This window comes from Equus caballus, chromosome 4 (genome assembly GCF_041296265.1).
Source record: "Equus caballus isolate H_3958 breed thoroughbred chromosome 4, TB-T2T, whole genome shotgun sequence".
Taxonomy (NCBI): Eukaryota; Metazoa; Chordata; class Mammalia; order Perissodactyla; family Equidae; genus Equus; species Equus caballus.
In genome coordinates, this window is record NC_091687.1 from 66,131,876 (window position 1) to 67,285,308 (window position 1,153,433).

Sequence of the window (1,153,433 nt, forward strand, 5' to 3'; positions counted from 1 at the left end):
TTATTCTGATTATTTGTTTGTATTAACATTGTAAGTGCAGTGCTTCATTTATTACGCTGGCCCAAATTCATTCTGTCAGGAGACTTCACAGCACATGAAAGTATAAAAATACTCTAAATGTAAGTGATGTTTAAAATAGCAGAACCCTAAGCTCACCTCCTCCCTGGCAGACGTGTTGTCAATCACATCGGACCTCACCCAGAGTGGTATTCGTGCTGATCACAGTCCTGACCCTTTCTGGAGTCTGGAAGATCCTTCAGAAGTGTCAAAGGAATATTCACGGGTGCTAACAACAGCTTTAATGCTTAATGTACTTTAATTATTCTAATTATTTAGAAGTTGGTATTCAGCGCCCTAATTCAAGTTGGGTCATTTGACCAACCAGACCACCCATTTTCTGAGCACGCAGAGTAACTAAATACACCTTGAACTCTTCCCTTCAAAGCTTCTCTCTCACAATTACAAATAATATGCTGAGTTCAGACTAAAGTGCAGAATTATTATAGTACCCACATTCACAATTATTGTTTGCTAAGTCGTTAAGTCAGCTCACCAGGTGAGGCTTCCTACTTCTTCAACCTTATCTCTCCCCTGTGCTTCCATAGACTCTTTCAGCCAGACAGACGACTTTGCATTTCCCCAAATGTATCATCCTGTTCACTAATGTTGTGCCTTTGTATATGCTGCTTTCTCTGCTTTCGACATCCTCCCCACAGCCCCAAGCCTGCTCAACCCCCATTCATCAGGAAAGCTCTTACCCAGGCTTCAAAATTCACTGCAGGCATTATCTCGTTGGCGAAGCCTTCCCAAATTCCCATTAGATAACACATCCCCTCTCCCTCTGTGTCCACGCTCCTCCATGGGAGGTACTAGTGATAACTAGCTGTGGCCCCGAAAAGGCTGCAGTCTCCTAAGGGGAGAGGAGAATGACGTGTTCATCTTCACATCTCCTTTTCCCAGCCCAGGTCTGGCACAAGGTAGACCTCCAAAACTCTTGTGGGGCCTGTGCATGCCGGAGGTCTCCTCCAATCTGGCGCATCCGTCTGAAGGAGCCTCATTGTCTCAGTCCCCTGTTTGGACTGTTTCCTGAGACAAAAAGATCAGGAAAACAGGTTTTTCCTTAGGACAAATGGGCAGGGAGTATGAAAATATTATGCAAGATTAGTCAAATGCAGCACTGTTTCCTTCAGGAACCGTCCAGGTACACACCTTTCGGACAGTTCAGGAGTGGAGCTTTTGTGCAGGTGGATGGGGGCCAGTGGAGGGGCTGTGACCATCAGCTTCTTGAGGGGGTGGACTTTGCTTGTCCTCTGAACTCTACACCAACTGAGGGAGGTAAGACTGCTTATCAAGGACTTTCCTTCGTGCCACAGCAACCTAAATGTTCGCCCTGATCACTGAAAGGGGAGACACAGAAACTCGCCTTCCTTTCTGCTTCTTATTGGTGAGAATCTTTCGACTGTAACAAGCTAACAGGCTGGGTTGAATGCAGGTGAAATTGATAAAACAATGAGAAAGATGTCAAATGCTGTTGGTGATGAAGGGGTGGAAGAGTTCACTGAGGAAGAGACAGAATAAGGAGAATTAAGTCTGAGTCTCTCTGTGAATAGGGGCTCATCAAAATTACTGATACTCTAGAGCTGTAGTTTAGAATTGACAAATAAGTGATGTGGTCATGAGAGCTAGCTGGTTCCAGGGAAGCGGAGAGGGAGAGAGAGAGAGAGAGAGACAGAGAGAGAGAGACACAGAGAGAGAGAGAGAAAGAGAGAGAGAGAAGTCCAGGAGGTAAGAACTGCTTATAAGCATGATGCTCCATTTCTGGTTTCCAGATAGTGATATTTTTGTGAGAGGATGTCATTCAGAATAATGTTCAAAATGCCATAATCAGAATGGTATTTTGATACCTTATCTTGAACAGATATAAGTTGTTAATTAGTGAAACATAGTAAATACAAATGAAATTGAATGTTCCAATCAGACAATAGAACATATTTACATATATATTCACATATTAACATATACATCCAATTGCTTTTATTTATATATATGCATATGTGTGCGTGTGTGTCCGTCTGTCTGTCTGCCCCCCTATATAATAAAAGCAATTATATTTTCAGCAGATACTTTTCTTAAGTTAGCCTAGGGCTCCTTCTCACTTCTCCTGGTTCTGACATGAGGCCAGCTTGTTACATTCACCATCCCTGGGGAACTGTCAGGAGAGAAGAACTGGTGCTCTATTAATTGTCTATTCGTGTTCGATAACATGCTACATAATAACTTCACCGGACCACTCCCCCATCTCCTCCAAAACAAGAGATCAAGAAGTGAGGGAGTTCAGGGGAAAGGATTTTTTTTAAAGTAAACTGTTGTAGGTCTGTTTTTTCATTCCTTTTGAGTACTTCTCCACTAAAAAATACATGGAGGGACAAATCCAATGAATTAAACACTCTGCTTTCTTAAGCAACAGCCAAAAGAGAACTAGAGAGAAACAAACCATGGTATGTCCATACAATGGACTACTACGTGACCACCAAAAAATAAGTCCGACCCATGTACTTGGACATGGCATGATGTCCAGCAAGTGTCCAAAAGTGAAAAATCCTGGGGGACAATGATTAACAACACTTTTTACGTACTTCACAAGATTGAGAAGGTGGGAAAAATCTCTCATTTCATTTATACACATTGTATTGTTTAAAATGTTTGAAATGAGCCAAACTGATGTATTTCTTATACAAAGAAAGAGTGACTGAAGGAGGGAATGTGAATGAGAAAAGAGAATGAAGGAACCAGGGCACAGATCTCAAGAATGTGATCAAGGTGTGAAGCTATTTTGTGGGTGAGACTAATGATTTTCTGTTTCATGTTATAAGATGCCATAGATATTGCATTAAGAAAAGAAATAGTCTATATATTTTGAATCATCCTTAATAGATTATGTTGCTAACAGTATGCTAGTTTCCTAATTAAACATTAACGTTTTAGCAAATTTAATATAATATTAATAATAAGGGGCATTGGGGAAGGAGGGTAAGTACATTTGGCCACCTAATGTAATTTTAAAAAGTGAAAAAGAGCTGGACTCCCAGAACCATAGGGCACACAGAACAACTTAGACAAGTTTCAGAGAACCACAGAAACACAAAAGTTGGGAAGGGAAATGGAGGGACCAGGAGATTAACCAAAAAAAACCCCTTTTTACAAACATCTTAGTTTATAATGTGCCTAATATTTCATTACTTGCATGTCTTACTGGACATTCAGGTAGTTTTTCAAAGAGTTTTCTGGATTGTGCTTATAGGTTCTAGAAAATAAATATTAAAAATATTTTCAGAGAAGAGAACTAATATACCAAATCTTAGTCTTTTCATATAAAAAGCTCACCCAAATTATATGATCTTATTTGCATTCTACTTGTTTATTTCTATTAAATCTATGTACTTCAATCATGACTCTTTTTTTTGTTTGTTTTTGTTTTTTGGGGTTTTTTTGGAGCAAGATTAGCCCTGAGCTAACTGCTGTCACTCCTCCTCTTTTTTTTTTTTTTCTTGAGGAAGGCTGGCCCTGAGCTAACATCTGTGCCCATTTTCCTCTACTTTATATGCGGGATGCCTACCACAGCATGGCGTGCCAAGTGGTGCCATGTCCGTGCCCAGGATGCGAACCAGCGAACCCGGGGCTGCTGAAGCAGAACGTGCGCACTTAACCACTTTGCCACTTGGCTGGCCCCTCAGTCATGACTCTTACTGTATACTTTAAGACACCCTGGATATTCTTCAAATCTCACATAGAGAAATCTCAGGGATGGTGGGTAGAAAACGTGGCTGAGTTAGAGATGGCAAAACTCAGAAAAAGAAAGTAGCTTACTCTATGTGACAGATAATAGATGGTGAAGCCCAGATTTAAATCTAAGTCTGTCTCACCAAAGCTGTATTCTTAAGAAAAAAAACAAATTTGGTCTGAATACAAAAGTTTTACATGCTCAAGTAGCTGTAATTAGAGCCTCACATATCCGTTTACACTTCTAAAAGGGCAGTCTTTATAGAACTGACAAAGCAGTGAGTTCTATGCGACAAGACGTGACTTGTACCGAAGGTGCCTGGCTCAGAGATGGCTGTGAAAATAGAGTTCCACACAAGAGGCATTCACCCCACTGGATAAAGGAGAAAGAGGGATATGTGGTAGATGGAATAACTGCTCCAATCCTAAAGATGTCAATATCTTACCTTGCATATCAAAAGGAACTTTGTAGATATGATTAAGTTAAGGATCTTGCAATATGGAGGTTCTCCTGGATGACCTGGATAGGCCCAACGTAGTCCCAAAGATCCTTATTAGAGGGAGGCAGGAGAGTGAGAGTCAGAGAAGGAGATGATTGAAGCAGAGGCTCAGTGTCTGAGAGAGATTTGAAGATGCTACACTGCTAGCTTTGAAGATGGCCTAAGGAAGCATGAGCCAAGGAATGTGGGCAGCCTCTAGAAGCTGGAAAAGACAAGGAAATGGATTCTCCCTCAGAGCCCCGAGAGAGGAATGCAGCCTTGCTGACACCTTGATTTTAGCCCAGTGAGACCCATTTTGGGGTTCTGACCTCCAGAAACACAAGACGACAAATTGTTTTGTCTCAACTACTAAATTTGTGGTAATTTGTTACAGCTCAAATTATTTACTCAATAAACAGTAATAGGCTCTTCTACGTGAATTTGATGTTTCAGGAGATCAGTGTCAGTGGGGAGAGGAGTGGAGAATGTCACTGATTAAGAGATGGCAGAATCACTGGTGTTGGAAGCGCCTCAGAGCTTGACTTTGAGATGTATAGATGGTGAATTTTGCTTTTCCATCCTTCTTCCTTAATCTCAGGTCCAGGGGAAAAGCTGCATAATTAGAATGACACACATATGGCAATATTGTCACTTCATCACACAGGTTATTTTCCACATATCACAGAAAAAAATTTAAAAAGCACTTTCAGGGGCTGGCCTCGTGGCCGAGTGGTTAGGTTCGTGGGCTCCACTTCAGTGGCCCAGGGTTTTGCTGGTTCGGATCCTGGGTGCAGACATGGCACCACTCATAGGCCACGCTGAGGTGGCATCCCACATGCCACAACTAGAAGGACCCACGACTAAAATGTACATTATGTAATGGGGGATTTGGGGAGAAAAAGCAGAAAGAAAAAAAAGAAGATTGGCAACAGTTGTTAGCTCAGGTGCCAATCTTTAAAAAAACAAACAAGCGAAAAATACTTTCTCTAAAGTCTTATAAAATAATTGTCCTTGCATGTAATCCTTCCATATTTTAACTATTCTGATTCATTTAGAACTTTGTGAGTTTTCAAGGACAAATTTAACCACAAATAATAAATTATTTAAAACCCACAGAAAAAGGCTTTCTCAACCAATTTCCACAAAGCAGACATTTCCTGAATCTCAATCTTCCACTACCTTCCAGAAGATGCAAAAGAAGTTGGACAAATCACATAATTTCTCTGGAGTTCCTATTTTGTGAAATATGCTCAATTCATTCACAATCTTAGATAATTTTGAATCTTAGATCTGGAAGGAACCCCAGAAATGGCAGTAGCCCCGATTTCTCATTTTGTATATGAGAAAACTGGAGCAGTTACTTGTCCAAGATTTCACACTGCACTGCCCTCTGCCTGTGCCCCCAAATGCACAATATACCAGGCTCTGTATAGGATAGTAGAGATGAGGAAGTAAAAGATTTTTTTTTGTCCTTAAGAATTTTATACTCTAGGAAGGAAAATAGACAACATAAATGTATAAAATGGTTTCTTGAAAATACAATGACAGAGGCAAGCACTGGGTATCAGTTGGGCTTGGAGGAGGGGCACGTAGCCCAGACAGGCATCACTCATCATGGACACTCACTGATTAAAAATACCCTTTTGTCAACTTCTTTGTGCTTTACAAAAGTAATTGTGTCCTTGGTCAATTGTTTTTAAAGTACTGTCAAAGAAAATTAAAAAATGTCCATAATCATACCATCCAGAGGTATACACACGTGCATGTAAGTATATATTTCCAGTCTCTCTCAATATACGTATAATTTTAATGGATATGTACACGTATACGTATATATCCTACTGCTATTTGTCACTTAGCACACCACCACAAATATCTTATTTTAAAATGATTAAATCTCAGAATTGGAGTGGATATACTAATGTAATTTAGTTCAAATGACAAATAAATAAACTTTTATTTTGAATGGTTTACATTTACAGAAAAATTGCAAAAAGAGTTCCCAATATCCACTTTCCCTGTTATTAACATCTTACAGTAGTATGGAACATTTATTATAATTAATAAACCAATACTGATACATCATTATTAACTGAAGTCCATACTTGATTGAAATTTCCTTAGTTTTTCCCTAATGTTCTTTTTCTGTTCCATGATCCCATCCAGGGTACCATGTTATATTTAGTTGTCACATCTTAGGCTTCTCTTGACGGTCACCGTTTCTCAGACTTTCTTCGTTTTTGACGACTTTGACAATTTTGAAGAATACTCATCAGGTGTTTTGTAGACTGTCCCTCAGCTGAGATTTGTCCGCCATTTTTCTCATGATTAGACTGGGGGTTCTAGGTGTTGGGGAGGAAGATCACAGAGGTAAAGTGGTTCTCATCATACCGTATCAAGGGTACCTGCTGTCAACATGACATCACTGCTGGTGTTGCCCTAGATCACCTGGCTCAGCTCGTGTTTGTCAGGTTTCTCCACTGTAAAGTTACTTTTTTCTCCCTCTTTCCATACCTTATTTTTTGGAAGAAAGTCACAGTACATAGCGCACACCCAAGGAGTGGGAAGTTAGTAAGTGGAGTATCTGCACAAATTGTTTGAAATTCTTCTGCACAAGAAATTTGTTTATTCTCCCAACTGTTTCTTTATTCAACCATTTATTTATATCAGTATGGGCTCATGGATATTTATTTTAAACTTTAGGTTATAATCTACTACTGCTTTATTTATTGCGTGCTCAACTTGTACCAGCTTTGGCCATTAGGAGCTTTTTGATCTGGCGTTTGTATTTCTTTGACATATCGTGTCATTGTGTGCATGTGCATGTTTAGCTTCCTTACTTTCCGGCACTATAAGATGTTACAAGTTCATCTGTTATATTTCCCGTCCTAGACCTAGAATTAGTGATCTCTCGAGGAACATTGATTACTTTTATTGGAGAATGGTATTAGAAACCAAGATCTGGGTACTAGGTATCTTATTACTAGTGGAGTGTTTTGCTTTTAGGCCTTCTCAGACGACAGAGGGAAGAAATATACATGCGTGTGCTAACCCGTGTGTATAAATATATCTATAAATATTTCCATATGTAACCATCTGTACTTGTATTAAGCTAATCATGAGTTTATACTGACGTCCCCAACTCTAATACTTTACCACCTGGATCATTCTAGCCTCTGCCCCTTGCTTATTTGTAAATTTCCACTCCAACTGTGAGAAACCTGGCTCATATGTTACATTTGCTTCTTTTCCCTTTCATCCTCAGTTGGCCTGGTTAGAGAGTTATCCCTTTCATTGATCTTTTCAAAGAACCAGCTTTTGATTTCATTCATTTTTTTCTCTATTATTTTCCTGCTTTCAATTTCATTGATATTTGCTCTCATTTTTATTATTTCTTTTCTTCTGCTCGCTTTAGGCATATGTTGCTCTTCTTTCTCTAGTTTCCTAAGGTAGAAGCTTACATTATAGATTTTAGATCTTTATTCTTTTTTAAAATATGCATTTAACGCTATAAGTTTCCTTCTAAGAACTGCTTTTGCTGCATCTTACAAATTTTGATAAGATGTATTTTCATTTTGATTTAGTTCAAAATATTTTAAAATTTATCTTGAGATTTCTTCTTTAACTCATGTGTTATTTAGAGTTGTGTTGTTTGAATCTCCAAATATTTTGAGATTTTCCATTTCTTTTTCTTTGTTTTTTTTTTTTTTTTCACTGCAGTAAGGTTGGTTTATAACATCACATAAATTTCAGGTGTACATCATTATATTTTGCTTTCTGTGTAGATGACATCATGTTCACCACCCAGAGACTAATTACAATCCATCACCACACACATGTGTCCAATTACCCCTTTCATCCTCTTTCCTCCCCACTTTCCTCCTGGTAACCGCCAATCCAATCTGTCTCCATGTGTTTGCTTGTCATTGCTTTTATCTTCTAATTATGAGTGAGATCACACAGTATTTGACTTTCTCCCTCTGACTTATTTCGCTTAGCATAGTACCCTCAAGTTCCATCCATGTTGTCACAAATGGCCAGATTTCACCATTTTTTATGGCTGAGTATTCCATTGTGTATGTACACCACATCTTCTTTATCCATTTGTCCCTTGATGGGCACCTAGGTTGCTTCCAAGTCTTGGCTATTGTGAATAATGCTGCAATGAACATAGAGGTGCATGTATCTTTACACATTTGTGTTTTCAGGTTCTTTGGGTTAAATACCCAGCAGTGGAATAGCTGGATCGTATGGTAGTTCTATTCTTACTTTTTTTTAGGAATCTCCATACTGTATTCTATTGTGGCTGTATCAGTTTTCACTCCCACCAAAAGTGTATGAAAGTTCCCTTTTCTCCACATCCTCTCCAAAACTCGTTATTTCCTGTCTTGTTGTTTATAGCCATTCTGACAGGAGTGAGGTGATATCTCATTGCAGTTTTGATTTGCATTTCCCTGATAGTGATGTTGAACATTGCTTCATGTGCCTATTGGCCAGCCGTATATCTTCTTTGGAGAAATGTCTGTTCAGATCTTTTGCTCATTTTTTAATTGGGTTATTTTTTTGTTGTTGAGATGTATGAGTTCTTTATACACTTTAGATATTAACCCCTTATCAGATATATGGTTTGCAAATATCTCCTCCCAATTGTTAGGTTGTCTTTTCATTTTGTTGGTAGTTTCCTTTGCTGTGCAGAAGCTTTTTAGTTTGATATAGTCCCATTTGTTTATGTTTTCTATTGTTTCCCTTGCCCAACAGACATGGTACTTGAAAATATGCTGCTAAGGCCAATGTCAAAGAGCATACTGCCTATGTTTTCTTATAGAAGTTTCATGGTTTCAGGTCTTACATTCAAGTCCTTAAACCACTTTGAGATAATTTTTGTGTATGGTGTAAGATAATGGTCTACTTTCATTCTTTTGCATGTGGCTGTCCAGTTTTCTTAACACCATTTATCGAAGAGATTTTCCTTTCTCTATTGTATGTTCTTGGTTCCCTTGTTGAAAATTAGCTGCCCACTGATGTGTGGGTTTATTTCTGAACTTTTGATTCTGTTCCATTGATCTTTTTGTCTGTTTTTGTGCCAGTACCATGCTGTTTTGATTACTATAGCTCTGCAGTATACTTTGAAATCAGGGTGTGTGATACCTCCAGCTTTGTTCTTTTTTCTCAGGAATCCTTTGGCTGTTCGAGGTCTTTTGTTGTTCCATATAAATTTTAGGATTCTTTCTTCTATTTCTGTGAAAAATGTTGTTGGAACTTGGATAAGGGTTGCATTGAATCTGTAGATTGCTTTAGGAAGTAGGGACATTTTAACTATGTTAATTCTTCCATTCCAAGAGCATGGAATATCTTTCCACTTCTTTGTGTCTTCCTCAATTTCTTTTAACAATGTTTTATAGTTTTCAGTGTACAGATCTTTCACCTATTTGGTCAAGTTTATTCCTAGGTAATTTGCTCTTTTTGTTGCAATTGTAGATGGGATTGTATTATTAATTTGTCTTTCCACTACTCCATTATTAGTGTATAGGAACACAACAGATTTTTGTATGTTGATTTTGTATCCTGCAACTTCACCGTATTCATTTATTATTTCTAAAGGTTTTTTGATGGATCTTTTAGGGTTTTCTAAATATAAAATCATGTCACCTGCAAATAGTGACAGTTTCACTTCTTCCTTTCCAATTTGGCTCCCTTTTATTTCTTTTTCTTGCCTGATGGCTCTGGCTAGGACTTCCAATACTACGTGAAAGAAGAGTGGTGAAAGTGGGCATCTGTGTCTGGTTCCTATTCTTGGAAGGATAGCTTTCAGTTTTTCTCCATTGAGAATCATACTAGCTGTGAGTTTGTCATAAATGGACTTTATCATGTTGAAGTACTTTCCCTCTATACTCATTTTATTCAAAGTTCTTATGATAAGTAGAAGCTGTATCTTGTCAAATGCTTTCTCTGCATCTATTGAGATGATTATGTGATTTTTATTCCTCACTTTGTTTATGTGGTGTATCATGTTGGTTGATTTCTGGATGTTGACCCATCTTGCATCCCTGGAATAAATCTGACTTGATCATGGTGTATGATATTTTTAATATATTGTTATATTAGATTTGCTAGTATTTTCTTGAGGATTTTTGCATTGATGTTCATCAGTGATATTGGCCTGTAATTTTCTTTTTTAATGTTGTTCTTGTCTGGTTTTGGTATCAGGGTAATGTTGGTTTTTTCGAATGAGTTCAGAAGCTTCCCCTCCTCTTCAATTTTTTGAAAGAGTTGGAGAAGAATAGGTATTCAGTCTTCTTTGAATGTTTGGTAGAATTCACCAGGGAAGTTGTCTGGTCCTGGAATTTTATTTTTTGGAAGGTTTTTGATTCCTCTTTCAATCTCCTTACTGGTAATTGGTCTATTCAAATTCTCTATGTCTTTTTTATTTAGTTTTGGAATGTTGCATGATTTTAAGAATTTATCCATTTCTTCTAAATTATCCAATTTGTTGGCATATAGCTTTTCATAGTATTCTCTTATAATCTTTTGTATTTCTAAGGTGTCCTTTGTAATTTCTCTTCTTTTATTTCTGATTTTATTTATTTGAATCTTCTCTCTTTTTTTTCTTGGAGAGTCTAGTTAAAGGTTTGTCAATTTTGTTTATGTTTTCAAAGAGCCAGCTCTTGGTTTCTTTGATTTTTTCTATTGTTCTTTTGGTCTCTATTTCATTTATTTCTGCTCTGATTTTTATTATTTCCTTCCTTCTACTGATTTTGGGACTGGGTGAGTTTCCTGGAGGTAAAGCCCACAAAAATATGAGAGATTCTCCTGGACTGTGGACTGCATCTGTGAGAGATCTTAGGGGCTCTCAAACAGTGTCAAACATATTCACTATGTTTATGGTGTGGAATAGTAACACGTAAGCTGTACCTCATTAGGATCGTATCAGAAACCTGGGTTTTTTTCTTACCAGCTGTTTGAGGTTTGTTGACATAAATGGTAGTTGTAAGGTTGTTGGTTCTTCTTGAACCACCAAAGAGCTCTTTGGATTAAAATGGCTTGGAACCACTAGCCTAGGCAATGCTGAGTACATTCTAGGTCAGGAAATCTGTGAAAGGGAATATGACAATGGACAGTATAGGATATAGGTCAGTAATATAACAACTATTCAATGATGCTGATATTGTTGAGTACCCAAGATAATGTGTAGGCAAGATGAGTCTACTCACTGTTTTCATGAAATGTCCCTGGATTTTTGGTATTCTCCCTTCCAAACAAACATGTGGTGGCTTGGTATGGAAAGGGGCCAAATTAATGCTCACTTTCTCTATTACTGTGTCATGTCAATTCAGGTCAGTTTATCGGACATTCAATGAGCAGTCATTTATTTCCTATGGGCAAAGTGAATGAGAATACTGTCCAGTTGCCCGGATTGTCCTAGAAAATTTCCCCCAAATACTATCCAAGTGCTTTCTGAAAACATTTTAGACTCAGTTATAGCGATGAGCAGTTCACAGCATATGCAGCTATTTTGAACCACAGTTAGTGGTCCCATTTTAGGATTAAAGATTAAAGAGCTGCCTCCATTTTGCTACTTTTCTATGTGGTCAGATTTAACACACTAATTGTTAAAAAGCTATTTCAGTTTTCTTATTGACTTTCATGTATTCTGTAGTGTGGGTAATCTAAGTCATAAGAGTGTACATTTTCCGCCATGGGAATCAGTTAAGTGAGGTAGTAAAGAAAGTTACCAGTTATGATGCAGCCCATAAACTTTTAAAATACGTCTTGAATTGCTCTGCTTCTAAAAAACTTTATTCACTATCTTCTATTATCTTAGGTTACTTTACATAGTATTACAAGTTTTTCTTTATGATTCTATCTCTATCCTAAAAATAGAGCTCCTTAATTCAGGGAGAATATCTTATTTTTTACATCTATAGTACCTATAAGAATGCTAGTCCAGATATGCTGCTGCTCAATAAATACTTGTTGAGATGAAAATAAAATGAGTACAATTCATATTCAGACTTGAATTCCAGCCTATATTTCATTACTGAGCTCTAGATCTATGTATTCAAGGTGCCTGCTCAATTATTATTATTATAGTCATCATTATACATATAGTCACAATACATCTAATGACAATAGTATTAGGTTTACAGGCCGACTCTCATGCATTGTTGCAGTGACTCCCTATAACAATTCTGTGAGGGAAGCATCTTTAAGATAAGTATCTGCATTTTACTGATGAGAATATTGAGACTCAGAAATTGAAACCTGCCCAATGTCTCACAGGTAGTAAGCGTTAGAGCCAGAGCTGGAACTAAGCATTTCTGGCTCTAAGTCCTAAGCAATTTATGCCTTTCTTTTGTCTAATACAGGATTTTTCAATCTCAACACTCTCCATATTTGGAACTGAAAAACTTTTTGTTGTTTGGCGAGGGTGGCCATTCTGTGGATTACAGCATGTTTAACAATATGCTTGGCCTCTAGTCATTAGATACTGGCAGCATCTTCTCCTTCACCCCACTGCGACAACCAAAAAATGTCCCCAGATATTGCCAAAGGACTCTTTGAGGGCAAAATCAGTTCCAGTTGAGAATCAATGGTCTAATAGCAAGCACAATGTGGTAAGTGCTCTGGGACAAGCATAGGCAAAATGAGGGAAAAATAGGGGGTTCCCTTCACAGTGGAGGCAGCATTTGATTTGGGTCTTTATAGTAGAAAGATTGAATTGACCTAGCAGCATTTTTCATGATGACAATAAATACCAAATACTTGTTGGGCATGCATGATGTGTCAAATTTAACTTTGAGGGATAAAATAGAATAAGTTTTGTCAAATGTCTTCCCCAAATGAAACACTATCTTAAGGTCCATCTAGTGGAACATAAAGCTATTTGGGGTCACTTAATCTTATGATATGCATTTGGATGCATTTAAAAAATCACTTTTATTAAAATCTTCAGAAATAAAAACAAAATATTTTCCAAGTGTAGTTCTGGACATGATATTTCAGTTAAAGTATGCTTTATCAATTAGCCTTTGACCAAGATCATCAGAGTCTGACAGATGGTGCAAATGTTCTGGTCTTCTTAGGGCTGAGTAGGTAGTGGATGCAACAGGAAGAACAGGCGGCTGCAGTGTTATCTTGGGCCTCAGGGAACTCCTGAGCTCCTGAGAGTAAAGGTCTCGGATGGGGGTGGTGGAGGGGTGGAGAAACCCTGAAACAAGGGAGATCTCCCAGGATAGGTTCAGGGCCAGTTTATAGGACTATTTATATCTTGCTCGCTGACTCTAGGCGCTCTGCAGAGGAGCTCCACTAGCTGTCACAGAGGGAGAGAGAAGATTCAGTGAGGTCGGCTCCTCTCGCTCCCCTTAAAGACAACCTCAGCACTTCTCTTTTATATATTGTCATTCCTCTTTGCCTGAAGTTAAAAATAATTTAAAATTCGTGTGGTCTTTTCCATCATTTCAAACTCTGATAGTACAGCTTATCAAAATGAAGAGTATTGTTGGCATGCATAAGGATTTTCAGGTAGCGCTTTAACATTATGTTCTTTACAAGGACACATACTGAATGCAACTGTGAAATTTAATTTTAAAAAATGAGTCTGATAATGTGCTTATTTACCTTTCTGAAGTGAAACTGTCTGATCTTTCAACTAAGACACTTACTTCGCAGATACTGAAGTCCCACGGAGGATAGAGTTGTCAGCCCTTGCATCTTGGTCTCCTTCTTTACTGGTTTGGGAGGATGTGTGTATATTTATGTTTTATTCTCCCTGAACTTTCCGATAGACCTTCCTGCAAATTGAATCTCTCTAGCTTGAATATCAAGTTCTACTGTCCTCATTTCCAGTGATGGTTTGCAATGCAAATTGTCAGGTTGGTAACACACAGTACCATAACCATGGTAATCAAATGAAGACGTTTGCTTTACTTCCTCAGTAAAGTACTTTCCAGTCCTGCATTCAGCCCTGATGCCACTGCCAGCAGGCCAAAGGGCATTAAAGGAACAGCAAGAGGGTTCACAGAAATAAAAACACAACTGGAACCATTGTGTTCATTCCCCACACCATCTTCCTCTAAGTTCAGGACTTGTTGCTAATAATGCCTACCATTTCTAACTACTTTCTTACAGCTCTCTTTCCTGTCGAGCGGAGGGTAGAGAGAACCACTGTGTATCTTTATCCCCAACTTGACCATGGATTTTGGCAAGCAGACTGTCCTGGCTTTCTATGACTAAGTTAAATAGGAGTAGATAGAAACTTGGGTTCCAATTCTGTGGTCACAAAGACATTTTAGTGTTAGCAGCTGTGATGTTCGAGGAGACAGGAATGCCTCCAAGACCTCTACAAACACTTTTTGGGAATAACTACAGCAAGCTGCAAGGCCATCTCTCTGCTGAGACTCCTTCCTTCTGGTACAGAAACTCATTATTTGTTTGTTTCCAGCTTGTGGGGGAGGGGATACTGGTTCTCTGTTCTCATTTTCTCCCTGTGGCACATTCTAAAACTTTTTTACCTGCCGCGGTGTGACCGGGGATTCCTAAGAAGACAGACTGTTAGTGATGAGGTAAGCAATCTAATTGTTCTTTATTCTGGCCTGGACAAGTTGAGCCCCCCGTGACTGCTGGGGGCCGCCGTTAACAGGGAAAAGTCTAAACATAGGGGATGGGAAGGCTCTAGGCTCAAAATTGTTAGCTTATTTCCTCTATATTATGAGTCCTATTTCAAGCAATGTTTCTCAGGTGAGATGTAGAAATGACATTTTCCTTCCTTTTGTAGCTATTCTTTGCGTCTTGGGACTTTTGTGTCATTTTCACTAATTATTTTTTCCTTACTATCTGAGGGAGGTCTAATTCATTAAAATGAAGTAAAAGAGCTAAACTTTACGAATTCATAACTTTTTTTCATAGATTTTATGAATTTAGTGAATTCGCTAACTATGGAAACTGAGTTTGATGTGCTGGGGCCCTGTGGGATCTTTTGGTAAAGGTGGAACCTCCTGTAGAAGTGAGACTGCTCCTTTTCAAAGAGTGGAGAAAGCTGATTTAGGGATAGGCTTGCCCGATAAATATAAATTTGAATTTATATTTACATTTGAATTTTTGGTAAACACAAATTTTTGGGAGGGGTATAAATATATCCCAAATAATACATGGGCCATGTGCTAAAAGTTATTTGGTTTTGATCTGAGATTCAAATGTAACTGAATGTCCTGTATTTTTAGGTGCTAAACAGGCAGCTTGATTCACGGATGAAAATTTAAGATGGTTGTAAGAAAATAAAAGCATCCATTTTTCTCACTATAATTTTCCATTGAAAAATCACTTAATTATTATTCTCTTATTATATCATATTAGGAAATGATTTAGTACTGGGAGTATTAAACCTTAAAGAGGAAGCAACAGTCAAAATAATCATAGTGAGTGCAGAGTTCAATGATACATGCCTCATAATGTTAACACGAGATTTTTTTTTATTAGTTTCCCAACTAGATATTGAAAATGATTATGATCATGATCGTATGTAGGATTTATGCCTGTTTGATAGTTAAGATACCAGAGTCCACTGAGCAGCCTTGCTCAGAGCTTCTCTATCAGCGTGCCCAAGGGGGTGTCCAGTGTGCTGGGAGACATTGACCCCCCTGTCTCTTGGGGCTGCCCCTCAGGGCAGGACTGGGAGAACTCCCGGGCTGGTCATGTCCCAGAGCAGGCTCCTCCAGGACTCTAGAGGGAGCCCAAGGGGAGCTGGGTGCAGAGGTGCTCTGAGTGTCCAGAAAGCTGGAAAGTGCTGCCCAACTTCTCAGAGCACAGTCTAGGCCTGGTGGGAATTCTGCAGTTTTTGCAGTCACAAGATGATCTCTGTACACTACAAAGAAGTCATGAATCTTTTAGGAAGAAGGAAATTGACATGGAGAAAATAAGCATTCTTTCTGATAATACTTGTAATTATACCACAGAGTGCAAAAGAAAATATTTTAAAGTGTACGTATTTTTTCTGATGGTGAAAATAATTCATGATCATGACAGAAGATTAAGAAATAAGGAGAAGTAAGAGGAAGAAAATAGCCATTATTCTGATCTACCAAGGAAGGTTCCCTATTGGCATTCTGGACTATTCCATTCCATTTTGAGAGAATATCTATCTATCTATCTATCTATAGATATGTATCAATATATATCTAGATGTATGTAATTTTATAATGTTTCTTTTATTTGGTTGTATGCATGTTTATTTTACCACAGACATTTTATGATGACATCAAAGTTTATGGTAGCAACAGTTTTAATATTGAACATTTAATGTTGAATAATTCTGTGTCACATTCGAAAGAGCTTTCTTTTCTCTTTGTCATGTTGTCTGTAAATATGGACAGTTTTCTTTCTTCCTTTCTAGTTTTCCTTCTTTTCTTGCTTTATTGAACTGACTGGGACATCTGGAACAAGGTTGAATGGAAGCAATGAGAGCAGACATCCTTGCCTTGTTTACAATTTGAGGGGAAAAGTGCCCAGTCTTTAACTGCTAGGTGTGATATTAGCTGTAGGTTTTTCAAAGATGCCCTTTTAGTTTGAGGAGTTTCACTCCTATTCCTAGTTTGCTCAGGATTTTTATTATGAATGGGATGTGAATTTTCTCAAATGCTTTTCTGCATCTGTTAAGTGATCTGATTTTTCTCCTTTATTAAATTAATGTGGTGAATTATGTTGATTGATTAATTTTTGAGTGCTTTTTGATTTATTAGCAGGTGCAGTTGCGGGGCAAGAAGGGTGAGGGAAACGAACAGTGAGGTAGAGAAGGATGGGAAGCAAATACAAGTGATACTTTAGCAAGCTGGCTGTTCTTCCAGACATGTGCTAGATGTTCAGCCATTCAGGATAACTCTGGACTGATTTTCTAATAATAAACCAACCTTGCATTCTTGGGATAAACCCCATTTGGTCCTGATGTATTGTCCATTGTACATATTGTAGATTTATTTGTTAATATTTTGTTAAAGAGTTTTACATTTAAGTTTATTAAAGATATTGGCCTATAATGTTGTTTCTCATAATATCCTATCAGGTTTTAATATCAGAGTTATACTGGCTTCATATATTCAGAAGGAGTTTGTATAACATTGGTGTTATTTCTTCCTTAAATGTTTGGTAAAATTCACCAGTAAAAACATCTGGGACCAAGGTTTCTCTGTAAGAAGAATTTTAATTACAAGCTAAATTTCTTTAGTAGATATAGACCTATTAAAAATCTTTATTTTTCTTATGTCAATTTTAGTCAATTGTGTTTTTCAAAAAACTTTCCATTTCGTCTATTTTGTCAAATGTATTGGCATAAAGTTTCTTCATAATATATCCTCATATTTTTAATGTCTATAGCATCTGTTGTGATGTCTACTTTCCATCTTTTTTGGGGGAGAGGGGTTTATCAAAACTTTTTAAACTTTTCAAAGAACTAACAGTCACTTTTAAATTTTTCTTTATTATCTGTTTTCCAATTCATGGATCTCTGTGTTTATTTTTATTATTTCCTTTATCCTACTTCCTTTAGTGAGCACATCCTATATTGAGCTCACTCCTTTAGTGAGCACTGCCTTTAATGAGCATTTCCTGAGGACCTGTGGAAAAGAGGTTGTGGGTTGCAGCAGAATCTCTTTGTCTGGGACCCCTAGAGATTCTAAAATGTTAGATCCATCCACAATTGGCTTTTACACACATTTTGTTTGAAACTTACACTGTTTTTTCTTCCACATAAGGTTTTTCTCCATCTTTAGTGCTCTACAAAGATTGAAAACAAACATGGATCTTTTCTCTGCTACAAGATATTTGTCACTTTCCAGGTTTTAATTTGTTAGGATTTTTCCTGCAAAAATTAACTTGAATATCTATGATTTTTTTAAGGTTTATTTGGCTTTTTTATTGTTAGGTTGGGATTAGCATTCTCTTGTGACTTTCCACCTTCCAAACGGAATTAGACATTTAACACTTTGTTTTATGATACATTATATTTAGAGAATATTTGTTTTTTATTCTAAATTTTAATGTTTTCCATTGTTATTTATTCCTTAGCTTTGAAAAAATGGAAATAACATTGTTTCCTCATAATAAAAATAATTCATGGCCATTAAAGAAGATTCAGACAAATAAAAATTTCCGAAATCATTATGAAAATCCCCCATAAGGCCATTCATTGAAAGATAAGCACATTTAGCCTTTTGAGTTAGTGTCTTTCTATATAGGTATTGATTGTTGTCCTCCCCACCAAAGTGACATCATACTATACATATTTTCCTGTGACAATTTTTCGTTTAGCAAAATATTTCAGACATCTTCCTACATCAACAATTATGCATTTTCATAATCATTCTTAATGTCCATTAGGTGACAATCCATAAATTATATAATCAATTCACCATTCATGTCCATTTAGGTCTTTTCTAAGCTTCTGCTGTTATAGGCAAGACTGGACTGATTGTCAGAAGTGTTTTTGACTATTTCCTTAGAAGAAATTATTTGAAGTAGAATTTTGGGGTATAAAGATATACAGTACAAGACTCCATACACCCTTCAATTGGATTTCTTTCTTTCTTTCTTTCTTTCTTTTTTTTTGAGGAAGATTAGCCCTGAGCTAACTACTGCCAGTCCTCCTCTTTCTGCTGAGGAAGCCTGGCCCTGAGCTAACATCGTGCCCATCTTCCTCTACTTTACATGTGGGACGCCTACCATAGCACGGTGTGCCAAGCGGTGCCATGTCCGCACCGGGATCCGAACCGGCGAACCTCGGGCCACCAAGAAGCAGAACGTGCAAACTTAACCGCTGCGCCGCCGGGCTGGCCCCTCAATCGGATTTCTTAATTGTTAACATTTTACCTCACTTTCTTTATTATTGTCTCTCCCTCTCTCTCCACACACACACACATACATGAAACAAGGCCAGTTTTCTACATAGTCACAGTACAGCTATGAAAATCAGAAGATTTACATTGACACAATACTATTATCTAACTACAGACTGTGTTCATCTTTGGCCCACTGTCTCAATAAGATCCTTAAAACAAACATAAAAAATACGGTCCTAGGGTCCAATCTAATTATCATATCATTTTAGTTTGCTTTAATCTATAATAGTTCTTCAGCCTTTCGTTGTCTTTCATGACATTGACATTTTTAAAATGGAACAAGCTAGTCATTTTGTAAAATGTCCCTCAATTTAGATTTGTTGGATATTTCTTTATGATTAGATTCAGTTTATCATTTTTGGCAGGAATACCACAGAAACGATCGTGTGTCCTTCTCTGGGCGTCACGTCAGGAGGACCATTATATTGCTATGTCCCATTAACTGCTATGTGGATGTTGATCACTTGGTTAAGATGGTGTCTGCCAAGTTTCTCCCCTGCAAAGTTACTATTTCTCCCTTTGTATTTCTTGAGGAGATATTTTGAGAATTTAGATATCATATTCCTCATACAACTTTCACCCACTAGTTTTTGTACCCACTTACCAAAATTGTTTATTACTATGATGTGTTTCAGTTGATGATTTTCTCACTCCATCATTCCTTCAACGATTATTTGCGGGAATTCTTCTCTAAAAAACAGCTTTTCCTTCTCTCCATAGTCTGTAGCTTTAGACATTGGCACATATTACCTAACTGCTCTCCAGTAAGGTTTTGCTAATTAATATTTCCACAAACAATGATTAGTGTCAATTTCCCCCCCTTCTAGGTGTTCTCACTCTAATGAATTTCTATCTGAAAATCTAATATGGTAACTTATTGTCTTTTTAGTTTTTATTCCTCGAATATTAATAAGGTTCATTACTTTTACATTTTCTAGTCATTCATAGATGTTCTGTTTTTGAATTGCCTGATCATTACATTGCTTCTATGTCTGTATATATTTTTCTTATTGATTTGTAATTGCATATCACACATTAAGGATATGAAAACTTCTAATGTCGCATATGCTGCAAATATTTTTACAGTTTTTTTTTTAACATTTTGACATTTATTACTTTTGCCACAGGAAATTTTAAATTCTTATCTGGTTAAATTCATTTCCTTTCACTGCCTTTGGTATTGTTTCTCTGCAAGCTTTCACCACCTCAAGATTAGAAAAATGTTCACCAATATTTTTTTCCAGGACTATTTTTATTTTATTTTTTCACATTAAGTTCTTTAATCCTATTGAAATTTATTTTGTTGAATTGTTTAGGACTTACTCTATTTTTTGTTTTGTTTTGTATTTTTTTAACTAAATTTTAAATTTAGAAATAATGGTAGGTTTCACATGAAGAAGTAAGAAATAATAGAAAGTCCACCTGCCTTAATGCAGGAAACTTTTCAACAATGTGTAAGTAACCTATTTCTGCATATGCAGGTTTTTATCTAGGACAAGCTTTGTCTTCCCAACATAATCAATGGGTACAAAGATATAATATCATGATAGTTTCTTATGATCATTTATAAGTAATAATATCTGTTCCCTTCTCTACATTCCCTGAGATTTTGTGGTTATGATCACAAGACGATGACATCTCCCATGTCAGAGGAGCAAAGAACACCACTAGAATCTGCCTCTGTAAATAATCCAGGTAGGAAAGGGGATTCAGACACAGGAGCTGGCTTAAATTTTTATCTCATCTCCTCACTACCAGCTATTTCTTCGTATTCTTGGATAGAACACTTCTCATTTTTGTAGTTAAGAACTTTACCATCATGATATCTTTCTTTTGGACTGAAATACGATGCAATTTTTATAGTATAACAATGTATTTTAAAACTTGAGATGCGTGCACCTGAAGATCTTAAAACAAATTGCGTGACCAGTCATTCTTTGAAAGGATTTAGGAAAGGTAGAAGGAAGGTGTGATAGAGCCCAACTAAAACTATTCTTGAGAGAAATAGCCACCTGCATTGTCAAAGTTCTCCAGAGAAATGAAATAGAATACATATACAGGCATACTTCGTTTTACTATCCTTCGCAGATATTGCATTTTTATAAAACCCTCCACCAGCAAAAAAGATTACAACTTGCTGAAGTCTCAGATGATGGTTAACATTTTTAATCAATAAAGCATAATTTAGTTAAGGTATGTACATTTTTCTAGACTCAATGGTATTGCACACTTAATAAACTACAGTTTAATGTAAACATAACTTTTATATACGCTGGGAAACCAAAAAACTTTTATGATATTCACTTTATTGCAGGTGGTCTGGAACCAAGCCCACAATATCTCCGTGGTATGCCTCTATCTGTATGTTTAGATATCTATGTACAAAGAGAGAAATATCTGTATCTATCTATATATTTATCTATGTATCTATCGACTCACACAATTTTGGAAACTAAGTTCCATGGTCTGTCATCTGCGAGCTGGAGAATCAGAAAAGCTGGTGGTGTGGCTCTAGTCTGAGAGTCTGAAGCTTAAGAACCAGGAACATCAGTGGCGTAAATCCCAGTTCCAGAGCAGGAGGAGACTGATGTCCCAGCTCAATCAATCAGGCAGAGAAAAAGAATTTTTCCTCTACCTTTTTCTTCTATTCAGGCCCTCGTCAGATTGAATGATGCCCATTCACAGTGGGGAAAGCGATCTGCTTTACTCAGTCTACTGATTCAAATGCTAATCTCTTCTGGAAACACCCTCATAGACACACCCAGAAATAATGATGAGCCGGATATCTGAGCACTCCATGGCCCAGTCAAGTGGACACATAAAATTAATCATCACGCCGTCCGATAAGATGACTTATGATTTCAGTAGCCTAACATTAAAGAACATCTGTTTAATTGTTGCAAGCCACTGCTGGATAGCCCTTCGGTGAAATTTATGCTATAATTGCTCACATGAATTTTAATCCCCTTGTCTGGAATGTTTGCTTATCTACCACCGAGTCTTCAAGAGCCAGAGCCAATACTCCCCCTTCCTAGAAACCTTTGTTTATGCCCTTAAATGCACATCTTCCTCCTTTAGTATTTGAGAACAGTTGTTTCGTACTTCTCTTAAAATGCATATTATATTCTGCCTCACAATATAAAGTCAGTAAGTACTATTTCTCGTAAGCAACTGTAAACTCCTCAAAATTTCTTTGTACACAGTAGACAGTAAAATATTGAATTGAATTAGTAGATATAATTATTGAATTTATTTATAGAATAGTTCATTTATACAATGTGCTTTCATGAGCAACTACTAGTGCATGGTACTGTGCCTGACATGATAGAGACAACAAAGATGAGTAAGTCACAATTCCCGCCTACTGAGAGCAAAGAGAATCCAGAGTCAGAAGTAGTCATTCATTCATTGAACAGTTATTGCTGATCACCTATTATTATCCACATCCTAGACTAAGTGCCACAGATACAGAAATGAATAAATCATGGTCTTTGTCCCCAAGGAGTCCATTTAGTTGAGTGGAAAAGACAGAAGTGTAAATAAGTCACTTGAGTGGGAAGAATGCTACAATAAGGGGTTGCATAGGTTGTGTGAGTGCCAGAAGCAGGCCAGGGTGGGAGTGGAGAGGAGAAAAAGTTCTATAGAATAAGTTCTATTTGAACTCAATGAAATGGTATCCAGTAAAGAGAGGGGCGAGGCTGGTGGGGGGATCTGCATCCAGTGGGATCAGAAAGGAGGGAGCATTTGAGAACAACAAGGTCTGTGCATCCAGAATAAGATGTACATGAAGGAGCTTGGATTGCAATGATGTGGGAATGGGAGGCCAGAGGTAGATCATAGATGCCCCCACATCCTCTCGGTCTCCCTCCCTACGATGAGGCAAGGCAAATGTTGAGAAGACAAGAGAAGGAATGGTTCGAAAAGAGGCAATATTTAAAAAGAAAAAAATCTCTTTAAAGTTGGAAGAAGACTGGAACAGGGCTAGCAGTAGATGAATCAGTTGATCCAACTCTAGTAGCCTCGAAGGCATTTCAAGTTTCCAGGAAGCCGTATGTATGGTTCTTGAATTAATAATCTTTCGCTTATTTTCACCAGCAAAAGATGAAAACTCCAAGTCCAAGAGAACTGACTTTTGGTTCCAACTTGGGCACAACTGCCTTGTCTTTAAATCCAGCTTGCTCCTAAATGGCAGGAGTGAGCACCCTTCACCATATTTCATGGTGGGAGGAAGCCACCCACAAAACAAGTCATCACAGACTGCGTGTTCCTCCCAGCGGAGTGTTGACAGAACACTCTCTTCCCCAGGATCTGCCTCTACTTCACTGAATCATTTGGAAATCTTTACAAGTGTTTGTGGGACTTTGATACTTGGATAGAGAGGATGAGCAGAAGGGCATTCCTGGCTTGGCTTTGTTGCTTGAGTTTTTGAGTAGTCTTCCAAACCTGTGAGTAATAGGAACGCTGTTTTATTCTTCTCATTTTTATAGTTCTGATGAACATGGCTTTAAAATATTTTAATAATGTGAGCTCCATTGGTGAACTATTAAACAGTCTATGTGAGGCTAGAAATAGAATAATCAACTTGTGGAATTATCTCGTCTCTTCCAATTCTTCATATTATGCAAGAGGAAATTACATTTCAAGACAACTTGAAACTACATGCCCAATGTCATACAACCATACAGCTATTTGTTAATTAATTAAAATAATTTACTTTTTCTTCCCCCTGGCAATGATTTAAGATCTTCATTTGCTTGTTAGCTGTTGGAAGGCACAAAAGAGGAGGTAAAAGAAGGTGTTTACTCAGATAGCATTGGTCAAAATGGCAGAAGTGGACATTAAGTATATGTGTGTACATATGTATATGTATGTGTATGTGTTTGTGTGTGTATATACATACATATTTTTAATCTTATCATTTTTCTAAGTCGGATCTACAATGCCTTATTCCCTGATGCTGTATACCTATTCCTGGCAAGTTGCGCCTTCTGATAAGTTGTTTAACTGCTAAATACCAAACCATCTTTAATAATTTTATAACCAAATTTGCTTTGATATTTCTCAATTCCTTGTTGGCATTCATTTAAGTAGTCATTCATTCAAAAAACATACACTGAGTACATTTTCAAAGCAATTATGATATGAGAGCTAAGATCTCTGTCCTGAAGAAAATCGTAAGATGATTAAATAGACATGTAAAGACAGACTTATAAAACAGTGTGAAAATACTGAATTATGGGGTTACAGAGGAGCAATTAAAGCCAAATTCATACAGGGACAGCATGTAGATAGAGAGGATAAGAGGGGGCTGAGGACTGAAGTATAAAGTTCGTAAGTACTATTAACTTAAGTGTCATGACTTCTAAGTATAAGTCCTATTATAAGTACTATTAACTTAAGTCTCATGACCATGACTTGTTCATTCTGTATCAAAATTTAGAGGCTGGAAAATTCTGTATCAAAATTTAGAGGCTGGAGAGGAGAAAACCAGAAAAAAGCTTTGAGTGGGATACAAGAAAAGCTGGAGGAGTGTGGTATTAAAAAAGAGTTGAAACGTTTGTTTCCATTAAGAGGAAGTGGTCAACTGCTGAAAATTCTAAAATGATAAGAACTGATAGTTAACCATTAGCCTACTGATTTGGGTGGGTTATAACGAGAATGGAAGGTGTGGATGGTGCTATAAATGGGAGCCTTTCGCTATCATCCAAGTGAGACTACAAGTTCTGATTCACATCAAGTTGACAGCTGTAGAGGTGGTTGGTCTGACATATATTGTAAGGGCCCCTCACTCTTTTTTTTCCAATGGCTTGATGTAAGGTGTGAAATGAATAGAAGAAACCAGGAAGACTCGTAAGTTCTTGGCCTGAGCAACTGCCTGAATAGTGGTGCCATTTATTGAGATTGGGAACATTGCAATAGGGACAGGTATGTGGGGGCAGGGGGTCAAGTAGAAGTCAAGGAAAGAATAAAGATACATGGTACATCTTAAGTTAAAGATATCTATAAGTTTCCAGGTGGAGACGTCAAGTAACTGGGAATACCCCATTCTGGAGCTCAGGGACTCTATTCTGAAGCTCTGGACCAGATTTGGAAATGTAAATTTGGGAATCATCATAGGTTGAATAGAAAACTAGAGTAGGAGTTGAGAGAGATTGAGAAGATTAATGGAGGATTATTTTAAGATGGGAGATTATATAACTTTAAGATTATATCATGTTGTAAACTGAAGGGAGTGATCCAGTAGAGAGGAAAAACGGTGCCCGTCAAAGTCAGTGAGTGGAATAGAGGTGACAGAGATGCTTGAAATAGGGATTTTGGAGGGTGTTCACTTACAGTGGTGAAGTATGACCATGGGAATTGAGTAGAGGGAAGATTTGTTGAAAGGGGGCAGCTTATTGAACTGAGTGGTCAGTTGTTGATAGGTCATCTAGATTGATATGAAATCTTTCAGGAAGACGACAGGAATACCATCCTATAATTTTCAGTAAGTAAGGGCAAATGTCCTAGATGTTGATGCCTATGCAATCTGATGGTATATGCTTCAAAGGACAGAGGAAACAAGGTCTGAAAGCAGTGTGAGGGATCAGAATAAGTCACCCCAAAATATGTCTCTTTGGCATGAGTATTATTTTGGACTGTGTACTTTTAAAAACTGCAGACATGGGAGAAGCTCTGAAAAGTAGAATTTACCCTTTGTAAGAGACATTTATATTTGTAAGGGAGATCTCCATCTGTAAATGTATCTCCCTCTCTGCACCATGAATAGGGGGGATGACTTTATCTCTAGAAACTCTTAATCAATGCAGAAGGCAAGGACTTAAATCTGCATAATAACTTCAGTTTACTGTGCTTTTCTGCTAATCTGCCATAACTGACTCCCACCACCCCCAATATCCACCTTTGTCCTTAGCTAAAGATGGTATTTAAGATGAGAGCCTCTGCCATTTTGGAGAGTTGCTCAGTTTTCCTGAGTATCTCCCATGTATACATGTTATAAATCTTTGTTTGATTTTCTCCTGTTATTCTGTCTCATGTTGATTTAATTTGTAGTCCAGCCAGAAGGACCCAGAGGGTAGTGGATTTCTCCTCCTCCCCTACAGCAGCATGAAGAATATGGAGGAAATTTACAACATCTCCAAGACTATGGTCTTAATTCAATGGGTGAAAAAGAAAAAGCCATAGCTTGAGAGAGTGGCAAAGGAAACCGTATCCACATTTCAATTAGAGAAAGGAGGGGAAGGAACATTCAGTGAAGAGCTCAGGATAAAGGGGATTTAGTAGGTGACAGTCCGTGAATTCCAGAGGGCACAGGGATTGGGAGAGTCTGCAAAGAGTAGGAGATTGGGCCAGGTGAGGCTATGTTCACTGCCATGTGAGCTCGGCTCTAGGGCCTGATGGGATTGGTCCTGTGGTCTTCTAGACTAGGAAGCATGAATCAGTTCTCTTAGAGTGTCAGGCTCTCAGGACTGGTCTATTAGTTTGTGGCAGTGAGGTAAGTGGTAGTGAGTTTCTTGGTAAGAGCATGAGGGACTCTGAAGACTTTCCTTTTAAACTTCTGTGGGCATTACAGCTGCAAAAGGGGCAGGTCTTAGTAAAGCACATGGCTCTATGTAGAGTTCTCTTCCATCCTGCTATTGGAGAAGTCACTGTATATTGAGGATGGAGAGGGGCAAGGCAAATCTGGACGCTACTTGAGATATTATGAAGGTTTGAACAGAGGCTGTGATAACGAGGATCCCTAGTGGAGTCATAAAGATGGTGGTCCTTTGTGGACCTAAAATGCCTCCGAGCTGTTCGCCCATTATGCTGTTCTCTTCTTGACCACAGGGCTCATTGAGAAGTGGTGGCCAAGCCTAGAGCTACAGCTCATAATTATAACATTGAAATTAAGTCCATAGTTAAGGTGATTTCCAAGCTCTGATATAGCTAGTCTAACTAGTCTCAGGGAAATCTGCTTTCTCACAGTCACAGAAATATTTTATTCTCACACTCACCAAATATAGCTATGTCTCAATTATTCAAAGTAATTTCAAGATGACACATGCTATCCACAAACGAAGTGTGTCAAATTTATCTCCCATGAGAAAAACTAGTGCATTGATTGGTGATTCTTCTCCTTTACGTGACAGTTCTTACCAGGACAATGACAGGAAGCAACATAGAGAAGAGAAGGGAAAAGAAAAAAACACTGACCAATATGGGCATTGATTGTTTTGTATACATTTTTCATTAAATTTTCCCAATAACCCTATGAAGTGATTATTTCATACTCATTACAGAGATGAGAAAATAGATTATCAGAGGAGTTTTAAAATTCCCCCAAGGAGATATCAGAAAAGCAGCAGAGCTGAGATTAAAATCTGGAGTTGTCTGACCTGAAAGCACTTGCTCTTTTAACCACATAAGAACCAAGAATACAGCTAAGCCCACTGGGTGTTTCCTTTCCAAATAACCAGGTGATCAACTAATAGTTACAGATTATCTGCGCTGGGCAGAGTGCTGTGCCGGGATTGGTGGGGAACACAGAGAGAAATAAAGCACAGCCCCTATTCTTCTAATATGAACAACCTGTTTGGCAAGACAACCTGTGTGCATGGAGGTGCAAAAAAGTTAAATAACCCCAGCGGACAAGAATGTAATAATTGTCATTGCTCTAAGCGTCAAATTCTATATTTCACTGTGGGCTGAAGGCTTCATAGTGAAAAGGGGTATGTATGGTTTTTGAATTTGCTCAAGTGAAAGAAAATGTGATGTAAAATTAATGTAACAAAGCCAATTTTTCTTATTGTGATTATTTTAAAAATTTGAAAACTTGATAACATTTTAGTATATTTCTTTTTTTGTTGTTGTCTTTTCAATACATTGTTTTATGTTTTGTTTTCTTTTTACAAAATGGAGTTCTTGGTGCATATATAGCTTTGCATTCTCCTTTTTTAAATTAAACATGATAATATAAGACATTTCCTTCATTAATGGGAGTTCTTTATAGACATAAAGATTAATGACATAGTAATCAGAATAGAAGGGGTCTGAAATGAGAGAAAGGACCCTCAGGGACAGGGGACAACGTAATCCAGGATGAGGATTCACTTTGGGCCAAGTTAGAGTTGGCAAGAATTTGGTTCCAAGTGGTCCTGGGAACAAAGGGTTAACTAGAGGAGTCAGCAGAGGCTGCAGGCCGTGACTTCTGCCCTGTCAGTGACTAGGCAGTTCAGGACTGCCACCTGATCTGTGTCCTTTCCAAAGGGCTGCTCTGCGGGTCAAGCCAGTGGATGCCAAAGGCAGGTCATTCAAGCATCAGAGAATCCATTTCCAGAAGCAGATTTGTTTACTAACTGGGAAGGCAGCCACCAAAGCAGAGGGAACAAAAGAGTTTTTCTTTACAAACCGGTCTCTGACCCTTGCCTTGAGTAAGGGTTCCCACTTTCCTTGGCAAGCTTTTCCTGCTCTACAGCCAAGTACAACTGAGCTGGCAGGGAGCACATCCTCACTGGTTGTGCAAGGCTGGTGGCTGAAGTCACATACGCCATTGTCGAGTGGAAGTTTGGGAACAGACAAATAAAGCTGCACCTTTATCTAAAATTTTGATGATTTTTACAGTGTTATATTTGAAAGGGTAGTAACTAGGTTAAAATTTGACATTATAGTACAGAAATAGCAATTTGAGGACTGAGCTGCTTGGCAGCTCCTGTTCCACTACAGAGCAGAAGCTTCCATGCTAAGTAGAGGCTCAGTTGCAGCCGAGGTCAGCGAAGAAGCAAAATTATTTTGGGGATCTCATTTTTCAGTAGTACTTTACTCTTTTCTTCAAACCCTGAGCCTTTGTTGAGTCTGATATTGCATGAATGTCGTTGAGCATGATTTTGGAGTGTTTCCTCCATTGACGTTTTGCACTGTCAGAGTTGATGCTCTGATTACAATTCACATGCGCAAGATACAAGACGTTGCCAAAGAGAACTTTGTTTTACTCAAAAGACCCAAAGCCTAGGTAGAATTAAATAACTAAAATTTAAATACAGTTCCTAAAGGTTATTTTGTCTAGTGTTATGAATTCTAGTATACCAAACAGTTCTAAAAAGTTTAGAAATATAATCTTCTGTGTATTACTTTTCTCTTATGTCATCAAAATTTTTATAAACATTTGTTTGCTCCCAGAGGATATTCCTAAAGTTAAATTTCTAAAGTTAGCTGACTAAAATTCTCACCACTAATACAGATATTAACTGTCCACTCTTTGCTCTAATTTTTAACTTATTGAAATTTCTTAGTAATCTTTCGTTTATGCAAAATTAACAAGCATCACAATTATCATTAATTTTTGTGGTAATTTACTCTTGCAACAATCAATGTATATTTATGCTTCAATTGAATGATAGAATTTTAATATATGAAGTGTGTAAGGAGATCCTTACTGCCAGTTGCACCAAGGATATTCATCTGTAATCAAATGTCTGTAATAAATCTGAATGACTTGCCTTGTTGAAATACTGGTTAGAAATGATGGTCTACGTGTCACGTGATTGGTGATTATGCATAAGTTTAGGGATTCAAGACATGCTGCTGGAGTAGGTAGTTGATTATTTCTTCAAACTTAAAGAAAAAGCTAATGAAAATTCAAGTAGATACCATGGAAAGAATTTAGTCAGAGAGTGTGATTTTGAGCCCTAGCTTTGCTACTTCAGTTTTGTGCATATTTATTTAGCATCTACTGTGTGCTGAGAATTCAGTCAAATACTAGAGACACATAAATGAGGGGAAGGGAGGCCCTTGTTCTCAACGTGCTGATAGTCTGGGGAGTTTGAACAATGTACTCTATGTACTCTGTCTCCTCCTCTTTCTCTGTGAGCCTCATAAAGATGTCACTAATGTTCAAATAAGACAATGGGGGCAGCTGATTTTTCTTGCACCATGTGCATAATATATTTATCAATATTCTAATTGTCCCACCCACCCTATAGGGTAGATAGTACAGCTTAATAGCCATGGGAACATACTCTGAGTCCAGCGCCTTGGTTTGAATCCTGGCTGCTGTGTGGCTTTGGGTATGCAACTTAACCTCTCTGCTCTTCAATTTACTATAAAATCATGACAATTAGATTATTTCCTTCACTGACAATTAAATTAAATAACGGATATATAGAATTCAGCACAGAATCTAGCACATAATAAGTACTTCACTGAGGTTAACGGTTGTTAAAAGTACAATTTTCCCCCAATTAAAAAATAAGAGAATGTGGAGAGTTATATAATTTATACAAGGCCACACAATAAGTTGGAAAGATGAGACTCAGCCAGGTTGATCTGTTGCCAAAACCCTTATTTTTCACATTTTGGGGCCTCCAAAAATATTTTTATGTATGTAACTGCTGGATAAATTTGAAGGATACTTATTATGTTAATCAATGCTTTTAAACTTTCTCCTTGGCTGGGTATGTCCTCCAGTCCAATTTTGTTGATCTCAGTCCACATCCCAGCCCACCAGCTAGAATCTACCAGAGTGTGGCTATGGCCTGCTGACAGATAGGGAGGGACAGATAAGGACGTTAGTCCCTGGTCTCCAGCTGCCTCTCCACTAAGAGAACCACTTCACTGCATTGAAACAGGGAACTCGGCTCAGGTGGACGAGCCAGGCCTCCAGAGATTGTGAAGCTGGACCCGCTCACTGGACTGTGAGCACTCTGGCCTTCTCCCTCTCACTGAGGCGAGCCCGAAAGCTGAGCTCATTGTGTCTGATTTGTTTGTGTGTGTGTTTTAAATTAGCTTGCCAAATTACTCTCTGATGATGGCGGAGAAGTCGTATGGCTCCGACAACCCCCGTGGAGGCCAAGAAAAGAGCAGGAGAGAGATCCTGAGGTCCACCAAGAGGGCATGGGCTCCCCTGGATGAGCAGCTGCCTCCTGGCTCTGAGGAGGAAAGCCAGAGTCGCGCCATCCCCACGCTGGGTGAGAACGGGCCCTCAGGACTATTTGAAAACGTCCTGCTGTGGCTGGTGTGGGATGTGGGGGCTTTTGGCTGTGGGCAAGTGATTTTAGAGCTAGAACTTGCCTTTGAAGACAACAGTGTTCCTGGCATAATGCCAGAAACTTCTGAAACTTCTGTGAAATGAGCACTTCTGACTTCCCCCACAGACATTTGAAACACAGACCTTCTTGATAGAAATTGACCAACTAAAGAATGAACACTGCCCCCTTCCCCGCTGCACTGTCATTTCATCCTAAGTCCCCCAGGACCCCGAAGCTGTGTGGAGTGCATGTCGGAGACATGAGGCTTCCTTCAGGACATCAAACATTTTATCGAAAGGCTCTTATTTGCTGGATCTTGCACGAGGCATCCATAATAATTTTAATCGCTTAAAGAGTAATAAGTAAGAAAACACTTGCACCTCCACGATGATGTAACTGTTTGATGGTTTTTCTTCTTTGCCCACCACTGAATTCCTTCTATCCCTTCACAGTACCTCAACTGAGGAATAAGCATCTCCCATCTCCACCAGGCCTTTCTGGTTCAGCAGATACTTGTGAGGGAGGAACTCAGGTACCTCATTGTTTGGTAGGATAAAGTCAAGGAAAATCAACCCAGGGTAGCCTGTAGCCGAGAATGGAAACAAACATTTCACAGGAAATGCTGCCTCGATGTCCTTTTCTTTTTGCCTGTTAACTGTTTGTTGAGCCAGGGATAAAGATCCACCTTAAAAGATTGGTGCCTTTTAACACAGAGCCTTAAGCAACCCTGGGACTCTAGTGCAATTTGTCCCTGAAATGAATGCAAATGTGGTTTCTAACCTGGCAGCGAAGTCTCTGCAAATAAACACCACTGGCTAGCTGCCTTAGGGAAATGTCATGATTCAGTAAGGAGAAGCTCCACGGCCATTGGTATCCAACAAGAGAAAGACAAAAGTCTGATATGGTTTTTCACCCTTCCTATTCACACAGGTAATTTAAAAATCATTCTAACATCTCGTTTTTTGGTGATTTATTTTTCTTCTGTTTCACATTCTCTTTTCTTCTTTTTTTTTAAGTTACACTCTTTTGGCAAGTTTACGCTTCATTCTCAGGAAGGGCTGGTTATGGAAAACAGGAAGTTTTGCCTTGGGGAGAAAAATGAATATGCTGGTAGAAACACATGACTCAATATGTAGGAAGTTGGGCTACGGGGTGGTGGCTGAGTAACAGGGTAGAGTGGTTTTAACTGGTTGTGCTTTGAGTGACTGACCTGTTTCTTTCTCATTTGTAGAAGATTTCAAACAAGAAAGTATTCAGCAGTGGCTGGACTCTGGATTCTTGTAAGTGTGCCTTTGTGCCTTTATACATTTCTCTTGCAAAGATCCGTGAAAACAATTTGAGTAACCCCATTGGGCCAAGGTGTGACCCGTAGGGATGTTCATTTTAACTGGGTACTTGAAGAATTACTCTGTCTTTGCAAAAGTTCCCTATCAGTTTAAAAGTACGAAATAGAATACTAGTTCAGTCCCTGGCTGTTCATTGGTTTTGAAAAGTCCTTTCATAATCAAGCCTAACTCCGCATTTACTCTTGTCTGTTTAATTAAAAAGCAATTTAGTATAACTTATTTGCATTCATTGTTTGACTTGCACTACTTTTGTTTCTTTATAGTGTCTCTGTAAATGAAAACCCTCAGCAAGTCATCGACCACGCTGGTAAGACAAGGGAACCCAGGAGCCCTTATGCTTTGTGGACCTGAGTAGGAGATGTGTGAAAATGTCTATGCCAATAAATCTTCTTAAAAATGAGAATTATCAGAGGTTCCTGGAAATGAAATAGATCTCAGAAACCATCCAGCCCAATTGCTTTGTTTGATGTATAAGACCGAGGCTCAGAGAGGAGGGGTGTCATCCAGCAGCAGGTCGGGGGCTAGGAACCAGGACTCTAGATGTATCATTAGCTCCGGCTGCAGCAGAAAACTCACTGGGTTCTATGAAGACGTTTTGCAAGGATGTAATCACGGAAATGAAATTGTTGAATTTTTCCTCACACCGTATTGTACTTTTATTTCCAAATCTAGTTTCTTTTCTATTCTTCCATCTCAAAATTACATTCTCTCTTTCTAATCATGCATTCGTCCTCAAAAAGAACAAATGACTGAATTCCGAAGCAGAGAGTGCAAGTATGTGTTTCTGGGGCGGAAAATGTGTCACACCTGTTACAGTGAGATTTGATAAAAGCATTATAAAAAGAAAAGGGAATTTAATTACAGGTCTCACAGTTTCCATCTTCATTAAATGAAATATCGTGTTTTATCGGATCTAAGACCCATCCGGTCATAAAATGTACTCTCATTCGAAGCACCACTCGGATAGGAAAATAACCCAAATAACCCAACAAGCCCTGGCAGTTATAAATGAAAGGCGACATTGACTACAAGACACATCCCGATTTCATAGATGTTAAAATATGAAAAGAGTGTTTTAAAACTGATGAAATGTCATAAGTAATGTATGTAAAAAAATGTCATAAATTAGGAGTTTAAGGATTAGAGGGAAATGTTATCAGTCTAATTGTTACTTACTTGGCTGGTTTTAGTTATTTTACCTCCTCCAGTGACATTTAAATTAAGATTCACCACTGGCTACAAACCACTTTAAATCTGGGATTTTTTTACTTAAAAAAAAAACAGGGGCCGGCCCCGTGGCCCAGTGGTTAAGTTCACGTGCTCTGCTTCGGTGGCCCAGGGTTTTGTCTGTTCGGATCCTGGGCGCCGACATGGCACTGCTCATCAGGCCACGTTGAGGTGGTGTCCCACATGCCACAACTGGAAGGACCCACAACTAAAAATATGCAACTATGTACTGGGGGGGGGGGGGTTTGGGAGAAAAAGGAAAAATAAAATCTTTAAAATATATATATATACATATATATATATATATATGTTTAAAAAGCAACCACAAACTAGGTGTATCACTGAAATTTCCTCCTTCTCAAAGCTTCTTTATTTTTTTAAATGTAAAAGTTCCACGATGCCAAAATCTATGAAGATGTTTGCCAATAAGTTGAATTGAAGTACCTCTGTTCATAATAGTTCAGACTCAAGAAAAGGCAAGAACTTCAGAAAGATAGCCAGCATTTCCTGTCCCTCTGATGTGTCATCTGGCCCAGGTCACAGTGGGAGGCCTGGCGCCAGGTCTGGGGTGGTCAGTAACTATATTAAAAGCTTCACTTCCCAGATATTAAAGACAAATCATGGCCCTTCCTCTTCTGAATCAAGTTAATGAAGTGTGAAGGCACAGACAGGAGGCGAAGACCTAGAGGAAAAAAGGGGTGTCAAAATGGCTCTGAGATCAGGAATGCAGAGTTTCCGCTGCCAGGTCCTGTATGTTCAGCGAGGTTTTTAATAATAATGGAATAGCTTCTTACAAGTTTAATTGAGCCTCACTGTTACAAGGCCCTTTCTCATCTATCATATTTTAAACTCTGTAACCGGTGTGCTAGCGAGGCTGGTGTTCATTTGTGCTTTGCAGGTGAAGAATCTGGGGCACGGAGTGGTCAAGTGCTGTGAGTTTTGGTCACAGCTGGTTAGAGGCGGTCGGAGGAACTCGAAGTCTGCATTCTATTAGGCCCTCTGTGTGATAGTTTTAGCTGCAATAAGATCCGTGCACTATGAATTCAGTGACGCCAAGAGCCACACTGGGAAGTGTGGAAGCTAGAACAGTACCAAAGACTGGTGACCTGAAGGTGGTAGGGAGTGTGGCAGGGAGGAAAACTGTGAAATGAAAAGGAACCAAAAAAAGGAGAAGGGAAAGTAGTCACTACAGGAGGGAAAATCCTGTAAAGACACATACATCCTGGTATGACACAGAGTAGCACATCTGACTCTAGGACAGTAGTCATAAATTACTGCAAACTTGGTGGCTTAAAACAGGAGTTTATTCTCTCTCAGTTCTGAGGCTGGAAGTCTGAAATCAAGACCTCAGCAAGATCATTCCCTCTCTGAAGGCTCTAGGGAAGAATCCTTCCTTGTTTCTTTGTAGCTTCTTGTGGCTCCCGTCAACCCTTGGCATTCCTTGCCTTGTAGCTGCATCATTCTATTCTCTACCTTTCCCTTCAGAGTCTTTTCCCTGAGGGTCTTCTCCTTTTCTTATAAGGACACCAGTCATTGAATTTAGGATTTAGGACTCACTCTAATCCACTATGACCTTACCTTTACTAATTACGTCCTCAAAGACCCCATTTCCAAATAAAGGATGCTTTCAAAAATGAAATTTCAGATGCAGAAATAAAATTTGGGGGTATGCTGTTCAACCCACTATAAGTGGAAATCATTCTGAGGCTGGTTTCCCTCAGTGATCACTTCTGAGGCTTTATACATTGAAGCAGCAACAAGATCCAAGTGCCCGTTCATCTTACGGTGACCCAATACCTCCCCCAGAAAGCCTTCTCGTGGGCCTCCCAGCCTTGGACCGTGCCCCAAATAAAGCGGAGAGGTGGGATAAGGCCGCCGTGGTCCTGTTGCTGATTCCCTCCTGAATCTTGAGATGGTCAAGGTGGGGTCTTGGCCTTTTATGGTGGTTCTCTGGATTTCATGCTACGCCGTGGCTACCTAAAGTCTCATTTTTATTACACTGGAATCTGAGTGGCCCTTTTCCCATCTCATTTACCACCATTCTGCTAGGTAAAGCCCCTAACCTGTGTTACTTCAGCCTTTTTGTCAGTAGAACTTGGAGAGGAAAGAAATTAGTACATATCGAGGGCACACAGGCTAGGTAATTTACATGTATTATCTCGTTTACCAGAATCATCATCTAACATGGATATTGCCATTATTAACTTTCACGAGAAGGAAAATGCGGCTCAGAAAGGTTAAGTAACCTGCCCAAAGTAGCCCAGCTACTCAATAAGAAAGTTGAGATTTGAGCTTGGCTCTGTCTGACTCTCTAGCCACCTTGGCTCTCTGGAGGATGAGTATGGATAACTATCCATGCTATGCATTGAAACCCTTAGAAAGAAAGCTGTGCGTCAACATCCCTGCTAAGAATGTCAAGGCGTGAACAAAGTGGCTAAGTTCACTGGCATTTACTTCTCCCAACAGGCCTTCCTTCTGACTCTTGCGCACCAGCCGTCAGGGCCACAACACAGTCCTCTTGAATTTAAATCTTTTGAGGTGGGACAATACTAATTTTTCTTTTTATGTCAAGCAAGTGTCTATGGAAATGCAAAATGGCCACATCTGGATCTTAAAATCAAAAGGACACATCAAATAAGTTCTCTGGAAAGCCATAAGAAGCCATTCTACCTCAATTCCAGAAATTTTAAATTACAAGAACTAAATCCTTAGAAAATTGACATAACTGAGAAACTAACTCTTAATAGTTGGACAGTCCCCCGGTTATTGTGTTTTTTCTGAGACTCGCTAGATTGCTGCTCTCTGTACATGTCAGCCCCAAAGTCATGGTAATAAAACTAATTGTAATTGTAATTATCATATCAGGTGGCTATTGCATATTTAAAAGCTAGTGCAGAGTACTCCTCCAACAAAATAGCAAGGTGATTAATTAACCTCATTAAATATTGAAGAGACAGAGACCCAGGAAAGATAAGAAATTTTCCTAAAACCACATAGCCAATAAGAGATGGAGAAATGATTTGAATTCAAATCTGTCTGATCTCAAAGTTTATGGTCTTTCTACCAGAAACTAGTATACCTTTAAGGACTGCACGCTGGTGCAACTCCACTGTCATCAATTTTATCTCCAACTTTCCCTTGTGTCTCTGAGCCAAGCTTGGATGGCAGAAAGGGACATTTCCTAGCTTTAAGGTTTTTGATGTTGAGACATACGCCAAAACTTATTCCATTTAAACTTGAGGTACACAAAGATTCAAAAATTATTCATTAAAGACAATTGTGAAAGAAAGAGGTGCAAGGCTGTTGTGAAATTAACCTATAAATGACTCCTGTAACTCAAATTTACCCAAGGTTTCACCAGTCTGTGGATACAAATTAAGTTTTAATAAAATCAGTACACCAATTTTGATGGGTTATTGCCTCCACCTTGGTGACACAGAGTCTATTGCAAAGTATCCCCCGTAAGTGTTTCGGGGAGTCAGCAGGAGATGCCTCACATGTTTTCATGAATGAATCGACCTCCACTGGCACTGCTGCTGCTCCAAGAGAATCCCCTGCTTGTCCCCATATAGACAATTCATGTTTCCTCACTTCCTGAGCGTCGATTTTCCTTCTGCTCCTCTGGGCACTGCCATCACTGCCTTTGAGTCCTGTGGCACTCTATTTCTTGCAGAGTTTGTAGAAACACTCATTTCCATTATACTGCATGTGGCGATCGAGGCAGCATTACTAGTGTTCTGTGTCACACAAAACCCATGATGGAAATAATCTTTCAGCTTCTTCCTGCAGCCCATATCACCCCTTAAGCCTTGGACTTAAGCTGGAGACTGGAGAACAAACATTCTATCAACTCCACGTCCTTGCCCATGAGCACACAAAACTTCTGACAGATTACCTTGTGTTCTGTGCTTCAGTTAACAAATGCATATTGAGTGCCTCCTATAAACCAGGCACTTCTTTAGGGTTGGGGATACTAAAGAAAATAGATGTAGTGGAGACAGAGACAAGAAACAAATATGTGTATGCTGGGAGCATAGACGGTCAGGGAAGGCATCTCAGACAAGTTACCTGAGCAGCTACTTGAAAGACGTGAAGGAGAAGGACATTTGCTTACCTGCAGGGTGAACTGTTCCAGACAAATGAGACAGCATGTGCAAAGGTACTGGGATGGGAATGTGCCCCATGTATTACAAGAATAGCTAGGAGGCCTGAATGGTTGCTAAGTGAGCAAGGAAGAGAGTAGAGACCTACGCGTTCAAGAATTATCCAGAGACCAAATAATTTAGGGCCATACATATTCCTGTAAGTTCTCTGACTTTCACCCTGAATGAAAAGCAAGTCTTTTAAAGTGTTTTATACAAAGGAGTGGCATAATCTTGGATCTTTTTAACAGGACAGCAGGGGCTGCTACTTGAAAGATAAACTATCTGGGGGGAGGTTCATGGAAGCAGGGAGCCCAGTTACGAAGCTAATGAAATAATTCAGAGGAGAGAATGGGGGCTTAAATCAGGGTAATAGAAGTTGTTATAGAGAGAAGTGTTGGATTCTGGATATGTTTGAAATGTGGACAGGACAGGATATGCTTATGGATTTGGATGTAGAAAATGAAAAGAAGAGAGACGTCAAGGATGACTGCAATGGATTTTGCCCAAGCATCTGGGAGAATGAGCGTCTATTTACTGGGATGGGAAGAACATAGAAGGATCAAGCCTGAGGCAAGAGATGGGAAATTTAATTATGTGCATGTTATAATTCAAATGTTTAATAGATACCCGAAGAGATACTATGGAGTAGATATCTATTAATAGAAATTGGAAATACAAATCTAGAGTTCAAGGGGAAAGTCCAGGAACAGATATATATGTCTGGGACTAGTTGGCAGATAGATGGTGTTTAAAACCAGAAAACCAGATAAGATCACCAAGCAAATGCATATGGATAGAGGAGAGGCCAGGAAGATAGGGAGACCAGCAAAGGAGAAGGGGTAGGTCATGAGGTAAAAAGAGAACTGAGACAGAAGTGTCCGGAAAGCAGTGAAGTTAGGGTATGACAAGGGAGTGATCAACACTGTCAACTGTTATTAATGGGTTGCATATGATGGAGGAATGAGAATTGGCCATTAGTTTTGGCAATGGAGGTCATAGGTGACCTTGAGAAGAACAGTTTCAGAGGAATGGTAGAGGAGAAAGCCTGGTTATACTGTTTTCAAGTGGAAATGGGAATAGAGGAAGTGGAAACAGAAAAGTATCAGAAGGAGTTGTTAGGTAAAAGGCAACAGTTAATTAAAATGACAGCTGGGAGAAAGGTGGAGACAAAGGAGGATTTTCTCTTGGAGGTGAGAGCTCCTGCAGTAAGGTGTGTCAGCTGATGGGAATGAGCCAGTGGCTGAGATGTACTGAGGTAGCTGGGGCACCTTCCCCTGGCTTTCCTGAAGCGGTCGGCAGAGCCTGGACCCGCCTCCAAGTCCTCTCCTCTTGAAGTTTTGACGTCTCTTCCCCTGAAATATTACTTACTCGAGCTTATTTACTGATAGAAATTATTTGGGCTTCTCCCTTTATGACAAATACCTTCCCTCGCTCCTTCTTACCATATTAACTTCAATAACTACAAAAGGGTGGACAACTACCCATGCTGCCTGCATCCTGAGACTCACTGAAGCACCTCACAAAGGATGGTCTCTCACCCATCTGCCCCATCTTCTGCCAAGCATTAGGGCATCTTAGCTGAGTGGTCTGACAATTTCCTTTTAAGTATCTTCAGGACATCTTTTGCTCAGCGTACATGGATGACTTACAGGACAAAGCCTCTGGGCAGCCTTCAATTTCTTACTCTTTTCCCTTTCTGAGAACCAGCACCACTGAGTGCAGATAACCCCCCATAGTGGTCACCAACTGCACAAGCAAACAAATCTGATTGTCAGTTTAGATTCAGTGAGGATCCACGGGCCTTCCTATAACCTCAAACACAATAGGACATTCTGAGCCTCTTTGGGGGTCAATCATGGTGCTAAACGGACCATGGTCATGGATGCCAAGGTCTCTCTTCTCAGGCTGCTGACTCATTTTTCATCCCAGATTCCATAGTAAAGTTGTGTATAAGAACTCCTGGAGGGATTTGGTGGCAAACCCATCCCCGCTACAAGGACAGACATATGCAGCAAATGCATGTGTCAGTGTGTAGGTTTATATAATGTGTCCTTATTTAACAACACATTCAAGCATAACTGTGAGTGAAAAAACTAGAACTAACTCCTGCAGCAGAAAGATCGTTTCTGTCAAAGATCTGCCTGGTGCCATCAATTACTTGATGGGTGGTTAATTCATTTGTCCTTTTTAATATTTAGATATTTCTTCTCCAGTTCCCAGAGAGGGTCCTGAAGAGTAAACTTATCTCTTTCCAGAAGGAATTTGTTGATTAATAAGAACTTACAAAGTCAAATTCTAGGTTTTGTGGTCTATATCATAAGAAAAGGTCAAAGTAAATCCAGTTAAACATACTAGATGTTCCCTTAATGCTTATCAAACTAAAGCATTCAGAGAACAGAACTGAGATGGGTGGAGGATACAAAGATGTAGAAGGTATGCCTCCAGCTCTCAAGAATATCACTCTGAATTTTCGGATCCATTACAATCTGAATATAGCCTATACCAATTTTCTACAAGACCCTCTGGTCTTATTCTCTCTCATTACATCCCTAGTTCTTTCTCTTTCTTCCTCCAATTCTTCCTGTCTTAAAGTCATTCCTGTTCTGTTCACCTTTTGCTCTTCTTTTGAGTCCTGACTCAAGTCCCATATTCTCTGTAAAGAATATTCTGACATCTGCACTAAGAGACTCAATCTCTCTTTTGAACATGTTACATCCATTATGGGTTCTACCCAGATGGCGCTTGGTCTGTGCTGCCTCAAATTACTTGAGATATGATCGGCCTCCCTAACAAAACTGTAAATGTCCCTGAGGTAGGAATCGTATCTAACACATCTGATTTCCCCAAAGTTAATCAGCACAAGGATCTCAGTAAAACTGGTCCACAGTGAAGATGATGTAGTCAGATTGGGAAATCTTTAAAGAAGGGGTGAGACTTGAGCTAGTCAATCAAAGAGAGATATGATTTTGAAAAACAAGAGGCAAAGCAAGACAACGTCATTTGGTGGAAGTGATAGAGCTTGAATAAAGGCACAGAAAAAGAGGAAAACTAAATTTGTGCAGGAAAGCAAACAGAAAATGGTAAGACTGGAGAGATGGTTTCATGCTAGAGAGCAAAGGTAGAAATCTTTTTTGTTAAATAGGGTGTGGTCGGGTTATAAATGCCTTAAAATCCCAGAAAGAGGGAATCGTACTTGATGTCTTAGAACAGGACGGCAAAGAAGTGTCATCTCGGCTTCCGGTAAAAAGATAGGTAGTTGTAACCAGGATTTGTGTTGAGTAAGATTTTGAAGCCATATCTTTGTTCATCTGAATACAGGGTCATGAATAATAAGTGATAGCTGCCATCTGCGCAGCATCAGGGAATTGAAGCAGGCGTGTTACACGTTTGCCATCTCTATTGTAGTGAGTTATGAATGGTTTCTGAGAAGAGAAAGGACAGATTCCAGTGTTTATCCTGGCAATGGAAAGAAGGTCCACACCTTGGGAAGAAGCTCTCGTGATCTCAGGCTCGAGGTGACGAGGGCTTGGCCTGGGTGTCAGCAGTAGGATGGAGAGGAGTCAACAGCGTCTGGGAAATAAACAGATGTGTGGGTGCAGAAGAGCAAAGCATTACAATTGGCTTTCAAGTTTTGAGCCTGAGCGTCAGGGAGAATGAAGCGCCTCTTTCTTTGTAAAAATAAAGGTTAATAATTTGCCAACTGAGACAAACCCTGCTGACTGCCTCTTGCCTTGGTCATGCAAGAGTTAAATGTACAGAAAGCTACAGAATGCTATTATTTTAGAGCCCTGTGAAAATGTAATTTGATTAGTCTATTGGACGATATTCCAAAGAACCAAATGTCTTCCATGAATCAGTCAGAAATGCTTAGGAAAACCAAAATAAAAAATGCTTTCTAAGCCAATAAAGGTGCTAATTAGTGCCTTCTGCATATCTCACTACATCTTCTCCAGTAATACATTTTGCAGGGTTAAGTGCGGTGTCTGCTGCTTCAGATGGCAGAAGTCCACCTAACAGTAGGGAGGGTGGCTGGAGACTCAAGTACATAAAAGGGAATCAGAACTGGCATGTTAACCCATGCAATGGGCTGTATTGAGTAGAGCAAGGAACAGTTTTTTCTTGCTTTAATTCTCCAAATCAACCCTTCTGAAACTCAGGAATAGTAGGGCCTTAATTTTTTTTCTTTTTTCATCCCTCAATGCTTTTAGAGAGTAAAATCTGGTTTCAAAGACCTAATAAGGGTATCTTGGAAGGGGAAAAAGTTGGAGAAAATATTGAAAGCAAGCAACTAGAGAAGTGAGTGAGGAATTAGAGAGGCCGTAGCAAGCATGGTTTTATGCGGTGAATAGAGGCCGTCTACCAATTCTACCTGGGGCAGCCTCAAGCCTGGTGCCTGCAGAAGCTTGAGGAAATCCAGGGTAACAGGAGCAGTTGGTTTATCCCCTTGTGGCATTCCCTAGGTGTCAAATTTTTGCTGTGATCAGAGGTAGCAGACCCAGGAGCCAGGCAGGGAACCACTAACGGACCAAGCAGTCAGAACAGAGACTGCAGAGATTTGCAGAGCATGTTGCTCTCCGCTTGAAGAGACCTGGGCTGGTGCTGCTGGACCTTCTGAGGTCTAAGGAAATTCTAGGAATCCCAGTGCTTGGGAAACTGGGCCACCAGCTTGTGCCTCTTGGTTCAGGTTCATTATTGAAAACAGGCAAAGGGAAGCAAGGACCTGACCCTGACTAGCACGTCCTCAGGCTCCAGGAAGTTTACCTTACAAATTAGAAAAGTGGAAAAAACCAAAAACTAAACTAAAACCAAAAGAACTATCCGACAAGCAAGGAATCACAGTTTTACATTGTCCTGTGCAAGACTCTCAAATGCCTGGGTCCAAATCTGGCAAGGCCTATCACTGCTCCCCCGGTCACCACATCCCAGGAAGTGAACACAGTGACAGGAGAATGCTCCTTGGTCTCCAAGGACCCAGGGAGCCAGGACTGCAAAAAGGAAATCAAGCAGTGAACCTAATTAATTTTTAATAATTTTATTACAACTTTTAAAAAACAACCTTATTCTGTGAGTTTAAAAAATTATATCGATTTTCCCCGGCTTGGTTTTCTCCAGAATCTAAGCTTGGCAGTAGAGAAGGCTATGTGTCTGAATGTATTGGATGGAGATAGACATTTGAGCCATTTTAAACAAAATCAAGAAGAGTATAGGAGCCCAACAAAGGATGTAAATCCTGTATCTGTACATTAGTGAGGATGGGATTCAGGTAGGGGTTCAAACATCGCACCCATCCCTATTGTCAGGAATGGCCAGGCCTTATGAGGCGCTGTAAGGTAGAAGATGAGAAAACCCTTTCCTCAGCTGGTACTAAAACTGTGTAAGGCTTTCTATGTCTCGTCAGACAAGAAAACTCCCTGCTGTGACCTAGCCCGGTCCGCTTCGCACATTCCCTAGAAAACACGTGGCCTTAGGTTTCCTGGCAACCAGATTGCTCCCGAACATCAATGGCAGGGCTGCAGGATGTGGTCCATGGAATGTGGCTCCTGGATCTGCGTGGGTACTAGAATCTCATGAAGATGCCCTTGGTGAAGGGCTACAGATTTTTCTGGATAACTAGATTTTCTGCAGGGCTAGGGTTTTTGAAAACTCAGCAAGGCTGGGCTAACTCTTCTCATCAATATCTGAAAATGGATCATTTCCTCTCTGACAGTTTGAGCAATTCACTGTGGCCACAGTGCCAGACCTCTGGCCTGAATATACACCTTCATTCATACCTTCTACGAAATCCAGAGCAATAGTGGACAACCATAAAAGACTGAGGCAGTGGCAAGAGTGGTGGTACTGGCAGAATATGCAGCCAAATGTCCTAGGACCATGGAACGTTTTGGAGAGAAGAGGTGCTCAGAACTCCAGAATTCTCTGGATGAGCCAGCCAGGCACAGGAAGGAGCCTGCCTTTGTGAGAGCAGTACATGGAGGTGGTGGTGGTAGGAAGGAGGGGCAGGGAAAAAATAGAAAAAATTTGCTTACAATAATAAACATTTATTTTACCTTCCATTTTGGGCAACATTACTTGATTCATTATGGCATCAAGTCATTACCATATGACAGTCAAGAAATTATACTGTGCTTGCATCTATAATGTGATTAATAAAGTGGCAAATAGGCTTTCTCTCATGTGACAACTTCAATCAGTTGGCAGTGGCTTTATAGTTTGAGACACTCCGAGACTGAGTGAGTCGAGTCACAGCGCTGCAGTGGATTAGCAATGTCTGCCTAGGTGAGAGGTTTGGTCCTGAGTAGTTTATATTTTTCAAGCTCTGCATCTTGGAGGTGCCTCATAGGGTGAAGGAAGAGCTAGATGGGAGAACACTGTCAGAATAGCCTCCTTTTTATCTATTTAGAGTATTAGAACTTTGCAAAAGGATTCCTCTGCTAAAACCCAAAGTTTTAAAACCACTGATGTAATGGACAAAAAAAGAGACTGGAGTTTGGTTCTAAATTCCTTTCTAACTTGGTCCATAGGTTTGAGTCAGATATTTTTACTTCCATGAATATTTGTCACCAGATGTCACATAAGACATTGAAGAGATGGCAGATTTGTATTATAATAATGATCATTCACCTTGATATTCCATCCTTGGCAGTGGCTCCCTAGAATGTTTTATAAAGCAGTTATATATTTTCTTCAAGTTAGCGATTTCAAAAGTTTAGGTATGCACCCCCAACTTACTGTTTTTCTCAAAAACCCACTCATAAAGTTTATTCTAAACAAAGGATGGCAAATGAGCTTCGTCTCATTCAATCAACTGTTAGCGGCTTTCCTGGCAATTTTGAGAGCCTAGCTAGGCTCCATGAGAAATTGATTAATGATGTCTGCTGTGGGAGCAGGATGAGGAGAAAAGCACAAATACCATTTATATCTCTACTCTGTTTTTAAAGCTTTATCACATATTTATATTTTTCACCCTTTGTGACTCTTGTGATGATAAAGTTCCACTTGTTTTGTAGGGCATTAATTGTATCTGTTGTCTCGCTACCTCTTTAAAACATAGTCATGTATTTCTGGGCTTAGCAAAGAGTCCACTATTTGCTCACACCTCCATAAGACACCTCTAGTCTTTTTTCTTCTAGACTAGTGTTCCTTTTCCATTCGGCAGGGTCACTGAGTCTTTGAAAAAACAGCTGAAAACTATGGGTATTCTTATCTCCACTCCAAAAATTTGGCATTCAGAGACAAGTTCACAGATACCTTGAGATCTATTCATAGATCCCTACTCAGACAAGAACTCTGGCTCCAGACTGGAGAGCCGTTTACTATTTTCAGCCTTCTTACATATGTTTCAGTCATTCAGATTTGTTTTTCCAAAATTTCTCCCAACCTGTATTATCTTTCTTATGGTGGAAAACTTCACATTCTCATAGAAGTGTAGGGTCGCCACTCTTCCCAGTTTGTTTAGGTCAAACATTTGCACCCAGGAGAGCCACAAGGGAGAGGAAATGGGGAGACTGGTGAACCTTCTGAGGAATTGGCCCACATTCTGGACATTTCCTTCTGCCGCTGTCTTCCCCAATGCTATGTCATGACACAGGTTCTGAATACTACAATGGCCCCCGAATGGGCCTCTCTGACATCCAATATTTAGCTCTTACATTCTGTCCCCAACCACACTAAGCAGGCAAATGGACCTTCAACATTATCCTTCTCACATTTATTTGTTTGCTCAAAAACCTTTCATGGTTTCCCTTGTCCTGACACATACATATAAACTCCTCTTTCTGGTTTTCAAATAAGCTACAAGACATTCTGTTGGCAGTATGGTGTTTTGAAAAGAAACAGCAGCAACAAAATAAAATAAGCTGTGGCATCCTGCTGGTCATAGGAAATTTATTTAACCTCTCTGAGCCTCAGTTTGCCCCTCTGTTAAGTGGGGATTAATAATACCTATTTATTGGATTTGTTGTGAGAATTAAAAGAGATTCTGCATGTAACATGCTCAGCACATTGCCTTACACAAATTTAATGATAAATAAATAGTAACTATTATTGCTGTAATCAATAATAAAGGCAATGATAAATTTCCGGATCTGCTACTTTTGACTGTGCGATCATGGATTCATTCCTTTATGAATCTCAGTTTCCCCACCTGAAAAATAAGGATAGATCCTAAATTATAAGGTTGTTATAGGGATTGGATGATATGGATTAAAATCATGAATTGGATTTATTCATGATTGAAATGAATAGAAGATGCTCAATAAATGCTGGGTCTTTCATGTATTCTTTTGTTGGTCCCCATCCTTACTCCTCATCCTTTTATACCATGAGAGAGTATTTCAAAATGCTCTATGATCTAATCAGACTAGCCCTGTTACTGTCCTTTAGACACTTGCTATAGACACTCTGCTTTCACAGCAACACCTCTTTTCCATCCATCAAATTATCCCCTTTCTTGAAAATCCTAGATAAGTACTGTGCTTCCTCCATGAAACCTTTGCTGGCTATCTCATTTGCCACTGACTTCCCTCTTCACTCAGCAAGTACCAGCTTTCTTCAAGTGCTGGTCAAACTATTTAACCATTGACTACATTCTGCCTTGTTCACTGCAGCGCTGTGTTGTATGTCAGGCCTATACAGTCTCAAATATGGAAATAAATCCCCCATTGGTTCATTTGAGAATGAGAAAATCTTCCATGAGATAAAAGGAAATTAAGCTCATCTCCCCTTTTTTTGTTGCAGTTTCTTTGTATGAACAAGGAATGGTTCAAATGACTGTGAAAGACTATATGAGGTAGGTGGTAGAATCAGTGTTACTTCACTCCAGTGTTTCACAGCCACCTCTTTCAAAAAGGAAATGGAAGTAAGGAAGTTTCTTAAGAATGCCATGAATGTTGGGATCTTGTCGCTGCTTTGGCCCCAGTGCCTAGAATGTTTTCATTAGCCTTACGAGAAACAGAGGTTCATTAAATGTCAAAAAGGAGAAAGCAAATTAAATCAACAAATGCTGATGTGGGAGGGGAATTTAATTTAGACATATGCATAAATGGCATTCTACTACAATTCAACTGTTCATAAAGACCTGTTCGTAAGAGTTACATTCATATTTTCACATTATCAACGTTATTAATCATCATGTTATTTGTTGAACAATTCCCAATGCTAGGTAGAAAGCAGTGAGGGTCTCTTAAGATGAGGATAGGCTAGGTCTCAAAGTGGTCCCAAACAGCAACATCAGCATCACCTGGGAACTTAACAGAATTGTACGTTTCCAAGCCCCATCCCACACACTCTGAATCAGAAAGCCCAGAGGTAAGGTTCAGAAGAAATCCGTGTTTTTGCAAGCCCTTCGGGTGATTCTAAGGCATACTCTAGTTTAAGAACCACTGGAATAGACTGTGACCTTTCTGAGACTGGGAACTCTGCTTCCCATGCTTCAGCCACCCTTGCCTTTTCAGGATAATTCCAACTAGTTGAAAACCAAATATTCAATATTGAACCCCTCCAACTCCTACCGACTCACACCTAAAAGGCTACTTTTTCACAGTTTTTCCCTCTTAAAGAATTAGCTGTTTTTGCTTCTCACAGAATCATAGAGCCATGAGGCACCACAGAAATCTCTCAACCAACTCTCTCAGTTTGTTGAAAAGGAAAATGAGAAGAAAGGTCAGTGACTTACTTGTGCTCACATGGCTTGATTAGAACTGTTATACACATGGATTCTTCCGGATTCAAAACTAGGGCAGTTTCTGGGTAGCTCTGCTGAACCTTACAAAACAAAGTCTGAGCCACAATCCCGGAGTGAAACAGAAATCCTGGCAGGCCTAATACAGACCGAGGTGAGGCAGTAAGTGAAAGGCTCTATTCTGCCTGCCTTCAAGGCTTCCAGCAAGTTCACCATAAAAACAGTCTTTATTATGCCAAAACATGCACTTTCTTGGCCTTAATGCAGAGCAGCAATTGAACAAAGAAGAGGCAGGGCCAAGCTATTCTTACTACATGTGGACAGGACTAAAGCAAATTCAGCAGCCCAAATAGGATAACTCGGTCTCCTTGGGAAAACTGGTATCTATATTGCATTCTTTGATAAATTCCAATTTTGTGCCAACTGGCTGTTATATTTGACAAGGCTAGATGTGTCTATCATGTATCTGAGCTGTATAAAATTGAACCACATTATAACAGGGTTCCATTCTGTTTAGAAGCACTCTCAAATGACTTGCAATGCAAGCCTATTTAGATAGAGTGACACTCAGTTTTGGGGAGTAAAGGAGTTTGTAACTGTTGCATATGGATGGCTGTAGGAGCCCTGGAGACAGCACTGAGAGACTGTTAACCATGCAATATGAAATCCTTCACCATTATGAGAATTAATGCAGAGTCGCTTCAATGGCTGCTTGCTGTACCTGTTTCATCGCATAATTTTAACTTCTTCCTGAAAGTTGGTGCCTAGCGAAGCTGTGTTCCTGAAAGGTTCCCCAAAGATTTGCCATCTGTCAAAAGTGAGACATTCTGTCACCTTTATAATGAGCACTAGCGGGCACCTAACACTTAAATTCTCACACCTTCTGTAACACAAACACTCTTGAAAAGAGGAGCAGCTCCTTGTTGTGTGCTCTCTCTTCTTCAAAGGCATGGCCGTTCTGAGATTATTAGAAATGAAGAGGAAATGCAGATGTTTGCTCTGGAAGGGAAAGATTCACAATGACCTCCCGGGGCACGATCTAAATCGACACATCTCATCTCGTCCTTGGTATTTCCCTCCCTCCCACCCCACTGTAGATCTTTGCATCAGTTTTCAGAAACTCCCACTCTATCCAGAGGGACCAGCTTCAACTCTTGCCATTCTGCTGCAAGTATACCACAAAGGTATGTGATTTCCAGGCACTTTTCATCCAGAGAAATCATTCTGTGCAACAATGGATTCCATGAAATTATAAATAAGCACTTGAGAAATACTTGTTGAATGGATGGATGAGAGAATGAATAAAGGATTTCTAAGCTCCAACAATAAGGACCTGTTCATAAAACAGAACAAGACACAATATAAAATAGTCAGTGAAATTAGACTAAATATCTGTTAATGGGGAGGCCAAATAAACCATTGGCCCACTCATTGTATGGAATTCAATACAGTGATAAAAGGAATAGGTAGTGATATGTACACTAATTTAGTAATTCATATTTTTAAGGGAAAAAAGCAAGATGCAGAAAGACACATAGAGTATGTCACTATTTATAAAGCAAACAAGTGAAAACTATGCAGTATGCATGTAACTATGTAGAAAAATGTCTGGCAGGATACACATAAATTTAGCAGGAAGGAGGTCAGGATTGGTGGGAGTAATGGCCAGGGAGAGAGAGAGCCTTATGTGTAATATTATAATTTTTTAACAAGATGAGGGTATTTTCTGTATTTCTTGCAGAATTAAATATAAATAAAAAAGAGTTAATGATATTGAAAACACGTTTAACAACAAATCAATCAATAATTACATTCTTGGCCATAAGACTGTAAGCCTTTGCAAGGCAGGACTATGTCTTCGTTCCTTGTATGCCTTGGGTGCCTAGCAGAGAACTTAGAACATGATAGATGTTCAATAAATATTGATATAAGATAAAATTTGTACAAGTTCCATAAGATAGATGAAATATTTCACGTACAATTCAGATTTCTTACAAGAATTCCTTTCTCCCTTGAACCTCCTATACTATGATATCAAGTGATTTGTACCCCCAGTTCTTATATTTTTTCCAATGATTAAGATATCCTAGCTGAGCCCTTTAAGGTCCACTGTAAGTGTTCTTGGTTTATCTTTTCTTCCTTGGTGGAATCAAGAGGCAAAGCACTAGATACCTCCGTCACATTAGAGCGTGTGAACATGATGTTGGGTGATGTCCTGTAAGTGGGCCTGCCAGTGAGACTATAGGCGGCCATTGTTGAATGTGTGAACGGCTAAATAAATGAATTGTAATGAATCCAATTTAAATGATGGAGTCATGAAAGTAAAATTATCCAAACTATCTCAAATAAGCTCCTTAGTGTTGCATGCAATGTAAAGGCGAACAAACTTCAACAAAAGAACCCAGCAAACCCAGGAAAACCTCCTCAGAAACTCTGATTCCCACAGAGTCCATGAGTCTGAAAAAGCCCATAGCAAGTCACTGAGAAGTTGAGTAATTGGGAAGTGAGTTGATATACATAAATATAATTTCCAGGTAACTGAAGATTGTCATTTTAACTGCCAAAGCTGGACAAAACAATTTGATGAAAGCACTTCTTCCTTCTCAGCCAAGTCCAAAAAAATACAGAACATATTTTAACCCTACCTAGGAACTTCAAATCATTATTTGTAAACGTCAGACCTTGTAGTCTGCATTTAGTGATATCTTCAACAGTCTTATGTAGCCAAGGATGTCCCAGACTGATACTCTTTGAAAATATTCTGCTTTGAGTCTGCTGTTTACAGTTTGTTTTCTGTTTCGTATTGCCATCAATTACCATCTCGTTGTGGTTGTCAGTGCACTGCCTCTGGCTTCTGCCCCACAATCTCCCTGACATATCTAATTTAACATTTGCCTATTGTGAAATGGAAAGCAGAATAAGCAAATTCACTAGTATCGCACGTAAGGTTCAGGCAAGCAATCCCTAAGGGGGTTATGAACTGTCCTTTAAGTAAGTATATATGAGCTCTAGTAAATGCCCCGTCTGTTTGCCTATTCAGATTCCTCTTCCACTTAATTTCTGGAAGATTGGGTGGTTGAGGTGACTAGAAAAAAATGGCTTTTGGTGAAGTGAACTGTAACCAGATAAAGATATTCATATTTTTACCACAGCGTTCCTGAATGGCTGGAATTTTGGGAAAAAGATCCAGTGGAGATTCTCTTGGATCTGGGGTTTGGTGCTGACGAGCCGGACATCTGCACACGAATCCCAGCCAGATTCCTGGGTCGTGGCTCAGCAGCCAGAGGAATCAATATCCGTGTTTTTCTTGAAGCTCAAAAGCAGCGAATGGACATTGAGAACCCTAACTTGTACAGTAAGTGAGGACCCCGTGGCATCCGAATCTCGGCAATGGCACTGAGCGGGCAGATGAGCCTCAATATGAGGAGGGATGGTCCGGGAGATAGTGCAGTAGCAATCAACCCCTCTATCGCTGTGGCTTAAAAGAGCAAAGTTGATGTTTTGATCACTTGACATGTCCACTGCAGATTGGTGTGTGCATTAGGGAAGGTGTGTGTATCTGCTCCATGTTGTTTTCATTCATGGACTTGGCCCCATCATCTGGAACATCGCTGGTTGCAATAGCAGAGAAAAGGTGGAAATGGAGAACTACATTTGACTCTTAAATCCTTCTGCTCAGATTTTATGCACGTCAGGTCTGCTCAGATTTTGTTGTCCAATAGAAGTCATGTGGCCACATTTAACGCTAAAGGGGTGAGAATGTGCAATCCTACCATACGTCCAGAAGGAAGAAAACTGACAAGACTGGTGAACAGCACTAACGTATACCATAGTCACATGCCCAGGAGGCAGAGAAACCAGGATCTGACAAGGCTTATCAAGAGTCACTAGGGGAAAACTTAGTTTCCTCATCTGTGAGACTTAGAACCACCATGAGCTATTAATCTGTCATATCTCCAGATTTTTGGATTAATTATGCCTAAACCTTTTATTTATCATGCATGCGGCTGTTTTTTCCCCAACTGGTGGTCAATGGAGTACTTTTCTCTAGGACATTACTATGGATATTCTTGGGGTATGTGTACTATGCTCAAATAATTTGAGGGAAAGATGTCTTGCAGGATTTGTTCAATATGCTGAGGTGCTCTCTCAGTCTCCTAGAGGGGATGCAGTGCAGTGTTTTCAAAACCTCCGAAATAAAGAACCCCTCTTGGAAGAGCATTGAGGAACATCTCTTCTGTGGAATAGAGTTTGCAGAATTCTGGACTAGGGAAAATGGGAAAATTCTATTTCTGAAATAGGTTCCTTTAAATAAGTCAATTCACCAAAAGGAAAGTCAAGTGAGATAAAGTATTTCCCTCAAACAAATATCTTAGATTTTTTTCTTTTAGTTTCTGATTCCTCTGCTTTCAGGTAGATAAAATGGGTCTAAAAAATCTCAACAATGAGAATTTTTAAAAAGAGTATATAAATTTGGAAGTGCTGCATTGTAACATTTCTTTACCTTTTAGAATAAATTACTATTATTTTTTGTTGTCTTCTCCTTCAAGCCACAGGGAGATGCAAGTTCTGTGATCAGTTCTTCATTTGGGGAGAAAAACAACACTTGTCAATATTTGAGGAGCATTTGAGCTGATCTGTGAAGTAAACATTTTACAGATGAAATTGACACACGGATTATAGAGGAAGCAAGAGTTGGCCCCCAATCCGGTGATTATGGGCCCTTACTTATTCCCACCACTTAACACTGCTCTAACTAGCACTAACACTGTGCATAGTAACTATTCTCACTCAATACTTACCAGGACACTTTTGATTCAAGAAACCTGAGAGGGTCAAATGTAAAACAAAAAATAATAAAATTCGTTGGTTGTTCTAAAGACAGAATGGAAAAATATCTTATTCAAAGTCAATACAAAAGGTTCAAACTTGAGAGGATGGGAATCAATTGGTTCATTGTTCAATCTACCCAAAGGCAAAAAAAAATCCCACTCATCCAATGCTTCACATTATTGTGTTCTCTGAATTGACTGAACCAATTATATTGATAGGTTTTCTCTTAGTCTAAGTACAAAAATCTGCTATAGGATGGATGTTAAGACAATCGTAAAAGTAGACTTGTGTTGAGTCATAACTTTGGGCAAAAGGGATTTAGCCTCAACTAAAGCTGAATTTAGGGGGAAATGTAATGAGAATGCTTCTGAAAGCATCCAGAACATGAGAGTTCCTCCAGGTATTGAAAGAATATCACAGTCCTCTGTGAGAAGCCCATCACATTTTTTGGAGTAGAAGGATGAATAGTCAATATTTTTCCCTTTCAAGTGAAGGAAACAAATACCAGTATAGGATCATGGAAGAGTCAGTAGCATTGCCGTGATGGTGCAAACAACAGGATAGAGGACAGCATCCTTACCCACTAATGTGGCCTTTACCGTTGCTGAATTATGCAACCCTGCATGTTATTGCTGGAGTTGAGAGAAGGCTGTGTAATAAAAACAAAATATTCTTTTTCCATTACTTTGGTTTTATTATCTGGAGATAGCAAAAATGTTTTTCACCACTTTTTTTCAAAGTGACAATGTGTCCCCACATTAGCTCTTGCTGCATTAGGTACCCCCAATATGCTAATTGTCAATACTTGCATATTGCCTAAAAGATTGAGACCAGACCATCCAGAAAGACATACAAGTTGAAGAGCTGGTTTCACAGAGAATGGGTTTTCACATTAATGACTATCTTCTCTTGGAAGACTGAGGACATTATATTCCTGTCCTGAGTCTTGCACATTTATAATTTTAACAAATGATATTTATATAGCATTTTGTTTTTCACAACAAATGTGAGATACGTAACACAGGTATTGTTACCCTCATTCTCCACATGAAGAAACTGACCATTTACCGTATTCCTGACAAAGGGCTGAGCATCATATATCTATTAATTCATTTACTTTGTGGTCACACTTCCAGTGAATGGTTGACCTGGGATTTGGAGTCATGCCTTCTGACTCCATACGCCATGATCTTTCCGCACTCCCTGGTGACAGTATGGATGGAGATGATGGAGGCAATGATGAGGATATCTACCACCTAAAACTGTGGAAGAATACTCGAGTTCAACTCATATGAAAGAGCTGGGCTCACTCTTTGACGTTTAGTTTAATACACAAGATTAAATTCAAGATTCATCCTTGCCTATAGTTTTTATGGATTCATATGTAACAACTATAGGTATATATAACTCTATATAGTTATGCATATTCAACAAAATATAAAAGGTATTTCCTTTCCCCATAACATAGTGATATCTCATTATGCAGGGGAAATACCTCCATAATAACCAGTGGCATGTACTGAGAACAACTGGAGTTCCAAAAGCTTAAAGTCCTTCCCGTCTTGAAAATCACACGTTAATGAACTTCTTGAGTTTTGACTACATTAATGCAATTTCACTGAAAAGACCCAGTCTAAAAATTGTGTATTCCTTGTGTTGTTCAGGCCGTTTCCGACAGTTGGAAATTCTGGACCATGTGGCCAATGCCTTTTCATCTTTGCTGAATGATGTTAACATTCTGCAAAACAAAACTGAAGAGAAAGATGAAGGAAAAAGTGTGCAAAGAACCTCAGTGAGTGGAGCTAAAGAGCATCAGAGAAGAATGGGTGAACTTTTCAGGAGAGCTTCAAAGCAAAACCTTAGGAGGGATTGTAGCCCAGAAGCATCAGAGTCATTGAACATGAGGGACAGATTTTCCATTCCCTCTGCAAAACCAGGAGAGTGTGGAACAGAGTTACCAGCTGGGACAAACAGCTATGACCACAGTCATTTGTCTCCTTCCGCAGAGCATCAGTCTCCCCAAACCTGTGTTGACTTGGTACCTCATCATCCTCCCCAAGCTCTTCTGAGCAAGACTCACTCATCCATGTTGGCCAAGAATGCTCATCCTTCCAATGTGTCTGAGAGGTCAGTCAAGGACAGAACTCCAAAGGAGAACTCAATTCAGACTAACAAGCTTAAGAGCTTGTCTCGTCTTGCGGGCAAAGCACCAGACTCCTTTGAGATGGAAGAGGTCAGTGTTGTCCCTATGTGCTCAACTTCTAAGGAAAATAACCCTTGCCAATGCATCTTTTGCCTTCCAGCCCTCATTTAACTTCATCTTCCATCTCCTCAGCATTACATCTCATTGTTCCAAACTCCTCTTTAGTCTAGGATATCTAAGGTCATTCTAGTTTCTTCAGTCAGAACTACACTAGTATGAAACCAGCCTTTGTTTTCAACTATTCCTTTTCCTTTTCTTGTTCACAATTGAATCCGTGGGTTATTTCTGACTTTGCTTTTGCTCAGTGTTTAACTATGCATCTCATGTTTTTATCTTCTCCCTAACTTTCCATGTTTCACCTTCTTTGAGGGTCAGTTCAACTACTTCCCACTCAGTGAAACTTGCCCGCCGCTCCCCCTCTGTGTTCTCATAGGCTTGGCAGGGACAGCTTGTTGTGGAAGAGACTGTGTGTGTATGTTGTGTGTGTATGTTATGACATCTCCCCCACAAGACTGTCACCTCCTTGAGGACCAGATTTTGCTCTCAAGGGGTGTGTCTTAGAAATATTTCCCCTGCGATGCCTAATGCAGAACCTTTGACAAAGACATGGGAACTGGGGTTTGGTTTTGATTTTATGAGATTAGTATCTTGTTTGTTAGCTTTGAGATTTATTGATATTTACATAGCTTGACCTCCATTTCGTGTGTTCTCTGCTCCTTCATCCCCATCTTCTTCACTCACTCATGCTAATTTTCACCCTCATTTAGATGACATCTTTATCTGTACTTCTCAATCTTTTAAAAAAAATGTATATACATTTTCACTCATTTCTCTATGCTTAAATATAATTACCAGGAAGTACAGAAGAGAAAGGCTTTTCCCCTCTTTCCAGGTAAATTATCCAGAAGTGTGGCAGGATATTTATATGCAATATAGGCACCTCTCCTTTGAGCCCTCTGCATGCAAAGCACTCTGATGGGCTGGGGGGCACAGACTCTGCCCTCAAGGGAACCACAGTGCAGTGGCAGGGATGGGCACAGCAATCAATAACATGGTAAGGACAGTGACAGCTTTACTGATAAATTTTTATGTCACTATAGACACATGTTTGGGATATCTGGGGAGCAAGAAAAGTGGTTCTTAACCAGCCAGGGGGCTGAAAGGATTAAGGAACTAATAGGAAGGAAGGCTTAACCAGAACCTTAAAAGAAGAACGAGAGTTAGATGAATATGTCTATTGATAGCCCTCCCCACCCACAAAGATAAAAGTTTCCTCAAAATATATAGCTACTAATGATCTTCATGTCTCTGTATATATGTTTATATGCACATATGTTGTATGTCAAAAATTATTTTAAGATCCTTAAAATGTTAATGCAAATTTAAAGCAGTAGCTTAAAAATGAATAAAAATTATAAATAGAGGAAATGAACAGACCTTTGGTCAAGTGCCCTGATTTGAAGATAAACTGAGATGGCACTAAAAAAGAGTATTTTCTTTTCATTCACTCTTGCAAAGATTAGTTAATTACCAAACTAATAGTTAAATTACTGTAAAGAGTATCAAGAAAATCTGCAATTCATTAGTCAGGCTGCCCTATTACCCAGGATGCAAACAAGAAATTTCACCAAACTCCAGCCCATCGGCAAGGCTCGTTAGACTCTTCTGTCCCCTTACTAAGATTTTTCTGCTTCAGACTAGACTGACTTAGAGGAAAATAATGTTCATTGTACGTCATCCATATGTGAGAATACAGGGAGAGGTAAACATCACATTCAACATAAAGAACTAGGAAGAGACAGTCAGTCCTTGTATGATATACTTTCAAATATTCTTAAATGACAATTATTCAAGGACAACCTTTGTTAGTACTTATGGGGATGGGAAGGAAGAACAGAGATACCAAAATAATACAAACTCACATGTTTTTTGCCACATAGTAGGTACTCAGTAAATGCTTGTAAGTAAATTAACATTAAAAGTGCCTGATAATATTAATTTAGTCTGTGGGTGGCTTTCATAGAAAAATGGAACATTCTGTTGAACTTCATGGCCAACTTCACTTATGTTGCTTCCTGAATATCCACTCAGATTTGTGTGTGTGAGAGGCTGTATGTGTATCTAAGGCAGAGAGAGCCCTCAAAATTATATAAAAGAAATTTCCCACTTTAATTTTTTGTTTTTCTAAAAAATATATTTAAAATACTACATCCTCATCACACAGACTGGGGGGAAAATATTTGTTTCGCTCAATAAAAATGGATGAGTAAATGAAGCTTGGGTGGGTTGCATCTTAAATGGGAGCTAATGCCAGATTTAATAGTCATTTTTCAATGGCAAATTTAAAAGCTCAATTACAAGAAATGCAAAATATGTGTGAAATTGGTAGATTTTCATGGCATTTAAAACATGAGCCAATGTACTTAAATATCTAGCTATCAGAATTTCAACTATGATTGGCCTAATTTTGCCTCCAGATCAATTTATGATGTTTTCCCTAAAGTCTTCCTAAAGGCTGAATTTGGCAATATTTGGCTCATGTCTCAGAATTATGATTCCAACAAAAATTGGGCATAGATTTTTAAAATCAACATATTTTTTGTGTTTAATTTTACTTAGTCAAACTGAGTCTGTTCCTTTTTTTTTAATTTCAAAACATATTAAGAGAATTTAATACTTATGAAACTTCTGCAAATGTAAACTCAAGGCAGGAAGCTCCTTTATATCTACAGTAAAACATCTTTAACCTGCCCTCTCTCTTGCATATGGAGATCCTGCTCTCCAGGACTCGCATGTAAGAATGTTACCCATATTGTTAAACAGTGTCAGTTGGCATCTTGAATAGGAGGGAAATGTTTCAAAAGTTATAACTATTTCTTTGTTTTTAAATTTATTGATAAATGTGAGTCAGGTGAAAAACCCAGGAATACACCTGGTTTGCATTTTAAATTATTGGGACTTTTTTTAGTTTTGTTTTTTTTCAATAGAGAATATGTACTTTACATTGCACTGACTGGATTTTTCTCCATGATGATGGTCACAGAAAAAGAATTTTCTTCTTGTACTTGAAAATTTATATGATACAGACTGGTTTGAGTTGTGTTACAAAACCAATAAAAATAATGTTAAGAATTATGTCCAATTAATTACAAGTATAAAGTAACTTCTTTGAAGAAAAGAGATGAAGGATTAAAAGGAGGGAATAAATATTTTTCTTACATTGCTGAGCTTTATCCTCATGGTTCTCTGTTTATTCCTTGGTTAAACGTCATTTTTGGCCACATGTACCACAAGGTTTAAAACATTTATGTCCTTTGATTCAGTTTTCAATATTCACACATCAACCTCAAATAAATAATATGACATGTAGAAATAGATTTAAGTACAAGGATACTTATTTCAGCATTATTTCAGTTTGCAAAATTTAGAAAACATTCCAATATTGGGAGAATTGTTAAGTAAATTAATGTACCTTCAAAATATGGCCAATTGTGCAGTCATTAAAGATGGTGTTTTCAAAGAAATTTATCATGTGAGAAAAAAGTTCCTCCTCCAAACTGCCAGTGAAAAAATTTGATGACACAACTACATCCATAATAAATGTATTAAAAAGAAAACCTGCAAAGGTACAGTCCAAAATATTAACAGTAGCTGTTTTATCTTCTTTAACTTTTTATATTTATGAAATTTCTATAGTAAACTATATTATTATTTTTGAAGAAAAGTTTTTGTTTTGACAATAATTTTAATTATTCTTATTAAATTAGTAATATTTATTCATTTCTTAAAAGAATTTTAGAAGTAAATTCTGCTCTATCAATTGAGAAATCAAGTTTCTTGGAGCTGTCTAAGCTTTATATGTCTAAGCTGTCTAAGTTGTGAATTTTCTGAATTGCTCTCCCTAAATTTACCAAGTTGTAAATAAATTCCTTAAAGAGCTTAAATAACTTGCTTTCTCCAAATATATTTAAAGCTCCTTAGGAACAACAAAACAAATCTAGAATGATAATATTATTATTTAAGTTCAGTTCAAATGCCACGTCTTCCAGGCAACACCTCTATTCCTCCCATTTGGAAGTGATCTTTCCCTTGGCCTCTCCGGAACTCCTTTAGTTGTTTGAATCTTTGTGAGTGCCTTCTACATGCCACCTGCCTGTAGCACACTGTAAGCTATTGGAGTTCAGAAATCGTGTTTAATCCTCTTAGCAGTAGCCAATAGGCACTTATTATATGTTGATTCAATAAATGAAGTGAATTTATTATGAAAACATTTTTAATGAGATTGATACATTTTGGTGCCTCAGGTCCAGAGCTTTGAAGAAGAGACTGGTAATCCTCTTGACGCGACTTCAGGAACTGTAGGTAAGAATTCATCAAGAAGTGCAAATTCATGAGTGGTCTTTGGGAAATAGAATGTAAATAACTGGTACTCAACTTTCTTAATAGGTAGAACTTAAATTACCTTCAAGAGATGCCATATCTACTACTACTACTACTGTTTCTACCTGCTATATTAACAACCTACTAGCAGTGTACACGTAAATTTCAACATACTTACTACAGAAATGTTCAGTATCCCTGGGGCTAATGTAGTATGTGGTTTGCCTAACATTAACTCTATATGATCCGACCAGGATAGTGGAATGGATGTCACATAGGACTGGGATTAACTGGGTGAATACTTTCTGGCTCCTCCTGCCAACTGCTTGATGTTGCACAAGTCATATCATTTTACTGGGCCTCAGTTTTTCCATCTGTAATAAAGAGATAAGTGCAGATAGTTTTTAAGTTCTCTGCCAGCACATATTTTAAATTAAGTGACTTTCAGTGGAAACAAACTGCCTAGATGTAACTTTGCAAATCATCTCCTAGAATGTTATATTATCCCAGACAACAGGGAAGAAAGTCTTTTTCTACTCTGGGTTCTTATGTGCCCATTCAGCCATCGTTGTGATTCAGCATTTCCGTGATCCTATAACAGAGCTAAAAGTAGGCAGGGATTAGTGAAGCAAAATAAAGCAGATGAAGCTAGTGCATTTCCTGGAAGAAAATATGCAAATTTTTAATTTAATTTAGTGTGGTGTCAAACACATCTTTTTCATTACAAAGTGTATGTATGGGTCTCATTTTGCTAAATGCTGTTTAGAAATTATGCATTAGTAATTATAGGGTCCTGCTGATTACATAAATTGTTATCCTGCTCTTTGAAGTAATTACCACATAACCTGCATTGAGGTTTATAAGACAAAAATAAGCATCTGTTTTCCATTTAATTGAATGCTTCTCAATGAAGCTGGAGGTCCCCTTGCCAATAGGAACTGCCTTCCTTGACATTCAATTAAGAGGTCTGCTGATATCATGTAAGTCATGCCAATCATTCCAAAAAATGATTTGAGAAGTTAGGCAAAAGCACTCATCTACATTTAATCTTAAATTCAGAGAGCAAAGTAAGATAGTTGAAGGTTAGCCTAATGGAGAAAATCTAAATTATAGTAAAGCAAATTTGATTTTATTACTTTCAAAAACATTATTAGTAAACCAAGAAAAACGAGGACTGAGAAAAAATAAGTAAAACTAGTTCAATTAACAGAGAAAGGGAGAAATTATTACTTTGATATATATATATGAATAAATAATATATATATAAATAAATATATATTCATATATATTCATGAATGAATTTTTGACTTAAAGTTCAAAAGATGACTTCATTCAAAAGAAGAAGGCACATGGACTGTTTTGACCTATAGGATATGGCAAAAAGTGATGCTGTCCTATTTCCAGAGCATAGCCCTTAACCCACCTGGCTTCTTCCTGGCTCTTAAGATACCTGCTCTTGGAACATTGCCTCTGGAAACTCAGCACCCATGTTGTGAAAAGCCCAAACCACATGGAGATGACACATGCAGGCACTCTGGTGGACAGTCTTGAATGAACTCCCATGTGAATAAGCCATCTTAGATGTCCAGCCCAGTCAAATTTTCAGATGACTCCAACCCAGATGCCATTTGAATGCAACTGCATGAAGAAATCCAAGTGGCAACTGCATAGCTGAGCTGGATCAACCCACAGAACCATAAAACATAATAATAAATTTGATTTTAAGCCACATATATATACACAAATAGACAAAGGCATGTGATGAACTCCTCAAATACCTTTAAAACTTTGTTAAAAGAAATTTTAAAGACTATATTTTATCTACTCATGCACAATACTTTGAATCTTAGCTTAAGAAGTGTATTTAAACATTTTTCTAATGATTTTGAGCAAAACCACCTCTTATAAAAGGTAGGGACCAAAGGTCACAAATATACCATCCTCCCTTCACTCCTGAAAAATTATCACTGAAATGACAAAGGAATATAAATATAAAGAGGAAATATATAACAGTGCCTTTTAAAAGGGTGTAGGGGGAGTCAACTATCCACATTCCAGAAGCCTTGAGGAATTTGTGTGGGACATATTGTGGGTGAATTTGCAAACAACTCTATAGGAAAGGCTCACTTAAGGATTAAGGAGACAACTCCACTGTAGAACTGTACTAACACATTAAGGTGATAGTTTCCAAAAGAATCTCACTTAACTCTCAAATTGGACAAGACATACCTTACCTGTCACTTTATAAAATCAGCGAACACAGCAAAATTACCACAATAAGATCTAGCAGTTCACACTCAGAGGCTATTCAGAAGAAATGCCTACCAATAAAAGAATGACTACAAAGAATCATTAGAAATCCTCAGAAATGAATATTCTCAATGAGATGTATGAAGACGTTGTGTCTATGTAAGAGAAGAATCTCCATGAGTAAACATTCCTTGCAGATAAAATACACAATGTTTCATTCTGTTTCTTATAATAGCAGAGTAACCCCTAACAGACCAACCTTCTCACAGATAACTAAACTCTGGACAAAATAGTTTAAAAACTCCTACCTAAAGGCACTGGAGAGTGACCAAAAGCAGGTAGATAGTGGTGAAGCCATCAATACTTGGAAAAATGACACTGGGTGGGTTTCCTGTTTAAGTCTTTTAGCCTGAGGGCAGGATCTAATTGACCCCATTCTAAAATTTTTATAGAAATTAGTAGTCTTACTGGCTATAAAAAATCAGAAGACAGGGTTTGGCACAATCACAACAGCTTGAAAGTGAGTGGAGAAATCTCAGAAAGAAGAGAGCCAGAGAGGAAAAAACCTCAAGGTCTGAGTGTGAAATCTGCCCAAGTCTCTAGCCAATTCTTAGACTAAACATACATGGGGAAGACTTCAAGAATCTCAGCTAAGGCTAAAAGAAGTGGACTGGTATTTCCAATTGGAATTCAATTCCAGCCAGTTTTCCTGCCTGTTAAAATAGCATACCATTCACCATGTCCAGGTGCAATAAAAAATTACTGGAGTATGAAGAAACAAGAAAATATATACTATACCCAGGGAAAAACTACAATACAATTAATAGAGACAAACCATGAGAAAACTCAGATGTTGGAATGAACAGATAAGCTTATTATAATCATGCTGAAGGATGTAAAGGAAAATATGCTCACAACGAATGTAACAATAGAAAATCTCAAAAGCAAAATAGAAATTATAATAAAGAGTGAAATAGAAATTCTATAAATGAAAACTATAGTTTCTAAAACACAAAATTTATTGGGTGAGCTTAACAGCATATAGAAAATGGGAAAAGAAAGACTTGCTGAACTTTGATATATCTCAGTAGAAATTACCCCAGAGTCTGAAGAACAGGAAAAAAAAAGACATTAAAAATTATATGACGGGGCCAGTCTGGTGGCACAGTGGTTAGGTTTGCGCACTCCTCTTCAGTGGCCTGGGGCTCACTGGTTCAGATTCCAGGGATGGACCTATGCACCACTTATGAAGCCATGCTGTGGCAGGCATCCCACATATAAAATAGAGGGAAATGGGAACAGATGTTAGCTCAGGGCCAATCTTTCTCAAAAATAAAAATTAAAAAATAAAAAATAAGAATTATATGAAAAAAATTATCTGAGTCTCAAGAACCTGTGTGACAATATCAAAAGATCAAATATACATGCAGTTGCAGTCAGAGAAGGAAAGGATAGAGAGAATTGGGCACAACAAAAATTGTGAAGAAATAATGGTGGAAAATTTCCCAAATTTGCTCAAAGATTTACATTTTCAGATTCAGGAAGCTCTGCAATTTCCAAGTAGGAAAATACACAGAAAACCACACTTGAACTGTGTTATGGTCAAACTGATAAAAATCAAAGATAAAAAGAAAATATTTAAAGCAGGTACAAAAAAATTACATGTTGCGTGCAAAGGAATAAAGATTTGAATAACTAAAGACTTCTCATTAGAAACAATGGAGACCAGAAGACAGTAATGATGGACTAGATTCTATATGCAGCAAAAGTATCCTTCAAGAATGAAGATAAAGATATTTTCAGATAAAAGAAAACAAAACCATTATCAGCATACTTGCACTGCAAGCAATGCTAAAGGAAGTTGTTCAGACTAAAGATGGACAGTGAATTGTGGTGTTTGTACCATAAGTCAGTGTAATACATATGACAATTATAGCATGGAGGATGGGGAGATTGGTAAAGGACCAATACAGGTGCAAGATTTCTACATTTTACATGAAGTGGTACAATATCATATTTAAGTAGACTGAAATTTTAAGGACATAGAACAACCACTAAAAAATTACAGAGGTATACCAAAATGCTAATAGAAAAATTGAAATATAACTCAAAAAAATACAATGAAGACAGTAAGTGACAGATTGAATACTGCAGGAAAACAACTGAATTATAAAAGTAGGAGACATGTGTGAGAAATTATTTAAGAATTGAGTGGAAAAAGAAATGAATATAATAAACAAAATGTCAAGGAAGACAGAGCCAAGGAATAGCACATAGATGTAACAGGTGGTTAGATTTGGACTCTTCTTGTCTTAGTTTTGACTGAGGTTGTAAAGATAGATATCAGATACAAAGGCAATGTGTGACAAATCTATATAGGCAACTTTTCTAAGGAAATTATAGGAACCAGTTCCACTACTCCTGAAACTTTCAGCCCACCATGTATATGAAGAGGGGACGAGTTGCAGAGAGAGAGAAAAGACTGATAAACGTTATTTCATTGGCCAACACTAATGCCCTGCTGTGTCCCCATTCCATCATTTGGAGGAGGATTGGGGATGCTAACATTCTTACCCTGAGCAGTAAGAAGTCTTTACGGAGACCACTCACAGAGCAACTTACTAAATTTAACAAACATAGTCACAGTGTGACAGGCACTGTTCTAAGCATTTCACATGCATTATATTATTTAATACTCAAAATAAACCTTTGAGATAGGTGTTATTATTATCGCTATTTATTAGATGAGGACACTGAAGCACAGAAAGGTTAAATAACTTTCCATAGTCTAACAGATAGTAAAAAGCGGTTCCAAGTTTCAAATTTGGCCCATCTAGCACCAGAGTCTGCACTCTTAAGTACTGCACTGCACAACTTTGAAATGACTCCTCCACAGCGGGAAGACACATGGTTCATGCATGAGAACAATAATGCAGCCTGTAGAATGGACTATGACTCCAGGTTGAGAACTGCTCAAGAGCGGGTCAAGAAGGCAAGAGAAGAGTTGATCACAGTATACTGTCAATTATAAGATGAACAATTTTTCCCTGAAATCAAAATACATCTTACAATTGATGGCAGGTCATAATTTAATTGGCAGAGGTTTCTTTCTCTTTTTTATGGTACATAAATAGGGAGAGTCTTAAAATTGATGATATCCAACACGATTTGATGACAATGGACATAAAGAAAAGGTAATGACACCTGACAAAACTCCTGACCCTGCAGGGAATCATATTTGCACAGCCATGACAATGTAAACGCTGTTGACTGGTTTTCAGCTTTGAGAATTAACAAAGAGACAAGTAGGGAGACTTAATTCTGGTCACATAAATTGGGACTATCATGAAACTCAACACTTTGAGGGTAGAAATATAGCTGTTGAGAAGTGGTAGATGGCAAGTCTGAAGAAAAGTCAGAGGAAAGGATAGGGACTTTCCTCCCAAAAGAAAACAGACAGCACCCAACCTGGGTGACCAGGGAGTGGTTTCCACAAAAGTATGAGCAAGCTTTAGCAAAACCAACGAGTGGTGTCAAATCTTAGGTTTAGAAATCTTAGGGAGAAATTACCACTTTAGGACCATGTAGGGGCAAGGGAAGGAATAGTGCCTGGAACCTGGAGTGAATAGCTGTCTACAAAACTCTGACTTTCTGGAGAGGTAAGTGGCCAAGCTGTGGATGACCTAGCAGTGAGACAGGTAGGAAAATAAATGCTCCAAGTGCCCTTTCTTCCTGTCCTCCAATCTCCAGGGGCCAAACCCAAGCTGAAGCCAGAGATCAAGGAAGCTCATTGATAGTCCATAGGGGACACACACAGAGCAGGGTGGCGAAGAAAGGAGAGTGGATCTGGAGAAGCAAATAGAAAATATTCAGCACAGGGCACTAGTGTCTTCACCTTAGATAGAAGACAGGCAGAATACTGATTAAAACGGATGAACTGAGAAAGAGCAAAAAGTATAGATAGATGATCGATAGGTAGATGAGAGAGAGAAAGAGAGAGATGATAGATAGATGGATGATAGGGACAAACGGAGGGGAGTAGCAGTGTAAATTAGCTAAATCTTATCCTTATAATGGAATCAGATGGATCCAGATTCAAATTCTGGCTAGCTTCACTGCTTAAAAACCTTGACCTAGTGCAAGTCAATCAACTTCTCCAGGCCTCAATTTCCTCATAGGTAAAATAATAGCAACATAATTTATAATGTTGTTGTGAAGATCAGAAGAGTTAATTCATGTAAGGGGATTAGAAGAGTATCTGGAACATATTATTGTTGTTGCTAATAAGTCAAAAAATAGAAATGAAAGTATATTATTTAGAAATAAACTATATAACCAAAAGAATCACAAGTGGAAGGGGTTAAAAGCAATTACCTTCAGGGAATTTCTTTTCATTATATGGTTTTCAAGTATTATCTTATTTTTCTTATGTGTATGTAATACTTTGATTTAATAAAAAAATAAATAAATATTGCCACAAAAATAGTTTTTATTAAGTCCAGGCACATTAATGAAACAAGAACACCTAAACGTCATGGTAAAATGTATTAAGTAGAAGGATAAGGCAGGGAGAGGGGTAACCCACAAATTTCCAGGAAGAAAAATACAGATTGCTTACAAAGTGAAAAAACTTAAACTTCTCATTAGCAATACTCAATGGCAGATGGGAATAAACAAATATACATACAATATAGAAGTAGAAAAATGTGAACCAATGATTTTATACCCATCCGTACTCTTTTCTATATGGAAGGGCAGCATAAAGTCATTCTCAAAGGAGGACTCATGAAGTATATTTTTCACTACCCTTCTGGGACAATGTCCTGACTGATTACAATGTTACTCAAAATAAAGTACTCTAGAATAATTAAAATAGGGTATGGAAAAAATGAACTCAAGTGAAAAAGCCAATAAAACATACCGCTAAAGTCAGTTAATTATTGTTAAAACTTTTGAAATAAGTAAATAATTACAAAATAAGTTGGAATAAAAAATAAAATTTACAATAATCGTTTGCTTACATTCTATTTTGTTACAACAAACTACTGTGAAAGGTGGGACACAGGATGAAAGAGAAGTAAAGACAAAAACTAATCAGAGTTTATAATATTAAAATCTAATAAAGTATACTTCAAGGTAAAAGAAAATATTAAAATGAGGAGACTTTTAAAAATTAATCAAAATTTTATACCTCATTTAAGATTTAACAATCATGAATCATTGTATTCCAAGGAATTAACATCCAATATATCAAGGCTGATTTTATGAATTTGTAAAAAGTCCCTATAAATCAATGAGAACAACAACAAAATCTTATTAGATTAATAAGGAAAGAAAATACATAGACAGTCCAAGGAAGAAATATACAAGCTCCATAAAAATGGTAAAACATGATCGATGTCTCTGAAACTAAAGAAACGCAAATTTAAACCATAATGATAACGTGTTTCACTTATCAAATTAGCATACATTTAAAGGTTTAATAATACCCAGTGATAATAAAAACATAAAACAAACACTCACCCAGTGTTGGTTGGAAGTTAAATCAAAATTACTTGAAGTATAATCTGTCGATGTCACACAATTTTAAGTGTATGCAACTTTGATGCAACTATTACAGTTCTGGAACTTGACCTATCAAGAGACCCAAATATACCTACAAGGATTTTTACTGCAAAAATGTTTATAACAACTCGAGGCAGGCTGTGTTCCAAAATATGTTTGCTTTAAACAATTATTGTATATCCTTACATTACAAAATCTATTCAGAAATTATTTTGAAAAATGAGGCAGATATTTATGTGTTGATATGGAAAGGTCTCTGAGATATACAGTTGTGAAATGAGGGAAGAACAATATGTGCAAAAACTTCTCTATAGACACCTCTTTGTGTTAAAAGAGTATATCTATTTCTACTGAGAGGAAAAGTATGCGTAGAATGCTTCTGTAAGAATGTGTAAGGAACTGGTAGTGGCAGAGCCTCACCAGAAGGGGGACTAATATTTTAAATTAACTGGCATTTTTTGCTTTTCTTTTGTTACCATGTACATATGTTATTTTCATAACATTACTTAGCAAAAAATTCTGGCAATACTATAGGAAGTTGACACAATAAAAATGGGAGATTTTGTTGTTAATTCCCTGCTCCATTCCCCATCACTAGTCCAAAACTTTTGTGCTCTTTTTATTTTTTTAATTTTTAAGTAAATATTGTCTATATTTAAGGTGTACAATGTGATGATTTGATGTACATATACACAGTGAAATGATTACTATATTCATGTTAATTAGCATATCATCTCTTCATATAGTTATCTTTTTTTGTGTGTGTGATGAGTGAACATGAAATCTGTTAGTAAATTTCCAATATTCAATACAGTATTATTGACTGCAGTCATCATGCTGTACGTTAGATCTCAAGACTCACTCATCTTGCATTACTGCAGTTTTGTACTCTTGGACCAACATCTTCCTCCACATCGGGAGATTTTAATATTCCTCTCATCTTTTACAGAGCAAGCATGAAATAATAAAAGATGATAGAAAATATAGTAATATTATAATTGATAACATGCACTTAATAGAAAAATCTTGAAATAAGTCTTTTTTGCCAGTATTCTTGGAATATTGGGATATTTATTAAAATATCTAACAATTTGTAGATGCAAAGATTATTTCACAAGATTTCTTATACACACACACTCATACATAATGTATAAGCCACTTTTCATAGATATAAAGGCAGTAATATTTGAATTCAATAATAAAAATATAAGCGACAGTTTCCTCCTCCCAACAAACAAAACAAAACACCAAATTCAGGGCTTGAAGACTGAATCTTCCATCCTAAAGTGCAGAAAATGCTAAGCTAAAACTGTAAATTCAGATCATTTAAATAATGATGAATGTCTCATACAAAATTGGAGAACTGAAGCAGTAGCAATAATCTGAGGCAAATTCATAGCAGTAATTTCACTATCAAATAAGAAAAAACTAAAATAAATTAAGTATTTGCTTCAAGAAATCGTAACAACAATAAAATAAACATAATAAGATAGAGATTAATAAAGAAGTAGAAATTAACAATGTAGGAAGCAGAAAACAAGTGATTTGATAAGTAAAATCCAAGCAGTAGTTTTTTTGTGAGAAAAAAACAAAGCTATCAAACAGTAAAAGAGAGAAAATGCATATTAAAAAATTAGATAATCAAAATAAAATTAGAGAAAAGACATAACCATTGATATAGAAAAGAAATTATATAATGTACAAAACCCATTTTTAAATTATAAAGGAAGCCTAGTACAACTAGTGTTGTTAAAACTAGAGATAATTAATATGAAGGATATTTTAGAAAAAATATATATTTGTATTACCACATTTCATGTGGGTATATTACCAATATTTATGTATACATTATATTTAAAACAAAAATAATAACAAAATAACATAATAGAAAGGCAAAGGAAACTAACACCATAGGGAGAGAAACAAATAAACAAAAATTAAAACTTACCAAAAACTACTTTTGAGAATAAAAAACCAAAACTGTTATGTGCCCAGATTGGGTCTATTTGGGGATTTAGTGAGAGCTAAATTATTAAGGTTTTCCTAATAGGATTTTTGCTCCGAAGCAGATTTGGAAAAGGCAACTTTGAAGAGGTACCTTTTATATCTTGTCTCCTGGTTGGGCTTCTTCTTCATCAGTTACCACTAAACTAGATTCTGTTTATGCTCTTTCACCTTTTCTCTTTCTCTCTCTCGTCTTTCTGTTATTTCAAAGAAGCTGGTATACTAATTTAGAACACCAAAAATGACCCCTTCTCCTTTCTTAAGCCAGCAAATTCCACAGTCCCTGCTACTCTTCCTCACCATTTTCTCTGCCTGTTACCTCTTCCCTTGGTAAATGACACCTATACAAGACTAATCTGGAGAAACTGGAGCCATTTCCTCTCTTATGCTAAATTGTGTTCTGCTTGTGGGTAGGAATCTTGTCTTATTTACATGGTATCCACAGGCCTACCACAGTGCCTGACCCATCAGGGAACCCTGTACATACTGGCTGGCTCCCCACATTGGCCATGTCACCATCTGGGCTTCTATTGTCTTAGCTAGAAGTGTTCCCATTCTAATTCACCAATGGTGAGTTAACGTTGCAGCAGTGCATTATGGTCAGAGTATAATGACTGTCTTAAAAGGCAGTACATGGTATTTTTAATGATTTTACTGGCGTAGATTTCGGTATTTATAAATTAGGAATGTATCGAATTTGCATCCTTCTTTCAAATCTATGAGTTGGTCGTTTATTTTTGCATGTTGCATTTAGTGCTAAGTAATGTAGACTTAACTCATTTCAGTTTTGCACATGTTGCATTCCGGCAACATCTCTCAGAAAGCTGGTTTACCTGAATGTACGTGGGATCTGTTGCTTAATTATATACCAATCAGTTACAATTACTATTAGGGAGCAGTTCACTGTTAGTTAACAATTTACATCAATACACAGATTTGCAGTGTCCTGAGCAGTTTCAATCACGTTACTTACTGTAATCATCACGCTATTCTTTTCTCTTTAGAGATAAGACATCAGCAAACTAAATAACTTGCCTAAGTTTGCATAGCTGGCAAAGGGAAGGACCAAAATTCAAGCCAGAATCTTTTGAATTCAAATCTAATCCTCCTTTCATAGCGAATTCATTCAGTCAACGAATATTTAATAAGCACTTATGCATACAAGAACCTGTTCGAGGTGCTCGGGCTACACATGGAAGCAAAGCAGAACCTAGTCTCATGGAGCTTGTAAGTATCAGGAGAAACCAATTAATTATTGAACTACAATTGTGATAACTGTCATGAAGAATAAGGAAAAGATGAATCGAAAGCTGCTAACATCCAGGAAAGAGCCGAGTACAGATTTGAATGCCTTGCTAAAGCATTCCTTTAAATTCTTGGCAGCTTTTATTGAGCGCCGACTCTGTGCCAGGCGCAGTTCCAGGCACTTTACATGCAGTAAATTCTTGAATCCTCGCTTGGAGGTGAGTTCCATCATCACCATCCTTACTGCACAGATGAGGAAACTGAGGCAGACAGATTTTGTGACTACCCATGGCCACACACTTCAGAGCCCCTAACTGCCTTTTGTTTCTGGTTGCCTTCTGAATTGACCTTGAGACAGTGCCCCTGGTCATAGCTCTTAGCGCTTGCCTTAAATCTAGTGCAGAAAAGCTACTAAGATAACTAAATTGCTCAAAGATAAAACAAACATAGACCATGAGACTCAGAAGATACTGATTTCTGTAGTAACCTTCTACACCTGAATCTTTTGACATCAACGGTTTCATACCTGCTTTATCACCACTGGCCTTCCCTGATGCTGTGGGCTGCTAATGTGATGGTAAAAATGGACTCTGCTGGCACTGAGAAGAGGGGCCGGGGCACCCATCTCTTCTGTTGTTTGGTTTGGGTGGTGGTATTTGTTTTCAGGGAATTAGCACACAGGAAAAAGACATGGCCAAAATGAGGGGAACTGATTGCCGGTGACTGCCTGTTCAAAGGACAGATTAAGACCAGGACAATGGTGGAGCACAAGTCTCAGTGGCACTGTCCCTTGGCTTAGTCGCCTGGCCTCCATTTGAGTCCAATTGCTTAATTTTCTGCACACCCCATGAAAGCCAATCCCCAGGCTGCTGTGTGTCTTCTTTATATTTCTCCATAATGCAGTCTCTGGCTGTTTAACTGCAGCAGCCTTTATGATAAGGGTTGTTTGTTTTTTTCTTCCTTGGCAGTAGGCAAAGACTTAATTTTAAAAGACACACTCAAACTCAAACAGCCCTGAACGGCTTACACAGAAAGCAGGGTGTTTTCTAGGCTTGTTTTTGAAATATTACAATTTTTTTATTAGGCAATTTTATCATTGTTATAAATAAGTAATTGTACTGGGGAGAAGGGATAATCCTTATTTAATTAAATTCATCTATACTCCCAGGTTGGCAGCAACAAGACATATGTGAGACTAATACCCACAGCCTGCCTCTTTGCATGTGCAATTAAAAATTCGCTCTACAGTAGCACTGGCAGTTTAGTGTTGCTTTTGGCATTTACAAATTCTTTTATTTTGTGACTTTTTTTTTTTACCATACACATATGCTGGAGCAGATGTTGCTTATTTGTTGTTTATTCAAATCTGTAGGCTCTGGCAGCTAACTCCATTGTTCTGTAATGAAGCTTTATTCACTGTCCTGTATTAGGACCCAGTGCCTGCACGCGAGGCTGCGTTAGTTCCCAGTAGGACGCCACAGTTATTGCCCTTGTAGTTGGCTGTTTATAGTTGGAAGCTGGCATTGGGGGAAAAATCGACAACAACAAAGGGCTGGGTGGTTACCATCGAGGTGAGTGAAAGGGAGCAGGCGGGAAGGTCACGCCGTAGTGCTGTGCTCTCTAGTTCTGCCCGGTGGCCTCAGCCTGGCATCCAGACTCATCTGCTGTGGGGATTTGGCGTCTGAGGCTGGGAAGCATTTCCTTCCTGCTCTTTCTCCTCTTTCCGTTTCTTTTTCTCTCTCCAGTTATTTAATTTGCTCACAAGCAGGGTGTCTATTGCATCTCCCCACCCCCACCCTAGCTCCTTATTTCCGGTACTTCTGTAAATTCGTTAACAGGCGCACGTAGCCGGAGGAGCTCTGCCCGGTGCAAAACTATTTCTTCCATATATCACAGCCTCATCACATCTTTCCTCATCCACATACTGTTTCTGGCTGCCCGTGTCTTGGGGGTAGCCACACTTCATAAAGTCAAGAATGTCAGGCCCATGTTGACCGAAATAAAGACCTGCTGATCCCTAGAGCTCCAATGCCAATTTGGAGACGTTTGCCTTCTGGAAAACCCCTGTCTTGGCCAGGAGGCAATCAATCAGAGATGTAACCACCTCCATCTGGCACATTATGACATGGAACCTCACTATTAACACATTTGTGATTCATCTTGTCCCAACGAGTGGTGCCAGGGATCAAACCACATCCTCCCTCCCGTGGCAGCTGGGAGCACTCTAGCTTCCCAGCATGCAGAGTTAACACATTGGCTCCTGTGACATCACAAGTAACAATTCTTTTAATTATCACACCTTCCCTACCCCTCCCCACCCACTCCACAGACATTTTGGCACCATGGGGATATTTTGCAGCAGGCAATCAGTACTTTTCTTAATTGACTGAGTATGTTCCAATAGCATGAAGCCTGGTATTACCCATTATCGAATGAAAGGGGCAGTTGCTTGATGCTAAGCTCTGTAGATACAACACCCCACACTAGTCTGGGAGCTTTTACTTTCATAAGAGTGGTCTAGTGTTCATTCATAATTTTTTTTCTAAAAATTCATTTCTCTTAATTGACTATATATAAATGTGAATCTCCGTAGGATTGAATTCAAGGCCTTTTCCGTTCTGGCCTTAGTCCATCCTGACAATCTCACTTGCCCTCCCACAGCCTAAGCTCCACATATATTTGCTTGGTCAGTGTCCTCCAGCATTCCCGCTTTTACATCTCCAGTTACATTGTTCCCTCTTCATGGAATCCACTTCCAGTCTCCTTTTCCACATGCCAAAAGTCATCCATCCTTCAAAGTCGCAGTTCAGCTGTTGCTTCTTCCGTCTTCTCCTCCAAAAACCCTGTTCCCTGAGGATACATCTCCTTCTGTGCTCCCATGAATTTAGATATGTCCTTTACCATAGGCCTTAATGCAGTTTACCTGGAATTATAATGAGATAATGCAAAACATATGTCCGTAACTAAATTCTTACTTATTTCGAGGATTCTTTGCATACATCCCTTGTAGTCATCTCTCAGGTAGGGGTTGGCATCACAACTCCAGTGGGGTTAGCATGAGGAATGGGTTTAAGGAATGGAAATAAACCTTACTGAGCATTCTGTGTGCTGGACACTACACAAATCACTTTACAATTTTAATTCATTCTCAAAACAACCATGGGGGGTGAAGAGATTTTACTTCCATTTTACAGATGTGAAAACTGAGGCTCAGAGAGGATAAATAATTGGATCAAGCTAACCCAGCTAGTGAGTGACTGAGCTAGGACTCACGGATCTGTCTGATCCCAAAGATTTTATTCTTACTAAAACATTCCTCTATTTCCCTGGCAAAAATTTTAATGTTATGTTAGAACAGTCTAGATATCACCCTAATATAAAAATGTAGGAGAACTAGGTTTATAGTTAAACAGAGAAAACACTGCTGTATTCTAAGAAAATATTGAAATCAAAGTATATTAATATGGTTGAAATGGTCCACATCAAAAAAGGGAACAAACCAAAGTTTATGATTTATCCAAGGGTTGAGTTTATTTAAATTCAGACAGTAATAACAATAATCATTATTATTATTCAAGCCCCCACAGAACTGTTATAAAAATTATAATCTCCTTATAAAAGTTAATTTTTTTGTTTAACAAGAGATGTGTTTCACAGTTTTTTCAGAAGATAGTTTATGTCACATATGAAACCAAGAATCCTTTATTTTGTTTTAGCCTGAGAAGTTGTTTTGGTAGGGGATTACAAAATCAGTCTCTCACAGGTCTTTTTGAGCCTGGATTTGTGATTACGAAAAAAAGGAAGAGTGAGGTCAAGACAGCTGATAGAAGCCACCAGAGGAAGGAAGGGGAGGTAAAGTGGGTGTGCGTCAGATGCTCTTTATCTCACATTTTATCCCCTCTTCTTGCTCCAGCTCAGCCCTACCACTTTGCTCTCACTTTCTAGGTCCCTTTAATAACTGAGCAAGCACTAGTATAAAACCCCTCAGGGCAAATATTGCATCAAGAAACTAGGCCATTAATTAAGGAGTTGTTATTTTGCCAAAAGTTCCAGATAGTATGAAAGCAATGTGAAGATAATGAGTTGGGGGAGAGCAAGGGGAAAACCACAGCTTTCTGTCTCCTTTTCCAGGATCTGTTAGCAGGAAGCTCCCAGTTCTTGCCTCATGTAGCAAACATCATCCTGAATGATAAGCACGAGGCTCTAGAAAAGATTGAGCAAACAAGGTATCCCCATGAAAAGGAAACTGGAGCTAGAAGAGGCGCTAAATATTCGGGCTCTTGCTTCCTTAACTCATCTTATTCTGGCTGTTCTCCTCGCTTTGGAAAGAGAGTTGGCATTTCCCCCTCCGGACCTTCCCTGGGAAAGTTGAAGCCAGAGGTGAGGCTGGTTCTCCTTCCTGGGAAGATAGGTTACAGAGGGGCTCAGAGCCAGAGCAGCTGAGATCTTGATTGGTTTCTTCTGCTGCCAACTCTAGTCAGCTTCTGGTGCCCACACAGACGTCAGTGATGATATCCGACATGGTCTATTTCCTTCAGTATGTGCAATTTGCCCACCTGCATGGCAATTGCACAGGTTTAACCTTGATCAGGGTTTGATGTGTTAACCAATAGGATTTAAAATTTCTTTTCTAAAGTATAGCATGATACAAGCTTGTAGATATTGTATTTTCGTTAAATGACTTTCTTTAAAAAAATGTGTAGAGTTGGGGGGCCAGCACAGTGGCGCAGCAGTTAAGTTCAACGTTCCACTTTGGTGGCCCAGGGTTCACCGGTGCAGATCCTGGGTGCGGACCTACGTACCGCTTGTCAAGCCATGCTGTGGCAGGTGTCCCACATGTAAAGTAGAGGAAGATGGGCATGGATGTTAGCTCAGGGCCAGTGTTCCTCAGCAAAAAAAGGAGGATTAGTGGCAGGTGTTAGCTCAGGGCTAATCTTCCTCAAAAAAAAAAAAAATGTAGCATTGGTCTGCAGGGAGTTTCAAATTTCTGTTTTTATCATTATTGTTTCTATTATATTATACATTATATTAATAGTGTAAATTCTCACCTCCTGAGAAATAAGACTATTTTAAAAACCAGTATTTTCTCTTTGTTAACTGTAAACAAATTATGATTTCCTAGCAGTCCAAAGACCCTGACGTGCGTACCCTTGTAACCTTGTGGGAGACCTGACATCTATTGGAAACTCAAAAAGCATTTGTTCAATGGGTGAATGAGATCAAGAAAGATTTCTCAGGGGCTGTATTTCTGCCTATGATAAAAAGACAACAAAATCAAGCCCCTCCTTAAATGTCTGCAGAGTGCAACGATATAAGACAACTGAGAGAGACAGACAGAAAGAAACTCATGATGGTCAAACCCCAAAGTCTTAAATGAAACCAAGGTCACTTAGATAGAAAGTTGCAAAGGTAATGTAATCCACTGTCATAGATTTCTGTTGCTCTGACTTAATATGGAAAAAGAGCTTTGAATTTAGAGGAATAACATGTTTTTTGTGTCCGCCAGACTACCATTTTCAAATATTAATATCAAATATTGTATCAGCTGGGGATTTTCTCAGGGAAATGGGAGAAGGAACTGAGAGTTTACATGGGCATACTGAATAAAAGATATGGACTAAGATATTTCTGGCAAAGCATTTTTTTCTTTTTGTTTATTTTCATTTGTGTATATTGCCAATTCATTCTACACTTTCCAATACGGTCTCAATATATTTTTTCACAAAGTAAATTTTAACATCAGGTAAGCTAGCAAATCTAATAATTTCAATTTACTCTTGGCATCTACACTTGTGGTAATTTTTACTCTTTTTTTCCTCTGAATGGGATGATTTCCAAGCCTGCTATGAAGCAGTCATTCTTGGGGGTTTTGCTTGGCCTTTTTCTTGGGTTAGATTCTCTCTTTCCTAGATCTTGTGTCTTCTTTCTTTGGGATCTCCTTTTTTGTTGCTGTTTTTTCAGAGACGATCCGCTAATGATTTCATGAGATAAAAAGGACATAGAATCAGAAAACAAAGGTCTGTCCTCAGCATGCCTTTCCCATCAACTAGATGGTGGCCCTTAATGCCCGGTGCACAGTTGTCATTCTAGGATATCTTAGCATCATCAACTTGGAGATTCCCTTGGAATGGATCTTTGTTTGGATCTCCTTTTTTTTCGGTACTTCTCTCTCTTGACTGATGCCTTCACTTTGTTGGAGAACTATCTCCAGTAGCTTCCTAAGAAGTATGCAAAAGGAGTAAATTTTTTAAGACCTTGCGTATCTCAAAATGTCTTCATCTTGCCCTCACACTTGATTGATATGTCGGCTCAGCATCAAATTCTACGTTCATTTCCTTCAGAATTCTGAAGGGTTTGCTCAATTGTCTTCTCGCTTCCAATGTTATACTCTTAAGAAGTCTAAAGCTATGGTGAACAGTTTTATTTTTCTCTCTCTTTAGAAGCTTAGAGGTTTTCTCATTGTCTCTAGTGTTCTGAAATTTCATAATGATAAGTGTGGGCCTATTTCTATGTATTGGACTGGGTGTTCAGGGTCCATTTCAATCACAAGTTCGTGGCCTTCAGTTTTAAATTATTTGTTAATAATTTTTTAACACTGGTTTTCTCTTTTTCTCTTTCTGGAAATTCTGTAATTTGCATATTGGCACTAATGAACTGGTCCTCTAATTTTTTCAAATTTGCTCTCCTGGTTTCCATTTCCTTATTTTTTAGCTCTAATTTCTGGAAGGCTTTCTCAGTTTACCTTCCAACACTTCCATAGAATTCATTTATGTTTTCATATATCTACCTTATTTGAGGTTTACGTTGTCAGAATGGATTTTCTCCTATAGCATCTTATTCTTCTATCATGGTTGCAATGGTTTCTCTTATCTCTTTGAAGGAATCAGTGATAGTTTGTGTGTATACAGGGCTGTATGTATTTGCGAAGTTTTCTTCTCACCAGATAGTTCCTGTTTCCTCCCAGTTGATTCCATCCAGTTGCTTATTGTGGTCTCTATCTTTCATGTGAGAAGTTATCCTTAAATACCCAGCAATCCTTGGTTGAGTGCTTATGATTAAGAATGAAAGACATTCTTAAAAAGTTCATTAGAAGTTCTGAATATGGGGAGGAGAGGCTTGTTCAATTTGAACTGAACTGTAGGTTGATGCAGACCAGACAGTTTGGGGAGGATCTTCTGTGTTGATATACTTGGATCATTTCTCTTAGACTGATCAGGGTCCTCAGAGAATATTCTTCTAATCTCCTGCCTAGAATAACAACCAGACAGTAAGTGATCTGAGAACCTAGTCAAGAAGAGCTTAGAAATTTTGGTATTCAGTTTTCAATGTATACACGTCTATAATATGGTACCCATACCATCAGCTAAAGGCGATTGGATCCTAGATCCAAGGACCCTATTTTCCCAGATTCAGTGAATAAACTTTCATTATTTTGCTGGGCTGGGGGTGGGCAGGCACTCCATATTGTGGGCTTGGGAGGAGGGGAATCTAGGGTCTATCAGCTTCTCAAACAGCTCTCGTCCAATCCCTGCTACTTTCTTGTCCACTTTTACCTCCAGTTCCAGAAGACCTTGCTACAGAGGGCTTTTGTATCTTTTGATGGTTCTGAGTTATAAACAGGATTGGTTCTCATTATTGTTGTTGTTTTATGCTTCAGCTTCCTCTATCTAATAAGTCAGTTACTCTCTTCCATCTGCTTTCTAGTTCTTATAATTCGGTATCTTCATATCCTTCCAGTTTTCTCTTATGATTTTGTTTATTCTTTTATTTATTTTTGATAATTTTATTGAGGTATAATTTATATATCATAAAATTCATCCTTTTCATGTGTATAACTCAATGGTTTTTAGTATATTCACAGTTGTGTAACCATCATCACTAATTTTGGAAGATTTTCATCACCCCAAAATAAACTGCATACCCATTATCAGTCACTTCTTCATTTCTGATGCTCCCTCCCACTATCCTATGACAATCGCTGTCTGCTTTTTGTCTGAATGCCTACTGTGGACATTTCATATACATGGAATCGTACAATGTGTGGCCTTTTGTGACTGGTTTCTTTCACTTAGCATATCATTTTTGAGATTCATCCATGTTGTAGCACATATTAGTACTTTATTCCTTTTTATTGATGAATAATGTTCTGTTATATGATATGCCACATTGTATTTATTCATTCACCAGTTAATAGACATTTGAGTAGTTTCCACATTGTGGCTATTATGAATTGTGTTGCTTTGAACATTTCTGTGTAAGTTTTTGTGTAGACACACGCTTTTGCTCCTCTTGGGCATATACTTAGGAGCAGGATTGCTGGGTCACATGGGAGGTCTCTGCTCAACATTCTGAGCAACTGTCAAATTGTTTTCCAAAGCAGCTAAACAATTTTACAATCCTACTGGCAATGAATGAGGGTTCCAATTCTCCTCATCCTTATCAACATTTATCACCTGTCTTTTTTGTTTTAGCCATATTGGTATCTTATTTGCATTTCCCTGATGACTAATGATGTTGAGAATCTTTTCATGTCCTTAACAGCCATTTGTAACCATTTTTTTGAGAAATGTTTTCAAATTCTTTGCCCATTTTTAAATTGGGTTGTCTTTTTGTTGTTGAGTTGTAAGAGTTATTTAAATATTCTGTATAGAAGTCCCTTATCACATTCGTGATTTCAATATGTTCTCCTAGTCTGTGGATTGTCTTTTCATTGTCTTGATAGTGTCATTTGAAGCTCAGTTTTAAATTTGGATGAAGTCCGATGTATCTATTTTTCTCTTGCTGCTTGTGCTTTTGGTGTCATATCTAAGAAACCACTGCATGACACAAGGTCACAAACATTTACTCCTATGTTTACTTCTAAGAACTTTATACTTTAGCTGTTTAAAAACTGTTTATGATCCATTTGAGTTAATTTTTGTATATGGTGTGAGGTAGGAGGTCCAACTTTATTCTTTTACATGTGAATATTTAGCTATCTCAGCACCATTTGTTGTAAAGACTATTTCTAGTAATCTTATTGAAAATCAATTGACTTTAAGAGTAAGGGTTTATTTGTAAGCCCTCTCAATTATCTTCCATTGATCTATGTGTCTATCCTTATGCCAGTACCATACCGTCATCATTACTGTAGCTTTGTACTAGGTTTAAATCAGGAAGAATAAGTCCTCCAACTTCGTTTTTCTTTTTCAAAATTGTTTTGGCTACTCTGAGTCCTTAGAATCAGATTATCAATTTCTGTGAAAAAAAAAAAAAAACGCAGTCGGGATTTTGATAGAAATTGTATTGAATCTTCAAATCAATTTGGGTACTATTGCTATCTTAACAATATTAAGTCTCCTGATCCATAACATGGAATATCTTTCCATTTATTTGGTCTTTTTAAATTTCATTCAACAATGTTTTGTAGTTTTCCGTGGCACAAGTTACAGTACTTTGGTTAAATTTATTCTAAGAATTTTATCCTTTTTTATGATATTACAAATGGAATTTTTTTCTTAATTTCAATTTTGGACTCCTCATTGGTAGTGTATAGAAACAACATTGATTTTTATATATTGAGCTTGTATCCTGCAACTTTGCTGAACTCATTTTTTAGTTCTAATGCTTTTTTTAGTGGCCATCTTAGGATTTTCCATATATAAGATCATGTCATCTGCAAATAGAGATAGTTGTATTTTTTCCTTTTCAACCAGGATGACTTTTATTTCTTTTTCTTGTCTTATTTTCCTGGAAAAAGAAGTGAAGAGAGTGGACATCCTTGTCTTGTTCTTGATCTTAGAGGCAAAGCATTCAGTCTTTTACCACAAAGTAATATGATGTTAGTTGTGGTGTTTTGCAGATGCCCCTTACCTGTTACAGGATATTCAGTTCTATTCCTAGTTTCTTGGATGTTTTTATCAAGAAAAAGTGTTAGATTTTGTCAAATGCTTTTTTATGAATCAATTGAGATGACTATGTATGTGCATGTGGTTCTATTCAGATTTTCTATTTCTTCTAGAGTAAGTTTTAGTAGTTTGTGCCTTTGTAGGAATTTATCCACTTCATCTAAGTCATCTCATTTGTCATTCATTGTATTTCCATATAATCCTTTTTATTTCTGGAAGGTTAATAATAATGTCTCCTCTTTCATTTGTGGTTTATTGAGTCTTCTCCCTTTTTTCTTGATCAGTCTGGCTAAAGTTTGTCAGTTTTGTTGATATTTTCAAAGTACCAACTTGTTTTTATCTTGCTATTGTTTTTCTATTGCCTATTTCATTTATCTCTAATTTTTAGTACTTTCTTGCTTCTATTTGTTTTGCATTTTGTTTCCTCTTCTTTTTTGCAGGGTTTTAAGGTGTAAGATTAGGTCAATGATTTGAGATACTTTTTCTTTTAATATAGACATTTACAGATATAAATTTCCCTTGAAGAACTGCTTTAGCTCTATCGCATAAATTTTGATATGTAATGTTTTGGTTTTCATTCACCTTGAAGTGTATTCTAATTTCCCTGTCATATCTTCTTTGACCCACTGTTTATTTAGGAGTGTGTTATTTAATTTCCACATATTTGTGAACTTCCCAAATACCCTTCTCTTATTTATTTCTAATTTCATTCCATTGCAATCAGAAAATATATTTTATATGATTTCAATCTTTTTAAATTTATTGTGGCTTATTTTATGGACTAACATATGGTCTATCATGAAGAATGTTCCATGTACACTTGAGAAGAATGTGTATTCTTTTGTAGAAGGTGGTATTCTATAAATATTTCAAAGGTCTAGTTGGTTCATAGTGTTTTTCAAGTCTTCTGTTTTGTATGTGTTCTATCCATTATTTAAGGTAGAGTGTTGAAGTCTCTCACTATTATTGTTGGATTGTCCATTTCTCTGTTCAATTCTGTCAATTTTTGTTTCATATATTTTAGGGCTCTGTTTTTAGGTACATATGTGTTTTGAATTGTTTTGTCTTCCTGATGGATTGACTCTTTTACCATTATAAAAGATCTTTAGTAAAAGTTTTTGTCTTAACATAAACATAACATAATATATAGCCACTCTAGCTCTCTGTGGTTACTATTTGCATGGTACAGTTTTTTTCATCATTTTACTTTCAACCTATTTGTTTCTTTAATCTAAAGTCTATCTCATATAGACTGCATACAGTTGGGTTATATTTTTCCCATTTTTCCAATCTCTTTTGTTTCAAGTGTTTAATCAATTTAAGTTTAATGTAATTATTGATAAGGTAGGATTTATGTCTGCCATTTTGCTATATGTTTTATATGCCTTATATCTTTTTTATTCCTCTAGTCCTTCATTACTGCATTCTTTTTAGTTAGATAGTATTTTCTAGTGTGCCATTTTAGCTATCTCTTTGTTTCTTTTATTATATTTTAAATTACTTTCTCAGTGGTTGCCCTGAGGACTGCAATATCTTAAAACATTCTTGCTAGGATTAATATCACCTTAATTTCAGTTTGTTTCTTTTATTATATTTTAAATTACTTTCTCAGTGGTTGCCCTGAGGACAACAATATCTTAAAACATTCCTGCTAGGATTAATATCAACTTAATTTCAGTAGTATATAAAAACTTTGCTCAGATATAGTTCCATTCCCTCCTCCCTCCTTTGTGGTATTATTGAGATGCAAGTTGCATCTTTACACATTATAATTCCATTAACCCAGTTTTATAATTATTGCTTTATTGTTATCTTTTAAATCAGATAAGAAAAGAAAATTATTGTAAGCAAAAATACACTTTTGTTGTCTTTATATTTACCTATGTAGTTACTTTTACTGGTGTTGTTTATTTCTTCACATGGATCTGAGTTACTGGCTAATGTTCTTTCACAGTCTGAAGGATTTGCATTAGTTTTTCTTATAGGACAGGTCTGTAGTGATGAATTTTCTCAGTTTTGTTTTTCTGGGAATGTCTTAATTGTCTTTCATCTTTGAAGGATAGTTTTACTAGATATAGAATTCCTGTTTGACATTTTTTTGTCAGTACTTTGAATATGTCATCCTACAGCCTTCTGGTCTCCATGGTTTCTCATGAGAAGTTAGCTGTTAATTGTAGTGAATTTCCCTTGTATATGATGAGTCATTTTTCTCTTGCTGGTTTCAAGACGCTTTGTTTGTCTTTTGATGGTTTGACTATCATGTTTCTAAGTGTGGATCTCTTGAGCTTATCCGACCTGGAGTTCATTGAGCTTTTCAGTTATGGAGATTAATGTTTTTCATCAAATTTGGCAAGCTTTGGGCCATTATTTTTTGAAATATTCTTTATGCCTTTTATCTTCTTCTTCTAGGCCTCCCATTATGTATGCTGGTAACTTTGATCTATTCCATAGGTCTCTGAGGCTTTTTCATTTTTATTTATTTTTTTCCTATCTGTTCTTCCAACTTGGATAATTTCAATCAACCTATTTTCATGGATGCTAATTCTTTTTTCTGCCAGCTCAAATTTGATGTTGAGTTCCTGCACTGAATTTTTCATTTCAGTTCTTGTGCTCTTCAACCTCCAAATTTTATTGGTTCTTTTTATAATGGCTACCTTTATTAATGTTTTGTATTTGATAAGACATTGTTCTTATAGTCCCTTAATTATTTACTCTACCATTTAACTCTTTGAATACACTTATAATGACTGATTTATTGTTTTTGTCTAATGAGTCCAACATCTGAACTTCCTGAAGAACACTTTTTATTGACTTTTTTCCCTGTGTATGGAATACACTTTCATATTTCTTTGCATGTCTTGTAATTTTTTGTTTTAAACTGAACATTTTAAATAATATAATAAGGTAATTCTTGAACTCAGTTGTCCCCCTATAGTTTGTTCTTATAGTGATTTATTGTTGTTGTTATTGTTTCTATTTTTTGTGGGCCTTTTTTGTTTGTTTTAAAGTGATTTTCCTGGGTTAATTCTGCAAAGTCTATATTCTCTGTCATGTGTAGCCAGTGAAGTCTCTAGATACTGAGACTAAAGTCTCTAATAGCTTAGTGGTCAGTTAATGATTGGACAGAGATTTCCTTAAGTGCCTTGAATAAATAAGTCTTCTACCCTTTGCAGATGGTTTCTGTGCATATATTGGAGCATGCCTTCAATGATCCAACTATTTATAACTCAGATTAGTCTTCACTTCTTGCTTTTGCAGAGCCTCAAGATCAGCCAGAGGTGACAGATTAGGAGCCTCTCAGATCTTTCCTGGTCATGCACACAGCTCAGCACATGTGTACAGCCTTCTAGATACACAGGAATATATTAGAGCTTTTCCAAGTCTTCTATGGGTGTTAGCCAGCTTCTGGTTTGCCCCAACTGATATTGCCATCTTAGGAAGCTGCAATGTTAAACAATTACCACTGATTGTTTTTGACAAATACCCTGATGATATGGCTTTCCTCAGTTAAGGAGCTGTGATTCAGGTTATAAAAAGACAGGCCTAATGAATGGGGCTTTGCCACAGAGCTTCCAGACAGGTCAAAGAGTGACAGTTCTCCTTCTTGGACTCTAGGGCTTTCCTGGGACTTTAAAACCCTTTATGCTTCCTCCAGTAACTGCTAAGACTGCTGACTTTCACAGCTATCATTGCTCCAAGGCTGCTGGCTTTTAAGGCTAATGCAAAGCTGGAGAAAGAATGATGGGATTAGGGTAAAACAAAATGACACAAGGTTCACTGTTCTTACTTATATCTAGCTATTTTTAAAAAAATAAGTGTTCCTTAGATTGTTGCAAGCCTTTGGTTAATTTCTAGAGTCCTGAAAAAGTTAATTTCTACAATTGTTGTCAGTGTTCTTGTTGTTTTTATGGAGTAACGGAGTCTGGGAGTTTATTTTTCCACTATTTCCAAAGTACCTCTCTTCCTTTACCTCTTTTGTAATAAAACACACTCCTTTACTGCAGCTTTAGTGGAATATTTGCAAGGAAAAATTACATGTGTTCATTCTATCATTTTACTCCAGAGTCTACATTTGTTTTGTTATTCAGTAACAAGGGATTTAAAATTTTTTACTAATAGAATATCAGATAGTAAGACACACCAGGAGGAAAGATATTCTTGGTTAAGGCCAACTTTCTTTTAAATCCCATATGATCAGCAGTCTGTTTCATTTCCAGTGGTTACGTCTATATTTTTGCTATGTACTAACAGTACTCTGGAGCTTCCTGAATTTGAAAGATGCCTTCTCAGAAATGCAGACATTATTTCAAACTCTTTATTGTTCTTTGTACAACATGATGACATTAAGTTACACTTGTATTATTCTTGCCACTAATAGGAGCTTCAACATTTTCTAGCTCACATGCTTTTCCTTACAGTCACCTGTGCAATAGCTCAAATAGCACAGTCAGGTTTATCCATTTGTTTCAGATACTGAACTTTGGCTCAGAGGAGTTAAGTGACTTGCCACAGAAGTCATCTATTTTAAAGTTTAGAGACTTCTTCCCTATACCATCCAATGTCCTTGATCCCAGGTATCACAGAGTTTTGGACTATTATTTAGTACAAACCAGCCAATGCTTAAAGTACTTATACAACCTCCAATATCTTCTTAAGAACCTAAAATAAAGGGGATGGAGAGGTCTGTCCATAAATGTTTCCAATCAAAGTATGCTTTATAAGGGAAGGCTGGAGCTAAGCACATTTGCTTTTGGTGGGGAAAAGAGTATGGAAGGGAAAGTAAGACTCAACTTTAGCTCAATAGCTTATTTAAAAAATAACCCTGCTTGCAGGGTTGCAGATTTATACTTTTTCCAGTAATCTAACAAATATTTATTGAGTGCTCATTATGTGTCCAGAACTGTAAACAATACAGAAAACGTCTCTACATAGGAAGAGATGACATACAATTAATTGGTATATACAGTCCATGAATATGGTAATTTTCTCTTTTTTGTTCGGGACTGTATACCCAAATCCTTAGAGCACAAGGAGATCCTGGTACATAATGGGTGTTCAATAAATATTTATGGCATTAATTAATTAACTAATAAGATAATCTCAGATAATTTCCTGACTCAACAGGTTCATTTATACTTTCAAATCGCAAGGCATCCTGGAATTTCCTTTCTTGTTCTCTGGAATAGAATGGCAGAAATTAACACTACACCTCACTGGGGGTCTATTGCTAATGTTTTCCATCACCATCAACCAAGGGACTAGATGGATATTTCTTTGTAAGCTATAAGCTGTAGGCTTGATAATGTAACTTAGTTAAGGTTAATTTTATATTAATTTTCTTAAGGAGACTATGGGTGGCTTCTTGAAAGTATATACTGATTAACAAAATTGTAGAGGTTACCATAATCCAGAATTTAGTCGTTAGAAAATAAAGTGATATAGGTTCATTAAACACATTCTGCCAATATGTTCTCATTTTTTCCTGGACATGGTAAAGGACTGACTGGTGAAAAACCAAAGATTTGATGTTTGCACTTTAATGGAAAAGGGATGAACATAAGGTCAGGTCACATGTATTATTTGTGTGACCTACAGTAAGTTATTTAAGGCCCACAAACCTCAATATTTCCATTTTCATCATGGGCATGATAAAATCTACCCAACTTGGCAGTTGTAAGGATTAGAGTCAATATGTACAAAACATCATGACAATAATGGTGAGCAGTAAATAGTAGCTATTAGTACTACTGTTATTACTATGGATTCATTTTGAAAGTCATTTGCAAATTCTCTTCTGTCATTTCATGTCTTCAAAGACATGAAGGCATGATCAGTGATTATCAATGTATTGTCCTTAGTACTCTTTCAAGCAAAATGAGAAATTGATTGATTAAAAAACTGGAAATCTTTTCTTTGATTCTTATGAGCAAAGTATGTGTAATTGTATAGACTTTAATTTTCAGATATGATCAATACTCCTACTAGTAATACTAAGTGACTAATTAAGGACTAATACAAGTAGTGTGTTAGAGGCTACTGAGAATTCTAATTCAGTTTTCTTTTAAGAGGTCTGGCTGCTATACCATGCTTTGATAATGTTACAAGATGCCTACTATACATACAAACATGTGGATTATTGGAATTCTTGTCATTTTCAAGAATTATGGTTTGTTATCAATATATTAATAACATTATCTTGAATTGGTCATGGTTTCATCGTGGCTCTTCTTGATTTTTTAAATGTAAATTATTGTTAATTTACTAATTTACTTTTTTTTTTGTTTATCATATTTATGGATAGCCCCTCAGGGCCTAGTGATGAATATTTACATATTTGGGCCTTTTACTTTTAATAATTAGATTTTTTAACATGTAAGTTCTAGAGTTCAGTTATGAATCATCCTTACCATTTGTCTTAGATTGGGTTCCCCAGAAATGGACCTAGGGAAAAGGTTTGTGTTAAAGTGATTTATTAGGAAGCATTCTCAAGAAAAACAATAAGGGAGTAGTGAGTGGGACCACAAAGAGGAGGAAGGAATACACTTTTGAACACATCCTTCCATGCACCAACAAAGATCTAACTTTTTCATCATCTCATTGATTCCACAGGCTCTCTCTGTTATTTTAGCTTTGAAAATAGTGAGTATCTTAAATCACACAGTAAATTCCCCAGATAGCTGGAAGAATAGTTTTCAATGGCTTTTTTTCTGATTTCCTCTGTGCCCAAAGCAAGAAACAGCATGAAGATTATGCACAAGTGAATGAGACAAAAAAACCCAAGACCAAAAAGGTTTCTAAAACGCATATGTTGGCAGAATAAAAACATTAGCTTGTCTTTCAAACAATTGTCAGACTCCCAAAAGTCTCTTGCCTTCTTTTTGCCTTTCCAAAGCTGAGTGCTCCATTTATAAAAGGGATGATTTTAATCTTGGTGGTTTGCATATATGGTGTGGTTGTCCTGGTCATATTCCAATCTAGATAATTATATCTTCTCTTCCTCAAACCCCCTGTTGCTTATATTTCAAGTGGCATTCTTCTTTCCTTTTTAACCAACTGCTCCTAGGCACCACTGTGAGGTGGTAAACAGCTGGAGGGAGCTACCCCAGAGATGGCTGCACGTCAGGGGTAGGTGTGCTTGTCCCAGCATGATTTGTCTATCAACTTATTCAATTTTTAAAACATCGGCATCTTTCAGGAAGAAACTCCTGGAGAAGGGACGATCCTATGATTAATCCTATAACCTCAGTAGATTCGAAGCACTGCTCTAATTAGAATGGAGATAACACCAACAATTAAAAAGTGATAGACCTTTGCAGAGAGAGTGATTAATGTAAAGGAGTTTCTCAATGTCAAGTATTTCACTGATAACCTATAATAAAATTAGCTTTAAGCTTTAGATTGGCAAAGATATTCCTACCTCTATGCAGTATAAAGCATTTCTAAGTTAGGCAAGAGGGGTATTGAAATAGTAACCAAATATCTCCAACAGTTTAATTAACAGAAAATGTGTATCAGGATAAAATCAAAACCGTCTTGCTTTTTGTGAAGAAAACTTCCTTGTAAGTGGAAATCACAGAGTTCAGATAGAGAGACTTCAGAGGAAACACATTCTGATTGGTCTTCTCCATTAACAGTTGCTCTTTAGACAAGTTCCTTCCCTTCCAGACAACTCAATGTCCCATCTTTTAACGGAAAAAAAACCCATTCTCTCTTGTAATTTTCTGGTTTATATTTGTGCCCCCCTTCAGCTCCCACAGCACTTTGGGGCCACTACTCTACCTAAAACAAGTTCAGTAAATTTGATTGAGAGAATGGAGACAAAATATTTTAATTTCAGAAGAGAATATTTTACTTCTTCATAAGAAAGGTGCTTAAATTTACTTCTAATGCTGCAAATCACTGCAGCAAAAAAAAAAAATAATAATAAAGTCTCTGTCCTATTTGTAGCAAGGGAAACAGTAGGGAAAGAATTCCAGAAGCACACATATTTATTCTTGTTAGAGAAATCGTACACACTCTTCAGACATTTCCTGGTAGTTGTGGCCTCTGTGAGATCCTAAGGGAGCCTGGAGAAGACAGAAGCCCATCTACATAGACTCTGAGGTAATGTTATGCCCTATTGGTACCCATTAGTGTTAAGGGAGCAAGGACTGTAAAGTCTGTACCCAGATCAAAAGTGTAACCATTTCTCCAAAATTAAGATCCTTTCTACTGGATATATAGCTCTTCAATCACCACCCAGTCTGCCCCTCTCCCCCACAATATGACGAATACCCCGTAACAAAGAATTAAGGCTGTTCATGGGAAAATGGAAAGAGGGCCAGTTTACATTATTCTTTGGGGGATCCCTCTCATGTCCATTTCTTCTGCTACATAACGCTGCTAGAGGTATCTGGGTGCTGGTATCTAAGTTTCACAAATCTTTTCATCAAGAAATGGAAGGTACAGAATGTTTCTTTGCTGATCCGTAGCCCAATCCCAAGACAAATGCCTCCAGGAGGCTCTTCTCCTTAGAAAATGTAGAGATTATGTTAGAAAAGTCTTGAGTCAAGAAAGCAAAAAGGAACCAAAGAAGGTGAAAATCAGATTTTAGAAATTTCCCTTCCTTAATTGGGTTGCAATGTAGAATGCCATAATTATAGTTGAGTATTAAGAGTTACCTACAATTATTTCTAATTTGTGAATGAGGAAACCAAGACTCAAAAGTTAACTAACTTGCTCAAGTTCATCCAGCTGGCAAGTGCTGGCATCAGGACAAAAACCCAGATCTCTCTGCCTCCAAATGGCGTGTCCTGCCCAAGTTCCATGCTGCAAACAACCTAACGGATACATCTTTATTATAAAATGTGCTTTTCTGATGCAGATTGAATTCTGTTAGAAGCCAAAATTGATAATACAGCTTATCACACATATCATGAGGACGTGGGTGACACAAAGCATTTCAGAACTCACTCTGTAAGACCTGATTGCTCTCACCTTATAGGATGTCTGAGGGAGGACATACCTTTCTTCTCTCTTCCCTGATTCTGTGTTTATCTTTGTCATCTTCAAATTTCTAAAATATACTCATATTACCTTTATTCTGTATATATTGACATAATATTTTATTAGTTTTTTAAAATAGATTTAGTCCCCCTTCCTTTTCTTTGTAAATACAGGCAAGGTTTTCTTTCTATGTCTCCGTAGGCTTTGGTGAACCATGTTGAGCCAGTATGCATACTTGTGTTAGATATTTAGGGGTAGGAGTGGGTTTATGGTTATTTTCAGGTGATCAAATTCTTGTCATTGTAAAATGGAAGGCTTAATGACTACATTCTACACTAACCCTCATACTTTACATATGAGGAAAGAAAGGCCCATGAGGTTAGTGATTTGCTCCAAGTGCCAATGATAATTAGTGACAAATCCAGACCCATTCTGGAGATTCTCAGTTCTGAATCTCCAATTCTGGTTATTTCATGATTAACCAATTCTCTGTGTAACATGTTCCTAGCTTATTCTTCGTTTAAACTATATGTATAAAGCTAAGTTTAAGCAGGTAACTCCACTACACAAAGCATTTTGAAGTTATCACTAATGTCTGATTTCTCTTCAATCCCCAGAATTTACCTCAGTACCTGGCACATAGCAAACACTCACATATATGTATGTTGAGGACACAAATGATCAAGTAGACTTTTTTAAAAGCATGTTCTTTAAACAGTTAAAAAAAATATTTTCCTTTATAAAGTTATGTTATAAATGTTTAATCAAAATAAAGTGATCTCATCTAAAATTAAAACACTAACTTTCAGATTTAGCTACACTGAATGTCAATAAGAAGGTGAAGAACCTTCTTATTAACGGATATTGGGTGATTATACAAATTTCAGTAAACTTTGTGAAGACTTCTTTTTCTATGCTAAATCTGTGATTTTTCCAATGTTAAAAGGGGCCCAAGTTGATTCTAAAATCAAAGAACAGACAGAAGTTCAAGTGGGTTGTAAACTTGGCAAAAACATGTTCTACTAAGAAAAAAGAATTCAGCCTCAAAATCTGTTACTGTGCATGCATCTTCTGGTTTTCCTTTTGTAAGAGCAAAGTCCAGAAAAAAGAATCATAACATCGCATAAAGCAATGGAGTATATTTTGTGTGACTAAAGATATTAAAATTGCTTGTTTGAAATTAGGCCAACCGTATAACTCCTTTTGAAAAGTCAACTTGAAATATGCCATCTTATGCCCACGATCACGCTGTAAGTTTGGGTGTATTACCTTATGTTCTGACCACTGCCACTGATAACATTTTAAATTGCCATCACTAATCTGGTCTAATAGGTAGAAATCCGTTCTAATATACTTTTGTTTGTGTTTTGCTATTCATAGATCCATGATTGTCCTTTTCCTTTGCCATCACACTTCCCTTTGCTGTCATGAATATCACAAAGATGGATACAACAGCTTGATCTGATTTTTTTCCCCTGTAGTAGGTATTTAAGATTTCTCTTCTGAATAGTTTTTAGCATTTGAATCCAAACAGTTTTCACATGTCTGTGAAACCAGGAGAAGACAATGCTGCTGGAGCCCCAGATAAAGGGACTTAGTTTTAAATGTGCCCAAAGACTTGTGTTACAAGGCAGTTTTACTCTTTGTAAAGGCTACTGACATCCTCCAAGTTCATTCTCAGGACATGAGACTGTGAACTTTTGGAGAAGAGAGTCATTGTCTTATTCACCATGTGTCCCCTGAATCTAGCACGTTGCCTAACACACAGTAAGCTCTCAGTAGATACATATTTGTGGAATGAACAAATACATATAGCGAGCTTTCTTCTAGAGAGTGGCTAGTCGTTGGTTTTAGGATTATTTTATGTTATCTCATTGCTTACGAGGCATACCTTGTGAATTATTTGTTTCTAAAACACATATATTGGGGAAGATGTTCTGGAGTATTTTTCATTGCTATCAAATTAAATTAAAAGGCAGTCTTAGTACTTTTCTTTACCATTTATTTTATCTTTAATCTGTGACTTGTCCACTAGCCTAGCTCCTCAAAGCCTCGTCTGTGGCTTTTGAGTCTCCCTGTTGTCCATCCGGTGCCTGGCACAGAGTAGCCAATCAGTAAATGGTTGTTGTCAAATGAATGAGCCTATATATTGAATAACTTTTATCAGAATTTAAAATAACTTGGAAGCAGTAAAAAATAACGTTAGTCGTGCAAAGAAAACCCAAAATGTGGCACAAAATATACTCTTTAGAGAATCATCAACATGAACAGGACAAAGTGATGAAAGTGGTTAAATATGACAGATATGGAGGACAATGCCTCCATCTTCTGTCCATCTTTCCTCCAAGTTTGAGTGAGTTGCAGTCCCTAAAACTCAAACCTCCTTTATATTGAAAAACAGATTAATCAGAATTAAAATGAAAAGATACAATGCTATGTGAAAACTAGGTTAAACATGGCAGGTCATTTTTAGTTGTCTGGTTGATTATACTGGATATCACTCAGGCAGGAAAGAGACAGCATATTCAAAGGGTTGAAATGAAAAGAGTTTTGAAAAGGGACCATTTACTGAAGTTGGCTGGATTCAAGGAATGAATGAGTGATGGGGAAGCACCCGAAGGCTAGCAAGAATAGAAAGCCATGATCACCAATAGGTCTGAAAAACAGAGGGGAAGAGTCATGTTACTGGAGCCTGGTAAAAGTTGAAGCCTTAGAAGAGAAATGCCTCACTAGGAGCTCTTAACTTAAAGGAATGCAGTCATTTTCAAAAGGTACCCAGAAGGAGGTGGTGGTCAATAAACACTCCATGCTCTTTCTCCTGCCCTTCAATCTGCTTCTCCTACTGGCGCCTCCCATTGACTGAACACAAGCGAAAGCCTGGAGCAGACAGAGCAGAGAATGACTGGAGTAGGGGCACTGGAGGCAAGGAAGGGCACGTGGAGAACAACTAACAAACACCTGGCTTCCCTGAGAGTTCCCCTTTGTCTCTCATGCAGCCGTGAGGCCCACAGCTGTCCCCTAGAATGCAGCTGGATGAAAATCATAAGCCTGATTCTTTGCCAAAATATTAGTTCTCCAGCTTGGTGATTCCAAATTTTCTTTTTTTCCTTTTCCATCCTGGATTGTTACTTTTGATGAAGTAGGCTGCCATGTAAAAGGATGACTGCCTCCTACTCTCTGAGCGTTTGACGTAACCTACCAATTAACTAGTTAAGCAAGGATAGTCAAGCAAAAATAACGTTTGCTCCCAGACAGCTTCACAAGAGAAAAAACACTTGGACTCCTTGTCTGTAGAACTATAGAAATCAGTACAGAAATTAAAAGCTCCAAAGAAATTAGTATTACAAAATTTGCAATCCATCTATTGTCTCAAATGGTGGTGGAATCATTGTTCATTTCACCCCGGAAACTTCTATTCTTCTATTTTAAATATGAGATAAGTGCTGGATCTAAATTAAAATTTGTCATTACATTCTTCCAAGGCAACGAATGCAGGTTTGCTATTAAAAATTGGATCTCTGCCCTTTCTTTTTGTCTCAGGAATATCTAATAAATAAGTGTCGATGTGGACAAGGAAGATACGTGTATTGAAACAATACAATCTTTATAGATTCATATAAATGTTCTGTTTTAGAACTATTTAATTGGATTAAACTTGTTTCATTCCAAGATTCTGAATGGCCAAACCCCTGATACTTCATGCCACTTAGCTCCAGGCACACTGGCCTCTTTTCTCCTGTGGGTAGAAACATAGCCTGTAGGAGAGGAAGGAGCAGAGAGAGATACCACTAAGTCACTCCCTGTGAATATATTACTCTACAGTGTCCTTTTCAATAATTGTTAAGGTTGTATGTTGATATGACAATTTTTAAGAAAATGGTATTGAAAAGATGTCAGAGGAAGCAATGTGACTTGCATATTTAAAAATACAACGGTCAGACCATGGGACCAATAGAGATGGTTTTTCATGCTCACTTACCTCTCAACAAACATCCTCTTATTAGATGCCAGAAGATAGTGGGTGCACATCAGCATCATTTTAAAGTGGAAATTTTGCAGCTCAAAAATTCTTTTCCCTTTCAGCTTGTCACATATTTGTGAAGCAACAATTCAGATAAGCAAAGTCTCAGGAAGTAGAGCACTCACATTTTCTTTCTGAAAAAGAAATGTCAAAGATGTACACCAGCTTAGTGAATGAGGAAGTTCTATTTAAGAGGACAGGCAAGGCAAAGTTTCAGGAATTGTAAATTATATGGGCATGATACAAATATCATGAAAATTCTTAAAAGAAAGGAAACAGGAAAAAATAATTTAACAACAACATTCTGGATCTAAAATCCTAGATCATATCATAGAAAGCAGAATGTACAAGGAAATAAAATTGTTGACCAATATTGATTAATTGGGGAGTCAATAGATAGCTTAATTCTTGATGTTGATAATTGCAGTTTGAAATATGTTTGTATTTTTCAAGTTACCACTAATTACATTTTAAAACACACTGTATGCCTTCTGAATTACCAGAAGAAAAAAAAGCAATCAAAGAAAATATAGACCACTTGATGAAAGAATAAATATTAGAAATTAATTATATTAATAATTCTACCATATATTGAGGCCAGGCACTATGCTAAGTATTTACATTATCTCCTTTAATCCTCATTTAAGTCTCTGAGATAGCTATTTATGATGCATTTCAAAATCAGTTCCTCTGCTTAAATGCGAAGTTATGGTCTTTATTAATGTAGCAGTAGGATAGCAAATATAGATTATAACTTGTGTCCCAATTCTCATTGGTTGGTGTTAGCCATTAGTAATGTTGAACTGATAAATATTCTGAAGCTGAATCCCAGCTCAGCAGAAAAGACTGTCATGGACTATTAGTGATGCCTATTTTCAGAACAAGGGGGAGGATTTTCAAGTATTCCGCATATTTATTACATCAGTCACAGTTGTAAAAATAAAAACAATAAAACCAAATGCATATCTTATGAAAATAGTTATAGATGGAATAAATGCATCTAACAATGAAAAAGACTCAAAAGTTATTTTAAAATGTTATCCACATTTAAAAGAATCAAAGAAAAGTTAAAAGTAGAATGAATGAGCAAAAATATAACAAAAAGTATGCTAACAAAAAGAAAACAGAATTACAATATTTCTATTAGTGAAACTCAAAAAAAGAAGTACACACAAAAATTTATGAAATAAGGCCAAAGCTATAATAAGAGGCAGAGACATAGTCTTTTCTCTTTTTAGAGAATATGGAATAAAAATAAATGAATTATTTTACTGATGACTAGAAAATAAGTGTAAAAAAAGTATTACTGTTAAATCAAAAAGTAGGAATCCTAAAATATTTATAACTATTGAAGAAATTAAATGTTGCTGAAGAATCTTATCTTTTAAAATATAAATGGTTGGTAGTTTTAAGGCTGAGTTCTTTTAAAAGTTTAAGAAAGTAATACTACCTAAGTTTTACAAGCTACTTGAGAGCATAGAAAAAAAAGAGAAAAACCTATCCAGTTATTTTTTACACAGCAGCATAATCATGATACAAAAATCTGAAAGGGAAATGTATGTGCTCACAAACACACACACGTGCACACACAAACAAATCAAAGAAATTTTTGATGGAGAAAAATTCATAATATATTATGTGAAAAGAAGCAGAATATAAATTGTGTGTGTTGTGATTATTAGTTTAAAAAACACACACATATGCACAGAGAAAATGTACTGGATTGAAATATATAGTAATTTTCCTGTTTGGTTAGATTTTATATGATTTTTATTTTCTTATTTATATTTTTTCATTTTCCAAATTTTATTCACCACCATGTATTACGTCTATAATTGGGAAAAAACGTTAACGGTATTAAGCCAAAGAGAAGTTAATTTTAGAGAAGCAGCTGCTTTTTGTTTTTATGATGAAGAAGGGTTATTCTGACTAAAGAGCAAGGGAGAAACTGCTAAAGCTGGAGTAGTAAAAAAAAGAAAAAAAGGAAGACTTCTCAGGTTGTAAGAAAGAAATTGAGACCAAAATGTCAGCAGGGCACTAATGGAAGTTATCAAATCATTATGTAGACAACTCTATAGGACAGAAACTCCTCTGCCCAAGGCTTCTGACACAGAAGGAAGAATCAAATGGCTTCAGGAATATCTGCCACAATCATGAAGGTTCCCAGGCTTTCTTCAGTTCTAGGATCCAAGTCAAGATAAATATAAGTTCTGCAAGGGCAGGTGCCTTTGTTGACGCTGTCCATGGAGTTTCTAGAACAGTGTAGGACCCCGCAGGGGCCCAGTGAATGTTTGTTAAAGGAAAGAGTGGAGGTTTGCAGCAGAGCACCCCCGGGGTCTACCTCACTCGCCTGTTCTCTTCAGAATATTCACAGTGACTTGGCCCGCAGAAAGAATGTGTTTCAAAGCCATAGATAATACAAATAGATTTCAGAACGAAGCTCAAAATTATCCTTGACGGGATGGAACTGTGATCCCGAATTAGCTAGATCAAGTTTCAAAGGATGCAAATTAAATCATTCATTTAGGTTAAAAACATCTATTTCTTGATGTCAAAATAGACACTGCCCTCAGTGTAACCTAACACTGGGAATGACTTCTGACCGGACTAATGCGAACTTAAACTGTGTGTATAGAAGTGAAATATCCAGAAGCAGGAAAAGAGCTGCCCTCCTCTGTTCCATGCTGGTCAGAGGATGTGTCAACTACTGAATCTGGCTCTGGGTGCTGGGTTACAGCAAACATTAAGTAAAACTTATTCAAAAGTACAAGACACAAGTGGCCTGGAGACCCTACTCTGTGCGGGCTGATTTAAAGGATCTGGAGAAATTTCAGCTGAGGAGAAAAAGCCTGGAGAGGCCCAGAGAGTTGTCTTGAGGAAAAGGGGATAGATATGTTCTCTATCACCCCACAGAGCAGAACCATGACCAACAAATGGAAAATGCTAAGGAGATTTGGCTCAACATAAAGAAGCATTTTCTAAACAGTATGATATTCTGACTACATAGGAGTAGGTCTCTGTCACCACAAGTGTATAAACACTAGCTAGATGGCCATCTATAAGGAATATTCTGGAAGGGATTTCTGCATTGGATGGTAGGTGGCATCACCCTGACTTCCAACCTGAGGGCCTGTGAACTGACTGTGGCCCATAGAGCGGTTTTGTTTGTTCTATCAAATATTTAAAATTAATTTTTTTAAATGTCTTTGGGGAACACACACTCTCAAGTCCAAACAATCCACACTGCTCCCTATTGTCTAAATCCTGGCTGCTTCACAGGCCCATGCTACCCGCGCAGCTCGTAAAGGCGTTTGAGTTTGCATAATCTGTAATGTTCAGTCCACTTCGAAGATAATTTACTCCTATGACTCAACTTCACCACAGGGCTGTCACAGCATTGTCTACCATTGGGGGACAGAAGAGAGAAGAACTTGACAAAGAAATAGGTAAAGTAGAATAGATCAATGAAGATGGCAAATCCCAACAGTCTGAGGTTGAACCATTTCTTTTGTTCTATACAACTCTAGCTTACATCATGCCCCTAAAGACTCCTTTTCTTTTTTGCCCTCCCTTCATTTATGTTTCAATTCCACAGCCCTTTATTTTCCCTGAACCTGTAGGAACTCCGACTGCATACTTAACTTTCCACTTTAACTACATAAAACTTACCACTTCGGATTCAGAAACTTTGATTACCAACCCGGCTCAGAAAAGCAGCCCTTGAGAAGGTTGACTTTTTCTGTTTTTAGCCATTCCAGAGACTCTTGGCAGGCCCCTGGCTCCTTTGTGCTGTGGTTGGTGTAATGCTGCCACCTGGCGATTGTTAGGACAAAATGCCTCAGGCATCTGTCTTCCAGGCAGAAATGTTTCAAACCTATAAGACAGTGGAGCAGTCCTGCCCAGGGGGGGTCTACCTAATTGGGAGGGTAATGTCTAACTCTGTGAAGACAGACATGGGCTATAAAAGGTAATTTCTAATAAATATTAATAGTGATCCGCATTCTTGCAGGACATTTGGTCCTGTCCAAAACATCCACCAGACATTTGGTCCATGCCAAAGGTCCTTAGGATCTGGTCATCTTCGGTCCTGTCCAAAACGTTCATGGAGACATTTGGTCCAGGCCAAAAGGTCCTTGATATTTGGTCCTGTTGAAAACCATTTGGCATGGGCCAAATATGCTCATGGACGTTTGAGACAAGACCAAATGTCAAGGACATTTTGGCATGGACCAAATGTCTAATGGACCAAATGTCTTCTGTACAAAATGTCTTTTGACCAAATGGCTTACGAATGTTTTGAATAGGAGAAAATATCAAGAACGTTTGGGCATAGACCAAATGTCTTATGGATGTTTTGGATAGGACCAAATGTCTGTTAATCATACTCATTGATCATATTTAATAATGATATTAATAGTGATGGAGTTCTAATAGGTAACAATATTAAGATGATGTTCTGCAACAAAAATTGTATATATAATTGTATCATCTTTTACAAGTGTGTAAAGTCTTCATGTATATATTATTGGACATTATCTTCATTGCAACCCCACAAGTAGCATATTACCGTACTCATTCTTTTCCCCACGAGGAAACAGACTCAGAGAGGATAAGTGGCATGCCCAAGATCACCAACTAGTAAGTAGGAGAGTCAGAATCTGAACCCAGTAGATCTGGCTCCAGTTATCAAGAAGACTCAGTTATGAGGCCTAACTGGTTCTCGGTAACGTACGTTGTAGACCAGTTAGTCCCCTCTAGCTATAGGATTGACAGAGTAGGGAAACCAGCAGTCTAAAGGGGCACGACAGAGTCATGTAGGGGTTGGTGGTGGTTTGGAAAAAGATCCACCATGTAGTGGAGAGTTTGCATGCTAAGATGTAGCTAAGGGAAAAGGATGGTAAGGGTAAGGTGGGAAGTCAAGGCCCCAATCCAGTGGAGTAAGGAAGAGATATGGCTCCTTGGGCATATTGAGTGCCTAGGGAAAATCCCATTGGAGGTGATGAGGCTCTAAAGTTCCCTTAGTCTTGGCCTAGACAGTTTCAGGAACTGGGTTGACTTGGCCTGGCAGTGCCGGTACTACCTCCATTACTCTTTCCAGATGCTATCTTGTCTTCCTCTAGGTCAAGCTCTCCCTCATATCACATATTAGGTATGAGGGCATGGGAGTGACGATAAACAATGCACATTTGTACTTGTCTGTTTTTTAATCATCTATCATAGCTATCCTGGGCTAGGCAATTTCTGGTCCTCGTATCATTTAATTCCTACATCCCTAAGAGAACATTTAGAATTTGCAAACCCAATTTCAAGATGTTTATCATCTAGTTGCTGAAAAAGTGGTTTATAGGCAGGAGAGATTTTTAGCCTCCTGAAGAAAATAAAACCTCTGTAAATGGGCCCACATTTTGCTTGGTGACTCTCAAAGTGGTTCAATTACAAGTGTTTGACTTCTAACACACAGGATAAATAAGCCTTTACTCCTGAGAGAACGCTGCCCAATTCCACCATCTGATCTCACCATCAGAGAGGCTCTCAAAATCCAGTTGTTTCACAAATTCTCTTAAATGAGTTTCAGAGGTTATTTTTCTTTGTTTTCATTTTTTTGTGTTTTACACAAGTGCAGGTAACTAAAAGTAACAACTCGAATACAAATAGACCCCTTTTAGATTAAGTTACTATTTATACCTTTAGGGACCTTTTATGTGTGTGGTGGTTTATTTTCATTTGGACCATATTGATATGGACCAACCAGCATATGGACGAATGGGCTCTGACATACAATTTGGTTCTAGTGCTCTAACATAGAATTTCATCTTAGAGTTGTAAGGAGGGGAATAGCAACCATTTTATAGACAGCTTATATTCCAGAATAGTAATTGCTTAGAGATTATCTGGAAAGTTTAAAGAACAATGATAGACCAGGAGTCCTTCACAACTTGTGGTGCAAATCTTGCACTGAAACATATAGAAAGAGCAAAAGCTTCCAGAGTCTGTTTTGTCCATCCTTCAGCAAGGTTCAGGCCTCCTGTTGAGTATCTTTGGGTTCCCTAATGTTTATATGGTATTGTGATGGGGAGTGAGGGTGGAAGTTAGTCCTGTCTTGCTCTTTCCTATCCATGTGCTCTGTCTACTGCAGACGGCTCTGGGGGCTGAGTAGAAACAGGCTCTGGTGGGACCTGAAGCATGTAAAGGGAACTTGGAGCAGGAGGTTTGTGTGGAAAATTCTTGAGGATGGGCTGCCCACTGTATAGGGTTACCAGTGTTCGAGGGGCTTCAGCCAAAGGGGCTAAGCCCCTTTGCATAGTACTGAAAAAAATATTTGAAATTCTGCATTGTGCTTTTGAGAGGTTTCTGCCATAATTATCATTTATTTTGTACCCATAGTTGAGATAAAGAGGAAAATAGGTGATTTTTTTTCTAACTCTAAAAGGATCTGAAGAGTTCTAATGTTGGCTGAGTTGATTATAACAAGAGCAACGAAGTTTTAAATGTTACACAATATTCTGTAAATATTACACAATTTAAATATTATACAACTAAATTTCCTATAATAAATATATGAGGAGTATACACTATTTCCTTTGACAACAAGTAAGCAAGCATTCTGTTACCCGGATTAAAGACTGTATAAAAATTGTGCCTCAGGAGCTGGCCCCAGGGCCAGGTGTTTAAAGTTCTACGTGCTCGCTTTGGCAGCCCAGGTTCTCGGGTTCGGATCCAGGGTGTGGACCTGTTTCACTCAACAACCTTGCTGTGGAGGCATCCCACATACAAAGTAGAGGAAGATTGGCACAGATGTTAGCTCAGGGCAAATCTTCCTCAAGCGAAAAAAAAAAAAAAGAGGACAATTGGCAATGGATGTTAGCTCTGGGTGAATCTTCCTCACCAAAAAAAAAAAAAAAAAAAAAAAATTGTGTATCCTAATTAAAGGAAAATCTCACAGGCAGTTCCTTCCATACAAACCATTCAATTTTATAATAGGTTCTTTTTGTTTTTGTTTTTTACTAAGTCTTTGTTAGAAACCCCACACTACATTGTTATTATTTTTGTTTAAATAGTCAATTATGTTTTAGAAAGATTTAGATTATAAAATCTTTAAAACTTACCCATAGGTTTGTTTTTTCATTACTTTAAAGATGTTACTGCTTCTAAAGATGTCTTCTTGCTCAGAATATTTCTAATGGGAATTCTGCTGTCTTCCTTACCCTTATCATCTCTGTGGGTAATGTGTCTTTTTTCTCTGACTGATTTTAAGATTTTTCTCTGTATCATCGGTGTTGGGTAATTTCATTTTGATGTACCTTGGTATAGTTTTCTTCATATTTCTTGTGGTGGGGGTTTGTTGAGCTTCTTGAAACAAACTTTTCTTTGAAATATTTTTTCCAATGCTCCCCTCTTCTTTGGAATATTCCAATTTCTTATATATGCAGCTATTTAGAGTTGCCCCACTGCTCAGTGATGCTCTTTTGATTTTTTTTTTTTTTTGAGGAAGATTAGCCATGAGCTAACATCTGTGCCCATCTTCCTCTATTTTATATGTGGGACGACTGCCACAGCATGGCTTGATGAGTGGTGCCTAGGTCCATGCCTGGGATCCAAACTGGTGATCCCCAGGCTGTTGAAGTGGAACATGCAAACTTAACTGCTGCTCCACTGGGTCAGCCCCTTAAATTCTTTTTTGTTCATCTCTATCTTTTATTTGAGATAGTTTCTATGGCTATGTCTTCAATTTCACTAATCTTTTCTTTTGCAATCTCTAAAATGCTATTAATCCCATCTGGTATAAATTTTACTTGAGGCGTAGTTTTCATCTTTAGAATTTCAATATGGATATTTTTTAATATCTTGCAATCTCCCCTTAATCTATTTAAACTTTCTTCTAGCTTCTTGAACATATGGGCTGTAGTCATAATAAGTGTTTTAATGCCCTTGTTTGCTAATTCTAACATCTGTGTCAGTTTTAGATTGGTTCCAATTGATTGATTTTTCTCCTCACTGTGAGTCATATTTTCCTGCTTCTTTGCATGCTTGATATTTCTTATGCAGATATTGTGGATTTTACCTTGTGGGTGCCAGATATTACTGTATTCTTATAAATATTCTTGAGCTTATGTCTGGGACATGGTTGTGTTACTTGGAAACAGTTTGATCCTTTCACGTCTTGCTTTTAATATTTGTTAGGCAGGAACAATGCTCATTCTAGGGCTAATTATCCCTCGCTCCTGAGGCAAGACTCTTCTGAGTACTCTACCCTGCCAATGCTCTGTGAACTGGGAAGTTTTGGAATCTGGCTGGTGGCAACCTGCACTATTCCAGGCCTGAGTGAGTGTTGGCTACTGCGCCTTCTAGTCTTTTCCAGTGGTTCTTTCTCCAGTCTTTAGTGTTTTCTCACAGGCATAAGCTGATCAGTACTCAGCCGAATACTCAGAGGGACCCTCTAGAATTCTGTCTTTGTGCAACTCTCTTCTCTCTCTACTCTCCCCTGTGAACTCTAGCTGGCTCAGCATTTCCAGCTCTTAGTTCTGTCTCCTTGACTTAAGGAGTCAGCCTGGCTTCACCCTCCCTACACTAAGGCCTGTAAACTCTCTCAAGAAAGGAAGCTGGGTAATCAAAGGGCTCACATTATTTGTTCCTGCCTCTCAGGGACTGCTATCTTTAAACACCTGATGTCCACTTTCTTGAAATCAGTTTTTTACATACTTTGTTCAGTTTTTTAGTTTTTCAGGGGGGACGAAAAATCTAGTTCCTACTACTACAGCTTGCCAGAAGCAGAAGTCTTATTCAGGTCTGTGACTAGTAAGTATTTTCCATACTTCACCCTTAAGTATGTGACAAGAAGTAACAGCTAGGTCAAAGATGTTATTTCCTCAAAATTTTCCTCCATCTGTCTAGGATTCAGCTATTAAAAACTTATATCCTCTGATTTTTAAGCTTTCATTTTATTTGAGGCTGACAATGAATATCAAGTTCATAAATTATAATTCTACAAAGCTAAACTTCATTTTCTTTACTTTGACCTCCGGGCGAGGTAGTTGGGATTTGAGCTGGGTGGACCACCTCTGGAACCATGTCTCTACTGGCCGTCTTTGCTCAGACACATGCACAGTTAAGGCTGGTGGAAGACAGTTCTACAAGGAGATGAGGTGCTGCTGCCCCTCTTAGTGGAGCTGTCCTTGAAGGTTGGATCTAAAACACCTAAGAAGAAGGTGGATTGTTTGTTTATTTTTTCCTTTGAACTCTTCTGCAGCAGCTAGTTCTTCAAGGAAAGACAGATTGCCTATTTTTCACATAGGTTCTAGATATCCAAGCGGTACGTCCACCAACAGTCAGCTTTCTCCTTTCAACCCACTCTTCAGACCCACATCCAGTCTTTTCTCTGAGGACAAATAAGGCTCTTCTCTCTGCTTCTTGTATTATAAGAAGGCTACACCCCAACCACACTCCTCCCAGAAGACTTCCTATCCTAGTCTATATTGTAGGGTAGCTGGGAGTGTTTCTCATTAAAGAAGAGAAAAATATACTACAATTTAATTTCTAGCAGGTTGACCCTCTAGTAGCCACCTATTTCCCCTACCCCCATTAACACAACATAATATTTATGTAAGTCACAGATAGATTAGGATTTCAAGATGCTCATGTTTACAGAGTTGTTACCTGCTCACACTCAACATTGTTCTTTCTCTGTCCCTTCCAGCCTCTCATTATGACAGGAGCAACCATCTAAATCATGAGCACGGACTTGTAGTCATATAAATAGAGCACAAATGAAGCTAGTAGAGGGTTCTTATCCAAAATTTAGTAAGAAGAAAAAGTCTTAGTCCATTCCTGCTGCCGTAACACAATAACATAGACTGGATGGCTTATAAATAACAGAAATTTATTTCTCACAGTTCTGAAGGCTAGAAGTCCAAGCTCAACCCACTTCCTGGATCATAGATGGTCATCCTCTCTCTGTGTCCTCACACAGTGGAAAGGGCAAGGGAGCTCTCTGGGGTCTCTTTTATAAGGGCACTACTTCCATTTCTGAGGGCTCTGCTCTCATGACACAATCACCTCCCAAAAGCTCCATCACCTCCCAAAGGTATGATCCCGAAGGTACCATCATCACCTTGGGCACTAAGATTTCAACAAGGGAATTTAGAGAGGACATAACCTTCAGTCCATTTACATATATATATATATATATATATATATACACACACATATATATCTTACACGTATATGTGTGTACATATGTATACACACACACAGATATATAAATTTGGATTTTTATTGTTTTATTAGTATGGCATTTAAGGCATACGCATTTCCTTCTGGATTTTCTTCCCTTTACAAAGGTGCATCTCATAATCATATTGTTATTTAGTTCTAAGAGATGTTAGTTCCTCTTCCTTCATTCCACATTTTACTCCTGTATTAGTGATGCAATTTTTACACAGACCTTCTGACAATTAAGAAAACAAATCCTTGGAATTCCCTCTTTCATTTTTGTTTCCAAGCAGTGGGCGTTTATTCAGGAGCTACAATATGTCAGGCACATAGAGGGTTTGATCCCTGACCTGTTGGCAGCCTGTTTTCACTTTACTAACCCCAGGCCTCTTTCTTTCTTTCCACAGGTGCCACTGTGAACAGAGTAAACAGCTGCCACTCTGACAGCAGCGGGTTCCTGGAGGAACCACTGGAACCCCCGCCCCTGCAGGTAAAGGGCCACTTCCGGGTTGAAATACGAACAGAAGGAAAGATAAGTTTAAAGTGTCCCACCACAATTAGAAAGGGCAACCGATGCTTAGAAGACACACTCCACAGGCACCCAAGGGACGCGGGATGATGGAGTCATGCTGGACAAAGTGCCAGGAAGCTCAGCCTTCCTTTCCTTTTTATTTTCTTTTGATTTTACTAAACAAGGAAGCTGAGCCCATAGAAAGAAGGTCCCAGATAAAGCAGTAAACTGAAGGAAACTCGAGTTTTAAACCTTGTCTCCTGCCTCCTAAGTCAATGGAAGGAAAACAACAGAACACTTCTTAAACCTAGTGCCTCCCCTCCCCTCCTGACTCATTTGCCTTTATCCCGGTTTCTCCCACAGATGCCTTCCTTGCCAGGCAGCCAGAGTCCTGCTGAGAATGAATGTAGAAAGCCAAGGGATCAGAGCCAGCACTTAGTGTCATACCTGGACTGCCAGCAAGAGTCAGATGAGTCTGATTCCAAGAGCATGTTGAGCACATCTTTTTCAAGTCAAGACTGGAGTGCCTTGGAAGAAAAGGCCTCAACATCTGTGGCAGAGAAAGAGTTTCAGTTTGAGGCCATGGAGGGGCCACCAGAGCTGTTGAAACAAGATATGGCCCTTGACAAGACCACCCCGGGGGGAGCATACCCAAGGAAAGACAGCCACCTGAGGCAGCAGCCACCCATACCCCAAACTGAACATGAGGCCGTTGGAGGCACAGTTACCTCCAAATGTGATTGCCCTGTGGGGTTTATGGTGACTCACATAATGGAAGCCAAGGATAGGTCTCTGAGGCCTGAGGGAGCTGGGGAAGTGTATGTGCAAAGCCACCATGGCGAGTCTCAAAGGTCACCTGGAATTGATCATGTTCAAGACAAGTTCCTTTGCGTTGACTCTGAGGCCCCGAGAGGAGTAGAGAGCAGTAAAGTCTGTCCTGATAGCAACAACACCTTACTGAGACAGGAAAGTCCACCACAGCGTGTCCCCATGCCCAAGGAAGTCACACCCGATACAGTTGACCTTATCCAAACGTCTGAAAAGTCCATTCCCCACCTAGATAAACTGGCTAGAGACACCCCCCAGGCAAATCCAAAGTGTAGTGCTCTGGGTCAGATACCACTGAGGGCAGAACCTGAGACGGGAAACCTTCCTCCAAATGCTGACTCAAACACTGTTAGCTCCAAGTCTGTGACAATCCAGATGTCTTCCTGTCTGACATCGGCTATTCAGAATGCTGTGGCCTTGGGGACTGATTCTAGAGAAACAACTTTACAATGCACTATGTGTGACCCTGTTACCACAGGACTGGGGACAGAGGCAAAACAGTTCAATGATGTTTCCATTCAGACTTGTATATGTGAGCCCAGGCCCTGGCATTGCTGCTCAGCTCCAAGCAACAAGGCCCAGCCCTTCACCAAATCTGTCTCTCTAGACACAGGCTACCCTGGTATCTACCCCGTGGGCATCTGCCACTCCGTACCTGCCCACTGCTGCCTCTGCCATCATCAACATCCCCACTGCCACCGAGAGAGGCAAAGCCCTGGGCCTGGCACCTCAGCCTGCAGGCATTGCCCGTGCTCTCATGACCTGGAAGCCCAGTTCATGAAGACTTTGAAAGTCCTTCAGGACGCTACAGTGAGGGAGCTGTGTTCTGTAAGTATTTGCCTCTGCAAAGATGGGAAGGCACACTCAGCAACAGCAGACATCTCAGGGATAATGCCCAGCCTTCCTTTCCAGATGCAAGCTCTCTAGGGGCATGTCTTTCCATTTCAAGTCATGAGTCATAGAGTGCTTTATTCTTCCAGATATTCTTACAAATTCCTATTTGTTTGATGCTTCCAATCACCTTGTGAAGTAAGGAAGGTAAATTTTATTATTAATCCCCACTTTACAGAGGAATATAGAACAATAAATTCAGATGTAAGATTATAAATATTAACGCATCCGTACCTCATCTCCAGTTCAGCCTAACTGAGCAATTCTCTGTCTTTAGTTCACTCACCTGTATAATCTTGCACAAACTATTTAATCTCTCTGAACCTGGTTCCTATTTTGTAAAATAGGGAGATTATTCATCCCTCTGACACAGGATTGTGTTAGGATTAAATGAGAGAAAGCTTATAAGGCACTCAGCGCACTCAGATGCTCAGCACAGTGTCCAGCACATAGAATGCTCTAGACAGCTAACTCTATGGTTGTTACACTTATTATCAATTTTTGTCACTATTTTATTATTGTTCAGGTCTTGAACCTAGAGCTTCCCATGTCAAATAGAGGGACTTCTGGTCTACCTTTGCTAAGCTCGTTTAAAAGCGGACATTGGGGTTACTGAGAACTGAATGACCCCCATCCCTGTTCAGCCCCTGATAAATCAACCAGCATTTAATGAGTCCTTCCAGTGCCCCCTCTTCAGCAATTCTCAAGGTGAGAAATGATCTAGGCTGTCAAGGTTAGCTGTTGATTAAAAACCTAGGAGTATCACACACGAAACTACATGTGTAGAGAGTGAAAAAAGAAAAAGAAAAAGGTGGCACAGACAAGGTAGGACTACAGCTGTTCAAAGGAGAGTGGAGGGCAGCTACAACATACTGAGTCTCTGCTGTTTAGTGCCTGCTGAGTTACCTTTTCATTCTTTTAATTCCACAAATATTTATTGGGTGTCTATGTTAACCACTTTATTTATGCAAGTTCCGGCAAGTAACTCTCATTTCCATCCATGCCATAAATATTTATTGAGTCTCTAACACATGCAAAGTCCTCCCTCTTTTACAGATGAGGAAACTAGAATTGAGAGAGTTTAAGTAGTTTTTCTAACTTCCCCCCCTGCTGAGTGGTAAGTCTAGATTCAAATTCAAACTTAGCAGACACCAAATTCTTGGAGAATACAGTCCAGGCAAAGACGTGTCCAGCTGTAAAATATCTAAATCTATATAAGTGTGATACTAACATGAGAAAGCGATTGTTTGAAAGATAAGGCAAATTACTACATGGTCCTTCAACATATAGAAATCTACATAAATGTAACATAAACATAGAAAGTGATTATATGAAAGATAAAATAATTTACTACAATTTTTTCAAATTGCAAGACTCCCAGGCATTTGGACTATTTTAAAATCAGTCATTAGTGAGCATTGAACTAGTAAAAGGAGGCATTGAGATCAATTCTAGGTATAATATTATCCAAAATTTCAATGAGGGAAAAGAATAAAGGCTAGTGTATATACACCTCCCCCTGCCCTTACCCCGTGACATTTGGCAATGTTTGCAGACATTTTTGGTTGTCACAACAGCTGGGGTACATGCTACATGCTACTGTCTTTAGCAGGTAGAGGTCAAGGATGCTGCTAAACATCCTACAATACACAGGACAGTCCCCCACAACAAAGAATTATCTGGCCCAAAATATCAACAGTGTCAAGATTGAAAAACTCAGCTCTAAGGGAATAAACATTGACTTGACCATATAGTTCACGCAGATGCACTATGTTAGAGATGAAACATAGCTGGAGAAGGTGACATTTCCAGAGGCTGTAGGGGAAAAACATTAAGTCCTACAACGAGGTACTCTAGTTTCCATGATGAAAACCAGCTTGTTGATCTAACGTATCTTGAAAAATAGATTATTTTTCTAATTTACATTTTTAAGATGTTTTATAGTGATATATAAATTAAACCATATTTAGTTTTATATTTTGTTAAAAATAATAAAATATAAAAACATCAAAATTACATTAAAAACTCTGGAAGAAATGGTCCTTCTAGACACATGCAATGTCATTCTTTTAGGGTAAATGCTGCAGATATTTATTCCATAATAAGATACCATCTAGTTTCTGTTCACATCACCATTCTTAAAAACAATATAAGTCATTTATTGAATGTGGGAAGAAGAGAAATAACAAACATGTATCCATAGACTAAGAAGCCAGAAGACTTTACATCAAATTGTCTTTGGGAAGCGCTATCACTTAATTTATTAATATTATTCATTAATATTATGACCGAGTTTTACAATATTACAATCAATATTATAATAAATATAATTAATTAAATTATAATCAAGGATCTATGGCAACAGCTTTATATTGATACTGAGCCTATCGTTTATTCAGTTAGATGACCACAAATGAAAAAAGAGAAAAGGGTAATTCCATCTCCTATGACACAGACTGAAAACACAGCCTACCTAATGAAGTTATTTGCCATGGTTGAGGTGACTGTGACAAATCTGTGCAGAGAAAGGAGACACCAGGGTCTAGAGTGGCTTAGTCATTTGAAGGGCGGGCCTGCCTCCAGGTTCCAGGAAGATGTCTAGTCCATCAGACAAACCATAACATCCAGAGAGGATGGCTGATCAATTAGTACCGCCCAATTAAACTATGAAGATGAAAGGTTTTATGTAAGGTAAAGAGGGTTTATAAGGTATTGGGGGATCCTATGAATTTGTAGGAGCGTGGTTCTCGGGACTGAAACACTAAGTGGGTCTGCAGCACCAAGGACCCTAGTAACAGGCAGAAGGATTGCAGCTTCTGGGAGAAAGGCAGACTGGGAAGAGTAAGAGATGGCGTGGGAAAGCTCCAGCACAGGAACTCAGAGCCAGGTACAAGAGAAGGACTGGATCTGGGAGCTGGGTAGAAGGACAGTGTGTAGAAGGGGGACAGAAGATTAAACCTGGGCCAGCTCCAGGGGTGAGTGACCCTGTGTGTAGAGCAGAGCTCTCCCCATTCCTCCTACCTGGTGTCAAGAGAATGCCTTAGGCCTGAATCGCCCCAGCTGTGTGGAGAGACATGGCAACTGGGAAAAGACATTCTTCCTGATTGGACCCTATGACATACAGCAATTTTGCAGAAAATACAGGGGTTTTGTGGCCCATTATGCACAATGGCCATCTTCAGACTCATGTGTAAGTTCCAAATGAATAAGAGTCTGGATGAGTGTGCACACCACCATCCCTTGTCTTCTAATGCCTTGTCTCACATTGCCTTAGCCTTCTCTCCTCTTAGAATTTGCAATTATATTTAAAAAGCCCAACAACATGGTACTTTTATATCAAATTGCTTTGGCATCATACAGCTGCTGAAATACATGCTTTATAGGGTTTTACTAGAAAACAATGAATTCCTCTTTATTTAGATCCAAGGAACCACAAACGTATACTCAAAGGAAACAATCAAAACACACAAACACACACGTGCACATTTATGAAAATAAGGGGTTTCATTCATTCATGAGAGGAGGTTACTTAAATAAACTCGACAACGAAAAGAAAAAGCATCTATGGTGAGTGAGCCTGGGTTTGTAAGGCCTGAACATATCCTGGAGAAAAATGGCTCTGGGTCAGATGATAGGTGCTAGCTGGTGTTAGAAAAATTATTTATGAAAAAATTATCTAGAAAATAGGCCTTGGACCAAGTGAAGATTACAGGCAGAGACAGATACCATCTCTTACATGACAATGGGAGTTCCGAGCAGGTGTTCAAACTAAGAACATTTTTAGGTTAAAGTCTCAGAAAAACATCCCCACCTCACCCTCCTTACATGGCAGTATGTAACAGTGCAAACACTTGACTAATTGGTAAACACCATTTTTGTGGTCTTAGGGGTTAAAAAGATAATGGTTTCCGGGCTGGCATGAAGGCACAGCCGCTAAGTTCACGTGCTCCACTTTGGCAGCCAGGGATTTTCCAGTTCAGATCCCGGGTGTGGACCTATGCACTGCTTATCAAGCCATGCTGTGGCAGGCGCCCCACCTATAAAATAGTGGAAGATGAGCACAGATGTTAGCTCGGGGCCAGTCTTCCTCAGCAAAAAGAGGAGGATTGGTGGCAGATGTTAGCTGAGGGATAACCTTCCTCAAAAACAAAAACAAAAAAAGATAACGGTTTGTTGATATGATTAAATTCTTATATATAGGTGAATTCTTCACAGTGATTTGTTAATTTTGAAAAAATATTTCCAAAAAAGGAAATAAGATGTATCAGAAATAAGATTTTTGGATACTAGAAAATTCTTCTATAATGTTTATGATTTAGATTTAAAGAAAACAAAAAACATACAAAGTTTAAAAGGTAATAGGAAGAATTCAAAAGTTCATTGTCGCTCTTACTATTGAAGTTAGTTTGTTTTAATGGGTTCTGGTCAGCAGAGCAGATCTTGCGTTACCTTGGGTTATAACCTGGCCTTTATGTTGGAAAAAAAAGAATTCAAAACAGTCTCCTTGTGGTTTTTTTTCCTTGCCCAACATTTCCTTTTTTCTGAAACTACTTGTATATCTGTCTAGAGGATTTCTAGTGTTTCCAAATGACCAGAAGATGGCAGCGTTTCAGAATCTTCTATATCACTCCCTTCACAGGGAGCCACACGCCATCAGTGATTCCTAAATCCAGGTCCCATACCTTCCAATCACAAAATCTTACCCCACAATAAGTAGAGAAAGCCTGTAGTTCAATGTTTATGATGTTCAGCCTGCTTGAGCACTGTATTTTCATGTCCCTAGAACCTGGTCACCATGTAGGAATCCGCTAGGACCCCCCAATCAGCTCCCTCTTAAGGGACGAGTAACTTTTCCATGTGTCCAGCCACACTGTAGTCCCTGCTGTGACTCAGAAGAAAAGAAATTAACCAAAAGACTTCAGTTTGAAATCTGACTGCTGTTTTTTGACCTTGGACAAATTAGTTAACCATTGTGAGTCAGAACACTAATGTATAAAAGAAGTCCTTCATGGTCTCTAAGATCTTTTCTGGGTTTAAGAGCCATAATTGTAGTCGCCTTTCAAGCAATCTTGCCAACATCAATAATGCTTCAAGCACTCCTCTAACTGGTTCATATGCACTCATACTGAAGCAAAAGTAATTGGATGGTTTTGCTATGCAGAATGTGTTATTCGGCATAAAAATTAGAGGACAGAATCAAAACCAAACTCTCCAAGCAGAAGGATAGAGAGTTTTCAATATAAAACTATCACTCTTGGGCAAGTGTGTCCATATGACAATTCTGGTAAAAATCGCCACTAGGCCTCCAGGATCTTGGCCATGTGGTTTTGATGAGAAGGGTAAGAAATCTGCAACTTCTTAGAAACAGGGCTTGGAGGAATTAACATAGCTGTAAGATTTGTCTCCATGAAAGGAGGAAGGAGGAAAGGTTAAAAGAGGCCTGCCTACAAAATCAGTTTCCTCTAAAGAGTTTCCCAGAAGCCCAACTCCATCTCTCCACTTTCACATCATTGCCATCCTATCTGCAAGGGATGCTGGGAAATGTAGTTTTTTAGTTAGACACCTTGCTGCCCTAAGATATTAGAACTCTGTTATTAGGAATAAAGAGGAGAAAGACATTGATTAGGCAACTAGCAGCCTCTGCCACATTAATCAGGGAGGGTGTCCAAACCCATGGGCCTGGTAGAGATAGCATTAGGGTCCAACTAGCACTAACATCACAGAGCGTCAGATGGGTAGAGATGCTGTGGTTCTGGATCATGATCTATTCAAAGCATGATCCGATCTGGGCTGGAAAACAAGGGGGATAGCTAGTAAGAGGTCAGCAAATAGCAGAGTGCCTGACAAATGGACTGGGCTTGGTGGTTACAAGAAGATATTGAAATAAGGAAACCAAGGCAAAAGCTATGTCATACAGAGAAAATAAGATTTAAAGAATGATTCACATCAGGAGCAATGGAAAGCAGGACTGAGAGGATAGACAGTTCAGTTCTAGATTCCAGTTCATGGAGGGATGGGATATCTAATCTGTGCCTGCCTTACTCTGGATGGGTTTGTTTGCTGGGTGCAGCTGATCTGCAGGTTTCAACCACCAGGCACTGTGGTTAAGCAGAGCTAAGACTAATAAAACATATTCTAAGCAGACTTTCTTTAATCAAACACATACCATCCAAACAGATGTGTTCAATGCTATTGAGATTCAGCATGAGGCAGTACTCAGCACCAAAGTTAAACGAGATTAAATAAGAACCAACTTTTCTAAGCACAAGCCCACACTCTGGCCCTCCCCCCCTCCTCTCCTCTGTTTATATCCTTGCACCCCTACATCACCTGGTCCTCCAGACTGCCTTCCTGTCCCCCAGGGCCATCCAACAACCGCTGCCCTCCTGTCCCAGCCTCTCACTGGTTGGAGCAGCCCAAGTCTGGGCTTCCCCTCTTCTCTTCCCCAATCATTAGCAGCAGGGCTTCATTGCCAACTGCTGAGCCCAAGTGGGAAGGCAGGCTCCACCCTAGTAAGCCCTTGCAGTGAATCAGAAAGGACCTCCTTCTCAGCTCTTTCTAATTGTTCTCAGTGCACAGTCCACGAGATGGAAGCGATGAAGATGGTATGCCAGAGTTTCCGGCAGCATTTAGAGGAAATTGAACAGCACCTTACAGGACAGCAGGCACTCTTTTCCTGGGACATGTCAGAGGAGGACAGGTAATTATTGACTGGAGCCATAAAACTAAGTACCAGCCCACACACCTGGAGCAAGGAAAGGTAATCAGGGCAGGACAGATGAGCACCAGGGAGGAGGGCTAATGAGAAGTTGGCCAGCTTTTCCTTTGCTTTCCTGTTCTTGTTCTTGCTTTCTCAGTGGGCACCTGTGAGAGCCATTTGCTAGATAGCAACACTTACTCTTTAAGGCCAGGGCTATTAGAGTTCAGAAGATGGGCAGCCAGCTGTGAAGAGGAGGACAGCCAGCAGGATATCTTTAATCAACATGAATGGGGCTCCAGCAAATACAAATGTTGGAGGTTATAAGAGTTTTGAAAATCTGCATTATTTTCACATAGATTAAAAGTCTTTGTCCCAAATGTAGATTGCCTGGGGTTGAGGGTTGGGAATAGGGATTAAGTGTCAAGGGGCACTAGGGTTCTTACTGGGGAGATGGAAGTGTTCCAAAACCAGATGGTGGTGATAGTTACACAACTTAGCAAATTTACTAAAAATCATTGAATTGTACTCTTAAAATAGGTAAACTTTATGGTACGTAAATTATTTTGCTATAGAGTTGTCTAAAAGAAATCGGAAAAAAAGAAAACCTGCCAAGTAACATATCTATGCCTGCAACTGATGCACATAAAAAAGGTGACAATCTCTTTTAAGAAATGTCAAAGGAGTGATCTACATTTGGGGAGGGCCCATAGAAGACTGCACCTGGAGGCGACTGTGAAACTTGGTTGTTTTCTATTATTTCCCTGCAGGGAGGAGGCCAAGGAACTGCAAAGTTTACGGGAGGCCCTGCGGCAGCAGCTGGAAGAGCTAGAGTTTCAACTAGGAGACCGGGCCCAGCAACTCAGAGAAGAGATTCTGTCGGTACGGGCGATGGGTGTGGAGTTTGACTCGATCCTGTCCACGATAGGCGGGCTGCATTCAGTGAGAAACCTGATTGTGCAATCACTTCAGATTCTAGGATTCCATGCCAACATCTTCACTTTAGGTATAAAGAAACTCAAGCCCAGAGCAGTACATTGGTTTGCTCAAGGCCACATGGCTAGCTGATGGTGATTCAAGATTAGAACTCAGGTCAGCTAACTGTCATGCCAATCTTTCCCCCTGCCCTGTCTATAAGAGATAAGTATTACTAGCCCATCTTCCAAATGAGAACAAGAAACGCAGCTTTTGACCTAATCTGGGCCAAGTCACCGCCAGAATCAGCTTCCAGCTCACAGAGCCCACTCTGGAGAATTCACCGCCCGTAAATGCCTTTCCCACAATTCTGAGTTAGCTGTTGGGTGTAAATATGGTAAATTGTCCACTCTTCTTGTTCTTGTTTTCCTTTTAGCAACTTGAGCTTCTCACAGGGGAACCCCGTGAACACTATACAGATCTGCATCAATATAACTGGACAGAAGAAAAGAATGGCCAGACTTCATGTGCTGACATCCACCAAAGCATGGCCCCTGGGGCTGCCTGTCCTCCTGATGATAGCCACCAGGCTTCCCGCCCAGGTGTGACCCATTTGGCTGCCTTTTCTCCACCCACCTTGGAGAGCAGCCCCAGGATGCCTCCTCCAGCTCTGGCAGAGTTAGGTCCGGTCCCTTTGTCAAATCGTCCTGTTGAAGAAAAACATACAAATGTCTTCCTCTAGATCAGAGTGGGTTTGATGATCTTCCTGCAAAATGTAAGAGCACATTCTAGCCAGAGCAAGGATATCTAAGTTTTCCCCAAGGAGAAGTATCTGTCAATCCTTCATCAGCTATTATTTTTAATATTCTCCTCTATGGTTAAACCCAGGAGGAACTCAGAATATTTTAATACTCATTCAATGTGGAATCAGTGAGTACCTGCTATGTTCCTGGCGTAGGGAATATGGGGTGGCCGAGAAATATATATCTCAAGGTACACGTGATGTACAGTCTTTGCCCGGCTGAACCTTGCAGCCTCCTGGGGGAGATAGAATGTAAACATGAATTTGAAAGCTATGAAAGTGCTTTGAAGGAAATAACAGAGTTTTATGAAAGAGAACATAGCAGAGAGTCTGATTTAGATCAGGGTATCAGGAGGGCCTGGTTGAGGGAGTGACAACAGAAGAGGGAAAGAAGATCCAGGTCTCAGAGGTAGCACACTGTCCAAAAGCCTGGAGTCAGTGGGCCGGCCAGCAGTATGGATGAAGCACCCGTCATGTGCCAGGAACTCTTCCTGTGCTGGAGACAGAGTTGTGAACAAGACAGACAAAATGTCTACTCACAAAGAAGTGGACCAAGGGTGAAAAACAACAACCACCGCCACAACAAATAAAATAATTTCAATACTGACAAGTGCGGTGGCGAAGACAGAGTGATAATACTCTTATGGGTGATGTGGGATGAAAAGCACGGGGGGGTTGAGGAAAGCCTTGTGAAAGGGCAGCTGTTTGGGTAAGACCTGAATGGTGAGGAAGAGGAAGCCGTGTGAAATTCTGGGGAAAGAACATTTAAAGAATAAGGAATGGAAAGTTTGAAGACCCTGAGACAGAAACAGCCAGAGTTGCTGAGTGTGTGAGTGATGGGGGAGTGGAGGGAGAGAAAGGCCTGGGAGGAGGGCTCAGGGCTGACTGCCGGCCGGAATCTGAGAGCCGGGATTATGTTTCCAAGTGTAATGGAAAGCCATGGCAGTTTGAAGCAGGGTTGTCATATGATGTGATTTACATTTAAAAATCATGCTGATCCCTTGAGGAGAACACAGCTCTGGGGACTTCCAGCTGGGCAGAGCTCCCAGTTAGGAGACTGTTGGTGTAATCCCTGAGGTGAGGAGCAAAGCTGTCAAGCTGCCTCCATCCAGCTGGGAGGCTTGCGAGGTGCCGCCTGCAGTGAAATGCAGGGACGTGTCCACAAAGGCTGAATATACTTGCAGTCTCTAAGTACCGCAGGAATCCTAAGGAATGGGGAATACGTGAAGGATGGAATAGTCAGAAAAACTCCATAGAAGAAGTAATGCCTCGAGGGAAGTTCATCATTTGTATAAGAAGATGGGCAAGTGGAGGTCACTTCCCAGCAAGGAAGCCAAGAAGCTATTTCTTTTGAAACTACCCATTCCCCGAACCAAGCTCATAGCCTATTTCCATTCTTCGTCCTCCTTGTTTTCTGGAAGCTTTTGGCTTCAGTGGAGCCCTCCTTCCCTTCAGACCATCCCGCAGTTTCCTTTGTTGACTGTCCTTCCTCAGAAGGTAGACATCCTTCCTCTGTCCTTAATTCTCTTTCTCTCTCCACACGGTCTTCCTAAATAGACACAGTCACTCGATAGGCGTGCATACCCCCAGCTCCCAGCTCTCTCCAGAATTTCTGTCCAGAATTTTCTCTTCTCTGCAAGATATTTCCCACCTTGAAGGCTCGCCTTTATGCCTCACTCAGTATCTAAAACTGATCCCATGATTCCCTGAATCAGTTCATCTTGCTGGTACTTCTGTCAATACCGTTGCCATTCTCCTTGCCATGCAGACTCAAAGCCACAAATTCGCATCGTCTCCTCATTCTCCTTCACCCTTTTCCCTCTGAATCAGTCAATTATCACATCATTACTGAGTCTACTGCCACAATTTAGTTCCCAGAAGTCCTTTTAGAAGCAGTTACCCGGTGAGGGCGCAGCTAGGGGGCCTCCTCACTGCCCGGAGCTTCCTGCTCTCTGAACTATGCTGGCCTCTGCCAGATTGTCTCGCTCAGGCACCGCTGGGTCATATTTCCCTGGCCTAGGGTGAGTACCCAGGGAGTACTTTTTGGATACCCCAGAGAATTAGAGAGAAGTCACAAGATCACACTTCCCAGAGCAGTCTTGCCCCAAAACCTCTGTGCCCTGGAATTACTCTGCCCCGCTCCTTGTGTCTTGCTGCCTCATTTCCCTTTACCTCATCCCTATTTTGGCTCCTACCTCATGGCTCAGCTTCCAGCCCCAACTTGGCTCGGGCTATACTGCATTTGTACCCCCAAATTGCTTCCCTTTCTAAACTCCTTAAGCTCTTCCCCTGGGTCAGGCGGTTGACCTCCATTTCTTCAATGTAGACTTTGAAAAGCTTGCCTGTGGTTTCTGCCTTGCTCCTTCCTCACAACACCTCTTGAACGAAGAGGGACACCCAACTCTGAGCCCTCCCTAACCCAGCAGCCGTCTACGTTACAGGTCTCATATCTTGTTCAGCCCTAGTATGAATCTTAACTGCTATTCCCCTAAATCCCCTCATGCTTTCCTCTCCCTTTCAATTGCTAAGACACATGAATTACCTCTCCAGAAGTCCGGGGTTAAACCCCATCCCCTCCAGAAGCTATTTTTTCTTCTTTTTTGGAACTCCTACAGTACTTCGTGCTTTTATTAGGACACTTGTAACCCACTGCCTACTGCTTTGTGTTACCATCATCTGTGTAGGTCATATCTTCTCCACTAAACTTAAAGCTACTGGAGTGCTGTGTAGCACCCTCTACCTTTGAGTTTAAGAGAGACTATCAGGATGAAAGTTAGTGCTCCCACCTTTACCACGTGTGCCATGGCCATTGCTCTCCTTGCCCCAGTTTCCTCCTCTGTAATATAGGAATAAGAAAAACAACATAGTGTCGTTGAGCAGAATAAATGCAGTAAATCACGTGCAGGGTTTAACCCAATGCCTATCACATTGTAAGCGTTCAATGTATGTTGGCTATTATTACAAGTGCACATACCAAGAATTCAATAAATGCAAGCTCGTATTATTATCTTCCTTCTGTTGAAAAGTATTCTATTAGCAAAGTACTTTATACATATAGAATATTAACACGTGCTTGATGACTGAATGAGAGGGAAATACACTCAATAGTCTTCGGAAACAGAGAAAAGAATGATCTGACTATGGTAGAAACACTCTTTTAAGTGGTAGTAGGAGCTAAGTTTAAATTCAAAAAGGGGGCTTGTTTATGGGTGGCTTTGAAAATCAGGCAGACAACTTCAGATATGGTGAAGGAGTAAAAGGAGATCCATTGCTTTCAGATGAAGGATAGTATGTGGAATCCCCAAGGATCACTAGGCATCACATGGCATTGCCTGGTTTAGTCTTCTAACTCTCCAACAAAGAGCACAAAAGGGAAACAAGATGCAGAGAGGCTGCCCATCTCACCTTTGTTTTCTTCAGTGCATGATGAACTGATTGCCAGTGCTACTTCCAAACACCATCTTCTGTAGTTCACGCCCTTCCTCTCATAGGTGTGAGAGCTCTCCAGGCCCAGCCCACCTGGCGATCTGTGGATTAACTGCTAGTCTACCCAGTGGTTCTCAATCCTGAATACCTGTAGACTCAGGGGGCTTTAAAAAATACTGATACTGGAGCCCCACCCCAGACCAATTAAATAAGATGAGGTCCAAGTATCTAGAAATTTTAAAAGCTCCCCAAGTGATTCTGATGTGCCGTTAAAATTGAGAATTATTGTTCTAGATGAAGAGGCTACCTTACAGTTCAATTTTTTCTGTACTTCATTCTAAAGACTCTCTTTTGTTTCCCCTTCTTCTCCCTATCCCTCCCCGACCCCCAGCTAAAGAAGTGTTTTAACAATTCACTTGGTAATGACAAGCACCAAATAACAAAATTGATAGACAAGAGAAAGAAAAAAATGACTTGTGGGCTTTACGTCAGTTTTTTACAGCATTGACTTCCTCCTTGCTCATCACTTCCTACATTTCATCTTTATTTAGAGAGAAGTAATGAAACAGATGACTTTGGTCTGTTTTCCTTTCTTTCCCAAAAGTCCTATTCCAAATTTGATAAACCAAATTAAATATATATATTTGATTAGGTAGGTCAGGGAAAGGATTATTTGTCTTCTCAATTTAACACCTTCCTTCCCTTGCAGACTAGGTATGTATAAAATAGCCGATTTCAAAAATTATGGAAATGCGAACAGTCTTTTAAATGTCTATAGATGTTCCACCACTAGGATAAGGCACAAGTGGTCTAGGAAGGTGAGAGATTAGACAATTTTCCTTTAGAAGGTAAACATTAAAAGGTCAGAAACTGGGTGTTTTGAGTATTATTTTTAGCCCACAAGAATGTGAAGCAAGTCTCTCAAAGATAAAATCTACAACGAGCCCTCAGGTAACTCTAACATTAATCTTATAATGCCCCCTACCTTTTGTTCATCCACCTTTTCCATAAATAAACTTCAAAAGATCATGCATATATCGTAGTATCAATAGCAGCCACAGTGTTTCACTCCAATATCAATTAACTCAACTTAAAACATCATAAAACATTATGGTTATGGACAGAAAGTCAAAGCATTCTCTGCAGTTACCCAGCCAAGTAAATGCCTCCCACCTCGGATCTTCAGGCATGCCTTGCTGGCCTATCTTTTTATTTCCGTGTGATACACAAACAACATCCCTTGCCAAGTGCTTGTATGACAATCTCTTGTTCTCTAAAACAGGCCCACAGCAAAACTGCTCATTAGGCTTGGGAAACTTTTTTTTGGTTTCTGAGAACCTAGCTTAAAACTAAATTAGATTCCATTTTGGAGTTCAGATGTGTTTTGACAAAGTTCAGACATGTTTTTGACCTGAGTTGCTTCCATACAAAATAGATTAAAATGAAGATTTGTTGGTGGTTAGTTCACATGATCAAACTTGATAAAATGGATTGACTATGTAAGTCACCATTTGCTTATACAAAAATGGGCGTCTTTTGCATATGACAAACTTTACCTCATTTGAGCCTCACAATGCTAATGGAAGCACTCCGCATTTGAACAGTGAGGAAGCTAGGATACGGAGAGATTGACCTATGGCGGTCCACACTGAGTCCTGCACTTTATTATTAATGAGAAGCCACTGCGGGCTGGGGTTCAAGGCTCAAGCTCTGGAGTTAAATCCAGAGTTGGATGCTTAACTCCAACTCCACTCCTTATTATCTGTGTTGGATAAACTACTTAATGCCCCTAAGCCTCAGTGGCATCATCTGTAAATTAACAGTCAACGCATATGTAGGCCTTTAGAGCAAGCCTGCAACACGGTTCCAGGATGATTCCATACTGAGTATGCATCAGTATGACTAGGATGATGATGATGATGATAACAAGAGTAAAACCAATTTTTGCATATCTACTTACATGCAAGGTACTGGGCGAAACACTTTATGTGCATTATCACTTATCTCTACAACACTCCAGAGAGGCAAGAATTAATACACACACACACACACACAAGCATGCATGTGCACACACATGCTCGGAAAGACTGTAAATTGTCTAAGTTCTGGCAACTAGGAAGGGATTGAGTTGACTCTGATTCCATTTCACCAATGGTTCACCATTATGGCTCTGCCAAGCCTTGGAGCTCATGTGGACCCCATTGATGAGTCCAAATCGACCAGAGTACCCCGCTTCTTTCTGCATTATGTATTGGGCTTTAGCAGAGATTTTCCTTTATTTAAAAAAAAAATCTCATTAACATAAAAAAGTTAGAAAAGCACTGTACTCTGCTAATGTCATGTGATTATTGCAGTCAGATACAGGTTCTGAGTTACTTTCATACAAGAAGATGACTTCCACTGCATAGGAATCCTCAAGAACCTACCATCCTAGCAACTCTTGGCTTACTGCCACTCGTCCCCTGCCAAGAATAATGGCAAGAGTTCCTTTTCAGTCCCTGAATGATTTTTTGGGGAATCTTATTGTTCTATCATCAAATCCCCAAAACCTGCATTCTCTTTCTGTAAAAGTTGACCAGGGGCCAGCCCCATAGCTGAGTCGTTAAGTTCCCACACTCTGCTTCCACAGCCTGGGGTTTGCTGGTTTGGTTCCTGGTCAGAGACCTACATACTGCTCATCAGGCCATGCTGTGGCAGCATCCCAAATAGAAGAACTAGAATGACCTACAACTAGGATATATAACTATGTACTGGGGCTTTGGGGAGAAAATTAAAAAGGAAGATTGGCAACAGATGCTCAGGGCCAATCTTCCTCACCACCACCCCCCCCAAAAAAAAGTTGACTGTATTCAAGTTTGCTATATTCAGGAAAATCAGACTACGTATTTGAAAACAGAGGAGATCATTGCAATAAATATTGGTAGAAAGTTGATAACATAGCAAACCCTTTAATTATGACCCCAAGTTGGGGTTGGAATCATTTCATTTCATTTCAATGAAAAAGAAGAAAAATGTAAAATCATGCTCCCTGATAATTTTCAAATTTAGAAATTGGCAAGGGAACAATTTAACCTCTTCTGCATCAAAGGGCAGGGGTCCCTTCCTTATATTAATTTCATTCCACCCAGATTCCATTTCAGTATTCAAAGCCAAAAGCTTTGAATAGACAACACTGACTTGAGAAACGATACTTGGAAACTCAAGTCACATATGTTCATTGGTTTTGTTATGCATGAATGAAGACCCAGGTTGCATGATGGAGACAAAAAGATAAAACCTTGAAGCCTGCTCTGAGCCACAGCACATGCATAGGCCGTGTAGATCTGTATAAGGAAATCTATTTTTCAGCCCACAGAAAGACGTGCCCCAGAAAAGTGCCCCATTAGATTTTGTTTAACAAATATTCCCTTATGTGTGGATTTTTGTCTGCAGAGCAAGAGCTATTTTTTCTTCAAAAGGAAATAATTCTGCTGAAAAGGAAAAAATGAAATCAGAACACTTCCTAATGACATGAAAATCTGGTCTATTATAACTGTTTTTTCTTTGTTGAGAAAATAATCGGTTTCTGTGGTGTAACACAATCAAATAAAATAGGACATTTGTGCAGAGGTTAAAGGATAAAAGTACTTTCCTTTTGAGAAGAAAAATTTCTGAGAGTTTTATTATGGGATGGTGGGTTGCATATCTAATTTCAAATTGTAATTCGAACAACAAAAAGCAGCCACAGTTTTCAGGAATCGTAGGTTATTAAAAATGATGTCAAATTGCCTTTCTTGAAAATTGAGAGAGGTTAACAGAAGCGAAAATATGGATGGCACCTTTCTCTAACGTAAACTCAGTCTTTAACAGTCTAATTTTAAAACATTAATAGATCAGGAACTTAGTATGGACTGCTCTCTCTCTGAATCTGTCCCCAGTTAGTAAAGAAAGAGCTCTCCATGTCAAGAAAGATTTCTTATCATTAGAATCAAATTGAAGACTTCCTTTTGGGTACTTGAAGAACTCAGCGCTATCCAAGGCTGGTAATCCCCTCTAACACTCAGAGCCAGTCCTTCCCTTATTCATCCACAAGGAAAACGGAAATGAAAGAAAACACTTCCTAAATGCACCTACGCTGTCTTCATTCCCATTATCATTCTGCAATTGTTTCTTTGCTCATGACAATGTACCAGAGTCACAGGACATCTATATTTTCCTTGTCTTTCAAATCTTGGTTTTTTTTAAAGATTTTATTTTTTCCTTTTTCTCCCCAAAGCCCCCCGGTACGTAGTTGTATATTCTTCATTGTGGGTCCTTCTAGTTGTGGCATGTGGGACGCTGCCTCAGTGTGGTTTGATGAGCAGTGCCATGTCCACACCCAGGATTCGAACCAACGAAACACTGGGCTGCCTGCAGTGGAGCGCATGAACTTAACCACTTGGCCAAGGGGCCAGCCCCTCTTGTCTTGTTTTTTACATTAAAGTATTTGGGGATATTTTACAAGTGTATAGTTTATAAGATTTAAGAAATATAGTGGGTGTCTGGCATTTTCTCTCCCAAAAACCAAGTATTTTACTATTTTAAAAAGTTACATGTTTCTAGTTTGGACCATCTATATTCTTCTGTGAAGATGGGTAGGCGGTTGTCAAATGCATTGCTCTGTTAGCAGTTCCTATGAATAAAATAAAATATTACTTCCAATTTGTATTATCCACTGACACAGTTTTCTTGAACTGTTGAAAAGTGTTGAACGTTTTGAACTTCGCGTTGCTTTAATGATGCATTAACATTGGTGCATTAGAGGTGAGGCTCCCTGCTCCGTTCAACTCCACCACTTTCATTCGTTCTCAGTCTCACCACTTGTCTTCTCCTTCCACTCAGCCTCAAGCTCCACCAACCCCTCTGCTTCCTCCTCAGAGGCTCCAGAACTAGCTAACGCAAATGGTAGACCAGGATATTTTTTTGGTCACTTTATGAGTTTGCTTTTGTATTTTGTTTCATAAAACAACTTCCTATTATCCATTTAATCTGGATAAATGTAGAGCAATAAGTCATACATTTTCTGTCTCTGAAAACTCTTTATTAAAATAGGGATGTTCTTTGAAATTTAGGAAGGTAATAGGTTTACCTTCTTGTAGTTGGGTGGTATGCTTTCTGAAAAAAAAAAAAAAAAAACTGTAGATTGCCAGGATACTTTGTGTGTCCTTTTGCAACACATTCAAGTCATTTAGAATTACAACAGAACCTTGTTCAATCTTGAACACCTTTGTATCTTTCACAACATCTGACAGCACTCTCTTGTTCATAGTCACTTCTCTATTAATGCTTCTTGAAATAAATTAAAGAGAACTGCTTTGCTTTGTATAAAATAATGTTTTGAAATTTCTCTTCATTTATGCTCAAAGTGAGACATATTTATATGTATATCTATATAAAGTCATAGTACACTGCATCATATAATATTCTTTTTATATAAAAAGACACATATTATAGACAAAATTCATATCATGAACCCCTAACGTCCAATGTGACTGCATTTGGAGATAGAGGATTTAAGGAGGTGATTTTGGTTAAGTGTGGTCACAAGGATGGGACTCTCATCCAACAGGACTGATGTCCTTATAAGAAGAGTAAGAGACACCAGAGAGCTCTTCGTATCTCCTCGCATGTACACAGGAGAAAGGGCATGTAAAGAAACAGGGAAAAGAAAGCCATCTACAAGCCAAGAAGAAGGTCCTCACTAGAAACCAACCCTGACGGCACCTTGATCTTGGACTGCTAGCCTCCAGAACTCTGAAAAAATTTCTGTTGTTTAAGCCATGCAGTCTGTGATATTTTGTTATAACAGCCCAAGCAGACTGATACAGATTTTGGAGTGGGGTGCTGCTGTAGCAAATTATCTAAAAGTATGGGACTGGCTTTGGAACTGGGTGATGGGCAGAGGCTGGCAGTGTTTTGAGGTGCATGTACTTCTCAGAACAAGCTTTCTCATTTTTTGCAATATGGATAGGCTGAGAATTTCCCCAATCTTTAAGTCTTTTTTGCTTAACAATTCCTTCAATTTGTCTTTCTCTTCTTTCATTTTACTATACGCAGTAAGGAGAAACCAGGATGAGCCTTCAATACTTTGCCTAGAAATCTCCTTGATTAAATATCTGATTTCATTGCTTGCATGTTCTGGCTTCCACAAAACACTGGAACACAATTCAGCCAAGTTTTTTGCCACTTTATAACAAAGATCATATTTCCTCCAGCTGCCAATAGCATACTCCTCATTTCTGGCTGAGATCTCACCAGAATTGCTTTTAATGTTCATCTTTCTACCAGCGCTCTGCTCATGATGATATATATATATATTCTCTGAGACAATAGAAGCTTTCTCTGCTTTTCTTGCTGAGCCCTCACCAGAGACGCCTTTACCAGGTATATACCAAAACTCCCTTCAAGACAATCTAAGCTTTTTCTAACATGCACCTAAACAGAACTATTTTGCTCACGGTCGTGTCCCCTTCCTCAGGGCAGCTTGCATGTAATGACTTGTTGATATGAGGATATGTAAGCCACGCTCCCTCACCTCAACTTGGGACAGCTCTCAAGGGCCACTCCTGCTTCAGAACTCCCCATGGGGTTACCTGAGACCTTTGTTGTGACTACAGCCCAACCTCTCCCTCTGCCCAATCCTGCTTCCTTCTCTCCTGTCACAGATGTTCATTCCGAGAGTACTCCTTAATAAACTAAACCTTCATCTCAGAATCTGCTTCCTTGGAAACCTAATCTGTGAAACTATTTTATTTTGAGTTTTCTCAGAAGTGGACCCTGAAACAAGGACACAAGTTCAAGTAGTATGTTTGAGAAGTGATCTCTAAAAATACTAGCAAAGCAGTGGGGAAGTAGGAGAGAGATGGGATGAAAATCAATAATATACACATTGTCAAGCAAGTTAACAACAGTGGGCAAATATAACTTAATTTCACTGGGGAAATCTGAGACCCAGTGGAGAACATGCTTCAGAGTTATCCTGTCCAAGGGATGTGGGAGCCAGGGTATTTATCTATCAACTCCCGTCAGTCTTTGGTTTAAAGTTGCTCAAGGAATATTAATTCCCCAGTATTATCAGATTTCTCTGTGTGCAGGGAGAATTGGATCCAGCCCTCAGTTAATGGGCTGTAAAGACTGGCAGTTTGGCAGCTGGTCTGGTGTCTTAATGGTTAAGTTTGCACACTCTGCTTCAGTGGCCTGGGGTTCATGGATTCGGATCCCAGGCTCAGACTTACACACAGCTCATCAAGCCATGCTGTTGCAGCATCCTACATGCAAAATAGAGGAAGGTTGGCGTAGATTTTAGCTCAGGGCCAATCTTACTTACCAAAAATAAATAAATAAATAAAAAGACTGGCAGTTGGAAATTTGACCAGAGTAAAAAGAAAAAGTGCCCAGAGCTGTATGTGCTATAATAACTAAAAGACTTAAATTTGCCCAAACACACCAAGTAACCACTGCAGGTTGTATTCAAGTTTCTCCCTGTTACTAGAGTGCCTACTCCATGGCACTAGCTTCTCTACCCATTGAGATATACCTTTGAATATTCAAGTCAATCATAATCTCCTCTTGAAACTGTATCTGGTTCCCTCTTTTTACCTGAATAGAGAAACAACTACCTCATCCTTTGTGTCTCCAGACTACCCTACATGGACTCCACCATTAATACTTATGTCTACCTTCCACTTAATTGCTCACATTTCCACCTTCCCCTGGACTTCAGAGTAAGTCTCTTGGGAGGTTTTGAATTCTTATCTTTCTGGAATCACTTGTATTGAGCAAGAGGCATTTGGTGGAGAAAAAAATAAATACCAGACCTGATCTCAGGACTAAATTCTGGAGCGCTATTTTCACTAGGTATAGAAATTGCCTTGACACTATTTTTCTTTCAATACTTTACAAATTTTAGTCCACTGGTTTTTTTTTTTTTTTTTTTTTGTCTTTTGGTTACCTCTGTGGTTTCTGATGAGAAACCTGCCATCATTTGAATCATTGATAATTTATATGTAATGTATTATTTTTCTCTGGCCTTTTCAAGATTTTTTGCTTTGTTTTGTTTTCTTTTCTTTGATTATGATGAGTCAGAGCATGGTTTCTTTGAGTTTACCCTATGTGAAGTTTGCTGAACTTCTTGCATCTGCAAATATACATCTTTTACCAAATTTGGGAAATTTCTAGCCATTATTTCTTCAAATATCTTTCTGCACCAATTTCTTTCTCCTCTCCTTCCAGAACTACAATAACACTAGTATAAGAACTTTTGCTATTGTCCCTTAGTTCTTTGAAGTTCTGTTCACTTTTTATCAAACTTTCCTTTTCTGTGTTTTCCAGATTAGATAATTTTTATTGACCTATCTTCAAGCTCATTGCCTCTTTTCTTTCTCATCTCCATTCTACTTTTGAGATCCTTCAATGGATTTTATGTTTTTGTTATTGTATATATGAGTTCTAAAATTTTCATTTGGTTCTTGGTATACCTTCTATTTCTTTGCTGAGAATGTCTGTCTTTCCATTCATTTCAAAAGTGTTCATCCTTACTTCATGAATCATCAAGAGGTGCTTTACAATCTTTGTCTAATAATTTCCACATTTGGGTTATCTTGGAGTTTGCATTTGTTGATTACTTTTGTCCTTGAAGGTTGTTAACATTTTCCAGGTTCTTTGTATGCTGAGTAATTTTTTATTGTATCCTAGATGTTTTCATATAGATGAAACTCTGTTAAAAATTTTCTGGAGAGTGGATTTTTTTTGTTTGCTTTAGGAGGCAATCAACCCAGTTAGGTTTAGATCACAACCCTGACCTACCTGCAGGCTGTGGCTTCAAAGTCAACTTAGCTTTCACTGCCTTTCTGTATTATCTGGCCTACTCTGTGCGTGCATCATCCAGGGCTCAGTCTGAGACCTGAATGGGGGTCTACACTGTATTTTAATTCTCAAAGCCTATGCTATGTTGCTTATGATTGAGTTCTATGCATGCACAGCTCATCATGAACTCAAGATTTTACATATAGATTTAAAGGATCCAGCTACCACTTTCTGTGAATCTCCCCATAGTCTCTTACTCCTGTGGGCTTCTTTTCATGGCTTTTCCTAAAAACCATGGTTTTATTATCCATGCATGATAATGAATTTCCTGAAACTGTGTCTACTTCAGGGAAAAGTAGCAAGAGAAAAGAGACTGCAGAGAATCTGCTGCTGTAGCTGCTACTGCTGATACCACCACTGCTGCTGCTATTGCCACTGCCATGGGAATGCCACTTCCTTACTTGGGCCTGCCTGAGGTAGGGCTTAGAGAGGTAAAAGGTTGCTCTTTCCCTGGGGCTCCTTTCCCAGTCCTCAGACCAGAGAGAAGATTTTTCTTGCCGCTTTTTCTGTTAGCACTTGTTGCATACTTTCAAGATGCAGGCTGCCCTAGAATCTATACTGGGAAATATGGAAGGAAAGAAGCAGCAGAAACTCATCTCTATAGGTATTGTTCTTTGAGTTTTTTTATTCGCTTCCCCAGTTGACTTGCTATTATATCCTTTTCATTATATGAGGACTTCATCTAAGTCCTCAGATAGTTGCTTCATATATTCTGCTCAGGACTTTTAGTTGTAATCTATAGAAAAGATAGAGTGGCATGCTCTTACTCTATCTTAACCAGAACTGAAATTTGCCAACCTAATTGTTTTTAGTATTCTGTTACAGTTAAAAATACTAATACTTGCTTACTATGTGCTAAACACTGTGCTAAACCTTTTATATGTATCATTTACACATAGAAAAATAACAAACATATTTGGTAAACATCATTATCCCCATTTTAAAAATGAGGAAACAGAGACTTAAAGGGGTTCAGTGAACTGCCCAGTGTCACACAACTGGGAAACCAGGTATGACCCTAGGCTGGTCTGACTCCAGAGCCAAACTCTGAATCACTCTGCAATATAGCCATGATGAGCTCTGTCATGCAGCCTGAATGGGGGCAGATCTGCAGACATTCTGATTACATGTGAGGATCAGGCAGCAGTCTTCTCTGAGACCCATGTTTTCCTAGCTTTCAGCATTGATTAGGTCAAGTTGAAAGATGTACTTATGCACAAGGCAGGTTGAGATTTAATATTGCTTTGTGTTGGTTATTGGGCAGATGTTTGTTTAAAGGAAGTGGAAACAGGTGTGTGGGCCCTGATTCAATTACATGATGGAGGGGAACACACTGATCCATGGCCATTTTCAAGGAGAGATGCTGATTGTGCTAATTAATCATTTGTCTGTCAGAACAAAATAGAACATAATAGAAAATGATGTTCTGGTTACCATAGGTATGGAACACAGACTCATGTGTCTGGCTCTCCAGCAACCAGATGCAACTGTTTATGATGACAGCAATTAAGATGCAGTACCTGAATCCTCCTGGATTACTGTGTCTGACATGGTCTGAAGGAAAGGTCTTTTATAAGCTCTTGCCAACAGCCTGGGACAGCATCCAACAGGAATTGTCTCTCAAAAGAACTTTTCCCTTCAAAGAGATTAATTGAGTCCTTTTAGATCATGATGGTATCCCGGAGATATGGTTGAATAGAATATTTTTCCATTCTTTATCGTGGAACGCTCAGTCTATCTCACCTAACCAAGACATTTATGCTCATAATAATATTTAATTTTTTCTTTCACTTATCCACTTGCCACCCAGTAGCCAAAGTGGTCTTCTTGAAAACATAAATCAGGTACATTGCTCTCTTGCATAAGGATTGCCAATGGCTTTCTAGCACATTTATAATTAAATTCCAAATCCTTACCATGGTCTACAAAGTTCCATGTGACCCAGCCCTGCATTCCTCTATGACCTCATTTTGTACTACTCTTTCCCTCTGTCACCATGATCCAACTTCATGGATCTTTTTGCTAATTCCTGAACACATTAAATTCATTCTCACTTCAGGGCCATTTCCCTTGCTGTTCCTTCACTGCATTCCCTATTCTACTTTCCCCAGATATTCATGTCGCTGGTACCTTCTCATCTAGATCTCTAATCTAACATTCAGATGCTTCCTCTTCAGAAAACCTTCCCTTGACAAGCCTGTCCAAAATAGGGCTTCTTCCTACACACATCTCTGTATGCTCTCTACCACTTATCCTACTGTTTTCTTCAAATCATTTATGGATTTTTTTACTTTATTTGTTTATTTGTTAGCTGTCTCCCTTACTAAATGGAAGCTTTAGGGGGAAGAGATTTGTCTGTCATCTTTCCATATTTTGTCCCCAAGCCAAAAACACTGCCTGGCACATAAGTTCATAGAAGAATTTGATGAGTGAGTGGATAAGAAAATTAATTAACTAATTAATTAATCAATATACCAACACTAATTAACGTTGGATATACATAAATAACATACAGCCTAATCTATCAAGGAATTTTTAGTTTGGGAAGGAAAACACATATAGCTAATAATCTGTCCATATTACTTCTTTGTTTATACATTTCAAAAACTCCCCATCAATAGTAAAGTCTCCAAGCCTGGAATCATAATTTTCATCATGCAGTGGACAAGTGGATAAAAAAATATTAGGACAACATGGCAACAATTAATAAAGTTAATGCAAGCCAAGCAGCAGTATTCTTCCTCTTGCTTCAGGATTACACCTCCTTTCATATTCAAGGAGTTGTCTTGGTTGCAGCATCACTAACCCGACTCTAAATTATATGATCCACGTCAAGGATTTCTCCTGCATTCTAGGCCCCTGCTTGCTTCACCAGCACATGGAACTTGCTATCTGAAGACCCCTTTACTGTAAAGCTACTTCCTACCAAGGACCTGCTTTGAAGCAGGATTTAGTATGGACGGGTTTCCTTTACATCTAGGACCCCCATGCCTATATGGGTTTTCAGATTATAGGAAAGCATCTACGTCAGTGATTCTCAAATCTAACTGCCTATTAAAATAATCTAAGAAGTTTCAAAAAGTTGTCATGGCTTAGAAAAAAACACCCAGAAATTTTTATATAATTGGTCTAGGATGGGGCCCGGGCATTGGCACTTTATAAGTGCTCCAAGTAATTTTAATATGTACACACAGTTGAGAGCTGTTGGTATAAGTAATCTATAGAGAACTATATTTATAGGGAAATAATTTTAAACATGTATGCTAAATTTGGCTTTTCTTCTAGTCCAAAGGAGAAACACCTCACAAGTTAAGCCCTTCTTTGGATGTCCCTTCACTGGACACCTGCCAAATAAGTGGTAGTGGTGTCCTTGCTCAGCTGCCCTCAGGCTTTGACTTTGTGTCACAAGGTGTCTCATTCAAAACTTTTCCATGAGAACTAGCACTAATTTTTTCAAGAAACCACATTCCTCACCTACAGATGTTGATATCACCCCCGATCCACCCTCCTCTCTAAGTCTGCATTATTCAGTCTTGACCTGCATCCTAGGGTTCCCCAAAACCTTCAGACCTCTGCTGTAGTCTTGTGGATGGAGTAGAGTGGGAATGTGAAGGAACTTATTCCCTGCACTGTGACTCATTTTCCCATGAAATGTCCAAATTCAAAAATAACTAGCTACACTAGAGGTTAATTTTTGAGAGCTCCCCTTCTTCCTAGAATGTAAAAAGCTGGATCACTCTTAACAATGAAGAAAGCCAGATAAAAAGGATAATATTTGTAAAGCCATCAGAGAGCCAAGCTCACGAGGCAACGGGGTAACTTGAAATTCAAGGAGAGACAACCTCCCATCTCACCCCAAAGAAAGATAGGAATGTCTCCCCTGTGACAGAGCTTGGGAGGAAAATGACTTTCCTTTGACATATGAAGGCTATTAATTTTTGTGTATTGATTTTGTAACCTGATATCAAAATTTTAAACAGATATTCCAAGAGAAATACTACCAATCAATGTCCCTCATAAATGTAAATGCACATAGACATATTTTCTTGCCCCATCAGCTGAAAGGACTGAGAAGCAAGGACACTCCAAGAACAACAATCACACCTGGCTCTCAGACCTTAGTTTCTTACATCATTCTCCAATAGAGAAAATAAGTCTGCTTGGAGAAATGGCTGATTTTAGGACCAGGAGAGGAAATACACAAGATTAACCTGGAGCATCTTATAATGCCAGAAAGGAAAAAATCTTCAAAAACAATCCAATGGGGCATGTCAAAGGGACACAGGCACCACCTGAAAGAGCTCTCAATGGCAAAAGATGGGACAATTTGAGCAAAAAAAGAAAGTCATCTTGGATTATAATTCTAGGTATAAAATAAGTATGCGTGTGTCCACATTGATATAAGTGAATGATTAGAATGAATATGTAAATGGGGAGAAGAGACAAATCTTCTACGCAAAAGAATTTCAAATAATTTATGTAGACACTCCATCTTCAAGGAAGTGGACCATAACCCCCGCGGTGCTCCGGTGTGGGCCACGTGTAGTAAAATCCTTCCAAATAGCAGAAAGGAGGCAAAAAGAGATACCTTTACAGCAGGAAAACACGGCAAATACTGCCGCAGCCAGGTGATCAAGGTCAACATCAACAATGAGAAACCATGTTGATATTACATACGCTTAAATAATGTGATGAAAGAAACACGTTACTTTTCTATGATCTTCCTTTTAATCCCCAGTCTAATTGTGAGGAAAACATCAGAAAAATGCCAATTTAGGAAAATTCTACAAAATATCTGACCAGTATTTCTCAAAACTGTCAAGGACATCAAAACAAAGAAAGTCTGAGAAAATGCCACAGGCAAGACGAGCCTATAGAAATATGATGACTAAATATAATGTGGTAGACTGATAGGATGCTGGAACAGAAAAAGAACAGCAGGTAAACACTAAGGAAATCTGAATAAAGTATAGACTTCAGTTAATAATACTGTATTAACATGGTTCATTAACTGTAAGAAATGTACCCGACTAATACAAGCTGTTAATAATAGAGGAAACTGAAACTGGATCCAGGCAGGTAGGAACTTTCTGTACTATCTTCACAATTTTTCTATAAATCGAAACTGTTTCTAAACAATAGAGTTTATTTTTAAAAAAGAGAGAAAGAATAATACCAACACCCAACTAAAAAAGAAATTTAAAAAACAAAAAGAACTAAATATGAAAAAGGAAAAGACAGGAAATGTTAAGAAAATAAAGTCTTACCAGAGACTGGGAGAAAATATTTAGAAAACGTATGTGATAAAGAACTGATATCCAGAATATATAAAGCATTGTCATAACTCAATAATAAGAAAACAAACAGCCAAATTGAAAAAAAAAAAGACTTAAGATTTAAACAGATACTTTAAGTAAAATAATATGTGGATGGCAAATAAGCACATGAAAAGAGACAAATCAATAGCTAGTAAGAAAAGCAAATTAAAACCACAATGGTAAAAAACCTACAATAACGTACCACAACACACCTATCTGAATGGTGTTAATAATAATAACAATGATAGTAATAAAAAACCGACAATGACAATTATTGGCAAAGATGCAAAGCAGCTGGAACTCTCATACTTTTCTGATGGGAACGCAAACTGGTACAGCCACTTTGAAAAGAATGTAGCAGTTTTGTATAACATTAAATATACACTTACCACATAACCAAGAAAAATCACTCAGTTATTTACCCAAGAGAAATGAAAACAAATGTACAAACGAAAACCTATCCATCAATGTTTATAGCAGTTTTATTAATAATCACTCAAAACTAGGGGAAAAAAGGCAAATGTCCATCAACTGGTAAATAGGAAAGCAAAATGCTGTGTATACATTCAATGGATACCACTCAGCAATGAAAAGGAATATGGAGGACTCTCAAATGCATTATGTTTGTGAAAGAAGCCAGACTGAAAAAGCTACATATACTGTGACTTTATTTATGTAACATTCTAGAAAAGGCAAAACTATAGGGAGAGAAACAGATCTGTGGTTGTGAGGGGCTGCATTGAGAGCTGGACATTGGATACAAAAAGGGGCATGGGGGCCTTTTGGGGTGATAGAAATGTTCTATATTTTGACCTGTGGTGATGGCATAGACTAAACGTATTTGTCAAAATTCACAGAATTGCACACCATGAAAGGGTGAATTTACTGTCTGTAAATTACACCTCAAGAACCTGACTTTAAAAAGCAATTCATTTCCTTCCAAAGAACCCAATCAGGTCTGTATGCCAAATATTTTTCTATTCAAGTAATCAAATTCATCCATACAAAATGTAATCCTAATTGTGTGAAATGTATAATTTTCAAAATGACTGTAGGAAAAAGACATTGCATTCAAATACATAGTGAGAACTAGTCAAAATTTTATCAGACTCGTTAATGAAGGAACCAGTAAGATGACAAAGTTAATTTAAAAGACAACACAAGAAGGATTTGCTTATATAATGAATATAAGACAAATACTTGATAAAATTACTACTGTAAATAAAAGACTGGTTAATTTCTTACAGGGCAATAAATTGTATCCTTTGGGGTTATTTTCTCTACTGAATAAATATTATTTGCATTTGTTGTTGGATATAAAATCATTTGTATTTTATCAGATTTTGACAAACTAACGTCTAACTGTAGAGCATTGTTAGATCCGTTGGCCCTAATTAATACTACATCAAGCAGGTGTACTTCGGGGAGACAGATGGCCCTTTTATGGGTTTGGTAAGCAACACACTAGCATGACAAAAAAGGTCCTAATAAGTGCAAAAAAGAGGCATGCAGCCCAAGTGGTTCTCCCCTAACCTTTAGATTTTCCCACTGCATACAATAGTGGGGGTGATGGAAAAGGATTCTCATCTGAGCCTGCGGATTTACCTGAGTCCTCCATAGAGGTAAGTTACTTGTCAGATTTACACTGTTCCTCCTGCTCAACGCCCTGGGATTGCAGAGTATGTTTATCTATATACGTCAAAAGAAAGGGCTTCCTGAGTGGGAGTATGTGCCTTTTAGAAGTTTTCCTAAAGGCCTTCCACTGAGAACTTATCCCTATTTGAGCCACTGGCTTTATATAGCCAAAGAGCAGAAGTATGAGTGGGTGTCCAGAGTCCCAGTTTGCAACAGGAAAGGCCAGACTAGTTCTGGCAAAGTGTAGGAAGTACCAGCAGTAGAGAGGACGTATGTAGAGTGAAGCAACAGATATTGACATAGCAAAGGTCCACTAGTGGGTTTTAGGGCTCTAGGTATAAGGGCTGGGGTTTGGAATAGCTCCATTCACTGAAAGGACCAGAAAAGAAAACACCCCAGCTTGAGTAGAGATAAGAGACAAGCAGTCAGGAAAGGCATGTGGGTGAAGGGAGATACATTAGGGACATGGACACTGGGACAGGAGTCTGAGGCAGAACCTGGTTACAGGAGTACAGAAGGTGGGGACACAAGGCGTGGACACATTAGATGCAAATAGTGACTGATGTCTGGTTGACCTATTGGCCTAGAGCTCTTTGAATTCCCCTTTCTTGTGAATGACTGGGATCAGGCTCAAGATCTGCGGGGCCAATGGATCCTTGGGAAGAAGAAAATGAGGAGCACTCAAGCCCTTGTGGAATTCCACAAACAATGTCAAAGGCAGAGTCTCTGTCCTGTATGAATGTATATTTCAAGGAGTTCTTCCCAAACTTGCTTTGATAATTATATGTTGCTTTACTAATTTAGGTGGCTGGCTTATTCAATAAATAACTATTGAGTACATATTATATACCGGGCACTGTTGTAGGGTCTCAAACTTACAAGACAAGATAGATAAGTTTTTTTAATGTGGCTTACATTCTAATGGTTAAGAGCAGGATATGAATAGACAATAGACCAGTAAACAAACGTGCAAAAACAAATGCAATTTCAAATAATAATAAGGGCTTTTACATAATCAATATGATCCCGATTGTAGAGGTTGCATTGTACTGGGTCATTAAGGTGGACCAGCTCTGTCATTGGAAGTTCACGTCTAACTAATGGGATAAAGCCAATCAGATAACAAATGTTGGTGAGGATGTGGAGAAATTGGAACTCTCTCACATTGTTGGTGGGAATGTAAAATGGTGCAGCCACTGTAGGAAAGAATTTGTCAGTAGCTCAAAATGCTAAACAGTTACCATTTGACTCAGCAATACCACTCCTATCTACCCCCAAAAAATGAAAGTGTGTGTCCACGCAAAGACTTGCACATGAAAGTTCATGGGGGCATTGTTCATAATAGCCATAAAATAAAAACAACAGCAATTTCCATCAACTGATGAAAGGATAGACAAAATGTGGTATATCAAAACAAAGGAATACTCTTCAGCAATAAAAAAAGTATGAAGTACTGATACATGCTGTGACATGGATATACCTCAGAAACAGTATACTAAGTGAAAGAAGCCAGCCACAGAAAACCATGTATTTTATGATCCCCAGAATATAAAATGTCCAGAATAATTAAATCTGTAGAGACAGAGCGTAGATTAGCAGTTACCTAGGGCTGGAGAATGAGGTGGGGGAATGGAAGTGACTGCTAATAGGCACAAAATTTCTTTTGGGGTGATGAAAATACCCTGAAATTAGATTATGGTGGTGGTTGCACAATTTTGTAAATTTACTAAAAATCATCAAATTGTTCACTTTAATTGTATAGTATGTAAATTATATCTCAATAAAATATTATAAAAGATAATAAGGCAATCATGCAAATACCTGAGGCAGAGTGTTTCCAGGGAGGGAATAGCAAGTACACCCTCTGAGCTGGGAGTGAATTTGCCCTATTTAATGAACAGAGAGAAAGTAAGGCTGGAGCCAGTTGAGGAAGGGTAAGTATCAAAGGTCCAGGCCATATAGGGTCTATTAAGCCATGAGAGGGAGTTTGGAGTTTATTTTGAATGTAATGAGAAGCCATTGCAAGGTTTGAAGTAGGATAGTGACAGGATGTTTTGCTTATTAAGATTAGTCTGGCTACCTCGTGGGTAATTGACCCAGGGAGCATGAAAAAAAGCAGGGAGACCAGCCAGGACCTATTATAGTAGATTGGGCAGCACTCAGAAATGTGGTAGATTTCTTTTTTCTCTTCTTCTCTTTACTTCTGTTCTCATTATCATAAACAAAAAACAAGGTCACTTTATATTTAGCAGAACAGTTCTCATGAGTTGTCCCAGAAAAAGACACTAGCCAGAATATTTGACCCACTATTAACCTTTAGTACCTCCAACAAACCGTACATTGCTGGTCACAAGAGAACAATCTATTAATAATGAAAATTTTAAACTACTCTTATATAATTAGTCCTTATAAAGAAGATATTATCCCAATTTAGTATCAAAACCTGCTTTTCACTCCAAATAGCACTGTCAAAGTAAGACATAGGCCACTTTATTCATCTATGACAACTCTTTCCACACCAATTTCCTGGCTTGCAGCAGCCAGATGATTTTCCTACATCACAAACAAACTACAGTCTTCAGTGCTATATTTGGAGAAGGAACAATAAGGTATCTGTAGAGAAATATCATTTGCATTAGAGCCCTCCTCTTGCCTAAGGGGTTATTTCCATCGTGCAAGCTCAAGTGGGTGGCAGAAAATAGGAAGGCTTTGTTAGACCATTACTAATGTAATGAGATTTGAGGTCTGCTATTCAACACAATTTTCAATGGGCGCTTTCCCGAGGGCTAAATTGCTGCCTACAGACATTTTGATTATCAAATATAATTTAAAAATAAAAGAATACAAAAATGCCTCTTTTGGTCTCCAGCTCCCCTCCTTTCGCATTCATCAGTTTATCTCCTGGAGGAGGTTTGCTCAGCAGAGTCCTGTGCTCAAGCTTGCAACGCCTGACTCTCACCTGGGGCTCCGCCAGCCCTCCTCCCGTCCCGTGACAGGTCCCAAGGTAACTCTCCAGTTGACCCAGATATTTCTATGTCAGGAGCCAATCAACCTTGAACGTATGAGTGATCTGACTCCTTGTCTCTCAGCCAGCTCCAAACATTCACATGCCATATGCCCACTACTCCATAAAATTGAGCTACACTCACGCACTGATGAGTGTAACGATCATTTCAGAGCCTGTTTATCCATTCTAAACCTGCCCCTGCTTCAGTGCAATTTTCTTCCAGGTTCTTTTCTTTATGATCCTGCATGTCTCCCTGTGAACTTTGTTTTGACCCTGATTTCTCTAACTGATAACGATTGTCCTGTTAGAGAGATCAAGCTATGCTTTAAAGTACACTTGCAGGTAACTGTAGAACTGCATGCCCAAGCTCTGTGTATAAGCTGCTATGAGACTATCTGACCACCTTTGTTACAAAGTCCCATTTTATCTCACTGGCCGCTCGTTGCTTTGTGCCATGGTGATAGCCTCACAGGTCCACTGGCTCTCAACCTGCTGTGCATTCCCCACTCCACACCACCCCCCATACCAAATGGGGACACCCTGGAACGTCTGGCTCTCTCCAACCTCATGCCCAAGCTATGGGGAATCCTGGGACCCTGTCTCAGACCCACTCTCCACCTAAGTCCACCATGCTGGCATTCCTGTTCTGCCCACCTCGTATAGCCATGGGACATGTAAACATATAGCCCTGGGACAGACACATAGGTAGTCAACCAGAAGCTCAGATGGGAAGCAAGCCATAAGTCCCCTGAACTCTGAGTTTCCCAAACCTCTGCAGGGAATCCTAGAGATTGAACAGGACACGGGAAGTAGGGCACAAAACCCACCCTACCCCCTCTTATCTCTCTCCTAGTTCCTCCCACCCCTAACCCCACAAGGGCTTTGGCACTTATGTGATAGGAATTTTCCTTTTATCATAACCTCTATTCTTTCATGTTCCAAGCATTGATTCTTGATTTGTGAAAACCCAGTTTGGAAATTTTTTGGAAAATTACTTTTCTTTTTAAAAGCATGTTTTTATGATTTTCATCTAGACAGAGACTTTAAAATGCTCAAAGCTGAGTGAGGACTTCCTTGTTCTAGGCATTATCAGTCTTCCTCTCTCCTGGGGCAAGAAGCCTAAGACTCATAGCCAAATGTTAAAAAAAAAAAACTGCTTGGCAAAGGGGAGGGAGGTATACTTTACCAAGAGGCAATATACATTGTATGATCTTTCAAAAAATTACACTGTTGCAAAGACGTACAGTGCCGCAGCAGGGGAGCCGACAGGGGCCTTCGTCATGCTTCATGGCTGCATCACAGTCTGTTCCTTCACCACACGGACATTGTTTCATGGCTGCATCACAGTCTGTTATAAATTGTTTTTCAGTACTGCTAATTCCCCATGTTGATGTATAGGTATTTTCGCATGTTTCCTTCTTATCAACAATAGATATCTTTGTGGCTAGGTCAGTCAGTTTGGTAGATTAAGGTAATAAAAGTGGAATTTCAGGATCAAAATATGAACATTTTTAAGGCTTTAGATACATGTTGCCAAAGTATCCCCTTCTCACCATAAAGGTAAACTCGCCGACAATGGTGCATACTCCAGGCCTCTTCATGGTGGGTCATTATCATCCATTTGACTCTTTACTGATCTGGTAATTTGGTTTGCATCTACCTAAATATTAGTGAGATCAAACATATGTATGTATACCTTTGACTCCTTTTTATTTTTTTCTCTTTTTTCTTTTTTGGTTTTTAACTACCTAGTCATATTCTTTGTACATGTTTGGGAGTGTGGAAATAGATGAAGAGCACTCAGACAAGAGCAAGCAGAGACTACTCATTTCAGAGCTCACCATAACAAAGGAGTCAGCCATCATCACTTGCTTTTGGCAGTGACTTAAGGCAGGGAAGTGGGAAAGCTTTATAGTGAAGTAAAGGGAAGGCTTCAAGTATGCTCTGATTGGAAGCTGTTGGCATGGGGAAGCTGGAAATGAACTAACTAGAAGTGGGTCATCCCATATGATTTGTTAGGGGAGCATATTTGACTATCTCTGGTTGGTCTTGAGTTGGAGCTGTGTCAAAACTTAGGGAAGGTGGCAGTAATGACCAAGTCATGGCCATTTGGGGCTGATTGCTAGAGAGACTGTGGGTCAGAGATTTTTTATTCATGGACTAGCCATTGTCAATTTACATATTCAGTCTTTTAGGAGGGGAAAGATAATCTCTTTCTCTTTGACAGGTAAGAAGTGCGTATAGGTAAGGAGATTCAATCTTTGACATTTATGTTGCAAATTGATCCTGAGTTGTGAATTTGTTTAAATGTGTTTATGTTATATCAGTTTTTAAATTTTATATAAACTGTTAATTTTCATAGCCTCTGCTTTAGTTAGCTTGGAAAGATTTTTCACATTCAAATATTATAAAATATTCACCTGTATTTGCTTCTGATACTTGTACTATTTTTTTTCAGTTTTAACATATTTGGAACTCATCTTGGTATAAGGTGGGTGGTGGAAGACTAGTTTTCTTTTAATCCAAGCTGATATGCAGCTGCCTCAACATCGCTTATTAACAGATCTATCCATTGCCCGTCAATAGATTCTCACCAACAGTTTTGGTTCTGATGAGACTATAATATCAGCGTGTGAATTTTTAAGTAAAGTCTAAGCTTATGAAATGCCTCACAGAGCTTTAAATGGTAAGAATCCAATGTGGGGGAAAGGCAAGGAGTAAACATCATTGTGGACAGTTAAAAGAAAATCCAGAACTACTTGTTGAAGTAGAATGATGCCTGTCATTCACAAGAGCTTATTATGTGTTTCCAGCTTTTCTTTTAAACATCTGACAAAACGCATACATCTTAAACATCCCATTCAAAGACTTTTGGCAAATGGATATACCTGTGCAACTCAAGCTATTACCGAGATAATGAACATCACAATCATTTCAGAAGTTCCCTCATGTTCTTTCTCCCACTCAGCCCTGCCCCCCCAATAGAGGCAATCACTGTTGTGATTTTTTTTACATCATACATTAGTTTTGCCTCTTTTTGTCTACAACATATTTTGAAATGCATCAAAAATAATATGCATTGATGGAAGGATAGAGGGATGAATAGATGGCTATACAATTAAGCAAATATAGTAAAACATTAATGATAAAATCTAGGTAGTAAGTGTATGTTTATTCTCTGTAAAATGTGTTCAACTTTTCATATGTTTGGAAATTTACATAAGAAAATGATAAGAAAGACAAAGAAAAGCAAAACCCAAAGAACAGCTAAAACACTTCTGAAGATCAAGGTCAGGGGAATATTGCTAGATAGCAAGAAAAATATAGAGCCAGCCCTGATGGCCTAGCGGTTAAAGTTCAGCGCACTCTGCTTTGGCAGCCCAGGTTCGGTTCCCAGGCGTGGAACCACACCACCCATCTGTCAGTTGCCATGCTGTGGCGGTTCTCACAATAGAATAACTAGAAGGACTTATGACAAAAATATACAACTATGTACAAGAGAACAGAATAGCGAACCCAGAAACAAACCCACACGTATGCAGAAACTTCATTTATCATGGAAATAGCATTGCAGGTCAGTGGAGGAAGAATGACCTTTTAAAGAAATGGTACTTGGACGTTTGGTTATCCACAGGGAAAAATAAAATAAAATAAGATTCCTTCCTGATAGCACAACACCAGATGAGTTAAGGACTTGAATGGGAAGGCAAAAGTGTGAAAGTTTTAGAAGACGAGTGAGATGTAGTTGACGGATGCTCAGCACCCATTTCCACTTTCTTCTGATGTGTATCCCCGAACTGCAGAAATCTTTAAAAAAAAAAAAAAAAAGGAATTTCTCAAACTCCCAGTAGCTAAGGACCAGGATACAAATTAGGACTCATCAAATAGGTGCACTCACATGAGATTTAGTAGGTGGCATTCAACCCTGATTGACACAGCATAAAATATTAGAAATTATCCTTATGCTCTTGTTGTAAGAAAGCATTTCTTAAACAAGACACGTATTAGGCAAGTCATAAATCCAAGTAATTTACATTTGACTTCTGTTCAACAATAACAGAGAAAAAAACTCACAAAATAGTTGACAATATTTGCTACACATATGCTTGGTACAGATTAGAATCCAAAATGTATTTTTTTATAAAACTAATATGAATCGATAACAAAAAGAGAGGGAGAAGTAAAAAAAAATTGGCAAAATACGTGAAGAAGAGGAGGTGTGAATGTCCCATAAATATATGAAATTATACTTAATCTCACCAGTGATCAAGAAAATGCAAGTTGAAACCACAAAATAAAATTCCACACCCATCAAATTGGTAAACATTTAAAAAGCGGATGATACAAAGTGATATTAGGATAGGGAAAAACTAGAATTCTAAAATACCACAAATAAGAATATATTCTGTGACACCACTTTGGAAGGGAGGCTGGAGTTACCTAGAAAAGTTCAACATGGACGTACAGTACTCTGCCACACAGACATTCCTCTTCCAGGAGTATAATTTTGAGAAACTCTTGTACATATGAACCAGGAGGTAAGACTAGGAGTGTTTCTGGGAGCAACGCTTCCATAGGAAAAAATCAAAAGTAATCCAAATATTCATCAACAGTAAAATAGACAAATGAACTGTGGGATAGTCACTCAATGAAATAGTATACAACAATGAAAATGAGTATGCTGTTTAAATAAATGTACACATGCATACACAAGTGCATATACATACGTAAGTATAACGTTACATGAATTAACTTCCAACTCCAAAAACTAGAAAAAAACCAAAGTAAATCAAAATAAAGACAAACAAAGGAACTAACAAGACAAAAGCAGAATTTAATGAGTTAAAAAACAGAAAAATACTAGAATTATTGGAAAAATACAAACGCTATTTCTTTGAATAAAATAAATGAAATAGATGAACTGTTAGCCAACTAATTAAAGAAAAAAAGGCAAGATGGAGAAACAATGAAGTAGAAAAAACCTCAATCAAGAACTTTTAACAAATCATAAGAAACTACTTTGCATAGATTGACCATTAGTCCCACATCCCCAGGGCAGTTCATGCCTGCTGTCCCAGCACCCCATCCAGTTATCACACACTTTAACTCTTAATTGGAAAAGGAATTTTATGCTCACCCTAACTTTGCACAACTCTGTATATAAATTTGGAAACCTAAATTGAAATGAATAATCTTGCAGAAAAATGCAGCAGCAAAATTAACCACAGCAGAGACAGAAAGTCTAAACAGGACAATTACCATAGAGGAAATAGTTATAGATTCCCCACAAAATAAGCACCAGGACAAGAAAGTTTCACAGGGAAATTCTACAAAACTTTTTAAAGATCAAATGATACTAATGTTACTTACATTATTCCAGAGCACAGTAAAAGAAGGAAAACCCAAATTTAGTTTGTGAGCAGCGTGAATTGACACTACAATTTGAAAAAGATTGCACTCAAAAGAAAACTATAAAACATTCTCATTTATGCGTATCCATGCAAAAATCTTAAACTATTAGCCAATAGAATCCAATACAACCACTCTTCTGATTTTCTTTCACCATAAATTAGATTTGTCTATTCTTGAATTTCACATAAATATAATCATACAGTATTATCTGGTTTTTTGCTCAACAAAATGTTTCGACATTCATTTATATTGTTTGTTGTAATAGTTGTTTGCTGCTTTTCATTACAATGTAGCATCCCACTATATAATGATGCCACAATTTGTTTATCTATTTTCCTGTTGATGGACATTTGGGTTGTTTCCAGTTTGGGTCTAGTATGAATAATATAATTGAAAATTCTTATTTTCATTTCTTTTAGGTAAATACTTAAAAATGGAATTGTATGGTTAAAGAGTAGATTAATATTTTACTTTATAGGAAACTACCAAATATTCTCCAGAGTAAATGCATCATTTTATATTCCCGCCAATAGTATATGAAATTTCCATTTGCGCCCCCATCATTGTCAACTCTGGTATCGTTAGTTTTTTTTATTTTAGCCATTTGAGTATGTGTAGTGATATTTTATTGTGGGTTTAATTTGCATTGAGCAAATTCTCATATGCTCATTGGTCATTTGTTTATCTTTTTTTTGTAAAGGATCCACTCAAATCCTTTCCCAATTTTATTGGATTATTTGTCATTTTGTTGATTTATAAAAGTTCTTTTTATTATCTAGATATAAGTCTTTTGCCATATGTAAGTCTTGTGAATATATCTTCCCAGTTTGTGACTTGCCTATTCATTTTCTTGATCTTATCTTTTGATGAGCAAAAGATTTTGCTTTTGAGGAAGTACGATTTATCAAATATAGATTATGGTTAGTGCTTTTTGGTCTTGTCTAAAAATATTTCTCTTCCTCAAGTTTACGGAAGGCCCTATTTTGTTTTGTTCTAGAAGCTTTATAGAGTTAGCATTTTTTGTTTAGGTCTACGATACATCTCTAATGTTTGTGTATGATGTGAGGTACGGATTGAAGTTTACTTTTTTCTGTCTGGCTAGCCAGTTGTAGCCAGTATTATTTGTTGAAAAGATTTCCCTTTCCTCATTGAATTGCTTTGACAGCGTTGTCAAAAATCAGTTAATAACATGAGTGTTGGTCTCTCTGGTCTGTTTCATTGGTCAATTTATCTATTTCTATTATCTCTATGCCAGTAGTTCTCAACCAGGGTGATTTTGCCCCACCCCTGGGTTGCAGGTGGAGGGAGGCATTTGGCAATGTCTAGACATATTTTTTGTTTGTCACAGGTTAGAGAGGGGGCTGCTACTGGCATCTAGTGGATAGTGGCCAGGGATGCTGCTCAACATCCTACAGTGTGCAGGACAATCCTCACAACAAAGAATCAGTCAGCTCAAAGTGCCAAGGTTGAGAAACCCTGCTCTGTCTCAACATAACACTGATTTGACTATGGTAGATTTATAGTAAGTCTGGAAATCAGGTAGTGTAAGCTCTCCAATTTTGTTCTTCTTTTTCAAGATTGTCTTTTTTATCCAAATTTTGGAATTTTTATTTTTCATTTATTTATTTTTTGGGGGAAGATTGGTCCTGAGCTAACATCTGTTGCCAATCTTCCTCTTTTTGCTTGAGGAAGATTGTTGCTGAGCTAATATCTGTGCCAATATTCCTCTATTTTATGTGGGATGCCACCATAGTGTGGTTTGACAAGTGATGCTAGGTCTGTGCCCAGGATCCAAAGCCACAAACCCTGGGCCATCAAAGTGGAGCATGTGAATTTAACCACTGCGCCACCAGCTGACCTCTCAAATTTTGGAATTTTGAATGAGAATTGCATTGACTCTTTAGGTTAGATAAATGGGGGAAAATGGACTTAACAATACTAAAAGTCATCCAGTCCATGAACATGCTATAGCCTCCATTTATTTAGGTCTTCTTCACTTTCTCTCAGCAATGCTTTGGAGAGTTCACTGTAGAGGTTTTGCAAATATTTTGTTAAATTTATCCCCAAATTTTTTCAGGTTGTTTGATTCTATGTAAATTGCATTTTTAGTTTTATTTTCCAAATGTGCATGCTATTACAGAAATGTAACTCAATTATATTGTCCTTGTACTGTGCAACTTTGTGAAACTTATTTTTCCTGGTATTTTTTGTAGATTTCCTATCTGCAAATAAAGATGTTTTACATCTTCCTTTCCAATATCTCTTTACTCCTGATCTTAGGGAAGAAAAAGCTTAAGTTTTTACTAATAAGCATTTTGTTAGTTGTAGTTTTATTTTAGATATTCATTATCAGTTGTAGAAATTTCTAGCTTAATGATAGATTTTACCATGAATGGATTTTAAATTTTATTAAATGCCATTTCTACATCTAACGAGATGATCATACATATTTTCTCCTTTATTCTGATAATGTAGTGAATTACATTAATTGATTTTTGAATGTGAAACTTGAATTCTTGACATAAACTTTAGTTTGTTATGATGTATCATCCCTTTTACATATTAATGGATTTGATTTTCTCATATTCTTAAGGATTTTATTTTAAGGACGGATATTGATTGACAGTTGTCTTTTCTTGTAATGTTCTTGCCTGGTTTTGGTATGAAAATAATGCTGGCCCTATAGAATGTTTGGGGAAGTGTTCCCTTCTCTCTATTTTCTGAAAGATTTTATCTAAACTTAGTATTATTTCCATCTTTCATGTTGGTAAATTTAGCAGTGAAGCCATCTGGGCTGGCAGTTTTCTTTGTGCAAGATTTCAATTATGAATTAAATTTCCTTATAGATGAAAGACTATTCAGATTTTCTGTTTTTTATACCCATTTTGATAATTTGTGTACTCTAAGCATTGGTTTAATGATATCCTACAAATTTTGCTATGTTGTATTTTTATTATCATTCAGTTCAAAATACTTATCCTTCATTTTTATTTCTTAACTGATGGGCAATTTTGAAATGTGTGCCTTAATTATCAAGTACTTGAGAATTTTCCAAACATTTTGGTTTTTTATTTCTAATTTTATTCCACTGTGGCCAGAAAATATACTCTGTATCATTTCAATCTTTAGAAATTAATTGAGGATGTATGTATTGTTTATGGTCCAGCATACAATCGATATTAGTACTGTTCTATAGGCCCTTGAAAAGAAATGTGTTGTTGAGTGGAATGTTCTAAAATATCAGTTAATTTAATTTGGTTATAATGTTATTCAAATCTTCTACATTGCTATTGATTGTTTTCCTACATGTACTATCAATTACTGAGAGAGGAGTGTTAAAATCTCTAACTATAATTGTGGATTTCTTTATTTCTTCCTTTAGTCTGTCAGTTATTGTTTCATTAAATCCTGTTGTTACGTACATACACACTTATGACTTACACATATTCCTGATTAATTGACCCTTTTGTCATTCTGAAATGTCCCTCTTTATCTCTGGTAATGCTTCTTGTCCTGAAGTCTACTTTGTCTGATATTAATATTCTAACTTGAGCTTTCTTAAGCTTACTGTTTGCCTGACATTTTTCCCCAATTTTCTGCTTTTATCCTATTGTGTCTTTATAGTTAAAGTCTGTATCTTATAAACAGTATGTAGTTTGACCTTGCAACTGGACAACGTTTTAATTTGAATATTTATTCTATTTACATTTAATGTAATCACAAATATTATCTGCGTTAATTCTACAATCAATATTTTTTTATATATCCCATACATTATTCATTCCATTGTTTCTCAGTTTCTGCTTTTATTTAGAATTAATTATTTCTTAGGATTCCTTTTTATCACTGCTCTTGATTTATTAGACATACCAGTTTCTTTTCTTTTTTAAGTTGCTGCTCTATGGTTTATAACATGCAACTTTAACATGTTATAGTCTGCCTTCAAGTGATATTACGCCATTTTACATATAATGTTAGAACCTTGCAACAGTGTGCTTCCTTTTACCCTCCTTCCAACCTTTGTTGCCTTGCTGGCATACGTTTTACCTCTATGTGATATAGTCTTGACAATAAATTATTATTCTTTATGCTTTTAGCATCCAATTATCACTTTGAAAATTGAGAAATGAGAAAAATAAAGGCATTTTATGTTTATTCTCATGTTTACCATTTCCATGGGTCATATTTCCTTGCTTCTTTGTATATCTCACAATTTTTTATTGCATGCCAGTTATCACGGGTAAAAACAGTAGAGACTGAGATAAATAATATTTACCCCCAGAAAAGGACACGTGTATTCTTCTATCAGGCACTAGCATGGGGCCCTGAATAAATGTGATCTGAGGTTAAGCTGAACTGGGGCTTTGTCATAACTTTCATTAGGTTCAAATCACCACTGACTCTAAATATTTTCAGGGTGGGGTAAGGACTTTCCCTTAAGCAGGGCTTAGGCTTTATGCATCAATGATTTCAAGATCTCTTTAAAATTCGCTGCCCAGCTGCCCGCTTTCAGAACCACAGGATATCTCTCTCTGCTTAACAGCCCAGCTTTCAGTCTTTTGAGTCATTGAGGTCTTCTCTTTGCTCTTCAGTCCCTCTTCTGGTTTTGTGCATTTCTGGAAGATCTCGCTCCATCCTGTTGCCTAGCCTTTGACAGTCTCTAAAGTGTACTTGGTAATGGCTTGTACTGCCTTTAAGTGATTTCTCTTGATTTTCCCGCTCTGCTTCTCATGTTCAGTAGGTTCCTGCCTTGCACTCAGTGAAGTCTTGAAGTGCCTCAAGGAGAATGAATCTCCCTTAGCTGTCATACCCTGCAAGCAGCTTTCAGTGGGATGCGTCAGTACATTTGACTTGGAAAGGTGTCATGAGCCTCGAGGAGGATATCTCTACCTTCTTCCAGCCCTCTTGCCTTGGCGCAGCCTTCAGCACACTACCTACCCCCTTGCACGCAATGAAAACCACTGAGAAAGTGATAGCAGTTAGGTGTAGTTTCACTCTGGCCAGAGATCTTCAGGATTCTACTCCATCTTTCATACCCAGCCATTAAGATTTCCCTTTATTTCTATCTACGATGGATTCTTATTTTTCCCCTCCCCTCCCCAGCAATAAAGACAGCTGTAAGTCTATTGTCTCTTAGAAAAGGTTCATCACTTTGTCTAGTTTTTAGCTCATTTAGCTTTCTTTGCATCCTCACCTCTCTGATGGGTTTAAAAAATTAAAAACCATGAGTTTTTGGCTTATCTTGCTTGTCCTTATTGTTAGGATCTTGCAACTTTCTATATTCTAGCTGGTAGCAGAAGTTTCTCTCCATCTTTGATTTTTAAGGAGCACGCTTTGAATGGTCATGGAGCTATAACCTCTTAATATACGTTCTCAGACATGATTTTCAAAGTTTTACTTAACCTCCAAATATAGATTTTGTGTAAGTTGATCTAGGAAGTTCCTATTTGATAAAATTAAATTTGATTTTATCATTAATGAGAATGTGAAAATAAAAGGTGAGGCAAAGGAAAAGGGAAGAGGATGCATACTGGTTAGGTGCCTACTACGAGCTAAGTACTCTACCAGATACTTATACGGCATTACCTCTCTTAATACTCTTCACAACTCTGTGAGACAGATGTTACTATCTCCATTTTACAGATGGGAAAGCAAGGTCTCAGAGAATAAATTGTCTGTGGTCACCCAGAGTGTAACTAGATGTGATAGGATCTAAGCCTAGTTCTCTATGATTTCAAATCTTGTGCTTTCTTTCCAAGTATATTATATTCTTGAGACAAGAATGCATGTGGGGCACAGGGAGGAAATCATTTAGGCGTTAGTGGGTGACCAGGTTGGAGAGGTAAGGTGGGATCAGATCAAGTGAGCCTTGATTCTAGATGTAGATGTTCACAATTGACCTCAAAGGCCATTGGTATCATTTCAATATCCTATATTCCTAGGGAATGTAAGAAAAATTCTTCTGGAAGCACTGGCAGAGACAAAGGCTGGTCGACTTAGCCTCCCCATAGTGTGCACCACCAACCCAAACCCGAATGAACATACAACCTAGTAATAACCACGTGCTTGCTTTGCAAATGCAGCTTAGAAGCACATTCTCTAACCTCCCCTTTGGACCAGAGTGCACCCGGGCCTGCTCCTATGTGGACACTCTAGAGCTTGCACTGCCAGCCTCGGGGGTACTGAACAGACAGGACCAGGGGCCAGAGCTCTGCATAGAGGCCTTTGCCAGAAACTGGGTAGCTGACCTTCTCATGGGCAAAAGACAAGAGAGTTTCCCACTGGGCTTTATGAGTGTAGTAATATGAGGCATGTAATTTCCCTGAAATCAAGTGCAGGAGTTATAGCCGCTATTTTAAATACATGCTGGGTTTAAAATTTGCTTTCACATATTCCTAAATTGTGTGTCATTTTTCATGCAGTTGAAACCAAAGAGGCAAAGTCCTAAAACTTTAAAAGATTTTTTTCCACATCATAAAAACCTTAGTCAACATTTTTCCGTATGCTTATAGAGAGTTAATGAACTTACTCATTAATATTTTTGTAGAACAATTCAAATGTGATAACCCCTCATTTAACTACTTCTCTCTGAGCAACAGAAGCTTTAAACTACATTGCACGTACCTTAAAATTCTATGTGCCCTTCGGGAAAATAAACGTGCTTGCTCCCTCTGTGTTTAGAAACCCCCATAAACAGTGTGTCGTGTCTGCCGCTATTACCATCTGGTAGCTGACATCAATTCCCTCGCTAGTGTTCTCCAACAAGGCAGCCTTATATGAACGCTTGCAGCAACATTTGACAGGCTTTGGTGACGCAGTGGGGATTAGGCTCAGTTCCTTTATTGTGCTGCCTCTCTGGTGGAGATTTCTCAGAATCCAGGCAAGTCTCAGATTTGGAAAATTCTAATAGTTTAGCTGGAAGGAAGCAAGCCTAAGAAAGGGCAATGAATTAATTCTCCACAGGCCTATCCATTCTAATGTGCAGGGAGAGGTGACCAGTGACTAGAGAGCATTTGGGTGCCCTTAATGACCTAGAGCTCCGTTAGTCAGCATATTTTCAGCTTGTTCCTCATCTTTAGTACACTCACTTAATCGAGCATCAGAGAAGCTGTGACAGAATTAATATTCAGGCAAAGCTTTGGATTAGTAGCCGAGTAAAAGCCACATGGCTCCCTTGCTGTTTCTGCTGAGTGGTGATCACCGTTTTATACAGTTGCCAGATGTCCAGCTTTGAGAGCGTGTTACTCGAAAAGAATAAAATCAGCTTGGTTTTCACGAGGGAGAAAATGAGGGGTCAGATCTGTCTGTTTCATTGATGCAGGAGAATAAAAGAGCATGAAGCATGGGAAGACCACCACTGTAGAGACTACCAACGCAGCTGAGGTAAGTGTCACACTCATTACACAGTGAAGTAGAGAAGAGAGACCTGGGTTCAAATTATTCTCTTGCTCTTTAGTAGCTATTCAGCAATGACAAGTGACCTAGGTCTCTGAAATCGGGTTTTAAACCTGTAGCATAAAATAATATATACTTGATAGGGTTGTGATAAGAATCAACCAGATTATAGTTAGGAGATTGAAGTGGGATCATACTAAAGTTAGCGGGGTCAGAACAACCATGGCCATCTGGATCAGAGTGGTGCTTAAGATCAGTCTGTGTGATTATGACCCATTGGGTCAAAATGACACTCTAGGTGAGTGGGACTATGGCCCCTTTGGTCAGAATGACGCTTAAGGACCTCATGGATCTAAATCTCCATCGGGTGACACAAATAAGCATAGGTGAGGACCTGGAGACTAGATAGAAATGCCAAGTGGGGCAAGCCCTGGAACTGAATCAGCTGCAGGGAATGAGAGAAAATCAAGACAGAGATAAAGCTGAGATAAAATATGGGATATGTACATCAGAAAGCTCCATGTCAGGTCCTGACAGGTGAGTGGCACATCCTCCAAGACATTCAGGCTGGCCAACTGACGTCAGAAAGTAGGGACCAGCTCACATCATTTAAAGGAAATTCACCCACATTCCTGGGGACATGTTATCATTGAGACCAAAATATAAGACATAATTCTAGGTTTTATTTGAAATTTGACGGTTCTTGAAACCATGTAATGCTATCTCTACAGAAAGATTGGAACTTTTTGCTCCTTTTCAGAACGGTAGGTTAATAGCTGCTGCAGTCTTCCAACTTTTGAAATTCAGCAGTCTTTGGCCATCTCCACCTGCGGTATTCTATGCAACGGACTTTGAGATTGTGTTGAGACTATATTTTATTCACCATTGCACCTACAATATCTAATGCATTGGCTGCACATAATTCCTCAAAGTTTAGTTGGATGGGTGGATGGATGGATGGTTGAATATGTTATTATTTCTCAGTCTGGATTATCTTTTCCTGCCTTCCATTCAAAGTCATCCCTCTCTTCAAACATCCCAACTTATATTCCCAGAAACAGGCCCTTCTTTCTTTTCTGGTGATCCCAGAGCACTTGGCTCATATTTCTGCTAGAGCACGCAGTGTATCTTATAATTTTTTCAGTGTCCGTCTCCCCCATCATTTCTACCAGATTTTGAGCCCCCAAATGTAAAGTGCACATCTTTTGCATGTTTAACTCCCTAACTGGGAGTAAACTTAACAACAGTCATGACGCCAAGTTATAACTGAACTTTTGCAAACTAAAGGCATAGGAGAACTCTTGAAAGCAGCCAAAGAGAAATGACACATTATGTATAGAGGAACACTGATTGAAAGGACAGCAAATTTCTCATCTGAAACCAGGGGGAGTAACATAATATTCTTCAAGTACTGAAATAAAAGAACTACCAATTAAAAATTCTATATCTGGTGAAATTATCCTTCAGGAATTAAAGGGAAATAAAAACTTTCCAGACAATGGGAAACTACAAGAACGTGTTGCTAGCAAACTAACTCTTAAAAATGAACTAAAGGAAGTTCTTCTAACAGAAAGGCAATGATAAAAGGAAGAATATCAGAGCATCAGGAAAGAGGAAAGAACAACGAAAGGGTAGAAATACAGGCACTTACAACAGCCTAAGCTCTTCCTTATGAGTTTTATAAATAACATTTGACGATTAAAACAAAAATTATGCAACACCATCTGATATTCAAGACGATTATGTTTAAAAATGAGGAAGGTAAGGGAATTCAGGTTTCCACACTTCACTTGAAATATTAAGTGTTGATACCAGGAAACTAGTATATTCTGGATCTTTCTGGATGTGTTTGTGGGTGAGATTAACGTTTAAATCAGTGGACTTTGACTAAATCAGACTCCCTTCCATAATGTGAATGGGCTGCATCCAATCAGTTGAAGGCCTAAATCAAGCAAAAGACTGACCGCCCCCAAGCAAGAGTGAATTCTACCAGTGGATGACCTTGAGACTTGAACTGCCTGGGGCTCTAGCCTGCCGGCCTACCCTGAATATTTTGCACACACCAGCCTCGATAATCACATGAGCCAATTCCTTAAAAGAAATATCTTTCTATATGTATACACGTCCTATTTGTTCTGTTTCTTTGGAGAACCGTGACTAATGCAGAGATACACTCTAAAGACATATAAATAAATGAAGATAGAATCCTAAAAAATGTTCGAATGACCTTAAGGAAGGCAAGAAAAAAGAAACAGAGAAATAAGAATCAGAGGACACAAATAAAAAACAAGTAATAAAATGACAGATTAAAGTGCTAATATAGAAATAATTATCTTAAATGTAAATGAAGTAATAAAATGACAGATTAAAGTGCTAATATAGAAATAATTATCTTAAATGTAAATGATCTAAATATAGCAAATGACAGAGATCTGCAGAATGGACAAAAAATACTACCCAATTCTATGCTGCTTACAAGAAGCTCACTTCAAATTCAACAATGGATAGGCTGAAAGTAAAAGGATGGAAAAAGACATACATTGAAAACATTAATATTTTTTTAAAAGCAGGAGTGTCTATATTAATATATGACGAAGTAGACGTCAGAGCAAAAAAATGTGCTAGAATCAAAGATGAGCATCACAAACGATAAGAGGATCACTGTACCAGGAAGACGCAATCATCCTAAGTGTCTGAGCACCAAATGACAGAATCTCAAACAGATAAAGCAAAAACTAATAGAGTTGAAAGGAGAATTAGACAGATACACAATTATAGCTCAGGACTTCAACGCCCTAGTCTCTGCAACTAGACAGAAAATTATCAAGTTTATGGAAGAGCTGAAAAACACAATCAACCAACCACATCTAAATGAAATATATACAGTAGTTCCCCCTTATCCGCAGTTTCATTTTCTGTGGCTGCAGTTACCCATGGTTTTAACTACCCACGGTTGACTGAGGTCTGAAAATACTGCTATGTCCCAAGGCCTACATCATTCATCTCACTTCATCTCATCACGTAGGCATTGCATCATCTCACATCATCACAAGAAGAAGGTGAGTAGAGTACAGTAAGACTGTTTGAGAGAGAGAGACTTAACTTTTACTACAGTATGTTGTTATACTTGTTCTATTTTACTATTAGTTATTGTTAATCTCCTACTGTACCTAATTTATAAATTAAACTTTATCATAGGTATAAATGTAGAAGAAAAACACAGTACATATAGGGTTTGGTACTATCCTCAGTTTCAGGCATCCCCTGGGGGTCCTGGAATGTATCCTCCGCAGATAAGGGGAGAATATGGTAAAACGCTCCACCCAACAACAGCAGAGGACACATTTTCTTTTCAAGTAACCATGTGACATTCACCAAAGATAGACCATACCTTGGGCCATAAAGCAAGCCTTAACAAATGTAGAAGAATTGAGGTTATAAAAATTGTGTTCTCCAACCACAATAGAATCAAGCTAGAAATCAACAACAGAAAGACTACAGACAAATCTGTAAACATGGGGAAATTAAACACACATCTAAATAATCTATTGGTCAAAAAGGAAGTCTCAAAGGAAATTTGAAAGTATCTAGAAGTAAATGAAAATGAAAATACAACACATGAAAATATGTGGAATGCAGCTAAAGCAGGGCTGAGAGGGAAGTTTACATCATTAATGCTTACATTTTAAATGAATAAAAATCTCAAATCAGTAACCTAAGTTCCTACCTCAAGACACTAGTAAAAGTAGGAAAAAATAAATCCAAAGAAAGCAGAAAAAAGGAAATAATACAGATAAGAGCAGAAATCACAGAAACTGAAAATAGGAAAAAATAGAGAGAATCAATGAAACAAAAAACCAGTTCTTTGGAAAAAATCAATAAAACTGATATACTCCATCAAAAATAGAAGACACAACTCACCAATATCAAGAACGAAATAGGGAATATCACTATATAGCCTACAGCCATTGAAAAGATAATACAGAAAAAACTTTATTCTCATAAATTCACTAACTTAGAAGAAATGGACCAGTCCTTGAAAACCACTAACTACCAATCTAACCAAGATGAAATAAGCCATCTGAATAGCCCTAGAACCAGAAAAGAAATTGAATTTGTAATTTGAAAGCTCTCAAAAGAAATTTCCAGGCCCAAGTGCTTTCAGTGGAGAATTCTACTAAACGTTTAAACAAGACTTACACCAGTTTACTACAGTTTCTTCCAGAAAACAGAAGATGAAGGAATACTTCCCAACTCGTTTTATGAGGCCAGCATTAACTTGATAGCAAAACCAACAAAAGACAGTACAAAAAAAGAGAATTACAGGTCACTATCTCTCAAGAACTTAGATGCAAAAGTTCTCAACAAAATATTAGCAAACCAAATCTAACAATGTGTAAAAAGAATTATACACCATGGCCAAGTGGGATTTATTCCAGGTATGTGAGACTGGCTCCACATTTGAAAATCAATCAATGCAACCGACCTTATCAACAAGTTAAAAAAGTGCAATCATATGATCATATCAATTGATGCAGAAAAGCACTTGACAAAATCCAACACCAATTCTTGATTTAAAAAACTCTCAGCAAGTTAGGAATAAATAGGAGTTATTTCAACTTGATAAAGAGCATCTACACAAAACCTACAGCTAACATCATGCCTAATGGTGAAAGTCTGAATGCTTTTCCCCCAAAATCTTAGGCAAAGATGTCTACTGTCATCACTCATACAACATGGTACTGGGAGTTCTAGCAGGCACAGTGAGCCAAGAAAGAGAAATAAAAGACATACAGATCGGAAAAATACAAATTAAAATGACCTCTACTTGCACATGACACAATTGTCTATGTAGAAAATCCAAAAAAACTATTAAAAAAAAACCCTCTTAGATCTAATATATGAGTTTGACAAAGTTGCAGGATAAAAGAATAACACGAAAATCAACTGCCTCTCTATATACTAAAAATGAACACACAGAATCCAAAGTCTAAAACATGGTGTCATTTATGCTTCTCCAAAGAAAATAAAGTGTTTAGGTATATATTTAATAAAGCATGCATGGGATTTATATTCCAAAAGTTATAAAATATTGATGAAGAAATCAAAGAATAACTAAATAAATGGAAATACATACTATGTTCATAGAGGTAGATTCCTCTCCAAAATTGTCTATAGGCTTAATGAAATTCTTATCAAAATCCAAGCAAGTTTTTTCATAAACATAGACAAGCTTATTCTGAAATTTGTATGGAAGGCACAGGTCCTAGAACAGCTGAAACAATCTAGACAAAGATGGAGAAAAATGGGAGGAATCACTACTGGATATTAATGATTTCTACATAACGGCAGTACTCAAGACAGCGTGGTATTGACAGAGACATAGAAATACAGGTAAACCGAGCAGAATAGAGAACCAGAGGCAGATTCACACAGTTATGCCCAACTGATTTTTGACAAAGAAGCAAACCATTCAATGGAGGAAGTTTAAACTTTTAACAAATGATGCTGGGAAAAAATTATTAACCTTGACCTAAACCTCACAAAATGAACTCAAAATGCAACAGATTTAAATGTAAAACATAAATTTGACGTAAAACATAAATGTAAAATAAAATGTAAAATATAAAACTATAAACTTTTAGAGAAAAAAGAGGAGAAAATTTTTGGGATTTAGGGCTAGGCAAAACGTTCATAGACTTGACATCAAAAGCATGATCCATAAAAGGAAAAATTGATAAATTCAACCTCATCAAATTAAAAGCTTTTGCTCTGTAAAACCCATGTAAAAATGTGAAAAGATAAGCTACAGATGAGGAAAATATCTCTTCAAACTAACAAAGGACTAACATTTAGAATATATAAATGGCTATCAAAACTGATGGCAAATATAAAACAAGTTTATTAGACAACAGGCAAAAGACGCGAAGAGACATTTCACTGAAGAGGATATATAGATAGAAAATTAAAGACATGAAAAGATGTTCAACGTAATTAGTCATCAGTGAAATGCAAATTTAGACTTCAGCAAGATATTGCTGCACACTTATCAGAATGGCTAAAATAAAAAGTAGTGACAATGTCAAATGCTAGTGAGGATGCAGAGAAACTGGATCACTCACCCTTTGCTGTTTCTCCAGAACAATATATGGGAATGTAAACTGACACAGCCACTCTAGAGAATAGGTTGGTGGTTTCTTACAAAATTAAACAACGTGTTGCCTTGTTCCCATGTGTATATGTTCTCTTAGTTGTCACCATGTTGAAACCTGTTTTGAGGGGTGATTGGAATAAAAATGTTATTAAAAGTTCGGTCTCTGATCTCTGATCCTGATGTCAATCCAAATAACGAGAACAGAGTCTTGAGTGAAAAGGCAAAGCTTTACTTTGCCAGGCAGAGGGAGCAAAGCAAGGGCTGGTGTCTCAAAAATTGCAAACTCCCTGTTAAGACATGGGTAGGGGTTTTTATTTAGGGTTTTAGGTCGGGGAAGGGGGCCGTGGCCTTCTTGGTCAGTGTTTTCCCATTGGCCTGTCTTTGGGACTGCTTCCAGCGGAAGAGACAAAGGATTTCTCAGATGAGTGTCCTTAGCTCTTTATCTCCATGGTAGAAGGTAGACTCTGACGTCAGGAAGCCGAGGAGTTGGGCCTGGGAAGCTTTGGTTTCTTGATGTTCTCTGGACATTAGTTTCTCTGTAAAAGAACTTCAAGTTCCAGGGATTAGCCACAGCTTTGGTGGAAGCCCAGCGTGAGGCCATCTGGACTTTAACAATTTGTAACTTCTATTTGGTTGTATAGCCAGGGAGTCGGAGGTTAAACAAACAAATATTTACACGAGTGTAACTGAAGAAACAGGAAACTGGGAATGTGTGCTTTTGGTTTTAACCCCATACATGCTGGATTCACTGTAGGGGAACCTATATCAGGGCTGATACTAACTAAGAGCTGGTAAGAAAAGTGGTGCATGTGAAAAAAAAATAAACATACAATGGCCATACAGGACAGCAATTGCATTCCTTGCATTTATTCCAGAGAAATAAAAACTTACACTCACACAAAAGCCTGTGCACAAGTGTACATAGCAGCTTCATTTGTAATAGATGAGAACTGAAGTCAGCTCACACATCCTTCAACAGGTGAATGGTTAAACAAACTGTGGTATATCCATACCATAGAATATAACAATAAAAAAATGAATTATGGATACCTGTGACAATCTCCAGAGAATTACGCTGAGTGAAAAAGCCAATACCAAGGGCTATACACTATATGATTCCATTTATATAACATTCTGGAAATGACAAAATTATAGAAATGGAGACCAGATTAGTGGCTGCCCAGGGTTATGATAGGGCAGAGAGAATAGGTGTGGGGGGGGGAGGGGGGGTGAGGAGGTGGGTGTGGTTATAAAAGAAGAACACAAGGGATCCTCACAGTGGTGGAAATGTTCACTATTTTGACTGTGGTGGTGGATACATGGACATACACAGGTGACAAAATTACATGGAACTTAATATACACACAAACACACACACATACACAAAACTGGAGAAATCTGAATAAGATAGGTGAACTGTATTGATCTCAGAATCTGGTTGTAATATTGTACCATAGTCTTACAAAATGTCCCCATTGGGGAAACTGAACACAACATAGAAGAGATCTATCTCTGCATATTATTTCTTATAATTGCATGTGAATCTACAATTATCACAAATGAATTAATATTACCTCATTTCAACAAGTAGTTATTATGTGACAATTGATTTCTGAAAGAGTAAACGTTTATATTTTTATTTCAATCAGAGGAGAATAAATGATATCAGAGTTTGTTACAGATTAGCTCAAATAGTCCTCTGTTATAAAGAGCTAAAATGTATTCAAATCTGCCCAAAACAAAGACGTAGACACGTATTTACCAGAAGATATTGATGTGAATCAGTTAATCCTCTCTAAGGGCTGAAGGAGACACCCAAAGAGATCTAGCAAGATCTCTGGGATAAAACCAGCCTGGAAATATGCAGTGCTCTCTCTCTTTCTCTCTCTCTCTCTCATTCTTGATTGCGTAGCTATAGCCCCATCACCCATCAACACAGAAACTGCCTTACACTGATTTTGGAATAAATATTTCAAGTGCACATTTTATAGGTTATTAACTGAAATGAATTGCCTGGAAATATTCACCACTGTGATCACTCTTATTCATAAAGTTTGAATATTTGTGATTAAAATGAAAATATGTTTATTTAAAACTAGTTACCATTAGGCATCCATCAGGAATGAAGCCAGAAGGCCAGTCAGCCACACATCAGAGAGCTCTTGCACCTACAAATCATGTCATGGACACAATGGCTCCTTGCATTTACACTGGGAATGCTGTAGGCCAAGGGTCTATGACTTCAACACTGCACATATGTGGCTGTTATTTAGAACTCTCCGAGGTATAGGTTTACATTACCATCTGCCATCTCAGTTGCTGTTTACATCTGCCTTAAAAGTGGGGGTGGGCGTAATCAATTAAAGTGTGCATAGAAAGCCCTGAAAGAACCAACCACAACAACAACCTGAACTTGGGAGAGGTACACGTCTATCCAAAGGGGAAATAAGGCATTCGTACTTTCTTCTCTCTTTGAAAACATTTCCTTTGAACTTGGAAAATTAAGTGACAAAAGAGTGTTTTAAAATTCCTAACATGGTTCAGCTTCTCTGAAGAGACTCAGAAATAATCTCAACTATATATATATATATATATATATATATTAAGCCAGTCCTGGTGGTCTAGTGTTTAAGATTTGGTGCTCTCACAACTGCGGCAGGTTCATTTCTTGGTCAGGGAACCACACCACCCTTCTGTTGGTTGTCATACTGTGGCAGCTGTGTGTTGCTGTGATACTGAAAGCTATGCCACCGGTGTTTCAAATACCAGCAGGGTCACCCACGGTGGACAGGTTTCGGTGGAGCTTCCAGACTAAGACGGACTAATAAGAAGGGCATGGCCACTCAGTTCCAAAAAACTGGACATGAAAACTCTACAAATAGCAGCAGAGCATTGTCTGCTCTAGCGCTGGAAGGTGAGAAGATGGTGCAAAAAGATCTGGTAGGGTCCTGCTCTGCTGCACAGGGTCGCTAGGAGTCAGAATCAACTCAATGGCACTAAGAGCAAAATATATGCTTTAAAATCAATTTAATTATAAATGGGGACTTGATAAAAATGTAAAACTTTAGCTCTGTGAAAGATTCTGTTAAGAGTTTGCAAAGACAAGCTATAAACTGGGAAAAAATATTTGCAAAACTCTATTTCTAATAAAGGACTAGTATCCAGAATATACAAAGAATTTTCAAAACTCAACAGCAAAAAACTCAAACAATCCAATTAGAAAATGGGTGAAAGGCATGAAGAGATAGTTCACCAAAGAAACCTACAGATGGCAAATAAGCACGTGAAGAGATGTTTATTACTCAACAGAGGAATGCAAATTAAAACCATGAATAACACCACACACCTATGAGAATGACTTAAAAAGGTTGTAACAACACTGAATGTTGGCAAATACGTGGAGAAACTGGGTTACTCATAAATGACTGGTGGACATATGAAGTTGTGGAGCCATTCTGGAAAACAGCTGGGTAGTTTCTTACAAAATTAAACATGTAATTACCATATAAGGCAGCAATGCACTCCTGAGCATTTATCCCAGAGAAAAGAATACCTATGTTCTCACAAAAGCCTGTACATGAATTTTCAAAATAGCTTTATTTGCAATAGCCAAATGCTAGGAACAAGTCAGATGTCCTACAACAGATAAGTGGTTAAACTTCAGTACATACCATGGAATACTACTCAGCAATAAAAAGGAACAAATTATTGATGCATGAAATAACTTGGATAAATCTCCAGGAATAATGCTGAGTGAGAAAAAAAAGCCAAACCCAAAAGGTTACATACTGTAAGATTCCATTTGTGTAATATTTTTGGAATGACAAAATTATAAAAAATGGAGAACAGATTAGTGGTTGGCAGGAGTTAAAGAGTGGGTAGGGGCAGGGACAGTGAGGAGGGGAAGGGGAGGGAGGTGGGAATGGCTATGTAAGAACAACATGAGAGATCCTTGTGGTAATGGAACTGTTCTGTATCTTGACTGTACCCATGTCATATACTGGTTGAGGTACTGTACTATAGTTTTGCAAGATGGTACCATTGGAGGAAATTGCTTAAAGGGCACAGGAGATTTCTTTGCATTATTTCTTATGACTGCATGTGAATCTACAATTAGCTCAAAAAAAGCTTAATTTAAAAAAAGAGTTGAAGAGTTTAAGAAGAAAGCTTATTTTTTTCACTCCAGTTTGGAAATGAAGATGGTGCTAACCCCTTGGCCAACAAGGTTGTTAATAAGAAGACAAAAGAGGCAGTTTGGAACAGAGAGTTGCTTGTAGGGACTTTCCCTCAACATCTGGGTGTCTCCCTGTCCAGCCAGGAGCATCACCTTTTGGCTGCTTCCATCTCTATCCAGGAGATTCCAATAAGGACCAAGACAAACTGGATCAATCAAGGAAGCCTACTCTCTACTGATTTGTTACCAAGGCCTCTGAAGAAATTCTAACCCTAGGAATCAACCTCAGAATTGGTTTATTATGGTTCTAGCCCTATTATTTGGGATGCTGGCAAGGGGAAAGGAGGCATCGACTAACTCAAAAGCAGTGACTACCAGGTAGCTGAAGCCAATGAGGGGCTTCTCGGGACCTACACTGCATGTGACCTCAGGAAGGAAACAAAACAACACGCAAGGATGGCGCTCATACCTCTTCTGTGAGAATCTGTCTCTTGAGTGTCATTGGCAGGTGGCCTCCTGGCTGCCCTCAGAGGTCTCAAGCCCTTCCAGTCTGTGCTGATCCTTTCCTGATCCCCTAGACTGACCTCCCTGCTCTTGATGCCCAAACCAGTGACTACAAACAGCTGCTTTTCTAGTCAGCACAGGACGTCTCCTCCAGCTAGCTTACCCAGAACACAGACCCTTCTTCTCCATCCGACAGCATATCAAACCCCCGACCATTGCTTCAACATCCTTTGGCCCCACGCCCTTCCTGGAGTGCAAATGGATGCCTCATACTGGAACATTTGGCTTAGTTCCTTTGAAGGAGTAAACTTTTCCCGGCCTCCAGGCCCCAACCTATGTAGTGAGGGTTGCTTTCTTTGCTATGTGCTATTTCTCTCTGAAATACTCTCTTTAGTGAACAGCACTGCAAAGTGGTTAAGAGCATGAACCCTAGCCTTCATTTGTCCAGTTAAAACCCTAACCTTACCACCATTTACTAGTGGTGAAACCTTGGGCCCCAGGTTCCCCATCAGTGAAATGGGCATGAAGACAGTAGTTTATCTGGCAAGGCTGTCATGCTTATTAAATGAGTCGCTATGTGCCAAGAAGAGTGCCTGGCACATGGGAAGCCTAATGTAAATGTCAGCAATTGCTACTATTCTTCTTCTCATCATGATACTGCTCTGAGAGGCAGCAGTGGTGAGTGGAATTCCTCTGAGTTTAAACTCAAATAGATTTGAGGGTTAAAATTAGCAGTGGCACCTTTTAGGCAAGCCACTTAACCTCACTTTGCCTCAGTGTCTATATTTGCAAAGTCAGGCCTAAAAAACCTACTGCATAGGGTTGTTGTTATAGGGATTAAAGGATCTAGCTGGTTTGTCTGGATTTCTCTGGCCTTGCACACTAGATACTCAAAGCACAACTCTGTGTATTGTGTTTTTGTAGTGGACGGTTATTGCAGTTGAGAGTAGTGGCAGAGAGATTAGTCCTCCTTCCCTCTCCATCCCCCTTGCCCTGGCGCCTGAGAAACAGAGCATCCCCATGGCAACAGCGGCAGCTGGTCCCTTGATAAGAGGAGCTGGAGCCCGGCAGCAGCAGCCACTGCACAGAGGAGCCAGCCCAGCTTCAGGGAGGAAGCGCACACTCCCATCTCTCGCCTTCTCATCCCAGTGCTTACATTGATCGGTAAGTGATTCGGATTTTTACTCCAAGAACTTTTGTAGTGAGAAAAGCGAGTTTCCAATAAGTTGCAGCTTCTTTATGGTTACTGGGACAAGGAAGGCTGCAGCTGGTGACGTGTGGGGCACAGAGTTGGGGGATTGGGGTGTGTCTTCTGGAGCAAGGCTAGGGCTGGATGGAGAGCAGGAAAAGTCACCACTTTTAAGTCATTTTTCCAAAGGAGGTGGAGTCCTGAGTTCTGTAAGAGCCAGAGTTCTCGCAAATTAAATGGCAAAGTTTCAAGACGAACATTGGTGTATCTGTATATTTGCACCACAGCGTGGAGAGGCTTGTAATCCAGGCCTGGGGAAAGTGTGCTTATCAAAAACACCTCTCCATGCCCCTCTTCAAGGAAGAGCCCTCCTCCAGGAATACTGCAAACTGAGGCCTTCTGAATGAACAAAGCTGATTTTAAAACGTGGTACTTTTTGACCTGAATTCAATCCTCAGGTTATAAAGAGATTTGAGAAAGGATATGACTTTTATGTAAGCAGAGGATCCTTGACCCAGACACCACATTGGGCTGTGGACATAACCTTCTAAGTTTTTATTCCATCCAGTGAATCCTGGCCTGATTCCTTCGGAGAAATTCTTTAGAATGCCGTAGGACTAAGCTAAATGTCAGCTGTCTCCTGAGAAGCAGTATTACCATGTTCCAAAGACTCGGAAATGGGTATTCTGTAGTTGGTTTGTACCTTAGATTATTCTAATTTCATCATTTGCTTCAGAAAAGCCTAGAGATGGGACGAGGAAATGATCCCAGTAGTTCAATTTAGATATACGTGTTATAATCAAAAGGGGAAGACTGAACAAGCAAAGAAGGCAACTCACATTTCTTGAAGTGTTATCATGAGCTAGGATCTGGGCTGGGAGCTTTACACACATTGTATTGTTAATACCATCAACAACCCTGGAGTAGAGCCACTATCATACCCATTTTACAGATGTGGAAACTAAGTTTCCAAGAGGACATATAGCTTTCCCAAGTTCACCCAGCTAGAGAGTGGTACAAGCAACCAAACATTTGTTTCTACCTCTTATCACGTCACAGCACCAAATGCTTATTCAGCGAGGAATTTCTTGTCTATGAGTTAAACCTCAATGTTTAACCGCCAACTGAGAAAGCTACTCAGTGTTAAGAGAAAGGACAAAATGCCCAGACCAGTTTATAACCTCAAACTGAACTGACCAATCTTTTTTAGCTGCAGAAATAGCACTATTGTCCTCCTAAAATAGGACCTAGCTGAGAGCTAGTGGAGGCAGCCTTCCCGAAACATGACCCCAGCTTCAGCAGGCTGCTCTGGTATGTCTGTCCTCCTGCAGCTTAGTGGGTTTCCCTTCCCAGCACCCAGTTCTCTGAACCTTTCACTTCCTGTTCTCAAAAGAGAAGTTGACCTTTTGACATCAATAGCCCCGGAGAATTGTGACATCAGTTAAACGATGAGAAAATTAATACAGACCCACAATCCTTCATTTTCTGGCTCAGAAAACTGAAAAAGTCTGAAAAAGGAAAGTTTTTTGTTGTTGTTAAGTTCAGTGTAAATTCATTTGGTAGCAAAACCTGACCTGGAAGGATATGAATCTTTCTATAGTCTTTATTTACGTCATTTAGTGCAAGTATTCATATTTTTGCTGCAGAAGTAATGGCTGAGACCCTTCTGGGGGTGTTACATAATAAAAATTTCCTGATTTCCACAGCCCGTGTGGCCCTAGCTTTTCAGGTGAGGGTGGGCAGTCTGATATGGACCATCACAGGGGCGATCCAAGACTGACTATGTGAGGGTTAAAATTCAGAGACCACATGGAACAAATAAGCAGCAAGATAATTGTAAAGGGCCACACATCTTTGTACCAGAGAACAGTGTATAAAGCAGCCCCAAAGCATCTCTGAAGGCCCTCGTCCTTTGGTTGGAATCTGAAGACCCAGGGGCTGGGCATCCAGGTATGAAAGGAAGAGCTGGTGCTTTAGAAAGTTCCCAAATTACAGCAAGCTGTTGAGGGAGATGATGAAACTTCCCCGGGACAGCTGACAAGAGCAGAGTCCCTTCACTGATGCTGGGGGAGACTGAACTAAAGAGAAGAGTGCATGGGCAGAGTCAGGAATAGGAAGCAGAAATATTCCATTTCTTAGTTCAAGAATTAGACCGGCTCATGTCTTACAATGGCTCAATCAGACAGCACCCCTTCTCACTGAGGATAGAAATGGGGGGTGGATAGAGAATGGGGTCATCTCACACTAGTATTCAACAGGCAGGCGAAATGACAGTTGTGAATGAGATGATGCTAAATTCTATGAGGTAGATACTATTATCCCTATTTTACAGATAAGAAAACTGAAGGTACGAAGGCAGGGCAGAGAGGGACATATGTCCCTAGTGCCCATCTATGGACGCACCATAAAGGTGCTGGCCTTTGCAGATTCTATCATAGCAGCCATAGCTTGTAGGGGAAAAGGTCAAAAATTATTATGTTTCACTTGGGCTCCATTTACCTTCCTTATATCATTGAGATTTAGCTACTTCATTAATGTGACATGGCTTTTTAGTTTAAGAGCTGAGATTTAACCTGGATCTCTTTGACTTGAAAGCTCAGATTCAAATTAAATAACCAGCTTTTGAACACATAGGAGTAGCCATGTGGCCCAAGTTTAAAGAACAGCTTACCTTAGGTTGGAGAGAAGGAGACGCGTACTATTGCCATCCAGGACCTAGAGTATAAGGCAGGAGGCCTGAGTTCAAACCATGACTTTGACTCTAAGTGTATTACTAATGGCAGGTCATTTTAACCTCTTTGACCCTCAGTTTCCTCTTCTGGAGAATGGATGTTTTGACTAGATCCTCCATGGGTTGATTTTCAACACAAAGTCTATGACACATCCATGACTTTCTGCCCAAAGAGGAGGAAGACTCGTTAAGGAGGTGCACAGGCCATATTCGAGGCTGTACCTTTGCCTCTAGACCTCAGCACTGAGCCCACTCATCCCCACTGGGGGTCTCAGAGCTTTCCTCTCTGCTCAAGCAGGTGGGGGCTGGCAACTCAGGTTAACAGCGTACTTCCTTATGGTCCCAGGGAGTTGGCAGTCTCTATACAAACACTAAAAACAATGGTCTAAATTGATTTCTGCTGAAGTCACTCAGTACAATCAGTCTGCTCAGAGTGACACTAAAAGCCGGGCTCAAGTAATCTATTAATGGCTCCATCTGCTATGCAATGATCTCAGCTTATAGGGGGAGAGGCCCTCCAGCCTTCTTGGAGAAAACTGGCTTATTCCTCAGAAGACAACTGAGTTGAACTAATTCTGTGAGCTTGAAATGTTAACGCAACTGGTCTGTGTGTTCATCTGCCTGCCAGTGATCCAAGAATCTCAAGAAAAGAGGATCAGTTGGGTCATTTTAATCAAATTCCTCTCCAACCATTCTTGCTGTGGTAGGACATAAGTAATAAATTATCTGAAAGAAGCAGACGCTAATGAAGATTTCCTATAAATCTCATCTAATGCATTTCTTATTCAGACCTGACATATGTCCATTCTGGATTTCCACTCCTCCTGCACAATGGCTACAACTAATAGCTCTGAAAAGTTCAATGGATTTGTGGTTTAGGAAAGACGGGTGATGAGGGGAGGTGAAAGGGAAACAGACTTGCTCTGATGTCAGAATTCTCTAGGGGAAAAAGTAATAAAGATCCATTTCAAGACCTAGATTTCTTTCCTACCACATCTTCACCACCATTGTAATGAGGAGAGAGAGGAAGTCTCATTACTTTATGGTTACAGCATGTAATGGTAGAAAACCAGAAGCCTGGTTCAGTTTGGCTTCAAAGGATTAACTGCCTTAAGAGACTTGGGTAACTAATGGAAGTCTGCAGGACTAAATTTGGATTCAGGGTTGGCTATTTAATAGATGTGTGACTAAATAAGTTAATTCGATTTTCTGAGCCTCAGTTTCCTCATCTGTAAAATAGGCATAATGCTGCTTTGCAGAAATCAACAGAGAAAATGGAGACAAAGTTTAATCAAGATTTCTAGTAACTCTTAGCTAACTCATTTCTAATTCAGACTTGACAGGTGTTCACTCTGAAACTCCCACAGTGCTTCTGAGAGAGGACAAATATTGAACATTTGATACATGACAATTACTGATAAATCCATGTGCATGTGTGCATGTGTGTGTGTGTGCATGTGGTTCATTTATTTTGGCTTAAATCTTGTTAGATTTTCTAGTGGCTAAGTGTAAGAAGCAGACTTAAAAATTAGAATTGAATTGCTCAATGCTCAATAAATATATTTATTTAGTAAGTGAGTGAATGAGCAGAAGACACACAAATGGACTTGTTTCTCATTCTTCTGTAGTGCTGGAGAAGAAATACAAACAACAACCCTCCTTTGATGATGTCCACTGAGCAAATGCAGCCACTGGAGCTCTCGGAAGACAGACTGGACAAGCTTGACCCTCACTGCAACCACTTAGGTAAATGCTTGAGGGTGAATTCAGTAGAGGAAGTCAGAGAGTGTCTCTGCCATTTGGTTTGCAGGCGAGTCAGAAGGAGGTCTCCTGAAACCTGATAGTTTCTGCCTTCTGGTTACAGCCAACGCCAGATGGACAGGCAAACAGCCACAGGTCTGTGGGCTCTGCCATGTAAATATTAGCTGAAGCACTGGAGAGAAGTTCATTAGAGTTAAAAAAGAGAGAAAAGGCATTGTCCTCTTTTCTGGGTCTGTCAGAGTCCCAGACAGAGCGTTTTTGAGGCAGTAAATGGAATGTGGTGCTGTAGCTTGTTTCCAGTATTTCCCGGCACACTTACACCCCATGTGCAGTGCCAATAAAATATTTCAAATATCTCTCTTTGCCTATCAAGACAGAATTTTAAATAGCCTTTTTCTGCTTTATTGTCAATCTGTTTCCTTTCCAGAACTGACTTTTTGCATAACCTTTGTAATGAAAATACCAGAAACATTTCTGCCTTTACCCATTTCTAAAAATGAGACACTCAGACTTTTGATGGATGGGCCTTTTGCATATTCATAGCCTTTGTTTATGCCTCTCCTGGTTATGACTTGCCCCCCCCTTTGCCTCTCCCCTCTCCCCATTTGCCATCAAGATATTTTATGTTTGGGATTTCTCCAAAAATGGGAAAAAGTGCAATTGAAGTAAAAGTCAGAATTGAAGCAAATGCTTTGCTCTCTGTACTGTACACTGAGTTGCATCCTGGGGTCAAATGGTGACCCATGATTGGTCAATATCCAGCCAGTACCTCCAGAAACCACTCAGCTGGGAAGCACCCATTCTCAACAATGTTCATTTATTCACCAAATGTCTGTGGTATGTATAATATGGGGGAAAATTAACTGTGTTATGTGGTAACAAATTTTTATAATTGCTTTTTCAGCCATGCATTAAGATACATAGTCTCAAGAGCCTGGGTTTAATCCTGATCTCACAACCCACCAGGCGTGTAAGCTCCAGCCTTTTAGCTGGCCTTCCATACCTCAATGCTCTCATCTGCAGATTGAGGATAATAGTATACCTTCCTTGTGGGCTTGGGTGAGAACTGAATGAGATAATGTGTTCAGTGTTGATATGAATATTTAACAACCAGTAAAACACGGGCATTGACAAGCCAGAAGTGGTGTTGGTCCACCGTATGCACTAGGATGATGTGAAATCACCTAGTATATAAGACGTACTCATAAAGTCCCCTTCTCACCTCCTTTGCGTGTGTGTATAAACTTAAAAGCGTATATTCCAATGCTTTACACAAAGTATGATCTCAATAAATGTTCAGTAAATTGAAATGATTCAGTGAAATTATTAAAATCCTTTAGGAGAAAGAAAATATGTTACTATTAAATAAGGCTAAAGAGAATGAAACTATTTGATGTTTTTCGTTATGCATAATGATCTTTTGATGATGTAGGCATAATGATGTATGGTCACTAAACATTTCTAATGGTGGATTCCTCATGCATATTGAGTTTCTAAAACAAAGAATCATTCAGACACAAGTCCAGCAGACCAGAAGCAACTTGAAAGCAAGGACCATTTCTTACTTGCCTTTTTGCTCCTAGAATCTAGCTCAAGTCCTGCATACAGTAGGAGCTTAATCAAGATTTATTGACTAAATAAATGAATTAATGAATGAACAGGCTATGTCTAGATGTACAAAACTGAAGTGAAAAAGTTTGACGCACTTAATCTTCAATGTTTTAAAGAAATTGACCTGAATATTTTCATTTAAAAAAAAGAGAGAAAGCAACGAAAGAAGGAGGGAGGGAGGGAAGAAGGGAAGAAGAGAAAAAGGAAGGAAGGAGGGAAGAGAGAAAGGAAGGAAGAAAGAAGGAAGGGAAAAGATCAGATTAATTTCTGCATTTCCCCCAAATTCATTCATAGTTATAAATCTAGCCAGATTGCATCCAGGCCATAGTGAATTTCCGGAGAAGACAAATAGCTTCATTGCCTTGTGGCTCCTTTGAATCCCAACGGAATAGCTCCTTATACATAATATGTTTGAGTTTATTCATTAAGCATACTTTCAACAAATATTTATTCATTGGTGCTAAGGAGATAAAAGACAAGATACCTCTCATCAAAGGGGGCAGAGAAGACATATGCAGAAATAATAACTAGATCACCCTTCAAAGGTGTTACATCAGCAAAAATGTTATGGATATTCAGAAAGTGAGAACGGACACCTAGGACTCGGGTTAGTTAAAAAAGACTTATGAGATGGGGGACTTTCCTCTGGGCCTTGCGGAAGGTGTTATGGGGTGAGCAACGGCCAGAGTGGACATTTTTTGAGGATCTGAAATACATCAAATGTATCAAGTGCTTTATCAACGTTGATAAATTTAGTTCTGTCTCTCTATCTCTTGTACACACACACACACACACACACACGTGTGCACACACACATCACATACACACACACTGATTTAATATTATCCCCACTTTAAAAGTTGAGAGAATATTAAAGTTCCTAGAAATTAAGACCCAAGTTCTCAGAATTAATGCGTTACAGAGTCAGGATTTGGACTCAGATCAGTCTAACTCTCCTTCCTCACCCATTCAATATGCATTTATTGGAGAGAGAGGAAATCAAAAATAAAATTATTGACAGGATATGATCCTTCATCTCCAAGAAGGCTCTGTCTAGAACAGGAGATAAATCCTTATAGAATGACCAAATGCCAGAACAGTGACAAAGCTCAAAGGAGAGCAGTGTAAACAAAAGTGTAAAGGTGTAAGATGGAGCAGAGAAAATACTTCAAAGGGCAAGGAGTGATCAGATCGTCTGACGGACATGATGCAGACTCCAGGCTTCAAAAGCTCTCCTGAGGGAATGCAGGAGACTGAAGAAAGCAAAGAGATAAATAAGAAGGCAAGAGGACCTGAGATTAGGATGGACAAAGAGATTTGCAAAGCAGGGCGGCAGCAAGAAGACCGATGCTGAAGTGCAAGTGTGACTCAGCTGGCGGGTGAGGAATTCACCAAGAGCCTTCTACAAGAACGAAGAGAGCATAAGGTTCTGTACTGCCCTCAGGGTCTCTAAAAAGAGCAAGCCTTGATCAAAGGAAATTGAAAGGGAGCATTTAGCCCAGAGAACCTGTTCTCTCCACAGAAATTTAACTCACACCCACTCTGTGGCTTGCCTAACTCCATTTTAACGTTCCTCCTTGCCTTGATTATCCATCCCATTTGAGTTCTCTTCCTTTGGAGTTTTACAGAATTCTAGTTTTCCTTTTTATTATATGTATTCTTGCAGGGCTACGAAACTCCTCTGTCAAAGAAGCCAAAGTAAATCAATGCTTTTCCTTTTCACACCCAATGTCTTCTGCCCCATCATCAGATCTAATTGGAAACCAACCAGTTTGTCACTAGCCCTTACTCATGTCTTATTCTTTTCTTTCTTTGCATCCTGTCAAAATCAGATGATCTTTCAGACCAGTTCATTCAGGACTGTGATCTCAAAAAGCAGCCAAGAAAGGGAAAAAATGTACAGGTCACCCTGAACGTTGAGTCAGACCAAAAAAAGCCAAGAAGAAAAGATACCCCCGCCCTGCACATCCCGCCTTTTATACCAGGTAACAACAATGATGTCAGTTTTCACATCTGTAAAGGAGAACCGCTTGTCACTAGATCATATTGGTCTTAAAATTTTTTCCTTAAATAGTGGGGTGTTTTTTAATCATTGGTACAATTTCTGCATACGTCTTAGTTACAATACGGCCAGCTGCTATAACAGATTATTAGTGGCAGAATACAGCACAAGTTTATTTTTCACTTACCAATAGTGGAAGTTGGGGGTGAGGGGGGACGGGCTCTCCTCTAAACAGTCATTCAGGGACTGAGACTGATGGAGGTTGGGACATCAGCAGCACATGCCTTCCAAAGTCACCGTGAGCATCATCAACATCCAGCGTCTCAAGCATCAGGGGAAGGGAGGGGAGGTAGACTGGAGGATTGACGGATGTACAAGTGTCACACCTCCCTTCCTTCAGTCACAGGCCTCACCTGACTACCAGGGAGGCTGAGATATGGAGCCCAGCTGTGTGCCCAGGAGGAAAGCAAACCAGTTTGGTGAACAGCTAACTTGTCTCTATAACAACCTTGCAAGTGACATGTGACACTCTCTTGTTCCCAGAAGTTTTATTTTGTCTTACTTCCTTTTCTCCTTCCCCCCAGATCATTTATGCAACATCCTCTCTATTCACAGTCCACTCAGGGGGATACAAAACAAATAGAACACGGAGCTTTCTAGGAAGGAACTTTTAGTTTTATAAGAAATTACAGAAGCACATAAATAGGTGAAATATGCAGTAAGAAGTAACATCGTAGTGGAGCTCCTTAGATAAGGACCCCAGGAGCTCAGTCTGGGCAGTAAATTGTGGAAAGTTTTATAGAGGAAGCTGTTTTTAGAGAGTTTGTAAATAATGGAGAAAAATTTCACATGTATAAGAGAGGTGAGAAGGCACCTGTCTCACCTCTCTCAGAGGTGAGAGGGTAGAGTTAGAGAACTAATCAGTTTGACTTGACTTAATCATCGAAGAGTGCATCACGTGGCTTGCAGAACAGCAAATGATCCATCGCCCTGGCGAGGATGGACTTTGGAGGCTGACAAACCTGGGTTCAGCTCCTGGCTCTGACACCTATGAGGTGCTTTATTATGGGCACATTTCTTTGTCTCACTCTCCTCAAATATGTGAGGGTGATAATAATATTTAATTGCTCAGGGTTTTGTGAGGCTAAAATGAAATCAGTCACGTAAAACCCTTTACAGAGAAGATGTTCTCTAGTGTGGCCTCCATAGACACTAATTCTTATTACAAAATAAACTTTTATTAAAATAAGTTTGAAAAGATATATTGACTACCACCACCAGGTATATTTGCAAATATGGATGCACAGGGCTTGTGTATTAGGATATATGGGTTTGATCCTGTTTCTCCCTCTGTTCCCCTAACCATGCAGGTGTGTTTTCAGAGCAGTTAATTAAAAGATATGATGTCCAAGAGAGACATCCAAAGGGCAAAATGAGTCCAGCTCTTCATAACACTGACCTGGAACAGAAAAAGCCAAGGAGAAAAGACACACCCGCCCTCCATACGCCCCCCTTTGCAGCAGGTAAAAGAACTGGTGCAGGGCATTTGCAGGGGGTGATGAGAACAGGTCAAGAGCCTCACCGTCTGGATGTACCACCGGTATGGCCTTTGTCCTGGCCCAGCAATCTGTGCTGCACAGAAATGCTCTGGGGAGGAGCATTTACTGCTGTCTTTCACGTTTACCTTCCTTGGAACTTCCCCCAGGGCTGACTTGGAGATGGGGGAGGGTCAGAGCATGACTCATGCTTCAGCAGAACTGGTCAAATTCACTGAGCCAATGAAATAGAAATGTCAGTGGGTCCTTGAGAAGAGTGGAAATACCCTCCTCCCCAGTCTTCCATGGATCACGCATCCTATGGCTGATGGCTGATTCTCCCAAGATGCCTAGATATGTTGACCAAATCGTCAAAACAAGGGAAAGAGAAAGGGAGAGGGAGAGGGGGAGAAAGAGAGATGCAGAAATAATAATAACTATCGTATTGTGTGCCAAATAAAACGAAAAAATCTTGCTGACCTCTGTGCACAACCCCAGGCTATATGGTAGTCAGTGTGTGAGGAATAGTCTTGTCCTTGAGAAAGTTCTGCACAATTGGAGAATAAGACAGGTACATTCATGATTAGAGTATAAGGCAGTGTGCGTGTGTGTGTGTGTGTGTGTGTTTTATACAGATGGTTGGCGGAGCAGGGGTGGGGAATGGCAGAGGAGAAAATGTACTAATGTTTATTGAGTCTCTACTAAATGTTAGGTACTGAGTTTGACATGTCTCGTGGATTTTTAAAAGTCAACTGAATGATACAACAAAGTAGCTATTATCTCTCTTTACAGGTAAAGAAATTAATAGAGAATTTAAATAATTTAGTCACTCTAAAGTCTTATGTGGATGAAATTGATGGATGGATAGCTTATTGGCTAATTGGTTAGGTCGATGATCAGATGATTAGATGGATAGATGAATGAATCAAATTATACTCAAGATCAAGCACTACGACGTGGCAGAGCTGGGGCTCTAACCCAGGTCTGTCTCGCCTGTGGGCAGTTTTTCATTGTACTTGGCTTTGGTTTAGACTTTTAGCCTTATATCTGCCTAGAAGGGACACTTTTGGGAGGAGATGAGATTTGGTTGTTATTACAAAACCATGTTTCCCCATTTATTTCATTTAACAAAGAAAAAAAAATTGAAAGACGGCTCAGAAAAAGACATCTTGAAAAGGCAGTCAGGGGTGCAGACAGGGTCACTGATTTCCGAGGAGTGGAGGCAGGCAAGGAGGCATGGAGCATGGGGAGCCACTTCTCTGGAGAAATGGATCAAGGGCCAAAGGCGAGGGTCTGAACCTGCCTCAGCTATGATTCTCATAGGTTACATACATTCCTACATACACTGATTCTCCAACTCATCACACATTTTGCCCCAAGCTCTGCCTCTGTCAGGGTTGCAGTCACCTTTCAAGACTCAGCCAGCTCAAAGTCTCTACTAACAGAACCCTGCAAGTCCCGGGTGAATTGTTTCTATTCTGAACTACCTGTGTATTATACATGAATATGCAAATTCCAAGACAATGTCGTCTCTTTTTGTATTTTCCTTATTGTTCTTGTTGCTGTTATTGTAGCTGTTATTTAAATTGATTCATATTAATGACTTGTTTGATGAATTCATGGGAACTGGCCTGTGATAACCATATGTTGTGTTATTGACCTTCATGTCTAGTCCAGTCCCTTCTATATAGCAGTGCTCAATAAGTATCTATTGATTTGAAATTTTATTTGGCAATCACAGTTCTGCGGTTCCAAGTTCTCCATTAGGAGACTGATTATTTTCTACCCATTCTTGGGTTTGCTTTTATTAAGTCCTTCTAGGAGAAGACTTGGTAGAGGAACAAAAATATTTCTGAGCAGAAAGCCATCTTAGTACACAGCATTGGACATGAGTATTGGAGTCAGAAAGGTCTAGGTTTGATCTCTGGTTCTGTTCCATTCTAGCTTTGTGACTCTGGGCATCCAGCACAAACTGTAAGAGCCTCCTTCGTTTCATCCATCTCTGAAAGGAAGACCATAAAATCTGTCTCCCAGGATTGTTAACACAATTACATAAAGTATATAAAGCACTCAGCATAGCTCCTGGCTTATTGGAAAGTCCTCAATAAATGTCAATTCCCTTCCATTCTCTGCTCAACCTTATATTCTTTGAGATAAGTCAAACCGTTTCTGAAGGTGAGGATTTTCCTAGCCACTGTGTTTTACCTCTCCATACAAACCTGCTGATTCAAGGAATCTCCTAAAATGTTGAGCGTTGTTTATCTGGCAATGGATACTGCCTACATCCTAACATCTACATCCTAAGCGAGCAGCTCCCAAGTTGAACAAAAGTGTTTATCAGACAGTGCAAAGTACACAGAGCTGGAGAGGGGGGGCTGTATATCCATAGACTAAACACATTATGGAATTCCTTGAATCAGCAAATCTCTGTGTTGTGAGTATTTGCAATTAGAGATAGTGTTCTATGATTCTAACTTTTATTAGCATATTAGCTGAAGCACTTTATTTTTGAAGAGTCTTTTAGTATCTAAAGATTTGGCAGTAATCGAAATGCTAGTTAAGCTGATAAGGATAGAGCCTTCAGCAGATGTGCACAGACAGTCAGACTGGTTCTATTAAGGGTGTGGAGAGAAACTCAGACAAATACACTCTAGAGACATCTCCTCTCATTAGCCCTTGGTAAGTAAAGACTGGACAAGGATCTGCTCTCCCTTTTAAATCTCTCGCTAACTACCTTCATTCCCCTAGGTTAATGAGCTTACTTGACAGGTTCCAACTGCCAGACAACTCCTCAGTGAGGAGTCATGCAGGCTTTCTTCCCAGCCCAAGGTTTGCTCCCAACTTGGCCCACAGTTACCAGGGCCCCCCATCTTGGTGACTGCATGGCAGGGAGCATGGGGCTGTGATTGGTCAGATCTGAGTAGCTTAGACATGCTTAGGAAGGAGAGAAGCTTTTAGTTGAGGTCTGTGGCAAAAAGAACCAGGGAAACTAAAGAATAATGAGGCCGGAAGCGTTGAAGAGAAGCCTCCGGAAAATTGGCCCATGAGCAGTAAACGTTTGGAGATGAAAGCTCAATAATGTACTTGAAAGAAGGAGATTGATATGTCTTCCAAAAGTGACACTTCTTCTGACCTGCTGGGAATAGAGCATTCTCTCTGGTGTGGTTTACCGGGAGAGGGAGTGTCTTAGCCCTGGCTCCCTCAGATCAGAGGCACACTTCTGTAAACAGGAGACCAGCTTTAGACAGTGCTCTGGGTGGGATCATGGCCTCAAACAGCTTGCTCTGAGGCTAATTGGCCCTTAGAGATATTGGACTAACAGCTTTGGCCTTAAAAACACACCAAGCTCCAACAAGCGGCCAAGTTCTCTAAACCCTCCTACATAGAGAGTGGAAGCAAAGAAACCGACATTTTCTAAATCCCTCCCGTATTCCAAGTCCTGTCCTGATGTTAGAATATCCTTTGAGAATCTCACAGCTTAGTAGGGGAGACGGATGTATTGTCCAGTGATTCCTACAACGTGAAAAGTGCTTTAACAGAGGTTCAGGTAAGGTGTGGTTGAAGCAGAAAAGAATGTTGGCCTAAATCTCTCTAGCAGCAACATCCTCTATGGGAGATACAAATTATTTTTTCTATAATTTTAGGAGATGAAAAAACTGAGGCTCAGATAGATTAAGTGACCTGCTCAAAGATGAATGACCACTGACGGAAAGCTTTCTGGCTCTAGAGTACATTCTTTCAAGGACACACGTCTGCTCCCCACAGGAGAGCATGAGGATCAGGACTGGGTTAAACCAGGCAGACTAGTGTTTATCACACCTTGTTCATCTTCAAATGACCAGGGCTAACATATGAAGCATCAAGAACAAGAATGCAGTGACGACACATAGACAATACTGACTTAAGCCTCATCCTAAACAGTGATCATGAAATCAAGATTTTGATGAGCTACCATCTATTTTTTCATCATAAAACATTAAAATTCATGCTTACCTGTAGTAACACAAATGCTCGTTTGCTTTCCACTTGAAATTATCTCTTGCGTCCCCAGGGAAAGCCTAGCCCGCTTTGGGAAGAGCTGACCTTGATGATTTAAGAGGCTCCTCCCTTCCCTGAAATCCCAGGACTTTCTTTTTGTTTTTGGTCCAAATGCTTGTATGACTGGGTTTCAAGGATACCCAAAATAACCAGAAAATTGACAGGGATCTGGGAATTTAAAGGCTCTTGTGCACTTTGAATCTACCCAAATTTGATTTAATGTGAAAAGATATCAAGGAAGGGATCGAAAGTTTGGGAGTTCTCTTATCATGATAGCCTTAATTCCAAATAAAAATCCAAACCTTTACGCAGCTGGTATAAGAGAAAATGTCTCCCACTGTGTTTCGTAAGTGATTTATGCAAAAACCTTAGTTTCAGCCAGACTCTTGAAATTGTTTTTCTCCTCTAATAAATATCAGCTAATTGGTAAAAAACCAATATGAGCAAACTAGGAACCGAATCAAATGAATAGTCATTAAGATCAACACAGAGTTTTCATTAATTTGCCGCTGCTGAATGGAGTCTGGTGCTGTAGAAAGGCCTCTTGCGGTGCACAGCTCTCCTCCCTCAAGTTGAGATCTTTATGAAATGCTTCATGAGCTGAAAGGTCTCTAATTACGAGAAGGGTGGGAGGCGGTGCAAGGCAGTGGTGGGGAAACAAACCTGGCTGGCTGGAGTGGGATGACAGAAATCACGGAGAACTGGCGCTGAATCAGAGCTTTCTTTGTCTTTTGATTAAAATGGCCCTTCTTCACAATTTACGGGGTGAGCAGAACCACCCAGACCTCCTTGGAAGCTCTTTCCTGGGCTGATGAGTCCAGAAAATTGAGCTCAGGCTTCTGAATTTCAAAGACCAGTAAATTTTTTAAAGCAAAATAGTGTGGAGACCACCATAGGGATAGCATCTTTGAATTTTTCCTAGTAAGGATGCTAAAAAACAATCACCTGACAGCCCTAAAATTTCATAAAAGATAGAATATTTTAATCCCCCCAGAAGAACAACAATCATCTCAAAATAAAAAACAGCTTTTTAAACTGTAGCCACAGAGCTGTATGAAAAACTCACTGCACCTTCCTTATTTTCTCGTTTTGCTCTGAATCACGTAAAAGTTATCACCTACCAGCACTGACATTTAGACATGGCATGTTGAGAACCTCAGCTCAATATTTTCCCCAGGAGTTAGTAAAATGCGTTTAAATCTGACTTCATGAGGCTTACCAGTTCTTTTCAAAGGGAAAATAAACTAGAAAATTGTGAAAGAAAAGGAATAATTGACTTCTATTTGCTCGTGGATGTGGCACTATGCTAAGCATTGTTACATACTTCTTATTTCATTGTCACAGTAACTGTTTACATAAGTATCAGTGCCCTCATTTTACATAGGAGAATATTTAGGTGTGAAGGTGTTAACTGACCCAACGCAGATTGAGTGGCGGGGCATGAGCAATTGGACTCCAAAATCCGTATGCTTTCTATCTCATAGTGCTGCAAGCTGAGGAGCAGAACACAGAGAAGAGGATGAAGGTTGCCTCTGACTCCCAGGTTGAACATCCACTTGTTACCAGAGTGGTGTCCTCATTGAGCCACAGCTCCTCTGGGAAGGCCAAATGAGGCCACCCAGCTCCCTCTCTCTCTGTCGGCACCTTTAGCAGTTAGCTTTGTAGACACTAAAAGTTTCTGGGTTGCCATGCTCCTGTGTACTGTGTCTATGCTGTGAGGTTGTTTAATATTTTAATTAGAGGCACTTAATTGCAGATTTGTGCTTTGTTTTGCAGGTTTGACACTGCTCAGGGACGAGAGACCCAAAATGATCATGGAAGATGACGAAAAGGATGGTGATAAGATAGTTATTTAAAGATATTTCCCCTGAGACCACTTGTAAATAGGTTAGATTGGTTCCCTATGGTGGCCTAGAAAAAAATAGACTTGTTTCTGCTCTCATTTTGTCATAGTCTGCCTTTAAGATCCAGACACATTTTCCCCAGGGGGCATAGAGTATCAGATTGCCAGTCACCTCTTTTGTCTCTCTCTTCTTCCTTGAATCTGGTTTCTATTCCCACCTCTTGAATTTTCACTTTCCAGTGCAGTGGAAAGGAAGCAGATCATGCTAAACTAGGAGGTAAGAGGGAAAGCTTTAGTGTTTAGCTTGTTCCTCTTCTAGATCAATTCATGGAGCAAAGAACATGGATATGATGGGGATCTTTTATTTCTTGGCTTATGCTGCCGGGGAGGACTTGACTTAACATTATCCGAACACCAGTTCAGTGGGGGCTCCCTGTTACCAGTTAGGGAGGTGAGAATGTTTGGGTTCGAACCACTGATTGCTTTGGAGAACATGGACTTTTTCTTTTATTCTATCTCAAGAGTCCAAGTGTCTGTGGTGACATTTCTAAGATCCTTGTAACTAACACCCTAAAGATGAATACATGAACTGGGAAAGTCAACTCAGCCAACCCACCTTGGCTGAAAATACCAGAGGGAGAAAGTGCTGGTTTATATGGGAAGCTTAATAATGTATCTTATTTATTGTTATTTTTTTTAAACAGTTCTCAAACATGTTGTCCTGATATTTATGAGTTGTGTCACAAGTGAACTATTACTAATGATAGGTAAAATACCAATATTCGTGTTGAATTTACTTTTTAAAAAGTTAATTAAAGTAGATGGAAGGCCATTCCTGTATTTTTAGCATTCTCACTTACTTGGCCCCAATACCCTTTCTTGGATGGGAGGGAAAGAAAGACGTGGGGTGAGCTAGTGAGCAGGAGGCTATATATAACCCTGCCCCAGTCTGCAGTCTGTCGGTGCCACGGGAAGGTTTTGCATGAAGGCCTCATCCACCAGGTAATGGACATGGGGAAAAGTGAAGACTATTGTTCAAAGGTAGAAAAGTGGATATTTGAACAGATCTGCCTAAAAGTGGTCATTTGGAAACTCTGTCTATAGCCCGGCTCCAGTAGTTTGTTAATCCCTCTGTCTTTCTGTACTCTTCACAACAGTGGAAAAGATGCAGGATCCTGCTGGTAATAAAGATGCTTCTAACTACATCTCTATGTCTTGGTGCATTTCTCCTAAAAATATACTATTTATTTACAATTATAAAGACCAGAGGTTGCAAAAGAGACTTACAAAGGTTGTTTATTTATTTTTGACCCACAGATGTTTAAAAATGTTTGAACTAGCTGTTAATGCTTTATAATCTAATCAGGGGAATTTTCATAAAATTCTAGATTCTCTTGGAAAACACCTCAAGATCTGGCAACCTTAGACTTGACTAGAAACATGGCCACTGTCAGCTGGCTCTGAGCACTGGATGCCCTTTTCAAAGGAAAACACATTCTCCAGCTCGCCATCTGCCCCAGAGGGTGCATTTCACCCACTGACTTCACCCTCCAGCCTTCATGTTGAGTTTGGAGCCCCTGGTGAAGTTCTACACCTTGTGTTCCTAATGATTTCTTACCTCCTTGGTCCCAGTGCTCCACTTTCGCTCCTTATGGCCCCAATCACAGCTTTGGGTAGAAGGGAAGAAGACTGTGATCAAGCCGCTGGTGGAGGTATATGTGGTGAAACAGGCCACCATGAAGTCTTTATGAAGCCAAAAGCAGTTACAGGTATGTGGATAATAAGATTCTATCACCATCAGCAGCAATTTTACTAAAGAATTCTCTCTAAGAAAACACAGATGAACTCTCGTCCCTTCGGATTTGTATACAAGCACTTGTACTCCTGCAGCCATCCCCAGTGTGCACAATAAGCTTGCAGGCTGCTCAGAAAAGCCTTCCTTATTTCCGACTTCCTGGGGTGGGGTGGAAAGTAGACTGGCTGTTGCAGTGACAAAGGCTCTGGGTTCTAGCATCAACTGTGTGACGCTGAGTGAGCCCCTGGAACTCTCTGCGTCTGTTTCTTTATCTTGAAAATGAGGATAATAATCCCTACTTTGCCTTCTTCACAGTTTGAGAATTAGATAATTTATGGAAAGGGCTTTGTAGGCTAAAAAGCCCTATCCATCTGTAACAAAGGATAATTTTAAGAAACCATCAGAGTATGGACTGCACCTTTTTATTGCCAAATCCCCATTGCCTGGGTATTAAATGGGTGGCAACTGTGTGGACTTTAATCACAGCATCTGAAGAAGAACTTCAAGTGGGGAGATCCATCACTTGTGTAGCCTTAACTGAGAGCCTAGCCCTGCTCTTTCCAGGAAGATGGTCTTCCCAATAATCCCGGCCACCAACGAGTGCTCACAGAATGGTGAGGGGCAAAGCCAGTGAAAACATCTCACCAACCCGGGGCATCACTGGGCTGATTTGGATTGAAGCCAAATCTCCCTCACTTCCCTTGACCCACGTGGCTCTTTTCCAGGCAGGTAAAGTGAGGTTTAATAATTAGGATTACATTCTGATTAAAATAGTTCTCAATACATTGTGAATAACTTGCCTCCAACCAAATAATAGTTATATTAAGAAAATTAAAGCATTACATGGTAGCCCATTCACAGAAAGACGGAGCAAATTGAAGATATTCCAACAGGACCAGCAAATCAGTTGGCCATTTGTTCATTCTGAAGGCATCTACCCCAACCGGAGACTACCTGAGATGAGCAGGCCCTAGACATGAGACACTCAGCTCTTTTTCAAAGCCCCACACAGGATAGACGCCTTCATTTAAATCCAGACCCTCTTTAAAGCTGCTGCCTGAGATCACACAGCCAACTTCTAATGCTTAATTATCACTTGGAGAAGCAGAAGCTGGTGCTGAAGGATCAGGGTAGGACCACAAAGGACTCAAGCAGTGTTTCCTTTTAAATGAAATTAAGTGAATTTTCCCTCCCAGGCCTGTGTTGTCCAGGTTGTTTTCTTAAAACAAGGATAAACTGAGATAGCATGTGGCTGTGAAAATAAGTTAGTCAAGCAAATTATTTTTCCTAGCTGAGAATAAGCGGCTAGTTACATGAGAGATGTTGTAGGATCTCTGTCATCTTGTGTAAATGAGGCTCCCTTGCTGCTTGCAATTTGTAAGTGTGAAAGTGTTGCTCAGAAAACTTTCCAAGGCAGTGAATGAATGCGCAGGAAATGGATGAACTGAGAATATCTTCCTCCCAGTCTCCTGAACTGGCTTTACTAGATTACATGTACAGAGGTTCAGAGCACTGCAATGACCATAATTCCTGACCCAAAAATCAGGGCAGGATACTCTCCACAAGTAAGTGTATTTATGGGGAAAGAAATGTACTATTTGAAATGAGCTCTGCCACGGAAACTCCAAGTATCAGCTTACCTTTCTCAAGAAGAAAAAGATAGGTATTTCCTAACCCACAGTAGCAGGTTCTTCCAGCAAGATGAGATTGGAAAAGGAAATTGCAGGAGACTTGCTAAGAAGGAGAAACAAAATGGAGGACAACTGTGCTCATCCCAACCAATGTTGCTCCTCAACTGGATGCCAAATGTGAACTTGGAGGGTTGAATAAAAGCAGTAAACTACAAGTTCTCATGGCCTTAAAATTATATGTTAGAGCTCCAGAAAAACAACATACACTTTAATATTTATCAACCAAATCATATATAAACTATATTGAAAATTTACCACTTAATCACTACTTAAGTAATGCCCTTCATGAAAGGAACAGTGTGTTCTTGATGTGGATCAAGGCTGCCCCAGGGAGAGAAGCCCAAGGTTTCCTGGCCTACGTGCTGATCTATATGACCAGATTCATATCTAAAGTTATACGACCACAAAATAACCAGACCCCACCTGCACTCATACCATTTAAGGACTTTTTACATCATCTTTCCTTTGTCTAGTAAAAATAAGTCACGTAACCATGCCTTCTAAATTTAGCCCTAATATTCAACACATTACAGCCCTTCACTGTTCGTGGGTCCCGTGCCCATGCTGTTCTCTGAATAATGGAGCACTACTACCAGACTTTGAGAGTCTAAGAAATCTTTCTTTCGTCTCTTTGGCTCACCGAGCTCACATCACTCTGAGCCCTTGTGTTTGTCCAATCTTTCTCCTCTATCATCTCATTGTTCTTCAAAAACAACCGTTAGAAAGCTAAATAGACAGGGAAATTGAGTGGGAAGAGAAGCCAGGAGGGGAACTCAGGTCTCAAATTCCCAGCAGAGCTGTTTATATAGTAGGGAACAGTTCTGAAAATCCCCTTTAAAGCAGGTCCAGTGTAGAGAGAAGCTTAAAGAGAGAGGTTTTCCAGTAATCCAGAAAGGAGTGAATTATATGAGTGGCTCCTCTTAGTGACTTTTCTCTGCCCTCTCTGTGGGGATTAATTTTTGAATGAGTAAGTACTTAAATAAATATGTTCTACTTCCAGACACCCAAAATTTAATCATTGCTAACAGAGCCTATGCTTTAGAGAGGTGATCAGATCATTTTGTCTTCCCACTTTACTCCATCCCGCATATTATCCATTCTCACTTTGTAGCTGGAGTGACCTTTTTCCAAAAACAAATCTGCCCATGTTGGACCCTCCTTAAGGTCTTCTCATTGCTTAGAATAAAGGCAAGGATCTCAAGCCTGGGCCTGCTCCCTCTACCCTCCTCTGCTCCAGGGACATTGGCCTCCTGACAGTACCTGATTGTGCGTGTTCCCTTCTACCATAGCATCCTGCCACCGCCAGGGATGCTCCTCTCCCTTCCTTCCCACCCACAGCCCCACCTCTGGCCCCATGACCCCCAGGGAAGTCCTGCTCATCCTTCAGAGCCCAGCAAAACATCACTTCCTGGGAAAACTCTTCCTTGCCTTTTTGATCAGGTCAGGTTCTCTCCATTAATTGCATATTCTCTAACCACACTGCTCATTCCTCCAAAGTCCTCTCTTTTTGTGATCATCCATTTGTGAAACTGATTAATGTCTGTCTCCTCACTCTTGTGTAAGGCCCATAAATACCAGGACCGTGTCTGGTTTTGTACCACCTATCCCCTATACCTGGCATAGAGTTTAGCATGATGTAAGTGCTCAAGAAACACCAGTGAGTGAGTGAGTGAGTGAATGAGTGAGTAAGTGGGTGAACGAACTTTGTAAGAAGCCAAGCCTGATACTGCAGGGTTGCTGTGCCATCTGCCTAACTGGAGGAACACAAAGTTACAAACTCCTGCAGTAGACCAGCTAGTCACTACTAGGCTGAAGGCAAACATCAGCCACAGCAAGCTGATCTCCTTCTTGGACCCCAGGTCTTCCCTTTAGCACCAGGGAGTTCTCTCAATTAGCAGCCAACCTCATGAAGAACAGTTTCCTGTTATCAAGTCCTCCTCCCTCAGGAATCAATGGTGAAGTCAGAGAGAGAAAAGGGCAGTTGCCCAAGAACCTGCGGGTGTGAGTGTCATGGCCAACCAAGGTGAGGACTCACAGATGCTGGAGTTGGGGAGTCCCAGCATGGAGGGTAGGGAAGGGGTCAACAGCTAAGGCTTCTGCTTTTTAAGATGCTACATTATCACCCTATGTGTTCACCCCAGTGGTTATATAGTATGAGGAGAAAAATGGCAATCATCACTGACATTTGAGAACTAACAAAATGACAAGAGAAAAACCTAAGATATTGATTTGACCATGTAACAATATTACAACAATTTCCATTATAGTCATTTGCAGGAACAGTTTATTATTTGTGAGACCTGTTACTGTTATTGCAATAGCAATTAGGTTCCTCACTAGGTATGTGTGAAGGCATCTTTGTTCTATAGTTTTCTAATCATAGAAGGAAGCTTTCTGTACTTTGACTCCATCTTTCCAGTCTGTTGACTATATAGCACAGATGTTCACAGGTTAGGCTAGGGATCCCTGAGCTGGTAGACGTACTTTCCATAATCCTTGACTTTGGCACTGCAGAGTTTTGGTCCATGTCATTGGCTAAGGCCCAAAGTCCTGTGTGTCATGGTCCTGAGAATATGAATCCCCTTATGTATCAAATGCCTTAACAAGCAGAGTAAACAGAACACTTCTGATGGAGACTCACCAAGGCCCAAATCATCCCTGCTCTTCCAAGTGACTTGTAGATGATTCAGCTTGTCGTGTGGTATTGAAGACCCCAAGAGCCCATGCCCACCTGTGCCTGGGTTGGAAGAATTCACATTTGCCTTGAGTTTTCCTGGGACATCCTGTTATAAAAAATCCTGATCCTCTGATAGTTTTGTACAGCCAAAGACCAATTGCCCACCTTGGTGCTGTGATCCCGGAAGCTGGGTATGGAGGAATGACCACTGTGTACAGACTTCTACAGCTCCTAGCTGCTGCTGGGCACCCTAGACAGCTCCTATGGACTTGTCATGGGTCCTGGGATCACCTAAGGGGGAAAGTGTCTAAAACTCCTTTATGGTAAGTAGAGTTAAGGTTGTGACCCCTCCTGGGGTTCTGGAACCAGAACCTTAATACCAAACTGACCCTGGTTTACCAGCATGGGGCCAACAAGCAGCAGCAGTGATGCAGGCAAAGGTAGGTTGAGAGACAGGAGTGTTGAGACCTGGAGAGGAGGTGGGGAGGATGTGGGATGGAGGAGAGGATGAGCCCAGTGGTAGATCCAGGTTCTGGAATCTTGAATATCTGGGATCTTTTTCTCCTGTGATTCCTTTAGCAGCTTACCAGAAATGCTTCCTGATAGCATCCTGGCTTTCCTTCCTCCCTGAACACTCTCTGGCTTAAGAGGTCCCATGCGAACGAGGGGCCCTAAAGTTTAAACTTCACTAACTTCCTGGTAAATCTGCCCCTAAGTGGGCCCAAAAGACAGATGGCTGCCTGTACTGTAAAGGGAAGGGATCTGCTTGCTATGAGCCTGAGCAAGTCTGAGCACCTGTTTCTTTCACCCTTTTTTGCAGCGGTTCTCAAATATCATATGTTCTCCACGCACTTTCACTGCTCAGATATTTTAGCAGCATGATTGATGGAATTGAAAGGTGAACATTAGTAAGACAAGAGTACCATTTCAGGAAATTTAAAAAAGAACTCTTCCCACAGTTCCTATAGTGCTGACCAAGTTCTTCTTCAACACTGAGTGACTGACACAACTCTTTATATGCCCTGGTCAATGCTATTATAATTTCTTGGTGCCAAGTCTCATATGTTCCAGAAACTACAGCTCTTCAGTTCTTTTCTTGACATGATCCCTCCATCCTCTCCCAGCCACACATCGCCTTCCCTCCCCATTCCACTGCATGACCATGTGGCTCTGTGTTCCATCTGACAGACAGTACTTGGAACAAAAATGAATTCCACACATTCATTGAAATGAGCTATCAGACATATAAAGGGCTTGAGGTGTACTGGTCAGTACCCTTTGTTCTAAGGCTTCTAGTCAGAGAGAAAACCAGCACCATGGTCAACTCTGCTCCCCTCTAAGCCCCTTAATCCCCTAAGAAAGCTTCTTGTTTCCATTGACAAGGGCTTAGGGGATCTTTTTTGCTGGTAGGAAATGATACTGGAAAGTCTACTACGTAGAACACACAGAAGCAGAGGTGCCAGGTGGGAGTATGGCGGGAAGCCCCATGTTTCCCCCCTTCCCCTTTCATTCCCATCACCTCCTTTGGTCACCTTTAAGGAAACCATCAGGACTTTGCCAAAGAGGTCAGAAAGCACCATAACCAGGTATAAGGGAGGCCCAGCATCCCTCCAGCTGCCTCCAACATGAGAGTCCTCAGTTCACACTTAGCCCCAAGCCTCCTGTGCTGAGTGGGATGAGGGTTTTCATTGTATAGGTAATGTATGAGTTTTAATATGCACGTTTGCAAGCTCCATCTTTGACATACACCGTGCATTTCTGAATAGGAACAACATCCCTGGCGATTCCTCAGTCTGAGCTGCAGCCAAATCTGCAGCCGGTCTCCTATAGAGCAAAGCAAAAAGCCAGCAATAAAAAAACTAAATAGCAAATCAACAGGGTGTAGTTCTTGAACAAATGCACATTCATAATTTGTAACTGTGTAGTTATAAATCCCCTCCTAGAGCTTTGCTCTAACGACCCAAAACAGAGAGGAAGCTTTTATTTTTTTCTCCATTTGGGTATTTGGTGAAGGAGCAATGTACATTTGCCAACAGTACAAATATTTATCCCTTTTAGTTCTTCAAAGCATTACTTCAGATATAGTGGAGTTATAGAGAAGCAATGCCTGATTTTACCAATCACTGCCTCTGCAATAAAATTTCTATCAGCCACAGATATTAATTTTAGAGGAAAAAATAAAGTGTTCTTGATTTATCACAGAAGGTTTAAAGACATAGGCCCCATAACCAAATCCTCAGTTCCATGCTCATATCCATGAGTTTATTCACATAAATCTCAACCCAAAATGTTCTTTTGAGCCAATGTCAAGCATACATTGCTTGGCAAAAGGCAGGACATTCTGGGGTCCATTTCATTTCAAGCTTAACCCTGACCAGGAGTAATAAGAGAAGTCAACAGAAAGAGAATTCTAGAACAGAGAATATGTTTGCCATTCAGAGATGATTGGTTCTCACCAACAGAACTCCTTTGTCACAGAGCTTAAATGAGGAAATGCCATCCAATTATTTGGAACAGTGCTGAGCAATAGGACTCCCTGCAATGTCTTATGAGCAAAGGTACTGATTGTCTTGGTTCCAGGCTGTCTTTCCAAGGATGTTTGCATAACAAACAGCCTTGGAAGATAGAGATAGTGTCTTCTCTGGAGCAAAGGTTTGTTTACTATCCAGTAAGTTAAAGATAACGTCTCTCTCCAGGGAAGAAATCAGGCTGGCTTTCTATCATAAAAGATTTGGGTTCCCTAAGCTTAGGGCTCTTCTCTTCTAAAACAACCCATTATGTGTGCAGGTGCCATCTGGTCCTCTTCACATTGCCCTGTGGGTACTGGGGATTGGAGAAACGCTGTGCAAATGCTGATATTCTGACTATGAGTATTACTACTACTACTACTACTACTGCTATGAATAATAAATGGCCCTTTATCGCCAAAAAAAGGAAGTCCCTGCAATGATGGAAATGTTCTACATCTGTGCTGTCCAATACGGTAGGCACTAGCTACCTTGTGGCTCCTAAGCACCTGAAATGTGGCTAGCAAGACTGAGGAACTCGATATTTAATTTTGATTAATTTAAATTTAAATAGCCACATATGGGTAATGGCGACTGTATTGGGCGATGCGGATGTGGAATGTTAAGATATCTAATTTGGGAGGCCGTGGTTGGAAATAGAATCAACCATTCAAGCAGTCCAGGTGAGTATGTAGAAGGACGGGATTTCAAGTTAGAAGATACCTTAGCATCCTCATATGGCAGACATGGTAGGGTTTAGGAACTTCATGTTAAATGCTAGAGGTTAAATAACCACAATAATGGAAATTGCTAGATTTCCAGAAATGCTTGGAAAAGCTCTAGTGAGGAAACTCCAACCCATAAAGAAACACCTCCTGACATGCTTTTGGTCTTGAGAGAGACAGGTGGAATGTCAAGCCACTTCCATAGTTGGACAAAGAGGGCCAAATTTAAAGCAGAGGGAATGAAGGGAGAGAATATTGTCTGAATAACTACCCTGTGTCAGATGCTGTCTCCAATGGACCTTCATCTCATCCTCACACCAATCCCACTCACAGAGGCTAAGAAGGAGAAAAGTCTCAGGAAAGCAAATGCCCAAGGCTCACACAATTAGTAAAGATAACTCCTGGGATTTGAACCCTGGTCATATTTGCACCAAAACCCCTTGGAAAGTGTTCTGTTTCTCTGCTGACAAGGCCTTCCTCTAGCAGATGACTTATGCATTTTCCTCTCTTCTCTCTCTCAACTCTTGCCCTTGGATTTCCCATCCCCTCGCAATGTGCCTCAGTTTCATCCTCTATGAGCTTGGCTACCCTCCTTTTCTCTTCAGCCCTTCTGCAAGCTCCAGTCCCCACATCTTCCATAGTCATTGTAGGCATCTTGCTCTCACTTTACTCTCCACATGTCAGTTCTGAACCCAAGGTCTCAACAACCTAACTGCTTTTATGGTCTTTGAGTCAAAGTTCTATGTTCTTCTACTGGTGTAAAATTTAATAACCACATTCCTCCAACAAATACTTATTGAACATAGGAGTAGACACACACCAGACGCAGTGGTGAAAAGGTAGATACAGACCTTGCCTCCAGGGAGTTCACAGTCCACCGGTAGGATAGGTGTCAAGCAGGAAATAATTCAATCAATATTTTATTGCAATTATATCGAATACACTGGGGTTATTTTTAGCTTCTAAGAAGGGAGCCTGGCCTAGTCTTGGAGGTGGAGGGGTAGTCAGGAAAATCTTCCTTGAAGGAATGATATTCAGACTGAGATCTAAAGAATGCATGAGTTAACCAGGTGAAAAATTGGGAGAGGTGGGAGAGAAGAAGAGTTCCAGGCAGCAGGAAGAGCAGGTGTTAAACCCCTAGGAAGGATCAAGGTTGTTAGAGGAATCCAGAGTGAGCCAGTACAAGTGGAGTGCTGCTCGCAGAGGGGATCTGCGAGATGAGCTGAGAATCCTTTGAATCCAGAAAATTTCTTAATCCTTTTTTTTTTCAAGCTCTTATCCCCTGCATTTACTTTTGTCTCTCCTTCTGGGCCTCCTATTACAGAGGTGTTGGCAGTTCTTCTCTCCTACACATCGCTTTCATGTAATACGTTTTCTCATATCTCCTTTTCTCATCCCTTCTGGGAGAATTCCTCAACCTCGTTTTTTAGTTCATTCATTTGCTCTTTGCCTGTATCCATTCTGCTCTTCGACTCACCTGCTGAGTTTTTTGTATCAACTATTATATTTTTCTTACCCAAACACTGTAGCTGCTTGCTCCTGCTTCATGCTACCAATATCCTCTTTCCTCTTTGAGCATATTTATTATGCTTATTTTAAAATCGTGTTCCTCCTTGTCCATTAGATTTCCTTCACTTGTGTGAGTTTCCCAGCCTGACCTGTTTGTTTGTGCTCCTCTGGTATCGTCCTCTATTTCTGTGTATGAGCTCATATTCCCTGTGGTATACCAGCTACCTAAGCGGAGACTTTGTACCTGGGGAACAACTTAAACCTAAGCCTAGTTTGCTCCCCTCCTGATGACTTAGGGAACGGGGAGGACCTGCCTGGGAGGGCAGCGGGCAGTCCTCCAATGTTGATTTCTGTGAGCTAGCCCTTCCCGAGTGACTCTGTGCCTCAGGGAAACTCCCTCATCTCCAGGAACTGTGTGCTGCCCTGTGTGTAAAGAGCCTCTCACGTTGATGATGGGTGGACACACCTGGGAAAGGAGGACTATCAGGGTCAAGCAGGTCAGTGTATACCTGTTTTTATCTGCCTCCCATCCCAGTCAGACCTGAGCACAGAGCTCTTGCTTCCTCACCACATCAGCTGTTTCTCGACTACAAAAACGGTCATGGAGCAAGTAATTATTCATAGAGGATAATGGGGGGTGGGGGAAAAAGGGGTACTATTTAGAGGCTTGTCTTTGGCTTATGCTCCTCCACTGCTTCCTGGCCTCTCTAGCTGCTCCTGTCCACTCCCAACCCCTAAACACGTAAACCCAAATCCACACACTCGCCAGGCACCTACCCCTCCGTGTCTCTAAGGGGTTCTCACTATGCTTACATTGCTTTCTCAGATCCTTCTACCTCCTTCCTACTTCTGCAGCATCTTCAGTGTCAGGTTCGGGAGAAGCAGCCAAATTCCCATGTTGAATTGCCATTTACCACTATTTACTTTTCCACATGTAACAAGTTGAGTGACCAGTCTGAACCCAATAGGTACAGACAGAAGAAACTTGATGTTTCTCCTACTTTTGCTTTCCAATATGCTCTGCCTTATCTATGTCCTCCCTTCTTGATGTCAACTTGAAAAGATGCTGTAAGCTCTCCAGTCATTTCTACTTATAGGACGTTCTCAATGTGGTAATTAAGACTCACTTTCAGCTATTAAAATGTTTATCCAATACAAGTCAAAATTCCAATCTGACAGCCAATCAAAAGTGCACCACCTGCAATCTCCCATCCCCCACACCCACCTCACCACCCCCCCCCCCCCCCCCCCCCCCGCCAGCTCCCTAGGGTGAAGGGTATGGGCAGTTCTTTCAAACTTATTGATCATTCTCCCCTTTCCTCCATGCACCACAGCTGGGCTTTGATTCTTCATGGGAATGATAATTGAAAGTTTCCTGTAGGAACATCTCTGAGAAATCTGCTAAAGTGACTTATGATAAGAAATAGCAGCTTTAAAGCTCTGTCACATCCAGGGAGCACAATACCAGCTTCAAAGAACTTTTTCTTGCAGATGGCCCAGTGGCATAGTGGTTAAGTTGGGCATTCCGCTATGGTGGCCCAGAGTTCACGGGCCCAGATCCCTGGCTCACACAGACCTACATCAAGCCACGCTGTGGCAGCATCCCACATACAAAAATAGAGGAAGATTGGCACAGATGTTAGCTCAGTGGCAATCTTTTTCTCACCAAAAACAAAAAATAAAAAAACTTTTTATTTTTCCCCAACAATGTTTTCCAAAGACTTTCTCTCTTGGCCTCTCCAAATTCACTCTTTCATATGCCTGTAAGGTGGATGACAGGCTAAGGGTTGCAAAACTGTTTTTTGACCACCCCCTTAGAAAGCCCTATCTTGGTGAATTAGCACTTTGGAATGCGAGGGTATATGACATCCAGTGTGTTATGCTTAGTGTATGGAGCCCCAGTCCAAACTGAGACGGGAAAATATTTCAAAATCAAACCGTGTGTCTCCCTCACCACAATGAGGAACAAACCAAACTTGTTCAACTATAGTAGTGTTTCTGGTGTTTCTGGTAGTCTTTTGCTGGAGGGCATTGATACACTGGATTATGAGTACTTGACTATGATATCACGTATGCTTTTCAATTCTCCTTTTTAATAGTTGCATATATTCCATTCAATAAAGGTATCATAATTCATTTGACCCTAATGATGGACCCTTAGCTATTTTTCAGGTTCTCCATATTGTAAATAATACTGTGATGTGCACTTTGTTACGTAAGTATTTCTGGTTTATTTACTCAGGTAAGATTCATGGAAGGAAAATTCCTGAGACCAATAGTGTGCATATTTTTAAGGTCCTCCATGCATTTCGTCCATCTCTTCATTCTACAGAGGAGGAAACTGAAGGTCAGAGATGGAAAGTGACTTGTCCTAAATCAATAATCATCTACTAACAGATTCAAGACACAGGTTGCCTATAAGTGCAGACTTTTAAATTTTTTGAAACTACAATTGGAATATGTGCATATAAATCAATCAAATAAAAAATGTAATATTACGTCCATTTTCCTTGATTCATAATCACTGAAATTGTAACAACTCAGCACAGGGTTAAAATCCATGAACAGTCCTCAGTCATGCTGAGGTCTTCTGGAATGGCCTTGTGCTTCATGCTTTTAGGCCACTTGGATAAGAATCTTTTCTAAGTGCCCTTTAGGTACTAATCCTATAGCCAGCAGGCCCAGGGCAGCCTGGAGCTGCCATCTGTCCTCTGGGCAAGAAAATAAGCCAGCAATTCTCACTAGGGTGAAAACAATGGGGCCTCCTAAGGTACAACCCATTGGCCCCAGGGGCCTCTAGGCTGTTTCTCACATTGGCTAACAGCAGTCATTCTAGGCTAACCAAATCCCCAAAGCATGAGTAATGCAGCATTAGTCTTATCTGGCTCTGTTTTTGACTATGTTATTTTGGAAGTTATTTTTTTTTTAATTTTTATTTTTTTCAGATGTACATCATATTTCGAATTCTGGATACATTACATCATGTTCACCACCCAAACACTAATTATAGTGCATCCCCTCACATGTGAGCCTAATCACCCCTTTTGCCCTCCCCCCTCCCCACTTCCCCAAAGGTAACCACCAGTCCAATCTCCAATGCTATGTGTTTTTTTTGTGTGTCGTTTTTATCTTGTACTTATGAGTGAGATCATATGGTATTTGACTTTCTCCCTCTGACTTATTTTACTCAGCATAAGGCCCTCAAGGTCCATCCATGTTGTCACAAATGGCCGGATTTCATCATTTCTTATGGCTGAGTAGTAGTCCATCGTGTATAAATACCACATCTTCTTTATCCATTCGTCCCTTCATGGGCACCTACGTTGCTTCCAAGTCTTGGCTATTGTGTATAATGCCACAATGAACATAGGGGTGCAAGTATCTTTATGCCTTTGTGTTTTCAGTTTCTTTGGATAAATACCCAGCAGTGGAATAGCTGGATCATATGGTAGATCTATCCTTAATTTTCTGAGGATATTCCAAACTGCTTTCCATAGTGGCTGCACCAGTTTGCACTGCCACCAGCAGTGAACAAGGGTTCCCTTCTCTCCACACCCTCTCCAACATTTGTTGTTTCCTGTCTTGTTAATTATAGCCATTCTGACCGGAGTGAGGTGATACCTCATTGTAGTTTTGATTTGCATTTCCCTGATAACTAACGATGTTGAGCATCTTTTCATATGCCTGTTGGCCATCTGTATATCTTCTTTGGAGAAATCTCTGTTCAGATCTTTTGCCCATTTTCTAATTGGATTGTTGGTTTTTTTGTTGTTGAGCTGTATGAGTTCTTTGTATATTTTGGATATTAACCCCTTATCTGATATATGGTTTGCAAATATCTTCTCCCAATTGTTAGGTTGTCTTTTCGTTTTGTTGATGGTTTCCTTTGCTGTGCAGAAACTTTTTAGTTTGATGTAGTCCCATTTGTTCCTTTTTTCTTCTGTTTCCCTTGCCCGGTCAGACATGGGACTTGAAAATATGCTGCTCAGACCAATGTCATAGAGCGTACTGCCTATGTTTTCTTCTAGAAGTCTCATAGCTTCGGGTCTTACATTCAAGTCTTTAATCCATTTTGAGTTGAATTTTGTGCATGGTGTAAGGGAATGGTCTACTTTCATTCTTTTGCATGTGGCTGTCCAGTTTCCCCAACATCATTTATTGAAGAGACTCTCCTTTCTCCATCATATGCTCTTGGCTCCCTTGTCGAATATTAGCTGTCCATAAACGTGTGGGTTCACTTCTGGGCTCTCAATTTTGTTCCAGTGATCTGTGTGTGGAAGTTATTTCATAGTCCTTACAGTCCTATTCTGAAGTTCCAGAATTTATATTAATTCATTCATGTTTTTGTTCCCTCATTTCTCAGAAACGGATCTTCCACTGTATTCTGAGCACTGAGGGCTCAGAAATAAAATAAGACACAGCTCCAGTCTTCCCTGAGCTCACACCATCCTGCAGGAAGCTGTCAGCAAATACCCATGACCTGCTATGTCCAGTGCTAAATCAACGTCAGTTCTGGAACCCAGACGAGTTGGGGGGGATGGGGAAAGGTTAAGTGCTGCCAGGCAAGTCTTAGAAGAATTCACAGAAGAGGTGAAATTTGAGCTTGCTTTGAAAAAGAGAGAATAGAAAGAAAAGAGAGCATTTCAGACCAAAGGACGCCTGAGTGAAAGCAAAGAGGGGTGGAGGCAAAGGAATTTATTCCACGTCTTCTGTCTAACTCTTCCAGTCTAGAGCCTGGATTGGGTTCTTTGTGGTCAGGCAGACCTGGCCCAGTTTCAGGCTCCAACCACTGACTTGGGATTTGCCTTATACCTATGTCTTTACCTCTTTGGACTCTTGCTTTCTCATCGTAACAAATAAATGATAAATGCAGACTTTGCTAGGCTCTTGTGAGGGTTAAATGTAAAAACGTATGTGAAAGTTTCTAACATGGGGCCTGGCATGAAGGGGGCTCAGAATAAATAATAGAAGCTTTTTAGTAAAAGTTAATTTTCTGTTTCCATTCCACTGGACAAAGGTAATCTTCTGAATGGGCCTTTCTCGGAAATGGCTGCCCTGCCAGGAGACCACCGTGATGGGTCTGGTCTGGGGTTTGCTTGGGTTGAATGGATTCCATTTGCTCCTTGTCAAAGTCTTTGCTCTGGCAGGAATGACAAAATTCAAATGACAAGAACTCAACCCCTAATACACCACAAGCCCGCACAGAGTAGGCACTTGGTGAGGAAAGCAGGTTTTGCATTTTTGAACATTTTTACATGTTGTGTGACACTTTCTAAATTTAACAATAGCAGTAAACTTAACCTCAGCAGTGCCCACAAGTTTTGAATCTAGAGTAACCAGCAGGTGACTTCCCTGTTTCACATCAAGGACGAACTGCTCACATCGAGGGTACTGGAGAAAGTCAGGGCTGTAACCCACATGATTCCCACCCAGCACGGTGGCTGGAGGCCGGCTCTAAATGGCAAGCTTAGTCTAGAAGGAAAACAGGATCAGGCAAGTGAGGGATACTTGGGCTCAGGAGAGGATTTCAGGAAATCTTCTCCCTTTAATCCAGGATCCATAGCTACGTGAGACAAATTTTTGTGGTTGAGTCCATTTTGAGAAGTAAAATATTTTAAACTGTCCTCAGGACCCTCTGTACAGAGAGCACAGATAAACACCTGGCGAGGACACACAGTACAACGGGGAGCTGGGGACCAGAGCCCTGGGTATGGCTGATAGCCCAGTCACAAAGCCTCTGGCTCCTCCAGATGCTAATTCAGTCTTAGGTCACCTCTCTTCTCCACCACTTTCCTCTTGATATCTGTGGCATTGTTTACACCAATTAGGTGGTTCACCAACACATACCGTGCTGCACAAACTCACACATGCGTGTGCATGCACAACAGCACAAACTCAACACACGCACTCACGCACATGCTGATGTCATCCTTTCAGCTCAACAGAAATATTTCAGGATCGCTGACCTCCAATCTCTGTTCTTGAGTTCAGCTTTTGTTCCCTCCACTCTACTTCCTCCTCAACCCCTTCACCAGGCTTCCAGCTGGCACCCAGGGCCCCCATTTCTCCTCAATGCCAGCCCCCCTTCCCATCCTACTGCCATGCCATCGCCTCTAATCTCTGAGCTGTAAACTGACTAGGGGGCATTGTTTCTGTCTGTGAGTCCTTCCAATCTAGAATTGCCCCTCTGCAGTGTAGGAAAGAAAAACTGGGCTTCCAGCTCAACTCAGTTAAATAAGTATTTACTATTTTGGAATTGGAAATATTTCAATTTCCAATTGAAGAGTGAGCATCTACTCTGTGCCCAGCACTTTATTAGCTGCTGCAGAATTGTTTCTGTCCTTGGTGAACGAGAGAAAACACGCATAAATAAATAGAATTGATTCACTACAATAATTGCAATAACGGATGCACATTCAAGGGACAGAGGTCACACATGAGAAAGCGGGCTTTACTCTGCTTAAACAGAACTGAATGGACCAGAAAAAGCTTAAGGATGAGATGACAGATGAAAAAGGATAGGAAGTGTGGACAAAAGAGGAAATCCATTATAGAGAGAGGAAGCAGCAAATAAATAGAAGAGACCTCACACAGCCTGGTAGGTCAGACAATCTAATGACTAGAGCAGAAAATGCAAGGAGATTGGGGGAAATAAAACTAGAAAATTACAGGTAGGGAGATCAAAGAGGGCCAATCAATCACAAAGATTGATGGCCACGCACAGCACACAGACCTTTATCATCCATTGATGGGAAGCCTTTGAATGTCATTACAGGAGGAAGTGACACTGTGTAGTTTGTGTTCCGCTGCATGGTGGGGCTGGATTGGGACTCAGTCCCTGAGGGAGACAAGCAGGGGCATCAGGAACCACACCTCAGAAGCTCACAGGAACCTGCGAGACCCCTAAGGATGGGAAGGGAGCCCGAGGATCAACGGGTGGGTTAGTTTAGCTCTTCTCAGAAGCTCCAAACAATTGCTGGCTAGAAATGACCTCCTAATACAACTAAGCACAACATTTGGGGGGAAAATGGCACTTTTCAATAAGGAGGCAAATACCTCCAGGAACATCTTTTTCACAATACTGTACACATGGCGCCAACCTTGCATCAGGTTAACCTCTTGCCATAAGGCTGATCTGACACATGTTCTGGATAAGCAAGAGGGAAGAGGTGGGGAGGGAGGAGATTATTTTCCTGTGACTCTCTTACACTGTTTATTTTCCCAGAACTCCGTATCTCCTCCAATTCTGAACCTGATAAAGTAGTGTTATGCAGAAGGGACTCATTCCGGTGGAGGAGGAAATATTGATGAAAAGCGTACGTCAACCCAAAGATTGATTGCCTTGTAGGGAGCACATACATGCAGATGGTCCCACACCCACTCAGGTGTTCCCACTCTTTGAGAACAGCCAGGAAGCCCAGACTTGGAGTATTGGAGGAGGAACTTTAGTATTTCATTTTCCTAAGACATTTACCTGGGGAAGTTCCTCCATCCTGAATCTTTTCTCCCACTTGGTTTTATTCATCTTATGGTGGTAGGAGTTGAATTATGATAAATGGCTGAGTTTAGGTATTTTAGCATCAATTGTGATACTTAATTTTATGTGTCAACTTGGGTAGGGTGTGGCGTTCAACTCTTTGGTCAAACACTAGTCTAGATGTTGCTGTGAAGCTATTTTTTAGATGTGATTAAGACTTAAATCAGTAGACTTTGAGTAAAGCATAATGTGGATGGGCCTCATCCAATTAGTTGAAGGCCTTAAAAACAAAGACGGACATTCCCAAAGAAGAAGAAATTTGGCCTCAAGACTGCAACGTAGAACCCTGCCTGACTTTCCAACCTGCCCTGCAGATTTCAAACTTGCCAAACCCCACAATCACATGAACCAATTCCTCAAAATTTCCCTCTCTCTCTCTCTCTCTCTCTGTTATTGACTCTGTTTCTCTGAAAAATTCTGACATAGAGTTCTTCATTCTCACAATTTGTGCTTGGTCTATCTTGTGTTTAACAGTTATCCTGCTAAAATCAATAATAGTGGACCATAAACCCAAGGGGGACCTTGGGGATTAGCTGGTGGATGCTTTTGGATCTGATTCTCCAAAGAGAGGGTGGGTAGAGCCCTGAGGCCTCCTCAGTCAGGGGAGAGGAGGACTGCTGAGGGAGGTGATGGAAAACGTGACTCACCTTGATATTGCGGTGAGATTGGAAGGTGGTTCCATTGCTTTAGTGAAAACTGTCGGGCTCTGAGCTTGGAATTTTGATTCTTAAGGGAAAGCCATTCCCTAGCCTTGTCCCAGGGAAAGAATAAGAATGGCATTCTGCCGATGTCCATTTTCTTTTGTTCCCTAAATGAAGGTGAAAGGTTCTGTCCCAAAGGACACATAAATATGGATGAGATAAATTGACTTATGATACCTAATTTGTTACCTCTCAAATGGATAGAGATTGAGTGTCTCCTTGTCTTCTCCTAATGGCTCCTTTCCAATTACCTGTATAACATCTGAGCCCCATAATTAAAGCAATGACACAGGGCAGGGATCTCCACTCCTGCTTATGGTTTTAGGAAGCTGATGGCATTTGCCGTCCTAGGGCACAGTTGCAGTCCCACCTCTCTGGAGGGGTAGGTGAGAGGACTATGGTGGTGGTGACTAGCATTCCGAACTCACAAAGCTCTCTCACATGTGGTACCTTTTAAAATATTATTAATTACTGTACCGGCAGAGAGCAGCTATTGTGATTTCCATGAAGCAGATAAAGAAACTGAGGTACAGAGAATCAAGTGTCTCGCCCTATTCTGCCCAGGTAGTAAGCCATTGTCCTAGACTGGAATCCAGGTCTGCCTTTGAGTCTTTGTCCATTGCTATTTATATTCCCGCCCTTCTGGAATTCCACGTACATGTCTCCACTATGTATTTATCTTTTTATAATTACCACTAAAACACTGGCCACTAACGTGCTTCTTCCGTACATAAAAATGCTGTCAATATTAAAGAAATAATAAAATCTCCACCCACCCCACCCCCTCGGAAACTGATTAAGATGCTTTCAAAAGGCATTTACGGCACAGCTCTTTACTGAGCAACTACTATGAGGAAGAGCCTGTGGGGTGTGATGCTGAACAAGACCCAGCCCCCACCCTCTAAGAGCGTAATCTTATGGAGGAGCTGAGACATGTGTACAGATCATTAGAATCATAGATGTGGCATCCAAATGATCACGTGGTCCCCTCTCTAGTCCGAAAAGGACCCCAAGGCCTTGGCAACATGCTGAAGACACAAAGTAGTTTAGTGGAAGAGTCTCTTGGCTCCTGTCCAAAGTTCTCCCCAGATCTCCACACTGCGTCCTCCAAAACAAGTCAGAGCACATTAAAGCCACAGTAGCCAAACTGTGCACTGAGGAGCCCTGGGGTACCACGGGATATTTCACATTTCCAAGGAAAATACAGCTATGCTTGATATCTGTCAGATTCTATGTGAACTATTAATTCCAGGTAGTTCACAAGTTCAACATGCACTAAATGGTTTTTGATAATGCCATATCTTTCTGAAGCTAGGTTTTCATCTGTTGCTGTTTTAAAGAGCAAGTATCACAAAAAATCAATATGGAACAAGAAATGAGGGTGGTGAATCCAACTGATCCAAGGTTCCAGAAGTTGTGCACAGTCCGGAGATGCATATATCCCATTAGAAAGTAATTTCTTAAGTAACTGGTTATTTAGGGATAAAATAAGAATATTATTTTCTCCCAATTTATATATATAATTTTTTCAAATGGCTTCTCAGTTGTTAAAATATAATATTTAATAAGTTGTTTGGACACAATAACTTAAAAAGTGGAATAGGAATTTCTTTTGTCCTGAGGAAAGTGGTTGCAACACTGACAAACCCCTGAAGACTAAGCCTTGCAACCAGCCGACACCTTTGGCAACACCAGGAGCTCATTAGAAACGCAGAGTCTCCTGCCAAACCCAACTCAGAATTTCTTTTCTTTTCTTTTTTATTTATTTACTTTTTTTGGTGAGGAGACTGTCCCTAAGCTAACATCCATTGCCAATCTTCCTCTTTTTCTTGAGGAAGATTGTCCTTGAGCTAACATCTGTGCCAATCTTCCTCTGTTCTGTATGTGGGATGCCGCCATAGCATGGCTTGATGAACAGTGCGTAGGTCCACACCCGGGATCCAAACCCAGGAACCTTGGGCCACCAGAGCAGAATGTGTGAACTTAACCACTGCACCACCGGGCCGACCCCAGAATTTCATTTCTTACAAAGGCCCCAGGTGATCCTTACACACTTGATTGACATTTGAAAGGCGCCGCATGTGAGTGTCACAAGGACTGCACAAGCCAACGTCCCAGATCTGCTATCACCTCATCAGACCACACAGAGAGTATCCTCTAGAGTCAGAATTCGGGTCCTGCCCCTGACACTTACTGGCTATGGATCTTGGGTAATATTGTGAACTTTGAGCCTCAGTTTCCATACTTGTCAAGTGAGAATAATGGTTGATTTGTCTCTTCAAGGTGATAATAAAGGTTAAATGAGATAATTCTTACAAAGTAGAAGGCCTGGCCCAGAGTCGATGGTGAATAAACAATTGTTTCCTTTTGCTTCCTGGGTCTGTGGTGCTAGAGCAGATGATTTGTCTTCAAAGACAATTGCAGGAAGGTCGCAACTGCAGGAGAAATCAAATTTCATATACAATCTTTGGGTTGCTGATCAGACCTACAACAATAGCCAAGCAAACGCAAGCATATACTCTCTTTCCAACTGTGGTACCAAGGGGTGCTGCCTGCAAATGTGTGTGGGTTTGTCTTAGGGACCTCCTTGCGTCTCTGAAATAAGGGCAAACACTGCAGGCAGGCCCCGGCAGAGAAGAACTTGCTGTGGGGTTTTGTCGTATGCGTGTGGTAAAATATACATAGCATAGGAATTAACATCTTAACAATTTTTAAGTGTCTAGTTCAGTGGTATTAAATACATTCATATTGTCGTGCAACCATCACCACCATCCATCTCCATAACTCTTCTCGTCTTGTAAAACTGAAACTCTGTACCCATTAAACAATAACTTCCCTCCCCCAGCCCCTGGCAACCACCATTCTATTTTCTGTCACTATAAGTTTGACTACTCTAAGTACTTCATATAAGTGGAAGCACACAGTGGTTGTCTTTCTGTGACTGGCTTATTTCACTTATCACAATGTCCTCAAGGTTCACCCATGTTGTAGCACGTGACAGAATTTCCTTCCTTTTTAAGGCTGAATAATCATCCATCATATGGATACACCACATGTTGCTTATCCGTTCATCCACCTGTGGACACTTGGGTTGCATCCACATTTTAGCTATTGTGATTAATGCTGCTGTGAACATGCTGCACAATTATCTCTTTGAGACCCTGCTTTCAATTCTTCAGGTAAATACCCAGAAGTGAAATTGCTGGATCATATGATAATTCTATTTTTAATTTTTTGAGGAACCACTATATTGCTTCCCATAGCAGCTGTACCATTTTACATTCCCACTAGCAGTAGTAGGATATGGGGTGTGTTTATAAGCTATTTTCCAGGGGCAGCGTGAACGAATGACCCCGCCTGATAGACAAGGACACTTTCTCCCCTAAAACAGTGAGGTCTCCAAGCTGAGAGACCTTGACTCACTCCCGTTGGATCCACTGCACACCTAGCGCAGTGCATGAAGACTAGAAGGGTTCAAAACATGTTTGCTTATTTAAATGGAATGTCCCTCCATTCTTCTCTATCCTGAGGACCGTCGTCCTAGAGTATAGCTTTTCTTCCTGCACACCACCGCCACCTGCTGGAGAAATTGCCACCTTGCAGTTGCTAGGCTAAAGTTAGTCCCTTGAATACTCAGCAAGCATCAATTTGGAACTCACATGTTCAGATTTTTGCAATCATTTAGACAAGGTTGAGATTAATTTTTACTTTTAAAGTTTTTTCTCAGAGATGAAAATGTAATAGAGTTAAGATTATGGGTACACGAGAAAACTGTGTGTGTGTGTGTGTGTGTGTGTGTGTGTGAGAAACGGGTGACATTCCAAATTGTGAGAATAGCATGTGCTAAGGGGGGTTCTGTGAAGAGATGGAGCATGGCAACGTGTGACCGTGGTATGAAAGGATGCAGGAGCAGGAGGCTGAGGCCAGACCAGGCCAGCCTTGAGGTGTTTTAAAAGTAGCCGCTTAATGCAGTTAATTTTCTGATTACAAACTATTTGTTCATTATAACAACTCCTCTAACTCTAACTGTAGCTGCAGGAGAAAAATAAATGATGACCACCACCACCATTTAACCTAGTTTGGTCTCTTTGCCTTCACATACAATAAAACTGTTCCTTTTTAAACCTAGAATCAAGAATTTAGCTTTTCAGTGGTTCAAACTGACCTCCCCATAATAATAGTCTGAATTCATTTCTCACATGTGAAATATCATCCCCAATCCAAAGATATCATAGTGAGCACAATAAGTCTAAAGCCTAAACTCGCATCTATTTCTTCTGCAGTAACCATTCTGAAATACTCTGATTTTGGTTATCGTTAATAAGGAAAGGAAGGAACAGGAGATTTAAGCCTTGCTTGCCTCAAAGGACTGTTATATATGTTAAATAAGATAATATAAAGCCTAAATACCATCGTAGCTGCTCAATAGAAATGTATTTGCTTTCTCAAGGGGCTGTGGTTTCTCTCCCCAGCCTCCATCTGTGCCCCACCTCCTCCCCTGGGTGATGGGGTGGATCCTAGGGGGTTATAGTTCACACCTCCTTCTAGCCACTCAGCCAAGCAGACCAGGAAGACGGATCGTGTGAGTTGAGAAGGGGTAAGGAAAAGCTGGGATGAACACATTCTCATCTGAAACAGGTGTGGCCTTAAAAGAAACATGGCTAGGAGAGGAGGTGTTTCTGAGAGGCCTCAGAAGGGGGCTTATTTCCACAGCACCAAGCACTTCCAAAGAAGCCTTCAGGAGGCCAGGACAGCAGCAAACCCGTCAATTCCTTGGGGAGATGGTGAGCTGGCGGAGAAGCCGGGGCTTTGGACTCAGGAGGACCAGCGCTCAAACACAAGCTTCACCAGTCACTAGATGGGTGGCCCCATGCAGGGTACTGAGCAGGAATGATAATTCGTACTCGCGACATAGTAGAGATATAATGAACTAACTTGTGAAAGCCTGTCCCATAGAGATCTTCTCATAGGAAATTCTCAGAATGTGTTTGTTCCTTTGGAGAACACCAGATGCCGCTCCTGGTCTCACCCCCCTCCCACCACACACCTCATCCCACATCCCTATAGATGCCTCCACCTGTCAGCCCCCATCCTCAAATCCTTGGCTTCCAAAATCAGGGATAACTTTCTGTCCAAGCTGTACAGTCACCTATTGAGCTCTCTTAGGATTCTAGGAGATTTCCTGTTTACTAAGACACCATTGACTGACATCAGCAATAACTTATAGATACACACACACACACACAAACCAGCTTTTCTAGCGGGAATTTTAACGGTGATGACACCTTTAAGTGAATGAGATAAAGCTTCACTCTGGCATCAGCCAGCTCAGGAAAACTTATGGAGAGGGTAGGGGGCAAGAGAGCCTTCCCAGGGCCCCTAGAAATCTATGCCATTTCTCGCCATGGGTGAGAGATAATGCCCTGACTTTAAGAAGGTTCCTGGAAGCACTCTGGTCTCGATGGGAAAATAAATAACCAGTTATTGAGCACTGACTATGTTCCAGGCACTGTGCTTCGAGCTCTATGTGCATTTTATAATGTATATTTCAGCTACTGTTATGTGCACTTAATCGATAAGGAAGTGCTTGCTTGCAGGATTTAATCACTTGTCCAAGGTCATACAGCTGGTAAGCTATGGAGCTGTGAAGTCAATGCGATAATGTTGGTGTGCTAGGGAGCCCACGGCACTCCAGTTGGCTTCCTGAGGGGCATCTAAGAGCACCCTCCCAGTGTAACATGGTTCCTGAGCCCTCTGACCACCCTATCTCATCTCCCTCTTCTCACTGAGCAGTGTTGCTGGTCCTCTTGGATTGCAACCTTGGCTTACAGTGACTACAAGTCTCTGCCCAGGCTGTGAGATCCCAACCAGCTCAGCATGCTCAGGACCATGCCCGGATGCTGCCCTTACCTGCCGGGTCCCTGCCCCACCTCACCCAAGGGTGAGAAACCCTCAGGACCAAGCAGAGAGAACAGGGCATGCAAAGTCTGTGAACCCCAGACTTCTGGTACTTCCAGCAACTGAAGGTCATGGAACATGTGTGGGAGGGGCAAGGGATGAAGGCAAGGCAGGCAGCGCAGACCACATTGGGCACCTAACCCATCACTGAGCACTCAGGCTGTGTTCTGAAAGCGGTGGGAAGCCACTGGAGTTTTTAAGCAGAAGTGACTTGGTCAACTTTGTAATGAAAATAGCACTCTGGTAGTTTTAGTGGCTATGACTTTGCGTTCATCCACCAAGCTGTACCTTTGTTTCACAATCCAGTAGTCTGTTTCCAGGTGTCTAACAAAATCTATAGTAAACTACAAATGACATTCATCCTCGAAAATGAAACTCAACTTGTGAGTTGACTTAAAAACAAAAATATTCTCCTCTTTGTTCTTGTGGGTTCTCCATCTGGATTGTCGTAGAATGGACAGTAATAAGTTTACCTCTAAGTAAAAGAACAAAGTTACCTGAAATCATGGAATTCAAGAAATGGGAACAAACGTTAGAGATTTTCTAAGTTGATGGGTCTCTGTATCAGTGTTAAAAATGTCCCACCCTCATATGAGAGTTGTTAGACTTTTGGAAAACATTATTTGAAAAAATACACATAACGCAGAAAAGTCACTATGAATTCAACAATATCCAAGGAGGATTTGTTATATTATTTACAACAGCATCCACAAAGATTTGGAGGAAAAAATACAATATATATCTATATAAATATATAAATATATATATGAGTGATATATATATGAGTGATATAAATATATATATGAGTGATATGAGTGATATAAATATATAAATATATATATATATACTGCGCTGCCTGCCAAAATACATAAAACCCTAGAATTGTAAAGTCTTTATATATACATAAAGCTTTACCCAGTTAAAGATGGGAAGTAAAATAAAACACTAAAAAAACATAAAAATAAGGGCCAGCCCAGTGGCATAGTGGTTAAGTTCGCACACTCTGCTTCAGCAGCCTGGGGTTCACAGGTTTGGATCTTGGGCACAGACCTACACACTGCTCATCAAGCGATGCTGTGGAGGCGTCCCACACATAAAATAGAGGAAGACTGGCACAGATGTTAGCTCAGGACCGTTCTTCCTCACACACACACAAACATAAAAATAACTAGCAGTATTTTAAAAATAAACATATCCAGCTCAGCAATCTTAAGACCAACAGGCTTGCCCCTACCCTCAACCCCAAAATATAAAACCTAAAGCTCAAGGACATTAAGAATACATGTAGGGCAATTTATCACCAACTAGAGTCCATAAGATATAAAGCAAAGTAAAACTTTGCAGGACTTTGATTATACAGTTTGCAGAAATTTGGAAGAAAACATTGCTCATCAAGCAGGGTAACTTCTGAAATAAAGAGCCTCAAATCTCAGTGGGTCATCCCAGGAAATGGTTGTTTCCCATCATGTCACAGTCCAGTGTGGGTTGGGAGCACTGGAGAGGATCAATGGGGGAGAAGATGTTTTCCTCTACTTAGTCATTTGGGCACCTTCCACCCCATGGTTCCACCAACCCCCAGGGCCTCAGTACCTTCCACTGCACCCACTGCATCCAGCGGCTGATGCAGTCATAGAGAAATTGTTGAGGATTATAGAGGAGGCTTGGGGACCAGAGCTGGAAGACACAAGCATCACTTTCCCTATATCCCTTTAGCTAGAAATCAGGCACATGGCACGCCTAATTGTGAGGAGTTCTGAGAAAGGAAGTCTAAGCCTCTGGCCAGCAGGAAAGGGAACCAGTTTGGTGAACTCTCAGTATCAGCCCCCTCAAACCCTACCACCAAAATACATAAAACCCTAGAATTAATATCCCCACCCAAAAAGGACAAAGTACCAGTGGAAGGAGTCTCAAACAGCAGTCCTCAAATGGGACATACCAACCATGTGTCTCATGAAGACTGTCCAAGGGGCACGTGGACACAGGACACTTTCAATGACTCCATTTCTTGACTTTTAACTTTACTCTCTCTCCTGAAGCTGAGCTGCCTGAGGTGTGATCTGCATGTTTGTGTGGGTATTCATTTCCTATCCCACTTTACCCCACTCTCCAAAAGGAAGGCATGACCCAAATCACAGTCAGCGTGGAAGCCTCGTTTGAGGAAGGGTTGATCGAAGCACTGTCTTGACTGTTTTGATGTGAAGGGTTAGAACGTGTGTGTGAGCTCCCTTGTGTTTTTCTCATGGAACTCCTTTCTTTGGGGAATGGAAGCAATGAAGTCACCCACCACCTCGCTCTCTACTGTGGCAAAAGAAAAAAATGGTTTCGGCAAAGGCATACTATAATTAGTGTTTCTGTTTTCCCAAGTGGTGAATGACGAACATGCAGACTCATCACTCATGAGCCTTCATAGAACTTTTTGGTATATTTGAAAAGTTTGAGAAAGTCAGTAACTCAAATGCCTGGATTATAAATCCTTTTGCAACTCCGGTCTCTTCCAATTCTTCACTTAAAACAAAATTGAAATAGGACCTATTTGAGCTGTCAGATAAAATATTTGATGCCAGATTATTTGTGCTTCTTTTTGGCACATTATCCATAAAGAGTTAAAAGATTTAAGGAATATTTCTGTAGGAAAATTGCATCCATTTCCATATCCTTATTTATATGAACAAGTTTTCTCAAAAATTTCAATGGTAAAAATGAAACACTGTATCACTCTAGCAATAAATAACATCCATCAATGGATCCATGAACTAATTGAGGAAAACAGCCTCACCATCTCATTAAGAAACACATTTCCATCAAAATTGTGCATAGTCCCTACTAGATTTTGTGACTGAATACCTTTTAGTCTCAGATTTTGTGGTTCTGTGACTTATCTTTTGCTTTTTCTTTCTTTATTTTTTATCTTTCCTGGGTATTATCTATGAGAAATCTGGAGAGTTATATGAGGTGACGGTAACTAGATTAAGTGATTTTATCTTAATTTTACGTCTGTTTCATAATATGTATCTTACCTGACCATTTTTCAGTCTTTTACCATATTTTAAACTCATATTTTTTTACCTTTAAGTTTTAGCCTTTCATGCTCTAAGACTAAATTTATCTTTTATTTATTTTCAGTATTATTATTTTTCTTCTTCCTTTATTAATAAGGTCTCTCACGTTCTTATTTTGTTTTTCTCTCAAGTTTATTCTACTTGTTTTTAACTACTTTGTATCTTATTTTGAATTTTTACCTTCAAGTTTACCTTCAGTTATTGTTACCGTTTTCATCTTTAAGATTCTTCTAACCAGGTGGCCATTTTTACACCAGCTTGCATCCTACCTGACTATGACCAGCACGGTTTATCTTCCTTATTTGTTTATAAAAATTCCTCCCTACTGGATGAGAGCTCCTTGAGAACAAGAATTGCATCTTAGTCATACTCCAGCACACAACACAGTGAAGGAATTCAGTCCATATTGCTCAATAAAGCAATGAGTGAGTGTTACTCAAAGCCAAGAACAAGAGGCATGAATAAAGAAAACAATGGCATGGCATGTACATACACTCGTGGACAATGAGAGCACGCGTCCTAAACATGGAACTAAGAAAACAATAAAGAACGAACATCCCACAAGACTTCTATTTGCTTGAGAAAACCCTAAGACCCTGTGCTCTGCTGCTGTCAATCAGTTTTCAACATAAACTAATAGGCCAACACCTTCCTAAGGTCTTGTTTGATGATAGATCTATAGACTCCATAGTTTCTGTTCTTTTAATAACCACAAGTTTCTTATGAATCAGGGCATTAAGATTACATTTTAACTGAATTCAAGATGCGCTTCCTAATCTTCCTTCATGAAACACTGCATTGATCCTCTCTGCAGTCTTTGCTTTCCACATTCTCAAAGCTTGGTTTCACAGAACCCACCTAGACCACCGAAAGGAATGTTAAGCGCAGTTCGGGGCGAGGGCAAATGGACCATGAACATTCGGAAACTGTGTGCTGTGGTCCTCTCGAAATTTTTAGTTCTAATGCAAACCTTCTTCTGAGCTCCCAACCAGCAAAACAAACTGTAATTGTGTGTCTTATAAACACTACAAGTGCAAAGCAGAATAACTGATTTCCATTCTGTTCCCATAAGCTCCCTCTTCACTCCCCCTCCATCACGCCCCCGTGCTCTCCATCTCGGTAACCACTGCCTTCGTTTACCCTCACTCGTGTGGACACTCCTCCCTCAAGCCCTGCCCGAGTTCTGTTGATTCTACTTTCCAAGTTCATGTCAACTCTTCCTCTCTCTTTCCAACGCCACTCCTAGTCTGGCCTCGATTCCTTCCTACATCTACAGTCTCCTTATTGGCTTCTTAGATTTCTCTCTTTACCCCTTCTAACCCATTCTCCATCGGGTGGCCACAATGATCTTTGTGAAATATGAACTTTATCCTGCTGGAAACTTATTAACATTTTTTTAACCTTTCCCTTACATTTAAAATCAAGTCCACGATCCTCAATGTTCCTGTACAACCAAAACCCAATCAAGCCTGGCTTATCTAGAGAGGTTCAGCTCATACCAGCCTCCCAGTTGGTCGCTGTGCTCCTACAGCATGGGTCTTTTTCAGTTCATCAAGCGTATGCTTTCTGTTCACACTCTCCCCGCTCCTTAGACTGTTCCTCTACCCACTCTTCAGTTTCGTCATTCCTACCTATTTTTCAGATGCCCTCCTACAGCAACTGAGATAAAGGGAAGAAACAGGAGCGTAAGCAGAAATGGCAGCTTGTGCTTCCAATGGTGTCCACAACTAAAGTCATAAGATCCCATCAGCAGTGGACAACTGACTGGAGAATGCAGTGTGAGCATCTTAATGAAACGTCAGGGGAGCAGGGTCTTTTACTTAGTTAGGAGTAAGCTTCAGAGGCAGCAAGAGAAATAAGAACTTAACAGTAACTCAAAGAAATAGGAGTTTATTTAGTGTTAAGAAGTCAGTCCATGGATGGTATAGTGGTCCAGTGATATAATCAGGGACATAGGCCCTTTCTATCTTCCTGCCCCACTACATTCAGCACATTGGAGTTCATTTCCATGCTCGTCCTCACCTCACAGACCCAATATAGCTGCTGCACATCCAGGCTAAAGTCTGTATTCCAGGCAGGAAGGAGAACTGGAAAAGGTAGTGTTATATCTCATTAGCCAACACGGCGTCACATGGTTGCCCCTAAATGTAAGGAAACTGAGCCACAGAATGTTAACTTTTACAGCTTCTTTATAAGAGACAGACAAAAGGGAAAATGTTTAGGGACAGAGGTTGGGCCAGCATATTAGCATACTATGGATAATAAATAGAAATTAATAGCACTGTAATTAAGTGGTAATTAACATAATTAAATGGTGCTGGAAATAAATAATTTATTTCCATATTTAAAATGTCACAGTTATCGCCTTTTATTTAGAGTTCTGTCTTTATTGTATTTATCAGGATTTCTACAATTTGTCTCCCAATTCTATTTTCTCCATAGATTAAGATTTCTTTGTATGTGCGTGTGTGTGTATATATATGTATTTTTGATAATAAGTCTATTCATGGACCTAAGCCCTGAGTTTGAAAACAGAATAAACCTGTGCAGAAATGTAGCTACACTATCATCAGAATGAGAATGATATTCTCCACAGCTGCCTGCCCTTTTGAATTCTAAGATTCAACATTCATGCACCTAAAAACTATCGTCGTTGAAGATCCCCTGAAACTCAGCAAACAACTCGTGCCTCTGAAAGTCACCAGGTGGCAGTGCAGCATAAGAAGTGAGTAGATTTAGCTTAGAATCAAGATTTAACTTGATTCCACCAAACTAAATAAACCAATATAATTTTTAAGTGTGTGTCTTAGCCAAGTCCTTGTGTCACCAGTTCATCATGATTTCAACCTCATTTCCAGAAATGAGCCACACATGATGCCCTTTCAGTGACACACATTTCATTTGGCTTGTTAATATTCAAATTCTTTTCAGATGGGAGACTGTTTACTGAAAACACAACTGTGTTGTCTAATGCAACATCACCCAAGGCATTTTTAGCCTATTTTTGGAAATGATGAGATCACATCCTGATATTTGCTTACAAAATTCTGGGTCACATGGGACCTCCATGGGTAGAAGTTTGTGAGACAAAATGGTTTAGGCAAACTACCTGCTTTAAAGGGTGAAGCTCTAAGAGTTGAAGCTGTATTCCTTTCTTCTCTAGGAATTTTGAGCCTAAGATGCAATAGAGACACATATGAGCAGTAAAGTAGATTTTTTTTCCCCTGAAAAGTATAATGACACTTTAATCTTTAAACATATATTCCTTTTTCTGCATCAACTGAGATTTTGACACATGAAGACATGTTGAATCAGCAGAGAATTAGGGTAAAGGCAAAACTAGGTTATATCTTGATTCAGAGATGACACATTGATTTTAACAGAATAGAAACTCCAATGGATTAGAACCAATTGCATGGAGCTCTGTGTTGGGATGGCTTTTGAGGTTGTGTCTGGACTTGGTGAGACGAGGTGCACTGATTGATTGGTGATGTCCGCATAAGTGAAGAGATGAGGTGTGGCGATGCATTTGTCACGTGTTTCACGTTTTCTATCTCTATCTTACTCCGGTTTGGCACCATCTCCAACTATTACATTTTTGAGGATCTGTTTTATATAAAGCACTGTTGGTTGTTATAGAGGATACAAATAAGAAAAAAAATTGGATGGTCCCTGCTCTCCCAGAGACGATAGTACAGTAGGGAAAAATTAAGATTTATGTAATTTGAGGCAGAATCACTAAAGATTCATTAAAAAGTAAAAATAGAGCATTCTGAGGGTTAACCAGAATTATATCTCCTCTAGTCAAGGAGATCAGAGGATATGTCCCAAAGAAGGTGAAATTTTCTGCTGGGTGGTAAAGAATAATCAAGGTTTCCACAAAGAGTCTAGATGTAGAAGAAATTCCATAAAAACAGCGTGATGTGAACACAAATGAGAACAGGCCTGGTTCAGTCAGTGAACAGCTCTGTGTGAAAGTGAGTGGTACAAAATGGTGCTGAAGGTGACAGATGCCACTCCGTGAGGAATCTTGTCCTCTGGAAAAGGCACATTAATATATTCCCTATATATTTATTAATTAAGCAGAATCACTCAGTGATATCTGCATGCCTCTATGGCTTAGAATGCTTGCATTGAAATATTTCGGCATGCGTTTGACCTCTTTTATACTGAATATGGTTGGGGAACAAGGAGGCAATGAACTCTACAAACTTTCTACAAAAATTCACCCCTTCTGAGTCTTAATTTGTTGATTATCAACAAGGACAATAAATCTCCCACACAGGTTTATTAAAAGAGTTAGATATATTAGTACATAGGGTCATGTACCACATAACGACGTTTCCATCCATGATGGACCACATATATGAGAATGGTGCCATAAGCTGAGTACCATATAGCCTAGGTGTGCAGTAGGCTCTACCATTGAGGTTTGTGAGTGCACTCTACGAGGCGCACACAATGACAAAATCACCAGAGAACAGCTCTATCTCTGTCGTTAAGTAACACATGACTGTATTAAAGTGCTTGGGACCTAGTGGGTTCTCAAAAAATAACCAAATAGATTTTAAAATCTATTGTGCTAGAGTAGGGTTGTATAATTTCAGTTTTTCAGGAGCTCTGATTGGACATATTTGTCTCTGCCATTACATTACTTAGTATCATTTTACCTTTGTGTCTTAAAGTTTGGAATCTTCTTTTACCCAGAGTCATCAGAGATGCTGCTAAAAGGGCACTGATCATACATGAATTGTTTCTACAATGGCTGCTTCCCAGACAAGGTGCTTCCATAAGCACAGGTCAGCTGAACCTCTTACTCAGATGTTCATAACAAAGCATACCATAGAATGTCCACAGAGGATCCAAGCTGAACACTAAAATACATAAGTGAATACAGTATTCCATAGTTATCACTTATTATTCTCCAAAAGCCATTTTTCATGTTCTTTGAATTTAACAAAAGCATAATGAATGCTCACAAATCTCCTAGAAAGTCTTGAAAACAATATTTACCACCAACAAAGGCCCACTTTCTCCATCTGTGATACTGCACGGCCTTTTCTTACCTCAGTTGGCCTTGCTGTGGGCATGTGGGGCTATGTCTAGAAGCCAAGTCATTAATCCTTCAACAACCCCCAACTCCCAGCCCTTAGGCATCCTCACTTCTAATCTAACTTCACAGACTCCCAATAAATCAAGATGTTGGCCCAATAGGATTTTTTTAATTGGAAATGGATCAAAGAGAATACAATTGATCAAATGAAGTTGGCAGCCAGTGGGAAAATTAACTCAAATCTTGCAGATGAATAAGTGAATAAGTGGCCTTCCATCTGTCTTAGGAACAAGGATTTGAATGAAAATCCTAAACTTAAAAAATAGTGATTGTCAATCATCTCCACCCTTTCCCTCTGTCTCACAGGGGGTTAGAAATGACAATGGGAGTGTTGGAGTGCCTTCCCTACTTCAAGAGCTCAGTGGATGTGCTCAGGATAAGGCTTAATAGGCTTGTGGTAGGAGGAGGTAGGAAGAAAAGGGAATTAGCATTTTCTGAGCAGCTGTTAGTGACATCACTGCCCTACCCATGTGATGTTGGTATTATAACTAGATGGGAAAAATGACAACCAGAACTCCTGGGTCTTATTCTGGATAGAAGGGTGGAGGTGGAAGAGGGAGAGACAAATTTACTGTTCTTTTCTTAACAAGGACTGGTCCTGCCTAAGAGTTGAATTATACTAAAGAGAAAAAATGTCATTTCGAAGATTCTGTCTGTTCTTTGTGCTTACAGGAGCAGGACCCAGAGCAAATGTCTTTTGTTTGGCAGAGTGAGTTCATAATCTTTAAAAATGTCTAGAACTTGTGTGGTGTAGGCACTGAGAAATGGACTCCTTTGTGCGTTCACAGGAATTTGAAATTCAAGAGGAGAGAAAGGTCTTGATAGAAGGAGAAATCCAAGAAGAGAGAGGCAAATCCAGGTCTAAGGAAGACACAGCCAGTAGGAAATCCTCCCCAAGGGGAGACTAGCTGATATTGTTGCTGTTCTTGTTGAATTTTTAATTTAAGTAGTTGCTTCTGCTGTTCCATCATCCTAAACCTTCAGGTAAAGTCTGTTCTACACAGTAGACTTATGTTGGTGGAACTTTGGGAAAATAAAGGAATTGAATGTGGGAGATGAATGGGGTGAATAGGAACAGAATGAAGGCAGCAGTTGTAGGAAGTAAGATTCAGGGATGTGGTCAAGGGTTCAGAGGAAGTGGAACATGAGAGCAGAGGTGGCCATAATGGATGATAAATGGAAGCCCAAGAACTTTATGGGTGCAGAGACATGGATGAAGGGATTGAGAGTGGGGACTTTGAGTTTCCTGCTGAATGTAGGAATACACACTAAAGACTCAAGTGCAGTGTGATGTAGAAACTGGTGCCTGTGGGAACAGTTGAGTGGGTAATATGTAAATTATGCACTCCTTGTCACTGAAGTTGAAGAATATTAACAACCTACCTGGTGTCATAGAACTAGTAAGGATGTTGCTCTCAAACTCAAAAGTCTAACTTCTTTTTCCTACACTCCACTCTTTCTCCAAGAAATATTAGCTAATATTTATTGAGTCCTTACTATGTGCTCAGCCCTTTTCTATGGTGAGTCAGGCATTATTAGCCTCATTTTACAGCTGAGGAAACTAAAGTTCAGAGAGACTACGATACTTGGCAAAGCTCACAGGGCAAACAAAAGACAGAGCCAAGATTTGATGATAGGTTTTTCTAACTCCCAAGTCCCAGTTCTTAACCACTTGCTATGTGGCTCAGCCTGGAATGATGTAAACTGAGTTGATAACATGAGTATTTACCTATCGACCAGCTGCTATTAAGAGTTAATCATATTAAAAAATTAATATATTGGGATGTAGGGAGGAGGTGGTTTTCTAAAAATAGCTATTGCCTATACAATCAGGAAGCAAATTGAGTAAGTTATACTATGCGTCTTAACAAGATATTCAGGACTGAATAGGACCAAGCATAGGGATTTTCAAAAGTATCTCAGAATTCTAGAGAAGAAAAAAGATGACTCACATACAAGAAAGTCCTTTAAAAGCATCTTTTTATTTGCTGTAAGAATATCATCTGGAATTTCTACACAATCCATTATGCAAAAAACATGGTAGGCATTTTACAAGCAATGCAGACTCTCAATATCTGTACACTTGCTCAATTAAAATATTAGCAAAGGTTGAAAAATAATGTCTTAGGATGAAAGAATACAGAAGGAGCCAATTTTCTTCCCTTGGCTCATAGCTTCCAATGTCAAAAAGCAGAGTCAAGAAAGCATAGCCACACTGAACTCTCAGTACCTGAGACTGAAGGCATTGAGCAGTAGCTATGGCTGAGAAACATCACTTGTGAGTTGATCCATGGGGTAGGAAGGAGACCACTACCCCGCGGGCAGTTTTATTGTGTGGCCAAATGTCTTTGTGCACTAAGGCATCCTACACACAGGTAGGAATTACCTGTTGAGTCAACCTAATTCAGGTGGAAGAGACACTACCAGCCTGCAGAAGGGTCCTCTTGCTCAGGCACCAAGAGGGAGCTAAGAATTACAACTGCTTCCCTAAAAAAAAAGTCACAGTGATTTTTCTTTTTGTATAGTAACTAAATTTCCCTGAAATAACCATCATAAAGCACATTACAAATAAATTCCTCAATAGCATGACGGGCACTAAACTCTGGAGCTGGCTCACTCGCATAACTATAATTTATAGGAAATGAACTGTGAGAATGAGAGAAGGAGAAGACACTAAACCCTTTCTAATCAGACCCTAAAGGCTGGGCCATCGGGGCACAGCTCCTTCCTTGCAGGGGTCTCCTGGAGAGTTTTTCCTGGATGTGTAATTCTCATAGCTACATCTGTTGTGCACCTGTTAGTCTCCAGGTTCAGCAATAGCAATCAGAACCTACATTATCCTTAAGCTTCATCACAAAAGGCAGAGTGGGTATTATGAATCTTAGTTTCTAGTTAAGCAAACTGAGGATTGTAAGGATTATGCCATTAGACTGAGGACCTGCAACTGGTTATAGACAGGACAAGACAGAAGATCAGACCTGTCTGACAACAAACCTCAAGCTTTCCAGTGCACCGGACCACTTCTGAAGGGATCCAACGCTATCTCTGAATTTGAACCTTTTCTTACCATTTCTGTGAATTTAGTCCCAAAGTAAAAACTCTTGGGAGAGACATAAAAGGGCTAAAAATGCCACCATGAAGAGAGGTGAGTTACAGACTTCCATCCCACCAACAGCTGTGAGAGTAATTGGGCCCCCAAAGGGACTCAGACATGTAGTCTGTTAGGAAGATGATCTGAAATTTAACTTAAAGTCATCTCCAAACTTATGGAAAAAAGTTTGCAAATAAGGAATTCAAATTAGGTTCAGCATTTTACACCCTACTGCCCTAGGACCACAAGATGAAATAGACGTCTCCTGGGGTGAATATCCAAGACATGGGCATCTCATTGATTTCTAGTATTGTCTACTGTGACTGAAAGTAAAGGATTAGAGGAAAGCAGAGCCAAAATGTATCTCCTGCAAACTCTCATGTCCTTAAAGACACAATGAGACTATTCGGTGTGAGGCATGCAATAAGAACCAAAACAAGGGTCTTTGTTTTTCACTTGGATCTGCTTTGTGAAGCCCGAGTCCAGAAATATCTAGGAATGCAATTCATCAGTCTTCTTTTCCAAGATTGTTACACTCAGAAGCACAACTTTTGTTTTGAATGCATTTACTTTGAAAGTTATATGTCTACTCGAATTTTAAATATTATATTTAAAATTGAAAAAGATGTTTTTAGAAGTGCATTTCTTAAATACGGTGATTATTAAACCAATATTCTTATTGAGGGAAATCAACTTCCAGGGATGAAAATAGTGTCAATGGGAGGAATTTCATTTTTTATGAACATATTGCACCATTTTAATTTGGGTCCAATGTAGACGTTGAAAGATGTATACCAATAAAAGCCACATGAGACACTCTTCTTACTGGTTTGCTGTTGGAGTCCGCATGGACCCCCAAGTCCAGCAACTGATGAGTCTACAACAGAACAACAAAGGGGAATATAAGAGACAGCCTTCCCTTTGCCCTGGTCGAATCAACCACGAAAGCACTAGCCCCAAAGTCCTCCAAGAGTCTTGGCAGCATATTTCACTGTAGCTGGTGAGTGATGAGAGGCAGATAGGTGGGCCTCTCCTTCACTTCCTCACTTCCCCTTGACCTATTTTCTATTCCAGGTACGTGAGATGTTCTGAATCTTTTTCATTTTGATCCTCTGATCCAGCATCTTGTACCTTGCAGGATGCTCATCAGTTTTCTTTGGGACCGAAGGTGCATAGGAGCTAGATGCATAAGCAGGGCGTTTAAAATGACGTAGAGCAGGCTTGATGACTGGAGGCCATGCAAAGGAAGACAGACAACCATTAGCCTCACCAATAACATGGCACAACTAAACACTGTGGGCAACTTCCTTGTCCCTAGATCTGTTCATTTTCTTTAAAAGCAGGAACCAAAGGAGATTGAACTCTCACTCTCACTGGGAATCTTATTGGAGATAGATGAATAAGCACATTATCACCTTGATCATTCACTTAAAATAAATAAGTTCCTAGAGATAGGCAGTGACGAGCCCAGAATTTAAAGGTTCATAGTGAATGGGTGGGGTTAAGGAGGTGAGAGAGAGCAGTGCGGTCACTTTTGGGAAGAGCAAAGCAAACACAGGGGAGCAGAGGCATATTGTTAACCAGCATTTAGCATTATACGTAAGCTTTCAAGGTTGCAAAGTAGCACACAATCCTGAAGTGCTAATAAAAAGTACATCATTCAGAAGATATTTGCAAAACATATCTATGAAGGTCTTGTATCCAAAACATAAAAAGAATTCTGAAAATTCAACAACAACAAAAAACAACTGAATCTAAATACAAGCAAAAGATATGAACAGACTCTTCACTTAATAAGATATACATGTAGCAAAAAAGCATAGGAAAAGATGCTCAACAATTTTTGCATTAGAGAACTGCAAATTAAAACAACAATGGTACACACTACATACCTGTTAGGATGGATAAAATCCAAAAATGAAATATGATGATACCATTTGCTGGAGAGAATCCAGAATAACAGGAGCTCTCATTCTTGCTAGCGGCAATGTAAAACGTTACAGCCACTTTGGAAGACAGTTTGACAGTTTCTCATGAAGCTAGACACAGTCTTACCATACGATCCAGCAATTGTGCTCCAATATTTACTCAACTTACTTGAAAATTTATGTCCACATAAAAACCTGTACATGCTTTCTATAGAAATTTATTCACAATTGCCAAAAACTGGAAGCAACCAAGATGTCCTTCAACAGTTAAATGGATAAACAAGTCACAGAACAGTCATACGATGGACTATTATTCAGTAATAAAAAGAAATGAGCAGTCAAGCCATATATAGACATAGTGGAATCTTAAATGTGTATTGCTAAATGAAAGAAGCCAGTCTGAAAAGGCTACATACTGTATGATTCCATTTATATGACATTCTTGAAAGATCAAAGCAACAGAAATGACGAAAAGATCAATGATTGCCAGGGGCTCAGAGGGAGGAGGTAGGGTTAAATAGGTGAAGCATAGGGGATTTTTAGGGCAACGAAGCTATTCCGTATGGTACTGTACTGCTGGATATGTGACACTGTGCATTTGTTAAAACCCATAGAACTTTGCAGCACAAGGAGTGAACCTTAATGTACGCAAATTTTTAAAATAATTTAAGAGGTCAGGGGAATCACAGAATGACATGCATAATGTAACAAAACAATCTAACGGCATTACAAATGCAGGAAATAGACTCACAAAATAGTGTAGGGGGAAAAGATGCTCACCTAAGTAACTTTGAATACTAGTGGATTCTGTTAGACTAAATGCCAATGAAATCATACACAAGTACTGTATACAAGTTGATAAAGTTGTTTCCCATGGGGGTAAAGATTAACAATTCTAATACTACTCTATATGTCTACTAGAATTGAACAATTATGTAAATGGATAGTGGATGATGAGAGCCAAGTTTCACACTGTTGGAGTGGGAGTTTACAGAGAAGCAAAAGGAGAAGGCTAGAAATGATCCACGTGGTAATAGATTAGAGTTGAAGACATCAGTATGAATTCATGTTTAACTTAATATAGATACAGATGGTTACACACATACACATATGTGTGTTGGTACACACCCATATATTTCCTTGCTCTATTAGCTGAAAGGACCTAGAAGCAATGAAGTAGCTACTAGCCTAGAAGCCTCACTAGCAATGAGCACTTCTAGTGTCCAGATCTTGGTTCCTAATACCATTCTCCAATAAAAGGAACCAGGGCTCTTTGTAGAAATAGCTGATTCTAGGACCAGAGAACAAAATATACAGGATGAACCTGGAACATCTATAGTACCAGAAAGTAAGAAAGTGCTAAACATACACACACTCACACACACACACACACACACACGATAGGACAAAGGAGCCCTCAAATGAAAGAGCTCCCAAATGGCCATGTTGGAACAATTTGAGCAACAAAATAAATATAGCAGTATTGAATTATAATCCAAGGTATGAAATACATATCCATGAGTCCATGCTCATTATAAATAAATGTTTGAATAAATAAATAATTGTGGGAGAATAGACACATCTCTCATGCAGAAGAATTCCAAATAATTTATGTAGATACACCTCTCTGAAGGAGGAGGAGCCTTTAGAGTGGGTTGGATATAGTGACATCCTTCCAGAGAGGACAGTCTAGGAAGGGGACAAAAGAGTAACTTTATGGTGGAGAAATCTAATAAACACAACCTCAGCCAGGACATCAAGGTTAACACCAATAGAGATGTCATGTTGGTAGTATGCACCTTTGATTTCACAAGATGAAAATGGATATTATATGATAAAACTAGCACTTTGCTTCCATGGTCCTCCTCCCCAAAATATATAACCCCATTCTAATGATGAAAAAGCATCAGACAAGTCCCAATTGAAGGACATTCCACAAAATATTCGACCAATATTCCTCAAAACTTTCAAGATCATCAAAAACAAGAAATCTGAGAAACCATCACAGCCAAGAGGAGCCTAAGGAGACAGGATGACTAAATGTACTGTGTTATCCTGGATGGGATCCTGGAACAGAAAAAAGACACTAGGTGACAACTAATGACATATGAACAAATATGGACTGTAGACAATAATAAAAGCACATCACCTAACCTGCAGGTCTGTAAACAGAAGAAGGTAAAGCACTAATTGATACTTCCTCTCTCTATTCCCCTCTGCTCCAGCCTCCCACCGACTACCCCATCCCTTTCCTTCCTTGGTCCTGCGGAAAGTGTTTAGTCGGTGAGACAAGGTACAAGTGAATAAAGGTGAGACCAGGTTAAATGATAACCACAGACAGATGAGACATAATAAAGAGACAAGAGGTGTGAAGGAGAAGAGCTGGTGCTGAGCCATTGCCTCAAACAGCAGCTGTCACTGAGGCTCCTCCACTCTCACTGAAAGGGCCAGCTAGAAGCGTGATACACAGGTGGGTCAGCTTGAAGGGCTAAGATTGGGGGACAGATCTATTACACAAGTTATCCTTGTGAAAAACCAGCTTTGCAAATCTCTTCCAATACCAGGAAAACACATGGCATTATGATCAAGCAAAAGATTAGAAACAACTTAAATATACAACCATAGGGAACTGGTTAAGTTATGGTACATTCTTAAAATACACTACTGTGATACTATGGAAAAATGATATACCTGTCTATTAATAAAAATAGAGGTTCATGTAATACTGTCAGATGAAAAAAGTAGTATATATAATCTAATCTCATTACTATAAAACATATAAATATGTGCATAGGAAAATCTGGAAGAACACACATTTAAACCATGGCAGCGCTTATCTCTGAGCAGTATAAACATGGCTATTTTATTTCTTTTTGATCATTTACACTTTTTATCTTTTTCTATGATGATCAGGTCTTAGAGATGTAACTTTTGAAAAATAAACATACTACTAAAAATTTCTTCTATAGAATCATATATCAGAGCTATTCTAGAAAATCATATGTAATAGAAAGTGAGTAAAATTGAGTTTATTTTAGGCTTTGGTACTAGACATCTCAGAAAGCTCAGAGCTGAGTGTACATTTCACAGCCTATAGATTAATATTCATTCATCAACTTCTTAGAGCTCCTACTCGTGTCCTGCTGATATAACAATGGACAAAACAGACAGAAAACCCTGCCCTCGCTGGGCTTCCATTCCAGTAACCCCCTCTGAAACTTGTGACTGGCTTACAGAAGAAAAACATGTTCAAATAAAATAAGTGATGCTGTTACTATAATCTCCATAATACCTACACCGACTTCGTCTTTTGAGTTATCCTAACCCATAGTAAAGACTTTCAGCAAATGGTCCTATAGTGACGTAACAAGACATATACAGAAGAACAGAGATTTTGTTGTTGTTGTTAAGATCTCAGAGTGCTCAGTTCTGTTTCTTAGGCTAAACAAGGATTGCAGCACAAAACACTCTAGGAACAAACATAAAAACAGTGGTTGTTACCCTGGAGAATGGAGTAGAGACAGGAGAGGGCTTCAGATCAAAACTGATTGTTGCACATGTCTGGGCTAACTGGTTTACTGCTCTTCAAGCCACAGTCCCTCTCCATATTCATTCTACTTTCGCTGCTCAGCATGAACTCAGCCAAAGTATTATTGAATTTCCCACTTCTCAGCATGCAGAAACATTTACCGTTTGCCGGGATTCTGATTGTCACAGCAAAAACTTTCCTTGCCACTGGAGTCGTTGCAAAAAGAGTTGAGCCCGCTGATAGAGATCGGCTCCCCACCGAGGTTGTGGAAATACTCGTATGCCTGCTGTCACCCTCACTCAAAATATGGGAAAAAAAGAAAAATTCATACAGGGCTATTTTGTATGCATTGATTGCCTTTCCCCTCTGCAGGGGAACACGATTTGATGACAGGGCAAAACAGTGGAGCCTGGCATGAGGGCACCATCCTGAGTTGAATGGGAACCTTTCTTCTGGGGTGCTGGTGTGGCCTCCTGAGGACTCTTATTCATCTTCCGGCTATCCCTGAGATATTCCTGGAAAGGGGTCTGACCCTTCTCCTTTCAATGACCAGGTACTTCCCACAGCTGAACCCAAGCAGCAGTGACACAATCCTCCCCAGGTAGAGAAGAACCAAACTGGGAACAGAAGCCCCCCCTCTCCATATGCTTGATTGTAAGAAACTTGGACCCTTTTCCTCTTAGGGACGCATTCACAAAGTCTACTCTCACCTCTTAGAGTAATTTACTTCCTCACCTCATAGAGTAATTTACTTCGAGAAAACAATCTAATTAGCTAATGAAGATTTGACAAAGGCACATATCTCTGCACAGAGCCTGAACTTGAGAAAGTCATTATCTCTATTACTTTCAAACGTGCTTAGGAAAAGAAAAGTTCAAGACAAAAATACACACATCATCCTTTATTTTACAATTACACGCAATGTTTGTTTTGCATAAAAGTGATGCTCTTTTAGAAGTTTTAATACTCATTTGTTTAAATTTCATCTTTTTCATAAACACCATTCCTCCCAATGGTGTCTATGACTTTCTCCCTTTCCTCTGTCACCACCAGCCCATCTTTTATTCTCTCTCTCTGTCTCTTTCTCTCTGAGAACTTTTTGCTTGGTGGTTACTTTTTTTTTTTTGGTGTGGGAGACTACTGCATAGAATTATTCTTCTTCAGAAGATAGATTGAGGTTTATTCATATATCAAATTAACATAGCTGTTAGTTGGATTCAGGTATTGAAATACGAATGAGGTTTTTAAAGCTCCTTGTTTGATTATTTATTTAATCTACTGTTTCTCAAAGTACCCTCACTAAAATTGTGAATATAATAGTTCTTGTTGGAGGAGGGAGGGGTTCCTCAGCCAAACTTAACTGGGTTAAAGTTAAACTAGTATTTTCATGGCAGGACAGCTCAGAGACCTAAACCAGGGCAACGTGTAGCACAAATCCCTAAAACAGTTGATAGCATGTAGTTTTTCCCAATTCTGTTAGGCTAAGGAACCCTTTTCATCAGGAGCATCTCACAGAGTGCGTAGCATAAAACACTTTCAGAAAGACTGGGTTAATTCACTATCATATCATATCACATCGTAGCTCTGAATTCAGTACACTCCGTCGTATTGCGCTGAATGAGAGCAGAATGGTCACCAGTCCTCATCTAATCTAGGGCCAGCCTAATTCCTGTGAGTTAAACAACAAGCTGCATTAGAAGCCGTCTCTGTTCTTTCAATCCCCTATGGCTTCAGTGTGATCTTTTGGAACCACCACACAGCAGCAGTGACAACTCCATAGGGAGAATTTCTGAAACTCTGTTGCAGAGCACCACCTCCAAAAGCAGCAACTTGGCACTCTTAGCTTCTGAATAAATTCTAATATTGGAACCTTTTTTAAAAAAGAATGATTGAACATGTGTTTTCTCCTCTTTCAAAGATAATTCCATGATATGATCTTAGGATAAATGTTTCCATCTATAGACATTTTTTATCTGCATTTACACACACACACACAACATATACACTAAACTAACAAGATAAAAAATAATCATTTATTGCCTCTTAAATGCTGTTTTACATGAAGAACGAAATCTCACTGCCTTACATTCCGTTTCTGAAAGCGGTGTCTTTTTGGGATGTCTATCTGAAATCTGATGGAAAGTCCTTACAAAAACCATCCAGGAGTTTTGAATTGCAAGAGATTGGAATGTTAACATCAGCTCCATTGAGGACGGAACGATATAAGAACTGAGCCTGTGATTTCCATTCCAGGATCTGCAGTGATAAAATAATCATAATATCTGACATACATTGTATACTAGGCACAATGCTAAGAATGCAATATGAATTAGCCTTTAATCTTCACTACCGTCCTAGGAGGCAAGCATATTATCACCCCTTTTTGGGTAAGGAAACTGAGGATTGAAAGAGCTTAAGTAACTTGCCCAGGTTTACACGCTAGTGTGCAAGAAGTCTAGATTCTGCATTCACATCCAAGCAGTCTGACTTCAAGAGCCTTTCTCTGATATTTGAAACAACCTTGGACCAAAGTTCACAGTGGGTTTTAATAACTTCCATGATAAGTTAAAAGAGTCAAGTAAACACTACAATTGTACCTCATCTATACTGTCAATATTTGAGTATGTATCTGTGTTATATACAGGATTCTGGAATACTCTTGTTAGTAGCTATAATCAAGCTTCCCCAAAGCAAAAGCAAATCGCCCTGCTTAACACAATTACTGGCAATGGCTCAGGAAGGAAGGACATAAAGGTACTGGCTAACAGGTCTCTTATATAAGTGCTTCCCGCTCTTCTCTCACCTATGCCAGGTTGGAATGTTAACAGGAATTCCGAAAGTCTAGTTTGTGGGAGATAAGCAGTCAAGCCAGGTGAGCTCCAGGAGCCTGGGGGTGCAATTTTTAACTCCTTGGTTCTCACCCCTGGCTGCATATGAGAACCACCCAGGGAGCTTTTGAAAATCCCGTGCTCAGGTTGCACCCCAGACCAATTAAAGCAGAGTCAATCCTCTCCTTCCTTATGGTCACAAAAGAAACAATAGTCGTGTTTTGCACCCCCTGAAAATGTTCTGTCAACTATAAAGAGCTAGCCAACGCTGTTGCTGTATTTTCTCACAACAAACTGCCTGGCTGGGGAGGAGTCCTTTAGGCAGCAATTACTTGTGGTCTTCAGAATTCTGCTTTTTCCTCTCTCTCTCCTGTCCATTATATTTTTGCTTCCTGTTGAGTCTACCATGAAGACAAAAGCTCTGAGAAACGAAAAGGCATTCTTTTGCTGGACAAAGCAACTTGGATGTTGTCATTTGAGGACTGTGAGAAAGTCCACAGCAAGAAGAGCCAACACTGAGAGTCACCAATCTTTGCTAAATAAATCCAACACTTGGGAGAGGAAAGAATAAGACCAAAGAGGGACTTCCTGATATCTGACTCAGGGGAAAGAATGAGAGCTCTGGTTTCCAAGCCTCCTTCACCACTTCCAGTTGTTTTATCTTGGGCAAGCCCCTGCACCTCTCTGAGCTTCACTTTCTGCTCTGTAACCCAGTATAACAATATTACATATCCAACAGGGCTGTTGGGAGGACTCAGTGAGATTGGGCATGTAGAGGATTTACCACAGGGTCTGGCAAAAAGAATGCCTTTGGTTAGTGGCAACTTCTATTATCATTATTGTTGTGATAATGATCATGTCTCACAGGAAATACTGGTGGATAAGGTGAAAATAAAACCCTGAATAGACAGAGTGCCAGAAAGACTCCTAGGACAGGCACCGCCATTTTGTGCAGTACTGACTTCACGCTGGCAGATAGGGTGTTGCTCAGCTCATTTGGCCCTTTCGAGATAATCTGCCTGATATCAGCTTAGGTCTCCAACTGGTCTTCTCTCTGGACTCTTCCTAGCTTCTTTCTGTGGCATATTTTTAGAGTATCTAGAATTCCAAACCTGGCTTATGCCTGATTCTGATCGTCAGACACATTAGCTAATTTGGTATGAACCAATTGCGTTTTGAAGATGAGCTCACGAGAACACACAAAATCAGCTAAAAGACTCCTCTCAATGTCAACATCAGCTCCAGGCAGGACTGAATCAAGAAGGGTTGACCCCAATCCCAAAAACAGAAACACACCCTTCAAACCTCTAGCAGTTTGGCTGAATTGGCTCTCAAAGCTGGTCTTTTCCTTATGGGGCAGGTGGAAGATATTAATTTGTTTCACCAGAAAGGGAGACTTTGTCCTTGTTCATTATCTAAGCTTCCCATGAGATTTCTTAAAAAATGAAAGTGAAATGTAACTACCTTTTATAAACCCAGGGCTGCGCTGTTTAAGGAGTCCAGTAGCCTGGCTTTCCTCTTCTGTACCATTCAGTGTTTTCACGTCCATTATCTCATTTGTAGCCCCTTCTTCCACCATCCTTGGAAGGGGGCCAGATTCAGTTCTGTCTGTGCCCCCATATGACTTGGGCACGTGATTTCAGATTCCCATTGTAAAAACAGAGATAATAACACTCATTGCAGAGGGCCGTAGTGAGGATGAGAAGAAATCATGTGTGTGAAACAGTCAGCAAGGCCCTAACACTTAGCAGGTGCTCACTCAATATCAGTTTCCATCCCTTTCCTCAGAGGAGGGTTCTACATTTCAGGAATTATCTGGAAGATTTGCAATTGCCAGGAAAATTCAGTAGCAGCATATCTTCCCAGCTAGAGAACACATTTGTTTCCTCAAGACACAAAAGCGTTATACTGAGGCCACACTGATAGGTGACCCTTCCTTATGTAGAAACACAATTTAGCCACATTAACCCAGCTGGAAAATTACTCAAACCACGCACACTAAATGTGGTGCTGAGTAAGGTGACGATCTATTCTCAACCTCTTCAAGGTGTATTTTATGTTGAAACTAGAATAATTAAACACATCACCTACAATTTTAAAAACTCCAAGGATTTTACCTCAACAAAATGAGAATGCTAAATAATCTACTGGTTCCATATTTTAAGTTCACAGAGCAAAGAGTGCAGGGGACAGGAACCTTGCTCTCTGGGAAGCTACCCAGAAGAAGTTGAGTTGACACTGCCTGAACCAAACGACTATCTAGTATGGAAAGATTACCTGACCAACATTTCCAGGTACCCAGAGGAATGCAGGTCCACAGGGAAAAGGTAAACCACATATTTTTGTTGCCCTTCATTCAACCTGAAGCTGTTTTCTTCCACCTGAGGTTCCCAACTCTGGACGCACATTGGATCACCTGGAGAACTTTAAAATTTACTGGTGCCCAAGCCCTACCTCAAAGAGTCTGTGAAATGTCATTATTTTAAGGTGGAGCCCAAGCATCAGTATGTTTTTAATGCCCAGTGATTCTCATGTGCAGCCAGGTTGAGAACCACTGGCTTACGTGCTGAGTTTGTTTTGAGAATAAGTTGGCTTATACTTAGGTTTCAAAGGACACTTGGGGTAGCTGACAAGGGGTCTGGTCATCGCATACAGGAGTGACCAACCCTGGGCCATGTGCTAAGATCTGTGACAAAAATTGATCCATGAAAATTTACTTTGGGGAGACGTGGTATGGTATTATGAGCAAAGCATGGGTTTGGGGCAACACATACCTAGCCTAAGCTATTACTAGCTGTGAAATCCTAAGGAGATAATCTGTTCTGGGACTCTGGTTTTTGGGTTTTTTTCTGTAAAATGGGGAAAATAGTCACTGCCTTGTATGTTGTGAGGATTTTAATGGGGATATAAATGAGATAATGTATGCATAGTACCTTGCAAACTTGCAGAGCACCAGTAAGTCATAGGTACTCGGTACATGGCTACCATTATTACATAGCACAGAAGATGAAAGGTCATCACTAGGGGCCTTTTAACCGTGCCCTCTCTGGTGGATTTCTCATTGTAGTAGAGAAAAGTCATGTAGTTCCCCATGCAACTGGATTTTACTCCATGAAAGAACTCAGCACACAATGAAGAGATTAACTTAATGAATTTATTTGTGAATATTTGGCAGAGAACACACCACTCTGATTCACAAAAGACTAATTATCCAAAATGTGCATTGTGAAAAAATATATATGTACGTATTTTTTTCCATTCAGCTACCTGAGGAAACCACTTTGCTGAAACCAAGTGCCATCCTAAGCAAAGCAGAAACATCTAGCCCACATCCTCAACTATTTATACAATGTACAGATGGGGATCACTCTGGGCAATGCCTAACCAGGAGTGTAAAGCAGTGCTGGAAATCCTGGATGGGAAGTGAGGCTGAGACAACCAACCAGGAGAGAAGAAGTTTCAGTCCCTGAATTATAATCTTGATGTAATTAGGAAAATGACAAGGGCACTTCTGATTCTTAAGATTCTTTGCATTTATTATGCTGAGCCATAATAATTCTTTGAGTCCCCTTCATTGGAAGCCATTCTTGAACCACTGATACCTTGGTCTTTTAGATGCTTCTTCTTTGTGCTTTCTCCCACAGATAACTAATCCTGGCTATCAACTTCATGAGGCCAGGGACAGGGTGTTATGCACACCTGGATCCCCAGAGCTTAATCACAGTACCAATAACGGTCGGTGCTGAGAAATATACAATGAATAAGGAAACTACTCTGCATCACACTCAGTAACCTTCATAAATCTCCCATTTTCTAAAGAGTAAATGAATCACTTGGAATACATACCAGCTGGCAAAGTTAATCAGAATCTACAGAACCTACTATTCCTCCCTTGCTTTAGCAATGTCTTGATACCTAGATTTGCTGGCCATGTTTGCTCAAAGAAGAATGTCAGCAATTGCTTCCCTTTGCAGTTGCAAGTTGAGGCCTTTTGCTTTACCCAAATGCTACAATCTCAACTCATTTCTATAGGTCTTCTTACAGTATGGAGAGGCATTGAGGCATAGTTTCAACACGCCCCGCTCCTTCTGACAAACAGGTGAAGGAGGGGGTGCAATTGAGGAAGGCTGGTAAACAAGCTCTTTTCTTACTCAAACAAGTGCCAGCTATTAAATGCCCTGCAACCTTATGATTTAATGATTAACGATTTAGTTTAATAAAATTATTTTAATTAATAAAAAAGAATAAGAAAGTCCTCTCTCAAGGAGATGACCTACTTTAATTTGGTTCTTTGTTTTTATTTCGTTTGCCCTGGAAAGCACAAAGTACACGAGGCATGCTGTTTCAAAGGAGAAAAATATTTGGGAGATTATGAAAGCTACGTCTTTTGCTTGATGTTTTTCATCAACGTGTGCGTTTTTCCACGTGTGCATATGAAGACGGGAAGTGTAAGGCTCAATCGGTAGCTCTGTGATTTGTTCACACCAACCGTGACCTACGCCAGAAGAAGCCTGGAAAGATAAATTTCTTCAGGGTTCTAGAGCTCTGAAGCGCTAGGTCAACGTATAACAAATGAGCTTTGCTCTAGTCCACAGTACAAACGACAACTGCCAACCCTCCAATGGAACTCAAGATAAAAGACAATTGCAAAAAGAGTACTCATTGGAATCTTCACTTAAAAGACAGTGCAAGGTCCCTCCGCACCCCACTGTGCGTGAAATTGGTACATGGGTAATTGATCTAATCTCCAGGCAGAGTACAAGTGTGAAAGAAAGGTGGTTACAGTGGGGACTCTTTGACATCAGTCTTTATCCACTGGCAACAAAACTCAAGCAAAGAACACAGGCTTGCAGCCTGCTAACTTTGGGCAGCTACTCACCTGATTGTGCCTCAGTTTCCTAATTTATGAAATGGAGATAACTGTACCTTCCTTAGAGGGTTGTTGTGAGGATTACATGAGATAATACATGTTAACCACCTAGCATTGTCCCTGATATTTAATAGATGTGTAATACATGTAAAAGTATTTATTTTTAAAAACCTGTATTTGGGAGATCGGAAGTTATCATTTTTTGAAGTTAATCACTCAATAACTTAAAATACACATAATATTTTGTTTTGGTAAAAGAAACATAAGCTTCCTAAAATGTCTTCAGACCTCAGAGCCGGTCAGGTCTCATCTGAGGAATCCTCTGGAGAAGATGTTTTAGCCGTAGTCCCCTAGAAAAGGACACATAACAATGTCATTGTAAGCCAGCCAGTATCTCAACACACAAAACTCTTTCTACGTCAGGCAATGGAGATTAGAAGCAGAGTCGCAGCTACTGCCAACACTACCGTGCACGCCAGCAGCTACACACACAGAGGAGCAGTCAGCTATCTGCATCAGCGAATGGCTACGGTACTGTACCTTTCTGTCTAAGGACCACTTCAGGAAAGTGATGTGACGGAGGTGCCCTGGGGAATCTGCTCAGAAGTAAGTCACTGACTAGTCTCCATCATTAGCGGTCATGCCTGTAAGTGGTGGTGAAGCTCTGGGCCACTCCTCCAGCGAGAGCCAACATTCCCTCAACTCTCCATCACTTAATGGCCCACCCATGGAGCTTGACTGGGTTCACAAAGCACATGGGGCATAGCTGAAGTTGACTCTAGAAAAAAATTGACTGCAGGTGCTATTATTTTACCATATTATTCTTATATTACCATATAAGAGTCACTTTGCTATAGATGTGCAAGGAATCAAAGTGATGTCCCCAGAACAGTTCTTTGGTGCTGGAGCTTCAGGAGGACCCGTTTGATAATTTTGGAAACCACATAAGCAGTTCTTTAGCGAAGTGATCTCTGGTGGCTTCTGGATTGAAGCATGTTATTTGCAGAACTTTCTTCATATCTGAATTCTAACACCCCAACACCCATCTCTCCCTAAAGGTTAGAAACGGAAAGCATTAAATTACTCTGAAATATATGTAAAATCATGTCTGCAGGGATGAAACCAAACAAAGCAGTCTTGGAGGACAGCCATAGATTTTTCACGTAAAAGATTCTTCGATATATGATACTTTGAGCATACAGAAAATTATAAATAATAATATAACAGATACCCACTCAATATGGTTTAATCAAATCTTAACATTCTGCATATTTGCTCAAAAAGTTTATTTAAAGAGATTGAAAATCACAAGTAGAGTTGAAGTACCTAGCATACCCTTCCATGATTCTTCTTTCTCCCCTGCAAAAAATCATCATCCAGAATTTGGTGTTTATTATTCCTGAGCATATATTCATTCTATTATTGCATTTGTATGTATCCATAAAAATATTTAATGTTTTTGGTTTTTTTAAAAGATAATATAAATTGTGTTAGATGGCATATATCTTGTTGCAACTCGCTTTTCTTGTTCAACATTATGTTAAGCATTGTTTGTAATATCAAAAAATGGAAAACAACCATCAATAGGAGAATAATTAAATATCCGGTGGCACATTTGTATAATAGACTGCTCTACAGATGTTAAAATGACGTTTTATATTTTGCATAGAATTTCTTTTGCCCTACGTTAGCAAACTGTCTCTTAAAAGCAGAATAGAGCTGGATTTTGCTTTTCTTATCTAATCAGATAATCTCTCTATTTTAATACTGGAGTTTAAGCCATTTGCAATTATTGTTATCACTGATATTTTTGGACTTGACCCTACTATCTAATTTTTTAATCTTTTTTTATTCCTTCCTTCTTTTTCTTCCTTTCTGCCTTCTTTTAAGCAGATCCATTTTCTATATTCCTTTTCTTTTTTGTTGTTTGCTTGCTGATTTAGATGGTATATGTTATATTTCAATATTTTACTGATGATTCTTTGTGTTAAAAAGTACAAATTACCAAGTTCTGCCCAAAGACAAATAGATCTTAGCACTCCTTAACTACTGAATATCCCTCCTTCCATCTATAGATTCTGTTTCCTATTCTAACACAAAAATTGGACATTATTTTTATGGTCATTACTCAACTTTAGCAACATGTTTTACTTACTCATGTGCTCATCATTAATTCCTATATCTCACACTTTGCTTTTGGGTTCACTTTTCTTCTTGTTGAAGTATATCCCTTACTACTTCTTTATTGAAGTCTGTGAGTGGTAAATTATGTCATCGTGTACCTGAAAATGTTTTTACTTTGCCTTCACTCATAACTAGTAATTCAGCTATTATATATTGGTTTATTTTCCCTCAGCATATCGAAGATATATCTTCATTATTTTCTGGCATCTACCGTTGCCAACACAAATTTTGCTGTCAGTTGGTTGTCATTTTATTATAGGTAACCTGCTTGCAGCTCCCCTGAACGTAACCAGCTTCAAACCATTTTATGATTTTCTCACCCTTGACGTAATTTTGAGCAATCTTACACAACAGCTTTAGGTATGTATTTGGTTTTATTTAAGTAGGGCAATTGAGGTACATTTTCCATCTAAGATTTGGAGTCTTTAGAGCCACTTATCTATCTTCCAGCCTCTTTCATTTTTTTAATTGAGACATAATTCACCATTCGAAGTGTACAGTTCAGTGGCTTTTAGTATTTTCACAAGGTTGTGCAGCCATCACCAACATTTAATTCCAAAACATTTTCATGACCACCATTATACAAGCTCACACCCATGAGAATTCACTCCCCAGTCTCTTTTCTCCTCAGCAACCACTGATCTACTTTCTGTCTCTATGGATTTGCCAATTCTGCATATTTCATATAAATGGAATTATACAATATGTGGCCCTTTGTGTCTGGCTTCTTTCACTTAGTAAATACTTTCAAGGTTCATCCATGCTGTAGAATGCATAGTACTTTTTTCCTTTAATTTGGCCAAATAATACTCTACTGTATGGATATACCACATTTTGTTTATATATTCATCAGTTAATGGACATTTAGGTTATCTCAACTTTTTGGCTATTATGACTAATGTTGCTATGAATATTTGTGGACAAGTTTTTGTGTGAACATATGTTTTCAGTTCTCTCGGGAATATACCTAGGAGTGGAATTACTGGGTAATATGGTCACTCTATGTCTAATTTTTGGAGGAACTGCCAAACTGTTTTCCAAAGTGGCTGCACCATTTTACATTTCCTTCAGCAGTGTATGATGGTACTAATTGCTCCACATCATCAACACTTGTTATTATCCATCTTTTTTATTCTCGCCATTCTAGTGCATTTGAAATGGTATCTCATTGTGGTTTTGATTTGCCTTTCCCTAATGACTAATGATATTGAGCATCTTTTCACGTTCTATTTGTCTATTGTCTTTGGATAAGTGTTTATTCAAATCCTTTGCTCACTTTTTAATTAGGCTATTTGTGTTTTTATTGTTGAATTGTAAGAATTCTTTACATATTCTGGATCCTTATTAGATATAAGATTTGCAAATATTTTCTTCCATTCTGTGGATTTTCTTTCCGTTTTCTTCATAACATCCTTTGAAGCACAAAAATTTCTAATTTTGATGAAGTTGTATTATCTATTTTTCTATGGTTGCTTGGCCTTCAAGTATCATATCTAAGAAACTACTGCCTAATCCAAGGTCACAAATATTTACCCCTATGTTTTCTCTTAAGAGTTTTATGGCTCATGCTCTTTCATTTTTCATATGGTTCCCTCTCTAGACTGTTTTGGTGTGAAATCCTCAGGACTATCTTCCAAGATTGTTTTTCCAGTTGTGTTCTATCTTGAGTTTATCCCATCAACTGTGATTTTATTTCTTTTAAAAATTCCAATAACTATATGTTTGCTTTTTAAAATTTCAGATTTTGAATTGCTTCTTTTGCATATCTCTGTTCTTGTTTTGTTTCTGTACAATTTTACTTTATTGTTTTTTAAGGATTATTCCTCCATTTGGCTCTTTGAGTATCCTAAAACATGATAGTTAGATTGTTTGACAGCACCAAGAGCTTGCAGGAGAGGCATTTGCATCAGAGGGAGGCAACACATGGTATTCCTGAGGTAGGTAGGAGAAGTAGTGAGCTGGCCATTGTAATAAGGTGGAGGTGGAGGGTGTTTGCTAGACAAAGCATGGTTAAGTATATCAAGTGTTGTGAGAAGTACCAACTCCATCTCTGTAGGCTTTGTAGTGGTCATAACTCAAAGCCTACAACACCAGTTTGGGACCACTCCAAACTGCCAGACTGAGCCCAAAGACAAGGTGGCTGAGACTCTGAGTCAGAGGCCTTGGAAACACAGCAGGCCAGCAATAGGCCCCCAGCACAGCTGGGGGGAACTAGGTCAGCTTTGCATATTCTTGCAGATGTCCAGGATGGCTTCAGAGGTCCCACCTGACCCAGGAATGTTATAACCTTACAAAGAAGAGCAAACACCATCACTGCACACTAGGGTTGCTTGGTTCAGAGCTGTTTTCCTCCAAATGTTTATACTCCTAGGAGCACAATAATCACAAGCAGGGACAAGATGAAGGTGGCTTACAGAGACTGCAGAGCAAAGACTACTCAATACTAAAAGGCTAGTTAGTATAGTTGATGAAATCCAACATTGAAAATGAGCCTTTTGCAGAGGATGGTCATACATTAAATTGGACAGTGCTTACTCACACACTCATGCTCCCAGACTTATATCATTAATGAGCACCCAATATGTGCTTGTCACCTTGCCAGGCACTGGGGTAGAAAGGATAAGACAGTCTCCACCCCTGAAAAAGCCACCGGTCAATGGGTAAAGAGACTTATAAGCAAATCACTATAAGTCAGTACTAATTCTACCCAGCTGATTTAGATGGACTGCGAAGAGAAACTAGCCAGGGTGAGAAAAGGGAAAGGAATGTTCCAGACAGGGTGACAGAGGCAAGAAAGTTCAAGGGCTATTCAGTGGACAGTGAGTCAAGTTGCTGGACTAGGGTAGGGAAGCTACAGAAGTTGAGGTTGACAAAGCAGATAGATACAGATTATATTTCATCTAATCTAAGATGCCACTGATTCTTAAGGAACTATTATTTGATGTACAACCAAGAAAAAATGCTGCTAATTAAATTACAACACACCATTGACTGCAAAACTTTCCTGTTTCAGAGGGGCTAAAATGTAAGGCACTGTCCCTCTCAGAATGGATGCAATGTGGCAATTCCCAAAAGAAGAAACATAAAGATAAATTAACGTTAGAAAACAGATTTTTTTCAAAAAAAGATAAAATAAATGCAAACGAAACACGGACATAATTTTTTCTTATCAAATTGGTAAAGTATTAATGTTAGCATTAGCAAGAGGATAGTGAAATGGCAAATACTGCTAAAAGTAAGAAATAATACTCCTTTTCTGGAAATCACTTTGATAATAATGTCTCAAGAATCTAAATATGTACACATTCTTTAAGCCAGTAACCCTACCTACAGAAACCTGTCCTAAACCCATACTTACAGACTCAGAAGAAGATTTATGTACAAGAATGTAAGGTTATTTACAATAACAAAAGTGGAAGCTATATAAATGCTAAATTATCAACAAATATATAAATAAGTTGTGGTATAACCATATGAAATGTTAGTCCATCACCGAAATTTTTTTAATGTTTAATAACATGGGGGAAATCTCATAATGCAATGGTAAATTTTAAAAGAGAGGAAACAAAATTCCATGTAGAGTATAATTCCAAACTAGGGAAAAAATTATTTAATAAAGACCGGAGGGAGGGGTAATCTTGGTTGGCTCTGAGTAGTAGCATTATTGGCAACATTTTTCCTTCTTATAATTTGTATTATTTTTCAATTTTTCTATAATGTCCATATTTACCTTTTATAACCTCTCCTTCCTCCCAAACAAATGTGTTTTTCCAAGGTCTCCTTGTAAAAATTAAATCGTGGTAGAGATTGTAAGTCTATGCATGGAGACAGAATGACCACTAGGTGCCTTTCATATTACATAGTTACCACATAGGATCAGCATGAACGCTTAACATTTTTAGTAAATGTTAGATGGGATCAAATATAGATTGTTCATGACTTCCATATTTCTCAACGGTAGAGATTAGCTATGAGCACTCACCATGAGTTGGTACTATGCTAATTTACATTATTTTTTTTTTAAAGATTGGCACCTGAGCTAACAACTGTTGCCAATCTTCTTTTCTTTTTTCCCTGCTTTTTCTCCCCCAATCCCCCCAGTACATAGCTGTATATTCTTAGTTGTGGGTCCTTCTAGTTGTGGCATGTGGGACGCTGCCTCAACGTGGCCTGATGAGTGGTGCGATGTCCACGCCCAGGATCCGAACCAATAAAACCCTAGGCCGCCGAAGGCGGAGAGTGCGAACTTAACCACTCGGCCACGGGGCCGGCCCCCTACAAGCATTATTTCTAATTCCTGTCATGCAAACAGATGAGAAAACAGAAGCTCCAAGAAGCTGAATAAGTACAGTGAGCTTGCACAATTTGAACATGGCAAAGCTGAGATTTGAACCCAAGTCTCTCTCTCACACTGAAGCCTCATACTCTTTCCCCTGCACCATCTGTCTCTCAAGGAAACATTTCCATAGTGTGTCTAGATGAACATTAAGAAAGATCAAAATTCTATTCTTTCCATCAGTGAACAGGAGGCATTGTGAACCAGCTATGGCTATATCACGTCCATTCCCGGAGGAACCTTACAAATGTGGATGACAGAGACAAAGCTCTCTGATAACATGGGGTAGCCTGGATAACTAAGGGGCCAGATTGCCAGTTTACCAGCTGCTAACCTCGACTCCTGAGAAACCAGTCCTTTCTGTTGTCTGTAAGTGCTCAGATTATGGCACAATGCTATTTACCCACCTGGCAAGGTGAGGCGACTCGCGGAGCTGGTGCTTGGGGCTGGTGAGCCTTGAGAACGCTTCTTTGTGCCTGTAAAGAGGAAGAAGAGGAGAAGGAAAAGTAGGGCTGTGCACAGACTTCTTGGGACGGGTAAATGCTCACCTGTAACCAAATGAGCCAAAATTTGGGTTTGAAAACAATGTTTAGAGGATGGTTGGGTGAGGTTGTGGGCGCAGCACATATTCCATGATCCACAAGAGCCAGGAGCACAGCCTTTACCTCTGTGCGCATGATGGTTCTCAGTCTCCTGGGTGGAGGTTGGCATGTTGGCAACCAGCACAGGACTGGGCAAGGCTGCACCTTAGCATCACCAGGGAACTTTCTAAATATGCAGTTGCCTGAGGACACTCCCAGAAATTCTTTTCACTGTACTAGGGTGGAGCTCTAGTATCAGTATTTTTTTTTTTTTTTTTTGAGGAAGATTAGCCCTGAGCTAACTGCTGCCAAGCCTCCTCTTTCTGCTGAAGAAGACTGGCCCTGAGCTAACATCCGTGCCCACCTTCCTCTACTTTATATGTGGGATGCCTACCACAGCATGGCTTGCCAAGTGGTGCCATGTCCGCACCCAGGATCCGAACCGGCGAACCCCGGGCCGCCGAGAAGCGGAACGTGCCAACTTAACCCGCTGCGCCACCGGGCTGGCCCCCAGTATCAGTATATTTTCAAGTCCCCCAGATGATTCTAATGTGCATCCAGGATGGAGAACTACTGCTGTGGAAGGGAAAGTTCTGGGTTTAGAATCGAGGAACCAGGGGTTTGTTCCTGCTTTGTCCCTACAGCCTTTACTTGCTTTTAGACCTCAAACAATTAAATTGATCTGTCTGCAGCTCAGGTCTTCATCCGCAAAGTGAGAGAAACGACAACAATCGCATCCAAGTGTTCTGGCGAAGATTCAAAGACCCAGGGTGTGTGAGTGCTCAGGAATGTGGGAGACTCCACGAATGCTGTGTCAGCGGGCTCTGTGAGGTCTCTGCAGCTGACAGCAGAATTCTTACTAGGAAAGGGATTATCTCTGTTCATATAAACAGTTTAGTGGGCCACGATGGAATGAAAAGGCAGCCCCTTGGGTGGGGATCAGGAAAGAGAGCAAAATGAAGGGAGGGCTGAATAGTTCTGCAAAAGAACATATATTTATATATATGTTTGTGTGTCTGTATGTATATACATGTGCTTATGTTCATTGAGTCAGTAATCCTGTACACACATATGTATACATACATACACGACATATGTATTTTCTTTTGTACTTAGATATGTACACACATACATATATACATGTACATTTTATAAATAAATATAAATATTATTTATTTATTCACTCATTCCTTTATTTTGCCATCCAGAGTGGGGCAAAAGAGGCCTGCAGGCCAGAATCCAGTAACACGGCAGATACTCAGTCTGAGTTGGCAGAAACGCAGAGAGAATCTTAAGCAGAGGATATACATGTTTCAGTGTTAAGTTCTTTCTGTTACAAGTCCCCTGAACCGACCCAAACTTTTTGTAAAGTCTGCTTTACATGCAGAGGATGGGTGTGAGTGAAGGTTGTGTTGGTTGAGAAAACTCTGTCAGAGTCAACACAGTCATGGGTAAAGATAGCAAGAGGACCATTGACTGATCGACATCAGAGGAAGCAGGAACTTGGGGGTTGGAGGCGAGTGGGTCAGCATTCCCTGCCCCGGAAGCCCTGGTGACACGTGGAGAGAGACATTTGGGATGGTGTTTGAGACTGTTTCATTTCAGTCTTAAAGAACAGGGTACTAGCCTTAACATTCTGTGTTATTGTTAATTATTATTATTATTATTAGCAGTAGAAGGAGTAATAGTGAAAATGGAAAACGCAAAATCCAAACACCTCAAACCCACAAAAACTGTTAATTTGCACGAGGTGAGAGAAGCTCTATCTGGCAGAACCTTATGTCTCCATTTCCCAGGTCTCGTAGATGCCCTGAATGTCAGAGTTGGTGGGGAACTTAGAAGGTCTAAACCCAGCTGTAACTTTGATTCAGAATCCCCTGAGGTGATTTTTAGAAATATGGCCTCCAGGGTCCTTTCCTGAGCCTAACAAAGCAGAATCTCAAGAGAATGGAGCAGGAAGTTTGCATGTCAAGGAGTTCCTCAGTAAGTCTAATGATCGTCAGTTAAATGAGGTGTCTCAGACACCCCAAGGTGAAAAGATTTACTCAAAGTGATACTTTGGGTCAGGGTCAGGGCTGCCTCACTGCTCAACTCCAGGGAGTGCCATTCACACTGAATCCTACACAAGGAATAGTGAGTCTGAGTGTGTAACAAGTTGGGCCCGATCAGGGGCATTACCAGAAAGCAAATCCACGCCCCTGACCTTCTTATTCAGAGCCACTCCTGATCCACCAGAAATGCCTCTGTGTCCCACTGGATCCACCTCCACTGTGGGGACGCCAGTGACTCAAAGTGTTTATCCCTCAAGACTTTTTACTTCTCTCACTGTCCCTTTGGGGGACAGGGTTTCTCAACAGCAGCACAGTGACATTTAGGCCACATAACTCTTTGTTGTGATGGCTGTCCTGAGCATAGTAGGATGTTTAGCAGCATCCCTGGCTTCTCCCGACTCAGCATCAGTAGCACCTTCCCTGTTGTGATAATCAAAAATGTCCTCCAGACAATGATAAATGTCCCCTAGGAGCAAAATTGCCCTCAGTTGAGAACCATCGCTTTAGGATGGATGTAGGGTTTAAGTTTTTCATTCAGAGCTGTGATTCACAATTTGACTGCTTGGTCATTAGCAATAGCCACTGTCACACATCAAGCAGTTACTATGTTTTATAGGCACCTTGTTAGGGATGGACAATTAAATGTACATCAGTTATATTTTCTGATACTATCTGATGATAAAATTATTCCTATTTTACAAAATTTGTAGACAAAGAGAGCTTAAGTAATTTGCACAAACTTACTGAGTGTTGGGGGGCAAAATTTAAGCCAAGATCCTTCAGAGTTTAAACCTAGAGAAACTTTTCCCAATGACTCTTGCTGTTTCTTGACCAACCCATTATCCAGGTCTGCTTCATCTTGCCTGAAGATAAGAAAAACCTGGAACAATTATTTTAACAAAAAGGAAAAACAAAACCAGATCTCCAGGCCTGGCCAAGGCCCCGTGAGCCAGCATCTCCGGAGGGGCCTGGATGTTTCACAAGGGCCCCAGCTGATCCTGACCTTCAGACGGGCTTGGCAAACCTCGTGTGACAGAGATCTGCTTCTTCTTGTCTAACTATTGGAAAACCTGGCACTCTGCTTTCCATGGATACTCTCGTGAAGTTGAGCGATCACTTTAACGTTGCCTATGCGAGCACTTAAAACCTGCAGAGGACCCAATGACTACAAGCTTTCAGTGTCATCACCTGCAGAAACATTCACTAGTGCCAGCCCATTTCACAGGAAGGCTTGGTGCAATTTTTTAAAAAATCACCTACTATGGGGGCTCACCCCGTGGCCGAGTGGTTAAGTTCGCGCGCTCCGCTGCAGGCGGCCCAGTGTTTCGTCAGTTCGAATCCTGGGCGCGGACATGGCACTGCTCATCAGACCACGCTGAGGCAGCGTCCCACATGCCACAACTAGAAGGACCCACAACGAAGAATACACAACTATGTACCGGGGGGCTTTGGGGAGAAAAAGGAAACAATAAAATCTTTAAAAAAAAAAAAAATCACCTACTATGATCTTCCAAAAGCCTGCAGCTTGATGGCTTTTCCTTGGGGCAGCTTTTCATCCCCTTGGTATCTTCTCTGCAGACACTGAGTGAGATAGGAACTTCTGGCGCCATTGGGTCAGTGGAAGAACAGAACCGCGAGCCCCTCTAGAAATGCCGTCATTTTCTCTGTATGCTTGGTGAAATGCCCAATATTTCAGGACAAAGAGAAACCACCCGCGCCGCTCCTAATCGTGTCACAAACAGGTAGCAGGTGGGGACACATAAAATAAACCTGTTTGTGATTTCTCAGACCTTCGGGCGGCACCATGGACCATTGGGGGTGGTGGGGTTCTGAGTCAGCCAACCACTCACTGGCTCCTGTTAACTGAGGAGGTGTTCCTGAAATCATTTTCCACTCCGCAGCCACCAAATTACCTATTACTGTACTCAAAGTTCCATTCTTGGGAATAATATTCAACTTAATCCAAGTGTCATTTTCTTTTTTTTTTTTTAAAGATTTTATTTTTTTTCCTTTTTCTCCCCAAAGCCCCCCAGTACATAGTTGTATATTCTTCACTGTGGGTCCTTCTAGTTGTGGCATGTGGGACGCTGCCTCAGCGTCGTTTGATAAGCAGTGCCATGTTCACGCCCAGGATTCAAACCAACGAAACACCGGGCCACCTGCAGCGGAGCGCAAGAACTTAACCACTCGGCCATGGGGCCAGGCCCCCAAGTTTCATTTTCTAAAACCCTACCCCTTCCTTGCTCCCATTCTCAGGGAAAACATCAGAAACTGAGCTGGAAGATCCAGCTCGGGATCAGTTTCCAAACTGTCCCCTACTGTTTCATGCTGGCAGATCGCCTAGGGGTACACATAACTCGCTCTGGGACTTACTGTAGAACTTGACGGGGGATGCTGCTCTGTGAGTGACTCTGAATTCACTCTGTCAGTGCTTTTCAATCCTGGCTGCACATTAGGATCATCTGGGGAGTTTTAAAGAAACGACGCTGATACCTGGGCCCTTCCCCCAAAATTGCTGTTTAATTTGTCTGGGTGGGGCCCAGGCCTGGGGATTTTTCAAGTTCCCGGGTACACGTGACCTGCAGCCACGCGTGAGAGGCACCGCCCTCCGTGAATGCCTGTAGAAGACGTTTCTTCCAGCATCGGGGGAAGTGACCTTTCTTCCGAGCCACTGGTGTGCTTTATCCTCCTGGATGACGTGAATCTTGTAAATACTTTCTTTTTGTTTTTACTTAGGCTTCCAGGGAACTCAGAAGCAATTTATGACTTAACACCGGGGACAAGGGAGGCCTGTTGAGCCTGCGTGACATTTGCCCTGGTTTGCTCTGTCTACACCAGCTCTACTTTCTGCCTCTGGTTTTATCCTGCTTTCTTAATTTTTTAAAAACAAATTGATTAAATATATGTGATTTTGGAATTTGGAAATATTTTACACACGAGGAAGGGAAAATGAGAACATCAATAAACAACTACCTCAGTGCTGACATTGCTAAGCTCCGTTTTCTTCACGTCTAAAAACATTCGTTTTAGGACGTAATTGTGAGGATCAAGTCAGAGTGCACATGTGGAAGTGCTTAGCACACTGTGCAGTGCAACTAAGTGTTTGTTAGTTTATATTCAAAAGAAAGTGATGTGAGTGTCTGCGTGTAAAGTAGTTAATATGTCATCCCTGGCAGATAAGCATTTTAAGGTCACAAATTACATCGTCCTTGACCCACGGCATGGGAATACTCAAAGAGGAAACAACCCAATCAGTCAGCTCGGGGCAGAAATGTCATCCCGGCAGCTTGTGTGACTAGAAGTATATTTTCACAAAAGAATAGCTTTCAGATATTTCAAATTAACATCCTTGGTTGGTTCAGCTAAAGGGCAATGAATCCAATTCATCAGGAGTCTGGAGAAGAGGACAGTGATGGAGGCGACAGCCAAAGCTGCCCACCTTGGGGCAAATACACACACTGAAGACTCAGGATGTGAGGTTAGCACTAAACCCAAGTCATTTGCAGCTCGACCTCAAACAAATAATTTCCCTTCTGCAACATAAGGTTACCATGGCCAAGCCCAAGCCACTGGGAAAGGGTGATTTAAGAGCCCTTGAGACCAAGTGTCATCATTAGAAATGGTCCAACAACAGCAATGCTGTTATAACACAAGCAGATCCCACAGGCAGAGATGAGAGCTGAACGAGTGAAGTAGGGAAAGCGTCTGTCACCCTACTGGGCATTTTCCACTCTTTCTTTTAGCACATTGCAACGTCTGACTTTATGAGCTCCACAACCTCTGATCACGACTGCTAAGCACCTCTACCAACATCTTCTCTATGTCTCGATTGGGGTGTGGCAGAGATCAACAATCTGTTGCCTGATGCCTCAGAACAAATCATCATTTCTGCCTCTTTACAGCCTTGAAAAAAGAGCATCCAAAGAAGTTCACATTCTGCTTGGGGCTGTGGAATCACTGAAAGTTTGGAGGGCTTCAGACCCACCCGGACTTCCCTCAGTGTTGTTTCCCAAAAGCAGCTAAATTAGAGTGGCGTATTCAGAGTGTTTAATAACACTTTTCCCCACAACGCAACTACCATCAATAATAAGCTTGCTATTCTGTGACTTGACCTCTGTTTATCAAAGAACAACGATCACAAAGACAAGAGCTATTCAGACATGCAACACTATATGCTATTTAAATATGGCTGTTTTCACATTTGAATATGCTTTGGAATTGGGCATATAAACAAGGAGTCCGAAATGCTGTTCACAACCTTTGACCTAGTAATTCTACAACTAAGAATTTTTCCGGGGGAGGTATTCAGAAATGCGACAAAGCCTTATGTACAAAGAGCTCCAGGCCTATGCTATTTGCAACTGCAAAAAATAAAATAAAAGTGTGTAACTTAATTGTCCAACAGCAGAGAGGTGGTTAAGTAAACTGTGCTAAAGCCACAAAATAAAATATTATGTTGGTACTGAAATTATATTAATAAAGTTTTTTTTAAAAATGGGACAATGCTTACAATCCAACGTTATGTGAACAAACCATAATACAAAATTAAATTACTGTACTGTATGGCCTCAACTGTGTAAAAATACATAGCAAAAGACCATAATAAATACAGTAAAGAACTGGCAGTGAATAATCATTAGATGGGCTGTTATAAGTGATTTTAATTTTATTACACCTCTCTGTATTTTTCAAAATGAGTAAGTTCAGTCTTTGCTTTCAGAAAAAAACAAAATTAAAAAAACATGTTTCAATGCATGGCAAACACAGCTGCTTGGGAGGAACATCACAGCCCCCTTTGTCGGAGTAATAATCCAGTGGAGTTACTACATAGGAACAGTACACAGAGGTGGCCCGGATAAGAGGGTGGTATTTGTGTAATATGCATCATCGCCACTAGGGGAGGCCCTCTTAGCGGCTGGTTTGAAGGAGGCCGGCTGGGTGCCATCCAGTAAGTCAACTGCTTGTGTGCCCACAAACAGGGGGAATGACTATTCCTTAGTCAGACTCCTTATGTTCGAGGCTAGAGAGAGAGAAAATATTGCTGTAGCCCTTTCGAGAGCAGGAGAAGGAAAAAAATGTTTGGAATTTGAAAACTAGCCTTGCAGGACTGTAAAACTGTAATATCACGGTACCCAGAAGAAAAGTGAACATATGGAAGGCAGTCAAGTTCCATGATAAGACTGACATTTCTTATGCCTCTAAGGAGCTTCCAATAACCCATCTACCTCATCCCTCAGAAAAGACTATATGTGACGCGATACATCATGTATATCTTCAAGGTGCAGGCAAAGGCACTTGGTGCCTGGATATTATGTGGCATTTGGAGGAACACAAGAGAGACACATGGTCAAGTGAGTTTGGACGCCCCATATTTGGGACAGAACATAGACGACAACGAAAAACATTAAAAGAAAGAAAAAGCAGCCTTTTCATTTTTCAAATTCCAATAGTGAGGTTAATTCATTGTTTTTATTTGGTAATCAGAAGAACATACATGTACTTATTCATTAGTAGATGCTGGGGGAAAATTATTACATTGAGGCACTGTCAGCCTCATCTGTGCAATAAAGATTTACAACAAATATGTAATTTATTGAGAGCAGTTTAGCATATTGTTTTACACGAATTCCTATGATTTATTCTTGCATTTGGAGATGTGATGCTATGGCATTTGAATAGTTTCTTTTAGGACAAATCAGCATCATAGGGAACAAGCACTCTTCTTCAGAAGGGATGGTCATTCTCTTGCCCTATGATATACAAATGCAAATTGCAACCTGCATTTTATCTGCTAGAAACATATTTCACATCATGGAGGTACATTCTATCACTGCCATGAAATACAGACAAGTCCATTTTACCATCTTCCCTTTTGGAAGAGCATTCTTAGAACATATCCAGAAATTCCATCCTTATTCCTCCAAAAAACTACTTATTCGGCATGATTTGCACTGAGATTTGGGATTTTGGTTCTGCTTGTCCCTCTTTTGAGTCTTGTTAAACATTTTTTATATTAATCCAGAAATCTCCCCCAAATCCACCTGAACAGCAGCAAAATCTAAGGCTGAGGAGATAAGCTGAGTTATCCATTGACATATGGCCAGTGCCCTTATTAGGAGAGAGTCTACAGACCCATGGTGAGGGCACAGCACCCTAAGGAGAAAAACCCTGCGACAGCAAAATTGTGCTCTGCACTGAAGGAAGATAATGACAGCATTATACTAGCCTCGAAGTGATTCACTTTGCTTTGGGTAATTGATCTCCCATAAGGATTTCCTTTTGCTTGCCTCCTTTCCCTAATCTATTCCCTTCTCCCCAACTACCCATACCCCACCCTTGGCACCCAACATCTCCTCATGTGGATTATACTGGAACAATGTGTTCTTGTTTTTTCCATTATCTTGTGTTTCCATGTGCTAAAATAATACCGCAAGCAGAATGGCTTGCCTGAACAGAGGCAAAGGAAGGGATTTGTGAAAGGTACAAAAACGAGAAAAAAAGAAGGGAAAGGCAAAAGAAAAGGTATGAAAAAGGGAGAGGATTCTTAAATTAGGTGGGGAGAGGAATCTGGCTGAAAAGTGGGCACCAGAGGTGATAAAAACCTAACCAAGCTCTACAAATGAAAATAGCAAATATTTTTTTAAAAATTTTTACAGCATATAAAATTGTATAAAAATATCATCAAAGCAAGAAGAAATGAAAACGTATACACTACAGTTCTATCTCTAGAATCAGTTACTGGATGTTACCTATGGCTGTAGGTTTTTACTATAAACCTATGTATACTGGTGTGTAACTATATTTCTGTACACATATACTCACTCAAAGACAAGGACTCTAATACACAAACACCTACTCCAAGACAGATCGTGACACAGAAGCAAAGGCTATACAATGATGTGCCTCCAGGGCAATCTATTTAAAAGCCATTCCTTAGACATTAAGTTTTAGCAGGCTTTATTTTAAATGAGTTATCCTGCACCATCACCTGACAGAGAAATGTTTCTCCTGGTTCAGAAGCCAGCTCCCATGAAGATACATGGGTGAGCTTCAATCATGGCTGAGGCTGACGAGAGCTGAGGGCCTCCATGATGGCACTGGCTGGGCTACTACAGCCAGCATTTAACCCCAGAGAAGGAGAGGTCTCCCCAAGGGAGACTGAGTAAGCGTGCCCTGAATGAGGTGAAAGGGCCCACACACCACCCCCTGCTTTCCCTGGTTCAGCAGATGGCAATCCAGGCTGATTGCCCAGATTTAGTGAAGCCAGTCATTGCCAGTGTCAATCTACTTCCGCCTGAGAACAGAAGCCAGAATAACTGTAAATTCATTTCAAATATGTCTGCCAACATTAAAAACAAAATAGGTTAGGTGGGGACATTAGTTAAAACAACCATAAATTAATAATTTTTAAATTGACTACATGAATCTATTAGTCCAAGTCTTTCACTGCACCCCACTCTTGTTTAATGTAAAAAGAAGATGTTCTTTCAATGAAACACTACTGGCTTAGAGCTGACTTTCCTGGAAGAGCATCCAGTCTTCTACAAATGTCCAATGAGGATATCCAGAGCATGGCTTCCCATTTTTCTAACCTCCTCGGACCCAAATTCACTTATCAGATGAACTCTGTCTAATGTCCCAGAGCGGTCTATTACCATTCCAATTCTAGTGTCACCTCTGTGCCCATCAGTGTCTTTGATGAGCAGAAATCTTAACAACTGAAATCTGGTCTTGGCAGGCAATGTGTCTTTTGGTCCTCAGAGAGATATTTCTTAGAAATATTGAGCTGTTCATTAGAATTTTTTCATTAAGTTCATTTTCTAAGTGATAATGAGGCCATAAACCATGGATGACCGTTGATGAATTACAAGTATTACTTTCCATTTATTCACCACATAAGATCCACTCTAACATCATTATTGCAACATTATGTTCTTTAATGTCCAATTTTGCCATGGTTCAAAGCTATACCGACCATAATACTGGAAGAGAAAAATGGAGCAATGACTCCCCACACTGCACTATTTGCTCCAAGAGAGTCCATTTTGGATTCTAAATGTTTCAACTTGGATTATAAACAAATCCATTGGTACTTCATATAGATTAATGCCATCGTCGCTGTTGGAAGAGCATTTTCAGGTAAATCCTGTTTTGTTTTGGGAGGTTTTTAGTTTTTCTTAAATCTAAAGGCTATAGAGAAATTTTAATTTTTTAATTTTTCAAAAGCTTGGCTCTGACAATTTTCCCCAAACTACCTGCAATTTCCCCTCTCTTATGATAAACTATTTGTGTCACGGGTACACAGAACGTAAGCCTTTAGCCATATGCTTGGCTTACAGAAGATGTTGAATATATTTTCAGGTAAGTTTGAACTTCTTGTTTGCACTCACAGGTGGATGGTGGAATTCAGTCGGACAATTCTGCATGTGCTTCCTGAATGCCGACTGTCCGCCAGGCACTGTGGTGAGCCAGTGCCGCAACTCCTGTTGGGATGTGTTGGGATCTCGGAATCAGAATAAAATTTCCAATTGGAAAGAAAAAGTTCCCTAAATCCTCTTTATTTTGGACCTAATACTACATATAGAAGCTTAAACTCAGAATCTTGTCTATCTCGTTATGAAAAAATGATTTTGTGCTTTTTTTCTTTTGCTTTCCCCCATACCCCATGGGGAATGTTATGAAGTCATTTCTATCATGTAAGTCTCTGCTCAAAGGTTAAGAATAGAAGAAAATATACTATATATTCTTTCTTTCTGTCATCTATATAAAGAAAAGTGATTCATGACAGAAGTGATGCTAAGAGATCATATCCTTACTCCCAAAATATGGATTACAAAATTGGTCCCATCATTTTGTCTGCTCTCTGCCTCAGATCCTGTGATAAAGTTGCTCTCTACTTTTTACTTTTCACATTGAGTAAAAGCATGCTTCCAGATGGAAAATATAATATTAATGGCTTTAATTCTGCAAATGAAATGAACAGGTGCACTAGATTATTCTTTGGCTTTCGGATGTTTAGATATCATTTTATTGTTTAAGTATATTAGGTCCTTAGTGGGATCCTGGCAGATGTTTTCAATAGTTTTTAAAAGCTCCAAGAATGAAGTAGAGAATGGAAGAAAATCTATTTGAATTTAATGGGTTAGAAATCAGCCTCTTGTCTGCTGATATAAGCTATTATGGCTCACAGCTCAAGAAAGGTTGGTGTGAATAAAAATGGAAGACCTCCCGATGGAAGGGTCATTATAGAACCAAAACATACCACATCAACAAAACTTGGATGTAGAGCTATTTGATGACATGGGGACCCAAACTCAAGAGTCAACTCCATTTGTCACTTTCCACTTGGGGACATGTAGAACTTGCGGTTTGTCAATAGTGGGAATGTCCCTACTGCTTTCCCCACATACGGGTCAATTCTTAATTCAGATGCATAAGCCCTTGCTTTCTTTTGACAATGTAACACAGAGTGAGATGCCGTAATCCGTGCAGTGGAAGAAAGTGTGTCCCGTATTGCTGCTCAACTTGGAAGAGCTATTTCAAGAGAATAAAAAGACCATAGCAAGTGAGCTGGAGCTTTGGAAATATTGTTCTTCCAGTCACTACTGACTTGGAATCATCATTTTAATGTTCATCAACTCCAGCATCGATTTATAACATAATAATACATTGTTTTATATTGTTAAAAAGTAATTTTGCATTTTTACTCAATGTCCCTTCGAAACACTTTTTAAGAATTTAAAAATAAGTTACGTGTCTTTCCACACTGAAAGTTCCAAGCAGAGTTGGGTACTGAATGAAATTTTCTGCCCGTTCTTTTTCAGTTAATTAATGACTTGAAGCAAATGAAAAACACTTCCATCTTTATTAGTGCTGGAAAAAAATGGCTATAGTCCTGTTTCTTTTCAAAATATTGTTTAGTCTTGCTTGTTAGAGTACAAAAGGGAAGCTGTAGGCTTTTTATTTTGACTGGCTGCAAAGCTCTACATAAAAAAATACAGAATAGAAATGAGGTAAAATGTTCTGGTTCCAAGGTCAAGAATTGACATGGACTGGTTGTATTTCATTCCTATACAAAACCATACCACCTCACAGTACATAGTTTGCAAACTGATGTCCCATGCATTGAAAGCAGGTCAAAGGCATGTTTTCTTTGACTAGTACAGCGTTTGTAAATTTCTGAATTAGTCTCCAACATTTAAAAATTTGGAGAGAGTTTAGATAAAATCCTAGAGATCTAGGACCCCCATTCCTACAGAGCCCTAATCCTGTAGCTGATCAGCAACTGCCCCTTTTCAACAGCACACGCCCTCTCCAATTCCTCAGCGTCCCCACTCTCCCTACTGCCTCACTGATGCCAAGGCCTATTATGAATCGCCATTTATCCCAATAATTATGATATTCCATGGCTTGCTTTGCTCATTTACTTGACCTGGTTGGCCCCTGATTTGAATGTGTGACCACGTTATTTACTGTGATGACCGTTAGGAAAGCATGGGAAGCAACAGAAAAATACATGTTATTACCAGGCAAAATGTAAAGCTGAGTAAAGAACCATGTTCAAATATCAGCGTATCACTGTGCATTCTACACAACAGAGATCTTTCTGTTGGGGAATATTTCAGCAAGGCAAAGGCCTTATAGACTATACACATACTCTCCTCCTTTCGGTCTGAAGAAATACCGACATTTTGCCTTAGGAAGGAGAGGATTTTTAAAATGTTTATTTTTGTGCTGTTTTAATGTAGAAATTAAATCTGAAATGGGGAATGCACTTAAGCCTAGCATCCAGCTCTCCCTCTTCGTGTTACTAATCCCACTCCATCACCAGCATTTTCATGTGATTTACCCTTGGGAAGGACTCAAAGATTCCTTTGTGAACCAAAACCACACTCTAAAAGTTAGTTTCATTCAAATCACACCAGTTAGACCCATAAAATTACTTTACTTGCACTCCGTTGGATCCCATTTTTGACTTGGTTTCACTATTCTTATTTTTGATTTGTGCTATTAATCATCTCCTATCTGGTATTTCTAAAGGCTCCTTAAAAGGAAAATAATTATCTGGCATATCTCTCTGATACTGATTCCCTTGGCACTTCCCTGAAGAAAAAGAAGAGTGATTACGTCAAAGCACAGATATCTAAAAGAGGAGGACCAGCCAGCGGTAAAAATTTCAGTAGCCACTTAGTTATGGATGCTACCCAATGAAAACACTGGGTTCCCCACCTGAACAATGTGGTCATCAGCTGAAACATCCAGGTTTATGTTAATGAACGCACAGATAAATTAAGCATCAAACAAAGATTCCTATAGGAAAATCTCCTTTTTTATAAAACAAAAAGAATTTCATAGTATATAAATGGAAAGAAAAGCATAAGAACAATTTTTAAGTCTGAAAGGAAACTGGAGAAAAAGAATATTCCTGACTCAGGAAAGGAACAACCAGAGGCTGGAATCATCATCTTAGCCGCGATGAAGGCCAGCATGGCTATATCCACCATCAGCAGCCAGTGCAAAAATAACATTTAAAGTAAAAGCATTGACAGTAATAAAATGGCAATTATTATGTGTGTGGCTTTTTCAAGCCTCTCTCAGCAAATCCAGGATGTCCATTCTCATGAGGCCAGACAGGTGCCTTGAAAGTCAGGGCATTAGCAAAGGATTTTGAGGAAGTCCCTTCATGTTTTGTTCTGTTTGTGCAAAAATCTGAAGCTGTTTTGTTTGCTTGGGGGGAAATTCCCCAGAGTTCTAAGACTTCAAACCAGCTCCCAGACAGTCATCTCCTGCGAGGAGATGGCATGAGAGAAGGCCAAGTGTGGGGGCTTGTTTTTGAGAGTTGTACACCTTCCCCAGATATGGGTCTTTGTGGAAGAAGGAGAATGCAGAAGCTCAGCTAAAATGATGCAAGACATTGGCAGCCTCTTTTATTGTATATGAGGTGTTTTTTACTCTTCTGAATCTGAAAAAAAGAAGAAGAAAAAGAAAAGTGTCAATGCTGCCTTTCCCCCCCTTCTCCACCCTCCAGGTCTGAGAAGAAAATCTGAGGGACAAAAAAAAGGGAGACCAATTACACACTTCAACACTAGTCATTGCTGTCTCCTTTGTAACACAATCATTCTATTCATTCAGGAAAAATCTCAGTGGAGAATTTTAAACACCAGTTACATTCGAAACCTTAATAGTTGCTTTAAACTAGATTATCAGACATTTGGTTCATGCAAGAAGGATATTAAGACACCTTATTTTGCAATCAGGATGATAGTGACTGTCAGGTCTGGTCAATTTGCCTCAGGGGTCAGTGGATTGGAAGAAATCAGTTTCATCTAATCCCAACCATTTCCACACCAAAAGCAATGTTCCTCTATCAGAATTCTTGCCCCACCCTCAGAAGCTTCTCAAAGATTTAAAGCAAGACATGTCCCAACTGAAATCATTGTGCAGATGAGTAAATCATCTGAATTCTCTACTGGACCCAGAGTGAGGTGGTGGGAGAAAAAGACAAAGATGGAAACAGGACTAAGTTAATGGAAATACACAATATTGGATTTTTATCACCTGGCCAACTCTACAACGCGTAACCTCAATGGGCTTGGACAGAATTGCAAAAAAGCAAGCAAACAAACAAAAACCCACTATTTTATTGCTTCCCATAAGTGCTGCATGCTCTGCAAGTCATCACGCCTTATAGTCAGAGAGGGTTCCCTCCTGTGCACGACTCCAAAGGGACAGGAGTGTTAAGAAGGATAACACCATCATCTACAGAGATGTCAGGAGTCATCAGAAGACAAAGAACATTTTCCTTCAACTTTAAAGACTAATATATTTTCCTAAATAAGATTTAGTGGAAAATTGACAACAAACTAGTTGAGAGACAGGCGAGCCCCCTTTCTGATCCATTGTAATTACAGTCAATTCTCAGTTTTCCAGGGAGCATTGATCCAGGCCTCCCACTGTTCCTCTTTCTTCATTCTGGTCTTGAATATGTTTATACCCTCCATTGGCACCTTCACCCATCTGGGAGAAATCACAGAAAAAAGAAAAACTTCTGACCAATCACTTTACTTTGAGACTAATGCTACCAGTGAGGGACGTTGCCAGGGACCTCTCTGGTACTTGCCCATGAGGGAAGGAGTCGAAACAAAAACTGAAATCAGGAACTGGAAATTCTCCCTTGTTGTGATAGTCTATGTGCAGTGTGGTCCACATGGAAGTTACAAGACACGCCTCCTTAGTGCTCTGGCCCCGTCACTACTAGTTTGACTTCATATGTAATGAGACTCCTTTCAGATGGTTCATAGTATTAACCACCCTAAGAGATAGCCTGAGGCCCTCAAATACAACGCCAAATTTTGTTATGATGATATAAGGTTAGGTTTCATTTTTTAACAAATGACCAATTGGTTGGAAGGAAGCTAGGGACAGATAGCTGGAGATGCCTGACAAGGACCCCTGTTACACACAGTGAACCTCAACTGGCCAACAAGGAAAGTGCTGCACCTCCTCTTTCATGCAGCCTGAGTCAGCAGAGGCCTGCTGTCCAAACTGCTGGGTCCCAGGGATGGAAAAAGGCCCATCCAGGGTGTTAATGGAACCCAAAGACCCCTGAGAGGAGATCTGCTTCCCTTTCTAGTCACTGCTTATGAGTCAGATGGTGGGGTGGCTGGCTACAGGTCTCCACCCACCCCTCCTTAACCTTCCGGTCAAGAGATAGAGGGAAGGAGCTGATCAAGGAGCAGAGGGAAGGGGTAAAGAAGGGAAGCTTGTATGTGTGAGCTGTGCCTGTGTTCATTGTCATTAAGGACAACCAACAGTAAAAGAAAAAGAGGCATATATTGTGTAGCTGGGTCTGTGACCTGAGTGACGGTCCCCAGCCTTCCCAAACACAAGCTCTTTCTAAGGTAACTTCCATTTACGAACCTCTTAGGGCACTTACCCTAAGGTACCTAGTATCCAGCTGTCTGCTGGAAGATGCTCCACCTGAAACTGTAGACTCCTTGAGGACAGGAGAAAATACACCTTATTTATCTTTATAATTCTTCTTGCACGTAGTGCCATGCCTGACACATAGCATATGTTCAACAAATTATTAATTTTCAATTGAAAGGATGTGAATTGAATAAGCATGAGGTGGATGGGACAGATAAAGGTATAATGATGAGTAGGAAATCTCTCTCCACCCTTTTCTAATCTTGACTTTCATAGCGTGAAATAAAAATTAAAAAGGAAACACAAGTACTTTGATTTTATATTTTATTCACTAGCAAGGTATGATATGTCAAAATTTATATACCCTATGGAGAAATAGCCCCACAGTGGATGGCCAGTTGTGGCACTAATCTCCCAGGGGAAGAGCACTTGCTGTCCAGGCCACTTTGACATGGTTTGTGAATCGGGTCAGCTCCTCTCCTCACTCCACACTTCCTCTCCTGAACTTCAAATGCCCTATACTTGCTTTGTTTTGTTTCCATTTTGTCTATTTCTTTCCAATTTAAGCTAAAATAGCAAAATCATTTTAAACTAAAATTGGGTAAGATTACAAAGTATATGAAAATGAGGGCCTAAAGACAAAGTGTAAGAAGCCACTCTATTTAACTGAGATACATGACCATTTTTGTTATAGCTGCTTTGACCTCCATTGATTGTAAATCCATGTTGCCTTTTTTGAGGTCACAAAAAGTACTTAATTTCACCCAGCTTTTTAAGAGTGATGGATGAACTGAAATAGAAAATATCTTCACCCAACTTGGGATAATTCAAGAAAATACCTGAGCAAGTGTCATCCCCTCCCCCGACCCTTGACCAAAGACTTCTTACATCTCACAAAGGTGCAGCCAGGGGGCTCTGAAGGCTGAAGCACGTGGTGCATAAATTCACAGAAGTGTATTTACTCTAAGGGAATGAATAACGAAGAATCTTTAGGCAACTTCATTTAGAGAGATAGAAGATGGATATTTACAACAACGTGGCCTTGTTTATTCCAGCCTTCTTGTGCCACTCGTGTAGGTAAGTGGAGATGCTGCATAAAACCATTTGGTTTAAAGATAATTGTTTTAAGAAGTGGATTAAAGTTCAAGTTAACATGATTTGATTAAAAATGTGTTTATCAGTCATAATTTTCACTCCTAGATCACAAGGTGAGCATCTGTGAGGCAGGCCTCATAACAATCTAGCACTGGGCTTAGAAAACATCTGTAAACACTTCTCTTTTTCATTTTTCTTGGGTCTGATTATTTTACAGCCTGATTCAACTATCACCCAAGCTCAAAGATGTAAACTGAGTACAAAGCTGGGATTCAAACCAAATTTTCAAGTCCCAGAAAGTCTTTCATAGCTCCCTCCCTATGGAGTCAACTTTCTACAAAAACAACAAAGTGATACTGTAAGCAACAGAAAGAGTTGTAAAAGACTAAATACAGGGGAAAAAACTGGGGAAAAATAAATATTGTAAAACCAAACAATTTTAAATGTCTAGGAGAATTTCTGTGGGGCTTATAAGTGGTGCTGGCTTTGTTTTGTCTTTTAATAATAGGGAAATACTAAAGACAAACAAACAAACATTATTTTAGAGACAGCTTTTAGGATTATTCAGGCATGGAGTTCACCATTCTAGGTCATGAGTGAAAGACAGCTATTTTAAATGATTTGAAATGATTATCACCAAATACCCAAAAGCATGTATTCAGGCTTTCTCCTTGCCCCAAATGATAGAGGATGTGATTATAGAACAAACATTCTCTTTGATTTCACTGGATATAATACCAATGCAATAGCCCTGATAAGAGAGAGGGATGGATGGAAAAATAGAGTAGATAGATAGACAGACAGATAGATAGATAGACAGTGAGTAAACCTGTGGGAATATAACTTCCTGAAACCTTGCTCATGCCATCATCTCCTAAAATTTACCCATTTGATCCAAATACACAGAATAAGAACAGTGGAAAGGATGGTTGTTCTTAAGTCCAACTGTTGTGCTCTTTCTTTGTCTTTTTGATCCATGGCATCTGTGCTATCACTGAGAATAATGACGGTGTTAAACTTTTATTCCCTAACTTTGCTGCCTTCTCTCTTCCTTTATATAGCCTGGTCTTTCTTTCCAAATTTAAAATACGTGATTAACTGTCTCTGTTCTTCTGCCCCACACTGCCCAAGTATTTTACTGCTATTACTCTCTGTATTAAGAACCTGGTACTTTAACACCCAAGGAAACAGTGAAAACACTCAATTTTCCAAGTGCCCCAGGGCCTGGTCCACTCTTAAGAAGTAAGTAAAAAAAGTCAGCTATCAACAGCTCCTACCACTCCTCTGGTGCAGGTGAGGGTAGAGCGGTCTGCACACAAGAGATTTGTTTCCGATCAGTCTTTGAATCAGCTATTTTTGAAGCCAACAAGAAGCCAGAGACCATACAGACTAAGGAAGTCTTCAGAGAAAGTTAAGTGAGGATGAGATGAGATTTTAGACCTGAATCCTTCTGATTGCTCTTTATGTTTTTCCCAATTTTGTTACTTTCAAAAAGCAATAAGAGATTCAGAATGAATGAAAGAAAAACAAACATTTTTTCTCATGTTTTCATTGTGGCTCCAGGGTATAGAATAAAAATAGCATATATCATAGAGGGCTAATACTTAGGAAATATAGATGTCGTCACCTAGAGATCACGGTGCCCTTCTGTGGAGAATGCTAAGAATAAATACAGAGGGAGCTTCGATACTCTGTTGATATTGCCTTTTCAACAGCTCTTCTAGCATGCGGGTGCCTAGAAAAGAAATGGCACTAACAATGCAGACAGCGCTGGCTCCTCACTTTGCCATATATTCATTTCAAAGGCAGCTGTTTTTTTTTGTTTTTTTTTTTTTACGTATTTTTTAACGGGTAATTTTATTTTATTTTTTTTAATTCTTATTGAGTTAAAAAGGCAGCTGTTATTTTAAAGAATTTTTTTAAAGGTTGATAGAGTCTCTTTTGACAAATGCATTGTTAACTGTGTTTCTCCAATCCCTTGCACAGAATCTGACAAAATATAATTTTTCTCGGGGGAAAACAGATAAATATTCATTTCATGAATACTAAGAAGATATTTTTAATCCTGAACATGTATTAATAACAAAAAGAAAGATCACATTTTTCCCCAGTAGTCCCCAAATTATAATCCTCCCTGTCAAACAGAGTTCCTTTAAAAATACAATGGTACATTAAGAATGTAACGAAATGTCTAGAAGATAGAGTGAAATAATGAAAGCTTATATATCAATAATTTCAAGGGAAAACTTGCTTTAAAAGATTAATTTTGTCACTAACAAAGAGTACATAATATACTTTTATTTGACATTTCTACTATGTAGTTATTTGGTAAGAGACTGAAATCTAAATGGCTAGGTGAAAAGCATGAATTGACTTTAGAAGCTTCCTTTAATATAACACAACTTTTTTCTAAACTCATCAATCTTACAGCATGCTATACAGATATAGTGCATATATACACACAATATACATATATTCATATATGTATATACTTATATAATATATACTATATATATATATATATATATATACACTATTATACAATTTCGGTTGCTGTTTTGATGGTACAAATGTGAATATTAATAACACAAAAACCTAAGGAGGATAATAGTAGTAGCATGTCATCTTGTTCCTTTATAATCCACCATGAGGATATCTATTATATACTTGAAAAGTACAAGGATATTCACTGAACCTAAAACTATATAAAAAATACATTGGTTTGAAAGGGCTGTTTGTAACCACAAGAGGTAACTGTTCTGATTCACTGTGACTCCTCGATGCTAGAACCATGTGTAAGTAATAGCCTTTGTTCTTCCACACTCTCGAGAGTATAAGTCTGTAGCAAAAAGGAGCAAGCAAATTTTTTGAGTTCACCCCATTTGACCACTTACCACCCACATATCATGGATTAGTTAATAGTTTTCCCCCAAATCCTTCCAAGCAACAATTATGTAGGGTTTCAGCATCACTGAACTCACAATAACTCTTACACTGAACTCATCATAACTCTTGAGACAGCCTATAGTACAGCTTCTAAAACTAACTAGAAAATGACACTGAGGTATATCAATCAAATGTTTAAGCAAGAAAATCTTTTAGAATCTAATTAGTGAGGTCTTATCCAGATGCATGAGAATAACAAGTATCTAAAAATAATTTTGCAATTATCTCCTCCATTTATTAACTTTTTGTTGTTTTCCTTTGACAGGGACATTGGACTAGAGGGTTAGACACCTGGATTATTACACTACTTGAGAAAATAAGGATGTAAACTGTTTTGAAAAACAAATATTGCATGACTCTTCTTGCTAAACCACAGTGTTTACTGATGATGTTCCATGTGTTAGTACATTAAGTAAATGGGTCACAAGAGTTCTCATGGACAAATGGCTAAGGGAAATGGGATCTTAATCAGAACATGTGTTGTTATGATGACTTATCTCACTTGGGACCCAGGGTGCTCCAGATGTTTGTCCCTGTACACTCATGGAAAATAACTGACAAGGATGCTGGATTCTCATGTTGAGGGCAATTTCTTCATTAAAAAAGATAGGCCTACTTTTTGTCAATACATAGATGGTTACAGTGAGATATTCTCCCAGAACTGAGAATAAGGTTTTCCACTGAGAAGGAAACAAGTCAAAAAACCCAAAGGATGAGATTAACTATTTGTAGGAACTACCTCAAGGCAGCACGTTTACTTCAGTGGCATGATCAATGGCAAGGTGTATTGAAAACCATTCATTGCTAAAAACAGCTAAGCAGTGAAGTTTTACAGGTTTAATTTTTAAAGTAAATGAGAAAGGATTCAAGGTTGCTCTCATAGTAGCACTGTCTTGGGTGTGAGAGAAAAGGACAGGGTAATAGCTGGTGTTCCCAGAGCTGTTCACCATCCTTGGCCTATTTTACCCACCACAGCTCATGATCTGGGCATACCTTCAGTGGTGTATAAAGCCTATGAAATATGGGGACTAAGGTCAAAAAAAAATGAGAAAGAAAAAGTTTGAGAACATCTGCCTTAAAAACAAAGAATTCTCCTCAAAATTAAGGTCCAAAAATGCAATGAAGGATAACTGAAAGTGAATAAGTATGATAATTTACTCCAAGATATCAACGTGTCTAATGGCTGAATGTGTGGTCGAAAAGGAAACTAGAAAAAGGGGTGTCATGGAGGAGTGCCTCTTGCACTGTCAGGATATAGGGTACACAAGATGGTCCCTATCCAAACGGTGGAGGCAGATGTATCAGGATCTTTTACCCGAGGTCACAATTCATCAACTACCTCCCCTTGCATTCTCAGCTGACCAAGCAACTTTCTGATGTGGTTTGTCTTCCCAAATAGGTTTTCCTTTAGGACAAAGAAACCACTGATTGGCCAGTTAACACAAGCATGGCAGCATACATGGAGGATAGACTTCACATTGTACATGAGTAGTGAATTGGAAGTCAAAGCTAGGCACTGGTCACAAGTATTCATTTAAGTGTCAACAAGTCTTCTGCAGCATAACCAACTCTTCATTTACTATCAATATGAAACTCCTTTGTCTGCCAATGTGTAGAGACCCTCTTGCAAATCAGCAGGCCTCTTTTTATATTCTCACATACATTGTATGTTCCCAGATGAAGGTTCCCAGATGAGACAGTTCTTACATAGAGACCAGAATGAAGAATCACAAAGTGACTTTGACTTCAAAACTCCTATGTCAAGAATTCTCAAGATTCCATAGTCTCTTCTATTACTAAACTGTCTTATGGCTGGCTTATGCAACACAAATTGCACCGAAATTTGAACTAAGATGGCCATTAAGAACACAGTCCTCTAAGACTTGTGAATCCATTAGAATTCTGGGTAAAATCAAATTGACAGTTGCTTAGAAACAAATCTTTCCAAAATTGGGAAAAACATTAAATGAATACAAAATGTCCTGTGCTGTCCCCATGCCTAGGGTATATGGAATTGATTCAAATATCAGTGTGCTGAAAATGAGTAAACGTGTTCAAGTGTTTCTTTGGCTCTGCATGGACCAATACAAAGCCAGCATCAGCTACAAGTGATAACAATGAGCCCTGTAGGAGAAATAGCATGGATTGGAACAATGAGGTGATAAAAGGAGGCATCAACTACAAGCCAAGGTTTTGATGGGTCTGAAATAGGACAGTTCTTTATTCCGGTGTATAGATAGCCCACTGCCATTGTCCTAAGTAGTATGGGGGAAAACATTTGGAAGGAAGAATGAGGTGAGTATGATTCTCTGAGAATACTGGGATACAGGTGCCAATGCAGATACAAAAACTGATGACGGCCTCAACAAACGCAAGCCTCTTGAACAGTGGTAAATGTGCCAGTGCCTTTGTTGTTCCTCATATCTCTAGACATGAACCTAAGGCAGAAACAAACTCTGTTGTAAAGATACACATGTGTCTCAGCTCTCCCTGTCCCCTGCTGTTGGACTGTTCCTGCCTAGGATTTGCAGAGCAGGGCACACCTCCAGGCCTGTACAGGCCCCAGCTATCTCTCACTGCCAACACCACCGAAGAGGAAGTCATGATGCCTGCCCTTTAAGTAACGAACAGAAACTTTTCAACTTGACTTGAAAAATAAGAATTTTAAGTACAACTCAAGCGTAAAGGTTCAGACTACATCCTTCCACTGTTTTTATTAATAACTTGTTACATCTATTATAATAGAATGAAAGTCATCTAAAAAACTCAAGTCATCCATTGCATTTATTTACTCCATTCCAAACTAACTTGGTAGGGATCATTTAGAAAGAAAACAGGAAAAACACATTCATTGCTTTAGGTGACTCCTGTGAGCCCTGTAGCAAGTCAAGGTCATGAGACATCAGTCTTGTGAAGAATCAAATCACTGGCAAATTCCTCTAACACACACAACAAACTTTTAAATCACGATTAGTTGTTCTAGGCAGACTAACAAGAACATAGGCTCTCCTGCCTCTTCCATCTTTCCTGTATTGAGATCCTAATGAGGAGAACAGGAGCAACTTGAGAAATATTCAGAACGAGTGGCTAGAAGTAACACCATCTCCTTACTGAGAAAACGAGCTGACAAAGCGTCCTGACATGCAAAGTAGAGAGCTAAGAAATTACTAGGTGAATATAACACACAAGAGTAAAATCATCTCCCCCTGGATAAGCTTTGTTTTGTTTTGTTTTCTCTCAATATGGTTCTTAATTTGGCTTTTAATTTACATTTCCCTAATGATGTCAATGATCTTTTAATGTTCTTATTCGCTAGCTGTACATCTTCCCTGGTGAAATATTTATTTAACTCTTTTGCATATTTTTAACTTGGGTTATTTGTTTTCAGATTATTGAATATTGAGATTTCTTGATATAGTCTGGATAAAAGTCATTTAACAGATACATGCTTTGCAAACATTCTTTCTCAGGGTGTAGGCTGTCTTTTCATTCTCCTATATAGATGCTTTTGAATTTGCAGAAGTTTTTAATTTTGATAAAGTATAATTTTTCAATTTGTCCCTTTATGGTTTGTACCTTTAACATCATATCTAGGAAGTCTTTGCCTAACCTGAGATCACAAAGAGTTTCTCCTGTTGTCTTAACTAGAAGTTTTATAGTTTTACATTTTAAAATGAGGTTTATGGTCTATTTTATGATCATTTTAAGTTAATGATCTATTTTATAATCTATTTGAAGGTAATGTTTGTATCTGATGTGAAGTAAAGATAGAAGTTCACCATTTTGAGTATGGATATCCAGTTGTTCCATCACCATGTGTTGATGACTATCCTTTCTCCATGGATTGTTCTTCATCAAAAACAAGATGTCTATATACATGTGGATCTATTTATAGACTCTCTATTCTATTCCATTGACCCATTTGTCTATTTTGATATTAACACCATACTTCCCTGACTACTATAGCCTTGTAAGTCTTGAAATCAGGCCACCTTTTTCCTTCTTTTTTCAAGTTTCTTCATCTATTTTGGGTGCTTTGCATTTCCATATTAAACTTTAGAATCACTTTGTCAATTTCTACCAAAACCCTGCTAGAATTTTAACTGGGATTGCATGGAATCTATACATCAATTTAAAGAGAACTTAAATTTCAACTATCACTAGAAAACCCTCAAATATTTGGAAACTAAACAATAAACTTCTAAATAACCCTTGGGTGAATGTAGAAATAAAAATGTAAATGATAAAGTATTTTGAGCTGAATGTGAATAAAAATACAATATACCCAAATTTGTGGCATGCTATAAAGCAGTACTTAAGAGGGAATTTACAGCACTAAATGCTTATATTAGAAAAGGGAAAAAGATCTCAAAGCGATGACATTAACTTCCACCTTACAAAACTAGAAAAATAAGGCAAACCAAACCCAAAAGTAGCAGACAAAAGGAAATAATAAAGATCAGATCAGAAATCAATGCAACAGAAACAGAAAAGCAATGGAAAATATCAATGACAATGATTAATAAAATTTCTTAACCTCTAGCCAGACTGGTCTAGGAAAAAAGAGAGAAAACACAAATTATAAGTATGAAAAATGATAATATCACTACAGATTCTATAGCTATTAAAAGGATAATAAAATAATATAAACATCTTTATGCCAATTTAATCCTATTGTGACCTATGAACATACTTTGTATGACTTGAATCCTTTTCAGTTTATTGGGACTTGTTTTATGTCCCTGAATCTAGTCTATACTGATAAATGTTCTGTGTGCAACTGAAAAAAAATGTGTATTCTCTTACTGTTGGGTGCTGTGGGGTACCAATTAGGTCAAGTTGGTTGACAGTGTGGTTCAAGTCAGCTATTCCTTGCTGATTTTACATCTACTTATTCTATCAATAATTGAGAGGGGCATATTCATGTTTCCAAATGAAACTGTAGATTAAAATTTTTTTTACATTCACTTCATGTATTTTGGTGTATAAATGTAAAGGATTGTCATGTCCTCTTTATAAATGGACAATTTTATCATAAAATGAACTTCTTTACTTCTGGTGATAGTGTTTGCTATAAAATCTACATTGTCAGATATTAATATAGCCATTCGAGCTTTCTTTTGATACTGTTGGCTTGGTATCCCAATTTCTATCCTTTTACTTTTGACCTGCTTGTGTCTTTTTAGATAAAGGCAGAATAGACTTAGGTCTTACAATCTGAAAATGTTTGCCTTTTAATTGAAATGTTTCTGTCATATACATTTAATGTGATAAGCACTATGCTTAGTTTTGAGTCTATGATCTTGCTATTTGTTTCCTATTTGTCTCATCTGTTCTTTGTTCCCTTCTTATTCTTTTTCTACCTTCCTTTGGATTAATTATTTTTATGATACTATTTTCTCTCTCTTGTTGGCTTATTAGTTATACCTATTTGTTTTGTTATTTCAGTAATTGCTCTAGAGTTTACAGTACATGCTCTTAATTTATTTTAATTTACCTGAAAATGATATTATACCACTTCAGGTATAATATTAGAACTTTACAATAGTATTCTTCCATTTCTCCCCTCCATCTTTTGTGCTATTGTTGTCATACATTTTTATATGTTATAAACACAACAATATAATATTTTGTTCAGTCAATTATCTTTAAGAGATTTAAATAATAAGAAAAAATCTTGTACAGTTAGCCATCTAGTTACCATTTTTAGTGCTCCTAATTCCTTTGTGCAGATCCTTTTTTCCATCTGGCATAGTTATCCTTCTGCCTTTCTTTAACATTTCTTGTAGCGTGAGTCTACTGGTGCTGAATTCTTTCAGCTTTTATATCTGAAAGATATTTTTGCTGGGTATAGAATTCTTAGTTGAAATTTTTTTTAAGCACTTTAAAGATGTTGCTCTGCTGTCTTCTCACTTGCATTGGTGCTGATGAGAAATCTATGGCTACCCTAATCTTTGTTCATCTATACATATGTGTGGGTTTTTTCTCTAGCTATTGTAATTTTTTTCTCTCCATCACTGGTTTTGAGTAATTTGATTACGATATGCTTTGGTGTAATTTTCTTCATATTTCTTGTGCTTGTGCATTATTGAGATTCTTGAGTCTATGGATTTACAGTTTTCATGATTTGGCAAAGTTTTAGTCATTATTTCATCAAATATTTTTCTTTCCTCCTCTCTCTCTTCTTTACTTTACAGACTCCCATTACATATACATTAGGCTGCTTAAAGGTGTCCTAAAACTCACTGATGCTCTTTACAATAATTTCTGGTCTTTTTTTCTGTGTTTCATTTTGAGTAGTTTCTATTGCTAATTTTTCACTACTCTTTTCTTCTACAACGTCTAATCTCATCCAGTGTATTTATCATTAATCCTGGACAATGTTATTTGCTTAATACCACCCAGTGTATTTTTCATATCAGATATTATAGTTTTTATCTCTATAAGTTTTATTCTGTCTTTTTTATATCTTTTATGTTTCTATTCAACTTTATTCAACTTCCAAATATACGGACTGCAGTTATCAGACTGCTTTAACATTTTCCTCTGCTAATTTTGACATCTATCTCAGTTCTGGGTTAGTTTCAATTGGTTGGTTTTTTCCTTTTATTGAATAGTATTTTCTTGCTTCTTTGCATTTCCAGTAATTCTTGGTTCGATGTTAGACACTGTGAAGGTACTGGATACTTCTGTATTCATATATATATGTGTGAGATTTATTTTGGGATGCAGTTACATGGAAACACTTTGATCTTTTTATGTCTTGCTTTTAAGATTTGTTAGGTGGGACAAAAGCAGCATTTAGCCTAAGCTAATTATTCCTTACTACTAAGGCAAGATAATATGAGTATTCTACCCAATTTCTTTTAAATTAGGAAGTATTCAAGTCTGGCTGGTGGGAATAGGCAGTTTTATTGTCCTGTGTGAAGTGTGAACATCTGGATTATTCCCTCTAGTGGTCCTTTCCTGGTCTCACGTAGTTTCCTCATTGTATGGGTCAATCAGTACTCTGAAGAACACTCTTAAGATCTCTGGATATTTATCTCCCTGCAGCTTTCTCCTCTCTGGTACTTTATCCTGTTAACTCTAGCCACCTTGGTCTCCCTGGATCCTTATTCAACTCCTAAACTCAAGGAGTCCATCAGGTTTGCCTGGGTTTCCCCTCCCTCTGCTGCCTGGGAACCCTCTTAAGGCAGCAAGCTGGGGCAGTTGTAGGGCTCACTTCATTGGTTTCCTGTCTCTCAGAGATCACTGTCCTTCATTTCTTGATGTCCCGTATCTTGAAAACTATTCCTCCACACATCTTGTCTTTTCTGTTTGTTGTTTCAGGTGGATGGCTAAATCTAATTCTTGTTAATCCTCTTTGGCAGAAGCAGATGTCCCATACATTGTCTTTTGCCCACTCTTTCCACTCTTCACGACTGACTTTTAAATTTTATGAACCAAAATCTTTATACAACCCAATTCCCAGAACATTCAATGAAGGAGAAGTTCCTGCTGAACTCCCTTCCTGGGACTTGGCAAATAACCCTGCAGGGCCTAATTATAATCAATCTTTTGAGTGACACAAACAGTGGCTATCTCTTATATCTCTGCTAATGTAGTCAAGTAAAGTTAAGGACAAGTTCATACTTCTGGACAACTATAAAAAAATTACGGCATGCCCAAGAGGTTATACTGTTTCAAACATGACTAAACACACTGAAAATGATCTTTAATATGGTACCCCATAAGTCTCCCAATGACGCAATAAAAGTCTAGGCCCTGAGAGACTCTTGGCTCACAGACCCAATCTTTTCATGTTAGTACATTTCTCCCTAAGAGTAAACAAGGTATTTTCAAAGGACATTCATTCTTTGAAGTCAGTTAGAAAATTAGTGCTGCAGGTACCAAAGAGTACCTCAGTAGCCTGACAGAGATAATGTACAACTGCAATGTGTTCATTATGCCAGAATATAATTTACTCTTCAGCACATGCTCCTTCCCTCTATGCCTGCCTAAGCTCATTGGTGTTTGAGAATAACCAACTGCGGTCCAGTTTCCAATGGGTTTCTTTCTGAATGCATACAATGTTGAAACTTAAAACCATAGTGGGTTTGATCACACTGGGCACTGAATTATGTTTGGATATTCCCTCTCAAAAATTAGACAGAGCTGGTCACCATTGGTTCCCAATGTTTGGATCAGAGGTAAGGACATTAAAAACAGTTAAATTGACTCCCTCTGGTCATAAGATGTAATAGGATCCATTAAAAAGAAATGCTCAAAATGTGTCTCTGGTTGTTCCTAGTTTTTAAAAATCAATATATCCACAGATCTACATATATATCCTTTTAAAAATTTTCTAAAATAAAGAGTTTTAATGACCACGGTGGGAAGGGGTAGGTGAGACTGATCAAATTCTTTTCCACTTCATGTAACCAAGAATTACCTTTAGTTCTAGGAAAGATTTGGGGCAGAGATAGCACAAGTAGCTAAAGCCCAATTATCTAAGTCCTGATGAGATCAAAGCAATGATAATGACTGATGTCATGTTAGTCCATCAACGAAATTAAAATACAAAGTTGTTCATGCCCAAGTTTGTGTACAAACTTGCAAGTATGTGGACACACCAGACCCCATTTGAAGAAGTGGAAGGTTGGTGTTACGGAGGGAAAAAGGGATAGACATCAGAAAATATCTCTTCTTTATTTACTGCATTCTGTTCACTGCCCTATGGGATCAAGAATCCTGCTCGTTAAATAATCAAGCTTTACACTTACTTGTATAATAGAACATAATATCTATTTCATCACCCCTTGCCACAAAACTATTTAATTATTTTAAATACTTGGGGAAAAGTCAGTTAAAAAAATACACAACAAAAAGACTTAATGAAGACAATAAAATTCAATCCACAATGCCCACATGACATTATAACAGATATTTGCAGCACAGTACAAAACTCAACAAGATTCAAGACCCCATGCTAAAGATTTGAGATTCAGTTTATTCTGGGCTTTTATGCTGTAGGAATTCAGATGGGCTAGTCACTGGATATAGGATGGGCCAGGTGTCCAGGTATTGGGGTTATAGTCAACATCGTTCTCCCCTACTGTATATGTTCTTGTTTGTGGTACCTTGACTTGGGTCGAATGATATCTGGCAAAAAGCCTCTGGTATTTGAACAAATGTTACCCCTAACAGAGTCTGGCTAAGAGACTGTCATTTTGAATTCTATTTTATCTCTGTGTACCTCACATCTTAGTCACAATCATTCAAAGAGGGTATACTTATTAGGTAAGTGGTTTCTGATGGCATAAAAAATTTCCTGAAAATCTACACGTGTGTTACCCAAATATTACGTGATAAGACACGTGGAGTGAATTATTTGAATGATCTTAAAGGAAAGTTTGAGAACGGATTTCATGCATACGAGTAAAGAGAGCATATCACAAAGGTTTAGAGATAAAAGCTAAAGGGGCCGTTTCCTCTATTAACAGATGTGTGAGGAGTGTGTTCACATTTCTTCTGATTCCTTGACCTGACTACCCAGCATTCGTTCTTCAATGGCATCATAACTAAACCATTCAAACAGCTTAGCATCCAATACAATGTCTCCAGGGAGATACGATTCAAAGCGAGTCTGGGACTCTAACAAAAACCACTCCCAAGAAACTTTCATTTTTAGTTTAATATTATATACATGAATGAAGGAATAACTAGGAACGAACCCATGTTACAACTGAAACAGATTTATATAAAAGGTGAAAGCAGTTTTCTCAATCTGATAGCTCAACGTTTAGAAGGTAATATAATTTGAATCTTCAGGTTTTAGAAAGAGTGGAATGCTGTTTATGAAAAGTACAAGCAGTGCTCATGAAGCGCATTACAATGCAGGTTCACTCTAACTGGTTTGGGATTGTCATTCAAAGCTTGCCTTTAAGACTTACTCTTGCTGATCAAACAATATTCTATAGCTATGTATGTTCCCCAGCACGTAGGCCTCTCAACATAATGATGACACGGAACAGATTTCTGTTTTTGTTTTTGCCAAAAGTAATAATCTATTAAAGGTAAAAAATGTGAAAAGGAAAAACGTGGACCATTTCCCATTTATGCTGCACAATTCACTATCAAAGATTCGTATTTCATTCCATTATAGTCAGCAAGTCCAGAATCAACTTTTTATAAAGTTCAAAGTGAAAAATGGCAAGTGGGAAAAAAAAGGGTATAGAATGCATTTGTGATGGAGAAAGTATGGTGGAAGAGAAGAGAGACAACAATAATTCGTAAATTATTGAAAAAGGGAGAATAGTACTCTTTAAATGTAGTGAAGTGTTTTTTCAGGGTATAAGATAAGAACATATTAACAACCACAATTTCAATTATAGGTGTAATTATAACAAGATTGCATTAAATTGCACATTTTATTGAAAAATGTAATGGGAATTTTGCTCTTACCATCTGTTTTCTTTGAATCATTTCCGACATTTGATTGATCCTTCTTTTCCGTCTTATTTTTACCATCTTTCAAGTCACCTGAAAGTAACAAACATGAGAAACAGTATATGCATACAGCTAAGGGGGAAGTTATAAATATCTTTAAACCTGTGAAGGGAAAAAAAGAAGAAAAGTACAGTATAATTTTAGTCATGAGGGGGTACATGTCTGAGTATAAATATCTCTTTTCACCACATATTAGGTCCTGGAAATTGGATTATGACCCAGAAATTAAGACTGAAACTTCCCATTAAACAGGGTTGTACTTAAGTCAATAGTGTTTATTTTCCAAGAAAGGCAATTCAGCTTTATGATTAGGCTGTGGAGTGAGGAAAAACTTGGGTGAAATGTAAGTTATATCAATTAATTGCTCTTTAGCCTCTATGTGCTGCAGTCTTCTTATCTGCAAAATGTGGGTAATAATACCTACTTTACAGGCTTAAGATAAGGACAACTTTATTTAAGGTATTGAATGTGAAATCTGGTAGATCACTCAGCGACAGTCGTTACTATAAAACAGAGCTATAAATGATATTCTAACTAATGAGCTGGTCAAAATGCAATTTGTAAAAGTTAATAAACACCATGCATACAAATATAGAATGAACATGTGTCAAAAACTTACTTAATTCATTTATGATGGAACCAGGGAGATAGTTAGGATGGTCCCAAGAGCCTTCAAGGAAATGGGTTTTTAGAGGCATTTTAGAAATATGTTCAAATAACATTACTAGGTTAGAGACAAAATTGGTTATGTTCCACAGGGCAATAAAACCACAACCTTTGGGGTTATCGCCTCCACCAGTCAAAAATCTACAAGTTGGCACATAACTTCACAGTATCTAGGCTTGATTCAAACAGTAAATGACAAAGTTAAATACAGTCATGTTCTCCTAAAAAGGGGGTCAGCAAATTATGGCGCATGGGCTAATCTGGCTTGCTATCTGTTTTTGGAAATAAAGTTCTATTGGAACATAGCCACACATGTTCATTTATACCTTGTCTGTGGCTGCTTTCATGCTATAACAGTAGAGGTGAATAGTTACAACAGAGACGTGCAAGGCCACGAATATTTACTACCTGAGCCTACACAGAAAAACTTTGCTGACCCTTGTCTAAGATAGACAATTAAATAATTCTCGGGCAGGTCTGTTCAACTGTATGCCAGTGTGACCTTGAAAGGTCATGGTACCCCCTCCCCTAGCCTCATTCTCAAGTTTTGAATATTTTTCTCACCAATCTTACTAACAGCAGCTTTCTTTTTAGCCTGCATAAAGCCAAGAAATACATTAGCTACTAAAATACTGGTACTTAGTGAAGCAAAAAGACCCTAACAATGTTGCAACCAGGAAGGAGTGAGCAGTGCTCCAAGGTAGGAGCAAGACAGTATCTTTTTTGTTTTCCTTGTGCCAGGCAGCGTGCTAAATGCTGCGTGCATCATTTCATTAAATTCTTATAACAACCCCATTTTGGAGGTAGTATTACTGATAGTGGGCGGATTCATCAAAGATTAATTCACTAAATGATCAATTTGCTGAATAACAATCTCATCAAATGATTGTAGATGTTTTTCAAGTTTGAGTTTTTCCTCGACTTCCCTGCAGCCACTCTGTCACACATTGGTCAGTCCAGTTGCACTGAGTGCAGTGGCCTGCCCGCCCGCCTGTTTCTCAGACCACCTGGGCCCCACCGCTGCCCCTAACCTTGCATGTGCATCTCCCTCTAGCAGCAAAACTGCTCTGGTTGGCCACTGCAGATCTGGTTTAAGACATCTGTCTGACAGTTTTTGGACAAATGGCCAACTGATCTTTCGACAAAGTGATTCTGCTTAAAGCAACTTGCGGAAAATAGATGTGAAACTCGTATCATCTCCATTGTACGGCTATGGAACCTGAGGCACAGAGAGAGTAATCTACTACAGTATACACAGATGAGGCTGGTTCTCAAGGCTAACCTCCCAACTATTATATTTTGCAGCTTCCTGATGAAGCGTAAATTTTAGATTTCAGGCTTCTGTTTACCATTGCCATCTCCTAAATGCCTTTGGCCTACAGACTTACAACGAAATGATTACCTATGGATAATTCAAGACCATTCTGGGTTGTGATGTATTCTACAAAGCAAATACTTTTAATGGGATTTGACAAAGCCCAAGCTAAGTCAGGAGTCAATAAAGGCTCCAAGTTTCCTCTTTTTGTTGATTCTGAAATGAGATGAACTGGCCGGAGGAACTAAGGAGAAGCGGAGTTGACTCTGGCCAGGGCACAAGCAGGAGGAGCTTAAGTGAAGGACGTGATCATCACTTTTCACCACCACCACTGGCCAACAGATGGATTCCTTTGGAGGGCCCACGAATCAGTTCAGAAACTACTGGCTTTTCCCTGTTTCAAGGACGCCAGAGACAGACTCAAGGATCTTAAGCCCTCTTGTCAAATTAATTCCCTGCAGGAAAAGGATCTTTCTTTCCTAAATGAACCTTCACAATACTTCAAACCTTCAACGTTTCCCTGGACTGGAGCTTTACCCACAGCTGCAGCAAGAACAGGATGTTTTCCAGGAGTCAGCAGGAGCAGTTTTATTTGCTGGATGCTAGCCAGCAGCCCATGGCAGAATGCCTTCTCCTCAGTCAGTGTTGGGGAGGCTGAGAGAGGATGTGCCTTGATGGAGAACAAAGCTTAGGGGATCCCATAATTGCTGATAGGAGACTAAACCTATAGAACTCCACTTAACCAATGTTCTTCAGCTCTATCCTGGAAGTATTTTAGGCGACCACAAAGAGGGGTGCTGGGAAAGTGACACGTTTGTCTGATGATGTTCCCTGAACACAATCCATTAGGTAATTTCCCACGGGTTATATATGGAGTAATGGCCAATGTGAGCTGTTATTCAATAAACAGGGGGAAACAAGAGAGTCTTTCTGGGCAGTTATAAATCATTTTAATTAGGCTGCTGTAACACAGTCCCGCACCACCATTAGCCTTTCTTATTATTGCTCTAAATTGATTTCTTTTCCCACTTCTTATTTAATACTTAATTTTTAAGAGAAATGGTACACTATCGCTCACTTTGGGAAATAAACACAGCTGTGAAATCAACCCAACCTAGTTGAAGACTGAGGCTTCTGTTTGTTTCTTTCAGGCTTTCCCCCTAATTGTCTTCAAAATAACTTATTGCCACCTCTGCCCTCTCTGGGTGTTCATTTAAACCTCTCTTGTAGAAGTGATGAGCTTCTTCGTGACCGGCCTTGGTTTCAATGGTTTCTCTCCTTGACCAGACCAGGGGGTGGCATACTATGGCCCATGGGCCAAACCTGGCCCCAATGCCTGGTCCTATGTGGCCCATAAACTAAGAATGCTTTTTATATTATTAAATGGCTAAAAAAAAAGAGAGAAGAATATTTAATGACATGAAAATTATATAGAATTCATATTTGAATTTTCATAAATAAAGTTTCATTAGAACACAGCCACGCTCATTTGTTTACATACGATCTGCGGCTGCTTTTGTGAGAAAATGGCAGTGTGAAGTAGTTGCAACAGACACTGAATGGTCCACAGAGCCTAAAATATTTACTACCTGGTCCTTTACAGAAAAGGTGTGACATCCCCTGGAATAAACAGATTATAAGCTTCTTGTGGACAGGAGCTAAGTTTCAATATTTCTCTGATTTCCTACTCTCCTCAATAGGAGAGAGTAGGAAACTTGCAAATAATAGGGACATGCTGGTTATGGAATATAGAATTTGGACTCATATAGACCTGAATTTGACCTGAAATCTCTACTTGGTGGTTGCTTGACCTCAAACAAGTGACATAACCTCTCTGAGTCTCAGTTTCCACATCAGAAAACGTAAAGGAGTCTATCTACCTCACAGAGTTGTTCCTAAGCTAACACCCACTGCCAATCCTTTTTTTTTTTTTTTTTTTTTTTTGCTGAGGAAGAGTGGCCCTGAGCTAACATCCATGCCCACCTTACTCTATTTTATATGTGGGATGCCTGTCACAGCATGGTTTGATAAGTGTTGCATAGGTTCACGCCCAGGATCCACACTAGCAAACCCTGGGTCGCCAAAGCGGAATGCATGAACTTAAGCACTATGCCAATGGACGGGCCCTTTATTAGGATTTTTAAATGATTTAATGTAGGTAAAATTTCATGTACACTGTCTGGCACCTGTCACGCATTCAATAAATGTTAATGATATTATAATGGCTGTTTTTATTAAAGGAAAGACATTTTTAACCCACTTTCCTAAAAGAAAAAAGTAGGGAAGAAACACATCTTGCTTCTCTCACCAGCCCTTACATAGTGCTCCCGTGGGAAGGAGAGACTCATATAGAAGGAGGAGTTGAGTATGCACAGCTCAGCCCATTTCTCCAGTCCCCAGCCGTCTTTGAGATGTGTTTTCCACGAGACACACACCTTTTCTGTCCCTGCAGAAGTAGCCTGCTGGGTGCTAGGATGGAGGTGAGGGGACACCTCCTGAGCCCGCTGCTCTGTCAGCGTCTGGTTTGCTCAGCTCAGTTCAGGGCAGACGTGTGAAGAGGCCCATGCTCAGCTGACCAGGTCCGCATTTTCCAGTTCAGCTCCAGGTGCAGTGGAGCTGACATTTTGATCACTGACTCTCTGATTCCAGCACCTCCTTCTCAGTTGGTTTTGACCTCAGGAAGGGCAGTGGGGTGTTTTGCACTGCCCTCTAAAACTCCAGCAGGTGTATCATAAATTCGTATTGAACTGAACGTATTTTCTGGACTACGATGCACTTGAATACAAAGCAAACTAGTTATCAACAGTCTCTAGAACCAGGCTGCTGAGGGGCTGGACAAGTCAGATGACAGCCTTCCCTGTCTCCTGGGGTGTCACAGGGGTTATCTGAGGGAATTTATGCAAAGTTCTTAGAACATGATAGGAGCCATTATCATTATTATGTGTATTAGAATATTGTTTTCTGACTCTACATGCTATATATATTAACTGTGAAAAATAATGGGAGAGTGTCGCGCTATAGCACTTTCTCCGCATTTCTAATTACCCAGGCTATCTAGGATAATAGTAGAGCATGGTTCAGAGTAGATCACCCGGCCCTGCCAGGCAGGTAAGAGAATGAAGATGTAAAGAGAGAACTTAAAACAGCATCTGATGGATAGTCAATAAATGCTATTCTAGTCGTTTTATTGTCTTTGTTGTTTTTGCTATCATCATTATCATTAGAAGTTCACAAGTGGCCCCTGCTGTGAGCAGGTATTATTATAAACATTTTACAGAGGCAGTGGAAAGTAAGGAATTTGGCCCAGGCCACCAAGAAGTGAGAGGCATAGCTGTGACTTGACTCCAGGTCTGCTGGGCTGCTGAATTACCTTGCCACAACCTGGCAATTGAAAGCTCCAGAGACTCTGAACTTCTTGTTCTTCTGAAAACAGGGTAACCAACTCCACGCCCCTGCGCCTTCGCTCTTCTTGCTCTCTCTGGTGAGAAGTCCCTGCCTCCCATCTGCTCTGCTCAGCATTTAAAAGCCAGCTCAGACATCAATCACCTCCTCTTGAAGCTTCCTTTGACATTTACTCCATCCTGCAACCTCCAGACCCAACAAAGCCAATGCCTCTTTTTTGCACCTGTCCTTTGGGCATTTTATGTGCCATGCCACCACCATTACTTGCTCAGCATTATTTCTGAGGATGTCCATATCCCCTGTGAGACTGTGCACTTCTTGTGGCCTTTCTATTTCTAAAATCTCAGTGCCAACCACAGTGCTTGGCACACAGTTGTTAACCAGGACATATTTGTTTCATTAAATATAAGAAATCATCAACTGTATGCACAAGATGGTGAGCAGCTCATCCCAGTTCGCCTGGAACTTTTCTGGTTTTAAAACTGAAAGCCCTGCATCCGAGGAAACCCTTCGGTCCAAGGTGACCCTAATGTGCATTTATTCACCTACAGATGTGTAGACATCTTCTGCAGGAAGAGACCTTAGGCAGACCTGCAGCCCGGCCCTGCTAGGGGAATGGTGCATAAGGGAAGCCTGACTTTCCACTCACTCATTTTGGCAGTAAGCACTCAGTAATGTGCTGGGATTGTTAATACTAATTTACCCAGTGGGTAGGCAGACACTGGCTAGAGTCTCCAGGACAGCTGGGAAGGGCCCGAAAGGAATTAATCTCCCCGGAGAGAATGGCCCAAGCAAGCTTCTGGCTGCTTTTGCTGGGATCCTAACGGGATCCACAGCCCGGTGAGGTGAATCAGCAGCAGCTGGCTGATCAGGGAAGCCCCGCCCAGTGAACCGTCCTCAGAGGGGCAGTTGTTTGCCAGTTTCCATTCATCATGTCCTTAACAGCCCAAAAAGAGCCTTTCACCAGCACAGTTCCACTCACCATTCTGTTGCTTTTCTCCTGAAGACTTCTCCGCTTTGGAATTTTTCCCACGAGGGTTGTCGCTTTTGTTTGTGCGGGTTCCACTGACTTGATTCTTAGTTTCACCAGACGTCTTTCTCTCAGCTTTGCCAGCTGCGCCTTCTTCAGCCTGGCTTTTGGCTTCCATTTCCTTCTGCTTCTCCTCTGCGGCCAGGCGATCCTTTTCCTCCGCTTCCTTCTTGGCCTTCTCCTCTGCAGCCGTGGCAAGTTAGGAAAGGCATAGAAAAGATAAAAAGAGGTCAGGACATTAGGAGAATTGCCTCTTTGAACAAAAGCAAGTATTTGCACCGGGAATTAATACACTAAAATGACCCAAGGTGTTTACTGAGTGTTTGGGATATATTTTTGGTTAATTCAAGTCAGATTGGTATGTATATACAGAAAACCAATAAAACCAGTTCATACTGATGTCATTTGTGAAAACAGTGGATTAGAAGAAGAAGCAGGGAAGAAGTAATAATAAGGATAATAATAATTAATAAACCAATATTGTAACTGGCATTATTAATATTATTATTATGATCAATAGCTTCTCTTGAGTGTGTCCTCCATATCAGGGATTAAGCTAAGTGCTTTTCAAGGATTACTTCCTCTCATTCTCGAAACAACTTTATGTGGCAGCTACTAATATGGTAACCCTAATTTACAAATGTGGAATCGAGGCTCAGAGACATTATGAAAATTGCCCACAGACACAGTAAAAATTGGAGTTTCATGTACATTTGCTTCGGATCTGGAGTTTAAACATAAACAATTGATTACAAAAAAAAAAGGGAAAATAAACACCATGAGAACAATACACTTTCAGGCCACTGTTTGTGAATTGAAAAGTAGGAAGAGGATAATTAAGGCTGACAAAAACACGGTCTTCAAACCGTCCACAAGATGAGAGGTGGCCTTTAGTTTGGCCTGCTACCCTGGTCTGTGTTTTCTTCCTTACTGAGACAATGTCAGCCTTATTTCCAATTCAGTTGACTATGAAAGGGTCTGGCTTTATGTTTAACCAAAAACACAGCATAAGTGCCTATGGCCAAGCATTCATGAAAAAATTGGTTCATTCATTCAACTAATATTTATTGAGCAGCTACATGTCGAGCACATTTTAGGCACTGGGAAGATAGCAGCAAGCAATAAGACTTATGGAGCAGAGAAGACCGTTATTAAGCAAACAAACCACTGAGATAATTTTAGATGGTGAAAGGGCTTTGCAAAAAAGTAAAGCAGAGTAATATGATGGAACGTGATCAGGATAGGGAGGGAGGTGGCATTACATAAGGAGCTGAAGAAGGTGACATTTGACCAAATCCTAAATGATGAATTGCTAGCCATGCAGTAATCAGAGGAAATTCTAGGCAGAGGAAAGAAAAAACATAAGACCATGGGGTGGGAATGAGCTTGGTATATTCAAGAGACATTGAGTTAGCCAGTAAGGCTAACATAAATTTAGCAAAGTTAGTAACAGACGATGTGGTCAAATGACCAAGGATAGGCAGGGTTGACATCATTCAGGGCCTTGGAGGCAATAAAGTGGAGCTGCGTTGTAGGAAGTGACATAAATGGAAGGCACCTAACAGACCAGTCCTGCCTTCAGTCTAAAGATTCATCCCATTTAGCATTTAATTCACTTAAAAGGCCTTCTAGACTGAGCCATCAATCTCCATTATGAAAAGCATTATTGCATTTTGTCCTTAGATGTGTTCAAAATGTCCCACACCTCATTATCAGGGGTCCTCTTTACTTCCCTTGGTTAGTCTTGGCCCTGAAAAAAGCTGGCTTTCACAGACAAAAAGTTTTGTTTTTAACCTAATGGGCACCAGAGTGGTTATGCATGTGTTCGTTTCTCTTTGTTTTGGCTGCTAAAGGGTACAAAGCCGAAACGTGGTCCAGGTACACATGTTCCTGGGCTGTATGGCATTGCATTTTGTGGCTGTCTGTGATCTCTGGGTTCATTTTACTTTTCCTGTCCCTATAGTTCCCTGGCTCAGATGTCCTCCTTACTATATTATGAAGTTTTTATTCATCCTTTCATTGATTTATCCATCCACACAACCAAACCAATGCCCTGGCCTCACTCCAGACAAATTAAATCAGATGCTGGAGGGAAAGGGGCAAGAATAGGATATTTTAAATGCTCTCCAGATGATTCTAACACACAAGCATTGATTGTGTTGACAAGCATTGATTTAAATTTTAAATGTTTGCCATTCAGTGTTTTGTGACATTCTACTTTCCAACAGGATGTATTTATAATTTACAATGAAAAGATAAGGAAAGATGTTTCTACAAAATAACATAATTATGTGCATATATAGTATAATGTCTTCTGACTTTTACAGAAAGATACAAGAAAGATACAACCAAAGAGTAAAAGAATGCCCTTGAAGAAAAAGATGGTGAGACGGCATTCTCAGCAGACTGCGGGCCCCTAGAAAGTTCATCCAGACTTCCCCCATCCTTCTGTAGTGTCCCAAGGACAAAGGTCAAATGTCATCTCCATCACTGAATTCCCAATGCTTGGTACAGTGCCTGGAACATATCAGATGCTCATGGAGTATTCGTTGACTAAATGAAGCACACAACCTGACTTGCACATATTCCATTGTCAGCAATCTAGACTGGTGTAAAATATGGAAAGTGTACACAGTCTGAAGTCCTATCCAGAGGAGTTAGTCATTTGACAAATGTTAATTTCCCTAACCACTAATTCAGTGAGTAAAAAGATGACTGTGCTTACTATAGAGAGGGAAACTGAGGCAAAGGGGAGGAGAATTCACTCATACTCAGGCATCAGGTAAAATGATTTATAATCCCCTCCCAGAACCTCCAGTGAATCTGTAGCAAACTTTCAACATTCAAAATATCCCCAAGTTAAAAGTAATTTTGATAAAAGCTGAAGGTGTTAAACTGCGGTTTGCTACAACAGAGCATAAAATATTATCTGGGCAAGAAAAATTCATCTGACAACTGAGTCAGACCAATTTTCTATGGAAACTCTAGCAAAAAAAAACTGGTGCGGGGGGGTACATCTCAGAAACAAATCCATTTTTGCTCAACTACAGCTGACAGCAGGCAATTCACATTTAGATTAACGAATGGTAGCTCTTCTGACATCATAGTCAGATCCAGTATGAGCCTGCCCCGCTACATGATTCCTTTTCCTGCAGCAATTGTGTTCCCAACGGTGACTCCCCAATGTTCTTCAACTTCTCTACTCTACTTCTGTCTCTTTCTTGTATCTATGAAATATCTGATATCAGTGTGATCAGCCATCAGCGCCCAGTGGTACTACTTAAAATAAGTAGACAAAAACAAGCAAACATAGAAAAAAGAAAACAAATTTACAGGAGGTACAACTGCTCTGCTGTACCAGATTCCTTTATATTTTCTGAGTGAAATTATTAAGACACATAAAACTTTCCTACGACGGGAAAAAGGAGGGAAGAGCACAATTAATTTGTACGTGCTAACAGGTTCCAATGATGACATATAGAGAGAGGATTAACTTTCAGGTCTTAGATCTAACACCTCTGGCACTCATAGGCTTCTAGACTAGCAGGAACCAAACATCGTAGCTTGATCCCACTTCTTCTTTATTTCCATTTTAGACCATCTGTGATGATGTGACTGACTCATTATGAAAGTGGCCAAAAGCAGGCAGCTATAGAGTTAAGGTAGAGCAGAGCCCTCAGGATCCACAAGCTACATTCTTCCTGAGAGCTGGTTCTACCCCACCTTGAATGTCTGCGCAGTCTTGGAGAAATACATTGATTTCTCCATTTAATTTGTCTTTTGGAATAATGATACCATAGGCTCCTGGATAAAAATGGTATTGGGCTAGTTGTCCCTTGATATAATTTTCTGAAATGCCTATTTAAACTACCCACAAACAAGGAGAGAAAAAGAAAACGAGAGAAATTGACTCATGAAAAAAAAACAACCAAAATACTATATGAATTTTGAATAGACAACTCTCAATTATATATAAGAACAACAGAAAGGTATTTCTATGCTTCTCAGGACTCAGAAGGTATTCCGACAAGACCTTTCTGAAAGTTTCAGCCAAAGAAGTGCTCCAACTGACAGAAAAATTCAATCAATATTAAAAACTCAAGAACGAGAAAACATGTTAATGAAGTACAATAAAACCAGTAAATCTTAGTGTTAAATAAAAATAATTGTTAAGGTAGATATAAAACTTGATGCAAATATTAAAAATAATATTAAAGGATAAGTTAATTATAAAATAACAATTTGCTTATAATCACCTAGATTGAAATCTCATATCATTTCAATAAAAACTGAGTAATGACAGAGGAAATAAAGTAAAAATCCAATAAATTTCTCAGTATTTGCAAAGGAGTATCATTATATACTATTTGACATCTACATTGATAGAGACATAACTCAATAATGAATGTAAAGGTAATCTTTAGTGAAATAAAAATAGGATGTATAAAAACAGATTATAAGCAAACTTAAAAGGCATATGAAAAACTGAGGTAGGGCAGAAATTGAAAGATATTTTGTCAACTGAAGAATTACCATCCTTAATATATAAAGAGTTACTATGAATCAATAATAAAAATATAAACATCCTAATGGGAAACATGAAGAAAGGAAAAATATAGGGAAATAGGTACTCTCCCTATACTTCTACTGGGAGAAAACACTGGTTAAAAAAAAAAATTTCCAAAGCAGAATTTGATAACTTATATCAAAAGCTTTAAAATTTTTCATCTACTTTGACAGAGGAATTCAACATCTAGAAATTTATCCCAGATAAATAGAGGTAGGCTCAAAGACTTTTGAACTTGTATGTTCATAACAATGTTATACAGATCTTCCTCGACTTATGATGGGGTTACGTCCCTATAAACCCATTGCAACTTGAAAATATTGTGAGTCAAAAATGCATTTAACACAACTAACCTACCAAACATCATAGCCTAGCCTACATGCTCAGAATACTTACATTAGCTTCCAGTTGGGCAAAGTCATCTAACACAAAGCCTATTTTATAATAAAGTGTTGAATCTTATGTAATTTATTGCATACTGTACTGAAAGTGAAAACAGAATGGTCGAATGGGGACAGATGGTTGTAAGTGCTTTCGTTGTTCACTCTCGAGATCCCGTTGCTGACTGGGAGCTGTGGCTCACTGCTGCTGCCTTGCATCACAAGATAGTACTGTATCGCCTATCGTGAGCCGGGAAAAGACCAAAATTCGAAGTATGGTTTCTAATGACTGCTTATCACTTTTGCATCATTGTAAAGCTGAAAAATTAAGTCAAATCATTATAAGTCAGGGACCATCTGTACACAATAATGAAGACCTGAAAACCAAAATGCTCGGTAAAAACCGAGTGGTTCAACTACGATATTATGCACAATGTAACTATTTAAATCATACTTTCTGGGGCTGGCCCCATGACTGAGTGGTTAAGTTTGCGCACTCCGCTTCGGTGACCCAGGGTTTCACTGGTTCGGATCCTGGGCGCAGACAGGGCACCACTCGTCAGGCCATGCTGAGGCGGTGTCCCACATGCCACAACTAAAAGGACCCACAAGTAAAATACACAACTATATACTGGGGTGATTTGGGGAGAAAATGTAGAAAACGAAAAAAAAGATTGGCAACAGTTGTTAGCTTAGGAGCCAATCTTTAAAAAAAAAATCATACTTTCTAAGAATATTCAGTATCAGAATAAAATGCTCAAAATAGAAACAGAAGAGTAAAATACAAGACAATATTATACTATGATCTCAATTTATGGGGAAAATTTTTACTTATATATATGCATAATAAATCAAAAAGAATTATGTCAGAATTTCAACAATAGTTTTATCTGGCTGGAGAGGTTATGAGTGACTTTTATTTTCTTCTTTATATATTTTACTTATATTTCAGCCCTGTAACCTAAACACATATTATTCTTATACCAGAAAAAAATGTTTGAAAAGTATTAAATACTGCATACAAATTGATCAATATTGATCAGTCTTGCAAATTGTTATTCCTACACATCTTTGTAACGGAATAATGATTTTCAGCCATAAGAGCTGTAAAAAAATGTTGGTTTAATCTTTCCTAACAACTAGCTTTGCAAATCAAGTAGGTTAATAAAACCAAGATTTTAGATCCAATCCCATTTCTCATCAATTCAATAACAACATATGTTCGAGTGCCCCATGCAGGGCAGGCTCTCTTGAAATCAGAGTTTTCTGGTGAAAAAGAACAATGAGTATGGGCCGGCTCCGTGGCCGAGTGGTTAAGTTTGCGCGCTCCACTGCAGTGGCCCAGGGTTCGGATCCTGGGCGCGGACATGGCACTGCTCGTGAGGCCACGTTGAGGCAGCGTCCCACATCCCACAACTAGAAGGATGTGCAACTAAGATATACAACTGTGTACAAGAGGGGTTTGAGGAGATAAAAACAGAAAAAAAAAAAGATTGGCAATAGTTGTTAGCCCAGGTGCCAATCTTTGGGGGAAAAAAAAAAGGAAGATTGGCAACAGTTGTTAGCCCAGGTGCCAATCTTTAAAAAAAAAAAAAGAACATGAGTAGAACAGCCTGGAATAATCTAGTACAAACTGGACACCAGCAGAAAAACAGATGCCAACTGAATTTCTTAAAACCTGCCAACCAGCTGACAGCATTACTAAGGAGGCTGAAAATGATATAAAATATTATAGTTTTTTTTCTTAACACATCATCTCAACTTTGCACTCGCACCTCTAACTTTCTTTTCCAATGTGTTAAAATAACAGCTACCAAGTATCAGGCACTAACCACATGCAGGTTCTGTTTTCAGTGCTTTATGTGCATTATTTCCATTGTTTGCATCAACTCCATGATACGTATTATCATCCCCAAAAGGGAATTTTCTCAAAGAATCTACCTGAATTGGTCAAGGAGCACACAGGGCAAATAGAGATTCAATTCTCCCCTTTCCCCACTGATGGAAATTTGCTTTGATACCTAAACCATCCTCTCACAAAATACAAATAACTCAGTCTCTGTGCCTTCATCCATCCCCTTTCTCCTTATTCCCCGTTTCCAAATACAATCCCTCCTTCAGGGCTTAACCCCAGGCATCCTTCAAGGCCTGGTTACAAGATGCCTTCCCACACACTCCAAGCAGGGTTAGCAATAAGCCCCTTTGTTCTTCCAAAATAGCTTAAGCATATCTCTATCAGCATACCTAACAGAGTTTAGAATCATTAGCACTTATTTATCAGTTATTTTTAAAGGGCCAGTTTTCCCTTGGAAAAGAAACTGTTTAATGCTCCCCAAGGTGATCAGTTTCAGAGGGTAATTTTAGGAAGCCAGATAATTGCAAACAAATTATTTTGAAGTACCTCTTCAAATTGCGTGTTGTCAGGAATTGGATTTTCAAGTGTAATGAGTGTAATTGATTATGAGTGTACTTCTTTTGAGATGATGCAGTAGCTGCCATCGCTGCTTGCAATGCCTGCCAACAAGGAGGATTTCAATGTCTAAAGTATATGAATAGACTGAGAGGCTAAACTTAAAATACGGAAGAGGCGTGGGCTCCCTCCACAGCTCAGGGTGCAACATCTGTCCCAAAATGATAAGGCCCAATTATGCCTCAAAAGTGCCATAAATATAAACCCTTTGCCCTACCTGAAATGAGCAGCCACTTGGATAGGATTTTGTGGACAAGTCACAGTGGTTGAATAATTGGCCTTTGAATAATTCCAACAGTGAGGTCTCTTCTCTCCCACTCTAGAAGTAGCCCCCCAATATATGAGGGATCAAGACTGCCAGAACATGCTCTGCCTGGCTACTCCCACCCTTTTTCTCACTTCCATGGACACAGGGTGGATAAAAGTGTGGGGTGTTGTGTCTGGGGCTAAAATTCTCCTTGCCTGTTGCTATAAGGATCTGGGGCTCAGAGCCCGTGGGTGCTGGCGATGAGTGCAAGGCCTTGACCGAACTCCTCTTATTCCTTTGACAGAAACTCTATAGTAACGTTCCCTCCCCAAAAGAGACTAGCAGCTTTGAGAACAAGGATGTATATTACTCATCTCTGCACCCTTCTTGGAGCACAGAGCCTGACACACAGTAGGCACTTGATAGATGTTAGCAAAAACCGTTGTTGAAGGCTCACCTCCACAAAATCCACTGGGATCAGCCCCTCACTGGGCACCAAGAGCCATCCAGGACTGTGTCCCTCCCTGGAATCAGGCCTCACAGCTTCATATCCCTTCTCCCAGGTATGTGTCCTGACCTAGACGATAGCACGAGCATGTAGGGTGTGTTGATCGTGTAACACATGCTCAATAAACACAAACGCACACGTGAACAAAGGAACGTCAGCTTTCAAGAAACAAATGCACTTCAATCGTATCTTGTGTATAGTACCAAGAGTCACAACTTTTCTGATCTGAATTTTGATGATGTTTGCTTCAGTGAATTTCTGTTCACCTGCAAGTTACCTTCATCTCAGAAGACGAGTCTGAGATGACTGAAGGGACATTGTGAACATGAACGGAAGATAAAAATGCATGTGAGGAAATGAAAGCTCCTTCTATCCGAGTATAATGGCCGAGGTGGCTGCCGGCCAGGCTTTACTTAAATAAAAAAAGGAATAAAAGCCTCATAATTGTGCCACATGACATGAAATAATAGTGACAAGATGGTTCAGCAGAAACCAAGAAATAACAACACCCATCCTCTGTAGAATCTTCATCCCAAGAAAAGGAGTTCAGTCACGTAGCACAAAGGTCATGCTGTCAAAAAGCTTGGCCGTCTGCACCATTCTATCATCCTTGAGTTTCAGATAGAATGAAGAGCAAAAGATGGTAGCTTCTAACTTTCAGCAATTTGAATCTATATCCTAAGATTGTGATTCATTTGCAACACTTAAAATCAGGGGTGGCAAAGCCTTGTTTTGGAGTGGGTGCTGAGTGGTTTGGACAGGTCTCCTGGAAGATAACCCGGGGGCATGTTACCTTTGGGCACCTTGGCCCTCCATCGCTCCCGGTTGATGTGCACCACCTCAGTCCACGTGGCTTTAAAACTCTTATAGTCAACAGGGATGACGGAATTGTTGATCGGGGCACTTCCTTCTGAGCCAGTGCTCTTGACGCCTGATCGCTTGGCATCTGCCGAACTGATGTTGTTCAAACTGGAGGACAAAAATATCACACCAAAGAGGAAGGTTAATGTTTGACAATGTATGCCAACGAGGAAGCCCACGAGAGGAGCAGTTAGTGCTCATCAAGTTATTGCTGTGAAATTCCTGGGTCCTGAGGCTTGTGATTATCTTATTTTCCATATGTGACTGGTGGGAAATTCTGTATCTTCAGCAGGAAAAAAATCAAGATTTTGGCCTCATGAAATATTTCCATATTTCTTTTCTGTTGCTTGGTCTCTTCTCTTTTTCAATATGACTAGGATCCACTCACATGAATTTTTTGTTCTCTACTCTCTGAAATTAACTAATTTGAACTTAGACTTCTACTTGGTTCCACAGTTCACCCACCCGCTTCCACAATGACCATGATTCCAAGTTACCCAACCACTTGGTCCTCTTTCTCTCCAGCTCCACTTCCCCCTGTACTTGGGTGCCTCTGATTCCAGGATCCCCAAGGCCAGGGGAAGGTGATTTCCTTACGTTCCTGGGGGGAGGTGGAGAGGCACAGATGGCTTGGAGATTGTGGGAGATCAGTTGTGCAAGAGACCTTTTGTAAATATGAACATTACTGTAATCTTTAACATAGGCAACTTTGCAAATAGGGAAAGTGTCATCCTTCTGGGTAAATTTAAAGAAGTACCACACACTTCTAGATGGCTAAAGCAGTGACTGACATGAATGGAAACCCACTGAATGACAACTAAGGCTGAGCAGATAAGTAGAGGACGTTTCAGCCCAATGCTGCAGAGCTGTGGGGCTGTGGGACTCAGCAGGGGGCGTCAGTCCTCCTTGTTAGCAGCCTTGACTGAGTACATCCACCTTGAGCATCTCTAGGGTCCCACTGTCTTAATATTCCTCTTGCCTTCTCTTTTCCCTATTTATTCCTTCTCTTGATCGTTTCTTCTCTTTTTTCTATTTGCCTTATTTCTTTCCTTTCTCCTTTATGTCAAAGCCAGGTACCACTAACAGTAGTACCATGAATAAAGACTAAGTGTCAGCTTTATCGTACTAGCACTTCCTCTGTGCTGGACCTTGTCTTAAGGGCTTTACATAGACTGAATAACTCATTTAATCCTCCCTGAAACCTATGGGTATTATAATCCACATTTTCTCAGATGAGGAAACTGAGGCAACTTGCCTGAGATTGTACAGCTAAGAAGCAATGGGATCAGGATGTTTAACCCCAGCAATCTGACTCCAGAGGCTAGATGTTTTTCTTTTCTTTTGGTGAGGAAGACTCACTCTAAGTTAACATCTGTTGCCAATCTTCCTCTTTTTTTGCTTGAGGAAGATTAGCCCTGAGTTAACAACTGTGCAAATCTTCCTTTATGTTGTATGTGAGCATGGCTTGACAAGCGGTGTAGGTCCACACCCAGGATCTGAACCCGTGAACCCGGGCCGCTGAAGTGGAGTGCACTGGACTTAACCACTAAGCCATGGGGCTGGCCCCAGAGCCTATACTCTTTAACTACTAATCTATGCTCAATATAATGATGCTGTGGCAGAAGGCGATTTAAAATTTCACCGTTTTTTTCTCTACATCATTTTCTTCCAGAACCTAGAAAGGAAAATCATTTTCATTTCTTGTGATAATTCTGATCAGTGGTACTTTCTTTTTGGAGTATTGGAGCGAGGACTGTCTGGGCACAGCAGGTAAAAGCAGAGTTATCGGTGTTGCCATGAGCAAAGGCACCGAGAGAGAATGGGACAGGGGGCTGTACCGAGGACCTGCCGGTCATGATTTGGACCTTGGTCACTCCTTTCCAGGCCAGCCTGGAAAGTACAGAGAGTACAACTTCAACTCCTCTGAAAAGAAGAAAGAGGCAGACATCTCTCTTATAAGGAGGTAGGGCAAACATCATTATGAAATACCATCCCTACCCCTTCCAAAAGAAGAATTCTGCCCTCAAGGACAGGCCAATCTGACAAGTTTCTCCACTGACCTCGAACGCCTCTGTGCTGTCCCACCAGTTTGAGAGGTTTCATCAATTAACGGACTCACGATCTTCTCGGTCATGTCCGTGAGCACAGTGAAGGTGGGTTCCACAATGAAATCAATAAAACCTGAAGAGAAACAGCAGTGCTTCAGAGGAACTACATATTAAATGGGCCTTTCCATATTTTCCCATGGAAACTGATGAGTCATATTTTTCTTTTAAAATTCATCTACATAGGAGCTCCACATCAGATTAGGAGAGAATGGATTGGTCTTATTCATTTAATATATTCTTTGATTTGAATATTATGAGTCAGTTCCATTTCTCCTATATAACTTTCCTATGACTTTTCAGTAGATAGCCCAATAAAGTGCTTAAGAAATACATATTCAACATCCACCATGGAATAAACGCTGTGATGGGTGCTGAATGAAAGACAAAGATGCATAACACAACCTGCCTGCCCTCAAGGAGTTTATAGGAGAGACCAATTGAGCTCAAAAATGACCTCTTGAGTATATGGAAAGGGCCAAATGAGAAGCCCAAATAAATGCCCCTGGGAAGGGAAGGAGGGAGGATATTTTCCCTCCCGTGGAAAGAGCTGCGAACAGTTTTATAGAGGTTGTGATGTTTGAGTGGAGCCCTACGGCTCTTCACTCTAGGTGGAGCAGGTGGAATAAGCAAGGTGTCAAGGATGGCAAGAAGTGCAGGATGTGTCTGAAGAATGACTGGGGCTTAGAGATTCTTTTGGAGCTGGGGAGGGAAAGCTTGAGAATTCAGGTCATCACCAGCTCAGGGAGGAAGGCTTCTAAGTGTCAGGATAAAGGCTTGGGACTTAGATGGGCACTAGAAGCCCCTCAAGATGTTTGGGCAGCATTGTAATAAGATTTTTTTAATGTTCTTTGGGAAAATTAACCTGGTACGATGGATAGGAGAGAACAACAGGGCCTGAGGCTGGGAGAATCATTTCACAAGCTGTTACAATAGTTGAAAGACAAGGTAAAGAAGGTGGGATCCCATGCTGTTGTAAGGTGGGAATACAATGGAGGCACAGATACATGCACAGCAGGAAGTGGTACTGCCTCTAGGTTGGATCTGTCAGAGACTCCAACAGCAAAGCAGAGAACACAGAGATGATGAGGGAGAATGTGGCTGGGGAGAAAAACGATGGGATCAGTCTTAGATCTGCTGACTTTGAGATACAGGGACACATCTGAATTGGAGAGGGCAGAGTGGGAAGAAACAGGGTTAGAAACTGGGAAAGGAGTCATTCTGGAATGATACCTTTGAGAGATTGCCACATTGAGCTAGAGTGACTGTCTCAACAGCTCAAAAATACCCAAATGTTCTGTGACTCATCAGGAGAAAATATATGATCTGGAACTACTGGTAGTAATTCCTTACAAAGCCACACGAAAGCTGGAAGGAAACGAAATATCAATCGAAGGAAATATGGTGTTTGGAAATGTACAAATGCCTATTTGGTTTTCACAATGACTCAGGTGGGGGTGATACTAGCCTTTAATGCCCAGTAACAACGGATGCTAAAAGTCCTATAATGTAATTGGCAAAATAAGAATTGTCCCAATCAAATACCCATAGTGTCCTGATAAGGAAACACTGATAGCCAAATTTGTATTCTAGCAAATTGCAGTATAATTTTAAGCTGAAAGTGAAGTGTTTGATGACACTATTTTCACATTTTATTTCTCACAAGTTAAACTCAACGTGTGCGAACCAGAACTAACTCATCAGCTTTCCCTCCAACCCTTACAAAAGGGACCATGGTCCAACCACTTAATCTAAATTGCTGCCTTTACCTTACCTTTGCATCCAGCTGAATCCAGAATATCTTATATGCCATCTCTTTTCTGGAGAGTCCCTGTACTACCTTAGTTCCCACACTTAGCATCTCTCCCCTGAAATCCTGCAGGAGGCACCCAGCTGGTTTCCTTGCCTCTAGTCTTAGTCAAAATCCTCCAAGCTACTGATAGAGACATCTTTCTAACATGGGGGCCGGCAAACTTTTTCTGTATAGGGCCAGATAGTAAATATTTTAGGCTTCTTGGGCCATATCTATGACAAATCCTTCACTCTGCCACTGTGGTACAAAAGTAGCCACAGACAATATGCAAATGACTGAGCTTAGCTGTGTTGTAATAAAACTTTATTTACAAGATCAAGTGGTCAGTCAGATTTATCCCACAGGCTATAGTTGCTGATTCTTATTCTAAAACATTGATTTATACATTTTAAAACCTTACTTAAAATTCTTTCGATATGCCCTCATTTCCTACAGGAAATCATAAACTATTCTTAATATAATATATAATCTAGGTCTGATTTTCTCTCTAAACACGTCCCTCACTTCATTCTATTCACACTATGCCAGTCATGGAATTGTCTGTAATTCCCCCACCATACAAGGCTGTTTTAAATTTCCCTGCTTAGTATATGCTAATCCTTTGTCTGGAATGCCCTTCCACCTACCCTTAACATACCTCTAACACATATCACCATTTGCACAAATACTGCCTACTTTTCTCTTAGGACTCACCTCAAATATTACCCTTCCACAAGTCTTTCTGGGTCTAACGGTTCACATACTCGGTCGCACCACGTACAAAACCTCCACCTTAGCACCGTAACACTTTAATAGATTTTGTTTTCATAATGTCTTGCCCACCACCCAAAACTGGCTCAATGTCTTTGAGAGCAGGTAACATGTCAAATTTGTCTTTGTTTTTTTATAACATCTGTTATAGTGCCTAGCAGTGCCCTACACTTAACAGAGACTCAATACATTATTACGACAAAAATGACTAAGTACTCAAAACACAAGTGGAAAAGAAATCAATAAATCTTTGTTGAATTTATTTTTTGAACGACTTCAGACTCTTCCAAGGTGGAGGTCACTGATGACATTTCATTTCTATATGGCACCAGTACCCTCTTGCATATCTGAGGAGTTTTGTAATGTACATATATTATGGTTATTAGCAGTACAAAAGTTATTCTTACCAAAAAAATTTTAAAAAGGTGCTAAAAAGTTTTTTAAAAGGAAAGAAGGAAAGAAACACTTAAAAAGAGTCATTCCTGGGAGTAGGATAATTCAGGAAATGGGGCTTGTCCTGGAAACAGAGCTGGGGAAAGAATTGCTGAGGAGAAATGCCATGGAGACTTCCAGTATTGCACACAGAATGGAGAGGCTAAAATAGAATGGGCTTCCTGCCACTGATTTTTGTCATCACCTTGGAAAGTTGAGGCCTCTCTTTCTCTTGGCAGGAAATGATGGAGACAGCAGAGAGTCACTGTTTAACATTCCCATGAACCAGCCACATTCCAGGGAGAAGGACGGGAAGAGTGGTTCCATCAACCCAACCAACCAAGGCCGTGAGCACAGCATAGCAGAACAGACCCAGGTTCCCAGCCAGAGAACCACCGGGAGCATCGGAGCTGACTTCCAGACATCTCTTTCTGGTTTTTCCTTCCATCCAAAGGGCTGGCAAACACGTACCTACTTGCGACTGAGCAACCATGGTTGACTTTCGGTCACACAGAGGAGAAAAAGGCAGCCCCAGCTCTGCTTCTCTGTCACCCTAGAAAAACAGGAGGTCACAGTAAATTAAGAACAGTAGGCTAAGCTGCCCAGATTTTATTTAACAACTTCAGCTGCCACGAAGGCCCCTGGTCTTCATTTTAATTATTACAATTACATTATGTAATAAGTCCTTATGGGGCCTGCTTTTCTGCAGAAAAGACACCAAGAGGCTGAAGCCTCTGGGGTCCAATCATTCCAGCCAACTGCAAAGGCTCATGCTGTTGTATAGAAAGCCTCATCAGGCAGCAATAGGTCCCCCGACGAAAATAAGAAAAGCAACACGTTCTGTGGCCTAGAGCCAACACTGCAGTCAGAATTTCTGTGTGTTTTTGAGCTGTCCTGTGTCAACCTGTGGCCTTTCTTGAGCCAGTGAACCCCTCCCAGCTGTGGGCAGTTTCCAAGAAGCAAATTCAAACTGGACTGATTTGGATTTATTCTCTAAAGTGCCACCTAAAGCCACATACCACAAGAGTAAGTGCTTTTGGGGTCTTAACCACAGGGCTCAGTCCACAGTGAAAAGTAGATCAAAAAAGCAGCAAATAATTGCTTGCATTTATCAAGTTAGTCAATAATAAAACAAGGTTCTCTAGCCAATACGTTTTCAATCTCGGCAAAAAATATCACGATAATAATCAAGTGCTATGGAAAGTCTAAATAATGATGGAGATGAATTTTAAAAACCTGAACCAGACCTTAATACTTCAGCCATACACCTAGAGGAAAGGGGAAATATGTCACCTTTCTTACAGCAGTGAAGCTGTGCTGATTCATTTTACCAGGAAAGAATCTTAGGTTAATGGCTACTGCCTTGGGCTGGCATCTAGCTCTGTGATCACAGGAAGTTTATTTTCCCTCTATAAATTTCAGTTTCATGATCTATAAAATATGGGATAATAATCCCTATATCATCAGGTTATGATAGGACTAAATGAGAAAATGTATGTAAATAAATAAGAAGAACTGTTATCGTTTCCCGATAGGCATCTCTAATATTTAAGTCAAGATTTGAGAAACATTTAGGAATTTCTTACATCTAACACACTCTGATTATAATAAATATAACTAATAAATTGATAGTAAATAAAGAGTAACAACAACCTGGCTCAAAACCAGGCCTAGTTCAAAAACTGAAAGCTTTTTCTTTCTAAGGCATGTTACCAAAGAGAAAGGATGCTAGAACATGCACACATTTCATGTCTATTGAAAGGAAGGAAAAGGAATGGGCGTCTGAGGAAGCTGAAGAGTGGGGCCACAAAAGGCACTGAGGACATCCAACGGTCTCAGGAACAGTCCTGAAGTGGCTTGGTTCCTTCTGCGCCCCTTCCTGTATAGCCACCCCGTGGGACACAATGGCGCCTCTGTTTCCGAATTTGCTTTGCTGAGGGCTGCTTTACTGCTCAAGTAGCATGACAAAAATAATTTACTCCCTAGCTATTTCCACTTGGGCAGTATGAAGAGAAGGGAGAGTATTTATAACATAAATTGTAGTTGTGTTGATGGTTTAGTGGGATAGCTCAGCTAAAACAAAAAAAAAACCCCACTCTTATTCCCTACCAAGCAGTGATACAAGTTGTTTTCTTGGCACATTTTAATGGAGATGGGGTAGAAGAGGCGGTGAACACTAACCACTTGACTAGTAAGATGTAAGCGTTAATTTGGATTTTATTACTGAAAAAGTGTACGATATTAAACAACTTCTTATCCTATGGTCTTGTCATACCCACATCTGCACATCACTTACATCTTTGGATTTAATTGAGCTGAGTGGACTTAACTATTAAAAGCTTATTTTAAAACAGCAGCCACTGAATTCCCTTTGGAGGACAGATACATTTATGAATTGGAAAGATATGCACAAAAAGTAATGTGGAAGAGGGGCCGACCCAGGGGTGTAGTGGTTAATTTTGCATGTTCTGCTTCAGCAGCCCAGGGTTCACGGGTTTGGATCCCAGGCGTGGATCTACATACCACTCATCAAGCCATGCTGTGGTGGCATCCCACATATAAAATAGAGGAATATTGGCACAGATGTTAGCTTAGGGCAGATCTTCCTCAAGCAAACAGAGGAAGATTGGCAACAGATGTTAGCTCAGGGCCAATCTTCCTCACCAAAAAACAACAAAAAAAGTAATGTGGAAGAAGGTACTTCTACAGGTGAATCCAACTTGATTGATACAGTATTGTATGCCCTTATAACTACTGGCCCTTGTGAAATTATTCATACACTTTCCTCTTCATTAAAGAGGTCAATATTTTCAACCCATGATCAATCAAATTTTTTAAATGATATATAAATCACCTAAATAAGATAATTAATAAGGTAGATGTATATAGCGTGCTTTGAATTCTGTACTCTGCAAGTAGAAGATAAATATACTTTTCAAGAGCCATGAACATTCACAAAAGTTAATTACATAGTAGGTGACAAACAAATTTCACAGTAAAATCCAAGCAATGAAACAAGTCTTTGATCAAATTTCAATATGCCACAAATTAATTACAAAATTAGAAAGCAAAGGAAGCTGCCACTGGAAAATTACATTAAAAAAAACACCTCTATCTGAAGCAACTCTTGGGCAAAAGAAAAATCTAAACCAAAATTATGTAATATTTAGAAAAGAATAATTGTGAACACACTGCATATCAGAACCTATGAAATTCATGATAAGAAAAAGAAAAACTCCTAGCCTTATATTTTCTAATATTAAAGAGGCAGAATGAAAATAAACGAATTGAGCATCCCGTTAGCAAAAGAACAAAATAAACTCAAGCAGAGAAATGAATAAAAATGAAAGCACCAATTAAGGCATTATAAAATAAAAAAGAAACAATAAAATAACCAAACGATTAGCTAATTTCATAGAGAAGAAAGGGAAAAAACACTAATATATGAAATGAGAAATAAAAATGGGAAAATAACCAAAAACACAGAGGAAATTTAAAAAATTGCAAAATATGAAAATATACAGCAATACAAAGGAAATGAACCTCAAGACTTTTACAACATGAATTTATCAAAGAGTCAAATCTATATTTCTTTAAAGTCAATATTTCATTGAAAATCACCCTGAGGCAGTGGCTTGGATTTTGTAAAATATGGTTATAAAACTGAAGATGTATTTGCTCTTTTAGCAAAGCATGGGAGGTCTGGTCTATTAGCACTGAGGCTATGCCCATATTTTGAAATATAACCCAACTATTCCAAACATAATTTTTTCAGACTCTACAGTCCCATCGAGATTTCCCATTTGAACTGTCCAATTTAAAATCTATAGCTAAGAGCCGAGGCAAAATTTCTCCTCCATGGGTTACTTACATTGGCTTATGGCATCTGGATTAAAATATTAAGTCAATAAAAATAATTTACTGAATCATAATTACTAAAAAATAGTTCCAGTCCAGTGAGCTAACATTCCATTCCCAATAGGCAAGAAATTCAATATGGTTATTTTCACAACGCCTCTAGCACATTTCCATCCAATTCAAGCATATGTATATGCAAACAAGATTTTTTTTATGGGGAAAAATGTTGACATATTAAATAATTTCTCACATTCACTCTCACAACTAGAGAGGGGAACACTTCAATACTTCAAACTTGTATGAGTTAGCTATGATCCACCTTTGGCAATAGATTAAATACTCCTAGCTGTAGGGGGTGTGATTGCAAAAGTGGTATCAAAGAAAGCATATGATAAGGGGAGTGGATATTTGGAGAACATCTTCCCACTAATATTCGAAAAATAACTTCTGGAAAAATGGCTCAAAATTAGTCTTCAGTTAAGGATGAATTTAGATCGTCATTCTTGTATATACAACAGGGCCACCCCAGTAAAGCTCTAGTTCTTCTCATACCATTGGGTTCCTTGAGAACTACTCTGTAAGGCCAAGCAATGACCTTGCAAGAGGAAACAGCCATATGCTGAGTAGGGTACCTGCTGGGGTACTCATCTAACAGCTTCGAGGTACGTGTGTGTGCATGTGTTGACATGGATAAAAGGAAGGAAAGGTACAATATTTAATGTCAGAAAGACCTTAAGAAAACAGCTGGTCCAACCTTCCCCTGAAACCCCCCAAGCTCCCAAAAAACAAATCACAGATAGGACCATTGGGAACTAGAGGAGTGATCTGATTAGTCTCAGGCCACAAACCAGGTAAAATAAAAACTCTGATAAAGGGCCTTCAGGACTTCCTTTAACACACTGTTAACTCTAGTCCCACCTCATTACCAGATATTGTGTACAGCTTCAGAAGAAAAAACAAACACACATAGATGTCTTCTACAATCTGTCCATTCAAACTAAAATCATGAGAATCAGAGTAATCATAGGTGTAATTTGCTTCCAAAAATCCAAATAACCAGTGCAAGAGTATATCTTTTGCTAGTTTGAGGACAAAGCTGAGACTGGTGCTAATAAGAAGTGTTTTATGGGGGCTGGCCCCGTGGCCGAGTGGTTAAGTTCGCGCGCTCCGCTGCAGGCGGCCCAGTGTTTCGTCGGTTCGAATCCTGGGCGCGGACATGGCACTGCTCGTCAGACCACGCTGAGGCAGCGTCCCACATGCCACAACTAGAGGAACCCACAACGAAGAATACACAACTATGTACCGGGGGGCTTTGGGGAGAAAAAGGAAAAAATAAAATCTTTAAAAAAAAAAAAAAAAAAAAAGAAGTGTTTTATGGAATCTCAGAGGTCTCTGAGTCCATGATGTGAATCTTTCTTCTTGAATTAACAAGAATTAACTGAATTAACTACATTAACTTGAATTAATAGTGATTTCGGTTCCACAATCTACAGGTCATCTTGCCCTCAACCTCAGGACCTCATGTCTTGAAACACATGTTTTAGTGGCAGCTCTTCTTGAGAAAACATCAGTCTTAGTGCTACACATTTATTTCCGTATACTTTTTTAAAATTTTATTTTAAAACACTGTATATTCATCAAAGACTCTGGCTATTCTTGTAGAAAACAACCCTATGTCTTAGGAGGTAGTAGGTTTACATATAATTGGAAGAGTAGCTTCTAGTGATTTCCTGACCCAAACTGCTACACCTGGCTTTGGAATTTGACAACACGGCTTATCTGCTCAAAAGAAACAACCCAATCAATTACAACAGAAACATGAGTTAAAGATTAATATCTTAAAGCGGGCAATGCCAAAGCAACCATTATCTGGTGAACCCACTAGAAAAAATGTAAGAGGGAAAGTAACCAGATGATATTTTGACAAAAGACTGCCAAAAGGAAATACTTTTTTCCACACAGAAATGCATAAGATAGAAATACCATAACGCTCTGAGAATCAGAAATTAGGTAAGAGTCACACATCACATGACCAGAGGCAAAAAGAAAAAGCTGCGGAGGCTCCCTCCTTGATGAAAATTACTGTAATCTCAATAGTCCTTATCATAGCATTGCTGAAATTTAAAACGCAGAAACTATCCAGGGATGACAGCCTTAGCGGTAGCATAACAACAAGGTACCTGTCTGAAGAACTCCTCCAGGAGTGACATTGTCCAGCGATGATGGAGCTCCCATGCTTTTGCTGGGTGGCTAATGTCTGCTGTGTGCAACATCAGGGATAATGCTTTCGGTTTTTCAATTCTGTGAACCCAAACACAGGATGACCAAACTTTCAGAACCTCAATAAGAATTTTAAAAAATCATTAATTTTTGAGTCCCTTCCATTCTCCCCTCTCAAACCCCATTTCAGCTGAATTACGGGAAAGGCACTGTTTCATCCCACAACTGGGATATTCAAAAGCTTGGTCTCCATGTTTATTGAGCTAGACACCTCAAAACTATTTCTGGAAGGACCGCATCATTCAACAAGACAACAAGAAGCCAAGAGCCCTCACTGACTTCTATTTGTTGCCTCCTCATTGAGGGGATCTTTGATGATTTAGTTTCCCACAGGGAAATATTTTAAATTCTAATTGGGGCAAATTGTCCCTGGCCCTATTATTTATTTCAACCCTGATGAGAACCCATCTGTGATATATACAATGCTCATGCTCTCTCCTCCAACCAGCCTCACTTTATGAGACCATTCGATAAAGTTCTCTGAAAAAAGTACACTTTAAAGGTGCAACAACATGGACAGGTGCCAGTTCAAACAGCAATAAAAACACACGGTGTCACAGGTCCACTCACGCTTCCGGCTGCTGCAGAGCAGTCTTCATCGCTTTGATTTGTTGGAAATGACAGGACATATCCGTGGCCATCACCATCTCAATTACTAAAGTCCGAAACTCCCTTTCAGGGCCACACCATGGAGAAAAAAGGATGGAAGCAAAAAATGAAAAGTAAAGATTAGTTTATTTTTTGCCACTTCCAATCAAAATCAGTTAATAAGTTGTGACATTTCTAATCTAAGTCGAGCCTTTTAGGTGGACTTTTTTATGAGGAATAAATGAAGGTTAAGCGTTAAGGAAATTGTTCATTAGGAATATGACATGTGGAATCCACACATCATTTGGAAAATTAACTCACAAGAAAGAGTCCAATGAAAGTGAAAGTGTAGTAAATCATTCCTCTCTCAACAGAATTCAAAGTTTTAAGAGAAATTTAATTTGAAGATAAGCCTAGGAGGCAAACTGACCCTCCATATTACACTTTTGATAAAGGTGTGTCAACACCCTAACATCCCCGGTGCCCCACCTATCCACTCCCTTTGCCCTTCCCCCAGCCCTGCCAAACACTCATCTTTTTACCTCTCTAACAACTTTACCAGGGTAGAATTTACATAGAATCAACTGCTCCCATGTAAGTTGAACACTTTTATGAGTTTTAATAGTTGAATAAGCTTTTGAAAACACCACCATAATCCTGATACTAAACACTTCCACCACCCTCAAACCCCTTTGCAGTTCACCGCTCCCTCTGCCGCAGGCAACTTTCGATCTGCTTTCCACCTCTGCATCATTTGCATTTTCGAGTTTTATGTGTGTGTGTGTGTAGTGCATATTTATATACAAACATACAGCCATGTGTCACTTAATGATGGGGATATGTTCTGAGAAATGAGTTGTTAGGCAATTTTGTCATCATGCAAACATCATAGAGTGTGTTTACACAAATCTAGATGGTATAGCCTATTATGCACCTAGGCTATACTATACTAATCTTACGGAACCAGCATCATATATGTGGTCCATCATTGACTGAAACATTGTTATGCAATGCATAACTGTACATACAAAACTAGAAAATACAAATGATCTAGAGAGACATAATGCAGATATATATGTGTATGTGTATATATATACACACACATATATTATATTAAACTAGATATATGCACATGTACCACGTATGTACACCCACACACACAACACAAAATGTATTCTTTCACTTCTTGCTTCCTTCACTCAGCATAGTGATTTGCGATTCGTCCATGTAGTGGTAAATAGTTCATTTGTTTCTGGGTTTTTGAGTGTGTGAGGAAAACTGGCCCTGAGCTAACATCTATTGCCAATCTTCCTCTTTTTGCTTGAGGAAGATTGTTGCTGAGCTAACATCTGTGCCAATCTTCCCTACTTTATGTGGGATACCACCAGAACATGGCCTGACAAACAGTGCTGGGTCTGCGCCTGGGATCCAAACCTGCAAACCCTGGGTCACCAAAGCCACGTGGGCAAACAACCACTAGGCCACCAGGCCGGCCCCAATAGTTCATTTGTTTTTACTGCAGGGTGGTAGTCCATCATACAAGTACACCACTATTTATCCATGCACCAGCTGAGGGACATTTGGGCTACTGGATTATATTTTGGAGCTATTATGAATAAAGCTGCTATCAGTATTCATATACAAGTCTTTGTGTGGATATATGTTTTCATTTCTCTAGGATAAATAACTAGGAGTAGAATGGCTGGTTTATAACAACTCAGTATTTAACTTTATAAGAAACTGCCAAACATTTTTCAAAGTAGTTGTATCACTTTACATTTTGACCATCAGTGTATGAAAGTTCCAGTTTTTTATATCTTTGTCTACTCTTACTACTGTCAGTCTTAATTTCAGCCATTCTAAGGGATGTGTAGTGGTATCTCATTGTGGTTTCAATTTATATTTTTTTATTATTGTATTTAATTTGTACTCTTTATTGCATGACATTATTACGACTAATGATGTCAAGCCCTTTTTCACGTACTTACAAGGCCATTTGTATATCTTTTTTTTTAGACAAATGTCTGTTTCAAACCTTTCCCATTTCAAAAGTGGGTTGTTTGTCTTATTATTGAGTTGAAGGTACTTTATATATTCTAGATACAAATCCTATGTAAAACATATATGTTATGAATAATTTCTCCTACTTCTTGGCTTGATTTTTTCTTTTTTAGTCTCTTCCAAAGTTTTTAATTTTGATAAAGTTCAACTTATCAAAATTTTTAATGCTTCATGCTTTTTGGGTCCTATCTAAGAAAACTCTACCTACTCCAAAGACTGATACGTTTTCCTCTGGAAGCCTTACCATTTTAAGCTTTTGCAGTTAAGTCTATGATCAATTTTGAGTTGATTTTTGAGTATGGTGTGAGGTAAGGGTCAAAGTTATTTTTTTTCCATATGGATATCCATTTGTTCTAACACCATTTGGTAAAAACATTCTCCTTTCCCCATTGAATTACCTCGGAACCTATGTCATAAATAAATGATGAATCAATTTCTGAGCTCTTAATTCTGTTCCACGAGTCTTTGCATCTAGCCTTTCACTAATAAAACACTGTCTTGATTACTGTAGCTTTATAGTGTATCTTGACATCAGGTAGTGTGGACCCTCTAAGTGTTCTTCTTTCAAATTGTTTTGTTTGCATTTCTACATAAATCTTAGAATATCCTTGCCAATTTCTAACATAATTCTGCTGGAATTTTGATTGAGATTGTGTTGAATCTATCGATAAATTTGGAAAGACCTGACATCTTTATAATACTGCTTATTCCACTACATGAGGAAAATATCTCTCTCAATTCATTTAGATCCTCTTTAATCAGCAATGTTCTGTAGTTTTCAGAGGGCAGGAGCTACACTTGTTTTTTAAAGTTAATACTAAGTATTTTATATTTTTGTGCTATTGTAAAATAAATTATTTTTATTCCGTTTTCTAATGGTTTGCTGTATATATATGCATATATATATATATATATATATATATATATATAGACACACACATTTTTTTTTACATTAAATTTGTATTCTGTGACCTTGCAAAATTCATTATGAGTTCTAGTAGCTGCTTTACAGATTCTTAGGATATTCTACTCAGACAATCAGGTCATCTGCTAATACAGACATCTTACAGTGTTGACAAGAGTAAGATCAGGTATTGTTGTCCTGTTCCCAATCTGAAGGAAAAGTATCCAATTCTTCACTATTAAGCATGATGTTAGCTATAGGTTTTTTCACAGGTGCCCTTTATCAAGTTGAGGAAGTTCTCTTCTGTTCCTAGCTTGTAGAGAATTTTTATCATGAATGAGTGTTGAATTTTGTCAAATGCTTTTTATGCATCTATTGAAACGACCATACACTTTCCTGGTTTTTTTTTTAATATGGTGAATTATTTGAATTGATTCTTAAGTAATGAACTAACCTTGCATTCCAGGAATAAACCTTATGTACTAGTCAGAATTCTCCAGAAAAACAGAACCAATAGAATGTACATATATATACAGAAAGAGACTTATTATGAGGCATTGGCTTATGTAATTATGGAAGCTAACTAGTCTCAAGGTGAGTTGGCAAGCTAGAGACCCAGGAGAGCCAATGGTGTAGATCTAGTCCAAGTCCAAAGGCCTGAGAACCAGGAGAATTGGTAGTGTAGTTCCAGCCTGAAGGCCTGCAGGTTTTTACATCTAAAATGTAAAAACTTTGTAACAGTATAGGTCCATTTACTTATTACCAGTCTTTATGTTATACAATCATGCATTGCTTAATGACAGGGATACGTTCTGAGAAATGCGTGGTTAGGCAATTTCGTCATTGTGTGAACATCATAGACATCACTCACACAAACCTAGATGGTATCGTCTACTACATACCTAGGCTATATCGCAGTACTCTTATGGGACCACTGTCATATATGTGATCCATCGTTAACTGAAATGTTATGCAGCACATGACTAGTTGTCTTTATGTTATAGCTTTTACGTGTATTACACTTCCCTACATTATAAACTCATGAGACTATATTGTATTTTTTGTTTTTAACTGTTATATGCACTGAAAGAAATTAAGAAAAATAGCCTTTTATATTTACCCAGATATTTACCATTTTATTCTTTCCTAAAAGTCTGATTTCCCCTGGTATCATTTTCCTTCCACCTAAAGAACTTTCTTCAGCATTTCTTATAATGCAGCTCTGTTGGTGACAAATTTCTGAGGTTTTCCATTATCTGAAAATAACGTCATGTCACCTTCATTTTCAAGGATGTGTCCACAAGATATAGCATTCTGTGTCAACATTTTTTTCTTTTACCACCTTAAAGATGTTATTCCAGTGTCTTTTGGCCTCTACAGTAATTTGAGTTGTTCCACTGAATGTAATGTGTCGTTTTTCTCTAATTTTATCTTTGACTCTTGGCAGTTTGCCTATAATATGTGTGTAGGTGTGTTTTTCTTTGAATTTATCCTCTTTTAGGTTGCTAAGCTTCTTGAATCTATAGATTTATATCTTTCACTTTATTTGGGAAATGTTGAGCCATTATTTCTTTAAATATTTCTTCTGCCCCATTCTTTCTCTCTCCTCTCTTTCTGAGATTCCAACTCTCCTTATGTTTGACCACCTGAAATTGTCTTACAGGTCTCTAAGTCTCTGTTCATTTTTTAAATCATTTTTTCCTACTTCTTCAAATGGGATAATTTTGACTGATCTTTTCAAGTTCACTGATTCCTTCCTCTATCTTCTCCAACTTGCTACTAAGCCAATGTAGTGAATTTTCAGTTTAGATATCTTATTTTTCAGTTCTAAAATTTGTTTTCTCTTGCTTTCATTTTAATTTCCCTGGTTAAATTATACTGTATTTTATTTATTACAAGCATATTTTCCTTTACTTCACTGAGCATAAATATATTAATGCTTTAAAAATCCTTGTCTGATAATTCCAACAATAGTTCATCTTGGAGCCTGCATCTCTTGATTGCCTTTTCCCTTGAAAATAAGTCACATTTTCTTTGTATGTCATTTAGATTGTCACAGAATTTGAGTTTCTCCTTATTTGGCTTTCTCTTGGCTGGGATTCTAACTCGCTCAGCTCTGTTTGTTCCTACCCTGGTTTCTCTACCCAGAAAAACGGTGGCAGTTTCTGTATACATATGGTTTTCACCATCTACTGTTGTTGCCTTGACTGAGGCTGCCTTCAGGGTAAAGTAACAAAAATGTCAGACTCGCCTCATCCTGTCATTGTCTCCAAATTTTGACATGCCTTCAAAATTTGCCTGATTTTGTTCATTCTCTACAGCCCTCAAGTCATGGGGAGTTGTGATTGTTTGTATTTTGTCCAAAGTTTAGAGTTGTTATTTGCGGGAGGACTGGTTTATTAGCAGCTAATTTGGGCTGCCAAAAGTGGAATTCCATGTTATTCCACTGTGAAATGCAGCAAATATCTGGTAATACATTCACTTACAAAGGCCCCGAGAAGCCTAATGCACTTGTATATCCAAACAGAATCTATCAGATAGTAAAACTGCTTTCCTAGAAAGATACAGAATATTAAACATGTTATCTTTGGGTTAATGGGATTTACTGAGAGCCCTAAACAATAATTTAATATTATATTTATACAATAATACCATTGTCCTGGGGCACTGTATCTAAACATTAATAAAATGTGACAAAATAATAAAACAATACAGGGGCCGCCCCCATGGCCAAGTGGTTGGGTTCACGTGCTCTGCTTCAGCGGCCCAGGGTTTCACTGGTTCAAATCCTGGGCATGGACATGGCACCGCTCATCAGGCCATGCTGAGGCGGCATCCCACATACCACAACTGGAAGGACCCACAACTAAAATATGCAACTATGTACTGGGGAGATTTGGGGAGAAAAAGCAGAAAGAAAAAAAAAAAGATTGGCAACAGTTGTTAGCTCAGGTGTCAATCTTTAAAAAATAAATAAATAATAAAACAATACAATCATGCACCACACAATGACATTTTGGTCAACAATGAACCGCATATACAATGGTGGTCCCATAAGATTTGTACCATAGAGCCTAGGGGTACGGTAGGCTATACCAACTAGGTTTGTGTAAGTCACTCTATGATGTTTGCACAATAACGAAACCGCCTAATGATGCATTTCTCAGAAAGTATCCCCATCATTGGCGTCCCGTGCTGCCCAGCCTTGGAAAACTTTCCTTAGACTGCACGGAGATCTAGGCTGCTTCTACCCAAGTTTCCTCCCCTTTCTCCTTCCCCTGAGATTCAAAAAAAAAAAAAAAGAGGCAATTACTCAAGCTTTGTATCACTTGATTAGATTGTCATGAGGCCAGGAATACACCCCATCTAAACAAGCCCTCACACAAATCCTTCAAAACCGTGATGTATCTGAAGATGCGTGAAGCTGTTCTCAGCCGTATTCAAATCTTTCATTATACTTTTACAGACATTTAAATTGGATAGAGGGTTCCTTTTTGTCCAGAAGATTTACATTGATTAACTGAAATGCTCTGCATTTTTCAGATGCTGGCTGAACCTAGCATTTTCCAATAAAATTCAAGCCAAATGTTCCTCTATGTTTTAATAAACTAGAGCTGCATGGAAACTAATAGCCAGCTCTTACTGAAAATCTGTTTCGGATTTATTGTTTCCTATAGCTTATTTCTCTGAATCCTTGCATAATGGCACAGAGATACCACTCAATAAACAGCTGATCATTTAATTAAAATATAAGTACTATTTGCATCACGGTAGATTCAGGACTTTGTAATGATTTAAATGGTTTCGCCTATAAGCTTTGAAACACCTTGACCTGTATTTACAGCTGCAATGATTTTTAGCCTTGTTATATATGTCATAAAGTGTGCTAAGCATTTTAAATGGATTGTCTCATTTATTATAACCCTAACCAAATCACAGGGTAAATGTTATTATCTGTTTTCTAGAAATTAAATTTTAAAAAGGTGTAAAGGGGTTGAGTAACTTCCTAAATATCATCCAGCTAGTAAATGACTGTGTCCACATTCAAACTCAGCCATGCCTAAATCAAAAGACACACAGTCGAGGCCAGCCCAATGGCAAAGTGGCTGGGTTCCCGTGCTCCACTTCAGTGGCCCAGGGTTCACCATTCAGATCCTGGGCTTGGACCTACACACCACTCATCAAGCCACACTATGGTGGCATCCTACATACAAAATAGAGGAAGATTGGTATAGACGTTAGCTCAACGAGAATCTTCCTCAAGCAAAAAGAAGAAGATTGGCAAAAGATGCTAGTTCAGGGCCAATCTTCCTCACCACAAAAAAAAGGGGGGGGGGGATTATGTCATTTAGACAACAGGATTAAGTACTCATGATTTATTTATTTATTTATTTATTTATTTATTTATTTATGATGAGGAAGATTAGCCCTGAGCTAACATCCATTGTCAATTTTCCTCTTTTTTTTGCTTGAGGAAGATTAGCTCTGAGCTAATTTTATATGTGGATCACCACCACAGTATGGCTGACAAGTGGTGTAAGTCTGTGTCCAGGATCGGAACCTGTGAATCCTGTCTGCCAAAGCAGAGCACACCAAACTTAACCACTATGCCATGGGGCCAGCCCCCTCATGAGTTTTTTAAAGTCTCAAAATAATTTCTTTAGCACATTTTGAAATATTTTTTAAGAAATCCAGTCAAATATAAGGTGAAAACATGTTAAATGATAAAATTCAGATTTAAGAAGCTGAGATAAAAACAACCTAAGTTTCCTAAAATAACAAACAGCAAACATTTACAAGGTGCCTACAATATACTTGAATTTTGGTGTCAAAGAGAAAAAACAGAGAGAGAGAATGATAAAGGGAACGGAGGGAGCAAAGGAAGGAGGGGGGAAAAAGACAGAGAGACACAGCCATAAACATTTCAAACAGAATATTATTTCTTCAAAAGCTGCACACTTCATCGCTCCTCACAGCTCCATTCCTGGCCTCCAAACCTCTCTCTTGCCTCATCCTTACCTCCAGTCATCCTTTGAGAGGTTGATCAATATATTCATTTCCTCATCCTCTTGCAGAAGGCGATAGGCTGCACTTAAATGGTGATTTTCCAATACAGATCTATCGTTGTACAGAATAGCCGGGTCAGACCTGAACAGAAAGCCAAGCAAAATAACTGAGGATATTAAACAGTTGAGATTTCACACGTCGCTCTCCCAGGCTAGAACGCACCATCTCTTTCTCTTAGGTTTAGCAACTATCCTTGCCCCCATGCCCTTTCTATCAACCATAAAGCGAAAACCAACACTACAAATTATCGTCAGTTGTACACAGGGTATTTTAATGTCACTGTGTGAATGTGCAATGTGTGGATATGCAAGCTGAGAACTCTCTGAAAACTGCTCCTTAACCATATCTCACTTATCTGTACCAGCGGCAAAGGTGATTTGAGATGTGGGTCAATTCAAACTTCCTTATATTTTCTGGAACTACTTAATTTTTTATTTTTACTTTGTTCAATGAGAGAATTTATTTATTTTAATTGCAATTCACTGAACACAGACCACCCGGCAGGTACAGTTTGCAAGTTTCTCTGGCTGTAGCTTGATCTTAAAATTTTACCATGCAGAAGCCATTTGTGGAAAATTGAGAATAAAGAATATAAGGATTATATGACAATTGTCAGTCACTTTCTCAAAGACCATTCCACAGCTAAATGACAACAGACACAGAGCTGTATGCTATTTTAATATCTTTAATTTAATGAAACCTTAGTTATTAGAGCTTGTTTCTCATCAAGGAAGATGAGTCCCAGAGATGTAAAGTGACTTCACAGAGCCCCACAGCGGCTGAATAGCAGGGTTGGGATGAAGGCAAGATCTTCTCACAGCTGGGTCATTCTTCCCCAAAATAACTTCTGCCTGTCATTGGTCAAACCTTGGGATGTATCTAGCACACCTTTAAAGTGTTAGGGGTAATATTTTGTCTATCAAAGGACACAGAACCCGGTCACAGACTTAGTTTTCTGAACAGGGAGCCTACAGGCTGAGATGCTCTAGATAAAGTTCTGTTAAAGAAGGCCAACGTTTAAATTTCACTCCAAACCAAGCTTAACTGAACCCACTGGAATTTCCCCACTCCTACGGAGATAACACGAAACATGCAAATCCTGAGGTGAAAGAGCTGATCTTCCATCTTTTAGGTTAGGAAGGCACCAACTGGTGTGTATTTTGTGACAACGAGCTATTTTCCACCTCCTGTAATCAAGGCATTTCCCTCTGAGTTGTGACTGGTTTTGATGTTGGTCTCCAGCCAAGATCTAGGTACAGTTGTCCCACCCAGCGCTCTTCCTCCAGCAGGCACTATTCACTGCAGTCTCTGTCCTCAGAGCAAAGGTGACACTCGCAGATATCCATTAAACAGAGCTGCTCTGTAGAATTCCCTGTGTTTGAAGACCTCGCAACACAACTACAAAAGGCGGCTCCCCAGCAGCTGAGACTACTCCATGTGAGGAGACAGGAGGCAGAAAATGAAGCGAACGGCTGAAGTCCTTTTGTCCGCTGCCATTCTATTGAAATTCCCCTTCTGAAGAGAGATCAGATGATACTGTCTTCTTTTGTGTCCCTCATAATTAAATGTTGGGTTCATTAAACACATGTAGATTGGTTTAATGAATACAAACCTATCTGAAGTGTGCACCTGCTTTTTCAAGTGAAATCAGTGAGTATTTATTTGGTGTTTAACTCTCGTCCCTCCTGTTATGTTCTTTGTGTGTGTGTGTGTGTGTGAGGAAGCTTGGCCCTGGGCTCACATCTGTTGCCAAACTTCCTCTTTTTGCTGGAGGAATATTTGTTGCTAAGCTAACATCTGTGCCAGTCTTCCTCTATTCTGTATGTGAGATGCCTCCACAGCATGGCTTGATGAGTGGCGTGTAGGTCTGTGCCCAAGATATGAACTGGGGAAGCCCAGGCCACCAAAGTGGAGCACACAAACTTAACCACTATGCCTCTGGGCCAGCCCCTCCTGCTATACCCATTCTCTTTGCCTTGCCATCTTTCCCCAAATTCTAGCTTCTTTTGATTCCTATGTCAAGGCCCAATTAACCCTACTGTCACAGTCTCTCCAGTTCCACATTGCTGTCTAAAGAGAAGATAAGTTCTTAGGTCAGGAGAGGGCAGATGAGGTTTCATCCTAAACGGAATTGACAATTGACCGTACTGCTCGCCTAGAATTCTGTGCTGAGTGGAATACGAAGCATAATACGCAGCTGGGTAAGAAAAAAGTCCCCAAATTGATTAGTGATGTCTGTCATAGTCAACAAATTCAGAGTGGGGCACTTGGACCCCTTTGCAATATCCCTACAGAGGTCTGCGATTACCTGTGCGGTTCGTCACAGAGGGGGCACAGGTTGCCCTGGTGAAGGTGGCCTCCGGGAGACAACCTGGCTCCCCAAGCCCTGTGCCAGGGAGCGAGGCAAGCACTGACACAGCAGAGATGAAGTCAGGGAGGATGAGAAGACTATCACCAGACTCCCAGAGAGCAGAGGGTGGGAAGGCTCAGCTACCGCTATGCCAACATGAACACTGCAGTCCCCGCCCATCCTCACAGTCAGTCCCCATGGCACCTGTGCCTCTACGTGGACTGTTCTACCTCCTGTTAGAAATAGGTACAGTGTGCATAGTACATACATACACAAACAAATAGCATTTGAATAGAGAAGAAAAGGAGATCCTTATCAGACGTGAATAAAATACGAGAATTAGGAGCAGATGGCTTCTTAAACTCTAAGTCTTCATCAAAGTGGACCAGGCTGATCTCCTGTTTGTGAGTTCGTTTTTTCAGAAAGTCTAAATGACCGCATCTTTCTGACTTCCCAAACTCCATCCCAGCCCCCTCTGGCCTCTTTGGCAAGCATTTCAACATCCTCACCGGGTCTGAATGTGGAAATTGTTGGTGGTTCCAGTATGCTCATAGTCATGGATGGCAGCTGAGAAGATGATAGCAAAGATCTCCAGCTCTGTCAGCCAGTTCTGAAAGGGAGATTACAGAGCAATCAGATAATCTGTCTCTTTCTCAGACAAAGTCTTCAGCTTGCTGACAACACACGAACATTGCTGCCTTTCCACCCTGCAGCTGGCAAGCTATTGCCAAATACACATTTTCTGGCAGACAGAATCTTTTTTTTTCTGTGAGGAGACCGAGGAACACGTGATTTGAAAACAGCATGCCCAGCAAGGTTGAAAAAGCTAACTAGTAGTTTTATTTTTTTCCAGCAAAAAACAAAGAACATGAAGACTCTAAAAGTCCTCAAGGTACCCTTTCTCAAATTCCGAATGAGGTTGCCAGGTAGACAGAGAAAAAAAATTAAAAATTTCAACACAATACCAAGAACTAAGAGTAACAGAAAACCTGATGTCTATTAGACAGAGACAGATGGAAAGATAACGCCTAGCCTCATGCCTCATGCCTCCTGAGGCAGAGGTGGGGTAGAAGGGGTTGTAGTGAAGGAGAACAAATTAAAGAGGACCCCAACATTCCTGGCCTGGGTGGCAAAAGCCATCCTGGGTGGCTATTTTTGTTGTTAGTGTCATTGAGTCGATTCTGACTCCTAGTGACAGTAGAGCGGAACCCTGCCTGCTCTTTTCTGTGCCACCCTCTCACCTTCTGGCACTTTTTCAGACAACGCTCTGCTGCTGTTTATAGGATTTTCATGGTCAATGTTTTTGCAAGTGGAAGGCCAGGTCCTTCTTCCGAGTCTGTCTTAGTCTGGAAGCGCTAATGAAACCTGTCCACTACAGTGACCCTGCCGCTATTTGAAGTACCCGTGACATAGCTTTCAGCATCACAGCAACACGCAGTTGCCACAATATGACAACTGACAGATGGGTGGTGTGGTTCCCTGACCAGGAAACAAACCGGGGCCACGGCAGTGAGAGCAAGAGCGCCAAATCTTAACCACTAGACCACCGGGGCTGGCTGGGTGAAAATAGTTGGCATCATTGATAGAAACAGAGAAGGTGGGAGAAGCTATTTTGAGGGAAATTGGGCTTCATATTTTAATATGGCTCAGATTTCCTTGCCTCTTCCAAATTAATCACTGTGAACCTAGAAGGTTTTATAACTCATAAGAAGTCAGAAATTTAAGTCCCATGTGAATTTTATTCCAGATTTATCAAAATGTGACAAGGTACAAGCCATAGATCCTATCAGTACCTCACTATCTACAAAATATGAGTGTCACAACTAGTTCAATGACAGGGAGGCCCTGACAGCTGGTAACAGTGGGTTCTGAATTCTGCTGTGTGTGACTCAGGAAAGCAAGCCATGGGGGGCTGGTGGGGGAGGAGTTAATGGGGGCAGTGGAAACCTGAAGGAAAAGGACAGGGGCAATTTTCCATTGCCAGAGAAGACATTATCAGTCACTCCTGACTTTGATATGTAAATGATAGAATTTCCTTAGAAATCTGTTTCCACCCCTATATTAGTTTTCTATTCTACCTTCACAAATTATCACAAACTAAAGGCATAAAGAACACCCATTATTGTGCCCCATTTATCAGCACACGGCTCAGTGGGTCAGAAGTCAGCTCAGCGTGGCTGGATGTTCTGGTCAGGATCTCACCAGGCTAAAATCAAAGTGTTGGCAGGTCTGCATTCCCTTCTGGAAGCTCTGTGGAAAAACCTGTTTCCTAGTGCATTCAGGGCACTTGCAGAATGCATTTCCTTCTCAACGTTCCCACTTGGTCCCCTCCATCTTGAAGCTAGCGATGGCTGGTTGCATCCTTTTCACACTTCTGCTACACCTCTTGATGTTTTTTTTTTTTAGGAAGATTAGCCCTGAGCTAAGATCTGCTGCCAACCCTCCTCTTTTCGCTGAGGAAGGCTGGCCCTGAGCTAACATCCGTGCCCATCTTCCTCTACTTTATATGCGGGATGCCTACCACAGCATGACTTGACAAGCGGTGTCATGTCCACACCTGGGATCTGAACCAGTGAACCCTGGGCCGCTGAAGCGCAACATTCAAACTTAACCGCTGCGCCACGGGACTGGCCCCTACACCTCTTGACTTTTAACGACTCATGTGATTACATTGGGCCCACCTGCAGAATCCAGGCTAATCTCTCTATTTTAAGGCCCTCTGATTAGTAACCTTTATTGTATCTACAAAGTCCTTTTTGCCATCTATGTAACATATTAACAAGTGTGAAACCAGGGGGCAAAGGACATGGGGGCCGAAATACTGCTGACCACAAACCCTAATAAAATTACTCAGCACTCATTAACCAGGATGCCATTTAGATGTCCGTAGTGTTTCCCTTACAAACATGATGATGACACATATAATCAAAAGAACAAGACACAGCTTCTCTCTTCTAAAAAAGTAAGCAAAAGGGAAACTAATGGCACCTTGCCTGACAAAGCAATGAAAGGGGCCAAGAAACCGCTTTGAAGTTTGGAATTTTTTGACCTGAATGAAAAGCAGACTAGAGCTCAGAGTCTGATTCATATCTATTCAATCAACAACTCTTCAATCTAATTCTGTTCAAGGATTTTCTCTTAGGAGTGAGCAAAACAATTCTGAACGGATTCAAGCATCTTCTTGGCATCTAAGCTAAGCTATAATGAGTAATATAAACACATTACAATGAGTAATACTGTTGATGTTGAGGCCCAGACATCACTTTATCAATGGGATGTTTTGATTCCCCATGTGTCTCACAGTTTATAAAACTGAAATAATTTAAAGCATTTTCTCCCTTTTGGTTTGTAATGAAAGGTTAGAGTAACAATATGTTCTCCATTCATCAGAATGCTCCCCACTGTTTTTGTAAGCTGGCAATGAAAGAAGTTCGTTTTGAGTTGTATTTCCAAGAGAGAGTGGGTGGGAAGTAGTTTCTATATTTAAGAATGCTTTTGAATATAGCCTGAATTGATAATGCAAATTCAGTGACAAATGGCAAATGAGCTCATTGAAGAACTGTATGCCGTACATCATGATCATCGGCTGCTATGATATAACATTTATATTAATGATAACTTGCATTAGTATAAACATTTGGGAGTTTTTCTTGAGAGCTAAGAAAGCTGTGCATGATTCTCCTTTATATCTCCATGGTACATTGTACCTACTAGGTACCAACCAAACATATGTTGAATAGATGAGTCCAGAGTACATTTTCACATCTATTTTGATCCTCACCACAATATTTTGAAGAATCACGTGAGGATACTGAAGTGTAAGAATATCAGGGGCTATTTTTTTGCCACAGGCATTGTAGAAGCATGGCTAAATATTTCAACGCATGGCCTCAGACGTCAGATCTGGGACCTAATCCTGGCTCTGCTACTCTATTGTTTTGCTAAGGCTGCCATAACAAAATGCCACCAACTAAGCAGATTAAACAACAGAAAGTCATTTCCTCACAGTTCTGGAGGCTAGAAGTCCAAGATCAAGGTATGGGTATCTGCAGTGAGAGCTCTCTTCCCAGATTGCAGACGCCACCTCCTCACTGTGTCCTCACATGGTCCTTCCTCTGTGCACATGCACGTCTGCATCTTAATCTCCTCTTCTTAGGAGGCACCAGTCATATCATATTAGGCCCACCCATATGACCTCATTTTACCTCAATCACCTCTTTGAAGACCCTATCTCCGAATACACTCATGATCTGAGGCACTAGAGATTGGGACTTCAACATATGAAATTAAGGGGGGGACAAAATTTAGCCCATGACAGAGACTTTATGACAGGGCAATCTTAACGCTGTGAATAAATTTCCTCCTATTTGTCTACTGAATTTCTGTTCTCTTCTTGTTGATTTATTCATATAATCTCGATCTTAATCTTTGCTCTCTCTGTATTTTCCTTAAGCACTTCATAATAACAATGCTTTTTATCCTACAGAAGATTTCAATTTTAATATACTCAATCAATATTTTGCCATATAACTTTTGCGTTTTGAGGCTTATTTAAGAAAGAAGTTCCTTTTTCAAGCCTATAAATATATTCTCATAGTTTCTTCTAATATGATCAAATTTTTATTTTTGTACTCACATCTTTCATTCATTTGTCCAATATGTGGTGAATGATTTGAAGTAGGACAAAAACACTCATCTTTCTCCAAATGAACAACTGTCCCCCAAACATTTTTTGAACCGAGGAATTCTCCCTGTAATGTTGTTGTCTACAGATGTGTCCTCAGCTTTTCATCTGCAATTCTCTCTTCGTTATACTCTAGTCAGTGTTCCATCCTCACGAAACTCCTTAGACTGCTCAGTCAAGGGCAGGAATGACTTTCATGTTGTCAAAAGCAGTGGTCACTTCTTTATCCTCAGCCTTCTTGACTTGTTGGCATGTCCCACACAATTCACCATTCTCTTTTGAAGCACTTTCTTTCACTGGCTTCCAGGACCCCACATTCTCTTAGTTTTTGTCCCAATGTCACTGGCCACTCCTTTCTAGTTACTATTGTTGGCTCTAATTCTTTACCTTCACTGTCAACTCTGGACTGCTCCAGGACTCACTTCTGAGCCCCTCTACTTCTCTGTTCACACTCTCTTTAGAAAATCTCATCTGGTTCCATGTCTTTATATAATATTGATATGCCCACGATTGTCTAATCTCCACGTCCATCCCCGACCTCTTCTCAGAACACTGGACTCCTTTAGTTTTCTTCCTGCTTGACATCTCCACATTGATGTCTAACAAAGATCTTAAACTTAGCATGTGTAAATCAAAACTCTTGATTCCCCTTCCCCAAAGCCTGCTTTGCCACCAGGCTGTCTCACCAACCCTGTTTACCAAACCAAAAATCTTCCTCACTTTAATGTTCCAAATCCTTTTCACCACCCAATCCTTTTAAGTCTATCTCAGAAACAGAATTTTTTCCCAGTTTTATTGAGAAGCAATTGCCATACATCACTGAGAAACAATTTTTTTTTGTCTCTATATCTCAGCAATGTCCTTCCTAGTCCAAACTACCACTATGTCTCCCGTAGACTTCTATAGTACTCTTCCAACAGGCTGCCTCAAAAGCCATGCTCCACACTAACACTCTTCTTATCTTCATCAGATCACATCATTCTGCTGGCTGTCTAAAACGCTTTAGTCGTCTCAAACTGCACTTAGATAAAACTGGAATTCATTACCCAGACCTTGGTCTGGCTCCTGCCTTCTTCTCCAACCTTCTCTTGCACTACTGACCCCGTCATGTGCTGTTCTCACCATGCTTGCTTTATTTCTGCTCCTTGACTACACAAAGCTGCTTTCTCATGAGGGACTTTGTACTAATCCTGCTCTAACTCTGCTGCCATATCCTTCTTCAGTTCTTAGCATGGCTCAAGCCTAAAAGCTCAACTATCTCAGATTAAAGATTACCTCCAGAGAGAGGCCTTTGCTGACCATCTAATAAAACCCCCTGTTTTCCCAATGTGGGTGCCCTATATTCAATCTCTGCAGAACACTAGTGATATTTTCTTCTTTACTTTTTCACTGGTCTTCTATCTACAACCTCCCACTAGAATGCAAGTTCTGTAAGAGCACCAATGCATCCTCATCCTGCAAAAAAGTACCTGGCACACAATAAGTGCTCAACAAATATTTGAGCTTAGTTTTTGAAACTCTAATAAATTCCATGGAAATATTTGTCTATTTTTGCACAAATATCACACCGTTTTTTTATCACGATAGCTTCAGTAAATATATTAACATCTAGTAGAGTGAGAACTACCCACCACACATATTGTCTTTTTCAAAACTGTATTTTACATAAATTTCAGATTCAGTTTATCATGTTTCATGGAAAATCCTTTTGAAATTTTTATTAGTATTGCTTTGAATTTATAGATTAGTTTGAGGAAATTTGACATCTATATAATACTGAGGCTTTGCATTAAAAACATGGTATATGTCTTCAATTATTGAAACATTATTTTTGTGCCCTTTAATTTAGATTTTACAGTTTCCTTTTTATCAGTTTTGAAGTTCTTCATAGGTAATTTATTGATATTTTCAAATCATTGGGAATGTATGTTTTTCTATTACACTTGTTAATTTCCAGTGTATAGGACAGCTATTTTATCCAGATCTTACTGAGGTCTTTTATTTGATCTAATAATTTGTAGTTAGTTCTCTTGATTTTTTAAGGGAGATGACCAAATTATTTTCACAGGATGCTTCTTCATCTTTTTCAGATACTATATTGCATTGGCTGAGACCTCCGGAAAAACACTCAATAGCGATATCAATGTGGGCATCCCTGTTGTGCTCCATGCTTTCACTGAACCTCTAGTAACTATGATCTTTGCTCTAAGTTTATGGTAGAAATCCCTGGTCACATTAAACAGGTTCCCTTTGTCATGTTTATATAATTTTAAAAATAGCTTTTTAAATAATAAATCATAATAATATTTTTAAGAAATACGTTTTACAGTAAGGAAGAATTGAAATTTAGAAGTCAGGAAATCCTGACTCAGAGAGTCAAGCAATTTATTGCAGGTCAAAAAATCTAATAAGTAATTAAGCAAGGATTTATATCCAATTTTATCTAGCTCCAGAGCCCACACTCCTCCCACTGTATTCCATTATTTAATTCAGTGAGTTATTACACCAAATCTTTCAACATGTCCTAGTGGAAAAGATAAATGTGTACTGAGTTTATGGGCTAATTAACAACCATACCCAAAGAATGGCTACCTTAACGTCAATTCTGAAGAAGATTTCAAGGTAAAAAGTCATAGAAACCTAGCTGTTTGTCACTAAAGCTATATCTTGTAAAATAATAGCTTACATTAAGGCAAAGAGGACAAAGGCAAAATCAGGTTGAAGAGGTCAGTTAATACAATGGATTACAGAACAGGGACTCAAAAACATCTAAAGAGATGAAATGTTGGGCCGAAACAAGCATGAAAAGTTTCAAACAGTTAGAGGTAAAGATTGACCCTTAGGTTCAAAGAAAATCAAACACATATAAATAGGATGAGAATAACCTTGTGAAAAACAACCAGCAGTTTAAACCAAAAGCTAACTTTTTCCAATATCTTTGCCAAGTATAACCAATACGATTTCACGATGCTTGAATATAATTGTGATTGACCATAGCAAGAGGTTAATAGTATCACTCTCCATTTCTGGAAATACATATTTAGTTCTAGAAATTATATTTAATTTGGTCATAGCTTAGTAAGGATGCCAGGCACTGCTACCTATTATTTCATCAAGTCCACGATGAAGAAAATTTCAGAAACAATAAGGAACCCCAAGACTTTCCATGATTGGTTAGATAATTCTTGGGGAACCAGAAGTCCACAAAATAGTGCACGTGTGGGCTCTACCTCCTCAAAATGGGACCAGACTCCAATAAAAAATCATCATCATATCTTTTATGTAATCTATCTGTACTTACCGCTACTCCTGTCTTGTAGAGGAGGTAATGCACGGTCTGTGTAACATCAGCAGCGTGCATCAAATTGTGGTAAGGATTTTTATGTTTGCTGTACCCCACTTCCAGGGCCTCCACAAATGAGACAAGTGCAGAAATAGGGATCTGAAAGGGAGCAGCAAGGTTATTTGGTTAGTGATTTAGTGGCTTTAAGTGAGGACACAAAAGTCTAAGGTGCTCTAGCTGCCTCTTTCTGGAGGCATAACATATCACATGAGGAAATTAGAACCTTTCAAAGCTAGTAAAAAATAAATCACGGAAAAAATTATCAGATAATTTTACACTCTAACAGGAAATGCCTGGTCTGCCCTGCAAATTGTTCATTGTTCTCTAGTCCAGAGGCCCAGGGAAATGACACAGGATCATCTCAGAGACATTCAGGGAAGAAGGGTATGTGTTCATTTATCTCCCAGGCAAAGGCTTAAGTCTTTTATTTCTTGAGAAATAAATGAACACATACTACGCAGCATGTCTCATTTATCTGTGGGAAAACATAAAGTACACAAAGATCTCAAGTAATAAAATGACTGCAAAACAAACAAGAGCTGCCCCCTCCTGAAGACTGGGCCCTTTAGAAGGAGTGATTATATACACTGGACGGACGGGAAAAACAAACACGTGACAGTCTGTTCTGAAACACAGAAACAGGCTGTGTTCTTAGGTTTATTACTTGGCAACTTATTATTGGTGACTTGCAATTTCCAATTAGCCTAATTGCTTTCTGTCTCCAATATGTATAATATACATATCTTCTTTTTCTATGTGGCAGAAAGTGAACAATTGCAAGAAGCTTGTACAAAATAAGGAGACACTGGAAACATTCACTGTATTAGTTTTCTGGATCAATTTCTTGGTTAGGATAAATTATCTAGTACAAGGCTGGGGGAAAAGGAGAGAGTGTCTGTCCTAGGAGACTAAAAGTCACACTCATAAGAAAAAATAAAGAAAACACCACAATAGTACCTCATGAGAGTCCTTAATACCTTGGGCACATTCTTCCATATTTACCATTTGTGGATTTTTAAACATTTAAATATTGCCTTTTAGATGTGAGAGATTGATTCATTACCATTTTTAAAAATGAAGACCCAATGTACCTGGGTTCTTTGGACTCTTCTCTGGAGCTCTATGAGCCACTGAAATGCTAGATAAAGGGGTGTGTATGTGCACGGGAGATTTGTTCTGAGGAAACAGTCTCAGGCATCCACCAGATTTTCAAGCAGGTTTCTCACGCAAAAGAAATTAAGGACCACTGCCATAAAGTACTTACGGCTATGTAAGAAACACACCGCCAAATAAACTGTCCTTAGAAAAGCAACATAGAATGGAGCTGCTCAGAGAAATCAGTATGTTACACAGAGAAAGACCTACATTTTTCAGAACCTCATCCATATGATGAGAGAAGTCTGAGGAGTGGGACACAGTGGCTGTCAGCAGATGAATGCACAGGTTCCTGGAAAACCTGGCCCGATCTCCAGAGGTATTAGAAGGCTGAGGTGGTTGAACTCTGGAGACAAGTCATGCTCTTTACTTAAAGTTGAAGAATTAATTTGAAGCGTGAATGGCTGGGAAATACCAATGATCTGTCACAGATGATAAGTGAGAGTATTTATCTGAATTTGAACCAAGTGGTGGAAAAAGAAGTTTGCAGAGACAGCAGATGCGCGCTCTGTCTTTATTCCCGTCTCCTTGCTGGTGGTGCTTGATAGTACACCAAGCTAGGCTGAAATGAGGTCTGCAGGCAGAGCCCGATGGGGAGCTCTGCTAGTTCAGGCTTCTAGTTGTACCTGTAGGAAGACTGGGATCTAACTGGGCGGCTCTATTCCTCCCCTGCCGGTGAGACCACCAGGCAAGGGAGTCATGAAAAGTTCCCACCACAGAGGAGTTCATGGCAGTGGCTGTCCCAACGATGCTTCCTGAGTTATCCAGAGCAGTTTTGGGTCTACAGTAAAAGATTCTCTTACTCTTAGCCCAAAAGTCATGGAAGAATGAGTGTAGTTTTTTTTTTTTTTTTTAATTAGGCACTGACCTTGAAACGGCTGATCAGATCATAGCGTGTGAGTAATTCATAGAAAATGAATTTCAGTGCATGATCCCCGCTGGCTTCATTGAGGGAAAAGACATCAAAGGACCACTTGTCCACATCCTGCAGGACAGAACAGAGAGAAAGAATGCATTAGTCCACAGTCACTTACACAGCTACCAACCTCCCTACTTTGGTGCTAGCCTGCAGCCCTCACCTGGGATTTCAAAGCCTAAGACTCTAACACCCTTTCCACTCTCAAACTTTTCCAATCTGGCAGTCCTACCTAGCATTTACTGATAAAATATTAAATAGTCTTATTATCATTAAAAACAGCTATAATTTAATGAGTGCCTACCATATGCTCTAGGCATTGTGATCAGTGATAAATATGGAATTTACCCTAAAACCAACTCTTAGTGATGGGTATTATAAGTTACATTCTACAGATGAGAAAACTGAGAAGTTACCTAGTTTCCCTAAGACACATGGCAACTAAGTGCTAGGGACACAAGTGGGCCCAGAACACACACACACGTTCAACAGATGCGTAAACTCAGGCTCTTTCCATTAAGCCCTTCAACTACTTCCGCCAAATTTCAAATATTCAATTCACTTCACAACAACCAAGGCTGCTTCCTTACTCTAAACTTCTCCCCAGCCCCTTGATACTAACTTCCTCTTAGTCCACAGTTCAGAATGTTAACCCACGTAAAAGTTTCAGAAACATGCATGATAGAGAATACAAAATAATGTGTTACTTCAATCCAAACCGCTGAGCTGAAACCAAGGAGAAAGCTTTCATTTCACAGGACAGAAAAAAGCTACCACTTCTGGAATCACTGATCTGCGGACGTGGTCCTAAAATCTGTAAGTTATTTCACTGAAAAAAGTAAAACTAAGAGCTAAGCTGAACACACTCTTTACACTCCTTCTTGAAGTTCAAAGTCTTATTTATCTATAAATAGTTACTCCCACAGAGACAGTAAGATGGGTGTCTTCTCCAGCCCCTTATTTTTGGGAGGACTTAGCTGTGATTCTCAAATTTTAGTCTTCTTCAGAACTACCTGTGATGCTTGGAAAAAATGCTCATCCTCCGGTGGAGGACTCTGCAGAATCCTGGTGTGGGGTCTGGAATCTGCATCTTAACAAGCACCTAATTTAACTGCCTTAAACTTTTCTTCTTCTTTTACAAACTCAGACCAAGGACCATTCCCATGAAGAAACTGCATGAACTTCCTATTAGTCTAACCTAAAGGAAGCCTGGAACCTCCTCATTTCCTCCCACTTTAAACCTGGAGTCCACCCACGGTGTCTCTTCCTGAGTCACCCAGCAGATGCCCTTCTAAAGAACAGCACACTTCTCCATTTCCAATAACCCCCACCCCAGAAGATTAGAGAGAAAACATCCCAAATGAGAAGCTAGCATATATCACATGGAAAAAATAAAAAGAACAAAAATGCAACCTATCTCATATTTAGAGATTGGCAGTGGTCAATTATTCTCTTACTTAAATGCAATTTTATGCCACATTCTTACATTAATCACAAAGGTTAACACAACACTGGCATGTTGGCTATTTTATTGAATTGTACTCTCTCCGCCTTTGGGGAAACTTTCTGCAATAGAAGAAAACAATAGTGGTTCCATATACACTGCAGGCAGTGAAGTGGAAATAACCTTTTTCGAACAGGTACTACATAAAAAAAAGAAAAAAAAAAGAATTTATCTGTGTGATCTCTCCAACTCACCTCCAACTCACTGCAAATAAAACCAGAGTCTAGGGAGGAGGAAAAATATTACATTGTATAAAGGCCTTAAACTTGCCCAGTAAACACGGGACAGGACCAAGAGAAATAGCAGCTTTAGCCTTTTGCACCTATCAGCAATACTGGTGGAGAAGGGTGGTAATTCAGAGAGTGAGTACTTACTCTTCGTCTGAGTCGCTAGGTAACTTTCCCCTCGGAAAGACAACATGTGTGCATCTGAGAATTACTTTTCCCTAAGCATAAAATAACAATTCATGCACATCACAAGGTGTTCCACATTTTCTTCAGTTATTCTGCATAGAAAAGATGCTCTAATTTGGAAATATTTTCATAAATTTCTTAGTACAGGTACAACCACCTGTATTTATGTTCAGAATAAAGGAAGAAATTACAGATAAAAGATGTTTTTAATGTTCCTAAGACTTTCACTGAATGTTTCAGGTTCAGTTAGAAAAATCAACGTAACTTCGTAGCAGATGTTATGAAACATTGGATCTCATGAAGTGATTTCACTGATTAAGTGGGAAATATCACAGTAAATTACACTGAGGTATTGGGCATTAGAGTGGGGGTAAAGAGGAGGGAGAGAAAACGTGTCTTCTTGCAATACTCTTCTTGAGTATCCTTCTTGTTCTTAAAATGAGTTAAGAAGAGACAGAAAATGGAGAACCGAGAATCTGAATATATAGGATCTCACAAATTCAGTGAGTGAATGTCTCTGAGACGAGAGAAAGGGACTATGAAATATACAATCAACATGACCCTATAGAACTCTTTCTTGACATTAAATTAATCAAGAAGCACTCTCACCCCTGATTCATGAATAGGTAATTTAGGTTCTCTTCTGAAAATATCATCACATAGTACATTTTTCAGGTTTCAAAGACAGTAATAGTTTTAACAATAGTCAGAATGGTGGGACATCCCTGAGCAAATGGACGTGACTCCATGTGTAGGTACCACACAATGTCAACCAGCATAGTGATCCTGGATATTAGCGTAGTACCCCCCTCAAATCCAAAAGCCAAGTCAGTTCAGCATAGCCGGGACCCCCTCAGCCCAGCAGATCTGAATCAACACACACCTAGAGGAATACATCTGCTTTGGGGCGCTTAGAGACATTCTAGATAATCCGAGAGTTTGCCTGATTGGGATTAATTCTGCAGGATTTAGCCCATTTAAACTCAAATATATGCATGACTTCCCATAGAACTTCTGGGCTCAGTGAGTCTCAGGAAAACAGTAGGAGATACGGAGAGACCATGGGCTCTGGGGCATCCATTGATGTTGTAACATGTTACTGAGAGCTGCCTATGTGCCTGGAACTCTGGCATCAAACCTTAGCTCTGTCTCTAATTAACTGTGTCCTTTTTTTTAATCTTGCTGAGTCTTAGTTTCTTCTTCTATAAAATGGACATAGAGTAGGTAATCAGATAATGACACAGTTATGATCACCAAAGATCCTCCTGATGTCGAATATTTACAACCAGAACAAATTTGATCTCCTATGGCCAAAGTCAAACTGAGTCTCATAGGCCAGATCACTGCACAGATCACTAAACTGCTCCAAGGGAGTAGAACGAAATGAAATCCTCACAGAGCTTGACTTTTAAAAAACTAGCAAGACGAAGGTGAAAAAGATAGTGATATTGTTAGAATAAGTAAGTAAAAGATAATGAAAGAGAAAAGTCAGGAATGACTGGGAAACCCATAAATGAGCTGTAAATAAAAGGCTCTTATTTTCTAACAACAAATTTAACTAAACTGTCTATGGGGTAGCGTGTACATTGTGAGATCTTTTCATGGGTATTACCTTTAATGCTTCAATAACAGCTGCTGGGTAGCTCAGTCCAACCATGTTTGATGTCCGTCTATACATTCTGGCAAAGTCAGAGGGGAAAAATGCCATATTATATCTTACAAAGAAGAATGAGCAGGCCACAGACTTATACCAAGTAGTGACAAACAATGAGAAGTCATGTTGTCTGGGGACCCAAGAAACTTAAAATTTCTTTTATATCCTTTTTCATAGGCTCTGAAGTGGCCTGTTTTAAATTCTAAAGAAATTAAAGCAGTCCTAAACTAAGGAACTGTTGGATACAAACAAACAAAAATTAATCTATGTGCCCCACAGTGGAAATTAAATTACTAAAGTGTACCACCTCTTCCAGCAGAAGTGAATTACAGCACAGCACGGACACCATGCACAGGAGCACTTTAACCTCAACGGAGAACGCCTATGGGCAACCCATTGAGAAGAGCTTGTTCGTCAGAACCGTCAAAAACAAGATGAAAAATGTCCCAGGTGAACTTTGAACTGACTATGGCCCTTCGAAAAGCCATAATGGTGCAATAAGGGTCAAAGGAAGAATAAATCAATTTGTGCAAGAAGGATTATAGAAAGAATACATCGATTTCTGGAATCTATTTCTGGGGAAGCGAAGCAAATCAATTTCAATGCGCAAAATGGCTAACAAAATTGGAAAATGTTGTGAAGAACTCACACCCCTTAAGTAAACTGTCCTCTCTGGGTCAACGACCTCAAGGCAGCCTAACCCGTTACAAATGCAGGTACCATCCACATACTTCAAAGGAGGATGGATTAGATGATGTCCTTCTTTAAAAATTAGAGACTGAACTCATTAAATCTTCTCTAGTTAACAAAAAGAATTCTGAGCAAAAGCAAAAGCTTGTCCTAATGATGCTATAGAGATTAAAATAGATATGTTTTCGTCATCTCTCATTCAAGACTATCTGTTTCCACTCAGAATTTACAGTATTTGTAAAGATACCAGAACACATCAAAGCAAAGCTTCTATTTATTGCAAACTGGTGGTCCTTTGCTGCTTTGGTCATTGAATGACAGCTCTCTTTACCTCTCCACAAATATCCCAGCCTGTACTGCATGGACGATGCTCTTGAACCGCGGCTTCTCCTCACTCCTTCTGAGCATCATCCCCATCTGCCGCGTGAAGGTGGAGGCCAGCCAGTCTCGGACCTCAGAAGGCACCGCATCTGACTGAATGTCACTGAGCTCATCCTCTGTATCCAGGAGTCGCCTGAACACAAGAAACACAATCAGGACACTGAGATTAAATCTGAAGTTAGAACTTTCTGTTCAAAACAGCTGCTCTTTCTCTCCACCCGACCTGCATACACAGGCACAAGGAAACCAAATTAAACTGGCCGCAAAAAATACAGCACCTTTTTGGTAAGCTTGTGAAAGCACATCATTTGTGTTCCAGAATGGTCTTTCCCATCATTTATGTTTCAGGATGGCTCTCTCTACCAGACTGGACAAGGGAACAATGGAGTCAGGGAAAGTCAAATACACTCCTCAGGCTCTGTGGGTCTCAGAACCATTGCACTCAGGAGTACCCAGTATCTTTATTCCTAGAAGGTTTGTGGAATTTGAATGGATTCTGCACCTAACATTTAAAAATGCATTCACAGGGATGTTTACTTCATAGATAGACCATGTGGCATTATTTTGTTTTTTTTTAAAAAAAAAACATTTAAAGACTTTGCTATAGACAACAATACTGTATTATAAACTTCAAAGCTGCTAAAAGACTAGTTTGTTCCTATCGCAAAAAAAATAATAATAATGTGACATGATAGAGGTGTTAGCTAACGCAATGATGGTAATCATATTGCAATATATAAATGCATAAAGTCAACGCTTTATATGCTTTAAACTTACACAGTGTTATACGTCAATTACATCTTAATAAAAATAAGTTAAAAAGAAAAAGAAAAAGAAATAAAGACTTGGCAAAGGATCGCCCAAATCACATCAACCCACTCCCCTGAAGTAATGAACCCAATTGATGGCAACTGACATACCTTCTAGTTTGATAGGACGTTACAGAAATTTAAATGTCTAAATTCAAGCAAAAATTCTAAAATAACGCAGTTCTTTATTTGAGCACAGTGATTTCAGTCACCTGTCAGGTGTGCTTAGCTAATTTTTCAAACTTGTTCATAGATCAGAAAACGAGAACAAAACATAAATAGTAATAAGTTACAATAAGACTTAAAATTGTATTTTATACGTATATTAAGGTCTACTAAAAATAAGCAATAAAAACAGGTGTCAACGAAAAAGTTTGGTTCTTTTTTTCCTTTAAACACATGAATTGGGGGTGGGGGGAGAGGAGAAAACGTAACGTTTGGGAAAAAACCATGATATCAAATATTCTTAAATAAGGAACCAAGCACGTCACCAAAAACTAAGCCACACATTTCTCAGATTACCGGGAAATCCTTTCAGATTGGAATTTGACATAGAAAAGTCAGACATCACAAATACTGACAGAAGAGCCTGTCTGAACAAGAAAAAAGAAGAAACGCCTTTCATGTACACTATTTCAACATTTTTCAAAAGTAAATTTTGTTACTTTCAGATGCATTCAGTAACTGGAAATGCTTTAATACTTTAGATAATTCAAGTGGAAAGAGTCTGCTAAGAAAATCCGTACCATATCTAAGATTGAAGGAGGAACACTGGGTGCTTAAGAGGACAAATGCTTCTCCATTTGTCTCTTCAGGAGCCTCCATTTACAGATAGATATTGTGAATTAAAACATGAACATAATGTATAGACTGAGGCTAACAACATGCAATAATTACAGTGGAACTCTACATTTGATTAAAATCTTACAAGATTTTAAAAAATTACTCTTTCTCCTCTTACATTGTCTCACTTCATTGTCAAAACGCCCATGTAAGATAAGTTCTATTAACTTATCTTTATACTCTTTCATAGATAAGGAGGTACAGAGGATATGTAATGTCCAAATCTACCCCATTTGGCTGTGGAAACAAGCTCCTAGACCAGTCATTTGAATGCTACCCCATACGTGCCATGGGGACATTTCAGAAAAGCCATATAACAGAAAATTTACCATCACTGCACTGACTTCTTGTCATTTTTAGCTTACCTGGTTTCATCGATGTACACAGATTCAAGCACTGTGGCTGCATATTCCAAATTCTTCTTAAGATCTACCACTGAAGCCTCCCCTCTCTCTAATTGTTTGACCAAAGACCGTAACCTAGGGAAAAAAGATAGGATTCAATTGCAATAGAGAAAACAAAGAATAATCCTACAATTGTAGTGACACATTTTACAGCCATTGACTGTTTTTATTTATTCCAATATATCTGAAACGAAAATATAAATCTAATGATGGAGTCGACCAGTATTTCTCAAAGGAACAAGTTATAGAATAAATGCATACATTTTTGCCATTGTGAAGCAAGAACAAATATGTTCTCATCCACCAGGCACTAACCACCCCCAACACTTTCTAGCTACCTTTGATCTTTCTAAGAGTTCTCTAAATTGCCAGGGATTTTGCTTCTTCTATGATTTAATTTTTTTGTTCTAATTGGATGTAGTAAAGCATGGCCAGCAACAGCATCACCAAACACCACCCGACATTCTGCTGTTGAAGGTACTTGGCTCAGCAGCAGTGACCATAGAGAAGAGCAGCCTCATGGCTCACGGGTGTTCCAAGACAGGTGAGGAGGTTTAGACCACCAAAATCACCACAGAGGGCTACATAAGGGATACACGAAGGCAAACTATTTTACTGGACAGAAGGAATTCCCCTAGAAGCAGATAAATACCTTAATTTTTTTAAAAAAATGAGGAAGAATGACAAACCAAGGTACTGAGGACAAGCTCTTCTCCATTGCTAGTCAAGAGTTCCAGAGAGTACAAAAAAATGGTAAAACATGCTCTCCTCTTATTTATATCAACATTATCCCCACAGAGAAGGATGTAATATATATGAAAGCGATAAAATGCCAACAGACGATTAAAGTCCAATAACTGGGAACACTGTAAATACCACAGAGATTTGGAGATTGGACAACTCTTTGGGCTGTCTGACAACCAGCAAAGAAAAGAGCAAAAACTTTGAGGATAACTTTGGGTGTGAATCCCACTTCACAATGCATTAGCTATGCAATACCTGGCAAGTTATTAAACTTCTCTGTATCAGCTAGAAAGTAGAGATCCAACCACCAAATTTCCTAGGTTGATATAAAGATTAAATCAAATTGATACTGATATAGCCACATCCATCATGTGGGTTTTTTTCCTCCAACTTTACAGAAATATAATTGATATATAATATTGTGTAAGTTTAAGGTGTACAACATGATGATTTGATACACATATATTTTGCAAAATGATTACTATAATAAGGTTAGTTAACATATCCATCACCTCACACAATCACAATTTTTCATATGTGTGGTGAGAACGTTTAAGATTTACTCTCTTCACAACTTTCAAGTGTACAATACTTGAAATTAATACTTGCTAATTATAATCACCATGTTGTACATTAGATACCCAAAATTTATTCATCTTATAATTGGAAGGTTGTACTCTTGGACCAACATCCTCTTTTTCCCAGTTGTTTTTTAAAAAGGCAATTGTTATCATTATTGTCTTTGTGGTTATTTAGTGATCTTGATCATCAGAGGTAACCAGATAAGAAACATTCTAGCAGGATACTTGAGATTATTATCAAGTTTCCATTTCCCAAGGCTGTTCCCACCTTCCTGACTTCAAAACATCCTCAGACTTGCATTCATAAGAGAGAATAGGTCGACTCCTTGGCAAGGTATAAACCACTCCCCTCCAGATCTAGGCAAAAATGATCAGCAATAGAGAATGAGGAAAAACTCTGGATCGACCTTAAAAAGTAGGCAAGAGGGTCAGCCATATATAAGAAATTCTCCAGGAATTTCAATGATGTAAAAGACAGGGGAAATCAGATTGAGGGCAGTCACACCTGACTTGTGAATCTCCAACATGCAAAAGAGAAATATACAAAGGAAATCAGCAGAGGCCTCTCTGCAGGCTTGGAGGTGAGGGTCAGCCTCGTGGCTCCCATTAGCAGCACTAGGAAGTGTTCTGGGTTTCAGAGGCAGCAACAGGACTGGCAGTTGGCACGGAAGGGCTCAACAGTCACTCGCACACAGTGGACAGCCAGCCTGCCAAAGAATGGGGAGACTGCAGCAGCGAGCCCTGAGAGCTGGTCCAAATAAGGAATGGAAGCTCTTGAGCAGAACACATTCCTGGCTAAGTCTGCCTCTAATTTTGACTCTCACCTCCAGGGGCCCAAATACCCGCTAGACCGTTTGGACTCTCAACTGACAAAGTAAAACGGGGGTAAATTTAAATGTTTTTTATGTTTCTCCCATCATTAGGGGTTTAAAGAGTCTACCAGGACGTGACATGAATCTCTAATAGGATCCATCACCATTCTCAAAACCTAAGAAGTAAGGGCGAAACGTAAAACATGATGAGGGAAAATACAAGACTAATAGAAGTAAGAACCAGGTGATCCTACCGATAATAAGGCTTCCATTCGAAAGAAACAAATGGAAGCAGCTTTAAGCAAAGAAGTGTTCCTAGAGTGAAGAAAAACCTTTATAAGCAGATGAAAAGGGATCAAATAAAACCAGAAAAAAAATAAACAAAAACATCCAACATACGCTGTTGTAATTTTTTATTTCAAAGAATAAAGAAAAGAACTTGAAAATGTTTGAGAAAATAAAATAGATTACTTACAAAGCAACAAAATTTCAAGCTGGCCATAGACTTCTACCATGTTAAATACCAGAAAGTAATTTAACAACAATACCAGTTTTTGAGACGAATATGATATAATTCAAAATATCTATATCTATATTTAGTAGAATTACCATGTATATGTGAAGACAACAAATATATTCTCAGGTATGGGCAAGTCCAAAATTTCACCATTAATATACTCTTCCAGAAAACAGAAACAAAAAACTTTAACGAATACTCTAGGACAGTGGTCTTTCAAAAGGGGTAGATTCATAGATCTCCAATTAAGTGGATTGTGGATTTATGACCTAGATTTAACTAGGCCAACCCTTACAAAATAGACAAGTAGTCTAAAATGCTAATTATACAAAGACAACTAAACACGAAAATGACTGACGCTCCTTTCCTAAGACAAATCCTATTCCTAGTATAAATGCTTCCTATGTCACTTTTATGAACTAAAAATTAATTATAATCAGCCAAAAAACAATTGAAATTATTAAGAACATTATACAGAATATTACTTTATATCCACTATCGTTAACAATTCCTACTCCTGAGAAAGCACAATATCAGGGGAATCAAGTCATGAAGAGCATCATATCGTCTTGCCATCTGGTAGCCAGAACTCCAGGCTAGACCAGGAGAGGTGCTCCCAGAGGAAGCATCACTTGGAATCCCACTCAGCAGTTCAGATCAGCAGCCCTGAAAATCATCTCCCCTGGAAAGTCCCAGGCTTAGCGCCACAGTTAGCAGGAAATCAGCAGTGTGGGGCTTTCCCCTGCTAAAGTCACCAGTAGTGCCAGACTGACATTAGGCACAGCCACAGTGATGTGTCCCGTATGAAGGTCTGACCTGACAGAAAGCTGTAAACAGAAGTAAACCCTTAGCCCAGTGGCTTCAACAAACTCAGAGAAGAAATGACACAGAATAGAGTACCTTTAGGATGCATAAGAGGTACCAGAAATTCACATCTACTCCCATCTTTCTAGCTTACAAGATGAGTAGAAGATTCTACCAATTCTACCAAGAAGATTCTACCTTGGCTGACACGAAGGGAACTTAGGACAACACACTCACTGTGTTTATGGAAAACACCTAATCAACATTCACCTCTTTTTGTTCATGGATGACTAAACAGAAAAAAAAAATCTACAAAAAGATTCAGCAATAAAGCAAGCAAAGAATACAGCACCCAAAATGCAGAGAAAGAACTCACTTTTGAAAAGAAAATTCACTAATGGAAACAAAAGTAAATTTTAGGGAGCATCTGCTGTGTGTTCAATAAAATTCAAGAAAACATAGATCTGTGAAATGAAGAGGAGAGTTGAAATAATTATGTAATAAAAACGTGAACATATTGAGAGAAGAAATTAAAAAGAAACAAAATATGACAATACAAACACTATAAGAACTCTGTTTTAAAACGAGTAAATGGTGACCAACTTTCTATATACCCAGCTCCTATTTGGACTAGCACCCGTCAGACACAAGCTATAGCTGTCCTTGTCCACATAGCTGCCAGCTTTCTGCTCTATTTAGCTGCCACACAAACCCTAGGAAATGCCAAATGTCCCTATTTTCAGCTATTGCTGAGCTCTAGGAGAGCTTTCTGGTGGGCGCTGTTCCATTGGCCTGTCTGTCAGTCCACCTTCTCGAGTTCTTTATCCTTCTTGGAACACTGCCCTGCCCTCTCCTACCTACCATCTCCCTCTTAATCACATTGCTGCTTTGTGGGCAGAGGAGTTTCAAATTAGCTCTTTGCCCACAGGTCACCGACTAGTGCCAAAAACTGAAAAATTTCCTGAAGTTTTTGGGAATAATGAGGTACCCTTCCCTATTTTCCATCGCAGTACAGGTTTGCCCTAGATCTGAATCCATCTTCAGAGGGATTGTCTAAAAGTAGCCAAGATCTTTCATATCCATTTTATAAAGCATTTTTGTTAAACTTGGAGACAACTAGCTAAGGCAGGAAGGCTCAGATGCCATCCTTTGTTTTCCTAGTAAAACAAAGTCTGGATGTTTTTCCATGTGAATTCACTTTACCGAAAAGGTCAATGTTCCCAAGGATGGGTCCCGTAATAAGCTGTAGTCTGTATATGCAGCTTTTTAAAGCTATTCAAAAGGATTTTTGGTCTGGGCATCTAAAGGAAGGGAGACAGGGAGAGGGGGAGGGAGGGGAAAAGGAAATATACAACAATAATAAAGTTTCTCTTCTGAGTGAATGTTCCTAGTTCCCAGCACTCCATCCATTTATGTCACTGTGGCTGCCAGATGATAGTTCCAGTATAGAAGCGCAACACCATTTTAGGAATAGCTTATGCTTTCAAACTTTGGCAAGATGGCTTTCTGTTAAGATAGTGTATAATTTCATTGTTTACGAGCCATGGGCCTTTACGTGAGTCTTTCATTTCACCACATAAACTCTTTGCTTTCTATATGCTTCTTTGCTACAAGACATAGGAAGAAATGCTGTATCACTTCAGTTCTCTGTGCCCTCAAGTCTGGAGCAAGTCCTGGATGCTGAGGTATCTTGAGACCACGTCATATTTGAGATCCATAAAAGCGTTGGAAGAGAGAGACGAAATAAGGGAAGGCCTGAACACCATACTTTGGAATTTGAAAAGCTGTCAAAGTAGAAGAGAAAAAAATCTTTTTTTTTCTACAAAGATAATTTCTAGGACCAATGGGGTTGACTTTATTAGGAAGTAACTTTTTGACTCAACTTCATAACTTAGAAAACTGACCTACCATGGACCAGGCTCTATTCCCTACCCAAGTGAGGTCCAGAAAACCCTACAATACTGCGCCTTGAGAGCATATACATTTGTTTAACTATAGACACTACTAAAATGAAATCATCAGAAAAGCACAAGCAAACATTAACTGGAATAAAAAGCTATGAAACACACTTTCTTATATCTGTCCATTCTGCCCAAGGTTATTCCCTCTGAGAATGAATAAGCAGTTCCTAAAATGCCAGTGTGGTGACCAATGGCTGTTGTCTCAGACAGGCTCTGTTTAGTTTGAAAGAATGTGAAAGGGAACCGGATCTTTTACAGCACTTCCCATACATGTCTCAATGACTCATGAGTCTTAAAGACTCATTTGAATGAAAAAAATCACCATTTCAGTGGATCACGTCCGTGTTTGTAAGGCAAAGGCGTCTTTGTGTACTTTTCACACACCTGCTTCCCCCCATCACTCCCATCCCCTGCCACTTACCTAAATGCCACGGAAAGTAAATTAAAACAACTCCTCCAAATGGGATGCCTGAAGCCTGACTGTCAGGCTTATGCTTTAATGTCATCCGTTGACGCCATCTGAGTATTTTTCTGGCAATTTGTTTGTTTCTATAATTAATTAAGATGGCTGCACTTGAAACACTCATTCAACATTTACTGGGGGTTTTCTGTGTGCAGGGACTGCGACAGCCTCTAGGAATACAAAAGAGAAAATGCAGTGCCTTCCCTCAATTAGGGAAGACAGACAGCTAACCAGCACCTACTGTGCAGTATAGCAAGTGTGATGGCAGACGTGCAACAAGGGTGCTAAAAAGCGCTGTGGAGAGGCTCCTCCAAATAACAGGGCCCTCCGTAGACATCAGCCAGGCAAGCAAGATGGGATGGAGAAATGGTGGACTCTGGACTGAGGGAGCAGCTGAGGACTGACCCATTCAGGGAATAACATGGGTGGCTGGAACTCAGGGGTATGTGAAGAGATACAACTTCAGAAGAAGGCAGGAGCCAGATCCTGGTGGGCTCAGAATGCCAAACGAAAGAAATTTAATTTTCTCCTGGAGAGAATGTGGAGCCCCTGGAGAATTTTTAAATGGGGTCTGGGTGGTATGGTAGGATTTCGATTTTAGGAAGATCAATCTAGCAGCAAAGTAGACGAGCACAGGCGCTTAGTGAGAGGGAAAATTCTACATGTTTTTGTTGTATTTAGTCTTGTCTGGTACTCTGAACAGCGCAGCATCAATATTCTCTCTCATGTGACGGCACTTTGTTAGGGTCTTACATGAGTTTGGTGGTAGTATGAAGCTTTGATTTTAATAATTTCTGGGAAAGGACTTGTTTTGCGCATGTGGTTTCCTGGTCTAGCGACCTCCAAACCAAAATCAAGAACAGCAACAAGATAATGACTGGCAAGAACAGCCCAGTTATGTAAACTTTGCCTTTTGTTAATGCCATAGATTAAGAGAATTTTGCTTCCGTGGTTCCCAATTACACATGCTTAAAGCAGATGTACAAATAGATTTAAATAAATTATTGAGCTCTAATTACTTTTTCACTTAAAAAAAATTTGGTGCCTAGGTTCCTATCTATATTTTTACATCTCTCTTTATATGTTATTAACTAGTAGAAAAAATTAGTAAAGTTATGGAAGATTTTAAACAACATGATTAACAAAATTGACCTAATTGAACATGTACTGAACACTACACCCAGTTGCAGCGTATAACACTCTCTTCAAGTGCACAAGTTAACAGTTTAAAAAACTGACCATATGCTGGATCATAGCGAAAATCTCAACAAATTTCAAATAACTGAAATCATACAGATAATGCTCTCTGACAACAGTGGAACTCAGCTTGCAATCAATAACAAAAAAAATGACTAGAAATAGTCCAAATGTTTGGAAAGTTAGGAATATGCTTCTAAATAACCATGAATCAAAGATTAAATCAGAAAATAATTTCAAATGTTAGTGAAAATATGACACATCAAAACTTGTGGCGTGTAGGTAAAGCAGTGCTTAAAGGGAAATGTGTAGCCTTAAATGAATATATTAGAAAAGGAAAAATTCTGAAAATAAGTGATTTCATTATCCATCTCAAGATATTTAAAAAAGAAGAGGCTAATTCAAAGAAAGGAAAAGATAGCAAAAAATAAACAAAAAAAACCCAAACAAATATAAAACAAACAGAACAGAAATAATCAAGAAAGCCAAAAGTTGGGTCTTTGAAAAGCTTAATAAAATTGATAATTCAAGCAAGACTGATCAAGAAAAAATAGAAAAGGCACAAACAACCAAAATCAAGAATAAAAAAGAGAATATTACCACAGATCCCACAGACATTTCAAAAAATAATAAGAGGATATCATAAATACGTTTCTGCAGATACATTTAAAAATTTAGATAAATTGGAAAAATTCCATAAAAACTTAATTTATCAAAACTGACACAAGAAAAAAGATGAAATATGAATACTTCTGTATCTATTGAAGAAATTGAATCTATAGTTTAGTATTTTCCCACAAAGAAAACTACAGTGTTAAATCACTTTACCAATGAATTCATCTAAACGTTCAAAGAGGAAATAACACACTCTTCCAGAGAAAAGCAAAAGAGGGAACACTTTCCAACTGATTTTATCAGGTCAGCATACCCTTGATTCCAAAACCAAACAAAGACATTATAAGAAAAGAATTACAGGCCATTCTCTCTCAGGAACATGGATGCAAAAATCCTAAACAAAGTTTTAACAGATTAAATCCAGTGATAAATAAAAAGAAAAGGAAACACCACGCAAATTTGCAAGAATGCAAGGTTAGTTTAACATTTTAAATCAATGAAAAATGTTATTCAATATTTCAAGAAATAAAAGAGAAAAATCATATGACCGTCATGATAGATTTAGAAAAAGCATTTGAGAAAACACCTATTCATGACAAGTATTTTAGCAATCAAGGAATAGAAATGAATTTCCTAAATCTGATACTGTTTCTTTAAAACAAAGATAGAGCAAACATCATACATAATACTGAAATATGGAAAGCTTCGTTGTTGAACTAGCTAATAATATGAAAATACCTCCTACCACTCCTTCACTTCAAGATTGTATGGGAAGTTTTCACCAGTTCAATAAGGAGAGAAGAAGAAATAAAAGATAGAAAGACCAGAAAGAAGAATTGAAACTGTCACTACAGATGAAATAATGCATAGACAGGGTATCTAAAAGAACTTGCAAATAAATTATTATAATTAAAAGGAGAATTTAACAAGGTCACTGGATAAACAGCAATAAATAACTAGAAAATGGTACTATCTACAAAAGCATCAAAATAAAAAGTATCTAGGAATAAATCTTACAAAAGACAAAAAAGCACTCAACATAGAAAACTATAAGATATTATTGAGAGAAGTTTAAATGGCCTAAAGAAATGGAAACATAATCCATGTTCGTAAATTTAAAACTGAGTATTTTAGAAATATGAATTCTCCCTAAATTCATCTATAGATTCAATGTAATCCCAAACAAATTCTCCATGGGTCATTTGGTGGAAATCGACAGACTGATTATAAAATTCATTTGGAAATGCAAACAACCAAATATACCCAATATGATTTTGATAAAAAAGAACAAAGCTGAAGGACTTACACTGCCATATATCAAGACATTATAAAGCATTCAATTCTGGGCCTGCGTCCCTCGACCACCTCATTATTCCAGCCTTCTCCTTTCGACAGCCAGCTGGTAAGTGTAAGGATGTACACGTGTGCCTTCATGTTAATATAAGTACAACATAAGTAAGCAAGGAAATCTGCTACAAGAAAAAATATAACAACCAAATATAAATTTTTTTAGAATTATGCTATTCCACATGTGATTATTCTATTCCATTAGCATAGACCCATTCTTTGGATGCCCACTCGATGGTATCATTATACACTCGCTTGATTGCTGCGGATTTTCTGATAAATATTTGCATTCCCTTTGTTTTCATGAAGTTATGCCAAGGAGCAGCCCTGCACATTCAGTCTTCTGCTAGCTTCTGTTCTACAGAGCAAATCTCCTTTCAGGATGCGTGTTCGTGGGTGTGCGAGTGATTGAGTGACTGTGCTTCTACACATATGCAAGCTCACTGACTGTGAACGCTAGGCAGAGAGCACTGTCTGGTCCAAGTACAGCCTCATATTTTTATGGTATTCTAGGAGGTATTATGACTCAGAGTTAAAGTTTCAATTCATTTGGAGTTTATAATATTGATTTTGTTCCTTTGGAGTTCTCATAGTAACATAACACAGTAATTTAGAAAGGGGTCCCTCCACCCAGTCATTCTTGGTCTTATAAATACTTCTTAAAAGACAGTTTATCCCTTGTTTTTACCATCACTTGACTCATAGATTTTGTTAAAAGGAAATATTGCAAAAAGGAAGTGCAAGATTCACAATTATGCTACGAAAATCTTTATTCCTGAAGGAAAACATTGTTTCTCTAAAGTATGGCTCTAGGAGGGCAGAGCTTATGGGGAAAGGATGCTAACATAAGGACCCACTATACTGGCCATTGTTCTTCAGGAAAAAGAAATTAAAAGATGGAAAAGAAAACCCAGAGCATCATTCAGAATCTACCACAGGCCATGCTGGGGACTGTAGGCAGGGAAGGAGATGAATTCCCACTAGGCTGCCAAAAGGTAAGTTCCAGAAGCCATTTTTCATTTGCAGCTATTCATATGGAAAGAATCACCATCACTTTTCTCTGCTGATAAACATGCCACTTCAAAAACATCTGTTTCAATAGACCAAAGAAATGAGAACTAAAAACATCTTTGAATAGTAGTAATGAGAAAAGGAAGATGAGCAGAAATCAGAAGAGAGTTTGCAGGAAGATTTAGGAAGTTGAAACCATGCATAGACATATTTCTCTACATCTTAAGAGTTAACCCAGCCCCATGGCTCCCTCATTTTCCTTCCCTGAATTCAGTTTCCTGTTCAATCTGAATTGCATTGTGTTGGTATGATCATACAGAGAAGCTAAATGTCACTCACCCAGCAAAATCACAGGAATTCTACCATACTAGAAACATAGTATGTTTCAGTAGGATAAACCCAAGATTACCTTTCCCCCCCACTTTTGGCTTTTCTTTCTTTTGTAATTAAAAAATAAATAAAATTAATTCATGAATAAAAACCTACAAAGAATGGCTAACTAGATGCTGAATTAGCATAGCTCCCCTCCGTAAGATTCACTCCAGAAGAATTATAGAAATTAAAAAAAAAAAAACTCAAAGAAAACTGTGAGAAACTCCTACGGGGACTTGAGGGCACTGCTTTGAATATGTGAGGACAGTGCAGTGTGTGTCCTTGGTCTAGGACAGGAGGCAGCCCCACCAGACCCAGGGAGGAAATGATAGGAAAGGAAGTGTTGGAGTCTGCTGTTGTTTCTCTTCTCTCCACTGCCTCCAGATACACAGTGGCCCCATGCCTCGGGTGACTCAGAACTCTAAAGGTCAAGAGATCTTGGAGAGTTAATCAGGGTTGTTTGTCCCACCATGTGGCTTCACTAAGTTCAACACAGGTTTCCAAGATTGCCACGGAAGGAAAAAGAATGTGGAAAGACATGTGTGGGAAGTTTTTATGAACCAGGCTGAAGTTGGAACTCATCAACTCTCGTCACTTCCCGTTGTCCAGAATCCAGTCACATGGCCACACCTTTCCAAGAGAGAAATTGGAAGATGTAGCCCAGTTGTATGCACTGAAGGACAAGGAAGCAGGTTTGGTGGCAAGCCAGGTAATCTCTATCACAGCTAGAAAATGGAATCCTGTCCTTTATACTTGTTTTTTCTTTTAAGCCCTTTGTTTCTACCCTGTTGAGAGGATCAAATGGAATACTGTATAAAAAGTGGCTAGTTAACTTTACAATTCTACTGAATGGAGAGATATAATCATCCTGATTATGAGAGAACCTCCCAAACATTCTGATAACAATGAGATAGTTCTCAAGGGAATTATCCTGAGCGAAAAAAGCCAGTCCCAAAAGGTTATATACTATGTAATTCCATTTATATAATATTCTCAAAATAACAGAATTATGAAATGAAGGACAGATTAGTAGTTGCCATGGGTTAGACGGACAGGAAAGTGGAAAAAGATGGGTGTAAAAAGGGGACTTTTTGACTATCTTGACTGTGGTATTGGATGCACAAACCTACACACATGATAAAATTGCATAGAACTAAACATTTGCATACACACATGCACACGGGTACAATAAAACTGGGGGACCTAAGGAAGATATGGGGATTGTGCTAATGTCAGCATCCTGGTTCTGCTGTAGTTTTGCAAGATGCTTCCATTGGGGAAAATTGGGAAAGGGGTCCATAGGGAATCTTTCTGTACTATTTATCATAATAATGTGAATCTATAATTATCTCAAAATAAAAAGTTTAATTTACAAAAACAGGACACAGCCCTCCAGCTCATTAGAATATTGATGATAATAGGCTCCACTTAAGTTGTCCTCACCTTGGCTTCGTAAGGGCCTCTCTGCTTATGTGGCCTATTTAGTATTTATCTCCCAGATCCTTCTGCTTGGCTTCAGCAGCAGTACAGAAGAAGGGAGTAATGCTCATGGGTGAGCTGTTAATCATGTCTGATGCCTTTGGAGAGGATCCAAGGAGGGCTTACAACCATTAGTGATGTTTAGAGCTTGGTGAGAACCTGAGTAAGGTTTGAGGCTATTTCATGCTGGAGGTTCCCAAGATCAACCAGAGAAACTGAGATGCTAGCAAATGGTCAGCACACTAACAAGATGAGAGAAGAAGAACCCCAGCGGCTTTACCGAAGGGTCACCAACTCCACCTTGACTGGCCACAATCCCTTGGGACCACTAAGGAATTAGGCACTTTCCCTCCTTGCATTTTCCCTCCCCATTTTCAGTTCATCCTCAGAAGTTTGTTTCATTTTGAGGGTAATTTCACTAGGACAGGCTGACCATGAAGCGTGTGTAAAAAAGGAAACCCAAAGCTAAGTATGAGGCTAATGGAGTGGGGGAGGTAGGGGTGTGAAAGAAGCTGTCATGGTGATTGTGTTGTACTGTAGAGTGTTTCCAATCAAATAGGAAAACAATTTGCATATTATTAACATTTCAAGTTTGTTCTCAACATAATTACCATTCAATTTCCTGCCAACCATAAATCATTTTGTAACAGCTTTAGGGTGGGGGGGGGGGGGCGGGTAGGGATCCGGACCTGTGGTGCATGATCATTCATTGTCTGTCTGCTCTAGAGTATTCTCAGAAGTGATTGTGTCAAAAGCCAAAAGCTTTTCCATTTTTTCTCTACATGTTACAGAAAAAGAAGAGTTGAGGAGACTTTTTAGGCAGGAGTTACCATCTCACTCACCAGCATTGCCTCCCTCTCCTTGTAGATAAGGGCTGGGACCTGTTTCACTGTCCCTTCTATTAAAATGGCACTCCCGTCTCCCCCTGCGGTTAGAAACGCAAGCTTGATACAGTCAGGTAGCTAAACAAGGTAAATGCTCAGACAGGACCCAACTCCCATAACTATTCAGGAACAAAACTCACCCGTGTTAGCTATTTTCTGACAGAATTCACAAAGAGAGTTGATTTTCTAAGGAATTAGCAGCAATCATAGCAAACACTGATGGATCAATGTGGATAAAGCACTCTGCTTGCCCCAAGCAGACGATTCCTCGATGTTCGCAATGGTAATTTTTGCCATTTAAAAATGTTATCTAGTGCTCTGGAGTTTCTCCCCTAGAAGCAGTGTGGGCCCCCACTGTACTAGGACCTCCTCATTTAGCTTTTTTAAAACCTCCTAAATCTCAGCACATAGTCTGCAAGATTCTTTTTAATGACATCTGAACCTACATGGTGTCATATACGTTTTATTAGTGAATGCAAAACAAAGGGTTTTTTTCAGAAGAACTTTCTTGAGCTTTAGACTCTGTCTCAGGGACTGGAAAGAGGAAGAAACAATCCCATTAGCTGATTCTCTATTAAAAGAAAACGAGACAGAGAGGGAATCACAAAATGTTCAAAACTTGATATTGACTCTTTGGAAGTGTACATAAGATTTAGAAAAGGAGTGGTGTGTTCACACCTATGCTAGCGAGTGTTCCTAGGGGGAATTTTCCTTTCTTGCTACCAGGCTACAAACACAAACACCTGGGGGATCAGTGATGTCCCTGACCTGGCCTCGCAGCACAGGGGGCATCTACTCTGCCTACAAGCTGGCAGAGCCAAAGGCCAGCCAGCGCAGGTATGACATCTGATTATGGATCTCCCCAAGGAGGCTGAGAAGTGGCTGAACTTGGTCCAGCACTGCTATGAAACAAGAACAGCATGAGTATCTTTACTGGAGTTGGGACTGGTCTTTAAAATTTAGTCACACATATGGCTTGATGAACAGCCCGAGCCACCTCAGCGTGTGCCTTTGTCTTTGGGCTATTTACTATTGCTTGCTGTGGACCAGGTGTAGATTCCTTCCTACCCTTCTTCCTCAGCCCCTCCACTCTCACATTTCTCTGAACAAAGATGCCATTAGAATTGGAAGTGAAAAGCTAAAACCTGTGGCCTTAGTGACCTGTCGCTTTAGACTCCCTTCACCTAAAACCCTAGTTCTGCCTAGTGCAGGGATTTCCACCACTTGAGTCCATTGGGATGTAATGGAAAAGAGTATTTTGTGTTTTCATTCCACCCCCACAACCGCTGCCAACAGCCACTCCCACCATGATAAGCTCCCCGCCAAGCGGAGGAAACAGGAGTCTGTGTGAAGAGGAGTCTATGAAGTGGGTAGAGTTCTAGTCCAAAGTCTTGAGATGGGAGGTTGTTGGGTGGGTCAGGGCAAAGCTGAGAGCTGAGGTATTTAGCCTCACTTCCTTTTTTGGACTTAGCAAGGAAATGACCTCCAAGGTGACTCCCAGGGCATCCTCACACCAACCAAGGATGGTGACATCAGAGTAAAAGCAGCTACTGTATGACAGTTAGACAGAGGGAGGCCACAGTTTAGACCCCTCAAGTCTCCCCTGGCTCCTGGGCAGGGAGGAGAAGTGTGTCAGGTCCCTCTGCCCTACAAAGGGACACGGGAAGCAGCTGATAGCACTAACTGGCAGGGGTGCTGCCATGGCAGAGGGTGACAGGGATGTCTTCCCACGCCAGGGACCAAGTGGGAGTTACAGCCAGACCTCAGCAGGATCACCGTGCCATAGGAGCTGAGCAGAGCCAAGCTGGTGGGGAGGAACACAGTCACAGACCTTGGCTAGAGATGCCACTAAGACTTGCAGTGACCAAGTGGATGAGAGACATCACCATGGAGACAAGAGATGCCAGGGACAACACAAGAACACATAGACCTGTGCTGTCTTGGAGAGGAATGGGGAGAGGAATAGGAAATCTGGAAGTGTAAGTATTTAAATTCTTTAAAAAGTGAGCTACCTAAAAAGACTAAATTATTAAATTGGGTGGAGTTTCATGAATGGGATTATAATTAGTTTCCCTCTTTTCTCTCTCTCTCTCTCTCCGCCCCCCGCCCCCCCCCCCCCCACCACACACACAAAATGCCCTACTACAACCCAGCAGGGTAGGGCTCATGAAAAAGATCAGATCATACACAGGAAGTAAAGAAACCACCACTGCTTTGCACATCATTAGGGTGCTGTGAATAAATGACTGGCCCTGCTGTATCCACAGCATCAAACAGCTCCTCAGCGGCAGGTAGGGTGCACAGGAAGCAGAGATGTATGCAATGCCATGCCTGCTCCCAAGGCACTCACACCTGGCGTTGGAGGCAAATGCAAAAAATACCATAGATTTCTATGGCAAATCCTGTGGCAGAATGGTAACCAAATATTATTCAAGCACAGAGAAGAGGGAAATTACTCTTAGTCACGATAGGACAAGGCTGTGACATGTAAGTGGGATTCAAGAGTTTAATTTAACGAATATTTCCTAGGTACCCAGAACACGTCTGCCGCTGTGCTAGGTCCATGCATCTTGAGGGTACATCTGGTAGGAGAGGCGAACGCAAACAGATAAATTCCATATAATGTATTAAGTCTCAAAACAGACTGCACTGTGCATTTTGGAAGAAGTCACCTAATTTGAACTTGACGATTTCAATTTCTAAAGAACGCCAAGAAACCCAAAGTTGAAAGCCATCAGCGCCAAAGTTCATTGGACCCTCTACTTCCTGCTTAGGTGTGAAGAGTACTTTAAAAGAGATATTACAAGAAGGGGTGTGTGTGAGGGGAGAAATATGAGACTATTTCCAAGTGATTTCCTGAACGTCTTCCTTTCAGATTTGGGAATTTAATACCTTTGGTCCCACTGAAGAAGGAGGCAAATATGAGTCCAGTATCCCGCTTATGTCTCCCTAGAGCATTAACAGTGCATCTGCCAGCCAACAGCCCTGTTCCAGAGAGGGTGAAAGAACAATAAACACAAACTGAGAGGGAGGGAGGAGGCAGGCAAGGAGAGACCGCCCACTTAAGAGGCTTCCTATGGGCAGCAGTAGTCCCTGCCTCAAACAGAGAACATAAGGGGAGGAAAGAAAAAGTTAGTTTTCCTCCACTCCAACATATGGTCTGTAAGGAAGGGAAGGGATTCCCAAGGGACAGAAACACCAGTAAATATGGGAGCTCTTGTAGTGAGTTTCGTCTTTCTATCCTAACCGAATCTCGAGAGCAAATGTTGGACAGAAGGACTGTCCTTGCTTTGGAGAGTGATTCTCTCTGTTGGTCATTTCAAACGGTTTACACTATCACTGGGTCAAAGCTATGGGGAGGACAAACGGGCATATCACTATGATTGCCAATTCTCAAGTGTACTGTTCTGTATTTGGAATATTGTCCCTGAATTAAGCACAAAAACCACCACAATCTATTTATTCTTCCACATTCAATGCTTTTGGTTAGAAGAATTTCTAGTCAAGACTAAAAGTGACCTGACATATTAATTTTTACTTCTTCACCTTTCCAGCAGTCAGAAAACAAACAATAAGTTGTTTATCTACCATAGAATATTCTCAATTACAACGGTGGTGTTTAATTTTTCTTGGATTTTATTTAACAGTTTTTCTAACATTTTTCTAAGTAACTGTTTGTTTTGTCGGGTTTTGTTTTACTGTAACACATGCAAAAATGTGAGATAAAAATAAAGTTTTCTTTAGTTTATGTTCTTTAAAAAATATCAGAGAATATTCCACATGAAATTAGTATTTCACAAATGATCAACACATTTGTCATTGGCATTTCCCCATGTAGTCGTCTGCCAGATTTTCTTAAATTTTACAAACCTTTGTTTCATTTGTATTTCAAAAGGAATACAAGGTCATTGCAGGAAATTTGTAAAATACTAATTAGAGAATAAGAGAAAATAAAAATCACAGCAAATTGTTCCACTTAGGAATAATAATTATTAGTATTTTACCATATATCTATAGATAGATTTTTTAATCATGATTTTTTAACCTTCCCTACACAAATTATTTCGTAGAATGCTTTTATACTTAATATATTGTAAATCTCTTCCCGTGTTATTGAATGTGTTTCTCCAACATAACTCTAAAAACAACATAGTTTGCCACTAAATATATCATAATTTATACAATCAATCCATTACTGTAGGTCATTTAGATTGTTTCTAATTTTTGGTATTATGAACTATATTTAAATGAAATTTTTATAACTACATTTCTTGTGCACTTACTTTTGATTAGGACAAAATTTAGAAGTCCAATATCAGGATTAAAGAAAGGAATATTTTTAAATTTTTTGACAGTTATTGCTAAAATCTGCCACTAAAAAATTTATAGCAGTCTCGTCATTTTTACCAGCAGAACACAAGCATGCCCACTTCTCCAGATCTTCACAAATACTTAGTAAGACTGTTTGAAAGGCAATGGAAATATATTTGCATAGATATTTGTTTTGTTTCATTTTTGTATTCCTTGGATTTTCAATGGAAATTTTAGGAAGGGGGGAAATAAAGGACTGAGATTAAATGATCATCTTTCACTGGAATGGCTCCCTCCATCCCAACTAGATTTTAACTGAAGGGAGTTATTTATGTTTCTAATATAAAACAGTAACGAAGTCACCTTCGGTCCTCCCTGCTCCTCTGCCTGGCAACGCTGAAGCTTTCCATCACTCACGCAATCTAGCCTCCCGCCACTGTGTCCCCAGCATAGCGCTGCTGCGAGTTCTAGTCTTTACCAGGAACATTCGTTCATACCAGTAAGTCTTGACTGTAGGTAACAGTGCATCAAGCAGTGGCAACTGATACCGTAAGCCCCAGAAGATCCTCAAATGTCCAGTAATTAACAGAAGTGGGTTTTTTTTTTTAAAAAAAAAAACCAAACATATTTTATGCCATGTGTGAGAAAAGTGCTGGGATCAAGAGAAGAAAAAGAGACAGAAAAGAGAGAGGTGAGGAGAGAAAGAAAGAGAGAGGGGCTGGAGGGACAAAGAAGGCCAGAGGCAAAGGAGAAAGGAGTGATGAAAAAATAGATAAACCCGTGGAAAGAGCATCCTGTGTTTCCCCCAGTGAGGGAAAGGAAGCCGATTAATCTGCCACCTATTTCATTTCACCCAAAGGCTTCCATTAGATTAAACTGACTCTTGAATGTGTTCATCATCTCTGTCTCATCCTCAGGCAGCGGTTCTCAAGCGGGGCGCTTCTGTCCCCCACAAGACATTTAGCAATGTCTGGAGACATTCTGGTTGTAATAACAGGAGTCTGTTACCGGCATGTAGTATATTAGAGGCCAGGGATGCTGCTAAACATCCCATGATGCACAGGACAGCAGCCCACAACCAACGATTATCTGTCTGAAAAGGTTAATAATGCCAAGAAACTTCGTTCCAAGGAAAACAAAAGTTTGATTATCTGTTCTTATTGGAGAAAAGCCATGCCATTGGCTGTCTCTTCAATAAAAAAAAAAACCCAACATATGAAATAAGTTAAAAAAAAGAAAAAGAAAAATCTCTAGCAGATCACAGATATTCTATTTACATAATTAATTGGTGTTTTCGTTTCTTTTATTTTTTACAGCTTTATTGATGTATAACTGCTATACAGGAGCTGCACATATTTCACGCGTATAATTTTGATGAATTTGGACCTATCCAAACACCACATCAAGGTAACAGATGCAGCACCTCCTAGAGTTTCCTTGTAATCCTTTGTTTTTGTTTTGTTTTGTTTTAAGTGGTAAGAACACTTACCATGAAATCTACCCTCTTCCCAGATTTTGAAGCGCACATGTGAGCAATAGGCACCTTGTTTTACAGCAGGTCTCTAGAACTTGTTCATTTAGCATAACTGAAACTTTTTACCCATCAAATAATTGTTTTATTTATAAACTATATATATAACAATAACAACATATATCTATTTCAAATTTGATTTCATTTTCTCTCTCATCACACTATTTATCAACCCATTCATATTAAACATCTGTCGTATTAATCATACATATGCAGCAAACTCTCTTATCAAGTGCTCATTCTTTCTTGTCTGCAATATGCCGTTCTTAAGGTTACATCTTCTTGAAAATAAGAAAAAGAACCAAGAAACATTCATGAGCTTTCTCTTCCTGGTTATTTCTTTACTATAGTATATAACCTTTTACTGGAAGTTGTTAAAGTACTAGCAAAAGATTAAGTTATAACTAGTTCATTTTTTATATTAATGGTAAGCTAAAACTTACTATACAAACATGACAACTATTAGTTAATAAATATGTAAATAAAACATCTGTCAAGAATGTACTGTGTCCAACATTCCATGTAATATTTATGTGAAAGAGACAAAAGCACAGTAGTATACATATACATAAATATATATCAATATATCTATATATTATATCATATATATTATATATATCCATGTTTTGCAGATCTATCACAACAAAATAGGAATGTTATCTATGGAGCTCTATTGACATCATGAATTTCTTAGAATTCCTGTTTCATGGTCTGATTTTCAGCTTTAAAAATCTAAAAATCAAACTTATGGGACTGGCCCAGTGTTGTAGTAGTTATGTTCACATGCTCTGCTTTGGCGGCCCAGGGTTCACAGATTCGGATCCCAGGCACAGACCTATGCACCGTTCGTCCAGCCATGCTGTGGTGGTGTCTCACATACAAAGTAGAAGAAAAGTGGCACAGATGTGAGCTCAGCAATAATCTTCCTCAAGGAAAAAGAGGAAGATTGGCAACAGATGTTAGCTCAGGGCCAATCTTCCTCACCAAAAATAACAAACAAAAAACAACTAAACCATACAAATACTCAAAATAAGCAAAAAGTATATATCTGTCTAATTTGGGAGTAGGAATAGGCTTTTTGAAGCTAGTAAGCATAAAAGTATTAGACCAATAGATCACACAAACAATTAAAAACTTATCATTGTGGGGCCGGCCTGGTGGCACAGTGGTTAAGTGCTCACATTCTGCTTCTTGGCAGCCCAGGGTTCACCAGTTTGGATCCCAGTTGCAGACATGGCACCACTTGGCAAAAGCCATGAAGTGGTAGGCATCCCACATAGAAAGTAGAGGAAGATTGGCATGGATGTTAGCTCAGGGCCAGTCTTCCTTAGCAAAAAGAGGAGGATTGGTAGCAGTTAGCTCAGGGCTAATCTTCCTCAAAAAAAAAAAAAAAGAACTTACCATTGCAAAAGGTTTCCATTTGTATTATAAAATGAGGAAGATCTATTTTCAACATATTATAACAAAGGATTATTTGTAAAAGGTTTTTGAAATCAATAAAAAAACACAAACACGATTTTTAGGGAGAATACACAAAGAAAATGAACAAAAATAATTCACAAAAGACGAAACATAAATGTCCAATAAGCCTAGAAAAGTTGATGAGCCTCAGAAATGCAATTAAAATTTCACTGAGCTTCCATTTTATTTATTAATTTGGCTAGAATCATAAACAACGACAAAACTTAGTGTAGAGAAGCACAGGAGAAAATGATTTCTCTCAGAAGTCACTGACGGGTGTGTAAATTAGTATGATTTTCTCAAGGGGCAACTGGGCAATTGCCCAGGTTTATCAGAAACTTGAAAAATGTAGGTATCCTTTAACTTAATTTCTCTTCTAGTTATTCACCCTAATAAAATAAATAAGGATATTCTGAAATACTCATCCACAGGGACGCTCATCAGTGTGCTGCTTATAACCACAAAAATGGGAAGTAACGGAGTTTCCACTAATAGGGAAATAACTAACTATATCATTGTAATTCCATACAATGAGAAATCTTCAAGTTTTATTGCTATGTATTATAATTATAAACATGTAACTTAAAATTATATAACATACAGTATAATTTTTGGTTCCTCTCTCTCTCCATCTCCTTCTGGCTCTTCACACTCTTCTCTTTCTCTTTTTCTCTCTCTCTCTCTCCTTCCCTCCTCCCTGTCCCCCTCCTTCTTCTCCTCTCTCTCCTATCTCTTTCTCTCTCTGTCCCCTCCCTCCATCCTGCCTTAGGATGTCAGAGAGAGTTGCCAGGTCATGCTTACACGCTCATCTCTCCCACTAATGAGATTCTACTGAGCTAGACCGTAGAGGGATGTTAGCTTCTCCATTTGAGACACACAAGCTATGTATTTTTAATTATTTGTTGGTTATACTTTTCAATTTCTCTATGTCTTTTTTTTCTTGCTCTTAGGTCTCCGTCTGATTTGAAAAGAGATGTATTTAAATTTTCCACTATAAATGTACTTTTAATCAAGCTCTCTTTCCATTATAACATACATATAGTATAATTATTTTTAATATTTATTGACGTTGAAAGATGTTCATAATATATTAAGTAAAACGGGTAAGTCAGTTATCTTATAGCGACCACATAATAAGAGACCTTTCTTAGCCTTCCCAAACGAAATGCTGAAAATACTCAACAAGTATGTCTTAATCCTGAAATCAGAATGTTACCTTTTGTTTCTGTTACATATTGGAATATTTTATAACTTCATATTTCATTTAAACAAATAAACTTCATGTACTAACATGTAAGAAGGCCACAGCCATACTAAGCTTTTTTTAAGGATATAATCATTCACTAGAAATTAAGGCACTGATAAGGAACAGTGACTTGTATAAAACCATTCCATTCCTAATGAAAATATTTTTAAAATTTCAAGAAAAAGGAACTTTTTAAAAGGAAAATAAAGCCTTTGCAACTATTAGGGTGATGGGATGCTAAAAAGAAATTGTTTTAAAATACTAAAATAAATCTTTCCATAGAAAATGGAAAAATACATGCAATGATTAAAACTTTTAATAAACTGTAATTTAATACCCTGCTGGGCACCAGAGTCAAGAGATACCCTATTTTTACAAATACGCCATAAAATACAAGGAAAAAGAAAATCTCTTGCAGACACCACTGATAAAATAAGTTAATTCAACTGGTAAGGTTTTATGTATAATTGAACTTTTCATACTTGTACCCTAGTCTAAATGGCACTCAGATACCACAAGGCCAGGTTCTTAGATCAATTCTTGCATTAATATTTATTGTACAACTTGTCAATCTGTGAGCACTAGATACTCTAGTCAGCCTGTAGATAACGTAATAATTCTAAGAATTTAAATACCAGGATAGTCCATTCTTTTGCCAAAGCTTCAAAATAAGCACGTGGAATGGGAAGACTGTTTCCTTAAGGGAGATTTCTCCAAAGACAGCAGCCTGAGCCAAACAGGAAAACAACTGGTCACTCATTTACTATTACAATCTAATCAGGTTTTACAGCTGCCCATGGGACATCGAGAAAATTATATTTACAACTTTAATCAAAGGACCAGCATTAATGTTTATTTAATAATCAGTTCTTCTTTGGTTATCTCTATCATTGAGACAAATAAGATTGAGACAAGATAGGAAGTGGTGATTTCCTTCTTAAACTTACCCTGACCCTTAATCTCGGTTTCCCTATTTATACTCACACACGTGAGTAAAGCAGTAAACTTACACTCACAAGAAAATTCAGACAGTGAGAATTTTCTCAATTTCATGAGCATTCTTCTGAGTACACAAGAACATACAGGGCTCCACATACAGCTTTTGGGAAATGCCTGTCCTTCCAGCTCTACACCAACCCAGGGCACAAGCTGAGTTCAGCCTGGATTGACTCGGGACTTGGCAACAGGAAATAAACCATTTCACCTCTTGGTTTGATAAGTGCCAAACAGAAACACAGAACAAAATGAAAAAAGCTAAGAGGAACAAGTCTAAACTTTAATGTGCTAATAATTCTGAGGAAACCTTGATGAAATCATGCATATATGTATATATATATATATATATATTTTTTTTTTTTTTTAGTTCAAATTGTTTGAAAGACAACATTCACAAGCAAAAATGGATTAAAACAGATCTCAATGGAAGACTTTCGTATTTCTCCTTAGGGGTAACAATGAATCTGGACTTAGAGGCATTGCTTTTACAACATGAAATTTGCAAGCAAAATCACTCAAAGTGAAAAAAATTTATATACGATTAAAGAAATTTCTCTAAAATTTAGGGCCCTGTGACAATTAATTTTGCAGATTCTTCAGATTCTCCTGAATGGAGACATCATATCTCCACTCACTTTTTAAAAAAATTTAAATCCAGTGTGTCCAGATACCTAAATATGAAACAAGGCGGGGGTTTTGCTTAAAGATTGGTGCCTGATCTATCATCTGTTGCCAATCCTTTTTTCTTCTTCTTCTTCTTCTTCTTCTCCCCAAAGTCCCCCAGTGCATAGCTGTGAGTTCCTCTGGTTGTGCTATGTGGGACACCGCTTCAGCGTGGCCTGATGAGCGGTGCCATGTCCGCACCCAGGATCCAAACCGGTGCAACCCTGGGCCGCGGAAGCGGAGCACACGAACTGAACCGCTCAGCCATCGGGCAGGCCCCCACAAGCAGGTTTTGTGTATGATTATTCTCCTACAGGTCACTGCTAAGTAGTGCTTTAACTCACTACAGAAATGAGTTCAAAATTTTTTCCACCATTCACTGACCTTCCATCCTTCCTCTAAGAAAAAACCAACTCAATAAAGACCTCTCATCTCAATCGAAGTGAGTAAAATTACTATCTCAACAGTAAATTATACATCCCACCCTCTATGGTTCATATTTATAACTAATTATCTTTAAATGGCTTGTGGAAATGGTTTGGCTGCTCTGTCAACTGACCATATTTGTTGATGAAATGATTTTATCGTCATAAACTAGGAGCATCTTAAAGTTGAATGTATTACTTAATTACTTTTTTTTTAAGATTGGCACCTGAGCTAACATCTGTTGCCAATTTTCTTTTTTTCGTCTTATTTTGCTTTTCCTTCTTCCTTAACCTCTCGGCCACAGGGCAGGCTCCTACTTAATTATTATTCAATTGAAAAACTTGGTAAAAATTTGGCTAAGACTTATGTTTATTTTATTCTTTTATTTATCAGGTGAACATACTTACTGTAGGCTAGACACTATGTTAGACTCTGTGGAAAACAACAGAGGAATCTGACATGGACCTTGGTCTCATATGGCTCATAGCCTAGTAGTACAAGTTCAATACAAAATATTAAATGATTGCTTCCACTTAATTTAATAAACATTCAAAGACTGCCAATGTGGTATATATTATTACAGAGCTAAGGAAACAAAAACAAATGTGTCACAAAGTGACAATATTCTACTTGGTTTCAGACATACAAATAAGAGGGAACATCTCAATAGTTATAGATTAGCTAAGTATTATCACTATATTACATAACCAGATATCAGTAGACTGGACTTTGTTATCTTGACTTCCTGAAAAAATTCAATTAAGATAAAATGTTATACCACTTATTTCTAGCAAGTTTTTAGAGACGAAAATGTCTATTTGAAAAGATTACGCTTTTCTTGCAAAATTACGCTATGCAAAGATCTGTAAAATAAATTCCTTCTACACTTTAGGGCCAGGAAACAATCTGCCACTTCAACTGGACAGTGGGAACGATATAACTTAATGTGCACAAACTTTTGTCTTCTTTTAAAGACCTTGTGGTTGAAATTTCCTTTATAGTGCTATGATCATAGTGGGCATTAAATAAATATGTTGGATAAGTGATAAAAGCCAAACCAACATTTTACTTTAAGTATATTCTCTCTCATGCATAAATTGAATACAAAATGGGTCACTATCAGTTTCTCCCAGAATCTTCAAGTTTGAAGTTACTATCTAACCATAACCTTCTCCTCTTTATGTTAAATATTTCCAAGTCATATCCTCACAAACACCACACTTAACACCTTTAATCATCTCACTCATTCTTATATGACTCTTCCAGTTCCTCCAGGCTCTTTTTAAAGTGTTAGTATCATGAGATTCTAATTAGTCATTATCTCTAAAATGTCAGCTCTCTTAATAATTCCCAAGAGCATGTTAACTTTTTATGTTACAGTATAAGTTTACACTTGGATGACAGTCAATCTGTGAATCCCGTCTTTGTTTTTGCTTTAAATAAATTAGCTGTACAGTGAAATAGACTTTCTTTGGGTTGGTCTTGATATAGGAAGACATGTAGATCAGAAATCCCCATGCCCTTGGCCAACTGTGCTGTTGAGTCAATCCTGGCAGGTGCCAGATGGGCTATAGAAAGAAAAGAGGCAAGAAGCTTCCAGTTGAGTGAGGGAGACAGGCATCCATTCATGCAACAGTGAGTGGACAAGAGAAGGGATAGCCCAGCAGTCTAGCATGGCCTGTGGAATACAGAGCCTTCCATTCTAAAGCCTGGCTTTTTCACATCATACTAGTTGTATGACCTTGAACAAGTCTTTCAAACTCCCGTTATTTCCATTTCTTATTTGGTAAAATAGGAATGATGAGAGTATCTACTTCATAGGTTTGGTGATGATTACACAAAATAACGTTACATAGAGAGGTTAACATAATGCTTTTAAACCCTCAGTAGCTGTTTTGTGTGCATAAGAATGTGTGTGTAGGTGTCTGTGTGCGTGTCTACTTTGTGCCAGGTACTCTGCTAGGTATATAAATAACTATGATGCAAGCCAGGATGAGAAAAAAAAGAGTTAAACTGAAGAATGAGCCAAGTGCCTCCTGATGCACAGTACATGCATGCGAGTGTACGTGTGTGTGTGTGTGTGTGTGAGTGAGTGCACGAGAGTGTCTGTGGAGACTCACAACTAACCTCAGAGGATGGGAAGTTCCAAGCCTATAGGAAGAAGCAGGATAAATATTCTTGTCCAAGGAAACAAAGTGCAAGAAAAGTGGCATCTAAATCATATGATATGGGAATCCAGCCTCATTATCTGCATTCCTGTGCATGATTCCTCCCTTCCCAAAATGTACAGGCCTCCATAGATAGGATTGACTGTGACTCATAACTCACTCTATACAGAGACTATCTCCGAGAAAAATCAGCAAGCACAACAGGTATTTAATAAATTGGAACCTGTAAAACTTTATGGGAAGCAGGTGTTTGAGTCCCATTTTACAGAACATGAGCCTAACAAAAAGGGTTATATGAACTATTGAGGTTGTTCTGCCTGTGAACAATGATGGGAATGCAACCACATGCCCCAAAAACTAGACTGTGACAAGTCTCCTGTTGTTACGGTAATGCCCCTTATACATCTATTTATAATTTTACATTCCTCCCTTTCAATTCATTCTTCATTCAAAGTTAATGTATTGCAACTCATTGGCAGGCAATTTATTTTAGAGTGAAAAGTAATCTAATAAAAAACAATAAAATCTATGAATGTGAAAAAATATCCCTAAGATATAACTAGATTTATTATACATGGCTGGAAAATACATCTCTCATATGAAGGCATTCATAAAGTGAATTAACTTATCCGTGCAGAAGTTCTCTTTGGAAATATACTTGACAGAGTCATTTACTTGCAATGTCAGAAATCACCTGGGAACAGGTGAAAATTACTCCTACAAGTCAAGAAGTATTTATATGCAGCCTAAAAACCAGAGCAAAATAAAACCTTATGGGAGAAATAGATGAGTACACTGAAAAAAAGCCATGGGGGGGGGCGGGGCAGGGTGTTACGCAGAGAAGAGAGAAAGACGTAAAACAGTAATAGAAAGACAAAGTTAAAATGGACCTAGTAATCACATAATGATTGAACTATAGAATACCTATAATCTTGATTTCATTTGACAACTCTCAGTAGGTAAATCTCTAAGAAAGTGATATGCAATCATTTAGTAATATTTCTCTATAACCTAGAAATTTCTTTAGGATCTTTAAATTTACTTCTTGAGGTCGTGGACCTGACTTTTCATGAAAAGATTCAATATAGCTTTCTTTCTTTTATTGTTGTTTCTGGGTGGAACAGTCCCTCTTTTACCACATCATTAATCTCAACGCCAAGTTTTGATGATGGTGCCAAGGTTCACTATCTGTGTGGGTAGTGGACGGCCAAAACACCCCGCCACTGGGAGAGTATGCAGGTATTCTCACTCCAGTGTGCTTCCACCACGCTCTGGATATCCACCATTAATGGGAACGTCACAGTATGCTGCAATAGTTGGTCTGTATGCCTTTGTCAGTCCATGTGCCATATCAAGACATATAAAGACTGAAAGTCAGGTCCATGGCCTGAAGAAGTAAATAGTTTGTCTTTATCGAATAACCTCATTTAGTCCTCAAAACAAATCTATGAAGCGGTTAATATTATTATTCTTATTTCACAATGAAATAAATGGCTTAGTTTATGTAATTTTTCCAGGGTCACACACCTAGAAAGTGATGGCATTTGACTCCAGAGCCTGTGTTTTTAACCATTATGTTATTCAACAAACAATATAAATTAGATGTTTCAACAAATGACTAAACAAATGAATAATACATACTAAAATGAATTAAACACCATTATCATATTCTTATTCGGCCTCTCAAGTTTCGTTGCAATAGAATATTCTTAAATTTAAGTTCGTAAATTTCCCAAGTCAAGGGAATTAGATGCCAAAGACCATGCTCAGTATTATGAACCCGGCTATCCAATGAGCGAGCTGAAGTGATGAAGAGAAATATTAGTAGCCAGAGACTGTGTCCTCAAAATGCTGATACAACTAGTTATACATTTTAAACCTTAGCTTATAAATTGACCAAATTGGTGCAAAAATGCAACTATTTTTTTCCATTTCATTGGTTCCATCAACTACCTGTTGTGATGTTTTATAAATACAGCCCAGATAACGTAATAATGACAGAGTACTATTAGAAAATTAATAGTGGACTACTTTACCCATTAAAACATACAGTTTAAAATAAATTTCTTTCAAACATTACTTTGATGGTCTTTCTGATGTGCCAACTTGGCTAAGCCCAGTTATTAAATCAAACACTGATCTGGTGTTGCTGTGAAGATATTTTGTACATGTGATTAAAGTCCATAATCAGTTGACTTTAAATAAAGGAGATTATAGTAGACAATTTAATGGACCAGTTGAAAGGCTTTAAAAGCAGAATGGAGGCTTCCTAGAAGAAGAAATTCTGCCTATGGACCACAGCTTCAACCGTGCCTGAGAGATCCAGGCTGCCCTCCTGATGGCCTTCCCTGCAGATTTCGGACATACCTAGCCAGCCCCCAGAACTGAGTAAGCCTGCTCCTTGCAATAACTTTCTTGATATGTATTTCCTACTGGCTTCACTTTTCTGGTTAAGCCCTGACTGATACAATTACTCTTGCACTCTCACATGGCAAAGAGTGTAGTGATTCTGAAGAGTTTATCAGCCTCTACTCAAGAAACACACAGGCGGGGCCGGCCTGGTGGCGAAGTGGTTAAGTTTGCATGTTCTGCTTCTCGGAGGCCCAGGGTTCGCTGGTTCAGATCCAGGGTACAGACATGGCACCACTTGGCACACCATGCTGTGGTAGTCACCCCACATATAAAGTAGAGGAAGATGGGCATGGATGTTAGCTCAGGGCCAGTCTTCCTCAGCAAAAAGAGGAGAATTGGCAGTAGTTAGCTCAGGGCTAGTCTTCCTCAAAAAAAAAAAAACACACAGGCTTTGTAAGCAATATAAAGCTGAGCAACAGCTAGCAGTTCCTACCACCATTTTAATGAAAAACAAATTTTAAAAATGAACAAGACAAGATATGCGGATTTTTAATAAAGACCCTGAACTCTTACTCATCTTTATAACTCTAGTCTCTATCACACAATAGGCACTCACAAATGTCTTATAAGTGAATAAATGAGTGAATGAACAATTGAGTGAATAAATGACTTGATTTGGCTGGCAGTTCTGTTGTGCTTTACCTCTCAGATTCTTCATTGCCATGTTTGGAGTACAAAAGGATGCAAGACCCCAGAACAGAAACTTCTGATAAATAATTGCTTGAGAGCTTTCATTCTTCAGAAGTCCCACATGAATTCCCCCTTTTTTTTTAAAGATTTTATTTTTCCTTTTTTCTCCCCAAAGCCCCCCCGGTACCTAGTTGTATATTTTTAGTTGTGGGTCCTTCTAGTTGTGGCATGTGGGATGCCACCCCAGCATGGCTTGATGAGCAGTGCCATGTCCGCGCCCAGGATCCAAACTGGTGAGATCTGAAGCAGAGTGTGTGAACTTAACCACTTGGCCATGGGGCTGGCCCAATGAATTCCCATTTTTAAGATAGTACTTTGCACCCACAAGTTGTCTAACTCTCTCACCCCGAATCCCACTGGAATAATCACTGAAATATAAAAATGTGGTTATCATCACTGAGAAATAGGAAAATGAGCCAGTCAAAGACAACTTCTAAAAATGAGGCCTAAGTCCTCATAGTTAGTTACAGAGATGTCAGTTTCCAATTATAACTAAGTAAGTAGATGGTTTGGGCCATCATAGCTATTTCTACACACTGGTGATCAAGTGACTTAGTCAAATCATTGTCAGAGAACAACACAGCTCCCTGGATGTCCTCTCATATCATAAACAAGCCACTGGAACTCTCTAAATAAGGCTCCATGCCCTCTCATCTGAGGAACGACTCCAGTCACCCTTTCTATCAAGCCTTTCACCATCAACTGCCTGGACTCTCTTGGCCCTCAAATTTGGCTCCCTCATTTTGTTCCACTTGGAGCTGATAACCATGATTCAGAACACGTGCTCTGGTATAAATAAAGCCTACAGGGCACTGGCTCTTCTAGGTTCATTAGCACCAAAGAAAGTACTGAGAGGGAAGAAGGAAAAAGAAACTTCCCTTCTTCATTCCCCATTGCTCTTAAAGCTCATATAGCACCTTGTCTGTGCCAAGAACTAAGAACACACATCCATTTAACCTTTCCAAAACCCTATTAATCAGGTCACACTATATGTTATCAATTCTAAGATACATTTATTTTCACATTTTAATATCTCTAAAATAGAGACGCACTGTACAATCCATAGAATATCATGACTTATTTGGCAATGGTTTCTCTTCCATAAAATGAAGGCGTACTTATGTTTGACAGGATCTTATTTTAAATGAAACAGGGTCTTATCATTATCCATGAGGCACAGAGGCTCACTGAAATATAAAAATGTGGTTATCATCACTTTCCCAAGGTCACACAAATAGCAAGTGGCAGAGGCAGGATTTGAACCGAGGCAGTCTGACGCTAGAGTACGGTTTCTCAAAATTGGCGCTTGTAACATTTTGGGCTGCATCATTCTTTGCTGTGGAGGGCTGCCTGTGCTCTGTAGGATGTTTAATAGTATCTCTGGTCTCTACCGACTAGAGGACAGTGGCATCCATTGCCAAGCTGTGAGAACCTAAATTGTCTCCAGACATCGCCCAATGTCCCCTGGGCGCAAAATCACTCCTGAATAAGAACCACTGCTCTAGAGTATGTTTAATCACTATGCAATATATTTTTTTCCCTAAAAATGAAGACATACCCAGCATGACTTGCACTACAGCCAGAAACAAGTCAGGTCCTTCCCAGAAATCAGGAACACTGCTTTGCGTAACTTTTCCCCCTTACGATGGTCCTTTTCCCTGATTTCTTCTTTTATTCTTACCCTGCTCTTACTGTCCTCCCCATTTTTAACTTGGCACAACCCTGCAGGCGGTATTTTTTCCATCTTCTTCCCATGTCCATTTCAGTTCACTTAGTTTTCACTTTCTGTTTGGAAGGGACCACTCTGGAGGTGCTGACAGCATTTGCTCCCCTGTCCCCGGCACCTGCCTTTCACAGGCAGGGACCATCTTGGTGAAGCCCTCCATGCTCCCTTGTTGCTGCCTTGTACCAGCTCCACTCCACACCCCAGAATAGGTGACAGGAACCACCTGCTTGCTCCAGCTTTGGCCAAATGAGGAAACCAAGCAGACGTTTTTCAAAAGCTGGTAGTATGGTGAAACCCAGGCAAAGAAAGAAGAGGATCTGACTGTAATATATTCTGACGCGAGAAGCCATCTGTTCTCAGGAGCCTGTAAGTTGAGAGGTAGGTGAGTGCACCGCCCCTACAGCTGAAAGGCCTGGGTTTCGATCCCAGCTCTGCTGCTCAGTAACTGCGAGCTTCAGCTTCCCCACCTCAGTCTTCTCCCCTGTCAAACGGGAAAATAACAGCCTCCATCTCATGCAGTTGCTGTGAAGAATAAGTGAGCAAAGCACTTGGGAGAGGGCCTGGCCTGTGCAAACACCAGGAGAAGCATTTGCGATTATTAGTGACCTCATTCTAAAAACAATTCAGGTGCACTTTTGCTTAGCTTGATAGTCTGATTTCCAATCTGTCAGCCTAATTCTTTAATAGAATACTCAGGTCAAAATAATAAGCCCAAAACCCGCAAAAATATATAAGCATATTGCTTATATATATTCAGAGCAGGGTGACAGAATTAGGCTATCATTTTAGATTTAGTTTATACACAAACTAGCAAAATTCCAGAAATGGTAAAATTATCAGTATTTTATGAACAATCATTTCTGAAACATCTGATACACTATACAATGGCACTTGCCTGTTATTATAAGAGATAGAGATATAGATATAAAACAATGACCTTAAATCATGAAGTACCTTCTGAATCATAAAAATGAAATAACAGTTGGGACGTTTCAGCTTAATTATCAGTATATTTTACTAAGACTTAATCTTTTGAAAATGAGAGAGTCCTATATGGTATCTATGGTGCTACCTGTGGCCTTTCTGCCCGGTGTGTAACCAGGAACAGGACAATCTCAAGGAGCCGAGTAATCACGGAAGCTCTAAGTTGGCCCTCAGAGCTCTCCACATTTATTACAGTATTTTTATTAGTCACCATAACTGGGAAAGCAAACCTCGTCCTGTTAGCTCATCTCCAAAGAAGGTGGTCCTTGCTGTGAATCTCCCCAACACCATTCCTGCATCAGCTTCCCTGACTCACCCTGGAACTCCACTTCCACCCATTCTATTAGTTGTGCAGCCGGGGAGGCCTCCCTTTGGTTTCCTCTAAAATAGTAAACATCATTTTCATCTACCATGAGCGAGGTGTGCTCATGTCATTGAAAACTCTCACAGCAATCTGCGAGTTAGGTGCTTTTCTTATGCCCATTTTACAAGTGAAAAAAACCGACACGGAGAGAAGGTAACTAACTTTCCCTCAAGTCAACTAAGAAAGCCATGTGAAAACCCTAGTGCCTGTATCTCAATCCAGCCACTGAGATTCCTTGTGCTGCCTTTCAAAGTGTGCTGCCTCTTCTCTACACCTCCTGAGGAAGCAAAATTGGTTTCACCTCTCTGTTCCCCTTCTCAGGACCACCACTCCATGTCCTTCTATTCAAAGTGTCACGGGAGCTGTTGTCGCCTCTGTTGTCCCTGTCAGCCAGGTGGCATTAAATTCAATGTATTCATTTCCTTTTATACAAAAGTTAAATTCATTGGCTTCCAGGGAGCAAAGAGTTACTCTACAGAGGTAGAAGTAACGTTAACAGACCGAGAGATACATATACATACAAGCCACCATGATCAGGATGGAGGATAAAAATCAATTCTGAAACAACAGATGAGGAGAAAGAACTCTATCTCAAATCTAGTTAGTCTTATGGTCTTATAGCCACTTGGTTATTACCATAAATATTCAGAATATTTTGACTTGACATAAAGAGGTCTTTCCACTTGGGTAAACACGTATTTCTGAAATAAAATTTACTTTGGGAGAGGAAGTACTATTTTCACATCATAGTGTATTAAAACATAGATAATTAAAAAAATTATTTTGGCCTTTGAGATAGGTAGCTCCCTATAAAACAGCAGAATGCATCCAACAGGGCTGTTTTTCAGAAACACAACAGAGTCAGCTGGCTAGAAATTCTAAGGAAAATATACATTATTTTTTGCACACAGAAACATGTCTAACAGGTAATCACTGAAGATGATTGTGTTTCATAGATTGTTACTCCAATGTTTGCCCACATAGTTGAACTTGATTTTTATTTTCTTGGCCCCAAACGGTTGGCTAGACCAAGTGTTTCATATTTCAACCTGTGGTTTTGGTGATCAAGAGAGGCTAGGGCTCAGGAACCAAGATGCCTTCCCAGCTCTGCTGATTTACCATGTAAATCTGCAGACACAAACATCCTGGACCTCAGCTTTCTCCTCTGTAAAGGGGTGGTGGGAAGGGCTTATTATTATCATCACAGTGAAAAGATGCATATCTTTGGGGCTACAGTCTGCCCCACATTATTTACAATTAATAAGCCCTGTTTTCAACTATCACTTTAGCTCTCTATGGGGTACAATGCCAGTCATGTGAATTTTCAATGAAAATTTTTCAATGCAATTTTGATGCTACTCAAAAGAAAAGCAATCCCCAGGGTATAAGGCAATGATTTGAAACAGTTGTGTCCAGCTCCATTTTATTAGGGAGTGAATTGGAGGGAAAAAACCATAAATAATGAGTTGTGGCCAACTTGGATCATGCAGCAGGAGAGAGGTTAATGGGAACAGAAAACATTGGACCAGAAAGACAAATCCAAAACCTGGAGTCAGAAGGGCAGGAGTCATGCAGCACGTGTCCAATTAGAGACGTGACTACGGATGAGCAAGGGAATAGCAGACAAAAGACACCAGAATCTGAATAGGGCAAGTAGTGCGGTGATTTGAGGTTTAAAGGCAACACAAGTGATCAAATCAAGTCTGCTAGATTTGTGGTGTCTGGGACCAAGACAAGAATAGTCTGGAGTAATTTCAAGAGATAGCATTGGAACCCCTTCTGAAGGACCAAGTGCAAACTGGTATTCGGCCTTACACAGAGTTCTCCAATCCTAGCCTTACAAAACTGGTTCAGCTGTGGCTATTGAGCAGCATTTATGTGCTGGTTTATCATGTCTGTTCATGAGCACAAAGAACAGTTTTTCAAAAAGAACCACACAGTCCACTTCGTTAGTTGCCCTCAGCTTGCTACCTTCCACCTACATGTCAGGGTTGTATGCCAGTTAAATCCACAACAGTTATATTTTTAAACCAGTAATTATCCTCAGTCCTTCTCATTGACACTCCATACAGTTGGTCTGGTTTAGGTCCAAGGCAAAAAGAAGAAAAGCATATCCTAGCTAAAATAAATTCACACAAACATAACTCAGATTGGCTCAAAATCTACTTCAGATGATTTTCAAGCAGACCCCATCTGATTTACTGGTCAGATTCCAAAGCCAGTTCTATATCAAGTATGAATCAATTACACAAATATTTCCCTAACAACTATAAAAGGAGTCAAAGGCCAAGATCTTAATTAAAATACAGTTTACTTTAGAGAAGGTGAAGATTATCATTGGAAAACTCTATCACATCAAGACAAATATAATAGTTTGAACTATATGTGTAAAAATAAACACAGGCTGGAAGAAAAAGCTTTACGACAAGGAGTTCAGGGAAGAAGTTAGCAATTCTACATGCAACTTGATCCATCTACATTCAAATGTCAACCTATACCTTGCTTTTTCTATTCGTGTATAAAATATGAATGTTTACCCTGGCTATTATAATAAAAGGAATGTAGTGAAAGCAAATAGCAAACTTATCATAACACCTCTCACTTTAACTGTAGTCAACTCACTCTTTTACATGTTTTCAAGGCAAGGATATGTGAATTAAGCAAATTGATTCCTTTATTCCCATTATCAATTGTCTTCTTCAATCATCACAAAGGTTGAATACTAAGCTACCAAATACATAAAAAGACATTGCCTCAAGAACAACTTTGGCAAAGATGTTCATGTCACTTAGACAAATATAATTTATGGTCATATCAAGTTTTTCCTTCTACTTTAAATGCTGCCTTTAGCATCTGTAATAACAAAAAAATTGCTGTCCAGTTGTAAAGAGTTTAGAAGAGAAGACTCTGTTTTAATTATGAAAGACAGTCACTATTCATTTGAAGCTATGAGAGGGTTTGCTCGAGAATAAATCCATTATCAGAGAAAAACCACTTGGGGACAATGATGTGTCTGTCTGCCCTAAATATTTCCAATTCATTTAGCTCTATTTACTTAGGCTCACCAAGACGATGTTCATTCATTCATTCAAATATTCACTCATTCCATTATCCTAGAACCAATCCATTGCTATCCAGGATGGGATTTAGGGTCCCCCGAGAATCTAAGCAAAAGTCAGCCTTATTGCTGTGTAGACTCTGATCTGTGGGCTCTGAACCTGTGTCCTTTAATAAAGTCCTGCTTTACCAAATGAGAGCTGTCCTTTCATGTCCAACCTCTGTCATAACAGCCCAACCTAGATGCTCCCAGCAGCCCCGGATCCAGGCTTGGCCTTGCTTTCTAGTGGTTCCAACACTCAAGGTTCAGCAACCAAGTTACGGTCCTTCCACCTAGGTCTTGGCTGGACATGACTACATCTTCCTAAAACTCCCTGCCTGCCCACTAGACCTGTTGTCTGCTGCCAAATTATCTCACCATGAAAATCTCCCAAATCACCAGCTTCATATTGGCAAAATTGGCCTAGACTGATGCTACTTAGGCATTTTTGGGATTAATGATATCTATGTATACTTCACATTTCACTGAATCTAAAGAATTTTTCTCTGGGCTTGCTTAGCCTAAACTGTCTACAGTAACTTCTCTGTTTTGGTTTCCTTATCCGTAAAAGGGGAAAAATGTTAGTACCCACCACAGAGGACACTATGAAGATTAAATTATTTGTATTTCATAAGTATATAAAACATACATATTTTATAAGTTTTATAAGCATATGAAACTTAGAAACTCAAAACAGTGCCTGGCAGATAATACATGCTAAGTGTTATTGTTAACATTATTACTGTTATTGTTGACTTCCTCCAGTAAGCTGTAGGATCCCTGAAGATGGAGACTAAGTCTTTCACTCCTAAAACTCTTCAGATCTAAAGGGTGATTTGCATATATCGGGCAATAAGTACAGTAGTCCCCCCTTATACACAGTTTTGCCTTCCATGGTTTCAGTTACCCGCAGTCAACCACAGTTTGAAAATATTAAATGGAAAATTCCAGAAATAAACAGTTCATAAGCTTTAAATTGCACATTGTTCTGAGTAGCGTGATGAAATCTTGTGCCATCCAGCTCCATCCTGCTTCGGACGTGACTCAGCCCTTTGTCCAGCATGTCCACACTGTATACACTACCTGCCCATTAGTCACTTAGTAGCCAGCTTGGTTATCAGACCTACTGTGGCAGTATCGCAGTGCTTGTGTTCAAGTCACCCTTATTTTACTTAATAACTGCTCCAAAGCACAAGAGTAGTGATGCTGGCAATTCAGATATGCCAAAGAAAAGCTCTAAAGTGCTTCCTTTAAGTGAAAAGGGGAAAGTTCTTGACTTAATAAGGAAAGAAAAAAATCATATGCTGAGGTTGCTAAGTTCTACAGTAAGAACAAATCTTCTATCAGTGAAATTGTGAGGAAGGAAAAAGAAATTCATGCTAGTTTTGCTGTCGTACCTCAAATATGTTATGTGTAGGAAAAAACAGTATAAATAAGGTTCAGTACTATACGCAGTTTCAGGCATCCACTGGAGGTCTTGGAACATATACCCCAAGGATAAGGAGGGACAACTGTAGTTATCAAATAAAATCAAATTACTGAGTAGTTTATAAAGATATTTAGAAATATTGTGTCTATTATATAGCAGTAGAAAGTAAGACCATAGAAATCAAATTACCTACTTACGGACATAAAGTCACAAAAAGAGCCAGGAATGCAAGACAGTCATAAGCTCATACTGCTGGTTCCACACACCAACTTCACAGCACACTGCTCTCCTGATACGAGGACCAGTGCTTTTATTCCGAAGTTAAGTTTTACGTAAACGTGCTTCTCCTTGGGCAACAGCAGGGGCATGGGGTGGCTTAGACGTTGTCTGTTCATTCATATATTTATTGAACAGCCCTGTCCCAGACCCTGTTTTATGTGTAAAGCAACTACAATGAACCAAACAGACAAAAAGCATTGCCTCATGGAGCTTACATTTTCAGGGAGAGTGGTAGGTTCTAGACAATAAACAAAACATTAGATTAAATTGTGAAGCATAATATTGAGAGGTTGCTCCATCATATCACCTGTAATGACAATATCAGCTGCTGCCCCAATTATTCATATCCCTTTCTAGAAGCCACGGGACCAGTTTCTCCAACACTTGGTCAGTGAAGGGAAACGTACTGATTTGATGCTAAGAGGGGTATGACGCTGTTATTCTGTGATAATCCCTGTACCAAAGTACATACTTCACAGCCTACCTGGGGAAGAATCCTACTACCAGGTATGGACAGAAGCTTAAGTGGCCCTAAGAAGGTCCGGCAGCTCAAAGAGGGGCAGCTCTTCTGGACAGGAAAGGCATCGCTTCCACGCAGCCACAGGTCGAGAAATAAACGGCCCCAACCCTGACCCAGGTTCCACCTCAAATACAACCACAAGATAAACAGAAATTACCAATTCTCTTGGTAAGGATAATTCCCTTTTTACAAATAGAAAATATGTAATGTTATGTTAGATTATGTGCTGTAAGATCCCAGGGATTATTTTAAAGAAAATAATCTTTTAAAGAAAAGTAAGATTTTTATAGTAATCAATTTCATGTTAAGGTTTTTGAGGCATCTTCAAGATATTATGACCTTTTACCAATGCAACAATCACAGATGGGTATTGCTCTTTAAAGCAAATTAATGTCAACCTAAGTATAAATGAGTCAGACCTATGAGTCTCTGAGCATGACGGTTCATTACACTGCCGAAACCGAGCCTTTGCAGAGCAGCTTTAGTTCTCTGGCTCTGTGAATAAGCCTGCTGAAGAAATATTTTACTTAATGACATTAATTTCTTGATATATAGAAATCAGTCAATAATGTTCTTTTTCCCAAAATTACTACATTAAACCTGCATTAAGGACCTGGCAAGCTATTGGTCTACTCTTTATAATTCTTTATGTTTCTTCATAATAACCACACTCCTCAGGAAGATATTACTCTTCAATCACGATGTTTGATAATCAACTTGCCTTGCCAAATGACTTGTTAAAAATATCTATACCTCTGCTGTGGGAAAGCCTCTGTTAGAAATGATATATTGAATAGTTTAAATTCAAACCATTGCCCTGATTTAAACCCTGTGGAAATAATAATATCATAGTAAATAATATTGAGTGCTGCCCACAACCCCATACATCAAAGACCGTCAAAGATATTTATTATTGAAGGCCTTTCCAATACTACGCCCCAGGAGATGTTCAAGAGGTCAAAGTGATTAGAACTCCTTAATTAGAATATAAATTCATTATTGATTTATTGTATCAAACAGATCCATGAGCAGCTACTGATCTTTTTAACACGTTCATTTTCTATTTCAATGACAGATAACAATTAATTATTCATCAGAATCCCTCCCTCACCTGTGGTTTCAGTGTCCTTGGCTTAAGTTAAGCAAGACAGGGACATTTCATGTCACAATTTTAACCTATACTGGCCTCAGAGTTTTGGAAATAGTCAACAAACAAAATTTGCACTAAAGTGCCAACTCTGAGGTAAAATATTATTCATTTGTGTATATGTATATGTCATGCGTGTACACTCAGGCCAGCTCTAGAGACTCATGAAAACCCAAGTGACTTGTCCTTCATCCCAGAGTAAAGAGAGAGAGAGTCGCTTAGCTGTGCATGCGGCAGAGGGGACCTGGAGATCTAACTATTCCTGTGAAGACTGTGAACCAGTCATTCAGAGCTTCTCCATGGCGCCGGTTCCTGAGCCTCCTGTCCTGTAGCACAAATGAGCTTGCCTCTTGTCTCCTTCCCTCTCTGAAGGTTTTTCCACTGTGTCCAGTCTGCTAAGACAGTTAGCACTAGTTCACGCAATTTCCAGCTTTCAAATTTTTGTTGACTTCTCTTTTCTTCTGTCCTTTCCTCTCCCTGTTTGTTCTTGCACATGTATGCCTTCTTCATTGCTTTACTTCATTGCTTTTACATGTGAGAGTTTTATAAAGGAGCAGAGGTAAACACACGTGTTTAATCTGCCATATTTAGCCAGAAGTCTCCACGGTACAATAGTGTACCACTCAGATCTAAATCTATTTGACCCAAGGTGGGACAGGTTAACATAAAATAAAGCGAATGACATTCTTTTTCTTCTTTCCTGCTCCTGTTTCTATAATCAGGTTATATGCAAATAATAATGGGCAGCAGCACTGCTATGAATAAATCTATCAGGGTGGTGCTTATAGAATAATGCCAAAGTTCCAATATGAATATCTGGCTAATTACTTACTACCTTATTAAGATATTTAAAATAGAGAATAATGCTCAGAACAACAGAAATAGTGAGTCTTGGTGTCAGGGCATAACCCATACAACCCTGAATAGACAGTGCAGTTGTAGGTAGAGTAAAAAGAGTGAGGTTGATGGAGCAAAGATGACACGATTAAAGAACACCACTTTCTTTCTCCTGCTTGACATAATCTGCTGTTGAAGTCCTCTATTCAATTTTTCAGTTCAATTATCTTCTTCATCTATGATCTCTGTTTAGTACTTTCATACATTTTCTATCTCTGTTGCATTTCTCACCCTGTTTGCGCATTGCTTTTCTTACCTCAGTAAGCATCTTTATTATCATTATTTTGAACTCTCTACTCCGTAAATCACTTATCTCCGTTTCATTAAGCTAGGTTTCTGGAGATTAATCTTGTTGTCTTGTTTGGACCATATTCCCTTGTTTCTTCATTTTCCTCGGCTCTGTGTGGTGTTTCTGTGCATTAGATCAGTCACCTCTCTCAGTCTTGACAGAGTGGTCTCGTGTAAGAGATGAACCTCGTCCATCAGCCCAGCTGAGCTCCTATTTGCCTCTCAAATCTTTGTGACTGTTCAAGCCATCATCTTTGTTCTTAGCGGCTCCAAGCACTTGAGGCTGTGCCAAGACTCATCAGTGTCCCAAAGGGGAGGATCCCAGACAGCGCCTAGATGCAGGCTGATCAGAAGCCAGACACTCAGGCAGCAGTTGGGAAATTATGCAGTCAAACCCCTTTTAGGGACAAACTGGGAGAAGTGCATTTTTGCCTTCTCCCTCTGCACTGAGCCCACGTGTATAGCCACAGGGGGTGCTGCTGTGCCCATTTAAAAACTGCTTCTTTGTTGGCTACAGTCCTGTGGGATTCATAAATGCAAGCCCTGTTAGCTATCAGAGTTAGGTGATTTGGGGGCCCGTCCCTTGGGTGGCAACCACAGAAGTTGGGGAGTAAGATGTGTGGACAAGCTCCTTCCAGAGAGATGCTGGCAACTTGGTTTTATTGTTGGAGTGAGCTACCGGCCAAAGGTGAGGGAAGTGCCCACCAGCTCTTTTGGGTTCCAAGGAAAATTTCAGTTAACACCTAGAAGCATGCTAATTAGAAGGTGGACCCTCAGACAGCGGCTTGTAAAGTATGCAGTCAAACCTCTTCCAGAGAAAGACTGGGAGATGGGCATTTTTATCTGCTCCCTCTGTACCGAGCCCTGGGGAGAGAGACACAGTGAGTGCTCACGAGCTGTTAACAACTGCTTCTTTGTTTGCTACAGTGCTATGGGACTCATGAATGCAAGCCCCATTGGCTTTCAGAGCTATGTGATTTGGGGGCCTGTCCCTCTGGTAGCAGCCTTAAAAGTTGGGTGCTAGACGTGTGGCCCAAACCCTTCGCTCTTCAGGGAGAAGCTGGGACCTGGGGGTTCCCTCTCAATTATATGATGCTGCGCCACTGGTGGGGTTTATGGTGAGAGTGTCTCAGCCTTTACTACCCAATTTGATGTGGGTATTTTCTCAGCCGCCTGATGTGTAGGAGTCACTCAACTAGTTTCTGGATTTCTCTCAAGGGGAATTGTTCTGTGTGTAGCCATATATTCAGGGCACCCGTGGGAAGAGATAACTTCAGGAGCCTCCTATGTCACCATCTTGGTCTGGAGTCTTGAGTTTTATTTTTTTCTTGGTGAAAGGTTACTCTTCGTTCCTCAATGGAATCAACAAACCAATACTGCTTCTATTATTAATAATTATAATATTTAACTACTTAAGTAATAACTACTTGTTGACCATTTGTTTTGTTATCAGGCACTAGGCCAAGGGTTTAATGTACATTAACTCATTTAATCCTCACAACCGTATGAGACACATATTATTAGTACCATTGTAAAGGTGACAAAATTGGAATTAAGAGAGATTAAGAAATAATTTACCAAAGTTGCACAGCTGATAAGTGAAACACCTACAGTCTGAAGCCTGTCAGCCCCCAAAATTCATCCTTAACCTCTTTATTAGACCACCTTAAAATGCTGTGAAATTCCAGGATACAAAGAGGGAAAGGGGAGTCTGCATTGACAATATTTAACTTTTCTTTAAATATCTTCTTGTACAATGTCCTTGGTTCCTCTTACAAATACTTCAGATTATTTTGGGTAGACTCTATTTAACAATCTTAGGGAAATGCTCTGGAAACACCAATGGAATTGAGCTCTTAAAATATAAAATCTCATTGCCCTGAGCAAGAATGCTCTCTGAAATTAGAGCCAGATTTTGCTTATAATTAAATAGTTTCCTTTTCTCCATCATTTGCATAGTGATGCAGCTTTTATAGTGTTTTAATTCTGAATTTATATTCCAAAAATGTCAATCTGGAGGCTGTAATCCTACTGACTTTTCTGTATGCCTATTTTTCGGAATACGTATAAATGTTTATTTTCTTTAAGCAGTATGTTTCAGAGGTAAAATGTATTCCAAAGGTTTTAATCTAAGCACAGGCTGTCATAAAACTTCCCTGGCATATCTTTCTCTTACGGTTAACCAAATTACATTTGGGTATTTGAAGCAAATGAGAATATAACAAAGTGATTTGGGTGGACGAAATGTGTGAACTGCATCCTGTTTATGGAATACTTTTACAATAGTAAGGCTGACAGCTATGCTTAGAGAAACAGTTGAAGAAGCAAATAAAATTATTCACTCAGTGGTTTATAAGCAAAAGGGTAAAAAGAACGTTAATCTTCAAGACAAAAGCATGGAGTCAAGAATGAGTTTTATAAAAAAAAAATTCATTACAGAAGTCCTTGAAAGAATGTAAAAGACAACACAATTTATAATGACTATTGGGAAAGTGGATCCTGTGTTCCAAAAGCAGAAGCCTCTGTCCTTCTTTCTTTCTGTGTCTCTCTCTATATTAAGACATTTCTGTCAGCTTGGGTACATTTTCATCAAATTTGGAGCATACATTTGGGAAGATATAACTAAACATAGACCAATGACATATGCTGAAGTGACTTGGGCAGAGAGAGGTGGGGGTACTGAGAGCAGCTGATGCTGAAGCACAGTAGGGAGCTCCCTGCAACATGCAGGGATTCTCTAAATAGAGAAAGCCTACAGAGATTTTATTTTATTTTATTTTATTTTTTAGAAAGAGTTCCTTTTTTTTGGTGAGGAAGATTGGCCCTGAGCTAACATCTGTTGCTAATCTTCCTCTTTTATTTTCTCCCCAAAGCCCCAGTAGATAGTTGTACATCCTAGTTGTAAGTCCTTCTAGTTCTTCTATGTGGGATGCTGCCACAGCATGGCTTGACGAGCAGTACATAGGTCTGTGCCCAGGATCTGAACCAGAAAATCCTGGGCCACTGAAGCAGAGCATGCAAACTTAACCACTATGCCACTGGGCTGGCCCCAGTCTACAGAGATTTTAAACGTGAGCCCCCAAATCAGTCATTCCAATGGCAGATGCTCTGAATGGCTCTTCTGGTTTTGGATTGAGCTCCTTCTGACCTGAGCCATACAGCATGATTCAGGCACAGTGGCTGCATGTTAGCACCATTTGGAGGGCTTTTAAACACTATGGGTACCCAGGTCCCAGCCACACTAGTTAAATTGGAATCTATGGGAGGGCGGCAAGGGAAATGGACAAGCGGCCCCAAGGCACCAGCCTTTTTAAAGCTCCCCAGGTGATTCTAAAAGGGAACCAGAGCTGAGAACCACTGATTCTGGGTGAGCACAGCCAGAATTTATTTAATGGTGGTTAATAATTCTCTCCTAAGTAACATGGAAGAGGTCAGCTAGTATTAAACAAAATTAAAATAACACTTCGTGGAGTTTGGAAGATGGCAGTGCAGGAGGATCCTGAGCTCATCTTCTCCCACGAACACAAATCTACAACTACATATGAAATAATTTCCTCTGAGGGAGATCTGGAAACTGGATGAAAAGAACCTCCACAACAAGGGGCAAAACCAAGAGGGGTGGAAGAGACTGTGATACAGTCCCGCTGAGGAAAACCAAACCCTAGCCACGGCATTTCACGGTCAGGAGTGATCTCAAAGGTATGGAGCTTTTCCCAGAAGGGCAAGGAATTCGAGCTCTACATCAGGCACCTCAGCCCTTAGATCCAGCACAGGAGAGATAGACCCCAAAACACTTGGCTTTGAAAACCAACAAGGAATACACTCAGGAAAACCACAGAAATTCAGGGAAAGGAAAACTTGAGCTCAAAGGGCTCACGCACAGACTCACTCAACCAGGAAACCAGTGCAAAAACACCAGATAGAAAAGTGCATGGTCTATAGGTAAAAGAGACTCGCTTACTAAGCTTGGAGAACCACCCAGAGAGGCAGGAAGCAGTTAGGGCTGCCCCCAAGGACTGAGAAACTGGCAGCAGCCATTTTGGTCACCTAGTTCAGCCACGCTGATGCCAACACCTGGCAGGTGCCATTTTGGAATCTTCCCTCTAGTCTAGCAGGGGGCCTCCCTACCCACTAGTGCACCTGAGGCAGTTGTGAGCAGCCAGGCAGCACAGGCAACCCACAGGGGCCCCCTCACCCACCAGCAAGCTCACAGCAGTCACGTACTGCCAGACCTGGCAACCAGCCACACTGGGGGTCTCCCCATCCAGTAGTACACCCATAGCAGCTGCACGTGGCCAGGCCTTGCAGCCAGCCAGCCCAGGGGCCAGCCCCATCTACCAGCACACGTGTAGCAATCACAGCCCCATTACAACAATGGGCACACACAACTCACACCAGGGACACCCCTGGAGCATTTGGCATGGATGACCAGAGGAGAGTGCACTGCTGGGCCTCACGAGACATCTCCTACATATGCCCACTTTTCCAAGATTTGGAGACATAGCTGATCTACCTAATACAGAGAAATAAACACAGAAAAGTAGGCAAAATGAGGGGATAAAGGAATATGTTCCAAATGAAAGAGCAAGACAAATCCTCAGAAAAAGAACTAAGTAAAACAGAGATAAGCAATCTACTCGATAAAGAGTAAAACCAATGGTCATAAGGATGCTCACTGAGCTCAAGAAAGGAATAGATAAATACAGTGAGAATTTCAACAGAGTTAGAAAATATAAAAAAGAACAATTCAGGTGCTGGCCCAGTGGCATAGTGATTAAGTTCATGTGCTCTGCTTTAGTGGCCTGGGATTTGTGGGTTCGCATCCCAAGCACAGACCTATACACTGCTCATCAAGCCATGCTGTGGCAGTGTCCCACATACAAAATAGAGGAAGACTGTCACAGATGTTAGCTCAGGGCCAATTTTCCTCACCACAAAAAAAAGAACAATTCAGAGCTGAAGAATACAATAATTGAAATGAAAAATTCACTAGAGGAAATCAACAGCATAGTAGATGAGACAGAAGAACGGGTCAGTGGTCTGGATGACAGAGTGGAGGAACTCGCCCAAGATGAACAGAAAAAAAAATAATTTAAAAAATGAGGACAGTCTGAGGGATCTCTGGGACAACATCAAGCATACTAACATCTGTGTTATAGGTGTCCCAGAAGGAGAAGAGAGTGACAAAGGGGCAGACAACATATAGCAAGAAATAATAGCTGAAAACTTCCCTAACCTGGGGAAGGAAAGAGACTCCTAGGTACAGGAAGAACAGAGAGCACCAAAGAAGGTGAATCTAAAGAGGCCCACATCAAGACTATGGGAAGCAATACAGAAATTCCTCAAAAAATTAAAAATAGAACTACCATATGATCCAGCAATACTACTTCTGGGTATTTATCCAAAGAAAAAATGAAAACACTAATTTGAAAAGATACATCACCCCTATGTTCACTGCAGCATTATTTACAATAGCCAAGATATGGAAGCAACTCGAGTGTCTGTCAGTAGAGGAATGAATAAAGAAGATGTGGTGTATACACACAGCGGAATATTACTCAGCCATAAAAAGGAATGAAATCCTTTATCCTTATCAGGGTGATCATTTTGTAATGTAAATAAATGTTGAATCACTATGTTGTACACCTGAAACTAATACAATATTGTATGTTAACTATACTTCAATACATACATGCATAAAATAAAACTTTGCTTATGAATAATTGAAAATATTTTGTCAATTATGTATGTCTGTGTCCCACAGCATACTTGCAAAAGGCTTAGGCCCAGAAAAGTTAGACACCTGCAAGAGATCAAAAGTGGGATTTGGCCAAGGTGAGTTCCACCCAAGTCCAGCACTTACACCAAGGGTATCTCTAGTAGTAAGTATAATAGTCCTGACTTCCTAAGGTGAGCTTTTTCTATTACACAGGGTCTCATTATGACCTTGCTCTGGTTTTAAGTCAATAGAAAACTGAGTTTTAAAATCCAAGTATGTGGGGCCACCCCGCGGCCTAGTGGTTAAGTTTGGCATGCTCCACTTTGGCAGCCCAGGTTCAGGTCCCAGGTGCAAGATCTCCACCACTCGTCAGCAGCCACACTGTGGCAGTGACCTACACACAAAATAGAGGAAGATTGGCCACAGATGTTAGCTCAGGGTGAATCTTCCTCAGTAAAAAAGAGGAAGATTGGCAACAGATACTAGCTCAGGGCAAATCTTCCTCAGCAAAAAAATAAAATAAGCCAAATGTGAACATTCCTATCACCTTGGCTGGCACTATTTGTTTTGGGTACTTTCAGTAGAGGAGGGCAATATAGGGTCTCCCCAAAATGAGTAAAGAAGCTATTTTAATCTGCAACATAGCTCAGTAGAAGATTCCTCTGAGCTGACAAGCATTTCCCATTCCTCCTTGTGATCAGCTTTGGATTCTAACCTAAGGAAGAGAAAGGACTTGCTGTCGCCTGCAGGCACATGACTGACCAATAAATCCCTGCCTCGCAGCATTTCAGACAATTTGATCAACAAATCAACAAGAGGCACAGGCACCTGGCCCATGTAAAGAGCCTTTTAATTTCTTTCTCTGATCCAGCAGCTGCTCCTTCCTACTGCGGACCTCGCATTTATATATAGACAAGGTTCAGAACGAGGATACTGAAAGTGTATCCTCTGATGCCTTCCTCCTTCAAGGACACGGGGCAATGGTCCACAGGCTGTTCTGCTGCTGGAACCAAGTGGAAAGACCAAAGCATTGCGCTTTCTCCAGGAGGAAATGTTGATGCCTTACGGAGACAACATGGTCTTCTTATTAAAATAATTTTAGGATCCCAAAGAGTGATGTTCAAACACAGAACCATCAGCAAAGAATGAGAAGAGTCTTAGACTCCCATAACTATTTTATAAGCCAAGAGTACACTTTCTGAAGTGTATTTATTCAGATTACATTTGCCAGGTCAGCTGATAAACACACCACCTAATGCCAAAATATATTCAAGATGGGAAACGAATGAGTGAAAGATGATATCTAAGAAAGATGGATCTAAGAATCACACCCTTGTGAGATGTGAAAAGAACATGGAACTTCAGTGTTCAATCAACCCCAACCAAACTATAGTAATCAAGCAGCTTTTACTGCAGAGCAGAAAATGAAGGCCTTAATTCAAATACCAATGTAAAACCCCAAATATACGGCTCAATCTGCTAGATATATAGAAATTACCTGGTAGAAAATTTCTTCCATATGCTTGAAGCAGCTAAGAACAGACATTTCTTTACGTGTGTGTGTGAGAGAGAGAGAGAGAGAGAGAGAGAAAGAGAGAGAGAGAGATTCATTACTACCGAGATCAGAGCCGAAGAACTTCTTTAAACAGAGCACAGAGCCCCACCACTAACTGGACTCCTGGGGATAAAGGTCTGTAACGCTGACTTCAACCTCAGTATTAGTTTTACTCATTGTAGGGTTTTTTTTTTTTTCCTTGAATATCTGTTACCAGTCAGATGCCCCTCTCCATCAGTGGGAGGAATAGTTAAATAAATTACTTGAGTTATTAAGTCACCAAATTATAGGGTTTCTATCAGGTGTGAGGGACTAGTTAAGACGCTGGGTCATCCATACAACAAGATTCCACACAGTCTAAAAAGAATGGGGAAAATCTATACAAGCTACTTGGGGAAAACTCAAAAAAAAAGAAAGAAAGATGACCATGGCATAGTATCTTTCATTTGTATTTTTAAAAATTATTTGTATTTGTATGAGCACATAATTACACGGAAAACTTCCGGTACAATACACAAGAAGCCATTGACAATCTCTGGGGATTGGCGGGGTGCCTTTGGGGTGGAAGGGAAACTCAATTTCCATCACAGTGTTCACAATTTTTTTTACCATGTACATCTATATTTCATATTTCATAATTAAAAAGAAAAGCCACAGCACCATTTTCTAGAATAGACACCATTTTCACTGATAATGAAACAACTGATTTCAGAGAACTATAAGTTTTCATAATTTTACCTAGTGTTCAATTATTTTAAACCTTAGGACTATAAATTTTCAACTAAAATTAGTATTCAATAAATGATTAGAGGTTGGCAAACGTGCAGTTACGTCTGTCAGCACCCCCAAACCCGATTTCCTTGTGTGCATGTGTGCACACTCTGCTAAATCGCTCTCTTCCTGCCCACCCAGCCCACTCCCACACAAGGCCGCCATTCCTCTCAAACTGGCTGTGATGTAAGACACAGGTATATCTGCTATTACACATTGCAGTGTGGAAACAGAGCAGTGTTTCATATTCACGGTGTATTAATAGAATACATTATATTTACCCGACATACATGCCTGTGCATATACACACACACACACACAAATATACACACAAATGCAGCCTGACATTCATGTATTTTTTAATTGTGGGTCCTCAAATGATTTTTCTTTTTCAGTGAGTCATTTACTGGCCTATGATACAAAATGTTTTTCTACTCAGAGATTTATAAGGCTAATGTTCAAGCCTACATATATGGTATTGTCGTGAGAACTAGATAAATTGAAGCATGGGAGAGCCCCTCAGATCTGAGCACAAAGGAGTCACTCGATAAAGGTTTGTGGAATATGAGTGCATTGAACACGTGTGTTGAAAGTGAATGCAGACCTACGAACATTTTAGATAAGAACTTTTAGAAGATAGAGCTATGTTAGAAAACTAAAAATCTGAATACTTTACTAGATGTTTTGCTCTTTGATTAGATAAAACAGTAAACATATCAATAAATAAATACAGTATTTTCAACTTATTACAACATGGATAGGGGTAAACACCCAAGTATTTATTTCTGGAAGCGATGCTACAGTAAATGCTGACATTGAGGAACAGCTTCCAATTAATTTTCCAGCACCGAGGAGCCTTTTGCTTGTTAACAGCAACTACCATATTAAAAGAAACTTTCTACCTAAACAACTAGTTTTTGTGCCAAGCACAGCCAATAGGGCCCATTATGTTAAAAAAAAAAAGTGTATAACAGTTTTAGGATGAAACTTAAATAAATAGCACCCAAAGAATTAATTTAACTTTTTCAAGGCATTTGTACATGCACTGTACCAGTTTATGGGAGGAAATAGAGAGTTGTCTCAAGAATGTTAAGAGCTCCCTCCCAGCTCTCTAGCAGGAGACCCCCATACCCTCTACCTTCTGGTTGCCACAATGCTAAGACACCACCAACTGCAGGGTTCCCCTGATTTCAGAGCAGCTTTTCAGAGCACGAAAAGGGATGCTATATTTGATACATATCTCTGCTGTGAGAATTACACCAACTCCAAAAATGATTCCATTTTTTTTAAGTGCACCTACTAGAATCAAATGTTTATGGTGTAGATCTCTAAGACTGTGAGCCTCAGTTCCTGATAAGTACAATTCAGAAAACAACATAATAATTACTGTAACCCCTGCCATGTATTCCAGTGGCACCTTTCCCTGTGTAACCTGCTTTTCATTGAAACTAGTTTATATTCGCAGCACAACATCCCTGAAGCAGAAAGTTTGTGATGTAAAAATCTCCAGCAAATTCAATGAGCACAACTGATAAAAAATCACATTAGCTTGAGTGAGGTGATGCCAGTCGGGTTTATACGATAAAACTGTCTGACTCTTGCCTCGTACTCTAAAAGTTAATAGTAAAAATACTCAAAAGTTATCTAATTTGTAGTACAGAGGAGGGAGAGTAAGTTCTTCTTATGCCATCATTCTCTTAAGAGCCTGTTTGTGACCAGAACTTTTCCTAAAGTCACTTGTAGCACTTATCATTCTGGGCGGACTGATGGCCAGGCTTGCCTTCCATTCTCTGTGGGATCGCTGTGGGCCGGAAGACCAGGAAAGTCTGGTTCTGGAAGAAGTGACGTCCTCAAAACTGGATTCACTTTCCAATAATACAATCACTTGATTTCAGGGGCAAAAAATGGAAGAAAGTGAGTCATGATGTCCAATTTCATTTTTTAAATGTAATGATAATGCTGGATTTTTAAACTAAAAATCTCATTTGTGGAACACACATGTAAGAATAAAAAGGTCAAGTTAATGGATTTGTTTTATCATACAACCTTCTCTTATGATAACAGCAGCAAAAGCTCAAATGCCTTCTTTAATAAGGGCCAATGAATAAAGCTACCACTACGCATGGTCTATAAATTCTAAAATGTCAAGACATTGAAATAGTGAAGAGAAGGCATCCTAGGTAGATGGAGAGGAAGAAAATATTTCACAAATTGACACAAAACTCCTTCTTTTAACTGAAATCAATACTTTAAAAAAATGTTTGGCTCACAACCCAGAGCCCTGGGCATTCTCCATTTCCTTAACAAATCAAGTCAGTCGTTTCAGCTCTGCCCCCTAACCCATTTCCCATGCCCCTACTTCACTCTGTTATAGAATTTCCCTCTCAGTGATTTCAGGGCACAAGCTCATTCTCCTCCGGCTCTTGCTTTTGACACTGAAGTTCATATCCCTGAAAAGAAATCCTATAATTCAGTTCTCAGAACAAATGAAAAGCCAGTCATGCCAAGGTCAGAGAAACGTTCCAATGATACAAGAGCACATTCGTTCATATATTTATTTATTCACGAGCACCCACTCGGTGGCAGGCCCAGTGCTAGGCCCTGGAGACAGATATAATGACAAATCTGACTTAATTCCTTGTCTTAAGGTGTTTAAAATCTGGTCAGGGGCGAACAAAATAAATTAAAGTTAAGGTACATGTGCTAAGAGAAGTATTAATAAAATGATATAGTAGTCCCAAGAACAGGGTTCTGGGATCTTTGCCTTGAAGGTTCATTGCCTCTGGGGCCTCCTGTTTATCAGACCACAACACCACCAAGGGGCAGCTGGTAGGGAAGAAAGACAGTTCTAGCAGTAATGGCACCTTTCACAATATTCATTACATTGAGCACGGGTCGGGGAGAGGTGGGGGCAAATAAGGCCTATAACCTTCACTTCTCACATTTTGATAGAGGGAGGGTCTTCACTCTACTGCCTATAGGAAGCATAGGAGAGAATACCTTCCAGGTAATAAAGCCAGGTTTCAACCATTTCCCATTATCTACTTCTACAGTGACCGTACTCTGCAAACCAAAAACTGAGACAGGTGTTCTGACAAAGGATAAGTTTTTTCAAATTAAAAGCTAGATAGATTTGTATAAACAGTTTTAAAGACCTAAAGACTGAACCACATATGGCTATATACTTGACAAGTAGCCTTTACAAATTAGGGAATGGCCCATAAAACTCATTGCATGTGTTGGGTTGCAACAACCTGGATGGACCTTGAAGGCATTACGTTAAGTGAAATAAGTCAGACAGAGAAAGACAAATACTGTATGATCTCACTTATATGTGGAATCGAAAAAAAGAAAACGAACTCATAGAAAAAGAGATCAGACTTGTGGTTACCAGAGGTCGAGGGTGGGGAGAGGAAGAATTGGAAAAAGGTAGTCAAAAGGTCCAAACTTCTAGTTATAAGATCAATAAGTAGTAGGGATGTAACGTACAACACAACGGCTGTAGTTAACACTGCTGTATGATACACAGGAAGGTTGTTAAGAGAGTACATCCTAACAGTGCTCACTACAGGGAGAAAAATTTTTGGCTTTTTTCTTTTCTTTTTATTCCATCTACATGACATGATGGATGTTAGCTGAACCTATTGTGATAATCATTTCACAACATACGTAGATCAAACCATTATGTGATATGCCTTAAACTTACACAGTGATGTATGTCAATTATTTCGGAATAAAACTGGGGTAAAAAAGGAGGAAAATCCTGTCACATGCTACAACATGGATGAACACAGAGGACATCATACTAAGTGAAATAAGCCAGTCACAAAAAGACAAATACTGTCTGATTCATATGAGTCATATAAGACTCATCATATAAGTCTCCCAGAGTAGTCAAATTCATAGAGACGGAAAGGGGAGTGGTATTTGCCATGGAAAGGAGAGTGGTATTTGCCAGGGGCTGGAGCTAGGGGGAAACGAGAAGTTCTTGTTTAATGGATACAGAGTTTCAGTTTTGTAAGATGAAAAAGTTCTAGAGATTTGTTGCACAATGTGAATATACTTTACTGAACTACACATTTAAGAATGGTTAAGATGGTAAGATTTATGTTACATGTTTTTACTACAGTTAAAAATCTTTTTAAGAAGACCCCCAGAACTGTTTACTGCCCCTATAAGTTTTTATACACATCAGTTATGCTTACTACTATTTGCCAATGCTGATGATACTGACCATTAAGAAACTCAAATTTTCTTCAGCATATTATGCTCCAGAATGGACATGAACTATGCACTTCCAGATTGTCCAATAGGAAATAGTTAGGTTTTGCAGGTGGTTTTTGCAATAGCAAATTTCAGTTGTTCACAAAATTCATTAACATGGGGCACGCCATTCCCAGACAACGCAAGATAAATAGAGCATTTCTCTATGTTGCCTCAAAAAAAAAAACCTGTCTTATTTATAAAGATGTTTCATACTCATTTAAAATAAACCCCCTTATCATCATCTTGGACTTTTTTATCTTTAATCATCCAGATTGGAGATCTATATTGATTGAACCCTCTGCCTAATTACTCACCACACATTTCATATTGCGTACATACAATCTAACACCTATTATAGGACTTGAAAGCAATTTTGAAATTCTTGCAAGAATGTCATTTTGGAAGATGGATCCGTCTGTGATTCAACAATGGTTATTAACCTAGTATCCTGGAAAAAACCAGTAGCTATCTAACACATTTAAAATGGGTTTGTAGAGGTCTAGAACTGGCAGTTTTCAAAACTATTCACAAATTTTGGTCATCCCAAAGAGTTTCCATGTGGCTTTTGTCTTGTAAAAGATCTCAAAAAGGAGCAGGCCAGCTGGACAAAGTGAGTGTCAACAGACCTGAGAGCTTAAAGCCAGAATCAATTTCTCTGGTGAAAAGGCCTTTAAACCTAATATAATATTTACCCTTAGAATACTTTCCTTTTAATCATGTGTTCGGTGCTATAATTATCTGCCTCTACCTCACTAATGCCAAAAATATTGACAAAAGTTTACTCTAGGTCCACTTTGAGTCATTTTCATACATCATATTAGCTCCTGGCACACATAAATATTCAATAATTTAAAATTTTTGTTGGATGAATAATTGAATGAGTGGTTTATCTTACAGGTCTCAGTGACACAATGGCAAATGGTGTATTTCTAACCTTAATGATGATTACAGTGCACTGTGCACACAGCATCATTGTCAAGGCCTCAGCAACACTACTACCACCAGCACCACGGCTCCTAGTGGCATCTTCTAGACATTGCACAGAAAAGTTAAGACACATAATCCAAGTCCTTCAGGAGAATCCAAATTAAACAAACCCAAGCACCAGCAAAACTTTTAATTTAAAGTTATTACTCTAGCATTATGGGAATAAAACTATTTAGGTGGATAGACTACTTTCTATATTTTCAAGTCACATACACAGACTAAAGAAAGTAGCTAATTATTTACATTTACATTACACTATTACAATATTACTAGATTTCAGTTATGCATAACTGACCTGGCTACACAATGAGTAGACAACTTCACGGGTTCTTTGAGATTGATATCCATAGAGTTGACAGAGTTTGACAAGAGTTAAAAGGAAAACAAGTGTTAAAGGTAAACCCTTGCTTTGTTTTTAATATTTAGTGATATGATCTTCTTTAATATTTAGTACTATGATCACTCTATTGCCATAATGCCAGAAAACACTGAAGAGACATTGACAAGCATCTTATATTAGACAAATAAGAAATAAATCTGAGAGTTGAGAAAAATGAAAGATTTTTTTTTTTGAGGAAGATTAGCCATGAGCTAACTGAGGCCAATCCTCCTCTTTTCGCTGAGGAAGACTGGCCCTGAGCTAACATCCATGCCCATCTTCCTCTATTTTATATGTGGGATGACTACCACAGCATGGTGTGCCAAGCGGTGCCATGTCCGCACCCGGGATCCGAACTGGTGAACCCCAGGCTGCAGAAGCGGAATGTGTGCACTTAACTGCTGTCCCATTGGGCCGGCCCCACAAAAGATGTTTAAGAGGAAAGAATTGGTAGGGGAATAAAGAGTATAAATAGAGATTTCAAACAGCAGCTTCAACACATACAAGAGCATTTCTCACTCTGCTTGACTCATCAGGCCATGGTTAGGACAGAAAATGGTAATTATCTCTTCTCTACCAAATGGACTAATGAAATATGACCACAAACTGATCAAAATAATAGAAAGGAAGGGAGAAGGAAGACGCAAGAGAGTATGTGACAAAGGTCGATGCATAAGGAAAAGAAGTCATCTAGAAAGATAAAAAGTATTTGCAATTCTCAAAGAACAGTCCGCTCAGGACCAATTGAGATTCATCAAGAGGAAACAGGTTCGGCTGTCCACAGCCTGGGGAGAGGATGAATCACCCATCATCACAAAGAGATGTACAACATAGAAACCGTGAAACCAGGAGATTCCCCCAAACTGGGGGCTGTAAATGGGAGAAAGGTCAGACCAATGGTGTCCAGCTCCAGCTGCACTTTAGAATGACCAGGAGAACTTTAAAAAACACCAATGCCCCAGCTCTATCTGGAGAGACTGATTCATCTGATTCAGGTTGGATCTGTGTATAGAAATTATTTTAAAACCGTCCAAGTCATTCTAATAGATAGTCAAGGATGAGAACCACAATTTCTCCTCCAATCGTTTGACAGAGAAAAACCACAGACACAAAAAGTTTAAGGAGAGATCATAAACAGATCATAAACATCTTCTCCAACAATTTTCTGACATTTTCTTTGGGAAAAGGATATCTCTTGACATCATATGTCACAGACTAGGCAACAAACAGGCAAACCAGAGGTCTTGCTCCAAGTCCTGATTCACCTACAGCACCTCAGGCAAGCTTTCTACTCCATAAGGATAAAGTGAAGAGCCAGGTAGTTAGACAAACTCCTCTGCAGTGTAGAGAGGCCATTTTCTTGCTAAAGTCACTTCCTCCTAAGTGTCCTCTCTTCGTCTTCACTGCCGCTACCAAAGTCTTTTGAGTCACCAGAAGATTCACATCACTGTCATCTCTGCATCACCATCAGCTGATACCCACTCTTCTCTCTACACCAAGTTTATTCATGAGACGTGAAGAAGGCTCTTCTTTCTTCATTTCAGAAACTCACAGCCGAGTACTCATGAGAGGGCTTCCTCTAACATCTATAAATTCTTCACCAGAAGATAATATTTTCAGATTTGACCCAGGCCACAATGTTTTTAAAGCTCTCCAATAATGTTTGAATCTGAGGATAACTGAAGGCATAAACAAGAAGATAAATGACATTTTTAATATTACGCTGATATTGAACTTCTATACAGGAGCTCTACCTGATGGATCAACTGTCATAAAATCTTGGTCCATACAAGTATTTTATATTCTAAATAATACTCTAGACCCCAAATTGAATCAGCAAGGTTACACTAGCACAGAAGTCAGCAAACTATGGCTTGAGTCAGATCTAGACCACTAGACTGTTGTTGAAAATTAAGTTTTATTTGCACACAGCCACACTGACTCATTTGTATACTGTCTGTGCCTGCTTTCACACCACAACAGCAGAGGTGAGTACTTGCAACAGAGACTATATGGTTCATAAAGCTTAAAAGTATTTGCTATCTGGCCATTTGCAGAAAGTATTTGCCAATCCTTGCACAAGAGGGTGAGACTGAGGGACATTACCATCAGATACAGATTCTGCTACCTCAGAGGACCCTCTACCACTGCCCACCACAAAAGAGTTTGCTCTGCCAAACTCTGATAAGCCTCTGGCTCTGATGAGATTTCTCACTGATGTTACAACATGTGATGTAAACAACCAAAGAGAAAAATGGAATGGGGGGGGGGGGGCTGGAGGTTGATGACTGCCTCAGCACAGAGATCTTCCCTTCATTCTACCTAAAATCTCATGAAATAACTAAAAATATACTTTCAAATGTGTAAAACATTCTTGCAAACCAAAAAAGGTCCCCTGGTGAAACAGAAAGTTTAAGGGGAGATCCTAACAGACAGGATCAGCTCAACTCAGAAGCAAAACCAGAAAGAAACCACATCCCAAAACCCACAGAGGCAAAAACTGCTTATAAAGTAGAAGCATCTGGGGAAAGCCAAACCCAAATCAACTGAGGCAGGACACAGGAGAAGATCCTGGGGTAGCCATCAGGGTATCCATCCATTAGGGAGCTAGATTTGAAGTTCCTTAGCATTTAACCCTTCACCACTGTCCTTCTTGTGCTAATTAACAGACAGCAGGAACATTGCCCATTGGCTAACACGGTGAGAGTGGGGCTAGGATCAGAGAGGCGGGGGGCTACTGAACACTAGGAAGGACAGCAATCCCCTAATCCCCAGAAGACAAGCTACCAGCTAACATCTCCCAGAGGATGCCCTGATCCCCTCCACATTAACTGGAGCTTTCCTATTAACTGGAGGCAAAACAGAGGAAAACGGGGATTTTCAAATACAAAGATGAAGAGATAAAAATGGATCACCAGCTGTTCTAGGAAACCCAACACCAAACTCAACTGAACTAACACCAGAGGAAATAGAGCAAAGAAAAGATAAATTTAGAATGAATATACTTAGTATTTTCAAGAGATAGGATTTGACAATATATCTATAAATAGATCAACTAGAGATCTTTTCAATTAAAATTTTGATCATGGGACAAAAAACTGAATGGAGAGGTTAAAAAGTTGATTGTATTCAACTAAATAGGAACTTAGGAAACTGAAAGAAGGAATCAAGGAACTCTCCTAGAATGCAGAACAAAAATACAGCATTCCAAAATATGAAGAAAAGTTAAGAGACATGGAAGACTGATCCAGATAGTTCAATATGTCTAATAGGTGTTCAGAAGGAGGGAAACAACAACAACAACAACAGAGAGGAAGAAGTAAGTGAAGGAATTTTAGGGGAAAAAATCCCAGAGCTAAAAACACAGTCTCAAATTGAAAGGGCCCAAGTGTCAAGCAGGATGAATTAAAGAAGAGCCATACCTTGTCTATTGTGGTGAAATTTCAGAACATCAAAGTTAGCAAGGAATAGAATAACACAAGCTTCAAAAGAGAAGCAATAGACTTCCTACAAATGTACCGACTGACATCAAATTTTTCATGGCAACACTGGATGCTAGGAGAGAAAGGACCACTCTCTTTGAATATTGACAGAATATTATTTTGAATTGGTACCTCATCAAACTAGCATTCAAGTAGAAAGGCAAAAAGAGATTTTTTCATAATTCTAGCATTCAGAGACTTTATATCTACAGACCATCCCTCAGAATCCTCAGATTGGAAAAGGAATGAATCTAAGAAAGAGGAAGATGTACAGTACAACGAGCAGAGCAGGGGAAGGAAAAACGCTGGACAAGAGGCTCCGGGTCTTCCAGGTAGGAAAGTCCTCAGGCAGGACACTGCCCTCAGCGTATGGCTGTGGCCCTGTGGGTGGGAAGCCCAGCTTTTCAAAGCAATGTCTGCACTGGGGAACTGCTCATCCCAAAATGCACCAGGCAGGCAAATGGTGCATGGGCAGGATAGAGCTACTCCCAGGGGCACGTTTGTCTGGAAGACTAAATACTGGGTTCTAGGAGGAGAGCTTAGAAATAAGAATCAGCAAACAACTGTCCTTCTCCCAAGTCTGTATCTGTCCTCTCTGGGCCTTGAGCTCCTCATCTGTCAAGGGGTGAAAAGTATGCCTACCCTTTCTCAAAGAACTGATCTTTAGCTTCTTCAAACCTGTGCTTTGCAAACCAACACACTCTTTAAGGAAACAGCTGTGAAAGACAAAAATTATGTTTCATCTCTCTGCTATTCATTGGCAGCTCCAATGTCAACAAACATTCACTGAGTTCCTGCTCTCTCCACGTTCTTTGCTTGGCCCCAGAGAAGCACAGAAGACTGAAATAAGATCCCAGTCCATGAGGAGCTCCTAGGAAGGTGGCTAGTAACCATTTCTGGGGTTCTTTCAATTTCAGTGCAGAGTCTCAGCCTGAGTTCCCAGCACTCTCTGGGATATCTCCAGCTGTTGGTCAGGGAAAGCACTAGTCTGAATTTCTAAACCCCCAAAAGGAAGCAGTTGAATTACACATTGTTTGTGTAATTCCCACGTTCTCATGCTCCTTGGTGGATCATAGAGAAGACTGAGCATTCTAGGTGACTTGGCCGAGGTCTCCATAACCCTGCTATATCTGATCCGAGAGCTGGGATGCGGTTCTGATTCTCAGATTCAAATCATAAATGGGACCAAATAGATCCAAGGGCCATGAAAGAAAACAGGCCTAAAGGAAGGTGAGAGGTTACTATTAATCAGGATTGTCCTAGCTACCATTTATTTATCAAACACTCTGTGTCAGGGATTTTTACATCTATATTCTCTCTGATTGTCATAACCACCTTCTAAGGTAAGTATTATTACCCCTACTTCACAGAACAAAATGGGGGTCAGAAGGGTGGGCTTATTTGTCCAAGTCTCCCTCTAGTGAGTAGCAGAGACAGATCTGAACTCACATCTATCTTACCTCAAATCCCAGAATCTTTCTGCCTCCTCTTAGCCCTGACCAACCACACTATACTAGAGAGGTGGAGTTGCCTGTGCTGTATTTTCTCCTCTGAGAAACTCTCAGGTAAATGCAGACTTGTTGCCTGAGATGAAAGCAGAGGCAGTAATTGGGAGAGCATATGGGAGAGACCCATGTTGGGTTTTCGCCTGAATGATTTTCCAGTTCTTCTACACACAGTAGATTTGTGGATTCATTCTCTTCTGGATCAGAAGAAAATATGTGCAAAAGCTTGAAGTCAAAGCAAAGAATGGAGCCCTAGAAGAATGCAAATAGTCCAGTATTGCTGGTCTATTCAGCTGAGGAAAGGGGGGGGGGGGGTGGGCAGGAGAAATGAGAGGGGCCAAGGAGTCTAGAGAACTCTCCAGAACCTGGGGAGATGGAGGCCCTGAGGCACTCAGAAGAGGGGTCATGACTCAGAGCTTCCCTGGAGGGCAACAAGGCCTGTGTCCAGTAACCTGAGCAGGAACCTGCTTTATGTGCACACATGCTCCCTCACTGGTCCTCATTTACTCATTTACTGAGCTTATTCATTCCTTACTCTGGCAAGGAATTGAGGATGACAAGATGACTGAAACCTAGTCACTCTCTGTGGGCTGGTAAATCCAGAGTTTCACTCTGAACAATCTAACTGGGTCCTCTTCCTCTAGACACATAGACCCACCAAGTCATTCCCCCCACATCCCCTCTCTCCAGGTCCCTTTGCCCTGCTCATCCTACACCTTATAAGAACAGACCATGAATACACCTTCCACATCATACATCCTCACTGAAATTCAGGGTTAAATTCAAATATGAAATTAATTCCAGCTAAAGCCCTATTTCTGCATATGACAGATAACAAGCAAAATGTCAGTCTTCTAAGTGGAAACAGAGATGTTTCAAAATACTAAGTAGCCACCTCCCTAAGCTGTCCACTCAAGTACAGAGCAGCTTCCCAAGACACGAGGTTACCAAAGTATTCCACAGTAGAGCAAAGGGGATCTGAACTCTGGCTGCTCTGAACCTTTGGAAACTAGGTCCTAAGGAGGCACTAACACTGAAAAGCAATGATGGTGGCAAGTGACAATGGCAGCTGAGAGGAGCCGCCTCTACTAGAGGATGGGAAGCCCATTGACTTTGAGGAGCTGAAGAACGGAGAAGACCTGCTCACCAGCACTGTCTCCACCCTAAAGTCAAATCCATTGTCTCTAGAATCAGCTAATCTTCCTTCAGAAGATATCAGTACAAATTCAATGATCCAAAATCTGCAGAGAAACTGTGCTAGATGATGACACAGAAGATCTCTTTGCTGAAGTCAAAGAAGAAATTTCTTTGGACAGTCCAGAAAGGGAATCTATCCTTTCTTCGGAACATTCTTCCGCAGTCACTCTGTCACCCCTACTACACTCCTGGCTTCCAGAATTGAATCAAAGAGTGTATGTGTTCCTGAGATCTTTGACAGATCCAGGATAAGGTACAGAGTAATGTCTGTACTCTAAATTAATATGTAAATATCAAGGAGTTGTCTTCTCAACATCCCTTTCTGTTAGTCACTCCTAATCAAAGTCTTTTGGACATTTTTGGAAAAGGGCATTGGGCTAAAGTCAGGGAATTTGGCTTCTAATTTTATGTCTATTGCTCTTCAATCCAATGACCTGGGCACATCCTTTACCTTCTTACATCAAGGAGTTTGTCATTTGTGATTTTATGATGACAATGTGAGACTCTCAGCATTCCTATGTTGGTCAAATAAGACGAGGTATGAAAGTGCTTTGAAAACTGTTAGTCACAATTTAGTGATATTTTGAGTGATTTTGTTTGATAAAATCAAGCAATAAATAGTATTGATACCTAAGATCAAGAAACCAAAGATGTACAAAACCAGGAACAATACTTCCAGCAACACAGATAATCAGATATCTGTGAAACAGATATCCACTCACATGAATGTATACGGCAGAAGTAGATAATCTTTCTGGGTTTTCTTTCTACATTCACCTCTTAAGACAGTAGCTAAACATCTTCCTAAGAAGAGAAAAGAACAGCCCATTTTTCCGTTCAAGAGCCTGAGGAAACCACACTAATAAGAGCCCTCTGTGTGACAGACACCAGCTGAAGAGTCTGTGAATACCTCGCTTCAAAGCTCAGGAGGGAAATCATAAGCCATATCAAGCATTGTGTTTTGTGTCAGTCTGAATCATGAACCCCTCCAAACCCCTCCAGGAATGGCATCAGTTTCAGGGTTGCTAGCTCCCAAATTATGCCCTTAAACTAGACTTTTATCATAACCCAGTTCCCTCAGGCTGCCTGAGTTGTACCAGAAAACAATGCATTTTAAAGTTATGACTCTCCATAATTTATGAACCTGGCAGAATGATGTCAGTCATTTGAATTCCCAGTAGAAATACACCCTAGAAATGGCATGAATTGAAATTGATCCAAGGGGTATTAAAATGGATGTGTGCTGCCCTTTGTCTCATAGGTAATAAAGGATGCTGTACAAGTAAGAGGTAATGCAAAATATTAGAAGGATTTGAGATAGTAACCTGAGATCACTCTTCTTGGAAGCCACTTATTTCAAGAGGTGAGTGATAGTTACTGTCTAGAGGCATAACAAGAAAGAATGGTCTCGCCTGGATTAAATCTATCATGATGGCTGACAGCTATCCTTAAGACATGTCCAAGTGTAAAAAGCAAACACAATCTGTATTGTCCTCACTTAAATTTCATCCAGTAGGAGCTGATCCTCACAAGTGGTAACAATATTCTTCATTCACTCAGGGAAATTTTTTTTGCTGATACATCTAAAAATCTTGTTCCTGTCACAACGATGCTTTTTCTAAAGGTACCATGGGTTTCGTTATTGTTGTTGTTGATGTACAAAAACTGCACATTCTTAATGTACACAATTCGGTGAGTCTGGATATATGCATAAACCCATGAAAACATATCTCAATAAAGCTGTTACAAAAAATTTAAAAATTAAAAATAAAATAAAGGCACATGAACAAAAGAAAAAAATAGTACCATGTGGGCTATCAAAGGAGCAAGGTGTCAGTAATGCTCAAAAATACAAATGGCCATGATTGGTGGAGAATGAATAGCTGTAGCCACTGAGGTGGGCCAAGGCCAGGCCCCTAGTATAAAGACAATTCCTGATGCCTGTAAGCATGCACATTCCCTATGCAAGGTGTGCCCTCTGGTTAGGCTACCCCTAAAAAAGACCGTCCTTCAGCAGTTTGGAAACCTTTGAGCTTTGGGGTACAGGATGCATGTGGAAGAAGTATAAATGCGGCACAAATGCTGCTGGGTTAGTTCCATGTAAGGTAACAATTAAGAGCCATATGCCTATGATCTCTCTCTCAACCTCAAAAGGATACATGACGTCTAGCCCAGTGAGACTCAGAACACACGAGATTTGATCTCTGCCCTGCCATCAATGCTCGCCAGACATCTGAGGGTCAGAAGCCTAGGGGAGTCGCTTCACGGAATTTGTTCCAAGGGAAATCTTGTTCAACATAAACCTATATTGATTGTTGATTAATTTTGTATTGCAAAATTGCAATGGATAAGCAAGCTGATTGTATTACCCAGGGTAAAACAGCTGGAGGTATCAGAGTCCTCATTTTCTGCTGACCCCAAATTAGTACTCAAATCTCAAGGTGAGAGCAAGTCCACCAATAGTAGTCTCATAAACATCAATGACCAGGAGGATAACCCCTAAATAATGACTAACTCTTTCAAGATACCTAATTCATTCTCTCCAGAATTTCTGTATACACAGGGTCTTCTTTCTGGAGGCATGTGCATGAAGATTTCCTCTCAGGTAAAGGGAAACTATGCATTCCATTGGAATAGGATCAGAATTTCAGATTTGGGGATCAAAACCAACTAGGGGACTTTGTTGAATCCCCACCAGTGAAAGAACAGTAAGATCAAAAAAACTATAGTAGGATAGCTAGACAAAAAATAAAGAATCCCATCAATTAGGACAAAATTCATATTTGTTAAGTCTCTTCTAATGTTCAGAAGTGACCTCACCCCCATTCATCCTGTGGTCAAGCAGAAGCTGCCCACATCATTCTCAGCACCATTCCCTGCCCTCCTGTCCCTGTACTAATGGCCTTCTCTCCACTAAAATGAACTCCTCCTTACCTTGTATTTAAACTTCACGTATGCCAAACTCCACTTTTCAAATCACAGCACAAGACCCATCAAAAGGTATCCTTTACCACTTTCAAACTCTTTTGAGGCTTCCTCATCTTACTCTGCTCTTTCCAAGTTTTCTCTCCCCATCACTGCCATGCTCAAGCATTCACCTAAGTCAAGGTCAACAAGTACATAGCACATGAGTCACAACAAGGCTAGGAGTTGGCAGAACAAGGGCCTCCCAAAGATGTCTACATGCTAATCCCCAGGACCTGTGAATACATAACAAAAGAGAATTCGCAGATATAATTAAGGTTATGAATCAGAATGGAGAGTATCCTGGATTATCCAAGTGGATCAAATCTAATCAGATGAGCCTTTGAAAGCTGAGAGCTTCCCCTGCTGCAGTCAGAAAGATGAGGTGGAAGAAGAGGCAGGAGAGATTCAAAGCAGGAGAGGGATTCACCCACCACTGCTGGCTTTGAAGACAGAAGAAGGGGACCGCAAGCTCAGGCACGTGGTGGCCTCTAGAAGCTGAGACCCAGCCCTGGTCAACAGTCAGCAAGAAAGAGTTTGTTGTCTTCAGCTGCTAGGTTTCGGATAATTTGTTAGGGCAACAGTAGAAAACTAATAAAGTGGTCATTTATCAGTATTAACAGGAAATACATTGCTTTTCGTTCATATTTACTACAGGCTTTTGTTGGCTCTTTGTGAATTATTTTCATAAAACAAGAATTTTACTAGCTTACTATTTTACCATTTTATTGTTTTTAACATTTTCACTACTATTTGATATTTTGAAATTAAGATTTCAAATTTATGATTTATAATCTCTTGTATAACTGGGTTTAGAAATCCACTACCTGATCAATTGATTAGGAAAAAAGTTTCTAACAGAAAAATCATAATCCTCCATCCCCAAGCCATTTAAATAAGTACATTCTTTAGCCGTATAAATATCATACTAAGTTCTAGTAATGCTAAATAGATTTGATTGCCTAAATATGGAAAAATCAGATTTGAGGATGTGAAAGTTTTAAATTCCTTCAAGTGAGATAGCCCCAGGGGCCATCTCAGCAATGTCAGGAGAGACTTGGCATTAAGGAAATTTAATAAACAGTTTTACTCAGTCGCGAAATCTGTTTCAATAACATACATTCACACTCACTCTCACAAATGGAATTTGTTTAAAAATAAAATCTCTCAAATTGGATGACTGATGTTACCATTTTCCAAGGCCCAGATTATCCGTAAATAATTGTGTCATTTTTCTTAAAATATTCTTTGTTTATTAAAGTGTCAGTACTTTAAATTCTCCTCTGAACTAGTTGCAACATCTTACTAGTTCTCTCATTAATAATGAGTTAAATAAAACATTTGACTTGTACTAGATTCCTCCAGAGAAACAGAATCAATAAGAAATGCATACATACATATATAATTATATATATATATATATATATATATATATATGATAAATATACACAGAGAGAGAGAGATTTTAAGGAATTGGCTCATGTCATTGTGGACTCTGGCAAGTCCAAAATCTGCAGGATGGGCCAGCAGGCTGGATATCCATGGAAGAGTTAATGTTGTAGCTGGAGGCCAAAGGCAATGGCTGGCAGAATTCCCTCTTCCTCCAGGGAAGTCAGTATTTTTTTCTATTAAGGCCTTCAATTGATTGCATCAACTGACTGGATGAGGCCCACCCATGGTGTAAAGGGCAATCTGCTTTACTCAAAGTCTACTGATTTAAATGTTAATCTCACCTAAAAAAGTGCCTTCACAGCAACATTTAGAATAATGTTTGATCAAATGTCTGAGTCCCACGGTCTAGCCAAGTTGACACACAACATTAAACATCATAATATATGTTCATGCTATATTTGAATGAGAGCCATGATTTACCTCTATTAAAAAAAAATTAACCTTTAACAACTGGCAGGCCTTTAAGGCCAAGTTAGGCTGGATCTTTTTCACTTCCAAAGGCATCACTGCACCCCTACAAAGTCAGTCAGGCCTTCACAGTACTCCATTCACCATAGGGGAAGCCCCCAAATATTCACCAGTGCTAAGCAAAGAACTCCAAGTATCATTTTATTGAGCTGTGTCGGTGATCTTCACAAATGTAGGGTCACCAATGGTAAATATTCTCATAGTCTCTGTCCCAAAGCAGCTTTTAGAAAATTAATTCAGCATTAACTCAAAATATTTATTGAACAACTATTGCAATTAAGTCTTTGTAGGAGATACATAGTAGTAAACACCTAAAGGAGCTTAAAATGTAGTTGCAGAGACAAGATACAATGCACCACTCCAACATACATCCTTAAGGAGAGGTCGAGTCCAGATACTAGATATATTTACCTGGGAAAGTCCACTCTAGCTATATTACCAGTCTAAAGAAAATTCAGTGAGATGCACAGCTGACGGTGGTAAAATGTGATGGACAGTGTTAAGAGATTTAGCTCTATTTTCAGGATCACATCAAAGATTGAGAGACTAAACTCAATACTAAGCAGATCAGTGATGAGGTCCTGTCCACTTGCACAACATCTGAAACACTGCTAGTCCTCAATCATGACTTCTCTCTGGGACATTTTAAAAACTCAGTTCACCAGCCAACAACCTGACATCTTTTCAAACACTCACATAAAAATACATTCCAATTTCTCCAGTGATGCCAGTTTCAGTGACTCATTTGAGAGTTCCTCCCTTATCAATACAGTTATGTGTACTTTGGACCTGACTAATAGGAACTCTCTAACTCAGTAAACATAGATATCTTAGCTGATTGGCAACCAGAAAAAGGAGCTGTAAATGATAAACTCTGCACAGGTGTAGTTCAGTTTCCCTTTAAGACAACAGATTAGATATTGGACAAAGAGAATATCACCTGAAGTTTAAAAACAGTTAATTATTTAAAGTGAGAATTGAAGTCTATTGTATTAATACCACTTAGAAATGGTTCATTCTTTTACAGTCACTTAGCTCCATGACAGTTGTATATAACCAGTACTTTTTTGATTTTAAGCATAAAATAAAGTAGTATTCAAAATTACTACTTCTTGACATCTTCTCCAGAACTTTTTCTTTCTCCCAACTTTCTTTCCTCACTTGTCCTTGTCCTTGATGTTTTAGTCTTACTCATCCTTTTCGGAGGAAGGGAGATAGGTGTTTGAGGGGGAAGATTTTTAAGTTTTGAGTTGCTTTTTTTTATTATCATCCTAACACCTAGTACTCTTTCCTGATCATCCGGGTGAGGAACATTTTCTTAAAGTTACAGATCGCAGCTTAATAGCAATCACAAATCTGGCAACCAAGATCCACGACAAGCCCCAAACTGGAACAAAGCAAAAAGAGAGCCCCTCAAAGTCGACGCACCCAAATTTGGACAGTTTGCTGGAAAGTCCCTAATTTGACAGATAGCCCTAACTTTGTGTAACAAACTGGTTTACCACTCCCAACATACTAGAAATTGAAAACCTTAAGGCATGAGCAAGGACAAAAGGCTGACAAGCTGTCTCCAGTGAGAGGTCATACTGGACAAGAGAAAACCTCCAATGACAGACAGAATTGCTGCCCACACAGTGAAGTCTGGGGGCTTTTAAACTGATGAACTATATTCAACAGCCCCATCCAGATTGGTCTAAAAAACATTACTACCATTTTTTCTCTATTCTTAGATGTATGTTTTCACTTTTTAATATTTCTGAAATTGAAATCAATCTTAGAACTGAGGTGTTCCTTTAATGTAAAAGTTCCTTTTCTTTAATGAAATTCAGTAATGGTATATCACCATCTGGAATAGAAGAAACTAGGTAATTAATATGCATAAAGCGGTTGACTTGGGTTCACTGCCTTTGTAAGAGCTTTCAACATTTTACAAAAGTTTTCACCCAAAATAAAGCATTTTCATCTCTTAATTTGACTTAAAGGGGTAATCTGGAAAATTTTGTGGAGCACTACATTCCCCAATGATGCGTGATGAATGAACTATATAGTTATGCAGATGGAGCTCCCCAAATAACAGCCAACTGTTATCACAGTTGCTAGTTTACTTTCTAAGTAGGTTTTCTTTTTTCCTGATTAACTGGTATTTGACTTCCCTACTTCTTTAAAGACCTGCTCCAGTGAAGTGTGGAGGCTTCATATGCTTCAAAGTATAATTTTTCAGCTTCTAAATTTAAAAAAAGTATACATCTTTCAATTCTCACTTAATAAAGAAAAGCTATATGCTTGAGAAGACAGTGTTTCTTGGCCGTTTCTCTTGCTTTATTTTGGTGACAGTTAACTAACCTAGTCCCCAAGCTATCCCTCCACAAGTTAAAAAATTGAAATTCCATTTAAATATCTATAAACCTCTGTCTCTGACTGGCACTGTGATCAAGCAGCATTACATGCAAAGATAAAGAAGAGGGAAGTTCTACTCCCAAGGGATTCGAGAGAGTGTTGACAGAAAAAACAGAGGTCTAATGAAGGGTTGATCATTAATCAATATGTCATGTGAAACACACTCCTGTAGCCCAGCCCAACTTTGCTAAACTAAAACACACTTTTACAGCTACCCCAATTTCAATAAACTGAAGCACACTCTCATAGTTCAACCCAATTTCCATAACGCCCTCAAAAGGATGCAGAGTAGAACAGAATGAATCAATAGTTGTAACCAACATTGATAACCACAGATCAGATAGGGGATCTCTCTGGCAGAGATTTTCAGTATGTGGGAGTGCGAGTGTAAGCATGCACACACGTGTGTCTATGTTCTTATTATCACTCTACTCCTTTCCCTTCTCACTCATGAAACGCATATTTGAAGGAAAGTAAGAGTTATACAAATAGCCTTGAGTCCACTCTTTAACTTAAGTGAATCATTCACAAACTTTGTTGTTTTATTATTAGTAACAAATTACTTGTGAAACCCCACAAGACCAATCCACAGTGGACATTACCCAGAGAATCTACTCTAGTGTAAATTCTACATGTTAAATCAGAATGATGAAATTTAAACTTGAATAGTATTAGAGAAGGATATAAACGTCAGTATCTTCACCAAGGTACAGAGTATACTGATCGCAAGGTATCCTCCAAGAGTTTAGCTATCACTCCTATTAAAATAAGAACCATCTGACCCAGAAATTGTCCATAAATAGAATAAAAAAAGAGTAAGTTCCACACCTATCGAGGCATGTGAGGTAGGTCAGCTACCAGCTCCTGGCTCAGCCCTCAGCTGAGCTGTCTCCCTTCCTCAAGTTCACTCTCTTTCTCACTACAGTTTGCTATCAGCAGGTGTTGGTGGCCAAGTAGGTCTGAACAATGAGGCAAAGGAGAAATGGTGAAACTAACAGTTACTTCACTTGCTACTGCACAGTTCTCAGGCTCTCTTCCCAGCTGCGGGCATCACTCAGGACGCTGAGATTTCCCTCTCTTAGTTAACCACACATTGGCAGGCCTTCCTTTATCCAGCATTCCCTTGGTGAGTAGTTTTTGTTTTGCTTGACCCAACACCTGAGCCCAAGCTCAGCTAAATCTCCTCTTGGTCTTCAAAGCCACCTCAGCCTAATCCATGTGTGTGAGAGAGCTGGACTCTCCTCACCCACTTGGAGCAGAATCTTGGCCTCACTCCCTCTGCCTTCCATAGAAAGGCTGGTTCGGGTTTCAACTCTTACCCTCCTTTTGGTCTTCCACAAGGAAATACCAACTTTACAGTCCCAATTGCCCCAACACTGTTATGAAATCCATAAATAATTTCAAATATTAAAATAAAATAATAGGTACTAGTTAGTGAGTGCTTACTGTGTGCTAGGGACAGTGCTTAGTGTTTTCCTTTCATTGTTTCATAAATCCTCTCAACAAACTCATGTATTTACAGAAGGGAGAATTGAGCCTCAAAGTGGTTAAGTAACTCCCCCAGGGTCATACAACTAGTAAAGGGCAGAGTTAATATCCTAATCTCTCTATTTCCAACTCTCAAAAGTTTTATCTACTATCTTTTCCTACTTACCCAAGCACAAATTTCCTGTTCAACTTAGTATAAGAATGTACCTATATTAGGAACTAGAGAGGTCTCATGGAAAAAACACTACCTCTGTTTTAGTCTTGGATTTCATACAGTCTTTATCTCCCAGGGGGGCTACGGCTGTGCCTCTCTGTGCTTCAAGTTCCACATCTGGAAAATGAACCAAAATACCTGCTCTTAACAGTGCACGGAGTTGAAAAAAAGAAATGAGATGCTGCATGTGAATGAATTTTGAGAAAAATCAACAAATAATAACATCAATAAAAAAGTTAAATAAACATAAATTATTTATATTAGTCCAAATTCAAGGAAGAATACAATTCTCCATGATATCTCCCTCGACATGACAATCCCAGCCATCCAAGTTCCCTCCTTCCTGCAAACTCCTCTAAGGACTCAGTTTTTTTCACTCTCGTGGCCCTTAAACATACACTACAACTAGTATTATTAAGTTTTTTACATGCATCTATCTAGAAACATGGATGAGCCTCCAAGTACCTCGATTTTGGAGATTATGTTCATTATTCCTAATATTTCCTATAGTGTCCTGCATGTTTTTTCGTACAGTAGGTATTCAAAAAATATCAAGCTGTTGGATTGTCCACTCTTACTGCCAAAGAGCTGGCACTAATTGATAGTCATTTAAAATAAGAGATTAAAGTTATTTCACAATTAACTGAATGTTTACTAGCTGTGTCTTTGACCAATCTGCCTGAATCTGTTTGGACCGATAAGCACACAGGTTAGCAGTTGGGATGTTTCAGTTAGTAATTGCTGCAGGTTCTCCCCATCACTCAGATTACTGGACTCCACCATTTCCATCCTATTTCCACAGCTAAGAGAACCCACGCTCCATTCTAAAGGCGGGGGGAATCTTGGAAGAGAAGAGGGAGGCTTTGATTCTTTAGTCTCCAAGTAAATGCAAAACTATTTGCCCCACTATGTAAGTTTGATATGAAATTACAGAAATTACAGGAACTAAAACTAGAAATAGATAACAATCAGGGTACTTGATGGCTCAGTATAAGAGCATCTTCACTAGGAAGGCTGTGTGTGCTGGATTTCCTCGGTAAACTCAGATTTTACTTTCATTTCAAACCAGTCTCTCTAGAGAAAATATCTATTCAGCCCACCAGGTACTTTGATCCAGGAGTTCCATGCTAACAGAAACACGTTTTGACACATCAGCATAGCAGTAGAAACTGTCTCAGATGATGCCATTAAAAAGGGTCTTGGCAAGCCTCTGTGTTTTGGGAGCTACAACTCAGACTGCTTCATGGCTTCTTACATGAAACAGTAAACAGAAAGGAGGAAGAAAAAAAAGGCAATAAGTCCTGTTCTTTTTTGTTTGTAAAATGCTAAGCAAAAAAGAAAAAAAGTCAATAAAAAAAACCCAGGAGGAATTGAAATAAAGAAATAGGGTGCCTTTAGTACCTTGGTGTACAATATTTTGATGAGACTATTTTAAACTGTGATGATTTAAAACTTTGCCATTGGCAGTTAAGCACCACCCCACTCCTTCCACCAACTATATCCTCCAATTCAATCCTCTGCTATGATAAGTAAGCAGAACTTATTCATGTGAGGCCTAGAAGGTTAAAGAAGGTCCTATTTGTGTAGTCCAGTGGCTGATGCTCTCCCACCGACTCATAGGGTAGAGGTGTTGCCAGGAAGAGTTGAACAGCCAGGGGCTATGTTTCTCAACCTCCTTGCACCTAGGTGAGGCCACAGCACCAGTTCTTGAGTGGAAGTGATGTATGTCACTTCAGGACAAGAGCCTTAAGGAGCAACTGTTCCTTCTTCACTCTTTTTTCCCATTCTCTGGCTGAATGCAGAGGTTTCAGAGGCCACAGAGGTTTACAGGCTGTGCCACAAAATACAAGGAGCCAGGGTACCCAAATCACCAGTTGGAGGGCTGGTCACACACTTGACCATGAACTTGAGAGCAAGAAGTAAATTTCAGGAATGCTAAGTCACTGAGAGTCTGGTGTTTGTTATGGGAGCTGGCGTTACCTTAACTTATCCAATTTGCTATTTTAATTTTCTCTCTGTTATATAGCTTTTCATTTTGATGTGTCTTTTAATAGGTATCTTACTCTATAACAGTTTGATTCTCTGATCTATTCCTGGCTTTTATGTACTATGAAGACTGCCAAGAATCTGTCCCTCTGGCTCACTGAAATAGTTATCTACCTATTTTTTTCTCTATTTATCTGTAGCAGCTTGGCTTATACCAAACTACTACTATTTGACGGAAGTGATTACAACAGAGCTGTAGTGCAGTGTATAGACGTTAAGTTTGAATATTGATTTTGGTAATCCCTAGACAAATTATTTACTTTCACCAAGCCTCAGTTTCCTCCTTTGTAAAACGACAATGACACATTTGACCTCTGCTTTCACATTTCATTCTCTCATCTCAAAACATGAAGAGAACACTTTTCACTCAGTCCCAAACAGTTTCATACATATCTTTCTGCACACTTTGAATCACTGCCCAAAAGACCTGGCAATAGTGCCGGGATAAGGAATCTTATTTACGTAACAGATAAGCAGCACATCTGGAAGCAGCCACAACGTCATCTGCAGCGGGACAGTTTATCTTGATGATCTTCCCTGCCCCCAATTTGGATTACGTTATGTACAATTTGATGTGGCGCTCACTTGTCACATAAATTTGTATGATTTATTAAACTGATATCTACGATGCGATGTGCATTTCATTAAATCCTTTCTGCTGAAACAGAATACTCATGGACACCCAGCGTAAGTGTTTTCCTCCTCCTTATTCTGGCAGTTAAGGAAATAAGGCTAAAGTTTTACCCTCACTGGTAAAGCTATTTACCATCAAATCAAAGCAAAATGCCAAAACCATCAGTTAAATAAGAGCTAGTCTAACAGAGAAGTCAATAAGTTTAGTGTTCAGTAGGCAATTCCCAGAGAGTAGGTTTAAAGACATGAATTTCCTTGTACCCAAAATAGGGTGGGTCAATACGAAGTATATTGATTAATTGTCTCAAAATTGAAAAGTCCCCCATTCTCAATAAGTAGCTGCAGTACTTTGGGTTGGATATTTAACTCATGGAAGTAAATATTTGGGCAGTTAAAGAATATGATGAGGTCCTTATAGCATCCTGCCCAGCTGTCTCATTTCAAAAGTAAGGAAACTGAGGCCCCAGGAGATTAAGGGACTTTCCCATGGTCACTAAAGGCACATATTAATTCACCATGTAACAGTCCAGAGATTCCCGCTTGCCTGGCTCGACATCACCCTGGTGTCAGAAGTTCACTATAGACTTCCTCTTCTGTCTGCACTGCCTTTCTTTCGAGGCAATATGCCTATGCTAAGATTTAGGGATATGCAGACCTGACTGTGAGCCGAATGACCTCCACTCAGTCACTTACCCTCATTGAGGTTCAGATTCCTTGCCAGTAAAGTGGAATTCATAACAGTGCCCATGTCGAAGGGCTGTGGTGGGAACTCGCAGAGCCCTCTGTCCTGGCACTGAATGTGGCTTCAGCAAGTGTCTACCATTTTTTTCCTGACTGGACATCGAGTCAGACAGTCCATAATAGTAGGGCAAGCCCCTCCTGACCGATCTATTTCTTTAACCATTATTAAGAGGATTCTGGTTTGTTTTTTTTAATGGTGCAACTTACATATAGAGAGAAGTGCCCATAAGCAAACAGAAGAGGCCAACTCCTGGAAGAAGAAAACTCCTCTTCCCACTTTTGGAGATGTGAGTTTGAGGGCTTCAGGAAATGTCCTCACGTGAATGACTTCAGATCCTCCCTATCTGCGCTTGTCCTTTGGCAGCTCAGAGATGAAGATGATCAATTTGACTTTGAGGGCAAGTCATGAAGGAGGAAAGATTTTCAAACGTCCAATATTTACATTTTTAGCGTTTCAATATTTAAAACCTAGAGTTAATGTATGTTCAGAATGTGCTCAATAACACATTTACAAAGTGAGCTTCCACGTGTGTGCGTGAACTTTCTTGTTGGGGAGAAGGTGCTATTTAAATCTCTCGGTAGGTAGAGACAAGTTAAGAGAAGTGAAAATTTGTTAACTGAGGTTTGAGTTGAAGTTATTTGTAATTAATAAGTTTCTCTCTCTCTCACCACAGTGTCAACTTGAGAGTCATCTCAGCTCGCCCTTTGGTGAACCCAGTCCTAAAATTCACTTCTGTTTAACCTACCTATCCACGTCACCTGTAGCCACCAAGGAACAAGAAAATTCAGAATGAGTTAATCAAGCAAAATTTGAATTAAAATCTAACTCACTTGTTTTCCAAGAATCAAAGACTTGACAACCAAGCCAAAATTCCTAACCTTTATCACAACTGTAAGAGTCCTTCAAAATATCCACAGAAAATTGAACACCAATTGGTCAAAATCATGGGCAGATAAACAATGGAACCAATTTGTACTTGCACAGGTCTCTGCCACCCATTTATAAACTGGCATGTCCACCTCTGCAGAAGAGATTTTTCTCCAGCAGTGCAAATATTCTTCTTAATAAACCTACCTAAATTTCTCTACAAAGAGATCATAATCTAAATATATGCCAGTGCCAGAGGCAAGATTGCTAAACATGTGCACTAAGGAATAAAAATTGGAAAATTCATTAATGATCCTTTTTAAGGAGGCAAAAAAAAAAAATTTCTCCATATTAAAACCACGGTGCTGTTAAAATAGAAGTTTTAAAATACACATGATTTTCCCCAGTCTTACACTTCATACTAGACAGCCAGGTCAGCAAGCCCTTCAGATGGAGACATAAAGAAGGTTTATGCAACCCAAAATCTGGCATTTCAAGCCTAAGGATAATGTGTCAGTTTTCCATTTGTTGTTCTACTGTGAACATTAGCTAGCCTGTGGCTATTAGGCACAAATATAAGTCTTTTCCTATAACCCTGGTATCACCTAATTCTTTCTTTCAGAAGTTTCTACGTGGTCCTTGAAAATGGCTGCAGACTAGACCTCAGCAGAATCTGGGTAACTCATTCCCTATGGACAGAACAAACTATCTAACCCCCACTGACACACCTGGTTCTCACAGTCAAGATGTAGAGCAAGAGGACAATAGGAAGTGACTCGGCCTTTGGGAACTGTGCCATCCCTGCCAAATTCAGATTGGTTCTCTGTAAGATATAACAAGAAAATTCTTCCTTTTCCTATTAGCACTGTCATTCTTTAAAATGGGAAACGTTGGCCACATTAGCACAGCTTTCACGCAGCATTACATACACTGGTCTTCTCTTCCTGAGGAGCTCAGCAAAAATGCATTTTCTCAGCAGTTTGCTTCCCAGACATGGTTTCAGTTACACTGGTGGCGGTGGGGGGTGAGGGCAGGGCAGGTAGAAAACATCATCCCCATCGAGACACCAAGCAACAACCAGGACCTGACGCACTTTATATTTTTTAATAAGTTGCCATCCAAATGCTCAATGACTCTGAAAATCAACTGGCTTATATTAAAAGCACTGTTTCCAGCCACAGATCTGCAGTTTGACCCACATGGAATGCTGAGTGCCAGCGAGTTGTTGGATTTCCACTCACTGAGGCGTTAACCTTGAATACACTGCATGATTAAATGAAATGCCTTTTCTGGTTTACAAATTGTTTTAAAGCTAACATTGTACAATGTGTTCTTATCCAGGCATCTGCAGGGTTAATTACCTTGCATTCATGCTACAGCCAAATGAAGTGACAGAGACATGACGGGCTTGACCTCAGTTTTCTCATTCAGGGTCAAGCATTTTTCCAGGTCTCATCAGTTTACCCTGATAAGCCTCCAACTAACATCTGTAATTGCTTCCTTTAAAAATTACACTCACATTTAGACAGGTTTTAGCTTTTGTGAACACTTGCTTCAGGCATAGAGGTGCATCTGACATATACAGTCAAAATATTCCCAAGGAACTGTCTGTAAATTGATTTTTTTTTTTTTGGTAAATTGAGCAATTTAAACATGCAGCAGAGAGTACTCATTATCTACAGAAACCCTGTGACTAATCCTTTTACAAAGTTCCCTTCTGCAATCTGAACATCCAGCCCTGATTTATCTAACTCCCAATCTTCATATATCAAGCATATCAAAAAAGTCCCTATCACAGTGCCTGACAGATAGTAGTTATTCAGTAAATGTACTGGTTTAGTGATCTTGCTGCAGTTTCAGGAAACTCACAAAATCATAAACAATATATCACAGTGCACCCAGACATATTTAAAAAACTACGTAGAAGTTTATGATCTGGGAATAATTTGGGCATATTAATTCTCTTTTAAGTATTAGAGGACTCTATGGAATTTTTTAATTCTAGAGAAATCTTTGGAATGGGTTAACTAACAGAGAGGCATTCCCCTGGGAAACAAATTTCCAGATCCTCAACTTCTATGTGTAGTTTTTCCCAGACGTGATCTTCCTGAAGCCAAGGCTTACTGCCAGTTCTTCTTCCTACCACCCCTTTCCTGCATGTAAAAACCTCAGAGCGGCAACCAAAAGAGAAGAGAAGGGGCCAGCCTGGGGGTGTAGCAGTTAAGTTTGTGCACTTGGCTTCAGCAGCCTGGAGTTCACCGCTTTGGATCCTGGTCACGGACCTACACACTGCTTACCAAGCCATGCTGTAGCAGGTGTCTGTGGCAGGTGTTCCACATATAAAATAGAGGAAGATGAGCATGGATGTTAGCTCAGGGCCAGTCTTCCTCAGCAAAAAGAGGAGGATCGGCAGCGGATGTTAGCTTAGGGCTAATCTTCCTCAAAAAAAAAAGACAAGACAAAATAGGAGTCCTCAATATCTAGCTAATCAAGGCACCATAACCACCTTCAGCTATTTTATTAAGAAACATATTGCTAGCTTTACTATTCACAGTTGACAATTATTTATAAAAAATTATAATTCACTCACACAGTTTTGATCAATTTTATACTAACAATAATGTAAAGACAACTCTATCCAGAGGAAAAAAATTTAACACTTAAGGACTTACAGTCACAGGAAATTGAAAATAAATACAATTTGATTAACATTCATATTTTTTCAGGACACCATAATAGAGTGATCAATAAGAGATGTTCAAACATAATAGTATCTAAGAGAAGTGGAATGAAAACAGTTTCCAACTGTTAAAGAAGAACTTGTTCCTGTAATTTTTTTTAAAAGATGATATTAGGTATCATATCAGATATTCTGCTGCATACACTTTAAGGAGTGATGTAAGAGATTCATTTTACATTATCAATATTTACAATACACCAGAAATAACATAATTTTCAATGTGCTAAAATTAAAATCATAACTTTACAGTGGAGAAGTGTGGAGGACGCTATCTAATCCAGTGATCAAAGTTAACAGACCAAGAATGGGACAACTGGTGTTCTGTGCCTCCTGATGTGTCACAGTGAGGACACAGCTTCACTTCTGGGTTATTCCTGCCAAAGAAACATAACCTTAATCTAATCATGAGGAAATTTCTGACAAATCCAAATTGAGGACTATTCTACAAAATAACTGGTCTTGACTCTTCAAAATGTCAAGGTCATTGAGGTAAAGGAAGGTGGAGGAAGTGTTTGGGAATCGTGCACAGGTGATCCTGAACTGGAGGAAAAATGTTATGCATAAAAACAAGTGGTGAAATTTGAGTATAAAACTGTAAATTAGATAATAGTGCTTTATCAGTTAAGCTTCTTGATTTTGATAACTGTACTGTGTTTATGTTAGAAAACGTCATTGTTCTTAGGAAATACACACTGAAGTATGTAAGAGTAAGAGAGTACTTATGTTCAAATGGTTCATAGAAAAAACTAGATAAAGAGATGGACAAATAGACATAGAGATAATGAATGATAAAGCAAAACTGGCAAAATATTAACAATTCATGAATCTGGGTGAAGGGTATATGGGAGTTCTCTGTTCTGTTCTTATAATTCTCTGTGAGTTTGCAATTATTTCAAAATAAAAAGTAAATACAATAAAAACTGCATGTCAAATTAAAATATGGAGTGACTACATAATTTTCCAAAATCTTATCAGGTATACTGATCAAAGCGTTGCAAAAAGCAGCAAATTCTGGATTGTTTCTTTATCTTTTCAGGATCCTTGTCAGTCATACAATTTCCACTCTCCTCAGCTCCTCCTGTTCACATATTTTCCAGCAACAAGATCTGTATGTTCAATTTTATCATCTTCTTTCTCAATTTTGTCTAACGAATTGACACTCTGTCTGCCATCCTCTTAAGAAATACTAAAGAAAGTGTCACTTTCTATTTGACAAGCATAAACTGCTTTGCCTAGAAAAGCAAGGAATTAATTAAACTAAAAGATGAATGATCTAAATTAATGTAGCTGAGTTTACATTGTCAGCATATGGAAAAAAAAAAAGCTTTCCAGTGGAAAACAAAATGTATCCAAAACTATTCACTACTTTTAGACCACCTGTATCTATAGCCTATAGATATGATATTTCATATATACCATATAGTATATACAGTATACACACACACCGTCGTGAGTTACTTGATGGGGCTATGTTCTGAGAAATGCATCACTAGGAGATTTCATCCTTGTGCGAACATCACAGAGTGTACTTACACAAACCTAGGTGGTACAGTCCGCTACATACCTAGACTATATGGTACTGATCTTGTAGGACCACCATCATATATGCGATCTGTCATTGACTGAAATATCATTATGAGGTATATGACTGTACACATATATAAATTGAGTTCAGAGTATATGAATAAAGTGACTTTGTGTATATCTAGTAAAATTTATAAAGTACAACATAGAAATTTCTCTTTAAAAGAACTAAAGTGACTCTAAATGCATATTTCATATTTGTTTTATATGTGGTCTTGGAGTGTGTGGTAAAAACACTCTGATTTATCTCTACTCCATTCTTCTGAAGAAAATAGCTAGCAAATAATCCCACTTGACAGAAAAGAACACTGGAGCAAAATGGGACAAGGGACTTGTACCGTACAAAATGAGAGGTAGAGAGATTGGTCACTTAGAGTGACAAATGAGCCCTCCCAATTGTCCGTCTATTGTTCCACACTGGCTCATGCTGGGATCTGCTGGAATTTTTCCACTTCCCATACATAGACACATATAAGTGTACATCTACACATATGCATATATGTTGCATATATACACGTGTATGAATATACACACATGAATATATAAACATGTAAATCACTTCACCTAAACTCAGGCAAGAACCAATACCAATAAAAATATCTCCAGAAACCATTCTTTTTCTTTATGCCCTTATCAATAAAAGGAATTAATGAATACATGAATAAAAGAAAGAAGATATTTGCAAAAACAAATCCTGCCTTAGGCTGCTGAGCAATCCTTAAGCCACACTTCAAATTTCAAAAGACAAAACTTGTATTTTATATGATAAAAGAGCCAGCGATCTCTATAATATCTGGAATAAATGTCAAAAGAAAATTTCTGATATACTGTCTGTCCATGACACTCAGAGTTTCATAATTAGAAATCAAACTCTGGCTTCTAAATGTTCAAAACCTTCCAGCACCTTTTCATCAAAATAGCACAAAATTAAGAAGAACCTTGTTTCCACTGACCTCTCAGGACTTTTACTGAAAGCAAATCAATTCTAACTAGAGGAGCTTAGATAATATTTCAAAAGTGTTGCTACTCCTAAAATCTCTCTACCTTGGAAGTACTAAGTGCAAACATCTTTCAAAGCAAGTTCACCTCAGCTGGTAAGTGTCAACAACCCCCAAGAGCCTGCACAGAAAAGTGAGTCCCTTGCTGCTGTTTGCAACCGTCGAAAACCAAAGATTTTCAGTTCGATATACGTCAGACTATTGAGACAGAAAATACATCCCGAAATGAATAGGTTTAAGAGCCACATTTTTCCATTCAAAGAGCAGTGACTCACTTCTGCTTCAACTGCTATTTCCAAAGGGCTAGAGAGGGGTGGGGCTGGGCAGGAGGGAGTCAGAGGAAAGATGGAGGAGGTACAGAATTAGAATTAAAGCAAAGCGGCCTGAAAATTCTCTGATCGGAGAATCTAGAGAAGGCTTCAGTAGGAGAGAGAAGAAAGAGGAGATGACATGGCTACTTTCAATGGATCCTAAGGAAGATGGCTGACAGAAAGGAAACGGGCATGAGAGGTCAGCAAACCAACATGAGGGGTCCAGATGTCCAGTGTATTCAGCTCCCGCACATCTGAGTTTGACATCTCAGTTCCCTCCATCTTTATTCCAGACAAGACCCACACATATGGGTCAGGAGCGGGCTAGATAAGAGGTCAGCAGGAATAATGTGGGAACCAAGACAAGCCACAAGTTGAACATGATCACATCAAGGGACTCTAAAAAGACAGGTCCACTGGGACGACAGCCCACCACCAGCTCAACCTCCTGGTTAAGTTCAGCCCTTTCAAAGAGTATCTTGCTTATGGTGTCCTTGGGTTGTCCTTTTCCCTTCTGACTAAAAGCGACTTTCTTAACTTCTTACTACAAAAGCAATGCTTTAGGAAAATTAGAAAATACAAATAAGAAAAAAACAAACCAGATGCTCACCACAGAAATAAGCATTATTAGCCACTAGGTATATCGCAAGGGTAATAATGAAAACAAAATAAGAATAACTGCCTATATTGACTGATCAATCACTATATGCCACTTACTCTACTAAGCATTTTACAATATTATCCTGTTTAATCCTCAAAGTAAAACTTGAAAAAAAAATGAAAATGAACGATAAAAGGTGTGAAACTCAGATGTTTGAGACCAAATGTCATGCTGAGTCACTAGGTTACATTGCTCAGCATACATCTGCTTGTTTGTTTATTTGTTACGTACTTATGCATTTATTTAGTGATGAAATGATTTCCATCTTAAAATCTTAAATCTTCCCATTCACAAACATGGGATATTTCCCAATCTATTCAGAGCTTCTCTCAGGAAAGAACTACAGTGTTCTTCATATAAGTTCTGCCCATATCTTGTTGAGTTTATTCTTTAATTTTGATGCAATTATGACTAGGATCCTTTTCTCTCAGTTATATTATTGCTCGTCTATTTCTTCTGGATTCCCTGTAGTTTTGAGAGTAATCTGTAACATTTGAGAAAGGGACCAAAAGGGATTTTCTAATAAGGATTAAAAGCCAGGGCCAGATGAAGGGAGGGGTAACTAGAAAGTAATTTCAATCAATTTCCTTGCAAGGGACATAAATAAATGCAGCAGACATTAAACATCAGTCAGCACCTGTACTCATTGACTTGGCCTGACTTTGAATCAGGCACTGGAGGGTTATACAAGAATTTATAACCACTGACCTTGACATGAAAGAGTTTACAAAATGGTTGAGAGGTTGGAAGTTCACGAATGAAAATCAGCTAGTGCCTGCCGAGATAGTAAATACTAAATTGTGTAACATGACTTCCTCCACGCCAGCTGTTAAGAAACAAAGTGTCTAGAGAGTTGAGATGGCGGAAGAAGATCCCACTAAAACAAACAAGCTTAAATTATCATTGAGTCAGTAGACAGTTGGCAGATAAGACAAACACATAAACACAGATTTTTTTAATATAAAACCAGAATAACATCTTTATGGTGAGCCCCAATTATCCACTAAACTCTAACACTGTAGTTCCTCAAACAGTGAAAACAATTAACAACACTCTTGGGAATGGCCCTGTGGCCGAGTGGTTAAGTTCGCACGCTCCGCTTCGGTGACCCGGGTTTCACTGGTTCGGATCCCGGGCGCGGACATCACACTGCTCATCAGAGCACATTGAGGCGGCATCCCACAGGCCACAACTAGAAGGATCCACAACTAAAATATACAACTATATACTTGGGGGATTTGGGGAGAAAAAGCAGGAAAAAAAAAAGAAGATTGGCAACAGCTGTTAGCTCAGGTGCCAATCTTTAAAAAAAAAAACAATGCTCTTACTCAAAAATCTTGGGGCGAAGAGGGAAAGGGGACGAGATCTATGAAATTGCTTCTCAAAGTTGAAACTTGTTTCTAAGACACAGGAAAGTCAAAAAGCATGAGGCTGCCTTCTTCCTTGAGTCCTAATTTATTCAATTATCTTGGATACAAATCTCTTTTTTGGTTAAGAATTTATCGCAGTTTCATCTTTCTTAAGAAATGAAAATTGTGACGTCGAACAAACAACGTGTAAAGCTATCTATCTTCACTGACCCTTATTAAGTACCTTTACTTCCTGCACTGAATTTCTATTTAGTCACTTCTCTCAACACATCACTAGATCTAAACTGATGTCTTGATTAGAATCTGTGAAGGAACAAGGGACAAAGACTTTTTAAAGCACTCCACCTCCACCGGGAAGGAAAGCATCCTGGCCACGCGGGGCTGCAGACCACAATTTTTTTCCCATTTTGATCTGGAAAGAAAATGACTAAAGGGGGGATTTGGAGGAAATGAATCACTGTTGAGCATTTCCTATGTGCCTGGCACTGTGCTCAACATTTTACAGGGTTTCCCTTGCAATGACCTTCTGAGGTAGGAATATTACCCTTATTTTCCATCTTGAAAACCAAGGCTTGGAGTAGTTGCAGTGTAACTGCGGTGTATCCACACAGGCTCGGGAACATAAGGCTGAGGTTCAAATACCACCTCTGCTGCTTACTCGCTGTGTGATCTCGAGTGACTTATTTAAACACGTTGAGGTTTCATTTCTTCATCAATAAAATAGGTTGGGGGTGGGGATCTTTTTTTGCTAGTAAACAGCAGAGCTGGTATTTGAACTCTAGCTTTATGTTCCAAGCCTGTGTGCATACGCCTCAGTTATGCTGTAAACTACTCTAAGCCTCAGGGTTGCTATGAGGATTATGTATGGAGAACACTATGCGGGTCTAGAGTCACCGAGGATTATGTATGTAGAGCACCATGAGGGGCTAGGGTCACTGTGAGGATATGTATGTAGAGCACTATCAGGATCTAGGGTCACTGTGAGGATATGTATGTAGAGCACTATCAGGATCTAGGGTCACTGTGAGGATATGTATGTAGAGCGCTATCAGGATCTAGGGTCACTGTGAGGATATGTATGTAGAGCGCTATCAGGATCTAGGGTCACTGTGAGGATATGTATGTAGAGCACTATCAGGATCTAGGGTCACTGTGAGGATATGTATGTAGAGCGCTATCAGGATCTAGGGTCACTGTGAGGATATGTATGTAGAGCGCTATCAGGATCTAGGGTCACTGTGAGGATATGTATGTAGAGCGCTATCAGGATCTAGGGTCACTGTGAGGATTATGCATGTAGAGCGCTATCAGGATCTAGGGTCACTGTGAGGATTATGTATACAGAATGCTATGCAGGTCTAGGGTCACTGTGAGGACTATGTATGTAGAGTGCTATCAGGATCTAGGGTCACTGTGAGGATATGTATGTAGAGCGCTATCAGGATCTAGGGTCACTGTGAGGATTATGCATGTAGAGCGCTATCAGGATCTAGGGTCACTGTGAGGATATGTATGTAGAGCGCTATCAGGATCTAGGGTCACTGTGAGGACTATGTATGTAGAGTGCTATCAGGATCTAGGGTCACTGTGAGGATATGTATGTAGAGCGCTATCAGGATCTAGGGTCACTGTGAGGATTATGCATGTAGAGCGCTATCAGGATCTAGGGTCACTGTGAGGATATGTATGCAGAGCGCTATCAGGATCTAGGGTCACTGTGAGGATATGTATGTAGAGCGCTATCAGGATCTAGGGTCACTGTGAGGACTATGCATGTAGAGCGCTATCAGGATCTAGGGTCACTGTGAGGATTATGCATGTAGAGCGCTATCAGGATCTAGGGTCACTGTGAGGATATGTATGCAGAGCGCTATCAGGATCTAGGGTCACTGTGAGGATATGTATGCAGAGCGCTATCAGGATCTAGGGTCACTGTGAGGATATGTATGTAGAGCGCTATCAGGATCTAGGGTCACTGTGAGGACTATGCATGTAGAGCGCTATCAGGATCTAGGGTCACTGTGAGGATTATGCATGTAGAGCGCTATCAGGATCTAGGGTCACTGTGAGGATTATGCATGTAGAGCGCTATCAGGATCTAGGGTCACTGTGAGGATTATGTATACAGAATGCTATGCAGGTCTAGGGTCACTGAGGATCATGTATGTAGAGCACATAGCACAGTGCTTGGCATATAGTAAGAATCCAGCAGATGGCAGCCATTATTATCACAATCTGCACTGATTTTTCTGTTTGCCTCCACCCCAGACTCTGGCTTATCCTCCCGCCTACTCTGCTCTGCTCTAGGACCTGAGCTTCCTCTTAAAGATGCATTAGCAGAGCTCCCTCACTTGCCAATGGTAATTTAAACTAGAGCACAAAAACTTTTACAACCAAATGTTACTAAGTAACCATTCTTAGAAGGGAGAGGAGCATTGTTAAAGTACAGATGGCAATTACCAAAAAACGCATTTGGTGATTTATGTTGACGATATTGGAAACGTTCTCTATCTCATTCCAAAGGCCCTAACCATACAGGTTCGTCCAAACCCACTCCTGCACAGAGCACCCACTACAACTCAACTTTCTTTCTGAGAAATGCCAAGCTGACTTCATTCTGAGAAAAAGGAAGACCAAGACTCTTCATAGACTCTTGGAGAAAAACTCCCAAACTGTAGCCAGCAGTTTTTTCTCAGTCCATCTGAAAACTGTTTATCACAAACTTCAAACTCTTGAAACCACTGTTATTGAAATACCACTAGAACCACTTTGCAAACCATCATTTTCAACGGTGTTCAGTTAGCACTTGACAGAAGTCACTTTAGCTGGTCTCATTTTTTCCCTAGCAATTGCAAGCATAATTGCTAATCAATCCACGGGGCATGAATAAGCATGTAATTACTCAGTTAAAGAGTAATAATATGGCCATTTATTTGTACCCTCCAAGCTCAAGGGATATTGGATACACTATCCAAAAGAGGCGTACTGTATGTTTTCAAAGACTCAAATTTGTGTTTGCTTCAGTGTTTCCTTTTTGCTGTTTTTGCGGATCTTTTTATAGTATTTGTGTTGGTGCTCAGTTTTGCTGTGTGAAGCTTAGGCGTGTTAGATGAAATGTTCAAAGTAATGCACCACGGTGCTTCACATGACTGTAATCAGTTTTGATGATTTGAAGCAATTTTATAAGTGACCCCACATTATTAGTGAAACATTGCAAATTTCCCATTTTGGAATGGAGCGATAAAATAGTGCTCTTGACAATTGCTGGCCATCAACAAGCATCAAGCTGGCAAGGCAGGCACAGAGTATGAGCTCTGAGAACTGGCGGCTTGCCACTTTCAATAATTATATTCTGCCAATCTTAATTCCCAGCTGCAATGTCAGCTGGATACAGATTCTACCCACTTCCTGCCCTGTACACTGTACCACACAGCCACACAGCTGCTGGGTTTTGCCCCAGAAGCTAGGGCATTCTACCATGGATTAAGCGATGGCTTATAAAAGTTCTTCCTATTAGAGAGAAGTGCCCTAAGAATAACTTGGAGTCAAATGGGTTCAGGAAGAAAGAGGCAGGCTCAGCCACACTTCCTTGTCATCTGGGCCTCCTTGCATGCACTCTGTTCATCCAGACCTATCCATCCTTTATGCCAGGATGTCCCCGTATTTACTTTCATCTCTCCAGTTGCCAACCCTTATTTAGCTCTAGGGTTATTGCCTAGCACATAGTAGACAAAAATAAGTACTTGATAAATGAAGGAGGGGATAAATTAATACCCCTCACTCACGTTTCACACCAAATATCATGGGCATCCTACACCCATCAGACCCTACCTGGTTTGTACACACCTGGAGAACCCAGCCTGTGGCTTCAATTGGCACTCTTGCTGCTTCAACCAGAGCAACAAGCTTGGCTCCTGTCTTGCCCCAACCCCAGCTGCTACGTCAGTTTTCTATTGATCCATTCAAAAAATCACACATGGGACTCCACCCTGTCCTCATGGAGCTCCCCTTCCTGTGTACCTTTGCAGTAGCCAGAACAGATCCATTGTAACCAGCCACTACAGGAGGAACTATACCTGGCATATAGTAATTGCTCAATAAATGCTCATTATCATCAGTATGAACAATTTTAAAAAATGCTGTACCCTCACCCGAGTGCTACATTTGTGACTTAAAATGCACCTGTCAGTTTTTACCCATATCTTTTTCACAGAAGTCGTTTACATTTTGGAAAGAACAGCAAATAAAGTTAAGCAATGGTACCAAGCCAAAACACAGGGAGAAAAACAGCAAATTTGGCATGGAGATGTCAATAAAATCATGGAATTGTTTCCATTTGAAAGGAAAGTATAGGGCATGGAGTTCATTAAGCCCCTTCTTTTCTAGAACTAAAGAAACTCAGGCCCATCAGGAGGTGATGCTCCTAAGCAAAAGTCACAGAGCTATTTAACAGCAGTCTGGGCCAGACATTGAGCTTCCAGCTCCCTAGACTGGGAAAGAGGGTAGGGGAGGAAGAACAGATGACGAGCAAAACCAAAGCAAAGTCAGGTTGAATCACTTCATGGTAAAAGGAGGAAATGAGAAAGTAACAACACCTTTAAAATCGACGTTCCCCTCCTACCAATTCCTTCTGCAGAGCATCCTTTCCTGGATGAGTATGCGGTGACCTGAGTTCAGAGTCTGTCAAAGTGCTCATGACACGCCTCCGTCAGGGACTGAATGGTGTCCCCTCAAAATTTATACATTGAAATCCCAACACCCAGTACCTCAGAACGTGACTATATTTGGAGATAAGGTCTTTAAAGAGGCAACTAAGTTAAAATGAGGTGGTTACCCTGGGCCCTCAACCAGTCTGACTGGCGTCCTTATAAGAAGAGGAGATTAGGACACACAGAGACACCAGGGGCACCTTGCACAGGGAGAAGAGGCAGCAAGAAGACGGCCATCTACAAGCCAAGGAGAGAGTTCTCAGGGGAAATCAACCTTACCAGCACCTTGATCTTGGACTTCTAGCCTCCAGAACTGTGAGAAAAATAACTTTCAGTTGTGTAAGCCACCTAGTCTGTGTGGTATTTTCTCATAGCAGCTCAGCTGACTAACACACCCGCAGACCCTCCACTTCAAAAGGCTCCAGTACTACGGAACAATGGAGATAAAGAGGGAGGTTCCAAATAAACCCACTGGGCCAGGACCAGATTACAATCAAAATCCTAGCTCCAGCCCCAGCTCTGCCGCCTCCTCCTACAGGCTGTGAGACTGAACAAAATTCCCTTCTCCTCCATGGGTCTCAGTGTCACCCTCTGTGATATGGGTGGATGCTCTAGACAGTACTCGCCTTGGCTACCTCACAGACCTGTTTTGGGGATCAAATAAAATGATAATGTCGAGAAAGTGCTACAAACATTTTAGATAGTAGAGTAATTCTTACTGTTCCTGTCATGTGTGGGAGAAGTCCAACTGCAATCCCAAGGTCTCAGTTGCAGGATATTTGAGAAAAAGTAACGGGATTGCCTAGTTTCAGACAAGATGGCACAGACTCCACTTCCTGCTCCTCCCCACTAAGTACAAGTAAAAACCTTATAAGTATACGACAGACAATCATAAGAGGATTCCAAAAGGTGGAAAGAGGAAGGCAGCTGGCTAGGGACCTCAAGACCTAAGGAACAGCACCATGGCCTGGTATCTCCCCCGTGACCCCCAGCCCAGAGGCAGAAGACAGCCAAGGTAGGTGCTATCTTCCCCTGAACACAGCACAGAAAGACAGAGGGAGCCCAGCCAGCATGGGCAGCCATAGGAAGCACTCTGCCCCTACAGGTCTAGCGTCTTCTATTCCTCAATCTAGCACTGCCACGAAAAAGACCAAGAGAAGCACCTTCTGACCTCGTGGCCAGCACAAGCAAGTATTGAGTGAGAGCTCTGCCAGCACTGGCCAGCCTGAGCTCAAGAGAGAAGTTTCCACTTCTGCAGGCCTGGTATCTCCCGTTCCCCCTCCAGGTAGTCCCAGGTGGACCCCGGGACGTGCCTTCCACCTCCATAGGTGACACCAGCAGGGACTGAGTAGAAGCTTCAGCAGCATTATGCTAACAAAGCTGACCCAAATAGCACACTGCAAAGGCTCTGAAGGCAAAATTATCACTGAGACTATATAGCTCACAAAAGTAGGCCAGGACCTGTGTGCTAAATCTAACCAGGGCGACTGCCTGCTAAAATAGAAGATAAAATAGGATCCAAAGTCTCCTAACACAATACCCAAATATCCAGGATATAATTTTAAAAATCACAGATCATACCAAGGATCAGGAAAGTCACAATGTGGATGAGAAAAGGCAATCAGAGGTCAACACTGAGATGAATCCAATGTTAGAAATATCTGACAAGGCTTTTAAGGTAGTCGTCATAGAAATGCTTTGATTTTTATTTAATAAAGGAATTACAAATGCCTTTGAAACAAATGAAACATAGAAAATCTCATTAAAAATATAAGATATTTTAAAAAAGCAAAGGGAAATCATAGAACTTAAAAATGCGATAACAAATTAAAAACTCACTGGCAGGACTGAACAGCGGAAAGAATAAGACAGAGGAAAAGATGAGTGAGCTTGAAGACAGAACCACAAGAACAAAAGCTCTGACAGTTGTATCATCAAAGTCCCAGCAAGAGGAGAGAAAGAGAGAAGGGCTGAAAACATATTCCAAGAAATAATTACTGAAAACTTCCCAAATTGAGTGAAAGACAAACCTATGGATTCAAGAAGCTCAGAGAACCTCAAACAGGAAGAACTCAAAGAAATCCACACTAAGACACATCATAATTAAACTTCTGAAAACTAATGACAAAAAAAAGGAACAGGAATAATATAAGAAAAGCCGAAGTTTGATAAGATCATGCACCAGGAAGCCTTTGCATACTGAAAATGTAAACAGATTTCTGCCAAATAAATACACAGACATAGATATAAATATAATGCAATACAGCATTTACAATGTGTCAGGTACTCGTGAGCCCTTTGACAAATATTAACTCATTCAATTCTCAGACCAATCCTACTAGGTAAGTATTTTTATCCTCATTAACTTGACCAGGGTCACACAGCTAGTGAGGGGCAGAGCCCAGGATTCAAACTCAGGCAGTCTGGCTCCCGAATCTGTACTGTTAACTACTATGCATGTAAGGAGTATTATAACCAAGAGTCAAAAAGGACAAGTCTTTATAAACTACACAGTGAGACAAGGAATAATGCAGGACTTGGTTCCAGGTGTTTTTTTGTTTGTTTTAAAGATTTTCTTTAAAATATATTAGGACTTTATTACTAGGACATTGCCAGCTTATGCAGCCCTGAATATTAATAACTTTCATTGTTCAGCACCAAGTCTAAACTGAAGCTGTACTTGAGGAGGATAATAACTTTTTCTGCCAGAATCATACAGTAAAAGACATCCGTGATTTTTTTTAAAGTTGCACTTAAGCAGTAGTCTTCTTGGCTTAATGCTTTCACTAAACATCAATGCTAATGTCTTTTTCCACATACCAACGTCCTAAAGGTTTTTATTAAGACAGATATACTCAAATATGGACAGCAGCTCTTTTCATTATTCTATTAATTAAAAGGGAAATATTTAAAAAAAGAAATTAGACAGCTAAACAATACAGGCACACTGACCAATGAAAATCTTTTGTCAAATTGGAAATGGCACAGGTCTCAAGATTAAATTGTCCTCTTTAGGGTTGCCAGGCCAATATTATCTTTTTGTTCTAATGTGTAACCATTTCCAGATATGTCGTTTCCTGTAGACTAAAAGGAATCTGAAGTGTTTTGTCACACTAGACTACACTGCCACTCACTGTAGATGACAGCACTGTTGATGACTGACGTTTACTCTGGGACTACAGGAGGCCACTTGGGCATCCTGGGACATACTGAGTGTCCAATACCAGTTTGATGGATAAAGGGGAGGAAGAAAGGGAGGGAGAGAGACCCAGACTCTGGGCTTATCTCCCTCAAACCTCTTCTCTACCTCACTCCTGGAGTTCTTCAATAAGATGCAAAACCAATGCCTTAAAAAATCGGCAGAGTGGGAACTGACTGCAAATGGGCATGAAAGATCTTTTCGGGGTGACAGAAATTTTCTAAAACTGTTGTGGTGATGGTTTCACAACTCTGTAAATTTACTAAAAATTATTGAATTGTACGCTTAGGTGAATTTTATGAAATGGAAATTACACCTCAATAAAGCTATTTTTTTTAATCTCCCCATTGCCTTCAGAATCAAGCTCAGGCTTATGAAAGCATGTAAGATCCATGATGATAAGTCTCCTGCTTATCTCACATCTTATCTTTTTTGCCACCTGTGTTCCCCCAACCCTCTGATCCACCACTCCACTTATCTTCTCTCTACTGAACCACCTGCAGTTTCCAGAAAATCTGAGTTGGTTTTACACCCCATGCATCTGCTCCCCTTGCTCCTTTGCCATCTGCCTTCGAGCCTTCCTCACTGCAGCTGCTTGACAAACACCGAATGGGGGTAAAAGACACAGCTCAACCTAATCCCTGTTTTGGGAAAGCTTCCTGACCCTCTTGGTAGAATCAGCCATTTCTTCTTGTGTGCCCCCAAAGCGCCCAGGAATTCACTGTCTGTAAACACTTTTTTCCTTAAAGCTGACAAAGACATTCGCAATTCTATCAAAATAGCCAGGTAGCACCAATCCTTTCCTCCTCAGACTTATAAAGATAATGAGCAAGATATATTGGGGCTAAAAAGAAGGTGATCCACTGTGTGGAAGGGAGTCAAAAGAATAAAGTTTATATTCTGCCAGAAGTACACAAGTCAAAGAACTACATTAGCAGGAATGAAAAGAATGGGCTAAAAAAAATAAAAATTTTACTATGTAAATATTTTGTGTATGTGCGTATGAGGAAGACTGGCCCTGAGCTAACATCCCTTGCCAGTCTTCCTCTTTTTGCTTGAAGAAGATTGTCCCTGAGCTAACATCTGTGTCAATCTTCCTCCATTTTGTATGCAGGATGCTGTCACAGCATGGCTTGATGAGTGGTGTGTAGGTCCATGCCTGGGATCGGAACCTGTGAACCCTGGGCCGCCAAAGTGGAGTGCATGAACCTAATCACTGCACCACCAGGCCAGCTCCTAGATTTTTTGTTTATTTATATTACAGCCATATCTAGTAGAAAGAACATAAGCCTTGGAGTCAGAGACCTGAGTTCAAACCCTGCTCCACCACTTACCAGTTATATGACAACACTAGTTAACCTCCCCATGGAACACTGCTTTGGAGTGAATATTTGTGTCCTCATAAAATCCATATGTTGAAATCTAATCCCCAATGTAACAGTAGGAGGTGGGGCCTTTGGGAGGTAATTAGGTCGTGAAGGCGCCCTTATAAGAAGAAGTCAGAAAGCTAGCTTACTCTCTGTGCTCTCCGCCATGTGAGGATATGACGAGAAGCTGGCAGTCTGCAACCTGGAAGAGGGCTCTCATCAGAACCCAACCATGCTGGCTCAGACTTCCAGCCTCCAGAACTGAGAAATAAATTTCTGTTGTTCATAAGCCGTCCAGTCTGTAGTACTTTTTTATAGCAGCCTTAACTAAGACAAGCATGTAATTTTCTCATCTGTAAATTGGAGATATACCCACCTCACAGGTTATTGTAAGGAACAGTTGTGCCACTTAATATACATCATTTCACTTCCACTTACCCTCCTTATTTAGTTATGGAGTCAATAACTACAGTCACATGCCACATAATGATGTTTCAGCCAACAACAGATCGCATATATGATGATTGTCTCATAAGATTAATACCATATGGTCTAGGTGTGTAGTAGGCTATACCATCTAAGCTTATGTAAGTACATTCTATGATGTTCGCACAATGACGAAATCATTTAATGACGCATCTCCTCATCGTTAAGTGACACGTGACTGTTACATTACTGAAAACCAGATGTGCTAAGAACCACATCACTGACTTATACTCTCTTCCATAGTTGACCCAGAAGTGGCCAACCAAAAAAGCATCACAACTGAGATTGATAAGTATTCAGTCTCATGTCCCATAGCATCTCCATCTGCTTTTAAAATCACACGTCTGTAGAGCTTATTCCAATAAATGATGTTTGTTATCATGCCATAAGCCATCAAGAAAATAATAAACTCTGCTTGGAATGTTGTATAAGAAGGCAGGGAAATTTATATGGACTATAGGCGGGTTTCCTTCAAAGGAAGGTTAACATCTTAACACAAAGAATTAACATACAATCAGGGAAATTAAATAATATGTAACTGCATGATCCCGCAGTACATGAAGAATTATAGGATCTCTATTTGGAATCTAGACTAGGGAAGAAATTTCTTCATTCAACAACCATTCAAACATTTGTTGAACAACAGATGAGTGAAACGATGAAAGAACCAGTCTAGGAAGTGGCAACCTGTGATCTGCAAGTGGAATGTACCTTACAAAGGAGCATAAGAGGAAGACTACTGGGCCCTTAATTTCAGAAAGTTAATGAAAGATTCAGGGTCAGTGATCACTAAATTCATAATGGCTGTGTGAAAGACCAACCAGTACGATTATAATTGAAGATGAACATCTCTTAGCAGATATGGGGCTTCCATTAACTATGCAATATTAGTTAAGTAATCCTTGACTGGCACTTTTTCCTCTAGCCATATCCAAACTGCCAGCAAGGATTGGAAAGTCTACCTTCAAAATGCATGTTGAATCTGTGTAACCCACTGCCACCAATCTGATCTATGCCACTGCAGTCCCTGATGCGGACAATTCCAGTAACCTCCTAACCAGTCTCCCCTACAGCAGTCAGAGTGAACCTTTGAAAACATACTTCAAATTATATCATGACCCAGGGGTCAGCCCAGTAGTGCAGCGGGTAAGTTCAGATGTTTCGCTTCAGCGGCCCAGGGTTCGCCGGTTCGGATCCCAGGTACGGACATGGCACCACTTGGCACGCCATGCTGTGGTAGGCGTCCCACATATAAAGTAGAGGAAGATGGGCACAGATGTTAGCTCAGGGCCAGTCTTCCTCAGCAAAAAGAGGAGGATTGGCTGCGGATGTCAGCTCAGGGCTAATCTTCCTCAAAAAGAAAAAAATTATATCATGACCCAGATTAACACTTATCAAAGGCTTTCCACCACACTTAGAATAATAAGCAAATCCTGTCTCATTAACCCCATGACACTCATACCCTGGCCCCTGCCTGACTCTTTATCATCATCTACCACTCACCAGCCAGCTGCTCTCAAAATGTGATCGCGGAACCAGCAGCATCAACATTACTTGAGACCTTTTTCAGAAATGCAGACTCTCAGACCCCATTTCAGACCTGCTGAATCAGAGACTCTGGGTTTGAGACCCAGAAAGCAGTTTCAAGAAGCCCCTCAATGATTCAGAAAACAGAATGTGAGAATTTCTGCTTTAGATTCATTAGCCTTCTTTCTATTGCTAGAAAATTCCAACCTCTTTTCCATCTCAGGGCCGTTGCATTATTGTAGCTTTGCCTAGAACGTGCCCACTCCACACTACTGCCTTAACTGCCCTTTCCCATCAACTACGTAAAAACTGCATCCGACCCTAGTCACTCTCTACCATATCACACTATTCATTTCCATCAGAACACTCAGTCCAAACTGATTTTGCCTTGTTTATTTGGTGTGTGTGTTCATTTTCTGCCTGTCCATTAAAACACCACCTCCTTGGGACAAAGAACTTGTCTGTCTTACCACCCACTGCGTGCCCCAATGGTTACACACCACAGTTGTTCAACAACTACTAAATAAATTTAAAAATACACCCATTTAACATAAGGTTAGAATAATCATAGTGATAAAGACTCATTCCTGACTTATAACAATTATCCAAATTGCCTGCTTCTTATGGGCCAGTCCCTGAGTTAAATCTTTCCTGGTACTTTCTCCTTCAATTCTCCGTAGAGCTCAATGAGGCAGAAGTATCATCATCCCCACTTTAGAGATGAAGACACTGAGATGTAGAGAAGTTCAATAAATTGCCTGAGACTACAGAGCCAGTATTTGCAGAGCCAGGGTTCAAACCCAGACTGTCCAGCTCCAAAGTTTATAGTCTTCACCACCTCCCTATCGTGCCTCTGCTGAAAAAGGCATCTGCCCAGATGTTTTCAAATGGATTTCTGTCATCTCTCTGAATGGATGCCCCAGGGAGGAAGCAGTCTTCCCAAGTCGGATCGCCTACAGATGGAAGCTAGGCAGAGGGGTGGCCAATTCTTTCATCCGAGCCTCACAAAATTATGACGTTAACTGATGGGTACTTAGAGAATGTACATTTCAGAAGACTCTCAAATTGAGAACAGATGTTTAGAAGATTAGCATCAAATTAGGAAGCATTAAGCAGACATTAAGGCAGACCAAATTGGTCTTTTTGGGTAGCTGGGTCAGGATGGGAGAAATGCATGCTTGCTAAGTAGGCGAGGTTATTCAGAGGTGGTCCTCCAACTCTGAAACCAGGGAGGGGAGCCCAGATCTGCCGGAGGATGAGACAGAGTAAAAGGCCTGAACCCTGGGGTTGGAGGACTGAGCTAAAGGCTTTCAGATGGGTTGAAAGGACGGTGGATTCTCCTGCCAAGACTGTTCAGCAGCTGGTAGATGCAGCACTGGAATACAGGACAACGGAGTGTTTTCTCTTTATTTTTGTGGTTAAAAAAATATATATAACACAAGGTCTTAAATTTTTAAGTGTGTAGTATATTATTACTATAAGCACAATGTCGCACATACAGATTTTCATCTTGCATGACTGAAACTGGAACCTTTGCACACTGTTGGCAGGAATGTAGAATGGAGTAGCTGCTATGGAAAACAGTATGGAGGTTCCTCAAAAAATGAAAAGTAGAACTACTATGTGATCCAGCAATCTCACTTCTGGGTTCATATCCAAAAGAATTGAAATCAGGATCTTTAAGAGAGATAAGCACTTCCATGTTCACTGCAGCATTATTCACAATAGCCAAAATGTGGAAGCAACCCAAACATCCATGCACAAATGAATGGATAAAGAAAATGTGGTATATACATACAATGATATGTTATTCAGCTTAAAAAGGAAGAAAATTTGGAAAGCTTTCTTAGCCATTAATCTGATGCTGGAGATGTTGAGACTTGGAAATCCACATTTTCAATAGAGATCATTGGAAGAAATGAATGAGATCCTACTCTTTAAAGGACATGCTCATATCATCCTTCTACAGGTTTCCAGAGGAGGCAATGGCCTCTGAGGTTTTTTTAATCAAATTGTGCCTTTATTTTCATTCATTGGTTTCATTTTATTCAGAAAAATTGGGTATATTTCCTCATTATGAAGTCTCATTCTCAAAATTCCTTTTAGAATGTATTTGTTGGTCTATAAATGATGCTACATGCCAAGTCATACCTGCTTATAAGACTCGGTGGGAACAATAAACTCTCAGGGAAAGACATTTTATCACACGTAGGAGAATATGCTGAGCCTTCACCTTCCCGACTCCAGGACTCACGGCAGACCTCATTAATAAATCACAGCCTTAGAATCCTCTTTTCATCAAGCAGAATTAGCACTCAAAAATATTGTGTCTCCCCAATCATGAGTCATCGTATGGAAATAAAGCATATGAGGCAGTGTAGATTGACAGCTAAGAGCTCCACTCTGGAGTCAGACAGATAGAGGTTCACATCTTGGCTTTTTCACTTACCAACAGTGTGACATTGGACAAATTATTCATACCATGGTTTCCTCTTTTAAAATAGAATAAAAATACTCCCTAACTCATCATATGGAGGTTATAAGGATTAAATGATTCAAATAAAGATATAGTCATTATCTTATAAACATGAGCTGAGCACTAGTCTGGGTGCTTTTCACATATTAACTCATCTAATCTTCAAATAATCTTATAAAATAAAAAGTGTTAATATCCCCATCTTAAGGAAACAGGCACACAGAGAGGTGAAGTAACTTGCCCAAAATCACACAACCAGTAAGTAGCAGAGCCAAGGAGTCAAACCTCGGCCATGTGAGCCAGAGTGTGCATGTGCAAGCACTGCACTATTAAGAAGACAATTCCCACGCTTATTAGCTTTTTGCTTTAGTAATTTGCTAGGGCTTCATGAAAGTAAGTAAATGATATTTGCAGGCTTTGCTTTGAAATCTCTATGTGAAAGCTGCTAAAAAAAATACATAGAATTACTTTATTCTTCCAAGCACCAGCCAAGGAGAAATAGAAGCAGCAGGACTGACTGTATGGTTATTTTGCTGTAGGTCGGCAACTACAGCACACGCTAGTCTCCATCCTCCTGACAGGTGACAAGTAGTACCAACACTCCTCAAATCATAAGACCTGAAAATACTCATCTTACTCTGATGGCAAAGGAGAAATAACATAAAAATCACCATCGGGAGATGGAGGCCTAAGTAAATGTTCCAGGCGAGAGCTCCTTTAGCAAAAAGTAGCCTTCTTCACACCAGAGCAGACTCAGGAAGGAGGCACCCATGGGTGTCAGCACTTCTCTTCTCTGCAGAGGATGAGCCTTCCAGTCAGCAAATGCTGGCTTCTTCCAGCAATTCAATCTAGCATTCTCCTGGTACCCCAGCACAAAGCTGGGCAGATCCACTTCATCACAAGGGTTCAGGTTGAGTCACGGATAAAAAGTGAGCCCTTAAGTACCAGGGATTAAAATTTCAGGAAGTAATTATTTCTTCAGAAATAATATTTAATTTTAAGAAATATGGAAATTAAAGTTTTACCCTGTGAAGAGTGATTTAAATTCTGGATTAATTGCCACCTACTAATATAATGATGATGATTAATCTTGATAAAAGTACTTTGAATTTGCCTAACATCTCCTAGATGATGCTTTCCAAGAGCCTCAGGAAATCCTGGGCAGCAAGATTACTAATTTTTTCTGACCTTCATAAGATCTTGGGGTTGATACTTTAGGAAATGAGCTACAAGCATGTGTTTCTGATCACCTTCCTGATCAAAAACATATTTATAATTACGACCAACTTGCTTCCTGACTATATTAGTTTCCTACTCCTGCCGTAACAAGCGATCAAAAACTTAGTGGCTTAAAACAACACACACTTCTCATCTTGCAGTTCTGGACATCAGACAGCTAACACGGGTTTAAAGACATCAGTGTGGTTGTGTTCTTTCTGGTGGCTCTAGTGGAGAAGCCGTTTCCTTGCCTTTTTCATCTTCTAGAAACTGCCTGCCTTCCATGGCTTATGGCCTCTTCCTCCATATTAAAGTCAGTCAGCGTAGTGCCTTGAAAACTCTCTTGATCTCGGACACTCCTGCCTCCCCCTTATGAGCAGACTTGTGACTACATTCAGCCCACCTGGATAATCCAGAATAATCTTCCCATCTCAAGATCCCTAACTTAATCATGTCCACAAAGTCCTTTTTGCCACACAAGGTAATATATTCACAGATTTCAGAGGTTAGGATGTGGGGGTGGGGACACATTATTCTACCTACCACAGTGATCCTTAAGATTCTAATTCTCTAAGTCTTTTCTCCTACTCTATATCACTAAATGTCAAAAATACTGAATTCTAAGTTATTTTTGCAACTATATACTACCTTGTCTATATCTAGTAAGTAGACCTCCTAATAATAAGTTACATCACACTATAGCCAAGAATATTGGCATTATAATATCACCTACGTAAAACCAGGGACAAAAAGTATGGTAAAAAATTTTTAAATTTTAAGTTTTGCTTTTGTGCATTTATATATCTATGGATTCAAACATAATTGAGATTTGGTAGATAAGGTTATAAGTAAATTTTAACAACATAATATATCATTTGTCTCTAATTGGTCCATTTAATATATTTTAATTATAAAACTCTTTGTTAAAAATAATTCAATCAAATTAATTTGCTTCCTACTCAAATGTTCCAATAGATACATCAGGCCAAAGAAAGTCCCCTCCCTGGATTTTGATGAAAAATATTTTTAATGAAAAATAAAGATTTTACAAACTATTTTCTACAGTTTACCCCACTACTTCAAATAACAAAATTTTATCACTGCTTTAGTTTTAAAAGTATGTCTGCGTATAAGCACTTTTTCTAGACAGCCATGCCTACTTTCCTAGCTTAAGTAGATGACACTTATATACCACTATATATAGTTGCATGTGTCAATACACATAAAAGAAAAGAGGAGATAACAGGGAAAGTGTTAACTGCATATATTATATCTTTTGATGGTATCAAAGCAATTTAGAAAGTTTTATATCTGAAAGTTAAATATGAGATAGAAAAAAGACAGTTTCCTTACAGATGAAATTGATGCCTTGGAAGTGGAAATAGAGCATTTTCTGAGCACATTTTATGTGATATTTTGTTCTAGATGCTCTACTGAAACAAAGTCTCAAATATATCATATTTTTTGTCTGCACCTTAAAAATAGCCTCGTATTACCTTAAATAACCCCCTTCTAAGCTGTACAACACAATTCATTCACTGTCTTGCCTGATGTCTCACCTTAAATGCAGCGTGAGGCACTATCCTTTCCATTTGCAAATATACAAACAGAGTTTTGTGGAGGTGAAATGTCTCCTCCAAGGAACAAAAGTCAACCAGGGAATGGCTCTTACCTGGACCCCTGACGTGGCAGCCATTTGGTCATGGTGCCCTAGACAGGCAGTACTGCCAGCGGAGGTCACACTGAGGTTCCTGCTTTTCAGACATTTCTCTCTCTCAATGAGCACATCAGTATGAATTCAAAAGAATGAAAAATAGTCCCATATAATATTCATCTGATTGTTTTGTCCTGGGAGCAGCTATGGTAAGTTACAAAACAGGAATTTAACGTCAAACCTCTGTGTTCAGCTAGGCATAATAGTCAACTCTCAGTAGCCTATAAAAAAGAAGATAGGGGCTGGCCCTGTGGCCGAGTGGTTAAGTTCGCAAGCTCCACTTTGGCGGCCCAGGGTTTCACCAGTTTGGATCCTGGGCGCGGACCATGGCACCACTCATTAGGCCACGCTGAGGCAGCATCCCACATACCACAACTGGAGGGTCCCACAACTGAAATATACAACTATGTACTGCCAGGATTTTTTTGCCAAAAAAAAAGATTGGCAACAGTTGTTAGCTCAGGTGCCAATCTAAAAAAAAAAAAAAGAAGATAGAATAAAAATAAATAAAGTTTATACTTCATTGGAACCAATAGGTATAACAATTTCCTATCATTAAAGACACTATTAGAGAAGGTTCTAGGCTTCCTTTTTTTTCCTTGCATATAGGCAAAAGTCAATGGGTCTCACTTAGTTTGGAAAATTCTGAGTGATAAGCCAAAACCAACATAATTTGAAAGGGTCCTGTGAGTAACACAACAAAATTGTCTAACTGGAGTTAATAACCCACTCTACTATAACAATTGAATCTAAGTGGTGGGTGTAAGGGTGTTCATTATATTAACCTTTTAACTTTCCTTTATGTTTGAAAAAAATTCAAAATCAAAAGTTGGAAATAAAAAAGTAAAATAGAAAAGGAAATCATTCATAAGATATTTTTGAAACATTTGGACTTTGAGAAATTTGTGTAAATGTGAGGCATATTCAGACAAACCAGTTGATTCATCTCTCCCTATACAGCCCCACTCCCCCCCAAAAAATTTACATAAAATCTACCACCTGAGAAAATGGAAATCCACATTGCTTTATACCTCTTCCGAATGAACAAAATGCAACTGGTACAGAGCTAAATTCTTTAGAGGAATTTCCTTTTGCGGATCATGTCATATTGACACGTACTCAGACGGCAATTAAAATATTACAAACCCGCCCCTCTCTTCAGGTAACTGCCCCTGTCACACTGTTTTTAAGTCAGAGTACAAACTGCCCCGGAGCTAAGCAATGACAGAAGCATCTCCCAGTTGCTCCTAGTTACGCAGACTCAAAGATGGGTACAATGAACATTCTAACGCCTTACACACTCCTCAGTGAATTTAAATCTCCCTAAATGATGAATAATCAGAAAAGAGTCTTACAGAAGCTTCTACACAGAGAAAGGAAATGAAAGCCCGGGAGAGGGGGGTGTCCAGGAGGAAGGAGATACACAGAAAGGTTTTACTTAAGACCAATTTACGGATGACTCCCTAACATACCACAGAAAATCTGGTACAAGAGCAAATGCACCAAATCATGAATTCTATTTACCATCACAGCTGATAATCCCAAACATTTTGTTGTTATTAGAAAGTGAGACTAGTGCTCCTGAAAAAGTGAAATGAGCATCAGAAAGTGCCATGGTTTACAGGGAAGAACACTACCACTGTCACACAGAACTTTAAGGTCGCAAAGCATTGTGAAAATGCCTCTTTATTCCTTTCACTAAACACGAGTGTTAATTTAACTGTTAGAAAGCCCTCTGATTTATAATTCCAACACCTTACTTATTTTGCTTGTAAAACCAACTCAGCAAAAAAAAATGAGCAATTCTCGGCAGAAACGCAAAGAAATTCTCCGAGTTACTATGGGTGGCAAACTTCATTCTCCACACACCTCATGCCCCCTCCCTCTTCCTTCTCTCCCATCCCACCCCTCAGATACACTACCTTCTCTTCTGGCTGCTTCAGCAACCCCCTATTCCAGCATTTCCTCTCCATTTTCATCTTTCTATTTTGCCTGCTCCCTTTAGGCAACCTGTAGCTCCCAGCACTTGGCCACCCCAGATGGCTGTAGTCAGGGCTAAAGAAATAACACCGGCAGGAATTAGTGACTGAACCACATAAAGTTGTTTTAGAAATCAGTGACTATGGGGCCGGCCCCGTGGCCGAGTGGCTGGGTTCGTGTGCTGTGCATCGGTGGCCCAGGGTTTCGCCGGTTCGAATCCTGGGCGCGGACAAGGCACTGCTCGTCAGGCCATGCTGAGGTGGCGTCCCACAAGCCACAACTAGAAGGACGCACAACTGAAAATACACAACTATGTACAGGGGGGGTTTGGGAGAAAAAGGAAAAATAAAATCTTTAAAAAAAAAGAAATCAGTGACTAAACTACATAGAATTCATGAACAAACTATGCAGAAAATTGTAAAGAAAGAATAAGAAGAGGCCTGCTTACCCTTTGTAAGCAAACCTTTAACGAGCAGATGAAATCTTCCGTAAGTGTCTAACCCAACCAAGTCCAGCTGAAGAAGGTATTCAGCAAAAACATCAATTGAGGATTAACAACTTTTGAGTGGCAAAAAAAGACAGGGACTTTTGTCATAGAAAGACAGGGACTTTGGAATACACAGATCTGGGCCACCACCCAGAAATCTTGGAAATCTTGGAAAAGTTATTACACCTTTCTGAGTTTTGTTATTTCATCTGTAGTGAGGAGATGGTGACACCTCTCTAAGAGAGCAAGAGGAAATATGAGAGTATGCATAAAAGGGCCCATATGATACATTCAGTAAGAAAATAATACACAGGTGAGTTATAGAATACCAGGCATTGTGAAAAGTGTTTTGCCTATGCTGTCTCATCCATCCTTTACAACAACGTGGACAGATGAATTTGCAGCCCCTCTCTCTCTGGAGACATCAGAGTCATTGTCAACACTAGCGGTTCCCAAAGTTGACTTCATGTTTGAATCTCCTGGGGAGTCTTAAAAAATCCTGATTCCTGAGATTCTTACTTAAGACTTCTGCGGTATGACCTAGGCATTGGGATTCTTAGAAGCTCCCTAAGTGCAGCCAAGGTGGAGAAACTCTGTTCAGGAAGCAGCTTTCCCTTCCATACACTCCAACTTTCTGTATCTCTTGGGGAATATTTTCACCCAGGATGAGCCAAATGCACTTCTTCCACACAGTTGGACTATTTCCCTCTCACATTCTGGTGGCCCTTATCAATGAATTAATCAGTCAATCACTCATTCATTCACTGGGAATTTGGAGATAAATAAGATCTAGTCACAAGAAAAAAACTCAAAGTCTAGAGTATAAATATATGAGCAAGCCAAGAATAATAATCTGGAATGCTCAGTCATGGAATAAACAGATATTTAATTGAATATCTACTACGTACCTAGCATGATGCTAGGCACTAGACATAGAGGAATGAAAAACATGGACGCTAGCCTGACCTGACAGAGTTTCCAGTCAATTGGTAAGAACTACAGTCATGCACCACATAATGATGTTTCAATTGATGACGGACTGCATATTAAATGGTGGTCCCATAAGATTAGTCCCATTTAGCCTACGTGTGCAGTAGGCTATACCATCTAGATTTGTGTAAGTACATTCCATGATGTTGAAAGGATGAAACTGCTGAATGACACATTTCTCAGAACATGTCCCCATCATTAAGAGACATGTGACTATACAACCAAGGTATCTTCTGGTTGCTATGGAAGAAAAGAAGTGACCAATCCCCAGAGTCTGTTTTCCAGAATCGTTCTTCCAGGCTGGAGAAGCACTAAACCTTCCAGCAGAGAAGCATTCAGGATGCAACCCAGTATGAGGGCGGGGAGGGTGGAGAAGTCTAGCTAAGTACAGCATAACTGAAAGTCAAAGCACAAATCCTGAATTATCTGCTATGTCTTGAAAGCTGCTTGCTCTCCCACACTCATCCTGGGACTTCAAGAAAGTCTCCAAGAGGAGGGACACTGCACTGACTCTTCAAGGCAGAGAAAGCAACACTCAGGTTGGGAGATGGTGCGAGGATCCTAAGGAAAGAGAAAATAAGGGCAACAACTTTGAGGCAGTGTCGGGGGAAAACTGCATCCAGATGATCTAACCCTCTCTCTCTCCTTCTCTCCCATTCCGCCTTTCAGTTACTCTTCCTTCTCCTTTTTTTTCTTTTTTAAGATTTTATTGTTTTTCCTTTGTCTCCCCAAAGCCCCCCAGTACATAGTTGTATATTCTTAGTTGTGAGTCCTTCTAGTTGTGGCATGTGGGACGCCGCCTCAGCATGGTTCGATGAGCAGTGCCATGTCCACGCCCAGGATTCGAACCGACGAAACACTGCAGCCGAGCGCGCAAACTTAACCACTCGGTCACGGGGCCAGCCCCTTCTCCTTCTTTTTTGACTGTCTTCTCCCACCCCTTTATTTTCTTGTCTTTTTTTTTTTTTTTTTTTTTTTGCCTTATTCTTTGCTTGTTCCTTCCAGGTAGCTTTCAGCATCATTGACCCACCCTACCCAACCTGTACCCTCCACTCTCCCATTTCATCCTGGGTCACTGTCATGGAAGCATGGCCAGATTCATTGGCCCGTGCTCAGAAGGACACCCGCATTTGATTTAATGGACTGATGTTGCTGTCTAGAAATTCTTAATTTTTGAACAAGGGGCCCCCGTGTTTTCATTTTGTGCTGAGTCCTGCAAATTATGTAGCTGATCCTGCCTAGAAGATTTAGGGATTCACAAGTCTAGATGGAAAGTCCTGGCAAACAATTCCTGAGGAAGGTCACCTCTGGTATAACGACTTTTAAAAATTGATTCAGTTTGCGAATTCTCTATAACCTTGGTTTATGAAAAAAAAAATTGACTGTTAAATTAAATGTTGACGTAAATGGATCTTGTCGTGAGAAAATACAGACTCTTTTTCTCTCTGAGAAATTCCAATAAATCAACAAATTGCAATACAGAAGCCTCTGATGGGAAATCCAGGAAGTTAACAAGACATCATCCTTCAGAGCAGCCATTCATTAAAGCTCCTACCCCCAGTCCACTCCTCAGCTCCTCTGAAAGAAAGATGACCCTTACTTCAAAATAGTAGAGGAGAAAGAGAAGCGATGATCGAAAATCGATGCTTAAAGAAAAAATACTGGGAGACCACTGTTGAGACACCATCAAGCCATGAGTGCATAATTTCTCTTCTGAGGAAAGACCCATCAGCCCAGGAACAAGGACTGAGAGCAAACTATCAATAGGTACCATACGGGTCATGAAATAACACCACATCCTCATAGGGAAGGGATGAGCTTCCCCAGGATTCTCATTCGCTCCACTAAAGCATAAAAGGGCCCTAGATCACATTTTAAAACAGCAGGGCTCCTGTGGATAAATTAAATTAATGACTGACCCCACTTCTGATGCAATGGCATTCCTGCATTCTCGCATCCCACTCCACATTCAATCCTATCACAGCACTTGGTACAGTACATTGTAATAGTTTCCTTCAGATGTCCTTCTTTCCCTCTCTATACAGGGAGCTCCTTGAAGGCAGAGGCTGTGATTACTATATAATTTTTCTGGACCCTTCACTTGGCACAGTGTGTGGCAAGAGCTGGCATGCAGTAAATGTTTGGAAAATGGCAAAGAAGAGGAGTAGGGGAAGGGGTGTAGTGGATGGAACAGTGACGCCCAAAATTCCTGGAAACCGAGAAGGTGACTCTTAGTTCCCTAGGGTAACAAACTACCACAAACTCAGTGGTTTAAAACAACATAAATTTATTCTCTCACAATTCTGGAGCCCAGAAATCCAAAATCAAGGTGTGGGCAGGGCCGCACTCTCCACAGACTTTGAGAAGAATCCTTCCTAGTCTCTTCCCAGCTTCTGCTGGTTCCCAACAATCCTTCACATTCCTTGTCTTGTAGCTGTGTAACTCCAATCTCTTCCTCCTACTTCATAGGCCTTCCTCCTGCTGGATCTTCTCTCCTTCTTGTAAAGACACCAGTCATTGGATTTAGAGCCCAAGCTAATCCAATACGATCTCATGTTAATGTAACTAACCACATGTGCAAAGACTCTATTTCCAACTAAAGTCATATCCTGAGTTTCCAGGAAGACATGAATTTTGGAGGACATTGTTCAAACCCACTACAGTAACCCTACTTGGAAATAGGGTCTTTGAAGATGTAATTAGTTAAGGATCAACGTGAGATCATGCTGGATGAGGGTGCATCCTAATCCAATGGCTGATGTCCTTAGAAGAAGAGGACAGTACACAGAGTGAAGACTGAGACAGAGATTGGAGCCATGCAGCCCCAAATCAAGGGGTGTGTGGAGCAAGCAGAAGCTGGAAGTGTTAAGGAAAGATTCTTCCCTAGAGTCATCACAGGGATGTGGCACACCAACACCTTGATTCTGGACTTCCAGAGGACAGAACTGTGAGAGCATAAATTCCTACTCTTTTAAACCACCAAGTTTGTGGTGATTTGTGGCAGCAGCCCTAGAAACCAATGAGACAGGTGAGGGACGAAGAGTTAATGAAGACGAATGATTGCAACACATACATGAACTTCCATTTTCAAAAAAAAAAGGAAGGAAAGAAACTAGGAAGAAATGTATCTGTTTGAAGACAAACTCCAAATGTATGTAATTTAATGTCAACATCTATTAAATCAAAGGAATACTATAAGAGTCAGAACTGTGTTTTTTGTTCCTAAGAGTTTGTACTTAACATAAAATAATTACATTAATAGAACTGCACAAATTCAAACAAGTAACAAATTTATATTACTTAAGTGTGTATTCATGAAAATAATATTTTGATTAAAAGATATTTTATACGATTGTCTTTATTTTTTCTTTTTTAAAATTCAGGTAACACTGGTTTATAACATTATATAAATTTCAGGTGTACTTCATCATATTTTGATTTCTGTGTAGGCTATACCATGGTCACAACCAAAGCCTAATTACCATCCATCACCATGTACATGTGCCCAGTCACTCCTTTTGCCCTCCTCTGTCCCTCCTTCCCCTCTGGTAACCACCAATCTAATCTCTGTATCTATGTGTTTGTGTGTTGTTCTTGTTATTGTTTTTATCTTCTATTTATGAGTAAGATCATATGGTATTTGACTTTCTCCATCTGACTTATTTCACTCAGAATAATACCCTCAAGGTCCATCCATCTTGTTGCTAACAGCAAGGTTTCAACATTTTTTATAGCTGAGTAGTATTCCTTTGTGTATATATACCAAATCTTCTTTATCTATTCATCCTTTGATGGTCACCTAGGTTGTTTCCAAGTCTTGGTTATTGTCAGTCATGCCACAATGAAGATAGGGGTGCATATATCTTTACACATTCATGTTTTCAGTTTCTTTGGATAAATACCCACCAGTGGAATAGCTGTATAGTAGTTCTATTCTTAATTTTTTGAGAAATCTCCATACTGTTTTCCATAGTGGCTATACCACTTTGCATTCCCACCAGCAGTATACGAGAGTTCCGTTTTCTCCACATCCTCTCCAACACTTGTTATTTCTTGTCTGGTTAACTATGGCCATTGACAGGAGTGAGGTGATATCTCATTGTAGTTTTGATTTGCATTTCCCTGATAATTGGTGGTATTCAACATCTTTTTATGTGCCTGTTGGCCATCTGTATATCTTCTTTGAAAAAGTGTCTGTTCAGATCTTTTGCCCATTTTTTAATTGGGTTGTTTGTTTTTCTGTTGTTGAGATGCATGGGTTCTTTATATATTTTGCATGTTAACCCCTTATCAGATATATGGTTTGCAAAGATCTTCTCTCAATTTTTAGGCTGTCTTTTAGTTTTATTGATGGTTTCCTCTGCTGTACAGAAGCTTTTTAGTTTTATGTAGTCCCATTTGTTTATTTTTTCTTTTGTTTCCCTTGCCTGGTCAGACACGGTATCTGAAAATATGCTGCTAAGACCAATATCAAAGAGCATACTGCCTATGTTTTCTTTTAGATGTTTTATAGTTTCAGCCTTTCAAGCCTTTAATCCATTTTGAGTTAATTTTCAAGTATTTTGTAGGATAACGGTCTACTTTCATTCTTTCACATGTGGCTGTCCAGTTTTCCCAGCACCATTTATTCCTTTCTCCATTGTATATTTTTGGTTCCTTTGTCAAAAATTAGCTATCCATAAATGTATAGGTTTATTTCTGGGATCTCGATTCTGTTCCACTGATCTACATGTCTGTTTTCCAGTACCATGCTGTTTTGGTTACTATAGCTTTGTAGTTTATTTTGAAATCAGGGAGTGCAATACCTCCGGCTTAGTTCTTTTTCTCAGGATTCCTTTGGTTATTTCGGGTCTTTTGTTGTTCCATATAAATTTTAGGATTATTTATTCTATTTCTGTGAAAAATTTCATTGGAACTTTGATGGAAATAGCATTGAATCTGTGGATTGCATTAGGAAGTATGGACATTTTAACTATATTAATTCTTCCACTCCAAGAGCATGGAAGATCTTTCCATTTCTTTGCGTCTTCTTCATTTTCTTTCAAAAACGTTTTATAGTTTTTAGTGTAGAGGTCTTTCACCTCTTGGTTAAATTTATTCCTAGGTATTTTATTCTTTTTGTTGCAATTGAAAATGGGAGTGTATTCTTAACTTCTCTTTCTGCTACTTCATTTATTATTTCTAAAAGTTTTTTGGTGGATTCCATAGTGTTTTCTATATATAAAATCATGTAATCTCCAATTAGTGACAGTTTCACTTCTTCCTTTCCAATTTGGATCCCTTTTGTTTCTTTTTCTTGCCTGATGGCTCTGTCTATGACTTCCAATACTATGTTAAATAAGAGGAGCGGAAGTGGGCATCCTGGTCTGGTTCCTGTTCTTAAAAGGATAGCTTTCAGTTTGTCTCCATTGAGTATGATATTAGCCGTGGGTTTGTCATATATGACCTTTATTATGTTGAGGTATTTTCCTTCTATATCCATTTCGTTCAGAGTTTTTACCATAAACGGATGCTATATCCTGTCAAATGCTTTCTCTGTATCTATTGAGATGATCATGTGATTTTTGTTCCTTATTTTGTTAATGTGATGTAACACATTGATTGATGTTGAGCCATCCCTGCATCCCTGGAATAAATCCCACTTGATCATGGTAGGATGATCTTTGTAATGTATTGTTGTATTTAATTTGCTAGTATTTTGTTGAGGTTTTTTGCATCAATGTTCATCAGTGATACTGGCCTATACTTTTCATTTTTTTGCATTGTCCTTGTCTGATTTTGGTATTAGGGTAATGTTGGCCTTACAGTATGAGTTAAGAAGCTGCCCATCCTCTTCAATGTTTTGGAAGAATTTGAGAAGGAGAGGTATTAAGTCTTCTTTGAATGTTTGGTAGAATTCACCAGGGAAGCTGTCTGCCCTGGACTTTTATTTTTTTGGAGGTTTTTGATTACTGTTTCGATCTCCTTCTTGGTGATTGGTCTATTCAAATTCTCTCTCTTCTTGATTCAGTTTTGGAACGTTGTATGATTCTAAGAATTTATCCATTTCTTCTAGATTATCCAATTTGTTGGCATATAGTTTTTCATGGTATTCTCTAACAATCTTTTGTATTTCTGAGGTGCCCATTGTAATTCTCTTCTCTCATTTCTGATTTTATTTATTTGAGCCTTCTCTCTTTTTTCTAGGTGAATGTAGCTAAACATTTGTCAGTTTTGTTTATTTTTTCAAAGAACGAGTTCTTCATTTCATTAATTTTTTTCTATTTTTTTAGTCTCTATTTCAATTATTTCCACTCTGACTTTTATTATTTCCTTCCTTCTACTGATTTTCAGATTTGTTTGTTCTTCTTTTTCTAGTTCCTTTAGTGCACTCTTAGATTATTTGAGATTTTTCTTGTTTGTTGAAGTAGGCTTGTATTGCTATAAACTTCCCTCTTAGAACCACTTTTGTGATATTCCATAAATTTTGGCATGTTGTATTTTCATTTTCATTTGTCTCCAGGAATTTTTTGATTTCATCATTGACCCAGTCACTGTTCAGCAGCATTTTGTTTAATCTCCACATATTTGCGGCTTTTCCAGTTTTCTTCCTGTAGTTAATTTCTAGTTTCATACCATTGTAGTCATAAAAGATGCTTGGTATTATTTCAATCTTCTTAAATTTATTGAGTATTTTGGGGCCTAGTATGTGATCTATCTTGGAGAATGTTCCCTGTGCATTGGAAAAGAATGTGCATTCTGTGGTTTCTGGATGGAATGTTCTGTATACGTCTACTAAGTCCATCTGTTCTAATGTGTCCTTTAAGTCCAATGTTTCCTTATTGATCTTCTGTTTGGATGATCTATCCATTGATGTAAGCAGAGTGTTAAAGTCCCCTACTATTATTGTGTTACTGTCTATTTCTCCTTTTGTGTCTGTTAATAATTGCTTTATATATTTAGGTGCCCCTATGTTGAGTGCATAAATATTTACAAGTGTTATATCCTCTTGTTGGATTGTTCTCTTTACCATTATGTAGTTCCCTTCTTTGTCTCTTGGTACAGTTTTTGTTTTAAAGTCTATTTTGTCTGATATAAGTATTGCTACCCCAGCTTTCTTTTCATTGCCATTTGCAAAGAGTATCTTTCCATCCCTTCACTTTCAGTTTGTCAGTGTCTTTAGGTTTAAAGTGTGTCTCTTGTATGCAGCATATTACGGGTCTTGGTTTTTATCCAATCAGCCAGCCTATGTCTCTTTATTGGAGCATTTGGTCCATTGACATTTAAAGTGGCTATTGAGCAGTATGTATTTGTTGCCATTTTGTTGCTTTTCTTCTGGGTGTTTTACTAGTTCTCTGTTCCTTTCTTCTTCTCCTGCTCTCTTCCCTTGTAGTTTGGTGGCTTTCCTTAGGAATATGTTTGGGTTCCTTTCTCTTAATTTTTTGTGTAGTTATTATAGGTTTCTGGTTTGTGTTTACCATGAGAGGTGCATATATAATAACCTACATAAATAGTAATCTATATTAAGTTGATGGTTTCTTAAGCTTGACCTCTTGCTCAAAGTTCTACTCTTTTACTCTCCTCCTCCCACATTTTATGTTTTTGATATCATATTTAACCTCTATTTTGTGTATGTGTATCCATTAACCTCTTATCTTGGAAGCAGATGATTTTAGTACTTTTGTTTTTTGACCTTCTTATTAGCTTCACAGGTGGTTGATCTGCTACCTTTAATGTATTTTTGCCTTTATCAGTGATTTTTTTTTTAATAATTTTGTTATTCTCATTCGTGGGCTTTTCTTTTCCACTTAAATAAGTCCCTTTAGCATTTCTTGTAATAATGGTTTATTGGTGATAAACTCCTTTAGTTTATGTTTGTCTAAGAAACTCTTTATCTCTCCTTCCATTCTGGATTGATAACCTTGTAGAGTATTCTTGGCTGCAGTTTTTTCATTTCAGCACTTTAAATATATCTTGCCACTCCCTTCTAGCCTCTAAGGTTTCTGCTGAGAAGTCAGTTGACAGCCTTATGGGGTTTCTGTTCTATGTAACTTGTTGCCTTCCTCTTGCAGCTTTTAGGATTTTATTTTTATCTTTAGTTTTTGATGTTTTAATTATAACATGTCTTGGTGTGGGCCTCTTTGGTTCATCTTGTTTGGTGCTCTCTGTGCTTCCTGTGCCTGGATGTCTGTTTCCTTCCTTAGGTCAGGAAAGTTTTCAGCTATTATTTCTTCAAATAGATTCTCTGCCCCTTTGCCTCTCTCTTCTCCTTCTGGGACACCTATAATATGGATGTTAGTGTGCTTGATGTCCCAGAGGTTCCTTAGATTGTCCTTCTTCTTTTTAGTTCTTTTTGCTTTTGTCTGTTCAGCTTGGTTGATTCCCTCTAGTCTTTCATCCAGCTCACTGATCTGTTCTTCTGTATCATCTACTCTGCTATTGATTCCCTCTAGTGAACTTTTCATTTCAATATTGTATTCTTCATTTCTGATTAGTTCTTTTTTCTATTTTTGAATTCTTTGTTGAAGTTCTCACTATATTCATCTACTCTTCTCCCAAGATCAGTGAGCATGCTTATGACTATTAATGTGTGCTCTTTATCAGGTAGATTGTTCATCTCTGTTTCATTTAGTTCTTTTTCTGAGGATTTGTCCTGTTCCCTTATTTGGAACATATTCCTTTGTCCCTCATTTTGCCTCTTTCTCTGTGCTTACATGTGTTAGGTAGATCAGCTACATCTCCTGATCTTAGAGAAGTGGCCTTATGTAAGAGATGCCTTATGAGGCCCAGCAATGTGCTTCCCTCTCATCACGAGTTCCAAATGTTCCAGGAGTATCCCCTGTGTGGGCTATGTGTGTCCCACTGTTTTGGCAGAGTTGTTCTTACTGCAGGTGCACAGGAAGGCTAGGCTGTCCCCCTGACCAGTTAGTTGAAGGCTCAGTCCCTTCAGTCACTTTATTAGGAGAGGGTAGGCCCACCACAGTTGGCTGCAAGGTCTAATAGCATATTCCTGCTGCAGTTTTTCTGTTAACTGAGTAGCCTCCCAGCATGGCTCATTGCTAGGCTCAGGGGGTCACAATTGCTGTAGGCCTCCAGACTGCAAGGCTGTCGTCAGCTCCCTTAGGAGAGCAGCTGGGTGGGGCCAGCCCCAGGTGTGACAGCACACAATTGTTTCAGGAGACCTAAGGTGGGGGAGATCCCCTATATAGCTGTTTGAGAAGCACAAGTCTGCTGCCATTGACAAGCCCCACTGCCCACAGGCCCACACACCCAATCCATGCAGTCCTGCACCACATAGAGGCCCTGCCCCACTGATGCAGACCCACTCACCCTGATGAAGAGGCCTCACACACTCCACCAAGGCAGGCCTGTCCCTTGCTCACACCCTGCCCCACAAAGGCAGACCCACCCACCCCGCAGCAGAGGTCCCATACATCCTGCATATTCAGCCCCCAAGTTGCCTGAGGGCTTGCTGGTGAGTGGGGCCCATCCCTGGGGCAGGCTGCCTGCCCTGGAAGAGCTGGATTAAATGGGTGCTCTAGTGGGTGAGGCAAACCCCTGCACTAACAGGCCAGGGGAAGAACCCCAATGGCATCTGCCAGCATCTGTGTCAGCACGCCTGTACTAGGTGATAATAATGGCTGCCACCAATGTCTCAGTCCCTCAGGACATGGTCCCAGCCACCTCCTGCCTCCCTATGATGCGCCCAGAGCCAATCAAGTGAGTCTCTTTCACCAAAGGGCTGTGAACATTTCTTTCCCGTGATTTTGTTACTTTCCGAAACAGGTAAATTTGTGCATGGGCCCTTTAAGAACAGGCTTTTCTTCTCCTTATGTCTGATAGCTTTACTGGGGATATTTCACATTGTTGTTAATGGCCAGCATAGCCAGATAGTATGACACTCATCTCAGCTGTGTTGAGTTCAAAAGCAGCTTATTGTGGCAAATCTCTTCCACTTGGATCCCCTAGTCCTCCAGGGAAAGCTTTGTACCTTAAGATTGCTCCGGGCATTGAAGCGCCACAGCTAGAAGGTGACTTTTTTCCTCTCCAGAAACGAATTTCTGCCTCTTCCACCTCAGGCAGCACTGTCCCTTGTTGTGGGCGTTCTTTTTATCCAGTTTCCAGTTCTCTCTCAGAGGTAATTGTTCCAAGAGTAGTTGTAAATTTGCTGTGTCCACGGGAGGAGGTGAGTTCAGAGTCCTTCTATGCCGTCATCTTCCCAGCTATGTCAGAACCATTTAAATTTTATTGATTCTGTGCCTTAAACAGCTGTATGAAAGAAAACATTCTTGGACAGACTGGGATGAAGCTACTAGATATTTCCTTTATTTATTTATTCATTCATGTATTTATTTATTCAGTGGAGTTCTTAGAAAAGAGAGACCTTTAAACTGCTTATCAGGAAATCTCTGCTAAAGAAACACCAGCTCTTGATAAACCAAGGATTCTTGGGGACATTAAGAAAAGTAAACAGAGAGATGCAAATGGGATGTGCAATTCAAAGCATTTATTCCCCATGGCATTTACGAACAGGACAGGGTGGGCCCATGGAGCTGAGCCCATCTTGCCTCCACCTCACTCTTCCAGAATGGCTCTAAATGAAATCCTTCCCCAGTCCCTTCTCAGGAGCCATGGAAAACACTACAGAGATCTGGAACTTCTAAAATTTCCTAAAGAGAAAACCACACCCAAGCCTAAAGGGAGAAGAATTCACTGGAAAACTAAGAAGATGTCTCCAGCTACAACCTCCTCAGAGGGCTTTGTTCTCTCGAGTCCCATGTCTGCAAAGCACCTAGATGATATGAAGGGACAGGGTCTTGGATAATAAAACATCTCTTCCCTAATAAAACTAACTTACTGAAGCATCATTACAATTTTTTTCCCCTAGAGAACTATGCTATAGCCTCATTAGCATACAAAGCAGACTTAAAAGGGGTTATTTCTGGTACCTTGAGTAAATAAAATCCCTTTAATTGAGATCTAATATGAAGCTATCTTTTACTGAATTCTTCTCTGATGTGAAGAATTCTGTATTGAACTTTCAGTATAAAGCTGGAATCAGTAGAAAATATTACGTATCTGTGTTGGCTATCTTCTGCCAACTTAGATCCATTCTCCACCCTTCTCTGTGTGCCTCCCATGGGGGTGACTCCCATGACTGTGCGTCACTCTGGCTCTCTGCTCCCTTATGTTTCTGTTGGAGGCACCAGCAGATCAGAGAGTGGAAAGAGAGGGGAGAGGGAAGCTGGTGTGGATGGTGTACTTATGACATGACCCATCCTGAGATCACGATTGTTCAGACAGTGACACTGGGGCAGTTCCTTTCATACAGCTCTGAGCTGTCTCCAGCCCCCAGTTACTCTAGCCCTCCCATGCCCCATCAGCCCAGGCAGTCACAGCTTCCTGCTACTGACAGCCCCTGGGTGCCTCACCATACCTTTTGGTTCTGTTAACTCTGCCCATGTGTCTGTGAAGAGCACCTTCATTAAACGGCCCCAAGGGAAGCCTTTGGGTCTGCCACTGGTTTCTAGCCAAAACCACGACTCATAAGTAATAATGCCAACATCTGTAAGTCAATTTTAAATATGTTCATGTAATTTGCATAAATAATCACAACTCGTAAGATGGCTTTACCTTACCTACCTTCTCTCCATTCCATCTTTACCTGTTGAAATTCTGCCCACTCTTCAAGAACCATCTTTAACATACTTTCTTTTTTTGTTTTTGAGGAACATTAGCTCTGAGCTAATATCTGCCACCAACCCTCCTCTTTTTGCTGAGGAAGACTGGCCCTGAGCTAACATCCGTGCCCATCTTCCTCTACTTTATATGTGGGATGCCTACCACAGCATGGCTTGATGAGTGGTGCATAGGTCTGCACCTGGGATCCGAACTGGCAAACCCCAGGCCGTGGAAGTGGAATGTGCAAACTTAACTGCTGCACCACCGGCTGGTTCCTTTAACATACTTTCTAGTTGCATACAGTTTCTTCCACATTTGAGCCACTATATAATTTTTAAATTTTATTATTTGGGGCTATACGCATGTTATTTTTCTCATTCTGCTTTATTTTCATTTGTGTTCAGCTCATATCTTACTTCTCTGGCTAATAACTCCTTAAGGTCAACAACAGAATGGTACTAATTTTTCTCTCTCCTCCCAACCAAGAAACTAGTTCAGTGCCAGTATATACACTCAGTAAATGTGTGCTGCTGCTGTAAGCTCTAGCTGGGTAGGTATTTTCAATTATTTTCCCATCATAAAACCAAGGGGCCAGCCTGGTGGCACAGTGGTTAAGTGTGCACGTTCCACTTTGGCGGCCAGAGGTTTGCCGCTTAGGATCCCGGGTGCAAACATGGCACCGCTTGGCAAGTCATGCTATGACAGGCATCCCACATATAAAGTAGAGGAAGACGGGCACAGATGTTAGCTCAGGGCCAGTCTTCTTCAGCAAAAAGAGGAGGATTGGCAGCAGATGTTAGCTCAGGGCTAATCTTCCTCAAAAAAAATTTTTTTTAATTGATAAATAAATAAAACATGAACATTTCCATAAACACGCATAACAAGTTTTTATATATTACATACATTATATATTATATACCTACATACATACCCTACACTGAAATTTTCTTGATAAGCCAACTTTTCCTCTTCCATTTTGATATCGATAGATATAGATACAGGTACAGGTACAGATATAGATATAGATATAGATATAGATATAGATATAGATATAGATATAAAATGAGTTTTCACTATTGGTCAAGTAGTTTTCCAAACAGTATGTACATTCTTATTCTCCGGTGTCTCTGCTAACCCAGAGAAAATTTACTTTCTCCCTTGTTCCCATTTCCCTTTAATGAGCTCCCATTACAGCTGCTGGGATCCTGATGGGTGAACTGTCTTTCACTTTTCCTGGCTATTATAACTCCAGAGACCAGCTGTGTCTTTGCCTCTGGCCTTCTTCTGGGCAGCCACTTTCTCCTGCTTGCTCCCTAACTTATTAGTTATATAATTATATTCAATTAACTATCCTGTCTGAGCTTCACTTCCCTCAACTAGAAAAAATGGGAATAATTTAGTCATTCATTGATTCAATTATGCAGTAACCACTTGTTGAGGATCAGGCACTGTGCTGGGTAGAGGGGAGGGGGGGAATCTGAAGCAGCCCCTCCCACAAGGAGCTCACAGTCTGGTGGGGGCACGGAAGAGCAGAGAGGCAACTACAGTGTGTGTGTGCATGAGGTATGGGGAAGTGACAGGTGTTGGTGCAGGGCCTGTGGGAGCACACAGGAGGGGGGTCAGTCCAGTTGGTTGTTGGCAAGGGATGAAGGAAGACTTCCCAGAAAGGGACCACTAAACCAAGCCCCTATTTCTAAGTCGGAGTTAGACAGAGTTACACAGTAAAGAAACACCTTCTATATTTGGTTGATTTTGAGAATTATGGAAACCATATCAGTCACAGTTGCAACAGCAGAAGGATGCTTTTCACATCTGAAATACAAATTTATTTGAACTCTACTATGTGTAAAGAGAAATGATGTGCTTTGTTGAGTCTGACTACTGAACTTAATTCAGCTTCAAAATTAAATTATTCCTCTGCTGGAGATTCGCTTAGAGCAGCAAGATGCAGGAAAAAATTAATTTAAACTAAAATGATACTTAAAAGTTCAATATATCAGTGTGATCTTACTACGATATTTATTTCATGCTTAAACTACTACAATTTTCTCCTGATATCAAAGAGCTTCTTACATGATTTTCACCAGCAACTCGGAGCTGCCTCCAGACAGCAAGTGAGGCTCCTGGCTCCTAGAGTCCTCTCACTTGACTAAGAAAGATGGTTATGGAGACTGGTGAAAATATTTTTATTTTTTAATAAATTTAACTCTATTAATGCTATGAATAACTCAACTTACAAATTTTCAAAGTTTATTTATTACATATATATGTATTTGAATATGTATTACATATTCAAAGTTTACTCCTAAGCCGTTTAACTGGAATGTGACATGCATTTTCCCATAGAAATGATATTTAATAGTGCTTGGGTTCCCAGGCTAGCCCTCAAGAGTCTATTACACTATAGTATGTGGTCACCACATCAAACAACATCTCTATGGAGAAAATAAGGGTAATGGTCAAATTCAGAGGCATTGAGTCCCGATTCTGATGCAGTAAATGAGGTTAGGGCCTCTCAGGCAAAGATTGGAAGTGGGGTGGTGGGTACAGAGTTTAGTGGGGTCTCTGGGGCTCTTGTGCTGTACAAAGGCAAGAATTAAGGCTTTGAACTCAAATAGACCAGGACTGGAACCTCAGATTCATCAGTTACTAACTTTGTGGCCATCGACAAATTACGTTCTCTGTGTCTTCATGCCCTTACCTACAAAATGGGAATGGCTGTGAGGATTAAGGAAGGTAAGATGCACAGTCTACTTCCACCATGCCCGACACAGAGCAGGCACCCAGGAAATAGTGGTTCCCTTCCATTCCTCCCTCTGCTTTCTGAACCTGTTATCTGTTCTAGCCTACGGAGAAAATGACCTCTGTTGTAGGGCTGAAAACAAAGAATTAAATGAAATGCATGTATATATGTGTGCTCATTTATTATGTGTATGTGTGTGTATAAAATCAGTAAATATTAAGTATGTGGTCCAAGGAATAGTAAGAAATCAATAAATATTGGTTTATTTTTCCACCAGCTCTAGTTTCATGATCACATATGACACACCCCTAGGAACGCCCAAGCAACTAGGAGAAGATTTTGTTGGGGGGCAGGGAGGTGGTACTAAGACTTCAGTGGAAGGTGATGCAAGCCAGGAAAATTGGAATTCCCTCGATGAGATTCATTTTGCATCTGTAGGCTAAGAAGGTCGGAGGAGGGGTGCAGAGAGAGGGTACATCCAAGGAGGGAGTCCAGCCCTTAAGTCAGGGGTGTCTACAGCAGTGCTCACAGTCAATGGGGGGAGCTAAGTCTTAGGGGCTCGATGTCAGAACAGAATAAATGGCTACATTGTAGCTGTGTAAGTAATATAGTTTCTAAAAATCATTAACACCAATGTTCATAAGCACGAACCTTTTTTTAAATAAACATGCTGAACCCTTACTGTTCATTGACACATAGAGGTGACAGATAATGATGGCTTGCTAGCACTTCTCCGGATCTTGGGAGGAAGACACTGTATAAATGTAAATTATAGTCAGTTGAAGTTTTACTCTTTTCCACTCAACAATTTTATATGTAATATAATGAAGTTTTGATCTCTAATCCTCACACCATACAATCAGTACCTACTTAAAAGTTAAACTCTGATTAGTGTATGCTGGTTGCTCTGAGATCATTTCTTATAGGGGCTTTTCTTATCCAGTAATTATGCTGTTGGTGTCTTCTAATATGTGCCAATATGTACCGGTTCATATTTAAGTGGTTTTGCACTGAGATAATATAAAGCAATTTTCTGACTATGTCTCAGCCATGTCTAAGATAGAGAACAGCTGTGGCATTACTCTCTACCAGAACCATGACACAATCATTCCTGAACTTTCAATATGAATTTCTGACCCAATCGATCATTGCTATTTTCCAGACTAACACTTGAATCAGCCAATTTCAGGATATTGCAAAGGATCTTGGAATATTCAAAGGATCATAGTCTGAGCTAGACTGGGGGGAGGGGGGCAAACACAGAGGGCAGGGGAGCCTGGTTGGCAGGTGTTCAGAACTGTAACTTAGGAGAAACAAGAAAGTGAGACACAGGAACCCAGGACAGATATTTTTAAATATCCTAAGTGATCAACTAGAAATCAGGAGGGCGGATAGATATCCTCTATAAGTCTAATGTTTTTCCTATTGCACTATATAATAGGTTATAGACATAAAAACTTTGGATATGGGAAATCACAGGAAGACATTTCGGAGTGGGAAGTCTATAAAATCTTAAAAACAGCAGGAAACATTAAATAACAAATGGTTTGAATCCCAAGATATGCAAAAGACAAAACAGAGTAAAAAATGAATGGAACAGACAATTAGAAGGCCTGAGTTCTCATCCTAACGCTTACACTAACCTACTTTGTGACCTTGACAAATGTTTTCATCTCCCTCAGTCTCTTTCCTCATAAGTAAAAAGAAAATGATGAAAGAAAGTGATTTCTTAAAAACAAACAAAAAAAAACTTTTATAACTGGACAAATGCAATAGTCCTGAGTTTTCCCTCTTTGGATATATTTATGTTAAGAAGCATACAGCCCACTTACCAGCGTTCTTCTCAATTGCCCCGTGTAGAAGACAGAATCAATCATTAACCCTCAAGGAAGAGAAAAGAGAAAGAGGAAATTCCACAATGTTACCGAATCACTGTGAGTGTGTGAAACTGTAGGGGAGGAAGACATTTCCTCTCCCCAAATGGGGGTTCGTCTGGCCGGAGAACGAATTAAATTCACATGAGACAGAATAGCAAGAGAAAATTAAACAAAGCTTTATGAGGAACCATGGCCCGGGGACTTTCTTCCCGAAGGAAGAAAGGGCACCGAAGAAGTGGGGTGCACATAGTGGTTATATACCCCCAAACGGGGTGTTTCACATGTGATTGAAATGTCCCTCCCACAATAGTCACAAGATTGCCCTGTCAGAACAGGGCTTGATGGACACAGCAGGTAGTGGTCTGCTATCTCGCTGGGCGTAGCAGGAGGAAAGTGGATTGTCTGGAGCTGGGCGGTCACAGGTGAGCGCAGCAATCAGTTCCTAGCCTAAGGAAAGATGCTTAATCCTTAAAGAAATGCCAAAGTTGGGAGGGGGAGGGAAGTTAGTTACAGGAGGTTACCAGACTACCACAATAAAATGCAGATTTAAGTCCTTGCCTTTGGTATTGATTAAGAGTTTTTAGAGAGAAGGTCATATCCTTTCTTCTTCCTGGTACAGAGAGGGAGGCACCTTTTACAGATAGAGATTTACCTTACAAATGTAAACGTGTCCTAACAAAGGGCAAGTTCCATTCCTCAGAGCCTCCTTCCCTGTCCCAATTTATCAAAAGCAATCAGCCTCAAATAATCCTGATGCCAAAGAGACGTATCTTGGGGTGGCCATTTCCAGGTCCCCACAATACCAACTCCCATCTTCCTGTGTTTCTTCAGTATCATGAGCAGCAGCAGGCGCTCTAAGCCTGTGGAAGCCGGATACGAAGACAAACGGCAATCACAACATGGGGTGGACAGGGCCGCAATTCTCATGATGCTCTAGCTCTAATTTCCTTTTATGGCCCTGAGTAAGCCCCAAATTTCCTTAAGCCTCAGTTCTCCCATCTGGATATGTAATTGACATTATCTAAACTATGTCATAAAAAGGATGAAAATTTTTTAAGTCTTCAAATGAGATTATCCATTGTGTGTCACTCCTTAAACTACAGAGGGCGATAAAAAGTGAGTTCTTGATAGCCTCATCGCAATCAGAAGTAAGCCAGGGGCCATTTTTCTACTCTCCCTCAGCATTGTTTCACAGGTCCAGCAACTGTGAATCAGGGAACTTCAGAATCCCCAAAAGGTGCAAGAACATCTACAAAAATGTGGATTCAACCTAAGGCTCACAGCTTTATGCAAATCTGGGAAGACTGATAATTGTTAGAACCTGTTTAGCCATCATTCTTCATTGGTTTGTAAAACAATAAAACAACAAAAGCAAAATATCCGCAAATGCTTGTTTAGCAACAAGTCTATATTGCAGCAAAACCCCTGGTCCCACTCAAAATGTAATAAAAGCCAGTCTATAATGATCTGGGTCTTCACCTATGGAACAAAAACCCACATCATCTGGACTAACTGGACCACAGTAACACTCTCAAGACATGTTTTCCATCCTGCATCCCAGACAGGACCACCCTGCAGAGAAGCACGAATAATTCCAGATGATCTTTGCTTGTTTCATTAATATGCTTGTTTCCAGATACTATTTTGGATAATTTTTCTTATTCAGAAAGACAGCTTTTTCTTTCCCCTGAGTACCCCCTGTATTACCTTTAATTACAGGTATAGCTGATGCGGGGTCGGTGAGCCGAGGAGTCGAAAGAAAGATTTCTTTAGACTCTTAAGATCTGGCAGTAGTGCTCTTTTATTTAGAGAATAGTGTGGAACAGCATGGGGACAGGACCCATGGGCAGTCAGAGCTTCTGCTGCCGCCGCTTCTGCTGCCCCCGCTGGCATGGGGACAGAGCCCATGGGCAGGCAGAGCTGGTGCATGGGGACAGGACCCACGGGCAGTCAGAGCTGGTGCGTGGGGACAGGACCCATGGGCGGTCAGAGCTCCTGCTGCTGCCCCCAGTTGAGGGTTAGAGCTAAATTTAAGGCATAGGTATATGATTCATCTCTTTACAAGACAAAGGAAAGAACATGAAAAAAAAAGTTAAAATGGTATCAGTGCAGGTGGGGTCTGGTCATTGGGTGATCCCATGACTTTTAGACAAGAATCAAATCGGATTAAGTAAAGGTTAGAAAGGTTAGACGCCACCACCCTAAACCAGTTACATGAGATTGCCAGACAGCAACCAACTTAAGTTCTTGCCTCTGGCATTGATTAAGAGCTTCTAGAGATAAGACCATCCCCCCTTCTTCCTGGCACAGAGAGGGAGGCATCTTTACAGATAGAGGTTTCCCTTAGAAATGTAAATGTTTCCCAACAAAGGGGCAAACAAATTCCACTCCTTGGAGCCTGAATCTCATCTGTAGTTTTAAAACTAACCAGCCTAAAAATCCTCATCATAAGCCATTTTAAAATTAAGCAGCCTAAAAATCTTCATCATAGCTACTATCCAAGGACCTCCTAAAATTATAGTGGGAAGGGGAAGGGGAAGGAAGAGAGCCAGTGAGGCCCCTCTTGATTTGAGGTCTATTTTGAAAAGTACTTAATGCGACAAGAAAGTCCATTCTTCAATTTTTGAAGACCCAAAAGATAAACTTATATACCTACCTGCAATGACTTGTTCTCCACCACACCTCCAATGCCCAGAAGCCCTGCTCTACAGTAGAATATGTTTCTCCAACACTTTTCCAACTCTGCATCTAAAAGCATCTAAATCCATTTCATAGTAAGCCGTTTTTAAAATTATGTTTAAAATTATAACATAATCATCATATTATATTCCTAATTTTGCACCGAGGAGTTTCTTTGGTGTTTTTTAATTCTCATTCCCTGTAGATTTTGGCATTGGAAAAATCGATTGGATCGTCAGTTTCTTGTGAGCAAGAATAGATTTTCTACTCCACTTTAAAATTGCCCAAAGAACCTCATAGAATTTTACATCTATACAGAGTTAAAGCTCCTTATAGCTGATGAGCCAACTGGCCTCCTAGCAAAAGGCACCAAATCTTAGGACCAAAACAGAAAAGAAAAAAAAAGCATCAATTCTGAACTGTCACCAGCATCCAGGCCAAAGAAATGCCTTTGTATCTGTTCATGTTTCTGGTTGGCCCATGTTCCCTCTTGAAGATTAAGGGCCTCCTTGAGGTTCAGGTTGCCTATTCAGAAGGACCCCTGGCAATGGATGCAGGTGCCAGAAAACATAGGTTTATTGGGAAGCCGGCATTACCCCAAGAGGGACATCTGTTCAGCAGGAAGCTCCCACTCTCTGCCAGGCTTCAGAACCATCTGCCTCTTTATGCTTCAGGGGACACACACACACACACACTCCTCCGTGCATTAACTGGGTATGAAACCAAAGTCAGAGAGAGAAGCTGGCAACATAAAACGTCTACCTCCCAGCAAAGGCTGAAGAAACACACAATGAAGAACCATCATGATTACTGCATGGACTTGTTCCTATATAGGAGGAAAATATGCCCCACTCCAGCCCCAGCCCCTAGAACAGAAATTTATAGCCTGAAAGACTTAATAAAGATCATCTAAGATGATGCTCAAAACAAAATGTCAAGGTCATAAATCTATTATAAAGTCTTCAAACACTCATAAAATATCCCTTTTAAAACAGCTTCATATGGGGAGTTAGAGGAGTGGGAGGGAAAGTGTTCTTTGGATGGATGACCTTTAATTACACTACGTGGTTGGTCAGATCAGAATAGGGTCAGTGTGACTAATGTGACTAATGTCACACAAGACAGGCAGATGCCGGCCATAAGCAAGAGACTCAAGGGGCATGTCCTACTAATATTTGTGTGTGCACGCACATGCACATGCTCGTATATACATGTGTGTGGAAGGACAAGATACAAAGCTATTGATTAAATGAATCTACCATCTCTCTATTGTTGCATATGGTTAGGATGATGTCAAAGAAAGCTGTTTAACTGTTTGAAAAATGTTATGATGATTTTATAACATATACCTTACTTTAAGAAATAATTAAGAAGCTTAAGAGGCAGTTAAAATAAGAGAAAAGAGAGTAGTAGGAAATTCTAGACAGAAAGAGGGAGATAGGACCAAAAATCAGAGATGAGAATATTGCAATTGAACACACAGTCTGGTTCTCCAGTCAAGCAAAAAGAAAATCATGAGAAGTGAAATAACCCTCACAATGTAATAAAAAGAAGCATTATGAGCTTACAGAAAAATAGACCTTTCTGGCACTGAATTTAGAAGGAATTTATTGCGTGAAAATGTAGAGAGATGGATTGATAGATTGACAAATATTAACAAAACATTAAATAACTACAAATAGTGCAGCACGAAGCAAGTCAGCACAGAAGTTTTGAGTATGGGTTTTGCAGTAGACAGCCCTGGGTTCGAATTAGTAATCAGGACACCAGGCGAGCTACATAAGCCCTTGAAGCTTCTGATTCCTCATCTCGAAAATGGAGGTGATGTTCCCAACCTCTTAAGGTTGTCCTGAGGATTAAACGAGATGACACAGGTCAATGTTCTCGCACAGTAACTAACTGGTAGGTGCACAAGAAATTCTGGGTCCATCTTCCATCCTTTGACCCCACTCACAGTGGCTGGATTCAGGTCTTTGCATAGATGGAGCCTTATGCTCTTGAAGGCATTTCCACTGAGAGTGTAGATATTACAATGCTCTGAATAACTTGCTAGCCAAATGCAACAACAGAGCTTGGAGAAGCTCAAGGAATGGTGGCCGGCCGGTCTCTTAGATTGACAGTGGTCACAACCACAATCAGGGAGCTGCTACAGGAATGTCAAGACTCAGCTGTCTGGTAAGCACCTAAAATGCAGATACTCTGTTGCTGACAAGAGAGCTGGCTGTTTGAGACACTCATTGCCAAGTGATAGGATTAACATCTTTTTGACTGTCTCACCCAGATAATAGGTCATCTGACCTCCACATAGAGGGTTGGCTATAAGCACGAATATAGACAAAGCCAATTCTTTGTTTCAAAGAAAACATACACTGTGAACCTCTCAAATGCTTCAACAAGAACGAATTTGAATTCCACAACTCTGCATAATAGAGCAAAGGAGCAATAATTTGAACTTGGAATATTTAAAGAATAAATGTCACCTACTTAAAAAAGAAAAAACACCAAAGAATAAAATGCTTCTATATGGCTGCTAAAAAAATCTTATTTTTAATAGCACTATCACCAGATGGAAAAATGGATGTACCCATATTGGATGGATGACTAAATACTAAGCAATCCTTTACCATATGTCTGACTCTGTGCTAGGCCTTTGCGTGTATATTATTTCAATTAATTCCAGCAACACGAAAACAAAGATAATACATTGGATTATCATCATCAATTACTCTTGTACACATCTAGGTACAAATGTAAGTTTTTATTAGTGATGCACAAAGAACTATTAAACTAAATTAAAGAATGCTACGTGATCACGTATATGGTCCATAATACAATTAAAGGGACTGAAGCAGAAACTGACCATTAGTAGCAAAATTATGGTAATGTAGTCCCCACATACATTGCTTTGAGCATAATAGATGATTTGGTTAACACACACAAATTCTAATACTAGAAATTCTTTAGCTAAAGGAGGAATTAACCAACAGTCATTGCCACAGCCAAATTCCAGCCCCTGGCAAATTTTCTAACGTCTGCACATTTTCTGAAACTATGAAAGGAAGTTAACAGCACTAAGCCAAAGCAAGTTTAGTTTTAGCAACTCTCTGTGCAGAAGCCGCTGCAACCAAGAAGGTCACAGGCAAGGTTAGTGTGCCACCTCCTAATGGCTATGCTGTCAGAAACATCACAAAGCATTTGCAAGTACTGAAACAGGAAGGAAATGTCGGGGTTCAGTAACATAGGAACGAATATACTTGGGCATTTTCAGATGCTCTTTCCTACCCAGCACCTTTGTCACCTCACTAAAGACACAACCATTCATTCTCTCCCTTTTTATGGCTGCTCACCGTGTGCTAGGTACTGTGCTAGGGGACAGAGTCACATCGGACACAGGGATGGCCCTGCTAGAATTTGCAGAAATTCTCAGACCTAAGTACAATCTCCTGGGACACAGTCCTATGGAAGTAGAGGGCTTAGAATCAAAATGCAGGCAAATCAATATGCAAATATGCTCTTCATAAGGGCACATCATCTGTTCAACACGCTCAAATTGCACTTGGGAAAATGATCCAATGTCACTGCCACACTCTATGACAACTCCATCCAAACACCCATCTCAGGGTCTGCACAGCTGGCGTGGGCTTGGTGAGGGAAGCTGTGCACACCATGCTCGGAAGAGCACAGTAGAACCTGGAAGGAGCCCCAGGAATCCCTGCGATTCCCCAGCAATCGGACCCTGCAGCCACTTCAAGCTCAGTTCAGGAAAAGCCCCATGTGACACTGATAAATTATTAAATCTGTTGATCGCATGCCAGGTCAGGAGCGTAGAGGGAAAGGCCCTCCTGCATGGATAGGAAAATACCTTTAGGCAAGAACACGGATAAACTCAAGGTGACATGTCAACATTAAGCCATCACAAGTTTTTACACTTTTCCATATATAATTTCAAAATGATTAGAGTGAGGCATGCCTTTAGGTTTAGGTAAGGTGAGGAACCCTCAGAGACCAGCCAAGAGAGAGATGGACCATGCAACAATTATTGACTGAGTGCCTGCTCTATGCCAGGAGCAATGCCACGCATGGCCAGTGCTGGGGGAGAAAAGGAGACCCCAGCAGTGGTAGATAGATAGGGCACAAGGGCCTTCAGTGCCAAAGGTGTATGTGCAGAGGCAGAAAGTCAGGAAAGAACGTGAGAATAAGACAGAAAACACACTTCTGCTGCTTACTATTGCAGGACTAAATGATAGCAACTGTGGTTATGAGGTCAGACAGTTCAGTCAGACTCCCAGAATTTGACACTGAGCTTTACCAGTAAAGGTGTGACTTTTCTGTGCCTCAACCTTCCTCATCTGTAAATGGGGAGGAGAACAGGCTCTTACCAGGTGGTGGTGAGGATTCAATGAGGAAACTCAAGCCAAGAACTTAGAACAGTGTCTGGAATGTAGTGAGAACCGATTAGCTCGTGGTACTGCCATCCTCCTGATGCTGCTATATGAGAAGGAGCAGGGAGCATGTTGGGGAAGGTTTTGAAGGAAGAGTAGGATTTCACCAGGAAAGGTTGGTGGGAGCACGGGTCGGGTCAGATGGGATGGGTGGAAATGTAGAAAGGAGAAAAAAAAACAGAGGCCAGGAAAGGGGTCTGGGAGGCTTGGGACCTAAGATGGCAGCCCTTACCCCCTCAGGTCCCTGTCATCAGCTGTTTCTGTCCCACCCAGTTCCCAAGCCAGTTCTGCAACCATCACAGCAGCCTCTCACCAGCCTCTGATACCAGGCAGAGGCGTGGGAATCAGTGCTGTCATCACACAGCAGGTGCCCATGATGAGCCCCGAACAGGCACACGCCCAATAAGACTCTCCACCCACTCCCGCTCACCCAGAAAGCCACATTTCAGCCTCCATTAAATGGCCAAGGTGGCCCAGAACCAGAGTCCTTTCCTAAAGCCACTTACCTCAGGCTCCAATACTCCACCCAGTTCTCATGGGTTAGATTTACTTTTTATATTTTTACTTTTACAGTACACTTGCACATGATAGGATGTTTTTTTACCTACTGATTCCCTGAGAAAGAGTACTAATTGCTATCAAAAATAATGAGCTAGGGATTCATCTTTCTCTCTCTCTAAGTGTGTGTGTGCGCACATATGTGTAGAGAGAGACAGACAAAGTGCAACAAGTGAAAAAACAAGGTGTAGAGCTGTATATAATATGATGGTGTCTGTGTGAAAGAACGGACATGAGCATATTGCCAGTAGGTGAATAAAAATTCTTGAAGGATACAAAAGAATGTTTTCTTTGGAGAGTAAGACTGAGCAATCTCCCTGGAAAAAGAGACTAACTTTTCATTTAATGCACTTTTGTATGTCTTGATTTTATACCATGCGTATGTACTACTTTGAAAAAAAATTTTTAAGTGAGTTTAAAAAATAAACAAGAAATCCCATGTCAGAAGTTGATTCTAATGCCTAAACAAAAGTACATTTTCCTGGTATATCGTAAGTTGTTGGTAAATGGCAGTTACCTATTGCCACTACTCCTACTATTTGTATATTATATAATTAATAGTTGTATTAATTATTTGTATAAGAATAACTAGGTGCATGGTAATAAGTGTGCTCCAGCTTATAACTGTGCATCAGATCTCCCAGCGAGGCCATGAGCTCCACGAGGACGGCTCCTGTCTGGACTGGCCTTTGCTTAAACAGCACACACAGCGCCTCCCACAGAGCAGATCACTGTCGCAGACTAACTGACTGAACCAACACAGAGGAATAAATGCCCTGCCCAATGACCCATGGGTGAGGGAACAAATGCAGTCTTATCTCGATTCTGCAGATGTGAAAACTGTGTTCCAGTAGGTCATGCGAGTGACCAAAAGTCAAAAAGTCAGGGGATGAGCTCCAACAAAATCCAGGTCCCCAAGACTCCTAGTCAGAACTTTCCACCAGCAGCAGTGGATGCAATAAAACACTTTCAGACTCAGTGCTGGAGACTAATACTAAGAATCCAGTGAGAACTACAGTTGGAAAAAAGAGGTGAACTTCTCCTTTCTCCACTCTTTGTTCTATTCAGGCCCTCCGTGGATTGGGTGATATCTACCCACATTGGGGAGGGCAATTTACTTTACTGAGTCCATTGATTCAAATGCTAATCTCATCCAGAAACATCCTCAGAGACACACCCAGAAATAACGTTTAATCTGGGCACATGTGGCCAGCCAAGCTGACACACAAAATTAACCATCACACTAGCGAAGCCACCTTAGAGGTACACACATGTGCATAGATTCTAAACAGGAAGAGAGTAACTCATAGAAAACAACCCCTTAAGATCCACAGAGAGCACTCCCAGGAGAGTTGTGCCAATCGGTATGGAAGCAGGAAGCACAGTGGTGCTGGGCAGCCACAGCTGACAAGAGTCACCTCCTTGAATACAGGCACTGCCACGTGACCTTGGGCAAGTTACTGATCCTCTGTGAGCCTCATTTTCCTCATTTGTAAAATGAGGATGATCCAGGTACCTATCCCACAGGGCGTACTGCAAGGGTCAAATAAAAGAATAGATATAAAGTAATTAGAACAGTGTCTGACATATAAAGTACTGTGTGTCTACTGTTCCTATTATTATTAGAGATAAAAAGCCATAGCCAAAGTATAAACACCACACACACACACATACTATACCCCAGGAAAAATTATTTCCCACCTCCTATGGTATTTTACACAGACTTCTGTCATACTAGTTATCACAGATACTAAAATTAGTTGTGTACAGATCTGTCTCTGCTTTCTAGACTGAGTGTTTTCTGAAACCAGCACAGGTTGTATCTTATTCAATTTTATTTCCTCAATGCTTAGTACTTAGAAAGTGCTCACATATGTTTGTTAAAAATGTCAAAATGGAATGAAAAATTTTGAATCATTTAGACTCACAGAGTGATAACTGCAAGCAATATTCTGAAAATTGAAATGCAGTTTCTTTTCATTATGTTGATGTCTTTTTGGATAGCTCACCATAAATGTAATATCTATAAATAAAGCTAACTTGTACTCTGAGGTCCACTAATGTGCTAAACCATCAGCCCCGTAGCTTCTCCTGATTTCATTCACCTTCATTTCCGCAAAGTTTAAGCCAACACATTTGACCAAATGAATCCAATCTGTCAAGGAGCCCAGTCTGCCAAAGACCTACACAGAGATCCAACCAACGTGTTCTCCTGGAATGGGGAAACGCAGACTCCCTTTAACAAGAATCAGTCCTCTTTCTCACAGCTCAGTGGGAGGGGGGAGGCATGTGTGGAGGAAGTGACAATGGGAAATTCTAACTCGCTTCCAGGTACGACGGTAAAATTCTGTGAGTGGGGTAACTACTTCTATATTTCCTCCAAGTAGACTCTGAGATCCAGGAACACATTAACAACAAACCTTATTGCATTTCTGTATAGCGCAATCACGTCTGTCCTCTGATGCAATTGTGCGGTTCAAGATAAAACACTCTATAGTACAGGGCTTATTGTCTTTAAGTGTAAGCCCCATCCATCATGGAAGCCAGACTCATTCCTCGCCCAAAGCCAGTAATATGTCTTTTGGATGAAGTATAAACTTGGGGAGTTAATAACTTCATTACAGTACATGGCTCATCCATTATAACAACATCGCTATGGCTGGATTCAGCTAACGTAGGTTCTCAAGCCCATCTCATTTACAAAGGACAGTTTGTGCCTAGAGAGCCAGTAGAAGAACAGTTCTAGGAGCCCCTCATTCATACCCTAGTAACTGCTTGCTGAGTGCCCACTCTGTGCCACACACTACTCCAGGTGCTGTGGCTACTGAAGAAAACAAGATACAAAACAAATTTCGCTCTCATGGAGTTTAATGCTATTGAGAGACAACAGACAAAAAAATTAAACAAAAGCTAATTTCAGATAATGATATATTCTTAAGAAGAATCAGGAAGGCCGTGCTGATGAGGTGAAATATGGATGATGAGAAAGGAGGGTCCATGGAAAGATTGTCCTCTGCACAGAATTTAAAATGGCTGACCAGTTCATATTTCTGTGGAGCCTTGTGGAAGAACCATATTGTTCAGTTTGCCAGAAAGTCACAGCTAAGATGGACCACGAGAATTTGAACTCAGCTCCATGCACCAAAATCTCTAGATCCCTAGAGAGATCTTGTCAGACCCTTGAGTATAGTTGAGACACTTGGGGAAAGCCTCTGTTCTTTTATTGCCTGTGAGCACAAAATGGCCCCCAAGACACCTAAAAACAGGTAGGAATCATGCAACAAAATAGCTTATTCAGAATTTTCATTACCTCATTAAGGATAGTATCCCTTCTCTAATTTTCATCTGAGGAGGAGTGAGTTACAAAGGCCTGGAGAAGACAACCAAGGGGTCCATAGATGGAGTGGACACTTAGTGTATACTGGCCACCTAGTGTCCATTCCTCCATTTCTTTTGGCAGCAGCACACTCATTTCATCCCCCATTCTCAAGTCGCCTGCTTTGAGAGGATCTTACTCCCAGCTCCAAGAGGGAATGCCTGACCCAGACCTGGCCAGTGTGTACAATGAATTTGCTCCCTCTCCACAGGAACTGGTAAGGGATGGGCATGTGGCCCACACTTCTCTGGTCCAAGAGAGTCCTGGGATTTGTGCAAGAGTTACTAAAGACAGCTTTTTTTTGCTGTATTGAAGCTAGAGGCATGTGAGGCCTAACTGCAACTGGTAAGCCTAGCAAAGAACAGAGCCCACACAGAGCAGGAATACGGGAAGATGGAGTGAGACACTGGGCCTACATGGCTTCATCTGAGCGCCTGGATCAAGTTACACCTAAATCCAATATATTCTCAGATTCTCAAATTCATTGGTTAATAAATTATTTTTTTTTCCCTTATACTAGGTTAATATGGGTTTTCTATCATATGCCATAGAAAAAGACCAAACACATACCATGGGTAAGTTATCCTTAATAATAAACTATAGAGAACAGAACACACTTCTCGATATATCCAAAGAGCCATTTGTAAAGAATTCTAGATTGTTACCAGAGAAAATTGAGGTTTCTTCCTATTCCCATTAATCAATAATTCTTTATTTGGCACATATTATGTGTTCACATTGGTGCCAGCTCCTGTGGAGGATGAAAATGTATAAAACATTGCTTTCCTGCCTTCAAAGTGCATATCCTACAATCTATCACTACGACTAATGCTTTACTAATCCATAGAGCTTTATAGGTTACAGAGCACTTTTAAAACATGGAATTTCAGGTGAATAGAATCAGACTAGATAAATCAAAATCCTTGGTTTACGAATTCTCATCACTGCCCCATCCGTGGCCCTCTTTTACTAAGTACCCACCAATCTCCTACTACATCATCTCATTGCATCTTCACAATTGAACAAGGAAGTCAAGATTTTGAGAAATCTCCCAAACCTCACAACTAGGGAGTGACAGGTCCAGAATTTTAACTGTATTCTTCCCACTCTCCCTCATTGGCCTGTTCATAAAAGTATAAAAGAAGGAGTTCCTCCAATCACACCAGCAAGGAGCCACACTGAACTAGCTGGTATATTTGAAAGCGTGGTTCAGAACAGACACTTCACCACTAAGCACAGAGCCAGAGTTTATGAGATTGCTTCTAGACCATTGCTGATTTGGCAGCTTTGAACGTGGTTATTTTAAAGAAATTTTGCACAAATTCTGTTGGTACCTACAGACAACGCTGAATATTCAAGCCAGACTTAAATTAGATTTTTCCAGCGCAAAGTAGGAAATAGCCTAACATATCCATGAAAAAAAATTTTTAAGTCACTTCTTTAAAATGTCATTACTGCCTTTTTAGTAGCATTTTCTTTTTGCAGATCAATAATAAGTCTGTTGTCCCTTTCTTGGTTCCACCGTTTCTGACTGAAGAAGCCAATCAGGTAACAAATTTCATTTATTTAATCTAGAAATAAATTCACCCAAAAGAAGAATTTTTAAATTTTTTCAGGTAACTGATTTCTACTTCTTTGCCTGAAATGACGCTCCTCTTGTTCTCCTGGCACGTTAAATTGGTGAAGCAGTTTCACTTTACAGAGACGATGCTTTCAGAAGAATTAACATTTTCTGCATTGGCAGATCAATTTAGAAAAATTGTCTTATTCACCTTAAAATACAAAATTCTCTCCCACACTATACAATTCAAGAGGGTGGAGGATATAAGTGTAAAAGAAAAGAAATGCTTCTACTGTAGTGAATGTTTACAGGGAAGTAAACCATGGCTTGGGTCCCAAATCCTTCAGAAACCACCAGTAGATGGTTGTCCCAGATCAGAAGTCCTGTGTTCAAGGAGGGCTCCACTGCCAGGCCCATCACTTACTGCTGGTGCTGGCAGTACAAGACAGATTGGTGCCATTTTCCATAGGAAGATAAGAGCTCAATGTTGGAATGTTCTCCTTCTACTTATAGGCATAGCAAGAAACAAAAACATGATGAAATTCTATCAATGGATAAGTTGGGTATAGAAGAGAAACATGGTTGACACTGGCAATGAGGTGCACTTACGGCCAACAGACATGAGAAAGAGGAAGATGCCACAGCCCTTGGAGCCACCAAATATAGTCAGAAAAAGGGCCGCCATGATGCAAAGTGCTCTATCTATGGAGTCAGCCAGGGCAGGTGTAAATCCCAGCTCGGCCACTCTCCAGCTTCACTGTCACATAGCAAGACAAGAATACGAAGAGTCCTGCACCTAGCACACCAACACTTCAGTGGTAGTGGTCTCCCATTCTCTTCTCCCCACCCGCTTTCTATGACGGCCTTAGGTGTAATCAAAGCCCCACACGTCTTCCAAAGTTTACCTCATTTTTGATGCTATTCAAATGCACGTTCCATGACTAAAATAGTCAGTATAGAATTTGGAATCCCATAAGCAACCTATTTTTCATTAAATTAGCCTAATTAACTCTGTTAGGACCTAGAGAAGTCTTAAAAGTAGAATCACTTAACTGTGTCAGAGTTAATTGTGTGCTGTTGTCTGTTCAATACTTCTGTCTGTACATAGACCTTGTGTCCTAAGAAACAAGCCTTACCCTCACATATGCACCATTAACTCTTCTCCCACAGAGAGACACCTCAGCACACCTACCATGCTGGCCTCCTGGCTCTACTTTGTTTCTAACAAAGCCTCAGCCACCGGCTTTTAGAACACTGTAAATCAGATTGGTCGTATCACTAATTTTCTTGGCTAGGATCAGAAATATGAGTCCAGGAGGTCACTAAAAGGAATTGAGGTTGTAAAATGACTGTAATGGTTATTTATAATATATCATGGAGGTTTACCACGAGATAAATAATCAAAATAGCTAATAATATAAATAATGATCACCCACTTCAGATCTTTGCCTTTTCTGTCCTCACTATTTTTATTTGCACACCAACACCATTAATACCACCATCACAGTCCCCACTAGGCTTATTTTTCTCCACAGCACTGGTGGTTTCATATACTTTACTCAGTTACTTTCTTCATTTCATGTATCATTCTACTAGAATGGAAGCTGGAAGAAATCACCAATTTGTTTGTTTTCACTTCCACACCCTCAATACCTAAAGCAGTACCTGGCACAGAGCAGGCGCTCAAAAGTATTTGTTGAATAAATGGTCAGGTCTAATATTTCTTTGAGATCTTCTCTCTAAAAAGAATGCCATGCAAAGTAAAAGCTAATATAATATGGAAATACTAAATAATGGGTATCAGAGAAACTTCCAAGATAAATGGTAGAAACATGTTCTTTACAAATAAAATCTTCTCATAGCAATTAAAGTATGGTTTTTAGTCTTGTTTTCCAACATTCCTTCAATAAACATTTAGCAAAAAAAAAGCTTTCCAGATGTCTTCTACAATTCTAGGGCTATGCAGGTCTCACTCACCTATGTACAACCTGTCAGACATAAAAAATGGCAGCTATGGATATTCTAATGCCATCTGAACCACTGGCCCAAGTCCCTACTCTACTGGCTTAGCTGTCAACCAGTTGCTAATTTATTCCATGGCTGTAGATTCCTCCAAGTTGGATAATGATGAATAGACTCTTCAGAAAGATGCACAAAGATGCATAACCTAACAATGTAAGTTTATGAGAAAAAACATGGGGAATTACGTTTCTGATCAAACCTGGTATCAGTGACCAGGTTTACCCTCTTGCGAGAAACAAACTGAAAACAGGCCAAATATATAGAAAAATGGTTTCCAAGACACTGGACATCAAGGCAACAAACAGTAAATGAAGAGTGGCCTCTGAGTCATGAGAAACAAATGAGGGAAGCTCTATGATTGCCACGGCACACCGCCTTGGGGCAGTTGACAGAGCTCAGTGCAGGGAGGGATAATCCAGGTGAAGCCCAGTGGACTCCCTGAATTAGGAGACAAAGTTGAGATTCCAGAGAGAGCAAGGCAGCTAGGATGTGCAGGACAGACTACCTGAGAAAGAAGATCTGCGCAGAGAGCAAACAGCAGAGATCTGCAGAGAATCCCACCTGAGTACACGTAACCAAGTGCGTGTGTGAGGGGAAGATACGGCTGCTCTTGTACTCTAACAGCAGAGTTGGGTAGTTACAACAGAAACCACACGGCCCTCAAAGCCAAAAATTTACTATTTGGCTCTTTACAGAAAACAATTGCCAACTCCCGACTAACATCACACTTAATGATAAAAGACCAAATGCTTTCCTCCTAAGATCAGGAAGAAGACAAGGATGTCCCCTCTCACTACGTCTATTCAACACTATTCTGGAGCTTGTATCCAGTGCCTTAAGGCAAGAGAAAGGAGAAAAAGGCATACAGACTGGAAGGGAAGAAGTAAAACTCTCTTTATTTAGAGACAACATGATCTTTTATGTTGAAAACCTGATGGAATCTACCAAAAAGCTACTAGAGCTACTCAATCAGTTTAGCAAGCTTGCAGAATACAAAATCATTATGTGACAATCAATTGTATTTTTATATGCTATAAATGAACAATCAGAAGTTGCCATTTTAAAATAATACCATTTATAATTATATCAAAAATATGAAATTGTAATAAACCTGACAAGAGATTGTCAAGACCTAAATACTGAAAACTACAAAATGTTGCTGAGAGAAATTAAAGAAAACCTAAAATACTGGTGAGATAAACTGTGCTTATGGGTCAGAAGATTCAATATTCAGATGTCAAGTCTTCCCAAATTTATCTATAGATTCAATACAATCCAAATCAAAATCACAGAGGAATTTTTTGTACAAATTAACAGATTCTAAAATTCCTATGCAAATGTAAAGGTCCTACATTAGCCAAAGCAATTCTTTTTCTTTGAAAGAGAACAAATATGGAGGACTGATGCCTGATTTCCAGTCTTATTTTAAAGACAGTTTGTTATTAGCATCAAGATAGAGTAACGGAACGGAATAAGAGTCTTGAAACAGACACACAAATACACAGAAAACTGATTTTCAATGAAGATGTAACAGAAGTTCAGTGGAGACAGTATAGTCTTTTCAACCAATAGGGCTGGAACTAAAAGACATTCATATACCAAAAATTAAGCTTCAATCCATACTTCCCACCACATACCAAAATCAACTCAAAATGGATCAAAGACCTAAATGTAAATCCTAAAATTATAAAACCTCCAAACGAAAATACAGAATAAAATCTTTGTGACACTGTATTAGTTTGCTATGATATGCCACAAACTTGGTGGTTTAAATAACAGAAATTTATTGTCTCACAGTTCTGGAGGCTGGAAGCTCAAGGTGTTGGCAGATGGGTTCCTTGTGAGGGCTGACAGAGATCTGTCCTAGTCCTCTCCCCTTGGCTTGTAGATGGTCAGCAACACCGTGTGTTTCCTTACATTCTCTTTCCTCTATGTCTGTCTGTCTCTGTATCCAAATTTCCCCATTTTATGAGGACACCAGTCATATTGGATCAGGACCACCCTAATGACCTCATCTTAACTTCACTATGTCTGCAAAGACCCTATCTCCAACAAGTATAAAATAAGATCACACTCTGAGGTACAAAGGTTTAGGATTCCAACATGTCTTTTTTGGAGTGACACCAATGCAAGCCACAACAGACACCACAAGCACAATCCATAAAAAGAACAAATTGACAAACTTGACTTCATGAAAATTAAGAATGCCTGCTCTTCAAAAGACACTGTTAAGAAAATGAAAAGCAAGCCACAGACTGCAAGAAAACATTTCCAGATCACATATCTGGTAAAGAATTTGTATCTAAAATACACAAAGACTCTCAAAATTCAATAATAAATTAACAACTTTTAAAATAAGGAAAAGATTTGAGCAACGATCTTACCAAAGAAGATGTAGAGATGGCAAAAAAAAAAAAGCCATGAAAAAATGTTCAACATCATTAGATGTTACAGAAATACAAATTAAAACCATGAGATACCACCTCTCACCCATTAGAACAGTTGAAATTAAAAAGGCTGACCACACCAAGTGCTCCAAGGATGTGGAGCAACTGGAACTCTTATACTCTGCTGGTGGGAATGTAAAATGGCACAAATTTGGAAAACAGTTTGGCAGTTTCTTAAAACTTTAAACATGTAGCCAGCACATGATTTAGCCATTCCACTCTTAGGTGTTTATTCCAGAGAAGTAAAAGTCTATGTGCATCCAAAAACTTGCCTATGAATATTCTCGGCAACATTATTTGCAATAGCACCACACTGAAAACAACTCAAATGCCCACCAACAGTGAATGAATAAAAACATTGTGGCATATAATCCATACCATGGAATAATATTTCACAATACAAGGAGTGAACCACTGATACATGAACATGAATGACTCTCAAAACAGTAAAATTAAGAGAGAGAAGCCAGTTTAAAAAGAGTACATACTGTATGAATCCAATAGGTAAAATTCTAGAAAAAGCAAAATAATCTACAGTGCTAGAAAGCAGATAATCGATTGCCTGGGAATGAGCATATAGGGAGAGAAGGGCAGGATGAAGCTGGAGGGAGGCATTAAAAGCGATCATGAGCAAAGTTTTGAAGGTGATGGATACGTTCTTTATCTTGACAATGGTAACGGTTTCATGGGTGTATGCACATGTCAAAACTTATATTGTACACTTTAAAGAAGTGCAATTTATTGTATGTGAATTATACTCAATAAAGCTGATTTTAAAGGATGCATTTCACATTCAGATGGCCTCCTATTTCAAGTCCTGGCTCTATCTCTTTTGAGCTTTGTTACCTTAAGGAAGCTAACAAGCCTCAGATTCTCCAGCCGTAAAAAGGTAACTCATAACACTCATTTCCCACTCATTGTGGATATCAACTGATAACTAGATCAGCATGTGACACATAAGAGAGACTCAATAATTTGTAGCTATTATTACTAATTACAATAATAGTTATTCTTACTTTTTAACTTCCTATGAAAGCTAACTTGAAAGACAAGACATACAGCCCATATTTTTAGAACCTAGAAGGCTGAGTCTTCTCCACTTTCTTATTCAGTGTTTCAGATAGTGCTAATGTAAATAAGTTTTGCTAAGTCAAAAAGTGCTTTGCAGAAAGGCAAAAGTGTGTTTTTTTGATCCTTTAAAATCATATCTTCAAATGTGAATTGTGACCTACCCTGTTATAAACACAAGGGGTTTAAATAGTCATACAGTGTCGGAAAAATAACACTGTTTTATATGTAATCCTTCCTCAACTGCAGTTGGCAAAACCATATTTCAAGTTGTAACACACACATACATGCATCTCAAAATTTTCAACTTAAAGATCTTTTCACACATGTGTGGTTTAGACCCTCGAGAAAGAAAACAGGAATGATTTTTGTCTCCTCCCATAGACCACATGGCTGGGCCTGTGTGACTGGGCAAGAGAACAGACAAGTCTGAGTAGCATCCTCATAATATGTGGATGGAAGACCAAGCCTGGGTCCGTAAATACCGCAATATTTAGTAAAAAGGCAAGATACACAAGTACTTTGCTAAGATTTCAGAAAATGAAATAAGGAAAATTCACATGCAAAAGGCATTAGATGTCGTCAGTAAAAAGATAGTTTGAAAACATTTAAAACCTATACAATAAACCAAACAAAAAACTTCTGGTGTAATCTGACTTAAAAGATCGCACCTTCACAGCAATCCTTCCTGAAAAAGTGTCATAGTTTTAATGCCTACAGATCTGGTTTGTTTTAGGCGCAAATACCTTCAAGAACTTCTATTTACTGTATTTTTAAGAAATATCATTTTTTTGTAACTCTGAGATTACAAACTACTCCTCTATCCCTAGCACATATTTTCCAAGTTCAAAGAAAGAGACAGGGTCCGCAGTTCTACATGGAAATCTCAACTATATACAGGATGTTGCTGAAACTCTAGTTTTCTAGGTGTGAACTTTCAGAGGCAAAACAGACATTGCTGAACAAATAACCAAAAATGAGGAATCAAATGCTCAGTTGACAATACAAACGGAGGCCCTCTAGTTTGTAGATCTTTACTAATGTAGTAATACTTATAATAAAAATGGTTTCCAACATGTACAGGAACTAAGGTTTATCTCTATATGTGTAAGGTTTCAACTATACTTAAAGTCAATAAAGTTATCTAACTAACTCCTTCTCCTCCTGAGCAACGTGTTATGGTACAGCCCTACCGCCTGAGACCAAGGTTTGAATCTGCAGAACTATTTCCTAGCTCTTTGATCTTGAACAACGTACTTAACTTCACTCAGTCTCAGTTTCCTCCTATGTAAAATAGGCATAAGAATAGTAGATTTTATTGTGAGGACTAAATGAGATAAAGCTTATAAAGTGTTCAGCACAGTGTTTGGCAAAAGACAGTTCTTAGAATTAGCTTCTAATTAAGGCAGGCACATTTCTAGCCCTCTGCCTAGCCTCTTTGAAAAAGAATAAAACTGAAATTGAGCTGGAGTCAAAATGAGAAATGTACTTCATACATATGGGAAAACCAGATTAAAATGAAAAAAAATCCATTTTCTAAATCAATTGTGTGAAATTGGTCTGGTTGCCATCATCATCTTAACAACAAATCAGATTAGGAGGGGAGAAATTTGTCCACTGATTAAGGAATAACCAGTTTAACCAGTTTATTCAGGCAGAAAATCCCAAATCTCCATGTTATGTTAACTGAGATGGCACTTGAGTAAAGTTCATGATTGGATAGTGTGTGACTTTTCTCACCAATGTTGCTATAGAAGTCCATACTATCACATACAAATTAAGTTGTTTGAAATTTAAGATGACATGTCTAAATGCTAGGAGCAAACTTAAATGAGCACAAACCATGAGGAGGAAAATGCTGCTGAAAATCATACAACCTAGAGGAGACACCAGTTGTCCATCCCAGCCTGTCTCACCACCAAAGGTTTTAATGCCAAATGGTTAAATTAATGCTTTATTTCTCTGTAAGCCAAAGGAATACAGATGACCATTGTTTAAGATAAAACAAGCCAGAGAAATATAAAGAAAAACTACTATGATTTCTTATATCCTCCCCCAGCTCATGGAAGCCAGGCACTAGAAACAATACTTTGACCTTTTATTTTTAAATACAAAGATGCCATAAAGGAAAAGACTGATATATTTTTTGCTAATATATTTTGCTGAGAAGTTCAATTTTCTATATATCCAAAAAAAATGAGAAAAAATTTTAAAACAATGATAAACCAGAGGAAAACGCAAAAAAAAGAGACAGGATTAATATTTTTCAGTATATAAAGAGCTCTTACATAGAAATGAGTAAAATATGACTAGGTAATTCACAAAAGAAAAATTATAATCATTACTAATACATGTTCAACCTCACTGATAATCAAAAAGATGCTCACTAAGGCAATGTAGGATCAGAGTCATCTATTAGATATAAAATATAAAATATCAATGGTAAACATATAGAAACTTCCTGAAGAATATGCATTAGAAGTGTTAAAGACATTTCATACTCCTTAAAATCCCGCTAAAGGCATTTTTTTCCCCTATCCTAAGGAAAAAAGTGGAAAAGTATATAAAAGAATACATGTATCAGAATAATGTTTGTGAAATGAAAAATTGAAACCAACATAAATGTACAACATTAGTGGGTTGGTCAAATCAATGATGGTGCAGACATGTGGTAGAATATAATGTAGCCACTAAAAATGATGCTTTATGATAAACATCACAGAAATACAAAGGATCATAAGAGATTACTACAATTATATGCCAACAAATTGGACATATAATTGTAGTAACCTAGAAGAAATAAATTCCTTGAAACATACAATCTCCCAAGAGCAAGTCAAGAAGAAATAGAAAATCTGAACAAACCAATTACTAGTAACAAAATTGAATTGGTAATCAAAAAATTCCCAAGAAAAAAAGTCCAGAAGCAGATAGCTTCACAGGTGAATTCTACTAAACATTTAAGGAAGAGTTAATATCTATACTTCTCAAACTACTCCAAAAAAATTGAAGAGAAAGGAGCACTTCCAAACTCATTCTATGAGGCTAGCATTAACCTGATACCAAAAACAAAGACACTACAAAAAAATAAACTTATAGGCTAATATCCATGATGAACATGAATACAGAAATCCTCAACAAAAATATTAGCAAACCAAACTCAACAATACATTAAAAAGATCATATACCATGATCAAGTGGGATTTATCCCAGGGATGCAAGGATTGTTCAATATCCACAAATCAATCAATGTGATACATCACATTAACAAAACAAAGAATAAAAATCATGTGATCATCTCAATAGATGCAGAAAAAGCATCTGACAAAATTTAACATCCATTTATGATAAAAACTTTCAACAAAGTGAGTACAGAAGGAAAGTACCTCAACATAATAAAGACCATATACGACAAACCCACAACTAACATCATACTTAATGGTGAAAAGCTTAAAGTTTTTCCTCTAAGATCAGGAATAAGACAAGGATGCCCAATCTTGCCACTTTTATTCAACATGGTATTGAAGTCCTAGCTACAGCAATGAGAAAAAAAGAAAGAAAGAAAAGGCAAGCAAATTGGAAAGAAAGAAGTAAAACTGCTACTATTTGCAGATGACATGATACTACATATGAAAAACCCTAAAGACTCCACCAAAAAAAATTAGAATAAATGAATTCAGTAAAGTTGCAGGTATAAAATCAACATATGGAAATCAGTTACATTTCTATACACTAACAACAAACTATCAGCAAAGGAAATTAAGAAAAAAATCCCATTTAAAATTGCATCAAAAAGAATAAAATATCTATGAATAAACTTAACCAAGGATGTGAAAGGCCTGTATTGTGAAAACTATAAGACACTGATGAAAAAAACCGAAAATAGCAAAAGTAAATGAAAAGCTATACCATGCTCATGGATTGGAAGAATTAATATTGTTAAAATGTGCATACTACACAAAGCAATCTACAGATTCAATGCAATCTCTGTCAAAATACCAATGGCATTTTTCACAAAACTAGAAAAACTAATCCTAAAATTTGTATGGAACCACAAAAGACCCAAAATAGCCAAAGCAATCTTGAAAAAGAAGAAGAAAGCTAGAGATATCATGCTCCCTGATTTCAAACTGTGCTACAAAGCTATAGTAATCAAAACAGTATGGTACTTGCACAAAAACAGACACATAGATCAATGGAACAGAATAGAAAGCCCACAAACAAACCCATGCCTATATGGTCAATTAATTGATACCAGAGACAAGACAGGGGAAAAGATAGTCTCTTCAATAAATGGTTTTGGGACAACTGGACAGCTACATGCAAAAGAATGAAACTGGACCACTTCATTACACCACATACAAAAATAAACTCAAAATAGACTAAAGACTTAGATGTAAGACCTAAAACCATAAAACTCCTAGAAGAAAACATAGGCAATAAACTCTTTGACATCAATCTTAGCAATATATTTTTGGATGTGTCTCCTCAGACAAGGGCAACAAAAGCAAAAATGAACAAATGGGATTACATCAAACTAAAAACCTTTTGCATAGTAAAAGGAAACCACCAACAAAATGAAAAGGCAATCTACTGAATGGGAGAATACATTTGTAAATGGCATATCTAAAAAAAGGGTTAATATCTAAAATACAAAAAGGATTCACAAAACTCAATATCAAAAAAACAATCTGATTAAAAAATGAGCAGAGGACCTGAAAAGACATTTTTCCAAAGAAGACATATAGACGGCATAACAAACAGACACATCAAAAGATGTTCAACATCACTAATCATCAGGGAAATGGAAATCAAAATCACAATGAGATATCACCTCACACCTATCAGAGTGGCTATTATCAAAAAGACAACAAATAACGAGAGTTAGTGAGGATATGCAGAACAAGGAGCACTCAGGCACTGTTGATAGGCTGTAAATCGGTGCAGCCACTATGGAAAACAGTACAGAGGGTCCTCAAAAAATTATAAAATAGAACTACTATACATTCCAGCAATTCCACTTCTGGGTATTTATCCAAAGAAAACAAATACACTAATTCAAAAATATGCATGCATGCCTATGTTCTTTGCAGCATTATTTATGATAGCCAAGATACGGAAGTAATCTAAGAACCCATCGATAGAATATTACGCAGCCATAAAAAAAGAATGCAATCTTGCCAAATCTGACAACATGGATGGACCTGGAGTGTATTATGCTAAGTGAAATAAGTCGGACAGAAAAAGACAAATGCTACATGATTTCACTTATATGTGGAATCTAAAAAACAAAACAAACAAACAAACAAAACAAAATAGCAACAAACTCACAGGTATAAAGAACAAACTGGTGGTCGCCAGAGGGGAAGGGAATGGGGAGACAGGCAAACAGGTGAAGAGATTAAGAGGGACAAACTTCCAGTTATAAAATAAATAATTCATGGAGATGTAATGTACAGATAGTAATATAGTCAACAATATTGTGATAACTTTGCATGGTGACAGACGGTTACTAGATTTATGGTGGTGATCACTCATAATGTATATAAATGTTGAATCACTATGTTGTACACTTGAAACAAATATAATATTGTATGTCAACTATACTTCAATTAAAAAAACTAATGTTTTAGGTACAGATTTATGGACAAGGAAGTTCAGTAATAATATATCAATAAAGTGAATAAACCACTTTGAGAATGTTTATGTGGTCTAATCCTATTGCTATAACATTTTTTGCATTGAACAAAGTTTGAAAGGATGTATATGAAAATGTCGACAGCAGTTCTCTGGAGAGTAGAATTTTGGCTGTTTTAAATTTCTATGTTTCCTCTGAACAAGACACAGTCAGGCATAGTTTAATGGTTAAGAACATAGGCTGTAGAGTCAGCCTACCTGGGTTCAAATCCTGGCTCCAACACTTATCAGTTGCGTAATCTTTTTCAAGTTATTTAACCTTTCCATACCGCTGCTTCCTTATCTATAACATGGGGATAATAACGGTGCTTATCCCATAAAGTTATTATGTGTACCAAATGGTAGATCTCTTAGAACAGTGCCTGACACTTAGTAAAGACTCAAAAATGCTAATTATTATTTTTTCCACCATGTATTACTTATATGATAAATAATAAAAATATTGAGAACAATTAAGACAAAAATACCTTGACATTGAGAAGGATGCCAAAGGAATTAAAAGAGAAAATAATAGTCTTTTCAACAAATAGTTCTGGGACAACTGGATACCTGCACACAAAAGAATGAAATTGGACTGCTACCTTACATCATACACAAAAATTAATGCAGGTGGATTATAGACCTAAATGTAAGAGTTAAAACTACAGAACACTTAGAGAAAAACATCAGAGTAAATCTCATGAAGCTGGATTAGACAATATTTTCTTAAATGTAACACCAAATGTAACACCAAAAAAAAATTTGACAAAAGAAAAAATAGATAAATAAGATTACATCAAAATTAAAAATCTTTGTGCTTCAGAAAGTACTATCAAGAAATTGACAAAATGACATACAGAATGAGAGAAAATATTTCCAAATCATATATTTGATAAAGAACTAGTACCTAGAATATAATAAAGAACTCTTAAAACTTAATAATTAAAAAAACAAATAACCCAATGAAAAATGGGCAAAGGATCTGAATAGACATTTGTCCAAAGAAAATATACAAATGGCCAATAAGCACATGAATGAGGGTTTCAATTTCTCCACATCGTCAATGACACTTGTTATTATCTGTCTTTTGGATTATTATCATCCTGGTAAGGAGTAAAATACTGATTCGTGCCACAACATGGATGAATCTCGAAAACATTATACTAAGAGAAAAAAGCCAAACACAAAAGACTACACATTATATGATTCCACTTACATGAAATATCCAAAATAGGCAAATATATAGAGATAGAAAGTAGATTAGTGGTTGCCTAGAGCTGAAGGGGAATGGGAGACAAGAAAGGGGAATGAATACTAATGGGTATGGGATTTCTCTTTTGAGTGACAAAAATGTTCTGAACGTAAATTTTGGTAATGGTCATGCAATTCTGAATATATGAAACCAATGAATTGTACACTTTGGGTGAATTTTTTGGTATTGAATTACATCTCAATAAAGATGTTGAAATTTTTTTTTGTAATTCCCTAACAATTCTGAGCTGGACTTCCTAAGAATATCCTAGGAAGAGTCAGCAGTTTATAAGGGAAGCAAAAGAACACAGTTTGAAAAATCTCCTACTGTGCTATTGAGGCTCCAGACACTTCCTTTTCATTTTCACCCATGACTCACTCCTCCATGACTCACTCATTAGCTCTTTACTGAGTACCCATGATAAGCCAGGCATAGTGCTAGGATTTAATGGAACACAAAGATGATCAACTAATCAAGTTTAGCATTGAGTGGAGGAGCACCACAAGTCACACTAATGCCAAGAGGGGCAAAGTATAAGGACTTGACAGCACGCGGTAGGCTGGTGAGAGGAAGCATTGTGGAAGCAGAGAGGAAGCATTGTGGAAGCAGCGATGTCTAAGTTGAGAACTGAAGGACAAATTAGAGTAAGCAAGCAAGCATATTGGAGAAAGAAGGAATCAACTGCGTCTGGGTAGAAGGAACATGTTCAAGGGCCTGGAGACGCATATATTGTTTGAGGAATTAAAACACATACAATATGGGTGGAGTAGACAGTGTGCACTATGGTGATGAAAGGCAAGTAGGGTTCCTCAGAAAAGGCCAGGTACACTATGTTAGGGAGTAGAGATATTAATCTGAAAACCATGCAGAACCATCAAACAGAAAACTTACACAGTAACATTGGTGGTTGATGCTTTAGAAAGATTATTCTGGCTTCAATATACCTACACATGATTTGAAGGGAATACAACAAGAAGCAAATATCTGAATTTGGAATCCACCAGTTAAAAAATGACAACTTGTGCTTTTGATGGTACAGATGGAAAAAGGCATTTGGATTCAAGAGGTATTTCACACACAGGTGGGACACAATTTTGCATATTGGATGGAGGAACAAGAGGAAGGAAGGATCATCCCCAGATTTGTGGCAACTGGATGGACAATGATGCCGTTTGCAGAAATAAGGAACATGCAAGAACAGCAAATTTGGAATGAAAGATATTAAACATATTCCATTTGGACTTGCTAAATTAAGGTGTCTACGAGACTTCTAAGTGAAGATGTCAGGTTGGATATATAGGTTTGAAGTTTAGGGAAGAGTGCTGACCAAGGGGTACAGATTTGTCACTCGTGAGTCTGAGGAGACTAGATGAAGCTCTGGGAGTAGGTGAGCTGTCAAGAAAGAGAATGAAGAGGGCTTGGGGCAGACTCCAAGAAGCAATGAGCATCCAGGCCATGGGAGCCCCAATCTAGGCTCCCTCAGCCTCCCACAGGTCTCCCTCCTGCCCTCAGTGGTCAGCTTGGTTGGCACGGGCACTTAGGGCCAGACCACTGAAGAACTTGGTCTTCCTTCCTTCGCCCCTACACACCAGTCCCTTTGTGCAACTTCAGTGAACTTTATCCCAAGAATACTAAGGGAATGCCATGTGCCAAGAGCTGTCCTGGGTGCTGGGTATAAAGAAGCCGACAAACCCTCTGCCCTAGGAAAGCCTAGTTGGGCCAGAAGACAAAAAAGAATGCAAGTGACATCAGGACCATGTGCCAAGCGGTACTAGAGAGGGCCATAGCCACAAGAGGAGCACACTTCTCAGGAAGTGTGGGCAGGCCCCAGCAGAGAGTGCCTCCAGGGTGTGAGTTTCAAAGGAAGAGAAGAAATCAAACGTTTAGGGGATGTAAGTATTTCAGAATGGCTGTAGCTCAAAGTGCAAATGAAGAAATCCTTTTATTTCCAGAGCGGGGGAATCACTGAAGGACTCTGAGTTGGAGAGTGCTTTGATGAGGTTTGCATTTTAAAAAAGCAAGCAGTAAAAAGAAAACTCTAACCCAGGAGCCAGACCCCAGGTCCCACTCCCCAGGGTGCCTTTCAAAAGTGCAACACAAATGTTAACTTATAATCATTTTGCTATATGTTAATATACTCGTAGCAAATACTGATAACTGGAGGAGCAATTGTGCTGGCCAACAGGGGACCAACAGCTCCACGTAATGTACCTGCAATTCCTCTATCTCTTCATTACACCTGAAAAATAACCAAAACTAAACATACAGAAATTCTCTGTATTTTTTCCTCCTTTACATATTACTATTTTGCGTGTGTAAACAAAAAATAAAGGATGGTAATTTAAACTTACAAATTCTGATTTTGTTTTTCTTAAATAATAAGCACAGAAAATGATACAAGGACTTCCAAAGTATCAAAATTTTAAAGGTGTTTTTCTCAAATTTGGACACTTAAGCCAAATTCCATAGATCTGAAGGACAGAAATTTGGAGATCCTTTAAAATCAAGATAGAAAAAAAACCAGAGATTCTTGCTTTTACAGAGTAAAAGCATTTACTGTAAAACTGCTGTTACATTTTCTGAAAAGCACACTGGAGCCACAAATTCTGGCAATTTGTACACGAATTCAAACCATATTCAAACAAGGCCCAAAAGAGTTCAGTCTGTGTCAGACAAATTTCACACAAATCTAAAATTTTACTCTGGGGAGCAAATCAAAATCTTCCTGACAAAGTACAGATGACATAGCATTTGTTTTCACCACAAATGCCAGGAACACAAAATTCAAAGCCATGTTTTGCACTGCTGTAATTTCTATACTCTCAGTCTGGTAAGCTTTTATGACCCATGACACAGGTGGGGCAGCTGTATTTCTCTGCTGCCAAATGCTTTGCTCCAGAAAGAAATGAACTATACACAGGAGAGAAACTCCATAAAACGAATGTCTGAGAAGGATATATCAGTGAAGTGCTCCTCAATTCATCCCTCCACATTCTTCCCTAATTTACATTAGGATCCAACTTTACTGGTGCGGTCACTGTTGATTTTATCTCAAGTTAAGCTAGTCGTTAATGGCTGCCCTGACTCTGTACTCTCAGCCAGTCTCTTTGATATCCCCACATTCAGGGTTCCACAGGTCTTCCTCACATTTCATTAAAAAGAAGGTTTCCCAGAGATTTTGTTGTTTGGAAATGGACTCCTTAAGTCTCTTTACTTTTTTTTCTTAAAATCCAGGGCACCCTACTTCTGACAGCTTTGCAGGCTTTTCCCTACAAATCCCTACTTTGCTGACTTCTCTTGAACCAAACTGTGCTCAGCGGAAGTTCTCAGCTTTGAGCATGTTCTTTCCACAACAGCTTTTTTTGAGAAGGGAGAAAAGCAGAGAAGCGTTAGAGGATGACACAAGGAAAACGCATCCTGTCTTTTATAGACACAATTCCTGTTTATCATTTATCAAGCACCTCAGTCACAGGACAAGTTACAAAATTAGATATCGCACAGGTAAGTGATAAGAAAACCAAATGCTTAATCTCTACTTCTACTTGTCTTCTTTATATTTTCAGAGCTTCCAAAATGCTTGGCAGAAGCATTTTGTGTACCAATAAAAGTTATTTTAACACATAATTTGAATTCCATTCATGTATTACTTTGACATTTTCAGTTTATATCATCAGCTGACACTGAGTGGATGTCTGTCACCAAAGCTTAGGGACACAATAATTTTTCTTAAGTTCACAGAATCCTAGATCTGGGAGTGCAAAGGGTCCTATTCAGTCAACTGCCGTTAAGGAAGACTACATTTACACACCCTTCTCTCAGGAAAAAAACAGTTTACTCCTTTAAAATTCTGAAGAGGAATATTTAATACGCTCTCTCTTAGTATATTTCTGGTATCTCAATCTAACAATCAGAGAAATTTTGGTTTTATTTCCTAATGTTTAACTTAGGAACATAATCAAGTTATGTGTTTTAATTCTCTCTACCCAAAGGTCCTGTTACAATGTCTGACACACAGTAGGTGGTCAATGAATATTCAGTGAATACCTACAAGAGAAAAAAAATGAACGGAGGGACAGTCAGAAAAAAGGCTGTAGAAAGAGTGAGAGGGAAGAAGGAAGAAAGGAAAGAGAGAGGAGAGAACAAAAAGTACAAAGAAGAATCAAGCATGAATTTGGCACCCAAGAAATTAACAATAGAGAAGCAAAGATGAGAAGTGTACATAAATAACCATAATACAAAGTAGAAAATATTAAAGCACCACAGATAAAATGTTGGGGGAAATCAGAAAAAAGCTATGTAATTTCTAGCTAGAAATCAACAGCAAGTCAATAGAGAAGATGTTTGAGGCGGGCCTTGAAGAACAGGTGGAATTCAGACAAGTGATCATAAGGGACAAATGTAATTCCAAGAAGTCATGAATGTGAGCAATCATGGGAGGATGGGAAATAAAGTGGTTTAAGGGGAGTGTAGAATATGGAATGGAGCCCTTTTAGTATCCAGACTTACAATGACAGAGCAGAAGTATTACTAACGATTTAGGAGATCATTTGAATAAATGAATAAATAAAGGAATAAGCAAACAAATGAATTAGCTTAGACCTGGCACTTAAAAGAATACGAATATGATTTCTACTATCCATTTGCTGATGTCACTTGCAAATTACACCTCCACCTCTCTGCAAAGGATCTTGTGGGAAAGCCTTCTTCATCAAATTGGATCTACTTGAGTAAAAAAATGAACGAAGGAATTTTAATTGTTTTCCAATGTTTACATGTCATTTTATTTTAACCCCAGGGAAATAGGAAATCAATATGAAATAGATTGTTATTTTCCTATTACCAACACAATAATCCAGTGTGAGTTTGCTTTTCTTGCCTTTCTTTCTACTTCTGATATTTTTTAACATTTAAAAGCAAACAAAAAAAGGCTTTGTTCCTGTTCTTCCCGTTGCCTATTTGCTCCCCACCATTTAATACACATCCACATTAAAGACTCGCCAACCAATTTGTCAACGAAGTACTCTCCTGCTGGCTTTTATGGCTGAGTTATTTCTATTAAAGAACAAAGAAATAGGACATACTGCCATATAACTGGTCCCGGCAGAAATGTTCACTCTAGAATAAGATAGATAAAACAAAATCAGTATAAAAGCCTGTGGGATTAGTGAAAGCTTTAACATACAGCTTGCAATGGTTGAAATCTCTTCTGACCCATGATGTTTGTTAAAGATTATATTTGCTGAAAACAACCCCAACCACTATCATTAAGTTCTGCCTGAGCTTTCACTCTATAGCTATGAAACTTCCATACGACATGATGATTTTTTTCATGCTTAAGCTCAAAGGACTTTTGAAACACACATCAGAAGATTTAATCTCTTTCACGAAGGAACTTGTACACAAATGTTTGTAGCGGCTTTATTTGTAATAGCCCCAAACCGGAAACTACCTAATGATCCTTCAGTGAGTGAATGATTATACAAACTGTGGTACATTCATACTATGAGCTACTCAACAATAAAAAGGAATGAAGTATTGAAATGCATAAGAACTTGGATGAACCTTGAGGAAATTGGGCTGAGTGAATAAAAAGCCAGTCCTAAAAGGATCCACACTGTATGACTCCATTTATGCAACAACCATGAAATAATAAAATTAGAGAGTTGAAGAACAGATCAGTAGTTGCCAGGGATAAGGGATGGAGGAGAGGGGATGGGTGTGGCTATAAAGGAATAACATGAAGCAGTCTTATAGTAATGGTACAGTACAGTCTTTTGATTGTGGGGGCATTACACAGGGCTACACACGTGATAAAATTGCACAGAGCTACACACACCTGTGAATGAGTGCAGATGTAACTGACGAAATCTGAATAAGCTGTACGAATTGTACCAATGTTAATTTCTTGGTTTTGATATACTACTACTATCATGCAAGATGTTAACACAGGGGGAGGCTGGGGGATGAATGCGTGAGACTTCTCTGTACATTTCTCCATAAACTCCTATGAGTCTATCATTATTTAAAAATAAAAAAGTTTTAAAAATATATGGTCAATTCATATCAAGATGTGTCATGAGGTTTATCTCTACTAAGGTGAACAGTAGTGAATACAGTACTGAATGAAGACTAAGGTACAAAATAAATACTTTTTTGAAAAGAAGGGAGGGAGGCAGGAGAGAGGAAGATGTACAACCATCCCTACTAGATCTAAAATTGATGAAAACCCGATTTGGGGAACAAGTTATAAAGTTGTCTTAAGCTTTCAATATAGCTTCATACGATGCGGACACGAACACCAACTTTCTAAGGTAGTTGTGCAAATTGAAGAAACATATATGGCATTTAGTAAGAGCCTGGGACTCAAGAAGTACTAATTCTCTTCCAGTAAACAAAAAAAGAAAAGAAAACTCTCCACCATTTTATTCTTTTTTCCTTTCTCCCTTATTGCATGACCTTACTTCTGATGGTTATTTCTCCCTCCTTCAACAACTATCAGAGATAGCAAAGACTAAAGTCAGAGCTCATTTCATCCAGGCACATTTGTTGTAAGTAGGCCTAGGTTGAATCACTGAACCACTGAGTCATAGTTCTGTAAGCTCTCAGAAGCACAGAATCCCACACACAGTTCAGCCACAGGGCTGAAATGTAGCACTTTAACAAGAGCCATGCTTTGAACATTTAACACCTAAGCTCTCTACCTCTGTCTCCTTCCTGAGGTAATTGCAATTCCACTTCTCTCGGTGAATATAATCCCCCCTTTGTTTTCCTTTTAGTGAATTGTAATGACCTGGACAGATGGCAAGCAGAACACTAGAAAAGTGCTGTCTTCAAGTACCAGCCCAATGAGAGAATCCATCCAGGGGGCTTAAAATGGAAGAATTGAGGACCAGCAAAGCAGGAAATTGTCCCAGAATCAGTTGACAGAAGAGGCAAATATCCCAGACTGCAATGAGTCCTTGCTGGCATCAAGGGTCAAAGAAGACAGTGCAGAAAAGGGGCAGCATGTTAAGAATCATCTTCACATAGAGATACCATCTTTCCAGAGTACACTTTCCCATCTCTAAATGTGCCTACTCATTTATTAACTTATATGCCAGACACCAAAAAGATAGTAATAAGAGAGAGGTCAGGCACAAGGACAGCCTTAAACCCAAGGCCAGGGTCCAGGTCAGAGTGGAGAGGAGGCAGCGATGGAAGAAAATGGGAAGAGGGGAGTCAGCAGAAACCAGTGGGCAACAGGGCATGTGACAGTAATTAGGAGCATGTATGTATTCACTGCTTGAAGACATGACTGAAACAGCTGCCTGCTACCACTCAGAACATGAGTTGCTGATCCCAGCACGGCTGGCCGAGGCTTCTAAGCTAGGACAGGCAACCAAAGATGCCTGCAAAAGCGAGCAGTGCGGGAAAAGTGGGAACAGCAGCTCTGAGTGAGGCAGAGCCACGCAGTAGGTTCACCATGGGTGGGATTTCACCACAGCAGGGAGAGGACGATTGAGGTCAATTATTGGCTGACTCAGACTGGCTTGCCCATAATTACTTATTCAGCACCCACGTTATGGATGCAGTTTCTAAACCATATTTACAGCCAAAGGTCACACAGGGAGGATACAGGCCCCCACCACACTGTTCTGATCAGGAGGGAGCACATTCTCTTTTTGATCATAAGGAGGAGGATCAGAACACCTACCTAGCGGTGTCTTTTCAGGCCAACCAAGTTCTGGCAGCTTCTGTTTCCTTGTAATACCTTCCCAAGAATTTGCTCTGCTAATGAGGCCCCTCCATCTGACAGCTAGTTACACAAGCTGTTCTCAGAAAACAAAAGCTGCATGTTGAGGTAACCAATATTCTCCCATACACACACGTGCACACACACACACACACGTGCGCACGCACACACGCACACATACACACACACACACACACACTCTCCCCCAATACAATTCAGAAACCGTGGTTAGAATGAATCCAGCACCAAATGGAACAAAGGCTGCCTCCAGCTTAGACTCAGCACTCCCACTTTTCCTTTGCCAAGTCCACAGCCTGCACCAAATTTATGTTCACCCATACAGCAGAGCTGGCCATGGCTCACAGTTTTAGATGAAATGCTGGTGCCTCATCGCTGGTCTGCCATCTTCTCTTACTCCTCGAAAGCCACCACTGAAGGGACTCACTGTCCATCTCAGAACATCAAGAACATACCTCTGTCCTCTAAGAACAACACTCTGTCAGGACAAGAGAATTCCAGCTGAACTGCTCACTGACCATATTAAAGCAAGAGTCACCACTATACATCTATGAGAATGGCCAAAATCCAGAACACTGACAATATGAAATGCTGGTGAGGATGTGGAGCAACAGGAACCCTCATCCCTTGCTGGTGGGAACGCAAAATGGTACAGCCACTTTGGAAGACAGTTTGGAGGTTTCTTACAAAATTAAACATACTCTTAACATATGATCCAAGAATCACATTCCTTGGTATTTACCCAAATGAATTGAAAACTTATGTCTACATAAAAACCTGCACACAGATGTTTACAGCAGTTTTATTCATCATTGACAAAACTTGGAAACAACCAAGATGTCCTTCAGTAGGTAAATGGATAAATAAACTGTGGTACATCCAAACAATAGAATATTATTCAGTGCTAAAAAGAAATGAGCTATCAAGCCATGAAGAGACATGGAGGAAACTTAAATGCAATATTACTAAGTGAAAGAAGCCTATGTGAGGAGACCACATACTGTAGGATTCCAACTATATGACATGGAAAAAGCAAAACTATGGAGACAATAAAAAGATCAGGAGCTACCAGAGGTTTGGGGAGGGACAGAGAGAGCACAAAGGGTTTTCAGAGTAGTGAAATTACTCTATATGATACCATAATGATGGATACATGTCCTATATATTTGTCCCAACCCACAGAAAGTACAACACTTAAAGTGAACCTGAAAGTAAACTATGAGCTTTGGGTGATAAGGATATGTCAATGTAGGTTCACCAACTGTAACAAATGTACACTCTGTTTTGATATGCTAATAGTGGGGGGGGGCTGGATGGGAGGGGGGCAGGGTTATACAGGAACTCTCTGTAATTTCCACTCAATTTTGCTGTGTCCACCATAGACAAAGGTGGACAAAACTGCTCTAAAAAAATAAAGCTTATTGATTAAAAAAAAACTTCAGAGACTGACAAAGCACCCAAACCAAAAAAATTGACACGCAGAATTAACGGTGTATTGTGTGTTATATTTGCATGTGTGTTTGTGTGTAAGCTTATGTGTGTGTTTAAATAGAGACCAAGTTACAGCATTCTAAAGGAATGCATCTTTACCAATATGGGAAAATAGAAGACTCCAAATATGCCACAAATGAAGGCTACTGTTTCGATTTTCTTTGCAAGGGCAAAGAAATCCACCAAAAAAAGGTAAGGAGATAAAAGGAAGGAATTTTTAGCAATCAAAAACTCACAACACTGGGGGCTGGTCCCATGGCCAAGTGGTCAAGTGGTCAAGCGGTCAGGGATTTCGCCAGTTTGGATCCTGGGCGTAGACCTAGCACTGCTAGTCAAGCCATGCTGAAGTGGTGTCTCACATAGCAGAGCTAGAACAAGCTACAACTAGGATGTACAACTATGTAGTGGGGTGCTTTGGGGAGAAAAAAAAGAAGAAGAAAATTGGCAACAGATGTTAGCTCAAGGCCAATCTTCCTCACCAAAAATAAAAATCACAACTCTTTTATCACAGCTCTTCTATCAAGATGAGCCTCACTGCCATGGGCTGCATTACAAACTACTACAGAAAAACTAAAAAGAACAAAAATTTTTATCTGTTAGGCTAATGTAGGGATTATTATTTCCTTAAAGTCTTCACTTCACATTTTTAGAGTAGCAAAAGCCTGATATAATAAGTCTTACACTGAAACCGTATTAAATCTACAAAAACCAATCAGGAAAAGAGCACAGGCAAGTCTTCTTGGGATTCAGACTTAATCACCTTTAGTGACTAAAGGTAGGATCAGAACTTAAGCACGTCCTTAACAGAGAGGGTGAGGCAGAAGCATTCCTGGCTCAGGGCCAGCCTTCTTCGCTGTTAACAGCCGGAGCATGCTGTCCAACGGAAAGACACTGCCAGTCACATACTGCGTTTTAAATTTTCTAGTAGCTACATCTTAAAAAATAAACAGGTAAAATTAATATTAATGGTATATTTGATTTAACTTGATGCATCCAAATAATTACCATATTAACATGTGGCAGTAGTGGCAACATTTCAAAGGTTAATAGCCACGTGATTGGTTACCATACGAGAAAGCGCAGATTTTGACTTTCCTTGTAAATCTAAAAGGGCCCAGGCTTCCCCCTCTCAAATATTTCTTTATTCATTCAAACGCACTGACGAAATCTCTTCACACATTTCACTATTCTTGCTTCTAGAAGTTCACCAGAGTCAGCAGGAACGGCACAATTCACCCTTCCATCTACACAAACCATAGACAAAGGTGGAGATCTATGTTGATGTGAAAACCAGCTCAACTTCAGGTTATTCTTATTATTTTATTTCCAGTTTATATCTTTCCCACGTTGTTTGGAAAAGCAAAGAATTTCTCATCTTAAGTTTATCTTTGTGATTCAAATTGATGCTGCACCCAGCTCTGCTTTAACAATCATCTACAGATGTTAAAGAAGCAGAATAAATCATGAAATAAAACGTGTAATGCTCTCCGGGGCCTGCAAAAAAAGTGAAGGTAAATGTAGTGAGAGGCGAGAGGAAAGGAAAGGAGAAGTGGAGGAGAGAAGGCAGGGGAGGGGCCAATACCACAGTATTTCATAGAAACAAACCCAAGGAATCAAGAGTTTAATTTAAGAGCAAGGTTTTCACATTCAATAACTTTCACCCAAACAGGTAATGCAATCTAGGTTTAAAAAATTGTGTAAATGTTAAGCGAAATAAGCCAGTCAGAGAAAGACGAACTCTATATGACTCCACTCATAGGTGGAAGTTAGTACATTGATAAGGAGATCAGATCGGTGGTTACCAGGGAAAAGGGGGGGTGGGGGGAGGGCACAAAGGGGGAAGTGGTGTACCCACAACATGACTAATAAAAATGTACAACTGAAATCTCACAAGGTTGTAATCTATCATAACATTAATAAAAAAAAAATTGTGTAAATGTTATAAAAGGGATTTCCAAAGCAATGAACATTGATTACATGCACCAATACATCTGAAAGAGCGAGGAGGCACAGAGGATAGTCACGGCATCGTGCATTTTAGAGACTGTCCCTTCATAAGCACAGTAACGGGCCTTCTTACTTCATTCCAGCATAACTTATCACAGCGAAGAACTGGAAACAACCTAAATACTATGAATTTTTTAAAAAGCAGTAAATTTTTATGAGCTGACATAGAAAATCTCCAAGAAATGAGTGAGTGAAAAAGTGAGTTGTAGAAAAATAAATATCATATAAAATGCACACACCCCAAACTGGCTTCAGTTACACTACTTCAGGAGAAACCTGGGATAAGAATGGGTGAGGAGACAGACGGGAGTCAAAGAGGACTGGACGCTTTAGCCTTCTCAGTCATATTTTAATATTTTATAGAGAGAATATATTCATATTTTCCTTATATAAAAAAAAGAGGGGCCGGCCCAGTGGCACAGCAGTTAAGTGCACACGTCCCGCTTCGGCAGCCCGGGGTTCACCGGTTCAGATCCCAGATGCGGGCATGGTACCCAGTCAGGCTGTGGTAGACATCCCACATATAAAACAGAGGAAGATGGGCATGGATGTTAGCTCAGGGCCAATCTTCCTTGGAAAAAAGAGGAGGATTGGCAGCAGTTAGCTCAGGGCTAATCTTCCTCAAAAAAAAGAAAAGAATTTAATACAACAACACACACTCTCAAATGCATTTATCCCAAGTCAAAATTTAATATATTGGGACCCACCTCACTTCCATTTGTGCTGTCCTAAGAATAAAGCTTCTCCCTCCATATCTACGTATATATTTGAATATGTGGATGTATCCCTGAATTGCTTATTTAAAAAAATTCAGACCTCTGCAAATCTTCTCAGGTGAAACTGAACACACCAATATGCTTCTACTTATCTGTGTTTGAATCAGGGCCTTGATGATACTACGAAATAAAAATAAAATGGAGAAATAAACTGGATGCTCAGCTTGATGCAAGACTGCAACTGCGATTCACAGCTCCTCATTGTCTTTGACTTTATAATAAACCTAATTAAGAATTTATAATAAATCTGAGTAATTTACAAAATAAATGCCAACTGCAGTAGATACTATTGTCCCTTGCTAATATGGACCTCTTCTCCCTCTATGGGAGGGCTACACTCCTCCATCCCATTGATGAGTCATGACATATACTAGAAGGAAGAAAAAGCTTTAAAGTTGACCAAGTGGTTTGTCTTTCTCTTGCTTCTGCCCAAGAAGGTACGCCATTCTTGTCCAATAGGCACATCCCATACAGCCATTGAGCTATTTCACAGCTCTGTAAATTGTGGATGACTGATAACAACACAAAATAATTTCTGTCTACAGACACGCAAACAGATTCTGTCTCGTGGAGAGTCAGTCGACTTCCCCCGTCCACTGTGGGAAAAGTTTTGCCTTCCACTTGCTCTTTCCTCATCTATAAATGCGTCTGTTCTTTGGGTTGTCATTTGAACTAACTGTAACATCTTACCAGTTCCCTCACTAATAATGAGTTAAATAATATCTTTAATACAGATTCATTTTACATGAGAATGAGTATAATTTTACATTTTTTAAAAAAATTACCCTGACAGTGTTTAATACGTCAGATAATTTCACTATACAATTAATCCTCCTAACCACCTCATCCTTTACTAATGAGAAGTGAAGCCCCAGAGAGATTAAATAACTTGCTTAAAGCCACACACTGATTAATAGCAGAGCTGGAAATCTAAACTCAGGTCTAGCTGGCAACTTTTCCACAGTGTCTCACGGGCAACCATTCTGAGAAAGCAGTGATTAGTGCGGAATCAGAGTATTACGAAATTAGAGAAATTCGTGGTCTAGTTCCTTTGTCAGAAGAGGGGACTGAGGCACAAAATTACAAAGATCTTGCCCATGTCGCAGTGGCACAAAAATATAAAGATCTTGCCCATGTCACATAGCTTATTTTGGGGTAGGGACTAGAACCCAGGGCTCCTGACACCCAGCCTAGTGATCTTCAGTTCAAGGAAGACGTAGAATTCGACCAGGGCCTTGATGGATAAACAGGAAACAGAGGTAAGAACACAGTGTGGATGTGTGGTGGGAGAACAGGAGGAGGCCCCCTGGGCACAAAGGATCCAAGGGCTTGTACACAGGAGGGGTGTGGGAGAGGGAGGAGGCCGGGCAAGGAGACTCTGTATCCAGACATCGTCAGGGGGCACCAGACAGTGGAAGCCATAGGTTTGTATTCCAGGAGCAATACTTGTTGGTGGAGAAATACCAAGATGTTATGAAATGAGTTCTCCACTTTCCCAGAAGTCAGGAGAGGACACATGAGGCTGTCTGACCTTGGGCACAACCCTTCATCGTGTGAGCTTGTGGCTTCACCTGAGGCAAAACAAGAAGACACTTAAGACTTTTCTAGGGCCAAAAGCTACAGCACTATCAAATACTTCCTCTTAAATCAACCATGGTGATGTGTCAAGTTAAAACCACATGTGTCACAGAAATCCAGGCTACCACAACTAGTTAGAAAAGCCACATGCTGTCCTGGAGAGAAGAGGCCGCATCAAGGGGTTTTTAGGCAGAGGAGTGGAGACCCCACAGCCTAAAGAGGAAAACAAAGCTACTTGCTGTCACTCGACTGACTGTCAGGCTGTGTCCCAGATCAGCAGGGACTTCACAACAAGCCCAGACTGCTTTCTTCTGGTTAAACGTGCCACTATCAAGAATTTCTCACATCCTGAGAGTTTTCCCACCTCTCTGCCACCTGAGCATACCCTACTCCTCACAGCTCCAAGGCAAGAATCAAGTTCACAGCGAATCCACTCACTGCTGAGCATATGTGAACACAGCCGCTGACAGGAAACAGGACCTTTACTCCCAAAAGGCACATAAGATACAAGACAAGCGCATTTAGAGGAGTGATCAGTCTGGAGGGTACAGATCAACTCTACCCGGAAGGAATGCTGATTCCTGAGTCTCTTGCTGTAGATTAAAATCTACCATCCCATGGTTGCATACTAGGTATTACAAAGATGATAAACATTCAGAGAGTGTCCTCTCAGCCATCTGCACACCAGCCTGTGGAGCCATGCTATTCAAAGAAGCACCAGGGACCAGGACATCAGCATCACCCATCAGCATGCAGAGTTTCAGGCCCCACTCCAGACCTGCTGGATCAGAATTTGCACTTTAGCAACATCCTCCAGTTATCACATTAAAGTTTGAGAAGTGCTGTTTGTAGAGTTCCCAGGCATAACACAACAGCAGAGCATGGACGTACAAAGAAGGACTCACAAGTGAGCCAAAAGATGGAGATGGGGAAGACCAGTCCATAACTGGAGACCATGAGCTCTACTACCAACACAATTTATTCAGAAGGTGACTTCTCAAACTCATCTTCACCTGAGATCAGCTGACAACTCTAAGACCTTCCCACGGTGAACTGAGGACTGAATCCACAGGCAGGGAGAGGCAAGAGGGGAGGGGCAGACTCTCTCTTGTTTGCATCCCAGCAGAATCAAAAGTCAGTTCCCTAGGATGTGTGATACTCTGTGGGGAATTTACTGTCTCTGTGACTCACCCACAAATGAATGGGCTTAAAGAAAAGGGAGAAGGGAGCCATGAAATACAGTAAATTACAGCTTAATCTTCCTCACCCTGGAATTCATTCAACAGTTTTAATGAACTTACAGTCTCATAGGCTGGGTGAAGAACGTGTATGGAATGTATTAGCAGGGAGCATTTCATGTCACCCTGTGCATCGGAGAAGCCCAGTTCCCTTTGTTATTAAAGAGATGCACTTTGGCAAAGGAAAAAAACAAAAACCTGCTTTCCATTATTGCTGTTATCTACTGTGAAGTCCCAAAGAACACAGATTCTCTGGGGCTTCTTAGAGCCAGAGGTGATTCCCAAGACACAGTTGGCTCCGGTTACTTAGTGCTTTCACCTTGCACCACGTAGGCAGGCAAAGGTCAAGGGCCCTGGGCCTTCAACGTGAAACTCCTCCAGGTTGTTTTATGTGGGCTATTTCCTTTGGCCTGACCCACAGACCTGAGAGGGATGTTCAAATGACTCGCCTCTGATTCAGATTAGAGGAAAATATGGCACCTGGGTTTACTAATGCATTTAGGCTGGACCTGGACATTCAGATATATCCACAAAAGGATACAGTTTATGCCCTTATACTCAGCTCCCACTGATCACCATCAATAATTTTCAAAGTATGGGCTGCTACCCACCAGTGGATAACAAAATCAGTTTACTGGGTCACAACCAACATTTTTTATGTTAATAAAATAGAATACAATTTGAAATAGACTTAATCACTCGTAGTAAGATAAAACTTTTATTTCAGCTGTGAGAATGTGCGTGTGTGTATGTGTGAACATGTGTGTGTGAGTGTGAATGCACTCTGAGTCACCGTGTAAAATGTGTTTCTTACTGCAGGTCACAGTAAGCAGGAGAGCCACTTACTGCTTTACAGCACCTGGAAATCAGAGCCTTGATGGAAAGAGAAGCCAGGAGAATTCATGGGAAGAGAACTGGAAAAGCCGGTTTCCATCATGAGCTTCTAAAAACCGAAAGAGGAAGAAATCAAGTCCTCTTATGGCCTGACAGATGGGACTGGAGCTTCTAGACAGTCCCCTCCCTCGCTCTTCTCCCCTCCCCCAATAATGGCTCAATCAGAAGCCGCAGCTCATCATCAATCTCACAAAAAGGAAGAAAAGCTGATTTGTGCCAGCACAGATTTGTGCCTCACACAGAGATGCCAATCTGGTATGTGGACTCCCCTTAGCAGGGAAAGAAGAGGCTGAGCAATTTGAAGACCCTTTTCCTTAGCACAGTTTTCACTAAGGTCCTCGTTCTCTTCAAAGATTGTTTTCCTTTTCTCCCCCAGGGATGTTCATGCTAGCCCCCAGTCATGCTCGGCTTCAATGCACAGGAAAACCAAACAGAGGAGAAGCAGATGTCCAGATCACCTGCACAGAATGAGTGTGATCAGCACTGATGATGAATTTAAAGCAAACGCGAAGTCATAACCCGACTCTGTCGCTATCTCCCAACATCCCCAAAGTCAGATAGAGAGACAGGATAGCATAGGAGCGAAGAGCTCGGGGTCAAGAGCTAAACCGGCCTCGATTGAAACAAAGCCCCACTATTTTGTAACCTTCAGAAAGTTACTCATGTTCTCACCCATAAAACAGGGACAATAATAGCACCTAGCTCAGAGGGTATAATAAAAATCAACTGAGATAAACGTGGAAAGCACTTAGCCCAGTGCCAGGAACACCACGATGACCATGTATCATCACGTATTATTATAGCTATTATTATTTTTACCAGAATAGTCATTATTATTTCAAAGCAGTTTACTTTCTCCTCAGCATAGCTTTGTTTGTTTATTTTGAGATCTATACCACTGGTATAGATTTAAAAGTATGAGAATAAAGAAGTGATATTTTGTTATAAATGTTTATTATAAGTGATTTACATAATGCTGAGCCCCCAAACAAAATTCCCCAGGGAAGTTCCAATTTCCCCTGGAGAAATGAACACCATAATTCCTCTCCCTTTAAATAAGCTGTTCAAAAGTCAGAAAATCCATGCATTTGAGAGTTTTTATCTCTGAAGATCCAGGAGTTCAAAATCCCAACAGGATGAATTCTTATCTGTTCTAGTATACGGAGTATATTAGCAGAGGGCAGTCCTTGCCCCTGACTGCAACAGACGCCAGCTGCTGCTGAGGAACAGGGAAAAGCAACTCCTCATTCCAGCTAGCATGCACCTGGTCAGTTGTGAAATCCAACTCGAAGGGAGAGAAATTTCATCTTGACCCCATTTGGTCATGAGCACGAAGGGCAGCCTGGCCTCCAAATGAAACACTGGAGAGGGGGCAGCTAAGAAAAAATTCAACTGACTTAGGCAGTGGCATAACGTTCTCTGAGTGCCAGCCCAGCCTCACTGCCACCTACCATAATACTTTTTCAAAACAGGATTTCTCCACTCCCACAAGGTTTGCTTCAGAAAGGATGTTTCCTCCTTTTTAATGGCAAGAAACAAGGACAAAGGAAGAGGGATCTAAGCCACCAGGTCAGCCAAATTCACTCATCCACCTGCTCCAACACGCTCATCCTATGTGTCCACCTGGGAAACGAAAATGAGTAAAAAGGGTCTTTTCTATGAAGTTGCTTATAGGATGGTTGGGGAGGCAAACAAGAGTCAAGTGTGACAAGTGCAACACCAAGGGTATGAAGCAGGCAGTAGGGAGTGACAAGAGGAGAAACAGTGCTTACAGAGAACTGCATTGCTTAGATGCTCACATTAGAAAAGATGAAAGGTTTAAAATCAGTGCTCTAAGTTTCACCTTAAGAAGTTGGAAAATTAAACCCAAAGTAAGGGGCCAGCCCAGTGGTGTAGTGGTTATGTTTGCCTGCCCCACTTTGGTGGCCCAAGGGTTTGCCAGTTCAGATCCCGGGCATGGACCTAAACACTGCTCATTAAGCCATGCTGTGGTGGCATCCCCCATACAAAATAGAGGAAGACTGGCACGGATGTTAGCTCAGCAACAATCTTCCTCAAGCAAAAAGAGGAAGATTGGCAATAGATATTAGTTCAGGGCCAACCTTCCTCATCAAAAATTTAAAAAAAAACAAAGTAAGCAGAAGAAAGGAAACAATAAAGAGCAAAATGCAACAAAATATAAAATAATTAATAGAAAAAAACACAAAAGTTAGGTTTTATTAAAACATTAATAAAAGTAATAAATAAGTAGCAAGATTGATCAAGAAATAAGGAAAGAACAAATTACGAATATCAGGAAGGAAAGAATGGACGTCACTACAGATCTTGCAGACAATAAAAAGATGGTAAGTAACTTTATACCGATGGATACCACACCACAGGTGAAATAAACAAATTTCTTGACAAACATAACTCACCAAGAATGACACAAGAAGGAAGAGAAAATCAGAATAGCCCTATCCCTATTAAGGCAGTAGTTATCCAGGTTGGTTCCTCACACCAATGGCACCTGGGAACTTTCTGAAGTGCACATCCTCAGGCCCCACCCCAAATGACAGAATCAGAATTTTGGCGGTGGAGTCTCAGCAAGCTCCATTTTAACACATCTTCCTAGTGATTCTGATATCATTTAAGAATTCTTTGAATAACATCGTCCCACAGGAAACCCAGGCCCACAGGGTTTCCCTGATGAATTCTATCAAACATATAAGAAATAATATCAGCCTCACAAAAACTCCTTGAGAAAATCAAGGAGGAGGGAACATTTCTCACCATCACTTTTAATCTCTACTCCCTTATGGAAGGTGTAAGAGATTCTTTTCATCTGCCTTTGGATTCCTATCTTGAAGCGATCCCTGGTTTCTTTGGGATGAGCCATTCTGACAGACAAGTAGTCCATAGCGTCAAGGGGGCCACCCTGCATGCCCTCAAGTAGAGAACAGTCTTTATTAATTGTCTTCTTTCCTTTGCTTGCAGCCCTTAGAGGGGTGATTATCTACCTCTCTGTGCGGTAGGTAACTAAGGCTCGCAGCTCACCCTCAAGGATACCCAGAGCACACTGAAGCAGCCCTACCCTTGCATCCCAAACCTCACTCAAGCCAGAGCAGAGACTGGGACTCAGGTAACAAAAGCAGTGATAAAAATCAACTACCTGTTCACGTTATTTCCTCTAAATAAATACCTATACCACCTTTCCATATGTGGCTATCTTTTCTTATTCCTCTTTAAGTCTCAGCTCAAGTGTGATTTCCACCAAGCCTTTTCTGAAGCTTTAAACCAAGCCGAGTGCCCCTCCTCTGCATCTCTGCATCTCTATCAAAGAACTTAGACTGAAATAACCTGCCTGGGTCCCTCTCTCTCCCATTATGCCATTAGCTCCTTGAGGGTAGAAACTACATCTTGCTTCTTTTTTTTAATGTCTCACGGTGCGTGACCAGAACATAGCTGATACTCAGTAAACATGTAATGAAATGAAGAGTCTGGTCTGGGAGTGGAGTCAGACAAGACAAAACCTACATCCACAGATAAAATGTGTTTAACTCTATTTTACTCAATACTTTCAGTAGAACTCATTTTTAAAACTAAATACTTTTAATTTGCTCTTCTTTCAACCTCTCAGTAGTATTGTTAATGCCAACCATGTGGACTGGCTTTCATTTTGTAAATTTGACCTCCCCTTTTTTAAATCTCTGGTGGATATGTTAGGTCCCCACCCAGTGACTTGCGAATCACAGGACCTCTTAGAGATGAATATAGGTACCAAGAGAGTAGCAGTAAACCAGTGAAACTGAGAATCTTTGGCTCAAACAGTTGGAGTCCTTTTTTAAGGCTCTATCTGCAGACCCATACTGTGTCTTCACAGCTTTGTGGATCAGCCTGAAGTACCAGGCAGCAGCTTCTCTCCCCTCTGCCCATAACTCGCTGGCACCATTCCAACTGCTCCCCTGACAAATGAGATCCTAAAGAATGAATCTTTTGTGCAAGCAGAATAAGTCCTTGGGGGAGACTAAGTTTTGCAGAGAGTCTGAAAGGTCTCACTCTTAATTATGATGAAGAATGGCATTCTGTGGCCATAAATTTTTATTGGGAGGGAGGGTATTATATTAATGGCCAATATGTATTAAGCACTTACTATATACCTAGAACTGGGCCATATATCATACATACATGGTCTCATTTAATCCTTATCAACAACCCTATGAGGTAGCTACTATTAGTAGCCCATACTCTGAGAATACGTATGCTTAACTGGCTGAAAAATCACGAAGTTAAGGACGGATGGAAACGGGATTTAAATTTAGGTCTCTCAGACCCCAAAACCCATGCTCTGAGCGCCAGTGCTGTATTGCCTTGTTTATTGACTTCTGGTATAATTATGCCCCTACAGTGTCCCACACAAACAAATGGCAGAAGTAAGTCACTGATATCAAGGAGGGGGAACCAGTCTGGAGGCCAAAATACCCTTTAAACACAATTCATTTTCCACGCAAGAGACTAAGTTAAAGAAATTTTCTTTCTATTCAAAATAATGACGCTAAATGGGAAGCGATTTAAGCTTTACATTGGCTTCATCAGAACCTCACCTGTCAAACCTCCAAATCAGGCTCCTAAACACATTTCTCAATACAGGGAAATCAGCAGGGGGAAAAGCAGATGTAAAACAAACAGGTGAAAGTACGAAGTTACTGCGATCTAATAAGCATAAAGCACAGTCTTCGTGAAGAGCTGTGCTCATGGACCACCACTACCATCACTGCCATCATCACAGTCATCGTCACCACCATCATCACCATCATTGTTATTGTTATTATTAAGCGCCTTCATTCCCAAAGGGGACCACTATGTATTCTGAAGGAATGAGGCTTCCGTTCACCCATCCAACAGGCAGTGCTTGCATTACTAAAGGGATTGATTTTCTATCTTTCCCTCTTGATAACGGGTTATGAGTAAGCAGTAGGGACTACTAAATGTATTACTAACAACATAGTACACTAGAACTAGTAAAATTATCACAAAATCATGGCTAAATTTTTTGGAATTACAAATTTGACATAACAGCAGAAGGATGATACACACCTCACCATCCATATGGCACACATCAGGCTCTTTTCTTAAGCTATCTAATTGCTGTGCTAATGATAAAATAAACTCTTGATTATGATCTAAATAATAAAACATATCTTAAAGATTAAGGAACTGATTATAGAAAAGTCAGCCCACAAGTCCTCCATTTGTATTTCTACCAGAGGGCAACAGGACAGCCAGGACAAGCCTATCCCCTAGTGGCAGAGCACCTCAATTCACAAACTCAACAGCAGAGAGGAGCTTGTCTGGTGATTCCAGACAGAGCTATGTTTTCAGAGGTGCTGTACTTGTTACTGGAGTGAAAGTATCACTTTCAAGGAATATTTTTGTTGTCTGATCTACTACGTAGGAATCCATTCCAATTTATATTGGGACTTACCTTGTAGCTACTAGTTTTCGCTAAAATTATTATGATAATTTACTTTCTGCACTCCCTGCATGCAAGGGATGGGACTTCATTTCCCAGCAAATTTGTTTAGTTTTATTGCCTCCTATGTAACAATATGCAATAATATCAAAGAATTTCTTCTGAGATCTGTGATTTTACGCTTTTTCAGGGCTAACAGACTATAACAGCATGTAGAACTTATGATTTCTGATTTGTTTCAGTATAGAGAACACTGTATTTACATAAACCAAACAATATTATCCCTTCAAGACAACTTCAAAATCTCTTTCAATGCATGATATAAAGTACTTTAAAATCTTTTCCTTATAAAATTTAAGTGCATCTAATTCACCTGTAAAATCATATATGTCCGCTACATAAACCATGAAACAGAATTCATAAATCCACTACATAAACAATGAATCATAGGTCAAAAGAGTAACATTAATAATAATAGCTAAAATTCTTTTTACACTTACTAAAAGCCAGGAAGTGTCCTTAATGCTTTCAATCCTTATCTCATTTAACCCTTATAACAACCCTATGAGGTAAGTACTATTATTATTCTCTTTTACACAGATGAAGAAAGTGAGGCTTAGAGCAAAGTTTCTCAACCTCAACACTACTGACAGTTTGGACCAGATAATTCTTTGCTATGGTGGTGATGTTCTGAGCATCGTAGAACGTTTAGCAAGATCCTTGGCCACTATATACTAGATGCCAGTAGTATACCCCACTCCCAGATGTGATAACCAAAAATGTCTCCAGACACTGCCAAATGTCCTCTAGGGGCAAACCTGCCTTCACTTGAGAACTAGTGGCTTAGAGAAATTAATTTACGAAAGGTCACACACACAGGAAGTAGGAGAACAGGGATTAGAAGCTAGGCCTTCTGACTCTAGAATGCATGCTACCAACCAATAAAATATAGTGCTATTCACCCTGTGATAGGTTAAAGAACACAGAACATAAAACAAAACAGAAAACTAAAAATGAAGATGAACTGTGAGTGCCTTTCTGTGGAAAGATCTTCTATAACCACACCAGACTGGGCCCTTCCAAACTTCTGTTTCTTAGTTAAGGCCCACGTCCCACTAACTACTGCCCTCGCATAGCTAGCTCTCCTGCCCCACCTACCCGAATCTTCTTCCCATCCTTTTACATAGGCCCCAAAAGACAGTCACCAATCTCTTGTTAAGGCTGATTCTACTCTTCAGTAAATAACACACAGCCCCGCCCTCACAGAGCACCTAAAGAGCAGGGCCTATCTGCCTCCGACCAGTTCTCTTAGAGGGCCCAAGACTTACACCCTGCACCATCTCAAGGTCAAAGCCCTTTGCACGGTGACCAGGGAATTCTGGTTTCTCTCTGCAAGATCCCCCAAGCCCTCACTGACTGAGCACTCTCCATGTGCCAAAGACTTCCTATGTGCATCACATAGACTATTTCCTTCTGGGTTCCAAAGACTTCCTATGTGCATCACATAGACTATTTCCTTCTGGGTTCCGAGAACCCTAGGAAGCAAGTATTATTTCCATTTGACCAAGACAGGACTCAGATTTCAACCTAAGGATGGGTGACTCCAAACCCCTGCTCTTGACCCAACCCTACGCCCTTCTCATTTAGTGAATGAGCAGAGACTACAGACACGTCTCTTCCAATACACACTCTGGGCTTAGTCCACCGCCTCCAGCTTGCTTAGAAATTTTCATCCAGGTTCCCTCTCCTTGACACCCCAAAATTACGAGAATAAACAATCCAAAGCTGAGAGTGATTCCACTTGTAGAGAGGCAAAGGGAAAAATTCAGGCAGCGACCTCATGAACTTCAAAAAGGTATTATCTATTAAATCAGAGGATAGAAAAGTACAGAACAGGTTTTCTTTTACCTGATTCTATTTTTGTTATTTACTTTTTATGCATAAAAAGTTATATATTCATGTATGACTGATTACATCACTTCAAAGCGCTTTAAGATGTTAAGTACTAAAATAGAAGATTTTGGAAAAAAACCTGGTGGTAGAGGTGAAGGATTTTCCCCCTTCAATGACATTATTTAAATATAGCTTGTAGGGGTTTTTTTAAGTCTTCATTAAACTTTCCTAAGAGCTTCAACTTTTGGTTTGAGGCCAAACATAAAATTTTCAAATATAAAATGTCCTGATGAGAAAAGAGCAATTGGCAGAGTGGGGAGACGAACTCTAAAAGGCGTATCTTTCTGACCTTTTGATTTTATTCAGCTTTAAGCTGCTGCACTGGTTGGGGGGGGGGGGGGGGGGGGAGGGGAGGGGAGGAGGTTCAACAGCTGTAAAAAATTATGAAACCACTGAAATGGAAAGAACCAAGAAGCTTCTAGCATCTCAAAGACCTCCCTTTAAACACTAGCCCAACCATTTCTCTGCTTTGTGACCTCAGTCAAGCTACTTATTTTCCCTGAGTTCCTCATCTGTAAAACACAATCATTGTGAAGATTAAATAAGATAATGTGTGTGAAGCACCTGGCCCCCAGCGGACAGACAATAAGTTTAATCAACAGGGTGCCCTTTAGGCATACCTATGTTTCTGCCAAAGTGTGTGTTTTGGCAATTGTCCTTTAAATATCCTTCTCCTGATTAGTTCACATTATTTCAGTGAAATTAGAAGTATCCAAACCAAGAGTGATCTGGCTTGTAGCCAAAGGACCATCACTATGGGGCCAGATTATGTTACCTGCCCAGGGACCTCCGTGCTAACCGGGAATGACTCAGTCCTCTCCGGTGATTCAGCCACAGGACACAGAGTGCTTGCCCTTACAATAAACGTTGTTTAGTGGTCTGGACTTTCTTGTGGGAGGACCCCAGTAATCAGAATCAGAGACTATCATTTTTGAGCCAAAAAAAAAAACCAGAGAAATCCTCATGTTCAACCGCCTCTCTTTATAGACGAGGACACTGAGACCACAGAGGAGTCAGTTGGCACAGCTAACTTAGTGACAGAATCCACATATGATTCTCAATCTTTCACCTGCACCAGTGGTTCTCCAACAGAGGTGATTTAACCCTCCAGCGGACATTTTTGGTCATCACAACTAGGGGATGTGGGGTTGCTGCTGGCATCTAGTGAGTAGAGGCCAGGAATATTAGTAAACATCCTACAATGCAAAGGACAGCCCCACAATGAAACCATCGATAGTGCCAAGGGTAAGAAACTCTAATCTACACTATTGGACCCAGTGCCTCCAAAATCTGCCTCTTAAGCTGCTGTTGTTGGTAGGTGGACTTGGCCCAAATTTGGGAGCTCTCACCAATGAGTGAATCAATCAAGTCAATTCTGCCTCTTCAGTATTAAGAGTACTGGGATTAGGAGGGATTTAGAGACTTGCCTACCCAGGCAACTTAAAGTCTGGGTTTAACTTTATATGCCCAGCATGAGTGCTGCTAAAGTCTTAAAGATGTACTTAGGCCTTATTAGGCAATCTAAGAAAATGATTATCAAAAACATTTTGCTAAAACCCCACAGAATAGCCAAATGATGCACACCATGCAGTTATTAAATATTCAGAATAATACACCCCAAACCAATATATGTGGCACTACTCTGAACATCTCCAGGATTAATGATTTGAATGGAGGAAAGATGGAGATTGAAGCACTGACGTACAACAAAAATACTCTCAGAGTTGCCACCCAAAGCTAGAGGTTCATGTTGAAAGAACTTAAATCAAAAAGAAAAGCAGAGTCAATGATCCAAGCAATTATGTACTTTCTGGTTCTTGATCATGCAGGCCATCTGGCTTGCTGACCTCATAGGCCTCCACTCTGGCCAGTGTGAGGGCCAAAGAGACCTAAATGTGGAAGTATGTGGTGATCTGCAAAGACATTTATAACTATGAGTCATTTATCAATCTGAGCTTATTTACCCACAGTTCCACCTGGTAATTCTAACTTTATTTCTGGCCCATGGTAGAAATACATGGAGGATCCCAATCTGATTCACACATAAATTCAACCTACACTTAACAATTATGTCCAAGGCACCATACTTTTGGAGAACATATTCCCTACTCAATAAAATCACAATGATGCCAAGAAGAATGACAGGCACCCAACTACTTCTTGTACATGGAAGTAGTACATGGAATTAGTAACTGGGAGAGCAAGATCTCTTTTAGGTGGAAAGATCTAAGAAGGCTCCAGGGAAAGAAATGGCATTTGAATTTGATCTTTGAAGAAAAGACAGGATTTCAGCAGGTAAAAATGAGAACACTCAAAATACTAGAAAGATTATGAATGAAGAAGGGGTGATATAAAATACAAGGCAAATACGACAGTCAGCGAGGAGCTCAACGTGACTGGAAATCAGGGTGAATAGAAGGGAGTAACAGAAAAAAGGCAGGGACGTTGAGGTAGAGACAGACGTAGAAACCCTTAAAATCCTAGACAAGATAGGCCTTTATTAGCCAAAAGGAAGCCAGCGGAGGCTTGTTGTTGCTGTTGTTATTTTCTAAGCAGATACGGCACAATCAGAGACACTGTAGAAAAAGTAACCAGTCATGGGTGGGCAGAATGGAAAAGACAAAGACAGCACAATAAAGAGAGAGGTTAGCAGGCTATTCAATACTCTAAGAGATGGGTAATGAGACTGGATCAAGATCACGGGAATGAAAATAGTGAGAAGGAAAAGCCCACAACCTGTAAGACACCCATTTATCATGGGTGAAGGGAGAGAACAAAAAGTTAAAGTTGAAGAAACACATACAACAGAAGAACATATAAAGTGACTCAAAGGTTTGGATCCTGAGTGAGTGGGAGAATGGTAGTAATTAGCAGACATGAAGATGGAAAAGAAAAGAAGATTCAATTGTGTCTAGATGATTCTCTTGACTCAGAAAATGAAAGTTCAATGCCAAGGTCATTCCTTCTACTAAAGTCTAGACATACTACCCCGACTCAGTGCTTGAGTTACTTACATATCTCAGCACCCTCTCTCACTAAACCTAGTTCCTAACTCCTGCCTCGGTCTTTCTGGGTCTACATCCTTGCACCTGTGCTCCTCTGACTCCTGCTGATATAGTAGGAGGGTGACTGAGTGAGTAAGGAATAAATGAGTGGCAGTTGCCTGCCACTCTGAACTCTGACCAAACTATCTATGTAGACTCTCCATCATCCTCCTTTCTCCCTTATGTTTCACCTGCAATTTATAGTACTTGTAGGGCCTTTCCCATGTTAATTGCCTTGGGCATTATCCTTTGTGGGCTAAGTCTCATGTCCATTTGTGATCTGTGCTCTAACCAGACCACTCTGCTGCTCTTTCTGGTCTACCCGGACCTGCCACCATTCACTGTAAAGTTGCCCTGATTCAGTTGCAAATCTTGGAATGTAAACTGGACATATTCTCATAGCTGATGCATATGTTCTTACTATTTTAGGAATTTATCAGTCATCACAATAGGAAAATACTTTTTAAAGGATTTTATCTCTTGGAAGATCCTCTTGTCCCTAATGTCATCACTAATCCTCAGGCTCTAAATATCAGTACTACTAAGTAAGTAGTAATACACAGGATTGGTTATCCATAAGTATGCAAAAATATGTGCCTTGATTTATCCCATTATCCCTTTAACTTTCCCAGCAAGTTATTTAGCTGTCATTTTTCATTGCAAAGGTAGAGAACAACAGTCCACTGATCCTACATCAATGATGCTGAAAGAGCTTCAAAATCCACCAATGAGACTTAGTGTGTTCTGGGAACGAAATGGGAGCACAGTTCAGCAAAAGATGCACCTGCTAACACGACGATACAACTTCTTAGAAGGCAACTTTCCCACAGGGTGATATACACTCACCTTCCCACCCCCTACACACGACAATCTATTATTAACAGCAAAGGTGGCAGTTCTGTTGATGACTCATTAAGTATGCTGATTCATGAAGGCGGAACATGGGCAGACTTGACTAAGGAAATCATTTGCTGGATTTAATCAATTTTTGGGCTCATCAAACCTGATTACTGGGCCACATAAAAATCCAAGTGAAAGAAGGCATTAGACACTTAAGGGAAAAATAACTCCTTGTTTTGCCTTGCAACAGACAGAGACCAATCTATTATCCATATTCCTAAAGAACTGGCAAAACATACATTTGACAAAGAAAACTAAGAGAAAAGATTCTGGACCATCCTATTAGACTTTAATAAACCCAAACTTTCAAACACCATGAATAATAAGCAATATTTTAAGCTATCTTTGTGATCTAGTGAGAGAAGAGTGTATGATAATGTAAGCTCCTCCCAAAATACCTAATTGTTCCCAATGACCTTCAATGTTTATATCTGTTGTAGCCCTTACCACCTTCTATTATAATTATTTTGTTCACGTGTCTCACCTAGAAGCCAGTGCACCTCTTCACAGAGGCTATTTCTTACAGATCTTCTTATTTCCAGTATTTACTTAAGTGTACGGCAATAGTATTAAGTAAATTTTTGGTAAATTGGGAGATTTCTATAAAGTACTATGCACATGACTACCAAAATAATATGATTATCAAAAACATGAGAGATGCCTTTGGCTAAAGTAATTGCTCAAGAAATGTCTAGATTTATAAAATGGGTAAATCAGATATAGTCACAATGAGAACTTCTATTTAAACTATCTAAACAGAGCTAGAATTAACAACAAATAAATCAACAAAAACCTTCATACTAATGAGGGTTTTGCTCAAAACTCCAACTCCTGGTCATCCTGACCAAAGTATTTCCACAATCCAGAAAACTGGACGTATGTCTGCAGAGGTCCCTCGGGTTTGTGCGTATGTCTTTATTTGTACCTCTGCCTCTGATTGTGCTGATCAATCACAGCATTCCCTAGCATACTGAAATAGGGATGAGTGTGTTTATGTGTGTGTGTGTGTGTGTGTCAGACACACTCCTAACATAGTCAGCTTATAACATTATTTCTGACAGCAATTCCTTCCTTCAGTGGCAGCCCAGAAGTATAAGATTATTTCTAGGCATTTGTGATTATTTTGTACATGGTCTGGCCTGCTTTCTCAAGGATATAAACTTTTCAAAGCCAAACCTGATAACTTGAAGCTGCAGCTGTATTAAAAACAACCTGATGGGAATTTTATGGGGAAGCAGGTTTCCGGTATAATCCTGGCTAGCTGTCAAATTACCATTTCACTACTTCAGTAAATCTCTTGGAATGACTGGCCCTCGTGAACAAGACCATTCACAAGGCAAAAGGATGCTCCCTCTAAATCGAGTTGATTTAAAGCCCAATCCAATAAGGTTTTCTGTGCAGGGAGAGCGTACCTCCTATCTATTGGTGCCCTTGCCAACCCAGTAAAGAGTACTTATAACATCACTCTTTGGGTTGTAATTCTGGTCTTGGACGAGATGAGTACATTTCCCTTAACGCTAAAAGTGAGACTCAGTAGAACCACAAACATCAAAACATTCTCCCGGACTACTCAGGTCTGCCCAGCACTTCATAAAAAATTTAAAGGAAGATATCTGTCTCAGTTGAGTTAGAGCAGGATGATGATGACTTTGAAAGTTTGCGGATTTTTTTTTCTTTAACATGGCTTTGAAAGATTAATAAATACATAAATGAAATGAAACGAGACCTTAGCAAAAAAACGTTTAAACAAAGGTAGATTATTTTTGTATCCTGGATGTCTCTTCCCTGATGTCCAAAGCAAACCTATCTGATCTAAAGCTTTTCAACAGAACATTTATGTCATTTAGTTTTCCTACATGAAGCCACCAGCTTTGTTTGACTAATTATTAACTGAAGCCATACTACTACACTTAGAATTCAACGAACCAGTTGCGTCCACACAGTATGCTTGTCCCTAATGTGAAAAAGGAATCACAGCTGCTCCCAGCCCAAATTAATCACCAAATGACAAGAATACATTCAAACGGACCAGCATCTGACAGGAGTATCAAGATATAGTTAAAAGCATCTACTATTCATCAAATGAGGTATCACATAATCCAAATTTACAGATCCCTGGTAAAGGTCTCAAGCAAAATCATTCTGAAAAATGTTGAAATTTGGTATATTAAGAAGACCTCAAATTCTTTAACACCCTTCCATCAAGAGATGTAATCTATGTCCCCTTCTCTTGACTCTGGGTGGGTTCTGTGATACCTTAACTAATATGATACAGCAGAAGTGACACTGTGCCAGTTTCTGGGCCCAGGCCATAATTAAGAGACTAGAAGCTTCCATGCCTTTTGTCTTGGAAGATATGGGCTAGGAAGCCAGCTGAGAGTGCAACTACTCTGAGACCACCATGCACTAAGAAGCCCAAGCTCCATGGAGACACCCTGGAGGATGAAAGCCATGTGGAGAGAGAGAGAAAGAAACAAGGAGTACCAACACTCCCCATATGTGACAGAGGAAGCGATCTCGGAAGTGGATCTTCCATCTCCAGCAGCCCCAGCTCACAGCAGTGGGCCAGATACAAATCCCCCAGCCAAGTCCTTCCTGAATTCCTGACCCATAAAACTGTGAGCAAAACAAAATGGTTGTTTCAAGCTCTAAGTTTAGGGATGGTTTATTACTGAATGATAGATTAGTAGACATGGATCTATTTCATATGAAAATATGTATGTGATTAAAAATAGAAGAGGTCAAACCAATGCTCTATTAATTTTCATTTCATATGATTTTAATGAAGCTGGTACAAGACAGTCTTTCTTTATTACATCAATGTAATAAAAAATGCAACAGCATTCATGTCAGATATGCAAAAACATGCTTTCAAAAATAATCAACAGAGTAATTTGAAACTTGACAGGTTTGAGCAGCTCTCACTCCCTCTTACCTATTTATTTATCTCCCCTTAAAATAAAATTGAAGCAACTTTGAAACATCTCATACCCCAGGTTAACGACATGTGAAAATGATAAATTACCTTTCATTACTGATAACTACTATACCCTCTAATCTGAATGATAATTTACACTCTGCTCAATGGTTCACATGCAATTACTACCATGAACCCGATGAACCTGAACAAGACAGAATCATTTACCCAACTGTATAAGCTCACCATATTTAGAAAAGTATAGCAACCTCAGGAAGCTTTAAAGTTTCAGTTCACTTTCTCTCAATGATTTGTGCACCTCTACATTGCATATCAAATTACAACACCACAACTTTGAATTATTGACTTTATTTGGAAACCATAGGACATAGGAATCTCTGCTATGAGATGATGCTCATTAGAAAAGGTAAGACTAAAGTGGTCATCTGAAAGTACCATTGTTGAAACCTAGTGGCAGATTTTAATTGCATTAGTGATTTTTTATCTGAATATAATCTGTTTAAAGCTATAATACCAGTCAAATACAATCAATGAAAAGCAGACACTAGCCTTTTAGACTTACTGTGGGCTTCTAATGCTTGGCAAACAAAATGTCCAAGCAACTCTATTTCTTTGGAACGTGCTTTCCAAACTCTTCTCAACAAAACAGAGTAATGGAGGGTGATGACGGAGGATATTCTACTTTAAATTACCCTTTCCACAGATAAATCAGAAAAAACATCAGTGCCCTTAAAAGAATTTGTAACTATGCTTTGAGCTCAACAGTACTGGGTCAGTGAATCAGGCGGAGGAAAATTTCAGGCAAAAGAGAATTCAAACACTAAAAGTGTATTTAAAGACCCTTTTGTGTTCCCATCCATAAAGTTTCAACAACCCTCCCACCCCCCCACCCCCACCCCTAGCTCAGTTCCTCTCTGGTCAATGTTTTAGTAAAATCACTAGAAAGCTCAGCGGTAACAAGCTTTTTAATCCACCAGATCCACTCTCATGTGAAAGTATACACTTAATACCACACTAAATGTCTGCAACTAATTTTTAATTACAGCAGCAACAGCAATCGTAAGATAAAGCAGACAACTCACTAGGAAGGAAGCAAGAGACTGTTTATTACAATGAACGTCCACCATGAGCCAGTCATGTGAAGAGTTGTGCCACAAATGACTCAACCAACGAGCTCCCCTTTCTCGGAAAAACACTCTTACCTCTGGGACGTTTTCTTATATTTCCTCCTGTAGGAAAAGAAGCACAAACACATATCAGAAAAGGTTTGTGGCAGGCAGCGGGTTAGAAAAAGATAGCTTCAGTAGGGATGGACACTTCGTAGAAGGTTCTTTCTGTGAAGCTTGTGGGTCTCAAAGCTCAATTAAAAGTTTTGGATTATTGTGTTAGATTGTGGTCAGACGTGTATAACCATAGTCTTAACAGTTACAAATAGCATCCCAAGAGCTCAACAGTTCTGCCCTCTACATTCTTCCCTTTCCCCTCTTAGGGCACTTTAGCCTCTTGGTTGAGGTCAGGTTTTAAAGACAGCAAGATCCAGCTTCAAATCTCAGCCCTTCCATTTACCCGGTTCATGGGATTGTGGAGGAGTAAATGGGCAGAGGCTTATAAAGCATTTCTTTTGTTTGGCACATATTAAATGTTCAATAACTCGTAGCTATTTGTACTGTCACTATTGCCACTATTATCCCCATCATCTAGCTCTGAAGTCCCTTTACAGATGTGCCTTTTAAAACGTAAATGTGTAGTCAGGCAGCTAAAGCAAAAGCTCAGATATAAGGTATCCAGAGAAGGAAAAAGGGAGGAAGGAGACAATGAGTCTAGAAGCAAAAGTGGCGAGAGCTGCATTAGGAACTCGCTAATGGCTCAGCTGTGGGTTCAGTCTCCTGAAAGAACTCTTCCCAAGGACGGAGAAGTGGCTGGAGTTCCAGTCTATCTCTGCTATTTACAGTCCTCATTTAGCCTCCAGCATAGGGCTTCTTAATCTATCAAACAGAGACCACACCTGCCCTGGCTATCTCACCTAGGTCATAGTGGCATTCAAGGAGAAAATGGCTATAAAAGTTTATTTTCCCAGTATCCCAATGTTTTTCATGTTGGTATCAGTTTTCATAGACTTTGAAGACTCTCAAAAGAGTTTTAACAGGCTCTTCACTGGAGGGGCCTAGAGGAAAGGGTGTGCTGCGAGAGGAAGCTACATCTCTCGGTAGCATCTTCAGGAAGGGCAATGCCTCCCAGGTGTCCTTAGTTCCACACCTCCATTCCCATTACAGTCACTGCACCCAGGAAGCCAAGCCACCGATTTGCTAATAGAGCTGTATGTCACATGTTTAAAAATAAAAGCCACAAATGTTTCAAATTCAGAATCACCACAACCTGTTAACCATCTCTGTTTGGATGAAAACGTACATGGCAGTGGTAGATGTTAAGTGAAGAAAGCAGCATGCACACAGAACCTACACTGTGATCTTCATGAGATACATACTGATACCTACTTATCTGAAAGGAATGCACCAGAATGATAACCATGGTCTCGGGGTGGTGGGTCAATGGATCACTTCTTTTATGTTTACTTTTATGAATTTTGCTTTTAAAAGTAAGCATTATGATTATAATTAGAAAAAAATGTATAAAAATATGCATATACCTATACATACATAGTCACATCCATAGATATACAATATATAGGACATAGTCACATCTACAGATAGACACATACATAGGGCCATGTGAATATACAGAGGTATCTACATGCTTGAAGTGTATCATATATATAGGGAGAAAGGTCAACTAACACTGTGGGTTAAGGCTTGAGCTTTAAAGCAAACTACCTTTGTTCCAGTCTTGGCTCTGGAACTTAGCTCTACAGTGTTGGGCCAGTTATTCGACCCCTCTGAGCCTCAGTGTCTTCAACTATAAAGTGGGAATAATCAAAGAACCTCTCTCAAGACCTCGTGGTGAGAAATAAATGAGATAACCCACCTGAATGTCAGTTCCCCACAGGCAGGTTCTTCTTGTGGTTCTCTACTATAACCCAGTGCCTGAAACACTGCCTTGCACTCCCTTCAAAAGCTGTTATGGATGCACACTGACAATCCACTGTCTCTCACTAGACCCCATCATCAGTGACAACTCACCCTCTCCAGGCAGTAGCCAAGGGAATAAGTCTCATCTATAGGCACAGAGCGCAGTGAGCTGTGGGTGGGACCCATGCCCTTGGCCCTTGTTAGCACCACACTCTAATAAGCTAGATTAAGGAAACTCTGGCAAGACTGGAAAATAACCCACTGAGAGTGTGTGAAGACCAAAGGCAATGGGGCATGAGGGACAGATGGGTGCCGCTGGCTTCTATCCAGAAGCCCAACTAGTTATGTCAGCAGAGGATGTCTTTGGAGGCCAGAAGAAGAAAATCTTTGGGATTGGCTTCCATAGAATTCTCCCAGCTTTCTGCCAAGGACCACACAAAGGCACCGCTGGGAGAACCAAAAAGATCAAAGAAGAACAAAAATAAGAATAGCTTCCATTTTCAGCACCTACTAGTAACAAACATTTAACATACACCACTAATCCTCATAATAGCTGTAAGATCCACTCTCTGAAAGAATTTTAACTCTAAAAAAGAAGTTAAGACATGTACCTAAAGTGTTGTTTTGTTTTAACAAGCAATACAAAGGGTGGCTCAGGAAGCTTTGTGACCTCAAGAGGTAGTCTTGATTGATGGGTGGGATTTCAACAAGGAGAAATGTGTAAGTATGAGGCAAGTAGGTAAGGTAGGCATGCCTACTGGCCTCAAACCAGCCCAGCCAAGCCCAGTCCAGCCAGATGTGGAGGGAGATAGCAGGCAATACAGAGTTAATCAAGAAAAGTAATGAAATTTATACTTTTTTGAAAAAGATGGTACCTGAAGGAAAGGCTCACCTCTTGCATTGCTTTGTGTCATCTCTGATTATGTGAAAGACAACAGAGCTCTGGAACGTGATAGACCTGGTTCAAAACCCAACTTCCCCCATCTCTAGCTGTGAGACCTCAGGCAAGCTCTATACCAAATCAAGCTTTAGATTCCACATCTATAAAATGAAAGGAATGATCTCAGAGCACATAATTTACTGAATTTTCCAGGTACTGTGCATGCCGTGTAAAGGGCATTCTAAAAATTTTAAGTGCCTTTGTCCATTGTTTTAAGTTTTTTGAGGTCAGAGATGTCATATGGATCTCTGCACCTTTCCCAAGGGCTTGCACATTGACTGGCACATGGTTGGCACATTACAAATGTCTGTTGGCAAAATAAATAAATCATTTGAGGCTGCCACTCACACCTATCAAAATACGGATTATAGGTTTGGTCGACCCAAAGAAACAGAGACCAAAAACCTGACTTTCAGTCCAACTCACCTTCCTGACTCTCACTGCCCACCTTCATAAACGTGGTTTTTGGCTTCCAAAGTCCTAAAGTTCTCTCTTCCCATCTCACCCCATTTAGACACAGACAGTTCCCAAATCAAGGCAGACCCAATCCAAATTGTGTCATCTTACCATGGAGTTGGAAGTCTGCACTTAAAAGCACAAGAGAAAATGCAGATCCATGGAAATTATCCTCCTCAAGAGCCTACTCACAGATCATCTTGAGGGGTAAGATCGGTGAGACCTGACTGAGCCCTACTCATCCTTCAGCTGAGACACCACTTCCTCCTGAAAACCTTCCAGCGCCTCCCAAACTGGAAAATGTCCCTTTTGTGTGTCCCATGGTGGCCAGGGTTCACACAAATCATTGCACTTATCACTCCAAGTGGTAGGATCTGTTACGCTAATGGCAAGATGGATGGCTTGTCCACTACTTGCTTGTGTTTCTCCCTTACCTAACACAGTGCTTGGCAAATGGCAGCTGTTCGATATATTTTTGTGAAATGAATGAATGAAACTTTTTTTTATCAAGAAACTGATCTAAAAATTGCTCACTGCTTTGTTTGTAATTTTCCTTGTGTTTAGCAATGATTTACTATAAGCAGCGAGGACTTCAATCACAGGCATGGTTTTCTACACACAGGAGGGACATAATGAGAGAAGACGCGGGGCTCACAATTGCTGAGCATCTCCTCTGTTTCATGCGTGTTACATAAATTAATTCACTGTGACTGCCTACAGACCCTGGGAGGCTAACCTCACTTTTTATTTGATGGAAGTGAGGCTCAGAGAGGCTAAGTAAGTTGTCTAAGGATACAGAATCTTAAAGTGATTGAGACAGAAAGCAAACTCTGAAGCCTTCAAAGAAAAGTGAGGAAATTATGCAAAGAAGTCAAAAGATGCCAGGAGGAAACTTAGACACTAGACAAAACAAACAAAACCAACAGTAAAACATACTAGGTTCTTTCCAGCCAAACCCAGGAAATGAGCTGGAAAAGAATCTAGTTTATTCTTGGCCTTTTGTTTTTAAGAACTTCAACAGAATTTATCCCTGATTCATAACCTGAAAGACAAAGGGAATGTTTTTAAATGTTCTGTTTTGTTTTTTCAAATTTTTTCCAAAACATTTACAATTTTTTCAAACTTGAAACAATATATCACAAATCTCAAGATCCATGTAGCTAGACTGAGCTGATGTAGAAAGTAGGGAATGACCAGGAGCTGTTGTGCTCTGGGCTCTGGCAATGCTGGCAGGGTGGGAGATGGAGGGAGCACGGCTTCATGCTCAGGCAGACGGCAGGTCTTCACGAGGCCGGGCTAAGGCAGCCACCTCAATGAAGGTCTTGAGCAGTGTTTTTCAAACTGTTCCCCAGAACAGGGTCTGCCCTTCACACACACACAGACACACACACACACACACACACAGCATATTCTTTGTTTGTCTGTTTTTGTTTTTCTACAGAGAGCAATTACAGCATAATGCTTCAGATCACTTGACTGAGCTCAAATCCCTTCTCTAACTTACTGTGTCCAATAAGCTGTGCAACCTTTAGTAACTTCCATCACCTTCCCAACAGCCTGACTCCTCATCTGTGAAACGTAGGTAACAACAATACCCACCTCACAAGGTGATGTAAGAGTTCAATGTAATGCTGAATGTACCGCACTCTGCACAGTGCTGGGCACCCCGTAAATGCTCAAGAAAGAGTCAGCTACTGTATGAATAAGAATAGCATTGCATAAATGATAATGGTATTATAATTCAATAGGTTTCCAAATTTTGTTTGGGAAAAAAAAGCCTTTCATTGATTACAAAAGTAAAGAAAAAAGGTTGAAGATTGCTTTCTAAAGTAGAAAAATCGAATATTCCCAATTCTCCTTATCTTAGAAGACTCAACCACAAAGAAAGCAGGTGCTAATCTCAGTCCTGACAAGAGCAAGGGGTGCTGAAACCCTGCCCAGCGTTCCCTCCCCGCCACACCCAAAGGGCTCTGCAGGCTGTGCTCTCTGACACCCACCCGGCAGGGGTCCCAGCTAGCCTAGCAGAACCACACACTTCCCTCCAATGTCAAACCTGGGCCATCTCTCAGATGGCAGGTAAAAAGAAAGTAAAACTAGGTATATAAGAGAGAGAGACCATTATAATTCTCAGAAATATCTGAAATTATCTTTTACTGAAGATTTTTTTTTATTAATAATTCCCTAAAAACTGAAGCCCAGTGAGTTGTTTACACAGAATGCCTAAGCATCCCCAGAAGATGTAACTCAATGCAGAGATACCATGTGCTACAACTGGCATGACTGATTGACCCGGATCCACTTATCTCTTCAGCAAATTAAAAGATCGTTGGTCTTCACTGAAAATCAATGTCTGTTTAAGTCTGGAATGTTTCTATGGAACTGTGGATTGCCCATGAAGTAGCAAATGTTGTGTGCGTGTGCATGTGTGCACACGTACACAACAGGGGGAGTGAGGAGCTGGAAAATCCGCCCGCCCCCCCCCCCGAAGGCTTCAGTCCATTTACATCCAGCTGATCACATTCTGACAGGAGGATACAGAGACAGGAGCATCATCAAAGAGCAGAGAGCACTGACCCCCAATATTTAAAAAGGTTCCTCAAAGCTCTTCATAGTTGTGTCATCTAGAAGAAGCTGCTAGACCCTGAACTTCATTTTACCTCTCCTGGTCCCAATCAGGGAGAGAAAGGATGAAACTAAGAAAGCATAAGGGGTGATTCTGTCCACAGTAAACATGGACCTGCCTAGGGGCAGAGTAGAGACAGCAAGGAAACAGCAAGAGACAACAGTGAAGCAGGAGCAAGGATGGTTGTGAGGGGCTTTATTTGCCTTCTGAGGGCTAGGAGTTCCCGGAGACTGAGCACACCTGCAGTCAAACGTAAGTTTCACAAACTCCAAAGTCAAACAGACGATTTGGGAATCATTCCTGATAGCCTGGATCAGCGAGAGTCCATTCAGCACTAATGTTAAATTATGAAGTGCCTGGCAGGCTTTCACTTCTTTAAAGTGAGTGTCTTTGAGTAAGAGCCATATGGGTGCTGGAATAATGAGGTTTATAAATAGGCTTAATATTCAAACAAGCTGGCTTCGAAAAACCAAAATTTGTGCTCAGTTTCAAAGTTGACAGCAAGATGCCTCCCAGTAGGGCACAAGAAGGTTTTCTGGTAAAGAAAGGTGAGTAGACAACAACTGCACACGCACAACAAGAATCCCACTTCTGCCTTCAGTGTCCTCTGGGGTTCCTGGCCAACGAGGACTCACTCTGCTCCAGATCCCATCAGGTCCCATCTCTGGCCTTCCCTACCGAGGTCACCACCACTGCCAGTGTACAGATAGCTGTGGAAACCTCCGTTCTCAGTTCCCTCAAGGGAGAGGAGATGGGGGGACAGACTCAGAAAAACAAAGTTAGCAGCAAGACTCATGGAGTTAACTACAAGTTCTCATGAGTTCAGGTCACATGCGGCTCACTCATGGGAAAGAAGACCGAGATAAAATACCACAAATACCCATGAAATGAGGGAGGCTCTGAACAGTCATCTGAGCCTCTGGTTTTATTTTTCATTGGCACATGGGGTGCAGACTGAAAAGAACTGGCTATCTCTAGAAACATCCACTAAATCTGTCTTAAATCGTTTGTATGAACTACTGGATGTGTTACTGAGAGTCGAGGGTCCTTGTACATTTCTTCTCATTCCTACCAGTGATTTCACTTCCACGATCTGTACATTAAAACCTAGATTTGCAGAGCTATGTATATTATTGCTTGGTGGCTTTTCCCATATTTTGAACAAGTAAATGTCAATGAGAAAATATATATAAGTTGCAGTCTCCTGGCACCTTCTGGCAGACTATCGGGAGCGGGTGGGAGATACCAGAGAAAGTGACTCTCTTCTCTTACCAGCTCAAAGGTTTTTAGCTGATTAGCTACAGAAGAGAAATCCATGGGGGCAATTATTCTATTCTCCTGCTTGGCTAAAGATCCAAGGCAAGACAAAAAATAAAAAATAATGAAATGACATAAACTCACTTTTACCTGGAATAACTCAATAATCAGGAAAGAGCTTTTTTTTTGAATTTTCTAGAGAATTTTTCTCCTAGGTTTTCTATTGGGGAAAATCATCCTAAAGACTCACGCCCTTTCATTCAGCCCTCTTAGAAAAGGAAAGTCATATTCAGGGACAGCAACTCCCAAAGTATAAAATTCCAGTATGTTTAACCCAAAATGATAAGATCAAAGTCAAATGAAAGAAGCTTTTCACAGTGCAGTTTGGGGCTGGGGAGAGTGAATTCGAAAAACGAGAGAATGCTAATCTGAAACAGAGCTGTAAATAAGACGATCAATTTTTAACTCACTCCTGGAAGCAAATGAATGTGGTTCTATCTAGTGCTGGCTGGGCAGTGGAAAGAAGAGAAATCTTCGAGGAGGTTTAACCCAAACTAAACAACTCCCATCTGGAATGGCCCCAACTCACACACAGCCAATCCACACCTCTGCCGCTGCTCCCACATTCCCGCAGGCCTGTCTCTTCATTGTTCTCCCCAGCCCTGCAGACAGCTGGCCAGACACAGGGATCCCAATCTCCTGTTCCTGCCTGCTTCTCTTCTGGGCCCGGATTAAAAATTCCAGCACTCAGATTACTGTCAGACAGGCCCCCAAATGGGACCCCTCCCCAAAGAAAGCTGAAATCTTCCTCTGGAAAGCAAGGTTTTTGAGCAGACCAAGCACTATTTCCCTCTAGCTAAAAATCTACTGCTTAAAAGCTGGGCAATAAGCTAATCAGTGGCACCAACGAAAAAATATGGAGAGGTTTTTAGAGAAAGAAAATAGAAAGTAAATGTCACACTTGTAGAAATCCAAGCAGTATGTATTTGCATAAATGATTTATTCATCTATTCACATATTTACTAAAACCACTTGCTGTGTTATAAGTACAGCAAAACTGTGTGGGTGGGAATGGAAGAGATTTTTGTGACCTCCTTCTTGGGATCCTGGCTCCTATTTAGATAAACATCAATGAGAAAGGCTGAAAACAAATATTTCTTAACATCTGTGACAACACTGCCCAACTGGAGATATATCCAAAGGATTAAGACAAAATCTCACTCTTCACAGATAGATCTCTGTAATCAGGGGAGGGGTAGGTTTTTTTGAATTGAATTACTCAGAGAGTTGCTTCAATGCTCTTCTTCATTTTTTCCCCATGCAGATTTAGCCAGAACCAAAACTGCATCTTCTGCCAAGTTTAACTTTAGTGACCAGCCTAATTTTTTCAATCCTTTCCTGTCTACTCCAGTCGCATTCTTTCCCTCTCTCCTCTCTTACTCCCTTCCTCAAAACTCTTATCAAAATCTACTCCTGGTAGAAAGTAGCTCTTGGTCATTTCCAATTCCAGGAGAATTTAAGTCAACACAAGAGCTTGTGGGGAAGAGAAGTCCTTCTTATTTCCTCTAAAGCTTTCTCTCACAGTAGCATCATCTGTATAAGGCTCTTCTCTGGACACAGATTCTGTAAATTTCAACAGTTTAAATATGGCAAAAATGGGGCCAATATCCAAAGTACAGAACAACAACAACAACAAAACCCAAGTAGCAGATGCATTCCTTGGGACCATTTTGAGCTCTACTGTCAAGTGAAATCAGTTGAGCATTCCAGCCAAATTCTCCTCAGTTATAGTTACCTTCACTGAAACCATGACAAGACTGCCAGAAACAGGTGCTTTGAACAATTCTTTCATTTTTTTAAGAATGACTAATTTCGGTCAGTGGTTTTATAGACAGAATGGCAGTTCTCAGCAACATTTATGAAGCTTGATTTATGATAATTAATCCTTATATTTCAAAAATGAGCTACACAAGACCCTATTCACAACAGTGTTTACATTCCTCATCCTTAGCAGACAGGCTTTCCAAGTAACAACCCCCTGGAATAGTATACTAAATGTAATATACTTTGGGGGGGGGTTAATTTAAAGGTAGTGTAAGACCCCTCAGAGCCATCCTTAGACAAAAGTCAGAGAGCTAGAGGAAAACAGGGGTGAGAGATTAGTCTGAATTTGAACTATTCCTAAAACACCTGGAAGTAGCTTTCAAAAATTAATCTTTCACTACTGGATTTACTCAGCATGTCTCTAGAGTGTAAGAAAAGACTTGGTTATTTAAGCATTTTGGTTGTTTGGAATCTGGGCAAACAGAATTTAATGTTCTTTGGATGTCCAACAGTGACTTTCAGCCAAAACACTCAATGCACTCTCATGTTGATTGTCTAAATATTCACTCTTCTGGTGGCCTTAAAAGAAAGGAAAGCTGTATTTCAGTAGAATATTGAATATTGGGTCTCTGCAATAGGGCCTTGGAGAAGAGTGGAAGTAGAGAGAGGGAAGGCTCTTTTTAGAAAGACCTTAAAGAGCAGGAAAAGGGCTATGAATGAGGCAGAGGTGTGGAGAGTGAGCACTATGGCAGGGCTGTGCACTGCCCCAAGAGACAGAGGCCAGGTGTGTCCACTGGAGGGCACCTCTGGAGCAGCAGTGGGAGGCTGCGCCCAATGAAGGAGCCTAGACAATAGCATGGCCTCCTGCAAGGTCTAGGGAGCCTCCACCCAGCCAAGCTTCACCAGGCCCCTCTGCAGTCGGCTGGGCTCTAGGCTTAGGGTCTTGCTGCCTGGCCTCATGCCCTATAGTTCTCAGAAGGTCCTTGATGAGGGCCTCAGTCCATTTGACTTTTTGCGTCATGGTTTCTTTCTGCCCATGGAATACTGAGAATCATCCTGCCTACCCACCCTCTGTCTCTGTTCTAAATCCATGTTGTGGTGGGCATGACACCAAGTAATCAATACAAGGGTTCCACGCAAAGCTATGTGCATTGACTGCTAGCTGGTCTTCCCCATTTATGAACAAGTAAATGCCAATGAGAAAATATATATAAACTTATAGTTTCCTGGCACCTTCTGTCAGACTTTTTAGGGGATCACGCTAAACTTGGTTCTCTCTACTTGTAATAGTCATAGGACTATTAATTTAGCATCATTCAGACACAAACATGCATGCAGGCACACACACACACACATATAAATATACAATATTTTTTCTTCTTACTTTGCTGGGCTGTACATTTTATCTCTAACCCAGACCTTTCTCCCAATCTCATTTATCCAACTGCTCATGAATTCACCACATCTCCTCAGGGATATCTTATAGGCCCCTCATATTCAATACGTCCAAAACTGAATTCATGATCCTTACATCATTCATTCTGCTCCCACCCACCACCAAACCTGCAAACTTGTTCCCTCCTCACTGTTCTTAATCTCAGTGAATAGCACCTGGAGACTCAAGCTAAAAACCTGGGAGTTATCCTAGACTCCACTCTCTTCCTCATCCCCCATGTCCAAGTCCTGTTGAGTCGACCTCCTGAAAAGCTCTCAAATCCACCCCTACAGACCTACCATGGCTTCCCATTGCTAAGGCCCACTGGTCTAAAAGAAGGCAATACCTAACCCCTCTCCAGCAGTGCCCTCAGCCTCCTGTCTCCACAGCATCTATGCTGCACCCACATGGCCTTCTTTTGTTTTCTGAGGTGCCATGTTCCTTTGGCTCTTTTCGCATGGTGTTTTCCCAGGCCTTGAATACCCTAGAATCTTTGCTTCAACTCTTTATGTAATTAATACCTACTTATTCTTCAGATCTCAGCCTAAATCTCACTTTTTCAGAGAAGCCTTCCTTGATTTTTGGCCCAGGCTTGGGCCCCTCTTAAATGTTTTCACAGCACCCTGTACCTCTTTGCGGCACTCATCACAGTAAATAATTTCTTGTGGGATTATATATTTAATATTATTAGCCTCTGCCTCTAGACTAATGCCCCCTAAGGGAGGGAGCCTTTGTTTTGTTTCCCGCTGTGTCCTGGTGCCTAACATAGCGCCTGACACAGGGTAAGTGTTAGAAAAATGTTTGCTGAGTGAACGAGTCATGGATGAGTTTCCTGCATACAGATGTGTGTGTGTATTCATTCAAATATGTAAATAAAAGTCATTACCTATAATCATAAATTATGTCTTGTTGATTAAATTATTCTCTTAAGCTTTTTCAGAATTTCACAACCTAGGAACATACAGGTTTTTCTTACCCTCATTAAGACTCACTTATTTTGTTTAGTAACAGCTGTCAAGAGGTCTTTAAATAAAGAAGACACTCCAATAAGCCTGAAGAATACCAACGCTTTACATGGATTCAGTATACTTTCTCCAAAAATAGAGCGTTTCATTTGTTCTGGAATTCATTTTTTATTACTAAGGGGAAATTGTGATGGTCATTCCCAAAGCTGTTATAGACTATTTTATGTGTCTCATATTTAACAATTATTTTTCTTAGTCATTTCTCAAAAAGCCATGAGGCAGGTCATACAAGCACTTTCTCTCCATATGGGGAAACCGGAACCAGGGAAAGTAGTTTTTTATGAGCCAAAGAAAATTAAAGACAGAAAATCAGGGCTAGAAATGCACAAATCTCTCTGCTTGGGGCCGCTTCCCAACCGACAGAGGCTGTAAAGCTTAGTCAAAATAACAAACACTTCACTGCTAAATATTGAGTTGTAATTAGCTAATAAACGCAACCAAATTATGATAAGCAAGTGATGATGTACTAACAGACTGCATTAGTATTCAAGTAAAGAAAATTTCATTCTTTTTGACATTCACCTCTTTCTCCCCTTTAATATACATTAAGAACATACTTCAGCGAGACTTAATTGATCTTTATCAGGAAAAAAAAGACAAAAATAATCCCTCATACGCAAATGTCTTCCTTCTCTGATCCCTAGGACATAGTGTCAAAATCACTTATTTAGCAATTAATTATTGCCCAGCCTTTTATTGCTGTTTTTTAACTTTTCACATGTATACAGAGTTCTCTGTCTCCCTAACTAGGCTCCAAGTTTTCTGAGAGTAGGGCTTTTCTTCTGATGTTTTCATATCTCTTCTGAAGCTCCCAGTATCTGGCACAGAATAGGAGTCCAATAAAAATATGCTGAACCATCTGACATTTCCAATTAAATGGGAGAGTGAAAAGACCAATTAATAACATTAAAATGTGTAATCTGGGGGAAATCAACAATTATTTAAATTATTCTTTTGGAATTGCCTTATTAGTTGAGATTCAGATCCAGCTCCTCTTCCATAGGTCATCTGTTCCCACGGCTTTAACTCAGAACTATGACTCTCAGACTCACCACTCCAGGCCAGAGGTCTCGCCACAGTTCCAGACTGCTATCGCCAACGGCTACTTGGACATTCCAGAGTTTACTCCACTTCAACATGTCCAAACCCAAGTTTATCATTCTACTCTATCCAAGCCTGCTCTTCTCTCCATGGTCCCTAACAAGGCAAATGACACCAAACTTACTAAGACATCCAAGCCAAACAAACATGGAAGACAACTTCTCCTTCTCTCTTTCTGCTCCAAAACTAAGTTCTGTCAATTTTTATGTCAAATACGCCCCCTCTTCTCTCACCTTCAGTGGCACTACCCCAACTTAGGCACCTTCTCCAACTGGTCTCTAGGCCTTAAGTGTCATCTCCAATCGTCCTCCACAATTCTTCCAGAATAGCCATCCTAAAATTCAAATCTCATTTTGTTACTCTCCAGTTTAAAGCCTTTTAACAATTCCTTACAACTTAAAGGATAAAATGCAAACTCTTTACAATTATATGTACCAAAAAAAAAGGATCTCTGGAAGATATGAAGGGCAACACCTCAAACATATTTTTGTGTGCAATGTAGTAAAATGTGTTCAAATACTTGACTCTTTAAATCATGAATGTGTATAATTTTGAGTAAAAGAAAATATTTTTTGATTTCATGTGTCATACCTGGCCCTTGCCCTCCTTCCCGACATTACCTCTCACTTCTCCTCGAAGTGCCAAGGCCTCCCGTGCCTCTGTACCCTTGCACACTCTGCTACGCCCATTCATTACCTTCTATCTATCCCTCAATATTGCACTAGATGTGGGGCCGGCCCGGTGGCGCAGCGGTTAAGTTCGCACGTTCCGCTTCTCGGCGGCCCCGTGTTCGCTGGTTCGGATCCCGGGTGCAGACATGGCACTGCTTGGCAGCCATGCTGTGGTAGGCGTCCCACGTATAAACTAGAGGAAGATGGGCACGTATGTTAGCTCAGAGCCAGGCTTTCTCAGCAAAAAGAGGAGGACTGGCAGTAGTTAGCTGAGGGCTAATCTTCCTCCAAAAAGAAAAAACAAAAAACAAACAAACAAAAAATATTGCACTAGATGTGCTGCAAGAGGATACCACACAGAGACTTTTTAAGGAAAGTAACCAGAGCTCTTGGAGATTGATGTGTAGGGGATAAGGTAACCCTGTTACCCGGACAGCTGATGGACCAGGGGCTAATTTGGGGGTCAGCTGCTTCTGAGGTGATCTGGGAGATTTCTGACCAACAGCTCCATGTTGAATAACAGCAAACAGATTCAACCACACCCTCTCTTTTGGAAATTAACAATGAGGGGTGAGCACAGAGAAGGACACTAGGATTCAGGCTGTATCCCTAGTAAGTGTAAGCAGCTTTTCCAGTTGTCCATAAAAACAGCTCAGAATTCTGGGCTGATTTATTCTGGGCCGACTGGGTGACTCCTCGTTTTCTTCGCATCTTTGCAAAAGGCTTCTTTGCATCTTTGCAAAACGCTGATATGAGTGAAAGGAATCTATGCAAGTTTCTTCCCTGTGACTCTAAGGAGTCTGCCCAGAATAAATACTCAGCTCATTGCTCATCCGCAACACCTTCTCTGGCCCTCCCAGGCAGAAGTAGCTCCCTTTGCATCCCTCTGTAACTATAGCCACCACTTCCAGCTATTCATGTCAGTCTCTCTCACTAGCCTGGGAATTGCTGAAGGTCAGGTAAGCATCTTACGGACTTTTGCATACCCAGAGCTCATCAAAGTGCCCGGCACATAACAGACACTCAGTAAACGTTAACTGAGTAAACTCATGTGATCCGACGTTAATGATACCATTAAAAATTTTAGATGAACAGAAAGAAAACAGAGTGAGAGGGCTTTATTAAATAAGAAATATGAAACCAAAGATCCAGGCTTCTTCGCCTACGGCTTCTTCCTCCCATCTTGGCTGAGTAGTTTGGAAGGGTCCCTTACATTCTGTGTATTTTTGTGGGGTATTAGTGAAGACTTTTTCAGAGAAACCAAACTCAAAGCAGCCTAAGCAGAAACAGAGCCTGACCAGAAGAGCAGACAGAATCAGAGAAACATCTGCAGGAGCTGGGGCCTCTGGGAGCAGACCCAGGGATTTCCACTCCATCTTCTCACCTCTGCTTCTCCTTGAGCTTTGGCCTCAGTGTGTCCCATCATAAAAAGGTCTTCCCCCAAAAGTGGGAAATAGAGCCACTGGCCACCACCAGGAAAACCCAGAAAAAGGGAAAGTAGCACTCTCCCATGGCCAAGAGAGAAAGCTCAGTGAAGGACCCTAATGCTCCTGGTTGGGTTCATTGACGTGCTTGAGACCCACCACTGTTGCCAGAAAGGTGAAACTGTATGACTGGCCAGTCCTAGATCATAAGCCCATCTCTATGGCGGGGAGGTGGGGGTGGGGAATGGGGCAGGGTCTGTCACATAATAAGGAAAATGAGAAAGCTTGCTGGATAGACAAAAACAAGAGTCCCAGTCTGTTACCTTAATAACCACTGACCTCCCTTTACATTCATAATATTATTTTAGATAATGCAAAAAAAAGCATCATCATCTTCATAGACAGTGTTGTATAAGCATAACATTTATTATACTGATTACCTCACTGGGGATATACCAGTGATCAAAATAAACACATGACAGCTTAATTACAATTGTGACAATGCCAAGGAATAAGTGTTCTCTCACTTTCAATTTTAAAAAAGCATAAAAGTACCTTTTCATCATCATAGAGCAGGATGGCAATAGAAAAACTCTTGGTTAGGACCCAGGGTACAAGTCATGACTCAAAGCCATGCAGCCGTGAGGCTCCGCACATCATCAGAGGGATAAAGCACAGCCATTGACGTATTTTCTCTGATTGGAAGATTCCCCAACAAAACAGCCATTGGGAGAGGCTCTTGAAAATTCCACCCACTCCTACAGAGGAAAGAGGTATGATGACGGCTCGGCTCGTTGGGGACAACTGAGATTTATAGAAACTGAAATGAGAAAAAGAAAAGGCCCCTCCCAGAAACGTAAGAGGACAGCATCCCTCTGAGAGAGAGAATTAAGGAAGCTCAAGTGTGTGGTATTTGTTCCCTTCCGGCTTACAGGCATGTGAACATGTGTCTGAGCAGGGGGCAGGGCTGCAGAGGGAGGCTGAGGACACCACACCCCTCGAATCACAGTGGGCCTCTCTGCCTCGGTGTGCGGCACCTAGCTCAAGGGAAACGGAGTCGTCATAACAGCATCCACCTAGGCTTGCAGGGTTTTGTAATCTCAGCTAGGGGAGATAGTGTTTAAAATTCACATTTCCAATACTCGATGCACTATTAGTATGTTGATGATGCTGCAAGGCCAGGTTAAGAATTTTTCCTAATTCTTCCCCAGAGAAACATGTGAAACAGCCCTAGGTTTCAAATACATATTGATAATGTACTGTACTCCAGGTAGTATTGTAGGCACCAGGGAGACACCAGTGACCAAAAGAAACAAAAAACCCTGTCCTCAGGGAGCTTATACTCTAGTTGGAGGAGTCAGACAATAAACATAATAAATAAAACATATAGTATCCAGACAGTAAGAAGAAAAGAAAGAGAAAAAAAGAAAGCATGGCAGGGGGCTGGGCGGGAGTTATAATAGACAGAGGCTCATGTTCTGCATTCTCTCCACTGTAGATTCTCGGCAGAAGAGCACCGCAGCAATCCTCATCACCTGCTGGTGAAGACCACTCCCGGCCAGCACAGGAGAGGGGAGAGATAAGGAGAGGGAAAGAGAGCACCTGGGTAAACACAAGAGTGGGATTCAGCCCTGGGTCATGGCTTTGTCCAGTTCCCACCTTGGTGTAGATTTCTGTGTCCCAACCTGGGTAATCCTGTCAATAAAACCTGCCTCCCCTCCAGCTCATGGAACACCCTGTTGATGAGTCACGTGGCCTATAAGCTGACCCAAATATATATTTATCTTCATTTTGAACATTGGAAAGTTCACATTTGGTTCTTTAAGCTTCTTTCATCACCTACTGATTAAGCGTCTACTTTATGCCAAACTCTGTTCTAGGCACTGGAGGTACAGCAGTAAGCAAGACACACATGTGTCTGTCCTAGAGGAACGTACATTCCAATGGAGGAGACGAAAAATTCAACAATAGATGAAACAGGGGAGATACCGACAAGAAGACGACAGATACCATTGAATAGCCCAGGCACGAGATGATCAAGTCCTGAACTTAGATGGCTCTCAAACAAGCTGAACTGAATTCCTGACTATCCGTGGTCATCTACAAAGCCTTTTCTCTAAGGGTGTCATGGTAATAAATTGATATGAAAATCCAGTTGTGGCTATTGGGTCTTTCCAAAATGTTGAAAGAGCAACTTCATTTCTCCTACTGACAGTCTGTTGTGTGGATAAATAGACACACAACCTTCCATCTCCTATGGGTTTCTATTTTGTGAACTGCAAAATGTTATTCCAAGTTGTAGAAATAAGCATGTGCTTTGGTTTCTGGAGTCTTTAGCAACTTATTATAGCACTACTGTCTTGCGAAAAAAAAAAAAGTGGTAGTAAAAACCATAACACTACTAAAAAAAAGTCATAATAACAATAGTAGCATGTCCTCTTCAAATTAGAAAGTGAAGCCACATATCTCCTGGGACTGCTGTTGAGTGGGGTATTTCAGTAGGAAGGGTAAAGAGAGAAATTCAAAACACACATTTGGAGAAGAATCAACCCACACCTTTTATGTTCAAAGGCACCAGGTGCTGGGTAGATACGACAGACTGGAAAACGAAAACGTGGATGCATCACACACAACACCTTAGGGAGAGAAGCCTAACAGACTCGAAGCCGAGAAAGCTACAAGACGGTGTATTGCAAGCGCTAAATGCTTTTTCACCCAAGCTCCCACCTCAGCCCTGCTGAAGTGCCCAAACGCTCTCTCTAGCCTGAGCAGCTCTATAGAGCCGGTTGGAATTGTAGCACAGCCAGAGAAAAGCAGTTCCCGAGTGTGCACAGGAGTCCCTCTAGCCGGGATGGCAAGGAGACCAGCCTGACAACACTCTCACATTGTATATCTCGGACCCAGACTTTGTGGACGCAACAAACTTTCTGTATGGGCCACCATATAATCAGATACAATGTTCATTACATATGACAAGGGCTTACTGGAAACACTGCTCTGAGAGAGGTGTTGTGTTGCACACATCTCCATCGTCAGGACCACCTGCCAGCCAGAAAGACAAAATTTCCAAATAATCTTACAGCCTCTGCTTGCAGCACCCAGACAATTCAAAGACCCTATTTTTGGTATGATTTCCCATTGCGATCAATGGCAGTGAAGCTCACTTAGATTACTGATGGAAGGGCTTCTACAAATTGCAATTTAAATAGGGACCCCTTAAAGAAACACATACTACCTTATTGCTTCCCCTTAGAAACTCTGACTATCCTGCTTGGGATGTGGTCTCCCTTAGCTAAGATTAAGCTAACTTAGATCAGTGCCTTTTTGATTTGGTTTCTTTTGGGTGCTGTGTGTATGTGTGTGTGTGCTTTCAAAAACAATAAATTCAGCAAAACAAACTGCCAGGGAGCTGGTTTCCCCATCACCGTCCTCAGTAGAAACAAAGTGTCTGAAGAACATACTTGGAGAAAAACTATTTTTTAAACGGTACTGGATATTTGATGCCAAATATCTGGGACCTGCCTGGTCAACTGAAGAGAAGCTGTAAATCTACAGCGATCACTACAGCTTCCCGACTGGGGTTTACGAAATCATTTCACAGAAAAGACCCTGTATTTTCAGGTCACCTCTCCTCTATACCCAGACAGACAGAACCCAACGAGCTGAATGAAATTCAGAGATCTCCGTGCATCAGTCCAACTAGAATTCAGGCCACTGTATTGAAAGCAAGCGCCCTATTTCACTGTTCAAATATTGCTAGGAAATTCCAATACTGGTTCTGATCCCCACTTTCTCCAAAAATAGCCCTTCTTTCCAGTAACTATTTTCCTGCTAGAAAGAATCCTAAGAAAATATCAGAAGTTGAACTGGGCTGGGGAAAGGGAGAGACAAATCTAGCAGCCAGAATGCATGTTGAATTTGAGCCGTTGGTAAGTTCTTGGACCACCTGCCAAGGTGTTTGCAAGCACTTTGCAGAGAAAAACCCTTCCTTTGATTAAAAGTCTGTGACCTGAGCTCCCAAACTTTTCTCACGGGGGAAAAAGGTCCAGAAACATCTCTGTGGCTATTGACCTACTAGAACTGAAATCTGAAGACATCTCTCCTTCCCCGCAAAGAAAGCACAGCTCGGAAATAGCAAGGCAATTTAAGTCAGAAAGACAAATCTCTGTTGAAAGGAAGGTAGCAGTGACTGTAATTAACAGAGAAGGAGTTGTGGAACTTCCAGGGCTGTATTTAAAGGGCCGTGCAGGAACGGGGTGAGCAGCCGTGAGTGTGGATGTGTAGTAAAATGTTGACGGGAGAGGGAAATGGGGCAAGAGAAGTAAATAGATTTACTTACAGCCCTCGGAGCCGAAGCCAGATTTTCTCGATCTGTTCGGGTTGCAGGTATTTCAGAGAGTTGCTTTCAAATTCTTCAATCTCCTTGGTGGGCGACTCCATAGCTGCAAGTTATCACTGGGAGTGAGGCTGAAAGAGTTTGGGCTGTCCCCTCCCTGCCTCCTGGCCCAGCATGAGCCCCCAGCCAGTCTGTCACTTTCTCCGTGCGCTCTCCAGCCTGCGCCCCCCAAATCCGGACTTAAAGTGGGCTCGGATTTCGGGCGACCCCGGGCCCGGGTGCCCCCTGGAGGTAGTTGTGGTAACCAGCCATGGTCCCGGGCTAATGCCCAGGAATAGAGATTGTGCTTCTGCTCAAGAAGAAAGCACCTCGGATCTATTCAGAGTCTTTTTTTTTTTTTTTTTTTTTTTAGACAAAGCCGCAGAAGCGATCAGTGTGGCAGCTAAACGATTTGGGAGAGAAAGGAAAGACCGAGTGGGGAGGAGAGGAAGCAAGCAGGGAGAAAGTGAGAAGGGGGAGTCCAGAGGGGGATGAGAGATGAGCCTAGGTGGGGCTGGCGCGAGGCGGGGTGGTCTGACCCAGAGGCCCCCGAGCTCCGCCCTGCGCCCCCTGCCCTGGAACGCCTCGCGGCTCCTCCATCCCCGCGCTCTCTCTCCCGTGCCTCGCTGCTTTCGAGCCCCCTCTCTGTTTTCTTTCACTTACCAGCAGCTCTGCTGACAAGCGAGAAAACTGACAACTGAGAAAAGTCGTCTGTCAGCGCGCCAGGGCTGGCGTCTGGTCTGGCACCCGCGGGCGCGGAGGGAGGGGCGCGCCGGGCACCTCCGTCTGCAGGGCACACGCTCGCCGGGCTCCAGCCTCCGACCCGGGCGTCCCGCGCTTCAGGGCAGCCTGCCGCCACGAAGGGCCCCCAGCCCGGGTGTGTCGGTGGCTCCCGAAGCCCGCACAAAATAAATAACAGGGCACGGAAATCCGAGGGAAGCGAGGTCTGTGTCCTCCCAGGGGGCTGGTGGGGCAAAGAGCAGCGCGAGGTTCCCGGAGTTGGTGCTTTGAGCTTTCATTTACAGCGCTCACTTACACTCCCGCCAGAGAGCCGGTTCCATTTTGAAATATTAAAGCAATTGATAGGCACTGAAGTAACCACACATCACACTTAGAAAGTCCTGGTATCTTCTTGCTAATGGGAATAGGAGTCTTTCTCTCTCTCTCTCTCCCTCCCTCCCTCTCTCTCTCTCTCTCTCTCCCCCTCTCCCTCTCTCCCTCTCTCCCTCTCCTCTCCTTCCTCTGGCTCCTCTCTCTCTCTTTTTCAATGGTTGGAAAAAAGGAAAATATAAACCAACAGTGAGAAGGTGCTAGTTTCCACTGATTAATGCCACATACTCCTCAAGGGGTCCCCGTATGGTGGTGGCTGAGTGAATGTTAAGACTGGCAAAGAGCTTTTATTCCACAAAGCTGCAACTCGCTGTCACTGTCCCCCTAGGTCATTCACAATGTCAATAAAATAGAATGCTCTGGAAGACTGGGACCCGGTATGGGGGAGGGAGGCGGCATTAAGAGAGGGACCATAAAGAGAAAAAGAGAAGTGCTCCGGTTGACCGACCGCAGCCCTGACCTCACAGAACTGGTAGTCAAACTCCCTTCTACACGAAGCCACCACCACTTCCCAGGGTCCATTGCAAACCTGGTACTCAGGGCTCCTGACATTCAGGATGCAGCTTGCCCTATAACCATATTTTTCCTCGCTACCAGGTAATGATTCTTTCAGTCATGCTTCCAGTATTCTTTTTCTATCCATCAGATATTTGCCTGCTTCTCAAAAGTAAGATAAACTCAAAGGTAAGAACTAGTTTTTCTGCATTGCTCCAGTAAAGTTCCATTCATACAACCCTCATAAAGGGTTAAAATGATAGTATCTAAATTCTAAACGCTCACCCATTTGGTAGCTGGCATTTACTTTCCAGAATTTAGAGGTGAGAGTGATGAGGATGGCATGACTAGCCCCTTACATTCCAGTGGAGAAGGCACCTGCCTCAAGGTGAGATGGCAGACCTGTTTGATTGACACGGACTTACACACTGACCTGGCACACAATCTGAAATTGCCCCATTAAAGTCAGTCCTCAAGGGTTTTCTGGAAGCACACACATTTTCAGTGAGTTAAGGCATTACTACCAGGCAAATCCAGCATTAAGCAGCCAACACACTAACATGAAATTCATTTATCTGAAAAAAACCAATTACCCACCCACTGTCATCCAGCAGGGAATGGTCACCTGGGGGAATGGGATGTTAAAAGAAGAGATTATTTTAACAACGTGCTTTGGGGATGCAAGACAGGAGGATGGTCCTCAAATAGGGTTTCCATCAGTGTGTACACCTTGGGCAGCCTACTATCAGTATATGAAGCATAGTAATGATAGTAATTGCAAACGTATCGGAAACTTTCTATGCTCCAGGCGCTGTGCTGTTCACTGTTCGAAGGGTTCTACGCTCACATAATATTAGCCACTCTATGAAGCAAATACTACTATTATCATCTCCATATTACAGTAAGAAAACTGAAGCAATAGGAGGGTATCTAGACCTACTTGAAAGAGAAATGAACTGGAAAAGACCAGTTGAGTTATGACTCATTATCTTACCCAGGACAAATTTGTCCCCCTCACAGGGTCCCACTGTCCATATCTTTAAAGGAAAGAATTTAGGCAAAAAGATTTTTTACATCTGTTCCACCTTTATGATTTTGTGAGGTCATGTAGAGAGAATTGGGGAAAGGAATTGATGAAAAGAGAGATGGATATTGCCGAATACAGACTTAACTACGTCATGGTTTCTCCAACGGCCAGCCTGGGATGAAAGAAGAGAAGAGATTAATAAAGACGATGATATCTGCCTTCCTGCCCTACACCATCCCTAAGACTTTCTCCTAGTGTTAGTGGGATTTGATTAAGTCAGAGAAAAGCAAATTTTGGAGGAAAAGGAAAGGACTAGCCTTTCACTGCAATTAAGCTAACCAGAGAAGGAGGAGAAAAAAAAGTCTTTAAAAAAGTTTCTGAAACATGATTTTGTCACATTTCACAAAAATTTTAAAAACTAAACATGTATTAGAAAATTGATAAAGATATGACTTTGCTTTATTTTAGAGCTATAATCGTTTTTGGAGGTAGAAGGACCTTAAAGATAATCTAGTTTAGAAGTCTCCAAACTTTTTAAGCAACAGAATATTTTATTTCAAATAACATCCTACAAGGGACTCCAACGCACACCTCAGATTTAAAAAGTAAAGAAGGAGCTGCTCTGGTTCAGTGGGGAAGGGGGGCAGTTAGTTCTCAGGGACAAAGTCCACCTCTGCCTTCTCCATATCCCATCTCCGAGGGACCAATGCTCCCACTTCACAGATGGGAAAATTGAGGCCAAAGTACCATATAATTCTTAGGATTCCTTACTCCTAATCCAGTGTTCTTTCCAAACCACTGTGGGAAAAGTGTGTCTTCTCTCTGCCAACAAAACATTACTACTTCTAGATGCATGTTATGATGCATGTGACCATGTTATGGTGTCACTCAGGCTTTGTTCTGTCTTTATCTATCATAGACAAGGGTATGCTTGAGAGTTGTAGCAACATTACATGCCACAATTTCTACTGGCCTTCCACTCAGAAGCAAGCAAAAAACCATGCAAACTCACTCAGAAACAAAAGATCTAAGAAAATGCAAAGCCATTCACAACTTTGCTTTGAAGGTGAATTTCCATTGTGACTTGCTAATCCAGCTTTTTTAGTAAGACATTTTAGGAAATCTTCTATGGCGAAACATCACTAAATATATAGAGACATGCATATACACACACACATACATACAGATAACTGCCAATTTAAAACAGTCCCCCAAACAGACATATAGTAACTTAGCCTAAGTACCAGCAAACCTCTGCGGCACCAGCATTAGGTATCGTTCCCTGTCCCTGGCCAAGTTCAAGGAGAAGCTGGATGACTATCTGACAAGGGAGAAGGAATCAAGCTTTGTGGACATGAGAACGACCCCTCAGTTCCCTTTCTTCTCTAAGATTTCACAGTTCAGTGATAATCACAATAACCACAACCACTCCCCTCACCAGGTATGGAGAACCACCACGTGCCAACCACCACACTAAGCACATCATAGGTTGGTTCATTTCATCCTTAACAGAATAATTCTGAAGAGTTCATTATGCCCATTTACAGGTAAAGACAGAAGAGCGTGCCGAAGGTCAGATCACTTTTGCAGACACACAGCTAATAAGGGGCAGAGCCAGGTTTTAAACCCAGACCAGAGTGCAAAGCTCGTCTTCTTATCCCTTTCTTACACCACCTCCCTACAGACATATAAAAACACAAGTAAAAAGGTAAATGACAGGGAAAGGGGACTGCAGGAGCTCAGAGGAAGGGTCACTAATATTGTGGGGAAATTAGGAAGGCTACACACTGGAGGTGACATTTGAACTGGATCTTAAAGGTAGATGAATAGAAGTTGCTTACGTGGAAGGTAAGTGGAGGCAGGTGGTTCCAGAAAGAGGGCACTGTATGAAAAGAGGCACAGAAACATGAGAAGGGGTGGGGTATCCAGCAATCCACAAACAGAAATATATGACTAAGAAGAGCAGGAGAAAATGCTAGAAGGGCCCGCCAAATCCTTGTGGTCATGGAAGAAGCGTGGGCTCTCTCCTGCAGAAGATAGACAGCCATGGGTGGCTCCAGGCAGAGGGAGGCATGGTCACATGTGGAGGGTACTTGCTGCCCTGAATATGCATCATACGCTGAGGTCAGTTCCCCAGGAACCTGCCACAGGGGCACATAACAACTATGGGGCTTATAAGAGGAATCCAGCTACCGAATGCAAACAAGCTCCTCAGGTTACAAAGAGGGAAGAATCAGACAAAGAAAAGAGACAAAATCAGAAAAAGCACAGCATTGTCTCCCATGAGTACCCACCTCCCAGCCACAAGATTATGGCTGCTTGCTTCAACCCCCATGAAGCAAGCCAGTGCCCTTGACACATTTTTCACAACTTGGCAGCGGCATCATCAAGAGAGTCTGTTGAGAGGGAAGTTCTGGAGAAGCATTTAGGACATTTGAAGTAGCGCCACTGGGCACAGCAGCCCCTCCTTCCTGCCCACACTAGACGTGAGCCAGCCCCCATAACACATTATCAGCAGAGGCTCTCCTCTCCCACTGGCTCCCCTTTCCATCAGGGGGCCTTTTTGGTGACAGTCACACTGCTTTTCTCTTTGATGTCTCCTCTGTTTGGTTTTATGCTAAGGGGCAGACTCTGCCCTGGGAACCACGTCCCCTAGAAAGAAGAGGTGCAGGAAGAGGCAGTGGACTGGCTAAGGCCAGAGTTCCCCCATTCTCAGCTCCTTACGAAATGGAGTTCCAAGTAGCCAACATCTCAACTATCCCAAGAGTGGCCCAGAGAGGCAGAGAGAGGAGATGGGAGAAGAGACAGGATGCAGTTCCAGCTCAGGAGAGGTCCGTCGTAACCTGCATGTGACCCAGAGTTTTTGCCCCTCTCTCTGGCAAGAACCTTCAGTTGCTCTGATGGGAGAACCTCATGTAATCCTGCCAGTGGAGGTGGCGCAGGCAAAGGAAAGGACTTGGAGTAGCACTGAATTACACGTGACCTAGAGCAAGACACTTCTCTTCCCTGGTCATGGCTGGGTTGGGCTCAGTGACTTCTGGATCCCTTTCCAGCCCTCACATACCCTGATTTGAAACCCATAGCCTGGCCTGAGCTAATCAAGCTTTTTGTGGGCCAAAAAAACAGCTGTAGCAAAACCTGAGTCTGGACCCTGGCTAGATTTAACTGTAATAAACTTAACTAGATTGGCCAATCAGAGCCCATATCTCTGAACAAAGTGATTGGTCCGAGGGTGACATGTGACTAACGCAGATCTTATCCTAGTTCCTTATGGGAGACTTGATGTGGCCACTGGTAGAGGGAGAGGGGGTCTATTTCTCTTTTCTTTGAGATAAGAAGCTATAAAGCTTGAGGTTGTCTTGGCCCTAGGGTTATCTTTTTACCATGTGGAGAGAGTATACCAGAAAAATGACACCAACACAGAGAAAAGAACTAGAGAGACAAAGAAAAAATGTGAAAGGATCTTTCAAGCACCTTGATCCTGCTATGCCTGAAGCCAGAGCTACCCATGGACTTTTAAGTGATATAAACCAAATAAATGCCCCCCATCATGTTTTTTTTTCACTTAAACGAGCTTGAATAAGATTTCTGTCATTGACAACTAAAATAATACTGGCTAATTCAACTCTTCTCTTAGAGGACTGTTATAAGGAGTTAGAAAAACAACATATGGCCAGTGCCTTAAATATTGGAGGCTCTCATAAAATAGCAGGTCCTCGTTCAACTCATCCATCCAGCAGGAGACGAAGGGAAGGAAATTAGAAAATGGTACAGGAACCTTGGAGTGGGCAAAGCATCCAAGGTAAATATAAGGAGCCTTTATTACCTTGATAAATAGATACATCAATAATGTTTCAATAACCTTTTGATAATGACCTAGCAAAGCCTTACTATATTATACACATTAGCCCCTCCAAAAGACCCTGAAGTGATTGAAATACGTATTATCATCATCCTCATTTTAGAAATGAAGGGGATGGTGTCCGAGAGTCCGTGGGCTTCCCTTGGGCTAGTTCCCCCTCCAGCTAGTAGCCAGGCAGCACGACAGCACAAGGTTCCTGACTCCTGGCCCCAGTGGCCACTCTGCTTCTCAGAACGCACTGCCAATCCAGCAAAATTAACTTGGCTGTACTAATGAAATTGAAATTTTTGTTCATGTAAAACTGCTGATGCTACAGTCAGCCAAATTCTGACCCAAATGCACATAAATCAGTGGGTTGTTCTTCCCGCTGCTGTAAAGCACATTTGAATGTGGAAAAACCTCAGCGCGGACAGGGACCTCAGCAATCCCTTCACCCAGGTGCCTGGTTACACTGACAGGAACGAGCAGCCCAAGCAGGTTAGATAACTGGGCCCAAGCCTAATGCTTAATGGTGGCAGAGCTGGGACCAGAAGCCCTGTCCCCAAACTCCCAGCCCAGGGCTCTATTATCTGTTAACTTCCTTCTCAGTTCTCAAGAATGGCTCCCGCTTCCACCCGAGGATTTGGCTCAATGGTTTGGTCATAGATAAGAAGAAATGCCCACTAAAAGCACAGGCCGTTGGCAAAGCTCCCTGCGGGAGAAGGCTCTCTTGGGAAATGGGAAGGACTAGAGAAGAGAGACTCCCAGAAAGTGGAAATGTGCATGGTGGCCCAGGTAACAGCAAGGAACCTGATGTGATGGGTCTGAGGGGGTCAAGAGAGGGACAATGGGCACAGGTTGCATATGCAGACTGAGGGGGGCCTGGACTACCGTATGCAAGCTTAGTCTTTTAATGCTCCTTCCAATAAGGAATCATTAAAATCCACAGAGCAGGTGTGTAGGAGATACAAAGTAAAATTGTGATGTAATAAGTATGACTTATAAATAAGGATAAAAACAATGTTTCAAAAATGGTATTTGAACTGCAACCAGAGAAGATTTTCAGATTCTTGTCTGTATTGGTGGGGGGGGCTCTCACAAATAAATAAGTACTGGAAACTATTAAATTCATTCATTCATTCATTCACTCAACAAGCATTTGCTGACCGCTGACTACACGCCAGGCACTCTGTGGTAGTAGGTCTGCAGTGGTCAATAAAAAAAATTCAGGGCCTGCATCAAGGAGCATCAGTCTAATTGAGGAAACAGATACTAAACAGATTGTAAAACACTAAATGTATCATTGTAATCGTGGAAAGTTCTGAAAAGAAAATAAAGTCCAGTACAGGGAACAATGAAAGTGGGGCCAATTTATAAGTAGGTTGGCATTTCCACCAACTATTGCTGTGTAATAAACCACTCTCTGAAATTGAGTGGCTCAGAACACAGCAACAACCTTTTGTCTCTCATGACTCTGTAGGTTAACCAGGCAGCTCTTCTGCAGGTCTTGCTTGGGGCCTCTCATGCAGCTGTAGTCAGATGGCAGCAGGGACTAGAATATCCAATATGGTTTCACTCATGTCTGGGGCCTTGGCAGGGACGGCTGGAAGGCCAGGACCTCTCTCTCTCCACATGATCTCTCCATGTGGCCTCTCAATATGAGGGCTGGCTTAGACTTCTTTAGAAGGCAGCTAGATTGCAAGAGCAAGAGCTCCAAGAGGGAGGAGGTGGAAGCTGCCAGTCCTCTGAAGGCCAGCCCAGAACTGGCACAGCATCACTTCCACTGCATTGGGTTGGTTGAAGCAATCACTGAAGCTCTGATGCAAGGGCAGGAGAAATAAACTCCATTTCCCAAGATGAGGATTGGGTAGAGGGGAGGGTTGGGCAGGGAGGGGGCAGTAACACAGATCTATAGCCATCTTGAATCCACCTAGGTAGTTAGGGATGGCCTCTGTGAGCAGGTGACATCTGAGCCAAGACCTAAAGGAGGAAAAGGAGTTATCAGGTAACAAGAATGAGGAAAACATTTCTGAAAAGATGGAATATCATGTGCAAAGACTCTGAGGCAGGAAGGAGCTTGATATAGTCAAGGAATTAGAAGGAGGTAAGTTGTGGCTGGAGTGATCTGGCAAACGGAAGAGATGGAGGCCTGGGATGAGATGGAGGAGGCAGGTGGGTGGGGCTATAGAAGAGTGCTGAGGGCAGATTTAAGGGCTTTCATTTGAAGTGCAACAGGAAATCATTTAGGGATTTCAAGAGATGTATATTTGTAAAGGATGGTTCTGGTTGCTATGCGAAGAATGGTTAGAAAGAGCAAGAATGTTCCCTGGCTTAATCAGAGATGCTAAATGATCTCAAGAAGTGACCTGAACTGAAAAGAGACTCTAGACCCATGAGCTCCAGCATCCAAAATCAACAGTGACCATAGTGAACAAATTCATCAGTGATGATGAACTAACTTCCCTGTTGGTAGTATTATCACAGGATTCACTAGAATAGTGTCCTGGAGGGCAGAGATCATAAATGTCTTGTCCCTCACTGTCTCCTGAGTGCACAACAGACCAACTGACTGATGACCAACTGAGTTCCTCAGAGAAAGACTATGAAATTTATTTGTTTTATGGTCCAAGATGATTGCTGCCATACAAACTATATTCATGAGCAAACCTGACATGGAAACAAATGAATCTTCAGCTAGACCATAAGTTAATGCGAGGTTGTTGAGGGAAAGGCAATAAGGTCCTGCCCAGGTTACAGTTTGGTGCATAAAGGATTAACTTTCAGTAAGCTGGCATCTGTGCCTCCAGATAAGTGAAACGTTACTTTTTGCTTGATTCAGCACACAAGAGGGATGAGAGACAGTCACAACTCCTGACAGTATTTTCAAAATTGTCCTTGGGGACATCTAAATGGTCCATTCAAGTCCCTGTGGTTCTCAGAAGTGAAAGGATTTTTAAAACCCAGGAGAACAAAAGAATAACGTCTCCATGAGTGCATTCCACTCACATGCTTTTGACAGATTCGTGCTAATAAAAAAGACCCTGAAGGCACCTCGATTTGGCCCATAATCCTTCACAGGTCCAGACTGACAGCCACATCCGAGGTTGATATATGCTTATATCTCTACTTCGGAGATATAAACAGACTCCCATAAGCAGGAAGTGGGACTTGATTTATGGAGAGGAATGGAAACTTATGGACACAATTTAAAGTAATTAGCAGGCAAAGCAAATCTCAGCAAGAGACTCTAAAAGCACTACGTGCTGCCAGGACCCCCGTGGAACCCAGGTGGACTCTCACACGTACGGCTACATGGCTTCCCCACTGCCTGGGCCAAATGCAAATGGAAAAATGAATATTATTCTCCTCAGTGGGATTTAGGAAGCACTTGAGAATTTTAACCAAAGCTTTGAAAGGAAAGAGTGCTAAGTCCTTGAAAATAGCTCCAATCAAGTCAGTGAAGGTCCTGTTAGAAGCCATTCTGCGTTCCCTACGGGCAAACCAAACAGAGCCTTCTGAATCAATTAGTCTCTAAATAAGAAAGATTTCATTTAATACTTCCCCTCCCCGACGCGGGTACCAAGAGCATTTGTGAAAATCAGTCCCCACCTCATCCATCCATACAGCATAGCAGAAGTACCCACTGCATCCTCAGTGCAGATCAGTCTCATCTGCATGGAGGTTCCAATTTAAATGATCAGAGTAATCATCTCACATACACTTCTACATATGATTCAATTTACCAGAAGCCAACCATTTCTGCCAGATCAATTCCAAGCAATTCCTAAAGATGCCACTATTGCCTGGGACTTGTGACTACTTTCCCTATTCATTTATTGCAGAATTTCTGTGTCTCTAACTCTGTGCTGGAACCAGCTGGTCAGAGAGAAAATTTTAACGCATGACCTTTCAAAACCTCTCCACCTCCTGTAGCAAAGTCAAACTGGGTTCAGGATTTACTGACAGAGGGCTGGTCATTGACTATTGGTGACCTGGGGAGATTTCTTTGATAACTGTGGCTTTCAGAAACACCATTCTCATCAAAATGAAAATGCGTTTTTGTCAGAATATTGGCAGGCAGACTTAGATCATTCAATTTGATTAGAATTTCAGTGATAACCTACCTCCCACGGTTACTATGCAGCTCTGGAAACCACGACTAATAAACGCATCATCATAAACCATTTAAAACAGAAAAGAAAGGAGGAAAAAGAGGAAGGAAAGAAAACCACTCCGAAAAAAGCGCTGAATACTTCAAGGCAGATAGACTTCTGAAAATGTAGTGATTGGACTTTTCTTTCTCTTTCTCTCTCTGTTTTTGAACCAATTAAGCAGGTGCTTAAATTTGAGAGCTTATCAGAGTTTGCTCTTCAAAAGTGCACGTGATCGCATTATTCTGGGCATCCTGGCAGCCGCCTGGCGCTGCGTCCTTTCGCGGCTCTGGCTGAGCCCGTCTCGCCTGGCATTTGCAAACATTCGGGCCATGCTTTTCTTGTCGGGGCGGGTCTGCCAAGGCAGCCGGAGCCCCGCAGCGAAGAGGAGGCCCCATTTGTCCCAGCTGCTGCTAACCATCGCGCCCAACTAATATCCCGTCAGTCAGTCGGTGCATTCGCGGCAGCAACTGATAGCGCCCCCGAGGCTCGGTGACGTCGCCGCGTGTTTGCAAAGCGGAGGAAAATCCCTCTTTGCACCTCCGGCTCTGACCTCACTCCAGCAGAGCGCTTGCCTGTCTCTAATCACCCGTGAAATGGAGCAGGAGAGAATCGGTGCGGAGGAGAGGCTGCTCGGAAATAACCCACGGGGACGACCAGATGTGACTCATGCTTTTCACCTTTGAAGAGAAGTAACATTTTGGAGCAGGAGTCCACACTGGCCTGACTCCAAGGGACACAAGAGAGAGAATACCCTTCCTGTTCTCAGCAGACAAGGACCGTGAAATACAGCTGGAAGAAAAGGGCCAACATCAGTAACGCATCAGGACCCGTGGCTGACATATTTTTCAGCTATCTGGGTAATTGAGCAGTTGTCAAAATATAGCTCGAAAAGGCCACGTGTGGACAGAGCCGTCACTGTTACTGAAAGGGCAGGTTTAACCCTGGATGGTATCCAGAGGACATATCCAGTCTCTCTCCTTTCCCCAAACATAAATATTGCTACCAACATGAGTAGTAATAGTAATGAGTAGTATAGTGATGATGACGATGATGATGATGATAGTTCCTATTTATTACATGTATGTATATACTACCCTCTTGACAAACATGAGATCCCATGAAACCCTCACACTGACACTTAACTTGCCCAAGGTCATGCAGTAAGTGGCAGAACTGGATTTGAACTGAAGCCTGTCACTGCCCTACCCCCGATGTCTCCCCGATGTAGGTATGTTTTGTGTAAGTTGGGATGCTAACTCTATGTGTCTGATCAACAAACGGCCCTCTGACCCAAAGCTTTCTGATGACAGTGCTACGACTTCGCAGGGACCGACCACTTCAAGCCATCCTTAAACAGCTGTAAAAATAAGAACAAGGAGAGTACAGAAGAGACCACCAGCCCAAGGCCACGCTTGCAGACAGTGGCAATGCTGCAGTGACAGCACCAAAGACTTACTCTCTCAGCAAATCTCAACACGATACAACATCATTAACCAGGGTCACCATGCCATACGTCAGAGCTGCAGACTTATTCATCCTGCATAACTGAAACTTGGGACCCTTTGACCAGCATCTCTTCATTTTCCCGTCTCGCTCCACCCCCCACCCCCCCACAACCACTATTCTACTCCCTGCTTTTATGAGTCAAACTGCTAAGAGAGTAAATCATAAGTGTCCAAACCACAAAAAAATATGGTAACTATGTGAGGTGATGGATACGTTAATTAGCTTGATCATGAATAATCATTTCATAATGTATACGTATATCAAAACATCGCCTCGTACACCTTAAATATATACTTTTTTTAATTAAACTTTTTACTTGAGATAATTGTAGATTCACATTCACGTGCAGTTGTAAGAAACAGTACAAACAGATCTGATGTATCCTTTACCCAGTTTCTCCTGATGGTGATGTCTTGCGAAACCATGGTGCAATACCACAACCAGGATACACTGACAGACAAAATACAGAACATTTCCATCATCACAAGGATCCTTCACCCTGCCCTTTTATAGCCACACTCATTTCCTATTCCCCACACACTCTCCTCAGCCCCTGGCAATGGCTAATCTGCTCTCCATTTCTATCATTTTGTCATTTCAAGAAGGTTTTACAAATGGGAACATACAGTATATAGCCTTTTGGGACTGGCTTTTTTTTCTCTCAGCTTATTTCTCTGGAGATTTCACAAGGCTGTTGCATATATCAACACTTTCTCATTGCTGAGTTGTATTCTATGATACGGACAGAGCACAGTTGGTTGAAGGGCAGCTGGGCTGTTTCCAGTTTTTAGCTGATATGAATAAAGCTGCTATAAACATTTATGTACAGGTTTTCCTGTGAATGTAACTCTTCATTTCTCTGGGATAAATGCCCAGTAGTATAAATTACTGAATTGTATTACAGTTGCACGTCTAGTTTTTTTAAAGAAACTACCGAACTCTTCTCCAGAGTGGCTGTACTAGCAATGAGTGATCAGTTGTTCCACATCCTCATCAGCATTTGCTATTGTCACTAGTTTTTATTTTAGCCATTCTAATAGGCGTGTGGTCATATCTCCTTGTTGTTTTCATCTGCATTTACCTAATTGCTTTTGTTGAACACCTTCTCATGTATTTGCCATCTGTATTTCCTATTCTGTGAAATGTCTTTTCATTTCTTTTTCCCATTTTCTAATTAGAGTGTTTGTCTTTCTACCATTGAGTTTTGAGAGTTTGTTATATATTCTAGATACTACTTGTTTGTTGGATACATGGTTTGCAAATATTTTCTTCCATTTCGTAGCTTGTCTTTTCGTCCTCTTATTTGTCAATTATACCTCAACAAGGCTGGGGGAAAAAAGGAGACTGAAAGATTCGCTATAGGAACTGCTTCAATCATTCATTTGAGGGTCTACAAATAAACCCACAGCCTCAGAAAGCCACAGCAGGGCCATGCTGGTACCCAAGACCTCAGGGGGTGTGTACACGCAGGGTTCACAGGGAGGCATGCTGTCTTCCCAAGGGTTTCAAATAACATAAAGGGAATACACAAGCGTGCTGAGCAATGCCTGGAATGAAAGCAGAGTTAGGGGCTCCAGGTGGGAAGCCCTGCGTATCACATACCCAGGAAACTCCTCTTTCACTCCCTCCATTTTCTTGCTTCCCCCCCCCCCCGCCGGCAGCATTTTTCCTTCTCTCCAAGAGGCGAGGACACTACGGTAAAAATTTTACTTGCTTGCTTCATTAAGGCAGGACAAGTAGTTTCTTCGTACCATTTTCTTGCCTTTAAAACTTCTTTCATTCCTTTTGTCTAATTTTTCTCTTGCAAGAAAACGTTTTCCCAGAACGATAAATGAAAATGAAGACAGAACAATAGGTTGTTGTTAGTGCTGTTGGGTCAAGGCTGACTCCTAATGACCTGTGTACAGCAGAGCAGAGCCCTGCGCCATAATTTTGCACCATCCTCTCAGCTTTCAGTGCTTTATCAGGCAATCCATGGCCATTTTTTTCGGAAGTGGGAGGCCAGTTCTTCCTAGAAAGAAGGACCCTCTTCCTAGTCTGTCTTAGTCTGGAAGCTCCACTGAAACCTGTCCACCATGGGTCACCCAGCTGGTATTTGAAATATCAGTGGCATAGCTTCCAGCATCACAGCAACCACTACGATATTACAACTGACAGGCAAGTGGTGTTGTTCCCTGACCAGGAAACAAACCTGGGAGGCAGTGGTGAGAGCAATGAATCTTAACCACTAGACCACCAGGGCTGGCTAGAAAGATAGGAGCTGAGAATAAATGCTACAGAGCTGAAAATAATGCATGGAGCTAAATGAGTCAGCAGCCTTATTGTCAGCAACATCATCATAATAATAATAGAATTACAACACTTCTGCATTTATCTCCCATTGGAACAGTCTTTTTCTCAGGCTTCCCAAATCAGAACACAGAATTACACAGAAGGCCCGATGGGCTCTACCCTCTGTGATCTGTACTCAACCCAGATTAATGAAGCATTCACAACACCTGTGCTTACACTTCTTGCACTGTCATCCCAGCCATCTCAGGGGTGGCTTCATCTGCGTGGGAGCAAGCCTCTAAATTCCAGTGGTACCAGGGACTCAAAAGACAGTGACCTTGACATACACAGGCTTTCCTCTCACTACCCAGGAAGTAGGGGCTCAGCACCAATACCAGACAGAAGCCACCTTCCACCCTGGAATTAATCAGCATTTCAGAGTTTCCATTACAAATCTTTGTTTAGAGAAGCCTGGAACAGCAGACCAATCATGGGGTTTTGGAAAGGTTTTAAACTTTTATGGATCAAGGGCACCCTTTGAGAATCTGTAAAGTTACCGACTTTGTCTCTATCTATTTAAATAAAATGTGTAGACGATGATTTGCATAAATTTTTAGGAGGCTCTCAGACCCTCCTGGACCTCATCCAGCCTCCTTGCCCCAAATCCTTCTGTGGCTCAGTGACGGGTATGTGTGTACGTGTTTTAATCTAGTTTGCTCTTCCTAGCACTAAAATAAAATAATGTGAACTAAAAGGAAATGGTAACTAATAAAAAGGAAGTTCAAGTTCTTCAAAAAGGGAACTGTATTTAATGGGCACCAAATACATGCCAAGTCCTCCACCAGGCACATGATACGCCTTCTTGCACTTAATCCTCTTTACAATCGTACAACAAAAAGGACTGTGACTTCTGCATTCACCTCTCTATCCCCAGTGCCTTTCACAGTGCTGGTGCTCATTCAATACTTGCCACGTGAGTTAATTATTACTATTGTGTAGATGAGGAAACTGAGCCTCTCAGAGGTTAGTTAACTAACTTACACAAAGCAGACAGGGAATAGATGGTGGAGGAGGAATCTGAATGCAAATTCTGCCCTTTCCCCTGCACCTTGATGGACATTTGACTGATCTTCTCCGAGACGAAAGCAAAGACATAAACATAAATAAACTATGCTATGTTGGTGGGGAGAAACAGGAGAAGAAGAGCAGGGAACTGGGAGTACATGGAGGGGAAGGGCAGGCGGCAGCAGTGACCAGTGTGCTCAGCACGGGCCTCTCCAGAAGGTGAGCTTTGAGCAAAACCTCAGAGGAAGTGAGGGGGTGAACTGTGCCAAAGAGAATGAGAGGCGGGGCAGCAGCTACAGCCCGGCTCTGAGGCAGAAGCACGCCTGGAGGCTCAAGGAACAAGGAGCTAGTGCGGCTGGAGCTGGGAGAGCCAGGGAGGTGAGGTTGGAGAGGTAATGGTGGCTGCGAAAGACCGCGTGTCAGTCATTGCAAGGACTTTGGCTTTTACTCTGAGTGAGATGGGAACCCAGTGCAAGATTTGGAGACAGGCAGGGAAATGATCTGACTCCCATCTTACAAAGACCACTTTAGCTGCTGGCATGAGGACAGAGCGTGGCAGGGGTGAAGGCCAGGATGGGGACCAGGTGGGAGGCCACATCTAGTTATTCAGGCAAAAGATAATGGTGGCTTGGCGAGGGTGGTAGAAGCGAGAATGAAGAGAAGTGTATTCTGGATATGTGAGTGAAGAGAGGAGTTAAGGATGTCTCCAAGGTTTTTGGCCCGAGGAACAAAAGTGACATCTGTTTTAACTCATCCCTGCGTTCTAAGAAGACAAGCCTTGAATGCTTGCTGTCTTATTCTCAAGGCCTCAAAACCAGCCTGAGAGAAATAATATGTTTACAATTTCCAGACGTGTTTCTTTTTTCATGAGAGAGACGTTACTCCATGTAGCCTTACGAGAAAAGAGGACGGAAAGAGGTCCCTAAAAGTGCATGGTTTTCACTTGATTTGAGTCTTGGAACGCAAGCTTTGGAAAGCGTTTCCTCTGTTGTACACCGTGCCTTTACGTCTATGGCTGCATGCTCTTCTCTGCTGCTCTGCTGGACACCAGGTCAGGACCTGAACGCACCCCTGCTGGCCACCAAACACTGGTGCTTTCAAGCAGCTTTCTGAAATTGGGAGCTCTAGAGAGCTGCTGACTTCCAGGTGACCCAAATCTGACACCAAGAGTAAGAAGCCAGAGCTGTCCCCTCTCCCCGTGAAGAACACAGGCATTCCAGGTCAGCCTAGGCTGCTGGGCAAAGGTCCAGCCATCGGGTCTGGAAACAATCAAGAGTGAATCTGGAGCTCCCCTGCAGATCACACTGCTCAGCCAAGGAGACAGCGGAGGGTAATCTACAGGAGGTTGAAGCAAGAAGCGCTGAAGGGTTTGAGGAGGAGGAGTCTCCCACCTACTTCCTTTGAGGGTTTCCTTTTAGGGGCCGGCCCAGTGGCGCAGCAGTTAAGTTCGCACGCTCTGCTTCTCTGCGGCCCGGGGTTTGCCGGTTCGGATCCCAGGTGCGGACATGGCACCACTTTGCACGCCATGCTGTGGTAGGCATCCCACATAGAAAGTAGAGAAAGATGGGCATGGATGTTAGCTCAGGGCCAGTCTTCCTCAGCAAAATAGAGGAGGACTGGCAGTAGTTAGCTCAGGGCTAATCTTCCTCAAAAAAAAAACAAAAACAAAAAAATTTAAAAATGCTAAAATGGAAAAACCAAGATGACAGAAAAACTACATTTTTGTAAGGAAAAATGTATTGTTGCACCTCTATTATGTGCATGGCACTAGTGTCCTGCTCAATCTACACAACACCCCAGGAAATCAATACTATTTTCTCTATTTTTCTGAGAAGGAAAGTTTAGGGAGGTTAAGCAACTTCCTAACCATCTAGCTGGTAAGTACAGATGTCCGACTTCAAAGTACAGCTTTCAGCACAACTGCCTCTACGATGACCGACCGTCCCCGTGTGCCTGGGGCTGGAAGGTTCCAGGGATGAGGGACTTTCCATTTTAAATGCAGGAAAGTCTCGGGCAAACCAGGACAAGACAGTCATTCTAGCTGCTTCTTGAAACAAAAATATGCACATATAAAATGCAATCATTTCAAGAATACCTAGAAAATTCGGTAGAACCACTGAAGTCTTTAAAACATCATTGAGAAAATTACAAGTGTACACCCTTATTTAAGGTAAATATGGGCTCCTGGGGGTTCACCTTTAAGAAGATCAGGTTTATAGCCAGTCATCTTCTGCAATCACAAGAGTGGAGTCTTTGGTGAGAATTTGCTGTAGAACATTAATCCCCAATTTCCTACCCATCAACCCCACACCAGGACTGCTTCCACCGGCTGACTCCCAAAGCAAGCTTGCCAGTTGTGTGTGTTCCAAACTCCAGTTCCCTTTAGCATCTGTTTGCTGCAAAATGTCAACTGTGTCTCTTGTTTTGGTCATTATAATTTATACCCCTGACTAATTTACTCCAGGTCTCTGGCCCAATATCTTGCTGAGGGGACATCAATGAATTCAGCTGCTTGGGATAAGATTCGGCTGCTCAGAAAGGCGGTGTTACTTCTCCAGAGGCTGGGATGCACCGTTGGCTAGTACTGCTCACTCATTCATTCCACAAACGTTAATGCCAACTTTGTGCCAGGCCCAGGGTTGTTGTCTTCACATGACTTGTCAATTGGCAAAGGGCTCTCTCTTCAAGGAGTCTCACTGATATGATATCCTGGGACCTAGACTGTGACAGATGACACAGAAGACATTATCCTTCTCTTTATCATCCAGTGACTTCAAAGAAACTCAAGGGCAAAAATAAGCCAAAACAGTTGAATTGTTGCTCTGGGTCCTATGGCTTTGTGCAGCCAGCCCAGCTGGGCCTGGGGTGAGAGGCCTTGACACAAGCTTGTGTGCTTTGGACACTGCTGGCAGGGTGGACCCAAGGGGCAGACAAGTCCTCTACACCTCTCTCCACAGGCTGAAAGTACGGGAAGGTACAATCTTCTGGCCCGCCTCTTAATCTCGGGGATAATGCCCAAATGGACAGGAAGGTTGAGCATGTCACTCTGGCGCAGAAATCGATGGAAAGGGACTCCTCCCTCTCTAGCAGGAGGGTGTGGGCCCCCTGCCTATCTCTCTCTTGCTCAGGCAAGTGTCCCCCATTGCAATGGTGTGCTGGTAAGTGTTTAACAACCAGTTCTCTGGTGGTGGCGAGGGAGCCCTTATTTGTAGCATTTGCGGATTTCCATGGTGTAAATACTCCCATCATGGCCAATTTCAAGGTACCAACATGAAGTCACTGAACACAGAGTTAGGAAGAGATGCTAACAGTCACCTCTCATGAGCCACCTCAAGCACACCACCACTCAAGTCCCCACACCAAGAACTCAACCCCTTCTTCTTCTTCAGTTCCACCTTCTTGCAATTCTTGAATGAAGGAGTGGGGGAACTGTGTTGTTGTAAGAATAACCAAACAACAAAGCAGATGGAGGAAGCGCATGACATTTTGCTTGACTGTAGTAGAGGGTGTGTGCATTTTTACTACTTAAAAAGTCAAGTAATTTCTTTCTTGAGTGCTGAACAAGTTCACATGTATTATTTTAGTGCAACTTAAAAAACTGCTATGAAAGAAGGGAAGCAGTTATTATTAAAGAGATAAGGAGACCACCTCAGAGTGGGTAAGACTGCCAATCCAACAACTAAATCTGAGTTCTGAGCCCTATTTATTATTTATTCTTTTGTTCACATCTCTCCACAGAGGAGCCCAAGGGTTCTGTCTACAGTGTAGGTATGATAATGGGGCTCCCCAGATTCAGTCTTTCAGTGGCTCCCTATTACTCACAGGATAAATTCTCAGATATGCAGTATGGCACAGAGGCCACCTTTGCCCTGCCCCCACGTCCTCTCCAGCTTTCTCTCTCGTTGTTCACCTCTCTTCACTGGACCGGCAACCTTGTCTAAACTCCAGCCTCACTGCTTGGAGTTTCCTTGAAATGACTGGCTCTTTCCCAGCTCTGGTCTTGAGTCACAGCTTCCCCCTCACCACTACTCGGGACATGCCTCCTCTCTGCCCATCTCCCATCCCAAGCTAAGATCTGCATATTGTTCTATTAATTTATTGTCCTTATTTATTTAAAAGACAGTCTGCCCCTCTATACTAAATAAATTCTTTGAAGGCAACAGCTGGGCTAATTTATCCTCCAGAACATATAGGGAAGGTTGAATAAATGCTTGCTAAATCATCTTGTTATTTCATTAAGAAAAACAGTCCTGCTGCTCCAAAAGACTTCTGCGTGCTCAGATTGCCCAAAGACTGTTAGTCATCTCAGGAAAGAAACCAAACAGAGATGGCGTTTCTGATGAGGCTGAAGTCAGACAACAATCAAAGACTATGTTCCAGGATGGACAGATCCAGAGGCCCCCCCCCAACGATTAAATCCCACCTTCATCTTCAGTTTCTTCCCTCCAGACAACAGCATCTGAGCTATGTCACTCCCAGCAGCTTCCTCTGCCGGGACTGGCCTGCCCTTTGCTGCTGTGTTACAGTGCACAGCTGCAGAGGCGATGCCGCTTGGCCAGAATCACGCTGGCCTTGACCTAGGTCAGGGAACACCAAGCAGGACACAAGTGCTTATTATCATCGTTCTATAGCCCATTTCACACCTCAAATATAGCTATGACTTTACTTCATCTTTCTAATATACCCAGTGTGTTACTTCTACCATGGATGTTCATCAACTCAGTATGCAGAATCAGAAGGCTGCTTCTGGGGAAGCATCTCTTTCTGCTTCTTGAACTTTGGAAACTGGGTGCATAGGAGGTTCACTATCCTTACGCAAATGTGGTTATACCTTCCAGGCCTTCACCCCAGATAAGACCTAAACAAACTAGGCTGTAAGTAAACTGCCTACAGAACAGCACAATACAATGTCCCTCACAAGTGGCCCCTCTCCAGCCTCAACAGGTATCAAGTGCAAACATCTACCCCATGCCTGGGCCAACATTTCTCATAATATTATGTTGCATGGAATTATTAATTGGCATCATAAAAATGGCCTTTGGTCAAATAAATTACAGAAATGCTGGGTTACAAAGTATGAAGCGGGATCTATATTGGAGGACATTTGAGAGCTTTAACACGCTAAGATGTATCATGAACCTCCTAAATGGGTATAATATGCAGTGTTTCCCAAACTTAATGGACCATGGAAACCCCTACTCAGCTCCTTCTTTGGTGGATGGTCTTTAGCCATTAATGCTCTCCCAGCATAACTTTGGGAATCCAGCTTCAGCCTCACGAACTCATTCAATCACTGAGCAGGCGACGCACTTCAACCAAAGCCAGGGAAAGAAAGCATTAATGGTTTGGGAACATGTTTTTTTTAACACTCCCCCCTTATCAGAGGGGAATACAGACTGAAGTCAGACAACAGAATATCAAACAGAAAATATTAAAATATCTCCAAACCAAAATTTTTTAATCCTCAGTTGTAGAGACAGAGAGAGCATCAAATACTGCCAGGAGAATAAACTCTTCATTCCCCCTGACCTCTTATCAATTCTCATCATGGTGGAATGAGCACAGGCTTGGGAATTAGACACACCTGCGTGCAAATCTTGGCTATGCTCCTATTCACTGGCTCTAAACCTGCCTTGCAGGACTGTTGTGAGAATTAAATAAGACAATGAACACTATCACATGATAAAAAGCAATTAATACATGCCTTAAAAAGTATTATTTTTCTATGATATGGAAACACCCTACCATGGCTTATGCAAATAACCTATGCTCTATCTATAGATAAGTGATAGTTCTATTCCAAGCTCTAGAGTATGTCCTGGTGCAGGACAAATCTGTATTAGTAAAGGTTCTCCAGAGAAACAGAACCAATAGGAGATAGATAGATAGACAGCCAGACAGACAGACAGATAGACAGATAGATAGATAGATAGATAGATAGATAGATAGATAGATAGATAGATAGATAAAGTAGATAGACAGACAGACACATACACAGATAAAGAGATTTATTACAAGGCATTGGCTCATGCAATTATGGGGGCTGAAAAGTCCCAAGACCTGCAAGGGGCAAACTGGAGACAGGGGAAATCAATGGTATAAGTTCCAGTCTGAAAGCCAGCAGACTTAAGAACCAAAAAAGACTGGATGTTTCAGTTCAAGTCCAAAGGTCAGAAAAAAACACTGTCCCAGATCAACAGTCAAGCAGGCAGAGCTCTCTCTTTCTCAGCCTTTTTGTTCCATTCAGGTCTTCAATTGATTGGATGAGGCCCACCCACATTATGAAGGGCAATCTGCTTTACTCAGTCTACCAATTCAAATGCTAATCTCATCCAGAAACACTCTCACAGGCACACCCAGGATAATATTTGGCCAAATATCTGGACACCTCATAGCCCAATCAAATTGACACATAAAATTAACCATCACAACATCAAAATACAGCTACTGAATTAACTAGGTTAGGTAAATCTGGGATTTGGGGCTGGCTGTTGGAAGACCAGAGAGCCAAGCAGCAAGTTGGAATGCCAAATGACAACCCAACTTCAGTGCCAAGATGCTAAATAAACTGGAGGAATCATTTAATAATCTGGCTAGACTGAACTATTCAACAGTCTTGTCTGTTACCCACTGACTGACCCCCAGAGATCAGCAGATCACCACTCCAACTTCCATGCCAACATTTGGAGAATGATAAATTGAAGACAAAATGCTCTAAGCCATCAAATAAAGCATCCCATGCTGACAGCAATGTGGTTTTTCTTAATAATCATATAGCTCTACTTTGTTGGTGCATATTAAAAGAAAAAAACAATGAGGCACCCCAGCAACTTTCTGCCAGCACTGAAAAAAATGAACAATTAAAGAATGCACTAGACTACCACTAGGAAATGAGGGCGTAAACAGGAAGAACAGTTGCCATGAGCACTAAAATCTCCATTAATGAGACTCTAACTAAAACCTTCATCATGCTGGACTCTTTACACTTCACTTTTAGTAGGAACACAGGCCACAAGGCAACATGGCATGAAAGGAGGAACTAACAATGGCTGAGCACTGATGTGCCAAGCACTGTGCTGAGCCCTTTAAAGACACTGACCCACACACCTCTCACCACAATCCTGAGGCAGGTAAGCATTTATTTCCCCCACTTTATGGATGAGAGAACTGGGGTTCACAGCAAGGTTATAAGACCTTGGATAGCCTCTCTCCTTATGAACAATGAAAAGTATACAAATGATTGTATTTGCCCTTTTGTTAAAAGATGCCAGGAAACTCAAATTCAAATGATCTTAATATAATCCTTACTCGTGGATTTTAATTTCTGTTTTCTCTTGTTTTTATAGCCACATCAAATCTTTTATGCATCAAAGTAGAAGGATAGGTAGAAAGATGGATGCATAGGACATCTGGAACGATGATCTAGATTTATCAGATTCCAAAGCTTTTACTTCCTTTACTTCATTACGTTGGAGAGATTTAGTTGAACTAGGTTTTTGTTTTGTCATTTTGCTCTGTTTTCACATCCTTCAGAACCTTCTAGGGTGACTCTCGTTCTATATATCTGGGGCCTGCAATAGAAGTTTGAGTAATTTCCTCTCGATCACTGCCATCTTCTCTCTCCTACTGAATGGGCCCAGAGTTCTTTCTCTAAAGCACTGAACCATCTAAACACATTAGTTTCCTGTTGTTGAAATTAATAACATTTCCTTTCTGTCATAAACAAATGTTTGACTCTTGGTAACATATACATGTTGTAGTTTTTAGGGGAAGGATACTGATGTCTGCAACTTACTTTGAAATGCATCAAAAGTAACATGGGGAAAAAATAACATGGAATGATGGATGACCGATGTGTGGGAAAGCAAATATAGCAATTGTTAATCTTAGAGTCAAGGTGGTGCATATATGAGGTTCTCTGTACAATTCTATCATCTTAACTATATACTTGAAATTTTCCATTAAAAATATTGAGTATTCATAGGGAAAGTGTAATGATGGCTTCCAGGGGCCGGGGGTAGGGAGAGAGTTTCAGTTTGAAATGATGAAACATCAGATCCAGGTGAAAATCTGTCTGGAGATGGAAATAGCAATAGTGGCTAAATAACGTGAATGTACTGAATGCCACTGAATTGTACACTCTAAAAGAGTTAAAATGGTAAATTTTATATTATGTATATCTTATCACATATTAACTAATTAATTAATTAATTAAATGTTGGGAAAACCAGTGAATTATTCTAAAAAATTGCTAGAGTGCTATAGCAACAACAACTGCTCTTGCCAATACACAGAAAAAATAAAACAAAAAAAGAGATTTATAAATATTTTTATATAAACATGAAAAAAATGAAGTAAAATACATTTTTAGCCAAAAAAATAGGTTTAAGTCTTTAACCTTTTACCTTTAACCTTTAATCTTTTTTTAAAAAGAAAGTTATGCACAGACTTTGGTTTCATGTCACCTTTGGCCTTATAAAGAACCCTGGACTGAATCAGGAAATCTGATTTTGCTTCTAAAAATTTCCACTAACTGGCTGTGTGCTGTTCTGCAAAGCGCTGTGTTCGCATGTGTTTCACCTCCACTGTGTTAATGCTGTCATCTAGAAAAAAAACTTGGATTAAGTGATACCTCAGGTCCTTTTCAACTGAAACATTTTAGAAATGTGGACTCTTTTGCATGTTTTGTATAAAGGCCTTGTACATTATATGATTAAATAAATACTACGTTAACCGATTAAAAAATACAAAACCTCTGCTGGATCCCTCTTGTCTATAAAATCCAGCCTGAGCTCCTGAGCTCCAGCCTCCTCAGCGCCCATGATGCTTACCTTTTACAGGCTATAGTCATTCGCCGTTGTCAAGGGTACCATCCACCACGCCTTTGAGTATGTTCTCTCCTCTGGCTAGAGGTCCTTGCTCTGCCTTCCCCCACTCACACCCACCCTTAACCTAGGTACACTTTCCCCTGGTTGACTCTGACTCTCCCTTTAACCCAACTCAACTATCACCTCTTCAGTGTGGTCTTCTCTGACCTTCCCCTTAACACGCCCCCACCCTTCATCAACATCACCACCAACATGAAAGCAGTTGTCCTACCTTCTGCATCTCTGTTTTCTACATCTCACTATCAGTTGTACTCACATTGCACAATGTTTTTTAATATGCCCATCTGCACGGTGAGTCACTCTGTGCCAGGGAACAGCCCCTGAGACTCCATTCCCCTCCCAAGTGCCTAGCACAGCAGGTGGCAAACAGCCATCTCTCAGTTTTTGGGGACAGAATGAAAGAAAGGAAGAAAGCCAGGGTAGGAAGGAGGAAGAGAAAGATGGAGAGGGAGAAGGAGGAAGGGAGGAAGGCAGGCAGGCAACATTTCTGTATGTCCCATCAAACTTCAGGCTGTTTTACTATGACATTCCTAAAGATGAATATCTTTTTTTTTTTTTTTCTGCTTTATCTCCCCAAACCCACCCCCGTACACAGGTGTATATCTTAGTTGCCAGTCCTTCTAGTTGTGGGATGCGGGACGCCGCCTCAACGTGGCCTGACGATTGGTGCCATGTCCGCGCCCAGGATCCGAACCCTGGGCCGCCGCAGCGGAGCGTGCGAACTTATCCACTCGGCCATGGAGCCGGCCCCAAGACGAATTTCTTATTTGAGGAAATAAGTGGTATAAATTCTGCTATGTTTGATAGGAAAATAAGTCCATAGTTCTGGTTGCTCCCATTAGTCACCCAATGCCATAAATGAAACTGCTGCCTGGTGGCATATTCATCTATTTTCCCTTAAACTACACACCCAAGCCATAGGCTTTGAGCTGCCGATCTCTACTAAATTAAGGAAAAAGTGAAGATGATGTTTCACTTGGATTTTTCAGAAAGCCATGTAAATACTTCAGTCTTGGCTGAAACAGTACATAATGCCTTATAGCGTCAGACATTGACCTTCCTCTTTAATCTAGACAGATCCATCATGACCCACCTACTTGCCAGAATAAGAAAGGTGGACCCAAAACACCAAACAGTATCTGAAGCAATGCCTGAGACAACCACACGTGCGTGCACCCACACACACAAGTATGTACACACACATACACACACACATATACACACACTTGTTTTCCTGCTCCTGACTTTCTCTTTGCTGAACAACTTAGTCCCAAGCCCCATCCCCACCTGGTGCCAGACTTGGTGCTCCTATGTTCTCCCCAGGACTTGAACAAATGTGCTAGAGAAAAAGAAAGAATTGGACAAACATGCCCTTAAGAACCGATTGATTTGATTCACCGTCACCTTATTCTAACTAATGGGATTTCCACGTGGCACAGTAGATAGAATCAACCGAAGGTTTTGATCACATGTGATATCACTTCCCACACTGGGACCCCTGGCTAAACATAGGACCATAGTGCTGGAAATTAAGAAACAAGACTCAGATCCAAATTCTCTTGTCCTCTGAATATCTTTTTTTTTCCCCTTTTACTTTTTAAAATTTTTAATTTTAAAAAAATTATCACAAAAGGTCAACCTACTTCTCAAACAAATGGATGTGATGTCAACTGACAAAGTTATTCTTATATTAGGTTTCCCACAGAGGGAACTACTTGAAAGTAATGATAAAAATTTGGTTTGGGTATTATCAGATACCCAAGGTATATTTTTTGGTCAAGGACAATTGAAAGTTGGCTGGGTATTTAAGGTATTTATTTATTTACTTATTTATTTATTTATTTGGTGAGGAAGATTGGCCCTGAGCTAACATCTGTTGCCAATCTTCCTCTTTTTATTCTTTTTCTCCCCAAAGCCCTGGTACATAGTTGTATATCTAGTTGTAGGTCATTCTAGTTCTTCTATGTGGGATGCTGCCACAGCATGGCTTGATGAACAGTGAGTAGGTCAGCACCCAGGATCTGAACCAGCAACCCCCGGGCCACTGACATGGAGCATGCAAACTTAACCACTCGGCCACGGGGCCCCCTGGCTAGGTATTTAAATTTCTGTATTCTTCTACACAATGATCTACAATTCCAGGTATTCTTAAGGCTCTTAAAGTGAATAGGAAAGGAGGATCCTTCCATCACATTTGTTCACTCAGACCACATTTATTGAGCACCTCCTGGCTATGTATTAACACAGAGAACGGTGCCTTTGAGGCATCCTGGGAATGTAGGCTCCCTTTTTCATCATCATCCACATGGATCTACGGGATGTCTACTAGTTTTTGAGCTTGACAAATCTGGGCTCAAATCCCCATTCTGCCACTTCCCAATCATGCCCTTGGGCAAGCCATGTAACGCCCTGAATCTCAGCTTTCTCATCTGTAAAATGAGGGTAATAACACTATTCTCCAAGAGTGGTTGCAAGAATGAAGTTAGCAAACCTATAACAAAGCGCCTCACACGGTGCCTGCCTCAGTCAACGTCAACTCCTTTCCCTCCTTCCTTTCCTATCTAGCAGGAGGCAAACTGTCCAGGAAAAGTTGCACTCATTCCTGAGGAATCTGGAGTGACATCTGCTTCCACAGCACAGCATGCTGCCAAAGGGAGACAGAGGGACAAAGGGTGACTTTCGAGGTGACTGCTATTTAGCCATCGTGTTTCTGGTGTGGTCTGCTGGAGACTGTTGGCAGAGCACTGGGCACTCACCTGCTGCCAAGGGCAGTCCTTGAAGAAGCTGATTCATTATGGGCATGTTGCACTCCGCGAATGCATTCATGGGGCTTTCACAGCCCTCCCTTTGCCTCTGTGGGGTTGCTTCACATAGAGAAGCCAGGATGGAGGGGTTTCCCCAGGCGATTGAAGCGCTCAGGAAAAGCCACATAAAACCACACCATTCAATAGGAAAACAGTTTCTGCCTTGGCCAGTTGAAACTCAGTTGCCACATACAAGTAATGGAGAGTTGCTTGAGCTAAAAGCACAGGTTCAGAGGATGCTGGTTAAACATAATCAATTAAGTTCTGGGTTTTATCACCTCATCTCTCCCACTCAATACCCCACAAGAATAAAAATAGACAAAAAGAATGTGGAGGAGACATCAAAGGGTGAGAGATTCCAATAGATACTTAGGAACAGAGAAGGGAGGAGAGAAGCTGAAGTCTGGTTATGCCACCAGACAGAGCAGAGAAGGCTACAATCTAAACGATTACACTCTTCCAAAAGAGCAGTGAGTTGATTCAACCCTGGGAAAACCCAAGACTTGAAGGAGTCAAGTTCAGTGGAAGGTAGGGGTGAGGATAGAGCTGAGGACAGGCGTCTGAGCCTGCTTCCTATCCCCCAGGATGCTGGCAGACAGACAGAAGTCTCTCACCTCCTCTGGCCCAGGGAGGAGACTGTAAGATTCTTTCTTGAGGCATTGAAGAGCTCCAGAGAAAATACCGCTAGATATTAACATGTGACTCCCCAAAAAGAAACCAGCTAGAAAGCTGCCCAATTACCCTACAGTAAAGCCCAACAGTTGACAAGCCCAACCACGTACAGAGGGCTTGCTATTAGGTTTAGCGCTTTTTTTTTTGAAAGATTGGCACCTGAGTTAACATCTGTTGCCAATCTTCTTTTTTTTTCTTCTTCTTCTCCCCAAAGCCCCCCACTACATAGTTGTATACTCTAGCTGTGAGTGCCTCTGGTTTTGCAATGTGAGACGCCCCCTCAGCATGGCCTGATGAGCGGTGCCATGTCCACACTCAGGATCTGAACGCGGGAAATCCTGGGCCACTGAAGCAGAGCGCATGAACTTAACCACTCGTCCACGGGGCCAGCCCTGCTTTAGCACTCTTAAATATGAATGGACAATGACTGCCATACATTTAAGAAAATCTTTCAACATGATAAGAGTCAAAAACAAAGAACAAAAAGAAACCTGGGGGAAATCAATCCAATGCAGGGAAGAGAAGAAACTTTCGAAGGAAAAATTTTGCAGGCAAAAAAACAAGAATAGGATGCTACTCAAATAAAAGGAAAGAGAACAAGAGAGCTATTAAAAATGAAAAGTACAGGGGCCAGCCCAGTGGTGCAGTGGTTAAGTTTGCACGTTCCGCTTGGGCAGCCCAGGGTTCGCTGGTTCAGATCCCAGGTGTGGACCTGCGCACCATTTATCAAGCCATGGTGTGCCAGGCATCCCACATATAAGATGGAGGAGGATAGGAATGGATGTTAGCTCAGAGCCAATCTTCCTCAGCAAAAGAAGAGGAGGATTAGGGGCCGGCCCCATGGCTGAGCAGTTAAGTTCGCGCGCTCCACTATAGCAGCCCTGGGTTTCACTGGTTCGGATCCTGGGCACGGACATGCCACCACTCATCAGGCCACGCTGAGGCAGCATCCCACGTGCCACAACTAGAAGGACCCACAACCAAAATATAGACAACTATGTACTGGTGGGATTTGGGGAGAAAAAGCAGAAAGAAAAAAAAAAAGATTGGCAACAGTTGTTAGCTCAGATGTCAATCTTAAAAAAAAAAAAAGGAGGATTGGCGGTGGATATTAGGGCTAATCTTCCTCAAAAAAAGGAAAGAAAAATATGTTCGAAAAAATAAAAAGGTTCAACACAAAGAATAGAAGAAAAGGTTGAAAAAATCTAATATGAAGTAAAACAAAAAGGCATAGCAAATTGTAGGAAAGATCTTTAAAAATGAGAGAACAATCCAGAAAATCCAACACCTGACTGAGAAGAGTTCCAGATGGAGAAAACGGAAGAGAAGAAATTATCAGAGGAATAATACAGCCACATTTCCCAGAATTGGACACACATTCCCAGATTAAAAGTGTCCTCAAAGTGCCCAGCATAATGAGAAATAGGATGCATATCAAGGTATATCATCATAAAATTTCAGAGAACCAGAGCTAAAGAGAAAATACTAAAAAGTTTCAGGGGGTGGGAGCTCACAGTTCACATAAGAGCTGGAATCAGGAAGCATCACAGTTCTCAATTATAACACAAGAACCTAAAGGACAACAGAGCAATATCTTAATTGCTTTGAGAAAAATACCTTCCTCAACCTAAACTGTGCCTAGCTAAACGTTCAAACAAGTACAGGGTAGAAGGGTAGAATGAAGGGTATTTATTATAAGGGTAGAATTAAAAATTTTCAGATGTGCAAAGTTCACCAAAAAACTAACAAAATGTATTCCTTTTCTCAGGCAGCCATAGAGCATAAGCTACCCCCATGGCTTAAGTTGCCTTCTTTCCTGAGTTGGATTTCCTGTTTCTTGGGTCCCATGTCAAGATACTGTAAACACAACGAATATTGGTGATGGAGCCAAAAGGATAATGTAAACACACTGAGTGGATGGAGAGAGTAGAAATGGGAATGGTGATCTAAGGAAACTGAATGTTTATCTACCAGAACAGGAGGTTAATAAGAAAAAAAGAATAGTACTGTATGCATGTATCATTTTGACAAAAAAGTAAATATTAATTTAAAAGAAAAAAGACCAAAAACTTAACCAAGACTCACCACAGAATTTAGACTGGTCACTTCAAAAGAATAATTGACTAGTAATTCAGTTCAAATGCAAGGCAGAAAGAATACTTCAAACATCTTCTCTTTGAGATCTGAACTCAATTTGTTTTCCTACTTCAAAGTTCTGGGGGAAAAACATATTTTTCACTCTAATGTCTTCCCACACATATTATGGTTGAAAACCCCACTTCTCCCAAGCTGGTGAAAATAAGGGTCTAACTGCAAAGGAAGATCTAAGCGTGCCTGTTTGGAAGTCCCCACAGTTGCCATCACCAATGAGATGTGGCAGGAAATAGAGAAGGAAGGCATGCTTCTAGCTAAAGGTGGTAGACAAAACTTACACACTCACTCCCTCGCTCTCCCAAATTTCCACTAAAAAGAACATGATGGGTTTTTTAAGGCATAAGCATACAAAGACAAAGAAAATAGAATAGCAACAATATCTTGGAACCTGGAAAGCAAAGAGATGAGTGGTAACTGACTCAGGAGTCCCAAAAAGGAATCCCCTAAAGGCTTGGTAATTGGCAGCACCATGCTCCTCTGGAAGAGGAAAGGCTGAAAATAAGGAGATGGGTTGAAAATCTGGTTAGAATCAGACGTCAAGATTCTCTGCCATGCTCCATATATATAGACACTTCCTTTATCCCAACAAGCCTGAAGGTTTAATCTTTGGGGAGGGCAAAGCAGAGTGTCTCTGGAAGGAAAGAGGATACCCAGCCCTCCTCCCCTTTGCCTCCCAGTGTGTTGGCAGATAAGCATTTAGCTTCCAGGTAAGAGACTGGAAGAGTCTTCCTGAGCAATCTGGACCAGCCCAAGAAAAAAAAATATATATATAGTGATAGCAGAGATTCTGCCCCAAAACAACTCAACCAGATGATGGTAAAGTCCACAATCTACAAGTACCATCCCACCTCTGCCTCCCCACTCACATAGAGAGCTTACAACTGGTGTTTCAGTGCCCTTCTCTTCAATACAAACAGCTTATTGAAGAATATCAGACATCTGAAGTTAGTCTCTAACATAAAAGATGAGGACGGAGGAGGATAGAAAGACTGAGAAGAAAGAGGGATTTTGTAAAGAGATGAAAACTTAAATTAAAAAAAAACTATCACCACCCACACTTTCCCACCACATCAGTAGGGCTCCTATATAATAAAAAAGGATTATAGATAAAAGAACTGCAAGCCTCAGACCCTATGTAAGGAGTCTCTAGGAAATATCAAAGACAACAGGAGAGACAAAAACAAGGACACTCAAGGAAATTCCACCCTCTGACGCCACGCTACAGTAAACACAATCTAACTCCTAAAGAATTAGGCTTATCTACCTCAGTTCCTTTTATCCGATACATAACATGTGACTTTTTTTTTCTTTTTCTCCCCAAATCCCCCCAGTACATAGTTGCATATATTTTTTTAGTTGTGGGTCCTTCTAGTTGTGGCATGTGGGACGCCGCCTCAACGTGGCCTGACGAGCGGTGCTGTGTCCACGCCCAGGATCCAAACCGTCGAAACCCTGGGCTGCCGCAGCAGAGCCCGCAAACTTAACCACTCAGCCACAGGGCCAGCCCCCATAACATGTGACTTTTAACCAAAAATGACAAATCATAGTAAAAAGCAAAAAACAAAAAGTAAACATCAGAATCAGACTCAGATGTGGCAGAAATTTTGGAATTATCAGACAGGGATTTAAAATAGCTATCATTAATATACTGAGGGCTCTAATGGAAAAAGTGGTCAACAGAAAAGAACAGATGGATAATATAAGCAGAAAAGTGGAAACTCTAAGAGAGAATCAAAAGCAAATGCTAGAAATTAAAAACACTGTAACAGAAATAAAAAATGCCTTTGATGGGCTTACCAGTAGACTGGACATGGCTAAGAAGAGAATCAACGAGCTTGAATATATGTCTGTCAATAGAAACTTCCAAAACTAAAATGCAAAAGAATGAAAAAGGTAGAACGGAATATTCAAGAACTGTAGGACTATCATAAAAGGTGTAACATTTACATCGTGAGAATATCAGAAGGAGAAGAAAGAGAGAAAGGAACAGAAAAATATTTGAAGTCATAATGACTGAGAATTTTCCAAAATTAATGACAGACACTAGATCACAGATCCAAGAAGCTCAGAGAACATACAGTAGTATAAATATCAAAAATCCACACCTAGGCATATTATATTCAAACTGCAGAAAATTTTGAAAGAAAACAAAGAGGGGAAAAAACCCCACCTACCTACAGAGGAACAATAATAAGAACTATATTGGACTTCTCTTCAGAAGCCATGCAAGCAAGAAGAAAGTGGAGTGAAACATAAAGTGTTAAATAAAAAACCCACCAATATGAATTCTTTATCCAGAAAAACATCCTTCAAAAGTGAAGGAGAAATAGACTTTCTGAGACAAACAATAATTGAGGGAACTTGTTACCAACAGACCTGCCTTTGAAGAAATGTTAAAAGAAATACCTCAGAGAGAAGAAAAACGACATAGGTCACAAAGTTGAACTTACATAAAGAAAAAGATAACACATTAGAGAAGGAATAAACGGAGATAAAATCTTGTGTCTTATTCTTAATTGATCTAACAGGTAATAGTTAACACAAAATAATAATAGTAATCATTCATTCAATAATTATAGCTTATGGGTAAGTGAAATGAATGACAGCAATGTCAAAAGGGATGGAAGGGAGGAATTAGGAATTCTTTGTTATAGAGTACCTACACTACCTGTGATGCAGTAGAGTGTTATTTGAAAACTTGGATTAATTGTAAATGTATACTGCAAACTCTAGAACAACTACTAAAAAAATTTTAAAAAAATATAGTTGATATACTAAGACAAGAGAGAAAATAGAATCACATAAAATGCTCGATTAAAATTGGAGAAAGTAGAAAAAGAGTAGAAGACAAAAAAAGAAACAAAGAATAAAGGCAATGAATAGAAAACAGTTAAGTATGGTAGATATTAATGCAGCTATGGAAATAATTACTTTAAATGTGAATGGTCTAAATACACCAATTAAGAGACAGAGACTGTCAGAATGGATAAAAAATAAGACCCAACTATATGTAGTCTACAAGAAAACACTATCATATTTACCTTCAGTGAGATAAGGGAATAAGAAATAACTCTTGGAAATTAAAGATATGATAAAAAAGATTAAAAATTCAATCAAAGCACTGCAACAAAGGTTGAGGAACTCTTCCATAGAGTAGAGCAAAAAAGAAAAAAACATAAAGAGAAATAGAAAAGATAAAAAAAATTAGAGGATCAATCCAGGAGACAGGGAAGGCTCAAAGGGTTTGCCCAGACCGTGATTCCAGAAGAAAATTACAGAGATGTAAGATACACACCTCAGTCCTTCCCTAAGTGTGTACGCTCCCAGTACCATGACAAACATCAGCATTTGGCTCCAAACCTGTATCAAATTGCTCCCTCCTTGTTCTAATAAGCATATAGGATACACAGCATCAATGTTCATGATTTAGAAAATCTGGCCAAAGTTTCTTCCTGCATCCGCATTGTCAGATATCAGCCCGGGTCCCCTCTGGCCTTGTCCATGTCCACAGAAGCAGGCCTGCAGGTTGTGCCAGAGTGTGGAGATTTCAAATGGAATCTGAGTCACTCAGTGCAGTATGCCAGCTACCACTTGCTTCTGCTCCAACGTTCGTGCCTTCCCTTCAGCTCAGCCTTCCCCCTGGCACACATATATTCTGATTCATCTGGTCCTCACTCCAGGACTTGAGGTAAAATAAGGCCACTTTGCCAAAGGAACACGCAGGAAATTGGCCATAGATACCATAGGAGCAGAGGAATGAGAGAGAAATGAAAGCTCCGCCTTGGGGCACATTTATCAAGTACCCTTCCTACTCCGGGCACGGTGTGAGTCACTGAGGTATAAAATTTAACAAAGTGCTTAAATATTTATGTATAAGAATTCTCCTCATACTGTTGATTATGATCACAAAAACAAAAACAAAAAACTGGGAATAACTTAAGTATCTGAAAATAAAGAAGAGCTTATTTAAATCATAGTATGTACCTCTATATGAAGGAAGAGACAACACAGGCTTTAATAAAAACAGCGAGATGAGTTTATACACTCAGATAGATGTTTATCCCAAGTGGGGAGAAAGACTACAGAATAGTATATACCTTTGAGTCCATTCGTGTTTTTCAAAAAAAGTACAGACAACACATCTAATAGGTCTAAACGATGGTTTCTCAGCCTCAGCTCTATGGACATTTTGGTCCAGGTCGGTCTTTGTTGTGGGGGCTGTCCTGTGCATTGCAGGATGCTTAGCAGCATCCCTGGCCTCTAACCACTAGGTCCCAATAGCTACTCCCCAGTTTAACAACCCAAAATGTCTCCTAGACATTGTCAAATGTACCTGGGGCGCAAAACCATCCCCAGTTGAGAATGACTGGCCTAAATGAAAAAGTCTGGAAGGGCACACAGCACAAATTTAGTTAGGTATTTACTGTTTAGCGAATCTTAACCATAGCTGTCTCTGCTTGGTGAAATGACAAATGATTTGTCCTTTCTTCTCTTTAGAGTGACGAGGTCCTCTGAAGTGTCTTCAGATTTCTATAGCATGAACATGTATTTCTTAAGGAGTTATTAGTATTTTAAAAATACTGCATCGTCAGGTTGAAACAAAGAACTTGCCTTGGCCAACGGACTTTGTTAATAAACCCAAAATGAAATGTACTATTTCTGTGCTTGGACCTTGAATGTCCATACTTATATATACCAAATAGAGATGAGTTTTTAGTTCTAGGAATAACAGAATCTTAGAGGTGGAAGGGACCTCTAGTGACCCACTAGTCCAGGGATAACCAAGCTACGGTCATGAACTAAATCCAGTCCGCTACCTGTTTCTGTAAATAAAGTTTGTTTGGAACTCAGCCACATGTATTGTCTACAGCAGCTTTCACATTACATTGGCTGAACTGAGCAACTGCTACAGAGACCAGCCCATAAAGCCTAAAATATTTACCCTCTGACCCTTTACAGAAGGCGTTTGCTGACCCCTCCTCCCAAGCATGGGCATCTCCTCCAGGACAACAGGCTGAGACTCTCCCAGGCACAGGCACTTCACCGATGAGGGGCTGCCCATTTCTTCACTGGACAGCGTTGAGTGTTAGTTTGGGGTTGTTGCTTCTTTAATTCCTAAGCTGAAACCAGCTCCTCTGTAACATCCTTTGTCCCCAGTTCTGCCTTCGAGAGCAACAGGTAGCTATCTCTACTTCCCGTTCTCCCTTTCTCTCCCTGCACGTCCACAGATCTTGCTAGTTCTACCTTGGAAATATATCCAGAATTTGACCACTTCTCACACCTCTACTGCTTCTACCACAGCATCTCCCACCCTGACTCTAGCGATGGCTCCCAACAGTCTCCCTGCTTCTGCCTTCATCCCTGCTCAGTCTTTCCTCAGAAGAGGGGTCAAAGTGATCCTCTGAAATGTAAGTTAAATCATATTGCTCTTCTGCTCAAAATCATCCAGGAGCTCCCAACCCTCACTGAGTAGAAGCCAAAGTCCTTACAAGGACCCACAAGGTCCTGCCCTACTCTGGCCTCACGGATACCCACCACTCCTCCCCCACCTCCCATTCCCACCCCCACCCTGCTCTGCTCCAGCCCACCGCCCTCCTGGATGTTCCTCACCCAACTCCCTCCTCAGACCTTTGTACTTGCCCTTCTCTGGGTCTGAAATCCTCTCGCACAGCTCTGCACGATTCACTCCCTCACCTCTTTCAGGTCTCTGCTCAAACTCACCTTCTCAGGGGGGCCTTAAGTGAAATTTTACCCCATTCCCCACCTATCCTCTTTCCCTGTGTGACTTTTTCCCCATAGCCCTGTCTCCATGTGACACACTCTATGTTTTACTTATTTACCACTAGCTATAGAATGTGAGCTAAATACAAGAAGGGACTTTCGTCTATTTTGTTCACTACTGTATGCCCAGCACCTAGAACAGTGCCTTGCACATGCCAACATTCTAAATAAACACCTGAATACCAAGCATGCAAACTCACCACCATGGGCACACATGTTCCTCCCATACACTCATACACGTGTGTGCATTAGCTTTCTTGAGGCAACCAATGGAAAGCCGATTCTGGCTGGGGAAGTGTGCACGTATTCTCATCTGCTATCTCCATAAAGCACTGAGATAGTCGTCAAAGCATATTCATTATCTATTTAACTCCGCCTGGCCACAGCCTGGCCCTGCAGAGAGGGAGTGGCAGAGAGCTGACCACTCCCCTCGCAGGGCTTTGCATTTCAAAATGGACACATGAATGTGCACAAGACAGAGGGGCAACCAAACAGAACTGCTAAGCCATTACTTGAAACGAGAGTAACAGGTTTAGATCATGCACAAGGGAGGGGAAGTATATTTTACAGGAGCAAGATGAGGACATGTTTAGAGCTGAGATGAGGTATGCCATACCCAGGCCAAGAGGAATCAATGAAGGATCATGAAACAAAACTGCCAGGGAGGGCCTGTCATGGGCCAGTGTTACAGCAGGTTCTTTTACCACCCTTCAAAGTAAGGTTATAGATGAAGAAACTGAGGTTTAGAAAAGCCACTCACCCAGGATTACAATATACAAGTGATAGATCAGGTGTGTCTGTCTTCAAACCCCATGAACTTTCCACTAAATGATATCTATTATCAAGAACTTAGGACAGGGTCTAGCATATGGTGAGATACATATATCAGCATTATTTTCATTACAAAGTCTGGCTGCCTGGCACAAAGAACCCATGACAATTAAAGAAGAATGCGTCTTTCCTTTGATTGACCAAAAAAAGACTGTAGCTCCACATTTGTCCCACCAAGTGCCACTCCCCTGGCCGTTTATGTCATCACCTCTTTCCCTCCAACCCTTTCTCTCTCTCTCTCTGCCTAATTTAAAGTGACAGACTAACCTCAATTTATACACCATCATAATGACGGTGCCAATGAACCATCGTCCCTCAAGATGGTGCTGCTGCCACTAACTCAGCAGCCTTTCAGAGACTGCCATCTGATTAAACCCCACACATGGGTGATATTTTCTGAACAACTGCATTTTAGATCTCAGAAACAGGTGGGGAAAGTAACAACTGAGCTTACAAGAAGATGACTTTCACTGCCTCAGAAGAAACTAAACATCTCCTTAAACTCCCCAGAGAAATTTCAAAAACTCCAGAGCGGCTCCAAGCACAACTACACATTTGCTAGAAATAAACCATCTTAATCGAATGTATTTCATTAAGTGAACAAAGCTGGAGGGTGCTGTTGGGAGATGCGAGGGGAGGCAGTGGACTGAGGCAAATTAAATTCGTAGTGAGGCCTTTCACACACACCACAGCAGGAAAAAGGGTTTGCAACCAGATGGCAAAACAAGATCTCTGAGAGCAAGGGGCTGTTCCCATCCTTCTCTGTCCCACAGCAAACTCAAGAGCACTCTCTGAATCAGGCTCAAAAGGACAAAATCTCTTAAAAGTCAGAAGAATTGAAGGCGAATGAAATCAGAAAGTACAAAAATTATATATCACTAGTTCAAAGTCCCTAGATTTTTGAGCTTGGAGCAGGAGGGCAGGTATGAAGTAATGATAAGGATATTTCTGAGACACCAAAGATAGTAGATTTGTTATAGATCCTGAAATCTTCTAAAGATTATCACCACATTCATAGCATTTTAAAGACACAAAATTCTGTGAGGTATGAGGTGTTGGTTACATTAAACTTGTTGGAACCCTTCCCCCATCATAGGAAATGGTGCAGGGAGTAGAGGTGGAGTGAGGCAGCAGGCAAGGATGCTTGGTCACAACCAATTAGCCTGAGATTGTGGAACCACAGTTGGGAGTTGGGTTCTTCTGGGGCACAGAAGTGTTGGGAGCCACAAGCCCACCAAGTCAAAGTTCGTTGGGGAAACCAAGACCGAGAGACCTCTGGATCACAGTCAGGCAGCAGCCAGAACCGCAGGAAAAAAGTTTAGAGTTAAGGAGACAGGATGAGGACAAGAACAGCTTGGGAATGGGGGAGGTGCACCACCACTCTGTGGGAGCTAGAAGCTAACTTCTATGGGTCAGCACACGAATGGCAGAAGAGTCAGAAGAAGGGCAGACAAAACAGGATTCAGTAACAAACCCCTGTAAGTTATCTACCTGCCCACTTTACAGGAAAATACTGATGGAAAATAAATAAGGCTGGTTTGCCTTGATGTTCTCCCAACCTCATTTTGGTATCTTCACCCAATATTGCTTGAACTCATTCATGGCTATCATATTACCGTTCAGTCAAGAAACTATAATCTTCTGTTCCCAAAAGATGGGTCATCAGAAACCTAAACTTTCTAAACACCCTGGGAATCAGAAGGGATTCTCTGTATTGAAGAGAGTATGTCTCTCCCTCAAGGAGGGTACAAGTCTTCTCATGGGTTGTCTCACAATTTTAGGTTATCACCTCAGGCTGCTCCTCCCACACAGCCTTCCACACCTCCAAAATGATGTCTTTTCTATGCTTTCTTCCACTTCCTTAGGTCATTTTCCTCCTCCTCCTTCTCATACTTCTTCATCTTCTTCCTTCCTCTTCTTATTTTTCCATTTTTTTCCTTCTAAAGCTCATTGTATGGGGGCCGGCCCCGTGGCCGAGTGCTTGAGTTCGCACGCTCGGCTTCCATGGCCCAGGGTTTTGCCAGTTCGGATCCTGGGCATGGACATGGCACTGCTCCTCAAGCCATGCTGGGGTGGCGTCCCACATGCCACAACTAGGAGGACCCACAACTAAAAATATACAACTACGTACTAGGGGGCTTTGGAGAGAAAAAAGAAAAATAAAATCTTCAAAGCTTATTGTATGAATGACATAAGTGGTCGGACTTAATTATTAACAAATGTTTTGCCAACAGTCCCGACAGATTTTATTGAATTAGCCATCTTTTACCCAACAATTAAAAAACCTTCTTCACTACTTATAAAACTCATATATACTTGGGTTCATTTCTGGACTTTTTGCTCTGTTTTCTTCATCTCTGTTTGTCTATACTTGAGTCTGTACACAGCGTTGTAATCATTATAGCTTCATAATACATCTTTCCAAGGTGAAAATCCCCCCTCATCACTATACTTTGTGTTCTAAAAATAATTGTCCTTTTATTTCTACTTTTCTAAGAGATTTGCTTCGTAATGGATATTGCAAACTTCCACTTAAAAATCTGTTAACAGGGTAGACCTCATGTTAAGAGTTTTTACCACAGTAAAATAAAATAATTTAGGGGGAAAAAGGGAAAGAAGTGGATATTGCCTTTTTAAATCAATTTATCTACTAATGTAATGAATTTCTAGTACTGAACCATCCTTGCATTTCTAGCATAGACTTCACTTGGTTGTGAGACTGTTAGATTTGATTTGATAATGGTTTTAGAATTTTTGCATCTATATTCAGAAATGAGATTGGCCAGTAGTTGTCTTTGAAGTACAATTTCTAAGAAAAATCACAACCACTATTTGTGACGTTGAACTCACTGCATCTTTTAATTTCTAAACTTTGTGAGGCTAAGTTCCTAATGAGGAAAGATAAGGGAAAAAGGCCAACCAGTCTGGGCAATCTGCCAAATGGCCGATCAAAAACACTGTGATAATTTAATCATTATAAGATACAGTTATAAATGTAGGAGACTTTCCCATATGGCCCCAATTCCTTTGCCCTTTTAGCTTCTTCCTTGTCCCCAGCTCTCTGAGGAGAGAAAGGATGGAAGCTACAAGGGCAGATTCTGAAAAGAACAGCCACCAGAGGGAAGAACTACACCTCCCAAAAGGCTTTGCACAGTAGAAAGATGCAATTTGTCAACAGCCCATCATGCAAAGCTGCGCATGACTAAGAGACAAAAATGGTCAGGACAAAATGGCATGAATGAGGGAGGGCTACTCAAGTAGAAGTGTGAGAAAATCTCAGGAGATGAGGGTATTAAAAAGAGAGAGAATGAGGGACTTTTTAAAAAGAGTTTCCTTAAACCATGCCCTTAAAAATCCCTACAACATTAAAGAAGTCTGAGTCAAGAAAGTTATGTCTTTAAATGTGGCATTTCCCTGGGATGGAACTATACAGCGCTTTGAAACTTCAGGTGATGTTTTGATAGCATCACCTTAGTCAACACAGTCCCCCTTATATTTCTGCACCGAGGTCTGCTATGGGGCGCTCATTTGCCACTCAGTTTATGGAAGATTTGACTCACTTCTCTTCCTCCTAGCACAGAGCTGTACCTACCTCACTGCCAAAGGACACTCCTAATGTGCAAACCCCCTAAGATAATACACCTGCTATTCTCAGGGGATGGGAGGAGTGTGTCCTTGCTGCTTCTGATTAAAGCTGATGCATCATAATAACCAAGAAGCAGGCAGGGGTTTGTCAGATTTATTCCAAGTAAACACCTTCATGACCTCCCCAAATGGCAGGGGGGCTGCTCATAATAGGTACATACATATGTAAAACAGCAAAAGAGAAGGTGCCAGAATTTTTCTGCCACCTGTACTTTCTTCTCCTGATTCCACCACCTGGGGTGAGAGGGATGATGAGTTGTTGGAAACGCAGAAGGTGCAGTAACCTTGGAAAGCTGGGAGCTGAGGAAGCAGTGAGCTAGAGAGTGAGAGGAAGCCAGAAGAGAGGTCAGTCTGGAAGCCCTTTCAGTCCACACTTCCTATTCGGTGATTTGTGCCATCTTTTGCTATTGATTTGAACCACAAAACTGTAGAATTATAATACTTGTGCCCCTTGTAACCACACAGTTATTTCTTCCCAGAGCTTCAGTCACATCTCTGGACAAGTTCATTAACAGCACCCTATAGCCCATTTTATGGCAGTAAACTAAACATCAAAACGGAGTGCTAACACTCCTCATCCCACTGTGATTTCCTGGGCCATATGGCAAAAAGCATTTTTATTTGCAAGTTATTACGCAACTATGCAAGTGAAAATCTCTGCTTTTCTGCTCCTGGGAGCATGCAGATGCAACATTTAGACATCAAAATCTTCAGTTGGTATGCAGATGGAAGCCCATCAGAGGGAAAACATCCTCTCTTGACAGGATCAACTTCTTTTTCTAGCCAACGCCTCAGGGAGAGTTTCTTTTAAAGGTCAAGAGAAAAGTATTGATCTCAAATAGGTTGGCAGGCTAGGCTTTCCAAACTATTTGACCAAACTCCACTAATAGTAATAATAACTGTAAGAAAACTATCTCACATGTAAATAGAACTTTATAGTCTGTATGGTGATTCTAGATACATGATTCCTTTTGGACCTCAGGGCCTATGGATGCAGGTTTATTATACTCTTTTATAGATGATAAAACTCAGGCCCATAGTAACTGAGAGGTTTGCTCAAAATTATTATTGGAGCTCCAACTGGAATCTAAGCCTTCTAATTCCAGTATAGGACTCTTACCTCTTTGTGTCTTCAAGTCTTTCAAACTTATTATAACAGTTGGTGAGTTTGCCACATATGCGGGTACACACATGATACATATACGCATGTGTGTACTAGGATCTATAGTGATGCCTCCTCTTACATTCCTAATACTGGTCATTTGTCTTCTCATTTTCTTGATTGGTCTCGCTAGAGGCTATATTTCTTATGGTAGGTTGTGGTTAAGAATGTTCAAAATCCACTGCTCACCTATTTCCTCTAAATGCCTAAGGAAATTCAGGAATATAGTGAGTTATTGGGAAATTAAATTGATACCATGCTTTTAATTTGGCGGGCAAGATATTGTTTTGAACTTGTTAGACAAAAAAAATAAAGCTATACTCTCCTTCTCCTCTCAAGAGGGAGCTGGGCTCTGCATTCTTGAGGGCTGGTTTCTGTTACCCTCAGGAAAGAGTTAACAAGACATTACTTTAGGAGAGACTGTTCAAGGAAAGGACAGGATGAACACTGATGCAATAGGAGGAAGACTTGTCCCTTCTCTAAGGGTTGGATTCCCAGAGCCTGGGAAGTCATGTGAATATGTTTTGGGAAGTAAATACTAGGGAGGAGGAAGAGGAGGGGAGGGTTGAAGAGCATCACCATGGTCAAGCCTGCAATCAGCGGGGAGCAATCCTATGTGCATGACCATAGATACAAAGACCCAAGTCTCAACTGGAGACTAGGAACAGGTGGAAGGCCACGAATCATGGTGACCACCATGGACTTAAGGTCAGGTCCTTCCTCCATTTCCCAAGACACACATAATTTCTGAGGTCCTTGCATGATAAAGTAGAGAATAAAGAGAGCCCCAATAAAAATGAACATTAGAATTCTTCCCCAACCATAGCTAGTGAGCCTAAAGCCAGGTTTGATTTCATTTAAAAACATAAAAATAAAACATGAAATTATTCGTACCTCTAGGTCAAAGCATTTTGCAGTTGCTCTATGTTATTTGTGATACTATGGTAATATGGCTGACTTCTGATCCTGCCCAGAACTCCTTCTAGACAGACTCCTCCAGGACGGGGAGTAGTACTAAATGCCAGCTAATGTGTGAGAGGGTATTCAAGACATGGAGACTGGCAAGCTGAAAGGCCCCAGCTTCAATGGCAAGCTGAAAGTGAGTTTTTATTTTCTCCTCTCTCCCTCCCCCACTGAATCCCTGCCTTTCACATTGATCATGGATATACTTGGACATCCTCTGTTTATACCAAAATTCCAAGTCTACAAAAAGCTCAAGAGGATTCCCAGGGAACTGAAAGAAATAAAGGGAGACTGCAAACGCTCAAGCTACTAAGCCAAAACTGCCAGCTGGAACCATGCAGAATGACATTGAAAAGGCCCAGCTTAATCCAAAATCTTAAATACAACTTAAGCTTGCCTCATTTAAGTCTTCTACTCGGAGTTGCCAGAGGGGTCTCAGAAAAGCAACAGCTTAATGGGAAATGCTCCAGTTTCCACAACAGCCTAAAACTGACCCTCTCATGAGCAAGAGAGAACAACTCCTGCCTGGCTGCCTTGAGCTGGGACATTGGTTCTTTCCTGTCTTGGGACTCAAACTGCCCTTTCTGGGTCTCAAGCCTGCCTACATTTGGACTGGAACTACACCATTGACTTTCTGGGGTGATCAGTATGCCAACTGAAGATCTTGGGACTTGTCAGCCTCCATAATAATGTGAACCAATTTCTTATAATAAATCTATTTTTATCTACACACACATCCCATTGGTTCTGTATCTTTGGTGAACGCTAATTAATATAGAGATTAACGTGGAAGACCAATGTAAGAGCTCTTCAAAATGCAAAGAAAAACACTGAGAGAGTACTTTAGAATAATGCGAGCTCCTAAGAAAGAGTAGAACCAACGAAACAAGAGTAATAATCAAAGAGAATAGAAGAAAACATCTCTGGGTTGATCTGCAAATGCAATTGATACTGGCTCAATACAAGGTTGACATAAAGGAAGCCATATTGCAGAAAAGAAACTATATTGTAGAAAAGAAACCATATGGTACCTCTGAACAACCTCTGACTAACTAACCCAGCTGGATATGTGCCCTCCAGGAGATCCACCTGCTCTGTACCTTGTAGGGCCCCTGTTTGTGCATGTACCTCCCAGCTATGATAAAACAATAACTTCGTTATTTTGAGTTCCTTAGGAATGTGATGACCCCTGAACAGAGAGTCTATGCTGATAGCCATCATCAATGAAAACTGAAAGATCTGGTGTAACAAATCTCAGTCTGTAACACCAGAGGGTCAACATTCCTAACCCCCTCCCCTATAACCCACTGGCCTGTATAACTGCTTCAAGATTCTGTGCCCCCTTAAGATGGTTCTTTCGAACATTAGTCAGCCATCTTCCCCCTTGCTAGCAAGCTGTAATAAAATGTCCTTTCTCTGCTACCATCTTGCATCTTCATGATTGCCTGTAGTCTCGAGGCAAGCAGATTGGGACCTTTGTCTGGTAACACTATGATTATCTACCATGAAAACTCAAAAGAGAACCAATAAGAGCTCAGAAAGAAAAATAACAAAATACATTATAAAAAATAATAACTTTCCCATATACCAACAATAAGCAAGACAACATAATGTGGAAGGTGGGGTCTCCTAATAGCAATAATAAATACAAAATATCTAGAAATAAGCATAACAAGAACCATAACAAAAAATTGATAAAACCCTCTTGAAGAACATAAAAGCAGACTAAAATAAGTAGAGAGCACACCAATTCCTGTATTGAAAGACACAATATTGTAAAGATGTAAAATATCCCCCAAATAATCTATACTTTTAATGTCCTTTCAATGGGATATTTGTCAATATGTCAATGATACTCCAAATTTTTCCTGGAAGATTAAAAGTATACATTGATTAAGATGTTTCTGAGAAAAATAAAAGAACAGCAATGAAGGGAAACTTACCCAACCTGATACTAATAGATATTTTATAAAGTTACAGTAAATAGAACAATGTGATGCTAATGCAGGAAAAATAACGCAGACTAATGGATTAGAACCGGAAGTTAAGAAAGAACTGAAGTAAACTTCTGAATTTAGCATATGAAAAGGTGGCATTTAACATTGGTGGAAATAGAATTTTAAGAGCTGACATTGTGTTAGGTATAGAGCAATCCAGTAAAAAATTAGTGCCTATCTTATGCAAGACACCAAAATAAACATCAGTGTATTAAAGATATAAATGGAAAAAAATAGAGCCATACGAATGCTAAATTACAGCTTAAGGAACTGTTTTATGACACGGAAGTAGAAAATTTATTTAGAAATTTTATTTAGAAAATTTATTTTTCTAAGCATGAAAAACAAAGGATTGAGAAATTTGACTTTGTAAGAATTCCTATGTGTCAACACACAACATAAAATTAAAAGCAAACATATGAGGAAGAAATTGTAACAAGTATGACCTACAAATGAAGTAATGTCACAATTTTTAGAATTCAATAAAATAAATATATATTATCAAGCGACACATAAAAAGAAGAAATTCAAATGGTCTGTAAGATTATAAAAATGTTTAACTTCATTATTCAGTTTTAAAGTGTAAATGAAACGATGATAATATTTCTATCCCATCAAATTGGCAGCAATTTTTTTAAACACTCTTGGCCTAACTGGTAGAACATGGACAATCTCATAAACTACTGGCAATAGCGTCAACTGGTATGACACTTCTGGGAACAATTTGGCAATGGCCTAAAATCAATGTACTGCTAGTGCAGGAAAAGCTCTTTGATAGAGTAATTCTACACCTAGAAATTTATTATAAGGAAATAATCAGATGTGGGGGGGGAGCCTGATATTAAAAAGTTTAGCACAATATTACACATTCTGGTTAAAAATGAGAAACAACCTAAATAGCTAACAATTGGAAATTTGTTTTTAAAACACTATAATTTATATAGTCATTAAAAGTGATGTTGCAGATCAGTATCTGTCACATGGATTTTTTGTGACATAAACTGACCATCTTTCCTCCCTCCTCTCTGCCCTATCTCCTTGACCATTAAAAAAAAGAAGTGACATAGAATACCACTATCAAGACTGTGTTTAATTCCTCAGTTGTGCTGGAGTAAAAGAATGGCTGAGACCACGGCACTGAAGATGCACATCTACTGACATAGAAGGATGTTCCTGACAGAGTGTTCATGCCAAGAGCAGATTATAATTTGCTTTATAATTATAATTTAAATTACATATAATTATAATTTCAAATCATAAAATTGTTTTTGAGAAACACATACACAAATAGTAAAAGGATATAAAAGATGTTACAATGGTTATATTTGGGTATTGGAATTACATTTTTAAATTTTTCCTCTCTGTTTACTTTTATACTAATTTCAATATATTATTTGCTTACCAAATTCAATATATTAATGAACATGTAACATAATACTTTTGTAACAGGAAAACAAATTATTTTTAATTTCTTAAAATATAATAGCTCTCAAGTTTCTCTTTATCAAGGTGTTACAATGGCAGTGATTTATCCGAAGAAAAAACAAGGCTAATGAACTCACTCTTGTTTTCTCAATTGCCTTCTATTAACTAGTTTTCCTCAGATTCAAAACTTTTTGCATTTACTTCCTTGAGTCACTCCCCATTAACTTGAAGTAATACAAAAATAGTCTTGTAATAGTTTAACTTCTTTATTGCTTTCATTCAAAGACCCTAAATTGTTTTAATGGGCTTATTTTTTCTTCTTCTTTTGATTTAAAAGAAATAATCTTACCGATGACTCTGTTATCTCAGCTCAGGATTAAAATAGAGCACACACTGTTCCAATATAATTAGGCCTCAAGTTCCTTTATACAGTACCTTACAAAGTTAGAGAATTATAAAGTTGTGATTCTGAGCTTCCAAGCTTTTTCTTCACTGTCACCTGGAAACAACATACCTCACGCAATAACAGAAGCACAGTTCCAACACACGAGTCCAAAAACCAAGCTAAGTGCTTATTCAGATTAGTGTTTCCCATAATATAGATTTTCTTTCTGATGGTTGTCTGTTTTTATTTTCATAAAATAGTGCCAATATATGCAAATAGGAAAGGTAGAGCCAACAGGAACACTGTCTCTTTCACATTCAAAACAACTCTTTCTCTCTGTCATCACAGAAGCGATCTACCCACCCTCTGAGGGAAAAACACCATAGATTTTTTTTTCCTGGAAGAAGTGGGAACTAACATTTCTCCATTACAAAATATAGAAGGTAACTAAGACAAGGAAAATACATTATAAACTTGGTCAAGATATGAATATTAATTAAGGGTTTCTTCCTCTTCTCCCGTTTTTCCTCCCCCTCTCTTCCCTCCTTCCTCGCTCCCTCCTTTTCCTGTGCTATTCTGGAAAAAGTCCCAGAGTAGGAGTTAGGATGCTCAAGTACTACTGTCCTAGAATGGCCATTGTTCATATGTTTAACTTTAGCGTAATGAATTTGTCTCATTAGACCCCTTGTCCCTCAACTGCAAAAGGATCTGCACAGTCCTTTACTTCCCTAACTGCTTTTGGCCAAACCTCTCCTGTCCTTGCAGCATTCACAATCTACCCAGCAGGAAAGCAGATTCCCTTGCACCTCTACCAGCTCTGGTGCAGGAGATAACGGAAGTACTTAAATAGCATCACCGTGTACCTCATATTGAGGAAAAGGAGAAAAGCAAAGCCCTGGAAAAACAAGAGCCTCTCTCCTCTTATTACCTCCCAACTGGGCAAGTGATGGCAAGAAGTATAAGAGCATCTCCTGAGCTCCTGCTCTGCCCAGTTCCCTTTATGCTAATCATGGTAATAAGTGCCATTATAATCGCTAACTTTTGTTGGGCATTTTGTGTTCTAAGCCCTGTTTCACATTCTTAGTCTTTTCAAGTTGAGGAGGACAGAATAAATCTAAGTGCATCAAGACTGCCACATTCCACCGTAAAGAGTGCTGGGATTTTCCCACAGGTTATGAACCTCTTGATGGTTTCTCTACATGAATCTGCACATAAGCCTTTCCCTTGATGTCTGAGGAGCATTTATTCATCCTTCAAATGTCACAACTCAAGCATTTCCTTTCAAAATGCTCCCCGAACCTCTTACACTCATTCTCAGAGTGAGAGCTCCTGGCACATACCCCTATTCAAGCATTTCCTCATGCTGGACGGCACTGATTTTTTTTTAAGGCCTGACTTTACTAGTCTGACAACATAAGGTCTATACCTAATCACATCTAATCTAGATTATACCTAATCTCCACGGTCTAGCCCAGGCCCCAGTTCATGGTAGATTCTCAGTGAGGGTAATAACTGGTTGGTTGCTTGCTTGCTTAGTTCATTGGATGAATGAATAGAAAATTTTAAATCTTCAGATGCTTAGAAGGAAGCAAATGCTTGGTCACTTGGACATCAGAGCTGAGACTTGAGTTCCCATTAATGAATTAGTGACCCTTAGAAGCCCCAGTGAAGCCATCTCATTAGAGTCAATGAGGCCTGTTAGGCTTAATTCATTCACTCCCTGCCTCAGGATAGTTTATTTGTATTGAATTTCAATCACCTGATAATACGATTCATGATAAGATATCCTTCTGAGTCTACGTTCTCTTCCTCCCGATTGCCACTGCCCTAGTTCAGCTTCTCCTTGCCTCACTCCAGACATAGACATTGCCTTCCAAATGGCTTCACGTTCTTTCCTTCATCCATTCAACAATTCTTTACTTAGCACTGCCAGGCATTGTTCTAGACAGTGGAGAGACAGCAGTGAACAAGACAGAAATGGACCCTAACTTCATGGAGTTTATAGTAGGGGGAGACAGACAAATCAGTAAGATAATAATAACAGTAATAGGAATAGTAATAATAGTAATACTACTGATAATAATAATAATTTACAATCGAGGAAAACAGGGAGATAATGTAATAGAAAATGACTGAGAGCCTGGCTTAGTTTGAGTGGGTAGGGAAGGCCTGTCTCAGGACATGACATTGAGCAAAGCGATGAAAGACAAGAAGGAACCAGTAGATCATGGCCTGGATGAACGTACTTCAGGCAGAGGAAATAGTAAATTTAAGGCTTTGGACAGAAAGAAGCTTGGTAGAGCTGAAGCCCAGTAATAAATCCAGCAGAGCTGAAATCTAGTGAGCAAGTAGAAGAGGGGAACCCAGTGGGGTGGAAAAGACACACAGGAGCCAAACCATGGGAAGCCTCCTAGACCATGGAGAAGAGTGGGATGGGAAGCCATTGGAAGGTTTTAAGCAGGAAAGTGACATAAAATGTTTTTGACTTTAAAAACATGAGTTTAATTGCAACTCAGAAAATAAAGTGTAGGGGGCAAAAATAGAATCAAGGAGACCAGTCTAGTTAGGAAGCTAATGTAATAATCCAGATGAAAATGGGAGTGGCTTACAGTAGGGTGAAAAGAAGAGCAAATTTAAGGAATGTTTTGGAAGTGGGACTAATGAAAATTTGGTGTTAGGCTAGATGTGGGATATATGAGAAAACAAAATCAAGAATAACTCCTGGGTTTTTTTATTTTTTATTTTAAAAAGTGGAGTGGATAATGAGTCATTTACTAAGATGGGGAATAGTAAGGAAAATAAGAGTTGGGGGAAAAATTATAAATTCTGCTTTGAATACATCAAATTTGAGATTTTTATTAGACATCCAGTAGTAATATTAAATAAGAAGTTGAACAATTGAGTCTGGAGCTCAGAGGTCAGAGTTGAGGGTAGGGGTGGAATGGGCAAAACAAACATATAAATTTGGCAGTCATGGGTATATAAACAATATTTGAACATATGGGCCACATCTGCTTCTGACATGGGGGAGTGCACACCTAACAAATGCATCCTTAGGAAAGAAAAAACAGCCATAAAATTTACAAAGCAACTACTTGAAGGCTCTGAAGACTAAACAAAGGCAGGGAGATTTTGGAGGAAGTTGAAACTGGAGGCAAATGATAATTATGAATTTCCCCTTTTTTGCAGCTTCACTCTGAGGACTGTCATAGTGGTGGGAGAGGGAAGAGTTTAAACACCAATAGAAAGCCTGACATCTTTCAGGCTGAAGGAACCAGGGAAGGAGCCTGGGGTATCCAGTCCTACCAGAGAGTAAGGGAGAACCCAAATTCAGTATATAAATTTAGCACAAATGTCTGGCTGACCCCTTACCTTGCAGCGAAGATTTAAAAGAACTGAAATGAGATCTAAGCCACACAGGCATGACAGTTTAGAATTAAACTGTAAATCAAGTTTAATAGCCTCCTAAATCAAAAACATCAACACTCTGTGGGGCAATATAACAAAATCTAGAGTTTCCACAACATAACACTCACAATGTCCAGTATATACATGAAGAGTCAGGAAAATGTAACCCATTCTCAACAAGCCAACTTTAAGATAAATGTTGGAATTACCAGCTAAGGACTTGAAAGCAGCTATTATAATCATTCTCATTGAAGTAAAAGAAAACATGCTCATAATGAATGAAAAGATAGGGAATTTCAGCCAAGAAATAGAAAATATAAAAAAGAACCAAATGGAAATTTATAATTGAAGAATACTGTATCTGAAATTAAAAAGTCCCTGGATGTATTTCACCTCATAAATAAGATAACAAGAGAAAGATTCAGTACATTCTAAGATAGATTTCATAAAAATCATCTAATCTGAAGAACAGAGGAAAAATATTGAAAAAAATTAAAAGAGCCTCAGGCACTTGTGGAAAATTTCAAAAGGTCTACCATAAAGGAAGTTGGACTCCCAGAAGGAGAAGAGAAAGAAATTAGGCCAGAAAAAGTTATTAAAAAAGGATGACCAAAACTTCCCAAATTTGGTAAAAGACAGAAATTTGCAGATTCAGGAAGAGTACATTCAAGAAAATCACACCTAGGCACATCATAATATGAGTATCAAAACAAAAGATAAAGACCTGGGACAGATAAAATCACCTAAGGTAAGGATAGAGAAGAAACTGAAGCCCTAAACCATAGGATCCTGAAATCGGAGCGGTCAAGTAGAGGATGAAGAGTCAGGAAAGGAGACTGAGAAAAAAAGGGCCAATGAAGTATTTTTAAAAAAACAAAACAAAACAGGAGAATGTGGTGATCACCCAGCCAAGAGAAAAAGTGTTTTAAGAAGAAGGAAATGGTTAACCATGTACCACGTAGTAGCATGGATCAAGTGAGATGAAGGCAAAGAAGTGGCAATCAGATGTGGCAACATGAGAATCAGAGGAAACCTAGATAAGAGCAGTCCCAGTGAAGGGGTAGAGAAAACAGTATAATAGGAAGACGTTGAGAGAGAAAGGCAAAGAAGAAAGGCAAGGACTTCCATTCTTCACTCTGATGACAGAGAACTTTCTAAATTGCAAAACCTATTATGCCTGCTCCTAAGTAAAACCATTCAGAGGAATCTCAGTGACCCCAATACAGAGATCTAAGGATTAAGGGTCTTGGGTATTGCTTCCCAACATGCCAATCTAGAAGGAACACTAAAACATCAAGGGAAATGTAATCCAACGGAGAAAACTGCATTACCAGAACTCCTCGCATAGTGAGTCTTGTTGGTTGTTGGGAAATAAAACTTTGAAAAATCTCTTGGGGCAGTGATGGTGAGAAGTGGGACTTTTCAAGGGATATTTTGAAAAATAGCCCTCTATGACCAACCCCAGTAACTTTACCCTAATTCATTCATCCATTTTTGCTTGCCCTGTGCCCAGAAGTGTCTAGCACATAGCAAATGCTCAATAAATATTTGTTGAAAGAATAAATTGGTTCAAAATGGCTGAATGTTACTCTTCCCTTGGATTTTATATCTTATTAATGGACTGTATCTGATAAAAATGCACATTTAGTTACAAAGAGAGAGGAGCTAAAACAAGCATGTAGCAATAACAGCAAGGCCAAAGTTGCTGAAATGCTGATCCATTTTGAGGTAGGTTTAGATCAGCTCTGCTCCCAAGATAAACGTATACGGCATCATTTGCAATATATACAAATATCGAATCATTATGTTGTACATCTGAAATTAATATTATGTTATATATCAACTGTATCTCAATAAAAAAAAATCTCTGCTGCACTGTAATTAAACAGAGGAAGTCTCTGGGCCTAACAGAATCTAAAATGTTTCCTCTTTTTCCAAAAAATTGCCTGCGTGTGAAAAGACATGCAGAGTTCACTTGTTTGATTAAAAGTAGTTTAGTGTTGTTTATTTGGCAGTCCTTAACAGAAAAGAAGGAAACAATTATACCCAGAAGGCTTTCTTTTTAAATCTAGCATTTATAAAGGATTGCATTTTCTTTAAGTAGTTCCCCCTTACTCCCAGAGTCATGTATCCATTCATTCATTCATTCATTCATTCATTTTAGTCCTGTATATAGTAATCGAGGATGGGGCATAAGAATATTATGATGTTTTTATACAGTAAGGGTCTGGTTCAATAAAGAGCCTACAAAATACTAAACATCATATGCACTGTGGAGGGAAGTTTGCTTCAAGAAACCAGCTTTCATGCTGCAAGCAAAGATGCATAGCAAGCAATCCACAGCAATCTAAAAATAGAGTAGGATCCACCTCCAGCCCCTGCACTTTCCATCTTCACTCTCCATTAGGAAAATCGTCAGCATCACCTGATTCTTCAAGGGCTGTGCAATTGCAGCACCCTTTGAGCCCATGCTCCATTTTCTGGACAACACAATCAAATTAATCCCTGTCATATGCTTTGCTTGGGGGTCACCATTACCAAAAAGCAATGTGGAGACTGCCTGGAAAAGAGCTGATTAGCAATCACAGTTAAATAAAGACCCTAAAACTGAATAATCAACCAAGTGAGCAATGAGCTCATTGCCAGCTGTTCTATGTCCTCTGTCCCCTGAAGATGCAGCAGAAGGGGAGGTGACCAAGGTTGTTCATCAACAGATAAAATAATGAAAAGAGCCAATAATCATTTTCCACTTCAATATTTGTTATGCAATTCACTCGACCTATTATTCAAGTTTTGTCTACATCAGTTGAAACAGTGTTTCCTCTCTAGAAACAATATTAACAGAGAATACATTAGGGAAAAGAGATGTATCTGTCGATTCAACTCACCATCTCATACTCCTACCCTCCACTCTCTGACATCAGCCCACTGGATACAAGGAAATGGTTACTTATAGTAAACAAGAGGCTTGCATCAATCCATAAGTGTTTACATCTCTGACTGATTGAGAAAAATTCTAATTTATATACCTTTATATAATTATAATTCAGCATACCTTTTATGTCAAGATCCCCAAGCTCTTCCATGATTATTTATAAATTGAGTCCATTTATTTTGTATTTCATAACTTCCTATGAGAGCTGAGCATGGACATTTGTCAATTATCTCTGGCAAAGGAGAAATGCACAAAGATATAGAAGAAAACAAAGAAAGATAGCCAGGGATAATAAGAATAGCACTGAATTTTGACTAAGGAGTTCTGAGCTCAAGTTCTAGCTTTATAACGTTTTGAAATACATGCTGTATATGTTCAGTGAGAGTTTTACTGAGCCAGATTCTTATTAAAAAACATTAACCCCAACTAATGCATCACATTACATAGCAGTAATCTAGTTTCTTTTCTTGTCTGAAAGTTAGGATAATACAACAATTCACAGGTTTGTTAGATTAAATGAATAACAAACATGAAAGGAATATTCCAATAGAAGGTACTATTATTAGTAATATCTGTAGACAATTAAATCAGCAGATGGTCCAAACTCCTTATTTGAACCAATGTTTTCCCAGCAAACCTTCACCCAAGACACTGGCAAGCTATAATTTTTCACTATTTGAATTTAATATGTTCTCCTTTCCCTATCTTCTGGTTGATGAAAGTGTTAATAGCTGGGAAATGCAGAGTACAGGGCGAACCAAGACAAGAGAGGAAATAATAAGGTCAGAATACCGAAGAGTTGAGGTTTGTGGACATAAATGAGTAGGCACGAAATAAATTAAATACTAATTAAAACATATTGCAAATGTAGGCACATCGAGAATCATTAATTTCAGTTCATAGAGATCAACTGACAAATAACTTATGGTAAGAACTTCTAAATGTTGACCCATAAATAATTTTTAGTTATTTTTTTACCAATCAATTTATCCATCAAATTATTAAATCCATACATAAACAGTAGTAGTCCTGAGTCTCTCACTTCTTCAGAGTTTTAAAATTGAAAGGTTCTCGAGGATAATCATGAGCAGTAAGTAGAACTTTCTGCAATGATGAAAATGTTACATAATTTGCACTGTCCAATACAGTAGCTCCTAGCTACATATGATTATTGAGGAATTGAAACAACTAAAGAACCAAATTTGTAATTTAATTTTAATTAATTTGAATTTAAATAATCACTACAAGATATAACTGCAAGGTGGGTTCACCAGAAGCCATTCAGCCACGCTTCAGGGGCAGACTCCTCTATCCTGGTGGTAATTCAAGAAGAGAGTAATCATTCTTTAGATGTGCTTTAGAGAGATTCCTTCAAACTCAGAGATTCTACAATATTAAAGAATTAACCAAACGACCAATTTAAAGGGGAGGAAGAGATATCTACATTTTAATCAATCAGACCGATGACCAGTCTCATGAATTAACTCAGTAACCTTGTTGTCTGAATCTGCAAAGGTTTGACATATTCAAATGCTCCTCCTTCTTAACAGAATCCAGATCTTGTTTTTCAGGTAAAAATGTGGCCATTGCATCAGGGAGGCTGGACCAAGCTTTGTCTCAGGAGTGCATCTTGATTGGTCTAAACCAATTATGGTGGCCCAGGAGTGGAGCCTGATTGATCTAAACCAATTATGACAACCCATGATTTAGACACAAATCTGTGAAGTAATTCTAGTCAATGAGACATGAAGACTAGCCAAGTGGGGAAGGAAGCGGGGGGCTGCTTTTGAAAATGGGTTCATCACTTTTAAGAAAGACACTGTAAGAGATACTTCATCTTCCTCTAGAGCTTCTCAACTATGAATGTGATGCCTGGAACTTCAGCAGCCATATCATAACTGTGAGGAAAGCTAGTCTGAGGACTAACCCACCCTGCTGAGGATGACAGAGCAGAAAGACGGAAAAAACCTGGGCTCTTGATGACAATATTTAGCCTCTGAACCAACCAATCCGGGATTAATCCTACTACTATACTTCTATTTATCTGAAATAACATAAATATTCTTTTAATTCTTTTGGCCACTTTGGGTTGGACTCTCTGTTACTTGCACCAAAAGCATTCTGATGCAGCTGCCATCTACTGAGTAAGAGGAAGGCCCTCAAAAGGTGTTATCTTGTCGAATCTTTGCAACAACCATCCAAAGCAAATTTCACTAACTCCACCTTGCAGCTGAGAAATCTGGGGCTCAAGAGATGAAGCTGTAAAGGTCGCCTGACTAATAAATGGTAGTGTCAAGACTGAAACTAAGGTGTACCTGATGCCAAAACCCACATACTTCTCTTCCAGCTGCTGCATCTCAGAACTGCATGTCCCGAAGAACACGTGAATTAGCAGAGAAGAGTTGAGGTGGCCTGGTTCCTGCACTCAGCTGCATTAACTTTCACATCACCTGCATCTTCTCACGTGTAGAAAAAAGTGAATCCGCCCAGATTATCTCACCCAGCTATGATTATAAACGGAAAACAATTAGAGCTGTGATTCACTTCAATTTTTATTTCAAAGCATTCCCTTCACACTTCTCCCAACAGCTGAGAAAGCAGGTGGAAGCCAGAAACTCCGCCTCCCATAAGACATTCCCCAGCTCCACTCAGACACGCCTGATGCTCTCCGCTAGGGTGTGATAGTGGCTGTGACAGTAGCAAAATGCAGCCTCCTGCCCTTTTACCTCACCAGCCGCCAGAGCACCTTGGCCTGCCACAAAGGCTGGGAGTAATTTTGAAAAGCCTAGGCACTTCCCCACATCCACCCAAGAGTGAGGATGTGCATTCAGGAACAATGGAGGCAGTGAGTGAATTAAGCAGCATTTCGGGGTTATTAGCCCACTCCAAGGTGTGCTACTTCACAGAGTGATTATATGCTAATAGGTTCATTTGCTTGCTCTGTTTTGATTCCTCAGGATGGACTCTCTCTTACCTGAGGAATAGAAATTTGCAAGGCTCTTCATTTAGCTGTCAGGGAGATAGCTTTCGAGGCCATGATTTCTCTCTACACGGAGGCTCAACTCTCTTTAGGGACTTTGAAAGCATTTAAGTGGGGAAGCATAAAGAGTAGGATGCTCCAAATAATATTAAGTAGACACTCTCCTTTCCAGGAGATAGAGCTTAATCCCATCCTCCTAGAGTGTGGGCTGGACTTAGTGACTGGTATCCAATGAATGAGAGTATAGCAATGGGAAAATAATTTTACAGTGGAGAAATTTGGCAAATACTACCTTAAATAAGTGATCAAATTTATCATAATGAGTGATGTTATGTGGGTGTCATGCACCCCCTGACATGCTGTGATGAGGAGAAAACTTCACCTCTGCAGTCTTCTTCCCAAGAACTCAACCCCAGACTAATCATAAGAAAACATCCAACAAACCCAAACTGAGGGACATTCTACACAATATCTGACCAGTACTCCTCAAAACTGTCAACGTCATCCAAAACAAAGAAAGACTGTCAAACTGTCACAGGCCAGAAAAGACTTAAGGAGACATGAAAGCCAAATGTAATGTGGTACCCTGGATGGAACCCTGGAACAGAAAAAGGACATTGGTGGAAAAACTGGTAAAACCTGAACAAAGTTTGGAGTTTAGTTAATAGCAACATACCAATGTTAGTTTCTTGGTTTTGAAAAAATTACCACAGAAATCTAAGATGTTAACAGTAGCAAAAACTGGATGAGGGATATATGGAGACACCCTGAATCATCTTTGCAACTTTTCTGTAAATCTAAAATTATCCCAGAAAAAGTTTAACACCTCCCCCTTCCCCAAAAAAAGAATAGAAGGAAGTCAAATGGCTGCCTTCTTTTCGACCCGCCCAAGACCACACACATATCCATCCCTGACGCTGTGTGCACTTCGGCCTTTTGCAATTGGGTTTCAGGTAAGAATGAATAGTAGGTTAAGAGAAGGCAAAGGAAAATATTTAGATGATAAGGGGGAAAAACAGAGAGAGACGAAGGAAGAGGACGAGAAGAAGGAGAAGAGGAAAGTATAGAGGTGAAGGCACTTATTTCGTCCCTGCTCAGGAGCAAGAAAATGAAATTAAAGTAGCAAAAGACAGTGTGGGCAGCGCTGCTCATACACAGTCCTCAAGGGCATCAATGTCACTGCTGTCCGGTATGATTAGGGTATTTTGTCCATAAATGTCAAAGGGTGCAGAAATGGTGAGACAAACTTCTCCAGTAGGGAGGTGGAAGTGACTGGCCAGAGGCTCACCAACGCCATTTCCTCTTCCAAGCCCCACAAGAAAACCGCATTTCCCAGCCATCCTTGCTTTCAGACTGGTACCATATGACTCAGTTCTGGCCAGTGGTGTACAGGTGGACATAACATGCATCACTCCCAGTCTAGCCTCCACAACATCGCATGTCATCCATCACCCTCTCTCTTTCTCTCCAGCTCTCTAGAGAGGCAGGCGGAAGCTAAGGCCTCTGAGATGGTAAAGCCACATTACGGAAGATGCTCAGATTCCTGAGTCCCTGCTTGGCAACGGCAACAAAGAAGAGATGTTCAAGCTGCATAAGATGGTGGCCAAGTGAGAAATAAAGTTTTACTGTGCTAAGCCACTGAGATTTGAGGCTTGTTTGTTGCAGCAACTAGCCCATCCTAATAAAGAATATATATACAAATAACTCTAATGACTAAAACAGTCTAAGGCAGTTCAGAGTGAGGAAAGGGGAGGTGGTAGAATTAGTCTGTGGCCTCAAAGGATGACAGTTTTGGGTCTTGCAGAGGTGGAAACTGAATATTCCAGGTGGAGAGATCTCCCTAAGAGAATTACTGAGATAGTAAATGGCTGGGCACGGTCAACAGTAGGGACTGGCATACGGTTCACTTTAGCTGGAACTCTACAGGGAAGAATGGGAATACTGGAAAATGAGTCTGTGAAAGAAAGTTCAGGCCACACCATAGCAAGTCCTAAGTGACACCTCAAAGAGATACCTTAGGTACTTAAGGTTTGTAAGCAAGAATGTGACAGGAGTCGAGCTGATCTACAGGACTGCTCTGACGCAACATACAGGATGAGGGCAGGCAGGGATCCCTGTGAGAAGCCGACTGCAGTAGTCTAGTGGGGACAGCCTGAACTAGGAGGTGGTGACAGGCAAGAATCCTGAGACATTCCAGGAATTGATATCCCATCAGCTGGTAGGAGTTTTTCAGCCACGCAGGACACAGTGTCACTGACCGTGACTTTATGTAACTTAGAATCATTGCTTCAACCTCTCTTCCTGCCATCCCCATGGGCATGCTAAATTCCTCCCATCTAGAGGCTACCATATATTTTGCAGCTATCAGGTACAAACAGTTCCCAGAAAAAGAGCTTAAGTAGATCGAACTTGTTACTCAACAAGTTGTTCCCATCTTCCTTTAGCCACAGCCAAAGTCCAAGACTCACATTTTAAAGGGCAAAAGGCACTTTTTCTCTTTTCTTTTCTTTCTGTATTTTCCCCTTTTATTATTTCTCCTTTTCTACTAAATTCAGCTCAACAAATATTTATTGGCTATTCACAGAAGCTGCATATAATGTTAGGGATATAAATGTAAATAAGTGTCTGAAATTAAGTATCTCCTAAGTAAGGGGTCAGAAATTCCAAGGCACATGTAACTAACCACAAGATAAAGTGCAATGATGTGTGTGACCCTGGGCTATAGGAACACGGAGAGGAGACTCATTCTGCCCAGGTAGGATGGAAAGGCAGTCGGGATATCTGACCTGGGCCTGGACAGAAGCAGAGGATGTGCTGGGTTCAGAGATGGGGAGGGGTACTCCAGAAGCAAAACCACACCACGGTAAAGGGCATGCCAGGGTCGAGAATGGTAAGGAGTCCAGTATACTGATCAGGACTCTCGGTTTGAGGTGAGAGAAAGTGAACTCAAACTGATTTAAGCAAGAGAGACAGATAGACAGATATCATGTCAGCTCATAAAACCAAGCATTATCTAGCTTCAAGTAGATCTGAGAGCTCAAATGATGCCACCAAGACTTTGTGTCCACCTATCTCTCAGTGTTCCTCTCTCTGTGTCAGCTTCATACTCATGTAGGCTTTTCCCCATAGTGACAACATGGTCCCTGGCAGCCAGACACACATGCTACCAGCTTGGCACCACTTCCCCAATAACTTCTGCCAAATCACAGGTTGGTTTTGATTGGCCCAGCTAGAGGCATCTGCTCATCTCAACCAATACCCACTGGAACTCCTGTACTTCTGCCAGCCAGGCATTGGATACAGGGCCCAGCCTGGGAGAGGCTGGAGGTGGGTTCAGCCATGCAGGCTGAAAGTAGAGGAACAGAGCTCCCCCAAAGGGAACCAGTCTGCTGTCACCACAAGAAGAAAGAACACAAGCTGGGTAGAAAACAAGTGTCACTACAACTGGTGAGGCTGGGGAAGAGCACAGGGGGTAGGGATGTCAGGGTTGTGAGGTGGTGGGAGGGAAGGATCAAGACGAAATAAGGACCATATCATGGATCCCTTTTACAATATGCAAAGAAACGTGGATTTTATTCTTCAGGCTACTGGTTCTCAACTATTTTCTCCCACAACATAAATGATGAATGACACCATCTGCAGGCATATCCGGGGGTTATTCGTGATTTTTCCATGCATTAGCTCTGATTCCACCCTTATTCTCCCACACTAGACAGCAATGATACAGTGAACCTTGCTCTAATTGGTTTTGAAAGAGTAAAACGAAAAGAGAATAAATTATTCACAGACTTCTGCTCTCTAATTATTAGTAGTAACAAATTACTTTGATTCAACGATATCTCCCAATGCCTCAGTTGAGCACAGATGTTGTAGGCAATGGGGAGCCACTGAAGGTTTTCAAGAGTAGGAGAGATTGGGTGAGGAGATTCTAAAGGCAGACAGGCCAGTCGGGAGGCTATTATGGTGGAAAGGTGAGAGGTGCCGAGGACTAATAGCTGGAGAGAATGGAAAAAAAAGAAACTAATTACAGAGATATTGCACAGGATGTAACTATTTATTGAGTGGAGAACAACAACAGAAGATGCTTCAGGTTTAGCTGACAGCTTCCAAACCATCCCTTCTCACCTCCTCCTCCCATTAACTCTTTCACTTGCCTACCAGTTATGACATACACACTGAACAAAAGGAAATGATAGGGGGCAGATACGGGGATTCCTGTCTAAGCAAAGATCTTGCTATCAGGTTCAAAGGAGTGTTTCTTCATAACTGCTTATTAATTGTACTTTAAAATATAAGAAAATAATTTATAATAATTGGTGATTTTTATGTGATTATTAATGATTGGGCATTATTATTAATACTTGTAATTGTGAGTTATTGTATAATTATAACAACTGTTCAAAACAGTGCCTTATGTATTATAGCACTCTACCACTTTACACTTTCACTTATCTCCATTTATTTTATTTTCTCAATAATTCTGGAACATGTATTATTGATCCCATTCCACAAGCTTTATCAGACTGAGTGACTTGCCCAAAATCATACAACAGATAAGTGGCTGAGACAGGGCTGAAACTCCAGATTTCTGACTCCTAGGACCAAGATTTTCCACTTCATTATTTGCAGTAAAAATTAATAAATAAAAACTGCTCCCAACCTGAGAACTGGATTATCATCTAGCTTTTGGATTTTCAGCTACTCGCATTTTCCCAATAAGAAAATTTAAATAGGGAGAAATGAGAAGGTGTAGGTAGTTTGGGGGGTGTTGAAAAAGCTCCCAAAGCAATTCGGTTGGTTATATTATGAGGTTCTCAATGGGGTTGCTATCGACATTTGGGGCAAAACAATTCCTCCTTGTCTTGGGCTGTCATTCATTTATTAGGAATTTAAATTCTCCCCCAACTCCCAACTCTAAGCATTGTGACAAGCAAAATTCCCACACACATTTTCCATCGTCCTCCAGGGGATGGATGATACTGCAGGACACCTGGGCCGAGCCTGACCCTGAGAGGCCTCTGAACCCCGGAGACGTCAGCTAAGGCAGAGCTGAAGCTGGTGGCGTTAAATTTTGCTGATGACAAGTTTTTTTTAAGCCATTATACTTCCTAATAGCAGGCCCCAAACTCCCTGACCCCTGTGCTTCTGCAAAACCTACTTCCTCTCTCTGGAGCTGGCTCTCCCCTCACAAAACCTAACCACACACATAACCATATCTTGCCTTCAAGGCCCGGTCAAATGATGTTGTTCCAAGAAGCCTTGCTGAACCCTGCCGGTGGATTGCTTCTCTTCTCCTCAACCCGAAAATTCCCAGAGCATTTTGCCCCTCAGCAGCCGTCTGCACTAAACCTCATGCTGTGAATCGCATCTCTTTACTCATGTTAGCACTGCCAACAGAAACATAGTGCACGCCATGTATCTAATTTTCCAGTAGCCACATTTAAGAAAGTAAAAAGAAATGGATGAATCAATAATATACTTTATTTAACCTAATATATCCAAAATATTATTTTAACACATAATCAATAATAAACGTATTAATGAGATATTTTACTTTTTTGTACATATTAAGCCTTAGAAATCAGTGTGTAATTTACTCTTATAGCACATCTCAATTTGGAAGCTAAATTTTCATTGTAAATATCCACCTGTATTTAGATTTCATAAAATGTACAGTTGAATGTGTAGATTCACATACTCAAGTTGTTCCAGACATAACTCTTAATGGAAAACATTAGTGTTCCAATAATTGAATTGATGTCAGTTTTAAAGCTTATATTTCAATTCATTAAAATTAAATAAAATTAAAAATTCTGTTGCTTGGTGTCACTAGCCACATGTAGCAAACAGCTACCACACTGGACAGCATAGCTGTCTACACTACTAGATTGTAAACTCTTCAAGGGCTTACAGGGCCTTGCTCACCACTGCATGCCCAGCATCCAGGTCATTGCTTCACATGTAGTAGTTACTCAATAAATGCTTGTTGAGTAAATAAATGAATGAATTGTTCATCTTAGTGTCACCCACAGTATCCAGTAGAACACTTTGCATATATGGCAGTAATTGTACCTTTTATTTACATAACACAGTTTACTGCACAGTTTACTAAGCTCAACATCTATTTATCTTGACAAATACCCACTGAGAAAGACATTATTTCCACTTTTCAGGTGGAAAATAAAATTAGAAGAAGAATCAGAAAGCTTAGTTGCGGTGGGTAAGGTCACTAGTAAAGGGCAGAGCCAGATTTTGCACCCAGATTTTCTGAATCTCAATTAAGTTCCTTCAACCGATCCAGAACTGTTCTTTAGTGATCAACAAATGCATGTGGAATTGAATTAAACACTGCAGACTGCACAAAGAATGCTGAGTACAGCTGAGAATGGATTCTCCCCAATTTCCTGTATCAACAGGTAACATGAATACCAAAATTACACAGATCTTGTGCATCAATTAGGGGAAGGGTCAAGGCAAAACATTCTAGGACCAAGAGATCACAGTTAATGACTGTTTGATAAGAAAATGCCAAGTGAAGGAGTGTTAGAACAGTGTCCAAAGGATAAGAAAGGCCTTATTAGCCAGAGTACCTCTGATCTCAGACCACACTGCTCATCTGGGCAGTTCAACAAATTCTGCCTGGGATATGAGAATCTATCCCAAGTAAATTGCCCTAAATCTACAAAAATCTACTTACACAGATATGTCCATCACAGCATTGCTTATATTACATTTGCAAAAACACGGGAAAATAGCAAGAAATGGTTGCCTAAATTATGGTACATCCACCAAGCGACATTTAAAATTTTTTGATGCTCATGAAAGTTTAAACACAGGGAAATGTTGGGTGGGCTATAATGTTAAATTTCAGAACACAATACTGTGTGATTAAAGAGAAGTTAAACACAACACATTCATAGAAGAAATCAATCAAATTTTAACAATGTGAAAAGAAAGAACAATGAGTGATAGTTTCCCATTTTCCCTTTTCTACGAGCATGTATCACTTTTATAATGGAAACATATTTCTTTTTTAAAAAAACATTTCCAAACAGGCCAACACAGCTCATGTCCACCCTCCTCCTCCTCCTACTATGAGTAACAAAACCCCCATGAGGGAAAAGCTTCTCTTACTTTCTGTATAGAAAATGGGCTTCCACTCGTAATCAAGGACATAATCCTTTCCCTGAGTTGTTGATCTAAGCTACTGGGTGGGTCAAGAATCATCATCACCCTTTGGAAGGAAGTGGCAACTGCTCAGTGACAGTCTAACTTGACGTCCAAGCTCTCACAGCTCTGCAGAATTGAGTCCAGACAACAGATATAACTCAACTGTCACAGCAGAGTCGCTCATATTCCCAAAGTACTCTGGCTGGCTTCCAGCAGATCCGCTTCATATGGGGCCACATCAGTATGGGTGGCCTTAAACAACTGGATAATCGCCACCCAGCTCTGGGAGATGTTGTTCACACTATTCAAGAAAGTCAGCCACTTTAAGTCCTCACTGATAGAGTGACTGGAATAGGAAACGTCCTTGCAGAAAGCCAAGGGCTGGCAAAGACAGCTCCCAAACCCTCCCAGGCTTCCCTTTGGTCTTGCCTGTGAAATAGGCCATCTTCCTTCTAAAGTCAGTAGGATTTCCCAAGTGTAAGCAGAGGCTAAAATGCAGAAGGATCCCTGCCAGGATGACAAAATCTCACATCTTGCCGATGGGCATCCAAAGAGACAGGCAGAACCCCTCAAACTCAACTGATGGGTTAAGCACAGTTCAGCGACTAATCATTTTGATTCTGGAGAAAGACTGCAGGGGTTCAAAACCCAGCTCCACCACTTGAGAGCTACATGATGTGGACAAGTTATTTAAGCATATTTCAGTATTCCCATCTGCAAAACGAGCATAATAGTAGTAGTTATCTCAAAAGATTATTGTAAGGATTAAGTGAGTTACTGTATATAAAGCATTTAGACTAGGTCCAGGCCCTTAGTAAGAACCACAAAAGGGTTGGAGCTGATTCATTTACAAATATTGGTTGACTGCCTCCTAGTACCAGAGGACAAACATTTGTAGTCCACCAACACAGGCCAAGCCCTGCTGAGCTCTACATACTGTATTGTTTTTAATCCTCACAACAGCCATGAAGTGCAACTATGAGTATTTCAATTCTATACGTGAGGAAACTAATGCTGAGAGAGGTTCAGTAGCTTGCCTGGGTCACATGTGGCAGAGTCCCCATTCAAACCCAGGTCTCTCGGGCTTCAAAAACAAAATGTCTTCCTTGGTTAGGGCCAGATTCAGATTAAACATATTTAGGAGAAAGAGGTATATTTCTCTGTCATACTTACTTGTTAAGAAGGTTGACCTACTCTGTTAATAAGTGTGCTTTCCCTTTGGTGTGGAGTTCTGTTGTTTTCTGTGTTTGTCACTCACACAAGGTTTCCTCCTCCTTCTCCTGACTTTTGTTTCTCATCCAAGGATGAGCTGGGGTGCAACAGTAACAGTCCCAGGGCTTGGATAACTTAAGGACACTGAGGTGATAGGAAAGATTGCTAATCCTCTATCAGATGATTGAGGAAGATGCCTCATCCATCCTTTGGCTCCTCTCCCTGTCTTGCACCCCCTGCCCTAGCTACCATCTCCACCATTATAATCTGTCGTAAGAATATGAGCGATATCACACTTCATTTTGCATGGTATTGGGCCATTTCCTAAGCAATTCCATACACAATTATCTCCTTTGACCTTGGAATATTCTCAATGAGTAGAAAGGGAAACTATTTATCCCCGTCATACAGATGATAAAACTGAGGCACCAAGAGGTTCATAAGCTTCCTGACATACAGCTGGAGAAGGGCCCAGGTTACTTGACACTAATTCAACGCTCTTTCCAACACACTGAAGGTTCTGAAGCTTTTTTTGAATCACAAATCCATAGGAATCTGTTGAAAGTTTCATATTCCCTGAAAAATAAACATGTAACCCTAGGCCCTCATTTTAGACATTCCCAGGCCCCCTGAAGTCATCCATGTATGTGTGACCCCAGGTTAAGAGCCTACACTACATTCACTGGCCATCCACATTAACCCAAGGAAGAAACACTGAAGATCTGGAGCCACAACGAGGTGCAGAGACCTTGGTCAAGACAGACTCCTCAAGAAAAAATCCTCAACATTATTTTGCTTTAGTCAACGTGAGACAAGGAAGTGAAGGATCCACCTGAACCTTCAAAGAATGCCTGGTAACTGTAAGTTCCAGATACATCTTTATAGGGCAAACACCCAGTAACCACAGGGCCTAAATTTTTCAGAGCAGAAAAGCTAGCATTTGGTCCAATAATTTCTTTGATGTTTCATTGGGGTAAATATGGTCACTTTGGAAGGCCTCTTTGAGTCCAGGTTTGAGAAAGTCCTGAGCTCCCTGCCATGTACTGGAGGTATAAATTCTACAAGGACAGGGATCACGTCAGTTTTGTTTCCATTGTACACCTAGCACCTACTCCAATGCCTGGCACACAGTAGGAGATCAACAAATGGTTATTACACATGAATGAACGCAAAAGATTTCCCAAGTCCATGCCTGACCCAACTCCCCTACTTTTAAAAAACTGCTCTTTTCTAAGCCACCTCCCCTCTCCTGGCATTCTGACCACATTCCCTCATTAGACCTCCTCTGCATCGTGGGCACGGTTGGTGTTGTTTCTCTTGGGTGATGGCTGCTATTCAATGATGAATGAAGAGATCAGAGAGAACATTTTGGGATTTACTTGTGGAATAAAAAGCACTACTATAAATGTAAATTGTTACACTATAAACATGATTTATTATTCCCAGAGAGGAAAATGTGTAAAATATTGAAAGACGAAGTAAAGCAGCACAGTTTTCTTTCTACATTTTTTTCTATTAACTTTGAAAATTAGCTCTTTTGCATTCCACATGACATCTAAAATGAAGTCAATTTAACAATATGCGTAGGCAGGTAATATAAAGAGTTTTAAAGAAACTCTCCCTCAAAAAAAGATTCACATATTCACTTTCATTCTTTAAAATAATCATAACTGTATAAAATCGTACAGTTCTCACTCCTACCCATTCTCAACAGTTATTTCCTAAGCAATAAATCTTCCTTCAAACCAAACAGTCTCTGTAAACACAGCAGTGCTTTTTAGTAATCACATGGGCAAAGTCCAAACCAGCTATTTGTAAGTGGGAACCAGCCCCATCCTCACAAATAGAATGATAAAGAACTCCCCAAGATGAAGGTGTTCCATTAACCAAGTGCTCCCATGAGATGCTCCAATCCCCTTCACTTCATACCCATTTACTGCCCAGGACAAATTTCCTAGCACATATGGAGCAGACTGTCTCTTGCATCTCTTCCCAGCTCCACATTCTGTGACTTCACGGTAGTAACTTGAAATTGGCCATAGTGGGAATATTTACACTACAGAAATTGGCAAATGCCAAAGTCCATCAATAGCTGAATGGATAAATAAATAGTGGTATAGCCACACTATAGAATACTACTCAGCAATAAAAAGTAAGAAGCTGCTGACACATGCAACAACATGGGTGACTCTTAAAATAGTTATACTAAGTGAAAGACACCATATTTTTCTTTAAAAAGGATACATACCGTATGAGTGCATCATATAAAAATCTAAAAAATGCAAATTAATCTATACAATCTATAATGACAGAAAGCAAATCAGTGGATGCCTGGGGACGGACTGGGGATAGTACAGAGAGGCTGAAAGGAAGAGTTACAAAAGCGCACAAGGAAAATTTGAGAGTGACGGATATGTTCATTATCTTGATTATGGTGATGATTTCACAGGTATGACAAACGTCAAACTTATCCATCTGAATACTTGAATATGTGCAGGTTTTCCCTATATCGATATCTTAATAAAGCCGTTTGTAAAAATGCTCCTCTGTTTATTCTTATGATAGCATTTATTTTAGTTATATTTTAATATTAATTATACAAAGTAACTGATATTTTAATAAATAAAACAAATGTTACTGCACCATACAGTAATTGTTGATTTACTTTTATATTTCTTCCACTAAAATCTAAGTTCCTTGAGGGCAAGAACCTTCCTGAAGTCTTTTCTGGGCACGTGTTTTCTCCTCTTCTTTGCCCCTAACTCCTCGCCCCAGGAACCATTTATGACTCCGTTCTCCGTGCTCCTGTTTCCAAATAGGCAGTCAAGTGGAGTGGAAAGCGCAAAGACTGTGGGGTCAAAATGATGTGGGTTGACTCTTGGCTCTGCTAGTTTTCAGTGTGCCCTTGGGCAAGTCACTTAATTTTGCTGAACCTTGCTTTGCTAATATGTAAAAGAGGAATGATATTGACAACTACCAGGAGCAGAACAATAAGTGACTATTTCACTCCAGTGAGTAGCATGTCAGCAACAGACACAGAAACTGTCAGCAGAGGCATTGTATGGCTTTAATGGAAGGCAGGCTACCTTGAAAAATATACTGATAATAATCAATTCAAAGCTGTGAGAAATGAGAACCATCACACTCAGTCTAAGGGGTTCGATGCTGACTGGAATTGCTGGAAGACGCCTCACTGAAAGGGGCTACCCAGGACTCTTCTTGTAATGCGTTTTCTCAAGAGTCAAGATGCTCTTTGAACCAGTGTTTGCACTCCTAGTTATCTACCCTTAAGATGCAGCTTAAAATACGGCAATATCCAGACGCATGAAGATTTTTATCATAGCATTCCTTAAAGAGTGAAACTCTGGGAACAACCTAAATGTCCAATATACATTCACACAGACATTAGAGGGCAACATGGAAAAATGCCTAAGATAAAATGTTCAGTGAAAAAAATTAGGATACAAAATTGTATCCATACCATAATTACAACTCTAAGAATAATGCATAGATATAAAGACTTCAGGAAGATGCCAAAATGATAGCAGGAATCACATTCGAAATTTTTTTTCTTTTACCATTTATCAAACGCTCTACAAGGTAAGTACATTATTTTTATGACAAAATTTCATTTTGAAACGGAGGACTGGTGACTAAGAAACTGAGGCAACATCTCAAAGTCAGTGTATCCAGAAGGTGGTGAAAACACGTCAGCCGTTGAAATAGTAAGTAAAAATAGTCAGTGCCTAACAGGCTTTTGAAAATTTCCACATATTACATTCCCAAAAGAAAACATGCAATTCGCCTGCATTCTATTGAATTTGCTTTTGGAGGAAGACAACAGAAGGGACATTTGGTGACACTTCAGTTATCTAAAATGGCATGGACATATGGCATCTCGGGAGGTGGGAAAGCTCATTCTGTGATTGCTCCAAAACTCTAGACACTCATTCCAGAAAAATACTACAAGAAGGGAGCAAACTCTGCATCTGGTAACTACGGTCAGGAAAGGCCTCAATGGTCATTAGAAAAATGGTGCCCTGTGAAAGCAGCACACGCCAAGGCGATGTAGATGTGGGAGAAGGAAGGGAAGCAACGAAAGGCCAAAGGGGAGCCTGCGGCACAAGCAGAGCAGCGGTTCTCGGGCCTGCTGAACGCAACAAAACCCAAGAAACCTTTCAAACATCCAGCTGCCTGGCTCCACCTCAGGGATGCTGGTTTAATCACTCGTGAGTCTCTTGTGCAGCCTGGATTAAGAACCACTGAAACAGAAGGTAGATAATAGATGTGAAGAGAATAGAGACCATTAAGCGTAGTAAAAGTCAAAAGGTTTTCAACCGGGGAAGATGAAATTACAGCATGAAGAGAATTCACTTGTGGTTACTGGTGATGCCATCGATGTTGTTCAGTGTGTCAGAAAAGGGAAATAATTTTACGATTTGTTTGGTCTACTTTCTCTTAAGTGGATGTCTCTCTCTCTCTTTCACACACACACCCACACACATCTACCACAAAAAGTCGAACTTGCGCCAAACAACAGAATTCTTGGTGATATTTTATAATTTAAAAACTACAATTAATAGATATTAGGTACTATGATAAATGTCTTTTAAACCTTTTTTGAAATGATTATAGACACACAAGTTGCAAAAATAGTAGAGAGGGTTTCCATTTACCCATCACCAGCTTCCACCTACAATAACATCTTATACAACTATGGTATATTATCAAAACCAGGAAATTGACATTGACACAATACAATTACCTAGATGGAGTTTTTATGCTAAGTGTTTTTACACACATTTTCTCACTCCATCCTCCCGTCATTACTATTTCCACTTTGCAGAAAAGAAAACTGAGGCCAAGAGAAGCTGACTAACTTTCCCAAGGTGGTTTAGTGACAGAGTTGGAATAGAAACTCAGCTTTGTCTGATTCCAAGTCCTGATTCTAAACCACCATCCTCTACCGGGTCCCCAAACTAAAAAATGCACCCCACCATGGTTCACGACCATTGGAGAGAAAGGGCTCTGGAGAGACCACAACATGATGCTGGTGACTAGCTCCTAGAAAAGCAGTAAATCTTAAGAAAGGCTTTGTAGTTCTCCAGCCCAGCTGCTAAAGCTGCATTGATAGGCTGAGCAATGTACTGCAGGGGGAAGGGGCACACAGGGAATGAAACCCAAGGGAGCAGGCCAGATGGTGATGCAGTGACAGACCACACCAGGCATAAGGAAATGGAAGGAAACGAAGCAAACAGGCTGATACTGGTACCCAGCATTGGATCAGGAAGGTTGGGAGGCAGGCAGAAAGCAGGATCCTAACCAGAAAGCAGGTCCACACCAGCAACAAAACCAGAAGAGAGAGACCCTCTCCTCAATGCTAGACCAAGGAGGAAGTATAGCTGGCAGTTAAATGTGGGTTCTGGAGCCAGACTGCCTGGCTTTGAATCCCACATCTACCAACTGGTGGTATGACCTTGGAGAAGTTAACTTCTTTGTGCCTCAGTTTCTCCATCTGTAAAATAAAGGTAATAAAAATATCTATCTCACAGGGTTGTTGTGAGGATTAAATGATAACATATAAAACACACAGAAAAGCAACTGACACATAACCTTCAATCAAGTTAGCTATTATTACCATATACAATGTGACTGGACAAGGATTAAGAGGAAAATGCTAGAAACCAAAGAAAGAGAGAGGGTACCTCAAAGGTCCCAGGTGTCAGAGCAGCTATTCAGTGCTGAGGGACACGTGAACATCGCTGTTTAAGCCTGATAAAGTTGATCCTTCACACAGCCTAGAGCTAACTGTACACCTTCCGAGAGCATTAAGCAGGATGCTGATGCTGAATCATACTACCTACTAATCATAAAGCACCTGCTGAGGCCAGACACTGCTCATGCTTGACATGCATGACCTCCTTCACTCCTCACAGGCATCCCATGAGGAAAAGAACATCTAATCCCACTACATAGATGATGAAACTGAGGCTCAGTTTAAACTGCATGCTCAAGGCCACATAGCAGGCAAGGAGTGGAGCTGGGATTAAAACCAGAGCTCAGGTGTTCCCACCATACCCCTCACTGATAACACATAGACAACTCTTTGGACCACGGTGTTTGGCATAGCCTCAGACACTGGCCAGAAGGAGTGGCAGGCAGGGAGCAGCGCTAAACGGCAGAAAGAGGCAAGTGAGGAAAGACTTGGAGACCCAGCTAAAAAATCAGATGATGCACTCAAACTCCTTTCTCAATCTAAGTAAGGCCTTCTGCCCACCCCACCCCACCCCCCACTCCACGTGACTCTCTCCACTCTGCAATTTCCCATAATTCCAGTGGCACCAACAGGTCCAGGTAAAGACACTGCCTTCGACCAGATTAGAAGACCCTGAAAGAGCCCCTACGGGCAGGGAAGGGCATTAGTCCCTGGATTTGCTGACACAGTTCTTCATATTCCAAGTCAAGCTTATTTCTGCCTGTTAGGGTTGATGCATTTTGGACTGAAAGACCACCCATACTGCCCCCCTGCTTGGCCTTTGTGTCCTTTCTCTCACAAATAACCCCCCTGGGCTCCAGCTAGGATGAAGATACAATGGCTTATAAAATACTGGATGAAAAAAGGATCCAGAATCCATACTGATGCTAAAATCTAGAAAGGGAGGGAGAGAGGGAGAGAAAGGGGAAGCTCCTATTTGCAGTCAGATGTCATTTAATAAACAGAGAAGGAACGACAGGGTTAGAAATTACCATTGTGCAGGCAAGAATCATTAAGTGACATGAAAACCATTGCATAAAAGTTTGTTGGAAAGAGGTTATCTACATAGTCTCGAGGTATCTCCCCAAAGATAACTTATTTCCCACAACGGGAAGAAAGGCACAATTACAGTGGACAGATTGGGGAAAACAACCTTACCCAAAAGATCAAAGTTAACAGCACCGGTAATGAGACAACTGGCAATCCTGCCCCTTATTGCTGCACTGAGAAGGACATGACATCACTTATGTAGTATCCCTGTCAACCTGAATAACCTGAATCGAATCACGAGGCAACAATCAGACAACCCCAAATTGAGGAATGTCCTACAAAACAAAACACATGACCTGTTTGCTTCAAAATGTTAAAATTGCTTCAAGGTAAAGGAGACTATAGACATAACAACTAAATGTAATGTGTGCTTCCAGAATGGGTCCTTGGATCAGAAAAAAAAGACTGCCATAAAAGACATCATTGGAACATTTGGTGAAATCTGAATATGGGCTGTACATTACATAACAGTGTTATATCAATGTTAAGCATCCTCAATTTGGTAATTATACTGTGGCTGTGTAAGAAAATGGTCTCATTGTTAAGAGATACAAGCTGGAGCTGAAAGGTCATGATATCTATAACTTAGGGTCAAAGATTCAGAAAAAAAAAAGATAGAGAATAGATTTGATAGTAAGCAAGCAAATGCAACTCTGGGTGGAAGAGAGTTGTTCATTTTACTAGTCTTGCAACTTTTCTGAAGGTTTAAAAATTGTCAAAATAGTTTTTTACAAAACACATGCAAAGGCATTTCTTAAATACAGGTACCTATGAGTTGGCTTAGAGCCAGACACGACAGCCTAGTTCAGGGCTACCCAGGGAAATTTAACGACCAAGGAAACTCAACGCTGACATGGCCAGCCACATAGTCAAAGACAGAATAATTAGCAGAATATTCAGGAAACACATAATTTAATAAATATAATTCAGCCCTCTTTCATACATCCTTTCTAATTCTAAATCTGGACCGTTTTCAAAGAACGAAAATGATGAATAGATCAAAGTTTTGGATCTGTAATCCAAGTTTGCTATTTGATTCACGTATGTCTGTTTCTGACTTGGCAGAGAGTGCCCGAGTCATGCTCTCAGGCAGTACAATGTGCCTGCCTCCAAGTACTTGAGCCCTATCACCTGAGCCAGAATTATCACCTCTTCCAAATGAGGACAAGCAGGTCCGCAGCTCTTGTTCAAATAACAATCCTTCCTCAACAGAGCTGACCTCCAGGGTCTGGAGGTAATTCATCCTAGCAAATTCACTTCTGGCTGCTCTTAACAGTAATCAATAAATGGGGAGCAGCTAGGTTACAGTTATGGGACAGTATATTCAATAGCCATTAGCTACTACTGCATTTAGAAGAAATTTAAAAAACTGGTCTCTCTTCCATTTCTTGAGGAAAAACATTTTCACAAGTTTCTTCCCAAGATTACCCATGCACTTCTTCCCGGTACCATGGGTGTTCAGACCCCAGGCTGTTCTCCAGCTCCATTATTCTACCTCTGCTGCAGGCCAGGAAACACTTTCAGTGCACTGTGTGTAGGGGACCGAGGCATGGAAATATAATTCCTAATTCTGTAACTTAATGAAAAAATATGCAGTCTTCTTCCTGCTTCTCCAAAGATTTCCAAGAGCTCCAAAGATCTCTGCCTGTGGAATAAAACTGTTGTGGTAAACAAGACACTACCATATTTGGTCCCAACTTTACCTCTCACATGCCTGAGAGGCAAATCCAACAGTTGCTCCAACACATGCCACGTCTTCCTGCCTCCCGACCCTGGCTCACAATATTTCTGTGGCTTCCCTTTTCTGTCCACCATGATCCAGTGTGGCCTGTTTCATAGTTACACCAAGTACCATTCAACATATTCATTGATCTATGTGAGGTCCAGGGAGGCAGGGCATGGTCCAGTACATCCCATGTGGCTCCAGTTCCTGGAACAGGATGTGACTACAGAACGTGCACTTGAATGGGAAGAGAGCATAGGTTATTAGAAAGAGTCTGATAAAAAAGGAAACTGCTCCTTTCCTCTAGCAAGGGCAGAACCCCTGCCCTAATGCTGCAAGTGGGAACAAAAACTTCTACAGAGTAAAACACAGGGTCACATTATCATGAGGTTAATAATGTAACCAGGGCCCACCCTCTGATCCCGCTGCAGATGCCAGGGACCGATCACCAACCAAGGGATATGCAGATTTGCATTATTGCACAGCACAGTGTTAAAGGGTTTTTGGGGAACAAGGAGGATATAATCTAGAAGTGGAAAGCGAGATGTCCAGCTTTTCTGACTCAGGGGTTTATAGGGAGAAGGGAAACCAGGTCAGAAGAAACAGGAGTGAGGCTTCCTCTTCTCTCTCTAGAGGGACATCTGTCTACAAACCAGAGGGTCTACAGCCAAGTAAACTCAGTGGCCAGTAGACTTAGAGGGAGGATGCATTTTAGCTTTCCCAAATTGTCCTCAGAAGTTCCCACAAGCGCCTGAGGCTAAAGCTCAGAAACGACCCGGGACTGTGATTGAGGACTTGGCCAGTGAGGTTGACATGGGGACAAAGTAGCCAAAGGATAAAGCCTGGACCACCTGATCCAGAACCATATGAGAATGATGACCAGACTTCAATGGGACCCAGAGCAGTGCTGGGGGAGGGGTCTGCGTGGCGGGGGGCGGGGGGCCTTCCTTCATTTGGAGAGAACTTCAGGGATTCCCCACACACTTCAGGTCTCTGTGTGGCCTAGGACAGAAGTGCCTGTTGCTAATCAGGAAGCATGGGGCAGTTGATCCACACTTCACTCGGGCAGGGAGATGTCGATGGAGGCTCCAGGACTATCCCAGTCCCTGCTTCCCCACCTGACAGTACTGAAGCTCCCTGCTCTTCCCCTGTGGGATTATTGCAGGATGAGTCACTCACACTTTGTCAAATGTGCTGCTAGGAGTGATTCTGATTTAGGCATATACTGGGGGGTGGAGGACGCCTCAGACGAGCTCCTTTCCTGTGGGTAGAAACCTGGATTCCCCAATAGCCTGGTGAGAATGTGTCTGGTTTGAAGGATGAGCTCTCTAGGGGAAGTTATCCCTGGAGACAGGCCCACTGGCTGGGAACTGGAATGTGAATGTACAGTGTTGGAACCATCTGTACAGTGTTCAACATTTTTTGAGCATTTCCCTTGGACAAGAGAAACAGTCATATTTTGGGTATGATTTTAAATGCTTCCCTCTTATGTTGTAGTTACTTTAGTTAATCCCAATGCTTCAGCAAAGTCTCTTGAGGGCAATAAAAGTACAAGACAGTGAGAAAAATCATGGCCTGCCCCATGTTTAACCCCACCACTAGAGCCCATGGAGAAGACACATCAAATGTAAAACAGAAAATCAAATAGAGAAAGACTGGCCAAGGATTTCTAGGCCAGTAGCCTTGGAGCTGTGTCCACAACACAGAGCTGGCAGTGGTGGGCCAGCAGAGGATCACAGCATGGTGGGAGACCATTAGCTTGGGTCCTCTGAAAAGCAGATGCTGAGACAAGATTACTCATGCCAGAAATTTATCAGGGGAAACATCTGTAAGAGAAAACGGGGAAGGAGCCACGGAGGCTAGAAGAGGCGAGATGCAGGTCTGACTCCAGTGAAGGAGAGAAGAAAGGAAGTTTGGGTGGAAGTGAGGTGGACCACAGCGCAGTTCTAAAGGCCATCAGGGAGTCCTTGAGCCAATGTCAGAGAAGGCCCATGTCTCCAGGAACCGCCAGCCTTAGCATCCCTGACACTCAGTCATCGGCTTAAGAGTACCCTTGGGAAACACAGCCTCAGCCAGGACAGGGACAAATTTCCTCACACAGAAGCTGGGGCCATGGGTCAATTACGTTCCCTGTGGTCGGAGACGTGAGAGCACTCACATAGCAGCTCGCACATGGCCACCATAAGAGACAAATTCCTTTTCCCAAAATACTGTGGGAGGACAAGGAAGAACGCAAGAGGAACAGTGTCTGCATGATATATGCTTGTCTATTTCCAATATAGGATAATCTGTCCATAAAAATTTACTTACAAAGGGAAGCCTAAATATTTCCCTTACGGGAAACCAACACTGCACTAGAAACTCCTCTGAGCTTTAAAAAAATACTCAGAAATCACTCTTTGATTTTTTCCCCTTCGCAACCTTGAGGAAGACTCTACTGATCTGGATTAGTGGAGACTAGAGTGGAAAAATGTCAACTAGAGGGAGGCAGCACTGGGTCAGGAAAGTAGGTGCCCCCAAAGTTCCCAGTGGGTGACCAACATATGGCGATAGAGAAAGATGTGTGACGACCAGACTTCCCATGAGCTAATCAAGAATTTTAACCCATGACTCATCCCAGGGTGGGGTCCAAAGCTGCAGGGGACACCAACCCACGCCACGCCATATCATCAGCCAGATTGCACATTTCCTGAAAGTAATGAAGTCAGAAACTGTCTTCTTGGCTGCAGCCCCTGGTGGGAAAATGACTGCCAAAAGCCAAAATGAGGATGAGTTCAACAATTTAATTCTGCATGGAAAACACAATCCATTAAACGGGATCTGACAAGGCCTTAATCTCATCTGTAGCCGTGTGTTAGCTCAATGCAGTTCAGCTCTCTGCAACATATTCTTAGGAAGCTATGTATAGAATCAGGAACACTTTTGCCAAAGCCCAAATAAGTCCATTCTACGTGGGAAGAGAAGCTCTTCAAGCCCCCAGTGATTCTCTATGGAGAGAGCGTGCTACTCTTCCAAATGCAGAATTATCAAAACCTGGCAGCTCAACCTATATTGAGAGTCACATAATTCAAGGCAAGTCACCAAGATGGCTGACGCACTGGGTGGCTTCAGAATTTCCATTGCTGCCCAAGGAGGTCAGGCCAGTGGTCAGCCTTGTTCACAAAGCACCCACGGGGCTTATCTTCCCAGCCTGGGGCTCAGTGCACAACCGGGTCACAGAAGAAGGGGTCACGGTGTAGAGGATCAATCCACTCCTAAATAGGGTTTTGAAAACTGGGAGAGAAGGAATTAGGGGCTGTCACATTCATTAGCCCACTTTATCCTAGTAACAGCCCCCAAGGCCTGTGTTTTTATTTCACTGTTTCCATTTGTAAAATGAGGAAACTGTGAATAAAAACCATGACTCAAATCACATAGTTCAGAAGTGTTTGCAAACTCATACCTATGGTATTCCAAAGCCCATGCCTCACTATTCAGAGAGTGGTCCTCGAACCATCACATCACTGGGAGCTTGTAAGAAAGGCAGATTAACAGGCTGCAACCCAGACTACTGAATCTGGATCTGCATTTAGTAGCATCCTCCAAGAAATTCACTGGTCATAAAGTTTGAGAAGCACTGCCTTAAAGGGCTCCTATCTGAAAAGGCTGGATGGCTTAAAAACATAAGTTTGGACTAGAAAAAGGATTTACAGCAATAGAACAGAGTCAGTTGCATAGGAGAAGCATCAAACTACATATCCAAAGTGCACGCCCAAATGAGTAGAACCAATCATGCTACCTTATTTCACCAACGATGAACCCAGCAGCGTGAAAGCCAAGCTGATGTGGCAGTAGTAGAACATGGTGGAGAGGGCATGGCTCTGGAGCCAGGAGAACTGGGTTGAAATTTCCACCTCTGCCACCTGCTGGGTGACTTTGGGTAAGTTGCTTGATTGAGTCTCTGAGCGTCAGTTTCCTAATCTCTACAACTGGGATAAGAATACTCACCTTGCCAGGGTTTGGGGAGATTAAATGAGCAAATGAATGTACAGTTTCTGGACAAAGCAGGTGCTCAAGAAGCACTGGTTTCTTGTCTTAAAGTGCAGTCTGGGCTGGGTCTCACCGGTGCAAAGGTGCACAGTAGAGGCTGGGGAAAGGGCTCTCAGTACCCAGCTCTCTCCTGTTCTCTTGGGTCCTCTAGTGGCAGGCACTGAGATTCCCATCACTAATCAGACTGACTGGAGTTGTGGGTCTCCCTGAAGCTCCAGGTTCAGTTTACTCTTTCATCTCTTAAGAAAAACCTGAGCAGAACATAGGTTCAAAGGGACAGGTCATGGGAAACAAGGCAAACAGGCATTCTGGGGTACAGTTCCCAGGGGTATCTACTTTGTAGACTGCAAGGCTTTTTATTTACCTATGGTTCCCACTTTCTTCTTTTCAAAAGTCTCAGGTTTTGAAAGCAGACTTTTCATGCCAGAGGCTTAGTGAGCTTTCAGAGCCCACAGTATCTGCACCTGGAGCCACAAAACCCAAGTCTGATGCTATTTACCCTGCATGTATACGCTCAAAGGCATGCAAGGTTTCCAGCGAGTGCTGAGCAGGAATACAAAGTAGTACTTACTGAGCACATTCTGCGTGCCAGATACTGTGCTTGTCTCTTTGATTTATATTAGCTCCTCCAAATCCTCCCAACAACCCTGGGAAGAGGGCATCCTCATCCCTATTTCGAAGATGAAGAAACTGAGGCCAGATTAGATAAGTGACCTGCTCAAATTAACACAGCAAAATATTTCAGAGTTCAAAGGGGTATTTAATATCATCCAGTCCAGTGCTTCTCCAAGTGTGGCCCCTGGACCAGCAGCGTCAGCACCAACTGAAGCTTGTTCGAAAGGCACATCCTAGGACCCCATCCAGACCTGGAGGTGAACCCAACAATCTGTTTTAACAAGCCCTCCAGGTAATAGTGATGCACACTCAAGTTTGAGAACCTCAGATGTGACAGTTAAAAGAGAAGTTCAAACAGATGAAGCAATGTGCCAGTGGTAATTGAACTGAGACCAAAGCCCAGGACAGCGGCTTTCAGAAGTTGAATTTTCCTTCCTGGGTAGCTTAGAATGCCCCTTTGTTGAGGAGTAGAGACTAAAGTCCATAGTACAACAGAGCACCGAACTGTGTTACTTTCCAGCGATATTGGCTGGGATGGACCCTGCACAGGAATGAGGAGACCCTTCCCTTTAGGCACTGGTGTCCTTCTCCCAAGACTCTGCTGATCTGTCTGCTCCATGACGTGGAACATGTGCCCCATCACCACAGCCCAGCAAGGAGAAGGACTAGATAGGAGCTTATGGGGGAACGCATTCAGAATTGAGATGGCATTTGCACACACTTCAACTATCACCTCATAAGCCTTGGGGGAAAGAGGTGATGCCTCTCATTTTCCAAAATCTTTATTTCTAAATCTATGTGTCAAGTTCTCACTTTCTCCTATACCCTCTGGCATTCTTGTTAACTGACCCAGAGAGACAGTGTTGGCCACCAGTGGCAGTTTGGTTGGAAGAAGAGTCGTCTTGAAGCTGCATTTGTATCACAGGCATGCTTTTTATGTGAGTTTATAGATGATATGCTTATTTGGGGTGGGATTCCAGGGGCTGATAAAGATTAAGCAGGACTAAAGTCTACCCAAGCTACCCCTTGCTTCTGCCATTGGTGACCACCAGTCTACAAGCACTTGTCCTTATTAGTTTGTGTTTGAATTCAATCAGAACCATAAGCTCTACACTTCTGGGCCAGTTTCTTCATCTCTAAAATGGACATAATCTTTGGTTTGTTAGGATCATGCCTGGTAATTTAAGAATACCTATTATTGTTATTGTTGAAACAGGGAGCCTGGGGGAGATGGAAACATACAAACGTTAGAAACTTTTTTGTAAAACACCTAGCATTTACAAATTTATAAACACTTCCTACTTTTTGGAATAGAGCACAGAATTTACCTTTAAGACAGACTGTTCCTTTGATTCTAGAAAGAACCACCTGAAAGAAAATATTATGCATATATAAAACAAGTTACACTCTTTGTCCTGGGAACGGTGTGTATATAATTGTCTCCGCATACTCACAAATAGCTAGAAAAGATTTCTGGGGAAAGTGACATGAAGCATCTGACCCCTTCCTTTTGAGGATCAACGTTGTTAGAACCTGTCTGAGAAACTTTGGTAACTGGGCCAGGTGTCAGGGAAGGACAACAGAAGCCAGCAGGAGAAGACATCACAAAGAAAGAGGAGATCTGGACTGATGATGTAAACATAACTTCACTGAGGTCAGAAAGTCCACCTTCAAAGCGAGACCCCATTTCCCCGGCAGGTGGCAGGAGACAGAGCAGGGTGAGGGGTGACTCTCAAACCACTGTCAGTAAGCCTGGGGGTCCTTGGGAGGAGTTAGGCTGAAGAACCCCATGAAAAGACTGGACTTCCTGATCATTTGGCACACTAGGCTTATTGTCATCGCATTTTGGATCTTAGTGAACAATGAAAGCTGATGACCGGTATGAACCAGGAGAAAGAGAAGGGAGTAACCAAAGCTTTCACTAACCCTGTGTTGCTCAGCGGTAACCACCGGACAGAGGAGCTCTGAGGACAGACAACGCCAATTCATGAGAACCATGTGCTCCTCCTCAGGAAGCAAGACCCTCCAGAACTGAGAATGACAGGATGTTAACAATCGCAGGCTCAGATTCCTTACTGTGGGGGCAGAGGGGGCGAGTATAAATATGTTCACGTGCACACACACACAGGGCATGGGGGCTGAGAGGCTCTAAATTTCAGGGTCAGAAAAAAGAACTCAACACCTCAACCTCAGTAAAAGGAAGACTGTCCTGCTTGGTAAAAGGAGTTATCTTAGGATCTGAGAGCACTGATCATTGACACATCTCCAAAGTTTAAAAATATAGGAGTATAATATACCATTCTTCCTAGATTTCCCAGAATCACTAACATTGGGAGTCAGCAATTCTCAGGTTTTTTCACTCCTTGAGTGAAATGGGGAGAGAAGACATGAGAGATATATTCCTACCAGTATTATTTAAAATTCAGCCACAATTCATTCTTTTCATTGCAATCCAAAATGCAGATAGATAACAAGCAGCATTATCACAAGGGTAACCTTGATTCTGCTCTAATTTATTTCTTGATAAGTAAACTGTTCCCACATTTTAGTACTTTGCTTATAATAATTTATGTACAACAAATCTCACAACTGATGTGACTACCACAACTGCTTTAGAGAATATTTACCCTCTGGCGTTGCCATTGAAATCAACCATCTTCTGTGGAAGAAAGGACACAGTTGTATTAGGGAGACCAATAAACGAATACCCAATGCCAATGGATTTCTAGCTTCAATTGCTGAAGTGTTGGCACATTTACACCTGCCGTGTTTTTCCTACAGCACCAAGTGTTACAAGGAACCAGAAATAAGTCCTGATCTTAACGAACTTATAATTTAATCTCCTTCTGGAACCAAGACATGGACACATAATACAACTAGCAGATCAAATGAAGTTCATGGCCATCAATACATTTTTCTCTATTAAAGAGCACTGAGGGAATGCAAAAAGAAGGGACGATGGTAATGGAGTCGGGCTAGCAAATAAGCTGTGCTTTTCATGAGACCAATTCTTTAGCTGTTCATTGAAGAAGATGACGAACCTGGTCTGGAGCAGAAGGAGTAGCTACAAGAAGACTGTATGAGAAGGGGCTGACTCCACCAGAGAAGCCAAGATGAGAACGCCCAGACCTAGAAAGCCATTCACCCTCCCCTTTCCCACCGCAGTCACTTGCAGAGAATCTCAGGTTCAGACAATGTTCTTCTCTCTACTTGAGTGGGTTTTATTTTTTTAGAAAACCTCACAATGCAGTAACCAAACCCTTACTAGGAATAAGAAAGCATTTGCCTTGCAATTCTTGTCCCGCCACTGAATCAGTCACATTCTATAAAGGAATCCAAACCCCTATTCATCACTTCTTTTCAGAACTCATCTATAATTCAATCTACACTAGGAACCTTCACACAATGAAATGGCTTTTACCGAGCGATCACACACGTCACCTGGATGCAAAAGAGAGCACATTTTTCAAATATATTTCATGGACTCCAAGAGTCGTCTGAATTGTTTATGGGGAAGAAAAGGGAGGTTTATATGTTCCACTAGCCATGTGGAGAGTATGAAAGCCTTATATAATGGAAAGGAAACTGAAAGAAGTAAAATTAGGGTAACAGGGAGAAAGGGGGAGGAAGGCAGGCTGGCAAAATCATCAAATCTTAATTTCTTAATCTTAATACCAGTACTATTGTATATTTCAAAAGTGAGTTAGAAAGACCCAATTCAGAAAAAAAATCTCACTTTTATACACTAAATCCATACCCAGATTGATTTTTATTTAACACGGGTGAGAAAGTGAGGGACAGAATCATGATGAAAGTGGAGTATAATACAGAAAGAAAACGCAAGAGGCCTTTACAACAAGATGCAAGACTAAACGATGAACAAGAACAGAGTAAACGGCCACCTGGGAACCACACGAGAAGATCCTCGCTTCACTGCAGGAGGCAGCAGCTCTCACATCTCTTACAACTAGAAACCTTCCCCCAGCAAGAGATTCAAAAGGCACGGGACTGAATTAATGCCCACCACGTGCTTTTTCTCTGTGCACTTATCTCCATGCGTCATCCTCCTTTGAAGCAAAGACTCATTAATCCAATTCAAATTGCCAACATCAGTAAACCCTTTCCCTCAGCATTTAAATGCCAATACCAATTAAATACCAACAGCAACTTAACTACTGATATGATCTTCACTACATTCAGGAAATCCAGCCAGAAGTCCAGCTAGCATTAATTCCAGCACTCCCCATCAATTCTAATTTACTCAGTGTAAAGAAACGAGGTAATTTGCTGGCCACGCTGATGATGCATCCAACTGGATTGAAATAACTCCACAAGCAAGTAAGAAGGAACAAACTGAGTTGCGATCCACCAAACCTGAAGGATGTCTTCACCAAGGCTTCTGGGCTATCAAGCGGGGGCAGTTCATCAGCTAGGATTTCCTCCGGTGGCCGGGGGTCGTGGACAATCGTTGGCCGTGGCTTCTCCTTGACATTCCCTGTGAGCCCATCGATGAGGGAGTTCCACAGGCAGTTCTGCGACTTAGACCCTGAAGAACGAGGGAAACAAGGTGTGCAAGTGAATTACCAATCAACTCTATGTCCCGCCTTGCCCAGCTCAGGATTTTCAAAAGCAGAGCAGGGAAATTTACCTATTTCTCATGATCTCCACCAACATCAGAGGACTCCAAAAGATACGGGTCAGGCAACTTACGGAGTAACCAGGAATTTTTTAATTTTTGTGCAGAAAATAGGCTAACACTCTGACTATTTTGAATCATAACTAAGTTTTATGGATATATATCCTGTCTCATTTCAGTGGTGATCAACCCAAACTCCTGATAGAGCCACAGGTATCTACTTAGGAATTTGTTCAGCAATTGGAAGCATACAAAGGACTACCTTTAGAGAAGAGTAAAGATGCTCAAACACATGTCTCCCCTATGAACTCAGCTTGCGTGAGGCCCAAGTTTCAAGACTTTGGGAGACACTGATGCCATAGAGGGCCCCACCTCTAAGAACCAGAACTCACCACAGACAAGTTCATTCTTCTGGAAGATCAAGATCCAAGGAAAATTACACTGCATGTTTACTGACATCTTACTCTTCAAATACCTCAAACACATGAGATGAATGTTAAAGGCAGACACGAAGTGGATACGGTGTCACAAAATAGGGCCGGATCAGCCAGGTAATCCAGGTCAATATCAACAGTGATAAGTTACACTGATATTATGTATCCTTCATATGATGTGACGAAAATGGCGCTTTACCTCTGTAGTGTTCCTCCCCAAAACACATAACTCCAGTGTTTTAAGCATGTTTCTAGCTTCTGTAAACTTGATGCTTTAAGATCGGCCCTACATACATACCCCAGAATCCCAGACATGCCTTGTTCTGGACAACCCAATAATATGCCTGAGTCACCTTGCCTTGGCCTCCTGCCTCCCTCATCTTCCACCTCCTCCCTTCCTCCAACTCTTCAGGAAGAGTCCTCCTCCCAGGGGCATGCTTTTCAAATACAAACCAACCAATCCAGAGCCTACATCCCTAACACCCCCCTCACCGAGCTTTCACACTCCAGGCTACTATCCACCTGCCCCAGTCATCCCAGGACTGTGTACCAGACAACTAGGGACAGCTCTAATGCTCTAGAGACCACTGAAGTCATTCAAACGAGCCAATCCTAAGCCTGCTTACCCTGCCTCGCCTGTTCCTTCCTGCAAAAACCACAATAAAGACTCTTTCCCATAGTTCCCCTTCTCCCTCCGCCTCTTCAGTGACTCCAGCGCCTCTCAGTGTGGCCTCCATGGTGTGACATCTAACCCCGTTTTGGGGGTCTGTGAATATTAACAAACTATCTTTTCAATGACCATCACCCCCTGATCTCTTGGCCTTACCATACCTAAACAATAATTTGCTGTTAGTGCCCTCAAGTCGATTCCAAATGCTAGGGACCCTGTGTACAGCAGAGCAGAACCCTGCGCAGTCTTTTTGCGCCATCCTCTTACCTTCCGGTGCTGTAGCAGACAATGCTCTGGTTCTATTCATAGGGTTTTCATGGTAAATTGTCTCAGAAGTGGGTGTTCAGGTTCTTCTTCCTACTCTGTCTTAATCTAGAAGCTCCGCTGAAACCTGTCCAACATGGGTGACTCTGCTGGTATTAGAAATACCAGTGGAACAGCTTTCAGCATCACAGCAACAGGCAGCCACCACAGCATGACAACCGACAGATGAGTGATATGATTCCCTGACTGGACTGGGAAAAGAACCTGGGCCATCGCGGTGAGAGTGCAGAATCTTAACCACTAGACCACCAGGGCTGGCTAAATAATAATAAAACCTATTAAAACACCCAGTCTAGTCATGGGGAAAACATCAGACAAATCCCAGCTAAAGGACATTCTACAAAACACCTGACCAGTACTCTTCAAATCTGTCAAGGTTATCGAAAAACAAGGAAAGTCTGAGAAACTCCTCCAAGAGGAGCCTTGAAGATATGATGACTAAATGTAATGTGGCATCCTGATGGGATCCTAAAACTTAGAAAGGACATTAGGTACAAACTGAAGAAATCTGAATAAAGCATCTTAATAATAATGTATCAATATTGATTCATTAATTATGACAAATGTCCCATACATTGCAATTTAAGAGGTTAATAATAGGGGAAACTGGGTGAGGGGTATATGGGAACTCTTTGTACTATCTTTGCAAATTTTCTGTAAATCCAAAACTGTTCTAAAATAAAAAGTTATTATAAAAATACAAATAAATAAAATACTATAAATAAAGTTATTATAAAAGAAGTCTATGAGCAAACTTTTTTTAAAAAGTAGAGCCTGAGGGCCTCATCACCATCACCCAGTTGCCATGGGCTTGTGCTGGGTTTCCTCTTCCCAGAGGAAAGAAAGCATTTCCCTTTGCACAAAGATACTGTCCAGTTGCCAAGCTATGCACCCATGGAGCTGTCCACCCAGAAGAGGTTGGCTTTTTCTACCCCATCCATGCAGAAGGAGTACCTTTTTCTAACTCACACAAAGGCTCTTCATGGGGCATAAGGAGGTGTGCATGGAGGGGTAAGAAGCAGTGACAGCTAACACACATGCGTGTGACAGGTGTGTACAGACTAATTTGTATGCACAGGGGGGCACCTCCCCAAGACCCTGACCCGCCACCTGCAGCCCACCATAGAAGAAATCACTGTGGTTTGTTGTGCCTGAAGGACAGCTCTGTCACCAAGACCAAGAGAACTTCACACACAAAAGGGAGCCCCTCACGAGGATCCCTGAACCTTCAAGGACACCCAGGGGTCAAACAACTCTTTTGGTCTAAGGACCATGGCCATGACTGACCCCCTTGGGGTGTCCCATATCCTAACTGCTTGTTGTGTCAATCAAGAGAAAATTAAAGCACATTAGTGGCAGGAAACAGACCCCTCCCACTTCTGAAATGCAAGACAGCTCTTTTAAACTCCTAAACATATATCTTAATAAGATTTGGTCCTATTAACGAAAGTCTGGTTCTACGTTAACAAAGGTCTGTTCTATGTTAACCAAGGTCTGGTTCTAGGAGGAAACACAACAGCAGCAGCCTGTTTTCTTAAATTTGATCTAAGTGAAGGCCTTACAATAAACTTCCTCCCCATTTCCCTTCATTCTTTCATTTACTCATTCGATATATACATATTGAATTCCGTCAATATGCCAGGTTCCATTCTGGACCCCAGAAATAGAAAGATGAATGAGAATGTTCCCCTTGGGAACCCGTCAACCCATAAGCAATCACAATAAATGGGCAATGCACCATATCTAAGGGGCAAATAAAAGGCTACAGCGAGCAGAGGAGAGCTCACCCACTCTGCCTTAGGGCCCTGGAGAGAGCTGAGCAGAGGACATGACCTCGACGTGGGTTTAAAGCAGGAACAGATCTTCAGCAGGTGGGGAAGAGAGAAGAACATTCAGTGCAAAAGGCACGTGCAAAGGCTCAGAGGCATAACAAAGCAGCTTGTCAAGGCTGGAGCAAAGGGAGAGGGGGCAGTGAGCAGAGATAAGGCCAAAGGCTGAGGGGGCCAGTTGTAAAGTGTCTTGAATAAAATGGTAATCATTTTAGAATTTCTTCTGTAGGCAAAAAAGAACTAAAGATTTTTAAGCAAGGTTGTGGTGACATGAGCATATCTGTGTTTCAGAAAGGAAACCAGTGTGTCATAGAGCAGTGACCCTGTGAGGAAAAGCAGGGCTGTAGGAAGGGGTTCATGGACCCATTTCATCTGTAGACAAAATAACAAAGTCTTACATATATATATATATATATATGACTGACTTTTAAGTATATGTGGATGTGATGAATAAACTACAAATTCATGTCAAAGTGCTACATAGTTTTTTCAACATTTTCTCAGTCAGTGAATCAGAAGGATCACATGACCTAAGCATTCTCTTCATTAGAGGTCCCAAATGGACGTGACAGCACCTCCAGAAGTTGTACTAACAGCTACAAAGACACTGGCAAGTTTAAGAGAAGACTGTGTTATAAGCTATGAATAGGATTCACTCAACATTCATTCCCAATCCCCTGTTCACTTGCATTCCTCTTCTAAAGAGGCAAGAAAACAATATATTCCACTTCCCAGCCTCCCTTACTGCTATGGCTAACAATGTTATAATTCTGGCCGATGAAATGTGGGTGGAAATTCCTGGGGCTAGAGTCTCTTTTTAAGCAAAAAAGTAAAGTCTCAATAGGACAAAAACGTTTTTGTCCCTTTAAACTTTGCCCCTTTTTTCCCCTTTGCCCTTCTTTCTTCTTCTCACTGGAAGGTGGACGTGGTGTTAGAGCTACAGCAGCCACCTTGTGACCACGAAGTGGCAAGCATTACAACAAAAGCTGACATCTTGCATATGGAAAAGTGGAAAGGCAGAAAGAACCTGGGTTCCTGACAACACAGTTGAACAACTTCCCTGGTCTCTCCCATCTCCAGATTTTTTGTTGTGAGACATATAAATACCCACTTAGTACATTCTTAGGTCTTTGGTTGTTTGCAACCAAATGCATTCCTAAATGTTACATGTATGCTTATCACATAACATAAAGGTATTCCCCATATCCAAATGGTACCATCGATAAAGCACTAGAAACTGATATCTTAATAAATCCTCCAACTATCTTCTGAAAGTCATAATTACATTGCATACTTTTCTCATGTTAAATTGTTAATTTGTTAAACGTGAACAAACACAGCAGAATTTTTATAACCTATTTTAGCATTTCTTCACTTTTTTTAAAATTCTGGGAAAGTCAAAAAATAGAAATGATCTGTGTTTCTCTTGACCTTTGAGAGCCAAGAGAATAATTACTCTCATGGGGTGGCCTGTGATTTTGTTTTGTTTTGTTTGTTTTTTAACTTAAAAAGTGGGGAGGGGGGCCGGCCCGGTGGCGCAGAGGTTAAGTTCGCACATTCTGCTTCTGCAGCCCGGGGTTCACCAGTTCCGATCCCGGGTGCAGACATGGCACCACTTGGCAAGCCATGCTGTGGCAGGTGTCCCACATATAAAGTAGAGGAAGATGGGCACGGATGTTAGCTCAGGGCCAGTCTTCCTCAGTAAAAAGAGGAGGATTGGCAGTAGTTAGCTCAGGGCTAATCTTCCTCAAAAAAAAAAAAAAGTGGGGAGGGGATCTCTGTTCAAGAAAATGTTGGGAACCAGTGACACAGAGGATGTCCTAGCTGGGAGATGTGCATGAGCCTAGAACTAGGGCAATCAGCTGGAAGGGAAATCAGCCATGAGAAAATGAGGGGTCTGGAAAAACCTGGTGATAATGAAGACATAAGAGGGTGATTTTAGGCGACAAGCAAACAGAATCAACAGGACTTGGTAACTGATGAGATGTAGAGGATAAAGAAGAGAGCATGTCAAGATAGATTGAGGTTTCTGTTTAGGCGGCCAGGTAGGCAACGATGCCATTAAAAAATAGTGGGGGCAGAGCAGCTTTTGGGCCCAGAGTTGAACTATCTTCTGAAAAGTTGTATTTCAAGATAGAAAATACAGACAAAGATCCTCTCCATATTCATAAAGAGGGAGCATGCAGCTGATGCACACATGACTCAAATGAGAATACTGTATTTCGGTAAACACATCTATCACAATTGAGATTAGAAAAACTTCTGCAGCATGAGAAAGTGAAACAAAAATTTTCTTCAAAAAAATTTTTGGTTCTCATCGAATCCAAAAACTAATAACTAAAATAATAATAAACCTTTTAAAGAAGGGCAATATCAAAGCCCCAGCCCTGTCCTGGACTGCTCCAGCTGTTCTCTGACTTGATCAAAGTTGTCACTACATAGAACTTGGGCTCCAGCCACAAGGATCTACTTATAACAGCTCATTAGTGAGCCTCACCTATAACCTGGCTCGAAGGTGTAAACCCCAGAGCAATCCAAGAAGCTGGCAAATTTTGAGGAAAATTTTGCTTATTTCTGTTTTAATTTCTTTCAGAAGGTAAATCATTGACGACAGTCTGCTTGAGGTGAACACAACACAAAATGGGAAGATTTAAGAATATTGGGTATGCCTGAGGGATAAGTCCACTGACACATGCCAACCACCAACAGAAGGGGACTATGTCTGTGCCCCCAACACTCCAGCACAGTGCTGAGTGCTTCAGAGCTCGGTGCTGGATGCTTAAAGACCTACAGAAACCCTCACTACACCATCCCTGCCCTCAAGAAGCTTTGGAGAGCCAGAAAAACGCAAAGCGCCTACTGACTGGTTCAGATTAGAGCCAGTCTATGGAAAAATGAACTGGTTTTCCCCTACTCCTCATCCCCATCCCCTCCTAAAACATTGCCCAAAAAATGGTTAAAGACTTTGAAATGGGCAAAAAAGTTTAGTGGGTATACTGTCTACCTCACTCACCTCAGTTATTTCCATTTTTCATTATCTTGGAACTATTTTACACTTCTGTAAATTGGAGGAAACCGATAGCCATGCAAATAATTCTTGTTTATAGAAATGTAAATTGTGTCCCAGGGAATGCAATTAATTATTGCCTATAGTTACTGATGAGTTTAGGCAGTTTTACAACTATTAAGGAAATTCACTTCAACATTCCTGATGGACCTGTATATCTGTCTGCTCTCCAGATTCTCCTTCAAACCACTTGTAACATCTTACTGGTTTCTTCATCAATTAATGAGACAAATAAGATCTTTGACACATATTCACTTGGTATTTGTATAAATTTTCTTAAATTATCCTTTAGCAATAACAAAGTTCTCATGCGGTCCACAACCAACATTTGCTGCACCTCTTTGAAAAGTTCTATAATTAACCTCACCATATCTAGGCCAGTTGAATTAACTATAATAGGGTACTAATATCTTCCAAAGAAAGATCTCTGTAAACTGACAAGGAGTGATTTCCAATATGTATTGTAAGCTGGGGAAAAAGCAATATGCATGAGTCATATACTATGCTATCTAGTATCTGATAAGTATATTATGCTATCTCTTGAGTAAGAAACAAGAGGAAATGTATTTGCTTACTTTTGCAAAAAGACAAACAAGAATAATAGACTAGAAACCATGAAAATGGTTACCTACAGAGGATAGATTGAAAATAGGGAGAATAGGCTAGAGATGAGAGAAAGACTTCACATTTATAGACAGTTTTTTACTTTTGAACTATGTAAATGTTTTAATACTCAAAAATAAAATAAAATCAACAAGGAATAAAGAAATCCTAAAACTGAATACAAACAGGAACAAACAAACCTAACTGTATATCAAGTTGGTAACACAACCATAATGGAAAACAAGAATTAATTTAAATATCTTTTGAATACAGTACTCCAATTGTACATCCTTAGACCAATTAATTCTAAGCATGCATGCACATGCACACACACTGCAAAGAAATCCTGAACTTCCCTTAGTAGGTTTCTAGTCAGTAGTAATCATAAAGTAGTAATCTAAACTATGTCACGTATATTGTAGGATAGAGAAAATGAGCAGCTATAACAAGGATTTTGGGATCCAGAGCTCTCAGTTCAGGAGAAGGAAAATATAAATAGGCAATGGAATGGAAGACTGCAAAGAAGAACCCTGTGGTGTTGGATTTGAATTAGAACAATCAGTATGAACTCATGATCATATTCACCAGGACTTGAAGAGATGTTTGCTGAATAAATTAATTCATAAATGATAGACTATTTTTTCAAAAAATAAACCTTTAAGGGGCCAGCCCTGCAGCCTAGTGGTTAAGTTCAGCATGTTCTACTTTGGCAGCCTGGGTTCAGTTGCCAGGTGCAGACCTACACCACTCGTCGGCAGCCATGCTGTGGCGGCAACCCACATACAAAATAGAGGAAGACTGGCACAGATGTTAGCTCAGGGTGAATCTTCTTCAGCAAAAAAATAAAAATAAAAATGAATTTGGGGCCGGCTCCATGGCCGAGTGGTTAAGTTCACGTGCTCCGCTGGGGCGGCCCAGGGTTGGGATCCTGGGCACAGATATGGCACGGCTCGTCAGGCCACATTGAGGCGGCATCCCACATCCCACAACTAGAAGGACCTGCAACTAAGAAATACAACTGTGTACAGGGGAGGTTTGGGGAGATAAGGCAGAAAAAAAATGAATTAAAAAGAACAATAAACCTTTAAGGCAAAAGGTGAGCAAAAATAGTTTCCACAATTTGAAATAAAAAATACACAACAAGAAATATCCTAAGAGTGAAGCAAAGAATACTACCATGTCCAGAGAAATGAGGCCTTTCTTAGGCCATCGTGAATTGCTTCCAACATAGGGTCTTGGCCTAGTTTCCTTTTAGAAAGCAGACCTTGAGACAAAGGCTTGTAGCAAGTAGTTTATTTTGGAAGTGACTCCAGGAAGCAGGAGTGGAGGACAGAGGATGAAGCAGGGAACAACAAAGGAAAGCCAACACACAGGTACGATATTGAGTCATCACCACTGTGGGTGTATTAACCACGTTTCTGGCTTTGGTAAACTTGATGCTTTACCATCTGCCCTATATGCATGTGTCAGGTATGTCTTATTCTGGACAACCCCATAATATGCCTGATTCACCTTGTCTTAGCCTCCTGCCTCCTTTGCTGCCCCCCTCCCCTCACCTCCCTACCCCACCCCGCCCTTCAGGGAGACTCATCTCCCAAGGGCACGCTTTTAAAATACAAACCAACCAATCCAGAGTCTACATCTCCAAGCACCTCCTTTATTGGGCTCTCATACTCTGGGCCACTATCCATCTGCCCAAATCACCCCATAGCCGGGTACCAAACAACTAAGGACAGTCCCTATGCTCCAGAGGCCACTGAAATTAGTCAAAGTAGCCAATCCTAGACCTGCTTACCCTGCCTCACCCACTCCTTCCTATGGAAACCACAGTAAGGCTCTTGCTCACAGTGCCTGCTCTCCCTCTGCCCGGGGACGAACACTGGTGCTTCCCTGTCTGGCCCCCATGGTGTGATGTACCCCTTCCTCTTGCAATCTGTGATTATAATTATCTTTTATTTTTTAACAATTTAACTTTTACAGAAGTTTTAGGTTCAGAGCAAAACTGAGGGGAAGGTACATAGGTTTCTCATATATCCCCTGCCCCCACTCATGCATAGCCTCCCCATCATCAACATCTCCCATCAGAGTGGTACCCTTTTTACAATTGTGAATTGGTCCATTTCATCTACTTTATCAAATTCGTGGGCACAGAGTTATTCAGAGTATTTCTTTATTGTCCTTTTGATCTCCATAGGATCGATAGTGATGTCCTCTCTTGCATTTCTGATATTAGTAATTTGTGTCCTCTTTCTTTTATTCTTAGTTCACCTGGCTAGAGATTTATTGAATTTACTGAACTTTTCAAAGAACCAATTTTTGGTTTCAATGATTTTCTCTGATTTCCCACTTTCAATTTCATTGATTTATGCTCTAATTCTTATTATTTCTTTTCTTCTGCATACTTTGGATTTAATTTACTTTTCTTTTTCTAGTTTCCTAAAGTAGAAACAATAAACTTAGATTGTTGATTTTAGATATTTCTTCTTTTCTAATATATGCATTCAATTCTATAAATTTCTCACTAAGTATTTCTTTCACTGCATCTCATAAATTTTGATGTTATGTTTTTATTTTCATTTACTTCAAGGTATTTTTAATTTCTCTCAAGATTTTTTTCTGTGACTCATGTATTATTTAGAAGTGTGCTATTGAATCTCCACATACTTGGGGACTTTCCAGTTACGTTTCTGTTATTGATCTCTAGTTTAATTCCACTGGGATCTGAGAAGAGACATTGTACGATTTCTATTCTTTTAAATTGGTTAAGGTGTGTTTTACATCCCAGAAAGTGGTCTATCTTGGTAAATGTTTCAAGTAAGCTTGAGAAGAATGTGTATTCTGCTACTGCTGGATAAAGTTAATTTATAGATGTCAATTATATTCAGTTGATTGATGATGTGGGGTTTTTTCCCTTCTAAATAAATTTTATTTCATTCATCAAAACAGCATCTATGTATATACAGATTGTTACATACAGACATGAGTTATTATTTGTTCAGTATACAGATACTTCCTGATGCACATGTGGATTCCCAGGCCCCTTCCCATAACTTTGTACCACATCCTCCTCTCACTACCCAATCCCAGAGAGAGAAAAATACTTCTAAAGATTTATGATGATACTTTGGAAAAACAATATTTCCAGTTAGTTGTCCTAATTAGCACCTAAAGAACTATCCATTCATAAGTGTTGTCATAATTAAAATTAATTTGTTATGAAAACTTTATAGTGTAAAAAAAAACCTGTTATTTTTATTTATAGCAACTTTCAATAAGTAAACGTTTTCGGTTTTGTTTCTGAGGGAAGATTCCAGATTTTTTTATTAGATCTTCAAAGGGGTCCATAACTAAATACTAAAATATATAGACCACTGATTTAGAGACAGTTTTCTAACCCAATTTTACCAGATTAATGATGTGTTGAGTTCAGCTATGTTCTTACTGATTTTCTGCCTGCTGGATCTGTCCGTTTCTGAGAGAAGAGTGTGGAAAATCTCCAACTATGATAACGGATTCATCTATTTCTCTTTACAATTCTATTATTTCTTGCCTCACATAGTTTGACACTCTGTTGTAAGGATTGTTATGTCTTCTTGAAGAACTGACCCCTTTATTATCATATAATGCGCTTCTTTATCCCTGATAACTTCCACTGCTTTGAAGTCTGCTGTGTTTGAATTAACACAGCTACTCCTGCTTTCTTTTGATTAGTGTTAGCATGGTATATTTTTCTCTACCAATTTACTTTTAATCTATATGAGTCTTTATACTTAAAACAGGATTCTTGTAGACAACTATAGTTGGGTCTTGTTTTCTGATCCACTCTGACAATCTCTGTCTTTTAATCGGTGCATTTAGAACACTGACATTCAAATGATTATTGATATAGGATTAATAGCTACCATATTCATTACTGTTTACTAGTGTTGCCCTTGTTTTTTGCTCCTATTTTTGTCTTCCACTGTTTTTCTGCCTTTAGGGTTTTAATTGAGCATCCTATGTGAGTCCATTTCCTCTCTTTCTTAGCATACTGGTTACAGTTCTTTTATCTTTTTTTTTCAGTGGTTGCCCTGGAATTCACAATATACATTTACAGCTAATACAAGTTCAGTTTCCAATAACACTATACTACTTTACACATAGTGTGAGTACCTTATAATAACAAAATAATCCTAATTCCTCCCTCTCATCTCTCGTATCATTGCTGTCAGAGATCTTCAGAGCTGTGGGTGATGCTCAGAATTATCCTCCCGAGGAATGGAAGAGGGAAGATTTATCTGCAGGCTGTCATCCCAAGGACAAGGGTAACCCCACAGGGTATTAATTCCCTAGCCCTTCTGGTCTACTATGCATGACTGTGGGGCAATTCCCACATCATCAGAGAATCCCCAGGACAGAAATCAAGAGAAAGCAATATAGCTAGAGCTTAAAAAGCGGGCCAAGAAAATGTGAAGCTGGGCTCAAGAGGTACCCAATATATAGAGTTTCCACTCAGTTTTTGTATCCTAGAAAATACAACCAGAGTCCCACGTACTACTTATCCCTGCCTTGGAGGATCACAATGGCCCCCTGCCATGGTTCATCCCAACTCAACCTGAGTGAGCCTTTTGGAGCACTGTCCTCTTTGAACTCTGAGTGAGTGAGAAAGAACTCTTCCTCTGATTCTCCACAAACATGGACAGAGCACTCTCCAGGGACAATGGAATGGTCTGCTCTGACAAAATGAAAAATAAAAATTCCCCTGTTCTGATTTATTTTAAACTGATTTTGAAAGCATGAAATGTCTATGACTAAATAGGAGTAAAAATACGGGAACAGATAGAGTCACACAGGTCTCTCTTCAATATCAAAAACCCCATGAGGGAAATCATAGACAAACTAAGCCTTCAGGGTACCAAAAATAATGTGACTCAGGTGCAGGAGCTGAGAAACTCCATTCAGCCCACTCCATCTCATCTGCTTCTGCCCACTCCCCCGCCTCTCCCCACCCCAGCTCTCCTCTCTCCTTTGTTCCTGACTCTCATTCGATGCCTTTTACATTCTCCTTTCCTGTTATCTCCCCTCTGTCCCTGCCATAAATCCACTCCTTTCTCTTCAGAAGGACAATTTCTTGTGAATGCCTTGAACCCTCCAGACTGATTATAAATCCTCCACAGTCATAAACTCTGGTAGCAGCATCCATACTACTGAATTTATCAAGAGAACAAGAGCTCAAATCAAATGTAACAAACATTTGTTCAGTATGTGCTAGGCACTGTCATGTTACCTTATTTGATCATCAAATCAACCCTTCAAAGAATGTATTATTGAAACATTTTTGAACACTGAGACATTAAGGCTCCAGGAGATTAAATAACCTAGATCAGACTGCTTTGACCAAAATTCTCATTCTCCTAATCCAGGGCTCAGAGTGATACATCACACTGTTTGTACTTTATTTATACGTAAATAAACAAACACACAGCGTACGTCAAGCAAAATGTTCTGCATTTTTTAGCACAAAACAGACGTCCTTTTATGTATGAAATAAGACACACTGTATCTGTAACTAGGGAGAGCCTTACTGTTGCTTAGTCTCTTGCATGAAGCAATTTGCAGCTTCCTTTAAAGAAGGAAATTCGGGCTACAGGTGGAGATGAATAATGCAAGGTGAGTTTAATGGGTTGAGAAAAGACAAGAAAGCAGAAAATAAGAAGAATCTAAAACAGAAATAACTACAGATTCATTTTGAAGTGTGTAATGGTGGCAGCCTGATAACCTGTTGGCACGAAGAGCCCAAGGTGATGTGGTAATCCCATTTAAATCCGACAAGTAACTTATCAACTCAGTTCCTGATAAAAAATACACAAAGATTATGCTGACAAAAGGCTGAGAAGTTAGAGTCCTGAAAAGAACAGAGAAAAGAAGAGATTTAATTCTCTGAAAGGTCAAAAAAAAAAATCTTGGAAACCTTCAATGGGTCTCAAAACATCTGTGACATGGCTTTGTAGGTATCCTCTCCTTCTGGGAGGATAAGGCTCCAAAAGTTCCTAAAAGGCAGAAAAATCGGGGCTGGGTTACAGAGGTCAGGAATGAACCTAATAAAAACCCAGATGAAGAGTTTTATGCTCACAAAAATAAAACAATAAAGATAGCACAAAAAAAAGTATCAATAATGTTTTGACTATCTTTAAACCAGTCACATAGGTACTGCTCTGTTATTTTAAATATGCCAATTCTTGGTTTTAGAAACTTTAAGAAATTCTCTCTTCCACAATTTCAAACAGATTTGCAATCTAACTTTATTTCAGATATCATACACATCAAGGTGAGGAGGGCTCCCCTATCAAAGTCTAAGAATACAACTTGATTTGTGATGACATATTCTAAATTCTCAAATATGTTAGGGTTTATTTCTGAGGTATACTGTTAGATTAACCTGTCTTTTTTTTTTAATAACTGGATTACACTATTTTCCTTATTATGGCTTTATAATATCCATTAATATCTGATAGTGCAAGATTTCCTCCTCTCTCTTTTTGGCTATTCTTACTTGCTTAAGTCTCTAAGAAAACTTTAGTTAAAATTGTTTTGTAATTTCTAAAGAGAAATCTCCCTTTTGAATTTATATCAACATAGTATTTAACAAAAATATAATTGTTTAATTATTTAGCAAAAGGATTATCATCTTAACAACCTATCATGCTCTCATCCAGGTAGATGATTGGTCTTTTCGGTATGGAATGTCTGTTGTATTTATTTACCCAAGCACCTTCTCCTCCCTATTTATAATAGCCCTTCTTGCTTTATTTTGAGAACATCTCCTCGCTCATTACTCCTTCCATGTGAGTCTGATGGACTTTCAGTTATGTTACTCTATGGCCCTGGCCTCAGTGATAAGTCAAGGAGTAGGTATATGACTCAAGCTTGGATAATCACAGTTCTTCTCTAGTATTTTTCATACTGAAACCAAAAGGAAGAGCCTTTTCTTTCCTGTTAGATTCCTAGTGCTAGCAACCACATCCCAATGCATAAGGAGCCTGAGAAAACAAAGCTAGTACCCTAAGGAAAGCAGATAAAAGAGGAGGAGTCCTGAGAGTGGCACATCCCTGGTTCTAATCCGTCATATCCCGAGATCTATAGCTCTTCTCTAGGTCTGTGAATTGCTACAGTCTCCTTCCAGCAAAGCTCCTTTTAAGCTTAAGAGTTTGTATTGGGTTTCTGTCACCTGCCAACCAAAATGTCTTCCCATGTATTCAAAACTTTTATTTGCTTCAGTATAGTTTTAATTTTCTTTTGTCCTGGAAATTCTTAGTTTTTTCCTGGGCATTTTACATGCTTAACCCACCTGTGTTAATGGAGTACAGGTTTAGATTATATTCTAAATTGTCGTTGCTGGGATAAAAGACAGCTATTCATTTAGTGTATTTGCTTAACAGTCTGTCTCCTTACTAAACTCTGACTCTTTTTAAGGATTTCTTTGTTTATTCGTTTTTATTTTTCTAAGCATAAATACCATCTACAATAATTTTCCTTTTTCTTTTCTAATAGTTATACCTCTTATTTCTGTTTCATGTCTTATTGCATTGGCTAAAACTTCCAGAAGAATTTTAAACTATATTGGCAATAGCAAGCAACCTGATCATTTTGATAGCTTCACTTCATTTTCTATCTATGAAATTTTCTGTTGTAGCCTTATTTCCATTTTATAATCTAGTTTCATTAACTGTCTGTTCCAGAAATAAAAAAATTCAATGATAAAGGCTTTACCTTCTATTGAGATGATCATGTATTGTTTCCTCCTTCCTCCCTCCCTCTCTCTCTCTTTGACCTATTGATGTGTTATACTGGTAGCTAAATGGAAAAAACTTACTTTCCAGATGGAATCAAATTTCCTCTAAGGAACTTCGTTAGAAAAATAATTGATGGTGGGAGGAAGGGGTGAAGAGCCCTAAAGGCACTGATTGAAGGAGACAACAAAGAAAGAGTTAAACTATTCTGTATGCAAAATGAAGAGAATTTAAAGTTGGGCAAGAGCAGAGAAAAGGGAAAAAGAGAGGAGAGAGAGAAAGTTGAGCAATATAGCTCCAAGCTGGAAGCATGCTTGATAGAAATAAGTGAAGAACTTTCAAAGAACATATAAGCCTGATATCCATGTTTAAGTTAAATACTGCATGCAACTGCAATGTAATCACCTCTCTAGAAAAGTGAAAGTCTTACACACTTGCTGTTTATGAAAGTGATATTGGAGAGAAGATTTAAAAATTATGAAGAATGGGCCATGTCTCATCTTTTGTTTGTTGTCTGGGAAAAAAGTAAATAAACAGCTGCAAGACCCAAAGTGTAGGACAAAATTCAACAGACTTAGGCAACAATGGCCAGAAGTAACAAGAAGAAACTTAGAGAAACCTCTGAAAAATTCACTGATTGAATTTTAAGGATTAGAACTGGATGTGGGATGTGAGGTTTGAGACAGTCATATGTAGGTCTTAAACATCATGTCTATATGACATGTGGATTATACGTTAAAACACTTTATAATAGTGAAGCCACCTTACATTACTCAAATAAGTTCTATTTGGCCATGTTGTATTGTTATTTTGGTACACTTAAACATTTGTATTGCTAGAATTCTATTTAAGCCTTTCTGTAATTGTGTTCATAAAGGTTAGCCCTTAGTTTTTTCTTTTATATAGTCATCATCATAGAAATAACATATTCCCTGATATTTGAATGTAATTGCCTAGAAAATTCTTGGGATCCAAAGTATTTTTAGCAAAGTAATCATTTCACAAATTTTTCAATGTCATCTTTTGCTATTGCTGCATTCAGTTTATCTATTTCTTTTGGAGTCAGTATTTTCTGTTAGAAATTGCCATTTTTCAGAGATATTCAAATTTGTTAGAATAGATTTCTATGCATTTTCTGTTTTAATCTTAATCTATGTATTCATAGTTTTGAGTATTTGTTTATTTTCTTCTCTAATTATTTTCTAGAGCTGTGCTATCCAATATGGTAGCCACTAGTCTATGTGGCAATCCAAATTTCAGTTAATCAAAAAGGCGGCATACAAATGGCCAATAGGTACATGAAAAGATGTTCAACATCACTAATCATCAGGGAAATGCAAATCAAAACCACAATGAAATATCACTTCACACTAGTTAGAATGGCTACTATCAAAAAGGCAAGAAATAACAAGTGTTGGTGAGGACGTGGAGAAAAGGGAACTCTGGTGCACCGTTGGTGAGAATGTACACTGGTGCAGCCACTACGGAAAATAGTATAGAGGCTCCTCAAAAAATTAAAAATGGGACTACCATATGATTCATCAATCCCACTTCTGGGTACTTATCTAAAGAAAATGAAAACAGTAATTCAAAAAGTTACATGCACCCCTATGGTTCCTTGAAGTCAATAAATCCAAAATATTATCATTTTAACAATCAATATAAAAATTATTAGTGAGGTTTTTATATTATTCTTTTTTTCAAAACCCAGTGTGTATTTTACACTTACAGTACATTTCAGTTACCACTAGGCACATTTCAAGTGCTCAACAGTCACATTGCATGGGATAGCACAGCTGTACAGAATTTATTCTGATCCATGTTTCAAGTGGCTGAAGTACATCCTTGAATAATTTTTCCAAGAATGACAAGACGATTAATGAGACACACATGAACAACAACTTAGGTACAGATTTACCGAATTCACATTAAACTCCGACCATGTTTTTTCTTAATTACCTTCTGCTATTTATATGCTGTAGAAGAGAATCAGGAACCAAGTCTGACAGATTTTTTTTCCCCTGTAGGCAAACATTTTTCTTTATCTTTGTATTTCAGAAATTTTGCTAGCATATATGTAACTGGGGGTTATTTTTACTGGTTCTTAAATTTCTTTTTCTGGAACATAATAAGCCCCTTCGATATGCAAACTCAGGCCTTACTTTCTTCTATTCAAGCAAGCTGCCTTCAACTTCACCTTTGATTTCTCCTTCTGTTCCAACTGTTGGCTTTAGTCTCAGACTATCTATGATTCATTTATTTATGTTGGTTCTTTCTTCTCTGATCTCCAATTATCTTTTCTCATGTTTTTCAATTCTGCGTCACTTCCATCTATAGTTGGAGACACTGTTCCTCAAGTTTGTCTTCCACTCATTGAGTAAAATCTTTTTCAGTGTCATTTCTATATTTCAGTGTGGATGTTAAGTCCTATGTTGCATCTTTACTTTCTTTGCATCTTAACTCAAAATCAACCTGTTTCTCTTCTTATGGCTTTCTGCTCCTATCTCATAAGGGTTATGTTTTCTTGCTTCTTAGGGGAAATACAAAGCAGCACTTGCATTTTTTCTTTTGGCTTCTATATTAAATCATTTTTCAGAAGCCCACCTTTCCCCTAAGGCTTTAGTATGGTGTTTCATTTCCATAGTTCTTCATATTTTGTTTGGAGTTTTATTTTGGATTTAATGTTAGTTTAATCATTCTGGAATGCAAAAAGATTCATACAGAGCTTATTTTCCAAAGGGCAAGGTGTGTAGGTCACTAGATTTCATTCACTACCTACTGGGGCTGCCAGATAAACTCAGCAGAAAGAACCAAGCGTAAGATTCACATTTATACGCAAACAGCTAGTTATCACAATGAGCAATGCACAACCCAGTCCTAAAGAGTGAACAGGAGAAACGGTGCCCAATATGCTTCGAGGTAAAACCTTGCATCTGTCTTTACCCAATTAATGGGCACAGCTCCTATATAATTTTCAAAGTCTATTTAGAAATTCATCTTGTGCAGTGGTTCACTATATAGTGAGATCATCAATTCCAAGAGGAAAGGTCTCGATTACTCTTTGTCATACGTCAAAAGAATGAGGCTGTTCAGCAGAGTAATGATGTAGACAAGATTAAAGCGAGACTGTTTTCAAGAACATTGACAGCACTCATTTAGTAGACTAATTAAAAGAGAAGCTTATCTACTAAGAGTGAAATCTACTTGACAAACACGTTGTTAATGGTTAGTGTAAGTTAGGTACTTGAGAGTTAGAAGACAGCATTTTTTTTTAAGTTTTCCATAATTCAGACTTTCACTAATTCAGATATCACATCCCCCATAATTATGTGACAATTTTTCAATGCATAACTACCTTGAAGTATGCTCACGTCTGCAAAGCATGCAAAAATCCAAGTCTTACCATCTGCTGTATGATTCATTTGTAAATCTGCCTAGTATTCCTTTGGGAAGTTCGAGGACTGATTTTTAACCTCATTAAAAAAAACTGGGTGGGAATGAATTCAGTAATGCAGTATGTATGAAAGAGCTCTGAGGACTTAGAAGAATGTACCACATTCATCTTACACATGTTTAAATGGTATGTGTACTTGATCAAAAATAAAAGTGTTTGAAAATAATTGGTTGGCGATATGAAGTTTTAATCAAGAGCTCCAGAAAAACAAAAGTTTTGGGGTAATAAATTGTTCACAGAGAAGAATTTTGGCCCAAACCAGCCATTACCAGTAATAAAATAAAGACAATGGATCATCTGTTGGTGGTAAGCTCCTTCAGGGAAAGAACTGTGACTTACTCATTTTTATACACCTGCACCCAAAATGTCCTTTCAAGGTTAACTTTTTTGGTCTGCTTCTCAGATATCTGCTTCTGAGGCTGTAAAAACCACATTAAAAACTTGGATGAACATCTTATCAGTCTTGTCTTCCTTCTGTGTGCTTCAATTACATCACGCATGAGTTTTCTTCAGTTTCTCACCCAACTGGCTTCACACCTTGGCCTCCCTTCCTATCTTGCCCTAGTGGATTAGGGAACCTAGCTTCATAACATTTACTGGCCTGGAAACTAGGCAATTCTTCCACAGGTTGCAAGAATTGCAACTGCAAACATGAGAATTTCAACAGAGCTCCCAGGACTGCACCCCTGCAGAGGCCATAGCTTAGTCTGCAGGATGATGCCCTTGGAGTCACACATTTCACAGCCTAAAAGACTGTATGTGTCCACCCTGGGATTCAACCCACACCATGCACACCATGGCAGGAACTGTGGCACCACCTTGGTCTACCTGCCTATCCAGGGAGGGGGTTTAGACACAGTGCTTGGCACACAGTAAATGCTCTATAAACATTTGTTGAAAGAAAGGTATCACGGGAAGTTATGATGGTAAATCATGGGAGTCCCTAAGTTAAAATGCATCCGACTTCTTTCTAGTAAGGTAACTGAGCATGAATCCCTAAGAACTGTCCAGGCAATGAGTGGGTTTTATCCCTTTGGAATAGTTACAGATCTGGAACATTTCCATTACTCTGCTTTCAGTCCAACTGAACAAACATTTATCGAACACTTATTATAACCGCACTGGCAAGGCACAGTTCCTGCTTTCAAGGAACTCAAAATGTAGTAGGGAGACAGTCATGAAAGACATAGTTATAATACACTATGAAGCAAGTAATAATATAACTGTGTAGAAATATACAGAAGCTGAACAAAGGAGGGACCGATCATTTTGTCCCTGGGGTCAGGGTGGCTTTACAGAGAAGGTGGCCTATGACCAGAGTTTTGAGAGACGAATGGGTTGGCCTAGTGGTTAGCAGAGGGAGAGGACATTTCAGACACAGAGAATCAAATGTGCAAAGGCGTGAAGGAGAGAAACAGCATGGGAAGGCAACTAGTTTCATTTTTCTGGGGCTTAAATAATGAGGTAGGGCCTGACGAGAGAGGTCAGCTGGGCCAGATCTTGAACAGCCTTGTGTGGTGTGCCAAGGACCTTGACTTTATTCTGTAGGCCATGGGAAGTCATTGAAAGTTGGTTGGTTGGTTTGTTAAACTTTTTATTTTGAAGAAATTACAAATTCACATGCACTTGGTAAGAGAGAATAAAAAGATCTCATGTACACTTTACCCAGTTTCCCCAGTAGTAACATTTTGTAACACCGTAGTATAATATCACAACCAGGATGTTGACACTGAGGCAGAGCATTGCCATCATCACAAGGATCCCTCATGTTGCCTGTTTACGACCACATCCACTTCCCTCCCACCCTACTCCCTCCTTAACTCCTAGCGACCACCAATCTGTTCTCCATTTCTATAATTTTGTCATTTTAAGAAGTGTTGTATACCTGGAATCATACAGTATATAGTCTTTTGGGATTGGCTTTTTCTCTGAGCATAATCCTGTGGAGACGCATCCAGGTTGTTGCATGTATCAATAGCTTGTTCTTTTCATTGCCAAGTAGTATTCCACGGTATGAATGTACCACAGATTGTTTAACCATACACTGGATAAATACATCTGGGTTGTTCCCAATTTTTGGCTATTGTGAATAAAACTTTACCATCTTAAATATAAAATTACCATCTTAACCATTTTTAAGTGTACAGTTCAGTGGCATTAAGTACATTCATATTGTTATGCAAGCATCACCACCATCCACCTTCAGAACTCTTTTCATCTTGCAAAACTGAGCTGTATATCCATTAAACTCTATTCCTCCTCCTCTCAGCCCCTAGCAACCATGATTCTACTTTCTATCTCTATGAATTTGACTACTCTAGCTACCTCAAGTAAGTAGAATCATACAGTATTTGTCTTTCTGTGACTAACTTATGTCACTTAGAATAATGTCCTCAAGATTCATCCATGTGGTAGCATGTGCCAGAATTTCCTTCATTTTTAAGGCTAAATAATATTCCATTGTATGAACATACCATATTTTTTTTTACCCACTCATTTGTCAATGGACACTTGGGTTGCTTCCACATTTTGGCTATTGTAAACAACGCTGCTATGAATGTGAGTATACAAATATCTGTTCAAGCCCATACTTTCAGTTCTTTGGGGTACATACCCGGAAGTGGAACTGCTGGATCACATGGCAATTCTGTTTTTAATTTTTTGAGGAACCACCAAACTCCCTTCCACAGCAGCTGTACCGTTTTACATTCCCACCAACAGAGCACAAGGGTTCCAGTTTCTCCACATCCTTGTCAAACTTACATTCTTTGTTTTTTTTTTTTCTTTTACACTAGCCATCCTAATAGGTGTGAGGTCACATGTACCAGTTTTTGTGTGGACATAAGTCTTCATTTCTCTGGGGTAAATGCCCAGGAGTACAATTGCTGGGTCATACAGTAGTTGTATGTTTAATTTTTTAAAAACAGCCAAACATTTTTAGAGTTGGCTGTACCACCAGCAATGTATGAATGATGCAGTTTCTCTGCATCCTTGCCAGAATTTGGTATGGTCACTACTTTTTATTTTAGCAATGCTGATAGGTGTGTAGTAGTATCTCATTGTCATTGTAATTTGCATTTCCCTAGCGGCTAATGAAGCTGGACATATTTTCAAGTGCTTACTTGTCATCTGTATATCTACTTTGGTGAAATGTCTCTTCATCTCTTTTGGCCATATGCTAAATGGATTGTTTACTTTTTTACTTCTGAGTTTTGAGAATTCTTTATATATTATAGATACCAGAACTTTCTTCAATGGCAGCATTATTTGCAAATATTTTCTCCCACTCTGTAGCTCATCTTTTTCAACATCTTAACAAAGTCGTTTGCAGAACAAAAGTTTTTAATGTTGACGAAGTCCGATTTATTAATTTTTTCCTTTTATGGATCATGCCTTTGGTGACAAGTCTTTCTTTCCTAGCTCTACATTCCAAAGATTTTCTCCGGTATTTTTTCCCTAAAAGTTTGGTAATATTACATTTTACATTTAAGTCCATAGTCCATTATGAGTTAATTTTTGTGTGAAGTTTGAGATTTAGGTTGAAGTTTGTATTTTTTTCTTCTTTTGCTGAGGAAGATTAGCCTTGAGCTAACATCTGTTGCCAATCTTCCTCTTTTTTTGCTTGAAGAAGATTAGCCCTGAGCTGACATCTGTGCCAATCTTCCCCTACTTTATATGTGGGTCACTGCCACAGTGTGGCTGACTAGTGGTGTATGTCTATACCCAGAATTTGAACCTGGGCCACCAAAGCAGAGAAGGCTGAACTTAATCACTAGGTCACAGGACCAGCCTCAAGGTTTGTATTTTTGCCTATGAATGTCCGAATACTCCAGCACAACTTGTTGAAAAGGCTATATTACCTCCATTGAACTGCTTTTGCACCTCGGTCAAATATCAGTTGGGCATATTTGTGTGGATCCATTTCTGGGTTCTGTATCCTGTTCCATTGATCTATGGATCTATCCTTTCACCAGTACCACCTAGTCTTTATTATTGCAGCTATACATTAAATTTTTAAATTGAATAGACTGATTCCTTGCACCTTATTCTTCTTTTTCAAAATTGTTTTAGCTATTCTAATTCCTTTGACTTTCCATGTAAATTACAAAATAATCTTGTCTATATCTACAGATAATCTCGCTGGGATTTTGAGAGGAGTTGTGTTAAATCTGTATTTCAATTCAGGAAGAACTGAAATCTTTACTATGTTAAGTCCTCCAGTCCATGAACATGGTATGTCTTTCCAGTTCTTTAGATTTTTTTTTATTTCTCTCAAAACTATTGTATGGTCTTCCACATTTAAGTCTTACACATGTTTTGTTAGATTTACATCTACACATTTCACTTTTTTTGAGTAACTGAAAATGCTATTGTATTTTTAGTTTTGGTGTCCATGAGTTCATTGCTAGTGTAGGAATACAACTGATTTTTTAATGTTTATCTTATATCCTGTAACCTTGCTGAACTCACTTATTAGTTCTAGGAGTTTTGTTAATAGATTCCCGGGAATTTTCTACATAAATAATCATGTCTTCTGCAAACAGAGAGACAATTTTATTTCTTCTTTTCTGATCTAGATGCATTTTATTTCATTTTCTTCCCTTACTGCACCAGCTAGAACTTCCAGCTCTATGTTGACTAAAAAGATGTGAGCAGGTATCCTTACCTTGTTCCCAATTTTAGAAGGAAAGCATCAGTCTTTCACCTGATGATGACATTAAGTATAATGTTCACTGTAGGTTTCTTGTAAATGCTCTTTATCAAATTGAGGATGTTCCTACTTCCCTGAGAGTTTTTAGCATGAATGTTGAATGTTATCAAATGCTTTTTCCACATCAATTGATATGATCATGTGATTTTTCTTCTTTAGCCTATTAATATGGTGAATTACATTGATTCAATATTAAAAGGGAATCAACTCCACTTGGCATGATGTATAATTATGTTTACATAATTTTTAATTCTTTAGTTAATATCGTGCTAAGAACTTTTACATCTATATTCATGAGGATATTGGTCTGTAGTCTTTCTCTGGTTTTGGTATCAAGGTAATACTAACTTCATAAAATGAATTGGGAAATGTTCCCTTCTTCCTATTTTCTGGAAGAGATTGTGTAAAATTGATGTGAACTTTTCTTGGGCCATTAGCTATATGATATTGGGTGACTTGTAGTAGTTTGTGTTTTTAAAGGAAGTGGTCCATTTCCTCTAAGTTGTCAAATTTATCTGTGTAGTATTGTTCATATCACTCCCTAATTATCGTTTCTGACGTCTTCAACATCTGTAGTAATAACCCTGTTTCATACCTCATATTTGCAGTTTGTATCTTCTCAATTTTTTTCTTCAGTCTTGCTAGAGGCTTATCAATCTTACTTACCTTTTCAAGGAACGAGTTCTCTGTTTCCTTGATTTTCTCTAGTGTTTTCTTTTTCCCAATTTCATTGGTTACTGCTCCTATCTTTATTATTTCCTTCATGCTGTTTGTTTTGGGTTTATTTGGCTCCTCTTTTTCTAGATTCTTGAGATGAAACCTTAGATTATTGATTTTAGACTTTTCCTCTTTTCTAATGTATATATTTAATGCTATATATTTTAATATAAATTAATATTTAATTAATAAATATATTTAATGTATATATATTAATGCTAATGTATATATTAATGTATATATTTAATGCTTTTATAATGTATATATTTAATTATTTAATTAATAAATTTCTCTCTCAAATCCATTTGAGCTGAGTCCCACAAATTGTGATATGTTGTATTGTCTTTTTCATTCAGTTCAGTGTGCTTTTAATTTTCCTCAAGACTTGCTCTTTGATCTACGGATCATTTAGAAGTATGTTGTTTAGTTTCTAAGTGTTTGGAGATTTTCCTGTTACTTGTCTCTTATTGATTTCTAGTTTGATTCCTTGTGATCACAGAACATATTGTATATGATATCAATTGTTTTAAATGTGTTTAGTTTTGTTTTATGACCCAGGATATGGTCTATCTTGGTATATGTCCTCTGGGTACTTTTAAAAAAGTGTGCATTCTGCTGCTGTTGAGTGAAATGTCTGTAAACGTCAATTAGATCCTCATGGTTGAAGCTGTGGTTGAGTTCTTCTATAACCTTGCTGATGTTCTCCCTAGTTGGTCTACCAATTGTTGCGAGTGGAGAAGTCTCCAACTATAATTTTAGATTTCTCTATTTCTCCTTTTCGTTCCATCAGATTTTGCAACTCTGTTGCCTAATGCATGCACATACAAGATTGCTATGTCTTCTTGGTGGACTGACCCTTCTATCATTGTATAATGCCCCTCTCTCTCACTTTCTCTCCCTCCCTCCCTCTTGTAATTTTATTTGCTCAGAAGTTTACTTTATCTGATGTTAGTCTAGCCACTCCTGCTTTCCTTTGATTCATATTTACAGGAGACACTTTTTTCCATCCTTTTACTTTCAATCTCCTTATATTGTTATATGTGAAATAAGCTTCTTGTAGACAGCATATAGTTGGGTCACATATTCTAATACACTCTGTCAATATCTGTCTTTTAATTGATATATTTAAACTATTTAAATTTAATTTAATTTAAGCCCTGATTTTCAGGGCTTAAATGTGTCCTACCATTTTTTGTTTTCTGTTTGTTCTCTCTTTTTTATTGTTTCTCTATGTTCTTTTTCTTGCTTTCCTGTGGGTTACTCAGACATTTTTTAGACTTCTACTTTGATTTATATATAATGTATCTCTTTGCATAGCTTTTCAAGTGCTTGCACCAGATACTACAGTGTATATACATAACTTGCCATCCTTTTCTGGTGTCATCATTTTACCAGTTTCAGTGAAATATAGAAAACTTACCTCTTTTTACATCCCTTTACCTTCCCCTGTTTATAATATAATTGTCTTACATATTTCCTCTATATACATTTAGATCCAAATCAGATAGAATTATAATTTTTGCTTCAGTCATCAAACATAATTTAGAAAACTCAAGAGGAGAAAGAAAACCTATTGTATTTACCGATATGTTTGCTTACTGTGTTCTTTCTTCCTACCTCATGTTCCAGAGTTCCTTTATTATTTCCTTTCTGTTTGGAGAACTTCCTTTAACCATTCTTTTAGAGTAGGTCTGCTGGCAACAAATTCTCTTAGTTTTCCTTCATCTGAGAAAGTCTTGATTTTGCCTTCATTCCTGAAGGCTATTTTCACTGGGTGTGAGATTCTGACTTGACTGTTCTTTTATTTTAAGCACTTGAAAAATACTGTGCGACTTCCTTCTGGCCTCCTGATGAGAAATTTGCTGTCATTCAAATTGTTTTCCCCTATAGGTAAGTTTTCTTACTCTTTCTTCTTTTTTCCCTGGCTTCTTTGAAGATTTTTCTTGAGTTTTCAAGATGGGCTTTTCTTGGTTTGAGGTCTATCTTGTTTTAACTGACTCTCTCTGACTAGACCTGGCAGAGGAAGGCAGAGCACCATCTCACTACTGACAGGAGGAGGGAGAAGTCCAGGTTACTCACTAGGCCTCCATTTCTCCACTGATACATGAGGAGGGGGGTAACTTTGTTACTGATGGGAGGGAGTGAGCATTCCAGCTTCCCAAGTGATCTCCACTGATACCTGGTGAGGATGGCTTCTGTACCATTGGACAATGACGTAGACCTGACTCTCCACTAGGCCTCCTCTAACACCACCCCACCAGGGATACTGCCAATAGGAAGTGTAAGTCCATGTTACCCACATGTTCTCATTGATACCATGGTAGGAAGGAGGCCTCATTACTGGCCAGTGAGATCAAAGTCCCAGGCCCATACCTGGCCTTCTCTGAGACCACCCTAGTGGGCGTGTTAAGCTACCTCATAGTCTTATAAGTCTGAACATCCAGTTTCCCCACTCAACTGTTGTTGGCATGGGTGAGGATGGGGCCCCACTTTTTCTGTTGTGTTTGGCTGGAGTGGAGTGTCTAGTGATTGTCTAAAAGTTTTGTCTGCCCCTTTCCTGCCCCTTTGGGTAAAGAAAGCAGAGGTTTGTTGGGGCTTTTTTTGTCTGGTTCTGTGGGCATTTCCAGGTTTCTGGCTTCTCTGTCTCCACGTCTGGGATATTTGAGGCAAAAAGAAAACCCAGAGAACTCACCACTGTGTCATTCCTCAAGTCCCAATATTTCTAACTGGTCTGGCTTCTTCTATCCACCTTTAAGAGTATTTCTTTTTGCTTATTTTATATACAATGACAGAGATTTTAATTATACTTAATTGGAGGAATAGGGAAAAGTATATCTACTCCATCTTCCCAGAAGCAGACATCTGAAAGCATTTAAGGAGAGAAATTACATGATCAGATTTACCTTTTGGAAGATCATTCTGACAGAGAAGAGAATGGATTTCACGGAGGAAAATGGAGGCTCAGTGGAATCATTAGGTAAAAGATGGCAAGGGACTGAAATAAAGCTATGGCAGTGAGAATGCAATGAAAGGATCTGAAGGAGACAGAATTCAGGAGATAGCTTCGGTGGAATTTAGTGATTGGCGAGGGAGAAGAAGGATGCGCGTGTGATTTCTAAGTTTCTGGTTGATGTAGTCTAGTGAACCGTATAGCACCAACTCAGTTAGGAAACACAGGAGCAGGAACTTGTATAGAGATGATGAGTCCAGTTTGGGAACTGTTGCTTTTGAGGTCTTTGGTCTCTTCCACCTCTGGCTCATAAGTAAGTTTAGCAGCTTCCTTGTGATGGGTGCTTTCCATCTTATGTGTACTGCCTTCCACTAGAAAATCAGAGAATGGGATGCGGCTCTTTTTCTTAAAAACTAACTACAATGAAGATATACAAATAGCCAATATGAAAAGATGCTAAACATTTTTAGAGAAATGCAAATCAAAGCCACAATATGATACCACTTCATACTCACTAGGGTTAAAATTTAAAAGAATAACCATAACAAGTGTAGGGGAGGATTTGAAGAAATTGAAACCCTTATATGTTGCTGGTAGGACTATAAAATGGTGGAGGCAATTTGGAAGAGTCTGGTAATTCCTCAAAATGTTGAACTTAGAGTTACCACGTGATCCAACAATTCCATTCCCAGGGATATATCCAAGCTAAATGAAAACACACACCCACACAAAAACTGATACACAAATATTCATAGTAACATTATTCACAATAGCCAAAAAGTGGAAACCACTGGATGGAAAGAAAAAATAAAGGATGCACAAGAGCCTGCAGAAAGTTTCCAGAAACCTTCCCCTGACAGTTCTGCTTTCATTCTATTGACCAAAACTTAGTTAGAAGGTTACACCCAGCTTGAAGAGAAGCTGGAGAATGCACTCTGTTTGGGAGTGTGGGGACATAAGAACTAAAAGATCAAGGTTCTTTTAATATATAAGAACTAAACTCACAGTTTTAGCCACAGTGGGTAATCTGTGTTCTGCAGTTTGATTATAAACTCTCTAGCAATGGGCTAATTTTCATGGTCTTAATTTAAACTAGGAATAGTTCTTCAATCTCATGGTTCATATCACTAATCAATTCTGGAAGATTCTCAGCCATTAGATTCTCAGTTATTCATTTTCTCATACTCTCTCTGGTCTTTCATTCTAAAATTCCTGTTTGATGTATGTTGGACCTTCTCATTTTATCTTTCAAAATCCCTAACTATTCTTTCATGTTCACCTGTGCTGCATTCTAGATCATTTCCTCAGATGTATCTTTCTGTTCACTATTTTCCTATTTAGTCCTATCCACCGCTGTTGGGTAAACTGTGTCTGAGGTTTGTTTGGGTATTTTTATGCTATCTTTTATATTTCTTGAAGTTCTATAGGTTCTCTTTAAGGTATTCCTTTTGTTCTTCAAAATATCTTCTTCCTTTCTTAGAGTTTCAATTCTATTTATATCTTTAATCATTTTTAAATAGACTTTGTTTTCTTTCAATTCATCATTATATTATCTCAAGGTCTTAAGGTTCAAATTCTCTATTTTATCTTAAGGTCTTAAGGTTCAAATTCTCTATCTGTTGCACTCATTGACTCTTGCTTATCACGGTGGATTGTTGCCTCCTACAAATATTTTCGTTTTAATTTTGACTGTGAGCTTATGTTTAGTGGGTCATGTTTTCTCTATGAGAATATCTCATGACTTAGGTTCTATTTCAAAAGATTTTTACATTTGATTCTGCCAGGTTTTCTTCATTTGATTCTGCCATTACTAGCCTAGAACCAATTTTCATTAATTTCTTAGTTTGAAAGGGTTCCTAGACCATGCAGGTAGTTTCACCTGCCCAGAGGAGATTTTCCTCAAGAACCAAAGGAGGCAAACAAGTTTCGTTGTTACCTCCCTATGCTAATGGCTGCCTTTTATTTTCCAGATCCCTCTTTCATTGAAGACAGAGCCCTCTGTTCCAGTTATCTATTGCTGCATAACAAATCACCACAAACTTAGTGTCTTCAAACAACCACCATTTATTTTGCTCACAAACCTGCACTTTGGGACAGGCCCAGCAGTGGGCTCTCCATATGGTCTCTCTGTTTCCTCACAGCATGATGACAATGTTCCAAGAACAAGCATCTCAACCGGCCCCAGGTGGAAGCTGCATCACCTTTGATGATCTAACTTTCCAAGTCATGTAGTATCATTTCTGCCACAGTTACAAGCCACCCAGATTCCAGGGGAGAGAGCGCAGGTTTCACATCTCAGTGAGAGGCTTGTCAACATCACATTGCAAGAAGAGCATGTAGGATAGGAGATTTAATGGCAAATATTTTTGGAAAACACAATCTACCATATGTTTTAAGAGTCCAAGTTCAGGCAGAAGTCTCAGATTCAGCTCCCCACCCTGCACAGCCCAAGGCCTTAATTCCCTTCCCTATGTGGCTGTTAAAACATATGTTACTAGATCCCATGGACTTAGCCACACTAGCCCACACAGCAGAGGTGCAGAATCAGCAGGCGTGTTCACAGCTTGCTGTACTGATATTAAATTCCTCCTTCATTTCTGTCACCTGCAAAGTTCTCTTTCTTTATTGCAAGATTAATTATGCATTTTAAAGTATTTTTTTTAATATTTTACTTAGCATTTCTATGTGCTTATAAAAAATGGGAGGGTTTTAGATTATCCTAGTCCACCTTTTGCTGGAACCAGAAACTTCATCCTAACTTTATTCAAAGGAGTGTACATTGAGGGGGGAAGGGAGGAGGTGCTTGGCATGCAGCAGCTAATTCAAGTCTTCTTTGTCCACCCTGAGGTCACATTACACACAAAAATTTGTAATCAGATTTTTTAATCGTATGAGTTCATACACATGCAGCAAAGTGTAAATATTTGTTATTATCTCAACAGGTTGGACCACAACTCCCATTATGGAAGAAGAAATTACATTGTATGCAGGAAAAAAAAAATTATGTGAAAGAAGTAGAGGTGAGATGCTGAGGGCAAAGGTGTCAGCAGATACCAAGGCAACTAATGTGATGGTCAAGCTACTCTGCATGAGAAACTGGGAAGAGTGTCTTTTTATTCCTAAGAGGGAAATGGAAATAAAGGGCAAATACTGGAGGAGGGTGGCGAGAGAAGGATCAAGGGGTGGTAGGCCAGGAGCTGTATAGGCAAAGTGGTCTTTAAAAAACATTATTGGTGGTGGGATGGACGAAAGGGCTGTTGAGAACAGAACTATGAATTTAAATTGTCTGCATGCAAATGCATATTGTGCTCTGTCTTGTGGATCTCTAATCTTCAGTCAAGGTCTGCTCTGACCAATAACTTTTGGTTTCTCCAGAAGAGAAGAAGGGGATTTGTCTCATATCTGTATCGATGTCAGAGCAGATATAAAGATAGCCAGAAGCACATAGAGGGAAACAATCAACAGAGGTAGGAAATCAGGGCAAGAAGAACATTAGGTTATCCCAGGTATTCACAGAAACATTGAGGACTGCTCTGAACTTCCAAAGGACACACAATAGTGATTTGAGCCTAGATCTCAATGGACAAGGAGCCTCCAGCTGACATCTGGGTTATGTCATCCATAAGCTCCTAGAAGCTACTTATAACACCATCAGACAGTCTACTAGCAGACCAATGGTTAACATACTGGGGACCAAGTGATAAAGTGGACATGTTCCAGAACTCGATCACATACATTCAAAAAGAGAAAAGTAGAGTGAGTCTCAGTTCCCCAGACACACATACACGCTCCAGTCTTTCATTATGACCATGGCCATCAACTCTTTCCAGGCGAAGGTGAGTTCTCCCCACTGGATGGATTCCTGCAGAGAGTTTATGATCCCCTGACAGGGATGCCACAGAGAGGATGCAAGCTTTACATGAGGTAGTGAGCTTTGGACCAGATCATTTTTAAGTTCTCATTTAACTGGAAATTTTTCGTATCTAAGATGATAGGTTGATATATCTTTTTATTCTGAACCAAGCAGATTTGCTTGGCTGACAACAACTGTATTTGATGAAAGGGGTGGAGAAAAGAAGTAAGATAAAGCAGTGGAGCCCCTTGTGGTCAGGCAGATAAATCTTGGGTGAACACAAGTTGGGAAGTAACAGTCTCCGGTTTTGAAGCACAAACATGTCATGACAAAAACTAGAGTTTGAGGATGATCGTATAGGTTACTACACAGGGGGTGATTTGAAGAAGCAAGCATGAAGCTAGTGGGCCGGCCAAGCAGCTCTTATTGTGGAGGGGAAAGGCCAAGACCAGGCAATGGATGACCTTAGAAAAAGAAAGAAAGGATTAGCTTCAAGAGATGATACACAGCAGTGCCAGTTCCAAGGGTCAAGTAGGGAAACCTTTAGACCATCTTCCCGTAATCACCATTAGCCCCTCACACCCCTCCAGGAAAAATAATTACATACTCATCTTGGATAAGGACAATTAACATTTGCTCTGTCTTATGTATATGTAATTACAAGTGGCTATAGAAAACTGTTAATTGTATTATTCTGTGATATATGAAGTAAATAAAAACATCGTACTGCTCTGCACCCTGGCTTCTGCCTCTATCTCCATCACCATCACCGCCATCACAACTAGAGCAGTGGTTCTCAAACTTTGGCGTGCATGAGAATCACCAATAGAATTTGTTAAAATATAGATTGCTGGGACCCACCCCAAGGATTTCTGATTCAGCAGATAGAGAAAGGGGTTTGAGTCTTGTACTCCTAACAGTTTTGAGGACCACTGAGCTAGACTGCTGCCCCTAAGCCGTTCATGCATAGAAATTCTAGAGCTGCCATTGTTGAAGATAACTTTCTGCTGGAACAGTGGGAAATGAAGATGCTCAGTCCTTGAATACTGTTGAGGTGGGACCCAGAGCTCTACACAGGATCTGAACTTTTTAGAAATAGGGTTGTTTAAGACAAATCAGAAATTCTCCAGACCCAGTTCCTGCCCTGTCCTGGGCTCCTTATATGGCTGTGGTCCATCCATTGTCCATGCCCCTGAGAAGACTGAACACCCAGCCATCAGATACCAGCCACAGCCCACTGCTCATGGCAGCTCTCAGCCCCTCCTCGCATCCATTTTATCTTCTCCTCGTTCTTATCATCCTGGTTCCATAACCCATCCACCCCCAACTCAAGCTCCCAATGCTTGAAGCAGGCCCTCCTAGCTGTGACAAGCTATTTGGAAAAGTTTTCTGGCTACACTCTAGCACTTTTTCAGACATGATTTTGAGTTTGCCCTGGGGTTCCCCAATGGGCGTCACCATGTAATATGTACTGACTCACCCTCTGTCCCAACCCCAGTGCTCATTGAACATCACTATCTGCCCCTCCCCACTTCTGCCCAGGATCTCACCTGGATCACACACACAGTACAAAAATAGCAGGTCACCTCCCTTTGCTTTATCATCATTCATCCACTCAAATCACTCCAGCTTTTCAACAGGATAATCTATTTTCAACACTATCTGGACTTTTACCTCCCAAAGCAAAAGTGGGCCAAATTAGGCTAGATTTTCTTACTGTTTATGATACCACGATTTTCTTTTCAACCTTTGCTCATTTCTGGGGAGAAATTATTCTCTCCTCAGTTAGGGAAGCAATCGAAACTCCAGATTGGAGTTGCCCAGCTACACAAGCTTTGGGGCCAATGTCTCCCTCTGCATAGTCTCTTCCAGTGCCCTGGACTCCCTTCAAAATGCTCTGTCCACTACACGGAATACAGCCTCTTTTCAGTGCCCTGGAGGAGAAAGGCACACCAAATTCTGGGCTTTTCCTGCCACACTGTGGCCACGTCTGAACACTACATGTGGCCTTTCTTCCCTGAAAAGTTGTATAGTCGTAGCACTTTTTTTTTTTGAGATGTAATTAACATATGGCATTATATTAGTTTCAAGTATACAATATAATGATTCAATATTTGTATATATTGTGAAGTGACCACGACGATAAGTCCAGTTATCCACCACCACACACAGTTATAAAATTTTTTCTTTTTTTTTCGAGGAAGATTAGCCCTGAGCTAACATCTGCTGCCAATCCTCCTCTTTTTGCTGAGGAAGACTGGCCCTGAGCTAACATCCATGCCCATCTTCCTCTATGTTATATGTGGGACACCTACCACAGCATGGCTTGCCAAGCAGTGCCATGTCCACACCTGGGATCCGAACCGGTGGACCCCGGGCCGCTGAAGCGGAACGTGTGCACTTAACCACTGCGCCACTGGACCAGCCCCTATAAATTCTTTTCTTGTGATGAGAACTTTAAGATCTATTGTCTCTAGATAGTTTCAAATATACAATACAGTATTATTATCTATGGTCACGATGCTGTACGTTACATCCCCAGGACCTACTTATCTTATAACTGGAATTTTATACCTTTGACCCCCTTCACCCATTTCGCCTACTCCCCACGCTCACCCCCTCTGACTCTGGCAACCATCAGTCTAGTCTCTGTATCTATGAGTTTGTTTTTTTGGTGGTGGTGGGTTTTGTTTTTGTTTTTGTTTTTGTTTAGATTCCACATATAAGTGAAATCATACAGTATTTGTCTTTCTCTGTCTGACTTATTTAACTTAGCGTAATGAACATGGAAGGACCTTGAGGGCTTTTTCTTAAAGATTAGAAGTCACCTTCTCTACCTGTTAACCCCGACTCACTCGCCAAGCTTCAGCTAATGCTCGTCTCCTCCAGGAGGACTTCCTTGAATCCACTCCCACTCCAGGTCGGATGAGGTCTCCCCCGTCTTGGCTCACGCAGCTCCTTGTACCAATCTCTAGCATTTCCCTCCACACACTGTTCTGTAGCCATTTACTTCCCCATCTCCCTGACTAGACTGTGAGCTCTTTGAAGACAAACTTACTCATCTGTGTGTCTTCAGGGCTTGGCACAGAAAAGTCTTCAATAAATATATGTGGATGGAAGGAAGGTGGGGAGAGAGGAAGGTGGGAGGGAAGGAGAGGGGTGACTCAAGGTAATAATATATATAATGACAATCACCCATGGGTAATAATATATATAATGACAATCACCCATGCTTTTTGAGGTCTCACAGTGTGCAGGCATTGTGCTTTAAATAAATCATCACACGTTACCGGGGAAATCTCCATCTCAGCTGCCCCAGCCTCGTCTAGCAACTGGCTTATCAGGGGCCTCCTGGACCCTGGTCCTTCACATCTCCCATGGTCAACATCTGTTCTAATTGGTTGGTGACCATGTCACACGTTTTTAAGTATCTTGGCACTTACCCCTGCATGTGATCATCCACAACAACCCTGTAAGTAACTTCTAGTATTGTCCCAGAAGCCAGATGCAGAAAGTGTGGCTTCCAGGGGTTAAGTTACCTGCCCCAATTCACATGGAATTCAGAATTCCTGAACACACAACCCAAATCCAGGCCTAACACCAGAGCCTGTGTCCCTAATGGCTTCTGAGGACCCTCACACTAGTGTGTGGGAGACCCTCGAGGACACACTCTGCAGTGGTTCCGGGAGCGTGTGTGCTAGCAGTGGGGCAGCCTGCCCGCCCCTGCTTATGAAGGCAGGATGAGGAAGAGGAGCGGGGAACAGCTGCAGGCAGGTACTAGTTTACTCAGTCTTCCTTCAACAAGCACACCAGGCACGGTTAGCACACAGCTCATGCAGATGGGGCCCCTGGCCTCCAGGAGACTGCTTTCTAATGCAGAAACCAACATACACATAAAACAGATGTCTTCGGGGAGGAGGGCTCTCCAAGCCTGGCACTGGTGGGCAGCGGCAGCAGCATCACAGACGTCTGGACGAGCAGGGGACCCAGCCCCACAGCCAGATGATATCATCCCCAAAGCCCCAGTCTGTCAGAAGCCCCGGCCTCAGAGGGCCTCACAAGCTCTTCACTTGACTGGGGCCTGGAGCTGGGCTGGGGAGGTCCAGCTCCTCATGGCCCAGCCCTGGTCCCCAGAGGTCACCCCCCAGCTCCAGGAGGAGGGTGAGATGCCAGCCAGGTGTGAAACCCTTCAAAGGCTTCCCCTGACTGAGAGTCCCTCCTTAGGCCAGCACAAAGAACCCTCTGGGCTTGACCCCAGGCTGCCTCTGCAGCCAGTTTCCCTAACATGTGAGCCCCTTTTGTGCCCATGTGTTCTCTCTGCCTGGGATGTGCTCCCCACACCTCCCTCACCTGGTAACTCCTAGTACCCTCGGCTCTCAATGTAAGCATTGCCTTCCCAGGGAAACCTGATCTAACTCATTCAGTGGCCCTGTCCTGTGTTCCCACTGACCCCACCTCCTACACCCCCAGCCCCACACTGACCCCCTCTGAGAGCACTCTCCACACTGCTGACTAACTTCTCTGTCTCCCCTCAGCAAGCCTTAAACGCCTGCAAGGCAGGGATCTTGTTTTAATCTGAATTTGTATCCTCAGCATTTAGCAGAGTGCCAGGCCCATGGTGAGTGTTTAGTAACTATTTGGTAAATGAATGAGTAAATGAACAAATACATGAAACAACCCCTCTGTCCCCTCTGTTTATACGCTGAGAATAAACTTTCAGGTGTTCGGGGAAAAGTTAAAAGGTCTGCTGTCAATCATTTTCTCCACAGTAAGAATGGATCCCTGTGTCTCCACTCCCAAGGGGATCTGCTTTTCAAGTCTTCAAGTTTTTCTCTTATTTTAGGGATTTCTGATATCAGGGAGCTGATAGAAGCGGATGGGTTTTGGTTGTTTTTGTTTTGTTTTGTTTTGTTTTATTGAGAAATAATTGACAAATATCACTGTATAAGTTTTAGGCATACAACACAATGGTTTGACTTACATGTATTGTGAAATGATTATCACAATAGGTTCAGCCAACACCTATCATCTCATATAGATACAATAAAAAGAAAAGAAAGAAGAAAAGAAGAAAGGAAGAAAATTTTCTCTTTCTGATGAGAACTCTTAGGATTTACTTTCTTAACAACTTTCCTATGTATCATACAGCAGTGTTAACTATAGTCATCGTATACATTTCATCTCTAGGACTTACTTTATCTCCTAAGTGGAAATTTGTACCTTTTGACCACCTTCCTCCAATTCCTCCTCCCCCGACCTGCCACCTTGGGTAACCTCTGATCATGTCTGATCTCTTTTTCTATCAGTTTGGTTCTTTGTTTGTTTATTTTTTAGATTCCACATATAAGTGAGATCGTGTAGTATTTGACTTTCTCTGTCTGACTTATTTCACTTAGCACAATACTTTCAAGGTCCATCCATATTGTCACAAATGGCAGGATTTCCTCATTTTTTATGGCTGAATTATATTCCATTGTGTATATATACCACAACTTCTTTATCTATTCGTCCACCGATGGACCCCTAGGCTGTTTCCACAAATTGGCTACTGTAAACAATGCTGCTGTGAGCATGGGACGCAGATATCTTTTCAAGTCAGTGTTTTTGTCTCCTGTGCTTATATGCCCATAAGTGGAATTGCTGGATCATATGTGGGTTCTATTTTTAACTTTTTGAGAATCTTCCATACTGTTTTACATAGTGGCTGTGCCAATTTACAATCTAGAAGGAGACGTTTGAGGAATGGTCTTCCCGACCCAATGGAATCAATTATAGTGGGGTCATTATAATGTGGATCTATAAAGCCTGCCCACTGCTAAGGCTTGACCCCCTCTGCTACTAAGCTGGCAGACCCCCAAGTCCCCAAGCTCCAGAATTGGCAAACTCCAGCCGTTAGACCAGGGAGGAAGTAATGTGCACTGGGAACAGCCAAGATTTGGAGTTGAGAGATCTAGAATTCCAGCAGCGAGCAATTCTCAATGTTTTCCCCCAACCTTGTCCTCATTTGTAAAATGGAGACACAACAAGACTATGTGAGCACTGGCCTTTCTAAACCAACGTGCCTTGGGCCACACCTGCCCTACAGACATGGAAGGGATGGGGAACGCTGAACGACCAGATGCCATAAACTGCACAACTTGGCTGAAATAGGAAATGTCCTGAAAGACACAAACTACCAAAGCAAACCCGAGAAGAAATAGATAAACTGGACCTTAGAGCCAGGGTCACTCTCAACTTCTCATTCTCTCAGACACTGTCATTCTTCTATAGGTTTTTAAGGGGAAGATATTCTCCACTTCCTTTGAATCTCACCCTCCTCCCTCCTTCCTTCCATCTCCTTCTCCACCTCCACTCCTAGAAGAATGACTTCCTTGCTGCTCTGTGTGCCCATGATTGTTAGACAGATCTCTGATTAAGGTCAGGTTGATCAAAAGCCACTGCTAAGCCTAAAATGATAAGGGCAGGGGTGGTAAAGGGGCCTCTGACAGGATCTGAAGCCTCACAAGACTCATTCCACAACATCCACCACCGCATCACTGCCATTTGATGGCACATCCATGTCTCCAGTCTAAAGGTGACAGGAACTGAGCTTGACCCATGGGCTTTGGCATTGACTTCTTTGAGGAAGGCACAGTGGTTCTGGGTGGTTGTGTCAGCCACTTATAGATAGGGGTGTCAAGAAGAAGCCCCAAGCATGGGGTTGTGTTGTGGAAGTGATCCTCTTCGGAAGTGGACCAGAATGAGGCCCACAAGGCTGGTAAACCAGCTGGCCAAAGTAGGATCAGAAACCAGCCCTTTGAAAAGCTAGACGTTTTCATGATTCCTACACTCTCTTCCCCTTTGGTTCTCCTTTAGAATTTCTTAATCTAATCATTGCAGCTCACGTATGTTGTAATATGGGAAGCCAGAAAAGTATATTGATTCAAGTGTGGGCAAAATCTATATAGAAATCATCGGTATATTCCAGAGGCATCAGGAATCAGAAATTGAGAACCCCAAAGAGAGTGAAAACTTTGGGACTAGTTATGGGCCACTGGGCCAGTCCCTTATTTCCCACCCCAAGCTCTTTTCTGCTGACCCCCTGGCGGGTCCAGTTTTCACAGCATTTCTAGCCTACGTTCTTGCCTCCCACTCCCATGGGGCCTAATTCCATGCTGGGTAATCCACACTGTGAGGGCTTTACAAACGTCTTCTTGGATGCAAAAAGTAGAGAAGGTTGCGGTACTTCATCTTCCAGTCTCCAAAGAAAAGTCTATCATCCAGATCCTTCCAATCTTCCCAAACTGAACGTTTCATTCACACCATACCACATGATCAAGGTCATTTTCAATGTGGTAAAGTGAAGAAAGTGACAATCGGACAACACTACATTAAGAATTATTTTTTCCTTCCTAAAAGCCATCTAATTTTTTTCCCTCTAATATTTGTTACAAAAAGATTCAGTAGCTCATGTGCCATCTGACCTTTTCCAGGATGTTACACTGAGTCAGGAAATTTTTTTTCCTTTCTTTTTTCTTTTTCCCAGAATCAGCCCAACTTAATGGGTTTGCCACTAATTACTTTTTTCCTATATAGATATTTTTTCCCTCATGCCCTCACTTATCTTTTACTAATAAGCTTCCAGGGAACACGTCATCTTTCCAACCCATCACATAACTTAGAAGTTGTGGAAGCCACGTACAGGAGAAGTTACTGTCTTCTCTCTGAGAAGGGACTAGCTGGCCCAGGGTCCAGTCTAGCTTCGTGGTTAAAGGGCCCCAGGCCCTTCCTCCATCTCTTGATGAGTGTCAGAATGCCAGGCACTCCCGTGGAGGTGCCTACAGTGCAGCATGCACAGTGTGGCCAGGTTACCATTCCAGCTGATTAATTTGCCTCACTACTGCTCAAGAGATGGAGAAATAAAGGGACTAAAAGCCTATTCATCACCCTCACTGAGCTGTGGGATGAAATACTTATTTTGGAAATAATGATTCCAGGTAGGAGGGTAGTGAAAAATGGGGCCTGGGAGAGGCAAGTGTTTTATTACACAATTTCTAAAATGTGAGCACTTAACGCTCTTTCATTATCATATATTATTACAGTTCTATAAAAATCGTTTCTAGGAATCAGTCCTAAAGTTTTGAAGCCTCCTCCAGAGAGCCAGAAGGCAGAATTTAGAAAAAGGCCTCAAAATAGAGAAAGTATACTTTCAACTCTACATATTAAGACTTAATGATAGCAGTATCCACACTCAAGACTTGATCGACCTTACATGAACAATGCAGTGACTGGGAATTTGTAGTAGCCATGACTTCAAAAAAAGGCAACATTTTTATAAAGGAGAGAAGATGGGTATGAATGTCCTACTTTTCAGATGGGAAAACTCAGGCCCAGAAAATATAAGTGAAATTACTTTAAGTGAAAGTCAGCGAGTAGCAATGACGCTGGAAAGAAAAGTCCATCTATTTCATTTACAGTTCCACCATTTCTCCACTTGCTGCCTGGGCAGTTTGGAGAGCATCTCAACCCAACCCTGCTCCATCTTGGTATTACTGCTCCCTTCACTGAGATCTGGGTTTTCATTCCAGGGAGTGCATTAACTTGCTGTGTAATTTGACATAGAAAACACTAAGAGGCTTTCAACTCCTGCTCTCCCATTAGGATCAAGACCTGGAGACAAAGGAATCAAGTGAAATTGATGGGGAGCTCCAAGGCCCTGACAAATATCCCTGTGCCGAAGGAAAACCGTTCAATCTACCTGGGCCTCAAATGTCACCTAAGTGAGGTAAAGCCAGCAGGGCCAGCTCATAAATCCATCTTGGGTGGTGATGATGCTTTCACACATGTATGAACCTTGACACCTACAGGCATTTCATATACTCTCCCTCCTTCTATCTTCATGAAAAGCCCACCCCATGGCAGGCACTCAGAGGGGATTCCCCAGCACAGCAATTCTCAGACTCAAAAGTGCACAGGAGCTGCCTGGGGATTTATTAAAAGGCAGATTCTGATTCAGTAGGTCTGGGGTGAGCCTGGGGCTCTGCCTTTCTAAAAAGCCCCCAGGTAATCTCGACTCTCCAGCTCCCAGGACCACACTTGAGCAGCAAAGCACAGAGCAGAGTTTGATAAAACACAGTTCTAAGGACTGAAAAGACAATAGCAATGAATAGCTCCGCATGATGGGGCTCAAATGTAATATTCCCCATTGAAGACATTTCCTACATCATTCATTTATTAACAGTGTTTTACTGACAGCTGGCAGCACTACAGGGGTGAAGCGTGCCAACAAAAGCCCTCTGAAGGAGCCCAGGAAAGGACTGAAGATTTACTCACGGGAGAAGCGGGCAAGGGGCCTGGCAGTCTTGTCTCCAGCTTCATTTGCAACTGGAAAAAAAAAAAAAGATGCAATTAAGAACAGGGCACGTGGGTCCACAGAATACGCCCAACACACAGCGAACCCTCTGGATGATCTGACACTAAGCTGTGTCTGAGAGTCTTTGTAGGAGAATAACAGCAATTTCACTCCCCGTCTTGCCATATTTCCAGTGCTGCTCTCAACACCCAAATGAGGTCAAATGTCTTAATCATTTTGATTAGAACATCCAAATAAGGTTGGAGAGGACCTAAACCACATTCAGTTTACTCTGCCTGGGGGAGTAAACTGGCTCACATCCACTTGGTAAGAGGCCTGCATGCCTGGCTTCCAAGTCGAGGTATATCCTTCTGCTTCAAGCTTCCTCTCATGGGGCTGTCCTTCATCACGCAAATGCACCCCAACCACCTGACATAGTCCGATTTGCTGGGATGGACAGCGGCAAAGAGAAGGCAGCGATTTCAGAAGATAACAACAAAGTTGGCTTTTGTTAAGAAGGATATTTAAATTTAGAGGCTAACCAACAAGGAGTTCAAAGAGGGGGATGGAGGAAATTGTTCTGAGAACGGCTGTAGAAAAGCTTACCCCTAACGTTCCTCAGCAGGGCAGTGTACTCTCCCCTGAAAAGCCTCCACATAATTTATCACGTCGACAGAGTCATAATTAATATGCCCTATATTTATGGACACCCTCTTTGTGACTAAAAAAGAGATAAATTATTAAGTAGAGACACAAGTTTCACTCTCTTTAAATAGCACTTTCAACGCGCATAGAGATGACACCTTGGTTGTCTTGTATATACACAGTAAGTAAGCATAATACTTGTGATCAACTTGAACGAACACCCAAAGCAATCAACTGGAAAAACCTGTTCATTTTAGTTTAGAAAAAATATTCAATACACAGGCAGGATAAAGAGGCTGCTGATGTAATCATTAATATATGAGAAGTTGCAGCCGTAGGACAAAAGAAATAAGTACTTCATAAAGATTACAATATCTTGCAAAGAACGGAAGGAGTCAAAAAATTCCTTTCACCCTCTCACAAAGGTAAACACTTTAAAATCGACTACACGTGGACAATTTTTTTACATTAAGGGATTCAATCTCAACCTACTTTTGTATTTGCATTACATTATTTGCATTGCCCCACTTGTCCCCGCTCTCTTTGTATTACAAACAAGACGTTGTACAAAATCACCAGCAGGGGGAGGTGACACTGCATCCTGCTTCCATTCTTTCTCACACCCAGCATTTCAAAAAGAAAAAGAAGAGAGATGGAGAGAAGAGAGGGAGGCAGAGAAAGAGAAAGGAGCGAGCCCTAGTTAGGTACAGACGTGAGATTCCCTCGCTTTCCCTTCAAATTGTTTCCTCTTTAGACACCATAGATCTCTAAAGAAAGAAACAAACCAAGGTTTTTTCCAAAATATTTGCTGCAGAAACTGATGAGCTGCTTTTACAGGAGGATTACAAAGACCACTGTAATTGCTGAAAATACCAGCAACAACTAAAATGTTCAACTTGGAGAGTGCACGTCTTCCCCATGGGAAGAAAGAGGAGCAACGACGCTACTGTCACTATTTTACATGCAGCCATGGCTGCTTCCCCACTCACTGGCTTTTTCTTCCTCTCCCCTCCACTCTGTCCTACGATGCGAATAGCTGACCCAGATCTGAGTCACACCAGGAGAGGCAAGAATCAAGATCTAGGCCAGTGGAGTACCAAGAGAGTTGTCTCTACCCTAAAGGAATCTGAACTCTGCTACCAGTATTATTTTCCTAGACAAAGACCCAATGCCACACTTCCCTGTTAAGAGGTCTCCAGTGATGTCCTAATGCCTACAAAGATACAATCCAGCCAAGTTGGCCTGGTATCAAAAACCTAGCCCCAACCATTCGTCTTAGCTCACTGTATTTCCTAGAGCATCATTCAGTGCCCAGCCACACGCTCTAAATTGACAACTCCCCCAACATACTCTACACTCTCTCTCCTCCTTACTATTGCTCCTGTTGCCCCTTCCCCCGAGACACCCTTCTCCACTGCTTTGCCTGACCAACTCCTACTCATCTTTTAAGATTCAGCTGCGGCCATTCATTTCCAAAAAGCTTCCCTGACTCCCATCACACCTTCTCCATCCCATCCATCTCTGCCCATCTGCCTGACTCCCCTTCCAGACCAATAGTTCTCGAACTTTGCCAGGCAAATATGAGGAAGGTTTGTTAAAACAGATTGCAGAGTTCATTAAAATGCAGATTCTGATTCAGTGGGTCTGCAGTGGACCTCAAGAATTTGCGTTTCTAACAAGTTCCCAGGTGATATTGAGGATGCTGGTCTGGGGACCATATTTTGAGGACAGCTGCTCTAAACTATACAAGCTACCCCACCCAAGACGAGCACCATAACTTTTCATTTTTGTATTTCCAGCCTTTTGAACAGTGACTGGCACACAGAATAATGCCTTCAGTCAATATTTTTAGAACTGAATGAAGTAGACTGAATCAATACCAAATGCCACAGATGGCTTAGTAGACCAAGACCTCAGACTGGCTTCCAGGGGACTATAAAAAGTCCCAGGTATATTTTGTTCAGTCCCACAATGTTTTTCATTTTTAAACAATTAGTTTTCTGCATTTACAAATCAAGAGATTTCAAATATAAATAAAGATTGTCAGCTTCTCTCAATAACTGAAAGACTATCCAGTCTCACAGCCCAGCAATAGATCACCAAGGAAATGTCCTCTATGGGTGGGCCCACCTGCTGGATGTTCAGGAGGTAACTGCTGACTGGCACTGGGCTTTCTATAGTCTCAGCAAGGCAAGTGAAACAGGACCTCTTAAAAGGATTAAAGAACGAAGGTAAAACTCAACTGAGACCAGCACTAGACAGAGTTTGTGGCCAAGCGTGCTAAGCTCTTCGTCCCCAGCCTACAAACTGCCCAGACACATTCAACAAACTGCGCAGACACACCCAGGCTTCTTGACCAGCAAAAGAGCCTTCACACATTGCTGTTTGCCTTTTATTTTTAAAAATACATGGCAAGCTTTAACAATAAAGTAGATGTTCCACTTAGATGCAATTAGAGCTTGAATTTGGTAAGATCTCATAAAAATGATTATGTAGATTTAAGGAAAGTTATCCATGTCACACTGCTGGGCAAAACACACAGATCACTATGTATCCATCGATGTATTCCATTGATGTTGAATTGCATGTCTAGGCTACATGTGCATATATGCACAGAGAAACGAGTGGAAGGGTGTGCACCAGATACGTTAACAGTTATTTCTTCTGTGTGTTGGCATTTGGGGAGACTTTTAACCTTTTTAGACTTTTCTACATAAACCCAATAGTTCATGATATGCATGCACTATGTTTATACTCAGGAAAAATTTTTATTTTTATTAAAGGGGTAGAAAACAATTAACTTATTTTATATATATATATGTATAATTTTAGATACTGTATATGTATGTTTATTTATTTATTTATGTAAATTATGTTTTGGATTCAGATGTCAGACCAGTCTTGGATCACAGAATCCAGGGGACTTTCCAACTCTAGTCCAAGAGGACTCCCTGTAAGACTCAAGCAATGAATCTCCCATTTTGCTTTCCAGGAGGTTCCACAAATTCTAGGTCAGTGATTTGCAGCCCTGGCCACACATTAGAATCACCTAGGGAATTTTTTAAAATCGTGACACCCACGCCACACCCCAGACCAATTAAACAGGGCCTCAGGGGGTGAGACCCAAGCCCCGGTACTTTTTAAGCTCCCAGGTGATTCCAGTGAACAGCTAAGGCTGAGAAGCACTAACAGACATGTCACTTCACACATCTTTATCAAAGCAACCTTCAGGGAGGAAGGTGTGGCTCAGAGTCCTTTCAAAATAATTACTCCTCTTCAGTTCTTTTCAGGATGCTATCGTTTAGTCATTAAAATCCTGAATGGAGACATCCCTCTATTTGAAGAAAAATACAACTGTTAGGACTACAAACATAACTATGGAGATCAATTAGGGAGCAACTCTTCAAATGATGAAGGGTTCCTTATAAAAGGATTGCCTCCACCCTCCAACACATGTGTACGGAGCATCAACTGGGAGCTCGGCACTGGGTTAGATGCTGGGTGGACTACTGCAACAATGGATTCCACTCAGCCTTGACAGACAGGTAAGTGAGGGAGGTAAGCTGTGCCTCTCAATCTGGGCTTATCCCAGTGTGATCAGCTTAGAACTGACTTTAAGATGATGATGACAATGATGCAGATTCCTTGGTCCCAGATCCATTGAATGAGAATCCCTGCAAGTGGGGACTGGAGTCTAGGTTTTAAGCAATTGCCTCAGAAGCTACACTCACATCTGAGAAGTGGCATTCTAAGTGAAGTAGGCCCCTGGTATGGCTGTTGTACGTATCCCCCCCAAAAATTGGCCAGAAACAAATCTTAAAGTAAGGACACGTCATAGAGATCAGTGGGAGGGAAGCAGGTGAGGCAGGAAGTTAACTCAGAGCAATGAGCATCCCAACCCCAGGCAATGAAGGCAGCTTTGACGTCCCAGCTAAGCCACAACAATCCAGGCCATCAGAACAGGACAGGCAAGGGCGGTCCAAATAATTGTGGTGGTGGCCTAGGCAGGTGCACACTGCTTTGTAACCAAAACTCGCACCAAAAACACTGCCACCCTTGTTTTGAACACCCTGGAACCTGGGCAAGCATAAACCCAGCTGGGGTGCCAGGTGCCAGGGCAAGCACCAAGTGAGCAAGCAAGCCGGGGGCAGAGCCTGGCTTCCTGAAAGGAAATCTGCCTGACGCGCTGGTTCCTGCTGCTTTGCCATGATCTCTGGGGCAGGCCCAGGGACCTTCCAAGGTAAGATCCTTTGGGAAGCCTGGTGGCTGGAAAGCCAGGCACAAGGGACTCCAAGAAAAGAGAACCATCGAAGGAGGTTCTAGGCACCTTCTTAGTTAGTGTAGAAGCTGAAGCGTGGAATTTCTCACAGATGTTTGGCCTCAGCTCTCCTTGCCTTCAACTTGCAAAGACCCAAGCAACATCCAGGAAAGCTGGAAGGAATGCTGGGGAGAAAGAGTTGGTCGAAGTTCATCATTAACTATCTTTGCTTAGCAGTCACCTTCTAAGTAAGGCCTTCCATGACCACCTTACTAAGACTGCAGGCCCCGACTCCCCTCCTCCTCTGCCTATCCCCCTTCCCTGCCCTATTCCTCCCCTCCTCATAAGCTCTACACTTTATTCATCGGGTTTATTGCCTTTCTCCTTCCACTACAAAGTAAGCCCACACAAGCATGGATTCTCTGCCCGTGAAAAAACTCCTATATCCCCAGTGCCTAAATGCCTGGCACACAATATTTATTGCACAAATCAATGACCAACCTTCTCCCAATCTACCAGGCAGAGTGCAATGGGGGTCAAGAAGGAAGGAGAGCTGGAGGAGGAAGGTGCAAGGACATTAACACGAACTGGCACTTACACGTGCTGTAAATATCCATTCAGCCCTTCAGAAATATTTATCAAGCACTGATTAACCTGCAGATATTAGCTAAAGCTGCCAACAACCATGGCCCGCTGACTTCATACTGAGGAAGACAGTCATTCCCATTTCATAGACAAACAGGGCACTGGAGCTCAGAAAGGTCAGGTAACTTTTCCAAGACCACACAGTTGTGTGGCAGAACTCCAATCCAAACCCAGTTGTACCTAGCTCCAAAGCCTGTGTCCTCTCCATTCAGCCTCTTTGCCTTCTAAGAATGGTAGAGAGATAGGAGCCGTGCTCCAGAGAGGGCTACACCTAGAGAAAAGCCTCGCTGAGCCTGGCCCCGTCCCCCACGCCTCTAGCTCCAGTGAGCACCCATGCCAGCCTGCAGAGAATGGGGGGCGGTGCGCGGTCAACTGCCTAGGACCTTGTACCGGGCACAAGCCCAGGAGACTGTCAGTAGAGAGAGGCCCTTTTGTGAGGGGGGCCTGAGGTCCAGGACTCACAGAAATGGGATCTAGAGGAGGAGAAGCTAGTTACAAAGGGAGGAGCTTCACTGCCACGTTCATGCAGGAGCCCCTACCAGCTGCCAGGTGTCTCCCTAACCTATGACACCCTCCCCACGTAGAAAACAGTAACAAGGGAAGAGAAACAAGAATCAAATTCATCTTAGCATGAAAAGCAGGACAACTCATAAAAACAGCCCCTAGGAGGCAAGATCTATTCTCTTTAACAGGTGAGGAAACTGACATTCCAAGAGATCAAGTGGTTTGTCCAAGATCAGACCAAGGCCAAGCAGCAGAGTCAGAAGCGTCCTCCATTTCTTCCAGCTCCGGGTCCAGCATTCTCAGAGAAGGAGATGTAGTCTACCTCTTTAACTCCCATGTAGTCGTTTGTCAAGGGTAGAGTAAAGAATTTGGCTTCCTCTGCTCCCATTGGATTTGATAAATATTGATGCTTGACAAACCCAGGATCTGTTTTAAGCATAAAAATGTATAACTGATTGGCGATGGCTGAATCAAGTGCTGTGTCGACAAGGCTTCTGATGCTGAGTCTGAGCTTAGCAAGATGTGTCTGTGACACATTACCAAAGCCTGCCACGGATGGGGGAGGGGGAGGCTGGAGGGGCAAGGTAAGATGGGTAAATGGGAAAATCCCTGCCAGGTTAGACGGAACATAAAAGAACAGGGCCATAAAATGGATAACTGACAAAGATAATTGAGTTAATTAAATACTTGATGTAAAATATGATATTGGAGTTGCTGAAAATGAGAGACGCTATATAATTTAATAACTAAGCACCAGACTAAGTACCACTCCTTCATTACCTAATTTCATCTTCACAGCAACTTTCTGAAGTTATTGCCATTATATCCCCATTTTCTAGGTGTGGAAACTGAGTCTTTGAGAACTTAATTGCCTGAGATGAAACAACTCGTGAGCAGCAGATCTGGAAACTGAATCCGGCACCACCTTATTCCAGAACCAGTGCTCTTAATCCCTTTGCTGTCCATCACATTTTTAATATCCGAATGTTGGCACTGTTTGATGCACCTTACTGCCAAGAAGCCCAGACCTAGCGGGAAAGCCCCTGGCCTCCCCTCCACTAGCCTCAAGTCAGGAGCACCACAGAGGAATGCGCTCTGCTCTCCTGCTCCTCAACCAGAACTGAGCTCTGCCATCCAGCCGGAAGGTGTGCCCCAGCGACATAAAAGCATCCCCACTCCTCAGCCTGTTCCTTCCCCCTCCTTTATTCAGAAATGCTCAGAATTGTTGCCTCATTATACCTTCCGGGCCAATTTGGCTGTCAAATCTACTCTGAATCAGGCTCTTGCACAAAAGAAAATAAAACCAATTTGTAGTGATGACTCATCAGGGCTGATGATTTGAAAGTGGCAGGAACGTCGCACCTTCCAGGCCCTTCTCTCCTAGAGAAATGGGCAAATTCTCACAGAGGACAAGGCTTGTCTGCCAGAGGACAGAATGGCCCATTGGCTCACTCAGCCCCTGGAGCAATGAAATACAGAGGGAAAATCAAATCAGCCCTTGCCAACCTGAAAAGACAGCTTGGGAAACATATTTCCTTTACTTTTTTTTTTAATTTGGAGGAACTTGGGTCATATGGAAAGACTCATGTGATATATTTCTTTCTTCCCTGGTGCTGATTTTATACATTTGTTGATTTATCTATATTATGCCTCAACCCACAAATTATATTTTACTTCTGTTTTGCTCTATGCACCAATCCTTTATGGAACAAAGTGGGATATTAATAAAAGTGAAATTTACTTACTTCAATCACTTCTTAGCTCCCTTTTCCAGATCCCTCTTTCCAAGTTGCCAGGTTTCAGAGTGCCTTTCCATGGCTCCCTGTTACTCCCATCAAATAATCTAGTAACCTCTATTGAGGCCCCCCTCAGCCCCCTCCAACCCATCGCTGTGCTGGATTCAAGGATGGATGTAAGTGGTCCTCGAGTGGCCAGGAGTCCAGCTGAGACCCAGATGCCTGGCACTGAGCTTCCTGACATGGATTTTTGGAGTTGGAGCAATAAGAAATTATCAAGGTATCTGGCATTTCTGTGGAAATCACCTGGCCAAGCTACCAAGCCATGAACTCAAGGAGCCTGAGGCCAAGTTCGGAAACATAATATTAATACATGACATGACCCAAACTCTGTTGAATGCTAAATGAAGGGTCCTTGTTCATTGAAGGGAGAGATCGTGGTGGCCTGGAGTGAGGAGCACGAGGAGGCTTCCAGGAGACCCGGGACAGGTGAGAGTCAGTGAGGTGGAGTGGATGATGGAAGCTGTTCCAGGAAGAGGGAGGAGGTGTGGTACATTCTAGAACCTCAGAGCAGATTAAGACTCACCAACTACCCTCTCAAGAGTGTAGTTCACAAGAATCAAAAATGTATGAGATTAAAATCCAATATCAAGCTCAAACTGTCAACTAATTATAGTCCACCCCAGACAAGGCAAAGAAGTATACAGAAGAGGGAGGAGAGACGCTAAAATTCATTAAGCCCCTAGTTCATGCCAGGCACTGGTAGGAACTCTACACTCATAATTTTTATTTAGTTTTCACCCCATCCCATGAGGTATTATTATTCCTGTTTTCAGATGATGAAACTGAGACTCAGAAGAGTTAAGAAACTTGTCCAAATCAGGGCTAGTAAATGGGAAAGCTGGGACTTAAACCCAGTTCTGTGCGCCCTGCTCTTTTCTCGATAGTTTACACAGCTGGAAAACACATTAAAAATTGTCTGGTCCAACTCCACATGTCCTGCTTGAATCCCCTACGACATCCCAAATAAGAGGATGTTCAGCTCATGCCTGAATTGCCCCTGGGGATGGGAGCTCACCCCTCTGGAGACAGGCCCCTTCACTTTTAACCACTTCTCCAACCTTAGCAAGCTCTTCTTCACGATATGAAATCTTTCTGAAGATCTTCCTTCTGCCTGATTCGCTTTCCTCCTAAGGGCCCCTCCAACATTCGAGGATAACTGTCATGGCCTCACCCTTTGAGTCCTCTCTTCTCCATGCTGACAAGCCCAGTTCCCTCCTCATTTGACAAAAATATCCCTAGGCCTTTACCCACAAAAGTAAAGTCACTTAAATCATTGCCAAAAGAAGAGAAGACATGTTTTATTTTCAATAACCTTCAGCGACCCACTGCTTAACAACATTCACTTCCACAATGATTTCAGGCTGAGCCAAAACTCTGTCTTCTCAGTCTTTTTGTTTGATTCTCAGGAAACATAAAGGGCACTTGGGAACCATCTTCTGCACTGAATCTTCAGGAGCCATCCAAAGGGACTGTGCGTTTTCCAGAAGGATGCCAGACTGAAGCACTGCATCCCAGACTTTACTATGCAGAAAAATCACTTGGGGATCTTGCCAAAATGCAGATTCTCTTCAGCTGGCCTGGGGTGGAGCTGAGCGTCTGCATTTCAAACAAGCTCCCAGGTGATGCCGATGGTGCTGGTCAGGGAACCACACTCTGAGTAGTGAGGTGTTAAAGGACATAACCCACTTTGGAAAGGAACAGTCAAGCGCCCTTTCTAAGAGCTCCTTGGAAAGCCCCAGGGCAGTTTTGAAAATGCACACTGTGGAATTTAATGTCCAATTTCCTTGGTTTCTTTCAGTAATTTTTGTGAGAAAGAACTGTGAACAGCACGACCTTGAAACCTACTTAAGGACAGATACTGAGAGAGTGTGCGTGTGAGAAGGAGAGTCCAAGCAGAGGGGGAGAGGGAAACGCACCCCCCTCGATGGGCATTAAACAGAACAGAGCTGACCTAGAAGATCACTACCACCCCGGGCAAGCTGCCAGCGGGCACAGAGCCCAAAACGAACAGCGCTCCTCAGCTCCAAGGAAAGAAGTCAACCTCCCAGCCAGAACTAACTAGAACTGCTCCATTTTTATCCACGCTCCTCGCAGTACCTTGAGCTCATGAGAGCTGGCGTGCATACACACGGGTGCACACACACCCCCCTCCCAAATGTGGTTCAAGCGTGCACTGCAAGCACAGTTATGTCCAGCAGCATAAATCATCACATTGTTCCCAACTGGCTGCAGGCTGAACAGATCAAATGCATCAAATAAATAAAACTAGGCAAGGGACATCGTACCCTTGGGCAAGGAACTCACATGCCCACTAGACTGAGCTCTCCACAGCAGAGCCCTCATCTCTTCCTACTATTTCCTTCCAGCCTAGCACAGGCCCTGGCACACACGGGCTGCGAAGTGAGGGGCTGGGGAATGAGTGGAGGAAGCCAGGCCCGGTCATGAAGTCACAGAGGCCCTGGGATGGAGACTGGCCAGGCTGCCAGGAACTCTCCTCTGTGGAAGCCAAAGAGCCTTGCTATCAACCAGTTAAAGGCTCACTCTTAGCTTGGTAATTTATCTTCTAAGCTGGATGGAAGTTTGGGGATCATCTAAGGGTCACAAATTGCAGGCAGGTGTATTGAGCTTGGCAAGCACAGTGCTTAAAAGGAAATGATCCGAATTCCCTTAGGAACAGTTCACCACAGCTGCATGAATGCCTGCCGCTCACACCAGGCCTGCTTCATCCCAGCTGCCTACCTGAGACACGGGTGTGCATTAGGACTCTCAAACCAAACACGGCACGGCAGAACTGTTTCTCCCAAAAATCTGCTCTTCCCCCAGGCTTTCCCACCTCAGTAAATGGCACCATCTTCCTCTACCCTCCTCTCTCCCTCTACCCTTCTCCTCTTACCCCTCAGTTGATCAGGACAAAAATGCAAAGTTACTCTTATTTCCCTACCTTCCTTCATACCCACACTCTTCCATCAACAAACCGTGTAGGCTTTATCTCTAAAATATATCCTAACTCCTACCACTCCTTTTAGCTCCTCTCCTAAAACTCTAGCCCAAGCATCTAGGGTCCCTCGCTTAGACGACCCCAACATCCTCCCAGGCTCTCCTACTCCACTCTTGCCCCTTCTCCGCACAGCCGCCAGCCCGTCAGACTGCATCGCTTCCCCACTTCAAACCCTCCAGGGCTCGCATTGTGTTCACACGGCTGCCTCCAAAGACCACCCTGATCCCACCTCATCTCCCCGCCTCATCTGCCAGCTGAGCGAGCTCTGGCCACCTTGGCCACCTTTCTCTCTCCCAAAGCCACCAAACGTATCCCATGTCAGTGTTTTTCCCTTGCCTTTCCTGCTGGGAATGCCAGGCTCCTGGGAAGAAGGACTCGAGTGGTTGTGGCTGCCCTCACAGGCCCCTCCACACGCCAGGTGCCGGTCTAAGCACTTCACGTGTGCTAATCCATGTAATCCTCTCAACCACCCTGGGAGGTAGCGCTATTGGTGTCCCCACTTACAGATGAGGCAGCTGAGGCACAGAGAAGTTAGGTGACCTGCCCAAGGCCACACAGCTGGTAAATGGCAGAGCCAGATTCATATGGAGGCAGTCTAGTTCCAGGGCCTAGCTCTTACCCACTGCAGTACCCTGCCTCTTACAGGTCTCACCCCTTGCACAGAAGCCTCCTCACCTTCAGGTCTCAACCCAAATGGCATGTCCCCAGAGGCCTTCCCTGAACACCCTCGTCTCAAGCATCCATCAGTATCTGGAATTAACACACTTCTCCAACACAAACACCTGACACAAGAGGATATGAGCTCCCTGAAGGGAGCTCCCAGCCGTCTTATTCTCTGTACCCCCAGAACTCAGGACAGTGTCTGGCACAAAGCCCTCTCAACAAACATTAACAGACCTACTACATGGTTTATGTTACCGCCTGGCCCCCGAAGGCATTCAGGTTTTCAATCCTCCATCTTGTCTCTCTTGTAATATTATCTGTAGACACGCCATGGCCTGCGCTACATGAGAGAGTCCATGCCCGGGTGCTGAGGCCCTGCAAAGCGTGGCCCCAGCCATCCCTCTGGCCTCATCTCCCCCCGCCACACACACCCCTGCACACCAGGGATCCTGAGCGCTCTCCCTGCATGTCCCAGTCTGGGCACTTTCCCACCCCAAGGCTTTATTCATACCCTTTCCTGGACTTCCATGTCCTTCTCCGCTAACTCCACCTAACAAACGCCCACCCATGCACCAGGGCCTAAACGCAACCGTCCCAAAGAACAAGTCCCTCTGTGGTCTGTTCTTGTCCCTTGATGCCAGTTTCCTACCATGACAGGTGGAAAGACTGCTGGCTTTTGAGTCAGACCGGACTTGGAATCCTGGCTGCTCTGCTGTGTCACCAAACCTCTCTGAGTCACTTTCCTCATGTCCACAATTAAGTCACAACACCTCCCTCTCAGGGTCGTCAGGATGGGAGACAAAATGTGTGAAACACTCAGCACCATCTTGGCACACAGTCAAGATGAGATGCTCGAGAGCATTATTTCTTTACGGTCTATTTTCCCAACAATAAGTGTGCTCCATGAAAGGAAGGACACCTTCTCAATCCTCTTTGTCTCATCCCTGCTCAGCACGTGCACGACACAGAAATCTCAATGACCGTCCCCTGCAGAAATGGGTGAGTAGGGGCCTTGGGTTCCGGTTCCAGATGCCTCTGGGATCGCACGAAGTCAAAACCTTGCTCTGGTCCTTCTGTTTTACTATGAACAAGGGAAAAATTGAGAGATGGACAAAACTGTGTTCAGCACCTTTGATCTTATGTTAGAAAAACTGTTTAGAAAAAACACCGGCTCTTGTCTCTGGGAGGAGGTGGAGGGGGACAAGCTGGAGAGGAAGAGCCCTCCCAGGGACACGGCGTTGGTGATGGACTTCATTCTCTATCACTAAAGGAAAAAACCTAAATACACCACAATCAATTGATGAACTGGAAAGAAATGAAGCATTAAAAGCAAACTGATCATTACCCATTTTCAAAGAAGGGGGATCCTCATCATATATTGGCAGCCTGGCTGGATCTGTTCAATTTCCAGCATCCCCACCAAGAAGACATATTTCAACTAAATAATGTTAAGGGGAGGTAAGGCGGCCCCTGTGCTTCTGGAGCGCACGGTATAAAGCTCATGGGACACGCCTGATGGGATTTTCTCTGTTTCCATTTGTAGTTTCCACACAAGCCCATCTTTTTCCTCCAAGCATTTGGCACACACACTCTCACATGCCCCGACTGCCCGGATTAGCGGAGCTGTCTTCATTTTCTCTCACAGGGTTCTCTTCGAATGAGGCTGGAGTCTCACAGCCAAGAATTGTAGTGAGTGCTGTGACAGAACAGGCCAGGGTGCCCTTGGAGAGAGGAAGGTCATGGGGGTGCATATTTTAGATTGGGGAGCAGAATAGGACTCTCTGAGGAAATCAAATTCAAGCTCACACAATGAGATTTTAAAAACTACACTGCCTTTGCATCTCCAACATTCGCTCAGCTCACCTTTACACGGAGCCCTGCAAAAAAGAACCTCAAAAGAAAGGCCGAGGATAAGCAAGGCCGATGGAAACAGTTCTTTCTACTCACTTTGGGCAACTGAGTGTTAGCAAGGCTGTCTTATGAGAGTTACTTTCACATGACTGCAGACTTTGATGTCCGCTGTAGTTTATCATGTACAACACAGCGCCGTGACAGAGCTCCAGATTTAGAATCCCAGGGCCTGGTCTGTATCCCAGCCTCCTTCTGCCTGGCCCTGACTCCCTCATTTAGCCTCTCTGGGCCTGAGCTGCTCCTCCTAGAAAATGGCTTTAAAGGCAGAATTCCCGTCCTGCCTTCCTCGCAGTGTTGTTCTAACAAAGGGCCAAATGAGCTGCCTTATAAGAAAACACTCCGTAGACATAAAGTGATGAGGACTTCAATAGGACTTCTGGTCACACTGCGAAATTTTATATCTCCACTAACACAAAGAATTTTAATGTTTTACTCCCCTGGACGAACACTGTGACCCCTTTCTTTATCTCCACGTGCTATGAACTAAATGTTTGTGTCTTCCCAAAATTGACAGGTTGAAGCCCTAATGTGATGGTGTTTGGAGGTGGGGCCTTGGGGGGTAACTGGGTCAGGAGGGTGGAGCCTCCTTGATGGGAGTAGTGGCCTTATAAGAAGAGGAAGGGAGCTAGCCCCACCTCTGTCTCTCAGCCATGTGAGCACACAATAAGGAGGAGGCTGTGGGCTGGCCAGAAACTGAGCCCTCACCAAGACTTCCAGCCTCCAGAACTATGAGAAATAAACATTTGTTGTCAGTCTCTGGTGCTTTCTAGAAGCCCAAGGAGGCTAAGATGGCAGAGTTTGTATTTAAAATAACATAATAGCTGATATGATTAGTACAATGAAGAGAAGTGGAGCCAGGTGAGAAGATGAAGAGGGCCTGGGGTGCAGTTTTAGATAGCATGATCAGGCGGGGTCTCTGAGGAGGAGATCTGAGCCGACACCCACATGGAGTGGGGATGTCCAGAGAAAAGCACAGCAGGCTGAGGGGATAGCAAGTGCAAAGGGCCTGAGGTGGAAAGTGATGGAGTGGAGAGAAAGTATAGTGCAGTGCCCAGCACATAATAAGCACACAATAAGCAGGGGCTACTGTGATAACAATTACCATTCTCACTGCTGCCAAAACAGCCACTTTCAGGGGGCCGGCTCCGTGGCCGAGTGGTTAAGTTCACGTGCTCTGCTGTGGCGGCCCAGGGTCCGGATCCTGGGCGCGGACATGGCACCGCTCGTCAGGCCATGTTGAGGTGGCATCCCACATCCCACAACTAGAAGGACCTGCAACTAAGATATACAACTGTGTACGGGGGGGGGGGGGGGGGGTTGGGGAGATAAAGCAGAACAACAACAACAAAAAAAAACAGCCAGTTTCCACTCACAGGTAAGCCAAAGCCAAGGAAACCCAATACATCACAACAGATGTTAGTTAGGGCCCTTCAGATCACAGCTTCCAAGTCCGAATTCAGTTCTGGGGTTCTTTTAACGCTGCTACAGAAAACAGCCACATGTGGGCAGAGGTCATTAAGAAGTAGTTCTTGCACAGGAGGGTGGCAAAGTCACTCTATTTCATTGTCAATTGGATTCTGCCTCCTCCGTATTTGCCGCCTCCCTCTCCCCCAAACACACCTCCTGAGGAAAGGAGGTCTCTGTAGGTGACAGATCATGCAGTCACTTGGCTCACATTTGCTGACCCCTGAGTGTGTGTTCAGCTCTGGGCCAGGCACTGGGAACACAGAACCGCATGAGGTGGGATCTTCGCTCTTGAGCTCACTCTGTGGTGGGGGGTTGGTATGAAGAAAATACTGGTCAAAATAATGACTGCCCAGTTGAAGAAGGAGCAGGGTGGTCCTCAGTACAAAATGCTCTGGGAACGCAGAGGAGGGAACGTCCTCAGGGAAGCCCATCCTCCAGCCCCACACAGGTTACTTGAGATCCCTCATCATATGTTCTCGTTGTACCCACTTCCTTTCCTTCCTTTCTTTCACAGCATTTATGAAAACTATAATGGAATAATGATTTGTGGGACTAATATCTGTCTCTCCTGATAAGAATGGGCCCATTAGGCAGGGACCTTGTCTGTCTTGTTCACACCCATATTCCTAGGACTTAACACATGGCTGGCATGAGGCAGGGGCATATAAAGACACTGTAAACGAATGAGTGTTGCTAAACACTAAAACACTTAATTCTGTTGGGGAAATGTGATATCGGCCTCCAAGATGGTTCCCAGTGAGCCTCGCCTCCTAATACTCACACCCTGGTGTGCTCCCTTCCCACACTGAGTCAGGACTGACCCACATGACCAACAGAACATGTGAAAGGGATGGGGTATGACTCCCAAGCCTTGGTCATAAAACCATGGCTACTCACACCTTGCTCTCTCTGGGATCCCTTGCTCCAGGGGAACCAGGCAGCCATGCTGTGAGGACACTCAAGCAGCCCTGTGGAGAGGTCCACATGGTGAAGAACTGAGGCCTCCACCAAAAGCCAAATCAACATGCCAGACATGTGAGTGAGCCTTATTGAAGCAGCTCCTCCAGCCCCAGTCAAGCCTCCAGATGAATACAGTCCCAGATGACTGCGTGAATGTGACCTCATGAGAGACCCTGAGTCAAAACCCACCCAGCTAAGCTGCTCCAAGATTCCTGACCCACATCAACTGTGTGAGATAATAAGTGTTCAGTGTTGCCCTCAGCTGCTAAGCTGCAGGACAATTTGTTACTCGGCATTGGACAACTAATACAGGAAAGGACTAGAAAACCTTCAGAGAACAGGGCTTTGAAGAACAAGGAGGATTTCACCAGGCCCTGACACTGTATTTCCTGCAGAGGGAATATGAGGAAAGGGATGGAGAGGGCATGGGGGACTGTGTGTTTGGGAAATGGGAGAGCATCTCAGATGACTGGAGCACAAGGTACTAGGAATGGCACTGAAAAGGGAGGTTGGGGCTGCATCCTGAGAGTCCTTGAATATTATGTTAAAGGATTTGGACTCTTTAGACGTGGGAATAATTATTTTCATCTTATAAATGAGGCAACTGAAGCTCAGAAAGTTAGGGAATTTGCCCATGGGTGCCTGCCTTCTCACTGTATCCATACACGGCTGAGAGAAAGAGGGCTAGCTCTCTTCCTCTTCTCATAAAGACACTGATCCCATCACGGGGACTACACTCTCCTGACATAATCACCTCCCAAAGGCCCCACCTCCAAATACCATGGCCTTAGGGCTTCAACATCTGAATTTGGGAGAGACAAAAGTGGCAGTCCTGAAATTCAAATGCAAGAGGAATTAACATCAGAGCTGGCGCTCTTTCCAACACCTCTGTGTTAGGAGAGCTCCATGACTCCTCAACCAGGGGCCACAGCAGCCTCCATCCCAGTTCCCATGACTCAGTGGGTGACCCAGTGCTTCTGCCCTGCCTGCCAGGCATGAACAGCCCATGTGCCTCTGCTTCCATCCCATGGAGGGCTCTCCAGGGTCACCCACGGCCAGGTAAGAACTCCTCGCAGTCTGTGCCGCCCTTCCTTGCTACCCCTGGCTCTCATGAGTGTCCTCACCGCCTAGCAACAGTGACGCCACTCTATGCCCCAGGTGACCGCCCTGCCCCCAGGGGCCACCCCTCCCTCCTTCAGGGCAAACAGAGACAGCATTCCAAGGCATCTTGGAATGAACTCCCAAGACAGCAGCGGAAGCTGAGGCAAGCTGACAGGGTATGATTCTGGGTTCCAAACCCACCTTAAAAACACCAGGCCACCACCTGCTGCTCTTTTGGAAGGGGGAAGTGCTTTGGGCCCTGAAGGCCATATTCCAGGAAGACTGTTCCTGGAAAAAGAAGAGGGAAATTTCCATTTCCAGAGCAACTACTCTGTATGGACCCTGGGCTTTTTCCACCTCTCTCTCTCCTCACCACTACCCTGTGAGATAGGCATCACTATCCTCTTTGTTCAGGTGAGTAAACAGAGATTCAAAGAAGTCGAGTAACTTGCCCAAGGACACAGACAGCTGTTGTGTACAGCTGGGTAGGTTGAGTACTGCACAATTCTAGGGAGTGCAAGTCACATAATAATCACCATAGACTTACATATTTGTCATGAGAATTTTCCATAAGAAAGTGACTTCAGAAGGGGCATCTTTTTCTAATTTGCACAAAGGCACATGGGTCCATAATGGTTCTACTAGATAACCACCACCCTGCTGGTCAGTGGTGATTTGACCCTTTGTCTGTCTGACTCCGAAGCCCTTGCTCTTTCCACCAGACCTCCACACCTTGCTTGGGATAACGTCAAGCATTTCCATATCAAGTGCTTCCCAGTTCAGCTGGCAGAGACGGAGTCACAGACCTCTAGATCATCCCAGCTGGAAAAGATGTTGGTAATCAGTAATATACCTCAAAACCTTCCCTCTGCATTGGAAGAATACAAGGTCCAGAGAGGGGAAGTAAGCCGCCCAAGATCACACAGCTGGCTGTGGCACAGCTGGGACTTGCATCCTGTGCAAGTGAAGGCAGGTCCAGCCCTGATGTAACATTGTTCTAAGCACAACCATAGACGACCAGAGCTAGGTTATCTAGGCCGGCAGTCTCACTTTCTTCTGCATCAGAATCACTTTTTCAATTGTAGGTGGAGGCAGTGAGTGAAGGGTCTCGAGGGAGTGTCCCTCACCGGACAACTTTCTGAAGTCCAAGCTTCAAAACAAAGCAGGCTGGAGGGAAGGGGGAGCTGAAAGGGCCACAGTTCAGAAGGCTCTCCAGAACAGGCGAGAAGTACATTCCTCTGTAGGCCTTTCAGGTCCTGGGAGGGAAACCGTTGCTAAGTGGAAGCTTCCAGGCCCTCCCTGGTGGCTCTCAAGGTAGTCAGCATCCACCTTGAAGGGAGGACTCAGAGTCTGCACAGGCCTCCCTGGGAGCCCCTGGAAACCATGGCGATGGCCCCCGAGCGGCAACTCAGTTCTGTCTGGACTCCAGCCAAGGTGATAGGAGCCAAGGGAGAAAGAACACAGGGAGGAAATCCGAGCGCTTAATTTGCTGTTCCGTGGAAGATGCCAATTAAAATCCTTCACCCAGGGGTTAGCCCAGTGGCGTAGTGGTTAAGTTTGCACGCTCTGCTTCAGCAGCCCAGGGTTCCTAGGTTCAGATCCCGGACACAGACCTACACACCATTCATCAAGCTATGCTGTGGCAGAATCCCACATACAAAATAGAGGCAGACTAGCACAGATGTTAGCTCAGAGACAATCTTCCTCAAGCAAAAAGAAGAAGATTGGCAATGGATGTTAGCTCAGGGCCAATCTTCCTCACCCAAACAACAACAACAAAAAAAGCTTCACCCTTCTGGGGCTGCCACTCAGCCCTGCTCCTGTTGGGCTGCCTCATTAACAGCCTCTTCCGGATCCCCCCCAAGACCCACCCAGCTTCCTTTCCAGACACTGAAGCCCAAGCATGCCCAAGTTAGGCTAAAGGCATGATGGCCTTAAAGACCTCTAGAACCACAGAGACTCCCCCTGGACACTGAAGCTCAGGGAGTTAGGATGACCCACCTGACATCACTCGACTACCTTTCCTGGTTCAACAGCATTCATGAGATGACATCACTTACAGTGGTCACTCCCACCTTACAGGAACCTATCCACCTATTTTCCGGCTTCAGTCACTGACACTGCCCCTGCACACAGCTTGTTAGAAACCACAGAAGGAGAAGATCCAGAACTCCAGACTCCCAGTTCCACACCCTGCACAGCCCAGGAAAGAACAGACTCCTGAATTACCTGCAAATTGGTGCTGGAAGAAGCTTTCACATCACTCCTGGAAGAAGGATCGAGTGACCCACCAACAGATCTCTCTGTACAGCTATCTTCCAGTTTAGCACTCTTCCATTACACTTGGAGTCCAATTTTTATAAACTATGAAGACCAGCTTATCATTTCACAGGAGCTAAGTAAATCTTAAAGCCAGCATGTGGGGATAATTATTGAAAAGAGAAACATGTTGAAAGAGAGTACGGGAAAATTTAATATTTTCATGATATTACTAACATGAACATGAACATAAGTGAAATAATAGTAATAAACACCAGAGCCAACACCAGTTAGCAAACTGAAGACAAAAACACATTTTTTATTATACAGCTTAAACAAATTATGCTTATCACAGAAGTGTAAGAATAATATTAGAGAATCTATTAATCTCATAATACAATTTAGCATACTAAGAGATTTATAGAAGAAATAAAAATATCATCTCAATAGACATAGGAAGAGTCTCTCAAAAAAGTCTAGATTTATTCATATTTAAAAGAAACAAACAAAAAGGAAGAAGTCTGGTTGCAAGTAAGATGGAGTAAACACACTCCGCCCTATCTCCCCCACTGAAGACAGCTACAAAACTGGATGGAATAAATGAAGAACCTACTTGAAGATGCTGGAAAGTAAACGGTAGCAAGCAGTTTAAGGGGAAAAAAATTCAAAGTACCACCAAACTGGTAGTAAGTTTTCTGTTTTTTCCTCTATTACCCTCTGGCCTTGCCTCAAGGCAGTCCAAGTGGATACCTACATGAATAAACAGTGCATATCACCATGAAGTGGACATCGGCATGAATAAATAGAGCTCCTGGTGGATCCTAATCCACCACAAGGATTAGGAAATGGATCTCCTAATGCTCTGAGTAGAAGAAATCCATGTATTTTTTCTCTTTTGCATCTCAGCCCTTACAAACCCACAAGCCCCTAAGACTCTGAGGGAGGTGCAGCTTCCTCTCTTTTCAAAGGAGCTGTGGTCCCAAGAGAGTGACATAAACCCCCAATGCATTATTTTTCTCTCTCTGTCTTCCTACCCCTTGGCCTGGGATTCAGGTACAATCATGGGAAGTGAGTAGCAGAGAAACTTAAATAAAGTTCCAGCTTCCTGGCCAGAGACCTAAAATGAGAGACTCAGGAAAATCATAAAGTATGAGGGGAGTTATGGAGAGGGAGAAGTTCAGGAAAGCAAACCAATAAAGTCATATGAACTATTAGGCTCACTTCTAAGCAGTACATGTACAAATCTGACTCGAATAGCATAGGCCTCAAGAACTGAGCTAAAGGACAGACCAGCACCCATCTCAGACTGACTACTGAGTGGTACACATGAGACAGCTCTGAATAACACTGTAAAGGCTTTGAAAACAGAACTGATGTTCTAACCATAACCCACAGAAGGCAGGTCAAAACTTCCTGTCTGAACCCAACTTTCCATCTGAACCCAACTGGCTGCCAAACAAAAACATCAACATTCTCCATATGATTTAAATAAGACCTAAAGTCCCAACACACATATTTTAAATGTTTAGGATAAAATTCGAAATTACTCTGGTACGAAGAACAATGTATGGGTAAAAGCAATAAACAGACATCAATGTTGCAATGCCAAGCTGTTGGAATTATCTAACAAAGATTTTAAAGTAGCTATTATAAAAATTCTCCAATAAGTAAGGGCAAACACTCTTGAAATAATGGAAAGATAAAAAGTCTCAATAAAACACTACAGATAAAACAAAAGGAAAGACTAAAAAATGTTCAGATAACCCAAAAATGGGAGGAAATGGTGCAGGAAATGGGAAATAGAAAGATAAAACAGAGGGAATGAACATAAAATAAATAATAAAGTAGTAGACTTAAATTCAGACACATCAATAATATATTAAATGTAAATGGTCTAAATACACCAATTAAAAGATAGAGATTGTTAGAATAATTTTAAAAATGACCGAACTATATGAGGTCTACAAGAAACTAATTTTTTTTTTTTTTTTGGTGAGGAAGATTGGCCCTGAGCTTACATCTGTTGCCAATCTCCCTCTTTTTGCTTGAGGAACATTGTCGCAGAGCTAACATCTGTGCCAAACTTCCTCTATTTTATGTGGGATGCTGCCACAGCATAGCCTGACGAGCAGTGCTAGGTCTGCACCTGGGATCCAAACCTGTGAATCCTGGGCCACCAAAGCAGAACACACAAACTTAACTACTATGCCACCAGGCTGGCCCAAGAAACTAATTTTTAAAACAATGCTATAGGAAAGTTAAAATTAAAAGGATGAGAAAAGATATACCATTAAAAAACTAATCAAAATAAAGGAATAGCTGTATTTATATAGGACAATGTAGACTACATAAAAAAGAAAACTTCCAGGGATAAAGAAGGACATTAGCATAAAGACAAACATATAGACCCATGGAACATAATTAAGAGCCCAGAAATAAACCCACACATATACCAGTCAACTGATCTTTGACAAGGATGCCAAAAATACACAATGGGGGAAAGGATAGTCTCTTCAATGAATGGTGTTGGGAAAACTAGATAATCACATGCAGGAGAATGAAATTGGACCCTTAATCTTTTTTTTTTTTTTTTTTTAAAGATTGGCACCTGAGCTAACAACTGTTGCCAATCTTCTTTCCTTTTTTTTCTTTTTTCCTGCTTTATCTCCCCAAAACCACCCCCCGTACATAGTTGTACATCTTAGTTGCAGGTCCTTCTAGTTGTGGGATGTGGGACACCACCTCAACGTGGCCTGACGAGCAGTGCCATGTTCGCGCCCAGGATCCGAACCCTGGGCCGCCGGAGCAGAGCATGCGAACTTAACCACTTGGCCACAGAGCCGGCCCCTGGACCCTTAATCTTATACCATACAAAAAAAATCAACTCAAAATGGATTAAAGACTTAGACTTAAGACCCAAAACTGCACAACTCTTAGAAGAAAACATAGGAGGAAAGCTTCTTGACATTGTCTTGACAATGATTGCTTGACACGACACCAAAAGCACAGGCAACAAAACCAAAAATAGACAAGTGGGTCTTCATCAAACTAAAAAGCTTCTGCACAGCAAAGGAAACAATAAGCATAATGAAAAGCCAAGCTTAAAAAATGGGAGAAAATATTTGCAAACCATTTATCTAATGAGGAGCTAATACCAAAAATATATAAAGAAATCAATAGCAAAAAATGTATAATAATAACTCTATCAAAAAATGGGCAAAGCACCTGAATAGACATTTCTCCAAAGAAGACACACAAACAGCAAACAGGCATATGAAAAGATACTCAAAATTACTAATCATCAGGAAAATGCAAATCAAAACTATACTGAGATGTCACCTTACACCTGTTAGGATGACTATTATCAAAAAAAAAAACAAGTGTTAGTGAGGATGTGGAGAAGTTGGAACCCTTGTAAACTATTGGTGGGAATGTAACATGGGGCAGCCTCTACAGAAAACAGTATGGAGGTTCTTCAAAAAATTAAAAATAGAGGGGGCTGGCCCCGTGGCCGAGTGGTTAAGTTCGCGCGCTCCGCTGCAGGTGGCCCAGTGTTTCGTTAGTTTGAATCCTGGGCGCAGACATGGCACTGCTCATCAGACCACACTGAGGCAGCGTCCCACATGCCACAACTAGAAGGATCCACAACGAAGAATATACAACTATGTACTGGGGGTCTTTGGGGAGAAAAAGGAAAAAATAAAATCTTTAAAAATAGAACTACTATATGATCCAGAAATCCCACTTCTGGGTATATATCCAAAAGAATTGAAATCAGGATCTCTAAGACATATCTGCACTCCCATATTCATTGCAGCATTATTCATAATAGCAAAGATATGGAACAACCTATATATCCAAGATCAGATGAACTTATAAAGAAAATGTAGTACATACCAACAATGGAATATCATTCAACCTTAAAAATGAAGGAAATCCTGCCATATGTGACAACATGGATGAACCTGAAGGACATTATGGTAAGTGAAATAAACCAGTCACGGAAGGCGATATACTACATGATTCTACTTATATGAGGTACCTAAAATAGTCAAACTCATAAAAGCAGAGAATAGAATAGGTGCTTCCAGGGACTGGAGTCAGGAAGAAACGGGCAGTTGTTGTTCAACAGGTATAAAGTTTCAATTGTACAAGATGAATAAATTCTAGAGATCTGCTGTATAACATAAAGCCTATGGTTAACAATACTGTATTGTGCACTTAAGAAATTGTTAAGAGGATAGATCTCATATTAAGTATCCTTACTACACACACAAAAAAAGGAGGAAGGACAAGAGGAAATTTTTGGAGATAATGGATATATCTATTACCTTGATTTGGTGATGGTTCCACGGTATATGCATATGTTCAAAGTCAACAAATTGTATACATTAAATAGGTGAAGTTTTTTGTACATCATTATAACTCAACAAAGCTGTTTTTAAAAAAAGACCAAACAAGACATTACATGTATAGAGCTTAAAAAGTGCCTGACATTATATTGTTTGCAATAAATGTTAGTTTTGATTTTTTAAAGAAAGAAAAGAGATAGAATCAACAGCAGCATGTATACGTAACAACAGAAGTTCAAAATACATGCAGCCAAACTAACAGAAATGAAAGAAAAATGGACAACTCCACAATTATATGGAGACTTCAATACTCACCTCTCAGTAATCAGTAGAACTAGTAGCCAGAAAATCAGTAAGGATATAGAATAACTCAACAATGCCATCAACCAACTGGATCTAACTGGCTTTATAGAAGATGCTAACCAATAACAGCAGAATACACATTCTTTTCAAGTGCATATGGAACATTCATCAGAATAGACTATATCCTCAACTATAAAACAAAGCTTAACAAACTTTAAAGAATTAAAATTATATAAAATATGTTGTCTGGTCATAATGGCATTAAGCTGGAAGTCCATAGCAGAAAAATCTCCAATCCCTTGGAAATTAAACAACATACTTATGGGTTAAAGAGAAAATCTCAAGGGAAATTAGAAAATATTTTGAACTGAATGAAAATAAAAATATAACATCAAAGTTTGTGGGATGCAACTAAAGCCAATGCTTTAAAAGAAACTTTATGACATTAAATGCCTACATTGGAAAATAAGAAAAGTCTAAAATCAACAATGTAAGCTTAATAAACTAGGAAGAAAAGAGCAAATTAAACCCAAAACAGGCAGAATAAAGGAAACAACAAACACAAGAACAAAAACCAATAAAATGGAAAACAGAAAAACAGTAGAGAAAATCAGTCAAACCAAAAGCTGGTTCTTTGAAGATACCAATAATATTGATGAAACTATTGCAAGACTAACAGAGAACATAAGAGAGAAGACACAAATTACCAACATCAGGAATAAAAAAGGAGATATTAATACAGACTCAGCAAAACATTAAAAAGATAATTTAAAAACCAACTATAAATAAATCTATGCACATAAAATTGACAACTTAGATAAAATGGACCAACTCTAGAAACCTCAAACGACCAGAACTCACTCAAGATGAAATAGATAACCTGGATAGTCTTACAACTAGTAATAAGTTGAATTTGTAGTTAAAACCCTTCTAGGGGGAAAAATAACACCAAAGTCTAGATTGCTTCACTGGTGAATTCCAGTAAACATTTAAAGAAGAAATAAACACAATTCTACAAAATCTCTTCCAGAAAATGGAGGAGGAGGAAATACTTCCCAATTCATTTTATGAAGCCAACATCACTCTGACACCAAAACCAGGCAAAGACAGAAAAAAAAAATACTACAAGCCAATATCTCTCATGAATGCAGATGCAAATCCCTCTATAAAATATTAGCAAGTTAGATATAGCAACACATAAACAAACAAGTGGGAATTATTCTTGGAATACAAAGATGGCTTAATGTTAGAAAAGCAATCAATGGATTCCATATTAACAGCCTAAAGAAAAAAATAATGGGAAGGTGGGAGAAAGGAAGAAAAAAGGAAGGCAGGAAGGAAGGAAGAAAAGGCACACAGTTTGGAAACGGAAAAATAAAACTAAGAAGTGAGTTTATCAAGATCACGGCATCCAAAATCGACACACGAAAATCAATCATTCTTATATATAACAACAATGAACAATTAAAAGCTAAAATTTCAAACACAATACCATTTACAATAACTCCCCTCCAAAAAACAAAATACTTAGTTATACATCTTAGTGAAACATGTACAGGATTTATGTTCTGAAAACTACAAAATGCTGATGTAAGAGATTAACAAAGGTGTAAATAAATGTAGAGACATATTGTGTTCATGGATTGGAAGACTCAGCATAGTAAAGGTATCAATTCCCCACAAACTACTACCGATGGAACACAATTACTACTGACGGAACACAATTCTAATCAAACTCCAGCAGAAACGTTGGTAGATATGTCCAAGCTGATTCTAACATGTATATGGAAAGGCAAAGAAACTCAAATAACCAAAACACTGGTGAAGAAGAATAAATTTGGAGGAATCACACTACCTGATTTTAAGACTTAAGCTACAGTGATTAAGGCAGTGTGGTATTAACAAAGGGATAGACCCATAATCAATAGAACAGAGTAGAGAGTCCAGAAACAGACTCACCAACATGGCCAATTGCTTTTGACAATCTGCAAAAGCTCTTCAATGAAGAAAGGATAATCTTTTCCACAAATGGTGTTGGAACAATAAGACATCAATATGCAAAAAGAAAAGAAAAAAATGAACCTCAACCTAGACCTCATACTTTATACACAAATCAATTAAAAATATTACATAGATCTAAGTATAAGGTATAAAAACCATAAAACTCTTTAGAAGACCACCTAAATAAATGAGAGACACGCCATGTTCATGGATTGGAAGACACAAATCTTAGTGTTCTTAGACATGATGCCAAAAGTATGATCCATAAAAGAAAAAAAATTGATAACCTGGACTTCACCAAAATTTAAGACGTTTGCTCTGCAAAAGACACTGTTAAAAGAAAGAAAAGAAAAGCTACAGCCTGAAAGAAAATATTTACAAATGGCATATTCAACAAAAGACTCATATTCAGAATACATAAAAAACTCTCAAGGGGCCAGCCCTGTGGCATAGAGGTTGGGTTCACGTGCTCCACTTGGTGGCCTGGGGTTCGTGGGTTCAGATCCCGGGTGCGGACCTACACACCGCTCATTAAGCCACGCTGTGGTGGTGTCCCACATACAAAATAGAGAAAGACTGGCACAGATGTTAGCTCAGGGACAATCTTCCTCAAGCAAAAAGAGGAAGATTGACAACAGATGCCAGCTCAGGGCCGATCTTTCTCACGAAAGATAAAATAAAATAAAACTCTGAAAACTCAGCAGTAAGTTTCTGGCAGGAAGGTAAAATGGTACAACCACTAAGGAAAACAGTTAGGCAGTTCCTCACAAAGTTAAACATAGAATTATCATATGACCCAGCAATTCCACTTCCAGGTATATACCCAAAAGAATTGAAAGCAGGAACTCAAACAGATGCTTGTGTACCAATGTTCACAGAAGCATTATTCACAATAGCCAAAGGCGGGAAAAACTCAAGTGTTCATCAACAGATGAATAAATAAACAAAATATGGTATTTCTATACAGTAAATATTATTCATTCATAAAAAGGAACAAAATTCTGATACATGCTACAACCTTTATGTACCTTGAAAACTATGTGCCCTGATAATTATGCTAAGTAATAAAGCCAGACACAAAAGGACAAATGCTGTAAAATTTTGTTTATATGAGATACCTAGAATAGGCAAATTCATAGAGAGAGAGAGAGTAGAATAGAGGTTCTCAGGGGCTGGAGAGCATGGAATGGGGAGTTATTATTTAATGGGTACAGTTTCTGTTTCGGATGATGAAAAAGTTCCAGAAATGAATAGTGGTGATGGTTGCACAACAGTGTCAATGCCACTGAGTTGTAAAGTTAAAAATGGCTAAAATGGTAAATTTTATGTTATGTAAATTTTACCACAGTTTTAAAAACTCAATAATAAGAAATGAAACAACACAATTAAAAACCGGGCAAAAGACTTAGACACTTCACCAAAAAGGATGTACAGTGGGCTTAAAAAGCACAGAAAAAGATAGTCAACATCAAAAGCCATTAGAGAAACACAAATTAAAACCACCACTATACACCTCTTAGGATGAGTAGGATGACTAAAATAAAAACTTTTGACAATACCAAGTGCTAGTGAGGATAGAGAACAACTGACACTCTCAAACATTGCTGGTGAGAATGCAAAATGGTACAGCCCCTCTGGAAAACAGTTTGGCAGTTCCTTATAAAGTTATATATACATTTACCACAGGTATTTATCCTAAAGAAATAAAAATTTATGTCACACAAAAACCTGTATACAAATGTTTATGGCACCTCTATTCATAATCACCAAAAGCTGGAAACAACCCAAAGGCCCTTCAGTGAGTGAATGGATAAACAGACTGTAGTATGTCCATACAATGGAATACTAAGGAGCAAGCTACTATTACATGCAACTTGGATGTCTCATAGGCATTTTGCTGAGTGAAAAAGGCCAGTCTCAAAAGGCCATATACTGTCCGATTCCATTCAGGTGGAATTCTTGAAAAGAATAAAATTATAGTAATGACAGAGAACAGATCAGTAGTTGGCAGAGGTTGGGGTGGGGAGAGGGTTGAACTATAACAGGATAGCATGAGGGAGTTTTCTGGGGTGATGGAACTGTTCTGCACCCTCACTGTGGTGGGGCATGCACAAACCTACGCATGCGTTAAGATCTACAGAACTCTATCTACACCAGAAAATAATTTATATGTTAATTTAAGAAATAAAATTCAAAACAAAACCAAAACATCTCTCAGCCATCAAAAAATAGAAGGCAATTTCCTTAATCTGATCAAGAAAATCTACCAGACACCTATAGCAAGCATTCTCCCTAGTGGTGAAAAATGAGAAGGATTCCTTCTACAACCAGGAATGAAATAAGGATAGCCATCACCACCACTTCTGTTCACCCAGGAGTCTCAAGCAGCAGAGGCTATAATTTTCACCCAGGAAATCCAAGAGAATTCACAGACAAATAATTATAATTAGTAACAGAGTTAAGCAAAGTTGTTGCATTTACGTTTAACGATAAAAATCTATAACAGACTCCTTGACAACAGCAATGTACAATTAGAAAGTGTAATTCTTGAAACGAGATCTTCAACAATGGCAATAAAAACTTACAAGGTGCTAAGGAATAAATCTAGCTAAAACACCAAGACCATTATGGAGAAAACTATACAATTTTAACGAGAGATATTAAAGGTGGCCAGACCTTTGCCATGTTCGTGAACGGGAAGACTGAACAGCCTGAAGATGTCGGTTCTCTCCAGATGAAAGTATGTGTTTCAACTAAAGAAGTATTTGCAAAGCATTTAGAAGAGTGCCTGGCATATAGTAAGTGATATATAACTGTTATTGAACAAATAAATTAAAATTTCAACAAGGTTTTTCACGGAACTTGACAAACTTGTTCTAAAATTTTTAAGGCAGAACAATGGTCCAAAAATAACCAAAGCAATCTTCAAGAACAGAGGTGGGAGGAAGGATAATTCTCATTCTATCAGATATCAGCACTTAATTATGAAACGATTAAGAAAATGTTTTTATTGGCCTAGGAACAGATACACAGACTAATAGAATAGAATGAAGAGTCCTGAATTATTCGGTATATGGAAACTCAATCTACAACAGAAAAGGCATTACAAATTAGTGCATGCTGGAACTGCTCATTATCCATACTAGAGAAAAATAAAGTCCTAATTCACACCATTTATAATTTTCAACTCCAGGAAGAATGAAGACTAAATATGAAAAGGAAAATTTTCCTAACAAAAAGCTATTTCCTCAGGGTAGGAAAGGATTTCTTAAGCAAGATGCAAAAAGCGTAAACCATAAAATAAAAGATAAAAAAATAAACAAGAAAGTGTTTTAAAACTTTTCTGGGGCCGGCCTGGTGGTGCAGCGGTTAAGTGCACACGTTCTACTTCTCAGCAGCACAGGGTTCGCCGGTTCAGATCCCGGGTGCAGACATGGCACTGCTTGGCACGCCATGCTGTGGTAGGCGTCCCACATATAAAGTAGAGGAAGATGGGCACCGATGTTAGCTCAGGGCCAGGCTTCCTCAGCAAAAAGAGGAGAACTGGCAGTAGTTAGCTCAGGGTTAATCTTCCTCAAAAAAAAAAAAAACTTCTGTTTCAAAAGATTCCATAAATAAAGTGTGACACAAACCATCGAGCAGAAGAATATATTTATAACTCATATAATCAATAAAGTGCTAGTATCTAAAATACATAAAGAACTCCAATTAATCAATACAAAGGCAAGAGATAATATAATAATTTTAAAAATTAAATAAAGTATATAAAGAACCAACTCTCAAAAGAGGAAACTGAAATGGTGAATAAACATAAAAAGATGCTCAACCTCACTAATAATCAGGAAAATGAAAACTAACACCACAATGAAATGTCACCAAATTAAGTATAGTGGTGTTCTCTAGAGACAAGGAAAAAAATGGGACCAGGCAGGGCTTCACAGAGAGCTTTAACTATATGTGTAACTGTGACAGTCACTAGAGCTATTCACAAATATTTGAGCTCCCCTCCACGAGCTACATGAACATGCAGCACGAGTGAGAAGTAAAACTGCTTGTTTAGTCTTGAGACCTGTTTGTTATAGCAGCACAAACTAGCCCATTCTAATAGAAGAGCATTTCATTCCTTTCACTGGGTGGTAGGCATGTGGACGCTCATTATATTATTCACTATATTTTGTGAGCCTAAAATATTTCACAATTTTTTAAAGAATGCTTTACGGTAATGAATTGTTACCTAGGTTAAGTATAGGATATGTATGCCTTCGTTCTACAAATATTGAGGGCTTATGACGTGCCAGGCACTGTTCTAGGTGCCATGGATTCAACTGCTTACAAAAGTACAAAAAGCTTTTGTGGAGCTTAAAGGAGGGGAGGCAGGAAACAAATACATATGTAATAAGTCAGATGGCATTATTTGCTATGATGAAAAATAAAGCAGGGTTAAGGGATAGAGGGTAAAAGCTCATTAGTTTAAATAGCGTGGTCAGGAAAGTCTCTGACAAAGAATTACCTGAGCAGAGACCAAGGTACAAAGATTTAGGGGGGTAAATGAGAGGGGATTAAGCAGAAGTCTCTTCAAAAAACAGCAAGGGAGCCCTTGCGTCTGGAGCTGAACAAGAGAGCTGAGAACAAGATGATGTAGAGCCATCTAGACCATGGAAGGCCATCAGAGGGCTTTGAGCAGAAGACAGATATGGTCTGACATTTGTCTTAAAAGAGTCATTCAGGCTGCTCCAAGGAGAATCTTTAAGAGGGGCTAGGTGAAAGCAGGGAGGCCAGTTATGTAGGAACTACAGTTCAGTCAAGAGAAAATGGTGGCTTGGTCAAAGGGGAGAACTGGAGGTGGTGAGAAATGATCAGATTCAGGATTATTGGTGGATGTGACAGAATTTGCTGATGGGTTGGATATGTAATCTAAGGAAAGAGACAGGTCAAGGAAGACTATAAAGCATTTGGCCCAAGCAATTGCCAAGAATGGAGGTGCCATTAACTGAATAGAAAAGACTGAAGGAAGAGCAGATTAGGGGGAGGGGACTAGATTGGGAGTTTGGTTTTGGCTATGTTCTGTCTGAGATGCCTATTAGAAATCCAAGTGGTGAGATCAAATAGGCAATTAGACACACGAGTCTGGAGTTCAGGGGAGAAGTTTGGGCTACAGTGGTCAGAACATAGCTGATATTCAAAGCCATGGACTGAATTAGATCACTTACAAGAAAAATTTAGATAGAAAAGAGACCCAAAGACTCAACCCTGAGGCAGCACAGCAAACCTAGAAGGAGCCTCCCCTGAAGAAGAACCAAGGCCATTATCTCAAAGCCAAGTGAAGGAAGGTTTGAAGAAGGAGGGAGTGCGCAACTATGTCAAACCTACCAAGGGTGAAATATGATGGCTGCTGGATTTGGCTACTGTGGAGGTGGTAATCGTGACAGAAGCAATGCCACTGAAGCTGTGGTGGGGTGTGGGATTGGCACAGACTGAAGAGAGAAAACTGAGTCAGCATGTATAAAAAATTATGTTGAGAAATTTTTCTACCAAGGAGATCCAAGAAATAGGGCAATACTGGAGGAGAATGTTATGTCCATCTAGGATTTTTTTCGTTCTTTTTTTTTTTTTTTTTTTTAAGATAGAAGCTATTAGAGCATGTTTGCATGCTGGTGAGAATGATCCAGCCGTAAAAGAAAAATTGAGGATTCAGTGGAGGGGGAATTATTGCAAGCAAAGTTCTTAAGAAGGTGAGAGGATATAGGATCCATTGCAAAAGTGGAGTTGTTGGCCTTGGACACAGTCTATCTGCTGTAGGATGAGAGAGTATGCAGGGAGAAACAAGCGTAGGGTAAGAATGCAGAATATATGGGTACGGTGCAGGAAGGGTGGAAGATGTGGCAATAGGAGCACGTGGAGCTTCTCTTCTGATTGCTTCTGTTTTCTCAGGGAAAGAAGACGCAAATTCATCAGCAGAGAATGAAGACGGAGCAGGAGTTGTGAAAATTTTGAGGAGGGAAGAGAGGATCTAAAATAGTTGTCTCTCAAAGTGGGAGAAGGTATTGATTAAGATTTGCCAGGTCCAATAAGAGATTCATGGTCAGGAACTTTTAAATAAGACAACATGGTTGTATGTTTTTCTCAGCCACATTCAGTGCCAGAGAGGAGGCAGAGAGTCGGTGGTTTACCTGGCTATGGGTTTTTGCTAGGCAAGTAGAGGGTGAGTAGAAAGGGCATGCAAAGGAGTGACTATAAAGGCCGCCCATGGAAACAAGATGGGTAAGAAGGGAACTGAGGACATGACAGGGGTGATGGCCAGTGAAAAGAAGGTAGGTTCAATAGTTTTGAGTTCCTAGAGGGGTCAAATAATTGTTGGAGGTGGGCTTCTAGAAGAAATGATCTGGAAGGGAAGAAAGGACTAGTTAACAAGTGGGATGTTGTTAATGGGGTTATGGGGAGATTAGGGGGACAGTGATCGGTAATGAAAAAGTGGAGGGTTGACCCATGGGAGTGAGTGGCTAAGAGAGGACGAGATCATTCAAGGTAAGGAAGTAAATTAATAGAAAGGGCATGATATTTAGAGAATCATCTACTTGGTATATCAAAACCACCAAAAATTGTGACAAGAGTAGTGAACCAAGTGTAAAAGTCTTCAAGGAATGATTGGAGATGGTTTATAGATGATTATAACAAAGAGGGATGGTGGGTGGCACAGACTGAGAGAGGAGCTTCAAAAGACCTGGGGGCTTCCCAGGAGGAGGCAAGAACAATGGCCTGAAGCCACCATGAGGAGTGGGAAGTCCACGCATATGCCTCTGGGCCTGGTGGGGCACAGGAGAGCAAAACAGTCAGTGGAAGCAGTGTCTTCTGCAGACAGTCCAGTTTTAGTTGGAGCAAAAAAATAAAGTGAAAATTCAGAGAAAAGATTGTGACACAGGGGATTTTACCAATGAAAGAATGAGGGGTCTATAGGGCCATGTGGAAGTTTAGGGGAACCAGGAGAAGACAGAGATTGAGTCTGATTAAAGGATAGAACAGCCATATGGAGATGAGTGTCTGGGAGATGGTGATGGGTGACCCATGTCTTGGCTTCCTGGGGTGCCTGACACAAATGAGTGACTCCTGGTGGACAGCTACGAGGAGATGTCTCTTAGGCAATTGGGGTGGGAAGGAGGTAGAGTCAGGAAGAGGGAAAATGGGGTTTGCCTGGATCATATAGGCACTACACAGTCTTGCACAATGAACATACGCATGATATATTTTTTAAGGAAATGGCTCTGAGACAAAGAGCTCTTTACAAATGAATGCCGTAAGAGGTGGCTCCACACACAAGCAGTGCCTGTCTTCCTGGGTTGATACGGACAAACTGCTCACAAGATAAGAAGAATGGGGAACTCAGATTAGTCCGTTCAGGCCTTATAGATCAGCAGCTTGAGGTGATGTTTTCAAGTGGGAGGAAGCTGATGACACTAGTTTAAAATAGGGTGTGGAAATTATCTGTGGTTTTCAATTTCACACTTTGCCTGACCCACCTGTCATGGGAACTGGCTCTGAGTGGACTTAAAATGGTTCAAACCACGCACCAGAAGCAGCAAAACCAAGTCCCCCTCCATCACACAGATCTGAAGGAAAGTCAGGTCTTCAAGAACATTGTGGCTGGGATGGGAGGTGCTGATAGTGGGGCCCAGAAGAGTCCTTCTAATGATCAGCAGCTGGAGGTAAGAGTCAGCAAGCCTGGGTTCAAATCCTGCCTTTTTCCTGGGGAAGTCATTTATCCAAGTTTTAGTTTCTCTGCATGTAAACGTGGAAGACAATGATATTGGCATTTGAGAGTCATTGTGAAGAGCAAAGTCAGTTGAGCTCTTAGTACTAAATCAGTGCTACTTTTCTTTATCACCTTTCCCAGAATGAAACACTGAAATCTGGGACCTACAGACCTGAGTAAGAGGACAAGTAAGTATTGGTATTCCTGACCAGGAAGGACACTAAGACACAAATGTTTCTGAACTGGCTGCAGAATGAAGCATGGCTCAAAACCCTTTCAAGATGAGGACTTACATGTCAATGGGTTTCCAAGGAGACAGATTTTACAAAAGCTACTATGAGTTGCACTCCCTCTACAAAAACAAGATAACATCACGCTCCTGCTCTCAGCGAGCTCCTTCTACGTTCTGACAAATGATGGAAATGTAGGAGGAAGAGGCCTAAAAGCAGGATACAAAGGCAGCACTCACTACACCCAATTTGTGGAATGAATGAACGAAGGCTGCGTTTTTCCTTCATGTAGAGATGGGGGAAGAGAAAGGAGAAGGGCATGTAAAAGTGGCCACATGGGGCCCAAGGAGGGAGCACAGAGGCAGTTAGGGACCTGGTCGCTGGGCTGAGACAAGTAGTAGTGCTGGATAACAAGAAACAACTCAAGAGCCCAGACTGGTTCTTAAAGCTTTCGCGTACCTGAAGCCACGCAGGCAAAATGACACGTGAAAGCTGGCCTCCCGAGCACTCTGGGTATTCCAGAACCAGCTGCCCTGACCCAGCCAGTCCTGCACTGAAGCAGTATTCTGAGAACAGGTGTCAACGAGCCCTCACACTGAACATGGAAAATGGAATCCACTTTAGTTCTTTTTCCTTTGTGGGTGTTTACTATTTCCGCCTAATCACGAGTTCCCTCAGCCTGGGATATTGTTTTCCAATGAGCAGTCTGTGGAACACCAGCACCACAAGACAGTCCATGCAGGAAAGGTGCCTCATCAGATAATGCTGGCCAACCCTCCAAACAATCTCCCCATCCCAGAGATGCACAAGGCACATGGCATATGAAAGGCTCATGATGTTCTGCTGTAAAGAAACCTGATGAACAGTGTTTCTAAAACGTATGTGACTAGGCAACTCTTTTCCCATCCATCCATGAAACATCCCCCTGGAACTCATGCTTTCCTGGGAATCCTCAAGATGTGGCTCAGATGGTTTCATTGCCCAGTCACCCACTAAACAGACCTAAGCTAAAGACTTGGGGTCTGCAAACGTGAGGAGACTTTGCATTGTTTCATTCCACAAATAAACATGGAGAATGCAAAGATTTTTAAGATGTTGGCATCATGAAAGAGGTACAAAGAAGATGCTGTAGGACTTGAAAAGAGGGGAAGGTTGGCAATTTTGCTGAACCAAGGATATTAGGAGGCATTGTGAAGATCCTCTCTATTTTAAGGCTCCTCTCTTATTGTCGCATAAGTATCTAGGACCACTAACCAACACCTGGAGATTATTTTAGACCTTACTGTGAGGATAGGGATTTTATACCTGGTTCCCCCAAACTGACATTTGTTTCCACAAATCTATGGATTGAGAAACATCACGTAAAGTGTTGTTAATGGGAGTAGGCAAATATTTCTCAATATGTCGTCATCCTACCTCCTGCATTGGAAGCACCCAAGAAGCTAGCTAAAATGCATATACTCAAGTCCACCCAGACCTCTGGATCAGAATTTCGGGGGCAGGGGTCCCCAGGAATCTGCATTTTAAACAGGCTTCCCCACATGATTCTGATCCATGCTTATGTCTGAAAACCACCAAACCCAGGATTTCCAAAACTATTAAGAGTTCACAAAGGGCTTTTGGGAAAGACATGACTTGAAGAAACCAAGAACAGAAACTGATGACACTGAGCTCACAGTGACTAACAAAAAAGGGAGCCCAAGAAATGGAATGTGTCAGTTACATGCCAGAACATTAACATTGTTCCGGAAGCTGCCCTGACAACAGCCAGGATTTTTACAGTCCCTTGGCAGGGACGTTCCCAGATGGAAGCGAGCTGCCTCAGCAGGTCACAACTCGACAAGAGGAGCCTTTCAAAGTATGCATATTTCAATGTGAACTCTAATCTTACCAAGCACACTTCTGAGGGTTACGTGGCTTTTCACATAAACCATCCCCACTAAAGAACTAACCTCTTTGAGTTCAACCTCCTATTGGAGCAGTGCTGGGTGCTCTGCGTATGTCAGCTCACAGAGACCCCAGGAAAGCCCTGCAAGGCAGGCACCTTAATCCTCACAGCATGTCACTGGGCCAAGCTTACACAACCAGTGTGTGGCAGGATGGGATCCAGCCAAGGTCAGAGGGACCCCAAAGGCTGTGCTCTTTCCTTTGCCAAGTGTGCTTCCCAGGGAGAAAGTGCACTCGCCAACAACACACGTGTGCTTGTCCCCTAGGAAGTTAAATTTCCCACTGTAAATACATAAATTGGTGGGAGCCATGGTAACCCTACCTGGCGTTGCCATCCCATCAGGCCTAAGCAGACAGACAGGGAGTTCCTCTCTTTGCTTGTCTTTAGTTGAAACAACAAAATGTCTAAGATTCCTTCCAATCCTGAAATACCATGCACTTATAAAATAATTATGCAATATAATGAGCTCTTTGATTACCCAAAGCTGGTCGTGAGTCCATTTATGAAGAAAGCAGAAATCATTTCTGCAGGAGCTTTGCTGTCTAATGCCATCTTCTGTCCCTATTCCAGCCCACCCCATCCACTTCCCCCTTTTCACCACCATCCCCTCCCATCCCGCCTTCTGCCCTCTGGAGAGGGCCTAATACCAGCCAATGACAACTATTGAGCATTTTGTGCTCCTGGGTTCCTTCCAAGTGTATCAGGCATTGTTTCTTATACTCATGATGAAAGAAAAGCTTTGCCCCCTTGGAGGAAGGTCAGAGGCAGGATCAGGGGATGAGGTGTGTACTCTCTCTGTTCCCAAGGTCAACTACACAACGCCAGGAAAACCTAGATGTTCAGGTGCTCCACCAGGGAACACAACCCTAATTAGCTATTGGCCATACTATATACTATTTATGTATTTGAGATCTTCTTAGGACACAGAGAAGCATTTAGCAAAGGTGAGGCTGCACAGGAGTGTAGGAACGTGGAAATCTATAACTCCTAGGAAGTTCTTTTAGCGACACATTCAAGAAATATCTACTGCAAGAGGCAGGGAGGCATGTTTGTGAAGAACAGGGGCTCCAGAGCCCCAGAGATGAGGGTTCAAACCTGGTTCTCCTAATGACCAGCTGTGTGACCTTAGGCATGTTAACCTCACAAAGCCTCAGTCTCCTCAGGCATAAATAAGTTTAATAATAGTGCCTACCTCATAAGACTGTTACGAGAATAAAATGAGATTAACTCATGTTAATAACTTCGTGTCACCATGCATGGTATATAAGATGTCAATAAATGATGACTATAATTTTTATTAAATGTATTGGGTGCCTTCCCTGTGCCAAGCACAATACTACGCACTGAAGCTAAGGAGATAAATAAAACACAGTGCCCGCCTTCAAGAAGGCAGTGGGGGAGACAGTCACGTAAACAAATAATCATAACCTTACAGGGTCAATAATAAAGCACAGAAATTAGTGCTGTGGAGATCCAGGAGTGACTAACCTCCTTGGGAAAGCCAAGGAAGGCTCCACAGAAGAGGTGACACTTGAACCTATTAAAGAGGAGTAGGAGTTTTATAGACGAAGAAAGGTATCAACATGTGCAAAGGCCAAGAAGGGATTATGAGGGTAGTGTGTTTGGGAATGACTAGAAGAGACGCTGTGCAAGATGGAGCAGGAGACAAAGATCAGGGCTTGAAAGCCAAGGGCCCATTGTCCAACCTCAGGATTACTGATTTATGGCCTGTCTCTCCAACCACAATGTTAGCCCTATGAGGACAGGGGCTTTGGCCTTGTGCATTGCTGTATCCCCAGTGCCCAGAACAGGGACTTGCACATGGTAAGCTCTCAAGAACCATTGTTAAGTCAATGAATTAACTTTATCCTATAGATGATAGGTGGACCTATCACCTAGTAGGTCCACTCAGACAATGGGGTGAAAGTTGGCCTGAAGGAAGAAGGATAAGTGACACAGTGAGTACTAGGACACTATGGTAGTAGTGAGGGCTTCCAAGGAGGCATGAGAGTGAGGACGAAGAGGAGGAAATGGATTTCACAGACCTTTCCAAAGTTGAATTGACTCAACTCAATAAATAACTGAATATACTATATGGGCACAGGCAAGGCTCGCTGTCAGTTGAAGTAAGACATGTTGCCCATCAGAACAGGCTTAGGTGGCCAAGGCGAGGGTGTAAAAGATAATTAGTTAATATTGTACACGTTGCATTTGAGGTCCCTGTGGAATATAAATACAGAGATCCACTTGGCAATGGGACATTTGGGTCTGGAGTTTGATATAGACAGTGAGAGACTCCATACAGAAACCACTGCAATAGGTGAGGTCCCCAAGGGAGAGAATTTAGGATTGAAGGTAAGAGCAAACCCTCTTCAAATCAATATCATAGTCGTTGAACATCAAGAATGTAGAAAACACTGGACTAGAAATACTTTTATGTACTAAATACTTATATGTACTTAAATGGGCTTATGATATAGCAGGGGATTCAAAAGATAAACATATGGAGAAGTAAAACAGCATGTAAAACTGAAACGACAGCTTGATTCAGCCCCAGAAGGGATTTCCCAGAACCTGGAGGAAAGCCTACCCAGTGAATCACATCGATACAAAGTCGGAGGACACGACAGACTGACAGAAGACCTCCAGAGGAGGTGAGCTCTGTAGAGACCTAGAAGGATAGGTAAGATTTACAAAAGGAAAATACAACCTCTGCAAATAACCATTACCACCTCTCATCAAACAGACACGCCAGGACCCTCTGCCGCAGCAGATGCCTTCTGACCCTGGTGTTGCACCAAAATTAACTTCTAACCACACTAATGGGCAAAATGTCACCAACACCTGGAAAACAAAACATGTAGAGAGAAAAGACTATGAAAGCTTCCTTTGGTTCATGTGCATTATACATAAATGCTACTGCATATGTGAAGAACAGGCATGCGACATGTTAGGTGGGAGTAACAGCAGAGTTGTTTATGGTAAGGAAGATAAGTAACGATAGTCTTCAAATGTATGAAGGGCTGTCATACAAAAGAGGGACTGGACATATGCTCTAAGGTGCCAAGGGATGGAAGCTCTTGGGAGTCAAATGTTTTATAAAGCATTAGAAAGATGTCCAATAGCCAAAGATATCTGGAAGGGAGTGGGCCACCTTGGGGGATAACAAGTTCCCTTTCCTCGCTGGAATTGTCCATACAGGGTCTGGACAAACTCTTATCAGGATGCTATGGAGCAGATTCAAATAAGGCACAGAAAGTCCCTAAGATTCTAAGGTTCTATAGTTATTAGGTAAAGAATTTAGATCATTTCCCTGAAGGTGGTGATTCTGAATGTTACAAAAGTTGTTTGGAAGAACCACTGGTGGTCTTCTCCTTTCCTTGAGGCGGGGTAAATGCAAGCCTGCAGACGCAAGCATTTAACCACATGTTAAGAGGATCTATTCGGCAACAAAGCCCAAGCCTTCCTTGGACTGAGGAAATGGCACCTGGTGCTGCACACAAGGGTGTCCCCTCAGTGGTTTCATAGGAGACTGGGGGAAAGGAGAGGGTACTCTTAAACACGAGCCTAATAAAAAGCCTGTTCACAGCTGTGGGAAGAGGACAAAAGATGCCCCAGACCAGTTTCCAAGAGTTGATCTTAAAGGGCTTCCCAACACTTAGCGACTATTTTTATCAATTCTACTTCGGACTAATTTAAAACTTTTTCTTTTTAAGAACTAAGTGCCTTTCACAACTGCTATCTCATGTATCCACCCAACAGCCCATGAGATTATTGCAATTCTGCAGATAAAAAAAAAAAATCAACGCACAAAAATAAGTCAATCATCGTGTCTTAAGTACAGTGGAGTCACACCTTCTGTGGGGGTGAGGCTCCAAAGTTAGCTCAGAAGGCAAAAATCACATGTGCTCAAGGATTGCCTTTGAAAATCCCTTAAATCAATTGTAAGGTATAGTCTCTTTGATCTTACATATATAATCCTAAACAGTACACAAGATGAATGCAGGCAGTAGAGTATTTATTAAAGAAAACACACGCAAAATATAAATTTGGAGAATTTTAAATTATACAAGAGAAAAATGGAATACAGTTAAGTTTTTATAAACCAAGCGTGCATACACTACTGCTCCACCATATGCATAGCGTGTTAAACTCTATAGCTCTGTTTTAAGACGGATGAGCTGCCCTAGATCAGCTGGCCTGTCCAGTCCTGAGTAATGACACAATAGCTCCCATTTACCGGGGATTTACTGCCTGCCAAGCTTTGTGTGGAGACCTTTATTTGAATCCTCTCAACCATTCTGTCTATGGGGTAAACACTGCTACTATCCCCATTTTATAGGTGACACATCTGAGGCGGAGGAGTAGTTACCGTGGGCCACACACACAGCCAGTAAGTGGCAGAGCTGGAGCCAGAGTTCTGTCAGACTCGCCAACATGGGCTTTTAGGAATGATGCTTACATGAGGTGTGCACCAGAATCACCTGGGGAGGACGCCTGTTAAAAATGGAGTTTCGTAGGTCCATCTCTGACCAACTGACTCAGAATCCTGCCTCCCCTCCCAGTCAACTCTGATGTGGGTGGTCCACAGACCACACTTTGAGAAACCCTGCTATAGGCTCTAACTCCGTACTTAATGTAATTTCTACAAAATCACATGTCAGTACTGTCTGCCAGTGCTGTGAGGGCTATTAATAAAATGCTTGATGGTGATTACTGATAATGCTAGAGCCACATCCTCTCACCACTCATCTCTGGAGCGACATGCCCCAAGTCCCTTGATAAATACACCCAGCCACCCGGGTTTTGTTTTAATGATTCAGGACAAAGTCAAGCCCCTGAAACTGTAGACCTTTTCCTGCATGAAATCTGTTTCATAGTTAATCCAAATAAGCTTCTTACTTAAAAAACACCTCAAAGGCTGATTACAAGTTCAGCTTTGGCTGCAACACACCATGAAGGCATCCAGTCATGGACTTACATTTCTGAATGGAATCATTCCACTCCTTTTGACGGAAAAGGCACATGATCTAGTGCCAGATGGTGACATTTGTGCAAGTCAAGCCGGATTAAGTCAAGAGGTTTAGTGAAGCATGATGCAGATAAAGAAATGATGGATTATCAACACACACACACACACACAGAGCTCAATTCTTTAAACTGTGGCAGCAGATCCCCCATCAGCCTATTCCTGTTCCCTGGCCTCTGGGGTCCCCAGCCTCTCACAGCTGGATATATTTCTGCATTTGCCCACCTGCAGCTGCCACGTCCACAGGCCAGGCAGACGTAGGCCTAAGTCAGCAGCCGAGGGCTAAGCCCCTTATGCTCTCTTCCAACCCACCTCTGCCTCCACACTTGAAGCTGGGTTGGCCCAATCTAAACGCAGCACGAGCAGCCTGAAGCTTCAGCTCAGCAGCAGCATCCACTCGGTTTTCCAGTCCAGGCACCTGAACTCCATCATTCTTGAACTCCTTTTCTCTCACCTTCCACATCGAATCCATCGCCAACTCCTATCAATTCTACATCTAGTCTGGCTGCCTCTTTCCAGCCCACCGCTGCCAGGATGACTCTAGTTCCCTATTCTAGCCACCAGACATCCTCTTGGGATTACTGTGGTAGTCTCCAACACTCTCCTGCCTCAAGAGTCTTCCATGTCTTGTCAATTGCTCTCTCCCCAGCACCCGCACAGAGGGGGTGCCTGGCTCAGAGGAGAGTAAGGTACACACTAAATCATCAATCCATGAATAATGAAAGTCTTATTAAAATATTCATTACCTCTTGCCTTAGCCCCATTATCCATCCTCTACCCTGCCCCTCATTTCAACTTTCGCGGCTCCCCCCTGCTACTAAAATAAAGTCCAAACTCCTTATGATTGCTTACAAAGGTAGGTCATAGTCATCTCTCCAGATGTGCCATTTGCTGCTTCCCTCATCCCACTCCTCACTCCAAGCAAAGTGAAGTCATTTTAGTTGAGATCTCATCTGATTGATCATATCAATTAGATCTCAACCCCGGGGTTGTAAAAACAACCCAATTGTTGGCTAATGTCTCCAAGGAGGATTCCATTTTGTATTTTCCTATAGAGCCAGATACTTAGGGTTTATGAATATTTTAGGCAAATTTCAATTGTTTGAAGGTGATGATCTAATTATGTGTTGTACAGATCACCTGTGTCCCCTCCTCTCTGACTTGCTTATTCTTAGGCAAGTGCTCTCTTGTTTTAAAATTATATCTAATATAATAATATAAACAATGTACCAAGTGCCTTTTCCAATGGATTCTTCATTCACTCATCCAGTAACTGTTTATTGAGCTTCTACTCTGTGCCTGGTACTGTAAAAGATCTCAGGATTATAAACCACAAGGCAGGCACAGCCCCTTCCTTCATGGAACATATATTCTAGTGGGAAAATAGGCTTTAAACAACAAATTATACAATTAATTATTTGATGATGATTTTGTAAAGTACTGTGAAGAAGAAAAACCAGGTGCAAAGAGAGCATATAACTAGCTAGTCTGGAAGGAAAAAGAAAAAAAGAAGATGACTTTGAGAAACTGATGTGTGAGCTCATACCTGAAGGATAAGCAGGAATTAAATTCACAATGATGAAAGGCAGGGAGGAAGCATTCCAGGCACAGGGAATAGCATTTGCAAAGCTCCACTAGGGAGGAAGACGAATGTTTGAGGAGGCCAGGGTGACTGCGGCACACAGAAGGATGTGAAGGGACCAAAAACCAGATCTTGAGAGGCAGGGTGGTCAGAACCTTTAGGCCTTGGAGGCCAGTGCTGCTCAAACTATTTATTTCCAATGTGTCACGGACTGATCCAAAATTATTTTGTAAAATACAACAAAAACGGATTTCTAGAAAATTAAAATTAAAAGACATACAAAATACAAGCCCAAATTTTTCACTATTGGAGTTAACAGGCATAAATTATTCCACCAGTTACTATAAAGGTTTCTAAATGCTTGCTCTCAATTTGTGCCCTTTCTCATAGCTTATTAATAACAAACAGGAGCCGGTCCACGGACCACACTTTGAGTAGCATGGCGGATGGGAAGCCATCAGAGGGCTTTAAGCACAGGTAAGGTAAATTCGGAATTCTGTATTTTAAAGATCATTCTGGCTGTTGTATGAGGAATGGGTTTGGGGTAGGAGGGGCAACTAGGGCTACTGTAGGTGCCTTGGTGAGAGATGATATATCTTGGAGAGAATGACATTTAATGCCTACAACAAGCTATGACGTAGTCATCAACATCCATTATTAAATGAGATTTAAGGTCATCTCCAGAAGTAGATTCACATTTCCAAAAATCTAGTAAATGCAGACTCTCCAAAGCCTTATTTAAATACAGTCCTTAGGGCCACCTTACTGGTGACCTTATAATAAGATCCTTTTTGCTGCCTCTGTAAATAGCCTTTCTGTGCCATCCACAGCCCAACTGGCCTTTACTGAAACCCCATGATGATCCATCAGCGTTACCCAGCCTTCCAGAGAACACGGCTGCCATTCTTCATGCAAATGCCTTGCAATGAATGAAACCCAAGAGGTATAAAGAGAATCTGCTTATAATAGGCTATTCTTTTCATTATTTTCTCATCTCTCTTAAAGTGATGAATTTCCAAAGGGTCCTGATGACTTTTAAGAGACAATTGAGTTTATGCAGCCGGGTTCAGGGAAGGCCAGGAGGCAGCTCAGCTCAGAAGCAAGAGCAGAGGCCTTTGCCTTTAGATAGAAGGCTTCTGTGACCTGCCTCAATAGCGCATCTGCTTTAAGGTGCATCTGCTTTAAGACCCGGTGCCTACTGAGCAGCCTCTCATCTTATCTACAAAATGGAGCCAATAATCTCTGGTCTGGCTTACTCGCAGGGCTAATGTAAAGATGTTTTCAATTTGATTCAAACATGCGAATTTCTTGTGCTTCTGTGGCACAAGCAATGTGCCAGGCATTGGTCTTAACACTGTGGCATGGGGAGACGAGGTGTGAATAATAAAGGACAACACTGCACAGTGGATGCAATCCACAGACACACACAAAGTAGTGTCCAGAAGAAGGAGTGTCCACTCTGAGGGCAGGGCGACACTGAGTTGGGGAAGGGCTCCTAGATGAGGTGGTGGCTGATCTTATGAAGCAGATAAAGGGATTTCCTAAGCAGACAAACCTAAGAACACCACCCTAGGGAGAGCGATCAGCATGATGCATTTGGAAACCACAGGTAGCTCACTACTGAGAAAAATGTGTGGAAATAACGGAAAAGGAATAAGGCAGGACAGGGGCAGGGAATCACAACCGGCCTTGTGACCCAGTGAAACAATGAAATGAGACGATAGGGAGCATGTCCGAGGATCTGGGACTAAACTATAGGAGTACATTTGAGTGAGGGTCGTTGTTGTCATTATTGTTGTGGCTAAAGAGAACAAAAAAGCGGCTGTGTACACGTGACACTCCATGGATACCTCCAGAAACAACAATGAGACCCTGAGGGGGCTGTAAGTCCTATGTTATGCAAGTGGGGACAAAAGCCAGTGACATCTGACTTGCTACTGTGACCTCACCTGTACTGACAGGCCCAGGAAACTTGGGTCCTCTGCACAGTCACTTGAAGGCACAAAATGAGGTGTTGGTCCCAGGTAAAAAAGAACCACTTTTCTCTCCCAGACCTCGTGAGAAAGCAGGGAAAAATCCTCTCCCTTCCCCTCAACTTTAAATGAAGCCAGAAAGTCCAACGGCTTCGTTCACCCAATGATATCACCATATTCCAAAAGCAATAAATAAATGCTATTTTCTAGGCAGATGATGAAGAGAGAAAGATCCTGACTTTTCTCTATTATTCATCAGAGACAGCACTGACTTAGAGAAATCCATCCAGAGTGGTGAACTTGAGTTGTGTGTGTGTTGTGTGTGCGTGTGTTGTGTGCGTGCCTGGGTGCACATGCATGTGTGCATGTGTGCGCAAACACATGTGTATGCGTGCATGTGCAGGTGAGGGAGGGGAAGGCAGAGGAGATCTCAGACCCCTGCTAGGAGGAGTTGTCTACTTCCCAGATGGGCAGCCCCAGAGAGGGGCCTAGGACCCCATGATCATCTCTAAGCTTCCAAGGAGGCCTTCCTTGCTGTTGAAATTCTCTCAGGAGATAATGTCTGCCCCAGGAAGCCCAACACACATCCTTACATGACTTGGAAAAAAAAATCAAAGAAACATCTTTCCTTTCTTCTTAGGCGTCTATCAAAAGCATCCCATCTCAAGCAGCTGAAACACTGACCCTTTCCCCATTACCAACCCATTCCCAGAAGAGCTATGAAACCCAAGTCCCTCTGTTTTGGAAATCACCCACATTGATAACAAGCGGTCCCAGAGGTTGGCGAGAGCCCAGAGCATGAACCCAGGGTGGCTGACGTCACTTTGCAAAGCTGTTAAGAGCATTAATGAGTTCATGGGGCCCAAGGCCACTCAGATGAAAACACCAAGATAAACTGCCCAGATTTAGTTCTCTGACACAGGGCTCCTGCCCTCCTGCCCTTCGTCTTTCCCTCTGAGAGAGCAGCAGCCACAGGGGAGGAGGGGAGCATGGGCTTTGGAGAAGCGGAGACCTCAGTTTGAACATGGCCAGACCATACTTAAAATTCTTAAACCTGAGTGTGTATCAGAACTGCCTGAAGAGCTTGTTAAAATACAAATTCCTGGGCCTCGCCACCAGAGTTTCTGATTCAGTGAGGCTGGTGTAGGTCTGAGAATTTGCATTTTGCCCAGCTTCCAGATGAGGCCAAGGCAGCCAGCCTGTGGACCACATTTTGAGCAGCTCTGAGCTATCACTTCCTACCTCTGTGACCTCTGCCAAGTTACCTTACTTCCCAGGCCTCAGTTCCTCATCTTTTGAATGAGCATAAGAATACCCATCTCCAAGAGTCACCTTGGGTATTGCATGAGAGAACATGTTTTTCAGTGACTGGCACCTAAGAGGCCTTTGATAAATGGAATCCAGAATTTTAAATGGAATCTAGAGTTTCGCACCAAGACAGCCATGAGGTTCCAAGACAGTAATACAAATAGAATCCTGAGCCTTGAAGCCCAAATCTCAAAAAGAAAGTATTGAGCACACGCGCACGTGCACACACACACACACTCACTCACTCACACACCTGGCCACTGGCTTCCCTGTCATCTAGTAATGAAACATTTATTAGCTGGAGCCACCGTTTGTGCTGGGCACCTGGACTGAGCTGAAGATGCCTCCCCTCCTGCCCCTGGGAACATCATGGGAGCCAGACACCAGCAAATGACTAAAATGCATTGTTTTAAGTATAACGCTGGAAACGTTATGAAATGCCCTGGAAACAGAGGAGGAAAGGATATTTGTCCTGCCTACAAGGAAGCAAATGGCCTGAAAAGCTTCACTGAGAATGGTACGTTTGTGATGGGCCTTGAAGGATACACAGGAAGAGGAGAAAGGACACCCCAAACAGAAACAAGAGCACAGAGGCCGGACAACAGATGGCCAGCTTGCAAGTGAAGTGGCTTGTACTGTTGTGAGACTTCAGAGAGGGTGGACAGGAGAGGCAGAGGCTAGTTCGGATACGTGGAGGGTGAGAAATCTCCCATGAGGGAAATAAGGACACACTGAATACTGACGCAGATAAGGGACACAACCATACGTGTGTTTTGGATAGGACACAGCGCATTGGAGGACCAAGATTAGAAGTAGGGAACGCATTGAGAGGCAAGAGATGGTAAGAGTCTGACCCAAAGCGATTGCAGAGGGGAGGAGACAAGGGGACGAAATCAACAGATGTTTCACAAGAATTACCCAAACTCATTCCAATGCATTTCACCACTTCACATAAGACGAGGTTCACAGAAGGAATTAATCCTCAGAGACATGAGCCTCTGAACTTGAACAAAGGGACATCTCCCAGGAGGCTCCACTCAAGTAGGTATAAGGTAAAAGCAGCTTGTTTGGTAGAGTTTGCCAAAACCTTAGTGTAGACATCCTCTTTGGAGTTAGAGATAAGGGGCTCCCACTGCAGCCCTGACAGTATGACTGTCCTGCCAGGTGACCAGGGTGGAAGGCCCAAGAGAGGCTGAGATAGCTGCCTGGTGGCAAAGCCCCGCATCCACAACCTAGCTCCCCTTCTTCCAAAGCATGAGCGTCAGGGCTTAACGGCAGCCAGCTCACCATGGGGCCTGTATTTCTGCCAACATCTCTGCCAGTTGCCAAAGGACTCCTGTCACCCACTCAGCCTCACCTCCACAAAGGCTGCTCACCTGGCTCCCGTGCCGGCTCTGGGTCTGGCCAATCCCATGGCGTAGGGGGAGAACCACCAGATACACTGTAATGTGACCTTGAGCAAGTTACTTCTCCTCCCAGCCTCAGTTTTCTCATCTGTAAAATGGAAGTAATAGCATCTTCCCCATCTCTAACACGTGCTATTGTGAGGATTAAAGACAGCGAGGCATATAAAAATGTTTCACGAACTGCCAATGAGCATATGGTGCCATTCTTTCTATTTCCAAGCCAATCCCCAAGTTTCAGCTTCCTGCTTTGTCTCCACCTTCTTTAGCCACTCCCCATTCCTTTGCTCACCCAAGAAAGATCATTTTGAGGTAGATCACTGGGAGGCAGGGCTGAAATTCATCAGTCCATCGGTCCATCCATCCCTCCATTCCATAAACATGCACAAGCATGTTTTACGCATCGGGCTTTGTGCGGCTGCTGGGATCATAAGGCACACAGTTCCTGACCTCCAGGGCTCACAGATAAGCTGCTCACCCAAAGCGGGATGACCAGCCTCCATGCGCCAGTGCAAACCGAGGAAAGAGTGAGGATGACGAAAAGGTGAATAACAGATTTTAGAGAAGCTAGAGAAAGTCAGGGAAAGGAGAAAAACAATCAAGAAAAAGCAATGGCAACTTTTCAGGTGTCAGCACTCCCACCAGCTGCATCGGCTGCTTCCCCTCTATTCCAGGCCTGAGCACGTGCCTGAAATAGAGTGAGGGCTCAATGAAGACTGACTGACGTTGAAGTGATGTCCCAGAAACCGACTCCATAAATTCAAGTCCCAGCTCCCTCGTTTACTGTGTGACCATGGGCAAATTACATGACTTCTCCGTGCCTTGATAGCTTAATCTATAAAAGAGATAATGATTATACCTACTCTTAAGTGTTGGGAAGATTAAAATGAGTTAATACTTGTAAAATGCTTAGAACAGTGCCTGTAATCATTCCACAGTATTTGCTATTATCATTATTGTTATATTGTTACTACTACTACTATTATTATTATCAATATTGAGCAATCATGAAATAGAAGGGGTGGCAGCTATCTCTCAGGCAGCAGGACAGACAATGCACCCAAGTTCACATGTACCTCAATTGCCCAAGCACAGGCTCCTAGCAAGCCTAGAGCCCCAGAGCGGGGCTGCTCCCAGCCAACCAGACACCAGCAAAGGCTCTGCCTGGTGCCCTCTGACTGTGCAAGGCCACAGTGTGCCTCTGGGGGCAGAATCAAATACCTCACTGCATCCTGACGATGCCTCCTTTAGAGACAGGCAGAGACCAGCTCTCAAAGGGGCTGTGCAGCAGCCAAGGAGATGGGTACCAGGTTACATGCTTTCTTTTCCATCCATCTGCTCGGGCAAGCTGGATAATCTCCAAGGAGCCAGACGGGCAGAATCAAAGACACCAGGGCCCTCTGCCGAGTCTCCAGGGGCAGATGAACCGGCGAACGCCCCAAAGGTACAGGACAAATGCCTCTGGGTTTGAATTTAGACTCTGCCTCCCACCAGCTGGGGGACCTTGGGCAAGTTCCCTCACCTCCTTATCATCTATGTGTCCTCATCTATATAATGGGATAATAAAACCTACTTTTCAGAATTAATCATATCCCAGCTCAAGGGCCAGCACATCGCAGGCGTTTCAAATAGTGAGGTGAAAAGGAGCCTGTACTGGATGTGGTATCACATGGGCCCCTGCCTATTCACCTGCCTCTTCAAACCACAAAAGCCTGACAGTGACTCTCTCACCAGTACATTTCCATGTGCTTCCCTTCTCACCCTCGAGAGCTGGGCCCCTGCGTGGGGCATGACCTGGGGAGGGCTGGTGTGCAGAGGGACAAGGGCAAGGGCACACCCCTGGAGAATTTTCAGTTAACAAGCTGTAGGCGCACCCAGCACACCCTGTGCCAGGCAAGGGAATTCAAGACTTTGGAGTCCCTGAAGGATCACGATGTTAAAAATAAATAAATAAATAGCCCAGCCAGTGAATGAAAAAACTAGCCTGGCTCCATTTAGGAACTGGCTCACACATAGAAGCTCCAGGAAATCCAGTGGGCAAGGCAGCCAACTTCCCAAAACTTTATTTTGGACAAGCTTGCAGTCTGCTGAGGTTTTTTCACTCAAGCCAAAGAACATCTTTCCTGGTACCCTCAAAGCATCCTGCAAAAGGCTCAGCTCCTTCCAGGGGCAGCTCTTGCTCTCAAAGCGCTGGCTAGACCCCACTCAGTGACCCTCTTGGAGCCTCACGTTCCTCATCTGTGATTGGAAACAATAGGATCTACCTGTTGGAGCAATTATGGGGACGGAAGGAGGGAACGTCTGCCATGCGCCCAGCACGAGGGAGGTCCTCGGAAAGTTCCCCGAGGTCACTCCATGGTTTGAACCTCAATAGCACTGCACGTTGTGGGCAGTCAGTAAGGGCTTATCAAATGGAATAAGATATTTTTACAGTTCTGATTTTTAAATATTTCATGTAGTGTGTGTTTCCCAACTCCTCAGACCCAGGGATGCTGTCAGCATTTTTCTCCTCCCAAACAGAAGTTTTGATAAACTGCCTTGCCATATTCTAAACAAGCAGGAAGAGGGGGCCAAGGCTGGTGAGGGGCAGCACTGAGACCCCAACCCAGGCCTTTCCTTCTGCTGCCTTTTTTCTTCCTTCTCCTCTCTCCCTTCATCAGCGCTTCATGATATTCCACCTATGCGTTAGTGGACCTGGAGAAGGGCCCCAAAGGTTCAGGACAAACCCCTCGTGCTCGGGGCCCGGGGCAAGGCTCTGCTCTAGACAGGACACTGCCTTGGAGCCAGGCCAAGTGGACTGGAATTGGGCTCCACCTCTCAGCAGCTGGGGGACCTTGGGAAAGTTCCCAGTCCTCCATGTGTCCCCGTAGGGATGAAGAGGCATTCCCAGGACTTGACTCTGGATCTGACTTAAAATCTCGTGGTTTTCTCACTACACTGGGATGAAATTTTAAAAAGCAAAACAAACAAAAACACTGCTCTTAAGGAAGGCTTTATTTGTTCTCTCACCCACCCCCAGGGAAATTCCTTGAGCAAACATCATCACGTTTCCACCCTACCATATCGCTATGGTAGCCGACGTAGACCCGATTAATCTCGAGAAAGAGAACACTGTCAACAGAGGCCACCTGTCACCCCAGCAAGCACCTCTGGCCTCCAAGCAGAGGATGAGTCGATTTATTCTGCGTGTTCACTTCTCAACAGCTTCCGTCAGAGGCATCTGTCAATGTCACCGCATAAACACACAACACGAACCCACAGCACATCCTTCCTTTCACCAGCCATGGACGGGCGCCCAGAAATTCTTTGTCCCACCTAAACACTGGGCTGTTCCCAAAGAAGTGTCATCAGACCCTGAGGACTGGGCCCAACCAGTCTCCAGAGAGCTGCTACGTGGATCTTCCTGTTTCCAAGCTCACTGAGGAGGGTCACCTCACAGGAGAGACTTCAGTGGTCAGGACTCTGCCTTCAAGTCTGACTCAGAGCAGGAAGTCTGTGAAAACCAGTCAAAGTCAGGGAGGGAGGCAGAGAAGGGAAGAGCAGCACTGAACGCAGTCCAACCCAAAGTAAATGAACAAACCCGTCAGCAGTGGAGAGGTCGGGAAGCCTGGCTCCAGCCCTCCTTAGCTACAAGACCTGGGAAACGTTCTGCATCCTTTCTGGGCCTCAGCTTTCCCATTTGCAAATTGGGGAGGTGTAACTAAGTCCACTTTGCAGGAGTGCCGTAGGCATTATGAGACTATGTACGTGCAAAACATCTGACACAGAGAAGAGTCCAGCGAAACACGAGTCGCTTTTCCCTCAAAGTTCATTCACTCCAATTCCTCGTTTCACGAGCAGAGTGCTCAGTCCGTGGAGAGTAGCCCTCCATGCGTTCCTCTGTGGGGAGATCTCATCTTCCTCACCCCTGGGGGACGGAGAGAAGCCAGAAAGTGCCCACCACTGCTCTGTGAGTTCCCTGTTGGCCTCTTGGATCAGAAGCCAGGACTTACGTCAACGTTGATTTCTACATTGAACCTGCCCATAAGTGTCTATTAATGTGACAGCTAGACAATAGGAATCAGAAGAGCTAGACAGATATTTTGGTGGGTGTAAACCATTCACTAATTTGAAATCATTTATTCTCTTGGCATCAGTTCAATATCACTACTTTGTAGATTTTTCTTTTAACATGGCACCAGTTCTAAAGTATTGTCCTTAAACAAATAAAACACTGATGGACTAAAATTATCCTGAGGCTTCCATTCTGAACACCAAAATATTTATAAAACTTGTGTGCTGATGGGGCTGGCCTGGTAGCATAGTTCACGTGCTCACTTCAGTGTCCCAGGGTTCACCAGTTCAGATCCCGGGTGCAGACCTACGCACCACTCATCAAGCCATGCTGTGGTAGGCATCCACATATAAAGTGGAGGAAGATGGGCACAGATGTTAGCTCAGGGCCAGTCTTCCTCAAAAAATTTTTTTAAAAAATTGTGTGCTGATCCTGAAATAGGTGGTACACACCTGTGGCTGCCCTGTTTTTCAGATGTGACATCTGGTGGTTGGTGAGAAAACAGCTGCCAAAAACCAGGTTGAACTTCTAATTTGCCCATATTGATGGGAGTATTTTTTAATTTTTTTAATTCTAAATTGGACTATAAATAGGAGATAAAAAGTTATGTGTCAGGTTAATTTTTGGCATTCATTTGTATTTTTTGACATGAATTTGTATTTTCTGTGGTTCCCACCTCCACTTCACACCCAATTCCAAGCAAGTAACCAGGTAGCTAAGTCTGTGGGCCTCTCTTACCTTTTGTAAAATCCTAAACTCACTGAAAAAATTATGCTGGTGGAGTGAGCAGGTGGTCTGGGAGGATGGCACAGACGGTGCTATGTGACTTTGAAGGTTCTGAAGGAGGAAAGGGAGACAATCCCCCAGATGGTAAGAGATCCAGACTGGGGGAGGGGTCCCATGAGTAGCAGTGGCCCATACCCTCTATGTAGCAAGGCACCAGGTGGTGGTGGCAAGACCTCACAGGGGTAACTGCAAGAGGCCCCCAGCATGGCAGTGTCCCAGGCACACAGGTTCCCAGACTGGCCAAAGACTTCCTGTGTACCGAACATGGTGGAGAATTAGCAAAACCACCAACCAGACCTGCAGGGAATCAGGCTGGGGCTGGGGAGCTCCACGGTCCCCAGTATGAAGCAGCGATGTTCTCGTTCCTAGGACCTGAGAAGGGGGAGCCCCAGTAATGACTCTTGGAACTTCCTGCCAACCACTTGGAATGGGAGCTTGGAATAAAGTTTAAATTGACTTTTAGAAAGAGAAGATGTCCTTCACACCTAGGTGTGGGGATGAAAATTCCTATAAAGGCTCTCCTTGCCCACAAGGCCTTCGTTGCCTCTTTCCTTCTTGAATCCTTTAGTCCTCAGTCACAAAAATCATTTCATTCTAGATTCTACAAAATTATGATTCTTGGTTTTACCACCTTTGAATTGTAATTAAAGAATTAAGATGTCAAATGTGATTCCTACCACAGAGGCCAGCTTCCTCCTTCTAGTCAGGCATGGTTGAGAGTTTATCAGAATCACCATGAAAGTTTTCTCAGTGCACACCTATTCATCACCACCACCTCAACATCCCAGTAACGCAGGTCTTTGGGGGCAGGGAAGGGGGAAGAGCACAATGTATTGTCTTTAACTTTTTGGAAATAATTTCAAATTTACAAAAAGTTGCAAAAGTGGTACAAAGAACACCCACAAACACTACCCAGATTCATCTACTGTCAACATTCTACCCCATTTGCTTTATTCTCTCTGCTTGTCTCTTTTTCTCTTTCTCCTCCTCTCTCCACCTTCCACATGTATATGTTCCTATTTACATAATGTGTATATGGATATAGGTGTAGTTGTGGGTATATGTAAAAAGTTTATTTTTCTGAACCATTTTGGAGTCAGTTACATACATTATGGCCTTTTACCTCTAAATACCTAAGTTTGTATTTCCTAAGAATAGGGATAACCACAAAACAGTTAGCAACTTCCTAAATTTACACTGACAGCACTTTTACCTACTCTACCATCCATATTCCAGTTCTGTCAGTTGATCTAATACATCGTTTAAGGCATTTCTCTCTCCAGCACAGGATCTGGTCTAGGATCATGTGTTGCATTTAACTGTCATGCCTCTTCAGCCTCCCTTAATCTGGAACATTTCCAATAGCCTTTCGATATCTTTTATGACATTAACATTCTTGAAGAGTACAGCCCTGCCCCCGAAACTTTTGTTTTTTTATATGAGAATGTTCCTCATTTTGTGTGTGTCTGATGTTTCCTTATGATTAGGTTGAGGTTTTGTAATCTTGGCCAGAAGACTGCATGGACGATGTGGTTTCCTTCTGAGAGTCTCACATTTGGAGGCGCGTAATGTCCTTCTGCCCCTCAAAAGCCATTTTAATTTTGATCACCTGACAAAGGCAATGTCAGATTTTTCCACAATGTCCCTACTGTTTTGTTTCCTCCCTTGCAAGATGCTTTAGGACCAAACAAATATACTGCTCGTCACCAAAATCCCACCCACCCCCTAGACTTAGGATCCATTGATGATTCTTGCCTGATCCAATCTTTACTACGATGTTTACAAAATGTTGCTTGTGAACGCCCCCCAGGTCGCTAGGGTACCTCTCTATACACCAAACAATTGAGAACCACTAGACAGAGAACCCCTAAAACACTGACAGGTGTTGAAGATTTAACGTGCAAACTAGGGGACATAAAAGATAATGTTATTTGTGTTTATCAAAGCAGGAATGGAGGGGCCAGCCCAGTGGCACAGCAGTTAAGTTCACACATTCCGCTTCAGCAGCCCAGGGTTCACTGGTTCGGATCCCGGGTGCGGACATGGCACCGCTTGGCAAGCCATGCTGTGGCAGGCATCCAACATATAAATTAGAGGAAGATGGGCACGGATGTTAGCTCAGGGCCAGTCTTCCTCAGCAAAAAGAGGAGGATTGGCAGCAGATGTTAGCTCAGGGGCTAATCTTCCTCAAAAAAATTAAAAAGCAGGAATGGAAGCCAACATTTATCAAGCACCTACCATAATCAAGCCCTTTGTATGCATGATCTCGATGACCCTTCTTGACCACCCTGTGAGGCAGGTATTTTTATTCTTTCACAGATTAACAAATTGAGGCTCAGAGGGATTAGCTAAAAGGCCCAGAGTCAAACAGCTACCAAGTTACTGAACTGAGATTTGAACATGGGTCCCTCTGACTCAAATGCCCACACTTTTTACACTCTGCTGCTTTCATGGCTAGTTTCTCATTCCCTCCAAAATGGATCCAAGCTGCTAGGTCTCTCATCACACTGTGTCCATCAGATGAGAGACCTCATGCAGAAACACCCCAGGCCATCCAGGACTTTGGTTGGGTGCAGCTGCCCACATGCAATGCTCAAGGAATGGCTGATAAAGCCCACTAGAAATTATTCAAATGGATCCACTGGGTTCAGTGCCCACATTGATCCTATCTTTTTTTATCTGTCCTAAAGTTAATGAACCAGAGTCTTCCATGCCCCACATTCTCTGGGCCTATCATGGAGCTAGAAAACAGCCAACCATATAACACTAATGAAAGTTCTGCCTGGAAGCCTCCTGCACTTCTCCCTTCCTTTTCAAGTAGACTTTTCCAAAATGCCCAAACAGAGGCTTTTTTGTTCCTCTAGTTTCACACTACAATTTACCCTATTGTTCTTTAATCCCAATTACACTTCCCTCTGGAATCTGGGATGGCTTTGCCAAGAAGCAAGGGCAATAGTCCAGTCTGTGATGAAACTCACTGAGATATGTAAAATTAAGAGTAGTAATGGATGCTGTACACCTGAAACTAATATAATTTTATGTCAATTATACCTGAGTACAAATTTTTTTTTAAAAAAAAGAGTAGTACTGGGTTTAAGCAGCTAACAAAACAGAAAAGGTGAACCAGTCCTAAGACAGCAAGATTAGCAAGAAAGAAGGAAACTCATTTCACCAGCACCTTGTGCTGTCTCACTACCCCTTGGCCTAGATAATGAGATTGCTACTAATGGTTAATGAGCAAATCTAGACAGGGCACACGGAACACCGAATGAAGTCAGCCCCGTCCTTCAGCCCTAGGGGTGGTCACCTGATGTGAGCCTGGCCAACCAGTGCATCCAACTGTCCCTAGACACAGGGATTCGTTCAGCACATGGGCACGTGATCCAATCCAAGCAAACAACACTCTATCACAGGACTTTAAGCTGGAATAATAGGGAAAGAGAAGAATGTGCTTTCTCTTTCAAGGATAATGTAACTGGAAGCCACCACCTAGAAAGAGTTCGTCTGAGAGTGAAGCCAACACAGAGAAAAGTAGAGCCAAGAGATGAAGAGAAAGAGACAGAGACCAAGCCTAAGGACACAATTCAAGCCACTGAATGCAGCTATGCCTAAAGCTAGGTTACCCTGTAATTCTGGTATTTTCTGTTTTGTGAGTCAGTATGTAAAGGTTTTCCACTGAAGTCGGCTGAGTTCACAGGCCACAACCAAAGGAATCCTGACTAACAGAGATAGATACATATCCAAACAACCGAAAAATGGACCAGAGTGGTACTGTGAGAAATTAAGAACACATGGTGTTAGGTGTATTCACAAGAAAAAGATATCACTTCCAAGGGAGCAATCATGGAAGGCTGCATGAAAGAGGTAGTACTTGAGCAAGTTCCTAATGAATATGTAAGAATATCTGGGAAACCTCCCCTGGGGGTTGAGGGGGGACACAAGGAGGAAGTAGTAAGAGAGACGCAAGACAGCACCAAGCCAGAAGAACATGAGAAACAAAGGCATGCAGTATTTTAAAGCAAATTCTAGACACTATTTCATCAATAAAATCTTCAATACTTATCTTTAAAGACCTTTTCTTAACATAACCACAAGATCCTTATTGCACCCAACAAAAACAACATTGCCTTAATATCTAATAACCAGTCTGCGCTCAATTTTCCAGTCGTATCCAAAGTGTATTTTTATATTTGTTTTTTTCAAATCAGGACCCAAGCCAGGCACCAGAGGGTTTGAACAGTCAGATTTACATTTTGAAAAGATCACTCTCAAAAATTTAGAAGAGACAAATCTGCCAAAGCTAGACAAGTTAGGAGGCTCCGGTGGTGATCCTGGTGGAAACACATGCAGGAAAGAGGTGGAGAGAGGGATGGATTTGACAATATGTAAGAGAGAAGATCTCCAGCAGAGGAATCAAAGATGAAAACCAACTTTCCGATGAAAGTGAAGGGTGGAGTGAGCAAGTGGCACCATTAGCAGAAGCAGAAGAGAGACTTGGAGGAGAACAAATTAATCAATTCAAGAAATTTTTTTGAGAGCCTGCCAGGTGCTGTTCCCTACACTGGAACCCCGCTGAGGACCAGACAGATGAAACTCCCGTCCTTTTAGAGCTTCCATTCTCATTGACGGGTGGGGGAGGGGAGTAAGCAACAAAATACAAGTTCGGCAAATAAAAAGAATTCAGGAGGCTAGGAAGGAATTAAAATCCATGATGTGATAGATAAGATCCAGGGCCTGGGATGACGGGGGGCACTTCTTTAGACAGAATGGTCAGGGCATGAGGATATGGCATCTGAGCAGGGACCTGAATGATGAGATGCAGCTGGCCGCGAGGATGAAGATTCAAAACAGAATTAGAAGTGCAAAAGCCGTGAGGTGTGATTGAGCTCAAAGAAGAGTGTGTTGGCCTCCATCCTCAATGCAAAATGGGAATAAATGGGCAAGAATTTCATGAGATGAGAGGCCTATGAGTAAAGGGCGCGGGCGGGAGCTGGGGGATGGAGCTGGAAGAGCCATGTGACTGGCAAAGCAGATGCATGACTGGAGGGCAGGAGGGAGGAAGAGAAGGCTGGGTGGAAGCACCCTAGACCACAGCAGTCTACAGGAGGTGTGGCAGGGCAGCACAGAGCCTGAGTCAGCAGTCAGAGGAGTCCCGATTGCCTCAGTCTTCCCACCGCCCAGTCAATGGCCAGGAGAGGCCCTGGGAGGCCTAGCCTCCAGAGATGCCCATGGTCAATCATACTCCTTAGTTACAGATTGGTAAGGGGCTTTCCCACCGAAATACTGTGAGCAAGGCCAAGCGTGGAGATGAGGTCAGCAAGGGATACACAGGCTGGGTCATAGGCCGCGGTTACGGGACTTTCATCTAAGGGCAGGGGGAGCGCTAGGGGTGCATTCAGTTTGGGGCGTGCCCAGCAGGATGCGTCTAGGGGACACTAGGGTGGAGACATCCAGTGGGCCGTGGGGAGCACGGCTCTGGAGTCTGAGAAAGATCTCAGGGCTGGGGAGAGATCTCCAGGGGTGTCTGGCACACAGGCAGCAGCAAACACCTTGGAGTGAATGGGAACGCTCAGAGCAGGTGCAGTGAAAAGGGGGGAGGGGAGACTGAGGCCCAAACCTGGGCACCGCCATGTAAGGAGCTGATGAAGACGGGGAGTCAGATAGAAGGAGGGGCAGCTACCAAGCACTGGAGGCAGGGAAGGCTTCTGGAAGAAGGAGGAGCCAAAGGGCCTTCTCCCCTCAAACTGCAGAGAAATACCCCTCCCTCCCTCCCTCTCTCTCTCTTTCTCTCTCTCTCTCTGTCTCTCCTTCTTTCTACCCACCACCCAACATCCCAGCAAACGACACCCCCATCCCTGAAGTGGGGTCTCTTCTCACGCCCCTGGCAATGACTGGGAAAGGATATAATGTCTAAGTGGCAGGAAATCCCATCCAAAATCACTTCGTTTCCTCCTGGTCACTGCCTCATCTCCCAGCAGGGGCCGTCCACAGACAACAATTTTGATGCCTCCAAATTACGGAGCGCTCAGGCACCTCACAGAAATTATTATTTTTAATCATCACAGCACTTCTAGGAATTACAGATTATTCTCCCCATTTTACAGAAGTGGAAACAGAGGCTCAGAGAGGACGACTGTCCTAAAGGTGACACCGCGCGTCCGTCAGTAAAGGAAAAGTCAGGTTGGCAGTGCTACGGAGACAAGCATGCCAGATGTGGTGGTCACAGGGAGATGAGAGAAACAGCAGGCTCCTCCAGGGTTGCCAGCCCAGCCACGCGGGCCTCACCAGACCCGGAGCTCAAACTGTGGAGGTCCATTCCTAGACCCTGAGATACTCAAGGTAAGTAAGACCTGATGTCTTGAACTTCAGTTCAGTTCAGTCTCGAAGTTTCTGAATGGTTCATTCCCTACCTTTTGCCAAAAGGCTTGGGAAGGTGTTACTCAGCATGGCCTGGTGACAGCAGGGGCAGGACTGGCGACTGGTGGGGGAGGGGGAGTTTGGAGACAGTGCCTGGGTTTAAACTCTGGTGCCACCACATACTGACCCCATGGCTACGGGCAAATCACCAACCTCTCCAGCCTCAGTCCCTCTGCCAGAAAATGAGACTAATGATACCACTCTTTCTGGAATGATAGAAGGGATTCAATAACATATATAAAGCATAGCACGTGGAGGATACCAGAAATGCTACAGTAAAAGAAAAAGATTTTTTAAGTAGGGGCTCCACATTTATTTATTTCTACCTAGCCTGGTCCCCAGAGCATTAAGGCAGCTGGTGCACAGTAAACACTTGTTGGCTGAGTAAATGTAAAATAGACACTAATGAGCTTGATCTCCTCAGAGAGGCTCAAAGAGAAAATGAGGAAAAATTGCCTACAGTGAAATTCATTAGGTTGTTTTTAATATCAGTGATTTGAATTCAAGCCTTTCACTGAGAGGGGGAAATATGAGTCTAGCATTGAATGCAGTTAGGACAATAGGTAACATTTCAAAGAACATGCAGCTTTTCACTGATTAATCACATTGAACTAGACCTTCCCTCCCTATGCTCCCCCCCCCCCCCAACCCCATCATCAAACGCATGCATATGAAAGGATTGCTGCCTGCTGGTCAGGGAGGCGGCGAGAGAGGTGGCAGGACCAGCTAGCACCCCTGATAATAAATTATCAGTTATTCTGACTTGGAGAGAACCTCTTAGATCTTGTGAATTCTGTCCCATGAGCCCTGAAAGAGGCAATAAGCTATAAAACACAAGCCACCCAAACTTGCTGAACTCACGTTGCCAGGACAGCTGTGACAGTAGCAGTATATAGAGACCTCCTTAAAAATGCCTGTTAAATGTTCACCACGGTGTTGTTTGCAGTTCAAACACTGGAAGCAACCTACAGGTTCAAGGAGGACTGTGTTAAACCAGTGCTTCTCACGTTTTCATGTGACATGAATCACCCAGGGGTCGTGTTACACTGCAGAGTCAGAGTCCGTAGGTCTGGCCAGGGGCAAGATTCTGCACTTCTAACAAGCTTCCAGATCAAGACAATGCTGCTGGCCCATAAATCACACTTTGAGTAGCAAGACCTTGGTTAAACTATAACAAATGTACACTGGCATAATGAGCACCTGTCAAATGATGATGCGACTGCTCTATATAAATTAACATAGAACAGAGTTTAGGATGGATTGTTAAGCAATAACAGCAGACTATACAATTAAAAAGAACACAAAACAGTATATACATTACAATTCTATATTATATGCAAATTTTGCACGTAAGAAAAACTAAAATAATACACTACAACATGTAACAGTATTTATCTCCAGGTGGTAGATTTTGAGTGATTTTAATTAATTGTTCTTTTCATACAACTGCATTTTCTAATTTTTTTTCTTTTTACAATAATCAAGTGGCATTTGGATAATAAACAAAAAAGAAATCTGTAAGAGTTTATGAGGCCCAGGAAAAGGATTTCTCACTGGATTATCAGACAAGAATATATACAGGCACAGTCAAGAAAGCAAAGAAGATGAAAGACCTCTGGGGAAGTCAAGCTAACTTCATTATTGACTGTGCCACTCATCAGGGTGCCCCCAAGGCCTTTAGACAAGGAGATTGGTTTCCAGTGGCTTGACCTGAGGAAAGAACTCCATGCGTGACAAGTCGAAATATAAGGAGCTAGTTAGGAAAAGTAAGCAAGACGCCACCTGGCCTCAAGACCTGAAGCCCCCCAAGCCTGCAGGCAAGGGGCTGGATGCCATGACCCTCAAGATCCTGTCCCATGATCTTATGACACATGGGGACGCACAGTGCAGACAGCACAGGCTTTGGAGAGGGTGGGATCCAGATTCAAATTCCTTCTTTGCCATTTAGCAGAAGTCCCTTAACCTCTCCATGTCTCAGTTTCCTCACGTGCAAAATAGAGGTGCAAACGGGGCTCTGAGGAATTGTTAAATGAGACGGCCTTTGAGAAGCCCCTTCCACAATGCTGGCCTGCTCAGTGGTAAACTCTGACAATCTAATCAATTTGTCAGGGTCGGTGCCCATGGAAGGAATTTTTCTTTTTAACCTCAGCACATATTATTGTGCTAAACTGGGTACACATTCCTTCCTTTGAATGAGTTCGTGTGAGGATAGAATGCTATGATAGTCTATAATAGATAGACAATCAGAGACGTCTTTTTTAAAGAAACATAAATGGGAGAAATAGTTTAAACATAAGAATATTTTACCCAGGAACAAATCACTTCAATCACAAACAAACTAGCTCCTTATATTTCGACTTGTCACGCATGGAGTTCTTTCCTCAGGTCAAGCCACTGGAAACCAATCTCCTTGTCTAAAGGCCTTGGGGGCACCCTGATGAGTGGCACAGTCAATAATGAAGTTAGCTTGACTTCCCCAGAGGTCTTTCATCTTCTTTGCTTTCTTGACTGTGCCTGTATATATTCTTGTCTGATAATCCAGTGAGAAATAGGAATGATGCTGTGAAATGGGTAGTTTTCATCAGAAAGAAATCCAATACATCTGAGGAAGTTATGGTATCAGACCAGTTAGTTGAAATTAAATAAATTACTTGTGAAAATTTAGAAAATTAACAGTCCCACAAGACCTTCCCGACAAGTAGGCAAAACAGGAAGAAGCTGGCACACCTGTCGCAGGTTGTGCCCCATCCCTCCCTGACTTGGCAACAGTCCTCCACCTTACAATAATGATAAATGGGAAAATGCTCGCAAATGAAATGAACACCGGTCAGAGGTGAAGCCTCCTGTGGTCTTTCCAGGTCCACCTTGCAGAATGCCTGAGCAGGCATCTGGGAGGACTTTTTGTGGCAAATAAAGGACAAAGTGAGGGAGGGAAGAATTTGAGGAGATAAACTGGGGCTTCTTGGTAGAGAACTTCTGGAGTGGGTGCTGCAGACCTGTCATTTCTTCTACTGGTTTGTTTGCAACAAGTGCCAATAAATTGCCTCGACTGTGTCTCACCAGTTCACCCCAGCAGCATCTCAGCCTGGGAAGGGTCATGCCTGAGAAATGAAGACGCTCATTAGCTTGGGCAAGTAGATTGGGGAGTGTAGCAAGGCAGCGCCATGAAATTTGGAGAGCTCTCCCCACCCCTTGTGATCAGCCAGGAGCATGGAGACTAGCCAGATGGGTTTGAAAGAACAGCAGGGCCAGCAGTGAATAATGAGGCCCACGAAGCAGGGGGAGGCCCAGTCTCAGGGGGAGCCCTCATAACCCAGCTTGACTGACCTGTGCTGGACTAAGAAATGATTAAATGATTAAATTCTCACACATCCAGGACAAACATTCCAAACATCCCACCAGACCAGATCAGACACGTATACACCCATCTGTTTCACAAGGAAATTTCAGAAAATAACTTACTTCGCACAGAACCAACAAAGACGTAATCCTCCCATTTAACTAAATTCTGAAAATTCTAAACACTTATTTGCACAAATCAATAGGGTCTCAAAGCCTACAGTGAGATTTATTATATAGCAAAAACCCTGACTTCCAACCAGCAAAGTATTCTGTGTTAGGTTGCCTGGGTCAGTCACTCCTGGCTGACTAACCAACAGCCATTTCCCCTTCAAAGACTAGTGACCAGAATCCTGATTACATTTGGGTGAAAGGGACCCAGTCCATGGATTGGTCTAAGTCAATAATGACAGTTCCCTTCCACAAAGCCAGTGATTGGTCTAGGAGTGTGCCTATAACCTCATTCTAGCCAATGAGATTTAAGGGGATAACTGCTGAGGCAGCCATATAGCCATCATTAAGTGATAAGCTGGAGAACAAATGCTCAGTCTTATAAAGCTATTTTTATTGGGCATATATGTCAAATGTGACAATGTAGAAGAATACACGGGGCAAAAGGACACAGGTCCATGCTCTAATTTTAACAGGTATTTATTAAGCATCTACTATACGCTTAATTAACTCTATATTCGGTAGGGAATAATCAGTAACCTCTGAAGCATCTGCTTCAAGATGGAGATAGGGGTGGGGGTGTTTCACGTTACTAAATAAGAAATGCCCTAAACCTGGCAACGGAGAAATCATCTTCAGCTTGGAGCATACCCAGGAAGTGACTCCTCCAGCACAGCACTCAAATAACATTAGCTGCAAAAAAAAAACCAGTAGTTACAGCAGCAGCAATGATAGACATAAGGCAAAAAGGGTGCCCAGTCAGAGGCTTACAATGTACAGCCTGTCACAGGAAGTCCCATGAACCAGGCAAGTAGGCAGCCAGCATTTTGCAAATCATATTAGAGGAAAGCAAAGCCATCCATAAAAATTAAGTGATAAAGTCTTGCTCCTGTGCTTTGAGCCAATGTATAAACATAAACCAAGAATTTCCTGTAACTACAGTACTTCTGAAAGTATGTTGGGGCTACACCAAAGGACACAGGTCATCCCACAACTATTTCCTCAGCCACAGTGGACATAGAGTCATCACAGTGAGAACTGGAACTTGGTTTCAGAACCCACTGGATTTCTTTTGTGGGTCCTCACATTCTTTGTTAGTAAGCCGGAATTCACTTTCGTGCTCAGTCAGCAGGACAGACGGGCATGGTGACGGTCAGAGGAGGATATCCTGGAGAACCAGAGGGAGAAGTCTGAACTTTGCCTTCAAAGACTAGTACAACCAATGTGGGGGGTGGGGGGGCACCACAACTATGGCTGTGTCTACAGTCAGCAGGAAGCCAACTGATTCAGCAACAAAATCGGTTGCATCGACACCATAATTGTGGTGGCAGCCTAATTCACAGAAATCAAATGTGAAAGTGTCCCAAATCTAAAAACACTGATTGCTAGTATCACCATCTTGTTTGGTTCCTGAGGAGAATCATGTACTCAGAATATCAGTTCATGCTGCTGCCTCTTCTCTAGAGATCTCAAAACACGACGTGAGAACTATTCTCATTATAGAGGAGCAGAATGGAGAATTGTTTAGTAACGAACATACACCAAGAGATAACAGGAAGGCTTAAGGTTCAATTCTTAAGAGGGTTTTAGACTAGAAGGACACTTAGAAACATCTAGTATGATATCTCAAACATGTTAGCAGTAAACCTTGTCTTCAAATGGAATTTTACACAGAACCCCAATACAGATATAATGGTATTTAATTATCATAATTTTATTTAAAAGTGAAAACTTTTATATTTATTATAAAGTGGGTCAATGAGATCATTTAGATGTTGTTTTGCTGGACGTGAAAATTTCAAATTGGGGGTAAAGGATGATGGTTGTGCATTACATCAGCTTCAGCATCCAATGTATTTGTTGATCTTGCATTGCTTACACAGGGTCCAAAAAATTCTGATTGGTATTTCTAAGTAGGGATGAACTGGATGAGCTTTGCTATCCACCCTGCAATCTCAGGACACTTTTCAAATAAATCGAAATAGAGGAAGCTTATTCCTAAATTCCACTAGAAAAATAGCTAATCTTGCAATGTAAATTAACACGTTTACAAGTGCTGATGTGTTCAAGAAATTTGTATATCTGATAAGACAGGTGAACATGTATAATAGTTTTTTAAAAGTTAAAAATATATTTTCCAACTGATGCTTGAAAATCAAACACTTGCCCGATTCCTAAAGCACCTCTACCAGGCCCTAGGATTCTACAGAACTGTTTGAAAACCACTGATCAAATTAAATTCCCCAAATTTATAGATGAAGAATTTAAGCCCAGACTGGGGAGATGATTGCTCAAAGTCATAAAGTTAAAGGTGCGTCTCTAGGACTAAAACCCAGAACTTTGTACCCCAAGTTCCAAGGTACTTCCATAAGCATGCTCCACCTTCTAAGAAAAGCTGTTCCCCTTCCATATTAGCATCCTTTCTATGGCTAGCAAAGAAAGCAAGCTGACATATTTCATCAGAAGGGACCTTGAACACCTTGACATATATTTCAAAGTTTAAAACGAAAAAAAAAAAAAGCAACTTCTAAATAAAGACTTCTCTGCAGGGTGCCCATGCCCAGCCTCCATTGACGTCAGTGGGTGCAGCGAGCCAAGCAGGTTCATGCAAGTCCGTGTAGGCACATAATCTGCACAGCCAGTCACACTAGTGGCCTCTCTCTTCATGGCCCATACTTTGTCCCTTCTCAATGAATCTTGCTGAATAAAAAGTAAGAAAGCCAGTGAACTTGAAAACACATTTCAGGGTAAGCATGTAGCACCAAACAAAGAAATACCAGCAGCAGGAAAACAGCTCAATTTAGCTACAGCCATCTGGTGTAGGAGAATTCTCCAAACCCCCTTTCTGTATCCCAGGCTCTAACTTAAGACTTCCCGACCTGCAAGGTGGCAGGAAGGCTGGGGAAAATGAAACAAAAAAAAGTCACAAGTCTTCCTGCACTGCCCCTGCAAACAGCTTCTGGAATGGGTTTTGGTAGCAGGAGAGCAATGAAATTAAGTGTAGAGTTCCCTGTGGTTCATTTATACACACACTCTCAAACCTCATGACCACAGAGAGCCGACAAATCACTGTTCCTGAGTTTAACTGAACGTCTAAGATGAGATATTATTTGCAGTGGGTAAAAACACCCAGCAAATTCATTGACATAATGACATGATACATAACCATGCTCACTTAGTAAGACTCCATAATTGTAGATGACAGCTCACCAAGTCGGCAAACCTTACCCATGAACTACAGGACATCCAGTTTGAGAAAATGCAAACATATTTTCATTTACTTGAGGTGTAAATGGTCATAATGAAAGTAGAAAATTTTATTACAATAACATGACTAATAAAATCAATAGTCACCAGATTTATTGACCATTAACCATGTCCCAAGCTCTGTTCTAAGTACTCTTAGATTATTTATTATGCTCATAGATTATTTATCTATTTCATTTTCACTGTAACCCTAAGAAATAGGTACTATTATCAGCCTCATTTTACATCAAAGCAAAGTGAAGCAAAGACGAGAAATAAAGTATTAGAACTGATAAAAACAAGTGTAAACAGGACTTAAATGAGCATGTGTCTTTTCCCATCTAGATAAAATCGTATCTAACCATCACTCAAAAAACAAGGAAGAGAAGAAGTTTAAACATCTCAAACATCATCTTCAGCTCTCTGTTAACACAAATGAGAGGCATTTTAACTCAAGAGCAAGCAGACATTAAATCCTAGAGTTAGGGGTGAAATGGAACTCAGGATCTGGGAGGGATGTTGGGTAACTACACGAAAGGCAGCTATTTTGAGACATGGTGCTGTGTGATGGTTAGGAGTTAGGGTCCCAGAGCCACACAGCCTGGATTCCAACCCTAGCTAGGCCACCTGTAAGCTCTGGGATCTCAGGCAAATCGCTTAACCTTTCTGTGGAAATAATAATAATAATAATTATCTCACAGGCTTGTTGTAAGGATTAAATGAGCTACTACATGTGAAGCTTTAACATAGTACCTGCTCCACAAGCACCACTCAACAGACATCAGTGACTGTTACTATAACTACTAATACCGCCAGTGGAGGAAGAAAAAACCGGGAAATGAGGCTTCGCTTAGCATAGAAAGAACAAAATCCTGGCTCTTATAAAACAGTTGTTCACTATTCTGCTCCTGGACTCATTCTTAAAAAAAAAACAACTCTACACTCCACATCACTTAAATCCGCACATAGGCCAAATTTCCCAACAATAAGCAACATATGACACTACTCAGATATGAAGAGTTATTTTTTTAATCCTCTATAAATCTCACTTTTACAAAGTCTTCACAAATTGCCAATAGGTATTTAAAAACTTTTATACAAGTCTTAGAAAATCAAATATGATGCTGCCGGCCCAAAATGGTATAAAGTCACAAGCCCCCAATGCAGATGCTCTTCAGTTCTCATTAACAGCAAAGAAGGCATAGAAAAAGATAAAAAGTCCTAACAAAATTAAAACTGATCACAGTCCCATACCCGAACCTGGGAGCAACTGATGAGCATAGAATAGATGGCACTGGATTAAAACAATAGCTGTGAAGACTTTAGCTCTTGACATAGCCTGGCTTTGATGAATGAAACAGAGACCATGAAACCAAAGAAAGAGAGACTGAGAGAAACAAAGAAAGATGCTTCAAACTTCCCCTTTCATCTTTCAGCCTCAGATTCTGTTCCCTTATCCTCATCCCAACTCCATCCCCTACCTCTTCCAAATCTAAGCAGAAATCACAATTCTAGAAAATACAACATCGATGTGGGTGAGAAGAGACTTGATGGTAGCACAGTACATCCCTCTTAGATAAAGGCAGTATACCACCAGGATGAACCCTGATAGCAATGCATACTGGTAACTGTGTCTTGTTCACATTCAGAGTGTCAGAGAATCAGGCAATAGGAGGAGACAGAAGATGCCACTTCAGTAGAGCAGGACTCATTGGGTAACAGCCTACGGAAATAGGAAGCTGAGCTGGGAATAGTGCACACCAACACACCCCGAGCACAATAAGGCTTTGCCACAGACTATATGGCAAAAAAAATAGAAACATGGGCAGATGTAAATTAAAATACAATTAAACTTGCAAATAAAACAAATACAAGAGAGAAAGGACCTGAAGAAAATAAAAATGCAATAGCAAAAGTAACATACATGTGGGAAGTAAAGAATTCAGTTAAAGAATCAAATTAATGGTATACGAAATCTATTTCATGGTCAAAGCAAAGGGAAATCAGAGGGGAAGAAAACCGAAATTAAAGTGATTCTAGTTGTAGAAAATAGAGAATTGAAAGTCAATGTAGGGATAAGGGGTGTTCCTGAAAGAGAATTCAGAACAAATGGAAAAGAAGTAATAATCAAAGGTATAATAGAAGAAATCATCCCTAACCTGAAGAAAAACTGCATAAGCAGATCAAATGGGCCTTTGGCTTTCTTTAAAAGTCACCTAAAAGATACCACATCTACCTACATGTTTGCAAAACTATTTAACTACAAAGATCAATTTTAATTTAAAAAACATTATAAGTGAGCCAGCCCCAGTGGCCATGTGGTTAACTTTGGAGTGCTCCACTTTGGTGGCCCAGGTTTAGTTCCCGGGCACAGACCTACACCACTCATCTGTAGCCATGCTGGCAGCAGTTCACATATAAAAAAGAGGAAGATGATTGGCAACAGAGGTTAGCTCACAGCAAATCTTCCTCAGCAAAAAAAGGCAAAATATAAACAAAAAAAAAACATTATAAGCACCCAAGCAGATGAACCAGGTTGCCTGGAAAGTATGAAAAATCAGTCAGGCCTCAGATTTCTCCATTGCTAGACTAAATACAAGGGGACATTAAATCAACGCCTATAGAATTTTGAAGAAGAAAAAAGTTAGCATCCAGCATTTTATGCCACCCATTTATCTGCCATGTTAGAAAGGGATTTTCAGATACATGAGCTCTTAAGATACACAGGAACTTCTAGAAAGTTTCTTGAATTTGTAATCCAACAATCTGAAGATTAAGACAAGAGTTCCAGAAAGGCACAACAGTGAGTGGAGGTGAGAAATAAAATTTGTTAAAAGAGTAAATAATTAGCTGAAAGCTGGCTATAAAACTGAATTCAAGGACTATGAATGGGCATAAGGGTTCTTTTTGGGGTGATGGAAATGAGCTAAAATTGGATGGTGGTGACAGTGGCACAATTCTGTAAATTTACTAAAAATCATTTAACTGTATACTTAAAGTAGGTTAACTTTATGGTAAATTATACCTCAATAAAACTATTAGTCAGAGTTCTCAAGAGAAATAGAACCAATAGGATATATATTGGTATATATAAGAGATTTATTACAGGAATTGGCTCATACAATTATGGAGGTGAGTTGTTCCACGACCTGCAACAAATTGGACGACGCCCACGAGCTTTAGGTGAGGCTAATCTATAGTCGGTCTACCTATTCCATAAACACCCTCACAGACACACCCAGAAATAATGCTTTACCACCTATCTGGGCACCCCTTAGCCCAGTCAAGTTGACACATAAAATTAACCATCAGTGCTTAAAAAAACAAAATCAAAGACAAAAACGTATCCAAAAAGAAAAATATACAATGCTAAAAATAATAATATCAAAACATCTGGCTTTTTAAACCCAAGGTTATATCAATATAGCCTAAGAAGTAGGCAAGACAAGTAAAAATGTGCTAAATGCCTTATCACCAAAGATGCCATTTCACACTTGATTCTGACAATCTGAAAGAGCTTTTTAAAGAAGCTTTTGAAAAATGAAAGGTAACTACTAATACAACGTGTGCCTTGCAAACACCAGAAAAGATAAAAGGTAAAGAAAATACAGTCAATATACCAAAAAACAAAAAAGGAAAGAGAAATGTGGCAGTTTTTTCAGTAGAAAACATTGTTAATATATCAGAAAGAAGAGCAAATATAACAATTATAATGGTAATTATATTAATCTCCCCAACTAAAAAAATTAAAACTATCAAATTGGAGCAAAAACCAAAATATTGTACCTAAAGCAGAGTGAAACAAAAAGGATGAAGGCAAAACAATGAGAAGCCTAATTTCTTGAGCTGATGAAAAATATAAACATTTCGAACCACGAAGAACTTCATTCAAAATGGTGATTTTTTATGTTTATTGCAACAGAAAGATGACCATGACATGTTTTTAAGTAGGAAAAAAATGAAGAGTACATGCTAGCATGTACAGAATGATCCCACGGCAAACTGTGAATATGTGTGTTTACGTGCACACACAACCAATAGAGTAAGTAAAGGGTGTTCACCAAGATGTCAGAAGTAGATTTAGGGAGAGTTTAACGCTTTGGGAAGTGAGTGGGGAGGTCTGATTAACTGGAGTTTTTAACAATGAGAATATAATATACTCACACACACACACAAAGGATATTGTAAATTTTAAGAAAGAAAATGGTAAACACCACCTAGTGGTATGTATGCCACTAAGAATTGTTTATATTGAAAAAGAGTAAAATTGACAGCAAACACATAATTTTTATATATCCTACAAAACAAGTAAACAAGTTACAGTGTACCAAAATATATATAAAGCTAAAACTGAAATACAAAGAGAAATTTACAAGAACAAAATATAATAATGAGAAGCCTTTAATAAACAGTCTTCTTCAGGTCAAGCAGCCAAAAGAAATAGAGAAGGATCTGAATAACAGTAATAATATGATTATTAATCTGGATAATTAGTCTGGATTATATAATTAAAACACAATCAATTTAATAAATATATTGAATGACAGACACGAAACTGAAAATACACTCTATTTTTAGGTGCCCATGGAACATTTTTAAAAGGTGATTTAGAAGGAGAGCACCTAGGAGGTTGCTAAGACACGTTCTTAGCTACAACCCTGTCAAAAACCTTAAGGACTTTTTAATGCAAATTGGCAGATTTAAAGTTCATCAAGAAGAAAAATGTGCAGGAAAAGCCAAGAACTTTATGAAAAAGATGTATGAGTATAGCCTTATCGTATTGGGTATTCAAATGTTATCATAAAGCTGCAATAATTAAATAGCATCACACTAGCACAGGAAAAGACTGATTGATGGAAGAATGGAGTAGAAATTCCAAAAGGAGATGTAAATGTATGTACATATGTGTGTGTGACATTATTACGAAATTAATATTTTCAATCAGCGCAGAGAAAAATGGATAAATTTAGAAGGGAAACAAAATTAAATCTTTATCTACCTCATCACAAAATAAATTTTAGATAAACTCAAAGATTTCAACTAAGGATTTTATAAAAATAAAACTATAAAGTACTAGAAAAAAAGTGATGCATATTTTCATAATCTCTTCTATGAAGAAGGTTTTTCTAAACATGAACCATAAATGAAAAAAATGGTTTATTTTAGAATTTAATGTCCAAATATCAAACAAGGTTAAAAGGCATATTTACGAATGGTAAAAATTATTTGCAGCAAATATCACCAAAGTTTAATAGCCTTAATATATAAAAAGTTTATATAAATTAGAGTACGCCAATAGAAAAACAAATATGTTATTTATAAAAGAAATACAGATGCTCTTTATAGAAGAAATAACACATGAGAAAAAAAGGATCAAACCCACAAATAAATAAATTAACAGAAGAGTTATATGCCATTTTTTGACCTATCAACTTACAACTTTTTTAAAAGTTGAGATCCAATGTAAGTAAGGGTCAACAGGTAAACTCATATTGTATGTTTTTATGTACAACTTTATGGAATTGTAAACTTGTTCAACATTGGGAGAGGGAGTAAGACTATTTCAAATACTTCAAAAATATTCAGCTCTTTCTACTCAAAAATGTCTAAGAATTTATGCTAAGGCAAAAAGGATTTATAAAGATGTAGAATGATGATGGTCACTAAGTTGTATTTGTGACAGCAAGAAAGCAGAAAGAACTTAAACATCCAAAAGTAGAGACCAACTAAATGAACCATGGTACCTTAAAAACACTGTTGAAGACTATTGATATGAAATGATATTAATTATACATTGTTAGGTAGGAGAAAAAAGGAAACAACAATACAGTAATAGTCCCATATTTGAAAAAATAATAATGAATACACATATGTGTTAAAATTCAAGCAGAAAAAACATATTTACCAAAATGTTAACAGCAATTCTCTGTACATGTTGATATCACAAGTAGGATTTTGTGGTTCTCTTTGCCAATCTTTATTTTACAAATTTTTCCACAATCAACATGTACGACTTGCATGATAACTGTCAAAATAATAACAACAGTAGGTGTAATATCATGCTGAAAATCAAGTTTTTCTCCTTTCAGAGATCATTAATATGCTAGTTCTTTTTCTCCTTAGCATAGAAGAAAGCACCATGGACTCTCATTAATGGAAAAAGATGTGGCTTGTCATCACCCTGAGGGACACTTTCAGTGGGATGATTACAGCTGCTATGACAACAAGGGGGAGGATGTGATGTCACATAATGATCCAGTGACTGCGTGTTCCCGTCCCAGTGCAGAGCTCTCACTGCCAGCTGGAAATCCAGCAGAGACCTCATTAAGGGCATCTGTTCAGTAATTACTACAAGTTTCCCCTCATCACGCATCCAACTCTGAAAACAGCCCTACCGCAGAACTCCAACTCCTGATTCACAGAGGGCCTTAATCTCCCACTTCTGTAGAGCTCAGACTGACAGCCACCAAGATCCAGGGTCAAGTGTCAACACCGTCAGTAAATGCAACCTCCATCAACAAGGACAAGGAGGGAAGAAGCGGCCAGAAGACTTTCACTGAAGCAGACAGAAACTAAAGCCTCAAGGCGTTTAACTAAGAGATCTTACATTGCATCTCCCTAGAATGTTGAAATATTGTCACTTCCATTAGAGAAAATCTAATACACCTCTAACCCACAGAAAAGAAGAGCAAATAGCAGTGATTGCACAGCAAGCCAGAGAATCAACTGCAATATTAGAATGCATAACGAATTCTCCTATAATGAATATGAAATCCCGAGACCCTGTTCCCACAGTGCTCTGCACAGAGTAGATGCAAACTGATATAATGGAAAGAGCCAGACAGATCTGCTTTCAAGTCCCAGCCCTATTACTTAATCTCCTGAGCCTCAGTTTCCCCACCTGTAAACTGACAATAATAATGAGTAAAAAGGGTTGTTGAAAATTAAATATAAACCTCTGACCCTAGTGCCTGGTACACAAAAAAAGTTAGTTCCCCTAAAAAATGTTCATAAACAACTAGATGGATAGGTCAGTGAATGAATTCGTCCCCACCTCAGGTCTTGATCAGCCTCTCTCTCCAGCCACTCCTACTGCTAACCATAACAAGCGCATACTATGCTATTCTTATACACGCCGTTTTCTCTGCCTAGAATTTTCCCAAAATCCCTCCCGCGCCCATCCCACCCTCAACCTTATCCAGTTCAGTGATTCACAAACAAAGCGGCACATCAGAGTCACCGAGAGAGATTTGCACACACCTGGGCCCCATCCCATAACTTTAGCATCAGAATCTCCAAATCGTGGGCCCAGAAATCTTTAACAAGCTCTCCATTTGGTCCTTATGAAGCCAGCCCTGCCCCTGCAGTATTTGAAAACTACTGATCTTGCTAATTCCCACTTCCTTAAAACTCAGTTCAAAGACTCGGGTACATGGTGGGATTGTAAAATGGTGCAGCCACTTTGGAAAAAACACTTTGATAGTTCCTTAAAAGTTAACTTACCATACAACCCAGCAATTCCACTCGTAGGAGTCTACCTAAGAGAATGAAAACCTATGTACACACAAAGATTTGTACGTGAATGTTTATAGCAGCATTATTCATAGCAGCCGAATAACGGAAACAACCCGTGTCCATCAACTGGTGAATAAACAAATGTATATATCAATGTAACGCACACTATTCAAAATAAAACAATGAAGTAATTATACATGGTGACGACTGCATAACTCTGTCAATTGAGTGAAAATTGTGAATTGTACTTTTAAATGGGTGAATTTTATGGTATGTAAATTACACCTCAATAAAACTGAAGGATGGGCACGAAGGAGAGAGGGGAAGAAAAGATGACACAAAACGGGAAAAAACTGAGTCCAAGCCTTTGCTGACTCCCACAGTTAGTGCGACCTTCCTGGCCCTATTACCCTCATCCTTTATAAATCCTTCAAACAACATTTGGCCCAAGGACATTATTTTTTAATATTAGTCTTACCACAAGCTTTCACACTTTTCAAAACTGAGAAAATTGTCTAATGTCTCTTTATTTGCACAAATGTTTGTAAGAGAATGAATGAAGGAATGAGTGGCTGACTGAGCTTTCAGGTGAAATAAACTATAAGAAACATTCTGGTCCTAAGAGCTTAATACTCAGTTTGCCTCCTTCATATAGGGTGACAAACTCTCTCATTGGGATGCTAAGAGGAGATGTTGGACGTCCCGAAAGTGCTTTGAATTTTTACCAAAGGCATGTCCCACAGGTGTACAAAGAGCCCTTCCTGTGACATCTCCCATGCAGAGTCAGGCTCACACATAAACATTTTAGCTTCAGATGCCCTGGATTCAAGTCCTGGTCTCTCCACTTCCCCAGGCAAATATCTTTGTTTCCTCATTAGAAAATGGGGAACTACCTATGTTCACTGCAGCGTTATTCACAATAGCCAAGACTTGGAAGCAACCTAAGTGCCCACCAAGGGATGAATGGATAAAGAAGATGTGGTATAAATATACAATGGAACACTACTCAGCCATAAAAAAGACAAAATTGTGCCATTTGCAACAACAAGGATGGACCTTGAGGGTATTATGTTAAGTGAAATAAGCCATATGGAGAAAGAAAACACCATATTATCTCATTCATACATGGAAGATAAACAAACAAACACACAGATAAGGAGAATAGATGGGTGGTACCAGAGAGGAAGGGGGTGGGGGGAGGGCAAAATGGGTAAAGGGGCATATATGTATGGTGACGAAAGGAAACTAGACTATTGGTGGTGAGCATGATGCAGCCTATACAGAAACCGACATATAATGATGTACACCTGAAATTCACACAATGTTATAAACCAATGTGACCTCAATAAAATAATTAAATAAAAAAAGAAAATGGGGAATTAAATGAGCTAGTACTTTCAAAACCCTTAGAACAGTGCCCAGCAAATAGCAAATGCTTAATTACAGAGAGAGAGGGAACAAGTATATGTGGTGTGTGTGAGTACATGTGTTTGTACATAAAACCTGTGCATGTATAACTGGTGTGACAGCACTGCCCAAAAAGGCCACGCTGTGAATTGCTCAGAGAAGTTTCACCTGGCTCATGGGGTATCGGGATTAGGGAAGCCGAGATGAGCACAGAGGAGGGCCCAGGCACTGTCAGAGAGAGCGAGCTGAGTAACTTTCAATGTCTATACATACAGTTAAGTTTTAAAAAGCAGGTACTAGAACAACATGTATGATCCCATTTAAATGTAAAACTGCAATAGAATATTATGTGAAACTCAGACAAAGAAGAACATGGAAGTAGGTTCACCTAAATATTAACAGAGGTCATCTCTGGACAATGAGGTTTTCTTTCCTGAGTTCCTAAAAGGAATATGAACCATTATCACAGGCAAATAAAATTAATAATCCTATCTTCATTTTGTCAAAAAATGAATTAAGTAATTAGGAAAATGAAGAGAGCCTCCAACCCCCACGGACCACCTGCCTCTCTGGCAGCCTGAATGTTTGTCTGATTTGTTCCAAAGAGAGAATGAACACTCAGAAGTACGCAGGAAGACCCAGAAACAGAGCAACGATGCCGCACACACAGTAGTGGCTGGTTATCACACAACAGCAAGACCAATCAACAAACACTCCCAGAATGATTCATCACAGTAGAGCCAGAGTGTGCTTTTGTGAACACCAATCTGATTGTGTCACTTCTGCTCAAAACCATTAGTTGCCTTCCACTGCTCTTGGGGAGAGGATCAAAACCCTGCAGCTGGCCTCCAAGAACCTCTGCCCACCTCTCCAGCCTCTTCTTGATCCATGTTCCTCCTCTACCCACCCTCCAGCCACAGGACCTCTACACAGGCTGTCTGCTCCACCTGGATGCTCCCCCACCACCTCCTTCATCAGGGAAGCCCACTCCAATCTCCCAGACTAGGTGTCATCCCGCTGCCGGGCACTCCTACAGCACCCTGGTCATTCTGTCAGAGGACAAAGCACAGTTATGCCACTAATGTCTATGGGCCCCACCGGGCTAGTCAGGTTTACTCACATGGTATTCCTAGTGCCTAACACAATAGCTGTCATCTGGTGGGCACTCCATAAACAAAAGGCAAAGTGAATAATTACAATCCATGGGCAGGCAGGGACACAGCTAAGTATGAGTCTTGAGAAAAGCAAAGACCAGATCATGGAAGGCCTGTGAGCCCTACTTGGGAATGTGGGCTTGATCCTGCAAGCAATGGGAAGCTTCTAGACAGTCTGGGCAACAGGATGAGTTGTGTGTTCCAAAAGAACATTCTAGCTGCTGTGTTGAGAGGAGTTTGGAAGGGAGGTAAGTTGAGAGGTAGAGAGACCACCTGGAAATATTGCAATAGACTCGGTGAGAGAAGAGGGGGCTCTGAACTAAGGTAGGGGAGATGGAGGAAAAGTTGAATAGAAAGAGTTTAGAGAAGAAACTCTACAGGACTTGATGACTAATTAGATGAGGTAGGAGTGGAGACACAGGAAAGAGAATCTGAGCAGGTTCCCAGATTTTTGCCTCAGCTACCTGAGCTTTCCAAAATGTAGAAACCGGATTCGAGTTCTAAAACAAGTCACTTTTTCTCCACCTGGAAAATGGAGCTGCTCATAGTTCTCCTGCAGGGTTATTGACAGAATCAAGTGAGTTGGTGTTTGGAAAGTGCTCCACAAATGATAAAACTTTATCATCATTATCAACAACATGATATGGGGGCAACAGCTTACATAATAGCCTCCTTGAAATAGTCACTAAGACCGGGCTCACAGTCTTACACAACTGGCCCAAATTCTGCATCTTTTAAACTTTTTTCACTGTCTTAGACAGTTGACCTCATGAATGACCCAGATGAAAAAGGAAGCATAGACATCTTGTTGGCAAGTTGGGATTCCCTGGGGCCCAGCATATGGTTGGGATGTGGTTCTGCTCAGTGTCCTGCTGGCTCCCTCTTTCACAGATGCTGGATTCCCTTTCAATACTTACTGACTTGACAAAATTTGAAAATCCAAAGTAACTTCCAACAGTTAAAGAAAGGTGAGTCATTAGACACAATGAGCCTTTCTCGGGAATTGTAAACTAATGACTTTAAAATAGAAATCCATCCATTTTCCCACTCGCTACCTAAATCTTGTTGTGTTCATTTGGGCTCCCTGTGCCCAAGAGTCAGAGAAAAACAATGCCAGCTTTCTCCTGAGGCCTCTCAGACAGATGAGGCTTCCAAAGGGCTGGAGGTTTCCCAGACTTTGTGATTACAGGGTGAACCTCTAAGCCAGCCAAAATACCTTCAGGTTTGGCATGAACTAAGGAAGGAGAAAAGGGAAGGGGAAGGAACTAAGAGTTACAAGCACCTGGATGGTCTCATTACTGGGCCAGCACTTTACAACTGTCGTAATTGTATATAGATATTATTACTCTTACTTTATTTACAAGATTCAGAAAGGTAAAGAGAGTGATCCGAGATCTCATAAATGGCTAGCATCAGAGCTCAGCAACTCAACTTCTGGTTTGTCCAAAAGTAAAGAAGGAATACTCTTTCCACCTCATACACCACAAAACTTCTTCGAGATGGTGTCCAATAGTCAAGATGTCTGATGAACACAAGGTATGATTCAGCAAGTCTAACATAGCATTCCAACCCAAAAAGTAAAAATAAAAGAACAGGAAAGAGCACTGGATCTGAACTCTGAAGACCTGCATTGAAACCCTCACTCATCGGTAACGGCCCCACCTGTAACCCAACTTGTAGAAGCTCAACTGCACCGTCTGCAAAAAGCCCTTTCTCTAACACTAAACAAACACTGATAGTCACTAGTGACGCAAGTCCAGGATAGCTGATTCTTCTCTTATTTTCTTCTCCAAGCCCATGGAATCAAACCTGAGCCACAATATGCCATTATCAAGAAGAGAGAAAGAACAGCTGTCTAGAGAAGCAGAGAGAAAAGGCAGGAGTCAGCAAATCAACGTGATTTCCTCTCAGAGAAACAAACTTGGGCAGCAGCACACATGGACTAATATTCATGGAGACAGACTTCAGTGGTGTGGACCGCTGTCCAGCAGATGCTGTCCTCTGACGAGTAAAAACCAACTTCCAGCAACTCTGCCTCCAAGCCCTCCCAGGGCCCCTTGGGGAAGGCCTGGTTCTCCAGCCAAGCTCATGCCACACTCCAGAGCCTGCCTGCCAAACAGCACAGGAAGTGCCAACCAGCTCTCCCCAGAGCAGCTGGCACCAATTACCCAGACCCAGCTGGAAGCACTCGGCTGGGGTGAGGCAGCCGTGCCAGATCCCGGGCCTGGTCAGAAATCCTAAGGACAGCTTTGCAGCAGTGCCAGCACTTGACATGAGTGGCTGGTCGGGGGCTGTGGAAGGCAGCCAGGGGGGAGGCTGGTGAGCACCATCTAGGGAAGCAGCTGCGGGTCTGGGAGACTTGCCCTGATTTCAGAGCCTCTCCATCATCACAGCCAACAGCTACCAATTATGGGGCACCTAGAGTGTGCTGGGTTCTTACCATTCCTCATCCTACTGAATTCTCCCAAGAACACGGCAAAGAAGGAAGTGTTATCCCATTTACAAATGAGGGACTTGGGGCTCAAAGAGATTAACGATCTTTTCCACAGTCAAAGGGACAGGAAGGGCGAGAAGTGGGTCTAGAGCCCAGGTCTTCTGCATCACCTCCTTTCCACCTAGCATCCTGGCCTAGGAGAGCTAACCATCTAAAAAGAGCCTGGCAGCCAGGGACTCACTTCACAAAGCCATCCTAAATGATGATTAACTGGTTGAGAAGATGAGAACATTTGGAGATCCACCATGGATTCATCAAGACTAGCGTACATCATCAGGACACCAACGCCCAAGGACATAGAAGTGAATGCCTTTTGGAAGGACATGCCAATTTTGAACAAGGGAATGCAGAAGACCAAGGTCATCCTTACAGCTTTTCAAGGAACGAGATATATGTGTGGTTGATCAAGACGAATTCAGAGTTGGTTATTATTATTATTTTCACATTAATAATAATAATATTATGGAATTTTATTATTATTATATATAACAATATTATGAAAATAATATTATGACAAACATTTATATAGAATTTACTATGTACCAGGTGCTATTCAGAGTGCCTGATATACCTTAACTCATTTACTTCTCCAACACTCTAGGAGACAGGTAATATAATTATCTCCATTTTACAGATGAGCACATTGAGATACAGAGAGGTTACACAAGTTGTCTAAGATCACACAGCTAATAAACTGTGAACCAAAATTCAAACTAAGGTAGTCCAGCTCCACAATCGCCGCTCTTAACCCTATACATACTGCCTCTCAAATCTAGCCAGCATTTATTAAGCAGGACCCATGTAGGTGCTTCCATAACTATTATCTATTATCACATTTATTCTTCATAACAAACAAATCTAGTAACATGAATTGAAGCCATAAAGGCTTCATGTCACATCAGAATGGAATTAACCCTGCAGGCAAGCAGGAACACTTGGAAATCTCCACCCATTCCCCTATTTCCCACTGGGATCTGATATCATAAACATGAAATGGCTGGAAGGCCAGGGAGCTACACATTAACTTGCCTTGGGTTCCTTCCTTGAGTCTCGCTCAGTAATCATCAAACTTCTCACTGTGAGTAAGAATTACTGTACAAAGTTGTATACACAGAGTCTAGTCTACTTCAAGAATAATCTCGAACTCGCTAGTCCTACATCCAATTTGCCTCCACTTTGCTCTGAACTCTGCAAAGCATCGCTCACCAAAGATCCCAGGTGAGCCTCACTCAGCCGTTCCCCGGCACCTTCCCTCTCTGGGAAAGCTATGAGGCCTTCAGGGCTCAAAGTACACCTCCTTCGGGAGTGGCAGACACCAAAGAGATTTCCTTACCCAACCAGTTCATTTGCAGATAGAGAAACTGAGGCCCATGTTAAGTGACTTGCCCAGTCAATAGCATTAAATAGCAAGTTAGTAAGAAGTGAACCCCATCCCTCAACTTTGAGTCTAGTATGTGTTTTCCACTACACTGTGCACTTCTCCCTCTGTGGTTCTCTCGTCTTTCCACAGGGCCTATTCAGCAAATGTTTGTTAACTTCCAACAACAATAGTGTTATAGACTGAAGGTGCCCCCCCCAAAATTCACATGTTGAAAGCTAATCCCCAATGTGATGGTAATAGGAGGCAGGGCCTTAGGGAGGTGAATAGGTCATGAGGGTGGAGCCCCTATAAAAGGGATTAGTGCCGCTATAGAAGAGACCCCAGAGAGATCTCTATTTCCTTCCACCTTGTGAGAGAAAGAGAAGACAGCCATTCTATGAACCAGGAAGCAGGCCTTCACCAGACACTGACTCTACTGGTGGCTTGATCTTGATCAGCCTCCAGAACTGGGAGAACTAAATTCCTGCTGTTTATAAGCCACCCAGTCTATGGTATTTTTGTTACAGCAGCCCTAACAGACTAAGACAGATAGCTAACAATTTTGAATGCCTAGTACATGCATTATACTAGAAGCTTGAGCCACATTCTAACTTTCAAGGGCCCTAGACACTTTTGCCTTTGTGGGCCCCTTCCTCCACAAAAAATAATTTTTAAAAATTTTAAATATATTCTAGGATTGCATTGGTTTGAAGAATATTAATATTATAAATTAAGACATTTTATTCAACCTAAAAGTCCATTTTTTATTCTGATTTTAAAAGAAATTAAAATCATGTCCTGGGATCCTAAAAATCTTGTGGGCCCTGGGCACTATGCCTACCGCACCCAGTGGATCAGTCAGCCCTGCTAGGAGCCCTACCTGCATTATCTCGTTTAATTTCCCAACCCAGTAGGGTAGATACTGTTTATTATGTCCATTTTACAGCTTAGGACACTGAACTTTAGCCATGTAATGCCACCTCTCCCAGATTACAACAAAAGGAAGACAGGATTCAGAATTTGAACCCCAAGTGTCTAACTCCAGAGCTTGTATATTCTGGACTCTACTAGTCCAATTTAACCATCATGGTCTCCCTTTCCTTCTGTGTCCCAGGCCAGATCCCCAAGCCAGACTCAGAAGGTCATTCCTGCAACGCTATTCTCCCCCCTGCCCTCAACGTCCCCATGACCCCAGGTGTACTCTACCCAGGGCTCCACCCAGGTCTGCGGAGGCTGGGTAGACATGCCAGGTGCACTGTGTGGCCTTGGGAGGCTGATCAGCCCAGCTGAGGGCAGGAGGGGGCCCAGTGCACACTTTGCTCTTGTTCCTGTCTGGTGACAGCTGTACAGGGCTTCCTGGTGGCCATTCCCACACCAGTACAGGTGAATACTGACCCATCTCTGAGCCCGCTTCAGAGTGCACCCACAAACCCTCAGGATCACAACACTGACCCTCACTCACTCCCGCCAGAGCCGACTCTAGTCACAGTATGATCTCAGGTGAAGGAAAGTGATACTGAGAAAAGACACAGGTGTGACAGCCAGGCACTGTGCATGGCACTTCACTCCCCTGGCCATGGTTCACCCACAAGGAAAGTGTTACTAGTCTCATTTCTTCTGAGAAGGAAATTGAGGCTCAGAGAAGCTACCCAACTGGCCTGGCTAGCACGGTAAGTCATTGTGTGACTCCAAAGCCCAGGGTTTCCCTCTACAAATGCGACCTCTTAGCTGACATGCATCCTAAAACCAAACCGTGCACTCCAATTACTGGCTGAGAATCAGCTGCATGGGGAGAGCTCCTTTCCTCAAGCTAAAGACTGGCGTCTCTCTGCTGAAGCAGAATGCTGTGAAGAAGGGTGTGCAAGTTTCAACTGGTATTGTCTTCCCTGATAAGAAGCATTTTAACGGCATTTTAGAGTTAACAAAGCAATCCTTTGATGCATAACTTCACTTGATCCTCACCACAGCTCTGTAACTAAGGATCACACCCTCCATTTAACATATGAGGAAACTGAGGCTCAAAGAGTGATTTGCCCAAGATGCAGAATGGGGGCAGGGCGGAGGGAGGAGGAGACGAGTGCCAGAGCAGAGACCTCAAGGCCTGGTTTGCATCACCCCTCGTTCCACACCCCACTTCACCTCACTCCACTTCAGTCTTCCCAGAGATGTGAGGAGCAGGAGAGAATTAGGTCAATGGGAGAGGTGGCTGTAGAGTATTTTGCCTTGGATCCTTATTCAGTTCTTCGCTCCCCACCATCGCCTCCAACCAAGCATACAATGCCCAGAGGTCTCCTCCTAGTCAGACAAGCAGGCAGACAGAAGACAGACAAGACACTTGGCCGAGAGAACCCCGAGACCCAGTCTGGGCTGAGAAAGTCCTCAGTCATATGCACCAAGGGAAGCCAGAGGCCACTAGGCCTGGGCTGGAGAGGGGGCCACACCCCCAGCGCATGAAGCCAAGTCCCCCTGGCCTCAGCCACCCATGCCCACCCCAGAACTCCTGTGAGAGGAGCATCTGCCAGCAGACTTCCTGCAGTCAGCGTGGGTTCCCAGCTCCCAGCAGTCCAAGGGTGGGACATAAAATCCTCACTCCCAGTCTCCTGGGCCTCCAATTGCTATCTAGGGTGCCCCTGTTTTTCCTCCTCTGAGTCAACCCCATGGAGAGAAACACAGGGGCAAGGGAGCCAGCGGTAGTTGCTACAGGAAACACATCCCTCTGTTAGCAATACTTCTTCACTACAGGCCTTGAATTTTCCACACCACCACCAGGTTCATTTTTGAAGAAAGCAGCTTCTTTGCCATACATCCCACCAACTTCACACCCTCCCCGCCTCTGGTTTCACCCATTTCCTCCTGACACCCTGGAGGTCATCACTGAGGGAAGAAGGGGAAATGAGGGCCCTCCCTGAGCCTGGCTTTCTCATGTGTAAGGTGAGTGGTAAGGAGTACCAGAAGAGTCGGAGTGAGGCCCTCTCAGGTCAAAAAAGAAAGCGCTTTTGTTTTTTGCAGACATACTTCACCTTTGGGGGGGTGGATGTGTGTTTGTTATTTCAGGCAGCCTCATGGACAAAGTAGGAATCTGTGAATCCACTTACTACAAACCCAAATAGATATCCAAATTGCAGAAGACAAGGAAAGTTCTGGAAAACAATGATCCTGCAACTCTCCCCACAACCATTCATTTCATATTCAAATACTAGCTAGCAAGTACCTCACCAGAGTCAAATTACACTTGAACTTCTACATATGGCCTTCAATTAATGCTAATCAGTATAATCATTTGCTACAATCATAAATTCAATGGTTTCCTAGGGATGGACCTCTCAAATCACAAAGGCTCAAGGACAGCCAACGCTTTCTGGATGTGGCACATGTTCAACCTCATAGTCTTGTCTCTAAGACCTCCTGACCACATACCTGATTTCATGATCTGAGAAAATTATACGAAGAGGACACAAAACCATTTGCCAGGGGAGGTGGGGGAGCATGGGAGTGAACAGGCAGCCCCCGTGGGAGGCAGATTAACAAACCTTGTTTCTTCCACCTTATCCTCCTACAAGCAGCCCCAGCTCCCCTGTGACAACAGTCCTCCTCCTTCTGGTGTAGACCCAGCCTGCGCTGACTCAGCCGACCTGACAAACTCTTCATCGAGAGGATGGCTGGTCCCAAAGCTCAGGCAGAAACAAGGTCCACTGTGGGAGGCAGCGGAGTGTGGGGCAAACACTGGGCTGAGGAGTCAGGGCAGACGTGGTCTGAACCCAACTCGGCCACTTCCTAGTTTGTGACTTCTGGCAAATTACTTCTCAGAGTCTTAGAAGTTTCTTCTCTTAAAATGAGGGTCATAACAGATACCTTTCAGAGTTGCTGTGAAAGGTGATCGAATGAGCTGAGTGAAGAACCCAGCTCAGTGCCCGCTCCACACCCCACAGCTACACAGGACCGTTCTCAGTGCAGCTTTGACTGTCAGAGTCCCCGCAGGCAGGGCATTCCCAAGCCCCAGGCTTCCATGTCTGAGGGAACTCTCACGGGTTTCTCCACAGGGGTGTGATTGGTGTTTAGGACAATTCCTCACTGTGCAGGACTGTCCCTCACGCTGCAGAACAGTGAACTCCTCTGGCCTCTGCTCACTGTCTGTAGAGCCTGTCCCCAGGACCCCAGCACGCGACTACCAAAAGTACACTGCACATGTCTAAACACCGCCTGGGGAGTGGCCCCCCTGATGGAGAACCATAGCTGAAGTTTGCTCCCTACCAGTCTAAACCAGAAGCAGATGCCTCCCCTTAGCCCAGAAATGACCACTCACCAGAGAGAAGTTTTGTCGGGGGCCCTCTAAGGAAACTTTATTCTTGACGTTGCCACAGGGGTGGGTCACAGCTCCCCTCCTGCAGAACCCCCAATACTCCTATTGTCCTCACAGGTCTCCCCCAGTAAGAATTTTTTGAGTCACCAATACCATAACATAACTTTCTTTAGTCAAGTCCTTTGACCCGGAAATTTTGCAAAATTAACAGACTAGAAAAGGAGGTAATTCCTAATGACAGAATGTCAGACACCTGAGCAAAAGAGAGATCTGGGGGCCACCAGGATCTCCTCAGGACTCCTCTCTCCCGTGGTAAGAGGGAAACTGTGCACCTACTCCACCCTGCTGAAGCCATGTGACAAGCTGGCAACCATGGGTGTAAGCGACAAGGTATCTACATTCACAAAGCAAATCCTAAGTGCCACACACTGATGTTGCAGGAATGTGAGTCCTCATGCTCGGAGGAGATATTTCTAACGTACATGACAGACAGCTCTTGCAAATTATACATATATACACACACACACATATATGTCTACATACACAGAGACATATATGTGTGCATATAATGTATATTATTGATAGACATTAATTATATAATTATGTGATTAATATATAGTAATTATATAATATAAAGTATATTATAGTTAATATATAGTAATTATAATTACATATTATGTATAATTAATATATTGATTGAATGTATAATTAACATGTATTACATACATTAAGTACTTGCAAATTAAAAATAAATGATGAAATCCTCAGAGGAAAAACACACAAAGAACATAAAAAGGCAATTTTACAAAACAAGTGAAACATGTGGAATTGAGATATCACCTTCCACCTCTCAAAGCAGCACCTTTGATTTTTAATTATAGTGTCCAGTACTCGTGAGAATGTGTGAGCACCCTTATACACTGCTGGTGGGCATGAAAGTTGGTATTTCCAGGTAGTTGAGCAATATGTCTTGAAATCCCTAAAAATATGCATACTTTTGGACCAAGCAATTATACTTCTAGAAATTTATCCTCAAAAGTATTCATGGATGTACCCAAAGATTTAGTCTTTTCTCATTGTTTATTATGGTGAAAATTAAAAGCAACCTAAATAGCCAGCAAATAGGAGACTGATTAAAGACTTTATATATAGCATGAAACAAATAAGATATTAAAGTAAACTAATAAGATATTAAATAAAAGACTATCAAACATTATGATTGCATTTTTGTTGAAAAAATTTTGTATATACAAAAATGTACTGAAAGTATATACAAGAAATATTAATAATACTTAGCATTGGGTGACAAAATTACAAGTGATATTCTTCTTTCTTTTTTGTTATCTGTGTTTTATAAAATGTCTATAAGGGCTGAAAAATGTTGCTAATGGAACTTACTAGTTTCTTCTTTGTAAAATGTTGTGTATGAACATATCACATCACCCCAAAAATACAGATTCCTCGGATAGCAGGTTTTAAGTCTGATTTATCTCCATAAACTCCCCATAATATTAGCTTAGGCCTTGAATAATTACAACAATTACCATTTATTGAATGCTTGCCATTGTGCCAAATTGTGTCTTTTAATACAGTAAAATTCAATAAGTATTCCTTGAAGGAGAGAGGGCAGGAGGAGGCTAGATGGAAAGGAGTGAAGGAATAAATGCCCAGAGATCTGAAATAAGCTGGCAGCTCCCTTACCAGGAAGTGACCAGCTCACTCCTGAGGTCCCTTCTGAGCAGCAGACCATGCCAATATGCCAGACCATTTCTTCTAGGGAAGATAGGAGCAAAAGGAGGCAAGGGGTTGGGAGGGGCAAGATCACACTATGAACCCGGGTTGTAGAAGCCACATTTCTTTTGGAAGATAAGATTTCACAGGAACTACCAAGTAAAACATAAAAATCCCTTTTGGAAGTTCTCTTACCAGATTCAAGAAAACTAAAATTAACATGACAACGGCCTTTCAATGAATCACTTTTGACCTTGGCAACCTTTAATTCATTTCTACAAAAACTCCCAACAAGAAGCCACCATCACCATTAGAGGGTGAAAGATAAATTAAACACACTCATCCTTAAGGAATTTGTCATGCAAGGAGGACAACCAAGAGGTGCCAAAATAAGTGATTGAAGGCAGGATGTGAGCTCTCCCAGAGGACTATGAGGCTAAGGGGAGTGCAGGGGCCAAAATTCCTTTTGAAGGGGAAGGAGAGCAAAGGATAGACAAGATTTCTCAATGCAGAATTGGAGGAATGGCACTCCTGGCTGAGGGAACTGCCCAAGCAAAGTCTCTGAGGGGTGGGATTTGGAGAAGGGCAAGCAATGATGAATGTGTGGAAGAAACAGGTTTGAAGTAACAGTGGAGGCAGGAAAGGCAAACTCAAGCCAGAATGGAGAGCCCTGGGAAGCAGGCTAAGGAGTTTAGACAATTCTGGAAGTAACGTGTTCAATCCATGCCCCAGAAATCTTGGGCCACTTCATTAGAAGGAGCACAAGTGGCCCAGAGATGAGCTCCTCTCCATCGGTCTCTTCTGGTCCCTAGCAATTTCCTGCTATACCTCCAAGCAGGTGCAGCCCACCACAAAGCAAGTTAATATACCCCACATTTTCAAAGGCTTTGGGGTGAAGTCTAGGCTTAAAGGCATAGTGACCTGAGCACACTCAGAAGTAGAAATGCTAGAGCAGCTCCTCAGCACCAGGCTCTGCCCCGCTGTTCTCCAAACTCTAACATTCAAGAGAGGAAGCCTCCCCAGCTTTGCCCTCACTCCTGGGAAGATGAGGAGGTAACCCCTGGACCAGTTGCTTCAAAACAGTGCACAGCACAGGACCAGGAGTAAAAGCATCAAGAAGTGATCTCTTCACATTCAGCCTCCAGAGGGGCAGCCGTGTGGTCCTGCTCCCTCTCAGAGTGGGGAAGACAGCTCCAGCCCCCCAGCTGGTACCCATTTCAGTAAAGAGTTTGGGAAGGCAGGAAAACAGGGAGCCATTGGGAATCCAGAGGACAGCTTTTTCTCAAATATTTCAGTAACATGGTACATCCCTCCCTCCCTGAATTCTGCCTCTCTCGCTCTCTGTCTCTCTCTCTCCTCACCCTCCCCTTCTCATCTCTTTCTCTCTTTCCATGTGTTCCTTTCTCCTTGTTTCAACTTTTGTAGAAGCTTCATTCAGTCTCTCTCTGAATCTATCTCTGTCCATCTCTCTCAGCTTCTGCATCTCTCTTATTTCCATCACTGTCTCCACTTCTCTGTCATTCTGTCTCTCTATTAGTCTCTGTCTTGGCGTCTCTGTCTGTGTATTTCTGACCTTGTGTCTAGGTGTTTCCATTAATGTCTCCGTGTCTAGATGTCTCTGTCATTCTGTTTCTCTGTGTGACTGTCTTAGCGTCTATCACGTCCACGTCTGCTGTCGCTTTCTGACTTCCCTCTCTACATATTTCTGTCTCCAACTCTCCATCTCTCTGCCTTCATCCCAGTCTCTATCGGTCCTCTTCTGGCTTGCGTTACTAAAATCTCAGCAAGGAAATCGAGTAGTTCAGAAAGGTGAGATCCTGAAAACCAGCTTCAGCGGGATGCCGGATTAGAGCGGCGGGAGGGGCGTCGCGGGGACAGCCCCGGGCGCGGCGACCCGGCCACGCACGCGACTTCCCAGCCCTGTCGCCTCTCCCCGGGGCCGCGTGGTGAGCGCCTCGCGGCCCAGCCCGACCCCTGACCACCCCCGGCCCCCTCGCTTAGAAAGGACCCTCGCCGCCACCGGAAAGGGTGTTTGCCCAAGCCAGAAGTCGGACAGAGGGTGGAAAGTTCTCACCGATGGTGAAGCTGTAGCCATCGATGCTGAAAGTGGCGCTCCGGCATTTTTTGAAGCCCTCTTTCCTGTTGCTGGCGTCCGTCATGGCTCAGCCGGTGGCGTCCCGGGGTCCCCCGCGGCGGAGCGCGCAGCCCTGCGCCCCCGCCCCGCGCTCGGCCGCGTCCCCTCCCCCGCCGCGCCGCGCGCTGTTCCCGCAGACCCGCCGCGCGCTCTGAGCGGAGCGCGCCGGCTGCAGGCGCGGGGACCGCAAAGCCACCTAATGCTCTAGGCACACGGCGGAGTCAGCGAGCATCGCAACTGCCCCATCTCCAATGCCAAGTTCCAGATACGGCCAGAGGAGCGCTAAGAACGGGAGGCGACGCGCACCCGTGCGTGTTATGGGGGCTGGTGGCTGGGTGCCGAAATCCCTGTATTTTCCACCCTGCTCTCTGGGAGCCGCTGAAGCCAGCGCGCTACAGGCACGTCTGTTTTCTATCTCAGCTTCGCCTTCCCCTCTCTGGAGGCTGGTGGGGTTTGGGGACCCAAGGGAATGGCTAAGATTTGGCGTCGTGCTTCTTCTGGATGTTTTCTCTGGCAGGCAGGAGAGCTCCCAAAAAGCACATCAACAGATGGGAAAGCAAACCTCTAAGCCGGTCAGATGCTGCCAAAGTTTACTCCAAACAAGGAAGTCAGGAAAATCGCCACGCCCACTTCCTCCCTGCAGCTGTCCCCTTAACCAGCCTGGAGCCCCGATAAGATTACTGTACTCTCAGCAGACCCGGCCAGAAGATAATTATCAAGGTAACCCATGTTTGTGGCCGAGCGCTTTCATATAGAGGCGCTAAGATGTGCAGTTCACGACCAAGCTGTAGCCCATTCCAAATGGCTTGTCCCAGCGCTTTCTGATTTGGTTTCACCACATACCAGACTCCTGGAATTTGTGGAAGTGGGAGAGATTTTACCAATGCTACAGCTAACCTTTTTACAGAAGAGGAAACTGAGGCCGAGGGGAGCTTGACTAAGCCCCTTCAGCTGGAAAGTGGCAGCGTTTGGACATAGGAGTTTCGCTTTATGACGCCAAGTCAATCATTGGTCCTTCCAGGACCTGAAATGACTGAGTTAGGCAAGGTTTCTAATAGGGAAAATCATTCCCTCCAACCAGCAAGCAGTTCTTAAGGATCTACAGTTGCATTGTTCTGTGTCAGGGGCTGTGCAGCTCATGGGAAGAGACTAGAGCTGAGACCCTTGGTGGAGTCCACCCAGGGTAACGTGGAATGACAGTGCCATATTCAGGCTATTATGGGACTAGAGTTAATTTAACCTCATTTGTTGTGATGGAATTCGATACAACTGACAAACCCTTGTCAATAACAAGATAGTCAGTCAGGTATATCCCTAACTGGTTCCAACTGAGTTTAGGGAACAGTGGGTCCACACATCTTCAGAATCTAAAATTAGAAACCCTCTCCAAAAAAAGGCACATATGCACACGTGCAATATTCTAATACAATTTCAGGGGACCCGTAAAATTCTCAAGCCCACTGGAATCCAGGTTAATGATTGTCTCAGGAATTAAATCTTCTTCAATTCACCGTATATTTTTAGAGAAATGGTTTTTTCTTTATGTCAGATGTAATTGGAACTTCAGTTAAAAATTCTCTCAGGGAAGGTTAGAACCAGGCTCACATTGACAGTTTGCACACATGCATGGCAAGATTAATTGATCCAAAAGGCAATGGGTGTCATGGACCTCATGTCACACAGAATGGCCCACCTCAGCTTGGGAGTCGGGGTGCTTCTAACCCTGCGGTCCTCCTTGAGACTGGAACTGGTTACAGTGTGAAAACCTGCAAAGGGCTCCACAGACAGACCTGGGTCTGAATCCCGCCTCCACCACTTACCAGCTCTACCTCCCTGAGTCTGGCTTTCCTTGTCTTACAATGAGGGTCAAGTGAGAGGAAATGGGTGAAACCTAGGCATGCAGTAGGCGTTCAGTTATTGCAATCACCAGGTGACTCCCAAGTTTCATTACGTAGACACTGGAAAATTCTTCTTCATGGCAATAATATATTTTACTTATTGTTATCACCATTAATTTTATAAGTAAAGAAATCTTTATATGTAAAAATTTTTTTTTTAGATTTTATTTTTCCTTTTTCTCCCCAAAGCCCCCTGGTACATAGTTGTGTATTTTTAGTTGTGGGTCCTTCTAGTTGTGGCATGTGGGATGCTGCCCCAGCATGGCTTGATGAGCAGTGCCATGTCCACACCCCGGATTCGAACCAGCAAAACCCTGGGCCGCCAGAAGCGGAGCACGCGAACTTACCCACTTGGCCACAGGACCGGCCCCTATATATTTTTTCATATAGTAACCACCAAAAGTTTCCTATAGTTCCCATTACCCTGTATTTCTCCCTCTTTCCCAAACCTTCATCAGCAGCGCATGCCTTCTTTTGTGTCACCTGAAAGCTCCAAGTGATAGTCTCCTATAGTAAATTATCAAGAAAAAATATCCTAGTGCGATGGAAATTTTTCCTTGAGTGAATAAAATTAAAACTTGGTATTTAATCACTCTTAGCAGAAAAGCTTTTTGAAATATCATCTATAAAAATAATAACAATGTGATCATTGATCTGTCGCCTAAAGACTGGTAAAAATAACCTGCCTGAACAATTAGAACTGTTTTTAAACTGCTTCTCCCCGGAATCGTTATCTCTCTCCCTGGTTTTAGATACTGCACACCTACAGAACCACTAAAGGCATCGCTTCAAGTGCAGAGTCTTCAAGCAGCCTTCTCAGTGTGGGGCTCTCACACCAAACCGTGTGAAGGCGAATGCGACCATTACATAAGCCGAGAAGGAAGGAGTTCAAGACTAAGATCAAAAGAAGCATTGCTTTGGCTTGCCCTTTCAGAAATGCTCCTTCAAGGATGCCTGTCAAGTAAGAAAAACTAAACAAGGACAGCCAGGCAGATGAGAGGATCCGATGGTCTTGGTAGAGCAGGAGTTGTCAAACTGATGCGTGCAGGTCAAATGCAGCCGCTACCTGTTTCTCCAGAGTCTTCCACCTAAGGATGGGTTTAACATTTTTAAGTGACTGAAAAAAATTCGAAAGAAGAGCTAGTCTTGCGACAGGTTAAAATTATATGAAATTCGAATTTCAGTGTCCACAAATAAAGTTTTATTGGAACATCGCTACGTTCATTTATTCACCTGTTGTCCATGGCAGCTTTTAAACCAAAAGGCAGAGTTGTGTAGTTGTGCCTGAGGCTGTATGGCCTATAAAGCCAAAAATAGTTATTGTCTGACCCTTTGCAGAAAAGGTTTGCTGACTTCTAGATTATAGTAAATACCTCACACCTGTCCAGGCTTGGATAGCTTCTAGTTTTATTACGTTTACTTTAAAATAAGTTTGGAAAGGATTGATCTTTTTTTAAGCACTGGAATGGATTCTAACAGGGAAGGCACAGCAACAAATGTTTGATGAAGGAAGGAAGGAAGGAAAGAAACAAGATGCATAAAATGGTTTGATCTAGTCATTAGCCAAGATTAATTTCTCTCAAGATGTAATGTGTGACTCTGGCTTCAGCCCGAGAAAGTAAAGTAGGAACTGAACTCAGTACCTAAATCAATTCATAGCTCATGGATCAAATAATGTCCTTCAAAACATAACAATTGTATATGGGAAAATAAAAACCTGCAGGATGCTCCTCTGACTCAGGCACTAATATCATGTCCTTGAATATTCCCTGTAAAGGGGCTGATACCTCTTTCTACATAAGAGAAAGAGTGTCAATGGCAAGTAAATATTGCTCCTTGGATTTTAAACCTCTGGAAAAAAGTGAGACACTATATGTAGCATATGTTATCAAAAAGCCAGCTTTCTAAGAAAATAACTTTTTGTTTTACCAAAGAGGAGATAGCTCCTCAGCAGTTCATTAATGCATTTCAACCATTTGCAGGTAGGAAGCCATCTACCATTTGGAATTCTCCCAACAGCCAATGGTCCAAGAATTGTAAACCCAAGTTTCTCCAATAAGAGCGGCTGTTCATACTCATCACGGACACCCAACAGGCTGCCTGACAACCACTCCCACTTCTGGGAAGGGCCCCCTCGCATTCACATGATCACAGACACGGCTGCAGGCAATGAAGTTTCTGAACTGCAAGTCTGCTCCTCTGGTGGTAAGTGGTAGGATCCAGATAGGGCCGGTAAGTATCTTTGCTGGAAATAGGAATTGAGAAAAGTGAAGAGAAAGTTCCAGTACACTCCAGGCCCCATTTCAACTAGTATCTGAAAATAAACTCCTCCCAAATTCCATGAGATGCCCTAGTACCTTAGACTGTATTCCCTTCTTGTGAGTTTCTGTTGCTTGCAACCAAGAATCCTAACTGATCTACCAAACACTACCTTCAAGGAGGGGCGGAGAGGAGGAAGAAATGAACAGAGAAAGGGAAGTGTTAAACTAACATTATTGAGTGGCAACTGTGTTTTAGGCATCGTGCTAACCAAGAAACAGTCCCTGCCTTTGAGGACTTTACAAGAAGAGTAAGTTCCAGAACAACCTCTGGAACCAGAGGTCTGAATGAGAGCGGTCTCAGAAAGTCTGTATTTATGGATGCAATTCCTCTTTGGTGGTCACTAATGCCCTTTTCTGTTTCATCTTGCTTCTACTTTATTGCACCCCTAGAGCCCATTCTTTGTTTCTCATATTAATTCGGCCCAAGGATGGCAGAGACCATCTAAATAAACAGGGAGAGTAAAAAGCAAAGTGCCTACACACTTGAGGGCCTGAGACAGGTGGCAGAAAAATGCCTGGAAGGCCTGATGCAGATTACAGAATCCTATTTGCACACACTGGTGATTTTTCTTTGTGTTAGGGATGGCCTCTGTCTATTCTTCAATTTTTTTTCTGTTTACATATTATTAGTGCACCTGTGAAATTGACTATTTTTCAGTACTTGCCTTCAGTGTCTCAAAAAATTCTTCAATATCTCAAAAAATATTAGCTGAGGGGCTCCCAGACCAATGCTCTGCCATAATAGTAGGTAGCAAATTAGAGTAAATTAAATTTCTTTTTTGCATTAAGAATTTGGGGAGAATGTTCCAATAGCTTTTGCAGTTAGGAGATTTTGAGAACTGGAGACACTCTGTGCTGGGGATGGGGGAGATAAAATGATTGTCTTGAATTTCTTTTTCCTAATTCAGAATATCAAGCCTGGAATATTCTTCGCCCACAGCCCACTTGCTTTGCCTGTAGACTCCTCCTCATCCTTCAAGTCTCCACTGATGTCCCAAGTCCTCCAGAAAGCAGGTCCTTCCTGCCTTTCCTGGAGGGAGGTGGCCGCTCCACTTTAAGCCTCCCCTGGACCCCATTCTGCATCCCCATCCTAAAATCATCATGCTACACTCACACCGCTTGTTGTGCACTGGTCACCCCATGAGGATAGGAGCTGCTGGCCACAGGGGTGAGTCTTCCATCCCAGCCCCAGCCTGGTGCCTGGCACAGAGAGACCTTCACTAAAACATTTGATGAACTGAACAGTGAACACAGATGTAACACACAATGCTGCCTGCCAAGGAGGTGACATGATTGGGGCAGGATGGTGATTCTCCGTCATTCCCTCCCTCCATTCATTCTCCATCTTCCTCTATAATGAACTTTGGTGCTAGTTCATAATAAATAGGTTAACAACATTAAAAATAAATTTTAAAGGACAAAAAGTTCCTCTACTTTCTTGCTGTGTAAACTTGAGCAAGTTTCCTAGCCTCTCTGACTCTCAGTTTTTTCTTCTATAAAATGGAGATGTAATACCTACCTCATAGGGAATATCTGATAATTTATGTTAAAGACTTATCCTGAACCTGACCCTTAGTAAACTTTCAATAAATATTATTTTTAATATCACCATCATCACTAGGACACTGGGTCCCTTTTGTGCTTGTTTTCTACATAGAGTTTTGAGATAATCCGTGTTCAGAGGCAAGAAGAACGAGGCTCAGAGCTCACTCACTCCTCAGTCCAAAGCCCTGGAATATCAAACCCCCCATGAGCCATCGAGACAGAGGTTCCAGGCCTCCATCACTCAACTGAGCTGCAGACACTCGTGGGCTTTCTTAGAGCTGGAGTCCGGAGCTTGGACAGGACCTGGCTCAGGAAACACCCTCAGGAAGTGCTCAGTTACTCTGCCGCCCACCAGCCTCCAGCCCCATCCCCATTCTATGATACTTCTGTCACCTAGGCATCGCCACATTTAGTGGATGTATCATGGCGCTCAACTCCTAGGCCTCTTGGCAGTATGTAACTCCGTGGACCACAGCTGCATCAGTTAGGATGTCTTTTGTTCCCTGGGCCTCAGGGCACAACTCACTCCTGGTTTTCGTTCTAGCTTTCTTGGCCAATTCCCTTACTGTTGTTGTTAACCAGGGAAACTCTGATCTTCTCATTCCATGCCCTCTCCCCTGAGCAAGCCTCTTCACTCTTGATAGCTCTGCTAATGACTCTCCAGTATCTATTTCCACAACCCAGATCACTTTCCCAAGCAACAGACTATCTCCTTTTTCTTCAGAAGGTCTTGTAGGCACCCAACCTCGACTCATCCAAATCTGAACACTTCACCTTCCTACCCCCCCCTCCAGAGTTCACTTGGGATGTTGGAGGAGGGGGACAGTGCTTCCACCCCCCTTCCCAGGCCAGGACCACCTTTGCTGCCCTCTTTCCACCTATCCCCATAGGAGGAGAATTTCTTTCTCTGACTGATTAGGGTTCCAAGGCATTCTTTGAGCCAAACTTCCTAGGGCAAGGGCCTCTGCTGGGGAGAGGCCATGTGGCACCCCTGTGAGGATGAGCAAACGGTGCCCTTCTGGGTGATGCAGCCCATATGAGGACAAACACAGAGTGTGGAAAGTGGAGCATGGGCTTGTTCCCACATGGCCCCTCATGGACAGGCGTTTTGGGGTTCTTAGCCATAATACTTCCAGAATATCATCAAAGCCTCACTCTCAACCTCCACTAGCCCCATCTCTGTAAAAGTTCCCCCCAACCACTCTACCATGAGATCAGAACCTGTGAGTCCTTACTGTTCCCTCTGTCTCACTCATCTAAACAGCTACTAAGTCCTGGCAGAACTACGACCTAAATGGCTGGCATCTATCCACTCCTCTCCATGCCCCTCCTTCCCTTAGTCCAGGCTATACTATCTCTTACGTGAACTGTCACAACAGCCTCCTAACTCCCCAAGCTGCTTGAATCCTTGCTCCAAGCCATTGTCTACCCAGCAGCCAAAGTGACATTTTTAAATAAAAATTTAGTCATGTCCTTCCTCTGCCTGAAACCCTTCAGTGACTCCCCATCACTCTAGAAAAACTGTCAGAACAATGTAAAAACTCTTAGAATAAACTAATAGAGTAGACTCTTAAAATTAAGTAAAAACTCCTTATGTTGGCTCATAGGGCCTCCAGAATCTTGGGGGGAACTGGTCCAGGGGAGCCTAGGTGATCCTTGGAGAGGTACGGGGGACCTTGGTTTTCATGCTGGGAAGTTTGGACTGTCTCCTACAGAGAGTGAAATGCTTTTACAGGAAATGGGAACTCTCAGGAAGGGAGTGAGGAAGTTAGACAAGGAAGGAAAAACAGCGGTAAAGACAAGCTAGCACTGTGGGCAACCGCAGCTTAATCCTCTGTGGAACAGCAGGGGCCAGGGTAAGGCACGTGCCTCAGCTATCACCCCGAGGAGAGAAGGAGCCGGGGCGTTCCTGTCAGTCATTGGTTAAGGATTGCTCCCCGAAGGCACCAACTCCCTGGCACTTCTGGCTTGCTGAAATGGCAGCAGAGCAAGATCTGGTGGCCAGATGAAGCTCTCGGGCAAAGAAATGCCGATGCAGTAGTAAGAGCATAGGATAGGGACAGGGCCTTGACAGAATCTGCTACACTGATACCATCAGATTTGCTTTTCTTAAAGAAGACTCTAACTGCAGATGCAGAGAACAAGCCAGAGAAGGAGCATTTGGATGTGTCATTTTTCATGCACACTCTGACAGGTAGGGAGCACATGTGAGAGGCATGGGGATTATGCTGGCTAATTTTATGTGTCAATTTAGCCAGGCTACAGTATCCAGCTATGTGCTCAAACATTATTCTGGATGTTTCTGTGAAGATTTTTTTTTGTATGAGATTAACATTTAAATCAGTGGACTTTGAGGAAAGCTTTACCCTCCATAATGTGGGTGAGCCTCATCCAATCAGTTGAAGGTCTTGATAGAAAAAAGACTGACCTCCTCAAGGCAAGAAGGAATTCTACCAACAGATGGCCATTGAACTGCAACTCTTCCCTTCATCTCCAGCCTGCCAGCCTACTGTGCAGACTTTGGACTCACCAAGCCTCTACAATCACATGAGCTAATTCCTTAAAATAAATCAATCTCTCCCTAGAGAGATGATACATACATACATACATACATACATACATACACACATCCTGTTGGTTCTGTTTCTCTGGAGAACCATGACTAATACAAACGTAGTAAGAAAGAATCTGGAGAAGATGGGAAATAGATACAAGTGGCCATCAAGCAGCTTGAGAGGACCCAGGAATCGGAGCATCTGCAGGAATCATATTCCAGACCCCAAGGAAAGTTTGAAGGCCAAAGCCAGTTTGAGAACAGCAGCACGAGCTGGAGAAGCCCCCAGCACAATGACTGTCTGTGGTGAGACCTCTCTTGGCTCAGGAAGGCATTTCTCTCCATGATTCTGACTGTGCTCCTTGGTCCAAGCAAGCTTGGGGCACTTGATGACTCCTGAAGACCTCTCTTGGCCACCTCCGTTTCCTCATCCACCTTTAGATTCATACACTTTTCCCTGTGGTGAAATGATTAGAATAGTTTTGAATTCACGTTTATGCCTTCGTTTCAGAGAGTCCCTCCCTGGTAGGTCAGGACGGGAACATCAGCTTTGGCAAGCACCTTTCTCCCCTCCACCTTCCAACAGCCATTGGTTCTTCTCCCTGGGGAGGCCTCTGTGGAAAGGCCTCTGAACCCGAGTGAGAAGCCCAGGGTGAGGATACAGGTGCCAGAGGATGTGTGACCTCCAGCAAGTTGCTTAATTGCTCTGTCTCATTTTCTTCTCCTGTAAAATGGGCATAATCAGGCCTCTCTTGCAGGGCCTAATAAATACACAAACTACAAGTGAAAATTCCTTCAAAAAGATCTTTGAAGATGGAGACCATGTCTTATTCACTTCTTTAGCTCTTTGCACGATGCCTGGCACATAAATTCCCATTAGAAGTTGTTGAAAGAATGAGTGGGTGAATAGTGCACGGGGGTCACAGTGCCGAGCGGACCTCCCGTAGTACAGTGTCTCTCAAAGAAAAGGCAACTCAGAGCCGGCGATTCAGCACCGCCTTTCAATCTTCCTCTTTAGGTCATTTTAATAAGATGGCACTGAATTTGATAAGGTTTCCAAAATCATAGCAGGTATTTAAGCTCAGTTGAAATATTACTCCCATTCAACTTGTCCACATCCTCAAAAGCATCATATTTTGCTAGCGATCACTGTCAGTAAGCTCCATTATCCACAGTGGCCACTAACTCCTTGCTCTTTCATCTCTACACAAAACCAGCCTCAGAGACGTGAAGCTCCATAATTCCCCAAGAGAGCAGGAACATGGCTCATGACAACTGTGGAAGGGGAGCTTTTGGCTCCAGGACTCTGGGACAGTCCTCTGACCGAGCACCCATAACACTGGAACAGAACTCAAAGGCATCAGGACCATCCGACAGTCTGACCTTCCACATCTCTGCAGAAAAAAAAGTCACACGTGTCTCGGGAAATGGCATATTTGAGCCATAGTTTCTTCTGGCTGCAACTATCTCTGAACTTTATTTAGCACACCTTAAGAATACTCGGTCCCTTTGGGTACCCAAGTATGCCTCACACAAGTACCCACTGTTCAGTAAAGGTGAGACACAAATGCTTCAATATTATTTACGCAGAGGTTCTCAACAACAACAGCGAGCTGAGCTCACCCCTGGAACTAGGAAATCATATAGACATCAAGGCTCACCAGAAGAGCTTCTGATTCACTGGTCTTGAATGGAGATAGGGGTCTAAGCATTGGCCTTTCCTAAAGCTCACCAGATGATTCTAGTGAGAAAGCAGGGATAAGAACTACTACTGTTTTGCAACATTTATCCCAAACACTCCAAGTCTATTTCCAACCTGTTTCCATCATGTTTCTATCTGGCTCCTGAGGCAAGGCCACATCTTCCATTGCAGACCCCACCATGTGCCATTGGCAATGTATTTGGCTTCCCCACTTGATTCCTGACTTTCTCTCAAGGACTTTGCTGAGACATACCCTATCAATTCTTCTCATTTCAGCCTTCCTTGAGAGGGTTCTGACATTCTGTGCTTCCTGGGGACCAACAGGAAAAAATACTAATATTTATTGAAGGCCTACTATGTGCCAAATCCTATATTAGTTTGGGTATCTAACATCGTAACAAATATACAAATTCTCCGTAGGCTGACACCACAATAAAGGTTTATTTCTTGCTCATTACAAAGCCCAATGTAGATCAGAGCAGGGAGCTGTTGGGTTTCGTTCTTTGGAGGTATTCAGGGACCTAAGATCCCTCCATCTTGTTGCTGCACCAAGCCCTAGGTCCCAGAGTCCTCCACGGGATGCTCCACATCTAGCTGACAGATGAAGGAGGAAAAATAAGGTGGAGGTCCATGAAGAAGGATTATAGGGACCAGGTGTGGGAGAAACACATATCCCTTCTTCCCACATTCCATTAGCCAGAAATTAATCATACGTTCCCATCAAACTGCAAGAAGGAGCCGGGGAAATGAAATTAGGAAAGAAAAGAGGGTTTGGTAAACATAGATCCTTTGAAACTCTATCCTCTCCACTGTTTTGACCAAATTTGACCTCCAACTCACCAGGTGCAGACACGGTTTCCACCTGTGTGCGCAGGGCTGAGGAAAAAAATCTGTCCCCAAATGACAGTTTAACATTTCAATCTTAAGTCTAGGCTCACTCAGTTGAAGAACCTAAGCCCACCACCATAATATACATTAAAGATTTGCCCCAGAAAGAACATCTCTTTTTCATATGGTTTGTTGTTGCTCTTGTCACTTATAGGTTTTAGAGTATAAACAATTTTAATAGTGGTTATGGCTCGGGCTTTAGGAAACAAGCCAAGACATAATTCATTTAGTAGTTGAAAATTACATCATCTTTTAACATATGTTTTTTTTTTCTTTCTGTAATTAGGAAACATAAATATATAGAAATACAAAAATGCCACTGTGTCAAGAGGCAAGAGGAAGAGCAGAGAGAAATTAAGTGAATAATCTTTAGTAGGCCAGAAAAATTTGCCACATCAAAGATGTTCGACTAAGGTCTGGGGAATAGGGGATTAGAATAAATACAGAGCATCCAAGGTTACGACTTGCACCGCAATAGGTCCCAGATGGATCGTGCATTATCGGGAGAGTCGGCACACACCTGCACTTGGACGTGGGGAAGGGAATGTGGTTTCTTAGGGGTCTAACATGGGTTGGGCCACCAGGTGCCAGGTTCTATGCTAAGTATTTTACATATGCATCTCATTTCAAGCCCCCCAATAACCATAAACAAAATTACGGAGTTAGAGTTTCTTACCGTGGCTCTGAAATCCCTGGAGGAGGTAACTCCTCTCAGTGGCAACCTTGGCAACAGAATTACCAAGAGCACCAAGAACGCTGGAACCAAAGAGAACAGACGGGCAGCCCAAAGGGGATTTCCGACACCAGAGTGGATGCAACTATTTGCCAAAATGACTTGTAATAGGGAGATTCTCCTCCATCTGTTGTTCACTGGTAGCCAAATTCATCTAGGACTTTCTTCCAGCTTCGTGATTCACCTCAAACGAGGACGGCAAACATGTTCTTGTCACCAGCAAACACACACCCACACAAATACACACAGCTAGCTACACACACACACATACTCCACACTCTTGTGTCCTGGATGTGGCCTCTGTTGATGATAATGATAAGGATGCTGGTGTTTTGGAGGATATGTCACGGAATAACACAGTTACTAAGAGTAAAGATAAAGTACATTGAAGAAATAAGAGGAAACAACAAAGTAGGATACAATGTGGTTGCAACTATGTTAAAAATGCACTTCAGAAAGACAGGAAGGAAACACACCAAAATGGTAACCGTGATTATATGCCAGGGCTGGGAATACAGTTAACTTGGTTTCCTGGAGCCAGAGAGCTCAGGCTTCTCCTAGCTCCTAAGGACATTAACTGGCTGCACTCCGGGTGGCCTCCCACCAGGAAGGTTGGTGGAGTTTAGTTTCTTCTATGTGTCTTCCAAATTTTGTACTGCGCCCATAATTAGAAAAAAAGAAACATATTAAAAGTCAGTTGTCAATACAGATATGGGCATCTAAATTACTTCCTGTATTTTTCATGTTTAAGCCATTTTATAATGTAAAATATAGATTAAATTATCCTGAGCCAGATGAATGACCCATCTCCAGACTGTTAGCTTCGTGAAGGCTATCCTATTTCGTTCATTGATGTATTCCAAATACCTAGAACTTGCCTAGCACCGAGGAGGCAGTTAACAAATACTTGTTGAATGAATACACAAATATTCTGGTTACAGCAGTAGCTTTAAGAAGAAATGTAGAAATTAGCATGTCAGCTTTCTGTGTCAGGGATGTGCTCTAACCATCCTCATGAATCAGGCTAAGATGGTCCATCCTTCCCACTGATTGAGTAAAGAAGAATTCGTATTCATTGTCTCGAGACTCCTGGCTCCTCTCTTCAGAAGGGATTTCATTCTTCCATCAAACACAGCCTAACAGAAAAGTCCTGATACCACATCATCAGTTATGAGACACCTTATGTATTGGTGCCTTATAGACTATTAGGCATGTTCACCATACAAGGCAAGCTGATGCCAAAAGAAATAGATTACAGACTTGTGTGGTTGGAATTCTAAATTACAATCATGAATTATAAAAATCTTCATGGGTGGGCAAAGCACAAAGACTCTACATTGACAAGATGACTGAAATCTCAGAATTGCAAGCAAATTTTCCCAGATGTTGATTATATTGTTGCCCAAAACCTCTCCCAGAGCATCAGACAGTCTGTATTATCATGACAAAAGAGAGCAGTTATAGTTGGCAGCAGGTGGGAGTATTAACGATTTAATGCTAAGATGCTTTTGTCAGGTATGTAAGTTCCCAAAAGGTATTTTTTTCATTGTGATAAATTCTTCCATGTACATTTGGCAACTGAATTTTTAACAAAATGCCTCTCAAGCCAACAAAGGCATTTGGGAGAATGGGCGGCAACTTTATTTCCTCTTTTCACCTGAGATGCTTCATGAATTCTCCCTCTGATTTTGAAGATATCCTCCAAACCACAAAGCATCGTCCCTGACACAGAGCCTGCACTCAGCACACGGTTATGGGATTGACTCAAAACGTGTGACAACTGAAGCAAATCACAAGGAAAACTGAACACTGGCAGTGAGCTAGAAATGCTAGCCCACATGTTGGAAATAATAAGAAGTGGAAAAGGGAAAAACTGAAGTGTTAACTCAATGATTAAATTGAAAGGAGAGAAAAGTCAGTGGATCTTTCTAGTAGTTTTCTTCATTTTCAACTCATGTTTGTCCAGGTAACTGCGCGAGAACCTGTCCCCTACAGAATTGTCTTGAGCCCTCACAACAATCCCCATTTCCCACGTGGTGAAACTGAGGCTGGCTACAGCAAGGTGAGCGTGAGATCTAAATGGAGACCAGTCCGACTCCTCTCCAGGCTCCCATGCCCCGTGCTACCCTGTCTTTCTCCGTCTTCTGAGAGGGTGTAAAGTTCCAGACAGTCTCATCCGATGGCCTTCCATCCACTCTTACTTTTTCAACCTCTTCCTTTTTGAATAAAGTCCAAAGAAATAAACAAGCAGAGAGGAGACAGGTGCTAGTTAGAGCCCATAGGGGAGGCCCTAGTCCTTTCCCATCCCCGCACCTGGAATACAGAATGGTGGCCCTGAGATTTACCGCCCTTGAACTGTCCTTAAGGTTTCTGTCCCTGGGGGAGGGAGCCCTTAGCCACCTCCCAAGCTTCTCCCCCACCCTATCCCCCCAGGTATCTTAGGTGAGCCTGGTTCCCATCCACAACATGGCACAGGCCCCCAGCACTGACCACCTCAGCTTCCTGCTGCACCAAGGGAAATGAGAAAACCACAAGTGTCGTCAAGATGACTCACCCGTTAGTCAGCAGCCCCTCAGAGGACCACAGACCTGCCTTCCTGACTCCCAGATAGATCTTGAAACGTCTCAACAGAGACCCTCTTAGGAAGACGGGAGGGAGATCCAGCTGCCTCAAAGGAGTGGGAGGGAAGAGAGGAAGGCGAGAAAACGCTGAGAGTACCCAGAGGCCCAGGGTCCAAGCTCCATGGTCACCCCGCCTGGGCCAGGCTGTGGGTCACGGTCCCTGCCTTCAGGAAGCTCGCAGTCTAGAGGGCCGACCCACAAGGGAGTAGATGATAATCTCACATGATTCTAAGACAGAGAGACGTTCAGGAGGTGGGGGGAGCCCAGCACAGGGCCGTTAGTTCCACCCACAATTTCCTGGAGGAGATAACATTTACACTAGTCTCTTTTTTGAGATGAGAGTGATAAAAAGACATGAGCCAAAGTGATAGGGTTTTTTTTTTTTGACATTATTATTGTCATTTTCACCCTAACAGTACCCACGTCATTTTCATCCTACCTACGCTCATGTTAACACAGTAAAACATCACCACAAACAGCACAAGCTCCATAGCCAGGGTCAAATCCTGGCGCTGCTCTTATTGGCTGCATGACCTTGGGCTCTGCCTCAGTTTCTTCACAGATAATTGTGGTACCTCATATGGCTCTTGTGAGGACTGAATGACTTAATCCATGAATGGTGCTTACAGCAACGTACGGCACATAGTCACCGCTCAATAAACATCAGCTGCTGCTCTCATTGTCGTTGCTGTCTTTTTGCACCTTATGCATCTCAGGGCAGTTCTGCACCATGTCTCTTTGACATAGCAAGCTGTGAAGGGTGAGAAGTTCAGGGAGGGGGACAGGGTCAGAGAAGGGGATAGATTCCCCAAACTAGTTCGTGTGATTCTGCCACCAGAACTTATGACTGCCCGTGTTATTTCCAATGCTCCACAACACTTTATAAAATTATGTAAAAACCCTGAACTTTTAGGTGGCAGCCGGGTGGCGCAGCAAAGTGCACACGTTCCGCTTTGGCGGCCCGGGGTTCGCCAGTTCGGATCCCGGGTGCGGACATGGCACCACTTGGCAAAAGCCATGTGTGGTAGGCGTCCCACGTATAAAGTAAAGGAAGATGGGCATGGATGTTAGCTCAGGGCCAGTCTTCCTCAGCAAAAAAGAGGAGGATTGGCAGCAGATGTTAGCTCAGGGCTAATCTTCCTCAAAAGGAAAAAAAAGAAACCCTGAACTTTTAGAAGAAAGGCACTTCAAAAGCCTTAATGACGCCAGTGTTCCTTTCACAAAAACAAGGAGGGAAATGGCACTAGGTGACAATGTGACTGGCAACATTGTCACACCCAGGGGTAACTTGAGGATTCTCAGAATCCAAACCCAATCTCCTACTAACTGTGATAAAATTCCTCCCCATTCCAAAGAGCCTCACAGGGTCCCTTTGTCCAGACATCCCCCACCACGGCCACAGCCCCCAGCACCAGGAACCTCACTTTGGATAACACAGGCCTTCCTCCCAGACTCCCGCCCGCCTGGGCGCTGTCCACACGGCTGTGCTTACCGCCAGCCCCGCTGGAGGGCGCCTGTGGGTTTGGCAAGACCGCCCCTTCTTGGGCTGCCCTGTGGTCTCTCCTGGCCAGGCTGTAAGGACGCCCCACTTATCTAGCAGAAGTGACCAGGGCGAAAGGCAGCGAGCGCAGGCGGCGGAGTAAAGGCGGGAAATCATGCCATGATTTGCCATGAGGACGATGGACCCCGTTTGCCCAGATATTCTCCCACAAAGAGAGCCAGCGTGGAGTCCTGCCGGGATACCGCACAAGCGCAGCTTTGCTCCCTGGGAAGTGGAAACGCTGAGGAAACTCCCAAAGACGCAAAGGGCTCGGGACTGAGGTTCAGGAGAGCTAGATTCAAATCCCAGCTCCACGATGGCTGAAAACAGCATTCGTCCTCTGAGTCTTGGTTTTTCCATCATTTCAGTGGAACTGATCGTGCTTCAGTGGAACTGTGCTCTCTTAAGCTGCTGCAAGAGCAGAGGAAAGAAGGGCGTTGGGACGATTTTGGACGAAGTTAGTTGCGTTCAGCGGGGCTTACCTTGCTCTCCTGGGCCCTCTAGTTCCTCCACGGGCCCCACCCCACCCCCCGGCCCCGCCACTCCTCTGCAGCTGCTGCCCTCCTGGCTGCTGCCTCTAGCAGCAAAGAAACATGCCCTGTCAGGCACCTGAAGATAACCAGAGGAGCGCGTCCTCCGTGGCCTCTCCGCTGTGTCCGACGCAGTTGACTAGCTCCTCTGCCTGATTTTGCCTTTGGATCTTCCCGCTCTCCCATGCCCAGCTCCCTCCGGGCTAGCCTTCTACCCTCCCCTTGTCTCTTAAACATTGGTGTTCCCAAGAGTTCTGTTACAGGCCCGTTTTCTCCTCTCACCCTCCAAGGGATGGCATCCGTCCCCTTGAGTGCTGTTGACTCCTATCTCTCCAGCTAGCACATGAAGGGACCAGGCCATCTGGGCAATGGGCAAGCCATCACTGAAAAAGGAATCAGCTGGGAAGGTGAGATGGGCTTCCTCCAGACCGCTGGAATGATCCCCATGTGGCAAATACTCCTGCATCCTGAGAGCGCTGGTCCAGAGGAGGCAGGAAAGGAAAAGTAGGCTAAAGGCCACTATAGAATGTCATTAGCCAGAACTCTGTGAGTAGTTAGAATGACTCATTTTTCGAGTGGAAAAACAAACTCAGAGAGGTGAAGTAATACACCCGAGGTCACAGAGCTCATACGTGGCAGAGTCTGGATTTGAACACCGGTCTTCAATAGGGCTAGTGCACTTTCTTCCTCTCCACAGCGCCCCCTCTGGGTATGAAGACTGAAAAGTTAAGAAGTCCATTCTAAAGTGAAAATTGGCCTGCAGAAATTTTTCTTAAGATGTTGTTTAATTGCATATATTTTATGACGGAAAGTATTTTCTCTTAGCTTTGTATAGTTTTTATGCCTCCTGAGCATAGAAAATAAAACACAATTACATGCTTTATTATACCCAAATCTAAAATGAATGAGGTGGATAAAAGACCCCTCTGAATGCCATGGCCTTGGACACAAGGCAAAGCTTTCCTGCCCATACCCAGGCAAGCTGGGGAGGCGGTAGACAAGGTGATTTGGGTCAATTCAATGAATGCTAATTTACCAAACAGCGAATCTTCAATCTACTAATTGACATTACTGATTCACCAAACCCTTGTTTGCAGTAACGTTTTGTAAAGTTCACAAAAGTTTGCATTTCACTGAGACCACCCAATATATAGCATATTTTGAGAATGACAACTGTTTGTGTATTGTGAATTTCAAGTATCATGTTTGTCATAAATCTCCAAGATTTTACAAGAATAGAATGGGTTTTTCTTGTCCAATGCATTTTCAGACCAGTCTGCTACTTTTTTCTATTCCTTGGTTAACAGATTTGCTTTCTTGATGGAAGAGAAGAAAAAAATGGAGTTGAGGGTAGGATGCAAGAAATTGTTGTGGGAATATTATCATACTTGTGCCTGCAGGCCCTCCAGGAACACACACACACACACACATTCATACTCCCACACACATTCATACTCCTGCACACATTCACAAAATAAAAGTTCCATCTGGATGTTAATTTTCACATATCTGTATCAGTTTAAATATGTGTAAGGAAGATCCCACCATTCGTTAACACATATAACACCTTCTGGAAGAAAAGAACTTTGAAAAGCAAGAGCAAGGAAGGAAGCACTTCTCAAGCGTCTCCTAAGCCTCCGGGGTTCAGGCTCATACTGTCCCCGCCCCCCGGCGCCCCCCACAAGCTCCATCTCATTGAAACCTACATCACTTGCCGTGCAGGTGTTGACAGAGGAGGAAAGTGTGACTCAAAATAAAAGGTGTGTCATGGGCCCTAGGTCACCCACTACAAAATGACAGAGTCCTGACTCAAACTCAGATCTGTCCTGCCCCAGAAGCCATGAATTCTGGAGTGGGGAGAGGACTAAAGATAAATTTCACAACAGTCCTGATCTCTCTTATGTAGTAGTCGCCCTCTCTTGTCTGATCTACTCTTATCAGCTGAAGAACAATTGCTCAACGACAAAGGAATAAAAACCTCAAAGAGAATTATGTCAGCCTCAATCACTGTGTAGGTCCTAAAAAGACAAATTAATACCCCTCCTCCCTTCTCTTGTGAAGCAGTCTCTCTTTTAGCATAATCTCAGGGCCCAGCCTCACGTTATTAGTCTGCATTTGATTTGCCAAAAGAAAGTACAGGTGAGTTCCAAAAGGAAGAATAATTCACAAAAGGCAAAGTGACAATGGAGGTGGGAGAGGGAAGAATCAAGGGGTTGCAATCTCTAAGTCATCGTAAAATCACTCTTGGAAGGTTGTGGAAATGTTATCATATTGTGTTAATTTCTCAGCATGCATAAAATAGATGCCTAGAGTTACAGAACATTCCACACTTCCTCCTGCTTTTTCTTCAAGTGCTTCGTTCAGTGATTAAAATCCATTATATTCCTAAAGCAAAACACTTAGTAACACCTCAGCAGACACTAGGGAGGAGAGAAATGGAATTTTGATAGCAGGCCTGCTACTAACTTGAGATGAAATCAGCTTAATGCTAATTATTTTTCACATTCAGTTTCTATATTTACCAAATGGCCTCACTTGTGGAGAGTTCTTCCTACGGATGCCTGCTGAATTAACCATTAACCTTCCCCATCTGGCCACGCTCTACCCACCCTTCAAGTCCTGTTTCAAACCTCATCAGTTGTTTAAATTCCCTCACTCCAGCCCACAAAAATCACTCCCTTCTCTGTCTCCATTTACACTTTTGCTCATATGCTTAGATTTTCACGTACATATTAAATATGTCCCATCTGACATGTGCCAGACAATATGATGGGAATTGAAGACAAAATGATTGCTAATAAGAGCTGAGTTCACTGAATGCCTCTTGAAGGCAGGTATTGTTCTAGGTGCTTTTGTGTATATTAAGTTATTTCGCCCTTGCACTCTATGAGGAATGTCCTACCATTACCCCAAGTTTACAGATGAAGTAAACAGAATTACTCAGTAGCTTGCTCAGAGTCACTCAGATCATAAGTAATGGAACCAGAATTGGGGCTCGGACAGCCTGGCTCTGGAGCCCTGGCAATTAATCACCACCCTACAGTTGCCCCTCCTGGCCCACATTCAAGGAGCTCATAGTTGAATAAAAGATAGACGTGGAATCAGAAGATGACAAAAAAGTGTGACATGATTGCACATACTAAAGAAGGGTGACCAGCACCAACTGGGAGAGTCTCATAGGAATTTGTCAGGAAGGCACAGGAGTGAGGAGATATCCCAGGCATTTTTGACAGTTTAGTAGCGGACACTACACCTAACTCCAAATTTCTCCTAGCTCTACCATTCTATAAATCCATGAGTAGGGTTGTGTTATACCTTAAAAAATAACTTTGGGGGCTGGCCCGGTGGTGTAATGGTTACGTTTGTGCATTCTGCTTCCCTGACCCGGAGGTTCGCGAGTTCGTATCCCAGGCATGAACGTACACACTGCTCATCAGGCCATGTTGTGGTAGCATCCCACATACAAAAAATGGAGGCAGATTGGCACAGATGTTAGCGCAGGGACAATCTTCCTCACAAAAATAAAATAAAATAACTTTGTCTGGGCTTATAAAGAGTGCTATGCTGGTAAACCTGCTCTCCAGGGCAGGAATAGTCACCACAAAGAAAAAGAGCCCTGGTTTGCATTTGCAGATTTCCTTTGCCAATTTCTGTGGTGTAAATACTCCCACCATGGCAGATTTCAAACTACCAACCAGACATCACTGAACTCACTTGGGATGAGGTGCATGCATTTGGGTCGCAGGAACCAGCTGAGCTGGCTCCAGCACACCACTGTGTGAAGTTCTTGTAGTGAGTGTCAGAAACTGAGGGAGCCAAGAGCAAATACCACCCCTGAGAGAGAGAGGCCAGGAGGGAGGAAACACACCCAAACTTGAGAAAGCTGCAGCAGCTGGGCCCATCCTCAAAACATAAGGCCTCAGTAGTAAACTGAGGGCAAACGAGGATATAAACCACAGAACCCAACCAAGGGGCCAGAAGGAAAATAGTAGCACCAGAAAAGAGACCCAAGGCGAACACTGAGGGTCAGGACCAGGACCTGAGGGAAAGAGATGCCCAGGCAGAAGAAGAAACACTTGAGTTCAGGCAGGTACACCATGAAGGCAACACCCAACCAGGTCTTGAAGACGAAGCAAAAAATCCAGAGGGCCTTACCAGTTAGCTCCCCTCCCAACCCACCCAAAGCCCTCCCAGCATGGGTTGGGAGCTCCTTCTGCAGGCTCTCAAAGCATCCTGTGCTGACATGGACCACACCCTTTCCACAATACACTGTAATTATCCACACAGATGCCTCCCGCTAGGCTCTGAGCTCCTGCACGCACATAGCAAAGAGCAGGAGTTGGCATACATCAACCAGGAGCCGAATCTAGCCCACCACCTACTTTTTTTAGGGTATGCAAGCTAAGAACGGTTTTTACATCTTTAGATGATTGGAAAGAAAATCAAAAGAAAAATACATATTATGAGAGATATAAATTATATGAAATTCAAATTTCAGTATCCATAGACAACATTTTATTGTAACACAGCCATGCTCTCTCAATAACATATTGTCTATAGGTGCTTTCACACTACCTTATGGCCCACAGGCCTAAAATGTTTACTATCTGGTCCTTTCCAGAAAAAGTTTGCCAACTCTCAGCACATAATATTCCACAAGAAAGGAAACATTGAATAAATATTTAATCAATGATTACTTGACTCTAGACCCATCCCCAGCCCTTTTTAACCTCATGACTATCCAGACTTTCCCAGTTAGAGGACCCCACTCACCCCAGCAACTAGCTCTGTTTTCTAGCTCCTCTAAGCACATTGCCCCCAGTGAGAACCCAACCAAAGCTTCCCAGATTGGCTGGTTCCAATATGTCTACATAAACATTTCCAAGTTTGTAGTTCTATGGAATTTGACTAGGAGTTCCATTTAAAAAAAGAATTCCACAACTAAATAAGCTTAATAAATGTTGAGCTAAACACGCTTCTTTACCGGCGAGCCCCTCAAAGCCTTTAAGATGCTGATGTTTCCTGTGAAACTCCAAGCAACATTTCCCAGACTTATTTGACCTGTTGAGAACTATTGCTCAGAATCCACTTTGGGAATCTGATTCTAAAGGAAGTAGAAATCTAACAAATATATTTTCATCAAAGCTACATGGAGAGCTCACTGTTTTGACCCAAATTATTTGTCCCAACTATGACCACCACTACCACTGCCTGCAACACCCTGTCAGGAGCAGCCATTGCTCGACTCCCAGCATGGCCGCTGCTGAAAGACCCCATTACTGCTGTCACCTGCAATGCTATCTCCCTCTCCTCCTATAAGGCTTTGCTCAGATATCACCTTCTCAACAAGGCCACCGTATTTAAAAACCACAATTTCTCCCCACTCTCCCCCCAGCAAGGATTATGGATTTTCTTTACTCTGTCCTACCTTTTCCCCTAACTCTTATTTCCTTCTAACAAATTATGTAACTTACTTATTTATCGTGCAAGCTTCATGAGGCAGAAACTTTTGTCTGATTTGTCACCAACATGTCCCAAGCACCTAGAAGAGTGCCTGGCACATAGTAGGCTCTCAATAACCATTTGTTGAAGGAATGACTGAAAGAATGAATGGTTGTAGCCACTGATTCCCCCTCCAGTATTTCACCCACTAACTTTGTATCCAAGGCCTAAGAGGTGACAGGGAAAGGGCCAGATTGTACAATGGCAAGGACTTTTGCTTTCACTCTGAGTGAGATGGGGAAACATCGGTAGGTTTTGACCACAAGAGAGAGATAACCTGACTTAGCCTTCTTGGAAGGCAGCTATGCTCACCACTATACCACCACCGTGTGACTTAGCATTCTTAGCCCAATCTTCTGGGAAACAATTGCAGTAATTCAGACAAGAGATGATGGTGGCTTGGATCAGAGTAGAGGAGTGGAGGTGGTGAGAAGTGGTGAGACTCTATTATAACTTAAAGGAAGAGGCAGCAGGATTTTCCAGCAGATCAGATATGGTGTGAGGAAAAGAATGGAGTCATGAATAAATCCAAAGTTTTTGGCCTGAGCAACTGGAAGGATGGGATTACCAAAAACAGAGATGGAAAAAACTGCAGGTGAAGTAGGTTTGGAGGAAGAAGAGCAGAAGTTCTGTTTTGTACTTGTTCATTTGGGGCTGTCATTTAGATGACACCCAACATTGAACAAGCAGTGGTGAATACAAGTCTGGGGTGCAGGTCAGAGGTCTGGGCTAGAGGTACAAACTTGGGAGTCACTGGTATATAGATGGTTTTTAAAGCCATGAGACTGAATGAGATAACCAAGGGCACAGATAGAGAATAAAAGACCAAGGACTAAGCTCTAGCACACTTCAACATCAAGAGATTTGGGAGAAGAGGAAGAACCTGCTAAGGAGACAGTAAAAGAGCAGCCAGTGAGGAATCAAGAGAATATGGTATCCTGAAAACCAAGTGAAGAAGGAAAGTGTGGCCAACTCAGTCAAACACCTAGGACAGGTCAAGCAGAGAGGAGGACTAATGATTGACTACCAGATTTAGCAATGTTCAAGTCATCGCTGCCTTGACCAGTGCAGTTCCTGTGGAGGACAGAGGCAAAACCTTTATTAGAGGGGGTTTAAAAGAAAAGAGGGGAGAGAGATTAGAAACAGAGTATAGAGACCTGTTTGGAGGTATTTTTCTCCACATAGATGCAGATCAGTGGGCTGGTAGCTGGTGGATAAAAGGCATCAAGAGAACATTTTTTAAGGAGACAGAAATAACAGCATGTTTGCATGCTATGAGAATGAAACAAGCTAGAGGGGAAAAATGAATGATGCAGAGAAGGGAAAGGGGTACTCATTGGAGGCATGTTCTTGACAAGGCAATAGGGATTGGGATCTAGTGCAAAAGTAGATGCCCCACAAATGGCACCATCATCCATCTAATAAGATGGGCAAAACACCCAAGTCATCTTTCTTTCCTATTTACCTAACCTCTCCCACCACAACACACACACCTAATCCATCAATAATCTCCATTGGCTATAATGCCGAAATCTGACAATTTCTAACTGCCTCCTCTACTATCATTCTGACCGAAGTAAAATTTATTTCTCTATGTGTTATTACAATAGTCTCTCACTCTTCCTTTTTAAGAGAAACTTTTGATTGAAATATAACATGCATATAGAAAAGTACCCAAATCATAGGGATACAGCTTAATCAATTTTCACAAAGTAAACACACCCATATCAAGGGTAACCACCACTTAGATCAAGAAATAGGACATTACTAGCATCCCAGAAGCCCCTCTCATGCCCTTCCCGAGTCACTCACCACCATCCCAAAGTCTGGACTTCTATCAACATAAAGTATTTTTGTCTATTTTTAAATGTACGTAAATGGAATCATGCAGTTTGGCTCCTTTTGTGTCTGGTTTCTTTCACTCAAAATTATATTTGTGAGATTCACCCATGTTGTATGCATATAGAAATAGTTCATTCTTTCTCTTTGCTGTATTGTATTCCTTTGGATGAATATGCCACCATTTATTTATCCATTCTACTGTTAATGAATATTTGATTGTTTCCAGTTCGAGACTATTGTGAATCACCTGTCATTAACATTTTCCTTCCTATCTCTCGGTGCACCTAAGAGTGCATTTCTGCTCAGCGTGTCCTCAGGAGTGGAACTGCTGGTTCACAAGTGACATATACACTCAGCTTTAGAAGATAATGCCAAACAGCTTTCCAAAATGGTTCCCTCATTTTACACTCTCATCACAGTATAGATGGGCTCCATTGCTCACAGCCTTGACAACACTGGATATTGTGCTTGTTTTCATTTTAGCCATTCCAGTGGAGTGTAATGCTACCTCATTGAAGTTTCAGTAAAACAGCCTTTTAATCAATCTCCCTGCTTCCACTTTTGCCTCCCTCCAAACCACTCCGCAAATAAAAACCAGAGAAGTATTTTTCAAACACAAATCAGAGAACACCATTCCCCTTCTCAGAACATTCCAATGGCTCTCAGTGCACTCAGAGCGAACCCAAACTCATAACCACAGCCTCCAAGTGCCTGCATGATCTGGCTTCAACCCATCTGTCCAACTCATCTCACACCAACCACACCCCCCGACTCTCACTGTGCTCCAGGCACACCAGCCCCCCTTCTCCCCCTTCAACAAGCCAAGCTCTCTCCCACTTGAGGATCTCTGCATATGTTATTCTCTTTGCTTGGAACACAACCCCACTCCCCATCCCTCACCCCAGCTTCTTGCATGCCTGACTACTACTAATCCGTCAGGTCTCAACTTACAAGTCACTTCCTCAGGTGAGAACTCTTACCCTCCCTCCCTATCAGGAGTTATTTCCTCTGCAGTCCCGACATGTCTACACACATCTTATTTCTTTATTTACTTGTTCATATCCTATACTCTCCACTGGCATATGAGGTCCTTGGGGGCAAGAACATGACTCTCTTGGTCACTACGGCATACCCAGTACCTGGCACATAATAGGAGCTCAATAAATTTTTATCAGCTGATTGGTTTAAGAAATAGTACTCCTATCTGGGGGATCTAAGCTAAGCAGCCCTTTCTCAGTGAGGAAAATAGATAAGCCAAAATGTTCTGAGATGTTCAAAGGAAGCATCATTTATTCATCAACTTAGCCATTGTCTACTGAGCACCTACGATGCATGGGGTAAGGCCCACGTGCTCTGCAACAGAAACCACATCACTGCTCCCACTCAATTGCGAACAAGCTTTTAATCCAGGAGGGATGACCTCAAGGTGCCTTTGGGCTCCTGCTCACTTTGTATAGGAGCTTTGACTACTTTATATAGGTTCACCATTGTCTCAGAGATGAAGCAGCATTTAAATTAATTTGCCCAGTGTTTTAATTCAGAAAGTTTGTATGTGTGTGTTGGGGTGGGGGGGAGATTCTGATAATAATGCTACTAAAGTATCACTTACAAAATGTGGGAAATTGCTAAGAGAAAAATAATAGCCATCCATACTTCTACCACCCGGGAAAAATCAGTGGATCTCCTCCAAGTCTTCGCTCTTTCTTTTTTCCTTGATCGTCAGTGTTGTTCAAAAGGCTCGGGAGAGGACCTGTCCGGAACATCTGTATAAAGTAGGGCATTGGGCAGATTCTAGTTATTCAGGCCTGCGCTGTGGGCGGGAGGGAACTAAAGTCCTCTATGCCCTCGACGGTAGGAATGAATTGAGAATGAACTGGAGATAGATTATTAAAAGCTTCAGGGTTTGGACCTGTTTCCAGACCATTTGCTCAATTCACCTCCCACACTTTGCCTTTGTCTCCCCATCAGGGATGCTGAAGAGCCCAGCAGTACCTATAGCAATTCGGCAAACACTGGCCTGGAATCAAGAGTAAATGTAGTATCTCCTAGAACAACCAAATAGATTCAGAAGCCGTATTTGGCCATCTTTCCCAGAAGATGGGAGACTCCTTTTGGAAAAAGAACCATCCCATTCAGGACTCTGACTCTGGGCTTGCTACAGTGCTGGACAGCTTTCCTAGCTTACTTAACCTTCACAATGGCCCTGGAGGTAAGTATTATCTCCATTTTGCAGATGAGGACAGTGAGGCTCAGCGAAGTAAGTGAACCGTCCAGGGTCTCACATAGTAAGTGGTTGGATCAAGCTTGAACCCAGACCTCTCTGGCTCCAAGGCCTTGTTCAGCAACACTGATAGACTTCTCCTTGGCTGCAAACTGTGAGAACACAAGGAGGAAGAAAAGAGGAGGACATTTCCTGTACTGGATTTAAAATTGTCGTGAACCCACAGTGCTGAGCGCAGACTATCTAAAGGGGACTGGGGAAAACGTCAAATTAATTGAAATCTTCACAGGGTTAGATTACTACTTAATAGACTAGCTAAACCCTGGGGACACGGCCTCAATACAGCCTGAACTTCAAACTGCGGTCTTGTCTCTTTCGGGGGATGCATTTGGACATCTAGCTCCCCGCCACCGCCTTTGATGAGTTTGTGTTAAATAATCCACACTTGGGTAAGGAGCTAAGCCATTGAGAGAGGAGCAAGACCCGTTCCGGAGCCCCAGGCCACGATTTGTTCCACTCTGGACCTCACTTCCAGAGGGAAAGGTCAGAGGCAGGGCATGGGAACAGAATCGACCCCCCAGGCTTGCTTTGTCCCTGGAACAGAAGTGCACCCAGTTCCCTAGAAACACTATGGGTGGGAGGGAAGTTAAGGCCAAAGAGCCAGGAACTGCATCTGCTAACTACAGAGTTTTCCAACTAAAACAATTAAGCAAGGACATTGGTGCCTTGGGAAGATTTTCCTGTTTTCCGTCTTGCTGAGGCCCCAGCCTTCCTTTAGCTTACACACTTTGCCTCCTGTTTGAACATTGAATTAGGTATGATATTTTCCTTTCAAATACAGGTTAGGTGGCCTCGGGGGTAGTGAGAGCCCCATCCCTTGAAGTACCCAGGAGAGGCTGGATGACCACTTGAAGGGGCATTGGAGATTCAGATTTGACGTGAGGCATTCATTCAATCGCTCATGTTAAATTCAACAACTGTTGCGCTACGCTGGTGTACAAAGTAGGCCTGATCCCGTCATGGAATTGACAGGTCCAGGAAGAAGACAGACATGAAAACAAAGGTAGAAAGAAACCCGTAATTACTAATTGTGGTAAGTGCTATGAAGGAAGGAGTTATAAAAGAGGGTTGCGAGGAACAATAAAGGGAGAATAAAGAACTTTAAGTAGAGTTCAAATTTATGTTTTCATCAGGTCACTGGGGCAGTCGGAGGCCCATTTGGAAGCTGTCTCATTGGCCTCAGGGAGAGAGGATGTGAACCTTGAACCGGGTGATGGTGGTGGAAGTGGGATGAAGTGATCTGATGCGTACTTTGGACATAGAACTGACAGGACTTGGTGGAACTGGAGAGGGGAGGGCTTGGAGGAGAGGTGAGGAGAAGGGAGACAACTCCCAATCCGGGACTGGACAAGATCATCTGAAATTGTTTATAATACTGTATAGATCCCCAGGCTGTGGGACTTCAAAACCCAGATTAACAGGCCAAGAGGTGGGGCCAGTCTACCCCTTGGTGAAGCACAGAGCCACCAAGGGGCACTTAAGGCATTGCTACCTAAAACATGTTTCCCATTTGGGGGCTGAAAGGAGAAGAAAGTGAGGTTTTACTTGATCCCTAAACTCCCTTTCTGTTCCTTCCCCTCTGTGCCACACCCTCAGGATCCCAGGACCCTCATACTGCCTCCTGCCACTGTGTTATCTGGGATACATATATATATATATATATATATACACACACACACACACACACACACACAAAGAACTCCTACAATCAATAAGAAAAACATAGACAACCCAATAGAAAATGGGCGAAAGATCTGAACCGGTATTTCACAGAAAAGGATATCCAAACTGACAACAAACATATGAAAAAGTGTTCAACTTCATTAGTCATTAGAGAAACACAAAATAAAACCATAAGGAGCTACCACTGCAGACCCACCAAATGACTAAAATGAAAAAGACTAACAATACCAACTGTTGGGAAAGATTCAGAACAACTAGATCTCTCACGTATTATATATGGGAATTTAACTTGATACAACTACTTCGGAAAAACGTGTTTGCAGCATCCACTAAAGCTGAACATACACTTACCCTATGACCCAGCGGTCCACTCCTAGGCATTTATCCAATGGAAATATGTACATATTTGTGCCGGAAGATCTGTATGAGAATGTTTTTAGGGGCACTATTCACAACAGTCAAAAACCGGGGAAAACTCACATGTCCATCCACAAGAAAGCGGATAAAATAAATTGTGACATTCACACCAAGGAACTCCATGTAGAAATAAAACTGAATAATCAGATGCTACATGTAAGAACAAGGATAATCTCACAAACATCCTGTTGAAAAATGAAACCAAATGCAAAATAGTGTATTGTCTATGATTCCATTTATATCAAGTTCAAAAACAGGCAAAACTAACCTATGTTGATAAAACTCCCATCTGGGGAGGGGGCCATGGTGACTAAGACTGGGCATGGGGTGGTTTCTATGAGGCTGGTAATGTTCTTTTTCTTAGTCTGAGTGCCAGCTACACAGGTGAGTCCATTTCATGAAAATCCATCAACCTGTACCGTGTAGTTTGTCTACGTTTAAACACATTTATGTTATACAGTAAACAATGTACTCTAAGGACATCTAGGAAGAGTATTTGCTTATGGCAGCCAGACGCAACATGGCTGCAGTAAATAACCAAAGTCATAGTCAAGATAAACTAAGGTCCTGGCCAATCAGTGCCAAGCACCAAGTTAAAAGAATGAAGATGAAAAATAATAATAAACAGTAAAAATCATTGCACTTTCAAATATTAATTTTCTGAGCATTTTTCAAGTTTTGGGCCTTGATATATTGTTATTACAGCATTTGGCTGTCAACTTTTTTTTGGCTATAGGATTTGGCTGTATTTTGGAGATTTGCAAAGGCATTATCGTCTCCCTTTCAGGGTAGCCTTTTGTACGTGTGTATCTGTATACACTCATCCACCCACAGGCTATGTACTGTACATATGCAAGCCTGTGCCTACAAAACAATGAGAATGATTTCCATAACCACCCACAAAATGAGTCTGATTACTTTATCATCACACCTGGTCTGTGGGCGTGCTCCTTGCCACTGAATGCCCATTAAAGAAGTCCAAAAACTATTTGAGGAGCTGTCCTGGTTATTAAAAACTTGTGCTGCATAATGAAAAAAACACATGCTTTGGAGCCCACCACTTATCATCTATGTGCCCCTGGACGAGCGATTCGACCTCTTTGACTCAGTGTCTGCTCATATAAAATGGAGGAAATACTACCTAAATTGTGGGACTAGAGTGAGAATTAAATAAAACAGTTTACAGGGAAGTGCCTGGCACATACTAAGCCCTTAACCAATGCTAGACAGTTGTAGTAATTTATCTGATTCCCTATCTTGCGATTCTATCCGTTTTCAAGTGAACGCATTAACATTCTCTATTTCCTTCATAATTTAATGAGGACAAAAGACCAGGCCTTTTGAACTTGCTTCACAGACTGGACATTTTTAGAAAATGTTTAAAAATATGCCAGGCGCTGTCATTTCAGAAAGAAAATGACAAATATAAGGAGGAAGGGCATTGGAATCTTAAATTTGAATTCACCGAACAAACACCTTTTTGGGTTCACACACTAAAAGCGAAAACAAAATAAACCATCAATTAACAATTCAATGAAAAGAAGGTCCAAAAAAAGTCATAAAAATAAATTTTACTTTAATTTCTTATTTTAATCAGATTTTTTTTGGTAAAACTAAACTACCTCCAGTGACAATACATCATTACCGAGAAAGAATAACTTCAGTTATAATTGCCTAAATAAAGGTTCTTAATTTGGGGGAAACTGAAGATATAATATGCCCTTTAAAAAACTTTTTTCTTGGGGGCTGGCCCCGTGGCCGAGTGGTTAAGTTCGCGTGCTCCGCTGCAGGCGCCCCAGTGTTTCGTTGGTTCGAATCCTGGGCACGGACATGACACTGCTCATCAAACCACGCTGAGGCAGCGTCCCACATGCCACAACTAGAAGGACCCACACGAAGAATATACAACCATGTACCGGGGAGGGGCTTTAGGGAGAAAAAGGAAAAAAATAAAATCTTTATAAAAAAAAATTTTTACACCGTAAATATTTATTACTTTCATAATAAGAAAAGATTCTTCTTTTAAAAAATGATCTGCAATTGATTTTTGCTTTTTTAAAAAAAAAGATTTTATTTTTCCTTCTTCTCCCCAAAGCTCCCAGTACATAGCTGTATATTTTAGTTGTGGGTCCTTCTAGTTGTGGCATGTGGGACGCCGCCTCAGCATGGCTTGATGAGTGGTGCTAGGTTCGCACCCAGGATCTGAACTGGTGAAACCTTGGGCCACCATAGCAGAGCGCATGAACCTAACCACTCGGCCACCAGGCCAGCCCCTGATTTTCACTGTTTCGATGTGTTTTACATCTTGGCAGAAGCCTAAGTATAGATTTGCAAAACCTTCCCTCTCCTATTACTGCTCTCTCCTTTACAACTTCTTTCATTTTGGCCATTCATGTGAAACATTTATGAACATTATCAGGTGATCTAAAGAAGAATAAGCATCTGTTTGCAAGTGATTACATGGATGTATTCAAGATTTTAGGCCGTGAACAGCATTTTCTCAAATAGACTGAAAAATGGACATGTCCACATCTCTCAAGGAGACTATGTGGTGAACAGTAAACTCAAGTCGGCGGTCCAGCCTCCCCTTGGGCCTGTGACCTGGACAAGTTGTCCAACTGCTCATAACCTCTGTTCCTCACTTGGGCCCTAAGGAACTGCCTCTCCCCTCTAAGGCCCGGGAGACTCTGCGAGGCTGAGAGGGTGTCCAAGAGGTCTCAGCAAGGCCGGTAGTGTTCCGTCAAAGAGTTCTGCATTAGTTTGCTAGGGCTGCCATTACGACGTCCACAGACTGGGTGGTTTAAACAACAGAAATTCATTTTCTCACAATTCTGGAGGCTAGACGTCCTAGATCAAGGGGTCAGCAGAGATGGTTCCTTCTGAGGCCTCGCTCCTTGGCTTATAGATGGCATCTCCTCCCTATGTCTTCATATGGTCCTCCCTCTGTGCAAGTCTGTGTCCTAATCTCATCTTCTTATAAGTCATTGTGGATTGGGGCCCATCCATATGACCTCATTTTACCTTAATTCCTTCTTTAAAGACCTTATCTCCAGATACAGTCACATTCTGAGGGACTAGGGGTCAGGACTTTAACATATGAATTTTAGGGGTACACAATTCAGCCCATAACAAACCCCCCTCAAAGAAATGAACATAGAGAGTGGGTCTGATAGAAACAGGAAAGTCCAAATAAAGATACTGTATGGAACTACCCACAAATTTTCTAAAACCTAGAATTCCACCTTCTTCACGCCTCTTTTCAGCAGGGCACTGCTTAACGAAGCTGCCCTCAGCCGGGGAGAGCTTTCATATATTATCCAACAAGCAGACGTTGGAGCTGTCATGCCAACTGCCAGCTCATAGCTCAATTTTAGCAGCACCTTCACTTGTATCCATTAAAGACATTGTTTGTGCACTTGTTTGAATATTTTACTGCATTTTGCCCTTATTATGTCAAATAAATGTGTAGAAAATGGGAAAATGACAGGTTAGAACTAGTGATTGGAAACGTTAAGTCTCATAACCTTACAACAATTGACACAAAAATGGGAATCATCATGTAGGCTTGAATTAGGGACTCTGTCAATTGGGAGTTCACTGAACTTAAGCCGATGTGTGTACATCTGCGAAAGAAAAAGAAAAAAGCCAAAGAACAGAGACTAAGTTCCAAAGCCAGGTGACCAAAGATTGGGCCTAAAAGATGAGATGTAACTTGGGACTGAAACCACGTTTTAGATCTCAGAGAATGGAGTTTCCCTGGCAATGTGACGTTTGCACACTCTTTCTGGAACTGCCTATAGGAAACTTTCTATAGAAAAGAAGTGAATTCTCTACAGCAAAGTAAGGAACTGCCTAATACAGTTCTTTGCTGACAGCGTTTCCATAAATTATAGTAACAAACAACTCTGGCGAGCACCGTTGAACAAGCCCCTAGCCACATCATTGAAGCGTACTTTCTGCACAAGTCCCGAGTCATCTTACCCCCCTCCCTCCCCATCCCCAGACATTCATAATCCATGGACTCAGCTTTCACATTTCTTAAATATATCTCTTCTTTGCCGCCCCACTTTCCTAGCTCAGGCATTCATCACCTTTACTTAGACTCGGAAATGGGCTCCCTGACTCTGGTCATCTCACCTCTAAAACCCCCCCAAATCCACTGCCTGATAATTCATTTGTTCAATCAACAGGTATCTAACGAGCCCATACTGTGTGCCAGACACTATGCTGAGCCCTGGGATTCACCCTTGACAAAGCAGGTACACGCCGTGGAGGTGACAGTCTAGTGGGAGCGAGAGCCAGTTGCTAGAAACAAATAATTACAATAAACTAGTCCACGAGCACTTTGGCAGATGAGAACATGTGCTACAAGAGCAGGCAACTGGGAGACCCAAACCAGTGCAGTAAAAGGAAATGAAATTGCCATTGAAAAATGTTGACTGCTGTACATATTCTTTCTCGGAGAGGATCAGCAAAGAGGCACATGGGGGAAGCATCAGAATGAGCTGATTTCAATGGGGTAATCAAGAGATGTGAGGTTAAGATGGCTATTAGACACCTGAATGAAGATATCAAAAAGGCAAGTGATGGGTGAGCCCAGAGTCCAGGACCTGGGATGGAGATAGAGAACTGGGGGTCGTCACTATGTAGAGCCATGGGATTGGATGAGATCTCTAGGGAGGGGAGGGAAGAAGCAGGAGGGGAGGGGAAAGCTCTGAGCCTATGGAGATGCAGTTGTTAGGGGTCAGAAAGAGGAGGAGAACAAACAGTCATTGAGGGAGGAGGCAAAGCAGGTGCATGAGGATTCACAGCACACTAGAAAAGAAAGTGTTTCAGAAGTGAGGGAGGGGAGTCTTTTCAACAAATGGTGCTGGGAAAACTGGATATCCACATGCGAAAAATAAAGTTGGACCCTTATCTTATACCACATATAAAAATTAACTCAAAATGGATCAAAGACCTAGACATTAGAGCTAAAACTAAAAAACTCTCAGAAGAAAACATAGGGGAGAACTTCCTAACGTTGGATTTGGCAACGATTCCTTGGGTATGACACCAAAAGCACAGGCAATCAAAGAAAAAAATGGGTAAATTGGGCTATATCAAAATTTTAAATTTCTGTACATCAAAGAACACAATCAACAGTGAAAAGGCAACCTAAGGAATGGGAGAAAATATATCGGATAAGGGGTTAATATCTAGAATATATAAAGAACTCACACAACTCAACAACAACAAAAAACAAACGACCCAAATAAAAAATGGGCAAAGGATTTGAATACACATTTCTCCAAGGAAGAAATACAAATGGCCAATAAGCACATGAAAAAATGCTCAGTATCACTAATCATTAGGGAAATGCCAATCAAAACCACAGTGGGATATCACCTCACACTCATTAGGACAGCTATTATTGAAAAAACAGAAAATACCAAGTGCTGGCGAGGAAGTGGAGAACTTGGAACCTTGCGGGGAAAGGAAAATGTTGCAACCACTATGGAAAACAGTTTGGAGGTTCATTAAAGAGTTAAACATAGAATTATCACATGATCCAGCAATTCCATTTCTGGGTGTATGCCCCCAAAGAATTGAAAGCAGGGATTCAAACAGATGTTTGTACATACATGTTCATAGCAGCATTATTGACAATAGCCAAAAGGTAGAGGCAGTCTAAACGTCCATCAACAGATGAATGGATGAGGCAAATGTGCTACATACATACAATGGAATATTATTCGACCTCAAAAAGGAAGGAAATCCTGTCTCATGCTACAACATGGATGAACCTTGAGGACATTATGCTAATGAAATGTCAGGCACAAAAGGACAAATACTGTGTGATTCCACCTGTATGAGGTGCTAGAGTAGTCAAATTCACAGAGACGGAGGGTAGAATGGTGGTTGCCAGGGGCTGGGAGGAAGAGGGAATGAGGAGTTCTTATTTAACATCGTACAGAGTTTCAGTTTTGCAAGAAAAAAAGAGTTCTGGAGATTGGTTGCACAGCAATGTGAATGTACTAACACCACTGAACTGTACACGTAAGAATGGTTAAGATGACAAAGTGTACATTATTTGTATTTTTCCACAATTTTAGAATTTTTTTGAAGAATAAGAAAATGAATAAGTAGTCCATTTTGTAGGTTGAATAAGATGAGGACAGAACTGTCTGTGACAAAATATGGCATCAGAGACTTCGTCAAAGTCATTTCAGGAGAGTGAGTTTCAGACGTCGGATGGAAATAATGCAGGGAGGAGAGAGACCGGGAGGTGAGGAAATAGAGCTGGTGAGGATACGTAACTTCTTTGAACTTTTGACCTTTGAACCGAAGCAGATGAGGCGAGGCCACAGCTGGAGGAGGGCGTGGGGTCAAGGCTGGCAGAGCCTCGTTGGCGTGGTGGTGGCCTACACACAGCTGCTCAGGGCCAGGGGCAGAGTTAGGGCTTTAACCAGGTTGTGGTTTTTTCTGGGCAAAGACAACAGAGGAAAGAGAGAGACAAGAGGTTTACAGGACTTTGCAAGGGAAGGATTGCAATGCGGGGCCATAGAATCTATGTGGCACAAAGAGAGAAATGAGGGTATGAGGAGGGGTAGGTGGAAAAGTAGAGGCTGCATTGTGGTCTGGGACTTGCCTGGGTGGGAGTCCTAAACAAGTGAGCTGGAGTCATAGTAGGGAGGCATCAGAGAGCAGGATGCTGGGAATCTAGAGTTCAGAAGTGGGACAGTTATTTTCAACAACTTTGTAAGTGGGTGGTTTAATCAGGTAGAATGAAAGGTCTTTGGAGCTAAGGAGGTCAAGGAAATGAGAGTTCTGGATATTGATTGGATCACCAACATGGATGCTGAAGTCACCCCAAAGGACAACAAGTTATGTGAAGGGGAGAACGGGAGCTAAGGCAGAGAGTAGGGGGAGGATGTGAAGCAAGGGGGAACAGCATGTGCAAAGGCCCTGAGGTAAGTGAGAATATGTCACTTTGAAGTTCATTAAGGATGCAGAACAGAGCACCATGGGAGAGATGAAGCTGGAGTGGAATAGCAAGGCCATTTTTGTGAAGAATTTGGAACGCATGCTAATGAGTTTCTTTTTTATCCTAAGGATGAAAAAGATTTTAAGTAGAAAGAACCACAATCAGATTTATGTTTTTAAAAGATCTCTCTGATAAACAAAGTGTGGCACATCCTGACAATGGAGATTATTCAATGCTAAAAAGAAATGAGCAATACAGCCATGAAAACACATAGAGGAAACTTAAAGGAACATTGCTAAATGAAAGAAGTCAATCTAAGAAGGCTACATATTGCATGATTCCAACTATATGACCTTCTGAAAAAGGCAAAACTACAGAGACAGTAAAAAGATCAGTGGTTGCCAGGGGTCAGGGGAGAAAGAGGGATGAACAGGCCAAGCACAGAGGATCTTTGGGGTGGTGAAACTACTCTGCATGACACTGTTAAGGTGGATGCATGTCATTACACATTTGTCCAAACCCATAGAATGTGCAACACTTACAGTGAACTCTAATGTAGACTATGGACTTTGCGTGATAACGCTGTGTCAGTGTGGGCTCATCGCTCGTAATAAATGTGTCTCTGTAGCACGGGATGTTGAGAGTGCTGAGCACGTGTGGGAGCAGTGGGTGTATGGAAACTCTCTGAACCTTAGGCTCAATTTTGCAGAGTTATGCTTAAAATAAAGTCTAAAATTAAGATTTTTTTAAAACCACTCTGGAGTGCTGTGTGCATGAGTGAGACAGGGGCAACCCTGGAGAAGGAGAGCCCAGACAAGAGACCGCTGTTGCCATTGGTGGGACATAGAGCAGAGAATGAGAGTGAGCTGGGGGGTTGGGGAATAGCACGGTGAGTTCAGTCTGAGTGGGCACGTGAAGTCTGAGTTTCCCAGAGCAGAAACGAGTCCATGCCCAATACCTTTTCCATATAAGCACTAAGCACAGGAAAAGCCCTCAGCGTGCGCCCCTGCAGCTCTGTAAACACACTCATCACAGCCAAGGCGGCTCAAGCCAGCAAGCATGAGGCCGGGCGGCCCGATGGCTGGGCTCGTGGCCAGAACCAAACCTCCTCGTTTGAATCTTAGCTCTGCCACCTACCAGCCTGAACAAGTTGTTTAACCTTGGTGCCTCAGTTTCCTTATCTGTAAAATGGTGAGTAATAACAGTACCTACCTCATAGGGTTGCTGTAGATTGAGTTTGTATTTATAAAGTAGTTAGGAAAGCAATGAATCATAGACATCATACAAGAATTTGCTATCAATATTATGAATGCTCATTACTTAGAAAAAAGTTCAGCTGACATATTCACCCATCCATTCCATTGTTCATTCATTCCACAAGTATTCTAGAGTCCCCACTGTACTGGCACTCAGATAACTTGTACCCATTCTGCTGTCAAGAAGCTTAGACTAACAGATTGACATGCAGAATTTTTTTTTTAAGATTTTGTTTTTCCTTTTTTCTCCCCAAAGCCCCCCGATACATAGTTGTATATTTTAGTTGTGGGTCTTTCTAGTTGTGGCATGTGGGATGCCGTCTCAGTATGGCTTGATGAGCGGTGCCATGTCCGTGCCCAGGATCCGAACTAGCGAGACCCCAGGCTGCCAAAGCGGAGTGTGCAAATTCAACCACTTGGCCACAGGGCCGGCCCCAACATGGAGAATTTTTTACATTTTCAATCCCAATCTGAAGAATGCTTTAAATTAATTAATGACAGCAAATGTTATTATTGGAATATACGCATCCCACATAAAAACCTTTAAATATTTTTCTTTTAAAATTGAAACCACGTATTTATCTTGCTTCCTATATATAATTCTTCCTTTTTACATACCTGTCTTTAAATGATATATCTTACTTCATATATGTTTTGTTTAGGTGCGTGTGCATACATATATACAAATACATTATCTTGCTTTGCTTTTAAAAAGCAAAAGCATCTGAAGAATGATAGTCAATGCTGGAGAACCAGGCATTGCGTGAAACCAGCTACATGAGCGATAGTATGGTGCCGTGGTTCAGAGCACAGAGTCGGAAGACTTCCTGAGTTTAAAATTCAACTCTCCCACTTACTAGTTGGTTGACCTTCTGCAAATGAGGCCTCTTTGTGTCTCAGTTTCCCTTTCTGCAAAATGGGAATATAACAGCATCTCATAGAGTTGTTGTATGGCTTAAATGAGTTCATAAATGTGAAACACTTAGAATAGTAAGAACCCCCAAAATAGTAGCTATTTCCACCAAAGTTTTTATACTTATTTATTTTGTGCTTATTTATTTTTTAAGCCCATATTAGCGTTCAAGTCATTTTATTAAACTCTAGAATATGCATCATTAGCAATGGGAAATGCTAGATTTTACACGAGATGAGTTGGTACAAGCTTTCTCATTAAATAAGGGCTGTTAGAAAATGTTGGCTCCAGGGTATCGCCAGTCGCTAGCTCACAGCTCGAATCCGCCACCAGAGGGCGCCAACAGTGGGTTTCTGACAAAGCCGTGCCAAGGTGAATATCCGGAAAGGCAGAAACAGGTCAGTTTACACCAGAAATACTTCAGAGTCTACTCCAGTCAGATGGAGGCAGGTTTTTTCCTTTACATTTAAAGGTCCAATTTTGGCAATATAGGACCCCTTGGCTTGGAGAACTTTCTGATTTAAATGACTGATTAAGCCACATACCCCACAGCTTTTTCTCAGAGTCCTATTGCCCCGGACTTGTAGAGCCGGTTGCAAGTCTCTTTCACTCCCTCGCAGATGGTGACCGGGGTTCACAGTCCACCACAGGGGGGCCCAGCCCACGCCACAAGGAGAGTTACAGTGTTCGGGCCAACCCTCTCTTCCCCCAGCGCACAGGGAGATAGTCCGTTTAAATTATGGTCCACGCTACTCCATACTACTCAGGTATGAGTAAAAATAGCTTCAAGTGTATATCTTACTCGTATCTAAGAAGCGCATAGTCTGGTGAGTCATTCTCGAAATCTAGGTCTTCACTGTGACATTGTAGTTCCTTGTTTACAGCCTGCTTTGTAATAATTTCTCTCTTGTAATTTCCCATGGTCTCTATATTTAATCCATTGAAAACCTATTTCAAAGAAAATAGATGCATTTTTTTTTTAAAGATTTTATTTCTTCCTTTTTCTCCCCAAAGCCCCCCGGTACATAGTTGTGTATTCTTCGTTGTAGGTTCCTCTAGTTGTGGCATGTGGGACGCTGCCTCAGCGTGGTCTGACGAGCAGTGCCATGTCCGCGCCCAGGATTCGAACCGACGAAACACTGGGCCGCCTGCAGCGGAGCGCGCGAACTTAACCACTCGGCCACGGGGCCAGCCCCCTGAAAATAGATGCATTTTTGTATTTAAATTTTATTCATTTGCACAGAGGCCAGTACTTTCATCTTTTTGGCAGCTCTGTAATAACATTTTAGATCCATTTGTTATCTTTCACTATCCACACAGTATGATTTTCCATTTAAAAAAGTCAACTATTAGTCAGTGACACACTGAATTTCTTGTATTGTTTGGGAAATCATTTGAGGAAAATGTAACTATTAAACACCTAAATGGAATAGAAATTTAGATGTTATAGCTGCACAAGATTCATTCTAGTTCACTCCATGTAAGAGTCTTAGTTCATGTGCCCTGTTTCCTCTCTGGCTGGTCTCCTGCTTTATTCTTCCTTCCTCATTCTCCCCTGACCTCTGCACCAGCCCTTGAACTTGCCGGGCGCGCCATCCTGGGGTTTCTGCACTGGCTAGGGCCTCTTCCTTTTTCCTTCTTTACTCAGATATCACTTCGCCACATCAAATATCACCCCTTGGGTGAGTTCTCGCCTGAGCACCACATATGATACGAAGCATCTTCAGCATCCCTAAGCAGCATCCCCTGCTTTTTCTTCCTATAACAGTGATCACCTCAACCACACTGTATCATTTTCCTTACTTTTTATGTATTGTCTGTCTCCCCTCCTAGAATGTAAGCTCCACCAGAGCAAGGATTTTTGTCTGCTCTGTCCTATTGAAGCAATCATAGGGCCTAGAACAGTGCCCACACATAATGGGTGTTCAATAAATATTTCTTAAACTAACAAAAAGGTATTCATAATATCAAAATGTCCTGAGTCATCTCTTCATCATTTATGAGTATTGCATCTATCATCCCATTTGCAGTTTTAGCTAAAACTGAGGCGCTCATTGTTTACCTTGAACGGTGCTTCGATTCTGAAACAAAGAATTAGGAGAGCTTCAGCCTTGAACCGTTCCCCTTCTGGCCTGATCATGAGGTCAGATCTTCTGGGAAAATCCCTCACACAGGGTCTGAGGATCCCCGATCCCTGAAATCTCCAAGTGATGTTTTCCCTTTTCACGCGCAGAGTGGACGTGTCAGGCTGTGAGTCTTCTCTCTCGTCCCAAAGCCTGCCCCCGGGCCTCTCCCCAGACACAGGCTGCACGTCCGCAATGGGGGAGAGGGGGCAGGGAGAGCCCGCAAAGCCCTTGTTAATCTAAAAATCATGTTCATTTTCCCTGTGTGTTTCTACAATACAATCAAGAGACATCTGTCTCTCAGTGTCCCAAATCAAGTAAAAGAGTGACGATAGTCACCGTGGCCCCTAGTTTCTTCCCTGAGGAGAGTAATAAAAAGAATCAGCTGATACCAAAAGTATGAACTATAAAAGAAAAAAATGATAAATTAGGCTACGTTAAAATTTAAACTTTTGCTCTTCAAAAGACACCATTAAGTGAAAAGACCAGTCACAGGCCAGGAGAAAATATTTGCAAATCATATAACTGAACCAACTTATATCTGGATGTATTTTTTAAGTCTTACAACTCAATAATAAAACTAACAACCCAATTTAAAAACAAATGGGGAAAAGATTTAAATAGATACTTCCCCAAAGAAAACAGATGGATAGCAAATAAACACATGAAAAGATGTTAATACTGGTCATTAAGAAAATATAAATCAAAACCATAATATGATACCACCACACACTCCTCAGCAGAAAGGCTATAATCAAAAAGACAGATAGTAAGTGTTGGGGAGGATGCGAAGAAACCCTCAGAAACTGCTAGTGAAATGTAAAATGGTACAGCCACTTGGAAAACAATTTGACAATTTCTTAAGAGGTTAAACACACGCTTATCACATAACCCGGAAATTATACTCCTAGGCACCCACCCAAGAGGAAGAAAAACACACGTCCACATGAAGACTCTCATGAGCGAATGTTCATCATGACCGAAAACTAGAAACAACTTAAATGTCCATCATCTGGTGAATGGAGAAACAAAATGATGCCTCGTACAATGGAATCAGGGCCAGCTTCATGGGCATGCAGCCAGTGTGGTTGCATACGGCCCCACACTCAGAAGGGCCCCACGCTTAAGGTTTAATGTCTTAAGTTGCTGTTTTGAAATTCTTAATAAATTTATTTTTAAATTTGTATTCGGTAAGTGAAGTAAATGAATGGGACATGCATCAGATCCAGGTACCTCCTGCATCCCAGCATAGAGGTGGCACTGCCCTTGGGGCTCACCTGTCACCATGGGTTGGGGCATTTGGTCCATGCGAAAGAGAGATGCCTGGCTCAACTTCCCCACCCAGAGCCAAGCCACAGCATGTTGGTCCAGCGGCCGATGGGAAAGGCACCCCAGCAGCTGGTGGGCCATGGGCACATGGTGAGCCCCAGTGAGGAGCCCCATGCCTGGGAGAGCACAACACAACCCTAAACAGCGAATAAAACACGTGACCAGCTGGGAAAGAGACTGCAGAACAAAGGGAAATGCTTTGCACTCTAATAGGGTAATGGCACTTTTTTCCTGCTTTTTGAACAGGGGGACTGGCATTGTCACTTTGCACTGAGCCTACAAATTATGTAGCCAGTCCTGAAAGGAATATTATGCAGTGATAAAGAGGAATGAAGTACAGGCATACCTTGGAATTATTATGGGTTCAGTTCCAGACCACCACAATAAAGCAAATATCACAATAAAGCAGGTCACATGGATTTTCTGGTTTCCCAGTGCATATAAAAGTTATGTTTATGGGCTGGCCCGGTGGTGCAGCAGTTAAGTGTGCACGTTCCGATTCAGCGGCCTGGGGTTTGCCAGTTCAGATCCCGGGTGCAGACATGGCACTGCTTGGCAAGCCATGGTGCGGTAGGTGTCCCACATATAAAGTAGAGGAAGATGGACACGGATGTTAGCTCAGGGCAGTCTTCCTCAGCAAAAAAGAGGAGGATTGACAGCAGATGTCAGCTTAGGGCTAATCTTCCTCAAAAAAAAAAGTTACATTTATACTATATTGTAGTCTCTTAACTGTCCAATAGCATTATGTCTAAAAAAATAATGCACATACCTTAATTAAAAAATAATTTATTGCTAAAACAAGCTAACCATCTTCTGAGACTTCAGCAATACAAAAAAATATTAAAAAATACAAGAAAGCAAAGAACAATAAAATGAGGCATGCCTGTAATGATACACACAACAACATGGGTGAACCTCACAAACATTCTGCTTGATAAAAGCCAGACACCAAAGACCACGTATTGCATGATTCCATTTATATTCTATTTCTAGGGGGAAAAAGCAAACTATAGAGTCAGAAAGCAGATCAGCGGTTATCTGGGGCTGGGGGTTGGGAGCAGAGATTGAGTGCGATAGGCCCAATGGAACTCTGAGTTAATGGAAGGATGCTAAACCTGGATTGTGGTGATGATTTAAATGCATAAATATTCTAAAACTCATTGAACTGTACACTTAAGATGGGTAAATTGTATGATATGCAAATTATATCTCAATGAAGTTGTTTAAAAAAGAATCTGAAGTCCTCACCCCTATTTCTCACAACCCACCCAAGTCTTGTAACATCGTCTGGTCAGGCCAGCAAAGACTCACACACAGGGCTGCACAGCATAGGGACCCCTCACGCTATGGCCAAGGAAGCACTGCGAGCCCTGAGGCTGAGAACACCTGGGCAATTAAAGAATGTCCGCCACCTATGCCAAGAGGTGGAACAGCACAGCTGACACCTGGGTAGTACACAGTATTGAATTTTTTTGAGGAATCAAGGAAGAGTGGAACTCTATTGGCCGGTTTCTGTCTTCACAGAACCTGCAGTTTCTGTGATATTGGAATAAGAAAGAATCAAGACCAATCATGGTAGGCAGAATTCTAAGATGGCCTCCATGGATCCCTGCCCCCTCAGGGTCATGGCCTGTGTAATCTCCTTGAGTGTGGGCGGCATCTGTGACTTGCTTCTAGCCAACAGAATACGGCACAGGTGAAGGTATTTTACAGATGTAATTAAGGCTCCAAATCAGTTGATTTGGAGTTAATCAAAAGGGAGATTATCAAGGGTGGGCCTGACTTAATCAGATGAAAGCCCTCCTTGAGGTCAGGGCTTCTCCTTGCTGGCTTGATGAAGTAAGCATGTGTGTTGAGGAAATACACACGACAAGGAACTGTGGGCAACCTTTAGGATCTGAGGGCACCTTTAGCTGAAAGCCAGCAAACAGCTGGAGCCCCCAGTTAAATAGCTGTAAGGAAATAAATTCTGCCAATAACCTGGATGAGTTTAGAGGCAGATACTTCTCCAGATGAGCATGCAGTCCAGCCAGCACCTTAACCGCAGCCTCACAAGATCCTTCACAGAGGACTCAGCTAAACTGTGCCAAACTCCAGACCCCTGACACTGAGAGATACCAAGTGTATGTTGTTTTACGGTGTTTTATGGTAATTCATTACACAACAAGAGAAAACTATACACTTGCCACACAAAAGAGGCATCTTTAACTTTGTCCAGATCGCTACATCTAATGCAGGCGTCTGAGCTGCTGTCCTGGTAGACTGTAAGTGTGGTTTACTGAGCTGAAAATCAGCATCCGTAGTCTGATGACTGCAAAGGACTTTATGGGGGCAGTGGGACTGGGGCTGAAATCGATTTTATCCCACAAACATCAGAACGGGTGGGGGCCATAGCTTAAAGATGGGAAGGTACGTGAAAGAGCCTATAACAATATCCTGCCCACAACAGGTGCCCAAGAAATGTTACTTTACTCTTTGCTCGTGTGAAGACACCCCCTCTCCCCTGAACGTGAGTGTGCATTTTAATAGTGACCTTCGAGAGACAAGAGATCCAGCTTCATTTTCTTATCTGAGGTAGAAGGACTCCATAGGGGGCCACCAAAGTATGCATCTTAAGCCAGCGACTCCCTGAAGCCCTTATTATAAGAGCTGGACACGGCCACCCCATTTGCACCATCGAATGGGCCCCTTCATATGCAGATGAGCTCACCCATACTGGCCACTCCTACAATAAAGAGCGATGAGTGACCAAGAGATGCCAGTTGCAGCTTAAACTTACGACAAAGGATTCTAAAACCTCCTCCCACCCAACCAAAACGGTGGATAAGATAGCTCCTTGAAGAAGCTATTCTAATAGAGAACCACCAGGGGGCGTCATGCTATAAAGAAACAATGAACCATCCCCTCAAAGGGGTTCACTTCAAATTCATTCTCAAATGTCAAGGACCCTTTCCAAGTCCCTCCACAGAGGTGACCTATGGCCTCCTGGGAGTTCTTCAGATATGGCAGAAAGTTCACGGACTGGACCAAATGTTATTCAATTCAGTTCAGTTCATCTCTGTTGAGCCTACGGTGCTCCAGGCCCTGGACTGTGGGTGGGGACACAGAGTGGGACGAGGCCCGTCCCTGCTCTGAAGGAACTCAGGGCAGTGGGGCAGACCATGGCACAGGACAACTATGCTTGATCTAATAAAGACATAGACGGCTGACGCAGAGGGGAGGAAGGGATGGGGGAGGGGCAGATCCGCAAGTTCCCGAGAGGGGATCCAAAATTAAATTTAGTCAGGCAGGTATGGGCTAAAGCTAACTTTTGCACTCTCTGGAGAACTGTTTCCTAAGAACATTTAGAACAAAGCATTTTCAAAACTGGCCCTTATAACATCTCTTAAGCAATGCATTTATCAATAAGAGCTGTCTCCTCTATTCATTAAAGTAGATCCAAGAAAGCTCTGTTTAGAATATGCTGCTTGTAGCAATAAGTTAAGTTCCTTTACTCCACGAACAATAACAAGTTCCTTACTTTGTATTCACATTCCTGCTCTGTTACAATCACATGATCCTTAATCATGTCCTGTCTGTGGCATTCCTTTGTATTGTCTTTTTTGGACATACCCAAAAATAAACAAAATAATATAACAAACCCCCATCTACCCATTGCCCAGCCCCAACTACCATCAATCCACCGCCAATTCTGTCCTTTCTGCACCTCCATCCACCTCTCCCGCCTCTGGCATCATTTTGAAGCAAACCCCAGACATCATATCACTTCATCTTACATCATTTCATCTTACATATCTTTAAAACACAAAGTGTCCTTCTCTTTTAACACAACCACAATACCATTACCATACCTAAACCAAGTTAAGAACAATTCCTTAATATCATCAAATATTCAGTGTTCTAATATCCAAATGATCCCTGAAAATGGTTGTTGTTTTCCTTTTTAGTTTGTTAGAATCAGGGTCCAACAAACAGTTTTTAGTTTGTTAGAAACTAAAGTCTGCACACAGCACTTGATTGATATGGCTTTAAATCTCTTAAAGTCTGTAGGTATCACCTCCATTCTTTTCTTCGAAGCAATAATTTGTTGAATGTTATCTGCTGCCTTTTAGATTGCTTAAATTTCTTGCTTTAGAACACCTGAAGCTTGCAGGAGTCTGTGAAATGATATTATGGAAGAAATTTTTCCCTTTCTCAGATTAGTCTTTTTTTTTTTTTTTAAGGTGGTGAAGGATACACCTTGAGCTAACATCTGTTGCCAATCTTCCTCTTTTTTTTAATTCTCCCCAAAGCCCCCAGTGCATGGTTGTATGTCCTAGTTGCAAGTACTTCTAGCTCTCTATGTGGGCCGCCAACACAGCATGGCAAGTAACCACCGTGTCATACCACCTCTCTATGAATGGCTGTTCTTTTTACACTATGTAAATGTAAACTGTAAATGTAAACTATAAATGTAAGGGATTGTTATTAAGTGTTTTATTTTTTACCCAAATCACTGTGTCTGTTCTGCTCCATTCCCTCACTGTCCCAGCATAACTGTACCATTCCCATTGGAGAGCCTTTGCTCACGCAGTCCCCTCTGCCTGGAATGCCTGCTCTCCCCCCCAGCGCCCATCCAAATCCTATCTGTCCTTCAAAGTGAGCTCAAACCCCACCCACTCCAGGAAGCTGTCTCCAACCCTCCGGCCCACACATGTCTGTCTTTCCTCCGAATTCTCCTGTCGTTACAAATAGACTTAGTTCAATATTTAACTGTTTTAAATCAAGTAGAGTCCCTGTACTTGATGGGAGATTCCCCTGGGCGGGGCGGGGGGCGGGCAGGACAAGAATGATGTGTTCCCTGACTCTGAACCCCGGACAGAGCCCAGCAAGGATGAGGTAGACATCAGAAGCTCAGTGACCACCTCTTATACGGGAGAGACCAGCCGCTCAGCTCACCCTCATGGCCTGGCAGTGCTGGAACGTGGGGGCTGACCTATCTGGAATGAAGGGAGCAACTAACGGGCCATCTATGATGACCTGTAAATGGTACCTTTATTTGTGATCTATAAGGTCTGGGCAAGGACTGTGATGAGTAAGTTGAAAGATCCAACGAAAACCATCCTATTTGTTGCTGTGGTTACCATTATTATGGGCAGTAATAAAACACATCCAATGGGTTTAGAGAGGACGAAACACAACATCGAATGCAGTATCACTTTCCCCACCTCTTCCTCAAACGTGCAGGTCTTATTCTGAAAACCGCTGTAATCTGACTTCAAAGGGAGGCAGGAGAGCATCAGCACTACTCCGATCCTCGTGGAGTCAAAGCTCTGCAGGCGGAGGAACCCAGGGCCGGCTTCCTGGGTGTGCAAAACATGCAATCACACAGGGCTCTGCCCTCGGGAGCGGCCACTCTTGGTTTAATGCCTTGCTGTCCCCGGCTTGAAATTCTTACCAATTTTCACACAAGGGGCCCTGGGTTTTCGATGTGCACTGAGCCCTGCAAATTACCTAGCCTGTCCTGAGGAAACCCCTCAGGAAACAGACAGAAAGGCACTGCTCCTGCTGTCTGCAGGTGTAAAATCCTCTGTCTGAACTCAGGGCTCAGGATTGGAAAATAGGAAGACAGAAGACAACAGCAGAAACCCGTGGGGTGACCTATAATACCGGCAGCAGCAACAGACGCGTACTGTTGGAGCTTTCCAGGGATTATCTCCTTTAATCTTAAAAACAATTCTATGAGGAAGGCGTTAGCTTTACCCCATTTTAGAGGCATAAAGGAAGGATGGGTGAGGGGAGAAGGGGAGAGAACTTATTTAACTGAACAACTATTAAGTACCAGACGCTGAGCTGGGCGCCTTCACCCTCAGGGCCTCACTTAACACTTGCAGCTTTGTACCAGGGGCCGAAGTTAACTGCGCAGGTTCTCACAGGGGCAGTTTTGCCTCCAGATCCTTTTTGTGGCCCCTACGGTGGCTGCAAGGCAGGACAGCCTCATCCCTCTGGGGCGTAGGAGTCCCCCCGCTCGTGCCCTGCATGCAGCTGCCCCAGTCCTCAGACACGCTGTACTGCACATCTCAGGGCTTTTGCTCGCGTCTCGCCCTCTGCCCTCCCAGCCCTGGGGGAATCGTGAGGCTCCCTCCTCCTTCAAGGTCCACCTCAGATGCCCCTGATGACACCTTCCCTGATCACCTCAGAGGAAGTAACTCCTCCCGTCTGTGCGCCCCCAGCACTAATCACAGCGCATCACGGTCATTTCTTTACTAATGTGTCTCCCCTCCCGAACCGCCTTGTCTTGGCCTGGCACCGCGTAGGCCCTCAGAAATGTTTACCGGATGAAAAATTAAATGAGTCTGCGCTTCTTTCCACGAGAACCTAGAAATGGTTCAAACCTAGGTTCCTCAAGTCTTGCATTCAACACTGCCTGCTTTGTGCCAGATGCTGTGTTACAAAGATGGGTGAACACGCGCCGTCCCATGGAGACTGGCAAGTTCACATGCAATTTCAATGCAGCAGAGTGAGGGCTACCCTCAAAGGGGCAGGGACACCTACCAGGTGGAGAAGATGATAGGCTCAGACAAGGTGATGTCCAAGTCCGACCAAAGGGTGAGTAGGAGCTAGCCAGATGGAGCGGGGAAAAAAGACATCCTAACCAGAGGAAAGGTGTGTACAATGTCACAGAGGGGTGTGTGTGGGTGTGTGGGTGTGTGTGAGAGAGACATGGAGAGACTCTGGATATCTGTCTTCCAGGGGTGTCCCAAGGGACAGTGTTCTGCAAGCTGCCCTGTTAGAAGTGGCAGTCCCCATGCCTCCTGCACCTGCCTCGATGGGTGAATCTCAACCCCGTCTCTCTCTCAATGGCTTCAGTCACTTGATTCAGAACTTGAGTCGCCAAGAAGAAAACATCCCCACCATCTTCTCCCTCACTTTGACCACTCCATCTCTCACTTCTGCTGGATGTTCTAGAACACACGATTAATAACAGATTTAGTTCAGCCTGAAAGGGAAGACACACAGCCACACAATATTCATTGAGGGTGATTTCACAAGCAAAAACCCCAATCCCAGAGGTAAGGCAGCAATGACCTGCCTGGGTCCGAAGCATCTCTTCTTCATCCTCCTCTCCAGCCCTTCCCCAAAGCAGACGAGGGGCAGATTTTAAAGTAGGTGACCTTCCAAGCTCGAAGCAGCCCACAATACTCCCTGATTCGGTGACATGACATCCTCAGAGCTCGTCTGAGCAAATGTGCTAAACCCCAAAGGTGAAAGAAGGACTTAACACAAAAGTACCCGGGGTGTTGCCAGCAGCATCTGGCAGATAGGGGAAGGCTGCGTGCGTGTGACCTTTGTGGCATATCATTCTGTCCTTCCATGTCCATAGGGAGAGAAGGAGGAGGTCAATCACAAAACCAACCCATTCATGGGCAAAGACACAATAACAATAGCTAACACGTATATAGGCTTTACTATGTGCCAAGTACCATTCAGCTTTCTTTATAAATATGGTGAGCACATAATTTATTGTCTAAGACAGGAGCACTTTTGGGAGTGAAGGGGGCACCATGACTAATTACATTAGGACCACAGGGAAAATCAGGGAACACCCTGGAACAAACTGAAATATACGGTCATCCCATTACGTATAAGTTTAAGTCATTTAACTCCATGAGGTAAGTTTTATTTTAATTTCTTTTCCGGAAGAGGAAACAGACTCAGAGAAGCTAAACAACTTGCCCAACGTCACACAGCAAGTAACCGGCAGAGCTGGGATTCCAAGCCAGGACGTCCCACCATGATCCTCTGTTGCCTTCTGCAAAGCCCCGTGTTGTAGCAAAATCCAGAATATTCCCTGGGAGACAAAAGATCCCAGACTGTAAAGTGAGCCCTAAATTAATCTGAACTGGCTGTAAAGTCAGGCTGAATGACAGGATGTTGAAAGAAATGAACTTGGATGATTCTCCACACTTAGAGAAGATTGTCAAGAAGAGTATCTGAGGCTCTTCTTTTAACAAATGGATCAAAATGATGAGTCAGTGGCCTGTCAATCTTATTTAAATGAGTGCTTCTAACGTGCTTAAAATGTTTCATTAAATATGTTAAACGTCACACAAACGCACACTTGTATTTTCACAACTAGCTGCTGCTTAAAAGTTGCTGAGGACGAGATCAGCACTTCCCTGCTAAAAACCTATTTCTCTTAAAATTCACGGTACCTGTAACAGACAACACTTACTGGCCCCTCACTGTGTCCCAGGATTTGCTCTACGTGCTTTATATGTATTACCTCAGTCATTCCTCATTACAACCCTATTGGCTACATGAGAATAACATTCTCATTTCATAAATGAGGAAACTGAGGCACAGAGAGGGTTAGTAATTTGCTCAAGGTTAGACAGCCTATCAGTGACATCAAGGATCTAGCATCTGAACTCTTAAATCCACACCCTCTTTAACACGGCTCTGCCCGCCTCCTCAGCCTTATCTCCAAGGGCACATACTGCCCCTGGCTCTACGGTCCACCCCCATGGACCTTAATTCACATCACCGTCACCTTGCTGTGCTCCTTTCAGTCTCTGGTTCTCTGTTTATGCTGCTTCCTCTGCCTTGAACACTATCCTTTACCCTGTCTCTCTCTCTCCCTCTCCCCCTGCCAAAAATATCCCTTGTTTTTGCCCACCCAACTCCTCTGCATCCCTCCAACCTCCACTCAAACATCACTTCCTCAGGGAAGTCTTCCCAGATCCCCAGGCCGGGTTGGGTCCTCCTGTTACATACCCTCCAAGCAACCAAGAGTTTCCTTCATGGCACTTCTCAGTTTGTGAATAATCACAATTTGTTTGAGTCGTTATTTGACTAATGTCTGTTCTCCCCTGGTTTGTGTATCCAGGAAGTCAGGTGCTGTGCCTGCTTTCGCTGTTCACTGTGCTCCCGGTGCTTGGCAGAGTGCCTGACTACAGTGCACACATAGCCAACGTTTACTGAACGAATGGCATGGATGGATGCTGCTATAGACTGAATGCTTGTGTTCCCCCGAAAATTCATATGTTGAAATCCTGACCCTTAATGTGATAGTAGTAGGAGGTGAGGACTTTGGCAGGTGACTAGGTCACGAAGCTGGAGCCCTCGTGAATGGGATTAATGCTCTTACAAAAAAGACCCCAGAGAGTTCTCTTGCCCCTTCTCATATAAGGACAGAGAGAGAAGACAGCCATCTATGAACTAAGAAGCAGACCCTCACAGATACTGAGAGCATAAATAAAACGAGGTCTATACATACAATGGAATATTATACAGCCAAAAAAAGGTTGAAGTACTGATCGATGCTACAGCATGGACGAACCTTGAAAACATCATGCTGTGAATGAAGCCAGTTACAAAAGACCACAGATTATATGATTCCATTTATATGAGATGTTCAGAATAGACAGATCTATAAAGACCGAAAGTAAAGTGATGGTTGCCTAGGGTGGAGTGGGGAAGAAATGCGGAGTGACTGCTGATGGATATGGGATTTCTATTCGCGGTGAGGAAAATGATCTAATATTGATTGTGGCGGTGGTTGTACAACTCTTGAATACCAGAAAAACCCCCTGAATTATACACTTTAAATGGGTGAATTATATTGTATGTGAATTATATCTTAATAAAGTTGTTTTTTTAAATGGCCACAAAATTCTTTGATACTCCTTCCATGGAAAAGTGCAATGTTCTCTCCCTTTGAATCTGGGTGGACTTGTGACTCCTTCAACCAACAGAGTGTGACAGAAGTGACACTATGTGACCTCCAGGGCTAGATAAAAGATGGTTTGCTGGAGCACGCACACCTGGTATCCTGAGCCGCTATGTAAGATGTTCAACAACCACCTCGAGCCTGCCATGCTGGACGCCCAAGCCACATGGAGAAGCAGGCTAAGTCTTCCAGTCACCCCAGCCCAGGTGTCAGACGCGTGAGTGAATGACGCTCCAGATGATTCCAGCCCACAGCCAAGAGGCACCCAGCCTCCACGTCCTCCCAGCTGAGGCCCTGGACACCGTGGAGCAGAGACAAACCATGCCTGCTGAATCTGTCCCAACTCCTGACCTGCTGAATCATTAAACAGCTGTTGTTTTAAACTAGTCCTAAGCATGGAAGTGCTTTGTTATACAGCGACTGTCACCAGAACAGATGCTCAAAAGGTAAACTTGATCTAAGGCTCTGAGCAAAATAGAAACGTTCTGAATCCCTGACATCATGTGAACTCAATTCACCCCAGCTCTCAGCCCATCTCACGTCCATGGTGCCCAGTCCACTCAGGCCCAGGCCAAAACTGGGAGTCACACATCATCCCTGATTCTGGATAAGCGCCACTGAGTTCCCAGGAACCAGGCTGCCCAGATTCCTTGTATTTCCCGAGTCCTCTTAGGAAACAGATAATAAAAAAGATAATTTGAGGAAGGCTCAAAGAGACTGGGGGGTTGGGGGACTACCAGCATCTAGTGAGCAGAGGCCAGAAATGTTGCTAAACATCCTGCAATGCCCAGGACAGCCCCCACAATGCAGAATCCATCCCAAAACATCAATAGTGCCCAGGCTGCCAAAGGGTGCTCTCAGAAAAGTCCTGGTATTGGGGTCATGCAACTTGGCTCCCAGCCCCTGCTGTGCTGCCAACAGCTTTACGGCCTGGGCCAGTGACACCACTCCCTGAGCCTCCTTCACATCTGTCAAATTAGGACTATGATCATATAGGGCCCTTGCTTTTTATGTAAAAGATGCATTCTTGAAGACTAGATATAACTTAAACCTTGAATAATTCAAAGCCAATCCTTACAGGGAGTGGCGGGTCATTCTGTTTACCAGCTGAACCCATGCAGCCATGTGGCAATAGCATAAACACCATTGGTAATTCCATCTGCCAGACAGCTTTGAAATTATGTGATTCTTGATAGGTTTTTCACTTGGGAGAATCACATTAATTTCATGCATAAAGTAAGATTTTATTAATATTTTATATCAGGCTTTTTAAAATTCTCACAAAATGCAGTACCTCTGCACCTGCCTCCCTGCTCACTAGGGTCGTTGGGAAGGTCAGGCAAGGTCGTTAGCCACAGAGTCCTGCACCCCGAGAAGGGATGACTGCTGCTCCTGGTAGGTCCCCCATGCGAAGGACTGCTCTGTCCTTTCTCTCTCCCTAACCTTCAGGTCATCTCTTTCCCATGGGGCATCCTCCATGGCAGCTAATCTAGTGGACTCAATCAGCTTTTGCTCGAGCTTCCTAAGCCCATGTCTCTTTGTATAAACGTAAAAATATGATGACTTCCTCTTTCCAAAAATCCTGTAAGCCATTCATCTAGTGTGGGCACCCCCTCATGGACCCAGGGAAGAATTACTATGTCCTTTCATGCAGCCATCTCTCCCCCTACCTTTCTACTCTTCAGTCAATCTAGAGAATGAAGTGGAAAGGATTAGACAATGACCCCAGGACATTCAATAGCTGAGCAAAGTGGAAGCTGCCCAGAGGTGGTCCAACTAGTCACAAGTGTGCAAGGCCAGGTCTCTGGGAAGGAGTTCAGGAGGCTGATTAACCTCCTTCCCCACCCCCATCTCTCCCACCAAAAGGAGCGTTGATGCCGCCCTCAGTTTTCCCGAAGACCTTGTTCATATCACCATTATAACCACGTTGCATTGCAATATCGTTAACCTGTGATGCTAACCTTAGGTTAATGTGCACTTCCTATTGGCTATTTCAAAATAGTCTATGGGCCTCATCCCTGCCTCTTTGGTACCCAGGTTGGGAGGGGCTATTTTGCTGGGTCTCTCTATAGTTGCTTTGCCATTGAGAAGCATTTCATCCTTGCCCTCCTGTCCTCAAATGTTCCAAGTCACCAACAATAACAGGTAAGGTGCATTAAATCTTACTATGGTCAAGCCCTATTCTAAGTACTTTACAGGTGCTATTCCATTTAATTTTCACAACAACATCATGATATAGGTTACTATTATTATGCTCGATTTAGAGATGGGGAAATTGAGGCACAGGGAGGTTAAGTAACTCTCCCACAGTCACTAGTAAATGGCAGAGCTTGGATTCAAATCCAGGCAGTCTTCCTACAAAATTCACGCTCTCCAACACTGTAACCTATCTACTGCTTCTCACCAAGCAAAACAAAACGGCAACAGAGGATGAAAAGTGAAAACAGCATGTGAGTTCCCTCTTCTGTTTTGTCTCAATGGCCCATGGACTGGGAGTGTGGTTTCTGGTGCACAGGAGTCCACAAAGCGAGATAACGCCTCCCCCAATCTCTAGGAAGAGAGACTATTTGTGGGAGGGGGACGCAGCATTTAAAGTCACACTACTGCTAACCTCATGCCTTGGGGAGAGTAACGGGTTTGTATGAAGACTGAAAGGAATCAGATTTGTGCAAGGTACTTCACTGGCATCGTGTTCTAAAGCCAAGCTGGGAGGCCTGCCAACTGAGCGCGTTTACCCTCTTTGATGTCTGCCCCCACATCCCCTCTGCCACCTCCCTGGCTCAGGCAGATGCCAAGATGAACAAAGCCTCCTCATCGGTCTTCCTGCCCCTCCAATCCATACTCTTCACAGCAGCAGCTGGATCCAGAGAGATTCTTGCATGCAAATCTCAAATGCAATTCTGACAAGTCAGTCACCTTCTTCAAACTTCAGTGGCTCCCCACTGCCCTCAGTATTTAACTCCAAACTCTGGCCTGCCTACCTCCCCTGCTCCAGCTCCATTGCACTTCAGCTCCAGCCTCAATAAAGGAGGTGCAGTTCCCTGAGAGAGAGATCGTGCTCTCTGCCTCTTCCCTGTGGCTGGTCTCCCCACTGTACTGTGAGCCCCTTGAGGGCATATCCCATTCATCTCTGAGTCCCCATTGCCATGCACAGCCTGGCCCAGTGTAGGCTATCAATATAGGTTTGGGGCTGGTCCAGACAGCCAGGTGGGTCTCCTCAGGGCTCAGGTAGGGCCCAGGGCATCAGATCATGACATTGGCAGCCAGAGACTCAGCAGCCATACTGGGCAAGACGTGCAGGTAAGACACACAGAGGCCACGTCCAGACAGCTAAGGACACCATGGGTAGAGACTCCTTGAGCCAAGGACCCAAGGATCAGAGACACCAAGCAAGGCAGTCACTTGTGATGCAAACCAAAGCAACAAAGAGAGACGTTTGGGCTTTCGACAAGAGAGGAAAACAGAACCAATGTCAGAAACAGAGAGATGCTGTCAGTCACAACAGAATCCCCAGATGTCCTGCTTCAGGGCAATGCCACAAGCTATCTCAGATGGTTTGCAAAGTTATAAATCATAATTAGGGCTGGCAAACAAAGACTTCCTACAACCCAAGATTCCTGAAAAAAAAAAGAAGCTGTGCCCTAGAATGAAAAAGCCAAGCCATTGCCCATGACCTGCAGGAAGCTGTCTGGTATTTGAAGGGCCATCCTCTCAATTGTCAATTCCCAGCAACATCAAAATAAAGCAGCCCGAGATTCTACCCATACAAGAGTTGCCTAGAATATCGAAAATAAGCCCACTGGTGGACTTTCCTCTCATTAACCTTCCTGAGGGCTTCTCTCTGACCCTTTTTAATGCAAACACAGCTGACAAACCGCTGCTGCCTGAGCGCTTTGATTGAGCTGTTGATGGACAACTGCCTAATTTGGAAGGCAGGAATTTCCTACAGCTGCTATCAGTGACTGCCCTCTCTCGTTTCTGGTAATAAATTCATCCAATTCACTCTACGTCTACGCCCAGAAATCTGAAACTGTAAAAAGAAGTTAGCATTCGTCCCTGGAACAAGCCTTTCTCTAGTCTCTGCAGGACTCACTATGCCACTGCTGCCCTTCCCCTCAGGGACCGCCAGCCGGCACCTAGCGCTCCACTGGGGTGTGAGCTGCTAAGGCCAGCCTATCCCCAGGGCACTCAGGTCCATCCTCTGTTGTCTACTCAAGGACTTGGCTCCTGCCATCGCCCCCTCTCTCTTGCATTATCAGTGTCCCCCTTTTTACTGGATCATGCTCATCAGCACAGAAATTTGTTATTTCTTCCATCATAAAAGAAAACCCTTTATCACTTGACTACACACTCTTCCAGACACTGTTTCAATTCTCTGCTCCCTTTTATAATAAAACTCCTCAAAGCGTGCATCCATAATTATCACCCTCTTTCCTCTCCTCTCATCCTTTCTTGAACCTGCCCCTATTGGGCTTTCATCCCTACCACTCCATTGGCACTGCCCTTATCAAGCTCAACAATGACTCTGTTCCCAAATCAAAGGTCATCCTCAATCCTCACCTTACTGAGCCTCCGGCAGCCTGTGACACATTTTGATCCGGGCACAAGGTTGACACAAGGGGAGCCATATTGTAGAAAAGAAACCATATTGTAACTTTGAACGATGTCTAATTAACTAACCGAGACATGCTCTGTAGATTTTATGGCCCCTGTCAGCTACTATAAGTTGATAACTTTGTTCTTTTGAATTCTCTAGGAATGTGATGACCCCCCAGGCAAAGAGTCTATGCTGATAGCCATCATCGAGGACAACTGAAAGATCGGGGTATGGGGTTTTGCTCTGTCTCTGATAGCATACCCATTAAAACAAAAGACTATCAGGAACTGAGACCAGATGTCTGCCCCCACGGAGATCAGATGGATGCCCCCACTCAGAGACCAGCCCACTATATAACTGGCCTGTAGTCTTTGTTTGTAAGATGGTTCTTTCCAGGACTAGTCGGCCATCCTCCCTCTTCCTAGCAAGCTGTAATAAATTCCTTTCTCTCCTACCACCTTACCTCTTGACTATTGTCATGTCTTGTGGAGGGCCGATGACCCTCCCTTGGGTGGTAACGATTTGATCACTATCCGCTTCTGGAACACACACCTCACTGGCTTCCAGATACCACGCTCCTGGTTTTCCTCCCACCTCACTGCCCATTTCTTCCCAGCCTCCTTTGAGAATTGTCCTCTTCTTTCTGACCTCCAGCTTTGGGGGCCTCCAGGGCTGAGTTCCTGGAAATCTCTTCTTCTCTATCTATTCTCACTCCCAGGTGACCTTGCCCACACACATGCTAACAATGCCCCGTTCTACACCTCCAGTTCCAGTCTCTCCCCGGAACAACTTCCTGACAACCTCACTTAGATGTCTCACAGACATCTCAAGCTTAACACATTCAAAGCAGGATTGTTCACCCCCTTCAACACCACCTCCTCCCCGGGTCTTCATCACATCCAGGGGGATATGGCAGTTCCACTTTCTAGTCACTCAGACCAAAGATATTGTAGTTATCTTTGACTCCACTCTTTATTTCTTACTCCACATCCACTCCACCTTAAAAATACATGCAGAATATGATTACTCCTTACCACCCCTCCACTTCTTCTCTAGTCAAAGCCACCACTCTCTCTGGCCTGTACTATGGTGATAGCTTCAAATGTTGTCCCATCTCCCCACCACCAGTCTATTTTCCACTCAACAGCCAGAGAGATTGTTTATCAATACACCCTGGGTGAAATTGCACCACTCTGCTCAGCTGCATAGCCTCCATGGCATTCCATCTCCATTATAATAAATCCAGTACCCTCTTTGTGGCTCACCCTGAGTCTGTGTGTACTTGCCCCAACTAATTCTCCAACCTCACTCCCCACTATCCTGCTGGCTCCCTCCACCAGCCATACTGGCCTCCTTACCGGTCTCTGAATGCCCACGCAGCCTTCCACCTCAGGGCCTCCCAGTTACTCTTTCTTCAGCCTGGAAAGCTACTCTCCTCTAATATCCACATGATTCTCTCAGTTATCCATGCCTCTTTTCAAGTCTCCTAGCCAGAGCTTTTCCTGACCACTTTATCCAAAATAGCTCCTCCCCTTCAACTCTTTTGCTCTGCTTACATATTATCCCTTTAACAGTGTTTATTTATCTGTGTATTTGTTTGTCATGTGTCTGCACCCCAACCCACTAGAATGTTAGCTCCACGAGAGAAGGAACTTTGGTCTCCTACCATACTCCTGGAGCCTGGAACAGTGCCTGGCACATAGAACACTCTACATCTTTATTGAGCACTGCCATATGCCGAGCACCGCCATATGCCAACACTGGTTAGAGTGCTTCATATAAATGAACTCCTAATCCTTCAAAGAGACTACAAGGTAAGCGGTGTGATTACCATTCCCATTTCACAGAAGTCGAAGCATGGAGAGGTGGTATGTCCTGCCCAGAATCACATAGCTAGTAGATGGCAAAACCAGGATTTGAACCCAGGCAGCCTGTCCCCAGCACCTGCTGTCTGACACCACCACAATGCACCTCCCTTAAGGAGCTCAGTGTCTAGTCTGGAGGAGTTTATGAGGCTCCATTCTGCTCAGACTTACCATGCAGCCCCTTAGGTCTGCCCTGCTGAGAGCTGGGCCCCACCTGAGCCCCAATTCTGGTAGCTTCATCTCTGCTTTACTCTTTGGTAAAAGAGTCCTAAGTCTCTGGCTTAGACCACCTGCCTAAAGTCCTTGTCGCCAGAACCAGGCCCTGCCAGGGCCCTCCCCAAAGACAAGAAGGCTTCTAGTTCTGCCACAGGCCAAGAGGCCTTCAGGTGCTGACCATCTGGTGATCTGGAGAGAGCCTATCCCAGGAGCGCCGCCGAGCTGCAGCTGGCTCACCCCTCAGAACATGGCTGGCAGCCCAATAACTGCCTCCCAAACTGGCCCGTGGGGAGAAGCCTGTCCACAAGGTAACCTTACCAGCTGCTAGTCCACAGTTCAATAACCATTCCTGTCACGTACAATGTGCCAGGCACCGTGTACAGAACTTCCCACACACGACCTTATGTAATCCTGTGAGATAGGTATTATCGAACCCACTTCACAAATTTAAAAAGTTTAGAAACTTGCCAAAGGTCAGGGAGGGCACGAGAGCCCAGTCCGTCTGACTCCGGCACCCGCACTCTCTACTCCTCCTCACTGTCACCAGGCAACCCCCTCCCAGTCTGTGGACATGTCTGTTTGTTCCTCCTGCATCTCCAAGACAACAGGGGGTAGAAAATTCTGAAGCACATTGCCCTGGTTGTCTGAGTGTTAGACTCAAACACACATATACACGCACACACAACACACTCACGGAGTCATGAGGCAAGACCTCAGCCAGCAGATGTCTCTGTTCAAAATTAACAGACAGCTGCATCGGGGCATCTCAGGACTCTCCACATTTACATTTAATAATAACGATCAAGTTATTATCTTTGACACTAATTGTAGGAATTTGAACAGATAATCACAGCTCAAGACATGCATTTCTCTTATGCCTACTAAAAATCACAGAGGGCTTGCCTGTGACTGAGGTCTGAGTCATCACACACACTGCAAGAGTTCCCAGCAGTGAGTAACAATCACAAGATTATCAACAAGCATTTCTCGAATACCTACTGCATACCAGGTAGCAAAGCCTGGGGGCTAGAGCTCTGAACTGATTACTCAACAGTCAAGGTGTGAGCCCCAGTTCTACCACTTATTTGCTGTGTGACCCTGAGTAAGTCACTCTGTGCCTCTGAGCCTTGGTGAAAAGAGAGAATGGAACTAATTGGCCTCTAAAGAGGTCTCTTCTGGATTTGGCATTCTATGGAGAGGCAAAGAGGCCTCAGATCCACACAGCAGGGACCAAAGGAAAGTCTCTTTGGGGAGTTGCTGTCCATGGAAAAGACCAGGAAGGATTGTTCTGTCAGAGACGGTTGGCTTTTTTAATGTGAAATGCCTGATATACTAAAGTACTTATCAGAATGATGGATGAATGCCTGCATGCACTCATTCATTCATTCCGGACAGAAAAGGCCAACCTGACTTTACGGAGGTCCTGACCCTGGAAAGTGTCCCCAGGTTTGCAATCTGCCACTCCTGGGTTGGAGTCCCGGCTCCAACTCTTACAATCAGTTTAACCCTCGGCAAGTTGTTTAACCTCTTTGAATCTCAGTTTCTACATCTTTAAAATGAGATAACAGTCCCCGTTGCCTCCATTTCCCAGGCTCCAGAAGACTCACAATAGACCTGTTTGAGCACAGTCAGATCAAAGGAGGTCGAAGCGTATACATCACGCGCCCATTCAAGAAGCCTGGACACACACAGGACTGCTCAGAAGCCAAAATGAGCCCCCGAATTCCCCAGATAGTTCCTGTACATCCCATACGCACCGTCAGTATAGCTGGAGCTCCTCAGTCATTTAACAAGCTTTTATTGAATGTCGTGTTGTGCCAGGTACTGTGCTGGGTCTAAGGACTCACAAGTGAATAAATAAACAGGGTTTCCCTCCACACCAAGCTTCAAGTCTAGAGGGGGAGACGGACATGAAAACAACATCCCCAGTCCAGGGTATTCTCAGCCGCTTGCATCCCAACACAAAGCACACAGGTGCTATATAAATATATTCGAGGAAGTGAAAAAAGGAATTAATTAGCTAGATAAGAGAAATCCAGAGTGTTGTGGGAGACAGAAGGGAAATCAAAGTCAGATATGGAAGGTCACAAGGGCTTCCTGGAGGAAGAAATGTTTCAGAGAAAGAATATTCCAGGCAGAGGGAAAATCATATGAAAATCCTGGAGAAAAGACACAGACCTCAGCCTGCCAGCGAACTGAGAGCCGGTCAGTGACTGCTGCTCAGGGGTCACGAGCAGCGAGAGAAGAGACAAATCTGCCGAGGTCCACAGGGACTAGAGCTTAAAGGGCATTGCGGCGTTAAGTAGGGTGGATTTTCCTGAGGGCAGCAAGGAGCCTTTAAGGGCTTTTAAAAGGCAGAGACATCATTAGATATTCATTTTAGAGCTATGCTTCTCAAATCTTAATGTACTTAGGTCTTACCTAGGGGTTTTGTTAAATGCACATCTGACTCAGTAGGTCTGAGGTGGGGCTTTGGATTCTGCATTTGTAATGAGCTCCCAGGTGATGCCAACGGGGCTGGTCCATGGACCACACTTTGAGAACCAAGGTTTTAAAGTGGTCACTCTAGCCAATTTTGGAAAATGGATTGGAAGAGAAGAGGACCAAGGAGGCAGGGGCACCAATCGGAAGAGCGATGGTGAGGAAATGGGCTGAGGAAGTAACGGAGATGGAATAAAATAGATGAGCAGAGACAGGAGTCACTGGGGAGAAGAAGGCAGAGGTGGGGCTCTGGTTCCTGGCTTGGAAATCTGAGTGAAGCAAGGTGACGTTGACCAACACAAAGGCCCAAAAGGAGAAGCCAAGTTTGGGAGGGAAGAGGAATTCATCTTTGTACACACTGCACTTTTGATGTTTCTTTGAAAATTCTAAGCAGAAATACTAAGTAAGCAGTTGAACGTACAGATCCATAGTTCAGAAGAGAGTTCTAGATTGGAAGCATAGATCTAGGAGCTATCAGCAGGTAGATTTTTACTTTTCCTTCTCTATATGCCAAAGAGACTAGAGCTGCAATTGCCTTCCTTCTGGCAGCCTTGGAAGTGGGAAGCTTGTCCTGGGACCTTGTTTCTGCCCATTGAACTTCAAACTCAAACTCCTTCATAGCTTCAACCACTATGAAAAACAGTATGGAGGTTGCTCAAAAATTAAAAATAGAACTGCCATATGATCCAGCAATCCTCTTCTGGATATATATCCAAAGGAAATGAAAAAGGGATATAAAAAAGATATCTGCACTCCCATGTTCATTGCAGCATTATTCGCAATAGCCAAGATACGGAAACAGCCCAAGTGTTCACCAATAGATGAATGGATGAAGAAGAAGTGACACATATATATATGTATACACATACACACACACACACACACGATGGAATGTTACTTAGCCATGAGAAAGAAGGAAATCCTACCATTTGCAGCAACACAGACAGACTTTAAGGGCATTATGCTAAATGAGATAAGTCAGACAGAGAAAGAAAACTACTGTATGATATCACTTATATGTGGACTCTGACAAAAAGCCAAACTTGTAAAAACAGAGAGTAAAATGGTGGTTACCAGGGATTAGGTGGGGGGGGAGGGCGCGGGGGGGGGATTGAGGAGAGGTTGTTTAAGAATATAAACTGGGAACTAGTAGATAAATAAATCAAGGAGATCTAATGCACAGCCTAGTGATTATAGTCAACAATACTGTATTATAAGCTTCAAAGTTGCTAAGAGACTAGATCTTAATTGTTCTCAGCACAAAAAAGAAATAATTATGTGACATGATAGAGGTGTTAGCTAACACTACAGTGGTAATCATGTTGCAGTATAATCAAATCAACATCTTCTACACCCTAAACTCATACGTTATAGGTCAATTATATCACAATTAAAAAAACAAGTATAAGACAAATTGTCCCTGTGCATCAGACTAGTTATGGAACTCAAGGCACAAGGTTAGAAGAACCAAGCATGAAGTTGCTGCTTGCTGACGCACCAAGCTACTGACCTGGGGCTCCTTAAAAACCCCAAGACCAGGACTTGGACCTGTCCCAGAGACTAGGATGGCCAAGGAGCTCTGGCTATGGGAGCAGAAAGATGCTGCTTCACACCTCCATGCTTTTATTGACTCAGCTCCCTCCGCTCTTTCCTTTGTTTCTCCACCCTTTCCTTTCAAAACCCAGCTCAAGTCAGCTTTTGCCAGAAGACTTCCCTGGACCCTCCACTCCTGCCTTTCTGTCCTCATTTACCCTGTATGGATGACCATCCTATCCTCTACATCAATTTATTGTGTATAATGGTTTAATGTCTGCTGCTTTCAATAAATTGTGAGTTCTACATGGCTACTACACTAAAGTGACATCAAGATAATGTCCAAATGTAATAGCCAGGCTATTCCACTGAACAAATAGACTGACTTTATTTTCAGCAATATGACAGAATTGGTTGTGCAGGAAAAAGACTCCTGGCCCAAGACACCTAAAATGCTAGTAAAACATTTTTTAAATGTTTTTTCACTTTCATGGCTCATCTGGCATGAGAATAAAAGAAATGCTCAGAGGTTAGGAACAATGAGAAATCATAAATCCAGAGAGACGAGCAAGTACTAAAACTAGCATTCTCTCTGGAGACATCTGTCAATCCCTGGTGGCTTAGGGACTGATTTTAATGGGCCTCATGAGCATGGGAGGACAGGAAGTAAAGCCTGGAACCAGAATGAGGTAAGACGCTGTATTAGAGCTCTCACCAAAAACTAGGACCTCCAAAAAGCACCATCCTCAATAGTATAAACTAGATTTTTTAAAAAAGCTTTCCCCACAGTATGGGCAAACAGTGGAGGGCTTGAGTGTTTTGACCTTGACTTTGAGTAGAGTATAAAAAATTGGGGGGGTTTGGGGGGGTGCAGGGAGTAGGGGAGAAATCTCCCTAAAGAATTCTGAGCCACAAGGCTTTACTCACATGGATTCAGAGCTAAAATCTACACTACCTGTGGGCACAGAAAAACCTCAAGTCGAACATTCAGTTTAAAGTGGTCCCGGGTTGACCAGTAAATTCCAAGCAGAATGAACAAAAGGAAAACCACATCAAACGCATTGTATTCTAACTCAAAACATTAAATATAAAATCTTAAAAAGCAAACAAAATAAAAAGGCAGATTATCTGTAGTCAAACAACCATTAGACTGACAGCTGACTTCTCTCATAACAGTGGAAGTTGAAAATGACAGAATTGCATGGAATGCACAAATCTGGGGCCCATCTAGGCCCACCAAGTGATTTGCCTACTCCCCTGCTTTCATGTGGCACAAATTTCCTCCTGGAGAAGAGCAGGGAAGCAGCCTCTTAGAGCCATTGCTTCTCTCTTGCCCTGTGAGTACTACCTTCCTTTTTTCCCCAATATTATTTCATTCAGCATAAAAAGGAAACCAAGAAATGTCAGTGATAATTCCTAATTTGGCTGTCAGACCTGCAGAGTAAATGCCCTTCATCTCATCACATTTCACTTTGGAAAACGCACTATATTGAAAGTAAAGGAACATTGTTCTGGCACCACTTCTTTTTAGCTTTATGACTTCATGTAAGTAACGTCTCCTCTCTGAGCCCTCAATTAAAAAAATAGATCTGAATTTGAAGAGCTCTGAGGTCTCTTACAAGTCTGAAAGATTCATTTACACTTCTAGCCATGCCCTTCGCTTGCATTTGGCTCTTACTGGATGCTTTCCCTCAGAAGTATAATCACCACGTCTCCCTCAAAAACTACAGTTTCCTCTTCCATTCCCTGCACAACGTAAGGTTCCAGTGTCCTCAGAGGAAAAGAAAATTGTAACCATCCAAAGTGTAATAGAACTGAAAACATGCCAGTAACATGAAATCAGCTATATAAAGTACAAAACATATCACAATTCAGTTTATTCTGTGATAGTGCAAAAGGCACACATTTTTCAAGACAGAAAATAAAAAATAACAGTAACTATGGGTGTCAGTCCATGGAAAGATCTATTGCTGGCAAATCAGATTAAGACCCTCCAGTCATAATTCTGGAACAAGGAGTAAACAAGAAGAGCAGACCCCTAAGCAATTCTATTTTTAAAACATCAGAGCATATAAATATAACAAGTATGAGGATATTTATGATGACCAAAGGACAGAATGTTTTAAACTGAGAGCAACCCAGAAAATTAAAGACACAGTTGTCTTAGCAAAAGGACACAATGTGAAATATGAAAAGAAAAAAAGATCCCAGGGGTAACAGAAAAAGCTCGAGCCCCTAAGTCAGACAGCCTTCATTCAAGTCCCAGCTCTACCATACATTTGCCACCCCTGAACCAGGCTCATCATCTTTAACAAGTCAGTTCTACTCTGGGCATCAGGTCCCCAGTCTGTAAAATGGAGACAATCACATCCTCCTCATAGGGCGCTTTTGAAGATTAAAGGAGACCATGTTTACAAAACACCGGCACAGTGCCTGATACTTAGTAGGTAGCCGATAACTGTTGCTTCTTTCCCCATCTTCATTCTTTTTCCCCCAGTGGGAAGCAAGAAGGTGGGCAAGCAGAAAGACAAACCAGTCAGAAGCAAATGAAGCTGAGGAGAGCCCAGAGTGGCTTTACCTTGTCTGAGTTAATAAAAAGAAATGAAAGCCCTCCCTTAGAAGCCCAACTTTCCTCCTTTTTTCTCCCCATCTTCTCCGGTCCCGACCATGGAGATATCCATAGACATCATTGCTGGTCTCTGAGAGTGGGCTTTCTGGGAAGATCCCAGTCAGCTCCCCAGAACTGGCCTCATCTCTCCTTGACTCCTGTCTTGAAGTCCTGGCCACATCATTACTTTTGTGCCTAGTACTTTTAGTTATTTTAAGGGGGAATGTTGGTTGAATTAACCTAGTCCACCATAATCTTGGAAATGGGAATTGTATGTTTCTAACTTTTCACTGTCATGAGGAATGTTGTAATAAAAATTGTGTTAATTATATATTTGTGTAGGGGCCTGCCCGGTGGCACAGCAGTTAAGTGTGCCTGTTCTGCTTCGGCAGCCTGGGGTTTTCCAGTTCGGATCCCAGATGCGGACATGGCACCACTTGGCAAGCCATGCTGTAGTAGGCGTCACACATATAAAGTAGAGGAAGACGGGCACGGATGTTAGCTTAGGGCCAGTCTTCCTCAGCAAAAAGAGGAGGATTGGCAGCATTTAGCTCAGGGCTAATCTTCTCCCCCGCCCCCCCCCCAAAATTATATATTTGTGTATATGCATGTTTGGATCCTTAGAATAATAGTATAATGACCAACTTATTCCTCAACAGTCTTAAAACACATATGAGATTGTCACTCTCCCCCTCAGGTATTCCTGTGGCTTCCTCCAGTGCCTAAGCACCTCATTCAAGGCTTTTCACCACTGGCTCTTAAGGGAACTTCTTAATCTCACTGCCAGAGGACCCCTCAATGTATCCTTCAGTCTACTGCATGGTTTACTGTTCTTCAAACACATTGAATACTTCTTGTCACAAGCCAATAGTCCTTTCCACCATGTCCCCTCACTTTTTAAAACCCATACTCATCCTCAATGCCCTTCAAATGTCCTCCTCAGTGAGCTCCTGCCTCCTAAGCTCACCCTGACTGAGTCTGGCAGTACACTAGCACCCCATCTCCATCTCTGATTTGCAATTAGAATTAATCTCATTCTGCTGGCTGATGTGAGCCCTGGGTTTTCTTTATCCACACCAAATTCACCCAGTCCATGTGATCAGGCTTCTTCCTGCATTTCCTAGATTTAGTCGATAGCTGGAGCCTTGCTTTGAACTCTTGCCTACACAGCTGGGGCTTAGATCCTCTGCTGGGCTCATCCTAGCCTCTCCCTTAGAGTCTGTTCCAGACTAGAGAGACCCAGAGAATCAGACTACTGTCTAAAATTCCTTGCAGCCGGAGATCGTCTACCTGGTCAGAACTTCTTAGCTGTGAGTAAAAGCATGCATCCAGTCAACTTAGATATTGGTATCTGTAATTTGGATGCAGGACCTGCCATATTCAAGCAGCCATCTGGACCTGGCCCCATGGGTTCCTGGCTCTTTGCCCTTCCAAACTGATTTGTCATTAAGATCCCAACATGCCACAAAGCCTAGCTTACAGAGGTATGACATCCTCTGTGAAGCCCTCCTTGACTGCTACTCCCACCCCAGCCCCATAAGTCCTAGGAGAGTCAATAAGGCACTCCCAAAGGACACCGCTTTAACATCAAAGAAGATTGTTTTGCCATTTTTCTGAGCACTTAATCCATCGCACCTGGGGGATATCTGTAAATGATTTGGAGGCAGCCCAGATGATACTAATAATAACATTCATTAAGTAGAGACAACTTATCAGGCATTTAAAACATCTTCTCTTTAATCTTCAAAACTATCATGAAAAATGGGTATTACTATATCTCCATTTTAGGGATGAGCAAATTGAGCCTTAAAAATGTTGGAAAACTTGTCCAAGTTTCCATGGCTCGTCAGCGAATCACGATTACAGTTCAAGTCCAAGTGACACAAAGTTTCTCTGAAAATACTTCCTCTTCATCTCCTCTCTCTGAGCCTAAGGAATTAGCTATATTGAAGCAAGGACATTACACCAAAACATTATTCAATGCACAGGATGGAATGAAGGGTACCAGACGTAGAAAATATAGGTTAATATATTTAGGTTAATAGATATACAGGTTAACATAAAAGATTCTGTAAATAAATTTTTCTCCTTTCTTCTCTTAACTTTGTAAAAGACATAGCATAAAGCAACAGTTATAACATGGTATAGCTGGGATTAGAATATATATAGACTATGTAGAACATACACATATAAAAAAGAAGCACAAAGTAGGGCACAGGGAATGGAGCTACACTAGAGCAAAATTTCTACATTATATTGGAATTAAATTAATACTAATATCAAGTGTATTGTGATAAGTTGCATATTGTAATCCCTAGAGCAATGGTTTATAACTGGGAAGGATTTTGCCCCCAAGAGGACATTTGGGAATGTATGGAGACATTTTTGTTGTCACAACTTGGGAGCCCTACTGGCATCTGATGGGAAGAGGCCAGGAGTGCTGCTAAACATCCTACAGCACACAGGACATCTTCCGGCAACAAAGAATTATCTGGCCAAAAACGTCAGCTGTGCAGAAGTCGAGAAATCCTGCCCTAGAGCAACCACGAAGAAATAACTCAAAAAGTTATAGTGAAAAAAAAATCAAAGGAACTTAAATGATCATTCAAAAATATCTATTTAATAGAAAACAAACCAGTAAAAGAGGCACACAGAAACAAATGAGAAATACAGAAAACAAATAGCAAAATGGCAGATGTAAATCCAATCACATCAATAATAACATTAAATGTGAATGAATTATATACTCTAATCAAGGGGCAGAGATTGTCAGATTGCACAAAAAGGATTCAACTATCTGCAGTCTACAAGAGACACACTTTAGGTTCAAAGACACAAATTTAAAGTAAAAAAAAAGGAGAAGGAATTCAAAGAAACAAATTTCCAGTTATAAAATGAATAAGTTCTGGGGATTTAATGTACAGTATGGTGATTATAGTTGACTATACTGTATTGTATACTTTAAAGTTGCTAAGAGAGTAGATCTTTCTTTTTTTTTTTTTTTGAGGAAGATTAGCCCTGAGCTAATATCTGCTGCCAATCCTCCTCTTTTTGCTGAGGAAGACTGGCCCTGAGCTAACATCCGTGCCCATCTTCCTCTACTTTATATGTGGGATGCCTGCCACAGCATGGCTTGACTAGTGGTGCCATGTCCACACCAGGGATCCGAACCAGCAAATCCTGGGCCGCCAAAGCAGAATGTGTGAACTTAACTGCTGCGCCACCAGGCCGGCCCCTAAGAGAGTAGATCTTAATTGTTCTTACCACAAAAAGAAAAGGTAACTATGTGAGGTGATGGATGTGTTAAGTAACCTTATTGTAGTAATCATTTTGCAATATACTTGTATACACAAATACGTATATCAAATCACGACACCATACACCTTAAACTTACAAAATGTTATATCAGTTATATCTCAGTAAAGCTGAGAGAAAAAAGGAAAAAAATATACCTTGCAAACAGTAATTGTAAGAGAGCCAGAGTGGTTATACCAACATCAGACAAAATAGACTGTAAGACAAAAAATACTACCAGAGCCAAAAAAGGATCTTTTATAATGATAAAAGAATCAATTCACCAAGAAAATATATCAATTATAAACATATACACACTTAACAACAAAGTCCAAAAATACATGAAGAAAAATTGACAGATTTCAAGGGAAAAACTGACAACTCGACAATAGTAGTAGGAGGCTCAATCCCACTCTCAATAATGGTTAGAACGTCTAGATGTAAAATGAGCAGCAAGTAGAAGATTCAAACCACACCATCAACCAACTTAACTGACATCTACAGAGCATTCCACTGAATAACAGCAGAGAACACATTCTTTTCAAGTGCACGTGGAATATTCTCCAGGATAGACTATGCTAGAGCGTAAAGCAAGTTTCAATACATTTAAAAGGACTGAAAATATACAAAGTATGCTCTCTGACCATGATGGAATTATATAAGAAATCTGCAAATATTTGGAGATTAAACACCACACTTCTAACCAACCACTGAGCCAAAGAAGACATCACAAGGGCGATAAGAAAATGTTTTGAGCTGAACAGAAACGAAAACAGAACATATCAAAATTGTGGGGATAAAGACAAAACAGTGCTTAGAGAGAAAGTTATCACTTTAAATGCCTATATTAGAAAAAAAAGAAAGGTCTCAAATCAATAACCTAAGCTTCTACCTTAAGAAACTAAAAAAAGAAGGCAAACTAAGTCCAAAGTAACCAGAAGGGAAGAAATAACAAAAATTAGAGCAGAAATCAATAAAACAGAAAACTGAAAAACAATAGAGAAAAGCTGATAAAACTGAAGGTTAGTTCTTCAAAAAGAATGACAAAATTAGCAAACTTTTAGTTAGACCGACCAAAAGAAAAATAAGGAAGACTCAAATTATTAAAATCAGAAATGAAAAAGGGGACATCATTACCAACCCTATAGAAATAAAAACAATTATAAGGAACTACTATAAACAACTTTACAGCAACAAATTAGACAACATAGCTGAAATGGACAAATTCTCAAAAAGATATAATTTACTGAAATTGACTCAAGCAGAAATAGAAAATCTAAAGAAACCTGTAGAAGAAGCACGTAACATATTTTACAGATTTCTTCTCCTTCTAACTTGTCTACTCTGTTTAAGGCTCTGCAGATCTAAAGAAAATTCTGTGGTCTATTATTTAATTGCTTTAATTGTTTAAGTTAATCTACAAAGCCATGACTTAAAGGGACAATATTGGCCCTTATTTCAATTGTAAATTATTGCCATTTTCCTAGGATGGATCAGCCCTCCTATTCAGTGGTTATTTCCTGAATAATTCCAGGAAACATGCTCGCTTCAGCTGCTGGGAGCCTGAAATACCCAGCATTTTGAGAAAGCATAGACCTGGCCTTCATATAATTTAAAAACATAACTTTATGCCACTTGCATTTGGAGGCTTCTTCAGATTTCCTGCCAAGTGTTTTGCCTAAATTTGTGCCAACACTCAAATCATATATTTTGTCTTATTGTTGCCAGGAGATCATTAACACATACCCCATTTTATGTCTTCCCTTAACTATGTTTGGTTTTTTTGTTTTGTTTTGTTTTTTTAGATTTTATTTTTTTCCTTTTTCTCCCCAAAGCCCCCTGGTACATAGTTGTGTGTTTTTAGTTGTGGGTCCTTCTAGTTGTGGCATCTGGGATGCAGCCTCAGCATGGCTTGATGAGTGGTGCCATGTCCACACCCAGGATCCAAACTGGCGAAACCCTGGGCCACCCAAGCGGAGTGGGCAAACTTAACCACTCAGCCATGGGGCCAGCCCCCCTTAACTACATTTTATGAGATATTTCCCCAATGCCACAAATATTTCAATATTTATGGGAAATACATACCTGTTATGCTTTGCTTAAGAATGATAAAAGAGAGGCTGGCCCTGTAGCCAAGTGGTTAAGTTCACACACTCCGCTTCAGCAGCCCAGGGCTTTGACGGTTAGGATCCCAGGCACAGACCTAGCACTGCTCATCAAGCCATGCTGAGATGGCGTCCCACATAGTAGAGCCAGAAGGACCTACAACTAGAATATACAACTATGTACTGGGCGCTTTGGGGAGAAGAAGAAAAAGTAAAAAAAAGATTGGCAACAGATATTAGCTCAGGTGCCAATCTTTAAAAAAGAAAAAGGAATGATAAAAGAAAAAATGCAGGTTACTAATGACTCAAAAATAACCTCATATAGAGTTGTCATTGCTCAAGTCTGCAAAATTGAGAATTGTTGAGAAATAAGTACACAAAAAGCTTCTGAGTTATCTAACCCTCCATTGGGACTCCCGGAGTTTGGGAACTAAGATGCATAGTCTGCTAGTGATGCAAAGGATGTGAAAAACTATGAAATGTCTCTCTGGTTAAACGTCCCTTCAAACAGTAAGGGATTATCTGGAAAGTACACCATAGGGGAAACTGTTAAAAGAACTGAGAAAAGGAGGCTGAAGGACAGGCACAACAGGGATCGCTAACTATTCAAAGGGCTGCTATATGGAAAAGATGATAAATCGGCCTGTAACTATTCATTTAGTCAACAAATATTTGAGTACATACAATGTGCCAGGAGCTGTACTACATGCTAGTAATATAAGAATGGGGAGAAACAGGCACCAAGGAGGAAAGACACGTACAACACATCACCTCACAACATCATGAGGGCAGGAATCAAAACAGGTATAGGGAGGAGTGTGCTATGAGAGCAGGTGTGCCATGGGAAGTCAGGGAGGCTTCTCGGAGGAGGTGACTCTTCAATTGAGTTTACATAGAAAAACTGGGGTTTACCAGAAAGATGAAGGGGCAAGGAACCGCAGGCAGAAGCATGAGCAGAAGCACAGAGGCATGAAAAGGGATGGGGTGTGTGGGGATACATGTGATTGCATATCGCTGGGGTGCAAAGTGAGGGTGGGAGGTAGGGGTAGAGGAGGTGAACAGGGGCACGGAGGCCAGTTAGGATGGGCTCAAACTCCTATTGGGAAGGGAAATTATAGTTCTTACATGTTATTCTGCTGGAGCTAAACTAAAACCTGGGGTCAAGTTATAAATTATAGGGAAAAACATTTTATTTTTTATTTATTTTTTTTTTAGGAAGATTAGCCCTGAGCTAACTTCTGCCAGCCCTCCTCTTTTTTTGTGGAGGAAGCCTGGCCCTGAGCTAACACCGTGCCCATCTTCCTCCACTTTATATGTGGGATGCCTACCACAGCATGGCGTGCCAAGCAGTGCCATGTCCACACCCGGTATCCGAACCAGCGAACCCCAGGCTGCTGAGAAGTGGAACGTGCAAAATTTACCACTGCACCACCAGGCCGGCCCCTAAGGAAAAACATTTTAATTAGCTAAAGCTATAAAGCCAGGAATCACCAGTAGCAGCCAGAGACATTTGTTAGAGATATAACAAAATCTGTTAGAGATATAGTAAAAAGGATCCCCAGGAAAACCTACATGAGGAAAACTTTAAAACACTCCTGACTCAAAGAATTGAGAAGACATCCTTTCTCCTTTTTTTTAATTTTAAGCATAGCAAAGTTAAGAAAACATGAGACTACAATAATAACAATTCAAAACTTACCCAGGTTCCTACCCTCAACACCAAAATCATCACTATTGTATCAAATCTTCCATTTGCACACATACGTATTAGCCCAGTGACAAAGCTCCTGGGCTGCAGAGTGACCTGCTGGGGCTGAATGCAGCCTCCCCCCATTGTGGAGGTGGACCCAAGAACTTGGACAAGTTCTCTGGACTCTGTGTGCTCCCCTTTTCTCGTGGGTAAAATGGGAATTACAAGGGTGGCCCCTACCTCATAGGGTTGTCATGAGGGTCAATGGAGTTATACATGGAAAGCATTTAGAAAGTGCCTGCCACATAGCAAGCAATAAATAAATGGGGGCTGTTAATTATGGCATCCACACCAGTGTTTAACTTAATCTTCAATAGCTGTTATTTGTCTGTTCACTGGCATTGCTGACTCTACTTATTCTTTGTGCCCATGTGCTCCATATGCCAGGGGTAGGGGTGCTCCTCTGAGCTATTTGGTTTTTCTTGGCTGAGGTAGGGAAGCAACGAGACACACCCTCCAGTCAAAACCCTGCACTGGGTGGCGTGGCCATAGTGGGAGGAAGAAGGGAGGAGCCAAGATTGGGTAGACCTCTTTTCCACTTTTGCTTGCCTTCTTGTCCCTCATCCTACAATATCCCACCTCCAGATGGCCCATGTTCACAACTGATGGGTATCCCGCCCTTTGTTGATGCTCATCTAACCATATGTAAACTTATAGAGAGAAGGCTATGCATGAGTATGTGTGGGAGACAAGAGTATTCATTCTCTTAAAAATGGAATCATATTATAATACATTTCTATGCATCTTACTTTCCTCACTTAAAATATCTCAGCTGAGGGCCAGCCCAGTGATGCAGCAGTTAAGTTCACGTGCTCCACTTTGGCAGCCAGGGGTTCACCAGTTCGGATCCTGGGCGCAGATCTCCATACCACGTATCAAGCCATGCTGTGGCAGGCGTCCCACATATAAAATAGAGGAAGATGGGCACAGATGTTAGCTCAGGACCAATCTTCCTCAAAAAAAAACAAAAAAATCTCAGCTCACGGTGCCTTGTTTGTACTTGTAATTTTAGATAGAGCATTTATTTCAGCAGGACTTTATCTCTGGGAGCCCTGTGGGTCTTGGGTTGAGGATATATCTCTCCAGCAATTGTTTACATTTCCTTTCCTTGGAACACCGGGCACTACTAACCCAAGTCTACTTTATATTGTACATTATAGAAATGTACATACTTTTATATTAGACAAATTGTATACTATAAAGTCTACTGCATAATGTCCCAGGTCATACAGGTAGTGTGAATCAGGAACTCACACACAAGCAACAGCAGACCTGCAGAGATCAAGGCTTAAAAGAGATGTCTTTATTTTTTTCCTTCGCCCAAACCCAAAATAAAATAGACATATAACATATTGTTATTTCTTTCTTATTGCTGGTGGGTAAAATTTCTTTTAGCATATTCATTCACAAGAGTGCTAGCTTTATGCAGGGGTTTCGGTTCCAATTTCCTGGTTCACCCAGGCCTGAGGCCTTGTCTCCTGTCTTCCAGGGCAGTGCCCGAGATCTGCAGCCACACCTCACTTCTTCGGCCCCCAAGAGGTTCCCTTAATTTGCTGCAAGCTCAGCTCTGCATTTAAAAAGATGTTTGCTGTGCTTGATCAATTACTCTAGGAATTTGTAAGAAGAGTTTTCAGGATACCTATTCCATTGTAAAGATCAGATGGAAGTCAGAAGCCTATTAGTATAGCTGTGTGTCCATTAGGTGCACACCCGTCCCCCGTGCATTAGTTCAGTCATCAGGCTTGTGTAGCTCAGCATACTTTTCAAAGTGCCTTTCATGTCCATTATATTCTTTGGTAAAGTCAACAACCCCATGAGGTAGACATTATGGGTATTATTATCTTCACTTTATAGAAAAGGAATAGATGCCAGAGAAGCTAAGTGTCTTACCCTACAGCAGACAAAAAGCAAACTGGAAGCACAGCCAGGAGTAGCCTCCTGGTTTCACCCACTGTCTTTCACCTGTACCATCAGGCTCTCGTCATAGTGACACACTGATCCACTCCCTGGCCTCTCCTGTGAATTCTTCCACCACACTTCTTGAGCTCCTACCCTGAGGCAGACCCAGGATCAGGCACTGGAATTAAAAAAGCAAAAGGAAATAAAAATCCCTTCCTAAGGGCTCCTAGGTTGGCAGAGGAAAATAAGTAAAATCCTCAAATACAACACACTCAGGTACAAACTGTAGAGAGAAGAATAAGGAGGTGAACACCGAATTTGCCCAGAGGCCATTGATGACCTCTAGTTCTAGTACATGAGGGAGAAAAAGGATGCTATTCAAATGCTACAGACTTCCTCTTGTTCAGTAAAACATATTGATGTTTACAATAAAACTCCTCTGTAACGCAAAAAGTAAAATCCAGAAAATCCAATGCACGAAATGCTAAAGTTGCATAATCGAAAGGTTAATGAAAAGCGATATTCTTCAGGAAGGTTTCCAGTTACTATATAGTGTGCATGCATATGGGACTGTGGGGGTGCTCCTTGGAGCTGTTTGGTTTTCTTGACTGAGACAAGGAGACAGGGAGACACACCCTCCAGTCAAAACCCTGCACAGGGTGGATGTAACCTGGGTGGGAAGAGGAAGGGAAGAGCCAGGACTGCACAGGGCTCAGACTCTGCACCTGACCAGCTGGTGTAGGCAGGACTGTGGCCTCCTCCCCATGGAAGAGAGAGAATGTCTTGATGGGAGTCAGAAACGCTTTACTTTAAACCAAAGAAGTTCCACATGATCACAGAGGATTCACTTCCTCGCCCCACCATACTTCCCCACACCCACAAGTGAGACTGGAATTTAAAATCCAGCTGGGCAGAGGGAGGGAAATATTGTCAGTTGTGTTATGTCTGAATTTTGTCATCCCAGGGCACCATTATTGCTGGGGTTTATTGTATTTAATGGTGAAAAGATAAGTTCCAGGATATTAACTGGATAAGGAGTAAGACCAAGAGAACTAGAAAACTCTCATGATAAAGGGGTAGGGAAGATGATACCAGGCAGGAAAGAGAAAAGAGCAAAGCAACAAGAGGTAGACCAAGAGAGGACGAAAAGTACAGAACAGAGCAGTTTAACATACACTTTCAAGTTGCTTACTGTGCTGAGCTCAAAGTTGTCCATTTCCCTGTCCCTAAACTTCCATAAACTGCTACCCCCCCCCCCCAATCTTGGGTCAGTGGGATTTCGGGGACTGATGGAATCAGAGTAGTATCCAGGGAGGCTGCGGTGGGGTGATGGACAGGCAATGACATGCAGAGGGGAGAAATGGACAACACCACAGAATCTAGAAATTAGGAACTTGGGGTCACTGGGAGAAATGCGCACAGCCCGCTAATTGGTTGGGGAGCTTGAGCCCATCCTGCTTAAACATTAAATAAAAGTCAAAGAAGCATAAGAGACCACTCAACCCTAAATAAACACATTTTAAAAAAATCTGAATGAAATAATTTTCTAGCAAAATATAACTTGCCTAAAGATTCCTCAGAAGAACCCCAAAATCTAAGTGGTCCAGTTTCTGGAGGAGAAAGAGAGGAAGTTGACAAAAAACTGCCCCTAAAAAAGCACAAGGCCCAAGGTTTCCCAGCAGAATTATACAAACTTTCAAAGAACAGCTAATTTCAATGGTATTTAAACTTGTCTAGAGTATAGCAAGAAAAATTTCCAAGTTATTTTTCTAAAGAGGATATTACATTGATATCAAAACCTGATAAATATTTCATGCGTGTTAAAAACTGTAACAGTAAGAACTATAGACAAACCTCACTTAAGAATATCAATGCAAAAATCCTAAATAAAATATTAACCAACAGAATGCAACAGCACATTAACACAATAATATGTCATATCCAAGTGAAGTTGATTCTAGGAAGGCAGAGTGGTTCAATATTAGGAAATCTATTGATTATTCATATTTATTGATCTAAGGAGAGAAACCGTCCTGACTCCTTAGAGGCTGAAAGAGCGTTTGACAAACCTCAGCCCCTATTCTTGGTTTTTTTTAAGCCAAAGAAAATAGGAATCTTTGAATAATTCTATGTGTATATGTGTGTATATATACATGTGTATATATATATATATATTTCCAAATATGTATACACACATGTATCTTTAACATATTACATCCCTTAATATAATATGTATTGTTTTCCATATATATGTGTATATATAACATATATTCTAAAGATGGCATTCTAATAGAAACAAGAAGTCTCACTCTCACCATTACAGTTTAACCTGGTCCTGGAGGTAATATGAATGTAATTGTGAATGTAACTAGACAAGAGAAAGAAATGAGAAACATAAAAAATGGAAATAGCAACATAAAACTGTTACTATAACGTGGTTATATATCTGGAAACCCCAAGAGAATCAACAAGTAACTACTACAAACAATAGGAAAATTCAGTAAGATACAGAAATATAAAATCAACACAAAGTAGTTTTTAGAAACTGACTGCTTTTTTTCATACTAACTAAAATCAGTTAGATGATGTAAGAGAAGGAAGGATCCCATTTAAAATAGCAACCATACCAAATGCCAAATACTAAACTTGAAAAGAAATATATAAGACCTGAATGTAGGAAACTACTGAAGCACACACATACATGAAAAACACCTGAACAACTGTAAAGGCATGTTCATAGACAGGACAATTCAGCATCATCAAGATGTCCATTTTCTCCTAAGTTAATTTATAAATCTATCTTAATCCAAACAAAATTTTCAACAAATTGGGTTTTATTTCGGTTTCATTTTTAACTAGACAAACTGATTTTAATATTCATATGGTGAATTAAATAAGCAACTACAGCCAGAAAATCTTGGAGGAAAGAAAGCAACGAGCTGGAACTAGTCTTACTAAAGCCTCATTAATTAGAAGAGTGTGGTACTGTCATGAAACACAGAGGTAAACTGTGCTGCTTCTTTCTCCACTTGCCATTACCCGCTCATCATTTTCCACCCTTCTCTGCCCCACCCTGTGTCCCTGAGGCATCAGTTGATCTTTGCCCTCTGGCTTCCTGTGGGTTCAGCCAATGGGAGGCCCTGGTTGGAGATCAGAGGGTGAGAGAAGAGAGAGGTGAAGGTGTTTTCCCCCTGCTACCTCGCTGCTTTTCAGGGAGTGGCTCTGCTCCCTCAATACTATAGCTCCTGCCCAGTGCTCCCTCCTGCACAACTCCAGCTCTCATAGGACCCTGATAACACTATTTCCTCTCCTTGCTCCTCCAGACCCAGGAATGTAATGGCTTCCCACCATTGCTGGTCTCTGGATCTTTCAACATCCCTTATAGGTTCCCTGAACCCTAACCACACCTCCATTAAAGTCCCTTCATTTGAACCATTTGAGTGGAATTCTGTTTCCTACCAGGAACCTGACTGATATATAGACTAACGAAACAGAATATACAATCCATAGATTCAAATATACACAGGGAAGTTAGTGTATAATAAAGTTAGCATCTCAAATCAATGGAGTAAAGATGGACATTTTTAATAAATATTGTTGAGACAAATGAATAGCCATCTGGAAAAATATAAAGTTAAACCCTTACCTCACATGGTACACCAAGATAACTCCAAATCATATTAAGTGAAGACAAAATAAAACCATAAAAAGATTAGAAGTAGATAAATTGTAGTATAGTCACACAAAGGAATATTTTCAGTGGTATAAAGGAATGAATTATTGATACACACATCAAGAGAGATGAATCTCAAAAATGTGGAATGACAGAAGATTTACACAGAAGAATTTGTGCTGTATGATTTATTTCACTTATAGGAAATTCTAGAAGAGGTAAGACTAATCTAGAGTGGGGAACAAATAAGTGAATCCGCAGATGCATCTATGGGTGGGAATGGGGTGGAGAGTGAGTGGAAAGGGGCATGAAGGAACTTTCTGGGATAATGATAATGCTCTGTATCTAGACAGGGGTTTGGGTCACACAAGTGTATGCATTTCTCAAAACTCAGCAAATATACCCTTAATTAAGATTTTCATATTTTTTGTATGTATATAGATTTTATATCAAAACAAAAAAAATGGTCAACAAATATCAAACTCTAGTTAGTGGTATGCATGTGGATTAATTCAGGAGGGAGTGTACTGGTATCTGCAATTTAGTTTTAAATGCACCGAAAATAAGATAAATGAAGGGATGAGTAGAGGGATGAATAGATAAATAGATATGTGATAAAGCAAGTATAGAAACATGTTAATCACAGTATCTAGGTGGTGGATATAGGAGTGTTTGCTATAAAGTTCTTTCAACTTTGCTGTATGTTTTACATTTTTAATAATAACATGTTTTGTAAAAAATTCTGACACATGCTGCAATGTGGAAGAACCTTGAAGATATTCTGCTAAGTGAAACAAGCTAGTCACAAAAGGACAAATACTGTATGATTCTACTTTCATGTGGTCCCTAGAGTAGTCAAATTCACAGACACAGAGAGTAGAGTGATTGCCAGGGGCTGGGGAAGGGGGCCATGGAGAGTCAGGATTTAACAGGTATAGTTTCAATTTGACAAGATGAAAAAGTTCTGTAGATGAATAGTGGTGATGGTTGGACAACAATGTGAATGTACTCAACGCCACTAAACTGTACACTTAAAAACAGATAAAATGCTAAATTTTATGTTATGTATATTTTACCACAGTTAACAAAAATAAATCTGTTCAGTAGAAAAATACTAGGAGAGGAAATAGAGCCAAGATGGCGCCGTGAGTAGTCCTCTTTGTCTCTCGCCCTTCGAGTCTACAATTATTTGGACACTTATCGCTTGACAAAGGATATCCAGACAGCATCTCAGGACGTCTGAGACACCCACGCGACTATACATCGGAAGGCGGATGGACTTTCCTCCGGGAGGATGTGGAAATAGGTGAAAACTCTCCGACCCCGACGGGCAGCCTAGTACCCGCAAGCGGCTTTCTTCCAACGGACGCCCCCAGAGGATCCACACACATCTAGGGCAGGAGCGAGAACACAACAGAGGAGCGACGGTGGAAACAGGTGACCAGAACCCTACCTAAACCCCCCGCAATTACTCCTAAACGCAGAGGGAAACTTTGGAGTTGCACACCTGAGCCCGCAGGGAGAGTCTCTCCCCGCCATTGGCGGGGAGACCCAGCCTGGTGCTCGGGGCACCCGGAGGGTCCCAGAGAGAGACACGGAGGGCACGGAGGTCTCCCAGCTGCCGTTGCCCGCCCCGTGGGACTAGGGATTGCCGGAGATCTCGGAGAGGACCGGGGCTGGGGGAACTTTCAAAGGCCGGTTCGGCGACCCGGAGGGGAAGCGCCGGAGCTCCGCCTGGGCAGCAGACAAAACTCTCTGTCTGCCGTTAGCAGAGGGGCCACGCAGAGCATTCACGGCTCCGGGAGAGGCCCGGACAGAAACCCAGAGGGCGGGGCGACCCCCAGCTGCCGTTGCCCGCCCGGTGGGGCTAGGGATTGCCAGAGATCTCGGAGAGGACCGGGGCGGGGGAACTTTCAAAGGCCGGTTCGGCAACCCGGAGGGGAAGCGCCGGAGCTCCGCCCGGGCAGCAGACAAAACTCTCTGTGTGCCGTTAGCAGAGGGGCCACGCTGAGCATTCACGGCTCCGGGAGAGGCCCGGAGAGAATCCCAGAGGGCGGGGCGACCCCCAGCTGCCGTTGCCCACCCCGTGAGGCTAGGGATTGCTGGAGATCTCGGAGAGGACTGGGGCTGGAGAGAGTTCCAGAGACCCAGCTTAGTAGCCTAGGGGGAAACCCTACAGGCTCACAGCAGCCTTAGGGAAAGCCTCTGCACAGCACCAGTAGAAGGCACCCAGCCGCCAGCCACAAGGCTGGAAGACCCCAGGGCAAAAGCAGCATAGCTAGGTGTACTAACCACAGACTGTAGAAGATGCCAATAGCTCTCCTGCGACCCATAGAGGACAAGTGAGATTTGGTGGGTGCCGACAGCAATGGAGCGACAAATATAAGTGATCCCACCCCTGGCCGCTGGAAAAGCCCATAACACCGTTGCAGACCCCAAGGAGAGAGCGCATCTAGGTGGGCAACAACAGTAGGCACCTGCAGCCTGAAGCCCCCCTGTGACGGCCCCCACGGCAGAGGAGGGAATCCAAAGGGCCACTGTGGCTACGAAGAGGGGCCCAGGCCCAGTTAGCAACTACGGACAGGGTTCCTGGTTGGTGAAGTATAAACAGCTGCTCCCCCCACCGCAGCAGCTGAAACAAGTGAAAGGAGCAACTAAACTCTATCTCCATGCGGAGGCACAAATCAACATCATCAAGCAATATGAAAAAATACATTAAATCTCCAGAACAGAAAGAAAGTAACAAATACACAGAAAACAATCCCAAAGAAAATGAGATATATAACCTAAATGATGATGACTTCAAAACAGCCATCATTAGGATTCTCAATGAGTTAAGAGAGAATTCTGACCGACAACTCAACGAGGTCAGGAGCTATGTCACAAAAGAGTTTGATACGATAAAGAAGAACCAAACAGAAATATTGGAAATGAAGAACACAATAGAGGAGATTAAGAAAAATCTAGATGCTCTGAACAGTAGGGCCGATAATATGGAGGAAAGAATTAGCAATTTGGAAGATGGCAATATAGAATTGTTGCAGGCAGAGGAGGAGAGAGAAGCAAGACTTAAAAGAAATGAAGAAACTCTCCGAGAATTATCAGACACAATTAGGAGATGCAACGTAAGGATTATAGGTATACCAGAGGGAGAAGAGAAGGAGAAAGGGGCAGAAAACCTATTCAAAGAAATAATGGCTGAGAACTTCCCAAATCTGGTGAGGGAGATGGATCTTCAGGTGACAGAAGCCAATAGATCTCCAAAATTTATCAATGCAAGAAGACCAACTCCACGGCATATAGTAGTGAAGCTAGCAAAAGTCAACAACAAGGAGAAAATATTAAGGACAGTCAGGCAAAAGAAACTAACCTACAAAGGAACCCCCATCAGGCTATCAGCAGATTTCTCAGCAGAAACCTTACAGGCTAGAAGAGAGTGGAATGATATATTCAAAAATCTGAAGGACAAAAATCTACAGCCGAGAATTCTCTACCCAGCGAAAATATCCTTCAAATACGATGGAGAAATAAAAACTTTCCCAGATAAACAAAAATTAAGGGAGTTCATTGCCACAAAACCTCCTCTTCAGGAAATCCTCAGGAAAACCCTCATTCCTGAAAAATCCAAAAAAGGAAAGGGGCTACAAAACCAAGAGCAGAGGAGATAAGTAGAAGGACAACAAGAGAGAGTAGCAGCTCTACATCAGAACAGATTAAACCATGGGACGAGAAACAAAGGAAACTGAAGAAAACCGGAAAACAAGACACAAAATGGTAGTGGTAGGCCCCCACGTCTCAATAATCACTCTAAATGTAAATGGATTGAACTCCCCAATCAAAAGACACAGAGTGGCAGGATGGATCAAAGAACAAGATCCAACAATATGCTGCCTCCAGGAAACACACCTCAGCCCCAAAGACAAACACAGACTCAGAGTGAAGGGATGGAGAACAATACTCCAAGCTAATAATGAACAAAAGAAGGCAGGTGTCGCTATACTAATATCAGACAAGGTAGATTTCAAAACAAAACAGATAAAGAAAGATAAAGAGGGACAGTATATAATGATAAAAGGGACTCTCCACCAAGAAGACATAACACTTATAAATATATACGCACCCAACACAGGAGCACCAAAATTTGTAAAGCAACTCTTAATAGAACTAAAAGAAGACATCAACAACAATACAATAATAGTAGGGGACCTCAACACACCATTAACACCAATGGATAGAACATCCAGACAGAAAATCAACAAGGAAATAATAGAATTAAATGAAAAATTAGACCAGATGGACTTAATAGATATATATAGAACACTTCATCCAAAAACAGCAGGTTACACATTCTTCTCAAGTGCACATGGAACATTCTCAAGGATTGACCATATTTTGGGAACCAAAGCAAACATCAATAAATACAAGAGAGTTGAAATAATATCAAGCATCTTTTCTGATCATAACGCTATTAAACTAGAAATCAACTACAAGAAAAAAGCAGAGAAAGGTGCAAAAATGTGGAGACTAAACAACACGCTTCTCAACAAACAATGGATCATTGAAGAAATTAAAGAAGAAATCAAATATTATCTGGAGACAAATGAAAATGAGAACACGACATACCAAATCATTTGGGATGCAGCAAAAGCAGTCCTAAGAGGGAAATTCATCGCAATACAGGCTCACCTCACTAAACAAGAAAAAGCTCACGTAAGCAACCTCAAACGACACCTAACAGAACTAGAAAAAGAAGAACAAACAAAGCCCAGAGTCAGTAGAAGGAGGGAAATAATAAAAATAAGAGCAGAAATAAACGATATTGAAACAAAAAAGACAATAGAAAGGATCAATGAAACAAAGAGTTGGTTCTTCGAAAGAATTAACAAAATTGACAAACCCCTAGCCAGACTCACCAAGAAAAGAAGAGAGAAATCGCAAATTAATAAAATCAGGAATGACAGAGGAGAAATCACAACAGATACCAATGAAATACAAGAGATCATAAGAGAATACTATGAAAAACTATATGCCAACAAATTGAACAACCTGGAAGAATTGGACAGATTCCTAGACTCCCACAATCTCCCCAAACTGAATCAGGAAGAAATGGAGAATCTGAATAGACCAATCACAAATAAGGAAATAGAAACGGTAATCAAAAACCTCCCCAAAAACAAGAGTCCAGGACCAGACGGCTTCTCTGGAGAATTCTACCAAACATTCAAAGAAGACTTAATACCTATTCTCCTCAAACTGTTCCAGAAAATTGAGAAAGATGGAGAACTCCCTAACACATTCTATGAAGCCAACATCACTCTGATCCCCAAACCTGACAAGGACAACACAAAGAAGGAGAACTACAGGCCGATATCACTGATGAACATAGATGCAAAAATCCTCAACAAAATTTTGGCAAACCGATTACAGCAATACATCGAAAAGATTATACACCATGATCAAGTGGGATTTATACCAGGGACACAGGGATGGTTCAACATCCGCAAGTCAATCAACGTGATACACTACATCAACAAAATGAAAAACAAAAACCACATGATCATCTCAATAGATGCAGAGAAAGCATTCGACAAGATCCAACACCCATTTATGATAAAAACCCTCAGTAAAATGGGTATAGAAGGAAAGTACCTCAACATAATAAAGGCCATATATGATAGACCCACAGCCAACATCATACTCAATGGACAAAAACTGAAAGCCATCCCTCTGAGGACAGGAACAAGACAAGGGTGCCCACTTTCACCACTCCTATTCAACATAGTACTGGAGGTGCTGGCCAGAGCAATTCGGCAGGAAAAAGAAATAAAAGGAATCCAAATAGGTAACGAAGAAGTAAAACTCTCGTTGTTTGCAGACGACATGATCTTATACATAGAAAACCCCAAAGAATCCACAGAAAAACTATTAGAAATAATCAACAACTACAGCAAAGTAGCAGGGTATAAAATTAACGTGCATAAATCAGTAGCATTTCTATACACTAACAATAAACTAACAGAAAAAGAACTCAAGCACTCTATCCCATTCACAATCGCAACGAAAAGAATAAAACACCTTGGGATAAACTTAACCAAGGAAGTGAAGGATCTATACAATGAAAACTACAAGACTTTCTTGAAAGAAATAGGCGATGACATAAAGAGATGGAAAAACATTCCTTGTACATGGATTGGAAGAATAAACATAGTTAAAATGTCCATATTACCTAAAGCAATATACAGATTCAATGCTATCCCAATCAGAATCCCAAGAACATTCTTCACAGAAATTGAACAAACAATCCTAAAATTCATATGGGGGAACAAAAGACCGTGAATTGCTAAAGCAATCCTGAGCAAGAAAAACAAAGCCGGCGGAATCACAATCCCTGATTTCAAAACATACTACAAAGCTACAGTGATCAAAACAGCATGGTACTGGTACAAAAACAGGTCCACAGATCAATGGAACAGAACTGAAAGCCCAGAGATAAAACCACACATCTATGGACAGCTAATCTTCGACAAAGGAGCAGAGGGCCTACAATGGAGAAAAGAAAGTCTCTTCAACAAATGGTGCTGGGAAAACTGGACAGCCACATGCAAAAGATTGAAAATTGACCAGTCTTTTTCACCACACACCAAAATAAACTCAAAATGGATCAAAGACCTAAAGATTAGGCCTGAGACAATAAGTCTTTTGGAAGAGAATATAGGCAGTACACTCTTTGACATCAGTTTCAAAAGAATCTTTTCGGACACTGTAACTCCGCAGTTGAGGGAAACAATAGAAAGAATAAACAAATGGGACTTCATCAGACTAAAGAGCTTCTTCAAGGCAAGGGAAAACAGAATTGAAACAAAAAAACAGCTCACTAATTGGGAAAAAATATTTACAAGCCACTTATCCGACAAAGGGTTAATCTCCATAATATACAAAGAACTCACACTGCTTAACAACAAAAAAACAAACAACCCGATCAAAAAATGGGCAGAGGACATGAACAGACATTTCTCAAAAGAAGATATGAATATGGCCAATAGACACATGAAAAGATGTTCATCATCGCTAATCATCAGGGAAATGCAAATCAAAACTACACTAAGATATCACCTTACCCCCGTTAGATTGGCAAAAACATCCAAAACCAAGAACGACAAATGTTGGAGAGGTTGTGGAGAAAGAGGAACCCTCATACACTGTTGGTGGGAATGCAAACTGGTACAGCCACTATGGAAAACAGTATGGAGATTTCTCAAAAAGTTAAAAATAGAAATACCCTATGACCCAGCCATCCCATTACTGGGTATCTATCCTAAGAACCTGATAACAGATATCTCAAGAGTCCGTTGCACCCCTATGTTCATCGCAGCATTATTTACAATAGCCAAGACGTGGAACCAGCCTACATGCCCAGAAACTGATGACTGGATAAAGAAGATGTGGTATATATACACAATGGAATACTACTCAGCCATAAAAACAGACGAAATTGGCCCATTCACAACAACGTGGATGGACCTCGAGGGCATTATGTTAAGCGAAATAAGTCAGTCAGAGAAAGACGATCTCTATATGACTCCACTCATAGGTGGAAATTAGTATATTGAGAAGAAGATCTGATCGGTGGTTACCAGGGAAAAGGGGGGGTGGGGGGAGGGTACGAAGGGGGAAGTGGTGTACCCACAACATGACTAACAAAAATGTACAACTGAAATCTCACAAGCTTGTAATCTATCATAACATTAATAAAAAAAAAAAAAAACAGAGGAAAAAAAAAAAAGAAAAATACTAGGAGAAAACATGGGAGAACTCCTTTATAAGCTTGGATAAGATTAGAGAAGGCCTTTATCTCTATAACTAGGACTCAGAACCTAGAGATGTTTACTACGGAATTGCTTATAATAAAGAAAACTGGAAACAGCCCAAAATCCATCAGTTGGAGAGTAAGAGGTAAATCATACTATATACACAGAAGATCACCCATCGAAAATAATCGTGTATAACCATATTGATAGAAAAATGCTCACTGCGGCCAGTCCAGTGGCACAGTGGATAAGTTCTCACATTCCACCTCAGCAGCCCGGGGTTCACCAGCTCAGATCTCCGGTGTGGACATGGCATCATTGCTTGGCACACCATGCCGTGGTAGGCGTCCCACATATAAAATAGAGGAAGATGGGCACAGATGTTAGCTCAGGGCCAGTCTTCCTCAGCAAAAAGAGGAGGATTGGCAGCAGTTAGCTCAGGGCTAATCTTCCTCAAAAAAAAAAATGCTCACAAAATATTATTGAATGGAAAGCATGACATTATAAAATAGCATGTACAATATGATCCCATTTATATAAAATGTATGTGTGCATGTATGCCTAAAGATATATGCGGAAGGGTGTTGACCAAAATGTTAACAGTGGTTGTCTCTGGCTGGTAGTTTGTTAGTGCTTTATTCTTTGTACTATTCTACATTGACATTTTTGCCACAAGCTTTCATTATTTTTATAAAAATAACAGAACCACTTTCAAGGCATACTGAAATACTGAAAGGAGTTGTTATCAACCACCAAATGATCTCCTTGGTCTCTTGCAGTTATAAAGATTCATTAACGCTGTGTATGCCCAAATATTGAGCAAGGATTTTGTGTGTGTGTGTGTGTGTTTGTGCACAAAATTAGCCCTCAGGAAGAGGTACTGACTTACATGTGAGTTCTCATCAAGTCTCTCCTTTCCAGCAGATGAGAACTCAGACTTCACAAAAAGGGGAGGAGAGATAAATCTGAATGGCTGAAACCCAAACCTCAGTCAATGCTTGCCTTGTAAATTTCCAGTGCAAGCACTATTACAGATCCCAAAAGTGCTGTGATACAAACAACTGAGACACAAGTGAAAAGGATGTGCTCTGGAAAAGTGTCAGATGACCCCAAAATGACCTTAGTGAAGGTGATGATACTAGTGATAAAAATGCATGTAAAAAGATTAAATAAAATTTTTTTACGAAATGTAAAAGGGAAAAAGTAATCTTCTAAATTAATGTATTTTCTGCAACTTTAGATTTTTAAATAGGTATAACCAAACTAACAAAATAAATATTAAAAGTACACATGTGATCTCTTTTCTAGTCCCTTCAAAGTTTGTATGTTCAAGTAGGCGATTTTAAAAAAATTTTTTTTTTTTGAGGAATCTTCTTAAAGAAGAAAAAGACAACTTGCCTTGAATTTGGGTCATTTCATTACAAGACAGCTTGAGAGGCGGTGTGGGAGTGCAGTGAGAGGTCTGAGGCCCCTCCTTACCCAACACTCTTACCCTTCCCCCCTTTCCTGACCCAGTGGAGCCGAATCCCAGGACTGATGATAACCAAGCAAAGGCTGGAGGCTGGAGAGCGGCTGGGAACACAGCTCCCGTCTCCTTTCCTTCTCCCTGGGGAGCCCACAATTAATATGGCTATGGCAAGAGTGACAGAGCGGAAAAAGCAAAAACTCTGCTGGCTGATTTATAGGCTAGTCATCCCCAAGGCCACGTGGTGGGTGAAAATCTCTGCAGAACAGTATTGCCCTGAGTTGGGCAGGGACCGTTCTTAGGGAAGGGACCCGAGAAGTGCGAAAGGTGTGGGGGGGAGGGGCGGGCGGGGAAGGGGAGCTGAGTCGCCCGGCCCATCCTCGCCCCACCCCAGGGCAGAGGACCTAGATGGGCGACGGACGCCCTCCCCCCCCCCGCCCTCCCCCAACTCCCAACCCCCCACCCCCCGCAGTCTTTAAAAGTAATGCGACCCGATATGCCTGCCACTGGGACCTTGGAGTCCGTCGGTGGCACAGGGATAAACACGCTGACAGGCGCTGATAGCACATGGGGCCGAGGCCGCGCTGGCGGGATGCACTGAGTTTCTTTAGCCTAACTTCGGAAGGTCTTCACTGAACCCTCTGGGATGCAGAGGCTCCATCGTGCTTGGGAATGGCCTGCAGGTTTATATTTAAAGGGTAGGGGTGAGAAGAGCCCCTGGACCCTCCCTGACCTCGCTGTGTGGTCTGCAAGGGAGAGAGATGCCGAGACATCCCTGCCCTGCTCCTCCAGGAAACTCAAAATGTAACCTCACAGGGATTTGGCCAAGTGGTTGCTCCCTACTGAAAAACTGATGACATTGTGCATTAGAAGGTCACAGCATGTGTGACATTTTGATGGCCGTTTTTACAGCCATTTTGACATGGCTGTTTTGATGTGGCCAACTGTTTTTTTAAAACTTGTTATTAAGCAATAAGCACAGTTTAATCAGCTGGCCTGGTCCCTTGTCCCCCACCCCCATTCCTGTCCCTCACCCAGTGTATACTCTCTTCAAAGTGTAAGGAAAGGTGGGCATGGGATGACAGACAGGCCAGAGCTCAGGGACACTGTCAGGGATTGAGGAAGCATCGGGTCCAGGTGAGAGATGGGGTGAGGCTCAAGCTTGGGGCAGTGGTCTGTACATATTCTTTGGAAAAACTCTTTTTTGGGGTCAAGTCACAATATGATATACTCAGAATGCACTTCTCTAAATCAGAACAGGTCTAGCGGGGGATGAGTGAGGAGGAATTGCCAGCCATGAAGAGCTGTGGAGAGAGTGACCCAGGGAGAGACCCAGGGGCAACTGCTCGCCTGCATGAGTCTACAGGGGCCCAGAGAACAACCACAGACAGAACTAGCCTTAAACACCACCCCATGCCTTGCTCTGCCAACCGACACACTCTGCCTAGACTCAGGAGGACAAGAATGTTTTAAAATGCTGCTGTCCCCCCTCAGGGCAGACTGACCTGGCCTGAAAGTTCCAAAGAACCAAAGCTCTGGGCCTCTAATGAGCTGCAAACTCCACCAGGAGCAAAGCCTGGCCCTCAGCTGGCTCATCAGGGCCTTTTACTGCCCCAGTTCGTCTTGAAGCCTTTCTGAGGTGAGCGGCTCCCAGCTGGAATACCCAGCTCTGTGTCACAGGCACCACGTCAAGAAGAAAAGTTCAGAGGCACCCAGCAAAGCTGGTACAAAGCAGGAGGGAGTCCTAGTTCTGACTGATTTCCTTTAGAAAATGACACCTTTTTTTTTAAGCAATGACAACAGCTTAGTCCTAGTTTTAAGGAAGCTATATTAAAAATGCCCATTTTAACAAGTGTCAGAATAATTTTTCCTTTAACAATATCTGATAACAAAAATAATAGTTAACGCCTATTGAGCATTGACTCTGCACTTAGCCCCATGCTGGGAGCTTTGCTTTAAACCCTTAAGCCCACAAAATAACCCAATAAGCCAGTTGTTTGCATCCCTCTTTTACAGATGAGGAATCTGAGTTTCAGAGTTTAAGTAACTTCCCCAAGACTACACAGTTAATAATGGGCAGAACCAGGGTTCTAACTCCATCTGTCTCACTCCAGAACCTGGCCTTGTAACTACTAAATAATATTAACTCCCAGAGCAAAATTTGATTTTTTTAATACTATAATCCCAAGTAGGTAAAAATCATATTACACACATAAACAAAAAAATAGGAAAGTATACTCAAATGCCAAAATAGCTGTTTCATTAAGGAGATGATATTTTTAGGAGCCTTTTTCCTTTATCTCAAGTTTTTCTTGATATTGTAATTATATTATCTTATAATCTAAATATATATACAGATATATAGATATCTATATCTACATGCTATATAAATATATATTCCTATTTCAACTTTAAACAGAAATAATCTGATTCAACATAATACTTTGAATATTACCTATAGCTAATCTATCAATTTATTTACCAGTTATGTTTAGACCACAACATTAAAACAATGAATGATAACTATAAAATATACTTCTGGAAACTTTTACAGCATTGTTGTCTTCCTCACAAACTATTTGTTCCCTTGGCAACAGCAAGTTGGCCAAATGTCTTCATCAGCCTCAAGCTGCTGATGTCTAGGGAAGCTCAGGACAGTGCTTAGGACTTGGGTTCAGATCCTACCACCAGCACTTACTAGATGTGTGATCTCACTAGAGTGTAACCTGGGATGCTTCTCCAAGCCTCAGTGCTTCCTCTATTAAAAGGAGATAACAAACATGCCACAGTGTAATGCTGATACATAAAGAACTCTTAAAACAGTGCCTTAGCACATAGTAAATGCTCAATAAATGTTACTATTGTTGCTATGCAATGTAACGGTTTAATTTTTGATCCACAATTTTCCAATCATTAAAAAAAACAAAAACAAAAAACACTGCTGCCTTTCCAAACAGTATCATTACATAACAAGATTCAGACATGGGAAGATAGACCGGCACCTGTATTTCAAGACTGATCATTTTTGCCTTCAGAACAGAGGCTTTATTCTGGAGTGGATGCCCTCAGATTAGTAACATTTCTTGTCTCCTGGTGGTGCCCAGTTGTTAGAGTATCAAAGTCCGGGGACTAATTCAACTGTTGCCTAAACAACAGCCAGACAGGGCTTGAGAAGTAAAGAAAACCCTTTTTTCAAACAGCCTTGCCATGCAACCTTCAAAACAGCATGAAGAGGAGGTCCACTCAACTCCTGGAACATTTGCACTACCGGCAAAACCCACCACGATACCAAGAAGGATAAATAAATAGATACGTAGGTACTGATCCAATTCCTTTTTTCCCATTATGTCTTCAATTTTATGCGGGCTGTTAGGAAGATCTGACATCAGTAATGGGGCCCAGCCCTCTGGTAGTGCTGGTAGGAAAAATGGCAACGTGATAGAATCCTCCTGAAATCTGTACACTGGGGAGAAGAAAGTGAGGGGGGTCAAATTTTTTGGAGGAAAGTGCCTGTTACTGAATTTGGACTTCTAATTTACTTCATATATTGTTCAAATTAACAACTTTCTAGTATCCTCCGGAATGTTTAGTGAACAACATGGGGGCGGGGGGCAATTTTCAAAGTTAGAGTGAATAAGATTCATCTTATTTGCAAAAAATGCAGATTTCTGGGCCTCACTGTGAGAGATTCTGAATCAGTTACACCTAAAAGGGGGCCCAGAAGAGTGCATTTTAACAAAAACTCAGAGGAATTCTGAGGCGGGTGGCTTCCACGTGTACTTTGAGAAACACCGCTGTGGTGCATACTGTGCAGCTGTATTAACTAGAGTTCATCTTACACTGCTCACCTTTGTTTAACTTAGATTTATCATCTCCCCAACTCGATTTCAAGTTTGAATCCCAGGCTTGCTACCTACTAGCTCTGTGATCTTGGGCAAGTCACATGATCTTCGTGAGCCTGTTTCCTCAGCTGTAAAAGAAGGAAAATCAACTCTAAATGTGCTAACATCTCTAGTGCTCACAATATTTATGGTTCTGTTCCTCTTCCTAGACACATGGAAAACTACATTTCCAGCCCCTTGCACAAAGGTAGGGCCATATATCAGGAGGACCTGTCTGCAGTCCAAGCAGGACCAAGCTCCAAATCCTCTGCTAAGAGGTGGAATATAGGATCAAATCAGAAACCTAGGAATAAGATGCCACTCAGGCGGGTATAGATTCCGGACTCACCAGATTCTTATGCTCGCTCCATTCATGCAAGGGCAGAAGTGCCTGACAAGATTTCTAACTAATTGACATACCTTAAGCACTACTCTTTTTTTTTTTTACACAAATATCATAGCTGTAATAAAACTGCAAACAAAAATTCTCTAATAGTAACTATTGGTCCAAATAATAATAGTATTTTCATGGCAATGGAGAATCTTACACAGATTTAGCAGTATTTAGAGAAACTGGTCATTAACACCAAATTCAAAGTATTATTAAGTGGTTGAGTGCTATAAGTTGAGAGTTAATAATTGGTAACAAATTAAGTTCACACTTATAAAATGTGTCACCATCCCACCCTGCTTGATGCTGCTAAGCACTACTCATTTTGACCAATGAAAAACTATTTCTAATTACCTTTATGTTGATTTTAAAATGTTTTAAGGCAATTAGACATAACAGTTGGAGGAATAGTTGAAGAATGTAGGAATACACCTCTTATTGAGTATTTCCGATTAGGGTATTAATGTTCCCTACCCACTCCTAGAAGGCGGATTAAAACTAATACACACACACACACACACACACATATCACTATCTAGGTTGAACAGTTTGAGTAAATTACAGACCATATAGCACCAAAGACGACATACGTATATGAGATCTACGTCCTTACCCCAGAAACAAGTGATGTGAGGCCCCAGCCCCCTAACACCAAGCGAACTATTTGTGTTTTCTTGCTCGCTTCCCCTCTGCTTTCAGTCTTTCTCTAGCTATACACCCTCCTCTTGCCTACCTTCCTCATGACATTAATTGTTTTATTTCCGCTGAAGTATCATCATGACATTGTGGAAAGAGAACTTTGATTTCTAGAAATCAAAGCCCTCTTTCCTACTCTGCAGTCCATTGGTTGTGGGACTCCAAGACAGACACCTCCATCTCTGATCTCGTAAAGATAACCAATATTTGCTAAAAGATTATCACGTCCCAGGCATGTGCTAACTGCCTTGTGTAAAGTACCTTATTTAGATGAGGTCCAAACTATTTCCATTTTCATTTCCAATGAGGGAGTGGTCTCAAGAAGTTAAGTTCACATAGCCAGGAAGTACCGGACCAAGGATTAAGATTCCAGAGCCTCTTTTCCTGGCACTATGCTTCCTGGAAAAAGCAATAATGGGCCACCTGAAAGTCTAACTAACTGCAAGTCATCAATAATAAATAAAAAGTTGATTTAAATTCCCTCTCTTTACTAAAGAGGAACAATAAGGCCATCTGTCCTATCCACCTCAGAAAAATGTCCTGAAGACAAATGATAAAGAGACTCTCTAGGGGCTTTTTAGGCCTGGTGGCTCAGGCCTAAAGAGGTTTGTCAACTCTGCCCTAAGTTGAGACTGCCTCTGGAGGCAATGACTCTAGTAACTGCCAGCAAACAGAATGAAAGGAAAGTGGTTCAGAGACTGTTCAGTCTTGATAGGACACTGGGACCTTGGCTTGCCTCCCTAGGGGGAAGACAGTATGAAGCGGGGGCAGTTTCTGGATGTAATGCCAAATCCACAGGGGTCCAGCACTTGCCCGTCACATTTATTGCCTGTCACTAACCTAAGCTTTTAGAAGGCTGCATGTATCTGTTTAAATTAACTCAGAACAGGGACCTACATTAGAGGATGCTGTGAGTGTTGAAGATTAAGACACTGGTGGCATCACCATTTCATCCAACCATCCTCTGATCTTCAAAATGATGTTTTGTTTTATTTTCACACTAACTAGTCCTTTTAATTCAGCTAAACATTTCCAGAAAATTTAATCTCAAATTAAAGGCATCACTGGTAAAGAATCATAATTATCCTGACATTTTAGAAATCCACAAGAGAGTGGTTGCTAAGGGACTGGGCAGGTGAAGCAGAGAGATCAGGTAAATGAAAGCTGCCTTGAATCTAGAGTCTCTCCCCTCAATAGCACCTGTCAAGATCCCAATCAAGAACTCAGTAACGGCTAACACAACACATCTAAGAATAGTGTCCCTTCTGGGTGGTTTCTATGCATAGACGAGGGGTTTTCAAAGAGTGATCTCTTGACCAGCAGCAGCAGCAGCATCTGGGAACTTCTTAGAAATGCAAATTCTGGGGTTGCTTGCCAGACTTACTAGTTAGAAACTCTGGAGGCAGCGCCCAGGATTCTGTGTTTTAGCAAGGCTCCAGGTGACTGTGAGACACACTTCATGGGTAACAGAATCACCTGGGAAATTTGGTTAAAGTACTAAGACCCCCCCCCCCACCCCCGGCCTATTCCGTACCCAAAAGCCTGGGATTCTGGAATTAGCTCTCCAGGTGATTGTGATAAACACCAAAATTTGAAAACCACTGATCCTAACATATGAGGGAACAGAGTTAGAGGCAAATAGTGGTGAAGGGATTAACAAAATAGTATGAAATTTACTCTAAGGTGAAAACATCTGAACAATCAGCAGCCTTGTAAGTTTTTTGTTTGTTTATTTTGAGATACCCTTTTATTGAAAATGGATCAAGCTATTCCCTCCTGTCTATCAGTGAGTGGGGCCCCAAAGCTCTGGAAAGAAACAAACATACAAGTTACCCATGCTTAATATTTGCCAGGTCCCCACTGGGTTTTGACACCATATCTCATTTAATCTTCATAACAATATGATGAGAGAGGAACAGGGAACCATCACCCTCCTTAGTAAAGTAAATCTCCTAGGCTCAAAGCATTTAAATTTAGATGAGGGGAGACAGCTGACCTTACTGCCCTGACTGTGCACCCTGAGTCTTACTTTCACCCTAAAGTTCTCTGGCTTTAATTACTACCACAGTAATATCCAACATGGCTGTTTCTTCCTTAATACTCTGACACCTCCCTCCCAGGACCAATGCACTTTCCCTTAGTTCCCCTGACCATAGTTGGGACAAGATGAAACTTTCAAAGTACATTACTAAATATTAAACTAAGGAACTACCAAATGAGAAATAAATACATAGCTCTTAAGACAAGTAACATAGAGAGGTGGATAATAATACAGTTCTAGAGCTAGAGTACCTGGGCTTAAATTCTGGCTATCATTTACTAGCTGTGTGACTAGTTACTTAACTTCTCTGTGCCTTAATATCTTCATTTGTAAAATGATAATGAAAATATCCATCCCACCATCTCATAAAATAGCATCTGGTGTATAGCATGTACATATTCAGTTAGGCTTATAAAGTACAAGATTTAGTTTGCTCACAGATTCATAAGTTCTGTGCTGTACTAACAAATATGTGGAGAAATTCAATCTAGTCCAGCAAAGGGCCACTCAGCTTCACAGGTAGGGGCAACTCACCTCATTTTTGCTGATGGTAAAACTGAGCCTTATCTGCAATTTCAGCTATCTAAACCCACCACACCTCAAAGATTTAAGCTCAAATACTGTTCTTTTTTAAAAAGCAAAATATAGAAATTGAATAACTTTGCGTAAGTATCCTAGGTGATCTCAAACTCAGAATGTCATTTTTAATTGGAGTTAATCTTCATGAAATAAAATGGGAGGAATGGAAAAAAATTAATTCTTGTACAACCAAAAAGTTAATAGTATTTCGAAGGTGCATTCACCAAATCCAGAACAGAAAATAATTCAATGCAAATTTCTAGAAACTAGTTTTCAGGAATTATAAATCTATGAATTAATTGCAATATCTGAATCTTCTGTCCACACTATCAAAAGTGTGAGAAAAGAAATATGGTAATATTCTTCTGTGGATACATAAATTTGTAATTCAACTGATGTTTTACACACACACACACACAAATTGATATTGAAGAATTTCACAAAGGAAGTCTATGTTTCATCCCATGTAACTATGATAGACCATGATAAGATTACATAACTAAATTTGCATCCTACACATTAGAAAATATTAAGACTCCAGATACTTTAATAATGCCTTACATTTGTATAGTATAAACCATTTTTATCTCTATAATTTCCTTTGAGCTTCATGGCATAAAGATGATGAAACTCTATTTGCACTCATTTTAAAGAAACAGATAGTACAGGCTTAGAAAATATAGATGTCCTGCCCAAGGACACAGAGCTTAGCAGCACCCAGATATCCTGACTCAAAATCTGGTTCTCTTTCTATTAATACTACAAAGATATGTCCAATGGATGGAAAAAAAACTAATATATTTTACAGTGATACATCCCCCTTTGCAAGTCAATATGCATGTATCATCTTTTAATTTTTAAAGGCTGTTTGAATGAAATAAGAGCAATAAAAACTAATAGATACATTCACAATATTTTTTTAAAAAAAATTCTCAAGGGAATAAGGATACATGAATCCTTACCTTTCAGTGAGTCAAAGTCGAAGCCAATTGCCCCTGTGCACTAACCTCATCTTTTTCTCTTTAGGGGAACCAACATTGCCCACTGAATCTGCTGAATCCTTCTTGAAAAGTCAACAGACAACAGCAGTAAGCATCATAACATTGCCCGATATGAAGTGGGGATTTCTGTATGAGACTAAAAGGCCAGCTGATGGGATTAGTAACTTTTCTAGTGTGAGAGATTTCTTCTAAATTACATGTCCCAACTTTTCCTCCCACTTACCAAAAACAACATCCCATGATGAAATGGAACCTTTGCACATCTCAAACTAAAAATTGAAAAGTTTCTCCATTCCCTTCAGTTTCAGCTGAAGAGGTTTGGAGATCTGGCTCAGGCATAATACTGAATATTTGCATAGCACTTTACAGTTTGCAAAGTACTTCTACATGCACCGTGTCAGGTCAGATTTTCCAGCTACCTAGTGAGATACATATTGTCATCTTGTATCACAAATGATAAAATTGAGGCACAAGGAGAGTATGTTGCCCAAGATCACAATGAAAACAGCAGATGGAGACTCAGATCCACCTCTGACTCCAAATGTTGAGTGCTCTTTTCACTTCTTCCTTGCTACCCACCCTAAAAACGTCTTCCCTCCACCACACACCCCAAGTCCCTTCAGAAGAGACTGGTTCAAATATTGGTTTCCTTCTTCACAGATGGAACTAAATCTTGGACAAGCAGGACTCTCCTGCCCTTTTCCCAATCTCCCTAGGAGGAGACGGGAAGGAGCGCCTCCTTTATCCTTGTCTTTCCAAGACAACAAGGAAACATTCTCCCCATGATGCTGGCGCCAGTACAAAGCTGGGGAGAGGGATCCTTAGGGTGTAAACTACCTTGCCAGCTCCTGTTTAAATCCCTGTGAAAGATGGTCCTTCTGAAATAACCCCCTATTGAACCACAAATGAGTCAAGTTGTAAAAGAAGTTATAGGCGAGAGGACAAGAAAAGCGAAATCCTATTGGGAGACAGAGCTTTCACTTCTCTCCCTTAAGGTAAGAAGCCCCCCAAAGGTCTCCAAGCAGCTGGTCCTCGCGATCCCTCTGCGAGATAGCAGACTTACCCCCGGCGCTGTGGCTTCGGGGCAAGGAGAGCTGGGACATACTACTCTCCGCACTCTTCAGCACCGGGGACAGCTCCGGACTCGCCAACTTCGCGCGCCCTTCCGGGCTCGGCGCTGCCGGCTGAGCCTCCCAGGCTGCGGGCGGGGCGGCCGGCTCTCCACGCCCGGGTCCGAGCCTCCGGGGCTTGGGGAGCGCAAATAGATCTCGGCGAGCAGCGGAAGCAGCCGGTGGCGCCTCGGGCTGCGGTGGCGACGAGCCCGACTGCACCACGGCGCTGCGGGACCGCGCCAGCGCGGAGGAGACGGAGCCCATCTCAGCGGGCCGGGCTGGGCCCAGGTGAGCGGCCCGGTTCCCTGTGGGACTCGTACCCCTTGCCTGCCAAATGCTTAGTCCCTCTCCGCGCTGGAGCGCCCTGGCTTCTGCTCCGCCTCTGCCCCCGCGGGTTACAGCCCCTCCTTGGCGAAGGAGGAGGCGGCGGAGGCTTCAGGGAGGACTCCGCGCCCACCCTGGGTGGACAGGGGACAACCTCGGCGGTGTCCGCGCCTGTCTGGCAGTCTGGAGTGGACGGGGACACTTGGAAGAGACGGTGTGCAGAGGTTGTCCGGAGACTTTACTGAGGGGTGTGGGGAGGAAGGAGCGTGGCATGAAGTGAAGGATACTTTCTTATCTACTTTCTCCACTTGGTTCACCTGGGGCCAAAGGCTTGGCACGTCCTTCCTGCTCCTCCAGAGACATCTGGGCTGCCTCTGTCCCCGGGGAGGATGGAGGGTTTATTGAGGACGAAGGAGGAGCCTAGATTTGTTTTCTTCTCAATTGCTCTTCTTAGAGCCAATATCACTACTCTAATATGCTGTGCTTTCCTGAGAAGCCCTGCTCGCTGCTGTCCCTGAGGAAGGTTTGGCAATTCCCCTCCTCAGCATGCCTCCTCCTGTGCCCCTTACTCTGGGCACCTCCTTCTGGTGGGCACCGAGACTGCCCACCCTTCCTGTGAGGGGTTGAGCAAAGCGGTGGAGGGGCAAGGGAAGGCAGCTCAGCTAGTTCTCTGAAGGAAAGCAGGAGGCGGGAGGCAGGCGCCAACTGGCCCTGGGGGCTCCCCTGTCGGGAAGCCACAGCAGCCAGGGACCCTATTAATAGACGTGCCCCACTGGCCCCATGCTTTCTCTGACTGCAAGGTGGTGACGCCTAATGTGGGGCCAGAAGCAAAAAGAGTAGCTTGGGATTATGTTCCAGCTAAAATCCTATTGCCCAGAGAAGTTTTAGTTCTTGCCCAAGGTCACCCAGCTGGTTAGTGGTGGAGCTGGGTCTTGTGGCTGGGTCTCCTCTTTCTAGATCCAGTCTCCTGTCCACACTGCACCCCATTCCAAATGTTTTCAGACACTGAATTATGAAGCAAGACAACTGTGCAATACACAGCATATCTAAGGCTGGAATGTATGAAGGTAGAGAGACTTTATCAGGGATTCCTGAGCTAGCCTGGGATTCAACCTCCCCTTGTCCTCATTCAGAGCCCAGTACTTTTTCTAGACAGCATAATATGACTCTTGACACTATCATCTGTAAAATGGCATACAAATAAGCACGTGTCAAGTAGTAGTATTATGGAGGTAGCTTCTAGATCAACAAACCCCAAGAAGGGAAAAGAGAAAAAGAGGGTTTAAGAATCCTCAACTGGTATTTAGAGAAGAGACAAGTCAGAGAATTAACTGGGATGGGACATCTGTGGGTCCAGTACACTCCTCTGTCCTTGGCAGTGTTTCCTGTGAGGTGAGCAGAAGCTGAAATCCTAGTCCCTGAGCTAACATTACATGGAGGACTGTCTGCCATTTAAGGGAATAGGCACCATGATCCCCACACCCTGCAAGGACCATCGGCAGTGTCCTCTCCTGTCTGCTAACATCAGGAACCCATCTTCTCAGGGCAGGCAAAAGGAACACAACAGGGTCCACCTACCCATGTGTTTGCATGACTATAGTAATTTCCTTAAAAGTTTTTAATCATTTTTTATTCTTCCCTTGCTCACCTGATGGACAAGTAAGCCCTGGTATAAATCCTCTCTCTGGGCAAAGGACTTTTAAGAAAGGGAGCTCCCTGGGCAGACATTTCCTATTCTCACGTCTTCACTTGATTCTCCTGAAAAGCTGACTTGGACATCATTAGAAATAACATAAAGGTGGGCGTGGATGGAGGTAAGACGTTCTGGACCTACCCTAAGTGACATAGTCCACTTGCCTGTACCTATTGTGAAAATACATAAACATAATTCTACTGAATGCGATAACATAGAGCTGCTACCCTAAGCCCCCAGAATCCCCCCTGTCACAATGGCTGACCCAGGCCTTCCCCCAGGACAACACACACACACACACACACACACACTTCCTTCTCTAGGAGGGAGGCTCAGATAACTAAGAGTTTGGTTGGCTGATAATCAGATTCTCTCAGTTCTCCTGTCAGTGAGAAGAGAGACGAGCCTGTAAAACCAAAACAACCCTCCCAGTCTCCTCTTCCACTTGCATTTTAAAAAAGTGTACGGTCATCTAGAGCTTGATGAGAGGAAGCTGTCAGCAGATGCCAGCTGCAGGCGATTTCGTTCTCATGGTCCTTGCCTTTCTCCTTCCAGGCCTCTGACCTCATCCATCAAGCACAGGAGAGCTCCCTCCGGATTTCCACCAGTGGGTGCTCAGCCCAGTGTGCACTGAGGGGCATTAGAAAGATCTTCTGACTCACCTAGCCAAATCTTGTAAGCTTGTCACCAACTGGAGGACTTTGGATCCTGAAGTTTTACCATTGACAATGTTGAATTTTACCTGAGGCCTGTGTTCCTGGAAAAGAGTGAAGGTGAAGAAATCCTCACCCTTTTGTGTTCTGGAAAACAGCTTACTACAAAAAAAACACCCTTCCCCAAACAACTTGGAAAAGACTCAAGGATGCCCCTTTGCTTACCTATGACAAGGCTAGACACTAACACCCCAAATTCCCGTTCTTTGCCTCATAAGCAACTAGCTGGACTATTTTCATCCCCACTGATCAATTGGACAAAATGCCTGTTAACCAGACTCCTTGGTCAGGTTGGGGAAACTAGAATCAACCAGAATGTTAGTGGCAACAGAGCCCAGAGTAGGGTCCAAGTCTTCCACCCCAGGCTCCATCTCCTTCCAGCACAACCACAGGTACCATTTTCACCAGCTTCATGGCTCTATCTCATTTTCAGCCTTCTTCTAACTACTCTCTGCTGAGGTAGTCTAACAATTCCCAAGAGAGTTCAGAGGGCTCCAGAGAAGACCCCAAACTCCTATAGTGTATCACCCCCTTATCCATAGGGAATACATTCCAAGACCCCCAGTAGATGCCTGAAATAGTGAACCCTATATATGCTATGTTTTTTCTTATACATACATACCTATGATAAAGTTTAATTTATAAATTAGGCACAGTAAGAGATTAACAACAATAACTAATAATAAAATAGAACAACTATAACAATATACTGTAATACAAGTTATATGAATGTGGTCTCTTTCTCTCTCTCAAAATATCTTGTTGTACTGTACTCCCCCTTCTTGTGATGACTTGAGATGACACAATGCCTATGTGATGAGATGAAGTGAGGTGAATGACGTAGGCCTTGTGACATACTGTTAGGCTACTATTGTCCTTCTCACAATGTCAGAAGGAAGATCATGGACCCATGATGGTGGCAATGGTTGGATATCAGGAGCAGATGATATCTGTGATTGAACCCAAGTAACTGGAACCAGGAAAAGCAAAACCACGGATAAGGGGGAACTACTCTAATCAAATGATTTCAAATCCAGTCAGAACACACAGGAACAAAGAAGCAACTCAGCTGGGCTCCTTTAACATCAACTAGGGACCAGCAGCTTTTTATGGTAAACCAAACACAGAATTAGACATAGGTCCTGCCTAGTAGGGACTACGGGAATATAATATAATGCTGGGAGCCTGATCTGTACCACAGGCATTGGTAAATAAAAGGAAAAATGCACTTAACTCAACCTTGAAAGGTCAGAGGGTGACCTGCTCCAGGGAAATCTGAGAGTCAGAGAAGGGTTGGGATGTAGAGCCCTGGCATTGTGACGTCATTGCTAAGCCTCTGGGTACGGTAGAGGAATAAACATCCCAAAACTGTTCTTAAAAACAATGACACACAGGATGTTTTCCTGCTAGACGTTCCATTGTTTCATTTGTCTTTGCAGTATCCTGGTGAATTAGAAAGGTTATAGGTATTATTCACCCTCATTCTGTATCCAAACAAAACAAGGGCTTAAAAGCTCAAATGGATTGCACAAACCTAAGTGATGGGTAAGGATACGCACAAGTCTAGCTCCAGATCTCGGGTCTTCTGACTCCAACCAATGTTCTGTCTGCTGTAAAAATCAAAAAGAAACTTTTAAGTTGAATCTTTGAGCCATCTATTTATTCCAACTTACCAACCAGTGTAGGACTTCCTTCCATAGGGCTCTGACAAAAAAAGTAAAATTAAAATTTATAGCCCCTCCTTAATGTCTCAGTAATGAAGAGTTCATTACTTTTTTATAATATATTCTTTTTCTAATTATTAAAGTAATACACACTCATGGCATAAAATTTGGAAACTACAGAAAAGCATAAAGAATAAAATGTAAACTACCCATAATCCCACCACATTGACATATCCTTTATTTTCTACTTGCTATTAAAATACAAATGAAGTATATGTTGACTTTTTAGTGGTATTACACAGGATAATATCCAAGATATGATTTATATTACTTTTTGGAATAGTGTCTTCCAATCATATATATCCATCCAATCATATACACCCAGTCCAATATATCTGTATTTTACAGAATTAGAATCATACTTTAATTACTAATTTGTGACCAGATTTTCTCCCTTAATATATCATCTTCAGAATATAATTTAAAATTTCCATAAAACATTTGAATTGTTTACAAGATATTCATTCATTCTTTGACATACCGTAACTTACTTAACTTCTACCCCAATGTTGGTCATTTAGATTGTTGCTATTTTTCAGAATTACAAAAATAACATGGAATGAACATTAATCTACTAGCCTATTCCTGTGATAGTTTATTCACTGCAACTTTATAATAAGTTTTAATAACATTTTCCAAAATCTTCTTGGATATTCTTACTCAAATTTTCCTCTAGACACTTTTTTATAACATCCTCCTTAAAAAATGAGATATTATTTGAAATGCAGTAAATATTACAGATTAGTCTAAAGAGATTTGATAAATTGACTCTTCTCATTTCTTTTCAAAGCAGTCTACTTATCAATTAGACAGAAAAAATTTTTTAAAAGCTGTTCTTATTAATGGTTCTAGACAATAATCATCAATGGCCCCTAATATCACAAGAGAGACAAGACCACCAACCAGAACATGCCTCCTGATGGAGGTTTATAACACCACCTGTGAAGTGTCTTGCCAAAAAAAAATCAAACCTGAATTTGACCAGGCTTCTAGATCTACTACCAATTTATAGGAAATACGGAGAACAGAGGGTCGTGGCAAATGACACCGCAGGGTTGCAATCAGCAAAGTCTAGACTGAAATTTTACAGGACAAGCAACTGATTTCTTCAACAAATAAATTGCAAGTGGAGGCAGGGGAGAATCTTATACATTAAAGCCATTTAAGAAACATGTCAACCAATTGTAATGTATGAACTTTATTTGGTTCCTGATTCAAGCAAACTACTACCAAAAAACTTTGTACAATAATTGGAAAAATGTAAAAACTATCTGGATATTTGATGATGTTAAGAAATTATTGTTAATATTTTAGATGAAATAAATTTTATGCTTAATTTTTTATAAACATTCTTTGACTTTAAAGATGCTTACTGAAATGTTTACAGATGAAATGATATGTCTGGGATTTGCTTCACATTAACCAGAGTAAAGGCATGAGGGGTGTAGAGATGAAACAAGATTGGCTATGAATCAATAACTATTGAAACATGGTAATAGGCCTTTGAAAGTTACTTACCCCATTCTCTCAACTTTTGTATATGTGTTAAGTTTTCCATAACAAAATGGGTTTTTTGAGCTATTCTTGATATTGGGCTGAAATCACAATGGTCTTGCTTCATTTTGTGCTCTAGTTCTGTTCTCTAGAGCAGTATTGCTCAGGCTGTGGTTGTGACCCTCCGTTGGGTCATGAAATGAATTTAGTAAGTCTCTGCTGGCCTTTGTTTTATATGGATGGAATGGAATGGAATAGAATAGAACAAAATAGAAAAGAATGGAATAGACTATCAGAAGGCAACACATTAAGTGGAGAACTGTTTCGTGAATGTTTTGATCCACTCTGTGTGTATGGGTGGTGTTTGTCCATTTCCTGCCTCACAACATAAATTATATTTCTTACTCCAGATTGTAGCACAAATTTATTGAAAAACATTCCTCTAGAGCAGAGGTCAGCAAACTTTTTCTATAAAGGGTCAAATAGTAAGTGTTTTTGACATTGTAAGCCATATAGTTGCTGTCACATTACTTACCTCTGCAGTTGTAGCATGAAAGCAGCCACACATGATACATAAATGAACGTGCATTATTGTGTCCCAATAAAACTTTATTTAAGGACACTAAAATTTGAATTTCCTACATTTTCACTTGTCACAAAATATTATTCTTCTCTTGGTTTTTTCCCCAACCATTTAAAAATGTGAAAATTATTCTTAGCTCTAGGACTGTACAAAAGCAGGCAAAAGGCAAAACTATATCTCAACAAACTGGACAATCTAGAATAAATGGATAAATTCTCAGCCTCTTACAACCTCCCAAAACTGAATCAAGAAGAAATAGAGAGTCTGAATAAATCAATCACAAGTAAAGAGATTGAAATGGTAATCAAAAATCTCCCAAAAAAATAAAAGTCCAGGACCAGATAGCTTCTATGGAGAATTCTACCAAACATTCAAAGAATATTTATTACCTATCCTTCTCAAACTATTCCAAAAAAATTGAGGAAGACAGAAAAATTCCTAACACATTCTAAGAGGCCAACATCACCCTGATCCCAGAGACAGACAAGGACAACACAAAGAAGAAAAATTACAGGCCAATATCACTGATGAACATAGATGCAAAAATCCTCAACAACATATTGGTAAACCAAATGTAGCAATACATTAAAAATATTATACACCATGATGAAGTAGGATTTATACCAGAGACACAGGGATGGTTCAAGATCTGCAAATCAATCAATATGATACACCACATTAACAAAATGAGGAAGAAAATCCACATGATAAGTTCCACAGATGCAGAGAAAATGTTTGACAATATTCAACATGCATTCATGATAAAAACTCTCAATAAAAAGGGTATAGAAGGAAAGTACCTCAATATGATAAAGGCCATATATGACAAACCCACAGCCAACACCATACTCAGTGGGGAAAAACTGAAAGCTATCTCTCTGAGAACAGGAATAAGACAAGGGTGCCCACTCTCACCACTCTTATTCAACATAGACCTAGAGGTTTTGGCCAGAGCAATTAGGCAATAAAAAGAAGTAAAAGGAATCCAGATAGGCAATGAAGAAGAGGCAATGAACAGAGAACTCTTGCTGTTTGCAGATAACATGATTTTATGTATAGAAAACCCTAAAGAATCCATTGGAAAACTATTAGAAATAATCAACAACTACAGCAAAGTTGCAGGATACAAAGTCAACTTACAAAAACCAGTGTCATTTCTATACTCCAATAACAAACTAACAGAATAGAACTCAAGAATACAATCCCATTTACAATCATAACAAAAAGAATAAAATATCTAGGAATAAATTTAACCAAGGAGGTGAAAGACCTATACAAGGAAAACTATAAGACATTACTAAAAGAAATTGATAATGACATAAAGAAATGGAAAGCTATTCCATGCACATGGATTGGAAGAATAAACATAGTTAAATGTCCATACTACCTAAAGCTATCTACAGATTCAATGCAATCCCAATCAGAATCCCAACAACATTCTTCACAGAAATAGAACAAAGAAACTTAACATTCACATGGGGCAACAAAAGTCCCCAAATAGCCAAAGCAATCCTGAGAAACAAGAACGAAGCTGGTGGCACTGCAATCCCTGACTTCAAAATACATTACAAAGCTATAGTAATCAAAACAGCATGGTACTGGTACAAAAACAGGCACACAGATCAATGGAACAGAATTGAAAGCCCAGAAATAAAAACACGTATCTACAGACAGCCAATTTTCAACAAAGGAGCCAAGAACACACAATGGAGAAAGGAAATCCTCTTCAATAAATGGTGCTGGGGAAACTGGACAGCCACATACAAAAGAATGAAAGTAGACCACTATCTTTCTCCATACACAAAAATTAACTCAAAATGGATCAAAGACTTGAAGGAAAGACCTAAAACCATAAAACTTCTGGAAGAAGTATAGGCAGTACACTCTTTGACATCAGACTCAAAAGGATCTTTTCAAATACCATGTCTACTTGGACGAGGGAAACAAAAGAAAAAAATAAACAAGTGGGACTTCATCAGACTAAAGAGCTTCTGTAAGGCAAAGTAAACCAGGATCAAAATGAAAAAACAACCCACCAATTGGGAGAAAATATTTGCAAATCATATATCCGACAAGGGGTTAATCTCCATAATATATAAAGAGCTCGCACAACTGAACTACAATAAAACAAACAACTCAATCAAAAAGTGGGCGGAGGATATGAACAGACATTTTTCCAAAGAAGATATACATGGCCAATAGGCACATGAAAAGATGTTCGACATCACTAATCATCAGGGAGATGCAAATCAAAACTACACTTAGATAGAACCTTATGCCCATTAGAATGGCTATAATCACCAAGATTAAAAAATAACAAATGTTGGAGAGGTTGTGGAGAAAAGGGGACCCTCATACACTGCTGGTGAGAATGCAAACTGCTGCAGCCACTATGGAAAACAGGATGGATATTTCTCAAAAAATTAAAAATAGAAATACCAGGGGCTGGCCCCGTGGCCGAGTGGTTAAGTTCACGCGCTCCGCTGCAGGCGGCCCAGTGTTTCCTTGGTTTGAATCCTGGGCGCGGACATGGCATTGCTCATCAAACCACGCTGAGGCAGCGTCCCACATGCCACAACTAGAAGGACCCACAACAAAGAATATACAACTATGTACTGGGGGGCTTTGGGGAGAAAAAGGAAAAAATAAAATCTTTTAGAAAAAAATAGAAATACCATATGACCCAGCTATCCAACTACTGGGTATTTATCCAAAGAACTTGAAATCAACAATACAAAGAGACTTAAGCACCCCTGTGTTCATTGCAGCATTATTCACAATAACCAAGATGTGGAAGTGACCCAAGTGCCCATTGACTAATGATTGCGTAAAGAAGATATGGTGTATATATATACAATGGAATATTACTCAGTCATAAGAAAGACAAAATCATCCCATTTGCAACCACACAGATGGACCTTGAGGGTATTATGTTAGGTGAAATAAGTCAGACAGAGAAAGACAAACACCATATGATTTCACTCATTTGTGGAAGATAAACAAACTTACAGACAAAGAGAACAGTTTAGTGGTTACCAGGGGGATGCAGATGGGTGATGGGCGCAAGGGGTGAAGGGACACATTTATATGGTGTCTGACAAATAACAATGTACAACTGAAATTTCACAATGTTATAAACTATTATGACCACAGTAAAAAAAAAGAGCGGAAAAAAAAAAAAAGAAAAAGCAGACAGCAGACTAGACTTGACCTGTGGACTACAGTTTGCCACCCTCTGCTCTAGATTTTCAAATGGAAAGTTTTATTGTGGGGAGGAAGATGGTCACCCTGGTGACATTTTAGGGTCTGTGTGATCGGGAAAGCACATTAAAATTTACTATTGCTTGGATGTGTTTTGGGACAAGATATTCTATTTATTTTGACATTTCAAGCAACATTTAAAAAGGACTTGGGATATTTACTTTTTTTCAAAAGGAGCATGGATTCCCCTAGGTTAAGAAACACTCTATACCACAATGAGATAACACCTCACACCCATAAAATTGCCCTTTCTATAAAATAAAATTTTTTAAAAACCAGAAAATAACAAGCATTGGCAAGGATGTGGAAAAATTGGAACCCTTGTGCAATGTTGGTAGTTAGAATGTAAAATGGTGCAGCTACTGTAGAAACAGTATGGCAGTTCCTCAAAAAACTAAACATAGAATTACCATATGCTCCAACAATACCAGTTCTGTATACATACCCAAAAGAATTGAAAGCGAGATCTCAAAGAGATATTTGTACACACGTGTTCATAGCAGCATTATTCACAATAGCCAAAAGGTGCAAACAGCCCAAGTGTCCATCAACAGATCAATGGACAAAGAAAATATGGTGTATATATATATACAATGAAATATTATTCAGCCTTAAAAGGAAGGAAATTCCGATACATGCTACAATATGGATGAAACTTGAGGACATTATGCTAAGTGAAACAAGTCTATCACCAAAAGACAAATACTATATAATTTCACTTAGGTGTGGTACGTGGAATACTCAAACTTAGAGAAATAGAAAGTAGAATAGTGGTTGCCAGGGGCTGGGAGGAAGAAGGCAAGGGGAGTTGTTTAACAGTTAAAGAGTTTCGGTTTTGCAAGATGAAAAAGTTCTGGAGACAGGTTGCGCAACATTGTGAAAATATTTAACACCACTGAATTGTACACTTATAAATGATTAAGATGGTAAAATTTATGCTGTGCGGAATTTACCACAATTTTTTCTTAAATCCAAGTATTTTTTAAAAAGGAAAGAAAGCAAGCCTGACTGCCCAGAGCAACACAGAATGAACCTGTGCCGTCTTCTAGGTGATAAAACTGTATGCATATGAAGATAGCCATTGTGCTCCCATCAGCCTTCTCTTTTTCAAGCCAACCATTAGCAGCTTCATCATCTCTTCCCCATTTAACAGGCTGTTCAGACCCTTTGTTTTTCTCCATTGTGCTCCTTTTAATACTCTCTAGTTGTTTGTTGTTTAATGTTTTTCTTAAAATTGAATTCCCAGATGGAAGATTATGATTTAAATGTGATAGAATACTTTGGGACTGTTCCTTGCATAATCCAGCAGACCCTGGACCTCCATCAGTGTGTGGTGAGAATGTCACCCACTAAAACCCCAGGTCATTTTGTGGAAGCTGCTTCCCCCATTTGTTACATGGGTCTTTGAGCCTAAATGCAGAATTTTTAATTTATTCATATTCTATTTCAGTTCATGTTTTGCCTCAGCTGTGTTAAATTAAATTAAATTGAACCACTTCCAAGAATCAAAGAAGAAGGGAAAAACACTAGATTTCACGGTCTAAATAAAAAGACCAAATCTGAAAGTCACATGAGTCTGCCTTCCCAGCTTCTTCGACTATTCTTCACATAACAAACTTTAACAAGTGAGCTTTTGTTAGACCAAGACTGAGACGAAATACAGCAGACGTGGCAAATCAGCTTCACTCAATGTGCCTGAGTTTGGTAACGGCTGCCTGCAGGAATCTGGAGCCACATCCCAGCAGAGCAAAAGGACACAGTGATAGATGAAAGGTATCTGTCAAAGACAGAGGCAAGAGAGAGAAGCAAGTGTACAACCGATTTGCCAGCAAGGCCCTATGGGTTTTACTGTGGTTGAATTTCTGCTGAAGGTCCTATGATTTGAAAGCTAAAGGATATTAGCAGGAGTGCCTCATTTGCTCTTAATTGTCATTACCCTGTAGTAGGAAATGAAGCTAGAAAAGGAAACCTAATGTCTGTCATCCCCTCAGACTTTGAAGGACATCTGCATGTGCTGGGCTGATCATTCTGTTTCGTCCCCACCCACCCAGTTCTGAGCCAGAGTCTAAATTAGAAACGAGAAACATAACTCTAAATGAAAGCAGAGGGTAGAGAAAACATTAAGATGTTATTTTTAATTATACATAATATTATATGAAACATATGTATGTGAAAATATTCTTTTAATTTTATATGAAATGTGTGTGTGTGATGTGTGTGTGTGTGTGTGTGTGTGAATCAATCCTCACTAAGCTAGAAATACATATACCTTAAACCATATACCATATATAAGGACATGTAAAATCATAGCAGAAATACATAGGAAAAGCAAGGACTAATCTCAATATCTTCTGTACTCCTACTGTTAAATTACAAGATGGTCACTGTATTTTTATGTTATAAGGCAAACAATGGCCCCCAAGCCAAATCTGGCCTGTCTCCTGTTTTTACACAGCATGTGAGCTAAGAATGTTTTTTATATTTTTAAATGGTAGGGGAAAAAGTTAAATGAAGAAGAATATTTCATGACATGTTAAATGTATATGAAATTCAATTTTCAGGGCCCATAAATAAAGACCTATTAGAACAGAACAATGCTCACTTGTTTACATGTTATCTGTAGTTGCTTTTGCACCGCAACCATGGAGTTGAGTCATTTTGATAGATGCTGTATGGCCCACAAAGCCAAAATATTCACTATCTGGCCATTCATAGAAAAAGATCTAAGGGACAGTGGCCATGATCATGACCAGGATACAGTTTCTTTCACAGATTCGCATTGTAATTTCTATTTTGGATCCAAAAGCAGATAACATTTCAAGTGACTTGGGGTTTGTCCTTACCCATGTGCTTTTATTATAACAGATCTTCACATAAAACAATTTAATAAATGATAGCTCAGTCTGAATGTTTTAACAAAATATCAAAATACAATGGTTATTGTAATAAAATTATTAAATATTTTTAAAATTAAAAAACAATTAAAAATTTAAGTTTTTAAAATTAGTCAATAAAAATCATTACAATAACTATCTGCTTTTTAAATAGGAAACAGCAAATAACATAGCACCTGGTGTATACTGGGCATGTAATAAACGTTTGTTGCATTCAATTGAAATAGTTTAAATCTTCCTATTTCAATTCATTAAACAAAGCAGTTACTCCAAATGTGTGGAAATAAATGAAGACTACTCAAATGAGAACAAGCAAAGGCTATTTACTCAGAGCTTGCTATAACAAAGGAATCAACTACCATGTCACTTGTGTTGGCAGAGACTCAAAGGCAGGCAGAGGAGTGGGAAAGCTTTATAGTGGGAAAAGGGAAGACTTTAGGAATGCCCTGGTTGGAGGCTGTTGGCATGGAGAGCTGTAGTCAGGCTAACTAGAAGTGGAACATCTTATATGATTGTAAGGGGTACATATTTGGCTTTCTCCAGTTGGTCCCAAGTTGGAAGCAGGGCAAAAATCGGAGAAGCTGTCAGTTATTAATGAAGTCTTCCTGGGCTGGTTGCTGCAGATAGCGGGTCAGGGTTATATTTTTATATACGGTCTCATCATGGTCTGTTTGTATATTCATCTTTCAAGTGCAAAAGACTAAAATTCACTTCAATTCCATGAACATTTATAAAGTCACTAGCTATATGCCAGGAACTGCATCAGATGCTAGGAGTAGAGACGAATCTGACATGACCGCCACCCTACATTGTGGGAAAGGCAGGCACATAAAAAGCTGTAAGGAGGGCAGTCGAACCTTTTATCTCGTGTAGAGATGGAATTAAACCTTCTCTAAAAAGAGCTGTAGACCTACAACCCTCCAAAAAGAGATGTCACTGCCTTCAAAGACAAGGCAAGCTCCTTAGATTTAGGAAATGTTTTTATATCTGTCCTGCTGACATTTAAGACAATGTTCTCAAAGCCTTCTCAGATAAATGATAAATTCATGAAATTTCTTTACTTGACATTTTTCTAAATTTAAGTCCTGACAATAGGACTTTCTTTGATTCACTGTTGCTTCCACTGTTACAAACCAGAAGAGTGAAAACTCTATAAAAATTAGCCTCAACCAAGCTGCAACAGCTTCTCACAACCAGGTTGTTGATTTCTTAAAAATATATTCTTAAATATTGAATGGCACCACCCAATCAGCAATTATTATACCCTAGGCAATGGGAACCCCTCTGTCCCAATTAGCCAGAATCCCCAATTTTCCACCTGGAGCCCTAGTTCACACTCCCTTTTGTACTTGGGGCTGCTCCACTCATCTGTGCTTCTTGGATCTTACAAGTCCTCTGGGCTCCTTGAGGCTTATCAATGACATGCATCACTTCTGCCTCATTCTATTAGCCAAAGCAAGCCACATGGCCAAACCCAAGTCAAGAAGGCAGGGAAGTGGGCCCAAAGCACAGGAAGAGGCAAAGAATCAGGGCCAATGACACAGTCTACCTCACAGCATCTGTTTCTGCCTCTGCATGCTGGTGTAAAAGCATAAACAATAAAGCTCATGAAATCTGTCCTGCAGCTCCAGCCTCAGGTCTCCTCAAGCTCATTAATAAAGCATAGCATAGCAGCAGGCTGAGTTTTGGAATAGACAGACGTAGGTTTGTTACCTACTTCTCGGCATTTACAACACTGAAACCTTGGGCAAGTTACTTAACCTTTCTCTGATCCTCATTGTTTTCATCTGCAAAAATAAGATATTAACAGTGTCTTCTTTGGATGTAAAATATTATATGTCTTTATCAGTTGGGATACAGCAGAAAGCAGATGGCACTCTCAAAACGGACAATTTGACAAGAGTTTAATAAAGGCTCTCATCTACAGAAGTGTGGGCAGAGTCTAGGGAAACCAAACATGGATAGTGCAGTATCTCAGGGTTAACAAGGGACGTGCAGGGAGCCAGAGGAGAACAACATCCTGACCTCCTTCTCTTCTGTCCTGCTCCCTCCTGTCAGCACCTCCCATTGATCACACCCAAAAAGAAGCCAGGGCACAGGAACCTGTTGGTGCAGCAAAGACAGAGCAGCCTGCCAGGTAGAGCTGCCAGATTTAGCAAATCAAAATACAGGAGCCCAGATAAATTTAAATTTCAGATAAACAGCAAATGCTTTTTTAGAATAAGTATGTCCAAATATTGCATGAGACATACCTATACTAAAAATGTATTTGTTTACTAAAATTCAAGTTCAAATTTACCTGGGCCTCTTGTACTTCATCTATGTCCCAGGACACAGAACAGAGTAAAGAAGAGTGGAGGGTGGATCCAGAGGGGTGAAATGAGACTATCCAGCACAGTGCCCATATTCCTTTTGTATTAACAAATCCTATCCTACCTTTGTCCTTTCCTTGTTGTTGGTTCTGAGCTTCTCTGGCCAGCCTTTATTTCTCTCATTACTAACTAGTGAAAAATACCAGGCATGGCTGAGAAAAAGCAATGCCCTCCCACCACCTGGTCATAGACAGCTCCACAAGATAGGCCTCCCCTCCAGCTGCAGAAAAGCAACAAGGAGCCTGTGTCACAAAATTGCCCTTGCAAATGATTTTTCTAACAAAGGAGTTCCTCTAAGTCGGCCAGACTATGAAAGTAAGCCTTCACCTCTTAAAGTCTGAAATTTGACTTGGTCTTCTTTCTTAATAACGTATTGCCCTGCCAATTATATTTAAATCGATATCTTTGTTTTCTGAAAGGTATAAATATTTGTAAATTTTCTTTAAGCCAGGAAAAATTAATGGCACTTTCCTTTTCTCTCACATGTACAAGCTAAAATAAAACCTATGATTTTTCTATTTATTTATTTATTTTAGGACTCTTTTTTTAAGATTTTATTTTTCCTTTTTCTCCCAAATCCTCCCAGTACACAGTTGTGTATTTTCAGTTGTGGGTCCTTCTAGTTGTGGCATGTGGGATGCCGCCTCAGCATGGCTTGATGAGCAGTGCTATGTCCACGCCCAGGATTTGAACTGGTGAAACCCTGGGCTGCTGAAGCAGAGCATTCGAACTTAACCACTTGGCCCTGGGGCCGGCTCCAAGATCTTTCTATTTAAACAAAGAGTTTTAAGGTCTATACTAAGATTAGAATTAATAATAGTATCTATCTCATTGAGAAAATTAAATGGACTAATGCTTGGGAAGTAGTTAACAATTACACATAATATTACTCAAATAACTTATTTGAGACTGGCTATCAAAATTTCAAACTAAGATTTGTGCACTTACGCAATAGAACAGAAACTCTGGAAGTGGAACAAACAAAACTAGGAGAGGCATCACACCTGGTCAGTGGCAGGCAGGCCCAGTGACCAGCCCGGGGAGAGAGAGAAGCCAGCCTGAGGAGTGTATTACCCAGGGCCTGTCTCAGAGGCTCATCGGGCCCAGCAGGAGGCAAAAATGATGACTGGGAGGCTATGAGAAGGTTGTATACACAAAGACAAGCAGGCAGGCCACAGGAAGTTGGGGCTCTTCTCAGTGTGTCTAAAATAATTTATAGAGCCAAACCTGGTGGCCTAGTGGTTAAGTAGGCATGCTCTGCTTCCGCGGCCCAGGGTCCAGTTTGCAGGTGTGGACCTACACCACTCATCTGTCAGTGGCCATGCTCTGGTGGTGGCTCACACACACAGAAAGAGGAAGATTGGCAACAGATGTTAGCTTAGGACGACTCTTACTCAGAAAAATTAATTAATTAATTTAATTAATTTATTTATTTTTTACAGATTGGCACTTGAGCTAACAATTGTTGCCAATATTTTTTTTTCTTCTCCCCAAAGCCCCCCAGTACATAGTTGTATATTCTAGTTGTGAGTGCCTCTGGTTGTGCTATGTGGGACACCACCTCAGCACGGCCTGACGAGCAGCGCCATGTCCGTGCCCAGGATCCAAACCTGCGAAACCCCGGGCCGCCAAAGTGGAGTGCACGAACCTAACCACTTGGCCACGGGGACGGCCCCATAATTAAATAATTTATAAATTATTACAAGTTATGCTACAAACTAAAACTAATTTTTAACACTTTTAGTGTCTGCATTTGCTGGCTAGTATTATTCATCTTTTACCGTCTTTGGAGCATTTCAAGGAATTTTAAACAAATTCCTCTAATGATACTTCAGACTTACCGGGCATTTATAAACAATAACAATCATAGGTAGTCTTTCTTGAGCACTTCCTGCGTGCTGGGGGATGTTAAATGCAGCACTTAGCTTCTTGTTTGGAGCAGGGCTTCTGATGACAGATATTCTAGATTCAAAGCCCAGCTCCCCACTTTACCGGGTGTGTGATGTTGGGGGATTATCTCACCTCTCTGTTCTTGAGGTTCTTTATCTGTGAAGTGGGGAAAGATAATAAGAAGTTTGCCATCGAACTCTCTATATAAAGTGCTGGTCCATAGTAAATATGAACACATGTTAGCACACATCCTCTCACGTCATCACTACAACATAGCGAGGTCAGTATAGTGTTAATCCCATTTTACGGACAAGGAAATAGATTCAGGGAGTTAAGCTACCTGTCCAAGTTTATGCAAGTTCAAATCTAAGTCTTTCTGACTCAGACCCACGCATGTTCTCAACCACTGTGCCATGCCAAACTCCCACCATTTATCAAATCTGCAGCATTTTGAAAATGACAGAATTGTTTTGGATCTGTGTGCATTTATTCTATTTTTTAATTTTTGAGAAACTTTTTTGCTAGTTTGTCTAAAGGGCCATTTATTCAGAATGGAACTAAGGTCACAACAAACTATCAAGCCATGGCCTGACAAACAAAGGACAAGTCACCAGTTCTGCTGTATGAGGAAGGGGCTGGGTCCCAGCAGCCACTGGGGAGCCCAGGGGCAAGCTAACCTGAACAGGAGGTCAGAGCAGGAGAAGCGGCAATACCCAACTGAGACCAGGGCATTTCCACTTCCCCTGGTCTCCATGATAACAATTAAATATAGGTACAATTATCTAGCAGCGTGGAAACTGCGACATAGAAAGGTTAATGACTTGCCTTTTATGTAAACGCTATAACCAGGACTTGTATTAGAGCTTAAGGTGTGGGGCAAGGAGGGGAAGAAGATGGTGTTGGCTGAAGGGAAGATCACACAACAACAGAGCATTCATCAGAGATCACCCAAGGTGGTTGCAGGTGGCACACTGCCTCTACACTCGTGAGCTCCGGGGAGCTCTTGGAGCCTTGTCTAGGTTGAAAGGATCCTAGCGAAAGTGGAACATACCCAAGTCCAATTGGAGCATGAGCTGCCTCTGGGGTCTCCCTCCAGGCTAGGGGCTGCCTCCCCCACAGGCAGTTCTTGGAAGAAGTAGGGAGGGAGTGTAGATGAAGGTAAAGGAGTCGTGAAAAAGGGAGGGGGGGCGGGGGCGGAGAGAGAGAAAGAGAGCGCATGCTCTGTAGCGACCAGACCCCAGTGTGCTGCCCAGCACCCAGAGCAAACTCTCCATGACCCCAGATCACTACCTCAATTTTGCAGCTGCCTCTGGCTGGAACTTGGAAACTCCAACTCTGCATTTAAGGTGAGGACACCGAAGCATCCAACTTCATCTAGCCCATGACCAAAGACAGGGAAAATACTTGGTTTCTATATCAGATGCACATAACCTGACCAATAGTGGCTTAACCACAAGCATATTTATTCATCTAGCCTAACAAAATATCTGGAGATAGGTAGTTCCAGGGTTGTTCAACCTCTCTCTGCTTATGTTGGCTTTTTTCTCATGATCACGAGATGGCTGCCAAAGCTCCAAGCATTGCATCTTCACACAATAACATCCAAGCAGGAAGGAAAAAGACTGGTAGGAAAGGGCCTTGTCTTAGCACAGACCTCTCCTTCATTAGGGAAGAAAATTGTCCCCGAGAAATCACCCAGCAAATGTCCCCCCTTACATCTCATTGGCCAGAACCAGGTCATATGTGCAGGTCCCTAAATCAATCACTAGCAAAGAGAAATGAGATCCCATGATTAGCTTAAGTCAATCCTGATTCCTCGGCTGGGGCTGGGAATTGCCTCCCAAACAAAATTGGTCTTTTAACAAGATTAGGCAAGCAGCAGTGGCTCCATCTCCTACTCCCAACCTACTCATTACCTCTTCCCCCTCCCCAAGAACTTGGTCCTTGAGTAATCAAATCCATTTGGCCTGCTCACAGAAGAAGAGAGTCCTTAGTGAGTGGGGAGGCTCTTTGTGTGAGGGCCAGTTTCTGCTAATTATACCACTGAAGTTCTTGCCACAAACATTACCCGTGGCACCCAGATGGTGTAGGTCTCCATGGGAAGTCTCTGCTATCCCTCACATCCAAGGACTCAGCACTTCATCACATCTCAAAACAAACCAATTCCACAGCAAATTTACTAGTCATGGATAGTGTACTATAGATTCCACAGAAATGGAAACAGAGGAGTGGAGAGCATCAGCACATAGCCCTTCACCCCAACAATTCTCCCTTAAATAACCCTTCCAGACCTGCCTCTCCGCTACTCGCACCTCCCCTCTTTGCCCTTCCTTCACACGTCCTCTACAAAAATCGTCCTGAGTAATCTGCTCTTGCCTTCAGCTTACTTTATGCACTCAACCAAAGGCCCAACAGCTATTCCTGGATCTAGAACCAAATATTATTCCTCAAGCAAAGCAATTAAAATTCTCATTCAATATTATACATGTTGATAAGTAGAATGAGTAGGAGAGCAAGGGATAAAGGGTAGAGATTAAAGTGAGCAATTTCTGACAGGGAATACTAGAAGGAGAGTGTTCATTGTTATATCTTTGGACAAGTATTCGTTTTTTAGGTCACCCAAGAGAAGCTAACTTTTACAATTAAAATTCCTGTCTCTGTGAGATAAAAAATATACCCAAAGCAAGAACAAGGCAAAGTCACTTCAGTTTGTCATACCTTATTCTCATTAGCTCTAATTTCATGTTCAAACATTTTACATTCAGGTGTCTGTGTGTTAAATATCAAGGATAATTAACCACATGGAAACAATTCCCAAAATCCCTCGAGCGCTTGCTATGGCGAAACCAATTTACAGGCGTCTGTCTGACATAGCCAATTATTGGGATCCCTCTAGAATCCCAGTTGTACCTGAGGACTTGCCGTGCTATCTTTCCCTCCGGTGAGATCCAGGCAGAACAGGCAGAGGATAGAGTAAATGAGGCACTCAAAGACCCACTGACCTTAGTCAGCTGAGACCTGAGGCTGAGACAGCTCACAAAGTGGGGGCACTTGCTACCTTACTGGAGATACGAACTGTGGTTGAACAGAATCGCTGGGGCCATTGACTGAGACTTTGTCAAACAGTGAACTTGGGTCAGATGTACCCTTCCAAGTTGCCCTCTAGGTGAGCTGCTCTCATCTTGCTTCACCTTTCCATTGCTCTATGAAAAGCACACATACACACACACACACACTCACACACCAAAACATAGTGGCTTAAAACTGTAACAATTTATCATTTCACTTAAGTCTGTGGGAGATTGTGTCTGGGGTCACTCATGCAGCTTGCATCTATCTGGGAGCTCAGACAGGGACCCCAGTTCTCCGTCACATGGTCTTTCTTTCTTTCCGTATGCTACTCCAACTCCAGCTTCTCCCCATGTGGTCTCTCTCCAACAGTATAGCCTGGACTTCAATACAGCATGGTAGTTGGGTTCCAAGAGAGTGTTCCAGAGGACAATGTACAAGTGTGTGTCCAGCCTCGGCTTTTATCATATTTGCTAATGTTCCACTGGCCAAAAAAAATCACAGGGCCAATGTAGGGGGAGACTACACAAGTGGGTTCACTGGGGACCCAGTTCCATTGTCTATCACAATCTTAAAGCACCAGTTCCATTACTTTCCTCTCTGGGGAGCATTATACTCTGCCAGGAGCACAACTGTGAGACCATATGGGCCAAAGACTCTCTGAGTCAACAGAAACAACCCTGCAACTGGAGTATAGGATTGAGTTAGAGAGAATTTTAGAATATGTGTTAAGAAGACTTGGTACTTGGTGCTACCAAAAAATATGCATATATATGTGTATATATATATATAAGGGTCCGTGAAAATGTGAACCTGGATAATTTAATCAGAAAGGCTTAAATTATTAAGTCTGGAAGGTAGTGGGTGTGCCTAATGGAAACTTGTCTTCAGACATGCTTCTCTGATCTGACACTTTCCTAAAGTTAGTACTTACTTCATCCACTTCTTTATTCTCCGGTTAGTGTTAATGAAGCACCAGGCAGCACTCCACGTGCTCAGGCTTCGTGCTGCACCTATTCCGTCTCTCACCTTCTCCTACCTGGACTCTGGCAGTTGCGCAATAGCTGGTCTCTCCATCCCAACCACATGTGCTCCAAAGCATTTGTTCAAAAACATAAATCTAAACCCATTTTGTTTCTGCTTTTAAAACCTCTGAGCTTTTAAGCTCCTTTGGAACCTAACTCCCATCTACTTTCTGTTAAAGGAGAATTTTTTATAAAGGGTAAAATCATGACTCTCATACAAATATAAAATGAACACATGTCAAAGATTTTATTTAGCATACTAATTAATGAGGAACTGGTAAGGTGTTAAAACCCCGTTCAAAGGAGTGTCCACAGAGCAGACACGTAGACAGGCCCTCAGGAATGCTGAAATGAATCCAACAGATGCAAAACTAGATGCTTCCACCAGCGGAGTTCAGGGGTGGAGGAGGCAGGGAAGCAACTGCACCTCCACCTGACAAAATTCATTTTCATTTTTACAGACAAGAATCATTTGCATTGCTCTCAGAGTTGTAAATCTTACAGATTTTTATAACTTATAGAGTTCTTAAAAAGCTCAGACAGTAAAAGGTGCAGACCACTGTAGAACCAGATAACGTGGAAGAGTGCACTAGATGATGCCCAGCATTCTTTTTTTTTTTTTTAAAGATTTTATTTTTTCCTTTTTCTCCCCAAAGCCCCCCGGTACATAGTTGTATATTCTTAGTTGTAGGTCCTTCTAGTTGTGGCATGTGGGATGCTGCCTCAGCATGGTTTGATGAGCAGTGCCATGTCCGCGCCCAGGATTCGAACCAACGAAACACTGGGCTGCCTGCAACGGAGCGCGCGAACTTAACCACTCGGCCACAGGGCCAGCCCCAATGCCCAGCATTCTATAAGACACCTAGTAATCTTTTTAATTTAATTTAATTTAATTTAATAACACAGGTAGTAATCTTTTTTCTCTTTTTCTTTTTTTTCCATTTCAACGTCTTTGACAACTTTTTTACACTTTCCAGCCTCATCAGCAGTAGTTCCTCCAGCCCTCCACCTTATACTGTAGCCACACTGTGCTCCTCACAGTTCCCTAGGAAAGCCCCACAACCTTCTGGCCACCTTCCTGGGCACTTTCTGCATCCTCTGCATGGAGTGGACTTACTCCTTTTTTCGAAGATCTGTCCATCATTCTTTGAATTTATTCAGTATATACTTCCCTCTAGACTAATAATATGCCAAGCAGTGAGGATTCAGAAGCGAAGAAGTTCCCAGCCTAGAACGAGAATCATACTTTGCGTGGTGCCATTTACCTGGAATCACCCAACTTCGGGAAATGCACAAGCATTGCGCAACTGTGAGAGGCGATGGGGCTTCCCTTGCAGTGCATGGGCGTTTCCACTGTTGATCATCCCAAGTGAAGGAGGAACCCTCAAAGGGGACTGAGCAGCAGCATTCAGGGAAGGAGAAAGACAAGGAGAGACCAGGATGAGCAAGCAGAGGAAGAGGGAGGGCTGGTCACCAATGCCACCACCATGGAGAAGTCCAGTAAGAATATGGACTAAATATGCCCATGTGTTTTGGAAACCACCTTTTGCAAAGTGTTTCAGTAAAAAGATGGAGGCAGAAGTCATATCGCTCTGGGCTAAAAAATGAAATAGGGGGTATAGAATTCTAGAAACTGAATGTGGTTTTTTTCTTTTGAAGGAATAAGGATTCGCTTATGGAGCTAAAAAGGGGACAAAGGTGGGAAGAGGAAGAGTAGGTACAACTGCTAAGATAAGTCTCAAAAAAAAAAGTTAGCTATACTGTATGGAAAGAGCACTGGATTTGGAGTCAGAAACATGCATTTTGAATCCTGGTTATGAGATTTGGGGCTTGTTATGCAATCTCATTAGACCTTAGTTTTTGCATCTGTAAAGTGGAATAGTCATACCTCAAAATATCATCCAATGACATAATCTTTATAAAAGGACATAGCACAAGGACTAGCACATACTATGTGCCCAATATGTTATTTTACGCCTCAGAGAGAGAGCAACTACTACCCTGGGTAATCCCACTGATAATCTTGACAAACTCCTATGACATTCATTTGAGGTTTTTGTTCTGTTCTCTATTTAGATCTTGTCTGAGTCAGGTTTCAGAACTGAAGAGTAAAAGAGCACACTGTCCAAATGCTTCGAACACTGTCAGTAAGAATTTGTGTTTCAGGATCTGTTTCTAAATAAGGACCTGGGAGATGATCTTGCTTTGCTTTGATTTACTTTACTGAAGAGCAAGGCCCCAAAAAAGGACAAGACTTGGCTGGACACAGTGGATCCCAGAATAGACCCCAGAAACCAGGTTTTCTGAGAAGGCACCACTGCCCTTTCCATCCTACTAATTAGACCCCAGAAAGACTCTATGATGGAGACAAATGGGAACTATGAGCAGTTCCTTTTTATCACAGTTCCTTTTATCACTGAAGGAGCTTGCAGTAGAACTGATAGAAACGCCAGGCCTCCTACGACTAACCTACCACCGACCGCCCCCTCCCAAACTCGCCACTCCCACCGCTCGGAGGAAGAAATAACGACTAGGAAGAGAGAACTTTAGATTTCCTTTCTGTCCTAAAGAGGGGAAAACAACTTCACTTTCCTTCCTCTAGACAGCATCCTAATTTGTCTCCACTTAGCCACATAGCTCAGGACAAGAGCTTTTGAAATTAATGATGCTTTTCTAAGAGTAATTGCTTCTGTTCTAATCACATGCTATTTCTTGCTACCCACGGGGCTTCGTGTTAAGATTGCCTAAAGGAATCAGCAAATTGCCCAAAATGCACTGCTCTTAAGCCTCCAGGTTACTTAATAAATGATGATGAGTCACCCTAAGTCAGGTAGTCACCTCACATCCCTTATAACGTGAGCTTGCACATCAATTTGCTCCCTAGGAGGCAAATCAGAATGTGGAGCTGGGACAGGGTAGGGGCTCAGATTTTTCCTTCCCTGCTGCTTTTTTAAAATTGAGGTGAAATTCACATAACATACAATTAACCATTTTAGAGTATACAATTCAGTGGTATTTAGTGTATTCACTATGTTGTGCAAACACCAGCTCTCTCTAGTTTCAAAACCTTTTCATCACCCCATAAGAACACTCTGTACCTGTTAAGTAATTGCTCTTCATTTTCCCCTACCCAAATCCCCTGGTAACCTTTAACCTGCTTTCTGTCTCTATGGATTTGCCAATTCTGGATATATCATAGAAAAGGAATCACACATTATGTGACCTATTGTGTCTGGCTTCCTTTACTTAACACAATGTTTTCCAGGTTCATCCGTGTGGTAGCATGTATCAGTACTTCATTCCTTTTTATGGCTGAAAAATATTCCATTGTATGGATATACCACAATTTGTCTGTTCATCTATTGGTGGACATTTGGGTTATTTCTACCATTTGGTAATCATGAATAATGCTGCTACGAACATTCTTGTACAAGTTTCTATGGATCCCAGACATTTTTGATATGCCTCTTTGCTCCTTCAGCTCATGACTAGACCAACTTCCAAGAAACACTCAGTAAAAAGGAATAAGACATTCTTTAAGAAGAAAGGGATATTCTTTTTTGTCACTTTGCTTTTAGTTTCCTACATGATTTTATTGAAAATGTTTACCATTGAACTGGAGGAACATTTATTCCATATAGACACCACAGTACCACTATTTCTGGATATTGTCAGCATATAATATGGTCTAATATGAACACGTTATTTGGTTAGTTGATACAATTTATGTTTTGGTTCAATGACTTTTGCATGTTCATATTTCCCTGACTCCTTTATTTGACTAGATAGAGGTTAGATCTTTCTGCGTTCAACAGAGGTAGATGTGACCAGAAAATGAGGTTGGTCTTACAGCTTCTGGATCAGTGAGGAGCCAGAGATGGGCAAGCACCGGGATCAGCTGCATACTGAAGATCCTTATCAACTGGGCTGGATTACAACCTTCAAATCTCCTTAAATTAAAATTTGGCTGCTTAGTATGGCCAAATCCAGCCTAATTAATTCACAAGTGTGTATACAATACTTTAAAATACAAACATAATGTTAAGTAATGATAGAATAACAAATTCTCAAGCCAGGGAAAGACAATGCAGATTTTTAAATCATGTTTTCTATCTGAGGATCATTATTTTATTTTTTTCCCCAGGTTCATAATTTATCGTATAAATTGAGTATCACATGATGAGTTGACATTAGCTTCTCTGGGCATGGAAACTTAGATGAAGTACTGTCTAGAATCCATTTATGTTGCTTCCACAGCTGGAGTTTTTTTAGACCTTAACTTGAAGTATAATTCCATCACAGCAAAGCAATTACATTATATGATTGTGGCCTCAAAGTATCATAAGAACAAAGGTAAACCTTATCCATCACAACAAGGAAAAATAACAGACATTTCTCATTCAAGACAAGTTCAGTTAAAAACAAACAGTCCTCTATCCCTATCCATTGTCTCCTAAAACCATAAAGATATGTTCCAAGGTTTACAACAGAGATCTGATGCTTTAGTATTCATCATTCTATATTTTATTGAATTCTAAAGTCAAAATAATTTTTTAAACTCAGAGTACAATGTTTGAAGTCATAATATTCTGGAGGCCTAGGGGGCCATGGCTTGACAAGTAAGAGACAGTTGCTGTTGTCTGCTCTTTGGGTTGCCTCCGCCAAAATCATTGAAATATCAGTAACTTGAATCTTAAAGGAGTGCATCATCTCGTCCTCTTGGGGAATGGTGTTTGTGACGCCGACAGCCTCAGAGGGAGCATTATAAATTCTGGAAATAGCTGGCCCAGAGAAGATTCCATGAGTAAAAATGGCGTAAACTTTGCTGGCTCTGGCATAGAGTAGCTTGACCACAGCATAGTATTTTGTGCTGCATGTATCAGTCATGTTGTCCATGAGGACGGCCACCTGATCTTCAGCATCACCAACCAGAATCACCCTATTCACGCCCATGGCTCTCCTTCTCTCTCGATGAAGCAAAGCAAACTCCACATTGAGTCTGTCCGGAAATGACGTAGCCGTCCGCTTTGGGGGAAACAATGACACAGCTCCTTCAGTCAGCAATATTCTCTTGGTTCTGCATGTAAGTCACTCATTGGGATATCGAAGCAGCCCTGGATCTGAGCAGCAGGCAGATCCATGGGAATGGGGTGATCTGGCCCAGTTACTCTAAGCAGATTGGCTTCAAATTTTTCAGAAACTGGAGCGTGACTCTCATCCTTTTTATCGTGTCGGGAGGATGAAAAACATGGGAGTACCACCTTCTCTCTGGAGGACCATGTGGCTTTATCACTGTTGATCATAATAAGTTTCATCAAGGTGTCAATTTTTCCACAGCTACTCTGAATGATATAGACAGCTTGGCCTCTCATACTTTCACCAATGTCTATGCTGATCTGATTGCTGAACATCTTAGTGACCACCTTGCCCAGCTCCAGCCCCAGTCTATCCACCACTTTCTGGGACAGGTCCTGGTGTGAGCTGCCACAGAACACCACCATATTGGGTATGCCTGGGGATTGGCAGAGCCAGAGGATCCTTAAGGTGGTAATGGCAGGAGCAGGAAAGAGCTGCCCCTCACGATGGAAGAGGAGAAGGAAGGGGCGGGGGGGGGGGGGGGGGGTGCTGGCCTGGGGCAGTGAATCCAGCTCTGGAAGAGAGGTTCTTTTGTGTGTGTGTGTGTGTGTGTGTGTGTGTGTGTGTGAGGAAGACGGGCCCTGAGCTGACATCTGTTGCCAATCTTCCTCTTTTTTTTTCCTCCCTGAAGTCCCAGTAAATAGCTCTACATCCTAGTTGCAGGTCACTCTAGTTCTTCTATGTAGGATGCCACCACACCATGGTTTGATGAGCGGTGTGTAGGCCTGCACCCAGGATCCGAACCAGTGAACCCCAGGCCGCTGCAGCAGAGCATGCAAACTAAACCACTCGGCCACAGGGCCGGCCCCTTGAAGAGATATTCTTATTTATGCCACACGTTACTTCACATCTTTCTCATCCACTCTCTTGCCATGTGAGCAAAGAAAAGGACTATCACATAAAAAGAAAATGACCCCACCAATATTTTAGTATAGACTATAAAATGACTGCAGTTAGAACTTTTTGAGATTTGTTGATCCATTGTAATTTCCCCAATATGTGTTTATTTGGATGCTCATTCCCTATGATTAGTAGGAAAACATTTAGAAGAAAAAAGGCCTGTGTGCTTTGTGGCCCGGCACTAAGAGCCCTTGAGTTCATTAGGCATGTCCTCGTGCTACTCTTACCAGAGAGGATGTAGACCATGTTACAGAAAGTGTCACTGTGCTATGCAATGGGGTGGGGGTACAATTCTGTGCCCAGCCGACACCCCAATCAGAAGGTGTCTCTTCTTGCCACAGAGACTAGAGCAACAAAGCAGAGAAAGTTTATTGAGATTGAAAACAGGCACCAGACAAAGCATCAGATGGAGAGAGAGCTTCTTAGCCAAGCAAAAAGATAAAAGCCACTCCCAGAAAACCAAAAACAGAATGACCTCAGCATTTTGCAGCACATATTGGAGAAAACAAGCCTCTGCAGAAATCGATTGATGAAAATTGGAATAAACATAAACTTTTTGCTAACAATTGCAAAAGTTGAATCACAGGCCTTGATACGAGGGTACCATCTACTGGAATTCATCCCAGTAGAATGAGAACAACACGGGACAAATGGAAGAGGGGTGATAGATTCTGATACAGAAGGCTTCATCTGAACAAGATTATTCCTGTGGTCCATTGGCTGAGAGTTCTGTATTGGTTAGCATGCTTTCAGCAGCAAAACAACAACAATAAGATAGAAAACCCAACCCAAATTAGCTTAAATTATAAGCAAATACATTGGTCCATTAAACTGGAAGACAGACATAGGGTAGCTCTATCTCCATTTCTTTGACCTCCTCCAAGTTTGGGTTTCATCCCTAGACTGGCACGGAAATAGCTACAGCAGGTGCCAGCCTCACATCCACACACAACAAGGCTCTGGGAAAGAATAGCACAGCTCTTCCTCTGGGTCTCTCTCAAGAACGGATAAACTTTCCCCAAAACCCCCCAGCAAACATCCCAAAATTGAGTCACATGCCTTCTTCTGACTCAATCACTGCACAGGTGTTGAGATGATCATTATTGCCTTAAACAATTCAGACCCTCGCCGGGAGCTATAGACAATCCCCCCACGGCATGACTGCTCCCGAGCGGTGGAGGGGTAGGATTGATGTTTAAGAGATACCATAAAATCCACTATAGTTTTCCAACAATTCCTTAGTTAGGAAGAACTAGAAGTCATGCTGGAACCCTACATATAGCCTTAAGAGTTTGAAGCTTCTCTCTCTGTTATTTAGGACTTTGGGGCTGCAAGTAACAGAAATACAATTCAATTAGCTAAATGGAACTGGTTGTTCTCAGTATCCAGGAAAAGGTTAAACTTCCAGCCTGAGGGGATGTCCAGGGATGCAGCTTGGCCGCGATTGGAACAGGACCATGAGTGCTGCCAGGACTCTCCCTCCCTCGCTCACCTCTGCTCCTCTTTGCATACTGATGTCGCTCTTTCCCACTCAGACTGGATTTTTTCACATAGCAGGAAACTTGGGTGCTGACAGCAACCAAAATTTACATCTCACAACTTCAGTCACTGTAGAGAAACTGAATTCAAGGTCTCTCTGGTCCCAAGTCAAAAATCTTTGGAAAGGGCTTCATTGGCTGAGCTTGAGTTAGATGCCAATCCCTGGATAAATCAGCTGAAGCCAGGAGTTGGGAGTCAGCTTGTACTAACAGTAGAACTTCTGTTCTAACTGTGTGGATGGATGAAGAGGCAGTTCCAAGGAAAGGGGTCTTGGGAGGACAATCCTAAGTGTCCACTACAATAGCTATGCTCAGTTGTGTCATAAATTGAGTTCTCATTCCAAGAGGAGGGCTCTTTCATTTGCAAAAATATTTCTTAAGAAAAATCCCCCCAGGTATTATTACAAATAATAGACTGACAATTGCAGTCAAGTTTGGCAAAGCAAAAGAAAGTGCCTTCTTTCTCACTGAAAGAGGGACACTCTTGGCTTGGTTCAAACACAGGAAAGAAGGAGAGAATCAGAGACTGGTTATTTTCCACAATCCTGGGAACTGAAGTCGTCTTCTCCCACAAAAAAAGATGGCAGCGGCCGGCCCCGTGGCCAAGTGGTTGGGTTTGCACGCTCCCCTTTGGCGGCCTGATGTTTCGCCGGTTCAGATCCTGGGCGCAGACATGGCACCGCTCCTCAAGCCATGCTGAGGGGGCATCCCACATGCCACAACTGGAAGGACCCAAAACTAAAAAATATACAACTGTGTACCAGGGGGCTTTGGGGAGAAAAAGCAAAAATAAAATCTTTACCCCCCCCACAAAAAAAAGATGGCAGTTGTGAAATGGAGCGGGAGTTCATGAGAAAGGAAGAAGAGAATATCTAGGAGCTGGGCCAGGATGAAGAAGCAGGGCTGACACCTCAGGAGGCAACAGGGCTATGGGTTTCTCTCTTGGTTGAGGTTCCCCCAAAAGCAGATCCTGAAAATGATTTGGGTACAAGTACTTTTGGAGGTCATCCCAGGAAGCAAGTGAGGGAGCAGAGAAGTATGTTACAGGGTGTGACAAGATGTGTTAATAAGTGCATTGCTGCTATGGACTACTAGGGACGCTCCAAGAGACTGTAGAACACATCCCAGAATTTCTGGGATTTTTATCCATCAACTCCCATCCCCATCAGATGAGTGTCACTCCTGGGGGCATTAATTACCCAGCACTTCCAAGCATAGCATGCTCACCAAAGAAGGCCTTTAAAAAGAAAGAATCATGTGCTTAAGGGAGGTCATTGGTGTGACATGGAAACCCAAGATTCAAACGACCTACAGGGTGGGCCAAGAGGATATGGCAGGAGGCATTGACAGCACATGCTATAGTTCCCAGAACCCACCCCACAGGCAGACATCTCAACCTCCACACCTTCAGCCACAATCTCCCCTCTCAGATCTTCCTGGTGTCCATTTTAATTAGATTTCTTCTAGATTCATTCAGCAATGGGGGAAGAGTGGCCTCCCCACAGTGTGCATTGGGCCAGCCCTCAGCTGTGGTTTGGGAAAGGATGAGACCCAACATGTACTGAGTAGTTACTGCAGGCCAGGTTCTGTACATATATAATCTCATGGTAATGCTCAAAACAGCCCTATGATGTACATAATATCTCCCAATTCTATATGCATGTACATATACATATACATACACATATGGGAAACGAGACCTGGAGAGGAAAGTAACTTGCTCCATCTCAAATGGCTAGGAGGTGACAGAGCCAGTCACCATGGGTGGTTAACTCCAAAACCTCACACGCTTTCCTCCTGACGCAAGAAGAGAGGCCAATGCCTCTTCACCTCTCAGGAAGAACACTTCCCTTAGATCAAGAGACCCATGTTTAAAGAATTCCTAGGAATTTCAGAAAGCTCCAGTCCTCCCAGAGCCTACGACAAACCTGATTGTCTGGCAGGATATATTTCACTAATACTGAAATAGTACCTGAACCCTGCCTACGTGTAACCACTCCTTAATATACATCCGCTTAACACAAAGCCCTTTGCATGTTGGGCTGGCTATTTTGCTGCTTTGAGTTTATGTGAGGAGGGATTGATGTGGAATAAGCCACAGGGCAGAAACCCACACATGTTACCTCCCTCCAGGGGGACACTTCCCCGGGCTGGGAATTACAGGAACTCAGTACCTATTAAATGGAGAGATTTGCCTACAGGAGGAGCAAGTTTTGAAGAGTCCAGGTGACGTATGTGGCAGTGTTTTTCAGTCTGGGGAGTGTGTTGCATAAAAGGAGTAGATAAATTTAGCAACTTCACCTGCTGATGATTTCCCCAGTGAGTCTCTGGAGAAGACTCCTCCTTCCCTCTCCAGGGCAACAGGAGCTGGGATTACTCTTTCACCTCCTGGAACATATTGGATCCCACAGAAAATCCTTTGCCCGCCCAAGAAGCTCTTAGCAACGATCACCTTGGTTTCATGTCACACCACTGGGCAATAATTCCGTTGATTTATAGGCACTTATTGGGTGTCTACACTACTCCCAGCCCTGTGAAAAGCATCAAGGATATCCATATGAACAAGGTCTATTTGCCCTCAAAGAATCTCAAGTGATGGAAGATTTGCAATTTTTGTTGAGTGTTAAACAACAAATATGCAGATGCTGGTGTTGTGTCTGGCACATATAGGTGCCCAGTCAATGTTAGTTTTCTTACATTTCCCTTACTGTTCTTCAAAACGCTTTTATGGGAATTGTCTGGTTGATTTCTCAGAGCCTCCTCGAATCCAGTTTGGAATGAGACAGAAGAAAAACACATCAATAAGCATAGGAATCCTGGGAGTAAAAAGAGACAGGCATTATTAGCCTCTTCTGTACTTGAGGAAAATGCAACCAGCTAGGCCACGGAGCAACACAGTGGTGAAGGGCACAGCTGTGGAGCCTGGGCTGGAATTCTGACTCTGCCACATCAGACCTTGCGCATTCTTAACACTCTGCCTCAGTTGCTTCATCTATAAAAGGGGATGTGATGGTTAGTTTTATGTGTCAACTAGGGTAGGCTATAGTGGCCAGTTATTTAATCAAACACTAATCTAGGTGTTGCCGTAAAGATATTTTGCAGATGTAGTTAACAGCTACCATCAGTTAACTTTAAACAAGGGAGCTTACTCTCAATAACGTGGGTGGGCTTCATCTAATCAGTTGAAAGGCCTCAAGAGCCAAAACGGAGGTTTCCCAGAGGAAGAACATTCTGCCTCCAGCAACATCAGTTCCTGCCCAAGCCTACTGGCCTGCCCTATGGACTTTGGGCTTACCAGCCCCCACGATTGTATAAAGCAATTCCTTCAGATAGATAGATAGACAAACAGACAGACATATGTCTCCTGTTGGTTCAGTTACTTTGGAGAATCCTGACTGACACAGGGGACAATAACACATCCCAACTCACAGAGTTGCTGTGAGAAGGAGCATGCTTTGAACAGTGCCTGACACAAGGGAAAGACCACGCTAAATGTCACCTACTCAAGACCACTTGGCTGGTGGCTGTGAGCTGAGTCCCCAAAGTCAAGACTTTAAACCACACGCCATATTTCCTCTGCCCACTGCACAGAGAGTTGTACCAATCTGGCCTGCCTTTCAGAGCTACTCGAGTGAGAAATGAGAACACATTTCCTACGTTCCTCGCCACCTCCTTTATCAGTTGATTCACAAAATGGCTGGGTCTCACTGCTCGGGTGATGGAGATGCAACTAGAATCTGACCATCTCATTCTTCCCTAAGGGCATTAGGGTTATTAATGGGACTCCCTCAAGAATCCCCTCAAAGCTGCAATCTGGGCTTGGCTTTAAGCCACAGGTGGGGACTTCACTTTTCCATCAAGTGTCATTGACTCATGATGAATGGCTAATCAAAATCATAAAGGTAAAAAGTTATTTATTAAAGGTTCGGGTTTTTTTAAGCATGGGGACATTTTTAGCATTTTATTTTGGTTTTATCTTGATCAGCATGAGAAACGAGGTTGGGAAATGGTAAAGGGGGCCTCAGAAAGAAATGGAATTGGCCAAGAATGAATCTTGTTTGGCCTGGGAAGGGATGGAGGCAGGGCAGGGATGAATGGTGCATAATCCAGTAGACTTTTAAAAAATAACATTGTCAAAATTTTTTCTAAAAAGCATTTTCACCCCTATTTAAAATCTGAAGGCATATTTTGCAGATAAAATGAATGGTTTTCCTAGGCCAAACATCCATTGCATGACTTTAAAAACAATGATGCTCAAGATCTTTGCAGCATTTTAGAAAGTTTCAGTGCCTTGGCATATTCTGTTCCCACTACCCGCAATGCTTTTCCTCTTACCAGGCAAACAACCAACAAAACTCAGCTCAATAATTACCTCTCTGGAAAGCCTTTCCTGACCACTCCTGGTAGAGGTGATCACACTCCTCTTCCCTTTGTACACCCACAGCCCCTCTTTCTGCTCCATCTCTGCATAATACCCCACAGCTCAAGGGGCACACCTGTGTCCTCCATCTAATTAAGAGCTTCTTTGCTTGCTTTTCTCTTTTTTTTAATGTGAGGAAGAGTGGCCCTGAGCTAACACCTATTGCCAATCTTCCTCTTTTTGCTTAAGGGAGATTGTTGCTGAGCTAACATCTGTGCTGATCTTCCTCTATTTTATGTGGGACGCCAGCACAGCATGGTTTGATGAGTGGTGCTGGGTCCATGTCTGGGATCCAAACCAGCCAACCTCAGGCTGCCAAAGCAGAGTGCGCAAACTTAATCACTATGCCACCGGGCTGGCCCCCGCTAGCTTTTCTTAAGGATCTTTGTGCCCTTTGTACTGTACCTAACACAGTACATGACATATAATTCATGCTCAACATATGTAGCATGAGAAGGCATGGATCAGTGAGTTTCAAATGAACTCATATGTATAAAACTAAGCCAAGGGTTGGATTTGGATCAGGAGCTAGAGGTGTCTCACCCTTGTATTGTTCATATTCAGTGAGCTATTACAAACACAAAAACTAAAGAAATTGCCTGTGTGAGCAAAGCAGGGACCTGTGGATTTGATTATCTGACTTTCAGACCCGTTGTTCTTTACCTCCCTCTGAGTGGCCACTCTCTAAGGACAGGCAGAGTTATCATAATGCTGTCTGTCAGATTCTGTGGCTGCAGCAGCTCTGGTCAAAAGTTTGTTGGTATAAACTGGAGACAATATTTGCAAATCATTTATCTGACAAGGAGTTTATCTCCAAAATATATAAAGAACTCATATAACTCAACAACAAAACAAACAACCCAATCAAAAAATGGACAGAGGATATGAACAGACATTTTTCTAAAGAAGATATACAGATGGCCAACAGACACATGAAAACATGTTCAACATCACGAATTATTAGGGAAATGCAAATCAAAACTACAATGAGATATCACCTTACACCAGTCAGAACGGCTATAATTACCAAGCAAAAAAACAACAAATGCTGGAGAGGATGTGGAGAAAAAGGAACCCTCATATACTGCTGGTGGGAATGCAAACTGGTGTAGCCACTATGGAAAACACTATGGAGATTTCTCAAAAAATTAAAAATAGAAATACCATACGATCCAGCTATTCCACTACTGGGTATTTGTGCAAAGAACTTGAAATGAGTGATCCAAAGAGATTTATGCACCCCTATGTTCACTGCAGCATTATTCACAATAGCCAAGGCATGGAAGCAACCCAAATGCCCTTCTAGAGATGAATGGATAAAGAAAATGTGGTATATATATTTGCAGTGGAATACTACTCAGCCATAAAAAAGACAAATCATCCCATTTGCAACAACATGGAGGGACCTTGAGGGGATAAAATAAGTGAAATAAGCCAGACAGAGAAAGACAAATACTGCATGATTTCACTCATATGTGGAAGATAACAAATACACGGATAAAGAGAACAGACCAGTGGTTACCAGAGGGAAAGGGGGTTGGGGGGTGAGCAAAAGGGGTAAGGTGGCACTTATATACAATGATGGACAAAAATTAGACTACTGGTGGTGAGCACAATGAAATCTATTCAGAAATTGATAAATAATAATGTACATCCAAAATGGCACAATGTTATAAACTGTTATGATCTCAATAAAACTAGTGAAAAAAAAAGTTTGTGGGTGTAACAACTAAATGCAGTGGGTGGATCTGGTTTAGATCCTAATTCAGACAATCTACTGTAAAAAGGCAGTTTTGAGGCAAATGGTAAATCTGAATACAGATCGAGTATTAAATAATATTAATAGTTATTTCTAATTTAATTAAGTGTGACAATTTTATTATTATTTTGTAAGAAAATTTTTAAGAAATATGTGCAGAAGCATTTAGGGACACAATAACATATTGACAGAGATTTGCTTTAAAAGGCTACATCCAAAAGATAAAACAAAAGAGAGAGAGGAAGGTCAGAGAGAAAGAAGGAAGGAGAAAGGAAGGAGGATGAAACAAAGATTAAGTAAATATGGCCTAATGTTGATAATTGTTGGATCTGGGCATGAAGATTCTCTCTAACATTGTGAATGTTTGAATGTTTTCATAATAAAACAGTTTTTAAAAAGGCTTTCTGGAAAAGGAAATGTAAAGGACTTAGTAAATTAATGCCAGATGATCTTTGGATGCAATTCATTCACGCAGCCTTTCCCAGCCTTCTGAGAACCAGCCGCTGAGGGCTTTGTCGGCCACATACCTCTGGACCAACTAAGAGCAGGAGTTCCCCCTAGGCAAAGCTGTTGTAACTTTTGCTTTGGAAAATCCTAGCTTGTCTTCAATATGCTCTGAATCTAGGCCCAAGACAGCCTCTAGCCTGGGCAAAAGGAGTCCCCTGCATGGTCTAATCTAGCTCGCTAGGTCACCGTATTTTGCATTTGTGCCTGTATTGGTTAGGCTTAACCAAGTGGGTTATATAAGACAGTTTTTTTTTTCTCACTCATGCAAATGCCCAGGTAGGTGGTCTAGGAATGGGTCAAGAGCTCCACAATTGCCAGGAACTACTTCTTCTGAGTACTCTGTAATGTCCATCTCACACTCTATCACTTCATTCATATCCCGTTGGCCAGAATTTTGTGCATGATTCTTACATGGCTCCACTTTGCTGAAAGGGAAGTTTAGAAATGTAGTCTTTAGCTGGTCAACCATGCAAGGAGAGAGTGAAGAATAGGGGACAACCAGCAGTTTCCACTACCATGCCCAAGCGTTATTATCCTCTGGGCACATGTTTCTCCTGGGGACCACTTAGAATGAGGTAGCAAAAATCAGGTTTCCAGGGTCCCCTACAAAAACATTATCTTTCTATCACTTCTACTGGTGCTCTTTCTGCTGTGCTTTCTGATGACATCAGAATGTGGGTCTGCATCCTTGCTCTAAACTCCATCAAGGAAGAGCTTGCCTGAGAATGGACATAACACAGGAGAGCAGAGCTAAGAGATGGAGAGACTGCATCCTGCTGATGTCATTAGAACACCTGGATCTAGCCATGGTGGTAAGCAGAATGTTAAATTATGTGACGCAATAAATATCCCCTTTTTTTTCTTAAAAACAATAACAAAACACTATCCACTTTGACCTTTGTCACTAGAACATGCAACCCGCACAGCTGGAGGAGACCTGAGGGGAGGGAGCTCCACAAAGGGTGAAAGATGTGAGGCGCTCCAGGCGCTGCCGTTTCCAGAGAGGGAGTGAGGAAACTCCCACCTGTGGAGCACCTACTGCACAGCCAGCACTGTGGGGTGCTCTCATATCTCATATACTTCACATACATCATCTCTTACACATGTATGTAACATAACATCTATTTATCACATACAGTACCTCCTTTAATTCTCATATAACCCTGAAGTACATGTCCTCATTCCCGTTTTACAGAGAAGGGCACTAAGGCTTGGAGTTGTTAAGTAACTTCTCCAAGGTCACAGCACTGAGAAGTAACGAGCAGGTATTAAAGCCAGATCCATGCCACCACCCCCCCCACCGCCCACCCCTCTCCCCCCCTTCCCCCACCCCCCCACACACACTTCATTTAAATTCTTTCCTGGGCCCTCTTCCTTTCTGGCTCCTGCTCCATCTAAGCCCCTCCTCCTGTCCCCTGCGCCCTTTGGCTCCTGCTGCTGATTATCAGCCTTTTCAAGGTGCTAGGAGCCCAAAGGGAGCTGAGGCATCACTCCAAGTAGCAAGATGGTTCTTTGGAAATAAACTGGGAATGCATATCTCTAGGACACCTATGGACAAGAGCAGGAGCTCAGACACAAGTGAGTTCAATTGGCTTCTGGGGCAGAGGAGGGTAATTTTACCCAGGGTAACCCAACCATCACCATCTGGTCATGGAGGTGGAGTGACATAGCCAAGAGCTCCGAACCAGGTTCCAATGATCTAAGCACTGGTTCCAGCTCAGCCCCTGAGTCCCTTAGGCAAGTCAAGGCCCCTCTCTGGGCCTTGGTTTCCTCTTCTATAAAGTGCAGGACTCGGTCTAGAGGTGCTGTAAGCTCCTTCCCAGCTCATCACATCTTGGGTTCTGTGATCTGAGAGGCCACAAATCTCAGTCCAAGATTTTGCCATCCTCAAGTACCAGTCACTAGGCCAGCAGGAGGTCAGGCTTTGTTGGGTGAGGTCCTTACCTCTCGGGAATTCATCATTTATTTTCCAAATAGATAAAGGGTGGACTAGAAGAAACTAGGTGTATGTGGGGGCTCATTTGTGGTTCCCATCACTATGGAAAATTCCCTAAGCTTCTACAATCTCCACCTGTGGTGATGTGAGCACCGGATCTGGATCTAGGAGCAAACCTGGGCCAAACTGCCCTACTGAGCACACCACTTCTTCCCCAGCCTCTTCTTACCCTCTCACTGGCACAGGCTGCCTGTTGCCTGACTCAATTTTCTCCACTAATTAAATGTCACACTTCCAGCTGCAGTCACTAAGAGATGATCTCCAGGCAATTCAGTAGAGGGAAAAATAAGGTCCTTCCCATTTCTTACTACCCTCATGAGACATTGACCATGAAGCTGGCTAAAACCAATGACAAACAGGGTTGCTATGAAGAAGTGTTAATGGGGCCCATGGCACAAGAAGCAGCAATTAGGAGACAAAAGGAAATCCTTAAGAGGAAGTAAATAGACTCCTTCCCAGAGAGCAGGGGAAGCAGGTGAGCCCATGGCCCACATATCTACGGGGGTTCACCACATCCCATGGTCATGGTCTTTTATTCTAGTATATTTCTCTATTTTATAGGAAATATAATGACCAATTATTTTGTAGATGCCACAGTTCTTTTTGGAAAGTGGTGGAGTATAGCTTCAAAAGTCAACCAGGAAGTTACCGGCCAGTATCCAATGATGAATGAATAAGGATCCAAGGTCGGCCCTCATGTCAATATGGAAAGTTGGTCAAATTAAAGCATCTCACATCTGAGAGCCTCCTGCATCTTCAGAATATCTGCGTGGAAGAGAAAGGCATGAGTTTTGCCTCAGTTTAAAAGGTGAGGAAAGCAAGACTCAAAAAGGATAAATGGCTTGCCTGACCTCACTCAATCTGTAAGCAACAGGGCTTCTACATCAGACGACAATTCGTCTGTATGTGGTTTCCACTCTGATAGTTTTCAAGTTCACTCTCATTGAAACAGAACAAAAAAGGAAGAGGCAGGGGCCAGCCTTGTGGTGCAACGGTTAAATGCGCAAGTTCTGCTTTGGCAGCCTGGGGTTCGCTGGTTCGGATCCCGGGTGTGGACATGGCACCGTTTGGCAAGCCATGCTGTGGTAGGTGTCCCACATATAAAGTAGAGGAAGATGGGCATGGATGTTAGCTCAGAGCCAGTCTTCCTCAGCAAGAAAAAGAGGAGGATTGGCAGCAGATGTTAGCTCAGGGCTAATCTTCCTCAAAAAAAAAAGAAAGAAAGAAAAGGAAGAGGCAGGAGGAGAACAGAAAGTATCACAGCTTTAAAAGATTGACCGCAGTATCCAAACCACTAGATTCCCACAGGACAATAAGTCATGGGCAATCAGCAGATGTGGGAATGTGCCCCCAAGTTCTCAATGGCCACCAATGCTCAACAGATTCCAAACACATCACAGCTGGCAGTGATGGGTGACTGATGGCTGGAGGAAACAATGAGCATGGCTGGCTTTGAGGATGCGACCTGCCACTCATGGTCAGCCACTTCTCCTCCCTACTTGGACCTCAGGCCCTTGGCTGACTTTCTCTTCCACTGAAGTAGAGACAACCAAAGGTAGAGGGTGGATTCTAGAAGGGAACCCAAACATCCAATTTCAACTTTTGTTTGCTAGATGAGAAAATTGAAGTCCTGAAAAAATGGAGTAATTTGCCCAAGGTTACATGGGCACTTGGCAACAACCTCGGGTTTCCTGATTGTCTTTCCACTCCTCTTTCCAAACTGTTCAGTTGCCCACTTGGCCTGTGTGTGACTGAGATAGTCCTGGTGACACAGGACTCCTATCAAGGTACCCAAGGGAAAATGCCTGGCCCTAAAGATATAGAGACCTTAGAGAGACAGCTCTTAACCCTTCTTAGAAAACCCCTTTCCTCCTCAGGATGTGCACCCCTGGGGGGACGAGTTAGGATTAGTTCAAGCATAGTCACCATGCTTTCCTGGGACCATCACTCCTTTCTGATCCTTTTTGAAGCCACTTCATACTTGTGACTCTTTCTTCCCTTGTGATGAAATCTCAAGATCTCTGGAATCTCTCCCTTTATCTTGACTTCCACAGCACCTTTCTTCCAAATCCATCAGATAAACCTGAACAGGTCTGAACATACAACCTCCAAGACTCACCATCCTCCTTGTAAACTGGAAGGTGCAAACAGACCCTTTAGAGAAGGGAATCCCTTAACTCCACACTCCAGATGCTACCATGCTCAGTTCTGTCTCAGCCAGATCCAATTTTCAGCTGCACCCTGTATTCCAGCTACCCTACATCACCCATCGCAGCCCCAAGTGACAAATCTTTCCCATCTCCATGCCTGTCCTTTTTGTCTGGAATACCTTTTTCTCTCTTCTCTGCTTGACAAGATGCTGCTCATTTGTCAAGGCCCAGCTCCAGCGTCTCCTCTTCTAGGATGCTGTATTGATCTGGGTCCCAGCAAGGTCCAGATGAAGAGATTTTCTTAAGTGGAAAGCTTACTTACAGAGATACGGGCAATATAAAAAAAATAAATGAGGGATAGGGTGGCACCCAGACAACAGCAAATGTAGGAAGCCATTACTACCCCAAGACTGAATGGGCCAAGAGGAGGAAATACTGTTACACGAGCCCTTTGAGAGCTGGAGGCACAAAGGAGGGGCTGCACCGACAGCCACAGTCACTGCTAGAGACGGTGCTGAAGCAGGCAAGAAATACCCCAGCCTCTCTCTCCTCCCACCCTTTGATCTCCCACTGTTGCTTCCCTTTGGAGGAACCCAACCAGATGCCAGAGGGCAACAGAGCACTGGCATGCCTATGCAGGATTCAGCATCCCAGGACACAGAGCAGGGCAGAGAATGGATAGAGAATGGATTGGGGGTGGGGAGGCGGGGAAAAAAAGACTAACTGGCACAGATGCCTTCCCTGCTTCCCACTCCCACCACAAGCAGAATCCATCCTCTCCTCTTCACATGCTTCAAAAGCTAACGTATTCATCACACTGTATCACAACTAGGGAGATCTCTATCTCCCGGCCAGGCAGTGAGCCTCTGGAGGGCAGGCACAAAGTAGGTGCTCAAGAAATGATCGCTTTATTAGTGATCACCATGAATGTATTTTCAAATCTCCTCGCTTCTTCATTTTACTCCCCCTGCTAATCTTAAAGCTAACTGCTGTGTAAGTTGAGCCATTTTCTGAGTAATAAAGCCCACTTTCTCAGTCTCATCTTAAAAAAAAAAAGCTCCTCACTCTATTGTCACCACTTAGTTCAACAAATATCATTTGAGCCCCTGTGCCTAAGCACCGTAGTTTGTGATGGAAGATTCAAAGGTGACTAGACTAGGGACTCAATTCTTGGGGAAAATTTTACGGACTAAGTGACTTAGCTTGTGTTGTTGAAATGGAATTGCAGTCACAGAAAAACCATAAAAATAAGTTGATCTAGGGCTCTTTAAATAGTAGTAGTAACTATCACCATTTATTGAGCACTTACTCTATGATGGAAACTATGCCAATGCCTTACATATATTATCTTAGTTAACTGTTACAAACCTGAGAGATGGTTATTTTTCCCAATTTACAAATGAGGAAATTGAGGCCAGAGACATTAAGTAGCCACTAAACTCACACAACTAATAAATGATTGACTGAGATTAGAGTCCAGGTAAGTCCAAATCTAGAGCCCATGTTTTTATTCACAACATTATACTTAAAGACAATTTTTTTTTTTGAGGAAGATTAGCCCTGAGCTAACATCTGCTGCCAATCCTCCTCTTTTTGCTGAGGAAGACTGGCCCTGTGCTAACATCCGTGCCCATCTTCCTCTACTTTATATGTGGGATGTCTACCACAGCATGGCTTGCCAAGCGGTGCTACGTCCGCACCCTGGATCAGAACCGGCGAACCCCGGGCTGCCAAAGCAGAAGGTGCACACTTAGGCGCTGAGCCACCGGGCTGGCCCCTAAAGACAATTTTTTACAGCACAAAAAAGGCAGTTCATGTAGAAAACATGAAAAATAGATTTCTCTTTTTCAAAAGTAAGTGTAAAATAGTATAGATTCAAACCTTTAGCTGGCCTTGTGGTGTGACCCAATAGTAAGCGCAGCAGACGGGAAGACCAGAATCTGAGTTTGAAGCAGGATCTAGGGAAAACTAAACAGCCTTGGCTTCAGCAACTAGCTACCTGTTCCACAGTGCCCTCTGGTGGCCAGCTGATATAATGCATGGTTTTCCTTCTTCAGGAGTGAAATGTTTAACCACCAAAGATTCTGCCAGGGTCAACCTTGGATAAAGTAGATTAAGTCTGTTTCCTGGCCATGCTCTGCTCCAGCCTCATGCCCACTGACCTCACACTCCTTATGACTGGAGTAGACAGAGCATGGATTTGGACATCAGGCTGACCTGAGATCAAGTGCCAGCTCCACCACTTAGAGATGTCAACGAGTGAGACTCACAGAGCAGCAGGACCATGCTGGAGCTCCCTGAGTTTCTGCCTCCCAGCTTCCCTGTTAACAGCCAGAGTCCAGTTTCATCACTGCACTCAGGGTCGACTGACCATGCCAACCAAACTCTCAAGATATTCAGACAATCACCTAATCAGCATTAATCCTGGCTTTCTATGCTTCTTTGACTCAGTATTTAGGCATTTATTATTTTTCCTTAATATATACAATTTTATCTTCCCAAAAGGAACAATTCTGTCTTGAGACTGCCACAAAACAATAAAATTGACTCTTCCTTATCAGAATCTCCATAACCTTAGTTGAAGAGGTGAGACCTTTACCCACTTATTTCTTAATGGGCACCACTGTTTTCAATGCTTATCAAAAATACATTTTTGCCTCACCACACATGTTCATAGTTAAACAATGCTTCAGTCTGTTCTTCTTTATATATTTATATTAGTTTAATGGTTCTATCATTATTCAATTCATAACAAATCTATATTTATAAAATCAATACAAGAATATGATGTTTGAATACTCCTAGCATCTCTCTGTAGAAAGTTTCAATAGAAGGAATAGATTAATTCCTTGCTAATACTAATACTAAGACTAATACTTCATGCTGGACCTCAGAGTTTCAGACATGTACTTTCATCATCCATGACTCCTATGTCACGAGTCTTCACCATTGGTCTGTATTTGAGTGTCTTTTTCTTCATTTGTTTCTACATTTGTATTGATTAAATCATTAATTCATTGATAATAAAACACATGTTCACAAAAACTCAAGAACCAGATCCTTGAATATCCCTAACATCAGTTTATAGAATTAAAAAATAAAAGCTATTCAGATGATGGTGGCGCTCGTGGTGGTAGTGACGGCCCAGACTCTAGTTTCTGGTCCAACAGTGTAACAGGATTTGTTTCCCTGGAAACCAGAACTTTGCACAGCATGAACTGTTTGGGGCTATTCTCTTTAGAAGGGAGCAGCTATCAAGACAGTATTATGGAAAAGCACTCTGAGGTCTCCATGATCTGTCATGCAGAAGCATTGAGAAGTGGTAGAACCTACTCTTAAAGTCTGAGTAGAAGTCAACAAAGCCAAAAGAAGTTTAGACAATAAAACGCCAACAACTTAGAGACACCCAAATTTAAATATCATCCCCTCCCATAATTAAATTTACAGAGAGAAATCAAGGTTCACAAATTAAATCTTGCAAATAAAAATCCAAAATGTTAAAGACCACTACAATTAAAATCCAAAACTAAAGTTCCGTGTCTTTGTGAGTTAAAAGACCAAAGTCCAGATCAAAAACAACCTTCCCCAAATTCTTGTGTTCAATCTTAACCAGAGGGGACTTTGACGCTTGGGTGAGGGCAGGGTCCTTTCAACAGCCACAGCCAGTATTTCTTTTAAAGCCTTAGAAGTTACATTAGATATGATTCAAGTAGGTCTTGCTTTTTTAAAAGTTGAGATATAATTCATGTACCATAAAATCCACTGTTTTAAAACATACAGTTCAGTGGTGTTTAGCATATTCATGCAGTTGTGCACCCAACAGCTCCTAAAAAGGTTCTCCTAGGTAAAATTATACCCTTATAACATAAAACTTAGCAGTGCTCAGGACGATGGCAGAGACTCAGAAGCAGCTAAGGGAAGGTTTAGGCCTTGCCAGGATGCCTGTCAGTCTCTGCCAATTGTTCAGAACCCATGACTTTAGAACTTCAACTGGATTGCTTATTTAATTCAGTTGGTTAGTTACCTTAAGAGGCTAATTATGGCACTATGTTGCCCACATCTGGGGGAAATTCCATCTATGAAAACAGTCTCCTCTCTTTCTCAGCAACTGGCATACGCAATAACATTGCTTTCTTGCAGAGTTGAGAAATTTGCACAGGTACAGACCAGGTCTTATTTGAGACAGCCTGTCTTCCTCATCCAACATATTTTAAACCTCCCAATTTCTATGTACCCTTGGAAATGAGTTTGAGTTTTGGGTACCTTAGTGCTGCATTAAGGTGGGCTTTGTCCAGTGACACGGCCTCACTCAACAACAGGAATATTAGTCTAGTCCTGCTGCATGGTTTCTGCTTTTGTTGCTGATGAAGTGGCTTAACTCTGGCAATCTCTTTCCTGGGTAAGACTTCTCCCCTTTCTACATTTGTTTCAACTGAACAATCACACCAGCAGATTCCTGAACAGAAACTGCTGCTGAACATCACCCATCAAAGCTCAAAGTTAACACCATCAGAAATGGAACTCGTCGATATTATGTGCCACCCGATGAGACTCATTGGGAAGAATAGCTTTACTCCTGCGATAAACCTGGGGCCTACTCACGGGGAAACATCAAGCAAACCCAAATTGAAGGACACTCTACAATGGCTAGTCTGCAATCTTCAGAAATTCTGGGGTCGTGAAGGTCAAGGGAAGACTGAAGAACTCTTCCAGATTGAAGGAGACTAGAAACACATGACAACTGAGTACAGCGCATGACCCAGGACTGGATCCTTTCGCTGTGGACATGGCTGGGGCAAAAAACTTGAGTGGGGTCTCTGTGAGGGTATGTAAGAGCTCTTTCTGATATTCTTGCAACTTTTCTTCATTAAATGTGAAACCGCTACAAAATAAAACTTGAAAAATAAAATGCCCCGAGCACAGGCCTTCCTCCCTTGGTTTACAATAATTTCACTGAAATTTTTCTCACCTTCAATTCTAGAAGATGGCATATTCTCTCTATAATAAGGGCTCACATTTTTTTCTCTACTGGCAAAATCCCACCTCATCTCTAGGGGTGAAGGTGCAATTTTGGACCCTGAAATCTAAAGACACGACTACACTTTGTATAATCAACAAATCAACCCTCGAGAACAAAACTGAGACTGCACTGATGGGAAGTGACTCTCAAGCCTAAGGACAAGCCATGTGAATCCAACGTTGCCCCACAACGGGTCCCTCGTTGTTCCACACCGAAGGCTGGCTCTTGGGGCAGGAGATGCATCACTGCCTGCCAAGGCCTGGCACTAACAATTCAAACTAGAACTCCACTAGTGCTCTACAGCACACACAGAACTTAGCTGCCTTGCAGTTTAAATGTGGCAAATACAGTTCCATCCACTAATGTATAAAATATCTATACAGAGATTCACATGTCTATTATCAAATCCTTGCTTCAGTCATACCTGCTTTAAAAAGCTACACCTGCAGTAGCCTACACTCCAGTGTGGTGGGTCTAGGGCTTTGGTAAGGAACAGAATTATCTGGGGAACTGGGCAAGTTGCTAAAAATACAAAGGCCGGAGGCCCTATCCTACTTCAGTGGGCCTGGGCCTCTGCATTCTTTAGTAGCTCTCCAAGTGATTCTGATACCAGTTTTCAAACCAAAGTTTGAGAAAAACTGATCAAGTCACCAATGCCAGCATAGCTTCCGCCTTTTCTGGTCTCACTTTTCCGGAGGCCACACTTTCGCTTTAGGGCCCAGCACATACAGCCCTACCTCTATGGAAATGAAACACCACCTCTATAAAGAGACACTCACCAGCAACCTGCCAAAGTGAAAACCCTATATGGTTAGCACCAAATACATCATTTCAACTTTAAACCAACCATATTACCCTGCTGGAATCCTCAATCGCAGCATTTTCTCCCTAATTTTTACTCATGGTCTAGATCCAATGCTCCTCGCCCATACACCAAATATTAGATTTTGGAGGGTCCAGTAAATAGCATCCCTATTATTTAGAACAGTTGTTCTCAACCACAGGTGATTGTTTTGCCTTCAAGGGACATTTGGCAATATCTGGGGGAAGCAGGGAAGAAAAGGAAGGATGCCACTGGCGTCTTGTGGGTAGAGGCCAGAGATGCTGCTAAACATTCTACAATGCACAGGAGGGACCACACAACTAAGAATTATCCAGACAAAAATGTCAATAGTGCCAAGGTTAAGAAACCCTTATTTAGAATAGTACCCAATCTAAACGAATTGTGATAGAAGGCAAGAGTGTAAGCAAATGAGAGTCATATCATCATCTTTATTACTGCTAAAGACCAGATTAAGAGACAGCTTATCTGTAGGCAAGTGAACTTCCTCTTACTGAACCCCAGAGTGAACTCATCCACCCAGCCACAGACTAGGTAACTGTACGCCTCCCTAAGTGAGGTCAGGCTCCTCTAAAACTCATAGCATGCTGGAATTAACATGTGCTCCCTGCAGGCTACTAACTCCTAGATGGAAAAACAGTAAGAGCTGAGCATGACTACCCAGCTCCCAGAGGATGAGTAAAAGGGTAGAAAAAGTGTAGTATCATTACATCATTTAACCTCCCTCCAAAGGGAAAGAAACAAGAGGAGGGAAAGCATTCCCCTGCCACCCCAACAAGGGTCAGAGGCAGTGGCTGGAGTAACAGGCTCCTACTGGCTCCTGAGAACCAACTCTTCACTCTTTAGGAAGTCTGCAGGCCAGCTGTTATACCCTTGGCAGCATGAAACCAGCCACAGAAGGAGTACTTACACCATGAAAGTCAAAAAAGACCATACATCAGTGCTTTGTTTTTTGGAAAATAAAGTTGAGCCCTTTTTTCACGTGGAAACACGAAAATTGAAGACGGATTCAAGATTTATATGAAACAAAATATACAGTACCAAAAATACATATAATCAGAGCAAAGACAGTCTTCCTGATCCACCACCTGTGTACCATAGACAAAAACCATAAAAGAGGAGACCAACCAATGACTACACAAAAATACATTATTTATGTGAAAAAAAGTACCACTGACAGGCAAACTACATACTAGGGAAGTTATCTGCAAAATTCAAGAGTAACCTACTAAGAATTCTAACAAATCAGTAAGGAAAACACCAACGTCTCAATGGCAAAAGCCTCACACAACTAATTCACAAAATATAAATGAGTTCAAAATTAATAAAGAAAATTTCTAGCATGTGAGGTTTTGCCTATCACAATGGCAAAGACAGGAGAAGAGAGAATATAGCCAATGTTGGTAAGCATGTAAATGGTACTATGAAAAACTGCCAGCAAGTGTAGGTTGAGGGGCCAACCCGGTGACACAGTGCTTAAGTTTGCACACTCCACTTTGGCGGCCCGGCGTTCATGGGTTTGGATCCCGGGCATGGACCTAAACACCGTTCATCAAGCCATGCTGTGGCAGCATCCCACATACAAAATAGAGGAAGACTGGCAACAGTTGTTAGCTCAGGGCCAATCTTCCTCAACAACAACAACGAAGTGTAGGTTGGTACAAATTTTTTGTTGGCAACATGACAATATAACTGACCTGACACATTTATGAACTTATTCTAAGAAAAATAAAAATGTATAGACTTAGTTGGACTTAGTGACCCATAAGAATAAGCTAAATAAGTTATTATAAATCCACTTAATGGAATACTATGCCTGTATTAATGTTGCTGAAATATTTGACATGGAAAGATGTTCACCATTCAAATTCAAAAAGTCTTAAATGGAGGCTACAAAACAGTATATTCGGGATGAGTAAGTTTTGTAAAAGTAAAATGTGTACCAAGACTGTACTGAGAAAGTCTAAGAGGATATACAGCAGAGTGTGATGAATATTTTCCTTTTGACTTATCTTCACTTCTATAATGTGTATACATTACCTGGGTATTTTTCTTGTTTGTTTTTAATAAGCGTTAATGGGACTTGAGTTCAGTGGAAAAGTCCTCATTTCAAAGCATCAGAGTTTGAACTGAATTTTCTAAGTAATCATTACAGGTTTTTTAAATGCACCTGTTCAAAAGCAAAGTTCATCATTTTGTTTGGAACAATTGTTGTTTGAGAATCGAATGATGAAGTAAATCAGGAAGCAAATAGGAGTAAAATGACAGGAAAGCAAGCGACAAAATAACTACAAGCTTTGTTCCACTGGATATTGCAGTATAATAAACAAATTGACAGTTAACCAAAAACACCTTTATTTTAGTCTTCAAAGAACGAACTGTTCTTCTTTCTCCAAGACAATCATGATTAACTTAAAAAATGGGCATTTACAATGCATCTTCAAAGCATTTCCCTTTAACGGGAAACTTAGCTTCATAGAATCCAAACATTAAAAGGTTAAAAAAAAATTTTCTATTTTGTTGTCCTTATAAGACAAAACAGAATCCAGCATAAGTCAAGGAAATCCATTCATACTTCAGGGCCTTCTCCTCCAGGAACCAGCTGCAAAGGAGGAAAAAGTTTAATAACACCACCACTACATCCTCTAAAAACCCTTACTGAGAGCTCCTCATTGACCAAAGCCACTTCTGCCCCTCAGCCCCTCCTCCACATCCCCATTTTCTCCATGTCACTGCTGTTTATAATTCCAACACAATCAATTAACATTTAGTGTCTCAACAATAAAAAAAATAAAATGAAATACTAAAAAGCACAAACTAATCTTTAGGCCCAATGTCGCCTTCAACAGCTCAGCTTTAGAGCCTGACCACCAGAGCACCACTTCCCCATCTCAGGCACCACTGGGCCGTGAACATTTCATCCAGCAAGTTAGTTCTGTAAGTCCTGACCCAAAAAATGGTTTAACATCTAAATAAAATCAGGTTTACTGTCTTACCATTGTTATATTATTGCCATTTAGCAAAATCTGATCTAATTTAGTAATCCTTCTTCCTTCTGGTGTGATTTCACTAAATGAATAGATAAAAAAGAGTCAGGATAAACAGTGATAATCAAAGCCAACATTTTGATCCCTGGAAAGATTAATTATTGTATATAAATGAATGTGAGGTCAGGCAATTAGGTCAACAGTTTTCAGAGACAAAGGTTATCCACTGGGTGATGTATACTCTTCCCCAAAGGCAACAGAGTGGACTGACCGCCCTAAGATTCACATCTACTAGGGCTGATCTTCATAAAAGCTGAAACTTGCCAAGGAGATCAAATATGAAATGCTTACTTCCCTCATTCTTTTTCCTATTACTTATTACTGATTCCTACCCATTAAACCCAATCTGTATTCAATTCAATTCTGAAAGTGAAGATATTGGTTGTGATCTTTATAACTAATATAAGTGACTCATCATCTACATTTTATATTATACATAAATTACAGAGCAATTAATTTAATTAAAAGCAGTAAATGATCTTACTATCAGTTCCCTGATGTGACCTGAGCCCTAAGATTCTTGGCTGTTTTTCAGTATCTTTTACCTTAAAGTTTTGCCTCCACTAATTCCCTACCAGTTTAGCAATAATTACATTGAGGTAATAACCCTCCAATCCAATTACTAGTGTCAGTAGATAAAATTTCTATTTTAAGGTAATTCCAACAGACAATGTTTTTGCATGCATCATTTTACTGCCTCAATAATACTAAAACTGCCTTAAATTAAAAAGCGAGAGATTACCCCCACCCCAATTCTTTAATTTTTAACACTACTCACAACTCAGTGACATCTTCCAGTACCATATCTGAAATTTGGTGTTAAGAAAATATACCAGGTTGAATTTACTCTGGCTTCTGCCTTTGTTCAGTTTTAATCATAACATTTAACACAATGACTCAAATTCAAAATGCTTGTGATTGGTAGCAACTTAATCTTTCAGTACAAACACCTTTTAAAACACATTACAACTACCCTGAGAATAAATTGATTCTTACTGTAATAATTAGTAAGTACCGACTGTCTATAGTTCTTCTGTTCTTAAATACTGAAGAAAAACCCATGTCACCACCACCTTTTAAAAGGATACTGACAAAGTCATCAAATCCTAGAAGCGTGCCAACAATTTCCTTATCACTCTTCATCACAATGTGAATTCTTGATCCTATACACTTGTCCACAAGCTCTGTAGATACATTTTTTTAAAAAAAGGAAAAGGATGAAAGACGGAAAAGATTATTTTACCCACTCATTACTTTCACAAATATTTGAGTGCCTACTGACACTTATTACTCACAAACGGAGAAACACAAACCAGGGAAAGAATTTATTCAAAAGCTTTAGATCTTAGACTACATATCTCTGTTCAATCATTACATTAACAAATTTTCCCTGTTCTCCACTTACCTTTGGCAGCAAATTATCATGGCTGTGTTTTTATATTATTTTAGATTAACATATGACTCGCCCTCTAGACTCTAAGCTCCATGAGGGCAGATCACTGTATCCCCAATGGGCAGTACCTGGCATATGCTGGGCATTCAAAAAAAGTCTGTCGAATGAAGGAAAAACTTTTCAATCACGGCCACATTCGCTAACTCACTCTTCAGCTACAAAACCTCAGGGAGAGAGAGGCATAACTTGTCGCCACCAGAGATTCCTTCTTGTCACCACCTCCCTCACCCTGAGAAGTCTATCCTCTGTCTGATAGCAGCTTGAACATCTTTTTAGCAGCCTTAGCGTCCTTTGGTATGATGTTTTTGTCCAGTATCCTATCTCCTCCACTGGTTTGTGTGCTATTGGCAGGCAATGGCCGTAATTTAAATTTGAATAGTGCCCAGCCACGTCGTATGGTGCATAGATGCTCAATAACTGTTTGCTGCATGAATGACTGACAAATAGAACTAGTTCCAGATTCTTCTTCTAAGGCTCATTCCAGACCCCGGTGCTTCTCTCAATAACTGGCCAGATATACGACAGGGTCCAATCTGGGGAATTTAAACGCTAGGTTGAGGAGCGGGACGGCTAGCCACGTCTGTAGAGGTGAGCTCACAACAAAGGCGGCCCACGACGCATTCACTAAGTGTGGACCTTTTCTGGTGACGGTTTGGTTTCAGGAATCACAAGTCCCTGGCTCAAGGAATCCTACCACGCCGAGGAGACACGGGCAGCCTGCGGCCGCAGACACTTGGAACCCAAAGACGAGCCGCGGAGGTGGAAAGCAGCGGGTCCGACACATCTTCCTAATACTCTGCCAGGGGCAGCCTCCCTGCAGCCCCTCGGCCCCCAACCCCAAGCTTCGGATCCGCGTCCCCGCTCCCCACAGGACTACCATTACCTAGAGGCAGCAGCTGCGACGGGTTAGTGGTCGCGTTAGCCGCCATGGCTACGCCGGAAGTGGCCTGCGTCCATCGACGTTACGACGGCGAGTTTCAAAGAGCGCGCTTCCGCTTTTTTCTGCAGTCCGGACAGGCTCGACCAATCTGAGGCCGAGCGTGCGATCGGGCCAGGCCACGTGGATCGCGCCCAGTCGCTTCTTTCCCTGGCAGTGAGAGCCCGGGGAATCTTTCTGTCCGCTGAACGTTGTACTGTCTCGACAGTTGCTCACTCTCCCCTCGCAATTTTCGAGAGATGTTAAAGATATTCTGCCTTGTGAATAAATTCTTCCTCTAACCCGGAAGATTTTGCAAAATAGGAAAACTTTGAGTCTGTCTTATTTTCCCATTTGAGGTGAGTCCTCTCCCAAGGCAAGAGGCTCTTAAGACTAGTGTAAATCAATTTGTTTTTCCCGCCACCAATTCCCTGTGTTGCAGTTTTCGTAAAACTCATTCATTTACTTAAAGAATCTACAGCTTCTTTTAAAAGTCCAGTGGATTGAAAATCCACAACCAGCATTTTTTTAAAACTTCCAGGGTGGGGATTTAAAGTGTGTTTTCTTCACATGGTCAAGGAAAACAGTTCAGTGTTTACCAGGGGGATGGGGGGTGGAGGGTGGGCACAGGAGGTGAAGGGGAACATGGTGACAGACAAGAAATAATGTACAACTGAAATTTCACAATGATGTGAACTATTATAAATCTCAATTAAAAAAATTAATTAAAAATTTTGTTTAGGGCTGGCCCCATGGCCGAGTGGTTAAGTTGGCACGCTCTGCTTGCGCGGCCCAGGGTTTCACCAGCTTGGAGGGCGCGGACATGGCACCACCCATCAGGCCACGTTGAGGCGGTGTCCCACATACCACAACTAGAAGGGCCCGCAACTGAAGTATACAACTATGTACTGGGGGTGTTTGGGGAGAAAAAGCAGAAAAAAGAAAAAAGATTGGCAACAGTTGATTAGCTCAGGTGATAATCTTTAAAAAAAAATTTTAAGAAAATAAAAATGCATTTAAAAATAAAGTATGTTTTCTTTTTATTTTCTACTACTTTGTTTAATTCATCGTTCTTCTTATATCTAGGAGTCCGTTATAGACTTTGTATTCAGTGTTTCTTCAACAAACATTGTCTAACAGGCAACCACCAGATGTCACTCTCTGTTAACGTCATCACACTTAAGAAAGCTTAATGCTTTGGCACTTTCGTTTTGAAAAGAATAGAAAGCAAATTCTCTTCCTTCGTCTGTTTTCTGTTTGTATCCTAGGAACTTAAAGCTAAAGAGTCTAAACAGCAGAGGCCGGAAAGAACATCATTCATCCACACAACAAACGGTTGTAAAGAACCCATCATTCACTCACTGAACAAGTATGTATTAATTGCACACTGTTTGTCTGGCATTTTGCTCAGTATAAAACAGTATACAGAACAGAACTAAAAGGTCTTCTGCCCTTGAAGGATCTTATGGATGAATGGGAGAGAAAGACAACTAATAAACATTATGTACAAGGCACATAAAATTTAATCTATAAAGCAAAAAGACCTTTTTTAGCTTCAAGAATCCTAGAGAAGTAGCTAGGCTTTAAGGTAAACATCAGTGAGGAGGTTCAGAAGCCCCAAAGCATTCAGCCTCCTTCTAAATACAAAGCCAATCCTGGCTTTTTTGCATATTTAAAAATGGAGCACCTACTGTGTTCCAGGAAATTTACAAACACACTTATTCCTAATCTTTATGACTATTCTTTGAGACAGATGTTAGGATGAAGTTCCTCATACTCAGAGGTTAAATAATTTGCCCACTGGCTACATAGATAGCTTGGGAAACTTCACAAAGAATTGACAGGAGTCTAGTCTTGGAGCATGAGTAAGAATTGGATAGGCAGAAAAGGGGCAGGAGGAGCATTCCAAGTAGAGGGAATACTGTATGCAGTTGGTATGTGCCCACCTCCAAACATCTCTTGCACTTTAATTTAAATCTTACGTACTTGCACTAAGTTTAGCATCAAACCCTTCCCTTCCCAAACGTTTTTGTTTAATAACTCCCGTCCTTAGTGATTTTACTTTATTGCACTTAGGATGCTCTGCCCCCAAGTTCTTATAAATCGTGCTCATCTTTCAAGACCTTGCTCAAATGTGACCATCTTTGTGAAGCTTCTCCGACTTGCAGACTTGGTGAGCTTTCTCATTATCCTGCAAGAATGTTAATAGCTCTCAGAATGCTCTCAAGGTATTCTCTTATAATTATCTATCCAGGGGATTACCTCTCCCTGAAAAAGACTGTGAGTTGCTGAAAGTCAAGAATTTGGGGAAGCAATATAGTGATTAAATCCATTGGTTCTGAAGTTAATTTACTTTGGTCCAAATCTCATCTCCACCACACTTCCTTCTAGTTATTTGACCTTGGGCAAGTTATTTAACCTTCTTAGTTCTCAATTTACCCATTGGATAATAGCATCTACTTATAGGATTGTTGTGAAGATTAAATGAGATAATCCATGAAAAGTAGTTAGCAGAGGACTGGCACATAGTGCTTACTCATTAAATGTGAGCTGTTATTGCTTATTTATCTGTGTTTCCTAATACTTAACATGATGATTGGCTTGGAGTAGGTGCTACAAAATCTAGCATTGCTAGCTTGTTTCATGTTTATCTTATTTTTATAATAAGATATAAGCCACTTTAAGACAGCAATTTCTTTCTTTCTCTCTCTCTCTCTCCAACTCTCCTCTTTCTTTTTAATTCTTGTTGTTGTTGCTGCTCTGTGCCTATTACAGTTCCAGGTGTACTGTAGGGTTTAATGAATGTTCTTTAAATTGATTCTTACTATATCATTCATACCCATCAACATCCTCCTTAATCTTCATAAGATTCTAAAGGCAAAGTAATGCCAGATTTGTTTGTGAAGCCGTTTTCTTTTCCTGGTTTTTCTTTTCTATTTCTATCCTTGTTTTATTTTTTCCATACCATAATAAGGGTAGAGACCAAATTCAAGGCATTATTGCTACTTGATAGAGTTTAAAGTTCAGAAAAACATGGTTTTAAGAAAGTCAGTACTTTGGTTTCCATTACAAAAACAAAATGTACGGTAGCAATTTTCAATACTATTGATGAAGAATAAAGAAAGTCTCTTTACACTCTGAAAAAAGATATATAGTTCATTTGCACAGTAGAGTTAATGGGGATTGCAGGAAGGGAGTGGTTTTATCGTTTTCTTTCCTGAGGCAAGATGCAAAAAGAAACAAGGGGCCAATTCCAGATAGAGAGTTCATTTTTAATGAACTAGAAAACATGTCATAGCTCTGTCTCCAGGGTTTTTCTCCCTTTAGCTCTTACAGCGCAGACATGAAACAGAATTTACAAGTCATCATAAAATACATGTAACTAGAAGAGGCTCTTCAGTGTATTATATACTCAGAAAAGAATTTCTAATTTTTTCCTGGGAGACAAATGTCATCATAAAAATACAAATAAAACTTTCCTTTCAAAATAATGTTCCAAAAGTATTATGTTGTCTGAAATTGTTGTTTCCAATCTTAATAATCTCCTTTCAACACTTTTTAAAATAAAGGAGAAATTTATTTTTTTTCCGCAACAGATATTTGTCCTTGTAGACAATATCTTTTTTTTTTTTTTTTGAGGAAGATCAGCCCTGAGCTAATATCTGCTGCCAATCCTACTCTTTTTGCTGAGGAAGACTGGCCCTGAGCTAACATTGGTGCCCATCTTCCTCTATTTTATATGTGGGACGCCTACCACAGCATGGCTTTACCAAGCGGTGCCATGTCTGCACCCGGGATCTGAACCGGTGAACCCTGAGCCTCCGAAGCAGAACGTGTGCACTTAACCGCTGCACCACCAGGCTGGCCCCTAAGTGATATATATTTTAAACATTTAAGCAACATAATAGTTATGAATAAATGATTTCATCTTAGTTGGAAGCTCTAGGATGCAAAGTGACACAGATTTTTATAAAGCTACTACTGGGTCTCCTGCACAATGAATTAAGCAATTGGTGTTCACTGTAGATATAGAATTCTAAGATGCCCTGTCCTTAACATATTTTTTAAAAGATGTTCACTTAGATTTTAATTTTAGCTATGGCTATTGTGGAAAATGTCAAGGCAGATAGAAAAAAACAATATATCCTGCATAGAGGGAATAATATAGTTTCACACACGTTCTGAGCCTATGCCAAGAATTTTGTAATACAGAAAAGAAATGGTAACGTCTTGAAAAATTTTTACAGTATTTTTATTAGCATTAAAACAGTTCTACTGAATCATAGAAACTAAACTTGATTATAGGAAGCCTACTGTTTTTCTCAGCTATACTTAGATTGTAAGGCAGGTCATTAAACTTCAAGACCAGGAATGGAAAATAATAACTGCTAAGGTTGTCTAAACTAAGGGATGTGCAACTAGCAATGGTAAACTTCACAGTCAGTTATTACAGTAATCTGGAATTCTATTTAAAGCAGGCCGCTATCCGTTAGTTTATCCCAAAACTGCCCTGGATAAGACTTATTAAATCTGTTAGGATTTCCACTATTCACTTTAAATTGACATAGGAAGAGATTCAATGCTTTTTTAAAAAAATTGTAGTACAATGAGTAAGGAATTTAAGGAATTAAAAACCCTGATACCAACAGATCCCATATATTTCGTGCTGACGAGAGTACTAAACCCAGGAAAAGACAAAATGAAAAACAAATTTTTTTTGAGGAAGATTAGCCCTGAGCTAACTGCTGCCAATCCTCCTCTTTTTGCTGAGGAAGACTGGCCCTGTGCTAACATCCATGCCCATCTTGCTCTACTTTCTGTGTGGGATGCCTCCCACAGCATGGTGTGCCAAGCAGTGCCATGTCCTCACCCAGGATCCAAACCCGTGACCCCAGGGCCACAAAGCGGGACGTGCGAACTTAACCGCTCCGCCACCGTTCTGCCCCCAAAAATATTTTTTAAAAATAGCAAGACTTGGACAATAATTTTAAAGATCTCTCTGTAAACTACCTTTATTGTCAAGGATATACTGCTTGAGGCCTTAAAACGCTTCCAAACTCCTATACATAATATTTACACAAGAAAATAAAACCCAGAACGAAGCAACCGTGGGTAAGCAAGTAATTTAAAAGCTGAATGCACAGATACAGAGCCGCACCAATATGCCTCCGGCTTAGCAAATATTTAAGAGTAAAGGGCAGAGAGACCCTAGGCCAGAGATGCGAAAGAAAGGAAGTGAAGGAATTCGTTACTGAGAGTGAAGGGAAAAGACGTTTAAAAAAAAAAAAAGGAAAAATATGAGGAAAGAAGAGGGAAACGACGGAGATTTTAAGGAGGAAGTAGAGGGCAGAAGCGGGTCGAGGCCGCACCGGGGTACCAGGAGACAGGTGCGCGAGGAGGCCCCACAGGCCCCGCCCACGGGCCCCGCCCCCGAGAGACCCCGCCCCTCTCCCCAGGCCCCGCCCCGTCAGGTCCCCTCCGGGTCCTGCCCAGCCCCGCCTCGCCGGCGGCGGCCGCCGCGTCAGGTGACAGCCCGGAAGCAGCGGAAGCGGATGAGGGAAGCGTGGCCGCGGCGCCGGGGGGCGGCGCGGAGCTGCGGGAGCCTCGGCCTCCTCCGGGCCCTCTGCGCGGCCCTCATGCGGCGCCCTCGCTGACACCTGGAAGCCGCCGCTCGCCGTCCTCCTGGGGGACCGCGGGGTCGCCCGGCCCGCCGCCCTTGGCGGTTAAAGTCGTCGTCGTGCGGGCCCGCGGCGGCTGCCCATGGAGAAGGCCGGGCGGGGCGGCGACGGCGCCCCGCGGGGGCCCGTTCTGCACATCGTGGTGGTCGGCTTCCACCACAAGAAGGGTTGCCAGGTGAGCAAGGGCCCGAGCCCACCCCTGGCCGGTCGGGTGCTCGCGCGCCGCCGCGCCCACTCCCCTCGGCGCGGCTCGTCGCCTCCGGACTGGACTCCTCTCTCCAGCTCCTCGAACTCGCCCTCCCTGAAGTCCATCCCCCACACTCCCTTCTCTCTCCTGCCCCCGGAAATTGTATTCTGAGCGGCGGAGGAGCTGAGTGTTGGTATGTTGGGGCTGGTAGGTGTTTAGCTTCTTGGATGTAGTGGGAAGAAGGAATCAAAGATCGGCCCCACTTTCTTCCCCATCCATCTGTTTCCATTGACTTTCTGGGTGTCCGCCTATCATGGAAGCCTTTAGAAAAATTCAGCACTTGGACTGCGTTTCCAAAGTGATGAGCTCGGTGGGCTTCCACACGGATGCCTCAGGTTGGTTAAAGCACTCGCGGCGCCGTGGGGAAATCAACTTCCTTTGTTTATCTATGGAAGCCCTGGAATTCGGGGTATTAGCGTGGCGTACTGACTCTGTCCCCCCTTCCCGTTGAGCTTCGGTTTTGCTATTTGATCCTGTCCAGATCTTGCCTTTTGGTGAGAGTGACCTCTCTCCAGGGTAATTGCAATAAGAGAAAGTGTATTTACCGAGCAAATACAAAGTCATTTTTAAGCTGCTTCGCTGAAATGATGAACGAGAACTAATGGAACATTTGCAGTCTGTGTATTGAAGGCAAGGGAACAAAATAGAAACAGAATTATTTAATGAGAGCAAACACTGGAAGGCAATGATGTCATAATGTGTTAGTGAACAGTTATTTGAAATGCCTAAGGTATTAAAAATACTGATTGCTACCACTGGGTAACGAAGCATTTCGTTGCTTGCTCTTCACAGAAAATGTAACAATTTAGAAGACTTTTATTGGCAAAATTTAAGTTTGTTAGAGAATGATAACAGAAAAGTGATGAAGGGAATGAAAAGATGGTTGTGTTTGTACGTGTTTTAAAGACTGCTTAACTTCAAAAGATCATATTCCTTGTCTCTCGGGTAAAAATGGCATAGAAAGATACCAAGGAGGAAGTGGCGTTATTCATTGTGGTATTAAAAAAATTGCAGGGGCCTGCCTGTTGGTGTAGTGGTTGTTTGCACGCTCTGCTTAGGCAGCTGGGGTTCTCGGGTTCAGATCCCAGGCACAGACCTACACTCGGCTCATCAAGCCATGCTGTGGCAGCGTCCCACATACAACATAGAGGAAGATTGGCAGAGATGTTAGCTCGGGCCAATCTCCCTCACCAAAGAAAAACCCCACCTCCTCCAAGCAGCAGCAGTAGAATATAAGTTTTTTAAATGTGGCCCTATATTTAGAGGTAAGAGAATAGATATTTGAGATTGTACCATGGCATGCAAACACAGTGTTCATCATTATTAGATTTTTAATATTTTAAGACTCCACAGCTTTGATCTTAATTGTCACTTTATAACTTACTTTGGCTATGGGTGAAGTAACAAACTTGGAGGAAGTAGAATGATCTTTCTGAGGTCACACTGCAAAACAGACCTGGAGTCAGACTTAGAATTGCTTCTGGCACCATATGTGTTCAGTCTTCTAAGCCATGTGGCATTTAGGAGTTTTTTAGGTAGAGTAAGAAGTGGGGGCCCACTTCTAGACCAAACTGAATGGAACTTTTAAAGACAAAAAAGAAGGAAATACTGATAGGAGGTAGAATAAAATCTTTTAATTTTTGCTGTCATCTAAAATCGATTAATTATTATGTTTTGTACCTGTTTTATTGGCAAAAGTAATATAATTTGTATTTCCAGAAAGGAAAAATTATTTATTTTAGGAAACAAAAATGTAATGCTGCTTGGAGATTAAAGAAAACTTAGCAACAGATTGTAAGATGAAAGAGGCACTTTGGGCTGAAGTAGCGCCCTGGGCGCTGTGGCATCTCTCTGGATTTGTCTGGCTTTTGGTTTCGGCACTGAGGTAAAGGTGACTGGTTTGATAAAATGAACACGGTGCTGGGAGTCAGGAGACCTGGATGACATCCTGGCCTCACAGCTCCCATGACCTCCAGCAAGTCCCAATTGCTTAATTTTTCTGTACCTCGTTTTCCTCTACCAGATTTCTTCGTGAGAATTTTAGACCTGGAGAGGATCCTTAGAGATCATCTACTCTGTCTCCCTTACATTTACAGATGAGTAAACTGAAACCCAGAAAGATGAAGTAACGTAAGCATCCTTACACAGATAGCTTGATGCTATCAGAAAAACCAGAGCTGGACAGTAGTTAAAGCGGTAAAAACAGATTTTATTCAGAAAAGCTATTGGAATAGGGGAAAGACACCTCAGTATAGAATTGAGCTCAATTCCAAATACAACAAGGAAAATCGGGAATTTGTAGCCGAGGAGAAGAGTGGGAGTCAGCAGCAGGTTATGGGGGTTTTTGGCTAAACCCACCTAACAGGATTCTTGCTAAAATTGGACAGTGCAGAGACAGATACAGAAGCCCAAAAGTCAGGAGCCGGTTGAGAAGAGAGTTCCGAGGAGGCTGACTGAAGTTTGGTCCAGGAGAGACTGTCAGCACTAACAGTGAAACCTGCATGTCCCTAGTCTCTATAACCACATCTCTTTTAATAACACTTTTAAGTTGTAGGCTCTTAGTAGAAAGGAAAAAGATATGCTTGGTTTTTTGTTTTTGTAATCCACATGGTGCTTTGCAGAGACAAGGGCAATTATTTTTGAATAAATATACCTGTTGAGTGAGAGTGCAGAGGGTTCTGCCAAAGTGCAATGAAAGATGAGAAACCTAGAATGGATTATTTTCTTATTGCTGACTGAAAGAAAGCAGCTTTCTTTTACTTTTTTTTTTTTTTTGAGGAAGATTAACCCTGAGTTAACATCTGCTGCTAATCCTCCTCTTTTTGCTGAGGAAGACTGGCCCTGAGCTAACATCCATGCCCATCTTCCTCTACTTTTTATATGTGAGACGCCTGCCACAGCATGGCTTCACCAAGCAGTACCATGTGCACACCCGGGATCTGAACCTGTGAACCCCGGGCCGCTGACGTGGAACGTGCAAACTTAACCCCTGTGCCACCGGGCTGGCCCTGACAGCAGCTTTCTAAAATTACACCTAACCTCTCTTGGAGCAGAAAACGAAGAGCTAAGAACCTGGTTTTGCAAATCAAACGAGAATTTATAATAGCTAGTCAAAGTCAAAATGTAAAGTGAGTAAAAAGTGATTTTTAGACGGGTCTATTCTGCAGCTTTTGCGTGAGTCAAACATTTATAATTTTAATAGAACTATTACTGTTTCTCAGAGAAAAAATTTGGCTTACTAGCATGCTGTTAATTTTCTGTTATTCCTCTAGTGAAGGTTGGTTGGATAGATGTTGTTATGATTTCTGGACTGTAAAGAGAGTGAAGGTTGGGTGAGTGGAGAATCTGAAAAACCTTCATTGGAAACCCTCTGGTATTCGCCAGGTTGTGTCTAGGGGCTGCTGACACAGCCAGTCCACTCAGACTACAGAGCAAATGAATGAAAAAAGTCTCTCACACTGAGTTGGTTGTGAAATTGACAGGTCAATTTAGTCAAAAACAATGAAACTTTTGCTGGAGACATAATTTGTAGAAATTCATGGTAGTTCATGCAGGTGGAACAGGATGTTCAATGGATTTGTAATAGTATTGGGAAAGATGTGGAAATAGTTGATTCAGCTACGTTTTTTTTTCATTTTGGGTTGCTGTGCTTTTTCCCATGTTTGTCTTAGTTTTTGTAAAATATCAAGAACAGTGTTGATCTCGCCAGGTAAAGAGGAGTATTATAAAAGAAAGTGTACTAAAATTTCAAATATATGTTATGTTAATTCTTAAAGAATGTTCTTCGTTTCTGCAAATTAGTGTCTTTTTAGATGTGCTATAACTCTGCTTTCCTCACCCTTCAAAATCCACATAGATTTCATGTTCCGGAAAGTGCATGTGTTACATGCATTGTCTTAGAATTACTGTTCTAGAGACGCTTCTTTTTTAATCAGTATATCAAGTGTTTCAGAGGCTCTAATTATGTACAATTTCCCGCAGGATAGGTTAATCAGGTGCCTTACTCTCCGTTTAAGATTTTACTTCCAGGTGTAAAGGATTCAAAGTGCATGGCTCATTGAATTGTGACTGACTTCAGATTGTTTCAGAATGTGTGAGGGTGCTTTGTGAGGCTGCTCTTCCAAGTCTCCACAATGCTGCGGGTCATGTGGATCTCCGTTCTTTGCGTGTACTGAGATTATTCATAGCGAAAATTTCCATACTTGGTTGTAATTTGTAATTTTTAGATTCAGGTGAACCAAAGTAAAACCTTTGTTTAAACGTAATTCCTTTCATCAGTCTACTGGGTTAAGCACGATAACTTTACATGGGAAAATATGCTAAATCTTTTAGACTCTTCTGCTACAGAGGTGCTCTATAGGGCGTGATAAAGCAGTCAGGCCCTTTCACGTGGACCACAAGGATAAAGCCACCTTCTAATACAACTGTGTTGAAGATCCCCAAACTAGACGTGTAGGTATTCATTCATCTTGTTTCCTGTATTTTTTCCACCTTTGAGGCCTTCAGATGTATTTTAAATGAAAAATTTCTTCACTTATATTAAAATCAACATCTATTAACTTTATCACTTCATTTTTTCAGTTTTATTTGGGTAATTTGTAGGAATGAATTCTTCTGTAAATAACATGTTAGTTTCTAATGGTGATTATTCTAGTTTATTGATATGCTTATTTAGAACATTTTCAGTGAAAGTACTACCATGACGTTGAAAATAGTTTTGAAATATTTATCCATTCTGTTTTTCTGAAATTTTTTTAAAGTTAGCCTTTAGCAAAAGACCCTTCTTCCTTAAAAACTCACCTGCAGTGAGACTTTTTGACATGAGCTCATTTAAGGACACCTTCTCTGTAGTAGTTTGCTTGTTATAGATTGTGTTCCAGACTTTTGTTTATTATTTGCTTTGTAGCAGTAAATATATACACTGCATTTGTCAGATTAGCATAGTTTTTGGCAAAATAATCAAGTGCATATCAAATAAACTTTTTGGTTCTTTCATAGACTGGAATTTTTTTAAACACTCAAGTTAATAGGGAATAGTTATTTTCCAAAGTGATGTTATGAAAAGTTGGAATTACTTGATTTTTGACCACTGTTCTGAGTTCATGGCTTTGTATAGTACGTTGCTAGCAGTTTTAATTCTTGAATAAACTGGCTTTACCAGACTGTACTTCTTAAAAAAGTAGAATTATGAAAGAATTAGAACTCATGTTTACACTAGTTTCACAGTGAATAAAGCAACTAGAAGTGGTGAAGAAAACAATATATTTTCCTGTTGGTCTGAGTGAGCTGATCACAGGAAAGTTTCCTTAAGTAGCAAGGTGTTGCATTGCAAATTCAGGGATGGGTTGAGGAGATGGTGGGAGGGGGTTGGTTTATGTTAGGGTGATAGTGTCAAGCCCTGGCCCATTCAGGTTTTGGGGACAGATGGCTGGCTGACAAGCATGTAGTTTTGGCACCTGCTGTTGATGGAATCCTGTGATGACAATGATGAAACATTGAGGAGGTTTTGTTTGTGACTCTTGTTGGAATAAGTAGACCTTTGAAACAGAAAGAACAAACTTTTGGAGAGTTAGCAATTAGGGAAGAATAATATCTAAAGACTCCTTAGGTACTTAGAGAAACTGTCCTGAAACAAGATTGTATTTTCTGGCCCTCCACAGCACTTTTATTTCTTGAACTTAAATATTGTGGTGGAGGTTTTTTCCTGATGTTAGCCATGCCTTTTGTATGCTGAAGTGATGATAGTCTCTGACTTTGCAGGGCTGCAACATTAACACAGAGCAGTGGAATCGTTTTCATTTAGGCCTTGGCTTCACAGCTAAGCAGAGTGGGTGTCAACCTGTGTAATGGAAATTTAGAAATATCAGGAAAATTCTTTGGTCCTCCTATAATTCCCTCCAGGTAGCTAGAAAGTGCAGAATAGTGCCTAAATTTCTTTCTTTGGCTTAAGTCTTTGATCCCTAGTAAAATGCTTATGTATCAGGGTAACCCTCTCCTCCATGTTATTAAGGTGATTCAGATCCTTCGCTGAGCACAGATTTTGCCAGATAAGGGAAGACCGCAGAAGGGCCCTGGTCTACTAGGGATGGGCGCTATAGGAGGAAGATGAAGACATATAGGGAGAGGAGTCTTTATTTACTTAATAATTTTGAGAGGGGCTAGTCCTATTATATTCTTTGGTTAAGATGCCATCAGATTAAGAACTCAGTTTCTCCCTAGGATATTTTTAGAGGATGTTATTTAAATTGATATTTTTGACAATTTTTAGATTGTATTCCACCTGTTTAAAAAAATAACACTTCTTTTGATCAGCAGTAATGTGTACTCACTGTAGAAGAAAAGTGAAGAAATATAGAGAAAACTATCACTTAAAATCCTGTATCCTAGATAAATCTGGTCTTAACACCTTGATGAATATCCCTCCAGTTCTCCAGTTATTTTTTATGACTATACGTAGCTTTTTCCAAAAATGTGTTATATTGTAATCAAGTTTTATGACCTGCCTTTTTATGTAACAATATACCATTAATATCTTTCCATATTAATAAATATTATAACATTTTTAAATAGCTAAATAATATTTTATAGAAATATTTAACTGGTTTCCTTTTTAGAACTTAGGTGGCATTTTGATTTTTTACTATTTTGAATAGTGCTGCAAAGAACATCCTTGTGACTAAATCTTTGCACCTTTTTTCTTAAGTGTGGAGACTTCATTTTAAGCCATCTTTTTTTCATGGACATCTTGTTAAAATGGATTTTGAGCAGAATATACCACATACAGTTTAAGTTAGTCTGGATGATTCTGCCTTAATGTGGCATTCTCAGTTTATTTTAACATAGAGCATTTCGCACCTGCCTCTGCCTCAGCTGGGCTTTGGGTAGCCAGTCAGAGAGAGGGAGATGACAGAGCAGTTAGCAGTTACTCCTCAGTGTTGACCTGAAACTGCACTGTAGTTTCCAGCTTCCCTTCCCTGCTTTCTCATTTTGCATTTCTCCTTTCTTCCATGGACTGGGAGACCACATCTACTAAACGTGTTAGAACTGTGTATGAAATAAAATGATTTACTCATAGTTTTTGAAAGACGCCCTAAATATTTCTCTTTGGTATATTATTGGGAGCTTCATGATAGCTGGTTAGGCTGATAGATGCTTTTCTCACTTTTTTCTGGTTCTTGGCAGTATTCTAGGTAACTAAATTATCAAAAGTCTGACTTGTGAATAAATTATGTGTGGGTGTCCAGTTGGATTTGAAATATGGCCCTCTGCACTTGTATTTTCTTCATCCAACTGATGTTCATGGTCACGAGGTATGCTGTGTATTCATGTATAAGGAAATGACTACAGGGTTGTTAATGAAACCTGTTCCTGCACCCATGGCCTTCACTGGTGATGTTAGTAATTTGTCAGCTCTGCTTGGTGGGTTTGGTGCACTCCTAGAAACTGGAATCTTTTTTGCCATGTGAAAGTTCGGTATTGAGGGCCCCGTCCTGGTGGCCTAGTAGTTAAGTTCAGTACGCTGTTCCTGGGCACAAAACTCGCTGCTCTGTTAGTGGCCACACTGTGCTGATGGCCCACATTCTGAAAAATAGAGGAAGATCGGCACGGATGTTAGCTCAGGCAAATCTTCCTCAGGAAAAAAAAGAAAAAGTTCAGTGTTGAAATGTTAAAAATAAATTAATGTATAAAAGATTGCTAGGGTAGAGTTCATTAAAATAAATTGACTTAAATCATTTGTTAGGAAGTTTTTAATTTTTTTCTTGCAAGAAAATATTTTTTGTAGCTTTGATATCATGTTTGTATATATTTTCAGTAACCTACCAATAAATAATGTTCCATTTATATCGTCTCATCCAGAAGGCCAGTCTTTGTCATTCCACCGTATGTTTTGTACAAGTCCTTGTCCTCTGTCTCATCTGGTAGAGGAACTTTATATACAGTATTCCTAATATTCCTTCGTACTTTCAGCTGTGATAGATTCTCCTTTACCACTGTCTGCTTGATCAACAGCAAAGTATATCTGGTAATCAAGAGACCTGAGTTTCAGTTTGACCCTGATGGTTATTAGGTGTGTAACCTGGAGCACATTGCCTAATGTTTATGGACTTCAGTTTCTTCATCTGTAAAATGAGGGTTTTTAAATACATGACTGCTGAGATTCCCTCCACTTCCATGATTCTAAGATGAAGTCAGCAAACATTTACTGAGTGCCCGCGTTAGATGCTACCTTCAGAAACATCCCCTTCAATTCAGCAGGCAGAACCAATGTTTGGTCATAGCAGTCTGAACAGAGGCACTTTCTGGGATGATGAGATTCTGTGTCTTGACGGGGTGGTTGCCCGTAGATGTATAAATCCTCAAAACATATGAACTCTGTACACTTCAGATATTTGCATTTTATTTATTTATTTTTTTTTTTTTTTGAGGAAGATTAGTCCTGAGCTAACATCTGCTGCCAATCCTCCTCTTTTTGCTGAGGAAGATTGGCCCTGAGCTAACATCCATGCCCATCTTCCTCTACTTTATATGTGGGACGCCTGCCACAGCATGCTTGCCAAGCCGTGCCATGTCCTCATCTGGGATCCAAACTGGTGAACCCCAGGCCGCCGAAGCGGAATGTGCGCACTTAACCGCTGTACCACTGGGCCAGCCCCTAAATATTTTGTTTTCTTAAATTGAGGTATAACTTATCAAGAATAAAGTACACAAAACTTAAGGATACAGCTTGTTTAATTTTTACATGCATATACATGCTTTTAACCACCATCCAGATCAAGATATAGAATAATTCCGGCACTTCGGAAGATCCCGCATGTGCCCCCACCTGAAGGTACCCACTGTTCTGACCTATGTCGCTGTAGGTGGGTGTTGTCTCTTTTGTGTCTGACTCATTTCACTCGGTATTATGTCTGAGATTTATCCGTGTTGTTGCTTATGTCGGTAGTTTCTGTATAGTATTCCACTGTGTAAATATACCATGATTTATTGACCCATTTTCCTGTTAATGGACATGTGGGTTATTCCCAGTTTTTGGTTATTACAAATAAAACAAAAAACATTTTACTTTACAACTTAGGTGGTTGTTATTTGTTTTTTGTTTTTTTAAATCAGGTTTGAGTTTGTAAAAGTTGGAGTTTTTTCCATGTAGTTATACACATTTGTGCTACGTGACCAAAGTGTTTATTTTACTTGGAACCTAGGATAATATAGAAGTTCTAGATTTCTTTAATGTAAAAGATCCTAGTAAGTCAAGTATGTTTAAGATTCTTCAAAACTATTTTTTTCTTTTAAATAAGAGCTCATAATTAGTAAACACATTTAAACCTATCTAGCTTACATAAAGTAGCTGTCCAAAACTAATCTGATTTTATTGGAAATGAATGACACTTTATTTGTCTGAAACACTTACAAATCAAACTGCATTGACTCTCTATCTGTTGGCATTTCTGATTTGTGAATTGTAAATTTGCAAATAATGATGTTTCAATGAATGCCAAATCCTTATAACAGTGCTGTTTATTCTCATATCAGATATATTTGTATCATTAATATTAATGGAGATGAATACTTAGTAGAATTTCTCAATTTCACTATTCATATCTAGATAGTAAAGATTTTTCCTTCCTAGAAGAAATAATTTATTTAAAAGGAGCATGGCTCTATAAAGTCTTATTTTAATTGGCTGTGTATATACATCATGTTAATGAACGTGTATACCTATGTAAAGTTCCACTGGGTTTTTTTTCCTCTTGTTTTGTTTGTTTGTTCCAGTGGTTTTAAAGTAGAAAAACAGAGTGATGACATCTTAATTTTGATACCTCAAGTACCTTTAGTATGAAAATTAACTTCCCTCATATAGTTATATATATATTTTCGGGAGGGGGGTGGTGCGTTGGGGAGACTAGCCCTGAGCTAACATCTGCCAATCCTCCTCTTTTTTTGCTGAGGAACACTTGCCCTGAGCTAACATCCATGCCCATCTTCCTCTACTTTATATGTGGGACACCTGCCACATCATGGCTTGCCAAGCAGTACCATATCTGCACCCAGGATTCGAACTGGCGGACCCCGGGCGGCCGAGAAGTGGAATGTGTGCACTTAACTGCTGCGCCAGCAGGCTGGCCCCCGTATAATTTTATTGATACCAGCAAAATGTCATGTTCTTCTATAATAGAGTCTTGATATGATTCTGGATTCACTGTAGTGGGGTTCATAATTATATAAAAAATAAATTTTTATATTTAAATTAAAATACGCATCATCTATTTTCCTGTTCATAAACCAAGTACCTCATCTTAAGTAAAGGAATATGGAATAGTAAAATAGCTCTTTAATTCTAGATAAAAAATAGAACTAGCAGCCTTTGTTCACTTAAATATATGAAAGCAAATGTTTTAAACTTATTTCTTTTTAGTTTTAAAAACAATAAAACTTATTTTAATAGGTAAGTCTCAATAGGAACATTGCAGCTTTACAGTGTACACTTTATTTTTCTGGGCATCTAGTGGGTTCATGAAACTATAGTGTGACATGCTGAGGTAGAAGAGTGTTAAGCACAAGCTGGTTCAGAAATAAACAGCTGACAAATATAGTCATTTGCTGCCAGCTTTATAAGAGAGTGAAGAGGAAAAGTGCCAATTCTTTTGTAGTATTGATCCTTCAAAAGATTTGGGAGAGAAAACATAACTTAAAGAAGACATGTCTTCTACGTCCAGGATTTTCTTTAAAGTGTAACAGAGCCTTGACTTTGATGCCTCAAATGTTTTTACTCTTAAGAAAACAAATATCCCATGCTTCTGAGTGAAGGGGGCAGCATCCCTGAGGTGCCTAGAAAGGGAGCGGAGAGGCAGAGCAGCGGCCGGAATTTCTAGGAAGCACTCTCCTTCTCTCAGTCAGCCCCTTTGTATCAGTAGCTGTGGGGCCCATGGACGTGTTCAATTTGTGCGCTCTGTGGCTTTGTGTCTTCTGTTACTTGTATGGTTCTCTAACAGCGGAATGGATGTTGAATGCATTGTTAGAAAGTGAACAAAGGGTACTTTTGAAGTACTCAGGGCTCACACAGGATACTATGTTACTGTTTTGTTTTTGTAGTTTTTCATTCTTTTGTTTCTGAGGACAAAGTAAATGGAATCTGACGAGAGGACACCAGTTTGATTTGTAAACTATGAAAAGGGGTCATAATTTTTACCATTCCTGGAGGACAGACTTAGGTTACCATTTCTCACATGGTTCATTTAGCATTTAGAAAAATTGCTTTTTTATTCCTTGTGATTAGAGCATCTTTATTCAGCTTTCACTTTTTAGAAATCAGTCGTCTTCTTTTTCCCTCTTCTTATCTTCTTTTGTAATAGTGTATGTCAATTATTACTACTAATTGGGATCAAAATAGATTCAGCCACATGAATATTGGTTGACATATAAAGAGATTTGAAATTTGCATAATTTTAGTAACTTTATCCTTTGGGGAGACATTTGATGTATCTGTCACACATCACATGTGCTAATGCCCTACCAGACACCATCTTTGATCCCCAAATTTAACTTAGATTTTAGGCTATGAACTTTCACTGTTTAATTATCAACCCTACCAGATGATAATTCATTCTAAATGTTTCTTAATCTCTGGGGATTGACTTTGATTTTTGTCAGTGGTTTTTCACATACGCTTAGGCTGCCGTATCCAGCTGTACAGACTTTGCACAGCCCTGCTGTGCAGGGAGAGCCTTCGTGTAAACTGCAGAGTCGGTGGTTCCCCTGGAGTTGTGCAGTGAGGCAGCCTACCATACCTCACTTTACTTTCTGTTGTACTGCTTCATTTAATTGCATTATTGTTTAAATGGCCTTTTGATTCAACTGAATATTATTTAAAAGTCTCAAGTAACTTCTAAGAGAATTCTTCTTAAGGCTCTGTGCCATGAACTGTGTGTCTGGATTATTTTGGACGTATCAAAAGATACATAGAATATTTAGTCTGTTCAAAATATGAAGAATATACAATTTAAGATTTAAAAGTCCCATGGCTTAAGAAATAACAGATTCTTATTTTGTTTTTCCCCAGACACCAACTGAGTGTCCTACAGTTCAGTCCTGTTCTGCACTAACTACCCAGAGTTAGCATCAGACTCCACAAGTTTAAGGGCTTAGTTCCACAAGATGCTCTCACTTTAGGTGCCAGTCTTGGGTCCCCAGGCTACCTGCACTTCCGAACAACTTAGCTACAAATTCGGAGGTTTCCGTGACTCCCTCTCAGGTTCTGTAATTTGCTAGAACAACTAACAGAGCTCAGGGTAACACCGCTTACCTTTACTGGTTTGTTATAAAGGATACAACTCTGAAATAGCCAAATGGAAGAGATGCATAGGACAAGGTATGGAGGAAGAGGCATGAAGCTTCCATGCCCTCTCTGGGCGCACTGCCCTCCCAGCACCTCAGTGTCTTGGCCAACCTGGAAGTGCCCTGAACCCCATAGTTTAGGAGTTTTTATGGAGGTTTCATTATATAGGCAGGATTGATTAAATAGCCGTTGGTGATTCAACTCGATCTCCAGCCCCTCTCCTCTCCCTGGAGGTCAAGAGGTGGAGCTGAAAGTTCCAACCTTCTAATCAAGTCTTGGTCCTTCTGGTGACTTCGGCCCCATCTTGAAGCTATTTAGCCCCACCACCAACCACCACCACCACCAGCAGCACCACCACCACCACGGAGAGTCACCTCGTTAGCATAAACCCTGGTATGGTTGAAAGGGTCTTGTTATGAATAACAAAAGATGTTCCCATCGCCCAGGAAATTTCAAGGATTTTAGGAGCTCTGGGCCAGGACCAGAGACAATGACAAAATATGTATATTTTTTATTACCACACTTGAATAATACTGAGTAGTTTATAATAATGTTAAAAAAAACTAGAAAAAAATGTTCAACAATAAAGATTGATTGAATAATGAAACAATACTATATAGCCATTAAAATTGTTGTGTATGTGTAGACACAGGAGTTTGTATGAACTTGATTAGCAAGTTCTGTGGTTTCCAAATGCAAGGATTTGTTGGTAGCAAATATACCAGGAGAAGAAAAGAATTCTAGAAAGCTGCCAACACAATACAGGCAGTGTACAATTTATGAAAAACTTGTGTCCCAAAAGTTAGCTGTTTGAAATTCTGAATACATTTTCCCAAAGAAATGTTATAAACCCTCTGGGTCCAAGTCAGCTTAAAAGCCAGCTTAGTTTTACCTATGGAATTCTTGGAGTATATGTGTCTCTGCACTTAACTTAGAACAATTTTATGAGTTGATTGAATTCTAAGTTCCAACTAGAGTCACCCAAAACAGATCTTCCTTCAGTAGAATCAGGACTTGGGAGAATATGTTGAACATAGCATAGCATCAGATATTAATTAAACTCTAGCCATTGGTAACTTGTTAGGTGAATCTTCAGAAAAGAGATTTCTGCATCTCCCTTTGCCTCCAAGAGGATAGGGTAGAAATAAGATTTCCTTCAGAAGTTAGGAACTGCTTGTGGTTATCTGTTGCTTGTTTTGGTTTGTTTTTGAACTCTAAAAACAGTACATATCCATTTAAAAATTAATACCAGTTTACTTAAAAATGAATGAAAATATTGTCAACTTACTATAAAGTGGTTCAGAAAAAGTGTATGTTACATACATGCAACACAGCTAAAGCAATGTGGCAAAAAAATGATCAGTTTGTGAATATAGATAAAGGTTATAATGTTCATATTCTTTCAACTTTTCTGTAAGTTTGAAATTTTCAAAGAAAAAAAGAGGATTAAAAAAACTTAACTAGAATATTCCTTTATCTTCGATCCCCAACCCTGTTCACCTCTCCAGAGATAAAACCTCTGTTAACAGTCTAGCTTGTATGTTTTCAAGCATGTTTTTTAATCCATTTACAGAGATATGTAAGTATAATTTTTTGCATAAATGGAATAAGTTTAAGTAAGATTATACTATATTTACTGATATTCCACTTTTTAAATTTAACAGTATGTGTTAGTTTTCTATTGCTGCTGAGACAAATTACCACAAACTTAGTGACTTAGAATAACACAAATTTATTTATTTATAAATTTTTTTGAGGAAAATTAGCCCTGAGCTAACATCTGCCGCCAATCCTCCTCTTTTTGCTGAGGAAGATTGGCCCTGAGCTAACATCTGTGCCCATCTTCCTCTATTTTATATGTGGGATGCCTGCCACAGCATGGCTTGATAAGCGGTGTATAGGTCCATACCCAGGATCCGAACCAGTGAACCCCAGACCACCAAAGCAGAGCGCGCAAACTTAACCACTTCCCCACCGAGCCAGCCCCACAAATTTATTAAAGAGTTCTGGAAGTCAGAAACTGAACTGGGTTCCATTGGGTTAAAATCAAGGTGTTGGTGGGGCCGGCCTGGTGGCGTAGTAGTTAAGTTCATGTACTCCACTTCACTGGCCCAGGGTTTGTGGGGTTCAGATCCCAGCGCTGACCTACACACCATGCTCATCAAGCCATGCTGTGGTGGCATCCCACATACAAAAAATAGAGGAAGATTGACAGAGATGTTAGATCAGGGCCTGTCTTTCTCACCAAAAAAAAAAAAAATTCAAGGTGTTGGCAGGGCTGTGTTTCTTCAGGATATTCTAGGGGAGACTGGATTTTCTTGTCGTTTCTGGCTTCTAGAGGTTGCCTGCATTGCTTGGCTCATGGTCCTTTCCTCCATCTTCAAAGCCTCTTGAAGCACAGCGTCTTCGAATATCTCTGACTCCGACTCTTCTGCCTCTTCTAAGGACCCTTGTGCTTACCTTGGGCCTCCCTGGGCAGTCCCCATCTCGAGGTCCTTAATCACATCTGCAGAGTCCTCTTGCATTGTAGGGTAGCATTGACAGATCCCAGGGATCAGGACATGGACGTTTTGGGGGGCTCTTATTTTGCCTACACACAGTATATCATACTTATCTTGCTTTATCCATATACGTGAATTCTTTTTAACAGCTGGATAAAACTGATGTAAAATTTATTTAACCACTCTCCTGATGAATATTTAGGTTTTCAATTTTTCAGATTGCATTTTCATGATTAAAAGTGAGGTTGAGCATTTTTGTACTACTTTCTTTTGGAATTTTCTATATTAAACTTTTTGGATCCTAAATGATAAACTCACGAGAATTTGGGTCCATGATGTTTATATTTATTTAAAAGCATGTTTATTCTATACTAAATGCTTTTTAAATAAATATACATTAAAATTAGTGGTTTTCTAAAATCATTTTGTAATACGAAGACTTCTTATGGTAAATATTATATATTGGACTTTGGTGTTGATTACATAAAATACAATAATTTATTTCCTTGTTTCTGTTTTTTCTGGTGTTAAAGCAAGAATTCTGAATTGGGAATTTTTTTTTAACTCTATAACTACCAGCTTCATAGCATCAGTTTTGAATTTGTAAATGTCTCTACTACCTCTTTGCCACGTTCTTCCTTGCCTCACACTTTAAAGACTTGTCGATATATAAAACCTTTATGATGGATATATAGAGAAAACAGAGAAACGTAAAATGTAGTTTGAGTTTGTTTGTGCCCAGCCTTCAGTTAATCGATCTTAAATGACCAATCTCTGAGAGAACATTTTTACTCCGTAATCCAAACCTTTTAAAAATCCTTTCAGGGGCCGGCAGGGTGGCACAGGGGTTAATTGCACACGTTCTGATTCTTGGCAGCCCGGGGTTCGCTGGTTCGGATCCCGGGTGCGGACATGGCACTGCTTGGCAAGCCATACTGTGGCAGGCATCCCACATATAAAGTAGAGGAAGATGGTCACGGTTGTTAGCTCATGGACAGTCTTACTCAGCAAAAAGACGAGGACTGGCAGCAGATGTTAGCTCAGGGCTAATCTTCCTCAAAGAAAAAAAATCCTTTCAAACTGAAAGCATTGATTGCATCTGGAGATGGGGCCAGGGAAATGACTGGGTAGCCAGGGGGTAGTGTCAAGGTGGGGAGGGAGTCTTTTTACTGTACCTATACTCCTTCCGGTGATTTTAAACATTTCGAATGTGGAACTAGATCATATATTAAAAATAATCATCATTGTTAAAACCCTTTTATAATTGGCTCTTATGCGATTCATGTGGCAGTTTGATTCCACTGAGATGTGGGAAGATGAGCCATCATATCTTTCCACGTTAAAGATGGGATCTAAAAGTGATTCCTTTTACTATGCTGTTCCAACTTTAGTGTATATATTACTAATGCAGTGGAAATTCCTGCTTAAATATACTTTGAAAGAAAATTAAACATAAGTCACCTAAAACTTCTACATCAATTTGCTAACTCAAGTACCATGCATTTAATTCTGCCTTCCTATCCAGGAGTCTCATTGAAATAACGAAAAAAAACCAGAAGCACAGAGAACATCCTAATAAACCTGGGGAGCACCAGAAACTGGGGGCGCATACTAAAAACTTTATTTCTACAAGACACAGTGTTGGAGAGAGAACTTCACTGAACTTTAATCTATCAATTCTGTCTTAAAAAATATAACCTGAATTGTTGGTTAATGTCCACTCACCCCCCACCAACCTCCCACTAAAACCGTAAGCTCAAAGCTGCAAGTGTTGGGAGCAAGGGAACCAATTGATGGGAAGTAAACCTGGATCTTGGCTCAACTTCTCAGGCTCCTTTGTTGGACCCTTTCTACTCAGTTCAATGAAAAGCTGGTTTTCCTCAGGGCTCCATGGCTTCAATTACCATCTGTTTGGTGGCAACTCCTAAATGTAAATATCCAGTCCTCTCACTACCACTACCTTCTTTTTTTGTTTTTTTTTTTTTAAGATTGGCACTTGAGCTAACAACTGTTGCCAGTCTTCTTTTTTTTTCTTCTGCTTCTTCTCCCCAAATCCCCCCAGTACATAGTTGTATATTTTTCAGTTGTGGGTCCTTCTAGTTGTGGTATGTGGGACGCTGCCTCAACATGGCCTAATGAGCAGTGCCATGTCCACGCCCAGGATCTGAACTGGTGAAACCCTGGGCTGCCGAAGTGGAGCGCACAAACCCAACCACTTGGCCATATGTCCAGCGCCTACCCACTACCTTCTTATGCACGTTAAAATTTAAATCACAACCTTTAAATTAGAAAGAGGAAAAGGCTTACAAATCTTTCCTCTTACTCCTTTTTTCTTTTTCCTATTCTATGCAATAGGTTTGCTGATAATGTCAAATGCATCAACAAGAGTGTCTTATCCTTGCTTCTCTCATTCAGAGTTTAAAAGCATTTTTGCCTGTCAGGATGAAATGCCCTTTGATCAACAACCTTTTGGCTAACATTTCTTCCCATTTTAGGTTGAATTCTCCTACCCGCCCCTGATTCCAGGAGAGGGACATGATAGTCACACTTTACCTGAAGAGTGGAAATACTTGCCCTTCCTTGCCTTACCAGATGGCGCACACAACTACCAGGAAGGTATGTAAACACACAGCAAAGCAATTGGTAGGTGCCTTTTTTTATTTAATTTGCCAAGACATCTTAGATTCTAAGTACGTTGATAAATGAAAGGGCTTTGGCCTATTGTGACTATTCATAAAATATTTAAATGCTTGTTTGGAGATGACTAGTCATGAAGTAGAGGATCTCCAGAGGGGTGCCAGGCTTATATTGGTAATGGCTGGTGAACCTTGTCCACTCTTGCCAGTAGCCCTGGCCAAGGTAAGTGATGAGCCTGATTAGGACATCTGCTACTGATAGCACTTCCTGCATTTATACTTGAGACTCCTCTCAGAGGCAGACTAAAGGGCTTACCTGCACCAGCTGCAGACTGACTGGCACTCTAGCCGCAGACTTACTAGGTCAGTGTTCCAGTGCCCACCTGGAAACAGCTGAGATTGCTTCTCCAGGCCTGGAGCCATTGCTATCACAGTGCTATGCTTGAAAGTTTGCTTGCATGCGTGCGGAGCTTGCTAACACCCTTAAAGAGACCAGTGTCCTGAAGTTAGTACTGAGTCTCCTACCACCTTGTAAATGAGCGCTTAATCAAGGACTATTTTATCATAGTCTTAGAGAGGCTCTACGAAAACACTAGATTAAACTTGGTTTGATTAACTGTTTTCCTAATATTTAATAATCTTTGTATGAAATGAAGCAAATGTTACTACACAGTTTAACATAAAATTTAAGTACAGTATTTTTAACGTCACAAATCTTTTTTCTGTTTTATTATGAAAGCTTTTAAACATACAGAAATCTTGAAAGAATAGTACAGCAAATATTCCACAGATTTTCTTTTTATTTGTGTATGTGTACAATTTTGCCTGTACTATTTGAAAGTCAGTTGTAAACATCATGACACTTTACCTCTAAATACTTCAGCATGCATCTCCTAAGAATAAGATCATTCCCCAGGATAACATGTAGTACTGTTATCACAGGTAAGGGATTTAGCAGTAATCCCATAATACCGCCTAATTATGTTCAAATTACCCCAGTTGTCCCAAGAATCTCTTGGATCTAGTCAAGATTCATGTGTTGCCTCTGGGTTTTATGATTCTCTACTTTTAATCTGGAATAATCCTGTACTATTATATTCTACATATTATAATAATCCTGTATATAATCCTAGATAAAGTATTTTGTGAGATAAGTGAGTGTAGTCTCAGTTGAACCTGTTATAAGTCAGCCTCCTGGGCTTTTTGTGATGAGTGTACACTGTAAGGCGATGAGAGGAATTCTAAGTAACTAGTGGTTGTGATGCTAGAAATAAGTATAATACAGGTTTCCTTATTACATTATCATTTTTGTTTCAGTGACTGCATTATAATAACTTCACATTTCCTTATTTACTAGTAAAGGGTAATTCACTTTGGTACTTACATTTTTCTGTGTATCTCTTAGATACTGTGTTTTTTCACTTGCCACCCAGAAACGGAAATGGAGCCACAGTATATGGTATCTCTTGCTATCGACAAATTGAAGCCAAGGTACGATAGTTAGAATGAACAAAAAAAGAAACACTCCAAAATTCTTTTCTTACCAATTCAAATTCTAACAAAATGTAAGATTTGGGGAAATACATAGTGCTTATTTTTCATGTGGTGCTTGTGATATTGTTTAAAATTTTTATAGGGGCCGACCCAGTGGCGTAGTGGTTAAGTTTACATACTCTGCTTTCACAGCCCAGGGTTCGCAGGTTCAGATCCCAGCTGTGGACCTACACGCTACTCATCAAGCCATGCTGTGGTGGTGTCCTACATACAAAATAGAGGAAGATTGGCACAGATCTTAGATCAGGGACAGTCTTCCTCAAGCGAAAAAGAGCGAGGTTGGCAATGGATATTAGCTCAGGGCCAATCTTCCTCAAAAAAATTTATAAACAGTTTGTAGCTGTTTTACCAGTATTACCAGTTTATTCACATGAATGTTTTTCTTAGTTGACATTGGTGACTATAATTATCTTGTATCATAATATTTGGTACATTATTTTTAGATAGTGATACCTAAATTATCCATATGTCTTTAGAATACTGTATTTAAATTTCATTGTGTCCTTGAATTTCCTATTTCCAATGTTTGGTATGTAATTTAGAAAAATGGAGTGGTAATGTATTTTCTTTAAAGCAGCGTTTTAGAAGTATTGGAAAATACTTATAATAGCCTCAAACTACTCACAAGTTATCTTAATTATGTATAACTAAGATTTTGATAATTCTGAAACTACCTGCTAGTTTAATGCCTGACTTAGTATAATAGCTCTAATTAATAAATTCAAATAAACCAAGATGGGGAGCTCTCCCTTTCCTGGTTTGCTTCTGAGCAGCGCTGTTTTGTGGTGAGCATACGCTTTATGAGTAAAAATCTCTTTCTTCTCGTGAGAGCACTATTTAATACTCTGCAGTAGTGAGTGCTTCTCAGCCTCGGCTGCTCACTGGAGTTACCTGGGGAGCTTTAAATACCAGGGATGACTGGGTCCCAACCCCGGAGATTCTGATTTAATGGTCTGGAAAGCTCCCCAGCTGATTTTAATAGATAGCCAAGATCGCTAACCACTGCTCCAAAACAATGGTTTTTAACCAGAATTATTACCTGGAGGCTTTTTTTTTTTTTTTAATATATTTGCCTGGCCTTTCCTTCTACTGACTGAATTAGACTCTCTGGGAGTAGAGCCTAGGCAATTATAAATTTTAAAAACTTCCTCAGGTGAATAATTAACTTAGTAATCTTTTGAAAAATTTTTAACGTTTTATAATGAACATTTCAAAGATGCAGAAAATTGAAAGAATCATACAATGAACACCTGTATACCCACTGTCTAGATGTAACAATTGTTAATGTTCTACCATATTTGCTGTGTGTGTGTGTTTTTCCCTGAAGCATTTGAAAGTAAACTGCAGGTGTAAATTCCAGCATACCCAAAGTAGTTAACTTCCGTGAAATAACCCTCCATGCCAGGGCCTGGGACATAGGACACACCCAGTAAATCTTTGTGGAATGAATAACTGAATTTAAAGATAAAGAAACCTGAGAATAAGAGTTAGTCTGGTAGCTTTGTGCATTTGATTTCTTCATGTACTGTTATCCTTACATCCTTTTATATGAGATGAATTGAGCTATTGCCTTTTCTTGGAAATCTGTTCCTTTTACTACCTCTTTTCTCCTAAATGTTATATAAGCACTAGTAAAATTATTTCTCTAGAGATGTTGTCATTAACAACAGTTCTCATGCTCTGCAAAGGCTTTAAATGGCATTTCGTACTGCCTGTCTCTCTCACCTCCTGGGTCTGACCCACTCCACGGTATATTGGATTTGCTCATTTCTCCAGGTTTGTCTAGCCTCATCTGATAAGCAAACAAATATTCCAGATATCAGAGGGATCTAGAGCCTAGGAGAAAGACTTTAATTCCCTCTGAACGAAGGTGGGACCTGATGGATGAATCCAGTTAAGGCGGAGAGATAGAAAACAGATTGAGGAAAAGCTCTATTCTGGGCTTAATTTAATGACTAATCATCGGTCAGTTGAAGACACTGAGGCCCCTCAGTCCTCAGGACAGATCCAGGGAGACATCAGGCAGTACACGAGATGGGGAAGAGTCGTTCTTACTGCCCTCGCAGCCTCACCTGAGGCTGATCAAATCAAGGCTTGTTTTCTCCCAGCAGAGAACTGTAGAAATCTCACATGGTCATCCCCAGAATGCTGAGGTGTGAGTTATGGCTCAGGTCTGGGCTACAATACAAGACAGCAGGATAGACTCCAGGTACCATAGAACAATCAGCTTAACAAAACTGCTGACAGTTCTTCCATCTGGAGAAACAACCTGTTTTTGTCATCTCTTAAACTATCCCCTTCTCACCAGAAACAGTGGTCTCTGAGAGGGCTGCCTATTTTAAAACCAGAACCAGGGACCATTGATTTGTATTATGGATGTGGCAACTTATACATAAGGTATTCCCCTGCAGACTGTAAGTTCTTTGAGAGTAGAGATTGTCTCTCACTGTTATATTCCCATTGCCTGCCAGATTCTGGTGCATAGCGCTCTGGCCGAATCCATGCATTCAATAAATATTTTCTGAGATTCTCAATATATACTTTTTGAATTAAATTAACTAAATGCAAGAAATTTTTTCTATCTAATTGCTAGTTTTATATTTAAAAATAATGGTTTTTAAATATTTCTGTGAAATATTTCTAATAATGACTGTTTGTTTATAATAGGCATTGAAAGTCCGGCAAGCAGATGTCACCAGAGAGACTGTCCAGAAGAGTGTCTGTGTTCTAAGCAAGCTGGTGAGAGACCAAATAACTTGTTAATGTGTTTGTTCAACATTCATGACAGATTTTTATTTGAGGATAAGGCATTATTAGAATATGGAGAGATTTATGAAAGCAGTAATATATTGAAATTCGGAGCTCATTATTTATGCTCTCGCATCTCCTCTTTCTCTTTGCCTTTCAGCAGTTTTATTCTCGTTTGCTCCTCTGCCCAAAACTAGACGAGAGGAAGGAGATCTGACAGATAGGTTTTAGGGAAGGAGGTTGACGCGACCACAATGAGATAGCTGATAAAGTTCATTTATCCATTTTTGTTTTGTTCTCAAGACTTTGGATAAATAATACTTTACTAAAATTCCAAATATTATAATTGCTCAGATTTTATTGACAGTATAGAAGTGCGTGACTCTTGTGCGATGAAAAATTGTAGCCTTAACTTGTTCTTTAAAAACTTGAAATGTTTGAGGAAAGGAAATGACGTAATGAATTGTACTATAACAATACTTTAAAATTGTTCCTTCTCAGTACAAGTTGATCAGATGCAAGTGTACAATCATTTTAACTTTTTATTTTTAAAAATAAAATATATAACATTTTGTATTTTTTGTAGCTCTCTTCATTAAATCATTTGTGGTGTTCCATTTTTATTAATGGGATAATAACACCTTTTCCAGTAACACCAACTGCCTAATTCTACATGTAAAATATAGTCCCCCAAATCCCCTGTGTGAGGAAAAATCCAGACCTCTATCACATTAATTATCTGAGATCTATATGATTACTGAATACAAACATTTCTGCAGTTAACCTAAACCAAAATTGAGACTACTTCATTAGCCTAGTCACCAAATGTATGTAGGTTTTGTTTAATTATTTCTTCTGCAATTGTCCAGTTTCTTATATCCACAGACAATTTAAATGTAGTTTGCTTAATATAAGTTGAGTTTTGCAAAATAGGATTTGTTTTGGCTTTTATTACCAAGCTTAAAGGAAAAAACCATGAATAATAGTAATCATAATTTAATTCAATTTGATTTAAATCAATTTAATTTAAATGAGAAAACATCTAGAAAAGAACATTAAAAATACAAGAATGGAAATGGTAGAAGAGGGTCTTAAATAGGAGAAGTAAGAATTAAGGAATAACTTTGCTCAAGTATACAAAAGTATTATGGTAGAGGACACAGATTAGTTATTCTAAGCCTCCACAGAGGACAAAAAAGGGGCAATGAACTTAAATTTAATCATGAACGTGCAATTAGATATAAGAACTGGCTGCTATCAGGATGATTAAAAGTTACCACAAGCCAGCAGAACAGTGTGCAGAATTAGAATGTTTAAAATGTTATGATAATAATAGCTATTGTTTAAATGCTTTCCGTGTGCCAGTTACTCTACTAAGTGCTTTTACCTGTGTTATTTAATTCTGAAAACAACCCCATAAGCTCTTTTCTATTCTAAGATTTTTCAAGTTGGGGGTTTTTTTTTTTCACTTTTTTGTGTGTTGGTTTTTTCCAGTGAGGAAGATTGGCCCTGAGCTAATATCTGTGCCAATCTTCCTCTTTTTGCTTCAGGAAGATTGGCCCTGAGCTAACATTTGTGTCAGTCTTCTTCTATTTTTTGTATATGGGACACCAGCACAGCATGGTTTGATGAGTGGTGTAGGTTCACATCTGGGGTCTGAACCCCCAAACCTGGGCCACCAAAGCGGAGCACACTGAACTTAACCACTACGCCACCGGGCTGGCCCCTCAAGTTGGGGTTTTTTTTTTTATTTATACTATTTTGACAACCCAGAATCTCCATTGGTGTCCAAGGTATTCAGTGGGCCCCGTAAGATGCACTTTTTCGCATACTCATGTTCACATCAGTCAGCAGGTCTGGAGAGGTTAAGTGTCCAGAGTGTTGTGGCCAAGTGATGGAGCAGACCCAGGAGGTCTATGCCCAGTCTCAGTCACTTTGCTCAGTGTGTCAGGCACTTTTCAACTGCAGCTGAAGAGCCAGAACAGGTCACTTAACAGCTTTCAGCTGTGAATAGTAAGATATTAAAGTTGACAGTTACCAACTTTTTTCTCCCTGTTCGCTTGAAGTTAAAAAGTTGTAGAGTGTGTGTTTGTTACTCTTATCAAACCAGCGGTAATATCTCTTTTTTTCTTTAAGCCTCTCTATGGCTTACTTCAAGCAAAACTTCAGCTCATCACACATGCATATTTTGAAGAAAAGGATTTTTCCCAAATTTCCATTCTAAAGGTAACTTTATACCCTTCTCTGGATGTGTTGGCTGAAGACAGATTCACAAATCAAGTAAATCTTGTCAGTAATGTTGTGAAAGGTAATCATTTATTAGCTTAAGAATTTAGCCAAACTGTCTTTTATTAGGAAATAATGGCTACAGGTGACTGTAACTAGCATAAATGTTTCTATTAATGGATAATCGCCCTTTTGCTATGGCATTGTTTCTCTGAATTTCCCTATCTTTGCAGTGCTAATACACTGCACAGTATGTTTATATATCAGGCTTTTGGTTTCTAATTCCCACACCAAAAAACCAGAAAAACCACGTGACTGTTTTCTGAAGATGAATAACATGTTTTTCTGCAGGCTGTCATGAATGTGTAGAACATGGATCTCTCCTGGATTCTAGGGAGAGTAGGACAGTTAGGTAGTTAGCAGGGATGTAGAGGGAATTTATCCTAGGAATCCATACCACCATGTGAATGAGTCAAGCTCTAAAAGGTAGAGGAAGAGAAGGAAGGGGTGCTAGAAACTGGCAAGGTTTCAGACAGACCTCGATTGTTTCTAAATTTAGGGCCTGGCAAAACAAACTGCCTTAATTAAAGAACCAATTTTTTCCTGATCATCATATTTCTAATTCAGTGTCTAAAATGATAGTAAAATGTTCTAAACTGAATCTGTATTTTATAGGAACTTTATGAACATATGAATAGTTCCTTGGGAGGAACTTCGTTAGAAGGATCCCAAGTATATCTGGGTAAGTAGCTTTTTTACAAGTCAGAAGAAATGCAGGCCTTTTTGTTTGGCATCCTGGGTTGCATATAAAACTGCATGATCAGATTTACATTTCTGAATGGGATCTGAATTCTTCAATGTTTGATGCTACTGCTTCCTTGAATATCTTCTTAACCAGCATTTATATTGAGAAGGATTATAACATACTTATATGAATATTTACAACTATTATTATATAAGGCAAATTTATGCTTTTTCAGGATACTAATGGAAATTTTTTCTTTTCTTTATATTAATGCTGACCAGGTCAATTCCATGTTGTAACAGAGAGAGAGAACAAGAGAGAAGGAGATCTGCTTAGCTCTTTTCTCTTCTAAGATTTTCCACGTTGGGGGCTTTGTTTAATTTATACTATTTTGACAACCCAGAATGTCCATTGGTGTCCATGGTACTCAGAAAGCACTCAGTAAATATCCTTTACATGATTTAAAAAAAGGTTTTAATTACATAATGATTTATACTCACTCAATTCCTATTTTAGCCTGAAGTAGCCAAACTGTGGTAGTTCACTTTTGCAGTCCTGTGTGTAGTGTAAACTGGTTACAAAACACCTATCCTGTGAACATGTTTTTCTCTAAATTATTTTCTCTTGTCCTGTGGCAAATGATCAGAGAAGACTGTGATTGAGAAATAGTAGCCTATGGAGTATAGTGACCAAAAACCATGTTTAAATGATTGACTGCCACTGCAATATAAACTTCATAATTTCTAGATTTGTGTAATTGGTAAGATGTTTATTCATTGGGGAGAAGGTATTAGAGCTGCACTGTCCACAGCAGTAGCCACTAGCCACGTGTGACTATTTACATTTTGATTAGAATTACTAAAAATTAAGTAAAATCAAAAAGTCAGCTTGTCAGTCACACTTGCCACACTTTAAGTGCTCAGTGGCCACGTGTGACTACTGTATTGGACAGTGCAGATTTAGAACATTTCCATCATTGCAGAAAGTTCTCTTGGAAGCGCTGTGTTTGACTATTAACAATAATTTGGTAAATTCTGAGTATATGTTTGTGTAATCAAATATTAAATATTTTAATATTTGCGTATCCCTACTTTCTTTTTTTACCTGCCTTTCCTTAGAGGGGGGAAAAACTTTCTTTGACAAAACCAGTAGGTTGTAATCACAAATTAGCTTTTTTGTTAACATTGTAGGTCTGTCTCCTCGAGATCTTGTGCTTCATTTTCGACACAAGGTATGGTACCTTATTTAATTTATGATGTACGAAAATTGTGCTCATTTAACTGGGCAAATTCTGTGTGCTACATGGTCTAATGCAGGTTGTGGCATAACTGTGTTTTAGTTCTTGTAAGACAGCTCTCTTAATGATATGAAGTCGAAAAGTGTTGGTAGTGCTTGTATGATAGAAATTTCTTTAAAGTATAGAAATGTCTGTTTATTTCTATGCAGGATAGGATATTTTTTTCTATTGTCTTTGTAATTTCAGATATCATGAAATTTGGAGAGAAACATGTTTTAATTTTGCAGAATATTTTATATGCTGCCCTGAGAATGAAACATTTTCCAATAAAATATCTATGCTTTTGCCTTGTAATCTTTATTATTAAAGCATATGTTGACTAGGACATACACACATTAATCATTCATTTAACAAACATTTATTGAATATGTGCTATGTGAATGCCCTAGACATCCAGAAATAAATGAATGGTCCCTGCCCTTTAAGGAGCTTTCAAATAGTTCAAGCAAAAATGGCACAACTCCTTCCAAAAAGCACAATTTGTTAGAGGTTTATGTGGTTCTCACATTTTTTAGAGGACACAGATAATATTTCTCAGTATAAGTTCGTAATTTTCAATGCATTTTTTAAAGCACTGTAATTATTTAATATTATTGGTTAAATGATACATGGCTCTGCTTGAAGAAAGGAAAAGGCATATGGACATGAGTTTCTTATTTTAATACAATTTTTTTTTCTTTCTTCAGGTTCTAATCCTGTTTAAATTAATTCTTCTTGAAAAAAAGGTGAGATTTGAAGGGATCGAATATTTAACATTTAGTGACATTTCTTAAATACTATATAAAATTAAAACTAATGGTAAAGTATAAATTAAGACTTTTTGCCTATCACATTGTGGTGAGCCAAAGCACCATATTCTGGTTCACTACCATAGACGTATAAATTCATCAGTCTTTTCTGGGGCCAGTTTAATAGTATTTAGTTATCAGAATGGTTTTGACTACAGGTAACAGAAAACCCAATTCAAACTGACTTAGATAATACGGAAATGTATTGACTCACTTCAGACTTCAGGATTGGTTGACAAACTGGTTCAACTGTATAATTAAGTACGTAGATTTTTTGCATCTCTTTGCTCTACAGTCCACAGTGTTAGCTTTATTCTGAGCCTGGTTTCCATTGTAGTCTAGGATATCTGCGAACTGTAATTGGGTTATATTCTTTGCCTACCTGAACCAATAATTGTTGTCAAAGAAATGTACTGACTGGCTTAAACTTGGGTTTCAGACCACGCTGTCTAGTACAAAGGGATAAGATTGCTATGATTTTAGACCAAAGATTTAGATCAGGGATTTTAGACCAAAGGTCTACAAACTAGGCCCCAGGGCCAGATCTGGCCCACCACCTATTTTTATAAGTAAAGTTTTATTGAAACACAGTTACACCCATTCATCAACTTATTGTTTATAGCTGCTTTCACACTACAGTGGCAGAGTTGAGTAGTTGCAACAGAGACCATGTGGTCCGCAAAGGAGAAATACTTATATCTAACCCTTTGTAGAAAAAGTTTGCTGATCTCTGGTTTAGACTAGTCAGGAGCCATCCCTGGATCTGGGGCCAGTTTTATATACTATATTACTGTGCTCACTCGAGTAGGGGTGATATGGATATTAGAGAGTCGACCATTTATAACATCCAGTATCACTCTTTACCTTAAAAATATTTATTCCTTTGACCCAGTAATTCTTCTCTTAGAGGTTTATTTTCCAGAGTTAATCCAAGTTGGACACAAAGCTCTAAGAAATTCTATCACTGAGTCATTTTTAATAATGAATTATCAGTGAATAACTAAGAAATGGTTTATCTTGTGTAAATTCCAAACAACAAAAAAGATTCTGAGACTTTTTATTGTTGTAAAGATGTTTCATGGCATGTTAAGTGAAAAAACGTTTGTCCAACTATGTGTCAAGCCCATGATCCTAATTCTATAAATAAATGTATACTTATTGGAAAGAGACTGAAAGGAAAGACATCAACTATTTGATGAGAATGTAGTTTATATTTTTAAGAAGGAAGTACTTTTCTGTACTCTAGTTTTCTACAATGAATATGTATTCCTTCAAAGAGAAAAAAGTAAATTTTTTAAAAAGTGAATCTAACATATACCAGTGCAATGTTTCAACCTTTTTAAAAACGTTTTTAATTGTAAAGTATACGTAACATGTAATTTACCATCTTGATCATTTTTAAGTGTAGAGTTTAATGGTGTTAAATACATTCACACTGTTGTGCTACCATCACCATCCATCCACAGAACTCCTTTCATTGTGCAAAACTGAAACTCTGAACCCATTAAACAATAGCTCCTCATTCTGCCCTCCCCCAGTCCTCCCTGGAAACCACCCTTCTGCTTCCTGCTCTGTGCGTTTGGCTTGTCTAGGTTCCTCATATAAGTGGAGTCATGCTGTATTTGTTTTTTTGTGACTGGCTTATTTCCCTTAGCATAATGTCCTCAGAGTTCATCCATGTACAACGTATGTCTGAATTTCCTTCATTTTCAAGGCTGAATAATATTTCCTTGTCTGTACATACCACATTTTGTTTACCCCTTCAGCCATCAGTGGATGCTTAGTTTGCTTCTACTATTTGGCTCTCGTGAATAATGCCACTATGAACATGGATGTACAGAATCTCTGCTTTCAATTCTTTTGGGTATATACCCAGAAGTGGTATTGCTGGGTCATATGGTAATTCTGTTGTTTGTTTTTTGAGGAACCACCATAGTGTTTTCTATAGCGGCTGCACCATTTTGCATTCCTCTCTCCAGTTTCTCCATAGCCTCACCAACACATTATTTTCTAGTTTTTTGATAGTAGCTATCCCAATAGCTGTAAAGTGGTATCTCCTGGTTTTGATTTGTATTTCCCTAGTGATTAGTGATGTTGAGCACCTTTTCATGTGCTGTTGGCCATTTGTATATCTTCCTTGGAGAAATGTCTATTAAAGTCCTTTTCATTTTTTCATCAGGTTTTTTTGTTGTTGTTGAGTTGTAGGTTTCAAACTGGTTTTATTCTTTGAGGAAGATTAGCCCTGAGCTAACATCCACTGTCAATCCTCCTCTGTGTTTGGTTTTTATTTTTCCCTGAGGAAGATTGGCCCTGAGTTAACATCCATGCCCATCTGCCTCTATTTTATGTGTGGAACGCCTGCCACAGCATGGCATGATAAGTAGTATGTACGTCCATGCCCGGGATCTGAACCAGTGAACCCCATGCCAATGAAGCAGAGCACGTGAACTTAACCACTGTGCTACTGGGCCAGCCCTCAAACATTTTTATTGCAACTCATAATAAAAATACTTTACCTTGCAGCCTAGAGCACACATGGATATACACATCTGAAACAAAAGTTTTGCAAAATAATATTTAGTCTAGCTACATGCAGTGGCATTTATGATCAAATAAACTTTATTTAATGTGGCAAATCACAGGTATACTCTTTTTATATTGATTTGGTAAAATAAGGATATCCTTTAATGCAACAATTGGTTTCTCTGTGCTTACAAGGGACTCCTTAAATAAGACCAAAGCAGAAGGAGAACACAGACAATTGTGGTCTGTCAAATAGCACTTTAATGTCACTAAATGGTTTGTTTAAAAAAGAAAAAAAGCTCACAAGCAAGTCTTTGCTTGTTTTTTTTTTTTTTCACTCATTTAATTATTGCCAGTGTTAGTTTTAGTGCAGTATCTAACTGAATCCTGTTTCTGATTAATATTTTTTCTTTTTTGAAGATTTTATTTTTTTCCTTTTTCTCCCCAAAGCCCCCCCGGTACATAGTTGTATATTCTTAGTTGTGGGTCCTTCTAGTTGTGGCATATGGGACGCCGCCTCAGCATGGCCTGATGAGTGGTGCCATGTCCGCACCCAGGATTCAAACTGGCAAAACCCTGGGCCGCCACAGCAGAGCGCTCGAACTTAACCACTCAGCCACGGGGCTGGCCCCATTTTTTTTTTTTCCCTTCAATTTTTGCTCTGAGAAATGTCAAACCTACAAAAAGAGTTGATAGAATAATATAATGAACAGTTTACACCCTTCGTCTGTATTTACCGATTGTTAACATTTTGCCACTTTTGTATTAATATTGCTTTATGTATGTTCATTTTTCCCCCCTGAATCATAATAATTTTAAAGTAATTGTGTACATGATGGTACTTCACCCCTTAAGACTTAGGATATATTTCTTAAGAATAAGCTATGTTGCTTCATAACCAAAATGTCATTTTCACAAAGAAGAAATTTAACAGTAATACAATAAATGATATCTAATATACAGTCCATTTTCAAATTTCTCCAGATGTCATGATAACAGTGTCCTAAAACTGGTTATTTTTTCAGTCTGGGACCAAGGATCATGCATTGCATTGTTAGGTCTCTTGAATCTCAAACAATTCCACCACCTCGCTCTTTTTTTCTTTTTCATGACATTGGCGCTTTTCTTTTTTCTTTCTTTTTTTTTTTTTTTTTTTTGAGGCGCCCTGGCCCTGAGCTAACATCCGTGCCCATCTTCCTCTACTTTATATGTGGGACGCCTACCACAGCATAGTGTGCCGGGCGGTGCCATGTCCACACCCGGGATCTGAACCAGTGAAGCCCGGGCCACCAAGAAGTGGAACGTGCGCACTTAACCGCTGTGCCATTGGGCCAGCCCCTGGTGCTTTTATTTTTTAAGAATCCAGACTAGTTGCGTTGTAGGATTAGTCTGATTGTTTTCTTGTGGTTAGTTTCAGATTAAGCTTTTTTGGCAAGAATACAATGCAGGTGGTGGTGTGTCCTTCTCATGGCATCACATCAGGAGCCCATAACTGTTTGTAGTATTACTGGTGACGGGAAGTTTGATCATTTGATTAAGGTGGTGGTTGCCAAATTTCTTCATATTAAGGTACTTGTTTTGCCTTTGCAATTGATAGGTAATTTCTGGGATGATAAATTTTAAGCTTTGTGAATATCCTGTTACCCAACAAGCTTTCACAATAGCTTTAGCATCCATTGATAATTTTACCTGAAGTATGCCTGGTGATTTTCTAATTCTATCATTAATTCTATATATATTAGTTTTTTTCTGGAAAACTCTTTTGGAAAGAAGAATTTTCCCTCTCTTCCCCCCGCCCCCTTTATTTTAGTATCATTGTGGACTAATGGATTTTCTAATTTAATTTTGATTGAATCCATTTCAGGTTCTATTTTATATTTCTCCAGTGAATAAATTGGTGGGTGCCCTGATGACTGTGTTATCCCTTTTTCCAGGTAAGAGGGTAGCAGTATCCTCTCTTTGTTTTGTTTAACTTGTACTGGGTAAAAGTTTTCAAGGATAAACTCGTTAGGGTTAACATTTCTATTTTAATATGACATTTTTATTTTGGAAATACCCTTTGGCTAAGATTTTCTTTCTTTTAATTCAAACAATGTGCAAGCGTAGCCTATTAAAATTTTTACAGGCAAGTTCCACTATTTAGAACAGAATATACAACTCTTATTTTGTTCTGCCTTATTATAAGCCAGGCTTTTCTCCAATATTGTATGTTTTAGGCATGATTGAACATGGTCTCAGTGACTCTTCTCAGTACAGACCCCGAAAGAGTATGTCTGAAGATGCTGCGCTTCAAGAAAGTAATCCCCCCGCAGATGACTTTGTTTCTCTATCTGCTCCTGACCTTTCGAATACCAACTTGGGAAATGTCAAGAAAAGCATGACAGGAAACCGTGGAGGAGATGCCGCCATCAAGACTGAAGAACTTTTGTTCCAAATAGAAGATGACAGCAGCAAAGGACAGGAACCCAATGATACCAATCAATATTTGAAACCTCCTTCTCGCCCATCTCCAGAGTCTTCAGAAAGTGACTGGGAGACCTTGGATCCTAGTGTCTTAGAGGACTCCACCTTGAAAGAAAGGGAACAGGTCGGGTCAGAACAGACAAACTTATTTCCAAAGGAGTCTGTGCCCTCTGACAGTCCTCCAATTACTGTACAACCTCAAGCTAATACCGGCCAGGTTGTCCTGATACCAGGGCTGATTTCCGGTTTGGAAGAGGATCAGTATGGCATGCCCCTGGCCATCTTCACAAAGGTAAAATTTAATGTCCTTTATTGAGGGCCTTCAAGAATCTGACAAAATCCATTTAGAATTTAACTTTTAGTGTTGAGCACATTTTCAGGTCTGAAAATTTTCCTTGAAAACTGTAAAATACATAGCAGATGTGTAGTGCTGTGGCATCTGTGGCCATTGTGTAAGCTACGGGGAATTAATTCAGGAGGTTCTGATTGGAAAGTTTGGAAACCTAGTAGGTGTGAGGTCGGCCATCACTGAGTTGGGTCTTTTTAATTATTCACATTTATCTTTGAAAAAAAGATGAATTCAGAAAGTTCAAACAGTCTTGTTTATACTTAATGAATAGATATTAAAATACTACAATTCCAAAAGCTATTTTTAAAAGTAATTTTATAAGGAAAAAATGCTTAGATGGCTGACTTAAGTATTAATACACTTCATAGATATAATGTTTTGGTTAACTTGCTCTAAAAACTATTTTTTTATTTTTTTAATCAAAAACCATTTAAAATGTATTTGTTATTTTTTTTAATAGCTTAAATACAACATAGTAAATCAAATTGAATCTTCGATTCAGGATCTTATGTCCCAGAATATCGTTTCTTTTTGGTTTTGTTTTGATTATTTTGTTGAGGTCATATTGTTTTATAACATTGTGTAGATTTCAGGTGTACATTATTATATATCACTTTCTGTATACACTGCATCATGTTCATCACCCATAGTCTAGTTTTCATCACTCACCATACATATGTGCCCCTTTACCCCTTTTGCCCTCCCCCCCGCCCCAGAATATCATTTCTTAATGCCAGTAATATGTTAAGATTCTGGAAGCTACATTATTTGGATTTTTTAGTTTTTTCATCCTATTTAGGAAAAACCACTTATTTTATTGCCATTCATGAATTATTTTTCAAAATGGAGCAGAAAAAAAGACATTCCATTTCACTCCTTAGTCAACAAGTATTTATTGCCTTCCTATGTGCCAGGCACCATACTAGGTTCTAAATTCTTACATCCACGATCTTGTAGTCTACCATGAAAAACAGATACATCTTTCTAGTAACTAGAGCAAATATTTGTTTTTCTCTAAATACCATCCTATATGCATGAAATAAAACTTTATGTGGAAAAGAAAGATGGGTAATATTGACTTGAAAGTATATTTCTTCCTCCGCTGTACTCTGTGATAAATTCTTTCTGGGCTTATCCAGCTTTACAAATTCGTAGTTGCCCTGTGTCTCAGAGAATGTGTCTTTGTTCATTTTGTGGCCTGTTGGGGGATTCTGAAATTGTCTTAATTGGTTTCATGATTGAACTAATGCAGTTTCTTAAAACTGGGATTTAGGAACCTGGGGAGAAAACTCAGGGCTCTCAAACCTACTAGGTATAATCAGTAGCCACAAATTGCGGGTTCTCTGAACTTCCATGTGGTTGACATGACTGCATATACTTTTTGGAACCCTTAATTGAGGGAGGCCCGACCCACCCACTCTCTAATTTTTATCATTGTGGAGATATCAAGAGGGAGATTGACTGGGGAGGGATTTAGTTTTTGTCTGTGAGGCTGCTGAATTAAACAAAGCAGTGTAAACGTGTATTTTGTGTGCTGTCAATAAACCATGTTTGGCAGAATATTTTATTTGTGTGCATTATACCAGTACTGAATATAAAATGAGTTTACCACCATCATCATGGCAAATAAAACATTTTTCTTTTTGGTTTTATGTTCTATGATGTCCTGATTAAAATCTAATTTGTTGTTTAATCACAATTTTAAATACAAATGCTGATTCTTTCATGCCAGTAACTTTAGAATATGAAATATTCTTAAAAGTGAATTGTCTTCAGGGTTTTTTTCTCTTGAAAATCTTAAAATGCTTGTACAAAAGAAATTAGGTTAGCAAAGCATCTTGAAAAGTAATTTCAAAAATAGCCCGAGTGAAGCTTGGATGCCTGGGGAATAAATATTGCTGAAGTAGGATAGTGAGCTTTGAAGAGAATAATAAGCTGACTGGTCCCCTGATTCAGTTAGCATATGAATACATGGAAACAAATTTCTACATAATAAAACGGTTATGTCTGGAAGAAAGTCCCCAGCTCTCCAGCCTTCCTGTCTTTTCTCTGGTACTTGAAATTGCCTGAGGGTGATGCCTTTCATGTTCATCTTAAGAGAGAAGACTTTCTGCATAAATGTTGTGGCTACCAGATTGTAAAATATGCTTGAACCTCTCCCAAGAGCTGATTTAAGAAGTATAGGGAAGAAACTGGGATACTGAGGGGGAGGTGATGGGACTAGAGGCAACTTTGGGGTCGAATATCCATGGGATGAGGGGAAGGGAATGGGGAACCAAAGGAGAAGGAGGGAAACTGGAAGATGTATGTGTGCTAGGGATGCTTCGCTGGACCACACCACTTTATAACCAGAGGAAAGTCGAAGGAGAGTGAGGGAGATGGAAAAAAGACAAGGAGGAAGTTGGAGTAGCTGTTTTCAGATGTCAAAAGACTGTCCTGAGGGCTTTTCTTCCATTTTTCCCTGATTTTAAATCTTCCTACCTCACTACTGAAAGAGTTCTGGAATTGGCCACACCCTGGAGCAAAGCGCTTAAGAGGAGGACGGGCCAGAAAGGACTAGAGCCTCGGGAGTGAGGATTCCTGCCTGTTTTCATCTCCTGAATCGTCTGTCCCCCTCCTCTTTTCTAGTTAGAGATCATATTTATTTCCTAAAGTTAGTTGAGTCTTACCATAAACGGAACTCCGATGAAAAGTTACCTCAATCTCTAATTGAATAAAAAGTGATTTTTAGTGGTTGAGGAATAGGGAAGATGATTTTAGGCAATCACTAAAGAAAATCTCTTTGTGAGTTTTTCGCTTTTTTTAAAAGATCAGCGGCCACTTTTTAGTTTTTTTAGTTGTATGTATCTGGTACTTTTTTTATCCATACATAATTGCCTCCACCAGATCACTTAGAATTCTCTTAAATTTCAGTTGTAACTTTTTTAGTAAAACAAATTTTTGAAAGAGTTAAAAGGATATGTAGTTGGAAACCAAATTTTTTTTATCTGCCACACATATTAAATTCCTTTAAGTATTGCTTCTGAGTTTAGAGTTTATATTTGGTTTACTTGCTTGCAAATTGTCACTTTCAAATTTAGGGAACCTACAAATAACGATTGACTAGCTAAAATATCATGGATGTGTGTTTATGAGTTTTATTTAAGTGGAACCATACTTTATTTTTTCTCTTGACATTGTTTTTAGTTTCCTCCTTGTTTTTGCATGAAGTTGCATATTGTTATTCCTGTGTAGTTTTTAATTTTCAGCTCTTCTACAGTTTATCAGTTCTGTGGATAGACCATCTACATTGTCACCAATTTCTGGCTACTACAAATAATGCTGTTATGAAATTCTTACTCAGGAATCTTGCTGTACACATGCAAGAGTTTCTTTAGGATTCAGTACCTAGAAGTGGAAATACTAGATCACAGGGAATGGGTCTCTTCAGCTTTACTAGAATAATTCCCAACTGTTTTCTAAAGTGGTTGTGACATTTTCTATTCCCATGGTTGTAAAAGTTCCCATTAGTCCACATCCTCAGCAACACTTGATATTGTCAGACTTCTTAATATTTAGCCAATCTGATGATATCTTGTGGATCTTAGTTTGCAATTTTTTCAGTAATAACCGTCAAGGTTGAAGGTCTTTTCATATTGTTAGTAACTATTTGGATTTCCCTTTGTGTAGTATCTGTTCAGAGCTTCTGGATTGTCTTCCTTGATTTGTGGAACTTCATATATTCTGGATACCTTTTTTCTTTATCAGTTTTTTCCTTTATAGTTAATACTTTGGGAGCCTTATTTAAGAAATCCTCCCCTACTTCAGGGTCATGGAGACAATCTCCTATATCATCTTTCAAAGCTTTATAGTTTGACCTTCACATTTTGGTTTTTATCTACCAGGTTTAATTTTTGTGTGTAAGATTGCGGGGAGAGAGTGTGTTTCTGGACTTTTTGTTGTTGTTCCGCTGGTGTATTTGTCTCTCCCTGGGGCATTCCCACACTTTGTTAATTACCAGGTATGTCATGTCAGGCAGAGGAAAGTCTTCCCCTCTTGTTATGTTTCTTCAAGAGTTTCTTAGCCCTTTGCGTTTCCACATCAATTTTAGAATCAGCTTTAGTTCTCACACAGGTTGAGATTTTGATAGGGATTACCTTTAAACTCTAGATCAATTTTGGAGAGAACTGACATCCCTGCAGAGGTGAGAAAATGGCAGTTGCTCCTGATCATATTGTAGGCCTTGCCAAGTCGCAAGAGAGAAGCCTTTGCAGCTCTTTAGCACATCAGCTCACAATAGTTCTACAAGATTTAGCAAGCTGAGGTGTGTTAGTTTGTTTTTTAATCGTAAAAACATAAAATGTATCCTCTTTATCATTTTTTGGCGCATTTTGAGTAGTGTTGAGTTATATTCATTGTTGTGCTACAGATCTCCACAACTTTTTCGTCTTTCAAAACTGAAACTCTGTACCCACTAAACAACCACTCTCCCCATTCTTCCTTCACCCCAGCCCCTGGAAACCACCATTTTTTCTGTTTCCATGAATCTGACTACTTTAAATGCCCTGTGTAAGTAGAATCTTACAATATTTATCTTTTTGTGACTGGCCTATTTCACTTAACATAATTCCTCAAGGTTCATCCATGTTGTAGCATATCACAGGATTTCCTTCCTTGTTGAGGCTGGATAGTATTCCTCTGTATGTGTATCCCACATTTTGTTTATGCATTCATTTGATGGTGGACATTTGGTTTGCTTCCACACTTTGGCTATTGTCGATAATGCCGCTATGAACATGAGTATGCATATATCTCTTCAATTTTTTTTTTTACCATTACATTCTGCAGCTTCAAATATAGAATTTAAAGTACCCTAGAAAAGTGGAAAGCCAGGGTGGGCTTGAGTATAGAGGCTGCTTTATGTGATAGGACCCACGCTCTTGCTGTCACTACATAAGGACCTTTAAAAGATTTAGGCTAAATTGATCATCATTAAAAGTAATGAAGGCAACATTTTAGAGTTATTTTGAACTATGTTAAATACTTTTATATAAATATGTAATGGTGAATTCAATATGCAAAAGAGTCCAAAGCGTCTGTGATAAAAAGTCTCCCTCTCATTCCATCCTCTCTATTCAGTTGCCGTCTCCAGTGGCAACCGTTATCAATGTCTTCTGTTTCACTTTGCGGGTATTTTGTGCATAAAAAAATGCATAGATATTTTTCCCCTTCCTTTTTACACAAATGGTAGCAGGCTATACCCGTTTTTATGCCTATGTTCCTTTTTACAAAATATTCCTTGGAGGTGAGCTTCATCGCTCTATTGCTGTCCTTTGTTCCGACGACCATTTATTCAGTTCGTGAATGGTTAGGATTCCAGTCTTTGAACTATAACAAATACTGCAATAAAAAACTTTTTACAAATCTCACACCTGAGCAGGTATATCCATAGGATAAACTACAAGAAGTAGAATGCTAGGTCAAAGAGTATATATATGTATAATTTTTAAGGAATGTATTTTTTCATATTTTTAAAAAGCTTTGAACTATTTATTTTTTAAAACAGACTTCTTAGTTTTCCTACTGTTAGAGACTTGGCCAAGAATTCCATTGTTGACAATAGACTTTTCTTCCCTAACAGTCAATTATGAAATGTAATACTGTCAGCAATTAAATTCTCTTATTACTATTTTGCAATATAAATCTTTTGTAATATTTGGCAGCTCTGAGAGTGCCTTTATCAAAAGGATTCTCAATCTTAGTTGGGGGAGTGGGTGTTCTGGGGTCCACATCAAGTTTAAAAGAGCATTCAATATTGTAATATTTATATTTGGAAACAGTTTGGAGGGAGGAGTTTATTGTTTTTAAGCACATAGCACACAAAGTAAAGCGTGAACCGTGAACCTTGACCTGGCTGTTCTGACTGATTCTGACTGAGGAACAGGGGTCCTGTCAGCCTTTCGTCGCAAGAGGGCGTAGGGTGAGAAGCACTGATGAGTGTCTCTGATGCAGACAGGGATTTATTTTTGCTACTTCTGTTAGTGTTTTGTCGAGCAGAGGAAGACATTATGAAGAAGAATAAGAATGAAACCAAGTTGCTAGACCTATGTTCCAACTTTTGGAAGTCTTCTCTCCCGTATTAAGTATTTAACAACCACTGTTAGGTACAAGTCATGTCCTAGATACAGTAAAGAACATGAAGTACCAAAAGGGAGATCTTCAGCCCTCAGAGAGATTCATCTTGTGATATAAACAAGACATCGTCCAGACAACTATAATTCAGTGTTTTTTAAAAAAGTGATGAGAAGTATAAATAAATAAATAAAGCTGTCATAGGACTTGAGATTGAAAACAAGTTCAGGGGTTCCACAAGTCTGCCCTCCTGACTTGGTACACAAATTGTGCCACTGATTGAAGATCTGTCTTGATTTCGAATCTTTCAGCAGAAATTCTACTTCCTCCTTCAGTGCATCATTGCAGCATTAACACCTTTATTCTCAGGAAACATGCTGTTTTTTTGTATGCTTAACTGCCTGCTGTGGTTTAGCAATTATAATTTTCAGGGCAGTGGTATTTTCAAATACAATTCAAATGGAAATTAATTAAATAGACAACTATTGCCAGTGTCATTTTTGCTTTAAACATTTAGTAGCAAATATCTTGAAATGTATTTTGCATGGGTTTTTTTTCTTTCTGTCTGTCTTTTTTTGGTGAGAAAGGTTGGCCCTGAGCTAACATCTGTTGCCGATCTTCTTTTTGCTTGAGGAAGATTGGCACTGAGCTAACATCTGCTCCAGCCTTCCTATATTTTTTGTATGTGGGATGCTACCACAGCATGGCTTGATGAACAGTGTGTAGGTCCACACCCGGGATCCGAACCTACAAAGCCCAGGCTGCCAAAGCAAAGCATGCAAACTTAACCATTACGTGACCGGTCTGGCCCCTTTGCGTGATTTTTAACAAAGACAATAAAACAAATGCTATGCAGTGCTTTGCTATTCTCATATGGCACTTCAGTGGTTATGGGCAGATGCGTACATTTTAAAATTTTACTGGAAGAAACTAACAGCTTTCTACTAAACAACATACTTTTTAATGGGCTCAAAAGTTCATTTCCTAAATGAAAAAGTCCAGTTCATTAGTTACTGTGGAGGCTTTTGTAAGTTGACCCGAGAACAAAGTGATCAAGTAGCACAGCGTTCCTCTTAGACCGCTTTGCCAAGATGTGCCCATTCGTGGAGAAGACGAGCGCTTAACTGGACTTAACGCAGTCAAGACCTGAGGTTCCTCTGGAACGGATTGTAGTGAGTCAAAGGTCAGCTGCGTTAGGGATGGCCTGGGGATGGGGGAGGATGGGGGATGTCTTTTCCTACCGCCAGCTCTCTAGGCTTGAAGAGAGGTGGCTTTTCCGTTGCTCTTCTAATATTTTCTGTTGCTCTTGTAATTCATAGGGATATCTGTGTTTGCCTTACATGGCATTGCAGCAACATCATCTTCTCTCTGATGTCACCGTTCGGGGATTTGTTGCTGGAGCTACTAACATCCTTTTTCGGCAACAGAAACACCTCAGTGATGCCATTGTGGAAGTAGGTTTATGTATGAGCGCATGTCCTTGACACTGCTGGTCCCTGTTTTCCTTTCTTAAATAGAATTGTGAGGGCATAGTAATAACACTAATAATGGTAATAATTGCTTTCTCTGCCAGGCGTTCTAAGCACCTTAGGTATATTAACTAATCTAATTCTCATAACTACCTGTGAGATAGGTATTATTACTGTCCGTATTTTACACCTGCAAAAGCTAAGGAACAGAGAGATCAAACAGCTAATAAGTGGGTGAGCCAGGATTTTGACCCGGGCAGTCTGGTCCTACCACAATCTCACAATTAAAATGTGTCATTTAAATAATCTCAATACTCGTAGCCTGTTTAATAAGCTCCTGATATCAAGAGGAAGGAGCTAGAGATAGATATTTGACATCTTATCAATATATAAGAAATTTAAGCCATTTTACAAATGAAGTATTGTGTAAAAAAAAAAGGGGGGGGAAATTTCAGTCACCCTAAGGTTTTTATAGTTTCTAACAGAAAGTACCAAAACGTGCTTCCAGGGAAAATGTTTATAATATAATAAATGACAAATCTGGGATTCAAAGCTATAGGTATTATGATCCCAATTTTGAGGAAGAAAAATATATATATACCTTCCAAGACAGAGGATACAAATGAGAGGACCACAGAGTTGCTTCAACATTATTAGTTACATTCTAGTGCTGAAGTTGGTTGGGGGTTCATGGGTATTTGTTATTATACTGCAAAATTAAACTGTAAGTTACATATATTTCTTTGTATATCAAATATTACATAATAAAAATATTCCAACATATCTCTGCACTCAACAGAAAAACTTAGGACTTATTGTATTCATTTCTGGTTGTGTGATAAAGGTGATTTTTACTACACATTTCTATATATTCCAAAATATTTACAATCCACATGAATTTTATAATTCAGAATTAAATATTTATGTGTGTGTTTTCTAAAAACAGAAAATGAGCGTTTTTTAAATAGAGAAAGAAAAAAACTTTAGTGTAAAAACCTATCTCTTTCTTAAACTCACCTTTTGAGAATGCTGTTATTCATATTTTTTATTTCCAGCTCCAACTTCCCAATAGTTACTCTTTAAAGTGTGGCATGGATATCTGCGTGAATGCCCAGACTCTGACTTGTACCTGGGTACCCTCTAGGTAGAAGAAGCTCTGATCCAGATCCATGATCCAGAACTCAGGAAGCTGCTTAACCCAACCACTGCAGACCTAAGGTTCGCAGATTACCTAGTGAGGCATGTGACTGAGAACCGGGATGATGTCTTCCTGGATGGCACGGGCTGGGAGGGAGGTGACGAATGGATCCGAGCCCAGTTTGCAGTCTACATCCATGCTCTGCTGGCTGCCACACTACAGTTAGGTAAGGAGCACATGGCCACTGTTTCATTTTGTAACATTTTGATGTTTTGAATTGTGTAAGAAATACATTTTCATTGTAGAAAAATTACCTGTTATTTCCTCATACAGAGATAACTACTCTTAGCATTTTGAGTAGTTTATATCCTTCCAGACCTTTTTCTATGCATGTATTTTGGATTTTAGTTTTGTAATATTTGTGGTAGTTCTTTTACAAAAATGGGTCCCATTATACGTGTTTTTGAAACTTAGTTTTTCTTTATAATAGAAAAACCTAGATATGTATCAAGGCAGTAAATGCAGATTCTTGTCACTTTTACATGACTGCTTAGTATTCCACCAAGTGGAAGGGAATATCAGTATTTGGGAGCTATTTATAAACATTACTTACATGTTTTTAAGATATAAAGAGGGAGAAAAGAGAAATATAAAAAATGGAAATCACATTCTAAGTGATTAAACCTTGAAATTTATTCCCCATTCTAAGATATATTATTCCCGTTAAGTGGTTAAAATTGAGCAGGTAAACATCGAATCACTCCTATATTGAAACTATCTCATTCCCTAGAGAAAAAAATACATGAAAAGAGAAGCGAAGCTCTGCGGTGGGCTTTCCCACCAGGGATGCCTGCCACCCTGGACATGTAGTGTTTAGCAGATGTTCAATGGATGTGTTGTTGTTGTTGTTGTTGTTAAAAGAGTGTTGAACTTTTGTTTTTCCTTTTTTCCATTATCTCTGCCACAATTTTTCGGTTTTTTTAAATTGTGGTAAAATACACATAACCAAAAATTTACCATTTGAACCATTTATCAGTGTATAGTTTCCCAGTGGCATTAAGTACATTCACATTGTTCTGTCAGTAGTTTTGTTGTTCTTGCTTTGGGGGTTTTTGTTTTTGTTGCTGAGGAAGATTGGCCCTGAGCTAACATATGTGCCAGTCTTCCTCTGTTTTTTCTATGTGGGACACCACCACAGCATGGGTTGGTGAGTAGTGTATAGGTCCATGCCCAGGATCTGAACCCTGAACCCCAGCCCTCCAAAGTGGAGCACATGAACTTAACCACTATGCCCCTGGGCTGGCCCTGTCAGTAGTCTTTTTTAATCAACCCCACCACTGCCACCTCCAAGGTTAGTTTTTAACATAGTATATATGGAGTTTGAAAGCCAAGCTTCAGGCATATTCTTCATTTGTAAGGGAAAGCTATGGAGCAAGTCCTTATTTGTTAGTGGGATATTTTTAAATGTCTGCCTCTTCTACAAATGTAGCAGCTGAGACAGCAAAATTAAATCCTTTAACCTGGAACCATTCAATAATTTAGTAAGAAAACCTGAGTCTCCATCAGTCGTGTTGCTTTAAGAGTAATTAATTTAGTTTTTAAAAATATTTGCCCTGGGGCCAGCCCAGTAGTGCAGCGGTTAAGTTTGCACGTTGCACTCCAACTGCCCAGGGTTCACTGGTTCGGATCCTGGGTGCGGACCTACGCACTGCTTGTCAAGCCATGCTGTGGTAGGCGTCCCACATATAAAGTAGAGGAAAATGGGCATGGATGTTAGCTCAGGGCTAATCTTCCTCAAAAAAATTTAAAAAATTAAAATAAAAAAATATTTTCCCAGGTACCTGTAAGCACTGTATAATAGTAACAGCTAACTTTTTTTTTTTTTTTTCTGAACACTTAATATGTGCAAGGACCTGTTTGGACCACTTTACATCTAACTCATTTTATCCTCACAGCAGTCCTGGAGGTAGACACCTTGTTATCCTCATTTTCAGAAGAGAAAATGAGGCATAGAAAGGTTAAATAGCTTCCCATCCATCTGGTAAGAGGCTCTTCTGGAATTTAAACCCAAGTAGTCTGGCTCAGGCCCGTGCTGTTAAAGGAAATTCAGCGCAATGAAGTGTTGTTTGAGGAATATGTTAGTAAAAGAACTTCCTTAAGGTGTATATGGAACCATGTATATCCTTCTCTTCCTTTCCCAGCAGCAAAAGTCACGTTTCACCTTCAAAGCAAGTAACTTGCAATTAATATAGCAAGCAATAGCCATTTGAATCAGTTCTCCAAACCTTTTTTTCTCTTCCAACTAGAAGAAACACTCTGCATTGAAGTTTCTCCATGATACTGATAAAGCGGGAAAGTTTTAAACATTAAATATGAAAATTCACCTTGTTATTTTAAGTATTTTGACAGTGAAATGCATGGAAGCTCAAGAGTGAGTTTCACCAAATAGACAAAGTCCAGAGAGGAGAAAATAAAAATAATGGCTAATAGAACCAATTCACATATTCTTTCTAATCTTTTTTTGTAGAAAATGACATTTGTGAAAAGATAGAAAGATACCCTGATTGCCTACTTTATATGTATACATCAGTACATGTACTCAGTCCAGCCTGCAGTGGGGTTTTTTTGAGGAAGATTGGCCCTGAGCTAACATCTGCTGCCAATCCTCCTCTTTTTGCTGAGGAAGATTGGCCCTGAGCTAACATCCGTGCCCATCTTCCTCTATTTTATATGTGGCCCGCCTGCCACAGCATGGCTTGATAAGTGGTGCCAGGTCCGCATCCATTATCTGCACCAGTGAACCCAGGGCCACTGAAGGAGAGCACGCAAACTTAACCGTTACACCACCGGGCCAGCCCCTCGCCTGTAGTTTTTGTTTAATAAGTAATACTATGCCTTCTAACTTTGGTAAGGAGAACATGGAAACATTTTGGAGTTGTAAGGAACCGTAGAAAATATCTGCCTCAACCCTCTTATTTTCTGGTTAGGAAAATGAAGTTCTGAGTGATTATGTGACTTGCCAAAGGCCACATAGCTTTTTAACAGGATTTCTGGAACAAGACCCAAGTTTCCTGACGTCTGGTAGGCTGTCTCCCCAAAAGAACAGGAGGTGGGGGGATAAAGCCATTCCTTTACCCTGTTTGGTTGTTAATCTTCACATCCCTGACAGACTACAGTCCAGCTCAACTTTCAAATATTTGCTTGACAGATAATGAAAAGATATTGTCGGACTATGGGACAGCCTTTGTTACAGCATGGAAGAATACTCACAACTACAGGGTCTGGAACAGCAACAAGCATCCAGCACTTGCAGAGATAAATCCAAAGTAAGCACGTCCTCTGGAGATTAATAGACGTAAAATGGTTGTTTTATCAAGTGTGCCCCAATATAAAGAAAATATCTTAACTTTGATGATATTGTGAGTACCTTCAAGAATCTCCTTAAGTAGATTATAAAAGGGCTCCCAAATACAGAGGAGCAGCTGAAGACTGCTTCCCCGTTCACACTTCTTACACAAAAAGCACAAGGCATTTTTGGAAACACTCACATTTCTCCCAGCTCTTGGTGTAATTGAGAGAGGAAGCTCTGGCACATGGCAATGCTCAGTATGTGATACTTCTTCTTTCCTTTCCCCGGATCTGCACTTCAGCAGGATGGTCAAACAAGATAGAAATCTTGAAGGAAATAGCACTGGTTAAAACTGAGAGGTTATTTTAAAACATGAAGTGTGAAAAACTAAAGTTGATATTTGAACTCCTGGATAAGTGGTCAAACCTAGTTTCCACATCAGATTCTAAAATTCAACAAAATTTAATACCTGTCACAATATTGAATGTTTTCTGGGCAAAGACTTTCTCCCACATGGGCATAAAAGACATTTAAGCATGCTGTGGAGTGGGGCCATTATGAAATAACACCATCTTTGTGTGAATGAAAGGGAATAGAGGCTAAGGAAATCATTGATACAATGTGTACATCCTGGGAACTTATTTTTGAAATTAAAAGATTAAAATGATGGTTTTTTATGATACAAGCATACACTGAATGCTGTCATTTGTATTTTAAACTTTTCCTTCTTGATGAGAATTAAACAAAAATCGACTTTGTACTGACTACCATATTCTTTGGGAGCTAGGTCAACTTAGCTAGCCGGGGATGTGAATTAAGCGGTCCTGGAAAGAATGCTCCTCCCCCGCCCCACACACAAAATCTAGATGTTGATGTCATAGTAACTTGGAGAAGCATCTGCAAGGATGAGGTACTGTAGCAGGGTTTTGGAGAATATGTCTGTTAAACTTTGTATCTATCAGGAAAAATGACTGGGTTTATTATTTAGCACTAGTTTCAGTGAATTATTCATTATACTGGGCTGTAGCAGAAACTTATTGCCTTTTGAATGTGGTAAAAACATAGAGAATTAAAAGGCAAAAACATTTTAAAAGTATTAAATGAAAGGGCTAATAAGAGTTCAAAGTATTTTCCTCACTAACTGCAAGGTCTGTATTCTAAAGAGTGATGAGGAGAAACAGATGTGACTTGTTTGCCTGGTGGCACTTACTGTAGTGGTGCGGAGGGGGTGGAGGGGGTGGCACCTGTCACAGTACAGCATGCGGGGCCGTCCGGTCTCTTCCCCCAGTGCTGCACACAGGGAACCTGGTCACCTCTCTAGCCAGTCTCTGCATCTGCTAGTGCCTTTCACTTGAACCAGCTCTACTGATGTTCATACGGGTGCATAAGAGGCTTAGCTGGAATGGGTTTTCAAGGATTGTCAAACAGTACTTTTAAAAATGTGTAGGTAAATTGAGGTTATTTGGATTGAAGAGAAGGCTGAAGAAAGCCCTGAAATACATAGGTAGGGAAACCATGCAGATATGATAGCCAGCAGATTTTCAATATTTTTACCAAATTAAAAACAAGAAACGATAGTCTTCGCTTGTTATCAGGGGTATAATTTAGAAATATTCCAAACTAATTGTAAGATTTGAGATCTATGAAAGCCTGCCTTCCTCTCTTAAAGATCAGAGAAGGCAGTCCTCTAACTTGCCTTAAACAGCAGGCATATTTCATCCTTTAAAACACAGCATTTCCAGGAATATGGAGAATGGGTAAATTCTCTCTCAGCTCTTTCAACCTGTGATTCAGTAATCCAGAAAGAGAGGGAAGTTGTTACGTATGCTTAATATGGCCAATAAAGAAATTTAATGTTATCTGAAAAGCCATAAATAGCATTCTGCTGTTTTTATAGGTGGCTATAGATTTCACTAGGGTCGCTTTCTTTGTTAAACATTGACAGAGAGACCTTAGAGTATGTGATAAGAATTTGGATATTTGTTGACTTCTTTTAGTGTAACTTTGGTCAAGTTGCCTAATTTTTTTAATATATATATAATTTTTTCCCCTTTTGTGTATTTTTAAGACCTGCATTTTGAGTTTTTTCTAATAGAAAGTACAGATGTTCCTGATCCGTCTGCAGATCTTCATATGATCAACAGCGCACATTTATAAGATAGCCAGAATCAAGATACAAGCCGGGCCACGGCTAAGTTAGTAACTCCAACCCTACCTGTCCTGGGACGCTTTTTAAAAATGTTGAGGCTTGCCCCACCCCAGAACAAATAAATCAGAACATCAGAGTAGCGCTAACACAAACCTTGCCACCCAAGAAAATAAACACCTGTTTTACGAGTGAGGAAATAAGCACGAGAGGCTCCCGTAACTGCAAGTGGAGAGCCGTGATCAAAGCCTGGCTTCCGGACATCACGTTCAGAGCACCGCCGCCCGGCTGAGTCACCCTGCGATGTTTACGAGACTTCCTTGTGATAACCCTGATTTGTGCCTTTACTGGTGAAAACACTCATGACCTGAACTCCAACTTTGTTTTGCAGCCACCCTTTTCAAGGCCAGTACTCGGTGTCAGACATGAAGTTAAGATTCTCACAGTGAGTATTCAGTGAAAATACTAGGAAAATTCTTATGTCTGAATTTATGCCATGTGTTTCATTGCTAATTGGGAATTGTTTTCTCCACTTGATAGACTTGTGCTTCAAATAGTAACCAAATATGTGCATAACATTCTCTAGCTCAGCAGTGTGTATGTTTCAAAGTGAAAACACTGCTGTTTCATGGAGAATGGTGTGAACTAATAATAGGATTTGCCATTTTTATTCTGGTGAAGTAACTTTAGCAATCATGACTGTAGGGAGAATTAACCATACATCCTTATGTGCTTATCACTTTTTGGTTCATCTTAAACATTTTAGTGTTTCCTGAAAATTCGCATGCTTAAAAGGTTAGTAAATTAATTGATCATAACAGATAATAATTTAGCTTCTTTTCTCAATGCTAATTTGGGGGATGGTCATAAAGTGCAGGGTGTGTGTGATTTTTAAAAATTGTACTTAACACTTCTTTCCTTTACTCAGTTCTGTTCAAAACAGTGAACGTGGCAAAAAAATTGGAAATGTCATGGTTACAACCAGCCGGAATGTCGTACAAACAGGAAAAGCTGTTGGTAAGGCGTACCTTTAGCCAGGAACAGATTGGAATCAAAACACATTTCTCCTCTGTCCTCAATATATCACTGATAAGAACATAAAGTTTTAGAGATCTGTATATCACATAATAATACAAGGTGGTCAAATACAAAGGTGTTTTTTTTATTTTTGTCTTATTCATTAAAAAAAGTTCTTATGGCACCAGATAATATCAAGCAAAGTTCAGCAAATTTGCCACATCTGATAGAGAGTGACAGAATTTTCTGCTGAGTTCACTGTTCTGTTCCCAGGATTCAAGCTTCACAGGAGTTTTCTCCCCAATCCCTGAGCTGCCCACAGGTCTTTATAGACAGTAGAGAGCCGTGATGAAGGAGGGATTAGGAGCTGCTGTCTTCTAAGGGAGCAACACAAAATAAAGAAAATCAGTGAAACCAACAGTTCATTTTTTGAAAAGATCAACAATATTAGTAAACCTTTATAGACTAATAAAGAGAAAAAGAGAGAAGATACAAATTGCCAGTCTTGGGAATGAAAGAGGGGACATGACTCTAGATCTTACAGAAATTTAAAAAATAGTAAGCAGATATTATGAATAACTTTATGCCAGTTTTTTGACAACTTAGATGAAATATACAAATTCTTTGAAAGACTCAAATTGTGCTTAATGCTGTTAAAGTGTTAAAAGTGCCCAAAACTGATGCAATAAGAAATAGAGAATCTGAGTAGCCCTGTTAAATAAATTGAATTAAAAATTTAAAACCTGGCCACAAGGTTTTTAATTTAATCCAGGCCCAGACGGCTCCACTTATGAGTTTTATCAAATGTTTAAAGAGTAATACTAATTTTATACAACCTCTTCCAGAAAGTAGTGGATGAGGTAATACCCCTCAGCTCATTTAATGATGCCAGTTTACCCTGATACCAAAGCCAGACAAATGATAGCCTCTTCTGCACCTAGCCTTTTCACTTAAAATATTTGGAAGGCTATTCCGTATCCATTCTAAAGAAATTTCTCATTCCTTCTTTTCTGTATTTTTAACTTTTTATTTTTATATAATTTCACACTTAAAGAAATGGTGCAGCAGTGTATAAGGAACTCCCTATGATCTCAGATTCACCAATTATTTACATTTTGCCACATTTGTTTTGTCATATCAGTATGTAAAAATGGGACCCACCTCCTTCCTTAGCTCCTGAGAGAGATTACTGACCCTTACTGAACACAGTTCAGAAGCCCCAGGACTAGGTGATTTCTGTGCCGGGGTCCTCGTAGCTCTAACATTCTGTGTGCCTAGAGATAGACAGCGTTAGAGTGCTGCTTTACAGACTCGTCTGAGAACAAACACAGGGCTCACAGCCCTCTCATTAGGTTTGCTTTATTACAAGGGAATGGAATTTGATATATAAGCATTTATTTCCATACAATATTATGCATTTGACTTATTTTGAATTCTTACTTTTTAATAGAAAAATTCTACATCATAGATTTATGATGTCAATTGTTGCTTAATATTTAGCAACGCTGCTGCTGTTATTTAAATTCTAAGGCCAGTTCTCTTCCACACTTTCTTCTCCAGGAATAGTGGGAGTATATGATTCAACTTAGTTTCACTTTAGCGTCAACTTTGGGGATAATGTTCTTTAAAATAAAACAGACCTGGGGCCGGCCTGGTGGAACAGTGGTTAAGTTCACATGCTCTGCTTTAGTGGCCTGGCGTTCATGGGTTCGGATCCCAGGTGCAAACATACACACCACTCATCAAGCCATGCTGTGGTGGCAACCCACATACAAAATAGAGGAAGATTGGCACAGATGTTAGCTGAGGGACGATCTTCCTCAAGCAAAAAGAGGAAGATTGACAACAGATGTTAGCTTAGGGCCATCTTCCTCACCAAAAATAAATAAAATAAATAAAAATAAAACGGACCTGAGGCAGTTAGAGCTTTGTGTGTCTTCAGTAATGCAACATTTAGATGACAAAAGCAAATTTCCCTAATGCAGCCTAACCGTTCTTCCCTCTCTTGATGGTTGTCACTTATCAACTTGGATTTAGGGTACAGAGAGCACATAGGACTTTTTCACTCTCTAAGTGATTCTGATGCACAGCCAGTGTTGAGAACCGTGGGCCTCACACAGTGGGTATTGAGGAAAGAATTTGCTAAATACTTTCAGAATGCTTAGGAGAGCAGGCTCTTACACCCAGAAATTATCTGGCTTCCTTTTAGGCATTCCCATGGAAAGAGATTGTTTTAGTCTGTTTGTTTTTAAATTATTTTATTGAGGTCATATTGGCTTATAACATTACATAAAGTTCAAGTGTGCATCACTATGCTTCAGTTTCTATATAGCGTACATCGTGTTCACTACCAATAGTCTAGTTTTTAATCACCTTACGTATGTGCCCCTCTACCCCTTTCACCCTACCCCACCCCCTTCCCCTCTGGTAACTACCAATCTGTTCTTATCTATGTGTTTGTTTATCTTCCACATATGAGTGAAATCATACAGTATTTGTCTTTCTCTGACTTATTTCATTTAACATAATACCTTCAAGATCTATCCATGTTGTCACAAATGGCATGATTTTGTCTTTTTTATGGCTGAGTAGTATTCCATTACATATATATACCACATCTTCTTTATCCATTCGTCCACTGATGGGCACTTGGTTTGCTTCCATGTCTTTGCTATTTTGAATAATGCAGCAATGAACGTAAGGGTGCATATACCTTTTGAACTATTGATTTCATCTTCTTTGGATAAATAGGAAAGAGATCATTTTGAAACTAGAAATTTAAATGGTAATTTAGTAACTATTAACAAATTGATGTGTTATAGAAAATTAACATTTATTAATTAACATTGATCTTTCACTGTCTCTTAGCAAAAGTGAAGACATTTTTCCTTTTGTTTTTCCTTTCGTTTCCATCCAGGCCAGTCAGTTGGAGGAGCTTTTTCCAGTGCAAAGACAGCTATGTCTTCATGGCTTTCTACTTTCACCAGTTCCACCCCCCAGAGTCTCACTGAGCCGCCCGACGGGAAGCCCTGAGCAAGGCGTCCAGAGTCTGCTGCTGTTGCTTTCTTGGTTTAAGTGTTCCCTGTCTGTCTGCTGCTCCCAGACTGTTCCTCTTCGTCAGCCACTGGTCCACAGCAGGGTACCGTTACATCAAACTGTTTACATGGACGGTTGCCCTCTGTCTAAATGAATGTTGCAGGGTGCTGAGAAGATGAAATCACAACCATAGCAGGGATGGCTTTCCAGGTTGGGGTTTAAATTGACTACTTTTATTTCAATCTGAGCCTGATTAAAACACACAGTGAACCTTGTAATGAATTTTGAATTCTGATATTATACACTTGTTTACTTTAGAAAAGTTTTTACTTATGTAAATTGTTTTGTTTTACTGTTTGAATATCCAGGGTGGTCACTGTAATTTGTATGTGCTAAAATTAAGTTATATTACTATTTTAATTTCTCTAAGATTGGCCCTAAAATGTACTTATAGAGTTAAGGGGTCATACAATTCAGCTCTTTGTTATTATTTTACTGAGTTATGATTTTTTGTTTGTTGGTTTTCTACCCACGAAACACATTTATCGATTCACTTCCTCCCAGAAACATGAAAGCCAGAGGTGGTAGTTCTGAGGATGGAGTATTTTGTTTCTGTTTTTAATTTATTCTTTCCCAATCCTACACACTTGCTTTGAAGCATGAAGGAGCGTCACTGTGCTTTCTTCCTCTTCCTAGTTGTGCAGGTAGAAGCGCGAGGAGATAGCGTAGTGATGGTTACAGCGCTGTTCAAGCAGTTTACCGTGAATGTGTATTTAGGGCAAGACTTTAGAAGACCCAGGTGTTAGCTTTGTCAACTCTAGTCTTTCACAAGCATTTTTTAACCCAAAGTTTGTGCCTTCTATCTCTTCTTTTGAACAGTTTTCCATTGGGTGTTTACAGACCTACAGGTTTTTTCTGTCTTACTCTTCATAAGCTTTTCAAGGCGGTTGGCCTTCCTACTTCCCTGACGGAAAATCCTCCTATAATCAATCCCTACCCCCTTCTAAAAGTATTTTATAAAAGAAAAACAAGATGATTTGTAAATAATGGAAAGAAATCGCATCTTGGCTCACATTTAGAAAAGCAAGAGGCAAAAGAAGCAAACTACAGCCATGACGTCAGTCATATTTCATAAAGGGCATCGGGTTTCAGCGTGGACCCTGCGTGAGTGTGCTGTCTGCTGAAGACTACACAGCTGGACCTCACGTATCTGCCACTTGCTTTTCAAGGGGACTTTGGATGGGTGTTCTCAGGGAGTACTTACAGGGGACAGACTGCTTTTTCAGTAACAAAGGATACTTGGAAAATACATTGTGAGTATAATCTACATATGATGTAAAGAGTAGTGGGAAAATGAGGGGTCTAATTAAGGAGGACACTTGATTATATTTGATTTATCCCTTCAGAAATGTTTGTGTAAAAAGTAAATCCTTCCAGGGCATGTTGAAATGGACATAGGGACATAATCTAAATATCCCTAAATTTCCCAAGTTGTGTTTTAACACAAGTCCAGCAAATATAAAAGCATCCTTCCATTTGAGCATAATAACTCCAGAATTCAGCGATGATAAATCAAAGGGCTTATTGTGGAGAACTCCATTAATTCTGCTTCTGCTAGGAAAGCTGACCTTCTCAGGAAATGTTATTTGAAGAGAGGAAAGTAATACCAAACCAAACCTTAAAAGGTACTTTAATCAGTTTTGCACTGAGACTATAAAGAATTCATTCTAACATCCTGCTGTTTCATGAGGCCAAGTCATTAGTTGGAGTGTGATAGTGTATTGGTTTGCAATTGTTCCCTCAACTGCCAGAAGATCACAGCGCTGAGAGCTCTGTGAGGGGTTGGCCAGCACGCTGCTGCCTCCTCCTTTAGTTTGTCTGGTCTGGATGATTGGGGTAAACTCCCATCTCTCACTATTCAAAGGAGTCCCATCCACACTTTGGAATCCACTAAAATAAAAATAGTTAAATGAAATTTAACTTTCCTTTCGTATCACTGGTTCCCCATTTTAACATACACCTCAATTGAACTTTCTATTAATGTTTTAGTTGAGTTCAACTCTTAAAGTGATCGTTTAACTGACTTTCAGCGTAAAATAAATATCTCAGAAGGTAGAACCTTTGTCGTAGAAATGGTCAAAGACCATCACTCTGTTTCCTTCAGGTTCTGGGAGGGATTGGAGTTTTCAGGGAGCACAGGTGATTGTGTTGACAGGGTCTCAGGGGCAGCCAGCACAGTTGAAGGCAGGAAGCCTGACCCCTCGTCCTGGGAGCCTTCTGCTTCACGCTTAGGTGCCAGGCTCCAGCTGAGTGGCCAGCCCAGAAGCAGTAGCCTCCCTCCAGTCACTGGCTCTGTGAGCCAGAGGAGCCAACGCTGGGCCACCTTCGGACATATCACAGGTAAAGGTGTGTGTTAGGGTTGGCCACACTGGCTCCAGAGCTTTTGTGACTAAGAACTGAGTATCTGTAAGTAGGCTTGAGGGAGCTAGGTCAGCAGGCTATTTCAGGGTGTGCCAAGCACACAGACTGCATCTGTAGCTTAGTGGTGGCTCCACTGCTGTCTAGGTGACTTAAAAATGACAGTAGGAAAAAGTTCGTGGCATACTTTAATTCCTACTGGGCACTGGATGACAATGACATAGGTAAGGAAAAGAAAATTAAAGCTACCACGTCCTAGTCTCGGTGAATAGAAAAAGTTGCTTGTCACCGTGAGGCTTAGAGTTATTTTGCATATGCATTTGGCTCACAGAACCAGTATGAATAGTCTATCCCCAGATCCATTTATGATTTACTAGCCCCCAAGCCCTAAAACACTTCTCCTCTTGTTTTCTTTAAGAAACACAGCAGTAATATCCTTGGGCAGCAAACCAGAGCATACGACATGTTTCCTCAACCTTACCTTGCTTTTCAAGTTCTATATTAAGCAATGAATTTTTTTTTAGAATAATTTATTTTGGAAAGGCAAGAGAAAGCAAATTAGGAAAGGAGAGGAGAAGTGAGAAGTTGTTGCAAGGCTGAGGAAGAAGGTACTTAAAATCTGAATGGAAAGTATTTGGAAAGTATTTAATATGCTAAAGGTTATAAGAGTTCTTTTACAAAGGGGTTAGAATACTAATCTGCTAGTTAATAAGTTTTAAACTGAAGCTACAACATCTCCCTGGCAGACAGGTTTTGTTTTTCTTTTATGTTTTGTGGAAGTTATAGCCAGTGGTCCTTTTCCCTCCAGATGTGGTGATGAGTTTGGGAGCAGTGAGCTTCTGTAAGGGGCCGGTGGACTGATCCTGAGTCCTGATCCTGGAAGGTAGCCCGTTAGGATGGTAGCTGCCAATTGTTGCCTGTTGTTTTATGGCGGAGTTGGTTGGGGCTCTTGAGACAACATCGACATTTGCATGCTCTGACCCTGACCAGAGGGGGCACAGCGTTCACGGCCTTTCTACCCAGTTCCGTAGGAGCCTTTAAACATGACACAGAACGCAGCCCTCGTTGCTGGAAGATGACTGTCATTCCACGTAGCACAGTGTGCCACTAAGAGTTTTTTCATTCCAAGTCTTTGGACTTCATAACATTGGAATTGTTTTTTCATAATTTCCAACACTCCATAAATATTTGTCAAGGACAAAGAAAGGGAATGTGGATCTTTATTCTTTTCATATGAATAACTTTGTACACATGACTTCCTGCTTTCGTATGAAGGAGAAGAAACTAGCTCCCTTGTATGGTAACTCCAAAATTAAAAGATTGTGCACGGATAAGGGGTTGAATATATTTTGTAAAACTCTAATGCATTTGTATTTCTGTGCTGTTCTAAAGTTTACCTTTTTACTTATATTAATTAAAGATATAGGAAGTATATATTTAAATCATGTAAGTGGGACACAATTTAGGGTTTTTTCCCAATCTTATCTTTCATCAGCTTCTCACACATAGTATGCTGCTCAGATTTTTTGTGTGCAATATAAACATTTGAACATTTCAGTCAGGTACTGAGCCAGAAAAGGTAATTGAAGCTTTTAGAAAGCTTCTGTACTTAGAAAATGTTTTGTTTTCTTGAAATAGTAATAATCTGTAGCTGGAAAAATAGGATCAAGACTTAATGTGTTTCAGGCCACTTGGTCATTGGTTCCTAAATTTAGGAAGCATTTGATTAACAAGTTGGTTAAGGCATTTAGTGGTTACAAAAATAGTTTAAATATTTGAGATTAAAGGCTTTCTACAATCCCTAAGAAAGTTTAGCTTAGAAATCTTAGAAAGTTTTCTAAGGAAGTTTAGCTGTGGCACACGTTTTGATCAGAATGGTGGTTTCTCTTTGCTCTCGTAGTTTTATGATTTGTACTGGTTCTTTATTTCTGTTGTCATTTGTTTAAAAAAAAGTTAAAATTATAAATCACATCTAATCATACTGAATTGTAAAACTTCTGCTGTGTCTTTATTTTAAGGAAAAATGAGAATAAAATTATCCTGTTTGTCCTGCATACAGTTATACTTGCCTTGTCTTTCTAGAAATACCCTTCACGTTGTCAGTGTGGTTTCTGGCCTGCTTCACAGTTGGACAGCAGTGCCAGCTTCATTTATCAAGAAACCAGCACACAGAATGAGCTAGAGGGCTTCTCATTTACGCTCTCATTTGGCATTGCCTACAGTGGTGCCTCAGTTTTTAAGGTGGTGACCCCACAGGAAGAGCCCCTTAGTTTCTGTGGAATGCTAAGTGCACAGGGCTGCACCAAGTACAACCCAACAGAGGTGGTCCTGATAACATCACGAGCTCACTGACAGACCCCCCCAGGGGAATAGGACGTTTTTCCACCCGGACTGGTAAGCTTCAAAATAGCCTTGACATTTCCACCGAGGACTCCTGGCACATTTTCATGTATATTTCCACATACTGAGTTTTCATACAGCTCTTCTACCGAACAGGCACTTTGGGATGTGCTTCACAGAAGAAGCAGACAAACTTCGCGCCCTGGGAAAGGACACTTCCTTGAGTGCAGCCTTAAGTTTAAGGTACCGGTGTCCTCTGACATGGACTGTTAGTGCCCTGGGGCTGTTGAGGTGACTTGGACAGTAGAACTCTGCACCGCTGGCATCTCCTCTTTTCCGAGGACCTGCTCTGGCTGGGCTTTGGGCTTTGGCGTGGTGGTGAGGTGATGGCGTGGTTCCCCGTCATCTCCCAGGGCAGAGCTGCCTGTTCTTCACTCTGATAGGATGGGCATTGCAATTCTTGAATCTGGCAACATCTAGAAGGAGTGTGATTATGGAGCCAGTTTTTTCCAAAGAACTGCGCCTCGTGAAGGGTTTCCCTCTGCTGGGGTCACCTGCACAGGGTTGGGGAACTGCACTGGGGCAGGACCGATCTGTCCAAGTTCACAATCAGCAAATCCCCAAGTGACCTTCCAGTCGCATAACTGACAGCCACTCAGCACACATGAACAGTCTGTATGATCATGGTGTCAGAATCCAAGGAACAGGGGAGCAAGAGATCAGAATGGTTGTGCTCCTTGCTCTTGATCCTATGAACACCTGCATTTGGAACTGCAGACCTCTCAACATGACACAAAAACTAAGATTCAGATATTTTTAAACGTGTGTGTCTTATCCTTCGCTGGACCCGGCTACACTCCTGGAGCACCTGGGTGTGGACTGGGACTGTGGGAAACTGAAGACAGCCGCTTGATGGAATATGGATCCTTGTTGAAGCCAGGTGATGAGTACATGGGAGTTTGTTAGACTATTCTAGTTTTGTGTATGTTTGAGAATTTCCATAATGAAGGTTAAAAACTTACTAGCCATTGAACAACTCTGTTGCTGGCGAAAAGGCTCCATGCCCCAACACCGCCACCACTACCACTCTTTAATTTGCCTGCTTATTCCTGCCCAGGCGATTCTCGTCAATGGTTGCAGGGAATTTTAAAGCCTTAGGTTGTGCTCTTGGCATCAAATCAGTGTAGTGTATCTGCTAGTCCTGTTCTGACCTTGTGTGGTTCTAGTCACTTGTCCTGGTAAAGCAGAATCTATCTTGAGTTCTTCTTTGTACCCCTAGAGTTAGCTTTAGAATGGAAGGGCTAGAAAAGAACAGGAAGTCAGTTTTTGGAAAATTTTATTATTCAGTCACTAAGTTCTCACTGTTCTTCCTCGGTAACATCAGTTCCACGTCTCTCTAGCTTCACTTCCATCATTCCAGCGTCTTGTGCATGAGCCTTAACTGGTTTCCCTATTTCCAATCTGTCGTACGTCCGACACCCTGATTCATCTCCCCAAAACATTAGGGTTTTGCTGGGGTTTTCTTTTTTTGAGGAAGATTAGCCCTGAGCTAACATCTACCGCCAACTGTCCTCTGTTTTTTTGCAGAGGAAGACTGGCCCTGAGCCAACATCCATGCCCATCTTCCTCTACTTTATATGCGGGACGCCTGCCATGGCATGGCTTGACAGGTGGTATATAGGTCCACACCCAGGATCCGAACCCGCAAACCCTAGGCCACCGAAGCAGAACATTTGAACTTAACCACTGCGCCGCAGGGCCGGCCCCACATTAGGATGTTTTTAATTGTCATTTCGTTGCATGGTAACCCTCAATGTCTAATTATTATCTACAGAATTAATTCCAGATTCCTCAATCAGGCATTCAGGGTCCATCACACATTCGGTCCCTGTTAGTTCCTCCCCTGTCTCCCTGGCCTCCACAAGCCCAGCGGAAACCTTTGCTAAGACTGTTGCTTTCCCACCCTTTAGTTCTTGCAGAAGCATTATTGAGACAACCGACAATAGACTCTAACCAAAGGCCCAGCTCCAGCCTTTCTTCCTCCTTAAAGTCTCCCCCAGGCCTACTTTGAGTTCTTCTAAAGTACCTGGACCTGGTGTTTATTGAGCACTGCATAGATAGGTGCTTCCCAGTCATAGAGATTTGCAATTAGTAAAACTTTTTTAAGAAGAGGGATGGGCAGCTTAAGTTGTTTGTCTTAAGTTGGGCAACTGAAATGTGAAATACACAGACAGAAAAGAGCAAAAAACATAGACATTAAAATAAATACAAAGCAACCACGACCCAAGTAAGAAATAGGATACTGCCAGCACCTAAAAGGCCCTACCCCCTTGTCTCTCCAGGATCATAACTCTTCCTCCCACAGAGGTGTTTGGTCTTCTGACTGCTATGATAATCATTTCTTTGTAATTTGACTTCCTTCCTCCTGTGTATGTATCCCAAACAACATAGTTTCTTTTTTGTCTGTTTTAGAACTTGTACAAATGGAATCACACCATTTGTATTATATCTTTTTTTTGCTTATTTTTAGGAGCTCATTCTCTCTCATTGCTTTCTAGTTGTATGGCTGTCCCACCGTGTATCCAGTATGCTATAGGTGGACATTGGCTGTTTCCGGCTTGGGGCTAATGTGAACAGCAGTGCTGTACTGATCATTCTAGTCTGATATCCCAGCGTACCTGTCTAAGTGTAGGAGTGACACTGCAGGGTCATGGGGCTGTGTACATCTTCAACCTTTTTAGTTAATGCCAACTTGTTTTTCAAAGTGATGCTACCATTTTACCCTCCCACCAGCAGGTATGAGAATGTCATTGTTCCATTGTCTCCAATGCTTTGATATCACCAGGAATTTAAAGTTTTGCTGATCTGGTGGGTGTGAAATGGTATCTCATTGTGGATTTTAATTTGCGTTTTCTTGAGTACTAATACCGTTGAGTACTTTTCATTTATTTATTGACCATTTAGATTTCCACTTTTGTGAAATGCCTGTTCAAATCTTTTACTCATTTTTCTATTAGGTTGTCTGTGTTTTATTTGCTTGAGGTTTTTTTCTTAAACTTTTTATTGAGATTATGATAGTTTACAACCTTGTGAAATTTCAGTTGTACATTATTGTCTGTCAGTCATGTTGTAGGTGCTCCACTTCACCCTTTGTGCCCACCTCCCACCCCCCTTTTCCCCTGGTAGCCACTAATCTGTTCTCTTTGTCAACATGTTTAACTTCCACCTATGAGTGGAGTCATACAGAGATTGTCTTTCTCTGTCTGGCTTATTTCACTTAACATAATGCCCTCAAGGCCCATCCATGTTGTTGTGAATGGGACGATTTTGTCCTTTTTTATGGCTGAGTAGTATTCCATTGTGTGTGTGTGTGTGTGTGTGTGTGTGTGTGTGTGTGTGTGTACACCATATATATATACCATATATATACACCATATCTTCTTTATCCATTCATCAGTTGATGGGCACTTAGCTTGCTTCCACATCTTGGCTATTGTAAATAATGCTGCAATGAACATAGGGGTGCATGGGACTTTTGGAATTGCTGATTTCAGGTTCTTTGGATAGATACCCATTAGTGAGATGGCTGGGTCATACGGTATTTCTATTTTTAATTTTTTGAGAAATCTCCAGTGTTTTCCGTAGTGGCTGTACCAGTTTGCATTCCCACCAGCAGTATATGAGGGTTCCTTCTTCTCCACAACCTCTCCAACATTTGTTACTTCTTGTTTTGGTTATTTTTGCCATTCTAATGGGTATAGGGTGATATATTAGTGTAGTTTTTATTTTATTTCCTTGAGTTTTTATTTTATGTACATATATATGTATGTATTTTGAATATTATTTGTCAATTACATGTATTGCAAATATCTCATTCTGTGACTTTGCAAATATCTTCAGTCTTTATGGTGTCTTTTGATGCATAGAGTTCTTAATGTAGTCAAATTTATCTTTCCTGTTACGATTAAAGGGAAATCATATCTTTTTGTCTTATTTAAGAAACCCTATTCTACCTTGAGGTCATGAGGATATTCTCTCCAATCTAGAAGTTTTTCAGTTTTGCCTTTCAAATTTAGGGCTTTATCCACCTGGAATTTCTATTTTAGAACAGTGCGAAGTGGGGGTCAAATTCCGCCCCCCATAGGGCTAGAATGTTTTGGCATTTTTTGTTTTGCCAAGTAAGGACTCTATTAAACTACCTTCACTCATCACTATCGCTTCATACAAAGAAATTTTAGTACCAAAATATGGGAAGAACATAGGATCAGAAGAAAGGAGAATCCTTTAAATCAAATAATTAACTGTTTGAGTTGTACTAGTTTAATTTGTCCATATTTCTCTCATTTTGTTGCAGGTCCTATGCAAAGCTTTGCCTCAGCACCAGTTCATGGAGATGCATGAAGGAACCTTATTGTTTGACTCTGAAGGATTGAAATTCCCCAAGTCTAACAATCATATAAATGTCCAGTGTTTCAGACCTGTCCTGGGCAGCCACAAAGCCTAAGGACTTTTAGCACTGCACCAGGGACCCACACTGGCCTCCAGAGACCCAAGATTTGAATGTCTTTGGCTACTTGCACTGGGAAGTCACACTTAAGACTAACCCAAGTCCCTCACACTGCATTTGAAACCCTGCCTTCTCCCCATCAAGTATTTGAGTGCCTACTATGTACACCCGTAGTACATGCCACACACCGAGTTCCAGGCCCCCTTAGAGCTTGCTGTTCAGCAGGGGGAGATGGGCAGTTACCAGAGAGGGTAAAGACAGCTGGGTCGAGGGTAAGCCTAGGTCTGAGTACATCATGGTGGCCAACTCCTCTTTGACAGGGTTGAGTAGATGGTTCTTCCCCTGGAAGCCTAAGTTGAGACCCAAAGTCTAAGTGTCAATTTTAGGGGCAAGTTGGGGGTGGAGGAAGAGGTCGTAAGATGACGGGCTCCAGGGCCTGGGAGAAGAGCACAGGCAAAGACTTGGAAGGAGCGAATGTTCTTTGGTGTTATGGAACCTAAATGGCAAGGAGAGTTGGGCCAGAGATGAGGCTGGAAAATGAGGCCAGTAAGGATGAGGAGAGCCCTGTCAGCCTGGTAAAGGAGTGTAGGCTTGACCTAAAAGGCAAGGGGAAACCTCGATGGGCTTCCCCACGGGCAAGTGGCAGTGTGGGTGCTGCATTTGAGAAAGCTTTCTGATTTGGGGCACCGCTGCCTTCACACTGCCCTTAGCTGTGAATTCAATGTTGTTTTTCTGAACTCAACAACCGAGTGGCCCATCTCACAGTTGTCCACCCACTTTAAATCACATTTGCTGCAAACACTTAGGCCCAAGAATGAAACTCCTATGACACAGCCCTCTGTCAAAAACCAGCCACCGTGAGAAGACATGTTTCCCTCTGATTTCATCAGAGATTAGATTAGCAGGGTTGTCAGTGAAAAGCAATTATAACAGGGGAACGGTGCAAGGATAGCACAGGGAACAGGTTAGCATCTGTTTAAGTACCTCTCTGGGCAAAGTGGAAACGCAGGAGACACTTGCCAGCAGCGCTGTGTTGCTGTGTTTAAACTTGGGTAAAACTCACTTTTTCTTCCTGTAGTTTACAAGCAGGAAGGGAGTGCTTTATGTTCTATGGTTAACATCTGGATTTTCATTTATACTCGATCCACCCCATGACATTTTTTTCTCTGATAAACTTTACCAGATGAGCCTCGTGCTCTGGGGAATGGTTAAGGCAAAGTAGGACAGTTGGAGAATTTGAAAAGGAGGCTTTCCACCTGCCCCTCCTGGCTCTGCCCTAGAAAACAGTCACTCAGCAGCGCTTCCTAGAAACCACGGAGACAGAAGTCAAGCTACCCGGTCCTTGGCTGCCGTGCTCCTGAATTGGTTCTTTGTATACGATCATCCCTTAGACACCAAAGCTTCTGTGCCCTCAATAGATCATTCACTCCCACTAAATGCCTTCGAAATGGAAATTCCCAGGTAAAGTTTTAACAGGTGAAGATGAATGAGGGTTTTTGTGTGTGTCACTCATTTTATGGTCATTTAAAAGCACACGGCCAGCAGGACTGGAATTTTTAAACCTTACGTATTTTATAACCATTAAAGTGTGCTTTTCCTTTATCGATAGATCCCTCATTTTGAGCCTCAAAGTTTAAAATATTTTTGAGTGCCATTAATTCCAATCCTTTGAGCATCTGGGCTTAATGAACCCTTAGAATTTTTCTTTTGGGGCTTTGTTGGAAGTAAAGGATACTAGTCCCTATTCCTCTGGTTGGAAAACCTGGTTTTTGTTTCCTTTTAAGTGATCAGGTTAAATTCTGTGACTCTTCTCCCTTGAAGAGCAGGCTGTGTTTCCAAAGTTTCTGATACAATTCCCAGGGGATGTGGAAGGGGTTTCCTTCACAGACGTGTTGTTTATGGCAGCTGAGTCTCAGTTCATAGAAACCTGCATTCAGAGAGCCAGAGTCTATTCCAAAGCACAGGATGAAGATGCCAGAGAACCGAAATGCTCCATACAACAGAGAAATGTGTTAACTTACAACCTGACAGCTAAAAACATACTTCCCTCTGCTTCAGCCCTAGCAGGAGTAAGATCCACTCAGTCACAAAACTGCTTACTGTGGTTGAGTTGTTGTCTGGGGTCCAGACAACAAAAGATCTGCTCAAAAATTTGATATATAGAAAGTGATGAAGTGTCTTGCGAGGTCCAGTAAAGTGCCATGGCAGTCCTTTCCGCTGGAATAATCAGAGAAGGCTTCCTGGAGGAAGCGTCATTCACATTGCTCCTTGAGTGAAGATGGTAAGATTTTGAATAGAAGCAGTAAAGATAAGAGCAGATATTCAGTCCACCCATGGGGAGCCATGGCTTGTGATGCAGGAGAGGAGGAGGTCAGAGTGAGGAAAGTTCTAGGAGGGGGTAAGGAGTGATGACAGAGGAGGGTTAAGGAAGAAAACATTCTCAAGGGATGCTATAGCCAGAAGGAACCTGAAGTCTGGAAACCACCTCCGAGGTCACTCTTGGAGAACACAGGGATTAAGCAAAACAGGGTGAGGAGGGGAGACCCCTAGTGGCAGATACAGGAGGAAGAGGAAGCACCTGTGAGGGGTCGTCTGTGTCGAGGACCTGTGTCGGGTGGCTGGCCTTCCAGGGTCAGGAGTGCGAAATACCTGCCATCAAGTAAGCCGGAAAGTTTGGAAACTGCAGTTACCTTGATATCAACTTCACAAACCAAAACATTTTGAAAAGAAACATCAATTTGTTTTCTTTGGGGACCAAAAGATGTTTTATGCACTTTCAAGCTGTGACAGATTTCCAGGCCAAGCATAGTATTCATTAAAATCAACTGTTTCACTTGATCTAGGTGGTTACACAGGAGTACACATAGTTAAAATCAAGTTGTATACATAAGACATTAAAAATTTTTTAACTGTAAAAAAAACCCAACCATTTCAAAATGTCATTTATTCCTGGAGTTAGGTAGGCATGGTCAATGGAAGGAATATGGTTTACATTTTTCACGCACATCTTTCAAGAAAACTGCAAATTCAAAAAGGCTGGCATCTCTGACAGAGAATTACAAAAAAGGGCCCGCATTTTCATTTCGCTAGGCTTTGGCGACGATAATCAGCATCACCCCGTGCTTTTCCTCGGGGTTTGTAACTTACAAGTTAGGACCCCACAAATAGGAGGTAGACAGGCCTGGGTTTGAAATCCAGCACCCACACCTGCTGGTTACTTAACATCTCTGAACCTTGGGCTTTTCTTGCATGCACTGGGTTTAGATGACGAACATGTAGACACATTCGTTTGTGTTCCTATTTGTTTAATGTCCATCTTCACCCATACGACGCGAGGAGGGATTTTTGTCTAATTCATTCACTGCTGTATCATCAGGGACTAGAACAGTACCTGGCATGCAGTAAGCACTTTGCAAACATTGGATGAATGGATGGACAGACAGTTCTGATTTGTAACTGGGAGAGAAAGGAGATTTATGTAACTGACAGAACACAGGAGAATGAAGAGGATAGTATGAGTTCCTGGGGTTCAAGGAGCGGGGACCGGAAATGAATGACAAAATTGGCTATAAATAGGAATGTACTTATGCATCCTCAAACTGGCCTTGTATCTGATATATGGTTAGCTCTGGATACACGTTTGCTATTACTATCATTTTTAATTCTGTATAGTAACAATTGAGATTCAAATGAATTTTTACCTAACGTGTAGAGTCTAAAGGATAACAAAATAAACACTCCACCACCTGACTTAAGATGGTGTGTCTCACCCCTCTAAGCCAGGAAAGAGAAGGGAAGAAGAGGGAAGAAAGGCAGCAGGAAGCACGTCAGACTCCTCCCACATGGGCCTCCTCCCTTGGGCTCCCAGTCCAGTCACTACCTCAGTTTCCCTCATTGACTGTGGGAGGATTTCTGCGTACGGAGAACCCCAAAAGGAGAAGGCAGAATGCAGTGCTACATTTTTGTGTGAGCTTGGCCAAGTTAAAAAAAGACCTCTCTGGGCCTATGTTCTGAATAAAATACAGGAGATGTTTCTAGTGGTTTTCAAATACTCTCTTAGATGGGAAACTGCTCAAATAATATCCTGCCCCGGATGAATGATGAGTAAGGCCGCTCTGACGGAAGTGGGCACCTCCCCAGCACTTGACCATTTATTCTTCCATATTTAGGTTTCCATGACTCAATGCTTCCTGTACTGTATCTGCTCCCACTCTCCACTGGAGTTCTTTTTTGAGTGTGTTTGAATGTTAAGCTAACACTTGTTTCATTGCTTTAAAAGAGAGGTGCTTTGAAGAAGCCCTGGTCAATAAAGCAGGAGAGAACATTTTTATGGTCCTGTACCTTAATTAGGAGAGCATCTAGTTCATTTTTTAATTTTTTTTATTTTTTAAGGAAGATTAGCCCTGAGCTAACTGCTGCCAGTCCGCCTCGTTTTTGCTAAGGAAGACTGGCCCTCGGCTAACATCCATGCCGGTCTTCCTCTACTTTATATGTGGGACGCCTACCACAGCATGGCTTGCCAAGCGGTGCCATGTCCGCACCCGGGATTGGAACTGGTGAACCCTGGGCTGCCGAGAAGCAGAACGTGTGAACTTAACCACTGTGCCACTGGGCCAGCCCCCTCCTGTTCATTTTAAATGGATTTAATCCCATCCTAAGGCTGACCAGCATTCCATTTCTGGGAGTTGATGTCAAAGAAATATCTAAAACGAAGAAAAAGCTTGCTGCATGGAGTTCTCTGTCATGGCATTTTTCATTATAATGAATAATGCAAAATTGGGATCAACCAACAGAGAAGGGCTGAGTGATATTTAGTTGTAATACTAATCACACTTAGATGCTCATTGTAACATTAGACAGCTGTTAAAACAATCACTGAATGGGCCAGTCCGGTGGCATAGTGGTGAAGTCCTGCTCTCTGTTTAAGTGGCCCTGGGTTTTGCCAGTTCGGATCCTGGGTGCGGACCTATACACCGCTCATCAAGCCACACTGAGGCGGCATCCCACGTAGAAGACCTAGAAAGACTGCAACTAGGATATACAACTATGTACTGGGGCTTTGGGAGGAAAAAAAAAGGAAGGTTGGCAACAGATGTTAGCTCAGGGCCAAACTTCCTCACCAAAAAAAAAAAAAAAATCGCTGAGAACTGGGGTAATGTGGAGAAGAGAAAAACGCAGAATACAAAATCCTACAAAGGGAGGCAGATTGCAGGAGGGTAAGAGTCCAACTTGCTTCCCTCTGCATTTCTTCTTCCTCCTTCCTGTGTCTTTTCTCAGTTTCTCCCCTGTTGCTATGAGACCGTGGAAAAATGAGTTGACTATGAGGTCAATGACACTATGGTGATTATCTTCTGCTTCTGAACTGTTACTGTACTGGGAGGGGACGGAATCCAAGCACAAGCAGAGGTGGAGAAGACACTGCCTCTGAGTAAAATTCTCTCAGGCCTTCAGCTAGGCCGGTGCCGTTTTCCCTGTTAGGTCTAAGCATATTGCCTTCACCCTCCTTACTGTTCTGGGGGACTATCTGGTTTTGTAATGAACTATGAGGACGGGGAGCCTGGCACATAGTAGGAGTAGGCACTTGATGAATACTGTGACACGAACAGAGCCATTCCAACACAGGGCTCTGTGGTTGTGGCTTTCCAAGAAGCACGATGTCACTGACATCCTGAAACAGCAAAAGGAACTAAGAAAGCAGTGCTTTCAACCCTTTCTCTTTTACAAAGTGTTTGGTGAGACTGTAAAAGGATATTTAGTACCACAAAAAGTAGGCCAAGGGTAAGAAAAACTCTCCGTACCCAAGAGAATTCAGCTGACCAAATTAAGTCTGATCCAGAATAAATAGTTCTCATCTGGAAATCTAGCAGTTCCAGAAAGTACTGTCCAAGGGGAAGAAGGCCCACGATGCTAATCTGCATAATTATGTGACCCTTTAGGAAAGAGGCAAGAGGTGCCATCGTACTGGGGTGTATGAGGAAAATCAAGTGTGAGAAAAGAACAGTTCTCAGGCCTCACAGAAGAGGACTTTGTTACTGAAGAGAAACCAGGCTCATGTGCCCTTTCTCATGAACTTGACCAACCTCAGTCAGTTTTCCCCAGGCTCACCCTGTGTCCGAAGCCTAAAACACGGTTTCTCTCATCAAATCCCTCCAATAGAAATAATTTCCAAATAGTTGTGTGAGCAACGTGGCTTGTGAAGAAACTCTTTTGAAATGAAACAAGCTTAGCTGTTGCGAACAGGTCAAGACCGTGTTAGTGTTTTATCAGAAAAACCATTATCCTCGTCCCCTTAAAGGTCACCTAAAAACATCAAACTAAATCCCAGATCGTAAGAGGAATTTAAACTATCACTTTCTTTCTCCAACAAATTGCAAAAATCCAGGCTTGAAATTGAAAGCAAGAACTTGAAGAGATATATGTATGCCTGTGTTCACAGCAGCATTTTTCACAATAGTTAAGGTATGGAAGCAACCCAGGTGTCCGTCAACAGATGAATGGATCAACAAAATGTGGTATGTACATACAACGGAATATTATTCAACCTTAAAAAGGAGGGAGATTCTGATCCATACCACAACATGGATGAACCTTGAAGACATTATCTTAAGTGAAATAAGCCAGTCTCCAAAGGACAAATACTGTATGATTCTGCCTATAGGAAGTACCTAGAGTAGTCAAACTCATAGAGATGGAGAGTAGAAGGGTGGTTGCCAGGGGCTGGGGGGAGGCAAGGGGATGGGGAGGTGTTGTTTAATGGCTACAGACTTTCAGTTTTGCAAGATAAAAAAAGCGTTCTGAAGATGGATGGTGGAAATGGTTGCACACAGTGTCGACGTACTTAATGCCACTGATTAAAATGGCCAGTTTTATGTGTATTTTACCACAATTTTTTAAAATCTAGACTTGATAACACAGTTCCTTTCTTTAGTGATGGGAAAGCCGCTAATTTTCTGCCTTCTACTTTTACTGGGGGCACTATCCAAATTATTCTCTACACATCTTATTTTTGGTAAAAAGAGGACTCTGTTACATCCTGTTAAAAAAAAGAAACATATGTTAATACAGAGGAGTCAAACTAATTAATGATAAAAACATTCTTTCTGTAGCACCTTCAATGAATCTCTTCCAATACCTTGTGCCAATAATGATAGTGGTTATGCAGGTAATTCCTTGCCAGCAAACTCCATGGGACAATACTCCATTTTTTAAGCATCAAGTGGAAATTCATCTTTTTGTTTCACTTATTCATCCAATAATAACGGTGATTACTAACATATATTGAACACCTGCTACATGCCAGGAAATGTGCTAAACCCTTTAACACGTGTACCATATATTTAATAATCCCGTTAGTAGAAATTATTATCCCCAATTTGGGGAGGAAAAACTTGAACCAAGGTGGAGCTCAAATTGAGATCGCACATAATCCACCACACTCTAAAAGAACGTGGAGCTAACTGTGCAGCTGGAAGAAACGCCTGCGATCTTCAAGCTCACCCCCTTCATTGTCGTTTACCTTCTATTATTATGGAAAATTTCAAATACATACAAAAGTAGTCAGAAGAGGATAATAAATTTCCTTTTATAATATAATAAACCATTCGCTTCAGTAATTATCAGTTTATTGTCAGTCTTATTTCATCTTTACCCTCACTTATTTTCCTCCATCTCTAGAATTTTTATTTTTTAAACTTTTTATTTGGAAATAATTTCAAACATACATATAAGTTGCAAAAATAAAAATAGTAACAACAGCAACACCTGTTACATTTTACCCACATTCATCTATTATTAACATTTTATTCCATTTGCTTTATTTGTGCACTCTCTCTCGTTCTCAGACACACACACATACACACACACATACACCCTCCCCACACGCATTTTTTTCTGAACCATTTGAGGGTAAGTTACGTACATCATGGCCCTTTATCCCTAAATACTTCATTGTGTATTTCCTAAGAATAAAGATATTCTCTTACATACCATACTACTGTTATCAACTTCAGTAAATTTAACGTTGATTAAACGTTGATTAAACCGTCTTAACTACTCTACCTTTCGTATTCCAGTTTGTCCACTGTGTTCTCTCATTTCTTTCCCCTCCAGTACAAGACCCAGTTTGGGGTCAGGTATTGCATTTACTAGTCAGCTTCCTTTAATCAGGAGCATTTCCAGAGCCTTTGTCTTTTATGACATTGACATTTTAGAAAAATAAATCCTTCTTTTTTTTAATAGGATGTTCCTCATTTGGGGTTTGTCTGCTGTTTCCTTATGATTAGATTCAAGATAGACATTTTTGTGCGGAATACTGCCTAGGTGATGTTGTGTCCCTCTCAGGGTATCACATCTGGAGAATATGATGTCCATCTGCCCGTTATTAGTGATGTTAATCTTGCCCAATTTCATCATCGTTCAATTACTGGAGTTTTTTTCCCTCCCTTGCAAATAATAAACCGTCTGTGGGGAGACACTTTGAGATCATGCAAATATTCTGTTTGTCATCAAAATTTCCCCTAGACTCAGCATCTGTATTCAGTTACCTATTGCTGAATCATAGAGTATGCCAAAATTTAGTAGTTTAAAAAAATGTTTATGATCTCAGACAGTTTCTGTGGGGCAGGAAATTGGATGGTTCTGCCTCCGAGTCTCTTGTGAGATTGCCGTTAGCTGTCAGCCAGAAGCTGCCGCTGTCGGAAGGGTGTCTGGGGCCGGAGGATCTACTTCCGAGCCGCTTCATTCGCATGCCTGGCAAGTCAGTGCTGGAACTGAGGAGGCCTCAGTTCTCTGCCACACGGACCTCTCCCTACGGTTGCTGTGTGTCCTCATGACATGGCACCGGCTTCCTCTAGAGCAAGTGACCCTCAAGAGAGCAAAGAGCAATGCCTCTTGTGACCTAGGCTTGGCAGTCACACACTGTCGCTTCCACTACAGTCTACTCGTTAGAAGTGAGTGACCAAGTGCAGCCCACATTCCAGGGAAGGAGAATTAAGCTCTAACATTTTTTTCTAAAAAAGCTCCAACTCTTGCAAGGGGAATATTAAAGAATTTGTGGACATATTTTAGGAACATCACAGCATCCACTGATGATTCTTGCCTGTTTCAATCTTTACTCTGATAGCTGCAAAATAATGATTTTCCAACTATCCTGTATTATTTTTGAAGCAAATCTTAGCATCACATCATATCTGAATATTTAAGAATGTATCTCTAAAAGACAAATATTTTTTAATATTATAAACTGATATCAAGTTTATCAGTATTAGCAAATCAGTATTTAAATTTCCCTTTGTCTCAGGGATGCTGTGGGGTTTTTTTTAAGATTTTATTTTTCCTTTTTCTCCCCAAAGCCCCCCGGTACACAGTTGTGTATTTTTAGTTGTGGGACCTTCTAGTTGTGGTACATTGGACACCACCTCAGCGTGGCCTGACAAGAGGTGCCATGTCCATGCCCAGGATCCGAACCTGCGAAACCCTGGGCCTCCGAAGTGGAGTGCACGAACCTAACCACTTGGCCACTGGGCCAGCCCCAAGGATGCTGTGTTTTTTATTAAGATACAATTCACATGCCATAAAATTCACCCTTTTAAAGTGTACAATTCAGCGGTTTACAGTATTTTCACAATGTCATACAGTCATCACCACTATCTAATTCCATCACCCCAAAAAGAAACCCCATACCCGGGGCCAGCCCCGTGGCCGACTGGTTAAGTTAGTGTACTCTGCTTTGGCGGCCCTGGGGTTTCGCCAGTTCGAATCCTGGGAGCAGACATGGCACTGCTCATCAAGCCATGCTGAGGTGGCGTCCCACATGCCACAACTGGGAGGACCTACACCTAAAAATAAATACAGAACTATGTACCAGGGGACTTTGGGAAGAAAAGGAGGCAAAAAAAAAAGAAACCCCGTACCTATTAGCCGTCACTTCCTATTTCCCACTCAGCTGCTGGCAACAACCGATAAACTTTCTATGGGTTTGCCCATTCTGAACATTCATATAAATGGAATAATACAATATGTGGCCTTTTATGTCTGGCTTATTTCACTTAGCATAAAGTTTTCAGGGTTGATCCATGTTGTAGCATGAATAAGTACTTCATTCCTTTTTATGGCTGAATAATATTCCACTGTATGGATATACCACTTTTTGTTTATCCACTTTTTGGCTATTCCAAACAATGCCGCTATGGACACTTATGTACAAGTTTTTGTGTGAAGCTATATTTATTTTTAATTTGTTTGTTTGAATTAGGACCAAAAGAAAGTCCAAACAATGCCAGTGGTTGATAAGTCTTTTAAGCCTCTGTAGGTTTCTCCTCCACAACTGTATATTTTTTTCCAATTTGTTGAAGAAATTGAGTCATTTGTCCTGTACAGTTTTCCAAAATCTGGATTTTGTTGATTGCATCCTCCTGGTGTAATTTAATATGTTCTTCTTACATCTGTAGTTGCATAAATGGGTGGCTGGGTATAGAGGCTTGATCAGATTCAGACTTGATGTGGGGAGGGCAAGATTACCTTATAGGTAGGCTGTTATTCTACCACCACAATGTCTAGTTGTCTCTCTTTTTTTGATATTAGCAGCCATTGATGATCATTGCTCAGATCCCTCATGGGATGAGAAGTAGTGATAGTTTAATTTCTTCTTTATTTATTAGCTAGAATATGGTATAAAGAAAAAATTTGCCCCAAATTATGTTGTTACTGCATGATTCAGTTTGCATATAAAAGGAAGGTTAAAATGCTTGAATCTTTCCCTTTATTTACTACTTTTCAAAATGAATTGGCTCATTATCATCCTCTAATAATAACCAATTATTTGTGGGTTTTAAAAATGAACTCATGGATTAAATGTATTTAATTTATTCTAATCTATTGGAGTTATTATTCTTGCTTTATGTAATAGTTCAGTTTTTAAAAATAAGTTTCCATATTTTGGCAGAAACACATGAATAGAATTCTTGACATTCATTATATTAGATGATTAGTGATGATATTTCTTTTGATATAAGGTCCTCTTATTTAGGGTTTAATATTTCAAATATTCTGGTGGGTACATGTTTTCCAAATAAAAATTGTTTTTAAAAAACATTTGAGGGGCTGGCCCCGTGGCCGAGTGGTTAAGTTCACGCGCTCCGCTGCAGGCGGCCCAGTGTTTTGTTGGTTCGAATCCTGGGCGCGGACATGGCACTGCTCATCAAACCACGCTGAGGCAGCGTCCCACATGCCACAACTGGAGGGACCCACAACGAAGAATATACAACTATGTACCGGGGGCTTTGGGGAGAAAAAGGAAAAAATAAAATCTTTAAAAAAAAAAAAACATTTGAAATTTTTCATGCTAATATTTTAGTTTCAGAAGAAGATAAAGAGAAGACATTAGATATTTAGTAGACCATTTCCAGGGAAAAAAGCACTGACGTATTTTTAGTGGTATTCCCTAGCAGATTCAGTGGATTAAGGGTAAAAGTTGTTCCTTTATGTTTCATTAAACAGCTGGCACCCTTGCACAGAAAGAGGATTATTTTCAACATGGAAGATATATGACACAACATGTGGTTGGTACTGGAAAAATGTCTACTTTCAAATACATATATTAATGTTTGCACTTTACTGTTTTTCCCCTCTAAAAATACTGGTATAATGATAAATGGCAGAGAAAATTAACCACAATAAGTGAAGGGGAAATGTGCTATAATTCAGAAGATTTAAATATCAACAAATAATTAATGTATGTGTCTTCCTCTTATTGGAGTTATTATTCTTGCTGTTGCTCATAGGGTCCTCTTTGGCCAGTGGTTTTTTGTTTTTTGTTTTTTTTTTCCTGTGGCCCAGTGTAGACCTACTTGGCAGGGACCTGGGGACTGATCCCCGGGAGCTTGGATGCTGAGTCAGGCCTGCATGTGCATGTGCAGTTTGCTCCTCCGCACCCGCCCTCAGGCATCAGACCCTCCTAGCTGTTGGACAGGGCCTGTCCTAGCCCACAAGGCCGTATTCCTGCACTTCAGCTGTTCTCTCACACTACACCACTGATGAACAGTTTTGACTGGTAGTAACCATCAGACCCCATTAAGGTCCTGCTGTTCTTATGGGCCCTGGGGCCTGTCTGGCAATCATGAATCCTAGGTGTCTCCCATCCCACGGAGCCCTGGTCAGGCCTGGCCAATGGTTCTTGTTGGCGAGTTGGTTCCCAAGTCGTTTCACATGACTCTGATAGTCTTTGATAGCTTCCTTGATATCTGGTATAATAAGATGTTCTAGGCTCTTTTGTATGTATATCTTTTTTAATTTTTAATTTTACTTTATTTATTTTTTTTGAGGAAGATTAGCCCTGAGCTAACTACTGCCAATCCTCCTCTTTTTGCTGAGGAAGACTGGCCCTGAGCTAACATCCATGCCCATCTTCCTCTACTTTATACATGGGATGCCCACCACAGCATGGCTTTTTGCCAAGTGGTGCCATGTCCACACCCGGGATCCGAACCAGTGAAGCGGAGGAAGCCGAGAAGCGGAACGTGCGAACTTATCCGCTGTGCCACCGGGCCAGCCCCTCCTTTGTATATTTCTTGCCCAGCAACTGGAATCAGCCTTTTCTCTAAGAATCCTTGGTTCCTTTAGTGGGAAATAGTATTTCAAGACTACAATCCAGGGTCTAGGCTGCTCATTGCCAGAGGATTTGTGATTTTTTTCCAGGCCTATTCCATAGAAAGAAGGAAATACGTTTTGTTTTAAGATAAAATGTGAGTTCATACAGATGCTTGCACTTAAAATTCAGGACTACAAGGGCTTTACTTATCCTCTCCCATTTTACATCTGGATCTCCTTTCTCCTGTGCAGAGAATCCCAGGTCTAAAAAGATTCTAGTAATAACAGGTTAGATTATTACTCATTTGCTTTAACCCACAGTACACACAATAGTCTCAGAACATTGATACCGATGCTACCACTCATCACACAACTAAAGATTTTTTTTCCTTCCTTTTTTCTTTAGAGTTTATTCTGCTAGGGATGCACAAATTACTGATTTAAGTTGATTAAAAGTTCCTTTTTGTGTGGTTATGCCACCCACTGGATACTAATTTAGATTTGTTTGCTTCATCTTAAAATTTTAAAATTTAATTTTGTTTTATAATTATGTAAAATATTTACAGTTTCAAAGTCAAATTTACAAAACAAAGTATATTCAAAGAAGACTTTTATTTTCATCCCTCATCCTGTGCCTTCCCTTTCCCTCTAGTTAACCACTTTAAAATGTTTATAATTTATCCTCTACTTTGAACAAAGATATTATAGATAATATATTATACATTTTACTGTACACACACATTCAGAGTTTTCTCCACTCTGCTGTTTAATAATATACTCTGGAGATCTAATATAGGGATCTGACATTATTTAACCAATCCTCTACTGATGGACATTGGAGATCTTTCTGGTCTTTTTGCTTTACAAACACTGTTGTAAGAAATAACAGCCTTGTGCACGTGTTTGACAAATGGGATGTAATGGATGTGCCACAGGGCAAGATAGCGCATACGTTTAAAAAATATTTTTGCCAGTTTACCTTTGGGAGAGATCACCAGATATGAGGTTGCTCAAGGGGATTGGTGATTTTACCAGTATTGCCAAATCCCCCACAACTCCCAAAATAATTTGCAGGACCATCAGCAAGCGTGCTTGTTTCTCCATCAACAAACTTTTGGACTTTTGACAATTTAATATATGAGAACTAGTATCTCAGTGTTGGTTTTATTTTTATTGTTTTATGTTTCTCTTAACATGAATGAGGTGAGTGTTATGGTTAGAGCTATTTCTTTTCCTGTTGATTGTTCATCTCACAAGTTCAATTTCCTCTGGAGTTCTTGGTCTTTTTATTTTTAAAAGTTCTTTAAAGATATTAGAAATACTAACACTTGGAAATATTTTTCCCCATTTTGTCATTTGTCTTTTTACTTTGCCTATGTTGTCTTGCTCTAAGCAAAAGTTTGTTTTTGTAAGCAAAGTTATATTTTATCTTATTGCTTCTAGAATTTGAGATATTATTAGGAAAGTTGTCCCTCGTCCCTGGTTAAAGAAGAATTCATCTATGCTTCCTCTAGTGCTTCTGTGAATATATATATTCATACATATAAAAATATATATGAACAAATTGTTCAAGCACCATTTGTTGAGAAGGCTCTCTTTCTCTATTGAATTACCTTGGCACTTTTCTCAAAAAATTGACCATACACATGTGAGAATCTATTTCTGGAGTCTATTCTATTCCACTTTTTTAGATTTATCCTTACGGCTTACCACATTGTCTTCCTTATAGTAAAATTAAAAATTTTTTTGATGTAAGTCCTTCAACTTTTTTTCTTTTTGTAAAAATGGTTTTGGCTATTGTAGGTCCTTTGCAGTTCTATATAGATCTTTAAATCAGCTTATCAATTTCTATGGGAAAAAGTGTACTGGCATTTTGACAGGGATTGCATTGAATCTGTAGATCAATTTGGAGACTCGCCATCTTAACGATATTAATTCTTTCAATCCACAAACACGGTATATCTCTCCAATTCTTTAGGCCTTCTTCAATCTGCCTCAGCAATGTTGTGTAGTTGTCAGTGTACAGGTCTTACACATCTTTTGTTATATTTATTCCTAAGTGTGATTTTTTTTATATCATCGTTAGGGAATTTTTATGGTTAATTGATAATATATAGATACAACTGATTTTTACTTTTACATTTTGATCTTGTATCCTATGACCTTCCTAAGTTATTAGTTCTAGTAGCTTTTTTCTTCTAAAATTCTTTCTAAGCCATATGCCCTTTCATTTTCTTGCCATCTTGCCTTGACTAGTATAGTTTCAAATAGAAGTGACGAAAGCAGATATCCCTATCTAGCTCCCGATCTTATAGGGAAAGTTTTCGGTCTTTCACCATTAAGTATGATATTAGTTGTGGGTTTTCCACTGATATTCTTGGTCAGATTAAGAAAATTTCCTTCTTTCTAATTTACTTTTATCATAAATGGGTCTTGGATTTTGTCAAATATTTTGTGTCTATTGAGATGATATGATCTTTCTCCTTTATTCTGTTAATATGGTATATTATGTGATCTTCAGATATTAAACCAGCCTTTCATTCCTGGGATAAACCATACTTGGTCAAATCCTTTTTATGTTGCAGTTTAATGCCAGCTCATCTGATGTTAATTTGACAAATTCTTTTTCCATAGTATCAGAGACACTCCAGCACTAATTACTACCATACAAAGTAGTGGCCTGAGTGATTTTACTGTAATTCAAATTCCCCGTGTGACCTATACACTCCTTTATATAGATTTGACTGTGTGCCTACTACGTGCCAGGCATTGCTAGATGTTGAGGGTACAGAAATAAATAGGAGAGACACAAGCCCTTGCCCTCTCAGCAGTGGTGAAGACAATAAAAAAAAAGTAACTCTCAGACAGTTTGATTAGTGTTTAGCAATATGGGGTATAAGTGAGATTTAAATAAAGGAAGCACAAAGTAGTAGGATTAAAAAAAAAAGCTACTTGGAGGAAGTTATCTGAAGTGTAAATTGAATTTAACCAGGGTTACCGTATCATTTACCATCCAGACAGGGGCACTCTTCAAAGTGAACGGGAAAACAGAATCTAGGACATATGGTCACCTTAGATCTAACAAGTCAAAGCGGGAGAGTGTTTGAGGCAGAAAAAACTGTATATGAAAAAGGACAAGGTTCATTAAAAATCTCAATTTAGTGAGTTCGTAAATTGTAAGGAAGGAAATTAGACCAGAGAAGCAAGCAGAGACCAGATTTTAAAGGCCTAGTAAATCAGAAAGGAACCTGGACTTTATTACAAGAACGATAAGAGTTCTAAGCAATGACATTAAATTTGTTTGAAAAAGATAAGTTGATTGCAGTGTGGAGAAAGTGTGAGCAAAGAACAGTACCAATAGAGATCACTTAGGGGGGCAAGGGAGAGTGGATAAGGGTTTCAGGGGTCATAGAAAGTTCTACAATTGTGTGATTGCACAACTCTGTCAATGCACTGAAAACCATTCTATTGTAGGTATGTGAATTACAGCTCAATAAAGCTGTTGTTGTTTTTAAGTGACTTAGGAAATCTCCAGGTGAGAGATGACAGGGGTTCCAGATTAACGTGTCAGAAGTGAGGATGAATTCAACAGATACTTACCCTACAAGGCCTGGTGACTGACACGATATGGAGGTGAAGCATAGGGAAGAGCCAAATTTAACCTCCAAGATTCTGGCTTAAGCAACAGGATGGATGATGGAGCCATTTACTGACAGAAGTGGAACCAGAAGCAAGTGTGTGAGGTGGGGGTGGGAGAAGATCTTAAGATGTTGAATTTGAGATAACTTTGAGATATTCAAGGTAGATATCTATTATGGACTGTGTCCCCCAAAATTCATATGCTGAAACTCTAATCCCAATGTGACAGTTTGGGAGGTGAGGCCATGGGGGAAGGAATTAGGTCATGAGAGTAGAACCCTCATAAATCTGATTAGTGCCCTTACAAGAGGCCAGAGAGCTTGCTAAAACTTTTTCTGTCATGTGAGGACATAAGTTGGCAGTCTGCAACCCAGACTGGGGCCCTCATCAGAATCTGACCATGCTGGCACCCTGATGTTGGACTTCTAGCCTCCAGAACTGTGAGAAATAAATTTCTGTTGTTTATAAGCCACCTAGTCCATGGTACTTTGTTATAGCAGCCCAAGCTAAGACAATTTCCCAATGTGGCTCTCAGGTGAAGGTCTAAGCTGAAGGGAGTCAACATAAGTCACTGAAGTGAACAGTATTGCTTAGGGCATGGGTGAAGAGAAGACCAAGACTTAAGAGATGGTTAGAGGTGAAATCAGCAAGAGTCTGAGGAAAGGCCCCAGAGGTAGAAGAAAACCAGGTGGCATAACGTCACAATCCAGTGTAGAATCTTTCAAATAAAGTGTTTAGCAAACAAAATGAACAAAGTTGCCTCAGAACTTAAAAAAAAAAAATTGAAGTTCAAGTTCGAGTGGACAGCAGCAGAAACCAGTCTCACATGGGTCGTGGCAAATGGTGACATGTAGTTCATCAAAAGACAATTCAGGAAAGAAATCAGGTTTGTGAAGGGGAAAAGAGGGGAAGAGTTGAAGAGGGAGATTTTCATTTAAAAAGGTTTGGTTATGTTTAAAGGAAGAAGCAAAATAGAGAAGTTGAAGATAGTGAAGGAATGAGAAGACTGCATAAAAATCAGCTGGGGAGGAGGCTTAAGGTTTAAGGTTTGGGTAGAGTCCAGGAATCTGTATTTAAGTTCCTGACATGATCCTGGCGCACAAGCAAGTGTGGGAGCCAGGAGAGTCTCACAAAGAGCAAACTTTGTACGAAGGTTGGAAAGGATGGTATCTTTAACACAGATCCTTAATACTTTTACTCTTTCTGAATTAGGAGAGAACCTATAGTAGATGCGGGTACAGACAGATTTGGTGATGGATAGCTCAGGAAGTTTCCCTTCTACTGTTTCTCTTGTGAAATAGAATCTGCTAATAGCAGAGCTGGGGAAGGTAAAGATTTAATGAGACTGGAAGTTTCAAGTTGTTTTGAAGAATGAAGGACAGCTTGCTAATGTTGAGGACGTAGCTGAGGATGGTGACTGCAAATTATATAGTGGCACCAATCTGTATCATCACGTGGTTTTCCATAGCAGTGCTCAGCAACCCAACAGTAATCAGATAAGGCAGATAGAGTTGAACTCATCTAAGATTCAGGTTTTGCCGCACAGGTATAAAATGGTAATAAGGCAAAGGAGTTTAGGATATTGCCAAGAGAGTGGCAGAAGTACTAAGACGACAGATCTAAGCTGGATGGAGAGGTAAGAAAAAAGGTGACTAATGGAACTCCTAACGAGAACAAAGGATTTGGTATATTGGGTTTGACTCAAACGCATCTGGATATACCTGCTTTCATTCAACATTTTTATCACCAACTATGCTACACTGTAGGGGGATGCAGCCATATATAAAAAAGTCCTTACCCTCAAAAACTTGATCATTTTGTAGAAAAGCATTAAGACCAATAAGAATACTAAAGAGAATGATCGGTACAATCAACAGATGAAGGGACAAGGTACTAAGGATGTGAGAAGGCATTCTTTACAGCACAGGGTATCAGGGAAGCATTCACTCAAAAATTGCCTTAAGCAGATCTTGAATACAGAGAGCCACATGGAGAGTTGGGATGAAAAGACCATTCTGAGTAGAGCAAGTAGCATAGGCAAAGGCAGAAAAGTATAGCAAAAGCCTGATCAGAAGTTAAGGTTTGTGGGAAAACAGTTTAAGATAAGGCTGTAAAGGTAATTTAAAGCCAAATTACAGAGAGCCTTAAATGTGCTCAAGAATTTGGACTTCATGCAGTTAAAGTTTGTAAACATGATCAATAATGTGTTCTGGGAAGACTGGTAATCTAGAATCAAATCCCTATATTTAAGGCCTAAACCAATGGTTCTCAATAGGATTGCAGAAAAGCAGCACCAACGGTGCTTTGAAAGATACTGTTGCTGGGTCCACCCACCAGAGACTGGTTCCTTTTGTTTGGGATGAGGCTCAGGCATCATCCTAAGCTTTTAAAAGTACCCAGATGAAGCTACTAGGCAAATAGGGTTGAAAGGCATCGCCTTTGATCTGTAGTTTGTTGATATGGTAAGGCTCAATCAGACAATAAAAAGGGAAATATATATATTTTATACCATATCTGCTATGTATGTGTATGTGTATGTCAAGCAAAAATTCTGAAAAAACCACCTGTAACAAGCTAACCTGACCCAGTAAAATTAAAACTAAAAGCAGACCATTACACCATTCTCATCACAAAAGAAAAAGATATTGAATATATACAATTTATTTAATAAATTAATGTCATTCAAAATACAGTGCCAGAACATTATGCAGCTGAACATGCTAGTAATGTTTGTCATGAAGCACCTGTGCTCATGTTAGATTGGCGGCACCCCGCTACTGCTAGTGGTTCCTGGGATTAATGCCAGAGCAGCACTAGTTATCTGCTCTTCTGCACAGCTAGTGCAGAGAATTCCTGAACAGTTCACCTTTCTAATCCTACCCCCCCACACACACAACAGGTTAAAAAAAACACACCCTGACAGCTAACAGGTATCTATACACAATCACTCTACAGTAATGCTTGTTATTAAATTAAGATGTAATGACCTGGTTAACCCACTCTAGATCTTTAAGATGGAGAAATACAACAGCAGCAGGTAGTTATATGCATGAGCCAATGTTAATGTAATACAGAAAGTGGAGGCATTTACTGATTAAAGCTCCACACAGACCCGCACAATGAGGGACTAGCAATTCTTATTGCAAGCCCAGCAACTTAAGTCCACACCTGATAAATGACCAGCTGATTGGAAGACCTGTATTCTAGATAGACAAGGATAAGTTAGTGAAAAGAGAATACATGCACCTACTAGTACAGTTAGACTGATCCTGCAGTCATAGCTTCCCTGTGCAATACCATAAAATGGAAGATCTTCCTCAACTCTAGGATAGGATTTAGAAAGCATTTCTATACCAACATGGACATTATTAGTGTTAAGTGCAGCTGAATTAATTACACTGAAAAAACCGTATTCCAGGACTTCAGAAGAGAAGCACAGGAATGAAATACATATACTAAAATAACCTCAGCACAATTTGCGATATACCACACTAGGAACAGGAAACTACTTTAATTAGTGAACTTTCTGAACTGTACATACACAGGGCTATCAATGTTAGATAATCCAGATTCTTATGCTCATGATACACATAAAAGTTTCTCAATTATTGGATAATCTATTTCATATTATGGAAGCATATCTTTCTGTAAGACTCACTGATATATATTATACTGATGCAAATATTAAGTAGGGCATAAAAATAAAATTTATCAAAGATAGATTTTTATGTACTCATATTTAGTCCTTTCATAGCCTCTCTTGCTGAGCAAAGAAAATGACAAAGCACATAGATCAAGTGTGCACCCCCTGAACTCCCCAACTAGACAGGTGGTAGTGCAACCATTTCTCCTTCCAGTTCAAACTCCTCTGTCCCATCCGGTGAAAAAAGATACGTTGGTGGTTTCCATGGAGATTCTTCAAGGCAGGATGGATACAGCTTCCCCACAGTGCATCGAAAATCTCTCCCTAGGTCCCACAGTACACGTTCAGATATATGCTGCCGCAGAGACCACCGGTCAAGTTCCAGATCATATTGGTAGGTGACATACTTAGCTCTCTCATTTAAGTGGGTTTCTCGCATAAACACACACAGAGAATTTGAGATTACAACAGCTCTAACACAGGGGTCCGAGTACCTCTTAGCAGGGATGTTGGCTGCCATTTTCCACTCATTTTTATTCACATCATAAATTTCCACAGTTACTGAAGACCCATCTACAGTGCCGGAGGGGAGTCTTATGCCAGAATTCGTAGCAATGTGCAACCCTCCAATATAGAAAATTTTATCACCAAAAGCTGCAGCTGAAGCAAAAGACCTGCTAGTCTGTCTCATGGCCATTTCTACCCATGAATCAGACCTTGGAAAATAACAGTACATGAGGTTCAGTGTCATCACATAAATGCAGTCATGAACCACAACTGCTGCACTCCACTGCCAAGCACAAGGTAAAGGGCTTACCATTGTCCACTCATCCTTCTCAGTGTCATATCTTTCTACGGTCCTCCGATTAAGTTCTCCACCTACACTATCTCCTCCAATTGCATAGATATAGCCTTCACAGCAAACCAAAGATGGCTTTATGCGGACGAAAAGCATTGGAGTCTTTGGAAACCAAGTATTTTGCTGTGCATCAAACCAATAAAAGCAATTCACAGTTCTGAAGGCAGTCTGAAGTTTGCTTGTTTTACTGTGATTTGTTTTTGTGTTTTTCAGAGGAACTTGACCACCTGCTATATAGATATCATTATCGGGAGTTACAACAGTCCCAACCTTATGCAAATCAGCTGGGGGGCTGCACAGCTTGTAAACTTTTTCTGCTTGGGGGCTGTAACAGACAGAAGAGTAAAGACTACAAGGATTTTCCGAAGATGCTTCAATGAAAATCATCATCTCCTCTTTAGTCATTCCAAGTCTTGGTTTGAAAAACTTGGGCATGGACTTATACAGACCTTGAACCACCACAGACTTATCATTGGGTGGTAGACCTTGAAACCAAGCTCTCTGTGTTACTTCTGAAAGTGCATCAATTCTGATTTGGCTAAGAACTGAAGACAAATACTGGGATCGTGATTCTGTGTTGTACTCTAGCCACAACATAGCAGCTTCGCGAACTGTCTCCTCCTTTTCTACATTTAAATTGTCACTACTGAGAATGTCTATCAGTAGGTCATGTGACAGCTGCATGAACGCTTCCTGGTGATACACAGCAGTGAACTTGTGTTCCACCATTCTTTTAGCACTTTGTTTTAATTCCTCACAACTGAACAGATCAGCAAAACTCAACAGTCGAACACAATTCTCTGCATTAATTTTTTTAATTAAATATTCTCGACAACGTTGCAACACATCTTCTACCTAAAATGGGAAGGAAAAAAAAGGCTGATAAAAGGCAGGATAGACAAATTTTATTTTTATGTAAGACTCAGGTATATTAATCAGAACCCTATACTGTAGTTTATATTTTTAGATATATATGTTTGGGCTAAGAGGTGTCATCTTCCAGTAATAAATCAGAAGACAGAGCCCAGTTTTGCATTTCTTCTTCCTGTCCACTGGCCTACTTAACTGCCCTATTTAGGAGCCGGTAGTATAACATTAAATAGGCTCTTAAAAAACCAAATAGCCTTAAAGGAACAGTAAGGAAATTCATGAATAAGCTCTATACTTTTCTAGGCTTTAAAAAATACATAATTGAGAGAACCAAATGGAAACAATGTAAATACATCATAGTAAAAGAAACGATTATTGTGGACTAGCTAGAATCCAGTTTTCTCAACATGGACAAGACCTATAAAACCAGAAAATCATGCACAGTGACTAAGAGTAGTTATTATTTGCCTTTCTTATCTAGTGAAATAAGATAACCAAAGGAACAATAAACACATTTATATGCAGTCATAATTTACTACATTTAAATGACCCATCTTAGCCACTTTTACGTTATCTAGATCTGTTTTTTCTTAAGAAGGAAAAGTAGATCTCAGTTGAATCAGAAATGCTACCTACTAATAAATACTATGCAGCATCATAGTGGTTAACTAGAAGCAGTTTAAGGTGCAAAGCAAGATTCCTGGCTTCAGTGTGTACACAAGAGACAAGTAGCTTTACTTCTCTAAGCCTCAGTTTTCTCTTGTGTAAAATGGGGAAATTCTTACAAACGATTATTGTAAAGATCACATAAGAAGCCATATAAAGCCTTAGTACAGTATCTGGCATATAAAAATATTATCATTTCATGTGGCTAATAGTGAAATTCATGTTGGCAGTCACAAAATGTCCTATCCCAGGTTTGCCAGGGTGACCCAGTTCAAGTGGCAGAGTCTTGTTTTACATTTGGACAAGCATAGGCATATGGGTTTCACTAACATGCTGGAAAAAAATTATAAAGTACAGTGCCACTATTTACAGTAGCAAAGTGTCCTGGAATTCAAATTTCTTAAAATTCCTCAATTTTTTAGTAATTCTAAAAAACATTGCTTTTAGTTCCTGGCTTTTAAAAAGGTAATAAAAACTTACAGGCTATAGAAAATGCTTACAGTAGGCATTTCCCTCTTTCAAGTTTGGATTTAGGATGTGAATGTCTTTGACTCTTAAAGCACCAGGAAGATACCATGACCTCAATTTCCCAAGAGTTACGGGTACAGCAGGATACTGCACAATTTTATGTGGAAAAAAACCAGTACAGAACTAAAAAAGAAGACAGCTACGTAAGGCAAGGACTGAGTTCTGGTTCCTGAAGTTACACTCATATACTGGTGTTCAACCAAGTGTCATTCACATCCATTCAGCACACATTTATCAAGTACCTACTAGGTACCACGAAGTGTGCTTCCAAACTTTAACCTTTAGTCTGAAGGTTCTCCCTTTGAAGAAATTTTCGGTTTCTGAAATACAAAGTGTTATTCCAAAGCAGGGGAAAGAATGGGGAAAACACTTTATATTCCTCCTAAAATTGAAAAAAATTTTGAGGGGAAAATACAGAGTAAAAATTTATCGATGTAAATATATCAATCATCACTTTTTATTTTAGTTTAAATACTTTAATAGCTCAGTATGGTCACATGATACTACAAATATTCAAATTTGGTAATTTCCATGAGAATCTAGAAATTTTCTATGAAAAGTAACACCATCAAAAATTAGTACATCTAAGCTTTTAGCAAAAAATTTTGAAGCACTTAAATTTAATAAACACTGTTAAAAATTGCTTTTACTTGAAATCTAAATTCTCGGGTAGACAGAATATGAAACCAGTATAAAATTTACACCTACCTTATTAATTAAGTTCTCATCATAAAACTAAACAAGGTTACTGGTTCATCAAATTCTATTCTGGTTTTCTCTTGCATATTTTAAAAACAGAAGAAAATTTTTACCTTCCTGCAATAAGAAAACTATATAGCTGTAAGACATCACTGATGAAACAATGTTTCCTGAGAAAATAAACCAGTAAATATATATTACTGAAAGAAAAAACTGCTTACCTGCAGAAAGCAAGCTGTTTCATAAAGCTGTTCTACAGTGCTGTCATTCATTGCCAAGTTACCCGTGTATGCGTAAGTTATTATTATCTGTAAGGTGGCTGCATCCACATTCCTCAGGTGTACGTGTGTCTGTTTGCTTTCACTTAGTCCACTCATGAACATGGCTCTACAGGAGGGGGAAAACAAAGCTTACAGGTTTAGCATAAAACAAATGTAGAGCTAAAAAGAAAAACTGCGTAATGTGGGATTTTTATTTAGGGTATTTACTGATGGACAACTTAAAGGGAACACTTTTAAGGGAGACAACAGAAAAGTACAATCTAGTGCCAAAGATATATACCAAATTATTCCACTCTGCCACCCTGAATGAAAACATCAAAATTCATTTATTCCTTATATTGATACAATGGAATACTATTTAGCGATAAAAAGGAGCTAAGTATTGATACATACTACAACACAGATGAACCTCAAAAAAAAATTATGCTCAAAGAAGCCAGATACAAAAGATCACATATTATATGATTCCATTTATATGAAATGCCCCCAAAAACAAATATATAAAGAGACAGAAGGGAGATTAGTAGTTACGTAGGGCTGTAAGAACAGTGAGTGACTTTAAATGGGTACAAGGTGATGGAAAGTTGCAAATTAGATTGCAGAGATGGTTGTACATCTCTTTAAATATACTAAAATTCATTTTAATTGTATGCTTAAAATGGGTGGACTTTATGGCATGTAAATGATATCTCAATAAAGTTAAAAATTTTGGGGCCAGCCCAGTGCCACAGTGGTTAAGTTTGCATGTTCCGCTTTGGCAGCCCAGGGTTTGCCGGTTCAGATCCTGGGTGCAGACATAGCACCACTTGGCAAGCCATGCTGTGGCAGGTGTCCCACACATCAAGTAGAGGAAGATGGGCATGGATGTTAGCTCAGGGCCAGTCTTCCTCAGCAAAAAAGGAGGAGGAGTGGCGGCAGATGTTAGCTCAGGGCTGATCTTCCTCAAAAAAAAAGTTAAAAATTTAATTTACTCAAATGATTTCCTAAAAACATGCAGAATAGTTTCCTAAAAATTTACTGTATATAGGAAACCATACTGGAAAGACAATTAGCATTATGGAGAATACAAAGCAGAGAGCCCATATAAAGGGAGGACGAAAAAGCAATGCAAAGAATATTATTGCACGCATGGGAGAGAAAAGCCTGTAGTGATCAAAAGTGGTTATCACAACAGTCACTAGCCTGGGCCCCTCAAGGACAAGATGAGGAAGGCACTCAAAATGGATGAAACAGTGAGTGAGAGTAGAACATAAGAACTGTTCTCTCCAGGGGCATGGCTGAACATAAGGGCTTATGCAGGAGACTAGAAAGTGAACTGGAAAGATAAGTGGCACTCAAATCACAGAGGGCTTTTAAAATGAGACACAGGAGTCTGAGCTTTTTCTTGTAGGTAAGTGGAAAACACTGAAGAGTTTTGAGCATGGTATTATTAGCATAATAAAATATATTCTAGGATGAATACTCTACTGACAGACCTCAAGGGTCAAAGGCTAGAGATCAAAATACTAGTTACGAAGCTACTGCAATAACTAGATCAGAAGGAAGAACCTAAGCTAGGGTGGCAGAAATGGATACAAAAGCTATTACAAACAACTAACAAGATCTGGTGATTTTCTGAAGATAAGGAAAGGGATAGAGTAGGAAATAGGTAGGGGATAAAAATCAAAGCTACCTGTTTATTTTCAAGCAAAGACTTGAAAAAATATTGTGAACTACTGAAAAATTCCAAGGTCAAGGAAGAAAGTTAACCCTGGGAAAAAGGTGAGTTAAATTTTGGATATATTTAATTTGAGGTAAGGACAGTTGAATCAAATGGAAATAATACAATAATCAGTTAAGTATTTGGTATTAGTGGAACTTCAGAGAAGGTAAGGCGTTAACACAATGGACTGTGAATTATCTACAAAGTGATGTGTTCAAGCCAAGTAAGTTACCTGAAGGAGAGTGAAAAAACTAAAAGAAAAATCCACCCAGAATCCCAATGATCAACCTGAGGGAGAGTTCAATAAGGATAAAAAAGAGAAAAGAACGACAGAAAGTTGAGAAAGATTCGTCAGAGAAATAAGACCAAGCAGGCCAGTACCATGCTACTCAGGGCAAGAGAGGTGGGGTGTCAAAAACTGGAGTGATGGGGCTGGCCCGGTGGCAGAGTGCTTAAGTTCATGCGCTCCGCTGCAGGCGGCCCAGCGTTTCATTGGTTTAAATCCTGGGCACGGACATGGCACTGCTCATCAAATCACACTGAGGCAGCGTCCCACATGCCACAACTAGAAGGACCCACAACGAAGAATATACAACTATGTACCGGGGGGCTTTGGGGAGAAAAAGGAAAAAAATAAAATCTTTAAAAAAAAAAAAACTGGAGTGATGGGTAACAAACACTGCAAGAGCAATTAGGTTGTCACTGGTGACTTCTGGTGTAGCTCAGAATGAGCAGTGCAGACAGCAGCTAAACTTCACGCAGCTGGGGAGGGGAGGAGAGGCACAAACAACTTCAATCAGGGCAGCTGATGACTATCTCCCGAAGACTACAGGATGGCTATAAATAAACCCAACCCAGCAATGGAGAGCAGGAAGTATTCTTGAAAAACATCCAAGACATAACATGAAACCCTTAAAAAAAACACCTATTGCTACTGGCTTTACCTGTTTGACACGGGAGAATAGGAGATAACTAACAGAAATCTGAAAAAGAAATCTAAGAGCTCCAAGTAAAAACGGAAGATTTAGGGGTCAAGTGGTTTTTATGTCTATTCCAGTAGAGGTAGTAACTTGGAAGAGGGAGTAGGGCAAGGAAACAGCTGACTATACAGATGACACCGAGACTGGTTATTCTAGACTACAGTTTATGATACCAGAATGATGGACTTCTGGGAAGGAACTGTGCTTCCTGAAGACCAAAGACAGTAGAAGCCTAGCCAATCTGATCATGAAAATTTTAAACAGACATTTTTAAGAAACAGCAAATACTGAATTACATAATATTATGACAGGCTGAAGTACCACAGTATAAGAGGTGCTCAGTAATTCTCAAATAATCTCTCATTTAGGGTCTAAAATGAACTGTAAATGTTACTAAGAAGCAGAAACTACTATTTCAGAGGTTCTTTTGATATCAGAGGTTCTATTGATATCAGAGGTGGGATGGAACTGGTAACTCAAACTTCAAAGGAACAACGTATCTAGTTCAAAAGGCAAATTTTCCAATAGTAAATTTCTAACGGTAAAGATTGCTAGTAGCATTATATGCAAAGATAATGAAATCTATAAACCTGAAAGCAGAATCCAGTTGAAGAACATCTAGGAAAAAATCAAATTATTATTGTGGGAGTATGTGATAATTTACCCAACCCAGAGAAAAAATATATATGGGACAAAAAACCTACTCTATGAGTGCTTTCATTTTGTGCATTGTAAAACCGGCCCAGACACAGGATTTTAAAGATGAGTGTGACTTTAATCTCAGACATGTATGAGACTCTTCTTTCTACTTACTGTTATTCCTACTTCTTATTACCTGATTCACTTTATGCAGAATATATTATCTCGGAAGGCCAAGGATGCTAAAGAAGGGAACTAGCTAGTAATAAGGAAATAATAGCAGCCTTAAAAAGGTTGTATTAGGGGCCTGCCTGGTGGCGCAGCAGTTAGGTTCACACATTCCCCTTCCGAGGCCCGGGGTTCACCAGTTTGGATCCCAGGTGAGGACATGGCACCGCTTGGGAAGCCACGCTGTGATAGGCGTCCCACGTATAAAGTAGAGGAAGATGGGCACAGATGTTGGCTCAGGGTCAGTCTTCCTCAGCAAAAAGAGGATTGGTGGGAGATGTGAGCTCAGGGCTAATCTTCCTCAAAAAAATAAAAGGTTGTATTGTCTTTAAGACTGTAACATTAATGAAAAATTTAAGTTTCTTGGTCTTCAGGAAAACCAACTCCAACCCAACCAGTTAAGATAAATAATAATCTCAGGGCTAGAGAATTTAAAAGAACTGTGTTATTACCTATATAGTCACAAATAAACTTAAATAGGAAAGAAAAAAAGGAAGATACGTAAATAAACCTATGTGCTACTTGCTGATAAAGACAATAATACAGAAAATATTACAGATAGAGTTTAAAGCGACAGAGTTTCTGCATAGCTTTAAGTTAGACTAGATGACTGCTAAGGTTATTATCACAAAAGATTCTACCCTTTGATTACAAATGTAAATCTGAAAATCCATAACTAAGGCACAAAGTCTTTCCAATAATGGGTAATCAATTTATAATTAATGGCCATTAAAAAGGGAGAGCTAATGGGCCCAGGTATTGACTGAATCTGTAACCTCAAATTCCTAACATCATTTACTAAGCCAATAGATCTAAAAAAACACCCTGAACATCACAATCATTTGGGAAGCTTTTTTTTTTTTTGAGGAAGATTAGCCCTGAGCTAACATCTGCTGCCAATCTTCCTCTTTTTGCTGAGGAAGACTGGCCCTGAGCTAACATCCGTGCCCATCTTCCTCTACTTTATATATGGGACGCCTACCACAGCGTGGCTTGCCAAGCGGTGCCATGTCCTCACCCGGGATCCGAACTGGAGAACCCCGGGCTGCCAAAGCGGAACGTGCACACTTAGCCACTATGCCACCAAGCTGGCCCCTTGGGAAGCTTTTAAATGTATAAATTCTGAAACTCTAAACCAGACCCAATGAATCAAAATTTCTAGGTTTGAAATCCAACAATCTCTATTTGTAAAAGCACCCAAGAGGATTCCGATGATCAACCAAGTTTTTGAACCACTGTTTGCAAATATGCTAAGCTTTCTAACATAAGAAAATCAGTGTCTGAAACTACACAAAAAATCCACAGTTTAACCTGAAAAAACTGCAGGTACAGCAAAGACAACTGGCATTTGGGCCTTAGCTTCTGTAATTATGGTAAGATATGTTACACTGAGGAATGTGAAGTTTCTACACCTTCACATATGTTAGTCTTGATAAGTCAAGATTAAACCTGACTACAGCTGTCTATAGCTGCCACTAAAGAGCAGAAGAAACTAACTTTCTTTACTGATCTCCATTCATGGCCGCTAAACATTTGTAGTAGGAATATAATGGTCCACACTTAATTCATCTTTATTTACCCTCTCTCTTTTAAACATTACGTTAAAAATTCAACCTAAGGGCATAAAACAATAGAATTTCTATGCCTTAGCTTCTACTCCTCTCATGGAACTCATAATAAAGAGCAATCTACTTTAAAAAGATTACAAGTTGCAAAATATTATAAAAATGTAAAATTAAGCCTCATTTATTTGTAATTAGCAAACAATAAATAACTAAATCAACTTCTACATTCTGAGGCAAAGAGAATACCTACAATGTTATTAATTATTAAATATTTAAAACTGACAAGGAGCCTGCTAAGGCTAAAAGGGTATCAAATGATAATAGTAACCGAGAGTGAGAAAAAGAAACACATTTTTGCAAAGGAAATGAAAGTCCTTAATATGTCTATACAGTGCCAATTATCCTCTAAAAGTTATTATTGAGCCTACTGTAACTCTTAAATTTATAAACAATGACCAGTTTTCTAAATTTAGTATTTTAAAATCTCAAGGGGAAAATTACCCCATTTGTTTTTCTTTCTCTTTTAATGGAAAAATAGTATTCTGAATCTTTTTGCCTCCCCATCATTAAAATTTTAGTTAATTTCAATAAATTTCTTGTATTTAAATCCTTGTAAAATTTCTTTTACTTGTCCCTTACTTATACAGGCAAGGAAGTGATTTGGTAAATACTATATCATGCAAATAAAAAATTTAAGGAAAACATTAAGATATCTATTTTTTAATTTAAATAATGTTTAAAAGAATTCCTATTAAAATATTAAAATAAGGTAACATTCTGCATTTGAAATTACCAACTAACCAAGATTAAAGTACTTACCTAAAATAAGAGCTACATGTTGCAAGAACCATCTTATGACAAGGGAATTCAGTGCCCTCAACAATTAACACTATGTCAGTAAACAACTGCTGTTCATAAAACAGTTTTAACTGTTCCAACAAGGATACAGCATATTCAGTATTGATCTGCCTCTCGTCTTGAGTGGACATGACTGTATTCCATTAAAATCTCCCAGCACAGATTAGAAAAGTCAGTCTTACTGATGGAAGGTCAAGTGAATGCCTCAGTAATAAAGAAAGGAGAAACTCTGCTTGCTGTTATCTGCAGCATTCAGAACCAAGACTGACACATTTACTAATGAATAGTATCTTGTTATAGGCTTAGAATCACTCCTAGGTCATCCTGTGTTAATTAGGTTCTTGAGAGTTTTTCAACACAGTCTGCAGACATCTTGCTCAAATTTGCAATTGTTGTGCAGCTCATGAGTCAAAGAGAGTAACAAACGAGGTAGATTTGGTGGCAACATCTTATGTTCTGTGGATCCTCCGGAGAAACTAAAAAGAAAAAAAGTTCGGTTAGCGTATCTAGGCCAATACATTTTTAGAATACATTTAAAATGGCAGACTTAAATATAAATAAATTATATTTATTTGAAGTTCAACTTTAGACATTACCAAAAAAATAAAATATGAGAAAAGCAACATTTAAAAAATCTCTTACATTTAAAACAAAAAACAGGCTGAAAAAAATTAACATTTCTAATTTTAAGTTAACTTTTTGTCTACTAAACAAAATATAAACATTCTAGAAAATAAGGAGCACATCAATAAGCATATATTTTTAAAGTTCTTTAAAAATAAAATAATTTAAATTACCAGCAAAACTATATCTGCTAGTTATTTGTTTAGTAGCAACATATGACCACAATTTAAGAGGAAAAAAAATTCCTTTCTCTTGCATGGAGATTCTCATTTTGGGGATATACTTTAAATGTATTAGCAAAGGTTTTATATTTAATTTAAATTACTTAAACTATTTGGCAAATAGATTCAATCTATTTCCAAAGTATAAACTACATATTTTTTAAATTTGCAGTTCAATCCTGTAAGGGAAGTATATGCAATATTCTTTTCATAGAGTGGTTTCCTCCTAGAAAACTTTATAAGAGCATACAATTTTACTGGGGGGAAAAACATAAAACATGTTAAAATAGAGAGACGTGTTCCTACATGGAAGACTTCATATTATACAAATATGAATGTTCTCCAAAATCTGTAAATTTAACGCAAATCCAATCTCAATCCTATTTGCAGAAGATTCATCTGGAAGAATGAACAAAAGTTGCCAAGATATTTGAGGGAAAGAAAGGGCAAGTTTTTCCTCATGACTCTAGTCAAATATTAAAATGTATTACAAATCTACGATAAACCCAAGTAAACATAAGAAATTAGATATGATAAACATGGTATTTCAAATTAGGAAGACGGGCTTATTTCAACAAATGATGTTGGAACAATTGGCTAAATACTCGAAAAAAAATAACTTAGGTTTTAGTCATACTGCATATTGCATACCACTCATCAAAAGAAATTCCAGCTGAATTAAAGTTTAACTTTAAAATGTTATTTGGAAATCAGTATTTACAACATACGGCAGAGGAATTACAAATTGGGAAGAGGGAAAACCCAAAGGGAATGCCAGTTACAGTTAGCTAAAAACTACCACCTCTTTTCTAATTAAATGACTCTCAGTTCCCATAACAATAAAGTGCTGTTGACATGAAACCTATGAATGTGACCATCATTGGAACCACTAATACTTTTTCTCACCAAATATCATCCATATGTCAAAGAGAAGATCACATTGTACTTCCTGCCAAACTATACTATTACACAAACTGCTAACTTGATACAGACCGTCAAATTTCCAGCCAAGTTAACTACAGAAGTAACTAAAACAGGTGCAAAGGCAGAGTGACACTTTGGGTCATTTAAGGTAATGACTTTGCTCTTCAAATCTGAAAGTTACACTATAAATCTAAGTTCTACCACTACAACCTCTAAGGCTAACAATACCTAGTATCACTGGCTATTTTCACATATTAATAATGCAGCAAGGCCTAGTATTAGTGAGGGTGTAGGAAAATGAACATTCTTACACAGGAGTGTAAGTCAACACATACCTACAAGCTCTTATTTAAAACTCTTGGAGCTAGATATATTCTGGAATTTAGAACTTTTCAGATTTTATGGAAATAATGTGGTACATATACTATGTATTACAAGACTCTCTCAAAGAGTCTGGAGCAGTACTTCATAATTGAACATATTACCATACTCGTGGCAGGAAATATGAACAGTGTGAAAAATAATACTATAAATAGCCTCATGTTACTTCAGGTCAGGTTTTGCAAAGTTTTTTTAAAAACTTGATTTTAGCTTTCTGAATTTCAGAATTCCAAGTGAAGTATTATAGAAGATACAATATTTGGCACTGTAAATGCTCACTACCTCTATCTATCAATTGTACCTCTAGAAATTTATCTTACAGAAATGCATGCTTTAATAAACTGAAAGTCATAACCTCAGCTGCAGGACCCAAAATCGTCGCCATCCATATTTAAACCAGGTGACAGGACTTGGCGGCCGGGACCAGGATGGATTTGGATCACACTGCCAGATCCCAGAATTCCTTGCAGGCTAGCTGTACAGGCTCACTGTGGATATTTGCAATGACTATTTTGGGCCCCATTTAATTTGTTACGTTGGTTTTACTAGATTTGATTTTTTTTAATCATATACTGAAACTGTATTAAAACAACTGAAGTCTGCTTTTAGAAAATTACACAGTGAGCCAACTTTATGTAATCCTCATTATCACTGAATTATACACCCCTATTTCCCACCCCTTCATTTGTAATCTAGGGTTCATTTTCTTCCTGATAAGGTAATTTTTATTTAGGATATCTTAATATTAAAATAGGCAGAAAAAGTAGATCATTCAGATAAGTAAATAAATTAATAATTTAAATAGATCTGTATCTAGGACAATCCAAAACAAAACTATCATTTCTCTGGGAACATAGACTTCAAAATGTATTAACTAAAAATGTGAAAAGCTGCAAAGTTTAAGATCATCAACCAATAACCTTCAAATGGTCATAACATGAACATATTCTGTAACAAGATTCCTTCTCTCCTAAAAACAAAACGTGAAATCAATACTCTAAATACTCTTAAACATGTCAAATAGTCTGTACCAGTGATTTCACACATTTTACAAATTTCCCTTTCTAATGAATATATTGTCATATATCATTCTGTATTACAGCTAAAATTAGCTTCAAAATAAGTCACATCCTATTATCGGTAGAAGTTAGCATCCTCAGATTGAGTGATTATTAGGTATCAAGGAAACTGTTTCCTTAATTTTCTACTATAAATTAATCACTATGATAACTTAACAAATGTTTATTGAGTATTTACCAAGTGCTGGTCATTGTACTCTAAGTACTCAAGACTGAGAGTTTGCCAACCACTAGAGCTCCAAAATACCAAGTGCATTTACTTTTAATACAGACTACAGCCAAAACCATGACTATCACTTAAAAACAGGGTGTTTTAAAAACTAATTTTTCTAGATAAACTCAAAAGCCAAAAGAGGGAGGCAAATGAGCGAAGCAAGTTGGGTATAAGAAACATTTTTCTTGAAATCTAGCTGCCTTGATCTTCATTTCCAAACTTTCAATAGAGACATAAAAGTCCAAGAAATTTTATTCTTTACCATAAGAAAAAGTGCAGTACAAGTAAAACGAACAAAAGAGGTAGTTGGCACTTGGTCTCACTGCTAACAGTGGTTCACATTGCAGAGGAAGAAAACTTAGTTAAGATCTATTTAAACCTTCTAGGTTTTATTAATATACGCAAGGATTATCTAATTTAAAAAAATCTTTCAAAAGGTATACTACAAAGACAAAATATTTTAGGCTTTGCAAGCCATAAAATCTCTCTCCCAAATGCTTAACTCTTGCTGTTGTAGTCTGAAAGCAGCAAAAGACAATATGTAAATAAATGGACATGATTGTGTTTCAATAAAACTTTATTTACAAAAACAGGCTGCAGGCCACATGTACCAATCTCTGCTTGAGACTGCTTCTTGATCAAATACTAAGTCAGTGACCTAAAATGCCTAACTCAAGTTGTTTTTCTAGAAGAATGTTTTCCTTTCAGATCACAAAACCAAGGAAAAAGCACAAACCTTAAATGCTTGAAAGTTGAATTAAATATCATGCTTCGTTGATCTAACCTGTATATATTCTACTTTTCAACTGAAATATTCTAACGTCTTTTATCTAACCACATAACTGCTTTCCCCACCTACTGGAGGTTCAGCGGACTTCTGAAACGCTTTTTCTTTTATCTAGTTGAAGCATGCTTTATTAAAGTTTAAAAAAAAAAAAAGACATTCCTCTCCAAGATAATTTGTTGGGGAAAAACCCACAATGAGAAAAGACTATTATAGAGTCAAAAATACTATTCAACTACAGCAACATCTAGATATATTTAAAAAACACGTATATAAGAAAATGCTTGTGTAAAGTCATTTAGTGGACACACAGATTCATTATATGAACGAAGGGCCAGACACTGGGAAATGACTGTTATATGCCACAATTCCTGGTAACTGGTACTTCAAGCTTAATAGGAAAGTTCTATCTTCTAAAGCTGGTCATTGGAGCATATTCCACAGTGAAAAATGCCAACTAAAATAACAATTAAATGGGAGTCATACAAACATGATATAATGAAATTCAGAATCTAATAAAGGGCAACGTACTTTGATATAAAAATTATGGATAGTCTTACTCCTATTTCTAAGTTCTGGGCTCAATTCAATGTTTTTGATTGATTTGCTTAATGGCAGAGAATAGCAGGATAGCATGAGAGCCTATCTTCTTCTCTCTACCCACTGACTTTTTGTAAATAATAGGGAACAAAGACCAAATTTTTTTTTTTTGAGGAAGATTAGCCCTGAGCTGGCATTTGCTGCCAATTCTCCTTTTTTTTTTCTGAGCAAGACTCAGAAAAAATTTTACATTCATCTTATAAATTCTGAATATTGACATTAAAAGAATAGAAACCAAGAATAATTGGAGAAAGGCTGAAATTTTAAAAAATAACTGAATAATTTTAAAGGTTTCAGGGTTGATGGCAGTGGTTTTTACTAGGGTAAAGGAAGGTGTCTAATTTCACTTTGAAACCTAGTTTTCAATCCCACAGGTGTGTCATTTGTAGCACTCTTCCAGTAGCTACAGAAACACAAAAGAAGCAAACCAAGCTTTTCCAACATTAACCAAGCAAGACCTGGATGATCAAGGAAAGAACAAAAGATTAAATAACTACTGAAAGTGAAAATGAGACTGATTATAGCAATTAACTGGGCTGTGTATATTAACTGAAAGGCAGACAAAAAGATGATGGGGAGGAGGCTGTGAACAAGGATTGCACAGAAATTATACAGTAGGGATAAAACAGTGATAGAGAAGAAGGGCAGTGGGCTACAGGTCATCATCCGCATGAAGCACTTTCAAGTTGTATATTACTAACGTAGGTGATGCTTCATCTTTTTTTTTGTTTTTAAACATTTTATTTTTCCTTTTTCTCACCAAAGCCCCCCAGTATATAGTTGTATATTTTTAGTTGTGGATCATTCTAGTTGTGGCATGTGGGATGCCACCTCAGCATGGCCTGAGGAGCGGTGCCATGTCTGTGCCTAGGACCTGAACCGGTGAAACCCTGGGCCACCGAAGCGGAGTGTGCGAACTTAACCACTCAGCCATGGGGCCAGCCCCTCATCTTTTAATGCTACAAACCTCAATACAGAAGATTGAAAACTTTTGTTGGAAATGATTCAAGGCATTCTGAACGTCCAAAAAATTAAGTATCACCAAAAAATTAAGATCTTGAACTGTGGGGCCAAACTACTTGGGTGGAAAGCCCAATTCTGCAATTTATTAGTTGCCTGACCTTTCATAAGCTATTTACTTTCTGTGCTGTAGTATGCTCATCTGTAAAATGGGGGATAAAAGTAGAACTCTGTTCAATGGATTAAAGATTAAACAAGTTTCATAAAGAGCTTGGAACAGTGCCTGACACACAGCACTACTACATAAATATCTGCAATTATTTTTATTAACATGTTCACTAGTCATACTTTTGATAGCACTTTCCCAACTTCTGAATCTCCATACCTATACCAGGTCTAGGGGCCCCAATTACCAGGTCTCAGCACTCAAACACAGTTCTCTTATACCCTGAGAGAATAGTTTTTTAGATAAGACAAACTCATTCAAGGCTTTTAGGGAGTATTTTGATGGTACAAATCATGAAACAAACTAGTTCAACAAACACTAATCTTGAGAAGGCTGATGCCTGTGCAGAAAACAAGGTTTTCTTCATTTCACTGAGGAGACAGGTTTCTCCTCTGGGAGAACAAAACATTGGTGCCAGAAACAGTTTGCTTTCAAACTTATCAAAACCACCCTAACAGTTGGGAACGTTTGTTTGGAAGACCACTTGGTCTTTAGACTGACTGTCAACCACTACAGAGAATTTTTTGGAGTTGTGACAAACATCAAGTAAAAAACAAACACCTTGCCTTTTGAAGAATTTATCAAGTCTGATAAATTTCGGTATAGCTTCCCCTACTCTAATCAAATTCAGAGCTATGGTCTATTCCCCTGTGTTCCCCTTTCCAACCACAGAGAAAAGGCTCCATCAAGTTAATTACGCTCACTACCCTAAGTAAATTCAGGTCACAAGCATAAGCTTCTGTACTACATTATTATTAATAAGTTATCTCACTTTTAAAAAATTAAACAAGAACATAAAGGAGATGCCATCTGTGATAGACATGTGTAGTATGTTCTTTTGATGTGGCTATTGCTTTTCTTCTTTTCCTCCCAGCTCTGCACGGTGACTTAAGAAAGCTGGAGAAATAGAGGCTAAAGCAGAATTGACCCCAACTTTTTCACTGGGATTTCATTTTCCACCAAGTCAATGATTTTTTCCAATCACAACAGCAGAAGAAAATATTTCCCAGATGTTCAAACATACTCATGAGGTCATTAAGGGTATAGCTACTTAATAGTGATTAGGGCTACTGAAGTTTCTCAGTTTCTTTAAAAAAAAAAAAAAAGGTAAACTGAGGAATACTTAGAATTCTCTGCCTACAATGGAAGGTGTTATATGTCACAACTTGTCACAGGTATGGGAGTGCAACACAGAAAGAGAAGCATCGCTCATTAAATGACTATATTTTCCCCAAATCTCCTATAATAATCCCTTCTCACACAGAAAAATCTAGGTGCTGCACATTCCTGGCAAGGGAACCAGGAGTAATCTTCACATACTTAAAAAGTGGATTTGAAATCCACTGTTATTTCTAATACTATGAGTTATTTAAATACCACTTGTTCTATTTAAACTCCCCAAAACTGAAAACGACAAGGCTGAGATATAATCGACTTCGACATTTTCATTCACATATTTTATGACAGCAGGACCAATCCTTTTTCCTGGTCTTCAGAATGTGGGCAAGGAGAAAAACAACTCTTTTCTAAATAACTGTGTACAATCTTTGGGAAAATCGATGTCTCTTTTGGCTTTTAAGACTACATTCAAGTTTCTAGGAATTTACGATCCACCTTAAACACAGTGTTCAATGTTTGGATCTTATGAAACATCTCATTATTTCCATTAACCAGGAGAAAGAAAACCTATGAAAGTGTGTGGACCCGAGTACTACGACATCTCTACCCCCGCTCATCTCCTTACAGGCCCTGTGAATAAGGTTAACAAATTTTACGGCAATGCTTCTTACGAGAGCAAAAAGAGAAGAGTTACAGCACTTAAAACTCTTCCTACCCAATATGTGCAGAGAACACAGCACTATGTGGACAAGCGTGGACCATGAAGCATGCTCAACAGAAATGCCACGGTCCTGCAGAGTTCACTGACACACAACCACCTCTTCAGGATTTCAGGGCCCAATTTAAAAGAGCTTCATTAAGCACTCGACCAACAAAAGATCAAAGTGAAAAAGTCAGCTTAACAATAGCTGGCAGCCAGCTGAAAAGAACAGCAAAATTCCACACCATCAAGCCTAGAAAACAACTGACTAGTTCGACTTTTCAATTTACTCTACGTTAGGAAAAAAAAAAAGTCCTTCTGAAACAACGTCAGGAAAAAAAGTCCTTACCAAAGGTTAACTAAAATAAGTTACGACGGCAAGAACTTTGAAGTTCATACTACTCAAATTCAAAATTCGCAACTCAGAAGAGAGGGGAAAAAAAAACCCCACCCCGTTAATTAGTTGCTTCAATAGAAGAAAATATAATTTTGGTCAGACCACACTGCTGACAGGGTTTTCTTTCTGAATGTCTGAAAGCTCGGTGAGCCAGACATACAGATTCATGTATAAACAACACGTGACCAGTCCCGCACCCTACGTTTTCGTAAAACTAACCGATATAGAAGATATTTCACACAAACACACCCTTTCAAAGTTAATTTTCCATTTTGGATTCTTTATTTTCACTGATAAGGGACAATTCTAGAGATCTGGGGCTCGTGCGGAGGAGACGCCTCTCCCTTTCAGGCGGCTGGCTATAAGAGATCTGAGATTGCTAAACCAGAAGAACAAGACGTTAAACCAAAATAACTGCCCCGCATCAAACTAAAGGATATCCTTCTACTCCACGGTTTCTCAATTCATAAGGAGGGGGAGGTGGTCGAGTTCAAGTAAGTTCACGATTTCACAGTCTCAAGTAAACACGTACACAATTTTCCGCTTCAAAGGGCAGCTTCTGCTTTCTTTTTAAGATCATTCCTAGATCATCAGGGGACCCCCACGTATCTAGACATCTCTCAGGTACTTCAGAGCTACCAGGAGAGAAGAAAAGCCGCGGAAGGGCCGGCCCTGCTCCGGCCCACCACCTCGCGAGTGCGTCGGCAAACAGCTTTCTTTGGGCCGGGCCAGGGCGCCGCCCGGAGACCCGCGGCCGGAAACGCCCCCGCGAGCGGCGCGCCCCGCCGCCCCGGGCCCGCGCCCCCGCCCGGCGCCGGGCGCAGAGGGGCCGCGGCGGGCTGCGGAGGGCGGCGCCGGCCGCCCGCGCCCCTCCCCCGCCCGCGGCGGAAGCGTCTGGGGTTTGAAAGATGCCGCCACCCCCTGCCCGCCGAGCCACAAAGGGCCGAGCCCCCTCCCGCCGCAGCCCTCCCCCAATTCCCTCACAGCTCGCCGCGGGCTGCCCCCACCCGCCGGCCCGGCGCTGGCGACCCCTGCTCACCCGCGTCCCTCGGTCCCGAGGGCTGGGATCCGGTGCGGCCGGCCGCCCCAAAGACACTGGGCCCCTCGGGCGCGGCGGCGGGGGCGTGGCCCTCCAGCCGCGGCCGGGGCCGGGGTCTCGCCTCCGCCTCCGGCCGAGGAAGGCTGGCGCCGCCGCCGCCTCTTCCTTCCGGTTTTCCCTTGCGCCCTCCTTCGGTCGGTCCGTCCTGCGCGGAAAGCACCGTCCTCTGCGGGCGCCGCCGCACGCTCCTCAGGGCCCGACCACCGCCAGACTCCTCCCCCGGGAGCCGCGCCGCCCGCCCGCCCCGCCTCGTCAGCCCCGGGGCCGCGAGACGCCCGGCTCGCCGCTCCCGCCCCGCCCCTGTGGCGCGCTCTCGCCCCCTTCGCGGGCCCCTGGCGCGGCCCGGGAACGCGCGGGCTGGGGACTGTGGGCCGGCCCTCGCCAGGTTTTCGTTCCCGCCGCTCGCGCGCGCCTAGCGACCCAAGCGGCAGTTTTGCAGTTTCCCGGGTTCTCGAGGCGCCCCCGCCCTTTTTCCTTTGCCGGATCCCACCGGAAAACCAAAACAATTGGGTCCGCGCAGGCGCGAAAAAGGAAGCGGAAAGAGCAGGAAGGGCGGGGGCGGCGTGAGGTGCCGGGGAAGCGCTTTTGAAGGGGTTTCCCGGGGAAGGTCAGCGAAGAGCGCGTGCGCCGCGGAGGGTTCGTCCCCATCACCCCCTCCGGAGATGTGGGGACCTGGGGCGCCAGTGGGGTCGGAGACTTCAGGCTTACTCTGGAGAAAGGAGCGGCCCGAGGAACTCAGTGCTAGGACATGTGGACAGCAAAGCACCAAGTTTTATGCTGTAGGCTGTTTTTCACCCCCTTGAAATATGGAAATTTGCAGGCTGGTTCGAGGAGTGGAAATGAGGAGGGCTAAACCAGACCAGGGGAAGGAGGGCAGACGTTGGTCGGCTGGCTGAGCGGGCTTTGTCTCCTCAGCCGGTTCTCTCCAGAACACGCCTTCCACTTTCCAGAGCATGTTCGGCTTCCCGGATCTCATCAAGAAGGGCTTCATGCCCTGGTCTCTTAAGGCCAAGCAAAAACTCCAGGGCTCCCAGTTCTAGGGGGGCGGAGGGGAGCCTCTGCATGAGAAGCCTTCAGGTAGTTTTGTGCTGCAATGCGGTGGCTCCCCGCTCCCCGTCAGCAAGTTCCAAAGGAGCGCCTTCAGTTCACAAAGCGAAGCCTTTGTAGCAGCTAATGGCTGTGGCCCACACTGGTTTGGTTAACTTGGTGCAGCTTGCTAGCAAGCAGAAAGTTGTGGATTTGCTCTCTCATTTGATAGAAGTTATTCATGGATCAGAAATTGTCAGAAATGCCCACACACACTTCACCTAAGTTGGTAACTCTTGGCACAAGCCCAGTCTGGAGAGTGTGCATGACTAATTGTAAACTAAAAGCATACACGGTACTGAAGAGTCTTCCTGTAGGGCAGGCTAGATCAACTGACTGCACACCAACATGTATGTACTTGGGACTACTGATAGAGGATTTTACAGTAGAATTTAGAAACTAGATTCATTCAACAAATCTTTATTGACTGCCCAGCATGCTATCACTCTGCTTAGTCTGATTAAATGTTTTAAGTGGTTTTGGTATTAAACAACAAAGAAGCCATACAAAAGATTCAGTCATTTAGCAAACGCTCGAACACCTACTCAGTGCCAGACTGGATCCTGAAGATGTAAAGTCTGAAGAAGAAGACAAAAACAACAAACAATACTTATGGTAAGAGTTTGTGTTTCACCCTATAGACAACAGAGAACCACTTAAGATTTTTGAGGGGGAGAATATCTCAATAAGATTTTAGAAAAAATTCTGAAGCACGATGGAGATCAGACTGAAACTGGGGATACTATCCAGGAAGCTGTTAAAATAGATCAGACAGATGGAGAGAGAGTCCACACTAATTTAGTGGCAATGAGGATAGTGAAGCAGAGATGGATTTGAAACTAGGTATAATAAACAAGACTTGGTTACTAAGAGGATGAGGAAAAATAAGAAGTGAAGGATGACTGAATTTTCTAGCTAGAGTGATTAGATAGAGGAGTGACTTCAGCCACCTATATATTTTTCCTTTTTCAGGAAAGTAAAAGGTTTCCCAGGACAATACCTGATAGGCCCAACTCAGCAGACTCATATACATCTCATTTTTTAGAACTGTAATTTAGGCAACTATAGCTGCAAAGACTTAGTTTTTCCAAGCTCTAGCACAAGGCTATATGGGAGAAAAGCATTGGGGATGGATGTTGGGTCAGACAAATAGCTGTCTGCTAGTTAATACTTAAAGCATCAGTGAGGGACATTTAAAACACTGAGGGCTGGCAGGCTGACGATGTTTCTAGAGTTTCAAAGAAGACAATCTTTTTGGTGTTTAATCTTAACTGGGAAAATAACAGGTTGAATATTTATCCTCAAATATTTGTACTTGTTTGCCATTCCTTCCCTCAAGGTTGCCATCCCCTTAAAAAGTCTCAGAGGGCACTGGAAGAATCAGGAAGGGGCTGCTGCTGTCGGAGGAGGCCGATTTAGTCAGGTTTTCTTCCGCAGGTGCTGTAGTAGAACAGCTGTAGGGTGCTTGGCGTCATTAGTATTAACACCGCCTTGATTTCCTTACGGATCTTGCCTCTCAGCTTGGAAGCTGAACAGTCACAGCTAGTTATAGTGTCCAGTTTAGGGAGAACATAAATAAGTATTTTCTAGCAATTTAAACTAACTTTTTTGGAATGTATAACAAGCTCCCATGTGATCCATATCCAAAACTAAGCACATGACATTGTTTTAAGCATTCCTTTTTAGTTAAAAGGCATTTTCTTTTCATTAAGTGCCAATGGCTGTGAAACAGAATCCTCTTAAGACTGCGTTTTAAACATTGCCCTGATTCTGGAAAACAAAGGAAACAGAAATGATTCCTGGAAAAACAAAGACGCAACTACAAATTTTCTAAAGTTGAGTCTTTTCTTTGCCTAACCATTTCTGAATGTTATAATCATGTAAGATAGTAAGATAATCTAAAATATTCTTAATTTTAACATTTTAACCTATTTAAAAATCTAGGATTTAGGAAAGGAAGTTACCAAGGCCATCTCTGAGGGGGACACTGCATTCCAGAGCTAATATGCTATAGATCCTATCACTCTTCCCTGTAATAATGCAGAGAAAATCTAGTTAAAATGTACATCACTATAACACAAGGGAGTTCTTTGTGGTAACAGAACAGTTCTGTATCTCGATTGTGGTATAAGGAATTCTCTGTACTATTTCTGCAGTTTCTTCTGAGTCTATGATTATTTCAAGATAAAAAGTTTTTTTAAAGTGGACATCATTCATTCAACAGATTTCTTTTTTTCTTTTTTTTAAGATTGGCACCTGAGCTAAGAACTGTTGCCAATCTTTTTTTTTTTTTCCATGCTTTTTTCTTCCCAAATCCCCCCAGTACAGTTGTATATTTTAGTTGTGGGTCCTTCTAGTTGTGGCATATGGGCGATGCCATGTCCACACTCAGGATCCTGAACCTGCGAAACCCTGGGCCGCCGAAGCAGAGCGTGTGAACTTAACCACTTGGCCACGGAGCCGGCCCCCAAAGATTTCTTTTAATACCCTGAGATACAGAGAGAAAAGACTCATAGAGGAATGGGAATATTGTAGGGAAAGACCCAAGCAAACCAACAGTGTGATAAATTCTGTGAAAGCAATTATGCACAAGGTGTTATGAGAATACACAAGAAGAAGAAGTCAGTCAAGAAAGGCTTCATAGAAAAAGTGGAGCAAGGAGGGTAGAAAAAGAAGGGAACCAGCAAAGGAACATAGCAGGGCTCAAGGCATAGAGGTTTAAATGAGCTATGGTAGGTTTAGCTACTATATGTTTTCACTGCACACTGTACTTTTAACTTTTATAAAAGATAGATTATAATTAAATGTTTTTATAGTGTAACCTCCATGAAGGCAGAAACCACTTTTACATCTTGTTGACTCTCCAATGCCTTACACAGTTCATGTCTAGGCGCTCATAAGTATTTGTTGAGTGAATGAGGTCACTGGCCATGACTGGAACATGGAATGCATGTGGGGGAATGACAAGATATCTGGAGAAGAAGGCAAGAGACAGATACAGATCATGAAGAGTAGTATAGAAGAAGCAAAATGTAGCAATGTCCCAAAAGGTCAAAACGCAACCTGAGTGTTTGTGTGTTAGCAGAGGAAAGCAAGCTAGGTTGTTAGTAATTGCAGGTCCCACTCTGGGGATTATATGTCTACGAACCTCTGAGTGTCCTAGGACTTTGTTTGCACCAATAATAATAACAAGAAAAATAACACCTAACACTTGGTGAGTACTTATTATGTGCCAGGCACTGTATACATATTAACTCATTTAATCCATACACCAACTATATGAGTTTGCTGCTGTTGTCTCCACTTTACAGTTGAAGTGACTGAGGCACAGAGAGCTTAAATAACTCACTCTAGATCACACTACTAATAAATTAGCAGAGCCAGGATTAAAATCTAGGCTGTCTTGCTCCAGAGTGTATGATCTTAACCACTCTGTTTTACTGCCGTCTTTCCTTGTAGCCAATAGCTTCTTCTATCACTTCAAATTTTAGGAACTACCAGATTAACTCAGCAACATGGTTAAAGTAGTATGAGCAAGAAGGAAAAGAAAGTGATTTTTCTTCTCCCCTCTCTTGGGTTATCAGATAGAAAAACTATTTGCCAGAATCCTCAGCAAAGTTCCTCTTATGTCTTTTTGGCCAAGAGAATGAGTTTGCTGTAATTGGTGCCCAGTCATTGGATGGGGAAGAGGGCAAAGAGACTAACCTTCTCTAAGCACGTTGCTTTTCTTTATCCAGACAAAATCTTGGATCTCTCAGCAAGCAAGAAGTGGGTGAGACTATTAGTAAGACTACCAACGATGTCTGACACAAAGACATCAACCCCTGAGACCAACTTAGTAAAAGAGAGTGTACTTCAGGAAAAGTACTGGGGTAAATTCTATCCTCAATCTGCCATCCAGAGGCTATATAATCCTGGCAAGTTATTTAGCATCTCTGATCCTAATCTTGGTGTTGTACATTCTCTGGGTTTGGACAAATGTTTAATGACATGTATCCACCATTTAGGTATCACACAGAAGTGTTTCACTACCTTAAAAATCCCCTGTGGTCTGCCTATTCATACCCACCTCACCAACCCCTGGAAACCACTGATCTTTTTATTTATTCCATAGTTTTGCCTTTTCCAGAATATCATATACTTGGAATCATACAGTAGGTAGCTTTCACAGATTGACTTCTTTCACTTAGTAGCATGTATTTGTTTCCCCTATGACTTTTCATGGCTTGATAGCTTCTTTCTTTTTAGTGCTGGATAATATTGCATTGTCTGGATGTAGCACAGTTTTGTTTTGTTTTTTTAACCATTCACCTACTGAAGGACATCTTAGTTTCTCCCAAGTTTTAGCAATTATGAGTAAAGCAGCTATACACATCTGTGTGCAGGTTTTTGTGTGGACATAAGTTTTCAAAGCATTTGAGTAAATATCAAGAAGTGTGATGGCTGGATCACATGGTAGGAGTATGTTTAGTTTTGTAAGAAACTGCCAAACTGTCTTCCAAAGCAGCTGTACCATTTTGTATTCCCACCAGCAAAGAATGAGAGTTCCGGGAACACTACATTCTCCCCAGACTTCGGTGATGTCAGTGTTCAGGATTTTGGCCATTCTAATAGGTGTGTAGCTGTATCTCATTGTTGTTTTAATTTGTGATTCCCTAATGACATAATGATGTGGAAAGCATCTTTTCATATGTTCATTTGTCATCTGTATATCTTCTGTGGTGAGGTGTCTGTTAAGGTCTGTTTTTTTAAAAAAAGGCCTCTTTTTTAAATGGGTTGTTCTCTTCATGTTTTAAGAGTTCTTTGTGGGGCCAGCCCAGTGGTATAGTAGTTAAGTGTGCACATTCCACTTCAGCAGCCTTCAGATACAATGGAGAAATAAAAGCGTTTGCAGATAAACAAAAGCTGAGAGAGTTCATCACCACTAGACCTGTCTTACAAGAAATGATGAAGGGAGCCCTCCTGCTTGAAACAAAAAGGCAAAGGTTTACAAAGCTTTATGCAAGGAGATAAAGAGACAGACAAGGAAGAGGCAGAGCAAAATGGCGGGGTGAGCTGACCCGGGACTCCTCCCCTCCAAACTACAACAAAGGATTGGAAAAACTGAATTTCAGCTAATAAACCTAATGCCAGACCGTCAAGAGACCTACAGCACCAAGAAAACAGAGGACGGAGAGGCTGCAGCCGGCCTCGGAGGAGCTGGAACGGGGTAGGAGAGAACTTTGCTCCCTCCCCTAGAGACTGGGATCGCTGCCGCGGCTGCAGGAAGGGGCAGGGGAGGGGCCGCGTGACCGGGGGATTGTCCAGGACTCCCACCGCCAGTACAGTGGAAACCCACTGATGGGGGAAAGCTTCCATGCGCGGGGACCCCATAAAGCCAGGGCCCTGGGAGGCCAGAGAACAGAGCTGATCCGAATCCAGATCGGTGAGTGAGAGAAACTGCCCCTCCCCCCTGGCAAACCACACTGGGTGCCGCCATCTTGCCTGAAGGCGGAGGGCTCAGAATGTGTGGCTATCGACCTCCATCTAGTGGCGACACGCTGTAACTGCAACCGAATTCTACCATCATGCGCAAAAACCACTCCTCTACCATCCAGCAATTTATAAAAGCTCCAGACCAGAAGGAAAACAATAAAAACACAGAATTAAGTTCTGAGGACTTGAAAATAGGTAAACTAAGTGAAAATGAGTTCAGAGTAGCTATAATAAAAAAACTCAATGAGGTAGAAAGATAGAGAAACAAGCCAACGAGTTCTGGAGTTACTTCACAAAAGAGATTGAAATTATAAAGAAGAATCAAACAATTACTAGAGATGAAAAACACAATGGACCAGACAAAACAGAATATGGATTCCCTGAATGCCCATGTAGACACCATAGAGGAGAAAATTAGCATAATCAAAGATAGACAGGCTGAATGGCTCCAGACAGAGGAAGAAAGAGAACTAAGAATTAAAAAGAATGAGGAAAATCTCCGAGAGATAGCGGATTCAATGAGGAGAAAGAATTTAAGGATCATAGGAATTCCTGAGAACGTGGAAAAGGAAAATGGAGCAGAAAGTGTGCTTAATGAAATTATAGAAGAGAACTTCCCAAATCTAGGGATTGAGGGAGAAATGTGTGTAGAGGAAGCTTTCAGATCTCACAGATTTGTCAATGTAAAAAGACCTACTGCAAGGCATATAGTAGTAAAAGTGGCAAAAATGAAAGACAAAGAAAGAATACTCAGGGCAGCAAGACAGAAGAAAATAACCTAGAAAGGAACTCCTATCAGACTTTCAGCGGATTTCTCTATAGAAACCTTACAAACTAGGAGAGAATGGAGTGACATATTCAAAACTTTAAAAGATAAAAATCTTCAGCCAACAATAATCTATCCAGCAAGAATATCCTTCAGATATGAGGGAGAAATTAAATCTTTTCCAGACAAACAAAAGTTAAGGGAATTTGTAACCAAAAGTCCTCCACTACAAGAAATCCTCAAGAAGGCTCTCATACCTGAAAAAAGGAAAAAGGGAGAAAAGGGTCACAAACCACAGAGTAGGGAGACAGATAGATAGAACCAGAATAGGATAGCAAATATTCAACTATAGCATTAGGATAAAGGTAAGGAAACTACCAAAGCAAGGACAATCTTATCACTCTAACTACAAATTCATAACACGAGTTGGAGTAAGAAATGAAAATAATAATTTAGGAGGGGAAGAGCAAAGGGACTAAATCAGTCTAGGTCAAGTAAGTAAGAGACCACAAGAGAATAGACTATATTATACATGAGATTCTAAATACAAACTTCAGGGTAGCCACTAAACTAAAAAACAGAACAGAGCCACAAAACATAAATAAGGAAAAATCTAAGAAACCCAGCATAAGATATTGCAGTAGTCAATGGGTAGGCTAAAATATACAGGACGAGAAACAAAGGTAAAGCAGGAAATCCAGATAACGAGCGACAGATTGACAGCATTAAGTCCACATGCATCAATAATCACCCTCAATGTAAACGGATTGAACTCTCCAACAAAAAGACACAGAGTGACAAAATGGATTAAAGAACAAGATCCAACAATTTGTCGCCTCCAGGAAACACACCTCAGCCCCAAGGACAAACACAGGCTCAGAGGGAAGGGGTGGAGGACAATACTTCAAGCCAACAGCAAGCAAAAGAAAACAGGTGTTGCAATTCTTATATCAGACAAAACGGATTTCAAAATAAGCCAGGTAAAGAGAGACACAGAGGGACAATATATAATGATCAAAGGGACACTTCATCAAGAATAAATAATGCTTATAAATACCTATGCACCCAACATAGGAGCACCAAAGTTCATAAAGCAACTATTAACAGACCTAAAGGAAGATGTTAAAAACAACACAATAATACTAGGGGACCTCAACACCCCACTCACATCAATGGACAGATCATCCAGACAGAAAATCAACAAGGAAATAGTGGAGCTAAATGAAAAACTAAAACAATTGGACTTAATAGACATATATAGATCACTTCATCCTAAAACAGCAGAATACACATTCTTCTCAAGTGCACATGGAACATTCTCAAGGACAGACCATATGTTGGGAAACAAGGCAAGCCTCTACACATTTAAAGCTGAAACCATAAGGCTTCTAGAAGAAAATGTAGGCAGTACACTCTTTGACATCAGTATTAAAAGGATCTTTACAGACACCATGTCTTCTCAGACAAGGGAAACAATAGAAAGAATAAACAAATGGGACTTCATCAGACTAAAGAGCTTCTTCAAGGCAAGGGAAAACAGGATTGAAACAAAAAAAACCTACTAACTGGGAAAAAATATTTGCAAGTAATACATCTGAGAAAGCCTTAATATCCATAATATATAAAGAACTCACACAACTCAACAACAAAAAATTAAACAACCCAATCAAAAAATGGGCAGGAGACATGAATAGACATTTCTCCAAAGAAGATATATGGATGGTCAATAGGCACATGAAAAGATGTTCATCATGACTGATCATCATGGAAATGCAAATGAAAACTACACTAAGATATCACCTTACACCCATTAGAATGACAAAATATACTAAAACAAACAGTAACAAATGGTGGAGAGGTTGTGGAGAAAAAGGAACCCTCATACACTGCTGGTGGGAATGCAAACTGGGTGCAGCCACTATGGAAAACAGTATGGAGATTCCTCAAAAAATTAAAAATAGAACTACCATAAGATCCAGCTATCCCACTACTGGGTATCTATCCAAAGAGCTTGAAGTCAGCAATTCCAAAAGTCCCATGCTCCACTATGTTCATTGCAGCATTATTTACAATAGCCAAGATGTGGAAGCAACCTAAGTGCCCATCAACAGATGAATGGATAAAGAAGATGTGGTGTGTATATATATATACACACAATGGAATACTACTCAGCCATAAAAAAGAACAAAATCGTTCCATTTGCAACAACATGGATGGACCCTGAGGGAATTATGTTAAGTGAAATAAGCCAGATAGAGAAGGACAATCTATGTATGACTCCACTCATATGAGGAATTTAAACATGTTGACAAAGAGAACACATTAGTGGCTACCAGGGGAAAGGGGGGCTGGAGGATGGGCACAAAGGGTGAAGGGTTGCACCTACAACACAACTGACAGATAATAATGTACAACTGAAATTTCACCAGATTGTAAGCTATCATTAACTCAATAGAAAATTTAATTAAAAAAAAAAGAAATCAAAGCATAAATCAAGAAATACCTGGAGAGAAATGAAAATGAACACACAACATACCATCTTACAGAATGCAGCAAAAGTGGTACTAAGAGGGAAATTTACCACAATACAGGCCTAGCTCAACAAACAAGAAAAGTCTCAAATAAGAAATCTTAAACTTTACTTAAAAGAACAAGAACAAGAAGAATAAAGAAAGCCCAAAGTTAGCAGAAGGAGGGAAATAATAAAAATTAGGGCAGAAATAGATGAAATAGAAACTTAAAAAACAATAGAAAGGATTGGTAAAACTAACAGCAGTTTCTTTGAGAAGACAAACAAAATTGACAAGCCCTTAGTCAGACTCACTAAGAAAAAAAGAGAGAAGTCTCAAATAAATAAAATTAGAAATGAAAGAGGAGAAATTACAATGGATACCACAGAAATACAAAGGATTATAAGAATAATATGAAAACTATATGCCCACATATTGGATATCCTAGAAGTCTAAATTCTTAGACTCATACAACCTCCCAAAACAGAATCAAGAAGAAACAGAGAATCTGAATAGACAAATCACAAGTAAAGAGGTTGAAACAGTAATCAAAAACCTCCCCAAAACAGGCCAGCCCCATGGCTGACTGGTTAAGTTCCCGTGCTCCGCTTTGGTGGCCCAGGGTTTTGCTGGTTCGAATCCTGGGTGTAGACATGGCACCACTCATCAAGCCATGCTGAGGCAGCCTCCCACATGCCACAACTAGAAAGACCCACAACTAAAAATACACAACTATGTACCGGGGGACTTGGGGGAGAAAAAGGAAAAATAAAAATCTTAAAAAAAAAAAAGTCTTTATTTTACCATCACATATCCCTTCTGTGATGATCTTCCTTGGGTTTCTGACACATCATTTTCCCTCTCTCTAAAAACTTCTTTTAACATTTCTTGCAAGGCAAGTCTGCTGGCAACAAATTCCCTCAATGTTTGTCTGTCTGAAAAAGTCTTTATTTCTCCTTCACTTTTGAAGGATAATTTTGCAGGGTACAGATTTCTAGGTTGGTTTTTTTCCTCTCAACACTTTAAATATTTTACCCCACTCTCTTCTTGCTTGCATGGTTCCTAGGAGAAGCCAGGCATAATTCTTATCTTTGTTTGACTACAGGTAAAGTGTTTTTCTCTTCTGGCTTCTTTCAGGATTTTTTCTTTATCTTTCATTTTCTGTAGTTAGGAAACGAAAAGCTTAGTTGTAGCTTTTTTTAATTATTATTGTTGTATTCATCATGCTTGGTGTTCTCTGAGACTCCTGGGTGTGTGTTTTGGTGTCTGCTGTTAATTTGAAGGAAATTCTCAGTCATTATTGCTTCAAATATTCCTTCTGTCATTTTCTTTTTCTTATCCTTCTGGTATTCCCATTATGCATATGTTACACCCTTTGTCATTTTCCCACAGTGCTTGAATATTTTGTTCTGCTTTTTTCAGTCTTTTTTCCGTTTTTCAGTTTTTGACGTTTCTGTTGTCATATCCTCAAGCTCGGAGATTCTTTCCTCACCTGTATCCAGTCTACTAAAGAGCTCCTTGAAGGCATTCTTCATTTTTGTCAATATTTTTGATCTCTAGCATTTTGCTTTGATTGTTTCTTAGAATTTCTATCTCTTTGCTTACATTATCCATCTGTTCTTGAACGCTATCTACTTTATCTGTTCAAGCCCTTAGGATATTAATCATAGCTGTTTTAAATTTCTGGTCTGATAATTCCAACATCCCTCTCTTATCTGAGTCAGATTTTGATGCTTGTTCTGTCTCTTCAAACTGTGTTTTGTGTGTCTTGGAATTTTTTCTTGATAGTTGGACGTAAGGTACTGGGTAAAGTACATCATGGGTACTGGATAAAGAGCTGCTGTAAATAGGCTTTTTGCAATGTGGTGGTAAGGTATAGGGGAGGGCAAGTATTCTACAGTCCCATGATTAGTTCTAAGTCTTTCAGTGAGTGTGTACCTCTGGACTGCGAACTTCACATATGCGTCTCTGTCCCATCCCCCAACCCTTAGGTGCGCTAGGATAACTCGAGTGACTGAAGCTGGGAATTTTCCTTCCCAGAGGTAGTTTAGGCTCTGAGAAAACCCCAGCAGGTAAGGCTCTGGTTAAATAGTTTCTCCTGATGGCAGACCTGTTAAGAAGAACAGAATAATCTGGTATATTTAAAAACAGTTCCTTTTCCCGACCCCTGCTGAAAGCACTTGAGGATTATTCTCCAGGATGCACCATGAGAAGCTGGTAGAGCTCAAGGAGGTAAAGCTCACAGAGGTGTGGGGGCCCTGCCAGTGACTGGGTCTCCCTAGAGTTTTTATCTCTCAGACTTGTCAACCCTGAGCCTCCAGCAATTTGTCAGTTACAGTTCAGGTTTCCCTACTTGGTGCTGGTTCCCACAGAGGTTGCTGCTCTTGGGTTTCTGCTCCAGTATTGAGATTCTCTGTATTCACCTCTCCTAGAATTAGCCATTTCTCTAAGCTCTGATTCTTTTTAGTGCAGGATGGTATTTAGAAACCAAGATCTGAGGGTTAGGTGTGTTCCTTGTTCCTGAGGTATTGTTGCATTAGGCCCTCTCATCAAACAGAACCAGAAAACAGATGTAGTATATACATACACACATATACATGTACATACATGTATGTATGCACTAATTTACATATATACCTATATCTATCCATCTATATATCTATTAAAACCATGAGTTCACACTAATGTCTCTAATTTTAATCCAATCCCACTGGGTTCATTCCCCCTTTCTATATTTGTAAATCTCTCCTCTACTAGTGAAAAATCTTTCTCATAATGGGAGATTTTAAACTCATGTTTCTCAGTAAATTATAGATCACGTAGACCAAAAATGAACAGGAGGATAGAGAATTTGAACAGAACAAAAATTTTATCTAAAGTTCATTTATAAACGAAGAATATCTAATAATTAGTGAATAAACATTTTTTTCAAGTTTATGTTAATCATTTACGAAATTTGGATACTTATAAGGCCCTAAGACAAACCCAAACAAATACCAAATTATTGGTAGCTTACAAATCATGTTCTTTGACCAAAATAGAATATAATTAGAAATCAATAATAAAATTTTAACCAAAATAATCTGATGTTTGTAAATTGAAAAACCTATTCCTTTTTTTTTTTTTTTTAGATTAGCCCTGAGCTAACTGCTGCCAATCCTCCTCTTTGTGCTGAGGAAGACTGGCCCTGAGCTAACATCCATTCCCATCTTCCTTTACTTTATATGTGGGATGCTTGCCACAGCATGGTGTGCTAGCGGTGCCATGTCCACACCCGGGATCTGAACTGGTGAACCTCGGGCCACCAAAGTGGGACATGTGCACTTAACTGCTGTGTCACCCCGCTGGCCCCAAAAAACCTACTTCTTGATGTTTCATGGATCATAAAAGAAAGCATACTGTAAATTAGAAAAAGGAGCAAAGATGGAAATTAGAAATTATTTAGAAATAAATGACTATGAGACTGCTACATAACAAAGCTTGTGGAATGCAACTAAAGAACTATTTAGAAGGAAATTTATGGCTTTAAACATCTATATGTATATGTACAAGGAAAATTAAATTAATTAGCTAAATGTTCAACTCAAGAAGCTAGAAAAGCAAACAACAGAGGAAACCCAAAGATATTTAAGGACAGAAATAAAAGAATAGTAATTTATTACACAGGAAATATAAGAGAGAAACAACAAAAGAAAAGGCTGATTCTTTGATAAGACTAATGAAACAGACATACTTTTAAGCATACTGATCAAGAACAAAATACAAAAGACAAATAATAGTAAGACTCAAAATGAGGACATTTATATAGATATCAGAAGCTTTTTTTTTTTTTTTGGCTGAGGAAGATTTGCCTTGAGCTAACATCCACACCAATCTTCCTCTATTTTTAAAAATTTTTTATCTTTTTATTCTTTTTTATTTTTCCTTCTTCTCCTCAAAGCCCCCAGTACATAGTTGCATATTCTAGTTGTGGGTCCTTCTAGCTGTGGCATGTAGGACACCGCCTCAGCAAGGCCCAACGAGTGGTGCCATGTCTGCACCCAGGATATGAACCGGTGAAACCCTAGGCTGCTGAAGTGGAGCGCACAACTTAACCACTCAACCACAAGGCCAGCCCCATTCCTCTACTTTTTAGTATGTGGGTTGTCACCACAGCATGGCTGCCAACAAGTGGTGTAGGTCTGTGCCAGGAACTGAACCCAGGCCGCTGAAGAGGAGCACTCCAAACTTAACCACTAGGCCACGAGGCTGGCCCACAAGCACTTTTAAAAAGCAAAAATTATGAAAAATTTTATACCTGTGAATTTGGAAACTCAGACAAAAAGGATAATTTCCTAGAAAAATTCAAGTTATTAAAACTAAATCAGGGGCCGGCCCCGTGGCCAAGTGGTTAAGTTTGCACGCTCCACTTCGGTGGCCTAGGGTTTCACTGGTTCAGATCCTGGGCGTGGACATGGCACCGCTCATCAAGCCATGCTGAGGTGACATACCACATGCCACAACTAGAAGGACCCACAACTAAAAATATACAACTATGTACTAGGGGGCTTTGGGGAGAAAAAGGAAAAATAAAATATTTAAAAAAAAAAACTAAATCAAGAAACGAAAAAACCAAATAGATTTATGAACATTAGATAAATTGCATCAGTAGCCAAGTCTACCTATAAACAAAATACACAACATATTCTTTCAGAGAAGTTCTACCAAACCTTCAAGGAATAAGTAAATAATCCTTCTCTCATGCAAACTGCTCTAGAGTACAGAAAAAGATGACAAGTTCTCTAACTTATTTTATGAGGCTAGGATATCTCAAAAGCAAGAAAAGTCAATGTAAGAATTGAAAATTATAAAATGATTTCATTTGTAATCTTAGATTCCAAAATTCTAAATAAAATACCAGCAAATGGAATCCTGAAATGTATATTAAAATATTTCAAGACAGAGTTGAGTATATATCAGGAATACAAGGATTGTTTAATGATAAAAAAATCTATTAAGGGGGGCTGGCCCCGTGGCCGAGTGGTTAAGTTCGCGCGCTCCGCTGCAGGCGGCCCAGTGTTTCGTTGGTTCGAATCCTGGGCGCGGACATGGCACTGCTCATCAAACCAAGCTGAGGCAGCGTCCCATATACCACAACTAGAAGGATCCACGACGAAGAATATACAACTATGTACTGGGTAGCTTTGGGGAGAAAAAGGAAAAAAATAAAATCTTTAAAAAAAAAATCTATTAAGGAATCTGCCCTGTTAGCAAGGTGAAGAAGGAGAAAAAATATGATTATTTCAATAATGCAGAAATACCATTTGCTAAAACTCAACATTCATTCAAAATTTTAAAACCTCTTAGCTAATCTGGAATAAAAGAGACTCCACTGACTTGATAAGGGGTACCTAGAAAATAACCTACAACAATCCTTCACGGTGAATCACTAGAAATTAAGTACAAGACGGTGGTATCTGCTATCACTTTTCCTTTCTCTGAAGTTTGATAGTTTTTCTGGAGGGCTTCCCCATTGGTTTTCAAAGCCAGAAAAGCCAGGTATTATGGGTCTTGTCTCAGCTCTGCTGAATCTAAAGGCTGGAATATCTATTGGGGCACAAATATCCCACTCAGATCCCCCTACTCCTCTGGGAAAAGCTTCATACCTTTAAGATTGCTTCTGGCAGGGCCGGCCCAGTGGCATAGCAGTTGAGTGCGCACGTTCCGCTTTGGTGGCCCAGGGTTCCCCGGTTTGAATCCCGGGTGTGGACATGGCACTGCTTGGCAAAAGCCATGCTGTGGTAGGTGTCCCACATATAAAGTAGAGGAAGATGGGCATGGATGTTAGCTCAGGGCCAGGCTTCCTCAGAAAAAAGAGGAGGACTGGCAGATGTTAGCTCAGGCCTAATCTTCCTGGGGCGGGGGGGGGGGGAAGATTGCTTCTGGCTGTGAAGCGCCATGGCTAGGATGTGGTTTTTTGCTCAGCAGAGGTATATTTCTGCCTCTTCCACCCTTGTCAGTTTTGTTCCTTGTTGTGGGGGTTCTTTTCATCCAGTTTCCAGATGTCTCTCAGAGGAAACTGTTCCACAGGTAGTTGTAGATTTATGTCCGTGAGAGGATGTGAGTTCAGAGTCTTCCCACGCTGCTGCCATGTCCCCAGAATCCCCTGCTACCAGTTTTTTAATTTGAATATTGTGCTGAAGGTCTTAGAAGATTAAGACAAATAAGAGAAATGAAAAGATATTCATTGAAAAGGAAGGAAAAGAATTGTCATTATTTGCAGATGATTTGAGTACCCATATGGAAAATCTACCAAAAATTGAAACCAGTGAGAGTTCAAGAAAGTTGCTAGAATATAAAATCAGTATATAAATATCAATAGTATTCCTATACACCACCAACACACTCAGAAAATGTAATTAATAGAAGAAATTGTTGTCGATAGCAAGAAAAATTATAACTCTATAAGGTATTTATAAAGGAAATTATAAATTAGAACCTTGTATTTAAGATTTATCCATGGAGGGGCTGACCTGGTGGCATTGTGGTTAGGCTCATGTGCTCCAGTTCAGCAGCCTGAGGTTTGCAGATTTGGATCCTAGGCGTGGACCTAGCACTGCTGGTTAAGCCACACTGTGGTGGCATCCCACACAAAATAGAGGAAGATTTGCATAGATGTTAGTTCAGCAACAATCTTCCTCAAGCAAAAAAAAAAGAAGATTGGCAACATAAATTAGCTCAGGGCCAATCTTCCTCACACACACAAAATAAAGATTTATCCATGGAGATAGATGTGATTCTAGTTCATTCACTTAATTCCTATGTAGTATCCCATAATCTATTGATAGTATAATTTATTTATCCATTCTCTTGTTTCATCGACATTTCAATGGTTTTCAATTTTTTTCTGTTATGAACAATGCTGCTGCAACAAAACAGTTTTACTAAGTAGTTCCTTGTGTGTATATGCAAGATTCTTTTTCTAAGATATTTCTAGAAGTAGAATTGTTCATGCATGGATTTTGACACATTTTCAACTTTTTTAGATATTGTCAACTTGCTCTCCAAAGTGATTTTACCAATTTACACTCTCACCAGCAGTGTATACATGTTCTAGTCACTCTAATTCCGCCTTAACCCTTGATGTTGTCACACTTGTTCCATTTTTCCCTCCAAACCTATGGTTATTAATGCCCTCTCATTGCAAATTCCACAAGAATGTACGCTCCCTAGGAACTGTAACTGTTTTTCTTCCTTGCTGTTTCCTCAGGGCTAGAATTGGGCCCATCCAATTGTAGGGACTCATATTTGTGGAGGGAATGGGTGGAGAAAGAATCACTAGTGAGGCTGAGCATCCTTGATGTTTTTATTACTGACCAGTATGTTAGAGAGGAAGCTCAAGGTGTGGGAAACAAGACTATCATTACACTCATTTTTAAAATTTCAATCTGAAATCAGCATGTCAACTGAGGGGATAGTAAAAATCACTCTGTTTTTGACAGAGAGAGACTATCAAACTGTTAAAATGAGGGCAACACTGACCACACAAGCACTAGAAAAGGCCCTGGGCCTAGGAATCCAAAGACCTCAGCCTACTCCCCTTCCAACTAGTAGGATTACAACTTCATCCATATGGGCAGATTACTCCTTGACTCTCAAGTGCCCTCATCTTTTATTATTTTTTTTTTTTTCGGTGAGAAGATTGGCCCTGAGCTAACATCTGTGCCAATCTTCCTCTATTTTGTATGTGGGATGCTGTCACAGCATGGCTTGACGAGCAGTGTGTAGGTCTGCGCCCAGGCTCCAAACCTGCAAACCCCAGGCCGCCAAAGTGGAGCATGCGAACTTAACCACTATGCCATTGGGCCAGCCCCAAGTGTCCTCATCTTAAAATAGAGATGATGATGATAATACCCATTTGGAATCCTGAGAAAAGAGCACACTCTTTACTAACTAGATCTTAACACAAAAATAGCAACCACCATCTAACCTCAGACACACCACAGAAAATGCCCCAGTTGGCACAAAAACATCCTTACATCACAGGTGTAGTTGGAATCTACTCTATGATTCATCCTTGATCCTTCCAGCAATGTCTCAAATCCGAAGCTTCCAATTAGCTGGCCTTTCTCAGACACTCTCATTCCAGTCCTGCTCCCTGCTGTTCTATCCGCCAACCCTCTCAACTATGCCACCTGGAAGCCCTGTTTGGCCAAGCACAAGCCACCATATCCCATCAACCTATTCACTGATTAGTCACTGAACTTTGTTCCCTCCCAAGGACACTTCTGTCCTGAGCTGCCCTCATAAGAAGGTTCTTCATTCTCCCACCCTCTATGCACTGCAGGGCTGAGACATGGCCACTAGCTTGTGGCAAGCCCAAGTTTTCTGGGGAATGAATATTATAAAATTTGGGGACTCTTTTTAAGAAAAACATTAAAAAATTATAAATATAAACATTTTGTGTTCTATCTCTCATCTTGCTGGTCACTCTGCCACATTCGTTGAGGACATGGGAATCTCTAAATGACTACAATATGAAGGAGGGGGTGACTTATCCAAAATCTGAGCCTCTCAGATTCTTCCTCAACACCAGTGACCTTCACCCCCACAGCACTGCAGCAAACCACTACTAGGCCACAATGTGGAGCAAGTGCTCCAACTCGGAAATCCTAAACTTAAAATTTCCATTGTCTGACCATATCCCCCTCCTCTAGCTCTTTCATTCTCATGTAGAAGACTGCCACCACTTTTTCTTCATTTGATCAGCTCCTTTCTGGCATTACTTATTTTCTCTTCCTAACTATATGCTAGGCCACTAAATAGAGTAAGGTGAGGCACCAACGGTGCAAAATTTAAGGAGGCCCTCACACTCAGGGGCAATGCAAGTGCAGGGTATACATTATGTGCTATGACATATTACTTTAGTTTCTCACCATTGCACTGAACTTTCTTGAACCTTGACTTTTCTTCCCATAAGCCTTGCAAAACCAGTCTCGATCCATCTAACAATTCAGTGTCTCTCCCAAGAGACTGAATATGACTGAGCAAGTGACATATCACTGCAGATGAGGGCCAATATAAACTACTGGTCCCCACCCCAGGTCAGCCCTCAATTCTACCAGCAACCCTTTTGCTGTCTGTAGATTACCGCTTTTTCCATTCCCTACAGCAATGTGGCAGACATTGGTAGTTGTCTGCTCAATTAATACCCATTCTCTTCCTTAGTCACAGAATCCCAGTTTATTCCAAGTGGCAATATGCCCAGCTAAAAAATCATTTCAGCCAGGGGAAGTCAATGTGGTACAATCTGAAGTCGCATGGGTCTTCTGGTAAGTCTCCTTAAGAGCAAAACTGGTAACTTAGCAGAAGCTGCTGTGTGCCCTTTCTACTCTTTTTCACCCTTTCCCTACTAATCCCCCTGCTTTATACTTGGAACTGGCATTTTGGAACAGGGGCAATTTGAAGATGAAAGCCAGTGCTAACAATGGTAGAGTAGAAAGAGAGGAGATTGGGTTCTTTGTGACAGCAAGGAGCTACCAGACCAGCTGTAGATGGCATGCTCCAGACTTCTTTATGTGAAAGAAAAACTTTTATCTAGTTTCAGCCACTGCTATTTCTGGTCAAACACAATTGCTACCTAATTAATGCAGTCAGTCATCTCACATTTTCAATGCTCCCTGCAAATCTTATTCCTGCTCTCCTACAATGAAAAAAATCAAGGTCATCAGATGCTAATATACTTAAATTCCTGCCTTCAGGACTTCATTTCCCTTCTGTCTCAACCTCTTTGTTCTGTCCAAGCAAAGCATTGTAACCAGGCTTACCTACTCTCCCCTTTTGCCTCCTCAGAATATCCTCCTAACATCCCTTCTCCCTCCACCATCTGTGACATCTCCTGGTCTCTCCATTCAAGCAATAAAATACTTAAATCTTTATCTTTGAAAAATAAAACAAAAAAGCCAAATCCTCCTTACCACTCCACGACTCCCGTTAACTACCACCCTACGTCTTTTCCTTCTCTCACATGAAAAGAAAGAGTAGTGACTATTTGCCAGGTTCACTTTCAAAGTGTCCATCCATCATCCATGCAACTAGAAGACAACTTCCCGTCCCACCACTTTCCCATATCAACGGCGTCCTAATAGCCAGAGCCCCTTCTCCCAGGTTTTACTCTCAGCAGCATCAAGCATGCTTGAGGGCCCCTCCCGTGTGAATATTCCTCCTCGCTGGCCTGTACTCTGTCCAGGTTGGCCTCCTCCTTCCTCTCTCCTTCTGCTCGGTCAGCGGCTTTAGGTCCCAGGAGGAAAGGAGACCAGGAGCTCGGAGGAGCGAAGAGAACCTGCCCCGACTCAACACACGCAAACGGAGGGGGCAGTCCCGCAGCATGGGGGAACTGCTCCGTCCTCTGGAAGAACAGATACCAGGGCGTCTAGACGCATGAAGGATGCGCAGAAGAGAGAATTAAGCGCACACGGAGCAGTACCCCACGCTGCTAGGTCTCAGCGCACCAGGGTTTCCTCCCGCGCCTTCAGGCGGGGCGGCCTTGCACATGGCGCATGCGCAGGCGAAGGGTGACGGGCGGCGCCTGCGCAACAGGCAGCACGTGCTGGCCCCGCGGCGCATGTAAAGGCAGACGCCAGCGCAAGAGCTGCCGTACACGCTCCGGTGGCATAGGTTAGACTGGCGTGGCTTGGTGTGTTACCGTAGACCTTCCCAGTTGCAGGCGTCGAAGTAGAGCAGGTAGGGACGCAGAACGCGGAACAGGATCGTTTGGGGTGAGCGGGGATGCTCACCCTGGCTTTCGGGGGAGGTGAGGGGCTCCTCGGTAGCCGGGTGGAGTGAGCCGTGGGGAAGGAGAGCTGAGCCCCGGGATGGAGTGCTCAGGACCCGGGACGGGTTCGGGCCGGGACGGGGCTGGGCCGGCACGCTGGAGAGGCTGAGGACCAGCGTGGTGCGGGCCGGGCCTGAGCCGCCCTCGAGCACAGCCGCCGTGCGGGTCCCCTCCAGGGCCTCCAGGCCTCAGTCATCCCTCGGTGCTGCGGCCCCGGGAGCCTCGACCTGTCCAGGCACGACGGTGGGCTCGGCGTCTGGGCGCCGCTCCCCGGTAGTAAACGCAGTGCAGCCCTCTGTCCCCGATCCCGGGCGAGAGGGAAGAGAAGCTGAGGACCCTGCCCGCCAGGCTGCAGTTCCAAGGGAGACTAGGATGACGTGTCTACCCTCCCGGCATTTCACAGAGCTCAGCGCGACGGTCCTTTCCTAAATACGAACATGTGTTTTTCAGCCTACAAAATGAACTCTTCTTCGGAAAACCACGCACTTTTTGAGGGCAATAACACCAGACCCTTTTTCTATGTACACGCCATGGGCCAGCATCCTTGCCCGAGTCCCTGGTACCAGAATCTCACCTACAGCCCGTTCCCTATTCCTGGGGCAGGTAAGAGGTTTAGTGGGCTTGGGAACCCTCCCTGTAAACCAGTGCCTGAAGGTTTTCTACTGCTTTTCTCCATTACCTCCCTTTCCTGCCCCTGTCCTGACACAAGAGGGATTGGGGTAGCACGCAGGGGCAGTGTTTGAAGTTCCCGTTATTAGGAGAGATTTGGAGTCTAGCTCTAGGCCAGGTACTGTGCTAAATACTAGAAATAGATTCTCCCGGAGACCTGTCAGCAGCCCCGTGAGCTACGTATTATTGCTCTTCTTGCTTCCCAAATGACGGCACTGAGGCTGGAGAGTCAGTGACTTGCTCAGGGTCACACAGTAGTCAACTCCAAATGTCCTTATGTTCGGAGACTAGTCTGGTTGGAAGAGGTACTTTAGGGCTCCTAGTCCTGTAATGTTTTCAACAAAGCTGAAGATTCTAAAAGCTACTATGTTGAGGTCAACAAGTACTCTGGGGGAAGAATGCCAGCAAGACTTGAAAGTGTTTGGAAGGTGGATATCTGGGATCTCGTTGAGTACATGGTTTACTGTAATAGGCAGGGGCTTTAGGCAGGGCGGAGGCCTCCAGGGGGTGATTCTCCCTTCCCACACCTCCAGTAGCAAAGATAGTGTGTACCCTGCTGTGGATAAGGCATGCTGTGTACCTTATGCAACTGTTTTCCAAGTAGAAAACCAGGGGTAATGAGGAGCGCTTTTGAGTTCATCAGTCACTGCTCCCAGCTGGGTGGTAGAATCTTTAATTCATCCAGAGAGCTGTTGGTGGCAGCCATTTCAAAGTTGCAGTGGGACCAAGAAGGAATTCTGCCAGTATATGGCCTATGGACTTCAGCTTTTTACTGTGTCTCCAGAGTGACTGTCTACCTGGCAGATTTTGGAGGTACATGTCCCCGTGAGCCAATTCTTTAGAGAAGTTTTTCTTTATATAAACCGTTGACTGTTTTCTCTGGAGAGCTCTAACAGATGTTGAAATGCTATTTTGAAGTGGTACAGAGGAAGAAATTGTATGAGAAAAACCCTTGAGTACAGAGGGTGGGAAATTCCTGAGAGAAATACATATTGTATCTTCAACATTCTTTGAATTAAAAGGCTGAGATTCTATACTTAGGCGGTTTTACCATACCATTCCCCTTAAGGTTTAAAATATTTGTCCTTTGGTGATCAGGCTAGTTTAGCTTGTGGAGTTTGAGTCCCTTAAAATATTTGTCCTTTAAAGTTGGGGTTTAGGAGGATTAAAGTAGTGAGTACTGGCAGCAGGAATGGGATTTTTTTTTTATTGCAACCTAACAGATTTTGGTGAAAAAATAAATGTATAGGATTTATTGTCTTGTGTAACCTGAAATTCCAAAAGTGAAGCCACTTCAGGCTGCTAGATAGGGAATCAAAGGATATAAACCATTTTTGAGTCTCTATCTCCTTCTCTCTAGGTTTTGACTTTTTCTGTGTTGGCCTCATTCTCTGCCATCATTTCAAAGTGACAGAGTCACAGCATTTCCAGGCCTGTAATGATTTTATGGCTAGTGTTCCCAAAGAAGAGCCCTCTCTTCCAGTAGTTTCAGCAAGAATTCAAAGCTGATTCTCCTTGGTCTGGCTTTGTCGCGTGCCCTCCCTGTTTTAATTACCAAGCCAGGGAGATGGACTAGTCTTCTAGACCAGTCTAGGTTATCTGCCCCATGTTGAAGGTGGTGAGAGCCTATCCTATATCATTTGGACAGAGAAGGTCTGTCGTTTTTCAGAGGACCTTGGGAGCCTATTACCACAAGGAGATAGAATGGATGCTGGGTACAGAAAAGATGTTGACTATAGATTCACTGAAGATAATTTACATCATTTTTGGATAGAGTTAGTGAGCTACGAAGTGAGAGGAATGTATTAGAAGTTGTTAAATAGCTTGATGAAATTGTGTAGTAAACAGCATGACAGTGTCATGGCCCAGGTGTACAGACGTTCCTTGAGTGAATACAAGATGAATTCAGTTGAGCAAGTGGACTCAAAGCATTCTGGTTGTATTAACCTACAGGTCAGCTTCTCATGGCCTGTTTTATACCTAGTTGTTTTAACTAGAAATTATTTAGAATTAGAGATGTAACTGCTCTCTGAATTACAGAACATCTTTCCAGTTGAAACTGGCTTAAATTATTTTTTATTGAAAAAGTAACCAAATACATGTGGTTAAAAGTTAAAATAGTGTACAAGCATAGAATGAGGTCTTTCCGTTACAATGCCTTTTCCCAGTCTCCCAGTCCCCCCTCCTGAGGCAAAAACTGTTGCCAGTTATTTGGTTATTTTTCCATGTATAGTCTATGTATATTCTCTACCTCTTTTTATTAGGGTTTATTTTTTAGAGCAGTTTTAGGTTCCTAGCAACATGAAGCAGAAGGTAGATTTCCCATATACCCTCAACCACGCAAAGCCTCCCCCATTATCAGCATCCTCCGCCAGAGTGGTACGCTTGTTACAATCAGTGAATCTACAGTGACACCTGATCACCTGAAGACCATAGTTTACACTGCAGTTCACTCTTGGTGCTGTACTTTCTGTGGGTTTGGATAAATGCATAATGACAGGTGTCTACCATTATAGTAGTCTACTGAATAGTTTTACTGCCCTAAAAATCCTCTACTCTGCCTATTCATGCCTCCATCCTTCCTAACCCCTGACAACCACCAATAGTCTTACTGTCTCCATAACTTCACCTGTTCTGGAAAGTCATATCATTGGAATCATACAGTATGTGGCTTTTTCAGTTTGGCTTCTTTTACATAGTAATATGCACTTAATGTGTTTTCATAACTTGATAACTCATTTGTTTTTACTGATGAATAATATTACATTTTCTGAATGTACTGCACTTTATATATCTACTCACCCACCTAATCTTGGTTGCTTCCAGGTTTTGGCAAGAGTATATCTAATTTTGTAAGAAACTGCCAAACTGTCGTCCAGAGCAGCTGCACCATTTTGCTTTGCCACCAGCAATGACAAAGAGTTCTCATTGATCCACATCCTCTCCAGCATTTGGTGTTGTCAGTGTTCAGGCTTTTAGCCGCTCTAATACATACGTAGTGGTATCTCATTGCTTTAATTTGTGATTCCCTACTGACATAATTCTGCAGAGCATCTTTTCATATGTTTATTTGCCATCTATATATCTTTGGTGAGATGTCTGTTAAGATCTGGCCTCTTTTTTACTTGAGTTGTTCTCTTAATGTTTTAAGAGTTCTTTGTATATTTTGGATAACGGTCCTCTATCAGATATGTCTTTTGCAAATATTTTCTCCCAGTCTGTGGGTTGTCTTCTCATTCACTTGACAGCGTCTTTTGCAGAGGTTTTAATTTGAATGAAGTCCAGCTTATCATTTTTTGCATGGATTGTGCCATTGGTGTTGTATCTAAAAAGTCATCACCATAGCAAGGTCATCTAGGTTTTCTCTTGTGTTGTCTTCTGGGAGTTTTATAGTTTTGAATTTTACATTTGGGTCTGTGATCCATCGTGAGTTAATATTTGTGAAGGGTGTAAGGTCTGTGTCTAGACTCATTGTTTGCATGTGGATGTCCAGTTGTTCCAGGATCATTTGTTGAAAGACTGTCTTTGCTCCATTGTATTGCCTTTGCTACTTTGTCAAAGGTCAGTTGACTATACTGATTTGGGTCTGTTTGTGGGCTCTCTGTTCGGTTCCATTGATCTATTTGTAATTTCTTCCTTAAATGTTTGGTAGAATTCACCAGTGAGCCCCTCCAGTCCTGGTGCTTTCTATTTTGGAAGGTTATTAGTTATTGACTCAATTTCTTTAATATAGGCCTACACAGATCGTCCATTTCTTCTTGTGTGAGTTTTGGCAAATTTTGTCTTCCAAGGAATTGGTCCATTTTATCTAGGTTATGAAATTTGTGGGAATAGAGTTCATGGTATTCCTTTATCTTTTTAATGTCCATGGGATTTGTAGTGATGTACTCTCTTTCATTTCTTATATTAGTAATTTGTGTCTTCTCTTTTTTACTTAATTAGCCTGGCTAGAGGCTTAATCACCTTTATTGATCTTTTCAATGAATCAGCTTTTGGTTTTGTTGTCTCTATTTTAGATTTCTTGTTTTCAATTTAGTTGATTCTGCTCTAATTTTTATTTCTTTTCTTCTTACTTTGGATTTAATTTGCTGTTCATTTTCTAGTTTCCTAAGTTAGATGCTAGATGATTGATTTTCTGATCTTTTTTAAGACAGTCATGCATCACTTAACGATGGGATATGTTCTGAGAAACACATCTTAGATGATTTCATTGTTGTGTGAACATCATAGAATGGGAATAAAATTGCCACATGAAAATGTGTCTCATTAACTTGAGGATTATTTTTGGCTGATTATTTTTAAGAAACTAAAGACTCAGAAGTTTTTCTTGTTACTTCATTCTTAAGTGCCTAAAAGAATTCAGATTAAAAAAACCTGTCCCAGAAAGTGAGCTATCACTTTAGCATAATATGAACTAGGTGGTAGACAGGGAGGACCTAGAAAAGCCTGTTTGATGGGCTCCTGTTCTCCTGTTTCTCTGTGGCCAAATACTTGTTTTCCCAATGTTTGCTCATTTTCACCTACCTGTGAATTGCCTTCCTTACCTTTGGAGTCCCTGACTTTCCCCACCCCCAACATCTTCTTTTGTCTTTGGCTCAGGATGATATTTAGGGTGAGAGCTTCAGCCATTTTGGCGAGTTACTCAGTTTTCCTGGGTTTCTCCTATGTATATATGTTATTAATCTTTTGTTTGTTTTTCTCCTGTTAATCTGTCTCATGTCAATTTAATTCTCAGACCAGCCAAAAGAATTTAGAAGGGGAGAGGAAAATTTCTTCCTCACCTACAGTACTTACACAAGCCTAGGTGGCATAGCCTATTACACACCTATGCTACATGGTACTAATCTTATGGGACTACCATCATATATGCAGTCCATCATTGACCGAAACATTGTTATGTGGTGCATGATTGCATACGCATTCAATGCTGTAAATTTCCTTCTAAGCACTGCTTTCATGCTGTTCAACAAATTTTAACGAGTTGTATTTTCATTTAGTTCAAAGTACTTTTTAATTTCTCCTGAGATTTCTTCATTCAATCATGTGTTATTTAGTAGTGTGTTTAATCTACAAGTATTTTGGGATTTTCCAGCTCTTTTTGTTTTCTACATTAATTTAGTTGTGGTCTAAGAGCAGACGTTGTATAATTAATATACTTTTCAATTTGTAAAAGTGTGTTTTATGCCCCACTGTGTGGTCTGTCTTGGCAAATGTTCCATGTGAGTATGAGACCAATGTGTATTCTTTGTGAATGAAGTAGTCTATAGATGTCAGTCAAAGTTGGCTGATGGTGCTGTTGAGTTCAACTGTGTCATGACTGATTTTTTTACCTCCTGCATCTGTGCATTTCTGATAGGGGAGTGTTAAGTCTTTAACGATAATAATGGATTAATCTCTTTGTCCGTGCAGTTCTCTCACTTGTTGCCCCATGTAGTATCACCGTCTGTTAGGGGAATACAGTTTAAAGATTGTTAAATCTCAGTGAAGAATTGACCTTTTATGTAATGCCCCTCTTTATCCCGGATCACTTACCTTGCTCTGAAGTCTGCTCTGTCTGAAATAAACACAGCTTCTCCCACTTTCTTTTGATTAGTGTTAGCATGGTACATGTTTCTCCATCCACTTAATTTTAATTGCTGTCTTAATTTTAAAGTGAGTTTTTATACCCAACAGTATTTGTCTTTCAGTATGCCTTGTGGTGTTTTCTTGATCACCAGTCTTTCTGTACTGGATGAAAGGAACTGCTCTAAACAGGTCTTTAGTAATGTGATATGTTCTTGGAGCTGGGGAAGGGAATCATAGTCCTATGGTTATCAAAGGGCTATGATTAGGTCTCAGTCTTTTAATGAGATTGTGCCTTTGGACCGTGAACTACACATATGCTTCAATTCTCCCCACCCACTGAGTTGGGAAGGGTGCTAGAGTGGGCTGGAGATAATTATTTCCTTTTCCCCAAGTCACTGAGGAGCTGATTAACTATTACTCCTGAGGGCCAACCTGGTTAAGAAGAGTGGAGTGCTTCTGGTGTATATGCAGTGGTTTCTTTTCCCCTCTCTCGGCGAGAAGCACAGGGGATTTTTTTTCCCTAGGTTTACTGTGAGAAACTGGTTGAACTACTGCAGGTAAAACTCAGAAAAGCATGTGGGGGTCCCCCTATGCCTGGGTCCCCTGAAATTTTTAACTCTCGGACTTGCTGACCCTGAGCCTACAATTTGTCAGTAAGACTTCAGGTTTCCCTACCCTACTCCTAGTTCCTGTGGAGTTTTCATCTCTTGGGTTTGTGCTCCTGTGAGCTGTGATTGTATTCATGTCTCTTCAATATTGAGGGTAGCAATTTGCCCCGTAACCTCACTGCTGTGACAGATCTAAGAAGAGTTCTTGATTTTTCAGTTCAACTTTTTTTACTTCATTAGGAATGAGTAACTTCCAAGCTTCATACATATTCAGAATGAGGAAGTCGACCACTTTGTAATATTAGTTGGACATGCAGTATGCGGTGCAGTCCAACTGAAATAGGGGGCTGAATTTGAATAAATACTAAATTCTTTTTGTCTCAGTGTCCTCCTTTGTATAGGATGAATTAGGTTTTTTTTTGCCATTGGCCAGCATCTCCCCATTTCTGCCACCACCCAGCCCCTGGCAACCACCGTTCTATTCTCTGTTTCTATAAGTTCATCTTTTCTAGATTTTACATATAAGTAAGATCATACAGCGTTTGTCTTTCTCTGTCCAGCTGATTTCTCTTATCAAAATGCCCTCAAGGTCCATCTGTTGTTGCAAATGGCAGGATTTCCTTTTCTAACAAAATGAATTAGGTTTTGGTAGCAGTTGGAAGGGAGCAGGGGAAGGAGGATGTCCTAGAAAAGGGAAGAGAAGTTGGCATAATGGAGAAACCCACATATGACTGGAGCCTACAGCTTACTCTTAATGGGAGAGTATTGAGAGAATACAGTGAGAAACCAGATAATGAAGGTCTTTATGGCATTCTAAGGTATATGGTCATTGTTCCGCATTTCCTGACAGGCAATGGTAAGCCATTCAAATACTGTAACTGGAGTGAGGGATCAAAGTTGGGTCAGAAAGATTGTTCTGGAAGCAGTATGGGTTACCGACCTGTGAGATGGTCAGGGATGGGTCAAGAAAGTTACTAGTAAATATATGGGTAAAAACTTGGAGAGGACTTCAAGTCCTTTGCATTGGTAACAGAAGAGGGAAGGCATTTATGAAGAGTAGACATAGGTTTTGTTTAGGGAGAGAGAAAAAAACAACTTTAATACCTATTTTTTGCAGTGGGTGACTGGATAGCGGTCCTGTGATGGTTTCTAGTGGCAGAGATCTGCTATTAAGGTATTTTGTCGTACTGTCTTAGACAGTACAATGTGTATTCTGGGATTTTTATCAGGGAAGTTATCTGACACTGTAGTTACATGAATTTCATTCTTTTGGCTTCTAAACTCTTAAAACAATGCTGAAATCCAAGCTGAGACTTCTTTCCTTTCTTTCATTAGAGGAAAAAAACCCCAAATGCTTGTACAGATATATTATTCCAGGTATGGGAGGCACTTTGATACATTCCTCAGCAGTGAAATTGAGTTCGTAAGATCAACCTCACAATATTGAGTAAATCGCCTCATGAGCACTGATTTGAGTATAACTATTGCTTCTTCTATAAACTTAGTAGAAGTTTTATCTTAACTTCATTTGTCAGTTATATAAACCTGTCTTGCAAAACCAAATGGCTTTCCCAAAAATGTATTTGTATGAGAGAAATGCCTGGAATTATTGACACCATTGCAATGATTACCTCTGAAGAATTCAAATGGGAGAAGATGTGTGTGTTAAAGGATAGTGCTGAATTGTAGATTTAGAAAGGTTTTTAAATCCAAAGGACTTTTGTTTCCATTTGTTCTGTAAGGCCTGACATGAATTAGCCTTTCTGAAGCGATGACAACCTAAATTATGCTTAGTGGTAGTCGGTCTCTTTTAAAAAGAGTCACTAAATATGGGTGATGTTTGTGATATGCCGACTAACTGATATGGCCTAGGAACTAACCAGTGAGTACAGATGCCTACTCTAGTGCTGAAGAGGGGTCCCAGAGGCCACTGTTACAGTCATTGCCCCTTCATTTGTTGAATCCTGGGAATATCCAAGGAGGAACTGGGGGCATTAGTTACCAAGTGGCATGGAAGAAATTCAACATTTTAATTGGTACGGCCATATAGGTGCATATTGGCTGCAAGAGACAAAATGACTAGCTACTGTATTCTCTTTCTAGGTTTCAGAAATGGAGGTCTGTATTTCCCATATTCAGTGGTACTCAATGAATATCCTGGCTTTCTTGTACCTCAGTCCCCATTGCCCACTACACTTAACCGAAGACCCATATTCCCTGTGTTTTGTAATCCAGCACAATTCCGGCACTATAGTGGCTATGGAAAAAAAATGAAAACAAAAGAGACTCAAACTGAACCTCAGCAGGCTGAAAACATGAGCAAAAAACAAGACATCCACTCAGAAGTCAATGGCCATGACACAGGTAGGGTGACCAGTATCCCTGCTACTAATGTTGACATCGAAACTGACAACATTCCTGCAAAAACAGTTGGGGCTCTGTCTTCTGTTGCCCAGAAGAGGGAGCTACTTGATAAGAGCCCTTCTAATAACGCTGTTAATAGAAAGACGCTTCACAGAAGCTTTACATCTGAGAAAGAGAAAATGAGGATAGAGCAGGGTGAAGGATCCCCTGTAATACAGTTCCGGAAGACTTTGAAAGAAATCATGCGTTTGCTTGACCTAGCATACGGTGAAGCTGTGCCAGAGAACATGGTGCAGCAAAATGAGTTTTCACAGAGTTCATGTGAAATTAGGGGTATGCTCTGTAACCCTCATGAGGATGAAGATGGCATTACATATGAAGATGAACAAAGAGCTGTTCCGTTGGAGCAGCATCTTGATATTGTAAGGCATAATGAGATGTCAAAGTCAGGATTAACCATGGAAGTGAACTTGGATAAAGAAAAGAAAGGATTCTCAGCTGTTCCCCAAATCCTGCCATCTCCAGATGAAGTAAAAGGTGAAGATGAGATCCAGAATACCTTGATCTCAAAATTGTGCCAGTCTACTGGAGATGGCAACAAGCTCCAGCAGGAAAGCCCACTCGGCGTTAGCATGGAAACAGTTAATGACCTGAGCCTACAGTCTCAAACCCAGACCCCCCTTAGCATTGGGGAAGGAAAGCCCCACAACAGTAGTGGGAGCCATGGCTCCCTGGAGAAACAGGATGAAGATGAAGTGGTAGAGAGTAATAACTCCCCCCAGGGGTGTGTTCCCTCCCCTACGTGGGTGGCAGAGTTCAACCGAGTGGATGAAAGCATCATGTGTGATGTGAGCTGGTGGCTGGATGCAGAGGTGGCGAAATCTCCGGAGTCATCACCAGAAAGTTGTAGAAAGGGAACAGAGAAAAAGTTCGTTGGGAGTAGGGAACTGAATGAAGATGAAGTGGTAGAGAATAATAACTACTCCCAAGGGTGCCTTCCCTCCCATACCTGGTTGGTCCCATTCAACCGAGTAGATGAAGGCATCCAGTGTGACATGAGCTGGTGGCAGGATAGAGAGCTGGAGAAATCCCCCGAGTCATCACCAAAAATTAGTAGAAACGGAACAGGCAAAAAGTCAGTCGGGAATAGGAAACTGGATGAAGGTGAAGCGAGAGAGAGTAATAGCTACCCTGAGAAATATGTCCCTTCCCCTACCTTGTTGGCCCAGTCCAAACGAGTGGATGTAGGCATCATGTGTAATATGGGCTTGTGCCACAGTGAGGAGGTCAGAACAACCCCTAAGGAAATTTCCTCAGCCGATGAAGAGTCATTGCAAGACTGCAATTCTAAGGGGTCAGACAAGTCAGGCACGAGTAGGGAATGCATCCAGTGTGATAGGAGCTGGTGGCAGGATGCAGAGCTCCAGAAATCCACTGAGCAAATGCCCCCTATAGATGAAGAGTCGTCACCAGACTGCAAAATAAAGGGATCATGGAAAAAGTCAATCAGGAATAGGAAATTAAACACAGATGAAGAAGAAATGATCATAGATGATGAGACTGAGGAGGTATATAATGAGAACTTCACAAAGTATGCAAAAACTAAAAAGACTGCGAAAGGCAGGAAGCTGAATGTGCTGAACAGCTTCTCAAATGGTAAGACAGTCTATTTGTTGAAGAAAAACGCTGCCTTGAACGTTGTACTTCCTGAGGATTCAGAAGACACTGAGTTGGAACAGGAAGTTGAAGATGAAATGTATGAGGTAGCATGCCTTTTTGGGGAGGTTAGTCCACAGGGCCCTCTGACATCTTCCATAGGAAGGTTGTATCGCAAGTCTGGCAGGATAATCAGGATACCACCTGAGAGCTCTCTCCCTCCCCAACTTATTGTATGGCCCAGATATAGGTACAAGTTGAAGTGTGGTGAATATGAGAGCATCCCTATGGTTTACAAGGTGAAGAGACAGGATGGCTGTGAAATCACTTACGGCAGGCTCCACAAGAAACATACCATGGCCAAGCAGGAGAGATTGGAGTCCAAGAGAGCCTCTCACAGTTCATTGGAATGTAAGTGACTAATGGGCTCCTATACATTTGGTTGTCTCTGGTTGTTGCATACTGGGTCCTAGATGTAGAAGCAGCCATGGATGAGTAGTATTTCTCCATTTGGAAAGCATGTCCTTACTTAAGCTATAGGTGCCATATTTGTAGGATTTGCAAAGAGAATCTCTAGTTAAGAGTTTCTGTTTTCTATGAAATTATAATGTAATTTGAAACAAAGACCTCTAGTAGACGATGATAAAGAACGAGGTGATGTTGGTAAATAAGAGTTGGGTTGAGATCGCAAAGGAGAGAGAGATGGACATAGATGGAGCTGGAGTTGCTGAGAATGGGCAGTCCATGTGGAGGCAGTGAATTCTTTTTTTTTTTTTTTTTTTGAGGAAGATTAGGCCTGAGCTAACATCTGCTGCCAGTCCTCCTCTTTTTGATGAGGAAAACTGGCCTTGAGCTAACATCCGTGCCCATCTTCCTCTACTTTATATGTGGGATGCCTGCCACAGCATGGCTTGCCACACGGTACCAGGTCTACACCCGGGATCCGAACCGACGAACCCTGGGCCACCGAAGCAGAACGTGCGCACTTAACCGCTGCACCACTGGGCCAGCTCCCGAGGCAGTGAGTTTGTATATGGATTTAGGAGTTGTGGTTTGGAGTGGGAAAGAAGAGAAAGTTTGGAGTAGGAATGGAGACAGTAGCTTGAACTCAGATGTGCAGCCAGGGCAGGTCAAGAGTTTCCAGGGATTCAGCCTGAGACCATCCTGCCAGAGGGAAGACTGGTGATGAATTGGGACAGAAGAGAGGCCAAGCAGAATTGGGCTAAAGTAATAGATTTTCCCTTTAGTTTTTATTTTTATTCTGTAGGTAATAAGGGGCCAATTCAAATTGAGTAGAGAAATGACAGGAAGAAATGTGCTCTAGGAATCTTCAACTGGCAGTATTGTTAGGCAGAATTAGAATGGAGAGTGCTGATTTGGCTGAAAATCTTGTATAAAGTTAGTTTAATTCAACGTTGGATATGGAGAGATGAGAGTCCCAACTCACATGGGAGTAAAAACACCGCAGGGGATTTATTAACAAAATTGATTCTTTAAAAAAATGCTGAGGTTTGAACTAGGCTACCTGGAGACAATGATAACATCCCTGGAAACAGTTTGGGAAGAGAAGCTGTTTTGCTTTATTGCGTAGTTGTGGGTGGGAGGAGTGTATAAAATGGTGAGTTTGAGGGACTGGATCAGCAGATCATCCACATCTGGTTGAAGCTGGAGTTTGGACCACCCTGTGAATGGGGCGTGGGAGGGAGCTCAAGGAGGACTGGGAAGGGCCCAAAGCAGAGCTTTGGGGAATGATCACATCTGGGGAGCAAAGGATGAATGAAAGCAGGTAAGTGAATGGGAGGCATAAGGGCCCCAGGGAAATTTAATTAAGTACCATTCTTAGCCCCAAGACCTTTAGACCCAACAAGTATTTAAGCCTACCTTTTCTTTTAAAAGTGGGGGTATTGTCAAATCTTCACTCTTGGCTGTTAGTTGTCTTGACTTTGATTCATACCCAGTGATTTGGAAAGGGTTTTTTTTTTAAAACAAGCTGACTTTATGATATGAGCAGAGTTTTTTGCCTTTGGTATGGTTAGTCCTTTCTTATAAAGGAGGGCAAGAATGAATGTTCTGGGCCACTGTGCTTACAGAACCCTCATGCATAAACTTCGTAATGAATGGGAGCATTCCAGATGTGTAAGCCCTAGTTCCTGACGACTAACATTGTAAAATTAATAGTCAAACACTGGCCACCTGACCTTTAGTCTTAATTGCCTCTGCTGTCATTTCCCATCATAGTGTGTAGAAGCCTTTTTTCTGTCTTGGGAAACGACATTGGTTTTAACTTTATTCCCTTGCCTACCTTAATACTGTAGTTTATCAGCTTGAGCACTTTCTCCTTTGACCACGTCTGAAAGAAAGTCTTTTTGGGTAGTCCTATCACAGCTGTGTGAAGCGGATATTGAGAACTTTAATTTACTCGAAGTTACACAGTCAGGATTTTAATTTCCAGGCTGAAGGCTCTCTCCTCTAGGTTGTGTTTGTTATTATTTTTGCCAAATAATTTTTTTTGCTGCTAAGAATTGTAGAATGGTATAAAATAGCATCTTGAAAAATAGGTAATTTTCTTGAAAGAGACGTTTTTGATTTGTTTTTCTCTCTGGTTTTTAAGCAACTTGGATTATTGAATGTATGAATCCCTTCTTCCCTCAGGTAACTGTGAGAGAGCGAAAACCAAGGTACCTTACAAATTAACAAGTAAAAACAAAGATTCGAGGCAGATGCAGTAAAGTTTAGGAAATACCCAGCAGATATAGAGGTGGGTATCTATCTTGTGTCCAGTTTTATGATTTGCTTTTCGGATTTAATTTGTTTAGGGTTTCCTACTCAGTGCCTTTTCTGCCCTCCAAAACTAATACTTCCTGTGGGCAATGAAAAATGGCAGCATTCTAACCAGCTAAAAGACATTTCTGTAGACCCTAGCTTATAAATTTATTGGAGCCAAAGCCTTTCAGTTTGATGGAATGTTATTTTTATCCTGGTTTTTCACTTTTAATTCCTGATGTTGCTAATGATAGTAAATTGTGGGTTATATGGGATTTGGTAAGTTACCCTGGTGGCTTCACTCTTAAAGTGTCCCAGTTTGAAGCTGGGTACTGGAAGCTCTTAGTATCTCCCTCAAGGGGCTAGTAGCATGATAGCATGACCGGCTTTCCTTCAGAGTCTTGGCATTGAGTATCCCTACCACGGCCCCAACTCCTAGGCCTGGGGGGTAAGGGAGCAGTCACTTGAGGGTGCTTTAAAGGCTATTCCCGCCATACATTGGTCATAAAGGAAAGACTGATAACCAAGTTCAGGCAAAATGTCAGAACCTTTAGCTTTATCTTACAGAGATGGAAACTAAAGATTCCTAATGATTCTGTGTATAATGTATCTTGAGTCTGTTATACAACAGATATCAGGAAGTGTATCATTCTGTTGTTATTTCATAGGAAACAAATTGCTGAGTTCCACCTACAAAGAAGAGCTAAATATTGCATTGTCGTGATGGTTTGGAGCATGTGATCTCTCTCTTGATTTGAACTAATAAAGCTATTATACCTACAAACAAGTTAAGAAAACGGGACGTTGTAAAGCCTTTGGAATTATAAGTTGGAAAACAGCAAATAAATTGAATTGCATATGCATGTCATTCTTAAGCATTTTCTTCCTCTCTTAAAATGGCCACATCACTAACAACACCAATAGAGTTGAGTCATTCATGAATACTTCTGGTGTGTATGCTTCAGTCTTGTATTCTCCAAGGATCTATGGGTAAGGGAGAAAGGATGGTGGAATTGAGGACATTAATAAATAAGTAGATTAAGGATTCCCCATAAACAGGAACTACCCTGGGGACAGAGACTGTGCCTTACCCATTTTTTATAAATGGAGACCAGGCACATAGATCCACTGATGGATATGACCAGGGGTGGTGGGTTGTAGTATCCTATGTTCTTTACTTCCAATCAGTGTGCATTCCTAGAAACAGAGGAAGCTTTAGGCAAACAAAAGTTCTTTATACTTAGAATCTAGGACCTACAGGTGAAGTGTGTTACTAGGTGCCAGAAAGGTTTATGTGTGGTTGAAGGCGCTCTCAAAGTTATTTGAAAGAACAGGGCAGATGTGGGAGAGAATGGGGGTGCCTCCAAGTAAGGCTCTCTGAGTGACAGTATGGAGAGTGTGGCGATACATATGGATGGGTCCACCCAATATTGCTTCTAAGCTACCCTGTGATGAAAATGTCCTCTTTTTAACTCCCTGTAGTAATCAAATACCTCTCAAGATAGTTTAAGGAGACTGGTACAAAGTGATGGCACTGCATTTTTTCAGATGAGATGCAAAAAGGCAAGCAAAAGAAATTGTTTCCAAGGCTGGTCTTATGGGAAGTTCTGTGACTTTTTGCCTAACCCCTACTTCAAGATCTGGTGAGACTATATATTCCTTAGGGTCATGGATTCATTGTATCTACTGCAGTATCTTGAAAAGTTAGTATAGTTGTGTGATATATGAAAATTTATATGATGTGTCCTGACACATCATATGCATTCAAGTATTTGTGAATGAATGGCTTAGTGTCAGTTTAGATTAAATGACTTGGCCTTGTGGTCATTGTTCCCACCATCATTCCAAGCTAGCAGAACACAACTAAAGGGGAAAGACTGAGATAGGAATGCGTTGGCTGGAGTAACTGAAGAGCAGGGAAGACTTGAGTCCAGATGACGCAACTTCCTTGCTCTTATGAGAACCAGGAAGGCATTCCACTCCTATAACTATTCCCCACCGGAAATTCCAGCAATCTGATTTTTTCACCTGTAAATTCCCATGAGAAGATTAAAGGGAGTGGCTTTTCATTAGTGTGTTAGTATGAATGAGTTGAATCTAATCAGATTCAACTTTTTGACACTTGAGAAATAGTTTGCAGTGTTGTGGGTGAACTAACTCAAGGCACTTCAAGGGACCATAACTGGGGCTCTCTGGTTAGTAGGAATATGTTGGACCCTAGAAGGTGGGGAAGATGATTATTCCAGTATATGAAAGAGGAAGCACAAAAAGAGGAGGATAGTACCAGTGAACACTTTCCTGCTTTGTAATCCTTCTCAGTCTTACCTTTATCCTATAGGCTAAATGAAAAGTCAAGCGTAAGTTTGGAAAAGGGAGTCCAAAAGGAAAGGTAACTGCTGACAACACCTACCCTTTCATTTTCCCAACCAGCTATTGCACCGCTGTGGCAGGTTGAGTTTCCTTGGGACCAGACTCTGAGATGATTTGTGTGCAGGAAATTTAGTGGGGAGTACTTGGGGAATAACATCTCTGAGAGGGCAAAGAAAGCGTGATTAAGCAGAGGGATGCGTTTGGGTGTGATGCAGTCTCAACAAAGGCTTTAGCCAATCCCGTTGAGAATTTCTGAGCTGTGATGACCCTGCAGAGTTGTCCCAATTGGGGCAAAAGGCCACACCTTACATCCCTGTGTTGATCAGTCACAGTGACACAGGATGTCCCTACAAAGGAGCATGACCTTGGGAAGGGTAGCTCTCCAGGAAAGAACACTCCCTGGAAAGGGGAAGTCAGTTGCAAGCTGTCCAGGGTCAACCCGACCATCCCAGGAGCTGGGAGAGTAAATGCTTTAGTCCTGAAGTCAGGTGGAGGTTAGGCGGCAGATATGAATGGCACAACTCAGCATCCTCTACAACTTCCAAATCATGTTCCAACTGGAGAATGTAACCATACTTTTAATAAAATCCCACTGAACATCACTATGCACAATGCATTGTGTTATAAGGTGAGAATTCAACATGAAACAAGATGTCTCTGCCCTCAAGAAGCTTCCAGACATGTGAGTGGTTGCTAATTACCACAAATGTAGTGGCTTAAAACAGTACTCATTGACTTCTGGTTTCTGTTAGAAGTCTTCACTCTGTCCTATAGAAAGTAAAAAGCTAAGCAAACTAAAAAATAATCCAGTCTTCTTAAATCTATCAGAGAATTGAGGTCACCGGGCAAATGGCTGACCCAGAAACTGGAAAGACAGGCAGGTTCAGAGAATCACAACTTACAGATCAGAAACCTCTATGGGACCCAGTGCCAAGGTAAGACACTGATTATAACAGGTCTATCATTGTGGTGTTGATAGTTGTGGGGAAGGGAGTGTTGTGAGTGCTTGGGGACAGAAGATCTTTGGGAAACCTCTGTACTTTCTGTTTAGTTCTGTTGTGAACCTAAATCTGCTGTAAAAGTTTATGAATTTTTTAAAAAGTGAAAGATAATACCCATTTATTATCTCACAGGTCTGTAGGTCAGAAATCTGGGTAGACTAGACTGGGTTCTCTGCTTAGCACTTCATAATGCCAAAACAAGGTGTGGGCAGGGCTGGGCTATTACCTGAAGGCTCTAGAGAAGAATGCACGTCCAGGGTCATTGCGACTCTTAGCAGAATTGAGTTCCTTGCAAGTGTAGGACTGAGGTGCCCATTTTCTTGCTGGCTGTCGGTGAGGGATTGCTCTCAGCTCTGAGAAGCTGCCAAATTCCTTGCCATATGGCCCCTTCATTTTAAAATAAAGCCACCACGAACAGCACATCAACTCTTTCTCAAGCTCGGAATCTGACTTCCTCTTTACTACCTGCCAGAAAAAAATCCTCTGGTTTTTAAATTCTCATGTGATTTGGTTCCGATCACCCAAATAACCACCCTTTGAAAAGGTTCAACTGTGTCTTGTAACATAATGTAGTGATGGGAGGAAAACCTGTTATAGTAACAGTCCTATGGATTTGGGCAGGAAACCTTGGGGGCCGTTTTGCAGTTCTGCCTACTACAACCATGATGACGTGTTGGTGGGATACCTTGGTCAAGGGAGGTCTGGTGGCTGCTTTTGCCTTCCTGAATAGAATTGGAGAATGCTGAGTCTGAGGGGCGAGATTTTAGGATGAAGAAATTTGACTGATTACCTTTATGGGCTCAGCAGTCTGGGAAGTGGGGCAGAGGAGGAAGAGTTTGCTTTGAGGTTCTTCTGGGTAAGCTGCACTAAAGGACCAGAGGTCAAGGGAGATGACAGGCTGAAGTGGTGGACCATGGAACCTAGGCCAGAAACGGAAGACACAGAAACCTGGAGTGAAGAAGAGACAGGAATTAACTTGCAAGGGCAGTGGATGGTGAGATTCCAGTTAAAGCAGGAAGTGGAGGAAGGCTTCAGTAACAGGTTAAATATGCAAAGCAGTGGTTCTCCAAGTCTGCTCCCCAGACCAACAGCAGCAGTATCATTTGGGAACTTGTTAAAAATGCACATTCCCCAGTCCATCCCAGACGTAGTTAATCAAATTCTGAAACTCTAGGAGTAGGGCATAGGAATCTGTTTTAACAAGCACTCCAAGTGATTTTGATGCCCCATAAGTTGGAGAATCATTGATATTATTCTTCCATATTGTAATAGAATATGTTTATCATGAATGGGATTCCATTCTAGCAGGAGAAAGAAAATTCCTGGAAGGAGAATTTGCTGCTGCATGCTAAGTTAGGATGCCATGGATAAGGGTAAGGCATGGCTGAATTAACTGGTCTTAGGGTGTTCAGAAATAAGTCCTAGCCATTCCAGTCTGGACCAATTGTGTTACTTAGGTACATTTTCTAAGGCCAAGACTAGGAGCAGTTACTGAAGAGAATTGGAGAAGGAGCCAGCCTGGCCTGCATTGGTTATTCTTCAAAAAAGGGGGGAATCAAGCCCCGAGGAAAGAGGCAGGAAGTGGGAATAGTGAATTCCTGGGAGCTTGAGTGATAAAAGCAGTAACAGATCCTGGTGGAGATGGAGGGACACTTACTCATGAGCAAGATCTGACTCCACTTGGCTCGGCACAGAACAGACACCCTTCCCTAGCTGCAGGTACCACCGCAACCTGCCGAGCTGCCTCAGCTGCAGCACACTCAAGGCTAGGAGTTCTCAGGTGGGCTGTGCTTAGCCAACAGATTGAGGATGAATTTGGGGGAGTGGATAGCTGACCTAGTGCAGTAATCCCTACATCCTTATAATTTTTCTGAATCAATTATTCTGGGAATAATAATCATGGGACAATGGCAATAAGATCCAAGCAAGTTAAATACATGATTTTTCATTGTTATTATAGGATATCCCACCCCCCAAAAAATTCAACCAATCATGCCAGGGGTTTATGAACACAGGTGTTTTGTATGCAACAAGGCCCAACATGCTTTATACTGTTGTTAAAAAATGAAAAATAAAAACTGTGGAGACAAATGTGTATAGTATGCATGTATTTATGTTAAAAAAAGAAAAAATAATTTGTGATATATAAAATATTTCTAGGTGATTCCATAAGAAACTGGTAACATTGTTAGCCATTAGGGAAGGGAACTGAGTAGCTGGGGGAGAAAGGTTTCTCATAATTAAACCTTATTTACCTTTTAAATTTGGACCATGTTAAGTATATTATGATTCAAAAATAAATGAGTATTTTTTAAATAAATAAAATCATCAGCTTTTATTGGCCTTAACAACAGAGAAAGTCAAGGCTGAAGTCAATGGGAATTGAGTGGCCCCACTCTGGAGGGTGGAAGCTGCGGCAGCATTTGGGGAGCTTCCTCAGAGATTCCCTCTGGCTGCCCCGGCAGAGGCATTTCTGAGGAATCACAAATCGCAGTGATCCGCAGGGAGGACACTGAGAAAAGCTGTCCTGCCTGGAATCAGCCGCTTTCCAGAGCTGGCACCCAGGAAGGTAGAGCTCCTCTCCTGTGGGTCACGTCCTTACTGGAAGGTAGGTGAGAATGCACACGTGTGACACCAAATGTCCTCCTCTCTCACTGTCTCTCTCTCGTTCCTCTCCCGTTCCGCATTCCTCTGATCTTTGAGAAGAGAGTGTTGAACAAGTCAAGTTCTTGTCAATCTGCGTCTGAACTCTCATTTGACTTGGAAGACTTATGCTTTCGTTTTTTCTTCCTTTTCTTTTCTTTCTTCTTTTTCTTGTTTTTCTCTTTACCTTCTGAGGAACTGGAGCTGCTCTCATCTTCATCTGAAGTGGAATCCTCCAGTAACTGTTTTAACTCCTGTATCCTAAACATGTAAGATTGACCAAAGAAACATATTTAACTTAAAAAAAATTTTTAGATAAAAATATAAGAGCAGTAGTGAAGGTAAAAAATGTCATGAATAACCACCTTACTAAAGACAGTATTTATTTTTATCTTTGCATGTTTTCCCCATTCTTGTCCACATCCATGCCTATTTTACATGAATGTAACCAGTGTACAAGCCATTTTGTATTCCTTTCATTGTCCTAAATATTCTGCATGGTTCTCTAGTCCTTATTATTGCGACTACTAACAACGCATCTTTTCCTAAATCACTCCCCCACTGCTCAACTTCATACAAGATAATCTACCTCCTCAATGATTACAACTGAATACCACCCTTTTGTTTTCTCACCCTGTCTTTATTCATGTCTGAGAATAATTTTTAAGCAATAGCTTAGATCCTTAAAGACATTGGAGAAAACAGACTAAATCATATGAAAGAGAATCAATCATATAGTAGACCTAGACACCACAATGTGGATTGCCAGCATCAACTATCAGTGGCGTTTGTGGGCTGGGCCAAGCCCACTGCTTTAAGCTAAGTCAAGTAGAACAAGGCTGGCCTGCTCATTCCCCACACACTGGTCTTTTCAGTGATTACTCCTGCCTTCTAAATATTTCACAAAGTACCATATTTACTAAACCACTCCTCTAATACTGGAATGGTTGTTTCCAACTTTATATAATTTAAAACTTTAAGAGGGTATTGTTATCATCAGGATGTCCTCATCTTACATCCTTTTCATGTTTCTGATTCTCTTGTATGATGTCATACATGGGATCTTCATGTGCCTTAAGGGTAAGAAAAGGTTAAGGTTGGGTTAGGCTCCATGGACTGTTAGTTAAATAAAAATTAAATCCCTATGCTACTAAAACCAGTGTTTTTTTTTTCCCACTTTGGTATAGTTTTTATTCAACATGTTTTAATCCTTCCTCAGGGTCACCATCACTGCAAACTCATTGAGGCTGTGGAAAGGATTTTCCAATTAGAAAAATACAGGATATAATTTAAATATCCTATAGGAAACAAACCATGGCAGAATCATGAAATACTAGTAAAGGTAGAAATATTGAAGTAATCCTTTGTTCTATGTTGATAGATGACAAAGAGATAGTATTAAGAAAAATAACTGAATTACAAAATGATATATAAGAATGAAACATTTATATATAGGTATACAAAAATATATGTTAAGTACCCCAAACAAAGTCTGGAAGTATAGATAACTTTAAATGACTTGAGTTACTTAAAAATAATACATTTAGGGGAAATGTTATGGTATGTGAATGATCTCAATTTTAAAGATTTTATTATTTTTTTTATTTTTCCTTTTTCTCCCAAAGACCCCTGGTACATAGTTGTGTATTTTTAGTTGTGGGTCCTTCTAGTTGTGGCATATGGGATGCTGCCTCAGCATGGCTGTGCCCAGGATTCGAATTGGCAAAACCCCAGGCTGCTGAAGCAGAGCGCGCGAACTTAACCACTCAGCCTCAACCTTAGAACCACTCAGGATCTAAGCTATTGCTTAAAAATTATTCTCAGACATGAATAAAGATAGGGTGAGAAACCACTCAGCCCCCTCAATTTTAAAAAAGAATGTTTATTGTAGAAATTTTAAGATGTTACCAAAAGCTAAATTTAAAAAAACCTATTACCTCACTACCCAGAGATAATTACTATTAACATTTGGTCTCTTTCTTTCAATCATTACTCATAATTTATAAAAAATTATAATCATTTATATAACTCTATTGCTTTTCACTTACATTTTCATGAATGTTTTCTCGTGACATTACACATTCTTCTAAAACACAATTCCTAATGGCTAAATAATTTCTATATTCCAGTAATTTATGTTGGTACGTTAGACTATTAAGTTTCCATTTTCTCAATCATATAAACAATTATGAAAGTTATCTTTATACATACATAAACATTTGTGTATATATTAATGTTTTCTTATATCCTGAAGGTAAATTCTTAGAAGTGGGATTTTTGAGTCAAAAAATAAAATGAATATGTTTAAAGTTTTTGAGATGTATCATCAAACTATATTTTATACGATCTGTAAAAGTTGACATTCCACCTAGAAGTGGAATAATTGATCCAAAATAAATTATTTCAGATTATTAAAATGAAAACACAATATTTTAAATGTCTTAAAAACTTTGGAGAATGTCTGTTGATCCCAGTCTGATAGATGCTGATAACCTGAGAACATCTAGACAGCAGTCTGTTTCACTTGGCAGAAGCAGTTACTGAATGCTGGATTAACACCTCTGAGAGGTGACTGTTAAAATAAGGCGAGGGAAGGATGGATCTATTTTACTGTCATCTAAAGAGCACATATAATTTATATTTACACTCCTAACTTAAAATTTAAAGACATCTAATATTTAGATAAAGACTGGGAAATTAAAACCCTGACTTTAGTTATGAAAAATTATTTTTTATATAATAAGTCTAAAAAAGCGATTGAATAAATCATGTCTGCCTCAGAAAAAGAATCACTATTCCCAAGGTATAAGCAAATAACACTTTAATAAGAAGTTAGCTTTCTGTTAAAGAACTAACCTGTCACACAGTGTGATTCAACAGTGATGTAGTTAACGCTGGACACTAACCGACAGGCTTCCGGGCATGGATTTTATGTGACCTTCCAGTTCACTGATTAGTGCCTGAATCATTGATATTCACCATCTCTGATGAATGTAAATTGACATGATGGGGTTCTACTTACTACTCTGAACTGTTCTAACTTTTGGTTGCCTTTGATAAAAAAAGGGCATTCTTTGTCGCCTGTTCGGTGACCATACCGTTTACAACGCCAACCCAAAAACAAACAAAAAAGGAAATATCTCTGTAAGATAATACAGTTTCATTTAATGAAGATGAAGAATCAGCAGAACATACTAAAGTTTCCTTCATTAAACTCCACTTCTAAAAGCAAATGCACTCAGTGGATGAACCATGTAAGATCCTAGAACATAAAGGGAAACTGCTTCCCCAAGCATCCTTTAATCTTTTAGCTTTAGCAATAAATACTACTACACCAGGTATTTATTTAATAATCCAATGTAAAAGTACTGTAAAGAGTGAATTTATTTATTTTTAGTCTGTAGCTTACTATATTTTTCAAAGAATCTTTTCTATTCATCAAGTGACTGTGATCCTCGTTTATTATTATTCTTTTTTTTAATATTATTTGCTGAGGAAGATTAGTCCTGAGCTAACATCTGTGCCAATCTTCCTCTATTTTCTATCTGGGTCACTGTCTCAGCATGGCTGACCAGTAGTGTAGGTCCCTGCCTGGGATCCGAACCTGCAAACCTGGGCTGCTGAAGCAGAGCGCACTGAACTTTAACCACTACGTCATGGGGCCTGCCCCCTCATTTATAATTTTAGACACTAAAGCAAATAGTTTCTTTCTCTGACTGAGTCAACCACTGCACAAATCCCTCATTTTTAACTAAACAAAATCATGAATTCTCTCAAAATATTAATTCCATCAGCACCCTAATACAACTTTACCTGCTGAACAGGGAAATTGTCTTGTTTAAAGAGGTTTATTATTAGATGCAGCAAAATGCCCTGATGTGTAGCTGGGAGGAGACATAATAAGAAAATGCATATACAAGTTCCAGGGCAATAGAGAGAAACATACATCTTCATGGAATTTCAATGACTATGGACTTGGCATCAGGCATTGAGATGTGGGAAAAATGAAGTGATGAACAAAGCAGGAATGGAAGAGATCCTTATTACTTCTCTCACCTGTTTTCATCTTCTCAGAACCATCTGGATTTGAAGCAAATCAGGAAGTCATATGAGAATGGTGGGCCAAATGAGACCCTGTGTTTGGACATTAAGCAACTCCAACCCAAAAGGTCTGGAAGCATGAAGAGGGATTATAGCTAAGATCAAGCCAATTTTGCTCTATGCTGGCAACTACTGAATGGAGTGAAAGTTTTTCCCCTTTTAATTTTGAGGGGTGGATGCATGAAACCATTGAAAAAAATGAAGTTTAGGGATTCTCTATTGCTTGGCTCTGAGCTATCCCTGTCTTTATCTCCCCAAACATTTAAAGTTCAGGAAAAGATTATACTCCTTCAAACCAATGTCTTTCTTTGTGCTCAAGACTCTTACTGTTAAAGGAAAGGTGATTCTTGCAATTCAAAATGTGGTCAATGGACAAAAAAACTGGCAACACATGGGAGACTGTTAGTAATGCAGAGTATTAGGTCCACCCCAGAAATACACATATTTTCAAAAGGTTTATTGGATTTGTAGACATATTAAAGTTTGAGAACCTCTGTTCTAGATAACACTACAATCAATAAAAATCAATGGAAGTATGTATGTGTATATGTGTCTTTCATCCCATCTTGGATAAATCCAAGTTTTGTGGAGCCTGAGCTTAAATTGTTTTCAGTGGGAGGGGGCTATTTAGGAAAAAAAATATCTTGCCTTAGCAAATTTTGCAAAATCATAGACCATATCAACACATCACTGCAGTCCCAGCAAGCCTTTGAAAGGCACAAGTGAGGGGCTCTGAAGCTTAAGCTTCATCTGATTCTTGGTAAAACTGGCTCTGGTCCTAACACAAAACTCTTATTTCCGAAGTCAATGCAAATAACTATAAAATGGTAAGTGTAATGCAACTACCCACTTCATCAAACAGAGCAATGGTTTTCAAAAAAAAAAAAAGCTGTAGACTTCTGGGTAAAGAGGACAGACTAAACACATTCATCTGCTTTCATTCCCTTCCTGAGATTCCATGAAAATGACAATGAAAAGAATTCTCTTCAAAAGGAATAAGTCAAGAAGTACCTCAAGAATGGCCAAGTGACAACCTCCATAAATCTGTTCCTCCATACTAGCATTGAAAATAGTTGCAAATTTGCCCAAATAAACTTATTTGCAACCCCGAAAACTAACCAGAGGCTTGCCACAATCTGAGGATAATTAATTGAAGAAAAACTAGTGAACCTTGATAAGAACAGCAGGATTTCTCACATTTTAGCAGGGCCTACTTCCAACCTTTTCTCCCTTTTTCCACAATAGCCTTGAAAACCAACAGCCTTGCAACCATGACAGCTATGAAACGCAGCAGTCTCACACCCACCAAAGGGGGAAGATTGGGTTTTGAGCCCCTCAAAAAGCCCTAACCCCAGGGAATAGCTATGCTGACAGGGTATTGTTGCTGTTTGGCTGGTCATGTGGTTCACTCTACAAAAAAGCCGTATCCCCAGAATATTTGTCAAAAACAATCACCCATGATTGTTTAACATCACAGCTGCCTATGGCTGTGATACCATTGAGTAAATAAGAACCTAGCCAAAAATTTAAAAGGAAGATCTGGGGAACGAGATGTCCATAGAGGGCTTTCAAAAATTCTGACATAATCCTGGGAAGCTAGAAGGCTGTGCATGTGTGCAGGGCTGTGCACATGCATAGTAAAGGCCTGAAAAGGCCTTATTCTCTCACTTCTGGCTCACCTTGAGGTCCTGTACAACCAGGCACTAAAGGCTAAGGCAGACATGTAAACTACACGAGCATTTGAAGGCATGCCATTATACACACATATGACCTCTATGCAAAGTGTAGAAGGCTTCTTGGATCAAGGCATTTAAAGAAATTTCTGTTCAATTCTTAGCTGACCACTCAGCTAACTGAGCAGAGACTTCAGTGGCCATACACCTCAGGGAATACAGACTTAAAGATCATTCCAGGAAAGTCACTAAAAAATACAAAAATGAACAACAACAAACTCTGGGTAGGAAGGGGAATCTGATTTCCAGACTAACTTACATTATCTAAAATTTCCAGTTTTCACCCAAAAATTGAAGAACACACAAAGAAACAGTAAAATCCAGACTCCGGACTTACCAGCCAAAGACTTTAAATCAGCTGTTATAAAGAAGTTCAAAGAACTAAGGGAAATTATCTAAAAAGAATTAAAGGAAAGTATGAAAATGATATTGTACCAAATAGAGATTATCAATAAGAAGACATACATTATGAAAAAAATTCAAAAAAATTCTGGAGTTGAAAAGGACAACAATCAAAATGAAAAATTAACTAGGTGTTAACAACAGATTTGAGATGGCAGAGCAAAAATAAGCAAACCTGAAGAAAAGTCACAATTGAGATTATCCAGTCTGAGGAACAGAAAAAGAATGAAGAAAACTAACCAGAGCCTCAGAGAACTGTGGGATACCATCAAGTTTCACAGCATACACATAATGGAAATCTCAGGAAAAAGAGGAATGCTAGAGAGTGTAGAAAGAATGTTTGAAAAATAATGGCCCAAAACTTCCCAAATTTGATCAAAAATATCACTCTAAAAGTCCGTGAACCTCAATGAACTCCAAGTAGGATGAATTCAAAGAGATCCATCACAGACAAACTGTTAAAAGCCAAAGATTACAAGAGAGTTTTGAAAGCACTGAGAGAAAAACAACTCATCACATATAAGCAAAGCCTCAATAAGATTAACAGCTAACTTCTCATCACAAACCATGGAGACCAGAAGGCAGTGGAATGACATAGTCAAAGTGCTGAAAGAAAAAGACTATTGAACAAGAATTCTATACCAGCAAAACTATCCTTCAGAAATAAAGGAGAAATTAAGATATTCTAGGATAAACAAAGTCTGAGAGATTTTATTGCTAGTAGACTTGCCCTAAAAAAAAAATAATAAAGCTGAAACAATGAAAGGACACTAGGCAGTAACACAAATCCACATGAAATATGAGCACTGGCAAAGGTAACTACATAGGTATGTACAGGTGTGAAAGCGGGACAGTGAAGAAGGCTGATAGGAAAAAAACTGATTCATTTGAAATATGGTGTTCTCTGGAGAGCTCTATGAATACCCTGGACTGCCAGAAAGATGAACAAGTGGGTCCCACACCAAATTAAGCCTGAACTATCACTGGGGGCAAAGATGATAAAACTGAGGCTGTCTTACTTTGGGCACATAATGAGAAAGCAGGATTCTTTAGAAAAGACAATAATGCTGAGAAAAGCAGAAGACAGCAGGAAAAGAGGAAGACCAAATGTGAGATAGATTGACTCCAAAAAGGAAGCCACAGGTGTGAGTCCACAGAAGCCAAGTAGCTATTGAGGACTGGACACTGTGGACATCACTCAATTTGTAGGGTTGCCAGGAGTTGGAGCCAACTTGATGGCAAGTAACAGTAGATTATAAAAGATAGTATAAGTGTATTTTTGGTAACTCTTTTATTCTCTTATCTCTTTCTAAACAACAACTACATAGAGAAATAATTATAAAACAGTGATGATGGGCTTATTATGTATAAAAATGTAATTTGTATGACAATATTAGCACAAAAGGGGGGAGAGAATGGAGCTACACAGGAACAAAGTTTCTGTGTGCTATTGAAAGTGTATTAGTATTAATCTAAACTAAAATCAAAAGGCAGATATTGGCAGAATGGATAAAAAATGCTTTCCAAGTACAAGAGACAAACTTTAGATTCAAAGACACAATTAGATTGAAAGTAAAAGGATGGAAAGAGATATACCATGCAAACAATAACTGAAACAGAGATGGAGTGGTTATACTAGTATCAGACAAAATAGACTCCAAGACAGAAAACTGTTACAAGAGACAAAGACGGACATTTTATAATGATATAAGGGTCAACCCATCAAGAAGATTTATTTACAAACATTTGTAAACATATATGCACTAACAACATAGCCCCAAATAGGTGAAACAAAAATCGACAGAATTGAAGGGAGAAATAGATAAGGCAACAATAATAATTTGAGACTTCAGTACTCCACAGTGGATAAAACAATTAGAGAGAAGACCAACAACGAAATAGACGAACAGCACTATAAGTCAACTAGACCCAACAGATATCTATAAAACACTCGACCACCCAAAACCAGCAGAATACGTGTTCTTTTGAAGCCTCCATGGAACATTATTCACAGTAGACCATATGCTAGGCTATAAAACAAGAATTAATAAATTTAAAAGGATTCAAACTATACTAAGTAAGTTCTCCAACCACAAAGGAGACTAATTAGAAAGCAGCAATAGAAGGAAACTTGGGGAATCTGCAATATGTAGCAATTAAACAACACATTTCTAAACAATCCATGGGCCAAGGGAAATTAGAAAGATACTTTGATCTGAATGAGAAAACACAACATATGAGATGCAGATAAAGGGAAGTTTATAGCTTTAAATGCTTATATTAGAAAAGAATGAAGATCTCAAATCAATAATCTAAGGTTCAATTTAAAAATCCAGAAGAAGAAGAGTATCCCAAACCAAAGGCAAGCAGAAGGAAGAAATAATAATGAACTACTGACAAATGCTGTGCCAGGGATGAACTTCAAAAATATGCTCAATGAAAGAAGTCATCTCATTTATATGTGAAGTCTCAAACAACCCAAACAACCAAGCACAGAGATGCAGAGAACAGCTTGGTGGTTGCCAGAGCAGAGGTGGGGGGTAGGAGAAATGGGTGAAGGTGGTCAAAAGGTTTACAAACTTCCAGTTATAAAATAAATAAGTGGGCCAGCCCGGTGGCACAGTGGTTAAGTGCGCACATTCCACTTTGGCGGCCCAGGGTTCGCTGGCTCGGATCACAGGTGTGGACATGGCACTGCTTGGCAAGCCATGCTGTGGTAGGCGTCCCATATATAAAATAGAGGAAGATGGGCATGGATGTTAGCTCAGGGCCAGTCTTCTTCAGCAAAAAGAGGAGGATTGGCAGCAGATGTTAGCTCAGGGCTAACCTTCCTCAAAAAACAAAAAAGAGGATTGGCAGCAGATGTTAGCTCAGGGCTAATCTTCCTCAAAAAAAAAAAAAAGTCATGGGGATACAATGTACAGCATGGAGACTATAGCAAATAATATTGTATTGCATATCTAAAAGTTGCTGAGTAGATCTGAAAAAATTTTGTAACTATGTATGATGACAGATGTTAGCTAGACTTATTGTAGTGATCATCTTGCAAATCGAATCACTATATTGTACACCTGAAACTAATATAATGCTGTATGTCAATTATACCTCAAATAAAAAAAATAGTGGAGCTCAAGCAAAAGAAAAAAATTAATTCAAAAGAAGAAAAAGGTCACACGAGACCACAAATTTATATGATATATCCTGAAAAACCAAATTGATAAAGACAATAGATTAATGGTTGTCTAGGGCTGAGAATGGGGATTAACTGGAAGTAGCCATTAGGGATCTTAATGGGAGATGAAATGTTCTAAAACTTATTTATGGTAATGGTTGCACACACTCACTAGTTACTAAAAATCACTGTATTCACCTTGAAATAGGCGAATTTCATGATATGTAAATTAAACTGCTATAAAGCTTTTTTCAAAAAGCCACAAACCCAGAAGGACAGGGAAAAGCCATGAGTCAAATGCAAAAAAAAGTTGGACGTCATAATGCAGATAGATTAATACTGAATGAAGAGCAGACTCCAGGAAACCGAATTCTAAGGCACCAGAAGGAAGAACTGAGAATTAACTCAATTTCTATTTGCAGAACCTCCAAAAGCTCAGGAATTGGCAGCACAAGATACCTCTGGAAGTAGAGGTGAAGGACGAGCTAAAATAAAGAGTGGTTAAAAGTCCAAGGGCAGGGGCTGGCCCCGTGGCCGAGTGGTTAAGTTCGCACGCTCCGCTGCAGGCGGCCCAGTGTTTCGTTGGTTCGAATCCTGGGCGCGGACATGGCACTGCTCATCAAACCACGCTGAGGCAGCGTCCCACATGCCACAACTAGAGGAACCCACAACGAAGAATATACAACTATGTACCGAGGGGCTTTGGGGAGAAAAAGGAAAAAAATAAAATCTTTAAAAAAAAAAAAAAGTCCAAGGGCAGCTTTCCTAGTCCAGGTAGAAGGAAGTTTATTGTCTAGAAAAGGTAAAGTATAGGGTCTCCAACCAGAGACATTTGAAGGCAAAGTGCTGCAGTAAATATAGAGCATTACATGAACGAATGAAAAGTAGATGGCAAAATTTCCCCGCCTTCTTCCTCAGTTAGCTCCCACAATACCAGCAGCATGGGCTTCACCCTCCATGGAGGAGTCTTCTTCTCTAGGAAAATATAACCCACCCAAAGAAAAACCTAGATGGTACTGACCTCAGAGCTTCCCCAATTGATTGGAATAGAAAGATCACCCTAGAGTGAAACCCAACAAGCCCCACTCACACACTGAGTTTCCAATCAACTCTCTTTCTCCCACTTATGAACAAGAATGGCTATGGCAGCCAGTCTCCAAGATGGCCCAGTAACCCCTGACTCCTGGAAAGCACGCCCTCAAGTAGTCCCTGCAGCCCTGAATGATGCTACCTAGTAAAAACTAGGATATTAGAGAGATGGTGATGTGTAATTTCAAAGGCTGGTCATAAAAGACCTGCCTTCCTATGTCATGGATCACTGGCTCTGGGGGAAGCCAGCTGCCATGTTGGGAGAATGTTCAAACAGCTCTATGGATAGATCTATGTGGCAAGGTGAGGCCTCAGGACAAAAACCACCATCAACTTCCAAGCACATCAGTGCGCCTTTTTGGAAGGGGAGCCTCTATTCCCAGCCAAGCCTACAGATGTCTGAATCCCTGGCTGACATCTTGACTGCAACTTTATTAGAAATCCAAAGCCAGAACTACTTAGCTAAGGTGTTCCTGACCCATAGAATTTGTAAGATAGTAAATATTTATTTTTGTTTTAAGCCTCTAAATTTTGGCATAACTTGTTATACAGCAACAGATAACTAAAACAACAAGGAAACAGATTACCAGACATCTGAAATCCTCTTAAATGAAAGACAGAAGCCAAATTAAACCAATAGAAGAGAGCTTAACAGAAACACCCCAGGGAAAGCAAATGTAAAGAAAAAAGTACATAGAGAGAGAAAGATATATATTAATATCCTTAGAGATGAGAAAAGATACTGCAACCGAAACACAAGAATAGCATACTATCAAAAACTACATTCAGAGAACAAAGAAGAGCCTTTAAAAATATAACAGAAATGAAAAAACATCATACAATGATTGAAAAATAAAGATAAGGATATATTCTAGAAAGGAGAACAAAAGGAGATGAAAATAAGAGAGAGAAAATAAGAAAATTAGAAAATCACTGCAGGAAGTCTACTCTCTGAATAAGAGAACTGCAAACACAGATGACAGGAAATTAAAAAAAAAAATTCTTAGAAGTGAGAGACAGAGGGCTGGCCTCGTGGCTGAGTGGTTAGGTTTGCACTCTCAGCTTCAGCGGCCCAGGGTTTCACCAGTTCGGATCCTGGGCATGCACATGGCACCGCTCCTCAGGCCATGCTGAGGTGGCATCCCACGTGCCACAATTAGAAGGACCCACAACTAAAAATATACAACTATGTACCAGGGAGCTGTGGGGAGAAAAAGGAAAAATAAAATCTTTAAAAGAAGTGAGAGACATGCAATTCCAGATTGAAAAGGCTCACCAATTAACCTGTACAATGGTTGAACCCAGATGCATACCAAGGCACATCACTGTGAAATTTCAGAAAACTGGGGAAAAGGAGAAGATCCTATAAACTTCCAGAGAAGAAAGACTAACAACAAGCAAAACAACAAAAAACTAGGACCTGTCATAAAATCAGGAATCGGAATCACTTTGGGCTTCTCAATAGCAATTCTAGAAACCACAAGGCAATGGAACAATACTTTTAAAATTCTGAAGAAAACGAATTAAAAAAAATTTTTTTATTGTGGTAAAATATACATAGCATAAAGTTTACCATTACCACCATCTATCTCCATAACTCTTTTCATCTTGTAAAACTGAAACTCTATACCTATTAAACACTAACTCCCCATTCCCCACTCCTACCCCAGTGAACAGGCAATCACTATTCTACTTTCTGTCTCTATGATTTTGACTACCTGAAGTACCTCATATGAATGGAATAATACAGTATTTGTCTTTTTGTGACTGGCTTATTTCACTTAGCATAATGTCCTCAAGGTTCATCCATGTTGTAGCATGTGTCAGAATTTCCTTCCTTTTTAAGGCTGAATACTATTCCATTATATGTATACACCACGTTTTGCTTAACTATTTATCCCTCAGTAGACACTTGAGTTGCTTCCATGTTTTAGCTATTGTGAATAATGCTGCTATGAACATGGGTATACAGACATCTCTTCAAGACCCTGCTTTCAATTCTTTTGGGTATGTACCCAGAAGTGGAATTGCTGGGTCACGTGGTAATTTTATTTTTCAGTTTTTGAGGAAGTGCAGCACTGTTTTCCACAGCAGCTGTACCATTTTATATTCCCACCAACAGTACACAAAGGTCCCAATTCCTCCACATCCTTGTCAACATTTGTTATTTCCTGTTTTTTGATAGTAGCCATCCTAATGGGTGTGAAGTGATATCTCATTGTAGTTTTTATTTGCATTTCCCTAAATGATTAGTGATGCTGAGCATCTTTTCATGGACTTATTGGTCATTTGTATATCCTTTTTTTGAGAAACGTCTGTTCAAGTCCTTTGCCAAATTTTAATCTGGTTGTTTCTTTGTTGTTGAGTGTTAGGAGTTCTCTATATATTCTGCATATAATCCCGTATCAGATATATGATTTGAAAATATTTTTTCCTATTCCGTGGGTTGCCTTTTTACTTTACTGATAAGGTCTTTTATTCACAAAATTTTGAAATTTTGATGAAGTCAAATTTGTCATTTTTTTCTTTTGTTGCCTGTGTCTTTGGTGTTTTAGCCAAGAAATCAGTGCCAAATCCAATTTTGTGCAGCTTTAGCCCTGTGTTTTCCTCTAAGAGTTTTATAGTTTTAGGTCTTACGTTTAAGTTTTTGATCGATTTAGAGTTCATTTTTGTATATGGTATTAGATAAGGGTCCGATTTCATTCTTTTGCATGTGGATATCCAGTTTGCCAGCACCATTTGTTGAAAAGACTATCCTTTCCCCATTTAATGGTCTTGGTACTCTTGTCAAAAATCATTTGACCATTTAAGTGAGGCTTTATTTCTGGGCTCTCTATTCTATTCCATTGGTCTATATGTCTGTCTTTAAGCCAGTACCACACTGTTTTGATTAGTGTAGCTTTGTAGTAAGTTTTGAAATCAGGAAGTATGAGTCCTTAAGCTCTCTTCTTCTTTTTCATGATAATTCTGGCTATTCAGAGACCCTTGAGATTCCATACGAATTTTAGGATGGGCTTTTCTATTTCTGCAAAAAATGTCATTGGGATTTTCATAGTAATTGTATTGAATCTGGAGACAGCTGTCTTCACACAGTATGTCCCCACACAGTGGAGACAGAGAGCAAGCTCTCTAGTGTCTCTTCCTTTAAAAGGAACTTACTACATCTTGAGAGCCACCCTCATTACTTCATCTAATCCTAATTACCTCCTAAAGGCCTCATCTCCAAATACCATCCCATTGGGGTTAGGGCTTCAACATATGAATTTGGGGGGGGGGGGGACATAAACATTCAATTCATAACACAGAGCAAAGGGAGATCCCTGGATGATGAGCATGGGAGCAACCATTTTCAGAAAGAAGAAATTGACAGAACACTTCAAGCATTTGAAGGTCTTAAGAGTCAAGCTTGGGAACAATTTGGGGTTAAATTAGAAATCAGGATATGGAAACCAAAAATAATAACAATAACAACAACACACACACAAAAAAAAACAAAAACAAGACAACTGTTAATTCTGGGGGAGGGAGGGCATTGATGGATGCATGAAAGGAAAAGTAATCAGTTTACTATATGGCTCAGCTCCGAATATAATCAAAATAAAATAAATACCAAAGACTTATTAACCAAAATTATGATAACACCATTCTTGGGAAGATGAGATATACTAAGAGGACACGTGTGCTGAGAGCAGGAGAGAACTAAATTCTCATCTTCCGGTGTACAATGTCAACAGATAACGCCTAAACCTGAAAAATCAATACAATACAAGCATGATCTTCAGACATATGAAGATAAATATCGAAATAACCAACTAAAACAGCTTCAAGTGAGAATGGAGAAAAAGGAGACTGGGAACTGCTGTTTTACTTATGTGCACGAATAATCTTTGTACAGACAAATGTCCTAAAAGGCAGCAGTACCCTTTCTTCAAATGCCATCTGTGCTGCATGAAAGTGCTGTTGCTCTGGTGGGCTGGGGGTGTGCACGCACAGCTCTACCTGTTCCAGACCCGCCCTCTGTGCCCCAAGCTCCTCTCAGGTTACATGGATAAAACCTTAACGCCACTGATGGAGGATGACTGACTGAGGCAGGACCCAAAGGGACCTGGCCTCCACTGCATCCCTTGTCCCCCATGGCATCTCTACTGTGGAGTACTGTTCTGTTACAGGATATCACTGGAGAGCATCCTCCACAGGCAGCTACGGCCCTGAGGAAAGACCGCTGCCCTTGGAGCCAGAAGCCCTGGAGGTGAAGCACTGCTCTACCTCTTATCCTGGACCACTCAGTAATAGATGCAAGTCGGCCTCCTCATCTCTAAAGAGAGACCATGCCAGGACTTTAACAGGGCCGTGGTGAGAACCAACTAATTAAAGGAAGTAAACACGCTTTGTCAGTCATGAGATGTATCTGCATGCACTGAGGAGTGTTGGTGAAGCTCTTGTGTACTCACACTGCATGACTTTGACTTCTTTCCCCAGGGGCATCCAAAGTCCTTTAGTTGGGGCGTGAGCCAGAAATTCCCTGGCGTGTTCATTGCCTGGTACGTCTGGTATACAGTCTTCTGGCTTAGTCTCATCTTCCTAAAGAAAGAAGCGACCTGTAAACACTATGGCGAAAGCACTGGAATTCTCCCCACCTGCCTCACAACACAGCAGTGCCTGGCTTTCTCATGGGCTGGAGATCCCAGTGTCAGTGATAACCCTCTCAAGATCTGGAAAGAAAGACGAATTAGACCAGACAGAAGAAATGGATATAAATATACCAGAAGAACTATTTCACAAAAATGATGTAGCTGTTCTTAGAGAAACGTTACTGGTAAAGCAGAAATCTGTCCTTCATATAGGAATGATCTGTGGGTTCCAAATTCCAATGTAAATTAGATTCTAAGATTAAAAAAGGTTTCACTGCCTCAAAATCTTTGTGGAATGAGGAAAGGTATAAGAATTAAAGTAAATAAGGTTATCTGGAATAATAAAAATGGCATGTTATATTAAAATAGCTTATTATACCCTGAAGGCCACTGTCATGTTTTCTAGTCACACACCTGCTATAGCTCTGCTATGCATTTTCACCCCTGAAGAACTGGATTTACAATTAAGAAGTTTTTTCTTTTCAGTTTCCATGAATATTAAATTTATAAGGAAAGAATGTTTTCTAAAAATCTTTTTCTAATTGAAAGTTACCAAACAGCAGAGGTTGCTTTGTCCTTTAACTCCTCCTCTAGGTCTCGGTCCCACAGAAAGACGGTGACCCTGTGGCCAGGGTGCTGGAGGAGGGACTCCTGCACCAGGGAGGCTGGACCCGATGAGCTTCAAGTCTCCTCAGAGCCCGCTGCTCTCTGAGCTGCAGACACTCAAGAAACAGCAGCAGGCGAGTGAGAGGAGGCACACGGGCAGGACAGCTTTGAGAAGATGGAGTCACCAGGCAGAGAGAAGGGAGTGATGGCTGAGGAGCACACGGCGCCTGCCACGGCTTCTCAGGGACACACACACAGCTGACTAACTTTCTACGCAGGCACAGGCTTGTGACAAAGCCCAGGGTGTATGAACCGACGGGCATCTGCAGGGAGGAACAGGGTTATAAAAGGAGGTTTAAAACCTGACGCAGCTGTTTTCATAACAAGTTAATGAGTTTGAGCACTGAGTCAGCTGTCTAAGAGAATAAGCAAAAGTATAAACTTCACACTGACCTTGATAAGCCCAGGAGGAGGTTTTTCATAACTAGAAAAGAAAAAAAATCTGTCATCAACCATGTTAACAGGAACATAACACATTTTAATGAGCAAAAAGCAACCACAGGCCAAAATAAAAAGGATGTTTTTCGTAAGAACTTAAAACGACATTATATCTGAAACAGTGAAATATGCCCGGCACTCAGGAGAGCACATATAAGTAAACAGATGCTATACCACATCCTGCTGGGATGTAGAACTGAAATTCACGGAAATAATAACTAACTTGGTGTCTTAGCACAACGATTTTACTTTTGGAAGAAGGGAAAGCAAGAGGTTGCAGGGAAAACGTGAGGTAAATGTGAGGGTAGACCCGTGAGTTAACTGTGGCTCCAAACTGTTACTACGGTTGTCAGGTCATTGAGCCAGCACGACTCCCGCTTACCCAGCACTGAAGGGGCTCCCGGTGGGGAGGGTTGAGTGACTGTGCTCACGTGGCTGGGGCGGCGCGGGGTGGGGAGCAAAGCTGGAGGGAGGGGCCTGCTGTGGGGGAAGGAGGTCAGGGTGGTCTGTCCTGGAGGCTCCCTCTCCCATTTCCCTGTCCTCCCAATTCAGGGTCCTCCCTGCCCCTGGGCTCTCTGCCTGCCGTCTGTGCCTGTCCCGACATCCTGGACTCCTGGACTCGAGGGGCAGCACTCCTCACAGTGCCTGAATGACATAACGATGCCGCTAGATGAAGCACAGGAACGACTGCGTGGGAACTACTTTCCCTTTCACCACAGAGCTCTCCGACCCCCGGGGTCCTGAGGATACAAATCATGCCTGTGCGCCCAATTCATTTCCACTTTCCTTCACTCTGCCGGAGCTGCCCAAGAGGCTTCTGGATTCCAAATCTGGAAAACCAGCGCCAAATGCTCACGTTCATTTTTAAGTATTGACACACACTGGCTATTAAACACAAAGCGTGGGTGTCTGGCTTTAATAGTGAATGCCTAAGGGACCAAAAACAAAAATAAGAATGAAAAAAGAAACACAACTGAACATTGCAGGCATTCAATGCCTCTACGAGGAACATTTTACTGAGGACATCTGGCACTGCGGCTGGTTTCAAAGTGTATCTGAACTCCAGACACTTGGAAATGCTGGAGCTTCAACAGTGCTGCACCCAGATGGTGACAGCAGGGGTGACTAATTTTCCAAATTTTCTATAATGAATGTGTATTATTTTAATCACCAGAAAAACATTAAATAAATGTTAAAAGAGTGAGTTGGATATTGAAATGGGGCAATCTTCACAAGAGATTAAATTAAAAACAAAAGGGTGGGAGTTGGGGCTGGCCACGTGATTAAGTTTGCGCGCTCCGCTGTGGCTGCCCAGGATTTCGCTGGCTCCGATCCTGGGTGCGGACATGGCACCGCTGGTCAGGCCACGTTGAGGTGGCGCCCCACATGCCGCAACTAGAAGGAGCCACAACTAAAATATACAACTATGTACTGGGGGGATCTGTGGAGAAAAAAGCAGAAAAAAAACAAAGAAGATTGGCAACAGTTGTTAGCTCAGGTGTCAATCTTTAAAAAAAAAAAGGGAGGGAATAGGAAGCAAAAGTGTTTTTGGTATGCTTCTATTTGTGCGTATGGGGAAAAGGAGATTATATAAGGCCATATACGCACACCTTTATATCTCTGAAAGGATACCTAAGAAACTGGTTTCATGCTTGCCTCTAGGGAGGGGAACTAAGGATCATAACAATAGAGACCTTTATTTTTCATTCTATTTATATTTACATGCACATATATTAACCTACAAAATGCTTTTTAATTACAAAAGAAAAATGAAATCAATGGTATCTTCATTACAGCTATGGTGGTATAAGCCCAGGTAATATATCTCTGAAAGAAAAACCACAGGTAACCTGGAACTATGAAAGAAAAGTGAAACCAAAAATATGCTATTAGGAGTTTATATCTGCTATATAATTATATGGACTGAATTTTTGTTTTAAAAGTCAATGTTATTTCCGTAATTGTTTCACGGTTAAAATCCCCACTCTAGCCCTAATCAGCTTGATATTTTTCTCCTAAAAGCAGCAGGTATAATAGGCAAAACTAAACTTGATCTTCAAGTAATATTGAAGGTTCAACAGAAAAACTTACTCCTTGCACAAGTCACTTGTCAACAATTATTGTGCCAGGCACGGTGCTAAGCAGCAGAAGGGAGAACTAAGGGCATAAAGATATCCCTATTTACATCTAAGAAAACATAAAATGAAAACTGCTCTCAGAAGTGACAGTGTAACTCTTATAACTATCCTGATAAAAGATGTTCTGTTTTCTTGGCGTAGAGGATCTGAAATTCAAGCAGGAGTGTTTTCCAGTTCTAAATCAGTGTAAACGTGAATCCTGTAGAGGTACAAGGCTGAGTGGAAACCTCATGGGCTTTGGAGGTAAAAACTTTCTGTTTGAATTCTGATTCATTCTCACTGCTGTGTACTGTGGGCAAGACACTTAACCCCCCTAGAGCCTCAGTTTCCCCATGGGTAAATAATTCACAGCACACATGTGAAGGGCACTCCACAGTGCTGGCTTCTTCCCTTCTGGTGAAGACAAGCTGATGGTCAGCCTCATGAGGCAGCTCAAGCCTGGAGCGCTAGCATCACAAAGGCCAAGATCTGAACCCAAAAGAGGTAGGAGAAAACAACTTGTTGGATGATAAATGACACAAACTGTGAGTTGCTAATCCAGAGCTTTTCTAAGTGGACAGAGGAGTATCTGCCCCATGAAGATTACAGGGTAAACAACTGGGCATGAATAGACTGAACTTCTTAGGTATAATACAGTGCTTTTCCAAAGCGAATGATTAAAATATTTTCTAACACAAAGCGGTGGCATGACATAGCCATAACTCAGCAAGAACAATGGAAATCTGCTAAACTGAGGAAATTATATAGTTTACCTGCAGCCATCAGAAACATTAAAGCTATGCCTTATGCACAGAGGGAGTTTGGTAATACTGGCTATAAATCCAATAATCCTGTTATACATCCTTTGAGTCACAAGAGTTGTACAAACAACATATGGCCAATCAAATTGAAATCCAAATTCCTGAAAAATATGTAACTGTTGTTGCCAAGAGGAAAGGAATGTGATAGAACTACACATTTTGAAATCTATTATTAGCAATGGAATTGCCTAAAAAGTCAATTTTCCAAGTTTAACAGAAGATGGTTGGTAGTTTTTCCTAGGGCTAAACAATTTATTAATTTAACATATTAAAAAAGATAATTCTTGGGGCCGGCCCCATGGCCGGGTGGTTAAGTTCACGTGCTCCACTTCGGCGGCCCAGGGTTTCACCAGTTCGGATCCTGGGTGCAGACATGGCACCGCTCATCAAGCCACACGGAGGCAGTGTCCCACATGCCACAACTAGAAGGACCTACAACCAGAATATACAACTATGTACTGGGGGATTTGGGGAGAAAAAAAAAAAGATAATTCTCAAAATTTAAAGTAATATTTACTAAATATAACAGATTTGGAAATGGGAGCATGTTTATGTGCAGTCTAGCCTCTGCACTATGACAGTCAAGAAGTCTACATTTATCTTTGTAGTTAATTCTTAATATTAAAAAAAGTTGGTGGTGGCCCATTATTTTGTACCCTCTGAGTAGACTACTGGTAAATCATTCAAATTGTAATAACTTGCTCTGTGTAGTAAAAAGATTAAATTTACGTAAGAGGGGAGAAATATTATCTTCCCAATTGTGTGTGGGGCAAGAAATCTTTCTTTTGCCAAATATTTCTAATTACTCTTTGTGGTTTTGAGTACTGGGGTGGGATTTCTTTTGGAAAGGTCCTTCATGGGGCCGGCCTAGTGGCACAGCAGTTAAGTTTGCACCTTCCGATTTGGCGGCCTGGGGTTCGCTGGTTTGGATCCTGGGTGCAGACATGGCACCACTTGGCAAAAGCCATGCTTTATATGTGGCAGGCATCCCACATATAAAGTAGAGGAAGATGGGCACGGATGTTAGCTCAGGGCCAGTCTTCCTCAGCAAAAAGAGGAGGATTGGAAGCAGTTAGCTCAGGGCTAATCTTCCAAAAAAAAGAAAAAAGAAAAAAAGACACATCCTTCATGTAAGCATAAATCCATTCCACACAACTGTTCCTGCAGCCGGCTCCTCCGGGGCTGGAAGGCAGAGATGAAATTGTCACATATACACAGAATGTCCATTCTGTATGCCCAGCAGCCCAGGGGCACTTGAGTGATAGAGCTGGAGCACGGGTGGAGGACTCAGATGCCTTCAAGGGCCTGGCACACATGGTCAAAGAGCAAGAAAAAGTCAAGTGTAAGAAAATGTCCTGTAGAGATTGAAGAAGGCACATCAGAGATGAAAAGATTTGCATTCAATTTATTAAAAAACTGTGGGGCTTCTCAATTAACATGGCAAACTGACCAACATGCTTATCTGTTTTTTAAAATGACAGTAAAATAATAAAAAAGGAAGCCACAAAGAAATCCTGAGCAGAGACAACATCAGAGTAAGATTTCAACAAATTTGGGAAAGTGCAAGGAAGTAATCATTGACTTCTGTAAATGTAGGAGGTTACACCTTTGGAAGATGGGGGTTGGGGAATATGGACATGGAGTGGGCTGAAGCCAGTGGTATTCTCCTCGTTCCCTACAGCCAGGGACTCTGCCAGCCCAAGCCTTGGAGGAGACTGCAGATTTAGGCCCCTCTGAGCATAAGTGAGAATGCAGATGATATGAGCATGGGCTGAAAATGGGTGTTGATTGAGTCTCTGTCTGAACTCTAGGACACTCAGCCCTCTCCCTCTCAACCCACCCCAGAACACTGGCAGCCAGGCATATATCCTCAGACTGAAGATTCTTCTCCAGAGAAACCGAAAAGCCCCAGAAAAAATCTCCACTTACTAACATTTGAGAGTCTCTGGATTAAAAGAGTGGCACACAGCCTCATCTCCCTACAGTGAAGCTATCCAGTCAGCAAATGGGCACGTTCTGTCTGTCTCACACACAGCCTCTTGTCAAAAGAGCTTTATAGTTCCACACTCTTAAATATGAATAGAGACCAAGATATCCAGATGTTAGGGGAAAAAACTCTAAATGGAAGACAGAGATCAAAAGAAACAGCAAACAAAATGCAGAGGCAATAGAGGGAGCAGAAGAAAACAAAAAAAGAGAAAAATTATTGAGTATCCTCAAAGAGAAAATATTTCATCAATGAAACAAGAACAGGATGCTATGGAAAAAGAATTCTCAGACTAAGATAAAGCTCTTGAATTTAGAAATATAGCAGAATTTTAATATGCACAATAGAAGAAATGGAAGATAAATCTACAAAGTAGAATGAAAAGTCAAAGATATGGACACTAAGGAGAGAAAAGATAATTAGAGGATCAATAGAAATCCAACAGAAAGAAAAAAACAAAATGGAGAAGAAATTAAAACACAAGTTCATTTATATAGTTAATGTACTCATGATATGTCAAAAAAAGACTCCATTGAAAAAAGACCCATATTATCATGAACCTTCAGGACGGCAGCAATAAAGGAAAGTTCCTTAAAGCTTCCAAAGCTTTAAGAGTAGGGTGAGCTTGACCAGGTAACATAAAAGAAAGGGGATCAGAATGGCATCAGACTCCTCAGCAATTCCAGAAACTAGAAAACACTGGTATACCACCCTCAAAACTGAGTGAAAATAGTTTTTAACACAGAATTCTATACCTAGCCAAATTATCTATTAAGTTTGAGGATAGAATACAGACATTTTCAGACACGCAAGGTGTCAATTAACCTCCAGTGCACCCTTCATAGGAAGTTGCAGAATGTGCTTCAGTAAAATATGGGAGTAACGACAGAAAGAGGCACATGTGGAATCCAGGAATGGGATTCAAGAAGGGAAAGTGGTAAAGGAAGTCCCAGGACGATCGCTCCACACCAGGTCTAGAAAGTAACCAATCACTACTGCAGGACAACAGATGGAAGATTGTAAATAAGAAATAAACATTAATTGTCTGATGTGTAGCAACATGTGGAAAGGTACTTTCAGCTTTTGGAGCCTTTGGGAGAAAAAGAGCAGTTGATAATAGAAAATGAAACAGATGAAAAATTGAGGCTCTTATTAACGACTAGAAAGGTAACAGTTGCACTAGAAAGCAAAAGAAAAAATCATAAAATACTATTTGGCTCAAAAGTAAACAATATTGCATAGTTATAATAATGTTAATACGAACACTGATTTAGCAAAATTAGTCTAATAGAGCTATACTGGAAGGATGGAAACAAGAAGGGCAGGTAAGAGAGCTAAATCCTTATCTACTATGACAAGAAGTTAACAGATAATGTCTAAAATTGTTGAATCAAAGAAAGCAGGGTAAGCATATAATTTAGAAACATGCACTTAAATCCAAGAAGTAAAAATTAAAAGAATTTGCACATGGGGGCTGGCCCGTGGCTGAGTGGTTAGGTTCACACACTCCGCTTCGGCGGCCCGGGGTTTCGCCTGTTTGGATCCTGGGCGCAGACGTGGCACGGCTCATCAGGCCACGCTGAGGCGGCGTCCCACATAGCACAACCAAAGGCACTCACAACTAGAGTGTACAACTATGTACTGGAGGGCTTTGGGGAGAAGAAAAAAAAATGATTGGCAACAATTGTTAGCTCAGGTGCTAATCTTTAAAAAAAAACAACAATTTGCACATGGAAGCCCTGGTCTTGTCTAGTGGGCCAAGGAATGGGGGTTGTTGGGCAGGGAGCATGGGGGAACATGAAGAGTTGGGCAGCCCACCACTTTTTTCTGTAGTATTTTTGGTACTATTTTAGTTTTTAAACTTATACAAGTATGACTCAGGTATGAATAAAATTTAATTTAAAATTAAACAAGATTCTGAACTAGAAAAAGAAAACTTGTCAATAGGCCAGCCAGTTTTAAATTTCTGAAACTGGAAAAATCTCACTGGTCTGAGAATAAGAAACCTGGATTCAGCTCTAGTTTTGCTGTTTAATAGGTCAGTGGCTTAACCACGGAGCCTCCATTTTCTCATCTACAAAAGGAGGTTATAATCTTTCTCTTGTCTGTGAAAAAGTTCTGTGAGCTACAAAATAAATGTATAGTATTAACAACATCCAGCATCCTACAGTTAAAGATACTGAGACCTGGGCTGAGCTGAGCCCTGCCTGAGCTTATCCTGGGGAAAGATTTTTGAACATCCGCCTTCACAGGAGACAGAGCACCACAAAGAGTGCTGCAGAGGCCAGGACCACGGAGGCAGCAGAGCAGAGCCTGTATCCTGCAACCACTGCCCTCCTGAGGAAATTCAGTTCAAGGGCCACCGGGAAAAGAGCAGGGGGTGCTCCAAAAAGGCATGCATTTTGTGTCAAAGCTCCCAGAAGGTTACTTATGTAGGACTGCAACAGTTTAAGGACCTTTCTTTACATGATCGTCTTAGTTTAGGTAATGAGATGTGCCTGAAACAGAAACGAATTATTTACCCACTAACTCAGAAAATAACACAGAAAAATTTGACTTCTACAACTACTTATAGAATCACAGAATCTTGGAAGAGACCTGAAAGGTCATTACTCCAACCTCCCGCCTGATGTTTAATCTCCTTTACAACCTACCCTTCTCCCACTGGTTCTCTGGACTCTCCTTGAACCCTCTGGAGCTGGGGGCGCACAGTGCCTCCTAAGTCAGGCCAAGTTGATGAAAAACAAGTGAGAAGCAACAGGAAATACTGGAGTACGTGAGGAAGCCGTTTGGGTTAAAACTAATTCGATCTGATCTTGTTTTTCCAAAAGGGCCTGCTGTGGCCTGTTGAGTGTGCATTGTACATCTGCTTTAAACATTTACTGTGTCCCAAAGACAAGAATGATGGCCTTACAGATAAGGATGTAGCTTCCCCCATATCAGCATTTCCTTAAGGATAAGCATCTCTTCCTGGGAACTAAGGATTAATTCCTGACCACCCAACTGCTGTGCGAGCGAAGCATCTTGTGACAATTATAAAAGGGACATTCCTAACATATGTGATGTATGTTCTTTGTTCCAAGACGTACATATCCACTCTGTACACCCCAATTCTTTGGTGCCCTTCCTTCTGGAAGGCAGGCCCTCGGCTAGTCCTCAGATCTGGCTGATAATAAACCCACCCCAATTCTGACTTACAGATCGGTTATGGATTATTGGCATTGACACTGACCAGCAAGAATATATGACTCTGGTCCTAATTCTTTCTGTTGAGCTGGATGGAATTGGCCTCTCTGCAGCTTCCACCCTTAATCCTGGTAAAAATCCTCAGCACTCCACTCTCTTTTACCTGGCAGCCACCTTTCCGATGTTTAGGGACGAGCCCTCACCCCATTGTTCATTCTTCTCTCTCTCACCACACGAACCTTACAGGACTGGGTTTTCTCTTCCCTTAACAGCAGAAGATGAAAAGAATGGGGATTTTACGCAGTTCATAGGCGGCCCTTTGAACTGAAAAACCGGAAAGGACAGGGAGCAGCGCTCCTGCATTCGGTCCTCAGTCCTGACGGAGCGCCCCGCAGCGCGCAAGGCACCCCGGCCCAGCGAGCCAGGGACGACCCTCCAGCGCGGCGCTTCCGGCACCGGGACAGCCCCGCACGCCCGGACGGGCCTCGGGGCGGGGCCTCAGCTCCTCCCGGCGACGCCGCCCGGGGCGCCGGACAGACCTGCCCTCTGCGCCGAGGGCCAGTGGCCGGCACCGGGCACGCCGTCTCCGACGGCCAGCCGGCCACCTGGCCCTTGCGGACCCCGAGGACGCCGCGTGCCGCGCCCACGGGCCCCTCCGCGCAGAAGGCGGGGCGGCGGGGACTCACAAGGACTCCAGGTGCTTGAGCTGCTGCAGCTGCTGCGCGTCGTGCCGCCGCCGCTTCTGCTCCCGGCGCCGCTGCAGCTCCTGCTCGGGCGGCTCCCGCGGCCGCCGCGCGCCCCCGGCCCCCGCGTCGTCGCGCCCCGACCGGGACGACATCGCGGCCCGCGCCGGAGGCGCCCCCGTGGCGCGGCGGCGAAGACGGCACTTCCTCTGCGCCGCGCCCGCAAGCCCCGCAGCATCCCCTCCTGCCGCCGCCCGCCGCCCGCCGGGGAAGGGCCCGGTGTCCCCGCCGAGGCTGCCCGGCCCCCGCTTCCGACTGGCGCGCCCGGCCGCCTCCCCGCGGCGTGGCCCCAAGTCCTGGCTCAGAGCGCCCGGCCCCGCCGCCAGGCCCGCCGGTGCCGAAGGTGGGAGCGCGCCCCCTGGCGGCGGCCGGTGCCGGTGCCGGAGCCGAGGGCTGAGGACGCCCGCGGGGGAGCCCTAGAGCCCTTCCCGCGCGCCCGGAGGGCTGAGCACACGTCTTCGGGCTCCCTGCCCTCGCGGTCTCCATCCTGGAGGCCAGGGAACCCGTGCAAGTCATCTGTGTATCTCCCAGTGGTTAGAAACACAGGAGCTGCTATTACTTGTTAGTAGGATTCATCCAGTTTGGGAAGAAAGCAAGACTCTCCATAGAAATTCTCCAGTTTTCTAGAGCATGCCATCCATGGTTAAAACAGTGTATACTGAATTTAGAGAAAGTTTGGGTATTGGAAAGGAAAAGCTGATATACACTGAGCACTTTTTATGTGCTGGTCATTGAGCTAAGTGCTGACTTAATCTTTAAAAACTCAAGTGCTATTTTTTCTTTAGATTTTATTATTTTATTTTTCCTTCTCCCCAAAGCCCCCCAGTACATAGTTAAACATTTTAGTTGTGGATCCTTCTAGTCCTGGCATGTGGAACGCCACGGCAGCATGGCTTGTCGAGCAGTGCCATGTTCTGGCCCAGCATCCGAAGCGGCAAAACCCCGCCTCTGAAGCAGAGTAGTGGAACCCAACCCCTCGACCACCGGGCCAGCCCTCAAGTACTCTTATTACCCTTATGTACTACGCTAATTTTATAGATAAGGAGAAGGAGGCCCAGATAGTTAAGTGACAGCCCAAGGATGAGAACTAGTAAGTCGTGGAGCCAGGGTGTGAAAGTGTTAGGTGCCTGACTAGGTTGTATTTTCAAAATGTATCTAATAGGTGGGGCTGGCCCCGTGGCCGAGTGGTTAAGTTCGTGCACTCCGCTGCAGGCGGCCCAGTGTTTCGTTGGTTCGAATCCTGGGCACGGACATGGCACTGCTCATCAAACCACGCTGAGGCAGCGTCCCACATGCCACAACTAGAAGGACCCACAACGAAGAATATACAACTATGTACTGGGGGACTTTGGGGAGAAAAAGGAAAAAAAATAAAATCTTTAAAAAAAAAATGTATCTAATAGGTGAAGTTGTGATAATTGTTTCAGCTTTGACATAGTGGAAGAAACCACAAAGGAAGTAAAAGTAACAGCATGGGGAATATTTCCCTCAAATGTGGCATTCAATATAGTTAATACCTAAAATATATGAGGAGCTCTTTCATATTTATTAGCAAAAATCCAAATAAACACACAAAAGGTTATGAACAGACATGCACTGTTAGACTGACGTGTCCCAGAACTTGGAAATCAGGTTTCCCTCTGAGAACCAATCCAGCTGCTCACGCAAGTTACATGGGCAGTAAGTGGCCTGTAGATACCTTGCAAGACATCCTCATCTAGTCAAGAATACAGTGTCAGGAATACGTGATTGAGAAACGAAGAAAACATAACTTAAAATTGTGTTACAGAAGGAAGTTGGTCTAAAGATTCTAGAATAAGAGAACCAAGGAAAAGCAATCAGGCAGTGTTTGTCCAGAATTGTCCACTAATGACACAAACTCTGTAAACACGAATGTTCTGCTCACTAGAGAAATGTGCACCATTTGGAATAAGGCATAAAATTGACCAAATTTTGCCCCATCTTAAAGGAAATAGCCTTCAAGACCACCCAACCCCTGTGCTCTGGTTCTATTCTCACCTGCAACATTCTGACAGTGTACTATATCGGACCCCAATATGAGGAAAAGAGTGTTTTAGTCAGATCTGAGTATTGGGGTCAGTGGGAAGGCATGTTTCCTACTGTAAGTCAATATCTCGACATTGTGATTTATAATTTAGTATCTTATGACTAGTTATTGTGGCAAATTGTATTATCCAAGTTGGCTGCAATAGTCTCTCTCATGTTATTTGTCTTCTACAAATGACCTTGACACTCCCCCGATGGAGAGGTGGGGTCTATGCCCCTTCCCTTGAATCTAGACCAAACTTAGTGATTTGCTCGTATCTAGTAGAAAGTAGTGGAAGTGATGCCTCATTTTTGAGATTAGATCAGAAAAGGTCATCTAGCTTCCACTTGGTTCTCCTGAAATAGACCCTCCTGAGGGCTTCAGGGATGTAAGCTGTTCAACTGCCCTGAAGCCACCATTCCACGAGGAGGCCCAGACTAACTAAGGGGTAGAGATCACATGAAGAGACCCTGAGACTCCATAAAGAGAGGGATGTCAGGCCAGACCTCACTGCCTAATCACGCCCAACGCCTGTCAGATAACTCCATGGTGCATGCCAGAGTAGATCTAAGTGGCTCACACCAACCAAGCTGGATGAGAATTGTTCCTTTCCTCCTGCAGAGGCTTGTTGCTGGCCAAGCTATGCCCCTAAAGTAAAAGAAAAGAAGGAAGAAGGAAAAAAGAAAAAGAAAAGACACCAAACGTTCGCCAGTCACAAGCAGTGACCTATAGCAAGCAAGCACATAATCTGAAAACCTTAGGATATACTTTTATGCAGAAACCAATTGAGTTGAGTTGCTCTCACTTGCAACTGAAAGAGTCTTGACCGATTCAAATATTTGCCTAACACAATGATTTGATCTACTAGCAAGAAGACCCAGGGATTGATAACTCCACTGAAGCAAGTATTAGTCAAGACTCTTGAAAACAACAATAGACAAAAATCCAAGTCAAACTGTTTTAAGAAATAAAATAAAAGAATTTATTGGCTCACGTATGTGAAATGTCATGGGATGGAACTTCAGGAATGAATGGCTGGATCTGGGTGCTGAAATGTTATAGTTAGCAATTTCTCTCTCTCAGTTTCACTTTGCTTTGCATTGTTTCATTCTCATGTAGTTTCTTCCATCGCTGGGGCAAAGATGGCCACTGGAAGCCAAAGGTGGCCAACAATTTAGCAGCCCCAACTGGAAGAAAAATCTTTTTCAGTTCCAGTAAGACTTCCATGTGTTATACGCATTGGCTTAGCAAGGGTCACATAGCTGTCATGGAAACAATCACTATGGTTAGGGAGATGGAGTACTCTGTCTGGCCACGCCTGTCACATGCTCACCCTAATTCCCAGGGGTGGGATCAGCTTTACCCAAGCTATATAGACGAACTGTTGGGGAGGGATAGTTCCTCAAAGCAAAATCAAGGTGCTGTTAACAGAGAGAGAAAGAGAGGAGGAGAGAGAGAAAGAGATTGAGAGAGAGAGAGAGGAAGAGGAAAGGGAGGCTGAGCAGGGAAAAATAACAGCTGTGCAGTTCAATAGTCTGACTGCCTTACCCAGTCCCACCTCCTGGGCTGCATTCTAGGCATCCCTCCTTGATGATTAGTATGCTAGAGCTTATAAAGCAGTGAACATCCTTTTGCTACTTATATCCACCTGTTTACACAAGTCTGGGTTCTTTATGTATTTTGACAGACTAGAAAGTTTCCTGGTTACTGATCCAGAGTGATATGCACGGTGTTATGGTCACTCCGCAGAAGCGTGATGGACGCCCCCCGACCACCCCAAATTGGTTCACTGTCAAGACTGATGATGCCACATGTTCACCAAGAGGGGAGGAAGAAATGTATTACTCATATATTGAGGCTTTCTGGGAGAGCAGGTCAGCCACCTAAGCCAGTCCAAAAACGGCTTCAGCAAAAGGAAGGCGAGTGGCCCTAGTTTTATTGTGTTTAGGGAGTGAAACCTGGGTGGGCATTCCTGCACACAGGCCAAGGCTTTGTGTGGTTTGAACTTCTCCTCTGGTGTCAAGGGAAGGAGTGTGTGGGCTTTCTTATCAGCTTGCCCATATGTGGGACAGAAGAGGAAAGTGGAGATGGCGCTTGAAAGCTGTCAGTGGTCAACATCCAAAATGGAGTCAGATTCTTTTTTTTTTTTTTTTTGAGGAAGATTAGCCCTGAGCTAACTACTACCAATCCCCCTCTTTTGGCTGAGGAAGACTGGCCCTGAGTTGACATCCATGCCCATCTTCCTCTACTTTATACGTGGGACGCCTACCACAGCATGACTTTTGCCAAGCGGTGCCATGTCTGCACCGGAATTCAAATCGAGGAACCCTGGGCCCTCCGAGAAACGGAACATGCACACTTAACTGCTGAGCCACCAGGCCGGTCCTGGAGTCAGATTCTTTATTACACAGGGCCATCTCTCGAATTCAGCCCAGTTTTCTGATTGTGAAAGTCAATGTAAACATCTCATCCATTAACCAATGAGGCAAACAGGAATTCTTTCCGTGGTGGTTATAATTCTAAACCGTTATTCTTACCCATCACCCTTTACTTATTCCTGTAGCATCGGGACGGGTCTGCAGGTACAGTTCCTTTCACGAGAGAGAGTAAAGTGATTACTCTTCAACCATGAATGCACATGGAGCCATCCTGCACTTTGCACTGAGGCTCCCAGCCCAGCTGAGTAAGAGATGCTTTCTTTGTACTCCCTCCCTGTTGTACCCCCCCACCTCAGTCTTTTCTACCCCTCTGCCCCATCCTAAGGTACTAGATTCATTCTCAAGGCCAGCCAAAGGGACTTGGTGTTGGCCCAATTGTAGAAAGGTGGCTGCAGCTGGTCCTGACTTACGGATTAAGTGATTTTGAGTTGGGTCTTCTATTACTCAGAGATGGAAGTGATTCCTCACATTTACATAGTACTTGGCAGACTTCCATCCCTCATATATTGCTTTGGTTGATCCTCCAGAAACTCTATGGAGGCAGGCAAGACATTTTACAAATAAGGAAACTGAGGCTCAGAGAGTAGGGGGATGGGTGCCCTACAACCAAGGTGGTCTGATTTCTGGTCCAGGTTTTTTCATCAAACCACATGGTAACTTCAGGTGTGTTGTCAATTCTGGGGGTGGGAGAATTTCCTGGAAACTCTTGGGGAGGGAAGGAAAGAGGGCATTGCTGGAAACAAATTTCTCTTACTTCTCATTCGCCTCAGGTTCAGCTCAGATGGACTTTCGGGGGATGTTTTTCTTAATGCTGGCCTTTTCTTTATCTCTGCTCAGTGTGTGCCAAGCCCAAGTTAACAGTTTAAGTAGCTTAGCCTCCAGGGTTTACTGCTCTTAGAAGATCTGATTCACGAGTCCTCCTTTATTTCAGGCTCGAAGAACAGAGGAATTCTTTCTTTACTGCCCTGCTTCACTTGCGGGATTATGTTTGATTTTTCCTGCAAACATTTCAACTTCTTGTATGGAGGAGGATGGGACGGAACCTGGATTTCTGTCTTTTATTCAGACCAATCCTTTTCCAGAGCCCCTTCTCTTGCTCCATGCTGTTCCACGCCTTCATGCTGGCCTCCGACCTTTTGGATGCTTCTCTTATTATGTCTTTCTCTCTGATTGTGTCACATTCTCTCGTTCCTTGGCTCTCTGTTCTCTCACTGATTCTCATCTTCTGTTTTTCCCTTCTTACTGCCTTTCTCTCTCACTTCCTCTCCTTTTTCTATTCCGATACCCTTCTCTTCTTTCCGGTCCTTTTCTCAAGCCCGTTCACCTCTTTATCTTTCTGAGCTTGTAGTCTACTGTTGACTTTTCCTGAGGTGAAATTCAGTTTCTAGGCTTAAGTCCTCACAAAGTAACCCCCAGAAACTTAATAATTTTTTAAAGTTTCAGCTTGGTTTTAATTAGTCACTAAAGTCAAGAGGTAAATTTTCTCTTTGGTAGATTGCTGCAGAAATTCAATTCAAAGAATGTCTGTTAGGATTTAAAGAGACTGTTGAAGAGCACACATACTATGTGACCAGATTATTAACACATTTAAAGGAATGACAAGAAATTAAACCACTTGGAAGCCCTAAAAGGCAGAACAGAAGTGGCAGTCACCACTCAGCCTGTCTCTTCCTCCATCTGTCTTCCTTCCTGTCCTGGGGTGTCTTCTCTGGCACAGGTTCATAGAATTTTAGAACTGAAAGAAGTCTTACAAATCAACCACTTCATTTTATAGATGAAAAAACTGAGGCCCAGAGACGTGGCATGTGTTGCCCACTCACAGTAAGGAGGTGGAAGATTCCTGACTGGAATGAGGTTGACTTTTTGTTTGTCTTTGTGTAAAACTTGATCATTTTAATAAAAACCTGACATAGTCATTAAAAACCATAAAGAAATACTGAGGAGTAGATAGAGGAAAGCAAATCATCACTCAAAATCCAACCACCTAGAAATAACCAGTGTTAATAGGACGAATTATATTCATAGGTTGTCTATTTCAATAGAATAAGCTGTGTGAGGAACAACGAGCATTTCTTTAGTGCTACATGTCATTTCTCATTAGATCTTGCGATCTAATAAGATCTATAATAATCTTATCATCATCATGTTTTATCTTCATCTTACAGAAAACACTGAGACTGTCACTTGCAGAAGGTCACCTACATAGTCCACATAATGGTGTATTATTCCCCTAATAAATTGTTTAATTCAATTGGCTCACGCTTTATTTAATATTTTTGCCTTTATATTTATAAATTAGATTGGTGCCCAGTTTCTCTCTTTCTCTCTCTTGCTCTTTTGCAGGTTTTGGTATCAGGATTGTATGCTTCCAAAATGAGCTGAGAAACCCTTGGTGATTTGCTTTTCCATTAGGCCATAGTTTTAATAAAAAACAACCACCAATTCTAAGGTAAGAATGCATTTAACTGCTCAAATGACTTTCCCGCGGCATCTGGGTCTCTATTGTGAAGGCCCACCCAGGTTAGTCACGTGTGTGGGGTCATGTGGAAAGTTCGCTATTAAGTATCAGCTCACAGGGCATCTATTGATGGACTGGGGAATGCTCACAGTTAGCAACTTAAACTTTCGTCTGGACAGCTGTCAGGGGGGTCTCCCAATACATGCTTCCTCCTTTCTCTAAGTATTACAAGAAAATACGGGGGAAAAAATCCTGAAGAATGGTTTCAGTCTTTTTTCAATGTAGAATGCATCCTTGTAACTAAGTTTTTTTTTTTTTTAAATCTAAGTTTCGCTCCCTTCCCGAAAGCAGCAAGGGATAATTGGATCCGCGGCCACGTAAGAGTCCCTTGTGGCCCTGAACCTGGAGAGTCCCAGGAACTGGCGGAGATCGGTGGGTCGGCTGGGCCGTAAACGTTTTTCTCTCCCAACTTCGGGCCGAAGCCCGGTCCCGAGGAGCTGCCGATTCCTCGCTCGGGGCCGGTCCCTCTGACGTTCCAGCCCTCTCTCCCGGCGGGCCAGCGCGCCGGGCGCGGGGGGCCGGGCGGTGAAGGGCGCAGCAGGCCCGCCCCGGCGCGCGGCCGCGGCTCCTCCCCTCGGTCGGCTGCGGCCGGGGGGCGGGCGAGGGGGGCGGTTGCTGCCGCCCGGGGAGGGCCGGGAGTCTGTTCCACGTTTGCAAACGCCGCCGCGCACCCAGGCCCGTCCCGCGCCGCCCGAGCTCCGCGCTCCCAAGCCCGCTCCGCGCCCCGCGCCCCGCGCCCGCTCCTCTCCTCGCCGCCCCCGATGGCGTTCAGGGCCCGGGGTTGGCGGCCCCCGCCGCCGCCGCTGCTCCTGCTGCTGCTCTGGGTGACCGGGCAGGCGGCGCCCGTGGCGGGCCTGGGCCTGGGCTCGGACACCGAGCTGCAGATCGAGCGGCGCTTCGTGCCCGACGAGTGCCCGCGCACTGTGCTCAGCGGCGACTTCGTGCGCTACCACTACGTGGGGACATTCCCCGACGGCCAGAAGTTCGACTCCAGGTACCGCGCCCCGAGCGCCCAGCCCGGCCTCCGAGTCCGAGGCTGCCGCGCCCTCGGTGCTGTCCGCTTCCCTCTCTCCGGACAGGCCTTTCCCTCCCGCCGGACCTCCCCTGGCCCCGCCCCGCCAGCCCGCGCTCCTCCCTCGCCCTCCCCCTCCCCGGCCGCTCCCGACCCTAAATCGCTCAGCCCCGGGGCGAGCCTCCCGGGCCCAGGGCTCCCCTGGCCCGCCCGCCAGCCCGCCGCGGACTGGCATCTTGGGTAGGGCCTTGAGCAGCGGGGCTGGGACAAATCACGCCCTCCCTTTCCGCCCAGCGCATTTACACCCGCGAAATCTGTGTAAAATGGTCACTCCACGAGTAGATCCCCAAGAGGAAATGTTGACGTCCATCCGCCGCCTCCCCTTTACTGTTCCTTCCAGCAGGCCCCTTGAGTACGGATCCGGTCAGACGAGGCGTCTGGCAGATGATGATGGTGATGATGGTGATGGTGATGATGATGATGATGGTGATGATGATAGCAGCCGCTAACTTTAATGGAGCTGTTACCATGTGCCAGGGTAGTTCTAAGAGCTTTCCATATAATGAACTCATTTCATTCTCACAGCAGTTCTCTGAGGCAGGTACACTCATCCTCATTTTGCCAGTGAGGTAACTTGAGGCTTTTGAGGCTAAGAAACTTGTTTAAGCGGAATCGGATTGAAACCCAGACCATCCAAGTCCAGAGTCTGCGTGTCTCTACCACTGCCCTCCGTTTCCGGCCTTACAAAAACTTCCCTTGGGTGGGAGAAAGTCCTGGTCAAGTCACTCAGCTTTGCCATGGGGCCCTACACCGTGCCCATCATTCCCGCCCTCAGCTCTGCCCCAAGATCACACCACCTCTCCCGGCTTCACGCCAGTTTAGCGTTAGGGTTAACAGGCCTCTCTTCCTGCAGCTCCGAGCCGCTCTTCTCCGCAAGGCTACCTTACAAACCCGTGTCTGTGCCCACACTTTTCTCAGTGAATCAACAGACTAGATAAAGAGAACGGTTTGTCAGGCATCGGCTGTGTGCCCTAGGCTGTGCTAGCTCATTGCTGAAGTTATCTTTTCAAAAATACTCTTAGCCTCTCTTGCCCTTTTTGAAATTCCAGAAAATGAGTGAATATACAAAAGCTGTTTAGCATACTACATGGCACATAGCAAGTGCTTAGAAATGGTCATTCTTACTGTTATTTCAGTTGCTTCTTTTTTTTAAACAGCTTTATTGAGATGTAATTCACATGCCATTCAGTCACCCATTTAAAGTGAACAGTTCATTGGTTTTTAGTATATTCACAGTTGTACAACCATCACATCTAATTCCAGAACATTTTCATCACTTCAAAAAAGCAATGTTGGACCCATTAACAGTTCCCCCCTCCCCTCCGGCCCAAGGTAACGACTAATCTACTTTCTGTCTCTTTACGGAATCATACAGTTTGTGGTGTTTCGCGTCCAGCCTCTTTCACTTAGCAGGATGTTTTCACGGTTCATTCATGTTGTAGCACGTATCAGTGTCGCATTCCTTTTATGGCTGTTTAATCTTCCATTGGATGGCCATACAACATTTTGTTTATCTGTTCATCAGCGGATGGGCATTTGGATTGTTTACACTTTTTGGCTATTATGAATAATGATGTTATGAACACTCATGTACAAGGTTTCGTGTGGATATATGTTTTCATTTCTTTTGGCTATTTACCTAAGAGTGGAATTGCTGGGTCCTGTGGTAACTATGTTTAGCTTTTTGAGGAACCGCCAAACTGTTTTCCAACGTGGCTGCACCATTTCACATTCCCACCGGCAGTGTGTGAGGGTTCTAGTTCTCCACGTTGTCCCCAACACTTAGAATTGTGTGTCTTGGGATTATAGCCTTCCTAGGGGATGTGAAGTGGTATTTGGATTTGTGTTTCCCTAATGGCCAATGATGCTGAGCATCTTTTGAGGTGTTTACTGACCATTCACATATCTTCTTGTCATTGATTCTTTAGTCCGAAAATAGGGAAGACTTTCCTGCTTGTGCTGGTGGTGATTAATAATTCCCGCTAGAACAAATCATCTAATACTTTCTACCCTCTGGGCATGGCAACCACTGTGAGGCAGTGTGGGATAGTGGAAAGAGTACAGAGGAGCTACCGTCCATTCCACAAGTGTGTGTGCAGTGTTTGCCTGTGAAGATGGTGTCCCCTCCTCGCCCCTACTGCTTATAGTTCAGGCAATTACGTAGTGTCATAAGTACAGAAAGAATAATAGCACACACTTCTGTCTCTCAAGCAGAGTTCACTTATAGTTTTTACCACATGCCTTTACATATATTAATCCATTTAATTTCAAACTAATTCACTTAACCTGACAAGACAGTGAGGTAGGTATCTCATTACAAAAGAACAAACCGAGGCTCAGAAAGTCCAAGTAATTTGCTCAAGATAGCTAGCTACTAAGTGGTGGAGTGGGGCTTTGAACCTAGGCCAGAGTCTATAGTCTATCCGTATATATGATGGAAGAAAGGCAAGGAGCTACGGAAGCACACAGAAGCCTTAACTGTATGTTGTGTGAGCGTGTGGGGGTGGGGGGTGGGCGGTGAGGGGTGGTCAGGATGGCCTGGGATTGCAGGGATAAGACCTGAGGAGTATTAAAATTTACCAGGAGGAGCTGAGGGGTGAGGGGGTTGGGGGAAGAAAGGGGACGGCTCATAGAAAGAAGAGCGTATGCGGGGCCTGGAGGTGGGAGCATTGTGCAGGGGCGTGAAAGCTGTTCAGTACGACCTGAGCTTGGAGTGGGAGTAGGGGAGTCACAGAGGGGAAAAAAGGAGAGGTGAGAGGAGGCCAGAGAGGGGCTGCGCCAGCTTTTGCCAGAGCTCGTCTGCTGGCTATGGAGTTTAGACTTAGTCTAAGGACAGTGGAGAGCCACTGGAGAGTTTTAATCGGGGTGAGGGATTATCAGGGGAGTGAGGGATGAGACTTGCATTCTACAAAGGTCCCTGTGGCTGTGTTGTGGACAGTGGAAGGGGTAGGGCACACAGTAGGTGCTTCACTAATGTGAGTTTTTCTCCAGGGCTGCCATTACTTTGGGAATTTATGAAGTATTAGGGCATGACTTTGCTCTTTCTGCCCAAAGATCTTAGGGGAGGAAAAATCTAAGGGGTTTTGGGGCTTTGGCTGCTGATTTGAAAGTTTCATCCAGAAGAAAATGGTGGCTGTCACCCTGATCAGAGCCATAAAGCACAAAGAGTCTTTCTTTCCCCAGACCTTTCTTCCTGCATCACCGCCTGGCGCTTGGGAGCAGTGGTGTCTTTTCTGCTTAGGGGCATTTGCAGTTGCCAGGAGTTCCAGCCCTTCAGCCCTTGGCCACTGACTCAGACATGGTTTCGTTTTATTTTGGAGCTTCCGTGGGCCCGTTAATATGCTCCTGTGGCTGCTGCTTCAGACGGAAGAAGACAGCAGCTTCTCGCCCGCAGGTTTCCCTGGGGCTCCTGCTCATTCTCCAGCTCTTGGGAGCAACTTGTCAGCCACTAGTGATTCCGTTTTTTAGGCGTTCCATAGCCTTCCTAGCACTAAGGGTGAGGCAGATGATCGTCTCTGTTTGCTCTTGTTTCCTTCTGGGGACTGAAGTTTAAGATGTTCTGTTATCTTTAGGAAAACAAGCTCTGGTCAGTTCATTCACAGCCTCCAGGCCCATTTGCAGGCCCTTAAGGTCCAGATGTTCAGTAAATGGTATTGTGTGCCACCACATGCCCTGTTGGATGCACTGCTCTGACACAGTGGTGTTCAAAGTGCACATGCATCAGAATCACCGGGAGAGCTTATTCTACACGGTTCCTGATTCAGTGGGTCCAGGGTGGGACCTGAGAACTTGCATTTCTAACAAGTTCCCAGGTGATGCTGATGCTGCTGGTCTGAGGACCACACTTTGAAAACCATTGCTCTAAAAGAATCAGACTCATTAACAGAAGTCAACTTCATTTTACACATTTATCCATTTATTTATTCATCCAACAAATATTTATGGAGCACCTGCTGTTCTAGGTGCTAGGACATAGGAAAGAATAAAACAGACCAAAATCCCTGTCCCTCAGCGAGACTATTGTATATGATACTACGATGGTGGATACATGTCTTTATACATTTATCCAAACCCATAGAATGTACAACACCAAGAGTGAACCCTAATCTAAACTGTGGACTTTGGGTGATAGTGATGTGTCAAGGTAGGTTCATCGATTGTAACCAATGTACTACTATGGTGTGGCAGGTTGATAATGGGGAAAGCTATGCATGTGGGGGAGCAAGGGGTATGTGGGAAATCTCTGTACCTTCTCAGTTTTGCTATGAACCAAAACTACTCTAAAAAATAAATTCTGTCTAAAAAAAAAAAACACCCCTGCCCTCAAAGGTGGGGTTGGGGGAGGACACAGAAACCCATTCCAGTTGGCTTAAGCAGAATAGGAGGGAATTTATTGGAAGGATCTCCGATTTCCCCTGAGGGTCCAGTATCATGAACTGAGGTGACTTTCTGCATCTCCCTGAGGGGTTGCACAGGGACTTCATTCTTCGCCTCCCTGAAGGGAGAGCTCCAGCAGACTTCCCATGCCATGTTCATGGCTTCTTGGGTCCAGCCACGCTGACTAACTGGTATCTGTCTTAATTCTGCATTCCCAGGAGAGAATAGGATTGGTTCCATTTGGGTCCGGTGCCTACCCTGGTGGGGGTTAAGTGAAGGGGTGTTAGGGCTCACCCCTTCTGCTGGACTTTTTCTCAGAGAAGAGCCAGTGTACTGGGCAGCACCCTAGATGGTGTCAGGGTGACCTGGAGGGGTTAAATGGAGGCGAGGAGACTGGTCAGGTCAGGACATGTTCACTTAGGCAGGGAGCTTTTAAAGTGTGAATCTGCACAACAGCTCTTTCTGTGGAAGAGCTGTGTGGTGAAAGGGAAGCTGCTGCTTGTGTGTTAGCCTGGTGTGGTTCTGCTAACTTTAGGAAAAGAGTCTAGCCTCCAGGCTGTTCTTCTCACTTGGGTTTCCTGAGGCCATTGGCACGCTGCCCTAATACCCCTGTGAACACTTAATGGCATTGCTTTTAATTTTCACTTGTGGGTCATTGAAAGCAACTCTACAATCATATTGATTATTTGATTTGGCTATATTTTACTGGGCTGAGAACTTGTGTAAGAGAAGAATTATTTGTAGAGAACTGATATTTCAACTTGAGCAGTTGCTTGAAAACAAAAACCCACAATAGCAATGTAATGATTTTATTTTACTTTGCAAAGTTTTTCTTTTAATCATTTTAATTCTCCAGAGACCATCCAAGCCAACTGCTCACATTTCAGAGTCTGATCGTCTGTGGAGATATGAATGGATTCCTCCTCTACTTCCCTCCTTCCCTCTTACTCGGTCCTCTTTTCTCTTCCTCTGTTGCAATGTTCTCTCATTTTTCCATCTGGGTAACAGATAGGTAGTTTGCCAGTTCATTAGTGACTTGCCTTTTTCCCCTGCCTGGGCTCATTGGAGGTAGTTGTTTGAGGGAAATACTCTTGGGCAAAAGATCTGGGAAGCCCAGAGTCACCTTTGGGAGCTAGTTGTGTGGGGAGAGTGGTGGGAGACAGAAAAGTCAAACTTTGTTTCCCCTCTTTTGAGTCTGCAGTTGGGCCCAGGCTGAGTGGAGGAACTCAGCCAGGGAGGGTGTGGAATCTCCCCTGGGTTATCCCAGGGTTTGGCAGACAGCTAGGAGGTGAGTTTCTGCTTTCATGCATGTGCATGTTTTAGTCCCATTCACCAAGGACTTTGGCTGGACCACAAGTCCTCATGTCAAGCAGGTTCCATGTGAGCCAGACATCTGAGTTGGCCCGAGACTGCACCAACTTTCAGGCACCCAAAAGGTGGTTCCCATGCCCAGTGGGCTGGCTCTTTATTACCTTGCTTCCCCCTTGTTATGAATTCTCAAATATGGCAGTCTCTTTAATGTTCAAATAAACGTATTCAGTCTAGTGTACAGCAGTGGGAATATAGTTAACGACACTGTATTGTATACTTGAAATTTGGTAAGAGGGTAAATCTTGTGTTCTCACCACAAAAAAGAAAGAAAGAAAGAAAACAAATGGTAATTATGTGAGGAGATGGATATGTTCATTAGCTTGATTGTGGCGATTATTTCACGCTGTATATCAAACACTGAATCTTACACCTTAAACGTGTACAATTTTCATTTGTCCATTATACCTCAATAAAGATGGAGAGGAGTAACATATTTGGTTTTTATTTGTCTAAACTGAATTTAAAACTGGCATTTAGAGCAAACTGACTTTTCCTGTCGCCACTGATCAGGACCTCAGTGCTAACCGCAGGGCAGTTTTCCCTCCCTCTGTAATGGCCATTTTTCCTTTGTTTCTGGATCTGAGATCAAAATAATCTCAGCAACAAGTGGTAAAAGTCTGTGTCAATTTTTTGCAGAAAGTTTTAAATTAATTTTTAAAAGTAATACATATGCACAGAATTTTTAAAAACCAGTTAATTCCATAAAGCTTAAAATTATAGCTGCCAAGCTGCTAGAACTGGGCAAGGGGCTCCCAGGTGGGATGTGCTGCTGTGAATGCAGACTTTCAAGCTCCAGGCTTCCTTCTGCCCTTCCTGCCTCTGCAGACCCTGGGAGGCACACAGCTCCCGCCTTGTCCTGATCCCCTTTTGCATACACCTGCATTCTGTTTCTTCTCTTACAGGTCAGATCCTGCTCCGCCATTCCCTTTCCATCTGCCAAAATGTTGTTGCCGTCTCTTGACAGCAAGGGTCCCCTCTCTGGTTTCCTAAGTCCTTTTTTATAGAGAAGATGAGGAGCTTGGGGGATGGAATAGGCTTTGAGGGCTCTAGGGAGAGAGTGTGTTCAGTTTGCCATGTATTCTTTTGAAAGTTCATCCTCAGTGCAGATTGAACCCTGCATTCAGAAATAGAGCCAGAGTATTTATGCTTTAAGAATACTGCCGCAGGGGTGGTTACTTATCCTGAGGAATATGCTGCAAGAGAATGTGCGCTTGTGTGTAGGCAGTTTAGTGAGTTGAATGTGATGGGTTTTACGTGATGTCTCCTGTCTTAGTGGTCCTTGGGCTGATAATCTTGAAGAACATCATTGGAGGGTGCTGCAGCAACCTCACACCCCCCTCTTGGGGCAGGGGAAGGTAGAGGTGTCAGGGGCAGCCATGGAAAGGTCTGCAGCAGTGAATGAGCTGGGGAGAAAAATAAGCTGGTGGAGAGGAAAGGGGGATGTTGGATGTGCTGGATGATTTCCATTTGCCTTTCTGGGTCCACTCTCCCCTGGTTCCACTTGTTTTTGCTCTGGGAGGCTGACCTGTATGGAGTACGTGTGCATAGTATGTGTTCTATCTGTGACCCCCTTGTCGTCTGGCTTCTGGCTGGGTCCAGCCAATGGGGCATCATCAGAAGATCAGAGGGAGGGAGGAGAGTGAGGTCGAGATATTTATTCCCCCGATTCCCTCCCTGTAGGGTCACCATGACCTGTGTCTCTAGAACAAAGGTCCCAACTTAGCTTCTTAGCCACCCTGTCAGTCCAGCGATCCCTTAGGCCCAACAGCATCCCCTACTTGTCCCTAGAGGTATTACATTGTCCCTTGTGTTTCTCTGTACCCTGCACATACCTTTGCACACAATGCCTTTATTAAACTTTCCTGGAACTGCCTAATTTGGGCATATAATCTGTTTCCTGCAGGATCCCGACTGGGATGTCTGCAAAAGGTGTAAGTCAGCCAGATACCTGGGACAGACTGATAAGTGCCTATTCCAGAGCTTGCAGAAATAATTTTCATGACCAGTTCTGGGCTTGACGCTGCACATGAATTTGTGCCAGTTGTACTGATTGGCACGTTTATCCAGATGGTCGCAGTTTTCAGCATAGATAAGACTGGTCTTGGTTGTTAGTTTCCCATGTATGTAAATTACACGTGTTCTTTCAGAAAGGTGTTTTTTTGTTTTCAGCACTTTGCTTAGGTAGTCATTAAATGAAGAAATGAAAATGAATACTGAGAGGCAACAACAGTTTTTATACACCATCTAGGGAGGCCCTGTGCCTGGAGGGTGAGAGTTGGGCAGTCCTGGGTTCTAGCTTTTTTTCCCACTTGGCTAACTTTGTGAGCTTGGGAAATTTTTTCACCTCCAAGGAGCCCGAGTATTAGCACTCGCCTTAAAGTGTTGTATGAGGATTAAGTGAGGGAGTATATGGAAAAGCTTAGTTTGCCACAGTCCCTGACACATAATAAACACTTCTAAACAGTGGTTATTATTAAAAGCTCTCATTAAATTTGGGAAGTATATTCAGATTCAGTGGATGAAAAATGTAGGTATAAAGTCGTTTTCAGCCTGTGCATTGTTGCTGTTTGCACATGTTCTGTGCCTGGGGAGTCTTTGAAGCCTTGATTTCTGGTCCATTATTAACATAAACCTGCCAGTTTGATGATGGTGCATGGCATGGTGAGGCTCAGCCAAGTGAAATTCAAGAGCTGGCATTCTAGGGGGTGGTGTTGCCCCACCCCCCACCCCCCCAGAGGGAGAGAGAGGATGGAGGTGTACAGCTGTCTTGGGCACAGAGCTGACCATGTGCTTTTGTCCTCTGGCTTGTCGGCCTGAACTTGGAATCTTGCTTTCCATTCACTGACCTTGGAGAAAAGGCGGCTATTAAAGTGGACTATAAAACTGGGAGGAGAACGGGAAGAGGGGGCAGGTCTGCAGAAGCTGCCCCAACAGTGAGGTGGGCTGTGCTGCTCGCCCAAGTCGTTCATGAGGAAAAATGAGGAAAGGATGGCATTAATTTACCAGGTGGAGGGCAGCACATGCATCCTAATGAGATAAATTCCAACAGCTCTTAAGATTTTATAACACAAGTATTATATGATCGTTTTGAAAATTAAGAGAGAATTAAAGAGAAAATAAATTAAATCACCTGAAATCTCTGACCCATAGATTACCATTGGTAATATCTTCATTTGTTACCTTGTGGATTTTTTCATAAGCATCTCTATATGTAAATTCAAAATGGTATTATTTTATACTGTGGCTCTGTAACCTGCACTTTTCTCTTAATGTGTATGTCTTTCTGTGTCAGTGAATAGAAATTGTTTTTTTTTTAAATTTTTTTATTGAGATATAATTAACGTCTAACATTGTATTAGTTTCAGGTGTACAACATAATGACTTGAGATTTGTATGTATTGTGGAATGATCACCTCAATAAGTGTAGTTAACATCCATCACTGTACATAGTTACAAATTTTTTTTTCTGTGATGAGAACTTTTAAGATCTACTCTCTTAGCTACTTGTAAATATGCAATACAGTCACCGTGCTGTACATTACATCGCCATAACAGAAATCTGTCATTTTTAAATGGCCATAGAGCATTTTATTGCATATCCTTGCGTTATATGCAATCGGTGCCATACTCTTGACTTCTATTTCCCGTGTTTCATTAATATAAACCAAGCCCGGTAGTGGTTTTCTTTTTTTTTCTTTAAAGATTTTATTTTTTTTCTTTTCTCCCCAAAGCCCCCCACTACATAGTTGTATATTCTTCATTGTGGGTCCTTCTAGTTGTGGCATGTGGGACGCTGCCTCAGCGTGGTTTGATAAGTAGTGCCATGTCCGTGCCCAGGATTCGAACCAACGAAACACTGGGCCACCTACAGCGGAGTTCACGAACTTAACCATTCGGCCACGGGGCCAGCCCCTAGTGGTTTTCTTTTTAAGATTTTTTTTTTATTTTCCTTTTTTCTCCCAAAGCCCCTGGGTACATAGTTGTGTATTTTTAGTTGTGGATCCTTCTAGTTGTGCCATGTGGGACGCCACCTCAGCATGGCTTGATGAGCGGTACCATGTGCACACCCAGGATCCAAACCAGCAAAACCCTGGGCCACTGAAGCAGAGCGCTCGAACTTAACCACTTGGCCACGGGGCCGGCCCCAGTAGTGGTTTTCTTAAACACAGTGTCTGAAACTCTGTGGTGTCTCTGCCAGTTTATAAGGTATTTGTAGGCAAAGTCCACGCCTTACACTTCTTTTATATCCCCCAGAGCACCTAGCACAGTGTCCTAATAGGCAAACCCTTGGTGGTTGCTGAAGATGACATTGAAGAGGATGGGAACCTGAGTCTTAGCCATGATTCCATTATTTATCTTTCTACCTAAGGCCAAACCAATCAGCCTTAAAAACATATATATCAATGATTTCCAGACTACCTCAGACTTTCTATTACCTGTAGTAATTATAATAATATCAGCATAACCCTTAGGTTTTCAGAGCACTTTTCACATTGTTATATCACGCGGATCTTAGGTGGCTATTATTATTGCTCTCATTTTGTAGAGGAGGAAACTGAGATTAGGAGAGTTTAAGTACCTGTTATGCTAGACCATGCTGCCTCTTTGTTTAACTTACTGACTTAAAAAAAAAAAAGAGAGAAGAAAATCAGTGTTAATTTGCTCATTAGTATCTATGGTGTTGCTGTTAGGTACCAATCACATAGAAATGAAGTAAACTCTGTTTTTTTATTAGAAGAATTGGGAGCTATTTTGCAAAACAACATAACAACATATATTTTTTTCTAGGACAAGTTATGCTGATGCTTATCTAACTAGATTTGCTGGCAACATTTGGGGTAATTTAAAATTCCAAGCCTAGGAGTCCTGTGCAGTGAAGACGTTTCCTGTGTCGGTAACTCCTCTGCAGGCTTTTTATTTTGCAGTGACCTCTCTCGTCAAGGAGTACATTTTCACAGGATGGTTTCACTAAGGGAAGGATTATTTATGCTTTTCCTTCTCTCTCCCTGCTTTTTGGGTCTTCAGCTATGACAGAGACTCCACTTTCAACGTGTTTGTGGGAAAAGGACAACTGATCGCAGGGATGGACCAAGCTCTGGTCGGGATGTGTGTCAATGAGAGGCGTTTTGTGAAGATCCCCCCAAAGCTGGCCTACGGAAGTGAAGGAGTTTGTAAGTTTTTGTTCCATGTTTGAAAACACATCTGCAGAAACAACCAGAACATTTGCACGCTGTTCCGTCCTGGCAGACCAGAGACTCTTTGAAAGCTTTAGATTGGGGAAAAATGAGAAGCAGTGAACACACCCACACACGTACAGCTAAACTTTCATCTTAGGTTTATTTCTTCTCGATATGAAAGACGGCGTTATTAACACAGGTGTACTGAATGTTACCCTTGTTGAGAAGAAAATTTTGGGTTTTTTTTCTCTTTTCTTTCAATTTCATCTGGAGGAAAGAGGGAGGGAGTGTGGCTCATTTTGGAATATTATACCAGTGACCCCTTGAACCCTTTTAGCTTCCTTTCACATTGGCAGCATCCTACATGTTTGGCCTGAAAGGCAGCAGCTTCTCAATGTGAACTCTCTTTTATTTCTAGCTGGTGTGATCCCCCCAAATTCAGTGCTTCATTTTGATGTACTTCTGATGGACATTTGGAATTCTGAAGATCAGGTTCAGATTCACACTTATTTCAAGCCCCCCAGTTGCCCTCGGACCATCCAGGTGTCTGATTTTGTAAGGTACCACTACAACGGAACATTCTTGGATGGGACACTGTTTGATTCGAGGTGAGTCCCGCCATTCATGGTAGCATCAGTGAAGTGCCCCTTAGTTCCTCCTGTCTCACCCGCTTTTTATGCCCATGGAGAAACCAGAAGAGGGACTCTTCCCAACTTTCACGAGTTCCAACTCCTTTACTTAAGGCTTTTGGTTAATGTTTCATGCTTCATAGTGCCAGAGTCAAAATTTGATACATCTTAGAAAAATCTGAGACCTGTCTTTATCTAAATTAACAGCATTTTGAGATCTCGTTAAGTGAAGAGCCCTGTTGCCAAGTACGTTCCTGCAGTTTTTGGTTCATTTTTGTAGTTTTCCCATGGAAGGAGGAGGGGAAAGCTGAATGCATATGAAGCTACAGAGACGTGCAGGGGTTAGGTGCTAAGCTGGAGAACAGTCTGTCCTTTGGGCTTTCTTCTCATTATAGTGTATTTAGTTAGATAGAAGAACAGGCCTGTCTTGGTGAATCACTGTGGTTTAATTACATACTTTTCATAAACTTGACAACTTTCTGCTCTTTGATTGAGAGCAAAGGTCCATAAATGCCTATCACCAGGGTTGGTTATGGGCTCATTGTTGAGCTAATATTTGGGTAACAAAAACATTATTGAGGTGGGGCTGGCCCCGTGGCCGAGTGGTTAAGTTTGTGCGCTCCGCTGCAGGTGGCCCAGTGTTTCATTGGTTCGAATCCTGGGCGCGGACATGGCACTGCTCATCGAGCCACGCTGGGGCGGCATCCCACATGCCACAGCTAGAAGGACCCACAACGAAGAATATACAACTATGTACCGGGGGGCTTTGGGGAGAAAAAGGAAAAAATAAAATCTTTAAAAAAAAAAAAAAACATTATTGAGGGGTAGGCTAGAAACGCTCTCATGATATGGGACTTTTCCCTTTTCTGTTGGTTTTCAGTCACAATCGCATGAAAACGTATGACACATATGTGGGAATTGGCTGGCTGATTCCTGGGATGGATAAAGGGCTGCTGGGAATGTGTGTGGGGGAAAAGCGCATCATCACCATACCTCCTTTTCTGGCGTATGGAGAAGATGGAGACGGTAAGTCTTTCTCATTCTTCAAGCCACTCTCATCTGTCATTTTTATTGCAGTGATTAATTTAACTTACTGGTGAAACCCACCAGACCTTTGGGTGTAGACTTGCAGTGTCCAATATGGTAGCCACTAGCTCCATGTGGCTATTTACATTTAAATTAAAATAAAATTAAATGAAATTTAAAATTTCTGTTCCTTGGTTGCACAGGCACATTTGTTGTACTTAAGAACCATATGTTGCTGAGGGCTACTATACCAGACAGTGCAGATAAGGAGCATTTCCATCACTGCAGAAAGTTCTATGGGACGGAGCCAGCCTAGGGCATCTGCTGTCTGATGATGGAGGTGCAGTAACCTCCACTTATTCATGGTCATTGGCATTCATAAGTAAGCCCTCTGCCACTGCCTCATAAGCTGTACCCTTGGGCACCAACCTCTTCAGCCTGTGTTTTCCAATCTGTGAAATGAGATTTCAACTAGACAGTCTAAAGGCTGTAGACAGCAAGATAGAAATTTAGCATATAATGCTCGAGTTGCCATGTTTTCCCTGATTTGTACCTTTATGATGGGTTTTACCTGTAACATTAGCTCCATGTGGACAGATGCAAAGCATAATGTTAGAAAAACATTAATTTGAATTAATGTCCTGTTTGTAGTTTTACTGTGAAGGAAAACAGAATACTGGCTGATAAGTAGAATCTCTTAGTTACTCATATTTGAATTTCAGGCATGTTTAACCATACTGACAGGCTGACACAACAAAGAGACCTCCAGGCATTTAAACAAGCAGATATATGTAGTTAAGAATGGAAACGGGGCCAGCCCTGTGGCCGAGTGGTTAAACTTCTGTGTGCTCCAATTCAGCAGCCTGGGTTCATAGGTTTGGATCCTGGGTGCGGACCTACTCCACTCATCAGCCATGTTGTGGAGCCATCCCACATACAATGTAGAGGAAGATTGGCACAGATGTTAGCTCAGGGCTAATAGTCCTCAAGCAAAAAAAGAAGAGGATTGGCAATTTATGTTAGCTCAGGGTGAATCTTCCTCACACTGGAATGGAAATGAAAACATGATGCTATTTAAGAAGTTACTGACCTTGGTACCTGACTTCTAATAAGCCCCTAATATAACATTTTGCAAACTATGTTTCCCGGCTCTGTAGGTCTACAGGGCAGGAGGAAAGGGGAGCCTGAGTGGATGGGGTTGGCCTCCTCTCTGTCTACCTCCACTTTTATATGTTTTACATGCTGGAGATCTGCAGACAGTTTCTTTAAAAAGTGGAGTCGGGGGGAGTTCCCTGCTAAAAGAAAAATAAAGTTTGAAAACAACTGCCATAATATGTCTTAATTCTCCCCTCCCCCAGGTATGCTGTTATTCTTATCAATGCTCAAATTATGTGATCCTTGGCCAGTGGGAGTTCATTCACCTTGGCTCCCAAATCCTTTTGACATCATCTACACGCATAAACATACATAATAAAACTAGATGCCTAGTCTAATATGAGGAATATTATTTATTTTAACTAATTAATAATTTAAATATTTAATATAAATAATTTATTTAAAAGAGTTACTTTTTTATACTTTAATACTGTGCTCAGCTGTCCAGGTATAACTTTAAATTGGTGCATTGTATGGTATGGGAATTATATCTCAGTAAAATTGTTATAAAAAAGTTTTCAGTTGGGACATAATGCTAGAAAAATTTAAACACTGGGGTTACTTTTAAAGCTTTTTTTTTTTCTTAAATTAAAAGACACAGAAAAGTACAAAAGGTTAATGTTTTGTCTCACTCATACCCACACCCACATTTCAAGGATTGACCACACCTTGCGTTCCAGAGGCTGACTCAGCAGCCCGGCTTCAGCAGATTTCATCATTCCTCTGGGGAGAAGGAGGCAGGGAGGTGGCTCTGCCAGAGGGCCAATCAAAGGAGCACAGGATTGCCATGCTGTGTGGCCCACTTAGCCAGGCCTACCCTTTGTGTGGTATGACAAATGGCAAGTAAGAGTGTTGAGGTTGGTGGTTTGTCGGTTAATGTCCTTTTGTCCCAAATTACTGGATTTAGAGTTATTTACTGGTTGATGCTGATCTTTACAGGGAGAGCTAGTGCCTAATAATCTCCTCATGTGGATTATCATGTTGCAGATATTCAATAAATCCTCACTGTTAGGAACATCCGAGAGAAGCAGTACCATCCAGAAGTGAGAGAGAAATGATTTGAGGACTATTTATGTTTTGGATTGTGGGTGCCATTTTTTTTTATCTTATCTCAGCTAACTTTAGTTTTATTTATATCTTGTTTGGGATGCACTTAAAGGAATGAATTTTGCATTTTGCCTCTTAAAAAAATTGGTTGTGGATTCCAAAGAACAAGTCTATGTAGTGTTCTCCAGAACCAGATCTGAGCTTTGGAATTTGTGCCTTTAAATGTCTATGATTTGCACTTGTACACAAACAGAAACCCACAGAGCTATGTATTTGGGTTTGCATGTGGGTGCACAACCACCCACACAGAGCCTTGATTTGCCAGCAGAAGCATGTAAAATATGGTCACAGTAGTCTCTCATGTCATTAACATCAGCTTGCTCCTTTTTCTGAGGAAGTCAGGCTTCAAATTATACCCACCAACCCATGGTTAGACACCGTGGACACCACGGTGAGGCAGCGTGGTCAGACACCAGGGGCCACCCAAGACATGGAAGAACATTTGTTTCCTTGGCTTGAAATCTTCAAGGAATGAGTTACGCTGACACAGTGGGTGTCGAGTTGTAGTTAAAGTACTTCCTAAATCTTGTGTCCTGACTTCATCATCTTCCTATGTTCCACTCTAGGGAAAGACATTCCTGGACAGGCATCTCTGGTGTTTGATGTTGCGTTATTGGACCTCCATAACCCCAAGGATGGCATTTCCATTGAGAATAAGGTAGTGCCTGAAAACTGTGAGCGGCGAAGTCAGAGTGGGGACTTTCTCAGGTATCATTACAATGGCACACTTCTGGACGGCACCTTCTTTGATTCCAGGTAAGGAAACGACTGGAGCCCTCGCTCTCCAGAACGTCTTACTAAATATAGTAAGGAGAGGCTCACCCTAGACTCCCACCATCTCCCCCTATCCAAGTATAAACCCACCTATTGTGTCCAAGATAGGACGGGAACAGAAGGGAGGTCCAGGCAGTAGGATGGGAACCGAACAGACTTGGTGCCAGGAGACCTGGGTTCCGTTCCGTGTGTGGTGCATTGGCTGTGTGACTTTGGACAGCGTTTCACTTCCTGAGCTTCAGCTTTTAACCTGTTATTAGCACCTTTCTCAGAAATGGTTGATTAGGGAGATAAGGTAGGTGAAAGCACTTTGCAAGCTTTAAGGGCTTGTCTACAGCTTCCTTCCTGTTCCGTAGAGGCTAATTACTGAGCCTCTGTTGTTATTCAAAGTTTTGTTTTGTTTATCAGGCTTATCCTGCAGTTGTGCAGATGGCCTGGAGCCAGGAGCAGGCGTCTGGTGTGTCTTGCTCATTCAATTAGCATGTGTGCTTGGGAAACCATTCCTTTAGCTTCTGGTGGAGCAGACATAGTAGAGATAGCAATCTACCTGTCTCCCTGAGGTAGTAGACTTCCGGTTTATTTAGTCATCCAGAAACATTACAGAAGAATTTTTATATGGTATATATTTTATTTGTTTTGAGGAAGATTAGCCCTGAGCTAACATCTGCTACCAATCCTCCTCTTTTTGCTGAGGAAGATTGGCCCTGAGCTAAGATCCATGCTCATCTTTCTCTCCTTTATATGTGGGACATCTACCACAGCATGGCGTGCCAAGCGGTGCCATGTCCACACCCAGGATCCGAACCAGCGAACCCTGGGCCGCCAAAGCAGAACGTGTTCACTTGTAGGGGATGAAGACATTTCCTCTACCCACTGCGGGTTCTTCTGGCCAGAGAACGAATTAAATTCACATGAGACAGAATAACAGGAGAAAACTGAACAAAGCTTTGTAAGATGTATACATGGGAGAGGCTCAGGGAAGCTGAGCAACTTGCCAAAATGGCTGAAGCCCCCACCTTAAATATCATCTTCAGCTAACGACAAAGGAAGATGTTGGGGGTGGAGGGGGAGTCGATCATTGGAGAGTACCACACAAGTACAGTAAACAAATTCAGATTTAAGTCCTTGCCTTTGGCATTGATTAAGAGTTTCTAGAGATAAGGTCATCCCCCCTTCTTCCTGGTACAGAGAGGGAGACACCTTTACAGATGGAGATTTCCCTTACAATGTAAATGTCTCTTAACAAAGGGTAAGTAAACTCTGCTTCTCAGAGTTCCTTTCCTGTCTGCAGTTTATTAAAAGTAACCAGCCCCAAATAATCCTCATGCCAAAGAGACATATCTTGGGGTGGCCAATACTAGTCCCCCACACACTTAACCACTGAGCCACCGGGCCGGCCCCTAGAAATCGTTTATTTTTTATGTCTACATAGTATTTCATTGGGTGAATATACCAAATTTATTTAACTATTCTCCTATTGATTTCTTTTTATTCTTTTTCTATTATTAAAAAAATTCAATATGTGTGTTGTTAGATATGAGCTTGGTTCTGTCCTTTATTCCCTGGAATTATATTTCTAATTGAAAGACCATTTTTCTAGTCTGCATCAGATTTCTTTCCATATTAATGGAATGACAATTTTCTTAGGTTTTAAACAGCTTTCCAGTTTAGTGCATGGCAATCTAGCCCATCCTAACAGCTGCATAATATTCCATTGTATAGATTTAATTTAGGTAATCAATCCCTGTTTTCTACCTTTTGACATACTAAGAGGGGCTGCAGTAATTATTTTTGTAGCTAAATCTTAAAGTATAAGATTGTTTCCTTGGGATAAATTTCTAGAAGAATCTCTGGGTCAAAGTTTAAGTGTGTTTTTACAGTTTTTGATATACACTACCAAGTTGTCCTCAAGGCAAGTTTTACTCCCCATCACTGTCTAAGAGTGCCCATTCCCTACAAACTTGGTAACACTGAGAATCATTTTAAAATAAATAATCTATGCCAATTTATAGGAGAAAAATGGAAGCTTATAGTTTTAATCTGAATTTCTGTGATTGCTATTGAGGTTGAAATTCTTTCAAATATTTATTGACTATTTTTGACTATCTTTTTTTGTGATTTACCTGTTCATGTTTTTGCCTGTTTTTATAGTGAGAGTATTGGTATTTGTGCTTTTCTTATTGATTTGAGGATCTCTATACGTTAAAGATATTAACCCTTCTATGTTTGGATATTGTTGAAAACATACTCTATTTGCATTTTTATTTTGGTTATTGTGACTTTTGACTTATTTAAATGTAAACTTTTTATGTTGTTAAATATATTCAACTTCCCCTTTATGGTTTCCTTTATTCTTATAGAAATTCTTATTTATTCTCTCTCTGGGGACTTTCCAAAAAGTCTGTCCCCACCCCTAGAGTATATAAATATTTGCCTGTATTTCCCTCAAATCCTTTTAATGGTTTTAGTGTTGTAGCCTTTAAAATATTCTTTCTTACAATTTTTATTTTAAAAAGTATTATGTTCTTATTGTATATGTAAAACAATTCAACCATGTATAATAAAATGTAATGATTTCCCATTGACCCCTTCCATTCTTGCCACCCTGAGGTAAATATCAATAATTTCCCCCAGTCTTTTTCTTTGTTCATAAGTGATTTCATGTTTAAGTCTTCAGTCCATCTGGAATTTATTCTGGTATTCAGTGTGACAATAGGGATCTAACGTAATTTTTTCCCAGATGGTTAGCTAGTTTTTCCAACATCCTTTATTGAATAACTTTCCCTGACTCATCTAAAATGTGACTTTTATTATGTACCACATTCTTATATATTCTTTTGGGTCTTTGTCTAGAATTTTTATCTTTTTCCATTAATCTAGCTATTCCTGGGCCAAGATCACACCTTTAACTATTGTTGCTTTTTTTAGTTTGTGTGGTAGAGGATTCTTTTTCTTTTTTAAACATCACTTTTTTCTACTAAGTGATACATTGACATGGTTCAGAATCCTAAAAAGTATGAAAGAGCGTTCAGTGAAAAATTCTCCTCCTATCCTTGTCCCTCGGTCACCCAGTTCTTCTCTCCACAGGAACTAATGTCATTAATTTCCTAGGGCCTCCATACATATACAATGAAGTACGTATACATATTCTAACATTTTAATTTTTTAGAGAAATGAGAGCTTGCTATATCCTGCACCGTCAAAACAGTATTCTTGATTATTTATTTTTCCAAATGAATTTTAGAGTCATTCCCTTCTCCGCTACACACTGCTCGGATTTTGATTGGAATTGTTTTAAAATTCATAAATTAGTTTGGGGGAGCATTGACGACTTCCCACTTCTCAGCTTTCCCATTGGGGAGTATGATGGTTTTCCATTTATTTAAGTCTTCTTTTAGAGTTGTTCAGAGTTCTCTATACTTCAAGCCCACCCTGGTCCTCCAGTCTCTTCTGAGGCTCTTTCCGTCCTCTCAGCCTTGGCCCCTGCTGTTACCCCAGTGCTCTTCCCCTGTGCAGATTCCTGCAGCCCGCAGTGTCCACTGTCACTCCCAACCCTGTGGAACCTTTCCTGACTGTTCCCACCTGATGGCTCTTCCCTCCTCGGAGCTACCTGCCATCTCTCCCACTGCTTGGTGTCCCTTTACAAAGGACCCCATCTCGCAGATGTCCTCTTCTTCCTGGAATGCCTAGCGGTGGGCTTCGCTCTGCTGACGATCGCCAAATACCTGCCGGACGGGTAGTAACCTGGGGAAGGCGAGAGGCCTGTTCATGGCTAGAGGATGCTAGAGAGCCCAGCCTGTGTTCTTTGCTGCTGTGTTCCCATCCTGGCCCTCCTGGCTTGTATGGGGGGATGAGGATGGAGTTGCTCAGTGGGGGGCTTCTCTCTTCAATGTGTGAGGGGGTACCTCTCCAAAGCCCCCTCTGGGGGACTATGCAGATAATCTGCCTCCTGGGTGAGGAGAATCATCTGTTATTACCATTTCTTCACGCTCCTTGGCTTTCTGGTTCTGAGGGATGTTGAGAAGGAAGAGCCCCTCAGGTTCTGCCTTTTCACCTCGTTGGCCCTGCTCAGCTGGCAACCTTCTCTGAGACAGTCATCCTCTGGCTGTGTTCGATGAGGTAATGGTGGAATGGACTGGCTTTTTCACCACGGGCTCTTGGCCACATTTGCACCAGGTAGAGGTGGGTGATGGGTGCAGACCACTGTGGTTCAGACTTTGGTAGTAGATGTGGCACATGAAGTTTTATTATTTCATCCAAGAATCATCAGGATTTGGGGAATTGATTCCTGTTCTCACTAAACTCACAACGATTGGACTCAGTTGGCAATTTGTGCAGAGGCTGGATCTCTCCACTGAGCAGAATGCTTGGGCCTCCTGCTAGTGGCAGTTGGGAAACCCAAGTGCTCACCAGAAGGCAGCTCGGTGAGCAGGGACTACGTTAGGGAGAGTTCAGGCTGGCTCTGGCAGAGACTGCAGAGTTGAATTGTTCCCAGTGTGTATGATACTTTCTCAGCAATCCGAATAGTCCTGTCCCACATATACAGATATTCTCCTCTTTAGATACTGGAGGTGTTGTCCTTATGACACATTCTTAGTTTCTAATAAGGACCACCTTTGATGCTTCTTTCATTAACTTGACATGGTTACCAAGCATACAGTCCAATTTACATTAGCTACATTTCGGTGTGGTTGCCCCTTGTCCCCCGCGTCCCAGTCACAACCTGACCAAAACAGAGGGCTGGAGGGCTTGTTTCTGCAGGCGGCCGCTCCCACACTGTGTGTAGGTTCTTGTTGTTTGCCATTTCAGGGGAGCATGTTCCCAGGCTGTGTCCTCAGATTCTAAGGTTCACCCTATTTCTGGGTCTGGAGGCCTCTGCGTTCCTGTTGCTGCTCATGGTACCAACTAATGTCCACAGCTGCTGTGGTGTCCCTTGTGAAGAACCTCTTTCTCTTCTTTTCCAGCTACTCCCGGAACCGCACCTTTGACACGTACATTGGGCAGGGCTACGTGATTGCTGGCATGGATGAAGGTTTACTTGGTGTCTGCATCGGAGAGAAGCGGAGGATTGTGGTGCCCCCTCACCTGGGGTACGGAGAGGAAGGAAGAGGTGAGCGGCCTTCCTAAGATTAAACTAAGTGGCACTGACGGGCTGCTTCCAGGCAACCTGGGCTTCTGGAGAGCCAGAATGTTGAAGCGGAAGTGCAGCTTCAGACTTGAATGTCCAAATAGCTCTTGTCTCTAGAGGTGCTCTGTTTATTTCCGTTGTTCTTCCTGCCCATTTTCCTTTGGCTTTTGAAATCTTTTTTTTTTTTTTTTTGAGGAAGATTAGCCCTGAGCTAACTGCAGCCCATCCTCCTCTTTTTGCCTAGGAAGACTGGCCCTGAGCTAACATCTGTCCCCATCTTCCTCTACTTTATATGTGGGATGCCTACCACAGCATGGCTTGCTAAGCGGTGCCATGTCTGCACCTGGGATCTGAACCGGCGAACCCCCCGGTCCACCGAAGCAGAACATGTGCACTTACCAGCTGTGCCACCAGGCCGGCCCCTCCTTTTGAAAATTTTTAAACCTATGACAAAGTTGAAAGAACTCTCCAGTGAACTCCTCTTAGATCTACCAATTGTTAACATCTTGCTATATTTATTTTCTTTCTCTCTCTCTAAAATTACATTTTTGTTGTTATTAAGCCATTGGAAAGTAAATTGCAAAACCCTTGTTTTTTTTTTTGGCTGAGGAAGATTTGCCCTGAGCTGACATCCGTTGCCAATCTTCTTCTTTTTTTCTTTTATGTGAGCCACAGCATGGCCACTAACAGACGAGTGGTGTGGGTCCACGCCCAGGAACCGAACCCTGGCCGCCTAAGTGAAGCATGCCAAACTTAACCACTAGGCCACAGGGGCTGGCCCCAAAAACACCCTCCTTTTTTTTGGTTTTTGTTTTTTAACAACTTTATTGAGGTATAATTTACATACCATAAAATTCACCCATTTTAAGTATACAATTCAGTGACTTTTAGTAAATGTGGTAAGTTCTACAACCATTACCATAATCCAGGTTTAGAACATTTTGTCACCCTAATAGCAAATTCCCTTTTAAAAATTATGCAGTGGAGCTGGCCCCATGGCTGAGTGGTTGGGTTCGCTCACTCCACTTCAGCGGCCCAGGGTTTCGCTGGTTCGGATCCTGGGCGCGGACCTGGTACCACTCATCAGGCCCTGCTGAGGCGGCCTCCCACGTGGCACAGCTAGAGGGACCTACATCTGGAATATGCAACTGTGTATGGGGGCTTTGGGGAGAAGAGGAAGGAAAAAAAAAAAAAGATTGGCAGTAGATGTTAGCTCAGGGCCAATCTTAAAAAAATTATGCAAATAATACATGTTGACTTTAGAAAAAGATAATAGAAATAAACAAAGAAAACAAAAATCTCTCATAATCCCACCACCCAGGAATAAACATTGTAATGTGTTAGGCAGAATAGCAGCCCCACAAGATGTCGTGACCTGTCTCTAGAACCTGTGAATATGTGACCTTACGTGGTAAACGGGACTTTGCAGATGTGGTTCAGGTAAGGATCTTGAGATGGGGAGATGATCCTGTGTCGTCCAGGTAGCCTTGATGTACTTAAAAGAGTGTAAGAGGGAGGTAGGAAGTCAGAGAAAGGGGAAAATGCTAAGCTGCTGACTTAGAAGATGGATGAAGGGGCCACAAGTCAAGGAATGAGGATGGCCTCGAGAAGCTGGAAAAGGCAAGGACACAGATTTTCCCCTAAAGACTCCCAAAGGAACACATCCCTGCCGATACCTTGGAATTAGACTTCTGACCTCCAGAGATAGGAGAGTAAATTTGCATTGTTTTAAGCCACCAAGTTTGTGGTAATTTTTTATAGCAGCAATGGGAAACTCATACAACTGTGGAGTGAATATCCTTCTGTACTTCTGAGCATATGTGAACGTTTGTAGGTAAAAGGAAGTACATAGCCACCTACAGTGATAAATACTCACAAAAAGGGGATCATCTCTACATGTTACTTTGTGATTTCTCTTTCCACCTAATTTGTTGTGAGCAACTTTCTATCCCAACAGATATTTTTTTAACGGTTGCATAGTGTTCCAAACCATATTTTCTTTCTTAATTATGTTTTTTCTCATATACCATTTTTTGCTAACTTGCTTAGGAATGGTTGATGCAGTATTTATTTCGCTGTTTTATTCTTTTTGCTGGTGGGATTCTGACTGGCCTGGCTGGCTGTGCCCATTCATTTTGTTAATCCTCTTCTGACTTCTGCTGCTATATCATGTGAATCTTCAGCCTTTTCCCAGGAGGGTTTGTCCAGAGGATCTAAGAAACATCAGCTTGGTTGGAAACCAGGGTGTTCCATGGGGAAACATTTTTTTCCTCCTGACTTAAATTTCTGATTTATGAAGGCATAACAGATCACAGCTTAAAACACACTCAAGAAGCTCGCTTCACCACCTGTTTGTCCAGTGTCTGGATACTCTGTTGTTTCGTATCATGTAAATTTCTACTTCTAGCCAAGTACATACAGAAATAGCCAAATACTTTCTGAATGTTCGTGTTTCATTATGTCCTCAGGACTAATCCTTCCTTTCTCTAAAAAGAATGTATTGATGGAAAACATTTGTTTAAATTGTTTTTCTCTTTCTGGCTTTCTATCAAGTACGACACAGAACTCTGCAAAGAATTATATAAGGTTCTGGGAAGCATGCGAAGTCTCATAAATTTTCTGGGCATGAGGCTGCTTCCTCCTGAACCACATGTTGCTGCGGGGGAAGGCACGCACTGACATGTAACACCCAGGTGCTCTTATGTGGGGCCTGCCTCTGTCCTCTTTTGATGAGCACCCCTGGCCTCTTTGTGGGGTTTGCATAGGACCTAATGCAACTGACCTGAGAAGGGTGTCCGGACACAGAGGCAGTTTGTGGCTTCTTTGCCACATCCCACAAGCACACAGTAAGCGTCCAGTAAATATTTGTGGAAGGAATGACATGCTGAGCTCTCCATGGGGTTTTCAGGCTCCATCAGCATTTCATTTTGTTGCAGTCATTTTTCCCTTCAGGGTTGCTAGAGGGGAGGGGGTGGACCTTCTGGAAAGGCTCTGGCCCTTTCTGCTCTCTGCTTTGTGTCCAGATCAGCCCTGGAAGTTAGGATGCTTGGATATGTTTGCAGCCCTGAAGGGGAGAATGGATTTTGCCCATGGGGTTTCGGAAGCATCCCTTTCAATGGTTTTCTGTGTCCCAACTTCCAAATCACCTTTTGAGCACTCTTAGGAAAGAGGACAGTGAGGAAAACAACTAATAGTTTACCCTCTGTGTGTCAGGGACTTCTTGCGTATGAGCTCGTTCAAACCTTGAAACAATTTTTTGTTGAGATAAGAGGCCCAGTGAGGTCCCAGAGCTCTTGGGGGAAACCCACAACTACCAGGAGCTGTAGCCTTTCACTTGGGCTGAGCTAGCCGGCTGCCTTTATTTTTTGTCATCTGTGTCTCTTCTGGAGGAGGCATTGTAGTGAAGAAAATTGAATGACAGCTTCTCCTTCAGTGAAGGGTTTGTTCAGATAGGAGACTGGTGTTGGGGCCTTAATGAAATGCTGGATTGCTTCACCTGTTGGCTGCTCTGCACTTACTCCTACACTGTAGATTTTTGTGGAAGGCAGAGTAAGATAATGGGAGTGGGCTTCTGGCTGCCTGAGGCAGGCAGATCTTAGGGCTCGAGGTCTAGTCTTTGTTTTGCAGGCCCAGAAACTTCATCTACCCGTCCATCAAAGATTTGAGTGCCTTCATGACCAGGCATTGCTGTAGATGTCGGGGACTCAGCTGAGAAAAGATGAACAAAACTCCCAGCCCACACAGAGCTTCTGTTCTTGTGGATGCCTCTATAGACATGTGTTTGTGGGTTAATTGGGCACGTTGGAGACTGACTTATGCTAACTGCCTGGGAGCTGACATGCAGTCCGGATGCTCAATAGTTACTTGATTGGGTGTCATCCTCCTCTCTGCTGATCAGAATACTTGGGCCTGGGATCCTCTGGGACTGAGAAGCTGAGTTACTTATTAGGAAAGTGCTGGACAAGCTGATGGCACGGCCCATGGTGGTGGGTGATCCGTGTTCCTTTTTGCCCTGAGAAAGGCCTTTGAGGGGAGATTAAATTTGCATTGGCCAAGTGCCAGCAGGCCCTTGTCAGAGGCATCCCTTTCTGGGCTCCATCCACCCATGTTTTCTTCAGAGAGGTTAATGGAGCTGGTCACGCTGCAGCTTTCTTTTCCACCAATCCCACCACATTGTAAGTGGCCTGCACCCTTGTGCTCCTCTTAGAGATGGGTTTTTCCTCAGTCTCCTCAGCTGGTCACTTATAGACCGGTTAGCATAGTTTTCCTTAAACTTGGCTGTCTGTTGGAAACCCCTGGAAAGGTTTTAAAAAATGCAAAGCCTGGTCCCACTCGTCCAGCGGTTCTCAGATACTGATGTGTATCTCAGATGAGAATCACTTGGAGAGCTTTAAAATCGTGGAACCCGGCCATGCTGAGGGGGAAAAGGCCTGGCCGTTTGTATTTTTCCCAAGTTCTCCAGGACATTCTGACACCGCCTGAGACCTCTGCTCTACGTGAGCTGTATCCGAATCCCAGAGGAGGGCCAGGCATTGACATTATTTTTAATGCTCCCGGGTGATTTTTAGATGATTATATGATTTTTTAAATGTTATTCTGTGAATGTGGTTTATTACATTAATTGGTATATTTTTTAATTGTGGTATAATATACATGTTTACCATTTTAACCAGTTTTAAGTGTACAGTTCAGTATCATTAAATATATTCACAATGTTGTATAACTATCCCCACTGTCTATACCCAAAACCTTATTTTATTTTTAATTGAAATATATTTGACATATAACATTGTCTAAGTTTAGGGTATACAGCATGTTGATTTGGTACATTTGATACACATATATTGCAATGTAATTGTCGTTGTAGTGTTAGCTAGCACCTTTATTGCATCACATAATTATGGTTTCTTTTTTGTGGTGGGAATAATTAAGATCTAGTCTCTTAGCACATTTGATGTATATAATGCAATATTGTTACCTCTAATCACTGTACTGTGCATTACATCTCCAGGACTTATTTATCTATCAGTTGCAAGTTTGTACCCTTAAACCACCAATTCCCTCACCCCCCATCCCCCAGTAACTACCATTTTACTCTCTGTTTTTACAAGTTTGGCTTTTTTTAGTTTCCACATATAAGTGAGATCATACAGTATTTGTCGTTCTCTGTCTGACTTATTTCACTTATTGTAACGTCCTCAAGGCCCATCCATGGTTTCTCACCAAAACTTTTTCATCATCCCCAGCATAAACTGCATACTCATTAAACAATATCTCCCCATTCCCTCCTCCCCCAGCTCCTGGGAACCACCGTTCTTTCTGTCTCTATGAATCTGCCTGTTCTAAGTGGAATCATGCAGTATTTGTCCTTCTGTGTATGGCTTATTAAGCGTAATGTTTTCAAGGTCTACCCATGTTTTAGCATATATCAAAATTTCATTCCATTTTATGGCTGAGTAATATTCCATTGTGTGTTTATACCACATTTTGTTTATCCATCCATCCGTCAATGGACGTTTGAGTTATTCCCACCTTTGGCTGCTGTAAATAATGCTGCTGTGAACATTGGTATACAAATGTCTGTTTGACTCTCTATCTTTTGGATATTTACCTAGGAGAGAGATATTTTAACTTAATTTTTATCAAGATGCAATTCATATAACATAAAATTCACTGTTTTAAAGTGTACAATTTGATAGTTTTAGTGTAATCACAAGGTTGTGCAGCCGTTACCACGATCTAATTCCAGAACATTTCATCACTCCAAAAAGAGACCCCATACCCATTGAGCAGTTGCTCCTCATTTCACACACACACACACACACCCTACAAGTCTGGTAATCACTAATCTATTTTCTGTCTCTGTGGATTTGCCTGTTCTGGACATTGCATATCAGTGGAATCATGCAGTATGATTTTGTGTCTGGCTTCTTTCACTTAGCATAATGTTTCCAAGGTTCATTCCCAGTTGATTTTAATGGATAACCAAGGTTGAGAAAACACTATTCTGGCCTTGCAGCCACTCGTCCCTGTTAGTGTGTGCTGGTTTCCCCTGTCGAGCTGCCCTTAGCCCTGGTTCTGAGCAACCTTCTTGAGCAACCTTCTCTGGCAGTCTGCAATAACTGGCTCCTGTGGGAAGGCACCTACACCCTGTTACCACTCACATCGGTAATTTCCCATCACAAGTGAATATCAGGCACCTGAGTTCTGCTATGAAAGAACAAACTTCTCTAATTACTACCTTAGTAGCTTTGTGCAGGCCCCCAAATCTGTGCCTCAGTTTATTCATCTGTAGATTGTGAATATGGGATTATAATGAGAATTAAATAAATTAATACATATAAGGCACTTAGAAGAGTGCATCCATTAAGAGTGTGTGTGCATGTGTGTGTGTGTGTGTTAGAGAGCAACCAAGAAACAGACACAGAAAAGTACATGGGCGGAGCATGGGTGGGGAGGAGCTATTGGTGTTCACATATCTCTATCTGAATTCTGTCTATAGCTGTATTATTTCTTTTTATTTTTTTATGCTTTTTTTTTGTTGGTGAGGAAGATTGGCCCTGAGTTAACATCTGTTGCAATCTTCCTCTTTTTTTTTCCTCCCCAAAACCCCAGTACATAGTTGTATATCCTAGTTGTAAGTCCTTCTAGTTCTTCTATGTGGGATGCCACCACAGCATGGCTTGATAAGTGGTGTGCAGGTCTATGCCCAGGATCTGAACTGGCATATCCTGGGCCACCGAAGTGGAGTGTGCGAATTTAACCACTATGCCACCAGGCTGGCTCCTGTGTTGTTTCTTCAACAAGTTATATCATATCTGAGTTGGTTTCTTGTCTCTAAACTGCCAATGAAAGTGTTAATATATCCTTGATTCTAAGTAACACCCTTTACAAAATTTTCACCTTTAAACTTTTCTGAAATTATCTGAGGGTATATTTATCAACTGATGCATGTGTTTAAGGTGTCCCCACCTCCCCAGCCCCCTGAGAGGCTGTCATAAAATTCATGGAGCATCTGCTAGTCCTGGACTTATGGAAATGCTTACCCCAAGGTTGCTGCAGAGATTTAAGGAGAGCATGTATGTGAAAAATACTTTTTTAAACTGTAAAACATTATTCAGATGTGAGGCGATGTTTTCAAAAGTTGAGATAATGAAAAAAAGTATATTAATAATTTTGTGTCAAACGGAGGATGTGTTGTAAAAGCACGTTATGAACTGTTAGGCACACTATGTCACGAGGGGTGTATATGGGCCTGTTTGCCTAGGTGTTTTTTCCTATGACGATTCTCTTAGTTGTGTTTCTCTTGCCCAGTGATGGGGCTGGAGTGATTTTCATCTAAGCTGATTTTCTCATCTTACCTCTAACTTCTGGTAGGAGCGGGGTGAGCCTCAATTTGGCTGAGCTTTAGTTTCGTTATCTGTGACCAGCTGAGCCGTAAATCTTTCAGGCTCAATGATTCCATGGAGCATAACTCACATCTTGAATTGTAGTCCAAACTGTGCTCCTAGCTGGTTGTGTGACCCTGCACAAATCTTGCCTCAGTTTCCCCATCCATGAAATGAGGGTTTGGGCAGTTCTAACAGCCCTTCCAGCTCCGTTCTCCCAGTATTCTCTAGGATTTCACAGCTGGGTCCCGTGTTCCTCGCTGGGGTCTGTGAGGAGGTACCTTGTGGTATTGGGGGACACATGTGCTGCTGGTTGGAGGGGTCACTCATTCATTTCCCTTGTCCGTGCTATAGGGAATATCCCTGGCTCGGCTGTGCTGGTGTTTGACATCCACGTGATCGACTTCCACAACCCCTCAGACTCCATCAGCATCACCTCCCGCTACAAGCCCCCTGACTGCTCGGTGCTGAGTAAGAAGGGGGACTACCTCAAGTATCACTACAACGCCTCGCTTCTGGATGGGACCCTGCTGGATTCCACGTAAGGGCCGCCGGGACGGTGCGGGGGTGGGCCTGGCGGAGAGCTGTCATGTGTCCCCACCATTCTCATTTTCAGCAGATACTGGTTGAGAGCTTTCTGTCCGTGCCTTCCCCCCGCGTAGCTCAAGCCTACATCATACTCAGGTGCATTTTCCGAAGAGTTCCCTATGAACAGTCTCTCCTTGCTCCTATGCAGTTGTCTTTCTGAAAAACAGGTCTCATCTTATAACTGCTGTCTTTAAAAATTAACCCACAGATAAAGTTCACATTCCACAGTCTGGCGCATCAGGTGCTCTCGTCAGCTCCATTCTGCCTCGCCAGTCTCATCTTCTGCTGGGGCCCACCTTCCGCCTTCCAGGGCTGCCGTGTACAGTGGGGCAGGATGTGAACTGCTTACACCCTTCCTTCTGGCCAACTTCTAGCCTGGCTTAAATGTCCTTGCTTTTCTCAGACTCTTTCCTTAATTCCTAGGAAGGGTCAACTGCTCCCACTTCTGTTGCCTCATAATGTTTGACGTATACCTGCCTTGTAGTTATTTAGTTTGTTTCTATCTCTGTCGCTGGTCTGAATACCTTAGGGGCACCCAGCATGTTTATTCACATTTTTATTCCTTACACCCAGCCCAAAGCAAAGCACAAAGGGAGCATTTTGTAAATATTGGTTGATTGAGATGAATCTGAAAATGTGTTAATAGGAATCAACAGTATAAACTAACATCATGCAGATAAAAAGAGCTTTGCTTCTTGGGTATGTGATTCTTCAGTGTATCTGTATGTTAATACTATATTCTCTTCTCTGAGAAAGAAACATTTTCAGCCTTTCTTTACATCTCCACGTAAGTACATCCTTTTTTTGTATTGAGCCTGACTTGGAGTCCTAAGTTTGGTCTTGGGGAGAAAAAAGGGCTTCGTATAAATACGTATGCGCTGCTGTGTTTATTCTAGATGGGGAGGGCCTTCTCTCCCTCCCACCCGTCCCTCTGCCTTCCAGCTTCAGGTGACAGAGTGTGGTCGGAGAGAGCCAGGCACAGGGGGAGAGAGAGCCCTAGGGACATACTCTTCAGAGCATTCTCTCTGGTGCCCCGAGACCCTGTATACTAATGCGTTTAGCGTACTTCAGCAAATCTAAAATGTGTTGTGTTGATTGTTAGAAGCATCATTTTCTGTATCTCTAAGAAAGTAAAAATATTGCCAAAAAAATAATGGTGTGCTGTCAATTATAAAATATATCCCAATTACAGAGATGTTACAATGTGAAAAAATATGCATGATATAATCAATGAAATAACATACTAGCTTCTGGAGTTCAGATTTACAGGGACCTGGCTTACAGCAGACCTCCTTGCGTCTGTGTTGGAAGCCCATGGAGGGCGGCAGGGAATAAGCCTAGCTTATAGCTGTTTGGTGGATCAAGTGAGTCTATGCGTGTGAAAATGGTCCACAAGGTTAGAACAGTCTGTGAGGTCCAGGGCTTGCTGTCATTGCTCTTGCTCATGTTCCTACTCTTATCTGGTGCTCTTAGCGCTGTGGAAAGGGGAAGTGAGGGTGGGAAATGAACAAAGGAATTCCTTCTCAGTGAGTTCAGGATATGCTTCTCGAGTAGAGAATCGGTCTTCCTGCCTTCTGATGTGTTTGGTGGATTCGCAGTATTGTTGCAGAATGCCCAGGAGCCATGTGATTCTCCTTCCTCTGATCAGAGACTACATTCTGTATCAAGAGAGTCATTTGTATTATCCGGAAATCTACATGGAAGAGCAGTGTCCAGCTGTCTCTGCTGGTCTCTTCTGGGTGTAAGCTTCAGAATAATGAGATAGTGGGAAGAGTGGCGGGCATCTGCCTACCTGTGTTGGGGAGAGGAGCCCCTTCTGGAAGGTGGGACCTGGTCCCGCTCCAAGCCCCACGTGGGCTCTATAAACAACAAGGCAGGTGCTGCTATGGGCGCTGGTTCCTGAAGGCTGAGAGGGTAGAGGGGAACAGGCTCGGAGAGTCAGAGAGGGCAGCCCGCAGGCAGGAAGCAGGAAGCCTGTGATGAATGGGAAGCTGGGAATGCCCAGAAGGAATGAGGTGAATGTCTGAGAGAAAAACTGGCAAAAAATAAAAATAAAAATAAAAGGATAACCTGAGGAAAAAGAATCAGTGGGGTTTTCAGGGTTGACACATGAAAACAAATTGTTTGCTTGGAGGATTTTCTTAATGTGTGTTCCAACTGCCCTCAGAGGGGAAGAATGAACATTCATTATTTGATAACTAAATGAGTTCTTGAATATTCTGTAAGACTTGGAAACCGAGTAGTCCCATGGGAGATCCCCATGGTCCTTGGAGAAAGGCAGTGGGAGGGCACCTCTGTGGTGCTGACAAAGGAGGGATTGTGTGTGGGATGGGACTGGGGACATGCCCTCTCGCAGGCCTTCAGCCAAGGCCTCCAGTGCCAGAATTGGCTTTGTTTTGGTTTCGTCCTAGGTAGGACAAATGCCGTCCTGTTTTGATTTGCTAGCCCCAGAGAATCAGCCTGGCCCTGGGAACCAGCTTGAAGAGAGAAAGAGGCAGCAACTCTGCACCCAAGGGAGGCTGGGAAGCCTGAGAAGGGGATGTGACCCAAAGGGGCTGTCCCTTCCATGTTGTCACCACCTGGTGGTGGGCATCAAGGGGCTCCAAGATATCGGGGAGGCTCTTGTTCCTCGGCGTTGAGGAGCATTCCCATTGTTTGCCTTCAGAAAGTGGTAGGAATGCCATAGGTTTGGAAATAGATTTGCTTTCAGTAGTGACTGAGGTGATAGAGCCAGCTCTTATTTATCTGGATTCTCTGGGGACCATGGGCATCAAGGATAATTAAAACTTGGAACCACAAAGACCCTGAATAGCCAAAGCAATCTGGAGAAAGAACAAAGCTGGAGGCATCACGCTCCCTGATTTCACGATATACTACAAAGCTATGGTAATCAAAACATTATGGTGTTGGCATATAAACAGACGCATTAGATCAATGGAACAGCATAGAGCCCACAGATAAACCCACACAGATATGGTCAATTAGTTTACAACAAAGGAGGGAAGAATATACAGTGGAGAAAGGATAGTCTCTTAATAAATGGTGTTGGGAAAACTGGACAGCCACGTGCAAAAGAATGAAACTGGACCACTATCTTACACCGTATACAAAAACTAACTCAAAACGGATTTAAGACTTGAATGTAAGACCTGAAACCATAAAACTAGAAGAAAGCATAGGCTGTGAGCTCCTTGACATCAGCTTTAGCAATGATTTTTGGATCTGATCCAAAGGCAAGGGAAACAAAAGCAAAAATAAACAAATGGGACTACAGCAAACTAAAAACCTTCTGCACAGCAAAAGAGACCATCAACAAAATGAAAAGACAGCCTGCTGAATGGGAGAAGATATTTGCAAATCATATGTCTGATAAAGAGGTTAATATCCAAAATATGTAAGAACTCATATAACTCAATAACAAAAAAAATCTGATTTAAAAATGGTCAGAGGATCTGAATAGACATTATTGCAAAGAAAACACACAAATGGCAAACAGGCACATGAAAAGATGCTCAACATCACTAATCATCAGAGAAATGCAAATCAAAACCACAATGAGATATCACGTCACACCTGTCTGAATGGCTATTATTATCAAAAAGACAAGAAATAACAAGGTGAGAATGTGGACAAAAGAGAACCCTTGTGCACTGTTGGTGGGAATATAAATTGGTGCAGCCACTATGGAAAACGGTATGGAGGTTCCTCAAAAAATTAAAAATAGAGCTACCATATGATCTAGCAAATTCCACTGCTGGATATCTATCCAAAGAAAATGAAAACACTAATCGAAAAGATATATGCATTCCTATGTTCGTTGCAGCATTATTTACAATAACCAAGATATGGAAATAACCTAAATGTCCATTGATAGATGAATGGATATATATGTGTATATATATATATATATATATATATACATACACACCCACACACATACATACACAAGAAATACTACTCAGCTATAAAAAGAGTGAAATCTTGCCATTTCAACCAGATGGATGGACCTTGAAGGTATTATGCTAAGTGAAATAAATCAGAGAAAAATAAATACCTCTTAATTTCACTTTTATGTGGAATCTAAAAAACAAAACAAACAAACAAAACAAAACCCAGACTCATAGATACAGAGAATAGATTAGTGATTACCAGAGGGAAGGAGAGTTGTCGGGGGGTGGGGGGCAAAATGGGTGAAGGGGATTAAAAAGTATGAACTTTAGGTAGTAAAATAAATAAGTCATGAGGATGTAATGTACAGCACAGAGAATGTAGTCAATAATATTGTATTCATTTTGTTTGGTGACAGATGGTATCTAGACTTTTTTGTGGTGATCATTTTGCAGTGTATACAAATGTTGAATCATTATGTTGAACACCTGAAACTAAAATAATACTGTGTCTCAATTATACTTCAACTTAAAAAAAAAGGATAATTAAAACCATGGCCCAAGTTAAACTCGCAGTTATCTTTCTAGAGTCATAGACTGTTACAGACACCAGCACTTTACACCCTCAAGGCATGCATTTATTGAGCTCTTTGTGCGTCCTCTTTGCTGTGCCAAGCATAATGTATTATTTACTATTTAGACCATTCCCTGTGCAATAGCTATTATTATCTCCATTTTATAGATGAGGAAACTGAGAGATTACCTTTCCCAGGGTGAAATTAAGTGGCAGAACCAGAATTCAAACTCAGGTCTTGCTGAATCTAAAACCCAGAGTTTAAAATTTGTTTTTAACTTTTTATTAAGATTATGATAGTTTACAACCTTGGGAAATTTCAGTTGTACATTATTGTTAGTCATGTTGTAGATGCACCCCTTCACCCTTTGTGCCCTCCCCCCACCCCCCCTTTCCCCTGCCAGAGTTTTAAATTTTAACTACTTTATATATTTTAAAAATTCTCATGAAAATTCCTGACTAGAACACTGACTAAAACTTAGAGAAAAATGGCCAGAGCAGTACGAAGAACATTTTTTCCCCTAAACCGTTGCGAGTAGGTTGCCACCATTGTGTCGCATCACCCCTGTGCATTTCCCACAAACACAGACATTTTCCTACATAACTCAATACATACATTAAAATCAGGAAGTTAACACTGGATGCTTTACTACCTTTTGATCCTCAGACCCCACTTAAGTTCTGCCAAATGTTCCTGTGAGGTCTTTTATGGCAAAAGGATCCCATTCTGGGGCCTGGCCCGGTGGTGCAGCGGTTAAGTTCACACGTTCTGCTTCTCAGCGGCCCAGGGTTCGCCGGTTCGGATCCCGGATGCAGACATGGCACCGCTTGGCACACCTATGCTGTGGTAGGCGTCCCACGTATAAAGTAGAGGACGATGGGCATGGATGTTAGCTCAGGGCCAGTCTTCCTCAGCAAAAAGAGGATTGGCAATAGTTAGCTCAGGGCTAATTGTCCTCAAAAAAAAAAAAAGGATCCCATTCCCATATGTTCCAACGCTCTGGAATTCTTCACTCGATTTTTACCTTGACACACTTGAAGATTTCAGGCTGGTTGTTTTGCGAAATACCCCTCACTGTGGGTTGTCTGACGTTTCCTCCTGGCTAGATGGGGCTCTGTATCTTTGGCAGTGCAGTGGCATGCCAGGGAAGCAATGTATTCTCATGAGAACACTCTCAAGTACCAATGGGTCGGCGACCTAACCAGGGCCTCTTCTGTTTTGTTTTCAGGTGGAATTTAGGCAAAACGTATAATATTGTTTTGGGGTTTGGACAAGTCGTGTTGGGAATGGATATGGGTCTCAGAGAGATGTGCGTTGGAGAGAAACGGACGGTGATCATTCCACCCCACCTGGGCTATGGGGAGGCCGGCGTGGGTGAGTAAGCGACAGTGTTAAAGGGTGTTTGGGGCACGTTCACCGTCTGAATTTGTGGTTTTTGGGGTGCTGTATTTAAAACCACAATATGCTGCTTCCGTTTTAAACCCAAAGAATCTGTGGTTTTAATTTTTTTAAGTATTTAGTGTTTTTGTTTGAAGACCGCTGTGAGTTCAGTGTTAACCCCACGCTTCCTTGAGAAGGCAGAGGTTACCATGAAATAAACCTTGGATCTTCAAACCCAAGTGTGGGAAATGTCCCTGAGGGAGCTTTCCAGGCAATTTCTCTAGCGAGGCCAAGTGCTTCCTTCCGGAATGTTTCCTGGGACGCTGGAATGCTGCAGGCCCTTGCTTTTCGCTTCTCCTGACCTTGTAAGCTATCCAAGGAGGTTTCCTCTCGGAAGAGATTGGTGTCGAGTTCTGGAAATACTGGCTCTACCTCGCCGTCTTGGCTCTTAGATGGTTTACTTCATGACTTCGGCCAGAATGATTCCTTCCCGTGGGCATTTGGGGGCCCCTTCTTTTTCAGGTTTTTTATGCTCCTGCTGTCTGGAGATGGAGGAGATAGGAATGTTCACTTGTGAAAATGATAGGCACTTTGGATCGATTTTCTCTTTTTCACAATTTTTAAATAATTGTAAAAATACTCTCTGCTACTCCCACCAATCCGAGAAGAGACATTTTAAAAAATAGGTTGTGTATCCTATAAGACCATGCTCCTCTGATAGAGAATAAATAATTATAATATATAATTTACATAATATGTAATAATAATTTTAAATAATACAAATTACACTTTATATATTTATTCACATAGTATATACTGTTTTCAAGTTTGTGTTTATAGTCATATCTCAGATCGTGATTTTTAAGGCATACCGTATTATTCTTTAAGTTCTGCTGTTAGTTTTATTCAAAAGGTCTACCACTGTAGTCTTTATTAGTGGCTTTCAAGCTTTTTTTACCAAGGCACCCAGTAAGAAATACATTTTCTCTCTCAATCTGTATTACACATAAACGTACAATTTATACATATATACGTACGTAGTTTTATATATTAAGTTGAAACTCAAGTTTCATAAAATAATACCTATCCTTTCTATGTGCAGTGTACTCTGATCTATTTTATTCTGTTCCTTAATTTAAAAACAATGCTAGTCACCACCCTCTAAACTGATTTCATGACTCACTAATGGTCACTGTCTACAGTTTGGAAAAACCACTTGCCGATGCTGACTTTTTTGCTTTCATAAGAAATGTCTGCCATCCTTGAGGCAGCTGGAACCCGGGCTGGGGGAAGGAGGTTGAGACGGGCTTGCCCGCTGTCCTTGGCGCTAACACTGCCTCCTCCCCTGTCGGTGAGGCAGACGGAGAAGTGCCTGGCAGCGCCGTGCTGGTGTTTGACATCGAGCTGCTGGAGCTCGTGGCGGGCCTCCCCGAGGGGTACATGTTCATATGGAACGGCGAGGTGTCGGCCAACCTCTTCGAAGAAATCGACAAGGATGGTGATGGAGAAGTCCTCCTCGAAGAGGTAACTGACTGTTGAAGGAAAGTGGGACCGAAGGAGCTCAGGGAGCCTCCTTGGGCTGGAGGACCCATTCTGGATGCAGAGCCTTCTCAGAGTGAGGAGGGCAGCTGTGCTTTTTTCTTGTGATGATGATAACCTACACACTCATGGACGAAGCACTTTACATACAGAGTCCTCTTCCTCTCACACCCGTGGTGACGTGCAGCTCTCCATGTGTTCCACCTCTGTTTGTTCAAGGATGTCCCTCCAGCCTTCTGCCCTGCCTCTCTTACATCATCAGCTTTTCTCCAGCTGCCAGATTGTTCTCATTAGCGTAAAAACAGGCTATTATTTTTCCTTCTCTTGATGCATCTTTCCATTTCATTTATTTCTTTGCTCCCTTTACAGCAAAAACTTCAAAAGAATTGTCTGTCCTCCCTACCTCCAATTCCTCTCCTCCCATTCTCTTTTAAACCCACTCCTGTCAGGTTTTTATCCCTCCACATCTCTGAACCTGGTCTTGCCAAGGCGACCAGAGCCTTTCGTGTTGCTGAATCCAACAGTCAGTCCTCATTCTCTTGTTTCAACACAGCTGACTCCTTTGCATGAAGTCTTCTTTCCCTGGCTTCCAGAACACCGCATTTTCTTGATGTTCCTTCTACCTCACTATAGCTCCTTCTCAGGTGTCTTCTCTCTGCTCTTTCATGTTGGAGTGCCCCAGGCTAAGTCCTGAACTTGTTCTCTTCTCCACCTTTATGTGACTCACTTGGTGGTTTCCTCCAGTCCCATGGCTTTACCATCTATATCCTGATAACCTCCAAATTTGTAGCTCCGATCCGGTCTTCTTTCTCCACTTCATGCTCATATACTCACCTGCCTGCTTGACACCTTCATTTGTTGAACCCCTGACATCCTCTCCCGTCACCGAACTTGCTTCACCCAGAGCCCTCCCCATCTCGTTCAATGGCCACACTAGCCTTCCAGTTGCTCAGGTGAGAGCACTCAGCAATCTTTCTTCTCTTTCTCTCATAGGCCATAGTAAATCTATCAGGAAATCACTCTAGCTCTATCTTGAAAATACATCCAGAACTTGACCTCTTCACACCACCTCCACTCTACTGCATCTTAGTTCAGCGCCTGCCATCTCTTGCTGGGACCTCTATCAAGATCTTCCTGCTTTCACCCTTGCCCCTCACAGCAGCCAGAATGATCCTTCTAAAACATAAGTCAGATCATGGCCTGGTTCGTCACAGAACCCTGCAAAGGCCCCCCTATTTCCAGAGTTTTGACAGTGGCCCATAAAAGCCCCACAAAGGCCCTCCATGGGCAGCTCACTGTAACCTCCTCTGCAACAGCTGTCCCCTTGACGTTCTGTGAACCCCCAGTCATGCATCCACCCTGGGCCTTTGCACCAGCTCTTCTCTGCTCAGAAGACACTTCCCCTAGATAACTTTTTGGCCAGGTCACTCTCTTCATTCAGGCCTTTGCACAAGGCTCCCTTTGTCACTGGGGCTGTCCTCTGACCACTGGATTGATGCTTCAACCTGCTTCCCCACCTACATGTACTCTTGATCTTCCTTACTTCGCTCTACTTTTTCATTTTTCTGGAGCATTTCACTTTTTAAGTTAATATGTAATTTACTTATTTTTTATGTTCATTTTTAAGTGTGTATCTTTCTCACTAGAGTATGCTAGATTTAAAAGGGCAGCATGTTTTGTTTGTTTATTGATGTATCTCTAGGGTCTAGGATGACTCTCAGCACACAGTAGACAATAAGTTTTTATTGCATGAATGAATGAATGAATGAATAATTGCAGGCAGCCGTGTTCCCAGAGGCTGGGGTGGTTACGGGTCAGCTTTGGTGGGGAAGTAAGTGTTGACTTGAGGAGAAGAGATGGTCCAATGGCTGCTGTATTCTGGCTGCCTGGAACCTAAGGGCTCCTGGAGTCATTTAGTCAGGGCTTTTTTAATGTGCCTCTGGAGAAGAAAACCCAGGTCATGTAGCTCCTAAGATTTTGTCTGTTTTGTCAGCTCAGACTCAAATTCCAGCCCCATCACCCTTGGGCCACTCTGTTTCAGGCCCTGGCCTCACGTTCTCAGCTTCTGTATCTCATGGCCTGTCCTGTCCCCCTTGTCTCCAGTTCTCAGAGTACATTCACGCCCAGGTGGCATCCGGCAAAGGGAAACTCGCTCCTGGTTTTGACGCTGAGATGATTGTGAAGAATATGTTCACCAACCAGGACCGGAATGGAGATGGGAAGGTCACGGCTGAGGAGTTTAAACTCAAAGACCAGGAAGCCAAACATGACGAACTCTAACCCTGACATGAGCCAATTGTGTGACACCAAGCCCCCTGTCGTGGCATGATTTGCAGTGATGGCGTGAGGGTCTCTCAGAAGCTGAAACATCAGCAAGTAGTAGATGGGTCACATGGCACCTGGGGCATACGTCAGGGGTGGGTCGATACACGTGGGGAGAATTTTAGGCTGAATGGCAGTGATGTTAAAGAAAATCGGTGCAGGGCGCCTTAGCATGGGCTGTGTAGAGTATTTAAAAGGCTGCATTGCCCACCACTGTTTTGTGAGCCTTCTGGGCAGTTTTACTATTAAAGGAAAATAGTGTCATCCAGAGGTTATATACATCTTGGAGGGAACAGAAGAGAAAGTGTCTAGGATGTCTACATAAAGAGGATTAAATTTTTTTTTTTTTTTTAACTTTCTGGTGTGCTAAAAGTGTTCTCCAGAAGGGCAGAAAAGACATAGGGCAAGGATTCCCAGAAAGCCCCAGAACGCTTTTCTCAGCAGCCTGTATAGGCTTCGATGATGCCCAGCCTCCGTCTTCCCCCTACGCTCAAACACACACCCACACGTACACACACATACACACACCTGTGTTTCTCGAGTTCATCACACCCCACCGAGTTGTGGTCCTCCCATTGGCCAAGTAACTTAGGAGGTTAAAAAGAAAACCAGTGGACCAAACGAAAGGCATCTTGGACCATGAGTAGAGACCTTGATTCTGTGTTTGGCGTGTAAGATTACCTGCTTCACTCTGTCTTAGTCCCATCACTCTACCCTGTAGCGCACTTTTCCCACCCTGAATCCTTTGATCAGCTAGATACGCACAGGGCTGGTGGCTAAGCCAAGCTGGAGCATCTCACTGTGGCCGAGACGGAAGTGGCGTTCTAACTGATGAGCATAAACAGGGTGACATTCCTCTGCTGCTCGTTCGTGTCCTGGAGAGGGAGGTGCGCTGAAGGCCAGGGGCCTCTCTCTCCTTGGGATAACAAGGACACTGTACCTGCTGGTCTGTCCCCACCTTATGCAGTAATTACCTTGCTGCTTTATGTCCCCTGTCCCCAAGTGGTGGTGGCACTCACTCTGAAGTAACCAATGATTTTCCTTTTGAAACTGCTTTATTTTACTAATTTAAACTATTTTGTACTGATGTAGCCCTGAGATAGTTCATGAAAATGCCGTGCACTCATTCAATGGAATAAATGTTGGAAAACTGATCTATGTATAAAATATTGAATTATGTCATCTGGTTTTGTGGTGTTTTATTTAAAGGCTGAGAGGATCCCATGAGAATACACCATGTGGTCAGAATCCCTTTGATAAAAATTCCGTGGGACTTGGGGCCGGTCCCACGGCCGAGTGGTTAAGTTCGCGCCCTCCGCTTCAGCGGCCCAGGGTTTCTCTGGTTCGAATCCTGGGTGTGGACATGGCACCACTCATCAGGCCACGTTGAGGTGGCATCCCACATACTACAACTAGGAGGAGCCACAACTAAAATATACAACTGTATACTGGGGGGATTTGGGGAGAAAAAGCAAAAAGAAAAAAAAAAATTCTGTGTGACCGCATTGCATCCAATTGGAAGGAGAGTGTGTGGGTGTGTATCAGTCACGGTCCTGACAGGAAACACCTCATGAGACTTGTGAAGAGAAGCTATGAAAGGGCTGTTTACAGAGGTGTGGGCAGGGCTCCGGGACCCAGTAAGGATGTCGAGATACCCATGACAGCTGTTGGCCAGCAACAGTAAGAGGCTGTTCCACCCCTGGGCCTGAAGGGTCAAGGGGAACCCGGACGGGGCGGCCTGGTGGGAGTCGTGGAGGGACACAGCCACTGCCAGAACTGTGGCAGAGGAGGAGCGAGGGAGGAAACCCCCCCATCCTCTCTGTCCTGTCACTGGCGTCCAGCTGAACCCAGTCCAAAGCCAGAGGGAAAGGAGCTCAGGGGCTGGTGTTCTCAGAGGTCTGCCTTTTGGGGTTCAGAGAAAGGTGGAGAATGGCTCTGGTAGGGATTGGGCTGGGAGCAAATGGAGAATAACTAGCACATATGTAGGGGGAAATATATATATATATATAATTGTCTTTTAAAAGCGAATGTTATTGTTTACTCTCTGCAGAAGCAACTTCAGGGACTCAGTGTGCTTTGGGTGGCAAAGGAGATGCCCATGGCCTTCCTGGCTGCTGCTGCTGTGGTCACTAATGCTCCTTCACCCTCTTCGACCAGCACACAGGCGCTTGGATTTTCACGTAACAGGATTCCTTAAGTGCGCTAGTTAGGGTAATAATCTTGCTAAACTGAGTTGCCCTTTGGAATGCATTTGGCCTGTAAGCTTCATTATCCTCACATACTGTCATGAAGGTAAAACTTTGTGCTTATTCCCTACAGCAGATTGTGTGTGTGTGTGTGTGTGTGTGTGTGGAAGCTTGGCCCTGAGCTAACATCTGTTACCAATCTTCCTCTTTTTAAGAATTTCTTCTCCCCCAAGCCCCAGTACATAGTTGTATGTCCTAGTCGTAAGTCCTTCTAGCTCTTCCATGTGGGATGCCGCCACAACGTGGCTTGATGAGCAGTGCTAGGTCTGCGCCCAGGATCTGAACTGGCAAACCCCAGGCTGCCAAAGCAGAGTGCACAAACCCAACCACTGCGCCACCGGGCCAGCCCCCTTACAACAGATTTTTAGTTGGTCCTGTTTGAATTTCTTCACTAGCTGTTTTCTACAGTGGTAAAGACAGGTTGGCTGAATAAAAAATACGTTTCTCTTATTTCTCTGGGGAAATTAAGGACTGTGGGCCTTAGAGCTTCTGGAGGAAAAGTTTAGCTCGTTTTTGCTTTTGTTTTTAAACTCTGCCTGCCTGGCCGCCTGAGCTGGGACATTGGTCATTTCTGGCTTTCAGACTCAGACTGGACTATTGGCTCTTCTTGGGCCTCTCGCCCTGCTGGCTCTTGTCTTCAGCTTTGTTGAGGTATAATTAACAAGTAAAATTGTAAGGTGTTTAGAGTGTATGTGATGACTTGATATATGTATACATTGTGAAAGGATTCCCCCCCCCCCCCCCCCCCCCCCCGTCTAGTCAATCAACACATCCATCAACTCAACTCACATATTTATCTTTTTTTTTTTTTGGTGAGAACATTTAAGTTCTACTCTGTTTGCAAATTTCCCTTATACAATACAGTGTTATCAACTATAGTCACCATGTTATACATTAGTCCCCAGACCTCATTTATCTTATCGCTGAAAGTTTGTACCCTTTACCAACCTCTCCCTATTTGCCCCGCCCTCCAGACCCTGGGACCTCCTTTTTTCACTGTTTCTATGACTTCAGTTGAGCGTGTATGTGACCCTTGTGCTTGAAACACCACCAGGCTGTTTTACGAGCATAAGCAGTCTGCCCTATTTTGTTAAAATGAGCAAGTTTCACTCTCTGATTACTTAGGAATTTATAATACTTTTCAAAATGATTACTTATAAGAGAGAAAAAATTTTAATTTTGGCAGGGAAATTGGCCTGACTGTGAGATTATGCGTAAGCACTTTCATATCTTAGGTTTCTAGGAGCAAGGTTGCTTTCTTTGAAGCCATGTTCCCTTGGCTTTCTTGGGAATCTGGGGTCTTTTTATAAAATAAGAGCACTGCTCCCAATTATTTATTGCTGGTTGTGGATATGAAACTTTTATGCTTATTGAAATAGTATTTGGGGACCAGTCCCATGGCTGACTGGTTAAAGTCCACGCGTTCTGCTTCAGCAGCCTGGGTTTGAGGGTTCGGATCCCGGGCACAGACCTACTCCACTCAGTAGCCACGCTGTGGCAGTGTCCCACATACAAATAAATAGAGGAGGATTGGCACAGATGTTAGCTCAAGGCTAATCTTCCTTAAGCAGAAAAAAAAAGAGGATTGGCAACAGATGTTAGCTCAGGGTGAATCTTCCTTAGCAAAAAAAAAAAAAAGATTAAATAAATAAACTAGTATTTGATGCTGTGTAGTCTTTGTCCTTAATGTTGGAATTTCCATAGGTCAGGGGATTCCTTCCAGCTTACACTGGCCATATTTAAATCTCACTTAAATACAGACAATGTCCAAAGTTATTGTTCCTGCCAAAATTTTCCCTTTGAGCTCTAGTCTGCCTATTTGGTATCTTTTCTTGTATATCTCACAGGCACCTCCAACTCTGTATGTCCAAAATAGAATGTATATTTCTCCTCCCTTCCCAACACCCTCCATCCAAGCTTATTCCTCTCTCATTCTTCCCTTCCACCCTTACCCAAACCGGACATCTGTGAGGCCCCTCCTATTCACTCCCCCGACATGTTTAATCCAAAGGCAAGTCTTGTCATTTCTAAATCTACAACTACTGGAAATGACCCACTTCTTTCCAGCTCCACTGCCTCCGTCCCGGCAACCTACCATAATTTCTAGTTTGGACTTCTGCAGTAGCCACCTAACTGGTTTGCTTGGGTATTTCTTCCCTTACCAGTCCTTTTCCACGTCAGCAAGTGAGATCATGGCACTTATTTTTGCAGGGAGAGTAAAACCAAACTTACCATGATTTACAAAGCCCTGTGTGATCTGGCACCCACCCACTTCCCATTCATCTGATGTCATTCTTCCTTTTGTTCATAATAGTACTGTCCCACCCATTTCCCATTCATCTGATATCATTCTTCCTTTTGTTCATAATATTACTGTTAAACCAGTTCTCAGTTCTTTGAACACCCCATATGGTCTTACTTGGGACCTTGGCACATGCTGTTCCCTCTCCTTGGAATGCTTTTCCCTCAACTCCTCACATGGATGACTCCTTATCCTTCAGGCTTTGGCTTAAACATCACCTCCCCAATCTTTCTCTGACCCCCTTGTCTAAAATAGGTTCCTTGTTATTTGTGTTGCTTTCTTCATAACATTTGTCTTATGTATAATAGCATCTTTTCTCCTTCTGTCTCATCCACTAGGATGAGACATGAGGGCGGGAAGCACGTCTGATTCATTTACGGTTGTTTCTCTAGAACCTTGCACACAGTAAGCACTTAAGTGAGTGACTCTTCATTTAATCCTCACCTCTAGAGTTAATGCCCCACTTTACAGATGAGCAAACTAAGGCTTAGAGAAGTTGGAAATTTACTCCAGATCACAGAATCAAAAACGCAGACCCAGGTTTGCCTGATTTCAAAGTCTGCCATTACACCTCCGGGCCTTCTTATCATCTGTTAAACTTGTGCTGAAACACCAGACTAAGTAGGAAAAGCGGCACAGATTGTTCAATTTTGGAGTGACGTGGAGAAGTTTCAGGACTGGTCATTCGAGATCACTTGTCTTCTCCTTCCTGATTCTCCGTAGGGTACACTGAAGAGAAACTCCTGAGCCTGAAGTCTGGTTAAAAAACACCTTCAGTAATCTACCTAGTGACCTTTGGTGTCTATTAAACACACCATGGAATGTAGATTTCTTGTGAAATCACTCTGGAACAAGCTAGTATCTCTTTTGACAGGTTTGTCTTTTTTCCAGTTCCATCAAAATTGTTAATCTTAGCACTCAACACCGCTTTGCTTCACAAAGTAAAGTCTGAAATTGAGAAACACTACCGGCTAATGCTAGGCTCTAGAGAATGTGTAGTTACTATACACTCCCAACGTTCACTGGGGCTGCGAATTATCCTCCCATTTCATCAATTTCCCCAGACTGATGGGGGATTCTAACTCCTCATACTTTTGTGGATGGATAGTAGCTAACAACATCGAATTCTTGTGCTAAGCTATTCTAAATGCAAACATAAATTTTGAATGTCTACCTAGATGTAAATGAGCACATTTCATCCTCACACAGCCAGAGGATTGTCATTACCTTCACCTCACAGAGGAGCAAACGGGACACGGCTGAAATAACTTGTCTCGGTCACACACCTACTAAGTGGTAGAAAGAGGATTCAGATCCAGGCAGTCTGGCTCCATAGCCCTGAGCTAACTGCTGCCAATCCTCCTCTTTTTGCTGAGGACAACTGGCCCTGAGCTAACATCCATGTCCATCTTCCTCTACTTTATATGTGGGATGCCCACCACAGCATGGCGTGCCAAGCGGTGCCATGTCCGCACCCAGCATCCGAACTGGCGAACCCCGGGCCACTGAGAAGCAGAACGTGCAAAGTTAACCGCTGCACCACAGGGCCGGCCCCCTCCATAGCCCATTTCTTAACGGCTGCATTAAACTGCTCTGAAAGCTGACCCTGAATACAACTATTTTACATATCAGCCCATCAGGGGCAGTGAGATGTGATAGGGTCCCAGGCATATAGTGGAGGGGCCTTGGCTTGATAATCAAGTTATCATGGTCGTGGCTTGTGAAGGGGCTGTAGACTGCATGCTCTTAAGGCCTTAATTTTATGGGCAGCTGACTGACCTACAGTCTTGGTAAAGGGCTGAGCCATGAGTAGAATGCAGGTCCTAACGTCAGTATCCTTTACATCTGTGCCATGCAGTATGTTTATCGGTGGAAGCATTATTATAAACTCCTTTGGAAAATAACCAACATGGCAAGCTCTAACAGCAATACAAGAGTAAAGAGCTATCACTAGACCAGAGATTCCCAACTTCATCCTATGTGAGAAAAGTCCTCCAGGTAATTCTGATACTCCCATGCCACAGTATCTGCCGTAAAGCAAGAAGCTGGGTTTTGGGTTTGATTTTTAAAATACCTAAGCAGGGAACAGTCTAGCTTTTGCCAATGCATACTTTATTTCACTTATTTATTAAACAAAGGAGAAGCAGTGGTGGAGGATAAGGAGGGGCTGCCCCAGGAAAAAGGTTTTCATCATGAGGCTTTGACTTAGTGCCACACCTGATTGGACAGACTGCTGACCACACTGGATGTCCAGAACGAGCTGGATCATGCATTGTGTCTATCACAGCTCAGATGCTTTAAGAAACTCAATTAGTTGCTCACAGACTCTGGAGGTCAAGGGATATAGTGAGGGTCAAATTTATCACAATGGCAAGTCTAAGCCCTGTGTAGACTAATTATGGGGCAGCAGAGATTTGGAATGGAAAGGCAGACTGCAGAGGAGAATGTCAGTTCCTAGCTGCACAGTACTCAGTTGTAGTCACCATGAGACCCAGCTATACTTTGTTTCCCACCTGAGGCTGTTTATAAACCTTTTTTTTTTTTTGCTGAGGAAGATTAGCCCTGAGCTAACATCTGTGCTAGTCTTCCTCTACTTTACATGGGGGTTACCACCACAGCATGGCTGATGACTGGTGTAGGTCTGTGCCTGGGATCTGAACCCATGAAGCCAGGTTGCCAAAGTGGAATGCACCAAACTTAACCACTACACTGTGGGGCTGGCCCCTGTTTCTGAATCTCCTAGACTTAGAATGAAGTACCCTCTTTTACTGATATTTTCAATGGGGGAAAACAATTTTCCTAGGCCCCAGTATTTTCTGAAGGGCAGATTAAATTTTCTCTGCAAATATCTTTTTATCTTTAAACTTATGATGTGTAAATTTGAAAATAATCTACCTAAATAGCCACTATGACAAAGATATTAGGATTCATAATATCACATACACACACAAGAAAAACATGGCAGGTGCTTAATATTTGTTGAATCAATGAATAATAACAGTCTTGACAGTAGAATTACAAAGGCTTTTCATTTCATGTTTATTATCAGTGCTTTAATACAGAACATTTTGTAATGATTAGTGATATGTGGATGCCAAGCGTTTTTTCAAACACCAGGTGCCAGTATTTTCTGATAAATATGGATTTTCACCAAACACCACAATTTCAGGAGGTGGTGATTCATCAGCATAATTCACCCAAATTACAAAAATGGCGACACTTAAAATCATGCACTTTATTTCACCATTTCATAAAACTTCTTTTTAAACTTCTACAAACTTTTGCAGTGTAAAAAGACTCCTCAAAAACTTCATGATAACATTGAACTACAAAATTCACTCTGGAAATGTAGAGTTATTTTTCAAATTTTGACTTTAATAATTTTTTTTTATTCTATTAAAAATATAGTGAGGGAGGAGTGTACTGGGAGAGGTGGAGAAAAAGAGCTTCCAGTTGATGGGTTCAACATGTCTGAAAATACTTCAGTAACGTACAGGAAAAAGTTCAAGAGCAATAATATATTATAAATAAGGTCTTTCAGCAAGACGAACGGATGAGCAGTTCTTGCGTCAATTGCACCCACAGGAGAGAGGTCTTCTCTGGAAGAACGCTTGTCTACAGAATCTTCTGTAAGATAGAGTTGGCCACCTCCAATGATTCGTCTTTTACTAGAACAATATCGTAAGAGTCCATATACTTTTCTAAAAGTTCATCCACCTAATAAAAAAAATAATAATTAATTAACATATGCAGAGTTGAGAAGCAAATAATTTCTGTATGAATCTCATTGTTACATTAGATCTTTTGGGCAAAATGTAGCAAATTAAATTCACTTTCATAAAACCTTTGAAATGAAGAAATATTTTCAAACTTTTTTTTTTTTAAGATTAGCCATGAGCTAACATCTGCTGCCAATCCTCCTCTTTTTGCTGAGGAAGACTGGGCCCTGAGCTAATATCCATGCCCATCTTCCTCTACTTTATATGTGGGACACCTGCCACAGCATGGCTTGCCAAGTGGTGCCATGTCCCTACCCTGGATCCGAACCGGCGAACCCTGGGCCGCCGCAGCGGAACGTGCAAACTTAACCAGTGCGCCACTGGGCCAGCCCCTATTTTCAAACTTTTAAGATTAATTGACATAGAAATTTTCCCACATGGTGGCTTTTCTCTCAAAATGATCTCTCTCTAATCCAATGGTTCTCAACTGGGGAGGAGACTGTGTCCAAGGGACATCTGGCAATGTCTGGAGACATCTCTGACTCTTGTGACTGGGGAGTGCTACCAGCTCTGGTGAGGAGAGACCCGAGAGGCCTTACCTTGAATGCACTCCCCCTCCCCCAATACCTCCAGCATGCCTGTGTGCAGACCAACTCCTTTAGCAATCACCAGCGTGAAGGGAGAAAGCAATCACAATGTCTAGAATATCTACTTTCTCAGGCATCTTTGGTAACAACTGCCTATGAAGCTTCATCCTAAATTTTTCTTAAAAGCAAATTAAATGACAGATGTGTAGACTTACTCTATCATTTAGATATCCGATTTTCAGAATGTGTTCAACGTTGGCTACGCCATCTGCCATTCTTAAGTCTCCTTGTGAGTCTCCCAGCAGAATTATGTTGCTATTGTCTTTTAGTTGATTGAAATATTCTGTATTCTTCAAGGCACCATCATGTTTGTTAAATACATGAATTAGTTCTCCTTTAAATCCTTTGAGCAACCCCTATTAAAAACATAAATCCTTTGAAACAATAGGTTTTACAAATTCTGTTTTATTTTCACATTCATGATAGGTAAGAAGGGCTCGAAGAAGTTAATGACTTTCTAGAGACTACTTTAAATGTTAAACACATTGAGTTGAAAATCTAATTTTTACTTTTCATTTGTTTCCTAACCAAAAGGTCCCATTTTATGTATATCATAATATATTGTCTTGATTAGAAGAACTCATTCAAATAAGGTCAGTTCCAATTCACTTCTTTTTTCCACCTATGGATGTTAAGTCTTCAGAGTTGCTGCATTAAATTAAAAGTTTTACGAATTTTCATATTAGTCTATAGCTTGGGAAACAAAAGTTTAGGAAGGGCATATTATTTTTCAAACATGGATATGGATATCACTGGGAGAGATGCTGAGTCCCACAGTAGGCCTATCAACTTGGCCTAATTTAACGAATATACATTAAATAACAATCAATCAATACGTTTACATGATTAAAATATTTTCAGATTTTAAGAGTAATTATGAAGAATGATTTGATATTCTTACTTTATCATCAAAATCCATGAAGTTGGACACTACTTTGACATTCGGATGATAAACACCAGCTTGACGGATAACCTCCTCTAGAACATCACCGATACCAGCCGAAAATATGAACACAGGGATGCTGTGCTGTTGGAGCTTATCAAAGAAATTCTCATATCCTTCCCTGCAAGATGGAGGGAGGAACTGATCGTCAAAGAGCAAGATGTATCTCCTTTCACCTAGAAGTTACAAAAGCTAACTATCTCTACCTAATTCTATGGCTCCTTTACATTCTCATTTCAAAATACTGCCCAAGAAGGCTGTTACTGATGTCTATGACGCTATTAGTACAAGTGTTTCCAACAACAGTTAACTGTTTACTCTCCTTTTCATAAATTCTAATAGTACTAATTTGATGATTTCAGACTTGCACTGAATTTGAATAGAAGCATACAGTTCATAATTTACACCATGTAACAGCAAATACTTAAACCAGACCTTGAAAAACCCACTTAGACTGAGCAGGAAGACCCCCTGCTTGTCCTCCTCTCTTCTACTCCCTATCTTTAGAAAAGCAGGGTGGTGGGAACTGAGCTATGCTCTCTTTGCATCTGGCATCTCTCCTGCCTAAGATCCGGCAGCCAGGTAAGGTTTTGGTCTTAAAATCTTTTCTTCCCTTTTTACGCTTCCTGGGCTATAAGTTAAGCTACCTACAAAGGAAGGAAATATGTACTAGCTATCCTCACACTCTTTCTCATGAGTTAATGCTTTCCTCCTTAGAAGTAGATCATCTTAAAATTTAGCATCATCAAAAACAAGAGAAAAAAGAACAAAATAGCGTCATCATATTTGCCTAGTGAGTTGAAAATTTTAAGAAGTGATAAACAGTATTGAAAATAAGCTTAAAAATGTTTATATCTTATGATTCATGTATTACAAATATTTTTATTATTTGCTAAAATAAAACATATTCACCTTTCCTAGAGACAGTTTTCAAGGGAGTCTGAGAATTCAGAAAGTAGATTCATGTAACTTCAGAAATAGGGTACTGAACTAAAAATCCTTTTCAACTTGATTTGTAAACATTCCTTTCATATTTCATGTCTTTCAAAAGGATTTTGCTAAAAAATTTCAAAATGGTCTTGGTTTCATAAATTTGAAAATTAGTCTTGAAATCTTTAATCTGGAGAAAGGAAATGCAAATTAATACATGAGTCTCACAAGTCTCTTATTCCCTTTGCCAAGATCTAACGTTACTCTAAATCCCCATCTCATCACTATTTCATGATAGATGGCATATTCTGGATATGTTTGTATATGGGATATTGTTATAGATTATTTTAATACACACTTGAATACATATATAACAGTAGTTCAAGTCTATAGATAATTAACAACAAGAAACACCCAAGAAACTTACTTGAGCATAACATCAGATTCGGCCACAATTTCTTTAAGCTTAGCTTTCGGTAAAGCTTGTTCAACAAGCAAACCATGTGATTTAGTATACCTGGAGTTTATGACCAAAGAAAAAGAGAATATCAGTTAAAGTAAACTAAAACAATTATCTTTATTAAAAAGCATTCTTCAGTGTGAGAAAATGCAGTATTTCATTCATCATATTTTGGATTTAAATTTTAGAGATTTAAATTCATCACTAACAAATGTATACGCCATGTGTCTCAAAAAGTGATACAGCTGTTCTTACTGCATTTCCCAGTTCTTGCCAAACTCTGGCTTAGTTTATTTTTTAAAATTTTTTTGTGAGGAAGATTGTCCCTGAGCTAACGTCTGTTGCCATTCTTCCTCTTTTTGCTTGAGGAAGATTGTCCCTGAGCTAACATCTGTGCCAGTCTCCCTCTAGTTTATATGTGGGATGCTGTCACAGCATGGCTTGATGTGTGGTGTGTGGGCCTGTGCCCAGGATCTGAACCCGTGAACCCCGGGGCCGCCGAAGTGGAGTGTGCAACCTTAACCACACCACCACCAGGCTGGCCCCTGGCTTAGTTTAAATGTGTTAATAAGATAATGAAAGGTGTAAACCTTTCCTCAGTCTACAGATAAGAACTGAATCCAACCTAGGGAGGCATAATCATTTCTCTGATTGCAGTAAGAATTAAAGCAAAGCTATTTTTTCCATATGTTTGTAGTCTGAATTTTCATGAAATGCCTAAGTACTTAAGATGTTGCCTAGTGAGCAAGAGAGAAAATCCTTGTTATGGAAAGTTTTATATATAGGTGCTTTATAATTACAGTCATACACTGCAGAATGACATTTTAGTCAACGATGGAGCACGTGTATGATGCTGGTCCCATAAAATTAGTACCATATAGCCTAGGTGTAATGTGGGCTATACTATCTAGGTTTGTGTACGGACACACTACGATGTTTGCACAATGACGAAAGCGCCTAAATGCATTTCACAGAACGTATCCTCATCAATAAGCAACGCCTGACTGTACATAAAAACACCTATGATCACAGCATCTCAGTGTAACAGGCCTTTAGAACCTCTCCATCCGATACCTCAAAATCCTCCTCTAATATTCCTAAGTGGCCCTCTTCTCTGGGTCAGCTCCCATCATATTAGTGAGCTCATTCTCCCAGGGAGGCTTACACCAGTGCTAGAAAATTCTAATTGCTACCCAGTCCTTTCTTTCATCATGCGGAAATCAGTCGTGTTAAGCTTTCCAAGTCTGCTTCCAGTTCTGCTCCTACAGGCATGTAGAGCAAGTCTAACCTCTTCAACAGTTCACACCTTAAACGCTGATTTAGTGTGCAAGGTATTCAGGTTAGGTAATGGAATAATGAAGACAAATAACATCATTCCTGGTCTCTTAAGATTCTAAAACCACAAGTTATTGCTTCTCAAATCAAAGCATTCTCTAGTCCTTGAAATCTTCCTCAAATGGGATGGCTCCAATTCCTGTGATTATCTCGGTGGATTCCTTAGACACACTCTAAGTTCATCAACATTTCTCTTAACAGGATTCTCCCAGGACTCAACACAATGCTTTCAGTGTGGTCTGCTTGGAATGCTGCATTTCGATTAATGCAACAACATCAGAGTTCAGTGTCTCAGTAACTATGACATCCAATGGCTCCAACTGAGTTCAGAGTCAATTTAAATCCCAATTCTTTTTCATTACACATTTAGCCACATTTTGTCTATATACTTAAAAAAATTTTTTTATTTTTTAAAGAAACACATCACCTGTTTGAGGAGTGGGAATTTTTTTTTTAATAGAATACATGCAGCTCTGGTTCATTCATTTTATTTATTTATTTATTTTTTTTGAGGAAGATTGGCCCTGAGCTAACATCTGTTGCCAATCTTCCTCTTTTTTTTTTCTTCCCCAAAGCCCCAGTACATAGTTGTTTATCCCAGTTGCAAGTCATTCCAGGTCTTTCATGTGGAATGCCACCACAGCATGGCTTGATGAGCAATGTGTGGGTCTGTGCCCAGGATCTGAACCGGCAAACTCCGGGCTGCCACAGCAGAGCTTGTGAACTTAACCACTTGGCCACAGGGCCAGCCCCCAAAAACTTTTTTTTTTTTTTTTTGGAGGAAGATTAGCCCTCAGCTAACTACTGCCAGTCCTCCTCTTTTTGCTGAGGAAGCCTGGCTCTGAGCTAACATCCGTGCCCATCTTCCTCTAGTTTATACGTGGGACGCCTACCACAGCATGGCTGCCAAGCAGTGCCATGTCCGCAACCGGGATCCGAACCAGCGAACCGCGGGCCGCTGAGAAGCGGAACGTGCGAACTTAACCGCTGCGCCACCGGGCCGGCCCCACCCAAAAGCTTTTTAACTTAAGGTTTAAGTGCAGAATTTTAAATTTATTCCTACTGATCTTCATCTTAAAAAACAGAACAGGGGCCGACCCACTGGCACAGCGGTTAAGAGCGCACTTCAGCGGCCTGGGTTCGCCGGTTTGGCAGACAAGGCACTTCTTGGCATGCCATGCTGTGGTAGGCGTCCCACATATAAAGTAGAGGAAGATGGGCATGGACGTTAGCTCGGGGCCAGTCTTCCTCAGCGAAAAGAGGAGGATTGGCAGCACGTTAGCTCAGGGCTAATCTTCTCAAAAACAACAACAACAACAACAACAACAAAACCCCAAAACAGAACAAAACAAATTCTAGACTATTAGAGTAAATAGAGAATTAGAGTTGATTTTGTTATATTTAATCACTGATCTAACTCATTGGATAATTTATGAATCTATTTATACACAGTACAGAAGAAAATAAACCATTAGTTCTAACTGTAATGTTATTATATTTTTAACCCTCCCACCACCCAATACACTTACCATTCTACCATATAAGGGTACTTCTCTTCTACTGTAAGCACAGGATCAACTTCAATAGCATAATATTTTTCCTTTAGTTGCAGTAACTAGAAAGAAACAAATATTCATGAAGATTACAGAGTTGTCATTAAGCTGCATCATTTTATAGAAAGCAAAAGAATGCAAACAAGTGTTTTCCATAAACTGCTTTATATAGTAAAGATTAGATCATGAGCACTTAGCTAATGCATATATCGACTAAAGAGCTCTTTGCTGATCATAATTTACATGTAACTAAATATACCTGCAAAAAACCTACCTTTCTTTTTTTAAGTACTTACATGTCAGCAATTCAGTGAAACCCACTAATAATCAAATTATCACTACAAAAAAACTTTCATTCTCGTATGAAAGTATTAATTTGATTTACATTTGGAGACTTATTTTGTTGAAACAGACACAGACACCTACTCAAGTAGAGGATTGAGGCAATTTCCTGATCAATTACGTAAAACCAAAGTACTTTTGTTTTAATTCTCCAGCTAATGTAAGGAAAGACACCAGAATACTTTGGTAATCAATTAAAAGTTTTTTATGTAAATTTTATTATTGTTGTTAAAAAGTTAATAATTTTTTAATATGTTGAGAGCATATCATCCAGATAATAAACCTAACGTTTATTGAGTGTTTACTATGTGCCAGGTATGGCTATAAGCACTTTGGATCCATTCTTTTTTTTTTTTTTTCAAAGATTGGCACCTGAGTTAACAACTGTTGCCAATCTTCTTTTTTTTGCTTTCTTCTTTTTCTTCTCAAATCCCCCCAGTACAGAGTTGTATATTTTAGTTGTGGGTCCTTCTAGTTGTGGCATGTGGGACGCCGCCTCAGCATGGCCTGACAAGCGGTGCCATGTCCGCACCCAGGATCCGAACCAGCGAAACCCTGGGCCGCCAAAGCAGAGCACGCCAACCTAACCACTCGGCCACGGGGCTGGCTCCAGGGATCCATTCTTGTTGGTGTGAATGAACCTGAAGAAATTCTCAGGCAAAAAGGGGTAATGAAGTTTTTGAGTAACTCTGGATTACTGTTTGTGTTTACCTTTTTTCGACATTCATCAGTAACCAGCTTACAGTTGTCAATGATATCTAAAGAGAGAAGGCAAACAGGCATTAAAAGTAATACTCTGATTGATGCTACCACTACTTTAACTTAGTATTTTTTTTTAAGTTTAAATGCCAAGTCAACTATCACGGCCATTACAACTTTTGGTCTTAGTGCTGTAATTTGCAAGGCATTGCTAGAGAACCTAATGGTTTTAATATCCAAAGTTTAGCGGTTGTTTGTTTACACCACTGAGCTAGATAATTCAAAGTCTTCACTGTGAATTGTATACTGACTGGTCCCTTTTTCACCTTCCATTTTAATGAAATAGAAGCAAGGAATACATCCTTTAAATATACTTTTTTCTTAATAAAAAGTTAAACAATGTGAAAACCTGGAAAATCCAGATTATTGTAAAGAAAACAAAATTACTCATAATTTTACCATTTAATAATAAATTACTAAAAATATTTTACTGTATTTCCTTTCAGTCTTGAAGTTTTACGCATATCAGTTAGATAAGAGATTAAACCAGAACTGTAATTTTGAACTCTGCTTTCTTGTTCACTTCAAATTGTAGTCTGTGTTTTTTCCATACAGTTAAAAGCTCTCCATGAATATCATTCATAATGGTTCTATATTCTGTTATGTGGGCATGACGCTAGTTATACCATTTCCATTGTGTAAAACTTTTTTGGTTGTTTCCAAGCTTCTGCTATTGTAAATAATTTTATGTTGAACTTAGTTACCACTATTTTTGTGAATAAAGTTTTTTTCCCCTACATTTGGGATTACCTGATTAGAAATTCTCCAAAGAGGAATTCTTGGGCCAAAGGGTATGATTTTTGTGGTTTTTATGTAAATTATCAAAACAATTTCTCAAATCACACATATACCAGCAGTAAATGAGAAGGCTTATATCATGGCTTCTTTGTCAAGTTGAAGAGTATTATTTTAAAAATTCATTGCTAATTTAGAAAACAAAAAGGTGTATTATCCTAGCAACACATTTTGAGATTTATTTAATAACTTTTCTTTCGCTTATATATAAATGACACAAAAATTTAATAACATTCCTAGAAAATACAGAATATTTGATAAATGCTGTTTCTTTAGGTTAATTGAAAGTTTAAAATCCATTTAAATATTCTTGAAGAATGAACAGACTACATTTAGAGCGAAAAATTTCAGAAGTCTTCATTCCTCCTGCAACCAAAGCCATATATGAAAATAGCCACTTATGTAACATGGGGGGGGGGGAAGTCCTCAAAATATAACAAGAAAAAAGCAGGTCCCATCATTTTCAATGTCCAAAAAGGGAAAAACCTGCAGTCAATCTCATAGATAATATAGGTAGAAAAGGATCTTAAAATAATGATTATGTTGATGAATTTGATTATGAATGCCACACTTACTATGACACGTTGGGCATCTTTTCCCTTCATAGGAAAATCTACTCAGTGTCATATCAAAGTCTGTTATTATCTGTAAGAAAAGAGAAAAGGCATTACAAAAACACAGCCACCAAGGCCAGACGTCCTGCGCTTCCTCGAGGCCTGGGACTGTGCTGGGTCCCCATCTCCCACTGTAGATATTCCCTCCACTGAGCTCTCTGATGCAGCTCCTGTATAAAGCCCTGAGAGTTACCTTATCTACAAGGTGATACCTCAAGTGCCCTAGCACTGGCACCAAATAAAATCTGAGTCATCAGTACAGGAGTTTGAAATCACAGGTGATATGGTTACTGTTCTCGAGAGAGAGAAAACATTGCACAATTTCAATCGATTTGGTCAGTGTACAAAACTGCAGCAGAAGCAATTAAACTATATGAAGCTCTCAGTTACTGATAGTGCTAGCTTCTCGATTTAACTTGTCTACTTAGGGAACTATACCAACGAACAAACGATACATGGCAATAGTTTACCAGCTCTGGAAATTTAGGAGATTGGGTTAAGCGCTTTTTCAGAAATGTTTTAAAAAAGGCGTAATTTTTTTTACTGAATGTCCAGATTGTTGATTTGATGTACATTTAAAAATTTCTTTAAAAAAAGGAGAGAATTTAAAAAAATCAGTTATCCCCTAATAAAGTTACATCTTAATTTGACCTACTGTAATTTATTTAATTAAAATATGAAAGAGCAACTTGAAACTGTACACTTTTTCAAGAATAATATTACTACTAATATTATTAATAGTAATATTATTCTTAAAATGGCTTAATAATTATGCACAGCACTGGCTAGCTTAGAACTTAATATTAAAGAAAAGCTAAATTTATTTCAAGGATATTACTATTTGTTTGTTTCCAGTGGGGTATTCTGTGTATTTTAGGCCAACTCTAGATATTATCTTTTAGATTTTACATTCCAAAAGGATAGGTAAAACTTGTCTATCTAAACTTTCTTTACTCAGATTTTGGCATACATGAGACGCCTGAATCTGCTTGAACACTAAAAATAAGGGCTTAATAATACAGGCTTCTTGATAATTACTCACCTGAAGCTTGGCAGCTCCTCCTTTGATAAGACCACAGATAATTTCTTCTACTCTTGTAGGGTTCTTGATGCGAACTGAACTTTTCTGGAATTCTGGCATCTAAAAACAAAAGGCAATTAATTAACTATTTTAATTTCTCTTTTCCCAGGTTCCTTTGATAGCACACAGAAGCTTATAATATTTAAAGACGTAAAAATGTTGAGGCATTTTTTTGAAAAAGCAAATCACTGTATTAAAATACCATTGATACACACATTTTAAAGCACATCAGTAGTTTCCATCTAGAAGATTAAGACAAAACTGCATTTGTAATATATTACCAGAAAATGTAACTTTTCTAATTATAAAAGTCACGCATGCTTAGCACAGAAACAAGTATGAAAAAGAAAATAAAAATTTCCTGGCATTCTACTACTCAAAGATAAACAAGCAAACATTTTATTTTCCATTATTTCCATTTCTATGATTACAAGTATGCATGAATATGCACATAGTTAATTTCATTACATACTTTTGCATCTGGCTTTTTGAAATTAATATTACTACATATATAGTTATAAAAAACATTTTAACAGAATTCATTAATCGAAATAAAATCCTCGAATTGAAGGGAGAACATTTGAACTTTGTGATGAAGAGTTTTCTTTCTTTCTTCTTCTTTTTTTTTTTTTTGCTGAGGAAGACTGTTGCTGAGCTAACATCTGTGCCAATCTTCCTCTACTTGGTATGTGAGCTGTTGCCACAGCATAGCCACCACTGAGTGGTGTAGGTCCACACCTGGGAACTGAACACCGGCCACTGAAGCAGAGTGTGCTGAACTGAACCACTAGGACACAGGGCCGGCCCCAAGAGTTTTCTTGTAAGAATCTTTCTGCTTAAGATTTAGCTTGTATTCATATTTCCATTTTAAAAAATTTCTTAGCAGAAAGGAAACAAATATGACATGATTATTCTCCACAAGTTTACCTTTGTATGGATAATTTAAATATATTTAATATATTTAATTTCACAAGTTTCTTAAAGATCTTCGCTCCTTTATTGTACTACATCCCAAATAACTTCATTGTTCTTGGCACAAATTTTACAATGGATTTATTTCAAGTTAAGACAACTACTAGAAAGTATTAGACCACCTGGGCTTAGGCTGTTCCTAGGCTAGTTTAGGCAGGCTTTAGTGGTGCTCAACAATTTAATGTTAAATATAGTTTCTTTTTTCTATCTTGTCACAGACAGGATGAAACTGATCAGAGTAAAAGCATAAGCACAGTGCTCTTCCAGCACAGGCACAAGAAGCCTGGGGAAGTAAGTTATGGATCACTTAATCGTCAGCTCACAGTATAAAAAGACGATAACAGAACCTCAAACCAAGGTTCTATACTGGGTTGTACCCTATAATCTTTATTTATTTTATATGGCATTATTCTGGGTATGTTATCACCAAGATTAACAAATTTCATGTGTGTTATGGACACGGTTATGAAAAATTCCCTAGACGTTACATCTTTGCTGAAAGAGAAACTGACCATGTAAGTCTATCAGGTTCCATGTTGTCTCTACATAATGGACAAAATTAGACAATTGGAAAAAGGCTAAAATGTTTTCCTAAGACTGGAAGATGATTATAGAAGCATACTGGAAAGAGAAATGCTAACATTACAATTTTCTCCATGAATGAAGACTTGGATGTACAATACACTTAATTATAGAAAGCCAAATTTAAAGAGGATAGTATGCAACTAACCTGCACACAGTGACCCTTTTAACTTAACTGGACTTTAAAAGGTTTCAACAGAATAAAGAAGGTTATCTAAATATTTATTTTATAGTGATTTTTCAATAGATGAGAAAAGCAAACAGGCACTTGTTCCTACATTCCTGTTTTTCACTCATTAATCCACTCATTTCTTAACAAAATTCCTACCATGTGTCTACTCTGGTCAGACACCAGATGCAGAGATATGAGGACGAGCAGTACTCACACTGTTTTCCTGATGAGTTTTAGGAACCACTGCTGTCTTGGAGCATCACTTCAGTAGCTCCCTTACAAACACCTTAGCTAGTAAGTTCATCTCCTAACAACTGAACCCTGCTTTTACCTCTGCCTTAACTGGAAGATGCATAGGAATCAGCATTTGATGGATTCAGTAACTAACCCATTATCGAGAGTAACAGAGGATATATGTCACTGGCTAAATTTTCACCAAGGAAATCAAACATTTTATATGAGTGTGTCCTTAGTGAGGAAGATGTTCTGCCTCAAATTAATCACATTCTACAATACATGTGATTTTAAAAAGCCATATTTAAATAGGATAGAATAACCTGTTTCAGGCAATGGAAAGGAGAAGAGCACCAAGGACACTTCAAAGCAGGCTGGTTTGTGCTAGGCTAACAATATTAGAGTGGTTTCCTACATCACTGAGCCATCACAGTGGCTGGAGGCAGTGGTACCCCTGCTTCTGCACAACCGTTCATTTTCAGATAAAAGAGTAGTGAATAACCAAATAGCACCAGAGTGAAAGAACAGTGATGGAAACAGATGAAAGAGCAGCGAATTCCTCCAGAGAACACAACAGGATGGAGGACATAGCTGTAAGAATATAAACATGATAATTATATCTGCCTTGAGTTACATGGTAATACACTACACCCCTTCCACAATACACATACACTGTCACTATAGTATATGATAAATACTTCTCAGGAACATGAGATATTGGGCTTTTTACTCAACTATTTTAAAATGCAGCCTGAGAAATGTAATTTTAAAATACGGTATGAAATGTGTCAAATATCGGAACATTAAGAAGCACACTGCAGGAGTGTGCATTTCATCATACATCACAGACTTTTGTTACCTCCTCAAGTCCCTTCTTCCAATCTCCTCTTGGACAAAAATACACCTGTCTGGCGGCACATAACAATACTTCAAATTTGAAGGGTAAGTTATTCTGAATTGTCCAAAAACTTTTCATTTTGATTATGACACAATTTTATGGAAAATAAACAAAGGACTAAAAATTTCCATCATTTGTGAACAAAGGAAAACAAATTCATCCTATAAGACCATACTGTAAAACGGTGGGGAAGGAGCAAAGTTTTCCTAACGAGAACCAGGGTATTTTGGTTGATCGGAGCCGAATCTGAAGTAACACTAAAGATAACTAAGAAAAACCTAAAATATATTTTATTCTGGCTGATTAATATGCTGTATTTATATAGATGAAATGAACTCTACTTCCATATTCAAAAGGCAGTGATTTCTAAAGAAGTTGATTTCAAAGTTATACAGTTTCATTCACAACTCTAGAGCAGATTAGATTATTTGATATCTTGTGGATACATTGAGACAAGATATAAGTGAGTGGGGCCGGCCCGGTGGCGCAGCGGTTAAGTTTGCACGTTCCGCTTCTCGGCAGCCCAGGGTTCGCTGGTTCGGATCCCGGGTGCGGACATGGCACTGCTTGGCAGCCATGCTGTGGTAGGCGTCCCACGTATAAACTAGAGGAAGATGGGCACGGATGTTAGCTCAGAGCCAGGCTTCCTCAGCAAAAAGAGGAGGACTGGCAGTAGTTAGCTCAGGGCTAATCTTCCTCAAAAAAAAAAAAAGATATAAGTGAGTATCTGCATGGTATAGTCAGAAAAGTATCCTAATGGTGTTTACCTGGATTCTTCTGAAAATGGCCCACATAAAAATTAGTTTAAATTACTTAATAATGTCTGTCCGAAGCTCTCAGGGGAAATATTTTTTGTTTTCCAATGTTCATATTTGGTACAAGCAAAAGATTTCATTACATTACATTCATTGATACAAAGGAGTGGGCAATACAATTTTTATTTAACTACATAAAAAGTATAGATTTAAAACCACCTATTCAGACTGGTACATTTACTCACATACATAGATGATCCTATAATTTATTTGGAAGATTAGGCATTACTAAATTTTAGTGATAGCCATTTCCTCCTGCCTACCACATATCTGGCCTGTCTCCACATTAAGGTAATGTAGGCCAAATTCTTTCATTCATTCACCATATGGTCGTTAAGTGTAAGGCACTATGTTAAGCAGCTCTGTAAGGGATACAGAAGTTTTAGTAAGATACACATCTTATACCCGACGCATAGTCTCTAATGTGGATTGTAATACAGGAACCCAAACAACTAATACATTGCCAAGATGTCCGGATAAAATTCAAGAGGAAAAGAAGAAACTGAGATTACTTCTGCTGGGGCCAAAGAAGGAGGAGCCAACTGAGGTAGGTTTTCAAAGAAAAGCAGGACTTGGATATGCCAAGACTGGGGAGGAGTCAAAGTGCAGGGTCCAACGTGGGAAAAGAACAAAGAGCTCTGTTTGTCTGGAACTTGAGTGTACATGGAGAAGAGTGTGTGTGAAGTCTGGAAGGAGAGATGTGGAGCCAGATCGTGAGACGTTAAGAATAACATCCTATTATAACCAAGGTTATCTCAATCAAAAATAAAAAAGAGTAACATCCTAAGAAGCTGTCAACTTAAAAGATGTATCAACATTTTTAGAAAAGCAAACCCAAGGTATAAATGGTGTAAATTAAAGCAATGATAGTAAAAAATACATTAAGTACGTATCATCTTTTGGCTTGTTGTCTTCCAACAGTCTTTTTGTGGGTTGACTACATTGCTATTTGCTTTTAAAGGAGACACATGTTAGAGGGTTCTGGGACCCAGGTTAACAACAAATTATATGGAAAACATTTCTATCTCACTTAAATTCATTTTGGTAAAAAAAAAATCAACTTAAACAAGAAAATAATTTTAGACTGATTTAATTCTACATATCAGAGATACATGTTCACTACCAATAAATCAAAGGCTAATCATGCAATGGATGTAAAGATCATGTCTAGGATTAGGTTGAATCATCTGAAACTGCCAATATTGGACTATGTTTGACACATAAAGAAACAGCAATTTCATATGCTTCATCCTAATAGCACTAGCCACACTCATGACAGCTTACTCAGCACTTTTGAGTCAGCTTTCAGCTCCCACTATACACTGGATGAGGAAAGTTACAGCTGCACAAGAGATTAATTGTGACACAAGGCTATCTGCATGCTAAGTCATGTTCTATTTTATAGGCTCAAACCAGAAAATGAAAGCTAGAGAGAAAGAGAATGACAAACAGAATGAAAAAATAGAAGGAGGAGGAGAAGCGGCACAATGACAAAAAGAACAGAAAGAGAGAACAAGAAAGAGATCATGGAGCAGTTGTCTTCTTTAAAAGAGAAGGAGAAATTGTGATCTTTAGGATTTTCATTGTGACTATGGAGAATGGATATAATTTTTTCCAACACATATAAATAAATGCTACTTACACAGTTCAAAGACTCACTAACATAATACAGGAGATTAACGTTTACTGAGTGCTTCCTATGTGCTATTAGGCACTTTACATTCTTTTCCATTAAATATGAATAAGAACATTTCAGTTATAAGATGAATAAGGTCTGAGGATCTAACGTATAACATGGTGACTATAGTTTATAACACTATTGTATAACTTAAATTTACTTAAAAAGTAGAACTTAAATGTTCTCAAAGAAAGAAAGGTAAATATGTGAGGTGATGGATGTGTTAATTAGATGGGAGGAATCCTCTCACAATGTATGCATATATCAAATCATCACATCGTACACTTTAAATATCTTACAATTTTATTTGTCAATTATACCTCAATAAGCTGCAAAAAACATAAAAAGAACATGAGGTTGGTGGTTTCATACCCATTTCTTAAAGGTGAGATTTTTGCCCTCATTCAAGGGCATCACAGCTATTAAGGACTGAGTTAAGATCTGAAGCCAGTTCTGACTCCAAGGCCTGCATTTTTCCTGCTTCTTCTAATGTGTATAATGCAATAAACTCTACTGTTGTACAAGAAATTTTTTTTATTTAAATGCTTGTCATTTTAATTCAGAGGCCTGAAAGATAAGATTAAAGAAAACATCTGCTGTATGATTTAAGTGTGTTGTAGCTGTGCAAGGAAAACTTAGCACAGAAAGGAATGGGGTACCATTTTATATGCTGAGAAACAATACAATGCACATTATATTTCAAGCAAAAAAAATTTTCAAAGATAAGTTGAAATTCAATTCAACAAATATTTGAGGTTCTATTGTGTGTCATACACCATGAAGAAAGATCAGCATAAAATTACAGTCCCATAATTAATTATCTGGTTAGAGACAGAGGTAAAAGTGGTGAAGATTCACCATTAATAAATGGAACTGGAAATATTCAGATACCCACCATTTTCACATGTACAGCAGAATCCTGATTAGGTATTTCTTGATTATCCAATCTTCTTGATTTTCCTAGGTGATGTCACAGTAAAAGAGAGAGAAAAAAGTACACGTGACACACATACATTTCAGGCTCTTCCTGTATGTTAATGATCTGCTAAGGTGGTACTTTTGGTTTGATTTAAATACAAAGTTATTGAAGGCATCTTTTTTCTTTCCTAAGAAGCTCAGCAAAGATTTTACTCTATCTCACAAAGTTTTGGGTTAAGAATTTTCTATGGAGGGAGCCGGCCCTGTGGCCAAGTGGTTAAGTTTGTGCGCTCCGCTTTGGAGGCCCAGGGTTTCACCAGTTCGAATCCTGGGCGCAGACATGGCACCCCTCGTCAAGCCATGCTGAGGGAGAATCCCACATGCCACATCTAGAAGGATCCACAACTAAAAATATACAACTATGTACCCAGGGGCTTTGGGGAAAAAAAGGAAAAATAAAATCTTCAAAAAGAAAAGAAAAGAATTTTCTATGGAGAATTTGCAGCTCTCCCATAAGAACTTATATGGTGTTAATAAGATTTGAATAAAGAGTTAAAGTGAAGTATATATTTGCAAGAAAATGCTTTATTGCACGAATATCTTATCACCATTTTCTCTACATGTAAAGATAGTTTGTGGGAAAATTATGCATTACTATTACTAAATCCATGAAGAAACATAAACAGAACGTAAGGAGAAACACAATACACAAAAGTCAAATTTATTCTTCAATTTTCTCATTTTAAAATCTTTAATTTTGTGAAATGATGTGATAAGACTGGAGTTGTGTCTGAATCTAGCATAGTGTCTGCCACGAAACAGGGATGCGATAGCGTTTGTTAACTGATTGATCATTTCAAGAGTTTGGGTGAAATTTATACGTATCTACTTGTTAAGCCAAAAGAAGCAGTTTTTAAAATATCTCATCATTATTCTAAATTTCTTTTGCTTTTGCAGTATGAATCTTAGCGAAAATTACTTATTTTTGCTCCTCCTGACTTGACTTTTACTTTATTCTAGGTTAAGTAAAATTTCACTATAATAAAAGCACTATTAAAAAGGACAACTTAGTTTACAGGGAAAAAAATCTGACTTTTTCTTAAACTCTAGTAAGAAAAGTTGGACATCAGATCTCTGTTCTTCATAATTAACTTGTGCTGTAGTAGACCTATAAAATTTTCTCAAATTCGAAAATCCACTTCTTCCTTTCCATTTTAAGTGTATAAAATTGGGAATGTCTTATAAAAAAGTATCCCCTCCACCTCCCAAAGGCTGTTTAGTAAGTTCACGGTCTTATAATTGATGGCATCATAGAGTTAAGTAAACAGTATTTCCAAATACTAAGATACCTCCAATTTTTCACATCTGAAAAATAATGTAGTATCTGCAGAAGCTTCTATCTATCTACACTCTATATAACTTATAAAACATTTGATCACCACCCTCAGAATGTAATTACAATGGTAGTTTGGGGGTTAGTCGTCTTTAGATGATTAGGGTCAATTTAAGTAACCTTTCCTTGGTCTCACTTCCTTCTTTCAGTCATGTACCTTAAAGAAGATGCCACAGAAGCTACCTGCAAGCCTGCTTCTTCACTTATAGAAACCAAAGCATACAATATTAAATGCTTAAAGCTTTTCTTTGATGTTTAACATCTGAAAGGGGGTGTAGATTTCTCGGAAGGCCTATTTAAATAGAACCATTTTATTAGCTTAAAAAAGAGGAAGGAGAATGTGGAAAAGTACAGTAGTGTTCACAAAAATACCACATACTTTGAAACATCTGAAAAACCCAAAGGAAAACAGAATTTAAGCAGTGACGAATACATTTTAATATCCGGGAATCTAAGATCTTTTTGTTACACACAGTCAGGCAGCTCGTTTAGTCTCCACCCCTCACTCCCAAGTATGACTCTTTTTGGAGCATTCATCTTTAGTAGAAAAAGAAAAGAAAGGAAAAAAAACACCAGTGTAAGTAGAGAAAAGAGTAATCATCTTTCTCATGGTCTCTTCATATTTTATTTAAACAAAAAACAAAGAGTGATCAGAAATTTGATAACAGCCAAACTGAGGACATTAGTTTTGATAAGTAAACCTAACAGTTTATGGATACTCTGCAAATTTCAACCGGAGATCTCTCATTCTTCCCAATCTTCACTGGCAACCTGACCAGAATTTATCCTTGTTCAAAGATAAACTCATGTAAAGTGACACTGCAGTCCTAATACAAAAGTCACCCCGGCGTCTCTCACTATAAAAGTGTAAAGACGAAGGCATAAATGTCAGCATTCTGGCACTATTCTAAGGAAGACACTGAAAATTAGGGCAGGGTATTTTTAAACCAATAGGCTTGTAAACCTATACTCGGTATATAAAGTTCTGGCTTACTGTGCCAACAGTCATCTGCTGCAGATGCTCCAGGAGAAGAGTTGTTGGAAAAACACATCAAGTGTAGAAGACACGTTCAAAAATAGAAAATAACTACCCTTGAACTATAAACTCTCTTCAAAGGAAGTTTTCTGAAGTTTCGAGTCTTTGGAATCTTTAAATGTGGACTGGAAAAAGTGGAAACTGGAAAAGAATTACTTTGTGTGCTCTCACTGTGAGGTTAATAAGGTCGCTACTGTAACAGTGTTCATGACAAGGAATATGTAGGACAAGGCTAAAGACTGAAGCAAGAGGTAAGAATTTCACTTGAATAGCAGAAACTTGATAAGTGAGTTTTAGCTATCGTGGTATTTCATTCTGAGATGATTAACTTTATCTTGAAAAGATATTTACAAATCAATGACTGAAAATTTCTGTGTCTACATGAAAAAAATCTACTTGCCTACATTATTAACTTAAAAATTTGTGATTCTGCTTTAATTTTGATACCTGTAGAAACATTTAAATTACACAATAAGGTAATGAAATTTTGAAGGGCAAACTGTATACTGCTTACATAAGAAAAGGCATGTATCCCATAACACAGACAGGGGATCAGCAACAGTGCTAAACATCCATAATGAATCTATTTGTACTGCACTCTTCCAGCAACCTATATTACTTGCCCTAAGTTTAGGTTTTTAATCATGATACTTTCTTAGGGTGATTAGCACATGTAAAAATCAAACTATAAATTCATTATTTCTATAGTATTGCAAATCAGTTTCTTAGGGCATTTAAATAGCGTTCCCTAATTAGATTTTCAAGGCAGGAGTGGAAAAAAAAAACTAGAAAGTGAAACTTTCTCGATACAGACATAAAGCAAAAATGAAACTGAATAGCTAATGATATGAGGGGGAAAGAAGGTAGAAGAAAATAAAAAATAGATTTCAAAGCCTATTTAAAAACTGGCAATTCACAGCAATTTTATTAAACAGTAAAACTTGGCTTCTCAGTCAGAATTTAATGGATTCTTGTGAAAATACACAATTTCAGAGCTTAGAATTTATTCATTTATCCCTACTCCCAGTGTCCTAATATCTAATAGTGTTTTTCAAGATGAATCAACCAAGGCCCATGGAAATTAAGTAATTTATACTGATTACCCTTAAGGCTCTCTGAATTCTTCTGCCCTTGAATTTGTCCTAGAACAAGACCATAGGTGGTAAGCAATATCCAGAGATGCAGGGCTTGGATATAGGCTGCCAATAAAACCCAAGTAAACTGCTTTAAGAAACGGTTTCCTGCATTCTCTAATTTTCCTGATTAAAAAAAAAAAAACTATAAAAAATAAGGTAAATTTAATTATTTAAATCTAAGTTAGCTGCAACATTCTAGGCTTTTATAGTCACGTATATGTTTGAATCTTAATTTTCAATACACAATTTGTTATAAGCCTTAGAGACAGTAATCCAGCTTTTATCAATTCATAAAACATACCAATATAATCCCATTCCATGATATGCTGGATAAAGCTCACATGCACAAAATAAAAATTAATCATCTTTATTACTAGCCATATATAACAGTTCCTAATCCTAGGGACACAAAGCATGTAGCTATCAGCAAAATCCAGTCACAGAGCAACTGAATGAACAACAAAATTGAATCTTACAGTGTTTTTTCCCCTTAAAAAGAGATTTCTGAGGGTACTCTGCTTTTTCTTAACATCTACAAGTAAAACAAGAAACTCTTAAAATTAGATCTTATAAATTGTAATTTCTGAGACCCAAGGCACTGCAAAGTTTTACATATTCCTATCTTTGCAAACTATAAAGTTTTGCAGTATACTAGATCACTCTATTTTTACTTCCTTAATCTGTATTTTTAAATGCCTAAAATTTCAACAAGATACTGAACCAAATAAGAACCAGATAAAATTAAACAACAGAAACTCATTTATTACATGAACTGTACACACTTACCCCGAAGGTAACCGGACGGGCTACACCAGCGAAAGAAAATTCTTCCTCTCTGAGAAGTACTTATATAGCACAAGGTGCAGCTGAGGGTGGCTGCAGAAGCCTTCGCTGAGCTTTATGCAAAACAGTCTTGTGACGCATTACTACACAGGGCTTTATTATGCTCCGGGTGACAGGCTTGCTAGCTCTGAGTTAGTCACCAGTCAGTCCGACAGAACATGATCAACTGAAATAATGTGACAGTTGAGAGAAGATAAATCTGTGCTATTAGAGCACTGGCAACTTGCTCCTCAATTTTAACACTTAAAAATACTCCCTTCCTCATCACATCTTTTGGTTGTCAGTAATCTTGTGGTAGGTGCACTTTCCTGTATATTCCATTTCAATACAAAGTAAAAAGGATTATGTTGTAGTTGCCAAGGGTTAGGGGAGGGGAGAATGGGGAGCTATTGCTCAACGGGTACAGAGTTTCAATTTGGAAGATGAAAAGAGTTCTGGGGGTAGATGGTGATGACGGTTGCACAACAATGTCAATGTACTTAAGGCCACCGAACTGTACACCTTAAGCAGAGTTAAAATGGTGAATTTTATGTTATGCATATTTTACCACAGTTTAAAAGAGGTTAGCTCATTTAAGACGTGAAAAAGACATGATGCGTGTAAGTAGTTAATAGAATGTTAATAGTCTTTATTGCAGGGCAGGGGAACTTAAAGTGGTTTTTGTTTTTCTTCCTATTTTCCTACACTGTAAATTTTAACAAGACTATGCATAGATTTGCTAGAAAATCTGAACACAAACAATGAAAACTAATTTTTATGGTTAAAAAATTGAACAAAGTTCCTTTCCTGCTGGAAACAACAGCAGTCAACTGTTGTGAAGAAAAATATTTTTAACTTTTAACGAGAACCAATCTTGCTTTTAACCTGAGTAGTAGGATTGCAATATGCTAATACCATGTGTCAGGGCCCGAGAGATAAGTTACGCTCTGGGCTCCGGGAAGCTTTATCACTAGGAACATGGCTAAGCTACACTTATGTAAATAAATTTTTCTATCAGCCTTCTCTCTTTCACGCTCAAGAGAAATCAAACCCACACAACGTTTCAGTGAGCAAACTTTGTGAAGCAGCATTCTCTATTAAAAACAACACAAAAAATTTACAAATTGCTTTTAAAAAAGGCCACTAACAAATTGTCCAAACTTGGTATCTCCCAAATGTTAAAAATTTGGCACTGCTATCTTATTTTAGTAAGATGAGAAGACTCACAAGAAAACATTCCTCTAAGAGGAAAATCTTTTATACCCTAGTAACGGAAGCTCAAGGGTAACGAGGTGATCCACTTTGAAAACACTTCTGTATTACGTATGAGCGTGATGACTTAACGTCCTGTAATATATTAACATATTAGCAATGAGAAGAATTTTAAAGACATCACTCTGAAAGATGACTCAAGATAAATCATCTTCGACAACAGCAACAAAGAATGCTGAAGTTATAGTTCCATAGCCTTTTTGGAGGGCTATTTAGAAATACTATTAAAGCCTTTAGAAACGTACATTTCCTCGGACACACCAATTTTATGTCCTAAGGAATTTATCCTAAGGAAATAAGGCAGTACACAAAGACTTAGTTTCACGGGTATACACTGCAGAGTTGTTTTATAATACTGGGAAACTGGAAACAACTTAAACACCCAATATCTAAGTGTTTATTAATACAGGAGAGGTAAATAAATTGTGGTATATGCATAAAATATAAAATTATACAGTTCTCAGAAATGATCATTATAAATAGCTAAAATTTACTGTATGTTTACTACGTGCTAGATACTTCTAAGCACTTGACACACCTCAACTCATGCAATACTTATAACCCTGGAAAGTATATGCTATTATTATCCTCATTTTACAGGTGAATAAATTAAAGCTTATAACTGGGAAGGAGCAGAAATGAATTCAAACTCAGGTCTCCCTGACTTCAGAATCCACGCCTGTAATTCACTGGGCAGCACTGCTCTGTGAGACCAACATATACAGATATATTGAGGTGTACGTGATCTACTACTGAGCGGGAGAGGCAGGATCATCAGCAGCACAATGACTTCCATCTTTGGACGCAATGACTGGCCCTGTTGCCTTGGAGTTTCCTTACTCGTCATAGAAACAGAAATCACTCCTATCAAGCCTAGTGCAGACCCTAGACCTAAAACTGACACGCCAAAGAACAGAGAACTTCTCACACAGGACTCAAATCTTTGGAAGATTCTTCTCTCCTTGTAACATTGAAACTGTCTGTCTTTATCAATGGAGAAGGAACTGTCCATTTGTGCTTCCGAGTAACTAGTTACAACTTTTTAGATACTGTCAATTATTTAATCAACTTGAAAAGCTAAAAATGCTCACTTCATATTCTGCCATCAAAAAGTTTCTCAAATTTTTGAATAATGAAAAAACAAGCCCACAGAAAATCAAGTCTATCATGTTAAACATTAATAATTTATTAATTGATGGACTCACTTTGACTTTAATCTTGGGCCAGGGAAGTAAAGGGAATAAACATATTACACATATTAATAGTCGTATGTGAAAGAAATCACTTCATAATCCCACATAAAACTTGTAGTAGGTATAGTTATTTCTCCACAATCCAATCTAAGACTTAACTACTAATTGGCAGTTTACCATAACCCAATTATCCTTCGTCCCTGGAATGTATTTTTCATCTTCAATCAGAACTTGACTGACACCCTAGGAAGTTATTCCAAACAGAACAATAAAGCCACATAAGGAAGACACTTCAGTAGGAGGTGAGATGCAATACTCTCCATAAGGACTCTTGCAAAACTTGTTCCTGCTAATTGCTGCATGACGTAACTAGAAATATGATTTTTTAAACATGCAAAACATCCACTTAGGTATTTGACTTCACTTAAAACTTCTCTGAAGACAACAGTCAACTGACTTCAACACTGCGACTGTTCAAAACAGAACTGAAACCAGGTGCTATGAATGTTTATATGAATACGGTTTAAATGTTTAAGGAGTGAAACCAGATGAAACAATGAATTATTATATTTTGGAAAAATGAATGACAAGTAAGATTTTCTCATAAGTTTCTTCTCATTTAAAATCATTCCAAAAACTTATCCTATTAGGTGACTATTAGTGAAGTTGATTGCTGCATTTAGGAATTTACACACCATATGCAAACTGAGGAAAAGCTATGGTTCTAATCCCAATGTATTTCTTAAAAACACTATGCAAGACTCTAGGATCGAGTAGCTTAATTTTCAGAAACTCAAATGAAGTTCTTGAACATAGTCTATATCCTTTTTATTTTCTTACTTTTAAATAAATTCTGTATTTTATACTCCTTTAGAGGAAATGACATTTATGTTACAATAGGAAGGTCAAGTTCAAGAAAATTGGATGTTAAGACAGTATCACAAATGAAGGGAGTCTTTGCTAGCTCTCCTCTCAAATGCACTAAGTTCTAACATTTCAAGACCCTTAGCACTGAAACTATTGTTCTATTTTATTATATCTGGAACTCTGTGTCTGCAATGGAACAAGAAGAAAAACTTTGTTTTAATTTTGGACTCCTTCCACATCACACAGTTGGTATTCTGTCTGTTGAAAAGAAACAGTATTGTTTAAGATTGTTATTTTTGTATGGTTACATTAAAAATGATTAAAAGGTATGCTATTTAAGCTTTTATTATTGGTGTATTACATCCAATACGTCTAAATGGAGAGTATAAAGATGGAACTTAGTACCCCCTCTTTTTGCTGTGCCAGAAAACTCATTTAAAGAATAATAAGGTAAGAAAACAATGAAAAAAATTATTTTGAAAGACACTCAAGTTCATAAACTAATAACTTGAAGCAAAGAATTATTTGAAATTATATGGAGCATCACTGGGAGATTAACTTGAGTTTTAGAAGTATACAAGTAGAGGGGCCAGCCCGGTGGTGCAGCGTTAGGTTCGCACGTTCCACTTCAGCAGCCCGGGGTTCGCTGGTTCAGATCCCAGGTGTGGACCTATGCACCGCCTGGCAAGCCATCCTGTGCCAGCATCCCACATACAAAGTGGAGGAAGATGGGCACGGATGTTAGCTCAGGGCCAGCTTTCCTCAGCAAAAAAGAAAAGAGGATTGGCAGCAGATGTTAGCTCAGGGCTAATCTTCCTCAAAAAAAAAAAAAAACAAATAAATAAAAGTATAGAAGTAGAAGAAGTCACAAAACATAGCCCTTTTTAAAAAAACTACTTTGAATATTAATAAACTCAACATAGCAAATGAAAGCACTTAATCTAACCTTAGAAAAGTTTTGATAACATATATTACATTCAACAATGGAATGTATGCTCATCAGCACAGAACTTATAAAAATAAGTTTATCAGAGAATGGCCTTTAAAAAGCCTTATGGTGAGGTTTTATACTGGTGAGATCTTTAAAACTTTTAAAGAACAGATAGCTCCCATGCTAAACTGTTTAACACCACATAAAAAGAAGTTAAGGTATCCAGTTCCATTTACGAAACCAACTAGTATAAAAACCCGGAAATAAAAGCCTGCCAATAATGGCACAAAAAGAGGAAACACACCTATTTTCACTTATGAATATAGATACAAACCCCCTAAATAATAAACTAGTATTAAACTAAATTCAATAGAACAATAATCATCTAACATGACTGAATCAAATATATTCCAAAAATCAATTAACAGTCACCACAGAGGAATGACAGGATCACAGGTGATTGTATTTTTTCTCCATTCTCTTTGGTATTTTCTATATTTCTATATATTTGATATTTTCTATTCCATGAATATATCTTATTCCGAGAAGAAAACAGATTTTTTTTTTTTGAGGAAGATTAGCCCTGAGCTAACATATGCCGCCAATCATCCTCTTTTTTTGCTGAGGAAGACTGGCCCTGAGCTAACATCTGTGCCCATCTTCCTCTATTTTATGTGGGACGCCTGCCACAGCATGGCTTGCCAAGCAGTGCCATGTCCACACCCAGGATCTGAACTGGCAAACCAAACCCTGGGCCACCAAAGCAGAACGTGCACACTTAACCACTGAACCACTGGGCCGGCCCCGAAAACAGATTATTTTTTAAAAGTCACATATTACAAAATATAAGAAAGTGAAAGTGTATGTATTCTACTACACCTTCAGAAGAAATGAACATGTCATAGGTTAACTCATGTTTATGAAAGTAAAATGAAAATTACCTATTAGGGCAAAATCAAACTTTGCTGTTTTTTCTGTAGTCGTCTCCCTCATCTTATGGCTGGGAGGGTAAACTAATGAGAAAGTTACACAAATTATTGAAACAACATGCTATCTTTTCCTCCTACTCTGGCTATAAAATGAAGTCATAATGTGTAGATGAGGAGTCGAGCAAATTACGCTCAGTAAAACATTCTGAAGAATTAGTACATTGGTTTAAAGAAGCCATTTAAAGCTTTGGAAAAGAAGGTCATATTTAAATTGCTCAAAAATGGAAGCGAAACAAAAAAAATTGGAAAAATATATTTCTAACATACTCTCATGTTTAAAATTATTTTACAAAAGCCCTTCCAAATCAAAAAAAAGAACTCAGACGATTCAGAAAAGAAGAAAATAAATGGCTAATTATTTTTAAAAGTTCAACTTCAAAAGTAATAGAAATATATATTTTTTAAAACTATCATTTGGCAAAGATAAGAAAAAAATGATACCTACTCCCAGGAAAACAAGGAGCTAGGTACTCAAATACACTGCTGGTGGAAACGTAAACTGGCATCAGCTTTCCAGAGGGTAACCTGGCAGCACATTCAAAAGCCTTAGATCTGGGCATGTCCTTTGACCCAGCAATTCCATTTAAGCAAACAATCATGGACACGCACATGCTACAAGAATGTTCACCGATCCATTATTTATCATAATGAAAAAGGAGAAACAATCTAAAGTTCAACAACAAAGAACTTGCTAAAAGATTATATCTGCATATGATATAACAAAATAATATAATATAGTCATCAAAATAAGCACACATTTATTATTAAGGAATAAGTTAATACGTGAATGATCTTGTTAAAAGCAATGTTACAGTATGATATCATTTTGGGAAAAATGATAGTTACTAGTTATATGCATAGAAAAGGAAAGGAGTATACTTACTAAGAGATGGGGTTTTTTAGGTGGTAAAAATTGCAGATTACTTCTTTTAGCTTATCTAGATTTACTAATTTTTATATCACATGTATAATATCAGAAATTAAAAGAGAATCAAGGAGAAAATGAAGCTTTAAATAGGTAACTAATGAAAAATAGAGAAATTCCTTACAAAAAGATGGATCTTGATTCAGGTACTCATGAGTCCTTAATTATTAAAACTTCCCTAAAGCTGAGTCACATGACTGGAAATCCACACGTATGGACCCCATGAGGTAATTTTTAAAAATCTGTGGTGAATCACATGATCTGTGCATGTTGTAAGCATATTAGAGGGGCTTCAAAAGTCAGTCAAACACACCTAGAAGCTTTATCCTTTACAATAACCCATGTTTCTCGTCAAATTTTAGTGAAATTAAATTTGAGTGACTGAAAACGATGTAATTATATCTGCCAAGCCTCCCAGTGTGCTCCCGGGTCAGTCTAACCAGCCACAGTTACGCTGGCAGGCAGGCGGCTCAGGCTCTGTTTTCTAGAGTATGCTCAGGTTAAAAACTGTTCCTCAAAATCTGGCATACTGCCGGACATCTCCCTATTCCCAATCTTCTTAACTTGAAGAAAGATGTATGATATAACTAGACATTCCGCTTTTATCTCCAAATCTGAGAACTCAAATAGAATACGGTTTTGAGATCATTTTTAAATGCATTACTTAATATGAACCTACTATAAAAGAACATCATGCCTAAAAGAAAGCTGGGAAAAGAACAGCTGTGTTTCTTAACAGAAGGGAGAAGATAAGAGAATGAACATTTATTGAATAACTACTATGCTGTGAACATAGTTTGGCACTGTTATGTATATCACCTCTTTTTTAATCTTAATAACTAACCAGGCAGACAGTATTTAGAATAATATACTGTTGGAATTCTCTCAAACTAATTATTTAAAACACAAAGTGAAATAAAAAGTACAAAGACAGAACATATTCTTAATGTAATACCCTGAAGGAAGCAAGGGGGCAGAAGAGTTTTTAGGTAAATCTACATGCTAGAAAACTGGAAATTGAGGCTTAAACAAGTGAAGTAACTTGCGGCAGTGCTGAGATTTGAACCAAGGACTTACTAACTGCTAAACTCTCAAACGCTATGTATTACATGACCTCATTCACTGACAAGATTGTCTAGTGTTCAAATCACAGATTACATAATTTGTTAAAGGAAGAAAATACTGCATATCTTTACTAGATAAGCCACAACACTTAGAATACACGGAGAACAATAGAATAATAATTATGGAACACTAGCTAGATTTTCTTATCCTACCAAAACTAGGAACACATGATAAAATCATATATATATAAATATATATATATAGTACACAGTTGTGCACAAAAGACAAAATAGCATAAAGTATTTAATTAGCTTGGAAAGATAAAATTTTTAAAGACCAGCAACACAATAATACCATACTAAAGCAGTAATTCTCATTCGCAACTGGAAGCACGCTTTACTCAAAAGCTTCAGAGAGAGCTAGAATCAGATTGAATGCTGGCTCTGCTACTTACTAGCTAGTTCCTAAGCAAATTAATAAAAAATTACGACCACAGTTACCAGCTGGACTGTGTTTTAAGGATTAAATAAGGTAAACATGCAGGATGTACGTGGCCATTAAGTACACATCTCAAAATGTTAGTTCCTTTTCCCTGGTTACAGGCTAACAGGACAGTGCCAAATTAACCCAAATGGGAATCCACTTCTAAGTGTTTTCTAGTTCAGGCCCAGTGTAGTTCTTAAGGTAACTTCAGTGGGTTTCTATTTTGTAACATTTCGCTATGCTATAACACTGAGGTTCTCAAATTTTTCCTGTCTCCCTCCATCAAAATCTATACAGTGTCTCATTCCCTTAGACTGCTAACGGGTGTGACAGAGAAATCTAGATAAACTGACAAACTGTTCATGGGGAAGACTGTATATGAATATGATGATTTCTTTTGATGATGGTATTCTGAACGCCGAGCCTGAGTGGGATGTTTAAGGTAAGGTAAATGAAAGGGCTGTGCCATGACAAGGCTTCAGAGGAGATAAAATAGGGACAGGAAGGATCTTGCAGGAACCCACATCATGTTAGTCATGTGACTCTCTACTTCCACCTACTGACAAGCAGGAACTTGCCAAACAAATTAAGCAACTCTCCGATCACCTGCTAAATAATTTTGTAACCTATTAGCAACTTAAAAATGAGGAAGATAAACATACATGGAAGAAACAGACAAACAGCATTTACATCTACATATGATGACAGAACACTGTTATACTTGGTTTAAATTTTATAGATTAATAGCTTGTAGGGGAGGAAAAATAATTTTCCCTCTACCCTCCTAGGTTCTTGGCTGAGACGCCCCTGTACTAAAAAGACAGGTTAATAGGAAAAAAGAAAAACAAAAACAAATTTAATTTTGTACCTGTGGGGACCCCACAAAGACATGAGACCCAAAGACAGCCAGGCAATTGAGACTAACATCCCGAGCTAAGGAGAAAAGAGGTAGGCATCCTGGGCTTCAGAGGAGAGGAAGGCAATTCACAGGAAGATGTGGAGCAAATGCTTGGTAAACAAACTTTTGCCCTGACATGCTGGCAAGTCTCTCAGATGAAAAAGTTATCTCTGGTAATAGCTCTTTTCCTGGTACAGGAACTCCTTCTAAATTCTTTCAGGCGGTTCCGGTGGAGGTAAAAAGCTTTTCCTGAGTCTGTGGGGTCTTGATTGCCTTTAGCTCCCAATAATCCATATGCCCATTTTAGGGTGGCATATTCTGCTTCCCTTCAAGTTTAAGTAACACTGGGAGAGTAAACAAGAAAGGTAATTTAGAAATGACCCACTGGGCCATAACAGAGAGAGAGAAGTCTGCCACCTGCTGACAGAAAAATGGAATTGTGTACATTTCCCCCATTGCTGTTTTTAGAGGGCAAAACCTATCAGGTAAGGTTTATGACATTAGATTTCAAATAAGTTGTTATACTGAAGGTATAAAATGGCAACTTCTCATTTAAAAGAGAATAAGGATTAAATTAGGATTTAAGATTCTTTATATGCTTCTTAAGGTCAATAACTCTAAGTAATGTGATACCTGAATTATTTAAAAAACAAACAAAAGAGGAATATATGGAAATGATTTACCATAAACTATAGGGAACATTCAAACTGCTATAAAATTATTTTTTAATTTTAAAAAATGTTTCTTAAGAAAAATCAGTACAGGAGGCCAGCCCGGTGGCGCAGTGGTTAAGTTCGCACGTTCTGCTTTGCTGGCCTGGCGTTCGTCAGTTCAGTCCCGGGTGCGGCCATGGCACCGCCTGGCAAGCCATCCTGTGGCAGGTGTCCTACATATAAAAGAAAGTAGAGGGGCCGGCCCCGCGGCCGAGTGGTTGAGTTTGCGTGCTTTGCTTTGGCAGCCCAGGGTTTCGCCAGTTCGAATCCTGGGCGTGGACATGGCACCGCTCATCAAGCCATGCTGAGGCGACATCCCAGATGCCACAACTAGAAGGACCCACAACTAAAAATACACAGCTATGTACTGGGGGTCTTTGGGAGAAAAAGGAAAAATAAAATCTGTAAAAAAAAAAAAAAGTAGAGGAAGATGGGCACGGATGTTAGCTCTGGGCCAGTCTTTCTCAGCAAAAAGAGGAGGATTGAGGGCAGATGCTAGCTCAGGGCTAATCTTCCTCAAAAAAAAAAAAAAAGAAAGAAAGAAAAATCAGCCCAAAATAATCCTTATGCCAAAAGAGGCACATTTTGAGGTTACAAATTCTGCTCCCCTTCAAATCCTATAGATTTCACCTCTGCAATCTGTCAATTTTCTGTCCTCTTCTGTCTACTGCTCCCATGGCAGTCTAGGACATCATTTTCTTTAACCCAGGCTTATTTTAATTGCTGCTCCTCGAGGGTGGCAGAATATGCCACCTCAACATATGCTTCTTTGGCATACGGATTCTTTAATTCTTTGATTATTTCAGACAAAGAGGAGACACAGGAGATGCACCAAAAACAGAGCAGAAGTTACCCTTTTGTAAGGGAAATTTACATTTATAAAGGAAATTACCATCCATAAGTGTGTCTCCTTCTCTGTAGCAGGAAGAGAAGGACGACTAAAGCACAAGAAACTCCTATCAAAGGGCATGCATTTAAAGCTGCCTATCAGGTGGGCCGGCCCGTGGTCAAGTGGTTAAAGTTCTGTGTGCTCTGCTTAGGCAGCCTGGCTTCGTGGGCTCAGATCCCCGCAGGGACCTGCTCCACTCATCAGCCATGCTGTGAAGGCCTTCCACATACAAGACAGAGGAAGACTCGCACAGCTGTTAGCTCAGGGTCAATCTTCCTCACCAAAAAATAAACAAATAAATCTGCCTACCAACCCTTACTCATGTTTATCCTACTTTTCCTCCTCCCCACCCCATAACAGGCCTCCCCATACCCTTCTCTCTTTTTGTCTTTAGCTGTAGATGGTATAATTCTAAGCCACCTAGGAAAGTTACTCATTTCCCCCGGGTATCTCCCATGTATACTTGTTAATAAACTTGTGTTTGTTTTTCTCTTGTTAGTCTGTTTTTTGTTACAGGGTCCCCAGTGGAGAACTTAGAAAGGCAGAGGGAAAATTAATTTTTTCTCCCCTCCACTCCTCATCTCCTCATTCTAGTTATGCTAACTTAGTGTACTTCAGCTACCAGATGACTTACACTAAAATGCATTCCAGATCTTTTTATTAAAAAGAAAACCACACTCTCAGATAAAAACTAGACTACTGGTGCTGAAAAAAAAATAATAAAAGAAATAAATTACACACTCAAAGGCTCTTTAGCAAATTAATTACAAACGCCTTACTGCTGATAATAAAGATGTTTCTACAATGTGGCCCCAAAACACTTTTAAAAATGTTGTTGCTTTTAATTAACCAGTTTTTAAAAATATATAAAATACACGCTCACGTTATTTCAAACAGTGTGAAACGGTAAAGGATGGAAATGCTGAAATCTCCCTCCCCAGTGCCATCCTCCCAAGTCCCACCGTCACCAGTAACAACTATAAATAGCTTGTAGGGTCGTTTTTCAAGACTTTCCAATGACACACAAGCATATCCATGTGTATCTCTTTTGGAACCACAACTGTTCTACAACTTGCTTTTTTTCCTAGTTACCATTTTTTGAACTTTTTAAAAATATTAACTCATTCAGATCTACTTTTGTCTGTTTGTTTTTGTTTTTATCTCTTGTGTGTGTGTGTGTGAGGAAGACTGGCCCTGAGCTAACATCTGTTGCTAATCCTCCTATTTTCGCTTGAGGAAGATTTGTCACTGAGCTAACATCTCTGCCAATCTTCCTCTACTTCATGTGGGACACCACCACAGTGTGGCTTGAGGAGTGGTGCTAGGTCCATGCCCAGGATCCGAACCTGTGAACCCGGAGCCACCAAAGTGGAACATGCGAACTTAACTGCTACACCACCAGGCTGGACCTATTTTCGTTTATTAAAGCTGCACAATATTATACAAATGCACTGTAATTTAACCATGCACTATAATTTATTTAACCAATGTGTACTGCCTCCAACAGAGTAAATGAAAGTGACCATTTTTATATATCCTCATCACTTTGCTTTCTCTCTTCACACAGTAATTGTTTGGCAGCCCCAATTTTGACTATGTGTGAGCAATTAACCTAGAAGTTTTGAGACTTGTAAAATGTGTAATTTTTTTGGGTGCAAGAATTAAAACTGTCTACTTCAATGGTTCTCAAACTTTAGCATGCGTCAGAATCATCTGAAGGGCTTGCTAAATGAAGAAAGTAAAAGTATCTAAGGATATGATGGCTTTTAGCCAGAAAAGAGAATCCTTGGGTAAATTAAAAATATTAGTATCTGGTTTAAGGGTGGCTCCATCTGTTACATAAATGAATTTACAACAAAAGGATTAAGAAAAAAAATAGTTTGTAAAACTAAAACTGTTTCGGGAAGTATTCTAGCTAACATAAAAATGGTTCACTAGATAAAAGATCAAACTTCACTGAAGCTGAAAATGTGGTTAAACTTGTTACAAAAGGATAACACACAGGAAACATGACAAATGTGATTTGAAAGGACAAAGTCATATGCCTGGTACAAACATTTCCATATTCGCAAATTTGAGGATTCGAAATGATCTTATATATTCTTTGTCAATGTTAAGAATTTCATCGGGGCTGGCCCCGTGGCCAATGGGTTAAGTTCGTGTGCTCTGCTTCGGGGGCCCAGGGTTTCGCAGGTTCGGATCCTGGGTGGCAGACCTAGCGCAGCTCATCAAGCTACTGAGGGGCTTTGGAGAGAAGAGGTAAAAATAAATAAATAAATAAATAAATAAATAAATAATAAATTAAATTAAATCTTCAAAAAAAAAGAGTTTAATGTTTCCCTTATTTTACAATATATTTTATTCAAATTGGACGAATCAGGATTGTTACCCCTCAAATGCGACCACATCCATCACATATTACCCAATATAATCTCCTATTCCGTTGAACTCCACCTAGCCTTTTGTTATCTTTCTGACAACATTTATAGTCATTCATTCAGGAAGTACTGTTAGGACTCTAGCTTTTAAGCTAGTTGTGACACATAACTGAGAAACTAGCTTCTAAATCTCATTAGCATGTACGAAGGTAGTGGCCATGTCTCAAGAACTATTTAAGGTCTAGACATTTCATGTGTAAATGAATAAATCGTTAGGCTTGGGGCAGACAGAGGATCAAAGCTATTCTGAGTTTGTATTCTTTGCTGCTGTCTGACCCAGTACTTGGAATAGCTGAAATGCTCTATTTTTCTACCAGCCAACTGACCACCAGTAATATTAGATTATATATATGTGTTTTCATTTGATCAAATATTAAATCAATATTTACTGAATGGCAAATGATATGGAAACAAAATAGGCACTATGGTGTAGCACGGCAGACTGCTAATTACCTAACTGAAACACATCCTTCCCTTCTTTCTTACTAACAGAATCTCAATTTTGTTGGAGGGTGGCAATTTGCTCAACCAAAAAGAAATTCCTCAGCTTCATTTACAGTTAGGGCGGCCATATGACACTGTTCTCTCCAATGACATGTAAGGGGAAAGTTCTGCTTTAGTGAAATAAACATCCTTCTCCCAGCTTCCTCTTTCTGTTGCCTGGGAGATGGACCTGTTGGCCAGGACTGCAACGGCCATCTCGTGACTGTGAGAAAAGCCAAGGAAATTTCCAAGACCTCTGTCTTGATGTCTTTGTACCTCTTAATAACAACCAGCAACTGGGGCCGGCCCAGTGGCACAGCGGTTAAGTTCACACGTTCTGCTTCGGCGGCCCGGGGTTCACCAGTTGGGATCCCGGGTGTGGACATGGCACCGATTGGCAAGCCATGCTGTGGTAGGCATCCCACATATAAAGTAGAGGAAGATGGGCATGGATGTTAGCTCAGGGCCAGTCTTCCTCAAAAAACAAACAAACCAACCCCAGCAACTGCCTACTTTCTGGACTTCTCATTACATTAGAAAAATAAAATCTGTTTTGTTTATTAAAGCTACTGATTTTGGATCTCTGATCTCTGTTTCCCTTAGTCAAGTGCAATCAATCAAAAAGGAAGACAAAGAAATATGTACCAATCCAGATCTGTGAACACACACAACAGTAGACACCCTAAGACAGTGTAACTGCTAAATTATGAGAAATCGTGAGGAAATGCCACAGGAGTTCAGAGAACATGCTTCACAAAACAAATCAAGAATTCAAAACAGGTCCTAAAAGGTCATAAATCTGAGTACTGATATAAATTAGATCAAAGTTGAGATATAGAGACATATTGAAAGCCTACGTGATAGTGTTGATCCACTAAGGCAGTTGTTTAAATCTTGGTTTCCCCCCTCCCTTTAAATACAGACTCAACGGCCGGGCTTTGTGCTCACTCAGTACAAAGACCCAGAGAACATCTGATAGTATCTTAAGATAGAAGAAAGGAAGAAGTTTTGTTAGAAGTTTATCTCCAGGAAGGAAATACACTATCCTCAAGTTTCAAAAACAGCACCAGCTATTTAAGGAGCAACTGTTGATATCACAAGGAAGCCAGAAATAGCTGAGATGTGTTTAAATTAGAAATGACGATTTTAACTGGTTGGGAAGCTTTTAGTGACAGTTCCATCTCCTCTACCCCACTGTCTAAATAATTCCCATCCTCCTTGTTGCTCTTTAGGGGATAGTGTTAAGATTATACACATGTTTTGGTTTTATGCTTGTGTTTTATTTCATTTGTTAGATACTTTTACTTTGGGAGAATTTTTTCCCCAGTTTTATTGAGCTATAATTGACATACATCACTGTATAAGTTTAAAGGGTACAGCACAATGGTTTGACTTACATATACCGTGAAATGATCATCATCATAAGTTCAGTTAGCGTCCATTATCTTATATAGATACAAGAAAAAGCAAAGAAAGAAAAAAAACCTTTCCCTTGTGATGAGAACGCAGGCTTTACTCTCTTAACAATGTTCCTATGTATCATACAGCAGTGTTAACTACAGCCGTCATGTCGTACACTACATCCCTAGGACTTATTCATCTTATAACTGGAAGTTTGTACCTTCTGACCACCTTCCTCCAATTACTTTGGGAGAATAAAAGATATGGAAAGAACTGAATAAGATTAAACCACCTCACCTTTTTTGGGGATTACTTTTCTACTAGAGAAAATAAATAATTTGCTGGTAAAAAATAAAACTAGAAGATATTCTGGTAATGTAAGAGAAATTAGGTCGACTGGGATAGAAGTGCAGAATGAAGTACGTGGAGGTGGTTAATGTAAGGCTGAAAATAATATGCCATAATGTAAAAAAGAATATGAGGAAATAAGCACCTAGAAATCACTATGAATAGTACACTCTCTTAGAGAGAGAGATGTTCTCTATTCTTTTCTAAAGGCATCTGTCCACCCGTGTTCTCTATCCTTTACCTTCCGTCTCCTCTGGAATTCAGCTGGATTGATTTTTCCTCTCTCACTTCTTTAATCACTCGCTGTTCACTGCCCTTCTGGCCTACCAACATGCTCATGTGCCAACCATTCAAAAACAAAACAAAGCAAAACCCATGCCCACAAGTATTTCTTGTACTCAACAATCACTTTCTGGTTTTCTTCACTTCACTGTTTTTCTAGCAGCCGCTCAACCCACTGCTACAACAGCCTTTCAGTCAAACTTGTAACCTGTGCGGACGGACACTGCTGATTCTGTCCCTTCTTTTGGAAACATTTCCTGTTATTCTAGCTCTGACAGCTTTCTGCTTTCCTTACTGAACAGCCCTTAAATGTCGGCAGTCTCAAGTTTTCTCCCAATATACTGCTGAGAGACTAGACATTTGAGAAAATACTGTTTCTAGCCCCAATTTATCTTCTGAGCTCCAGCCCTACATTTGCAGCAGCTGTTGCCATAATAATAATAGGTGATGTATATATCTTGGTTACTATGGGCCAATATATGGACCAACAATAACCAAATGCTTTTCTAAGCACTTTACTTACATTAACTAATTTATGGACATTTCTACTTGGCCCTTCCCTGATCACCTCAAACTTAACACAACAAAGTGCACTTATTTTTCCACATTTTCCCTGCCTCCTGGCTGCTCGTCAAATCTGCCCCTCTTTCCCCTTTTTCTATCTTGGCTAATAATGTAGCCAGGTTTACCTTGTAACCTTGAAGTTGCTGCTGCCTGTGATTAATTTCTTTATTTAATGATCATAAATAATCATAAGCTCTCAAACGAAAGCAATTATATTCCCTGTGTTATTTCACTTAATCTCTACAACTACAACAATTATGAAGTAGGTACTATTATTACCTCCCAATTAATAAATGAAGAAACAGAGCCTCAGAGAGGTTAAATAACTTGCCCAAGATCACACAGCTTGATAAACGAGAAAGCCTAGTTCAAAGCTAGGTCTGTATGACTCCAGAGTTAGTGCTGCCACGAAGTCGTGTTGATTTTACCTTTGAAATGTTTATCTTCTGACCCCTCATTTCCTAGTCTAGGCCCTAATCATCTTTCACAAGGAATACCGTCATCTTCCTAAATTACTTCATTATTTCCAGGCGTTATTCTCCCACTCCACCTTGTCTTAAGTTATCTTTATAAAACACAGTTTTGAGCATGCAACTATCCTGTTTAAGAACATGTGATGGCCCCTCACTGCCTAAAGGGCAAATTCTTTAGAATGGCTTTACAAGATTTCTTTATAACTTGGCCTCTTTATCCACATTCCCTAACTCTTCCCTCCAAATATACACCTTTCATGCTGTAGCCACAATACTACTTGCCCCATGCCTTTGTTCATGATATTCCTTCTGCCCAAAATGCCCCTGCTCTCTGTCTTCCTGTTAAACTTACGTTTGAAGGCTCCACTTAACTATTACAATTCTGTAGCACAATTTATATATTCTAAGTAGGATTAAGCACTCCATTTTTTGTGCTTGAAGCACTTTCTGCATATTTCTATCGAGCTTTGAGGATAAGAGCGCTGACTGAAGTTAAAGAGACCTGGTTTGAATCTGGGCTTTCCCTCTCACTAGCTGTGAGACAATGAGCAAGCTCCTGTTGCTTAAACTCTTAGAGCACATTTCTACATCTTGTAAAACGGAGGTGGGGCTAGGAGTGGTAGAGCGGGTTGTACTAATAATTTGAACCTAGCTCGCAGAACTGCTGTGAAGAGTGAGACTGACATATACAATAATAGGCCTGGGGCCAGCCTGGTGGCACAGCGGTTAAATGCACATGTTCCGCTTCGGCAGCCCGGCGTTCACCAGTTCGGGCCCTGGGTGCCGACATGGCACCCCTTGGCAAGCCATGCTGTGGCAGGAGTCCCACATATAAAGTAGAGAAGATGGGCATGGATGTTAGCTCAGGGCCAGTCTTCCTCAGCAAAAAGAGGAGGACTGGCAGCAGATGTTAGCTCATCTTCCTCCAAAAAAAAAAAAAGCATTAGGCCTGAGTTTGGGCAATATATGAAATACGCAATAAACATTAACCATTATTATTGTTACGGTTATTTTACTTATGTACTTGTCTATGGGTCTCCTATCCTATACTGTAAACTCTCTGAGGTTTGGGTCTTTTTTTTTATTCACATGTGTATCTCAAAAAGTGCTTATCACACGGTAAGTACTCAACAAATGTTTGTTGATTGAATAATGAATTTTTAATTTAAAAATGCATTTCTCACCTGAATATATAAAATAAGTGACCATCAGCTTTTAGAGTATATGAAAATTTACCAGTTTTAATCTAATATTTCTTGCTACTCAAAAATCCTAATGAATAAAGAAAACGGAAGGTCTGCAGAAAAGCATAAAGTTACCTATATTCCTCCTACCCCCGCAAAAAAACCAAAACAACGAAAGAAATCTTACCTGCAGAATAAAGTCACAAAATACCTGTTACATAAGTCAAACGATCCAAGGTTATTTTACACCTAAATACTATAGTTTGATCAAATAAATTCTGAAATATAAAATAAGAGAATGAAATACTCTAGATTAAGTCTCATCACTGTTCACTGGGTGAACAGAATAAATAAACTGCTAGATAAAAAAATGAATCTGACTAAAATGTGTAAGTTTTACAAATAAATAATTTGTGTCATTTGTGTCAAGGATTGGCCTTGCTCTAGAAATTGACACAGAATAAAATAAAACATCTTGAAATAAAATAATTTAAAAAAACCAAATAAGCCGATAATTCAAATACTTCCTAAAACTAATTTGAAACAAAGTTAATAACCCAATATATCTTCAGTCATGAGTTTATACTCCTTTGACTCTCTTACTTCTTCATATGAAGAACTAAGCATTTCTCTGTACAGAATGTTTACTATCAGTGGTTCAAAAGTTATGCTAATACAGTGGAATTTGAGATGTCAGGTTGACCATTTGTAAAATGTATGTACATTACATCAGTGAACGTCCCTCTATCCCAAACCAATTTGCGGGTCAGCAGCCATGATCACAATGAAGCAAGATTTTTTTTTTTTTTTTTTGAGGAAGATTAGCCCTGAGCTAACTGCTGCCAATCCTCCTCTTTTTTGCTGAGGAAGACTGGCCCTGAGCTAACATCCATGCCCATCTTCCTCTACTTTATATGTGGGATGCCTACCACAGCATGGCGTGCCAAGTGGTACCACGTCTGCGCCCAGGATCTGAACGAATGCCAGACTGCCGAGAAGTGGAACGTGTAAGCTTAACCACTGCGCCACCAGGCCAGCCCTAAAGCAAGATTTTTAAACAGCAAAATATGGCACTTTGGGGCTATTATTAAGTAAAATAAGGTTACCTGAACACAAGCACTGTGATACCTTGACAATCGATCTGATAACCAAGAGGGCTACCACGTGACTAACGGGTAGGTAGTGTAGACGGCGTGGATGTGCTTGACGAAGGGATGATTCACACCCCGGGTGGGACTGGGTGAGAGGGCGTGAGATTTCATCCCACTACTCAGAACAGTGCCAAACTTAAAACTTAGGAAATGTTTATTTCTGGAATTTTCCATTTAATATTATCAGGCTGCAGTTGACCACAGGTAAGTGAAACCATAAAAGGCGAAACCACGGATAAGAGGAAACTACTGTATTCAATTCACTCATAGCAGAATGCATTAAGAAAAAAAAATCTTAAATGATGCTAGAAGCATTATCCTAAAAGTATTATGAGATTTTGCATGGTATGCTCTTAAAAATCAGTGTAAAGGTTTTTAATGGATGGTAACTTAAGATACAATTAAAACTTAGAGTAACCATCATCCAAATTGTATTTGATACAAATCATGAACATCAGACCCTTTTCTAACATTTTTAACCTTTTCTTTTAGGGAAAAACGAAAACCCCTTTGCTTGATTCTGGTTTTCTCTGATTAACCCCTCCTCTATCCTTTTACAAAAAAAGTTCTCAAATGTGTGGTCAGCCAGGATCACTCTACTCCTCGTTCACCCTATTAAAACTTGGACTTGGTAAATCGCATGCCCCTCCTTCCATATTTGATTGCTCTTTTTCTTAGGCTATTCTCTTCCCTTTTGGCTTTTGTAAAGCTACTCAATATTCTGCAACTCCTAAAACCATGCTTCTTGCTTTAATTAGTTTTTTTCTCCAGCTCCTTATCTGAGAATTTTCTGCAAAATTCAGTCCTTGGTCCTTAGCCCTCCTCTCCTTCTCAGAACACATGCCGGACTCTGTTTCAGTTTTAACTTCTATATAAGTGACTTCCAAAATACTTTCCACCTCTCCCTAGTATAGTCCTCTGTCTCTAAATGCCTGATGGACATTCCCACCTAAGTGTCATGCTGTCACCTTAAAACCAACACGTCTGGAAACAAACTCCTGTTCTATCCAATCCCAGCTCTCCGTCCTCATCTCTTTCTGTCAATTGTATCTTGCTACTCAGAGAGGAAGAGACATTTTGGAATCATCATTGATCCCACCTGTCTGTCTCTACATCCAGTCAAGCAGAATTTATAAAATGCTGCTTTCAATGAGCAACCCTCATTATCTACAAGAAAATTTTAAAGCAGGGTATCAAAAGCTTTCTGAAATTTAACTCCACTTGCTTTCAAACCTTGTCTCCTATCATCCCTTAATTCGTAACACGCATTTTTGTTTCCAACTGGATTTGTCAACTCATTGTCCCCTTCGTTATCTACCTCTGGCTACGCTACGCTCACTTTACCAGGCGCCTCAAAGCTCTCTCACATCCTTTATTTCTCTGCATTTCATTGACCCTTATGGCCCAACTCAAGTCCTACTTCTTCCAACTTCCCTAAATATTAACTCTTCTTTCTCTGACCATTCTGAACCCCAGCACCCACAGGACAGGGATTTTTGTGTTTTCTTAACTGCTGTACCCAAATGGCTAGAACAGTGGTTGCATACAACGGATATGCAAATAAATATTTGAATAAGTTTTCACAGGGCTTATCATCTTTCTTTTTTTAAAGATTGGCACCTGAGCTAACAACTGTTGCCAATCTTTTTGTTTTCCTGCTTTTTTCTCCCCAAATCCCCCCAGTACATAGTTGTATACCCTAGTTGTGGGTCCTCCTAGTTGTGGCACGTGGGACGCCGCCTTAACATGGCCTAATGAGCGGTGCCATGTCCAAGCCCAGGATCTGAACCAGTGAAACCCTGGGCCGACGAAGAGGAGGGCGCGAACTTAACCACTCGGCCACGGGGCCGGTCCCAGGCTTATCCGTCTTACATACATTCCCAATTACTGTCTTTGTCTGTTATTTAACTCCTCATGTTTATATATACCTTGTCTCCTTCAAAGGCAAGGGCTTAAAATTCCACAGCATTTTAAAATTTTTTCCTGGTTGCTACTGTGAACAAGTCATTTTCTATCAGACTTTCAATTTATTTTTGCTGGTGTATCAGAATGTTACAGATTTTTGTACTTTAATCTTTTTGATCACCTTAATGAATGCATTAATTCTAACAGATTTTCAGTTGGTTCATTAGGATTTTCAAGGTAGACAATTACATTGTAAGTGGAGAATTTAGTCTCTTCCTTTCAAATATGTATAATTAGGATTTCTTTTTGATGAATGTATTGGCTAGATTAGGTTTATCATTTTTTACATCTCATAAGAATCATGAGCAAGTTGTCAATCACGTTAGGCACTAAAATACACTGTAACACAGCAGTGCTGACACGTGCTACAAATGAGAATCTGACATGTGTATTTTAAAATAAGCTTCTCAAACGACTTCATACTCATTTTAACTTGAGGTTCAGTGACACAGAGAGTTTGCAGAAAATAACATTGTATAGCTTTCATTTTGAGGTGGGACTCAGTTTTTTCTCATTACAGATAAAATACATCTAACTTTCTAAACAAAAGACTGCGTGATTTCTTTTTTATTAGAGTGCTAAAAATTGACTCTGGGCAAGAATAACTTTTGAGAAAAAAATGACATATGCTCATCAAACAAAAAAAGAAAACAAAACAAAAAATATTTGTGACTCTCTTTAAACAAACAAACAAAAGGAGTGGTGGTTTGCCAGGGCTGCCATAACAAAATACTACACTGGGCAGCGTAAACAACAGAAATTTATTTTGTCACAGCTCTGGCGGCTGGAAGTCCACGACCAAGGTTGGCAGGTTTGGTTTCCTCGGAGGCCTCTTCCTTGGCTTGCAGATGGCCACTCTCTTGCTGCCTCATTCATAAATTCATCCTGTGTATGTGTGCCCCTGGTTTTTCTTCCTCTTCTTATAAGGACACCAGCAATACTGGGTTAGGGTCCCTCCCTAAAGCCTCATTTTAACTTAGTCGTCTCTTTAAAGACCTTATCTCCAAATATGGTTACATTCTGAGGTACCAGGGGTTGGGACTTCAACATATGAATTTTGGGGGACACAATTCAGCCCCTAACAAAGTGTGACATCTAAAAATTTTTCATAGAATGTTAAACTTATGTAATAGGATATTAAATTAGGAACCTTCCTGTTTGGGTTCAATTCAAGAACCAATATGAGAGGTATCATACTAAGGTGAGGGGAAGAAACTCCCCAAGGATGTTAGTTAATAAGGAAATGTAGACAATTGTTCCATGATTCTTGGGCCCACACCCACTTAATGAATAAAAAAGGGTGAAAAGAGGGAAGGAAGAGAGCATGTGTGAAGAATTGTTGCTGTGTTAGATTTGCCCTCTGCCTTCAAGGGGTGGGTATGGTGGAGTGCTACCTTCTCACCAAGCTGGCAAGAGGAGTCTTTCATGGGGTCACTTCAAGAACTTGAAATGTGTTTAAAGTGGAGGATGGGTATCTGATCCACGGTACAGAACGATACGCAGTGGGGCAGAAGTGACTTTCCTGTGCTCCACTAGGTAGCACATACACTAAAAGTGGAATGAGATTAGAATGGTCTCCGTGCAAAGATGACACACAAATTTGTGAAGCATTCCATATTTTTTACAGTTGGTAACACTGTACTGCATAACTGAAATTTACTAAAAGTGGAATTTAAATGTTCTCATAATAATGAAAGATATATATGTGAGGTGACAGATGTATTAATTAACTCAATGGGGGGAATCTTTATCAGTAGATATGCATATCAAATGACCGGGATGTATACTTTAAATATCTTACAATTTTGTCAATTATACCTCAATAAAGCTGAACTTTTAAAAGGTGGGCGGGGACTTTGTTGTAATGGCCTGTACTCCTAGTTTGAGGTAGGGATGAGTGAATGCTTCCTACTGACTGGACGGGGACCACACAGGAGGAAACCAGCCAGGAATCTATTTATATCCAGCCACAAAGAGCCACCTGAGAGGGATGGACTTCGAAAGCAAGAGCCTGTATGGAGTGGGTCACTTAAAAAAAAAATCAGGCTGAGGGGCAGCAGGGTACCAAAGGAAATTCTTTGCCCACATTAAGGGGATACAGTGAAAGAATAAGAGAAAGTCAACTTTAAATATCTTGCAGGCCCAGAGAGCACAAACCTATCCAGTCAAATATCTCATTCTTTACTGAAATCAATGCTGCCCCCTTCCTCCTACTCCACTGACTCAAAAGTCTGAAGCAATGGCTAGTAGGGGAAGGAAGAGCAGCAGAGAGAGAGAGAGATTAACTATGACCTCCTCCTCTCCCATCCCAGATCACTACCTACCATTAACTAGGGAAGGGAGAAGCCACCTGCAGTAAATCATAGCCTGGTGGTGGTGAAGAAGTCTATATTAATCACGTTAGGTTATGGTGCAGTAAGTAACAACACAAAAATTGCAGTTCCTTCACATGAAAGTTTATTCTTCATTCACACAAAGTCCAATATGGGTCCAGATGACTCTCCAGGGCAGCTGTCCTCCGTGTATTGGTTCAACTTTCCAGGCTGCTTTGATACTGTGTCATCTCCATCTCAACATGATGCTTCAGGGTTTGCTCCAGCAGGAGGAAAGAATATGGACAGCTGTGCATCTGTTCATAACTAGAAGGGGAGAAGAACTAAAAATATTGGGGAGCACTAGTAATGTCCATCTAGAAGTCTCACCTCAGAATTAAAACTGAAATTGTGAATAATAGATAAGACTAGCCACTTCTATTAACAGAAATGAGATTGGCTGCTTGTGATTTAAAAGACTATCTTTTACCTGAGAGTGAGCAAAAAACCCATGGGCCTGTCATCAGGGGTGAGAAAGATTACCACCACCAAATAAACTTTAAAGGGGCCACAAGGAAGAAAAATAAAGTTGTGTTCTATTTATATTCCTTGCATGTCTATTCTACAACCCATCACATCTTTTGAAGAGATCTTTGAGATTGTTTAATTTAACTCTATTTTTTAATAATAAACCTTTAATCTCTCTCTAGTTTGAAGACTATAATTCTATTTCCCTGAATAAAGATGTGAGGCTGGAAATGTTTGTCCTTACCAGCTAGCTCTTTCCATTTAGTGAATAGTCTATCAAATGAAGTCATTCTTTTCCATGAACGTAATTTATTTTAGCTTTTAAACTCTTACAAGGAAAGGTCTGGATCCAACTTATTTTAACATCAAACAGAAGAATGACATATATAGATGGGCCTTAAACTCAAAAGTCAGTTTTAGAGCTTTCTTTTAAAGCTGTAGATTAAAAAAAAATATTCTCAGCTTTCTAAAACAACTTCAAAAGCACAAATTAAGCATATGGAATTTTATATAATTAGAAAAGTTGGCCAATTTGTTACCAATATATTAAGGGCACTGCATTTGCTTCCCATATGACACTAAATTTCCCAAATTAGTCTCTGGAATGAATACAATGGAACACCAAAGTATAAATTATTTTACTGAGAGATCAAAGTAGATTTGGATAGCCAAATGCAAAATTTAATAAAAACAAATAAAATCTACACTTTTAAATAACCCATCTAACAAGGATAGTGACTAGAGGAACAGTGGGGAAAACTGAGATTCTTGAAGCTATAGAAAAGTTGAGTTCTGTGTAGGGTAACTATTGGACAGGAAAGATATCATTTACTCACAAAATCTGGTAAAAACTCCTCCAAGATTTCTTCCACCATAATCCAGAAAGAATAAGACAAATTCTTATAAATAGCATATATATGCATAAACATATGTATACAAACATTTAAAATAGGTGTTTTTACTCTAAAATAATTTCCTCTTGAAAGTCATTGCATCTTATATGCCAAAAATAGGAGTTTCATTGGTGCTGTCCCAATCCCAATGGCTAACCACACACATTTTTTTTTGAAGAAGATTAGCCCTGAGCGAACTACTGCCAATACTCCTCTTTTTGCTGAGGAAGACTGGCCCTGAGCTAACATACATGCCCACATTCCTCTACTTTATATGTGGGATGCCTACCACATCATGGCGTGCCAAGCGGTGCCATGTCTAAACCCGGGATCCGAACCAGTGAACCCCAGGATGCCAAAGCTGAACGTGCACACTTAACCACTGAGCCACCAGGCTGGCCCCCTGGGTTTTTCTTTTATGAGGAAAAATTACAGTTCCTACTATTTCCCTAAAATTTTATTTCTGTTAATATTTTTATACTTAGGCTAAATTAATTGGAAAGTGGACAAATGCTATCTGGAGAGAATAAAATATAGAAGCAATGTCTAGGAATAAAAATCAACCAAGTAGGGGGCCGGGCCCATGGCTCAGTGGTTAAGTGTGCACCCTCCGCTTCGGCAGCCCAGTGCTTTGCCAGTTCGGATCCTGGGCGCAGACCCAGCACCACTCATGAGGCCATGCTGAGGCAGCATTCCACATAGCACAACCAGAAGCACTCACAACTAGAATATATAACTACATACTGGGGGTTCTTTGGGGAGAAGAAGGAAAAAGAAATAAATAAAATCTAAAAAAAAAAAGAGTTCTTTGTAAATTAAAAAAAAAAAATCAACCAAGTAAAAACATTAAAGTTGTCACGTATCATTCAATATTAAAAAGTTACATGAAAAGTACACATGACAACATTTCCCTCCCTTGGAGCCTCATCCTTCTAAACTCTGTGTTGGAATGGGCTTCTCTGCCTGGCAGGAAACTTCCAATCAGTGCTCAAACTTTGTTCAAGAATTTGTGTTTTTACTGAGAGAGTAGCCATTCCTGGCCAAAAAGGCCACAGAGAGAACAGGTCATATCCGCCTAGGCATGCTTGATTGGAAGGATGAGTTAAAACTGAGTAGCAAGTGAGAGAAGTCACGGTCAATAGATATGAGGAAGGACTGGAAACTTGCAGGAATCCAAGACAGGACAGAGGAAGGGAGGAATTCAGGCTTACAACTGTATACTGTGATTCATTCCCAAATACAATTCATCACCAAATACCAATTCTACTGTGCAAAATTCTACTGCATGTGTATAAACTTCTATGTACATGTTTGGCAACTTTTACCTTTTCGGTCCAGTTTACAAAAACTGCAAGTCATCCTTATTGGGGATAATTAGAAAGAGTAGTTTTGGCCAGCCCAGTGGCATAGTTAAATTCAGTGCACTCCACTTTGGTGGCCTGGGTTCTTAGGTTCGGATCCTGGGCGCTAACCTACACCATTCATTAAGCCATGCTGTGGTGGCAACCCACATACAAAATAGAGGAAGACTGGCACAGATGTTAGCTCACGGCCACTACTCCCCAAGAAAAAAGAGGAAGATTGGCAACAGGTGTTAGTTCAGGGCCAATCTTCCTCCCCACGCTCCCAAAAAGGGGCCAGCCACATGGCCTAGTGGTTAAGTCTGGCACGTGCTGCTTCAGCAGCCTGGGTTCGGTTCCCGGGCACAGACCTATACCACTTGTTGGCAGCCACGCTGTGGTGGTGACTCACATACAAAATAGAGGAAAACTGGCACAGACATTAGCTCAGGGTGAACCTTCCTCAAGCAAAAAGAGGAAGATTGGCAACAGATGTTAGCCCGGGGTGAATCTTCCTCAGGAGAAAAAAAAAGAAAAGAGTAGTTTTTACAATGAAAGCTTAAGAGAAAGAAAGACAAGAGAAAATAAGATGAGTGGCTAAAAATTATGCCTTATGAGTATCCATAAGGAAAAATGATTGTAGGATGTGAGAGGGGCTGGTAGTCTCTGTTTGGGTACAATAATTACAACTACTATTTATTAAGAAGTTACTATGAGCCAGATAGCCAGCCCTGATGATCTAGTGGTTAAGATTCAGTGCTTTCACTGCCATGGCCTACGTTCGTTTCCAGGTCAGGGAGCCATACCACCTGTCTGCTGGTTGTCATAATGTGGCAGCTGCGTATTGCTCTGATGCTGAAAGCTGTGCCACCAGTATTTCAAATACCTGCAGGGTCACCTATGGTGGACAGTTTTCAGTGGAGCTTCCAGACTAAGATAGGCTGGGAAGAAGGATCTGGCCATTCCACTTCTGAGAAAATTGCCCATGAAAACCCCATGAATAACAGTGGAGTATTGTGTGATATAGCAACGGAAGGTGTGTATGAAAAGACTGGGCCAGGTTTAGCTCTGCTGTACACGAGGTTGCTAGGAGCTGGAATTGACTCGACGGCACTAACAACCCCCAAATGGGCTAGATATTACTAAATGTTTTACATTGAACTATTTCTACGCACAACACCAAATATATAGATTTTTTCCTCAGACCAACCAATTCCTCAACTCTCCAGACAATTCAATTCAATTCTGACACTATCTAGAGTTAGTGACTGATCCGTGAGTTAAGCGCTCAGTCCACACGTCTGCTTCCACTTCAGATGCCAGTCTCAAGTCCCAGGTTGCCACCCGTACTTCTGACTGATCAGCTCTAAATTCGAGGGTTCCCACAACCCCCTCCTCAGGTTCCATAATTTGTTAGAACAACTCATAGAACAAAGGAGAGTGCTTTCCTCACTATTACAGGTTTATTATAAAGAACACAAACGGAAGGGAAGCATAGGGCAAGGTATGGGAGAAGGGGTGCAGCCGTCGAGGCCCTCTCCAGGCACACCTCCCTATCAGCGCCTTGAGGTATTCATCAACCTGGATGCCCTCCTTTAGGGGTTTTACGGAGGTTCTGTTATGTAGGCAAGACTGATTAAATCATTGACAAAGGTGATTAACTCAAACTCCAGCCCTTCTCCCCTCCACAGAAGTGAGGGTCGTGGGGCTAAAAGTTCCAGTCCACTAATTATGCCTTGATTTTTATGGCAACCAGCTCCCATCCTGAAGCCATTTTGGGACTCGCAAACATAAATCCACCTCATTAGCATATAAAAGACACTCAACACTTCCCAGAGTCCAAGGGCTTTAGGAGCTATGTGCCAGCAAAGATGTATTTCTTATTGTAGCACAGATATAAAAACAATGAAAATCTGAGAAACTGTCACAGCCAACATGAGATAAGGAGACATGATGACTAAATGTAACGTGGTATTCTGAATGGAATCCTGGGACAGAGAAGGATATTAGGTAAAAACAAAGGAAATATGAACAAAGTATGGATATTTCAAAATGTATGAATATTTGTTCATTACTTTCCACAAATGTACCATACTAATGTCAGATGTCAGTAATAGGGTAAAAATATTGTTCTAAAATAAAAAATTTATTTAAAAAAAGTGTATTGACTATGATAAATTAATTAGTAATCTTAAAGAGATGTGGCGTGCACAGAAGAGAAATTTACCCAAACTAGCTCCATTCATAGGTAGCGCTGGTTGTTACAAGGTCTCAGAGAAGACAAAAAAGGATGAGTAATTAGGCGTAGAAGGAAAGAAACATGAACTTCATGAAATGGCTGCTCTTATCTCCGAGCTCCGAATTTCACAAGCAGGTCTTCTGCTGGGCTTCCTAATATATTTATCTTGCTGTCCTGCAGGACATTTCAGTTGTAGCATGCACAGCCCACTAGCAACTCCTCTGTGTCTCTCAGTTAAAAACTCTTAAAGCAGTGCATCATCTTGAGCCCAGTACCAGAAGTCATTTAGTTGCCTAGCCAGCTATGGATAGGCCCTCCTTGGTTAGGTAGTTATCGCTGGTTCCATTACCTGAGACCAGGTTGAGCTATGTCAACTGGACATCCATGGGTTTGTACTGATTCTCTAAGGCAAGGGGTGGGCAGAGCACGCCCCCTAAACCATAGCTATTAGAGAAAGATAAAACCAGGATTTGAACCCACGTCTTTAGACTCCCAATCAAATATTTATCCCATCTGAAGAGTCATCTATTAAACTTAGAAGTTAAAACCACAAAGCTCTTTTGACTTTTTCCTTTTAAAAGCTACTAGCAGGCTGCTGCACATATATTGCAAAGTGAATTAATACAACATGGGCATACATATGTATATGTAAAGACTGACTGATTTCTATACTATAAATAAGTAAAGTTGGTCTGCCTGGTGGGCCTTCAGTATTTCTCACAAAAGATGGCAAACTGTTCTTATGATGTTATCATCATGGGATTTTGTGAAAGCACCAATTTTCACCAAGCTCTACTTGGTTTAGAGGAGAAGTGATATAACAGACCAATCCACAGTTTAAGTACATACAGGAGGGTATGGCAATTAGTTTTTTTCACATATGCATTATAAATTTTTGTTTTGGGGCAAAAGAAAGCTAAAGTTCTCTAAACAGGACAGTGATAAACAAATGGAAAGCAATAGGATATACTGGAATATATGAGGAAGCCATTTGGTGTAAACGTAATTTGGCCTGAGCCTATTTTTCCCAAAGGGCCTGATGTGGCAGTTGAGCATGCACTGTATATCTGCTTTAAGCATTTGCTATGTCCCAAAGACAAGAACAAATGCCCTTAAGATAAAGGTGCAATTTCCCCCACACTGGCACTTCCTTAAGGACAAGCATCTCTCTCTAGGCTAGGAATTGATTGCTGTGCTCACCTGTGACCACCCAGCTAGAGACAACATACCTGCTACTTGCTGTGTCCACCAAGACAGCAGACCTACTACCTGCTGTGCCAACAGGGTTATCTCGTGACTACTGTAAAAGGAACATTTCAATCTCATGTTAAACATGCTCTCTGACGGTATATAACCACTCTGTACACACTGTCTTCTTTAGAGTGCTCTGTTCCTTTGTGGAAAGACTCTCCCAGGCTATAGGGTCCTCACATCTGGCTCATAATAAACTCACTCCAATTTTGATTTATAGATTGGTTATGGATTATTAGCTTGTCAACAGCAACATAAACAAAATGAAATTTCTGACATGAAAACATTTGTTGGGGCCGGCCCGGTGGCACAGAGGTTAAGTTGGTATGTTCTGCTTCGGCGGCCCGGGGTTCTGCCAGTTCAGATTCCGGGTGCGGAACTAGGTACCACTTATTAATGCTGCGGCAGGCATCGCACATATAAAGTAGAGGAAGATGGGCACCGATGTTAGCTGAGGGCTAATCTTCCTCAAAAAAGAAACAAACGTTTGCTGCCGGTGTTACAGAAGTGGAGAAAATAAGTAGTAATAACCTAAGAATAATTTAATTATAGCAATAAACAAAACCTAGGAATATTACTGGCAATATGACACGTGAGAGTTAACACTTGTTTTTTACTTTTAGTTAGTTTTTACTGTTAGTTATTTCTGTATCCAACCTGGGGCCAACAGCAACCAACAGGACAAATAGTTTCTTTGCTCAATTAGAACATGACAGAGGCTTAAGTATTCTAAGTATATGAACCTAAAACGATATTATTAGGTATAGTGGTAGACTGTCAACTTATTGTCAATATTAATACCTGACCGCAGATGTTCACGTGTGTCGCACATCATCGGGAGTATTCACGGGATTCTGCAGTCCAGTAAGTACATTAGAATGCAACTCAGTGGGTAACTTATCTTGATGAGTGGGCTCTAACTTTAAAAAAACTAAAAACATCCCCAACTTCGGAGCACATACTGCTTCTGATGCACCTCAAATGGAATTATGGAAACTCTCTTATAATAAAATTGGAAATAAATTTCTAAAATAATGTTATGCAATAGGTTTGGGGAAACGATATTTCTTGGCAGTTTGAGACGAGAAAGAATAAGCTTCAAATACAAAATAAACCATTCTGAACTCCAACTCGGTTAACTGGCATTCTTTTAACCACTGCGAAGTTACACCTTTTCATAATCTAACTCGTCCTAGCTACGGTGCGAAAACAACAGCTCAGTCGGAATGGATTAGTTGCAAGGGTTTGACGCGGGATGCGGGCAGGAGGGAGCAACCTGCCCAGGACGCTCAGTTATCTCCGGAGAACGGGTTTTTCAGCAGGAGGTAGCTGGTTTCCGAATGCCCCATTTGGTGCCTTTCTGTTTCAAATGGAGACAGAACAAAGGCAACGGGAATCCAAGCGCCGCCGTCAAGGGTCTAGACCAGATCACCGGGCCCGCGGGGACGCCGCGAGCGGGACGAACGCGCTCCCTGTGCACCCCTCGCATCCCGGCAGCGGCAGGCGCGAGAAGCGGAGGCCGGACAGACCGGCCCGCGGCCCCTCTCCCGTAAGGCGCGCCGACCCCCGGCACTCACCATCTCGATGATCTTGGTCTTCCGCCCCGTCTTCCTCTTCAAGGTGAATATGTACTGGGCCAGCACCACCCCCGCCACCAGGGCGCACACACTGGCGCTCGCTACCGCGCCCACCCTCGCCACCGCCGCCCGGTCCATGGACAGGGCCTCCAGCTTCTCCCGGCCGGAAAAAAAACAGGTCACTGAGCGGCTGTGGGCCTCGGAAGCGCGGCTCGGCGGCGAAGGCCGGACGCCCCGCCCCCTCTACGCGAGTCCCGCCCCCGCGGAAAGCCCCACCCACGAACGCCGAGGGTTGGGGACGGGAAGGAGCGGGAGGGGCGTGGCCTGCGTCCGGGGCAGAGGTGGGAAGTGGGTCTTTCCCAGAGCCAAAGTCTGAGGAACTGTCCCAGGGCAAAAACGGGAACTTTATTATTTCTCTCTGCTAATGAGGACCAGGCGGTGGTTCATTCCGTCTTCGCCCAGTAGAAATCTGATGCCAACCGCGCTTCCTCAGAAAAAGTCCTCCGCCTTCCATCCTCCTCAGCAACTTTGGACTACAACCCCCAGAAGGCCTCGGGGCGCAGCGTTCCAACTTGCGCAGTAGCATTGACTATAAAGAGTTATGACAGACTGCAGGGCGGTGAAGGAAATAACAAAGAGGCTGCCTACAGAATGAGAAAATATTTGCAAACCATGTTTCTGATAAGGGGTTAATATCCAGAATATGTAAAGAACTCCTTTAACTCAATGACAGAAACAACCCAATAGAAAAAGGGGCAAAAGACTCCAGTAAGACAAATGGGCAACAAGCTTATGCAAAGATGCTTGACATCACTAATCATCAGGAAAATGCAAATCAAAACCACCATGAGATATCACTTTACACATATTAGGATGACCATTGTCAAAAAACCAGAAAACTACCGGTGAGGTGATGATTGTGGAGGAATTGGAAACTTGTGCACTGTTGGCGGAAAAGTAAATTGGTGCAGCCACTATGGAAAACATTGTGGAGGTTCCTCAAAAAATTAAAAATAGAATTACCATATGATCCAGCAATCCAACGTCTGCATATATGTCATGGGTATATATATTTCGAAAGAATTGAAAGCATGTACTCAAATATTAGCACTCCTGTGTTCGTTGCAGCACTATTCCTAATAGCCAAGACATGGAAACAACTTAAATGTCCATTAACAGGTGAATGGATAAAGCAAATGTGGTATATGCTGATATGGGTCAAGGTTGCCCCAGGGAGAGAAGCCCAGGCGTTCTGGCCTATGTGCTGATCTATATCACCCTCCAGGAAGTCCAGGACGTCCAGACCTGATTCATATCTAAAGTTATATGACCGCATGGTAACCAGACCCCCACCTGCACTGATACCATTGTAATGACTTTTTTTACATGATTTTTTTTGTCTAGTAAAAAATAAGTCACACACCTATGCCTTATAAATTTAGCCCTACCCTCAAAACATTGCAGCTCTTCACTGCCTCTGGGTCCTGTCCCCGTGCTATTCTCTGAATGACAGACCACTACTATCAGACCTTGAGAGTCCAAGAAATCTTTCTTTTGACTACTCGGCTCGCTGAGCCGACATCATATACATCAAATGGAATACTATGCAGTCTTTAAAAAGAAGGAAATTCTTCAATATTTGACAATAGGAATGAACCTTGAGGATATTATGCCAAGATAAATGAAATAAACCAGTCACAAAAAGACAAATACTGCATTATTCCACTTAACATGAGGTAGTCAAACTCTTAGAACCAGAAAGTAGAATGATGGTTGCTGGGACTGAGGGAAGACGGAAGGAGTTGTTCAATTGAGTTTTGAGTTTCAGTTTTGCAAGATGAAAAGGTTCTAGAGATCTGTCACACAACCATGTGCATATAGTTAACACTACTCTACTGAAGATTTAAAAATGGTTGAGTTGGTAAATTTTATGTTATGTGTTTTATACCACAATAAAAAATAACAAAAAATAGCCAGAACTCACAGCAGGGCAAAGGTGGCTTGAAGTTAGGCTGGAGTGAGGAGGTGTCCCTTCCACCACTGCTGTCCTTTTTCTGCTACATTCTAATCACCACCTCTTCCATCATTTTCTCTTTGTGAGCAGCAGGACTTGTTCTCATTTGCCTGGTGTCTTCCAAGGGATTGATGCAGTTTCTCCTGCTTGTCTTTGGGAGTGACAGAAAGGAGATGCAGGGAATTTCCTTGGGGGTACCACTTCAACTCTGTGGAGCTGATAGTGCTGCCCGGTGAGGCTCTCTCTTTGCCCAGGATATGGAACAAGTTAAAGCAGGAGAACAAGAGGGAGGAGTGAAGCTAAGGGTTGCTTTTCTCTGCACCCTCTGTTCTTGCTCTCCTTGTTCCAGCCCTGGGATCCTGGCAGGAGTTCTTAAAGGGAAATTTGTGGAAAGAGGGTCCTTAGAAAGGTGGGGAAGGGCCCATCTGACCAGGCACCTGGTAAGAAAACAGGTCTGGAATTAACCATCGTGTGCATGAAAGCCCTTTCTGTGTTTTATTTTATGGGCAAAATTGATCCTCTGATGTCATGTAATGATTTTGGGGGATATAGAATGATCAGTTTCTTAGGAAGGATGTTAGCTTTTTTGTTTTTTGTTTTAAGACAAGCATAATATTTGTGAATATATTCGAGAAAAAGGTGACAAGAAATTTAAAGAATTCCATTAGGAATGTGTAGTGCTTGAGCATCGTCCTCCTGTGACCTAAACTTCAACAGGTCCCCAGCAAATGGTGAAACACATTTCAGCCAGTGATTAAAGTAGGATGCATGTCCTAATACCTCGTAATTCCTTTTTGCAATAGGAAATTGCTTTCACTTCCCTCTTTGCTTTGTAAACCACAGCAGTTTAGATTAATCTAGCTGATTTTAAGACAAAGATTAAGAAAAAATGAATTATATATAAGCTGATTATTAACACAACTGCTGTGTACAAAGAGAAAATGTTTTGTAAATTGTTTGCTTTGTTTGAACCGAATGATCTTTATTAATCCTGTAGAAGACAAACATGGATATTCAAAAACCTTAAGTGAGCTTCTTCAGAGATTATCAGCTCCATCTTGAAGCCAAAATGGAAATCGAAGTTATCATGTTAAAATCTTCCAAATTTTTAGGAAAGGAAATGAATGATATGTAATCTTCCCACAAATGAGATTTTGTGGTTTCTGGAAGAACTGAGAAATACATACTGACCATCAGTCAGATGGTTGGTTTTCCTGGTTTGGGCTTTTCCTTTAAACTCTTTAAGTATGTAAATCTTTATTTTTCAGCAAATTCCTGTCCATAATGATACATGATGTCACTTGGGATAGCATGAACCATGGGAAACAATATGCAAGAGTTAGACCTAATGGAATTATAAACTTTCGCTATGCATGACCTTATGTTTTGCTCTAGTATGATAATTGGCATATCAACCAGTGTTGGTTTGAAGTAGTTAGGTAGTAGTCTTGTGAGGAAGGCCATTTGTTGGACCTAGGTATAAAATCTCCTCCCACTAACAATCCTGTTAATTAAAACAACACAAAGCAAAACTGAAACACACCAATGGCACTTACTCTCTCATTTTTTTGGATATTAAGTTGTGGGATGGTGGCATCCTAAAAGAATCTAGAGACCAGCGAAAGGCTGTACAGAAGCAAGGTTCTGCCATTAGCTGTGTGACTTAGAGGAGTCATGGAACATCTCTGGGCCTTCCTTTCTTATCTTGCAAAAGGAGAGGACAAAATAATTTTGGACAGCTTTTAGCTGTTAAAGCTCTTGGATTAAAAAGTGATGGTCTGGGGCCAGCCCGGTGGCACAGTGGTTAAGTGAGCATGTTCTGCTTCGGCAGCCCAGGGTTCGCCAGTTTGGATCCCGGGTGCGGACATGGCACCGCTTGGCAAGCCATGCTGTGGCAGGCGTCCCACATATAAAGTAGAGGAAGATGGAAATGGATGTTAGCTCAGGGCCAGCCTTCCTCAGCAAAAAGAGGAGGATTGGCAGCAGATGTTAGCTCAGGACTAATGTTCCTCAAAAAAAAAAGTAATGGTCTTTTTCAAGCCCTAGGAGGTAACTTGGCAGAGTCCTAGGAAAAAGAAGAGAGAAGTCTTGCAGTAAGAAAACATCCACTTAGGCAATCAAGTATCAGTTCAACCAGTGCTTCTCAAACTTTAAGTGAGCCACCTGGGGATGTTGTCTGGGGTGGGGCCAAGATTCCACATTTCTAACAAGCTCTCTGGTGATGCTGCTAGTCCAGGCACTACATTTTGAGTAGCAGGGAGCTAAATTGTGGCTGGAGGGCTTTAAGGAGCTAACAGAAAAGAGGAGGAGTGACTAAAGAGAATTGATAGAACAGGAGAAACAATAAGGAATTAAAGTTTGCTAATATTTTTTCAAGAGTAGTAGATCTTCAGTTTTATGTTTGAAGTCCATGAGAAATTAGTGTTTTATATAGAACATTTATAGACAATATTGGAAGGTTAGTTTTGCTTATTGAAGACACTTTTCTCTTCATTCTAGCAACTTGACAGGATTTTTTCACTAACAAAGCTGTTCAAGGCCATTGTCACATTACAGCTATTATTTTGCTCAGAAAGATTCACCCGGAACTAATATCTGTTGCAATCCTCCTCTTTTTTTCTTTTTGCTTGAGGAAGATTTGCCCTGAGCTAACATCTGTGCCAATCTTCCTCTATTTTGTATGTGGGTCACCACCTCAGCATGGCCACTGACGAGTTGTGTAGGTCTGCACCTGGGAACAGAACCTGGGCTGCTGAAGCAGAGCACATGAAAATTAACCACTAGGCCACGGGGCTGGCCCCAACGTTACAGCTATTTTCTACAAGGCCAACATCGCTCTGATACCAAAGCCTGACAAGGACAGCACAAAAAAGGAGAACTACAGGCCAATATCGCTGATGGACATAGATGCAAAAGTTCTCAACAAAATTTTGACAACCCGAATTCAGCAATACATCCAAAGGATCATACATCACGATCAAGTGGGATTCATACCAGGGACACAGGGATGGTTCAACATCTGCAAATCAATCAATGTGATACACCACATCAACAAATTGAGGAATAAAAACCACATGATCATCTCAATAGATGCAGAGAAAGCATTTGACAAGATCTAACAGCTATTTATGATAAAAACTCTGAACAAAATGGGGATAGAAGGAAATTACCTCAACATAATAAAGGCCATATATGACAAACCCACAGCCAACATCATACTCAATGGGCAAAAATTGAGCACCATTCCCCTGAGAACAGGAATGAGACAAGGATGCCCACTATCACCACCCTTATTCAACATAGTACTGGAGGTTTTGGCCAGAGCAATTAGGCAAGAGAAAGGAATAAAAGGAATCCAAATAGGGAGTGAAGAAGTGAAAGTTTGCAGATGACATGATCTTATACATAGAAAACCCCAAAGAAACCATTGGAAAACTATTAGAAATAATCAACAACCACAGCAAAGTTGCAGGGTATAAAATCAACTTACATAAATCAGTAGCATTTCTATACTCTAATAACAAACTAACAGAAAAAGAACTCAAGAACACAATACCATTCACAATCGCAACAAAAAGAATAAAATACCTAGGGGTAAATTTAACTAAGGAAGTGAAAGACCTATACAACGAAAATTACAAGGCTTTTCTGAAAGAAATGCATGACAACATAAAGAGATGGAAAGACATTCCATGCACGTGGATTGGAAGAATAAACACAGTTAAAATGTCCATACTACCTAAAGCAATCTACACATTGAATGCAATCCCAATCAGAATCCCAATGACATTCTTTACAGAAATAGAACAAAGAAGCCTAAAATTCATATGGGGCAACAAAAGACCCCGAATTGCTAAAGCAATCCTGAGAAAAAAGAACACAGCTGGAGGCATCACAATCCCTGACTTCAAAACATACTACAAAGCGACAGTAATCAAAACAGCATGATACTGGTACAAAAAGAGTTGCACAGATCAATGGAACAGAATTGAAAGCCCAGAAATAAAACCACACATCTATGGACAGTTAATGTTTGACAAAGGAGCTGAGGGCATACAATGGAGAAAAGAAAGTCTCTTCAACAAATGGTGCTGGGAAAACTGGAAAGCCACATGTAAAAGAATGAAATTTGACCATTCTTTTTCACCATTCACAAAAATAAACTCAAAATGGATCAAAGACCTAAAGATGAGACCTGAAACCATAAGGCTTCTAGAAGAAAATATAGGCAGTACATTCTTTGACATCAGTATTAAAAGGATCTTTTTGGACACCATGTCTTCTCAGACAAGGGAAACAATAGAAAGAATAAACCAATGGGACTTCGTCAGACTAAAGAGTTTCTTGAAGGCAAGGAAAAACAGGATTGAAACAAAAAAACAACCCACTAATTGGGAAAAAATATTTGCAAGTCATATATCCGACAAAGGGTTAATCTCCATAATATATAAAGAACTCACACCACTCAACAACAAAAAACTCAAACAACCTGATCAAAAAATGGGCAGGAGACATGAACAGACATTTCTCCAAAGAAGATATACAGATGGCCAATAGGCACATGAAAAGATGTTCATCATCACTGATCATCAGGGAAACGCAAATCAAAACTACACTAAGATATCACCTTACACCTGGTAGAATGGCAAAAATAACCAAAACAAAAAGTAACAAATGTTGCAGAGATTGTGGAGAAAAAGGAACCCTCATGCACTGCTGGTGGGAATGCAAACTGGTGCAGCCACTATGGAAAGCAGTATGGAGATTTCTCAAAAAATGAAAAATAGAAATACCTTATGACCCAGCCATCCCACTACTGGGTATCTATCCAAAGAACTTGAAGTCAGCAATTCTAAAAGTCCCATGCACCCCTATGTTCATCGCAGCATTGTTTACAATAGCCAAGACTTGGAAGCAAGCTAAGTGCCCATCAACTGATGATTGGCTAAAGAAGACATGGTATATATATATATATATATACACAATGGAATACTACTCAGCCATAAAAAGGATAAAATCATCCCATTCACAACAACACGGATGGACCTTGAGGGTATTATGTTAAGTGAAAAAAGCCAGATAGAGAAAGACAATCTCTGTATGACTCCACTCATATGTGGAAGTTAAACATGTTGACAAAGAGAACAGATTAGTGGCTACCAGGGGAAAGGGGGGGTAGTGGGTGGGCACAAAGGGTGAAGGGGTGCACCTACAACACGACTGACAAACAATAATGTCCAACTGAAATTTCACAAGGTTGTAAACTATCATAATCTCAATAAAAATTTTATTGAGGTCATAATTCAGTTGTACAGTATGGTGATGGACAGATAATGTTCATCATGGACAAAGAGAGCAGATTAGTGGTTACCACAGGGGAAGGGGAGGTCTGGGCGAAAGAGGTAAAGGGACACATATATATGGTGATGGATAAACACTAGACTATTGGTGGTGAGCACGATGCAGCCTATACAGAAACTGATACATTAAAATGTACACCTCAAATTACACAATGTTACAAATCAATATGACCTCAATAAAATAAAATTAAAATTAAAAAAAATAATGAAATAGGAGAGAGAATGGAGACTTTTGGAGTCCTTGTGATGGGACACCTCAGCAGTAGCTGTTTGACACATCTGATCTCAGCAGTTGATTGAGAGAGGACAAACTGCAGTCTTTCCAAAGAAAACTGAAGGGAACTTAGGTAGTTTGCTAAGGACATATGTGCTAAACAATGCTGGTAGAATATAAATCTTGATGAGATCCAAAGATTATGTTTTTTTGGGTTACTTGTATAGTTGTCACCCAAGAGTTCTAGAAGAGAGAATTTGCTCAACCTAAAAATTTCTCAACCTGGCTTAGCAATGTCATTAAAAAATAACATGTTTCCAGCCATTTGGATTTATAGCTTCACATATGATTATAAAACACAAGTAAAGTAAATACAGAATATTTCTTCTCAAAGTTGTACAAGTTCAATTTGTTATGCCTTCAGAGGTACTTCATGGTGTTAATTTTTGTTATAAGTAAATGCTTTCTTTTAAAATGAAAGAAAGCGTCTTTATTTAAAACCTGTGAGTGGTGGTGTACTGTTCTGTGAGAAAAAGAACTTAATGAAGGCTGTTTGTTTGGCTGAGGTTAATAACAGTGGAAATGGACAAAGTAAACAACCTATGACCATGAAAGCTTTCCAGAGGTGAAACAAAAATAATTTCCCTTTCAAAAACAATGACTGCTATAATGAATTGTCCTAACTATGTCCTAACTTTTAAGGTAAAGCCAGTAAAAGACTTTAAGAAGGGCAGGCAGAGAGGCAGGAGAACCAGTTGGGCTGGTACCTGGGAGGCAAGGTTTAGTGACCCGAGGACTGAGAAGTTTCCATGCCATTTAGCAGCAAGTTAGTTCATTAGTGTTTTGGTGAGGGTGGATGAGTGGGCGCAATGGTAACAAAATCTAGATTTGCACTTTGTGAAGGAGTAGGAGGTGGAGAAAACTGAGTATTTATGGCCCTTTTTAAAGAAAACTTAGTTGTGAAGGGAAGAAAGGAGAATAATGATTGGGGACAATATAGAGTAAACGGAAGAGGGAAAATACTGCTTCTTTCATTACCTGAAGAAGTAGAGCACACACTGTTAGTTACCTGCCCAATTAATATCTATTCTCTCCTCTTTGTCACAGCATCCAGTTTATTCCGAATGGCAACATGACTAGTTAAAAGATGTCCACATGTCCTTTCACCTGTGGGTAACCCATGAGATATTTGAAGTTGCATGGGTTTTCTAGTAAAGCTCCTTAGGAACAAAACTGATGACTGAGCAGAGGCTGCTGTGTGCCCTTTGTGCTTTCTTTTTTTTTTTTTTTTTTTTACGCCCTTTCCCTTCTCTTCCCCCTGCTTTCTCCCTGCAACAGGGATCTTGGATTGTGAGGCAAGCGGAAGGAAGCCAGTGCTACGGATGGATGTTGGACAAGAAAGAGTGAAGGAGATTGGCTCCTTTTTGATATCAACAAGCTACCAGATCAGCCCTCGGGCAGTCTACCACCAGAGATCTTTATATGAAAGAAAATCTTTATTCCATTACAGCCACTGCAACTTCTGGTGAAACACAACTTCTACCTGGTAATGCAGTCAGTCATTCCAAACTTTCAATGATCCATACGAGTACTATTCCTGCCCATTTGACTGAAAAAAATAGTAACAACACAGTCATCAGAGGCTAATACACTTAAATTCCTGCCTTCAGCACTTCATTTCCTTCCGTCTCAGTCAAAGACTTTCTTTTGCCCAAGGCAAAGGACTGTCACTCTCCCTTTAGGTACTCTCTCATTCTGCCTCCACAGAATATCCTCTAACAGCTCCTTTCTCTTTACCATCCATAACATCTCCCTGTCTCTTCATTCCGGAGATAAAAATACCTAAATCTGTATCTTTAAAAAACAAAGCAAAAAATCCACAATCCTCCTTACAACCCTATGACTTCTGTTAACTATCCTGTCTTTCCCTTCTCTCACATGAAAAGAAAGAGTAGTCTGTATTTGCCAGGTTCACTTTCAAAGTGTCCATCCATCATCCATGCAACTAGAAGACGACTTCCCGTCCCACCACCTTCCCATATCAACGGCATCCTAATAGCCAGAGCCCCTTCTCCCAGGATTTTACCCTCAGCAGAATCAAGCATGCTTGAGGGCCCCTCCCGTGTGAATATTCCTCCTCGCTGGCCTGTACTCTGTCCAGGTTGGCCTCCTCCTTCCTCTCTCCTTCTGCTCGGTCAGCGGCTTTAGGTCCCAGGAGGAAAGGAGACCAGGAGCTCGGAGGAGCGAAGAGAACCTGCCCCGACTCAACACACGCAAACGGAGGGGGCAGTCCCGCAGCATGAGGGAACTGCTCCGTCCTCTGGAAGAACAGATACCAGGGCGTCTAGACGCATGAAGGACGCGCAGAAGGGAAGACTAAGCGCACACCGAGCAGTACCCCACGCTGCCAGGTCTCAGCGCACCACGGTTTCTTCCCGCGCCTTTGGGGGGACGGCCTTGCATACGGCGCATGCGCGGGCGAATGGTGGCGGGCGGCGCCTGCGCAACAGGCAGCACGTGCCGACCCCGTGGCGCATGTAAAAGGGGGTGCCAGTGCAAGAGCTGCCGTACACGCTCCGGTGGCAGAGGTTAGACGGGCGTGGCTTGGTGTGTGTCGCTGTAGACCTTCCCAGTTGCAGGCGTCGAACTAGAGCAGATCGGGACGCAGAACGCGGAACAGGATCGTGTGGGGTGAGCGGGGATGCTCACCCTGGCTTTCGGGGGAGGTGAGGGGCTCCTCGGTGGCCGGGTGGGGTGAGCCGTGGGGAAGGAGAGCTGAGCCCCGGGGATGGAGTGCTCAGGACCCGGGACGGGGCTGGGCGGGCACGTTGGAGAGGCTGAGGCACCAGCGTGGTGCAGGCCGGGCCTGAGGCTCCCTCGAGCGCAGCCGCCATGTGGGTCCCCGGCTCGTGAGGTCCGGCGCTGGTCCCCTCCGGCGCCTCCAGGCCTCAGTCATCCCTCGGTGCTGCTGCCCCGGGAGCCTCGACTTGTCCAGGCACGACCGTGGGCCCGGCCTCTAGGCGCCGCTCCCCTGGTGGTAAACGCAGTGCAGCCCTCTGTCCCCGATCCCGGGCGAGAGGGACCCTCCCTTTCCTGCCCCTGTCCTGACACAAGAGGGATTAGGGTAGCACACAGGGGCAGTTCTTGAAGTTCCCGTTATTAGGAGAGATTTGAATTCCAGCTCTACACCAGGTACTGTGCTAAATACTAGAAACAGATTCTCTCGTAGACCTGTCAGCAACCCCATGAGCTAGATATTAGTGCTATTCTTTCCAAATGAGGGCACTGAGGCTGGAGAGTCAGTGACTTGCTTAGGGTCACACAGTAGTCCACTCCAAATGTCCTTATGTTCGGAGACCACTCTGGTTGGAAGAGGTACCTTAGGGCTCCTACTCCTATAATGTTTTCAACAAAGCTGAAGATTCTAAAAGCTACTATGTTGAGGTCAACAAGTACTCTGGGAGAAGAATGCCGAGCAAGACTTGAAAGTGTTTGGAAGGTGGATATCTGGGATCTCGTTGAGTACATGGTTTACTGTAATAGGCAGGGGCTTTAGGCAGGGTGGAGGCCTCCAGGGGGTGATTCTCCCTTCCCACACCTCCAGTAGCAAAGATAGTGTGTACCTTGCTGTGGATAAGGCATGCTGTGTACCTTATGCAACTATTTTCCAAGTAGAAAACCAGGGGTAATGAAGAGCACTTTTGAGTTCATCAGTCACTGCTCCCAGCTGGCTGGTAGAATCTTCAATTCATCTAGGGAGCTGTTGGCGGCAGCCATTTCAAAGTTGCAGTTGACCAAGAAGGAATTCTGCCAGTATATGGCCTATGGACTTCAGCTTTTTACTGTGTCTCCAGAGTGAATGTCTACCTGGCAGATTTTGGAGGTACACCTCCACATGAGCCAATTCCTTAGGGAAATTTTTCTCTATGTAAACTGTTGGCTGTTTCTCTGGAGAGCCATAACACAGATGTTGAAATGCTATTTTGAGGTGGTGCAGAGGAAGAAATTGTATGAGGAAAACCCTTGAGTACAGAGGGTGGGAAGTACCTAAGAAATACATATTGTATCTTCAACATTCTTTGAATTAAAAGGCTGAGATTCTATACCTCTGTGGTTTTACCACGCCATTCCCCTTAAGGTTTAACATATTTGTCCTTTAGTGGTCAGGCTAGTTTAGCTTGTGGAGTTTGAGTCCCTTAAAATATTTGTCCTTTAAAGTTGTGGTTTATGAAAATTAAAGTGGTGAGTACTGGGAGCAGGAATAAGATTTGTATTTTTTTTTTTTTATTTCAACCTAACTGAAACATTTTAGTGAAAAAAGAAACAGGATTTATTGTCTTGTGTAACCTGGAATTCTGAAAGTGAAGCCACTTCAGGCTGCTAGATAGGGAAACAACATAAACCATTTTTGAGTCTCTGTCTCCTTCTCTCTAGATTTTGACTTTTTCTGTGTTGGCCTCATTCTCAGCCATCATTTCAAAGTGATAAAGAGGGTCACAGCATTTCCAGGCCTGTAATGATTTTATGGCTATTGTTCCCAAAGAAGAGCCCTCTCTTCCAATAGTTTCAGCAATAATTCAAAGCTGACTCTCCTTGGTCTGGCTTTGTCACATGCCCTCCCTGTTCTAATTACTAAGCCAGGAAGATGGACTTGTCTTCTAGACCAGTCTAGGTTATTTGCCCCATATTGAAGGTGGTGTGAGCCTATCCTATACCATTTGGACATAGAGGGTCTGTCCTTTTTCAGAGGAGCTTGGGAGTCTATTTCTGGTACAGGAGTGTTGAGTCTTTAATAATGGATTAATCTGTTTTTCTCTGAAGTTGTATCACTTCTTGCCTCATGTAGTTTCACCCTCTGTTAGGGGCATACAGTTTAGGGATTGTTATGTCCCAACGAAGAGTTGATCTTTTATGTAATGCCCCTCTTTATCCCTGATCACTTACCTTGTTCTGAAGTCTCCTCCGTCTGAAATAAATGCAGCTTCTGCCACTGTCTTTTGGTTAGTGTTAGCATGGTACATCTTTCCCTGTTCATTTACTTTTAATCGCTATCTTTATATTTAAAGTGAGTTCTTTTGTAATAGACAACACAGGTTTTGTCTTTCAGTATGCCTTGTAACGTTTTCTTGCTTGTCAGGCATTATGTACTGGATAGAAGAAATTGCTGTGAGTAGGCCTTTGGCAATGTGGCAAGTTATTGGAGGTGGGGTAGGGATCGTAGTCCTATGGTTATCAAAGGACTGTGATTAGGTCTCCGTCTTCCAATGAGATTGTGTCTTTGATCTATAAACTACACATATACTTCAACTTCTCCTTCCCATTGACTTGGGAATGGTGGCCAGAGTGGGCTGGAAATAAATGTTTCCCTTTCCCCAAGTCATTTAGGATCTGGTTAACTATTACTCCTGAGGGTCAACCTTGCTAAGAAGAATTGTGGTCTCCTGGTGTATGTCACAGTGGTTTCTTTTTCCCCTCTCTCTGCAGGAATCACAGACGATTTTTCTCTTAGATTTACTGTGAGTCACTGGTTGAACTACTGCAGGTAAAACTCAGAAAAGCACTGGGGGTGGTCCCCTTATGCCTGGGTCCCCTGAAGTTTTTAACTCTCAGACTTGTTGACCCTGAGCCTTCAATTTGTTGATAAGTTCAGGTTTCTCTACCCTACTACTAGTTCCTGTGTAATTTTCATCTCTTAGGT

General features: G+C 40.7%; 10 protein-coding genes, 4 long non-coding RNA genes, 1 other non-coding gene and 2 pseudogenes across 38 annotated transcripts; 10 read left to right on the forward strand and 7 right to left on the reverse strand.

Moving 5' to 3' along the window:
* Positions 1-979: 979 nt before the first annotated feature.
* ITPRID1 (ITPR interacting domain containing 1) lies at positions 980-116,776 on the forward strand. Of its 2 annotated transcripts, none has more exons than XM_023639473.2 (14): positions 980-1,335; positions 30,905-31,086; positions 32,378-32,426; positions 32,756-32,799; positions 46,601-46,652; positions 48,641-48,727; positions 50,696-50,898; positions 54,041-54,609; positions 58,884-58,941; positions 103,533-103,615; positions 104,000-105,292; positions 111,928-112,055; positions 112,823-112,934; positions 113,404-116,776. In XM_023639473.2, the coding sequence occupies exons 2-14, from the start codon at positions 30,924-30,926 to the stop codon at positions 113,707-113,709; spliced, it is 3,147 nt and encodes a 1,048-aa protein (XP_023495241.2). In that variant the 5' UTR covers positions 980-1,335; positions 30,905-30,923; the 3' UTR covers positions 113,710-116,776. The 2 variants fall into 2 exon arrangements, with proteins under 2 accessions (XP_023495241.2, XP_023495242.2); XM_023639474.2 differs by having other exon boundaries at positions 1,204-1,444.
* Positions 116,777-160,442: 43,666 nt separating this feature from the next.
* PPP1R17 (protein phosphatase 1 regulatory subunit 17) lies at positions 160,443-177,592 on the forward strand. The gene is made up of 5 exons (XM_001499697.6): positions 160,443-160,841; positions 165,226-165,343; positions 168,802-168,954; positions 170,342-170,494; positions 176,321-177,592. Exons 2-5 carry the CDS (start codon positions 165,262-165,264, stop codon positions 176,398-176,400), a joined length of 468 nt encoding a protein of 155 aa, XP_001499747.3. The 5' UTR covers positions 160,443-160,841; positions 165,226-165,261; the 3' UTR covers positions 176,401-177,592.
* Positions 177,593-211,622: 34,030 nt separating this feature from the next.
* Positions 211,623-814,102, reverse strand: PDE1C (phosphodiesterase 1C). Of its 12 annotated transcripts, none has more exons than XM_023639476.2 (19): positions 813,775-814,102; positions 631,259-631,309; positions 591,304-591,475; positions 317,927-318,040; positions 315,860-316,042; positions 314,797-314,863; positions 311,220-311,336; positions 309,155-309,295; positions 301,679-301,779; positions 298,772-298,900; positions 290,770-290,871; positions 290,100-290,220; positions 284,533-284,614; positions 281,022-281,142; positions 278,894-279,069; positions 269,881-270,111; positions 263,471-263,548; positions 232,833-232,901; positions 211,623-213,978 (listed from the first exon to the last, which is right to left on the reverse strand). In XM_023639476.2, the coding sequence occupies exons 1-19, from the start codon at positions 814,085-814,087 to the stop codon at positions 213,809-213,811; spliced, it is 2,538 nt and encodes an 845-aa protein (XP_023495244.1). In that variant the 5' UTR covers positions 814,088-814,102; the 3' UTR covers positions 211,623-213,808. The 12 variants fall into 12 exon arrangements, with proteins under 12 accessions (XP_023495244.1, XP_003364887.1, XP_014594623.1 ...); XM_003364839.5 differs by lacking the exon at positions 813,775-814,102 and adding an exon at positions 718,412-718,564; XM_014739137.3 differs by lacking the exons at positions 591,304-591,475; positions 631,259-631,309; positions 813,775-814,102 and adding exons at positions 490,922-490,948; positions 509,841-509,943; positions 510,540-510,940.
* Positions 568,668-571,186, forward strand: LOC138923795 (uncharacterized). The gene is made up of 2 exons (XR_011437919.1): positions 568,668-568,822; positions 570,342-571,186. It is a non-coding gene; the product is annotated as an uncharacterized lncRNA (long non-coding RNA).
* A 20,986-nt stretch (positions 814,103-835,088) lies between the features above and the next one.
* Positions 835,089-846,901, reverse strand: LOC138923696 (ribose-phosphate pyrophosphokinase 2 pseudogene; annotated as a pseudogene).
* Positions 846,902-856,154: 9,253 nt separating this feature from the next.
* On the reverse strand, positions 856,155-856,228 carry LOC111773347 (small nucleolar RNA SNORD113/SNORD114 family). Its single transcript, XR_002807729.1, has one exon. It is a non-coding gene; the product is annotated as a small nucleolar RNA SNORD113/SNORD114 family (small nucleolar RNA).
* Positions 856,229-861,463: 5,235 nt separating this feature from the next.
* LSM5 (LSM5 homolog, U6 small nuclear RNA and mRNA degradation associated) lies at positions 861,464-864,946 on the reverse strand. The gene is made up of 5 exons (XM_001500817.6): positions 864,516-864,946; positions 863,268-863,363; positions 862,958-862,985; positions 862,129-862,201; positions 861,464-861,734 (listed from the first exon to the last, which is right to left on the reverse strand). Exons 1-5 carry the CDS (start codon positions 864,559-864,561, stop codon positions 861,702-861,704), a joined length of 276 nt encoding a protein of 91 aa, XP_001500867.1. The 5' UTR covers positions 864,562-864,946; the 3' UTR covers positions 861,464-861,701.
* LOC138923797 (uncharacterized) lies at positions 864,710-869,155 on the forward strand. The gene is made up of 2 exons (XR_011437923.1): positions 864,710-864,907; positions 865,817-869,155. It is a non-coding gene; the product is annotated as an uncharacterized lncRNA (long non-coding RNA).
* An 819-nt stretch (positions 869,156-869,974) lies between these two features.
* AVL9 (AVL9 cell migration associated) lies at positions 869,975-925,375 on the forward strand. 3 transcript variants are annotated; one of them, XM_023639482.2, is made up of 16 exons: positions 869,975-870,401; positions 887,804-887,924; positions 889,350-889,435; positions 892,166-892,237; positions 894,383-894,472; positions 895,148-895,214; positions 896,408-896,448; positions 897,201-897,239; positions 901,690-901,759; positions 902,042-902,580; positions 910,068-910,202; positions 911,362-911,581; positions 914,564-914,681; positions 917,242-917,295; positions 917,779-917,867; positions 920,785-925,375. In XM_023639482.2, exons 1-16 carry the CDS (start codon positions 870,309-870,311, stop codon positions 920,898-920,900), a joined length of 1,950 nt encoding a protein of 649 aa, XP_023495250.1. In that variant the 5' UTR covers positions 869,975-870,308; the 3' UTR covers positions 920,901-925,375. The 3 variants fall into 3 exon arrangements, with proteins under 3 accessions (XP_023495250.1, XP_023495252.1, XP_023495251.1); XM_023639483.2 differs by lacking the exon at positions 869,975-870,401 and adding an exon at positions 870,479-870,808; XM_023639484.2 differs by lacking the exon at positions 910,068-910,202.
* Positions 925,376-949,035: 23,660 nt separating this feature from the next.
* KBTBD2 (kelch repeat and BTB domain containing 2) lies at positions 949,036-969,515 on the reverse strand. 2 transcript variants are annotated; one of them, XM_001500873.7, is made up of 4 exons: positions 969,179-969,515; positions 959,872-960,386; positions 953,879-954,044; positions 949,036-951,749 (listed from the first exon to the last, which is right to left on the reverse strand). In XM_001500873.7, exons 2-4 carry the CDS (start codon positions 960,039-960,041, stop codon positions 950,214-950,216), a joined length of 1,872 nt encoding a protein of 623 aa, XP_001500923.1. In that variant the 5' UTR covers positions 960,042-960,386; positions 969,179-969,515; the 3' UTR covers positions 949,036-950,213. The 2 variants fall into 2 exon arrangements, with proteins under 2 accessions (XP_001500923.1, XP_070120907.1); XM_070264806.1 differs by lacking the exon at positions 969,179-969,515 and adding an exon at positions 968,672-968,937.
* Positions 969,516-989,637: 20,122 nt separating this feature from the next.
* LOC111767449 (uncharacterized) lies at positions 989,638-1,004,376 on the forward strand. Of its 2 annotated transcripts, XM_023639487.2 has the most exons (5): positions 989,638-989,797; positions 990,339-990,491; positions 998,834-1,001,161; positions 1,003,403-1,003,508; positions 1,004,182-1,004,376. In XM_023639487.2, the coding sequence occupies exons 2-4, from the start codon at positions 990,347-990,349 to the stop codon at positions 1,003,477-1,003,479; spliced, it is 2,550 nt and encodes an 849-aa protein (XP_023495255.2). In that variant the 5' UTR covers positions 989,638-989,797; positions 990,339-990,346; the 3' UTR covers positions 1,003,480-1,003,508; positions 1,004,182-1,004,376. The 2 variants fall into 2 exon arrangements, with proteins under 2 accessions (XP_023495255.2, XP_070120908.1); XM_070264807.1 differs by lacking the exon at positions 1,004,182-1,004,376 and having other exon boundaries at positions 989,652-989,797; positions 1,003,403-1,003,509.
* A 4,601-nt stretch (positions 1,004,377-1,008,977) lies between these two features.
* On the reverse strand, positions 1,008,978-1,034,947 carry LOC100070155 (retinitis pigmentosa 9 protein). 3 transcript variants are annotated; one of them, XM_070264808.1, is made up of 5 exons: positions 1,034,557-1,034,928; positions 1,025,715-1,025,745; positions 1,024,474-1,024,605; positions 1,012,550-1,012,639; positions 1,009,826-1,010,600 (listed from the first exon to the last, which is right to left on the reverse strand). In XM_070264808.1, the coding sequence occupies exons 1-5, from the start codon at positions 1,034,706-1,034,708 to the stop codon at positions 1,010,535-1,010,537; spliced, it is 471 nt and encodes a 156-aa protein (XP_070120909.1). In that variant the 5' UTR covers positions 1,034,709-1,034,928; the 3' UTR covers positions 1,009,826-1,010,534. The 3 variants fall into 3 exon arrangements, with proteins under 3 accessions (XP_023495258.1, XP_070120909.1, XP_023495257.1); XM_023639490.2 differs by lacking the exons at positions 1,009,826-1,010,600; positions 1,012,550-1,012,639 and adding an exon at positions 1,008,978-1,009,788 and having other exon boundaries at positions 1,024,476-1,024,605; positions 1,034,557-1,034,947; XM_023639489.2 differs by lacking the exon at positions 1,012,550-1,012,639 and having other exon boundaries at positions 1,010,578-1,010,600; positions 1,024,476-1,024,605; positions 1,034,557-1,034,917.
* Positions 1,034,948-1,042,132: 7,185 nt separating this feature from the next.
* On the forward strand, positions 1,042,133-1,082,293 carry FKBP9 (FKBP prolyl isomerase 9). Its single transcript, XM_023639491.2, has 10 exons — positions 1,042,133-1,042,610; positions 1,053,462-1,053,607; positions 1,054,032-1,054,221; positions 1,055,123-1,055,268; positions 1,058,097-1,058,286; positions 1,063,269-1,063,414; positions 1,071,175-1,071,361; positions 1,077,099-1,077,244; positions 1,078,611-1,078,774; positions 1,080,893-1,082,293. The coding sequence occupies exons 1-10, from the start codon at positions 1,042,378-1,042,380 to the stop codon at positions 1,081,067-1,081,069; spliced, it is 1,725 nt and encodes a 574-aa protein (XP_023495259.2). The 5' UTR covers positions 1,042,133-1,042,377; the 3' UTR covers positions 1,081,070-1,082,293.
* Positions 1,082,294-1,088,674: 6,381 nt separating this feature from the next.
* NT5C3A (5'-nucleotidase, cytosolic IIIA) lies at positions 1,088,675-1,140,682 on the reverse strand. Of its 6 annotated transcripts, XM_070264810.1 has the most exons (11): positions 1,109,458-1,109,489; positions 1,106,879-1,107,036; positions 1,105,084-1,105,148; positions 1,098,799-1,098,897; positions 1,097,718-1,097,787; positions 1,096,300-1,096,346; positions 1,095,223-1,095,308; positions 1,092,326-1,092,415; positions 1,090,927-1,091,089; positions 1,090,181-1,090,381; positions 1,088,675-1,089,376 (listed from the first exon to the last, which is right to left on the reverse strand). In XM_070264810.1, the coding sequence occupies exons 2-11, from the start codon at positions 1,106,886-1,106,888 to the stop codon at positions 1,089,275-1,089,277; spliced, it is 933 nt and encodes a 310-aa protein (XP_070120911.1). In that variant the 5' UTR covers positions 1,106,889-1,107,036; positions 1,109,458-1,109,489; the 3' UTR covers positions 1,088,675-1,089,274. The 6 variants fall into 6 exon arrangements, with proteins under 6 accessions (XP_070120911.1, XP_005609346.1, XP_005609347.1 ...); XM_005609289.4 differs by lacking the exons at positions 1,106,879-1,107,036; positions 1,109,458-1,109,489 and adding an exon at positions 1,140,148-1,140,415; XM_005609290.4 differs by lacking the exon at positions 1,106,879-1,107,036 and having other exon boundaries at positions 1,109,458-1,109,860.
* Positions 1,102,951-1,104,716, forward strand: LOC138923798 (uncharacterized). Its single transcript, XR_011437924.1, has 2 exons — positions 1,102,951-1,103,057; positions 1,103,916-1,104,716. It is a non-coding gene; the product is annotated as an uncharacterized lncRNA (long non-coding RNA).
* Positions 1,107,404-1,113,154, forward strand: LOC102149731 (uncharacterized). The gene is made up of 2 exons (XR_290144.4): positions 1,107,404-1,107,786; positions 1,111,366-1,113,154. It is a non-coding gene; the product is annotated as an uncharacterized lncRNA (long non-coding RNA).
* On the forward strand, positions 1,131,532-1,131,629 carry LOC111773342 (U6 spliceosomal RNA; annotated as a pseudogene).
* Positions 1,140,683-1,153,433: the final 12,751 nt, after the last annotated feature.

Coding starts and splice junctions, on each gene's coding strand:
- NT5C3A (XM_001500985.7), bottom strand. CDS start 1,140,285: ATGGACCGGGCGGCGGTGGCGAGGGTGGGCGCGGTAGCGAGCGCCAGT. Junction 1,095,309..1,096,299: donor CTGATGAATGTCGAAAAAAG/GTAAACACAAAC, acceptor GTTTCTTTCTAG/TTACTGCAACTAAAGGAAAA. Junction 1,090,382..1,090,926: donor TCATGGATTTTGATGATAAA/GTAAGAATATCA, acceptor TGTTTTTAATAG/GGGTTGCTCAAAGGATTTAA.
- PPP1R17 (XM_001499697.6), top strand. CDS start 165,262: ATGATGTCCACTGAGCAAATGCAGCCACTGGAGCTCTCGGAAGACAGA. Junction 165,344..168,801: donor CCCTCACTGCAACCACTTAG/GTAAATGCTTGA, acceptor TGTCAAAATCAG/ATGATCTTTCAGACCAGTTC. Junction 168,955..170,341: donor CATCCCGCCTTTTATACCAG/GTAACAACAATG, acceptor CTAACCATGCAG/GTGTGTTTTCAGAGCAGTTA.
- PDE1C (XM_023639476.2), bottom strand. CDS start 814,087: ATGGGCTCCGTCTCCTCCGCGCTGGCGCGGTCCCGCAGCGCCGTGGTG. Junction 309,296..311,219: donor ATCTGATCAGCCGTTTCAAG/GTCAGTGCCTAA, acceptor GCTCCCTTTCAG/ATCCCTATTTCTGCACTTGT. Junction 281,143..284,532: donor GGTTGCTCAGTCGCAAGTAG/GTACGTGTTTGC, acceptor GTTTCTCTTCAG/GTTTTATTGATTTCATTGTG.
- FKBP9 (XM_023639491.2), top strand. CDS start 1,042,378: ATGGCGTTCAGGGCCCGGGGTTGGCGGCCCCCGCCGCCGCCGCTGCTC. Junction 1,058,287..1,063,268: donor GGCACCTTCTTTGATTCCAG/GTAAGGAAACGA, acceptor CTTCTTTTCCAG/CTACTCCCGGAACCGCACCT. Junction 1,063,415..1,071,174: donor GTACGGAGAGGAAGGAAGAG/GTGAGCGGCCTT, acceptor TCCGTGCTATAG/GGAATATCCCTGGCTCGGCT.
- LOC100070155 (XM_070264808.1), bottom strand. CDS start 1,034,708: ATGTCGTCCCGGTCGGGGCGCGACGACGCGGGGGCCGGGGGCGCGCGG. Junction 1,012,640..1,024,473: donor AAGTCAAAGTCATGCAGTGT/GAGTACACAAGA, acceptor TTGTTTTTGGGT/TGGCGTTGTAAACGGTATGG. Junction 1,010,601..1,012,549: donor AGTTAGAACAGTTCAGAGTA/GTAAGTAGAACC, acceptor CTTACCCTTAAG/GCACATGAAGATCCCATGTA.
- LOC111767449 (XM_023639487.2), top strand. CDS start 990,347: ATGAACTCTTCTTCGGAAAACCACGCACTTTTTGAGGGCAATAACACC. Junction 990,492..998,833: donor GTTCCCTATTCCTGGGGCAG/GTAAGAGGTTTA, acceptor TTCTCTTTCTAG/GTTTCAGAAATGGAGGTCTG. Junction 1,001,162..1,003,402: donor CTCTCACAGTTCATTGGAAT/GTAAGTGACTAA, acceptor TTCTTCCCTCAG/GTAACTGTGAGAGAGCGAAA.
- KBTBD2 (XM_001500873.7), bottom strand. CDS start 960,041: ATGTCCACTCAAGACGAGAGGCAGATCAATACTGAATATGCTGTATCC. Junction 954,045..959,871: donor ACATGTAGCTCTTATTTTAG/GTAAGTACTTTA, acceptor CCCCTCCTGTAG/AGCCATGTTCATGAGTGGAC. Junction 951,750..953,878: donor AAACAGCTTGCTTTCTGCAG/GTAAGCAGTTTT, acceptor TTCCCATTTTAG/GTAGAAGATGTGTTGCAACG.
- AVL9 (XM_023639482.2), top strand. CDS start 870,309: ATGGAGAAGGCCGGGCGGGGCGGCGACGGCGCCCCGCGGGGGCCCGTT. Junction 887,925..889,349: donor CGCACACAACTACCAGGAAG/GTATGTAAACAC, acceptor TGTATCTCTTAG/ATACTGTGTTTTTTCACTTG. Junction 902,581..910,067: donor CCCTGGCCATCTTCACAAAG/GTAAAATTTAAT, acceptor TGTAATTCATAG/GGATATCTGTGTTTGCCTTA.
- LSM5 (XM_001500817.6), bottom strand. CDS start 864,561: ATGGCGGCTAACGCGACCACTAACCCGTCGCAGCTGCTGCCTCTAG. Junction 863,364..864,515: donor GTCGCAGCTGCTGCCTCTAG/GTAATGGTAGTC, acceptor ATGTATCTACAG/AGCTTGTGGACAAGTGTATA. Junction 862,202..862,957: donor CTGGAAGATGTCACTGAGTT/GTGAGTAGTGTT, acceptor CTATTCATTTAG/TGAAATCACACCAGAAGGAA.
- ITPRID1 (XM_023639473.2), top strand. CDS start 30,924: ATGATGGCGGAGAAGTCGTATGGCTCCGACAACCCCCGTGGAGGCCAA. Junction 54,610..58,883: donor ACTCCTTTGAGATGGAAGAG/GTCAGTGTTGTC, acceptor TTGGTGCCTCAG/GTCCAGAGCTTTGAAGAAGA. Junction 103,616..103,999: donor TGGAACCCCCGCCCCTGCAG/GTAAAGGGCCAC, acceptor TTTCTCCCACAG/ATGCCTTCCTTGCCAGGCAG.